This window comes from Bufo gargarizans, chromosome 8, assembly GCF_014858855.1.
Source record: "Bufo gargarizans isolate SCDJY-AF-19 chromosome 8, ASM1485885v1, whole genome shotgun sequence".
NCBI lineage: Eukaryota > Metazoa > Chordata > Amphibia > Anura > Bufonidae > Bufo > Bufo gargarizans.
In genome coordinates this window covers 145,073,700-146,227,132 of record NC_058087.1, presented here as the reverse complement: position 1 = coordinate 146,227,132, position 1,153,433 = coordinate 145,073,700, and the positions used below count along the sequence as shown (strand labels likewise).

The 1,153,433-nt window shown below is 44.3% G+C and overlaps 6 protein-coding genes and 1 pseudogene across 10 annotated transcripts; 5 read left to right on the top strand and 2 right to left on the bottom strand.

Annotated features, from left to right (window-relative positions):
• The first annotated feature begins 46,672 nt into the window (after positions 1–46,672).
• Positions 46,673–154,180, top strand: CPPED1 (calcineurin like phosphoesterase domain containing 1). The gene is made up of 4 exons (XM_044304754.1): positions 46,673–46,810; positions 54,822–55,040; positions 94,235–94,657; positions 152,963–154,180. Exons 1-4 carry the CDS (start codon positions 46,747–46,749, stop codon positions 153,190–153,192), a joined length of 936 nt encoding a protein of 311 aa, XP_044160689.1. The 5' UTR covers positions 46,673–46,746; the 3' UTR covers positions 153,193–154,180.
• An 18,810-nt stretch (positions 154,181–172,990) lies between these two features.
• Positions 172,991–173,096, top strand: LOC122945889 (annotated as a pseudogene).
• Positions 173,097–358,657: 185,561 nt separating this feature from the next.
• SNX29 (sorting nexin 29) lies at positions 358,658–862,179 on the bottom strand. The gene is made up of 21 exons (XM_044303674.1): positions 862,068–862,179; positions 810,892–810,956; positions 805,654–805,706; positions 798,610–798,734; positions 795,971–796,151; positions 792,758–792,828; positions 790,543–790,791; positions 788,216–788,600; positions 781,456–781,574; positions 771,562–771,655; positions 768,935–769,017; positions 752,978–753,041; positions 751,398–751,526; positions 727,266–727,345; positions 651,764–651,867; positions 600,634–600,750; positions 591,350–591,405; positions 584,324–584,405; positions 467,214–467,354; positions 437,433–437,572; positions 358,658–362,357 (listed from the first exon to the last, which is right to left on the bottom strand). Exons 1-21 carry the CDS (start codon positions 862,072–862,074, stop codon positions 362,228–362,230), a joined length of 2,475 nt encoding a protein of 824 aa, XP_044159609.1. The 5' UTR covers positions 862,075–862,179; the 3' UTR covers positions 358,658–362,227.
• Positions 862,180–900,756: 38,577 nt separating this feature from the next.
• Positions 900,757–944,529, bottom strand: TNFRSF17 (TNF receptor superfamily member 17). 2 transcript variants are annotated; one of them, XM_044304828.1, is made up of 4 exons: positions 944,400–944,529; positions 929,779–929,856; positions 919,801–919,932; positions 900,757–902,257 (listed from the first exon to the last, which is right to left on the bottom strand). In XM_044304828.1, exons 1-4 carry the CDS (start codon positions 944,515–944,517, stop codon positions 901,980–901,982), a joined length of 606 nt encoding a protein of 201 aa, XP_044160763.1. In that variant the 5' UTR covers positions 944,518–944,529; the 3' UTR covers positions 900,757–901,979. The 2 variants fall into 2 exon arrangements, with proteins under 2 accessions (XP_044160763.1, XP_044160764.1); XM_044304829.1 differs by lacking the exon at positions 929,779–929,856 and having other exon boundaries at positions 944,400–944,522.
• Positions 944,530–1,024,470: 79,941 nt separating this feature from the next.
• On the top strand, positions 1,024,471–1,058,110 carry GSPT1 (G1 to S phase transition 1). Of its 3 annotated transcripts, none has more exons than XM_044303267.1 (15): positions 1,024,471–1,024,891; positions 1,034,366–1,034,413; positions 1,037,205–1,037,246; positions 1,037,953–1,038,177; positions 1,038,340–1,038,373; positions 1,038,606–1,038,683; positions 1,040,351–1,040,531; positions 1,047,932–1,048,086; positions 1,048,861–1,049,001; positions 1,052,009–1,052,102; positions 1,052,283–1,052,363; positions 1,053,075–1,053,248; positions 1,053,709–1,053,798; positions 1,053,918–1,054,086; positions 1,056,421–1,058,110. In XM_044303267.1, the coding sequence occupies exons 1-15, from the start codon at positions 1,024,699–1,024,701 to the stop codon at positions 1,056,471–1,056,473; spliced, it is 1,758 nt and encodes a 585-aa protein (XP_044159202.1). In that variant the 5' UTR covers positions 1,024,471–1,024,698; the 3' UTR covers positions 1,056,474–1,058,110. The 3 variants fall into 3 exon arrangements, with proteins under 3 accessions (XP_044159202.1, XP_044159203.1, XP_044159200.1); XM_044303268.1 differs by having other exon boundaries at positions 1,024,472–1,024,529; positions 1,037,950–1,038,177; XM_044303265.1 differs by having other exon boundaries at positions 1,024,472–1,024,891; positions 1,037,950–1,038,177.
• A 7,731-nt stretch (positions 1,058,111–1,065,841) lies between these two features.
• On the top strand, positions 1,065,842–1,075,841 carry RSL1D1 (ribosomal L1 domain containing 1). The gene is made up of 9 exons (XM_044303190.1): positions 1,065,842–1,065,958; positions 1,068,244–1,068,383; positions 1,069,056–1,069,194; positions 1,069,853–1,070,001; positions 1,070,932–1,071,033; positions 1,071,117–1,071,210; positions 1,071,546–1,071,656; positions 1,072,317–1,072,529; positions 1,074,106–1,075,841. The coding sequence occupies exons 1-9, from the start codon at positions 1,065,920–1,065,922 to the stop codon at positions 1,075,015–1,075,017; spliced, it is 1,899 nt and encodes a 632-aa protein (XP_044159125.1). The 5' UTR covers positions 1,065,842–1,065,919; the 3' UTR covers positions 1,075,018–1,075,841.
• Positions 1,075,842–1,104,829: 28,988 nt separating this feature from the next.
• RRN3 (RRN3 homolog, RNA polymerase I transcription factor) lies at positions 1,104,830–1,152,887 on the top strand. Of its 2 annotated transcripts, none has more exons than XM_044303911.1 (18): positions 1,104,830–1,104,915; positions 1,108,901–1,109,026; positions 1,109,321–1,109,377; positions 1,110,282–1,110,371; positions 1,111,264–1,111,393; positions 1,119,007–1,119,066; positions 1,119,254–1,119,317; positions 1,120,611–1,120,680; positions 1,121,457–1,121,555; positions 1,128,105–1,128,200; positions 1,128,807–1,128,939; positions 1,142,665–1,142,795; positions 1,142,942–1,143,072; positions 1,144,584–1,144,768; positions 1,145,331–1,145,439; positions 1,146,047–1,146,199; positions 1,146,504–1,146,588; positions 1,151,767–1,152,887. In XM_044303911.1, exons 2-18 carry the CDS (start codon positions 1,108,931–1,108,933, stop codon positions 1,151,926–1,151,928), a joined length of 1,851 nt encoding a protein of 616 aa, XP_044159846.1. In that variant the 5' UTR covers positions 1,104,830–1,104,915; positions 1,108,901–1,108,930; the 3' UTR covers positions 1,151,929–1,152,887. The 2 variants fall into 2 exon arrangements, with proteins under 2 accessions (XP_044159846.1, XP_044159847.1); XM_044303912.1 differs by having other exon boundaries at positions 1,104,841–1,104,915; positions 1,108,904–1,109,026.
• The last annotated feature ends 546 nt before the right edge of the window (positions 1,152,888–1,153,433 follow it).

Genomic DNA, 1,153,433 nt, shown 5'->3' with positions numbered 1-1,153,433 from the left:
GCCAATAAACGCTTGTGGGAAAAATACTACAGGATTTAATAAAGTCAAAAATCTGCCTGAAAAATGATTTATAAAAAAGCATCAAATGACGAGCGTAATTTTGAGGCCTAAAAATACGCTTGGATTCAGCACAGATTTTTTTACACGTGTATCTTGAAAATTAGCAGTGTAAACTGACCCTAAGCTGCCGTCTCTGGCTGTGGCTTATCTCCACAAGAATAAAAGGATTGAGCATGTTGAAATTCAACAGCCTGATCCTTATCGCTCCCGACACCTGCATTTTTCTGCTGCCCACGTAGTTATTGAGCTTCCACCCATAACGTAGAAGATCACAGCACCCACTGGGATTTAAGTATACAAATATACATAACATATGATATATAAATATCCAATATCTATAATATGTAAATTAAATTCTTCACCTATTTGTACATCGTGGCGTTTTATCAAGCATGATTTTTCATGCCTGGTGCATGGCAGGTTTGCAGTGGAGAGGATACAAGGAAGGCAACTCATATAGGCTCTAGAGTGGGGGGGGGGGGGAGCACACCCACAGCAGTTCATAAGGGAGAAAGCAACAGTTTTAGGGGGGCCTAAAAAATGTCAATAACCACTCATTTGCATCAGCCTACTAGACCGGCCTATTACACATGCAAAGTGATCCGGCCTGAAAAAGCCTTAATGACCAGACACGTTTTCGTGATTTAATGAATGTGGTGGTTTAACAGTGGTAACTTTTATATTTGTTGGTCTACCAAAATAATTTTTGTAACATTTTTTTATGTGACATATTGGGCTATTTAGTATATTTTTCTTTTTTTTGTTTTATTTTGAGAAAACTGTTCACAACATTTTTAAAACATATTTTTCAATGACAGTCCTCCATGACAGCACCACATGGAAGCTGTCTCCCCGCCCACTATTGAGACAGGAACAAAGAAAGGTTAAAAGCTCCCCCTCCACACACACACCCACCACAGTTTTTTCCTGTCCCAATAATGGACGGGGACATGATAGCACCACATGAACCCGGAGACTCTGAACTCTGAACCCGGAGAGTGGCAGAGGTTGGATCGGGGGGCATGTTCCTTTCCTTCCCTCCCAGTAAGGGGCCATGCTAAAACCCTCTAAGCTGGGGGTCCCTTAGCTGTTTCCCCAGCTCCTCCGGTACCTGATGGCCAAGTGGCTGTAGGAAGGTCGGAGTTCCAAGTAGGCCGCGGTCTGGGGAGTTGGTTGCCGTAACCTCGGTGGAGCTGTGGGCACCAGGCTCCCTCCTCCTCATCAACAGACGCCAGGACCGCATGGAAGACGCGGTAAGCACCAACATTATTTCCGGGGCCAAGGAAGGGCAGCCGGAAACAAGATGGCAGCGCCCATAGTGGCTTCAACGATATGGCGGCCGGTGAGGAGGATTGAAGCATGGCAGGGGACGCTGGAGGCCTGGCATTCCGGCCTCTCGTCCCATCCGGTTAACTCTCCTAGGATGAGAGGACGGGCATCAAGGCTACAGGAGGGGTAACTGCCAGTGGTATTTATACCTCAGGGGAGCTAGCATCAGGGTCCTCACATTACGGATACCTTAGCTATCCGCAGAGAGCAATCCCCAGAGCCTCTTGTACAGGGACATGTAAGTAAATATCTTATCCGGTCCCTTTCTTTATCCCTTGGGGTATCTACTCTAAAAGACTGTCCGTCATGTCTTCTTAGGGGGAAAAATAAACTATCCATAAGGTGTAACCTAAAAAGAAGCCTAAAAGATGTGCTACATGCAACAAGAGGCTTCAAGATACGTACACTAAACAACTATGCAGTGATTGCATCAGTAAAATTGTAAAGGAGGAACAGATGTCACTATTGACGGACCTCAGATTGATAATAAGAGAAGAAGTGAAATTCTTTCTTCCAGTGTGGCATCAGAAAACCCAAAACCCGTGGGCGCTACAGATAATCCAGAAAGGCTACAAAATAGAATTTTGGAAATCCCCCAAGAAAAATATCTGATATCTTGGTATGGACAAAATGCAGTACAGCAAAACCTTGTAAGGGATATTTCAAAACTAAAACAATTAGGAGCAGTATTTCAGGTACCGAAACATCAGGAAGGCGAGGGGTTTTATTCAAGACTGTTTCTTATAAATAAAAAAAACTGACTTTTTTTCAGGACTATAATAAATTTGAAACTCCTGAACAAATCAATAAAATGCCGACACTTCAAGATGGAATCGATCAGATCTACTATACCCCTAATTCCTCCAGGAGCGGTAATGTGCACTCTGGACCTGAAGGATGCATATTATCACATGCCGGTTCACCAAGACTACCAAAAAGATTTAAGATTTGCAATAAGGGAGAAATTATTGCCTTCTTAAAGAGGAAAGAGATAAAAATTGTGCCATATCTGGACGACTTTCTTCTGATTGCAGATTCAATTCAGACTCTCGTCGACCAGACCCAGAGGGCTTTATCCTCCTACAGAGTTTAGATTGGATCCTGAACCTAGAAAAATCAGACCTAGTTACAGGCACCAGGAAGATCTTTTTAGGGACTGTACTAGATTCCAGGTTGCAGAAATCCTTCCTTCCAGGAAACAGACGGATGAGCCTATTAGAAAAAGTTGCGGCCTTTCAAAAGAAATCTGTATGTACAATAGAGAAGCGATGAGCATCCTGGGTTTGGTGACATCCTGTATCATGACGGTCCCATGGAGTCATTTACACTCGAGAACGTTACAAATGATGATTCTCTCTGTCTGGGATGGAGACCAACAATCACTGAATCTAAAAATTCAAACAGTGCCTTGCAAAAGTACTCACCCCCTTGACTTCTTTCATGTTTTGTTAAATTACAGTTCAATGTTTTGTTAATCTGAATTTTATGTGATGGATCAGAACACAATAGTCTAAGTTGGTGAAGTGAAATGAGAAAAATATATAAATAAAACTATTGTTTAGAAATAGAAAACAGAAAATTGGCATGTGTGTATGTATTCACCCCCTTTGTTAGGAAGCCCATAAAAAGCTCTGGTGCAACCAATTACCTTCAGAAGTCATATTAGTGAAATGATGTCCACCTGTGTGTAATCTTGGTGTCACATGATCTGTCATTACATATACACACCTTTTTTTAAAGGCCCCAGAGGCTGCAACACCTAAGCAAGAGTCATCACTAACTAAACACTGCCATGAAGACCAAGGAACTCTCCAAACAAGTAAGGGACAATGTTGAGAAGTACAAGTCAGGGTTAGGTTTTACAAAAATATCAAAATCTTTGATGATCCCCAGTGGCACCATCAAATCTATCATAACTAAATGGAAAGAACATGGCACAACAGCAAACCCGCCAAGAGACGGCCACCCACCAAAACTCACAGACTGAGCAAGAACGTATTATTTAGAGAGGCAGCACAGACCTAAGGTAACCCTGGAGGAGCTGCGGAGTTCCACAGCAGAGACTTGAGTTTCAGGACGACAATAAGCCGTACGCTCCATAGAGTTGGGTTTTATGGCAAAGTGGCCAGAAGAAAGCCATTACTTTAAGCAAAAAACAAAAAGGCACGTTGTGATTTTGCGAAAAGGCATTTGGGAGACTCCCAAAATGTATGGAGGAAGGTGCTCTGGTCTGATGAGACAAAAATCAAACTTTTTAGCCATCAAAGAAAACGCTGTCTGGCGCAAACCCAAGATATCACATCACCCAAAAAACACCATCCCACAGTGAAACATGGTGGTGGCAGCATCATGGTGTGGGGATGGGATTGGGAAACTGGTCAGAGTTGAGGTAAACATGGATGGTGCTAACTACAGGGATATTCTTGAGCAAAACCTGTACCACACTGTGCGTGATTTGAGGCTAGGCTGGAGGTTCACCTTCCAGCAGGACAATGACCCCAAACACACTGCTAAAGCAACACTTGAGTGGTTTAAGGGGAAACATGTAAATGTTAACTTAAAGGAGCTGGAGCAGTTTTCCAAGGACAAATGGGCAAAAATCCCAGTGGTAAGATGTGGCAAGCTCATAGAGCCTTATCCAAAGCGATACAAAGTATTGACTTTAGGGGGGTGAATAGTTATGCACATTTACTTTTTCTGTTACTATGTTCTATTTGTTGTTTTCTTCACAATAAAAAAGAAAATAAAGCATCTTCAAAGTTGTGGGCACCTGTGCATTTTACCACTTCATTACCCGTGTGCATTCTGATACAACTAACATCTAGTAACCATATATATATATATATATTCTCGAATCGAATAGGGAGTTATATTAAATGAGATGAAGCTCCCAGACTGCCTTTTCACCATTTTCAGAAAAAGACTCATCGAAAAAACGCACAAGAAACGCATGTGTGTTTTTACATAAATATATATATATATATATATATATATATATAAAAAGGAAAATAATGGCGGCACCGGAAAAACAAGATGGGTGCTAGGTCCAGGGATGTAGCAGCTTACCCCGTCTTGATATAGAAGAAAACGGACAGCACACCAAGTAAAATGAATGGTGTTTATTCACCCATGTGGATGGCTCTTGTATGAGCTGAAACGTTGCCATCCACATGGGTGAATAAACACCATTCATTTTACTTGGAGTGCTGTCCGTTTTCTTATATATATATATATATATATATAGACTGTGTAGAATCAGGGCAGCACACCTAGTATCCAACCGATGGGTGCCAGCGGCGAAAACACCTTACCAAGGTGTCCAAAGGGACCCCAAATTTGACATACAGCGTAAATTAAAGTCACTTGTTAACAGATACACACAAATGGGCCTCATAGATGACCAACTTAGCGAGTTCCTACTGATAGAGCACCCGGTTACCCCAATACTTTATCTATTACCAAAAATCCATAAAAATCTTCAGTGCCCGCCCGGTAGACCTATAGTCTCCGGCCGTGGCTCCTTACTTAGTAATGCTTCCATATTTCTAGATAAAGTTCTACAGACCTATGTGGTCAATTCTCAATCTTATTTGAAAGACACAACTGATTTCTTGATGAAGTTAGCAGACGTGACGGTGCCTGAGGACGCCATTTTGGCCTCCTTCGACATCGTCAGTCTGTATACTTCGATACAGCATGACTTGGGCATGACCGTGGTGAAATCCGTTTTGGAAAAGTCCGATTACACTACAGAGGCTCAAACTTTTCTTTTGGCTCTGTTGCAAATGATTTTATATAATAATTATTTTCTTTTTGGAGATGATTATTACATGCAAATTAGGGGGACGGCCATGGGGACGAATGTGGCCCCCACTTACGCCAACATGGTCGTCTCCTATTTGGAGGAGCAGTACGTCTATGTGTCCCACCACTTCAGCCATGTGCTGAGGTGGTGGAGATACATAGACGATATTTTTGTCATCTGGACGGGTTCAGCATTGGAGCTACAATTGTTCCATAATTTTCTGAACAGCCTGATCCCCGACATACAATTCACGCTGGAGTATTCTGAAAGTACAATACATTTTTTGGATGTCAGTGTTCGACGCCTGGGAAATGTGCTGAGCACGGAGATTTACACTAAATCCACTGACCGCAACACCGCCCTGAGGTTTGATAGTGCTCATCCCCGGGCGATGGTGCGGTCACTGCCATACAGTCAATTCATCAGAGCAAAAAGAATTGTAAGTGATCCTTCTTCATTGGACAAAACTCTTGGTAGTATGACACAATCTTTTAAACAAAGGGAATATCCCACTACTATATTACAACAACAACTGAAACGTATTAATCAAAAAGATAGAAGCGAATTATTCCAGGGTATCAAAAGGGACCAAGCCCACAAAATACCTTTTATATCCACCTTTAGTGAAGCAAGCCCTTATATTAGTAAGATAGTCAACAAACACTGGCCGATTCTAAGTACAGAACATAGAAACATTCCAGAATTTTCCACTCGACCAATCATGTCTTACAAGAGAGTCCGTAATTTAAAAGACAAGCTTGTAAAAAATGACATAGGCCCACAAAAGAGTACACGTCAATTACTTTTGGCTCCTAAAAAAACTGGCAGTTATCCGTGCCTCCACTGTGTAAATTGTAAATACATGGTGAAGGGGCGTGACTTCATTCATCCACATACAGGGATCACTTATCCCATTAAATTTTATTTGACCTGTGACTCATGTTTCATAATTTATGTGTTGTGGTGCCCATGTAAGTTATTGTATGTGGGTGAAACCACTTGTGATTTCAAGTCCCGTTTTAATCAACACCGCTTTTCAATACGTAAGAAACGAATGGATCTGCCTGTCTCGCATCATTTTGCGGATATGGGTCATGTTGAGAGTGATCTAAAATTTATGATCCTTGATCACATCCCATTACCGCGAACTGGCGGAAACCGCATCAAAATGCTAAAAAAGCGTGAATCCGAATGGATTTTTAAATTACATACGGTCAAACCCGGGGATTTAAATGTCGAATATAAACCTTGGTTATTCATATGATTTCCAACTGTCCTGTCCTTGTTGATCCATATATTGAAGAATTTGTTTTTTGTCATTAAATACATTTGGATAATGTATTTTTTTATATATATATTTTTTATCACTTATAGGACCCACGAGGGACAGGGTTCGCTCAACATGAGAGTGGATACTCTAGAAAATGTACGACGCATCCCGTGACAGCTGCATACTTATTAGATTTTGTTTGTCTTTTTGAATATATATACTTGCAAGCATTATTTTTATGGCTACATTGGATATTTGCCACCTGATAGGGTTATTACATAATGAGAGAGATGGGAGGATAGCGGCTGCCGCTGCTCTCCCCCCTCTCTTGTCATAATTTTCGGATGACAGTGCATCGCAAGATAGCACGTCACCCGATATTTTACCCGGGGTGTCATATCCTGATTAAATAGCCTAAACTTCTTATCTATATTGTTTCAATATGCTTGCTTCTATACTAGATGATTTACTGTAATAGACTGTTATGCGACCTGTCGGGTGACGCCTCCGCAGGTGATCATGTGATGTCTTTATACGGGGCCGCGTGATTGCTCTGGGGATGACCTCACGGACATGCGCAGATACAGCTTTACTTTCTCGCAAGGGGTTCATGCGATCACTCCGGAAGTGAGAGCATGGACATGCGCAGCCTTAGTTCCGGGACGCCGTATCCATGCGGTGAAGCCGCATTAGTGTATCCTCCAGCCATTGAGCCCACCTGATTCCTTGTCGGTCCTGCCCACACTTATACTTTCACAGGTGATGAGTACAACTTAGTTGATTATCATTTGTACATTATATCATGTTTTCTGATAAATCACAAATACTGGAAGTGTTTTATATGAATTTCTGGATTGACCATATGGTCTTCTAGACACACTGTATTTTTTTCATTTATATATGAAATATTTTTGCTGTATATGTATACATGTTGTTAATTACCACTTATGTATGTTAATTTGATTCGATCACATAAATACCCACAATTTTGTATGATGCATTGCTTGATAATAGTCCCAGTAAGAGGACTGAAACGTCGCAAGGGTGAATAAAGATCCACAATTTTTCACCTACGGATGTGCTGCGGTGCTTTTCTTGTTATATATATATATATATATATATATATATATAAACAGTATATATATATACAGTACAGACCAAACGTTTGGACACACCTCATTCAAAGAGTTTTCTTTATTTTCATGACTATGAAAATTGTAGATTCACACTGAAGGCATCAAAACTATGAATTAACACATGTGGAATTATATACATAACAAAAAAGTGTGAAACAACTGAAAATATGTCATATTCTAGGTTCTTCAAAGTAGCCACCTTTTGCTTTGATTACTGCTTTGCACTTTCTTGGCATTCTCTTGATGAGCTTCAAGAGGTAGTCACCTGAAATGGTTTTCACTTCACAGGTGTGCCCTGTCAGGTTTAATAAGTGGGATTCCTTGCCTTATAAATGGGGTTGGGACCATCAGTTGCGTTGTGGAGAAGTAAGGTGGATTCACAGCTGATAGTCCTACTGAATAGACTGTTAGAATTTGTATTATGGCAAGAAAAAAGCAGCTAAGTAAAGAAAAACGAGTGGCCGTCATTACTTTAAGAAATGAAGGTCAGTCAGTCCGAAAAATTGGGAAAACTTTGAAAGTGTCCCCAAGTGCAGTCACAAAAACCATCAAGCGCTACAAAGAAACTGGCTCACATGCGGACCGCCCCAGGAAAGGAAGACCAAGAGTCACCTCTGCTGCGGAGGATAAGTTCATCTGAGTCACCAGCCTCAGAAATCGCAGGTTAACAGCAGCTCAGATTAGAGACCAGGTCAATGCCACACAGAGTTCTAGCAGCAGACACATCTCTAGAACAACTGTAAAGAGGAGACTGTGTGAATCAGGCATTCATAGTAGAATATCTGCTAGGAAACCACTGCTAAGGACAGGCAACAAGCAGAAGAGACTTGTTTGGGCTAAAGAACACAAGGAATGGACATTAGACCAGTGGAAATCTGTGCTTTGGTCTGATGAGTCCAAATTTGAGATCTTTGGTTCCAACCACCGTGTCTTTGTGCGACGCAGAAAAGGTGAACAGATGGACTCTATATGCCTGGTTCCCACCGTGAAGCATGGAGGAGGAGGTGTGATGGTGTGGGGGTGCTTTGCTGGTGACACTGTTGGGGATTTATTCAAAATTGAAGGCATACTGAACCAGCATGGCTACCACAGCATCCTGCAGCGGCATGCTATTCCATCTGGTTTGCGTTTAGTTGGACCATCATTTATTTTTCAACAGGACGACCCCAAACACACCTCCAGGCTGTGTAAGGGCTATTTGACTATGAAGGAGAGTGATGGGGTGCTGCGCCAGATGACCTGGCCTCCACAGTCACCGGACCTGAACCCAATCGAGATGGTTTGGGGTGAGCTGGACCGCAGAGTGAAGGCAAAAGGGCCAACAAATGCTAAGCATCTCTGGGAACTCCTTCAAGACTGTTGGAAGACCATTTCAGGTGACTACCTCTTGAAGCTCATCAAGAGAATGCGAAGAGTGTGCAAAGCAGTAATCAAAGCAAAAGGTGGCTACTTTGAAGAACCTAGAATATGACATATTTTCAGTTGATTCACACTTTTTTTGTTATGTATATAATTCCACATGCGTTAATTCATAGTTTTGATGCCTTCAGTGTGAATCTACAATTTTCATAGTCATGAAAATAAAGAAAACTCTGAATGAGAAGGTGTGTCCAAACTTTTGGTCTGTACTGTATGTATATATGTATATATGTGTGTGTATATATATATATATATATATATATATATATATATATATTGGTACTCTATATGAATTTCAATTGACTTGTCCCTTTATATAGGAGATACTAAAATGCAAGAATTTGGTCATTTATTTGAGGATGCCATTTATTTAAGACTGTGGTGAACATTTACTCATCCCACTAACAAACCGCATCTATCTCCATTTTGCAACCTGTATGTTTTTTCCTAACATACATCATTATGTGCTTTTAGAATCATGTTAATAATTAGTGGTTATGTTTTAATCATGTTTATTGAGTGTATTACAATTTGATAAATTATATTTTTGATAATTTTTAGCTACCAGTCTATCATTTGCCAGATACTGAGTGACCCCCGAATCCCCTTTTCAAATTCTCCATGTTCTGTAAATTAAGTAATTCAAATCCTCAAACAATCCATGGTAATTCCAGGTTGGGAGGCACCAAAACACGAAAAAAGTCGAGGGGGTTAATATTTTTGCAAGGCACTTGTAACAGACAAAGATCGAGAATCTCTGAAATGGTGGAAAAATTAGGAGAATCTCTCAAGAGGGACAACATTACTTCCAAAGGGTTTGGAATCAAGAAACAAAAGAGAAATCCTTGAACTTTCGGGCAGAGCTAGGATCTTTTATGTGGTCACCACATAAGAATTTTATCTGACAACATGACAACAGTAGCTTTTCTCAGGCATCAAGTGTTAACAAGATTCACTCTTCTTCAAGCTCTTTCCCACCATATCTTTTCGTGGGCAGAAAAGAATGTCTTATCAATCTCGGCAGTCCATCTCGAAGGATCACAAAATCAGTCGATTTTCAGAGCAGACACTACCTAGACCCGAGAAAATGGTCTCTGAACAAACAAGTGTTCAAGGAGTTAACGAAGGTATGGGGATATCCCAAAATAGACCTTTTCGCTACAAACGGGAATGCGCAGATAGATTCCTTCTTCTCCCTAAATCTGCCTTGTCTCAAAAGTGGGCTGGCATACGTGTTCCCTCCGTTTCCCCTAATACCGGCAGTCCTCAGGAAAATCAGAACGGAGTCAACAAAAGTAATTTTAGTGGCTCCATTCTGGCCGAAACAATCATGTTTCCAGACCTAATCTCCATGGCTACAGAACAGCCGATAACTCTCCCTCTAAGACCAGACCTTCTTTCTCAAGGCCCAATCTGGAATCCGTAAAAAATCTGACTAAGATTGACAGCATGGATCCTGAAAGAGCATTTTTAATATTACAGGGATTATCAAACAGCGTTATATCAACTCTTTAAAAGAGACATAAACAGGTAACCTCAGCTATCTACAACAAAATATGGAAGAAATTTTACTCATGGGTGGTATTAAAAAATGTAAATCCTCTGCTCCCGAAGTTGGCAGAAATATTGGATTTTTTATAGGAAGGGTTTGATAATGGTCTTAAACCCAGCACCCTGCAGGTTCAGATAGCAGCCTTAAGCTGGTTCCTAGATTAATTCTTGGCAGAGAATAGATGGGTAAGCAGATTTATAAAAGGAACAACAAGGATTAGACCAACTCTGAAATCAACTGTTCCTCCTTGGGATTTATCGACAATTGTCAATGGCTTAATTAAAGAACCCTTTAAGAACAAATACAGAATTGCTCTTAAAAACATCTTTCTCTGTTTTTCTAGTGGCAATAACATCTGTCCAAAGGATAGGTGAGATACAAGCCTTAACCATCCGGGAACCTTACCGTCAGATTCTAGATGACAGGGTCATTCTAAAGCTGGATCCTACCTTTTTACCGAAAGTGGTCTCTACGTTTCATCTAAATCAGTAAATAGTATTACCTTCCTCTGTGCAGATCTGAAAAATGACACGGAAAAGAGCTTCCACATGCTAGATGTTAGGTGGACTCTTCTGGAATATTTGGAGGTTATTAGCAGATTTAAGAGGGATACAAATCTGTTCATACAGTTTGCTAGCCGAAATAAAGGCAGGAAAGCTTCCAAAACAACATTGGCCAGATGGGTAAAAAGGGCAATTATAGAATCCTACGATCTGCAGGGACTGGCTTGTCCACAAAATATTAGAGCCCATCCTACCAGAGCAGTGGCGGCATCTTGGGCAGAACATGCGGAAGCTTCAATCGATCAGATTTGCAAAGCAGCAACGTGGTCGAGTTTGCATACATTTTGTAAATACTATAGATTAGACAGTGCAGAAAGCCATGACCAGAAGTTCGGACATAAGGTCCTCCATGCAGTGGTCCCTCCCTAATGAGTGAACTAATCTGGTATTGCTCCATGTGGTGCTGTCATGGAGGACGTCCTGGAAAGTAGGAAATAGATCTACCGGTAATTGTATTTCCAAGAGTCCGATATGACAGCACCCGGATTTCCCTCCCTTATCTTCCTTTAGTTATGTTCAACATGATATGTTGAATAATTGATTCAAAAATAGTTTAAGTTGAACATCCATGATTTTGTGATCATTTAAAAAACACTAGTGGGTGTGCGGGAGGGGGGGCTTTTAACCTCTCTTTGTTTCTGTCCCAATAGTGGGCAGGGAGACATCCTCCAGGTGGTGCTGTCATGTCGGACTCCTGGAAATACAATTACCGGTAGGTCTAATTCCTACTTTTCATACTATGCTTCCTTATTCTATGCAAACTGTCATCAAAATAAATGATTAAAATGAGTTCCCTTTTTTGTGTTGGTTGTTTCTATATACAGTATAATATGTATAGTTTTGGATTCATGAGCAATAATGTCAATGTTTTTTGTCAGTGTGGGTGTTTTCATATTTTTATCTCATTTGTATTTTATGATTTTTTTTTATCATTGTTTTACATTTTTTTTATATATATATTTTTGCCACATAACATGCCCCCACCCACCGAATAGTCATTAAAAGACCTCTGGGGGACACTGACATATATATTTTTTGTTATTTTGCACTTTTTACTTTTTATTCTTTCCTTTTATTTATATTATTTATTACCTTTTCATTTTATTTTTATAAAAATGTTCTTTTTTAAATTTAAAAAAAATATATTTTATATATAATTTATATATTTTTGCTACATAGTAGTCATTGAAAGACCTCTGAGGGGCACTGACACTTTTTTTTTGTATCTTGCACTATATTCACCGTAACTTGGGGTATACAAAGGAGCCCCAGTTACAGGGAAAAACAGCCCTTTGTGGTGGCTTTGTACAATGCAAAGCTGATAAGACACAGCTCTGCTTTGTCCAGAAGGGTGGGGGACGCAAACCGTGGCTCTGTGGGCCGCATGGGACCTATGGTTTGAGTACCCCTGTATTACTGAAAGGGTAACAAACTGCATTTCAAAGGTTCCGAAAATGAATAATGGAATGAAGATTACAACCTGGAACTTATTTCAACAATGTTTAATCAAGGTAAATGTTAACTATGTAAAAATCACTTTCCCCATATCCAAGGTGTCTGTAGCTTAAAAATTATACTGGCAGGAAAAAAATTATGATTTACAATAGTTCTAGATTTAAAATGTTTACATTTATCACGTCATTAACTTTCTAGAAAAATTGTTACCCACCAAGAATCTCCTATATAGAAGGATCACATGAAAAACACATTCCTACATTCCAGGCAGCATTAAAAAGCTCGGTCTCTAAGATCCTTCACTGTGATGGACTGAAGTTTTATTTGATATTCCTGCAGCACAGAACAGCATGGAAATATAGAGCTAAACTAATGGAGAAATCCGGTAAACTAGATTAATGCTTATTAGGCCCAAATCAGAGTGTCTGGCATAAAAAAGAGCGAGTGCATCAATACCTTGTGCTTTCCAAGCGGTAGAATTAAATGTACGCGCTGAGCTAATGGTATTGACTGTTCCCTGAACATAAACTGACCTCAGGGTTTTATGCTGCTGCTACCTCCAGCAATCATCTTTAGGGCTCATGTACACAGCAGGGCCCGTATTGCTGCCCGCAAATTGGATCTGCCATATACGGCCCCAGGTCATTTGTGCACTGCAGCACGGATGCGGACCCATTCACGGGGGGGGGTTCTCTCCATGGGGTTTCTCTCCGGGCCACAGCACCGCAAAAAAAATATAGAACTTGTATTTCTTTGCGGTACGGACGGATCACAGACCCATTCAAGTTGAATGGGTCTGCATCCATCTGCGGAAACCACTGAACGGCCAGGCAATGGCTGTGTGCATGAGCCCTTAACCCTTTCAGGACCAAGCCATTTTTCACCTTAAGGACCAGGCTATTTTTTTGCAAATCTGACCAGTGTCACTTCATGTGTGAATAACTTTAAAACGCTTTTACTTATCCAGGCCTATCTGAGATTGTTTTTTCATCACATATTGTACTTCATGACAATGGTAAAATGGAGTCAAAAAAAGCATTTTTATTTATAAAAAAAATACCAAATTTACCAAAAAAATTTAAGTTTCAATTTCTCTACTTCTATAATACATAGTAATACCTCCAAAAATAGTTATTACTTTACATTCCCCATATGTCTACTTCATGTTTGGATCATTTTGGGAATTACATTTTATTTTTGGGGGACGTTACAATGCTTAAAAGTTTAGAAGCATTTTTCTGAAAATTTCCAAAACCCATTTTTTAAGGAACAGTTCAGGTCTGAAGTCACTTTCTGAGGCTTACATATTTGAAACCACCAAAAAATGACCCCATTTTAGAAACTACACCCCTCAAGGTATTCAAAACTGGTTTTTACAAACTTTGTTAACCCTTTAGGTGTTCCACAAGAGTTATTGGCAAATGGAGATAAAATTTCTGAATTTCAATTTTTTTGCACATTTTACATTTTAATCCATTTTTTCCAGTAACAAAGCAAGGGTTAAAAGCCAAACAAAACTCATTATTTATGACCCTGATTCTGTAGTTTACAGAAACACTGCATACGTGGTCGTAAACTGCTGTACGGGCACACGGCAGGGTGCAGAAGGAAAGGTGCGCCATATGGTTTCTGGAAGGCAGATTTTGCTGGATTGGTTTTTAGACACCATGTCTCATTTGAAGCCCCCCCTGATGCACCCCTAGAGTAGAAACTCCAAAAAAGTGGCCCCATTTTGGAAACTACGGGATAAGGTGGCAGTTTTTTTGGTACTATTTTAGGGTACATATGATTTTTGGTTGCTCTATATTACACTTTTTGTGAGGCAAAGTAGCAAAAAATTGAAATTCTGAAATTTCATCTCCATTTGCCATTAACTCTTGTGAAACAAAGTTTATAAAATCAGTTTTGAATACCTTGAGGGGTGTAGTTTCCAAAATGGGGTCACTTTTTGGAGTTTCTATTCTAGGGGTGCATCAGGGGGGGGGCTTCAAATGGGACATGGTGTCAAAAAACCAGTCCAGCAAAAACTGCTTTCCAAAAACCATATAGCGCTCCTTTCCTTCTGCGCCCTGCCGTGTGGCCATACAGCAGTTTACGACCACATATGGGGTGTTTGTGTAAACTACAGAATCAGGGCCATAAATATTGAGTTTGGTTTGATTGTTAACCCTTGCTTTGTTACAGGAAAAAATGGATTAAAATGGAAAGTTTTGGCACTGTTTTAATTTTTAATTATTTACAACATCTGACATCTGATAGGTTATATCATGTGCTATTTTTATAGAACAGGTTCTTACGGACGCGGAGATACCTAATATGTATACTTTTTTATTTTATTTAGGTTTTACACAATAATATCATTTTAGAAACAAAAAAAAATCATGTTTTAGTGTCTCCATAGTCTGAGAGCCATAGTTTTTTTTTCATTTTTCAGGCGATTGTCTCAGATTGGGTATCATTTTTGCAGGATGAGATGACGGTTAGATTGGTACTATTTTGGGGTGCATATGACTTTTTGATCGCTTGCTATTACACTTTTTGTGATGTAAGGTAACAAAAAAATAGCTTTTTTTACACCGTTTTTATTTAATTTTTTTTATAGTGTTCACCTGAGGGGTTAGGTCATGTGGCATTTTATAGAACAGGTTCTTACGGACGTGGCAATACCTAATATGTCTACCTTTTTTAATTTATCTAGGTTTTACACAATAATATCATTTTTTAAACAAAAAAAAACATATTTTAGTGTCTTCATAGTCTGAGAGCCATATATTTTATTTTTTTGGCGATTGTCTTATGTCATAGTTTTTTATTTTTTATTTTATGGCGTTCACCGTGCGGGGAAAGTAACATGACCGTTTTATAGATCAGGTCGTTACAGATGCGGCGATACCTAATATGTGTAGTGTATTTTATTTTTAAAATTTTTATTCAGTGATAAATGTGTTTTTTTATCTTCTCTTTTTACTTTTTTTTACATTTTTTCTTTTTACATTTTTTTGACCCAGATCTACTTGGTTCTTGAAGATCCAGTGGGTCTGATGTCTGTATAATACAGTACAGTACACTATATAGTGTATTGTACTGTATTTCACTTACACTTTGTCTGAACAGATCTATGCCTTTAACACAGATCTGTTCAGTATCATGGACAGCAGGATGCCTGAGAAGGCGTCCTAATGCCATGGGAACCTTCCCCGTCTGCCACAACTGAGCAGACGGGGAAGGGGAAGGAGGGGAGCTGTCTGGGGGCTCCCTCCCTCTGTGACCCCATCCTGTCTGGGGGCTGCAAAGGCACAGCAGCCCCCCTGATGGGAGAGCCGTGGGGATATTGAACTCTCGCTCCCAGAATCCTTCAAAGATTAACCCCTTCCCGACCTATGACGAGTAAACTTGTCATGGAGCACTGCTACTTAGTAGTGGGTGCAATGACAGGGAGCAGTGATTGTGCTCAAACCGCCCCCGGACATTGTACCCCTCAGATACCGTGTTCATAGCTGATGGGAATAATACAGTGTAAAATAAAACTAAAATAATACTTGCCTGACCCATTTGCTCGCGACGGGCCGGCAACTGCCACCTTGCTTGAAGATCGGGCGGGACCATTGTGATCAGGTAAGTATTTTTTGTTTCGTTTTTTACACTATTTCAGGTTAAATTGATTTGCTACGTGGAGCATGAGGAAATTCGGCTTCGCAGAGAATCAAATTTATCCTGAAATTCAGACAAAAGTCCACTATGTGGACTTCAATTCGCTCATCACAGGTCACCAACATTATAAATAAATTAGATGTGGACCTTTATGTGCAGGGATATTCCTTTCTTTATAGCCCAAGACGCACATTTTCATATGAGCGCTCAGAAGATTCTTCATTACCATGTTCCCCTAGCTAGAATCAATTAAGCAACCTGTACATTCTACGGAAAAAAGTGTAACACAGAGATGCCTTGAGAAACAATTGAAATTTAAACGTACAATCTCTGGACACATAATAATTTGTGAAATTTAAGAAGCTTTTCTCTAGGGTCTGACTGAGCGAATTAATGTAAGAATTACATAACAAGGAATGAGCATTTGGAAATCCCTATTCAACAGAGAATACCATGAAAACGGTGCTAAAAGTAATCAAACTTAGGGGAAGATTAAATTTACTTTCGGGAACCCTTGTGTATTCTCCCAGACTATTATGTTCATTCGGCTATGAGGTGCAACAGTGTAATAAAAATATACTACTGGCCCATCACATCTCCAGAAGCAAGCTTTGGCATGTACATTTAGGTTAATATCGCTATCACTTGGGGGATTCAGCTCTAGAAGAACTAGGGTCATTAAAGGGGGTTTCCAGTCTGCAGACACTGATGACCTATCTTCAGGACAGGTTCGTAATTTCAGACCAGTGGATCACCCAACAACCCCACAGATAAACTGTTTGTCGTAGCCGCCAGTGGAGCGGCAGTACGCCGATACAGTCACTACACAGTGGACATTGCCTTCTGCTTCTGTCTACTTTACCATTTCTGGCATCGGCAGCTGATCAGTGAGGGCGCCAGGGTGTTGGACTCCCATGGATATGATATTGATGACCTATCCTAAGGATAGGCCATCCATATCTACAGGTTGAAAAAGCCCTTTAGCAAAAAACAAGATAATCAGATGATGACCAGATTCCTTTGTGCATTGTTATTCAAAGGGAATTTGTCATGGTAGCAGTCTCTATATCACATGTGATATATTAAACAGTTTCCATTGGACACTGCTGTGATATAGCAGCCATTGCATAGCCAAACAGGTGCTTGGGTTTCCCAGGATTATGGTTATTCCTTCTCTAGGATCTCTAAAGAACAGTGGTAGGGCCACTAATAATAAACCAGACAGAGGTATACTATACATAATGCTGAGTGGGGCCGCCTTTGGAGCCAATAACTTGCCTCTAGGGTCTATTTCTCTGAATCAAAAGCCTATTAGACTTGATGATAAACCTATAAGACTCGGTTATATGGGGTTTGGGCCCCGAAAATCTTTCCTCTGGTGGGCCGAAGGAACCTGCTTAAACGGGTGCTCAAGAAAAGCTCATCCATAAGAATATCCCTAATTCTTAATCCCCTTTTTTTTACTCCTTAAGTATGTACAGTATTACAGATTAACCAGATCAGTTGCCAAGTACTAATGGTGGTATTGCTGCACGTGAAGCCATAACACTATGTTCAGAAATTTAGAATTGAATGAGCATTTCAGCGTGGATATGTGCCGAAATTCTCATGAAATCTGCTAACATTTCAATGCAAGTCAATGGGATATTTTCCCATAACCCATACACATGCAGGAGAAAAAAATCTGTGCCAAATATGCAGTATACCCTTTCATAGGTTAGCCTCATTAAATGACGATGGGACGATCCTATGGCAGAAAATCTGAGATTCTTTGTTAAAGGATATAAATTCTGAGCCTGTGAACATAGCCTAAGGAGGTGTTCACACAAGGGAATTTCCACAGGAAAACTGTGCACATTAGATTGCTAGTGGGAATCCATTCTGCTATTCATAGGGCTGTGTACTTTTCCATGTGGATTTCAAAAGCGCTTTTAAGAAAGAATATGTCCTTTTTTAGAGTACTTTCAAACTTGCGGCAGTGGATTCCGGTAGGCAGTTCCTTCGCCGTAACTGCCTGCCGGATCTGGCAATCCGGATGCAAACTGATGGCATTTGTCAAACGGATGCGGATGCGGATCCGTCTGACAAATGCATTGAAATACCGGATCCGTTTCTCCATCATCCGGAAAAAACGGATCCGGTATAATATTTTTTTTGCATTTTTAAAGGTCTGCGTTTTGCCGGCACACCTAATGCCGGCACTAATACACTTCGATGTGAATTAATGCCAGATCCGGCATTCCAGCAAGCGTTCAGTATTTTTGGCCGGAGAGAAAACTGCAGCATGCTGCAGTATTTTCTCCGTCCAAAAAACGTAAGAGGGACTGAACTGGTGCATCCTGAACAGATTGCTCTCCATTCCGAATGCATTAGGATAAAACTGATCATTTTTTTCCGGTATTGAGCTCCTGTGACGAAACTCAATACTGGAAAACAAAATTGCTAGTGTGAAAGTACCTCTACTGCAGCTCCTGTTCAGAAACTGAAGGGAAGCCATGCCAGGTGTCCCCATGTGGACTAGCCCCATTGAATGGGGTAATGCTATTGTCGGATCTACAGCATTAACACTACAAATCTGTAGCTGTAGAAATTTGAGCGTCAGCCTTGGTTTTCGGCTATGGATTCCATGGCAAATATACATTGGATTTTTCCAACATGCATTTCTCCTGTGTGGACATAACCTAAGGAACACAGTGATAAGATAAACGCTACTGATTTTTGGTTTATCGTCGATCAGCGTTCGTCCTGCCCAAACATCAGGCAGTCTAATAGGGCCCTTCTACATCACTGGTCTGTTCATAGTTTAGTCCTGAGGACGGCAATACAATTGAATCTAATGCCTTGCAAGAGCTGAAGGACCTGTGATGACATCACAGTCCATGTGATCAGTTCTAAATGCAGTAGCTGAAAAGGACCTGCAATGATGTCAACATCATGTTACCAGTGCAGGAGAGGATGGCTCAGCAGTGAAGAGAAGTCCTGGGAAGAAGCTGTGGTGAGGTCTGCTACATGATGAGAGGTAAGTGAAGGGGTAGATTACTCAGTGTGATAGGCAGAGCAATGTTGGGAGTTGTAATTATTTCACTGGGACTGTATGTTAGGACTGACATTATTAGGGGGTATTATAAACACTGTGGGCAATGTGGGGACATTTTAAATCCAGGGGACATTAAGCATTCTTATTACTACTGGGGGCTTTATAGGAGGGACTTATAGATCCACATTATTTATATTAAGAGCAGTATGGGGGGCCTTATTACTACTGAGGGGTCAGTAGATAGCTTTATTACCACTGGGATAACAATAGGGGGGCCTTATTTCTACTAGGGGCTCTGTAAGGACATTATTAATACCAGAGGGCTCTTCTACTAATGGAGGCACTCTTGGGGAGCACTATCACTGTTGGGGGCACTGTAGGGTGCATTATTACTAATGAGGGAATTCTAGAAGGGAATTGCTATTGGTGGGACTATGAGGAGTACTATTACTATGGGGGGCACTCATTTTTCTTCAGGATAGTATTTGGGGGTAGAGAAAAGTGAGGAAGCAAGAGACGTCACTTGGGAGGCACTGGATGCGAAAGGTACGTGCTGCTGTATAGCAAGTACAGTAAAATGTCTTCAGTGCTAGTGTTTGCAGGGGGAGGGGTTGGGAGGGGGGCGATTGGTTGACTTCGAGAATTGGGCAATATTCATTGGGGCTTGGGCCCTGGATCTTTTGAGACCCTAGCAACGCCCCTGCCTGAAATACATAAAGAGTTCCTGTATTATATAATCTGTAGAAACCTGGTCTCCATTGTGAATTACTTTAGTTCTGAGTAAAGTCAGAAATGTAGACAATGATAATTTTTTGACAGTTGCCATGGCAATGGATATGTATCTATCTCTATTATAACCATGTTTCAGTGTTTATTTAGATTTATAATAGGAAAAATCATCGGCGTGTGGACTAAACTTCATTAATATAGTTTACATGTACTGAATGTTATTCAGGGTTGCCATCAGAAATTTCGGGCCCCCATACAGGCAAACCATGTTGGCCCACTTGCACAGGCCCTTCTCACATTCATTGCCCCACAATTATTTTTTTGCATCAGGGTATTTTGCCCTAGTTTCACACATGGGTCAAGATAATCCAGCTGGCTGTTCCAGCAGAGGACAGCCTGCCATGGTTCTCTGGATAGTGCTGTGTGCCCGACGGACCCCACTGACCATAATGGGAGGCAGTGGGGATCCGGCAGCTTCCTGGCATATATGCCAGGATTCAGCCGGACAAAAACTGCAGCAATTGTTGTCCAGCTGAATCCCAACTGAAATGCCAAATAGCGGTCAGATCCCCTATGTATCCCATTATAGTCAGTAGGATCCAGCAGGCACACAGCACTATCTGGTCTGGATCCAGAGAACTCCAGTAGGCTTTTCTCTCCTGGATTTCTTTGACACACGTGTGAAAGTAAAGTACAAACTGGATTCCAAAAAAGTTGGGACACTATACAAATCGTGAATAAAAACTGAATGCAATGATGTGGAGGTGCCAACTTCTAATATTTTATTCAGAATAGAACATAAATCACGGAACAAAAGTTTAAACTGAGAAAATGTACCATTTTAAGGGGAAAATATGTTGAATCAGAATTTCATGGTGTCAACAAATCCCCAAAAAGTTGGGACAAGGCCATTTTCACCACTGTGTGGCATCTCCCCTTCTTCTTACAACACTCGACAGATGTCTGGGGACCGAGGAGACCAGTTTCTCAAGTTTAGAAATAGGAATGCTCTCCCATTCTTGTCTAATACAGGCCTCTAACTGTTCAATCATCTTGGGCCTTCTTTGTTGCACCTTCCTCTTTATGATGCGCCAAATGTTCTCTATAGGTGAAAGATCTGGACTGCAGACTGGCCATTTCAGTACCCGGATCCTTCTCATACGCAGCCATGATGTTGTGATTGATGCAGAATGTGGTCTGGCATTATCTTGTTGAAAAATGCAGGGTCTTCCCTGAAAGAGATGATGTCTGGATGGGAGCATATGTTGTTCTAGAACCTGAATATATTTTTCTGCATTGATGGTGCCTTTCCAGACATGCAAGCTGCCCATGCCACACGCACTCATGCAACCCCATACCATCAGAGATGCAACACTGTAGAGTTTCAGCTGGCAACGGCGGATGGCACGGTGGATTGTGTTCACTGACAATGGTTTCTGGAAGTATTCCTGAGCCCATTCTGTGATTTCCTTTACAGTAGCATTCCTGTTTGTGGTGCAGTGTCATTTAAGGGCCCGGAGATCATGGGCATCCAGTATGGTTTTACGGCCTTGACCCTTACGCACAGAGATTGTTCCAGATTCTCTGAATCTTCGGATGATGTTACGCACAGTTGATGATGATAGATGCAAAGTCTTTGCAATTTTTCGCTGGGTCACACCTTTCTGATATTGCTCCACTATCTTTCTGCGCAACATTGTGGGAATTGGTGATCCTCTACCCATCTTGGCTTCTGAGAGACACTGCCACTCTGAGAAGCTCTTTTTATACCCAATCATGTTGCCAATTGACCTAATTAGTGTTAATTGGTCTTCCAGCTCTTCGTTATGCTCAAATTTACTTTTTCCAGCCTCTTATTGCTACTTGTCCCAACTTTTTGGGGATTTGTTGACACCGTGAAAATTTGAATCAACGTATTTTTCCTTTAAAATGATACATTTACTCGGATTAAACGTTTGATCTGTCATCTACGTTCTATTACAAATAAAATATTTACATTTGCCATCTCCACATCATTGCATTCAGTTTTTATTCACAATTTGTTTAGTGTCCCAACTTTTTTGGAATCCGGTTTGTATGTAAGATCTGAATTTCTATCAACCTATATAATGGTAAAATAAAGGGAAAAAAACTATTCAGCCATTTTTATTTACGCTGTTTACCAATCACCTTAAATAAAAAATCTACTAAGCAATCTACTAAAAATCTACCTATATAACTGTGTGGTTCTATAGTGAGTGGTAAACTTGCTGCCTGCTGTGAAGAACGTTTGTGTTCAATCCCCAACAAAGTCCTATAAAAATTGATTGCTTAGTAAAGGTTATAGTATAAAAATGTAACTTTTACTCTCCACCTTTTTTTTTAAAAGTAAAAGAAAGTAAAGCAAAACTTTCATTTTCCTGACTTTCATTTTCCCGGCCGATGTTCCGAACATCGGCCGGGACGGTTCGCGATCAAATGTTTGCGAACCGCAAGTTCGCGGGAGGCCCCATTCACTTTAAAGCCAGGCGAACCTGGAATACCTTCAGGTCATATTTGCAGCCACCAAATACTTACTAGAAGTGCACAAATAGTCCCACAACATGGACAGTGACATACCAGATGTATTATTTGAATTTGCGATCTCCATTCATTATTTTTTCAATGAGAAATATCGGCAATGTAACTCTCGCCTATGCGCATGCGCAAAATATGTGCGGCCTACTACAGCGACTGGGTTTCCACCAGACCGAAGTTGGATGCGATCAGAAAAGATGGTTGACAACAATTTTCGCAACGTTGAGGAAGAATTTTTGATCACTGTAAATAATTTGACATTAAAGCAGTGTATTTGATTACATTTCACATGCTTGTTATAACAATCGATGTATATGTAGATCGAGTGTTTAAAAAAAGCGCCATAGCGAAAATCCCTAATGATGCGATTTTTTTTTCCGTGGTACACACAACTTCACATTTTATAAGGTCTCATGAGATATTAGTGACTGGTGCACTAAGTATTGTTGTGAGAACAACAATATTTCCGCCATTTTGTGTTTGTACCGGGGGTCTAAGTACGTTGCCACCCAGTACTGGTCCTTGCCCTTTATGCTTTTCCCTCTTCAAACACCGGAGCATGAAGGCCCCCATTTGCACTAAACTGTAAGCGGTGGAGTGGCCTGGCTCCTGCTCATCATATAGGATAATGTCGTCCTCGTTCTACTCCCCCATCCACGGACAACACCAGAGATCCCAGAAACATTTAAAGCATGCTCGTCTTGCTCCTCCTCCGCCCCGGCACCATCCTCCTCTGACTCCTCTTCAGACTCCTGTTGTTGACTTGTCTCAGATGGAGTAGCCCCCCTCGGAATTCATCCAGGATTGCGACTTCCTCCTCTTCCTGCTTTTGATCCTCGAAGGCTTGATCAATGACACAATGCAATGCACGCTCCAGAAAGAAGGCGTAAGGTACGATGTCACTGATGGTGCCCTGGCTGCAACTGACCAGTTTAGTGATCTCATCAAATGGCCACAGAAGTCTGCATGCATCGCGCATGAGCAGCCACTGGCACAGTGAAAAAAAAACAAGCTCCCAGAACCTGTCCTGCCGCAAAGTTCGTACAGGTAGTCATTAACTGCACGTTTCTGCTGGAGCAGCCTATCAAGCATATACAAGGTGGAGTTTCATTGTGTCGGGCAGTCACAAATCAGACGTCTGACGGGAAGGTGGTGTCGCCGCTGAATGTCAGCAAGGCAAGCCATGGCCATGTAAGATCTTCTAAAATGGCCAGAGATTTTCCTGGCCTGCCACAAGACGTCCTGGACCCTGGGGTATTTGGCAAAGAATCTCTGCACGACTAAGTTCAGGATGTGTGCCATGCACGGCCAGGGCCGGCCTTTGGGGTGTGCGGGCTGTGCGGCCGCACAGGGCGCCATAGCAACCGGGGCGCCGGGCGGCCGACAGCCCGCAGTGACGCGAATATTTATTCTGCAGGGGGCAGGGCCTGCGGGCGGGCGGCGGACTTACTACAACACAGTCAGACTCACACAGGGCGCTGGGCGGCAGCCTGCAGTGAAGCGAATCTTTATTCTTCTGCGCTCCGGTCCGGACTGAAGGAGTGAGGAGGGGGCGGGGCTCGCGGCCGCTCTGAGCTCCGCTCTGCTGCCTGGCTGGCCTGCCTGTCTCTTTAAGAGAGCAGACCAGTGGCTGCTGGAGCGTAGCCACTGAGCTCCGCCCCCAGAGAGGAGACAGACAGCGCGCCCAGCCAGCAGAGTCAGCAAGGCCCACGCGGCAGCACTAGTCTTCTTCAGGCACAGCTAGAGAACAAGGTTTTTTTTATTTGAAGAAATGATTATGAATGATTTATGTGAATGTGCCAACAGTGCCATGGGGGATGGGGGGACGGGACAGAGATGTGCTGATGCTGCCCAAGTGGAGGGGACAGGGTGGGAGAAGTGTGCCAATGCCATGGTGACTGGGGGGGGGGGGACAGAGTCTCTGTTGTCCCCCCACCCCCCAGTCACCATGGCAATGGCATATTTCTCCTCCAGATGGGCAGCATCAGCACATCTCTGCCCCCCCCGCTCCCCCAGTCACCATGGCATTGGCACATTTCTCCCTCCCTGTCCCCTCCAGATGGGCAGCATCAGCACATCTCTGTCCCCCCCCACCCCCGCCCCCGCGTCACCATGGCATTGGCACATTTCTCCTCCAGATGGGCAGCATCAGCACATCTGTCCCCCCCCCACCCCCGCGTCACCATGGCATTGGCACATTTCTCCCTGTCCCCTCCAGATGGGCAGCATCAGCACATGATGTGCTGATGATGCTGCCCATCTGGAGGGGACAGGGAGAAATGTGCCAATGCCATGGTGACGCATCTGGAGGGGACAGGGAGAAATGTGCCAATGCCATGGTGACGCGGGGGTGGGGGGGGGACAGAGATGTGCTGATGCTGCCCATCTGGAGGGGACAGGGAGAAATGTGCCAATGCCATGGTGACGCATCTGGAGGGGACAGGGAGAAATGTGCCAATGCCATGGTGCTTCGGGGGTGGGGGGGGACAGAGATGTGCTGATGCTGCCCATCTGGAGGGGACAGGGAGAAATGTGCCAATGCCATGGTGACGCATCTGGAGGGGACAGGGAGAAATGTGCCAATGCCATGGTGACGCGGGGGTGGGGGGGGGCACAGAGATGTGCTGATGCTGCCCATCTGGAGGGGACAGGGAGAAATGTGCCAATGCCATGGTGACTGGGCGGGGGGATGTGCTGCTGCCAGCCCACTGGCCCATCTGGAGTGGGAAAAGTGTGCAATGGGTGAGGGGGGGGGGGGCTCATAGAGGACAGGGGGACAGTGTGCTTTCCTGCTACTACATCAAACCCCCCCCCCCCCCAGGGATTTTGGGGGCCATTAAGGGTTGGACTTTAACTCCTTTCTGCTGATGTTGAGTGTGCACATAGCCACCAATCATATTCCTCTCCCCCAGCACATCAGTTACCTTTAGGAGGGGGGGGGGGATATGATTGGTGGCTATGTGCACAATCCGCATCATCCAACCACTAATGCCCCCCAAAATACCCGGTGTGGGGGGGGGGGTATGACAGGCAGGAGGAGCAATGTGTATGCGGGCCCTTGCCCTGCACTCGCTCAGCTGTGCTTGCATACATATCGTGCCCTGTGTCCACTGTCCTGTGCCCACTCTGCTAAAGCCTGGCATAGCCCAGCTTTACCAAAGCAGACAGGCAGGAACTGTGATTTGATCATATTTATCATATGTATGTGTGTGTGTCCGTCCCTGTGTGTGTGTGTCTCTTCCTGTGTGTCACCATCACCATGCCCACTGTTCCTATGTCTTGACGCAGCTGCATCAGGACGTTCTGTGCGGAGGAAGAAGGAAGAGGAGGCAGCGCCGCCAGCAGGGAGTCCGTGCGAATGCGATAGACACAGGAAGGCACACTAAGGACTAAGGTAACACTACCACATAATCTACACTAGTGTTATCTGTGGTTTTACATAGGACTGCAGGTAACACTACCACATTATCAGCACTAGTGTTATCTGTGGTTTTACATAGGACTGCAGGTAACACTACCACATTATCAGCACTAGTGTTATCTGTGGTTTTACATAGGACTGCAGGTAACACTACCACATTATCAGCACTAGTGTTATCTGTGGTTTTACATAGGACTGCAGGTAACACTACCACATTATCAGCACTAGTATTATTTGTGGTGTTACATAGGACTGCAGGTGACATGTACTACATTATCTGTAGACTGTACTCAGAGAGTTATCATTGTGTTATCTGTAGTGTTACATAGGACTGCAGGTGACATCTACTACATTATCTGTACTCATAGAGTTATCACTGTGTTATATGTGGTGGTAAATAGGAGTGCAGATAAAACTTTTATGGTATATTCACAGGAGTCCCATAGATTCAGATACCGTATCGTGTAGTAGCAGGTAGCAGCATTATGGGTCCCAAAAAACTGTCAGGTGCACAGAATCGAAAACGAAGGGCTCTTATGGATTTGGAGGACAAGAAGAGTGCTGGAGTAATAAAAAAATATTTTGGAACACCAGCACCTAGTGGTTTACAAACCACAGAAGAAAAAGATGAAGAAAGCTGCAGTAGCCAAAGTGATGTACATCTTCAGCTCAGTGAGCCTTCAACATCTAGAACATCTTTGGAAGAAGAGGATTCTAATATACCTTCTGGCCCAGACCCTTTTGATGAAACCATAAGCACATATGAAAAATCGAGCTTGACAGATCCTGCTTTATGGCCAAAATTGATATCTAAGAATATTGATCGTATTTTAGATGTTGGTCCTGTACAGGTACAAGGTGTTGATTTAAAAAAGATGCCTATAATCGGCATTTTTCTTCAGCATTCTATAAAAGAAAATTAGACAGTGGTGAAGAACAAACACGGCGATGGTTGGTATACTCCTCATCGGCCAATAAAGTATTCTGTTTCTCTTGCAAATTATTTGATAAGAATCCTAAAACATTGCTTGCCCTTGGAGGATCAGATGACTGGACTCATATGTCAAATATTTTGAAATCGCATGAAACCTCCAGCGGCCATTTTACAGCCCAGCAGATGTGGACTGAAACACAACTGAGACTGAAATCAAAACATGCGATTGATCAAAACTACCAAAATCTCATGAGCCGTGAAAGGCAACACTGGAGATCTGTGATGGAAAGGCTGTTGAATATTGTCCAGTTTTTAGCAGAACGTAATCTGGCCTTCAGAGGCTCTTCGGATCGACTTTTTACATCTAATAATGGAAATTTTTTAGGTCTCGTCGAACTATTAGGAAAATATGACAGTGTGATGGCAGAACACTTACGCAGGGTAGTATCAAAAGAAACTGCGGACCACTACTGTGGAAAAACTATTCAAAATGAAATAATAAATCTTATGGCTAAACAGGTAATTGAGGACATTTTACAACGCTGCAGAAATGCTAAATATTTCTCTGTTATTCTTGATTGCACACCAGATATAAGCCATAAAGAGCAGATGTCTTTTACAATTCGTTTTTTGGAAGACCTTTCTGGAAATATTCAAGTAAAGGAACATTTCCTTGGTTTTTGTAAAGTAGAGGATACGACTGGAAAAGGATTGAGTGATTTCCTCCTTGAATTTCTTGCAGGAAAAAATTTGGACATTGATAATTGTCGTGGACAAGGTTATGACAATGGAGCCAATATGGCAGGAAAAAACAATGGTGTTCAGTCCAAAATTTTAAACATAAACCCAAGAGCAGTATTTGTACCGTGTGGTTGTCATTGTCTTAATCTGGTTATTGGAGATGCAGTACGTTCATGCAAGGAATCGATGCTACTATTTGGGATCATTCAGCGCCTTTATGTTCTATTCTCAGGATCCGTGAAGAGATGGAAGATTTTGCCTGACCATGTTTCTGGTCTCACTTTAAAGCCTTTGTGCACCACGCGGTGGGAATGCCGTATAAATTGCCTAAAACCACTAAGACATAATCTAGGCGAAATACAAGAAGCATTAATCGTTTTGTCTGAGGAAACCCACACTGAACCAAACATTTGTCATGAGGCTAACACACTATCTCAGCAGATTGTGGAGTTTAAATTTATAATGTCATTGTGTGTTTGGTATGATATATTGTACCAAGTTAATATTGTGAGCAAAGCTATGCAGAATGAGGCTGCAGATATAATTTTAGTCTCAAACCTAATCCAGAAATGTCACAAATTTTTAATAAATTTCAGAGAGTCTGGATTTGAAAGCTCCTTCCAAATTGCAAAGGAACTAGCAGAAAAAGTGAATGTGGAGCCTGTTTTTAAAAAGCCTTCTCGTATCCACAGAAAAAAAGCCTTGTTTGATTATGAATGCCAAGATGAACCTTTAATAGATCCCACGAAGAAATTTAAGATTGATTTTTTCTATGTTTTGGTTGATACTGCTGCTAAATCTTTGGAGGAGCGTTTTACTCAAATGGAACAGCACAACAAAGTATGGAGATTTTTATACGATATGAGACATCTTCCAGCAAGAGAAAACTTAAGGGACTGTTGCTTGCAGTTGCAGAAGGCATTAGAGAAGAGCAGCCAATCTGACATTAATGGTCTAGATCTTTCAGAGGAGCTCGCACAGGGCGCCTGAACACCTAAGGCCGGCCCTGTGCACGGCACGTGTGTCATTTTGCCCTGTTTCAGCGCGCTCAGCAGATTGGCACCGTTGTCGCACACCACTTTACCAACCTTCAAATTGAGCGGGGTTAGCCACTGATCTGCCTGTGACCGCAAAGCTGAATAGGAGTGCAGGACCGGTGTGGCTCTTAGCTTCCAGGCACAACAGATGCAGCACAGCATGGCAACGTCTCGCCTGGCAGGTCAAATAGGTTCTGGGGCTCTTGGGGGGCGAAGCGGAAGAGACGGTAGCAGCGGAAAAGGAGGAGTCAGCCGAGGAGGAGAGGGAGGGTGGAGAAGGAGAAGAAGAGGCAGGCCTGCATGCAATCCGTGGTGGTAACACCAAATCTACATGGGTGCCACCGGTTGCATGCTTGACGGCCGTCAGAAGGTTAACCCAGTGGGCAGTAAAAGTTATGTACCTTCCCTGGCCGTGTTTGCTAGACTGTGGTCAGGTGTAACTTGGCACCAACACTGTGTGCCAGAGATACATTCACTTGCTGCTGAACATGGCCATAGATCTCTGGGATGCCCTTCTGGGAGAAATATTTCCTTCCGGGGACCTTCCATTGCGGTGTTCCAATGGCCACAAATATTCTAAAGGCCTCCGAGTCCACCAGTTTATATGGCAGTAGTTGGCGGGCTAGCAGTTCTGACAAGCCAGTGGTCAGCCGTTGGGCAAGAGGGTTATCCGGCATCATCATCTTTTTTCGCTCGAACATTTGGGGCAAGGAAGCCTGCCTTTTGCCAGATGAACGCGACAATGGCACGGTGGAAGGTGGAGTGGAGGATAACTGGGAGGAGAGAGGAGAAGAGGCAGGACGGTGAGCACCAGGAGTGTGGCTTTGTAGGTTTTCACGGTGTTGCTCCTACTGGGCTCGGTGATGGGAGGCCAGGTGCCTTCTTAAGGCGGTCGTCTCTAGGTGACTGTTGGACATACCGCGACTTATGAGTTGACAGCACAGGCTGCAGATGTCAACACTATTGTCAGCAGCGGACACAATAAAAAAAAGCCCACACTGCGGAGCCATGTGCCGGCGTCCTGGGAGTGCCAGATGTGACTGTGCATGGTGGATGTTTCGTTCCAGATACATTAGCAGTCTGCTTTTTGCCTCCTGTGAACTGTAAGTTCTGCCTGCTTCCTCTCCCTATCTGCTGCTCCGTCTCTCCCTCTGAACTCCCCTTCTCTTCCTCTCTTGTGGGCACCCATGTGACGTCCATCGACACGTCATCATCGGATTCGAGATCTTGGAGTAAGCAGCGGGGACCACCCTCCTTGGGCTGATCTGGGTACTGTCGTCAGACTTCTGGGTGGCGACCTTTGATACCTCCTCTTCCTGATCCGATACCAAGAATGGCTGCGCATCGGTAAGGTCTTGGAATGCATGGGAAAGTAATTCCTCTGACATGAGCGGAGGGGATATGGTGGTGGTGGGGTCTTTAGGGTTGAGACAACAGAGAGCGAAGAGGGTGCAGATAGAGAGGATGAGGAGGGTGCAGAAGCAGAAGGCTGAGTGAGCCACTCAACCAAGTCTGGTGCGTCCTTTGACGTAATTGTACGCACTTTCTGCAACTTCCCACTTAGGCTCTGGCCTGGTTACCTGCCCGACCCCTACCACCTCTGCGGAATGGCCTACCTCTTCCTCTGCTTGTCATTTTCAAAATGACCCTGTGACAGAAGTCCCTATAGAAGAGCAGTATTTGTGGAAGAAGGTATATCACACCCCTGCCTCAATCAGTTATTTTGGGGGCAACTGGTAAATCACACCAGTAGAAATTATGGTTTCATATAGTGTTTTTCACTCTGTGTAAATGCTGCACTACCTAAATGCACTATATAGAACGTATATTATTGGTATATAACACCCCTGCCTTAATCAGTTTTTTGGGGGGGCAACTGGTATATCACACCAGTAGAAATTATTTGTTCCAATAGCGTTTGGCAATCTGTGTGTGCAGTATCGCAGCAGAACCGCACACAACTGCTGCACAATACAATTGCACTGTAATATACTTTCTCTGTTAGAAAGTATTTTATAAGTATATCACGCCCCTCTGTATGTCACACCTATACCAGTACTTACAAGGACTTTTGTGGCCCTATTAGCTAGCGATTTGTGTCTCTAACAGCCTGTCCCTGCTCCACACAGCAACCTCTCCCTACACTGGCAAAAGACTGAATGTAAAATGGCGCCCAGATCAGATTTATTTTAAAGGTAGGGGGTAGGTCCATGTGCTGAAACGTCTCAATTGGCTGTCCTGTACCACTTGATGGATGTGTCATGGGTCAAAGTTCTTCACAATGTAAAAGAATATGGCAGGCGCGAATATCGCCAAATGTTCGCATGTTCGATGAATCGCGAACGCGCAAAGTTCGCCGTGAACCAACCGCCGGACGAACCGCAAGGCCATCTTTAATAACCTGTTTAGTAAGTGTGTGTGTCATCAATATCATATTGGTGGGGGACTGAGGTCCACCAACACTCTGCACAATGCCAATCAGAGCAACAGCCAGAGCTGGAAACTATACAGTGGATGCTGAGCTACAGTATTCTGGAATGACCACCATAGAGTGGATGAAGCCTTCTGCTTCCAGCTCTGTCCACTACTGTGTTTCCAGTACCAGCAGCCGCCTGAGTTAATGAGTGACTGTGCCAGGTGTTGGACCCCCACTGGTCATATAATGATGACCAATTCCCAGAAAACCTCTTTAAGACCATACTGACTGTGTCTTTAAAGGGGTAAGGTTTCTTTATATTACAATTTTTTCCCTTATTTTATGACTAAACAAGTTAAAGGGCTTCTGTCACCCCCAAAACCCATTTTTTTTGGGGGGGGGGGTTGTTAAAATCGTTATTTAACGACTATTCCCTATATAGGGATCTTACCTTTGTCTGTGGCTTCTTTTCATTAAAAAACAATCTTTTAAAATATGCAAATCGCTTCACTACCAGCAAGTAGGGCGTCTACTTGCTGGTAGCCGCCGCAAAAAAACCGCCCCCTCCTCTTGTCGATTTTTGAAATGCTGACAGGGCCAGCCGGAAGAGGAGATTGCTGCTGGCCCTGTCAATCAACAAAAGGAGGGGGCGTTTTTTTGCGGCGGCTACCAGCAAGTAGACGCCCTACTTGCTGGTAGTAAAGCGATTTGCATATTTTAAAAGATCATTTTTTTATGAAAAGAAGTCACAGACAAAGGTAAGATCCCTATATAGGGAATAGTCGTTAAATAACGATTTTAACAAGCCCAAAAAAAAAAAAAAAGGATTTTGGGGGTGACAGAAGCCCTTTAAGAATCCCATTATATATGTGTCTACAGGTAGTAAATTCAGCAGTAGACATTGAGGCTGGGTTGCCATGTAGTGGTCTTGGGGAGACCTTTTTGTTAATTTTTTTGGCAGAGGTCCTGAACAGAGCTTCCATTGAAGTTGTGAACATGCCTTTACATGGTGTAAAAATGTTATTGCTAAAGTACTGGGGGGGGGGGTTATAAGATAAAAGGAATGCAGAAGGCTATATGGTTTCAGCAAAGTATAGTTTGCTGGAGCTGGGTTATTCAGACTTTGCTTTATGGCCTGGATTTTTTTGGAATGGTAGGTAGAATTGGTAGAGGGACCTACCATTCCACCCCACTCCAGTACAGCTATTATCCCTAGCCTGAGGTGTCCCCAGGTGTAGTCAGTAGGATTGTTACTGGGGAATAAATAGAGGGCTTGGTGCCTCAGTCTGGGTCAGAGCCTTGAAGCTGGTAGACCTGTCTCCTGTGAAAAGTCTGATCTGCATTGGATTTGCCACCAGGTGAGGTAGAAACCACGGTTTAGTTAGTGCCCAGATAAGCCAGGACTTTGATTTAATGTGTGTGTGTTATTTTGGGGCCGTTGCTTCACCCTAAGTACTTGTATAACTTGGATGCCTTGTTTTGTGCTGGATACAAAATAAAAACAGACTTTTAAGACTGCTGAACCCTATGACATCTGTCATCGCTGGCCCTGTTCACACACAGATGCCTACAATGGATAACTGTGTCTATAGTAACATCGTTCCAATAAAGGATACACCTAAAAAGGTGGCAAAAGTTCCTATTTCCCGCATATCTCTGGACCTTTCTGTTACCAAGTAAAAATGCAAAGTCTGCTATAAATGTCTTTTGTCGAAAACTAATTATCTTGTCATGTTGCAAATTACCCATACTTAAATAATGCAGCGCCTATACACCAAACACTTTACCGAGAAATGTATTTATTAACACACTGTATTTATAACGCATTACATATTTTTAGTGTATATGTAATAATCAGCATGCAATGGGCAGCGACATAGCAATTTCACTTATGTAATGAATACATTAAGTTTCCATCAAGTGGCTCCAACCTACTCCTGAGGAATCATACGGAAATGAACGTGTACTCGTTCATCTAAATACAATCTATGTACTTCCAGTCACCTCTATGTATGAATGGTTTTCACAGCCGATTGCTAATCCAACATTATTGTGACTTCCGTTGCAGTAGAACATGATTATCTTTGCCCATCAGCAGATTTTACAGCCAATTAAATGTGGTCAATCATGTCCCTTTAAGGGGTTGTCTCATCTGAGATAACGGGGGCATATGGCTAGGATATGTCCCCATTGTCTGATAGGTGCACCTATCTCCTAAACAGAGCCCCGAAAAGTGGTGGAGGGAGGGCGCACTGCGCATGTGCCCTCCGTTCATTTTTATGGGGCCGCTGAAAATAGCTGAGCCCTGGCTTGGCTATTTCCGTCGGCCCCATAGAAGTGAATGGGAGTGGTGGTCGGTCATGAGCGATGCGCTCCCATTCACCTCTATGAGGAGAGCGCTTGATGATGGCCGGACCAGTCTCCTCCACTTTGGCGTGCTCCGTTCTTGATGTAGCTGGAACCCACAACTATCAGACAATGGGGACATATTCTAGCGATATGAACCCATTGTCTCAGATGAGACAACCCCATTAATGCCCTTCTACATGGGCAGAGAGAGTGGGCAGTGACCAGGAACAAACGATCATATGATTGCATTGGGTTGTATGGGGATAAACAATTGTTACTGCGATCATTCATCCCTAATAGAGTTTCCTTGTTTGTCGGGAGAACGTCCCGGTCTACGCAGGGCAATGAATGGGGATTTTATGTGCCACATAAAAGATGCAATCACCTGGCACATTTACATGGAGCAATTATCGGGAAGGAGCATTCATAGCAAGACTCATTCTCTTGTCAAGTTTGGACTTCCCCATACAAACAAGATCATTTATGGGTTCAGACACCTTTAGGGTCCATATTCCTCGTGACTAAATAACAAGAATTATGTGCATAAATTTATGACCACTGCTCAACTGTGATCTGCAGAGGAACCTGGCATTAGATGGGTTTTCCCTAAAGGAGTTGTCCCGCAAAAAATATTCTACAGTTTTCAAACCAGCACCTGGATCTGAATACTTTAGTAATTGCCTGTAATAAAACATTTAGTATAGTCACTGAGTTATTCAATAAAAGTTCTGTATAGCACCAGTTGCTGATGGCCGCACATGCTCAGTTTCATCCTTCAACTGCCTCCTGAGCTGTGATAGGCAGAGCATGGACACGCCCCCTGAGCTGTGATAAGCAGGGCATGGACACGCCCCCTTAGCGGTGATAAGCGGATCATGGACACGCCCCCTTAGCTGCAGCAGAAAGGACACTCCCCTTGAGCTGCCAGCTTTATATAAATCTAGCAGAGCAATGAATGGGGAGATTGCTGGATCCATGTGAGGTACAGGGCTGGTTCTAGCTTTGTTAGAAAGAGATTGCCATGTACTATATGATGTCTGGCTTTCATTTTTTACATTAGTCATGGGATAACCCCATTAACAAGGACACACAATATTTATTGATGCGCATTGCAATACAACCACAAACATCACACCAGCTCTATCCTGATAGTCTTAAAGCTGTGCAGTTACTTACACTAGGTGACAATGTGACCGCTTGGCGAATAAATGGCTGCAGCAGAGACCCAACCCAGCCTGTGGTTGGCTGAACGCAGTCACATTTCCATATTTAGAGGGATCGGGAAAAAGAGACCGGTGGAAACTCAATCAGTGATGGAACGGGAGTGGCTGGTTGTCATTGAGGTGAGTATTTTTTTTTTACATTTTTTTTACCCCGTAATGACCCTTTTTTTACATATATATTTACCAGCCTGACAGCCCCTTTAAGACAATTACTGAATGTCATATAATATGTGGAAGTCTCTTCTCGGTAACCAGGAGAGCTATTATTTGTAGGACATTTTATTTTCAGTCCTAGTGCAAATTACTTTTGTCACTTTCAATACAATTTCCATCCGCTTGACCGTGGCGGTTATTTCTCATATTCCCAGCAGTACAGCCAGCAGCTATGAGATTTAATTCAGGTTTTAAGTGCAATGATTTTAACATGAAGCGGCTCCCAGATGTGGCCGATACCTACTGTATTTTTCACCCCATAAGACGCACTTTTTTCCCCCAAAAGTGGGGGCGGAATGGCAGTGAGTCTTGTGGGGCAAATGCTGTCATTTTTACATCGCTAACGCTGACACATCGCCGGTTGCAATGCTGCACAGCGCAGCGATGCATCAGCGGGGGAGGAGGGGCTGGAGGCCGGCAACTCGCGGCGGGGCCCGATGCAGTCACTGTACTCTTACACCGGGCCCCGCCGCTCACAGCAGTATACATATCTAAACAGTAATGCTTAACCTTGAGTAACTTTAACTTTAAAGCAGCGCTATCCTGTTTACTACCTTACAATCAAGCTCCGGTAACTGGCAGAGCGGGAGGCAGCGTAACGTCACTCACTCACATCACGCGCATGCTCCTCCCACTTTATGAATGAAGCAGGCGGAGCAGGTGCATGACGTGAGTGAGTGACGTTACGCTGCCTCCCGTAACAGTGTCATCGAAAGATCCCCCTCCCCATAACAGTGTCATCCACAGATCCCCCTCCCCATAACAGTTCCACCCCCCTCCCCATAACAGTTCCATCCACAGACCCCCCCATAGCAGTGTCATCCACAGATCCCCCATAACAGTGTCATCCACAGATCCCCCATAATAGTGCCATCCACAGACCCCCCATAATAGAGTCATCCACAGATCCCCCCCCCCATAACAGTGCCATCCACAGACCCCCCATAGCAGTGTCATCCAGAGATCCCCCCCATAACAGTGTCATCCAGAGATCCCCCCATAACAGTGTCATCCACAGATCCCCCCATAACAGTGTCATCCACAGATCCCCCATAACAGTGTCATCCACAGATCCCCCCATAACAGTGTCATCCACAGATCCCCCCATAACAGTGTCATCCATAGATCCCCCCATAACATTGTCATCCACAGATCCCCCCATAACAGTGTCATCCACAGATCCCCCCATAACAGTGTCATCCACAGATCCCCCCATAACAGTGTCATCCACAGATCCCCCCATAACAGTGTCATCCACAGATCCCCCCATAACAGTGTCATCCACAGATCCCCCCATAACAGTGTCATCCACAGATCCCCCATAATAGTGTCATCCACTGACCACCATTGGTTCAAAACCCACCAAAAGCACACCTTTTGGTTCAAAATATTATTATTATTTTTTTCCTCCTCAAAAACCTAGGTGCATCTTATGGGCGAAAAATACGGTAATTATAATCAGTAAATGAGCTATACAGTCTCTTATTATATTAAGAAAACATGTAGTGTTAACCCTTAGCTACAGCATCGTCATATTTAGCATTTCAATATGAAGTCTGTGCCTGCTCCAAACTGAAACTCATAGTATCTAAAATCAGTGCAGCAGTATATAGTATATAGTACAAACTACGCTGCTGCATACATACTTTATAGTACAATCTGGTGGTCTATAGATTTAGAGCATTTGGAAATCATAGAGTGAGACCCTCCACTCAGGAACACCCTCTAAGAGCCAAAAAGGAGAGGCATAATTTAAATCTTCTGGGCACCAATGCAAAATATGTAATAGGCCGGTTGCTCTTCCATCTGCAATTATATTGGATTCTTGTTTTTTGGATTCTTGATTCTTGGCTTTTGGGCACCAAAGTCTAGATGGAACTGCTACTTTGACACCCCCTATAGCTATTCTGCATTATCAGCCGCAGCTTCCTTGGAGGAAGGAGAAAGGGATCACACTTAGGCTCCATTCAGACGTCCGTATGTGTTTTGCGGATCCACGGATGCAAAGATCCGCAAAACACGGACACCGGCAATGTGCGGATCCGCACATTGCCAAAACTATATAGAAAATGCCTTTTCTTGTCCACAATTGCAGACAAGAATAGGACATGTTCTATATTTTTGCGGAAAGGAAATGTGGACCCGGAAGTGCAGATCCGCAATTCCGTATCCGAGCGGGACAAAGTCTGTCCCCATAGAAATGAATGGGTCTGCAATTCCGTTCCGCAAAATGCGGAACAGAATCGCGGACGTGTGAATGGGGCCTTAGAGACACACAGGAGGCTCCTATAATCTTCAGAAGCAGTGTAGAAGCAGTTCTTTTATCAGGCTCAGGATCTCAGCTAGCTCTGATACAGCCCCACATCCCTCTTACTAGTGACAGATCTTGTGGACTGCAACAGAGGTGGAAGTGAGACCCCTAGTGGTCATGACTTTACAGCTTTCTTGTTCAGTTGGATGCAGGTGTAGTGTCCGACTAAGGACACGTGGGGACTGCCAAAATTACTGTAAAACTGCATTACCGTGTTGCATGTCATTCTGCATTACATCACCTGTTGTATCCCTGTTCATAGGCTGGTTAGGTGTGTTTTATACATCCCACCACTAGAGGGGGATAGCACTTAGTCTATATAAATACCTTAGTCAGGCCTAGTGTGGTGAGGAGTTGGAGTTGTGGTTGCTAGTGAAGTGATTCAGTTCAGTTCAGACTCCACATCACAGAGTAGTGCGTGAAGTCAGAAGCAGCTATGAGGTAGTGCCAAGGTATGAGGAGCAGGAGAGCGTTTTCCTCCTGTGGTCCTCTTAGTTCCTTTCGTCCTACAACCAGAGGATAGAGTTTCTTCCCTGTAAGAAATCCAAGCAGAGAGACATCGGTGATAACAGCCACTACCTAAGACTTAACGGGCACCTTTGCACATGGTGGAGGACAATCTAGCTACAGGCAGCCTCACCATAAAGTATAGAAGACAGATTAGCTACCTGTCCAAGGGCTTGGAAGATACAGAAATTATAGGACTGAGCATACCCGAAAAGAGTACTACAGAACCACAGCCTGAGTCAGGACCTAGTCAAAACCTATTAACAATTGAAATAGCGGAGGAGGAATAAACAGCGGCACTCACCAGTGTGATGAAAATCGAGTAGGTACTTTATTCCAACAGGCAGGGGGCAGACAATTCTATGCGCGCATGTGAAGAGCAGCGACGGCCGTTTCACGCTAACAAGCGCTTCCTCAGGCTCTGCGTCGGCGCATGTATTGCGCGTCACCCTTTTAAATAGCGGCACTGGTAGTTGTCAATATAATCGACAACACAGCTGTGCCCTCATTAAAAGTGAATACAAAAGTGTATATATACAAGCAAGCAAGAGACAGCAAATAACAGGCAATACGGTAAAGTAGCACAAATAGAAGCCATCATAACAGGGTGTAACTACAAAAAGGAACTTAGATCGTTCCTATCGTTCAAGCCCAATTCACCCAAAGCCTGGGTCCACAGAATCCATCTAGCTTCCCCCTGCAGAGGGGTTGACACAATCAGTGCTGCCTCCATGTGTGCTCCTAACATGTTCTATGAACCTTGGGCAGCCTTTTCCCGTTTTAACAGAATTAAAATGTTCTCTTACTCTTTCGAAAAGGCACCTGATTGTTTTCCCAACATAGAATCGCCCGCAGTCGCACAGTAGCAAATACACTACATAAGTGCTCCCGCAGTTAATGAAGCTCTTGACTCTATGTTGGGTGCTTCCGAATTCAACATATTTCTTTTGGGAGTTATGTGCACACAAAGAGCAGGTACCACAGTGAAAATTGCCATTAGGGATACTATTCCTAAGCCAATTGCTATATATGATAGTCTGGAACCTGCTTCTTACAAGCCTATCCCTAATTGTGTGGCTTCTTCTAAATTATATAATGGGTTTCTGTTCTGTGAGTTTAGTCAAGGTTGCATCCCTCCTCAAAATGTCCCAATTTTTATGTATCACTGAGCGTATACGTTCCGCCCATGGGCGTAACTACCATAGCGGCAGACTAGGCGACTGCTATGGGGCCCAGGGCAAGAGAGGGCCCAGCCTTAGTTGGGATCATCTCCTCTTCTACTGCGGGGGGGGGGGGGACTTGGCCAGGACTCCACCCTCTGAAGGAACAACTTTTAGCAAATGTGGCCGTGGAAAAAATGGCCCAAGGGTCACTGAAAGGGGTTTAGGCGGTAACCCTTCTGTCCTGTGTGGGGGGCCTGGTTTGATCCTTGCTATGGGGCCCTTACTTCTCTATGTACGTCACTGGTTCCGCCATGGGGCTTTATTTGAAGGAGAATGCAAACCTCGAATCCCCTCTAGTGTCCCCCGTCTGTTTTATTCCTTTTCTCTCTCTACGTCCCCCGCTTTTCAACAGGTCCTCCTGGGAGAAGGACTGCTCTACGCTTTTCATATCTTTATCGAGCAGGTCTTCTGGATAACCTCTGGCCAGTAGTCGCTGCCTCAAATCTAATGCTTGTTTTTGGTATCCACTGTTCCTGCTGTTAATGCGCCTAAGTCCAATGAACTGGCCGTATGGTACGGCCTTCTTGACATTCCATGGATGGAAGCTGTCGTAGTGGAGCAAGGAGTTGAGCTTCATTAACTGCGGGAGCACTTATGTAGTGTATTTGCTACTGTGCGACTGCGGGCGATTCTATGTTGGGAAAACAATCAGGTGCCTTTTCGAAAGAGTAAGAGAACATTTTAATTCTGTTAAAACGGGAAAAGGCTGCCCAAGGTTCATAGAACATGTTAGGAGCACATATGGAGGCAGCACTGATTGTGTCAACCCCTCTGCAGGGGGAAGCTAGATGGATTCTGCGGACCCAGGCTTTGGGTGAATTGGGCTTGAACGATAGGAACGATCTAAGTTCCTTTTTGTAGTTACACCCTGTTATGATGGCTTCTATTTGTGCTACTTTTCCGTATTGGCTGTTATTTGTTGTCTCTTGCTTGCTTGTATATATACACTTTTGTATCCACTTTTAATGAGGGCACAGCTGTGTTGTCGATTATATTGACAACTACCGGTGCCGCTATTTAAAAGGGTGACGCGCAATACATGCGCCGACGCAGAGCCTGAGGAAGCGCCTGTTAGCGTGAAACGGCCGTCGCTGCTCTTCACATGCGCGCATAGAATTGTCTGCCCCCTGCCTGTTGGAATAAAGTACCTACTTGATTTTCATCACACTGGTGAGTGCCGCTGTTTATTCCTCCTCCGCTATTTCAATTGTGACAGTCTCTCTGCTATCCGCAGCTCAGCACCGCCGTCAGTGTGTAGATCCTGAAGCAGCCCATTACCTGCTCCACGCTGTGTGATTTGGACTGTTCACGTCACTGTGCCGCCCCTGTTTCTTTTTTGTTGTTACAAAACCTATTAACAGTGGATCAACAGAATTCCTCTATATACCCAGAGACTGTATTCTGTCTGGATGTTTATGCTGCAACTAAAACCAGCTCCAGTAACAGTTGTGAGTTGTATCCTACCACTGTCTACCTCATTCTTCAATATTACCACTACAACTGGTTGTACCACCATAAACGGTACTGGCATCACGACAAATACCACCAAGGGACCCAGCCGCCACAAGGACCCTAAACACCGCCGTCATCAAGGGCACCTCGACCTCCATCTAGGCTGGTGCTCCCCTACCACAGAGCGTGCCCCGGAGGATTTCGTGCTGCAGGCCCAGGGAGGCTTTCTACTAACCGTGAGTAAACCGATGAACTGTATTACTACTCCCCCTCATCGGCCCACGGTGCACCTCACGTGTCGCCCCTGCGGTTCTGGCATGCCACACAGGTACATTTTTTAAATGAAGTGATTTAGACATTTGCTTTTTACACCATTCTCTATTAAATGAAAAGAAAATGTGTGAAAGTACAGTAACTTTGCTTGTTTTTTAAGGACCAGAATAGGTTGAAAATAAAAAAAATAAAAAAACATGCTGCACAGGTCTCTGCTACTCTGCACTTCCTGGTCCCAACTCAACTGGACTGGAGTCACTCCGAAAATCACTGGTGACTGGAACTAGCAGAGCGGGCATTTCCAGCTACTTCCTGTGTGCCGGACCGGGAGATAGAGAACAGAAGGGTCTGGAGCAGCGTCTGAACAATATTGCAGGGGACCGGTGATATGAATAATGCTTATTTTTAACCCATTCTGACCCTTTTTTGAAAAATGTGCAATAAGCAGCTAACTGGCTGTGATCACAATGAGGTGGACACCGGGGCATCTGGAAGGGAGACATGCAATAATCATTCTCAGATATTGAACCTATAGGGCAGGGGCGGGGAACCTTTTTGCTGCTTAGGGCCGGTTTGGATTTTTGTGACATTGTTTGCGGGCCATAAAAAATTCACAACTTAAAAATTTGCTATATTTGGTCAAACATATAATTGATTTAGGGGTAAGTTACAGAAATTGTGCTTCAATTTAAAAAATCCAGAGCTCTGTATTCTTGCAGCACAAAATGGCGCCTGCACTATGTTATATATAGTACAGGCGCCATTTTGACCAAATATAGCAGTGTCATTTTATAGTTGAGAATGTTATATATTTAGTTATTTATTTGGCATTAATGGCAGCCAAGCTCATCCCAGAGAGGAGTTCACCCAACTTTCACTCTCCCTGCCACTGTCCCTGCCTTCACAACTGTCCTTACCTTTGTCCCTTTCTCAGCCTCAGATCTGCCCCCCCCCCCCACCTCCATCAACCTCAAATCAGCCTCCCATCGGGGCCCCGACCTAAATTAACCTCTGATCACAGCCTCATCAGACCCCCAGCCTCAGATCAGACCCCCATCAGACCCCCAGCCTCAGATCAGACCCCCATCAGACCCCCAGCCTCAGATCAGACCCCATCAGACTCTTCCTAGCCTCCATTAGCCTCAAATCAGTGCCCATCAGACCCCCAAAGTCTGCATCATCCTCAGATCAGACCCCCATCAGAACCAACCCCATCCTCCATTAGCCTCAGATCAGCCCCCAGCCTCCATCAGCCCCCCAACATTCAATCAGATACCCCCCCACCCCGCATGTTCTTTTTCAGATCGGACCACCAATCAGACGTTTTAAAAATAAATAAACTTACCTCTCCAGCTCTGGCAGATTCACTCACCCTCCCTAGTCTCCGTCTCGTCAATCTGTACTGTGACCTAACAGTGCACAGAAACCAGGGAAGTTAAGGACAGCCAGCGCAGTGCTCTTCTTACCTTCCTGTGCCTCCAGCCAGGGCCGGTGCAAGGATTTTTGCCAACACAAGCGAAGCTACATTTTGGTGCCCCTCCCGCCCCCATGCAGCTCACCTGGCCCTGGTCCCGTCTGCAGCAGCTGGCGTCTCCTCTGTGTGGTCCTGGTATCTTCTCTCTGCTTCAGACAATGGCTGGTTTGAGGACCGTATTTTTCACCCTCTAAGACGCACCTAGGTTTTAGAGGAGGATAATAAAAAAAAAAAATTTTCCATTACACCTCAAGTCAGACCAGCAATCAGACCCCCAATGTTAATCAGACCTCAGATCAGATCCTCAATGCCTCAGATCAGACCCCCATGTCAGCCACCAGCCCCCATCCATCATGCCCCCATGTCAGCCATCATGTCCTCATGTCAGCCATTAGCCCCCCATGTCAGCCATTAGCCCCCCATGTCAGCCATTAGCCCCCCATGTCAGCCATCAGCCCCCCATGTCAGCCATCAGCCCCCCATGTCAGCCATTAGCCCCCATGTCAGCCATTAGCCCCCCATGTCAGCCATTAGCCCCCTATGTCAGCCATTAGCCCCCATGTAAGCCATCATGCCCCCATGTAAGCCATCTTGCCCCCATGTCACATTTCTCCCCCTCCATGTCAAATCACCCCCTATGTCACCTCACCCCCTTCGTGTCATATCATGATCACATCATTACCCCCTATTGTGTCACATTTCAGCCCCATCCCCATGTCACAGACTACAGACATTGTCCCTCCTCCCATCATGTCACAGTCACCATCCCCCCCTTTCTCCATTTATGATTGTTGTTTGTGTAATATTTTTTTTTAAACACATTTATGCCGTACACTCTGGCGCTAGTGCGCTCATCAGTGATCACCTACCCACCTGTCCTGCTGCTACGGCAATCTGGCTGTGTACTCACAGACACAGTCAGCTCCAGTCCCTGCTGCCGCCCGCCGCTGCTGCGCCACTTGCCAGTCACACCCCCCTGGCCTGACCCCGTGACTGTGTTGCCGTGCTTCCGGGTCCGTGCCACTCTGTGAGTGAGGGCCGGGGCCGCACGGCGCACGCAGGCTGGGGCGGGTGGCAGGCGGCGTTGCGGCAAAACTCACAAGTAAGGCCCCTTTCACACGGGCGAGTATTCCGCGTGGGTGCAATGGGTGAGTTGAACGCATTCCACCCGCACTGAATCCCGACCCATTCATTTCTATGGGGCTGTTCACATGAGTGGTGATTTTCACGCATCACTTGTGCGTCGCGTGAAAATCGCAGCATGCTCTATTTTGTGCATTTTTCACGTAACGCAGGTCCCATAGAAATGAATGAGGTTGCGTGAAAATCCCAAGCATCCGCAAGCAAGTGCGGATGCGGTGCGATTTTCACGCACGATTGCTAGGAGACGATCGGGATGGGGACCCGATCATTATTATTTTCCCTTATAACATGGTTATAAGGGAAAATAATAGCATTCTGAATACAGAATGCAAAGTAAAATAGCGCTGGAGGGGTTAAAAAAAAACAATATTTAACTCCCCTTAATCCACTTGATCGCGCAGCCGGCATCTCCTTCTGTCTTCATCTGTGCTGTGTGCAGAAACAGGACCTGTGGTGACGTCACTCCGGTCATCACATGATCCGTCACATGATCTTTTACCATGGTGATGGCCCATGTGATGACCGGAGTGACGTCACCACAGGTCCTGTTCCTCCACACAGCAAAGAAAGAAGACCGAAGAGATGTCGGCTGCGCGATCAAGTAGATTAAGGCGAGTTACATTTTATTTTTATTTTTTTAACCCCTCCAGCGCTATTATACTATGCATTCTGTATTCAGAATGCTATTATTTTTCCCTTATAACCATGTTATAAGGGAAAATAATACAATCTACAGAACACCGATCCCAAGCCCGAACTTCTGTGAAGAAGTTCGGGTTTGGGTACCAAACATGCCGATTTTTCTCACGCGAGTGCAAAACGCATTACAATGTTTTGCACTCGCGCTGAAAAATCGTGCATGTTCCCGCAACGCACCCGCACCTTTTCCCGCAACGCCCGTGTGAAAGAGGCCTAAGTGATAAAAAAAAAAAAGAAGAAGGTTCATTTTTCCGCCCTCCCTCAGGGTGCGCCCGAAGGCAGCCGCTTGGTCTGCCTTATGGTAGCACCGGCCCTGCCTCCAGCGTGCTAATGACTGGTTCCATAATGGAAGTGGTCAGGTCACTAGCATTTGCACTATATGCTCTGGCAGCATAGGGAGTAGTGTTTGCTATGCCATCGCTTGTCCCCATCCAGCGGCAGATCGTTATTAGAGAGCACAATAGGCCGCCGGCAAACAATGATTTTGAAGCCTGCAATGGGCAACAGTGTTACAGGGAATTCACATCAGCGTTTTTCCTTTCCGGTATTGACATCTGTCATAGGGTCTTAAAACCGGAGGAAAACGATTCAGTTTTGTCCCCATTCAATGTCAATAGGGACAAAACTGAACAGAACAGAGTGCCCCAAAATGCATTCCCTTCCGTTTGGTTGCATTACCATGCTGGGCTCAAAGGTGCTGCAAGCAGCGTTTTTCAGTGCGTCATGGGATCCGTTTTCTTGGATACAAGAGAAAATGGATCTGACACCCACTGGCTTACAATGGTTTTAGTGCCAGATCCGTCATCGCTATTTTAGAGATAATACAACCGGATCTGTTCTGGATCCAGCAAAAAACGCTGGTGTCAAAGTAGTCTTAGGCCTCTTTCACACGGGCGAGATTTCCGCGTGGGTGCAATGGGTGAGGTGAACGCATTGCACCCGCACTGAATCCGGACCCATTCATTTCTATGGGGCTGTGCACATGAGCGGTGATTTTCATGCATCACTTGTGCGTTGTGTGAAAATCGCAGCAAGCTCTATATTGTGCGTTTTTAGGCCCCTTAGAAGTGAATAGGGCTGCGTGAAAATCGCAAGCAAGTGCAGATACGGGGCGATTTTCATGCATGGTTGCTAGGAGATGATCGGGATGGGATGGTCCCCATCATTGAATTGGTCCGTGATCCATCCGCACCTTCCAGATTGCAGACCTATTCAAGTGAATGGGTCCGCATCCGGCCAGCACAAGTTTGTGTGCATGAGCCCTTATTGGCGCAGTGTGCATGATGCTGTTAACCTGTTCCCAACTGCCTTAGGCTACTTTCACACTAGCGTTCGATCGGATCCGTTCTGAACGGATCCGATCATATTAATGCAGACGGAGGCTCCGTTCAGAACGGATCCGTCTGCATTAAATTGGCAAAAAAAAGCTAAGTGTGAAATTAGCCTGAGCGGATCCGTCCAGACTTTTACATTGAAAGTCAATGGGGGACGGATCCGCTTGAAGATTGAGCCATATTGTGGCATCTTCAAACGGATCCGTCCCCATTGACTTACATTATAAGTCTGGACGGATCCGCACGCCTCCGCACGGCCAGGCGGACACCCGAACGCTGCAAGCAGCGTTCAGGTGTCCGCCTGCTGAGCGGAGCGGAGGCTGAACGCCGCCAGACTGATGCATTCTGAGCGGATCCGCATCCATTCAGACTGCATCAGGGCTGGACGGAAGCGTTCGGGTCCGCTCGTGAGCCCCTTCAAACGGAGCTCACGAGCGGACCGACGAACGCTAGTGTGAAAGTAGCCTTATGTATATATACGTTGCCAGGTTGGACTGTAAATATGACGACTGCTGGCACATGCAGTAATAAATGTAAAAAAATAAATAAATGATAATAATAATTCCAGGTCATTAAGGGGTTAAAGAGTCCTGGACTCTTCTCCCTGTCATTTTGGATTTCATTTACTGGAGGAAGGTAAACCTCACTGAGCATGTGCGGGATGTGAACTGGGTTAAGTTAGGTGTACCACCTTGGCGCAATGTGCATGGTGCTGCTGAAGAAGAGTCCTGGACTCTTCTCCCAGTAGACTATTGCATATACGGTACATGGATTTGCTGTGGGCAGACAGCCGTAGAACTCCATGCTGGTATTTTAAGGGTATATGCACACGATCGGGATTGCATGCAGATTTGCCCGTTGAAAATCCACAGCGTAGGTCATGTACATTGTATTCTATGAGAATTTGAAATTCTCATGCCCACGATGCGGATTTTGACCTACGGTGCGGATCCGCACCATGGCGATATATTTTATTTTTCCTGTCGGATTTTCTCCATTCACTTCAATGGGGGAGAGGAAAATCCGGACCAATTGATGCAGATGGACCGCACGGATCTCCCTGCGAACACTTGCGGATTTCAGTGCGGATCGTCCGCACATAAATCCTGAACGTGTGCAGGGGGCCTAATGGTCCCAAAACCAAGTGAGAAACTCCCTTTATGATGACATATATTATTGGTGTTATTCTTTATTCCTGAAACAGAAGACAGCATAAAGAGCAGGAGGGTAAAACTAGGCGAGCAGCCCCGGGACAGGACGGCCGCAGCGCTCGCACCGACGTCCCGAGGGACAGAAACCGCAGGGCACCGCCCAGGCTTATCAATCAACACCCCGATGCGAGCCGTGCCATCCAGCTCTGCTCCTGCCAGGCAGTAAGAGCGGATTGCCGAGTGTATCAGGAAGTCTAGCGGCGGAGTTCTTGTCTCCTTCAGGATGGCGGAGGGCCGGGAAGTGTTCTTGAGAGCTCGGGGCAGGACCTTCACTTCATTCCGAGAAGGTAGAGACCTGACTCGGGGGTAGAACTATCTAGTGCACCGGTCTGCCACCAGCTGCTGAGACACTACTACTCCTAGCATCCGGCCGTGTCGGGAGTCGTAGTTCATGGCATGCTGCAGTGCCATAGGTTGCAGAATAGGAGTAAGCAGTGCATTTGGAGCATGGCAGTCCTGGCAGGGGGCATAGATGTACAGATAGGTTTGGCACACAGGACTGGTGCCCTGTTGGTGACGCTCCTGGCACCACGTATGGCACCGTAGAAACCTATGACCATACAATTCTACCACAACCGAAGTATAAGTAAAACCTGTGTTTGGGGTACGTTCACATATGCAGTATCGGATGCGGCGGATGGCAGCCTGCCGGAGTTCACCGGATAAATCATTGCTGGATTGTACAGTTCACCGCCAGAGCCCCATTGATTATAGTGGGGTCCAGCAGTGATCCGGCTGCTTTGTGGCACAAATGCCAGGTTTCGGACGGACAAATAACGTTTTTTGTCTTGCCGACAGTCGGCATTTATTCCAGAACAGGATACTGGAAGAGCCGGATGTGAACCGCACCTGTGAGCTGTGTACCCGGCAGTTACCTGCGACAGGCGGTAACCATTGTACTAAGGATAAGGCTACCTTCACACTAGCGTTAGAAGGATCCGGCAGGCAGTTCCGGCAACCCGTATGCAAACGGATATCTTTTTTTTTTCGGATCCCTTAGGCTTATGCATTGAGATACTGGATCCGTCTTTCCGGTATCATCCGGAATAACGGATCCAGTATTAAATAATTTCAAAGCTAGAAAGAACTGCGCATGCACAAACTGGAAAACCGGAGCGGCAATTTCTAGAATACTTGGTACCAGATCCGGCATTAATACATTTCAATGGAAATTAATGCCGGCAAGTGCGGTACCGGGATTTTGTCTGGAAAAAATACTGCAGCAAGCTGCTGTATTTTGTCCGGTCAAATACCGTACAAGGGATGAAACGGAAGACATCCTAATGCAAACTGAACGGATTGCTTTCCATTCAGAATGTATTGGGACAAAACTGATGCGTTTTTTTCTTCTGGTATTGAGACCCTTTACCGGATTTAGAATAAGCTAGTGTGAAAGTAGCCTTACGCAGATTTGTGATATGGCCATGTGCCTGTTTTAGGCGAAAGTAGCGCAGGCAAATACCTTTATATGTTTGCGTTCACTTTCATTAAAGGGTCTGTACGGGTTCAGGAGGAAACCGAACAACACAGGGGATCCACCTGCAATAATAAAAAAAAAAAAGTGATCATTACTTACCTGGCAGATCCATTTAGGGTCCATTCAAACGTCCATATGTGTTTTGTGGATCCGCAATTTGCGGATCTGCAAAACACGGACACCGGCAATGTGCGTTCCGCACATCGCCGCCACTCTCATAGAAAATGCCTTTTCTTGTCTGCAATTGCGGTCAAGAATAGGACATGTTCTATTTTTTTTTTTTTTTGCGAAACAGAAGTGCGGATCCGCAAATGCGGAATGCGGACAGCACATTCTGGCCCCATTGAAAATGAATGAGTCCGCACCTGTTCCGCAAAATTGCGGAACGGATGCGGACCCATTTTGCGGACGTGTGAATGGACCCTTAGGCCTAGTTCACACGAACGTTTTTTTTGCGGGTGTACGGGCCGTTTTTTTGTGTTCCGTATACGGTCCGTATACGGAACCATTCATTTCAATGGTTCCGCAAAAAAAACTGAATGTGTTCCGTATGCCTTCCGTTTCCGTTTTTCCGTTTTTCCGTTCCGTTGAAAGATAGAGCTTGTCCTATATTTGGCCGTAAATCACGGGTCGTGGCTCCATTCAAGTCAATGGATCCGCAAAAAAAACGGAACACATACGGAAATGCATCCGTATGTCTTCCGTTTCCGTTCCGTTTTTTCTGAACCATCTATTGAAAATGTTATGGCCAGCCCAATTTTTCCTATGTAATTACTGTAAACTGTACATGGCATACGGAAAAACGGAACGGAACAACGGAACGGAAACGGAAACACAACGGAACTCAAAAACGGAACAACGGATCCGTGAAAAACGGACCGCAAAAAACAATAAAAGCCATACGGTCGTGTGAACTAGGCCTTAGGCTGGTTTTACATCACTGTTCCATTCTTCTGATCTGTCCGAAGAGAAAAAAAATAAAAAACGGATCCTCTGCCTCCTTGATGCACATTTGGCATCCATTTGAGCCATTTCCATCAGAGATCCCTTTTTTCCTGCATGTGGGACTTAAAAACACTGATCTCAGACGGCAATGGCTCAAACTGATGCCAAATGTGCATCAAGGAGGCAGAGGATCCGTTTTTTATTTTTTTATTTATAAGATCCTGCTTTTTTTTTTTTTTTTTTTCTGTTCTTCTGATGGATCAGAATAATGGAAAAAGAAACGGTGATGTACCCAGCAAATTTCGAGCCACTGCCTGGATTTGTTTAACGTGGCTTCAGCAGAGCGGTGACATCACGCCGGTTGAGGCCAAAGTTTGACTGCAGCGGCCATGTATTGTTCATGTGACATCACTGCTGTAGCTGGGTATAAATATCCCAGCCAGGACCATCAGAACGCTAGCACGGTATATGCCAGGTAAGTAATTGCAGGTTGATCCCCTGTGTTGTCTGGTTTCCCTCCTGAAATTAGACAACCCCTTTAATTTTCCAGTATCTATGCAAAATCCATTTTTTCTTCACAGGATGTGTCATGGCGGTAGGTATAGGATTGGAGAGGTGCGTGCTTACATTATGGGAACAGCCTTTTAGACCATGAGTAGGGATGAGTGAAATTTTTGTTTTCAAGTTTGGCGTACAAGGTTCATACCTGATTCTTGTATGCCGAACTTGAAAACAGAAGTTCGCTTAATCATGATAATCAGTGAAGACACAGATGATGACTTCACAGCATGCCTTCTAGTGCCTCTGCCAGAGGGAATCCCGCGACATCAAGGATTTCACTAGGAACCGCTTCTGCACACGGGAACACTGCGCTCAGTGGGGCAGATTTATTAGACGGTATCTGTCAGCAGATTTGTCCCTATGACACTGGCTGACCTGTTACATGTGCGCTTGGCAGCTGAAGACATCTGTGTTGGTCCCATGTTCATGTGTGTCCGCATTGCTGAGAAAAGTGATATTTTAACCGCCTCAGGACCGCCGCACGCAGGATTGCGTCCTGGCGGCGGCCCTGTTATTCCTCCTGGACGCGCCGGCGCGTCATCTCTCGAGAGGCGAGATTTCCTGTGAACGCGCGCACACAGGAGCCCGCGTTCACAGGAACCGGAGGTAAATGAGTGCATCTACAGCCTGCCAGCGGCGATCATTCGCTGGCAGGCTGTAGATGCGATTTTTTTTTTTTTAACCCCAAAAAGGTATATATTAGACGCTGTTTTGATAACAGCGTCTAATATACCTGCTACCTGGTCCTCTGGTGGTCCCTTTTGCTTGGATCGACCACCAGAGGACACAGGCAGCTCTGTAATAAGTAGCACCAATCACTACACTACACTACACCCCCCCCCCCTTGTCACTTATTATCCCCTGATCGCCCCATATAGACTCCCTGATTCCCCCCCCCCCCCGTCATTGATCACCCCCCTGTAAGGCTCCATTCAGACGTCCGTATGTGTTTTGCGGATCCGTGAATCCGCAAAACACATACGGACGTCTGAATGGAGCCTTACAGGGGGGTGATCAATGACAGGGGGGTGATCAGGGAGTCTATATGGGGTGATCACCCCCCTGTCATTGATCCTCAGACGTCCGTATGTGTTTTGCGGATCCGCAAAACACGGACACCAGCAATGTGCTTTCTGGCAATGTGCGGATCCGCAAAATGCGGAACTATATAGAAAATGCCTTTTCTTGTCCGCAATTGCGGACAACAATAGGACATGTTCTATAGGCTCTACAAAAAACGCAGTGTTCGCCCGATCAGGCCTGATCTTGTGCGCGCACTTGCAGTTTTTTTCTGATCACTGCAAAAACACTTTAAAATCGCTGCGGCGCTATAAAGATCACTTTTGAGGGGCTTGGCGAGGTCATAGAAGATATTTTTTTTTGTTTGGCACAAGTTAGCGGAAAATTGATTATTATTATTTTTTTTCTTACAAAGTCTCATATTCCACTAAGGCCCCTTTCACACTTGAGGCAGGACGGATCCGGCAGGCTGGTCTCCCTGTCGGATCCGTCCTTCCGCTGTTTCGCCGTATCACCGGACCGCCGCTTTGTCCCTGTTGACTATAATGGGGGCGGAGCTCTGGCGGTGCACGGCGAAAGCCGCTGGACTAAAAAGTCGGACATGCAGGACTTTTTAGTCCGGCGGCTTTCGCCGCACTGCGCCGGAGCTCCGCCCCCGTCCCCATTATAGTCAATGGGGACGGAGCGGCGATACGGCGAAACAGCGGAAGGACGGATCCGACAGGGAGACCAGCCTGCCGGATCCGTCCTGCCGCAAGTGTGAAAGGGGCCTAACTTGTGACAAAAAATAAAATCTCACATGAACTCGCCATACCCCTCACGGAATCCAAATGCGTAATTTTTTTTTGACATTTATATTCCAGACTTCTTCTCACGCTTTAGGGCCCCTAAAATGCCAGGGCAGTATAAATACCCCACAAATGACCCCATTTCAGAAAGTAGACACCCCAAGGTATTCGCTGAGGGACATATTGAGTCCATGAAAGATTGAACTTTTTGTCACAAGTTAGCGGAAAGGGAAACTTTGTGAGAAAAAACAAAAAAAAATCATTTTCCGCTAACTTGTGCCAAAAAAAAAAAATCTATGAACTCGCCATGCCCCTCACGGAATACCTTGGGGTGTCTTCTTTCCAAAATGGGGTCACTTGTGGGGTATTTATACTGCCCTGGCATTTTAGGGGCCCTAAAGCGTGAGAATCCAAATGCCTAAAAATGCCCTCCTAAAAGATACTCATTGGAATTTGTATATAAAAAAAAAAAAAAAAAATCCCGGCAATGATTTATTCATCCACATCGATGAAATCTGGTTTGCCAGGGGATACGAGCTAAGTGGGTATGGATGTTGGGCAGAGCTCCTATGTCCTGGCAGACACCTTTCCCCTCCTTTTTTTTTTTTTTTTTTTTTTTTTTTTTTTTTTTGGCAGAGATTTTTTCATCCACATTGATGGATGCGAATGAAGAAATCTGTGCCGTTCATTTTTTTCTTTCAGCCCAGAGGCTGAGCGGAAAAAAAAATCTCATTACCTGTATGCTCAATATAAGGAGAATAGCAGAAACTCCTACTGCTGGCCATACATGTAATGATTGCGGAGACCCTCAAATGCCAGGGCAGTACAAACACCCCACAACTGACCCCATTTTGGAAAAAAGACACCCCAAGGTATTTGCTGAGGAGCATATTGAGTCCATGAAAGATTTAAATTTTTGTCCTAAGTTAGCGGAAAGTGAGACTTTGTGAGGAAAAAAAAAAAAATAATCAATTTCCGCTAACTTATGCCAAAAAAATAAATTTCTATGAACTTACCAGGCCCCTCATTGAATACCTTGGGGTGTCTTCTTTCCAAAGTGGGGTCACATGTGGGGTATTTATACTGCCCTGGCTTTTTAGGGGCCCTAAAGCGTGAGAAGAAGTCTGGGATCCAAATGTCTAAAAATGCCCTCCTAAAAGGAATTTGGGCCCCTTTGCGCATCTAGGCTGCAAAAAAGTGTGACACATCTGGTATCGCCGTACTCAGGAGAAGTTGGGGAATGTGTTTTGGGGTGTCTTTTTACATATACCCAAACTTTGTGTGAGAAATATCTCTGTCAAATGACAACTTTGTATAAAAAAATTGGAAAAGTTGTCTTTTAGAGAGACATTTCTCTCACCCAGCATGGGTATATGTAAAAGGGGGCCTCGTGTTCCCCTTTTGGATAGAGCTGTGCTTATGGATACACCCTGCCATAGACATCCGTGTGCTCGTACTCCGCTATCTCCTGCAGTCCCATAGACGCAGAACGCATGCATGACCATTTCTCCACTCAAATGGAGGAACACAGGGCCCTGACTGTCGTGATCAGCGGGGGCCCCTGTGGCTAGAATTTTTTTGAAGGGCATATTTTGAGAATGAAGGGGGCACAGTGATGGTGCAGCAGTGAGTCCCCTCCACAGTTTTTTTTTGAGAACTGCAGTGGCCCTGTTCACTAGCTGCTGGGCAGGTAGCCAGAAGTGTTGCTGTGAAAGTGATGCAGTACTGCACCATTGCTGCCGCCCCTACATTCTCAGGATCGGTGGCGATATGCCATCACTTTGAGGAAATCCCTTAGGATAGACCATCAATATGGATTGGTGGGGGTGCAACTCTTGGCACCTCCATCGATCATCTCTTTGTAGGATCTATGGCACAATCCAATTTAAGGGTCCATTCACATGTCCGCAATTTTGCGGAACGGGTGCGGACCTATTCATTTTCAATGGGGCTGGAAAAGAGTGCTGTCCGCATACGCACTTCCGTTCCGCCAAAAAATAGGAACATGTCCTATTCTTGTCCTCAGACACGGACAAGAAATTGCATTTCTATTGAAGTGCCTGGCATGTGCAGTCCGCTGGTGTCCGTGTTTTGCGGATCTGCAATTTGCGGACGTGTGAATGTAGCCTAAAGGGGTTATCCGTGAAATTGATATTGATGACCTATCCTTAGGATCGGCAGGGGTCCGACTACAGGGACTCTGCCAATAAGTTGTTGGAACAGACTGCAACACTCTTTGAGCACCACGGCCCCTTCCTAGGCCAGTGACGTCACTGTACATCAGTCACATGGCGTAGGCTCAACTCGGTTCCATTCAAGTGAATGGGGCTGAGCCGCTATACTGTGCTTGGTAAGCTGTGAAGAGAGCACAGCAGCCTCTTCAAACATGTGATCAGCGGTGGCAGACCCCCACCTATCTGATATTGATAACCTAGGCCTCATGCACACGACCATGCCGGTTTTTGCAGTCCGCGAATCCACAAAAACCGGAAGCTGCCCGTGTGCCTTCCGCAATTTGCGGATTGAAACCGGGCGGCCCATTGTAGACATGCCTATTCTTGTCCGCAAAACGGACTAGAATAGGACATGCTATATTTTTTTTTGCGGGGCCTCGGAACGGAAGCAACGGATGCGGGCCCACTATGGTCATGTGCATGAGGCCTTATCCAGAGGATGAAATTCCATCCTATCCTCAGTATCAAATTCCTGGATGTTGCCTATAATGAGATGAAGCTGCAGTGAACTGTAATACCGGACACAACCACTACTAAACATACGGCGCTGTATCTGGTAAAAACTGTCAGGGATGGGCCGCAGCGCCACGGCCCCTTCAGTCACCTGATCTCTGGAGTGCCAGGAGTCAGACCCCGCTCATCTGATATTGATTTCCTGTCCTATTGCGGTATCCTATTGACCCTGTCATAACAGCATAGCAACTTCTCCAATATTCTTATTTTTATTTTTTTTACTTATTGCCATTTATTTTGTTCTTTTTTTGATGTAATAATATATGTAACCGAAGGTCGTAAATCATCACTGTGTATTCTCATCAGCCCCAATTAACACAATAGGAAAAGGTGGACGCGAGATGAAACAGCCTTTGCGCTGGGATTTAGCGAGGACCCGTCGTCTTCTTCCAGACCGCACTAACCTCCCCCTGCCGGAGGCACCAATAATACACAGTTAGATTGCTTTCCCAGCATGGTACTGTCCCTCTTCCAGGGAATGGGTTATTTCCAAGGCAGCAAAGACGCAAACAATTGACTGCCCTCGGGAAGGATTTCACTTTGTTTATTGGAAAGGTCAGCAGCTTACAGATTTCTATCCTTCTGAGGAAAGTTCCTTTTTTTAATTTTTTTAGAAAATGTCGCCTTTTCATAATTGGCTCCTTGTTAAAGGTCCTGGAGATGAATATTTCGAGGCCTATTATTAGTACGTAATTACTAGGAGGATGTGGCCGCGTACACTGCCAAACTCTGTAACGTTTCTCTTTCTTTCTTCTTGGAGGTGACGAGAAGGAGTGGAAAGGACCGTTCTATTTTATACAAGGAGCAGACCCGCAGTTTGGCCTCATGAAATCCTGGGCAATTGGCGAAAGTGACTTTGGAGGAGATGAGTGGGAGGAGGAGATCAAATTAACAGAAGAGGCGGTGGAAGCCATCAATAAGTTGTGTCCCAAGCCAAAGTTCCTTGTCCTTTGTGGAGATCTCGTTCATTCCATGCCAGGTAGGTATTGGGAAGTAGATGGTGACCAGAGGACTGCGTTATCAGGGAGAGAATGGGTCTTATGAAGGTAATTGTGGATAATCCCATGTCTTGTGTGTTATGAATAGGGACATCGATAAAACAAACAAAAAAGTGCTTCATTAACCATTTAATGTCTGACCCTGAGGAGAAGATAGAAGTGTTTTTCTTTTTCCAGACTAGTGCTGTGAGGGCAATTACCCCAGCGTCTATGATTATGGGTTCCGATATGTAGCTATGTGATTGCAGGTTGCCCCCTGGCATTTCAGAGCAGACCTCCGACAATGCCAGTGACTAATGTCATTACAGTGGGAAGTTGTCACCTGTAAGGCCTCTTTCCCACGTCCGTGGTGACATTATGACGGTCAGTGGTTCATCTGTGAAGATGTCCATGAAGGATCCATATTTGGTCCATTTGTCTGTCGTTTGCCCTCCGTGTGTCATCTGTATTCCACGGACTCTGCTAGGCTGAAAATGAGTTTTCAGAGCATCTCCTACCAGTGGTCCGTGAAAAATCACTGAGAGGACACGCATGCCTTCAGTGTTGTCAGTGGTTTACACGGACCCATAGACTTCAGTGGGCATGTTTGGTCCACATCACTGACTGAAGTGGTGCACGCCTCTGTGTTTTTTCCGTACGGAACGGAATGCATTTTGGTGCGTTCCGCTTCATTCAGTTCAGTTTTGTCCCCATTGACAATTTATCTCAATGGCGGAATTGAAAGCACTAATGTGAAAGTAGCCTAAAAGGTCTCTGGTCATTTTGGACAGAAGCACTCTAAGGGGTTAATACATTTTTGTTACCTGTGTACTGCTCAGTTTACTGTTTTGTTTTATGATTTATTTATTTATTTTTGTGTGAAGACGTCTTTCACACCTTCTTGACTGATTATATAGTCGCTTTTTATCACAAATCCTAGGTTTTACACTTATCTATAAGACCTGACACGATTCACACTGTAGCTCGTTCTTGCTGGAGAATTTACAACTGGCTAATTAAGGCAATTGTATTACAGCGTGAATCCAGGGCTAGCAGAGTAATCAGGCTTGGCATGAGAATATTGATGGGCAGGTAGTTGTGTGTCATTCCGGCAGTGTGCCAGGTGTCCCTAAAGAGACCAGCTGTGAATGGAGACTTACTGGCAGTGCTCTATGGTATGGAGGCTTATAGGCAATGCTCCATGGGAAAATAATATGAAATGAGGTTTCTCCCTTGGAAAAAAATAACTATTTTCGCTAGCGCCACCTTGTGGAAGTGGCTGCCTGTGAGTCAAAATCCTACTTTTTAACAAGGGTACTGGCTCTCCTTAAAGAGACCAGCTGTATATGGAGACATAGTGGCAATGTTTCATGTGAGAGGAATATGCAAAGAGGTATCTCCTGATAAGGAATCCACCTCTCTAGCGCCACCTTATGAGTCAAAATCTGACTTTTTAATAATCATTGGGACATGGCAAGAAAAAATAGCCAAGCCGTACACAGCTGTTTTGAGGGGTCTTGCCCCTCCTCAGTATGGAGTAGGATTCTGGCTGGCTGAGTGTGTAGTCGTATCTTAAACTTAAAGGCTATGTACACCTTTGAGGACAATTTTTTTAAAATTATTGCATTGTACTTATTTTGAGCTAAAAATAATTTTTTCAATTTGTCTTTATTAAAAAAAATGGAATCCTTTTTTTGTGTACATGAGATGCTGTAGTAGCAGTCTGTGTATTTTCTGTCTTTTCCGTCAGTTGGGGAGCTGACAGGCTCCTTATCTCTGCTCTGGGACATTATAAACACTCATTATAGCTTAGTTCTTATCTTACTGATAAGTATGTGGCTTAGGCTACTTTCACACTCGCGTTTGGTGTGGATCCGTCATGGATCTGCACAGACGGATCTGTTCAGATAATACAACCGTCTGCATCCGTTCAGAATGGATCCGTTTGTATTATCTTTAACATAGCCAAGACGGATCTGTCTTGAACACCATTGAAACTCAATGGAGGACGGATCCATTTTCTATTGTGCCAAATTGTGTCATAGAAACCGGATCCGTCCCCGTTGACTTACATCGAGTGCCAGGACAGATCTGTTTGGCTCAGTTTCGTCAGACGGACACCAAAACGTTGCAAGCAGTGTTTTGGTGTCCGCCTCCAAAGCAGAATGGAGACGGAACGGAGACAAACTGATGCATTCTAAGCGAATCCTTTTCCATTCAGAATGCATTAGGGCAAAACGGATTAATTTTGGACCGCTTGTGCGGATCTCACAAACGGAAAGCCAAAACGCCAGTGTGAAAGTAGCCTTAAATAAGTGTTTATGACCTCTTAGTAGCTTAGTGATGAGGGTTATTGGATGACCGGCACAAAGTAAAAGTAAAAATACCAAGTCACATTTAGACCCTAATTTCAATTTTCATATATGTAGTTACTAATAACATGATATTCCAGAATCAGTTACTATTAGACTGACTTACCCCATATTTAATAAGATTCAGCCCTTAGTAACCAGTCTGGTTAATCTCCTGCAGCACAAAGGGGTCCTCTTACCACATGTTGCTTTCATTTATACACTGAGCAGACGGCAGATCTCCCTTCCCTGGTCTGCGCTGCTCCAACTCTGCATTGTCCCAGGCTGCTGAGTGAGGGAGTGTCTGCCAAGCGCAGGGACAGGGAGAAGTGCACACAGCCCAGGCACTGTTATCAGCTGCTGGGGAGGACCTGGCTCTAATCATTTACTTACAGTCCCTGGCTGTCAGTAATGGGACCTTGCATGCAGCCTGCTTCTGCGTCCTCCGTCCTTCAACACATAGACGGACCCTGCATAGCAACCTTATTTTAAGCACAGGTAAAAGAAGGCAGTACAGGGAACAAAAATGTGGAAGTAAGCTGTAATTGAATACACAGTAAAAAGTTGAACTAGGGCCGCCCAGGTGATATTAATCACCACAATCCAATACTCAAAAAATAAAAAATTCGACAGTTGTCCTTTAACCCTCTGTGACAGAATGGCTCAATATTTTTAATGAAGGCCAATTGAAAATGTTTTTTTTTATTTTTATTTATTTATTTTTTTAAAGCCCCAAATAAGTAACATGCAATCATAAACAAAAAATGCCTCCAAAGGTGTACATAGCCTTTAAACCCTATTTTGTAGTCCAAGAACACCTAATTTGGGAACCCTCATTAAAGGGAATCTGTCACCTAGTTTGAGCATATTAAACTGTTAACATATCAATGCGTCCTCCTTTCTTGCCCCTGAATTCTCGCTCAGCCGCAGTATCGCCGACTGCCTGCGCCTGTCCGATCCTACGGCTCCTGAGGGCAACAGTCTCAATAGTGTCACTAGGCATGCGCCGAGCCCAGTGACGTAATCAGAGCGCTGTTGCCTCAGGAGCTGTAGAATCGGACAGGCACTGCATTAGCAGTCCCATAAAAGTGAATGGAACTTTGGTTGCACACATGCATCACCGCTTCATTAACACAGGGGACTCTGGGACCCCCTTTCTCATGACTGTTGGGAGTCCCATTGGTCAGACCTTCTTTTTCTCATTATGTACACCTTTTGGGGGCAATTTTTTTTTTATTATTGCAGTGTACTCATTATATAGTAAACATTTTTTTTTCAATTGGTCTTTATTAAAAAATATGGAGTCCTTTTCTCTGTACAGAGCCTAGATGCTCTAGTAGAGTGAACTTAATTTTCTGTCTGATCCGTCAGTTGTGGAGCTGACGGGCTCCTTATCTCTGCTCTTTGACCTTTATAAACACTCATAAAAGCTAATTCCTGATTAGAATCTGGCTTAAATAAGTATTTATGACCTCTTAGTAATTTACAGATAAGGGTTATTAGATGACCAGCATAATGTGGAAGTGAAAGTATGATTCACGCAGCTAGAAAAACAGTTAACCCTTTGTGACAGAACAGCTCCGTATTTTTAACAAAGACCAATTTAAAAAAATGATTATAGCCCAAAATGAGTAAAAGGCAATCATAAAAAAAATTGCCCCCAAAGTTGTACATAGCCTTTTAAAGGGATTGTTTACCCCCGGGGGGTTTTCAGGCAGACCTCCCCTACGTGACTGAACATGCGGACAGAAGCAAGCATACTTACCTGCCCCCTGCCACTGGGTTCCGGCTTCTTCGCTCCCTCGCTTTTGCCTCCACTCTCTCTTTCTCAACAACTGGTTTAACATGGGTCATATGGCTGCTGCCACCAATGACTGACCGCAGCAATGACATGTCCCCCATGTGTCACGTGACATGATGCATGAGGGACACGTCACCACTACGGCTAGTCATTGGCTGCAGTAGCCACGTGACCCATGTCAAACGGATGTTGACATGGCGAGAGTGGAGTAGGTAAGTATGTATCACTCTGCAGGTCCAGCCCTGTGGGGGGGAGGATCTGGCCGAAACGTTCCTGGGGTGAACTGTCATTGCACTTATTAACACCATAAAGGGAGTCCCCTGTTCAAACCCTTTCTATGAGCTAGTGCAGAGAGCCACTCAGAGAGCAGGTTCACCCAGACTCGCATTAAGGGTCCATTCACAAGTCCGCAGAATGGGTCCGCATCTGCAGAACGGGTGCGGACCTATTCATTCTCTATGGGGCAGGAATGGATGCGGATAGCTGTCTGTATCCACATTTCCGGATCGCGCCCCCGATCTTCCGGTTCGCGTCTCTGGAAAAAAATACAACATGTCCTATTCTTGTCCACAATTACAGACAAGAATAGACAGTTCTATGAGGGTGCCGGCCGGGTGTGTTGCGGATCCGCAATACACTACGGACGTGTGAAAGGACCCTAATGCTGTATAAAAAATCATACATTAAACTGTGAAAAATACTATCTTAGACTAGATATTAGTAGAAACTACAAGTCCGGTGCAGGGTTTTTTGCTCTTGTCCCTAATTACGTGCTTTCTGCCCTGCACGTCAGCCTTGTCTTAGGGACTTTGCAGTATGGGGCATCACCCAGTTCTATCTATCCTGTTCAATGAGTGACACGCAGAACAAAATGGAGGGATTACACGTTGTTTTAAGCCATTGTTGGACTGTCATGGGGATGAATAAATCTTCAGCCATCGCCCAATGTAAAAATGCATTGAGCAGATTAAATGACATTCCCGAAACACAAGTGGTTTTCACTTCCTTCTTTCAACGCAAGCCCCAAGCGGGGAGTGGTTGGCACTATGAACTATTCTGTTGACCCCTCTTTGAACGAGAGGGATTTATCTCCATTCCTAAGGAGTTAACTTTACCTGCAGCTGATGAGCCGCTTTACACTAGTAGGCTTAGCCGTTGGGCTGTTGGCTTCAGAGTCAGCACTTAATACCCATGTTGACAATATGTCTGATTTTATGTCCCATCTGTCCTGAGGCAACTTGTACAATGCTTAGTGATGAGCAGCTGTAGAAAATAAGGAAGGAAGAAAAATGAAGAGAAAAGGTCGTGTGTTTTTTTATTTATTTTTTGTAAATGACTATATGGAGGTTTATTACATGTATGTGTATGTATAAAGACTTTGTATCGTTATTGGCCCATTTTTTTTTTATTACACCTGCTTGTTATCTTACCTTTGTCTTGCTTTTGCACCTTCTTCTTATTGTGCCTTATTCTTATTATACCATAGACCTGTATTTTTCGCTTTGTAAGACGCACTTTTCCCAAAAGTGAAGCAAATACCAGTGAGTGAATTTATGATGGAAGGGCTCACTAGTGTGCACGAAGTGTGGAAGAGGTGAATGTAGCGCTGGCTGTACTCGCCACTCCCTGGCCTGCTCTGGGTGCTGCACTACATGATCTTGACTGCATACAGCGGCAGGACGTAGTGGGCACACCATGACCAAGTCACAGTGCAGTGTGGAGAGCAGTGACTGCAGGAAGAGCGCCTGGATGTGCAGATTAGCGTTGCTGTCTTGAGCATTAGAGGTAATTTTATTTGGTTAATTTTTGTCTGATCTGAGGTCTGATCTGAAATATTTTTTTCTGATTTTCCCCCTCTAAAACATAGGTACGTCTGATAATCCGGTGAGTCTTATAATGCATATATATCCTTTATACATAAAGATTCATTACAGCTGTCAGCCATAAAACGACTGTAACCCATGGCCAGCCAGTTAATACTGAGAGCTGCTTGCTTTATTTTAGCTATTTCCCCTGCATTTAAATAAGAAAGCAGAGAAAATTATCTGGAAGGAAGTCGGGAGCTCTCAGTATTATGTGCAAGGGGCTGGAAGAGCAGGAAGTCTGTGATGGGGCATTTCAGCCAATAGCTGCAAATAAGGAAGTGATATTAGCAAAGAGGACATCCCCTTTCTCATCTAAAACCCAGTAATAGTATTGGAAGGAAGTAATGATTCTGGTATGTTACATGACCACAGCAGCTCCATTTTAGGCTACTTTCACACTAGCGGCAGGACGGATCCGACAGGCTGTTTACTCTGTCGGATCCGTCCTGCCGCTATTTCACAGTGCCGTCGGACCGCCGCTCCGTCCCCATTGACTATAATGGGGACGGAGGCGGAGCTCTGGCAGTGCACGGCGAGAGGCCGCCGGACTAAAAGTACTGCATGTCCGACTTTTTAGTCCGGCGGCCTCTCACCGCGCACTGCCGTGCTTATAGTCAATGGGGACGGAGCGGCGGTCTGACGGCATGGCGAAACAGCGGCAGGACGGATCCGTCCTGCCGCTAGTGTGAAAGTACCCTTAGTAATTATAAATTACTTTCCCACATTTAAAGGGTTTATCCTATGACTAATGTAAAAAATTAAAATTAGACGACATATAGTACACGACAACCTCTTTCTAACAAAGCTAGAACCAGCCCTGTACCTCACATGGATCCAGAGGTCTCCACATTCATTGCTCCGCTTCGTTAACACAGGGGACTCTGGGACCCCCTTTTCTCATGACTGATAGGAGTCCCATTGGTCAGACCTCCTTTTTCTCATTAATGGCTATGTGCACCTTTGGGGGCAATCTTTTTATTATTGCGGTGTACTCATTATATGGAGTCCTTTTCTCTGTACAGAGCCTAGATGCTCTAGTAGAGTGAACTACCTTTTCTGCCTGATCCTTCAGTTGTGGAGCTGACAGGCTCCTTATCTCTGCTCTCTGACCTTTTATAAACACTCATCAAAGCTCATTCCTTATCTTACTGATCAGAATGTGGCTTAATTAAGTATTTATGACCTCTTAGTCATTTACAAATAAGGGTTTTCAGATGACCAGCATAATGTGGAAGTGAAAGTATAAGTCACACAGCTAGAAAAACAGTTAACCCTTTGTGACAGAATGGCTCCATGTGCGGCCATCTCGGTGAGCAGGACAAAGAAATATGGAAAAGAACAGCAGGTGGCGAGATACAGATATAAGTTTATTGAATAATAATAAGGGAATTTATCACCTATATTTATGTTTACTAACTAAAGCCAGGTAATGAAACATATTCCGTTTTCTCAAATCTGTCAAATCAGATTGTAGATTTTAATTTTTTTTTCTGATCATGATTATGGGGTCGGCCATATTGTCTAAGCTGAGGCGGGGCTTAGGGGGTGAGCGAGGCTGACTGATTCATGCGCATAACAAAACGCACAAGGTGCATATTAACCACCTCCGGACCGCCTAACGCAGATGTGCGGTCCGGAGGTGGCAGCGCTGCGCAGAGTCACGCATATACGCGTCATCTCGCGAGACGCAAGTTGACGCGAGTATGCGCCCGCGCGTGCGCACTTCGCGCCGGCATTTCGTTAAGGACCATTTCGTCAGCAACCTGCCAGCCAATGATCGTGGCTGGCAGGTTGCTGATTTTTAAAAAAAATCCAATCAAAGTGCCAGATAGCAGATCATATTTGTAAATATGATCTGTTATATGGCTGCCTGCTCCTCTGCTGGTTCTTTTCGTCGGTTGGATCCAGCAGAGGAGCAGGCTTCACAGTGAGTACACCAAACATCACACTTAGCCCCAGATCACCCCCCTGAACCCCAATTAACCCTTTGATCACCCCTTTGATCGCCCCTGTCAATCACAAGTGAAAAGAAAAAAGTGATCAGTGCAAACTGTCACTTTTTTTTTTCACTGTTATTGACCGTTAGGTTTTAGGTATAGTTTAGGTCCCTTGGTTAGGTAGTTAGCGATCAGTTAGCGCCCAGCCCACCGCACCGCAGTCCGTTATTCGCTGATTAGCGTATCGCTAATCAGCATTTGTACTTTTATAGTATCTGGAAGTGATCAAAACTGATCACGGTCAGATCTATAATAGTACTAGTGTCACTTTAGCTCGCCCTCCACCCAAAACGCAGTGTTTGCCCGATCAGGCCTGATCGGTCGCCCACACGTGCGTTCGCCCACACCCGCCCCACCGCAGTGACAAAAAAAACATTTTTTTTTGATCGCTGCACATTCAATTTACACGCACTGCGGCGATAAAAAAATCAGTTTTGATATTTTTTATCAACCGCAGCGGCCTCCGGTACTTCGCTAAGCTCCCCTTTGTAAGACAGGCTTGCTTTTTTTTTCTTGGGTAGTCTCAGGGAATACCCCTAAATTTAGTTGCCCACATGTCTAACAGGGGGTATTCTTCTGAAGAGGCCTACAGGCTTCTGACCCAGTCGGATGAGGAGTGGGAACCCTCATCTGATGAATCCAGCGGGTCAGAATACGAACCTGTAGAAAGCAGTGGCTCTCTGACCCAAAGTTCGGACGAGGAGGCTGAGGTCCCTGATAGAACCAGGCGTACCCGGCCCCGTGTCGCTAGACCGCAGGTTGCGCAGGATCCGCTTCAAGAGCAGCAGAGTGGGGCTGGTGCTGTCGGATTACGTGGTGAGGCATACACCAGCAGCCCAGCCCTTCCTGGACCTAGTACCAGCACTGCCGTACAACCTGGTGAAGTAGCGAGCACCAGAAGGGCAGTTGAAGCTGGTACGGTGGCACGTGCAGTAGTGACCCCGTCGCAGCCACCGCAAAGACGTGCCCGTAGAGCCCCTAGAATCCCAGAGGTGCTGGCAAACCCTGATTGGCAGTCCCCAACTTCAGCCGCACCCGTAGTTTTCCCTTTCACCGGCTGAGACGGCTCAGATCGGTTCGGCCCTGGGATTTTTTGAGCTGTTCTTGACTGCGGAGCTTTTAGACTTAGTTGTGGCAGAAACAAATCGGTATGCCACACAATTTATAACCGCTAACCCGGGAAGCTATTATGCCCAGCCTTTCCGGTGGAAACCAGTCCAAGTTTCCGAAATTAAAACTTTTCTGGGCCTCCTCCTCAACATGGGCCTGACAAAAAAACATGAATTGCGGTCATATTGGTCCACGAACCCGATTCATCACATGCCCATGTTCTCTGCTGCTATGTCCAGGACACGATTTGAGGTCATCCTGCGTTTCCTGCACTTTAGTGACAACACCGCCTCCCGTCCCAGGGGCCACCCTGCTTTTGACCGGCTCCACAAAATTCGGCCCCTCATAGACCATTTCAACCTGAAATTTGCAGATATTTATACCCCAGAGCAAAACATCTGCATAGACGAGTCCCTAATACATTTTACCGGGCGCCTTGGCTTCAAACAATACATCCCAAGCAAGCGCGCCCGGTATGGGGTCAAATTGTATAAGCTCTGTGAAAGGGCCACAGGCTATACCCACAAATTTCGTGTCTATGAGGGAAAAGATCAGACCCTGGAGCCGGTCGGTTGCCCTGACTACCTGGGGAGCAGTGGGAAGACAGTTTGGGACTTGGTGTCACCCTTATTCGGCAAGGGGTACCATCTTTATGTGGACAATTTTTACACAAGTGTGGCCCTCTTTAGGCATTTGTTTCTAGAACGGATTGGCGCCTGTGGTACCGCGCGAACTAGTCGCGCGGGCTTCCCCCAACGGCTCGTTAGCACCCGTCTTGCAAGGGGGCAGAGGGCCGCACTGTGTAACGAAGAACTGCTCGCGGTGAAATGGAGAGACAAGCGTGACGTTTACATGCTCTCCTCCATTCACGCAGACACGACAATACAAATTGAGCGAGCAACCCGTGTCATTGAAAAGCCCCTCTCAGTCCACGACTATAACCTCCACATGGGAGGGGTCGACTTCAATGACCAGATGTTGTCTCCGTATTTAGTTTCCCGACGCACCAGACGCTGGTATAAGAAGGTGTCTGTATATTTAATTCAATTGGCTCTGTACAATAGTTTTGTTCTCTACAGTAAGGCTGGGAGAACTGGATCCTTCCTCAAATTTCAGGAAGAGATCATCGAGAACCTCCTGTATCCAGGAGGTTCCGTGGCCCCAACCACCAGTGTAGTTAGCCGTCTACACGAGCGACATTTCCCCAATGTCGTTCCTGGTACCTCAACCCAACCGTCACCCCGAAAAAGATGTCGTGTCTGTAGCAGGAGTGGAATAAGGCGTGACACCCGCTATTTCTGTCCTGACTGTCCGGACCACCCTGCCCTATGCTTTGGAGAGTGTTTCCGGAAGTACCACTCACAGGTACACTATTAGCATAGGGATCATCTCACCAGGACAGGCACACAGGGCTATTAGGGCCCATTCACTCACTGCTGCTGCAAACGTCTCCTTTCACATGGGACAAAGTGCATAACGCACTTCGCCACATCTTTGGGCGATTTGCGCTTTGCACATTGACCCATGGGGAAGGAGAGGTTTGTTCTATAAAGGTAAAAAAAAAAAAAAAAAAAAAAAAAACAGGTAAGCAAACAGGTTAATGTTTAGTTCCAAAAGTTAAAGTTACATGTTCTGTTCCAAAGTTAATAAAATTATTGCGTTGTGGCCTGTTTTTTTCTTTTTTTTTTTTTTTGTCTTTTTACCTTCCAGGTGGACCAACCGATCTACTAGCTGCAGCACCGATGTGCATTCTGACAGAAGCATTGCGCTGCTGTCAGATTACACGCAAGTCGGTGTATGCGGCGCTGCAAGACGGGATTTTCTCCTCTGCAGTGACAGATACGTTTGCCGAGGCATACGAGCTGAGGAGGAGGCGGCGTTCCTATGCTTTGGCAAGCACTTTGTATGTATATATATATAAAAAAAAAAATCCCGGCAATGATTTATTCATCCACATCGATTGATGCGAATGGAGAAATCTGGTTTGCCAGGGCATACGAGCTAAGTGGGTATGGATGTAGGGCGGAGCTCCTATGTCCTGGCAGACGCCTTTCCCCTCCATTTTTTTTTTTGGGCAGAGATTTTTTCATCCACATTGATCGATGCGAATGAAGAAATCTGTGCCGTTCATTTTTTTCTTTCAGCCCAGAGGCTGAACGGAAAAAAAAATCTCATTACCTGTATGCTCAATATAAGGAGAATAGCAGAAACTCCTAATGCTGGCCATACATGTAATGATTGCGGAGACCCTCAAATGCCAGGGCAGTACAAACACCCCACAACTAACCCCATTTTGGAAAGAAGACACCCCAAGGTATTTGCTGAGGGGCATATTGAGTCCATGAAAGATTGAAATTTTTGTCCTAAGTTAGCGGAAAGTGAGACTTTGTGAGAAAAAACAAAAAAAAAATCAATTTCCGCTAACTTATGCGAAAAAAAAAAAATTTCTTTGAACTTGCCAGGCCCCTCATTGGATACCTTGGGGTGTCTTCTTTCCAAAGTGGGGTCACATGTGGGGTATTTATACTGCCCTGGCTTTTTAGGGGCCCTAAAGCGTGAGAAGAAGTCTGGGATCCAAATGTCTAAAAATGCCCTCCTAAAAGGAATTTGGGCCCCTTTGCGCATCTAGGCTGCAAAAAAGTGTGACACATCTGGTATCGCCGTACTCAGAAGAAGTTGGGGAATGTGTTTTGGGGTGTCATTTTACATATACCCATGCTGGGTGAGAAAAATATCTTGGTCAAATGCCAACTTTGTATAAAAAAATGGGAAAAGTTGTCGTTTGCCAAGATATTTCTCTCACCCAGCATGGGTATATGTAAAATGACACCCCAAAACACATTCCCCAACTTCTCCTGAGTACGGCGATACCAGATGTGTGACACTTTTTTGATGCCAAGGTGGGCAAAGGGGCGCATATGCCAAAGTGCACCTTTCGGATTTCACCGGTCATTTTTTACAGATTTTGATTGCAAAGTACTTCTCACACATATGGGCCCCTAAATTGCCAGGGCAGTATAACTACGCCACAAGTGACCCCATTTTGGAAAGAAGACACCCCAAGGTATTCCGTGAGGGGCATGGCGAGTTCCTAGAATTTTTTATTTTTTGTCGCAAGTTAGTGGAATATGAGACTTTGTAAGGAAAAAAGAGAGAAAAAAAAAAAATCATCATTTTCTGCTAACTTGTGACAAAAAATAAAAAATTCTAGGAACTCGCAGTGCCCCTCACGGAATACCTTAGGGTGTCTTCTTTCCAAAATGGGGTCACTTGTGGCGTAGTTATACTGCCCTGGCAATTTAGGGGCCCAAATGTGTGAGAAGTACCTTGCAATCAAAATGTGTAAAAAATGCCCTGCAAAATCCGAAAGGTGCACTTTGGAATATGTGCCCCTTTGCCCACCTTGGCAGCAAAAAAGTGTGACACATGTGGTATCGCCGTACTCAGGAGAAGTTGGGGAATGTGTTTTGGGGTGTCATTTTACATATACCCATGCTGGGTGAGAGAAATATCTTGGCAAACGACAACTTTTCCCATTTTTTTATACAAAGTTGGCATTTGACCAAGATATTTTTCTCACCCAGCATGGGTATATGTAAAATGACACCCCAAAACACATTCCCCAACTTCTCCTGAGTACGGCGATACCACATGTGTGACACTTTTTTGCTGCCAAGGTGGGCAAAGGGGCGCATATTCCAAAGTGCACCTTTCGGATTTCACCGGTCATTTCTTACACATTTTGATTGCAAAGTTCTTCTCACACATTTGGGCCCCTAAATTGCCAGGGCAGTATAACTACGCCACAAGTGACCCCATTTTGGAAAGAAGACACCCCAAGGTATTCTGTGAGGGGCATGGTGAGTTCCTAGAATTTTTTATTTTTTGTCGCAAGTTAGTGGAATATGAGACTTTGTAAGAAAAAAATAAAAATAAAAAATCATCATCATTTTCCGCTAACTTGTGACAAAAAATAAAAAGTTCTATGAACTCACTATGCCCATCAGCGAATACCTTAGGGTGTCTACTTTCCGAAATGGGGTCATTTGTGGGGTAGTTATACTGTTTGGGCATTGTAGAACCTCAGGAAACATGACAGGTGCTCAGAAAATCAGAGCCGTTTCAAAAAGCGGAAATTCACATTTTTGTACCATAGTTTGTAAATGCTATAACTTTTACCCAAACCATTTTTTTTTTTGCCCAAACATTTTTTTTTATCAAAGACATGTAGAACTATAAATTTAGCGAAAAATTTATATATGGATGTCGTTTTTTTTGCAAAATTTCACAGCTGAAAGTGAAAAATTTCGTTTTTTTGCAAAAAAATCGTTACATTTTGATTAATAACAAAAAAAGTAAAAATGTCAGCAGCAATAAAATACCACCAAATGAAAGCTCCATTAGTGAGAAGAAAAGGAGGTAAAATTCATTTGGTTGGTAAGTTGCATGACCGAGCGATAAACGGTGAAAGGAGTGTAGTGCCGAAGTGTAAAAAGTGGCCTGGTCATGAAGGGGGTTTCACCTAGCGGGGCTGAAGTGGTTAAAATATATAACACTATATAACAACTATATAAACTGACTATGGTCTCTGCTGCACTGTACCGTATTTATTTCCCTATAAGATGCACCTAGGTTTTAAAGGAGAACAATAAGAAAAAACTATTTTTCATTACACCTCAGGTCAGACCAGCAATCAGACCCCCAATGTTAATCAGACCTCAGATCAGACCCCCAATGGCTCAGATCAACCCCCAAACCTTTAGCCATCTATCAGCCCCCAATGTCAGCCATAAGCCCCCCCCCCAATGTCAGCCATAAGCCCCCCCCCAATGTCAGCCATAAGCCCCCCCAATGTCAGCCATAAGCCCCCCCAATGTCAGCCATAAGCCCCCCCCCCAATGTCAGCCATAAGCCCCCCCCCCCCAATGTCAGCAATAAGGCAATAAGCTCCCCCCCAATGTCAGCAATAAGCCCCCCCCCCCCAATGTCAGCCATAAGCCCCCCAGGTCAGCCATCAGCCCCCAGGGCAAATAAAATAAAATAAAAAAAAAACACTTACCTCTCCTGCTCCTGGTCACATCGCGATCCTCTTCATTCTGCTGTCGGCTGGCTGTGTATAGCGGCGCACAGTGTGAGGTCACAGAGCGACCTCACGCTGTGCGCAGCCCTGCACAGCCGATAGCCGAGCCGCGGACCAGGAAGCGATAAGTACAGATCCTTCACCGCTTCCTGGTCCTTCTGTACTAAAGAAGCTTCATTAGTACAGAGTTAAAGACTTTCCTGATCGCCGCGGACCGGCAAACCATCTTCCAGGTCCTGGGCCGCGGCCCGGCGGTTGGGGACCGCTGATCTAGGTGATATCTGCAGTTATGTAATCTGCAGATAACTGCAGTAAAGTGATCTGTACAGAACAAGAAGTGGCGCCCATTATGAGGCTTGGAGGCCAGCGTGAAAACTGCAGGATTTAATATATATATTTTTATATATAGATTTTCGTGACCTCCGCATGGGGGTTGGGGCCAGCGATGATTCACAGGTAACAGGTTAAAAGTTAAAATAACTTTTTTATTTTAGCCTAAATGAGACACAGTGGCATCAAAGATGCGCAGTCACTTTGAACAGTTTACAGGTATTGAACACAAACCACAAGAAAAAGCAAAATATCTGCCCATCTGGACGCTGACTAAACATCGATTACCTCACTTAGTCACTTCAATACAAACATGGGAATCAGATGGCCAGGTGGAAGAGCTTTATGGTTAAAGTGTTAGATTCCACTGAGATTAAAAGTCTAGTAGATCCTTTGAAACAAACGTCCTGGTACTTACTGGAACAAATGAAAGGCACTCTGGGTAAATTGGAGCAGTGGGAGTCTCATTTAGCTTTTAACTAGGGTGTCCAGGGGGGTGTTAGAATGTATTCGATGGAAATGAGTACACTGAATCTATGATTTTTGAATTGACAAATAAAAATGAATAAACTTTGGTTTAAAAAAAAAAACATGGGAATCAGACTCTTGCAGCTTAGGCTACTTTCACACTGGCGTTTCTGGGTCCGCTTGTGTGATCCGTTTCAAGGCTCTTACAAGCGGCCCATAACGAATCAGTTCAGCCCCAATGCATTCTGAATGGATAAGGATCCGCTCAAAATGCATCAGTTTGCCTCCTTTCAGCCTCCATTCCGCTCCGGAGGCAGACACCAAAACGCTGCTTGCAGTGTTCTGATGTCCGCCTGACGATGCAGAGCCAAACGGATCCGTCCTGACTTACAATGTAAGTTAATGGGGACGGATCTGTTTTCACTGACACAATATGGTGCAATTAAAAACTGATTTATCCCCCATTGACTTTCAGTGTAAGTCAAAACGGATCCGTTTGCATTATCATGAACAAAAAAAAAAAAAAATATATATATATATATATATATTTTTTAATGGTAATGCAAACGGATCCGTTCTGAACGGATAATAGCGTTTGCATTATAGGTGCGGATCCGTCTGTGCAGATACCAGATGGATCCGCACCTAACGCAGGTGTGGAAGTAGCCTTACAGACACTGAATAAGCTTTTCGGACCGTTTATTTATTCCACCAGTAATGATCCCAGTAGCTACACCAGAGTTTGCCTCGGGCTAGGGGAAATACTGTACCGGAGTGGGGAGGGAATGACAGGACCCTCTACTACCTACCCAGAATTCCATTTTAAAAAATCCAGCCCACGAAACACTGAAGAAAAGTGCCTTAGCAAACTATACACTGCACTGAAGCAACCAAACTTTCCCAGATTCATTTACTGTACCCATCTAAGCATTCTGAGTGAGATATACGCCTTCAGTGCCTTTCCGGACACGGTGTTACAGGATATTGACATGGAAAATGCAAAATAACGACCCAAAATTCTTTAACAAAATGAGTGATCACACACATTTTTTTTTAAATTGCATTCTAAGAACTTTAATTTTTTTGTTTTTTCATCAATGTACTTGTATCAGGTCTTATTTTTTGCAGGACAAGTTATAGTTTTTAATGCACCATTTTAAGTACATGTAATGATTGATTAAAGCCAGCTGTTTAGCTAAAACCCCCTCTTGTTTACGTCAGTAAAAAGGCGTATTAGTGGTCACTAAGGGGTTAACATAAAAGCATGATTTGAACAATAAGTGACTTTCTGATGACACGTTCCCTTGAAGGCATACTTGAAGCTACGGTGCCTTACTGGTAAAATGTTGATGTCACGTTTATCCGTGTCTTCAATTTCAGAAGATTTCACAGCTCATTAGCGCACAGATCTCAGCTTTTCTTGAAGAACTTGTTTAAAAATCAAGCTCATGTTTGTCATCGCCAGCGAACAAGATCTGAATTTATTGAGGTCAATATGATAATAGTAACTGCGGGACTGTGTAAGCGATATTCTGAAGCTTCTCCAGCTCTATTCACTGTTCTGTTTCCTAGTTTTAAAGCAAAAACAAGAAGGGAGATGACTGTATATACCGTATTTTTCGCTTTCTATGACGCACTTATTTTCTCCCAAAAGTGGGGGGGAAATGGCAGCAAATGGTGCACTTTTTACATTGCTGACACTTTGTCTACAAGTAGGCATACTGAAAAGAATAGTCTACTGTTAAGGCTACTTTCACACTGGCGCTTTGGTTTCCGTTTGTGAGATCTGTTTCAGGGATCTCACAAGTGGTCCATAACGGATCACTGTTTGCAGCGTTTTGGTGTCGGCCTGACGATGCAGAGTCAAACGGATCCGTCCTGACTTACAATGTAAGTCAATGGGGACGGATCTGTTTTCACTGACACAATATGGCACAATAGAAAACGGATCCGTCCCCCATTGACTTTCAATAGTGTTCAAGACAGATCTGTTTTGGCCATGTTACAGATAATACAAACGGATCCGTTCTGAACGGATGCATGCGTCTGTATTATCTGAACTGAAGCGTTTGTGCATATCCATGACGGATCCGCACCAAACGCGAGTGTTAAAGTAGCCTAAGCTGGCCATACACAATAGATCTATGTTGGCTGTACCCGATGATTTTGGTGAACGTGGATAACCATGTAATGTGTATGGAGCCCTCCCGACTGTCCTCTAACATCAGCCATAAGGGTCGGGCACATTTATTTTCAACTACCTGCTGCTTAGTTTTTAGGAGATAAGACACTGCCAGAGTGGACTGGCAACGACATACTCCCCTCTCACTACATATGCATTTTTGGCCGAGCCAATCTTTATTTCACCCGACATCTGGAGTAGGGGATATTTGCCGGCTTGGCAGACCTTGCAGAAAAGGTCTTCTTCACTAGAAGAAAGGAGTGCCCTTTTATGATTCCCTATCTCCAGGTTAAGATGACTGCAGTGCAGAGACATTTTCATCAGTATAACTGAGTGATAAGGAAATGTCCATGTTATTCCAAATGGCCGCAGCGCCTTCATTGTAGGGATCGGTTAGCGACCCGAGCGAAGATGAAATGCGCACATGCTGTCATTTGTGAGTGATGGCTGCTGTATTACATATTCATTTCGTATTGTTTCTCGGGTTCTATGTTTTTTCTTAGGCTGGTAATTGCATCTTGTACTGTTCTGCGTACAGTCACAGAGAAGTAATGTTGTCGCCATGTACATCTTGTTCTGCCGCAGTGCCAAGTATTCTTGGAGAGTCAGCTGTCATTTCTTCCATACGTGTTGACACAATGATGGCATTGATAGAGACTTGTTGTTTTTGCTCTTAAAAATTGTGATTTTGGCGAAACATATTATCCGAGGGCAAATATATGTTTGACTCTTGTCAATTTGTCAGGGCATTTTTTTTTTTTTCAAAGCCACAACTCTGGTACTTTTTTGTCCTGTGTAGAACATGCTGCGCTGCTGGGTGGGCCTGCCCTCCTCTCTGCTGAAGTGGTGCTGAAGGGACAGCAGAGGATGAGGCTGCAGGGAAGTCTGTTATTTTTCAAATGTCCATTCATTCCCTCATGTCTCTGTTCGTATTGTATATAATATATTGCTGCTTCTTCATGTATTCTTGTAGTACGCCTGATGAAGGGACTAGTGATGTCTCGAAAGCTCGCTATGTAACATCATTAGCAAACAGAGGTTGTACTAGCCTCACTTCCCGGCACCCACGTCGCTTCTGACGCTGGCATGGCTGACTCCCTTGAAAACATCCAGGGGGATGGGTCAGCCAAGAGCAGGTGGTGACAGGGACGAGCCTCCCTAGCATCGCGGGTGATGCTAGGGAGGCTTGTCCCTGCCAACGCCTGCTATTGGCCCAAATCTCAACCCCGGGGCCGGATGTTTTCATCCGCGCGACAGGGAGATGCAGTGGCAGCTTTGTCAGCATCACAACGACACTGGTGCCATAGAGCGAGGTAAGTACAAGGCCCAGGCATATGTGCAAGGGGGGGGGGGTTATAGATCTTGGATAACCCCTTTAACTACATATTGCAGCAAATTTTTTATCTACAATATAACATTTTAGATAATTCCCCCTAAATTGTACAAATGACTAACTCTCATTGACTGTAATTGAGGATGTCTGCACATGTGTGTTCACTTTTCTGCAGAAGATCCATGACGGGAATCCAAGGCTTACGCTCAGATTTCCTACCACGTATGTGCACGAGGATCGCCACCATTGTCCTTTTGAGCCAAAGCTAGAAATGGATTGGAAAGGAATGAGAACTATAAAAGAAAGATTACACTTCTCCTTCCTACTGGATCCACTTCTTGCTTTGGCTCTAAAAACTGCCACAAAAAGCTGTGAGTGACACCACCCTAAGGGTCCATTCACACGTCCACAAAATGGGTCCGCATCCGTTCCGTAATTTTTCGGAACAGGTGCGGACACATTAATTTTCAATGGGGCGGGAATGTGCTGTCCGCATCCACATTTGCGGATCCACACTTCTGGATCCGCAAAAAAATAGAACATGAAAAGGCATTTTCTATGAGATTGCCAGCAATGTGCGGTCGGCAAAATGCGGAAAGCACATTGCCGGTGTCTGTGTTTTGTGGATCCACAATTCGCAAAACACATACGGACTTGTGAATGGACCCTTACAGTTGTGGTGGTCACGTTGGTTTCCATAGACCCTAAAGAGTATCTAGAACTAAATTATCTAGAACTACATTACCCTGATGTCTCCCTCTTTACTTGAGAGTAGTTGTAGGTCGTGCATGCACTAGGAAAATCAGGATTAGCAGCGCTATAGGTTCCACCCAGATAGAGGACTGCTGCAGAACATGACATTAAAAGATGCAATCACCGGACCAAGCCGATTCCCGGTACTGCAAGAAATAGAAGCAGCTGGGAACAGAGCACGGGTGAGATCATGGGCAGGCGAGTCTGTTTTTTATGTTCAGGGGCACAGGAAACGATGGACAAGATGCCACACTACCACAGCTACAATTACGATGGATATCAGACCACCCCTTTACATGGGCATCTGTCAGCAGATTTGTACTTGTACAGGCACTGGCTGACCTGTTACGTGTGCACTTGGCAGGTTAAGGCATCTGTGTTGGTCCCATGTTCATATGTGCCCGAACTGCTGAGAAACATGATGTTTTAATATTTGCAAATGAGCCTCTAGGAGCAACAGGGGCGTTACCATTACACCTAGAGGCTCAGCTCTCTCTGTACTTTGTCAAGGCCAGGTGTGATGACGTTCACACTGCCTGGCCCTGTCAATCAAAGTGGAGAGGGAGTGGCAGTTGCAGAGAGAGCAGAGCCTCTAGGTGTAATGACAACGCCCCTATTGCTCCTAGAGGCTAATTTGCATATAATAAAACTTCAATTTTCTCAGCAATGAGGGCACATATGAACATGGGACCAACACAGATGCCTTCAGCTGCCAAGCGCACGTGTAACAGGTCAGCCAGTGTCATAGGTACAGATCTGCTGACAGATGCCCTTTAAAGTGTTTTGCATATTTTTTAGGTTGTGAAATATTTCATATTTAAATTTAGTAAAATCCTGTAGTGAATGGGGACAAGTAAGCAGACGGCAGTGAATCTAAACATCTGTACTTCAATAATGCATGACATCTGTATGGCACAGTCTTGTAGAAGACGTTCTCCTTGGAATGGAAAGTCTTCTGCATTATTTAAGTTGGATCATAAGGCATATTGCAAGGGCCAGTGTGCAAAATGAGCACATTAGTTGGGCACCGTATGATAATCTCATGACAATGGCTGCAGAAATAACCTACATAATGTCTTCATTATCTATTTATTGGCATATTGAGGGCTACTATGCACATTAGCGCGGACTGTACACACAAAGCTATCTTGTTACTGCTCGCAATAAAGGAAGAAATAAACTAGAGAGGTTGGCGCCGCTGTAGGGTAATCTCATCGGGACCGATGGTGCTACACCATCCATAGTAAAAGCAATGCTCATCTCTGAGTTGTGCATGTCTACCGATGTGGAGAGTTATTCAGTTGATCACAAGCATCAACCTGGAGGTGTATCTCAATGTCGAAGTTATGTGTAAGAAGAAAGGCAGTACAGGAAAACCTGACTTGGAGTGCTGCCATACACAGGTCGAAGAAATATGGAGTTGGGCTACAAGATCTCTGAAGATCTGGATTCTTTATTCATAGGATGCGAGGCGTTTCAGCCTCATACCGAAGTCTTCAACTGGAGCTTCAAGTCAAAAGTGCTGGTAGCCTCCCTTTAAGAATTTGTGAGCCTGTAACATTAAACCCCTTAATGACCAGCCTGTTTTGGGCCTTACTGACCTAGTGTTTTTTCCCCCTTTTTTCATTATCGTGTTCCAAGAGCTATAACTTGTTTATTTTTCCGTTATAGCTTTATGAGGGCTTGTTTTTTGCGGGACAAGTTGTAGTTTTTAATGCCACCATTTTGGGGTACACATAACTTTCTGATTTAACTTTTTATTAACTCTTTCTGGGAGGGAGATGGTAAAAACAGCAATACTGACACTGCGTTTTTACGTTATAAATCTTAGAGTTCATTTTTCTGTATAAATAACTTTTATTGTCTGGGTTAATACAATTTTTTTAAATAAAAAAAAGTTTTTGCATTGCTGCTTCCCAAGACCCATAACTTTTTTTCTTTTTCTTTCTATGGAGTTATGTGAGGGCTTGATTTTTGAAGGACGACTTGTATTTTTCATTGGTGTCATATTGGAGTAAATGGCGCTTTTTGATCGCTTGTTATTAAGTTTTTTGGGTGGCAACTAAGAATAAATTAGCAATTCTGTCTTTTTTATTTTTGTATTTTTTACATCGTTCAACGTAGGGGTTAATTTACGTGATATTTATGTAGTCCAGGTCGCCCATTGTGTAGCAGTAGTACAAGGAGGCCGCAGTGCTAGGCTTCTTCAAATAGCCGATCAGTGGCAGTGAAATGATTTGGATGCCCACCGATTAGATATTGATGACCTATCCCATGGATCAGTTTTTCATTCCCGGAAAAGCCTTCTAAAAGGGTTGTGTAGGATCCTTAGGGTAGGCCATCAGTATCTGATCAGCCGGGAATCCGACACCCCGCATCCATGCTGGTCAACTGTTCTGCAGTAGCCCCCGCAATCGAGCTTATCAGCAGGGTCAGATCTTCACCTATAAGATATTAATGGCCTATACCAAGCATCCTGAAACTGCAGCCCTCCAGCTGTTGCAAAACTACAACTCCCAGCATGCCCGAATAGTCTACAGGTATCAGCCTACAGCACGGCATTGTGGGAGTTGTAGTTTTACAACAGCTGGAGGGCCGCAGTTTGAGGATGCCTGCCCTTTACAGAGGATAAGCCATCAATATAAAAGTGCCAGAAGACATCTTTAACTGAGACATTTGAGGGGTCATTTATTATCCAGAAATACACCTATATTAGGCGTATTTCTGGGCAGATTACAGTGTAACAGTTAGGTGCGCTGTAATTTGCAACTTTTCCCTGGTCACGCAGGTTCTAAAAGAGTTTCATTTATCATTTTCTACGCCTGTTTTAGGTGTAGAAAAATGGTCTGAAGCCAGCAAGGAGGCGGTGATGGATGCGCTGAAGTTATGTAGAGGCCGGCGCCTCTTTATAGCTTCAGTGGATACACCGCCTCATACCGTATAGGGGTTATTAAGACTGGCATCTAAAACGCCTGTCTTAATTAATGACCCCCTTGATGTCTGAGATATCATATGCAAATTTTGTATTGAGCAGCAGAGTCCGAAGTAGCACACGGATCATTATTACCATGTCTAATGCACATGATTTGAATAAATACATGGAAGGACAATTAGAATTTTATTAGTGATTGACTGTAATGTGTTCATCCAACTTAAAGAGGACCTTTCATCGGTCCAAACATTGTGAACCAAGTATCACAATCTACAGCGGCACCCAGGGATCTCACTGCACTTACTATTATCCCAGGGCGCCGCTCCGTTCTCCTGCTATGCCCTCCGGTATGTTCGGGGACTTGGTTATAGTAGGAGGAGACTGCCCTTGTTCTCCTGGGGCGTCTCCTTCTCCTAGGCTGTAGCGCTGGCCAATCGCAGCGCAGAGCCTGGGAGAAAAAAACCTTCCAGGCTGTGAGCTCTGCGCTGCGATTGGCCAGTGCTACAGTCTAGGAGGAGGAGACACCCAGGAGTGTCTTTTCTCTGAAGAGGGGTCACATTGTGCCATCTGTTTAGAGGGACCTGCAACTGGCTGACATCACTGCCCGCCACATGACTCCAGCTAAGAACTCATCACAACCCACAGGACTGATATACCTGGTAAACTGACTTATTGTTCTGCTTAACCCTGTTGTACCCTATCATTTGTATTTGTAACCTCAGACCACTGTATATACTTTCTGTGTGTATAGTGTTATTTCTAGTGAGCCATTAAGGCGATTAAATACATAATTTAATCTTGTGATGTCTTGTATGAAGATCACGAATCCCCACGTCCGTGTTTCGGCCTAGTTATACGCTACTGCGGCTTGGTTTCTCACCCTACATAATCCTGTTAGCGGACCGGGCTTATATCAGACAAGAAGCTGGTGGCAGTATACCCGTGCCGAGAAAGCGCTGTTTCACTGGGGCAGTGAAAAGGCTCTTTCAGCTTGTTGCCTCTCTGTGCCCGTATGGACACAGGTATCTGTGTAAACTGTATCAAGCTGACCTTACCTGCTCCTCCAGGAGGGCGTAACGTCACGCCTTGGTAACCAGTGACCATACCGTATCTCGCTGGCTCTACGTATTTGACGTTTGACATCAGTCATAGTACGGTATTAGTCACAATCAGGTCTTACTTGCTTTTAAAGGCCTTCTGTCAGCCCACTAAACCCTTTTTTTTTCCCCGTTAATATTAATCCCTACACTGCAAGCTCCCTGTACATATGCTAAATATTCATTTTCGTTCAGTAGATATTGTTAAAAATCAAGTTTTATAATATGTAAATTACCTTGCTACCAGCAAGTAGGGCGGCTACTTGCTGGTAGCAGCCGCATCCTCCTCTCATCATGACGCCCCCTCCGCCGTTTGATTGACAGGGCCAGGGAACGGGTTCGTTCTCTGCTGGCCCTGTTCGAATTCAAAATATCGTGCCTGCGCCGTACCTTTCTTTAATCGGTGCAGGCGCACTGAGAGGCGGCCTCTCTCTCGGCCGCTCCATCCTCAATGCGCCTGCGCCGGGTGTGGATGTGACGTCATCGGAGCAGGCGCACTGAGAGGCGGCCGCTCTGTCGGCCGCTCCATCCTCAATGCGCCTGCGCCGATGACGTCACATCTACACTCAGCGCAGGCGCATTGAGGATGGAGCGGCCGAGAGAGAGGCCGCCTCTCAGTGCGCCTGCACCGATTAAAGAAAGGTACGGCGCAGGCGCGATATTTTGAATTCGAACAGGGCCAGCAGAGAACGAACCCGTTCCCTGGCCCTGTCAATCAAACGGCGGAGGGGGCGTCATGATGAGAGGAGGATGCGGCTGCTACCAGCAAGTAGCCGCCCTACTTGCTGGTAGCAAGGTAATTTACATATTATAAAACTTGATTTTTAACAATATCTACTGAACGAAAATGAATATTTAGCATATGTACAGGGAGCTTGCAGTGTAGGGATTAATATTAACGGGGGGAAAAAAAAGGGTTTAGTGGGCTGACAGAAGCCCTTTAAAGGGATTCTGTCACCAGTTTTTGACCCCCACTTTCAAAAATATGGTTATGTGCATGGAGCCCTTGTGATTCCTAATGTGGTCTTATAAGCTAAATCTGTAGGCTCATTTAGTGTAAAAAACGTTTTATCTAACCTGTCATTCATCAGATTAAGGTGCCCAGGAGGACGCTCATGTCTCCAAGATGCCGCCGTTCGTGCCCAGCTCCTCCTTTGCTTTCATCAGCGATGTGCCCAGCTCCTCCTTTGCAGTCATCAGCGCCGCCTTAGAATCTTTTTCAACGCCTCCGGCTCGCCCTCACTCCCCCCTCCTTCTTCTCTAAGATCTCGCGCGTGCGCACAGGCCTGTACCTGATACGCCCGTGCGGACTTCTCCGTTCAGCTTCATTGAGCGAAGTGCGCATGCGCCGGCACTTCGCTCAACCTCCCGATGACCTGAACGCTGGCGCACGCGCGGGATCTTAGAGAAGAAGGAGGGGGGAGTGAGGGAGAGCCGGAGGCGTTGCAAAGTATTCTCAGGCGGCGCTGATGACATCAAAGGAGGAGCTGGGCACATCGCTGATGAAAGCAAAGGAGGAGCTGGGCACGAACGGCGGCGGGCGGCATCTTGGAGACATGAGCGTCCTCCTGGGCACCTTAATCTGATGAATAACAGGTTAGATAAAACGTTTTTTACACTAAATGAGCCTACAGATTCAGCTTATAAGACCACATTAGGAATCACAAGGGCTCCATGCACATAACCATACTTTTGAATGTGGGGGTCAAAAACTGGTGACAGAATCCCTTTAACCACCTCCGGACCGCCTAACGCAGATGTGCGGTCCGGAGATGGCAACGCTGCGCACAGTCACGCATATACGCGTCATCTCGCGAGACGCGAGATGACGCGAATATGCGCGCGCGCATGCGCAGTTCGCGCCGGCATTTCGCACAGCAGTATTTCGTCCGCAACCTGCCAGCCAATGATCGTGGCTGGCAGGTTGCTGATTTTTTAAAAATCCAATCAAAGTGCCAGATATCAGATCATATTAGTAAATATGATCTGATATATGGCTGCCTGCTCCTCTGCTGGTTCTTTTCGTCGGTTGGATCCAGCAGAGGAGCAGGCTTCACAGTGAGTACACCAAACACTACACTTTAGCCCCTGATCACCCCCCTGAACCCCAATTAACCCTTTGATCACCCCCTGTCAATCACAAGTGAAAAGAAAAAAGTGATCAGTGCAAACTGTCACTTTTTTTTTTTTTCACTGGTATTGACCGTTAGGTTTTAGGTATAGTTTAGGTCCCTTGGTTAGGTAGCGATCAGTTAGCGCCCAGCCCACCGCACCGCAGTCCGTTATTCGCTGATTAGCGTATCGCTAATCAGCATTTGTACTTTTATAGTATCTGGAAGTGATCAAAACTGATCACGGTCAGATCTATAATAGTACTAGTGTCACTTTAGTTCGCCCTCCACCCAAAACGCAGTGTTTGCCCGATCAGGCCTGATCGGTCGCCCACACGTGCGTTCGCCCACACCCGCCCCACCGCAGTGACACTGCACATTCACTTTACACGCACTGCGGCGATAAAAAAATCAGTTTTGATATTTTTTATCAACCGCAGCGGCCTCCGGTACTTCGCTAGCCTCCCCTTTGTAAGACAGGCTTGCTTTTTTTTTCTTGGGTAGTCTCAGGGAATACCCCTAAATTTAGTTGCCCACATGTCTAACAGGGGGTATTCTTCTGAAGAGGCCTACAGGCTTCTGACCCAGTCGGATGAGGAGTGGGAACCCTCATCTATTGAATCCAGCGGGTCAGAATACGAACCTGTAGAAAGCAGTGGCTCTCTGACCCAAAGTTCGGACGAGGAGGCTGAGGTCCCTGATACCACCAGGCGTACCCGGCCCCGTGTCGCTAGACCGCAGGTTGCGCAGGATCCGCTTCAAGAGCAGCAGAGTGGGGCTGGTGCTGTCGGATTACGTGGTGAGGCATACACCAGCAGCCCAGCCCTCCCTGGACCTAGTACCAGCACTGCCGTACAACCTGGTGAAGTAGCGAGCACCAGAAGGGCAGTTGAAGCTGGTACGGTGGCACGTGCAGTAGTGACCCCGTCGCAGCCACCGCAAAGACGTGCCCGTAGAGCCCCTAGAATCCCAGAGGTGCTGGCAAACCCTGATTGGCAGTCCCCAACTTCAGCCGCACCTGTAGTTTTCCCTTTCACTGCCCAGTCTGGAGTTCGGGTTGAGACAGCTCAGATCGGTTCGGCCCTGGGATTTTTTGAGCTGTTCTTGACTGCGGAGCTTTTAGACATAGTTGTGGCCGAAACAAACAGGTATGCCACACAATTTATCACCGCTAACCCGGGAAGCTTTTATGCCCAGCCTTTCCGGTGGAAACCAGTCCAAGTTTCCGAACTTAAAACTTTTCTGGGCCTCCTCCTCAACATGGGCCTGACAAAAAAGCATGAATTGCGGTCATATTGGTCCACGAACCCGATTCATCACATGCCCATGTTCTCTGCTGCCATGTCCAGGGCACGTTTTGAGGCCATCCTGCGGTTCCTGCACTTTAGTGACAACACCGCCTCCCGTCCCAGGGGCCACCCTGCTTTTGACCGGCTCCACAAAATTCGGCCCCTCATAGACCATTTCAACCAGAAATTTGCAGATATTTATACCCCAGAGCAAAACATCTGCATAGACGAGTCCCTGATACATTTTACCGGGCGCCTTGGCTTCAAACAATACATCCCAAGCAAGCGCGCCCGGTATGGGGTCAAATTGTATAAGCTCTGTGAAAGGGCCACAGGCTATACCCACAAATTTCGTGTCTATGAGGGAAAAGATCAGACCCTGGAGCCGGTCGGTTGCCCTGACTACCTGGGGAGCAGTGGGAAGACAGTTTGGGACTTGGTGTCACCCTTATTCGGCAAGGGGTACCATCTTTATGTGGACAATTTTTACACAAGTGTGGCCCTCTTTAGGCATTTGTTTCTAGAACGGATTGGCGCCTGTGGTACCGCGCGAACTAGTCGCGCGGGCTTCCCCCAACGGCTCGTTACCAACCGTCTTGCAAGGGGGCAGAGGGCCGCACTGTGTAACGAAGAACTGCTCGCGGTGAAATGGAGAGACAAGTGTGACGTTTACATGCTCTCCTCCATTCACGCAGACACGACAATACAAATTGAGCGAGTAACCCGTGTCATTGAAAAGCCCCTCTCAGTCCACGACTATAACCTCCACATGGGAGGGGTGGACTTCAATGACCAGATGTTGTCTCCGTATTTAGTTTCCCGACGCACCAGACGCTGGTATAAGAAGGTGTCTGTATATTTAATTCAATTGGCTCTGTACAATAGTTTTGTTCTCTACAGTAAGGCTGGGAGAACTGGATCCTTCCTCAAATTTCAGGAAGAGATCATCGAGAACCTCCTGTATCCAGGAGGTTCCGTGGCCCCAACCACCAGTGTAGTTAGCCGTCTACACGAGCGACATTTCCCCAATGTCGTTCCTGGTACCTCAACCCAACAGTCACCCCGAAAAAGATGTCGTGTCTGTAGCAGGAGTGGAATAAGGCGTGACACCCGCTATTTCTGTCCTGACTGTCCGGACCACCCTGCCCTATGCTTTGGAGAGTGTTTCCGGAAGTACCACTCACAGGTACACTATTAGCATAGGGATCATCTCACCAGGACAGGCACACAGGGCTATTAGGGCCCATTCACTCACTGCTGCTGCAAACGTCTCCTTTCACATGGGACAAAGTGCATAACGCACTTCGCCACATCTTTGGGCGATTTGCGCTTTGCACATTGACCCATGGGGAAGGAGAGGTTTGTTCTATAAAGGTAAAAATAAAAAATAAAAAAAAAAAAAAAAAAAAAAAACACACCAGTAAGCAAACACGTTAATGTTCAGTTAAAAAAGTTAAAGTTTATATGTTCTGTTGCAAAGTTAATAAAATTATTGCGTTGCGGCCTGGTTTTTTCTTTTTTTTTTTTTCTTTTTTTACCTTCCAGGTGGACCAACCGATCGACCAGCTGCAGCACCGATGTGCATTCTGACAGAAGCATTGCGCTGCTGTCAGATTACACGCAAGTCGGTGTATGCGGCGCTGCAAGACGAGATTTCCACTCTGCAGTAACAGATACGTTTGCCAAGGCATACGAGCTGAGGAGGGGACGGCGTTCCTATGCTTTGACAAACACTTTGTATATATATATAAAAATAAAAAAAATAATCCCGGCAATGATTTATTCATCCACATCGATTGATGTGAATGGAGAAATCTGGTTTGCCAGGGCATACGAGCTAAGTGGGTATGGATGTAGGGCGGAGCTCCTATGTCCTGGCAGACGCCTTTCCCCTCCATTTTTTTTTTTTGGCAGAGATTTTTTCATCCACATTGATCGATGCGAATGAAGAAATCTGTGCCGTTCATTTTTTTCTTTCAGCCCAGAGGCTGAACGGAAAAAAAAATCTCATTACCTGTATGCTCAATATAAGGAGAATAGCAGAAACTCCTAATGCTGGCCATACATGTAATGATTGCGGAGACCCTCAAATGCCAGGGCAGTACAAACACCCCACAACCGACCCCATTTTGGAAAGAAGAAACCCCAAGGTATTTGCTGAGGGGCATATTGAGTCCATGAAAGATTTAAATTTTTGTCCTAAGTTAGCGGAAAGTGAGACTTTGTGAGAAAAAAAAAAAAAAAAACAATTTCCGCTAACTTATGCAAAAAAAAAAAATTTCTATGAACTTGCCAGGCCCCTCATTGGATACCTTGGGGTGTCTTCTTTCCAAAGTGGGGTCACATGTGGGGTATTTATACTGCCCTGGCTTTTTAGGGGCCCTAAAGCATGAGAAGAAGTCTGGGATCCAAATGTCTAAAAATGCCCTCCTAAAAGGAATTTGGGCCCCTTTGCGCATCTAGGCTGCAAAAAAGTGTGACACATCTGGTATCGCCGTACTCAGGAGAAGTTGGGGAATGTGTTTTGGGGTGTCATTTTACATATACCCATGCTGGGTGAGAAAAATATCTTGGTCAAATGCCAACTTTGTATAAAAAAATGGGAAAAGTTGTCTTTTGCCAAGATATTTCTCTCACCCAGCATGGGTATATGTAAAATGACACCCCAAAACACATTCCCAAACTTCTCCTGAGTACGGCGATACCAGATGTGTCACACTTTTTTGCTGCCAAGGTGGGCAAAGGGGCACATATTCCAAAGTGCACCTTTTGGATTTCACCGGTCATTTTTTACACATTTTGATTGCAAAGTTCTTCTCACACATTTGGGCCCCTAAATTGCCAGGGCAGTATAACTACGCCACAAGTGACCCCATTTTGGAAAGAAGACACCCCAAGGTATTCCGTGAGGGGCATGGTGAGTTCCTAGAATTTTTTATTTTTTGTCGCAAGTTAGTGGAATATGAGACTTTGTAAGAAAAAATAAAAAAAATAAAATCATCATCATTTTCCGCTAACTTGTGACAAAAAAAAAAAAGTTCTATGAACTCACTATGCCCATCAGCGAATACCTTCGGGTGTCTACTTTCCGAAATGGGGTCATTTGTGGGGGTTTTCTACTGTTTGGGCATTGTAGAACCTCAGGAATCATGACAGGTGCTCAGAAAGTCAGAGCTGTTTCAAAAAGCGGAAATTCACATTTTTGTACCATAGTTTGTAAATGCTATAACTTTTACCCAAACCATTTTTTTTTTTTGCCCAAACATTTTTTTTTTATCAAAGACATGTAGAACAATAAATTTGGCGAAAAATTTATATATGGATGTAGTTTGTTTTGCAAAATTTTACAGCTGAAAGTGAAAAATGTCATTTTTTTGCAAAAAAATCATTACATTTTGATTAATAACAAAAAAAGTAAAAATGCCAGCAGCAATGAAATACCACCAAATGAAAGCTCCATTAGTGAGAAGAAAAGGAGGTAAAATTCATTTGTATGGTAAGTTGCATGACCGAGCGATAAACGGTGAAAGTAGTGTAGTGCCGAAGTGTAAAAAGTGCTCTGGTCATGAAGGGGGTTTCACCTAGCGGGGCTGAAGTGGTTAAGTACACCCATTCATTTGTTTGATATTCTGGTTTTGCAGTAACTAGAATTGCTTGTGTTGCCATGAAAAAGGGATAGTAATTTATGATGACAAAGAAAACAAAATGAAGTAATTGGCTCAATTAAGGGACATGTTTTAGACCACATTATCTATCCCACCAGATTAGGCTAGTTTCACACCAGCACTGGCGATCTGGCAGGCCGTTCCAGTCTGCCGGATCTCTCTGCACACTGACATTGCTGGACACTTGACGCCGTCATGTGAATGCACCCTGTGTCTGAAGGGAATGTATGGCCCTTCCAGTAGAGCAGAGATCCCACTCCAGTCTCCCTCAAACTGTGCCCAACCAGGGAGTGACTGTTCGTCCATGTGCATGAGATTGCTAGGGGCACAATCCCCCTGATACGTTTGTATACTGTGATTGGGCAACTGTGTCTGATAAGTGTGTGTTCATCGTTAAACAGGACACATCGTGATAATAGTGAACACTCGCAGCAAAAAATGGCCCACATTACCATATACCTGGCCAATTAATTATCTGAGATAGTAACATAGTATATAAGGTCGAAAAAAGACATTTGTCCATACAGTTTGGCCTGTTATCCTGCAAGTTGATCCAGAGGAAGGCAAAAAAAAACTTAGGTACAAGCCAATTTTCCCCACTTAAGGGGGAACAAATCCAGGCCGGTATCACACAGTCCATGTTCCACGGACATGTGCATGAGGCTTAACGCACTCACAGGACTCCGAGATGATGAAGACTGAGGAGATGCTGCGCACAGTGACGTCACAGTACACTGATGATAAACACTGAAGAGATGCTGCGCACAGTGACGTCACAGTACACTGATGATAAACACTGAAGAGATGCGGCACACAGTGACGTCACAGTACACTGATAATAAGCAATGCCCATGTTGTTTGGTTCTAGACTTCTTTATATGTTAATTTAAGAGGTGTTATTTTTGTTGCTGAAAATAAGGCTTTATAAGGTAAAAAAAAGGCTCCTAACTTTTTTTAGCTGGCTCCTAGATTCCAAGGAAATTTGTCAAGCCCTGATGTAGCCATACCCTTTTGTGTCGCACAACTTGATGTCACACAACACATTGCTGTGTAGTCGGTCCCTAAGTCCTATTTTTATATTGAGGAAGTAAATTTACTTCAAATCCTCCTCCAAAAAAAACTCCTTGCGTACCTACCCATACACTGGTCAGCCCTAACATTAAAACCATGCGCCTAATATTGTTTAGGTCCCCTTGTGCCACCAAAATTTTGACCTGCCCAAACATGGACTTCATCAGACCTCTGACTGTGCCCAGCATTCATATTTTTTAGCAATTTGTTCTATATTATCTCTTCCGTGGGATCAGACCTGATAGGCTAGTCTCCCCATGAGTGGATCATTTGAGCACCCAGTGATGGCACCCTATTTCTGGTTCATCGGTTGACCTTCTTTGGACCAGTTTAGGTAGGTTCTAACCACTGGATATTGGGAACACCCCAGAAGATCTGTCATTCTGGGTTTGATTGTCTAACCATCACAGTTTTGCTGAGATCCTTATGCTTACTCGTTTTCCTACTTCTAACACATGAGCACAAGAACTGACTTGCTATCCAATATATCCCACCCCATGACAGGTGCCATTGTTACAAGATAATCCATGTGATTTACTTTACCAGTTTTTGGCTGTACTATTATGACTGATGTATAGGTCCTGGATATTTCACAGTGCTTTATGCAAATTGTAATCATTCGCAATCAGTGGCGTATATAATGTAATGCTATTTATGTGTTTGCATGGGTATTAGTAAGCTTGATATGTGGAAAAAAGACTGTCCTTTTGTCATATATCCGGGTCATTAGATAAGTGAGACTCCCCTCTGTGTATAGTGGCTCAGTGGTTAGAACTGGTGTCAGTTCTTGAAGACCTTGATCCTAGGTTCAAATCCAATCAAGGACAACACTCTCACCTTGCTGCAAGAAAGAGAGAGTGACAAACATTTATAGAAAGCTCCATGGATTTAGCCTTTCTTGCTCTTGGAATATGTTAGAAAACTGTAGATGGCTGTTTATGGAAGTGTATCAAACAGGTATGGACCTACAGTAATGCAGTCGATATGACTTAAGTTATTAAACCTTGGAGTTTAGTCAAAGGGATCCCCTTGGTACTCACCCTTTAAACTTTGTGCAGGGATCTGGTCTTCTCTGCAGCAAAACCCTTGGTCAGAATTGCAGGAGTAGTCTCTGATAGCAACAGATAACACCAGCTGGTGACATCAAAATGTGGTCTAGAATCAAAAACCGAAGTCATAGTCAGGTGCGCAGAGGTCAGGACTGGCAGAGTTCAGACAACACAGAAAAATGAGCAGAAGATCAGGGCATATGGCAGACCTGGCCTTCTCAGTAGTAAGAGAGATAACAGGAAACACACCTTAGCATGGTATTGGTACACTAATGAACCTGTTTCTCGGGGCCAGAGTGAAGAGGAGGATCTCTATTATCCTCAGGGAGCAGGGCATTGACTGAGGCAGATTATTGGTGCGTCTTGGCTCTTTTAAAAGTTCAGGTCAGCGTGTGTGCATTAGGAGCAACACCCCAGGCATGATTTATTAGTTAGAAACTATCTCTACCAAATGTTTGATTGTTCTTACCAGTAGTTGCCCAATTGCTGGTACAGTGTGCCAGAATAATGACTGACCATACAGTGGGACAGTCAGTGTGAAAGGGGTTATCCCAAAAATCACTTTTATGACTTGTCCGTTTTGCAGCTATTTCTGACCTTTTATCATGCATACATATGAATGGAATTTAACTCTGGACAATTGATAAAGTCCTTTTAAATAAAACCACAAATAGCTCTGTTCTTGTACATTCTCTAAAAACCAGGAAGGAGTAATTAAGGTGAAGTTGTCACATTTAAAGCTGAACCTGTCTCCTATGCACAGCCATATGAGGGATTGTTATCAGCCATGACATCTCATTAAACTCTCTGCATAGCCTTGGGGAGCTGAACTGTTACACTTTAATCGGATATTGTGTGACAACTTGGATGCCAAGGGACGCACCTCTATAGAACAGATCAACAAATGCATTCTTCCAGGCTCTAGATACGAGAGGTTTTTGTTTCAGAAGTAGATTACATGTTATTAAACCGTCTACGGTTCTGCATAGGCTGTAAGCTCCTGCTAGCAGGGCCTCAATGCTCCAGTTTAAATTGGAAATTAGTTTGTTACGCTGTAAGGTCTGATTTTGTCAGCATGTGCACCATCTGAACTGTAAAGTGCCGTGGAATTTGCCAGTGCTGTATAAAAAAAATAGGTTCTCCGACTTCCTAATACCTGTGAAAGTGAGCTGCTGTTCCGTTTAGTTTTCACTTTCTCGACTTCTGCCTGCTTACCAGATTTGAACGTTTGCTGGATTTACTGGATTAAACATATTGTGCCTGCCCTGACCTTGGATTGTGCCTGTCCTGTCTGTGCCATGCATGAGTGTCTTTTGACCCCTGTGGGTCAGCTGTCACTGAACAAAGACTACTCCAAGAGGTAGTTTCCTGGTGGTTCCCCCGCACTGGAGTCTAGATCCCTGTACAGGGGTTAAAGGATGAATACAGGGGTGAGGGGTGCCTTTAAAAGTAGCCCCAAACGATATCTTTTCATTGACTTATTGGGTCCACAACTGCTTCCTGACATTATTATTTGTTCTTGTTCTTTTTTTTTTTTTTTATAATGTCTGCTTATAAATGGAGATATTCTGCTCGTAAGTATAGAATTGACGGAACTGACCTTTATGCTGTTTCCTGATACATTATTGTTTCTTCCGACCATGCATGCACAATGTTGCTTGCCTAATAATCAGTGATTACTGATAACCCGACGGTCCCTATGGTATTTCAAGTGCTTCTTTATCGTATTGGCCACAAGTCCTCTTTCTGCTTGACTTCCTGCAGCATGTTGAAAACATGCCTGCTCTCAGAGGGGCTTTCACGTTATCTGCTAAACCAAATGCTCACATCCCTTTCTTGGCTTATGCCGTCTTTCAATTTATTGCATGAATAAGTTGCATGATGGGTCAGTAGTAAAGAATTCCTTGGGTAGCCATAATGCACAAATTGTAAACTTTGAACTGATGTGCCTTGTTACTGCCGATCTTCTCTGATATAGCATAACATATCCTCTCTCCATATGATATGTGTACTCATCTAAGATAATACTCAGTTATTACTGAATCATTGACCATCCCTGATATTTTAGACGGAGGGTTCAGAAAATGTTTAGCAGGCAGTGGTAAGATTGTCTGCTCTTGCCCAGGCAGCCCTTATTAGCCAGTAGCCAACGGCAAATGTAGATTTTGGGCATGCTACATAATAGCATTGCTGATGGTCCACTGCTTTTCCATTTTAGCTCATATCTGTCCATCACTGTATTAGAAAATTGGAGTATTTCAGAAAGGAAAGGATCCATAAAACAATTTCCATCTAAATGAACAAATATTTTCCACTTTCTTTATACCACTGAACCGTAACATTCTACTCTCTTTAGTTTTTGTATTGAATAGCCTCATATTGTCCCGCTCCCTTTTGGTGCCATGGTTTTTGGTGCTGCATCTTCAATCAGGTATGGCCCAGCTGCAGCTGGTCGCAGTGCTCAGAACTACAAGTCCCATAACTTCCCCCACTCTTATCTCTCCCTCTGCCCTGTACTGCGGAGGAAATTACTCATCCAGGGAGTACACAGCAGCAGCATGGTCACATAACATGCATCCACAACAGGAAACGGCGCATGTACTAAACTAAGTGTATCAGTAAGGGCTCGCATTCAGACAAACATGTGGCCTCCGTGTCCGTGTTGCGGACCACAAATAGCGGTCCGCGGCGGTACATGGGCACCCGCTTTGTGAATTTCTTAATCAGGTGCGAACCCATTGACTTGAATGGGTCCACAATCCACAAGATACGAAAAATGATAGGACATAGCCCATGGAAACACTCTGAAGGCCTTCCATGATTTTTTTCGCCTCTGCATTGAAAAAAGATAGGACATGTCCTATCTTTTGCTGTATCTTCAGATTGTGGACCCATTTAAGTCAGTTATCAGCTGCTCAAGAAGGCACTGGCGCTTGTAGTAGTGCCACGGCCTTCTCTTAGCTCACCAAGCACAGTGCCATACGATGTATAGCGGATGTGCTTGGTATCGCAGCTCAGCCCCATTCACTGCAAGCTACTCCTAGACCATCTGACCGATCTGAGGCAAACCTGCAATGGGACCGCAGCGCTTCTGCAAGCCCCGTTAATTTCTTAAACAACTGATCGGCATAGGTCCTGGGTGTCGGACCCCCATGATCAGATACTGTGATAACCTATCCAAAATATCTTGGAAAACCCCTTTAAGATATAAAATGACCACAGGTTTATGTCTTTCAGGCTGCATGATGCATTATGGGGAAGGGGCTTAGTTATGTACAGCTGCCCACTGACCTCTGGGTACTGAGGTACTTACTATACAGCTCAGTTACTGGCCTTGGAGTCAGGGAGATAGCAGCCCCATAGTGCTGCAATGGGAGGGATATGTAGTCACTAGAAATAAAAGAGCAGAAAACCTGAACAATGTAAAAATAGGGAACACATATATTTACCAAGTGGTCGCTGATTTTTCAAATTTAACCGTAGTGGTCCTTTTAAGGCTTTTGGAAGGGTTGTACATTGACTTATTGAGTAGTCTACCATAGGTTTCTTCTGTCTGAAAAAAAGCTATTTTTCTCTGAGGTATGTTTTAAATAAAGGACTCATGGTCAGCTGAATGTCCACAAGGAGAATCAGTACCTTCTAAGAGACTTATATCTATAGGAGAAGAGTGAAAGGAACATGTTCATTGACATCATATCCCAACCCATGACATGGCTGTAGTTAGACCTGAGCCTTCTAGTTCGATAGTTTGCTGCTTTTCTTTGCCAGTACAGTTAAGGAATTATACAAGTTTTTGGAAATGAAGGGTGTTTTTTTTTTTACTTTTTAGGGAGAACATATCTAGAAGATATCTCTTTGGAAATTGAGCGGATGATGTAGCAGTGATGTTTTTCCAATGAAGTATATTTTTTCCTTTTCCAAATTAAGTGACCTTTCCTGTAGAATTCAGGCGTCTAAAGTTTCTCAGAACTTTTTGTCATCTTCCCCCTATATTCCATAGTTACTATAAAAGTGTTAAGTGATGGTGGAGTGATAAATGAAGCAATACTTTTTTGAGGAGCATGTGTAGCGTCTGTGGCGAGGATCTGCTGAAATGAAGCATGGAGGTTATTTTCACAGCTCAAGGTGAACCAATAATGTACACACACAGGCAGCTAAATGGACACTAGTGTATTTCGAAACGTAGAAAAATGCTTCGAGAAAGCTAGTTTAATAACACATAAACTTGAGACATCACACGGCAGGCAAAGTAGGACCCGGGATTTCAGAACAATTTTGTTGGTTACAATAGCATTTCTTTCATGCCTTGTTAACTCTCGCAGTCGTCTTCTCTTATCAAGTAAAGTGAATTATGCTTGGAAATTCCCTTTTTCTTCATTTATTTTGGTTTCATTTTTCTCTGTTTCTTGCAATGTATTTTTTTTATGCACATAAATAGTTTATCGTTTTCAGATGATATAATGTTTACTTTCTGTTAAAGGAAAACTTTGTACCGGAGCTTATTTTGATATTTATTTTAGGACTTTTTTTCTAGGACTAACAAGGTCAGATAAGAAGTAAAAATTGAACTGCAGAAATGACTGAAAGAAAACAACTACAGTTAGAGATATTCCCATACCATAACGTAATGGCATATTGTAACGTAAAGTGATTTAGAAAGATTTGCTAATGAATAAGCTTACGCAGGCTATGTGAATAAATATTTACTAAGTGATTAAATATACCATAACACAAATAAATCACATACTGAATAATAAAAAGTCACTAGAGATCACAAGCCTAAATAGGATGAAGACTGCGTCATTAATGCTATAACCCATGGCTGTCTACCCCGTTATAACACATGAATTACACCTCAGGGTGTACACTAGAAATAGGACAATCATACTCACATCCTACTTAGAATGGAGGCCTGGTGGAGTCTGCTGAGTGAAGGTGAGTAGCAGAGTGTGCAGCACGCATGTCTCTGAGATCACTCAGGAATGTGGTCTTATCAGCACAAGGGGGGATGGGTACTATCGCTAACCCATTTCATTACATGGGAAACGTATAAACTATTACACAGAGTATTAATCAGAATTAAAGGGGAGAACCAATCAGTCACTTAAAAATACCCTTTCAATACACATATCAATAGCGTATCGCTGTGCTTGACCTCTCAGACTCCCACATATCCTGAGCTTTCACCTCACAATGATACTTCTGGCCACCCAGCTGTACACGGAACTGTAGCTGGCTCTATTCACCAGGGCTGCAAATATTTCATTTTCAGGACTGATGGGGATCACGGAGGTTGAACCCCTTTAAGTCATAGGCCTCATGCACAAGACCGTTGTTTTGGTCCGCATCTGAGCCGCAGTATTTGCGGCTCGGATGCGGACCTATTCATTTCAATGGGGCCGCAAAAGATGCGGACAGCACTCCGCGTGCTGTCCGCATCCGTTGCTCCATTCCGTGATCCGCAAAAAAAATATAAATCAGTTTTGCGGACAAGAATAGGCAGTTATATTAATGGCTCTGCAATTTGCGGACCGCAAAACACACAACAGTCGTGTGCATGAGGCCATAAAGTGATGGCATATCTTTTTGCAATACACTATCGTTTTTTAAGATGCTAATACCCTTTTAGCCACAATATTCAGTTCTTTGGATCTATGAAGCTGAGATACATGCAAATGTTTATTAGGGCTCTTTCATTAGAAACTGCTGACTTCCACTGTGCTGTCTCAGCTAATAACTCCCATTTAGAATTCATTATTGTATTTTGTGTTATATTTATTCACTATACTTGGTGTACTTTGCTGCAATCTAGTGACCATTTTTATGTTTGGTTTTATGTAAGTTATCTATGGTTTCATTTCATTATGTCATTCATCTTGTAACTCCTCCTCTTCTGTCAGTTTCCATCCTGTGTCCTTCAGTCCTTTCCTGTTTGTCAGACTTGAATCACAGAGCTGGAGAGAGGATTTTTCTTTGCACTCTATCAACATTTCTCAATGTACATTCAATACATTACTTAAAGTCATATCCATTGCATCCTCACTGTATTTCTACATGCAAATGGTATTGCTAGGGGGATGATTATAGTGAGTTCACTGTTTGCCATTGCCTGTACAAGAGATGAGCCCATGACGTTCATTAGAGACTTCTCTCTCGTACATTGGTTGCACAATAGCCACCCTGTGACCATGTTTTTCGCTATGTATCCATTGGGCTTCGAGCATGAACATTGTAAAGGTTGCTAAAATTCTCTGATATTGTAACTGCAATACCCGACACTCCCTCTGGAGAGGAATGACGCCATCACACAGCCTATTGCAGCTCTATTCTGATTAGACGTTATCTATTCACAGGATAGACTGTTTGGAATCTGACCACTGTGGCCCCCACTGATCATGAGAACAAGGGCCCTGCACCCCCAAAATAAATGGAGGGGTTGGTCACATATATGCATTGCCACTCCATTCATCATATCTTTAACATTGGAACGCACTGGTATCTGTTGGAGGTATATTTATAGTAGCCATCCTGATATATACCTCCGGCAGAAAGAAGTAGAGCAACTCAGCTAATTCAATTTCTTTATTTTTTTTCTTCCATTCACAGTTTTTGTGGTCACTTTCCAGAGATGCTGAGGTTATTTGTGAATGTTCTTCTAATGTAAAGCAAATTGCTTTATCGATGTATATCTTACAGCATATTATCTTCTCAGGAATTGAATGGAAAGACGCTCAAGAACATGATCTGAAAACGGTTCTCCTGAAGACCAACCCTGACATCCCAATGGTGTTTGTCAGTGGAAACCATGACATTGGCAATGCTCCAACCCCGGAGACTATACAAACCTTCTGCAACAACTGGGGCGATGACTACTTCTCCTTCTGGGTTGGTGGAGTTTTCTTTCTTGTCTTAAATACACAGTTGTTCTTTGATGCATCGAAATGCCCAGAACAGAAGGAAAATCAGGACAAGTGGCTTGCTGAGCAGCTGGCCATAGTCAAACAGCGACAGTGCCAGAGAGTCATCATTTTCCAGCACATTCCTCTATTTCTCCAGAATGCTGACGAAGATAACAACTATTTCAACCTGGAAAAATCCCTTCGACGAGAGCTATTAGAGATGTTTCAGAACGCAGGTACTGTGCATTAATATCGATAAATAATTCATGTTGATATGTCCTTGTCTGCTTTGTTGTAGAAGAAATGTTCCACTCTCATATCCTGGGTATGTTTTGTATGAGATTTACAGAAACATATTACTGGTATCTGATCTTCCCTCCAATGCGGAGAAAACACGTCTTGCCTGAAGAGTTTTGATGTGGCCTTAATCCCTATTTATTGAATCTGCCAAAAGGCATAATATATTACTACTTCCGAGATAGAGAGTACACGGCTTGATAATGTCAGGCACAGTGACTTCTAGGAGAAATAGGCACTTTAATACAGTGTACTACATGCCTTAAAACATAAATGCATAAACTGGATATGAACCTGACATGCATACTGTGTAGCATGTGCTCAAGAACTCAAAATGGATAAAGCCAAAAACAAAGTGCATCTGGCAGTGCCAGAATGGGTTAAAGGAGTATTCCCCAACTAATGATTTTATGGCATATCACCAGGATATGCCATAACATTAAGATCACGGGAGGCTGACTTCTGCCACTAACTGTGCAGGAGACTGAACCGCAGCCCCGTTTAAGTGAAGGCCAGAACAGCATTGCTGACATTCCTTCACTCTGTGGATCGGTGGGGATCGCCTGGCAGTCAGACCCCTACTAATCAGTAAGCAGTTACCTGTTCTAGTCATATGCAATCACTAGCCATCACTGAACTTCTCCTTTAATACAGCTGCCACTAGAGGTGTCCAAGCTGGAACAAGGTGTACCAGCGTGGACACCTCTGGTCTGCTTCTTCCATACACATGTACTGTTATCACTTATTATTGATATGCTATCAGCACGTCCAGCAGGGCCAGACAAAGAGTAGGTGGAGGCATCTGGACTACAGATTGCTCTGTGATTTAACAGTGGGCAGCTTTAAGGGGGTGTATTACCATGCTCTGTAATTGTGGAGGGAGGGGGTAGATAAGCTGTAATACATATACATATACATATATATATATATATATATATATATATACACACACAGTACAGACCAAAAGTTTGGACACACCTTCTCATTCAAAGAGTTTTCTTTTTTTTCATGACTATAAAAATTGTTGTAGATTCACACTGAAGGCATCAAAACTATGAATTAACACATGTGGAATTATATACATAACAAAAAAGTGTGAAACAACTGAAAATATGTCATATTCTAGGTTCTTCAAAGTAGCCACCTTTTGCTTTGATTACTGCTTTGCACACTCTTGGCATTCTCTTGATGAGCTTTAATAGGTAGTCACCTGAAATGGTCTTCCAACAGTCTTGAAGGAGTTCCCAGAGATGCTTAGCACTTGTTTGCCCTTTTGCCTTCACTATGCGGTCCAGCTCACCCCAAACCATCTCGATTGGGTTCAGGTCCGGTGACTGTGGAGGCCAGGTCATCTGGCGCAGCACCCCATCACTCTCCTTCATGGTCAAATAGCCCTTACACAGCCTGGAGGTGTGTTTGGGGTCATTGTCCTGTTGAAAAATAAATGATGGTCCAACTAAACGCAAACCGGATGGAATAGCATGCCGCTGCAAGATGCTGTGGTAGCCATGCTGGTTCAGTATGCCTTCAATTTTGAATAAATCCCTAACAGTGTCACCAGCAAAGCACCCCCACACCATCACACCTCCTCCTCCATGCTTCACGGTGGGAACCAGGCATGTAGAGTCCATCCGTTCACCTTTTCTGCGTCGCACAAAGACACGGTGGTTGGAACCAAAGATCTCAAATTTGGACTCATCAGACGAAAGCACAGATTTCCACTGGTCTAATGTCCATTCCTTGTGTTCTTTAGCCCAAACAAGTCTCTTCTGCTTGTTGCCTGTCCTTAGCAGTGGTTTCCTAGCAAATATTCTACCATGAAGGCCTGATTCACACAGTCTCCTCTTAACAGTTGTTCTAGAGATGTGTCTGCTGCTAGAACTCTGTGTGGCATTGACCTGGTCTCTAATCTGAGCTGCTGTTAACCTGCGATTTCTGAGGCTGGTGACTCGGATGAACTTATCCTCCGCAGCAGAGGTGACTCTTGGTCTTCCTTTCCTGGGGCGGTCCACATGTGAGCCAGTTTCTTTGTAGCGCTTGATGGTTTTTGTGACTTCACTTGGGGACATTTTCAAAGTTTTCCCAATTTTTCGGACTGACTGACCTTCATTTCTTAAAGGGGTTGTCCCACTTCATAAAATAGGTTTTATCTAATCTATTTACCCCCACACAACATATCTTCCTATCCATGTTATTATCCAAAAGCTACCTTTCATTCAAAAAATCATGTAAAGCGATTCCTTTGTTGTTTTCTGTATCCCATGGATACGGCCTCTTTCGTCCGGCCGCATCACTGCGCACAACAGCTGAACAAGTACTCGGGCCGCCTCTCCATTCTTACAAGTACGCGCACGCCCGCGCATGCGCAAATACAGCAGGCGGGTGCCGGAATCAAATAGCCGGCACCCGACCTCTATGACAGGGAGCGGGACCTTAGGGGTTAACTGCCGCTGATCGCAGCCCCCTATCATAGAGGTCGGGTGCCGGCTATTTCACTCCGGCACCCACCTCCTGCATTTGTATTAACATTGGTGGCGCAGTGCGCCCCCCCCCCCCCCCCCCAGTATAATATACATTGAGTGAGGCCCCCCCCCAGTATAATAAACATTGAGTGCGCCCCCCCCCAGTATAATATACATTGAGTGCGGCCCCCCCCAATATAATATACATTGAGTGCAGCCCCCTCCCAGTATAATAAACATTGGTGGCGCAGTGGGAAGTGCCAATGAGGGTTAAAAAATAAAATAAAAAATTAACTCACCTCCACCAATTGATCGCACAGCTGCCGGTCTCCTGTTCTATCTTCAGGACCTGTGGTGACGTCACTGAGCTAATCACATGGTCCATTACCATGGTGATGGATCATATGATGTACCATGTGATGACCAAAGTGATGTCACCAAAGGTCCTTTCACAGGTCCTAAAGAAAGAACAGGAGACCGGCAGCTGCGCGATCAATTGGAGGAGGTGAGTTAATTTTTTATTTATTTTTTTAACCCTCATTGGCACTTCCCACTGCGCCACCAATGTTTATTATACTGGGAGGGGGCTGCACTCAATGTATATTATACTGGGGGGGGGGGGGGGGGGTGGCCGCACTGAATGTATATTATACTGGGGGGGGAGGGGCGCACTCAATGTATATTATACTGGGGGGGGGGTGGCCGCACTGAATGTATATTATACTGGGGGGGCGCACTAAATGTATATTATACTGGGGGGGGCCGCACTCAATGTATATTATACTGGGGGGGGCCGCACTCAATGTTTATTATACTGGGGGGGGCGGGACCTCACATACGGCTCCATGTGGATGACTCATACACATGAACGAGCACGCAGGGTGAGTCATGAGGAGGCGTGGCCTTCACTCAACTGCCTGAGAACCAGGAAGTTATCAGGACATCTACTGCTGGTAAGATTAAAAAAGCAAAGTGGGACAACCCCTTTAAAGTAATGATGGGCACTCGTTTTTCTTTACTTAGCTGCTTTTTTCTTGCCATAATACAAATTCTAACAGTCTATTCAGTAGGACTATCAGCTGTGTATCCACCTGACTTCTCCACAACGCAACTGATGGTCCCAACCCCATTTATAAGGCAAGAAATCCCACTTATTAAACCTAACAGGGCACACCTATGAAGTGAAAACCATTTCAGGTGACTACCTCTTGAAGCTCATCAAGAGAATGCCAAGAGTGTGCAAAGCAGTAATCAAAGCAAAAAGGTGGCTACTTTAAAGAACCTAGAATATGACATATTTTCAGTTGTTTATATATGTATATAATTCCACATGTGTTAATTCATAGTTTTGATGCCTTCAGTGTGAATCTACAATTTTCATAGTCATGAAAATAAAGAAAACTCTTTGAATGAGAAGATGACTGCTCAAAAGTTATATCTAAGAACAGGAAGCTTCAGCTTACTGTAAGGGTCAGTGTAAAAACTGCAAGACTTAAGTTTTTTTTTTACGTAGATATTTTCATAAACAAATAACAAAAATTCTTTAAAAATTCTTAAATATGTTCAACATAATTTTGTATTAGGGCTGCAGCTATCAACTTTTTTTGTAATCAAGTATTCTATCGATTAATCGAGTACTTTAATAACAAAAAACTAATTTAAAGAACGTTTTTCTTTAAAAAAAAAAAAACATCAGCTGCCCCCGCGAGTGCCATCAGCTGCCCCCGCGAGTGCCATCAGCTGCCCCTGCGAGTGCCATCAGCTGCCCCCGCGAGTGCCATCAGCTGCCCCCGCCAGTGCCATCAGCTGCCCCCGCCAGTGCCATCAGCTGCCCCCGCCAGTGCCATCAGCTGCCCCCGCCAGTGCCATCAGCTGCCCCCGCCAGTGCCATCAGTTGCCCCCGCCAGTGCCATCAGCTGCCCCCGCCAGTGCCATCAGCTGCCCCCGCCAGTGCCATCAGCTGCCACCGCCAGTGCCATCAGCTGCCCCGCCAGTGCCATCAGCTGCCCCCGCCAGTGCCATCAGCTGCCCCCGCCAGTGCCATCAGCTGCCCCCGCCAGTGCCATCAGCTGCCCCCGCCAGTGCCTTCAGCTGCCCCTGCCAGTGCCATCAGCTGTCCCCTCAGTGTAACCAGCTTGCCACCCAGTGCCATGATGCCATCAGGCTCCCCCCTAGTGCCATCAGGCTCCCCCCCCCCCTAGTGCCACCACTCCCCCCCCCCCAGTGCCACCACTCCCTCCCCCCAGTGCCATCAGCTTCCCCCCCTCAGTGCCATCAGCTTCTCCCGCCAGTGCCATCAGCTTCCCCCGCCAGTGCCATCAGCTTCCCCCACCAGTGCCAAGTGCCATCAGCTTCCCCTCTCAGTGCCACCAGCTTCCACCCCCAATGCCATCAGCTTCTTCCCCTGCCAGTGCCATCAGGCTCCCCCCAAGTGCCACCACTCCCCCCCCCCCAAGTGCCACCACTCCCCCCCCCCCCAAGTGCCACCACTCCCCCCCCCCCAGTGCCACCACTCCCCCCCCCCCCAGTGCCACCACTCCCCCCCTCCCCCTCAGTGCCATCAGCTTCTCCCGCCAGTGCCATCAGCTTCTCCCGCCAGTGCCATCAGCTTCCCCCGCCAGTGCCATCAGCTTCCCCCGCCAGTGCCATCAGCTTCCCCCTTCAAGCCATGTCCCCAGCGCCAGTGAAATAAAAAAAATACCTCTCCTGTAGGGGCGCCGCTCCACAGCTTGTCCATCTTCTCCACGCGCTGCACTGACGTCCTGATGTTGTGTTAGTAGGAAAGTGTAGTGCGGGCCGGCGGGTGACCACGGAGCAGTGAGTAATAGCAAGCGCTTCACTCCTGCTACATGGTCACATGACACAAACAAATTTGCATCAAGGATTTTTTTTGTGTTCAATTAGTTGATTCAATTGAGTAATCGTTTCAGCCCTATTTTGTATTCAACAGTAAGCCATTTTTGTAATGGCACATTTCGCTTAAGGGTACTTTCACACACTTGTATTGTTGGATTCCGGCAGGCAGTTCCATCACCGGAACTGCCTGCCGGATCCGGCAATCAGTATGCAAACGGATACCATTTGTAGGCGGATCTGTCTCACAAATGCATTGCAATACCGGATCCGTCTCTCCGGTTGTCATCTGGAAAAACTGATATTTATCTTTTCCAAATTTTTAACCACTTAGCGCTACGCTAACACCGAAAGGCGTCATCGCGGCGGCTCTCCCAGGCTACGCTAACGCCAATAGGCGTCATCTCGCGTGAGCCGAGATTTCCTGTGAACGCGCGCACGCAGATGCGCGCGTTCACAGGAACGGGAGGTAAGCGAGTGGATCTCCAGCCTGCCAGCGGCGATCGCTCGCTGGCAGGCTGGAGATGTGATTTTTTTAACCCCTAACAGGCATATTAGACGCTGTTTTGATAACAGCGTCTAATATACCTGCTACCTGGTCCTCTGGTGGTCCCTTTTGTTAGGATCGACCACCAGAGGACTCAGGCAGCTCACTAAAGTAGCACCAAACACCACTACACTACACTACACCCCCTCCTGTCACTTATTAACCCTTTATAAACCACTGATCAGCCCATATAGACTCCCTGATCACCCCCCCTGTCATTGATCACCCCCCTGTCATTGATCACCCCCCTGTCATTGATCACCCCCCTGTAAGGCTCCATTCAGAGGTCCGTATGATTTTTACGGATCCACGGATACATGGATCGGATCCGCAAAACGCATACGGACGTCTGAATGGAGCCTTACAGGGGGGTGATCAATGACAAGGGGGTGATCACCCATATAGACTCCCTGATCACCTCCGTCATTGATCACCCCCCTGTAAGGCTCCATTCAGACGTCCGTATGATTTTTACGGATCCACGGATACATGGATCGGATCCGCAAAACACATACGGACGTCTGAATGGAGCCTTACAGGGGGGTGATCAATGACAGAGGGGTGATCACCCATATAGACTTCCTGATCACCCCCTGTCATTGATCACCCCCCTGTCATTGATCACCCCCCTGTAAGGCTCCATTCAGACGTCCGTATGATTTTTACGGATCCACGGATACATGGATCGGATCCGCAAAACACATACGGACGTCTGAATGGAGCCTTACAGGGGGGTGATCAGTGACAGGGGGGTGATCACCCCATATACACTCCCTGATCACCCCCTGTCATTGATCACCCCCCTATAAGGCTCCATTCAGACGTCCGCATGTGTTTTGCGGATCCGATCCATGTATCCGTGGATCCGTAAAAAATCATACGGACGTCTGAATGGAGCCTTACAGGGGGGTGATCAATGACGAAGGTGATCAGGGAGTCTATATGGGTGATCACCCCTCTGTCATTGATCACCCCCCTGTAAGGCTCCATTCAGACATCCGCATGTGTTTTGCGGATACGATCCATGTATCCGTGGATCCGTAAAAAATCATACGGACGTCTGAATGGAGCCTTACAGGGGGGTGATCAATGACGAAGGTGATCAGGGAGTCTATATGGGTGATCACCCCTCTGTCATTGATCACCCCCCTGTAAGGCTCCATTCAGACGTCCGCATGTGTTTTGCAGATCCGATCCATGTATCCGTGGATCCGTAAAAAATCATACGGACGTCTGAATGGAGCCTTACAGGGGGGTGATCAATGACGAAGGTGATCAGGGAGTCTATATGGGTGATCACTCCTCTGTCATTGATCACCCCCCTGTAAGGCTCCATTCAGACGTCCGTATGATTTTTTACGGATCCACGGATACATGGATCGGATCTGCAAAACACCTGCGGACGTCTGAATGGAGCCTTACAGGGGGGTGATCAATGACAGGGGGGTGATCAATGACAGGGGGGTGATCAATGACAGGGGGGTGATCAATGACAGGGGGGTGATCACCCCATATAGATTCCCTGATCACCCCCCTGTCATTGATCACCCCCTGTAAGGCTCCATGTAGACATTTTTTTGGGCACAAGTTAGTGGAAATTTTTTGTTTGTTTTTTGTTTTTTCTTACAAAGTCTCATATTCCACTAACTTGTGTCAAAAAATAAAATCTCACATGAACTCACCATACCCCTCACGGAATCCAAATGCGTAAATTTTTTTAGACATTTATATTCCAGACTTCTTCTGACGCTGTAGGGCCCCTAAAATGCCAGGGCAGTATAAGTACCCCACATGTGACCCCATTTTGGAAAGAAGACACCCCAAGGTATTCCGTGAGGGGCATATTGAGTCCATGAAAGATTGAAATTTTTGTCCCAAGTTAGCAGAAAGGGAGACTTTGTGAGAAAATACAAAAAAAATCAATTTCCGCTAACTTGTGCCCAAAAAAAAAATTCTAGGAACTCGCCATGCCCCTCACGGAATACCTTAGGGTGTCTTCTTTCCAAAGTGGGGTCACATGTGGGGTATTTATACTGCCCTGGCATGTTAGGGGCCCGAAAGCGTGAGAAGAAGTCTGGGATCCAAATGTCTAAAAATGCCCTCCTAAAAGGAATTTGGGCCGCTTTGCGCATCTAGGCTGCAAAAAAGTGTCACACATGTGGTATCGCCGTACTCAGGATAAGTTGGGGAATGTGTTTTGGGGTGTCATTTTACATATACCCATGCTGGGTGAGAGAAATATCTTGGCAAAAGACAACTTTTCCCATTTTTTTATACACAGTTGGCATTTGACCAAGATATTTTTCTCACCCAGCATGGGTATATGTAAAATGACACCCCAAAACACATTGCCCAACTTCTCCTGAGTACGGCGATACCAGATGTGTGACACTTTTTTGCAGCCAAGGTGGACAAAGGGGCACATATTCCAAAGTGCACCTTTCGGATTTCACCGGTCATTTTTTACACATTTCGATTGCAAAGTTCTTCTCACACATTTGGGCCCCTAAATTGCCAGGGCAGTATAACTACCCCACAAGTGACCCCATTTTGGAAAGAAGACACCCCAAGGTATTCTGTGAGGGGCATGGCGAGTTCCTAGAATTTTTTATTTTTTGTCACAAGTTAGCGGAAAATGCTGATTTATTTTTATTTATTTTTTTTCCCTTACAAAGTCTCATATTCCACTAACTTGTGACAAAAAAAAAAATTCCAGGAACTCGCCATGCCCCTCACAGAATACCTTGGGGTGTCTTCTTTCCAAAATGGGGTCACTTGTGGGGTAGTTATACTGCCCTGGCAATTTAGGGGCCCAAATGTGTGAGAAGAACTTTGCAATCGAAATGTGTAAAAAATGACCGGTGAAATCCGAAAGGTGTTCTTTGGAATGTGTGCCCCTTTGCCCACCTAGGCTGCAAAAAAGTGTCACACATCTGGTATCGCCGTACTCAGGAGAAGTTGGGCAATGTGTTTTGGGGGGTCATTTTACATATACCCATGCTGGGTGAGAGAAATATATTGGCAAAAGACAACTTTTCCCATTTTTTTATACAAAGTTGGCATTTGACCAAGATATTTTTCTCACCCAGCATGGGTATATGTAAAATGACACCCCAAAACACATTGCCCAACTTCTCCTGAGTACGGCGATACCAGATGTGTGACACTTTTTTGCAGCCAAGGTGGACAAAGGGGCACATATTCCAAAGTGCACCTTTCGGATTTCACCGGTCATTTTTTACACATTTCGATTGCAAAGTTCTTCTCACACATTTGGGCCCCTAAATTGCCAGGGCAGTATAACTACCCCACAAGTGACCCCATTTTGGAAAGAAGACACCCCAAGGTATTTCGTGATGGGCATAGTGAGTTCATGGAAGTTTTTATTTTTTGTCACAAGTTAGTGGAATATGAGACTTCGTAAGAAAAAAAATAAAATAATAATAAATCATCATTTTCCGCTAACTTGTGACAAAAAACAAAAAGTTCTATGAACTCACTATGCCCATCAGCGAATACCTCAGGGTGTCTACTTTCCGAAATGGGGTCATTTGTGGGTTTTTTCTACTGTCTGGGCATTGTAGAACCTCAGGAATCATGACAGGTGCTCAGAAAGTCAGAGCTGCTTCAAAAAGCGGAAATTCACATTTTTGTACCATAGTTTGTAAACGCTATAACTTTTACCCAAACCATTTTTTTTTTACCCAAACATTTTTTTTTAATCAAAGACATGTAGAACAATAAATTTAGCGAAAAATTTATATATGGATGTCGTTTTTTTTGCAAAATTTTACAACTGAAAGTGAAAAATGACATTTTTTTGCAAAAAAATCGTTAAATTTTGATTAATAACAAAAAAAGTAAAAATGTCAGCAGCAATGAAATACCACCAAATGAAAGCTCTATTAGTGAGAAGAAACGGAGGTAAAATTCATTTGGGTGGTAAGTTGCATGACCGAGCAATTAACCGCTAAAGTTGTGGAGTGCCGATTTGTAAAAAAGGGCCTGGTCACTAGGGGGGTAGAAACCTGTGCTCCTTAAGTGGTTAAAGGTCTGTACATGCGCAGACTGCAAAACAGGATCTGTTTTTCCGGAACACTTGGGGCCGGATCTGACATCAATGCATTTCAATAGAAAATAATGCCAGATCTGGCATTGCGGCAAGTGTTCCGAAATTTTGGACGGAGAAAATACAGCAGAATGAAGACATGGACCAAAAAAGTAATCTAAAGATAGGAAAGGAATGACAAGAGAGAGGAGCCAAGAAAACAAGATAACAGGTGGGGGTGTACCCTTTAGGGTCATCTGTATCATGCAAGGACTCCAATCCACAAACCTTGTATCACTATAGGATCTGTGCCATCCGAGCTGTGACTCAAGGAATCAGTCTTGAGCTTCAGCCATGAGGTATTCCATCCTCATAAGATGGTCCATTTTGATGACAGGACCATGGCCAGGGTAAGCAACGGTGTCTGGCAGCTTCTTGTCCTCCTTTCCACTGAGCCAATGGATTTCTTCAGGTTAGCAGTAAAGGGAACGCCAAACAAAAGTATTCGGGTAACGCCAAACAAAGTCGTTTCCAACCCTTTTGTAATATGTTTGCTTGACAAACCTGCACAATCAACTCTACTGTTACCGACACATTTTTATTTTTTGGAGGTACACTACAAAAACTTTCTGCGTCTCGTTGCTGGGAGTTTCTGGGAAACACTTGAAGGAAGTGACTGATAACTGTAGGATCAGACTACGTTCAGGTTTTATTTGTAGTCTGTAACCATAGGCAGACCTACAGGAGGTCTTCATCAGAACGGTGTTTATATAACAGTTGGATATTTTGAATCAAGGCTGTTTGCAAGTGTGGTGTTTTTTGTTTTTTTAAATATCTATGAAAAATGCTTATCATCAAAAGCCAAAAATGCTGTGGTTTGAGTAGTGAACCAGTTTACCTGTGTGGAAACAACTCGCTCTATACTCTGTGGTTGCACTCAGCGTGTCTTCTAACTTGTCTTTTTTTTATGTAATTAAAGAAGCAACCTTTCCTTTGCACAGAAAGTTTCTTCAAGGGTAAGTGGAGCATGATGGACATTAAAGCAATTTAAATACAAAATGTGTTTCTTCCATCTAAGCTGTACACCGCATGTGACGCCGAGCAATGTCAGGCATTATCTTTGCTCACTGTTTCTTCAAGGGGACACAATGAGATGGGAGCCTGGACCCCACTGATTCCCTAATTGGAGCTCTGTACTTTTCCATCAATGTATCTTCTGGTAAGATATCATGATAATTGTGTTGGAGGGCTGTACATGCACCATGGAATGTACATTTGCGCAGGAATGGTCAAAGTACCACGGGCCCTTCAGATGGGGGACCAGAGCAGACTTTGGTGCACAGCACACTGAGATAATCTCTCTTCTTCCCCTATCACAGGATGCAGCTTAAAGGGGTTCTCTGGGAATTATTTAACATGGCCGCCAGCAAGCTGTCCTCGAATGTGAGCAGGACTGCCTGCCGCCACTTGCAACCCTGTCTGGAGGGGAGGGGAGGTGGCAGGGCCTTACTCAGGGCGGACTGGGAACATAAAGTGGCCGTGGAAAAAAGTAAAAGTGGCCCTATGTTATAGGCGCTCCCAAATTGACAGAAGGTGAATGAGTATAAGGGGTCAACTCAAGTAGGAGGGGTCAGCAATGTCTTAGAGGGACAGTAAATTGTGCTAGACTGTGCTGTCTGGCTCTGCTGGGGCAGTATATTGTGCTAGACTGTGCTGTCTGGCTCTGCTGGGGCAGTATATTGTGCTACACTGTGCTGTCTGGCTCTGCTGGGGCAGTATATTGTGCTAGACTGTGCTGTCTGGCTCTGCTGGGGCAGTATATTGTGCTAGACTGTGCTGTCTGGCTCTGCTGGGGCAGTATATTGTGCTACACTGTGCTGTCTGGCTCTGCTGGGGCAGTATATTGTGCTACACTGTGCTGTCTGGTTCTGCTGGGGCAGTATATTGTGCTACACTGTGGTATTTGGTTCTGCTGGGGCAGTATATTGTGCTACACTGTGCTGTCTGGCTCTGCTGGGGCAGTATATTATGCTAGACTGTGCTGTCTGGCTCTGCTGGGGCAGTATATTGTGCTACACTGTGCTGTCTGGCTCTGCTGGGGCAGTATATTGTGCTACACTTTGATATTTGGTTCAGCAGCAGAAGCAAATACCAAAGTGCAGTATAGTATCCAACCCCAGCAGAACCAAATAGCACAGTGCAGTACAACATACTTCTCCAGCAGAAACAGATACCACAGTGTAGTACAATATACTGCCAAGCAGAACCAAATACTACAGTGCAGCACAATATACTGCCCCACCAAAACCAGATACCACAGTGCAGCACAATATACAGCCCCAGAAGAACCAAATTCCACAGTGCAGCACAATATACTGCCCCAGAAGAACCAAATACCACAGTGCAGCACAATATACTGCCCCAGCAGAACCAAATACCACAGTGCAGCACAATATACTGCCCCAGCAGAACCAAATACCACAGTGCAGCACAATATACTGCCCCAGAAGAACCAAATACCACAGTACAGCACAATATACAGCCCCAGAAGAACCAAATACCACAGTGCAGCACAATATACAGCCCCAGAAGAACCAAATACCACAGTGCAGCACAATATACTGCCCCAGAAGAACCAAATACCACAGTGCAGCACAATATACTGCCCCAGCAGAACTTCTGAGGATGACGTTAGATCGTTATGTACCCAGCCAGCGTCTGTGTGTGGGGTCTTGGTAGCCCACTGGGCAATTTTCCCTGTGTGGTCTATGGCCAGTGCACCCCTGGCCTCACTACACTCTTCTCTGGCACTTGCATATACTATATATTGGGGAGCGTTCCTGTCAGGCTGCCCAGTCATGATAGCATAGGCAGGATCACCTTTTTGCCATCTATTGTACAGCTGTGTAGTGAGGCCCCGCACCCTCGCCCTTTAGGCCGGTCAGCAATAGAGGCAACCAGTCCTGCTCACATTCTAGAACATTTTGCTTGAGGCCATTTTGAATCATTCTTGGAGAACCGCTTAACAGAGCACCTCCAGCTGCATCCCCCTCCCTTCCTCCTTGTATTATTTATACTATATTACTCTATACAGATTTTGTCGGGACTTAATTGGTTTCTGAACATTCACAGAGAACAAACTGGAAGGTCAGGCAGATGCCACCTCCACTAATAAGATATATTACAAAATGTTATTAAGGCCTCATGCACACGACCTTTGTTCGGGTCCACATCTGAGCCGCAGTTTTTTGCGGCTCGGCTGCGGACCCATTCACTTCAATGGAGCCACAAAAGATGCAGACAGCACTCCGTGTGTTGTCCGCATCCGTTGCTCCGTTCCTTGGCCCTGCAAAAAAAAAATATAGCATGCCCTATTCTTGTCCGTTTTGCGGACAAGAATAGTCATTTCTACAATTGCGGAAGGCACACGGGCAGCTTCTGTTTTTTGCGGATCCGCGGTTTGCGCACCGCAAAAAAAAGAACGGTCGTGTGCATGAGGCCTTAAAAAATAAAATAAAAAATGTTTTAAAATTATTTTTGGTGACTAGTCATTAGCAGTACTATTAGTATAACCACAATTGACAACAATGACACTTTGACAGTTTGTGTGCCATTTATTTGATGGGTGCCACCTTTAAATATACCCAGGTTCCTTGGCCAATGCAGCCTCGGGGAAGAAATAAAGCGGCATCGTTTAGGTCCTGTGATGTTTTCATACAGTAGGAACCCGCACTGACGGTATGTGTCTGGTGTGATTGCATTGACGGAAGCCTTTGTCCTTTTTCTTCTCACTTGATGGGTGAAACAAGCAGATCCCTGACAGAAAAAGGCTACTTTTTGCTAACCACCTTTGATTTGCTGCCAGCTTTGATCTGTTCAGCTGGCAGGTTTTTAGGCTTAATCACACCTCCCAGAACGTTTGTACAGAGAACAAATGGCGTCTACTTAGATCTTCATACTGTTTTTTTTCTTTTTTTTTTTTTTTTTTTATATATTATGGACCATGATGGACACGTTTTACAGGCTCTCAAAGTGCATGTGTTGCAGTAGCAGAAATACAGGAGGTGTATGGAGTCAGGCTTTGAGCCGCTTTCATGCACCTCTTCTTGCAAACACTAAAAATCAGGGGCTGTCAAAAAGAAACATGTCATTGTTGCCTATAATAGCCAATCACAGCACAGCTTTCATTTGGTCTTATGCGCTTGAAAAAAATGAACGCTGCCGCAATGTTCTCTTCTCATGGGACATTTTACACGGGCCAAAGAGCAGAACAGACGTCGCGCGCTTCAGATCATTGCCCCATTAAAACAGGCTGCCCATTTGTCGGTGATGGCACTAAAAATCTTTTGCTGACAGTGCATTGTCCAGTGGAAACCATGGGGACAATCGTTTTACCGATCGTTCGCTCCCGAACTCGTGATGATTGCCACATAGGCATAACTTATCATAAGCCAGTGGACACACTGTATCGTCGATTAGTGCTTATTAAAGGGTTTCTGTCACCAGAATTTACCCTATTAAACTGGTTGACGTTTGCGGTGTGCTAATTTCAGCAGACCCTAAGGGTATTTTCACACTAGCGGCAGGACGGATCCGACAGGCTGTTCACCCTGTCGGATCCGTCCTGATGCTATTTCGCCGTGCTGCCGGACCGCCGCTCCGTCCCCATTGACTATAGCGGAGCTCCGGCAGAGCACGGCAATGCGCGGCGAAAGGCCGCCGGGCTAAAAGTACTGCATGTCTGACTTTTTAGTCCGGCGGCCTCTCGCCGTGCACTGTCATGCTGCGTCGGAGCTCCACCCCCGTCCCCATTATAGTCAATAGGGACAGAGCAGCGGCACGGCAAAATAGGGGCAGGACTAGTGTGAGAGTAGCCTTAGGGTACTTTCACACTACCAATTTTCTTCTCTGGCACTGAGTTCCGTCAAAAGGGCTCAATGCCGAAAAAGAACTGATCAGGATTATCCCCATGCATTCTGAATGGAGAGAAATCCGTTCAGGATGCATCAGGATGTCTTCAGTTCAGTCTTTTTGACTGATCAGGCAAAAGATAAAACCGCAGCATGCTACGGACTTGCCTGAATCCAGCATTTTTTTTCCATAGGAATGCCGGATCCGTCCTTCCGGTCTGCACGTGCACAGACCGAAAAAAAGGTGAAAAATAAATAAATGCCGGATCCATTTTGTCGGATGACACCGGAAAGACGGATCCGGCATTTCAATGCATTTTTCTGACTGATCAGGCATTTTTAAGACTGACCAGGATCCTGATCAGTCTTACAAAGGCCATCAGTTGGCATACGTTTTGCCGGCGACAGAACTGCTTGCCGGATCATTCTGTCGCATGTGTGAAAGTAGCCTAACTCTCCTATTCTCATGCTTATGGATGCGCCCCTTACTGCTCAATTTTGATATGCAAATTAGCCTCTAGGAGCAGGGGGGGCGTTGCTCCTGCTCCTAGAGGCTCTGTTCTCCCACCTCAAGTCACGACCCGCCGTCCTTGATTGACAGGGCCAGGCAGCGTTCATCTCCTCCTGCCGGTCCTATGTTTTGGCTAAACGGCACTGCGCAGGCGCGAGATTTATCCAGCACACAGGACCGGCAGGAGAAGACTAACACTGCCTGGACCTGTCTATCAAGGACAGCAGGGCGTAACTTGAGGTGGGATAACAGAGCCTCTAGGAGCAGCACCCCTCCTGCTCCTAGAGGCTAATTTGCATCATCAAAGTTAAAATTGTACAGTAAGGGGCGCACCATAAGCATGAGAATAGGAGAGTTAGGGTCTGCTGACATCAGCACATCGCTAATGTCAGCCAGTTTAATAGGATTCATTCTGGTGACAGAAACCCTTTAAAGGGGTTGTTCGGGCTTTTACTATTCATGACCTATCTTCAGGATAGGTCATCAATATCAGATAGACGGGGGTCCGACACCCGGCACCCCCCGCCGATCAGACCATACACAGCAGCAGCGGACAGGAAGAGAGAAGGGAGACGGCACGTGCACACTGCGTGCGCCAGCTCCTCATACAGCTGATCGGCTGAGGTGCTAGGTGTCGGACCCCGCCGGTCTGATATTGATGGTCTATCCTGAGGATAGACATCAATAGTAGAAGCCTGGACAACCCCTTTAACAGGCAGAAATCTACCCATGTAGAAGAACCGTTTTTCTAGATGCACTTGAGCAATTACATTTTTCATTAAAGCTGCGCAGCCTCTTTAACATCTTCTAAGCACATTTATACATAAAATTTGTGTTCTGTGCTGTTCAGGGTCCATTCACACGTCCGCAATTTCGTTCCGCATTCATTTCATTTCTATGGGGCGCAATTCCGTTCCCGAAAAAAATAGAACATGTCCTATTCTTGTCCGCAATGCGGACAAGAATAGGCATATTTGATTAGTGGCGGCAATGTGTGGTCTGCAAAATGCAGAGCGCACATTGCCGCTGTCCGTGTTTTGTGGATCCGCAAAACACACATGGATGTGTGAATGGACCCTTAGTCTGTCATGTACATGTTATAAAGGGTGAGTATGGAGTTTATTCTGGCTATAGTAGGATGAGAGTATTGTGAAATCAAACCATCTAACAATATGTCAGATTGCTTCAGGAAAAATAAAATGGTTAATATCTATGGGTATTCCGGTTGTGAGAAGCTATCCCCTTTCCTTAAATAGGGGATACTTGTTATATTAATGGGACTCCTACTGCCAGCGCCTCCACCGATCACGAGAATGGGGCCCCCCCCCCCCCTTCCCCTCCCGAAATGAACAGCTTGGGCATGCACACTGCTGCTCTATTCATCTCTATGGGAGTTCTGGAAAGAGCTGAGCTCTGTACTCGCCTGTCTCCAGAACTCTTCTAGAGTGTAGAGGAGGGCCCCAAGGGGTAATGGGTCCCCATTCTCATAATCAGTGGAGGTCCCAGCCTGACACCTACTCCTGTTGACTTCTGTGGGAGAGTTTTCTAGGCATGCTCTGTGGCCTGTGCAGAGGTCATTGTACAAAAAAGGAATACATAAGGTTTGGCAATCACCTATTTTGAATAAAGGATCCTGTCTTATCTACACACAGAGGTGATATCATTACAGGCAGGATTAGAATGACAAATAAGCAGTAATGTGATCTGTACAGACCAAGAAGTGGCACCAATTATTACCCTAAGTTCACACTTGCGCGTTTTACAGCGCGTTCGAACGCGCTGTAAAACGCATAACCGATGCAAACCAATGCTTCCCTATGGGACTGGTTCACATTTTCGCGTTTTACAGCGCGTTCGAACGCGCTGAAAAACGCCCGACGCATAAACAAGTTCTTGAGCTTCTTTGGGACGTTTTGTCGCGCGTTCCCGTACATAGACTTTTGGGAACGCGCGACAATGGGCGTTCGCTTGTCTCTGTATGCGCGATTGCAAACGCCCGTACAATCGCGCATACAGAGCGCTCCTTTCAGAACGCTCAGGTGTGAACCCAGGGATAGGCATTGTGGCCCGTGCGAAAACTGCAGGATTTTTATAATCAAAAATTTAAAAATGTGTTAAACATAAAATAGTTATTTAAACAGAAGGTCATTTTCTGATGACACATTCCCTTTAAAAGAAAAAATAAATATGCTATAGCTGAAGTACAGATGTAGCCGAGCTAAAATGGACTCTGATAACACGTCACGGTGTTATCTCGGTTATCTTTTGCCAGAAGCCATTGAAATCCATTAAAAAAGGCAATTAACATTTTCTTGCCATTGTTTAATTAACGCGTTAACCATCAAGTTTAGCTCGGCTACATGTGTATAGATAACTGATGATGACACGATAAACTGAGCACGGCAATTTAAGGTCCCTTTACACGGGACGATATTACAGCAGATTGTCGGGAAGGAAGCTTTCCTTCTCGACAATCTGCTGTTCGCTAGCGGAGGAGACTGGTTAATTTACATGCAGCCATCTCCTCCAGAGTTGGGGAGAAGCGATCTCTAATGCCATCTCTCTTCCTCATAAGGACTTGCTTGCCGGAAGGAGATCGTGTTTACGCTGCAAGATCTGCTGCCGGTAAATGATTACGTTTGCGCTCGCACAAACGATTGGATTACCCGACAATCAAGCTTTTCGCTTGTTCATCGGTTAATCGGCGGTACATTTACACCACCCGATCATCACTAACGGGTGTTACTATGAACGCTTGTTAACGATAATCTGTGCGATTCTCGGCCCGTGTAAAGGGCCCTTAAAGGGGTTCTCCAGGTATTAAGAAAATGAAAATACTTATATATTACTTTATTATAAATATATTCCCAAAAGCCTTTTATTAGCTATAATGGCTTATTTTGTCTAGGAAGCAATCATTAGAAATAAAATGGCCGCCGTCCTATTTTTCCACACAAAACCTGTCCTAATCACACAGAACTGAGCTAAAGAGCTGCCTCACCCTCCTCTCTGCTGGCCAGGGATTATGATCCTGCATACAGTTTAGGCTACTATCACACTTGCGGCAGAGAGATCCGGCAAGCAGTTCCGTCGCCGGAACTGCCTGCCGGATCAGGCAAAACGTATGCTAACTGATAGCATTAGTAAGACTGATCAGGATCCTTATCAGTCTTAAAAATGCCTTATCAGTCGAAAAAATGCATTGAAATGCCGGATCCGTCTTTCCGGTTTCATCCGGCAAAACGGATCCGGCATTTATTTTTTCCATCTGCGCATGCTCAGACCGGAAGGACGGATCCGGCACTAATACATTCCTATGGGAAAAAATGCCTGATCCGGCATTCAGGCAAGTCTTCAGTTTTTTTCGCCAGAGATAAAACCGTAGCATGCTTCGGTTTTCTCTTTTGCCTGACCAGTCAAAACGACTGAACTAAAGACATCCTGATGCAAACTGAACGTATTACTCTCCATTCAGAATGCATGGGGATATGCCTGATCAGTTTTTTCCGGTATAGAGCCCCTGTGACGGAACTCTATGCCGGAAAAGAAAAACGCAAGTGTGAAAGTACCCTTAATATGATCTTTAGCTGAATGTCTGTAGGAATGAAGTTCATGAGGAGACATGAAGTACAGAGAGGAGGTGGGGGTGTGCCTGATGGGCAGCAGCACTTGTCTGCAGTATCCATTACCACAGCCCCACATTACCACTGTCTGTCCTCTCTTTACTTCAGCTGTTTCCTCATGAACTTCATTCCTAAAGAGATTCAGCTGAAGATTGTATCATCTGTATTCAGGATCATAATCCCTGACAAGTAGAGCAGAGAGGAGGCTGAGGCAGCATTTTAGCTCAGTGCTGTGAAGTAACTTGTCCTGCTGTGTGATTAGGACAGGTTTTGTGTGTACTAATAGGACGGCGGCCATTTTATTTGCCCTGATTGCTCCCCAGACAAAACAAGCCATTATAACTAATGAAAGGTATTTTGGAATATATTTATAATAAATTAATATGTAAGTGTTTTTATTTTCTTAATTCCCGGAGAACCCCATTAAGGTGCCTGGAATCTTTATTTTATTTCAGTAAGGCTACTTTCACACTAGCGTTAAAATTTTCCGGTATTGAGTTCCGTCATAGGGGCTCAATACCGGAAAAAAACGCAATTGTTTTGTCCTAATGCATTCTGAATGGAAAGCAATCCGTTCAGTATGCATCAGGATGTAGTCCGTTCCGTCCCTTTTACTGTATTTTGCCGTAGAAAATACTGCAGCATGCTGCGGTATTATCTCCGGCCAAAATTCCAGCATTAGTTTCTGGCATTAATTTCCATTGAAATGTGTTAACGCCGGATATGGTATCAAGTGTTCAGGAAATTGTCGCATTGACGGATCCGTTTTTCCAGTCTGCGCCTGCTGCGCATGCGGTTTACCAGATCTGTTTTTCCGGATGAATCCAGAGAGACGGATCCGGCATTTCAATGCATTTGTCAGACGGATCCGGAAACAAATGATATCCGTTTGCATACGGATTTCCGGATCCGGCAACGGAACTGCCTGCCAGATCCTCACAACGCTAGTGTGAAAGTACTCTAATATATAATAATAATAGTATAATGCTGCCAATTCTTTCATGGATTGTGTGTGCAGCGTTCAGCGTTGATGAGATGTGGCAATCTATGGTCACCCTTAGAAAATAAAGAAAAACTTAGGTGAAATCGGTACATAGATAGTAAGTCTAAAAAGAAAATCGATGTTTCTGCGTATTCTGCCTTTTACTGCAGGTTGCTATAGAAACTGATGCAGCCTGGTTTACTTTTGTTTTCTTTTTTTCTATCCCCTTTATGAATGTATGTTTTGCATGCTACAAAATATTGTGGAAATGTACAAATAAGCAGTTATCACGGCAGGACAGATACGCAGATGTGCTCTGACACCGGTTATTTTCCCTTTTAGTGTCTTGCCCAGTGATAATCAATTTTCAGCACATCCTTGCTTATGAAATTGCCTTTTTCCTTAAATCAACCCATGCATACTTGGAAGACGAAGAGACAGACAGCAGATAATGAAATCCATCTCATAATTTTTTCATTTTGCATTTTTTTTTTTCTTTTTTTTTTTATACATTTAAGGAGCTTAACCTCCTGAACGTTTAATATTTATTCCAATTTTCTGAACCTAATGAATATAGAGCAAAATTATTCTGTCGCTTTGATGAAAGTTCTCCCTGCCTTCCTGCGATCTGTTGCTCTCTTGACTACCCGTATACTTATTGGACGTGTGTAAGATAAGTAACTAGGTCAGCTGGTAATTATGGAACCTGAAAAGTAGAAAAGATTACATTTGTAGACAGTGCTCCAGAAATGGAAGGAGGACAGTTTTGAAAGATGTCTGGCTGATTCGAGCATCTGTTTACGAGGCACAGGGAGCTCAAGGAGGCATTAATGTTTTAATTTCTCTTCTTTTCCATCGAGTTTCCACGAAGGAGACGGGGATTACTTTATATTTCAGAAGATTTTGTCAAATAGCTTAGAGAAGTTTGCAGAAGTTTGAAATGGATACAGTAGTATAGCCAACGGTTTATCACTAAGTCCTACTCTCCTATCAGCACTTGGTTAGGATTATATTAACAGTATCTTATTTCCACTTTTGTGGAGCCTAGGCTATATTAATGGCATTGAAGTACAGATTTTACCAAGGTATTGCTTTAGATTCTTAAAGAGGTTCTCCGGGAATGATTTAAAGGGCATCTGTCAGCAGATCTGTACCTATGACACTGGCTGACCTGTTACATGTGCGCTTGGCAGCTGAAGGCATCTGTGTTGGTCCCATGTTCCTATGTGTCTGCATTGCAGAGAAATTATGTTTTTATATATGCAAATGAGCCTCTAGGAGCAACGGGGGCGTTGCTGTTACACCTAGAGGCTCAGCTCTCTCTGCAGCTGCTGCACCCTCTCCACTTCGACAGGCCCAGGCAGTGAAAATGTGATAACACCTCATCCTGTCAAAGTGCAGAGGGCTCTAGGTGTAACTGTACGGTTTTCAGAGACAAGATGTTTCCATATCCTTTTATCAAACAGAGACCTTAGAAATGGTGATGGACTTAAAGGGAATCTGTCACCTATTTTGAGCCTATAAAACCGTTAACATAGCAATGTGCTATAATGTACCTTCATTCCTGTATGTGTCCTCTTTCTTTTATTCAACTTTTCATTCAGATGAAAGAGCGATTTTTCTGATATGCAAATTAAGTCTCAAGGTGCCCAGAGGGGCGTTATTACTCTTCTCTAGTGCCCAGTAACGCCCCCCTGCAGTGCCCAACCCGCCTTTCTTCCAAGCCCAGCACGCCTCCTAAGAAATAAATGTCCTCCCACATCGGGGCCGAACGGCGCCGCCCCCTCCACACGTCATTTAATTTATTCACTGCACCGTCCTTGCTTCCTCCTCTCTTGGCCTCTGAAATTCCGCTCAGGCGCAGTATCGCTGAGTGTCTGCGCCTGTACGATACTCCTGCTCCTGAGGGCAACAGCCTCAATAGTGTCACTGGGCATACGCCGAGTCCAGTGACGTAATCAGAGCGCTGATCACTGCCCTCTGGAGCAGGAGCATCGTACAGGCACTCAGCGATACTGCGCCTGCGCGGGATTTCGGAGGCCAAGAGAGGAGGAAGCAAGGACGGTACAGTGAATAAATTAAATGACGTAGTGGAGGGGGCGGCGCCGTTCGGCTCCGATGTGGGAGGACATTTATTTCTTAGGAGGCAAGCTGGGCTTGGAAGAAAGGCGGGTTGGGCACTGCAGGGGGGGCGTTGCTGGGCACTAGAGCAGAGTAATAACGCCCCTCTGGGCACCTTGAGACTTAATTTGCATATCAGAAAAATCGCTTTTTCATCTGAATGAAAAGTTGAATAAAAGAAAGAAGACACATACAGAAATGAAGGTACTTTATAGCACATTGCTATGTTAACGGTTTTATATGGTCAAAATAGGTGACAGATTCCCTTTAAAGAGGAGGGAGTTTGCCAAGCTTTGCATTCTGGAATTCTGGCTTCAAAAAGGTGCCAAATAGGGCTTTGTGACTTTTTTTATTTGTGCACAAATTTTGCAACATTTAGCATTTTTACATCACTCCAGTTTTTAAAAGTTAGGGCTCTTTCACACCTGCGTTCTTTTCTTCCGGCATAGAGTTCCGTCGTCGGGGCTCTATGCCGGAAGAATCCTGATCAGGATTATCCCCATGCATTCTGAATGGAGAGAAATCCGTTCAGGATGCATCAGGATGTCTTCAGTTCCGGACCGGAACGTTTTTTGGCCGGAGAAAATACCGCAGCATGCTGCGCTTTTTGCTCCGGCCAAAAATCCTGAACACTTGCCGCAAGGCCGGATCCGGAATGAATGCCCATTGAAAGGCATTGATCCGGATCCGGCCTTAAGCTAAACGTCGTTTCGGCGCATTGCCGGATCCGACGTTTAGCTTTTTCTGAATGGTTACCATGGCTGCCGGGACGCTAAAGTCCTGGCAGCCATGGTAAAGTGTAGTGGGGAGCGGGGGAGCAGCATACTTACCGTCCGTGCGGCTCCCGGGGCGCTCCAGAGTGACGTCAGGGCGCCCCACGCGCATGGATGACGTGATCGCATGGCACGTCATCCATGCGCATGGGGCGCTCTGACGTCATTCTGGAGCGCCCCGGGAGCCTCACGGACTGTAAGTATACCGCTCCCCCGCTCCCCACTACTACTATGGCAACCAGGACTTTAATAGCGTCCTGGGTGCCATAGTAACACTGAAAGCATTTTGAAGACGGATCCGTCTGACAGATTCCTGTAAAAATGACATAAAAAATTCCCCTCATGATAAATCTAATAAATAATAATCTTTTTATATAGCGCCAACATATTCCGCCGCGCTTTACAGTTCAGGGCTTCATGTACAAACGGTCATAGATAACATAGCAACAGACAACTCAATAATCGGAACGAGGGCCCTGCTCGCAAGAGCTTACAGTCTATGAGGGGAAAGGGGTGACACAAAGAGTAAAAGTGCTTGTTTGATGCAATGGTCCAGCCATCTTGGGAGAATAGAGGAGCAGATATAAAGCTGCATGAGCCAGTCAACAGCCAATATCTGTAGAGCTTATGGGTCCAGTGGAGAGTTTGGTGGAGGATCAGGTTCAGGCAATGATAGATGGTCTATATATGGAGAGGAGTTAGATCAGGGGATGTGATAGGCCACCCTAAAGTAATGTGTTTTTAGGGAGCACTTAAAACTGTGTGTATTGCGATTTAAGCTAATTTCTTGGGGTAGGGCATTCCAGAGAACTGGTGCAGCTCGGGAATAGTCTTAGAGCCGGGCTTGAGAGGTTCGGATTATGGCGGATGCCAGTCGTAAATCGTTTGCAGAGCGAAGAGTACGGGTAGGATGGTAGACAGAGATGAAGGAATATATGTAGGGTGTGGAGAGCATTGTGGGTGAAGACAAGCAGTCTAAATGGGATTCTATACTGTATGGGCAACCAGTGCAATGACCGGAACAGAGTGGAGGCATCAGAGTTGCGGTTAGACAGATAGGTGGCCCTGGCTGCTGCATTAAGGATAGATTTGAGGGGAAAATCTGGTGAGGGGGAAGCCAATTAATAGTGAGTTGCAATAATGAAGGCAGGAAAGGATCAGGGCGACAATGAGAGATTTTGTTGTTTCCATAGTGAGTAAGGGCAGATTCTAGGTGCAGGTGACATAAGCGGGTCGGAGACTGAATATAGAAAGTTGCAGAACTTTACATTATAAAATGATTACATAAAACCTGAAGAATTGGTCCATGATTAGAAAAACATGGCACTTTCTGACAAAGCCAGCTTCACACCTGTACATGCTTTGTTATTAGTCAGCTCTTGTCACAACCAGACAGCTGAGAAGCTCTGACAGAGGCCTTTCAGAACCTCCTCTTTGAGTTTCTGTGTTGTGGTATTCAGCTCCTCCTCTCCTTAGCCTCTCTCTGCTGTCATGTGTTGGACTAATTGCTTCCCTTTAAATTCTTCCCCAGAAGGCTTTTCTGGGCGGCTTATATTTCTTCCTGGAGTATGTGTGCATGCCCATCTGGTTCTCCTCTCCTCTACAAAGTTAAGTGTTGAACTGTTATTTTCTGTTTGCTGGATCCCAGGTGACCCTGACTCCCTCCGTGTCTGGTGTAGGGAGCCGGTGGTCGTGTCCCCTCACTATTGTAGGGTGCTCAGGGGTTAGATAGTCAAGGTACGTGGATATGCATACCTCCACCATTCGGATCTATGCATAGGCTAAGCAGCCAGGGAAAGTGCCAGGTCTTCTACAGGGGTCTCCCTTTTGTTCCTTAGCTGTTGGATCCAGCGAGTCATTTATGCATGTTGTTTTGCCTTGTTACCTGTACACATTCCGTGACATTATAAGCCGCCAAAACCGTCTTAAGCATGGATCCGGTTTCACTTTTGGCTGAACGCTTCCAGGGTCTTTCATTGGAGGTAGCTGACCTCCGTAAGACTTTTTCTCAGCTTCAAGTGACCGGTTCAGCTTGCGTTCATGGAGCTTGTTCTGAGCCTAAGATCTCGCTCCCGGATACGTTCTCCGGGGGTAGTGAGAATTTTGTGCGTTTTAGAGAGGCTTGCAAACTCCATTTTCGCCTTCTTCCCCTTTCCTCTGGAGATGAGGAACGGAGGGTGGGGATCATTATATCGCTGCTCAGAGGTAACGCTCAGTCCTGGGCCTTTTCGCTGCCGGAGGGGGCACGGCCTCTCCGTTCAGTGGATGAATTTTTTTTAGCCCTGGGTCAGATATATGATGATCCGGATCGTATTGCTCTGGCGGAGTCTAGACTACGTCTCTTATGCCAGGGTAAACAATCCGCAGAAATATACTGCTCAGAATTTCGGAGATGGGCAGCTGATACTGGTTGGAATGATGCTGCACTCCGAAGTCAATTTTGCCATGGTCTTTCAGAGGGATTGAAAGATGCATTTGCCTTTCATGAAAGGCCTATTTCTTTGGACTCTGCTATGTCTCAGGCCGTTCGTATTGACAGGCGTCTTAGAGAGAGAGGAGAGATCTCTCCTTCATGTCATACTCGGTCCCAGGACTGTGCAGCGGTCCCATTCTGTGCGCAGGGGTCTCAGTCGCTGTCAGCCCCTTCTGAGCAGGAGCCCATGCAGCTGGGGTTGATTGCTTCTGACAATAGAAGATTCAGCCCGCATGGGACGGTTTGTTTTTGTTGTGGAGGTATTAATCATTTGGCAAATATTTGTCCCTCTAGGAGATTCAGGCAGTTCTCTGGGTATAATAAAGAAACAAAGAGGAAAAAATCTTTGAAAAATGTTCCGTCTGTTACTATTGTCAGGGTTGAGGCGGAAATTGAAGGTTTTCCGTTTGCTTGTAGTTCCTGTTTTGTCCTGCCGGCTAGGGTGGCGCTAGAGAGCAAGAACATTTTTTGTGAGATTTTTGTGGATAGTGGAGCAGCGGTCAATCTCATTGATAATCAATTTGCGATAACTCATGGTTTCCAGGTGTGCGCTTTGAGAAAGGATATCCCTGTTTTTGCTATCGATTCCGCTCCACTTTCTCAGAAATCATTAAAGGGCATAGTTCACAATATCCGTTTGATTGTGAGTGATGCTCATGTTGAGGATGTGTCATGTTTCGTCCTTAGCGGTTTGCCCACCCCTCTGGTGTTGGGGCTGCCCTGGCTCACTAAGCATAACCCCACCATTGATTGGCAAGCGAAGCAAATAAATGGTTGGAGTGACTTTTGCAGAGAGAATTGCCTCATGACATCTGTTTCTGAGGTTGCTACTAAGACTATACCATCTTTTCTCTCTGAATTTTCGGATGTCTTCTCTGAGAGTGGAGTTCAGGATTTGCCCCCGCACAGGGAGTACGATTGCCCTATTAATCTCATCCCAGATGCCAAGCTGCCTAAATCTCGTTTATACAATCTTTCCCAACCTGAGAGGATCGCTATGCGTGCTTATATCTCTGAGAGTCTGAGAAAGGGACACATACGACCCTCGAAGTCACCTGTTGCCGCTGGTTTTTTCTTTGTTAAGAAAAAAGATGGTTCTTTAAGACCTTGTCTGGATTTCAGGGAGCTGAACAATATCACAATTCGTGACCCTTATCCGCTTCCTCTGATCCCGGACCTATTTAACCAGGTTGTTGGGGCTAAAGTCTTTTCCAAATTAGATTTAAGAGGGGCATACAACCTGGTCAGGGTCAGAGAAGGGGACGAATGGAAGACGGCCTTCAATACCCCTGAGGGCCATTTTGAAAACTTGGTTATGCCTTTTGGTTTGATGAATGCCCCAGCCGTTTTTCAGCATTTCGTGAACAGCATTTTTTATCATTTGATGGGAAAATTTGTATTGGTGTATTTGGATGACATTTTGATTTTTTTCTCCCGATTTCAAAACTCATAAGGAACATTTACGTCAGGTCTTGCTCATTCTGCGGGAGAATAAATTATATGCGAAACTGGAAAAATGTGTGTTTGCGGTTCCAGAAATTAAATTTCTGGGGTTTCTTCTCTCCGCTTCTGGTTTTCGCATGGACCCCGAGAAGGTCCGCGCTGTGCTTGAGTGGGAGCTTCCTGAGAATCAAAAGGCGCTGATGCGTTTTTTGGGCTTTGCCAATTATTACAGGAAGTTCATTTTGAATTATTCTTCTATTGTTAAACCACTCACTGATATGACCAGAAAGGGGGTAGATTTTTCTTCTTGGTCAGTAGAGGCGCGTAAGGCTTTTTCTGATATCAAGGAGAGTTTTGCTTCCGCTCCCATCTTGGTGCAACCTGATGTTTCGTTACCCTTCATAGTTGAGGTTGATGCTTCTGAGGTGGGTGTGGGGGCGGTCTTGTCTCAGGGTTCCTCTCCTGCCAATTGGCGACCGTGTGCCTTTTTCTCAAGAAAACTCTCCTCCGCAGAGAGAAATTACGATGTGGGAGATAGGGAATTGTTGGCCATCAAGTTGGCTTTTGAGGAATGGCGCCATTGGCTAGAGGGAGCCAGACACCCTATTACCGTATTTACTGACCATAAAAATCTGGCCTACTTGGAGTCAGCCAAGCGTCTGAACCCGAGACAGGCCAGATGGTCGTTGTTCTTTTCTAGGTTTAATTTTGTTGTCACGTTCCGCCCTGGAGTTAAGAATGTGAAGGCAGATGCCCTGTCACGTTGTTTTCCGGGAGGCAGGAATTTTGAAGACCCGGGTCCCATTTTGGCTGAAGGTGTGGTGGTCTCTGCTCTTTTTCCTGAATTGGAGGCAGAGGTGCAGGCAGCCCAGTCAGAGGCTCCTGATCTTTGTCCTCCTGGGAGGTTGTTTGTGCCTCTCGCTTTAAGACACAAGATTTTTAAAGAACACCACGATACGGTCCTTGCTGGGCACCCGGGGGTAAGAGCCACACTGGATCTCATCGCTCGGAGATTCTGGTGGCCTGCGCTTCGTAAGTCGGTTGAGGGTTTTGTGGCAGCCTGCGAGACGTCAGCTCGTGCCAAAGTCCCTCATTCACGGCCATCAGGTCCTCTCCTTCCCTTACCCATTCCTTCCCGTCCTTGGACACATCTGTCCATGGACTTCATAACGGACCTGCCTCGTTCCTCGGGGAAGACTGTGATTCTGGTGGTGGTGGACAGTTTTAGCAAAATGGTGCATTTCATCCCTTTTCCTGGTTTGCCCAATGCTAAGACGCTGGCGCAGGCATTTGTTGATCACATTGTCAAATTGCACGGTATTCCTTCAGACATAGTCTCTGATAGGGGCACGCAGTTTGTTTCCAGATTCTGGAAGGCTTTCTGTTCTCGCTTGGGGGTTCGGTTGTCATTCTCTTCTGCTTTCCACCCGCAGTCGAATGGTCAGACAGAGCGCGTCAATCAGAATCTGGAGACATATCTGCGTTGTTTTGTGGCGGAGAATCAAGAGGATTGGTGTTCTTTTTTGTCCCTTGCTGAGTTTGCTTTAAATAACCGTCGTCAGGAGTCCTCTGATAAGTCACCATTTTTTGGTGCATATGGGTTTCATCCACAGTTTGGGACTTTCTCGGGAGAGGGGTCTTCTGGTTTACCTGATGAGGACAGATTCTCCTCGTCTTTGTCATCTATTTGGCAAAAGATTCAAGATAATCTAAAGAGCATGAGTGAGAGATATAAGCGTGTGGCTGATAAGAGACGTGTGCTTGGTCCGGACCTGAATGTTGGTGATCTGGTGTGGTTGTCTACCAAGAATATCAAATTGAAGGTTCCCTCCTGGAAGTTGGGTCCTAGGTTTATTGGGCCTTACAAAATCCTGTCTGTCATCAATCCTGTTGCATACCGTCTTGATCTTCCTCAGACTTGGAAGATCCATAATGTTTTTCATAAATCCTTATTAAAACCTTATGTTCAACCCATTGTACCCTCGCCTTTGCCTCCTCCTCCGATTATGGTTGATGGGAATCTTGAATTTCAGGTCTCTGGGATTGTGGATTCTCGTCTTGTCCGCGGTTCTCTTCAGTACCTTGTTCACTGGGAGGGGTATGGTCCTGAGGAGAGGATGTGGGTCCCAGTGACGGACATTAAAGCCTCTCGTCTCATCAGGGCTTTCCATAGGTCCCATCCTGAGAAGGTGGGTTCTGAGTGTCCGGAGTCCACTCGTAGAGGGAGGGGTACTGTCACAACCAGACAGCTGAGAAGCTCTGACAGAGGCCTTTCAGAACCTCCTCTTTGAGTTTCTGTGTTGTGGTATTCAGCTCCTCCTCTCCTTAGCCTCTCTCAGCTGTCATGTGTTGGACTAATTGCTTCCCTTTAAATTCTTCCCCAGAAGGCTTTTCTGGGCGGCTTATATTTCTTCCTGGAGTATGTGTGCATGCCCATCTGGTTCTCCTCTCCTCTACAAAGTTAAGTGTTGAACTGTTATTTTCTGTTTGCTGGATCCCAGGTGACCCTGACTCCCTCCGTGTCTGGTGTAGGGAGCCGGTGGTCGTGTCCCCTCACTATTGTAGGGTGCTCAGGGGTTAGATAGTCAAGGTACGTGGATATGCATACCTCCACCATTCGGATCTATGCATAGGCTAAGCAGCCAGGGAAAGTGCCAGGTCTTCTACAGGGGTCTCCCTTTTGTTCCTTAGCTGTTGGATCCAGCGAGTCATTTATGCATGTTGTTTTGCCTTGTTACCTGTACACATTCCGTGACAGCTCTATGGAGTGAATGGGAACAAGCTGCAATACCACACACAACCCGGCGTTTTTTATTTTATTTGTTTGTTGTAACAAATGGTAATGAAAACATTACAAGATATATAAAATAAATACTAAATCGAAGAAATACCGTAAGCAGGACTTGAAGTGTTGGTTGTCATGGTGCCTAAGAAATGCCCAAAGGCACCCAAACTTCCCTACCTGTGACCTGCTTTAACAGTGGCAATTGGTAGTTCAGTAATTATGTTTACTGGCCGCCCGCTGAAGGGGTTTGCAGCGTCTTTAGAGCATAATTAGTCCCGCGAGCAAAGAGAATGTACAGGATTCACTGCAAAGTGTCAGCACACGAGTGGCTCTGGTTTTCTGTGATAAGATGCCCTTCTCCTCAAGTTATAATATTCGGTAGACTATTGTAGTCGTGTAACATTTTTGTTTATCCTATATAACTATACCCAATGTGACGGTCATCTCATGAGTGACAATGGAGACACTCCTTGGTGTGTGAATACCATGGTACCCTAGAAAGTAGTGTTCTCCATTGAGAACCTAGTATGTACTGGTATTGGTCTGCTCATCTCAGTGGTTATAGTATACAGTGCTTATCCCTTCCTTCCCATGAAGGGTGACACATGCTTTTGAAATATGAGCTCTTGTCTATGCTGCTTCCAGAGAGTACCGTAATACATTGGTGTGTGTTGATGGCCATTGGAAGAGGATTGGGTTCTTCAGTAATGTGAACTTGGTGCTCCATTCATAGAGGTTGTCCCATCTGGACATTGGATAAGCCATAAATGTCCTGGGATCTTCTGTCTCATGCACAGTAGCCCACCATGCACTGCAGTAAATGGATGACCCTGCATGCACAGCTCTCTCCATTCTCTGCTATGCGAAGTCATATTAAAACTTTAAAGGGGTTGTCCCACAAAAAGTATTCTACAGTTTTCAAACCAGCACCTGGATATGAATACTTTTGTAATTGCATGTAATTAAAAATTTGGTATAGCTACTGCATTATTCAATAAAAGTTATCTGTATAGCGCCACCTGCTTTCTGTTTTTTTTTTCCCCTCTGGTTCTAGCTTTATTAGAAATAGGCTGTCATGTACTATATGATGTCAGATTATTCATTTTTTTTCATTAGTCATGGGGGAACCCCTTTAACTTTTGATATGAATATTAAAAGCATACCAACAGTAAAAAAGTACCACAGAGCAGCCACCCTGACAATGGAGACCCTGTCCAGAAACCTCCTGCACCCTATATTAGCCCTAGTCACGCCCGACATGCCATGTTTCTGTCTTAGTAATTAGACTCATCAGTCAGTGGACTAAAGATTGGTCTCTAAGGGTCCATTCACACGTCCGTGAATGTGTCCGCACCCGCTCCGCAATTATTCGAAACGGGTGCGGACCCATTCATTCTCTGTGGGGCAGGAATGGATGTGGACAGCACACAGTGTGCTGTCCGCATCCGCATTTCCTGAGCGTGCACCCGATCTTCCGGTCCGGCTCCGGAAAAAAATAGAACATGCCCTATTCTTGTCCGCGATTGTGGACAAGAATAGGCAGTTATATGGGGGTTCCGGACAGGTGTATTGCGGATCCGCAATACACTACGGACGTGTGAATGAATCCTTAGAACGAGTGTATCTCCAGTATGCAGAGAGCTCTAGTTACTTCACTGTGCACTTTTTTCCAGCAGAAAGACGTTGCCTTGTAGTGCAGCGCTATTGAGCTGAGCACCCTCTTTCACATTTTTTTTTTACATTTTTATGTTTCAATAAAGGGTTTATCCCATAACTAATGTAAAAATTGAAAATCAGACATTCATATGTACATGACAATCTCTTCTAACAAAGCTAGAACCAGCCCTGTACCTCACATGGATCCAGAGAGCTCCATATTCATTGCTCTGCTAGATTTATATCAAGCTGGCAGCGCAAGGGGAGTGTCTTTTTTGCTGCAGCTAAGGGGGCGTGTCCATGCTCTCCCTATCACAACTCAGGAGGCGTGTCCATGCTCTCCCTATAACAGCTCAGGGGGTGTGTCCATGCTCTCCCTATCACAGCTCAGGAGGCGTGTCCATGCTCTCCCTATCACAGCTCAGGAGGCGTGTCCATGCTCTCCCTATCACAGCTCAGGAGGTAGTTAAAACATGAAACTGAGCATGTGCGTCCTTCTCAGTGAGCAGGTCAAAGAAATAAGAAAAAAAACTGCAAGTGGTGCTATACAGATACATTTTATTCAATAAATCAGTGGCCAGGCTAATTTTTTAATTACATGCAATTGCAAAATAATTCAGATCCAGGTGCAGGTTTGAAAACTGTAGAATATGTTTCATGGGACAACACTTTTAAAGTATTCCTTTTTACTGTTAGAAAAACAGGTGTGTTTAACGGATACATAGGCTTCTATAAAACAATATGCCAAAAATGCACACGTTTTGCTAGATTGCATTTGTCTTTTTATCTGGATGGGAAAACACAGATGTCTGCACTATTCCATCCAGCAACAAGCAAATACAGCACTTTCCGTTACAATCCAGAATAAAAAGTCATTTGAAAGTAATTAGAGGAATGGGTAAACAGATTGCTTACAATATTGTCCATTTTTATCAGCTTAATGAGTTCGAATTTTTTTTTTTTTAAATGCCTCTCATCGACACACCACTTGTCCAAAAATTCAGCCAGTCACATGACACTTAATCCAGACTCCACCTTTTTTTTCTACTAGTTTAGCTATTTTTTCCAAGTAAACATCAGTTTGTGTACGTGTTTTAAATGGATCCAGTTATGCTAGAAGAAGGGGTTCCATGCTGGAAATAAAAAAATATATATATATCATGTGAGCTCCTTAATCCCAGCTGCAGGATATGCAATCGGAGTCTGGTTACTTTCTCACCAGGTAAGGCCTCCTGCACACGACAGTATTTTTCAATGTCCCGCAAAACGTGGTTCTGTTGTACCGTGATCTGTGCCCGTTTTTTCTTCCGTGGGTCTTCCGTGATTTTTGGAGGATCCACGGACATGAAAAATGAAAAAAAAAATCTAAGTCAAGTTTGCCATTGAAATGATAGGAAAAAACGCATCACGGACGCGGATGACAATCTTGTGTGCATCCGTGATTTTTCACGGACCCATTGACTTGAATGAGTCCGTGAACCGTTGGCGGTGAAAAAAATAGGACAGGTCATATTTTTTTCACGGCCAGGAAACACCGATCACGGATGCGGCTGCCAAACGGTGCAGTTTCCGATTTTTCCACGGACCCATTGAAAGTCAATGGGACCGCAGAAAAACATGTTAAACTGGACAACGGCCACGGGTGCACACAACGGTCGTGTGCAGGAGGCCTAAGACAGTGGTCAGAGGACCCCTGTTCGGCAGAAGCGAGACCTGTATCTACAATATCAGACATAAAATTTTCAGACAAAAAAATAAATAAAAATCAGGGCTGTGGAGTCGGAGTCGAGGAGTCGGAGTCGGAGTCAATTTTGGGTACCTGGAGTCGGAGTCGGCAAAAAATGAACCGACTCCGACTCCTACTAAATTTAAATTGGAATAAAAAAATAAAAAAGCAAGTTTAAATGTCTGAATTCATAAACAGTTATAATTAATGACTTCTCTACTGTAAGAATAAAGGTCAATGCATGCAGTGCCTCACGTAACCGCAAAACAAACGCGTTCAGTGATGTGAAGAAGCATGCTTTTCATATGCTTCACTATATGGTACGCAATGCACAATTAGGAGTGGCAATACATATACTTTGCATTGTGTTGTGTTCTGATGTTACAGGGAACACAATGCCCATGGTTTACCTCGCCTCTCACTGATAAGGGATTAAGTAAATATGTGTTTTGCAGGACTAGAGACACTTGTATAAGTGAAGGGAATGGAGGGTCAATAGTTCAAGACTGAAGCTGTAAACCATGGATGTCAAACTCATGGCCCTCCAGATGTTGCAAAACTACAACTCCTATCATTCCCTGATAGCTGTAGTATGCCCAGGCATGATGGGAGTTGTAGTTTTGCAACAGCTGGAGGGCCACGAGTTTGACATCCCTGCTGTAAACCATTGGAAAAACTGCTGTCATTCAGCTAAGGCTATAAAACGTGTAAACTCAGAATGTTATCTTAAACTTTAAACATGACTATGGGATTCTTCTAGGGAAATCATGTTTTAAAATAAAGGTCCGTTCTTGGATCCTCCCACTGCCCTGTCTTCAGCAGAAGATCAGCACACACAGGAGAAGGCAGCAGCTTCTGCCCAACTACCTCTCTGTGCTAGAAGAGCTTAGAAGAACTTCTTTCTTTCCTTCAAGGAATGTATAAAATACATTTGCATATTAAATACAGAGGATTAGGAGTCGGGGAGTCGGAAGTACAAAAAACTGAGGACTCCACAGCCCTGATAAAAATAGTATCAGTCTATCAGACATAAAATGTCAAAGACAATAAATAAAAGGTAATAACCCTTTAAGTGCTCATGCACACAAACGTATTTTTGGTCCGCCTCCAATCTGCATTTTTTTGCAGGTCAGATTTTGATCCATTCACTTCAATGGGACTGCAAAGGACGTGGACAGCACAGTGGCCCCACAAAAAATAGAACATGTCCTATTATTGTCCACATTACAGACAAGGTATCCATGTTTTGCAGTCGCGTGCATGAATCTGAAGATTTACATGCACATGACCGTTAAAGGCCTCATGCACACGACCGTTGTTCTGGTCTGCATCCAAGCCGCAGTTTTTGCGGCTCGGGTGCGGACCTATTTACTTCAACGGGTCCGCATCCATTGCTCCGTTCCATGGCCCCGCAAAAAAAATATAACATGTCCTATTCTTGTCTGTTTTGCGGACAAGAATAGGCATTTCTACAATGGGCCGCCTGTTCCGTTCCGCAAATTACGGAAGGCACACGGGCGGCTTTCGTGTTTTGCAAAAAGCTGAACGGTCGTGTGCATGAGGCCAAAAACTGACATTTTTAATGGACTTTTTTTCACTGATGCCTTTCTGAGAAACGGACATTAAAAATGGACCCATTCAATTGTATGGGGGCAGTCGATCAGTGAAAAACGGACAAGATAGAACATGTTCTATTTTTTTTACGTCCGTTTTTCACTGACGGTCAAAAAACTGCCGTGTGAATAATCCCATAGACTACCATTGGTCTTAAAATGGACGTGTGATGGCCGTTAAAAAATCGTACATCACGCGTCCATTTTTCACTGTCGTGTGCATGGAGCCTAGACACACTGTCAGTTTTTCATGGCCATTTTGCATCAGTGTCTGCATCTATTTTCTGGCCGTGTGTCCGTTTTTAATGTCCGTTTTGCATCCATTTTGCATCAGTTTTTTATATCTGTTAAAAACGGACATGAAAAATTGATGAATTTGATTGGCAGTAATTTCTAGACCCACCCTTCTGAGAACATCCACAGGGTGGTAGGCCCTCAGCTAAAATAATGTCCCCCATAGTGTAGGATGTTTTTTACCGACCCCAGCTTTAATAATGCCCCCAATGTGTAGGCCCCATCTTAAATAATGCCCCCCCATAGTGTGTGATTTTTTTTATTCATTTTTTTAACACCCCCAGCTTTATAATGTCCCCCATGGTTTACATAATGCCCCCATAGTGTTGCACAGCCAAAAACAAAAAAAACTCACCTTATCCACTTGCTCGCGCTGCAGCAATCTCTTCTCTCTTCACTGAACGGGACCAGCCGAAGGTGCGCAATGACGTCACTGCGTGCTCCCACGTGGTTACGTCACCACGCATATCGCAGGTCCTTTGGCAGGTCCTGCTCAATGAAGAGAGAGACTGCCGCACCGCGAGCAAGTGGATGAGGTGAGGGTTTTTTTTTTAACCCCTAAATGGCCTGGGTTAAGTGTACCCGTTTTTAATGGCCGTTAGATGGGTGCACTCGTGTCAACTGGCCTTTAAAAACAGTCCCATTGATTTCAATGGGTCCATCTGACCGTGAAACATGTCCTATTTTTGGACAGACGCTATTCACTGGCCGTTAAAAGAACCGCCATGTGAATAGTCCCATAGACTTTCATTGGTGCTAAAAATGGGTGTTACTTAGACGGCCATCACACGGCCATTATTCACTGTTGTGTGCATGAGACCTAAGGGTGCATTCACACCACCGTATGTATTTTGCGGTCTGCCAAATAAATACAGGTGTATATTGCATCCATTTACATAATTTTTTTTTTTTTTCGGACCCTTTGTAACAGAGTGAACAGAGCTTAGCCCCTCCCAGGCCAGTGATACTAGTAGTGACATCACTGGGCCAGCGGTAAACAGTGATTGGCCATGGCACTGCTGGAGCGTCGCTGCCTTCTCAAACAGCTGATTGGCAGGGGTCCCGGGTGTCGGACCCCCGTCGATCCGATGCTGATGATCTATCCAGAGGATAGACCATCAGTTTAAACAAAGTGCAGAACCCCATTAAAACATATTTTTTTTTTGTTTCAAAATGCTATTGTGTTAAAGTGAAATTAATAAAAAAAAGTATACATATTAGGTATCGCCACGTCCGTAACAACGAGCTCTATAAAAATATCACATGACCTAACCCCTCAGATGAACAATGTAAAAAAAAAAAACGGTGCCACAAAAAAGATTTTTTTTGTCATCTTACATCACAAAAAGCGATCAAAAAGGCGTATGCCCCCTATTCTGCCACAGATGTACGTTAGAGATTATCCCCTGATTGGTTGTGAGTGATAGCCCCTGTACAAGCAATGGTAGATAGCTGAACTCACTAATATCTCCAGATATAGACACCAGTTGCATGTGATGATCCAGTGAGGAGAATACAATGGTGAAGCTTTGATCATTTATTGATTTGCCTTGGAAACAAATGCAGGGAAATGAGGGTATGCTAGAGGATATTAGAGGTCAAAAAGAATAGCTCTCACCATCATGAAGGTCTGCGACAAAGAGGAAGTATGAAGGACCTTTCAGAGGATGTGATGTCACAAAAGAGGGAGGAGAGCATTGTAATGGGAATTTACATAACACACATAAATGAATTATAAGAATAACCACAGGGTGGCAGCGTTACACAACATGGTAATGATAATACAATGCAAACACAACTTATAGAATACAAGAATAAAGGCTGGAACAGCACACTCCCCGTCTGAAATCCTTGGATTTCACTATATATGCAATTACCGAAATGTCCATGAAATGTTGGAACCTGAAAGACAAAAATCAAACAAAAAGAACATACTGGAACTGGTGAACTGGAACAGTCCAACGCCTTGAGTCTTCCGGTTGCCAGGAATAAAGTTCCTCAAGTAAAGAATCATTCCTCCACGGGTAAGAGGAGAACAATCTCAGATGCAGGCCTGATAAAGGATTTGGGATGGCCTTGTTTTGCGATGGTCACTTCCACCTTGCGAACTTTGCCATCTTCACTGGTGAAGACTTTTGAGATGAGTCCCATGGGCCAGGAGTTTCTTTCCACCTTTTGGTCTTTCATGAGTACAAGATCTCCTATCTGTAAGTTTGGCTTGACCTGTTGCCACTTTCTACGTGCTTGCAGAAGCGTTAAATACTCCTTTTTCCACCTGCTCCAGAAACAGTCGGCCAGATGTTGAACGTGCTTCCACTGTTTCAGATATATGTTACTAGAAGAAGACTCTTCAGGTGGATTAGGAACAGATCCAAACTTCTGAGTGAGAAGAGTTGCTGGAGTAAGAATGGCAGGGGATTCTGGATCCATAGATACAGGTACAAGAGGTCTTGAGTTGACAATAGCAGATACCTCAGCCAGGAAAGTAGTCAAAGTCTCATGGGTGAGCCTTGAGAAGTTTGAGTTCATAAGCATACAGTCCAATATTTTGCGGGTGATGCCTATCATTCTTTCCCATGAACCGCCCATATGAGAGGCATGCGGGGGGTTAAAGATCCATGTACAACCATTATTGGCTAAGTAGTCTTGAACTGGTTTAGAGTCAATTTGCAACTCTCGACAGGCTCCTATGAAGTTGGTTCCACAGTCAGATCTTATTTGTTTTACTGGTCCTCTGATGGCGAGGAATCGTCTTAAAGCATTGATGAAGCTAGAAGCGTCCATGGATTCTATTGCTTCAATGTGTATAGCACGTACACTTAAGCATGTAAACAACACTGCCCATCGTTTGCTTTCTGCATGACCACCTCTGGTCTTACGTGCAGTGACTGTCCATGGCCCAAAGACGTCCAGACCAACATAAGTGAACGGTGGTTCGGTGCTTGTCCTATCAACTGGCAAATCAGACATTTGTTGATGTTGTAATTTTCCTCTCGCCTTGCGACAGTTAATGCAATGGTGAATAATATGAGCAACCTGTCTTTTTGCTCCCACTATCCAAAGACCTGCGGCTCTTAAAGCGCCCTCAGTGAAATGTCGGCCTTGATGCTGGACTCTTTCATGATAATGCCGTATCAACAGTGTAGTAACGTGGTGTTTGGCAGGAATAATAAGGGGATTCATTTCTGCAATCTCTAGCTTAGCCTTGTTTAGGCGACCACCAACTCTCAGCATGCCACGATCATCAATTACTGGTTTCAAGTTGACAATGGGGCTGCCTTTTGGTATATCTTGCTTGTCATGTATACATTTCAGTTCCATTTTAAAGGCACTCTGCTGTACGTTACGTATCACAAACAATTCACTTAGAATAATGTCTTCTGCCGTTAGAGGTTTATGGCACAGGTGCCAACTGCGACAGTCAGTGTTATGCTTCTCAGCATGAAAACAATGAACAATGTGGACTAACCTTGCAATGATGTGAATGAGTCTTGACCATCTAGAGAAGCGTTCAAAGCGATGACAGCCCAAGCCAGCGCTCCTTTCAGACTTGGTGACGAAGGTACTAACTTCAGGCCGAATCTCTGGCTCTTCATGAGGGTCCTGGAGACTGAAGACGTCTTGGATAGAAGTTTCTTCATTCTGGTTCAGCAGAAACTCTGGCCCTGTCAACCAAGAAGAAGTTGCAGAGACTCTTCCAGATGCCGGTCTGGTGGCGCAATCTGCAGGATTGAGATGAGATGGAACATAGTGCCACTGTTCAGGTTTAGAGGATCTTCTAACCCTTTCGATGCGGTTACTGACATAAACGTAGAAGCGTTTTGACTGGTTGTAGATGTAACCCAGGACAACCTTACTGTCTGTGTAAAATTGAATGTCATCCACCTGAATATCCAGCTCACGTTGTATAAAGTCCGCAATCTCTACGGCTAGCACAGTCCCACAAAGTTCGAGTCTAGGAATGGTGTGCTCAGGTTTTGGAGCTAATTTTGCCTTTCCAAACAGAAATCCAACATGTGCTTGATTGGAATAGTCTATTACCTTTAAATAAGCAACAGCTGCGATGGCTTCAGTAGACGCATCTGAGAAGATGTGGATTTCTCTCCTCCGAGTGGCTGTAAGGGATGTTGGAGTGTAACACCTTGGTATATGAATACTGTCTAATGCATGCAAGCATTCCTTCCACAACTCCCACTTTTGTTGTTTGTCAGAGGGCAGTGGAGCATCCCAGTCAGATACAGACTCTGAGAACTGTCTTAACAGGAATTTGCCTTGTACAGTCAAAGGTGCCACAAATCCCAGGGGATCATATAGGCTGTTCGCCACTGAGAGAACTCCCCGTTTAGTAAATGGTTTATCTGCACAGTTAACTTGAAATCCAAGGGAGTCATTTGCTAAGTCCCACCTCAGGCCCAGACTTCTCTGTACTGGTGGATTGTCTATCCCTAGATTCAAATCTCTAAATTCTGTGGCATGATCGCTGGGCTGGAAGGCTTTCATTACGGCAGCGCAGTTAGAGGCTATCTTATGTAACCTTAGACGAGACTTTGAAAGCATACCTTGTGTTCTTTTGAGCAGATCTATGGCCTCCTCCGCTGTAGGGAAGGATTTGAGTGCGTCGTCCACATAGAAGTCTCTCACGACAAAGTTTCTGGCATGTTCCCCAAATTCTGACTCACCATCTAAGGCAGCCCTCCGTAGGCCATATGTAGCAACAGCAGGTGAAGGACTGTTACCAAACACGTGCACCTTCATGCGGCATTCAACCATTTCTTTGCTGGTGTCATTGTCTCTATGCCAAAGAAACCTGAGGTAGTTTCTATGATCTTGCCGCACGATAAAGCAATGGAACATTTGTTCAATGTCAGCAGTAATGGCTACTGGCTCCTTTCTGAATCTCATGAGCACTCCCACCAGATTATTGGTCAGGTTCGGACCGGTGAGAAGGACGTCGTTCAGAGATACGCCATTATGTTTGGCACTTGAATCGAATACCACTCTTATTTGGTTTGGCTTCCGTGGGTGATAAACCCCAAAGGATGGAAGGTACCAGCATTCTTCATGCTCTTGTAAGGGTGGAGCCAGCTCTGCATGATCATTGCGAAATATTTTTTCCATGAAGGCCACAAAATGACTTTTCATTTTTGGTTTGCTTTTTAACGTACGTTGCAAGGAGATGAATCTGGAGAGTGCTTGTTCCCGGTTGTCAGGAAGTCTGGCTCTTACAGCACGGAAAGGTAAAGGTGCAACCCAGTGGTTAGATGCATCTTTGAAGAATTCATCGTCCATTATTTTAATAAACTCTTTGTCATCCATGGAAAAGGCCAGTTTGTCGTCGTCTGGTGTTGTACAAAACAAAACAACAAAGGTTTTGAAGGAGTTCACTTGAGATGGTTTGTGGCTCTTATTTATACATACATCGCCCACGATTACCCAGCCTAAATCGAGTCTCTGTGCATATGGAGCATTATCAGGACCGTTGCATTGTTGACGCACCTTGTGGACCCTCAGAATGTCTCTCCCGAGCAGAAGTAGGATGTCAGCATTCATGTCTATAGGGAGGATCTCACTAGCTAGATGTTTCAAGTGGGAATGATGATATGCAGCTTCTGGAGTAGGAATTTCATCTCTTTCATCTGGTATTTGGTCGCATTCAATTAACGTTGGCAGGGGTATATGAACGTTCCCTTTAATGGAGGAGATAAGGTATCCAGTGGCTCTTCTGCCATAAGTCTCTACACGACCAGAACAAGTGTTGAGGGTATATGGTGTTGCTTCTCCTGCTATGCCGAAAATATCAAAGAATTTAGGTTTTGCCAGAGACCTATTGCTTTGTTCATCAATAATTGCGTACATTCTGATGGCTCTTTCAGATTGCCCTTCTGGGTAGACATTGACCAAACACACCTTTGCACAGCACTTAGAATCAGCCTCCTTGCCACATATCGCCATACAGGAAGAGGAAATAGTAGTAGTAGCTAATTCTTGAGCCGGTGGCTCCCCGCCATGAAGTGCGACGGCATTGGTCGCAGCTTGAGATGGTGCGTTGTCTGAAGGCAAGGTAGGATGCATTGCTGTAATGTGCTTGTCACTGCTGCATTCTGCACACTTGATAATAACCTTACAGTCTTTCGCCATATGATTAGATAAGGCACAACACTTGTAACACACTCCAAGCTCTTTGAGTATCTCTCTGCGTTCTTGCAAGGTCTTTGCCCTGAGCCCACGACACTCCTTTAAAGGATGAGGTCTTTTATGGATGGGGCACATGCGGTTAGGGTCCTTTTCTTTGAGGACAGGGTATTCCTTCCTAGTAGTGCAGGTTGAAATGAGTGGAACATTGGTTTTCCTAACGGATACTGTCCCCCTTAAGTCTCTACGTTTATTTGTAGTGTTGTCATACCTTGAACATGAGGATGAAGCAGGTAGAGTGGATTCAGTGAAGTCAAAGCTGGGGTCATTCTTCTTTCGAGCTTGGTCACTGATGAATCTGGTAAAATAAGAAAAAGAGGGAAAAGACACATTGTGTTCTCTCTTGTATCTGGAGCCCTGGTCTGCCCATTTCTCTTGCATGCCATGTGGTAGTTTTGACACTATTGGATTGACGCCATGGGCGGTATCAAGGTAACTCAGTCCTGGCAGACGTGGGTCCATTTTTGCCAATTCAAGTTCTTTTAGTAGGTCGCTTAGATCCTGGAGTTTGCGATTGTCTTTGCCAGTTAACCTTGGGAAGGCTTGAAGTCTCCTGAATAGGGCACTTTCTATAGCTTCTGGACTGCCATAGGTCTGTTCAAGTCTCTCCCATGCTGCAGCGAGACCTTGCTCTGAGTGGCCTGCATGAACCACTCTTAATGTCTTTATGCGTTCTGCAGATTCTGGGCCTAACCATTTGATGAGCAAGTCAAGTTCCTCCATGGCAGTGAGGTTTATGTCACCGATTACTGCTTTAAAGGTCGATTTCCAGGCCCTGTAGTTTTCTGCACGGTCATCAAACCTTGAGAGACTAACGTTAATCAGCTCCCTGCGCATCATGTATCTGGCAAAGTCTGACATGTCTGATCTCCCACTCCATATTGCTGTATTGTGTTGTGGTGTCTCTAGAGCATGTGGGGGCTCTGGCAGATAAGGTTGAGATTGATCAGGATGGAATGATGTGGCATAAGGATTAAGCTGCGGTTTAGTCTCTGGATGATCAGCCTGCTTGGTGCTAGATATTACCTTATTACTGGGCTGTGATGATTTCTGGTACTCTGGGGGTTCGCCCAGTTGGTGAGTTAGAAGTGGCGTTGGTGCATGCGATTTTACAGGAGGAGTAGGCAATGGTTGCCTTAGCACATACCTGGCAGTGCGGTCGGCAGGGTCTTCCTCTTCTCCTGGGACGAAACAGTCTGGGTCGGTACCTTGGCCTAATGCTTGCTCGAGGACCTTTAGTTTAGCTAAGGTAGCTGCTTCTTCCCTTTCTGTCTGGAGGATCTTTAGCTGGGCTTCTGTCTCAGCCTCCATTTCTGCCATCTTAGCCTCCATTTCTGCTTTCTTAGCCTCCATTTCTGCTTTCTTAGCCTCCATTTTAGCCTCCATTTCTGCTTTCTTAGCCTCCATTTCTGCTTTCTTCTTCGTAATCTCCGCCGAACTTCTTACGCTAGCTTCCTCTGCTTCTGCCCGGACTTCTATAAGCTTGTCATGCAATGCTGACCTTCCGGAACGAGAGGTTTTGGAAGATGAAAGGGTATATTTTGTATGTTTACTTGAAGTTGATCGATGGGATCTCGCCTCATGTAAGTGTGCGATGCGGAGTTCTGCCTTGCTCTTAGCATCTTGTACTAGGGCATCCTTCTCTTCAAGGAGATTCTTTCTCTCATTCAGCTCCTCTGAGGCTTCGTCAAAATCAGAGTCGCTCAGGAAAGTGATGTACTTAGCAGAGAGTCGCTGATAGCGGACATAGGAGTTAGTCAAGCGATTCAACGTTGTGGTTAACTTTGTTGGGTCGTTGTTATATCGTAAAAGAGCTGCTATATAGTGTTCAGTTCTCTGCCATAAATCATTTAAATTGTCACTGAACTCTTCTTTGGTCGCCTCAAAGTTCTCTCTGATCTTTTGTGTTGGCTTGATAACACGTTTAGATCGTACTGCTTGTTCTTCAGTTAACATGGACTCTGCTTCCTGCATATCTGAGTTTTTGGGAGCAGGGTGACTTTCTGTATGTTCAGTTACTGAGAGATCCACTAAGCCTCTTGTGGACATGTTATTCCTGTTTAAGCGGTACTGTCTCTTTAAGAGGGTATTCCAGCTTGTGCACTGTGCTTATGAAGCCACGTGCGTATAAGATGGCGGACAGCTCTAAGCTCGCTGGCAGACTGTGTGTAGACATGCAAGACTGTAGATTTAAGCTTCTTTTTGACTATTCTGCCACAGATGTACGTTAGAGATTATCCACTGATTGGTTGTGAGTGATAGCCCCTGTACAAGCAATGGTAGATAGCTGAACTCACTAATATCTCCAGATATAGGCACCAGTTGCATGTGATGATCCAGTGAGGAGAATACAATGGTGAAGCTTTGATCATTTATTGATTTGCCTTGGAAACAAATGCAGGGAAATGAGGGTATGCTAGAGGATATTCGAGGTCAAAAAGAATAGCTCTCACCATCATGAAGGTCTGCGACAAAGAGGAAGTATGAAGGACCTTTCAGAGGATGTGATGTCACAAAAGAGGGAGGAGAGCATTGTAATGGGAATTTACATAACACACATAAATGAATTATAAGAATAACCACAGGGTGGCAGCGTTACACAACATGGTAATGATAATACAATGCAAACACAACTTATAGACTTACAAGAATAAAGGCTGGAACAGCACACCCCCAAAAATAGTACCAATCAAACAGTCACCTCATCCCGCAAAAAACAAGATCCTACCTAAGAAAATCGGTCAAAAAATAAAAAAAACTATCGCTCTCAGACAATGGAGACACTAAAATAAGATACTTTTTGATGGTTTTTGTGACTGCACTTGGGGACATTTTCAAAGTTTTCCCAATTTTTCGGATTGACTGGCCACTAGTTTTTCTTTACTTAGCTGCTTTTTTCTTGCCATAATACAAATTCCAACAGTCTATTCAGTAGGACTATCAGCTGTGTATCCACCTGACTTCTCCACAACGCAACTGATGGTCCCAACCCTATTTATAAGGCAAGAAATCCCACTTATTAAACCTGACAGGGCACACCTGTGAAGTGAAAACCATTTCAGGTGACTACCTCTTGAAGCTCATCAAGAGAATGCCAAGAGTGTGCAAAGCAGTAATCAAAGCAAAAGGTGGCTACTTTGAAGAACCTAGACTATGACATATTTTCAGTTGTTTCACACTTTTTTGTTATGTATATAATTCCACATGTGTTAATTCATAGTTTTGATGACTTCAGTGTGAATCTACAATTTTCATAGCCATGAAAATAAAGAAAACTCTTTGAATAAGAAGGTGTGTCCAAACTTTTGGTCTGTACTGTAGATATATGGGGAATTTTAATTAATGTATATTTTATAAGGCATCACTATGTCTTAAAAGCAGAGATTCAAATTTAGAAAACAGTGAATTTTTTTCAGATTTTCGTTAACTTTTGGATTTTTTAAATAAATAAAGGTAAAACATATTGACTCAAATTTACGATTTAAAGGGGTTGTCCGGGTTCAGAGCTGAACCCGGACATACCTCCATTTTCACCCTGGCAGCCCCCCTGACATGAGCATCAGAGCAGTTCATGCTCCGATGCTCTCCTTTGCCCTGCGCTAAATCGCGCAGGACAAAGGCATTTTTTGGGGATTCGGTGACGTACCGGGGCTCTCTATGGGGCTGACAGGAACCCACGTCACCAACACTGATGGGCGGCATTTAGCGCAGCCCTAGCCAGTAAAATGGTTAAGGCAGCGCTAAAGCCAGCCCGCATCATGATTCTACCATAGACTGCAGTGGTAAATCATTGCAGTTTGTGGTATAAGCGGTCAAACGATCGCAAGTCCTCTAAGGGGCATAAAAATAAATGTAAAAAAAAGTTTTTAAAACTGAGCTCTTATTATGCACCCAACCTGTTTCTGCTAGTTTGCCAGTGCTTTAATCCCATGACGTATATACATGGCTCTTGGTTTTTTTGAGTTAACCATGAAGCAGTTACATTCACCTCCTGCACCTAGTACTCCATAGGAGCAGTATACACAAAATAATAAGTTGCTTATTTTTTTTAGTTCTATCAACTTTAAGGCAAATAATATGATTCTAAGGGTCGATTGACATGTGGCATAAATGCTGTGGATCCTCTGCAGCGGAATTTTGTGTGGAATGTCCACAGCATTTACAGTACAAGCAAAGTGGATGAGGGTTTAGTAAGGTAAAATGTGCGTCATGTCCGTTTATGCACACGACCGCATCTGTTTTGTGGTCCGCAAAAACCGGATCCTGGCCACGTGCATGCCGACAAATTTTTATTTTTTTACTTGTATAGAAAAGTCCTATCCTTGTCCGCAAAACAGACAAGAAAGAGGCCATATTTTATGTTTTTGCGGGGCCGCGGAATGGACATGTGAATGTACATTGCACACTGTGTGCCATTGACATCTTTTGTGGTCCCATTAAATTGAATGGGTCTGCATCCAATCCACAGACCTCACAGTGCAAAGGTTGAGGCCTGCTTTTATGCTAGCAGCAACACCACTGCCGAAAAAACTGCCAATGTCTGTTGCTTTTGGCAGTTAGTTGTGGACTCGCTACATGTGAACTTACCCTAAAGAAGTCTTTACAGAATTAGCTTTTTTTCTATCCACCGAGAACAACATAATCTACTGTATTTACATGTTGTCCGCCACAATTAAGAAAAGGTCCTTTAAATAAAATGTGATGTGATGAAATCTCCAGTCTACTTTGATTTTCCAATTTTTATTCAATCAGATTTACGGGTACAATTTAAACCTTTTCTCATATTGCCGTTTGATATGATTAGTACCATTTGTGTTCAGAGAATTTACCCTGCTCTCCTTAATCAGCCTAATGGTGCAAAGATAAAATATCTATTTTTGCTAGCTAAAAAAAATCCATTTAAAATCTGTTGGTGCTACCTCCCAATAAAAGCCATTTTTCCTTAGCCTACTGCTTTACTAATGTGATGGCATTCATCATTAGCCTAGATGAAAGGCCGACTGCAGAAACTGCATCTGGTGTTCTGTAATGAAACACATTTCTCATATTTGAGGTACATTTAACATTCAAGTTAATTGAACACAAAATAAAAATTTTATTATAAATATTATAAAATAGAAAATGCCAATTGTCTCTTCTAGTCATAAGCGTTCATTTCTTAATTTGAACAACTGTCTGTGTTTAGTGGAAGTTGTTCCCTCCAGAGTCGCATTAAAGGGGCTGGCTCCTTCCCAATGACCTATGTGGACATCTGGACTTAATAGTGGGACCACTCAGGACCCTCCTTTATTAGCCCCACGGCGGAGCCCTTAGCGGCCATCAACTCTTGGTCTGGAAGACCCAGCCCATGCTTTTATGTAATACATTTCCCATGCAGTGGACAGTGTATGGCCCGCTACAGCACCCGACAATCTGATGATTTCACCGAGGACTTCTGAAGCTGGTCGTGCAGCTATCAGCTGGTCTTTGGCGCACTTTCAATCTAAAAAGAGGTTTTCAAGGAATTGATTTGGAGTTGCCTTCAAAATCTTAGAAATATTCTTAAAGTGGTCCTGTGGCCAGTTTTTGAGGAGACCTCAGCTCTTCTCAATAGGCGTTTCTTGGCTGTGATGCTGTACACTGCTCATACAGACGAGCTGTTCTCGTGAGATTTGGTAAATCTTGCGAGAACAGGGTATGTAAGTGAGCATAGTATTTGCTGTTCTCGCTTAAAAAGCCTGTTTTCGTGAGAGTTACCAAATCTCACAGGAACATCTCGCCTTCTCCCTGGCTGCGAAGGGGTCTGTAGCGACAGACAAGCAGAGAGAAGGAGACGCTCACTGAGAAGAGTTGAGGTCTCGTCCTCCCTGTAACGATGCTAGTAATTTAGCATATTAGGCACCAAAACCAAACTGGGGCATAGCAGCACAACGAAGGAGCAGATTATAGGGGAAGAAATAAGCGAGATGGACCTGGTCTACAGTAGGAGGCATTGCTTTTATAAAAAAATAAATAAAAAAATGGTGAAATAGCCAATTATAACGTCTTAATATAATGAACGCACGGAGATTCCATTGCAGAGCTTTTGGAGGAAAAATGTAATTTTTTTATACATGCCATACATAGCTGTATGCCACCTGATTCACAGGAAAATCAATAAGGGATTTTAGATGTTCTGGGCTGTGTTCTGCAGCTCACTGTTAAGGTTTGCTGTGCAGACTGGGACACAGTCAGCACAGTTATTTCATTATCATTGGAATATAAGCAATTTGAGAGCTATTTTGTACTGCTGGTGGCCTTTCTTAAGCCCTTTTCCCCCTGTGATGCATTGGCAGCTATGCAAATAAGGTGATCTACTATTATAGAGTGTGTCACTGTGAGTGCAGACACATGAGCTGTGCCCGTGCCAACACTTGCTTGTGCTGGATTTGTTATACAGGCAACACCCCCTCTAACAACGGGGATCAGGGTGATCAATACAGTCAGCACCATCTATGTGCTTAAGGGCTTATGCACACGGCCATGTTCTGGCCAGGTCCTTGCTGTGGACCGCAAATTGCAGTCTGCAATGCACGGGCACCAATCGTAGGGCCGCCATATGTGGACGCAGGACCCATTTACTTGAATGGGGCCCAGGATCTGCATTTGATGGTCCGCAATGCATGCACTACTTTTTTGCGGTGCAGAGGCAGGAAACCCACTGAAGCACTCCGTAGTGCTTCCGTGGGGTTCCGTGCCTCCATAGGGCCGCCGTATGAGTCTGCATTCGTGATGCGTTACACAAATGGCAATACGGGCACCGGCCGACAACTGTCATGTGCATGAGCCCTAAGTCAGAGAGCGAGGGCTCACTCTGTCACTCCATTGGCACCCCCACAATCAGGTGCCAGTGGAGTGGTGCTCTCAGGTCTGCCATGGACAGAGCCTTGTAATCTGTCTGTGAGTATATTGCTGCCAAAAATGTTATTTATTAGTCTACTGACATTTATCTGACCATTAACTCATTCATTTCAGCTGTCATAAAGCACACACATCCTGCTGCGCTGTCTATGCAGACAATACAGGAAGGGAACGTGTCTCCAATTTGGCAGCGCCAAGGGACATTAAAATATAAAAAAAGACAACTAATAAATCGCTACAGCAGCTAAAGAAACATTATTATCTTCTCCATACTTACATTTAATTATTCCCTTTAAGCAGAGGCCCAACAGCTGTGAGCTCAACAGTAGATATGCAGAAATTGCAGCAGTCTTTATACCAAATTAAAATGTGTATCCTGATATGAATCTCTCAACAAAAGTAGCAAATCAGGCATTCAAGTGAAATCAGAGGATTCTGAGATGTCGGCCACCTTGTAATCGGGTAAATCCTGGTTGTTCTTTCCTTCTGGTAAATAGATGGCTGCCAGAATCGGTTCACACAGATGCATGTCTTTTGCATGTTTCATATTTGCTCACACATCTACAGTGTTTGCATGCCTGTATTTCTCCAATGCGGTGTACTCTACTGATGACTATGCTTCTTAACGGGAACCAGCCACAGAATAAGTCATTAGTGGTTCATAGGGGAACTTAGTGGCTGCTTCCCTTTAGCCAACTAATGTGATACACAGTCCATCTCCTACTCTCACATGCCATCACGCTAATGTGTCACCCTTGCCAGCTAATGCAAGCTATTCTATACCATGTCCCAGCAGCCAGACACATAACCGAGCTGTGCCTGTATTATCATGGGGTGACAATGGATTGCTATAGCCCTTAGGTCTGCCATGTTACTTCTATCAGGCAGAGGCTAAAAGGATGCCTGTCGGTATTTTGCTGAGAGGCATAAATAAAGGGGTTGTCTGAGTTCAGAGCTAAGCTTTGGCATAATTTATTTATTTTATTTATTTAATGCACTTATATAGTGCTATTATATTCCGCAGCGTTTTACAGCCTTCAACTGTCCCCAATGGGGCTCACAATCTAAGTTTCAGTGTGTCTTTGGCATAAGCTCCCCTTCACTGATTTAGCCTGTCTGAGTGGAGCATCGGAGCAACTCCCCCTTGCCTTGCATCCCGCAGGGCAAGGGCTTTTTCTATCGGTGACGTACTGGGCTTCACATGGGTATGCTAGTCAGAGGCTTCAGCCTAGCAGTGAGCCCGGTGACCTCACCGACACAAATGGGTGGTCTTTAGTGCTGCCCTAGGTGATGTCATCGGGATCACTGCTAGGCTGAAGCCTCTGCCTAGCATTCTGAGACCGCCAGGTACGTCACCGGCAGTAAACAAACAGCCCTTGTACTGCGCTATGCAACGCAGGGTAAGGGGGAGCATTGGAGCTAGAAATGCTCAGATGCTCCTCTCGTACAGGCTAAATAAGTGAAGAGGAGCTTATGTCCAGGTTCAGCTCTGAACTCGGACAACCCATTTAACTGCAATACACAAGTATGACCAACCTAAAAAAAACTAAGGGGCAGAAGTTCTGCTCAGAGTGCTCTGCCCCTTCAGCTTTCCTCAGCACTTCTTGGCTTTTCTACAGATCCCTAATGCATACACTCGAAAATCTGAGCACAGCTGATGGTACCTTTTTAAGTTTTGGTCACTATCTAAGGGACATGGCTTTAGTTGTGGCTTTAGGAATGAGAGTTGCCAGGGGTTTTGTACCTATAGGCTGAGACATAATGTAAAGGCTCTTTTAAACAGGCTAATGATCAAGGCAGTCGTCAGAAAGGAGCGTTCCTAGGAACGCTCATTCCCAACAATTGCCACGTGCAAAAGTGACAACGATCACCCTATGGACGCTCATTTTTCAGATGAAAACATTCATGTTCATGCGGGCACCAAAATTTTCACTTCTAGCCAGCAGATTGTCCTGTGCAAAAGGCCATCTGCTGTCCATAAACAATGATCCCCTATGCAGACTAGCGATCACAGCAATGATTGCTTGCCTCCTCACCACCTCTGACAAGCAGGCAGTTATCGAAACAAACTGCTACCGATATTTGCCTGCTATATCAGTTCATGTAGAAGCCGTCTTAAGTTCAGCACCTACCCTAACGCACTTCATAGTTATTCTGTATGTTTTTTAAGGAAAAACTGATGTAAACAAAGCTAAAGTTTGGCAATGGTCAAGCTGGAGCAAAGGTCTAACATGGTTACCCTGCCTAGTGCTCTGATTGCTCTGCTCTGTCTTGTTTGGGAGGTTTTTAGTGCACATTCACAGTGCTGTCAGTTTTTGCTTGGCTGAGCTATTTACTTTGTTCAAGCCCAAGCTATTTAATGAAAAATGCAACAATCCATGAAGATATTTTCTCGTCATTATGAACATCAGGGGAGTTGATCAAGATACAGTTTTTTTTATGAGTATTCACTAGCAGATTGATGAAGCAATTCATTAAGCTTTGTACAGTTTTTATTAGAACAGTTTTCATCACTTGGAATCTGGAAGACGAGTAATTGAATTTGGAGACGTGTTAAGCCTTGTATAATGACTAGGGAATGCCTGATGTAATTGATTCATCTGATTACACTGTATTGTAACTTTTATTTAGGTGTAAAGAGAAAAAATATATACCGTATATTTTGCCACTCCATATTCTCGATTTTTTTTTTTTTTTTTTTTTTAAAGATGCTTCATAATTTTTGTATTTTCAAGCCAAGCAAGCAGATAGATTGACTGATCGATCTTCAGATATGTGGTATGTCACTCCTCAATAAAATGAATATTTAAATAGTAAAGAATTTATATGCCTCTCATATGAAAATGTAATATCCAATATTGCGGACATAGAGCGTTAATGTATTCCAGTTTAATAATCTGTGTTGCCTGCAACAGCGTTTAAAGCAATCATTACTGAAAGATTTATCCACAAATTGATTTTCTGCTGATGGTGACGATGCGGCGTATTATCTGTTTTTCTATTCACTGGAGATCTTTCAATGTAAATAGAAAACTGCCCCGCAGAATACGAAATGGGAGACATTCTTCAAAGACCGACACTGCCGGAGGATGCGCCTAATTTATGACGTGGCCGATCCTCCCGCATTCCATGCGCCTAGACTGAAAACTACTCCGACTGGAGTAGTTTTCAATTGTGATTTGCTCCTGGACACAGGTATACATGTTAATAAATTTGCCAGGGCCGATGCCCCGGACCTCGTCATGCCCCCGACACACCCTAATGTTGAGGGCAGCGTAAAAACACCCTGTGCAGGAAAAATGTTGTCACACTGGGGTTTAATAAAGTCGCAAAACTGGGCCTTGCACTTTTTTAAGCTAACAAAAGGCATAAACCAATGGGTATAATACAAGTAACAAAACTGGACAAATAATAATAAGCTTGAGTGTGGCTTATTTTGGATACAATTCACTTTACAGAAAACTTAGTTATCTGACCAGATTTCAGATGGTTCACATGTCCATTCAGCGTGTGGCACAACAGCCTATCTCAAGCAGGGTTCTGTAGAGATGGAACCATGCCATAGAATCCACTTTTGGCCCAAAAAAAAAGTTTCTTCTGCATATATTCAAGGGGTTTTCCAGGAATTAAATAGGGATGACCTATCCTCAGGAAAGGTCATCAATATCTGATAATGGGGGGCTGACACCCAGCACTCCCGACAATCATCTGTTTGAAGAAGCCTTTTCTTCGGCCTGTAAAGTCACGTCTGTTGCTTGCATGGCCTTTGTGCAGCTCAGTCCTATTCAAGTGAAATGGATTAAGCTGCAATACAAGGCACAGCCACTATACAGTGTTTGGCACGGTGTTTCATATAACACAGCATTGGAAAACACGTATAACCCCTTCCTGACATGTGCCATACATGTACGGTGCATTTTGGATCTTTTAAAGGGTTTTGCACAGCAGACACCTAGAGGTAAAGTCTGTAATCAGTGATAACACCGATCATGGACTTTTATCCCCTCTGTGGTCCATTGCTACGATGGCAACTGAAAGGTCTTTTCCTGGGAGTGCTGCGTTCCCAGGGCCCGAACAGCTCCCCCATGCTGGGATCAGGGGATCCATTTATTTATTATGGCAGTCTTGGGCCTTCTGCAGGCTCCGAGCCCTGCCCCAGCGGGGCTCCATAAGAACATAGTGAGTCTCCCATATACTGCAATGGTAATTCATTGCAGCCTTTGGGAAAAGTGATCTCATGATCACATGTTAAAGTCCCCTGGGGGACTTAAAGGGGTTATCCCACCTTAGACAATGGGGGCATATCGCTAGGATATGCCCCCATTGTCTGATCGGTGCGGGTTTCACCTCTGGGACCCGCACGTACAAGGAGAACGGAGCGGAGAAACTTGAGGAGGGCGCACTGCACATGCGCAGTCGCCTTCCATTCATTTCTATAGAGCCGCCGAAAATAGCCGAGCTCTGGCTCGGCTATTCACGTCGGCCCCGTAGAAATGAATGGAAGCGGTGGCCGCGCATGTGCGATGTGCTCCCATTCACTTCAATGGGAGAGGCGGGGAGCTGCGCCTGGTGGTGGACGGACCCCAGCCACAACTCTTCCCGACTCCGTTCTCCTTGTAGGTGCGGGTCCCAGAGGTGGGACCCGCACCTATCAGTCAATGGGAGCATATCCTAGCGATATGCCCCTATTGTCTAAGATGGGATAACCCCTTTAAAAAAAATATATATGTATCCTCTGGATAGGTCATCAGTATCTGTTTGGTGGAGGTCAACCAATCAGCTGTTTCAGAAAGCACCAGTGTTCGCAGTACCACTGCAGCCTTTGCTGAGCTTTCCCTAGGCCAGTGAAGACACGTTCATCAGTCACGTGGCCTAGGCGCAGCTCAGCCACATAGAAGTGAATGGGGCTGAGCGGCCATACTGAGCACAGCTGCTGTACAATGTACGGGTCTGCATTTGGTTAGCTGCGAGAAGGCCATGGAGCTCACGGGAGCCCTGGTGCCTTTAAAACACCTGATTAGCGGGGGGGGGGGGGGTCCCAGGTGTCGGACTCCCACCGATCAAATACTGATGACATATCCAGAAGATAGTTCATCAGTATTAAAATCTCTTTTTTAACATCTCCTTTCTGACCTTTGCACGGGTCACAGAGCATGCCTAAAAAACTCTCCCAAAGAAGTCAATGAGGTCCGCTCCTGTCCATTGTGCCAAGGCCCATGGTGGCTGCTGTAAAACAAATATCTAAATGCTTGAAAGAACCGCTCAGGCAAGATGGCCGCCCCCATAATCATCTTCAGGAAACGGAATAAACAAATCTATCAGAAAATGAAAACAGATTAGAGAAAAGGGATTTGTGTCATCTGGTTTTAACTGGCAGAAAAAATAATAGGTGACATATTTCCTTTAAGTCGACTGAGCCCCTGTAAGCTATTACGAAGGAATGCTGCTCGCTTGCAGATATGCCCAGAAGGAATATATGCCTGGGTCCTAGTTTAGTTCAATAAAGATGCTTTTCTGCAGAGCACTTAAAGTACCTTGTGAAAGTAGATCAGTAACCATGGCATCTTCCACTTTCTATACAGTTGTTTGTCATAAATATTTCATATTAGTGAAGGGTGTAAATTCTAATTAAATATCGTAACCTATGAATACTGATTCTTCTTTTCTAAAGCCCGTCAGTTACTGTTAGGAGAATACTAATGCCGGCATCATGCGCCCTATATATTGTGGCCATCACCTCTGTTCTCTATTTCTCCTTTATTTCTAGAAACATGAAAAGTTTTACTAAGACTTTTGATTATTTTTTTTATTCAATTACTTTGTTAGAAGAAGCTAGCTCTGCCAGGAAACAAGACTTTTGAAGTTTAATACACTGAATTATAGATGCAACGGGTATCCTAGGTGGATATTCACGGCTTGTACAGAATAAAGAAATGAAACGAAAGAGGTGTATCACGTTCAGCTGACAGTGGAATTGCCTTTGAACCAATCAAGTCCATATTTTACGTATTGTTTCACACGAAGGACTCCTTGTATGAGGTGACGGTGGAAAATAAACAAATCTCCAAATTTTATTGTTCACTTAATCACTGTGTAATAAAGCCCAAGTGTTCGACATGACTGAAAGAGCAGCAGGTCCCTGTTAGCTACAAAAATACCGGTGGATGTAAGTGAGAATAATGTCTTTTCACCATAGACCTCTTCTATGCTTTTATTAATGTCAAGAAGAATGACACTTTTTTTGTTTTAGTAAAGAGGAAAAAATCCAAAAGCTACTATTGAAGAGCTGCATATCCATAGGATAGTAACTTATTAGACCAGATGTTTAAAGGGCTTGTTCAGCTGTTAAACATGCTGTTAAGTTAAAAAAAAATAAGAATCCTGCATCACCGATCCCTTGCCACTCTTATTCCTGCACTTAATGGTCCTCTGCCAGGCTCTACCCTGGTGCCTCTCCACAACCAGGAAAATGGTTGCACTGGTGACCAACCTTAGGCAGTTATTGGCTGTGATTTTCTGTGTGCTAAAGGGGAGCAGGAAATAGAGACTGATGGGGGGGGGGGGTCACTGAGTTATGATTTTTTTTTTTACACCTGATTCTCATACTTTTCAAAATCCATTTTTATCGTCCAAATAAAATCCTTTTACTGTATTAATAATTATGGAAAAAGGGAGAGCTGGAGGTAAGAAAGCAACCAACTGGGAATTTTAAGTCTTTCAGATAAAACCATAATTTTAGAACTTTTTGCTAATTTATTTCAATGGAAAAGCTAAAATTTTGCATGGACATGTGTACTCAGACCCTTTAGCTCTGGGTAGCCTCCCATTATACTTGATCATCTTTGAGATGTTTCTACACCTTAAGTGGAGTTCACCTGTAGTAAATTCAGGTGATTGGACATGATTTTGAAATATACACCCCTGTCTATATAAGGTTTCAGAGCTGACAATGCATATCAGAACGAAAACAAAGCCATGAGGAGGAAAGAGCTGTTGGTAACATAGTAACATAGTATATAAGGCCCAAAAAAGACATTTGTCTATCCAGTTCGGCCTGTTATCCTGCAAGTTGATCCAGAGGAAGGCAAAAGAATCCTTTCCCGACTTCAATCAGGCAATCAGAATAACTCCCTGGATCAACGACCCCTTTCTAGTAGCTATAGCCTGTGATAATATTACACTCCAGAAATTCATCGAAGCCCTTCTTGAATTATTTTATTGTACTCACCATCACCACCTCCTCAGGCAGAGAGCTCCATAGTCTCACTGCTCTTACCGTAAAGAATCCTTTTCTATGTTTGTGTACAAACCTTCTTTCCTCCAGACGCAGAGGGTGTCCCCTCGTCACATTTACAGTCCTCGAGATAAATAGCTGATGGGTAGAGATCCAAAATATGATTGTATGGAGGCACAGATCTGGAGATGGGTAAAAATAATTTCTGTTCCACCGAAAGATCCCAAGAACATAGTAGCCTTCATAATTCTTAAATGGAAGAAGTTTGGAACACCCAGAACTCCTCCTAGAGCTGGCTGTCTAACAAACCTAAGTAATTTGGGGAAAACACCAAGAGAGAGGTGACCAAGAACCCAATGGTAATTCTAGCTGAGCTCAGAAGAGCCTGTGTACAGATAGGAGAATCTTCCAGAAGATCAGCCACCCCTGCAGCATTCCATCAATCTGGGCTTTATAGCAGAGTGGCCAGAAAGAAGCCTTTCCTCAGTAAAAGACTTGTGAAAGTTAGCAAAAAAAAAAGCACCTAAAAGACTTTCAGAATGTGAAAAACAAGATTTTCAGGACTGATGAAACCAAGATTTACCAATTTGGGTTCAATTCTACGTGTCATATTTGGAGGAAAGTAGACACTGCCCAATACCATCTCTACAGTGAAGCATGGTGGTAGCTGTATCCTGCTGTGGTGTGTTTTTCACTGGCTGGGACTGGGAGACTGGTCAGAGTTGTAGGGAAGCTGAATGAAGCAAAGTACAGAGATTCTTAATAAAAACCTGATCCAGACTGGGCCAAAGGTTCACCTCCCAACAATGTCCCTAAGCCACTTCTGTGTTGTTTTGCCTGTGTGATTAGGGTCAATTCTGAGAATGTACTTAAATGACTCAGTCGGAGCCCTAACTTGAACCCTTTCGAATATTTCTAGAGAGACCTAAAAATGTCAATGCAAGATTTTAGTTTTTACTTTTCAATAAATTAGGAAAGATTTTGAACATTCCGTTCAAAATATTTTAGCACAAGGCCGCAACATAAAATGTGAAAAAAGTGAAAGGTTCCGAAGCCTTTCCAAATGCATTGTATGTTACATTAAGTCAGGGGTGGTACTACATAGAAAAAGGCAAGGTGGCCATGAATTTTTCATTCTAGGGAACCTAGTCATAACCCAAATGACCCTCACACACCAGAGCCATTACAGATACCCAAAATGGCAGTGCCCTTATATCTTCATGATATGTATTGCCAATTGTCCATTTCTTGCTTCTACAATACTAACTTTTAATGTTGACCTAGACCTAAAAAAATACCATTATATTATCCGAAAATGGCCCACATTCTCCCAGTTGACTGATCAGACCATCTAGTGCTTTATAAGCATTAGCAGGCAGGCTGGACCTAGTGCTCCTCTTCCTCCCAGAGCCAAAGACTGGAGCAAATGATTGATATTAGGTTTTCTGCCTGCTCCTGTTTCCTAGACTTTTGTTAGTGTGTGCCAGTTTTCTAGTAAAAAAAAAAAAAAAAAAAAAGTTGCAAATTTTGGTGCATAACATTTTGGTACTATAACCTTTTGAGAAAAAAGGGGCTCAGCACAAGGGAGGGTCTCCTCCTCAGCATTACAGAATTATGTGGCATAATTTTTATAGCTGAAATCTAGATCAGCTTATAGTTGGCATAAATTTTAGTTTGTGGCACACAAAGGCTAAAGATGTGTCTAATTTATTAATAGACAGGCCCGAATTTATTAAGCAATGTGGACCCTTAAATTTGCGCATCTGATTCAAAAATACTTTTGACAAAACTGGCTTATGAAACCCCAGTCTTAGGCTGGGTTCACATCACCGTTTTCCGTTCTTCTGATCCGAAAATAAATTAAAAAAAGGATCCTGTATTTTAAGCATCCATTATGCTCAGTTGTGCATATTTGGCATCTGTTTTAGCTATTTCCATCTGAGATCCATTTTAGACTGAAAAAAAGTCCTGCATGGAAATGGCTAAAACTGATGCACAATGTGCGTAACTGTGGATTACAGATTCTTATAATACAGGATCCTATTTTTTGTTTATTTTTCTGTTCTTCTGACGGATCAGAAGAACGGAAAACTAAACGGTGATGTGAACCCGGCCTTAGTCAATCTGCATGTATGACTTTTCCCCATACCCTATGGAGGGGAGTGGTAGCCTGATGTATTAAAGGGGTTGTCTGCTTATTTTCCGTCGCAAACGCAGCGTTACACTTCAATGGGACGCCATTGAAGTAAATGGGACAACTTACTTGTAATTGCACCTGCTCACCTCTGAGGTTGCGACGGCTAGCCGGTAAACAGTGAAGAGAAGGCCACACTTGTATGCGCACTGCCATCTCTTCGAACAGCTGATCTGGTATTGATGACCTATCCTGAGGCTAGGTCATCAATATTAAAAAGCCCGGACAACCCCTTTAAGATAAACCATCATGAGTGCTGCAAGTACTTTAGAGAGCATTTACCATTAGAGAGCATTTGCCTTTATATTTGCTGACTAGGCAGTGTTAGTCAAACACTGTGCTGTACGTTGAACATTATAACTAAACTTTTAAGAGGATGGTCTGAATTATTGTCATCATTTTTAGAAATATAATAGGAGCACTTCCTAGTGTGATTGTCACTTAGAGTGGTCTTATCATAATTGGTAACACCAATGTGGTTGTGCAGTCACCGAGCCTGCTGCTCGTCCTTGGACCTTCTTCCTTACTGGGGAGAATATTTTTCCATTGATGAGCAACTAAAATGAACTTCACTCCTGGAATGGGTGCACCATTTTTACAAAGACTACAATGTTTTTTTCATCCCACTCCCTCATATCCTTGTCTATATATTGTCTACAAATCTCTAGGTTTGCAACTCTTCTGTAGTAATATTAGCACCTCATGTTCTTCCATGTTTTCACAGCAGTACATTTGCGATTTATAGAAAATGAATTGGACCTCCCACTGAGTTAAATGCTGAATATTATAAGGTTGATACTATTAACACAGTTCCATCAGATTTCTGCTTTATCAATAAAATAACATCACTTCCTAGCCAAGCACTGAATATACCGGTAAGATCTCAATATAACTCAAATTTCACTTGCCGAATTATCTCTTGCAGGAGTCAAAGCCATATTCTCAGGACACTACCATAGGAATTCTGGAGGAACATACAAAGACATAGACATGGTAGTGACATCGGCCATCGGGTGCCAGCTTGGAGAAGACCAACATGGCCTTCGTGTGGTGGTGGTCACTGAAGACAAGATCGTACACCGATACTATAGCCTAGACAAACTGAAAACCCAAGGTCTTGATGATGATCTCATGGACTTGATTAGAAAGAAATAGTGTGTAACACAGATATTTTTCACTTTTTAACACAATTTATTACAAAACTCTATTTTAGTGATTCTTCAACTTATTATATTGTTATCTCATGGCAGTGTATTATTTGATTAAAGTGTCGCTGTCTTTTCAGTTTATTCTTAATATTGTGCCTTGACAGTGATTTTAAACATTTTCAAATATACTTTACTAGGTGTTTAGTTTTACTAGAAAACAGTGTGTAAAGGGTCCCCTTAGAGAGGGGAACAAGACTACCAGCTACAGCAGGCGTATAGGAACATAGGGGCACATTTATAACCCCCTGTGCTGGCGGTGGATCCTTGCTGTATTACATTTAGACCATTTTCTATGCCTAAAGCAGGCGTAGAAAAGGATGAACTCATTCCCACAATGCGCCCCCTTTTTTACACCTGGCGTAAGCTTGGAAGAAGTTGCAGATTCTTCCGCAACATGGCATGCAACGTAATCTGCGCCAGATATACGCCACAAAAGTGGCATATATCTGTTTGTAAATTACCCCCATAGTACATTTATGATTAGTGCCAAGTGAAGGCAGCCCCGGTTTTCCCTCTCTCCTATCAGTGCTTATCAGAGAAGCACAGGGAATAGAGATAAAGGAACAGAGCTTTTAGCACTGGCAGCAAGTCAGATAGGCAGGGACACAGGCAGACATTGTTAGGACACAGAGCAAGCCAAGGGCTCATGAGATAAGAGGCAAGCTGAGAAGCCTGCCTTTGTATTTTCTATATAGTCATCTGACAGCCTGTTCTTAGCAACACTTAGACTTTTTACATGCTGTTTTCTAGTAAAAGTAAACAACTTTCCCAAATAAAGTATATTACAAAATGCTTAGCATCCTTCTCTGTACACAATCTAAAAAAAAAACTAAATCACTGTTACACTTTAATGATAACTAGAAATTTTGATAGAAAAAAATAGAACTGGATCTTGTTTTCACATTCATTAAAGGGGTTCTGCAGTTTGTTTAAACTGATGATCTATCCTTTAGATAGATCATCAGCATCTGATCGGCGGGGGTCTGACACCCGGGACCCCCGCCGATCAGCTGTTTGAGAAGGCAGCGGCGCTGGCAGTAGAGCCGTGGCCTTCTCGCTGTTTACCACACGCCCAGTGACGTCACGACTAGTATCAACTGGCCTGGGCGGGGCTAAGCTCTGTTCACATGAATAGAGCTTAGCCCCGCCCAGGCCATTGATACTAGTCGTGATGTCACTGGGCCTGCCGTAAACAGTGAGAAGGCTGCGGCGCTCCTGGAGTGCCGCTGCCTTCTCAAACAGCGGATTGGCAGGGATCCCGGGTGTCGGACCCCCGCCGATCAGATGCTGATGATCTATCCAGAAGGTAGATCATCAGTTTAAACAAACTGCAGAACCCCTTTAAGCATTCCCTTCTAAAATCAGAAAGTCCTACATATGTCTGCTTCTGTGAAGTTATTAAAAGTTCTGTTCAGCTACTTCCTGTGTGAGCAGGATCCTCCTTTCTGGACTTGCAGAAGCACACGGCATTATCATGATTTATAATGCTATGTGTCTCTGCTTGACCTTACTTCTACAGAATCATGGCGACATAAAGCCATCCGTATGATTCTGTAGAAATAATGTCAAGCAGAGGCACATAACATTATAAATCATGATAACACTGTGCGCTCCTGCAGATCCAGAACTGAGGATAACGCTCACACACAGAGCGTGATGCCCACAATGGACTTGCTTGTGTGAAACAACCCTAACACCAAGGGTGGGTCAAGCCATCTTGGTGCACAAGGCAAGAATTTTAGAATGTACTCCACATTCAGTCCCTACAATTTCTTTTAATACCTCCTGTTGCTTCTCTCCCTTCCCCACCAGTACCTTGCGTTCTTATTTGTAACACATAGTTAAAGGGGATATCCTATGGAACATGTTTCTATGCAATGAATGGGGCATTACAAATTAAGTATTTTATTGCAATATACATGCAATAAAACTATTGTATATTTATTTACATTACATTTTCCTCTCTGGTAGCGCCCCCTGCTGTTTTTCCTTTGGGCAAAACGCTTGTCAACCTTTTGCATTCAGTGGTTGACCAACCTGCTCAGTAGCTCCTCTACTATCTTCTTCCTCTCAATGCTGACCTAGTGATCACATTGTGAAGTGATGCAGACACCTTTCATTTATTTGTCCCTCCTACATTACTTGAAATATATAGCTCTATCTGTGGGCATTGGGGAGGGGAGGTGCTACATACCATACTGCTATTTATTAGGACTTGCTGGAGCTGTGTGTGAGGGACTGTTTTCTACGCACAGGAGAAGCTGCCGAGGAACCACCAAAAGTCTAAAATGGCCCTATATAGTGGCAGACTGTGAGGTCAATTCCTGTAAATCTGGCAGACAATATACAAAGGTTTTATTCTATCCTTTTCTCTTTGTATCTACACTCCCACCTAAAGGAAAAACTTTTGAAACATAATCCTGTTCAGTTTCTTGATATTACTCAACCCTAGTTGTCACCCATCTTTCCTAGACTCTTCAAAGCGGATATACTTAGAGTTATAGGGATACAGTAGCCAGAAATAGGCCAAAAGAGTATCCTTTTGGCCTCCACCTGGTCGGTATACATCAGTATACTGTAAAAAGTATGGAATAGGTTAGCAGGCTGTTATTCCATACAATGGTATCCAGTAAAAGAACATATACAATTTGTGCAATCAAACCCTATAGGTGTTGTAAATGACAACACAAATGTGATATGTACATTGCTCTAACGAGTAACTACGCTTTACATAATCTTTTTTTTTATGTCAGAGTGACTGTAGCGGTCTGAGTGCTGTGCGCCCATTGAGCCTGTCTCTCCTCGTTGCTGAAGACGAAAGTGAAGATGGCCTCAATAGAAAATCTGTGGAGATCGTCCTCACTTCCATCTTCAGCAGCGAGGAGAGACAGTGTTCTTAACATTTTCCATCTTTATTCACATTTTACAGCATACACAAAATATACAAATAAACCCCCTAATTAATACTGCATTTTCACACTATAAGACGAACCTGCCCATAAAACTCACGTAAGTTTTAGAGAAAGAAAATAAGGAAAAAAACTATTTTTCATCAGACCCCCAATGTTAATCAGGCCTCAAAACAGACCCCCAATCAGACCTCATATTAGACCTCAGATCAGACCTCAATAAGACGCACTGACATTTTCTCCACACTTTGGGGGGGATTGCATCTAAGGTTCACATAGCGTTTTTCCCATCTGTTTACGTGTACAAAAAATGTAGTATACGTTAAACGGATTCTTTTTACTGGACTGCAGAATACAAGAACGCCGGTGTGCTGCATTTGTACTTTCTTACTTTTTTTTAGGCTCCCAAGGGCCTGACAGCATACAATTGTCGGATTGCCATTTCTCAGAACATTGCTAAATAGAAAATTCAGTATGTAGTGCTTCCACCTGCAGACCTACGTTGGGATATACCTGGGGATCATTCTAAATGAAAGTGGTATTATACCTACTATAAATGAAAAAACAACGGAAACTCTTAGCGCACATTTTTGATCAAACGTGTGTCGGGCCCATCTACCAGGCGTCAAGGTGGCTTCCGCAGACAGGTACCCAACACTAATATACCACCTCTCTTGGACTTACCTAAGCCTACATTTTCAGGGCAGTGTAGGAACCAGCTACATTTGTACTCTGCTCAGAAGTCCCAGGCAGATGGGCGGTGCTTAGTCTAAAAGAGGTGCTACGCTCAATATATACTACAAGAAAAGTTAGACCAGCACATTCATATACATAGTCACAGGTGCATATCCATCAAGCAAAGATGGTTGATAAAAAAAACAAAAAAAAGGCTGCACAACATTACACATACAAACAATAGAGCTGAGAAATGGGGATCATTCTAAATTAAAGTGGTATTATGCCTACTATAAAGCCACCTTGACGCCTGGTAGATGGGCCCGACACATGTTTGATCAAAAATTTGCGCTAAGAGCTTCCATTTTTCCATTTATAGTAGGTATAATACCAATTTAATTTAGAATGAGCCCCATTTCTCAGCTCTATTGTTTGTATGTGTAAACTTTGCAGCCATTTTTTTTTACTGTTTATGTACATTGGGCAATAGTCTGGTCCCTTTGGGCTTGCACACGATTTTTTCCTTTTTTCCCCCCTTTTTGTAGTGCTGCCAATTTTTCTCTTTAATGATGGAAAGTGTAGTTACTGATTTAAATATAGCAAATTCCTCTAAATGACTGACTTAGGCAAATCTATGAGTTTATTGCACATTATACTCTCTGGTCAAAGTTTCCTCTCCCTAAAGCGCTAGATTATGGCAATAATAGTTATGTGTAAAAATGCAAATCGGGGTTTCATCTTTTGTTGAACTCTAAAATGATAGATTTGAGTTACAGTGGGTATTAATGACTTCACAGACTCGTTAAACTGTGACGTCTTGGTTCACCCTGCCCTGAATGAAGTAATGGCATGTCTTAAATAACATTTGCCTCTTATACATCTGACATTGCATTAGTCATGTTAGCCTATGTGTCTTGTTGTAGCTGAATTATTGCAAACAAATAGTTAAAGGGGTTTCTAACTTCAGCAAATGGCATTTATCATGTAGAGAAAGTTGTTACAAGGCACCTACTAATGTATTGTTATTGTCCATATTTGTTCCTTTGCTGGCTTAATTCATTTTTCCATCACATAATACACTGCCCGTATCCATGGTTATGACCACCCTGCAATCCAGCAGTGGTGGCCGTGCTTGCACACTATAGGAAAAAGTGCTTTTTTCTATAGTGTGTTAGCACTGCTACAACTTCTGAACTGCAGGCAATGTGGACTTTGTCTACATGATAAATGCCATTTGCTAAAGTGAGAGAACCTCTTTAAGTAAGGGGGTTGCTCGTGGTCTAGTGGCCCTAGCCTGACCATGTATTACACAGTGAAATATTTAGCTGACAAGTAGAATTACATTTTCCCTGCAGTAGGAATTATGACAGAGGGTTCCCAAAGCTTTCTGCTAATCACAGAGGGAAGTTCTTGACTTCTTGGATTTTTTTCATTTTAGCACAAGACCTCAACATAACAAAATGTGAAAAAAGTGAAAGGGTTGGAAGACTTTCCAAATGCATTGTATGCAGTAGAACATTTACCACTCCTGTATAGCTGCATAACAAGGCATACAGGTGAAACTCGAAAAATTTGTTCATGTATTTCAGGAATGCAACTTAAAAGATGAAGCTAACATATGAGATAGACTCATTACATGCAAAGCGAGATATTTCAAGCCTTTATTTGTTATTATTTGGATGATTATGGCTTACAGCTTATGAAACCCCAAAGTCACAATCTCAGGTCCCCTTTGCTCAGGGGGTATGGATTAATTAGCTGACTAGAGTGTGACACTTTGCGCCTAGAATATTGAACCTTTTCACAATATTCTAACTTTAAGTTGCATTAATGCAATTCCTTTTAATTTGCTTTATTGAAATATACGATATTGAAATTTTTCGAGTTTCACCTGTATTTCTCCGAATGGAGGTGAAGGAATTCTGTCTGGTGATCTCTATGGAAGCTGTAGTTGGTTGTCACCTAATCTGCCTGTCTTGTGATCATTGGTACCTAACAAGGGGCTCCACAGTAGTATTCTCTTTTAAAGGGGAAAGGATAATTACATTCAAATTAAGCTTTATGACCATTAACATACAGGTTCTAGAATTAAATATTTTGATCGTCCAGGAGGTAAAAAATATTTCCAAAGCCCTCAGAGTGGAATAATAAATATAAAAAAAAGCTATAATTACCATCACCAGCCCCCATTCTTCAACTCCAATGATCGGTGTGTCCCCACTGGTCTCTGTTTGCTGTCCTGTTTTGACAATGGAAGAAGTAGGGTAGCGTGGGGACGTTAAAAAAAGGACCACCTTTTTTTAGCGTCCCCACGCTACCCTATTTCTTCCTTTCCAACCACCCACCTTGAGGGAATCAAGGTGAGTTGAGACCATTGGAAGCCTGCCCTCACCTGTTCCACTATCTTCGTTTTTACCTTTTTTTTTCCCAATATTCAGGTGAAATCAAGAGATACTTATTCTGCCCCACCTTTGGCGCCCTGCGAAGTTACCCCTGGACCATCGTTCTGAAGGCCCAGTGACTAACCCTCTTTTTTTCCTTTTCCGGTCTCTGACTGTTTTGACAATGCCTGTAGATGCCTGTTTATCGAACCACTGGCCACAGCGGTTTGACTCAACAGGCATTTCCTCTGTGTCAGGACCAGACCTGGAAGCATTGGAGCGAGAGTAGCAGAGGATCAGTGTGAGGAGTATGGCTTCTCTATCATACTCTGAGGCCTTAAATCATTTTTCCTCCCTGAATAATCCCTTTAAACCTAATGATGTCCTACATAGCATGATTATTAGAACATTATTTCCAGATTATACTAGCAACTGTCATAGACTTTCTTTTCTATTTTTTGTGTATGAATAGATTCAGTTTAATGCTTTATACAGGCTGTGATGCATAAGGAGTAGATACTGTGATTCAGTACAGTAGGGAGCATAAAATGCCTGTGACTCATGAATGCCATAAAAGAATTGCATTATGTCTTTGATAACAAAATGTTATAATGTAAAAACATCACATATGAAGCCTGAAATACCAGTCATATGAGCTGGGCTCCACCTGGTTGTGTCAAGAGTCAAGACCCATTCGCAAGGGCCACAGACCCAACTTTTATATGTCAATGAGGAACCCATCACAGAGACCTACAATGTTCCTTGATTCATCTATTTTTTTGTTTTTAGACCAGTTTCACATGAGCTTGTTTAGTCTGGGAAACACGCTCCTTGTTTTGGACACATTTCCTGGACCAACCCCTGCTAGTCTGACCAGAAATCGCTGCACCATAGTGATTTATGATGCCGTGATTGTCTGCCCAACTGAGGGTCTACTGTGCCATTCATACAGCATCGTGTGAATAGAGCACAGTAGACATGTGGTCAGGCAGGAGCTTACACCATCATAAGTTACTATGATGCAGTGAATAGAGATCAGACGAGTCAGTCAGTTCGGGAAATGGGGCCATAACACTGAGCATTTTTCTATATTCATGTGAAACTGGCCTTGGTTAACTAACCCTCTGATAAAATCTGGCTGTTGTTATTTTTACATTATTACACTGTTTGGAGCTGCATTGTTCTATTATATTATGCAAAAAAATACAATTAATTACAATCTATGCAAATAAAGGATTTGATTTTTCAGTTATACAGTTTTCCAGATTTTTTTTGTTCCATTTTGTCAATTAACTATTGAAATCTGACTTATTATTCAGGTGCTAATGTTGTTGAGGATTCTTACAACCAGTAGTGTCAAAAAGAATCTTTGCCTCCATTAGTGAAAGTCCAGTGTGGCCATACTTGTGACAATACCTTATATATTTGTTATTAGGAGGTATACATTATTGTACAGTGGAAACTTTTACACTTTTCTGAAAATAAGTACAGAATGCGCATGTTTTTAAATGATGGCTATCTGTCCTGTTCATGTGATGATTACACACTACACATCAGAGCAGCGTCTTGTAAGAAGTCTTGCAATAGGGATGAGCGAATCAGTTCTAACAAATAGATTTGTCTCCTTAGCAGGGACTCTTCACCAAGTGAGGGACTGTCCGCACAAGTGAAGAAGCGCCCACCTGCCTGTTGATTGACAGTGCTGCTACACCTACAGTGCCTTGCAAAAGTATTCACCCCCCCCCCTTGAATTTTTTCGTATTTTGTTACATTACAGCCTTAAATTCAATGTTTTGTTAATCTGAATTGTATGTGATGGATCAGAACACAGTAGTCTAAGTTGGTGAAGTGAAATGAGAAATATATATAAATAAAACTATTGTTTAGAAATAGAAAACAGAAAATTGGCATCTGCGTATGTATTCACCCCTTTTGTTAGGAAGCCCATTAAAAGCTCTGGTGCAACAATTTACCTTCAGAAGTCACATCATTAGTGAAATGATGTCCACCTGTGTGCAATCTAAGTGTCATATGATCTGTCATTACATATACACACCTTTTTTGAAAGGCCCCAGAGGCTGCAACACCTAAGCAAGAGGCATCACTAACCAAACACTGCCATGAAGACCAAGGAACTCTCCAAACAAGTAAGGGACAATGTTGTTGAGAAGTACAGGTCAGGGTTAGGTGACACTATGCAAATAAAAAAAAGAAAGCTCCTCCTCCCTGGGCTATACCCCCATGTTCCACCGGGAGGACCCCAGTTCTTGCTTAGTGTCGGATAAGGAGGATGACATTCTCTCTTTATTTTTTTTCGGCAGTGAACGCAGGGTCGCAATTCTGCTTCCCTGATCTCTTGGTGGAGCAAGCCCTGGGGTCGAATTGACGTCCCCGGCTACCTCCCACCCTCCCCCAGAAGTTAAGTGGAATCGGGCTCGATCTGCAGCTCCGGCGGCCTACTAGATTCGGGGTCACCTTCCAGCCCTCCTCCAGATCACTGCTACTCCTTGTGCCAGCTGACTGAGAGGTGACCTCTGCTGGTGTGGATTTGAGGGCGAAGACTACAGGACGCAGATAAGTACACTGCCTCCCCTGTCTCCCGATGTGACGCTAGGGCCGCTTGGTGGGGGGTTTGAGGGGGGAGAGGATATCTGTCTGGGGCAACCTTCCCGGCTTCCCTCGGCGGTGTTTAGGGGGCGGTCCCTCCTACCCTTCCGGCAGCCGGGTCTTCTTATTTTCATATTTCCCGTGCGCGGGGGTTTCACGCCTCCTGACGCGATTTGTGGGCGGCGCTCTGTCTTCTGCTACTTCCGGCTTAGCGCTCTTGGCTGCTCCCGACTCCACTCTGTCCCGGTTGCGTGCTGCAGGAGCGGTAGGAGACCCTGGCCCCTTCCATTGCAGGATTACTGCCATCATGCCAAAACCTGGGGCCTCACAAAAATCCAAGTCGGCCCCTCTAGCCCCATTGGGGCTATGTAAGGTTTGCTGCTTACCACTTTCGGTCTCTGGATCCTGTGACTTTTGCCTTGCCTCTGGACAGGATCATCCCCTCCTCCTCCCCCTCTCACTCAGCCCAGTCCTCCCTCCGCCCTGTCGGAGCCCGTGGAACCCTCTTGGGCCTCTGCCGCTGACTTAGCCCAAGTCTCTCGGGCCGCCATGGCCTTCATCGAACGCATGGAGTCTATGGATCCTGCGGTTAACACCATACCGCTTCCCAGTGGTTCCCACAGAGGACGCTCAACCACTAAGAGGCAGCGTACACAGCAGCATCCTTCCTCAGATGATTCTGCTTCCTCTCCTCGCCTAGAGGCCCGTTCAGACACTTCCCCTCCTCGCAGAGATCATAGATCGGAAGGGGAGAGATTCAGTTCTGACGACACTGGAGCTTTCGCCCAAGCTGTCCACTATGATGGCCGACTTGGTGGCAGCGGTCCGGGATACTTTCGATATTCAGGGGGAATTCCCTCTTTTCCACTCGAGGAAACCTCAAACAGTTGTATTCCCCATACATGGCGAGTTCGACAAGGTCCTCTCTAAGGCCTGGGACCGCCCGAATCATCGGTTTTCTGCTACGAAATGTATGGATACTCTTTATCCATTTCCTGCAGAAAATGTGCAGCAGTGGTCTTCTCCTAAGGTTGACCCGCCGGTGGCCAGATTAGCTAAGAATACGGCCATTCCTGTCTTGGACGGTTCGTCTCTACGGGATGCAGTGGACAGGCGTTTGGATTCTTTATCCACTCTGGCAGGCACTGGCCTGCGGCCCGCTTTCGCCTCAGCCTGGGTAACCAGAGCACCTTCCTTATGGTTGCAGCGCCACCATCAGGACCTGGCGGAGCAGGATGCCTCTGCGGACACCTTAAAATTTTGTCCTCCAGATGTCGCAGGCGACAAAGTTTCTCTGCGAAGCTTCCTTTGATGTTAGCATTCTCTTTGCGCGTATCCCGGCTCTTTCGGTCACACAGCGTAGAGAAGTCTGGTTGAAGGTTTGGGACACTGATGCTTCCTCTAAGCGTTCCCTCACTAACCTCCCCTTTTCGGGTTCCAGGCTTTTTGGTGCTAAGCTGGACGAGATCATCTCGGATGCGACGGGGGGCAAGAGTACCAACCGCAAGGAGCGCGCTCTTCATTCCCTGGACGTTGTCCGGACTCTGCGTGTGTACCTGTCGGTTACTGCCTCTTTCCGCCGTTTCCCTATTCATGATTCCGGAAGGGCCTCGTAAAGGTCTGGCGGCTTCCAAGGTCTCGGTAGCCCGATGGATTCGGTCGGCTATTGCCACTGCTTATCGTGCCCGTGGCAGGGTTCCCCCAGCCGGGGTTACCGCGCACTCCACCAGGGCAGCCTCCTAGGCTAGGCCTCGGCAACTCAACTTTGTAAGGTGACCACCTGGTCTTCCTTGCATACCTTTACAAAGTTTTACCAGTTGCACTCTTTGGCATCGGCTGATGCTGTCCTTGGGTGCAAGGTATTGCAGGCGTGGTTCCTGTTTGACCACTGGGCGTTTTCTTCTGGAGGTGCTGGTTTTTCCCACCCCATGGACTGCTCTAGGATGTCCCATGGTCTCTGTCCCCAATGGAATGTGCGAGAAAAGGAGATTTTTTGTGAAACTCACCTGTAAAATCTTTTTCTCATCTTTTCCATTGGGGGACACAGCTCCCTCCCATTCTTACCTGTTGTAGGAAGGGTTGATATAGTTCTTTGGGTCCTGAAGGTTTTCGGTCTGATAGCGGTATTCCGTTGTTCCTGTCTCTATGGCTTTGGTCTCGTTCTCCTACTTCTTTTGCACGCACTTGGGTCCTCCCGGTGGAACATGGGGGGTATAGCCCAGGGAGAAGGAGCTTTCTTTTTTTATTTGCATAGTGTCTCCTCCTAGTAATGACCAAGGCTATACCCATGGTCTGTGTCCCCCAATGCAAAAGACGAGAAAAAGATGTTACAGGTGAGTTTCACAAAAAATCTCCTTTTTCAGCCATCAAAGAAAACGCTATGTCTGGCGCAAACCCAACACATCACCCAAAGAACACCATCAGCAGCAGCCGGGACTGAGAAACTGGTTAGAGTTGAGGCAAGGATGGATGGTGCTAAATACAGGGATATTCTTGATATTCCCTTTTTTGAATCCAGAGGGAAAACAAACCAGGCTGGTGTAGTGAGCTGCATTTATATTTATATAAGCAGATATATAACGCGAGTTTGACCGCGATGCGTGGTTGATTAAGTGTGGTTGCGTAAGTGTGTGACTTAAGATTGTGATTTTAGATTCAGGGACTTTAGTGGGGGACTGCAATTAGCCAGTTTCTTAGTGCTACATTATATTGTATTTTTTGCTTTTGTGGTGTAATCCCCATTTAATGTGCGTTGCACAATTGACAACGCAGTCCAGTGCACATCTTGCATGATGTATGCAGTCCTGGAACAGCCGTTCGAGGGTGTATATCTTTGTTCAAGATGTGAGCAAATTACCCGTTTGGAATCGCAAATCGAGTCTCTAAATGGACAAGTTGCAACACTGAGAGGCATTGACAATTTTCAAAAGAGTTTGCTTCTCACCGACAAGCATTCTTTAGGGTAGATGAGGGGGAGGGTGACAGAGAGGAGGCTGAGGAAAGTGAGGTAGCTAGCTGGGTAACAGTTAGAAAGCGGGGTAGAGGGAAGAGTGCCAGGGAGGCTAGCCCTGATCTGACATACCCCAACAAGTTTGCACGTTTGGCAGATGAGGGGGATGTCAGTCCAGGGACGGCACTGCTGCAGCCAGACACTTTCTCTTCCAGTCTGGGGAATGTCAGCTCCAGTAAGCAGGGGACCAGGAGAGCAGAGCAGGCCAGACAGGTGCTGGTAGTGGGAGACTCCATTATTAGGGGAACAGATAGGGAAATCTGTCACAAAGACCGTGATCGCCGAACAGTGTGCTGTCTTCCTGGCGCTACAGTTTGACACATCGCGGATCAGGTTGATGAATTACTGGGGGGGGCTGGAGAAGATCCAGCAGTTATGGTCCATATCGGAACCAATGACAAAGTTAGGGGTAGGTGGAGAGTCCTTAACCTCTTCAGGACACATGACGTACCGGTACGTCATGTTGTCCTGGTACTTAAGGACACATGACGTACCGCTACGTCATGTGTTGTTCCGATCACTGCCGCCCGGCGGGCAGTGATCGGAACAAGGTGCCTGCTCAAATCATTGAGCAGGCACCTCGGCTAAATGCACAGGGGGTTCCGTGAACCCCCCGTATCGGCGATCGCAGCAAACCACAGGTCAATTCAGACCGGCGGTTTGCTGCGCTTTCTGCAGTTTCTGATCCCCGCGGTCCCTGAATGCCCAAAATATAGATTTTAACCCCCCCTGCACCGTTGAGTGATTTTATAGTGGCGGAAGATGCAGGGGGGTTGCGGGCGGTGCGGTAGACGGGATCGCAATCCCCCGCCTGCCTCCTCTTGAATATTCATTGGTGGCCAGTGGTTATACCAGAGTGTCAGCACATTGCTGACACTCTGGTATAAACGGCTGACATCTGTGATGCGATGTCAGCCGTTTAACCCTTTCCATACTGCGGTCCACCCGCCCTGTTTATTCTCAGGATGACCAAGCGGTTGAATCAGAGTTTGTGGCCACAACTGAGCAGACCGGGAAGGTTCCCATGGCAACAGGACACCTTCTCAGGCATCCTGCTGTCCATGGTGCTGAACAGATCTGTGCTAAAGGCATAGATCTGTTCAGACAAAGTGTAAGTAAAATACAGTACAAAACACCACTGGATCTTCAAGAACCAAGTAGGTCTGGGTCAATAAAATGTTTAAAAAAGTGAAAAAAGTAAAGCTAAAAAAAAAACATTTATCACTGAATAAAAAAAATAAAAAATAAATACACTACACATATTAGGTATTGCCGCGTCCGGGGTCATGTTACTTTCCCTGCATGGTGAACGCCATAAAAATAAAAAGATAAAAACGATGAGGAAATTGAAATTTTGCCCATCTTACTTCCCAAAAAAGGTAATAAAAGTGATCAAAAAAGTCGCATGTACGCCAAAATAGTACCAATCAAACAGTCATCTTATCCGGCAAAAATCATACCCTACCCAAGATAATCGCCCAAAAACTGAAAAAACTATGGCTCTTAGACTATGGAAACACTAAAACATGATTTTTTTGGTTTCAAAAATGAAATAATTGTGTAAAACTTACATAAAAAAAAAAAGTATACATAGTAGGTATCGCCGCGTCCGTATTGACTGGCTCTATAAAAATATCACATGACCTAACCCCTCAGGTGACCACCGTAAAAAAAAAAAGAAAAAGAAAAACGGTGTAAAAGAAAGCAATTTTTTGTCATCTTATGTCACAAAAAGTGTAATAGCAAGCGATCAAAAAGTCATATGCACCCCAAAATAGTGTCAATCAAACCTTCATCTCATCCCACAAAAAATGAGACCCTACCTAAGATAATCTCCCAAAAACTGAAAAAACTATGGCTCTCAAACTATGGAGACACTAAAACATGATTTTTTTTGTTTCAAAAATGAAATCATTGTGTAAAACTTACAAAAATAAAAAGATTTGTATACATATTAGGTATCACTGCGTCCGTGACAACCTGCTCTATAAAAATACCACATGATCTAACCTTTCAGATGAATGTTGTAAATAAAATAAAAAAACGGTGCCAAAAAAGCTATTTCTTGTTACCTTGCCTCACAAAAACTGTAATATAGAGCAACCAAAAATCATATGTACCCTAAACTAGTACCAACAAAACTGCCACCCTATCTCGTAGTTTCTAAAATGGGGTCACTTTTTTGGAGTTTCTACTCTAGGGGTGCATCAGGGGGGCTGCAAATGGGACATGGTGTCAAAAAAAACAGTCCAGCAAAATCTGCCTTCTAAAAACCGTATGGCATTCCTTTCCTTCTGCGCCCTGCTGTGTGCCCGTACAGCAGTTTACGACGGGTGTTTCTGTAAACTACAGAATCAGGGCCATAAATAATGAGTTTTGTTTGGCTGTTAACCCTTGCTTTGTAACTGGAAAAAAAAAAATATTAAAATGGAAAATTTTTAAATTGTATCTCTATTTTCCATTAAATCTTGTGCAACACCTAAAGGGTTAACAAAGTTTGTAAAATCAGTTTTGAATACCTTGAGGGGTGTAGTTTCTTATATGGAGGTAACTTTTATGGAGTTTCTACACTAGGGGTGCGTCAGGGGGGCTTCAAATGGGACATGGTGTCAAAAAAAACAGTCCAGCAAAATCTGGCTTCCAAAAACCATACGGAGCACCTTTCCCTCTACGCCCTACTGTTTGCCGTACAGTAGTAGTTTACGGCCACATATGGGGTGTTTCTGCAAACTACAAAATCAGGGCAATAAATATAGCATTTTGTTTGGCTGTTAACCCTTGCTTTGTTACTGGAAAAAATAGATTAAAATGGAAACTTTGCCAAAAAATCTAAATTCTGAAATGTTATCACCATTTGCCATTAACTCTTGTGGAACACCTAAAGGGTTAACGACATTTGTAAAATCAGTTTTGAATACCTTGAGGGGTGTAGTCATTTTGGGGTGGTTTGTATTATGTGAGCCTCACAAAGTGACTTCAGACCAGAACTAGTCCCTAAAAAGTGGGTTTTTAATAATTTCTGAAAAATTTTAAGATTTGCTTCTAAACTTCTAAGCCTTGTAACATCCCCCAAAAAAAAAATATCATTCCCAAATTGCTCCAAACATGAAGTACAGGGTGGGCCATTTATATGGATACACCTTAATAAAATGGGAATGGTTGGTGATATTAACTTCTTGTTTGTGGCACTTTAGTGCGGTGTTGCTATCAGTGTGTGAAGAGTGGGAGAAGAGGGTTGCATTGACAATCCAACACAATGGGCAGCACATTGAACACATTTTATAAGTGGTCATAAACTTGTAAATAACTCATGAAAGAATAAAGTTACGTTAAAACCAAGCACACCATTGTTTTTCTTGTGAAATTCCCAATAAGTTTGATGTGTCACATGACCCTCTTCCTACTGAAAAAACAAAAGTTGGATTAAAAATGGCCGACTTCAAAATGGCCGCCATGGTCACCACCCATCTTAAATAGTTTCCCCCCTCACATATACTAATGTGCCACAAACAGGAAGTTAATATCACCAACCATTTCCATTTTATTAAGGTGTATCCATATAAATGGCCCACCCTGTAGACATATGGGGAATGTAAAGTAATAACTATTTTTGTAGATATTACTATGTATTATAAAAGTAGAGAAATTGAAACTTGGAAACTTGCAATTTTTTTCAAATTTTGGGTAAATTTGGTATTTTTTTATAAATAAAAATGATTTTTTTTTTTACTTCATTTTACCAGTGTCCGAAAAAACTATCTCAGAATGGCCTGGATAAGTCAAAGTGTTTTAAAGTTATCACCACTTAAAGTGACACTGGTCAGATTTGCCAAAAATGGCCTGGTCCTTAAGGTGAAATAAGGCTGTGTCCCTAAGGGGTTAAAAATGATTTCAGGGATTTAGGTCAAAAGCTTAGGGCAAGGACCTCAAAGGTAGTATTTTCTGAAATACTACCTGTACCACGGGCCACACAAGAAAGGCAGCGGGAAATTAGGGAGATTAACAAGTGGCTCAAGAACTGGTGTAGGAAGGAGGGGTTTGGGTTCCTGGGGAACTGGGCCGACTTCTCTATCGGCTACAGGCTCTATCGTAGGGACGGGCTGCACCTCAATGGGGAAGGGGCAGCTGTGTTGGGGAAGAAGATTGCTAGAAGGTTGGAGGAGTGTTTAAACTAGGGACTGGGGGGGAGGGAAATTACATACAAGATAGGGCAGATAGACACTGGGGGCAAGGTAGTGTGACTGGGGAAGGAATGGAAGCAGGGACTAGAACAGTTCAGAAGGAAAGGTGTAGGGTAAAAAATATACATAAACCTCTCAAATGTATGTATACTAATGCCAGAAGCCTGACTAATAAAACTGGGGAACTGGAATCAGTGATGTGTGAGGAGGACTGTGACATAGTGGGAATAACGGAGACATGGCTGGATGATAGCTATGACTGGGCAGTTAATGTACAGGGTTACAGTCTGTTTAGAAAGGATCGTCAAAACCGGAGAGGGGGAGGGGTCTGCCTTTATGTAAAGTCCTGTCTAAAGTCCACACTCCGTGAAGCTATAAGTGAGGGACATGAACATGTGGAGTCACTGTGGGTAGAGATACATGGAGCTAAAAACAATAATAAATTGCTAATAGGAGTTTACTATAAACCACCTAATATACCAGAGTCCACAGAAAATCTACTACTAAACGAGATAGACGAGGAGGCAAATCATAATGAGGTGGTTATTATGGGGGACTTCAACTACCCAGATATAGACTGGGAAACTGAAACTTGTATATCTCATAAAGGAAACAGGTTCTTGGCAATAACCAAAGACAATTACCTCTCCCAACTGGTTCAGGACCCGACTAGAGGGACAGCCATACTGGACTTAGTGTTAACCAATAGGCTGGACAGAACAACAGACATGCGGGTTGGGGCGACACCTGGGAAATAGTGACCATAAAGTAATAACCTTCCAATTATCATTCAAAAGAGTGTTTCTACAGGGAGGAACAAAAATACCAAAATAAAATAAACTGTCAGTTGACATGCAGAATGTAAAAATAAATTCCCCATTAAAAGTGTCCTGTCTGACCCAGGAAGAAGTACAACAGCGATTAAAATAGACAAATCGCCAGGACCGGATGGCATACACCCTCGTATCCTAAGGGAATTAAGTAATGTCATAGCCAGACCCTTATTTCTGATATTTGCAGACTCTATACTGACAGGGAATGTCCCACAGGATTGGCGCATGGCAAATGTGGTGCCAATATTCAAAAAGGGTCCAAAAACAGAGCCTGGAAACTATAGGCCGGTAAGTTTAACATCTGTTGTGGGTAAACTGTTTGAAGGTTTTCTGAGAGATGCAATGTTAGAGCATCTCAACGGAAATAGGCTTCATGAGGGATCGGTCATGCCAAACGAATTTAATCCGTTCTATGAGGAGGTAAGTTCTAGACTTGACAGCGGTGAATCAATGGATGTCGTGTATCTGGACTTCTCCAAAGCATTTGACACTGTACCACATAAAAGGTTAGTATATAAAATGAGAATGCTCGGACTGGGAGAAAATGTCTGTATGTGGGTAAGTAACTGTCTGAGGGATAGAAAACAGGGTGGTTATTATTGGTACACACTCAGATTGGGTCACTATCACTAGTGGGGTACCTCAGGGGTCAGTATTGGGCCCTATTCTCTTCAATATATTTATTAATGATCTTGTAGAAGGCTTGCATAGTAAAATAAAAAAATTGCAGATGACACTAAACTGTGTAAAGTAATTAACACTGATGATGACAGTATACTACTACAGAGCGATCTGGATAGACTGGAGGCTTGGGCAGATAAGTGGCAGATGAGGTTAACACTGACAAATGTAAAGTTATGCACATGGGAAGGAATAATGCAAGTCACCCGTACATACTAAATGGTAAAGCACTCGGTAACACTGACATGGAAAAGGATCTAGGAATTTTAATAAACAGCAAACTAAGCTGCAAAAACCAGTGTCAGGCAGCTGCTGCCAAGGCCAATAAGATAATGGGTTGCATCAAAAGGGGCATAGATGCCCGTGATGAGAATAAAGTCCTACCACTTTACAAATCATTAGTCAGACCACACATGGAGTACTGTGTACAGTTCTGGGCTCCTGTGAACAAGGCAGACATAGCAGAGCTGGAGAGGGTCCAGAGGAGGGCAACTAAAGTAATAACTGGAATGGGGCAACTACAGTACCCTGAAGGTTTATCAAAATTAGGGTTATTCACTTTAGAAAAAAGACGACTGAGGGGAGATCTAATTACTATGTATAAATATATCAGGGGTCAGTACAGAGATCTCTCCCATCAGCTATTTATCCCCAGGACTGTGACTGTGACGAGGGGACATCCTCTGCAGTCTGGAAGAAAGAAGGTTTGTACACAAACATAGAAGAGGATTCTTTACGGTAAGAGCAGTGAGACTATGGAGATCTCTGCCTGAGGAGGTGGTGATGGTGAGTACAATAAAGGAATTCAAGAGGGGCCTGGATGTATTTCTGGAGCGTAATAATATTACAGGCTATAGCTACTAGAGAGGGGTCGTTGATCCAGAGAGTTATTCTGATGGCCTGATTGGAGTCGGGAAGGAATTTTTTATTCCCCATTCCCCTAAAGTGGGGAAAATTGGCTTCTACCTCACAGGTTTTTTTTTTGTTTGCCTTCCTCTGGATCAACTTGCAGGATGACAGGCCGAACTGGATGGACAAATGTCTTTTTTCGGCCTTATGTACTATGTTACTATGTTAAAACCTGTACCACTCTGTGCGTGATTTGAGGCTAGGATGGAGGTTCACCTTCTAGCAGGACAATGACCCAAAACACACTGCTAAAGCAACACCTGAGTGGTTTAAGTGGAAACATGTAAATGTGTTGGAATGGCCTAGTCAAAGCCCAGATCTCAATCCAATACAAAATCTGTGGTCAGACTTAAAGATTGCTGTTCACAAGCGCAAACCATCCAACTTGAAGGAGCTGGAGCAGTTTTGCAAGGAGGAATGGGCAAAAATCAGAGTGTAATCTAAGATGTGGCAAGCTCATAGAGACTTATACAAAGCGACTTGGAGCTGTGATTGCCGCAAAAGGTGGCTCTGCAAAGTATTGTAAAGGGGGTGAATAGTTATGCACATTGACTTTTACTGTTATTTTGTCATATTTGTTGTTTGCTTCACAATAAAAAAAAAAAAAAAATCTTCAGAGTTGTGGGCATGTTCTGTAAATTAAATGATGCAAATCCTCAAACAATTCATGTTAATGCCAGGTTGTGAGGCACCAAAATAAGAAAAAAGTCAAGGGGGGGGGGGGTGAATACTTTTGCAAGGCACTGTATCTGTACTAATAAATGAGAGCTAGTGAAGGCAGCAGCAATTGGACACACACACAGCATGTATGTAACTGTGAGGGACACAGAGAAGCCTGAAACTAGGAACAGACTGGCAAACAGGATATCAGGGGTCTGAAAATGAATTAAAGAATGAACGTGGCAACTTTATTTATTCAAGGTCACTACTAACATATATAAAAATATTTTTTTTTCTGTTTCAAAGGTGTTCATAGCCTTCAAAAGAAACTGTTGTGTGATAGAGAAATAATGTAGAGGAGATAATGACGGCTGAACGTGCAGTGATTTCATTCTAGTTATAGGTGAGGGTCTGAGTCCTTAGACATCCACCTAAACTATTGCTGTACGTTTCTATTTCTAAATTTTACTTGCAAAATATGGTTCCTTTTTTTTTTTTGCCATTTCAGCCTCACTGAAAAGATCACTAATACAAATTGCAGAGAAAAATATAAACTTCCATGATCATTATCTTCCATATCTCCAGTTCGGCGAGCCTCCTGAAACATTTCCATTTGTATGTGTGAAAGATATTAGCATCTTATCTCCTAACACTGCTGACTTTACACTCATTGCCGCTTTCAGAATCAGATAAGGTTTCCTAGAAAACAGCACACAGCATATAAGAACAAACAATTCGGACTGTCAGCAGAATGACCACGGAGAAACAATGTTAGAAGTCAGCATTTGCTGCAGTGGTATAACAGTAATATCATTGTATCCATAGAGAATGATGCGTGCAGTCTAATAAAATCCGGCAGCTATGTGGATAATCAGCACACTCGCTACATTCACAGTCAGATCACTTCTCGGCCTTTTGGCTAAGATCAAGTGTAATATCTTTTCTTAGATTCCTGGTGGCCAGAGCCCTGCCAGGATGTAGGGGTTGAGTTTAAAGGTACCCTTGCTAGGTGACCAAGCCCTCTGCTGGATCTAAGCCAGGGGCTGAGATGTTTGAATTGGTGCAGAATTGCTCCAGAAGTGGTGACCCTGGGGTGCCTGAACTCACTGGGGGTGGGAGCCCACTGAGTGACGGCACATTTGCACGCACTTCACTTTCTCACATTTTGAGCTCACACACTTCTTGTTGCTCGGACTTCGGCCCAGAAAATATAACGGCACATAGTCACTTGTATTTATTTTTTATGTCCACTGTGTGTTCACTTTCTACGTTTGTTTTGTCACTAGGATTCCATGGGTACGGCGCCCTTACGCGTAACCCCCTTGAGGTCTGGGGGGGGTGTGTGGCCATCCCGGTTCCACCACCCCCCCGCCAAACCCCTTGGTCTCTCCCTTCGGGGAGAAACCAGCCTTAGGCTACTTTCACACTCGCGTTTGGTGTGAATCCGCCATGGATCTGCACAGACGGATCTGCACCGATAATACAACCGCATGCATCCGTTTGTATTATCTTTAACATTGCCAAAACTGATCCGTTTTGAACACCATTGAAAGTCAATGGGGGACAGATCCGTTTTCTATTGTGCAATTCACTGAGAAAATTAAAATCCCGATAACAAAAAAAAGAATATATATAAAGATACTTATGCCTATAGTTGATTATGGTACAATCAGATTATAGAAACCTCACCACATCAAATTAATCGCACTGCTGCTTGACAAGAGTAATGTCTATATTGACCGAGATGAATACACCAGCTATAGATATATCGCCACCATATGGTTACTCACGGTACTGTTGACCAGAGGCAGATATTTGTATCAACAGGAGTATAGATACCCAGGTATCAGGTGGTTCCTTCTTGATGATCAGTGGATGCCCAGTGAAAATCGTCTTGTCGGACCTTGTTATTCCTGATAATTCTTGATTCTATTCCAGGAAGATAGGACTAGTTTGATTATAGTGTCCAAACAGACTACAAGTCCACTCATAGGCAGTATGGGAGACTATCCCTATCGACTATGCTTACCCTGCCTACAAGCTGAGTAATCGCTCTGAAAGGTGGGGACTACTTAAATATAGTAAAACAAAGGGGTAAAGGTATCCTGGTAGGGACCTTCAAAAGTGGTAATAATGGAAATAGGCATAAAGTTTAAAAAAAAAAAAAAAAGGTTTAAATCCCGACGCGTTTCCCCTTTAGAGTGAAGAGGTTCATCAGGGGATCGTAGTCATCATGCTTGGTGGCGCTGATAAAGATAATCCTGCCATTGGATGATTACCTATTGTGTCAGTGAAAAAACAGATCCGTTCCCATTGACTTACATTGTGTGACCGCATCGTCAGGTGTCCGCCTCCAGAGCGGAACGGAGGCAAACTGATGCATTATGAGCGGATCCTTTTCCATTCAGAATGCATTAGGGCAAAACTGATCCGTTTTGGACCGCTTGTGAGAGCCCTGAACGGATCTCACGAACAGAAACCAAAACGCCAGTGTGTTAGTAGCCTTAGTCGTTGAGGCTCCATGCTACACCTGGGGTGGAACCCAGGTTGAAGACCAGAGCCACAGACGCGCTGTGGCTTCAGCTGAGGTTTGCCTGGCTGTACCCCTGTTTTGGCTGGGGGTTACCTGTTTTGTCTCGGTCCCTTGCAAGAGCCTTCTCGCCTGGAGGGACTGGGAAAGGTTGATGGGGGCCACTTCTTTGGAAGAGGGCCTGCGATAGACCGTACGTAGTGCACGTTTTTGTGTGGCACTCTGCACGATTTTGTTGCACGGGTGTAGAAAGCATGCTGCTTGTCAGGTATTATTAAGGCAGTGGGTTTCACTGTTTGCCTTTTCCCACCGCTAAAACCGTAATTATATTACTGTACTACTTCATACAAGTCATTTCTAGTTACACAGGGCCTCCACCTGTGCTAGGCTGGTTCCATAACTGTAGAGAGTTAGGACTCATTCAGACGGCAAATTGCGGATTTCAGCCGTGTACATTCCACATTTTGGGGACCGCACAAGGCCGGATCCCCTGATAGAAACGACTATTCTGGTCAGTGGACAATAATAGGACTTGTTCTATCTTTTTGTGGAACGGATGCGGACCCATTCATACGGTTTTGTAAATGAGCCCTTAAAATGAGGCAAACTAACACAACTCCACTTGTACTCTGCTCCCCTCTTGCCCAATAGGGATCAGGGAACTTCTGTTATACAGATAGGTAGGGGTCATAGAGGTGAGACCCCCACCAATCAGACATTTATTGCACATCACCTGTGACATGCAGGTGTATGGTACTTGACAACTGTTGTCAATCACTGTCCTCAACGGTAGACTGCTGAAGACCTGCTGTAGAAGGGTAAGGTTACACAGAGATTTATGGCGCAACATGTTGCGTGCTCAAATATCGCATTGAAGCAGGGCTGCCATAGGAATGACTGGGGTCACAGTGTGACTCACATGTTTGCTGCGACATGCGAATTGCAAAAAATCTATCAATTTCACTGCAACCCCATTTATTCCTATTGCTGCCCTGCTACACTGCGATACTCGGGCTCCGTGTTGTCGCACGACAATAGCATGCCACCACTGCAGTTTGTAAACTAGAAGTGGCAGGAGGACGGGACCGGCAGCACAGAGAACATCTCTGGAAAAAGAGGTAAGTATACCCTCGTTTGTTATTTTAGACTATTCAGGGACGTTTCTGAGATATTTAATTATTTCTGACAACCCCTTTAAGATGTGACAAAATTGGGTCTCCATGGATTTGTATAATGATCGATCAGGAATTCAGAATTTGGAGTCTGTCATGTTCCTCAAACCATTTCTGAACAACTATTGCAGTGTTGCAAGGCACATGCTGCTAAAAGTGATGTACTGTGTCCTCACGCCTCTCAATCATAGCCAACCTTAACTTTGTCAGCAATTTGTGCTGCAATAGCTCTCCTGTATGCTTGGACCATACCGACTAGCCTTGAGTGCTCATGACCCTGTGATCAGTTCATTGGTTGTACTTTATTAGACCACTTTTGGTTGGTACTAAACACTGCATATTGGGAACACCCCACAAGTTGTTTTGGAATGCTTTGACCCATTTACTGTAGCAAGCCATCACAATTTGACCCTTGTCAAAGTCACCCAGATCCTTACACTTTCCGATTCCACACCAAAGCAAACAACTGACTTCTGAGGGTACTTTGCATCTGCGGCATGCTTGATCCACCACAAATGCTGGTTGTTGGACAGATGGAAATTATTGCATGCAATGGTTTTTGTCTGGCCAAAACCCAGTATTTTTAAGCCAGAAAGCAGGCAGACCGCATTACAGTTAATGGGGATCCGGTGGTGAACTATAGAATTTGGCAATGCCGGATCCGGTGAAATCCAGCGGGCTGGTCTCTGCCAGAACAGCCTGCTGAAAACTCTGACGCAACTGTGAATGTACCATGACATGCTTCCTAATATACTCCTACTGCACCCCTTCAACAGTGCCATGTTGTGGTCCTTGTTAATATTCTGGGAACAGAGATGCTCGAGGATAAAGTTGATAATTAGCATTACATGGATAGAAAGAACATTAGTACAATTGTATAAAGTGTTAAAAACTGTTGATTCCTATATATTTAGTGTTTTTGTTCCCAGCTTTTTAGACCATTTGCCTCTTTTGCCCGGTGTTTCAGTCCAACAACTTCATATCCTCTGAGGACTTAATTGTGAGATGCTCAGCTTACAGCCCAATGATTAGCAGAAATCAATGCATTGTTTGTTCATTGGAATTCCTGTATGGAGCTCTGATTAACAAGTCTATACTTCATTGAATAGCAGGTTCTACTCGCAGGATTTAGCTGGATGCACCTTAGCGATGCTTGGCAAAATCAAATGGTATCCCGACCATCTGTTGCAATACAGCCCCATCTGTTTCCCAGTAAATTGCTACTGCACACTATGTGAAAGTTAAGTAAATTCAGTATTACTTGTGGATTTCCAATCAAAAAGCTTTTTTGATAGGAAGGTAATGCAACGGTTGCAGAAAGATCCTTTCTTATATAGAACTTAATAAGGGTCATTCATGATGGGCTCTACCAGTTTCTGGTGTAAAAAAAAAAAAAAGTCACAAGATTAAATTTTTGTGAAAATATTTTGTCGCACAAGCATTTTTGCGCCGTGACCACCACTTGGGAGTGATGGAGATGTGGCAGGGGCCAGGGAAGGGACATTGGGCCCAACACATTTACCAACTTTTACAGCCTGGAAACATGTGTAAAAGCGGAGTGAAATCTATTGCAGTCAGGGGCTGGAATCGTTTTTACTCCAGGTGTACAAACTGCTGACGTACGTCTAATTTATGACAAGGTGTAAGCCATAAATTAGGTGCTTTCTCCAGCAGCTGAGGAGGTAAACAAAGCGAATACTAGTCTTTGTAAATGATCCCCAATTACTTGTATTTACTTGTGGATTTTATGCATTTCCTAAATGATCTGCACAGTGTGTACAATCAGAACCTGACTTCATTGTCTTAGGCCTCATTCACATTTCCGTTGCAGAGAGCATTCTGCCGATTCCTCTACTTCGCAGCTGGATCTGCATTAACTACAATAAGGTCCCATTGCAATTTGGATGCTTTCCAGCATAAATGCAATATTTTTAATGTCCAGCCAACAGCCAGCATTTGCGCCAGATCAGGCAGCTGCATCTCCTTAACAGAGGTGTGAAAGTAGTCTAAGTAGTTACTTGCATTCCCTATTACATAACAATTCTGAAACATTTTTTTCTTAGCCCCATTGAAGTGAATGGGTCCACATCTGATCCGCAAAAAATGTGGATCGAATGTAGACTAAAACAATGGTCCTGTGCATTAGCTCTTAGGCAGACTCTACACTGGAGTTTCAGAGGAGATGGAAGCAAAGTCCATATGCTCCATCTTCTTGGGCCTCTGGCTTCAGAGACTAGCAGATCTCTACAAGATCTACAGAAAGAGAGAGAGACAGAGTCAGTAATGCAATCTGCCACTACAGCCATTCAGACATTACTGCAGTGGAGAAACACTGTTAAGATACTCTTCACACTTGGACGTATCCTAGCCAGACAGGCCATCAGGAACTTGTATCCTGCAGTGGACAATACATCCACCACTGCCAGAGTACCATTGCCTGGCTTATATTCTACACAGAGACTTTAGCAAGATAGAGAGGAAATAGGGCCATAACTACAGTAAAGACATTTATTCTGATCAGAATCAGGGTGTGTCCCAAAGGAAATAAGAATGCCCTCCTTCTTTCACTGCACAGCCCAAGGGAGCAACAGTGTGAAGTCAATCGCCATGATTGACTGTGACATCCAGAGCCACTACCATTTCCATCCTCTGCTCCGACTCCTCACTGGTCGTTGTAACTGTATAGGCCTCTACATGGAATATAGAGGTGTTGCCATATATATTATGATTTTAAGGGGATGTTCACATTATTCTGTAAGCAGCACACACTGCATTACTTTTCTTCAGTAAAATCACACCTACAGTAACTGCTCACACAAAAATGAAAGAAAGACTTGAGAGCAATGAAGCAAACGACGGTGACTAAGCAGTTAGCAACTTTGCATATTAATTAAGACTAAATTATGCAAAGGCTAAGAGCTATTTAAAGTTTTAAAGTAAGCCTAACTCAAGTCTCCATTGGTTTAACTTAACATACAATTAAACTCGTAAATCTGAATTCCTTCCCAACTAATCAGTTTTCTACTGAGGTGTGACTCGAGTGTTTTGTTTTTTTTCAAAAATCTCTTTATTGGATTGAGAAATCAGTTGTACAGCATTGGGTATCGAAACAATACAATACAGGAAATTTGTATCAAAGCAAAGTTGTGCAAGCAGTTTGGAAAATAAGATTTCTCAATACACATTTTATCATAATATTCCCCAACTTCCCCCCCCGCCCCCCCTAATGCACATGACCGTACCTTGCTTTACGGTCTACAAATCGCGGATCTTCAAAATACGGATATCGGCATTTTGCAGAACGGTCCTATCCACAGAATGGAGGTACGGATGCAGACAGAACACGGAGTGCTGTCCGCATCTTATTATGCCCCATTGAAGTGAAAGGGTCCACATCCAAGCCGCAAAAAATGCGGCTCGTATGCGGACCCAAACAACGTTCGTGTGCATAAGACCTAAGGCTGCTGTTCTTACATAAAAGATGTACTTCTCAAATACAGCAGAGTTACATGACCTGGATTTTTGTCTGTACTACCGGCACAGATATGTAACCGTATTATGATCATGCAAATTTGGTTAAAAAAAACACCTGTATAAAAAAAACATGAATTTTCTTGTGTTTTTTTTTTTTTTTTTTTAAGCTTAAATGCTACAAAAAAGTACTGTTGCCCAAATTTACTGATTCTGTATAGATCAGATTTATCAGATGGAGGATAAATGTGATGCAGGAATAGAAACTTTTCTTTGTTTGAAGCTAGAATTGTTGCAAAATTTCCCACAAAGCTCCTGCCTTTTCTACTACGCGCATAACCCTTGTTGAGCTTTTGACAGCTTTTTGGCACAGACACATTAGTTGCATTGCTTTACAAGATGTATTACACCCCATGCCTGGATGCCGAAGATACAAGTCAGCTGCAGAAGTGTGAGAAAGAGGAAGACGACTTTCTCTACACATTGTGGAATATGCATGGTTTTTGTGTGCGTATTCCAGTGCAGAGAAAAAGTTGCATAGTACAGTACCAGCAAAGTATACGAGACTACACAACTCTCATATACAATTTGCAGAATGTTTCCATGCAGAAATTGACCTTTATTGTGGATTTCCAAATCCACATAATGTCAATTATGTTCGCAGTTTTAGCTGCGGATTTCACCCTTTTCAATGGAAGGGTGAGATCTACAGCCAAACTACATCTAATCCGCACCAAAATCTGCAATTAGAAATTGCAGATTTTGGGGCGGATATGGTGCAGAAGTGCACATAAATCTGCATGAAAATTTTTGTGGATCTTATGTGTGTTCACCCACGCTTGTGTGCAGGCAGCCTAAAGAGGCCATCAATTACTTGTCCAGCTGTAAAACCTGTAACATATGTAGAAAATGGCCATTGCATGCTAAAAACAGTCTTGGTGTGTTTTCAGTTAAATTCTTCAGTAAAGAACTGTGGAACTGTTCTGCTGCACAACTGCCTCCTCATTGCTTCCTGCACAGCTGTAGTCACAGCCCCTCCAGTGACAGAGGTTAGAAGATCTTAGAGACTGACTGCAAGTTAGGTCATCTGAGAGCCTATCTGTTTTCACTTGTTGCAGTTTTGTTTTTGCTAATGACCACACCTCTTGTCTCAGGTGTAGCTTGTGGTCATTACTGCGCCTCTATTTAGTCTGGACTCACACTTCATACCATGCGGTTGAGATTCTCTGCCTGTAGTTGAAAGAGCTGGTGTGTGGTCCTCATCTGAGTTCCTGCTCATCAATTTTGTATTGAAAATAAGTGTACTCTTGGTATTTTGTTACTCCCATTTGCTCGTTGTTTACTAGACCTCAGGGAGATGCTGGCTCGTTCATCTGGGAAGCAACCAGTGGTCTGAGACCCTGTCACTAATCCTAAGGATTTTCAGGGTTACTAGGGCCTGGGTTTCCGGTGTATGAATATTCCCACCTTCAGGGTCTATTCATACTGACAGGAGTCAGGGCTAGGTTTAGGGTTTCCTTAGGTGGTCACCATTTTCCTTTCCCTAGCCTTGAGGCCTAATTCCTGGTCATTTTACTTCTGTTGTCATTCTGGTGTTCCTACTCTTCCCTACACTGTGACATTATGAACCGCCGAAAAAAACGCCATTTTGTTTGTGTCAGTGCAGCGATGGATATGATTTCTGCACTGTTCGGACAACTGCAGGGGCTGTCTTTGGAGGTAGCTGACCTCCGCACGACCGTCTCACAGATCTAGTAACCACAGGCGGCTGGTTCCTTCAGCAGGAACCAGGCCTGCCCTGAACCTAAGGTTGCTCTCCCGGGCAGATTTTCCAGGGGAAATTACAACTTTATTAGGTTCAGAGAGTCATGCAAATTATATTTTAGACTACGTCCTAACTTTTCTGGGGACAAGAGTCAAAGAGTGGGTATAATCATTTTGTTACTTTAAGGTGATGCTCAATCTTGGGCTTGTTTGTTGCTGACCAGATCACAGTCCCTCCGATCAGTAGATTAATTTTTCAGAGCTCTAGGTCTTATCTACGATGATCCAGATCGGATCTCCCTGGCCAAGACTAAGTTGCGTGGCTTACGGCAGGGAGAGCATTCTGCGGAGATCTAGATCGGATCTCCCTGGCCGAGACTAAGTTGCGTGGCTTACGGCAGGGAGAGCGTTCTGCGGAGACCCATTGCTCTGAATTTAGGAGATGGGCTACGGATACAAAGTGGAATAAACCAGCTCACCCTAGTCAATTTTGGTAAGGGTTTTCCGAGAGCCTGAAAGACGCGTTGACGTTTCACGAATATTCATTCGAGTCATTGGAAGTGGCCATGTCCCTTGCTGTACGTATTGATAGACGCCTGAAGGAGAGATCTAAGCTTCCTCACTCTCAGGACGTACTATCATATAAGGTGGTGGCCTCCTCCGGCACTTTGGGTAGAGAGACACTTGAGTTCATGTCTGGTGACAAACCAATGCAGCTGGGAGGAGCTACTCCTGGACCTGGTGATAAGAACTTTAGGCTTAAAGGGACACTGACAGGCCCAATAACCATAATTAGCTGTACATATGTATGTACAGGTCTTCTAATGTGCATTAAAAACATATAAGTATCCCCCCTGTCCACATTATGTATACAGTTAACTCACGTTTTATAACCTGAACTAATCGATGTTCTTTCTGCCCAAGGGGCAGGGTTTCAGCTTCTCTTGCGCCCAGCCAGCATCAGCCCAACCGCCGTTTTTGAAGCGCCGCCCAGCTCATCAATATTTACTTAGCGGGGCGGCTTCTGCAGTCCCCGACCGTCCGAGATGCGGCGCATGCCCAATAGTAAGCTATGGGTGCCGGGCGCGCTTCTGCTTTGTTCAATCGGATTGTCAGTGCCAAGGTGTTCTCTAAGTTGGATTTGAGGGGGGCATATAATCTGGTAAGGATTAAGGAGGGAGACGAATGGAAGACGCCGTTTAATACCCCTGAAGGTCATTTTGAGAATATGGTCATGCCTTTTGGGTTAACCAATGACCCTGCGGTTTTTCAACATTTCATCAATGACATCTTCCATCATCTGGTGGGCAGGTTTGTGGTGGTGTATCTGGATGATATTCAAATTTATTCTCCTGACATGGAGATGCATTAGGATCACGTGAGACAAGTGTTACAGATCCTAAGAGAGAATAAATGGTATGCTAATTTGGAAAAGTGTGTATTTGCAGTTCAGAAAGTGCAATTCCTGGGTTACTTACTCTCATCTTCAGGTTTTCGTATAGATCCATAGCAGGTCCATGCTGTGTTGGACTGGGATTGACCCGAAAATCTGAAAGCGCTTATGCGGTTTTTGGGGTTCACCAACTACTACTGTAAATTCATTTTGAACTACCTGACTGTGGTTAAACCTTTAACTGACATGACTAGGAAAGGTTTGGATGTCTCAGTCTGGTCTAATGAGGCATTACAAGCGGCATTTTCAGCGGTGAAGGAATGTTTTGCTTCTGCTCCTATACTGTTGCAACTGGATGTGTCACAACCATTCATTGTGAAAATTGACACATCCGACGTAGGGGTAGGAGCAGTCTTGTCACAGGATCCTTCACCTAGTAAATGGCACCCATGTGCTTTCTTCTCTAAGAAGCTCTGAATGCTGAAACAAATTATGATGTAGGTAATAAGAGAGTTGCTGGCAATTAAGTTGGCTTTTGAGGTATGGCGTCATTGGTTGGAAGGAGCGATTCATCGTATTACGGTAATTATTGATCACAAAAATCTGCTAAACTTGGAGTCTGCTAAACGTCTGAACTCAAGTCATGCCAGATGGTCGTTGTTTTTTACCAGATTTAATTTAATTTTCACCTATTGCGGTGCGATTAAGAATGTCAAAGCAGACGCTTTGTCGCATAGCTTTTCTGGGGGGGGTGATTCAGAAGATTGGCTGAAGGGTAGAAATATCCGCCCTTTATCCTTGAGGCAGAGGTGTGGGAGGCTCAGGGAGATGCACCAGAGTCCTGTCCTCTGGGGAATTTGTTTGTTCCTTCTGAATTACGACACAAGGTGTTCGAGGAACATCACTGTACAGTTCTTATAGGACACCCTGAGAGCAGATCCACGGTCGATCTCATTTCTCGTAGGTTCTGGTGGCCGTTGCATAAATGTGTTGAGGGCTTTGTGTCAGCTTGTGGTACTTGTGCACGTGCTAAGGTGACACAAACTTGGTGTCACGACCCTCGGTCTTAGTCGTGACTCCTTGGGAGCCGCATGCGGTTGCTCGCGTTTTGGAGTTCGTCAACCGCAGCTGGGGGCACTTAGTGGTTGCCTCAGGTGCGGTTGTCGCGGACAACAGTCATGCGTGCGGTTGCCCTTGGCAACGTGTTTTATATGTGTGCACATTCCCTGTTTGGTGTCCACAGGGTTTGAGTTGTATGCACTTCCCCTTTTAGTTGCTGTCCTCCCTTCCATTGGTGTTGGAAGGGTTAATCCCCTTCTGTGTGTTGTGAACATTGGGTGTGTCTCTGTGTGGGTGTGACCTCAGGCCTCCTTATATGTTGGTGTGTTGGAGTCTGAGGGTTCAGTTTGGATTTGGCTCAGCTTGGTGTGGAGCTCTGCTCCTGGGCTGTTTGTAATCCTGTCTGTGTGAGCCACCCTTATTTATTATTCTGTTTCCCTTGCTGTGTCTGTTGTCCCCTCCGGTGTGTTTGTCATTCCTCTCCCCACCTGGTGTATGTAGTTGTGGTGTGGGTTTTGTCTGAGAGGTTTGATTATGGTGTGTGATGGCTCCGAAAGGGGCGTGCTTACCCGGAGGGGTTAAGCGAAGGCAAGACCGTGGGTTTCCCAGCCCGGAGCCTCTTTCCATCTTGGCTGCGGCAGGTAAGAGTAGATAACATTGTTATTGTGCTTTGTGTCTTACCTGCCGTACGGTTTCCCCCATTGCCTTGCATCCTGTCAGCTACTGGGCCTCTGGAGACGCCAGTCATCCGTGTCGAGGATGCACAGGCATTCTCTGCCCTGTCATCAGGCCTAGGGTGTAGCAGGGATAGCAGGGTCCTAGGTTGGAGAGTATGAGCCCCCTTACCTTATGAGGCGGCTCATACGCTAGGAGTCCAGGGAGAGCGCTTAGGGTTACGTGAGGAGGTGACCAGCTCCCTGTTCCCTGCTATCTGGCGTTGCAGCAGCAGCTATTGCACGGTGGGGGGTTTTCCCCACTCACCACCGTGACACTTGGCCTTCAGGATCTCTACTTCCGTTGTCCATCCCATCCCAACCTTGGACTCATTTGTCCATGGACTTTATCACAGATTTGCCGAATTCCTCAGGAAAAACTGTGATTCTGGTGGTTGTTAATCGCTTCAGAAAGATGTCGCACTTTATAGCATTATCAAGTCTACCTAATGCTAAAACTCTTGCACGAGTGTTTGTCGATAACATCGTGAAGCTACATGGTATTCCCTCTGATGTGGTGTCTGTTTGTTTCCAGACTCTGGAAGGCATTCTGTACTTGCCTGGGGATACAATTGTCCTTCTCTTCGGGCTTTCATGCTCAGTCGAATGAACAGACTGATTGCACTAACCAGAATCTGGAGACTTATTTGAGATGTTTTGTCTCATAGAATCAGGAGGAGTGGTCTTCATTTTTGTCTTTGGCCAAGTTTGCCATAAATAACCGTAGGCAGGAGTCCACTGATAAGTCGCAGTTTTTTGGGGCATATGGGTTCCATCCGCAGTTTGGCACATTTTCTGGTACTGAGACTTCTGGTATACCTGAAGAGGAAATATTTTCCTCTTCTTTGTCATCTATTTGGCAGAAAATTAAAAATAATAAAACAAAAATGGGCAACAAGTATAAATGGATGGCTGACAAGAGACGTATGAGTGGTCCGGACCTGAGAGTGGGCGATTGTGTGGCTGTCCGCAAGAAACATTAAGTTGAAGGTACCTTCTTGGAAGTTGGGTCCAACGTTTATTGGTCCATATGAGATCTCTGCCATTATTAACATGATAGCCTTTCGTCTTGAACTTCCACAAGCTTTAAAAATTCATACTGTTTTCCACAAATCATTGCTGAAGAGATATGTCGAACCTGCTGAACCGTCCTCCTTGCCTCCCGCTCCTGTCATGGTGGATGGTAATCTTGAATTTCAGATTGCCAGGATAGTGGACTCACAAATTCTCCATAGATCCCTTCAGTACCTCATTCACTGGAAGGGTTACGGTCCAGAGGAGAGAATGTGGGTTCCAGCAGCTGACGTTAATGCTAGTCGCCTTGTGAAAGTCTTTCACAGGGTCCATCCGGATAAGGTTGGTCCTGGGTGTCCGGAGGTAACCTGTAGAAGGGGGTGGGGAGTATTGTCATGGCCCCTCCAGTGACAGAGGTTATAATATCTGAGAGACTGGCTGCACGTTAGGTCATCTGACAGCCTATCTGTTTTCACTTGTTACAGTGTTGTTTTTGGTAATGACCACACCTCTTGTCTCAGGTGTAGCTTGTGGTCATTACTGCTCCTCTATTTAGTCTGGACTCATACTTCATACCATGCTGTTGAGATTATCTGCCTGTAGTTGAAAGAGCTGGTGTGTGGTCCTCATCTGAGTTCCTGCTCATCCATTTTCTATTGAAGATAAGTGTACTTCTCTTGGTATTTTGTTGCTCCCATTTGCTAGTTGTTTACTAGGTCTCAGGGAAACGCTGGTTCGTTCATCTGGGAAGGAACCTGTAATCTCAGACCCTGTCACTAATCCTAAGTTGTTTTAGGGTTACTAGGGCCTAGGTTTACCATAAGGAGGTGTGGCAGTTCTAGTTTGTGCTGGTTTAGACTCCATGTTGGAGCGGCCAGGATTCTAACCTATTCCTTTGCTGAAGAGAAGTCTGACTAGAAAGTGAAGTGCAGCCTACAGAAACAGCCAAGTTATACAGTCAGCTTGTCAGTACAGCAGATTGAGAGAAGGATAGAGCAGAATTGAGTTTGCCTGCCAGTTTAATGCTAAAGCCTGCTGGAACCAAGACAAATCCTGTAAACTGATTGAAGAAATGTTTATTCAAAGTAAAGCTTCCATTGAACTTAATCTCAAGGTCTGGACTCAAGTTATTCTTTCCAATCCCTCAATTATTCCCCCTATTTATTGCTTAGGAGCCAAAGCCTGGGGTCCAGCTGTTTCCAAGTAGGAGCACCATGACACATAAAGAAACAGGCCGCACTATACAACTCAGCATTCCTACACCTGGGTTGTGGCATATTGAGGGCCGCCCTTTGCACACACAGAGGGAAAAAATGTACACATGGATCTTTCACGGACATCTTAACTGATGATACATGGATGCTTTTTTTTCACGGACCTGACACTGAGAAGTCTGGACAAAGCCTTAGGACTTTTTCATACGAGCGAGATTTCCACGCGGGTGCAATGCGGGAGATGAACGCATTGCACCCGCACTGAATCCGGACCCATTCACTTCTATGGGGCTGTGCACATGAGCAGTGATTTTCACGCATCACTTGTGCATTGCGTGAAAATCGCAACATGCTCTACTTTGTGCATTTTTCATGCGTTGCAGGCCCCATAGAAATGAATGGGGCTGCGTAAAAATTGCAAGCATCCGCAAGCAAGTGCGGAGGCGGTGCGATTTTAACGCATGGTTGTTAGGAGATGATCGGGATGGAGACCCGATCATTATATTATTTTATTATTTTATGGTGATGGACCATGTGATGAGCGCATTAACGTCACCACAGGTCCTTTACCCAGGTTTACCCTTTTTTTTTTACCCCACCAACCCCACCAGCCCTGTTTTACTATGCATTCTGTATTAAGAATGCTATTATTTTCCCTTATAACCATGTTATAAGGGAAAATAATTACATCTACACAACCTTGAACCCAAAACTGAACTTCAGTGAAAAAGTTCGGGTCTGGGTACCACATTCAGTTTTTTTATCACGCTCGTGCAAAACACATTGCACCCGCGCGATAAAAACTGAACAACTAAACACAATCACAGTAAAAAATGACTGCAATTGCGTACCTACTCGCGCGGGTTTGCCGCAATGCACCCGGGACGCATCCGGAGCCAAAACGTGACACCCGTGTGAAAGAAGCCTTAGGCCCCTTGCACACGAGCGTGTCCGGATTAGGTCCGGATGCATCCCGGTGCATTGCGGCAAACCCGCGCGAGTAGGTACGCAATTGCAGTCAAGTTTTGACTGCGATTGCGTTCCGATGTTCAGTTTTTATCGCGCGGGTGCAATGTGTTTTGCACGCGCGTGATAAAAAACCGACTGTGGTACCCAGACCCGAACTTCTTTACAGAAGTTCAGGTTTGGGTTAGTTGTAGTGTAGATTGTATTATTTCCCCCTATAACATGGTTATAAGGAAAAATAATAGCATTCTGAATACAGAATGCATAGTACAATAGGGCTGGAGGGGTTAAAAAATAAAAATAATGTTTTAACTCACCTTAATCCACTTGTTCTCGCAGCCCGCATCTCTTCTGTCTTCATCTGTGAGCAATAGGACCTTTGATGACATCACTGCGTTCATCACATGATCCATCACCATGATGATGGATCATGTGATGAGCATAGTGATGTGATGAGCGGCTGCGCGAACAATTATGGTGAGTTAAATAATATATATTTTTCTTTAACCCCTCCAGCCCTATTGTACTATGTATTCTGTATTCAGAATGCTATTATTTTCCCTTATAACCATGTTATAAGGGGAAATAATAATGATCGGGTCCCCATCCCGACCGTCTCCTAGCAACCGTGCGTGAAAATCGCACCGCATCCGCACTTGCTTGCGGATGCTTGCGATTTTCACGCAACCCCATTCATTTCTATGGGGCCTGTGTCACGTGAAAAACGCACAAAGAGGAGCATGCTGCGATTTTCACGCAACGCACAAGTGATGCGTGAAAATCACAGCTCGTGTGCACAGCCCCATAGAAATGAATGGGTCAGGATTCAGCGCGGGTGCAATGCGTTCAACTCACGCATCGCATCCGCACGGAATTCCCGCCCGTGTGAAAGGGGCCTTAGGCTGGTTTCACACGAGCGTTGGGGGAAAAGGTGCGGGTGCGTTGCGGGAAAATGCGCGATTTTTCCGCGCGAATGCAAAACATTGTAATGCGTTTTGTGCGCGGGTGAGAAAAATCGGCATGTTTGGTACCCAAACCCGAACTTCTTCACAGAAGCTCGGGCTTGGGATCGGTGTTCTGTAGATTGTATTATTTTCCCTTGCTATTATTTCCCCTTATAACCATGTTATAAGGGAAAATAATAAAATGATCGGGTCTCCATCCTGATCGTCTCCTAGCAACCGTGCTTGAAAATCGCACCGCATCCGCACTTGCTCGCAGATACTTGCGATTTTCACGCAGCCCCATTCACTTCTATGGGGCCTGCGTTGCGTGGATTATCGCACCGCAACGCACAATATAGAACATGCTGCGATTTTCACGCACAGCACAAGTGATGCGTGAAAATCACCGCTCGTGTGCACAGCCGCATAGAAATGAATGGGTCCAGATTCAGTGCGGGTGCAATGCGTTCACATCTCGCCCGTGTGAAAGGGGCCTTAGGGGTTTTTTTTTTTTTCACTGATGCTTTTCTGAGAAATGCCCGTTAAAACGGTCTCCTTCAATTGTATGGGCTGTCAATCAGTGAAAACAGCCAAAATAGGACACACACCCTATAGTGCCCCCAGTGCATATAATGGCCCCATAGTGCCCCCAGTACATAAAATATTCAATTTTTATTTTTCAGAACTCCTTTGGAAGAGGAAAGGTGGGATCTGATTGGTTGCGATGGGCAGTTAAGCTAGTTCTACTTTACACCAGTTTGATAAATCTTCCCTGTTGTACTGAACTTGTCCCTTCTCATGTGCTGCTGAATCTTCTCCTAATTACCCCCCTCTTCCAGGTGCAACCATGAGTGGAAAGTAGAAGGTCTGTACTTCCCAGTGTTTGCTACATGCCAGAAGTTCTTATGCCTCATCCTCACTGCTGGAACAGACAGAACTGAGCAATTTTCTGCCATCTAGATAGATCCAGAGGCTCCCGTCAGGGGGTATTACAACTGTGGACGTTCGTCTTTAGACCCATATTGGCCAAGTGCATCCTTCTTTGGTGAGTCCCATTCCACCTACTAATGGAGAAGCTCAGCTACACCTTAGGGCTCATGCACACGAACGTTTAATGTTTTGAGATATGTAAATTGCAGATCCGCAAAACACGGATACTGGCCAGGTGCATAAAATATTTTGCGGAACGGAACATCCGGCCCCTAATAGAATAGTCCTATCCTTGACAATAATGTGGACAATAATAGGATATGTTCTATTTTTTTTTTTTTATTTTTTTTGTGGAACAGACATACGGAAACTGAGTGATTTCAGTTTTTTCTGCGGCCCCCATTGAAGTGAATGTTTGCAACAAAAATGGAAAAGAAACAGAAAAAAAAAAAGAGCCGTTATGGGGGAAAGTTATCATTGTAGGTGTATTGAAGGTTAGCGTGTAGATTGTAGTTGCTGTGCAGATCTGCGCAAATTTATGAAACTGTGGTGCTCAGTAGAGATGAGCGAACCTCTGTTTTAAGTTCGGCGTCTAAAGTTCGGGTTTGGATTAGCGGAGAATCCCGATCTGGAACCGGATATGGATTCCGACTTCCGTTGTGGTCCGTGGTAGCGGAATCAATAATGGCCGATTATTGATTCCGCTACCACGGACCACAACGGAAGTCGGAATCCATATCCGGTTCCAGATCGGGATTCTCCGCTAATCCAAACCCGAACTTTAGACGCCGAACTTAAAACAGAAGTTCGCTCATCTCTAGTGCTCAGTAATAATACATTTGGTGCAAGTGCAATGTGGTTGAGCCTGGGGGATGCTTGCTGTGGAGTTGTGACCTTTTAAAAAGTTGGCACTTCATAAATGTGTCACAAAAGTGATCTGCTCTGACATTTTGATAAATAGGAGGGGGTCCCAGTGGTAGAACCCCCATCAATCTTAGTTATCCCCTGTCCTGTGGATAGGGAATAAGTTCAAACATCCGAAATTCCCCTGTTGTCGGGCAGTGTACAAGTATACCGATCACAATAACTCATGCTCGCAGGCATGGATACATATTCAGCCTCACATAATAATATACACAATATATAGCTGTCCAGCATGCAAGTAATACGTGCCTAATCCGAATTTTCAATTTTCTCCCCCCCCTTAATAAACAACTCCCTCCCTTCCCTCCCAACTGTTTCCCAACTCACAATGCCATGTCAGTATCTCGCAGTGAATCCTCCGGGTAAAGTACCACATAATCAAGCGCGGTAGAGACATCACTCATTAGTATTTTCCTCCTCTAAACCACCTCTAGTCCTCCCAAAGTATCCTTCAATTTCCCTTCTAGATACCACTTAGTATGTACAAAAGGTCTAACAACCTCAGAAATCTCTGTCGGTGTCAAAGAATATACAATAAAACTTTTCCAAGTATGAAAGAATCGTTTTGCGGACCTCTCTTTGCTACTTTCTACATCTAGCCTGTCCAGATACATGACATACTTCATAGTCCCTAGTGCTTCCTGAAATGTAGGAACTGTGGGATATATCCAGTGCCTGAGTATGGTCTTTACCACTGCTAAAAGGAACAAGTGTATCCCTTTAATATTAGTAGAATGGGATATTTCTCCTTTTTCATCCAGTGGAATGTAATGGGAAATGCAGTGCAAAGGTGTCATTTGTAGTTTTATACCCCAAACCTGCTGGATATATTCGACAGAGTCCTCCCATACAGACTTCAAGCGAGGGCAATGCCAAAGCCCATGCAACAGGTTAGCTTTCTGCTGCAAACATTTAGGGCACCATCTCAGATAGTGCGCGGGCGCATCTCTATAAGACAGATCAAAGGCATACGTAGCCTTATGGAGGATCCTAAAATGCATCTCCCTCCACGTTTCACTTGTAATCGCCTGTCTCACTCTCTCCATCCCTTCCCTTAATTTGGGAGTGACTGCACCTTCCCCTAGTTCTTCTTCCCATTTCTTATATACTTTATCCCCTATGGGGGTAGAGAGAATATTCTGCATTCTTTTATAGAGGTCAGATAAAGAGTGTTCCTGGGTTCCCACCAGGGCCTCAAACCAGGTCAATCTCTCAGGATCTCCCAGATTCACTGATTGCGCTCCGCAGTATGAGTGTATCTGCTTATACGACAGAAAATGAGAAGCTGGGATCTGATATTTGGATTGAACCTCAGGCCATGATAAAAGCTCAGTACCTCCCTCGTTCAGTAAATGTTTCAATACAAGAACTCCTTTACCCTTCCACAGTCTAAAAAGACCAGATTGCCTGCCTTCCGGGAATGCTGGGAGATTCCATAATGGCATATAGGGAGTAATATACATGGGCAATTTGTATAATTTACGTATGCTCCGCCATGCAGCCAGAGTATCCCTCAGAATTACATAGTCTTTGAACGGTTTAGGGAGGTCTCTTATTCTAGTATGTAACAAGGCTATTAAATCCCAAGGTGCTACCAATTCACTTTCCAGGGGGGTATTTGAGAAAAACGAGGTGCCTTTTAGCCAATCCCTAGCATGTCTAAATAATGAGGCCAGGTTGTATCTTCTTATCGATGGCATCTGGATTCCTCCTTCCCATTTAGTGAGGCAAAGTTTATCATATGCTATTCTTGGGCGTTTTCCCTGCCAAAGGAACCGTACTAACGCTCTTTGGATTCTGTTGACATCATTGTGCGTCAGCAAGAGGGGTATTGTTTGAATTGGATAGAGCAGTCTCGCGAAACTTACCATTTTTAAAAGATATGCCCTCCCGAAAAGCGGCAATTTAGTCCACCTGCCTAGCTCCAGTTCTATTTTCCTAATTAGGGGATCATAATTCAACTTATACAGCGAGGATGGGTGTCGCCCTACTTTGATACCTAAATAAGTCAGATACTGTGGTACCACCTCCACGTTGCAAAGGTCACGTTCTAGCTGAACTCGAGGACTTCTTTTATCCAAGAATAACAATTGGCTCTTAGTGACATTTATTCTGTATCCAGTGGTTCCTCCAAAGTATTCAAATGTATCTAGTATTTTTTGAAGGTAAAGGTGAGGGGAGTCTATAAACAGCAGGATGTCATCTGCAAAGCAGACTAGTTTAATCTCTTTTTTACCTATCTGAATCCCTTTAAAAATATCCGATTGGATCAGATGTTGTACTAGTGGCTCCAGAGCCAAATTGAACAGGAGGGGAGACAAGGGGCAGCCCTGCCTCGTGCCTCTGCCGAGCCGGAAAGGAGCCGATAGAAAGCCGGGTACACTAACCTGAGCCTGCGGGTTCTGATAAATGTTTTCAACCAGTGATTTGAATGATCCCTCTATGCCAAAGGCAGACATGGATCTCCACAACCAGTTCCAATTTACAGTGTCGAATGCCTTCTCCGCATCGACAGACAACAAGGCAGGGCCCCCTCCCGCACAACCAGGTCCATGATGTATATAGTCCTGCGCCACCAGTACCGATCGGATGTTCGTCACCGCCGCTCTATTTTTTATAAATCCTACCTGGTGCGGCCCTATTAGGTATGGCATATGCTGCGCCAATCTATTAGTTAACAATTTGGTCAGTATTTTAAGGTCTTTGTTGATTAAAGAGATTGGTCGGTACGAGGCGGGCTGCGCCAAATCCTTATCTGGTTTGGGGATGAGTTTAATATATGCCATGTTCCCAGATTGCATAATGTTATGACCTTCCAGGCAGCTATTGAACAACAATGTTAAAAAAGGGGTAATTTCCGCATTGAGTCCCTTGTAAAAGTCCGCTCCAAATCCATCAGGGCCCGGAGCTTTCCCATTTGCAAGAGATTTAATGGTACTTTTTACCTCATCTTCCGTGATCCGGGCATTAAGATGGGTACACATTTCTACTGTGAGCCGTGGTAGTGAGATCTTAGAAATAAGTTCCTCCGCTAATTTAGTATCATATTCTGCCCTACCGTATAGAGTAGCATAGAATTGCTCAAAGCAGTCTACTATTCCCTTTGGGTCTGTGACTCTGTGTCCCGACGCATTCATCACGCTTTTGATATTAGTGTTGGGCACATAAGGTTTGGCTAGATTAGACAGCATCCTCCCTGCTTTATTTCCAAATTTAAATAATTGTGCTTTCTTATAATCCCCGGACAGTTTTGTATTCTGCTCGACATAGAAATCATAACTGTGTTTAGCCGTGACCCAATGAATTTTATTGGCATCTGTTGGGCTATTTAGGAAGGTCGTATATGTACGTCTTACCTCACCTGACGCTACGTTCAATTTTTGGGCCAGCTTCTTCTTTTTAGCTGCGGCATATGAAATTATGCGTCCCCTAATAACTGCCTTTGCAGTGTCCCAGTATAGGGTATAGTTGTCTCGGTGCTCCCTATTAGTATCCGCAAATTCCCACCACCATCCTTTCAACTGCAGGAGGAATTCCTCATCCGTAGCCAAATAGCTAGGCATGCACCATATGAAATCTGTACCTCTGGGTATATTTTCCAAAAGGGATAGGGACACTGGGGCATGATCTGATATTAAAATATCTAGTATCTCTGCTCCTTTCACCTTCCCCATCAGTCCTGGTGAGACAAGAGCATAGTCTATTCTAGACCAGGACTGATGGGCAGACGAAAAATGAGTAAACTCACGCTCTGCCGGGTTTAAGTGCCTCCATATATCTGCCAGGGCAGTAGATTGCAGGAAGGAACCAAGCGTCAGTCTCTGGACACCTGCTCCCCGCCTCCTCCTATCCAGTGATTCCACTCTCTTACAGTCTTCCTGGGTATCATGAACTACATTTAGGTCACCCATTACTATCATACTACTACGATTCTCCTGTACAACCCTCATCTCTAGCTCTGAGAGAAAACTAGTTTGCATAGCATTAGGTCCATATACATTAAACAGTGTCAGCCTGCCCGCATCTGTATCTAGATCAAGCCTCAGTAATCTACCTTTATCATCTACCTCCGTTGATAACACCTCACATCTAAGCCTCTTATGGATCAATGTCATCACACCTGCTCTTCTTTCATCTGAGGGAGAGCCGTATATTTGTCCCACCCACATTCGTCGCATCCGCCAAAAGTCGGCCTCCCTAAGGTGCGTCTCCTGGATCAAGGCTATATCAGCTTGAAGTCTCTTTAGATGACGTAGAACCATTATTCTTTTATGTGGGGACCTCAGTCCTCTAACATTCCAGGAAACTAGTTTAATAATTTGAGCTGGGTAGGTGGTATTGGTGAAATAGAGACACCTCTGGGAGGCCGACCCCCGGCAAACAACCCTCCCCATAACCCGCTAGGTACATTGCAAACATGACATTAGATGGCATAGCAAACATAATCCCCCCATCCAACATAATCCCGATAAACACACGAACACTCCCTTCCCCGAGAAACTGGAGAGTGCTCAAACAATACAGCAAATCTTCTGTGGACTTCTCTTTTTTCGCACCGACCTGGGCTAGATCGCTGCATACCTGTAGCCCAGAGTCCATTCCCTAAAACCACTTCTATCCTCACCGACCTCCCCTCCCCGGACAAAACATAATCATGGTATGAAACTGGTATGTTAACTTTCCCTCCGCAAAACATAATCAATATATAAGGAGCGAAACCCCATACATTCCTTACTAAGTTCTTTAAGAGCATGGGGCACCATCCTCAGCAAAGATTCGCGACTATCAACCTTCTAAACTGTACATAGTGCGTTCATCTCCAATCCGGACTGGAGGCAGGATCTCTCCTTCTTCCCGGAGAAGCTTCAGGTGATGCTGTTGACCGCATATTTCTTGTATTCCTAAAGCGTCCCCCTCTTGGTGAGGCCGCTCCACCATCTGGTGATCCTGTGACTGGGTCCTTTGGTAGATTGCAGTCCTCTAGGGCATCTGCAGCATCCGAAGGTGTAAGGTAAGTGTCCACTCCTCCATCTTTCCTGAAGACTCTCAGTATTGCCGGATAAATTAGGGCGAATTTAACTTTCTTGTGTACTAGCTCAGTACATATGTGAGAGAAGGCTCTCCTTTTCTTGGATACCTCCATGGAGTAGTCCCCAAAGATTAGGATCTGATGGCCACGCAATTTGAGCGGCTGTTTAAGCCGTCTATACTTGAACAAGATGGCCTCTTTATCTGCGTACTTCAGATACTTCACTATGGTCGTTCTGGGTCGTCTCTGAGGCTCGGCCTCCAAGTTATCATGCGGCGGGCCGATTCTATGTGCTCTCTCGACTATCGCTGGGTCTTGAAGCCCCAATGCTTGCGGCAACTCAATCGAGCATATTCGGGACAGCTGGTGCGCTGGGATGTTTTCAGGTAGACCGAGAATACGCAGATTACTTCTGCGGGACCTGTTTTCCAAGTCCTCAACTTTGTCTCGGAGCGCCTTGTTAGATTGTGTAACGTCTCTAAGCTGGGTGTGAACTCTCTCCAGCTCGTCCTCTACAATACCCATTCTCTGCTCAAGCTCTTGCACTTGCTCCGTGTGCTGGTTCACGTGGCCTGAAGCTGCTGTAAAGAAGTTGAAATTGTAGCTTCCAGAGTGGCTTTTATATCTGGCGCCAATAATTTAGCCACCGCTATGGCCATGTCTCTGCAGGAGGATTCCAGATCACCAGCTTGCTGAGCGTTTTCCAGTTGTGTAAATATCGACTCTGCCGTCTCCTGCGACTGAGGATTTTGTGCGGACGAGCGAGTCATCCTCTTTCCGGCGTCCGCCATCTTGCTCCTCTGAAGATCAGCTAAGTCGCGCGGCGGGAGAGGCGAGCTGGTCAGCGGGGTGCCACTGCGCACTACAAACTTCTCCATCTACCTTCCGGTATGTTGGGGAGATAATCCGTCGGGGTAATAAAGCCCCGGGTCTCGGCTACGCCCGCTGTTAGTGTCCGGGGAGACGGAGCTCTCTCTGATCACCTCCTTACATGTGCGCGCCGGAACCGGAAGTCGCCCTGTTGTCGGTTCTTATGTCTCACTGTGTTACAGTCCACATTTTATTGTTTCCATAATCTTACCCCTGAGAGCTCCGTGGTGGTCAGATTTAGCGTCGGTGTTAGGCCTCTTTCACACGACCGTATGGCTTTTTCAGTGTTTTGCGGTCCGTTTTAAACGGATCCGTTGTTCCGTTTTTTGTTTCCGTTCCGTTTTTCTGTTCCGTTTTTCCGTATGGCATATACAGTATACAGTAATTTCATAGAAAAAATTGGGCTGGGCATAACATTTTCAATAGATGGGTCCACAAAAAACGGAACAGATACGGAAGACATACGGATGCATTTCCGTATGTGTTCCTTTTTTTGCGGATCCATTGACTTGAATGGAGCCACGGAATGTGATTTGCGGGCAATAATAGGACATGTTCTATCTTTAAACGGAAATACAGAAACGGAATGCACACGGAGTACATTCCGTTTTTTTTGCGGAACCATTGAAATGAATGGTTCCGTATACGGACCGCAAAAAACGGCCCGCAAAACGGAAAAAAAAACGGTCGTGTGAAAGAGGCCTTAGAGTGGGTTCACATGGGGGGTCATTCATTAAGAACGTCATTTTTTATGGTCTCTGTTCTTTTTATGCCAGCGTTGCTGCCTGAAGTTGCACCTAATTTATGACTGGGTGTGCACCTCATCATAAATTAAGCACATACTTTAGAGTCTGTGCACCTGCCGGAAAAGTTACACTAGCCCCTGGCTAGTTTTCCAGCAACTTTTACACCATTTGCCCAGCATAAAATTAGTAAATTTTCTGGCCCAGAGTTCCGGCCCCTGCCTCTCCCTTTACACTCCTTTGTGTTGAATGTAGGGTAAAAACGTCCGTGGGACAAATATTGTCGGACGGTCATTTGAAAAGTAGCAAAAAAGGGGTCATGTGACAGTTTTGTGCCAAAAAAGGCATAAAACTGTTAGTAAATGTTTAATGTGTTTTTGTGAACTTTTGCAGTTTTAGTGGCGTTTTTTTGTGGTAAAAACAGTTGGGGTCATTTATCAAAGACCGACTATTTACGCTAGTCTTTGAAAGTCCCTGCGCTGCTGGAGGGAGCGCCTAATTTATGACGAGGCACAGGTTTTGTCATAAGTTAGGAGCACCCCATGTGTCTAGTGAAAACTACGCTAGCCCCTGATTGGAGTACAGTAGTTTTCACTCCTCTTTTACACCTGTTTCCAGGCGTGAATGTTAATAAATTTGCCGGGCCAATAGCCTGGCCTCTGCCACTTCCAAGTGGCGAGGAGGCCATAAAAATACCGTATTTTTCACGGTATAAGAGGAACTTTTTTCCCCCCAAAAGTGGGGGGAAAATAGCAGTGTGTCTTATACGGCGAATGCTGCTGATTTTGCCTTGTTTTCAATGATACACCCGCCGCGATGCCGCGCGGCGGGTGTATCAGCTGTGAGGGAGGAGGGGCTGGGGGCGGCATCTGCATTTATAATGACAGCGGGGCCCGTGCAGTGACTATTCTAGTACACGGGCCCCGCTCACTGTATAATCCTATGTCTAATAGTTAATGGTTACCATATGTATATAATCGCATAAGGAGCGCTGCGCCGCTGTGTATTACCGGTACTTACAACTACAAGCGCTAGCCGGGAGGAGGCAGGCTGGGAGGACGGGCGCTGGCAGTGTGAGTCATACGTCATGCGCCTGCGCCGCCAACTTTATGAATGAAGCAGGCGGCGTGGGCACATGACGTATGACTCACGCGGCCAGCGCCTGTCCTCCCGGTCTGCCTCCTCCCTCCTCTCGGCGAGCGCTTGTAATTGTAAGTACCGGTAATACACAGCGCTCCTTATGTGATTATATACATACGGTAACCATTAACTATTAGACATAGGATTATACAGTGAGCGGGGCCTGTGTAGTAGAATAGTCACTGCACGGGCCCCGCTGTCATTATAAAAGCAGATGCCGGCCCCCAGCCCATGTATTGAGGGTCATTCACTACAGGGACACTTATGGAGGGGATCTGTGGATGACACATAGCATAAGATGCTACTGTATATATGTGTCATCCACAGATCCCCCCATAACTGTCATACACAGATCCCCCATAAGAGCCACCCACAGATCCCCCATAAGTGTCACCCACAGATCCCCCATAAGTGTCACCCACAGATCCCCCATAAGTGTCACCCACAGATCCCCCATAAGTGTCACCCACAGATCCCCCATAAGTGTCACCCACAGATCCCCCATAAGTGTCACCCACAGATCCCCCATAAGTGTCACCCACAGATCCCCCATAAGTGCCACCCACAGATCCCCCATAAGTGCCACCCACAGATCCCCCATAAGTGCCACCCACAGATCCCCCATAAGTGCCACCCACAGATCCCCCATAAGTGCCACCCACAGATCCCCCATAAGTGCCACCCACAGATCCCCCATAAGTGCCACCCACAGATCCCCCATAAGTGCCACCCACAGATCCCCCATAAGTGCCACCCACAGATCCCCCATAAGTGCCACCCACAGATCCCCCATAAGTGCCACCCACAGATCCCCCATAAGTGCCACCCACAGATCCCCCATAAGTGCCACCCACAGATCCCCCATAAGTGCCACCCACAGATCCCCCATAAGTTCCACCCACAGATCCCCCATAAGTGCCACCCACAGATCCCCCATAAGTGTCACCCACAGATCCCCCCCATAAGTGTCACCCACAGATCCCCCCCATAGGTGTCACCCACAGATCCCCCCCCATAGGTGTCACCCACAGATCCCCCCCATAGGTGTCACCCACAGATCCCCCCCATAGGTGTCACCCACAGATCCCTTATAACTGTGTGTCACCCACAGATCCCTTATAACTGTGTGTCACCCACAGATCCCCCCATAGGTGTCACCCACAGATCCCCCATAGGTGTCACCCACAGATCCCCCATAACAGTGTGTCACCCACAGATCCCCCATAACAGTGTGTCACCCACAGACCACAATTAGTTCAAAACCCACCAAAAGCATACCTTTTGGTTCAAAATATTTTTTTTCTTATTTTCCTCCTCAAAAACCTAGGTGCGTCTTATGGGCCAGTGCGTCTTATAGGGCGAAAAATACTGCAAAAAGTTTTTTTTTTTACAACAAAAGCTAGCATGGCTGATAGTAAATAGACCTCCACTGTCTTTTTTTATTTACAAAGAAGTCAGACCACCTAATGAACAAAAATTTCTTGCATTTCATATTTCCCATAGACCTTCATTTCACATCTGAAGGATGTAGTTTTTACAATAGACTGCCACAGATGCGCCTAACTTATGATGAGGCTCATGCCTTGTCATAAATTAGACGTATCTAGTGGCAGGGAAACTAAGACCAGCATTAAAAGCTGGTCTTCACAAATGTGCCCCAGTGTCCCAGATTTACTAACGTAATGGCACCAAAAATTAAAAAGTAATGCAATTTGGCACATCTAGGGTTTCTACACCTGTTTTCCCGCTTGATCTGCAAAGGGCAGGGCTTAGTTGAAGGGGATGTGCCTAAGATATGCTATTCTGCACAAAAACTGCACCACAATCGTGGAGTCTGTCACAGAAAGGCAATAGTTGGTATAGAGTCTCGGAAAAGTGCCTGTCCCTGCACCACATTTATCATCCCGCCTGAGACCCTGGGATAAACCTGGTGCAGGTCTAAACAGCCTAAGGCCTCTTTCACACGGGCGAATTTTCCACACGGGTGCAATGCGTGAGTTGAACGCATTGCACCCGCACTGAATCCGGACCCATTCATTTCTATAGGGCTGTGCACATGAGTGGTGATTTTCACACATCACTTGTGCGTTACGTGAAAATCTGAGCATGCTCTATATTGTACGTTTTTCACGCAACACATGCCCCCATAGAAGTGAATGGGGCTGTGTGAAAATCACAAGCATCCGCAAGCAAATGCGGATGCGGTGCAATTTTCACGCATGGTTGCTAGGATGAAAGTCTATTCACTGTATTTTCTCTCATAACATGGTTATAAGGGAAAATAATAGCATTCTTTAATACAGAATGCTTAGTATAAGGTCAATTGAGGGTTAACAAAAAAAACTTCTACTAAACATTCTGTATTCAGAATGCTATTCTTTTCCCTTATAACCATGTTATAAGGGAAAATAATAAAATTTACAGAATGCTGAACCCAAACCCGAACTTCTGTGAAGAAATCTGGGTTCGGGTCTGGGTACCAAATATGCAGTTTTTTCTTACATGCGTGCAAAACACATTAAAACACTTTGCACTCGCGGGGGAAAATCGCGCATGTTTCCGCAACGCACCCGCATCTTTTCCCGCAACACACCCGCAATGCCCGTGTGAAACCAGCTTAAGTTTACAGCATCTACAGGATTAGTAAATCCAGTGTGTGAAGCTCTTGGGCTATTCCTCTAAACTCCTATGACTTTAAATGCATTGTATATACGGTGTTCCATACGTCATGCTGTAAAAGATGTGCACAGATTGGCGCAGTATTCTTGACTTTAGAGTAACATTGAGAACAAGAATACTTAGAAGAGGTCCAACCTAATATTGTTTTTTTTTTGCCAATGACAGATTTATGAAGAAGTGTGCCCTGTTCAGGGGCAGACTTGGAACTTAAATTGGCCTTGGGAAAAACCTAAAAGTTGCCCTATGTTGTAGGCAGGTCCATATTGACAGAAGGTAGGGCAACACAGGTATGCTGGGACAACAGAAGTAGTCGGGGCCAGCAATACTGTAGTGCAGCACAAAATACTGCCCCAGCACAACCAAGACACCACCGCCCTCACCACAGTGTTCAACTGTATCGCTGTCCTGAGGTCGGTGATATCAACTGTATCAGGAAGGCACCTGCAGCCACCAGCCAGGTGCATTATTACCTGATGCCCCTACATTAATTAACAACTTAAGGGTGAAGCGTATTGTGAACTTAAAGACTATGCACACTTTCAGGGGCAATTTTTTTATGATTGCAATTTACTCATTTTGAAAAAATAAAAAATTCCACTCACCTCCACAACAGCACTACCTGACGGTTACCCTGCCTCCCCAAGGATAAGAAACAGCTTGGAGATCAGTGCTTAAAAGCCACCTCACCTTTACCTGTTCCAGTTGTTTTTTTATTCCCTGGAAACAGAGGGGGAACATGTTGTGCATAAGATGGCGCACAGCCTGAGGGTTTGTATCCCTGGTGTTGCCGGGAAGGATGATGCAGGTGGTAGGACCTCAGGACAATAATCTACGTCCTCCCTACCTCTAGGTATAAGTCCAGCGTGTTCTGGCAACCCTGGGCTTCTGAAATGCTCCAGTGGCAGTTCATAGTGTAGCTAGAGGATCGGATGGGAAGGGGATGTTCCCATGTCAGGGGAACATTCTCAAAAGCGTGTGGAGATAATTCCGGGGCGGCATGCATAACGTGATGTGTGTGGTGATGTCATTTGATGTCAAAAGAAGCGCTATGTAAGGGAGCAGGGAAACTGGCGTGCAATGTTTCCCTGCCTTCTGGAGCGGCAATTGTGGTGCAGCATGTCCCTTCCAGCGGAAAACGATTCTGCCCGCAAATCCACCACTCCTCCCAGGGCCAGCAGCCCAGAAAGCCTTCTTCTCAGAGGGTCTTTTATTCTACTATATATTTCCATGTAATATAGAGCACATGAAAGGCATTCTTCTAGTTGCAGCTCTGCTCTTGGTGAAGATACCTCTTTCATAGAAACGTTTACAAAGGAGTTCTGCTTAGGGGTCTCTTTTCTTTTTCTTAGAGAAAGGAGACTTCCAGGTCTAGTGGGGAGCCATCACAAAAAAAAAAGATGTGTCATCTGTAAAAAGACCCTCCCTGCTTCCCGTAAAAAATGACTATGTCCTAAATGTAACGACAAGCTGGTGTCTGAAGAATCACCATTCTTGATTGAAAGTATGAGGTCCTTGATAAAAGAAGAAATGAGAGCAGCCATAGAAGCAAATCTCGCTCTGGTTTCTCCAAAACCATCTACCTGCAAGTCTCAGACTCGGATTGTATCAAGTTTATGGAGAAGTTTCCTCAGATGTAGTGTCCAACGATTCTTCTAAAAACTATCAGAGCTACCATTAACTTAGAAGAATCTTTTAGTACAGGATCAGGTGTTCCAGGGTCTGGAGGATGGAAAAGAGAGTGTTCCCAGGATATGAGAACATAAAAAGACAGGTCACTCTAGAATGTTTAATAAAAAATATCCCTTTATGGAGGAAGATTCAGCCTTCTAGGATAAGGCTTCTAAAGTTGACGCTCCTGTAGTAAGGATTTCAAAAAAATCTTTGCTATCATTTGAGGATCTAGGTCTCCTCAGAGATGCGATGGATAAGAACTGTGAATCCCTTTTGAAAAATACCTGGAAATCCTCCACTGCAATGTTAAGGCCCAGTATTTCTGCCACCTATACAGCTAAAACCCAATCCTTGTGGCTTTTTCAGCTGGAGGAGCATTTGGAGGCAGGAACACCCAAGGAGGACATTTTGTTATCAATTCCAGTCCTTAAGCAGGGAACAAACTTCATAGCTGATGCTTCGGCAGATCTACTGTAGTAAAGCTATCTGCAAGATCGGCGGCCCTCTCAAATGCAACTCGTAGGGCAGTCTGGTTAAGGCCCTTGCCGGGGGATTGAGCCTCAAAGATTCGATTATGTGCCATACCATGTGAAAGTGATGGGTACAGCGTTGGATCATATATTAGAGAAAGCCTCTGATCCCTTTCTTTCACCAGATACATTTTTTTTTGTCCCCCAGATACATAGCAAGTTTGACCAAAAGAAAAAACAGGGTTCCTCCACCTAGTAGTCCACCAAAGAAAAGGGTAGAGGATTCCTCTTTAATCTAGATAAATCTTTCTGTTAAGTTACCCAAGGACGCCAGAGGTCCAGTGGGAGGGAGATTAAAAAAATATGTCCTAGCCTGTGAGAAAATTCATGCCTTCCGTGGATTCTGTTAATTATTCTTGCAGTCTACCAATTAGAATTGTATAGAGCAAACTGCAAACCAAATAGAGCAAGTGAATTATTGGTTAACCTCAGAGAGATCATAAAGTGCTTAAATAACTTAAAGTGAGAGTACATATACTCAAGAGAGAAATATATCCACCATTTTATGTTGAATGACAAGATTGAACAGTTGAACCACCATCTTATGCATAACGCCATTTTGTGATATCTTTTCAACACGTGTTATGTACATGGCTATCTGCCATTATTTTAATTTTGTAAAATTAAGGTACACTCCAAAAGAGTGTGACAAATCCAAAATACAAACATTAGCAATTGTGCTGCAGTATAACAATGGCTGCTTAGTGCGGGTATACATATCTATTCTGCACAAGGTACGGACAAGTCCTGAGGGATCCATGATTGGTTCATTTTAATGAACGTGAGCTTGTCCACATTGGCTGTGGACAGGCGGCTGCGCTTGTCTGTGATGACGCCCCCTGCCGTGCTAAACACACGTTCAGATAATACACTGGCTGCAGGGCAGGCCAGCACCTCCAAGGCGTAAAGGGCAAGCTCAGGCCATGTGCCCAATTTGGAGACCCAGAAGTTGAAGGGGGCAGACCCGTCATTCAGTACGTGTAGATGTGTGCACACATACTGCTCCACCATGTTGGTGAAATGCTGCTTCCTGCTAAGACGTTCCATATCAGCTGGTGCTGCTGGTTGTTGTGGCGTGCTGACAAAGCTTTTCCACATTTTGGCCATGCTAACCCTGCCTTCTGAGGTGCTGGCGGTGCCCCAGCTGCATTGGCGACCTCTTCATCATCCTCTGCCTTTGCCTTGTGCTTCCACTGTGCCCAGGTAGGAATGCCACCAGCAGCGTGTCTACCAGCGTGCGCTTGTACTCGCGCATCTTACTATCATGCTCCAGTGACGGAATTAAGGACGGTACGTTGTCCTAGTAATGGGGATCCAGCAGCGTGGCCACCCAGTAATCAGCACAAGTTAGAATGTGGGAAACTTGGCGGTCGTTGTGGAGACACTGCAGCATGTAATCGCTCATGTGTGCCAGGCTGCCCAAAGGCAACGAAAAGCTGTCCTCTGTGGGAGGTGTATCGTCTGTGTCCTCTGTATACCCCCATCCACGCACCAGTGATGGCCATGAGCTGGTCTGGGTGCCACCCTGCTGTGAACATGGTTCCTCCTCCTTATCCTCCACCTCCTCATCCTCCAGAACTGTGCCCTGGCTTGACAATTGTGTACCTTGGGTTTGTGGGTGCAGGAACCCACCCTCGGAGCCACTTGGGAATGAGTGGCCGGAAACCCTACAAAATAATCTCTCTTCCTCCTCCTCCTCCTCCTGTGCCACATCCTCTTCCATCATCGCCAGGAGCGTTTTTTCAAGGAGGCATAGAAGTGGGATAGTAATGATGAGAACGGTGTTACCGGCACTGGCCATGTTGGTGGAGTACTCGAAACAGCGCAACAAGGAACACAGGTCTCGCATGGGGGCCCAGTCATTGGTGGTGAAGTGGTGCTGTTCCGCCGAGCGACTCACCCGTGCGTGCTGCAGCTGAAACTCCACTCTCTATCTCCTGCTGCTGCTCACACAGTCTGGCCAGCATGTGCAAGGTGGAGTTCCAGCTTGTGGGCATGTCGCATATGAGGCGGTGAGCGGGAAGGCCGAAGTTACACTGCAGCGCTGACAGGCGAGCAGCAGGGTGAGAACGCCGAAAGTGCACACAGATGGCCCGCACTTTGTGCACAGGGCCGTCTTTGCTGCAGGGCAAAAGGGGCAGCTGCCCCGGGCCCAGTTGCTCCTGGGGGCCCATGGGAGCTCCGTTTCCCGACTCCCATTCACTAGTGACTAGGTTGGGGCGTCGCTAGGTTAAAACATTCGGGGCCTGGGCCCCAGATGTTTTGTCCCAGGCCCCGAATGTCCTGCCTGCCTGCTAGATACAACTGTATTGCCGTACACAGAACGGCAATACAATTGAATCTTACACTGGGAAGAGGCGAAGGACCTGTGGTGACATCACAGGTCATGTGATCAGCAAAACAGGCTGTGATAGGATGACCTGGATGATGTCACCATCATGTGACCAGTGCAGGATTGGACCAGAGTGAAGAGGAGGGGCCTAATGCAGGACTGGAGAGGTAAGTGAAGGGAGAGGCAGAGCAATGCTGGGAGTTGTAGTTATTTAACTGGGATGTATGTTAGGGCTGAAGGGAGGGATGTTATTGACATGGGACTGTATGTTGAAAGTGGATGGTGGGGGGGAATAATGTTTATATACATGGGTTTAGGCTACGTTCACACTTGCGTTTGGGGATCCGCTTGTGAGATCAGTTTCAAGGCTCTCACAAGCAGCCCCAAATTCATCAGTTTAACCCCAATGCATTCTGAATGGATGCGGATCCATTCAGAATGCATTCGTTCGGCTCCGTACAGCCCCCCGTTCCGTTTTGGAGACGGACCCTAAAATGCTGCAAGCAGCGTTTTTGTGTCCACATTGCCTTGCGGAGCCAAACGGATCCGTCCTGACTTACAATGTAAGTTAATGGGGACGGATCCCTTTGCATTGACACAAAATGGTGCAATTGTAAACGGATCCGTCCCCCATTGACTTTCAATGTAAGTCAGGACGGATCCGTATTGGGACTTAGAAATTCAAATCTAATACAAATGGATCGGTCCTGAACGGATGCATTCGTTTGTATTATCGGTCCGGATCCGTCCTGTACAAGTACAGGACAGATACGCACGAACGCAAGTGTGAAAGTAGCCTTAGGGGGTGATGTTTGCATTGGATTATGCGTTGGAGGCGGTTGGGGAGGAGATGATGTTATTTACATGGGACTGTATGGTGGAGGGAGGAGTATGATTGCAGGGGGCACTGCAGATCCAGGGGACATTATAGGCATCTTATTACTACTGGGGGCTCTATAGGAGGGTCTTATAGATCCGCCTTATTTCTACTAAGCGCACTATGGGGGCCTTATTACTACTGAGGGGAACAATAGGGGTCCTTATTTCTACTAGGGACTCTGTGAGGGTATTATTAATATGGGAGGGCTCTTCTAATAATGGGGGGCATTGTTGAGGAGCATTATCATGGTTGGGGCAGTGTTACTAACGAGGGCATTCTAGAAGGGAATTACTATTGGTGGGACTATGAGGAGCACTATTACTATGGGGGGCAGTAATGTTTCTTCAGGATAGTATTTGGGGGTATTGGGGGGGGGGGAGGGGTGTAGGGCCGTAACTAAAGGCTCATGGGCTCCGGTGCAAGAGTTCATCTTGGGCCCCCCTTCCCTCAGTGCTTTGTGTGTCTTCTTATGCAGCACAAGTGTCTTTGGGCCCCTTCATGCTCCTGGGCCCGGTAGCGACTGATACCTCTGCACCCTCTATAGCTACACCCCTGGGGGGGGGGGGGGCACAGCAAGCAGCAGGATAACACTGTGGGGACTCCAGTTGGGGGATAATGATAGAATGTGAGGAAGCTAAGATGTCTGTGTGTCACACTCTGCAGACACGAGGCGGCTGAGAGAAGTTGTCCAGACCGAGTGGAGAAGATCTACAGAGAAGATGATGACAGAGAGGAGACGTCACCTGGAGGCCCTGGATGTGACAGGTAAGTGCTGCTGTATAGCAAGTACAGCAAAGTGCGCGGGGGGGGGGGGGGCGGCATTATCCAGAGGGCCCAAGTAAATTCTTGCCCAGGGTCCAATCAATATTAAAGATGGCCCTGTTTGTGCAGCAGCTCTGACATGGGGTAATTTTTAAGGAATCTCTGCACCACCAAATTCAGCACATGCGCCAGGCAAGGGATGTGCATCAAACCGGCTAGTCCCAGAGCTGCTACGAGATTTCGCCCATTATCGCACACCACCAGGCTGGGCTTGAGGCTGACTGGCACAGACCACTCATCGGTCTGTTGTTCAAGGCCCGTCCACAGCTCCTGCGCGGTGTGGGGTTTGTCCCCCAAACAGATACGTTTTAAAACTGCCTGCTGTCGTTTACCCCTGGCTGTGCTGAAGTTGGTGGTGAAGGTGTGACCGGATGAGGAGCTGGTAGAGGAGGAGGAAGCAACAGGAGGCAAACTGAAGCGCCCTGCAATCCTAGGTGGTGGAAGGACATGTGCCAAACTGCTATCCGCCTCAGGCCCAGCCGCCACTGCATTTACCCAGTGTGTTGTTATGGAGATATAACGGCTCTGACCGTGCTTACTGGTCCACGTATCCGTAGTCAAGTGCACCTTGCCACAGATAGCGTTGCGCCGTGCACACCTGATTTTGTTCCCTACTTGGTTGTGAAGGAAAGGGATGGCTCGCCTTGAAAAGTAGTGGTGACTGTGCACGACGTACTGTGGGACAGCCACCGCCATAAGGCCTTTAAAACTATCCGTCTCCACCAGACAGAATGACAGCATTTCAAAGGCAACAAAATTTAGAAATGCTGTTATTCAGGGCTAGGGATCGCGGGTGGGTAGGGGGGTACTTCCTCTTCCTCTCCAGCATTTGGGATATGGAGAGCTGAATGCTTCCGTGGGACATTGTGGAGATGCTTGGTGACCCAGGTGTTGGTGTTGCTGGCAGATCCTCTGTTTGTGGGGTGCCAGGTGGCACTGTCACTCCAGAGGTGGATGAAGAGGCCGCAACTGCAGCAGAAGAGGAAGCAGGAGGAGCCAGAGACCTTTCTTGGTTTTTGAGGTGTCTACCCCAATGCAGCTCGTGCTTTGCACTTAAATGCCTGGTCAAGTTGAGAACGTTTATGCCTCGCTTCAGGCTCTGATTGCACAGCGTGCAAACCACTCGTGTCTTGTCGTCAGCACATTGTCTGAAGAACTGCCACGCCAGGGAACTCCTTGGAGCTGGCTTTGGTGTGCTCGGTCCCTTGCTGCGGTGGGCAGTAGGAGGCGTACTGTCTAGAGGACGGCCACTCTGCTATTGCACCCTTCTCCCTCTTCTGCTGTGCTGGTGGCTCTGTGCGACCACCACCTCTTCCTCCGAACTACATAGGTCACTCGCATGATCTTGATTCCATGTGGGGTCAAGGACCTCATCGTCCTCCACATCATCTTCCACCCAGTCTTCACCTCTGACTTCCTTGTCGGTCTGCACACTTTCGAAAGCCCCAGCAGTTGGCACCTGTGTTTCGTCATCATCCGAGACAGTGCTGCAATGGTCCTCCCATGTACTCATCTTGAAAAATAAGTGGTTGGGCATCGATGCACTCAATCTCTTCCACTTCTGGGGCAGGGCTAGGTGGATGGCCCTGGGAAACCCTGCTAACAGAGTCATCAAAAAACAGAAGCGACTGCTGCATGACTTGGGGCTCAGACTGCTTGGCTGGTTTTCAAGGGGGTGAGGTGAAAGACTGATGGACATCGGCTGCAGGTGTCAACTGTGGTCTTTCAGCAGGAGACTGGGTGGGAGACAATGTGACGGAACTGGATCGACTGTCAGCAACCCAATCTACTATCGCCTGTACTTGTTCAGGCCTCACCATTCGTAGAGCCGCATTAGGCCCGACCAAACACCGCTGCAGGTTTTGTCGTCTACTCGCACCTGAGGAAGGGGTTTCACTTGTGCGTGTAGCTGGCACAGATCGACCACGTCCTCTCCCTGCAACAGGAGCTCCACCAGCAGCACCACGACCTGGGCCACATCCCTTATTTGACGCTCTCCTCATATTTTTCAAATTTAGGATCTTGCCCTAAATGGGTGTTAAATTAATAGTAGAATAGAACGACAGTATGTAAAGGGTGTATCTCACACGGTCTAAACCAGTGTAGGCTTAAATTAAATATTTCTTTGCCCAAAATGGCTGTATTTCAAATGCCCGATTCAAACCCCTGTATGTAGAGGGGGTATCTCACACGGTCTGAACCACTGTAGGCCTGAAGTAAATATATCTTTGCACAAAATGGCTGTATTTCAAATGGCTGTATTTCAAATGCCTGATTCAAACCTCTGTATGTAGGGGGGGTATCTCACACGGTCTGAACCACTGTAGGCCTGAAGTAAATATATCTTTGCACAAAATGGCTGTATTTCAAATCCCTGATTCAAACCCCTGTATGTAGAGGATGTATCTCACAGGGCCTGAACCAGTGTAGGCCTGAATTCAATATTGGTGCACCAAATGGCGGTATTTAAAATCTCTGAATGTAACCCAAATGTATTAAGGGTGTATCTCACAATGACATCTCCATCAAAGGCTGCCAACTACATTTTTTGTGCCCAAACGAGTGTTTGTTTAACAACTGAATTTGACAGCAGTATATAAGCCTGTAATTTCACACGTGCTGATGCTGCAAGGCCTGAAAATAGTGTAATAGTGCAGGGAGAGATGTCTGCAGGCGCTATGGACAGTGTTAGAAAAAACGTAATTGTGCTAATGTAAGCGGTGTACCAGGGTGGGCTGCCTAGGATACAGTGAAGTGGCGAACGAGGAAACAAACCCCCCAACACCAGCTTTTGCCAAAACAAAATTTTACTTAAATGTGGCAATAAACACAACCACAAATGCTGGGAACATACAATCAATTTACATACACCCAGCCCGAATTCTGAGACCCTTGTGCTGCACAGCACGGCGCTCTCAGATAGATGAAGGAGAAAAGTGAAGTAAATTACCTAGTGGCGGGCACAACTAAACGTCCACACCTTTCCTGTTATTACCCTAAAAAAAACTATATCTAGAATATAGTGCTATATATTCGTAATCGCAAACATTCTAATTTTTATTTTTTTCAGCAGTACTACTGCTTCTTGCTTGTGGGCCAATGAGAAGGCTGCAATTTCTTTGTCAGAGCTTAGCAACATCCCTAGAAAACAATAGGAAAGTTGCCTACCCCTTTACTATATAGGAAACTCCCCAGCAGCCATTTTCAGCATTTTTTTTTTTTCAGTTCTGATAGAGAAAGAGGAGTGTCATTGCTGTGCTCTGTGCTTTGCAGACTCATCTCGATCCTTATTTATTTACATTAGATAGTTGAAAAAAAAAAAAGTCATTTGCTGTCTGTTTTTCTGAATCCGTATTTTATTAGATTTTTGCCCCATTGTCCCCAACCCAATAAAGTCATCCCAAAGTCCCTCTTTATTTTCTTTGTATAGTGTTTTTGTCAGTCAGTCCAAGCCAGTAGCACGGAGTACTCTGCCCTGGCTCTGAGCAGCAGCAACTCCCCGCCTCCTGCAGGACCAGCCCCCATCCCCTAAGAATCGTCCCTGCTGCTGTTTGACAGTGAGAGGGACATCATGGGGGAGGTAATGCAGGACAGTGAGCTGCTGCTTGGTCCTGATGCTCATCACCTTTTGGAAGGGATGGAGGAGAAGGGGGTACCGCCCGTCAGTACCCCAGTGACATCCCTTTCAACTGGTGTGGGTGGTTTTAGGTTTTGAAGGCTTTGTACTCACCGCTTCCTGGTCCTCAGCTGTCGGCTGTGTAGTGGCTGTGCACAGTGTGAGGGTGCTCTGTGACCTCACACTGTGCTCGCTATTTTAACAGCACAGCCGACAGCAGGAGGAAGACTAGCACTGGAGGAGTGGAGCCATGGCATCCGGAGCAGGAGAGGTAAGTTTTTTTTATTTTGTGATCTAAGGCTGGGGGCTGCTGAATTATGGCTGGGGGGCTGATCACATATGACTGGAAGCTGATTACATATGGCTGGGGGCTGCTGAATTTATATTGGGGACTGATCACATATGGCTGGGGGTTGATTACATATGGCTGAGGGGTGATTACATATGGCTGAGGGCTGCTATGAGGCATGGGGGTTTCATCTGAGGTCTTATTGAGGGTCTTCTTTATATTGGGCTCTGATCTGAGGTCTGATTGGGGGTCATTCACATTGGGGTCTGAGCTGAGGTCTGATCTGAGGTGTTATTAACATTGGGGGTCTGATTGCTGATCTGAGGTCTAATGAATTTTTTTTTAATTGTCCTTATTTATTGCGTCTTATGGAACGGGGCGTCTTATAGGGTGAAGAATACGGTAGGCCACGACCAACTTTATTAAATAATACCCTAATACCATTTAAATATCATCAGCATACCAATAAATTATTAAAACCAATAATTAGAACAGCCATGAGCTCTGCCTAAATATATGACTCAACTCGTCCACTCACCATTTTCAGTTAGTGTCTTCTCCTTCTAACAAAGTGGCCGTGACAAATCATAAAATTGCAGTAGGGAAGGCGTGGCAGCAAATCTTCAGATCCGGCTTGGCTGACAGCACAAAGCTGGCAGCCACCACAACTATATACCCACAAGCCAGGTCACCTGAGAACTACCCCACCAATGCCCTACCTGTTGCTGAGTATCCTAAATCTTTCTCGCCCAGCAACCACATTATCACAGGTCACCTTTGGACTCAATCACTGTCATCTGCCCATCACCCAGTAACAAATCTATTTTTAGACCCATATCTATCTTTTGGCAGGAAATTTCCCACCAAAATGACCTCAATGGCTACCAATGGGATGATCATAATCCCATGAGGATCCCTCTTTATGATTTCGGGATCCTGAGATTCTGCGGCCCCACAAAAAAGAGAATATGTTGTTTTATTGTCCATTTTGCAGGCAACAATAGGCAGCTCAAACAGAGGGCAGGAAATACCGTTCCGTAAAATGCAGAACGCACACGGCCAGTACCCTAGTTTTGTGGAATGCAAAAATGGCTGCGGCCATGTGCATGAGTCCTTACACTTCCCCCATAGGTCTCTGGAGGCCTGACAGGCTTCCATACATGGCTGGCCCAGAGGCCTTTTGTAAGGCCTTCGGGCTCGTTCACACAAACGTTTTTTACGTTCCGTATGCGGGCTGTTTATTGCATTCCGTATACGGTCTGTATACGGAACCATTCATTTCAATGGGTTTGCAAAAAAAATTGAATGTACTCCGTTAGCATTCAGTTTCCGTATGTCCGCATTTCCGTTCCGCTAAATTTTGAGCACCAGTCACTGACCCAGTAAGCAACGGAACACATGTGGAAATGCATCTGTATGTCTTCCGTGTCCGTTCCGTTTTTGCGGAACCATCTATTGAAAATGTTATGCCCAGCCCAATTTTTTCTATCTAATTACTGTATATGCCATACGGAAAAACGGAACGGAGAAACGGAAACACAACGGAAACAAAAAACGGAAAAACGGAAAAACGGATCCGGAAAAAATGGCCCGCAAAACACTGAAAAAGCCATAGTGTGAAAGAGGCCTTCAGCTGACATATCAACGTGGAATTTTCTGAAATGTTTTTTAAGAACCATAATTTTTTTTTGTTTCTTCTTGATTGAACTTTGTGCAGGCTTTTTTTTTTTGTGGTACCATTTTGGATTACATTTGCCTTTTTGATCGGTTTCTATTTCATTTTTTGGGAGGTGAGGTGCTTTTTATGTCAGTGTTTTTTATTTATATGGGGTTCACCATATGGTATACATGATATAACATTATTCTGCACAGTTTTACAATTATGGTGATACCAAATTTATACCGTAGTTTTATTTAATCATAAAATAAATTTTTTATATTCAAAAATGTTATTAAAAAATGTTTTTTACATCGACATATCGAAGAAGTTTTTTACTTTTCTGTCAAGACAGTTGTGTGAGGGTTTGTTTTTTTGTGGAACGAGCTGTAGTTTTTATTTGTACCATTTTGTTTACGTTTTTATTTTTTGTATGGGGAAAAAGAGCAATGTTTTTTTTCTCCCCATGACATTTTTATGTATTTTTTTTTTTGCTTTTATGTCCTGAGAATTTGAATCTACCGTGATAGAATCACTGGTACAATACACTGCAATAGTTATCCACATGTCAGTTTTACACTAAGGGCTCATGTGGACGACCGTGGTTTTGGTCTGAATCCGATCTGCAACCATTCATTTCTATGGGGCCCAAACGCCTTTGTAAGGCCTTAAGCTGCCATATCAACTATTTTGCCCCTGCAGTTGCGCCACGAGGGTGAGAGGGAGGTCTCTTAGATACAGCGTTCACTATGGACCACAACATCTAAGCAGGTAAAGGGCCAGGATTGGCGGTAGCACCGATATCAGCCATTGCAGCAAAGTGTCACCTGCATGTTACAGCACGTATTTTATTTCCGTGTCCGTTCCATTTTTTATTTTATTTTTTGCGGACTGTATATGAAACCATTAATTTAAATGGGTCCGCATTCCATTTCCGTATGTCTGTATTTCCGTTCCGCAAAGAAATAGAATGCATCCTCTTATTGTCTGTATTACAGACAGGGATAGTACTGTTTTATTAGAGGCCAGCTGTTCCTTTCCGCAAAATACCGAATGCACACGAATGTCATCCGTATTTTTGGCGGATCTGTTTTTTGAAGGCCGCAAAATACATACTGTCGTGTACATGAGGCCTAAGAGCGAGAGCATGGTAAAGTACGGCTGACATGGATTTCTTAGAAAGCAGCAAATGATTGCACAGCTGATGCTTGTCTCGGAGAGAGAAGCTGTGATTTATGTCGTATTTATTCAGTCTGACTTTTTATACAGAAATTGATTAATAGAGGTTGTAGTTCTCGGGTGTAACATCCAAATAATGTGAGAACTTGTGACCTGGAGGTTTTGCAGTATATATTGTGGGTGCGAATATAATCTGTGCAATGAACAGATGAAGTTGGGAGTCATATGTTAATATTAGATGGACCTACATTTATTCACGTACTCTAATCTATCTATAAAGCGGTTTTTAGAACCGGGCAGCTGTGGGGATGAATCATATCTAGGGCAACAATGGAGAAGTTTAATTTTCTTTAATGTTAGCGCTATGGCTGATGTCCTTTCCATAGCATATGGGAGAAAACAAGCAAAACGCAGTATAAAAGGCAGAATATCTAGGCGGAATTATGTACAGTATATCTAGGCAAAATAGCTCATACAAAAAAATCAGGGCATATAAGTCAGTGCTCTTCTGATTTTCATATTCCCAGTGGATTCTGAAATAGATATAGTAGGAACTAAAGAAAATGGGGGGAGAGTTATCAAAACTGGTGTAAAGGAAAAGTGGATGCGTTGCCCATAGCAACCAATCAGATTCTACCTTTGATTTTCCAAAGGAGCTCTGAAAAATGAAAGGTGGAATCTGATTGGTTGCTATGGCCAACTAAGCCAGTTTTGATAAATCTCCATCTAGTTTTTTTTGGACTAGACACACCTATTGAAATCAATAAAAATGTGTTTTTAAAATTTTTGTGTAACGTGTTTCAGGATTGTTTTGTCTGCTAAAGGGAACCCAAAGCACATTATAGAAAGAGATTACATTTTTTTTTAAAAAGCACTGTGACATTCTCCATTGCACTTTTAACAAACCTTGGGATATCCCCACCTGTACGCAAATGGCGCAATTCTGCTGCAAAATCCATGACAAATGTATGGCAAAAACCACTGTTACCCACATAGATTCTGCCACAGATTTCACCCCACACATTGTAAAGGAAAGGGTGACATGGGCGGTGGAAATCCACAGCATCTTGTCAATGTCTGGGGAAAATTTAATTTTTTCCGTCTCGTGTGGATGAGATTTTGTGAAGTCTTATTCACTTTTCTTTACCCTTCTGCTGCCAACTTGTATAAAGAAAATTCTGAGCAAAACTGATGCTAGCGTAAGGCTTGTGGGAGTGGTGCACACCTTCCCTTTGGTGTTTCACATCCTTCAGGCCCCTTTCAGACGAGCGAGTGTCATGCTGCGGACTCGCAGCGCAGCTCCCGTCCTGAACTTTCAACACTGCCTGGGTCGCATAGCATTATAGGGATTTATGATGCTATGTAACTCTTACAGTTCTGGAATGTATTGGATAACACTGACAGCATTATGTTAGCCAATACATTCCAGAACTGTAAGGGCTCGTTCACACAAACGTATGCTGTGCGGGTAATTCGCTGCGTGGAAGAGAGCAAAGCCCCGTTCTGGACAGCAGAGACACGGAGCATTAACATGAACCTTTCACTACAGAATCACAGTGAGATAAAGTTGTAACCTAGTGTTGGGCGAGCATGCTAGTAGTAGTAAGTATTCCTATACACAGCAGCTCTATAGTGTAGTGGTTAAGGTTCTTGGGTGTAATGTAGAAGGTTGTGAGTTCAAATCCCACTAGATACATTTTAGAAATAGAAGCTAAATTAAATTTATATATTTTTTTAGTAATTGTAAAAAATGTGTAATTACAACAAAAAAATTATATATATATATATATATAATATACACCCACAAATACAGCAGCAGCACAGTCAGACAGCGTGCACTGGGTGCCCATAATCATTTATACCCCTGGCAAATTTTGACTTAAAGTTACTTTTATTCAACCAGCAAGTAATTTTTTGACGGGAAATGACATCAGTGTCTCCCAAAAGACAATAAGATGATATACAAGAGGCATTATTGTGGGGAAAAAAACATTTCTCAGCTTTTATTTACATTTGAGCAAAAAGTGTCCAGTCCAAAATTATTCATGCCCTTCTCAATAATCAATAGAAAAGCCTTTATTGGCTATTACAGCAATCAAACGCTTCCTATAATTGCAGACCAGCTTTTTGCATGTCTCCACAGGTATTTTTGTCCATTCCCCTTTAGCAATGAGCTCCAAATCTTTCAGGTTGGAGGGTCTTCTTGCCATCACCCTGATCTTTAGCTCCCTCCACAGATTCTCAATTGGATTCAAGTCTGGACTCTGGCTGGGCCACTCCAAAACGTTAATGTTGTTGTCTGCTAACCATTTCTTCACCACTTTTGCTGTGTGTTTTGGGTCATTGTCATGCTGAAATGTCTACTGGTCCCCAAGGCCAAGTTTCTCTGCAGACTGCCTGATGTTGTCGTTGAGAATCCTCATGTATTGCTCTTTTTTCATGGTGCAGTTTACTGTTATTAGGTTCCCTGGTCCATTGGCTGAAAAATACTTTTCAAAGCATTAGGTTCCCACCACCATGTTTGACAGTGGGAATGGTGTTCTTTGGGTTGAAGGCTTCTCCTTTTTTTACGCCAAATAAAGGAAACATCATTGTGACCAAACAATTCAATTTTTGTTTCATCTGACCATAACACAGAAGACCAGAAGTTGTCTTCTTTGTCCAGATGAGCTTTTGCAAAAGCCAAGCAAGGTTTTGTGTGCCTTATGTGGAGAAGTGGCGTCCTCCTTGGTTTGCATCCGTGGAACCCAGCAGTGTGCAGTGTCCGTTGGATTGTCTGCCTTGAGACATTGCCACCAGCAGAGCTCAGATTCACCAGGACGGCCTTGGTGGTGATCCTTTGATTCTTTTTCACCTCTCTAACTATCCTCCTGGCCAGCACAGGTGTCACTTTTGGCTTCTGACCACGTCCTCTGAGATTTTCCCCTGTCTGTGCTGAAGTTGGTGGACACTTTTTTTTGCTCAAATGGAAATAAAAGCTGAGAAATGTTTTTTTTTTCCCCCACAATAATGTCTCTTGTACATTGTCTTATTATCTTTTGGGAGACACCAATGTCATTTCCCGTAAAAAAAATAATTACTTGCTGGTTGAATAAAAGTAACTTTAAGTCAAAATTTGCCAGGGGTATGAATAATTATGGGCAGCACTGTATATAGATAAAAACATACTTCTGATATATATGAATGCATAATATATGGGAAACTACTACTGATGTTTATCCATAATATATTTACATATATTATAGTATATTATATGTTCTAAATATGTAACTATATATATATATATATATATATATATATATATATATAAATATATTATGGCTAAAAACATATTTATGTTTCAATTAAATTTAGCCTCTATTTCTGAAAGATTTCTGGTGGGATTCAAACTTACAACCTTCTACTTTACAGCCAATAATTTTAACCACTACACTATAGATCTTCATGGCCAGTTACTTAAAAAAAATACAAAAGAGACTTCTGCTGTATAGGAATACTTACTAGTAGTAAGTATTCCTATACAGCAGAAGTCTCATATTTTATTTTATTTTGTTTTATTTTTAGTAACTGGCCATGCAGCTCTATAGTGTAGTGGATAAGATTCTTAGCTGTAATGTAGAAGGGTTGCAAATTCAAATCCCACCAGAAACTTTTCAGAAATAGAGGCTAAATTAAATTTAAATACAGTCATGGCCAAAAGTTTCGAGAATTACATAAATATTGGAAATTGGAAAAGTTGCTGCTTAAGTTTTTAAAATAGAAATTTGCATATACTCCAGAATGTTATGAAGATTGCATAGTCCTTCTTTGCCATGAAAATGAACTTAATCCCCAAAAAAACCTTTCCACTGCATTTCATTGCTGTCATTAAAGGACCTGCTGAGATCATTTCAGAAATCGTCTTGTTAACTCAGGTGAGAATGTTGACGAGCACAAGGCTGGAGATCATTATGTCAGGCTGATTGGGTTAAAATGGCAGACTTGATCTGTTAAAAGGAGGGTGATGCTTGAAATCATTGTTCTTCCATTGTTAACCATGGTGACCTGCAAAGAAACGCGTGCAGCCATCATTGCATTGCATAAAAATGGCTTCCTCAATCAACAATTTATAGGATCATCAAGAACTTCAAGGAAAGAGGTTCAATTCTTGTTAAGAAGGCTTCAGGGCGTCCAAGAAAGTCCAGCAAGCGCCAGGATCGTCTCCTAAAGAGGATTCAGCTGCGGGATCGGAGTGACACCAGTGCATTGCTTGCTCAGGAATGGCAGCAGGCAGGTGTGAGCGCATCTGCACGCACAGTGAGGCGAAGACTTTTGGAAGATGGCCTGGTGTCAAGAAGGGCAGCAAAGAAGCCACTTCTCTCCAAAAAAAACATCAGGGACAGATTGATCTTCTGCAGAAAATATGGTGAATGGACTGCTGAGGATTGGGGCAAAGTCATATTCTCCGATGAAGCCTCTTTCTGATTGTTTGGGGCATCAGGAAAAAGGCTTGTCCGGAGAAGAAAAGGTGAGCGCTACCATCAGTCCTGTGTCATGCCAACAGTAAAGCATCCTTAAACCATTCATGTTTGGGGTTGCTTCTCATCCAAGGGAGTGGGCTCACTCACAATTTTGCCCAAAAACACAGCCATGAATAAAGATCGGTACTAAAACACCCTCCAACAGCAACTTCTTCCAACAATCCAACAACAGTTTGGTGAAGAACAATGCATTTTTCAGCACGATGGAGCACCGTGCCATAAGGCAAAAGTGATAACTAAGTGGCTCGGGGACCAAAACGTTGACATTTTGGGTCCATGGCCTGGAAACTCCCCAGATCTTAATCCCATTGAGAACTTGTGGTCAATCCTCAAGAGGCGGGTGGACAAACAAAAACCCACTAATTCTGACCAACTCCAAGAAGAGATTATGAAAGAATGGGTTGCTATCAGTCAGGAATTGGCCCAGAAGTTGATTGAGAGCATGCCCAGTCGAATTGCAGAGGTCCTGAAAAAGAAGGGCCAACACTGCAAATGCTGAATCTTTGCATAAATGTCATGTAATTGTCGATAAAAGCCTTTTAAACGTATGAACTGCGTTTCACTACATCACAGAAACAACTGAAACAAAGATCTAAAAGCAGTTTAGAAGCAAAGTTTGTGAAAACTAATATTTGTGTCATTCTCAAAACTTTTGGCCACAACTGTACACTGGGTGTCCCCCAAGCACTGACTCCATATATGGACATAGCAATCTGTATGAAAATAAGACGGGATGTCCAGCTTTCCAAAAAAGACGTTGTTCTTTATTCCAAAATAACACAGGATAAAAGACAATCCAACACGGCAAGCAGGTCTACATGTTTCGGATGCTCTAATACTGATCCTTATTCATGGTGTCATGAATAAGGATCAGTATTAGAGCATCCGAAACATGTAGACCTGCTTGCCGTGTTGGATTGTCTTTTATCCTGTGTTATTTTGGAATAAAGAACAACGTCTTTTTTGGAAAGCTGGACATCCCGTCTTATTTTCATACAGTTTGCAACTGGTGCCCCTTCCAAGCACCGTCCGTGCTTCCACTGCAAGACTGACCAGGTTGAGCGCCGCCTACGGAACTTTTATACTTTATGGACATAGCAATATATAGAGTCAGAGCCGAGACTCCTAAGCCGAACTAGAGTCCTGACACCCTTCGCTCTTCAGAGCAGGAGGTGCTTGGTTTAATGCTCAGCTTCTTCCATTGTGCTCGGGTGCTCTATAGAGCACCCAAGCTTCGGGAAGTGTTCTACTTGAGCACATGAGCATTTTGGTGCTCGACCAACACTGTTGTCACCATGATTTTGCAGTAAAAAGATCACAGAGAGGCACGGAGCATTACTAATCATGTTAATGCTCCGTGTCTCTGCTGTCCAGAGCGTGGCTTGGAACTCTTTCACGCAACGGATTGCCCGCACGGCATCCGCTCGTGTGAAAGACCCCTAAGGGTTACATAGCATCATAAATCACTATAATGCTATGCGACCCCGGCAGTGCTGGAAGTTCAGGATGGGGGGTGCTATGCTGCGAGTCCGACGCATGATACTCGCTCGTTTGAAAGGGGCCTTAGACAAAGGACCATGAATTAGTCTGGCCTACAATCCTTCTTTCAGTAGAAAATGATCTTTGGAATTTGCACCCATTTCTGTAGAGCTTTGTGCATGGAGCTGTGCCCGCACCATCCACAGGTAAGTTCATCTGTAACTTTTTTTTCATCCCCACCCTCAAAATTAATGTTTTTTTTAATAAATCAGATGTACCTCAAAATGGTTCCATGAAAAACATCACTCATAAAAAAATAGCCCCTGATTGCAATATAAAAAAAACCTCTGTGCTGGCAGTTGATCCGCCGAAGTTATGAACAGACGTCGGCTTCCTAGCTGTCTTACATTTAGACCATTTTCTATGCCTAAAACAGGCGTAGAAAATGATGAGTGAGACAGGTCTGCCGACCCATCCTCTTCCCTGCACGCACCACACCCACTTTTTTTAGACCTGGCGTGAGCGGGGATAAGTCGCAGATAATTAACTTTGCGACACAATCTGCACCAGAAATACACCTAATATAGGCCTATTTTAGATCATAAATGAGCCCTATGGTTCTCAGAGATGAAAACACACACAAAATTGGTGTATCCAAAGAATCTATCATGTTATACTGTATATGCAGTCCCATCTGTGGGCCGGAGGAGGAGCTGAGCAGATTGTTATATAGTTTTGTGAGAAAAGATTCTGCAGAACTAGAAGTGTATTCATTTAAAGGGGTTGTCCAACGCAACAAAAAAGCAACAGGGCAGCTGAACAGTGAAAAAATAAATAAATCACCTTTTCCTGTCGTACTCTTTCTGGTCCCCACCAGACCAGAAGTGACATGTGTATGAACAACCCATTAAAGTCCAAACTAGGCCACATCTTTAAAGGGGTTGTTGTTCCAAGCTTTTAACTTATCCCCTATTAACTGGATAGGATATAAGTATGTGGTCAGTCATGGTCCAACTACTGGGACCCTGCCAACCCCAAGAATGGGGGTCCTGCCTCCCCTCATATATTAGGAGTAACAGGTCACAGTTGCATGCTGAAGTTCCATTCATTGTCTATAAGGCTGCTGAAGATACACTAACAGAATATAGCACTTGGCATTTTTCACCAGTGCCATAGAAAAAAATGGAGCAGCAGCATGCAAATTTAAAGGGTATACCCATCTCAGACATTAATGGTATATCACTAGAATATGGCATCAATGCCAGATAGTGGCATATTCCACCTTTGGGTCCCATTCCTAGCTCCACAATGGGGCTCTCAAAGTAAGGTTGAGCACACTGCACATGCCCAGCATGCCCTCCATTCACCGCCATGGAACTTCTGGAAATAACTAAGCCACCTCTTGACTATTTTTAGAACTCCCACAGCGATGAATGGAGGGTGGCCACTCTTGAGCAGTGCTCTGTTCTTTACTTTGGAGGGATTTTTGTGACGAAAGGTTAAGGGTCCAAACTGAGAGACATACCATTAATGTCTGATATGGGAATACCCCTTTAACCAGATGCTCCATTCATAAGGAGGAATGGTACAACTCAGGTTTGCTTAGGGTCCTTTCAGTGAGACCACCATTAATGAAAACTTGGCAGAAGCTCTATAAGGGGTTTAAAATAATTAGCTATGGTAATTTTGCTTATATGGCAGGATTAGATCTATAGTCAAAAAGGTATATATAAAAAAAAAAAAACATTCACCTATCTGCATCTGCCCCATTCATTTTAAAGCCTGAACATGCCTGATCCGATCCTGCCTGCTGAGCTCCCCATTACAGTCATGTATCTTTTCTCCAAATCAGGTTGTTTACCGTAAAGAACAAAATTCACAGTTAGAAAACTGGAAATGCGAATGTGTCAACAGGATTTTTTTTTTCTGGTTTCTTCAGCCTTGTTCTGAGTGTTAGCGGGAAATGTCTGGATTCTCATTACATGGAGATGAGGCACAAAACAGACCTTGTATCTCAGCTGCTGCCCTTTTGTGGGTTTGATCATTGTCTTATTTTATTTCTGCAGAAAAATCAACATACAGTATCTTTGTTCAGTATTGCTTCCTGCCTTGTTACGTTCTTAACGTGTTTTATGTTGTCTGAGCTTCACAGTCCAGAACTTTTTGTGTGGTTTATCAAGAGGAAAGCTCCACAATAGAGCTCAGGTGGAGTGGTAAGCAATCCTAATATACTACATTTTAAAATAGATTGGATACATTTTTCTTTCTGCAAAGGTCCCTATCAAATGACAAAAAAAACTATTGGACCGAGCCTTGCGCTTGCTCTGTAGGATGAAGGTCAGAAGCGAATGAGACGAGTAAATGGATACATTTCAAACAATTAATGAGTTATTACGATCTCATTCTTTCAAGGCCGACATGGGAATAACCACAGAAAGTGCCGACCAGGAGTAGGTGGAGTTACGGAAAATGCCCAGCAGCCTGAGATCCGCCTTTTCCATAATTCCTATAGCAGTGGTAGCCTGGTAAACAGTACAGCAAGCTACGGTGTTCCTGCAAATCCAGTCTGTGTAGCTCACATTCACTGCTATGGGAGTTAAAGAAATAAGGCATCTCATGTGATATTTATATACAAAAGGTTGTTACGGATGCGGCGATACCTAATATGTCTATCATTTTTATTTTTGTTCAGTTTTACATAGTAAATACATTTTTGAACAGTATTATATCTTGTTTTTGTGGTGCCATTTTTTTGGGGGGGGGGGCGAGATGACTGTTTTATTGGTACAATTTTGGGCTAAATATGCCTTTTTGATCGCTTGGTATTACACATTTAGTGAGGGATGGTGACCAAAAAAATTGCTGTTTTGGCTTTTTTTTTTTTTTTTTTTTACTGCATTCACCTGAAAGGGTGGGTCATGTGATATTTTTATAGAGCCAGTCGATACGGACGCGGCAATACCTAACAGCCCAGTTTCAGCCCAGTTTTCAGCACCGCATTCAGCCTAGCAAAACGGAATGGCCGCCCCGGGGAGTTAAAATGAGAGGGAGGTTACTATCCCTCATATTATAAGATAATAATTAGGTGCAAAATTAAAATTATAAATAGCACCCTACCTCACCCATGGATACAAATAATAACAGACGGGCCAGTCCAAACACATAATTATTTAAATAAAGCATGCAAAATCAATATATTCATTAAGACCACAAGGTAATGGTGTTGAATAGGGTTGAGCGAGCATGCTCGGCTGAACTGCTGTTCGGCTTGAGCATCACTATGCTCGGCACATTGCAGTGCTCAGCCGAATACTGCGGGTGCTCGAGTATAATTTAATACAATGAAAGTAAATGGGAAACCCGAGCATCAAACCAGGCACCCCCTGCTCTGAAGAAGAGAGGGTGTCTGGTTCACAAAAAAAGGTTAGAAATTGATGGAAACCCCATCAAAATGGTTCGGAAACAGCATTAAGAGGATGGCTGGATACATCTTGGACTACTATTATCTATCACAGGCATGCTCAACCTGCGTCCCTCCAGCTGTTGTAAAACTACAACTCCCACAATGCCCTGCTGTAGGCTGATAGCTGTAGGCTGTTCGGGCATGCTGGGAGTTGTAGTTTTGCAACAGCTGGAGGGCCGGAAGTTGAGCATGCCTGATCTATGACATACAATAGACAACCACACAAAGGCTATATGCCAAAAGTCAGATATGTGTAAGCCAACAATCTATCTATGAAACAGATAACAGTCCGCAAACCCTACAATGGCAGCCTTCTGCACTATGAGACATTCCAAACCAACTCTCATCTGACTGAGAGCCAGTAAGCCTCAAAGTTGCTTCACATCTGTTGGATGGCTTGGGTGGACCTGCGCACCTAGATCAATATCATTAGGGTGACAGAAAGTTTTCTTATTGTCCTAACATAATATTCAATACCTTTCTTTACAGTTTTGTCATGTAAAAACTCATTTGCATAAAGATGGGCATATGGGAAAGACATGCAAATGAGCAGAATCTGCCTTGTTTTTCAGCTGAAAAACCATTTGCATGGAAAATTCGCGATCTACACTACTCATAAACAGCACCATCTATTGGATTCATAGTCTTGTCGGTAGAGCACACGAGCATACCGATGTGTTCGGCCAGAGCACACAAGCACTTTGGTGCTCAATCAACACTAGTGTTGAACCTATATATCCATCTAGCTTCTTTCTGTTTCAAAATGGTATCAAGATCTCCACCTCTAATGCCTGTCCTGATCACCTCTAGCACACAAAATGTCAGAACTCTGGCATCACCATTATGTTTCAAAGTCACATGTCTGGAGATAGGTTTATCATGTTTGTTTCTCACATCCCCCACATGTTTTAAAATCCGGCTCTTGAATGCACAGCAGGTTTTACCTACATACATCAAATTGCACATGCATTTACATAGATATATTACACCCTCAGTATTGCAGTTAGCAAAACAGCGGGTATAGTATACCCTGTGTTCACCAGAATCTGGAAATTGGACCCTCTTAAATTGCGACCACGTCTATACGTAATTGCTGGAAAATCTGGAATAAATCCAGAAATATCTGTATCAGTTTTCAGGAGTGACCAATATTTACCAAGTACATTTCTCACTTCCTGTGCCAAGGAATCAAAAATTCCAATAATATGTATAATTTTATCCTCTTGTCTGCTTTTGAGGGTTAATAACTTAGTTCTATCGTATTTCCGTGCAAAATCCCATGCCTGATTTAACACTTTTCTCTAGTAACCTTTTTATCGAAATCTCTGATACAGAATGGTACCCTCTTTCTCAAAATCCTTTTGCCTTGTACAGTTCCTCCATATTCAGAAGAACTGTCCCTTTGGGATTACCTTCTTTAATGGATTAAGATGAAAACTGCCCCATTAAAAAAAACTGTTAGTGGAGGTATCTTTACGATGTAGGGATGTCTGAATCATATTATCTTTTTTCCATAACCGAATATCTAGAAAAGCAATAGAATCTTTCTGTATCTCATGGGTAAAAAATAACCCAATTTTGTGGACTTGTTTTTTCTTGCGAGAACTTGAGCTCATTCTCCCTGGCTAATAGCTTGGTGCTCTGATTGGATGCCCTCACAGCCAGGGAGAAGATAACCACTCCCAAGGAAAATACAAGTCTCCGCCTAGTATAACCGAGTCGCCTCATTATAATATAAGGGGCCAAAATATACAGGGCCAAGAGCGGATGAACGGGGGGTTCTTTAGAAAAAAAAAAGTGCCATGGCATCAGTGGGGGCCGCCCTATAAGGTAGGATAATAATTAGACTAGACCTAGCCTGATGAAAGGTCCTCTTTAATAGTTACATTAAAAACAATATTGTTCCAAAGGGGTTACTGTACATATTTATATTTGTCCAGCTACGAGGGTGTCCACTCCTGAATTTGTCAATAAGTGGGAAGCCATAGCCACAGAGAGTTTCATACAATTTATGAAATTATTGGTAGAAGAGGAGCCACGGAAGATTCACCTCTCTGAGAAACGGATTGAGGAATTAACACAAAGTGCATTGACTTTTAGGGATCATATGGAATTTACCAAACGTGAGTCAGAATTAGAAACAAACATTGGCAGATATAAATCTATTCTGGTTGATCATAAACATAGACAATTTGTCAGAGATCTTGGTGAATTTAGAGATAAGACAGTTTACATTAATCCCAACAGACTAATATAGGGTCCAATATTAAAACCTCTATGTCTGAAGCAGGTAGCGTAGACCGCCGGGTCTCATTGGGGGTCTGGAGGTCTGACTGGGGGTTCTGGAGGTGTAATTGGGGGTCTGGAGGCCTGACTGGGGGGGGTCTAATTGGGGGTCTGGAAGTCTTATGGGGGTCTGGAGGTCTGACTGGGTGGTCTAGAGGTCTAATGGGCGTATGATTTGGGGTCTGGAGGTCTGACTGGGGGGTCTAGAGGTCTAATGGGGGTATGATTGGGGGTCTGACTGGGGGGTCTGGAGATCTAATGGGGGTCATATATGGAATTCTGGAGGGCTAGTGGGAGTCTGGAGGTCTAATTGGGGTCATTTATGGGGGTCTGATATTGGGTCGGGGTCTTACATGGAGGTCTAATGGGGTCTGATCTAAGGTTCAAAACTGGGGTCTTATATGGGGTCTGACATAGAGGTCTAAAGAGGGTTTGGTCTGAGATTGGGGGATCTCATTTAGGGTTTTATATGAGGGTCTGATCTGAAAGGAAGGTGTTTTTTTTTATTACTAGCGCCCAATATAAAGGGGTGTACCAGTATTTTCAGGGGGACTGTTTCTGCAGGAAAGTATTGGGGAGCACAGTGGACACAGTATTGGGGGTGGCAGGATAGGGTGTTCAGAAGGTGGGAGGATGATGGAAAAGTAGGAAAGTAAGATTCTGTTTGTTAAACTCTACAGAGACGAGGCGCGGCTGAAAGAAGCCACCATCGTGGTCTGGTCTAACAGGAGAAGAAGAGGACAGAAAATATCTACATCAGAGAAAAGAAGTCACTGGATGTAAGAGGTATGTGGCGCTGTATGACCCTGTATGTTCTGTATGTAATGTTATCCAAGTATGTCTTTAAAGGGATTGTCTGCTTTTTTTTTTTTTTGTATGAGCGCTGCCTTCTCTGCTCTGTTTACGACTGCAAATGCTACGGCGAGCAGGTGAACAAAACAGAGAAAGCAGCTCTCATATGAGCACTGCCCTCTCTTCAGACAGCTGGGGGCTGGGGGCACAGAGAGCATTACTTCTATGGAGGAGGCACAGAGCCAAAGGGCATTACTACAATGAAGGGGGCATAGTGTGCATTATTAGAGATGGCCTTACAGTTCGCCCAGCGGTCAGTTTCCGGCGAACTTTGCGCGTTCGCGATTCGATGAACATGCGAACATATGGTGATATTCGCATCCCCCATATTCTTTTGCCTTGCGCTGAACTTTTACCCATGACAGCTCCATCAGGTGGGACAGGACATCCAATTGAGACGTTTTAAAACATGGACAAACCTATATCCCCCAACCCTATAACAGAACCCGATCTGGCAAGTGTAGGGAGAGGTTGCATTTTGGAGCAAGGACAGTGTGGCATCAACTAATGATAGTGCTTGAGCTTTCGATATGGTGGCCGCACTGGTACGGAATAGTGCATTGTCAGACTGAGTGCGCAAGCAGGCGCATTTAAATCAGTAACACGTAAATATTTCCAAGCCTCTGCGCAACCAATAGATCGGCGCTTGTAATAGGTAAGTCTGGTCGCAGCCAGGCTTTCGCACTAAGTGCTCACGCAGGCACACTTCGATGGCAACTTTAAAGATCCTGTGTAGCCGCATGTGTACATATTGACACGTGGAATAGGTAAGTTCAGGCGTATACAAGGGTTGCGTACTAGCACACCCATAGATGATGTTGGTGGATGTCATAGTGATGTTTGGACTCCCCATTGGCAGATTGCTAATTGTTGTTAACGCCCTGTTCCGCCCTGCATACCCATTGGCTCTCTAACAGGTGGTTAAGGTGGAGATACCCTTTATAAACTCCAGCAGCAGCAGCAGCGTCTCTATTCAATGCTGTCCGGAACCCCAGATGAAGCCAAATTAGCTGGCGAAACATGTTGGGGAACAGAGTTTAGTGTTTTTTAGCTTCTGAAACCTGTCTATTCCAAGTGAAAAGTGCAGTCCAGCGTCAGTACAGTTCTACAACTGAATAGTGGCTGAATTATACTAACACACACAGGATGTTTAAGCACTGAGTGCTATATAGGTAGCAAGTGTGTGACCTGGGGAGTGCACCCCATTGGTCATAGCAACTATAGCACATCAAGCTCCCTACAGACTAGGCATCAGATAGTTTTAATCCTCTTTAGCTCACAGTTATTTAAGTATTTCTTAAACACTTTATTAAAAGTTAAGTTCTATCATCTGGGACAAGTAAGGTTATTGGCCAAATTAGGCTTTAGTTGTTTTTGATATACCTGCTTTAGGCCTCTTTCACACTTGCGTTGTCCGCCGGATTCGGCGTGTACTCCACTTGCCGGAATTACACGCCGGATCCGGAAAAACGCAAGTGTACTGAAAGCATTTGAAGACGGATCCGTCTTCAAAATGCTTTCAATGTTACTATGGCACCCAGGACGCTATTAAAATTCTGGTTGCCATAGTAGGAGCAGGGAGCGGGGGAGCGGTATACTTACAGTCCGTGCGGCTCCCGGGGCGCTCCAGAGTGACATCAGAGTGCCCCATGCGCATGGATGACGTGCCATGCGATCACGTCATCCATGCGCGTGGGGAGCCCTGACGTCACTCTGGAGCGCCCCGGGAGCCGCACGGACGGTAAGTATGCTGCTCCCCCGCTCCCCGCTACACTTTACCATGGCTGCCAGGACTTTAGCGTCCCGGCAGCCATGGTAACCATTCAGAAAAAGCTAAACGTCGGATCCGGCAATGCGCCGAAACGACGTTTAGCTTAAGGCCGGATCCAGATCAATGCCTTTCAATGGGCATTAATTCCGGATCCGGCCTTGCGGTATTTTCTCCGGCCAAAAAACGTTCCGTTCCAGAACTGAAGACATCCTGATGCATCCTGAACGGATTTCACTCCATTCAGAATGCATTAGGATAAAACTGATCAGGATACTTCCGGCATAGAGCCCCGACGACGGAACTCTATGCCGGAAGAAAAGAACGCAGGTGTGAAAGAGCCCTTAACTAACAACTTAATGAGGTCTTCCATATATCAGCTCCCACAAAATAGTGGTAGAGGTTTTCCATATACCTGCATCCACAAAATTACTTCCTGAGGGTTATATACCAGCTTAAACTAACAACTGATTTAGTCCTGCCATATATCAGCTTCCACAAAATAGTGGTAGAGGTTTTCCATATACCTGCGTCCACAAAATTACTTCCTGAGGGTTATATACCAGCTTAAACTAACAACTGATTTAGTCCTGCCATATATCAGCTTCCACAAAATAGTAGTAGAGGTTTTCCATATACCTGCGTCCACAAAATACAGATTGCGGATTTTGATATACCTGCTTCAACTAACAACTGATTGAGGCCTTCTATATATCAGCTTCCGCAAAATAGTGGTAGAGGTTTTCCATATACCTTCGTACATAAAATACAGATTGCGGGTTTTGATATACCCGCTTCAACTAACAACTGAATGAGGTCTTCCATATATCAGCTCCCACAAAACAGTGGTAGAGGTTTTCCATATACCTTCGTACATAAAATACAGATTGCGGGTTTTGATATACCCGCTTCAACTAACAACTGATTGAGGCCTGCCATATATCAGCTCCCACAAAACAGTGGTAGAGGTTTTCCATATACCTGCGTCCACAAAATACACATTGCGGGTTTTGATATACCTGCTTCAACTAACAACTGAATGAGGTCTTCCATATTTCAGCTCCCACAAAACAGTGGTAGAGGTTTTCAATATACCTGCATCCACAAAATTACTGCTTGAGGGTGGTACAGGGAGTGCAGAATTATTAGGCAAGTTGTATTTTTGAGGATTAATTTTATTATTGAACAACAACCATGTTCTCAATGAACCCAAAAAACTCATTAATATCAAAGCTGAATATTTTGGGAAGTAGTTTTTAGTTTGTTTTTAGTTTTAGCTATTTTAGGGGGATATCTGTGTGTGCAGATGACTATTACTGTGCATAATTATTAGGCAACTTAACAAAAAACAAATATATACCCATTTCAATTATTTATTTTTACCAGTGAAACCAATATAACATCTCAACATTCACAAATATACATTTCTGACATTCAAAAACAAAACAAAAACAAATCAGTGACCAATATAGCCACCTTTCTTTGCAAGGACACTCAAAAGCCTGCCATCCATGGATTCTGTCAGTGTTTTGATCTGTTCACCATCAACATTGCGTGCAGCAGCAACCACAGCCTCCCAGACACTGTTCAGAGAGGTGTACTGTTTTCCCTCCTTGTAAATCTCACATTTGATGATGGACCAAAGGTTCTCAATGGGGTTCAGATCAGGTGAACAAGGAGGTCATGTCATTAGATTTTCTTCTTTTATACCCTTTCTTGCCATCCACGCTGTGGAGTACTTGGACGCGTGTGATGGAGCATTGTCCTGCATGAAAATCATGTTTTTCTTGAAGGATGCAGACTTCTTCCTGTACCACTGCTTGAAGAAGGTGTCTTCCAGAAACTGGCAGTAGGACTGGGAGTTGAGCTTGACTCCATCCTCAACCCGAAAAGGCCCCACAAGCTCATCTTTGATGATACCTCTCTGCCCTTCACCAATCCAGCCACGGGCCCATCCATCTGGCCCATCAAGACTCACTCTCATTTCATCAGTCCATAAAACCTTAGAAAAATCAGTCTTGAGATATTTCTTGGCCCAGTCTTGACGTTTCAGCTTGTGTGTCTTGTTCAGTGGTGGTAGTCTTTCAGCCTTTCTTACCTTGGCCATGTCTCTGAGTATTGCACATCTTGTGCTTTTGGGCACTCCAGTGATGTTGCAGCTCTGAAATATGGCCAAACTGGTGGCAAGTGGCATCTTGGCAGCTGCACGCTTGACTTTTCTCAGTTCATGGGCAGTTATTTTACGCCTTGGTTTTTCCACACGCTTCTTGCGACCCTGTTGACTATTTTGAATGAAACGCTTGATTGTTCGATGATCACGCTTCAGAAGCTTTGCAATTTTATGAGTGCTGCATCCCTCTGCAAGATATCTCACTATTTTTGACTTTTCTGAGCCTGTCAAGTCCTTCTTTTGACCCATTTTGCCAAAGGAAAGGAAGTTGCCTGATAATTATGCACACCTGATATAGGGTGTTGATGTCATTAGACCACACCCCTTCTCATTACAGAGATGCACATCACCTAATATGCTTAATTGGTAGTAGGCTTTCGAGCCTATACAGCTTGGAGTAAGACAACATGCATAAAGAGGATGATGTGGTCAAAATACTCATTTGCCTAATAATTCTGCACTCCCTGTATACCTGCTTCAACTAACAACTGATTGAGTCCTGCCATAAATCAGTGTATTACTGTGAAAGGGGCACAATGGGCATTATTACTGTAAAGGGGGTATAATGGGGATTTCTACTATGGAGGGGGCACAGAGGGCATTACTAGCACAGTGGGCATTACTACTATTAAGGGGGCACAATGGGCATTATTACTGTGAAGGGGGCAAAATGGGCATTATTACTATAAAGGGGGCACAGTGGACATTAATACTATAAAGGGGGCACAATGGGGATTATTACTGTGAAGGGGGCACAATAGGTATTACTGTGAAGGGGGCACAAAGAGGGCATTACAGCTATGAAAGGGGCACAGAGAGGGCACAATGTGGGCATAACTACCGTGAGGGGGCACACATCTGTACAAAACTACTGTGAAGGTTGTACAATGAGGGCAATACTACTGTGAGTGGGTAATTTTTCGGGAGGGTGGGGGGGGCACCAGAGAAGGGAACCACCCCGGGTGCCAAACACCCTAGGCATGCCACTGAGGGAAGGGTCCCTTTACCACTCTGAGGGAAAAAAATAGAAAGATGCCACCTAAATGGTCAGATCATCGCTTCGATCTATTTCTAAACTCAGTCATTAGAGATCTGGAACATATGGAACAATGTGTTGATACCCCCTATTATTCTAAAAATTACTCTACCAGTGAGAATGCAGAAACAAAAAACCCAAAAGGGATCCTCATGCCCAGGCTGAAATCGGCATATACAATGCATGTTGCGGCAACAATGTGAGGATCAACCTATAAAAAATCACGAGTACCAGCTCCTATGAAATATGCAAAACCTACAGAAGAAACAAAGCTGATTACGTACTATTATCAAATATCATAAATACTTTATTAATTACAAAACATTATATTTACCAAGTGGACAGAGAAAAACACCATCCTGATGGGACATAGGCTACAGAAAATGTTGTCATAAATAAATATATGGTGAAGAATAAGTCAATAAATATCACAAAGGTGGGTCATATATAGTAGCACAATATATATATATATATATGGGAAACAGCAGGTGAACAGAATAATAACAACCGGTCCAAAAAGGGGATCCAGAAATCACCAACAACTTCTACCCATATAGCCTGATATAAAAGAAATGAGAGGAGACCTACCAAGACAAGTGCCGTATGTCAACCAGCAAGGATGGCGCTACCCAGTGAGAATGCAGGTCTCAAAAATCTCAGTAAGAAAAAGGATTTAATTATTAAATCATCAGATAAGGGGGGGGGGGACATTGTGATATTAAACTGTAATCAGTACAAAGAGATGTGCTTATCACTCCTTTTGGATACAAAAAGTTATGAAACTTTGGTGCAGGATCTTACCACCCACTATCAACTGCAACTGTTGATTCTAATAAAGGAGGTGGTAGACAATCATTGGATAGATCGGAATGAGTATGAATTTCTATTCCCCCAACATCCAAAAATTGCTACCTCCTATGGACTTCCTAAAGTCCATAAGGGGTTATATCCCCTAAAAGGGAGGTCAATTGTCTTGGGGGTTGTAAATCTACATGTAAATCTACATCGATAAATGTCCCAGCTTTTATTTCTTCCATTTAGATAAATGGCTGTTTGTGTTATTATTACCATGTTATGTAATGCTGCGACCCTGTGGTTACTCTTGTTGTTATAGATTTCCTGAAATGTATTATGTAAATTCCATTGCCTTTGCTCTCTTTTCTACTCATCTCTTTCTGTGACATCACATCCTGTGCTCTGTTCCTGTGTCTTCCTTTCCTGCTGCAGACTCAGAGTTGGTGAGAGCTCAAGGTAAACTCAATAAATTACCAAAGCATCTCAATTGTATTCTCCTCACTGGATTTTCACATATAAATTGTACCACTGATTTTGATCTGATCAACCTCAGATTAAAAGTAGTCATCTGCCGTTGAGCCTAATTAGTAGAATGCGTGCATGCCGGAAGAACACATTGACACACAGAGTTCAGTTGGAGCACTTCCAAGATTCTCTTCCTTTAATAGGGCAGAGTGATGCCTTATATAGGACACACAACATAGGTTTACATAGGCAATGTGTTACAGTACATTTGGCAATTCATGATTGGCTGGTTCCATATAAGGTCGTCTTCTCCCAGGGTCCTTATCTTGTGTGCACAGGGTGGGTCCCAGATGGAGGAGTCATCTTAGTTTCTGTAAGCTTCACTCAGGGGAGGAGAGAAAGAGCTGGCAACCATTTTGAGTAAGGAATGTATAGGCAAGTGAAATGAGCATTTTTATAATTCCCTCACTGTCCCTCACAGTCCCCCCTTAAAATGCCATTTTACTGTCCCTAGATGAATTGTCCTATCACATCTGTCCATATATATAGATGTGCCTTGGAACCAGGGCCGGCCTTAGGTGTTCAGGCGCCCTGTGCGAGCTAACCTTGTGGCGCCCCCCCCCCCCCCCCCCAAAAAAAAAATGCTTGTTGCTGGCATCATGGCATAGGCTGGCTGACTATCCAACCAAGTAGTTACCAGCCCTCACACCCCAAAGGCCGGTGTAATGTTATACTTCCCTAGTTCGTGAGATTTCCCTACCCTCGTCACTTCCGGTCGCACCGGACATGACGTGAGGAGGTGTGCAGCATCGCGCAGGCGCACAACGACAGGTTAGGGAAATTTCACAGCAGCGCATGCGCCAGGAGCCTCGCCGGCGGTTAGGGTAGGGAAAAACTATGGGCCAATGCGCAGTGATCGGATGGATGTTTTCAGCTGAACACCGGCCGACACTGCGCATGCACCAGGAGCCTCACCAGCGGTTAGGGAAGGGAAAAATTTACGTACGGGCCAGTGCTTTTTCCCTACCCTAACCGCTGGCGAGGCTCCCAGCGCATGTCGGCCGGTGTCCAGCTGAGAAAATTAATTTCCAATGTAGTATTAATAACTAAACAATTAAATAATAAACATATTGCATTGTCTACTTACCACCAGGACAATAAGATGATCTGGACTCTGGCTGCAGTCTGGCTCTGGGGACTCCATTGTCACTCTCATTATTCCCCCCCCCCCCCATTACTCTCATTATTCTCCCCCCATCACTCTCATTATTCTCCCCCCACATCACTCTCATTATTCTCCCCCCCCCATCACTCTCATTATTCTCCCCCCCATCACTCTCATTATTTCTCCCCCCCATCACTCTCATTATTTCTCCCCCCCCCCATCACTCTCATTATTTCTCCCCCCCCATCACTCTCATTATTTCTCCCCCCCCCATCACTCTCATTATTCTCCCCCCATCACTCTCATTATTATCCCCCGCCCCCTCACTCTCATTATTCCCCCCCCCCCTCACTCTCATTATTTCTCCCCCCCATCACTCTCATTATTTCTCCCCCCCATCACTCTCATTATTTCTTCTCCCCCCCCCATCACTCTCATTATTTCTCCCCCCCCCATCACTCTCATTATTTCTCCCCCCCCATCACTCTCATTATTTCTCCCCCCCCCATCACTCTCATTATTTCTCCCCCCCCATCACTCTCATTATTTCTCCCCCCCCCCATCACTCTCATTATTTCTTCCCCCCCATCACTCTCATTATTTCTCCCCCCCCCCATCACTCATTATTTCTCCCCCCCCATCACTCTCATTATTTCTCCCCCCACATCACTCTCATTATTCTCCCCCCCATCACTCTCATTATTTCTCCCCCCCCATCACTCTCATTATTTCTCCCCCCCCATCACTCTCATTATTTCTCCCCCCCCCATCACTCTCATATTTCTCCCCCCCCCATCACTCTCATTATTTTCTCCCCCCCCATCACTCTCATTATTTCTCCCCCCCCCATCACTCTCATTATTTCTTCCCCCCCCCCCATCACTCTCATTATTTCTCCCCCCCCCCATCACTCTCATTATTTCTCCCCCCCCCCATCACTCTCATTATTTCTCCCCCCCCATCACTCTCATTATTTCTCCCCCCCCATCACTCTCATTATTTCTCCCCCCCCCATCACTCTCATTATTCTCCCCCCCCCCATCACTCTCATTATTTCTCCCCCCCCCCATCACTCTCATTATTTCTCCCCCCCCCCATCACTCTCATTATTTCTCCCCCCCCCCCATCACTCTCATTATTTCTCCCCCCCCCCCATCACTCTCATTATTTCTCCCCCCCCCCATCACTCTCATTATTTCTCCCCCCCCCCATCACTCTCATTATTTCTCTCCCCCCCCAATCACTCTCATTATTTCTCTCCCCCCCCCCCCCATCACTCTCATTATTTCTCCCCCCCCATCACTCTCATTATTTCTCCCCCCCCCCCCATCACTCTCATTTCCACCTCTAGTGTAGCGTGGCCGAGCTCTGTTCGATCCGCGGTACAGGAGCATTTGTTTCCTGTACCCGGCCGGACTGACAGGAAGTGCACACTAAGTGAGCACTTCCTGTCAGTCCGGCCGGGTACAGGAAACAAAAGCTCCTGTACCGCGGATCGAACAGAGCTCGGCCACGCTACACTAACAGCACACAGCAGGCGCAGGCAGGCTCAGCCACTCAGGCGGCGCAGAATGAGGGGCGCCGCCAGCCGCCCGAAGTTTTTTTTTTTTAAACCGCAACGTGCGCCCCCTGCTGAATACAGGGGAGGGGGAGATGGAGGGGGCGGGGGCCCGCCCGCCCCGTGGGAAAACATAAGTGCCGCCATATTACATTGCGGGCTGTCGGCCGCCCGGCGCCCCTGTTGCTATGGCGCCCTGTGCGGCCGCACAGCCCGCACACCCCAAAGGCCGGCCCTGCTTGGAACTCTTTTAGACTAGCGATGGCTTGTCCATCACCCCGCTTGTTACAGTCTTTGCCCATAGAAAAGATGTCTGTCCCTCATGGCTGAATGACTCGATAATTAACTGGAAGTGACTGTAAGGGAGTGTAGGGTTTTCCTGTTTTGGTGTCATCATATTGGAGGAAGGTGGGTGTGGTTACCTCAACAGTCTTCTCTATCATCTTCTGGATACAAGGCAGGACACAACACACTACCAATGCTAGGATAACCAGGATTATTAGAACCATAATCCCTATTTGGGCAAGGATCTTCTGCCACCCATTCATCCAACTAAAGTACTGGTCCCAGGGTTCTTTTTTAGTTCTATTGACCTGTCCTCCAACTTTTTAATGGCTAGAGTGACCTTCCCATTTGGACCAGTATTGTCTGGAATATACAGTACGTGCAGCATACACCAGCATCAGGGAGCATCTTGCAGACCCCACCTTTTTCTGACAGAACCATGTCTAGAGCTAGTCTATTTTGAAATGTCATCTGTGAGGTGGCTTCCAATTGTTCCGCTAGGCCTTTCAGAGCATCCCTAGTGTACAGTCATGGCTAAAAGTTTTGAGAATGACACAAATATTAGTTTTCACAAAGTTTGCTGCTAAACTGCTTTTAGATCTTTGCTTCTGTGATGTAGTGAAATATAATTACACGCACTTCATACGTTTCAAAGACTTTTATCGACAATTACATGACATTTATGAAAAGAGTCAGTATTTGCAGTGTTGGTCCTTCTTTTTCAGGACCTCTGCAATTCGACTGGGCATGCTCTCAATCAACTTCTGGGCCAATTCCTGACTGATAGCAACCCATTCTTTCATAATCACTTCTTGGAGTTTGTCAGAATTAGTGGGTTTTTGTTTGTCCACCCGCCTCTTGAGGATTGGCCACAAGTTCTCAATGGGATTAAGATCTGGGGAGTTTCCAGGCCATGGACCCAAAATGTCAACATTTTGGTCCCCGAGCCACTTAGTTATCACTTTTGTCTTATGGCACGGTGCTCCATCGTGCTGGAAAATGCATTGTTCTTCACCAAACTGTTGTTGGATTGTTGGAAGAAGTTGCTGTTGGAGGGTGTTTTGGTACCATTATTTATTCATGGCTGTGTTTTTGGGCAAAATTGTGAGTGAGCCCACTCCCTTGGATGAGAAGCAACCCCACACATGAATGGTCTCAGGATGCTTTATTGTTGGCATGACACAGGACTGATGGTAGCGCTCACCTTTTCTTTTCCGGACAAGCCTTTTTCCTGATGCCCCAAACAATCAGAAAGAGGCTTCATCGGAGAATATAAATTTGCCCCAGTCCTTAGCAGTCCATTCACCATATTTTCTGCAGAAGAACAATCTGTCCCTGATGTTTTTTTTGGAGAGAAGTGGCTTCTTTGCTGCCCTTCTTGACACCAGGCCATCTTCCAAAAGCCTTCGCCTCACTGTGCGTGCAGATGCGCTCACACCTGCCTGCTGCCATTCCTGAGCAAGCTCTGCACTGATGGCACTCCGATCCCGCAGCTGAATCCTCTTTAGGAGACGATCCTGGCGCTTGCTGGACTTTCTTGGATGCCCTGAAGCCTTCTTAACAAGAATTGAACCTCTTTCCTTGAAGTTCTTGATGATCCTATAAATTGTTGATTGAGGTGCAATCTTAGTAGCCACAATATCCTTGCCTGTAAAGCAATTTTTATGCAACGCAATGATGGCTGCACTCGTTTCTTTGCAGGTCACCATGGTTAACAATGGAAGAACAATCATTTCAAGCATCACCCTCCTTTTAACAGGTCAAGTCTGCCATTTTAACCCAATCAGCCTGACATAATGATCTCCAGCCTTGTGCTCGTCAACATTCTCACCTGAGTTAACAAGACGATTACTGAAATGATCTCAGCAGGTCCTTTAATGACAGCAATGAAATGCAGTGGGATTAAGTTAATTTTCATGGCAAAGAAGGACTATGCAATTCATCTGATCACTCTTCATAACATTCTGGAGTATATGCAAATTGCTATTATAAAAACTTAAGCAGCAACTTTTCCAATTTCCAATATTTATGTAATTCTCAAAACTTTTGGCCACGACTGTAGATCACGAACCTCTGCTGGTTGTAGTATATGTAGTTTATCAAATTGACATTTTTGTGGATGGTAATTATGGGAATCAAGGACTAAAATCAAATTCATTTGGTACCCCCCCCCCTTGGGACTTCAATGGTGTGTGTGTGTGTGTGTGTGTGTGTGTATGTATATGTATATGTATATGTATGTGTATGTATATATATATATATATATATATATATATATATATGTAGTACAGACCAAAAGTTTGGACACACCTTCTCATTCAAAGAGTTGTCTTTATTTTCATGACTATGAAAATTGTAGATTCACACTGAAGGCATCAAAACTATGAATTAACACACGTGGAATTATATACATAACAAAAAAGTGTGAAACAACTAAAAATATGTCATATTCTAGGTTCTTCAAAGTAGCCACCTTTTGCTTTGATTACTGCTTAACAGCAGCTCAGATTAGAGACCAGGTCAATGCCACACATAGTTCTAGCAGCAGACACATCTCTAGAACAACTGTTAAGAGGAGACTGTGTGAATCAGGCCTTCATGGTAGAATATCTGCTAGGAAACCACTGCTAAGGACAGGCAACAAGCAGAAGAGACTTGTTTGGGCTAAAGAACACAAGGAATGGACATTAGACCAGTGGAAATCTGTGCTTTGGTCTGATGAGTCCAAATTTGAGATCTTTGGTTCCAACCACCGTGTCTTTGTGAGACGCAGAAAAGGTGAACGGATGAACTCTACATGCCTGGTTCCCACCGTGAAGCATGGAGGAGGAGGTGTGATGGTGTGGGGGTGCTTTGCTGGTGACACTGTTGGGGATTTATTCAAAATTGAAGGCATACTGAACCAGCATGGCTACCACAGCATCTTGCAGCGGCATGCTATTCCGTCCGGTTAGCGTTTAGTTGGACCATCATTTATTTTTCAACAGGACAATGACCCCAAACACACCTCCAGGCTGTGTAAGGGCTATTTGACCATGAAGGAGAGTGATGGGGTGCTGCGCCAGATGACCTGGCCTCCACAGTCACCAGACCTGAACCCAATCGAGATGGTTTGGGCTGAGCTGGACCGCAGAAAGAAGGCAAAAGGGCCAACAAGTGCTAAGCATCTCTGGGAACTCCTTCAAGACTGTTGGAAGAACATTTCAGGTGACTACCTCTTGAAACTCTTTAAGAGAATGCCAAGAGTGTGCAAAGCAGTAATCAAAGCAAAAGGTGGCTACTTTGAAGAACCTAGAATATGACATATTTTCAGTTGTTTCACACTTTTTTGTTATGTATATAATTCCACATGTGTTAATTCATAGTCGTGATGCCTTCAGTGTAAATCTACAATTTTCATAGTCATGAAAATAAAGAAAACTCTTTGAATGAGAAGGTGTGTCCAAACTTTTGGTCTGTACTGTGTGTATATATATATATATATATATATATATAAAAGAAAAATGTGTGGCAGCACCAATTTATACCAAAAAGAGAAAATAGGGTGCTAGGTCCAGGGAATTCACTGCTTACCCTTGTATTTAGACGAAAACGGACAGCAACTCCAAGTAGTACAAAAAATAATAATAATTTATTGGGCCACAGTGGCACAGAGGCGACGTTTCGGCTCAAAATCCAGAGCCTTTCTCAAGCATCTAATGCTTGAGAAAGGCTCTGGATTTTGAGCCGAAACGTCGCCTCTGTGCCACTGTGGCCCAATAAATTATTATTATTTTTTGTACTACTTGGAGTTGCTGTCCGTTTTCGTCCATATATATATATATATATATATATATATATACAGTAGATCAAAAACTCCCTCCTGGAGAAACTTCCCTTTTCCTTTGTTTGTTTTCTGCCATAGGGGCCTTCTCTCCTAGGATGTGCAAGGGCATAATGGCCTTTGCCAGAGCACATTCACCAGTCCAGTTACCTTATAACCGGGTTCTGATTTTCATGTTCCCACACATCCAATAGATGTCACCAAGGGATTGAACCTGATTCTGTGTCTCTTCTCCTGTCAGGTCACTATAGGTGGAACAGTACCCTATTGTAAAGTTCCTTAGAACCTTTTTCCCTTTCCCATAGTTTGTGTAGCAGGTGTAATCACCAGGGTATATGGTCAGACCTTCACTGGGCTTCAGGATTTTAGTAACTATGGGGTATCTAGCCTTCCAATCCTCACAAGTACAGTGATTGGATGATGTGTTTGTGTAAAGACTGAGAAAACAACTTTCTATGTCACTGGGAAGGTTCAGGGGTAAGGTATCTAGGTCGGGACGTGCTCCTCCACATACATAGCAGTTGGATTGCTTGTGTGAATTCGCACTGTATTTCATCCACTCCAACCACAGGTTGATATCTAAATACCCTGTTTCTGAGGCCATAATGTCCTCAAAGTTGGGATCTGCTATGGCTATCATCTTTGAAAGTGGAGATGTGAGGTTCTAGGGAATTTAACAGGTGCACTTGTTGTCACGGGTTGCCAGTCTGAAGTTTTGTACATATATTTTATCTGAAACTTCCCTTGTCTGCCTCTGGTTCCCCCTGCCATCCAAGCATCAAGAATATATGTACCTGCGTCCCCAGGACTGGGGTTTTCTATGTTTAGTGTAAGATTCATGCTCGTCCCAGTCCTTGGTTTGGCTGAATGTTTCTGTGGGGGCTTCTTAGTGTGACCTAGATTGCATTTTGCACATATGGCACATGACTTGCAGTATCTGTCTGTCACTGAAGTTATCCCAGGGGCCACATAAAGTTTGTTGATCAAGTCATTCATCAATCCCTTAGATGGTGTGTAGCCCCATGTGCCCACTGGACCACCGCCGGGTATAATGTCTGTGGGAGGCAGAGTCTCTTCCCTGTCCTCCAGATGCTGTCTTCCTGCGCATAGGGGAAGTAGGGTCCCATTGTGGAATTTGTATTCCTGCCTTCCAAGGATAAATCCACTTCTTGTGTAAGTACAGTTTAAACATAGATATAAGATGAATAAGTATACAAAATGAATGCCTTATAATTTCCCTCACCAATCCCCCTTTTGTGAATTATTTCAGTTATTGCTCAGGAGGTACATTGACAATGTGCTAATCACACATCCAGGACTTGCTACCTCTTCACCTGATTGCCTCCTGAACATCCTGCAAATTACATCACAATTACATGCATCACCATAGGATAAAAGAATAATGTACAGAAAAATCTATTTGCCTCCTTCATCGACACTATATGTGGCCTCCCACTTGGTCTGGGGTGATTCTCAGCTGCCCTCTTTGATAGGGTGTGCTTGGGGACCACATACTTTATCATGTGGTAAGATAAAAGTGGCAGCCGGACCAGGGTGCATGCTCCAGAGGCCCCAGGAGGGATCCACTTGTAGGCTGCGACCCCACAGGCAAAGGAAAGGTCATCAGTCATCTCCCATACTACAGAAATTTGACAGGAGTAATTTAAACCTGGTTCTATTATGGACCCGTTATTGTAACCCCTGCAGTCACCTTAACTGCCTGGAGGAAAGAACTAGTTGTGTTCCCATGACTGGTTGTGGGGGGTTCTGACTAGCCCCTGATTTCTGCCTATCCCTTCTAAAAGTTCAAATGAGACCTGGATAGTGAACCCTAATCTCCCAAATGAAGTTGTGGCACCTTTTTTATAGCTCACTTCTGTCCATCAAAATCCCACACCCGTACTGTTCCATCCTTCTGAGCAGTGACATTTGCTTGCCACCAAGGGGCCTCTACCCACCCAGTTATAGGAAGGGCCACTACTGTGGAGTTATATTTTTGGTCATCCAGTCCGTCTCTCCTCTTTGAGGCAAACGGCCAGCATGACATATGGGCGAGTTCATAAAAAGTCAGAGGAATTGCAAGAAAATGCATATTCCATGAGCTCACAGGGCTGTGGGTACAAATCCAGCAATTCCTAAGATTCAAGTCTCTATGCAATATTTGGTTATGTTTAAGAAACTTATTGTCCCAGTCCCCCTTCAACATCTCATTAAGAGTCCATATTGTTGGCACCAAGATCAATAGTCACAAAAGGGGAATGAGAGGCATCATCTCTTCCAGTTTCAACACTCAAAACGTTCTTGAAATGCATGGACCCAAGAAGACTTGGAAGGGGTCATCAAATTGGGGGTTGAGGCTTTTCCTGTCGTGTCTCCTCAGGACCACCCAGTATCCTGGTTCCAAATAGTGGCTCTCTTCAGGACTATTTGGATCTTAGGTAGCTGTATGTAGTCCACCTGCAATCTCTGAAACAGGTAATCTGGTCTCGTGGTGCTCTTCCTGGGTACTCGGGTAGGCTTTACCAAGGTTATGCCTTGCACATGTAAGGCATACCTATACAACTTTTTCTCAGCCGCATTCTGAAACCCTGGGGCAAACTAGTTCTGTAACTGAAGGTATGAAGTTATGGACCGATGACTGGGACAAGGCGGCCATCATGAAAAACAAACAACAGGGCAGACAGACCTTAGTGCGTATACGCCAGGACCCTCATTCTTGTATGGCACCTCCCTCAATCCATACTTATGAGGGGATGTCTGGATCTGGAGGGTCCATAGCAGTTCTAATGCAGGCATGGCCGATAGGGCCGCCACCATCAAGGGGAGTAATGCTGCCTTTCTGGCCGCCTGATGAGACAATGTATTCATCAGAGTTTCAGCGGGTCTGCTCTTTGGTGTATGCTGACACCTTCACCACGGCTGTCCTTTTATGTAATATCAGTACAATAACTGTTGTACAACCTCAGCATTCTAAGTTTACCTACAGAGCTCAAGAAACTGCAGCTCTGCCAAATGGCTCCAAAGTCATGTGCTACACCAAACGCGTACCTCAAGTCCATATGGATGTTCACCTCTTTTCTGTTATGCAGATTACATGTTGCAGTGATTGCCTTCAGCTCCACATCTCGTGTCAACCAACTAGAAGGGAGTGGTTTCTGTATCACTGCCTCACCAGTTTGGACTACGGAATACTCGGTGACAAATCTTCCTTCGTCTTTGTCCCATGATCTCGAGCCATCTATAAAATACTCAGAAGAAGGATTATTGAGGGGTACACCAGGAATGTTTTCATACCTATCAATACAATCATATTTTTGTGTCATGTTACATGGGCATTCCTCACTTACTAATTGGAAAATTAGAGACTGGATGTCAACTTGTTCTCCACTTTCTCCATGCCCTCCCCCCTTTTCCAACTACACGATTAACAAGGTGGTTGGATTCAGAATATTGCATCACTTAACTAGATTGGAGGGTAAGAGAAGTGAATCCTTATATCTGATGAATCTAACCTTGGAAAGGTGTCTGGGCTAGCTGTAGCCAGGTGTCTGGTTTGGTAAAATTTCAGACACCGCATGGAGCACTTGCAGCTTTTTAACAGATTCAGTTGCAGCCCCAACTGTTCATGAACAAATGTAGATCCTATGGTTACAGGGTGCAGAACCACTGAGTAATACCCCAAATCGATTTGGAACACACAAGGTCAGAACTCAGTTCCACACAGACATGACAAGGAACCGACACAGCATTTAACGTAGAACAGACATAGAAACATCATCTGGGGACAGACACAAAAAAACATTTCCAATACATTAACACACAATTTCCTTTAACTAACAACAAACAAAAGGTTTCCCTGGAGCTCCACACACATTATATGAAAGCACATAAAACACACGTGATTATTAACTCTCTCTAAACACTCAGCGTCTTATCAACCATTCACATTCGGCCTTGTCTAAAAACTTCACACACTCGAACAACACTTAAGCTACACATTCCATTATCCCTTTTCAGTCATGAGGTCACTCCACTCACAGCTACTTACCCCCCACTGTCTCTCTTCATACAAGTACCCAGCTTTCCTGTAACTCAACAATCCATCCACACACAGATATTCAGGGGGAAAGTAACATATTCAAAACACAATTTTTGGCTAATAATGGACATTCTTATCTTCTCTCCTACAAACAGAAACGTAAAACAGATACAAATCAAATCATTTAAGACAAAACCTTAAAAATGCATATAACAAGATAAACAAAACGAATGCCACGTGGACTTACTGATATATATAAGGGATATCCCAAACTATATACAAACATCATCATTAAAATGACTTATTAGTTGGGTACACATATAAAAAATACAGTTCTCTCTTTTTTTCTTCTTCACATGTTGCACATTCCCCTTAAAAGAATTAGAAATTGGGATAAAAATAATCAATCAATCTCTACTCCGATTCTTCTTGTTTACAATCTATAGTAAACAAAAGGAAGACATTTCATTTTTAAAGGGAACCTGTCACCGGGATTTTGGGTATAGAGCTGAGGACATGGGTTGCTAGATGGCCGCTAGCACATCCGCAATACCCAGTCCCCATAGCTCTGTGTGCTTTTATTGTGTAAAAAGAACGATTTGATACATATGAAAATTAACATGAGATGAGTCAGAGCTTGAAAATATGACTCTTCTCTGGTCACACAAGTAAGATATGACTCTTATGTTAATTTGCATATGTATCAAATCGTTTTTTTTACACAATAAAAGCACACAGAGCTATGGGGACTGGGTATTGCGGATGTGCTAGTGGCCATCTAGCAACCCATGTCCTCAGCTCTATACCCCAAATCCCGGTGACAGGTTCCCTTTAATGTTTTAATGTTTAAATGAAAATGCTTCCGTGGGGTTTCATACCGTATTTCTGTTCCGCAAAAAGATAGAACATGTCCTATATTTTTGCGGAACGGCCGGATCGCGGACCCATTAAAGTAAATGGGTCCGCGATCTACTGCGACTGCCCCACAGTCGGTGTTTGTGGATTGTGGCCTGCATTTTGCGGGCCACAGCACGACCAGCGGGGCACACACGTTTGTGTGCAGGAGGCCTTAGAAATATAATTCATTAGGCATACAGTGTAGCAGTGTTAATAATAGGATGTTTCCTAACTTTCACTTCTGGTGCAGTTCAGTGCCTGAAGGTAAACAATTTCCCCTGGACAAATGTTGAAGCATATCCAAGTGATATCATGCCCTAGAGTAGTCACCTAACCAACCCATCCATGACTATATGTGAGCTTCTGTCCCTCTGTTTCTATGGCATTTGCTCCAAATCCAAGGACTGGAGAATACAGAGTAGAAACTTACCTAATCCACTGTCTCCCTGTCCATTTTACATTCAGGACGATATAACTGCTATGCGCAATACACTAGGCATGCACCTACTGTATATATTGTCCTGGACACACAATGGATGAGAAGACAGTGGACTAGGTATTTTTCTACTGCGCATGCCCCAATCCTTGGGTTTAGAACATGCACAATAGAGACAGAGGAACAGGAGCGCAGATACAGTTGTGGTCCGGTGACACCACCCAGGATGTGACATGGACATGATGCAGTGATTGTCCAGAGGAAATATGACTGTTTATGTTTGGGACAGTGAATAGAAAACACCGGGGTGCACCTGAATTAAAAGTTTGGAGAAATACTGGTATTAACATCCCTACAACAAATGTCTATTGCACTACATTTATAGGAAAGTGTTAGGGATCTACCAAAATAGATTTTTTAGAGCCGATACCGATAACCTGTGAACTTTCAGGCCGATAGCCAATAACTTATACCGATATTCTGTGCATTATATCGGTATAGATCAGATTTTTATTTTTATTTTTTTATTTTAATAGTTTGGACTTTTCGGACGTGGCAATATGTGATATGTTTATTTATTGTTTATATATTTTATATGTAAAATTGGGAAAGGGGGTGATTTATACTTAATATTTTGGTGTTTTTATAAACTTTTTATTTAATAACTATTTCCCCCCTTAGGGGCTAGAACCTGGGATCTTTTCATCCCTTGTCCTATTCACCCTGATAGAGCTCTACTAGGGTGAATAGGCCCTCACACTCTCCCTGCTGCCCTGTGCATAGTACACACAGCAGCAGGTAGCTTACCATGGCAGCCAGGGCTTCAGTAGCGTCCTGGCTGCCATGGTAACCGTACGGAACTCCAGGATTACACTGCTGGGGCTCCGATAAGAAGCTGCCACTGCCACCATTGAAGAGGGGGGGACCCTGTGGCCACTGCCACTAATGATTTTAATACTGGGGTGGGGGTTGGGGGAATCGCACTGCACCACCAATGATTTTAATACTGGGGGGTGGGGGGAGGGCACACTGCGCCACCAATATTTTTAATACTGGGGGGTGGGGGGGCACTGCGCCACCAATGTTTTTAATACTGGGGAGGGCGCACTGCGCCACCAATGATAATTAACGTTTAATACAGGAGGTGGGTGTGTCGGCGCAGAATCACATAGCCGGCACCCTGCCTCTGACAGGGAGCTGTGATCAGCGGCAGCAGTTAACCCCTCAGGTGCGGCACCTGAGGTGTTAACTGCCGCTGATTGCAGCTTCCTGTCATATAGGCTGGGCACCGCCTCCTGTATTTGTATTAGACGTTAATTATCATTGGTGGCGCAGTGCGCCCGCCCCTCCTCCTCCTGTCTCTCCTCATTGGCAGCGTGGCACAGGGGGGAGGGGAGAGTGCGACTCCTTCTCCCCTGTGCTGCTGAGGGAACATGATTGCGCTGACAGCAGCATGCTGATGTTCTGTGATAGCGAACTGGATGCATTATCTGCGTTATTGGCAAGGTTAAATGCCGATACCGATAACTTTGAAAATCATGAATATCGGCCGATAATATCGGTTACTCCGATAATCGGTCGATCCCTAGAAAGCGTACAACCCCTAAAATGTGTGTAACTTGCAGTAGTTATATTTAGTAAGTTTATTCTATTATTTATTCTGTCTACCACAAAGGGCACTAAATACAAAGAATAATTTGACTACTGTCATATTCCACCCAAGACATCTCTAAAACAGATACATTATATCTCCTTATATTGGAATTTGCTAAAATTTGAAGAACATTTTCACAGCTAAGTTGCACCAGAGGCATCTTTGTATTATATCATTATTGATTTTATGTGGTTTTGCTTCCATAAAAAAGAAACTTCAAAGATGAACAGAGAACAAGCAGAATTCACTTTGATAAACCTTGGGATGATATTTTATCTTTCAGTGTCTCTGGGAATCTAGACCAAGGTCTGTCGGCATAGAGAGTGGTCTGACCCACAGGAGTGTTGAATATCATAAGAGTACTTTTGATGTTGACATCAAGAAACTTCTAAAATAAGAATCTTGATAAATGTATTATCATTGCCCCCCAGTTGGCAAGAAAACAGGAGACACATATTCATACTTCTGCCAGTGCCCTGGCAGGTGGCTCAATCTTGAAGCCACTTTTAAGTATATATTAGATGTAATCATAGAGAGGCTTCCTGATACAATGTTATATTACTAGTGTTAAAGAGTCTTTTGAAATTCAGGGGTAATAAGAGATTGTTGAACACTGTGCCTGTGTAATCATAACCAGAGCAAAAAGCGTAACAGAGAGCCACTGATTCCTTCTGATCTCCGATATTTAACTCTTTCCTGGACACTGATTCCAGTATAGAGTCTGAGAAGGAGACCTGCCTTACATCCCTGTGATATGAGCGGGGGGCATATGGCAAACAGCTCTGGGTCAATTGAAGGAACCCAAGATTGAGTAGATTCTATGTTGTTAGGGCTTAGTGTGTATGCTCTAACAACTACCTGTGTGTTTTTAGAATGTGCTGGTATATAGAATCTTACTAGATCCACAATCTAGCCTGAGCTAGAGCAGGCTGAAGTTGGATCTACATAGACTTGAAGCGTTCGCTTCATCCTTTGTGGACTTTTGTTCATGTTATCACCCCTCTCCCCCCTTCCACCTTATCTATCAAAACAAATGCTTTGTCTCTTTGTAACCAATAAGACATTTGTAACTAATAAGACCCTGTGTAGCTAATTAGACCATTATTGACTCCCAAACCTGGAAGTTTACCAGCATCTGGTTTTGGAAGGGCAAATAAGTTAACCAAGCACATACACAACACAGGCAAACATCAATTGTTTCTATCATGTTGGTACCCCATCCTTATCTAAATAAAAATTTGTCTGACTGATTATCAGTAGAAGAGAATATCTAATACATTTCTGACAAATGTTACATTTCTGACTGATGGATTGAGGTTTGCTGATGTCAATGATATGGATTAAAATCTTTGAGCATGTTTGGGATGCTCTGGATCAGCGTATACGACAGCGTGTTCCAGTTCCTGCCAATATTCTGCAACTTTGCACAGCTATTGAAGAGGAGTGGACCAAAATTCCACAGGCCACAATCAACAACCTGATCAACTGTATGCGACGGAGATGTGTTGCACTGCATGAGGCAAATGGTGGCCACACCAGATACAGTTTTTTTTGACCCCAAGCCCCCACCCCCCAGTAAGGCAAAACCGTGCACATTTCAGAGTCGATTTTTATTGTGGACAGTCTAAGGCACACCTGTGCAATATTCATGCTGTCTAATTAGCACCTTGATATGCCACACCTGTGAGGTGGGATGGATTCTCACGACAAAGGAGAAGTGCTCACTAACACAGATTTAGACAGATTTGTGAACAACATTTGAGAGTAATGGGTCTTTTGTGTATGTAGAAAATGTTTCAGATCTTTGAGTTCAGCTCATGCAAAATGGGAAATAAACCAAAAGTGTTGCGTTTATATTATTGCTCAGTATATATATATATACAGTGAGTGCAGAATTATTAGGCAAGTTGTATTTTTGAGGATTAATTTTATTATTGAACAACAACCATGTTCTCAATGAACCCAAAAAACTCATTAATATCAAAGCTGAATATTTTTGGAAGTAGTTTTTAGTTTTAGCTATTTTAGGGGGATATCTGTGTGTGCAGGTGACTATTACTGTGCATAATTATTAGGCAACTTAACAAAAAACAAATATATACCCATTTCAATTATTTATTTTTACCAGTGAAACCAATATAACATCTCAACATTCACAAATATACATTTCTGACATTCAAAAACAAAACAAAAACAAATCAGTGACCAACATAGCCAGCTTTCTTTGCAAGGACACTCAAAAGCCTGCCATCCATGGATTCTGTCAGTGTTTTGATCTGTTCACCATCAACATTGCGTGCAGCAGCAACCACAGCCTCACAGACACTGTTCAGAGAGGTGTACTGTTTTCCCTCCTTGTAAATCTCACATTTGATGATGGACCACAGGTTCTCAATGGGGTTCAGATCAGGTGAAGAAGGAGGCCATGTCATTAGATTTTCTTCTTTTATACCCTTTCTTGCCAGCCACGCTGTGGAGTACTTGGACGCGTGTGATGGAGCATTGTCCTGCATGAAAATCATGTTTTTCTTGAAGGATGCAGACTTCTTCCTGTACCACTGCTTGAAGAAGGTGTCTTCCAGAAACTGGCAGTAGGACTGGGAGTTGAGCTTGACTCCATCCTCAACCCGAAAAGGCCCCATAAGCTCATCTTTGATACCAGCCCAAACCAGTACTCCACTTCCACCTTGCTGGCGTCTGAGTCGGACTGGAGCTCTCTGTCCTTTACCAATCCAGCTACGGGCCCATCCATCTGGCCCATCAAGACTCACTCTCATTTCATCAGTCCATAAAACCTTAGAAAAATCAGTCTTGAGATATTTCTTGGCCCAGTCTTGACGTTTCAGCTTGTGTGTCTTGTTCAGTGGTGGTCGTCTTTCAGCCTTTCTTACCTTGGCCATGTCTCTGAGTATTGCACACCTTGTGCTTTTGGGCACTCCAGTGATGTTGCAGCTCTGAAATATGGCCAAACTGGTGGCAAGTGGCATCTTGGCAGCTGCACGCTTGACTTTTCTCAGTTCATGGGCAGTTATTTTGCGCCTTGGTTTTTCCACACGCTTCTTGCGACCCTGTTGACTATTTTGAATGAAACGCTTGATTGTTCGATGATCACGCTTCAGAAGCTTTGCAATTTTAAGAGTGCTGCATCCCTCTGCAAGATATCTCACTATTTTTGACTTTTCTGAGCCTGTCAAGTCCTTCTTTTGACCCATTTTGCCAAAGGAAAGGAAGTTGCCTAATAATTATGCACACCTGATATAGGGTGTTGATGTCATTAGACCACACCCCTTCTCATTACAGAGATGCACATCACCTAATATGCTTAATTGGTAGTAGGCTTTCGAGCCTATACAGCTTGGAGTAAGACAACATGCATAAAGAGGATGATGTGGTCAAAATACTAATTTGCCTAATAATTCTGCACTCCCTGTATATGTATATGTGTGTATATATATATATATATATATATATATATACATATATGATATAAAAACTATTGGCAGCACCACCTTAGAAGCAGGTAAGGACGGGTGCAAAGTCCAAGTACGGTAACTGGAGCTTACCCACTTGTAGATAAAGAAAAAAATCGGACTGCACTCCAAACGGTTCTTCAGTAAAACAGTAAGTTGTGTTTATTCACCCATGTGGTGGCAAAAAAGCGACGTTTCGGCTCAACATGAGCCTTTCTCAAGCCTATATATATACTGCCTGTCCAAAAGAAAAGTCGCCACCTGGATTTAACTAAGCAAATAGTTATGAGCCTCCTATTTGATAATTGTTGCATGGGCAGTTATCTTTTAGCTGGCAAGAAGTTATTTAACCCCAACTGGTGCATTGAGTTGCTTCTAATTTCTTAAACAACCTTGTCTAAAGACACATCCCGTGGTCATGGAAAAGATTTTAGTCTGTTTGAGAAGGGTCAAATCATTGGCATGCATCAAGCAGAGAAAACATCTAAGGAGATTGCAGAAACTACTAAAATTGGGTTAAGAACTGTCCAACGCATTATTAAAAACTGGAAGGATAGTGGGGACCCATCGTATTCGAAGAAGAAATGTGGCAGGAAAAAAATCCGGAATGATCGTGATCGGCGATCACTTAAACTGTTTGGTGAAATCAAATCAAAGAAAAACAACAGTAGAACTCAGGGCTATGTTTAATAGTGAAAGTAAGAGCATTTCCACACGCACAATGCAAAGGGAACTCAAGGGATTGGGATTGAACAGCTGTGTAGCCGTAAGAAAACCACTAATCAGTGAGGCAAACCAGAAAAAAAGGGCTTCAGTTTGCTAGGGAGCATAAAGATTGGACTCTGGAGCAATGGAACAAGGTTATGTGGTCTGATGAGTCAAGATTTACCCTGTTCCAGAGTGATGGGCGCATCAGGGTAAGAAGAGAGGCACATGAAGTGATGCACCTATCATGCCTAGTGCCTACTGTACAAGCCTGTGGGGGCAGTGCTATGATCTGGGGTTGCTGCAGTTGGTTAGGTCTAGGTTCAGCAACAGTATGTGCTCCAAGAATGAGGTCAGATGACTACCTGAACATACTGAATGACCAGGTTATTCCATCAATAGATTTTTTTCTTCCCTGATGACACGGGCATATTCCAAGAGGACAATGCCAGGATTCATCAAGCTCAAATTGTAAAAGAGTGGTTCAAGGAGCATGAGACATCATTTTCACACATGGATTAACCACCACAGAGTCCAGACCTTAACCCCATTAAGAATCTTTGAGATGTGCTGGAGAAGGCTTTGCGCAGCAGTCAGACTCTACCATCATCAATGCAAGATCTAGGTGAAAAATTAATGCAACATTGGATAGAAATAAATCTTGTGACATTGCAGAAGCCTTATCGAAACAATGCCACAGCGAATGTGTGCCGTAATCAAAGCTAAAGGCAGTCCAACAAGGTGTGTGACCTTTTTTTTTTTTTTTTTTGGTGGTAACTTTTTTTTTGGGGACAGGCAGTGTATATATATTGTAGGAAGGCGCAAGGGGTTGTCATTGATGAAAGGTATGTGTCACCGAGATTCCTGGCCTCGGTGAGGTAAGAGCCAGTAGTTTTAAGTGTCAGCCGCAGCTAGTGCTGGTTGACACTGTTTGTTGTTAGTGTGGCTGTAAAGCCAATCCGAGTCGGCTCTTACTGGGAGTAGCCAAAGTGCTGGGTGGGTGGCTTCTCCCCAAGCTCCAGGCCGGAGCCTGGGGCCGGAGTCTTTATTGGCCTATATAAAACCCAGCCAGCAGTCTCATCTGGGTGTGGATTATACTCCATCTGACAGTGGAGCGCTGTCAGTCTCTGTGAGTTTTGGAACTGAGAACTTGTGCCGTGCTAAAGGGCTGAGAGACGCCTGCTGGGAAACAGGCCCTAAAGCCTGCTGTGGACTGCGGGTGGAAAAACTGCTGACCACGTGAAGGCTTTTGTTCTGTGGACTTTTTATGGTGTGAACAAACACCAAGACTTCAAACCGTTACTTTTTGTTTTTTCCCTATGTGTGAATAAAACATTGAACTGTTTAAGTTAAAGACTTTGTGGTTGCCTCTGTACTGCGTCCACTGGCCTGTCTACCAGAGCAAATCCCCACAATTGGTGTCGGATGCGGGCAAACGCAGTGAGGCAGGCCTGAAGGCCGAATATTTTGTTTTGTTTTCCCGGGCATAAGTGCATATCCTATATTAAGCCAGCATGGTTATGACCCGTGTCCCATGACAAAATGGAGGTGATCGTGAAAGCCCAGCAGGAAACTAACCAGCTGCTATTACAACATGTGATGGCGTTGCAAGCAGTAGGAGCGTCCCAGAATGTCCACGATGTCCAGAAAGCTGTCCGTATGGCGATCCCCAAGATGACCCCCTCGGATGACGTCTAGACCTATCTGGCAGTGTTTGAAAAGGTGGCCATGAGGAAGAAGTTACTCCGAGACCAGTGGGCTGAGGTCATCGCTCCGTTCCTGGCGTCTGGACCCCAGCAAGTGTTTTTTGATCTCCCCGACGATCAAGCTGCCGACTACCCGACCGTAAAAGGTGAGATCCTGGCGAGAATGGGGGTGAATGTATTGGTCCGGGCCCAGCGGGTGCATCAGTGGGAATTTAACCCGGCTGAACCCGCCAAACCACAATATTATGACCTGCTACACCAGTTGTAAAAATGGCTACAGCCTGACATACTGACTCCCACTGCTATGCTGGACCGTCTGTTGGCGGATGTATTCTGGAGGGCTTTGCCATACCCTCTCCAGCACTGGATTGGCCAGGTGTCTCCTGGTAATGCTTTAGAGATGGTCGACCTAGTGGAGTGCTACAAGGCCACCAGGAAACTGCAGGGGGGTTCTTTTGGGAGGGGGCCAGTCAAATCCCGGAAATCTCCACCCCAGACCCAGTGGCTGGTGCCAGCCAATCCCGCCCGGGACGTACCCCCAGCAGACCAAGCCCCAGTGGTCTGCTGGTGATGTTATGAGCCTGGACACATAAGGGCCGACTGTCCGCTAGAGGGCACCAACACATCTTGGTCGTCCTTGACTACGCCACTCGGTACCCGAAAGCAGTGCCACTGCGTCATACATAAACCAAACTCATAGCTAAGGAGTTAATGGAGATGTTTTCTAGAGTGGGTCTGCCTAAGGAGGTTCTGACTGACCAAGGGACCCCATTTATGTCCAATGTCATGAGGGAACTCTGTAAGTTGCTCCACATAAAACAGCTACGGAAGTCCGTGTATCATCCACAAACGGATGGCCTGGTAGAGAGGTTTAATCAAAATTAAAAAAATATTTTCAAAGGAGTGGTGTCTAAGGATTGGAGAGACTGTGAGCCTTATTCTGCCCTGTCTCATGTTCACAGTGTGAGAGGTGCCCCAGGCCTCTACTGGGTTCTCGCCCTTCAAACTGCTATACGGCAGACACCCTTGCGGTCTGTTGGAGGTGGCCAAAGAGGCGTGGTAAGAACAACCCACATGGCACAAAAGTGTGGTTGAGTACGTCACCCAGATTTTACCTCTGGTTAGGGAGCATATGGAGGCAGCTCAGTGAGCCCAGAGTAGGGTATATAATAGGCAGGCGCGGGTCCGGAACTTTAACCCAGGTTATCAGGTGTTGGTTCTGGTTCCAACCACTAGAAAGTAAGTTCCTAGCTAGGTGGCAAGGGCCTACGAGGTACTTGAAAAAAGTGGAGAGGTAGATTACAAGTCGGAGCAGGTGTACCATGTGAGTCTGCTCAAACCATGGAAAGATAGGGAAACCGGTATGGAAGACAGCCCATGACCAGGGTTTCTAGTGGAAGCGGTTTCAGCCCCTCTGTCTGAAGCAAGGGGAGCGGCTGCCGCACTGAAAATTGCTGACAGGCTCTCCTCTAAACAGTCTCAGGAAGCCAGGGAGTTCATTAGTTGGAACACGGATGTGTTCTCGGACCTTCCTGGACGCACTTCCATAGTCCGACATGACATCATCACTGAGCCCCAGGCAAAAGTCTGGTTAAAACCATACCGGGTACCCGAGGCTCGGCGACAAGCCATCGCGGAGGAAGTGCAGCTAATGCTCCAGCTAGGTGTCATTGAGGAGTCAAAAAGTGAATGGGCCAGTCCGATAGTCTTAATACCCAAGCCGGATGGAACATTGCGGTTCTGTAATAACTTCCGCAAACTGAATGAGGTGTCCAAGTTTGACACATATCCCATGCCCCGAGTGGATGAGCTTATTGAGAAGTTGGGCCAAGCCTGGCATTTTTCTGTGTTGGACCTCACCAAAGGGTACTGGCAGGTACCCTTGACAGAGGCTGCCAAGGAAAAAATGGCTTTCATCACGCCAGGGGGGCTGTATCAGTATAAGGTATTACCCTTTGGTCTACATGGCGCTCCCGCCACTTTTCAAAGGCTAATGGACATTGGTGTACCTGGATGATATTGTTATCCACAGCACTGACTGGGAAAGTCACCTACCTAAAGTACAGGCTGTAGTGGACTTGTTAGAAGGGACGCAAGTCAGTGACAGTTCAGTGGAATGAGCAGGCGGAAAAGGTTTTCTCTGTTTTGAAGTCTGCCCTGTGTGGGTCCCCGGTATTGGTGACGCTGGACTTCAAGAGGGAGTTTGTGGTACAGACCAATGCCTCTGAAATAGGCCTCAGAGCTGTACTCTCTCAGGACATTAATGAGGAAGAACATCCTGTTGTTTTCCTGAGCTGAAAGCTTACCCCAGCCAAGACTAGGTACAGCATAGTGGAGAGAGAGTGCCTGGCCATCAAATGGACACTCGAGTCTCTCTGCTATTATCTGTTGGGCAGAAAGTTCTGTCTGGTGACTGACCACTCCCCTCTCAAGTGAATGAGCCAGGCCAAAGAGAGAAATGCTTGGGTCACCAGGTGGTTATTATCATTACAGAACTTTAAATTTTCCGTGGAACATAGGGCAGGCAGGTTACAGGGAAACGCAGATGCCCTGTCCCGGGTACACTGTCTGGCGGGTGTTCACCCCCTCAGGGTTGAACAAAGGGGAGAGGTATGTAGGAAGGCGCAAGGGGCCCTCATTGATGGAAGGTATGTGTCACCTAGATTCCTGGCCTCAGTTAGGTAAGAGCCGGTAGTTTTACGTGTCAGCGGTAGCTAGTGCTGGTTGACACTGTTTGTTGTTAGTGTGGCTGTAAAACCTATCCAGGGCGGCTCTTACTGGGAGTAGCCAAAGTCCTGGGTGGGTGACTTCTCCCCAAGCTCCAGGCCGGGTCTTTATTGGCCTATATAAAACCCTAGCCAGCAGTCTCAGCTGGGTGTGGATTATCCTCCATCTGACAGTGGAGTGCTGTCAGTCTCTGTGAGTTTTGGAACTGAGAACTTGTGCCGTGCTAAAGGGCTGAGAGACGCCTGCTGGGAAACAGGCTCTAAAGCCTGCTGTGGACTGCGGGTGGAAAAACTGCTGACCACGTGAAGGCTTTTGTTCTGTGGACTTTTTATGGTGTGAACAAACACTAAGACTGCAAACCATTACTTTTTGTTTTCCCTATGTGTGAATAAAGCACTGAACTGTTTAAGCTAAAGACTTTGTGGTTGCCTCTGTACTGCGTCCGCTAGCCTGTCTACCAGAGCAAATCCCCACAATATATATATATATATATATATATATATATATATACACTGAACAAAAATATAAACGCAACACTTTTGGTTTATTTCCCATTTTGCATGAGCTGAACTCAAAGATCTGAAACATTTTCTACATACACAAAAGACCCAATGCTCTCAAATATTGTTCACAAATCTGTCTAAATCTGTGTTAGTGAGGACTTCTCCTTTGCCAAGATAATCCATCCCACCTCGCAGGTGTGGCATATCAAGGTGCTGATTAGACAGCATGAATATTGCACAGGTGTGCCTTAGACTGCCCACAATAAAAGGCCACTCTGAAATGTGCACAGTTTTGCCTTACTGTGGGGGGGGGGGGGGGGAGAACCAATCAGTATCTGGTGTGGCCACCATTTGCCTCACGCAGTGCAACCCATCTCCGTTGCATAGAGTTGATCAGGTTGTGTTGATTGTGGCCTGTGGAAAGTTGGTCCACTCCTCTTCAATAGCTGTGCAAAGTTGCAGAATATTGTCAGGAACTGGAACACGCTGTTGTATACTCCGATCCAGAGCATCCCAAAAATGTTCAATGGGTGACTTGTCCAGGGAGTATGCTGGCCATGCAAGAACTGGGATGTTTTCAGCTTCCAGGAATTGTGTACAGATCCGTGCAGTATGGGGCCGTGCATTATCATGCTGCAACATGAGGTGATGGTCGTGGATGAATGGCACAACAAAAGGGCCTCAGGATCTCGTCAAGGTATCTCTGTGCATTTAAAATGCCATCAATAAAATGCACCTTTGTTCGTTGTCCATAACATACGCCTGCCCATACTATAACCCCACTGCCACCATGGCCACTCGATCCACAATGTTGTCGTCAGCAAACCGCTAACCCACACAACGCCACACATGCTGTCTGCCATCTGCACTGAACAGTGAACACAGGGACTCATCTGTGAACAGAACGCCTCTCCAACGTGCCAGATGCCATCGAGCATTTGCCCACTCAAGTCGGTGCAGTCAGGTTCAGACCCCGATGAGGACGACGAGCATGCAGATGAGCTTCCCTGGGACGGTTTCTGACGGTTTGTGCAGAAATTCTTTGGTTTTGCAAACTGATTGTTGCTGCAGCTGTCCAGGTGGCTGTTCTCAGACAATCATGGAGGTGAACATGCTGGATGTGGAGGTCCTGGGCTGGTGTGGTTACACGTGGTCTGCGGTTGTGAGGCCAGTTGGATGTTTTTACGGTTGCGTACACACACACACAGGGGGGAGGGAAGTGACCACTGTGCTTCACCCTCACCCCTGGCCCTGCCTACTTGCCTCGCAATGTGGTGTATGTGGGGTATGAAGGGGAGGTGTAGGGGTGTGGATGTGGATGAAATGTGTGGTGTGATGGGTGTATTGGGGTGTTGTCTGGAGTTGTGGGGGTAACTGGAATTGCGATGGGGATGTGGACCGGTGGTGTGCAGAGTGGACTGGAGGTCCGGATGGGGTGTATCGCTGGGAAGGAAGTGGGATGGGGGGCCAAGTGTCAGCGGGATGGATGATGGGTCCTGGGGTCAGACCGAGTGTCCTGGTGTGTGGTACTTGCCTCGCAATGACAGGGGACCACTGGACGGCAATCCCTAGCTTGGAATAAGTGCAGGGAGGACAGAACAGACAAACAGCAGAACGTGAACGGACCGAGTCAATACCAGGAGAGCAACAAAGTACAAATGGAGCAAGCAGAGAATAGTCAGGAGAAGCCGGGGTCATAAATACCAGGAGAGTCATGAAGTACCAAAGGAGTCAGCAGAGGATAGTCAGGAGGAAGCCGGGTCAGAATACCAGGAGAGCAGCTAAGTACACAAGGAGCAGGCAGAGGATCGTCAGGAATTCAGCAGGTATGCCAGGTAAGATAAAATCGCAGGTGGAACCTAAATAACAGGCAACCTGTGGCCAGCAGGCTGCCTGTTTAAATAATGACTAGCAGGGGTCATGTGACTTGGCCAGCGTCACATTACTCACCCTGCTGCATAGGGCTGAGCACCGAGTGCCCAGCTCGGTGCTCAGGCTTATCCTGGTTGCTGGGGGAACTGAAGACGCCGGCCGTGCTGAGGAGATGTGCGTGGCCGGGTCCACCCCCCCCCCCCCATCACCTAGGAGACGAGGACGCTGAACTGCACAAACTGCACATTTCAGAGTGGCCTTTTATTGTGGGAAGTCTAAGGCAGACCTGTGCATTATTCATGCTGTCTAATCGCCACCTTGATATGCTACATCTGTGAGGTGGGATGGATTATCTCGGCAACGGAGAAGTGCTCACTAACACAGATTTAGACAGATTTGTGAACAATATTTGAGAGTAATGGGTCTTTTGTGTATGTAGAAAATGTTTCAGATCTTTGAGTTCGGCTCATGCAAAATGAGAGCAAAACTAAAAGTGTTGCGTTTATATTTTTGTTCAGAGTATATATTTATATTGTGACACAGTGAGGGGTTGTGTCTGGAAAGGCAGGTATTTTCCTCCCAGCATGTGCAGCTGGGCTGGTTTCCAGCCAGGTGAGGTCAAATTCCGGACCGGAGTGTAAGTGCCGGTCCGGGTTTTGGCAGCACCTGGTTGTCCTTAAATAAGCTGCTGGGCTCAGCAGAGATGTCTCTGTTTTTAGGTTCTGAGTCTTTGTGCAGTGCTGAAGGGCTGAGAGCCTGCTGTGGACTACTGGAGGCAGAAATGCCAGCAAGGTGACTTGTGTTATATGAATTTTCCATTGTGTGGGAAATAACACCAAGACCAGTGGGCTGTTGTCGTCGCTCCATTCCTGGCATCCGATTCCCAGTGGCCGCTTCATCGTGCAACTTGTCGCATGATGAAGCGGCCGACTACCAAAAAGTAAAGGGTGAGATTTTGGCAAGACTTGGGGTGAATGTGTTGGTCCGGGCCCAACGGGTACATCAGTGGGGGTTTAGGCCGGCTGAGCCTGCGAAGACCCAATATTATGACTTACTCCACCTCTTGCAAAAGTGGCTACAGCCTGATGTGCTGAGTCCCTAGGCTATGCTGGATAGACTATTGGCTGAGGAGAGCCGTGCCACCCCCTCTCCAGCACTGGATCGGCCAGGTGTCTCCTGGCAACGCCCTAGAAATGGTGGGCCTGGTGGAGTGCTACAAGGCTACTAAGACTGTTACAGGGGGTTCTTTTGGGAGGGGTGCAGTCAATTCCCATAAATCTCCATCCCAAACCCGGTGAATTGTACAAACCAAGCTCACCCGGGGTGTATCCTCTACAGACCTGGCTCCGATAGTCTGCTGGCGGTGTCAGGAGCCGGGCCATGTAAGAGCTGACTGTCCCCATCAGGTGGAACCCATGGATACTAACTATGGCTGCCGTCAGTCGCTATATGCCAGGAAGCTGTGTGCAGCAGGTACCCCAAAAACTCTAAACCACATGTGCCAGGTGGAGGTAAGAGAAACTCCAGCGGATGGTCTGCTGGACTCAGGGAGTTTGGTGTGCCCTGGTACGGTCAGGGGAGTATACTGGCCAGAAAGTCGGGATCATGTGCATCCATGGAGACTTAAAAGACTATCCCACCGCCTTGGCGTCTCTAACCACAGGGGCTGGCAGATGGACTCAGGAAGTGGCAGTTGCTGCAAATTTACACTACGAACTTATAATAGGGAGAGACTTCCCGGCACTGTGGCCTGCTATGAGATTGACTGATACCCATGAGACAGGGGTAACCCTAGCAGAGTGGCCCAGCTCAAGGGGGAGACCAGAGCCCTGGGAACCTGACACTGAAGGGCCAGCGGTAGGGGTGACCGCCACTTCGGTGGAAGAGGTGGAGACAACCCCGCTAAGTGTGATGGTGGGAGACGTGGAGGACTTGCCGCCGGGTCCTGAATTTGCAGACCTCTCCTGGGATAAGCCCCGGGTGGATGAGCTTATCGAGAGGTTAGGACAAGCCCGGTATTTTTATGTTTTGGCCTTTACGAAAGGGTACTGGCAGCTTCCCTTAACGGAGGCTGCCAAAGAGAAAACTGCCTTCATCACGCCTGAGGGGCTGTATCAATATAAGGTATTGCATGGCGCCCCCGCCACTTTTCAGTGACTAATGGACGTTGTGCTTCGTCCACATCGTCAGTACGCTTCTTATTACCTGGACGATATTGTCATCCACAGTACCAACTGGGAAAGTCACCTACCCAAAGTGCAGGCTATAGTGGACTCCCTTCGGAAAGCTGGCCTAACTGCTAACCCCCAAAAAAGTGTAATAGGGTTAGAAGAGACTAAGTACCTGAGTATAAGTGAAAGAAAAGACCGGCACTCACTTGTCTTCAAAGGTATGGCGGGGCGGCATTCGATCCCTTCGTGCCTTTTCAGAATTTCTGAATTCAATTTGGCCCGAGCTGCAGTTTACTTTACATTATAGTGATCATGAGATTAATTTTTTAGATACCCTGGTCATTAAGGGTGCAGGTGGGTCAATTGTGACTGATTTGTATATCAAAAGTACCGACAAAAATTCTCTTCTCCATTTCTCAAGCTATCATCCTCCCACAGTAAAAAAAGCATTACCCCACTCCCAATTTCAAAGGGTACGTAGGATTGTTTCTAATATTGAAGTGAAAGAAAAACGTCTTGATGAAATGTCTATGAGATTTGAGAATAGAGGGTATCCCACAGCACTGCTGGATAGTGAGAGAAGTAGGGTTACCTCCTTGACCCCTAAACAGGAGTCCAGGGGGTCACGTATACCGTTCGTTACTAAGTTCCACCCATGGGTCAATAGGTGTCGATTTATTTTTTCTAAGCATTGGAATATATTGTCAAGGGCTTATCCCTCTATTGAGGAGTTTAAAAATCCTCCATTATTGTGCTATAAACGTAACAAAAATATCCGCGACATGGTGGTGAGGGCGGATGTGGGCAGTGCTCAAACTGAGAAGCGACAGAAGACTCTATCAACTCCTAGAAAGGGCACATTCCCTTGCCTAGGGTGTATACACTGCTCAAGTGTAATTAAAGGGGAATATTTTACGCATCCCCATACAGGCAAACGCTTTCCAGTTCGAGGCTTTTTTACATGCAATAGTAGTTTCATCATATATTTACTCAAGTGCCCTTGTGGACTGTTATATATAGGCGAAACATCCATGCGCATGAAGGACCGCTTCTCCAAGCATAAGTCCACTATTAGAAAAAATAATTTACTCCTACCCGTCCCTCATCACTTTGACCGCTGTAAGCACAATATTGCGCAATTGCGCTTTCAAATTATTGAGCAGGTACAACAACCTCGCAGAGGTGGTAATCGTTTAAAAATGCTAAAGAAGCGTGAATCCTATTGGATTCATACACTTCAGACACTGGAACCCATGGGGTTAAACCGGGAGTATGATCTCCATAGCTTTCTGTAGATGTCTGTTTCTTTTATATGTATGTTAAACTTACATTTTGTTTTCTTGTATTTTACAGAAAACGTGAGGAACTCCCCAACCGCATCATCTGAATTGCAAGCTAGTACGAATATCTAGAGAACTTCAAAAGAATTTATGATTGCTACCATTCTCATTGATGCTGTTGCGATTGGGCTGTTTCTCACGTGTATCTGATTATTTAAATTGTTACTTTGTGTTTTCCCGTCTCTTTTGTTCCCTCCCCTTTGCTTCCTCTTTTTCCCTTTTTTCCATTTTGTTTGTCTAAATTACCATGACTACATGATGTCATTTCCGCTTTGGCGGTCTATTTAAATCACCTGTATTGTATGACTTTGTTATATGCCATTGGTTTGAGAAAGGCTCGCAACAGAGCCGAAACGCGCGTCACTGAACATTTCTATGTGTGGCGAATAAAGACAAAAAAACCTTTGAAGACAAGTGAGTGCCGGTCTTTTCTTTCACTTGTACTTGGACTTCGGCCCTGGACACGTGCACCACGCCTACAAACGGAGTGCCGGCTGATCCTCGTTAAATTATTTCAGTTTTTCTCAGCGCGAGCACCTGTGTATTTTCTATACAACATGGCTTCATTCTCCTATACGGAAGAGCGGGCACGGGAGATCGTGTCCAATGTGACTGCTAATGTGGACTTTCTCAAAATACCTCCCACGGAGTATCGAGGGAGAGAACTTGAAAAGGAGGTAAGGAGATTAACCTCCTGGGAACTACATGTATCCACACTTGCTGAATATTGCCGCTTGCACCGTATCCCACGTGGATTGCGAGTCCATTTGAGACCTACGTTTTTTTGTGACAACATTGATTATTGCACTAACTTCTCAAATATTCTAAATAAGTGCTCCATGGACTTGATGGTATTAACCATAGAATACCTGACGGAAGCTATCATGACTAGCAGGCAGAAAATTGCCACTATTGAGACGCAACTGAAGGACGCTTTACCAGCTGAGGAATTGATTACTTTAAAATCCAAAGTGGAAAAAATTGGCGCTGACCTGAAAAGGGAGATAGAAAGCACTAAACGCCAGAAATTTATCAGAGATTCTGAGGACTATCAGAATAAACGTGTATATAAATGGCAAGATCTGTCTGGCACAGCCATACCTCTATTTACCAGGCAGCAACGTCGGGGAACCTCGATGTCATCCGGATCGGGAAGTGATTCCACTATTGGACCTCCGCGTGCGCCTTTTTTAGGCAGAAGGAGACAAAGACCTCAACAAAGAAAAATACCAGACGAGCAGGACGCCATTATCGGGGGCATCGACGCACCACGGACAACACGCTCTCAGGTAGAGATGACACTTTAATTTTCAATATATCCTCTAAAAGCTTAAGTCCTCTCCAGTTGCAGGTATTGGAGAAGGGACTATCATTTTGTCCTACTAGTCCGCTCGACAGTTTTGAGTTTGACATGGACTGTCAGCGCTTCTTTAGGAATCTCCGACTTAAGGCACACTTCTCAGGCTTGCAGTCCACTAATGTTGAAAAAAGCGCAAGTACAGCAACCACCAGTGACACTTGCTTATCATTGAAGGAGTTTGGACTGAGAACCAAGAGTCACTTTCAACCACCTAAGTGTTATCATCCTGTTGAAACTTTTATTTTATTGGTCCAACGTGACATGTCAAAATCTTTGCAGGAGATACGGCAGGGTGGATTTCATGTAAACCATAACTTGTCGCGCCTTGAGAAGCAGGCTATCGATAACTTATTGGGGGACGATAGCCTGATTTTCAAGCCTGCTGACAAGGGGGGTGCTCTTGTCCTTATGGACAAGGAGTATTACGTTAGTGAGATCTTGGGCCAGTTGGCCAATACCGATGTATATCGTCCTTTGGACGGCGATCCGGTATACATTATAAAAAAGAAATTGTGTACTTTGGTTGATACATTCATTTCACAGCAGATTATTGACCCCAAATTGGGGGAATATCTGATTAATCATCATCCTGTAACACCAGTGTTTTATACACTGCCCAAAGTGCACAAATCTTTGTCCCAACCACCGGGTCGGCCCATTGTGGCCTTGACTGACTCTATTTTGTCTCCACCAGCTATTTTGCTTGAAAAGGTGATGACACCCCTAACCAAAAACATGCCGTCTTTCCTGCTTGATACGAATCAATTTTTGCGTGAGGTTGGGACCCTGGTGTTACAGGATGATGATTTATTAGTTACCTTCGATGTTTGTTCTCTGTACACTTCTATTGTTCACTGGAAGGGTATACGGGCTGTAGAGTGGCTTCTATCCTTCTCCTCTCACAGTGAAGGTGCAAAAGAATTTTTCCTGAAACTTCTTGAAATCATTTTAACTGAAAATTATTTTTTATTTCAGGACACCTACTACCAGCAGTGCTGTGGGACCGCGATGGGCTCGAATGCCGCACCGCCATATGCAAATTCATACATGTCATGGTTTGAAGACAAGTATATCTACACTAATGATCTGTTTAAAATTCATTGTATTTTTTGGCGAAGATTCGTCGATGACGTGTTTTGTGTATGGCGGGGCGGCATTCGATCCCTTCGTGCCTTTTCAGAATTTCTGAATTCAATTTGGCCCGAGCTGCAGTTTACTTTACATTATAGTGATCATGAGATTAATTTTTTAGATACCCTGGTCATTAAGGGTGCAGGTGGGTCAATTGTGACTGATTTGTATATCAAAAGTACTGACAAAAATTCTCTTCTCCATTTCTCAAGCTATCATCCTCCCACAGTAAAAAAAGCATTACCCCACTCCCAATTTCAAAGGGTACGTAGGATTGTTTCTAATATTGAAGTGAAAGAAAAACGTCTTGATGAAATGTCTATGAGATTTGAGAATAGAGGGTATCCCACAGCACTGCTGGATAGTGAGAGAAGTAGGGTTACCTCCTTGACCCCTAAACAGGAGTCCAGGGGGTCACGTATACCGTTCGTTACTAAGTTCCACCCATGGGTCAATAGGTGTCGATTTATTTTTTCTAAGCATTGGAATATATTGTCAAGGGCTTATCCCTCTATTGAGGAGTTTAAAAATCCTCCATTATTGTGCTATAAACGTAACAAAAATATCCGCGACATGGTGGTGAGGGCGGATGTGGGCAGTGCTCAAACTGAGAAGCGACAGAAGACTCTATCAACTCCTAGAAAGGGCACATTCCCTTGCCTAGGGTGTATACACTGCTCAAGTGTAATTAAAGGGGAATATTTTACGCATCCCCATACAGGCAAACGCTTTCCAGTTCGAGGCTTTTTTACATGCAATAGTAGTTTCATCATATATTTACTCAAGTGCCCTTGTGGACTGTTATATATAGGCGAAACATCCATGCGCATGAAGGACCGCTTCTCCAAGCATAAGTCCACTATTAGAAAAAATAATTTACTCCTACCCGTCCCTCATCACTTTGACCGCTGTAAGCACAATATTGCGCAATTTCGCTTTCAAATTATTGAGCAGGTACAACAACCTCGCAGTGGTGGTAATCGTTTAAAAATGCTAAAGAAGCGTGAATCCTATTGGATTCATACACTTCAGACACTGGAACCCATGGGGTTAAACCGGGAGTATGATCTCCATAGCTTTCTGTAGATGTCTGTTTCTTTTATATGTATGTTAAACTTACATTTTGTTTTCTTGTATTTTACAGAAAACGTGAGGAACTCCCCAACCGCATCATCTGAATTGCAAGCTAGTACGAATATCTAGAGAACTTCAAAAGAATTTATGATTGCTACCATTCTCATTGATGCTGTTGCGATTGGGCTGTTTCTCACGTGTATCTGATTATTTAAATTGTTACTTTGTGTTTTCCCGTCTCTTTTGTTCCCTCCCCTTTGCTTCCTCTTTTTCCCTTTTTTCCATTTTGTTTGTCTAAATTACCATGACTACATGATGTCATTTCCGCTTTGGCGGTCTATTTAAATCACCTGTATTGTATGACTTTGTTATATGCCATTGGTTTGAGAAAGGCTCGCAACAGAGCCGAAACGCGCGTCACTGAACATTTCTATGTGTGGCGAATAAAGACAAAAAAACCTTTGAAGACAAGTGAGTGCCGGTCTTTTCTTTCACTTGTACTTGGACTTCGGCCCTGGACACGTGCACCACGCCTACAAACGGAGTGCCGGCTGATCCTCGTTAAATTAAGTACCTGAGTATGTCATTGGGCGCGGAGTCATCAAACCCCAAGTGAACAAAATAGAGGTGATATGGAATTGGCACCGACCTGTCACCACTAGGCAAGTAAAGTAATTCCTGGGAATGGTGGGCAATTACATGAGGTTTTTCCCCCACTTTGCTACTCTAGCCGCGCCCTCGACAGGGCTCTTAAAGGGATTCTGTCATGAGATTTGAGCCCTATAAGCTAAACATATGGCCATGTCCGTATTAATAACATGAATCCTAAACTGCCCTTATTAAACCTGCTTGTGGCTCTATTAGCCCAAAAAACTGGTTTTTATAAGCTGTCACTCACCTAAGGTGTCCAAGGGGTTTTACGTTAACCCAGCTGGAACTGGGGCCTTAGTTAAGTTAGAGGGAATTATGAACAGTTCCAAATACCAGTCAATATTGGCACAAAACCTTCAGGCTTCTGCTAGAAAGCTGAACATCATGAACATCTTTCAGCATGACAATGACCTAAAGCATACATCCAAATCAACAAAGGAATGGTTTCACCAGAAGAAGATTAAATTTTTGGAGTGACCCAGCCAGAGCCCAGACCTGAATCCGATTGAAAATCTGTGGGGTGATCAGAAGAGGGCTGTGCCCAGGAGATGCCCTCGCAATCTGACAGATTTGGAGTGTTTTTGCAAAGAAGAGTGGGCAAATCTTGCCAAGTCAAAATGTGCCATTCTGACAGACTCATACCCCAAAAGACTGAGTGCTGTAATAAAATTAAAAGGTGCTTCAGCAAAGTATTAGTTTAAGGGTGTGCACACTTATGCAACCATATTATTTTAATTTTATATTTTTTCTTCCCTCCACCTAAAAGATTTCAGTTTGTTTTTCAATTGAGTTGTTCAGTTTATAGGTCACATTAAAGGTGGAAAAAGTTCTGAAATGATTTATCTTTGTCTCATTTATTTACATCACAGAAACCTGACATTTTAACAGGGGTGTGTAGACTTTTTATATCCACTGTGTGTGTGTATGTATATATATATATATAATTAGTCAATGGCTGGTTAGCAAGTGGTTATGTTAAAAATCTAAATCTGTGCCAAATTTGTGTTGAAAAGCATGAAAGCATTCCTATGCCAAAGGAGCATGGCCAGGGAGGATCACCTTGATTTTCAAAATAATATTGGATGGAAGTATGGTAATGATAAACCATCTTCTTAGCTCATATGACCATTGATAGGTAAGCTGTTTTCTGGGCATGTTTTTTTTTTTCCCTAAGTCTACCAATAATTCTCCATAAAGATTTAGTCTGATATTCAGTAGAATATACATCAATATTTCAATTAGCATGAGTGTGACTACCCTGAATGCATCTGTGAATATATCTGAATGCATTTTCTAATTAGTCGAGGCATTACCCCTTATGGACACAACGTCTCATGTTGCTTAGACGTGTCAAACAAGAAAGATCATACTGGGCCAGATTATTAAATAATGCACCTCTAGGTGAAATTGAATCATTACTTAGGAAAATTTGCCTTTGATGTGATGACAATGAATGTGTTGTATCCCACAGAGAGGAGTCTGTGTGTGCAGATTCTCTACGACTGGGGCCGAGTCGTTTCCTTACAATGTGTACATAAAAGAACTGGAAAGAATATCCTTGACTTTGATGGTCAGAATGATATAAAATTGTAAGTTTACCGAGGTGCTGTTGTTTTATTCATAAAGACTTGTGTTTCCACAGTGATAAGTGGTAATTCTGAAGGGGCTATGCAGTATGCCAAGAATCCTGTGAAGACAGTCTGAAGATGTAACAGTCTACTAGGTCCTTTCCTCTTAGCACCTTGACAAGTGACTTGAATTGATATAGCAATCTTTTTCTTGAACGTGAATACAGACTTAAATACAGTGTACAAAGAGGTTACATAGCCCATTATTTCATTGGTTTATGCCCTCTCTACTAGAGATGAGCAAATTGTTAAAAAATTCAATTCGGCCAGTTCACCAGTTTGGTTTGATCCGAATTTATTTGCGGCGAATTGCGTTACAAAATGGCTATTTCCTGGCTTCTAAGAGCCTTTATAGTGGTGTAGAAGACCGTGCCTTGCAGTAACACGCATAGGGAGTCTGCTGTGGTAGTGAAATAATACTGTCAGTCAGTAGTGTTGAGCGCGAATATTCGAAAAGCGATTTCGCGAATATTTCGAATATAGTGCTATATATTCGTAAAAACGAATATTCGTTTTTTTTTTGTTTGTTTTTTTTTTTCCACAAAATTACAGTACACATATAATTGATTGTTTCCCAAAGGTCCAACAGCTCAGATCTTACTCACATTGCCTAGAAAGTGATTGAGGCGCGAATCTTCGTAAGGCGATTTTATTAGCGCACATGCGAATATCGGCACGTCCCAGAACAGAGGCAAAGGGCTTTGCATTCATACATTAGTGAATTGAGTTGCGAATCTTCGTGAGGCGATTTTATTAACGCAAATGCGAATATCTACACTTGTCCCCAGAACAGAGAGGCAAAGGCCTGTGCATTCATATAGTATAGCACCATATTCGCGAATACTTCGAACTTCGTAAAATTTGATTTACGAATATTCGTATTTTTTATTTTAGTTTCCACCTTACAGATTACATTGATCTGTACTCTGTCAACTACTGTCATCACCCCCCACTGTATCTCGATTGATTCCCAAAAGTCCAAAAGCTCAGATCTTACTCACATTGCCTAGAAAGTGATTGATGTGCGAATCTTCGTAAGGCGATTATATTAGCGCACATGCGAATATCTACACTTGTCCCCAGAACAGAGAGGCAAAGGCCTGTGCATTTATATAGTATAGCACCATATTCGCGAATATTTCGAACTTCGTAAAATTCGATTTACGAATATTCGTATTTTTTATTTTAGTTTCCACCTTACAGATTACATTGATCTGTACTCTGTCAACTACTGTCATCACCCCCTCTGTATCTCGATTGATTCCCAAAAGGCTCACATTGCCTAGAAAGTGATTGAGGTGCGAATCTTCGTAAGGCGATTATATTAGCGCACATGCGAATATCTACACTTGTCCCAGAACAGAGGCAAAGGGCTTTGCATTCATACATTAGTGATTGAATTGAGTTGCGAATCTTCGTAAGGCGATTTTATTAACGTAAATGCGAATATCTACACTTGTCCCCAGAACAGAGAGGCAAAGGCCTGTGCATTTATATAGTATAGCACCATATTCGCGAATATTTCGAACTTCGTAAAATTCGATTTACGAATATTCGTATTTTTTATTTTAGTTTCCACCTTACAGATTACATTGATCTGTACTCTGTCAACTACTGTCATCACCCCCCACTGTATCTCGATTGATTCCCAAAAGTCCAAAAGCTCAGATCTTACTCACATTGCCTAGAAAGTGATTGAGGTGCGAATCTTTGTAAGGCGATTTCATTAGCGCACATGCGAATTTTGCATAGCATAATATGTATTATGCGATGCGAAAATTCGAATTATCGCATATGCGAAATAATAACGAATTTGAATATTCGCTAATATTTTACGAATATTCTTTCGAATATTTGCGAAATTTCGCGAATTCGAATATGGGACATGCCGCTCAACACTATCAGTCAGTATGACATGCAGATGACAGGCATCGCTGTTAGAATTACTGCACACTTCACTTATTTGGGCAGTCGCGGGGCCAAAACTGACCAAATAACTGAAGTATGAACTCAGCCTTACAGGTCGATGTTAGCGCCAAGAAGAAGCGCACTCCTTTTACACCGTCGTCAGCTGATTCCACATAGATGTCTATAGAACCTGTTCTATTAAACGCTTATACAAGTAGAGGCCTCCGACAGAGTGGAGAGGGTGTCAGCAGTAAGTTTGTGTTGACGTCAATGATTATTTTGCCCTTTCTTTGATCCGTCAGAACAATAACCCACAAAAAACTGATCCTGTCTGTGGAGCATCTGCCTTCGCTCGGTCAGCATTTAGTCAGTAATCCATCAGTATTGCTAATGCCAAAAAAAACAGGAGTTGATCCAAAACAGAGATGACCAAGTCAACCATTCAAGAACCGCTGGGTTGTTGATCAAGACACGACCGCTAGATGATACCGGGAGCTCAGACCTCTCGCTGTGACTCCTGCTTCCATGCCCCCTTACTCTGCTGCGACCTGTGCCTGCGCCAGAAACATTTAGGTCTCCCCTGTGCAGGGCCTGGTACTTCTCTGTCTGACATACTGTTATATCAGATAAATAAAAAAGAAATTAAAACACCCCAAAAAATTTGCTAATTTTCTCGCTTCACCACACAATGGCTAATAAGCCCCTCTTTTTCCACTAATACATGCCAAAAAGGGCTGTAATTTTCTCACTCACACAATGGCAAATACTTTTTTGTGCCACTAATACACACAAAAAAGGGCTTTAGAAGATATAACTGCACCGCTGAACGGCAAATATATCTTTCTTTTGCCACTAATACACAACAAAAAGGGCTTTAGAACATATAACTGCTCCGCTAAACGGCTAATATATTTTTATTTTGCCACTAATACACTCCAAAAAGGGCTTTAGAACATATAACTGCACCGCTGAACGGCAAATATATTTTTCTTTTTCCACTTATACATGCCACAAAAGGCTTTAGAACATATAACTGCACTGCTGAATGGCAAATACATTTTTATTTTTCCACTAATACATGACGAAAAGGGCTTCAGAACATATAACTGCAGCGCTGAACGGCAAATATATTTTTATTTTGCCATTAATGCACGCCAAAAAGGGCTTTAGAACATATAACTGCACCGCTGAATGGCAAATAGGCCCTTATTTTATTCCACTTATACACGCCACAGAAGGCTATAGAACATATAACTGCACCGCTTAACGGCAAATATATTTTTCTTTTTCCACTTATACATGCTACTAAAGGCTTCAGAACATATAACTGCACCGCTGAGCGGCAAATATATTTGTCTTTTTCCACTTATACACGCCACAAAAGGCTTTAGAACATATAACTGCACCGCTGAACGGCAAATATATTTTACTTTTTCCACTAATACATGACAAAAAGGGCTTTAGAACATATAACTGCACCACTGAAAGGCAAATATATATATTTTTGCCACTAATACATGACAAAAAGTGCTGTAAATTTAGCACTTCACGACACAACGGCTAATAAGCCCTTTTTTCCCACTAATACAAGCCAAAAAATACTTTAGATTATATAACTGCACCGCACAAGGGTAAATAAGATGCAGAAATATTTCCTTGTAATTAACCCTGTTAATGGCTGTAACACCCCAATAACAAGAACGGTTTGCTGGAATTACAGAGCTGTATAATGGCAATTTGGGTCCCCAGTCAGTGTAGCAAGGTGTAATAAGACTGTTCCTATTACCTAGGTTGTCACCTCCCCTACTGTAAATGCTGTGGAATGATTCCTACCTATCCTTTCCCTACACCTTGAATAATCTTTCCCTGCATTTGTAAATCTTTTTTTAGTACAGAAAAGTTTTTTCTAGCACTTTCCCTAGCGCCTGCTGACGTCTCTTCTTGCACTAAGTACACTGGAAAATGGCAGACTCCAAGATGGCTGAGGCTATTTATAGGGCTGTGACATCACAGCCCTGGCTGCTGATTGGCAACATGGGTGGCATTATGGGTGATCCAGCCTTTCCAGAGTCCCTTGCTCCATGTCCTCACATGTGCAGCAGCCAATTTAGGAAGAAATGCGATTAATTAGCACGAAGCGTGAGAAAATTCAGATTCGTTGCGAATCAAATTATTTTTTATTTATTCGGATTGAATTCCACTTCATTAACTTTGATTCGCTCATCTCTAATCCCTACCCCTCATCCTGGGAGAGGAGGACCAAAAACTTGATTTAAAAAGTTTCGGTCAGCAGAATAAAACCCTATTAGACCATACAAAATGCATGTAGTTGTTCACTCTGCTGAGTTAAACAATATGATATTCTGTTGCAACGCTCCAGATAAATTAACATTTTATTAATATTTGAATTAGGTATTTAGGAGCACTGAGGGGTGGGCCTGATATCCTTGGGTACCAGAGCTCCTCCATCCTCAAAGTCACAAAGGCCAGGAATCTTGGTGAAGTGCCTGGCCTTGTCATTCATGGGGGCATTAGGAGGGGCTGTAAGTGAAAGTCGAGGAACTCGGGTCCTCTGAGAGTCTCGGGCCACCTTTCAGTGCTCTGAAGAAAATTAACATATCGATGAAATGTACGTTTTTACCAAAACTTTCCAATGGAATAACACAAGATGGGATCAACCCGACCAGATTCTATGTTTGATTTTATAGTGTTCCTCCTGCCGACAGAGGCTCTGTAAAGCCAATCCCCCCCACCCATCCAACCCTTAGTGACCTCTTGTGGCAGATGGAAGTATTAGCCATCTTAGGTAGGCTTGATTTGTGGAGAATTTTTGTCTTTTTACTTCTGATTTTTGAACATTATCTCCAAACACCAAGCAGCTTAATGGTTAAACCGACTTCACCCGTCTATAAGTTTTTGTCTCTGTGATTAATAGGCTTTTTATTGTAGACTTTTCTAGTGGTATAATTATATATAGTCCCTGCCAAATATTTAGTAGGCCTGGCACACCAGGGGGGCACAGATGTCACATTAATGTTAAAATAAGGCCCACATTAACAAATAATACATCAGAAATGTCAACCTGACCCTTTCCATCCTTGAAATATTAGTCTGCTCCTGGTCTTGACTTCTGACTGTCGCGACCTGAACTCCATCAAATTTGTAAAATAAAAGCCTTTAAGTAAATTAACTGGATTGTTCCCAGAATAGTGCTGAAGGCAACAGGATAAATACATACTCGCAATGAAAATGAGTCTGGAGGCTACAACAGTAAATTTATCATAAAACTAGAATTTGGGATTTATTTACTGATTTGAGTTTTTTGCACCTTTCAAAAATCAAGCCCCCGCTAAGCTTCATCACCAGAAAAATCAGGAAAAAATTTGTGGGTGTCAGAATATGAAAAAGCAAAGCAATTTTTACTTTTAAAAGGGGTAAAACATAACAAAAAAACATAAATTTGGTATCGCCATAATCATACTGTCCTGCTAAATAGAGTTTGACTGAGTGTTTAATACTGATAGTCTATCCTCAGGATAGGTCATCGGTATGTAATCGGTGGGGATCTGACTCCCAGCACCCCTGCCAATCAGCTGTTTGAAGAGGCATCTGAGCTCTGGTGAGTGCCACGGCCTCCCTGCAGCTTACCAAGTACAGTGCCGTCCATTGGATAGTGGTTGTGCTTGGTATTGCAGCTCAGCCCCATTCACTTGAAAGGGACTGATCTGTCCCTAGGCCATTTGACCGATGAACATCATGTCAATGGCCTAGAAAGAGGCCAGTGACATCTCTTCAAATAGCTGAGCAGCGGGGGTGCCAAGAGTCAGACCCCACTGATCAGATACTGATGGCTGAGGATAGGTTATCAATATTAAACACTCAGACAACCCCTTTAAAATGTCACTATTGCCAGGCAGTGGGCACCATAAAAACAAAAAATCACAGAAGAAATGCACCAAACGGATATGCCACTGACTATACTGGCTAGTCATAAATGCAGATATTAAAAGCTGAGACTTTTGCCAATATATTCCTGTCAGGAAGATATCGGAGCCCAACATGCATGTTGGGCTCCGATATCTTCCTGACAGGAATATATTGGCAAAAGTCTCAGCTTTTAATATCTGCATTTATGACTAGCCAGTATAGTCAGTGGCATATCCGTTTGGTGCATTTCTTCTGTGATTTATATGATTATATTTTCATCCGCACAATGCTCCGTTTTGTGTAGGATGCCTTTGTGGTGCATGTGGACCGCGCCGACATCCTCCACCGTATGCAAAATTTTTTTTGCTGGGGATAGTCGTTTGCTGCGTTCCACATGCGGTGGGGCTGCTCCCCCAATGAAAAACACGCTACAGTGTTAGGGGTTGAGCAGCTCCCCCAGATTTGCCACTATATTTCTGTGTTTTTGCCATAAAAACTAAACCCTAAAAACAATGGTGGCGTTGTATTGTTTTTTACACTTTTGCCCTAAAAGTGGTCTAAAAGTTATAGAATACATTACAAGTATCTGAGAAAGGTGGCATTAAAAATACAATTTGTCCTACATTAAATAGGCCCTCATATGGCTATGTCAATGGGAAAATCAAAACCTTATAGCTATCGGAAATTACAAAATGACACTGCATCTTAAATATACCTGTGTGTGTGTGTGTGTATGTATATATATATATATATATATATATATATTGTGAGACGGTGACAGGTCTCAAGCAGGGTAGAGGCAAGGAAGGGGTGGATAGTTCAGTCCACACCCCTATTCCACCACAGGCGAGACCAGCTGGAAGTAATCAGGCTGGCACAAAGCACCTCCCAGGGTGTCAGCAAGGGGGGAGTGTGTTGCCTGTGGACAGAGGCCTGGAGGCTCTGTGTGGTTCAAGCCAGGAGGGCTGAGAGACCACGATTCCCCAAGAGACACTGGACTGGAGACAGTGGGCGTACTGTGCTCTGTACAGCCAGGAGGCTGTGGGACATTGGCTCAGAAAGCCGCACGTGTTCACAGGGTGTGAACAGGGTCTTAGGTGAGTCAGGGATCTATTTGTTTAGTTAGAGCCTGGACGGGCGAGTGTTTATTATTTTGTAATTTTGTTGTTGCTGGTGTTGCACAATAAATGCACTGTTTGGACATTATATCCGTGTCTGGTGAAGTAACCTGTGAGAATGACCCCCTAAGAAGAGCTAATCCCCCACAAAATATATATATATATATATATATATATATATATATATATATACTATGAGAATGCATGCCACACTTTATTCTTTTTTTTAATAGCTAGAACCCTGCTCATCATAATGTTCTTTAGGCCTAATGCACACAGCCATATTTTTTTTTCTGCATCAGATCAGCATTTTTTTAACACTGGGTGCGGACCCATTCATTTCAATGTAACCACTAAAAATGCAGACAGCACAGGATGTCCGTCGTGCAAAAAATTTAACTTGTCCTATTCTTGTCCATGTTGTGGACAAGAATAGGCATTTTGACAATGGGGCTCCTGGAAATTGTGGCACGCACACATTTTGCCCAGCCGCGGTTTGTGGACTGCTAAATCTATACGGCCGTGTGCATGAGGCCTAATGGGGTTTTTAGACCAAAAGGGAAAATGAATTTGTCCCACAAAATGTATTCTCCCATTTTCAAACCGACACCTGGATCTAAATACTTTAGTCATTTCATGTAATAAAAAACTTAGTATAGCCACTGAATTATTTAAATAAATCTATCTGTATAGCGCCACCTACTGTTTGCTCTTTTTCCAGTTTCTCTGTTCACATCTCTGAGGAGGTCGCACATGCTCAGTTCCACCTTTCAATTGCCACCAGCTGCAGCAGGCAGGGTACGCCCCGGAGAAAGCCAGCTTGAAATAAATCTAGCAGAGTAATGCATGTGGAGATCTCTGTGAGGTACAGGGCTGGTTTTAGCCTTGTTAGAAAGAGATTGTCATTTAATAGTTTATGTATGATTTTAATGTTTTTTACATTAATCATGGGTTTTCACTTCCAAATTTGAGAAAGATGAACCACACAATGTTTTGCTCAGAATAAAATATTTTCTTCCCTGAAAAAATAAATGAGCAGCAATGGGAATTTGAAGCCGTATAATCCCGAGCAGTGTTTACCGCGTAGCTTTGTTCGGAAATGGAATTAAACACTACTTTTGACCAAGTCAATTCACGTGATCCATGTTAATAAAGCCTCCTGCTGACTTGACTGGATTGTGAAACAATGTCCTTAGCCTATGTGCTGCACTTGTGTATTATTTTCTGTGCTTCAAGGGAAAAGAGGAACATTTCGCCCAATTACGTGGGAAAAGTGCTAAATAATGTGTCATAGCACAATCAATTTTACAAGACTGCTGAATATGAGCAATCTATAGAGGAGAGGTTTAATGCTAGAGAAACCACATTTCTTTTTGCGTCTTGTTTTCATTCTTGAGAGGATACAATTCATAGAAAAAAATATACATGTTATAGATTATTTAGTGACCCTTAAAAATTTGTCCCCCAATTTATTTATTTATTTTAATAATTTGTCAAATCGGTTTAATGGCCTGATCAGCGTGAGCCTTGTCTTTACACCAGGCCTGTGGAATCAGTAGGCCAAATTCCTGACTCCAACTCCTTCATAAATGGCCAATAATTAGTAATACATTTACTGTAGTAAAATAGCAACATCCAGGCTTCTTCTCACCAACATGTAAGTAGTGAAACTACCTACTGTAGAAAGAACTTAAAGGGGTTGTCTCACGTCAGCAAATAGCATTTAATATGTAGAGAAATACAAGACACTTACTAATGTATTTCTATTATTCATATTGCTTCCTTTGCTGGCTTGATTCATTTTTCTATTGCATTATACACATCTTTTTTCCATGGTTACGACCACCCTGAAACCCAGCAGTGGTGGCTGTGCTATCACACTGTAGAAAAAAGCGCATACCCCTCTGGTGGCCGGTACGATGGGTGTGCACATAGGACAACACTTTTTCCTACAATGTACAAGCACAGCCACCACTGCTGGGTTTCAGGGTGGTCGTAACCATGGAAACAATGCTATTAAAAAATGAATCCAGCCAGCAAAAGAGGCAATATGGACAATCACAATACATTAGTAAGCGACTTGTAATAACTTTCTCTACATGATAAATGCCATTTGCTTAAGTGAGACAACCATAAACCATATTAACGGGAATACAATTTCTGAACAAATAACTTATTTACATTTTTGTAATTTGCTATGCAATAGACTATAACTCTGATTTATAAGGCCTTCACTCCAGAATTCTGGGTTCAAAATGGGCTTTTGAGACTTTTTGGGCTTACTTGCACAAATATTTAGTGACTTTTTTTTTTTTTTTCATTTTTACACGACTCACTCCAGTTTTGAAATATGGACGGTTAGCTATGTTATCACTGAGATTTTTTTAGGGACCACCTGTCAGTCATGAGTTAAGAATATCCAACACAATGAACAACTGTGGTAAGTCCTGATGCATTGACCCTAATTATATCACCTGCTCAATACGAAGGTGGGCCCTAAGGACTAGAGTTGAAGAACACTGTCATAAAGTACACCAACACAGAATCAAGCAAAAATAACTTAAAATATCCCCTTCATAATAAATTGACCCCTATGTATTTAAAGGGGTTTTCTGAGATTTTAATATGATGATGATGACCTATCCTCTGGATAGGTCATCAGTATCTAATGGGTGAGGGTCCGATGTTTGAGAAGGCAGTGGCACCCACAGTAGCGCCGTAGCCTTCTCGCAGATTTCCCTCGGCCAGTGACGACACGTTCATAGGTCACGTGGCCTAGGTGCAGCTCAGCCACATAGAAGTAAATGGGGCTGAGCTGCGATACCAAGCACAGCCGCTATAGGATATGCAGCCAGCCAGTAGCGCAGGGGCAATACGTGAGGGGCCAAATAATAACACACATTTACTCACGGTTAGCAGAAAGCCTCCCTGGGCTGGCAGCACAGTGTTGAGGTAGATAGCACGAAATCCTCCGGGGCACGCTCTGTGGTAGGGAAGCATCAGCCAAGATGGTGGTTGAGGTGCCCTTGATGTTAGGGGTGCTTAGCGTGCTTGTTGCGGTTGAGTCCCTTGATGTTTTTGTCGTGACGCCAGTACCGTTAATGGTGGTACAACCATTAGTAGTAATAATGAGGTAGACAGTGGTAAGGTACAACTCCCAACTTTTACTGATGTTGACTTTGGCTGCAGCAGTACAGAATACAGTTCCTAGGCTTTCTTAGGCCCTGATTCAGGCTCTGGTTATGGAGTACCTTATGCCTGTTGATGTGCTCAGTCCTATACCTTGTCCTTTCCCTCCAAGCTGAATATTGGGACAGGTATCTAATATGTTTCCCAGAATTATGGTGTGGCTGCCAGAAGCTATAAGTCCTCCACCATGCTCAAAGGTGTCTGTGGCCCTAAATAATGGCTATTATCACCGATGAATCTTTCTGATGCTTGTTTCTATTCCAGGGAGGCAAACTCTCTCCTACTGGTCAGGGATGCAAGTATATAGTCCGGCCACAGAAGGAAAACGCTCTTCTGCGCCTCACACCTTGGTACTACCACATAACGAAGTTGGCTCCACTAACTAATATGTGGTGTGAAGTCTTCACTCTGCATTCTCATCTCTGTTTGAATTTTAATCCTCTCCTAATCTGTCTCACTAGGCCTGACCTAGGTATATATAGAACTAAGTGTTATCCCCATCTAGTGGTGGGATGTATAAATTACACCTAATCTGCCTGGTAACAGGGATTTTGCTGATAAGTTAGTACAAAGTCACATAACATAGCATAATACAATTTTTAGGGTAAAAAGTGCTTTTAAGCAGAGCCCACACACATGTAGTGGGACACTGCAAATGTACGACACTGTGTCTGGGAAGCTGCGAGAAGGCCGCTGTATTCACAGAAGCATCACTGCCTTCTCAAAAAGTTGATCGGTGGGGTCCTGGGTGTCAGACACCGACCGATCAGATACTGATGAGTTATCCAGAGGATAGGTCATCATCATCAGTATTAAAATCTAAGAAAACCCTTTTAATACTGGTGTGCACCTATTTAAGAAATGTATGAAAAGTATTTCCTGAGTGAGAGTCTACTTCATAGATGCCCTCAAATCCAATACAATTATTTTGAGAGCAGAGAACAACCTTTCCACGCTGAGAGCAGAGAACAACCTTTCTACGCTGAGAGCAGAGAACAACCTTTCCACGCTATCTTGGGTTGGTAGCAAAGTAGCCACAATAAAACCGTAAATAGTGATAAAATGTGTTAATTTAATTGAGATCCAGTTGTCTGCGGTATATAAATGTGTGTGTAGTTGGTAATGCTGTAAGAAAAGAGAGCACAGTGTCAGAGAGTCAGATAACGTTATGCAGCTATTTACAGTATGTATGTCCTGGAAATACAGAGAATCGTGCTAGTGTAAATGGGGGTGGGGAGGAAGCTTTAAAAAGTGCAGCTGCTATATTCATGTCTTGCTTTAATACTGTCTTTTGTTCTGTCTAGCAGTTCTGAGATGGCTGCAGACATGCCCAGTGGTAAATTCCTTCTCGGCTCTTCGAGGAGGAACTCACTACTGAATATGTGCAGCACAGTTTAAGGCATTGTTACTAAGGGCCTAGGATAGGTGAGAACTGATTATCTATCACCACTAGAATACCCTGCTTATAGTATAAGGCAAAGGAGAGAACACAGGAGAGGTGAGAACAGATTATCTATCACCACTAGAACACCCTGCTTATTACTGATTATAGTATAAGGCACAGGAGAGAGCACAGGAGAGGTGAGAACTAATTACCTATCACCACTAGAACACCCTGCTTATAGTATAAGGCACAGGAGAGAACACAGGAGAAGTGAGAACAGATTATCTATCACCACTAGAACACCCTGCTTATCACTGATTATAGTATAAGGCACAGGAGAGAACACAGAAGAGGTGAGAACTGATTATCTACTAGAACACCCTGCTTATCACTGATTATAGTATAAGGTACAAGAGAGAACACATGAGAAGGGAGAACTGATTATCTATCACCACTAGAACACCCTGCTTATCACTAATTATAGTATAAGTGACAAGACAGAACACAGGAGAGGTGAGAACTGATTATCTATCACCACTAGAACTCCCTGCTTATCACTGATTTTGATAAATAGGGAACTTGGATTGATATAACATAAAATATATTTCCAATTAACATTTCAACAGTTTTCTAAATTCCTATTAAAAGTAATAAATTATTAATAATACTAATATATATATATATATATATATATATATATTGGATAGAAAAAGTCTACACACCCTTGTTAAAATTTCAGGTTTCTGTGATGTAAAAAAAATAGACAAAAATAATTCATTTTAGAACTTTTTCCACCTTTAAACTGTACAACTTAATAGAAAAAAAAAATATGAAATCTTTTAGGTGGAGGGAAGAAAAAATATAAAAATAAAATTATGGTTGCAGAAGTGTGTACACCCTTAAACTAATACTTTGCTGAAGCACCTTTTGATTTTATTACAGCACTCAGTCTTTTTGGGTATGAGTCTATCAGCATGGCAAATTTTGACTCTTTGCAAAAACACTCCAAATCTGTCAGATTGCGAGGGCATCTCCTGTGCACAGCCCTCTCCAGATCACCCCACAGATTTTCAATCGGATTCACGTCTGGGCTCTGGCTGGGCCATTCTAAAACTTTAATCTTATTCTGGTGAAGCCATTCCTTTGTTGATTTGGATGCATGCTTTCGGTCGTTGTCATGCTGAAAGATTAAAGGGCTTCTGTCACCCCACTAAAGTAATTTTTTTTTTTTGGGCTAGTTACATTCCTTATAGTGCGATATATGAAAATATAATGGTGTTACTTACTTTCATTCAGCCGTTTCTTATAAAAACGAAGTTTTATAATATGTAAATCAGGTCTCTACCAGCAAGTAGGGCGTCCCCTCGTCGTGTTGATTGACAGGGCCAGCCGCGATCTCCTCCTCCGGCCGGCCGGCCAGCCCTGTCAGCATTTTAAAAATCGCGCGCCTCTGTTCATTCGGCGCAGGCGCTCTGAGATGAGGAGGCTCGTCTTCTCAGAACTCCCTCAGTGCACCTGCGCCGATGACGTCTTCTCTTTCGGTCAATCAACACGACGAGGGGCGGTTTTTTGCAGCGGCTACCAGCAAGTAGACGCCCTACTTGCTGGTAGAGACCTGATTTACATATTATAAAACTTCGTTTTTATAAGAAACGGCTGAATGAAAGTAAGTAACACCATTATATTTTCATATATCGCACTATAAGGAATGTAACTAGCCCAAAAAAAATAATAATGACTTTAGTGGGGTGACAGAAGCCCTTTAAGTTCCTCTTCATGTTCAGCTTTCTAGCAGAAGCCTGAAGGTTTTGTGCCAATATTGACTGGTATTTGGAACTGTTTATAATTCCCTCTAGCTTAACTAAGGCCCCAGTTCCAGCTGAAGAAAAACAGCCCCTTGGCATGATGCTGCCACCACCATGCTTCACTGTGGGTATGGTGTTCTTTTGGTGATGTGCAGTGTTGTTTTTGCGCCAAACATATCTCTTTGAATTATGGCCAAAAAGTTCAACCTTGGTTTCATCAGACCATAACACCTTTTCCCACATGCTTTTGGGAGACTTCAGATGTGTGTTTGCAAAATGTAGCCTGGCTTGGATGTTTTTCTTTGTAAGAAAAGGCCTTCGTCTTGCCACTCTACCCCCATAGCCCAGACATATGAAGAATACGGGAGATTGTTATCACATGTACCACACAGCCAGTACTTGCCAGATATTCCTGCAGCTCCTTTAATGTTGCTGTAGGCCTTTTGGTAGCCTCCCAGACCAGTTTTCTTCTCGTCTTTTTATCAATTTTGGAGGGACGTCCAGTTCTTGGTAATGTCACTGTTGTGCCATATTTTCTCCACTTGATGATGACGGTCTTCACTGTGTTCCAGGGTCTATCTAATGCCTTGGAAATTATTTTGTACCCTTCTCCTGACTGATACCTTTTAACAATGAGATCCCTCTGATGCTTTGGAAGTTCTCTGTGGACCATGGCTTTTGGTGTGGGATTCGACTACGAAAATTTCAGGAAAGACCAACTAGAGCAGCTGAACTTTATTTGGGGTTAATCTGATGCAGTTTAAATGATGGCAGCTGTATGCTGACTCCTATTTAACATGATTTTGAATGTGATTGCTTAATGGTATGCACACTTATGCAACCACATCATTTTTTGTTTTGTTTTGTTTTCTTCCCTCCACCTAAAAGATTTCAGTTTTTACAGCACAGAAACCTGACATTTTAACAGGGGTGTGTAGACTTTTTATCCACTATATATATATCATAATAATAACAGATACTGTACTTCTTTACACTGGTGCCAGTGCTTTTAGAGCAGCGTGGCATGAGATACATGGCTATTTTGCAATTAATTCTTAGCACTGGAGATTAGTGACAGAATATGATTGATTTCAGGACATGTTAAACTGTTCGTGTACATCAGCATTTGTTGCTGGAAGCCTCCAAAGATAAATTGTGTAGGGATCTTTATTATACAACTCCGACATCCAGTCTTGGGCTGTTTATATTAGTGATGTCGATACTGTTGTTTGCCCTTCCAGTGCCTCCACGTTTCTGAAATCATCAATACGAGTGGTGTCGGGCAACCATTGCTACTTCTTTGTGTAACCTGTTCCTCTACATTTTGGGGATTGAGGAGTGAGTTATTTTTTTCCCCAAGCCTGGAAAATCTCTTTAAATATCATACGGTACAATCATTAAATAACATAGAATGAAAAAGTGAAAAGCAAAGACACTTGACAATCATAAATTAGTTTTTATCTCTAGTTAGTCAGTTTTCCCTTCATTTAGGTCTCATGTGAAGGAATTATAGGGGATCATTTATCAAACTGGTGTACAGTAGAACTGGCCTAGTTGCCCATAGCAACCAATAAGATTCCACCTTTAAATTGTCACAGCTCCTTTGGAAAAAAAATAAAAGAAGGAATCTGGTTGCTATGGGCAGTTTGTTCCCCCTAATACCCCTAATTGTCAAACCCTTTTAAGATCATGCTGGGAACACATTTGGGGTCATTTATTAAACTCCCTAGGTTTTTGAGGACTTGTACTTCTTTACATAGGATTATTTGAAGAATTGTCTTGTTCCCTTTTTTTTTATTTTTATTTTTTATATTTCTTCCTTAAAGAAGTTGATCACTTTTTAGCTACTTGTGACCAATCTGTCTGAATAATGACTATATCACACTTGCTTGCTTGTAGTATTTCATAAGCCATGCCCCCATGTTATAACTGGCTTAATTGCCCAGATCTGACAGGAATTTCTTGAATATGGGTAAGCGATCAGCTCACTTAAGTACACCCCTCCTCCAGGTAACCTTATGAGAAATCAAGGTGCCACCAATAGTGAAGTACATTCACACGGGGTTCCCACTGCAAGGTTTTTTTATTATACTTACAAGATGGATAAAATCACATGCGGTGTATACAAATCAATTCACCCGACCCGGGTTTCGCTTTGTGAAGCTTTGTCAGGGGTATCACGAAGCTTCACAAAGCGAAACCCGGGTCGGGTAAATTGATTTGTATACACCGCATGTGATTTTATCCATCTTGTAAGTATAATAAAAAAAAACCTTGCAGTGGGAACCTCGTGTGAATGTACTTCACTATTGGTGGCACCTTGATTTCTCATAAGGTTACCTGGAGGAGAGGTGTACTTAAGTGAGCTGATCGCTTACCCATATTCAAGAAATTCCTGTGAGATCTGAAAAGGAGGATTTTTCAGCTCTGTCCGGGTGCAGCGCGGTCCTTTTAAAGAAAACGTGTCTATAGATGTGAACATTGCCCACTTCACTACTGGAATTCGCGACGCACCGAAAGAAAGGCAACGTACCTAAGGCTATTTTATATATTTCATATATATTTTATTTTAATTGCCCATAGCAACCAATGAGATTCCACCTTTCATTTTTCACAGGTCCTTTGGAAAATGAAAGGAGGAATCTGGTTGCTATGGGCAACTAAGCCAGTTCTACTTTACAACAGTTTGATAAATTACCCCATATGTGTTCCAAGCATGATCTTAAAAGGGTTGTTAAGGATTTGGGGGAACAAACTGCTGTTATTTCTCCCCAAAAATCTGTCACCACTTGTGTCCAAGGTATGTGTCTGGTATGACACAGAATCCCGCTTTATCTAATGTCCACCCTCAGCTGTGTTGTAATGTGGTTAGATGATTCAGTGCAACATTGCAACATCTTAGCTAAATCTTTGACAGACTACATTGCATAACCTCTGGGTCAAATATGGAAACATAGAGGATAGACCTCTCATGACAGAATATCCTGAAATCATATTTTTTTTAAAACCTGGTTGTCTTGTGCCACACCTTGAGATATGTTGAACCAGTAAAGAAAGACACATTTGTAAATTAGCATTAGCTTCAATACTTATTACAGCCAATACTAGAGTGTCTCTCTTCCTGTGAAAAAAAAACAGGCCCTTTGTCGTCCTAGAAACCCCATAAAATTTACATTAACGTGTGTCACTTTTAATGGTTTTGTTGTTGTTGCCTACTTTATAAGGTCACAAATGGCAATAGTGGGTGCTGCATACCGTATAAAATCTATAAAGTTCAATTTACCCACAAAAAGCGTATTGATTTTTTTGTCTTATATGACGACAATGATGATATTAGGTCATATCGCAATACAATGCATTCATATGAACCTGCTGACGGAGGTCAATTACCTCTTCTACGTTCTAGCGCTGTTCAGTATTTGCCACTCTCTGCATTTAACATTTCCTCGTATCGGCGGCTAATTCAGCAGAAATCCAATGTTCAAGCATTTAATATATGTGTTCGGGCTAATAAAATTTCAATTACAGCTTCCACTTTAACAATGTTTAATCATGCCTGGAGGATTCCCCATAAAGCGCTGCTTATATAAATTATACCTGGAGCTGTTTTTAACACTTACACAGGCATAAGTTATTCACCTTTACAAAAATATGCAAACGATAATTACATAATGAACCGTCAGCGTTCAGACCCATTACCTCCCTGCTGCCAATGGCCTGATCATATTTACTTACAATGTATCATTTTCCTTTCCATACCTTAAGTAATATTCATGTCACAAAACTCAATGTTCTTATTTTGTGTTAAGTTTGCACCTCAATATACTGTATATCGTGTGCATCAGTTCAAGCGTTTGTTGCATTTCATCGCAAATTCTGACAGCCGTTTTTGTAGGGTAAGTATTCTGTTCGGCTTGGATAAGGAGACAAAATATTTATTTTACAAATTCTTAACTCCCTAGGTTTTTGAGGACTTGTACGTCTTGTGGTAAAGTGTATGGAAAAGTCTTGGAAGGGGTGTATATCTCACCCAGGTTCCTCAACTGGGTGAGTTAAGTAAAATCCAGAAAAGCTAAAGTGGTTTCAGCTAGGTGTAGCTTGCTGAGACAGTTTTGTTAAAAGTTCAAGGGCTGGATTTTATTTGGACTGGGAAGATAGGTTTGGTAGTGGGACCTCCCAGTCCACCCCATTCCAGGGCAGGTTTTTCCCTAGCCTGAGGGATCCCCAGGTGTAGCCAGCTGGGATCGTTAGGGGGAAATAAAAGCACATCCCAGGCTATCAGCTGGCTGCCTTGCTGGCTAGAGACGCCAAAGTCTCTGTGTGTGACCTGTGCTCAGTAGGTGAGCTAGAAACTAATCTGTATTAGTTAGAGCCCAGATGGGCAGGAGTTTATTTTGTTTGGCTTTTGTTTTGTGGTGCTGGAACTTCACCGTACCTAGTGAACTATAACTGGGGTTGCCTGTAAACTGCCGGAGTTTTATAAAATAAAGCATCAATTTGTGCTTTAATCCTGCTGTCTGCAAACAAATGTCACCGCCGCCCTGCTTGAGAAAGAAACCCCTCACAGTCTTTACATAGGATTATTTGAAGAATTGTCTTGTGAGTGGATGTTCCATTTGTATATATATATATATATATATATATATACAGTACAGACCAAAAGTTTGGACACACCTTCTCATTCAAAGAGTTTTCTTTATTTTCATTTTTGTAGATTCAAACTGAAGGCATCAAAACTATGAATTACCACATGTGGAATTATATACATAACAAAAAAATGTGAAACAACTGAAATTATGTCATATTCTAGGTTCTTCAAAGTAGCCACCTTTTGCTTTGATTAGCGCTTTGCACACTCTTGGCATTCTCTTGATGAGCTTTAAGAGGTAGTCACTTGAAATGGTTTTCACTTCACAGGTGTGCCCTGTCAGTTTTAATAAGTGGGATTTCTTGCCTTATATATGGGGTTGGAACCATCAGTTGCGTTGTGGAGAAGTCAGGTGGATACACAGCTGATAGCCCTACTGAATAGACTGTTAGAATTTTGTATTATGGCAAGAAAAAAGCAGCTAAGTAAAGAAAAACGAGTGGCCTTTATTACTTTAAGAAATGAAGGTCAGTCAGTCCGAAAAAATTGGGAAAACTTTGAAAGTGTCCCTAAGTGCAGTCACAAAAAACATCAAGTGCTACAAAGAAACTGGCTCACATGCGGACCGCAGCAGACACATCTCTAGAACAACTGTTAAGAGGAGACTGTGTGAATCAGGTCTTCATGGTAGAATATCTGCTAGGAAACACCTGCTAAGGACAGGCAACAAGCAGATAAGACTTGTTTGGGCTAAAGAACACAAGGAATGGACATTAGACCAGTGGAAATCTGTGCTTTGGTCTGATGAGTCCAAATTTGAGATCTTTGGTTCCAACCACCGTGTCTTTGTGCAACGCAGAAAAGGTGAACGGATGGACTCTACATGCCTGGTTCCCACCGTGAAGCATGGAGGAGGAGGTGTGATGGTGTGGGGGTGCTTTGCTGGTGAGACTGTTGGGGATTTATTCAAAATTGAAGGCATACTGAACCAGCATGGCTACCACAGTATCTTGCAGCGGCATGCTATTCCATCCGGTTTGCGTTTAGTTGGACCATCATTTATTTTTCAACAGATCAATGACCCCAAACACACCTCCAGGCTGTGTAAGGGCTATTTGACCATGAAGGAGAGTGATGGGGTGCTGCGCCAGATGACCTGGCCTCCACAGTCACCGGACCTGAACCCAATCGAGATGGTTTGGGGTAAGCTGCAGTTTGCCTATCACTGTCCTAGACAAAGGAAATTGAAAAGATTTTTACCACAAAACCTGCATAATATAAATCATTAGTGATTTAAGATCAGCGAATGACTGAAAACTTTATTTGGGTTTGATTCGGCCAATACAGGTGACTGATTCGATTCAGGTCCGAAATCTATTCTACCCAAATGAAACGTGCTACATATAGCCTGAAGATGTGTATAAAACTTTTAGGTCTCCTAGGTCTCATTTTTTATCTCTTTCTCTATCTCAACCAAAAATTGAGATAGAGAAAATTCACCAAAAATACAGATGCATCTGATTTTAATCGAATTGATTTATTCTCTATTTGTGATCTTTTTAGTGATTTGTTCGGTTAGTTTGTGCATTATGACTTTTTAATTAGATTGAGGCTAGCTAAGAGTTGGAGGGAGCCCATAGTATGTAACTTTTATACCTGCGAAGAGATACAGTATAAGCTTTAGTGTTGGGTAACCCCCAAGTTGTCTTTTTAGAAGGGCAAGGAAAGATGATAGTTTAGATAAAACTAATGGAAGGCAACTGAGCTGTAGTCAAGGAGCATAGCTAAGGTGATAAGTAGACCAGACCGGAGATGTAATCAGAACTAGCTAAGAGTGGAGACCTGCTGGTATACCAAAGTTATAATTAAAATTAGCAGGATAAAAACAAAATCAGGACTGATGAATTGGATTAACAAGAACGGGAGGCTTGAAACACTGTAAGGATGCCTAACAAAGCAGGTTAAAAGAAAATGCCAGAATTGATGCAATCAGGCCATGATAGTTGCCACAGCAACCTGGCATACTGCTGGATTGGAGAGTATTGATTGACAGGCTGCCCAGTAACATCACTAGGCATCATATGTTAGGCCATGTTCACACTTGGTTTCTGTTTAAAATGACGGCTGTGGTGGATACTCGGTCTATTGACCCTTTCAGTACATCAAGGTTCTCATAGCAGAATTGTCATAAAAAATGCTGTAAAAATTATAGGAACCCTGTAGGGAAAATGTGAACAAAGCATTAACAAGGTATTATCTAAAAACTGTTCTACAGCAGGAGTTCACAACCTTTTCTGGTCCAAGGGCAATAACACCAGATTGTATCGGGACCGCAATAAAACTTAAAGGGGTTTTCCCTTCTAAAGCATTCATGACATATTGACAGTATATGCTATACACATATGACAGATGGTGATTCCACTCTTTGGATTAGCTAAACGTGTCACAATTCATGGTCGCCTTCACCTCTCATTTTCTGTGCTCTGGAGTGCGAAGCAGGGCATCAGAGACTACTATTCTCCCAATATATGGTGATCCCAGAGATGAAACTCCCACCTATCAGATATTTATGGCATGTACGGCCTGAACTATTAGGACAATAACTATCATGTCTGTATCCTTATGGTTGGGGGCTGCAGAGATCATCACAGTGAGATGTTTAGCTCCTGAACTGCAAGTTGTGCATTTCTGCCCTGCAGGTTACTGGTAAGAAGTCTGTAGAGCAAAGGGCAAATGCCTTTATGATTCCTTATGTCTCTGCGGGTTCGTTTCATAATATCCCTATGGTGGCACACATTAACACGAAAAAATACTATTTACCTCTTAAATCCCCTGATAATCCAGCACAGACACTCTGGCAGTCTCTGGAGGTCTTTGCTTAGACAGCCAATTATAATGCACAGTATCGGTATGTGAACCCCAAAACCATCAGAGCCCTCAGCAGTCACATGCCATGGTTGCACTCCAGGCACTGGATGCTGGACCATATTTCCCTACAGCCTCAAAGCTGAAGAAGGTTGGATAGAATACTAATGGCACCTTTACTTAGGAAATCAATCGAGGCAAATTTTATGAATATGCTATTCCAGGATTTGTCATGGTAGAATTTAGGTATGATCGCTAAACAAGGAATCTCACCTATAAATATTGGGGTTCCCTCTAGGGCACTGTTTCTCAACTCCAGTCCTCCGGGCCCACCTGCTGGTCATGATTTGATAATATCTCATAGAATGAATACCTGTGATGTGTCCTGATGGATTGACACTAATTAAATCACCAGCTTAATACTAAGGAAATTACCACCAGGTGGGAACATTACCACCAGGTGGGCCCTGAGGCCAGGAGTTGAGGAACACTGCACTAGGGGTAAGGGAATATTCCTAGCCAGTGAAGACATGACTCTTGATGGTATGTGAGTCCTCTTCTGACGAACTCCCAGAAGCTTCCTTTATTTTATTTTAAAAGCTCTGGGACTTGCCCTTTACAATCTACAATTAATTCAATAATACAGATGTAGAAGGGTTAGCACTCACACTCTTAGGCCTCATGCACACGACCGTTGTGTGCATCCGTGTCCGTTGTTCCGTTTTCCGTGATTTTCTGCGTACCCATTGACTTTCAATGGGTCCGTTGAAAACTCGGAAAATGCACCGTTGTTCATTCACGTCCGTGATCTGTGTTTTCTGTACGTCAAAAAAAAATATGACCTGTCCTATTTTTTGACGGACAACGGTTCACGGACCCATTGAAGTCAATGGGTCAGTGAAAAAACACGGATGCACACAAGATTGACATCCGCGTCCGTGATCCGTGGCCGTAGGCTACTTTCACACAGACGGATCCGCAGATCCGTCTGCATAAAAGCTTTTTCAGAGCTTCGTGAAAACTCAGATCCAACAGAATATTCTAACACAGAGGCGTTCGCATAGTGATGGGGACGCTTCAAGTTAGAATAAACTACGAACTGTGTACATGACTGCCCCCTGCTGCCTGGCAGCATCCGATCTCTTACAGGGGGCTGTGATCCGCACAATTAACCCCTCAGGTGCCGCACCTGAGGGGTAATTGTGTGTATCATAGCCTCCTGTAAGAGATCAGGTGTTGCCAGGCAGCAGGGGGCAGACCCCCTCCCTCCCCTGTATTACATTCATTGGTGGCCAGTGCGCCCCCCCCTCCCCTGTATTTAACTCAATGGTGGCCAGTGCGGCCCCCCTCCCTTCCTTCCCCTGTATTTAACTCGTTGGTGGCCAGTGCGGCCCCCATCCCTCCCCTGTATTTAACTCATTAGTGGCCAGTTGGGCCCCCCTCCCTCCCTCCCTCCCCTTTATTTAACTCATTGGTGGCCAGTGCGGCCCCCCTCCCTCCCCTGTATTTAACTCATTGGTGGCCAGTGCGGCCTCCCCCCTCTAATTAAATTCCACCCCCCATCATTGGTGGCAGCGGAGAGTTCCAATCGGAGTCCCAGTTTAATCGCTTGGGCTCCGATCGGTTACCATGGAAACCAGGACACTACTGCAGTCCTGGCTTTCATGGTTACTTAGCAATTTTAGAAGCATTATACTTACCTGCGCTGTCTGTGACCGGCCGGGCGCTCCTCCTACTGGTAAGTGACAGGTCTGTGCTATAGGCAATGCGCCGCACAGACCTTTCACTTACCAGTAGGAGGAGCGCCCGGCCGGCCACAGACAGCGCAGGTAAGTATAATGGTTTTAAAATTGCTAAGTAACCATGGAAGCCAGGACTGCAGTAGCGTCCTGGTTTCCATGGCAACCGATCGGAGCCCAAGCGATTAAACTGGGACTCCGATCGAAACTCTCCGCTGCCACCAATGATGGGGGGTGGGGATTTAAATTAGGCGGGGGAGGCCGCACTGGCCACCAATGAGTTAAATACAGGGGAGGGAGGGGGGCCGCACTGGCCACCAATGAGTTAAATACAGGGGAGGGAGGGGGGGTCTTCCCCCTGCTGCCTGGCAGCACCTGATCTCTTACAGGGGGCTATGATACGCACAATTAACCCCTCAGGTGCGGCACTTGAGGGGTTAATTGTGCTGATCAGGGCCCACTGTAAGAGATCAGGTGCTGCCAGGCAGCAGGGGGCAGTCATGTACACAGTTCTTAGTATATTCTAACTTGAAGCGTCCCCATCACTATGGGAACGCCTCTGTGTTAGAATATACTGTCGGATCTGAGTTTTGACGATCTAACTCAAATCCGATGGTATATTCTAACATAGAGGCGTTCCCATGGTGATGGGGACGCTTCAAGTTAAAATATACCATCGGATTGGAGAAAACTCAGATCCTATGGTATATTAATAGGGACTCCTGACTTTACATTGAAAGTCAATGGGGGACGGATCCGTTTGCAATTGCACCATATTGTGTCAACGTCAAACGGATCTGTCCCCATTGACTTGCATTGTAAGTCAGGACGGATCCGTTTGGCTCCGCACGGCCAGGCGGACACCAAAACGACTTTTTCCTTCATATCCGTGGTTCCTCCAAAAGTCAAGGAAGACCCATGGAAGAAAAAACGGACACGGATCACGGAACTACGGAACCCGTTTTTGCAGACCGCAAAAAAAAGGTTGTGTGCATGAGGCCTTAAAGGGCTTCTGTCACCCCACTAAACATTTTTTATTTTTTTTGTTTACTTATAATCCCTATAGTGCGATTTCTGCATACATAATCTAAATAATAATTTCGGTTCTGTAGATTGTGTTAAAAACTTAATTTTAAAATATGCAAATTACCTTGCTACCAGCAAGTAGGGCGGCTACTTGCTGGTAGCAGCCGCATCCTCCGATCCTAAAGACGTCCCCTCCGCATGTTGATTGACAGGGCCAGGGAACGGGATCGTCCTCTGCTGGCCCTGTCTGCTATCAAGATCTCGCGCCTGCGCCGTAACGGTATTCAGTCGGCGCAGGCGCACTGAGAGGCGGCCGCTCGCTGGGCCGCACCATCCTCAATGCGCCTGCGCCGATGACGTCCCATCTACACCCGGCGCAGGCGCATTGAGGATGGAGCGGCCGAGCGAGTGGCCGCCTCTCAGTGCACCTGCGCCGATTGAAGACAGGCGCGAGATTTTGAATTCAAACAGGCAGGGCCAGCAGAGAACGATCCCGTTCCCTGGCCCTGTCAATCAACATGCGGAGGGGGCGTCTTGAGGATCGGAGGATGCGGCTGCTACCAGCAAGTTGCCGCCCTACTTGCTGGTAGCAAGGTAATTTGCATATTTTTTAATTACGTTTTTAACAAATTCTACTGAACCGAAATGATTATTTAGATTATGTATGCAGAAATGATGCATACACGATGATTTAAGAAATTTATCTTGAAACAAAAGCCATTGAAAAGCACTTGAAGGCGTTTGCTTGGATTAGATAACACATCTCAGAAATCTCAGAAAGCAGGAGTGTAAACTCTACTACATCGGTATTTCGCTATGTGTTTGAATAAGGACCTAAGGCCTCTTTCTCAGTTTTGTCTGTGACCGCATTCAGTGTGTGCACATTTTTTTCCCCATCCGGATTGTATCCTGAATGAATGCAGTTTTCACGTTCCTGAGACAAAACTGATTGAACTTGAGAGAAAAACTATTCGTTTTTTTCTGAACAGATCCTGACACAATCCGCATCGCTTGTGTGAAAGAACCCTTAGGGCTCTTTCACACGACAGAGTTTTCCGTCCGGATGTGATGCGTGTGTAATAGGGATGAGCGAACTCGAACTGTATAGTTCGGGTTCGTACCGAATTTTGGGGTGTCCGTGACACGGACCCGAACCCGGACATTTTCGTAAAAGTCCGGGTTCGGGTTCGGTGTTCGTCGCTTTCTTGGCGCTTTTGTGACGCTTTCTTGGCGCTTTTTGAAAGGCTGCAAAGCAGCCAATCAACAAGCGTCATACTACTTGCCCCAAGAGGCCATCACAGCCATGCCTACTATTGGCATGGCTGTGATTGGCCAGAGCACCATGTGACCCAGCCTCTATTTAAGCTGGAGTCACATAGCGCCGCCCGTCACTCTGCTCTGATTAGCGTAGGGAGAGGTTGCGGCTGCGACAGTAGGGCGAGATTAGGCAGATTAACTCCTCCAAAGGACTTGATTAACTGATCGATCTGCAGCTGTGGATCATTGAGCTGCTGATCCTCAATTGCTCACTGTTTTTAGGCTGCCCAGACCGTTTGTCAGTCACATTTTTCTGGGGTGATCGGCGGCCATTTTGTGTCTTGTGGTGCGCCAGCACAAGCTGCGACCAAGTGCATTTAACCCTCAATGGTGTGGTTGTTTTTTGGCTAAAGCCTACATCAGGGTGAAGCTGTCACACCAAGTGCATTTAACCAGCAATAGTCTGTTCATTTTTTGGCCATATACAAAATCAGGGGCAAGCTGCGCCTGTCACCAAGTGCATTTAACCCTCAATGGTGTAGTTGTTTTTTGGCTAAAGCCTACATCAGGGTGAAGCTGTCACACCAAGTGCATTTAACCAGCAATAGTCTGTTCATTTTTTGGCCATATACTAAATCAGGGGCAAGCTGCGCCTGTCACCAAGTGCATTTAACCCTCAATGGTGTGGTTGTTTTTTGGCTAAAGCCTACATCAGGGTGAAGCTGTCACACCAAGTGCATTTAACCAGCAATAGTCTGTTTATTTTTTGGCCATATCCCAGTCTAATTCTGTCACTAAATCCATACCGGTCACCCAGCGCCTAAATACTAGGCCTCAAATTTATATCCCGCTAAATCTGTCCTTAGTGCTGTAGCTGGGCGAGTTATTTAGTGTCCGTTCAAGCACATTTCTTGTTCTGGGTTGAAATACAATTCCCAATTTAGCAATTTCATAATTTAGTGGTTTCTGCTATATCAGAGCTATTTGAAATCTATCCCTAAAAGGGTATATAATATTCAAGGTGCACATTGGGTCATTCAGAATAACTTCACACACACCCGCTACTGTGTATTTCCAAGTCTAATTCTGGCACTAAACCCATACCTGTCACCCAGCGCCTAAATACTAGGCCTCAAATTTATATCCCGCTAAATCTGTCCCTAGTGCTGTAGCTGGGCGAGTTATTTAGTGTCCGTTCAAGCACATTTCTTGTTCTGGGTTGAAATACAATTCCCAATTTAGCAATTTCATAATTTAGTGGTTTCTGCTATATCAGAGCTATTTGAAATCTATCCCTAAAAGGGTATATAATATTCAAGGTGCACATTGGGTCATTCAGAATAACTTCACACACACCCGCTACTGTGTATTTCCAAGTCTAATTCTGGCACTAAACCCATACCTGTCACCCAGCGCCTAAATACTAGGCCTCAAATTTATATCCCGCTAAATCTGTCCTTAGTGCTGTAGCTGGGCGAGTTATTTAGTGTCCGTTCAAGCACATTTCTTGTTCTGGGTTGAAATACAATTCCCAATTTAGCAATTTCATAATTTAGTGGTTTCTGCTATATCAGAGCTATTTGAAATCTATCCCTAAAAGGGTATATAATATTCAAGGTGCACATTGGGTCATTCAGAATAACTTCACACACACCCGCTACTGTGTATTTCCAAGTCTAATTCTGGCACTAAACCCATACCTGTCACCCAGCGCCTAAATACTAGGCCTCAAATTTATATCCCGCTAAATCTGTCCTTAGTGCTGTAGCTGGGCGAGTTATTTAGTGTCCGTTCAAGCACATTTCTTGTTCTGGGTTGAAATACAATTCCCAATTTAGCAATTTCATAATTTAGTGGTTTCTGCTATATCAGAGCTATTTGAAATCTATCCCTAAAAGGGTATATAATATTCAAGGTGCACATTGGGTCATTCAGAATAACTTCACACACACCCGCTACTGTGTATTTCCAAGTCTAATTCTGGCACTAAACCCATACCTGTCACCCAGCGCCTAAATACTAGGCCTCAAATTTATATCCCGCTAAATCTGTCCTTAGTGCTGTAGCTGGGCGAGTTATTTAGTGTCCGTTCAAGCACATTTCTTGTTCTGGGTTGAAATACAATTCCCAATTTAGCAATTTCATAATTTAGTGGTTTCTGCTATATCAGAGCTATTTGAAATCTATCCCTAAAAGGGTATATAATATTCAAGGTGCACATTGGGTCATTCAGAATAACTTCACACACACCCGCTACTGTGTATTTCCAAGTCTAATTCTGGCACTAAACCCATACCTGTCACCCAGCGCCTAAATACTAGGCCTCAAATTTATATCCCGCTAAATCTGTCCCTAGTGCTGTAGCTGGGCGAGTTATTTAGTGTCCGTTCAAGCACATTTCTTGTTCTGGGTTGAAATACAATTCCCAATTTAGCAATTTCATAATTTAGTGGTTTCTGCTATATCAGAGCTATTTGAAATCTATCCCTAAAAGGGTATATAATATTCAAGGTGCACATAGGGTCATTCAGAATAACTTCACACACACCCGCTACTGTGTATTTCCAAGTCTAATTCTGGCACTAAACCCATACCTGTCACCCAGCGCCTAAATACTAGGCCTCAAATTTATATCCCGCTAAATCTGTCCCTAGTGCTGTAGCTGGGCGAGTTATTTAGTGTCCGTTCAAGCACATTTCTTGTTCTGGGTTGAAATACAATTCCCAATTTAGCAATTTCATAATTTAGTGGTTTCTGCTATATCAGAGCTATTTGAAATCTATCCCTAAAAGGGTATATAATATTCAAGGTGCACATAGGGTCATTCAGAATAACTTCACACACCCGCTACTGTGCATTTCCAAATCTAATTCTGTCACTAAACCCATACCTGTCACCCAGCGCCTAAATACTAGGCCTCAAATTTATATCCCGCTAAATCTCTCGTTACCGCTGTCCTGTTGTGGCTGGGAAAGTTATTTAGTGTCCGTCAAAGCACATTTTTTGTTCTGGGTTGAAATACAATTCCCAATTTAGCAATTTCATAATTTAGTCGTTTCTGCTATATCAGAGCTATTTGAAATCTATCCCTAAAAGGGTAGATCATATTGAAGGTGCACATAGGGTCATTCAGAATAACTTCACACACACGCTTCTGTGCATTTCCAAGTCTAATTCTGTCACTAAATCCATACCGGTCACCCAGCGCCTAAATACTAGGCCTCAAATTTATATCCCGCTGAATTTGAATACAATACATTGGGCCAAATAATATATTTGTTGTTGTGGTGAACCATAACAATGAGAAAAACATCTAGTAAGGGACGCGGACGTGGACATGGTCGTGGTGGTGTTAGTGGACCCTCTGGTGCTGGGAGAGGACGTGGCCGTTCTGCCACATCCACACGTCCTAGTGTACCAACTACCTCAGGTCCCAGTAGCCGCCAGAATTTACAGCGATATATGGTGGGGCCCAATGCCGTTCTAAGGATGGTAAGGCCTGAGCAGGTACAGGCATTAGTCAATTGGGTGGCCGACAGTGGATCCAGCACGTTCACATTATCTCCCACCCAGTCTTCTGCAGAAAGCGCACAGATGGCGCCTGAAAACCAACCCCATCAGTCTGTCACATCACCCCCATGCATACCAGGGAAACTGTCTCAGCCTCAAGTTATGCAGCAGTCTCTTATGCTGTTTGAAGACTCCGCTGGCAGGGTTTCCCAAGGGCATCCACCTAGCCCTTCCCCAGCGGTGAAAGACATAGAATGCACTGACGCACAACCACTTATGTTTCCTGATGATGAGGACATGGGAATACCACCTCAGCATGTCTCTGATGATGACGAAACACAGGTGCCAACTGCTGCGTCTTTCTGCAGTGTGCAGACTGAACAGGAGGTCAGGGATCAAGACTGGGTGGAAGACGATGCAGGGGACGATGAGGTCCTAGACCCCACATGGAATGAAGGTCGTGCCACTGACTTTCACAGTTCGGAGGAAGAGGCAGTGGTGAGACCGAGCCAACAGCGTAGCAAAAGAGGGAGCAGTGGGCAAAAGCAGAACACCCGCCGCCAAGAGACTCCGCCTGCTACTGACCGCCGCCATCTGGGACCGAGCACCCCAAAGGCAGCTTCAAGGAGTTCCCTGGCATGGCACTTCTTCAAACAATGTGCTGACGACAAGACCCGAGTGGTTTGCACGCTGTGCCATCAGAGCCTGAAGCGAGGCATTAACGTTCTGAACCTGAGCACAACCTGCATGACCAGGCACCTGCATGCAAAGCATGAACTGCAGTGGAGTAAACACCTTAAAACCAAGGAAGTCACTCAGGCTCCCCCTGCTACCTCTTCTGCTGCTGCCGCCTCGGCCTATTCTGCTGCTGCCGCCTCGGCCTCTTCCTCCGCCTCTGGAGGAACGTTGGCACCTGCCGCCCAGCAAACAGGGGATGTACCACCAACACCACCACCACCACCTCCGTCACCAAGCGTCTCAACCATGTCACACGCCAGCGTTCAGCTCTCCATCTCACAAACATTTGATAGAAAGCGTAAATTCCCACCTAGCCACCCTCGATCCCTGGCCCTGAATGCCAGCATTTCTAAACTACTGGCCTATGAAATGCTGTCATTTAGGCTGGTGGACACAGACAGCTTCAAACAGCTCATGTCGCTTGCTGTCCCACAGTATGTTGTTCCCAGCCGGCACTACTTCTCCAAGAGAGCCGTGCCTTCCCTGCACAACCAAGTATCCGATAAAATCAAGTGTGCACTGCGCAACGCCATCTGTGGCAAGGTCCACCTAACCACAGATACGTGGACCAGTAAGCACGGCCAGGGACGCTATATCTCCCTAACTGCACACTGGGTAAATGTAGTGGCAGCTGGGCCCCAGGCGGAGAGCTGTTTGGCGCACGTCCTTCCGCCGCCAAGGATCGCAGGGCAACATTCTTTGCCTCCTGTTGCCACCTCCTCCTTCTCGGCTTCCTCCTCCTCTTCTTCCACCTGCTCATCCAGTCAGCCACACACCTTCACCACCAACTTCAGCACAGCCCGGGGTAAACGTCAGCAGGCCATTCTGAAACTCATATGTTTGGGGGACAGGCCCCACACCGCACAGGAGTTGTGGCGGGGTATAGAACAACAGACCGACGAGTGGTTGCTGCCGGTGAGCCTCAAGCCCGGCCTGGTGGTGTGTGATAATGGGCGAAATCTCGTTGCAGCTCTGGGACTAGCCAATTTGACGCACATCCCTTGCTTGGCGCATGTGCTGAATTTGGATGTTGCAGAAGTTCATTCACAACTACCCCGACATGTCAGAGCTGCTGCATAAAGTGCGGGCCGTCTGTTCGCGCTTCCGGCGTTCACATCCTGCTGCTGCTCGCCTGTCTGCGCTACAGCGTAACTTCGGCCTTCCCGCTCACCGCCTCATATGCGACGTGCCCACCAGGTGGAACTCCACCTTGCACATGCTGGACAGACTGTGCGAGCAGCAGCAGGCCATAGTGGAGTTTCAGCTGCAGCACGCACGGGTCAGTCGCACTACAGAACAGCACCACTTCACCACCAATGACTGGGCCTCCATGCGAGACCTGTGTGCCCTGTTGCGCTGTTTCGAGTACTCCACCAACATGGCCAGTGGCGATGACACCGTTATCAGCGTTACAATACCACTTCTATGTCTCCTTGAGAAAACACTTAGGGCGATGATGGAAGAGGAGGTGGCCCAGGAGGAGGAGGAGGAGGAGGAGGAAGAGGGGTCATTTTTAGCACTTTCAGGCCAGTCTCTTCGAAGTGACTCAGAGGGAGGTTTTTGGCAACAGCAGAGGCCAGGTACAAATGTGGCCAGCCAGGGCCCACTACTGGAGGACGAGGAGGACGAGGATGAGGAGGAGGATGAGGATGAAGCATGGTCACAGCGGGGTGGCACCCAACGCAGCTCGGGTCCATCACTGGTGCGTGGCTGGGGGGAAAGGCAGGACGATGACGATACGCCTCCCACAGAGGACAGCTTGTCCTTACCCCTGGGCAGCCTGGCACACATGAGCGACTACATGCTGCAGTGCCTGCGCAACGACAGCAGAGTTGCCCACATTTTAACCTGTGCGGACTACTGGGTTGCCACCCTGCTGGATCCACGCTACAAAGACAATGTGCCCACCTTACTTCCTGCACTGGAGCGTGATAGGAAGATGCGCGAGTACAAGCGCACGTTGGTAGACGCGCTACTGAGAGCATTCCCAAATGTCACAGGGGAACAAGTGGAAGCCCAAGGCCAAGGCAGAGGAGGAGCAAGAGGTCGCCAAGGCAGCTGTGTCACGGCCAGCTCCTCTGAGGGCAGGGTTAGCATGGCAGAGATGTGGAAAACTTTTGTCAACACGCCACAGCTAACTGCACCACCACCTGATACGCAACGTGTTAGCAGGAGGCAACATTTCACTAACATGGTGGAACAGTACGTGTGCACACCCCTCCACGTACTGACTGATGGTTCGGCCCCATTCAACTTCTGGGTCTCTAAATTGTCCACGTGGCCAGAGCTAGCCTTTTATGCCTTGGAGGTGCTGGCCTGCCCGGCAGCCAGCGTTTTGTCTGAACGTGTATTCAGCACGGCAGGGGGCGTCATTACAGACAAACGCAGCCGCCTGTCTACAGCCAATGTGGACAAGCTGACGTTCATAAAAATGAACCAGGCATGGATCCCACAGGACCTGTCCGTCCCTTGTCCAGATTAGACATTAACTACCTCCCCATAACCATATATTATTGGACTCCAGGGCACTTCCTCATTCAATCCTATTTTTATTTTCATTTTACCATTATATTGCGAGGCTACCCAAAGTTGAATGAACCTCTCCTCTGCCTGTGTGCTAGGCCTAAATATATGCCAATGGACTGTTGCAGTGGTGGGTGACGTGAAGCCTCATTCTCTGCTATGACATGCAGACTAATTCTCTGCTGACATGAAGACAGATTCTCTGTTACGGGACCTCCCTCCTCTGCCTGGGTGCTGGGCCTAAATATATGCCAATGGACTGTTGCAGTGGTGGGTGACGTGAAGCCTGATTCTCTGCTATGACATGCAGACTAATTCTCTGCTGACATGAAGCCAGATTGTCTGTTACGGGACCTCTCTCCTCTGCCTGGGTGCTGGGCCTAAATTTATGACAATGGACTGTTGCAGTGGTGGCTGACGTGAAGCCTGATTCTCTGCTATGACATGCAGACTGATTCTCTGCTGACATGAAGCCAGATCCTCTGTTACGGGACCTCTCTCCTCTGCCTGTGTGTGTGCTGGGCCTAAATATATGCCAATGGACTGTTGCAGTGGTGGCTGACGTGAAGCCTCATTCTCTGCTATGACATGCAGACTGATTCTCTGCTGACATGAAGCCAGATTCTCTGTTACGGGACCTCTCTCCTCTGCCTGTGTGTGTGCTGGGCCTAAATATATGCCAATGGACTGTTGCAGTGGTGGCTGACGTGAAGCCTCATTCTCTGCTATGACATGCAGACTGATTCTCTGCTGACATGAAGCCAGATTCTCTGTTACGGGACCTCTCTCCTCTGCCTGTGTGTGTGCTGGGCCTAAATATATGCCAATGGACTGTTGCAGTGGTGGCTGACGTGAAGCCTCATTCTCTGCTATGACATGCAGACTAATTCTCTGCTGACATGAAGACAGATTCTCTGTTACGGGACCTCCCTCCTCTGCCTGGGTGCTGGGCCTAAATATATGCCAATGGACTGTTGCAGTGGTGGCTGACGTGAAGCCTCATTCTCTGCTATGACATGCAGACTAATTCTCTGCTGACATGAAGACAGATTCTCTGTTACGGGACCTCTCTCCTCTGCCTGGGTGCCGGGGCCTAAATATCTGAGAATGGACTGTTCCAGTGGTGGGTGACGGGAAGCCAGATTCTCTGCTATGGAACCTCTCTCCAATTGATTTTGGTTAATTTTTATTTATTTAATTTTTATTTTAATTCATTTCCCTATCCACATTTGTTTGCAGGGGATTTACCTACATGTTGCTGCCTTTTGCAGCCCTCTAGCTCTTTCCTGGGCTGTTTTACAGCCTTTTTAGTGCCGAAAAGTTCGGGTCCCCATTGACTTCAATGGGGTTCGGGTTCGGGACGAAGTTCGGATCGGGTTCGGATCCCGAACCCGAACATTTCCGGGATGTTCGGCCGAACTTCTCGAACCCGAACATCCAGGTGTTCGCTCAACTCTAGTGTGTAACATCCCAGAGTGGGGTTACTAAACGCTTTTACCCCGCTACAATCTGCTAAGAGCATTAATATTGTCATCTGATGTGATTTCCTCATGTCATTCACCACTGTGCAGTTGAAACCATTTTAAATGTTATATTTTCTTTGTAATGTTTCAGGTCTACCAGCGGGTGGCGGCATCGTTGGTAGGATTAGTTTTAATGTTAAGGCTATTCAGAATGGAACGCTCCAGTTCTGTTCTGCCCCCCTGCTTAAGGGAAGTGGAGTTTCCCACACCCTGCAGCAAGGGAGGGGGAAAACCAGTTAGATCCGGTGTGTTCCAGCTCTCCCTGAAAGGGGAAGGCTGTACAAGTAGGAGCTCCCAGAAATAGGGATCCCAACCCAGGATCTTGTCTCGGCTGAGACCAGAGAGCATTCCCAGTCTGAGCCCTTCAGCCTCAACTGGTGACAAGCAAACAGCCATTTCCAGAACTCCAGGACGAGCCATTCCCTGTGAGCACAACTGTGAGTACTATCCAGAGACCAGGAGAAGCCAAATTCCTCCTCAGCTAGTCAGGCCCCAACACAGCAGAAGATAGACAGAGCAGAAGACAGATTCCTGCCATATTCTCCGGGCACATGATAGATGCAGAAGAGATATTGATCCCTGCCATATATTGCCAATACCTGCTGGGACCCAAGACTATTGCTGTATCTCATGTGGATTAATGCTGCCTCCAGTAAAGACAAGTTGAATTATATTTCAAGTCTGGATCTCATTCATTGCTACCAAGTTCATCCTTTACTCCTACTAGCAACACTCATTTATTGCAAGTGAGCCAGGAGTCCAGCCGTACCCAGGTAGGAGACACAGTTGGCACTATACCTACTACTACACAGAGACATTATACCACTCTGGCACTCCTCACCTGGTACGTGAGTTGCAACACCTTAAAGGGCCCTGAGGTTGTACCCTGCGCACACGGCAATTGGCGTCACGATCAAAAACTCTTAACTACCATTTACACCTGACCCAGTCATTGCATATTATAGCGTCAGTGTGCATAACCCCAATCCGGCTTACTGCACGTGTAGCAAATGCATAGCATCAGGACTGAAACCTGACCTATTCATTTCAATGAGCAGCAGTCCTTAAGTAGGTTCCGTGTCTAAGAAACATTAAGACCAATAATTTTAATTATGTTTGACCATTTCTGTTCTTACTTTCTCAAAATCTTCATTTATGAATATAGTGACCTTCACGGGCCTTCCACCAACACCCAATAATTATGCAGTGTGTTGAAAATTGAACTTATTGCAGAACTTTTTTTTTTGTTATTTTAGAACATTTGCTGCTTTTTTCCTAAACTCTGAGAACAACCGTTTATTTTTAAGAATAATTTTTAGAAAGCATTCTGCGGAATTACATTTTCCCTCCTCATGTCAATGGGGATTATCTGTAACAATACCCTGGTCAATAGCCAATTGATAGAATACTGTATGGCTTTATAACACATCTGCTTTGCTTGCTGCGACTGTCTCCCTTTGCAGCCTCTTAACATTTTGAGCCTCGGTTTTCAGATGTGTAATCTCTGTTGGGGGAAGGCTTTTAATTCCTTCGGTGGGAGAGCCGCAAAGTGATAGTTCATTGAGAACATTAAAGTAATTAGCTTATGATCAAAGCCGAGTCAAAGGGAATCTTTCCACTCTCCCCCACTGAGGCACAAATGGTACCACAGTATGAAGTCGGTGATGTTTAACTCCGTAATACAACCCACAGAAAGGCCCAAATCTCATTTGCGCCGTCTTCGCTTATGGGAAGCGCTTCTACAATATAGAGCATTTGACAATAACCTTCCTATGGATTCAGGTTCTTGAACTTTATTATATGTCTCTACCCTTTAGACAGACTTACATTTTGCTCTCGTACAGATCTTGACACTGCAATCACTTTGCCACTTCAGGAGGCTGCCTTGATTGTAGAATTAGCATATGAGAAGTGATTACACTAGCGATGGACGTGTCGTTCCTTGCTTGTCCTCATAACGCCTCTACATGCTAGGAAGGGTTTACATTTATATGCTGAGGTGATAATTTGCTGCATTAATTCATTGCTAATTCATGAAAAAATCTGAAAAAAAGAAATCTTGTAATATAATAAATTCAGATTCTCCTAAAAATAATAAATGTACATTTGAAAAACTGAGGCCGACAAAAGTGTTGGAGTGCAGAGACCCCACAGCCCAAGGCAGGACAGGAATCAAATCAGTGCCGCCATTTCCATGCAAAATATGCGAGATATAAAGTCTCTTTCCCCAGGAACCCACCTTCTCCAAGTTGCTGCATGGACCCCTTAACTAGTATTGGGCGAGCATGCTCTGCCGAACACTAATTTTACTCGATGCTCAAGTCTCCTGCTCGCACGTTTGTTGGCTGCTACGCAGGGTACATGCACTCACTGTAATGCTGTAGCCATGTTGGCTACTGGCATTACAGTGATTGGCTGGCCAGAACGCGTCATTGGGTGCTATATAGCACCTGATGACACGTGTTCGGCTCAGTCTTAGGCCTCCTGCACACGACCGTTGTGTGCACCCGTGGCCGTTGTGCCGTTCTCCGTTTTTTTTCGCGGACCCATTGACTTTCAATGGGTCCGTGGAAAAATCGGAAAATGCACCGTTTTGCAGCCGAGGCCGTGATCCGTGTATCCTGTCCGTCAAAAAAATATGACCTGTCCTATTTTTTTGACGGACAACGGTTCACGGACCCATTCAAGTCAATGGGTCCGTGAAAGAACACGGATGCACACAAGATTGGCATCCGTGTCCGTGATCCGTGGCCGTAGGTTGCTTTCATACAGACGGATCCGAAGATCCGTCTGCATAAAAGCTTTTTCTGATCTAAGTTTTCACTTTGTGAAAACTCATTTCCGACAGTATATTCTAACACAGAAGCGTTCCCATGGTGATGGGGACGCTTCTAGTTAGAATACACTGCAAACTTTGTACAAGACTGCCCCCTGCTGCCTGGCAGCACCCGATCTCTTACAGGGGGATATGATAGCACAATTAACCTCTTCAGGTGCGGCACCTAAAGGGGTTAATTGTACTATCATATTCCCCTGTAAGAGATCAGGGCTGCCACCCCCTCCCCAGTTTGAATATCGTTGGTGGCACAGTGTGCGCCCACCATCGCCCCCCCCCCTCCCTCCCTCTATTGTATTAAATCGTTGGTGGCACAGTGTGCCAACCACCATCGGCCCCCCTCCCTCCCTCTATTGTATTAAATCGTTGGTGGCACAGTGTGCCAACCACCATCGCCCCCCCCTCCCTCTATAGCAGTAACATTGGTGGCAGTGTGCGGTCTCCCATTCCCCCCCCCCCCCCATCATTGGTGGCAGCGGAGTTCCGATCGGAGTCCCAGTTTAATCGCTGGGGCTCCGATCGGTAACCATGGCAACCTGGAAGCTACTGCAGCCCTGGTTGCCATGGTTACTTAGCAATAGTACAACAGTAGAAGATTCATACTTACCTGCTTGCTGCTGCGATGTCTATGAACGGCCGGGAGCTCCTCCTACTGGTAAGTGACAGTTCTTTAGCAATGCGCCGCACAGACTTTTCACTTACCAGTAGGAGGAGCTCCCGGCCGCACACAGACATCGCAGCAGCAAGCAGGTAACTATGAATCTTCTACTGTTGTACTATTGCTAAGTAACCATGGCAACCAGGGCTGCAGTAGCGTCCTGGTTGCCATGGTTACCGATCGGAGCCCCAGCGATTAAACTGGGACTCCGATCGGAACTCCGCTGCCACCAATGATGGGGGGGGGGAATGGGAGACCGCACACTGCCACCAATGTTACTGCTATAGAGGGAGGGGGGGGCGATGGTGGTTGGCACACTGTGCCACCAACGATTTAATGGATAGAGGGAGGGAGGGGGGCCGATGGTGGTTGGCACACTGTGCCACCAACGATTTAATACAATAGAGGGAGGGAGGGGGCGATGGTGGGGGCACACTGTGCCACCAACGATTTATTACAATAGAGGGAGGGAGGGGGGGGCGATGGTGGGCGCACACTGTGCCACCAACGATATTCAAACTGGGGAGGGGGGGGTCTTCCCCCTGCTGCCTGGCAGTCCTGATCTCTTACAGGGGAATATGATAGTACAATTAACCCCTTTAGGTGCCGCACCTGAAGGGGTTAATTGTGCTATCATATCCCCCTGTAAGAGATCGGGTGCTGCCAGGCAGCAGGGGGCAGTCTTGTACAAAGTTTGTAGTGTATTCTAACCTGAAGCGTCCCCATCACCATGGGAACGCCTCTGTGTTAGAATATACTGTCGGATCTGAGGTTCACGAAGTAGCTCATATCCGACAGTATATTCTAACATAGAGGCGTTCCCATGGTGATGGGGACGCTTCAAGTTAAAATATACCATCGGATTGGAGAAAACTCCAATCCGATGGTATAAAAGAACTCCAGACTTTACATTGAAAGTCAATGGGGACGGATCCGTTTGAAATGGCACCATATTGTGTCAACATCAAACGGATCCGTCCCCATTGACTTGCATTGTAATTCAGGACGGATCCGTTTGGCTCCGCACGGCCAGGCGGACACCAAAACGACTTTTTTTTCATGTCCGTGGATCCTCCAAAAATCAAGGAAGACCCACGGACGAAAAAACGGTCACGGATCACGGACCCCGTTTTTGCGGACCGTGAAAAAATACTGTCGTGTGCAGGAGGCCTTAGGGTCCATTCACACGTCCGTTTTTTCTTTCCTGATCTGTTCCGTTTTTTCAGGAACAGATCAGGACCAGATCTGGACCCATTCATTTTCAATGGGTCCTGGAAAAAATCGGACAGCTTTCCGTTGTTCCGTTCCGCATGTCCGTTTAAATATAAAACATGTCCTATTCTTGTCCTGAAAAATCGGATCCTGGTACAATACAAAGTCAATGGATCCGCAAAAAACGGATGACATTCGGATGTCATTCCGTATGTCATCCGTTTTTTGCCGATTCCGTTCCTGGAAACACATAACAAATTTTTATTTTTTATTTTTTTTTTTTCAAAGAAATCCAAACAACTTAATTTGATTATTGAAATGTATACATGTTTCCGTTTTTTGCGGATCCGCAAAAAACGGATGACATACGGATGACATACGGAAACATTTTCAGGAACAACGGATCCGCAAAAAAACGGACCGTTTTTCAGGATGAAAAAAAACAGGACGTGTGAATGGACCCTTAGTCAGGGAGAGCTGTGCTGAAGAAGAGACAGATAGTGTAGGGAGTGAAATAGTAATATTTTAGTGAAAAAACTTGTTAGAGACCCAAAAGTCCTTTTAAGGACTATTGTTGTATCTGGCTGCAATATATATTATTAGCGCAACCTGCGCTAAATTGCATGGAATTGTTAGTGCCGCTTCTAATAGTGACATTACTTGCGCTATACCTCCTGTATAACATTTGCACATCCTAAATATCAGTGACATTGATTCAGTGTAATTTTTTATTAGCCGCTGGTGACAGCAACATTACTTGCGCTATACCTCCTGTATAACGTTTGCGCATCCTAAATATCAGTGACATTAATTCAGTGTAATTTTTTATTAGCCGCTGGTGACAGCAACATTACTTGCGCTAGACCTCCTGTATAACGTTTGCGCATCCTAAAATTATCTGTGACATTTAGTGTATTTTTTTATAGACCCTGCGGACAGCGACATTATCTGTGCTATATCTCCTGTTTAATGTGTGCACATCCTAAAAATATCTGCGACATTCGGTGTACTTTATTTGTGCATACACTTACAAAACCTGCACTACTGTACGTGTGACATACTTGCAGGCATATATACCATTTAATATGCGCAAGGCGAGCAGTAAGGGACGGGGAAGTGGCCGTGCTGCTGTTGGTGCATGCAGAGGCTGTGGCCCTGGGCATGGTGAAACTGTGCCTGCTGCCAGAACACAAGAAACACACCCATCCACGATACCTAGCTTCATGTCCCAGTTTGCAGGGCGGCGCAGGACACCACTATAGAAGTCAGACCAGTGCATCCAGGTGGTTGGTTGGATTGCAGTCGGTTAAGCACCACCCTGTCTTCCACAAAGTCCAGTTTCAGTAGCCAAGAGTCTGGTCAACAGAATCCTCACCCTGATACTCCTTCCACCCACAATGGAGAGTCTTGGCAAACAAGTGATCCCACACTCAGATATTCAGAGGAGCTCTTTTCATCGCCATTCCTTGATTTGGGCCTCTCGACAAGCCTGCTTGAAGAGGGACATGAGAAGATATTGTGCCCTGATTTCAAAACTCTTGAGCATCCACAATCAGAAGAAGATGATGGTGGGGAACGGCAATTAGTGTTTTTTACGAGGTGGATGATGATGATGAGACACAGTTGCCAATAAGTCAACCGCAATTAGTGTCTCAAGAGGTTCATGATGAGGATGAGACACAGTTGTCAATAACTGAGGTTGTTGTTAGTTCAACAAGTCAAGAGGATAACCAAAGGGAGGAAGTGGAAGAGGAGGTGGTGGACGATGAAGTCACTGACCCAACCTGGGAAGGTGGCAAGCCGAGTGAGAACAGCAGTACAGAGGGAGAGGGATCCGCAGCAACGCAACGGGCTGGAAGAGGCAGTGGGGTGATAAAAGGGAGAAGGCGGGCCACACCAAACAGGCCCGCAACTGTTCCCCGGAGCATCCCCTTGCGGCAATCTCCCTTGCCAAGGGGTAGGTTTTCCGCAGTCTGGCAATTTTTTGAGGAAAGTGCAGACGATAAAAGAATTGTCATTTGCAACCTGTGCCATACCAAAATGAGCAGGGGCATGAACACTAGCAACCTCACCACCACAGCATGATCCGCCACATGACATCAAAGCACCCTAATAGGTGGGCCGAATGCCTGGGTCCACAATCAATGTCTGCGGGTCACACCACTGCCTTCTCTTCTCCTGTGTTATGTGCTGGACAATCCCCTGTCCAAAACGCAGGCCTGGATGCCTCCCACCATGCACCTGGACCTTTGCAAGCACCATCAGCTAGCACATCCACTTCTGTGTCCCAGCATACAGATGTCTATACCCCAGGCCTTTGAACGAAAGCTCAAATACCCAGCACCCACAGGCCATAGCACTAAATGCGCACCTTTCCAAATTGCTGGCCCTGTAAATGTTGCCATTTAGGCTTGTGGACACTGAGCCTTTCTGCAGCCTGATGGCAGTGGCCGTCCCGCGTTACTCTATCCCCAGCCGCCAATATTTTTCACGGTGTGCAGTCCCAGCCTTACACCAGCATGTGTCCCATAACATCACCCGTGCCCTGACCAACACAGTTATTGGGAAGGTCCACTTAACGACTGACACATGAATAAGTGCTTTTGGCCAGGGACGCTACATTTCCCTGACGGCACATTGGGTGAACGTTGTGGAGGCCGGGAGCAAGTCGTACCCTGGGATGGCACAGGTGCTAACGACACCAAGGATTGCGGGCCCTACTTCCATCAGGGTTTCCGCCACCACCTACGTTAGTGGCTGCAACCCCCCCCTTCTCCTCCTCTGCCTTCTCCTCCTCTTCCACCTCTAAATTATCATCTTGCAGCACCAGTCAGACATCAGTCAGTAGCTGGATGCAGTGTAGCACTGCAGTGGGGAAGCGGCAACAGGCCGTGCTTAAACTGATCCGCTTAGGTGACAAACAGCACACTGCCGCAGAGCTGTGGCAGGGAATAAGGGACCAGACTGAGCTGTGGCTCTTGCCTCTCAACTTAGAACCAGACATGGTTGTGTCTGATAATGGCCGTAACTTGGTGGCGGCTTTGGAGCTCGGCAAGCTCACACACACACATACCATGCCTAGCCCACATGTTCAATCTAATGGTTCAGCGGGTTCTCAAAACCTACCCCAATTTGCCTGAATTACTGGTGAAGGTGCGCCACGTGTGTGCCCATTTCTGCAAGTCATCGACAGCTTCCGCCCGTCCATCAACGCTGCAGCAGCGCTTGCAATTGCCAGTTCACCGACTGTTGTATGACGTGAGCATGTGCTGGAACTCGAAGTTCCACATGTTGGCCAGGCTTTGTGAGCAGCAGAGGGCAGTAGTGAAATATCAGCTGCAGCATGGTTGTCGCCTTTCCAGTCAGCTTCCGCTCTTCACAAGCGATGAGTGGGCATTGATGTCTGACCTCTGTGAGGTTTAACGCAACTTTGAGGAATCAACACAGATGGTGAGCGGCGATAACGCTATAATCAGTGTAACCATCCCACTTCTGTGTCTACTCAAACACTCGCTGCTCACAATAAAGGCAGACGCTTTGCATGTAGAAGAGGTGGAAATGGGGGAAGACCGTACACAGTGTGATAGCCAGACCACCCTTAGTTCGTCTTCTCAGCGCAAATTGGATGAGGAGGAGGAGGAGCAGGAGACTGTTGCCTCCACTACAGAGGGTAGTACCCATGTAAGTTTTATTCCATCTGTTCAGCGTGGATGGGTAGAAGAGGAGGATGAGGAGATTGAGAGTCATCCTCCTGATGAGGACAGCTCGAAGTCTTGTCTGTTGAGACTCTGGCACCCATGGCTGACTTTATGTTAGGCTGCCTTTCCAGTGACCTACGCATTTTGGCCAACACAGATTACTGGTTTTTCATCCTTCTCGACCCCCGCTACAAAGAGAACTTCTCATCTCTCATTCCTGTGGTGTGGGGGATGAGCATAATGGTGCACTACCAGTAGGTCCTTGTGGAAAAATTGCTCCAAAAATTTCTAACTGACAACGCTGGCTGCAGAGTAAGTAGTTCCTTGGCCAACCGAGGAGGGGATACGAGGGAAACACACAGCAGTTCCAACAGAGGCAGGGCAACACTCTCCAAGGCCTGGGACAGTTTTATGACACCCCGCCAGCACCCTCAACCTGATGTGTTGCCTAGTGTCACAAGGAGGGAAACATTTTGGAAGATGGTGAAGCAGTACGTTGCAGACCGTGTCAGTGTCCTCAGTGATCCCTCTGTGCCTTACAACTATTGAGTGTCCAAGCTGGATACGTGGCATGAACTGGCACTCTATGCCTTGGAGGTGCTGGCCTGCCCCGCCACCAGCGTTGTGTCAGAGCGTGTATTGGGTGCTGCTAGGGGCATAATAACTGATAAGCGCATCCGCCTGTCAACTGAAAATGATGACCGGTTGACTCTTATAAAAATGAACAAGGCCTGGATTGCCCCTGACTTCTCTACTCCACCAGAGCAAAGCGGCTAAACATAAAGTCACTCTAAATGTGGCTTTTATGGTGTATTGAATACACTGTATTCCCATGCACCCCTTCCACCACTAAAAAGGGTATATGGTTCAATCTCCCTTTTCTCGTCCTCCTCCTCCATCATATCAACATGCTTATTAGGCTGCCCTCGCTCCTAATGTTTTAGAGGGTCAGATCAACAGCAGGCCCTCACCCATAATGTTTTTGAGGGTCACCAGCAGGCCCTTGCCCATAATTTTTTTGAGGGTCACCAGCAGGCCCTTGCCCCTAATGTTTTAAAGGGTCACCAGTAGGCCCTCGACCCTAATGTTTTAGATGGTCAGATCAGCAGCAGGCCCTCGCCCCTAATGTTTTAAATGGTCAGCTCAGCAGCAGACCCTCACCCCTAGTGTTTTAGATGGTCAGCTCAACAGCAGACCCTCACCCCTAATGTTTTAGATGGTCAGATCAGCAGCAGTCCCTCGCCCCTAATGTTTTAGATGGTCAGATCAGCAGCAGGCACTCGCCCCTAATGTTTTAGATGGTCAGCTCAGCAGCAGGCTCTCACCCCTAATGTTTTAAAAGGTCGGATCAGCAGCAGGCCCTTCGCCCCTAATGTTTTAGATGGTCAGATTAGCAGGCCCTTGCTTCAATAGTTTTTGAGTGGGGGTGCCTGGTTTAATTCTCTGGTTCTCCCATTGACTTCCATCCCCAGGTGTTCTACTCGAGCACCCGAGCACTTTGGTGCTCGACTAACACTACCCTTAATCATCTTATTGCTGCCTGTTGCTCTGTGAGCAGATAATATTTACATGTAGCTGTGCAGTGGGCCCCAAGAATTAATTTTACTGGAGGGCCCTAGGCACCCCAGTCCAACACTGACTGGCCCATAGTGCACCAGCCCATCTAGCATTTACCAGAAATACCAGATCACCAGTCTGGCCCAGCTAAAGTCATATTGAACAAATGCCATGGCAAGTTCCAGCTACCTAATAATTGTTAACCTACTAGTCCCTGAGTTAACCTACTAGTCCCAATTTGTATATTTGTGAACTAACTCTGATAATGTAATTATACCAAGGTCTTTTACATGGGCCATCTGACAAGACAATTATAGGCATGTTACTGCGTTTACATGCAAAAATCTGATTTGATCACCCAATTAATGAACGTGTGCTCATTCCTCAGGTGATTGGTGGCAGATTTACCCAGGGCAATGATTGAGAACAAGTGTACCTAAGAACACTGGTTTATGATAATAGCTCCAACTGTTTGCCTTGAGATGGTGCTATTTTCTTACTGGACCTCATGGTGACATTTGTGGCTTAGGCCCCATTAGGCTTACCAAAGGGTCTTCCAGTCCTTTATAGAAGGTCAGTTAAACTCTGGGCAACGTGTAATATAATGGTACTTACATGTAAGTGTTTGGCACCACAGTCTCCCTGCAAAGATTTCACTAAAATTGTTTTATAAATGGTTGTCATCTTCAACCAGCACAGGCCAATACATACATATTTTCATATTACTAATGAACTGCCCAACTGTATCAACAGAGCTGCTGTAAGACCTTGAGGACCGGATTTGGCCACAGCTGACACCAAGACATTCCAATTTTATATCATCTGAAAAATGGTCCCACAGGGATATGATAACCTTAAAGAGGACCTTTCACTTGTATAAACTATGTGAACTGAGTATGCTGCCATATAGAGCGGCGCCCGGGATCTCACTGCACTTACTATTATCCCCAGGCGCCGCTCCATTCTCCCGTTATAGGCTCCGGTACCTTTGCTCCTTAAGTTATAGTAGGCGGGTCTTCCCTTGTCCTGTGGGCGTCTCCTTCTCCTAGGCTGCAGCGCTGGCCAATCGCAGCGCACAGCTCACAGCCTGGGAGGTACCGGAGCCTATAACGGGAGAACGGAGCGGCGCCCGGGGATAATAGCAAGTGCAGTGAGATCCCCGGGCGCCGCTCTATATGGCAGCATAGTTCACATAGTTTATACAAGTGAAAGGTCCTCTTTAAGGAGACGTTTTGTATTCTGTAGAACAGTTTGGGACAGGGACTGTTCATATGGACTGTACACTTGCATGGCACATATTTTGTATTAACAGGTAAACAATTGTCCCCCTTTGGTCACAGTCCTCAATAAAATATTAGAGCAGGTCATGTGCTTGATGAACTTATAGTTATATACTCTCTGAGAATATGGGCATTACATCTACTGGGAATAATACTGTATGTAGTACCACTAGAAGCATGGCAGTACAGTGAAGGTGCACAATGTTCTGACCTATGTAATCCTACATGGGAAACAGCAACACATCTCAGGCCTCATGCACACAATTGTGTCCGTATTTTGCGATCCAAAAAATACAGATGCAGTCCCTGTGTTTGCAAATCTATTGACTTCAATGGGTCTGTGGTCAGCATTTTGCGGACATATCCTATCATTTTGCTGAACAGACATACGGACGTGTGCTTTCTGCATCTATATGTACATTCCGCAAAAAGGATGCTACACAGAGGCTATGAGCATTTTTGGGATCTACAATTTACAGTGCACAAAATCCACACGGCCAGGAGCATGTTGGCCTTTTCAGTGTGAAATACTTTTTCGCCGATTACATTGATGGGAATTGATGTTGAGAGAATCAAAGTTAATGAAGAGGACTTCGATCCGAAATTCAGGAAAGATCTCATTCAGCACAAAGAAGAATTTTCTTGTGCTTCGTAGTAACTAATACATTTTTTCCAATACATACTCACCTCACCCATTTGCTCGCGGAGAGGCTGTTGTGGCCATCTTGATTGACTAAAACGCTCCAAATCTCATGCACGCTTACGTGTAGCGTCACCACATCTTCATGCTGGCCGGGCACGGGGATGTCAGCACGCATGAGATTTGGAGCATTTTCTTCAATTAATATGGCCACGATGGCCTCTCTGCAAGCAAATGGATGGTGAGCATGCATTTTTTTGTTATTAACCCCTGAAAGGCCTAAATGTGACTGTCAGATGCCGCGATGAGCGTTGGACGCAGCATCTGAGGGGTTGATAGGGGTGGGGCAGCTCTATCCCCATTTCCGTCATTGCGCGCCCTACATACAATGAAATGCGATTCGTAATTATGAAGTCATTTGTAACAAATCTAATTTCTTTGTGAACTTCGGTGACTCAGTCAAGTTGAATTTTTTGATAACTTTGCTCATCACTAATGAGATTGTTACTTACCTGTATTTTTTTTTACAAGTATCCGTTTACACCGTCATTGCCTTTATTTTATATGCTGAACCTTATCATGATTAGCACTACTAGGGGGGTCCCTCTACTTTTGTGACCCCCTCCCGAAAATTGTAAATGCTTTTTATCCCAGTCTTTCTTATGTGTTGCTCTTTGTTGGATAAAACAAAGTTAGATATTTTTGCGCGATCTGTGTGGGTGTGCACCATTTACATTGTGTGTTGCTGTTTTTCATGTATGACTGACCCCCCCCCCCCTTTTAGCAGTGCCCACCATTAGGTTTTTTTTTATATGTAACCCTATTTTGTGGTGTCAGACAGGCCTGAATTATTAGCTGCGTTTTACATTGTAGAAGCAAGCCATTCAATTATTCAAAAAAAGTCAGTGTTTTTTAAAAATTTTTGATCTATGGATTAATGATTCCTATCAAATCTGTTAAAACAAATACAGAATAAGGCAATGGGCCTGAATCGTTACCTATATAGAACAATGTTTTTAACCAAAACTTTGAAATAGGGCGACTATCGTTACCAGGTCACTATGCAGTATGATTGCTTGCAGACCGGCCGGCTCATGTAGATGGAAGGTTTCTGCATATACAGTAACTCTCTGTAGAGTTTGCAGCTGCACAGAAATTGTGCAGCCACAGGAGGGGAAAGCTGACTGCCAGAGACATCCACACCCCCCATGGAGAAGGCAGAGATTGTGACTTCCCGTCTCTGCCTTCCTAATCGCCTAATGCCATGTGCTGAGTAGCTGCAGAAAACCCAGATCAGCTCAACAGCAGACGTAACGTTAAAATGTCCCTCAAAGGAGAAGAAACAAAGAACTCCACCGCCAGCCCAAATCAAATTATAGAAAAATGACAAAAGAATAACATTAACAGGGTAACACAAAATGTATATCGGTGGTATGCTGCACATGCTATGCTACATCGAAACGCAGTGAAAGTGAATGGAATTGCTTTGCAAATCACAGCTTACCATGACAATACTGTCACAAGCAATCCGGCAGTCGCAGCGTGACTCCATTCACTTTCTCTGTGCTTCAATATAGCATGGTGAAAATGGGATCTTTGCACGATTGGTGTCATGGCCAAGATCTCTGTGTGGCCCCAGAGAAGGGCTACATGTAAAATAACTATATAAGGCTACTTTCACACTAGCGTTCGGGGCTCCGCTATTGAGTTCCGTTTGAAGGCTCTCACAAGCGGCCCTGAACCGATCCGTCCAGCCCTAATGCATTCTGAGTGGATGCAGATCCGCTCAGAATGCATCAGTATGGCTCCGCTTGGCTTCTGCTCCGCCTGGCCGTGCGGAGGCAAACGGATCCGTCCAGAGTTACAATGGAAGTCAATGGGGGCGGATCCGTTCGAAGGTGACACAATATGGTGCATTTTTCAAACGGATCCGCCCCCCATTGACTTTCAATGTAAAGTCTGGATGGATCCGTCTGAATACAAATTGTACTTAGACTTTTTTAGTAAAATATAATGCAGACGGTTCCGTCTGAACGGATACCATCGTTTGCATTATAGGAGCGGATCCGTCTGTACAAATACCAGACGGATCCGCACCTAACGCAAGTGTGAAAGTAGCCTTAGGTGTATTTCTGACGCAGATTGCAGTGTAAAGGTTATTTGAGCCGCAATCTGAGACTTTTTCCTGCTCACGTCGGGTCTTAAAAAGTGGACATGGCATGGGAAACGAAGGACATGGGCCGGGAGGCCCGTCTCACTCATCATTTTCTATGCCTGGTTTAGGCATAGAAAATGGTCTGAATGTAAGCCAGAAAGGAAGCCAACGTCTAAAACACCGGTATTAATAAATGACCCCCTAAAGTGTCCATCGCTAGGGTCTAGAAAAACATTTGGAGCCAGAGCCTTCTGTCATGTGGCCCCCACTCTCAGAAACTCCTTATCTGGACCAAGGAGACCGATAACATCCTTGAAAGCATTTTCATCAAGACCCTTGCTCTATACATGAGGACATTATAACAAATTGATCACTTCACTCCCGGACTGCACTTTGAGTCCTTTGCGAGAAAAGTGCTTTACAAATACCGTAAATGTTTGATGTTGAAGGATCGTTAAAATGGACCCATAATCTCTCCAGACATTTCTGTTTTAGTAACAACTTGCATCCCCCATGTAATGACAATGCTTGGGCATCTGTTCTTATGACTCTACGTTGTGTCATTCCTTTATTTTTCCTGCTAGAAATTATGAATCAATTACTAGTAGTTTGCACTGAAGGTCTAGATGGGTGTTACCAGTTGGGGTTGTGTCCCTGCACAGTCTGACATTGGCAGCACTGATTTGAATAATGTCACACTGTGCAGTGACCCCCCCCCCCCCCACTAACTGTTAACAGCAGGACAAGTTACTTCACAACACTGAACTAAAGAGCTGCATCATCCTCCTCTCTGCTCTACTTGTCAGTGATTATGATTAGGGATGAGTGAATTTCATATTTTGAAGTTCGTATTGTGGTATTTACTGAATTGCGCTATGGATTCCGTTACCACAGACCATAACGCAATTCCATGACGGAATGCATAACGGAATGCGTTTAGATACATTCCGTTATTCATTCCGTCATAATAGAAGTCTATGGCCTGCATAACGGATCCGTCCGGTTTCCGTTATGCAGGAGAGGACTATCGTAGCACAACCCCAAAGCTGGAGGAAAGTGGCAAATGACCTTGTGACCATCACTAACAATCTGGCATAGTTTTTTTTTTTTGTTTGTTTTTAATGGTGAAACATTTAGGTTCAGTATTCCCCTCTGTCGCCATGAAGCCCTAGGCCAAAATAATGCTAAGGTGCCTCTGTCTCTGAGATGTTAATGACAATAATACCACATTTATATTGTTTTTCTTGTGTTTTAATACTGGAAAAAAAAATTGCACCATATTCTGACCCCATAATATTTTTAATTATGTCAACGAAGCTGTGTGAGGGCTCGTTTTTTTGTGGGACAATCTGCAGTTTTTATAGATACCATTCTGGGGTGTGTAGAACTTACTGAACACTTTTTATTTAATTTTTGGGGGGGAGGTGAAGAGATGAAAAAAATGACAATTTGGCCATTTTGTTTTTTTTTCTTTCATTATGCCGTATGTGATAAATATTTTTAGATTTTAATAGTGTGGGCATTTTGGGATGTGGTCATGCCTCTAATGATTATTTTTTATACTTTAACTTTTTTTTTTCCCTTTTTTATTTAAAAAAAAAAAAAGCCTCCAAGGGCCTAACATGCAATCATCAGATCGCCTTGAGCAATGGATTTAAATACACTGTTAAATAGAAAATTCTGCATATTCCAATGTAGTACTGCCACCTGCATTGAAATATACCTGTGAAAGGCCTGATAGTATCCAGCAGGCACAGGCCTTTACAATGAATGAATGACTATCCCGACCGGCAGTGCAGGGAAGCTGCCCCAGGCCCGGGAGTGCACTGTTCTGGGGTTTTTACCTCTCAGATGCTGTGGTCACATTTGACCATGGCATCTGAGGGGTTAAGTGTCTGTGATCTGCATTATCGCCAATTAGCCCAAGATGTCTGCTGGGTGAAACAGCAGGCATCTGGTAGCTATGGCTCTCGCTCCACTCTGGAGCAGGCACTATCTTTAAAGACCCCACCCCCACTGTAAAGGCGGGTATCAGGAAAGGCGTTAAACAAGATAATAAAACATATCCCTTTTTGGAAATTTTTAAAATTTTTCTCATGTAGACGTCTTAACTCTAATGCTGTGAACAGTGAGAGAGGCTTTACAGAAGCCACCTTAGCCATAGACACAATAGACAGAAGATGTTCACTGACTTGGAAAACGTTTCTAGACCTGTTGTGTGACCTGTGAAGGGGTCATTGTGCAGGGAGGGGAAGTAGATGAGTTGTGACCATTACCTATTGTGAATATTTGATCCTGTGTTATCTGGTATTATCTGTCAGTGTAATCCTGCCTTTAAAAGTAAGGAGATGTCTGCTGAAAAGTGATCTTTGCAGAACAGAAAGTGTCAGAATGGTATTAGGCTTATTGACCAGTATGAAAACTTAAGGATTTTAGTAATTCTTTTTTAGCTAGTCAAACAATTGTGCTGATTTATTTCTTGTTTTATTATAGCCTCAGCTCTGTTTTTGGCTACAGAGCTCCAAATCCCTGCATTAAATAGCTTACGTTAGAAAACTTCAGGCTGCCCTCTGCCACCACTGTGAGGGAGAGGGGGCTTTAGGAGCATCCTGGATACTGCTTCTGAATGGGGTGGACCTCCACATGAAGGCAGTATTATCTATACCGGAGAGGCTCTGTATTTTCTAGTCTGGTTTTCTCTATGCATCTGAAAGAATAAAACCATGAGATGGCTTCTTATCCCTTTCTTCCTTTTCTCCTTCTCTGTTGTTGGCTAAAGAAGAAGGTGACTCTTGTCTTTGTATTGGTTGAATTTATGAAAGGGTGCAGACCTCTTAGATCTTCTCACTGGGACTGGGGAGCAGGGGTCCTATGCATTTTCTTTCTAAATCAACATGTGTCTTAATAATGTTCTAGTCATTTACCCTGCAGCTTCTTCATATCAGCGACTCTTTGAATCTAGGACAATTACAACCTGCAGTAAAATTGCTGAAGGTTTAACCTTCAAAATAGAATAAGCACAAAAAGGTCTTTGAAATTGTGTGTTCTTGTTAAAACAGGCTGAATCTCTCCATCAGTATTTACTGCATTTCTATTAATGTAAGCAATAGATTCATAGTACGAGGGTCAGAAATGGGAAGACTGGGTAATAGCTTATTCAAAAGTTACTCCTAATAATGATGTACAACAAAACGTTGGAACGATGGCAACCAATGCCATGTATCATTAACCTTCACAAATGTTGATCCTTTGGAGTGGTATATCCACAAAGAACATTTATTACCTATCTAGGTGGTTATGTGATAAATCTATAAATGTTAGATCCCTGGGGTCCTACTTAAAGGGAACCTGTCACCCGGATTTTGTGTATAAGGCTGAGGACATGGGCTGCTAGATGGCCGCTAGCACATCCGCAATACCCAGTCCCCATAGCTCTGTGTGCTTTTATTGTGTAAATAAACCGATTTGATACATATGCAAATTAACCTGAGATGAGTCCTGTATGTGAGATGAGTCAGGGACAGGACTCATCTCAGGGTAATTTGCATATGTATCAAATCGGTTTATTTACACAATAAAAGCACACAGAGCTATGGGGACTGGGTATTGCAGATGTACTAGCGTCCATCTAGCAGCCCATGTCCTCAGCTCTATACACAAAATCCTGGTGACAGGTTCCCTTTAAGGATGAGCAAATCAATTCCAGCAGTTCAAAATTTGTCCCAAATTGAGACAAAGGGAGAGACAGGACTTTTGTCCTGAAAGATCTAGTTGCAAATGTGAAGCTGGCTTAGGCCTGTTTCACACTTGCATTGTGGCTTTCTAGTTTTGAGATACATCAGAGGATCTCAAAACCGGAATTAAACAGATCCGTGCCATTTAATACATCCAGATGCATCCGTTTCAGCCGGATTCCGGTTGTATTTAAACTAAACTGAGCTATTTTCCTAGTCTTGCTACATAAGTATGTTTAAAAGGCTGGAAAAAACTGGAAGGAAATTCTGTAATTGCTCAGTTTTTTTCAATACTTTTGGAAAGAAAGGTGAATTTTTGACATGTGGATGTTTCTTTATTTGTCTAAAATGAATTGCAAAATATTTGGGCTTGTTAGAATTTAGAATGAGCAAATCCATTTTTACATATTGAGATTGCACTCATATGAACCAGAGAGGTCTCTCTTCTAGGCTCATGTTTATTTGTTAAAGAGGACCTTTCACTACTCTACAAACGAAAAACTAACTATACCTGTGGGCAGAGCAGCGCCCAGGGGTCCCCCTGCACTTACTAGTAAGTCTGGGCGCCGCTCCGTTCGCCCGGTATAGGCTTCGGTGCCTGCGCTCCCTCTGACTGTTTTCTTGTAGGAGGCGTGTCCCTTGCTGCACTGCTGGCCAATCGCAGCGCACAGCTCATAGCCAGGCTATGAGCTGTGCGCTGCGATTGGCCAGCAGTGCAGCAAGGGACACGCCTCCTACAAGAAAACAGTCAGAGGGAGCGCAGACACCGGAGCCTATACCGGGCGAACGGAGCGGCGCCCAGACTTACTAGTAAGTGCAGGGGGACCCCTGGGCGCCGCTCTGCCCACAGGTATAGTTAGTTTTTCGTTTGTAGAGTAGTGAAAGGTCCTCTTTAAGGCTTTTTAGAAACAATGAGTCTGCAACTTTTTCAAGCTTACGTCAGGTCTAAAAAAGAGAGCGTGGCGTGGAAGATGTTGGGCCAGCAGGCCCGTCTCATTCACCATTTTCTACATTTTAGGCATAGAAAATGGTCTAAATGTAAAACGGCTAGGATAAGCTGTCTTACATTTAGACCAGCCCTGGATAATGCAAACTTATGTAGAGGCCAGGGTCTCTACATAACTTTGGCGAATCCATTGCCAGTGGGCTTTATTAATTATTATTATTATTGATTTATTACTTATTATTTACTAGTTACTACATATCCATTATTATTATTAAATGACCTACTTTATGTATACAGTTTCTATGCAGATCTATATGTCTCCATGGTAACAGACTACAAACAAATACTCTGTAGTCTGTTCCTGCAGTCATTCTACCTTCCATCTGCCTGCTACTTTTTCCTAACATATATTTAGCAGTTTTACTTGCCTCATTTATATGAACAGTAACCTGATAATCTTTTTTACACGTGCTTTAGTTGCTTGTAGTTTATAATCATGCTATCCTTTTAGTCAACTGCTTATGAATTATGAACAGAAATGCAGTGTAAAGCATAGGGAAGTAGCCACAGTCTGATTCTATGATAAGGCAGGATTTCAGACTGTTTTAGCCTACCAAAATGCAATGTAGATATCACTGATCATAGCTGAAAAGCACCCACCTGAAGAAAAGAAAAAGCAGGTAAGCGCCACCCATAGGTGGTGACTGGCATATCATTTTGAGTGGAGGCCAACTTTAAAGGGGTTATCTCACAAATTTACAACTTTTGTCTGGAGGACTTTCTTCCCTTTGTGTGTGTAGGCAGCAGCTCCCATGTGATAATCAAGCACTTGCATCTCAGGTAGCGTTAAAATATATGCTCTTGTTAACCCCTTCCTCCCCTGCATGGAAAATAGTCCCTCAAATATAACATAGTATGTAATGCTGGAATGCCCCTCTCCACTGTCTAGAGAGCTATAGCTATATATTTCTATGAATTTAGAAGTATGCATGAGTAAACGAAAGGTGTTTGAGCCGCTTCACCTGCAGCACTATGAGATCACTAGGCCAGCACTGAGGTGAGGAATGGAGCAGGAAAGCTACTGAGCATGTTAGTCCACCTCTGACTGCAGGAGAAGGTGGACCAGAAGGCTAAGCAGCAGGGGGCTCTACTAGAATGTAACATACATAAAAAAAACAACTTGCAATGTTATATATATTGCAATGATGCTTCAATTGAAATGCACTAATGCACTATTCATTGCATTGTGATGCTTTTCGTGGGATTTCCAAGCTATGTGCAATGAATGAAGCAATACTTTCCGTTGCAGGTGTTGTATTATATAGTGTACAATTTTCAAGTACAGTAACTATCTACTGAGGGAGCTCATGTTAAATACTTGCAAACATACAAACAGAGAGATTAACATTTTCCCCTGTGTCTCCAGAACATTTAAGCAGAAGGTAATCTATGAATCTTGGATGTAATTATGATAAATTTTCCCAGAACACCTGAAGCTAATCTCCTTCCATTTGTATATTGTAAAGTAGTAACAGCAAAGCAGTCCGTTAATGAGACGCGGAGATTGGCTTTGGAGCATCCGTTTACAGTTTGAAGGCACTTCACCTAAGTAACCAGGGGATTATGCACACAGCACTGTCCTGATACATCACTAAGTAAGGGCTCATGCACATAAACGTATTTTTTTTCCATTTCTGTACCTTTTTTTTTTTACAGGTCCATATGTGGAACCATTCACTTCAACGGGGCGAGAAAAAAAAAAAAGGAAATGACTCAGTGTGCATTCCGTGTCCCCATGTCTATTACAGGAGAAAAATAGAACATGTCCTTTTATTGTCCATTTTGCGAACGAGGGCAGGGATTGTTACAATGGATCCGCGAAAAAAATGGATGCAACATGGACGTCACACAGATGTCATACTGTTTTTTTGCGGATCCATGTCTTGCAGATCGCACAATACATACAGTCGTGTGCATGAGCCCTAAAGCAGATACAAACAGGACGCTGAAAACAGCGCTCCACTAGCATCTCAGTAGTCAGCGAATGCAAAATCTAGCATCTTTACAATACATTTTTTTTACTGTATTCATTTATTTTTCAGTTTTCTTTTACTGTAAGTGTAGAAAAAATATTTTGTTACCCTGAAATCTAAATTTCAAGGTATAACACATAAAGACATCTATACTTAAAGGGGTTGCCCCATGAAAAATATTCAGCATTTTTCAAACCAGCATCAAAATCTGAATACTTTTGTAATTACAAGTAATTAACAATTCAGTATAGCCACTGAGCTATTCAATAAAATCTCTCTCTATATCGTCACTCCCTGTTTCGTTCTTTTCCTTATTTCTCCGTCCACCTTACTCAGGTGGTCGCACGTGCTCAACTGTCATCTTCTGTTAGAAGCTGTGGTAGTTAGGCCTTTTTCACCCTGGCGTTACTTGTTTTGGCAGGGGAACACCCTGCCGGATCTGTAACTACCGTGTGCAGCCGGGCACTGCTGGAAGTCAGTCCGGCCCTGCTTAACTATAATGGAGACTGGTGAAAATCCTGCCGCAGCACAACAAATACGCTGAGAGGCGGACGGACAAATAACAGCGGTATAGGCAATTTTGTCCATCCTGCTATTTCACTGGGATGAGAACACAGGATTGCCTTTGGAGCTGACCCCATTATAGGTTAAAACGGTTATACCACTAATATAAATGTATCACACCCAATATCGCTGTTATATCACTTTCCCCAAATACCATCATTTAATTAAACTGTTCTATTCTAAAGTTATTAGCCTGCCATTGCACCCTGTGGCAAATCTGTTTTGATATTCCATTGCTGTTGGTTACGTCCTGCATTGGAGCCCTGCAATGTAGGACGTAGGAAGCATCATTGATGGTGTGGTTAGTGTCACATGTCCTGCTGATGTCAGGACACATCTCACTGCCCTAAAGCATGATGGGACAGCAGTCACATGAAAAACCAGGAAGTAGGATTTAAAGGGAACCTGTCACCAGTTTTATGGTGTCCTAACTAAGGGCAACATAAATAAGTGACTGATTCTCTTAGCAAAATGCTGGGTCGCTTTCTTTAATTGACCCAGTCAATCTCCCAACATCTTGTATTGAAAAGCTCCAGCTGATAATGATGAGTCATGAATATTCATGAGCTCCTGCTTCTCCCCGCCCACCGGCTGCTGAATGGCAGTTATTTTCCATAGGAATCAGCAGCAGGTGGGCAGGGGAGTGACTATAGCTCTGAATTAAATATATACGCTGGACTCAATGACATCACGCCGGACTCGAATCAGCTCATTAGCATGCAGCATCTTTGTGTGTATATTATGAGGTAACCATCTGTCACACCAGTAAGTGAATACATCTAAAGTACTTTTTAGTAGTTAATGATTGTATATAATTAGTTAGATTATAATGAAATATCCACATGACAGGTTCCCATTAAGCATGGGAGATAGGAGAAAACTGCTAATGAGGTAAATTTGAAAGAAACAAACAAACATCCAAGCAGGAATGGGACCTAGAAAAATTTATGAAAATACACTTTAGAGTGAAAAGTAGTCTACGGCACAACCCCTTTAAATGAGGTCTGCCGGGATTTGCATCAGATCTCTATCAGTTTAAACTTGGATCAGGCATAGCAGTCATAGCTCTGTTATTATGGGAAACCATGACGCTAGTGTGAATAGAGTCTTATTGGCATAGCGCCATCATTGTGGGAAACCATGACGCTAGTGTGAATAGAGTCTTATTGGCATAGCGCCATCATTAAGAAAAAACATGACGTTAGTGTGAATAGAGCCTTATTTAGATCTATGTATTTCATAGTAACTATGTCAAATGACTAACTGAATACGCCTATATAAAACATGCTGATATTCAGCCAATGTGTGAACAAATTTCCAAGACCTGTAACATTCAAAGCTAAAAATTGCAAGTTTGCTGGAGGGAAGCATATTCCTGGAGATACATTAACTGGTACAGTGTTATTTTTATGGTCTGATTACTTGATTGAAGGTACTCGCAGGAGACAGTAGCTCACAAAATCATTGCTGAAGATGATTTTTATGGCTTTCGTTAATATTCATTTATCAGTTCCTTACAGAACCATCCACACCAAATGCATGCACTTACTGATGATGTGTGTATACCATGAATAGACACATATCTACAGTCCTGAGAATAAACTACGGCTTGACGTTATCACTCGTTTAAGGCTCCTTTCACATCACTGTTTCTCCTTTCCGTTCTCCGGCTCTGTTGAGGAGCAGGAGAACGGAAAGACGGATTCTGCAGATAACCGAGACCTAACTGAGCGTAACGGAGCCTAAAGACCCCATAGACTATAATGGGGTCCGTTCGGTGTCCGCTCAGAATATGATTTTCAGCGGAGACGAAAGTCCTTTCCGTCCTCAACGGAGTCGGAGAACGGAAATGAGAAACGGTGATGTGAAAGGAGCCTTGAGATAATTGAGTAGTGATATTGCTCGCACATGTGCTACACGTGAGTATGTATGGGGACAGCCATATGGTATGTTTTTGCTTTTGTAAAATTAAGTATATAGTTCATTTAGTTAACAAAGAATACAAACTGTGTAAATTTAAAGGGAATGTATCCCCAGAAAATATATATTTTAAAAATAAGTTTTTGTTAAATATACTTTTGTATAGTTTCTATTTTATTTATTTTTTACATTTTCCATATCCCTGTCTATATTATTTTATTTCTCCCTGTGTTTGTGTTTCCTCTGCATTCTTCGGTTTCCTCCCTTACTCCAAAGACATACTGATAGGGAACTTAGATTGTGAGCCCCATTGGGGACAGCAAGTGATGCTAATGTCCGTAAAGCGCTGTGGAATATGTCAGCGCTATATATGTAAGTGCGTAAAATAAATAAAATAAACCCATTGACTTGGCATTCTCTTTGACGAGTACAGGGAGTAGATAAGCTGTAATATCACCTATTATTGAATGGCGGATCCTGTGTTATCCATACAGAGGTGATACAGTATGTCATTGTAATTCTGTGATAATAATGTGAAGGCGAATGAAAAGGGAGCTTTCTAACCAGGGGGTGGGGAAAGTGGTGATTGCAGCTTATGTTCATATAGTTAGAGCGCGGTATCACTGTTTCTTTCTGCCCTAAAAAAAAAATATGACTAACATAAATATATCATTTGGTCACATTACCTTTAAATCCAACCTTCTGTGTCACATAGTCCCTGTAACACCACTGGATGTTGCTATGAAGACACTTGGTAGAGAGAGACTGGGTTCACATCTGCGCTGTGAACTCCGGCAGTCTGTTCCGGCGGTGGAACAGACTGCTGGAGTTCGCTGTATCCGGCATAGTGGGATACCACCGTGCACCGCCAAATTCCCATTCACTGTAATGTGAACCTGTGGGGATCCAGCCACTTTCTGGCATATATGCTGGCTTTCGGCCAGACACATAATGATGCATGTAGTACTTTTTGTCCGGCCGAAAGCCGGCATGAACGCCGGACACTCCAGTAGTCTGTTCCTCCACCAGAGTTAACAGTGCATATGTGAATGTGGCCAGAGCCTCAGGAACTGGCTGTTCTAGCCTCCAGGCTGATACTGAAGGCAGGGTTCAGGGCTCAACCCTTAGATAGCACAATGAGGACTGGCTTGTCGTATTAAAACAACGTAGACAACCATCTTATGAATATACAGGCATAAAATATTAACAGTGTTAAAAACCTAAAGAGCTAAAAAAAAACATATAATCTGCATAGCATAAAGCCTGAACCGGGAGCAGTGACCCTGCACATCAATGCCAACACGCAACTCATCATTTACTGGTGTGCAAAGAACATCACATTATAAGCCATGACATGCTGAATGATTGCTCTTCTATGTGACATGTAATTAGGTTTATCCTTGAAAGTATAGCCGCGTCATAATTAACTACTGGGCAGGCCAAATTCAATTACAGTAGACCTGGGTCTACAGGTAGATGACAATGTCTGGTATGCGAGCCATCAACAAATGTGTATTTCGCTATCATGTACTGTATATGTTAAGGTGCACTAACACCGTTAATAACTGATCATCAAAGCCTTGTTTGGTTGAGAGCTTTTCTTCCCGACTTCCCCATAAATATGCCCCCTCGGCCGAATTGCCATGTGATGAATTATCTCCTACCACAAGAACAGGTTTTTGAATATCAACAAGCCTAATCCTTCTTTCCCCTGACGTCTTCTGTCGGGAAGAGTTGAAACACACTCCCATACATGGCTGGTCCTACCAAAATTGTCAGATTCCGCTGGCGTCCATTTTTTTAAATCTCTTTTTGAACTAGGATTAAAAAAAGAAATGCTGGGACCAGTTGTGCAATAAGAGGAAGTGCAGTGTCCTGAAACACACTGCTTAATATTGTGATTGTGTTTCATGAGAATGTGCTTGTGCCTGAGTTTCCATAAAGTTGCACAGGGAGGGGGAGGTTCTAACAACCTCCCAGGGCTGACTCCGCCCCGGCTCTCTCAGAGGAGAAGAAGAAGGAGGAAAGTGTGATGTCTGAGGAAAAGCTGCACCTCAGCAGCCATTTTGGAGAGTTATCTAAACTCCAGAGTTAGTTCCATGTACCAGCCCATAGAAGGGAAAGATTATAGAAGATCCAGGCAACCCAGAGAGGGAGTGAGAATATTGGCAAAGGAAGGTAATTGTCGTTTATCAGGCTCTAGTCTCCTTTGCATTTGGTGGAGAGATTCTAAGCTACCAGCTACCCACCATAACCAAAGACAGAAAGGCCACCTGTCAGGAGATAGTATTCCTAGAGAGGATACAGAAGTATATGACTATACAATACAGCAGAGATAGTACATCCCTCCAGCCTGGAGAAACAAGGAATTGATTGTTATAGAGGAAAACTACTCCTTATGCAAGTTTTGGGAACTAACCTACGCCATTGTAGAAGCTGCCTTGGTGTAAATTACTTTTGCGCACATTGACGACCTTTGGATCAGCTTCAGTAAAGTACTGGGGATTTGTTAAGAGAACTGGTCTCCCTTTTGTGCGAACTTATCACCTATTTGCACCTTACGGTACTGGCATCACGAACACCAAGGACCCTGCCTCCACGGCACCTTAAACCCACACCACCAAGGGCACCTCAACCACCATCTGGTGGGGTTCCTGGACAACAGAGTGTGCCCCGAAGGAACTGGTACTGTCCTTCCATTCACTGCACGCCGGCCCAGGGAACGCTGCTACTGGCTCTCGCAGTAGCTCTGTGGCCTTCTCTGAGCTCACCAAGCGCAGTTCCGTACATTGTGTAGTGGCTCTGCCTGGTATTGCACTTGAGTGGAGCTAAGCAGCGCCTAGACCATATGACCAATGAACGTGACATCACATGGCCTAGGCTAAGCTGGGAGAAGGCCACAGCGCTACTGAGTAGAATGCAATGATACAAAGAAAATGCCCCCAAAGGTGTCTATAGCTTTTGAAGGGGTTTTGCAGTATACTTAGTATAGGCAACAATATCTCATGGATGGAGGTTTATTGGGTTCAGGCCATACCTGGTACTGCAACTCACAGCAGCTAAGTCCCATTCTAGAGGATAGGATTCATCTGCATTACCAGACACATCCACACCAAATGTGTATCACACCCCATTTTGTTCAGTTGCTCCTGATCAACAGACTACAAGATTTTACTTTGTAAGTTATTAAATTGCTAAACCACAACTGTCAGAATTTTGAGTGCATTTTAGTACTCTTTATACTGAGTATCGGATATAGGGTACCCCTTTAAAGAACTACTGAAGACAGCAGAAGTTCTACACTTCAGGAACTTGTAAATCCATTTTCGCATAACAGACAGCTCGTATAAAACGGCGTGCTCCTGCTAATAATACTCACGACCCTCTGTAATTTTTAAGCCTTATGTTTCACAGCTAAATGGACTTATAACCCAATTTGCGTTAGAGGAGTCATTGTGCAGCATCAGTGTGTTCATCCGACTTCTCTGCTTTTGTCAAGTAAATCAACCTGAAAATTAGGTCAAAGAACAGGATGGATTTCAATTTGTGTAAAAATTATTTTAAATGAGTCCTTGGTTGTTAAAACCTTCTTATCGCTGCATTCCGCCATCAATTTTCTGGATCTGCGATGACATTAAGATGATGAAGTACAGTGCATATTGAGGACCCTGCTAGATCAATTGCAGGTCTAATTTACATATGTTATATAAGCAAGCGGCTTCTCCCGTGTAATGCGGAGCTGTGAGGAACAACAGCTCCAGTTACTTGTGAAGAGCGAGATCCGACCATTATTGCCAAGTCTGAACCTCCAGCTATGGTCTACACCAAACTGCAGAGCCCTCTGGTTACACAACTACTCCAGGAGGCCACGTAGATGGCATCATATCCTCTATATGTCTTTTCATTCACTGCATAAAGCTTTCTTCTGGATCTCTTGACTTACGAATGTGATTCAAGGGAAGGAGTAGACAATGGTTTCCTATTATTTCCAAACAAAGCAACTTACTTTCTATTTTTACTGTCTCCACACTGACCTCATATGAATATTTATATAGTGAGCTCCCCTAGTGGCGGCTAAGGGAAACTAAAATATTATCATTCTATGGCCACATAGAGGGAGGCCCTGTTCTGACTCTTCCTGTTGGTAGGAATGTTTATGATGGAGGGTGCTCTGCTTGCATGGTTTATGGCTTCTCTCAGGTCTCACTGGTCTCATCAGTTATAGATATGACATATCCTTTGTATATTCAATAAATGTTTTTCATGGGTAAACCTTTATTATTAGAGTCTAGGGTCTCAGCGTTCAGGTTTATTATAGTCCAGAGATACCTTCACAATTCTGCTGGTTGATACTTGAATCTATCAACAGCTGTGGCGTAGCTATAGGATCAGCAGGGGAAGCGGCTCCTTTGGGACCCAAACTCAGAAGGGGCCCACCCAGGATGGAGGAATAAAAGATTTTATTGTCAGGGCCCCCTTAACGGTATTATGCAATGACATTATATGCAGTGACGCTGTAGGAATTGGACTGAGCGGCTGGCAGGCCTCATCTGAGAGAATGATCTCGACTAGCCACAGAAGTGGCGGTTGCACGAGCGGAGAGGGTTGCAAAGAAGTTGCTGGGGTGCAATGGGGGCATTCAAATTTTTCTGAGGGACCCAGTCATTTCTAGTTACGCCACTGATGAACAGGAACATCACTAACATCTTATGGCTGATTTACACAGCCTCTTATAGGCAGCCGATTGTCCTGTGTCAGCAATATTGCAAACCGGACAATTCCATTAAGTGGATCTACCAAATTGCAGCAGCAGAGCTAGTTTTTCCTACATCAAGTTACTGTTTGGCATCTGGTATAAATTTTGTATGGATACTGAACAAGTAGGGCATGTCTGGGAGATGTGAGCTCAGCACCCTGCAGAATTGTGAAGCTAAAAAAAAGCTTACAGTACAAGCGACTAAAGAGGAGTACAAGATAAGTAATGTGGTGAATATACAAGGCTAGGCATCTGAAATGCTCCATTGTATGTAGAGTATATCTGGATATAACCCTTCATAGAAAACGGTGATATGGTATAACTGTGATCGGGGGTATAACTAACTATACTTTAACTACTGATTGTAAAAGGTTTTTGTAACTAAATAATTGTTTTGTAAAACCTGCTGAGCGTTTTATCACCTAGTACCTTCCTTACATATAGAAAGTGTCCATGTTCATCCAGTTATTCACAAAAAATCACCACATTAACTCTGCAGGGAGCAGCCATTTTGTTTTCTCTATCATATGCTCAGCTGAGGTGAATTAAGTGCAATTACAACATATACAACCATTTTATTTCTCCTGGGGTAGTAAGCAAATTGTAAAATGCTTCATGAACCTAGATATAGGCAGATACAGTATATGGCTGTTAAGACAAAGAAAGAATGAAAAGTGGAGCCTTCAGCCTTAGGCCTCATGTATAATTTGGCCCATTGTACACAGTGAAAAACAGAACTATAATGTGTACCATATTTGGAGACAATTTGCTATGAAGGAGACTCCATTTTATGTAGCGAGTTTTTCTCTAGAAGCACAGAATTTCCTTCCCCAGGGGAGAGAGTGGTCTAATATACAACACGTGAAGAAGCAGCTGGGCTTTGTAACTGTGGACTCCATGTGCATTTACCACAGTTTTTTGGTAGGCAGTGGTAGGCATGACTCCATTGAAATGCAGAATCTCTGCACCTGGGATTCAGCGTTGGACTGAAGTCCCTTGGGCCCTCCAGATGAAATTATTCTGAGGGCCCACCTTCTATGTATACAGGACCTTAAGAGCTTCTGTTCTATTAGGGGTCCATTATTGTCAGAGCTCGGGCCCACTGGAGGATCCTCTAGTGCTCTGGTGGGCCTGTCTGACCCTGCCGGGATTCATGGTATATATATCATAAATACAGTTGTGTTTATGAGGCCTAAGCCCAAACTTAAAGGGGTTGCCTCACTTCAGCAGGTGGCTTTTATCATGTAAAGAGAGCTAATGCAAGGCACTTACTAATGTATTGTAATTGTCCATATCGCCTGCTTTTCTGGCTGGATTCATTTTTCAGTCACTTTATACACTGCTCGTTTCCATGGTTATGACCACCCTGCAGTCCATCAGCAGTGGTCGTACTATTGGAAAAAGCAACGGCCTCTCAGGTGGCCAGGGCCATGGGAGCGCACATAGGCTGGTGCTATGGGTGGCGCTTACATAAGTCTCCATCATTTTCTGCATGGGAAGACCCACATTTGTAGGGACTGTTATCAAGATTAGGTACAGTCCCTGTGGGCAACTATGCTACACCTTATTAATCTCCTGCCCTATCTCTCTCTCTCTCTCTATCTATATCTATATCTATATATGTGTGTTTGTATACACACTGTATATGTATGTGTGTGTATATATACTGTAAATCATATACACACACAAGTCAATTGTCTTTGACACTGCTCTTCGAAGATCTCCATAGGACACAATACATAGAAAATCACTTGACCTGTTTTAGCAAATACAGATTTTAAAAATGTCCCCTGAGGTATGCAAATCACTTACAGCCGACAGGGATGTTTCACTGTGTTGCGAGACCTGGGCTCATCAGTCATTCAGGTTGCTTTTTTTTCTTATTAACCTTTTCTAACCCTGTTGCGAGAGAGATTCCTCTGACTGCTCGCCCTTGAGGGGTTTATTGTATTTCTGCATCCTGGGATCAGATACTTGCATGCAAGTCTGCAAAGTTGTTCCTTAAGAATGACAAATTTGATCTAGGAGCATCACCTCATTTATCATACTGAGTTTGTGGTGCTTTAATAGAAACCGATAAGATGAATATTTAACAGTTCTCTGGTCATCAGGAGTCATATCTTGTATGTTTCACGTGGCTCACGGTAAGTGGTTTGTATATTTCCTCCAGGTAGTCCATTTTCCTTCCACATTGCAAAGACATTTAGATTTAGGTTAATTTGGAATTTGGTTTGAGACCCAATTGGGATTAGGGTTGATAAGAGTTATGATAATTTCTAGAAAGAGATTATTAAAATAAGCAGTATTGTCCTAAGCAATTTGTTAGAATATAAATCCTGTACCCTGTGATAACGCTATGGCCGGATCCAGGTGTACCTTATGTAGACCTTTGGGCAACAGTCACAATGGCCCCTCTCTAACCAACCCTAGACTTGATAAATGTAGAGTGTGTGTACCCAAATTGGAAAAAGTACTCTATAAACCCTGTGGGACCTGGCATTTACCCAGCTGACTACGACTGTTGGAGCCACCACCAAGAGTCTACAATGTTTGCTTTGTTTCCACCAAAGTTTTATAATTCACTTTTATTTATTTGAATCATTTATATAGCATCAACATATTCCACAGCGCTACACACATCACCCACATCAGCCCCTGTCCCTACTGTCGCTCACAAATCAAAATTCCAGATTAGCCTATCTGTATGTTTTTGGAGTTTAGGGAGAAATAGAGTACAGAGAGGAAAGCCACGCAAACATGGGAAGAACATACACACACCATGCAGATGTTATCCTTGCAGGACTCGAGGCGGGAGCACTAACCACAGAGTCCCCCACATAATTAGATTAGTAAAATTATTGACAAATGGGGACTCTTAGGCCCCTTTCAGACGAGCAGGTGTCACCCTCCGATTTTATACTTTTCAATGCAAGCACAAAATCTGCACATGTAGTGTTTGGGGTGGATTTGGTGTGGAAATGTATAGAAATCCACACAGAAATTTGTGTGTAAAATATCTGCAAGACAGCCCCACCCATGTGCAGGTATTCTTATGGTTAACTTTGCTGTACAGGCCATCTACACTTTTGTGTGACTGGCTTAGATTTTGTCGCCATGATGGAGTTAAAAGTGGTTCTTCTTTAGGTCTCGTTCATATCTCCGTTGGTGGATCCGGCAGGCTGTTCCGGCACAGAGCATGCAGCGGTTTTCTTCTAGCCAACACCCCGCAGTCAGTGGAGATCCGGGGGTAATGTAGACGATCTGACAGGCTGCTCTGTGTCGGAACAGCCTGCTGGACCCACAAATGGAGATGGGAACGAGGCCCAAGTAGGTGTTACTTAAGAAGTGGGTCACCATTGTAAAGTATGTCTTTAGAGCATTATCTGTACTTGTTAACTGGACATTAAAATGATGCCTGCATTTAAAGGGGTTCTCCAGAATTAGAATAACATAGCAGCACTATACCTCTCCACAGGTTGTGTACAGTATTGCAGCTCTGTCCCATCGTCTGCAAATGGAGCTGAGTTGCAATACCAGACACAACGTATTGACGGGGTGGAGGTGTTTTTGAAAGAAAGCAGCCATATTTCCTTAATCCTGTAGAATCTGTTTAATGACCTAACTATTATATAACATAGTAAGGAACGATTGGAATTACAATTATCTTTGATCGCATGGTGTTTACAAGATAAATTCTGTATTATGTTATATTCATTATATATTTACTAGCAGAAGGACCCGGCTTCACACGGGTATATTTCATCTATTTCATTTTATGTTTCCGTGTGTCGTAAAAAGATATCAACAGTATCCCCCATAATTGTGACCGCTACAGCACCTGCCCCTTCGACAATGACCTCCATAAGCCTGTCCTTTTTACAGTGATCTCTACAGTGCCCGCCCCTTTAATAGTGAAATCCACAGTGGCCACCCCTTTAACATTGACTTCCACAGTGGCCGCCCCTTTAACAGTGACCACATCTTTAACAGTGAACTCCACAGTACCCGCCCCTTTAACAGTGACCTCCACAGTGCCCACCCTTTTAACAGTGCCCACCCCCTTTAGGTGACCTCCACAGTGCCCACCCCTTTAACATTGACTACCCCTTTAACAATGACCTTCGTAGTGGCCGCCCCTTTAACAGTGACTTCCACAGTGCCCGCCCCTTTAACAGTGACCTCCACAGTTCCCGCCCTTTTAACATTGACCACCGCTTTAACAGTGGCCTTCACAGTACCTGCCCCTTTAACAGTGACCTCCACAGTGCCCGCCCCTTTAACATTGACCACCCCTTTAACTGTGACCTTCATAGTGGCCATCCCTTTAACAGTGACCTTCACAGTGCCCGCCCCTTTAACAGTGACCTCCAAAGTGTCTGCCCCTTTAACAGTGATCTCCACAGTGCCTACTCATTTAACAGTGACCTACACAGTGCCCACCTATTTAATAGTGACCTCCACATCGTCCACCCCTTTAACAGTGACCTCCACAATTTCCACCCCTTTAACAGTGACCGCCCCTTTAACAGTGACCTCCACAGTGCCCGCCCCTTTAACAGTGACCTCCACAGTACCTGCCCATTTAACAGTAACCTCCACAGTGCATGCCCCTTTAACATTGACCACCCCTTTAACAGTGACATCCACAGTGCCCACCCCTTTAACATTGACCAATCCTTTAACAATGACCTTCATAGTGGCCGCCCCTTTAACAGTAACTTCCACAGTGCCCGCCCCTTTAACAGTGACCTCCACAGTACCTGCCCATTTAACAGAAACCTCCACAGTGCAAGCCCCTTTAACATTGACCAATCCTTTAACAATGGCCTTCATTGTGGCCGCCCCTTTAACAGTGACCCTCACAGTTCTCGCCCCTTTAACAGTGACTTCCACAGTGCCCGCCCCTTTAACAGTGACCTCCACAGTTCCCGCCCTTTTAACATTGACCACCGCTTTAACAGTGACCTTCACAGTACCTGCCCCTTTAACAGTGACCTCCACAGTGCCCGCCCCTTTAACATTGACCACCCCTTTAACTGTGACCTTCATAGTGGCCACCCCTTTAACAGTGACCTTCACAGTGCCCGCCCCTTTAACAGTGACCTCCAAAGTGTCTGCCCCTTTAACAGTGACCTACACAGTGCCCACCTCTTTAATAGTGACCTCCACATCGTCCACCCCTTTAACAGTGACCTCCACAATTTCCACCCCTTTAACAGTGACCGCCCCTTTAACAGTGACCTCCACAGTGCCCGCCCCTTTAACAGTGACCTCCACAGTACCTGCCCATTTAACAGTAACCTCCACAGTGCATGCCCCTTTAACATTGACCACCCCTTTAACAGTGACATCCACAGTGCCCACCCCTTTAACATTGACCAATCCTTTAACAATGACCTTCATAGTGGCCGCCCCTTTAACAGTAACTTCCACAGTGCCCGCCCCTTTAACAGTGACCTCCGCTGTGCCTGCCCCTTTAGCAGTGAACTCCACAGTGCCCGCCCATTTTACAATGACCTCTGCACTGCCTGCCCTTTTAACAGTGACCTCCACAGTGCATGCCCCTTTAAAAGCGACCTCCACAGTGCCTGCCCCTTTAACAATGACCTTCACAGTGTCCGCCCCTTTAACATTGACCACCCCTTTAACAGTGACCTTCATAGTGGCCACCCCTTTAACAGTGACCTCCACAGTGCCCACCAATTTAACAGTGACCTCCACAGTGCCCGCCCCTTTAACATTGACCACCCCTTTAACAGTGACCTTTTATAGTGGCCACCCCTTTAACAGTGAACTCCACAGTCCCCGCCCCTTTAACATTGAACTCCACAGTGTCCTCCCCTTTAACAGTGAACTCCACAGTGTCCTCCCCTTTAACAGTGAACTCCACAGCGCCTGTTTGTTTAATAGTGGCCCCTGCCCCCATGCATGTAGCAGTGTAGTTGTGCTGTCATACGTCATATGACTGAATATTTAAGGACCTGCGAACTGCTAAAACCTGTGATCAGTTGTTATGGCAACCTGGAGTAGGACCTGCGAGTTTCTATTGGCTAATAAGGAACCTGTGACCGTGTAAATGGCAGTTAATGCAGGTCATTTTTTGGGAATATCTCAGGAACTGAAAGCTGAGACCCGGTCTAAAACCTTCCTGGACACCTGATGTACCTGTGTGCCAAATTTGGGGAAGATCGGTCCAGTCGTTTGGTTGCGCATAAAGAACGTCCAGACAGACAGACAAACTTCCAGACAGAAACTCTTTTTTATATATATATATAAGAGAAAGAGATATATACATATATTCATATATTGTCAGTAATGCTAAAAACGATCAAGCTTATGCCCATATATACTCTTCATGGCACTCAAAACTATGTGGACACCTCTTTTAAATTAGGAGTTGAGGTCATTGCCAACAGGTGTAAAGAAAAACAACCCCTAGCATACAACCAGGTGATAGATGCATATTAGTATTATACTGGGTCTTGTTGCAGAGGTCTATGACTTTTCACATGGCTGTTTTGTAGGGTACCAGTTGGTCAAGTGTCCGCCCTGCTAGAGCTGAACAGCTTAGTTCAGACACAGAATGCTGGCGTGTGTTTCAGCATCACAACCCCCACCCCTCTCCTGCTCCAAGTGAGGTCAACAAAGCGTCTGACCTCAACCCCCATCAGACACCACAGGGATGTATGTGACAGCACCTTTACGGAAGATCAATGCCCAAGCCAGACTACAGTTCTTACAGCAAAAATACACACACACACTATTTGACGTTTGTAGCTATATGTAAGATTAGGTACTGTAGGATGGATCAGATTGATTAGGTAGATGATTGATTGATTAGATAGATGATGGATTGATTAGATGGATAGATATTCCATGCAGCTCCTATGACCTATATATACTGCAGAAAATAGTGGATTGGGGGGGGAGGCACTGTCAGAAGAAGTTAACCAAACAATGTAGCTTAGTGACATGACATGAACTATTGGTCCCTGCAAGCAAACCCAATCTTCTCGCCATGTATAAAACGGAAGAGGAGAGTCATCAACCCATGGCATACAGGATGGTCACCCATAGGGACAGTTCTCTTCCTCCTGGAAGCTGTTTTGCAGACCAATATGGCTGACACCAGAAAAATGAAAGTCCTCATCTATCATAATCTTCATTTGTTTAATCTATTGAACCTACCTATTTGAAGACTGGATAACCAGGAAAGGGGGTTCACAGCTCCAGTAAGAAAATGCTCTGAAGATGCCTCAGAGCAAACACACATTTTAAGAAAGTTTTGCATGGTCGACTCGTAATGGAATGAGAATAAAAGTTTCAGCCGTGTGACCTAATTACAGTGAAGACGCGGAAGGTAAATGTGAATGTGACTGTAAATCCTTAAATATTCAGGAACATGAATGTAAATGGCGGGAGTGTTTATTGTGCTCATTAACACAGTTAAATATTCATTTGATTCTGCAAAGCAGAGGGATGATATTACAGGCTGACATTAGACCCTGTCGGAAACTTGGTGAATTAGAATACCTGAAAATATTAACTCTACTAAAAGCTAACTTTTTTTTAAAATATCCTAAAATATTTACCAGTGGTTTGTCATCAGGTAAACCAAATATGTTAACGGTATACTCATGTTGTGCAGCATTGTAGCCAGTTCTTTGCAATGAAGTCAAGGCTTTCTTCTGATCCTGGAGGAGAACCAACAATATAAGGCCTAAAAGAAGCCGGTCCCTTTTTTTTTTTATATATATATATGCTTGGTATGTTAAGATTCTTGTATGTCCCCCACAGTTGGTTAAAAAAAAAAAAAAAGACAAAATGTTAGAAAAAAGGTTCTTGACTCTAGACATAGGCCTACAACCTAATCGTGAGTGATGTCATATGAAGTATTTCCATCCTAATGGATTGAAAGGTTAGTCTTTTTGTTCTCTGGTTAGCAAGTGTTTTTTATGGACCTGGTTGTGATTACATTCTGCAAACTCTCTGTAATACTTTTTATAGGTCCCTGAGCTTCTATCTAATAAAAAGGTTGCTCATAGTTGCTGCCTTTGTAGTTGGAGGGACACTTTACTGGTATATAAAGGATGTCCTCATTATGTCTTTACCTGCAACAGAAAGTATGGTGCACCTCTTCACCTCTGCTATGTTATCCAGTTCAGATACCAAAAGTTAGGCTAGTTTCACATATGCGTTTCAGCATGCTAATCCAGCCTGACGGAGTTCATTGTATCAGAAATAGCTGGATACTGCAAGAGCCTATTGATTATAATTGGATCCGTTGAAGCACCCTTTTTTGTCCAGCTAAATACAGGCACTCATGCTATAAACCATCTGGATCTCTGTCAGGACCCATTATAATCAATGGGGTCTGGCGGTACTCCTTCCCTATTCAGCTATGCCGGATACAATGAACTCCACCAGGCTGTTCCTCTGGAGGAACAGACTGCCAAATAAATAGTTTTAGCCCATATGAAAGTAGTTATAAATGTCTCACTTTATTTCACTTGAAAGGGTTATTGTGCTCTGTTTAATACTGTGTAACTGCATTTTATACTTATTTTGTTAAATATATCCTGTTCATTTGCACGACTCTGTGGAAAGTGAATACTGAGAGACTTTTGGGACTTTGAATGAGAAACTTGTAATTTTCCACAGCTGCCATAGTGTTTAAAGAAGAGCATGTTTTGCAGGGAAAAGCCAGGCTTGTTTGCCACCAAAACCAGACAGGCTGACATTTTTGAATGTCTGGTTTTAGCTATGTTGTTATGTCTGGAAACTTGTTTTTGTCTGCATAAACTACTGTATCATTGTCATTGAGGCTCTAATGTAAGTCTATGGCAAACAGGAATGGTAACTGTCACGAGGGTGTCAAGAGCCAAGTCTGACTCCGTTATACCCGGGGTCAGGAAGTCGCAGCGGGTGGCTGCGCGCTCTATGTCTAAAGATCACGTTGTTTCTTAATGATAGTTTTCTGTGTTTGCCTTACTATCCTTTTTGTCTCATTCAGGGATCCGTAGCTTCTCCTCCTCAGCTGTTTCTTGTCTGTCACTCCCAATCTCCTTATATTCTCCTCTCTCACTTCTCTGGTTGCCAGATATAGAGCTTCCTGCCTGGACTTCTATACTGACCCACTGGAGCTGTGAATCCTGGTTGTTGTTCCAGAGTGTTATCCTCCGGATCCCTGTTGGGCTTTTTGTTGTCTTTTGTTGTCGCCCACCTGGGATTATATGTTGTCTGTATTGTCTGTCCTCCCCTTGGTGTTTTCCTTTAGAGTTAGTGGTGCGGACTAGTGTTCCCACCGCCCTATTCACTATCTAGGGCTCATCTTAGGGAAAGCCAGGGTTTTAGGCGTACGGGTGAGGAACCCGTCTAGGGACGTCAGGGCAGTCAGGTGCCAGCCTCAAGGTGAGATAGGGGTCACCACCTTTCCCTCTCCCCTGGACAAAGCCTTCCCTTTTCCCTCCCTTTGTGTCACGTATGTGATAGGCACGCCGGTCGTGATATTATATCTGACCCTTATTTTTTTGTTCTCTCCCTCTATTTAGAATCCAGTATGGATCCTATTGCTGCTTTGGCAAAACAACTTCAAGGCCTGTCTTTGGAGGTGGCAGGATTGAAGGCGTCGGTCCTCCAGCAACAGCAGCAAATGCAGCAGACCGCAAGCCCAGCGGTTGCTATGGGTAACCAGGTTGTTGCAGAACCCAAGGTTGTTCTTCCTGACAGATTTTCTGGGGGAAGGGACAAGTTTGTGACGTTCCGTGAGGCCTGTAAGTTATATTTTAAGCTGCACCCTTACTCCCCGGGTAATAAAGAACAGCAGGTGGGGGTTGTTATTTCCCTGCTTCAGGGGGACCCGCAATCCTGGGCGTTCTCTTTACCCCCTGGTTCCCAGGCTCTCCGGTCAGTGGATTAATTTTTTGGGGCCTTGGGTCTCATATATGATGACCCTGACCGAGTCGCCCTGGCTGAGTAGAAGTTACAGAGACTCCTACAGGGAGAGCGGCCAGCAGAGGAATATTGCTCAGAGTTCCGTAGGTGGGCTACTCGGCTCTCAGGAGTCAGTTCTGCTCTGGGTTATCCGAAAGGGTTAAGGATGCGCTTGCGCTGTATGAGACTCCCCTTTCCCTTGATGCTGTTATGTCCCTCTCTATCAGAATAGATAGACGTCTTAGGGAGAGATTGAAAATTCCGGAGCAATTGGTAACCCCTCCCAAGCAGCAGTTAGTCTGTACTGACCTAGACGAGCCAATGCAGCTAGGAGGAACTACTCGTCAGGTCCATCCTCCTGAGGCTCGCCGTAGGCGTGGGGCTTGTTTTTTCTGTGGGGGGAGGGGTCATTTCATTAATGTCTGTCCCTCCTTTCTCAAAAACAAAAGACCATCGGAACCACTAACCCCAGGCTGTGCGGAGGATGTCAGCCGGGGGGTATACGTTTCCTCCATACGAACATCTCAATTTGTGTTGCCAGCGGTTGTTGTTTTTGGTGTTAAGACGGAGACTATTTCTTTCTTTCTAGACAGTGGAGCAGGGGTAAATTTGATAGATGCCCATTTTGCCCGCACTACGGGTTTGTCTCTCTGTACGCTACAGAGACCTATTCCCATATTCACTATTGATTCTGCTCCTCTGTCTCAGAGAAACCTCACTCACATTGTCCATAACTTACACCTTCGGGTAGGGGACCACCATAATGAGTGTCTTTCATGTTACGTTCTGGAGGGCCTTCCCTCTCCTGTGGTATTGGGTCTTCCCTGGTTGGTAGCGCACAATCCTGTGGTGTATTGGCAGGCCAGGGAGATATTGGAGTGGAGTGAGCATTGCAGAGAAAATTGCTTAAATAGCAATTGCTTAGTCGCCTCCATAGCTACCCTACCTACATTTATTTCGGACTTTGAGGAGGTTTTTTCTGAAAAGGGTTGTCAGAAGTTACCACCTCACCGTCCTTATGATTGCCCGGTTAACCTGATTCCCGGTGCAAAATTACCCAAGACCAGGTTATATAATCTTTCGGGTCCCGAGAGACAAGCCATGAAAGATTATATCTCCGAGAGTCTGGCTAAGGGACACATCAGACCCTCTTCTTCACCCGTGGCTGCAGGGTTTTTCTTTGTTAAAAAGAAAGATGGGGGCCTGCGTCCTTGCCTAGATTTCTGCGAGCTAAACCGGATAACCATCCGAGACCCATACCCTCTTCCTCTCATTCCTGACCTTTTTAATCAGATTGCAGGTGCTAAGTGGTTCTCCAAACTTGATCTTAGGGGGGCCTACAATCTGATTCGTATCAAGGAAGGGGATAAGTGGAAGACAGCCTTTAACACCCCTGAGGGGCATTATGAAAATCTAGTCATGCCTTTCGGTCTGACCAATGCTCCTGCTGTCTTCCAACATTTTGTTAATGATATTTTTAGTCATCTTATCGGCAGGTTTGTGGTGATATACCTAGATGATATCTTAATTTATTCGGCTGATCTGAAAACACATGAGGTGCATGTCAGACAGGTACTACAGGTCCTACGAACGAATAAATTATATGCGAAAATTGAAAAGTGTGTCTTCGCCGTTCAGGAAATACAGTTCCTAGGATATCTATTATCTGCTTCAGGTTTCCGTATGGATCCTAGGAAGGTCCAGGCAATTTTAGATTCGGATCTTCCTGAGAACCTTAAAGCTTTACAACGGTTTTTGGGTTTCACAAATTTCTATAGAAAGTTCATTAAAAATTATTCAGTGATCGTCAAACCCCTTACTGACATGACTAGGAAGGGGACTGATTTTTCTAAATGGTCTGATGCCGCTAAAATTGCATTTTCCTATCTAAAAGAGAGGTTTACCTCGGCACCTGTACTAGTCCAACCTGATGTCTCCCAGCCTTTTATTGTTGAAGTAGATGCGTCAGAGGTGGGAGTGGGGGCTGTACTGTCTCAGGGTCCGTCTCCTGGCAAATGGCGTCCTTGCGCTTTCTTTTCCAAAAAATTATCTACAGCTGAGAAAAACTATGATATTGGAAATAGGGAACTATTAGCTATTAAACTAGCATTTGAAGAATGGCGTCACTTCTTAGAGGGAGCAATCCACCCTGTCACGGTGATTACGGATCACAAAAACCTTCTGTACCTCGAATCGGCTAAGCGTCTCACCCCTAGACAAGCTAGGTGGTCGCTATTTTTTACCAGGTTTAACTTTGTCATCACCTATCGTCCTGGGGCAAAAAATACCAAGGCAGACGCATTATCTCGTAGTTTCCCTGGAGGGGGTAATGTTAGTGATCCGGTACCCATTCTACAAAGAGGAGTGGTTGTCTCTGCGGTACACTCTGCTCTGGAGGGGAAGGTGTTAGAGGCCCAGGGGGACGCCCCGGTCTCTTGCCCCTCAGAGAAATTGTTTGTACCGTTAAACCTGCGTCTCGAATTATTAAAGGAACATCATAATTCGGCACTTGCTGGGCACCCGGGTAGTAAAGCAACCTTGGAGCTATTGTCTCGTCGTTTTTGGTGGCCAAGGTTGCGTCAGGATGTAATGGATTTTGTGTCTTCTTGTTCTACTTGTGCACGCGCGAAAGTCTCTCATACACGTCCTGCAGGGTCTTTATTGCCACTTGTCATTCCCAATAGGCCATGGACACATCTGTCAATGGATTTCATCACTGACTTACCTTTGTCTGCAGGTAAAACAGTTATCTTGGTTGTAGTAGACAGGTTTAGCAAAATGGTACACTTCATTGCGTTACCCGCACTTCCTAATGCTAAGACTCTTGCTCAGGTGTTTATCAGTGAAATCGTGAAGCTTCACAGGGTCCCTTCCGATGTGGTTTCGGATCGGGGAACCCAATTTATTTCTAAGTTTTGGAAAGCTTTTTGTTCCCGTTTGGGGGTACACTTATCTTTTTCCTCACCTTTCCATCCTCAGTCGAATGGACAGACTGAGCGTACCAACCAAAACCTTGAGACATATCTAAGGTGTTTTGTGTCTGAAAATCAAGAGGTGTGGTCATCATATTTACCGTTAGCCGAGTTTGCCATAAATAATCGCCGTCAGGAATCCACTGGCAAGTCACCATTTCTTGGTGCATATGGTTTTCATCCCCAAATCTGTACTTTCAAATAGGGGGGGTCTTCTGGGGTTCCCGAAGAGGAACGGTTTTCTTCATCTCTTTCATCTGTATGGCAGAAGGTGCAAGCTAACTTGAAAAATATGGGAGGTAAATATAAATGCATGGCTGATAAGAGACGGTCGCCAGGTCCGGACCTAGGAGTGAATGACTATGTGTGGTTGTCTACTAGGAATATTAAGTTGAAGGTTCCCTCTTGGAAACTGGGTCCTAGGTTCATTGGTCCTTACAAAATAGTAGCCGTCATTAACCCCGTGGCTTTTCGCCTGGAGCTACCTCAGACTTTTAAGATCCATAACGTCTTCCATAAGTCGTTACTCAAGAAGTATGTTCCACCTCTAGAACCATAACCACTGCCACCCCCTCCTGTTATTGTGGATGGTAATCTGGAGTTTCAAAGAATGTGGGTTCCAGCATCAGAGGTAAACGCCAACAGGTTAGTTAAGGCTTTCCATGCCTCTCATCCTGAGAGACCTGGTCCTGAGTGTCCAGAGGCCCCTCGTAGAAAGGGGGGTACTGTCACGAGGGTGTCAAGAGCCACGTCTGACTCCGTTATACCCGGGGTCAGGAAGTCGCAGCGGGTGGCTGCGCGCTCTATGTCTAAAGATCACGTTGTTTCTTAATGATAGTTTTCTGTGTTTGCCTTACTATCCTTTTTGTCTCACTCAGGGATCCGTAGCTTCTCCTCCTCAGCTGTTTCTTGTCGGTCACTCCCAATCTCCTTATATTCTCCTCTCTCACTTCTCTGGTTGCCAGATATAGAGCTTCCTGCCTGGACTTCTATACTGACCCACTGGAGCTGTGAATCCTGGTTGTTGTTCCAGAGTGTTATCCTCCGGATCCCTGTTGGGCTTTTTGTTGTCTTTTGTTATCGCCCACCTGGGATTATATGTTGTCTGTATTGTCAGTCCTCCCCTTGGTGTTTTCCTTTAGAGTTAGTGGTGCGGACTAGTGTTCCCACCGCCCTATTCACTATCTAGGGCTCATCTTAGGGAAAGCCAGGGTTTTAGGCGTACGGGTGAGGAACCCGTCTAGGGACGTCAGGGCAGTCAGGTGCCAGCCTCAAGGTGAGATAGGGGTCACCACCTTTCCCTCTCCCTTGGAAAGAGCCTTCCCTTTTCCCTCCCTTTGTGTCACGTATGTGATAGGCACGCCGGTCGTGATAGTAACTTTGTAATTGTTTGTGCTGAGTTTCTGCACTCCACCCCTGGCACTGGAAGGTTCCAGTCTAGCTAGAAACTGTGTATAGGAGAGTAGTCAGATCACCTAGTGTTCTGCAGTTAGGGACCAGTTCTTGGAGTAGGAGACTCATGCCAGTCTGCATGAGTGACCAGAAGAAGATGCCGAGATGGAGGACACTGAGCCACAGACCATGAGTCACCAGCCCTGTGACCAAGGAGCCACCCGGACTACAGAGCTCCAGACCATCGGCCTCTAGCCTTGGGCCAGGGTACCAGCCTTCAGAGAGAGTTTTATTTTGTCTAATTACAGTAAAACCAAGAACATATACAGAAATCTTTATCTCCCAGGGGATCATCCATGTCCACCGTACCCTACAGTCCTGTGACAAGCTTAATACAAGTATAAAGTAGGTTTTGTGGTCGGCACTCCAGTAGACAATCAATGTTCCGTGGTTAGATAGCATTCCTATAAATATTAGAGAAAAACGATAGCACACAAAAGATGCTTTTATTGATAGTTCCATAAGGAATGGTCCCACTCAATGTAATATTGGCCAACATTTCGGTCCTACCAGGGGAGCAAGTAAAGACATGTATAGAAGCAGCTGGATCAGAGCTTCACTTTGTGTCTCCACTTACTCTTTCTCAGGCCACAATCAAGGTCCTGGTAGGACACAAACTTCGGCCAGTATTATGTTGAGTGGATCATATTTTTGGGCATTGAGCTGTTGAGACCTGTCTCCGTACAGCATTGAAACGAAGTCTGGAGCGATTCGCTCAACACTGATTACTAGCTACACATGTGCTGGTAACAGCATGTGCATGCAACTTATAATAAATATTATTAAAATATTGGCCCTGATGTCCAATAGTTTAATAAGAATAATTCATATTTACATGCTGGTCCCCTGAGTGCCAGCACTGGAAACATATGATGGAGGAACCCGTCCATCAGCGGCCTCTATTTACTTATACTAGAGACAGGCAGGGGAACTAGTGAGTATAAGAGAACGGAGGCCACTTATGGATGGGATCCTCCATCAGGAGTCATTTTCGCAGCGCCAGGAAACAGGTGATTTGACCTGTATGTAGACATGGATTATTCTTATTAAACTATCAGACATCAGTGCCGATAGTTTAAAGAGGTTATATGGTAATTGTTACTGATGACCTATCCTCAGGATAGGTCATCAATATCAGATCAGCATGAGTCCAACACCTGAGACCCCTACCAATCGGCTGTTAGAAGAGTCCAGGTGCTCCAGGCGCTCCTCGGTCACATGGCCATTGAAGCAAGTGGGGCTGAGTTGCAATACCAAGCACAGCTAATGTACTATGTACGGTGCTGTGCATGGAAAGCTGAAACAGATGATCGCTAGGAAGGCCAGGACTCGGACCCCAACCAATCTGATAATGACGACCTATTACTGAATAACCCCTTTAATAACGCTTTTGACTAACTGCATGCATGCGCAGTTATCAGCACACGTGCACTAGTAATTTAAACTGGCCAACATCCCTTTGTTTTCTGCAGGATTTCTACAAGTCTGTCTGTGTTAGTGCCCTTGCACACGACCATATGCCCTCCAAGACATGCGGTTCGTGAGCGGGCCATATGTTCCGGAGTGGCATTGATCGTGTGCAGGGGAGCGCACAGCATCATAGGTTACTGTGATACTGTGCACGTCGGGTTGCCTGCGGGACTATTGTCCCGCACTCATAAGATCATATGAGTGTGGGACAATAGAACCGCTGGCGGCCCGACGTGCACAGCATAATTGTAATCTATGATGCTGTGCGCTCTCGTGCGCACGATCAATGCCACTCCAGGACATATGGCCCACTCACGGACCGCATGTTTCAGAGGGCATACAGTCGTGTGCAAGGGCCCTTAGGATCAGGAAGAAAGAGCTGCAGACTGACAAAAGAGAGGGCAACGACAGTCCTTCTTTACTTTTGCCATTCATTTCTAGGTTTAGTATTCCTTTAAATCACCATAGAGCCTTTTGATATGAAAAAGCTAATTTTTTTTTTGTGACTGTGTATTTCAAGTGTTTCTAAGAAGAGTATATACTTTGGCAGTCTTCCCTGTATCATTGCTGCTTATTTACTAGGATATTACTAAGTTGCCGCAACGCTAGTCACAAAAAATTCAACCTCTTTTTGGGATTCGTGGCAACTTAAAAGTTGCACTCCAATCCCATTAATTTCTATGGCTACACTGCGATCCTTAGTTGCGCGAGCTGTCACGCCCAAGATCGTCGTGTAGCCCCAGGCTAATAGTCACCAATACTTCAGTGCTCTACCTCCGTGAATGAGAAAGCCCCCAATGCTAATCGCACAGGGCCCGTGTTGCCCACAGACTCAACAGGGAACCCTTCGGAGGACCCTTTCTAGCTTTGCATCTTGTTAGATATTTTTCTTCCTTCTCAAAGTCTTAAAAGGATAAATAATTTATATCGAAGCATAAAAGTTTCTCCAGCGGCAGAGATCGAAAAAAATTATTGTGTCTATCACGTGGCAGTCTGCAGCAATGTAGTCTGAACTGAAAATGGCAATGGTCTCCAGATGCCGCTGAGGAGTCACTTTACATTTTTTGCTAATAGGAACAAGGCTTAAGTGTTGTATTTAACCACCGCCGTCATAAACGATCAGCCATTATTTCAGCAAGGAGCAAAGGAATGTCAACATAATAAACCTCCGAAAACACATGATTAAACCAGATACTAAATGCACATTCTGCTCATTCTACCAGCCATCTGATTAGTGGATATACATGAACGCTAAGCATAATGGGACTCCATACACAAACTGAAAACATAATCATCAGCTCATGCTTTCTGCATACAGTATTAATGGGGTATTTAACCCCTTACACCACTGGATGTATGGTTGCCACAAGCAAGAAGCCTTAATGCTGTGTATCTGCACTAGCGGTTGTTTTACCTCTTTGCTAACACAATTGTTTTTTCCATTACTGACAAATTGTGAATTCTCGCAGCGCCTTTTATTGCAGGAGGAGAGACTGCCGCCATTGTACTGTTACCTAGGAAACTGAATGTCCCGCTTTCCTGACCACATTTCCCGCTGTCACTCTTAGGGTACCTGCACACTGTGCAGATTTGCATGCAGAAAACCTGCACCAAAACCACAATTCTGGTGCATTTTTTAGTGCTTTTTTTTGCAGATTTTCTGGATGTTAACTACTTCATTGAAGTATATGGGAAAACCTCTCTAGAGAAGGTGCAGAATCGGAAAAACAATTGACATGCTGCCGATTTTAAAATCCGCACAACAGATCAATTTCTACACAGAAGAAAAAAAGAGTAAAGTGTACATGAGATTTGTGAAATCTCATTCACTTTGCAGGTACTGTATTATGCAGCATTTTTTTTCTGCATAAAATCCAAGCTGATTTGGGGGGTACTATCACTCATTGGGGGGAGAGAGCCTTAATTGGCGTGAGGAGACTTATAGACCATCATCTAATGCCACCAGATGTAAGGCAGCTATCCTATAAGTCAGTGTTCGACCCTTTAACTAGGCCTTGAGACATGACTTGGATATTAAAATAAGCCAGCATCTCATCTGCAGACAGCAGTTTCGGGGGGATTGCCCCTCATCAGTGCAGAGCAGAGAGTACTGGCTTAACTGGGTGAGAGACCTAAGTCAGGATTTGGGGGGAGGGGTACTACCTCTCCTTGGGGAGAGCGCACCTTAATCGGCGAGAGAAGACTTATAGGCCATGCATGCTCCTCTGGAATTCTGGGAAGAAAGGGATGCAAATGAGGAGCTCTCTCCCCAAGGAGAGTTAGTAACCCCCAAATCAGTTAAGCCAGTACTCTCTGCTCCGCACTGATGAGGGACAATCACCCCAAAACAGCTGTCTGCAGATGAGATGCTGGCTTATTTAATATCCGAGTCATGTCTTAAGGCCTAAATATAGCAAAGTATGTAGTGGCTCACCCGTCTAAACAGAAGGACTAGGTGCTCGCTTTCACAGCAATACCCACTGCCGATATAAAGGAGATAAATATAATGAAAATGAAAGGGCACTCAAAAGATCAAAACATATATGGAGTAAAAAGATTTTGATTTATTAAAAGTAACAAACCATGACTGACCCAATGGGGGAGTCACAATCCATTACATAGGATTAAAATACACATACTGCCAATGAATAATTGTGGAAAGCGAGGCCGCACACTCAGATTGGTTGTGCTGGCCTAGCCTCCAATAATTCAAAGTCAGATACTTACACAAAATACTAAAAAAATGCTAATAAAACATAATTGATATTATAACCATGATTAAGTACAACTGTTTGCATATATGTGATTGAAAGTGGCAATCAAATCACTGTCACTTGCATATATAGGATTGGCAATGTTCATTCAATAGTTAGTTTGTCCAGTCCAGGTTAGTAGTAACTGATATGATGATTAGTAGTATAATTGGGATCTCATGCTTGGAATCACAAAACACTTTCTCAACACAGTTTCTGTACAGATATAAATCAGATGGACATATTTGATGTCCCTCTTAATAAAGATGCAATCATGTCTCAAGGCCTGTTTAAAGGATCGAGTATTGACTTATAGGATAGCTGCCTTACATCTGGTGGTATTAGAGGCGGAGCTTGTTAAGAGCTCATTTGCATCTATGGTAAAAATCTAAAAATAAGCAGCATTGTGTTTGAGGTATCCTTAAAGGGGGTGGCTCATCTCAAACATTGATGGCATATCACTAGGATATGCCATCAATATCAGATAGGTTTGGGTCCCATCTCTGGGACCTACTCTCATCTCCAGAACAGGGCCCCAAAGTGAAGGAGAGGGCACCACGCATGCTCTCCGTTTATCACTATAGAAGTTCCAAAAATAGTCAAGCGAACGCGCTTGGCTACTTTCTGAGGTCACATAGTGGTGAATCGAGAGTGCGACATGCAAGTGCGGCCACCAGTCCATTCATCACTTTGGGACTGGGGGAAATAATTTCAGAACTCCCATAGTGCCTCCCTCAGCCCAACCAAACAAGAGCCATGTGAGAGCAAGAGGCTGTCACTTACTCACTTACCGTATTTTTCGCTTTACTTTTTTCCCCCCAAAGCGCGGGGAAAAAGACAATGCGTCTTATAAACCGAACATCCTTACTACAGATGTGCCGGCCGGGTCCGCTCCATACCAGAGGAGGAGGCGGAGGAGAAGAAAGGAGAGCAGTTCTTCTCCTCTGCATTGCCACCCACATGTAATGCTGATTGGTGGTATGTGTCGGCTGGAACTACTGCTGCTCCCTGCCTCCACCAATTAGCTAAATGCTGCTAAATATGACTATAACTCCCCTCATCTATAGGAATGCACCCATGTACTGCAGTACATGGGTGCATTCCTATGGATGAGAGAGGTTATAGTCATATTTAATATAAACACAGGCCAATAATGTTACAGTCCCTGGACAGTGTTTATATTTAATGTGACTATAATCCCCCTCATTCTTAACAATACACCAATGTACTGCAGGACATGGGTGAATTTTTTTGGATGATGGGGGTTATAGTCACATAACTGCATCATCCACAGATTCCCCTATAACAGTACATAATTCACAGATCCCCCATAACAGCATCATGCACAGATCCCCCATAAGTGTCATCCACAGATCCCCCATAACAGTGTCGCCCACAGATCCCCCATAACAGTGCATCATCCACAGACCCCCATTAGTTCAAACCCCACCAAAAGCACACCATTTGGTTCAACCTATTTTTTTTCTTATCTTCCTCCTCAAAAACCTAGGTGCGTCTTATCATCAGGTGCGTCTTATAAAGCGAAAAATATGGTAAATCAGAACAGCTCCTTGTAAACTCTCATCCACTTTGCTGCTATTGTAAAACGCTGTAGATTTTCTGCATGCAAGTCTCATGTAAACACATCATAAGGGGTGAAATATAACTGGTGCAGATACATAAAAACAATTAGAAAAGTTTCCCCTTATTCAAATTATGACAGTGACTCTAGACCATTAAGCAAAGCATTGGAGACCCATATCAGGTTAGTCCTGTGTTTTTTCAATTTTATCCTGTTCTGGCCACTTTCCAAAAAAGGGACAGGATTTGGTAGTAGGGCCTGGGCCTCCCATGGCCTGACAGTTTGGAGTAAATTATACTGCAAATCTATGCCAATTGGGTCTAATTAGACTAAAGAAAGAAAGTACGCCAACTGTGTGAACTGAGCCTACATCTTTAGATCTTTAGTGATTATCAGACTACTAAGAATTTGCCCGTCCCTGCCATCCATGTAATTGTCCCTGACAGCTGACATTACAAAGCAAAACTCTCCATCAGAGTCTTTCACTAACTATAAGACAAAAAAGTAGTTAAAACAAAGAAATCCAGTACAGCATAACACAATTAACTCCCTCAAATATTTTATGCTGCATGCAAAATTAAACATTTTATAAGAGAAGGAAAAGGATCATGAATAATACATCATGGCGGCTACTTTATGTTGTAGATGAGTTAAAATAAAGCATCTTTTATAGCACGAGATAAAACTAAAAAATGTCTGCTATCGGTATCTCCCTCTGGTGAATTTAGGTCTGTATTAAATATTCATGTTCTTACCCAAATCTGACCGGATTTCTGGCCTGTGCAAAGCACATTTTTGATGATTATATTCTCAGAGATGTAAAGAGCAAAGATTGTTGCTTGTTATATTCATATATTCTCCACTATTGCAAAATGACCTAGATTGAAATGTGAGCCACAGATTTGGAAGCAAACTAGTCTTGATGCATTAGTGACGCTGACATTCTTCGAAGGATTCCTGCCACTGACCGTACCAGGCCTGATGGAAATGAATATAATAGCCAGACTGGATGTGCATATTTCCCCAAAAAATGTTCTTCACGAACAATACCTTAGCTGCTCAGTTGTTTTAAAGAAGACCTCCAGCAGGAACACAACCCATGCATAGTTTACTTAGGTTCTGGTCACATCACATCTGAGCTCCCCATAAGACATATACATCGGGACGGAAGGCTCACCTGCCCAATGTCTAGAAAAAGCAGTATGTTGCACATACTTATAGCGTTGAGGAAAAAAAAAGATATGCCACCACATACCAGGCCCAATTTTGCCTCCACTATGGGCCTGTGTGGGGTATATGTTTGGCATATGTGCTGGGAGATTTTCCACAACTTTGGTTAGGGTCGAGATATTAAGAAGTTGTCCCATTACAAGTACTTACTATACACAGGACAGGGGATGTGTTTAATCTGCAGGGATCTGCCTATTGGGGCACCCACTGATCGAGGATAGGTTTCCCTTCTTCACTGGAGCATGCATGTTTGCCAGTCTATTCAATGCAATCGGACTGCCGGAGATAGCTGGGAGCTTGTACTCCACTATCTCCAGCAGTTCCATAGAAAAGGACAAACTGAGGAAGACAGCCCCCTGATCTTGTGATCGGCAGCGTTCCGAGCATTTGGACCCCAGCCAATCAGACACTTTTTCCCTAGTCCATGGTTGGAAAACATAGATCAGACAGAACTGGGCTACTGTGCCATATAGGTGACATACAGTTAGTCAAGATAAGCCAAGGGGCAATGTATCTTAAGACTAGCACATTCCAGCCAATTGATGACGCTCTTTTAGGGAAAGCGTAGCCTCGGAGCAGCTCATGAACCAATTCAATGGAAATGTGTCACGGGTGAAGTTTGCAGATAGCTGAAACTTATGAATAAATGAGCGACTGGCTTGATCCAAAACTAAGGAGCTTATAGGTAGTCCCTATAAAACCCTAAGAGCTCTCCCTGACTGCTATGCACATGCAAGGGTCTCGATGGTAAACGATTGCATGCCCACGTACCTAAGTCTGTGTGAGACCTGAAAACCCTATAATAGTGACTGGACACGACCACCGGCTCCCTGCACTTAATACGGACGGAGTCAGGGTCACCTAGAATCAAGCCAGCAAGGAAACGCAATAAAGTAAAGGACCTATCTGAGCAAACAGCAGAAGCAGCCTCCAGCAGTGAACACTTCATCCAGGGAAGTAGTATAAACCGCAAAGTGAGGCAGTATGGCAGGGAATATAAAGGAAGATGATTAGTCTAAATAAGTGACACCTGGCAGAACGAAAGGAGATGAGAAAGTTAAACCAAAACAAAGAACATCATACAAGATGTAGAAAAGAACGTCTGCCAGACCTTCTCACAGAACTGGCGGTGACAAAATGTTACATGACTACTGATTGTGCACGCCCTTTATTCAGATATAGCCATTTTCTCACCTCTTCCTGTTTCCTTTCTGTGGTCCTAACTACACCACAATTCATCAAACATTGGTTGAACACCTTTCTCCTAAAAATTTACTTGGACACTTTTACACAACCTCCTCCATTAAAAACAGCAATTATAATATGAGATGGGGAGGATAGAGACTAAAGAGGTCTATGGCAACTGGCGAGGAAGTAATTGGATATTTGGGTGAGGCTAGGAAGGCGTGCAGTGGGCGTGCGAGCATCAGGAGCTACCTGGGTGTTGGGGAGTAGGTACGCACAACCTGTATTAGGGGCCTCGGCATTATAGGGGTTGGATAACCCATTTACATTTGAAGCTTTAAATTAATTTTATTATCAAAGTTCTAGGTGCGATATTTCGCAATCAAAGTCTGGGAGCGGCTTAAAAAAGTTTTACTTCCCGGATCGAATTGTGTAAGAGATGGGAAAACTGCAAGACAACAAGATCACAGCCCATTTCTGTTTTCTGGAGCTCAAGACAATTGCTTCAAAACATTGTCCAGTGTGATATTTATCAAATATTCAAGTATTCGCACGGCAACTAGTATTAAACAAAAGATGATTACTGTAAATATGTCCCAGGAAACACTTTGCAGCGTGTATGCTGCTGTACAATGTGAATACATGCTGACATATACTGTACACTCTCCTTGGCTGCACATACTCCAGACACACATTTTGCACTTATATAAACACACCGCACACACCAGGCATTCTGCGTATACAGTCTGCACACCTCACCATGCATACACCCCCTGCACGCTTGCATAGACAAGCTTCTCACTCGTTTACACACCATACACACTTACTTACACTCATCAAGCATATATCCACTACACACACTTCAGACATATACTCTGCACATCTGTATAGATATCCTAATCACTTGAACACACACCCTGCATACATTACAGCCATTAGCTCACACTCACCATGCATACACCCACTGCACACAGCATATGCACATATTGGGAGCAGTTATCAAGGGACTTGCGACTATTTTAGTTGTAAAAATAGTCACAAGTCCCCTTTTTCACCGGCCATGCAACAATATTAATTCATATTGCCAGTGTCGAAAAAAAATTCGACAATTGGGTGTGTCGGGGGCTATGTCGGGGCCGGGACTCTGAAACTGGCAAATTTACTAACATGTATGCCTGGGGCTGGCGTAGTTTTTCCGCCAGGATCAGGGACTGCCTCAGATTAGCCTCATTTAGAAAAGGCACATGCTTCTCTGTCCCATGTGGAATAACCTTAGCGTAGTACAGTACCAGCAAAGTACTGTATATCCTGTACATCACATTGCGATCACCTGCAATGTGTGCAGACGGCCTGCAGTCCTATGTAACACCATAGATAACACACAGTGATAATTCTGAGTAATGTATTAGATGATCATACCTCCAAACTTCAAAAAAGCCCAAGGAGAACTTTATTAGAAGCACGCAGCAGCAATTTTTTTAAATGCTACACCATGCCTCTGATGCCGCCCAGTAACTATCTATACATGCCACTATCTCGCCCAGTCCCCTTTGTGCCCCCACAAAGTGTAATGCCCCCTTCACAGTAGTTATGCCCCCTTAGTACCCCACACACAGTATTCATGCCCCCCTTAGTGCCCCCACACAGTATCGATGCACCCTTAGCTTAGTGCCTCACACAGTATCAATGCTCCCTTAGTACCCCTACACAGTATTAATGCCCCTTTAGTACCCCCATACAGTATTAATGCTCCCTTAGTTCCCCCACACAGTTTACCCCCTCCCCTTAGTGCCCCCATACAATATATTAAACCCTCCACGGTAGTTATGTCCCCTTAGTACCCCTACACAGTATTAATGCCCCTTTAGTACCCCCATACAGTATTAATGCTCCCTTAGTTCCCCCACACAGTTTACCCCCTCCCCTTAGTGCCCCCACACAGTTTACCCCCTCCCCTTAGTGCCCCCACACAATATATTAAACCCTCCACGGTAGTTATGTCCCCTTAGTGCCCCTACACAGTAGTTGTGCCCCTACACAGTAGTTATGGCCCTTTAGTGCCTCTACACAGTAGTTATGCCTCCTTAGTGCCTCTACACAGTAGTTATGCCCCCTTAGTACCCCTACACAGTAGTTATGCACCCTTAGGGTTCCCACTCAGTAGTTATGCCACTTTAGTGAACCCACAAAGTAGACTACTCCCTTTAGTGGCCCCTTACAGTAGTGCTGGCCCATAAATTGTTATACACCAATGATAAATGACTCACAAACGTGAGTACCCGTGCTAAGCCTGCACGCAAAGTCCAACACCAAAATAAAGAAAGGCTAGCACAAATAACAATGAATATAACCTTTATTATAGTGCTAAGTGCATAGATAATATATACTAAACTGTTACTGAAAAGCCATAGATAGATACCTAAGTGGTGAACCAGAAAACCCCAACGCACGTTTCGTGTAAGCTTCTTCAGGGGGGGGACGTGTGTATGAGGATAAAGCTAATAGGGTAACTTTTATAACCGGATAATTGATTAAAACAGTGAGCAGCTGGAGAGAGACATGTGTGGCCACATGGAAGGGACGCGAGTGGGCTCCACCGTGGAACGCATCACGTCACTTCTGATCACCGGAAGGAGCGCACCGCGTCGTGGAACGCAGAGCGTCACTTCCGGTTCGGGAAAAAGGAGGAGAAGGAGGAAATAACTGCATGGGGGCATACGTGCATCGTATATATTGAATAGCAGGGATGGTACCATTAAAATGCCAGCAACCTTATACGATTATATGCAAATACTATAAACACATACCGGATACTAGGATCGAACATCCCGGAAATGCCTACCACAGGCATGGAACGCAAAAACGATCACATGACCATGTGGAACGCATATATCCGGACACCAGGGGGAATACTGTGCTATGATGGGTGAACCAGTGAGACGCAAATAAAAAATTATACAATTCACAGAAATGTAAAATACATATTTGAGTAGGTATCTAAACTGAAAAATCACTGAAGTATTGGACCTACTTTAAAACGTAACTTTTATGTAAGGATATTAGTAAAATATTTCCCACAAAAAACAATGTTATTTTAGATAGCTGCAAATAAATCTAGCGAAGTATAGATAGGGTATACAGTACTCCGGATATACATATATTACACGTTAGGTCATATGTGGCCACTTATGGTTAATACATATTTGGTCATATCCGACCACTCACGATTCAGACGTTCGGTGATTGTTGACGAATTTTCGTAAGGTTATCAGATTCCCGGTCGTCTGATGTCTTGTTCGTGCAGAAAATATGGTCCTTCCGGCTGTGAGTATCCCAGGGTTCAAAAGAAGGGATAAATTAGGGTGCAAAAAATGGGAGATCTAGCCCTATAAGGTAGCTATCCCTGCCTAAAAGTGGAGATGGCCCCCGCCTAAATGCAGAAGTATCACTCCCTATTGGAGCGACCCCACTTATCGACGGCTGTACCCTGGATACTAACCCTAAAAAAATTACTCCCAATTAGCAGTCCCAAATCCCGACGCGTTTCCTCTGTCACAGTGGTGTGACAGGTTCATCAGGGGATGAAAAAGATGTGTAGTGGCTTAATAGCCTAGCTAGATGCTGTTGCTGGTCGTGCTAGATAAAGCAGACAGTCCTTATACGATTATATGCAAATACTATAAACACATACCGGATACTAGGATCGAACATCCCGGAAATGCCTACCACAGGCATGGAACGCAAAAACGATCACATGACCATGTGGAACGCATATATCCGGACACCAGGGGCAATACTGTGCTATGATGGGTGAACCAGTGAGACGCAAATAAAAAATTATGTTAAAATCCATAGGTGATGTGCATGGATAGATAATGTATGTAGGTATAAATATATTAGAGCCGTGGAAACTAGAAAATGTCCCCCCGAAGAAGCTTACGCGAAACGTGCGTTGGGGTTTTCTGGTTCACCACTTAGGTATCTATCTATGGCTTTTCAGTAACAGTTTAGTATATATTATCTATGCACTTAGCACTCTGCACTTTATACATTTATGTATTGTATTAGATTTTAATACTGTTCTGACGGCCCTGGCTGGATTTGTATACTATATACCTACTTTGGGTTATTTATTTATATACTATGCAGTACTTGCATTACCCTGCCAGTATTGTTATGTGGATTGCCTAGTGGTGGCCCATTTTTATCCTGTCTGTTCTCCACTCACCATTGTATTGTCTTGTATTGTATTTTATTGGATCTTCTGTCTCTTTCTGAGACTATAATAAAGGTTATATTCATTGTTATTTGTGCTAGCCTTTCTTTCTTTCGGTGTTGCCCATAAATTGTTAATAAAATTAAAAAAAATATAACATTCACCTAACTCTGTTAGCACGGAGAATAGAGCACACATGCTCTGCCCAGGATCAGGCACGAAGAAGTGACGTTATCATGCCTGCTGCGCTGAGCACAGGGATCATAAAATCATCATCATTCCCCAGCCTCAGCACTCCATTATTCAGCCCTGCAGGCACCATGAGAGCACCAGCAGTTATATGGAGAAGCACGGAGCTGACAGCTCCCTGATTCACCATTGCACCCAACTGTCTCTGTATCATAAGGATGCAGAGACATTTGAGAGTGGGACATGCCACAGCTGGTCCAGGACCGCAGGACAGTCACCAAACTCCGGGACTGTCCCACTGGATCTGGGATGGTTGGAAGATATGGATGTTACCTGCAGTCCTATGTAGCACCACAGATAACACAATGATAACTCTCTGAGTACAGATAATGTAGTAGACGGTACCTGCAGTCCTATGTACAGGGTTCAAAGCTGGCACCACCCCCTCCTTCTTGCCACGCTGCTGCTGCTACCAGAAGAGTAGGAGGTCACAGCAGCAAGGGTAGCATGAGGGAGAAGGTGGCACCAGCTTTGAACCTCACACAGAATGTCTCGGTGTCAGAACGAACTAGTCAGAGTCTGGGCCTGTGGCGGTGAGAGGAACTACAGATGCCCTGAGCAGGGGCACTATGGAAGCCACACAACTGTGCAGCTTAGAAACAACACTGCTCAGAAATAGAGCAGAGCATCTGAATCAAATTTTAGAGAATTTTTTTTTTCTTGAATAAATTGTATCCCCTCACATTTAAACTTGGACGTTGCTTTGGGCGTGTGCCTACTTTCGCCTACCCTTTGTCCCAGCCCTGCTGTCATCTTCTGGGAACCTCATCAGGCAGATAGAGGACCTTTTGTTCATGTTACCAGCCCTTTCCTTATCTGAGAAGAACTGTCTCCATTTTGGGGGAGCAGTTTATCTTCTTTTTCTTACTAAAGGGGTGAGAAGATTGATAAATCCATCTCATTTTGTGCATTTAGGATACTGTACAAAATTAGGAAGCTGAAGGGTCAAATCATGCCCGAGCTTCTTCTTGTACAGCTCCTCCATCCGGTGCCATATTGCCGCCACCTCGGGCGTTGAGCTCTAACTCTGGTGCTTCTGTAGAAAGCCAGTAGTGTCCCTCATTTCCCTAAATTAAGACAAATTTGCTATAGTTAAAAAAAAAATGTGCAACTAATGGAAATCTAACTAGATTTTTTATGTTACGTGTATGTAAATTGTCCAGAAACCTCTGGCAGCAAATTATTTCATATGTATTAATTTTGATGTTTAGATTTGGTTTTATATACCATGCATTGAAATACATTTTCAAAAACATCTGATATCTACACAAGCAATTCTGTAGGGAAATAAGAAAGTGAGAGCAGGCTGGATAATGTGGAATTTTGTTCTATGTGCTTCTTGGAAAGCTGAGTGACAGCCCCGTGACCATTGTAAATGAGAAAGGGGCAATTCAAGGAAGATTACAGGTCATTTTTGGATTTTAGATGACAGAATACTTACTAGTTTACTAATATAGTATGGGGGCTACAAGACAATAGTATATATTTAAAAGTGCAAAAACGCTTATTTCTTACAATAGTTTTCCAAAAATGGATGGAACTTTAATCTTTGGATTAAATACATTCAATCCTGCTGCCATTAAAGAGAATGCTGCATCTGTTTCATCATGTCAGTGATATCCCCAGATTAGAACGTCTCAGTATTCACATGTAAATGAGACCATTTCTGTTTACTGGGAATTCAGTAAATTCCACTGAAGTTTAATGGGTGTTGGATGCATGGGCAAAGTGAGGACAATGGCTCCCTATTATTATCACTTTATATAACTCTGTATATTGCTGTACGTAAATGAGCTGAGAATAGGCAGAGAAAACTATGAGGAGATGTTACTTTAACCCATTATTTACAGGCATTTTGAAATATGTAATCAGCAAATTGCCTAAAGGGGTTGTCCGGGTTCAGAGCTGAACCCGGACATATCCCCATTTTCACCCAGGCAGCCCCCCTGACTTGAGCATTGGAGCAGTTCATGCCCTGATGCTCTCCTTTGCCCTGCGCTAAATTGTGCAGGGCAAAGGCATTTTCTGGAGTCCCGGTGACGTACCAGGCTTCCGCCCAGCAGTGAGCCCGGTGACGTCACCGGCACTGATGGGTGGGCTTTAGTGCTGCCATAGCCTGTAAAACGGCTAGGGCAGCGCTAAAGCCCGCCCATTAGAGCCGGTGACATTACCGAACACACTGCTGGGTGGAAGCCTCCGTCTAGCAGTGTGTTATTGTAAATAAGAGCCCTTGCCCTGCGCGATCCAGCGCAGGGCAAAGGAGAGCATCGGAGCATGAAATTCTCTGATGCTAACATCAGGGGGCTGCCTGGGTGAAATTATGGGTATGTCCGGGTTCAGCTCTGAACCCGGACAACCCGTTTAAAGGGTATATTAGACTGACAGATTTTCTGCCTGATAATCGCTACTGAGAGTTCCTATGAGGTGTTTAATACTGCCTATAAATACCAGATGCTCGTTCATCGGGCAGTCTGGATTTGCCGGCGATAGATCACACCATCTAATAGCGATCTACCGCCGGCATGCTGCTGTCCTGCATGTTGCGGACGACAACTCTGCATGTAATAACAGCGGTGTCCTCTGCTAGCTATTTGCCGATTGCTGGTAGTGAACGCTTTCCTCCCGACAATCGCTAGCAGCATTGGGGGGGTCTAATCCACCCTTAAGGTTTAGGCCAAGTTCACACTTCAGTTATTTTGTCAGTTATTTCAAATATTATAAGCTAAAACCAGAAGTGGGTCAAAAACACAGAACAGGTGGCGATCTTTCCATTACACCTTATCTCTGAGTAGGCTTCAGTACTGGTTTTAGCTCCCGATGGAAATGACTGACCAAAAAACTGATGGAAATAACTGACCAAATAACTCGTGTGAACTCAGCCTTACCTGTACTTTTAACAAACTTTTGATAAGCTGTTGAGACATATCAAAGGTTTTGATTGGTGGGGGTCCAAATGTTGTTAACACCATGGTCTTCATTGATCAAGGTACAGAAAGGGTTAAACAGTCAGGACCAGAGTGGGGGAGGGCTCTTTCCACATTGTTAATTACATCATGTTAATTTCTTGCTATTTTTTATTTATTTTGCCTTTGCAACCCATTGGTTGAGTTTAACTTCAAGTCAATTACTTTCCTTTATTTTGATTTTAAAGGGGTTGTCCAGGTTTAGAGCTGAACCCAGACATACCTTTATTTTCACCCAGGCAGCCCCCCTGAGGCTAGCATCGGAGCATCTCATGCTCCGATGTGCTGCCTTGCCCAGTGCTAAATCGTGCAAGGCACGGGCTATTTTGTTTTAAATAGCACACGGCCGGGCAGAACCTTCCACCCGGCAGTGTGTTCGGTGACGTCGCTGGCTCTGATTGGCGGGCTTTAGCGCTGCCCTAGCAGTTTTACTGGCTAGGGCAGTAAAATGGAAATATACCCCTCAGGTCCCCCTGAAATTACTGGAGCAGTATGTCAAGCATATGCATTGCTGTTTCAGTCACCTCTACAGGTGTTCAGCAGAGTACAGCGCTCGATAAATGGAGCAGCAGTGTACATGCCTGACCTGCTGCTCTGTTCTTTTTGGGTAGCTCCAAGGGGTCTCTGTTCTCGTGACCAGTGCGAGTTCCCATGGGTAGGACCCCCACCAATCTAATAGCTATCCCCAATTCTGTGGATAGGGGATAATATGCCACAACCGGAATAGCCCTTTAATCACCACCGTTCAGCTGACCAGACTCCTGGGCCAAACAAGACTTTGATGAACCTTGATAGGAAAGTGCACTGTGTACAATCCTGTAGTATAATTTCATACCCTTATTTGTGACCCATTCTGGGAACACACTATAAAATAAACCATCAGACAATATTTACTTCAAATTTCATGTATTTATGACATTAGTAAATAATAGGTACATTAAACATTACATCATTGTTATTTGTACAAGCACCTACATCCTTTAAAGATGCACGTTTGTCAATGTATATGTATCTAGATTTCATTACATATCATATATACACAAGTTCCAGACTCCACCAAATGCATTATGAGCGAGCTGGAGCTCAAACTTAATCCCTATTATCTTCTTAAAGCATCTGATGGGATGACTTTTAGGACAACTAAAAGTGCAGTAATACTGAAGGATAGATATATAAAGAAAGATGACCCAATAAGTGGGCCATTATTGCTAATGCTGGATACATTCAAAGAAACACCCCAGACAAAACTGATATATGGCTAGTATTGGGCCTTAGAGGATGAGCCTGACACAGAGATACCCCCTTGAATCCCTATGCCATGCACTGTCCCTGTATTTGGCATAGCACAGTATGGGTTCCCAAAGTTTTCTTTTAACTCACCCAGGGGGGTTACTTAACTGTCTTCTGGTTGAGATAGCTACAGTAGGTCTGTGAAAGGTGGACTTGATGGATGTGATTTCTACAACCTATGTAATTAAAGTGGTAATTGCAGAATTGTTGCAGATTTTGAGGTGTATTCGCAGCAGAATTCACCCTATGTATTGTAAGGCTGGATCCACGCGTCTGTATGCTATGATGCTGACAGTTGAAGTAATTAATCCCAGATTGGGAAACGCGTCCAGAATACAGATTCCTGAATCTGGCCTAAAGGGTGAAATCCACAGTCAAAATCCATAGCATAAATTGACAGACATGCTTGGGACATTAAAATCTGCACCACATGTATTTGGATTTTTTACGTGGCGTGTGGATGACATCTGATAAAATCTCAGCCACTTTGCTGCTACTGTATACACTGTGGATTTTCCACCTGCAAGTCCACTGAGATGAATCAACAGCGTATCCACTCATGGTGGCCCTACTCTATGGGCATGCTCCACATGACAGAATCACGACATGGACTGCGTGGCAGAAATCCAAGGCTGACCATCACATTGCTGCCATGGATTTGCCATCAAACATACCATGGCTTCTTACTGACAACAATGGGGAGGATTTTGAGTGGATTCTATGTAAATTTCAGCACATATTCTATGTGAACATGCCTTATAGGGGGCACAGTGCTCCAGAGGGCAGCACAGCCTCTTCTTTCTGCTGCTGCACATTGGGGGTCCTAGGCATGGGACCACCACCAATCAAAAATGTATGGCCTAATGTAGGCTTAGATCAACTGAATATCTCAGATCACCCTTTAAATTTCAATGATGTTAATGTGTCTGACAATAAAGTGTGGCTGATGCCAACAGTCATTTCAAATTTCCTAAAAAAAGACAAACACAACAAAATGTACAAATTAAGTTACAATACACAATCTTTCTATGTAGAAGGCTGAGTGTTTTCATAGCTTGCATTTCCCTATTGTTGGTGCTTAGTAGTCCTGTAATGAAAGTGACAATTCTTAATCAGAATATAATAGGTGGGATCACAGCTTAATGCATCTCAATTCATGCATAAAAATTAATTTAAAACATAAGGCGAAGGAGATACAGTCGATATTCTTTTTTAATTAGTGGAAAAACGCACAAGTTTGCTTTGGAAGTATTGTAAAATTATATTATCCAACCAGTGGACATCAATTGTTGCAGAGAATAAACTCCCAGCATGCCCTGATGGATACACAGGACATGTTGGGAGTTGGTAGTTTAGCAACAATTAGAAAACCAGTGGTTGGAGAACATTGCTTTAGGTCTTATGCACATGACCATGTCCGTATTGAAGTCTGCAAACCATAGATCCGCAAAATAAGGACACCCTACATGTGCAATCTGCATTTTTTTCACTCCCATTGCTAGAAGTGACTATTCTTGTCCACAATACTGTGGATCTGTGGAATAGACACACAGATGTGGAAAGTACATAGATTCCTTTTTTTTTTGCAGACTTATAGAAGTGAATGGGTCCATATGTAATCCGCAAAAAAAAAAATTTGGATTGGACATTGGTACAAAAAACGGTGGTGTGCATGAGGCCTTACACAGTTACAGCATAAATGATATATATAAAGTACAGATGGTGATACTGTAAGTAAGCTGCATCTAAGCCCTTTAGAAGGCACATTTCCATAGGTGCTACAAATGATACCATCTTTACAACAGCACGATCTACAGCCAAGGTACATCCATGGTCTAGAGCACAGATGTCAAATTCATGGCCCTCCAGCTGATGCAAAACTACAACTCATAGCATGCCCCAATAACTGTAGGATGTCCAGGCATGATGGAAGTTGTAGTTTTGCAACAGCTGGAGGGCCACGAGTTTGACATCCCTGGTCTAGACAGAAGATGGCAAATAAAAGCATCGAGTCTCCTGCACCTCGGAGGGAGTTAAGTGCATCTGGTCGAATGTAGCCTTATAGACTGAGAGTGGCATCTGACTGTATGGTTACAACTAAAAGAGAATTTGGCATAAAAAAAATCTTCCCTTTTACGTGACTGCTGTAGAAAATCTATTTTCAAATTTGCTGTTAGAGCATTTTAGTTATTACAAGGAATAGAGGGGGTCATGCATCTGTAGCCTCCATCAATAGGGCAGTCAAATTAGAGTCTCCCGCTTTGGAGCAGCGTTTCTCAACTGCTGCCCTTAGGGCCCACCTGCTGGTCACGATTTGAGAATAAGCCACACAATGAATGCTTGTTGTGAGTCCTGATGCATTGACACTAATTATATCATCTGTTCAATACCAAGGAAATCCTGAAAACATGACCGGCAGGTTGGAACACTGCTTTTGAGGACCCAGTATGTCAATGTATACATGGCTAGCCCATTGTTTTAATGAGCACTACTTAATGCCTACTTGTTTCTGTGGTGGAACTTTAGGGACATTGATCACTTGCAAATTGCTTTTGATCAATAGGGGTCCCACATTATGTGACTAGGTTTGGATGGCCTATCCTAAGATAAGCCCATGCATGTTAGTCTCTTTGAAGTCCCTTTAAGACTCCAGTGATAATCAGGCTTGATTGTACTTATTTTTTTGACCCGCAAGTTTGTATTTTATATGAGTTGGCTTAAAGTAAGCTATAGAAAACTATGATCTCAATATAGTAACAATGATATCAGTGATTTTACCCTACAAGGCAGTCATCAAACATGGCAGTTTTCAAAAAACACTGTTAGTCATCCAAGGCTAGATGTGTCCATAGAAAGTTATCATCATCAAAACAATCTACTAAGCTGCATCAGATACAGACCACGATTTGTTGGTGTGCTCCAATCATGATTTAAAGACCTAAAAATAAGAATCTGATTATACTTAGCATGCTCCAGGTGACCCTGTGACATTAGTCATCAATGTGCAAGATAAAGTAAAGCCTCAAAGTGATGGCCTTTGTTTGAGCAACAGAAAAAGTGTGATGATTTATTCGTAAGATGTGTGCATCTTTTTCTAGGAGAAGATTCCATAAGTGGTAATGTGACCTATTTCTGGACAGGAGGCATTTTGCAGAGTTCAGTTCTTATCTGCCTTGGTATAAAATAAAGTGCTCAGAGATCTCCACTTTGTGGTTCAGGGTTCCGGTAGTCTCTCTGGTGGCTTCGAGATAATTTTGGAAATCGAGAGGCCACTTTAGATCGACTGCCTTTGCTTCCTTGTTCTCCATTGCCTTGAATGTCACTGAAAGACAGAAAAAGACATAGATAAAAGGGACAAATTACAAAATGACTGTGGCAAATGCAAGAACATATTCCACTGTGAACATCACTGAGTGTGGAACACGCTAGTCATGGCAATTACCTATAATAATGTGACTGTCGGAAGAGTATGACCATAAATGCTATATATGTGTAACACAACAAGGCTCCACATCCAACATCCTAGCAGATGCAATAGCCAAACATCATTTATGGTTCAATTTTACCCATTACTTAAAAGAATTAGGAGATTGCACAAAAACCTTCACTTGACTCCACGACTCTATAAAGGTTCCAGCTATGGAGCCAAACCAATACTTCGCCAACAATGTCTGTCTGTTATGTGAATTTCCACCGCTTCTAGAGCTGCTTCTATTAAGAATCACATCAATGGGACAAATGGTCAACAAATAATGAAAATGTTCCTCCTTCATAACAGAAGACCTTACCAATGGCACCACTTGTATCCCTCATATAATACATCGGATTTTCGAAAATGAAAGGTTGTAGCAAATTGTCTTTAGGCAAAAATCCACCGCAGCAAAAAAAGAACCAGCTGCTTTTGAATAAATATTTCACAGATACAGACTTATATTGGACTCAATGCAGATTTAGTAAATATATTTTAAGTAATGGGGATTGTCTTATCTGCCCCAGCAATAAACCAATTGTGGTGGATCCAGCTTCCCTAACCCCCAGCTCTTATTAAATTAGGGAGAAGGTGGGAAGCTTTGAAAAGTCAGTCATATGGTTGAGTCTGCCAGAGTGGGAACTGCCCCCTGCCCTATTCATAGAGGGGAGTTTCAAGAGGGGTTCATTTTCATAGAACCTAATAGGGTTTATAGAAAAAAGTTGTCCAGATACCTACCTTACCTACTGGAACTCACACCTCAAGTTCTTGATGCAGCTTTTTGAGCCAACGGCAGAAATATAGTAATAGGGTCACAAATGTACTTCAAACTGCAGTAAAAACTAAATGTACTTGTGTTTCCAGCCTAAAGGGGATCCTTGTCTATTGCTGTGTAAGTGCAGAGTTAAGTGACGTCATGTGAAGTGAATTCCATTCTGGGGATTTGCAGGAACAGTACAGAGAGGGTGAGCTGCAATGATGCTCTAGTTAGCGGTCTCCTAATTAAGGAGGTTTCATTAAATGATGAAGTACATTAGCGATACATCCCTGCTGGGTACTTGCTGCTTGTTCTGACTCTGATCCTACATGAATGGTTTTGTATATATCGTCTAAAAAAACAAAATCACTGTGGCAAAAATATTCACTTTTAAGAAGTATGTAGGGAAGATCTAGAAAATGGGAGTAGGGGTAGGACAGTTTTTACTGCACCTCCTGCCATAGCCACAGCCCTGAATTAATAGGTCATATATACCATACTTTCTTTAGCGCATGTAATACTATTAACCATAGTGCATATAAATGTATAATGTCCACCACAATGCATACCTGTCCGCCATATTGCATGTATAATGTAACATCAGTCACACTGCATATGTATGAACACAAAGCATCATCAACACGGCACATACTGTATATTAGCATCTTTCTAATGCCATTGTACCCACATAATACCATCTGTAGTCCCCACAGCAACTTCTACTTCCATTTACAATGCCCACAACACCCCTCCAACCATGTTGGCAATCACCTACACCAGGGGTCAGCAACGCCAGCTGTCGTGAAACTACAACTCGCAAAATGCAAACTTTCTCGGCTGAGCTTGAAACTCCCATAGACTAGAGTAGCGCCATCCTGGTCCTCACAGTCCGGTTGTTTGGCGAGTCGGCTTCATTACATTGTTCTGTTTGGGATCGTGTCCTTTATCATCTTGGGGCCTGTGTGTACATATGCGTTATTGGTCTGATGGTAACTACTGTTCATGATCCTGTTGCTGCTGATGTATCGTGATATTGTTTTACTCGGCATCCTTTCTATATTGTATTCAACAACTAGCGCAGTCAGTGTGGAGCCGGGATGGTGCTTTTTTTCTGGCACTTCCTCCTTTTTTTTAACGGCATGATGTCTGTTATATATTGTATATGTAATAAAATAACTTTTTATTGGTACTTATGAGCTCCATGTTCTTTTTGTTTTTTGTTTTCCCATAGAAAGAAACAAAGCTGCTGCCGGTCAGTCCACACACTAGTGTATGAGCTGCTGATGGTCAGTCCACGGTCTAGTGTATGAGTTGCTGCCGGTCAGTCCACAGTCTAGTGTATGAGCTGCTGATGGTCAGTCCATGGTCTAGTGTATGAGCTGCTACTAGTCAGTCCACAGTCTAGTGTATGAGCTGCTGACGGTCAGTCCACAGTCTAGTGTATGAGCTGCTGACGGTCAGTCCGCAGTCTAGTGTATAAGCTGCTGATGGCCAGTCCACAGTTTAGTGTATGAGCTGCTGACAGTCAGTCCACGGTTTAGTGTATGAGCTGCTGACGGTCAGTCCACACACTAGTGTATGAGCTGCTGACGGTCAGTCCACAGTCTAGAGTATGAGCTGCTGACGGTCAGTCCACACTCTAGTGTATAAGCTGCTGATGGTCAGTCCACGGTTTAGTGTATGAGCTGCTGACAGTCAGTCCACGGTTTAGTGTATGAGCTGCTGATGGTCAGTCCACGGTCTAGTGTATGAGCTGCTGACGGTCAGTCCACAGTCTAGTGTATGAGCTGCTGACGGTCAGTCCACACTCTAGTGTATGAGCTGCTGACGGTCAGTCCACACACTAGTGTATGAGCTGATGACGGTCAGTCCACACACTAGTGTATGAGCTGCTGACGGTCAGTCCACAGTCTAGTGTATGAGCTGCTGCCGGTCAGTCCACACTTTAGTGCAGTAATGGCAAACCTTTTACAGACCAAGTGCCCAAACTGCAACCCGGAACCCACTTATTTATCACAAAGTGCCAACAAGCCAATTGTACCTGAATACTACAGTCCAATGTAGTATCTCTCCCATGTACTTTATCATTTAGCTATATTAGCATGCCTACATTCAATGTGCTGCTTGTGCCATTGTCACAACCAGACATCTGAGAAGCTCTGACAGATGCCTTTCAGAACCTCCTCCTTGAGCTTTCTTTGTTTTGGTTTTCAGTTCCTCATCTCGTTAGCCTCTCTCAGCTGTCTTGTAGTTGGACTGATTGCATCCCTTTAAATTCCTCCCCATAATGCATTAGTGTGCGGTTTATACAGCTTCCTGGAGTGTGTGTGCATGCTGATCCTATTTCCCAGTCTTCTACAAGATAAGTGCTGTACATTCATTAAGCTGCTGCCCGTCAGTCCACAAACTAGTGTATGAGCTGCTGTCGGTCAGTCCACAGTCTAGTGTATAAGTTGCTGCCGGTCAGTCCACAGTCTAGTGTATAAGCGGATGACGGTCAGTCCACAGTCTAGTATATAAGCTACTGCCGGTCAGTCCACAGTCTAGTGTATGAGCTGCTGCCGGTCAGTCCACAGTCTAGTGTATGAGCTGCTGCCGGTCAGTCCACAGTCTAGTGTATGAGCTGCTGCCGGTCAGTCCACAGTCTAGTGTATGAGCTGCTGCCGGTCAGTCCACAGTCTAGTGTATGAGCTGCTGCCGGTCAGTCCACAGTCTAGTGTATGAGCTGCTGCCGGTCAGTCCACACACTAGTGTATGAGCTGCTGACGATCGGTCCACGGTCTAGTGTATGAGCTGCAGCAGGTAGGTCTACGGTCTAGTGTATGAGCTGCTGCCGGTCAGTCCACGGTCTAGTGTATGAGCTGTTGCCGGTCAGTCCACGGTCTAGTGTATGAGCTGCTGACGGTCAGTCCACGGTCTAGTGTATAAGCTGCTGCTGGTCAGTCCACGGTCTAGTGTATGAGCTGCTGACGGCCAGTCCACGGTCTAGTGTATGAGCTGCAGCCGGTCAGTCCATGGTCTAGTGTATGAGCTGCTGCCGGTCAGTCCATGGTCTAGTGTATGAGCTGCTGCCGGTCAGTCCACGGTCTAGTGTATGAGCTGTTGCCGGTCAGTCCACGGTCTAGTGTATGAGCTGCTGCCAGTCAGTCCACGGTCTAGTGTATAAGCTGCTGCCGGTCAGTCCACGGTCTCCGTTCCTCATCTCGTTAGCCTCTCTCAGCTGTCTTGTAGTTGGACTGATTGCATCCCTTTAAATTCCTCCCCATAATGCATTAGTGTGCGGTTTATACAGCTTCCTGGAGTGTGTGTGCATGCTGATCCTATTTCCCAGTCTTCTATAAGGATAAGTGCTGTACATTCATTTGTGATTTTCTGTTTGCTGGATCCCAGGTGACCCTGACTCCCTCCGTGTCTAGTGTAGGGAGCCGGTGGTCGTGTCCCCTCACTATTGTATGGTGTTCAGGTGTCATATAGTCAAGGTACGAGGATATGCGATCATCCACCATTGGGGTGTTTGCATAGGCTGAGCAGTCAGGGAGAGTGCCAGGTCTTATGCAGGGGTCTCCCTTTTGTTCCTTAGCTGTGGATCCAGTGAGTCATACATTCATTTTGCATTGTCTTGTTTCCTGTACACCTTTCCGTGACAGGCATTCATAACGCGCCCTGCACTGATGAATAGCAGGAAATGTCTAAGACATATTAGTACACCATACACTTTTTCCAGGGTGCGTGTGCCCACAGAGAGGGTTCTGATTGCCGCCTCTGGCACCCGTGCCATAGGTTCACTACCACTGGTCCAGTGTATAAGCTGCTGCCCGTCAGTCCACAAACTAGTGTATGAGCTGCTGTCGGTCAGTCCACAGTCTAGTGTATAAGTTGCTGCCGGTCAGTCCACAGTCTAGTGTATGAGCTGCTGCCGGTCAGTCCACAGTCTAGTGTATGAGCTGCTGCCGGTCAGTCCACAGTCTAGTGTATGAGCTGCTGCCGGTCAGTCCACACACTAGTGTATGAGCTGCTGACGATCGGTCCACGGTCTAGTGTATGAGCTGCAGCAGGTAGGTCTACGGTCTAGTGTATGAGCTGCTGCCGGTCAGTCCACGGTCTAGTGTATGAGCTGTTGCCGGTCAGTCCACGGTCTAGTGTATGAGCTGCTGACGGTCAGTCCACGGTCTAGTGTATAAGCTGCTGCTGGTCAGTCCACGGTCTAGTGTATGAGCTGCTGACGGCCAGTCCACGGTCTAGTGTATGAGCTGCAGCCGGTCAGTCCATGGTCTAGTGTATGAGCTGCTGCCGGTCAGTCCATGGTCTAGTGTATGAGCTGCTGCCGGTCAGTCCACGGTCTAGTGTATGAGCTGTTGCCGGTCAGTCCACGGTCTAGTGTATGAGCTGCTGCCAGTCAGTCCACGGTCTAGTGTATAAGCTGCTGCCGGTCAGTCCACGGTCTCCGTTCCTCATCTCGTTAGCCTCTCTCAGCTGTCTTGTAGTTGGACTGATTGCATCCCTTTAAATTCCTCCCCATAATGCATTAGTGTGCGGTTTATACAGCTTCCTGGAGTGTGTGTGCATGCTGATCCTATTTCCCAGTCTTCTACAAGATAAGTGCTGTACATTCATTTGTGATTTTCTGTTTGCTGGATCCCAGGTGACCCTGACTCCCTCCGTGTCTAGTGTAGGGAGCCGGTGGTCGTGTCCCCTCACTATTGTAGGGTGTTCAGGTGTCATATAGTCAAGGTACTAGGATATGCGATCATCCACCATTGGGGTGTTCGCATAGGCTGAGCAGTCAGGGAGAGTGCCAGGTCTTATGCAGGGGTCTCCCTTTTGTTCCTTAGCTTTGGATCCAGTGAGTCATACATTCATTTTGCATTGTCTTGTTTCATGTACACCTTTCCGTGGCATTATAAACCGCCAAAACCGTCTCAAGCATGGATCCGGTTTCACTTTTGACTGAATGCTTCCAGGGTCTTTCATTGGAGGTAGATGATCTCCGTAAGACTCTTTCTCAGTTTCTAGTGACCGGTTCAGCTTGCGTTCATGGAGTTTGTTCTGAGCCTAAGATCTCGCTCCCGGATACGTTCTCCGGGGGTAGTGAGAATTTTGTGCGTTTCAGAGAGGCTTGCAAACTCCATTTTCACCTTCTTCCCCATTCCTCTGGTGATGAGGAACGGAGGGTGGGGATCATTATTTCGCTGCCCATGGGTAACGCACAGTCTTGGGCCTTTTCGCTGCCGGTGGGGGCACGGCCCCTCCGTTCAGTGGATTAATTATTTTTAGCCCTGGGTCAGATATATGATGATCCGGATCGTGTTGCTTTGGCTGAGTCTAGACTACGTCTGTTATGCCAGGGTAAACAATCCGCAGAGATATACTGCTCAGAATTTCGGAGATGGGCAGCTGATACTGGTTGGAATGATGCTGCACTCCGAAGTCAATTTTGCCATGGTCTTTCAGAGGGATTGAAAGATGCATTTGCTTTTCATGAGAGGCCTATCTCCTTGGACTCTGCTATGTCTCAGGCTGTTCGTATTGACAGGCGTCTTAGAGAGAGAGGAGAGCTCTCTCCTTCCTGTCATACTCAGTCCCAGGACAGTGCAGCGGTCTCATTCTGTGCACAGGGGCCTCAGTCGCTGTCAGCCCCTTCTGAGCAGGAGCCCATGCAGCTGGGGTTGATTGCCTCTGACAATAGAAGATTCAGCCCGCATGGGAAGGTTTGTTTTTGTTGTGGAGGTATAAATCATTTGGCAAATGTTTGTCCCTCTAGGAGATTCAGGCAGTTTTCTGGGAGTAATAAAGAAACAAAAAGGAAAAAATCTTTTAAAAATGTTCCATCTGTTACTATTGGCAGGGTTGAGGTGGAAATTGAAGGTTTTTCGTTTGCTTGTAGTTCCTGTTTTGTCCTGCCTGCCAGGGTGGCGCTAGAGAGCAAGAACGATTTTTGTAGATAGTGGAGCAGCTGTCAATCTCATTGATAATCATTTTGCGATAACTCATGGTTTCCAGGTATGCACTTTGGGAAAGGATATTCCTGTTTTTGCTATTGATTCCGCTCCACTTTCTCAGAAATCATTAAAGGGCATAGTTCACAATATTCGTTTAATTGTGAGTGATGCTCATGTTGAGGATGTGTCATGTTTCATCCTTAGCGGATTACCTACTCCTCTTGTGTTGGGGCTACCCTGGCTCACTAAACATAACCCCACCATTGATTGGCAAGCAAGGCAAATAAATGGTTGGAGTGACTTTTGCAGAGAGAATTGCCTCACGACATCTGTTTCTGAGGTCTCTACTAAGACCGTACCACCTTTTCTCTCTGAATTTTCGGATGTCTTCTCTGAGAGTGGAGTTCAGGATTTGCCCCCGCACAGGGAGTACGATTGCCCTATTAATCTCATCCCAGGCGCCAAGCTGCCTAAATCTCGTTTATACAATCTTTCCCAACCTGAAAGGGTCGCTATGCGTGCTTATATCTCTGAGAGTCTGAGAAAAGGACACATACGACCTTCGAAGTCACCTGTTGCCGCTGGTTTTTTCTTTGTTAAGAAAAAAGATGGTTCTTTAAGACCTTGTCTGGATTTCAGGGAGCTGAACAGTATCACTATTCGTGACCCTTATCCGCTTCCTCTGATCCCGGACCTGTTTAACCAGATTGTTGGGGCTAAAGTCTTTTCCAAAAGAGGGGCATACAACCTAATCAGGGTCAGAGAAAGAGACGAATGGAAGACGGCCTTCAATACCCCTGAGGGCCATTTTGAGAATTTGGTTATGCCTTTTGGTTTGATGAATGCCCCAGCTGTTTTTCAGCATTTCGTGAACAGCATTTTTTATCATTTAATGGGAAAATGTGTATTAGTGTATTTGGATGACATTTTGATTTTTTCTCCTGATTTCAAAACTCATCAGGAACACTTACGTCAGGTCTTGCTCATCCTGCGGGAGAATAAATTATACGCGAAACTGGAAAAATGTGTGTTTGCGGTTCCAGAAATTCAATTTCTGGGGTTGCTTCTCTCCGCTTCTGGTTTTCGCATGGACCCCGAGAAGGTCCGCGCTGTGCTTGAGTGGGAGCTTCCTGAGAATCAGAAGGCGCTGATGTGTTTTTTGGGCTTTGCCAATTATTACAGGAAGTTTATTTTGAATTATTCCTCTATTGTTAAACCACTCACTGATATGACCAGAAAGGGGGTAGATTTTTCTTCCTGGTCGGTAGAGGCGCGTAAGGCCTTTTCTAATATCAAGGAGAGTTTTGCTTCCACTCCCATCTTGGTATAACCTGATATTTCTCTACCCTTCATAGTTGAGGTTGATGCTTCTGAGGTGGGTGTGGGTGTGGTCTTGTCTCAGGGTTCCTCTCCTCCCAAATGGCGACCGTGTGCCTTTTTCTCGAAGAAACTCTCCTCCGCAGAGAGAAATTGCGATGTGGGAGATAGGGAATTGTTGGCCATCAAGTTGGCTTTTGAGGAATGGCGCCATTGGCTAGAGGGAGCCAGACACCCTATTACCGTGTTTATTGACCATAAAAATCTGGCCTACTTTGAGTCAGCCAAGCGTCTGAACCCGAGACAGGCCAGATGGTCTTTGTTCTTTTCAAGGTTTAATTTTGTTGTCACGTTCCGCCCTGGGGTTAAGAATGTGAAGGCAGATGCCCTGTCACGTTGTTTTCCGGGAGTTGGGAATTTTGAAGACCCGGGTCCCATCTTGGCTGAAGGTGTGGTGGTCTCTGCTCTTTTTCCTGAATTAGAGGCAGAGGTGCAGGCAGCCCAGTCAGAGGCTCCTGATCTTTGTCCTCCTGGGAGGTTGTTTGTGCCTCTCGCTTTAAGACACAAGATTTATAAGGAACACCACGATACGGTCCTTGCTGGGCACCCAGGGGCAAGAGCCACAGTGGATCTCATCGCTCAGTGATTCTGGTGGCCTGCGCTTCGTAAGTCGGTTGAGGGTTTTGTGGCAGCCTGCGAGACTTGCGCTCGTGCCAAAGTCCCTCATTCACGGCCATCAGGTCCTCTCCTTCCCTTACCCATTCCTTCCCGTCCTTTGACACATCTGTCCATGGACTTCATAATGGACCTGCCTCGTTCCTCGGGGAAGACTGTGATTCTGGTGGTGGTGGACCGTTTTAGCAAAATGGTGCATTTCATCCCTTTTCCTGGTTTGCCCAATGCTAAGACGCTGGCGCAGGCATTTATTGATCACATTGTCAAATTGCATGGTATTCCTTCAGACATAGTCTCTGATAGGGGCACACAGTTTGTTTCCAGATTCTGGAAGGCTTTCTGTTCTCGCTTGGGGGTTCGGTTGTCATTCTCTTCTGCTTTCCACCCGCAGTCGAATGGCCAGACAGAGCGCGTCAATCAGAATCTGGAGACATATCTGCGCTGTTTTGTGGCGGAGAATCAGGAGGATTGGTGTTCTTTTTTTGTCCCTTGCTGAGTTTGCTTTAAATAACCGTCGTCAGGAATCCTCTGATAAGTCACCATTTTTTGGTGCATATGGGTTTCATCCGCAGTTTGGGACTTTCTCGGGAGAGGGGTCTTCTGGTTTACCTGATGAGGACAGATTCTCCTCGTCTTTGTCATCTATTTGGCAAAAGATTCAGGATAATCTAAAAAGCATGAGTGAGAGATATAAGCGTGTGGCAGATAAGAGACGTGTGCCTGGTCCGGACCTGAATGTTGGTGATCTGGTGTGGTTGTCTACCAAGAATATCAAATTGAAGGTTCCCTCCTGGAAGTTGGGTCCTAAGTTTATTGGGCCTTACAAAATCCTGTCTGTCATTAATCCTGTTGCCTACCATCTTGATCTTCCTCAGACTTGGAAGATCCATAATGTTTTTCATAAGTCCTTATTGAAACCTTATGTTCAACCCATTGTACCCTCGCGTTTGCCTCCTCCTCCGATTATGGTTGATGGGAATCTTGAATTTCAGGTCTCTAGGATTGTGGATTCTCGTGTTGTCCGCGGTTCTCTCCAGTACCTCGTTCATTGGGAGGGTTATGGTCCTGAGGAGAGGATGTGGGTCCCAGTGACGGACATTAAGGCCACTCGTCTCATCAGGGCTTTCCATAGGTCCCATCCTGAGAAGGTGGGCTCTGAGTGTCCAGAGTCCACTCGTAGAGGGAGGGGTACTGTCACAACCAGACATCGGAGAAGCTCTGACAGATGCCTTTCAGAACCTCCTCCTTGAGCTTTCTTTGTTTTGGTTTTCAGTTCCTCATCTCGTTAGCCTCTCTCAGCTGTCTTGTAGTTGGACTGATTGCATCCCTTTAAATTCCTCCCCATAATGCATTAGTGTGCGGTTTATACAGCTTCCTGGAGTGTGTGTGCATGCTGATCCTATTTCCCAGTCTTCTATAAGGATAAGTGCTGTACATTCATTTGTGATTTTCTGTTTGCTGGATCCCAGGTGACCCTGACTCCCTCCGTGTCTAGTGTAGGGAGCCGGTGGTCGTGTCCCCTCACTATTGTATGGTGTTCAGGTGTCATATAGTCAAGGTACGAGGATATGCGATCATCCACCATTGGGGTGTTTGCATAGGCTGAGCAGTCAGGGAGAGTGCCAGGTCTTATGCAGGGGTCTCCCTTTTGTTCCTTAGCTGTGGATCCAGTGAGTCATACATTCATTTTGCATTGTCTTGTTTCCTGTACACCTTTCCGTGACAGGCACTCATAACGCGCCCTGCACTGATGAATAGCAGGAAATGTCTAAGACATATTAGTACACCATACACTTTTTCCAGGGTGCGTGTGCCCACAGAGAGGGTTCTGATTGCCGCCTCTGGCACCCGTGCCATAGGTTCACTACCACTGGTCCAGTGTATAAGCTGCTGCCCGTCAGTCCACAAACTAGTGTATGAGCTGCTGTCGGTCAGTCCACAGTCTAGTGTATAAGTTGCTGCCGGTCAGTCCACAGTCTAGTGTATAAGCTGATGACGGTCAGTCCAGAGTCTAGTATATAAGCTACTGCCGGTCAGTCCACAGTCTAGTGTATGAGCTGCTGCCGGTCAGTCCACAGTCTAGTGTATGAGCTGCTGCCGGTCAGTCCACAGTCTAGTGTATGAGCTGCTGCCGGTCAGTCCACAGTCTAGTGTATGAGCTGCTGCCGGTCAGTCCACAGTCTAGTGTATGAGCTGCTGCCGGTCAGTCCACAGTCTAGTGTATGAGCTGCTGCCGGTCAGTCCACAGTCTAGTGTATGAGCTGCTGCCGGTCAGTCCACAGTCTAGTGTATGAGCTGCTGCCGGTCAGTCCACAGTCTAGTGTATGAGCTGCTGCCGGTCAGTCCACAGTCTAGTGTATAAGCGGATGATGGTCAGTCCACACACTAGTGTATGAGCTGCTGACATTCGATCCACGGTCTAGTGTATGAGCTGCAGCAGGTAGGTCTACGGTCTAGTGTATGAGCTGCTGCCGGTCAGTCCATGGTCTAGTGTATGAGCTGCTGCCGGTCAGTCCACGGTCTAGTGTATGAGCTGTTGCCGGTCAGTCCACGGTCTAGTGTATGAGCTGCTGACGGTCAGTCCACGGTCTAGTGTATGAGCTGCTGCTGGCCAGTCCACGGTCTAGTGTATGAGCTGCTGACGGCCAGTCCACGGTCTAGTGTATGAGCTGCTGACGGTCAGTCCACGGTCTAGTGTATGAGCTGCTGCCAGTCAGTCCACGGTCTAGTGTATGAGCTGCTGCCGGTCAGTCCACGGTCTAGTGTATGAGCTGCTGCCGGTCAGTCCACGGTCTAGTGTATGAGCTGCTGCCGGTCAGTCCACACTTTAGTGCAGTGATGGCAAACCTTTTATAGACAGAGTGCCCAAACCGCAACCCAAAACCCACTTATTTATTGCAAAGTACTAACAAGCCAATTTAACCTGAATACTACAGTCCAATGTAGTATATCTCCTATGTACTTTATAATTTAGCTATAATAGCCTGCCTACATTCAATGTGCTGCTTGTGCCATTCATAGCGTGCTCTACGCTGATTAGTGGCAGGTAATGTCTAAGGGTACTTTCACACTAGCGTTTTTCTTTTCCGGCATAGAGTTCCGTCACAGGGGAAGAGTAATCCGTTCAGGATGCATCAGGATGTCTTCAGTTCAGTCATTTTGACTGATCAGGCACAAGAGAAAACCGCAGCATGCTAAAAAACTGAAGACTTGCCTGAATGCCAGATCCGGCATTTTTTCCCATAGGAATGTATTAGTGCCGAATTTTGGTATCGCAAAAACCCTATGGTGTACCAATATGTCTTAGAAATTACCTGCCATTCATTAGTGCAGAGCACGCTATGAATGGCACAAGCAGCACATTGAATGTAGGCAGGCTATTATAGCTAAATGATAAAGTACTGAGGTAAACGCTGCTGTCGGACAGTCCACACAGTCTAGTGTATGAGCTGCTGATGGTCAGTCCACAGTCTGCTGTAAATGCTGCTGCCATTCTGTCTACAGTCTAGTATAAACTTCTTTCTGTTTTTCCTTTTTGTTCCTCTTCTTTCTCTGTACTTCTGTCCTCTTTTCCTTCTCTTTTTGCGTTTGAATTTATTTTGTTTCTTTATACTACTATACTTGGATCTCGTCTGGGTAATTTGAAATGCCAACCCTGTGATTCGTGCCCTCACTTATACAATTTAAGAGAAAAGGCCTTATGACTCTTGAATATTGGTAGTGCAAGAATTGCATAGGACCCCAAAGCTGAACCTTCTCATCTTTTAGTGGGGCCCCTGATCTGATGTCTTACCCTCCTTCCTTCGAAATTTATATTTATAATTGGGGGTTTCCCTCTGCACTGCTCGATGGGATGAGAACTTCGCTCCAAGCACTATGCATATGTTTGCTATCTTTATAAATAATTTTGAGCTAAATGCACGATTTTCTTTATCACAGTCAAAATGAATGAACTTTTTAGTGAAGCATATATTTAGTATATGCACAGTTTATTCATGTTACATAAGGATGGTTGACTTGGATAAAATGTATTTCTGTCACGGAAGGTGTACGGGAAACAAGACAATACAAAATGAATATGAGACTCACTGGATCCAAAACTAAGGAACATAAAGGGAGACCCCTGCATAAGACCTGGCACTCTCCCTGACTGCTCAGCCTATGCGAACACCCCAATGGTGGATGATCGTATATCCTCGTACCTCGACTATATAACACCTGAACACCCTACAATAGTGAGGGGACACGACCATCGGCTCCCTACACTAGACACGGAGGAAGTCAGGGTCATCTGGGATCCAGCAAACAGAAAATCACAGCTCCTAGGATCCTATTCTCAGTATTGATTATATAAAATATTGCTCATCGGAAATGGCACACAATACCACCAGTAAATGTGGTCACATGAGACTGCAATGCCACAGAACTGGGATGAGGTAAATGCTCTGCACTTGCCATCTGGCATGTCATTTTCTTGAATATTGATTATAATTAAGATATCTATTTTCCACTACAAGACAGAGGGAGATTATCCCCTGCCCCTGCAGAGCCTACCTACATAAAAATGACTCGCTCCCCCAGCTGCACATACGTTAATAATGCTGCACTCACTTGAACCTAGATAATTAACCTCTGTCTCTTCCTTTTCTCGACATGAAAGAGGGCTTTTAACCAGCGCCACTGCGCTTCTTGCACACGCCGGGAAAATGCGGAGTCCATGCTGTGAGATGGCCTGTTCTTAGAGTAATTGTTATTTTGATTTCCAAGAATTTCTGTCCGGATGTACAATTCTGAATACAAATTCATGTAAATTGATTTTCCCATAATGTGTGTTTTTTGTAGTTAATCTTTACAATACAATTTCACTCCCTTTCACTGTTGACTTCCCAACTGGCGTTTCATGCACTTTTTAAGGCTGAGCCTGTGTAATTACCTCTATAATTGCAGACCTTCAAATTTTTCTCCTATCATGTCCCCGCAGACAGTGCTCATTTTAGACACTCTCATGGATGTTAGAAATACTTTGCTGGAAAAAAAAGCGAGAGCTGTGCAAAGAAGACACAAGGGAATCTGGGCACAGAACCAGCTCATGACCAGTTTCTAGAGTGGATTCTCACAATGTAAGACCAGTCAAGGATTTGCCTTGGGGGGAGGGGGGGGGGTCTTAATAATCTCAGCGCTGGCGGTGAATCGGTCGAAATTATGTAGACGTGCCGGCCTCTACATAACTTCTGTGCATCCACCGCCAGTCTAAATCTACCCTAGCCTCCTTGCTGGTGTAGATTTAGAACATTTTCTACGCCTAAAACAGGCGCAGAAAACGATGAGACGTGTCTGTTTTTTTTACAGATCCGTATGTGGAAACATTTACTTCAATGGAGCTTGAAAAAAAAATGGAAATGACTCCGTGTCCATATGTACATTTCACAAAAAATAAAAAAAAATTCTTCATTCTCGTGAGGCTCAAATCATTATAAATATACTATAAGAAGCCCCACTCCATACAAGGTCAGTTTTTACAATTTATCTTCAATACATTTTTTAATTGTATTTGCCTCTAAGCATGCATATATGACAACTGGGAAACCCAATTGTATAAATACACTGAGCAACCAATGATCGATGTCACACACACTGGGAGTCACTCCTGTCCAGACTGGTATAAGAATATGCTTTACATCAGCAGCTGTCAGCACGGGACTACCTAAGGGACGCCTGAAGCAATGACTGCAAGGATTATATTAAAGATATTGCTGCAATCCCATGTAAAATATTCAATACGATCCTTTCTTGGAGCCTCTTAAAAGGCAGGCTGAAACTAGGATAGTACTGTTAAACACAGCCTTGAAGGGATAGCTCAGCGGAATGAAGTGATCTATTGCTTCATTTGTGAGAAAAATGTACTTTAAATCCATATGCAAATGAGCAGTTAAAGGGCATCTGTCATCAGATTTGTGCCCATGACACTGGCTGACCTGTTACATGTGCACTTGGCAGCTGAAGGCATCTGTGTTGGTCCCATGTTCATATGTGTCTGCTTTTCTGAGAAAAGTGATGTTATAATATATGCAAATGAGCCTCTAGAAGCAACGGGGGCGTTATCATTACACCTAGAGGCTCTGCTATATCTGCAACTGCTACGCTTTCTGCACTTTATCAGTGGGCAATTAGAGGACAGCAGTGAAAACGTCATCACACCCGGCCCGGTCAAAGGAAGCTATAAAAAAATGATATAAATAGCCTAACAATTGGAATGAGATTTCCAATGCAAGATACACAATCGATGATGGGGGCTGTAGTTCTGCAACAACTGGAGAGCCACAATTTGGGAAACAACATAGTAAAGGGTAATGCATTTATGTTTAACGTTTTAATAGAATGTATAATTAGCAGCAGAATTCTGGTGTATTTGCAACTTTTTGTGATTTTATGCCCCTCTTGCCTCTTTTGAAAAGTGGTTGAAAAAGCGTGCATCATTGTCTATGTTAGTTGTAGTCCAGATTTATCAACTGTGACTTTTTAAAAAGTATCAAAAAAAAAAAAAGAGGGGGCACACTTACTTCAATAATGGGGACTAAAATCTCTAGACAAAAGTGTTATGCCCAAAGGGGTTGTGGAATGGAGGGCAACTCCCCCACTTGGCCGGAGCTGTAATTGAAAGATTACTTTCCTGCTTCCTGTCGCTGGCTCCCCGCTCCTTTTCTTCCAGGCCTGCGATGGTCAGCTGGGCACCCTCGTTGTCGAAATCCGGTTTGACATTACCGCAGCGGAGACCGGCTCTCCTTGCATCATGACAAATGGTCACATGATGCAAGAGATTCCGCAGTGATTGGGTGCGGGGATGTCATATCAGATGTTGACATCGAGGGAGCCCAGTGGAGCCTCACAGGGCTGGAGGAGAAGGAGTGGGGAGCCGGTAAGTAACCTTTGCTTACAGGTCCTGCCAAGTGTGTGTTTTGGTTTGCCAAAAATCCCCACATTGTTTCACAACCCCTTAACAGATGAGCCAAATTTATCAAACATGAAATGCTTGATTGGTACAAATTATATAAAAACACAGACTCAACACAAAACTGACTTTTAAAGTTCCTGTCATGATAAATTCCCCCATTGACCCTTGCTGAAGAAACCGGTAAACAAGAGCTAGTAAAGGCAATATGCATCATGAGGACATTCACTTATGCTATTTTGAGAATATTAAAGATTAGTTAGGGATCATGGCACAAACAAGCCTTCGTCTAAGACAAAACCTTTCGAAACTCCAAGTGACAATAATTGCACTGAGCTAAATAACAGCCTGGAACACGGAGGATCGAATGCTAATTGCCAAACAGGCAGTAATCACCTTTAATAAATTGGTCTGGGCAGAAATCAAAGTAGGAGATTTTGGCAAAGAATTGAAGATGAACTGTGTGAACGAGTGAGTCATGTCGATAAAATGATGGGCTTAAAAGTCAGTACTGAGAAAGCCTGACATATTATAGCAGCAAGGACTGTGAAGCACCTGCACAAATATGTAAGAACTTCATTCCATGCTGCTTCTGGATTAACACGATACTTGTTCTTCAGTAGCAAGATTGGTGGAGGGGTTCTTAGTTAAGCCTTCAAGTGTTCTGTCCTGTCTGTGCCACCTTCTCAAAATGCAGAAAGCCTCAAAAGCCAGCCTGTTCGTTCGAGAAAGACATCAGAGGGAAGCTGCATCAAAAGGGTCTCCATAAGGATACCTTTTCCTAAGATACTGCTTTTATGAGCATAGACCATACCACTGTCTGTAGCCTTCTATACAATTATTTAGCACATTTTCTTTGCATCTACTTCTTCCACCCTTCTTCCGGATCAAAGATGAGCAAATTGATTCTACAGAATCAGAATTCAACTCGGGTTTAAAAAAAAACTCAATTTCTAGTGATTTGATACATGGGAATTTTTGGAGACAGTGAGACTAACCAGAATGTCATGCACAGCTTGTCAAGGAGACTGAAGAACTTTTTATTCAGGTCCGAATTGAATCACACACCTGATTTGGAAGAATCGGAGCTGAAACTAATTTTCAGAAATTCATCACTAATTAAGATTACTGGACATCAATGCACTGGTATCAATATGGAGTCACTGATGGTTTTGTGTCTCTAGGAAAGGAATATCACTTAAGGCTCATGCACACAAGCGTATTTTTTGTCGCATCCGATCTGCATTTTTTGTTGGTCGGATGCAGACCCATTCACTTCAATGGGGCCGCAAAAGATCCACATCTGTATGTCTGTTCAGGGGCCGTTAACATGTCCTATTCTTGTCCATTTTACGGGCAAGGATAGGACATTCCATTCCACAAAATGTGAAGTGCATACAGCCGGTGTTTTGCGGATCCGCAATTAGCAGACCGCAAAAAACAGCAACGGCCGTGAGCATGAGCCCTTACTGTCAAAGAAATGTTAACAAGGGCCAATGTGGAATACAAAGGGTGAAGTCTATTTTTTGTCAGGGGTTACAACCAATCGTCCCTGAATCTGTAGGGAGACCCGGCAGATGGACACCTATCAATCTATGTTGTTTAATATTACCGTTTAAAATTTCATAAAACTATTTTATTTTTTGTAAAACTTGTTAGTAAATGGAACAATGTTGGAATATGTACAAGTGAACGTCTCTTTGTTAAGAAGTCCCTTACCAGCAATGCTACCAGAAACTTTGGATTGAACCAAGTGGAAGGATCAGCCTTTATATATAATGGCAAACAGACCCATTATCTACCAATTTATTACCTATACACTCACCAGTATTTACGTGCTGGCTAGGTCTGGATTCTGCAAGCAGTGTAACACTGAATACATGTCACGTTAGATGGAATTTCAGCAGTCACAGATTATATCTACTCTGATATGACCCAATGTATATCCTGCTTGCTTTACACAGGGATACTTAGCCTGAAGCAGCATTGCTTACAAAGCCAACTTACAAAGCCAGGTAGACCTGAAAATTATTCTTGTCCCTGTGAGTCATCAGATCTGCTTTAGTGAAACACCACATCGACTTCAATAAAAAGTCTAAGTTCTATCTACAATATCATCTGAAACCGCTGTTATGCTCCCACCGTTCACTTACATAAGCTATACAATCAGCAAATAAAACATTTTGCATCTTTGCAATATATCTTTATAGCTGGTCTTACTTATTTTTAGGCTAGTTTCACATTTGCGGCAGGGAACTCCGGCATGCTGTTCCAGTAGAGAACAGCCTGCCGAAATTCTCTGGATCCGGCTTTGACTATAATGGGGTCCAGCAGAGATCCGTCCACTACCGGGCAAATATGTTGAGGATCGGCCAGACAAAAACCACTGCACGTTTTTTGTCTGGCCGATTCCTGGGATTGTCTGCTGGCCAGAACACCCGGTTGCAGGTGTGAAAGAAGCCTTAGTCTATTTTACTGTACAATGCAGAAAAACCTACTGTTGCTACATGAAAACCATCAGCAAGCTGCTAACTGATGTTGATATAGGTACTGCATGACTACACTGTGGGAGTACTGGAAAAGTTAATACCTTAAAGAGGTTTCCAGCTTTTTGGAAAATTTTAGCTGTCAGCCCCATCCTATTGTACCTATTGAAAACATTATACTTGTGTTAGAAATTACTAGAGTCAGCCAGTGTACCCAAAACTAGGATGAACTTGGATGCCGGGGACCCAGGATATGTCTGAGGAGCTAATAACAGAATGCTGGTGCGACACACTAGTAGCAGACCTAGAATGACCAGGGAAGAAAAAAGAGGAGTCCGCAAGCAGGGTCAAAAACCAGGAGGGACAAAACACGGTGAATGCACAAAAGGTTAAATCCAAGACAAGCCAGGGTCGATAACCACGAAAAGACATATACGGTAAATGCAGGACATGAATGGTTAATCCAGAGGAGAACCAGGTCAGTTACCAGGAGAGTCTATATAAAGAGGAACAGCAGGCATAGGGGAAAATCCAAAAACAAGCCAAAAGTTGGATCACCAGAAATGTTAGCATGAACTTGCACAGTATAGAGTCTACTGCAAATTTAGCCATGGTAGATAGGAACCAGCTGTCTTAAATTCCCAGCCTAGCTCTGGGATTGTAAATAGAGTAATAAACCTGACTGGCTCAGCTTCTGGTCACTCTGACTATACCAGTAGTCAGAACTTGTCTGAGCATAGCAACCCTCACAGCAATTGAATGATATGGGGAATGAACTCATTACAACTCGCCTGCTCACCCTGACTATGTTACAGCTCCCTGGGTGTCACGCCCGTGTGTGGGAGAGAGACACCACACCGGATAAAGGAGAGGGAACAAGGAACAAGGCCTGAGAGCAAGGGAAGAAAGAAGGACACCTCCTAGTCAAATCCCTAGTCACAGTCCTGACTGGCTATCAATATGAACAAACCCCAAAGGTATGTGAGTTCATTACGCAGGAGTACCTAGAGTCCTAACTCACCCTAGAAGACCCTAGCGATAGTGACAGGATTGAGACTACCTGTTCCTCCAGAAAGGAAGGACGACCAGGAGTCTCTTCAGGCCTACAACAAAGGGCAGGGGAAAAACAACACATAGATAAACCAAAACAAAATGCAAAATAGAAAGGAAACACTTAACTTTCCTGTAGCTATGGCAGTAACAGGAACTCAGCCGAGAACCAAACACCAGCAGACCACAGATACCACTGAAGCTATAAACTGCACAGCATTGTGGGAGAAGCAACTATAAATGAGGAAAGTTAAATGACCACAATAGCAACACCTGGAGGTTAGAGGTGTGGCCAGTATCAGAAACAACACAGATGTCTATTGATCCACAAGGAAACCTGTCAGATCAAAGCATGTGTTGCCAGTCTCACAGATCTTTTGTCACTGACTGTCGCAGGGATGTCCATATGTCTCGGTACATCCATGACACTGGGTCCCTTCCCTTTAGCTGTCTTCTGTAAGGATTGGGGCACATGTGCCACTTCAGCCAGGATTGGCTTCAGCAGTAATGTATCTCAAAGTGGAACGTTATCCAGCAGAAGTTTACAGGCTGGGACCGGAAGACCTCTAAAACGAGCCAAGAAGTCGAAATGGACCAGGAGTGTGCAGGTGAGTAAGTAAAAAGACCTGACAACCTCTTTAATGTCCACAGTGGACAGGTTTATTAAAGGAGGACATAAAAAGTTGTTTGGTCGTTTGGCAAATGTCAATTAATAAAACTTACTAATGAAGTTTAAAGTTGCACCAATGCCCTGATTTCCGTGCTAGTCCAAACTCACTCTACTGCCAATGTTCCAGTTCCATGTTCGATCTGACACAGGGAGAGAGCTTCCTTCCCCTCTCCATGTCGATCATGTGCTTGATGGGGGGATGTTAAAACTAAGCTAAGCCAGACTTCTTCTCTGTCCCTGCATCATCTGTAATAGAGAATGGGACTGCCCCCTTTTCTGAAGTGGGGGAGGAAGTTATCTGAAGGTCTTGGGGACTGAAAATGGGATTTTTCACAAGTAAACAATATTGGTAAATTTTATTAATTCACATTTGTAAAACAATCAAAGAATGGACAATATACAGAGACCTAATCCCTGGATCAGATAGTTAAAAGAGACTTGGAAATTGATGGGCCGTCCTAAGGATGGGTCACCAGTTTCGAGCAGCTGCTGGCACCGGAAACTATACAGTGGACGGAACTGGAATCACAAGGTTCCGTCCACTATGTAGTGGCTGTGCTAGGGTACTGCAGCTAAGCTCTCATTCAAGTGAATAGGAACTTAGCTGTAGTAAGCCAGCAATGGAAACTACACAGTGGCTGGGGCCTCCTGTCTACAGTATAGTTTCTGGCACCGGTGGCTGCCCGAATCAGTTGACTAGTGGGAGTGCTGGGTGTCAGACCACCACTAATCTGATACTGATGACCTATCCTAAAGATATATAACCTAGTAGTGATAGTATTTTTCTTCTTACTTAAAGGTGTTGTGCAATCTATGTAAATGTATTTCGCCAAAGAGATATCGCTGTTATATCACGTTCCCCAAATACCGCCATTTATTGAAAATGCCTTTTTCGAAAGTTGTTAACCTACTATTGCTCCCTGTGGCGAATCTGTGTTCACGTTTATTTGCTGTAGGTTATGTCCTGCATTGGGGCCTTGTAATGTAGGACGTATCACTGGTAAAAACAATTGGTGTGGTTAGTGTCACATGTCCTGCTGATGTCAGGACACATCTCGCTGCCCTAAGTCATGATGGGACAAAAGACACATGACAAACTAGGAAGTCAGGTTCAAGCATGGGGGATAAGAGAAAACTGCAAAAGAGATACATTTGAAAAAAAAAACACTACTAAGGAGGAATAGGAGCTGGAGCAATGACAATGACAGTAATTTGTAATGTGCTTTTCTCACAGCGACTCAATGCGCAGAGATAGTTGTGTGGCTGGGGTAACTCCCTGGTAAGTTTGCCATATCGGCACTTGACCACAACACACAAAACGGATACTAGGATACAATTTCATAGGAAGCCAATTTGCCTATTTGTATATTTTTATAGTGTGGGAGGAAACCGGAGTACCTGGAGGAAACGCAAACATGGGGAGAACATACAAACTCCATGCAGTTGTCGTCCCTAGTCAGCATCGAACCCAAATACTGCAGTGCTAACCACTGATGAAAATACACTTTGGAGCGAAAAGTAGTTTATGGCACAACCCCCTTAAGTAATTGTTTCATGCTGCTTAGCTCTCGGCACTTTACCTATGAAGTCTCTTAGCGTAGAGTAGCTTAGAGTAGGGATCGACCGATATACATTTTTTAGGGCCGATACCGATAATCTGTGAACTTTCCTGCAGATAGCCGATAATTTAGATCAATATTGTGTGAATTTTCATTAAAAAAATAAATAAAAAATTCCTACTCAAATCTGCTGAAAATTAATGTTTATTGTTAACGTGTAGTTATTTTTTTGTAAATCTTTCTTTTTCATTTATAATGATTTTTTTTTTTTTTCCACTAACTATTAGCCCCTTAGGGACTAAAACCATTGTCCTATGTCTAGAGCTCTATCAGGGTGAATAGGACCTCACACTGTCCCTGCTGCTCTGTGCATAGTGCACACAGCAGCATGGAGCTTACCATGGCAGCCAGGGCTTCAGTAGCGTCCTGGCTGCCATGGTAACCGATCGGAGCCCCAGCATTACACTGCTGGGGCTCCGATTGGAACTGCCACTGCAACACCAATGCAATGAGAAGGAGCGGAGGGAACCACTGCCACCAATGATAATAATACTTTGGGGGGGGGGCGCACTGCGCCACGAATGATTAATACTGGGTTTGGGGGGGCACTGCGCCACCAATGATTAATACTGGGTTTGGGGGGGCACACTGCGCCACTAATGATTCATACTGGCTTTGAGGGGGCACACTGCGCCACCAATGAAGATAAGTCTCTCATTAATTCATATACAGGAGGCGGGAGCTGCAGAATCACATAGCCGGCTCCCGACCTCTATGAGCGGTAGCTGCGATCCGCGGCACCCGAGGGGGTTAACTGCCGCAGATCGCAGCTACCTCTCATAGAGGTCGGGAGTCGGCTATGTGATCCTGCAGCCAGCTCCCGCCTTCTGTATATGAATTAATGAGAGACTTATCTTCATTGGTGGCGCAGTGGCCACAGCCCCTCCCCTCCTCTTGCCCCCTCTCCTCTCAATGGCGGCAGCAGCAGCACAGGGGGAGGGAGGCACTGCTTCCTTCTACCCTGTGCTGCTGAGGGAACACGGAGAGCATGTCAGCAGCGCGATCAGTGTTCACGATTCATTATCGGTATATTGGCCGATAATATCGGCAAAACCAATAGTGGGTCGATCCCTAGCTTAGAGTAGCCACCTATGCTTCCTTTTTTCCTATGACTGCTCCATTTTTATGTATTGTTTTAATGAAATGCTAATTCTGAATAAAGATTACTTATTATCTAGATAGATCTGTGTGGATTTTCCCATGTTTTTGCTTATCCTGAGAATAAGCCACCAATATCTAAGTCCCGGAAAACCCCTTTAAGTGTTGACAATAGGAATTAGCAAGATCTGTCTACAGCTTGCAGCAATAGGAAATTATATAGCCAATGCTAATGAAAGGAGAAGCCGCAGGTACAGCTTTACGAACTGCAAGGAAGATGAAAAGATATGCTACATTCTCCGTAGGCTCCTAAGGAAGATCTCGTTACTTGCCACTGTATGGGACATCCATCAGATATGAAATGATTGTATTCATCATTGTACAGTGCGGCACAGTTATTAGGTGTATTTTTACGAATTACACAATTACTACATTATGTATATTTGCGGCACAAAAGGTTGAAAGATCAGGCTCTAATGCTTTTTCTTACATATCTGGTGAAACTAACATTCGCAGGTTTCAGTCTAAAACAATTATATTAACAAGACCATTGGGTTTACTTGTGCTGCAGTGTTGTGATTGTAATTGGCTGCCTGCAGGTAAATGCCTCTAGTTTTGTTAAGGAAAACTGACTGCTGCCAAGAAGGATTTTGTGAAGCTTTTGTACAGGGAAAACGAAGCAGATGTCCTTTTTTTAACCAAACAGTTAAGAAATGTGAAAGAAAGAAAATTGTCCAGGTTGTGAACCGTAGCCGTCGTACATCCATTGCCTAACAGCTATATCAAACACAAAGACGTCTTCGCACAACTCATGTTCTTTAGAAAAGACATCTAGTGAAATATAAAAATATAAATCTTGTGGAGCAAGATTGTAATTTACTTGCTATCTTCAAGGGTCATGGTCCATAGAGGCAACATGGTGCCTACATGATAAGGAGATTAAACATACAGCATTTAATCCCCTAATATGCTGCACATACATGGAACCAAACTATACGCAGCGTAAGATTCCAGCAGGCTCCATCATTAAAAACGTTTTACGCAGCAGCATTTCAGAGAAAATGCTCAGCTTGGTTAAAGGTATTGTCTTCAGGATAGATCATCAATACTAGATCGTGGGGGTCCGACTCTTGTTTTAATGGACCACAACACCTGTGCAAGTGCTCCATCTTCTGCAGTGTTTACCTGCACGCCGTCTCCTATGTAGCGGTGGCGCAGTGCAATTATGGCTTCCTCTCCCATTCACTTGAACATGACAACACTGTGCCGCCGCTACAAGGGAGACTGCGTACAGGTAAACATTGAAGAGGATGCAGTGCTCACACGAGCTCCGTGGCCCCTTTAAACAGTGGATCAACAGGTGTGTCTGGAGTCAGACACCCATTGATGATAGGTCATCAACATCTGTAGTCCAAACAAAAGGGCAGCAGATTTGTACCTATAAAACTGAATTAGGCTAGTTTCACACTAGCGGCAGGGGAGTCCGGCGGGTGGACAGCCTGTCGGATCCATCCTGACGCTAGTTCACGTGTGCCCCCGGACTGCCGCTCCGTCCCTATTGACTATAATGGGGGCGGGGGCGGAGTTCCGGCGGCAGTATGGCAGCCCACGGCGAGAGGCAGCTGGACTAAAAGTACTGCATGCAGTATACTTTAAGGGTCCATTCACAAGTCCGTATGTGTTTTCCAGATCCACAAAACACGGACACCGGCAATGTGCGTTCCGCATCTTGCGGACCGCACATCGCCGACACTCTCATAAAAAAAATCTGAAATTGCGGACAAGAATAGGAGATGTTCTATTTTTTTGCGGATCTGCAAATGCGGATGTGGACAGCACATTCTGGCCCCATTGAAAATGAATAGGTCCGCACCTGTTCAGCAAAATTGCGGAACAGATGTGGACCCATTTTGCGAACGTGTGGATGGACCCTTAGTCCAGCTGCCTCTTGCCGTGCTGCCGCCAGAACTCCGCCCCCATTATAGTCAATGGGGACGGAGCGGCAGTCTGGGGGCACACGTGAACTAGCAGCAGGACGGATCCGACAGGCTGTTCATCCGCCGGAACAGCCTGTCGGACTCCCCTGCCGGTAATATGAAAGTACCCTTACCTGTTACATGTGCACTTGGCAGCTGAATGCCTCTGTGTTGGTCCCATGTTCACACTGCTGAGAAAAATGTTTTGATATAGGTTTTGATATATGCAAAAGAGCCTCTAGGAGCAACGGGGGCGTTGCCATTACACCTAGAGACATCCTCTGCACTTTGATTGACAGGGCCAGGCAGTGAAAATATCATCACACCTGGCCCTGTGAATCAAAGTGGAGAAGGAGCAGCAGTTGCAGGGAGAGCTGAGCATCTAGGTGTAACGGCAACACCCCCGTTACCAAGTATCCGAGCTAGATGGGAGACTGTCTGGAATTCCCAAAATGGAAAGTCTGGGACATGCCGGAAGAATAAAATCCTACACCTGTTGAATTTACCTCAAGACTTCCTTCCAGAATCCCTGTAACTCAACACAATTTCCCGTCATGTGCATCAAGTGAGCAATTTTGTGCAGAAGGACCAGAGTTCTATAGACCCTGTGGACAAGGTACTATATATCTGTAACAACCCATAAGACTCCAAGAGAGACAACCTGGGAATCAATGCTAATATATCAGCCCACTCCCTTTTCCCATTTATCTTTAATTAGCAGAAGGACCCGGCTTCAAACAGGTATATTTCATCTATTTCATTTAATGTTTCTGTGTGTCTTTAAAATATAGCGACAGTATCCCCCAAAACAGTGACCTCTACAGTACCAAGCCCCCTTAACAGTGAACTCCACAGCCCCTCACCCCTTAACACTGACCCCCCCCCCCCCACACAGTGCCCCGCCTCCTTAAAATGGGACCTCCACAGCAGTCAATCCCCTTAACTTTGACCTTCACAGCAGCCCGCCCCTTTAACAGTGAGTTTCACAGCAACCCACTCTCTTGACATTGACTTCCTCAGGGGACCGGCCCCTTACAAGTGACCTATACAGCACCCTGCCCCTAAACACTGACCTCCATAGGGGACCGTCCACTTATCTGTGACCTGCACTGTTCCCTGTCTCCTTAACAGAGACCTCCACAACAACCGTCCCTGTACCGCGCTCTCTTAACAGTGACCTCACAGTACCCTGCTGACTTAACAGTGACCTCCACAGCAGCTGCCCCTTTAATAGTGGCCCTTGCCCCTTAACAGTGATCTCCACATTGCCCGCCCCTTTAACAGTGACCTCCACAGCAGCCTGCCCCCTTAACAGTACCATCCACAGTAAATGTCCCTTTAACAGTGACCTCCACAGTGCCCGCCCCTTTAACAGTGACCTCCACAACAGCTGCCCCTTTAACAGTGGCCCCTGCCCCTTTAACAGTGACCTCCACAGCAGCTGGCCCTTTAATAGTGGCCCCTGCTCCCTTAACAGTGACCTCCACAGCGCCCTGCCCCTTTAAGGCTAGGGCTACATGACTACATGTGTCACGCTACATTTTGTTGTACCAATGTCGAGCAACAATTTTTATAATGATAGGCCATGGTGTTGCACTACGACATGCTGTGACTGCGACACGACAGTTACAAAAAATCCATCCAAGATGGATACATGTAGCAGTGTAGTTGTGCCCTTTGTGTCATGCGACTTATTGTCGTCGTGTAGCCCTAGCCTAAAGCCGAACTACAGCAGTGAAGAAAAATGGCTGGGTTGTTATGGAAACCTGGAGTAAAACTGTATATATGTGAAGACTAAGGGCCTGCGAGCTTCTATTTGCTGATAAGGGTCATGTGACCGTGTGTATGGCAGTTGGGATATGAGTGAAAGACTTGCAGGCTTCTATTGGCTAATACAGGTCATTTTTTGGGAATATCTCAGGAACGGTATGTCCTACAGAGCTGAGACCCAGTCTAAAACCTTCCCTGACACCTGATGTACCTGTGTGCCAAATTTAGTAACGATCGGTCCAGTTGTTCGGTCGCGCATAAAGAACAGATGGACAGAAACTCATTTTTATATATCTTTAAGGCCTCATGCACATGAAAGTATTTACTTTCTGTGTCTTTTCCGGAAATACGGACATACAGAAACGGAATGCACATGAAGTAACTTCAGTTTTTTTTTTGCGGACCCATTGAAATGAATGGTTACGTATACGGTCCGCAAAAATAAACGGAAGTTACTCCATGTGCATTCTCCATGTGCATTCTGTTTCCGTATGTGCGTTCTGCAAAAAAATAGAACATGTCCTATTATTGTCCGCATTACAGATAGTACTGTTCTATTAGGGGTCAGCTTTTCTGTTCTGCAAAATATGGAATGCACACGGATGTCATCCGTATTTTTTGCGGATCCGTTTTTTGCAGACCCCAAAAAACATACGGTCATGTGCATGAGGCCTTATATGCAGGGGAAATTTCTCATTGTAGAAATTTAACAACAAGCTGGAGTACGCCAAAGAGATAAAGCCCTTTAGACTTACTAGAGGAGAAGACAAGACCATCCAAGATTAAGTTAGATAGTATCACTAAACTCCCCAATTCCCTCTGCTTAGGCTACATTCACACAAACGTATTTTGTTTCTGTGTCCGTTCAGTTTCTTTTGCGGATAGGATGCAGACCAAATCATTTCAATGGGTCGGCAAAAAAAGCGGACAGCACACCGTCTGCTATCCACATCCCTATCCACATCCCACCGTCTGCTATCCACATCCCAATTCCTATTCTTGTCCGTTTGGCAGACAAGGATAGGCATTGTTACAATGGATCCGCAAAAAAAAACAATGCCATATGGACGTGATCCATTTTTTTGCGGATCTGAAATTTGTAGACTGCAAAACACATACGATTGTGTGAATGTATTCTTAGAGATAGTATGTCGGAGATGGAAATATTGGAAAAATATTTGTCTAGGAAGATGAAACTACAAACTGTCAAAGCTTTTAAGGTTTTCCACAGTCCAAAACCCATCAACTTGGCGATTTCTGTGAAAAACACATCTTTGTAATGAGGAAGCCTCTCAGTGTTTCATGCTGGCAAGTTCTCTTCTAAAAATAATAATAATCTTTATTCCTAATGCTTTTTTAAGTGAACCTTATTGTCTTTGCATTTTACATTCTGATCAGTCGATCAAAAAACCAAACATAGCCACCTACAAATTATAAGGGCGTTTAGCCACCGCTAGTAGTGATGTCATATCGCCACAGCACTGCAAGTCATTACTTCTTCACCCTCGAAATCAAGGCACCACAACAGTTTTAACACTGTAGATATAAGTGGGGCAGCAAGAGACCATTATAAGCTGGCCTGTTCTTACCGCCAATCTATGCAAGGTCGAGCAAGAGTCCAGCGCACACACATAAATAGGTTTTTGTATTTATTGCATAATCCTTCTAATGTTTACATATAATTCTCCAATATCAGCAGTGTATAATTGTGCATCCAGATGAATTAAATTGACGACGTTTCGGTCGAGATGACCTTTGTCTTGTCTCATCTGCACTACTTTGAAGAGGGGAATGAGCTGCTGAAGAGAAGGACCCTTCAGTAGCTCATTATCCTCTTCAAATTAGTGCAGATGAGGCTTGAAAAAGGTAATGTTGACCGAAACATTGTCATTTTATTCATCTTGATGCACAACTATACACTGCTGAAATTGGAGAATTATATGTGAATATTAGAAGGATTATGTAATAAATACGAAACACTATTTGTGTGTGTGCGCTGGACTCTTACCCGACTATTGGTTGGGTTGAAGAACTCTTCTGGTTGCACAGAGGCCCTATTTTTGGTGAACCTTGAAGTAAATAGATGACCGCAGCACTCACTGTGCAGATGAGGCTTGAAAAAGGTAATGTTGACCGAAACATTGTCATTTTATTCATCTGGATGCACAACTATACACTGCTGAAATTGGAGAATTAGATGTAAATATAAGAAGGATTATGTAATAAATACGAAAAACTATTTATGTGTGTGCGCTGGACTCTTACCCCACTATTGGTTGGGTTGAAGAACTCTTCTGGTTGCACAGCGGCCCTATTTTTGGTGAACCTTGAAGTAAATAGATGACCGCAGCACTCACTGTCTTCAAAAATGTCAAGGTTTATCCACCAACAATGCGACGTTTCGAGTATACAGAGTCATTCTCAAGCTTTTTTGAAGACAGTGAGTGCTGCGGTCATCTATCTACTTCAAGGTTCAGCAGGAGCTGTCAGGCTTGAGCTCAACACCGCTGACACCGCCACCATAGGAAACAATCTTGGTGAAGATTTGTTAGTAGTGCTGTCTACCTTACCATTATAAAGCCTATTTTTGGTGAGCTATTTTCAATGTACCTACAGTAATCTACGCAAGGTGTTATTTCTTGGGGAATAGTTGATAGCCTACAAAATTTCTTGTGGCCCTCCGTGTCAACAAGTCAATGCGTAAAGTGTTAAAGGAAACACTGGCCTATGTCCAGCCTATCTGTATGCCCTTCGCTTCTCTGTATACTTTTTTCCATCTTTCCTTTTTCTACTTATTTTAATAAACAAAAAAATGTATATGATTTTGGATATATTATCTCCACTGGCTTTTTTTGCTATGACATTGGATGTTCTTCCAGGTGGAATGTTGTGCTGTCAATTATAGACAGAGAGGTTTTTGTAGGTTTACAAGTATTATCTGTAGATGAAGACAGTCTGTATTCTGTCAACAGAGATGTAAGTGGTTGTGATTCTCCTCTTACTATTGACAGAATATGTTCCTCTCCTATTGATGGTCCTGGGAAGAGCAGCATCAAGGAATTAGATTTCCCTAGAACTGTCCTCCAATATTAGCCAAATTCAGGTAAACCTGTATATTACTGAATTGCTGTAAATTTATAAGCATCTAAGCATCATCTAAGGCATTCTCCACTTATGTGACCCACTTTCTTAAGACCGATACACTTCAAGATAAAAGGATGCAGACTGAGATTAGACAAGTGAGACACATTATAATGCGACGTCTTCTAGATCTAATGGAGCACAAAGCATGGCAAGACTTCAACCAGAACAACATCATTAAAATGTGTTAAAATGTTAATTTTTGGTAAATGAGCGGTAATAATTACTTCAGCAGAGTAAAAAATAAAAATGCGTGGTTTAAATTAATTGAACAGGTGTACAATGACTTTTAGGCTCAGGATTGTAGTGTAATGAGAGATCTCAGACTTCAATAACTCAAAGGTGCCGCAGCTCTAATTGTAATGGGAAATGGAGTGCATTATTAGCCAGTCACACAGGGAACTAAAATTCTCATTCAATGTGAACATTGCTGAAAAGTGTAATATACACTTGGGTCAAAGTCTTTACAGAGATAGAAACTTAATGACTGGTTGTAATAGAAAAAGATATACCACATGTATGAGCAGACACAAGATAGAACATGCACTCTTCTATACATCTCAATTACTGAGGGACTCAATAATTTAGATGTCTAAGCTCCTAATAGTATGTATATTACATTTTATGTCTACCCATTTAGTGCTCCATTTGCCAGAATGTTCACTTATCCCTTAGGTTATAATCCTAGCCATAGCTATATCTTTGCAATCTAATGGTATGGGCTTTCTTCATTACATGGCCAAAAGTTTGTGGAAATCCAAACATCACTTAGGGCCCTTGCAGACGAGCGTTGGTCACGCTGCGAGTCCACAGCACAGCTCCCGGCCCGAACTCCCAGCGCTGCCGGGGGGGCACATAGCATTATATTGATTTATGCTATGTAACCCTTACAGTTCTGGAATGTATTGGATAACACTGGCAACATTATGCATAGCATAGCATACATAGCACCATAAATCCATAAAATGCTATGTGACCCCGGGCAGCGCTGGGAATTTAGGCCGGGTACTGCACTGCTTTAAATTTCATCCAGAAACCACGAAGATGTGTAGTGTTGAAGCACCTGTCACTCTTCAGTCACCAACAGTGTTTTAAGTCACTGATTTAAATGAGAAAGTGAAAACAGGATTTTAGACATTTTGAAAATGTATTAAAAAGAAAAAAATACAATTTTGCATAGACATCAGTATTCAGACTCTTGAAATATAGCACTGGGGGCCTCCCATTTCTCTTGATCATCTTTAAGATGTTTGTACACCTTGATTGGACTTCACCTGTGGTAACTTCAGATCATTGGACATGATTTAAAAAGACACATCCCTGTCTATATAATGTCTCAAAGCTGGCAATCAGAGCAAAAACAAAGCCATAAGAAGGAAAGAACTGCCTGTAAAGCTCACAGACAGGATTGTTTGGAGGCATAGATCTGGAGAAGGGTACTATTTATGTTGCACTAAAAATTCCCAAGAGTACAGTGGCCTCCATAAATGGAAGAAGTTTGGAAGAACCAGGATGACTTTTCCAGTGCTGCCAATGTCAATCACAAGAGAAGGGATAGGGTTTGGGTAGGGTTAGCTTGAATTCCAGGAAAAAGTTGAGATAGATCATTAGTATACTGCAGGTGTGCAGAATAAACATATTTTTACCTTTTAAGTCTAAGAAAATATAAGAACACCATCAGGGACCACATACACATACTATAAAGGAAATCCAGTGGGTTTGGACAGAAAAATCAGGCTGACAGGTTCCCTGTAAGCTTTCAACAACTCTTTTTCAGTGCAAAAGTGGCAAATTGAGCCATCCATAATTGAGCAATAATTTTTGACTATTAATGCTTCTCGCCACTTTTAAAAAGTGGTGGGAAATGAGGGTGGGGCAGGCAGGTGTGTGGCCTCTTGAGGTCCATCAGATTTACTACAATTTATACCAGAGCCTGGCATAATATATATTTCAAATCAACACCAACTCATAGCTGGCATATAATTACATTTCTGGCACACAGACTGCTAGCCAATGCGCCAAATATGTTAAAGGGGTTATCTCATGATTAATGTAAGAAATGAAATTCAGACATCATAAAGTACATAACAATCTCTGTCTAACAAAGCTACAACCATCCCTTTACTTCACAGGGATCCAGGAATCTGCTCATTCATTGTTCTGCTCCATTTAGTTCAAGCTGGAAACTCAGGGGCATGTCCTTTCTGGTAAAAGTCAGGTGCCATATACTAGCTATTGTCCTATCACAGCTCAGGGTGTGTGTCCCACCTCTCTCCCTATCACAGCTCTGCTTCTGCTGCAGCTCTCTCCCTGTAACTGTCACAGCTTTTAACAGAAGATCCAGCTGGTGGCAGATGAAGAATGGAACTGACCATGTGCGACCACCTCAAGAAGGTGGACAGATTTAAAAAAAACAACAACAGCAAGTAGCGCTATACAGATAGATTTTTATCAAATAACTCAATGGCTATACTAAATTTTTAATTACATATAGTTACAAAAGTATGCAGATCCAATATTTTGGTTCTGGGACATCCCCTGTAAGAGGCCCCGGTATCTTAATAAATTGGCCACATGTTAAGCCGATGGAATTTATAATAAAACTGCCATTTGCAAGGCCAGTTTTAGTATATCTGCCCAATTTGTCCTAGCCTACATCTAGAATAACTGGAATGGGTAGACTACAGATTCCCCCGAAAGATTATCAAAATTAGGGATATTTATTTTAGAAAATAAAAGACTGAGGGGAGATCTAATAACTATGTATAAATATATCAGGGGTACAGAGATCTGTCCCATCATCTATTTATTCCCAGGACTGTGATGAGGGGACATCCTCTGCGTCTGGAGGAAAGAAGGTTTCTACACAAACACAGAAGTGGATTCTTTACGGTAAGAGCAGTGAGACTATGGAACTCTCTGCCTGAGGAGGTGGTGATGGTGAGTACAATAAAGGAATTCAAGAGGGGCCTGGATGTATTTCTGGAGTGTAATAATATAACAGGCTATAGCTACTAGAGAGGGGTCGCTGATCCGTGGAGTTATTCTGATTGCCTGATTGGAGTCGGGAAGGACTTTTTTCCCCTAAAATGAGGAGAATTCACTTCCATCTCATGAGGGTTTTTTGCCTTCCTCTGGATGGACAGATGTCTTTTTCAGCCTTATAAACTATGTTAGATACTACTTGCTTTAACCACCATGTTACATCAGTTACCCCACTGTTGTCTACCTGTCAACTATATTAGCTATTCAAAATTATTTCTATGATTGCTGAGCAAGCATATGGACTGTATTCTAGAAGAATAGAACGAATAAAAAAAAAGTCTTCCCACAAGGCCACATAAAATAGAACACAATACAATAGATTTTCTGCACTGCATAAAAGTACAGAAAGACAACAAAATGACAAACACTACTCTGCACTATAATAAAATACCATCTGACCCTCAAAAGACCTTGCAGCAGGTACACATAAACCGGAGGGGACACATCGCCAATTACGGCTAAAGCCATAGAACATGATGGTTTGTACAGCTGCTGAACATCCAACACTTTGCTGTTGTCTCATTATTGGAAAATAAAGGCTGCTCTTTACTACCCGGCTTGATATCGCACCTTTTCTTTAGGGCAATAAAAAAAAGATTGCGGCTGCAAAGGTAATTCAAGTGATCAGACTCCTGCTGGAGGAGCGAATGAATGACTGGCCAAGATTTCTATATAAGACTGGAGATTGCATGTCAGCTTTCCATTGAAAGGACATAATCACATAAAATTCTGCGAGATTACAGCGGGGACTACTTTGGAGAACACATTTCAACTTTGTGTGAGTTTACTACTTTTACGGGGGGGATACTCGAGGCTTCTAAATCTTTCTTCCAGAAGTGATTTTTCATTAGGCTAAACTATGAATATTGAAATAAAAAAAACAGAGGATGGAGGGATAAGGAGGAAGAAAAATGAATATATGAATATCAACGGAAGCGCAGCAAAGTGAATTGCTTTATTGGTACTCGTATAATAACATAATAACGCTGGAGAAACAAAACTAATCAATGTGGGAAGTTATATTGTTTTATGCTCTCAATTTATCCACATTTATTGCACTTTGTGTGGAGCGGGCCTATTGGTCATGACAGTTTAGCGGTAATTTGGATTTATAAAGGATGCTGCAAATGTATGAATGTATTCCTATCAAATATCGCTTCTGCGTCATCACTCTAATGCTCCCTGAATAATAAGATTTGTATAATATATTGAACGCCTTGTTGCCATTCACACATGTAAAAACAGGGCAGAGGTTTCTCTGGAAATTGCAATATATCAGCATAGATCCTATTTATATGGACACTTATTGCGGTACAGATGATTTGGTTAGGAAAGCTGGTTCTGTTCAGGCCGATTTGTCACACACCTACAAGATACAGTATCTGACAGCAAACAAATAAGCTACACTTACTGGCTGCTACAGTTAATGTATATAGAACCGGTGATGTGAATGTTTTTTAATGATTTTTGGAACAAGTATAAATTGTGTCCCTCAGGCACGGCAGAGCTGCGTGCAAGCGTCTGTACGGCTGTGGCTTTGTAGTATGTGTGCCGCTGTCTAGTGCTCCATGCAGTGCCATAGTAAAGGGTAATTCTCTCCAAGCAGCAAATCGTCTAAGGGAGAATACCTATGTCAGAAGGCATCCAATGGTACATGCAACTATTTGATGTAGATTCAAAGAACTGAATTAAAAAAAAAACATGCAAAAAACAGTTTGGAGTCCAGGAGTGAAGGCCCGTAGGAATGAGCGAACCCAAACTTCACCGGGTTCGGTGTTCAGGCAGGCGTTTTTGATCCGTCGTAATATAAGTCTATGGCCAAGCATAATGGATCTGTCTGGTTTCCGTTATGCAGGACTTTGTTTTCCGTTATGCTTGGCCATAGATTTCTATTACAAAGGATCAAAACGGAATGCCTCTTAAAGGCTTCCGTTTTGCATTCCATCTACGAATTCCATTATATTTCGTTCTAACGGAACCTATAATGGAATTCCTAACACACCTCAAAAGGTATAAACTGCCAACAGTAACCAGACCATAGGTATAGAAGTGATTGTACGAAAGACTCCCCCACTTCCTTCACCTGGTCACAGGCTGAGACTCTTCTGCATCTGTGCATATTAGTGAAGATGTTAGTATTAGTTCAAGTTCGGTCACCTTTATTTTCTACTGACCGTACAGAAGTTTGGAATTGTGCGGTGAGAAAAATATTATGTACATATCCCTCTGTAAAAATGAAAAATCTATGACCCCATTTATCATTAAAATATGCCACTTTTGTGGAGTGAAAAAGTTGCGCCTTTTTTTAATGGCACTTGTGCAAAAATTTTGAAGCAAGTGCCGATACCTCGCCAGCTTTGTCACTTTCCCAGAAGGGGGATGTAGTGAGGGCATGGAGGGGGTCTGGCTTGTGGAACTGCCACATTTATTATCTTTCTAAGGCTACTTTCACACTTGCGGCAGTGTGATCCGGCGGGCAGTTCCGTCGTCGGAACTGCCCGCCGGATCCGCATGTGACTTAAAGCATTTGTGAGACGGCTCCGGATGCGGATAAGTCTCACAAATGCATTACAAGAGCGGATCCGTCTCTCCGCTTGTCATGCGGACAGACGGATCCGTCTTGTATCTTTTTTCAAATTTTTACCGGTCTGACCATGCGCAGACCGGAAGGCCGGATCCGGCATTCCGGTATTCTGAATGCCGGATCCGGCACTAATACATTCCTATAGGCAAAAATGCTGGATCCGGTATTCAGGCAAGTCTTCGGGTTTTTTTCGCCAGGGATAAAACCGTAGCATGCTACGGTTTTCTCTTTTGCCTGATCAGTCAAAATGACAGAACTGAAGACATCCTGATGCATCCTGAACGGATTACTCTCCATTCAGAATGCATGGGGATATGCCTGATTAGTTATTTTACGGTATAGAGCCCCTGTGACGGAACTCTATGCCGGAAAAGAAAAATTCAAGTGTGAAAGTACCCTAAGCCAGTTTTCGGCTGTAGAAGAACCCTAAAATCTACGCCAGGCACACAAACTGCTGGATGCTGCGCCTAATGCCAAATGCTGCGTTCGCCTCGTCTTAAATCAGAGGCAGCATCTGGCAGTGTGCCTGAATATCATATCCCAGCATACGCTGCCGGGCTATGATAAATCTGCCCCTATGTACATACATATCTGTCAACATAAAATTCATGTAGCTATACATAAGCTAAAAATATGTGGTCATTTACTATCAGATATGCATCAGTTTTCTGGCGTATATCAGGCACAGATTGCGCCGCAAAGGTTATTTGCGCTGCAATCTGTGACTTTTCCCCACTCACACCAGGTCTAAAAAAACGGTCCTGGTGTGGACGGGGACTGGCCCATCTCAATCATCATTTTGTACGCCTGTTTTACGAAGTTGGCTTACATTTAGACCAGTGGTGGATGCGCGGAAGTTATGTAGATGAACATCAACTGGAATCACCGGGGCACATGCCACAACATACCTGTAATACCATGTAGAAGTTTTGGCTGAATATAGGCACCATTGAAACGTCACTATAAGGCTGCCTTCACACATGGTGGAAAAATCTGCCAGAAAATATGCAGCATAAATAATGATGTCTTGTAGCTTTTCTGAAGAAGAATGTACCCATCCATTTCAATGTGGATGCAATCCGCCCAGAAATCCGGTTCAAAATTCCCAAAGAAATCCACATCATAATCCGAGTATAAAAAGCCACATCATTGTAAAAATCTGCAGCTACATATTTTCTGGTGGATTTTTCCACCACATGTGAAGGCACCCTAATACAACACACTACTGGCAGCTGCTAGCAAATAGTGTTGATCACGAATATTCGAATTGCAAATTTTTATCGCGAATATCGGCACTTCGAGAATTTGCAAATATTTAGAATATAGTGATATATATTCGTAATTTCGAATATTCGAGATTTTTTTTAATCAGTACACATGATCCCTCCCTGCTTCTAGCTTTTGGGCCAATGAGAAGGCTGCAATATCTTTGACTTTAGGAGTAGTGTTGATTGTGAATTTTCGTAATGCGAATTTTTGTAATGAAAATCAATGAGATCGTGAAAACTCAGATCCAATGGTATATTCTAACCCCCAGGCATTCCTATAGTGACGTATACTCTTGTCGGGGAGGAGTATGCCAAAGTGGAACAACTGTACAGATATTAAAATAAAAAAAAGACGAATATTTTATATTATTACATATATATATATATATATATATTACAATATATTAGTTTTTCGAATACTCGTAATATTCTAAAACAAGAATATATAGCAATATAGCAAATATTCAAAAAAAAAAAGAATGTAGAACAATTTAGCTAATATAGTGCTATAATGTTTTATTTTAATAGTTGTAATTTTTTTTCAAATCTGAACTTCAGATGAGAAAAAAATGACAACTATTAGACAAAGAAGATTATAGCACTATATTAGCTTAATTGCTCTATATCAATTTTTTTCTAATATTCGCTATATTGCTATATATTCTTGTTTTTGAATATTACGAATATTTAAAAAAACGAATATATCCGTTTTCTAGAATATTAGTCTTTTTTTTTTTTATCTGTACAGTTGTTCCACTTTTGCATTCTCCTCCCCGTCAAGCATCCCTGTCACCATGGGAACGCCTGGGGGTTAGAATATACCATTAGATCTGAGTTTTCACGATCTTATTGATTCTCATTACAAAAATTTGCATCATGAAAATTCTCATTACGAAAATTCGCAATTAACAACTACTCCTAACGAATATTCAAATTCGCTAATATTATATGAAATATTTGCGAGATATTGCGAATTCAAATATGACCCTTGCCGCTCATCACTACTAGCAAACTTGTACTCAGCCATTCTCTGCAGTCTCTGGAATAGACAAGATGATCACCAAAGATCAGATATCGGCTTTATTCTGTCAGGAATCGGGAATGTCTCAATGAATCTTGGACAACTCTTTGGCCTGGGGCTTAGTAGTCAAGAGCCACAAGAAAAAGGCCCAAAGGCACAACATCTCAAGCTCTGCTTTGGCCACCTGGTGCGTGTAAAGGTTACAGTATTTTGATTACTGATTGGAAAACGTCTAAAAAATGGATTTGATGTTGGGTGGGGTTCCTATTATCGAGCCATAGTTCCCCATAGAAGACAAGGCAGGCTAAAATACGGATTGTAATTTAACCAAAATTCTGCCAAATGCAATAAACACACAGATAAATGTATTGCATAAAACCTTCACAAAAGCCTTGTCATTGCCTCTAAAAAACTAAAAAGAAATACTGACCATCTCCAATCCTGCACAACATCTCCACCACTTCCAGCTCAGCCACTTTCTTTATCATTAATGTACTTTATTATCCAATGAAGCCCGAGCAGAGAAATCCTGGCATCATTTATAATGCAAATTACAAGCACGGACAATGATTCTCTCTCATTATCCACCGCCCCAGGCTCTTGGAAGAGTTTTTGGACTGAGACGCGCAGCGGGAAAGGAAGCAGCCTTCCTCGGACATGATCAGGCAGACTGCAGGGAGCTAGGAGAGCTTCACAGAACCAGAGTGAGGCATGGGCTGGAACGGGTGAACTTGGCACCGACCTAATGATGAAACTCACTTTTATGTTTTGCATGCTTAGTAACCGCAGATGACTATAAATACAAACTGAAAGCTTCTCACTGCCCTGATCAGTCTCTACAATGACCGCTTTATGGCATCATTAGCAGCCAGGGAGTCAAGTAGTCTGATGAGAAATAAATGTATTAACAGCCAAGATGAAGCTACTTTATATACACTTACAGGGAATGTCTAATGTAGTTAGGCTTTATTTATTAGATGTAGTTCTGTGGAAGAGAAAAAAATTCTTTCGTTTTAAAAACTTTTCCAGCAGTGGCCACGGAGACACAGATTTCCTTCCTGTATTTGCAGAATAATAACCTTTAATTACGCAGCACCAACATATTCCACAGCATTTTCCGAATTAGGAAACAGTGACCTACACCTATGTCTAGAATGAAGCCCCCAAAGTGAAGGACAATGCATGGAGCATGTGCGGCATGCTTTCTATTCAGTTCTATGGGAGTCAGGGCCCATTCAGACGGACCCATTCGTTCTGCATCCGTGGTTTCGTTCCGCGGAAAGGATAGAGCATGTCCTATTCTTGTTTGCAATCGCGAACAAGAATAGGTATCTTCTATTATACTGTAGTTGCGGCCATGTGCGTCGCAGACAAGCACACGGCCAGTATCCATGTTTTGCGGATCCACAATACCCTACAGCAGTCTGAATGAGGCATTATGAAAAGAGCAGAGCTAATTCCGGAACTCCTATAGAAGTGAATAGAGAGCCCACAGAACACGCACGACCACCTCTCCATTCACCTACATGGACGTCCCAGAAATAGCCACGCCAGTGCTCGCCTGTTTTTGGCACTCTTACAGAAGTGAATGGAGAGTGACCATGCTTACCCAGTGAACTTTCGTTCACTTTGGGGGCCCTGTTTTAGAGACAGGTGCGAGTCTCAGAGTTGGCAGCGATAATCCACCAAAGTGTGAGATGGGCCGATCCCTTAAATGGATTTCCAGGGCTATGACAAAGCCATGCAGGAACATTCCCTTTAAAAATACTTTTCCAATAATTAAATTACAAATTTAGAAAATGGCATTGTTTTGCGATTTTTTCTAATATATTACTCCGGGTTCACTAAAAGGTTAACCTACCGTGCCCTTTAAATTTCACCATCAGAAATTTGCCACGCATTTTGAGCCTTGCATTTTACACTATAATTGCTCAATTGTCCACAAAAGTGTAATTTTAGATATAAGTGATAAATCTCTTTAGAGCTGACAGCACAGAGGTGAGGATGTCAGAGCCGTTACTGAAAATTCCATCTGCTATGAGGTGGGAATAAGAGGCTTAGACAATCTAATGAGCAGCGGATGGGTCCTTGGAGAACTATTGTAAGAAGAGTAATGGAGATGATTGAATGTGCATGGCCTCCAATGCTATAAGTGGAAAGTAAATGGAAACATTTATGATTCAGTGGCACATGAGGATGATACTTACTTTTATAGCATTTTATAATCCCTTTATGATGAAAAAAATCCTCAGTTTGGGAGAATATAGTCCCTTGTCAGTCCATTCCAATTCCTGTTGCAGTGATTAATCCCCTGATTTCTCCTGGACTGTGCCTTCGAGAAATCAAAGTGTTACATATTAGGAAACGACTTATCTACTGATGCTATAAACTATTTGTACACAGTTTATAACATCAGTTGATAAGTAGTTTCCAAATATATAAGATAAGTTAACTATGATGGGATCATGATATAACAGAATAACTAGTCATATGAAGTTGATCTATAAGGCCCCTTTCACACGGGCGAGATTTCCGTGCGGGTGCAATGCGTTAGGTGAACGCATTGCACCCGCACTGAATCTGGACCCATTCATTTCTATTGGGCTGTGCACATGAGCAGTGATTTTCATGCATCACTTGTGCGTTGCATGAAAATCGCAGCATGCTCCTCTTTGTGCGATTTTCACGTAACGCAGGCCCCATAGAAATAAATGGGTTTGCGTGAAAATCGCAAGCAAGTGCGGATGCGGTGCGATTTTCACGCACGGTTGCTAGGAGACGATCGGGATGGGGACCCGATCATTATTATTTTCCCTTATAACATGGTTATAAGGGAAAATTATAGCATTCTGAATACAGAATGCATAGTACAATAGGGCTGGAGGGGTTAAAAAAAAAGATTAAAATAATAATTTAGAAGTTTAGATGCAAATCTTGAAAATTTTCAAAAACCCACTTTTTAGGGACCAGTTCAGGCTTACATGATAGAAACCACCCAAAAGTGACCCCATTCTAGAAACTACACCCCTCAAGGTTTTTAAAACTGATTTTACAAACATCATAAACCCTTTAGGTGTTCCCCAAGAGTTGATGGCAAATGGAAATGAAATTTGAGAATTTCATTTTCTGGAAAATTTTCCATTTTAATCCATTTTTTTCCACTAACAAAGCAAAGAATAACAGCCGAACAAAACTCTATATTTATTGCCCTGACTCTGCAGTTTACAGAAACACCCAATATGTGGTCGTACACCACTGTACGGCCCCACGTCAGGGCGTAGAGGGAAAGGAGCGTCGTGTGGTTTTTGGAAGGCAGATTTCGCTGGACTGGTTTATTTACACCATGTCCCATTTGAAGCCCCCTGATGCACCTCTAGAATAGAAACTCCAAAAACGTGAGCCCATTTTGGAAACTACGGGATAAGGTGGCAGTTTTTGGGCACTATTTTAGGGTACATATGATTTTTGGTTGTTCTATATTACACTTTTTTTGAAGCAAAGTAACAAAAAATAGAAATTCTGAAATTTCATCTCCATTTGCCATTGACTCTTGTGGAACACTTAAAGGGGTTAACAAAGTTAGTAAAATCAGTTTTGAAAACCTTGAGGGGTGTAGTTTCTTAAATGGGGTCACTTTTTGGAGTTTCTACTCTAGGGGTGCATCAGGGGAGCTTCAAATGGGACATGGTGTCAAAAAACAAGTCCAGCAAAAACTGCCTTCCAAAATCCATATGACATTCCTTTCCTTCTGCGCCCTGCTGTGTGCCTGTACAGCAGTTTATGACCACATATGGGGTGTTTCTGTAAACTAAAAAATCAGGGCAATAAATATTGAGTTTTGTTTGGCTGTTTACCCTTGCTTTGTTACGGGAAAAAATGGATTTAAATGGAAAAGTTTTGGCACCGTTTTTATTATTTATTATTTACAATGTTCATCTGACAGATTAGATCATGTGCTATTTTTATAGAGCAGGTTGTTACGGACGCAGGGATACCTAATATGTTTACTTTTTAAAATTTATTTAAGTTTTACACAATAATATCTTTTTTGAACAAAAATCGTTTTAGTGTCTCCATAGACTGAGAGCCATAGTTTTTTTTACTTTTTGGGCGATTGTCTTAGTTAGGGTCACAGGACCCCCCTAGCCATTGTCACAGGGTGCCTGCTGAATTATTTCAACAGGCACCCCGTTCCGATCACTGCCAGCCGTGCGGCAGTGATCGTAACTACACAGGACGTACGGGTACGCCCTGTGTCCTTAAGGGGTTAAAAGACTGTTGCTAGGGCTTGTCTGTCTTCCCTTTAGTGTAAACAGAAGTCAGAGAGGCGGTCCTTCACACTGCATGCCTACATTAGGCTTCAGAGTGAGGAGATGTGTCTCTCAGTAATCCAATCTTATTGGCTGTCAGGAACCTGCTGGCTACAGCAAGTGTGTACGCGAAGAGAGGGAAGGCAGTTTTGGCCTCAGAAAACTGGCAGAGGAATCATCTTGAGAAGATCCTCATATCGTAGAGCTTAAAACAGCCGTAACTAAGAGGGCGTCATACAGCAGAGACCTGCGGCTAATTACCATGATCGGCAATAATGCCGATCGCGGTAATTAAAGGCTTTAGATGCCGCGAGCAGGCGTGATCACAGCATCTAAATGTGCAAAAACCCGCTACCGATACCCCATGTGGCCAATTCGGGCATAGAAATGAGCAAATTAGGATTTAAATGTCAATTTAAAAATCCCCAATAGAACAAAATCAAAAAACATTATTTATAAGCTTATATATGAGCTTCAAAATGATCACATTTTTTTTTTATATATATAAAAAATAAATAAATATAAAAGTTTAAATCACTCCCCTTTCTGTATATGTATAATTAAAAAATAAATACCTAAATAACAATAAATATAAACATCATGGGTATCATCGTGACCGAAAACGCCCATACTATTAAAATATTTTGAAATAATTCCAATATGACGAATGGCGTAACGGAAAAAATGGCCATAATGGTCAATTTGCCATTTTTTCATTGCTTTTCTTACCCCAAAATTTTTTATAAAATGTGATCAAAAAGTCACGCACACTCCAAAATGTTATCAATAAAAATTACAGATTGTTCCACAAAAAATATACCCTAAACAGCTCAATAGACATAAGTAGAAAAAAGTTATGGGGGTCAGAATATGGTGATGTAAAAAAAAATGTTTTTAACAAAGTTTACATTTATTTTTACACTATTTAGACATAAAAAAATCTACCCATATGGGGTATCGTTGTAATCGTTCTGATCCAGAGAATGAAAAGAAAGGGTCAGTTTTGCTGTAAATGAAATGCCATGGGAACAAAACCTATAAAACTGTGGGGGAATTGGTTTTTTATTTCCAATTCCACCCCGTTTGGAATTTTTTTACCACTTTATTTTACTGAAATGCCAATAAATATTATGTATTATTAAGTGTCCTCGGATGTCAATAAAACACGTATAGATCAAAAGAGACTTCATTAGCTCAGCATTATAAATTCATGGGAAAGCACAAATAAAAAAAAGAATGTCAAAGTGTATTTTATGACAAAAAAAAAACGAAACATGGACAATTAAAGCACAAACAACATTGCTGAAAAGTCCACTCAGCCTTTTCATGTATGGTATAATGAGACTTCTGACGCATCACCGATATCCATGTGTAGTTGTGAATTTATTTAAGAACTACAAAGGTCACGTGGCTGTTTCTTGGTTTTATAGGGTTTGTTTCATGATGACAACCCCTTTCCATAAGTTCTATTATGCCATGCTGACATTACAGAAGTGGGCCCCTGCTCTACACCTCCTCTAGAAGCCAGAAACGAGATATGCTATGTAAGAGCAGCTCCTGGTCTGGTTGACTTAACCTTGCCTGTCAATGCACGATATGGTCGGCCATTCCTTTGGATGATTGCCTTTTAACACCACCTTTCAATTGGTGGCGTCTTTGCACCACCAGCAGAGAACCTAAAAGCTATCATATTTTAAAGGAATTTGTTATTATATTTTCAACCCCAACAGCATTATACAGTACATGATAGTAATAGGTTTCTAAAGCTATCATTGTCTGAAATGTCTCTTGCAGCATAAAGGGAAGAATTTAGTTATAAAGTAGTGTGTGCTTCCAAAGAAGAGTCATGTAGGTGTTCAAAGCCTTCTAAGAAGTCATGCAGTTTCACACCCCCACTGGCTTGAATGACATTCCACATGCTTAGATGCATCATTACAACCCTGCTCCGGGGTTATCTGGTGCATGCACAGTGAAGCTACGTGTACTGGCTGTAAGGTGAACTACAGAGGTGACCGTCTAAAACAATACAGCCAGCATACTAAAAAAACTGCTACTATTCTTCCTACACCACTCCAATTAATATAGTTATCCCTAGGTGTACACCAGAGCCCACCGCAAGGGTGGATTTATTTATTAAACTCACTTATATAACGCTAATATATGTCTTTAGAGTGTGGGAGGAAACCCACGCAAACACAGGGAGAACATACAAACTCCATGCAGATGTTGTCTTTGGACCCCAGCTGTCACGGATGGTGTTGCAGAAAACTAGAAGACAACAAATGAAGATCCGACTGACTTGATCCCAAACTAAGGAACATAAGGGTGAGCCCTGTAAAAGCCCTCGCGCTCTCCCTGACTTCTCAGCCCATGCAAAGATCTCTATGATAGATAATTGCATGCCCTCGTGCCTCGACTGTATGACACCTGAACACCCTATAATAGTGAGGGGACACGACCAATGGCTCCCTACACTTAAAACGGAGGGAGTCAGGGTCACCTAGGATCAAGCCAACAGGAAAACACAAATAAAGGAACAGACTTATCTGTAGAATCATCAGTTTCAGCATGCGCACAATCCAGGAAGTTGTATAAACCGCAAAGTGATGCAGTATGGGACGGGATTTAAAGGGATGCAATCAGTGCCACTAGATAACAGCTGAGAGAGGAAAAACGAGATGACAAAACGAAAGCAAAACAAAAGAACCTCAAGCAGGAGGTTCTGAAGAACGTCTGTCAGAGCTTCTCAGATATCTGGCGGTGACACCAGCACTGCAAGGCACCAGTGCTAACCACCGAACTACCCTTGACTGCTAGACAACATAGGTTACATCTGTGGAGTAAAGCTACAGAAAACTGGTGTGACCTCACAGGTAGCACACATACCTGGATAATTAAAAGGGAAACAGAAGAGTAGTCTGAGTCAAATCAGGAGAGTAAGTAGAAGCCAAATCTGTAGACAAGCCAAAGTCTTTACGCAGGGGTTTACTAATCAGGAATAGAGTATGAGCACTAAACAAAGAGGGACAAACAGGAGCCAGGACGAAATCTCAGACACTGACCTAGAGATAGTGCTTGATTTAAATACCCCACCTAGCCCTGAACATCGAGCTAGAGCCCTGAATGGCTCAGCATCCCATCTTTCTGATAGGCCGACCAGTCAGTAGCTGACAATCTTCCAGGAATGGATGTGCTACTCCTGATCACCACCAGCACTGCTGCATGAACCAAAGCAGCGGCTGCTGGAGGGAGATATAGACAACACTAGATAGTGGTTAGGGAAGTTCATGACACTGGCCTTAGCTTAATCTGTGCATGCACCAGATGCCCTTAGGATTTTTTTAAAGGTGATGTTTTTAGTATGTGTCTGCACATGCTTTGGGGTATAGATGCCAACCACTGATCAGGCACCATTGTCTACGGTATAATTAAAAACTAACTGATATCACTGTGTATGCAATCTCTGATCTGCCATTGGTCTTCTCCTCTCTATTACTCTAACCACCTCCTCATATTAGTAACTGCCACCTGAAATTTCCAACATATACCTTTCTAACAAAGCTAGAGCCAGACCTGTACCACACATGGGTCCAGAGATCTCCACATTCACTGCTTCAATTGCTCTGTTAGATTATCCTCAACGCCGCAGCTCAGTGGGGGCATGTCCTTACTCCTGCAGCTCTTTCCCTGTAACTGCCACAGCTTCTAACGGAACATATGGCTCATGGCAGTTGAAGAGTTAGGCTCCATTCACACGGGCGCAAATGGGTCCGCATCCGTTCCGCAATTTTTCGGAACGGGTGCGGACCCATTCATTTTCTATGGGGACGGAATGGATGCGGGCAGCACACAGTGTGCTGTCCGCATCCGCATTTGCGGAGCGCGGCCCCGATCTTTGGGTCCGCAGCTCCGCAAAAGATAGAACATGTCCTATTCTTGTCCGCAGCTTGCGGACAAGAATAGGCATTTCTATAGGGGTGCCAGGCTGGTGTGTTGCGGATCCGAAATTTGCAGGTCTGCAACACACCACGGACGTGTGAATGGAGCCTTAAACTGAGCACGTTCGACCAGCTCAGTGAGATGGACAAAAAAAAAAGGAAAAGAGCAAACACCAGGTGGCGCTATGAAGATACATTTTATTGAATAGCTCACTGGTTATACAAAATGTTTAGTTTCATGCAATTACAAAAGTATTCAGATCCAGGTGCTGGTTTGAAAAATGTAGAATATATTTTGTGACACTTACTAATATAGCCTATGTTGAAATTCTGCACCATTTTCTATATTTCATAATGTACACAACGTCTATTGTGCTGTCCACACAGACATCTTGTCCATAAAATGGCTGCTGATGGAGGGTCATGTGACCAGGTAAATCACCTCCATGTGATGTCTCCTTCGTTCAGATACACTGCCCCACCATTTGCACTTGTTCTGTTTAGTGCAGGTGCAGTGTGTTCGGATGGAGGAGACATCACATGGAGGTGATTTGCCTGGTCACATGACCCTCCATCAGCAGCCATTTTATGGACAAGATGTCTGTGTGGACAGCACAATAGACGTTGTGTACCTTATGAAATATAGAAAATGGTGCAGAATTTCAACATAGGCTATATTAGTAAGTGTCATATAATTATCTTATATACACATTGGTCAACAATAACCAGAAAGTGGCCAACCCCTTTAACCTTTCCAATTTTTCAGGATACAAAATCGATAGTTTTTTTTTTTTTTTTTTTTAAATGGGAACCTATAGGTGGCATCCATCAGAGACATCATGCGTACATTAAAGGGAAACTGTGAAGTTGGACATGGTGTCTGATCTGTAGGCATCATGTTATAGAGCAGGAGGAGCTGAGCAGATTCATATATAGTTTTTGCAGGAAAAGATTCAGTAGAACCTGTACTTTATTCATTTACATCTCTGCTCATTCTTTGTGGAGACCAGAGAGCGGTCCGACTAGGTGACTGACAGTATTCCCTGTATGATGGTCGATGTAATCACCAAGTAGGACCGCCCAATGGACTCCAAAGCATGGAAAGATGGGCGTTGGATCTCACGCCACACATCTCTCCTGATATGTTGGGCAAAGGGAAAATGTTAAAGGGGTTATCTGATACTAAATCAGACTACCAGATGTGGCAGACCGGTGGTGTTGATGATACTCACCTGGTCCCTGCCATTGAATTCAGCCTCTGTGGCACTTCTGCTCCCCTCTGCAACTACAGGTGAAACTCGAAAAAATTTGAATATGGTGCAAAGTTAATTTATTTCAGTAATGCAACTTAAAAGGCGAAACTAACATATGAGAGACTCATTACAAGCAAAGCAAGATATTTCAAGCCTTTATTTGTTATAATTTGGATGATTTTGGCTTATAGCTTATGAAACCCCAAAGTCACAATTTTGAGGTCCCCTTTGCTCAGGGGGTATGGATTAACTAGCTGACTAGAGTGGGACACTTTGAGCCTAGAATATTGAACCTTTTCACAATATTCTAATTTTAAGCTGCATTAATGCAACTCCTTTTTAATTTGCATTACTGAAATAAATGGACTTTTGCACGATATTCGAATGTTTCGAGTTTCACCTGTATATCAACATCAGTCAATGGGGGGGGGGGGGGACACGTGACCGCTGCAGCCATCACATGAGTATTATCACCACTGTGGTTCAGCCACGTCTGGAGGTCTGATTTAATATAGGATAACCCCTTTAAGAGAGGAAAAATCTGTTCCATGCTACTTTCTGAGCTGCTGAATCTGAATATCGTTGTTTCTATCCTATTTTAACCCTCTTAAATATGTGTCCATTAATACAGTAGGCTTCTATGCGTGCCACACAGCAATCCCTTTATTCCATTAGCAATGAGGCAGAATTTCTACTGTACAGGGGAATCTGGGGACTGGCACGCAATTTGGTTTCAATCAATAAGACGATACCTGACAACCAATCGCTAGCGAAACACTTTAAGTACCAACAGTTTTCTCACATGTGAAGACAAATGTCATTTGAAGTCTAAGTCATCATGAATTCTCATTTTTAGCCTGAAAGAAAACCAGAACAGTAACGTCGTTGAACTTTAACCAATATTTTGTGTTGGGTGAAGGAAGAGAAAAGGGTATTAGTCATCTTAAGCAGGTAATCATTCCTATCCTCCAAAGTGATAACAAAAAATGCTATTTCTTTGAAAATGCAGTAATCACAGGCAGACAAGGCCTTCAGAATATCAGCAGACTGCATCTACCACTCGCTGAGCAACAGATTCCCTTTAAACACAAATAGCTATTTTTTTGTGTGGATGTAATGACTATAAAACCCCACGGAATTCAGAGTTCTCTGCGCCCGCCTAGGCTGACGTCACTGTTAAAGTCTTGTCATGCCAACCCTGTCCGTGCCAATTTGTAATGATGTATTTGCTGGAAGAAAAAAGTTTTTTTTAGAAGTAATGAATGGCATAATCTATAAAAACATTGCAGTTATCTAGCGGTTTATTATATTTTATAAAACATAATGATAGGGAACACAAAGCACCAAAATCAATACAAAATTATTCTGTTATCAATGGTAGAACACAAGGTAAAAGTATATCAAGCCACAGCAGAGATTCATTTTTTATCTTCTCTTTGTGATATAGTGTAGCTCCATGTTGAAAGCACTCCTGCCCGAAGCTTGGAACTTGTAAGGTGCAAGCTTGTACAGACAATGCTTCCGTTTCCGACAGTTGCTTTACCGAATGGTCCGCCTTGCCCCCCTACAGCATCTCCTGCTGTCCCAGACTACACCTTGAATCCATTCTAGGATATGCCACCAGTGTCTAATAGGTGCAGGTCCCACCTATTTCTAAAATGGAGCTCGCAAAGTGAAGAAGAGTGAATGTCACATGAACGGCCAACCTCCACCTATTTCTATGGCAGAGAAGAAAATAGCATAAATCGGCTATTTTCGGAAGTCCCAAAGAAATAAATGGGAAAAGTACTGTGCAAGTGTGACCACCGCTACGTTCAATTTTATGAGGCTAATGGAAAAAGCTGAGCCAGCCCTCAGCTATTTTTGTCAGTACCGAAGACATGAATGGAGAGCGACTGCGCATGCGCAGCCCACTCTCCCTCACTTTGCAGGCTTATTTTTAGAGATAGCTGTGGGTCCCAGAGGTGGGAACTGCACCTATTAGACATTGGTGGCAAATCCTAATTTAACTGAGATGAGTTGAGGACTTTAATCTAGAGGCACTGGGTGCATGCGCAATACGCAGAAGACAGCTGGGATGTGTTCACATATGAAGTTTAGAGAGGGAAATGGGGCCAACATTCCACATATTGCCTCAGGCAGTAAAAAGCTTAACCCTGGTGGTAGGTAAAATGAAAAGTGAAGCAGGGCAATGACGGGTAACCATCAGCAAGCTCTGTCCCATTTTTATTTGCAGGGTGCTAAGACCTCTATGCAGAATTAACATTTCTGTATTACTGTATTTTTGGATGCCAACACTTACCGAAACTCGAAGCCAATGCACCCAGCAGTGCTTATAAAATAACCCTGCTGCCCTTAGTTAATGGCTGTTCCCTAGCTGATGTTGTTTGGAGAGCCTCTTTAAACCTATATCTGAACCGGCAGTCCATTAGCTGCATGTGGCTCCTGCAACTTGTCTAAATGATATCACTTTATCTTCATGGATGCAATCTGTTTTAAGCCATTTAATTTGATAGCATGCAGAGTTGTATCCAAGGGCAAAGAAGATGTCACAGATATGCTGTGGAGTCAGCACCGGATACATCTGCACGCACAAAACAGTTTTGGGTTATCCCCGGGCACAATATAACTGACAAATCACTCCACTTAAATGCATGTACCAATGTATATGTACGGGAGAAAGATGTGCAGCTACGGTACAATAACGTGTGTAGTAAAAGTTGCAGGATAGTATGCGCAACCCAATAAATTATAGGAGTATTTAGGCAATTTTAGGGTATGCCCTTAGATCGGTGAGGGTACTACAACTGGTATTCCCACCAATCATGTACAATGCAGGGCCCACAGATTTGAAGGAGGCATGGGTCATGTGCACTGCCACTCCATTCATCTAAAATAGCTGAGACCTGTGCAGTCTCATAGAGATGAACAGAGCAGCAGTGAACACGCCCAACCTACTGCTCCATTCCTTTTGGAGGGGAGGTTCTCCTGATTGGTGTGGATCAGAAGCCACACTGGACTAATAGTTCTCCGCTATCTTTTGCATCGAAGATAACTGCAAAAAGATTTACGAAGACCCCTTTTCAGGATTGAGGCCGGGGGAGGGGGTGGGTGGGAGTACTATTTCTCCTTATGGAGAGCACTTAGTAGATGTAAAGAGTCTTATAGCTATGCTCACTGACTGCCTAAAGTAATCTCAAGTCAAACGATAGTCTCATCAGGGGCTCAGACAAATGTTCTGTCAATTCCCAGTGCTTTACGCCAGTGTTTCTCAACTCCAGTCCTCAGGGTCCACCTGCTGGTCACGTTTTCAGGATTTCCTTAACATTGAGCAGATGATATAATTAGTGTCAATGTATCAGGACTAGAAATGAGCGAATAGACTTCGGATGAAACATCCAAAGTCGATACGCATAAAACTTCGGTCCAATACTGTACGGCGCAGGAACTACTGCATAAGCCCAATTTTCAGTTATACTATGTTGGCCTGCCACCTGCAGGCCTCCATATGAACTGCAGTTCTAATATGCTGGGTATCTTCAGAGAGACTCGGTGCATTAGAATGAAGGACCGGCTTCCCCGATCACTGCATCCTTTTTAGCTATTTAGATGCTGTGGTCACGCTTGACCATGGCATCTAAAGGGTTAAATGTCTGCTATTTGCATTATTGACGGTCACAGACATTAGCCGCAGGCCTCAGCTGTTTGAAACAGCAGAGACCCGCTGGGTATGTCGCCCGCTGTGCTGGCGAGCGGGCGCCATATTTAAAGACCATCCCAGGGCCATACATGTACGGTGCTGGGAGTCTAAGGGTTAAATCACACAAAATGATTGACCCTCACAGGACAAGACTTTCTATGACCAGATTCCATGTTCAGTCTTTTTAAGTGATATTCCTGACTATTAGACATTCACATTTGTAGCCTCTATTACTGTTAGAAAATGTTTGAATGAGATGATGAGAAGTGCCAGGTAGCGCTAATGTAATTGCATTAATCATGTCATGATAGCAGTACATTTGGTCACATCCCTATGGTGAACCACTTTTCTGAGATGGACACACTTTCCTTTTTTTAACACACGGCAGCAGCTGACACAATTACTTTGGCACAGTGAGAATATAATGTACATTAGAGCAGATAAATGTCCTGTGAGTGATAATGGATAGAATATTTCAAGTAAAGCTCCATCATTTTATTAATGTTATCAATATAATTATTACATATAAAATGTAGCATCTAAGTAGTATACACAACATGGCCTAAAGCGGCACTCATGTAGGCTTAGTATATGGAAGGGCTTTTAAAGAGGCTCTCCAGGATTTTTTTTTCTTTTTCTATATAGGGCAGGATTATGAAATAATAAAATAAATGCAATTGTGTGTGCCCTGTGTATACCTGTTTTATTTGAGGTGTAATTTGTGTGTTTGTCAGCCATCTTGATTCCTTCAAGATATTGTATTCCTAATGAATCCTACATTTCCAATGATCATTGGCTTTGTAGAGACAGAGGCGGTGGAGTCTCACCACACTGCAGTGCTCTGTGTCCTCTGAGGGCAGCCATGACTGATTAGTGACACACAGCTGTAGTCCCCTCACACGACATACTCTCTATGTATTCCTATGTGATTAAGCTTGAGACTGTCTGCCTTCTCTCCTGTCATCTCTCTCCCAACAGCTCTTACATGCAGGAGGCAGGGACACCAGTGTGAAGCTACATATCGTAGAACTACACTGGAGAGTCAGCACACACAGATAGTACAGGCAGTGTGAGAGTCAGAAGGTTTATATAACTGCAGCCAATCTCATACACTCATCTACTATATATCTGCACTCCTCGTCCTTTACATAGAGGAGACATTATATCTTTAGAGGGGTTGTCTCACTTCAAATGGCATTTATCATGTAGAGAAAGTTAATACAAGGCACTTACTAATGTATTGTGATTGTCCATATGGTCTCCTTTGCTGGCTTGATTCATTTTTCCATCACATTACACATTGTTTATTTCCATGGTTATGACCACCCTAAAATCCAGCAGTAGTGGTTGTACTTGCACACTATTAAAAAGCTCTGGCCTCTCTGGTGGCCAGCACTGAGGGAGCGCACATAGGGCAGAACTTTTTCATACAGCGTGCAAGCATGACCACCACTGATGGATTGCATGGGTGTCGTAACCATGGAAACGAGCTGCATAAAATAGGGCTTATAGCCATGTCAGCCATGAAAGGCCAACCCCTTTAAAGAGAACCTGTAACCTCTCCTGACGTGTCTGTGTTCATAAGAACTTGCATTCCCCATGTAAAAACAAATCTGGAGCATCTATTCTTATGACTATGTTGTGCCATTCCTTTATTATTTCTGCAAAGTTATAAATAAATTGCTAGTAGTCTGCAATGAACGTCCAGATTGGTTTTACCAGCTGGGGATGTGTTACACAGCCTACCACAGGCAGCAGTAGTTGGATAGTGTCAAACTGTGCAGGGATACACCACGACCTGGTAATAACCATCTGGACCTTCATTGCAAACTGCTGGTAATTAATTCATAAACTTCTAGAAGGCGTAGTAAAAGATTGGCACATCATAGAGTCATAAGAATAGATGGGAATTGTATTTGTGAGTTATAACCTCTATTCAGATTCTAGGCCGTCTCATGTGACCAACACTAATCTCCAACTGACACAGGACAGGAAGTCAGTTACTTCTCTATTCATTCCTATGAGACTGACATTGAGGCTCCCATAGGAATACATAGAGACTTCCTGTCCACACATAAGATACTGCGTTATTTGGATAGTCAGAATGCTGGTCACATTACACAGCTGAGGATCAGAAGGGAGGTTATAACTCACAAATACAGTCACCGGTAAGAAGATTACCTTCACTACAGTTTACATCTGGTACCTTTCTAACAGGTCAGATAGGGAGTGGTTCATTAATTTCATTATATTTTAGTAATTCCATTCCTTAAAGAGAACCTGTCACCGGGATTTTGGGTATAGAGCTGAGGACATGGGTTGCTAGATCACCGCTAGCACATCCGCAATACCCAGTCCCCATAGCTATGTGTGCTTTTATTGTGTAAAAAAAACTATTTTATACATATGCAAATTAACATAAAAGAGTCATATCTTACTTGTGTGACCAGAGAAGAGTCATATTTTCAAGCTCCGACTCATCTCAGGTTAATTTGCATATGTATCAAATCGGTTTTTATACACAATAAAAGCACACAGAGCTATGGGGACTGGGTATTGCAGATGTGCTACCGGCGATCTAGCAACCCATGTCCTCAGCTCTATACCCAAAATCCCGGTGACAGGTTCCCTTTAAATTAAATACCAGGCTAATGTGAGCAGCAGACATATTAATAATCACACAGTATGTAGAGCTGATGGAAATCACATCATGCAGAGGCTACGATCTATACATGTTACTGTCACTACCAGAGCTTTGAGACGTTCTCACAGCTCTGTGTCTCCACCCCTGTGATGATGTCACTTAGAGTTTGGAGGTGTTCTCACTGTTCTGTCTCTCCGCCCCTGTGATGAGGTCATTACTCCCAGCTGTCTCTCCTGCGTTTGATTTCCCTGCCTTTAAATCACCCCTCCTCCTATTGCAGGGCGTGGATTATACTTCTCTTTTCAGTTGTAGCTCTGCCTTGAGTATCTTCACTTCTTTAGCTACTAGTTCTCTGGACCTGTGTTCTGCTGCTGCAAGCACTCCGGATATTGCCAGCGGCCCTTGGATCCGTCTTCTCTGCGGCTACAGCTCCATCAGCTAAGTGTGCAGACTTTGTTGTGTACCTGGTGATTTCCTGACTGGATCTGAGGTGGCCACGGTTCCCTCCATATTCTGAGCAGGGCATCGGTGGCCGTGCCCCTTCCACTATTGTAGGGGTTACAGGGCTCATCAGTCTAAGGTACGCGGGCATGCCTCGTTCCACCATTTGGATCCGGGCATGTGCTTTAGCAGCTTAGGGAGAGTGTTGAGGGTCTGACAGGGGTCACCCTTTCTCGTCCCTAGTTTGGGTCCGGTCAGTAGCTCTTCTTACTGTGTATGCTCTGGTTACCCTTAAACAGCCGTGACATTATAATCCACCAAAACCGTCCTTGTTGACATGGATCCGCTTTCTGGCTTGGTTGACCGCATGCAGGGTCTTTCTTTGGAAGTTGCGGATCTCCGTCAATCTGTGACTCAGCTACAAACATTGGGCTCTGCTCCGGCTCATGGAGTCTGTTGCGAGCCAAAGGTCTCACTTCCGGAAACGTTCTCCGGGGGCAGTGAGAATTTTGTTCGCTTCAGAGAGGCATGTAAACTCCATTTTTGTTTGTGTCCCCACTCCTCTGGTAATGAGGAACAGAGGGTGAGGATTGTCATCTCCCTGCTCAGGGGTAATGCTCAGACTTCGGCTTTTTCGCTGCCATCAGGGGATCCTTCCCTTCGATCCGTGGAAAGATTTTTTGTGGCCCTGGGGCAGATATATGATGACCCGGATCGTGTTGCTCTGGCAGAATCGAACTTACGTGTTCTATGCCAGAACAAACTGTCTGCGGAGCTTTATTGTTCTGAATTTCGGAGATGGGCAGCTGATTCAGGCTGGAATGATGCTGCACTCCGAAGTCAGTTCTGTCATGGTCTCTCAGAGGGTTTGAAAGATGCCTTTGCTTTCCATGAGAGACCAACGTCCTTAGAGTCTGCCATGTCATTAGCGGTACGCCTTGACAGGCGTCTAAGGGAAAGAAACAAGACCTCTCCGTCCAGCCATTGTCAGTCTAGGGGCAATGGTGCGGACTCATTCATTATGCAGGGGTCTCATCCTGTCTCGCTCCCCTCTGAGGAGGAGCCCATGCAGTTAGGCCGACTTGCCCCTGATAAAAGAGGATTTAGTCCTCAGAATATGGTGTGTTTTTGTTGTGGGGGCATAGGTCATTTGGCAAATGTTTGTCCGTCTAGGAGATTCCTGAACTGTACTAAGAGCGATAATAAGAGAAAAACCTCAAGAGGTGGATCATCAAGTTCTGCTTCATCTGCTACTTTGGGCAAAGTTGATGTGGGAATTGATGCTTTTCCTCTGACCTGCAGTTCCCGTTTTCTCCTGTCTGCCAGGGTGGCGCTAGAGAGCAAAGTCATTCCTTGTGAGATTTTTGTCGATAGTGGAGCGGCCGTCAATCTTATTGACACTCAATTTGTAGCCTTGCATGGTTTTCAGGTTTGTACTTTAGAAAAGGATATACCTGTTTTTGCTATTGACTCTGCCCCACTCTCGCAGAGATCTCTGAAAGGCATTGTTCACAATATCCGGCTAGCTGTAGGTGACACTCATGTGGAGGAGATATCTTGTTTTGTCCTTAACGGATTGCCTTCTCCTCTAGTTTTGGGGCTACCCTGGCTCACTAGACATAACCCCACTATTGATTGGCAAGGAAGGCAAATAAATAAATGAGTGGAGTGACTTTTGTAGAGAGAATTGTCTCACAGCGACTCTTGCAGAGGTGTCTACTAAAACTCTGCCATCATTTCTCTCTGATTTCTCGGATGTGTTTTCCGAGAGCAGTGTTCGGGAGCTACCTCCTCACCGGGAGTTTGACTGTCCCATTAACCTCATTCCCGGCGCCAAGCTGCCAAAGGCACGCCTCTACAATCTCTCACAACCGGAAAGACTCGCAATGCGAACCTATATCTCCGAGAGTCTCGAGAAGGGGCATATTCGTCCCTCAAAGTCGCCTGTTGCCGCAGGTTTTTTTTTTGTTAAAAAAAAAAGATGGCTCTCTGAGACCTTTCTTAGATTTTAGGGAGCTGAACCGTATCACGATTCGCGATCCCTATCCCCTTCCTCTGATCCCGGACCTCTTCAACCAAATTGTTGGGGCCAAGGTGTTTTCCAAATTGGATCTGAGAGGCGCGTACAACCTGGTCAGGGTCAGAGAGGGGGATGAATGGAAAACGGCCTTTAATACCCCTAACGGGCATTTCGAGAATCTCGTTATGCCTTTCGGCCTGATGAATGCTCCGGCCGTCTTTCAGCATTTTGTTAATAGTATTTTCTATCATTTAATGGGGAAATTTGTATTGGTGTATCTTGATGATATTTTGATTTTTTCCCCTGATGTTCAGACCCATCAGGATCATCTTTTTCAGGTCCTGCAGATACTGCGGGAGAATAAACTGTATGCCAAGCTGGAGAAATGTCTTTTTATGGTATCGGAGATTCAATTTCTGGGTTTTCTCCTCTCTGCTTCTGGTTTTCGCATGGATCCGGAGAAGGTCCGTGCTGTGCTGGAGTGGGAGCTTCCTGAAAATCAGAAGGCATTGATGCGCTTTCTGGGTTTTGCTAACTACTACAGAAAGTTCATTTTGAATTATTCCTCTATTGTCAAACCCCTTACTGACATGACAAAAACGGGGACGGATTTTTCCTCTTGGTCGGAGGAGGCGCTTGCAGCCTTTTCTAAGATTAAAGAGAGTTTTGCGTCTGCTCCCATCTTGGTGCATCCCGATGTTTCCTTACCTTTTATTGTTGAGGTGGATGCTTCCGAGGTGGGTGTGGGTGCAGTTTTGTCCCAGGGCCCCTCTCCTGCCAAATGGCGACCTTGTGCCTTTTTCTCTAGAAAACTCTCCCCGGCAGAGAGAAACTATGATGTGGGAGATAGGGAGTTGTTGGCCATCAAGTTGGCTTTCGAGGAATGGCGCCATTGGTTGGAGGGGGCCAGGCACCCTATCACCGTTTTTACCGACCATAAGAATCTGGCGTACTTGGAGTCGGCCAGGCGTATGAATCCGAGACAGGCCAGATGGTCTCTGTTCTTCTCCAGATTCAATTTTGTTGTTACTTTCCGCCCTGGGATCAAGAATGTGAAGGCTGATGCTCTCTCTCGCTGTTTTCCGGGAGGAGGAAACTCTGAGGACCCGGGTCCCATTTTGGCGGAGGGGGTAGTTGTTTCTGCTCTATATTCCGATTTGGAGGCCGAGGTCCAGGCTGCCCAGTCTGAGGCACCTGCCCGTTGTCCCTCCGGGAAGTTGTTCGTGCCTCCTGAGCTACGTCACAAACTCTTTAAGGAACATCATGATACGGTTCTTGCTGGTCACCCCGGGAGTAGAGCCACGGTAGATCTCATTGCTCGGAGATTTTGGTGGCCGGCTCTTCGTAAGTCTGTGGAGGGTTTTGTGGCGGCTTGTGAGACGTGCGCTCGCGCTAAGGTCCCTCGTTCACGACCTTCAGGTTCCCTTCTCCCGTTACCCATACCTTCCCGTCCTTGGACACACCTGTCCATGGACTTTATCACGGATCTTCCTCGTTCCTCGGGGAAGTCGGTGATCCTGGTGGTCGTGGACCGTTTTAGCAAGATGGCTCATTTCGTTCCTTTCCCTGGTTTACCCAATGCTAAAACGTTGGCGCAAGCTTTTGTCGATCATATTGTTAAATTGCACGGCATTCCCTCTGAGATTGTTTCCGATAGAGGCACGCAGTTTGTGTCCAGGTTCTGGAAGGCTTTCTGTTCTCGCCTGGGGGTTCGGCTGTCCTTCTCTTCTGCTTTTCACCCGCAGTCGAATGGTCAGACTGAGCGCCTCAATCAGAATCTGGAGACATATTTGCGCTGTTTTGTGGCAGAGAACCAGGAGGATTGGTGTTCATTTCTCCCTCCTGCTGAGTTTGCTTTGAACAACCGTCGTCAGGAATCTTCTGATAAGTCACCATTTTTTGGTGCATATGGGTTCCATCCGCAGTTTGGGACATTCTCGGGAGGGGCTCTTTCTGGTTTACCTGAGGAGGAGAGATTTTCCTCGTCTTTGTCTACCATTTGGAAAAAGATTCAGAGTAATCTCAGAAAGATGAGTGAGAAGTATAAGCGTGTGGCTGATAAGAGATGTGTGCCTGGTCCGGACCTGAATGTGGGTGATCTGGTGTGGTTGTCTACAAGAAATATTAAACTGAAGGTTCCCTCCTGGAAATTGGGTCCCAAGTTTATTGGGCCTTATAAAATTTTGTCAGTCATCAATCCTGTTGCCTTCCGCCTTGATCTTCCACGGGTTTGGAAGATACATAATGTATTTCACAGATCTCTCTTAAAACCATATGTCCAGCCCACGGTACCCTCCTCTTTGCCTCCTCCTCCAATTTTGGTTGATGGCAATCTGGAGTTTGAGGTGTCCAGAATTGTGGACTCTCGCATTGTCCGCGGTTCTCTTCAGTACCTCGTTCATTGGAAGGGTTATGGTCCTGAGGAGAGGATGTGGGTTCCGATGTCGGACATTAAAGCCACTCGCCTTATCAGGGCATTTCATAGGGCTCATCCTGGGAAGGTGGGTCCTGGGTGTCCGGAGTCCACCCGTAGAGGGGGGGGTACTGTCACTACCAGAGCTTTGCTTTGAGACGTTCTCACTGTTCTGTCTCTCCGCCCCTGTGATGAGGTCATTACTCCCAGCTGTCTCTCCTGCGTTTGATTTCCCTGCCTTTAAATCACCCCTCCTCCTATTGCAGGGCGTGGATTATACTTCTCTTTTCAGTTGTAGCTCTGCCTTGAGTATCTTCACTTTTTTAGCTACTAGTTCTCTGGACCTGTGTTCTGCTGCTGCAAGCACTCCGGATATTGCCAGCGGCCCTTGGATCCGTCTTCTCTGCGGCTACAGCTCCATCAGCTAAGTGTGCAGACTTTGTTGTGTACCTGGTGATTTCCTGACTGGATCTGAGGTGGCCACGGTTCCCTCCATATTCTGAGCAGGGCATCGGTGGCCGTGCCCCTTCCACTATTGTAGGGGTTACAGGGCTCATCAGTCTAAGGTACGCGGGCATGCCTCGTTCCACCATTTGGATCCGGGCATGTGCTTTAGCAGCTTAGGGAGAGTGTTGAGGGTCTGACAGGGGTCACCCTTTCTCGTCCCTAGTTTGGGTCCGGTCAGTAGCTCTTCTTACTGTGTATGCTCTGGTTACCCTTAAACAGCCGTGACAGTTACCCTTTCAGTAATTCAATACTTTTTATGGGTGAGAGGTAACTTCTTGTAATATCATGTTCAATAAAAAATAATACACAACCTCCACTCCGCTTTAGCAGCCATTGATTCCTGGCCAGTGCATCTAAATGGCCCATATGTCATCATGTCGATGGGATCACTAGGTGTTTTGCTAGTTAAACTAGAAGACTACAAACTGAATGCAGAATCGGGGGAATGTAAATCACTCAGTAAATAGACTAAAGATCTGACTCTATAATTAAAATGTGTACAAGGAAAGGTCAAAAGGGCGCACAAATCAATACTAAATGCACTGGGCCTCATGTAGTTTTACTAAAAAAACTGCCATGGGAAGGATGTGAGAACTGCAGCAGGATGCAGGATGTGCTTGTGTCACGGACACTCTTGTGTCAGGTGCCAGGAGATCAAAGAGACTGGCAACACGTGGGTTAATCTGAATGGTTCCCTGCGGATCATTTGTGTCTGTGTTGTTTTGGTAATGACCACACCCCTGGCAGGTGTTGTTGGTTTGGTCATTTAACTTCCCCTATTTATTACTGCTTACCCCTTTTGCAGTTTATAGCTTCAGTTTCTGGACTCTGGGCTAACTGGTTGTTGGATCTCGGTTGAGCTCCTGGCGCTGCCTTGGCTCTACGTAAAGTTAAGTGTCATCTTCCCTATTTGTATTTTGTTTGTTGTATTTCCCTGTTTTTGTATCTAGGCCTGAGGGAGACTCCTGTTCATCCTTCTGGTGGAGGAATAGGTTGTCTCAAGTCCTGTCACTATACCAGGGCCTTACAGGATGTGTTAGGGCTCTAGGTTCCGCTGCATGAACTTTCCTACCTTCCAGGTTAGTTCATACTGATAGTTAGTCAGGACTTGGATTAGGGTTGTTCAAGGAGGTGACCTTCTCCTTTACCCTAGTATTTATTACTGCTTACCCCTTTTGGGGTGCGGTTTATAGCTTCAGTTTCTGGACTCTGGGCTAACTGGTTGTTGGATCTCAGTTGAGCTCCTGGCACTGCCTTGGCTCTACGTAAAGTTAAGTGTCATCTTCCCTATTTGTATTTTGTTTGTTGTATTTCCCTGTTTTTGTATCTAGGCCTGAGGGAGACTACTGTTCATCCTTCTGGTGGAGGAATAGGTTGTCTCAAGTTCTGTCACTATACCAGGGCCTTACAGGATGTGTTAGGGCTCTAGGTTCCGGTGTATGAACTTTCCTACCTTCGAGGTTAGTGCATACTGATAGTTAGTCAGGACTTGGATTAGGATTGTTCTAGGAGGTGACCTTCTCCTTTACTCTAGTTTCCAGGCCTAGTTCTTATCCCCTTTTCTCCTGTGCTCGGTGTGGAGTTTCCCACCCACACCGCATCCTTTACAGCTTGAAGGGCACTGGACACATATAACCCTTATGTACATGTTTAATATTTAAAGGGGTTGTGGCAAGTCTTTGAGTCATCCCCTATCTACAGGGGCGCTGTACTCTGCTATCTCTGGCAGTCCCATAGAGAATGAATAGAACAGCAGAGCACATGTGTGGCCTGCCGCTACATCAGGAATGGGATCAGTGGGGGTTCCAGCAGTTGGATCCCTAGCGATTAGTTATACCCTATCTGGTGGATGTGGATGTGATGACATGGTCATCAGTTTGAGTTAAATGTGTATTGGTGCTGGATATGTGTAATTATGTTATAATGTGTAACTTGTTATCAAAAGACTGTCAGCACCCCCCCTTCGTTATCTCCCATTGTACTCTGAAAGAGCTCAGGACAATGAGATTTTGGCCAGGCTCCTGCTAGGGCTGTCTGGAGATATTTTAGTAGGTGGATCCCTGTGGTGTGGTGCAGACAGAATGTCTGGGGAGGGGGATGTGATGGGATTACAGTTTAATCTGATCACTTTCTGTATATAAGTTTGTGCAGTTGCTCAATAAAGCAGACTTTATTTCACCTACATTGAGTCTCGACCAATGTCTGGGGAAAACTGGGAGCTAAAGATCAGCGGTTTGCAATATCTCCTGAACAAATATATATTAATGCCAAGAATGGCCTAGACCTATCTTGACCCAGGTATGAAGTGTGTATTAAAACTTCACTTTTAATTCAACATAATGATAAAACGGCTGTGAGCCATAACAAACAATTAAAACATGTTGTTTCCACCCCAAAGAGTTGATGACTTAGTTGCTTCCAGGGTGAGGGAGATGTGCACTATCTCCTATTCACCACAACTATATCTACAGAGTTTGAATATAGTGGTGCAATGTGTGGATAGACTAATGTAAGCAAACTACCTGTAGTTGCCTGCAAAAACTGATTAAATGGAATAGGTGACTGTGCTCCTACACACAAACGTTCACAGCACAGCACACTTGTCTGACATTACGTCAGTAGCTGTTCAAAATGCATTTACACACCTGAACAAGGAAGAATACAGAGGCGGACATACTCATCATGAGTACTGGGGGTCCGTCACATTGGTGGCAGCAGTGGGATGCTCTTCCTTGCCTAAGGAGACATTTAAACCACCACCAGGACCAAGTTTTCTGCTGACATCAGAGAAGAGCCACAGTTGCCTATGTCCATGAAAGCCCTGGCCCAGATCCAGAATCCTGGTTCTGCCCATGACAGGCTGAGAAGGAGAGACGCTTTACGCAGGGAGATCTGGAGGGAGACTCTTCAATTGCAGCAGCACTATTGTGGCAAGGTCCTCCCTACATCTGAGGAACAATACTGGCAACAATGGGACTTGCATGTTCCTTTCCTGGTAGAGCAGCCCCGGGAGGAATGGCTGTTGGAGATGGATGGGCTGCTCAAAACGGAACTGATGCTGGATGATGGGTATTGGGCTCTGCAGTGGTATGTCACCCAATTGTGTCCATGGCTGGAGAACAATGATCCCACAGAGGACTATGACTTCAGCGGCCCTGGACTTATATTTGAGGCACTCCAAGAGAATTCACAATTTTGGAGTGCACAGGAGTGGAGAAGGGAGGACATATGTGATTTTAGGGAGTTGGAACTCCGCAGTGAGCTTGGACTGAGGTCTGATTTGGACTTTTTAGTTACACAGGACTGGAAGCTGGAACAGGCATACCAAAAACTGTTCGACATTGCTCAACAGCATGCTCCAGAAACCACAGATGTCATCGAACTACTAGTCAGCTGGCATCAGGGCAGGGCACTACTGACCTCTGCCTAGCACCAAATGCACCTCTGAAACTCCAGGGAGCCAGGGCAGGCAGCCCCTCTCCCCGACCGCAGGCCGATGCAGAGGAACTACTAGCTCCATCTGAAGAGTTGTCATCAGGGCAAAGCTCCACAGGCCTCTGCCCTACCTGTCCCTTTGTTACAGGGCAGGACTGCGCACCAGTTTGCCCAGCTGAAGTGTTGGCACCAGGGCAGAGTACCGCTTATCTCTGCCCACAAAGCAACCTCCACTCCCAGCCAGAGAGCAACACAGAGACCCAGGGAGAAGAGGTAGCCGACCCTCCTCCCCAGTGGCAGATGGAGACCCAGGGAGAAGAGGTAGCCGACCTCTCCCCCCAGCGGCAGAGGGTGTTCCAGGGAGAAGAGGTAGCTGACCTCTCTCCCCAGTGGCAGATGGAGACCCAGGGAGAAGAGGTAGCTGACCTCTCTCCCCATCGGCAGAGGGTGTTCCAGGGAGAAGAGGTACCTGACCTCTCTCCCCAGCGGCAGAAGGAGACCCAGGGAGAAGAGGTAGCTGACCTATCTCCCCAGCGGCAGATGGAGACCCAGGGAGAAGAGGTAGCCGACCTCTCTCCCTAGCGGCAGATCGAGACCCAGGGAGAAGAGGTAGCTGACCTCTCTCCCCAGCGGCAGAGGGTGTTCCAGGGAGAAGAGGTAGCCGACCTCTCCCCCCAGCGGCAGATGGAGACCCAGGGAGAAAAGGTAGCCGACCTCTCTCCCCAGCGGCAGTGTGTTTACCCAGGATGGGTGGCATTACTCTCCTGCAGCGGGTGGCATCACTCTTCCAAGCGGACCAGTTGGAAGAGGTTTTGGATTTATCTTGTCCGACTAACAGAGGTCCAGACCAGTTGGGGGTCTGGTACCTGGTTAGTCTACTGTTGGGAGGGAAGAAATGTGACGGACTGAACCGTCACTGGGGCTGCTGGAGAAGCCTGTGGTCCAGCCTCCTTCCTAGCGACTATGGACCTAGGATTTTTGGAGATCTCCCTTGTTTGGTTGAACGGCTGTTGGACGCATGGACGGCTGTTGCAGTGGAGCCTGTCCCTACAGCCGTTCACTTTCACAATCTAATCCTGGCCTGGGAAACACAATGCGAATGCTGATGGACTCTCTCACTAAACAGAACTGGAAAAGTGACTAACATAGACATCCCCAAGTGGACCCGTAGAGGGTCTCACCGGGTCTGCCATTCTTTAACTGGGGGGAGCTATGTGACGACATGGTCATCAGTTTAAGTTAAATGTGTATTGGTGTTGAATATGTGTAATTATGTGTAACTTGTTATCAAAAGACTGTCAGCACCCCCCCCTTTGGTTATCTCCCATTGTACTCTGAAAGAGCTCAGGACAATGACATTTCGGCCAGGCTCCTGCTAGGGCTGTCTGGAGCTATTTTAGCAGGTGGACCCCTGTGGTGCAGACAGAATGTCTGTGGAGGGGAAGAGGGATGTGATGGGATTACAGTTTCATCTGATCACTTTCTGTATATAAGTTTGTGGAGTTGCTCAATAAAGAAGACTTTATTTCACCTACACTGAGTCTCGACCAGTGACTGGGGAAAACTGGGAGCTAAAGATCAGCGTTTTGCAATATCTCCTGAACAAGGAAGAATACAGAGGCGGACATACTCATCCTGAGTACTGCTGGGGGTCCGTCACAGTGGAAAACTTCAAAACTTTGTATAACCCCTTTAAATAGCAGAAGTATAGCGCATTTTCTCCTTTTTAGTGGAGGCAAAAATCTGTACGACACCATCTAGTGATGAACACTCTAATACTCACTTATGTTCACAGAGCTACAATACAAGAAGATATTCCATCCACTGCCTTTATGTTCTCTTCATACAGATGTAGACAGTGTCAAATCTAAGTGAACTAAGAGGGTGCGCTGTGCAAATAGCAAGTGCGCCATGGTGCAATACACAAACAGATAAAAAATCCGACCTCTGGGAACTGCCCCGAACCTGAGAATAAAGTGTGACAACGTGTCCTGATCTAAGGCTCCTAGCCACCTAATGGTGCACAGAACAGCAGCACTTGCTGTGCAAGCAAAAGCAGTGAAGGGGTTGCAGAAATACTGTAGCATTGCGCCCCCCTCATTCTCATGATCGTGGCTCCACATTCCCAGTCTTAAAGAGGACCTGTCACCACAATATGCAGTGCAATCTGACAGCACTATGTTATAGAGCAGGAGAAACTGAGCGGATTGATATATAGTTTTGTCGGAAAAGAGTCAGTACAACTTGTCATTTTTACATTTACATCTGCAGCCCCGTGAAGAGCTATCAGTACAGGAGGGAGGAGCTATCAGTGAGTGACAGCTATCTCTATAGCACAGCTCTTCACAGGAGGTAGAAAAGCAGAGATATAAATGTATAAAAATAAGCTTTTACTAAATCTTTTCCAACAAAAATATATTTCAATCCGCTCAGCTCCTCACACTCTATAACATGGTGGTTTCAGATTGCATTGCATTTTGTGGTGACAGGTCCTCTTTAAAGTGATGTTATATCACTTTTATATCTGTTTAAAGTGATGTTATATCATGTCGTACTTTTATTCTGGCCGCCTCTCTGCATGTTTGCTGTGCTGCCGCCAAAACTCCGTCCCACCCCCATTATAGTCAATGGGGCTGGAGCAGTAGTCCGGGGGCACGCGTGCACTAGCGGCAGCACGGATCAGACAGGCTGTTCAGCAGCCGGAACAGCCTGCCGGAGTTCCTTGCCGCTAGTGTGAATCTAGCCTAAAGATACACCATCACTTTACACAACGGCAATACCCCTTTACAGTTTTTGTGTTCAGAACAATGAAGACAAAATGGTAATACCACAGAACTCTACCGAATATACATATTAAAACATATAGTTTATCGAAATTCTTAAATTACTCTCTTTCTTCCCACACAAGTATGATGACAGATGCCCTATTAAATGGCAATAATAGGTTGGTCTAAGTCTCACAATGACCATCAATGATGGAAAGACTCATTTCCAGCGAATGATATATCATTAAACCTCTATCATTTTGTTCATTAATGCTTATGCATATATCATGGACAAATCACTAAACCTGTTCTGGATCATTTGGAGTGTTGATGAACCAAATGTATATTTATGGGCTGTATTATGATTAACTAACTGCACCTCTGTAGTAAACTACTGTGAATTCCCCCATCTGTTCACACACACACATATATATACAGTATAACATACAGAATATTCATTATATCTGGTATAGGTTTAATTGTTGCTGCTGTGATATAGCCATAGGCCAAAACAGGGTTGGATAACAAAGTAAAAAATGGAGCCTCTGCCATCTGATGACTCCTACTTTCCCTGAACGTTAATCAATACTTTACAGTTATGGATACCTTTGTACTGATTTTTCTTTTTTTTTTCTTCTTTTGCCTAAACAATGTTCATAAAAAATGTCCTACCGTTTTCTTTTTGAGGTGTGTATGTGTGTGTGTGTGTAAATCCTTCACCTAGCTGGTGGTGCTGCTCAATCTGGCACAACTCTATTGCACTACTCCTGCTTCTGACAGCTTTCTTTGCTCTCCCCCTTCTTTGTCTAAGTGGTAGAAATAGCAGGACAGAGAGGAAGTAGATTGCACCTGGCACATTAGAGTGTGGAAAGGGGGAAAAGCACCTAAGAGGTGAAGCTCAAATAGGCTGCAGATAGGCAGGAAATCACACCAGGCATTTTTCAAGGGGAGAGTCAAATAGGCTATGTGGACATTCAGAGATGAAGCAGAGCTCCCACAGCAAGGGAAGAAAGGAAAATCGCAATCTTCTCAGCATCACAAATTATCATATGTGAGAAAAGATCAAGCACGGTAGAAGAGAAAATCGGTACAGGAATGCTGTGCTGTTACATAAGAATGAGTGAAGGCAGCAGCATCCTAGACACACAGACCTCACATCCAGCATGCATTAAAGTCAGCATAAGAAAAGTCTGAAACTAGGAGCAGGTTGAAAACTTAATATGAAGGGTGTAAACATGTTTTACTCAAGCCGCTATCATATGTAAACATCATTTTCCACGTCAAAGGTGTCAACAGCTTTTAAAGCAACTGCCTTCTAAGACAATCACTATAGATATACATTAAACAGATTTTTGGCGCAGGCAAATTAGTAGATCTGGGCCTTTGTGTGTAGATTGATTTTATTTATAAACTGTATGGGTTCATGCACATGACTATGATCAGCACGGGAAACATGGTCCATGCGTCAGCTGCATCTCCCAGGCCGACCACGGCTTCATTGACCTAAACTGACTGTATAATATAAATTTATGATGCAGTCAGTCTCTTTCTGATTGTGGGGTTATTGCAGTATATTCACATCATCCTCTGAGCATGCTGCAGTAGTCCCGTGATCGCATCCGATCACTATGACACAGGCAGTTTGGCTTTGGGAAGTTGTGATTTGCCCGGGAGATGCGGCCGATACATGGACCATGTTTCGTGGGCCGATCACGTTTGTGCACATAAGCTCTTAAAGGGAGTCTGTCACCACATTTTAGCATGTTAAGACCGTTAAAATAGGGTTATGTGATCCAGCCAGAACATAAAAACGGTACCTTTGTGGTAGAAAACGGACTTTTCTTTTTGCCGAAAATGAAGTTATAAGATTATGTTCTGAGCCCTCTCAAGTGCCCAGGGCGGTCTCTCAATCCTCGGAGCCCCAGGCAGGCACCTCCTAAACAGCTCATAACCCCGCCCTCCGTGCGCCTCTGCCCGCCCGTTTACTCCCCTCCCCTGTCCTTTTCCACTGTGGCTGTGCGGTCCAAATCGTAGCGGGCGCATGCGCAATGCGATGCCCGGTCCTGGCAGGGCATCGCAATACCTACTGCGCATGCGCCCGCTACGATATGGACCGCACAGCCGCAGTGGAAAAGGACAGGGGAGGGGAGTAAACGGGCGGGCAGAGGCGCACGGAGGGCGGGGTTATTAGCCGTTTAGGAGGTGCCTGCCTGGGGCTCCGAGGATTGAGAGACCGCCCTGGGCACTTGAGAGGGCTCAGAACATAATCTTATAACTTCATTTTCGGCAAAAAGAAAAGTCCGTTTTCTACCACAAAGGTACCGTTTTTATGTTCTGGCTGGATCACATAACCCTATTTTAACGGTCTAACATGCTAAAATGTGGTGACAGACTCCCTTTAAATAGTGTTCAATGGTGGACCTACCCTTAAAATTGCAATGTTCCCCAATACTTTTAAGATGAAAACATAGAGGGGAAAACTGACAGTAGGATGTTAATTTTTTTCATTGTTTCTTCCAGAATTTTCTCTTTCATGATCAGAAGAACATCTAAATCAATGTTTCTCAGTGTTCCTAAGGCCAGACACACACAAGTGAGCTCAGTGTGATGTCCTATTCTGACCTCCGCTCCTCTGACAGGATTGCACGGCATTCCAATGATTTATAATGCTGTGTGACCCTGAGAGTTCTGGAATATACTGAATTACGCTGACATAATACTGTTAGTATAATCCAATAGATTCCATGACTCTCAGGGTTACAGAGCATTATAAATCGTTATAATGCTGTGTTATTCTGTCAGAGGAGTAGAGGTCAAAACGGGACCTCACACTGAACTCGCTCGTGTGTGTATGGCTTAAAGCCTAATAATGATTGTTGGCTAAACCAGGAGTGAAGCCTACATAGAGATGAGGTATAATGGAAAGATGTGCACCTGTTCTGCTATTTTGACCCACAAATGATTTTGGCTAACAAACACTGTTAGCAATCACTGACCAAACACTGACTGTGTGGATAAAGCCTAAGCCAAGTATTTCTACTCAAATTATATCAAAGTTGCCCTAAAGCTTTGATCACACCCTGTGCTGCTTATTAAAGGGGTTATCCATGTTGTAAAACACCCCCCCCCCCCAAATGCCCGGGCACCTCATATAGGTTATACTAACCCCACTCCCCGACACCGCGTAGCTCCTGATCCCCGCACATCTGCCACTGCATCTTCCTGGCGACAGGGGTATGAGTCCAGACAATAGCAGGCCACGACTGGGACAAGCCTCTTTAGGAGATGCAGCAGCGGCTGTGCAGGGTTCAGGAGCTACGTGGGTGCTGGGGAGTGGGGTAAGTATAACCTATACGTGGTGCCAGAGCATTGGGGGGGGGGGGGGGATGTTTTACAACTTGGATAACCCCTTTAAATTTACAGCATTGGCACAATGTGAGTACCCTCGATTGTCATGGCATGTTCCCCCTGGCATATACTAACCACAGATTGAGAACCTAAAGAATGTCTGGTAGAAAACTTTTGGTTAAAGTTGTAATAATAAACATCCACACAAAGTCCCACTTACATTTATAGTTATAAAAAATAGGAGCTAATCCACCATAGCCTTCACTATATGCTCTGTGGAAAACTTTAAAGAGAGGGAAAGATAAATTGGAGCCTATCTGTAATAAAGGGATATCTTCTTTCTCCTTTCAAATGGAAATTTCAAAAGTAATAAGGACACTGCTGCTTTCTCATTCTTCAAACTGTAAGATTGTGAAGCAAAGAGGAATTCAGAGGAGGTAACAAATGGATTTACTCCAGAGTCAATATCTTCACTTGAAAAAAAAAAATATATATGAAAATAATTTTGTCCATCCCTACTAAAATCAACAGATGAGTTGCTAAACATTTGCCATTAAAGCTAATTTTAACCATCTCACCTTGACGGGAAGATATTGATTTACGTTTTAATAAAATCTTTGGGTTGAACTTTTTAAACAGTTTAATTAAAGTTAAGAGTAATCCCAGTAGGAGTGTACCCCCTTGTGATAAGCCCTCTAATGTATTTTTCTACAGACCAAACCAGGCATCTTTGATTCATGCTTACACGTCTGACACAAGATAGCAAAGTTACATTAATATTCATTACTAATTATCCGGTTTCCTCTTTTGAAAGAGCAAGGCTTTGCCTCTGCCCTTTGCAGCTTCATTGCTGTCCATAGACGAAAGATTTCCCTTTTTTCAAAGCTAAAAAAAAAAAAACTTTCTAAAAGTTTTTCAAACTTGTACATTAAACTGCATGGTCAAGGGAGATGGATAGGGAATACATGAAGATTTACTGGGAACTTATCATAGGAAGAACATACAGTGGGAAAAATGAGTACTTGATACACTGTCGTTTGGGAAGTTTTCCCACCTACAAAGAATGGAAAGGTCTTCAACTGTGAGAGACAGATAAAAAAAAAAAAATCCAGAAAATAACATATGATTTTTTAATAATTAATTTGCATTTTATTGCATGAAATAAGTATTTGATCACCAACCAACCGGCAAGAATTCTGGCTCTCACAGGCCTGTTAGTTTTTCTTTAAGAAGCCTTTCTACTCTGCACTCATTACCTGTATTAATTGCACCTGTTTGAACTCGTTACCTGTATAAAAGACAACTGTCCACACACTCAATCATTCACACTCCAACCTCTCCACCATGGCCAAGACCAAAGAGCTGTCTATGGACACCAGGGACAAAATTGTAGAACTGTACAAGGCTGGGATGGACTACAGGACAATAGGCAAGCAGCTTGGTGAGAAGGCAACAACTGTTGTCGCAATTATTAGAAAATGGAAGAAACACAAGATGCCTGTCAATCTTCCTCGGTCTGGGGCTCCATGCAAGATCTCGCCTTGTGGGGTAAGGATGATTCTGAGAAAGGTCAGGAATCAGTCCAGAACTACACGGAAGGACCTCGTAAATGACCTGAAGAAAGCTGGGACCACAGTCTCAAAGATTACCATTAGTAACACACTACGCCATCATGGACTAAAAAAGTTGATAAACTTAATAAAAAGTTGAGAAGTTGAGAGAGTTAATAAATGAAATTTAAACTCACCATCCAGAGCCCTCTTTGATCCAAAGCTGCCCTTCCATCCTCTCAGCCAGGCTGCAGCGGTAATGTCCCATATCCTGCACAACCTCTGCAGCCAATCAGTAGCCTCAGTGGTCTTGTGCTGTCCACTGCTAAGCCCAGTGAACGACTGCAGTGGTATACAGGACGTAACTGCTGCAGCCACAACATTAAATCACGGCAGCAGACTGTCAGAGAATATGGGATGGCAGTGCTGGATCAGAAGGTGAGTTTGCTTTTACTTTACCCCAGATTACTTTGAACTTGTGCAAACCCTTTATTCTATGTCAGAGATAGCAGCAGGAGGATGTACACAAAAGCAGTGATGGTCAGTTCACAGTGTTCGCCAGCGATGTAAGGTAGACTCACCTGTCGGGCGATGCACAAGTAAGTCATTACCTGTGCCTGTGCCGGGAGCCTGTCTGAAATCAAATTCAGTCACCAGGAGCGGGCAGTTCCGAGAACAGCCGCCGGGGGCCTTCATCTGGCTGTTCTCATAACTGCCTGCTCCCGGTGACTGCATTTGATTTCAAACCGGCTCCCGACACAGGCACAGGTAAGGGCTTACCTGTGCATCGCCGGACGGGTGAGTCTACCTTACTAAAGATGGCAGCCCGCATGTGTTGGCTGGCGAACACTGCAAACTGACCATCACTGCACAGCAGATGTATTTGGAGATGGGGGAAAGAATCCAAGAAGGGCAGCTCACACAGGCTTTCGATAGGGAGGAAAACACGCATAAACCAATCTGCAGGGTGAAAGCACTAAAATCCTGGACACAGAGGTCCTCCATAAATTACTGGCAGGGACACAACCACATGAGAGAATTCTTAAACTAGGAGCAGGTTGAAAACTGTATATCATGGGGTCTTAAAATGAATGAAGTTTGTAGACTGAAACTTAATGTAATCATTTTTACTCAAGAAGATTTTTGTAGGTAAAAATCAATTGTTTCCGTGTAAAAGTTGTCCATAGGGATTCTTAAGTACATGGAGATATTGTAGGGAGGTTCAAATAAACGGATCCATTTTGGCTGGTAGACAGCTGAGGGACAGGGCTGACCAAGGGGTGGGGTTTAATAGTATTTGTCTTCTACAGGAGACAGAGCAGCTGGGGAGGCTCCCTCCGCAGCCAGTTGTCTTACAGTCAGACACACCATTGTGAAAAGGAGTACGGAGGAAATGGCTGATCTCTTTGAACACATACAAAAAACTGTTACGTATTTCAGATTTCAATATGAGCTTATAAAAGAGTGACGGAAAGGAGGATAACTCATTTACTTGTGCATTTTCTTTTTATACAGTTCCTTTAACATACAGAGGTTTATAAAAAGCATAAAATATAAAACACTTTCCACCAGACAATGCAAACAGTATCCAGTATTTAGGACTGGAATCCTATTGTACATACAGTATACAGACCACTATGACCCACATAGCAAATCTGATGAATAACTTGGCGTTGATGGGAAAAGACTGCTCATATTTCACATCAAAGCAGAAAGTAATTAGAACTTGTGTCTTATCAACTCTGTTCAATAACCACTCTGAAAATTAGAAAGGTGGCATTTCTAGACTCTACTTGATGTTCTGATCGCTTGCCAAACATATTGACAGTCCTGTCAATGTATGTCTTCCGAGAGACATCTGACCCAGTCAACCTTCATTTTGTCACAGGCAACCTTTGATTAAGTGATCGTAATCAATTAACTTACCTCATTAGCTACAGAATGTAATCAGGGGTTTGGTGAATCATTGTTATATAGCAACTTTATAAAATATATACTGTGTGATCAGGTTTAATCTGCCATGATATGGCTATAATACCCAAAGCTGTAGAAACATCAGATCTGATCTACAGTATAGATTAAATAAATGTAATTTAAATGATAATTTTCAGAAAATTAGCAGTGCACCGTGAAGCCATTTTGCATACAGAAACATAACTGCAGTTTACCAGGATGTGTAATATGACAGCTGCATTGTAATAAGCTTCTCCACGTACATTGATTTTTACTAGCAGTTGCACTTTTTCACACAGACATGAGAATGCCTTATAATTAGCCCCAATTAATTAGAGCCAGGGGAACACAGGAAAACGTTTCCTATTTTTATTTTTATGGGGTGGGGTGGGGGGGAATAACCATGGATGCAAATAAACAGCACAACACATGGAGCCCAACAGAAAGAAAAGTTATACCCTATTTCTATCCACTATTTAGCTTTGAGCTGAAGAAACATGCAATACAAGGCAGACTAAAGCTAATGTACTGCGGGGTAATACCACCAAAAACCGTGTGGTCGTGGGCATACATAGATATCACTGGGCCACATAGCAAAATACAGAACGGACCCTCAAGGTAGGTTCAAAGAGAGTTTTTTGGAGGAGGTTTTGAGGAAGATTTTCCTTCAGGTTTTTCAGCCAAAAAGTGGATCCAGCAGAAAGAAGTCCTTCATTTATATTTCCGATTCCTTCTAATCCACTTCTGGCTCTGAAAAATCTGCCTCAAAACCTCCTCCAGAAACCCTCACTCTACTGACCATTCTCACAAATGCCCTACATCTATACTGAAAAGTTAAAGGGGTTGGTAATTTTCTGGTTACCTTCAACCAATGTGTTTGTAAGATGATTATATGGCCCTTACTAATACTGCCTTCTGCATCATTTTCATAAGGTATGTCCCTTTGTTTGCCAAGTCTTTTGTGCTTTCCACACAGAAGTCTTGTCCATAAAATGGCTGGTCATGGAGGGTCATGTGACCAGGCAAATCATCTCCATGTGATGTCTCCTCCATTCAAATACACTGCATATGCCACCTATGATTGCACAGTTTAGTGTACTGCAGGTGTAGTGTGTTTGAATGGAGGTGGCTGAGTGACGTTTGGTCACATGTTGTCCCTGTGGACAGCATAAAAGACTTGGCAAACAAGGGGGGGATACCCTAAAAAACAAAGAAAATGGCACAAAATTTCAACAAAGGATATATTAGTAAGTGTCAAATAGTCATCTTAAACAGATTGGTCAGTAGTAGCCAGAAAGTGGACACCACCTTTAATGTCCATTATTCTATACTTAGCCCCAACAATTTTGGATGAATTTCATGGTATATTTGTACAGGGGGCTCTTTCTGACTTGATAAATTATAGAATTTTGGCTGCAAGCTGTCACCACTGGATGTAGTTGATTTCGTATGGATGTATACAGCTAGCCTTGCACTTGAGAGCGGTGTCAATCCGTATGCATTCAGCTTCCCCAAGTGGTATCTGTGCGCTTTTCAGGTATATCAACGTACACAGGCTAAAACATATGCCAAACAGACACTCCTTCAAACCTGTACTTCAAAAAGAGTTCCTGGTGTATACAGATCTTTCCTTCCTTCCTTTTATATTATGAGACGAGTGGAGCGAGATGATCAGCTTTTCTGTCTGCAGTTGTTTATGCGTTATGTGTCTCTATGGGTGCATGTGCAGATAATTTAGTGAATTTGTATTGTGAGAAATCTAAACTCATAACAAAATTTGCATCACAAATGTGATGTTAACAGTCTAAACTTGAAAAGAGTTCCTGGTGTATTCAGATCTTTCCATCCTTACATTTCCTTTTGGATATTACGAGAAGAGTGGATCAAGATGATCAGCTTTTCTGTCTGGAGTTGTTTATGCTATATGTGTCCTCACAGGAGTTGAGATATGGATTGTCGCATGTCAAGGGTTTTGGTAGCATAATGTAGTGAATTTGTACTGTAAGAAATTGAAGTTAACAACAAAATGGTGGCTGGACAACCTGTAGTTTGAATGCACATAAGGTGATGTTAACAGTCTAAATTTAAATACCTTTTTGTAAATCTTTATCAGGGTTTCCCCATGTGTTACTTTCTTGTAATACATAATATTGCAGTAGTTCTGATTTAGGCCCTTTACACAGTTAGTGTTTGATCAGTGATTTCCATCCGTGATTAAGTGTAAATGTCCAGCCAATCACCCAAAATGCTCTCTTATTGGGTGATCACATCTTTCATGCAGCACCTAAAATCATCTTTTTGGGCAGTACATTGTCCTGTTTAAACAGGTATGTGCTGCCCACAAACACTGAATCTGTATGGGGATGAACAATCACATTAGTGATCATTCATTCCCATATAAAGGGGATGATTGCTCCATGTAAATACAGCTATACTGTGGCTCAACAGTAATCAGGCAATGATTGGAAATTAAAGGGCTTTTCCAACATTTTCATACTGATGACCTACTGTATTCTCTAGATAGGTCATCAATATATGATGGGTGGGGGTTCAACACCTGGAACTCCCACTGATCAGCTGTTTGAAAAGGGAGGGGTGCTTCTGTGAGCACCACGCCCTTCTTGCAGATTTTCCTAGGCAGAGTGACGATACGTTCATCTGTCACGTGGCCTAGGAACAGCTCAGCCCCATAGAAGTGAACGGGGCTCAGCTGCGATAACAAGCACAGCCACTATACAATGTATGGCGCTCTGCTTGGTAAGCTGCGAAAAGGCATGCGCAACTGCCTTCTCAAACAGCTGATTGCGGGGGTCCCAGGTGTCGCACCTGAGGATAGGTCATCAGTATAAAAATCTTGGAAAACCCCTTTAACGGTTCGTTCCTTATGACTTCCTTGTGCATCAAACTATGTAAAAGGGCCCTACTTCTACAATTCAGCAACCCACTCTGCACATAAGAAACATGTGAGAAACCGTGTCCATGAGCATAAGGGTGCTTTACACATCGCTAGTAACCAGGCTGCACCTGGACTCTGGAACTGAGAACCAAAGCAAGCACAGTGTGTCCCGGCTTTTAGCAGTAACCGTGTATCATAAACTTGGGCCACATCTAAAAGAAAGACTGAATCTTCTGTTTTTGAATCTACTCCTGGCTTTAGCTTAAAAAAAAATTCCATAAAAAAACCTGAACATGGAGACCAAGCTTTGGTTCACCTTACAAATTGCATTCACTTTGCATACGACAAGCACAAGTTAAGGGTAATAAAAAAAAAACTGATGCAACTCACGTAAAAAAGGGCATCAGTTGTACTAAGCTTTCTTTATTAGGTTTGGCAGCAAACTCTGGCACTGTCTGTATGACTTTGTTCATGACATTTCTTAAGTAAATCTGGAGCTGCTTCCGTCGTTCTTCTACGAACTTTGCATCCTGGAGAAAAAAGAAAAAAAAAGATGAAATAGTAATTTAAAATAGTTTAAAAGTCAAAGCTGTGTCAAGTGCAGCCAAGAAAGCATACATTTAATGACCTCTGGTTAAATTCAATATACATGGGTGGAATGGTCAGAGATAGGTCTCAAGGTCTGAGTAAATGTTGTTCTTTAATGAACATCTTATATTTAAAGGGAACCTGTCTGTAGATTCATGCTGCCCTAGCCAGGAGCAGCAAGAAATTTTGACAGGCTTCCACAGAACAAATAACTATGTTTTACTATATATCTGCATTTTTATTGATATGTAAATTAGCAAGTTTGAGCACCAGAAGGCGGGGCTGAACCCTTGGAGCACTGTTTTGTAACACCCTCGGTGCTCTGCACACGCCCCCTTAATTGGCAGGGATAGACATTAGCATGCAGAGGGCAGAGCTGTTTCCTAGAGCTGTCTCCTAGAATGTACATATCATATCCACTACGTACTGCAGCTTTACCACATTGAGAAGAGTAGTTTCTACGATTAGAAAGCTAATATACATATTACTGCTTTATTCACACACTAGCACACCCCCGCAGGAACCTTAAACATCTCGACTTTCGCTTGCTTTCCGAGTCTCTTCTGCCACTTTCTACTATTTGTTCCCTCCAAGACCCAGATGCTGCCACCACCCTGTATAACACCACAATAAGTACAACTCTGGACTCAGTTGCCCCCCTCACACACAACAAAACCCCAAAAATCAACAGACAACCCTGGCACACCAACCTGACCAAAAAACTTAGACAAGCTTCCAGGGCTGCTGAGCCGCGATGGAAGAAATCCCATTCTAAAGATCAATTCACCGCATACAAGCAATCTCTCCTCATATTGAAATCCTCAATCGCTGATGCAAAACAGGGCTACTTCTCTTCTCTCATATCTTCCCTGGCCCACAGCCCTAAACACTTTTAACTCCCTTCTTCGTCCCCCAGCGCCCCCACCTTTTCCTCTCATCTCAGCTGAGGACTTTGCTGCATACTTAAAACAAAAGATAGTCAATACCAGAGAAAGCTTCAGTGCACAGTCCCCACAGACCCTCTACACAACTGCTCAGTCCTCTTCTCACAAAACCCGCTTCTCCACCATTACAGAAGAAAAACTCTCCACTTTACTCTCCACTTTACTCTCCAGATCACATCTCACCACCTGTGCACTTGACCCAATCCCATCCCACCTCATCCCTAACCTCACCACAGTGTTTATCCCAGCCCTAACTCATCTCTTCAACCTATCACTAACCTCTGGTGTCTTTCCCTCTGGTTTTAAAAATGCTACCATTACACCCATCCTTAAAAAGCCTTCACTTGATCCTTCTTCTTTGTCCAGTTATCGCTCCAAATCACTTCTTCCGTATGCCTCAAAGCTACTTGAACAACATGTCCATTCTGAATTGTCCTCTCACCTCTCCTCCTACTCCCTCTTTGACCGGCTACAATCTGGCTTCCGACCCCACCACTCGACTGAGACTGCCCTTACCAAAGTCACCAATGACCTACTAACAGCCAAAACCAAAAAACATTATTCTGTCCTTCTCCTTGACCTGTCCTCTGCCTTTGACACTGTTGACAATTACCTTCTATTGCAAACTCTCTCATCTCTTGGCATCACTGACCTGGCCCTCTCCTGGATCACATCATACCTCACAGACCGGACGTTTAGATTCTCCCACTCTCACACCACCTCCTCCTCATTCCCTCTCTGTTGGTGTCCCAAAAGGCTCTGTCCTAGGACCCCTGCTCTTCTCTATCTACACTTTCAGCCTGGGACATCTCTAAAGTCCCATGGCTTTCAGGATCACTGTTATGCTAACGACACACAAATCTACCTCTATGATCCAGACATTTCCACCTTATTATCCAGAATCCCACAATGCCTATATTCCATATCATCCTTCTCCACTCGCTTTCTAAAACTTAACATGGATAAAACAGAATTCATCATCTTTCCCCCATCTTGCTTAACCCCCCCAACAGACCTATTTATCACTGATCAATGGCTGCACACTCTCCCCGGTCAACCAAGTCCGCTGCTTTGGAGTGACCTTGGATTCTGCCCTCTCCTTCCGACCGCACATCTGAGCCCTTTCTACCACAAGCTGCCTCCAACTCAAAAACATCTCCCGCATCCGCACTTTCCTCAACTTTGAATCTGCAAAAATGCTTGTACATGCCTTCATCATCTCCCGCCTAGACTACAGCAACATTCTCTTCTGTGGCCTTCCATCTAGCACTCTCGCACCCCTCCAATCTATCCTCAACTCTGCTGCCCGACTAATCCACCTCTCACCCTGTTACTCCTCTGCCTCTGCCAATCCCTTCACCGGCTCCCCATTGCCCAGCGAATTCAGTTCCCTCCCTACATCTCTGAGCTACTTTCCCGATACATCCCCACGCGCAATCTCCGATCCTCACAAGACCTCCTTTCACTCCTCTTATCACCTTATCCCACATTCGCCTCTTATCACCTTATCCCAAGACTTCTCCCATGCATCCCCCACACTCTGGAACTCACTACCTCAACATATCAGACTCTCACCTACAGTGGAATCCATCAAAAGAAACCTAAAAACCCACCTCTTCAGACAAGCCTACAACCAGTGACCCTGCTGCCTCTGTACCACCATGACTAGCTTTCACCCTCATCTACTGTGTTCTTCTCCCATACCATGTAGATTGTAATTCCTCACGGGCAGGGCCCTCTCTCCTTCTGTACCAGTTTGTAACTCATCTTGTTTATGCTTAATGCAATTTGTCTGTATTATGTATGTATACCCCTTTTCATATGTACAGCGCTATGGAATGAATGGGGCTGTTATATTAAATAATAATAATAATACAGTGCCTGTAAATAAACCAGTAATTTAGGATTTCTATTCTTAAAAACATATTATTCTCAATATAGTAAGGCCTGTTGTTATTATTATATGATTATATATTATTTATTATAGTATATCTTTTTACCATTGGTTAAATGAGGGAGAAAAAAAAATAGAACTTGAATTCAGGATCTCAAAATGTAAAGGTGATCACTTAGCACTGAGCTATAGCATTACCACATAGGGAACCATGTTTTTTCTATTGTTAGAAGATAATACATATTACTGATATCATTATTAGTGGTGTCTTTAAAATCATATATCATGCCTGTGAATAAAGCAGTAATATGTATATTAGCTCTCTGAGCATATCTCAGTGTGGAGAAGCTATAGTACATAGTGTATATGATATGTACATGCTAGGACACAGCTTTGCCCTCAGCATGCTGATATCTTGCCCTGTCAATCAAGGGGAGGGAGGAATGTGCAGAGCACAGGGGTGTTACAAATCAGTGCTCAAAGGATTCAGCCTACCCTTCTGGTGCTTGAACTTGCTTATTCGCAGATGAACAGAAATGCAGATATCTCTGCAGCTGTTTAGCATACAGACAAAAGAAAGGTATCATTTTAATCAGCATGATGAGTCCTACCAGGTAGTATGCCTGGTTTAATATGGTTGATCATGCAGACAGAGCCTCTTTAAAGGATGTTGATGCAAACTGGAAAACCCATTTGTAAATGAAAATTGGGGTTGCGGATTTGGTTCAGCAGAAAGCACATGGATTTCGTCAGGCCCCTTTAAGAAGGGATAGTCACACACTACTGAAACAATTTTTGCCACATGTGAATATACCTTAAAGGGGTTGTGCCAAGTTTAAAAGTTATCCCCTATCCACAGGATAGGAGATAACCAGATGATTTCTGGAGGTCCGAACCGATTCTGAGAATGGGGGGTCCCATTTCCCCCATTCTGATGAAGTCCCAGGTCGTGCATGCACATAGGTCTCCCCATTCATTCTCTATGAGAGCGTTGGAGATAGACAAATACAGCACTAGGGACTGTCACAGACGTAAACTTTACAAGAAAGACTGTGCAATGTTGTCAATGAGTCTTTGAGATTTATAAACCAACACTGTGTGTGGAAAGATCAATAGCAGGAAGATTCTAATAATGCGGCATCGTTAAATTTACTACTTGCCAATGCCTGTTAGGAACGATATTGAAAAAGCCATAAAAACAAAACAACAATACAATAAACAGATCATTGAGTTACTGGACAGAGGAAAATACAGTGTTCAGTACAATGGTGTAACGTGTGAATTATGTAGGTGTCTGAAGGAAAGGGAAAAAAAAACCTCACGCTTGTAGGGGATTTGGCAGTAATTATGTTGTCATCAATTAATTAGTGACATGAGATCAATCCAATGACAGCTGGTAGGACAAACAGTTGCTCTGCAGTCCAGCCTAAACACTGTACTAAGCAATAAATTGGTAGATTTGTCCACCCACAATAACTGATCTCAACTAGCTTCAAGCTATGATGAAAATTCACACGCTTTATACACACAGATTGTGAGTCCCATTGGGGACAGCTAGATGCTGATGTCTGTAAAGTGCTGCGGAATATAGTAGCGCTATATAAGTGCATAAAATAAATAAATAAATACACAGATAAGTCAAATTATTCTGACCACTTCCTACTTTCGATATAGTCAGCAAGTCACGTGTTGAGCTGGCTTAGTGAGTATATAAGGTGTGCGTTAGGCTGTCTGCATACATATCCCTTGTTGCGGTCATGGGTAAAAAGGGTGCTTTATCAGAGCTACATTAGATTTTAAGCCAAGGGTGGCAGTATTTCTGAAACTGCCTTTGTGAACTGTTCCTGTGCTGCTGTGGTGAAAGTGCATCATAAGTAGACAAATGGTACCACTGTGAATAAGCGACGTGGAAACTGCAGAGCGATATGTGCCGCTGATGTGAGAGGTGAACGTCAGCTACGAAGGTGCACCAGGGAGGACTGACACACCACAGTGGAGCGGCTAACCACCAAAATGAACCAGAAGCTACCAGATGTGTGTCTAAGACAACAATTCAGTGAACCTTACTGTGTATGGGGCTCTGAAGAAGATGGATGGTCACTGCACCTCTGTTAATGAAGTTGCATCGGCAGAAAAGGCCTCAATTTTCGCAGCAGTATCAGAATTGGACCTCCGCTGATTGGAAAAGAGTTGACTTCTCTGATGAGTCACATTTCCTGCTTCATCGAACGAATGAAGGTTGGTGTTAGGCGAGAAACATCAGAGAACAAACACTCTGTAACCGTTGCTAGAATAACAGAGCCTGGTGGTAACAACATTATGGTCTGGGGAATGTCTTTGTGGTATTCTCTGGACCCACTCATTCATATGGAAGGCATACCCAATTTGGGAATGAATGCATCCTTGCAGATTGTGTACACCCATACATGCAGATTGTCTTCCCTGGGGTGTATGGGATCTTCCAGCAAGACAATGCGACATGTCACAAAGCTAGAAATATCCAACATTCTTTGGAAGAACATGACCAAGACTTCTAAGTACTACCCTGGCCAGCTGAGCACATGTAGAACCACCTTGATCGTCTAGTTCACTCTATGGATCCTCCCCAACGCACCCTCCAGCAGCTGTGGGATGTACTGCGGTCAGCATGGCTCCAGATAGCTGTGACAACCTACCAGGACCTTACTGAGTCCCTCCCAGCCAATGTAGCTGCTGTCCGGGCTGCACACATCAGTTACTCTGGATAATAGCTGGTTGTCACTATGCAAAAGGGGTTGTCCCACTTCAGCAAATGGCATTTATCATGTAGACAAAATCAATACAAGGCACTTACTAATGTATTGTCCATATTGCTTCCTTTGCTGTCATGGATTAATTTTTTCATCACATTATACACTGCTCGTTTCCATGGTTACGACAACCCTGCAATCCATCAGCGGTGGCCGTGTTTGCACACTATAGGAAAAAGCACCAGTCTGTGTGTGCTCCCACGGTCCCGACCACCAGAGAAGACAGCGCTTTTTCCTATAAATGTGCAAGCATAGCCACCACTAATGATTGCAGAGTAGTCGAAACCATGGAAATGAGCAGTGTATAGTATAATGACAAAATAAATCAAGCCTTCAAAGAAAGCAATATGGACAATAACAATACATTAGTAAGAGCCTTGTATTCTCTATATGATAAATACCCCTTTAAGGTCCACTTTTTTTTTTTTTTTGTTTATGCATCGCCACATAAATTAATAATAGCACGTCTCATGTAACATTTAGTGAGCTATTACTATTTTTTTTTTTGTCAATTCATCCATATGAGGGCCTGTTTTTTGCAGCGAGATTTAGTTTTTATTGGGAAACATGGGCTTTATTAATTAAAATTTAGTTTTAATGCGAGGAATAGGGTAAAGAAGCAATTCTGCAGTTATTTTAGTTTTAGTTCGTTTTTTGCATTTCTTTTTACATTGATTCAACATGCGATTTAATGATTGATTATTATTGATGATTTAACGATGATCGCAGCCATACCATAAATATGGGCGTTTTTTTAACCATTTTTGAAAAATTTAAATCACTATATAAGGAAAAATGATTTTTTTTTTCTGTATGTTTTTTAATGAACTTTATTAATGACATCTCCATAATGCCCCCACAACAGCCTGCAGTTCCTTAAAGCTCACGTTATCTTCTCTCGAAGGTCTTTTGTTGTGGGATCTGATGGCAGCAAAACAACTTTATCCCCCCACACACACAATGCGTAAGTAAATGAGTAGCTTGAAGTCAAGGGAACAGTGGTCTTCACGCTTCAAGTCAACCTTGCTGCGCCCCCTTCCTGCCTCCTTCACTCTCGATGAGCAGCTGTTTTTCTTTCTTCATGCGCGATGAGCCTGATATCCCGCACATGCACAGTGCGCCCAGCTGTAGTGTGCTTGTCTTCAGAGCCTTATTGAGCAGGCACAGGAGCTCCCAGCAGCGAGCACTCCGAGAAGACATGTCAATTTTAGTAAACCACTTAGTAAATACTTATATTCCCTAAAAATAACTACAGTATTCTGGGTCACCTTTTCTCATAACTTTGCATTGTGCCATCCCCCTGTTACAAGCAACAAGGATCTCTCTCTGTTGCTTCTTGTTCACCTAGTCGCTAATTCTGTTTGGCCAGTTGCTATGCTTTGCATCTAAATCTGGATTTGGTTATTGCATAGCTCTGCTTGGTTGATTAGGGTGGAGTTGTTGAATGTCTAGCCTTTTATATGCATGCTTTACTCAATTCTGGTTGTCTGGTATAGTGTTTGCTATGTACAGTATATTTCCCCCTATATTCTGTTATGCTGTTGTTGCTCCAGTGTAGTATGTATTCTGAGATCTGTAGTTCTTCCATATAGTCTAGTCTGTATTCTGGAATCTGTAGTTCTTCCATATAGTCTAGTCTGTATTCTGGAATCTGTAGTTCCATATAGTCTAGTCTGTATTCTGGAATCTGTAGTTCCATATAGTCTAGTCTGTATTCTGGAATCTGTAGTTCCATATAGTCTAGTCTGTATTCTGGAATCTGTAGTTCCATATAGTCTAGTCTGTATTCTGGAATCTGTAGTTCCATATAGTCTAGTCTGTATTCTGGAATCTGTAGTTCCATATAGTCTAGTCTGTATTCTGGAATCTGTAGTTCCATATAGTCTAGTCTGTATTCTGGAATCTGTAGTTCCATATAGTCTAGTCTGTATTCTGGAATCTGTAGTTCCATATAGTCTAGTCTGTATTCTGGGATCTGCAGTGTCACAAAGTTTAGGGTTTTGCCGTGTTTGGGATTTCTTTGTTGCCCTGTCCTGGCTGATGGGTTGAATTTATACAGGGTCAGTTCAGTATTGCTTGGTTTCTGTTCACTGTCAATTATCCTTCATCAATTTGTATGCCATCCATCTGCCGTTCACTGTATTCCTGGATCCTCTCCTCCATCTGTGACCTTCATCAATCAGTTCCGGTCATCTACTGGTCAATTTATTTTACTACCTTGTTTTCTGCTGGTACGTGCTTCATTAATGGTTTTTTTTTTTTGTGACTGTGTGATTGTTCAGCCTTACTGTAAGTACTGGGGGTATCTGAGTATCAAGAGTAATCCTAAATTTATGAATAAGTTGACAACTGGGTGCTACAGTTGGGGGCTCAACAGAATGACAGTGACAGGGCTGGCAGTGACAGACTATGTAGGGAAAATGAATGGTGACACCCAGATGTCAATTTTCTCATAAACATTCAAGAGGAATAACTACAAAAAATATGAGAAAAGATGCTCCAGAAATGTTATTTCATGGGGAATGCAAGTACTTAATAAATCAGACATGTCAGGAGAGGTGACAGGTCCTCTTTAAAGCTCGGATAAGGACTCCTGGATTGGTTTATTCGTTTTCTAATCTATTTTCCCTGTATGAATCATTACAATACTGTCTTCCTATGAACAGTCAGATGTGACAGCACGGTATTGTTCTGCAGAAGGTTTGAAGACATTGACAAAGACTGTTGCTAGGTGGCAATTTTAGTAAATGAATAATTAGCAATGGACGTAATAAAAACTGACGCAAGGAGAGTGCGCAATATCAGCTTATCTAACGAAGCTCTTAAATGCATAGAGAATGGAGTGAGTCTGATTAGTCATTGTTGTCACAGCGTTCCCCACAGACACTGTTGTACATGATGTGAGGCTGCGTGACAGTTGCTCCTGTTGAGAAAATAAGGTTTCTACAGAGGAGAATGTTTTGGCACGCGATACCTTTTTTCATATACAATAATTCCCACAACTTCCCACATAAAAGGAAAGTCATCTCTATTTTTATTGGAGGAGGCCTGAGGGCAACAGCTCTGGTAAATCAGATTTGCCTTTCAATAAGTGAATTTTAGCTGACGCCAGGTCAATTTCACATCTTATGTTAAAAACCTACACCCTGAAGTTTGCTAGTGTAGCAGTCAAGCTTGTGTGGGGGAGACATGACAAGATAGGATTAGGATATGGAGCAGTGAAAAAACATCTCTAGTGTGGCCAGTAGGAAAAGTCAGGATACTGGGCTGCGAAGCTAACAGTCTAACCAGTAGAATGAGGGAGATTGTGACCTGCTGTATACAGCACATAGCGCAGTCGTGATGTGGTCAGGAACGGCAACGTCTCAATTCCCAATAAAATTCTATTGGGGAAACAGGTTTTTGAGGCAGACCTGGCACCTTCAAAGTTGTGATGAGTGCATCTGATTTACATGCAGTTGACCACAAGATAAACATGCCCAGCCCCTTGTGGCAGCTGAGCACATTGACTATACAGTGGAACAGCCACTGGTGGTATAGGCAAGTGGTCTGTTCTTCAACATTTAACACAGGTATGCTAAAGAACCAGCAATAGTACTCAAAGGATCGCAGTCAAGAAACGCACTCAAATGCAGTAACCTATTGCGGTCGACCGCATGCATTACCTAACTGCATCATGACCGTGCCATGTGGTCGTACCCTAATATCACAAAGACCGGAGCTCAGAAATACACCCTAAATGCATGATTATACATGAGTTCAACCAAATGCATTGCCTAACCTCATCATGACCACATCACAACCATGCTGTGTAGTTGTACCCTAAGGCCCCATTCACACGTCCGCAATTCTGTTCCGCATTTTGCGGAACGGAATTGCGGACCCATTCATTTCTATGGGGACAGATTTTGTGCCGCTCGGATCCGGAATTGCGGATCTGCACTTCCGGGTCCGCACTTCCGTTCCGCAAAAATATAGAACATGTCCTATTCTTGTCCGCAATTGCGGACAAGAAAAGGCATTTTCTATATAGTTCTGGCAATGTGCGGATCCGCAAAATGCAGAAAGCACATTGCCGGTGTCCGTGTTTTGCGGATCCGCGAAACACATACGGACGACTGAATGGGGCCTAAGACCACTAAGACCAAAGCTCAGCGCCAGAAGAAGTAGAAGAGAAAAGAGGTGATTATCAATTCTTTTGTTATAAAATCATTTACAGAGGCTGCCAGAGTTTCAGCTTAACTCAGAAAACCCCTCTAGAGAATATTGGGTGGAGAATTTCAATCTTCAGCCAAAACGGAATTTCCCATTTTTGAGTAAAGACCAGCTATCAATTTAAAGAGTTTTCTGGATTTAAATACTGACGACGTATTCTCAGAATAGATCATCATTGTATTTCATTTCAAGAAAACTCTACTACAACCACTGTGCTGTACTATGTAAAATATCTGCCACACACATACATACATTTCCTTTTTTGCTAGAGAACAATAAATTCATATTTCAATACGGAACAACTGTGATATACAGCTTGGGCAGGAAGGTGGTAAATGAGTACAATGCTTGGGGCAGTATATAATGGATTTTTACATACATTTCCTGGTGATTTGATGGATTGCTCAAAAAGTGGACATCTACAATATATAAATAAATGATTTGGATTTCTTTGTCATCTGCCCCTATGACTTGAGAAGCCTCCGGCTACTGCAGCGCCTGTCGCTGTTCTTGTGGTGTACCGTATTTCCGCATAATGTAAAGTGGCTCCAATACTGGAAAACCTTTCACCTGCCTCGAACAGGCAATCAATTCTTGACACAACACAATTAAGGACAATATATAATGACAAGGGATCTGCTGACCGGTCCCTTCACTTGTGTGGGCTGATCTGGCTCAGTCTCCTTCTGGTGTGGTACAGAAATGTCAGAGGGAAACTGATGCCAAACTGATCCCATACATTTTTATGAGATGGATCATCTGGCGCATCAGTCTTGATGCCAGATGTAAAATTGCACCGGACAGCAAAAATGGTGTATGCAGGGTTTTTTTCTGTCCGGCGCTATCAGTCTGCGGACACCGAACCTGGGTTATATGTAAAGTGCACATATACCAGTTGTGTACGACTCCCGGCATTAAACCTGGCCGGACTTAACCGATATCTGTGAGGCCAGCCCAATCAAGAGATTAAAACACACTCATATTCTGCACTACTGTTCTGTATAAGAAGACCAGCATTTAGAAGACCTGGAGGTTGAGTTATTTGTGTTTACATGATGTACTGTACTTTTCTTGCCTAATGGTATTTGAATTACAGTACATTCAGAAAGTGTTCAGACCCTTTTACTTTTTTTTTACATTTTGTTATGTTGTGGCCTTGTACCAATTTCAAATCCAGTTTTCCCCATCATTCTGCAATCAATAACACATAATGACAAAGTGAAAATAGAATGTTCAAAATCTTTGTCTATTTATTGAAAAGGAACAAGGAAAATCTTGTATTGACACAAGTATTCGAACCCTTTACTCAGGACTTAGTTGAAACTCCTCTGGCAGGGATTACAGCCAACAGTCTTCTTGGCCATGATACCACAAGGTTTGCAAACTTGATTTGGGGATTTTCTGCCATTCTTCTCTGCAGATCCTCTCAAGTTCTGTCAGGTTGGATGGGGACCGTTGGTGGGCTGCCATTTTTAGGTCTCTCCAGAGATGCTCAATTGGGTTCAAGCGAAACCTCTGGCTGGGCCACTCATGGGCATTCACAGAGTAGTCCCTAAGCCACTCCTATGTAGTCTTGGCTTTGTGCTTAGGGTCATTGTCTTGTTGGAAAGTGAATCTTCGGCCTGGTCTGAGGTCCAGAGGACTCTGGATCAGGTTTTCGCAAAAAATATCTCTGTACTGTGCTCTATTTAGATTACCTTCAACTATGACCAGTCTCCTTGTCCCAGCCACTAAAAACCATGCTCATAGAAAGATGCTGCCACACCCATGCTTAACTGTATGGATGGTTTTGTGCATGTGATGAGCAGTGTATGGTTTCTTCCACACATGACGCTTAGAATTGAGGCCAAAATGTTCAATCTTGGTTTCATCAGACCAGAGAGTCTGAGCATCCTCTTGGTACTTTTTTTTTTTGCAAACTCCAGGCATGGCTTATTTTTGACCACTCTGCCATAAAGCCCAGATTGCTGGAAGGCTGCAGTGATGGTTGACCTTCTGGAAGATTCTCCCATCTGGACACATAATTTTTGGTGACCATTGGGCTCTTGGTGACGTCTTTTACCAAGACACTTCATCCCCTGTTACTTAGTTTAGTGGGGCAGCCATCTCTAGGAAGAGTCCTGGTTGTTCCAAGCTTCTTCCATTTAAGAATTAATGCTCTTGGGAAATTTCAGCGGAGCTGAATTTTTTTTGTACCCTTCTCCAGATCTGTGCCTCCACCCAATCCTGTCTCTAAGCTCTACAAGTGATTCTCTCCTCCTCATAGCTTGGTTTTTGCTCTGATATGTATTGCTCGTTTTGAGACCTTATATAGACAGGGCTGTGTCTTTCCAAATCATGTCAAATCAACTGTATTTATTACAGGTGGACTCCCGTTGAGAAACATCTCAAAGATGATCAAGAGAAATGGCAAGCCACCAGAGCTAAATTTTAAGTGTCAAAACAAAGGGTCTAAATACGTATGCCCTTGCGAAATTAGAGTTTTTCCTTTTTATTAAATGAATACATCTGCAAACATTTCTAAAATTCTGTTTTCACCTTCTCATTATGGGGTATTGAGTGCTGATTGATAGGGGAAAGCTTGATTTTTTTTTTTAGCACAAGGCCACAATATTTCGAAAAAGTGAAAAAGGTGAAAGGGTCTAAAGACTTTCTGAATGTATTGTGTAGATCAGGCATGCTCAACCTGCGGCCCTCCAGCTGTTGCAAAACTACAACTCCCAGCATGCCCTAACAGCTTATAGCTATCAGCCTACAGCAGGGCATGGTGGGAGTTATAGTTTTACAACAGCTGGAGGGCCGCGGACATTCAGTTTCTGTATGTCCCTATTTCCATTCCCGCAAAAAAATAGAACATGTTCTACTATTGTCCGCATTACGGACAAGCATAGTACTGTTCTATTAGGGGCCAGCTGTTCCGTACCGCAAAATACAGAATGCACACGGTAGTCATCCGTATTTTTTGCGGATCCGTTTTTAGGACCGCAAAATACATATGATCATGTGCATGAGGCCTAACTATTTTTATGATGTATTGCTTTAGATGGATCTCAGGTGGTACTGTTTCTCATTGAACCAATAAAATAACTGTCTTCAAATGATTGTCTCTGGTTTGGCTTTTTTTATCTAATCCGAATACGTTTTCCCATGGAGCATTGCCTGAAAAATACACCACTGTCTTACGTGAGAAATAGTACCCTCTGAGCTGCGTACTTCAGTACTTCAATAATTCAGTATAAGTTCCACCAGTCTGAAAAGTCTCATGGAACAGTCATAGTCACAGCCCAGACAGACAGTCATTGCTTGCTTTGAAGGTGCCTTTTTACCCATCAGTTCACTTTCAATAATTTGTTGACAAAAACCATAAAGATGAAACATTTACAAACCATATTGTAAATGAACATAACCAAACTCAATTTATGCGACTTCATGGTTGAGTTTTCACTAAATTGAGTTGGACTGTCTTCCTATATCTTTTTGCAAATGTAGTCACTCAAATAAGCATGGTGCTTCTGTGTGCAAGTAACAGAACACTAAGCAAGCGTAACTTATTTGGAAGTCTTTAGCTTCGTTCTCAGGGTCCCCAATCAAATGCAGAATGAGAAGTTACAAGTTTGGATCAGAGCCCGGTCTGAAGAAGCTGCCAAAACTACTTTGCTACTCACTTAATGAGATCCAACAGCTTGTGATACCACTGTTTCTAAGCTATAGCATCCCACCACACCACAGTTGCCATAAAAGCATGAAACAAAGAACACACAAAGAGTTATTTCCTTGTTAAAAAGAACATTCAGGCTTATTTGAGGGATCAGCTAAGTGTTAAATGTACATTTAAACTTTATGTTCAAGAAGCACATCAGTACTGTATGTCTATCTTCTGAAAGTCCTATGTATTCAGAAGCAGCTACTTTATAACATTTCTGGAAAACTAAAATGAATCATATCACAAGTTCATCTCTAACTGTATTTTACAAACCACTAAAAAATCATGCCTTGCAATATCATAAAGTCCCCTGGCAACTGCCTTTACCAACATAAAAGGATTATAAAAGGACATGAGGTAATTTGTACAAACCAGTAAGAGCAAGGAATAGCATGTAAAAACGTAAACCCCAAATCAGCAACCAGGAGTTTAACCCCCTAACAGTCACATCAAAATTGGAAAAACCTTTCTGAAAACATAGTTTTTTATATTGCAGAGATTGAATTTATGCCTCAAGTAATTATAGCTAGCGCACAACTAATTTTAGTCTTAAAGGATTATCGCAGACAATGATGACATATTGCTAGATGCTGGTCCCACCAGCTTACTTTCATGTGCGGAGTGCTCTTCATTCACTGATTTGGGTATTTGAAAAATAGCTTAATAAGCATGATCAGCTATTTTCAGAACTCCCATAGTTGTAAATCGAGGGTATCCCTGCATGTTCAGCTGCTCTCGATTCACTTCAGGTAGCGGGGAGGGGAACAATGTATGGATGGTAGTGCTGTGATCTCAGTCTTGTTTTAAAGTTTAGATTGTCAGCTTTAAAACAAGACCAAATATAGCCTGATCACAGTCTAACAAATAGTGCCCTCTTCTGCAGCCACAAAGCCCTGTATTTTGTTCATTTAAAACTGTATATTGTTCCTTTCCTGCCTGAAGGAACATTGTTTGTGATGATAATGTAGGGGGGTGGGGGATTTAAAATTGCATTCTCATCATTTAATGAAGGAGTTGATTGCAATTAACAGACTGATCACCAGTTATTACCAAGTATGTATCTGCCCAAACATCAGTAGCGCCACAGCCTTTTCACTGTTTACCGCCAGCCAACTGACGTCACGACTAGTATCAACTAGCGTGGGCAACGCTAAGCTCCATTCAAGTGACAGAGCTTAGCCCCGCCCACGCTAGTTGATACTAGTCGTGACATCAGTGGGCCGTCGGTAAACAGTGAGAAGGCCGCGGCGGTACTGGAGCGCCGCTGCCTTCTCAAACAGCTGATCGGTGGGGGTCCCGGGTGTCGGTCCCCCGCCAATCAGATCCTGATGATCTATCCAGAGTATAGCTCATCAGTTAAAACAAAGTGCAGAACCCCTTTACAGTCTATGTACACCTTAGAAGACATTTTTTGTTTATGATTGTGTAGAAGCTGCTTCCACTTGAAGCATTTAAGATACACTCTGGTGCTCCAAATCAAGGTACCCCAAGGGGTTAATATCCACGTGTGGCAGAGACCTATGCTGACACAAAGGCAGGTCAAAGACAGTCTCTATGTTTATTAAAATGAGTAAAGCCGTTTTATACATCTTATATGTTACAAAATTTGGTAGTTGGACCCCCCCCCCAATATGTTACTCCTATTAGAAATTGATGAACAAACTGACAACTGGATGTTACCATTTGGGGGTGGTGACTACTGTGTCTTCCACTGTCCAATCAGTACTAAGAGTGCCCGACTGAGCAGGGATATTAACCAGTTACATCTAATAGGCTCAACCCAGACTTATCTAAAGACTGAAATCCATTATTTGTGTTCCAGTGTTCAAAAATAAGGACATTAAAGGAGTTTTCCAGGCTCCTGCCATTTATGACCTCTTTTCAGGACAGGTCATTAATATCCCATGTGTATAGTAAGGTTTGTTAGTGGTTCTTCCCCTTTGATTCCTTGTAATGTACTGTAGTCTGAAGAAACTGTACATGTGTTGAACACTGGACACCTTTAGGAGGGGCCAGGAGACCAGAAAACATCTAGCTATGTAAGAAAGAGCTTAGCTCCATTGAGGACATTATCGGGGTAAGATGTTTCTTGCTACTGTAACCTTAGACTAGGAAAATGGTAACAGACAGTTGTCAATTTATTCATCCATTTCTAGCAGGAATAACATAGAGCTGTAAGAAAACATGCTTCAGAATTGATATATAATTGGAATACACATATTTTAATAAATCAAGCAAGTCAGGAGAGCCTACAGGTTTCACCAATGACCACACTCTATGGCATCTCTTGCTGGCTCTATGGCCTCTCTTTATTGAGGTTCCTGGATATTAGTAAATTCAGTATTTGTGCCCTGCTGTATTCTCGCTACACAATCCCTATTTACTTTCAAAAGACAAAAAAATATTGGAAAGGCGCAGCTGATCAATGTCAGTTGTACATCAAGATGAAAGAGCAACATGTGATTTTTCCATTTGTCGCTAGAAAGGCTTATGTGTAATTGCAAACTGAAATTTGGCTCCCTTTTTATTGTCAATTTCACGCACTCAAAGTATGCATGAACATGAAATGAAAAGCTAGCCATTTTTGTGCAATCTTAAAGGCTTGAGAAGATTACTAAACAGTTGCATTTATGCAGTACTATAACCGAAATTTGAGTAGAGCTGGGATCGTACAAGATTACATCATATTCATAAGGAAGCTGCAGTTCCAAAAGTTATAATACTCTCATCATAATTTCTCAGCAGTCTCGTCTCCAAATCTGACAAATTAGGTAGACCTTTTGCATAATGTACCGTATGGGTGAATGAATGACTGAATTACTGGATACTTGGTGAACCAATTTAACCACTATGTAACCAGAGCAATAAAAGCTTCCATAGACATGAACAGAAGACAATGGAAAAAATTAGGTGCAAACACAAATAAACTAGTCACATCGCCTGCCTGGATCCTAGGATTTGTTCAGCCCTGAACAGCAACAATTGCACTGATGTGGATACAAGTTGAACATTGCTAGTGAGATGGTAATATGGCTACAGTCCTACTTATATGGTCACTTACTTTCGAACAAATATGGTATAAATCAATATAAGAAACATTGTAATATATATCATACAAAATGCATTTTCCCCCCTCTAGCAGCTTATTCCTACTTCTAAACTTTTATGGCAAGCATGTAATCTTTCCATATGCCATATCACAGCATTTGGATGTAAAAAGAGGTTTCTCTCTAACAGGTCTATGATTTACATGATTGCCTCTTTATTTGAATAGGCATCATGAATACTAAATTTCCCTGCAGTTGCAGATGCAAGCAAAATTAGTAATTATAAAATGACCTTCTCTAACAGCCAATCGCTAAACTAGACAGACACATCGTCATCTGTTGATCACCATTGCAACATGGTTACCCAGGTGGGACCACCTTTTAAAATGCATGATCACATACCTAGAGTAATATGTAAAGGGATTGTCCTAGATCAGAAAAACATGGTTGCTTTCTTCCAAAAACACCACACTTGTGTATGGTTTATATGTGGTATTATAACTTAGGCAAGTTTCACATCTATAGTAAAGGTATCCGGCAGGCTGTCCCGGCAGAGGAACAGCCTGTCAGAGTACACTGAATCCAGCCTAGCTGAATACTGCCATTCACCACCGAAGCCCATTGACTATAATGGGATCCGGTGGGGATACGGCCACTTTCCGTCATGAGCACCCAATGTCAGTGGGAACAAAACAGGGGTATGCAGTGTTTGTCTTGCCAAAACACAGAGATCATGTTGGAAACTGTCTGAATCCCTGTTGGATCCCATTATAGTCAATGGGGTCTGGCGGTGCATGTCCCTATCCGGCTAGGCTGGACCCGGTGAACTCCGGCAGGCTGTTCTGGAAGAGGAACCTTTACTGCATATGTGAAAGTAGCCAGAGTGTCATTTAGTTCTATGGAGTAGAGCTGCAATAGCAGACACAAACCATGGACAAGTGTGGCACCATTTCTGGAAGTGGCAACCTCCTTTGGTAATGTAAGACCTGGCTGTATACTGTGCCCGTGCAAGATTTCAGAGAAGGGATGCATGAAGCTGGAGGAAAGGGAAATATCAATCAAGAGCAATGGGAACGAAGGAAGGCTTTGTTAACAGTGGAAGGCATGGGCTCTTGCTGTGCCATGAAGCTGCAGCAATGAAGTTGGCGACTATGTGATCGCTGCTGCCAGTCACTGGCCTCGGAACAAATAATTGCAGACAGCAATGGAACTGGAATAGAGGGGGAATGGACAGGTGAAGAAGTCTTCTTGAATCTTTTGCTATTTTTTAACAATCCCTGCAACAATCACTGTGGTGGGATATCACAGGTTGCAAAGTTTGGAGTTGTACCTGGAAACTTGTGTCTAAGAAGACCCAATTTGTCGATCCAACATACCAGAACTATAAACTCATATAATGTCTGGGCGTGGGGCTTGAATGTCCAGTTACACCTCTGGTCATGAAGATCTTAATCTTAAGACTAGTATAAGTATTGCTTATGGTAAGATCACAACTCTGACACCGAACACAAAGACATGCACCAAAGAAAATGTATAATGTTACAGGAGCTCGAGAAGCTGCACTGAAAATAATTTGCCCGTTTACCGATACCTGGAGCTTTTTGAACAGGTTTTCTAATGAATAAAATCATAAGGGGGTTTAATAGTCTATAGTTATTTCTGAAATGCTTTGCTATATTTTATAACCAGGCTATTAAAAGTATGGCCCTTCTGTGACCCAGCTGCATTTCTAAGAGGCCATTTCCATCTCTCTGCCTTCTGAGAAATAAATTGCTTCATCTAAAACAGAAAACAACACTGGATAACCTTGCCTTGTTCTGGAAGAAAAGTACGTACTGCACAATCTGTTCTGATGCCTGCAAACAAGGAGACTTCCCTGACTCACCTTTCAAGGAGACCGCGTATTAAAGGGGCTGTTCGTTTTGGAATTTGTTTGTTAGAAGGTCAACCAATAATAAGCTGATGACAGGATCTGCTGCTGCAGGAACCCCCGTGATCAGCTGACATAAGCACCGGGGAACCTGACAAGGAGTGTTCCGTTCCCAACAGCACCCCCACAGGGAAAATGAAGCATAACACGCACTGCCTCCATTGAAATCAGTATGCGTTCATGTAACACACTGAGGCTGGACCCTAAAGAGCAACATCCACTCTGACTAATCGAGGGAGGTTCCAAATGCCAAACCACCACTATCTGCTACACCAGCATGCAAAAAAACTGGGTATTTGAAATGTAGTTTTCTACACCAGTTTGGACCAGGAATATTATTTAAAAAAAAAAACTGAAAGGAGGAAGGGAGGTCAAAAACACATCAGAGAACATTTTATTGATTTGGTGGTGGAGTTTCTGTAAACTTGTTTTCCGCACAAAAATTATGTCCAGACGGCGGGAGAGATTTAGTCCCCATTCACAAGACCGTGATGACATCAGTGACAAGAAGGTCAGTGATTCAGCTCTGAAAATGTCCATGAAGGATCTGTGTTTGGTCCATGTGTCCGTTTTTTGTCCTTTGTGTATCACTCGTATTCCATGGACACTGCTCAGATAAAAATTAATTTCTAGAGCATCTTCTAGTAACGATCGTGAAACACAGACGAAATAGGAGTGCGTGTTGTGTTCTTATATTTTCACTGACCAATAGACTTTAATGTGGATGATGGATCCAAAAACAAGGATAAAAATAAGGCAATGGTTCGGTGGTGTAACCCCAGAATGTGGTAAATCACGGATGTGTGAATGCACACAATCAAAGGGTATGTGTGCTTTCAGTGGAAAACATGGACGGCACATGTCCGTGATTCACTGACCACACTTGAATGGGTTCAAATGCTGTGTTAGTTCTGACATAGGCACAAAGCCTCTTTCTCCATTCTTTATCAATGAAGGGGGCTGGCTGTCTGGCTAAGTTCATTAGCTAAGCCAGCTCCCTTCTTCATTATGGGTAATGTGGAGACAGAGAAGAGAACAGTTTTTTTTTTTTTTTTTTTTTATAACTTTCTTTATTCGGATGTTTGAGGCATACAATCACATACTACAGAAGACATATTGCATGAGATATACAGCCATATTCTATGTTAATCACATTCAAATACATCCTTTTAAATCTTTGGTTACATCGTATAAAGAACCATATAATTAAACAGTCATTTCTTTCCCTCCCCACCCTAACATCTGCTGCCCATGCCAATCTTGTTCGCCTCCTCTTAACTCCAATTTTGCTATACTGTCTGAGAATAGAACTGGTTTTACTTATGACAGATCAAGACATTAAGCATGCTTCATTACATCACCTGTGCCGAAACAAAGTCGGAAGCAAAGCTTCCGGGACCAAGAGAAAGCATCTGAAATCAGGCCATGGCATTCAGAATGAAAGTACTGTACATTAGTTTGTTTAGTTATTGAAAAAATTTAAAATAATAAAAGATCTTTTTATCTAGCTGGGCAACACTTTTAAAGGGCTTGATCAGTATTTTGTGATCACCCATCCTCAGGATAGGTACCCTGGCCAAGCAGTTGTTCGGAAGTAGCTCTGGCGTCAAACTACATAGCTCCCCCCACTGTGTAGTGGATGGACTGGCTACTGCCGTGCTGCTTCAACTGAAATGAATAGCCAGGACTACTGCAGAACATCTTATCAGTGGGGGGGGGGGGGGGGTATAATCCCCTCTGATCACATAGTGATGGCCTACTGTGAGGACAGACCATTATGTAAAATCCTGACAACCCCTGTATGTAACTATATGGCTGTGTGAAAGCAGTGCATTTGGAGCTCTTCCTCAGTCCCCATAAAGATCCCTTTAACCACCTCCGGACCGCCTAACGCAGATTCGCGTTCCGGAGGTGGCAGGCTGGCGCACAGTCACGCATATATGCGTCATCTCGCGAGACGCGAGATTTCCTGTGAACGCGCGCACACAGGCGCGCGCGCTCACAGGAACGGAAGGTAAGCGAGTGGATCTCCAGCATGCCAGCGGCGATCGTTCGCTGGCAGGCTGGAGATCCGAATTTTTTAACCCCTAACAGGTATATTAGACGCTGTTTTCATAACAGCGTCTAATATACCTCCTACCTGGTCCTCTGGTGGTCCCTTTTGTTAGGATCGACCACCAGAGGACTCAGGTAGGTCAGTACAGTCGCACCAAACACTACACTACACTACACTACACCCCCCCCCCGTCACTTATTAACCCCTTATAAACCCCTGATCACCCATGATCACCCCATATAAACTCCCTGATCACCCCCCTGTCATTGATCACCGCCCTGTCATTGATCACCCCCCTGTCAGGCTCCGTTCAGACGTCCGTATGATTTTACGGATCCACGGATACATGGATCGGATCCGCAAAACGCATACGGATGTCTAAATGGAGCCTTACAGGGGGGTGATCAATGACAGGCGGGTGATCACCCATATACACTCCCTGATCACCCCCTGTCATTGATCACCCCCCTGTCATTGATCACCCCCCTGTAAGGCTCCATTCAGACGTCCGCATGATTTTTACGGATCCATGGATACATGGATCGGATCCGCAAAACACATGCGGACGTCTGAATGGAGCCTTACAGGGGGTGATCAATGACAGGCGGGTGATCACCCATATACACTCCCTGATCACCCCCCTGTCATTGATCACCCCCCTGTAAGGCTCCATTCAGACGTCCGCATGTGTTCTGTGGATCCGATCCATGTATCCATGGATCCGTAAAAAATCATGCGGATGTCTGAATGGAGCCTTACAGGGGGGGTGATCAGTGACAGGGGGGTGATCACCCTGATCACCCCCTGTCATTGATAACCCCCCTGTAAGGCTCCATTCAGACGTCCGCATGTGTTTTGTGGATCCGATCCATGTATCCATGGATCCGTAAAAAATCATGCGGATGTCTGATTGGAGCCTTACAGGGGGGGTGATCAGTGACAGGGGGGTGATCACCCTGATCACCCCCTGTCATTGATAACCCCCCTGTAAGGCTCCATTCAGACGTCCGCATGTGTTTTGCGGATCCGATCCATGGATCCGTAAAAATTATACGGACGTCTGAATGGAGCCTTACCAGGGGGGTGATCAATGACAGGGGGGTGATCCGGGAGTCTATATGGGTGATTACCCCCCTGTCATTGATCACCCCCCCTGTCATTGATCACCCCCCCTGTAAGGCTCCATTCAGACATTTTTTTGGCACAAGTTAGCGGAAATTTTTATTTTTTTTTTTCTTACTAAGTCTCATATTCTACTAACTTGTGTCAAAAAATAAAATCTCCCATGAACTCACCATACCCCTCACGGAATCCAAATGCGTAAACATTTTTAGACATTTATATTCCAGACTTCTTCTCACGCTTTAGGGCCCCTAAAAAGCCAGGGCAGTATAAATACCCCACATGTGACCCCATTTCGGAAAGAAGACACCCCAAGGTATTCGCTGAGGGGCATATTGAGTCCATGAAAGATTGAAATTTTTGTCCTAAGTTAGCGGAAAGTGAGACTTTGTGAGAAAAAAACAAAAAAAATCAATTTCCGCTAACTTATGCAAAAAATAAAAAATTTCTAGGAACTCGCCAGGCCCCTCATTGAATACCTTGGGGTGTCTTCTTTCCAAAGTGGGGTCACATGTGGGGTATTTATACTGCCCTGGCTTTTTAGGGGCCCGAAAGTGTGAGAAGAAGTCTGGGATCCAAATGTCTAAAAATGCCCTCCTAAAAGGAATTTGGGCCCCTTTGCGCATCTAGGCTGCAAAAAAGTGTCACACATCTGGTATCGCCGTACTCAGGAGAAGTTGGGGAATGTGTTTTGGGGTGTCATTTTACATATACCCATGCTGGGTGAGAGAAATATCTTGGTCAAATGCCAACTTTGTATAAAAAAATAGGAAAAGTTGTCTTTTGCCAAGATATTTCTCTCACCCAGCATGGGTATATGTAAAATGACACCCCAAAACACATTCCCCAACTTCTCCTGAGTACGGCGATACCAGATGTGTGACACTTTTTTGCAGCCAAGGTGGGCAAAGGGGCACACATTCCAAAGTGCACCTTTCGGATTTCACCGGCCATTTTTTACAGATTTTGATTGCAAGGTACTTCTTACACATTTGGGCCCCTAAATTGCCAGGGCAGTATAACTACGCCACAAGTGACCCCATTTTGGAAAGAAGACACCCCAAGGTATTCCGTGAGGGGCACGGCGAGTTCCTATAATTTTTTATTTTTTGTCACAAGTTAGCGGAAAATGATGATTTTTCTTTTTTTTTCTTTTTTCCTTACAAAGTCTCATATTCCACTAACTTGCGACAAAAAAAAAAAAATTCTAGGAACTCGCCATGCCCCTCACAGAATACCTTGGGGTGTCTTCTTTCCAAAATGGGGTCACTTGTGGCGTAGTTATACTGCCCTGGCAATTTAGGGGCCCAAATGTGTGAGAAGAACTTTGCAATCAAAATGTGTAAAAAATGACCGGTGAAATCCGAAAGGTGCACTTTGGAATATGTGCCCCTTTGCCCACCTTGGCAGCAAAAAAGTGTCACACATCTGGTATCGCCGTACTCAGGAGAAGTTGGGGAATGTGTTTTGGGGTGTCATTTTACATATACCCATGCTGGGTGAGAAAAATATCTTGGTCAAATGCCAACTTTGTATAAAAAAATGGGAAAAGTTGTCTTTTGCCAAGATATTTCTCTCATCCAGCATGGGTATATGTAAAATGACACCCCAAAACACATTCCCCAACTTCTCCTGAGTACGGCGATACCAGATGTGTTACACTTTTTTGCTGCCAAGGTGGGCAAAGGGGCACATATTCCAAAGTGCACCTTTCAGATTTTGCAGGCCATTTTTTACAGATTTTGATTGCAAAGTACTTCTCACACATTTGGGCCCCTAAATTGCCAGGGCAGTATAACTACGCCACAAGTGACCCCATTTTGGAAAGAAGACACCCCAAGGTATTCCGTGAGGGGCATGGCGAGTTCCTAGAATTTTTTATTTTTTGTCGCAAGTTAGTGGAAGTATGAGACTTTGTAAGGAAAAAAGAGAAAAAAAAAAAATCATCATTTTCCGCTAACTTGTGACAAAAAATAAAAAATTCTAGGAACTCGCCATGCCCCTCACGGAATACCTTGGGGTGTCTTCTTTCCAAAATGGGGTCACTTGTGGCGTAGTTATACTGCCCTGGCAATTTAGGGGCCCAAATGTGTGAGAAGTACCTTGCAATCAAAATGTGTAAAAAATGGCCTGCAAAATCTGAAAGGTGCACTTTGGAATATGTGCCCCTTTGCCCACCTTGGCAGCAAAAAAGTGTCACACATCTGGTATCGCCGTACTCAGGAGAAGTTGGGGAATGTGTTTTGGGGTGTCATTTTACATATACCCATGCTGGGTGAGAGAAATATCTTGGCAAAAGACAACTTTTCCCATTTTTTTATACAAAGTTGGCATTTGACCAAGATATTTTTCTCACCCAGCATGGGTATATGTAAAATGACACCCCAAAACACATTCCCCAACTTCTCCTGAGTACGGCGATACCAGATGTGTGACACTTTTTTGCTGCCAAGGTGGGCAAAGGGGCACGCATTCCAAAGAGCACCTTTAGGATTTCACCGGTCATTTTTTACACATTTTGATTGCAAAGTTCTTCTCACACATTTGGGCCCCTAAATTGCCAGGGCAGTATAACTACGCCACAAGTGACCCCATTTTGGAAAGAAGACACCCCAAGGTATTTCGTGAGGGGCATGGCGAGTTCCTAGAATTTTTTATTTTTTGTCGCAAGTTAGTGGAATATGAGACTTTGTAAGAAAAAAAAATAAAAAATAATAAATCATCATCATTTTCCGCTAACTTGTGACAAAAAATAAAAAGTTCTATGAACTCACTATGCCCATCAGCGAATACCTTAGGGTGTCTACTTTCCGAAATGGGGTCATTTGTGGGGGTTTTCTACTGTCTGGGCATTGTAGAACCTCAGGAATCATGACAGGTGCTCAGAAAGTCAGAGCTGCTTCAAAAAGCGGAAATTCACATTTTTGTACCATAGTTTGTAAATGCTATAACTTTTACCCAAACCATTTTTTTTTTTGCCCAAACATTTTTTTTTTATCAAAGACATGTAGAACAATAAATTTGGTGAAAAATTTATATATGGATGTCGTTTTTTTTGCAAAATTTTACAGCTGAAAGTGAAAAATGTCATTTTTTTGCAAAAAAATCGTTACATTTTGATTAATAACAAAAAAAGTAAAAATGTCAGCAGCAATAAAATACCACTAAATGAAAGCTCCATTAGTGAGAAGAAAAGGAGGTAAAATTCATTTGGGTGGTAAGTTGCATGACCGAGCGATAAACGGTGAAAGGAGTGTAGTGCCGAAGTGTAAAAAGTGCTCTGGTCATGAAGGGGGTTTCACCTAGCGGGGCTGAAGTGGTTAAAGATATAGTAATCATGCTTTCCTATACTGTGGAATCAAAGAGACCCCCTTCAATTGCTCATGTTCATGGAGAACCTGACATTCTTCCTCCATCATACATATGGCAGGTTCCACAGAATCTGGTTTAATTGGATGAAATTCCAACAACCCTCTACCTTCCTATCTTCAATCTGCATAATTTGAGCGTCTTTCCACGATGTGCCCCCCCCCCCCCCCCTCACTCTTCCCTACCTTCCCTCCTCTTCTTTTATTTTTTATCTTTCTTATTATTTTGTATCCTTTTCTGGGTGACTGGTTCTGCTCTAATCTTTTTTCCAGTTTCTTTTTTTCCCATCTTGTTTACTTCTATGTCATTCAGATGACTAGTTGTTGCACCTATTCTCAGGATAAGTCATCAAAATAAGATCACCCGGGGTCTGACTTTTGGCACCCCCGCCTATCTTGCTCGCTACTCTTCCCATTCAAGAGAACGGGAGCGGAAGCCATAAGTACACTACACCGCAGCTACATGGGCTTCAAACAGCTGATCGGTGGGGGTACCAGGAGTCGGACCCCACTGTTCTGATTTTGATGACTTAACCTGAGGATAACTCATCAATAGCTATAGCCCGGAAAACCCTTTTAATGAAATAACCCAATGTTGGACTTATTTAGATAAAAAAATGTGGATATTCACATTAAGGCTTAAAGTATTTTAAAGCTTTAGTATATAAGAAGCATTTCACCCGGGACTTGACATTCTCATCATCTCACTGACATGTAAAGTATTTCCATATAACAAAAATACAGAACGTTGGAATTTTCAGACAGATAGTAAAATTACTTGCAAACTTCATCAGTGCAAGATTTATCTTCTCTATTCGCTGACATTTTTTCAATTCAATCACATCGACATGGCAGAAAAAATACATTTAAAGGGAATCTGTCAGCAATGACCTCCCCATCCAACTGTTTGCATAGACACATCGCTGTGGTTCACCTGACTAACACATTGGGGCACATTTACTAAAACCGGCTTTCTATACCGGTCTTAGTTTCTCCCTTGCGCTGCCATTAGATTTATTTAATTGACAACGAGGCATAAATTAGGCGCATCTGTAGCAGTCCTTGTATCTGGTGTAAAAACTACGCCAAACCCTAGTTGGCGTAGTCTTTTGTTAACATTTACGCCGGTTTCTAAACGTAAGTGTTAGTAAATTTTCCGGGGCTGGAGTCCCAACCCTGGCACGACCCTTGACACGCCTCGTCACACTCAACTGGTGAACACGGCATACACCCAGTCGTGCGACTAAATATTGTCGCATAGCCAGTTAAAAAAGAGGGACTTACGGCTATTTTAGGCATAAAATAGTCGCAAGTGCCTGAGCAAATGTGTCCCACTCTTTTTCTATTGTAAATCTGAGGCTCTGTTGCCAGGATACTGTTTCTTAAACCCTTAGTGACCAGCCTGTTGTGGGCTTTAATGAGCAAGCGATTTTTCAAAATGTTATCATTGTCGCCTTCCGAGAGCTATAACTTTTTTATTTTTCCGTTAGTGTAGCTTTATGGCTTGTTTTTTTTGCAAGACAAGTTGTAGTTTTTAATGTTTGCATTTTGGAGTATACACAATTACTAGAGTTGAGCGAAGTGATCTTCGGATGCTTAATCCAAAGTCACTTCATTTAAAACTTTGAAATAATACTGTATGGAGTCTCTGTACAGTATTAGAATGTATGGGCTCCGATGAGCCGAAGTTGGTTATTCCAGCGTGACTTCGTTGAATAACTTCGGTAGTTGATTTTTTAAAGTGGAAAACCACTTGAAAACTTGAAAACGAACTCCGCTTCGGTTCCAAGGTACTAGTTTTACAAATCAACTACCGAAGTTATTCAACAAAGTTACGCACGACTTCGTGAATACCTTACTTCGGCTCCCATACATTCTAATACTGTACTGAGACGAATCTCTGTACAGCATTATTCCAAAGTTTTGAACAAAGTGACTTCGGATTAAGCATCTGAAGATTGCATCGCTCAACTCTAATAATTACTGATTAAGTCTAGTTTCACACTAGCGTTTTTAGATCAGGCGACTATAATGGGGAATATACCAACGGCAATGCAGTTGCTTATGGCAGTTCCAGAATGCAGAGAGATCTGGAAGGCTAGTATGAAACTAGCCTAACTTTCTGGGAAGGGGTTGGGAAAAAACAGCAATACCGCCCCAGAGTTTTTACATTATAAATTTTGTGGTATTCACTATGCAGCATAAATAACATGATAACTTCATTCTGTGGGTCAGTACGATTACAGCAATACCAAATACATATCGTTTTTTTTTTCTGTCAACGATGACATCTTGGGTTACATAACACTTTTTTATATCTTTTTATTCAGTTTTTTTATGGCGAAAAAAACAAAAAACAGCAATTCTGCCTTTTTTCGGCATTCACAGTTTAGGATAAATAACATGATAATTGCCTAGTACAGGTTGTTACAGAGGCAGAGATTGCAAATATGTGGAGGAGATTAAATTTTTACAATTTTTTCGATTGAATGTATGTTTTTTCCTCAACGAAAAAAATTTGTATTTTTTATCTGGAATTTTTTATTTGATAACACTTTGTTTAAACAATTTAACAGTCTCACAAGGGGGCTGTAACAGGCAAGCACAAGTGAACCAACAGACGAGATTCAGGTAAACCACAGCTACCGTATTTTTCACCCTATATGACGCACCTAGGTTTTAGAGGAGGACAATAAGAAGAAAATCTTTTTCATTAGACCTCAGACCAGCAATCACGCCCTCAAAGTTAATAAGACCCCAATAAGACCTCAGATCAGACCCACAATCAGACCTCAGATCAGACCCCAATGTGAATAACCCACAATCAAACCTCAGATAAGAGTCTCAATATAAATAAGACCTCAGATCAGCCTCCAGTGTCCATCTTGATTCTTTCTTCCCCTCAAAAATGGTTTTCCTAATAAATTCTACATTTCCCATCATGCCTGGCTTCACAGAGACAGATGGGGCAGAGTCTCACCACACTGCACTGCTCGGTGTTAGGGCAGCCATGACAGATCAGTGACACAGAACTGCTGTCCCCTCGTATTGCAGGGTCTCCATGTTATCCTATGAGATGTAGCTTGAGCCTGTCTGCCCTCTCTCCTGTCATCATTTTCCCCTGTCAGCTGCAGGAGGCCATGTAAAGGTAAATCTAATAGAACTAAACTGGATAGTCATCACACACCGATAGTACAGGCAGTGCGAGTCAGAAGGTTTATATAAAAGACTTACCTACTATATCTCCATTCCTGGTCCTTTAGATAGCGGAAACATGATATATTCAATGGAATACAGGGATATAGAGAGGAACATGGAGGGTGGGGAGGGGTCTGAGAGCTGCCAGGAGGGATTTGACTAGTGATAATGTCATTGTGTACTTCACATTAAGTCAGCCATACACAAAGACCAAATTTCTATTTACACTAAGAGCAGGGGGGGGTTAGCAACCTTCGTCGCCTAGTGATATGCCACCAATATCTGAGATGATAAAAGCCCCTTTCAAATTTAATTCCCACAAAAAAACCTGCTTAAGCAGAAATCCTCTCCCTAACCCGGTAACCAGGCTCCTCAGAGCGTGTACTAGCAACCTATACGGTAAGTCAAGCAAACATTTCCTACTTAATTACATGGGAAATAAAAGTAATTGGAATGACAGGTCTTTTCCTCACTGTAGGTGGCTGCAAAATGTTTAGTGCACAAGGAAAACGCTGATTTCTTTAATAATGTAATAGACATGAACTGGAGCTACAAGTAACTGGTACTGCTGCGCTGCTGGTAGGTGACACATTAGTTATATGATTTCCTGAGGACAACATACATATTTTTCCTCCAATGTCCAATGGCTTACTTACTATCCTGAAGCTGCGCTGATCGACCGCTATGGAACCCGGTCTAGTGACACTTCTCTTCGTAAAATCCTGCATCTGTCAACACCATGTCCGTTGCCCGACCCCCAAGCTTAAATCAGTTTTTGCCTGGAATGCATTTAACAGAAAAATAAAAGCCACTTACTTGTTCACCAGCGCTCCACTCCAGTGGCATATCCTCTTTGGGCTAGAAGTGTGACGTCCTATCCGTCATCACATGCACCACTGCAGCCATTCTCTGGCCTCAATGGTCATGTGCTACTTGGGGACATGTCATCACTGCGGATAGTGAATGCATGCAGCGGTGCATGTGATGAGGGGCACGGCTTCACACCTCTGGACCACTGGGGATCAGAAGCTGTGGCCACGGGACCCTCAGCACCAGAATGGGGGAGTGGCTTTTTTATTTTACTCTAAATGTATTCCACGCAATAACAGGTTTGAGCCTGGGGGTCAGACAACCCCTTTAAGATCATTTGTACTTTTTTTCCCCCCACAACCATCAGCACAGTAAAAGGGTTTCCTATGTACATGTAAGAAATGGTATCCTAATCAAAGTAAAACATTACAAATGGGCACAATCACTAAATTAACTGTGGTTTAAGACTAAATTATACAAATTATTAAATTATCCGAAAGGAAATACCTTGTTCCCAATAGCTTTCTTTGGTGGAAAGTGAAAGTTTCTCACGTGCGGATATTTACTTTGCAGCTTGTGATGTAAACTCCGGAACTCGGCATACCTCCTATAAATGTTCCATTCGTAATCCTTAATCCTGACATAAACCTGTAAGAAACAAAAGCAGGGTTCACTATTGTGTTCTATGGGTAATATCACACATTGGACCAGGAGTGCAGCTGTGGCCCGGTAAGCAGCTTTAAATATGTATGAATAAAAAAGTTCTTAATGGGGAAGGAAGGGAAACATGAAATAAAAATAAATAACTCAGATGGCCCCTTTAAAGAGCCTCTGTCAGCATGATCAACCCCATTAAACCATACTGCCTGGTGGGGTTGTCATGCTGATTAAAGGGAACCCGTCATCAACTTTATGCTGATCTCACTAATGGCAGCATAAATTAGTGACAGAAATGCTGATTTCAGCGCTGTGTCACTCATGAGCTAAAAGTAAGAGGTTGCTGAAAACCAGCATCATAATCATTGCAGCCCAGGCCTTGAAAAGAGTCCAGTCTACCTGGGAAGAGTCCTGGTTATTCATAATTTCTTGCCCATCTGCTAATGATTGTCAATTCTCTTCTAGAGAAAAAGGGAGAAAACTAGGTAGAAGACGGTCAGTCATCAGCAGATGGGCAGGGAGAGCAAGAATTCCTGAATAACTATGACTCTTCTCAGGTGGCCGAGACTCTTTTCCAGGCCTAGTGTGCAATCATTGTGATGTTGGTTCTCGGCAACCACTTACTTTTAACTTATAAATGACCGACCGCTGAAATCAACTCACCTGTCTCTACTTTATTCTGCCGTTAGTATGGGCAGCATAAAGTTGATGACAGATTTCCTTTAAAAATATACTTTTCTTTTGTCCTTTAAGATAAACAGCTGCAGAGATATCTGTATTTTATTCATATGCAAATTAGCAAATTGGAGCACCAGGGGACAGGGCTGAATCCATGGAGCGCTGCTTTTGTAATACCCCTGTGTTCTGCATACTTCCCCCTTCCCTTGATTGACAGGGCTAGACATCATCATGCTGAGGGCAGAGCTGTGTCCTAGCATGTACATATCATATACACTAGTTACCCACTAGTAACTATAGCCATACCATGTTGAGATGGTAAAAGGTTTTCTATGCTTAGAAAGCTAATACATATTACTGGTTTATTCACAGGAGCAATATATGATTATAAAGACACCAGTAAAATGCATTAGCTTTATGAGTATTGAAAACCCGCTTTTCTAAATGTTATAAGGCTATTGTCTGGAGGCAAGTGGTCAGCCTTCAGTGTAGGTGTTCCTGGTTCAAGTTCCAGGAGTGACTTCTACATTTGTTTCTTCAGTTATTTTATTTTCTCCCTCATTAAACCCATAGTAAAAGGCTATAGCCTTACTATATTGAGAATATATATTTTCTAAGCTTAGAAAGCTAATACATATTATTGGTTTATTCACAGGAACAATATATGATTATAAAGACATTAGTAATATTTATAGCTAAGAGCTATCTTCAATGTAGGAGTCCTGAAAGTGCTGATTTGGCCCTTGCAGAGCCCTGATCTCAACAACATCAAGTCTGTCTGGGACTACACGAAGAGACAGAAGGATTTGAGAAAATTTACATCCACAGAAGATCAGACAAGGTGAATGGAATAACCTCCCTGCCAAGTTCCTTTAAAACCTGTGTGTAAGTGGATCTAGTAGAACTGATGCTGTTTTGAGAGCAAAGGGTGGTCATACCAGATATTGCCCAAGTCCCCACTGTGCTCCATTGGCATATTAGGGGATCGACGAAGGATCAATTTTTTTTTAACCATTTGCAGGTTAAGAACATTGTTTTACTTGTGTTTGAATACCCCTATACGATCATTAATAACTCCGCGTGCATTAAGTAACTATGCGCCTACTAGTGTTGACTACTGGTAGCCAGAAATTGTGGGGGAAACAAAAACAAATAAAAATTATTGAGGAAACTAGGTTCTGACCCGTCGAAAAAAAAAAAAAATCACATCTACATAATGACATTAATAACCGACTTAAAATTTAAAAAAAATTGTGTCCAAGAGCAAATATTCACTTTCAAGCAGCTTCATTCTGCAAATGTATGGTATCTGTAAGACAAATAACTTCACTTCTATGACAATGTGCTTGATATGCATATTATCCGAGAGACCTCAACATCTTTATTCAGTGCAGAGCCTGGCCTGATCAATCAGAAGCAGGGCGATGCATTATTCCAGCCAACATTACACAAAAGAGCAGATAATGGCTGGTAGGTCCACTAGGAGGGGAGTTTGAAGGATAATGCACATTTCACAGCCGCTGAGACCTTGAGCGACATACCACGGGGAGGTTATTTTCCAACCTTTTTAGCTTTAATTACCAGAAATGTGAAAAATGTCCACAGGATATGATTGAGACAGCAAAATTATATACAGATTTATTTTTTATGTTGAATAGGGCAATGACCATACACTTTAAAGGGAATCTGTCCAGTTGAACATAGTGTCTCAGCTGCAGACACCATGTTATAGAGCAGGAGGAGCTGAGCAGATTTAGTCTACTTTCACACTTGCGTTCGGGGCTCCGCTTGTGAGTTCCGTTTAAAGGCTCTCACAAGCGGCCCCGAACTGATCCGTACAGCCCTAATGCATTCTGAGTGGATACGGATTCGCTCAGAATGCATCAGTCTGGCTCCGTCTGTCCTCCGCTCCGCTCAGCAGGCGGACACCTGAACGCTGCTTGGAGCGTTCGGGTGTCCGCCTGGCCGTGCGGAGGCAAACGGATCCGTCCAGACTTACAATGTAAGTCAATGGGGACGGATCCGTTTGAAGTTGACACAGTATGGCTCAATTTTCAAACGGATCCGTCCCCCATTGACTTTCAATGTAAAGTCAAAACAGATCCGTTTGCACTATCATGAACAAAAAAAAAAAAAAAAAAATTATTATTATTTTTTTTTTGTTCATGGTAATGCAAACGGATCCGTTCTGAACGGAGCCACCGTCTGCATTAATATGAGCGGATCCGTTCAGAACGGATCCGATCGAACGCTAGTGTGAAAGTAGCCTTATATATATTTTTATGGGAAAAGATTTAGTATAATTTAGAATTTATTAATTTAAGCTCCTTCTCATTCAGAGCTTTGGAGTCCAAGAGGCGGTCCCATCAGTGATTGACAGCTATCTCTGTATTAAACTATATATCAATCTGCCCAGTTCCTCCTGCTCTATTATATGCTGGCTACAGATTGCATTGCATTTTTATTACATGACATGGGAGCCTGTCATGTTGAGCATGGTGTCTGAGCTGCAGGCAGCATGTTATAGAGCAGGAGGAGCTGAGCACATTGGTATATAGGTTTAAGGGAAAAGATTGTGTATAAATGACACATTACAAATACACATTACGTTACCTGCTAGTAATATCAAATACCGCACACTGAGCAATGCTTGCTCACTACAGGGGTTTGCATCAACACAAGAGGACATGTCAGGTTACTGTTAATATGGGGGGCAAAATGTGCCTCTGTTATCTGCAGTGCGGCTCGAGGCTTTTAGTTCAGTGCTCATTCTTCAGATTGACAAAGAAATGCTGAAAGTAATATTTTCCAAAACAACTGTCAGAAAATGGAGCTTTCATGGAAGAAAAGGAGATATTTGGTGGGATGAATACATAAAACCCCTTTATGGAGAGATTTGCGACTGAATAAAAAAAAATAGTAGAATTCGGCACCAGCAGCCTGGCTTAGAAACCTGATTATGCAAAACCTGGGCGTTGGAGAAAAGTTGAAGTATTTTGTTTTGTCAGTTGTCACAAGTGTCAGAATACAGAACAGATAAGGAACGGTTAAAAAGAATAGATGAAAGCGCACAATGTGCCGCGTATATATCTCTTGATGTGACCCAATAGAAGTATTTATTGGCGTAAAGGTGCTATTACATGTGACTTAGCGCTAATTGCAGGCTGCTAGGTGCTGCCCGGCTATTAGCGGTAAACTCACGGACGACTATTCACATGTAAAAGCACCTTTACAATTACCAGTTTAATGTTACATATGAGGAACACTCCGTGCTGTGCAAAAATATTGATGATCTGTTCACAGGATAGGTCATCAATATCAGATCTGCGGGGGACCTGACCTCCGGAATCCCCACCGATCCGCTTCAAAATGACCTGTGCGCCGTCTCCTTTGCAGCAGCGACAAAGTGTAATTACAACTGCTCCATCCCATTTACTGGAGTAGGACGAGCAGTTGTAATTAAGCTGCGTCGCCTCTACAAGCGACATAACGCGTAGGTAATTTTGAAGCGGAGGCAGCGCTCGCCCAAGCATCGCAACCCCTTCTTTGTGGACAGCACAAAGGACCTGGCCAACAATGGAGAATATCTTATGAAATATAGAAAATGGCACAGAATATTTTTGACAAAGACTATGGTCATCTCACAAACACATTGATCAAGAGTAGCTGGAAGGTGGTCCACCCCGTTAATGTTTGGAGACTGCTCTGTACTGCATGTTTGTTGTATGGGAAAACCTAATAAAATGTTAAAAAATGAAAAATAAAAAAAGACTCCGTAGGCCACTTCTGGTACTCTCCACAAAGAGAAACACTAGTCCCTAAAACCTGTGTTCTTTACATGAAAGGCCAGTCCTGGATGACTGCCATGGACCTGAGGCTGAGGCAGAGGCCACCCACAGGAGCAGATTCCATAATCCACTTGCCACTGCAGGCAAGTACAATCATAACATTGGCAAATTAGTAAATCTTGTGGGATAAGGAGCCTAGGATCACGAAGGATTTGTTCCTAGCTACGGCACGCTCTGATGAGGCAAATCACTCAGCGTTACGTCTGGCATGTCGCATGTCTGCACCTGTTGACTAATAATTGCTCGATACCGAAAACCCAACGCCACTAACTTCAGCTCTGGAAAAAAAGGCTAGCAGGATTTTTGTTTATTCCAAAGAGCTTCACTTCCTGAGTACAACTAATTGACCATATTACTTCCACCCACTCGCTGCACTGTGGATACACCTGCAAAATCGCAATGACAATTTCATGGACAAAGGGCCAGGCCTGACTCATAGACTCTTTACTCATTACAATTATTTTGCCATTTAATAGGAACATCTTTGGGCCAAAAAGAAAAAAAAAAAACAACTGGAAATAAACTAATCAAAGCAAGAACTGCGATCTACAACTGAACGCACAGCACATCTGTACAAGGTAATCCTTTAGGCACATATTAAAGGGGTATCCTATGATTAATATAAAAATTAAAATCAGACATCATAGAGTACATGACAATCACTTTCAAAGCTAAAACCAGCCCTCCACCTCACATGGATCCAGAAATCTCCCCATTCATTGCTCTAACTGCTCTGCTAGATTTAGATCCAGCTGGCAGCTCAGGGGATGTGCCCCTTCTGCTGCAGCCGATCACAGCTCAGGAGGCAGTTGAAGGATGGGACTGAGCATGTGCATTCACCTCAGCAAGGTGGACACAGACATAAGTAAAAGAACAAACAGCAGGTGGCACTATACAGATACATTTCATTGAATAACTCAGTGGCTATACAAAATATTTAATTTCATGCAAATACATGGCCACCGATGTACAGTATACAGTGGTAATGCAAGATTTTCAACATACGATGGTCTTACTTGAGCCATCGTATCTTGAAGCCAGACTCAACATATAATGTCATGGACACTGCTGATGTCTCCAAATGAGTTCTCAATTGGTCTTCATGCACGCAGTTCTCCTCGCTGCTCCATAATACGGAGCTATGAATTTGTATGGAAAATGAGTGAAGAAAAACTGCCTGATAAAATTTAGAGGCATACGGAGGTAAAGCAGATGACCTAACCCCTTCCCTCGAGAGAGGTGTAACTGGACCAGCATGCACTTTCTAGAATACCAGTCTTCTTATGCGGCACAAGGGTCTTTAGACCCCCTCAGGCTCCTGGGTCCGGTAGCGACTGTTACCTCTGCACCCCCTATAGCTACGCCCCTGCCCGTGATTTTCCGGGGATGCTTTATGACTGTTCCATAAGAAACAGAGAAGTAATATTTTCCTGGCCATAAGGCTTAAACGCAATGATATCATCTGAATAGCTCCAAAATAATTATTTATTAATTTATTATAAAGTATTCAATTGTGTCTGAATATGGTTCCAATGGGACAATATCAGTTTGTGGCAGGTAGCATGCTTGTAGAGGCTGCGGGATGTGGGACCCTTACGGATCAGATATTAAAGGGGCTGTCTCACTTAAAGTAAATGGCACTTATCATGTAGAGAGAATTAATACAAGGCACTTACTAATGTATTGTCCATATTGCCTCCTTTGCTGGCTTGCTTAAGTTTTCCATCAGATTATACACTGCTGGGTTCCTGGGCTTATGACCACCGCTGCATCGCAGACACAAGGTGGCCGGGACGGGAGCTGCTGCACGTGTGAGCCTTTGTGCACTCCCGGTGGTGGTCCCGGCCACCAGAGAGGACGGCACTTTTTCCTATAAGTGTGCATGCGCGACCACCGCTGCTCGATTGCAGGGTGGTCGTAACCCCTGGATACGAGCAGTGTATATTGTGATGGAAAAATGAATCCAGCCAGCAAAGGAGGCAATATGGACAATCAGAATACATTAGTAAGTGCCTTGTATTAACTTCATCTACATGATAAAAGCATTTTCTGGAATGAGAGAAACCCCTTTAACAACATATCCTGGGGATGGGTCATCAGCTATCTCTGCCAGTCCCATAAACCTCAATGGATCGGCAGACACGCATGTGTGTCTGGTACTCCATTCAAATGGAGGAACATGGCCCCATTCTCCTGACCAGAAGGGACCCTGTTGGATAGGGGATAAGATGTAATGGAACAACCCCTTTAAATTTAGTTCCTTTCACCTTGACCACCATGCTAGTAGCTGCAAACACTTGAAGACGTAACGTAATATGGCTTCTGACACTAGCAGTAGATGATCAACTTGATTGAAGCTCCTCTTTCTTGCCAGGTAAGAGTTTTCAGCTACAAAGGAAAAGACTTAAACCTGTATTGTATAAATTAACGACCTTATTAATGGCACAGTTATCACGCTGGGTATTATTTTTGGATACCTACTAAAGCTGTCAGTCACACAGAGATGTCTCTAATCTGTTTGCAGCCCTGGGCTTTCCATGCAATGCACCGTTGGTCCCTGCGGCAGAATAGGAGATAACTTATTTCAGCGAGCACCCAATTTGACTTTCTAAGCGTTCTCCATATCAACTGATGAGACACAATTCACCACTCAAAAGAGGCTTTGCATAAACATGTGCCGCTCCGCTGTCATTAATACAGGGTCCGGTGTCAATTCCAAATCCACAATGAGGAGGATTTTAAAATGCATATTACGTGTCAGTCACCGCTTGAAATGTACTAATAGAGCAAACAGATCTGTGCCGAGGACCATCAGAAATGTCATGTGTGCGCAGCAGGCGGCGCACAATCAGCATCTTCATCTTCAGACACAAGTCCCAATAGACTGTTCTATATTCTGATAGACAGAAGCTCGATTTCTTCAGCTTTATTTTAATATTACTTGTATTATATTCTATGTAGCATTATTTTAGATTATGCCCCAATAAGGCATATGGATGTAAGATAATGGACCCTTGCTCAGGACATCTCCATAAGAGAGAGCAACCACGAGTAGTTCTGAAGAACTCAGCCTGACCATGCGTAACATGGTGGCCCATTCACAGGAATGAACACGATGTAATACCAAAATTCTCCTGCAGTGGATGCTAGAGAATACATGTATGGTAGCCTTTAGCTTCTGCTGTTGTACCTGTGATGATCAGATGATGGCCAACAGGCCCTTATTCATAGAAGAGGGTTGTCAAGATAGGAAAACCTCTTTAATGACTCCATACGGTACATATATTGCAAATGCTTTAAAGGGGGTTTCCAGGATTTTAATATTAGTTGCCTAGTCTCTGGATAGGCCATCAATATCTGAATGACAGGGCCCAACGCCCTGTGGATCAGTTGTTTTAGAGTAGCTCTGGCGCTGGAACTACACAGCTCCATCCGTTGTGTAGTGGACAGAGCTGGTTACTGCAGTGGTGCTCCCATTGAAGTGAATCCTGAGGATAGGCCATCAACATTAAAGTCCGGGAAAATCCTTTTAGCTATAGATAATTATTGTAGCCTTAGATAATTAATTGTATACCCCCTACCCCTACCTGACTAGCCCAGCTGGGTTCATTCAAGCACAGCAGGACAATACTATCTTAGAGGACTCCAGCTTGGGCTGTGTGGCTACAGAGGGGGAAGCGGGGGTCTGCTTCTGAAGGCTGTTTTTCAGGCTATAATACAGCTTTAAAAAGACAAAAACATGGCTCTAGTCACAACCTAACCTGAATTAGACCAGGTTAAAGTGAGAGTTACTGTACTAGCAGCTCTCACTTCAGCCTGTGCAGACAATAAGTGGAGGATTTCTGGGGAACAAGCAGACAGTGTGGAAGGAGAACCTCCTCCAGACCCTCCTACTGACCCCGTATGGGTTTAGATCATCTCGGGAAAAAAGGATGACATTATGTCATCTCTCTCCATAGCAATCAGGGAGCATAACTGCTCTCTAATTGTTACATATGTCACATAAGAAAGTGAGATAAGCATTTGTAGATGAGTGTTTAACCCCTCAGATGCCACTGTCAATGCTGACTGCAGCACCTAAGTGGTTTTATAGAAAACCTTCAATTAGAACTTTTCTGCTGTACACTAAGGTTAACTACCGACAAGAAGAAAATATACAGATATGCTGAATGTGTAATGACCGATACTATATCACTGTTTACTGTCTCATGTGACGTCACTCTGTTTGCTATTCCTGTACTGTGACATCACCGTAATGAAAAACAAGAAGGAATTGAGGATATATGTAAGTGCTTATAATGTTAGAGTAAAAGGATAAGTTTATTGGGGGAAACTGTAAAGTTGAAAGGACACTCTGAAGCCGCACATTTGCCCACAGAGGTTGCACACTCACAGGTTGCCAAAGCTGGCATCCCAACTGGTTCCATAAATGCCTAGTTGGCGATAAATCTGGTGACCAGGAAGGCAAAAGTGTTACATTCCTGGTAACCGCTTGCTGTGTGTGGACGATCATTATCTTGCCAATTAAATGCCAATTGGAAGCTCTGCCATGAGAGGCAACACATATGGCCGCAGAGTGTCCTGCACGTATCGCTGAACTGTTAGTGTCCCCCATATCACTACTAGGGGTGACGGACTGTCATATGCAATGGCTCCCCAGATCATCACAAAAGCAGTTGGGGCAGTGTGTCACTCCACACAGGAGTGAATCGCTGACCACGAGACCTCCATACTTAAGATCCCAAACATCTTTAGATCCCATCTTTAGATCCCAAACAGAACCTGGATTTATCACTAAAGGTGATAGGGTTCCAGTCAGTAGCAGTCCAGGTTTCTTGTTCACGACACCACTACAAACAAAGGCAATGGTGGCTGGATGTGAATGGCAGAACACGTAATGGGCGTTGTGACACTAAATTTCCTTCTGCTAAGAACCTGGAAATGGTCCAGGCAGACACAGGGGTGTAATACAGGTGCTATCTGTGTATGGTTGGCAGAAAATAAAACTGTGAGAGCTGCTTGTGCTTTTTAGCGGATCAAAAGAACCTCTCTACTGACTGGGCCATCTGGAGACTGGTCACCGTTTGTGTGCGTCCTCATGTAACCACTGCTCTGAACACCTCCTAGCAGCTAGGTCTCGATGGCAAGCAATTCGTCGAAAAAAACATCCTGCTTCTCTCAGTCCAATGATGCCCTTCCCTCTCATAGTCTGTCAACGTAGCAAAATGTCTTTAGAGAGGCATACCTAGCCGTCAACGATCTCTCACCAAGAGGTACACTATCCAAAAGTAGCCTCTGAGAGCCTTCTTATAGGGCAGCGGAGAAAGCACTTCTACACTCTGTTGTGGAAAGACTCAATGTCTAATTAGCCCACACTGGTAATCATTTATATAATCCTGCGACATAACTGCATGCCAGGTTTATGGGCATTCTCCATATGTCTAGATAGAAACGTATAAAATTTTTTCACTATAGTAGTTTCTATTCCCTGCAGAATAAACCTCATTTCTTAGTCCAGAATAAACTTATTTTTTCTTTTAACATGTGCTACGTGAGATGGAAATAATGTTTTTGGACACTTTTACGATCCACTGAACAAAACAGAGCTGTAATGTATGGTGATAAGCCTTTATACAGAAAATTAATGGTGATGTTCTGTAATATGCTACAGACCATTAAATGCTAAATTACTGTCATAGGTAGCTGTTCCCAATATAGCTCATGTTACTTAGTAATACTTCAATTTGCAATGCCAGCGCCAGTGACAGCAGAGCTCTGCGCACATAAATGCCATGTGCTTTATACCCCTCTATCAGCACATCAACTACAAAGGAGTGGGAGGCTAAAGCTGTTTCTGATCTTAAACAGGTTAAAAATATAACTTATGTGAACCTTAAGAAAATGCTTACATTTGGTGTTACACGGGGCACCGCTATACCAACCCGTGTGATGTATAAAAGCCCATATAACATCAGCACCTTGTCAGCACATAGACTGATCAAACTGCACCAGTTACCACCAAGGGAAGCGATATATGAACACAGAGAGTAAGGCTACTTTCACGGGTACGGCAAGCAGAGAATGCCAGGAATGGATGGACAAAAAACGTTGCGTGCAGTGGTTTTTGTCAGACCAAATCACAGAATATTTGGCGGAGAGTGGCAGGATCTCATTATAGTCAATGGAGTTCAGCGGGCAGACGGCAGTATCCGGCAATGACATATCCATCCGGAGAACTCCGGCAGGCTGTTTTGGCAGAGAGCTGTGCCGCAGATGTGAAACTAGCCTAAAGGTGTGTCTACTGTCACTGGTAGAGATGAGCGAAGTTATGGAAAAGTCTATTTGGCTGCTTCGCGGAATTTCACAAATAAATTTGCTTTGTGATGAATTACTTAGTCACAAAGCACATTTCTTTTTATGTCGGATGCAATGACGGGGAACGGCGATGGCGCTGCCTCCTGTCTTTGAACCCCTTAAATGCCGCGTTCATTGATGATCGAGGCATCTGAGATTAAAATTGAGGGCTTTCAGGGGTTAATCTGGTAATAAAATGAATAAAAAATACTCACCTCATCCATTTGATCGTGCAGAGGCAGCTGAGACCATCTTGATTGAAGATGTCATACGTCACCGCGCGTAAGATTTCGCACAGTATCTTCAAGAAGATGGCGGCCAGCAGCCTATTTGCATGCAAATGACTGAGGTGAGTATGTTTTTTTTTTTTTTTTTTTACCGCCATTACCACGAAGCGCGAAGAAATTCGGCTCAACACTAGTCACTGGCAATAAAATATACATGTAGTTTTTGTGACTATCTCTGTAATACACAGCCCTTAAAGGGGTATTCCAGGATTTTAATACGGATGGTTTATTCTTAAGGATAGGCTAGCCATATATGATCGGTCGGGGTCCATCAGCTGTTTCAGAGTAGCATCGGTGCCAGAACTACACAGCTCCATCCATTGTGTAGAGGACAGACCTGGTAAATGCACTTTCCAGCTCCATCCACGACAGCATGGACAGAGCTGGTGCCGCAGCTACTCTGAAACCGCTGATCAGGGGCCCCCACCAATCAGATATTGAAGGCCTATCCTGAGGATGAACCATTAATATTAAAATAATGGTATACCCCTTTAACCTGTCTTATATACAGCCAGCATATCTAATATATCATTAAAATGATAAAGTAACAAGATAAGGTTATTTTATAATTGCGATCCGCAAAAAATTGATATGGTCAAGTGAACGAGCCCTAAGGGCTCATGCATAGGAACATATTTTTTGTCAGCATCCGATCTGCATTTTTTGCAGGTTGGATGGGGTCCCATTCACTTCAATTGGGCTGCAAAAGATAGAGACAGCACACTGTGTGCTGTCCACACGGTTTGTCCGTTCCATGCGCAAAAATATAGAACATGTCCTAATCCTGTTTGCACTACGGACAAGAATAGGACTGTTCTATTATGGGCCGGATGTTCTGTAAAATGCGGAACGCACACGGCAGGTATCCGTTATTTGCAGACCACAGAACAGGCAACGGTCGTGTCCATGAGCCCTAATGCAGAGCAGGACAGTTCCTCCAGAGTGAGAAGTGCACTTAGTAACTGCTCTCCACCCTTGTCAATAGAGGAGGATTCTAAACAGGGGTCTCCCTCCCCTCCATTAACAGGGTGTATGGAAATGTTTTTAGTTTTTTTTTTCTAAACTGGAAAATTCCTTTAAAGAAGCCTTCCCGCTTTATGTAAAAGAAATCTGTGCCGGCAGTGATGTGCGCAGACGCAGGATTTTAGCAGCAAAGACAGTGATGCAGGGAGGATACTGGGCTGGCTTACATCAACACAGGGAAGGCTGGGGGGCCCTGTCACCTACAGCAATGGAAAACACCCGCGGGCACCTGCAAGCTCATTAGCATATCACTTCAACGTTAGTTTTTTGAGCATCACAGCCATAGACAAGGAAAACAAAGATACCAATTGTGAAGTGTTAATAACACGTACAGTGCTAAAGGGCGGAGCTGGCTATTTCCGGAGCTACAATGAAACAGCCGATCGACAGGAGTGCGGTGGTTCAGACCCCAGCTGATCAGATATTAATGGCTTATCTCATAAGCCATCAATAAAAAAATTCTGGAATATCCCTTTAAATCATAATATTATGTCTGTCTGCAAACACCACCAGGGTGAGTGTACGGAAAAAGACTTCCTATAGAAGTCAGTATTAACTATTCAATCTGCAATGTGAAATGCAGTCAGTAACCAGATCCTCAGTAAAAATATGAAAAAGGCAGGGGCGTAACTACCATAGCGGCAGACTAGGCGACTGCTATGGGGCCCAGAGCAAGAGGGGGCCCAGTCTTAGTCTGGATCATCTCATCTGCTACTGGAGGTGAAAACCTGGTCAGGACTCTACCCTCTAAAGGAACAATTTTTAGCAAATGAAGCAGTGGAAAAATGGCCCACGGGTCACTGAAAAGGGTTTAGGCAGAAACAATTCTGTCCTGTGTGGGGGGCTTGGTTTGATCTTTGCTACGGGGCCCTTACTTCTCTATGTACGCCACTGGAAAAAAGGCACTATGCACAGATTTAAAGGTACCGGAACCAAAATTCTATATCATCTGGTAAAAAACATGGAGTTTAGGTTTAAAGGGGTATTCTGGTTCTAACTATCATATCAGTGGGGGTCCTACAATAAGGGCTCCTACTGATCACGGGAACACCGTACACTGTGGAGGTCCTCTGAAATAGACAGAGCGGCTGGTCAGAAAAGCACTAGCTCTGGCGCACCGACAGAAATGAATGGAGCGAAGGCACGCTTTTCTGACCAGCCGCTTTTTGGATTTCAGGGGGCTCCACAGGCCATTTTCGTGATCAGTAGGGGTCCCAGGGGTAGGACCCCCACCTTTCTGTTAGTTATCCCTTATCCTATGGATAGGGGATAACTTGTTATAACCGGAATAGCCCTTTAATGCTATTTTAACACCCATAATTCTGAGTTTCACAAGCGAATGCTTTCATGGGAGATTCATGACAACCTGATGCAAGTCTGCAGTTTATTTGCACATTGTGAAGAACTGTCTGCAAAAGTAAAGTGTAAATGATGTGTTATTTCATTTCTTTTATTCACGAAAGAACCCGGAAGACGCCATTAAAATATTCAGCCGTGAATGTGAAAATGTCCAGCGTTATGTAGATGGCAGTGATCCTGTTCTATTCTGCGCCGAGGACAAGCTCTTCTGGAAGACTGCCCACCAGCACTTTCTGAATTAGAGTTCACATCATTGTAATGATACAGTTGCAGCTGGATTCTTGAGAGTAACTGCACATTTCACTGTCAGTCAGCTTCCCAAGTAGCTGGAAATGAACCATGAATGGGAAGATGTTCTCAAAATAAACTGTAATGATGGGCGCTAATCGGTAATTGTGATTGGCCACCAGTCCTTATTCATTCGGCTCGATTATGTCAGCACTTCATGTGCCTGGACCTGCAACGAGCTCTGCTAAAGCGAGCGACTTTTAGATGGAGCAGAAGAGATCGCTGGGTTGGATGGAGTCCGTAATGAGAGAACTGAATATATGTGTTCAGCTAAAAGTAACATAAACGTAAAACATAAAACACAAGATAGTAATTACACAACTGTATCATCCAAATGAGCAATATTCATTTATACCGTGCTGCACCGTATTAATGCACACAGCACAATGCCCTGTGCAAAGCTGCCACCAGCTGACCGCATACCGTAATAAAGCGCTTGAGAAGCAGGGACCGTCTTATTAGCCCAAATCATATGTAAATACAGAAACCATTAGAGACGGAAGGCGCCATCATAAAAACACTGCCTACCGTATTAACCAATGTGTTATTGTGCTGGTATCTTTTTTTCTTATAACAATTTTGAAAAGCACAAAAATTGACAAGAAACTAAACTACACTTCTGACTCTTCCATACACGCCCAATCGTGCCCAGTCCCCTTTGTGCCCCCACACAGTAGTTATGCCCCATTTGTGCCACCACACCATAGAATTCCCCCTTACTGCCCCACACAATAGGTATTCACTCTTAGTGCCCACTTTACAATAGAATGCTTTGAGTGCCCCCACACAGTAGTTATGCCTCCTTAGTACCCCCACAAGTAGTTACATGTATGCCCCTCACAGTAAAAATGCCCTGTAAGTGACCCCACACAGTAGTTATGTGCCATTAGTGTCCCCCCACTGTAAAAATGCCCTGTAAGTGCCCCTAAATAGTAGTAATGCCTCCTTAGTCCCCCCCCCACACACACACACACAGTACTCATGTCTCCTTAGTCCCCCCACAGAGTAGTCATGCCTTCTTGGTGTCCTCACAAGTAGTTACATGTATGCCCCCCTTAGGGTCCCCTCACAGTAAAAACGCCCTGTAAGTGACCCCACACAGTAGATATGTGTCATTCGTGTCCCCTCACAGTAAGAATGCCCTGCAAGTGCCCCCGAACAGTAGTCATGCCTCCTTAGTTCCCCCCCCCACCAGTACTCATGTCTCCTTATGGCCCCACACAGTAGATATGCCTTAGTGTACCCTTTACAGTAGTTATGTGCTAGTTATGCTCCCATAATGCCCCATTACCAGTAGAATGTTCCTAAGTGCCCCCTTTACAGTAAGAATGCCCTCTTAGTGCCTCCATAATGATGCCCTCTTAGTGCCGCCACACAGCAGAATGCCCCTAACAATAGTGCTGCCCCCTTGGTGCTTCCTTTACAATAGAACTGCCCCTGTAATTTCAATAAAATAAAAAGGTAATATTTAGCTCAGTTTCCCTGATGAATCAAGCACATAATCCCCCGGCTTGAGCTCTCTCATGGTCAACTCGGCAGGCGCAATCACATTACCGCATCACGTGTGCTAATGGAAAGAGCATAGTCTGAGAATGGTGGAGCAGGGAGCTGAAGGCTCTCTGCTTCCCACCATATTCAACTGAATCTGCATATTCAGGACACAGATACAGTTGAAATTGGGACTGTCCTGCCAGATCCCGGACAGCTGGGAGGTATGCAGTTGGCGATCTAGCTTTTACCTCGCTAGCCATGAAGGCTTGGGATGCAGAGATACAGCTAGAAGTTTTTTCTCTCACTACAAGTGATATTGCTCCCTATAGGTATGCATGGAGATTCTTAAAGACCTGTTCAGAACCGCTCCAGTCAAGCAAGTCGCCAACAATTTCTTTTTTTATTATTGCTACATGCTGGGAATTCTGAGTGATTTTGAAAAGGTAATTGTTACTTCTTTCCTTCACAGAGTATAAAGAAAATCACTTGGAAATCTCTAAAGTTTTGATTACCCTATAGAAAAAACTTTCTTTACAAAATGTCTGGGTGTACCCCTAGTCATGGTTCGGAATATAAAACAGGTGAGACGGAGCCACCACCATTATTCCCTTTAAGCTGTGCAGGTGCTCGGTTTAAAATCTCCCTCTGCTCATAGAAAGTCTGCCCCTGCACAAACTCCCTGAACTACTAGTTTAATGCTAACTTGTTACCATGAAAATAAAGGTCAATTTGCAGGCAGCAAGTTATAGTTCAGGAGGAGCTGAGAAGATTTTATATATAGTTTTGTGACTGGGCAGAACACTCCTGAACTGCTCTGCCTGATCCTACAGTGTACAGTCCTGGCCAGAAGTTTTGAGAATGACACAAATATTAGTTTTCACAAAGTTTGCTGCTAAACTGCTTTTAGATCTTTGTTTCAGTTGTTTCTGTGATGTAGTGAAATATAATTACACGCACTTCATAGGTTTCAAAGGCTTTTATCGACAATTACATGACATTAAAGCAAAGAGTCAGTATTTGCAGTGTTGGCCCTTCTTTTTCAGGACCTCTGCAATTCGACTGGGCATGCCCTCAATCAACTTCTGGGCCAGTTCCTGACTGATAGCAACCCATTCTTTCATAATCTCTTCTTGGAGTTTGTCAGAATTAGTGGGTTTTTGTTTATCCACCCGCCTCTTGAGGATTCACCACAAGATCTAGGGAGTTTCCAGGCCATGGACCCAAAATGTCAACGTTTTGGTCCCCGAGCCACTTCGTTATCACTTTTGCCTTATGGCACGGTGCTCCATCGTGCTGGAAAATGCATTGTTCTTCACCAAACAGTTGTTGGAAGAAGTTGCTGTTGGAGGGTGTTTTGGTACCATTCTTTATTCATGGCTGTGTTTTTGGGCAAAATTGTGAGTGAGCCCACTCCCTTGGATGAGAAGCAACCCCACACATGAATGGTCTCAGGATGCTTTACTGTTGGCATGACACAGGACTGATGGTAGCGCTCACCTTTTCTTCTCCGGATAAGCCTTTTTCCTGATGCCCCAAACAATCGGAAAGAGGCTTCATCGGAGAATATGACTTTGCCCCAGTCCTCAGCAGTCCATTCACCATATTTTCTGCAGAAGATCAATCAGTTCCCTGATGTTTTTTTGGGAGAGAAGTGGCTTCTTAGCTGCCCTTCTTGACACCAGGCCATCTTCCAAAAGTCTTCACCTCACTGTGTCTGCAGATGCGCTCACACCTGCCTGCTGCCATTCCTGAGCAAGCTCTGCACTGGTGGCACTTCGATCCCGCAGCTGAATCCTCTTTAGGAGACGATCCTGGTGCTTGCTGGACTTTCTTGGACGCCCTGAAGCCTTCTTAACAAGAATTAAACCTCTTTCTTTGAAACCATTTGAAGCCATTTTTGGCTGTGAAGCCATTTTTATGCAACGCAATGATGGCTGCACGCGTTTCTTTGCGGGTCACCATGGTTAACAATGGAAGAACAATGATTTCAAGCATCACCCTCCTTTTAACAGGTCAAGTCTGCCATTTTAACCCAATCAGCCTGACATAATGATCTCCAGCCTTGTGCTCGTCAACATTCTCACCTGAGTTAACAAGACGATTACTGAAATGATCTCAGCAGGTCCTTTAATGACAGCAATGAAATGCAGTGGAAAGTTTTTTTGGGGATTAAGTTAATTTTCATGGCAAAGAAGGACTATGCAATTCATCTGATCACTCTTCATAACATTCTGGAGTATATGCAAATTGCTATTATAAAAACTTAAGCAGCAACTTTTCCAATTTCCAATATTTATGTAATTCTCAAAACTTTTGGCCACGACTGTACAGCGCAACTGTGCACCCGACTGCTCCTTCTTCTCTATCCTCTCCTTGCACTCATCTCTATGATCAGTGCAAGGAGAGTACAGAAAGCCGAATGATTGGTGCCACAGCCTGGACATCGCCGGAGGGGTGAGCAATCCACTGGACACCAGGAGTGAAATATTACCACTTCATTGCACACCACCAGGGACCCTAAAATGAACCCTTTCACTAATCTAAACCACCAGATATCCTAAAATTAACCCCTTCACTACTCTAGAGCACCAGTTATCCTGACTAACCCCTTCACTACCCGTGACCACCAGGGATCCTGACATTAACACCTACATTGCCCTAAACATTCCGTAAACAATACGCCATTAACTATTAAGAATTCTGACATAAAGCTCTTCACTGCCATAGAACACAAACATTATAGACATCAACCCCCTCACAGCCCTAGACCACTAAGGATCCTGACATTAACACCTTAACCCTTTCCTCTCACACTTTTCCTTCCACCTCTTTTTTATGATTCCGTTGAACCTCATCCCTGTGCTGGCCTTGCAGAACTAATTCAACCCGCAGATTAGGGTATCCTTAACCTCCAGTCCCCTGATCTCCAAAGGGGGGAAAAGATGGAAAGGAGGCTGAAGGTTCAGAAATATAAATTGCCAAAATCCATTAGGGAGTTTGGTTCTTTATACCATCACCATTTTCAGTCTGAAAATCATCTGAATATCTGTTAAAAATAATGAACAGCCTCTTTTATAAAAGGGTTTATCATTTTGCCCTGTTGCTGCTCCTAATGCCTTTGATTTATTATTTGATCCTAATCAATTCATCAGGAAACTTACCCTTACTTGACTTTATTATATTATGGAGACAAAGACAATTACCTTTCCCAACTGGTTCAGGACCCGACTAGAGGGACGGCCACACTAGACTTAGTATTGTTGTGTTTTTCATAAGTTTAACAGTTATATTTACTTATTTTAGTTATAATGGGTATTCATTGCCTTTAAGAGCAATGTTGATTTATATTCACTGTTTTGTATGAAGTTTCATGTAGGCCAAAGTAAGTCCATGAGAAGACTACTGTGCCGTTCAAAAGCTACTGCTATAGTAACAATATATTATACATTTAGAAAGTTAGAAGATACACCGCACCTGCAGATTCTGAGGCTTTATTGTTTTTCCTATCTGAACATGAATTCTACAGTGTGAGAATAGTCTAGATGTTCCTCAAAGTATATATTCATGTATCAAAGTTTGTCCCTCAGCCCTGAGACAAGGCCCCAGATGTCAGAGGTGTGAAGTGTTGAAAATATTAGGCATGTATGAGTTAACCCTTAATGGTATGATGCTTATTGCTTATACAACAGTGCCATCTAGATATAAGCGGTTAATACTACATCAGTAGAAAAATTGCATTCTGGGTAGTATTATGACGCCATGCCCCTTATCCATGCACACACCCCTCCAACAATGATTGGAAAGTTCCAAACTCGGAGGGCGTGTTAATCTGATAAGTTTTGGGTTAAGAAACCAGTTACCAGAAAAAAAAAAAAGAAAGGGGAGAAAAGAAAAAAAAGAGAAACAAACATTTGGATTATAGATCTCTGGAGAATCATTTGGATTATCGGGAAAAACTCCTGAGAGCTGGCTGCCCCAAGACTCTGCACATCACTTGACCATTGGGTAATGTATATTTTGTTTTTATGTAGTATTGATCTAAATTAATTGGCTTGATACTTAGCCAGATACCTGCTCATTTGCGGACGTGTAACGTTAGTTGCTACATCAGTATTTTCTCTGATTTTAGTTACGATGCATATAACTGAAAAAAGGGGATAATATTGGAGAAACTCTTTGTTGGGAATCTTTATATTTCCTAGTTTGATATCAAGCCAATAATTTATACGTTTTGTTGCAATACTACCATTATCTGAAAGATTGGTCATCAATTTTGGGCGGAGCAAGGGCTCGTATCTGTCATCTTCTTGATTGAGTTTTCCGCATAATCCATTGATTGTATATCTCTCACAGATTTAAAGCTGTATTGCATAATATTCTTGTGTTGGTTGAGTAGTGATTTGTTGGTATCATATAGTGGTGAATTCTGGGTACTGCATATCATTGTATATTATTGAAATTTAGGTTGATTCATTTTTGTTTGTATTGTAACCTATTGTATAATAAACCATTGATATTTTTGCATAGACGCTTGTACCCTGTTTTACTGATTGCACAAAATAATCAGGTTCTTGATTGAACTCTTTGAGATGTTTAAGTCCATCTCACGGGTCAATATAGTTTGCATAATTTTTCTTTTGACCTGATAATTTTTTAAAAATATTTATATAAAGCATTTGCTTTATATACCCGACAGTATTAACCAATAGACCTGACAGAACAACATTTGTGCAGGTTGGGGGACACCTGGGAAATAGTGACCATAAAGTAATAAACTTCCAATTATCATTCAAAAGAGTGTTTCTTCAGGGAGGAACAAAAATATCAAACTTCAAAAAAGCAAAATTTTGCCAAATAAGAGAGGCCATAAGCGTAACTAACTGGGACAAAGTCCTCAAAAATAAAAATACAGCCACATAATGGGATCTTTTTTAAAGCATCCTAAAATCTAATTGTGAGAGGTACATACCTTATAGGAATAAAGGGTTAAGGAACAAGAAAAAAAACAATGTTGATAAATAGAACTGTAAAGACAGCAATAAATGACAAAAGTAAAGCATTTAATTCACTAAAACAGGAGGCTAGTGAGAAAGCACTTAAAAACTATAAGGAAAAAAAATGAATATGTAAAAAACAATTAAAAGCAGTCAAACTAGAGACCGAGAGATTCATTGCCAAAGAGAGCAAAACTAACCCTAAAATGTATTATATAAATGGTATAAAGTATAAATCTGAAGGTGTTGGCCCTTTACAGAGTAATGAGGGGGGAGCTGCAGAGAGCGATGAGGAGAAAGCAAAGCTATTAAATATTTTTTTCTCAACTGTATTCACTGAAGAAAATAAACTGTCAGATGAAATGTAGAATGTAAAAGTAAATTCCCCATTAAAAGTGCCCTGTCTTACCCAGGAAGAAGTACAGCGGCGTCTTAACCACTTCAGCCCCGCTAGGTGAAACCCCCTTCATGACCAGAGCACTTTTTACACTTCGGCACTACACTACTTTCACCGTTTATCGCTCGGTCATGCAACTTACCATACAAATGAATTTTACCTCCTTTTCTTCTCACTAATAGAGCTTTCATTTGGTGGTATTTCATTGCTGCTGGCATTTTTACTTTTTTTGTTATTAATCAAAATGTAACGATTTTTTTGCAAAAAAATGACATTTTTCACTTTCAGCTGTAAAATTTTGCAAAAAAAAACGACATCCATATATAAATTTTTCGCCAAATTTATTGTTCTACATGTCTTTGATAAAAAAAAAATGTTTGGGCAAAAAAAAAAAATGGTTTGGGTAAAAGTTATAGCATTTACAAACTATGGTACAAAAATGTGAATTTCCGCTTTTTGAAACAGCTCTGACTTTCTGAGCACCTGTCATGATTCCTGAGGTTCTACAATGCCCAAACAGTAGAAAAACCCCACAAATGACCCCATTTCGGAAAGTAGACACCCTAAGGTATTCGCTGATGGGCATAGTGAGTTCATAGAACTTTTTATTTTTTGTCACAAGTTAGCGGAAAATGATGATGATTTTTTTTTTCTTTTTTTTTTTCTTACAAAGTCTCATATTCCACTAACTTGCGACAAAAAATAAAAAATTCTAGGAACTCACCATGCCCCTCACAGAATACCTTGGGGTGTCTTCTTTCCAAAATGGGGTCACTTGTGGGGTAGTTATACTGCCCTGGCAATTTAGGGGCCCAAATGTGTGAGAAGAACTTTGCAATCAAAATGTGTAAAAAATGACCGGTGAAATCCAAAAGGTGCACTTTGGAATATGTGCCCCTTTGCCCACCTTGGCAGCAAAAAAGTGTGACACATTTGGTATCGCCGTACTCAGGAGAAGTTGGGGAATGTGTTTTGGGGTGTCATTTTACATATACCCATGCTGGGTGAGAAAAATATCTTGGTCAAATGGCAACTTTGTATAAAAAAATGGGAAAAGTTGTCTTTTGCCAAGATATTTCTCTCATCCAGCATGGGTATATGTAAAATGACACCCCAAAACACATTCCCCAACTTCTCCTGAGTACGGTGATACCAGATGTGTCACACTTTTTTGCTGCCAAGGTGGGCAATGGGGCACATATTCCAAAGTGCACCTTTCGGATTTTGCAGGGCATTTTTTACACATTTTGATTGCAAAGTTCTTCTCACACATTTGGGCCCCTAAATTGCCAGGGCAGTATAACTACGCCACAAGTGACCCCATTTTGGAAAGAAGACACCCCAAGGTATTCCGTGAGGGGCATGGCGAGTTCCTAGAATTTTTTATTTTTTGTTGCAAGTTAGTGGAATATGAGACTTTGTAAGGAAAAAAGAAAAAAAAAGAAAAATCATCATTTTCCGCTAACTTGTGACAAAAAATAAAAAATTCTAGGAACTCACCGTGCCCCTCACGGAATACCTTGGGGTGTCTTCTTTCCAAAATGGGGTCACTTGTGGCGTAGTTATACTGCCCTGGCAATTTAGGGGCCCAAATGTGTAAGAAGTACCTTGCAATCAAAATGTGTAAAAAATGGCCTGCGAAATCCGAAAGGTGCACTTTGGAATATGTGCCCCTTTGCCCACCTTGGCTGCAAAAAAGTGTCACACATGTGGTATCGCCGTACTCAGGAGAAGTTGGGCAATGTGTTTTGGGGGGTCATTTTACATATACCCATGCTGGGTGAGAGAAATATCTTGGCAAAAGACAACTTTTCCAATTTTTTTATACAAAGTTGGCATTTGACCAAGATATTTTTCTCACCCAGCATGGGTATATGTAAAATGACACCCCAAAACACATTCCCCAACTTCTCCTGAGTACGGCGATACCACATGTGTGACACTTTTTTGCAGCCTAGATGCGCAAAGGGGCCCAAATTCCTTTTAGGAGGGCATTTTTAGACATTTGGATCCCAGACTTCTTCTCACACTTTCGGGCCCCTAAAAAGCCAGGGCAGTATAAATACCCCACATGTGACCCCACTTTGGAAAGAAGACACCCCAAGGTATTCAATGAGGGGCATGGCGAGTTCCTAGAATTTTATTATTTTTTTGCATAAGTTAGCGGATATTGATTTTTTTTTGTTTTTTTTCTCACAAAGTCTAACTTTCCGCTAACTTAGGACAAAAATTTCAATCTTTCATGGACTCAATATGCCCCTCACAGAATACCTTGGGGTGTCTTCTTTCCGAAATGGGGTCACATGTGGGGTATTTATACTGCCCTGGCTTTTTAGGGGCCCTAAAGCGTGAGAAGAAGTCTGGAATAGAAATGTCTAAAAATGTTTACGCATTTGGATTCCGTGAGGGGTATGGTGCGTCCATGTGAGATTTTATTTTTTGACACAAGTTAGTAGAATATGAAACTTTGTAAGAAAAAACAAAAACAAAAACAAACAAAAAATTTCCGCTAACTTGTGCCAAAAAAAATGTCGGAATGGAGCCTTACCAGGGGGGTGTGATCAATGACAGGGGGGTGATCAATGACAGGGGGGTGATCAATGACAGGGGGGTGATCACCCATATAGACTCCCTGATCACCCCCCTGTCATTGATCACCCCCCTGTAAGGCTCCATTCAGACGTCCGTATAATTTTTACGGATCCATGGATCGGATCCGCAAAACACATGCGGACGTCTGAATGGAGCCTTACAGGGGGGTTATCAATGACAGGGGGTGATCAGGGTGATCACCCCCCTGTCACTGATCACCCCCCCTGTAAGGCTCCATTCAGACATCCGCATGATTTTTACGGATCCATGGATACATGGATCGGATCCACAAAACACATGCGGACGTCTGAATGGAGCCTTACAGGGGGGTTATCAATGACAGGGGGTGATCAGGGTGATCACCCCCCTGTCAATGATCACCCCCCCTGTAAGGTTCCATTCAGACATCCGCATGATTTTTACAGATCCATGGATACATGGATCGGATCCACAAAACACATGCGGACGTCTGAATGGAGCCTTACAGGGGGGTTATCAATGACAGGGGGTGATCAGGGTGATCACCCCCCTGTCAATGATCACCCCCCCTGTAAGGCTCCATTCAGACATCCGCATGATTTTTTACGGATCCATGGATCGGATCCACAAAACACATGCGGACGTCTGAATGGAGCCTTACAGGGGGGTTATCAATGACAGGGGGTGATCAGGGTGATCACCCCCCTGTCACTGATCACTCCCCCTGTAAGGCTCCATTCAGACATCCGCATGATTTTTTACGGATCCATGGATACATGGATCGGATCCACAAAACACATGCGGACGTCTGAATGGAGCCTTACAGGGGGGTTATCAATGACAGGGGGTGATCAGGGTGATCACCCCCCTGTCGCTGATCACCCCCCCTGTAAGGCTCCATTCAGACATCCGCATGATTTTTTACGGATCCACGGATACATGGATCGGATCCACAAAACACATGCGGACGTCTGAATGGAGCCTTACAGGGGGGTTATCAATGACAGGGGGTGATCAGGGTGATCACCCCCCTGTCACTGATCACGCCCCCTGTAAGGCTCCATTCAGACATCCGCATGATTTTTACGGATCCATGGATAGGATCCACAAAACACATGCGGACGTCTGAATGGAGCCTTACAGGGGGGTGATCAATGACAGGGGGGTGATCAGGGAGTGTATATGGGTGATCACCCGCCTGTCATTGATCACCCCCTGTAAGGCTCCATTCAGACGTCCGCATGTGTTTTGCGGATCCGATCCATGTATCCATGGATCCGTAAAAATCATGCGGACGTCTGAATGGAGCCTTACAGGGGGGTGATCAATGACAGGGGGTGATCAGGGAGTGTATATGGGTGATCACCCGCCTGTCATTGATCACCCCCCTGTAAGGCTCCATTTAGACGTCCGTATGTGTTTTGCGGATCCGATCCATGTATCCGTGGATCCGTAAAAATCATACGGACGTCTGAACGGAGCCTGACAGGGGGGTGATCAATGACAGGGCGGTGATCAATGACAGGGGGGTGATCAGGGAGTTTATATGGGGTGATCATGGGTGATCAGGGGTTTATAAGGGGTTAATAAGTGCCGGGGGGGTGTAGTGTAGTGTGGTGTTTGGTGCGACTGTACTGACCTACCTGAGTCCTCTGGTGGTCGATCCTAACAAAAGGGACCACCAGAGGACCAGGTAGGAGGTATATTAGACGCTGTTATGAAAACAGCGTCTAATATACCTGTTAGGGGTTAAAAAATTCGGATCTCCAGCCTGCCAGCGAGCGATCGCCGCTGGCAGGCTGGAGATCCACTCGCTTACCTTCCGTTCCTGTGAGCGCGCGCGCCTGTGTGCGCGCGTTCACAGGAAATCTGCGCAGGGCTGCCACCTCCGGAACGCACATCTGCGTTAGGCGGTCCGGAGGTGGTTAAAAAGATAAAAATAGACAAATCGCCAGGGCCAGATGGCATACACCCCCGTATCCTAAGAGAATAAAGTAATGTCATAGCCAGACCCTTATTTCTGATATTGAATGCACCACATAGTGCATAGAAAATGTGGTGCCAATATTCAAAAAGGGTTCAAAAACAGAGACCGGAAACTATAGGCCGGTAAGTGTAACATCTGTCGTGGGTAAACTGTTTGAAGGTTTTCTAAAAGATGCTATCTTGGAGTACGTCAATGAAAATAAGCGAATAACACCATATCAACATGACTTCATGAGGGATTGGTCATGTCAAACTAATTTAATCAGTTTCTATGAGGAGGTAAGTTCTAGACTTGACAACGGATGTCGTATATCTCCAAAGCATTTGACACTGTACCACATAAAAGGTTAGTATATAAAATGAGAATGCTTGGACTGGGAGAAAATGTCTGTATGTGGGTAAGTAACTGGCTCAATGATAGAAAACAAAGGGTGATTATTAATCACCCGTACATACTAAATGGTAAAACACTCGGTAACACTGACTTGGAAAAGGACCTAGGAATTTTAGTGAACTGCAAACTAAACTGTAAAAACCAGTGTCAGGCAGCTGCTGCCAAGGCCAATAAGATAATGGGTTGCATCAAAAGGGGCATAGATGCCCGTGATAAGAACATAGTCCTACCACTTTACAAATCGCTAGTCAGACCACACATGGAGTACTGTGTACAGTTCTGGGCTCCTGTGAACAAGGCAGACATAGCAGAGCTGAAGAGGGTTCACAGGAGGGCACCTAAAGTAATAACTGGAATGGGGCAACTACAGTACCCTGAAAGATTATCAACATTAGGGTTATTCACTTTAGAAAAAAGACGACTGAGGGGAGATCTAATTACTATGTATAAATATATCAGGGGTCAGTACAGAGATCTCTCCCATCATCTATTCATTCCCAGGACTGTGACTGTGACGAGGGGACATCCTCTGCGTCTGGAGGAAAGAAGGTTTATACACAAACATAGAAGAGGATTCTTTACGGTAAGAGCAGTGAGACTATGGAACTCTCTGCCTGAGGAGGTGGTGATGGTGAGTACAATAAAGGAATTCAAGAGGGGCCTGGATGTATTTCTGGAGTGTAATAATATTACAGGCTATAGCTACTAGAGAGGGGTCGCTGATCCGTGGAGTTATTCTGATTGGAGTCGGGAAGGAATTTTTTTCCCCTTAAGTGGGGAAAATTGGCTTCTACCTCACAGGTTTTTTTTTTTTTTGCCTTCCTCTGGATCAACTCGCAGGATAACAGGCCGAACTGGATGGACAAATGTCTTTTTTCAGCCTTATATACTATGTTACAATGGACACAAATCACTCATCAGTAGATATAGCATTACCTAGTACTTCATCTATGTCATATGCGGTTACCTCTAGCAACAAGAATGTGAAAAATTTAGAGGTTACAAAAAATTCAAATTATTTCCCTTTACAGCACAAGGGGAATTTTTGGGATACCTTTTGTACACTTGTAAGTAAAGATTTTCACTCTTTGGAACAAACTGTTGCAATCACTAGAGCAAATGAAAATCTACCTCCTGCCGAAAAAGCTTCCATTAAATCTCTGCAGAATAATTTTGACTTGGTGATACGCCCAGATAAAGGAGCGGGACAGTATTGCTGGCTCGTTCTTCATATTTGTACAAAGCTATCAGAAAATTGAATTATTCAAAATACAATGAATTATTAGAAAGTGATCCATTTATTAGGCTAGTTTCACACTTGCGGCAGGGAACTCCGGTAGGCTGATATCCGACATCCTGACGGAGTTCTCCGGATTTGGCATTTCCGTATACTGCCGCCTTCCTGCCGGACCCCATTGACTATGATGTTGCCTGGCAGAAATCCAGACGCTACCCGGCAGATATGTCAAGAATGGGCCGGACAAAAACAGCGAGGTTAGGTCATCAATATGTAAATCCCAGAAATCCCCTTTAATTGCTATTTAAAATTTGATAGTCACGTTGGTAATGTAATGTATGGATGATATAAGAGGATATGGTAATTGTACATGTCATAGTGATTTCATTCATCAGGCAAAATTATATCTAAAAGATTTAGAGAGAAAAAATATCCTAGAGGAATTGTTTCAGTGGCTTTTAATAATTCTAAAATTCACAGTCAGAAGGACAGCTTGAAACCGTGTATACGTCTTTTAATTTAGCTTATTTAAACACATTTTAACAAGATACTGGTCGATTATTCCAAGTGATCCGATGTTGGGGGTGATCACCCCTCCCCCCCCATAAAAAAAAAAAAAAAAAAGGAGTGACAATGAGAAAGGCCCACAGGCCCATAGTCAGTTAAATTCCTCAAGGGTTTAACTTAAAGTTCTTTGAGGGTCATTTATAAAGACTGGCGTTGTAGACAGTAATAACCCTTTAATAAACCCTATAGCTGGTGGTGGATCCACCAAAGTTATGAAGAGGCACCGGGGAGAGGTCGCAGATTGAGGCGCAACTGACCGATGCGCCGCAATCTGTGGCTGAATTTAGACGTATTTCAGATTGATAAATGACCGCCTTCATTTGGTAAGTTCAGTTGCAGGGAATTAGATCCCTGTGTGTTCAGGTCGTAGCACCCTGCTCATCTTTGCATTAACCCTTTAACTGCCAAATCCAGACATATCAAAATGAATCCCCTCACTGCCCTAGGCAAATTATGAAGTGGGCCCTATGCGTTATTCCTCCATGCCTTCCATTAGAGGTAAGTATGTTTCAGGGTTTGGGAGTATTTCCTGTACTTCTATGTCTCTGGAGTCACATGTGGCTTTCAACTCCCAGATTTATAGCTCGGCATAGGAGCCCTGAGCTAGGAACATATGCGCTGGCCAATGACATTACTGCAGACATATTCTAGCCATCAAACAATAGTCATGTGGATGTTATGATACTATAGTAAAATTTCCTGCCGAAATATGTATCCATGATGTGTGCCGTCTTCTTTCTCTATATTCGCCTCAATTATTGAGCTGACCGTTGCTTTCGGTAGTCACTCCAAGTTGAATGTAGCCCACAAGGTAGAAAAGGATGGACCCCTCTGCCACAAAGAACCCCTGCTCTGCAACGAGCCTCAGCACTTTTCGAAAGGCAAGTGTGCACAGCATCACATAGCAAACCAGAACCTCATGGAGAAACATCTAAAACAACACCTTCTCCAGATTAGTTGACAATCCCGACTCACGTTTAAAGACCCTTAGGCCTCCTGCACACTACAGTATTTTTTAACGTCCCGCAAAACGTGGTTCCGTTGTACCGTGATCCGTGCCCGTTTTTTCTTCCGTGGGTCTTCCGTGATTTTTGGAGGATCCACGGACATGAAAAATGAAAAAAAAATAGGAAAAAACGGACACGGATCACGGACACGGATGACAATCTTGTGTGCATTTAAGTCAATGGGTCCGTGAACCGTTGGCCGTGAAAAAAATAGGATAGGTCCTATTTTTTTCACGGCCAGGAAACACGGATCACGGATGCGGCTGCCAAACGGTGCATTTTCCGATTTTTCCACGGACCCATTGAAAGTCAATGGGACCGCAGAAAAACACGTTAAACGGGACAACGGCCACGGGTGCACACAACGGTCGTGTGCAGGATGCCTTAACGAGAACATTTACAGGTTCGTCAACTATAGGTGGCACTAGAGAGTCAGTGTCATCCATCATTCTTGTGGCCCATTAAGAGAGTCCCACACGTAGTATAAGCCTAGTAAACACAAGCAGTTGTAAGGTATATCCAAAGAGCACAGAGAAAGTAAAAAAACTCCATAAGATGCTTTATCCTAATCACGTGCATATAATATATCTCACGATTAGATGAAAGCTTTGATTTTACTCTCATAACCGTAGCGGACAAATAAGAGAGATGAAGGAGATGAAGGAGGGAGGCTCTCTGCGCTGAGCGCTTAATTAGCTGACTGACAGCGTGCGAGGACAGCCTCAGCAATGACCCACATGTTAATGGCCTTGCTGCATCAGTCACAGCTCTTTAGTTCGTTGCTGAAAATTGCCAAATTTCACATTTTCTTCTAGTAATACTCTCATGGATATGAAAATGAAACAGGAGTATAAAAATATGCAACCATAATATAATTAGGTTTCACGGTCTCTTTGCAGCAGAGGTATCATAACAATTATAGGGACAGTCTGGCTACAGAGAGCAAAGCTCATAATAACTTCCGCTGAGCCCATAAATATGAAAATGGTCGCCGTGTATTTACGATAGTAAACTGCAAAGGACTGCACAAGTTATTAAACATTCCGGATAAGTCTACGCCGGGAAAGTAAGGCTACTTTCACACTTGCGGCAGAAGATTCCGGCAGGCAGTTCCGTCGCTGGAACTGACTGCTGGATCCGTCAAAACATATGCAAACTGATGGCATTTGTCAGACGGACAAATGCATTGAAATGCCGGATCCGTCTCTCCGGTGTCACCCGGAAAAATGGATCTGGCATTTATTTTTTTCAAATTTTTAGAGGTCTGAGCACGCGCAGACCGCAAAAATGAATCCGTTTTGCCGGAACACTCGGGGCCGGCATTAATGCATGTCAATGGGAAAAAATGCCGGATCCAGCATTCCAGCAAGTGTTCCGGAATTTTGGACGGAGATAAAACCGCAGCATGCTGCGGTATTATCTCCGTCCTGAAAAGGCAAAAAGACTGAACTGAAGACATCCTGATGCATCCTGAACGGATTACTCTCCATTCAGAATAAAACTGATGCATTAGGATAAAACTGATCAGTTCTTTTCCAGTATTGAGCCCCTAGGACGGAACTTAATGCCGGTAAAGAAAAACGCAAGTGTGAAAATACCCTAACACTAGACAGGAGTCTGACCATTTGCTCCATACACAATACACATTTTGGTTCATATTGGCGGTTTTAGTCATTCAAACATGTGGAATCTGTGAAACCGGGCATTCTTTAAACTAAAGATCCTTTCATTCGACCATCGACCAACTTCTTTTCAGACAATAAGGCTAGGTCTACATGACGACATTTGTTGTGCGAGAATAAGTCGCGCAACAGATAGGGCACAACTACACTGCAACATTTGTCACGCGACATTTTGTTGCACCAATGTCGTGCGACAATTTTTATAATTGCAACATGCGACATGCTGCAACTGCGACGCAACAGTCGCAGAAAAATCCATCTCGAATTGATTTTCTGCGACTGTCGCGTCGCAGTATGTTGCAGTGCGACACCATAGACTACCATTATAAAAATTGTCGCGTGACATTGGTGCGACAAATGTCGTCATGTAGACCTAGCCTAACAGTCTGTCATCAGTCGGCTAAAATGATTGTTCGTTGGTAAATTCAACCCAACGAACAACCATTTTGGTTAAAATGGTCTGCTTCGATCAATTTTAGACTAATGTGTGTGTGGGTACTTTCTCTGTCACCACCATCTTTTTTTTAAATAACTACCCAAGGAATTTCGGATCCAGCTATCCTATCATTGTTATGCCTCAGACTGGTTTGTATACAATCTCCTATAATAAGCCTATTTATATGCATTTTGTATCTTAACCCCTTAAGGATGCAGCCTAGTTTGGTACTTAAGGCTCCAGCTTTTTTTTTTCAGGCTCCAGCTTTTTCACCCCCGGCTTTTCAAGAGCCAGAACCGTTATATTATTTTTCGATCTTCATAGCTTTGTGAGCTTGCTTTATGCAAGACAAGTTTTGTTTTTTAATGCTGCCATTTTGAGGTACCTCTACTGCATCATGGGGCAACACTGTGAAAACAACACAATGCCATCATTGTTGCTAGGCTTTTGTTTTTACGCTGTTCACTTTGCTGTAAAAATAACATGTTAACTTTATTCTCCAAGTTAGTATAATTATGGAGATACTAAATATATACATTGCTACTTCCAAAAATACTAAAACGCTCTTAGATTGCTTTGTGTCACAATATTCTGACACCCATAACTTTTTTTTATTTTCTACAGACAGAGTTGTGTGAGGACTCATCTTTTGCATGGTGTTCTGTCGTTTTTATCGATACCATTTTGCTAAATTTTTATTTTTTTTGAGGGGGGAGGCAAGGTGATAAAAAAAAATTCAGGCAATATTTATTTTTTTACAGTGCTAAGTGCAGGTAAAATAATTGGATAATTTAATAGATCAAGTCATTACAGATGTGGTGATACCAATTATGTTTATCTTTATATATAATACACAGTGTATATAAAGGAAAAAGAGGGGATTTTTTTTGTACATTTTTAATTTTATTTGAATATTATTAAAAAAAAAAAATAAATTTTATTCCTGGGACTAAGGCTACTGTCACACTTGCGGCAGCAGGGTCAGGCAGGCTGTTCCAGCAGCTGTAGTTTTTGCAGTAGCTTTTGTCTGGCCGCCTCTCGGCATGTTTGTTGTGCTGGATTTCCGGCAGCACGGTGGGCTAGCATTAGCACGGATCCGGCAGGTTGTTCCCCCGCCGTTTGCATGGCCATTTTACGCTGAAATGATGGTAGCCGTGGAACCTTATTTTTTTTGGGTAGGGCTACACTGCAACTTTTTGTAGTGCGACTAATTAATTTTAACTATTGAACTACAGCTGTACTAAATCAGTCGCGCTACAAAAAGTTGCAGTGTAGCCCAGGCCTTACTCTATTTCTATGGAGAGAGACGGCTGACTCATCAGTAGAAGCTAAGCTGCCAGTCTGATTATTGTGTGTTTCATGTATGAATCTCATTATACACAATGCTTATGGGTAGAGTATTTTTTTTGTTTGGTTTTGCTAGAATATACCATCAATGTAGAATAGGTGAGGGTCCCCCCAGGGGCGTTGCTAGGGTCTCAAAAGATCCGGGGCACAAGCCCCAATAAATATGCCCCCCCCCCCCCCCCCCCGCCGCACTATGCTGTACTTGCTATACAACGGCACTTACCTGTCACATCCAGGGCCTCCAGGTGACGTCTCCTCTCTGTCATCATCTTCTCGGTCTGGACAACTTCTCTCAGCCGCCTCGTCTCTGCAGAGTGTGACACACAGATATCTTAGCTTCCTCACTTTCTATCATTATCCCCCAACTGGAGTCCCCACAGTGTTATCCTGCTGCTTTCTATGCCAAAACCTCAACCCCCCCCCCCCTCATACCCCCAAATACTATCCTAAAGAAACATTACTGCCCCCCATAGTAATAGTGCTCCTCATAGTCCCACCAATAGTAATTCCCTTCTAGAATGCCCTTATTAGTAACACTGCCCCAACCGTGATAATGCTCCTCAACAATGCCCTCCCATATTAATAATACCCTCACAGAGTCCCTAGTAGAAATAAGGCCCCCTATTGTTCCCCCAGTGGCAATAAAGCTCCCTACAGACCCCACAGTAGTAATAAGGCCCCCATAGTGCGCTTAGTAGAAATAAGGCAGATCTACAAGACCCTCCTATATAGCCCCCAGTAGTAATAAGAACGCCTATAATGTCCCCTGGATTTGCAGTGCCCCCTGCAGTTATAATCCTCCCTCCACCATACAGTCCCATGTAAATAACATCACCTCTTCCCCAGCCGCCTCCAACGCACAATCCCATGTAAACATCACCCCCTAAGGCTACTTTCACACTTGCGTTCATGTACTTGTACAGGACGGATCCGCACCGATATAATACAAACGAATGCATCCGTTCAGGACCAATTTGTTTGTATTCGATTTTAATTTCTAAGTCCCAATACGGATCCGTCCTGACTTACATTGAAAGTCAATGGGGGACGGATCCGTTTACAATTGCACCATTTTGTGTCAATGCAAAGGGATCCGTCCCCATTGACTTACATTGTCAGGACGGATGCGTTTGGCTCCGCAAGGCCATGCGGACACAAAAAACGCTGCTTGCAGCATTTTGAGGTCCGCCTCCAAAATGGAACGGGGGACCGCACGGAGCCGAACGAATGCATTCTGAATGGATCCGCATCCATTCAGAATGCATTGGGGTTAAACTGATGCATTTGGGGCTGCTTGTGAGAGACCTGAAACGGATCTCACAAGCGGATCACCAAACGCAAGTGTGAACGGACCCTAAACATTAAGTCCCATTTACATAAACATCATTCCCCCCCACCATCCACTTTCAACATACAGTCCCATGTAAATAACATCCCTCCCTCCCCCAGCCACCTCAAGCACACAGTTCCATGTCAATAACATCCCTCCCTTCAGCCCTAAAATACATCCCAGTTAAATAACTACAACTCCCAGCATTTCTCTACCTCTCCCTTCACTTACCTCGCCTGTACAGACATCACTATTAGGCTCCTTCTCCTCTTGACTCCGGTCCAATCCTGAACTGGGAAGAGGCGAAAGACCTTTGGTGACATCACAGGCCATGTGATCAGCAAAACAGGCTGTGATAGGATGACCTGGATGGTGACATCATCCAGGTCATCCTATCACAGCCTGTTTTGCTGATCACATGACCTGTGATGTCACCAAAGGTCCTTTGCCTGTTCCCAGTATAAGATTCAATTGTATTTGCCGTTCTGTGTACGGCAATACAGTTGCATCTAGCAGGCAGGCAGGACATTCGGGGCATGGGACAAAACATCCGGGGCCCAGGCCCCGAATGTTTTAACCTAGCGACGCCCCTGGGTCCCCCTAAAGTGAAAGAGAGCACACTACTGTGCATGCACAGCCACCTCTCCATTCACCACTATGGAACTGCCGAAAATAGCTGATCTAGCACTCTCATAGTGGTTAATGGAGGAGGCTGCTCTTGCATGGTGCATTCTACTTCACTTCGAGAGGCCTGTTCTGGAGATAGGAGTGAGTTGTAGAGGTGGGACCTGCACCTATCCAACAATGATGGCAAAATAATGCAATAAAAGTCAAAGAGAAAGAGACTGAGAGCAGCACCAGCTGGAACCATAAATGTCTGATACATAAAGTAAGCAATACCAAACCAGTCCAAACCAGGAGAATCTTTAAATGTTTTAAAAATTTTAATTGACCGTAAAAGATTGAAACTGAGAATCCATGAACTGTTTAGGTGCTATCAAACAGCTCGAGGGCAAAGGACTCAGTGTCGCTGTTTGAGACTTAACAATGTAGCTCTCGTCTTGCACTATACACAGCCTTTCCTCGACTTAATGACTTTGGTAGGAGAAGCAATCAATATTGCTCTGCCTCCATCTTGCTGCCTGTATGTGGCTGAGAAAAGGCAGTCTAATTCTTTTTACTTTCTTAGAATCGGCATTGAAGTGGGAAATTGATTTATTGATGTGCTCATCTGCAATGAGGAAAAATGCATAGAGCCTTTCTCTATCGGCAAGAGGCATTTTGTGGAAAATCCAAGTACTGTATTGTTGTCACCTTCTGCTGTAGCTACCGCTGTCACATGCAATTCACTTTAATGTGATGTGACTGCGGAATTAGGAAAATCTGCCAGGAGTTTGGAGCCTTGGGCCTGTGGAATTACTTGAGATTCAAAGAGGAAAGGACATTAATATGAAAGGTTGTGGAGAAGTTGCTGATGAAAAAATTAGAAGAAGCTGGGTTGGTCACCCTCACCTGTTCTTCTTGCATAATTTGTCGATTGTAATTTTGAAGCTAAAGCTGATAATACACATTAAATAACTGTTGGCCGAAAGCTCTTGGACCACTTAGGTAGGTATACTACAAGCAGAGGTGTTCCTAAGGTGTTTGGAACACAGGGTGGGTTCCTTTCTCTGGCACCCCCCAGGGGCGGACATACCGCTTGTGCAGCCAGTTCAGATACACAGGGGCCCATTCATACTAGTGAGCGCTGTACTCACCCCTCCTTCCTGGTCTCCTCCGGGCCGCGCTGCTGTGTCCTGACTGCGTACAGCGCGCACTATGACCTGACACTGTATGCAGTGAGGTGACTATGCAGCGTGGGCCAAAGGAGACCAGCAGAGCAGGGACTGCAGGACACTGCAGACATGGAGAGCAGTGGTAGAGCAGGAAAGGTAAGTTTATTTATTTATTTTGAGTCTGATCTGAGGTCTGACGGTTGTCTGAGCATCAATATGGGGGGGGGGGGGGTCTGAGCAACTGATATGGGCAGTCCGTCTGAGCATATGGGGGGCCTGAGCAGCTGATATGGGGGTCTGAGCAACTGATATGGGGGTCTATCTGAGCATATGGGGGCCTGAGCTTCTCATATGGGGGCCTGAATGAGCATCTGATATGGAGGTATGCCTGAGCATATGGGGGGCCTAAGCTTCTCATATAGGAGTCTGAATGAGCATCTGATATGGGGAGGAATGAGCATCTGATAATCTGATATGGGGAGGAATGAGCATCTAATATATAGGACCTGAGCATTGATAAGGGGGGGTCAGAGCATCTGACATGGAATTATGAGGACCTGTTGTGATATGGGGGTCTGAAGATCTAATATGTGACAGCACTCATTCTAAGAAAAATTATTACTACTGGGGGACTACGGGGTACATGATTACTAGTATGGGCACTATGGGGGCATTATTACTTTCAGGGCACAATAGCGACATTATTACTATTTGGGGCACTGTTAACACTGTTATCCGAATTCTGGCAGATAATTATTTAGATTGGTGTGGGGGCACCCTGGCACACTATCAGCTTGGAGCAATTATTTTTTGGGGACATTATGGATACACTATTAGTGTCTGAAATACTATTTTCTGGGCGCAGTTATTTTTATTTTGTTAGTTTGTTATTATTTCATTTATTTATCGTATTTTTTTAAACTCTGCAGAGACAAGAGATGGCTGAAAGAAGTAATCATAGTGGTTTGGTCTGAATGGAGAAGATGAGGAAAGAGAATGTGTACATCAGAGAAGATATCACTGGATGTACAAGGTATGTGCTCTGTATTCTCCTGTATATTTGTAGCACTGTACGTAATGGTTTCCAAGTATGTCTTTAACAGTAGGACTGGAGGGACGGGGCTAAGTTGAGAATTTAGCATGGTGGGGGCATGTCAATTTTTGCCTCTGACAACAGAAAGGCTAGGTGCATCCCTGCCCGTTGCCACAAAGCACTGAGGGAAGGGGATGGGCAGGCAAATTCTTTGCACAGGGGCCCTCTGCTGTCTGTGTCTGTCACTACCCGCCCCATACTTAAAAACATTGTGCCCCCTCATAGTAGTTATGCCCCCACTGTGCCCCCCTCAGGGTAATAATGCTCTCATTGCACCCCTTCAAAGTATTTATGCCCTACTTGCGCCCCATCACAGTAGTTACGCCCATATTGTGCCCGCCCCCACAGTAGTTATGCCCTCAATGTACCACTTCACAGTAGTTATGCCCACATTGTGCCCCCCTCTCGCAGTAGACATGCCTTCTCTGTGCTCTCATAACAGTTATGGCCCTTCACAGCAATTATACCTTCTGTACCCAACTTCACAGTAGTAATGCCCTCTCTGTGCCCCTTTCACAATAGTAATGCCCTCTCTGTGCCCAGATGGCTCCCTGCTTCACCATTCAGTGTGCCGGCCTGAAGGAGGGAAGTAGAGCAAGGAGCTGAGCGGTCAGTAAGTGAAAGGACCACCAGCATCTCGGCACTGTAGCATGAGCACTTCCATCTTCATGGAAGTGCTGATTGCATCCGGAACCCCCCTGATAGCTGGCAGGTGGGGTGGACTCCCCCCTTGGCACACCACTGCCTACAAGACCTGACATTTTGGAGATGCTCTGACCCAATCATCATAATCTGGCCCTTTTCAAAGTCTCTCAGACCCTTTTACTTGCACATTTCTTCTGCTTCCGATACATCAACTTCAATAATTGAGTTCACTTGCTGCCTAATATATCCCACCCCTTGACAGCTGCCATTGTCATGAGATAATCAATATGATTCACTTTAACTGTTAGCTGTTCGTTGTAACTTTCAGTCACCCTTTGCATCTGTGCATCGTCACATAAAGGCAATCGGGATTAGGATCAGCCAAATGTGAATTTGCCATAGCTGTACATCAGAAGGATTGATATGTGAAAGTCAGCTGAGCAGAAAAACCAATTTGAAATAGTTGATGAAGGAAAACCTGAAGAACTCCTAGGCCATGTGCCGTAACTATACCCTCTGCAGTCATAAGATAACTGGATCAACCTACCAATCTGAAACCATGCTAATCATATTATTCTATACAGTGTATATAAGAAAAAAGTTTCCACAGTGCCATCATTACTCATGATAGGACGCATTGTGAGCCAGATAAGGTACCAAGTACCAGATTACGTTTTCCCTATTCTCCCTATGCAATGACAAGGTGATGGGATTAATAGTTTAGGGGCAGCAGGAGGTATTTTAAATACTATAAAACTATATTAAACTAACTATGCGTTGTGTAACTGTACACATCTGTGTAAATGGATACATGGTTTCGGCAGAATATTCAATTTTCTATTAGGCCCAAAAGGTTTAAAGGGGTTATCAAACTCTTTGAAACTGATGACCTATCCTCTAGATAAATCATCAGCATCTGATCAGTGGGGTCCAACACCCGAGACTGCCACCAACTAGCTGTTTGAGAAAGCCCTGGCGCTCTTGTGAGTGCCACAGCCTTTTTGCTGCTTACCTAGAGTCATGTGATGTCACGACCATCAGTTATGTGGCCAAGACGCAGCTCAGTCCCATTCACTAGAACCCTCACCGGTCAGATGCTGATGACCTATCAAAAGACAGGTCATCAGTTAAGGTGGATTTACACTGCCTGATTTGTCAAGCAGATTATCAGGAATAAACGTTCCTGCGAATGCTCGTTCCCGACAATCTGCCCGTCTAAAGGTGCCAGCCAATCACCCGATGAGCAGACAAACCAATTATCACAGTGTAGCTAAGTGAGGACAAGCGATGGCAATAGCGAACCCTCGTCCTCATGCTGTGAAGGAGATCTCTGAATGTAAATGCAGCTGTCATCTTTACCTAATGAGCGCCCAACTGTTGCAAGGAACGCCTCCTTCCTGACAATCGGCTTTCTGGTCAGCATGTACACTCACCTAAAGAATTATTAGGAACACCATACTAATACGGTGTTGGACCCCCTTTTGCCTTCAGAACTGCCTTAATTCTACGTGGCATTGATTCAACAAGGTGCTGATAGCATTCTTTAGAAATGTTGGCCCATATTGATAGGATAGCATCTTGCAGTTGATGGAGATTTGAGGGATGCACATCCAGGGCACAAAGCTCCCGTTCCACCACATCCCAAAGATGCTCTATTGGGTTGAGATCTGGTGACTGTGGGGGCCATTTTAGTACAGTGAACTCATTGTCATGTTCAAGAAACCAATTTGAAATGATTCGAGCTTTGTGACATAGTGCATTATCCTGCTGGAAGTAGCCATCAGAGGATGGGTACATGGTGGTCATGAAGGGATGGACATGGTCAGAAACAATGCTCAGGTAGCCCGTGGCATTTAAACGATGGCCAATTGGCACTAAGGGACCTAAAGTGTGCCCAGGAAACATCCCCCACACCATTACACCACCACTACCAGCCTGCACAGTGGTAACAAGGCATGATTGATACATGTTCTCATTCTGTTTACGCCAAATTCGGACTCTACCATTTGAATGTCTCAACAGAAATCGAGACACATCAGACCAGGCAACATTTTTACAGTCTTCAACAGTCCAATTTTGGTGAGCTTGTGCAAATTGTAGCCTCTTGTTCCTATTTGTAGTGGAGATGAGTGGTACCTGGTGGGGTCTTATGCTGTTGTAGCCCATCCGCCTCAAGGTTGTGCGTGTTGTGGCTTCACAAATGCTTTGCTGCATACCTCGGTAGTAACGAGTGGTTATTTCAGTCAACGTTGCTCTTCTATCAGCTTAAATCAGTCGGCCCATTCTCCTCTGACCTCTAGCATCAACAAGGCATTTTCGCCCACAGGACTGCCGCATACTGGATGTTTTTCCCTTTTCACACCATTCTTTGCAAACCCTAGAAATGGTTGTGAGTAAAAAACTCAGTAACTGAGCAGATTGTGAAATACTCACACCGGCCCGTCTGGCACTAACAACCATGCCACGCTCAAAATTGCTTAAATCAGCTCTCTTTCCCATTCTGACATTCAGTTTGGAGTCAGGAGATTGTATTGACCAGGACCACAACCCTACATGCAATGAAGCAACTGCCATGTGATTGGTTGACTAGATAATCGCATTAATGAGAAATAGAACAGGTGTTCCTAATAATTCGTTAGGTGAGTGTATAAAACCACCTTTACAAAGAGTAGGATAACCCCTTTAAGCTGACTGTGGAAAATGGCCCATGGTCTTATAGTTCAGGCCTGGATTGTAGTTCCTAAAATTAGATATTGTGCTCAATAGTCTATTAAATACTGTATCTTATGTACTTGTGATATATGGTACAGTGCCTCTATGATTGACATGCTAAGAGTACACTACTTGAGACTAATTAACGTGGGCTCATGTAAAGTTTGTTCCCGAATTGAGCACTTAGCTGTGGAGCATTTGTCCATTTCTGAAAATATTCATCCCATCTGGACATCTTTGCACAAAAGCGGTATAAGCAACATAATATCACGGCATACAATGCATTTGGAAAGTCTTGAGACCCTTTCACTATTTTCACATTTTGTTATGTTGTGGCTTTGTGCTAAAATAAATACAAAAATGAAGGTTCCCCCCCCCCCCATCAATCTGCACTCACTGCCCCATAATGAGCAAGTGAAAACAAAACTTTAGAAACATTGCTAATTTATTAAAAATATAAATTTCACATGGACATAAGTATTCAGACCCATTGTTGTGACTAGGGATGAGCGAATCGACTTGGGGTGAAACATCTGAAGTCGATTTGCATAAAACTTCATTCCAATACTGTATGGACTGCAGAAGCTCCGTACAGTATTAGAATGTTTTAGCTCTGATGATCCGAAGTTATTGCTTCGCGAAGTCTCGCGAGACTTTGCATAATTACTTCATAAATGAATTTGTACTGTAAAAAAACATATCCAGGTACCACTTGGAACCGAACCCGAGTTCGGGAAATGTTTTTTTACAGTACAAATTAATTTAAGACGTTAATAACCGAAGTCTTGCGAGACTTCGCGAAGCAATAACTTCGGCTCATCGGAGCCAATACATTCTAATACTGTCCGGAGCTCCTCCTCCGTACAGTATTGGAACGAAGTTTTAAGCGAATCGACTTCAGATGTTTCATCCGAAGTCGATTCGCTCATCCCAAGTTGTGACAGTTGACATTTAGCTTATTCCATTTAGCTCATTCCATTTCTCCTGGACAACTTTAAGATATTTCTACACCTTTATTGGAGTCACCTGTTTTAAATGCAGTTCATTGGACATGATTTGGAAAGACACACCCCTGTCTATATAAGGTCTCACAGCTGACAATGCATATCAGAGCAAAAACCAAGCCATGAGGAGGAAAGAACTGCCTGTAGAGATCAGAGACAGGATTGTGTAGAGGGACAAAAAAAGTTCTGCTGCACTGAAAGTTCCTAAGAGCACAGCGGCCTCCATAATTCTTAAAATAAAGAAGTTTGGAACAACAGGCACTCTTCCTAGAGTTTACCATCCCACTGAACTAAGTTATCAGGGAAGAAGGGCCTTGGTAAGAGAGATGATTAAGAACTTGAAGGTCACTCTGCTTGAACTTCAAGCAGCTTGTGTGCAGATGGGAGAAACTTCCAAAAGGTCAACATTCACTGCCGCACTCCTCCAATCTGGCTAGAAACATGTCTCTTCTCAGTAAAAGACACATGAAAACACGGAGTTTGTGAAAAAGCACCTAAAGCACTAAGAATGTGAGAAGTAAGATTCTCTGGTCTAATGAAACCAAGAACTTTTTGCCCTCAGTTCTAAGTATCGTGTCTGGAAAAACCAGTCACTGCTCATTATCTGCCCAATACCATCCCTACAATGGAGCATGGTGGTGGCAGCATCCTGCTGTGGGGTGTTTTTAAGCAGCTGGGACAGGGCAACTGGTCAGAGTTGATAAAAAGGTGAATGGAGAAAGTACAGAGATGTTATTAATAAAAACAAACTGATTCAAAATGCTCAGGAGCTCAGACTGGGCCAAAGGTTCAACTTCAAACAGAACAACGACCCTAAGCATACGGCCAGGGGAGACTTAGGGACAACTTGTGAATGTCCCTGAGTGGCCCAGCAACAGCCCTCACTTGAACCAATGAAACATCTTTGGAAAGACCTGAAAATGGCTGATACCTTGGTACCAAAGCCAATTTTGGATTCCTATTTTAAAATGTTTTTAAATATGCAGATAGGAATACCATAGTAATTCACTGAAGTCCCGCTCAACTTCAGGCGATACGAAGTTTGGCTACACTGAGCCAATACATCTTAATGCTGTACGGAAACAGCATTAAAAACAAAACTTTTGAATGAATCAACTTCGGATCTATGACCCACAGCTCAATTCACTCAAGCCTAGTGGGTAATCATCTTTTTATAGCTCACAGTAGATGCTGGTAATGAGGTTTATCAGTATATTGAGCTAAAGACATGAATTGCTTATAGTCTTTATCATTCATTATGGTTTTCCAATTTGTTCGTAAAAAATATTGGCTGTTCATGATTTTGGGATAAGTTGTCCAGAAAATAAAAAAATATTCTGGTTGCCAACTCTGGTTACCAGCTCCATCCAGTAGACAATAGATGGAGCTGTGGAGTTCCGGTGATGACCTCTGGTGCTGGAGCTACTTGAAGAACAGCTGATCGGCAGGGGTGCAGGATGTCGAACCCTATCTGATCAGATACTGACGGACTACAAAAGGTTGTTGAACCCCGGTATAGGTCAACAGTATCAGATTGGTAGGGGTCGAACACCCCCAATGAGTAGCTGTTCAAGAACCAAGCTATGGATCTCCACAGCTCAATACACTGGGAATGGGAGAAGTGGACAGAGCTTTGTAGTTCTGCTGTCTGCTTTCAGCCACTGCGGCTACTAAAAAAAGCTGATCAGCAGGGGTGCTGGGAACTGGACCTCTGCCAATCTGATATTGATGATGTATCCTAAGGAAAGGTCATCAATAGGTGAGACCTGAAAAACACCTTTAGGGTCCATTTACACATCCGTAGAATGGGTCCGGATACGTTCCGCAACGTTCCGGCATTTCTGGAGCGCGGCCCCAATCTTCAGGTCCACGGCTCCCGAAAAAGATAGAACATGTTCAAGAATAGGCAGTTCTATGGGGTTGCCGGCCGGGTGTATTGCGGATCCGGAATACACTACGGACATGTGAATGGACCCTTAACATGTTTTTCAAATGAAATTGAACATTTCCTGGCTACGGTGAAGGATAGTCTACACAGGAATTCTTTGTGGTCTGTTACCATGGAAATACACTGCAGAGGAGCTGCAGATACAAAACTATAGAATATTTTAAAATAAAACTATATGGATTGCAAATTGTGTCTTATTAGGTTTAGCAGATGTAACAAAAAAAGTAAAATGGTTGTGATGGGGAGCTGTTTCTTTAGAGTAAGGCCACATGGTCAGGTTTCCTGATGCAGTCTTGGAAGCCAAAACCAGGAGTAAACTAAAAGAAGAAAAGTCATTAAAACTGTCTATATTTGTACGATCCTCTCCTGATTTCAGCTTTCAAACCTGAACATGTGGCCGTACCTTTAAAGGGGTTTTCCAGAATTTTAATATTGATGACTAGAGAGTAGCGAATTTCTTAAAAATTCGATTAGGATGGTTCGCCGAATTTTTCGAAAAAGTTTGGTTCGATCCAAATTTATTTGTGGCAAAAAAATGGCTATTTCCTGGCTGCAGAGAGCCTTTATAGTGGTGTAGAACACTGCGCCTTGCAGTAACACGCATTGGGAGTCTGCTGTGAAATGAAACAATACTGTGAGTCAGTATGACATGCAGATGAAAGGCGTCGCTCTTAGAATCACTGCACACTTCACTTATTTGGGCAGTTGCAGGGCCAAAACTGACTAAATAACTCAAGTGTGAACCCAGCCTTACAGGTCAATGTTAGCGTCAAGAAGAAGCGCTAACTATTCTATTAAACGCTTATACAAGTGAAGCCCCCCCCCCCCCCGAGGGTGGAGAGGGTGTCAGCAGTAAGATTGTGTTGACGTCAATGATTATTTTGCCCGTCCTCTAATCCGTCAAAACAATAACCCCAAAAAATGAATCCTGTATGTGGAGCATCCGCCTTCACTCGGTCAGCATTTGGTCAGTAATCCATCAGTATTGCTAAAGCCAAACAGGAGTGGATCCAAAACAGAGATGACACGTGAATGGAATATTTGCATGTCTTCTGTGTTTTGTACCCAATCCTGCTTTTGGCTACCAAATCATAAGCCAATTCTAAAGCAAAATAGGGACAGGATCCGTTGTGCGTCTCATTTTTCCTTCCTTCTGACAGATCAGAAGAAGGGTCAAATAAATGATGATGTCAGCCTGGCTGAAAGGCAAAATAGTGGCCCAGTAATGAAGTGGGGAGGGGGGGAACAGTATGAGAAGTCCACAGAGTGGCCCTATGACATAGTAGTCAGGTGGAAGCAGCATGAGGAGACCAAAGAGTGGCCCAGTTACAGAGTTTGGAGGTGGCAGCAGCCTCAGAATGAGGGCACAGAGTGGCACAAAGACAGTGTGGAGGTGGCAGCAGCATCAGAAGGCCACAGAGTGGCACAATGAGAGAGTGTGGAGGTGGCAGCAGCAGCATCAGGAGGAGACCACAGGGTGGCACAATGAAAGTGTGGAGGTGGCAGCAGCATCAGGAGGCCCCAGAGTGCCTGTCATAGTGTAGCGAGAGGGGAGGAACACCAGAATGACAACAGAAGGAAAATGACCAGAAACTAGGCCTCAAGGCTAGGGAAATGGTGACCACCTATGGAAACCATAAACCTAGCCCTGACTCCTGTCAGTATGAATAGACCCTGGAGGTGGGAATATTCATACATTGTAAACCTAGGCCCTAGTAACCCTGAAAATCCCTAGGATTAGTGACTGGGTTTGAGACTACTGGTTCCTTCCCAGATGAACGAACCAGCATCTCCCTGAGGCCTAGTAAAACAACGAGCAAATGGGAGCAACAAAATACCAAGAGAAGTACACTTATCTTCAATAGAAAATGGATGAACGGGAACTCAGATGAGGACCACACACCAGATATTCCAACTCCAGGCAGAGAATATAAACCACAAGCTACACCTGAGACAAGAGGTGTGGTCATTACCAACAACACTGCAACAAGTGCAAAACAGATAGGCTGTCAGATAACCTAACGTGCAACCAGTCTCTCAGATCTTCTAACCTGTCACTAGAGGGACCGTGACAGTGGCACAATGACAGAGAGTGGAGGTGGCGGCAGCAGCAGCATCAGAAGGAAGACACAGGGAGGCAAAATTACATTACATTGTGGAGGTGGCAGCAACATCAGGAGGAGGCCACAGGGTGGCACAATGACAGTGTAAAGGTATCAGCAGCAGCATCAGTAGACCACAGAGAGCCAAGGAAATATAGTGTGGAGGTGGCAGCAGCATCATCATCAGGAGGCCACAAAATGGCACAATGATAGAGTGTGGAGTTGGCGGCAACAGCAGCAGGAAGAGGCCACAGGGTGGCACAATGACAGTGTGAAGGTGTCAGCAGCAGCATCAGAAGACCAGAGAGAAACGAGGAAATATAGTGTGGAGGTGGCAGCAGCATTAGGAGACAACAGAGTGGCAAGGTGACATAGTGCGGAAGTGGTGTCACGATCAGTGTGGGGGTTGGGGAAACACCACACTAAACACAGGAGGGAAGGGGAACAGTAACTGGGCCTGGAAACTAGGGAATAAACAGGTCACCTCCCAGACAACCCTAATCCGGGCCCTAAATACCTATCAATATGAATAGACCTTGAAGGTAGGAATATTCATAAGCAGGATACCTAGGCCCTGTTTTACCTATAAGGCCCTGGAATAAGTATAGGACCAGAGACAACCCATTCCTCCCCAGATGGACGAATGGAAGTCTATGTCTCAGGTCCAAATACAAAAATAGGGAATATAACAGATACAAACAAATGCGACACTTAACTTCTGTAGAGATGAAAGAACAGGAACACCAGAGAGGATCTCACACCAACTCAGCCAAATCTAAATGAAGCTATCCACCGCAGAGTCAGAAGGGTGGGGTGGGACTATAAAGGGTAGAAGTGATGACCACTGAGCAACAGCTGAGAAAAAGGAAGTGGTCATTAACCCTATCAACACTGAATAAAGAGAAATCAAGGAGGCTGTTAGATTCTTCCTCGCATCAACCAATCTCCTTGATTTCCTGACATCAGTCACATGAAGGACCGTGACAAGTGGCAGCAGCATCAGAGGACCAGAGAGTGACCCGGTGACAGAGTGAGGAAGTGGGAGGCAATACCAGTACCAGCTGAAGACAGTGGGTGAATAAAGGAGCACTTGGCATCAGATGTGTGGCTTCAGGCGGGTGGCAGCATCAGAATCGTAGCTAAGGCAGGTAGCCAGAAGAAACTGGTCTCTTTTGTCAAAGTGTCGGTGTGGCACCATGGATGATCTAGTCTGATGCATCAGGCATTGGTGGGTGGAAATAGTGGCTGATCCACGCCTGATTCATCTGCACAAAGGTCAGTCTCTCTACATTTTGGGTGGACAGGTGAGTTCTTCTTGGGGTAACTACGGCCCCCGCTGCACTAAACACCGGCTCTGATGTCACACTACTGGCCAGGCAGGACAGCTTTGCTAGGGCAAACTCTGCCAGTTATGGCCACAAATCGAGTTTGGCTGCCCAGTAGTCCAGTGTATCTTCAATGCGGGGTGGTAGGGTGCTGTCCAAGTATGCCACCACCTGCTTGTTCAGGTCTAGCTGCTGCTGCGTAGTTTCTTCACTAGGCAGGTGAAGAAAGCTGCTCATTAGCGACTCTAGACTCAAGTTGCTGCTGATGGAGCTGGGACTGCTCCTACACCCCCCCCCCCCTCCCTGCCACAGCAGCCATGGCAGAGGAACGTGAGTGCAGCGGGCCCCCTCGGTCAGACCTGCGAGAGGATGGACAATGGCGCAGATAGGCAGCAGCCAAATGACTACATAGGATGTCTCTATAGTAGTTCAGTTTGTCCTCCCTCTCAGCGGGTGTAAAAAAGGCCTTCATTTTTGACCGGTAGCGAGGGTCCAACAAGGTGGAGAGCCATAAGTCATCCCTCTGCCGAATGGTAAAAATGTGGCTGTCACTAGGCAAGCAAGTGAAAATGCATCGGGCCATTTGTGCAAGTGACTCAGAGGGACTGCCATGATCTGTCTGGGTCCCCTGCCTCATCTTCCTCATCGTCCTGTAGCTCCTCTGGCTGCTCCTGCTTCACCTCTCACCTGTGTAGAAGAACCACCCATTTCGCTACAAATTGCTTGTGCTCTAATATCCTCCTCCTCCAGTTTAGCCCCCACAGGACTCATGTAGCCGTGAGATCTAGGCGCCACGTCTCCAGTCCCCTGAACAGCCAGATTTACCAGCATCTGTTCCAGAACATGAAGCAGTGGAATGACGTTGTTCATCCCGTAGTCCTGGCAACTGACAAATAAACTGGCCTCCTCAAAGGGCACGAACAAATGGCAGGTGTCACACATGAGCTGCCACTGGCTGACATCGAAGTTACACAGGGGAGTACTCCTGTCCACTTGGATCATCAAGAAATCGTTTATGGCCTTTCTCTGTTCGTATAGTCGGTCCAACATATGGAAGGTGGAATTCCAATGGATGGAAATGTCACATATCAGTCTATGTTGGGGGATGCCGTTCTGCCACTGCAGCTCAAGGAGGGTGTGCTTTGCTGTGTACGAGTGGCTGAAGTGCATGCAAAGTTTCGTGGCCATTTTTAGGATGTCTTGCAGATGGGTGGAAGACTTCAGGAACCACTTGACAACCAGAATTGAACACTTGTGCCATGCAGGGCGCATGGCTCAGCCCTCCTTGACGCAGCGTGGAGGCTGAGGATACAGAGGAGGATGAGGAGGCAGATGCGGACAATGTCGCAGGACCAATGGCGTAAAAACAAGGAGGCGGAAGCGGCATCACCTGGCCAAGTTGCTGGTGTGGCTGTGCAGGAACCACATTCACCCAGCAGGCTGAAAGGACATGTAATATCTCTGACCGGTAGTTACAGCTCCACACGTTGGCACTGCTGAGCACTTTGGCAGACACGGACAGGCTCAAGGACTGGCCCACCTTTTGTTTTACATACGTGTGCAGGGCTGGTACTGCCTTTTTATCAAAGAAATGATGGCTTGGGACTCTCCACCTTGGCTCGGCACAAGCCATCAGTTCTCTGAAAGTTGCAGAGTCCACCACTTGGAAAGGAAGAGACTGCAGCACCAGGAACTTGGCCAGGAGCACATTCAGCTTCTGCGCCGTCGGATAAGTGCAAGCATACTGTTGTCTCTTGGCAATCACGTCGGTGATCAATTGCTGACGGAATGACTGACGAGGAGGAGGAGCAGGAGCATCAGGACCAGCAGATGATGGGAAGGACAGACTGCTCCCTTTGGCTGAGTTGGTGGGTGCCACTGGGTGATGCAGCGGTTGCTGTGGCAGGCTGGACCACCACATCGGAGCAACGGTTCTCCCAGGCCACTTTATGGTGATGCTGCATATGTTGACACAGGGCCGTGATGCCAACATTGGCACCCTGGCCACGCTTCACCTTCTGCCCACAGATTCTACAAATGGCTATGTTCCCCTCCTCCGGCGGCTTAACAAAAAACTGCCACACCGCCGAGTAGGTGATTTTACCGCCAACACTCCACACTGACTGACTGCCGCTGCTTCCGTGAACCCCCGCACCACAACTTTCCGGGCAGGTAGGCTTCTGCAAAGCTGGTGGTCTACCCAGGGCACCTTTGGCTCCCGACCTTCCACTGCTGCCACCCTGCTGACTCCCGGCCACGCTAAGTGACTTTCTGGCTCCCCTGCTGTCTCACGGGCAAGCTGCCCCACTTTTCTCCCGATGATGATGAAGCCCCTAATTCACCCGGCTCCCAAGTTCGATCAGCTATATCATCATCATCGAGTACTGTCTGCACGTCACTAATGTCCTCCTCAACGGTCTCTGGGTCAGGAGCCTGACCACTCGAGACACCAGCTTCCAAGGCACTCTCCTCATCACTACTTGCCTGCCTACCGGAGGAAGCGGCGGATGTCTCCTCCACATCTTGGCAGGCCAGTAGCTGCTGACTGCTCTCTAGTAGCTCGTCCTCGCTGTATAGTGGAGCTGAGCCCACAGCATATAATACTTCTCTGGCTGAGGGAACAGAAAAGGACAGAGGCAGGTTGAGGACAGGTGAGGGCACAGAGCCTGCTCCCGGGTCATGCCAACTAAGGGTTGTGTCTGATGAACCTACCGAATCTTGGTTGGGAGTGTCTGATGTCAATTGGGACAAAGTGGATGACCGCTAGGTTACTGGTCAAGACACGACCGCTAGATGACACCGGGAGCTCAGACCTCTCGCTGTGAATTCTGCTGCCATGCCCCCTTACTCTGCTGCGACCTGTGCCTGCGCCAGAAACATTTAGGCCTCTGCCACTCCCCTGTGCAGGGCCTGCCACTTCTCTGTCTGACATACTGTTAGATCAAAAAAATAAATTAAAAAGGAAATTAAAACACCCAAAAAAGTCTGTAATTTTCTCACTTCACCACACAACAGCTAATAAGCCCTTTTTTCCCACTAATACATGCCAAAAAAAGCTTTAGAACATATAACTGCGGCCGTCAATGGCAAATAGGTCCTTAATGTTTTCCGCTTACACACTCCACAAAAGGATTTAGAACATATAACTGCACTGCTGAACGGCAAATATATGTATTTTTTTGCCACTAATACACGCCAAAAAGTGCTGTAATTTTCTCACTTCACCACTCCAGGCAAATACTTTTTTTGTGCCACTAATACACACCAAAAAGGGCTTTAGAACATAAAACTGCACCGCTCAACGGCAAATGTATATTTTTTTTTGCCACTAATAGACGCCAAAAAGGGCTGTAATTTTCTCACTTCACCACTCCAGGCAAATACTTTTTTTGTGCCACTAATACACACCAAATAGGGCTTTAGAACATAAAACTGCACCGCTCAACGGCAAATGTATTTTTTTTTTTGCCACTAATAGACGCCAAAAAGGGCTGTAATTTTCTCACTTCACCACTCCAGGCAAATACTTTTTTGTGCCACTAATACACGCCAAAAAGGGCTTCAGAACATAAAACTGCACCGCTCAACGGCAAATAATATACCGTATATTTTTTTGCCAATAATACATGCGAAAAAGGGCTTTAGAACATATAACTGCACTGCTGAACGGCAAATAGGCCCTTATTTTTTCCATTTATACACTCCACAAAAGGCTTTAGAACATATAACTACACAGCTGAACGGCAAATAATATATATTTTTTGCCACTAATACATGCCAAAAAGGGCTATAATTTTCTCACTTCACCACACAACAGCTAATATGCCCTTTTTTCCCACTAATAAAAGCCAAAAAATGCTTTAGACCATATAACTACACCGCACAAGGGCAAATAAGACACAGAAATATTTCCTTGTAATAAACCCTGTTAATGGCTGTATCAAACAGCACTTGCATCCCAATAACAAGAATGGTTTGCTGGAATTATAGAGCTGTATAATAGCAATTTGGATCCGCAGTCAGTGCAGCAAGGTGTAATAGTATTGTTCCTATTACCCAGGCTGTAAACTCCCCTACTGAACCCTGTTCTGCTTCAATACTGTGGAATGATTCCGCCCTATCCTTTCCCTAAACTTCTATTCAGCAAAATAAAAGTTTTCAAGCCTTTTATAGCACTGTCCCTGGCGCCTGCTGACATCTCTCCCTGCAATAAGTACACTGGAAAATGGCTGAGGCTATTTAAAGAGCTACAGTGGGATGCGAAAGTTTGGGCAACCTTGTTAATCGTCATGATTTTCCTGTATAAATCGTTGGTTGTTACGATAAAAAATGTCAGTTAAATATATCATATAGGAGACACACACAGTGATATTTGAGAAGTGAAATGAAGTTTTTGGGATTTACAGAAAGTGTGTTATAATTGTTTAAACAAAATTAGGCAGGTGCATAAATTTGGGCACCACAAAAAAGAAATGAAATCAATATTTAGTAGATCCTCCTTTTGCAGAAATTATAGCCTCTAAATGCTTCCTGTAGGTTCCAATGAGAGTCTGGATTCTGGTTGAAGGTATTTTGGACCATTTCGCTTTACAAAACATCTTTAGTTCATTCATGTTTGATGGTTTCCGAGCATGGACAGCTCTCTTTAAGTCACACCACAAATTTTCAATTATATTCAGGTCTGGGGACTGAGATGGCCATTCCAGAACGTTGTACTTGTTCCTCTGCATAAATGCCTTAGTGGATTTTGAGCAGTGTTTAGGGTCGTTGTCTTGTTGAAAGATCCAGCCCCGACGCAGCTTCAGCTTTGTCACTGATTCCTGGACATTGGTCTCCAGAATCTGCTGATACTGAGTGGAATCCATGCGTCCCTCAACTTTAACAAGATTCCCAGTCCCTGCACTGGCCACACAGCCCCACAGCATGATGGAACCACCACCATATTTTACTGTAGGTAGCAGGTGTTTTTCTTGGAATGCTTTGTTCTTTTTCCTCCATGCATAATGCCCCTTGTTATGGCCAAATAACTCAATTTTAATTTCATCAGTCCACAGCACCTTATTCCAAAATGAAGCTGGCTTGTCCAAATGTGCTTTAGCCCACCTCAAGCGGCACTTTTTGTGCTGTGGGCTTCCTCTGTATCACTCTTGCATACAGCATCTCCTTGTGTAAAGTGCGCCGAATGGTTGAACGATGCACAGTGACTCTATCTGCAACAAGATGATGTTGTAGGTCTTTGGTGCTGGTCTGTGGGTTGACTCTGACTGTTCTCATCATTCGTCGCTTCTGTCTATCCGAGATTTTGCTTGGTCTGCCACTTCGAGCCTTAACTTGAACTGAGCCTGTGGTCTTCCATTTCCTCAATATGTTCCTAACTGTGGAAACAGACAGCTGAAATCTCCAAGACAGCTTTCTGTATCCTTCCCCTAAACCATGATGGTGAACAATCTTTGTCTTCAGGTCATTTGAGAGTTGTTTTGAGACCACCATGTTGCTACTCTTTAGAGAAAATTAAAAGAGGAGGGAAACTTACAATTGACCCCCTTAAATACTCTTTCTCATAATTGGATTCACCTGTGTATGTAGGTCAGGGGTCACTGAGCTTACCAAGCTAATTTGAGTTCCAATAATTAGTTCTAAAGGTTTTGGAATCAATAAAATGACAACAGTGCCCAAATTTATGCACCTGCTTAATTATGTTTAAACAATTATAGCACACTTTCTGTAAATCCAATAAACTTCATTTTACTTCTCAAATATCACTGTGTGTGTCTCCTATATGATATATTTAACGGACTTTTTTTATCGTAACAACCAACGATTTATACAGGAAAATCATGACGATTAACAAGGTTGCCCAAACTTTCGCATCCCACTGTATGACATCACATGGCTGGCTGGCTGCTGATTGGCTGCATGCATGGCATTGTGGGTGATCCTTCGTTCCCAGAGTTCCTTTCTCCATGCCCTAACACGTGCAGCAGCCATTTTAGGAAAAAATGTGATTAGTTACCACGAAACGTGAGGAAATTCAGATTCGGTGCGAATCAACTTTGATTAGGTCATCAATATTAGATCAGCTTGTTAAAAAGAAGGCACGCCCCGCTGCCATCTCCTCACTGTTTACCTGCTCGCCGTCAAGATTGCAGCAGCGAGCAGGTATAATTACAAGTAGCCCCATTCACTTTAGTGGGACAGCTTGTTCCTATACAAGTGTAGGAAGTGTCTGATATTGATGACCTATATTAAAATCCCGGAAAACCCCTTTAAAGAGGAACTGTCACCTCTCTTCACATGGAAAACAACATCTAAAATCATCATAACTAGCACATAATTACTTTGACAAATGAACTATATTATTTTAAAAAGGACCCTCTCTCCATACATGTCTGTTTTAGTAACTACTTTCATTCCCCCTGCAATGTTCCTCTATTATTCCTGCTAGACATTTATGAATGAATTGCCATCAGTCTGCACTAATAATCTGGGTGTTACCTACTTCTTCCTGTACATGGATGAAAACATCTAGTGTCAGGGAGAAGCGGTGGCGGTGGTGGTGCGGGGACCAGGAGCGGCGCAAGCATATTACCTGTGAGGGGCCGGAACATGGGGGGGGGGGGGCTGTTTGAGAAATTGGATAACCCCTTTAAACCCAGGATCCTCAACAAGCAATTAACCCAGGCTAGGCTGTCAAATGGAAGATACTTTTATAATATACATTTAAGAACTTTCCTGCTAAGAGCATGATGGGAGTTGGTGGAATCAATGTGTAGAAATGATATAGGCTGAATAATATTGCACTTTGTAGACTAAGCACATGAATTCAAGTGGAAAGAGGTAAGGTCTGAACCATCGAAGCAATCGGTCATTATCTGTAGTGTGCCACTTTCCATCGCCTGTAACTGCAATTCGCTCTTGATATGCAGGGCAGCGCTTGCCTAGGTATCCAACATGGATTTTGTTTGCTTAGAATTGCTGGGCTTTCTTTGCTCCTCCATTATTGATGGGCAGTATGCACTGTTTGCAGAGAAGATATGGATTATCTAGTACATGCTGCAGCAGATTTCATGGGTAGGATCTCAGAAGCTCTTACCCTCATGTTTGCTAAGGAGGATCATAATATTAAAAAAGGAGTTCTGCTCTTCTGGTCTTGCAATACTGAATGATGCAAGTGGCTTTTTTTTTTTCTTTTGCTGAAAATCAACAAAAGTATCACACTGCTATTGTGCGATACTATGTTCAATTTTAACCACATGAGGGACAGGTCAATAAATCTATTTGTAAAATGGCTTCGAGTTAGTAGATCAGCATCACACTGATGACAAGCAATGGCACCGCAGCATGTGTATAGGTCATCCACAGCTCCTGTGTGCCCCATCAATGATCCGGGGGTTGTAACATTGTATGGAGCTCATGAAGATGACAATCTAACTTCCAAGGAAGTTTTGTTTCCTTAACCCCTTAGAGACCGGACTAATTTTCACCTTAAGGACCAGGCAATTTTTTGCAAATCTGACGAGTGTCACTTTATGTGGTGATAACTTTAAAACGCTTTGACTAAGGACTCATGCACACGACCGTTTTTTTTTTTACGGTCCGCAAAAACGGGGTTCGTAGGTCCGTGATCTTTTTTTTCGTCCGTGAGTCTTCCTTGATTTTTAGAGGATCCACGGACATGAAAAAAAAGTCGTTTTGGTGTCCGTCTGGCCGTGCGGAGCCAAACGGATCCGTCCTGAATTACAATGCAAGTCAATGGGGACGGATACGTTTGACGTTGACACAATATGGTACAATTGCAAACGTATCCGTCCCCCATTGACTTTCAATGTATAGTCAGGAGTCCCTTTTATACCATCGGATCTGAGTTTTCTCCAATCCGATGGTATATTTTAACTTGAAGCGTCCCCATCACCATGGAAAGCCTCTATGTTCGAATATACCATCGGATTTGAGTTAGATTGTGAAACTCAAATCCGACAGTATATTCTAACACAGAGGCGTTCCCATGGTGATGGGGACGCTTCAAGTTAGAATATACTAAAAGAACTGTGTACATGACTGCCCCCTGCTGCCTGGCCCCTGTATTTAACTTATTGGTGGCCAGTGCGGCTGTCACCCCCTCCCTCCCCTGTAGTTAACACATTGGTGGCCAGTGCGGCCGGCCCCCCCTCCCTCCCCTGTAGTTAACACATTGGTGGCCAGTGCGGCCGGCCCCCCTCCCTCCCCTGTAGTACTGTAGATTCATTAGTGGCCAGTGGGCCCCCCCTCCTAATTAAAATCTCCCCCCCTATTATTGGTGGCAGCGGAGAGTACCGATCGGAAGTCCCAGTTTAATCGCTGGGGCTCCGATCGGTAACCATGGCAACCAGGGCACTACTGCAGTCCTGGTTGCCATGGTTACTTAGCAATTTTTAGAAGCATTATACTTACCTGCGAGCTGCGATGTCTGTGACCGGCCAGGCGCTCCTCCTACTGGTAAGTGACAGGTAAGTGCTATAGGCAATGCGCCACACAGACCTTTCACTTACCAGTAGGAGGAGCTCCCGGCCGGTCACAGACATTGCAGCTCGCAGGTAAGTATAATGCTTCTAAAAATTGCTAAGTAACCATGGCAACCAGGACTGCAGTAGCATCCTGGTTGCCATTGTTACCGATCGGAGCCCCAGCGCTTAAAAAGGGACTCCGATCGGTACTCTCCGCTGCCACCAATGATAGGGGGGGGAGATTTTATATAGGAGGGAGGGGGGGCCCACTGGCCACCAATGAATCTACAGTACTACAGGGGAGGGAGGGGGGGCCTGCCGCACTGGCCACCAATGTGTTAACTACAAGGGAGGGAGGGGGGGCCGGCCGCACTGGCCACCAATGTGTTAAATACAAGGGAGAGAGGGGGGGTGCCCCCTCCTGCCTGGCAGCACATGATCTCTTACAGGGGGCTATGATACGCACAATTAACCTCTCAGGTGCAGCACCTGAGGGGTTAATTGTGCGGATCACAGCCCCCTGTAAGAGATCGGGTGCTGCCAGGCAGCAGGGGGCAGTCATGTACACAGTTCAAAGTATATTCTAACTAGAAGCGTCCCCATCACTATGGGAACGCCTCTGTGTTAGAATACAGTGTCGGATCTGAGTTTTCACGAAGTGAAAACAGCTCTGAAAAAGCTTTTATGCAGACGGATCTGCAGATCCGTCTGTGTGAAAGTAACCTACGTCCACGGATCACGGACGCGGATGCCAATCTTGTGTGCATCCGTGTTCTTTTACGGACCCATTGACTTGAATGGGTCTGTGAACCGTTGTCCGTCAAAAAAATAGGACAGGTCATATTTTTTTGACGGACAGGAAACACGGATCACGGATGCGGCTGCAAAACGGTGCATTTTCCGATTTTTCCACGGACCCATTGAAAGTCAATGGGTCCGCGAAAAAAAAAAAAAAAAGGAAAACGGCACAACGGCCACGGATGCACACAACGGTCGTGTGCATGAGGCCTTATCCAAGCCATTCTGAGAATGTTTTTTCGTCACATATTGTACTTCATGACACTGGTAAAATGGAGTAAAAAAAAACATTTTTATATATAAAAAAAATACCAAATTTACCAAAAATTTACCAATCAATTTCTCTATTTCAATAATACATAATCCCCATATGTCTACTTAATGTTTGGATCATTTTGGGTATGGCATTTTATTTTTTGCGGACGTTAGAAGGCTTAGAAGTTTAGAAGGAAAAACACAGTTTTTAAGGACCAGTTTAGGTCTGAAGTCACTTTGTGAGGCCTACAAAATAGAAACCACCCAAAAATTACCCCATTCTAGAAACTACACCCCTCAAGGTATTCAAAACTGATTTTACAAACGTTGTTAACCCTTTAGGTGTTCCACAACAGTTAATGGCAAATGGAGATAACATTTCAGAATTTAGATTTTTTTAGCAAATTTTCAATTTTTATCAATTTTTTCCAGTAACAAAGCAAGGGTTAACAGCCAAACAAAACTCAATATTTATTGCCCTGATTCTGTAGTTTACAGAAACACCCGATATGTGGCCGTAAACTACTGTACGGGCACATGGTAGGGTGTAGAGGTAAAGGTGCGCCGTGTGGTTTTTGGAAGGCAGATTTTGCTGGACTGGTTTATTTACACCATGTCCCATTTGAAGCCCCCCTGATGCACCCCTAGAGTAGAAATTCCATAAAAGTGACCCCATCTAAGAAACTACACCCCTCGAGGTATTCAAAACTGATTTTACAAGTTTTATTAACCCTTTAGGCATTCCATAAGATTTAATGGAAAATGGAGATAACATTTCAGAATTTGACTTTTTTGGAAGTTTTTCCTTTTTAATTATTTTTTATTACTCTGATTCAGCAGGGAGCAGAAGGAAAGGAACGCCATTTGGTTTTTGGAAGGCAGATTTTGCTGAATTGGTTTTTAGACACCGTGTCCCATTTGAAGCCCCCTGATGCACCCCTAGAGTAGAAACTCCAAAAAAGTTAACCCATTTTGGAAACTACGGGATAAGGTGGCAGTTTTGTTGGCAAAGTAACAAAAAATAGAAATTCAGAAATTTCATCTCCATTTGCCATTAACTCTTGTGGAACACTTAAAGGGTTAAAGTTTATAAAATCAGTTTTGAATACCTTGAGGGGTGTAGTTTCTTAAATGGGGTCACTTTTTGGAGTTTGTACAATAGGGGTGCATCAGGGGGGCTTCAAATGGGAAATGGTGTAAAAAAAACCAGTCCAGCAAAAACTGCCTTTCAAAAACCATATGGCGTTCCTTTCCTTCTGCGCCCTGACGTGTGGCCATACAGCAGTTTACAACCACATATGGGGCATTTCTGTAAACTACAGAATCAGGGCAATAAATATTGAGTTTAGTTTGGCTTTTAACCCTTGCTTTGTTACGGGAAAAAAAGGATTAAAATGGAAAATTTGCCCAAAAATAGCTGTTTTGGCACTGTTTTTATTTTTTATTATTTACAACGTTCATCTGACAGGTTATATCATGTACTATTTTTATAAAGCCGGTCCTTATGGACGTGGCAAGACCTAATATGTATACTTTTTTTTATTTATTTAGGTTTTACACAATAATATATTTTAAACAAAAAAAAATCATGTTTTAGTGTTTCCATAGTCTGTGAGCCATAGTTTTTTCAGTTTTTAGGCGATTGTCTCAGGTTGGGTATAATTTTTTGTGGGATGAGGTGACGGTTAGATTGGCACCATTGTGGGGGATCATATGCCTTTTTGATCGCTTGGAGTTGCACTTTTTGTGATGTAAGGTGACAAAACAAATGTTTTTTTGGCACAGTTTTTATTTTAATTTTTTGACAGTGTTCACCTGAGGGGTTATGTCATATGATATTTTTATAGAGCCGGTTGTTATAGACGTGGCGATACCTAATATGCATACATTCTTTTATTTATTTTTTAGTTTTACACAATATTATCATTTCTGAAACAAAAAAAAATTCATGCTTTAGTAAGACATAGTCTGAGTCATAGTTTTTTCAGTTTTTGGGCGATTGTCTTAGGTAGGAGATAATTTTTCTGGGATGAGATGACGGTTGGCACTATTTTGGGGGGCATACGACTTTTTGATCGCTTGCTATTATACTTTTTGTAATGTAAGGTGACAAAAAATGGCTTTTTTTACACCGTTTTTATTTTTTACGGTGTTCACCTCAGGGTTTAGGTCATGTGGTATTTTTATAGAGCAGGTTCTTACGGATGCGGCGATACCTAATATGTTAATTCATTTTTTTTTTACATTTAACATAAAGCATTTTTGAAACAAAAAAATCATGTTTTAGTCTGAGAGCCATAGTTTTTTTATTTTTTGGGCCATTATCTCATGTCGGGGCTCATTTTTTGCGGGATGAGGTGATGATTTGATTGGTACTATTTTGGCGTACATACGACTTTTTTGATCATTTTTATTACCTTTTTTTGGAAGTAAGGTGGGCAAAGATCAGGTCGTTACGGACGTGGTGATATCAAACATGTGTAGGGAATTATTTTATTTTTTATCAGTGATAAATGTGTTTTTTCATTTTTACTATTTTTTTTTACTTAAAAAAAAATGAAAAATTTGACCCAGACCCACTTGGTTCTTGAAGATCCTGTGGGTCTGATGTCTGTATAATACAGTACAGTACACTATATAGTGTACTGTATTTTCACTTTACAAAGCCTTTAGCAGAAGTCTAATCAGCACCATGGACAGCAGGGAAACCTGTGAAGGCATCCGGTTGCCATGGTAACCATAACTCGCTGCCACAACAGAGCAGCAGGTGATGGGGAGGGAGGCTGAAAAGGCAGCTGTTACCCTCTTCCATACAGTGGTCCCTACGGACCGTGGCATAGAAGGGGTTAAACGGCTGACATCTGTGCTAGCACAGATGTCAGCCGTTTCAAGCAGAGTGTTAGCAATGTGCTGACACTCTGCTAAAACCGCTCAGTCATCCTGAGAGAGGGGGCGGATGATCGCGCGCCTGCCCGTCCCCCCAATTAAGCCCTCCCGCACTGCCCACTACCCAGCCCCCCCCCCCCCCCCCGCCGGCAGATAACAAAGAGGGCAGCAGGGGGTGTTAAAGATTAAAATAAAGGTATTTTGAAGTTTCTGATCAGAACCTTCCGAAAGCGCTGCAAGCCACAGGTCTGAATTGACCTGCGGTTTACAGCGATCGCTGATACGGGGAAGGGGGGGGGGGGTCACAGGACCCCCCTTGGCATTGACCCAGGGTGCCTGCTGATTGATTTCAGCAGGCACCCAGTTCAGATCACCGCCGCGCGGAACTACACATGACGTACCGGTACGTCATGTGTCCTTAAGTACCAGGACATCATGACGTACCAGTACGTCATATGTCCCCAAGAGGTTAAAAGGGGTATTCCGGTTAAAGAAAGCTTTCCGCTATCCACAAGATAGGAGATAGGACCCACAAAGATTTAATAGCTAACGCTGGGACCTCCGCTAATCACAAGAAAGGGGCCTTGCAACCCTGCAGAGCCCCACTCATCGATTAAGTACCTATATTATACTAAAGACTTTCTAATCACTCTCAAACATAACAATAGCCTGCTTGCTGATAAATTCTGAGTCTTTAATCACATATTGGACTCACGGCCCGGTCCGTGCCTGGAAGCCGTGGGCTCAATTATTAACCCTGCAAGTGATCATCACTGATTTCGGGCACATATACCGGGGAGCAGGATCTAAACAAAACATCTACAGCCAATTTTAAGGATACTTAGATACAATTTAAAGGATGACCACTGACATACTTTATTAACAGTGTCCACAGCTATATATCTCGCAGGCAGGGGAATCTGCACAACCTATTGAGGATACATATACAACTGGGCATAATCCTAACTTATTTCCCCCCAAAATAAGGGAATACCAAACTCTTTAATGTCCTTATATCACTGAGCCAAGAAACTCATTCTACAAAACCAACGATATATCTACAGTGGATATAAAAAGTCTACACACCCCTGTTAAAATGTCAGGTTTCTGTGATGTAAAAAAAAAAAATTAGACAAACATAAATCATTTCAGAACTTTTTCCACCTTTAATGTGACCTATTAACTGTACAACTCAATTGAAAAACAAACTGAAATCTTTTAGGTGGAGGAAAGAAAACAAAAAAAAAACTAAAATAATGTGGTTGCATAAGTGTGCACACAACTGGGGATGTATCTGTATATCTGAAATAAAGGGAGATATATGCCATGTAGCCTCCAGAACAAATGCAGTGGAAGAATTCACGACTACATTGATAAATCACTCAGAACATATGGAACAGTTCTAAGTCTAAAACAGTTCTAAGTCAACGCAGAGAAATATATAGACTTAAAGCGCAGGTAGACAATCTGGAAAATAGGTCGCAAAGAAACAATATAAGAATAAAGGGCCTGCCAGAGACTGTACAAGATAAAGATATCCACTCTGTACTAACTCAGCTTTTCAATGAGATACTTCAACAGGAGGAAACTACAGAATTATTTATTGAGAGAGCCCACCATGTCTACAGACCCAAACATATACAATCAGATGTCCCCAGAGACGTCCTGTGCTGCCTCCAGAGTTTCAAGACGAAGGAAGACATCTTAAAAAAAGCCAGGATGGCAAAAAGAATTGAGTGGGAGAACAGTGAACTTTCCTTTTACCAAGATATCTCTCTCTTCACTCTTTCACTAGAAGTCTGCTTCAACCAATCACCAGAGAACTCAGGAGCAGAAACATCAAGTACCGATGGCTATTTCCCATAGGACTGCTATTCACTTAACAAAACAAAAGCTTCACTATAAAGACCCTAGAGGACGTTTCTCTGGTTATGGAAAGACTGGAACTAAATGATGTCCAAATAAAAGACTGTACACTTCTAGATGAAGCTGAAACTCCTTTCCCTGAGCTCCCTACTAGGGAATCATGGCAAATGGTAACGCCTACACAAACAAGGAAGCAAAAGGAACCCGAGACAGTCCATCCTTAGACTCCCTACAAAAGCCAAGGAACTGCGGCAGGAGACTCAAATAAGTTGAAGTCACCTATGTTATTCACTTGCCCTTTGTTGGGGCCTGCGCACTTCACTGCTATAGCAGATTACGTCTCTCCCTTTTTATTATTGTTTACATAAATTGCTAAGACCATTTTTGCTATACAGTTAATTATGATATTACCTATATGTTACTTCCTTTGAAGTTGTTCCATGTTTACTAAAACAATCTAATAATATTGGTGCAAAATAATACAGGCACCGGGAGCATTATTTTCCCTTCTTACTATCCCCCCTTCCATCTATCCTACATCACCAGTATTTTCCCATATGCAACTATCTTAATAGTTTGGTACAAGAAGTTCAGACTATTAGTAATTTGAGGGGTCTCTTCCTCCCCCCCCCCCCCCCCCCCGGAAGAACCCCTCCAATACAGCTGATTCACAACCTGGCACCCATTGGGTCTTTTGGGCTAACCCATAGGTTGTCAGCAGCTTTTCTTCTACAAACCGGATTCCAAAAAAGTTGGGACACTATACAAATCGTGAATAAAAACTGAATGCAATGATGTGGAGGTGCCAACTTCTAATAGTTTATTTAGAATAGAACATAAATCACGGAACAAAAGTTTAAACTGAGAAAATGTACAATTTTAAGGGAAAAATATGTTGATTCAGAATTTCATGGTGTCAACAAATCCCCAAAAAGTTGGGACAAGGCCATTTTCACCACTGTGTGGCATCTCCCCTTCTTCTTACAACACTCAACAGACGTCTGGGGACCGAGGAGACCAGTTTCTCAAGTTTAGAAATAGGAATGCTCTCCCATTCTTGTCTAATACAGGCCTCTAACTGTTCAATCGTCTTGGGCCTTCTTTGTTGCACCTTCCTCTTAATGATGCGCCAAATATTCTCTATAGGTGAAAGATCTGGACTGCAGACTGGCCATTTCAGTACCCGGATCCTTCTCCTACGCAGCCATGATGTTGTGATTGATGCAGAATGTGGTCTGGCATTATCTTGTTGAAAAATGCAGGGTCTTCCCTGAAAGAGATGACGTCTGGATGGGAGCATATGTTGTTCTAGAACCTGAATATATTTTTCTGCATTGATGGTGCCTTTCCAGACATGCAAGCTGCCCATGCCACACGCACTCATGCAACCCCATACCATCAGAGATGCAGGCTTCTGAACTGAGCGTTGATAACAACTTGGGTTGTCCTTGTCCTCTTTGGTCCGGATGACATGGCGTCCCAGATTTCCAAAAAGAACTTCGAATCGTGACTCGTCTGACCACAGAACAGTCTTCCATTTTGCCACACTCAAATGATCCCTGGCCCAGTGAAAACGCCTGAGCTTGAGGATCTTGCTTAGAAATGGCTTCTTCTTTGCACTGTAGAGTTTCAGCTGGCAACGGCGGATGTCACGGTGGATTGTGTTCACTGACAATGGTTTCTGGAAGTATTCCTGAGCCCATTCTGTGATTTCCTTTACAGTAGCATTCCTGTTTGTGGTGCAGTGTTGTTTAAGGGCCCGGAGATCACGGGCATCCAGTATGGTTTTACGGCCTTGACCCTTACGCACAGAGATTGTTCCAGATTCTCTGAATCTTCGGATGATGTTATGCACAGTTGATGATGATAGATGCAAAGTCTTTGCAATTTTTCGCTGGGTAACACCTTTCTGATATTGCTCCACTATCTTTCTGCGCAACATTGTGGGAATTGGTGATCCTCTACCCATCTTGGCTTCTGAGAGACACTGCCACTCTGAGAAGCTCTTTTTATACCCAATCATGTTGCCAATTGACCTAATTAGTGTTAATTGGTCTTCCAGCTCTTCGTTATGCTCAAATTTACTTTTTCCAGCCTCTTATTGCTACTTGTCCCAACTTTTTTGGGATTTGTTGACACCGTGAAAATTTGAATCAACGTATTTTTCCTTTAAAATGATACATTTACTCGGATTAAACAATTGATCTGTCATCTACGTTCTATTACAAATAAAATATTGACATTTGCCATCTCGACATCATTGCATTCAGTTTTTATTCACAATTTGTTTAGTGTCCCAACTTTTTGGGAATCCGGTTTGTACTATTACTGTACTACAAGCTCAAAATTGAGATGTACAGCCCACTGTTATTTTTAGTCAGTTTAAGACTGTTCTGTTACATAGTTCTTGATAAGTTATTGTTAATAGTCACATGCAAAGCTCTAACTTTTTTCCCACAATAATGCAGGAATTAGTGATTGCTACATTCAATGTAAATGGCATCAATATTCCAAAGAAAAGATCACAGATTTTGAGATATCTTAAACAAAGAAAGGTAGGAATAAATTACACTACTCCAAGAAAAGAAACACATTTTAAAAAAATCATATACTCCCTTGACTAAAACTAACCCGTACCCACATTGGTATAATGCAAATACACCTTTGAGGAGGAGAAAAGGAGTCTCCATAATAATACACCAAAATTTGGGATTTAAAGGGAACCTGTCATGTGGATATTTGATTATAATCTAACTAATTATATACAATCATTAACTACTAAAAAGTGCCTTAGATGTATTCACTTACTGGTGTGACAGATGGTTACCTCATAATATACACACAAAGATGCCGCATGCTGAATGCTAATGAGCTGATTTGAGTCCAGCGTGATGTCATTGAGTCCAGCGTATATTTAATTCAGAGCTATAGCCAATCCCCTGCCCACCTGCTGCTGATTCATATGGAAAATAACTGTTATTCAGCAGCAGGTGGGCGGGGAGAGTCAGGAGCTCATGAATATTCATGACGCATCATTATCAGCTGGAGCTTTTCAATACAAGATGTTGGCAGATTGACTGGGTCAATTAAAGAAAGTGAGCCAGCATTTTGCTAAGCGAATCAGTCACTTATTTATGTTGCCCTTAGTTAGGACACCATAAAACTGGTGACAGGTTCCCTTTAAAGAAAAAGACAAGATTATTGATGAGGGAGGTCGGTTTGTCTTAATCAAAGGCTGGGTAGGTGAAACAATCATCACTATAGTCAATATATATATATATACTTAACAATGAACAATTAGGATTCTTAAGACATGATTTCCACAGATGCAGAAAAAGCTTTTGATAGGCTTAACTGGAAATTCTTGATGGACTCACTTGACAGATTTGTTTTCCCTACTACTTTCATAAAAAAATCAATGCTTTATACACCACCCCAACTGCTTCAGTAACAGTTCATGGAGTCACCTCATCACCTTTTAAAATCCAAAGCCGACTACGCAGGGATGTCCTTTATCACCTTTCTTGTTTATAATTTCTCTTGAACCTCTCCTTGCAAGGATTAGACAAAATGAACAAATATCAGGATTAAAGATGCAAAAAATGACATACAAAACAGCAGCCTACACAGATGATATACTTTTTCTAGTGGCTAATCCCACACTTTCGGTTCCCAGAATATTAAAAGAACTAGAGGAATATGGGAAACTCTCATATTTTAAGGTAAATCTCACTAAATCCATCATATTCAATGTTAACCTAGCCATATATGGGCTAAAATAAAGGCGATCAGCAACTTGAAACCATCCGATAACCCCAAGGTAATTGAAGTGAGTAACATTGCTACTTCCCAAACAGAACTATATAAACAAAACTTCCTACCATTAATACACAGAACTAAATCTTACTTAAGAGTGGAATGATCTCTTTATTTCGTGGTTCGGGCGAGCCAATTTGGTCAAAATGATCACTCTTCCTCGAGTATTATATCTCCTGTATAACTATGGATATTCCCAGGAGTTTCTTCATAGCAATGAAGAGAACAGTCCTCTCCTTTATTTGGAACAGAGGCCAAAATAGAGTTGCTTTCAATACATTAACAAGATCCAAAGAGAAAGGTGGACTGGGACGGCCTGACTTTAAAAAAATATAGAAAGGCCTCTATTATAGCGAGGGTAGTGGAATGAAACAGATTGGAACACACATGCCAAGATGTAAAAACTGGGTGGATCTAGAGGAGAGTTGTACACCTTTCCCACTTAGTTACACAACCTGGAACACCAGATACAATTATTATTTATTTAAGGATATTACTAATCCTTACGCCAACCACACCCTTAAAATTTGGTTCAAAACATTCAAAGAGAAAAATTTACAGATGCCTGAGCTGAGGGATCTCCCCCTTTATACAATTATCCCTAAAAAGCTTAAAACCATTAGAAATAAAATCAGGACTAATGAGGCATCGAGCAATATAACCTTGAAAGACATTTCAACAGACAATATACCTTTAGAGTACGAACATTTTTAGAACATAGCAACACTTCCATCTCTCACACATAAATACTTATTAATGTATAAGCACATCCAAGCATTAGGATCACAGCCTTCCACATCGTTGATACAACACAGTCTTATTAGATGAGTACAATGCAAGAGACCATTAGAACATGGGGTTTCCAGAATCTATTCTTTACTTAACAAAGAAGTCCTTCCTCCACCTTATCTTAGCAGATAGTCAACCGAGCAAAATAAAACACTTAATGAAAAAGAATGCCAAACAATCACTCAGTCCTCTATTCCAAAGGTGACTTCGACCAGAATACAAGAAGTTCATTTTAAGCTATTAACTAGATGGTACACAACACCAGTCCTGCTGAACAGGATGAATTCAGCAATCCCAAAACAATTCTGGAGATGTGGTAGAGATGATGGTACAATAACTCATATCTGGATAGACTGCCGCAAAATAGCTCCTCTATGGCATAAGTTAAACCAGATTATACCAGAGATATACCATTCAATCCTTAAGGTGGATCGGGAGCTCATCCTGTTTGGTATATATAACAAAGATAATCTGGTCTTGAAGGATAGGCTATTCCCCATTCTTATCAACGCTCTTAAAGCAATTATCCCCAAACATTGGCTGAGCGTAGAGACTCCGCTGATACAGGAGTGGTTTGCTGACGTAAATCTAACAGATTTGAGAAATGAAAGTGGCCTATACAAGGAAAGTACAATACATACCTCAAAATTTGGAATAAATGTAATGAATATGCCACTTCAGATAGTATTGCTAAATTTCTAGAATAATTGAAAGCCTACTTAACCTATGTAAAATGACACAGAGTGACATGTGACAATGTTCTTTTTGAGTTCCCTTGTTATGATTTATTTTCTTTAATTTTTGGTTGTTATCCATTAGGTTCTGTTCTAAACTTCCTAATAATTACTTAGCTGGATATCACATAAGGTTATTATGTAAATCTTACTACTATAAAGTTATGTAATAAACATAATACCATGTAGAGCAAAATATCATGCTATAACTAATAGGATAATGATTATATGTTACATATTTCTTGTTTATAATATGTTATATTGCCGTAAAGAAAACATCTGATAGGCAACTGACTGCATGCTTGTATAGATGATGCTGAACAGAACTGGTTACTTTACTGTATGTATTTTTCTTAAACTTATGTTAATATTTCAATAAAATACAAATTTACAAGAAAAAAAACTAAGATTTTTTTTGTGTGAACATATCTATCAATCTCTGTGTGTAATTTGGTGTAATGACGGTGCACACTTAATGGGGCCCCATTGAGTGGTGCAGCCTCTTCCCAGGCTAGTGACGTCACGTTCACAGGTCACATGGCCTAGGCGCAGGTCAGTCCCATTCAAGAGAATTGGCCTGGGATGCAATACCAAGCATAGCCACTATACAACGTATGGCAATGTACTTGGTATCCTGTGAGGAGGCCTCAGTTTTAAAACAGCTAATCGGCGGGGGGTGCCAGGAGTCGGACCCCCACCAATCTGATATTAATTACCAATCCAGAGGATAGGTAATCAATATTGTATCCCCTGAATACCACTTTAAAGTGCAAAAAACCTATGCAGAGGTGGTGAATGTGTAAAAGGTCAGCTCGACTCCAACCTCTGCCATAAGGAGAAACAAGAATTCGGCATATAGGACTTCAATATACCTGGTCCCCTGTTCTTCTGCCAGATAACCACTGCCGGGGCTCGTCTCTTGATTGCTGCTTGGCTGATCTGAACATGCATGTGTATATGGGAATTGGGGGAGAATGCTAATTTCTTCTTTACATCTATAGGTTTATTTCATACAGGACACAATGCTACCATATTCACTTGAAAGGATAGGATGAATGACGTCGGACAAGATCAAAGCCTGGCCTATCAGCTTCTTCTCCCCTTCGACACATCTACACCAATATTTGCTGCACTTAAAAATCAGCGCACCTCCAAACTTAAAGACTGTACAAGTTTATAGAGTGGAGTCACCAGCATTTAATGAAATATGACAGAAATACTTTCACTAAAGAGAGGAAATGGGACAAGGTGCCAAAGTCTCAGTATACACTTCAGCAAGCACAAAACATATCTCACATCCTGAAATGGCAGGCGGAAGACTCGCTCATAGCTGTCAACGTTGCTTACAATTTCAGTGGATCATTTCAGAGGAAAAAACAGCATTGCATTTATGTAATTTTCCAACCATTCCCAGAAATGAAGTTGTTTCTTAATATATCAAATTGGTCTCCAAAACAGTTCTTCTAAAAGCAAATCACCGATGTAATGCTCTACTCAGCGAGATTACTGATGTGGATTTTTAATGTGCAAGTAAATGGAATAAAGTCATACAGCAGGAAACCGATGTCCTGTATACTCTACATGTATCTTGAGGTTAAAGTAAATCAGCGCATAACTACAGTTAGGTCCATATATATTTGGACAGATACGTTTTCTAATTTTTGTTCTGTACATTACCACAATGGATTTTGAACAAAACATTTCAGACGCACTTGAAGTTCAGACTTTCAGCTTTAATTCAGTGGGTTGAACAAAATGATTGCATAAAAAAGTAATTGGACAAATTAAATAATTGTAAATAAAATGCTAATTTCTAATACTTGGTTGAAAACCCTTTGTTGGCAATGACTGCCTAAAGTCTTGAACTCATGGACATCACCAGACGCTCTGATTCCCCCTTTTTAATGCTCGGCCAGGCCTTTACTGCAGCGGTTTTCAGTTGCTGTTTGTTTGTGGGCCTTTCTGTCTGAAGTTTAGTAACAAGTGAAATGCTCTATTGGGTTCAAATCAGGTGACTGACTTGGCCATTCAAGAAAATTCCACCTATTTGCTTTAATAATTTCCTGGGTTGCTTTGGCTTTATGTTTTGGGTCATTGTCCATCTGTATTATGAAACACCGACCAATTAGTTTTGCTGCATTTGGCTGGATTTGAGCACACAGTATGTCTCTGAAAACACATAGATAGATCTATATAGTGATCACCTGGAAGTCAGGGGCTTAGGGGCTTACTAGGGCCATTTTTATATAGGGTAAGGTTCCGGACGGGGTCACTCTTAACAGGGCGGGTGCTCTGTGGTTAGGCTATCAGGGCCAGAATAGCACCCCCCTGTAGGGCAATATCAGGGACAGTTCTTTGCCTACCCTGTCCTTCAATACCACATCATCATCTAGCCCAGGGATAGATGTTTTTTGGTTTCCCTCCGGGATTTATCAATGTGCACTGGAACCCCCCGGATTGTGGTAGGACATATGGTTTCTGATTTAGTGCCGCCGAGCACCTGATTTAGTGCCGTCGAGCACTTGTTATTGCCTACCACATCTAGGCTTTTTGCTTAACTTTAATAATTAGATTTATTTTCATTTTGAGGGATATCTTTTAATAGTAACATTTTTAAAGGTTAAGTTTTTTCTTTATGTATATTCTAATGGATTGCCTTCCTTGTACAATGTTATAATATACTTTCTAACATAGAAAGTATATTATAGTGCATTTGTATTGTGCAGCAGTTGTGTGCGGTTCTGCTACGATACCGCAGGTCTATAGAGTGACAAGCGTTATTGGAACAAATAATTTCTACTGGTGTGATATACCAGTTACCCCTCCAAAAAAGTGATTGAAGCAGGGGTGGTATATAACAATAATATACTTTCTATATAGTGCATTTAGGTAGCGCAACAGAGCACATTTAAGAGAATTTCCCTTTAAGAGGCATAAAAATGTCTACTGATTAAGACACATATTTTTTGTGGACATTTTTGCCATTGATCCCCCTCCAGCATGTCACTGTCCATGTTGTGGGACTATTTGTGCACTTCTACTAAGTATTTGCTGGCTGCAAATATGAACTGAAGGTTTTTCAGGTTGGCCTGCCATTAAAGTGAATGGGGCCCGCCGCGAACTTGCGGATCGCGAGCATTTCAGAGTGATCGCGTTCGCAAACAGTCCCGGACGATGTTCGTCCATCACTACTAGGGACCCCAACTATCAGGATAAAATTTTAATCATGACAGCTTTTCGCCAAGCATCCACAGTTAGCTACGAGATTTCTAAGCTTTTATTATTCCAGGACTTTTCCTCAACAGTGGCAGAAAAACGCAGGGACTTCAATCCTGTCTGTAAGCTTCTACTGTAAAAATCAATCCGATTTAGCCTCCAAAATCCTGCCACCCTCCATGGGCAACAAAATGTGGGTGTTCAGCGATCCCCAGAAGGCTCTAGCCCATCTCTAGAACTCAGGTCGAGCTACGCCCACCTCTTCTACCGCACCTACCTGAAGCGGGGTTACTTAAGACTTTTAGAGTAAAGTTAAAAATTTAAATAGCCTTAACTACGCCTATTCCACTTTACAAAAGATGGCGTTTCCCCTCATACCTAGTCTTTAAATCTATGCTTTCTGGTGGACTTATGAACCCTTTTTGGGCAGCCTATGTCTCTCATAAACAGAAGAAGTTAATGACTTCCATCCTGAATACCCTTACTCAGGCATGAGAGATTTAAGCTTTTAAACATTTACCAAAACAAAACAACAATATCTAAATGCTAAAATGGAGGTCAAGATAGTTGCTCATGAGATGTTAATTACCAAAAACATCAATTCTTTCGTTGGGGTAACAAACCGGGTAGGCTACTTGCTTCCCTCACCAAATCTTATCGTTCTGCCATGAAAATCTCCAAACTAAAGTTGAATACAGGATCTTTCATATCTTATCCTATGGAGATCGGAGAGAAGTTCAAATCCTTCTTTGAATTGCTATACACTGCACCCTCTGAAGACACACCTATGAGGTCCCCTTTTCTCAGTGATAATCTGTTACCTACCTTGACAGATGACCATAGATTAATTTTAAATACCCCTATTAGTCAAGATGAAATCACAGCCACTATCAAGTCTTTCAAGCTCTCTAAAGCGCCAGGTCCTGATGGCTTCGGGAGCGAAAAATCTAAATTATTAAGTACAACTTTGTGCCCTCACCTATTCTTCTGTATAATCACATTATTTCTTCTAACACTAATCCTGATGGGTTTAACGATGCCTGCATAACGGTTCTCCCAAAGCCAGGTAAAGATCACCTAAATCTTCACAAAAATATTGGCAAACAAACTTCAAACAATTCTTGCAGATATTATACATCCATCACAAACGGGTTTTATGCTAGGGAAATCTATTACTTACAGTATACCATCCAGACAGCGGTTAGGGCGATATCATCCACCAGAATGCATAGACAAACTAAGAATATCCTGGTTAGCCTAGATGCTGATCGAGTGTCATTGAGATATCTCCAGGAAATTCTCAGGCTACAACACTTTGGCCCTGTGTACTGTGCTGCTGTCCGGATGATGTACCACAATCCCCGTTCCACAATTTGGGTCAACTCGATTTGCTCCTCCTCATTCAAAGTAGGTAGAGGAATGAGACAAGGATGCCCATTATCCCCTTTGCTTTTTAATTTAGCACTAGATTCATTAATTAGAACCCTTCAATCTCTCCCATCATTTCGTGGTATCCACACAGGTTCAGTTAAGATTAAGCTACTAGCCTTTGCGGATGACATACTGTTATTCATCTAAAACCCACGTCAGGCTATCCCAGAGATCATGTCAGTTATAGCTTTCTTTGGTGCTATCTCTAGATTCAAAGTTAATTTCCATAAATCAAAGGCACTTCCTATTTTCTGCACGGCCGGAAACCATTAGGGTACTTTATTCCCATTTCAATGGCATCACTTATCTGGGGGGTCAGGTTAGCAGCCAATACGGCGCAACTGTACAAGCTGAATTACCGTCCCCTTATTAACTCTCTTATTTCCTTAATTCAATCCTGGCAACATTTTACATTGTCTGTCTCTGGCCGTTGTCACCTTCTCAAAATGGTGGCCTTCCCTAAATTGCTCTATTTAATCCAAACTTTCCCTCTTCTGCTCTATTCAGCAGATATTACATTTCTTCAGAGACCCTTTAGACGATTCATTTGGAACTCCTCCTGGAGGAGCCGTATTAGCCTATATAAACTTCAGCAACCTAGGATGTTGGGGGGTCTTAATTTCGATGACATTTTACTATATAACCTAGCTGCCATCTTTCAATATGTTGTTGACTGGATGTGAGGTAAATCCCATTTTGCAAATTTAGACATGGAAAAACAATTCTTCCCTCACATCTCACTATTGGCACTCCTATATTTACCTAGAGTTACGCTTCCTTCTAACATAAATGAATTCCCTGTTATTATGGAATACTATTCAGGCCTGGCATAAAGTAAGGAAACTCAGTAAACTAGATGGTATGCATACCTTCTTTCAAATCTTTACAGGTCACCCAGGTTTTTGGGGGGCAGACCACCCAGGATATACACCACCTTGGCTTCACAAGGATGTGTTTGGATTTTGGATCTGTTAGATTCCAGCTACTCTGTTCTTTCCTTTACCGAGGCTTCACAACGGTTTCCAGCATTCACCCATAGCCAATTTATATATCTACAAGCCCGTAGTTTTGCTCAACAGTGTCTGAATGGTATCCCAAGAGACTCGAGAGGGGCCTGCCTCAACATATTTCTTAAAAGGGTCAGAACACAAATCTCCTCTACGAGCACTATTTACAGATTTCTCAACCCCTTAATAGACTAGGATGTAGATACCAAAGGTCTGGGGAAATGGCTCAAGGATTTTCCAAGTCTTGACGTCAAAACACTATTATACGCCACTTTAAAAATTCATAAACACTCTCCAATCAGCAGCTTTACGGATATGGCATTACTGATCTTCCATAGGGCGTATGTGACACCTTTTCTTGCTCTAAATGTAACATACCAGACACAGATTTATACCATCATTTATGGGGTTGCACATATGTTCAAGATTTGTGGGAGCAAGTGAGATCTCATATACTAACACACAATATATCCTTTACTATCACTCCTCAGTGGGTTATCTTTAACATATTATCCGATGAACAACACAGTCTCTCTAGAAGTGAGAAAGCGTTATTACATATCTGGGCGGCTGCAACGCGGAGAAGCATTTTACATCGATGGTTAGACCCAGAAACACCCTCTATCCCTTTTATCCAAGCCAAGATAACCTATTTGTTTCATATGGATTGGATCTTTGCATTATCGGATAAACAAAAGATGAATAAATTATATATTTTTTTAAATGGTCTTTATTTATGAATACACTTTCCAATTCCACCATATCTAAACTTATTTCACACTTTGAGCACACCACATGGTATTTATACGAGATTCTTCATGGACGCACACCTATACAAATTTCGGCTAGTTCTTGAAGCTCCCCCGGGGTGCCTTGTTCCCTGGGTTACCGCACAGGATCAGGGAGGGAGGGTGGGTGGAGGGGAAATGTTCTGTTTTATGATATTCCACTGATGATTATATTTGTCAGAGATATCGCAGTGTATATTTTTTTATATGTTTAAAAATCAATAAATAGATTTTGAAAAAAACAAACAAAAAAACACTAGGGCCCCAGTGCCACTGGCAGCCTTGCATGCCCAAGCCACCACACTGCCTCCGCCGCGTTTTACAAATGATGTGGTATGCTTTGGATCATGAGCTGTACCATGGCTTTGCTATACTTTTTTCTTTCCATCATTCTAGTAGAGGTTGATCTTGGCTTCATCTGTCCAAAGAATGTTCTTCCAGAAGTGTGCTGGTTTTTTAAGATGTTTTTCAGCAAAGTCCAATCTAGCCTTCTTATTATTGAGGCTTATGAGTGGCTTGCACCGTGCAGTGAACCCTCTGTATTTACTTTCATGCAGTCTTCTCTTTCTGGTAGATTTGGATATTGATACGCCTATATCCTGGACAGTGTTGTTCACTTGGTTGGCTGTTGTGAAGGGGGTTCTCTTTATCATGGTAATTATTCTGCGATCATCCACCACTGTTGTCTTCCGTGGGCATCCAGTTCTTTTTGCATTATTGAGGTCACCAGTGCTTCCTTTTTTCTCAGGATGTACCAAACTATAGATTTTGGCACTTCTAATAGTGTAGCAATTTCTCTGATGTTTTTTTTCTGTTTTTGCAGATTAAAGATGGTTTGTTTCACCTGCATGGAGAGCTCCATTGACCGCATGTTTAGTTCTCAGCAAAATCTTCAAAATGCAAGCCCCACACCTCAAATCAACTCCAGGCCTTTTATGTGCTTAATTGAGAATGTAATGAAGGAATTGCCCACACCTCCCCATGAAACAATTGTCCAGCTACTTTTGGTCCCTTTAAAAACAGGGTGCCACATGTAAAGGAGCTGAAACTCCTAAACCCTTTATCCAATTTTAATGTGGAAACAGGTAATAAAAAGAAAATTTGTGTCAGTGTCCAAATATATATGGAACCAAACTATATGTGGTGCTACCAATTTAAAAGGGGTCATCCAGAACTTTTATATTGAAATGCCATAAATATATGATCGGCAGAGATTTAACATCCCAGAGATTGACTGTTACGGAGTAGGTGTGGCACTGGAAGTAGGAGCCGAAACTACTTAGCTCCGCCCATTGTATAGTGGATGGAGCTGGTTGCTACAGCGCTGCTCCTATTCACTTCAATGGGTGCTGAGCTGTAGTTACTAGCTCCTTCCAATACACAATGGGCAGAGTTGTGTAGTTCAGGCATGGAGCTATTGCAGAACAGCTGATTGGCGGGGTGCAGAGTGCTGTACTGTGATGCTTTATCCTGAGGACAGAACATCAATATAAAAGTACCGCACAACTCCTAAATCAATGCATCAACGCAAAATAACACATTTCAAACAGTATATTTATATACAGTACATATACAGTACAGACCAAAAGTTTGGACACACCTTCTCATTCAAAGAGTTTTCTTTATTTTCATGACTATGAAAATTGTAGATTCACACTGAAGGCATCAAAACTATTAATTAACACATGTGGAATTATATACATAACAAAAAAGTGTGAAACAACTGAAAATATGTCATATTCTAGGTTCTTCAAAGTAGCCACCTTTTCCTTTGATTACTGCTTTGCACACTCTTGGCATTCTCTTGATGAGCTTCAAGAGGTAGTCACCTGAAATGGTCTTCCAACACTGTATATAAAACTAACTTTTCTTCTTTTCTTTAACGTGTTTTATGGGCCTGGATTTTTATGGAATGGCATGTAGGCGTTGGTAGTCGGACATGCCATTATCTCCACACACCAGTACAATACTTTCTGCTAGCCTGAGGCAAACCCAGGTGTATCTGCTGGACTCATTATTGTGGGGATAAATACAGGGCTAAAATTCTCATTCACTGTCAGAAGCCTGAAAGCTGCATAGGTGAAAAAAAAACCTACTGTTTAGTAAGCACCGGGCAAGGACTTTTGATTTGTGGTTTATGTTCTATTTATGTGCCTTGGTTTCATGCAAGTGACTCTAAAACTTGGGGGAAATAGTCATGGACAACTCTGTTTACACACATACCTGTGACAATATATAGACTTGTACATATGATTTTAGAGTTATCTTAGTTTTCATTTGAAGGCATGAGTGCCCGGGCACTTGTTTAACACAGCAAATAATTGCTCAAACTTAGAGGCTATGTCCATATTCACAACCATTATTTTTATTGTTGCTTGTTTCCATGGTTATGACCACCCTGCAATCCAGCAGCGGTGGCCGTGCTGGCACACCATAGGAAAACGTGCCAGCCTATGAGCACTCCCACAGTACCAGCCACCAGAGAGGCCGGCCCTTTTTCCTACAGTGTGTAAGCACGACCACCGCTGATGGATTGCAGGGTGGTCATAACCATGGAAACGAGCAGTGTATAATGTGATGGAAAAATGAATCCAGCCAGCAAAGGAAGCAATATGGATAATCACAATATATTAGTAAGTGCCTTGTATTAACTTTGCCTACATGATAAATGCCATTTTCTGAATTTAGACAACCCCTTTAAGCATGACCACAAACTGCTTAAAAGAGTAAAATATTTTGTATTTTATTTTTAATTTCATAGAATTGCTGTAAAAAAAGTAAAAAAAAAAGCCCCCCCCAAAAAATAAGAATATTAATGATGAGTTAAAAATAAAATCTTCATGATGGAAGGATGACTGTGCCTTTAAGTAAGACTTTGCAAACCGGCTTAGTATTTTTAGATGTACTGGACGACATAACAAAACTGGTTGATTGTGGTGAATCAGCACAGAACAATGGGAGGTGTCTTAGATTTCTAATGGTGCAAGATCACTACTCTATCTGCTATCAATAGGGGTCTGATTAAAATAATTTTGACAAGAGAGACAGAGCCTCTGATCACAGAGAGTAACAGTTGGGGAGCTGTGATATCAGTAAGTTACCGATGGTAATTGTGGCAATAATTTCAACCACTTTATACTAAAGTGGTTAAATGATTGCACAGATGAGCAAGATATGAGCACAGCAGCCTAACAGGTAAGTCGTATGAAGAGGAAGGGAATATTTTTACAAGCTATGTCTTCTCCCACAGTTTCTCAGACAGCGTGATATTCAATCCTGCTCATTTGTGGGGTGATAACATCTTTTATGTGGCACCAAAAATCATTGCTTGTCAGTTGCACATCACTCAGTGTGTTGCCAACAAATGAAAACTGTATGGGGATGAATGAGCGTATTACTGATCTTTCACCCCCTTACTAAAGATTAGTGTTGAGCGCAAATATTCGAATAGCAAATTTTTATCTCGAATATCGCAACTTCGAGAATTCGCGAATATTTCGACTATAGTGCTATATATTCGTTATAACGAATATTTGCAATTTTTTCTCATCTGAACACATAATTACTCCCTGCTTCTTGCTTGTGGGCCAATGAGTCATTGGCCCACAAGCAACTTAAGCAGTGAGGAATCATGACTTTAGATGGAAAAAATGACGAATATTCTAAAAAACTAATATATAGCACTATATTGAATATATCAATTTGATAGTATTTGAAGTATGGGTAACGAGCGCCGATCAACACGTTGTTCCTGTGATTGTGCACAAGTATTCTAATCTTGTGTTTTATATAGTCCTGAACTATCCTATAATATAATCTGACCTAAATTTACCCAATAAGTTAAAATAGATAAAAAAGAAATGAAGCAATCAATTTATATATATATATATATATATATATATATACACATACATATATATATATATAGTGGGGTTTCGCTCTGGTAGATAGGGTAAGCGGGCGCAGTACAGAGGCAACATACAAGTTCTTAACTCAAGATGTCAATGTTTATTCCCACTTGAGGCAATTGCACGAAACAGCATGTAACTTTGCAGTCTTGGTGTTAATTCACACACAATGGAAAGTTCATAACACAAGTCACCTTGCTGGCAGTTCTGCCTCCAGTAGTCCACAGCAGGCTTTAGGGGGCCTGTTTCCCCAGCATGCGGCTCTCAGCCCTCCTGCACGGCACAAAGCCTCAGATCCCAAAGACATCTCTGCTGAGCCCAGCTGGCACTTAAACTCAGTTCCGGTATTTGACCTCACCAGCCGCACATGCTGGGAGAAACATACCTGCCTTGCCAGACACAACCCCTCACTGTGTCACTATAGATATATAGTATATATATATATTACAAAAAACATATGATGAAAAATTATTGGGATAAAAAGTTGGATAAAAACAACCATCACAAATGGGTTTTCCTAGTGATTTATACTGATGAATAGGTCATCAGTATCTGATCTGTGGTTGTCCTACTCCTGGCACCTCTGCAGATTAGCCGTTTGAAGAGGCAGTGGTGCTCCTGTGAGCACTGTGGTCTCTTCCTATACCATTTGAGGTCATGTTCATCAGTGACATGGCCAAGGCGCAGCTCAGTCCCACTCAAGTGAATGGGGCTGAACTGCAATAACAAGCACAGCCGCTATCCAATGTACGGCTGCTGTCCATGGTAAGAAGCAAGAAGACTCAGGTGAGCGCCGCAGATTCTTCAACCAGCTGATGGACGGGGGTGCCAGGTGCTTGAACTCTAACCATTCACATACTGATGATGTACCCTGAGGATAGGTCATCGGTATAAAACACCCAGAAAAAAAACCCTTCAAAGGGGTTGTCCCACAAAAAATATTCTACAGTTTTCAAACCAGCACCTGGATCTGAATACTTGTGATTGCATGGAAATTTAGCATAGCCACTGAGTTATTCAATAAAATGTATCTGTATAGAGCCACCTGCTGTCTTTTTTTATTTCTTTGTCCAGCTCTCTCAGATGGCCGCACATGCTCAGGTTAATCTTTTAACTGCCTCCTGAGCTGTGATAGGGAGAGCTGAGACACGCCCCCTGAGCTGTGATAGGGAGAGCTGAGACGCCCCCTGAGCTGTGATAGGGAGAGCTGAGACGCCCCCTGAGCTGTGATAGGGAGAGCTGAGACGCCCCCTGAGCTGTGATAGGGAGAGTTGAGACACGCCCCCTGAGCTGTGATAGGGAGAGCTGAGACGCCTCCTGAACTGTGATAGGGAGAGCTGAGACGCCCCCTGAGCTGTGATAGGGAGAGCTGAGACATGCCCCCTGAGCTGTGATAGGGAGAGCTGAGACATGCCCCCTGAGCTGTGATAGGGAGAGCTGAGACATGCCCCCTGAGCTGTGATAGGGAGAGCTGAGACGCCCCCTGAGCTGTGATAGGGAGAGCTGAGACGCCCCCTGAGCTGTGATAGGGAGAGTTGACACATGCCCCCTGAGCTGTGATAGGGAGAGCTGAGACATGCCCCCTGAGCTGTGATAGGGAGAGCTGAGACATGCCCCCTGAGCTGTGATAGGGAGAGCTGAGACGCCCCCTGAGCTGATAGGGAGAGCTGAGACACCTCCTGAGCTGTGATAGGGAGAGCTGAGACGCCCCCTGAGCTGTGATAGGGAGAGCTGAGACATGCCCCCTGAGCTGTGATAGGGAGAGCTGAGACGCCTCCTGAGCTGTGATAGGGAGAGCATGGACACGCCCCCTGAGCTGCAGCAGAAAAGACACTCTCCTTGAGCTGCCAGCTTGATATAAATCTAGCAGAGCAATGAAGGAAGAGATCTCTTGATTCAAGTGAGGCACAGGGCTGGTTCTAGCTTTGTTAGAAAGAGTGTGGCATGTACTATATGATGTCTGATTTTCATTTTTTACATTAGTCATGGGATAACCCATTTAACTACAGTATTAAAAAAAAAAAATGCTACAATGGACTAGACTGGCTTGAACAAGGACTAAAGGACTTTTTACACAGGGTGATAATCGCCTGAATGATCACTAAATTGAGGCAAAAGTTCCAAATAATTGTCCAGTGTGAAGACGTCCAACAACTAAAGAGAATTTGCTCAGTTGTCATTGATGGAATCTTTTAAGCTGTCCTACAAATTATAACTTGTCTTCAGTACATCCCCCATGTTAAACTGGCACCTGCTTACTGTTTGTAATGGAAATCAAAGGAAGAAAGACAACGGATCGCGAGCGATCGGTGATCACCAGTACAGAATAAAGATAAGAATTTGTACCATATAAAGACATGTATTGTGATTGTTAAAGACTTCCTTTTATCATCAATTGATGCCTGTTTTAACTATTTATCTTTCCGTGTAAAAGGACCTTAAGACGACATGGCTGCCCTGGGCATACAGCCTTCAATGCTTAAGCTTACTATTTATAATCCATCATCAGAGGCTCGGTCTCTTAGCAGATGTGTCTTCAACATAACTTATGCTCCCAACCTATAGCCTGGACGCTCTCTAAAGACATTACCTGGTCTAAATAGCTTGGAGAGGACGCCCCAAGCCTGATGCACATCATTTCTTTTTACTTTCACGTTGTTACAGCAAAGGCTTGCAAGTGAATTTAGGATTAACAGGATTAAAGATTTCCAGTGACAAATGATGCATGAAAGACAATTTTATCTAAAGACGTTTCACTGATCATCTGCCCAGTTTCCCGACAATGACTATCTTTTCTTTTAGAGCATATTTAGTATGTGTCATGCTACATTATTTACTTCATGTTGTAAACAATGGCACAGATTTAATTTTAGTGAACCTTCAAGGAAGGTGAAATGGTTCACAACCATAGCTATTTGATTCTTTGCTAATCAATGTGGGAAAAAAAATTCACTTCAGGTTCAGGTCTATCATTTTCAATGGAATAGTATGAATACATAAAATACAATGTATACACATAATTATATCATGTTACCTGAAAAGGGATCGGGTGGAAATTAAGGGGGTTTTCCAGTACTTTTTTTTTAATGTTCAAATCCCTTCCCCAAGAGCAGGACCTATGCAGAAAGACATAATGTAAAATTTCCCCATGAGCAGGGACACGTGCATAACTTCAGTCATTGGCTACAGTGGTGCACGTGACCACAACATGCAGGAATTTTACTGAGGATAGCCTGAGAGACACAAAGCAGAGATGAAGCGTCAGAAAGGAAGTAAGTATAGATCTCTTTGCAGGTCTCGCTGGTGGTGGCATTTAAAAAAAATCCTGGACAACCCCTTTAAAGGCTATGAACATCTTTGGAGAATTTTTTTTATCACTGCAATTTACTTTATTTTGGGCTACAAATACATTTTTTTTACATTTTTCAGCGGCTTTTGTTCTACAGCCTTCACTTTCAGTGTATCTACAGACTACTGCTTTCCATTTTACGTGGAATCCGTCAGGGACCTGCTCTGAGAGCTCAATCTGTAGACCGTATCTCTGAACTCCTAACAGTTCATAAACACTCATAGCTAAATACTTAACAAATGGAAATAACATGAGTGGTCATGAGCCATCAGAAGTTCAGAGATAAGGACTACAGATTAAAGAGGACCATTTATGTGATTTTATTAAGGGAGATATATACCTGTACTTGCGGGGTACTGCCACCCTGCTTGATTTTTTAAAATATGCCTCGCATGACCTGCCGGATTTCTCCCGCTCAGTATGCTAATACTGAGCATCGGAACAATGAGGAGGAGACTGAGTCTTTCTCCGTGGGCGCCTCGTTCTCCCTGGCTGTAGCGCTATCCAATCGCAGCACAGAGCGTCACAGCCAGGGAGAAAAAAACTCTCTGCGCTGTGATTGGACAGCGGTACAGCCAGGGAGAAGCAGACGCCCACGTAGAAAGACTCAGTCGCCTCCTCATTGCTCCGATGCTCAGTATTAACATACTAAGCGGGAGAAATCCGTCGGGGCACAGCGGGGCATAGGAGGCATATTTTAAAAAATCAAGCAGGGTGGCAGCATTAGCGGGTACCCCGCAAGTACAGGTATATATCTCCATGAATAAAATCACATGAAAGGTCCTCTTTAAGCCGTTAAAGCAGGTCAACAGACGCCAATAGTCTGCAGATACATTGAAAGTGGTTTCAATGGTTCAAAAACCATTGAAAATGCTTAAAGGCTATGTACACTTAGTGCGCCAATTTTTTATTATTGCATTGACTAATTCTGAGCTAAAAATCATTTTTTTAAATTGGTCTTTATTCCAAATATGGAACTCTTTTTTTCTGTACAGAGCTGAGATGCTGTAATAGAGGGATCAGAATTTTCTCTCTACTCCGTCATCCAGCTAATCTGGCAGGCTCCTTATCTCTGCTCTTTGACATTATAAACACTCATTGCAGCTCAGTTCTTATCTTACTGGGAAGAATGTGGCTTAAATAAGTGTTTATGACCTCTCAGTAATTTCGAGATAAGGGTTATTAGATGACACAAAGTGAAAGTGAAAGTGAAAGTAGGATTCACACAGCTCGAAAAACTGTTAACCCTTTGTGATGGAACAACTCAATATTTTTTAATAAAGACCAATTGAAAAAAAAATGTTTTAGCCCAAAATGAGTTTAATGCAATGATCAAAATTTTTAAGATCTGCATAGCCTTTAAGCATTATGTAGATGTTATGTTGTATTGTTGGTACTGTACATTATATCACGCTGTCCAATTGCTGTAGATTTGTATCATACTATATTTCAGACAAATGAAAACGTGCAAAAGAGTGAGATATAAATATCTCCTAAAATAAATATTGCTAATATGACTGATTTTTATGATAATTATGGTAAATGTAATGAAATTTGGCCAACAAGTGACTCATATATGTACTTAAAGGGGTTGTCTCATCTGAGACAATGAGGGCATATTGCTAGGATATGCCCCCATTTTTTTTTTTTTATAGGTGTGGATCCCACTGCTGGGACCTGCACCTATATCGAGAATGGAGCGGGCCAAAGTGGTGGCTGGAGGACTCCGGTCCAGCCACTATCAAGCAGTCTCCCCATAGAAGCCAATGGGAGCGCACCTTGCATTACCAGCCACCGCTCTAATTCACTTCTATGGGCCCGATGGACTAATAGAAATAAATGGAGGGTGGCTGCGCATGAGCAGTGTGCCCTCCACAACTTTTGGGGCCCCGTTTAGGAGGTAGGTGCGGGTCTTAGCAGTAGGACCCACACCTAGCAGACAATGGTGGCATATCTTCGCGATACGCCCCCATTGTCACAGATGAGACAACCCCTTTAACTCAAACTGTCCTATTATTAAAAAAATATATAATAATTAGTAGGTATGCATTATGCATGTGCTAAAGGGGGAGGTAAAAGTTTGAGAAAATGCATCAATTCCTCATAGCATCTCATATTAAAAAAGAAGCCTTAAGGGCTGAGCTTTCCCTATACATCGCATCGATCCAGGTACAATTTTAATCTGCAGTTGTTTTTTTTAGAGCACAAATTAACTGACTATGGATGCGCACATTTATTGTGCCAGATAAGAAAGTTGGAATGGACCAAAACACATCTGTTTTAAATAAAAAAAAAATACAGTGGGAATAAACAGTAAAGGTTTAAATTGAATGACAGCCAGCAAAAACATTGAAAAATTTGAGGGATTGATACAGGAGGTATAATGGAAAATTGTTTACGTTTTCTCTATACACCAAACAGGTTTTATTTTCTGAAACTGTATGAACCCTTAAAATGACCCCTTTCACTTGGCCTACAGCAGCGAATATGTATGGCTTTTTCCTTTTCTGTTGTGCTTCGTCATTTATATTGCTACCTGAAAATATGTATCTCCTCCTATACATACTTTCCTGATGAATACAATTTTCCTATATTTTTAGATAAATCTTGATACCGAATATACCGAATGTGCCCGACATCAAATAATCACAAATTGAGAAACACAACTTCTCCAACTGTACAAATGTCTTCATTCATAATGTTTGCATAAAAACAGACGTAAATGCATCAAGGTCAATTGATTGCTTTCTTGCTTGACTGATAAATGAAGAGGAAGGAACAACACAATTCCTATTGTCAGTCTGTCCTGCGTAAGCGGAAAATACATATTGATCAGAAGAAATCCCAGCATCAATTACACACAGCAAAACAAAAGCGTAGTTTCTGGAGGATTTACAGGACGAACATAAAAACAAAGTCCTGCCAAACATCCAATTAGGTTGTATTAACATGTGAAAGTCTCTGCTAGAAACATGTGTTCTACCAAATCCTTCTGTGTTTGATCATGTCCCTCCCCATTCTGTTAAAGAGAATATGTTGCCAGGAAATTCACTGTTAACCAGGCACAGTGGCTTTCAGGGCATTGTAGATAATGATAACTTTTAGTTTGGGATATGTTGCTTCATTCTGAAGAAAAACTACATTTAATCCTAATTGCAAATGAGCAATTAAGTGCATCGAGAGCAGGCCCAAGGCACTTTGTGCACCCGTGTTCTTCCAGCTGCCTATGACTATGTAGTAGCTTCCTTTTCTTTTCCAATTGACCCAGACCACAGTGACAACTTCTCCCAAAGATTGCAGAATTTTCTGCAGCCATCCCTAACCACTATATCAACACAACTTTGGACCCAAGATATATTTATCAGACCCTACATTAAACCCCTTTAAACCTGGTTAATTAGACCATAGGCCAGAGGGAAAAAACAATCAGACCCCAGACCAAACTCTGCACGTACTTACCCTCCTGGCTTCTCTCCAGCTTTAAGCACTGCCATACTGGACCTTGACCACCATGGGCTTCATAAGAACTGTTCTACAAAAATGTTTCTCACTAAAATCACCAAGATTTTCTGGCTATTGAATAAGTGCCCAAACACTGGCTATTGAAAGTGTTTGGGCATGTTTTGCACCAGTTCCTCACAGGTTCCTCACAGAAATTCTTGTCAATGAAGGCATAACTGCACCAACCACATTCATAACTTTTGTGAAATCTGAATCATAGACAAAGATCATCAAAGATTATATTATGACACTGAACAAAATTATAAACGCAACACTTTCGGTTTTGCTCCCATTTTGCATGAGCTGAACTCAAAGATCTGAAACATTTTCTAAATACACAAAAGACTCATGACTCTCAAATATTGTTCACAAATCTGTCTAAATCTGTGTTAGTGAGCACTTCTCCTTTTCCGAGATAATCCATCCCACCTCACAGGTGTGGCATTTCAAGGTGCTGATTAGACAGCATGAATATTGCACAGGCATGCCTTATACTGCCCACAATAAAAGGACACTCTGAAATGTGCAGTATGATCACACAGCACAATGCCACAGATGTTGCAACATTTGAGGAAACGTGCAATTAGCATGCTGACTGCAGGAATGTCTACCAGAGGTGTTGCCCATGCAATGAATGTTCATTTCTCTACCATAAGCCGTCTCCAAAGGCGTTTCAGAGAATTTGGCAGTACATCCAACCGGCCTTACAACCTCAGGCCAATGCTTGCATTCAATGGTGTCTGGCACTGTTCAGGGCAGGTGGCAGATAGCATGTGTGGTGTCATGTGGGTGAGCGGTTTGCTGACGTCAACGTTGTGGATTGAGTGGCCCATGGTGGCGGTGGGGTTATGGTATGGGCAGGCATATGTTATGGACAATGAACACAGGTGCATTTTATTGATGGCATTTTGAATGCACAGAGATACCATGAAGATGATGATTGAAGAGATCGGTGAGCGTTGCCGCCTCCTCTTAAGCCTATGATGTCACGTTTATTGGTCACATGGCCTAGGTGCAACTCAGTCCCATTCAAGTGAATTGGGCTGAGCTGCAATACCAAGCACAGCCACTATCCAATGAACAGTGTTGTGCTTGGCAAGCTGTAAGGAAGCCACTGGCGCTCACTAGAGCACTGCAGCCTCCTCAAACAGCTGATCGGTGGGGGTTCCTGAGGATAAACCATCAATATGAAATACCTAGAAAACCCTGTTAATTCAAATTTCACTGGCAATTGGGAGTATCATTTGTGTGCACTTTTACCCTACCTATCCTACAGGTGGCACATATAGCTGTACGTACTCCTCTCATTGGTTGCTTAGTTAACATACAGGTGACTTGGAGCAGAATACTATATATGCAGGGTCTGCAGGGTCTGCTCTCCTGAATGTAGATGCCCAACAGCATAGGTAGGTTTAGAGTAGGACCTGCTTGACTGAGACCATCTTGGCGCTGGTAGGCGGGCACAGATGTGTTTTGATCAAAATATATTGTCTGAGAGTCTCAGATTTCATCATATCAGAGTGAGGGCTTAGTCCATATATAATGTTTGCATCTATTGCGTTAGTGCATTATTTTCAGTTTTCTGTGATTTTTTTTTTTGCAACCGAGAAGAATCTTTTTAAATGGGATGTATAATCAAATAAATTCTCTAGCAAGTAAGACAGGCATGTAGATACCTAATAATAAGAATTATTTATATTATAGTTTCAGTTTCAACATATATTTCACAACACACATATAGAAAATGTAGTCTATAAAAAAAAAGTTCTGGGCTGGTGCTACATAAATATGATGCCATTTTCTCCTCCAGTTTTATCTCACTTGCACACGGCCATTTAAAAATGAGCTGAACTTTCCGTAAGACTGCTTTACTTCATATATAGCTGGATACTATGATGTACATTCAAAGTAGAACAAATGCATGCACATGAGTCACCCAGCACGTTCCTTCCCCCCCAAATATAACTCCACAATCATTTATGTTTTTAGAACGTGAAGCTTAATAGTGATATTTTTAGGCGGAACAGTTGCTGCTGGCACAGAACACATTATAATAAGATAAATCAAACTGAGCTTAAAAGCAACAAGTTCTCCGTTACCTGAAATGATGGATGATATTTAAGGACAAATACGTTAAATCAATGCTGCTTGCCTCAGAGGCTCAATAAATGAATTTAATTGAATGGTTCTTTGCATTTACTGCAGTTATTACACATACTAAAGATCAAATGAATTGAGAGATGCATCTATAAACTGATAAATACATTTCTTCGGAATTACTCAGTCCAGAAAGAAAGAAAGTTACTTGTAAGGCCTGTTTCACACTTTAGTCCCCATGCATTCTGAATTGAAAAAGATCAGTACAGGATGAATCAGGAAGTCTTTCGTTCCGTCAGCAAGCTGCTGTTTTGTGTCCCGTCATAAAAACGGAAAGGAACGTATCTGTCACCAAAAACAATGAAAGTCAATGGTGAGGACACCACCAGTTAGGAGCCTAAAAAAAAAGGATCTGTCATCCATTGACTTTCAATGTATTTGATTGTATTGATTTCACACAAACGGATCCTAACAGAACGGATGCATCCTGATGTGCAAAATCAAATTCCTCTGCCAGATCTTAACAATGCAAGTGTGAAAGTAGCCCAAGCAACTGCGCAGGTAACAATTGTAATGAGCCCCATAACCCACCCCACCAGTTAAACAATATCGTAAGGCCTTGTTACTGAGGTTGTTTTGTGCCACGTTTTTTTAATTTCAGTGGCACGGACCTGCTTGCAGTTTAGCTCCATTAGTCACAAAAGGCGGCTTCCAACGGCGCCCTTCCAAATACTACACCAAGAAAAGACATGTCCTTTCTTTGCACAGTCTCGGCACTAAACCACAGATGCACAAATGGCAGTGCAGACTCCTCCTGAAAACAATGGGAGGCAGATTTCACTGGGCTTTTTGGAGTGGAGTCCGTGACAAAAGACACTGTGAACGCGGCCCTAAACATGGGTTCCATTATTTAGTCTAACTGAATAATATCTTATTTCTGCCACATTTGAGGTGGCTGTACACTTTAGATGTTGTTGGCCAAGAGTTATTTTTGCGGCCTCCCAATACTCATGCATGCTTGGCTAAGTATGAATATGACATGAGATGTAAGTTGCTGTCTGGTGTCTTATCTCCTTTGAGGACAAAGGATTGGCATGCTGAAATTCAACATGCTCAAACCTTCTTGCCCCCAACATCTGCCAGCAGGAGAAAGTGAGGAAACCACCATAAGCACTCATCTAATATCTGTTGTCGCCTTCAGACAACTAACTGTACAGAGGCATTACTTGAAGTTCAAGGGCCCCAATGCAAAATTTGTAATAGGCCCCCCAGTTACCATGTGCCATTTAAGATGATTACAATGTCTAATGGGATGGCCTTTTGATCTTCTTAGGCATCAGGCTCTATAACTACGAATCTGTCCAAACAAAATTAATATATTTTATGATATGCACAGATCTATACATCATCATTAGATACATTGGCATGTAAAGTCATTAGACCAACAAGAAAAATAAAAAAATCCTTACACCAATTAATCCAGATATAAGAGAATATTATTCTATTATTGTGTTCAGCATAAATGATGTGGAAAGTAAAGATCCAGCATTCGCCAGGTTCTTCTCACGCAAAAATAACAATTTAAAACAGGCAAAGTATGGGAAACATGGTGGCCCTCTCCTCTCCACACAGCATGTCAGCGGTTTCACATCATACGTAATGCTAGACAGTTTCTATGCCTTTAAAGGAAACTTTTGTAGAATTTATTTTTTACTATAATGAGATTGGCCCAACTTCAAGGCACCCTTGCTCTAAGTTATGTGACTTAGATGTTAACCTTATATAATCTAAAGCCACATGGACTGGGATTTCTAAGTCCAAGGAACCATCTTGCCAACTGCATAAGGAGGTCCATTATTCACTAATCCTTATTTCTGCAAGCCAGAGATAAGGAGGGTAACTTTAACGTAATCTCTTCTGGCAGAGAGTGAACGTTCCTTTCTATGGAAGCGATAAAACAATATAGTCATAATAAGCCATAGTTATAAATCCACTACTGGATACGCCAAAATAAGCACAGTATGGAAATAAAGTGTAAAACACAGTAAACTACCAAGGACGTATGCATACAGGAAAATATGAAACAACACATGGCACAATGTGCCACAAGAAATTAGTATAAACAACAGGGAACCGTCAGACTCATGGATCTTCACTTTTGCGAATAAATGCCAGAAGTTGTCTTTGTGTTAACAATTTTTATTGCATGTAGATTGTAGCAGCAACTAAATTAAATATCATACCAATTTTCTTCATTGGGTTGACAAATACATTGATATGATGTTGTAACATGTTCCTGCTACCATCTATGGGACCCCCACCATGAGGAGAACCAATGGAGAGCAGAATTTCAGCAGCTCCTTCAATATACTACTCAGTGTAGCTACCTACAAACTAGTGTGATTGTGCCTGGTCCTAGTCAAGTAAATAGGCTGCCGTATCTTGCACAGCCATATTCATATGGATATAATGTGTGGGGTACTGTGGTAAAGGGGGGGGGGCACTACTGCATCAGGAACCAACACCTCTCCATTCTACAAATCTGTGGGGTCAACAGGGATAGAAACCCCACTGAGTATACTTTAAACACCTACCCTTAGTACAGTCCATTAATGTTACAGTGATGCTTGATAGTTTGTGAACCCTTCAAAATTTTCTGTATTTCTGCATAAATTTGACAAAAAACTACACTGGATTTTCACTTAAGTCACAAAAGTAGATAAAGATAATAAAACCAAAGTGTGATCTTCCCAGCACAAGAATAAAAGAGATTTCTGAGGACCTAAGAAGAAGAGTTGTTGATGCTCATCAGGCTGGAAAAAGTTACAAAACCATCTCTAAAAAGTTCCAGGAAACTCCTTCACTTTAGATTTTAATTAATAATGGCAGGCATACAGTTATCTATTCTGAGGAGCCTATTGAGTGGGGGTGATTCATCAATAAGATAAACTTAAAAACGTAGCCAAAAAGCAAAGCTTGTTTAACCACTTCAACCCCGCTAGCTGAAACCCCCTTCATGACCAGAGCACTTTTTACACTTCGGCACTACACTCCTTTCACCGTTTATCGCTCGGTCATGCAACTTACCACCCAAATGAATTTTACCTCCTTTTCTTCTCACTAATGGAGCTTTCATTTGGTGGTATTTTATTGCTGCTGACATTTTTACTTTTTTTGTTATTAATCGAAATGTAACGATTTTTTTGCAAAAAAATGACATTTTTCCCTTTCAGCTGTAAAATTTTGCAAAAAAAACGACATCCATATATAAATTTTTCGCTAAATTTATAGTTCTACATGTCTTTGATAAAAAAAAAATGTTTGGGCAAAAAAAAAAAATGGTTTGGGTAAAAGTTATAGCGTTTACAAACTATGGTACAAAAATGTGAATTTCCGCTTTTTGAAGCAGCTCTGACTTTCTGAGCACCTGTCATGATTCCTGAGGTTCTACAATGCCCAGACAGTAGAAAAACCCCACAAATGACCACATTTCGGAAAGTAGACACCCGAAGGTATTCGCTGATGGGCATAGTGAGTTCATAGAACTTTTTATTTTTTGTCACAAGTTAGCGGAAAATGATGATGATTTTTTATTTTTATTTTTTTCTTACAAAGTCTCATATTCCACTAACTTGCGACAAAAAAATAAAACATTCTAGGAACTCGCCATGCCCCTCACGGAATACCTTGGGGTGTCTTCTTTCCAAAATGGGGTCACTTGTGGGGTAGTTATACTGCCCTGGCAATTTAGGAGCCCAAATGTGTGAGAACTACCTTGCAATCGAAATGTGTAAAAAATGACCGGTGAAATCCGAAAGGTGCACTTTGGAAAATGTGCCCCTTTGCCCACCTTGGCTGCAAAAAAGTGTCACACATCTGGTATCGCCGTACTCAGGAGAAGTTGGGGAATGTATTTTGGCGTGCCATTTTACATATACCCATGCTGGGTGAGAGAAATATCTTGGCAAAAGACAACTTTTCCTATTTTTTTATACAAAGTTGGCATTTGACCAAGATATTTTTCTCACCCAGCATGGGTATATGTAAAATGACACCCCAAAACACATTCCCCAACTTCTCCTGAGTACGGCGATACCAGATGTGTGACACTTTTTTGCAGCCAAGGTGGGCAAAGGGGCCCAAATTCCAAAGTGCACCTTTCGGATTTTGCAGGCCATTTTTTACACATTTTGATTGCAAGGTACTTCTTACACATTTGGGCCCCTAAATTGCCAGGGCAGTATAACTACCCCACAAGTGACCCCATTTTGGAAAGAAGACACCCCAAGGTATTCCGTGAGGGGCACGGCGAGTTCCTAGAATTTTTTATTTTTTGTCGCAAGTTAGTGGAATATGAGACTTTATAAGGAAAAAAGAATAAAAAAGAAAAATCATAATTTTCCGCTAACTTGTGACAAAAAATAAAAAATTCTAGGAACTCGTCATGCCCCTCACGGAATACCTTGGGGTGTCTTTCCAAAATGGGGTCACTTGTGGCGTAGTTATACTGCCCTGGCAATTTAGGGGCCCAAATGTGTGAGAAGTATCTTGCAATCAAAATCTGTAAAAAATGGCCTGTGAAATCCGAAAGGTGCACTTTGGAATATGTGCCCCTTTGCCCACCTTGGCTGCAAAAAAGTGTCACACATCTGGTATCGCCGTACTCAGGAGAAGTTGGGGAATGTGTTTTGGGGTGCCATTTTACATATAACCATGCTGGGTGAGAGAAATATCTTGGCAAATGACAACTTTTCCTATTTTTTTTATACAAAGTTGGCATTTGACCAAGATATTTTTCTCACCCAGCATGGGTATATGTAAAATGACACCCCAAAACACATTGCCCAACTTCTCCTGAGTACGGCGATACCAGATGTGTGACACTTTTTTGCAGCCTAGATGCGCAAAGGGGCCCAAATTCCTTTTAGGAGGGTATTTTTAGACATTTGGATCCCAGACTTCTTCTCACACTTTCGGGCCCCTAAAAAGCCAGGGCAGTATAAATACCCCACATGTGACCCCACTTTGGAAAGAAGACACCCCAAGGTATTCAATGAGGTGCCTGGCGAGTTCCTAGAAATTTTTTATTTTTTGCATAAGTTAGCGGAAATTGATTTTTTTTGTTTTTTTCTCACAAAGTCTCACTTTCCGCTAACTTAGGACAAAAATTTCAATCTTTCATGGACTCAATATGCCCCTCAGCGAATACCTTGGGGTGTCTTCTTTCCGAAATGGGGTCACATGTGGGGTATTTATACTGCCCTGGCTTTTTAGGGGCCCTAAAGCGTGAGAAGAAGTCTGGAATATAAATGTCTAAAAATGTTTACGCATTTGGATTCCGTGAGGGGTATGGTGAGTTCATGGGAGATTTTATTTTTTGACACAAGTTAGTAGAATATGAGACTTTGTAAGAAAAAACAAAAACAAAAACAAACAAAAAATTTCCGCTAACTTGTGCCAAAAAAAATGTCTGAATGGAGCCTTACCAGGGGGGGTGATCAATGACAGGGGGGTGATCACCCATATAGACTCCCTGATCACCCCCCTGTCATTGATCACCCCCCTGGTAAGGCTCCATTCAGACGTCCGTATAATTTTTACGGATCCATGGATCGGATCCGCAAAACACATGCGGACGTCTGAATGGAGCCTTACAGGGGGGTTATCAATGACAGGGGGTGATCAGGGTGATCACCCCCCTGTCACTGATCACCCCCCCGGTAAGGCTCCATTCAGACATCCGCATGATTTTTACGGATCCATGGATACATGGATCGGATCCACAAAACACATGCGGACGTCTGAATGGAGCCTTACAGGGGGGTTATCAATGACAGGGGGTGATCAGGGTGATCACCCCCCTGTCACTGATCACCCCCCCTGTAAGGCTCCATTCAGACATCTGCATGATTTTTACGGATCCATGTATACATGGATCGGATCCACAAAACACATGCGGACGTCTGAATGGAGCCTTACAGGGGGGTTATCAATGACAGGGGGTGATCAGGGTGATCACCCCCCTGTCACTGATCACCCCCCTGTAAGGCTCCATTCAAACATCCGCATGATTTTTACGGATCCATGTATACATGGATCGGATCCACAAAACACATGCAGACGTCTGAATGGAGCCTTACAGGGGGGTTATCAATGACAGGGGGTGATCAGGGTGATCACCCCCCTGTCACTGATCACCCCCCCTGTAAGGCTCCATTCAGACATCCGCATGATTTTTACGGATCCATGGATACATGGATCGGATCCACAAAGCACATGCGGACGTCTGAATGGAGCCTTACAGGGGGGTGATCAATGACAAGGGGGTGATCAATGACAAGGGGGTGATCAGGGAGTGTATATGGGTGATCACCCGCCTGTCATTGATCACCCCCTGTAAGGCTCCATTCAGACGTCCGCATGTGTTTTGCGGATCCGATCCATGTATCCATGGATCCGTAAAAATCATGCGGACGTCTGAATGGAGCCTTACAGGGGGGTGATCAATGACAGGGGGGTGATCAATGACAGGGGGTGATCAGGGAGTGTATATGGGTGATCACCCGCCTGTCATTGATCACCCCCTGTAAGGCTCCATTCAGACGTCCGCATGTGTTTTGCGGATCCGATCCATGTATCCGTAAAAATCATGCGGACGTCTGAATGGAGCCTTACAGGGGGGTGATCAATGACAGGGGGGTGATCAATGACAGGGGGTGATCAGGGAGTGTATATGGGTGATCACCCGCCTGTCATTGATCACCCCCTGTAAGGCTCCATTCAGACGTCCGCATGTGTTTTGCGGATCCGATCCATGTATCCATGTATCCGTAAAAATCATGCGGACGTCTGAATGGAGCCTTACAGGGGGGTGATCAGTGACAGGGGGGTGATCAATGACAGGGGGTGATCAGGGAGTGTATATGGGTGATCACCCGCCTGTCATTGATCACCCCCCTGTAAGGCTCCATTTAGACGTCCGTATGCGTTTTGCGGATCCGATCCATGTATCCGTGGATCCGTAAAAATCATACGGACGTCTGAACGGAGCCTGACAGGGGGGGGTGATCAATGACAGGGCGGTGATCAATGACAGGGGGGTGATCAGGGAGTTTATATGGGGTGATCATGGGTGATCAGGGGTTTATAAGGGGTTAATAAGTGACGGGGGGGGGGGTGTAGTGTAGTGTGGTGTTTGGTGCGACTGTACTGACCTACCTGAGTCCTCTGGTGGTCGATCCTAACAAAAGGGACCACCAGGGGACCAGGTAGGAGGTATATTAGACGCTGTTATGAAAACAGCGTCTAATATACCTGTTAGGGGTTAAAAATTCGGATCTCCAGCCTGCCAGCGAGCGATCGCCGCTGGCAGGCTGGAGATCCACTCGCTTACCTTCCGTTCCTGTAAGCGCGCGCCTGTGTGCGCGCGTTCACAGGAAATCTCGCGTCTCGCGAGATGACGCATATATGCGTGACTGTGCGCAGGGCTGCCGCCTCCGGACCGCACATCTGCGTTAGGCGGTCCGGAGGTGGTTAAAGATCTGAGGTCTTATTTATAGCATTCCCCAAGCAGTCTCATTTCCTGGATTGGAGGAGAGAGGGAAGCAAGTCAATTCTGCTAAAGCCATATTCCATATATAACTAGTCTGTAGTATTTACTTGCAGCAGAGCTGCACCAGGTCTGGTCACAGTACCTACATTTAACAGCAATGCATACGACCACCAGGACCACTGATATAGTTTATATGAAATGGTTCAACATACACTACCTGCCCCTAATATCAAAAAACCGTCAGGATACTTGGAGGATAAATAACATGATAATGTTAGCGTACAGGACATTACAGGTGCGGTAGTATCAGTTATGTGTATATGTACACTTTTTTTTAAAGGGTTTGCCCACCTTATGTAAATTTTTGCAAATGTGCTGTTAAACAGCATTACAAGTGACTTACTCATATGACAATATAACAGAATCTGCCTCAATGTCCTGATATCAAAAGTCTTGCCCCCTAGTTTAATTTCTTCATTGACTTTATGGTGCTCCAGTCCAGAACATGGCAGCTTATGGAGGAGCACAGGACAAGGCTTTCTTTTGAATTACACTAGCACATGTACAGTAGCCCCTTCATGATTGCCTCCCCTGGGGATGATGATATTGTGACAGAGGAAGCATACATACTCCTCTTCACAGGCTACGCAGACAATGCAGGAAACAAGTGTATGCCTCCAAAATGCCAAAAGCTTCAACATAATGAAACGGTCACAGCTTCCCAAGCATAGCACCATACTGAATATGTGTTCATGGAATTGCATCCCAGACCCATTAACTTGAATAGGACGGAGCTGCACAGTTTGGCTTAGGAAGAGACCGCAGCACTCACTGGAGCAGCTTCTTCAAACAGCCGATCAGCGAGGTGCCAGGATCAGATATTGATCACCATTCCCGAAGATAGGTCATCAATATTCTTCTCCTGGAAACCCCATTTAAAGACATTCCCTTTATGCCAAATTAAATGATAGACAATGATGAGCCAAAACAGAAAATCGAACATACAAAGAGAAAGTATTTGCAACTTCTCAGATTTTTTTTGACCCAATTCTGGTTTTGGCTTACAAATACTGATGTAAAATATAGACCTGAATACTGACAAGTGAATGAGGACTAAAGATGCTTCAAATTTGCTTCAAATTCATCACAGTGGCTCATATTTGAAGATAAACTTGGTGCATTTTTAAAGGGGTTTTCCGAGACTTTGATACAGGATAGGTCATCAGTATCTCTTCGGTAGGAGTCCGACACCTAGGATCCTCATTGATTAGCTGTTTTAGAAGGCAGCAGTAATGCGGGCTTCTCTCAGCTTTTCCTAGGTGCAACTCAGCCCCAAAGAAGTGAATAGGGATGAGCGTGATACCAAGCACAACCTCTATACAATGTACGACACTGTGCTTGGTAAGCAGGGAGAATGTCGTAGCACTCACAGACGTACTGGTGCCTTCTTAAACAGCTGGCTGGCGGGGTCCTGGGGGCCAGACCTCCACAGATCAGATACTGATGACCTATCCTGAAGATAGGTCATAAATTGTAAAGTCTTAGAAAAACGTTTTAATTATGTTTGTTTAACTTCACCCCACCGACTGTTTGGCTAACTTTTGGTGCATGTTGACAGATCTTAAGCTAACCCTCTTTTACATTTAACCACACCCCTATTCAACTAAGTCATGCCTCTATGTAGAATGAGGCACTAAAAAGTGTCTATAACACATAATAAATGGTCAAAGCATGTACAGCTGCTTTTTGGTGAAAATTAAAGGGGTTCTGCATGTTTAAACTTTTGATCTATCCTCTGGATAGATCATCAGCATCTGATCGGTGGGGGTCCGACACCCGTTACCTCGGCCGATCAGATGTTTGAGAAGGCAGCGGCGCTCTAGTAGCGCCGCAGCCTTCTCACTGTTTACCGCAGGCCCAGTGATGTCACGACTAGTATCAACTGGCCTGGGCAGGGCTAAGCGCCATTGAAAGTGAACAGAGTTTAGCCCCGCGTAGGCCATTGATACTAGTCGTGACATCACTGGGCCTGCGGTAAACAGTGAGAAGGCCGTGGCGCTGCCGGAGCGCTGCTGCATTCTCAAACAGCTGATCGGCATGGGTCCGATCAGATGCTGATGATGTATCCAGAGGATAGATCATCAGTTTATACAAACTGCAGAACCCCTTTAAGGCAAAACTCTGCTGCATTTAGCATAAATATCTCCCCACTGAATGCAGCACTTATTTACTATAATAGTGACTACTCTCAAATGATGTACCCTATTTTTCACTTTATAAGACTCACTTTTTTAACCAAAAAGTGGAGGAGAAATGCCAGTGCACAAAAATGCAATCAGCTCACCACATTTGTTAGTCTTCGGTGCACAGATCCTCAGAAAATCCACTGTAGAAACAAAGTAGTGCATCCAGCACTCGGGTCTTGAATAAAACCATTAATTTTTTATTTCAAATATTTTTTTAAAAGTCAAAAAATGGCACATAGCAGGGCATCTCCCCACACCAGTCAACGCGTTTTGGACTGTACTCAGTCCTTATTCATGACAAGTATAGTCTGAAACGTAAACTAGTCAAGTGAATAGGCTGAACTGGAGTATCTTGCACAACCATATTCATATGGGGTATTGTGGTAAAGGGGCAGAATTATTAATATTAAAGGATCTGACCTGAGGTCTGATTAACATTCAGGGTCTGACCTAAGGTCTGATTAACATTGGGGTGTCTGATCTGAGGCCTGATGAGATTGGGGATCAATTTTCAGGGTCTGATGATGATCTGAGGTCTGCTGAAAAATATTTTTTTTCTTCTCTTCCTCCTTTGAAACCTAGGTGAGTCTAATAAAGCGAAAAAATATGGTAAATCAGCTCCTTGTATGCTAAAGGCAGATAAAGACATATATTAGGCCATAAGAGAAACACTGATAAGTGTGCGCGTGATTACTATACAGCCATAGTGTGATCAAGTGGAGAGATTTCTGGTTTTCTTAAGACTGAAAAGAACAAAAACAGAATTACAAAGCAATCATCAAAGACATCCTGCAAAGAAAGTGAAACACATAAATTATTAATTTTCTGAAATGAACTGAGAACCTGTTTGATATTTCATATTGTTCAATATTCTCACATTCAAGACTGATCACTTTTGATTTTAAATAAATAATTTTTTCTTTAATGAACCTATTTAGATCAAACACAAGCTTTTTTTTTTTCTTGAAAAAAATCAGCAAATAAATAAATAAAAAAGTGCCAGCTTGATGTGCCAGTAAATAGAAACCATTCCCATAGGTCTCCTGGAAGTTTGCGAGCCAAATCAGTTTCACAGAATGTGTTATTATAGCAACTGCCATGTTTTAGCACGCCAGATAGAGAGCACATTTTGAAAAATGTCAAATGTATATTTAAATCTCTTACAAAGAAATCATGAGCAGAAGGCAGGAAAACTGATTATGAAGTTTTACACCAACTTTCGTTAAATCTTGTGCTCTGCAGGTGCGTTGTGCTCTTTAAGTAAGCCAATGTGGTATTGCAGGCTCCAATAATGTGTGGGGAAAGTAGACTAACCAGAAGCTGCAATAGTGGATTTGGTTGACCATTTACTAAGCCCTATGTGCTTAAAGCCCAAATGATACTGTTCTTCCGCTCCCATGTATGGCTTTGAGCAGACTTTGTTGCATAGATGCTACATTTAGATATTTGACTGAGATGATGGACGTTCTTTTGCTCTTCCAGCCATTAGCCACCTCAACACCTTCTTTTTACATCCTGAATGCAAGTCCATAAGTAAAATGATATATGTATAATCTCTAGCATCTCTATTTCCTTTATAGCCTCAGTAATTCATATCTGGCCATGGTTTTCTCAGAGACCGTGCAACAAGCTGTCTACAATATTGGCTTAATTCTTACAAAACCAAAAGGTGGCCATACAGAAGAAGGTTCATATCTGAACAACTGGTGAACCATCGTTACATCGACACAGCCATACACATGTGAGTCTATAATGGTTGTTACAGTAATTCTTACTGCCCATACATTTTTAATGACTCGGGGGACGGTCGAACAACTTTCTAAGAACTTTGTTTTGCTGAAAAATTGTTTGTTGACTATTCAACATGTGCAACTGTCACTGTTACAGGGCATATGAACATCATAGAGGGGGGTGCTTCACTCAGGACCAGCCTCTATTAAAGGGGATGTCAGGGTTCAGAGCTGAACCCGGACATACCCATAATTTCACCCAGGCAGCCCCCCTGACATGAGCATCGGAGCAATTTATGCTCCGATGCTCTCCCTTGCCCTGTGCAGGATCACGCAGGGCAAGGGCTCTTTTATTTAATATAACACACTGCTGGGTGGAGGCTTCCGCCCAGCAGTGTGTTCGGTGACGTCACCGGCTCTGACGGGTGGGATTTAGCACTGCCCTAGCCGCTTTACAGGCTAAGGCAGCGCTAAAGCCTGCCCATCAGTGCCGGTGACATCAACGGAAATCCACAAAATGCCTTTGCCCTGAGCGATTCAGCGCAGGGCAAAAGAGAGCAACAGAGCATGGACTGCTTCGATGATCTTGTCAGGGGGGCTGCCTGGGTGGAATTCTGGGTATGTCCAGGTTCTTCTCTGAACCCGAACAACTCCTTTAACAAAGGTGGCCTTGAGCACTCCACGTATTACACAAAAACTATTTATCTGGCTGTCAAAACTGGAGTTTCTAGCTAGATTGATGTATATAACCTGTACTAGAATCTGTTTTGGGTATACGAGTTTGACTTAAAGGGGTTGTCTGAGTTCTGAAAAAATATACAGCACTGTTAATCTGATGGGCAGCAATATATAACTAAGCTAAGCAAGTTTTAGCAAAAAATACATATTTCCTCATTTCCCTGGTTCTCTTCTGGCCCTTTGTTTAACTGCAATAACAACAATCTCTGCCCCTCCCCCTGCTCTGCAAAGGGACTGAATGTCTGTCGGCTGGGAGACTCAGCAGCATGTTGTATTTGTAGGACTACAAGTCCCAGCTGTACAATGACACTGCTAATACACACAGGTTCTTCTCCCTACCTCGATCAGCTGTTTGAGAAGGCTGTGGGGCTGTTGTGAGTGTTGTGACCTTCTAGTAGCTTAGCCTAGGCCAGTGATGTCACATTCATCAGTCACGTGGCCTAGGCGCAGCTCAGTCCTATTCAAATGAATAGGGATGAGCTCCAATACCAAGCACAGCCACTATACAATGTACAGCGCTGTGCTTGGTGAGCTGTGAGGAGGCAGTAGCTGTCATTGGAGCCCCATGGTCTCCTCAAAGAGCTGAACAGCGGGAGTCCCAGGTGTCGGACCCCCACCGATCAGATACTGCTGACCCATGTAGAACATAGGTCATCAGTATAAAAAAAAAGTTGGAAAACACATTTATGACAAAACATTCTTTAGACAAAGATAATCCAAGTAATCACAAAATGCTGTTTTTATATGCAGATTTTGTTTATTGAAGGAAAAATGCTATTGAGTCCTACCTGGACCTATGTGAAAAGGTAACTGTCCCTTAGCTACTAAATCAACCAGTCAACTAAATTCAATTGGCAAATGGGTTTAATTTCACATGTTTAAAAAAAACACTGATAAAGTTCTAGGACTCCATCAAACCACAGTGGGTGCCATTAACCACAAAGGGAGAAAAGTTGGAATGGTGATGAACCTTCCCAGGACTGGCCAACCCACCAAAATTTCATCAACTCATCCAGGAGGTCACAAAAGACTGGAACCCAGATGAAAAGAACTGCAGGCCCCACTTTCCTTAGTCAAGGTCAATGTACAGTACATGATTTCACAATAAGAAAGACACTGAGCAGAAATGGCATCCATGACAAAGTTACAAGGTGCAAACCACTGCTGATCAAAAAGAACAAAAAAGCCCTTCTAACATCTGCTAAAGCCATCTAGATGACACCTAAAGCTCACGGCATAATATTCTGAGGTTTGATGAATCAAAAGCGGGACTTTTGGAAAGACATGGGTCACGTTACATCTGGAGTCAAGCTAACTCCACATTCCAGCATAAGAACACACAAACGGTCAGAAAAGGTGGTGGTACTTTGATAATCTGGGGCTGCTTTGCTTCTGCAGGACCTGGAAGACCTGTCATAATTGACAGAACTATGAATTCTGCTCTATAACAGAAAATCCTGAAGTAGAATGTCTACGCCGACCTTTGTGACCTGATGTCACGGTGGGCGTGCACTCAGACTCACAGATAACCCACCAACCAGGCTCTGGGCGAGAGACAGGGGAAGGGTCACCTCCTAGCTAATCCCTGACCTCTTTCCCTGCACTGCTCAGCCCACATGCAGACCTTAAAGGTAGGTAAGATGTGTCCCCATGCCTGGGCATACAAAACCCTAAATTCCCTGAGATGGTGAAGAGGGGAAATAGGAGCAGCCTGCTCGCACAGAACCTGGATGGGAAAGATGACACAAAACAACCAAACTTGAATTCACACTTATCTTTCTGAGCTGGAACAGACAGACAACCTTCCTTCCTAGCTTCCAAGACCACAATGACTTGTATAATCCGCTCAGAGCACTGGGCTGGAGTGCTATTTAAACTAATGACCCCACCCAGTGCACCTGATGAGAGGCGGATCCAGCACGGCTCCAAAACAAACACTAAACTCGTGCTGCTATCCTGGCCGACCTCCGCACATCGTCAGAGTGGGGCATGACACCTGAAGCTCAAGTGCAGTTGGGTTATGCAGGAGGACAATCTGAAGCACATAAGCAAGGCCACTTCTGAATAAAGGTTTTGGAGTGACTTGAATCTCATTGAGATGTTGTGGAAAAACTGATTAAAAACCTTCCAAAGTAGCTGAATGAAAAACAAAATTCCTCCTCAGCAATGTAAAAGAGTCATCGTGCATTTGATTTCAGTTGTTAAAGGGGTTGTCTCACTTCAGCAAATGACATTTATCATGCAAAGTAAATACAAGGCACTTACTAATGTACTGTGATTGTACATATTGTCTCCTTTGCTGGCTGGATTCATTTTTCCATCACATTGTACACTGCTTGTTTCCCGGGATTATGACTACCCTGCAATCCATCAACGGTCGTCCTTATAAGAAAAAGCGCCTGCCTCTGTGGTAGCCAGGACCGCGGGAGTGTGCATGGGCACTCACGCACAGCAGCTCTTGTTCCGGCCACCTCGTAACTGTGCTGCAGCGGTGACCGTAATTTAAAACACTGTAAGATAATCACTACCACTATGCTGTATAAGCGTAGTAACGATAAATGCAAAAAAAAAAAAAAAGACCTACTTAACATCCAGTATGCAACACAATGTTAAAACTTTTTTGCAAGATGCCATTATATTAATAACATCAAACACAAATTACACTACATACCACAACAAGAGAAACACATAAAACATCAAATTCTTGCACAGCTGGGAAAGACATTAATAATGTATTGGATCCCTTAAGCTATACTGGAGCTTCAAATATAAAAGCTGATCAGCTGCCTATTCACACAACCAAAACACACACGAAGAACAAACACTTTCACTGGAATCAACCAGAGCGTCTCTCCCTTGTAGAAACTATTTGCTTGTTTTCTTTGAAACTTTGTAATCCAAACTAACCCTTCATCAAACTATATGAATTAAAGGGGTTATTGGGATTTTGATTCTGATGTCTTACCCTCAAGATAGGTCATCAATATTAGAGTGAGCAAGTGATGTCACCGTACATCGGTCACATGGCCTAGGCGAAGCTCAGGCCCATTCAAGTTAATTGGGCTGAGCTGTGATACCAAGCACAGCCACTCTACAATGTATGGCGCTGTTATTTAGTTGATTTACCTGTAGGCTTTGGGCCATTATCTTGTTACATCACCAAACATCTCTTCAGCTTGAGATCATTGCCTGCTACACTTAGGCAGTGGACCAGAGGAGGAGACACTATGAGGACCGCTATAAACTCTGTAGGTATCAACTTCTGGATCTGACCCGGCGTTTGAATTGCTGGACAAAGTGACTGTACCCTGGTGTGCCATTCCGGCACCCCATGCCAAATCTGTTCACCACTTTTGATTCAGATTGTTGACTGGCACTCCACTGACAGTAACCCCTGTTCTCATGACCATATGTAAGTAAATATCTTCTTACTCCTGGGTCGCAGGACTGGACGTCCTCTCTCCTCCTTTTACTATTATCTGTGGGTCCAACTATTTAATATCATACACTGCGGTACACCAGTGTATCTAAATCGGTGTCATACACCCGTTTCACAGAGCTCGCATTATATTATGGTTCTCCGCTATCTTTAATACTGTTTTGATTATTTGTCTTTATTCACCCCCTGATGATCCCACACCGTGGTGGAAACGCGTTGGGGTATTTTGTCTTGCTAAGATTAGTGTATTCATCACACTTTCGTAATAGGGTGTGTTTTTGATCTCTCAATGTACTTTGTACCTTCTGATCAGCATCTGTATCATTAGGGTCGTATATAAAGTTCATCCCTTTGTTTTGTATGTCTGTCCGCTCGGTAGTCTACCACTAGGCTAGTACCCTATCCCTTGTCATTGTTTGAGGGTTAGGCAGGAGCTTCTAGCCGAGGTTCGAGGACAGGGAGTCCCCACCATCAGGGGCCGTCCCTGGGCTAAGGTGTAGAGTAGGGTATGTACCTAGGGTCAGTCCCTTCCCCCTCCTCCTTTTTCCCCCCTCCCTATCAAGGGTTAATCTTAGTCAGTGGTATTCCTACCGTAGTGATTGATGTTTGTCTGTAATTTTATGTAAAGTTATCAATAAATTTAATATAATTCTCTTCAAGGGTTAATATTTCTGCTGGAACTAGTACCTCGTTGTCTTTTTGACCCATTATAATCTCATATCTCCACCCGCTGGAATTAGCCTGCTACACTTATAGTCTCCTATACAATGTTTTGATACATCTTAGAATTGTCTTCTCAGTGATCACAAAACATACAGGCCCTAAGGCAACCAAGTGGCCCAAGCCATGATGTTCTCTCCTCCACGCTTCACAGTTGGGATGAGGTCTTGGTGTTGGTAGACAGTGTTCTTTTTCCTCTAAACATAGGGGGAAATTTATTGACACTGGTATTTTAATCTATCCACCGCCTGCATCAAAACGTCACAAAAGGGGAGGTGTATGCCTCTAAATACTTGTTGCACATCTGTGCAGGTCCATACACCAGAAATTAAATCTATGCCAACATGGGAGCTGGAGTAGATTTGAGGGATGAACTATGCCAGTTTTCTAGAGTAGATTATAATAAATGTGCTAGGCCAGCTTCCCTGATCCAAAACACTTTTTGGAAAAGTAGCAAGCAGGGTGCAAAGCCTACAAAAAGTCACAATAAGTTCCACTTTTGTCTCATCTGTCCATATAACATCTTCTCAGAGGCATTGTGGAACAGTCCAGGTGGTCTTGAGGAAACTTGAGATGGGCCACAATGTGTTGTTTTTTCTTGTTTTCTGTTTTTATATTAAAAGCTTCTTGCGAGGTGTTCTTCTATGGAGAGAAAATACATTGCATACCAAGAGCAAAGCCTTCTCTCAACTGTGAAGTATGGTAGAGAAAGCATCATTCTATGTGCTAGATGGAAAAATAATGTTTTATAGATGGCAGGAACGTGTATGGCATCCTTGTGTGGTTTGCTTTTCTCATGCAAGTCTTGCAGGAAAATCGCAACTAAATGGTGCATGCTGACATTTTCTCTGCACGGACAGATGGTACATGTGGAAAATCAGACATGTGAATTAGCCCATTGACTCTTCTGGGTCGGTGTTGAGTCCGGATGCTGTCCATTCTACACTCGGACAGCACCTGGATGTGAATACCCATCTGAATGAGTGACAGTATTATTTGTGCATTGTACAGTGGTGTTAGGCTACTTTCACACTGGTGTTTTGGTTTCCGTTTGTGAGATCCGTTCAGGGCTCTCACAAGCGGTCCAAAACGGATCAGTGGATAAGGATCCGCTCAGAATGCATCAGTGCTCCGTTCCGCCTCCATTCTGCTTTGGTGCCTGTCTGACAAAACTGAGCCAAACGGATCCGTTCTGACACACAATGTAAGTCAATGGGGACGGATCATTACAGGCATTGAACACCAGAAAATTGAAGAGGTACACTGAAGCACAAATCTACAAAGATAAAGGTAATTTTCCCAATTCTTTTGTAAACCCAGCAAGAGAATAGCCTGGTGGCTAACATCAAGATCTACTGATCTCGCTCTGATGTCTACTGTTTGACCACCATCGGCCTAAGAACTACGGCTTTTCAAATGTAGTCACTAAGTACTGGATACCAAGTAACCAGTTTGTGTCAGCGAAACAATCCATTGACCTGGTGTTATTTTCAGATTGGATGATAAACATAAAAGGCTGCAGTCAAATTCAGGGCAATGGCTGGAAATTCAGAACTCTGCATGTCATTAGAATGCTACTGCTGTTAAAGGGGGTGAGTTTGAGAACACAATGGGTTAATACTGTACTTTGTATGGAATTTCCTAATATATTTGGGTAAATTCACAAAGTGTCGTTATACACTGTAATGAGGAACCACAGTATACCAGCAGTAACCTGCAAACATCCAGCATTTTTTTGCGATGGATAAGAAAAGCATAAAAGGATCATGATAAAACAATGGGAAATAGCAGACAGATGGCAGAGGCTTTAAAAGAAGTGGATCTTTCAATGTACTGTTTAACCTGCTGTACAGACACTGAATCCTTAATTCTGCCTGAACTTTCAGCGTTCCCATTTATACTTCATAGCTCAGACAATAACCCGTCAGAGGGTAAAGGTAGTAAGTGTGGCAATTAGGATTTGAAAATCACAGAAAACCACCTTAATAAAACATAACCTTTAATATAATAATAAAATACACACACAAATATGAAAACAATAGAAAAAAAAAAACATATACTACTCTGGCTGATATTTGAAGTAGGTGGGTAGTGGTAGTTGATGATGGATGGATGGATATTTATATCCCTCCTGTAGACCCTGGGATGGCCTTGATATTGAGATAAAAATGCACCAATTATGTTGGTGAAAAAAAATTATGACTAGTAGCTAAAATATATCTCAAATGGTACCAAAAATAATAAACAGAAACTATGCCTCAATTAATCATGCACAATAGAAGAAAAGAAGTAGTGGATAAGATCTACAGAAATGGAAAGATATATAAGAGGTCGGCTAAAGAGGCCAGTATATGGGATATATTAGATGGTATCCATGTCCCGTTTCACCCCAATAGTTTAAGGGCTCACCAGGGGACCTAAGGATCTGTAAATCAAAGAAAGTAATCCACTGCAAGTAGCAAGGAGCGAAAGATGAAAAGAGGGGTAGCACAATTTCAAGAAAGATGTCGGCAGCAGATGTATAAATGTAAGGAGTGTCCTCAAACACCTGTTTCGATGCAGTCATGGACATAGATATATTTAGCAGGTAAGCAAATAAACTAAAAGATACAAGATGTCCCTATATCGGTAGACATCTATGCATTGTATGGACCGGCATCATTGCATATACTTGCGTGTCCAGTATGGAGAGTACAGGGCCAGAATATGATAAAATGTAGCCTGTTTGTCGCGTCTATTGCAAATGTCACCAATGTGATCAAAAATTGTTTTCTTAAACATTCTGCACGTCTTGCCCACATATTTAAAGCCACAATCACACTGGGCCAAATACATCACTCCAGTCGTGTTGCAGTTCACAAAACAACGGGCTCGGTATGTCCTGCTTCCACGGCTGTTGGCAAAATTATTTACTGTGGCAATAAACGAACATGCCTTGCATTTACCGCACCTAAACGTTCCTAGCTTTCTATTAGAGAGCCAGGTACCTTTATCCGGGGTCTCAAGGTGGCTATGTACCAGGGTATCCCCTAAGCTACGTCCACGCCTGAAGGTGATGGCTAGATGTTCTGGCAATAATTCCACTAGGTCTGGATCAGTCTTAATTCAAGACCAGTAGCAATCTGTTGTGCCTTTTCATAGGTATATGACATTTATAGAAAAATATCCTGATTATAGTGCATTTGAGATATAATAGGCCATGTGTGTTATATTCACCATTGTGTATGTAGGCCAAAAGAGTTTCATGGAAAGGACACAGTTCATGTACCAATCTGAGAAAAGTAATTCTTGTCTCCTTTTGGATTTATGACTTAGATAAGGGTATTCTCTGGACGCAGCTTGTACTAATTACCTCTACAGTTTGGTATCTATTAATGAAGCAGAATATCTGTAATATCTATATACACGTATAATCAACCTTAGTTTGTGTATATTATAATCAATAGGACATATGTATCGTTTTATATTGTTACGTATATTATTACATAGGACATTTATGTATCTGTTATCATATTTTATATATTTCTCACTAGGAACGCTTATACTCCTAAAGCATGGTGAGAAGAATTTAAAGTGTAAATGGTGAAAGAAATGAAAAAGCGCCCACCTAATCTACTGGACCCTCTTACAAATTGCATGGCCATGCGATAATAGATCTCCAGTGAAAAACCACAGATCCAGTTTGGAGCAGCGGACACCGCCGATCAGGTATCATCCTTGCCTGTTGAATCCCGCGATACTGTGACGTCATCGGCCTGAGACATGTGACGCAAGACGCCTGAATAGCCGGCATCGCTCGTCTCGTGGAAGGACCGTAAGACGCCACACAGCGGGACATACTACCAGGAACCAGGTAGGAACTGCCAAACTGTTGTTCTGGACATGGACCACGCCATTACTTACCTGTTTGGGTGGTTAACAAATAACTAGAAGAATTAAGCACCCTCGGAGGGACTGTTTATTATAGTGACTGTTTGCACCGGAGACAAGCTATTTATTATAAGTGATCTATCTGAGGAACTTTCAGGACGTCCCTATTGATGTGCGGTGTGTGGTATAGGAGGCAGTGGCAGTGACCGGACACTGCTACATATAAATTTCCATAGAGAGTTCTCCCTATTAAAGAGCTCTCTTTGAATACTAACACCCACACAGACTGTGGCAACAGGATTCTACCCCGACATCAGTTTATTATAGATATTGGTACCTATTCGCAACACTATATTCTATTCTATTTTATTTCTAATGTATTTTATATTGTGAATGGTGTGTAATTGTTTTACCCTTTTGACCGTGCAGGTCCTATCCTAAAAATAAAACATTCTATATACCGTATGACCTAGGTGTTGTGAGTGCTCACTCTCCCTCTTGTTTCAAGAATTTAAAGTGTAGACTGTGTTACGTCCGGGAAGATGTGTTATTTTAACTAACCATTAATCACCCATTGGAATAGCAGAGGAGGCACAGATATCTGTGAGAGTATAATGTCCATTATACTATTATCTGTAACATAAATTTGAGAGTATGGAAAAAGTCTAAATGGTGCTGAAAAGTCTGTGTTTTAGTTAGTTTTGTGTCAAAATTAATCCCTCAGCTCTAATTTAAGGTTCCAAAGGTCATGTGTATAGAATGTAAGATAAAGTCATATTTAGATATTTAACAGTTACTAGGATGATACTAATAGCTTAGGTAATAGTGTCACCTAGGGGTAAATGAGTAACATTACACCAACAGCAGAAATGCATTTTGGGTAATAAAGTGACATCACAGTCATTATCATATGTACACGCCTAGCCGACAATAATTGGAAAATTCCAAGCTCGGAAGGTGTGTCTAACTGATAAGTTTGTGATCATAAACCACACACAGATGATGGAAAGGAGGACAGCAACAGGAAAGAACAACAGGGAGCAACAGATGCCACAAAAACACTGAGAAAGAAAGGAAGCACACCCCAAGAGAAAAATCCAATGAAGAGAACAGACTTTAGAGCTGACTCCCCTTAGACTCTGCATATCAACTGCACTCTCATGTAACATATAATTTCATTATATGTAGTATTAATTGAATTAATTAGCCTGATATTTAGGAAAATCCACGCTTTATTGCGGATGTATGTTAGATTTGTACTACATCAATATTATTGCTATTCAGTAAAGATGCATATTACTGAATAAGAGACCTAATATTGATATCAGAGGGAATCTCTGATCCCTTTTGAGGGATTTAGGATGAAAGCTCTCCCATCTAAGGAGACTATTAGTCAAAGTTTTTTTTTACGATACAGAGTTGTCTTAATACAGTTATTTATGTTTCTCTCAATGCGTATATCTAGGAATGTTATGGAGTCGCATTGGAGTTCGAACGTTAAATACAAACCAATATGATTGGAATTTAAGACATCCATGAACTGTATAAAGTCAGTCTCAGTGCCAGACCACAGGAGTAAGATGTCATCTATAAATCTAGACCAAAGAGTGATGAATTTAGTCCATTGAGTAAAGTGTTCTGAAAATACCACTGTGTCTTCCCACCAGTCCAGGAGCAAATTTTCATAAGTTGGAGCACAGGGGCTACCCATTGCAGTGCCCCTGAGCTGGCGGTAGAAGCGGTTGCCAAAGACAAAGTAGTTATGGGCAAGTATAAAACTGAGCAGTCGAAACACAAAGTGTTGACAAATATCGTTCCATCTAGAATCCCCAAAATATTTGACAGCCTCCAAACCTTTGTTGTGAGGAATCGATGTGTATAGTGCCTCAAAATCAATAGAGGCTAACCACACGTCCGGTTCTATGGTAATACCCTCGAGTCGTTTCAAAAGATCAGTGGTATCCCGTAAGTAGGAGGGTAGGGATACCACAAAGGGACGGAGTATCTGGTCTATATATGTACCGGCATGATGGGTAAGACTATCTATCCCAGAGGCAATCGGTCGTCCCCTAAGGGGACTGGTCCCTCTATAGATTTTCGGAATCCCATAAAACGTGTCCATTTTAGGGAATGCGGATAGGAGGTATTCAAATTCCTTACGGTCAATTAGTCTACCTTCAAGGGCCTCTCTCCATAGGTGGGATAATTCAAGTGAATGGTTATTAGTGGGATCTATTTTAAATAACTCATAATTCTTGTCATCAGATAGCAAAGACAGACACATATACCTATATTGTTGGAGAGAGAGAACCACAATGTTGCCTCCCTTGGCTTTACCACTATATTTTTGTTTTCACGTAATTGTTGTAAGGCCTCCATTTCTCCAATGGTATAATTTTTATGAGACTGGGTTGGTACAAATTTTTCTCATTTGAGAACATGATCCCTTGATCTGTACTCACAATTGAAAAATGTTCACCAAAGAAAATTTCACATTACAGATTGTACTAAAAGCACGGTAAAGGGGACTGTATTATTTCCATAGTGCCTGAATCTTTTCAAAACGGAATATATTCCTTTTGAAGCTGAAAGCCCAGCAACTAGAAAACCCAGAAGAATTTTTTTTCTATGAATTTAATATAAATTTTAAAACTCCTGGCAAACATGATTAAAGGGAACATTTAGCTTAAATGGCTATTCCTATATCAGCCTTTCATGGTCGAGCTAGTAATATAAAATATAGGTATGAGGCGGCTCACTATAACTCAAAGGGGTGGAATATGGTGCTCAATCCAAACAAAGCGTACCCAACGCTTATAATGGAGGAAGAGTAAGTGAAAGTAGAGGGATGGCACTCAAAACATAAGTGATGTATGGAGGATAGGTTTATTCAAAGATTATTTATAAAGAATGGCTAAATGTGCCTAAAAAACAATGGCTGGGTATGCCTGAATAAAAATAGTATCATAAAGTGTGTCACTAATAGATGTGAACAATTTCATAAAGCAAATCGCTAGTAAATATATATATATCTGTAAGTATCCACACTTGTATTTAATATAAAATAACCATACTAGTAAGGCCCCATGCACACGGCCGTTGTTCACGGCCGTGTGCGGGCCGTGGAACCGCGGCCTGGATCCCTCCTGTGAGCTGGAGCGCACGGCGTCACTGGTTGCTATGACGCCGTGCGCTCCCTGCTGCCGCCGCAATACAGTAATACACTGGTATGATCTATACCAGTGTATTACTGTACTGTGCCGGCAGCAGGGAGCGCACGGCGTCATAGCAACCAGTGACGCCGTGCGCTCCAGCTCACAGGAGGGATCCAGGCCGCGGTTCCACGGCCCGCACACGGCTGTGAGACACGGCCGTGTGCATGGGGCCTAAAATGGTGGTTTAAATGTCAATTCATAAAAATCCTGTTGGAGAAAAATTCTGTTGGAAAAAAATCCCAATGATAAAAAAAAGGGGAGGTTATTATACACCTGTTGGAGAAGAGTCTATGGAAGGAAAGTCCAATCTTATGATGCAATATCCAGTGGAGGGAATGAATGTACAAATCCTGTTAATAATGGACAATGTCCTGAAATGTCAATTGTATTCAAGTCCTGTTGGAGGAAAAGACATCTGGTGGACTAATAAGATAAGTGTCTACTTGTAACCAGAGTTTCTTTACAGGTCCGATGTCATGAGCTGTATATATGAAAAAAACTACTGCTGTATAAGCAGGTACGTTACCCTCCTGTTAGTCGCTGGTGGAATGGTAAGCGGCTTCTGCCTGCAGAGCGGCGTGCACGTGTGAGTTACCCGCCCGCTGAGTATTCCGGCCGTGCGGTCTTCACTTCCGGCGACGTCACATGCGTTTGAAGCGGAGTTTCCCGCTCGAATTGGTGTTGGCTTACCACGTGGGAGTGGGTGGCGGGAAAATGCTGCAGTTTGAACAGGAGGGGAAGAAAAATAGCTCCGGAGCTTCTGTTAGGTTATAGGATCCTTTTCCTTTTTCCCATACGCGTTTCGGAGCGTGCTGCTCCTTCTTCAGTGGGAAAGGTCGAGCTAGCAATAACCTAAATAAGCGCCGGCCTGGGGTAGGGGGAATTGAGGAATCGGTCAAGCAGGCTGCACTCCGCTGTTTCCATTCACTGCTCCTCCCTGACAATCAGTACACTGGCAACTGTCGTGTTATATCCAGCAGATAGGCTGAATTAGGCTCTCTACAATTGAGTCCTTGTTTCCATGAAAAAGTGAAGACACAACACAGTGCTGTGTCCGTCATACAGCAGCACCAACATCAGACAGATCCCACTGACCTAGAATGGAGTCAATTTAATTCCGCCGAGGGGTCGGTTACCTGCATAAAGCTGTATTTTTCCGGTCAAGTGTGCCAGAATATGCAGCAGAAGCTCTGAATACTGTCTTCGATGCAGGCGTGTACATAGCCTTAGATGTGCATAAGAGCTAAATAAATACCATGCAGGTAACCTTGCATGCATGTATACATTGCCTATCCGGCTATAGCCAAACACTGCCCCTAATGTTCCCAGCACCTACAGAATATATTCATACTGCAACATATGCCACCAAAAATCCACTATCACACTTGATAGCCTGACAAAGTACCCTATAATTAGTACCCATAATAATTAGGGATGAGCGAATATAAAACTTCGTTCTAATACTATACGGAGCAGGAGCTCCATACAGTATTAGAATGTATTGGCTCCAATGAGCTGAACTCATTGCTTCGTGAAGTCTCGCGAGACTTCGGGTAATAACTTCATAAATTAATTTGTACTGTTAAAAACCATTTCCCGAACTTGGGTTTGGTTCCAAGGTACCACTTGGAACCGAACCCGAGAGTTTTTCTTTACAGTATATATCAATTTCTGAAGTTATTATGCGAAGTCTCGCTCCTGCTCCTTACAGTATTAGAACAAAGTTGTATGCTAATCGACTTTGGATGTTTCAGCTGAAGTCGATTCGCTCATCCCTAATAATAATTATAGTGCCAACATATTCCACAGTGCTTTACAAATGGGGAGGTGAGAGAAAGGAAAAATGATAATTAAAACAATGCACTCCGGTCTTAGTAAAAACCCCATTGGCGGAAGATCCATCCAATTATTAAGATGCCCATATGCCAGAACAGAAATATGCTCCAGTCAGGAGTTGGAGAAGAATTCTGGTGTAACGTGCACCAGTTTTCTGGTGCACATGTTGTTGAGTCCAGGCAAGGAGCTCCCAACCACCGTCCACCCACGCCCAACAAAATGTACAACTAGTGCACAATGTAAGTACATAACACCCAAACAGAGAGGTCGCTACTCAAAGGAGTTACAATTTAAATGAAATGGGAGGGATGACGCAATAGGTACACTGTGGTAATTTTGTCCAGGGGATTAGACACCTGCGTTGGCAAGGGATATCTGTATCTAAGGAGACGCTAAAACAAAAACAAAAAATCTTTATTTGTATTTTATTTTGTACTAAGACATTTAATGGGCATAGGGAAATTGCAAGGTAAATAAACCAAATCATGTGACTGCAGCATATGTGTTGACTGCCATTCACATTGGTATCACACTCTCACAAATGCTGGGTGGGTGGGTACTCCACCCCTTTAATGTATTGCCCACTGATTGCAGGAGTGTGATAGGAGGGGAAATGATAGCTACTAGAGCAGGTGCACCTATATGGCTGGAGCAAGTGGGGTATAAATACCTGCCAATCAGGTCCCCACAATATCCACCGAAAAATATAGGCTGCAGCTTCCCAGTGTCTCTAAAATAGCCAACACTGAGACCCCTCTAATAAGCTGACCAATGGCATTAGGTGAACCTGCTCTAGCAGCTATCATTTCCCCTCCTATCACACTCCTGCAATCAGTGGGACATACATTAAAGGGGGGGAGTACCCCCCCCCCCCCCAAGCATTTGTGAGAGTGTGATACCAATGTGAATGGTATGCAACATATATGCTGCAATCACATAATTTGATTCATTTACCTTTCAATTTCCCTATCCCCATTAAATGTTTTAGTACAAAAAATACAAATAAAGATTTTTTGTTTTAGCGTCTCCCTATGCAGCGACTCCTAATAGTTGGTAATTTTTGGAAATGCCTAATACCTTATCTGTTGGCTGTAAAAATATCAGTATCTAAGCCAACCCAGATTTTAAGTGCAAACTGATGTGACAAGGGGAGCTAGCTGAGGATGGAGTGGAGTGGAAATACTTGTAGTGAGGTCAGGTGGTGAATAGGCCATGGACTATGATAATGTGCTGTATGCCTCCTTGAATAAGTTCTTAAGGGGCACTTCACCTGGGAATGTTTCAATGTATATATCAAGATACCCCATATACCAAACTATTGCCAACATACATTGATAATCGTAAACACCTTCATATACCTATCATCTCACCATAGATCCTATACTCCCCCATGTAACCAAACACCTTTCTTTGAACACTCCTGAATAGGTAAAGAAGACTTTTTAGGGTACACCCATTTTTTATCCATATTATGTTTATCCAGAATAAAGAACAGATACAAAGAGTTTAAAGGATATGGACACTCTGGGGCAAATTTTCTTTTTTTATCATTGCAATTTCCTCATTTTGGGCTAAAGATCATATTTTAATTGTATCTTTATTAAAAATTGTCAATAGTTTTTCCTGTACAGCTTTTATTTTCAGTGCATCTGCAGACTTTAGTTCCCCTTCCTCAGTAAATCTGTTAGAGAGAGCTGCTCTGACTGCTCGATCTGTAGCCCTTATCTCTGAGCTCCTTGCAGCTTATAAACGCTGATTTAGGCTAAATTCTTTTCAAACTGATAATAATTTAGCTATAATGAATACTTATGAGCAGTCAGGAATGTATAGATAAGTGCTATGGATCAAGCCTTTAAAAGAGCTCTCTAACAGATTTGCAGAGAATGGGAAGCTTTGATCTGAAGATGCACTGAAAAAAGAAAGCTATACAGGAAATAAACTATGGACAATTTTTAGTAACATTCAATTGCAAAAAATTATTTTTAGCCCAAAATTTGTAGAAAAATAATGATTAAAAATTGCCCCAAAGGTATCCACAGCCTTTTAAAGATTCCCCAGTGTATACTTCTGATGGAAGTCATTGGCTCCTATAGTATATAAAAAAAAAAAAAAAAAACAGCACACCAAGCAGTATATGTTTTTGATGGGTGCCTCTAAATGTAGTCGGCTGAGTTATTCCATACAGCCCCAAAAAAAGGGTATACTGATGCACACTGATCCTGTTTTCAACACTCTTTTGGCCTCCATCAGGTCAATAGGGGGTCTATGTGTGACACATATTCTAGGAGCTTTCCAGGCGGATACAGCAAACAAGACACTGAAAATGTGTTGTGAAAACAGGCTTAGGGCTCTTTCACACTTGCGTTATTGTCTTCCGGCATAGAGTTCCGTCGTCGGGGCTCTATGCCGGAAGAATACTGATCAGGATTATCCTAATGCATTCTGAATGGAGTGAAATCCGTTCAGGATGCATCAGGATGTCTTCAGTTCCGGAACGGAACGTTTTTTGGCCGGAGAAAATACCGCAGCATGCTGCGCTTTTTGCTCCGGCCAAAAAAACTGAAGACTTGCCGCAAGGCCGGATCCGGAATGAATGCCCATTGAAAGGCATTGATCCGAATCCGGCCTTAAGCTAAACGTCGTTTCGGCGCATTGCCGGATCCGACGATTAGCTTTTTTAGAGTGGTTACCATGGCTGCCGGGACGCTAAAGTCCTGGCAGCCATGGTAAAGTGTAGTGGGGAGCGGGGGAGCAGCATACTTACCGTCCGTGCGGCTCCCGGGGCGTTCCAGAGTGACGTCAGGGCGCCCCAGGCGCATGGATGACGTGATCGCATGGCACGTCATCCATGCGCATGGGGCGCTCTGACGTCACTCTGGAGCACCCCGGGAGCCGCACGGATTGTAAGTATACCGCTCCCCCGCTCCCCGCTCCTACTATGGCAACCAGGACTTTAATAGCGTCCTGGCTGCCATAGTAACACTGAAAGCATTTTGAAGACGGATCCGTCTTCAAATGCTTTCAGTACACTTGCGTTTTTCCGGATCCGGCGTGTAATTCCGGCAAGTGGAGTACATGCCGGATCCGGACAACGCAAGTGTGAAAGAGGCCTTAGGATCTAATGCTAGTTTTGACCTTAAAAGGAAAATCTGTCAGCCCGATTTTGGACTATTAAAAAATAAAACAGTGATCTGGGCTCCTTATCTGCAGCACCACTCATGTATTACTGCCGATAAGGAGTCCAGATCACTATTTATTTATTTTTTTACTGCCACTGGTTCCTCCGCTTTCAGCACTCAAAGCTGCACTGAAATACACAGTCTGGACTGCTGTACTAACATAATAGAGAGGACTGACAATGTATTTTAATGCAGCTCTGAGTGCTGACAGCGGGATAATAGGGGGCAGTGGGAAAATAAAAAATAGTGATCTGGACTCTTTAGCTGCATTACTGTAGATTATGGTCCAAAAGCAGGGTAACAGATTCCCTTTAGAACAAAACAAAAAAAATAAAAGAGAACTGCTAAGGATTTCTACATAGAGCTGAACAGCCATCAATATTCTAGCCGCCTGAAAAATTCTGCAATGCCAAGATTTGTTACGAAGAAACTTCACCCTAAAGTAAACAATTCTGAAGATTTCGATCAAATGCTTGGACTCTGAATAATAAAATAGCTGTATTCCTGCCTGGAGGAGATGCCATAAACACTACCGGGAACTTGTAATGCTTTCTGATGCAACACCCGTGTGCAACGAGATAAACTGCATAAATAAGAATTTTTCTGAAATGCATTTTATCATGGCAGCACACAAGCCACAGCCGGGTGCCATTCAACGGCTCAGTCCCTGGGTCCAGTGGTTAAACAAATATGCAGCTGGCTTCAAACAACCGCAAAGTTAAGAGCAGCAGAACAAGCATTTGATGGTATAAGTGGGCACAGCTTCCGCCGAGTACACTTATATCAGGATTTTAGTCCTAATTCTTCCACTCAGTCAGCTTTTACTTGGATTTATTGACAGAATATATTTCCATCTACTTCACTGGTCTGGTAACGGGCAGAACAAATCCTTCTTCCATTTCATTCATGTGTTCTTCGACGGGGACACATTAGATGGACATTCTGAGAGGGGACACCATAACAAACAGAATTATCCAGGCAAATGAGGATTTTTTTTTTATGCATTCAATTTAGAAGCATTGTTAGTTTTTTTGTGAACTAACAGGAAAATATAACATTTAATCCAGGGACAAGCCCTTCAAAGGGTCTGTCTGGCAACCAATAACTGTTCAAAAAAAAATTAAAGGGGCTGTCCGAGTTATGGAAAAAAAAAAAAGATACAGTTTTAGGCAAAAAAATAAATCTATTTTCTCATTTCCCTGGTTCTCTTCTGGCCATTTGTTTATTTGCAATAAAAACAATCTCTGCCCCTCCGCCTGTTCTGCTAAGGGAGTGAATACAAGTGCTGCCCTGAATGACATGTCTGCCTGCTGGGAGACTCTGCAGCATGTTGTATGTGTAGAACTACAAGTCCCAGCTGTACAATGACACTGCTAAGGTAGTGAATACAAGTACTGCCCTGAGTGATGTCTGCCTGCTGGGAGACTCAGCAGCATGTTGTATGTGTAGAACTACAAGTCCCAGCTGTACAATGACACTGCTAAGGTAGTGAATACAACTGCTGCCCTGAGTGACATGTCTGCCTGCTGGGAGACTCAGCAGCATGTTGTATGTGTAGAACTACAAGTCCTAGCTGTACAATGACACTGCTAAGGGAGTGAATACAACTGCTGCCCTGAGTGACATGTCTGCCTGCTGGGAGACTCAGCAGCATGTTGTATGTGTAGAACTACAAGTCCCAGCTGTACAATGACACTGCTAAGGTAGTGAATACAACTGCTGCCCTGAGTGACATGTCTGCCTGCTGGGAGACTCAGCAGCATGTTGTATGTGTAGAACTACAAGTCCTAGCTGTACAATGACACTGCTAATACACATAGGATCTTCCCCCTACCTGCAATGCTCTGCAGAACTTCTCTTTCAGCTCATGTGCCCAGCATTTGTCTCCTCACTGCCTGCAGCTATACAGTAAATACTTCAGCCCTGAGTCTGTGCAGCTGAAGGGGTTAAGAATCCTGGGAGAGTTCAATAAGCAGCAGTCGGCAGTGCAGGGGGGCATGGCCAGCACAGTGATGTTGTGTACAGATCTCTCAGGCTGGTGCAGGCATCACAGGTCATGTGACCCTCAGTGAAATCTGAGAAACCAGCCACTGGAGATAAAGTGAGTTAATTGGAAAAATGAAACATTTGCCTAGTTAGAAACATAGAAAGAAAAAAATAATAATAACTTAAAATCTAAAAATAAAACGAGGTAAAGGTAAAAAAAAAAAAAATGTTCCTTATGTCTTCATGTCCTTTGATCCTTTTTCTGCCTTATTTTGTAATCAAAACTGTGTAAATTATTTTATGTGTGTACCGGAGGATCATTGTCTCCTCCCTTTTCCTGTTCTGGCTGTAAGGCAACTGGCTGCAGAAGAAGCCTTTCCCAAGTGCTCTGTGTGCAATAAGAGACCAGAAATACTAAGTCCAGTCTCTTGGATAAGCTCTAGCTCTCATGCTTCTGCCAACCAAAAATTTAAGACATCAGGAAGAAATGACCACTTCTGATCTCAGCAACAGTTCAACACAGTTTGTTTTAGGAACATGCACAAACATGCAAACATTGTGGGAAAGTATTCTCGGTTACAGATTTAGTGTTACTTCAAAAGTTTTCCAACTTTTTAGATTTCTTTTTTATTCTCACCCCTCCCCACTGCCTCCTTCCTGCCACCTGGTTCTGGCTCCTTCAGTTCATTGCTCTGTTTTGCCCGCTCTGGTCCCCACATGCAAACGTTTGGCATGGATTGTGTCATGAATGCCTCTGCCAACTGGCCACAATGGCATGCCTGACCCAGTGACATGCCGCATGGGGGATACATCACCTCTGGGGCCAGTCATCGGTTGAAGGCGGTACATGTTAAAGAGGACCTTTCACCGATTATGACACTGTGAACTAAGAATACAGACATATACAGCGGCGCCCGGGGATCTCACTGCACTTACTATTATCCCCGGGCGCCGCTCCGTTCTCCTGCTATGCCCTCCGGTATCTCCGGCCACTAAGTTATAGTAGGCGGAGTCTGCCCTTGTTCTTCTGTAGCGCTGGCCAATCGCATTGCAGAGCTCACAGCCTGGGAGAAAATAACCTCCCAGGCTGTGAGCTCTGCGCTGCGATTGGCCAGCGCTAGAGCAGAACAAGGGCGGACTCCGCCTACCATAACTTAGTGACTGAAATCTCTGCCTACTATAACTTAGTGAGCGGAGATACCGGAGGGCATAGCAGGAGAACGGAGCGGCGCCCAGGGATAATAGTAAGTGCAGTGAGATCGCCGGGCGCCGCTCTCCATGTCTGTATTCTTAGTTCACATTGTCATAATCAGTGAAAGGTCCTCTTTAAATCCCATCTGTGCTAGAAGTTTACATCCGGGAAACAGAGCGCAGTGTGAAGAGAGCGGTGGACAGAAAGAGCAGGAAGAAGATGGAAAACTTGGTTAAAAAACAAACTGGAAAATCCTTTTAAATAACAGGTAGGTATCCACAACATGTCTACTTTATAAGATTACAAAACCACATGTTGTAGGACACTAAAACTCAAACACTAGCAACAAAAACATTATATTATATCCTTCCAATGCCAAATAACAAATCTTCTATTTATCCCCCTTCTTTTCATAAACCTTGTCCTTACGGATGACCTTACACTGCTTCTTACCTGATAGACGTGAAAGCCGTGGGTAGATTTACCTCGTAGGAAAACCGAGGGTATCCAAACATTTACAAGGGCACGGTGTGATCTGTAACAGAGATAAAGAGGTAAAGCTCACTGACATTTACAGAAATGGATGAGGAATAAGCCTGATATTTTGTCTACTGGAACAAATAAAAAAAATGGCGCAATAATAAACTAGAATCATTATGCAGATATGAGGCCTTGAGAGTCACGAGGGGAGTAGGAGGCCTTGAGAGCCACAGACAAACGAGAACATCAGAACCCGCACTTCCTGTGACACTTAATGAGAGCAGTGAATGCAGAGTGGCCTCTTCTAGTGTTAAGAGCTCCTTTCTCTGATAAAATGAGTTTTTACACCAGAAAACATCGTTATGTTTGATAATCAAAAGAAAAATACTGGATGTTAAAGGAAAGTCTACTTTCTCCATTTCCTGCACGCCTACATAAGTAAGTGTGTCCAAGTAGCACAAGGAAGGGAATTGGAATTTCCGCTGACAATTATCACACCTCATAACAAGACTGCTTGTGGACGGCTCATGAATGATGTCAATAGTCCTAGACAATCTGAAGTCTCCTGTGTCATTATTAGGAATATTCTGTACACAACGCGGTTGCTTAAAGGGAACCTGTCACCTGGATTTTGGGTATAGAGCTGAGGACATGGGTTGCTAGTTGGCCGCTAGCCCATCCGCAATACCCAGTCCCCAAAGCTCTGTGTGCTTTTATTGTGTCAAAAAAACGATTTGATACATATGCAAATTAACCTGAGATGAGTCCTGTCCCTGACTCATCTCATGTACAGGACTCATCTCAGGTTAATTTGCATATGTATCAAATCGTTTTTTTTTACACAATAAAAGCTCACAGAGCTATGGGGACTGGGTATTGCAGATGTGCTAGCGGCCAACTAGCAACCCATGTCCTCAGCTCTATACACAAAATCCCGGTGACAGGTTCCCTTTAAGGTGCATTTACACCAACAGATTATCTGACACATTTTATGACTCATCACTGGTCAGATGTCCGTTTACACACAGAGATATTCTGTTATACACACAAACTATTGGTCTGATTGGAAAGAAATTGGTCAGATAATTTGTTGGTATAAATGCACCTTTAGACGTTTTTGTGATAAGCAGCAGACCTCATCTGTTGTATGACTTTTTGATGAATATGACACAGAATATGGAGAGGAACATGGCTTTGCAACGGGCACCTGCACAGTTGAGTTACATTATTATGACCACCAGCTAATATAAAGAGTAACCGCTGTGTGCAGCTTGGACAGCAGCTAGACCGGCTGGGAGTGACTCAATAAGGTCCTGGTAGGTTGTCAAAGGTATCTGGAGCCATGCTGTGCTGGAGAGTGCGTGGGTGGAAGATCCATAGAAGAAACATGGCACTCAAGGCGGTCCCACAGATGCTGAATTATTGGGTTTGTTTGGGTAATTAGGGGGCCAGGGTAGTATTTGGAAGTCTTGGTCATGCTCTTCCAACCAATTTCAGACATTTCTAGCCATGTGACATGTCGCATTGTCTTTATGGAAGAACCCATCTGCCCCAGAGAAGACAATCTCCATGTATGGGTGTATGTGATTTGCAAGGATGCATTCATATCCAAACCAGTTGCGAGTGCCTTCCATATGGATGAATAGGCCCAGAGAATGCCACAAAAACCTTCCTCAGACCATAACTCTGCCACCACCAGCTTGTGTTCTTCCAGCAATGGTTTCAAAGTATTTGTTCTCTGATGTTTCTCGCGTGACACGTCAACATGCTTCAGAGCTTCCCCATACACAGTAAGGTTCACTGAACTGTTGTCTTAGACACACGTCTGGTAGCTCCTGCTTCATTTTGGCGGTGAGCTTCTCCCCTGTAGTGTGTCAGTCTGTCCTTGCACACCTTTGTAGCTGATGTTCACCTCTAACATCAATGGCACGTGGTGCTCCGAAGTTTCAACGCTGCTTATTCACAATGGTGGCATTTCTGCACTCACCATACACTTTCACCACAGCAAAACAAGAACAATTTCCAAACTGCGCAGTTTCAGAAATACTGCCACCCTTGGCCCAAAAGTCAACAATCATCCTTTTTAGCAACTCAGATAAATTGCCCCTTTTACCTATGACAGCAATGAGGGATATGTGTGCACACCGTATATAACCACCAAGCCAGCTCACCACACGTGACTTCCTTCATGAGCTAAGTGCTGCTGATGCCAAAAGTAGAAAGTGGTCATTTATAATGTCTTGACTGTGTAGTAATCCATTTATCGACTAGTATAAAACATACGGCATACTAGGGTGCTGTCTTTGGTTAACCTCGGTTTGTATACGAAGGAAATGCATCATTGATAATTCCCTAATCTCCATCTACTGCCTGAATCACTTTCGGTACAAGCAGGTGTGATTTGGAGACATGGGCAAAGCATCTGTTAAAAATAACAATGGAGATTTTATTTAGATATTTCCACTATGACAAAAGAGAAATTTGATTTCCCAAAAGCTGCTTTTCTTTGTTATCCAAATTGTTCCTACTCGGAACTGAAGGAATTCAGGTGGTGGAAGCATCAGTATATATGTCCACCCTTACCTTTCAGCAAATTTCCTTAACAAACCCCAAATTCTCACTATACAGTATAAATTAATTAATTTGTACATGCTAGAAAAGTCCCTTGAATGGCTGAAACTCACATTACAAGCACTGGGTGGCCACATAGTTTATAACAACTCTCCACAGAGTCCCGCTATACTGTTTTCACAGCTGGACATCTAGCGCCACTTATCTAAGGATATGCTGAGCCAAGAGGAAAGGTAACAAAAGACACATATGTAAGCGGTCACACTCTTCAGTAAAGTGTATGGGAGGCTCACTTGGGTGGTTCCACACTACGTGGTAAGTTACAGAGGACCCCCTTCTATATTCCAAATTTGATATTTATACAAATACAGTTGAATGGTCACAACCTTTGAGAAATGTCTAGTTCTCCTGTTATCAGTTGGGAAAAGGCAGCAGAAGCTGAGAAGACAAAGAAAAGTAGACTTCACCTTTACTAATGATGGCCTAGCCCCAGGATAGACCATCAGTATCTCAGTGGTAAAGGTCCAACACTTATCACTTTTGCCAATCAGCTGTTTCAGAGCAGCTCTGGTGCTAAAACTACATAACTTCCCGTGCTATGCATTGGAAAGAGATTATAACTGCGGCCCTGCTATCATTTACTTCAGTGGGAGCAGCGCTGTAGAAACCATGGATGGAGCTGTGTAGTTCTGAAGCTACTTTGAGACATCTCATCATCAGGGGGTAAGGAGGATCACATGGCTTATCCTGAGGATAGACCATCATTAGTAAAGGAGTGTACAACCCTTACAAGGGTCCTGAGTATAGCGGCAACCCTTTCTCCTACAGAAGATGTGAAGTGAAGGTTTTGACACGTTGTTGAGTTTGTCACAACGAAGATGCAATGCATACACATTACGATAACATTGAAGCCAATGGGGAAATTCAGATATGAGACTCAGATAACAAAGCTATTCTAGTGATCAACAAGGATCTTCTGACAGGGGCGTAGCTATAGGGGGTGCAGAGGTAGCAGTCGCTACCGGGCCCAGGAGGCTGAGGGGGCCCAAAGACCCTTGTGCTGCATAAGAAGACACACAAAGCACTGAGGGAAGGGGGGCCCAAGCCTAAGTCTTGCACCAGGGCCCATGAGCCTTTAGCTACGCCCCTGTCTTCTGACATGTCTCAATGATGTATCAATGACATGCCACAAGATAATTTGGTGGTAGAAGGAGATGAAACGTGTGTAGGGACATCTGACATCACTGTAAGGAATGGGATCATTAGGCAGTACAGCCAGATTGTCAGACCTGACATAGTTGTTCATAGCTAGAGTACCACTGTGCTCTCACTAAAATAAAGTGGCTTAAATGGAAGGAAATGCTCAAAAGCCCCAAACACTGTAGCGTGTTTATAACCGGGGGAGCACTGCCTCCGCATGCGATCCGTTGCTAGCGGCAATCCCCAGCAAAAAATGCATACAATGGAGGATGTCAGCAGCGGACCACATGCACCACAAAGACATTCTACACAAGATGGAGTACTGTGTGGATGAAAATATACAAATACATAAATCACTGCAAAAGGTGCACTACAATGATATGCAACTGACAATACTGGCTAATCCCTCAGGCTGATGTTAAAAACTGAGACTTTAGCCAATGTATTCTAGCCAGGAACACAACGGAGCCCTTTTGCACCACCGTCAAGATATCTCAGTGTGGCATGGGTCCTACCACTAGACTACCTATGGTGTGTGAACACAGTCTGAATGGTGCTAAGATCTAGATTTAGGCCAATTTATTTTAGTGATTTTTCTTTATACCGTATGAATGGAATGTGGCATTGCGCAATGCTGGTAACATTCTAGTGCACCTGGTAGCCTGTGTCACTTGGCCTGTTATAGGTGGGGCATGCAGCCCTATTCCTTCTCCCACTGCATGAGTGATCTCACTATGGAGGTACAGTCATGTGAAAAAATTAGGACACCCTTTGAAAGCATGTGGTTTTTTGTAACATTTTTAATAAAAGGTTATTTCATCTCCGTTTCAACAATACAGAGAGATTAAAGTAATCCGACTAAACAAAGAAAACTGAAGAAAAGTCTTTTCAAGATGTTCTGTAAATGTCATTCTACAAAAATGCCTATTCTAACTGAGGAAAAAGATAGGACACCCTTGCCCCTAATAGCGAGTGTTACCTCCTTTGGCTGAAATAACTGCAGTGAGACGGTTCTTGTAGCCATCTACCAGTCTTCGACATCGGTCTGAGGAAATTTTACCCCACTCCTAAATGCAGAACTTTTTCAGCTGTGAGATGTTTGAGGGGTTTCTTGCACGTACAGCCCTTTTCAAGTCACCCCACAGCATCTCAATGGGATTCAAATCTGGACTTTGACTTGGCCATTCCAGGACTCTCCATTTCTTCTTTTTCAGCCAATCTTTGGTTGATTTACTAGTATGTTTTGGGTCATTGTCATGTTGCATGGTCCAGTTCCGCTTCAGCTTTAATTTTCTAACTGATGGTCTCACATGTTCTTCAAGCACCTTCTGATACACAGTAGAATTCATCGTGGATTCTATGATGGTGAGCTGACCAGGTCCTGCTGCAGCAAAGCAGCCCCAAACCATGACACTTCCACCTCCATGCTTCACAGTTGGTATGAGGTTCTTTTCTTGGAATGCTGTGTTTGGTTTACGCCAAACATGTCCTCTGCTGTTGTGTCCAAATAATTCAATTTTGGACTCATCTGTCCAAAGAACATTATTCCAGAAGTCCTGGTCTTTGTCAACTTTATCTCTGGCAAATGTCAGTCTGGCCTCGATGTTTCTCTTGGAAAGCAAAGGTTTCCTCCTTGCACACCTCCCATGCAAGTTAAACTTGTACAGTCTCTTTCTGATTGTAGAGGCATGTACTTCTACATCAACAGTAGCCAGAGCCTGCTGTAGTTCTCGAGATGACACTTTAGGGTTTTTGGAGACCTCTTTTAGCATCTTGCGGTCTGCTCTTGGGGTGAACTTGCTGGGGCGACCAGTCCTGGGCATGTTGGCAGTTGTTTTGAAAGCCCTCCACTTGTAGACTATCTTCCGGACAGTGGAATGGCTGATTTCAAAATCTTTTGAGATCTTTTTAAATCCCTTCCCAGACTCATAGGCTGCTACAATCTTTTTTCTGAAGTCCTCTGACAGCTCTTTTGCTCTCACCATGGTGCTCACTCTCACTTCAACAGTCAGGAGCACACCAAACTAAATGTCTGAGGTTTAAATAGGGCAAGCCTCATTCAACATGCAGAGTAACGATCTACTAATTATGTGCACCTGGTGTGATATACCTGTGTGAGATCTGAGCCAATTTAAGAGGGAATACATGTGAGGGTGTCCTATCTTTTTCCTCAGTTAGAATAGGCATTTTTGTAGAATGACATTTACAGAAGATCTTGAAAAGACTTTTCTTCAGTTTTCTTTGTTTAGTTGGATTACTTTAATCTCTCTGTATTGTTGAAACGGAGATGAAATAACCTTTTATTAAAAATGTTACAAAAAACCACATGCTTTCAAAGGGTGTCCTAATTTTTTCACATGACTGTATGTGGGAGCTGGGCTGTGAGTTAGATCTTAGCACCATTCAGACCGTGTTCACACACCACAGGTAGTCTAGTGGTAGGACCCATGCCAGACTGAGATACCTTGACGGTGGTGCAAAAGGGCTCCGTTGTGTTCCTGGCTGGAATACATTGGCTAAAGTCTCAGGGCCAGATTTATCATGACTCTGACAGCTCACTCCACTTTAACATATGGCTAAAGTCAGATTTAGCAAAGTCAGATTTATGATCGGCCCTTTAAGACTGTAATAAATGTGGTTTGACGGTAGCTGTTTTTCCATCAGTAAGCAGCTTTACAAAAGTCGCACATCTTTACGAAAAAGTCGCACGTTTTTATGAAAAAGTCGCATGTTCTATTACAAAGTCTCATAAGATAAGCATGGTCCTCACTGGAGTGAAATTGCAACTTTTTTGCGACTTTTTTAAATAGTCCCAATAGTAAATCTGTCTAGAGATTCATTAACATAAGAAAACACACCCACTTTCAGAAAACTGGCGAGCATAGTGCAGAGCAGAAAAAAGTCGCAAATTTGTGCGCAGTTTAAGCGTTTGGGACTTTTTTAGGGACTTGTTCACTCCATTATTCTGACCTGAGCTAATGATAAATCTGGCCCTCAGTTTTTAACATCAGCCTGGGGGATTAGCCAGTATTGTCAGTTGCATAACATTGTGGTGCACCTTTTGCAGTACCACTGCGCTGACAAAAGTATGAGTGTACTTTCACATGTTTCTGTCACATACTGTAACATAGCAAATATACTGCATAGTTGATTTAAGAGTGACTTCTATGAAAAGTTAGAAAAGCACTGAGCTTTGGTGGCTTCACAGGAAAAAGTTCTTAAACTTACATTTCAAAGTCTGACAAACTCTGGTCCTCAGATGTTTGACTCAAATCTCCAGGGACCTAGGATGACAAAAACGGAATACATTATAATGTGCATCCAATTAGGTTTTATTGAAATCGGTTTTCTAGAAAAAAATATATATACGGTACAGGTATATCTTTAAAAAAAAAACTAAATCAATATTAAAAATCCCTATTAAAAATAGGTTGTCCACTCAAAAGAGACACTTCATTATGCCCCATTAGGGCATACTATCCTTACAGGCAGGGGATGCCAGCTAAAGGTCGATTTTTAGAGTGAGTGTTTATATTGAGGACAGAAGCATAGTGCAGCATGATGGCTGAGTCAAGGTCCAGGGTTCTAATCTGACCAAGGTCTACATCTGCATGGAGTTTGTATGTTCTCTCTGTCTTTATGTAGGTTTCCTCCAAGAACTCCAGTTTCTTCCTACACTATAATATAGGTTAACTGGCTCCCTCTAAACCTAACCCTAGTAGGTGTTGAGGTGCCAATATAGCAGCCATTGACTCCCAATATAACAGCAAGAATTTACAAGCTATAAGTTCTTTGTGAGGGAAAAGCACATTACAGATGTTGGTGACCAGCTTGTCATTTGGAGGAAGCTACTTAACATAAGATGAAAGTAATGAGTGGACAACCCATTAAAGGGCATCTGTCAGCAGGTTTGTACCTATGAAACTGGCTGACCTGTTACATGTGCGCTTGGCAGCTGAAGGCATCTGTGCTGGCCCCATGTTCATATGTGCCCGCATTGCTGAGAAAAGCGTTGCAGGGCGTTGGCATTACTCTAGAGCAGTGATGGTGAACGTTTTAGAAGCCGAGTGCCCAAACTGCAACCCAAAACCCACTTATTTATCGCAAAGTGCCCACCCTGAATATTACAGTCCAGTAAAGAAAAAGTAAAGTCCAGCTTCTAAAATGATTGATCCTTTATTTAATGCGGTTAAAAAAATCTGTTTCCAAACAACACAGAGTACGCGGTCTACGCGTTTCGGACCCTACAATCCTGGTCCTTACTCATGACCGCGTATCCCATGTTGTTTGGAAACAGATTTTTTTAACCGCATTAAATAAAGGATCAATAATTTTAGAAGCTGGACTTTACTTTTCCTTTTCAAGTTGATTCATCCGGGTCCGGGATCTGTCCATGCTTCGAGGTTTATACGTGCAGGTGACCGCTGCTTTGTTTTAAATTGTACAGTCCACTATAGTATATCTTCCATGTACTTTATCATTTAGCTATAATAGCCTGCCTACATTCAGTGCGCTGCCTGTGCTGTTCATAGTGCGCCCTATCTATCGGTACACCATAGACTTTTTCCAGGGTGCCCACAGAGAGGGCTCTGAGTGCCGCCTCTGGCACCCGTGCCATAGGTTCGCCACCACTGCTCTAGAGGCTCTGCTCTCTCTGCAACTGCTGCTCCCTGTGACAGGGTCAGGAAGCGAAAATATCATCACGTTTTTTACGTCTTTGTTGAATCCCTGTGCTGCCAGAGAAAGCACCTAATTTATGACGAGGCTCCCTAAATAAATTAGGACCACAGCCGGCAGTGCATGCACCTGGAATAAAAAATATTCCAGTCCCCGACTGCATTAGTTTTCACTCCACTTGTATGCCTATTCCCAGACATAAAAGACAGTAAATGTGTTGACCCGGACCTCACCGCATCCCTGATGGTGCAAAAATGCCCATGTAAAAAAAATATTGCAATTTTTGGGTACAAGTCAGTTCATAAAATTTCTGACCTCTTAGATCAGCCCTTGTCAACTGCAATTAGAGATGAGCGATTGGATTTGTTTGAATTAAATTAGTTCAAATATCAGCCTCCTTGACCAGTGAGGGGTTGGTCCTGCTGTTTAAGAGACTCCCCCCCCACATGATTGCCTGGACTACTTATCATTAGAAATGCGCAAAGTTTTGAAAAATTTGATTTGCCAGCTTCATCAAAGTTTGACAAGAAATTATAATGATTACAAATTAATTTGTCACGGTTCACTATTTCAAAACCGCATTCAGCCTATCAATCAATGGGACAGTTTCTAACGGACGTTAAAAACTGTAAAACACTAGTGCAATATGGCATTTTGTGTTAAAAATCACTCACTTCATCCACTTGCTCGTGCAGAGGCAGTCCACTCCTCTCTTGATTGAAAAAGACCTGCGCTGAGCATGATGACATCACCACGCACTCCCAGTGTGATCAAGTGGTGACGTCATCGTCACCACATGATCAAGCTAGGAGAGGGCAGTGAAGTCATCACGGCCAGCGCAAGTCCTTCGGCAGGTCTTTTTTAATCAAGAGAGGAGCGGACTGCCTCGGTGTGTGTTTTTTCCCCCCGTTCTTTCTGAGACAACTCCGGTTGCCAATTTAGAAAAAATTATTCAGTACCACAAAGCACCAGGACATTTGGCTTAGTTTAGAATAAAATTTTTCCTAAAATTCGGACGGAATTCCATTTCGGATGCTTCGCTCAACACTACTTCTCATCCTACGTCAGAAGATAGGAGGCAGTTTGAGCCTCCACGGGGGAGCCCAACTTTATATTTACCGGTACTCTCAGATTTTTGGAATGGGGTGTGTGACGATTAGGTGTCCACAATGTACAAAATTAAGAAGGTGCTTTGTAGAACAACCTTACATAAAACAACATCTGATTTTGTGACTCAGGAGGGCTGGGCCCCTGCTGTGAACCTGTTTTAAGAAATCTATAAACTCAATACCTTTATGACTTCTAAAGACACCATTTTTTGAAATTCTATCCTCACCTCAAGCAGTCCTCTCTGCTGTCCTCTTTCCTCATTTTCCTCACAGTGAAACGACTGCACATTTGAAAATGTAAAACCGCTATGTGTTTGGCTCTGAGACACTAAAAACTGCAGTCTACCCCATGAGGATGATGGATAACGCTCTTACTGAAGAGGTAAGCAAGCAATAACCGTGCCCTGCTAGAAAATCACTGTCAGATGATTCCAAATAACTATCACATCTTCCAATCTACCTGGATTTATTCGTAATCTACAGAGAACGCATTCAACTTTAATGACTCAAATTGCTGAATATTTAAATGCTGCATTATACATCAGGCAAGTAAGGAAAGTGGGGTTTGAACCAAAAAAAATTGGCTTGAAGTAGAATATGCAAAGCACGGCTCAGATATATTATTCACGTGAAGGTTCGTTTAGGGGCATCTTACCTGTAAGTAGGCTGCTTTGCTGGGTATTATATAAGGCCTGAATACAGAATGCATAGTAAAATTACGCTGGAAGGGTTAAAAAATAATAATAATAATAATTTAACTCACCTTAATCCACTTGCTCGCGTAGCCCGGCATCTCCTTCTGGCTCCTTTGCTGAACAGGACCTGGGGTGAGCATTAAATACATGAACAGGACCTGTGATGACGTCACTCCGGTCATCACATGTTCCATCACATGATCTTTCACCATGGTGATGGATCATGTGATGACTGTGACGTCACCAAAGGTCCTTTTTACTGCACAAAGCTCAGATGAAGACAGAAGGAGATGCCGGGCTACGCGAGCAAGTGGATTAAGGCGAGTTACATTATTATTATATATTTTTTAACCCCTCCAGCCCTATTGTACTATGTATTCTGTATTCAGAATGCTATTATTTCCCCTTATAACCATGTTACAAGGGAAAATAATAATGATTGAGTCTCCATCCCGATCGTCTCCTAGCAACCGTGCGTGAAAATCGCACCGCATCCGCACTTGCTTGCGGATGCTTGCGATTTTCACGCAACCCCATTCACTTCTATGGGGCCTGCGTTGCGTGGATTATCGCACCGCAACGCACAAAGAGGAGCATGCTGCGATTTTCACGCAACACATAAGTGATGCGTGAAAATCACCGCTCATGTGAACAGCCCCATAGAAATGAATGGGTCGGTATTCAGTGCGGGTGCAATGCGTTCAACTCACGCAGCGCATCCGCGCGGAATACTCGCCCGTGTGAAAGGGGCCTAAGGGCTTATTCACACGACCGTTTGAAAGGGCCCGCATCCGGGAATGAGATTAGGCCCATTCATTTCAATGGGGCCTCAGAAGATGCAGACAGCACGCGGTGTGCTGTCCGCATCCGTAGTTCCATCCGCGGTCTTTCAAAAAATATAGAGCAGGTCCTATTCTTGTCTGAAATTGCGGACAAGAATAGGCATTTTCTGTATAGGGCTGGCATTTTGCGGAACATACATGGGCCATTATCCGTGTTTTGCAGATTCGGCACTAATACACTTCAATTTAAATTAAGTGTTCAGTCTTTTTGGCCGGAGAGAAAACTGCAGCATGTTGCGGTATTATCTCCGTCCTGAAATGGCAAAAAGACTGAACTGAAGACATCCTGATGCATCCTGAACGGATTGCTCTCTATTCAGAATGCATTAGGATAAAACTGATCAGTTCTTTTCCAGTATTGAGCCCCTAAGACGGAACTCAATGCCGGAAAAGAATAACGCTAGTCTGTAAGTACCCTTAGTCTGTTAACGTAACCATGGCAACTTCAGAGCAAGCAGCAAGGTAAACAATATTAATACTACTACAACCATTAACAATCAATATCTGATTGTTGGGGATCTGACTCCAGGCACCCCCACCGATCAGCTGTTTGAAAAGGCTACATGGCTACACACTCCCCACAGCATACTAAGTACAACGCCACACACTATATAGCGGCTGTGCTTGGTATTGCAGCCCAGGGCCATTCACTTAAAGGGTTTCTGTCATGAGAAATAACATTATGTAGCTGACTGACATGAGCGATGTGCTAATGTCAGCAGTACATAACAATGTGCTTTATAACTGCCTGCCTGCCGCCGTTCTCTTAAAATAAAGCCTTTAAAAATATGCTAATGAGCCTCTAGGTGCTATTAGGGTGTTGCTTCAGCACCTAGAAGCTCGGTCTACACACCCTTTGGCCCGCCCAGGTCCAGTTGACTTTCGAGTTCTCCTCAGTGTCCCGTAAATCCCATGCCAGCGCTGTCCCGTGCACAGGCGCAGTGAGTGAAGGACGCGCTCCTGCTGCTGCCTTCCTCACTGCGCCTGCGCCGAAGGAAGGAAGCCGGCCGAATACTAAGCAAGACGGCGCAGGTACGAAGGTGCTGGGAGTCAGATCCCCCACCAATCAGATATTGATGACCTATCCTGAGGAACCTTAATGAAGAACATAAGGGCAAAGTCACACACGCTAAATAGTCTTTCAAATTCATGCTCATGAGTAGAACGAGTCTCCTAAAATTTGTGTTCATGCTCCAGCTGATTGCATTGCGACTTTTACGTGGTAGCATGTGTCCCTTTTTACAGATGAATTACAGTTAAGTACATATATATATGGACAGAGACAACATTTTTCTAATTTTTGTTCTGTACACCGGATTTTAAACAAATCATTTCAGATGCACTTGAAGTTCAGACTTTCAGCTTAAATTCAGTGGGTTGAACAAAGTGATTGCATAAAAATGTGAGGAACTAAAGCATTTTTTATACTCAATCTCTTCATTTCAGGGGCTCAAAAGTAATTGGACAAATTAAATAATTGTAAATAAAATGTAAAATTTCTAATACTTGGTTGAAAACCCTTTGTTGGCGATGACTGCCTTAAGTCTTGAACTCATGGACATCACCAGATGCTGTGTTTCTTCCTTTTTAATGCTCTGCCAGGCCTTTACTGCAGCGGTTTTCAGTTGCTGTTTGTTTGTGGCCTTTCTGTCGGAAGTTTAGTCTTTAACAAGTGAAATGCTCTATTGGGTTCAGATCAGGTGACTGACTCGGCCATTCAAGAATATTCCACTTCTTTGCTTTAATAAACTCTTGAGTTGCTTTGGCTTTATGTTTTGGGTGGTTGTCCATCTGTATTATGAAACACTGACCAATCAGTTTGGCTGCACTTGGCTGGATTTGAGCAGACAGTATGTCTCTGAAAACCCCAGAATTCATCCAGCTGCTTCTGTTCTGTGTCACATCATCAATAAACACTAGGGACCCAGTGCCACTGGCAGTGATGCATGCCCAAGCCATCACACTGCCTCCGCCGTGTTTTACAGATGATGTGGTATGCTTTGGATCATGAGCTGTACCATGCTTTCGCCATACTTTTTTCTTTCCATCATTCTGGCAAAGGTTGATCTTGGTTTCATCTGTCCAAAGAATGTTCTTCCAGAAATGTGCAGTTTTTTTTAAGATGTTTTTTTTTAGCAAAGTCCAATCCAGCCTTCTTATTCTTGAGGCTTATGAGTGGCTTCCACCGTGCAGTGAACCTCTGTATTTACTTTCATGCAGTCTTCTCTTTATGGTAGACTTGGATATTGATACGCCTATATCCTGGGGAGTGTTGTTTACTTGGTTGGCTGTTGTGAAGGGGTTTCTCTTCACCATGGTAATTATTTTGCGATCATCCACCACTGTTGTCTACCATGGGCATCCAGGTCTTTTTGCATTGTGAAGGTCACCAGTGCTTTCTTTCTCAGGATGTACCAAACTGTAGATGCTGCCACTCCTAATAGCGTAGCAAATTCTCAGATGTTTTTTTTCTATTTTCACAGATGAAGGATGGCTTGTTTTACCTGCATAGAAAGCTCCTTTGATCGCATGTTTACTTCTCAGCAAAATCTTCAAAATGCAAGCACCACACCTCAAATCAACTCCAGGCCTTTTATGTGCTTAAAGAGGACCTTTCACCTGGAAAAACAATGCAAACTAAGTATCATGACATATACAGCGGTGCCCAGGGATCTCACTGCACTTACTATTATCCCTGGGCGCCGCTTCGTTCGGCCGCGATGTCCTCCGGTATCTTCGCTCACTTGGTTATAGTAAGCGGAGACTGCCCTTGTTCTGCTGGGCATCTCCTCCTTCTAGGCTGTAGCGCTGGCCAATCGCAGCGCAGAGCTCACAGCCTGGGAGAAAAAAACCTCCCAGGCTGTGAGCTCTGCGCTGCGATTGGCCAGCGCTACAGCCTAGGAGGAGAAGACGCCCAGCAGAACAAGGGCAGACTCCGCCTACTATAACCAAGTCCCCTAAGTCTCCGCCTACTATAACCAAGTGAGCGAAGATACCGGAGGACATCGCGGCCGAACGGAGAGGCGCCCAGGGATAATAGTAAGTGCAGTGAGATCCCTGGGTGCCGCTGTATATGTAATGATACTTCGTTCGCAATGTTTTTCCAGGTGAAAGGTCCTCTTTAATTGAGAATGAAAAAATGAAGGAATTGCCCACACCTGCCAATGAAACAGCCTTTGAGTCAATTGTCCAGTTACTTTTGGTCCCTTTAAAAACAGGGTGCCACATGTAAAGGAGCTGAAATTCCTAAACCCTTCATCAATTTATTTTATTTTATGTGGATACCCTCAAATGAAAGCTAAAAGTCTGGACTTTATGACCATGATATAACTATAACTTGAATATGTTGCCTGAATAGAGTCTGGAAGGATTTTTTTTCCCCTTAAGTGGGGAAAATTGGCTTCTACCTCACATTTTTTTTTTTTCTATCCTCTGAATCAACTTGCAGGATAACAGGCCGAACTGGATGTACAAATGTCTTTTTTTTCCGGCCTTATATACTATGTTACTATGTTTTAGTAGACAGGCAAAAATAAATACATTTGTGTCAGTGTCCAAATATATATGGACCTAACTGTATATAACTTTTTGAGACTGAACCCATACATGTTAACCTCATTAGGACCAAGCACATTTTGAACCTAAAGGATTAGGGGAATTTTGACATTTTGTGCCTCCTTGTATTCCGTCAATCATAACTTCTTTGTTGGCTATTTACACCTTTGGTTATTAATATGATTTTCAGGTACATGGTACTTATATAAATTTTGTAAAGTTGTAAAATGCATAAAAAAATTAAAAAAAAACAATACCACCATTGTTTATTTCGTTTTTTTTTAATAGAAATTCCATAATGCTATTGCATGGTTCATGACTTGTCTGGGGATAGTATTTATTTTAACTATAGTGTAATGTCATCATATATGCATATGATATTACATTCATGCCTGTGCATGTAAGATGTTAGCACTAAAAGCCCTTTAACAAAGGCCAACTATCGGGAATGCAGGTTTCTACGGAAGCTTGTTCTTGATAATAAGCCAGTGTAAACGTGCCGCTAATCATGCTCATTCATCAAGTGACAGCATTGTTTATGTGGCACTTAAAATCATTGTTTCTGGTCAGCATATTGTCCTGTTGCTGATCACAACCACTGGGGAAGATTTACTAATATTGTCGAACATTGACTACAAATCGCAGTATTAATAGTAGACAAATTTACGATTCAAGCATCCAGACCTTTATAAATTTAGCATATCCTAAATCTCGCACCAGAATTATGTCCATGCGCCAGAGGTCTCTCTGTATGCCCAAATTTTGCCCAAGTTTCAGAACTGTGATATGTTTACCACTAACTTATTCTAAAAACAAGTCAAAACACTGATGCATCTTTTGACGCACGGAGACATATTTATGCCATACACCCTCTCCCACAAATTCCACACCCTTTTCTAACAAGTCAAACCACCTTGTTGGAGGAGGTAAAAAAAATGTTAGAAAAGTGTGTAAAACACTTCATAAATGAGATGCAAAGCATGTATAACAGTTCTTTGGCACAAACTGAGCCCAAAAAACTGGAGCCTTTTAAATAGTAAATCTGCCTCAATGAATCTGCATGGGAACAAGCGACTGCTGGTCCCCATATAGCAGAGGTGATTGCTGTATGTAAACGAAGCTCTCACCTCCACTGATGATCAGACAGTTATAAGGACCAAATGGTTAATTCCCGATAACTGCTTGCTCAGTTGGGCCACATAGTGAAGAGCCCTGGGGACCTAAACCATCATGTGTAATGATCGTGATGCTGAGGTTAAAAGGTACAGGACAAAGGCAACACCTTCCTTTTCCTGAGTACAACAATCAGTAGTGACTGCAGTATTAACAGGGCTAAAGAGCTGAGATCAGAGCTTTCTCTGATCCCAGTTATTAGTCCAGGAGTGTGGCTTTCAATTATTGCCACTGGTGAATGCATGGACATTACTTCCCAGAACTACAACTACCAGCATCTAATCCTCTAAACATATTGAAAACTATAAAATAGAGATAAAACAGTACTTCACTAGTAGGTATGGCTTCTAACAGACAATGCGCTTTTTTTTTTTTTAGGAATGTATATTGTCTTTCTTGCGACTCATTTAATTATTCTTTAACTGCAAGTAGAAAATCAGATCACAATAAAGAATGCTTACCGGCCCTCTGAGATCAATAAGTTCCTGCCTCATTTGTGACACAAGCGCTTCCTTTGCAATGAGAGTACGGTGAAGCTTTTCGTTGAATTCAATCAACTCTCCGTGCATTTCAGCAACCTAGAAAGTGGGGGGAAGGGAGAAGACCTCAGTGTCAGATCCATAAATCAACACATAGATCAGAAATATCTCATTATAATGACTCTAGAAACTGAAACAAGAATAATACACAGGCAAAAAAAATCACCGTCCTGATTGGCTATGTGAAGAACGAACATAAAAAATGGGGAAAGTCGGACCAATTTCTGCCAGCGTATTGACTGCGCTGTGATTGGGAGAATACGTTTGCTTGTTCTCAATGAGCTTTTAAGTGACAACCGTTTCTTGAAATGAACATCAGTTCCAAAAGTGGAGATCAATTACAGGAAGCAATACTGCAGTCTTTGAAACATTAGTGTTTATATCAAAGATCGGTGCGCTGACACATTTCAGCACAAATCACTTTTAATGAATTTGTCTTTGTTGTGGCTTGCGGAGAAATCCAGTTCTGTACATTACTTGTTAAGATATTGTTCAAGCATTACAGCTTAGGCGTGCAGAACACTTGAATACAAAATACCTGAAAATGTAAATACTAAATGGCAGAACGATCTTGCATATAATGTAGTGTGCACACGCTTAGAGCGGTTGTTTAGACAAAAAAGGGTCTGATTTATTTATTTTTTTATCCAGAAACAGCCCACTCTTGTCCATGGATTGTGCCCAATATTGCAGCTCAGCCCCCTTTTTCTAATCCAAGACAAATATAAGTGTTGGCTTTCCTCCAGAAGAAATTCTAGGTGTTGTATATTATTTGAAATACAACTAATAGGGCTCAGCACAATTATATCAGAAACACTTTGTTGGGCTATTGCTTGCTTTAAAACATAACTTTTACTAAGTATGCTCTTAAAATAATGGGGAAACACTATCTATATTCAAAAATTAACAGTGATAGATTGTTGTACCTGTGGATGGACAGTCCCTCTAATGATATGGAATATTCTTACCAGATCAGGAGATACAATTCTGTCCGAACCACACCCGTCTGTGTGGGTCCAAACGGTTTAGGTACGCAGTTAGGCTCGTATTTGCTGAATGGAGTCTTCCATGGGTCAGGGTCCTACCTAGCCCTACATCTAATCCCTAATGGATGTATTAGGGTAGGGGCTATTAGGCCCTGCCTATCAGAAATACAGAGCACCCGCCCCGATAGGGACGACCCCGTCAGGAACCTTTCCCTGTAAGGGGCCTAAATCCCTAGTGGATTCCCTCTCTAATGTCCCAACATGTTTCGTCCCACTATCTGGGGACTCATCAGGGGAGATATTCAATCTTGGAGGGTTAACGCTTCAGTAGTTGTTCTGTTGAACGCGGAGGGTGTCGGATGTATCGACAAGTCCGATTTTCAGAGACACTAAGAAGACAGTGGTCCGTGTCCTGTTAAGATGCGGGGAAGTGTCACCGGCATCTATGTCTCACCGCCTGTGTTTTTTGTCTCAGGAGGGTGGCGCCTCCAGAAGGAAGAAAACTTTCTCTCTAGTGCCTCCTATAGGTGGCACTAGAAATAACTTTTTCGTTATTCTGATGGAGAGCGACTTTGCAAACTTTTTCCCAGGAGGCCCTAGCTGAGAAGCTCCTTACACAGCAGGACTGTCGCAAAAAGAACCAGACCTCCTGAGAGTAGTGAATATGCACACATACCTGTATGTCATAATCGCCGCCGCTATAATATAGCTCCATAGGTAGTCCCTTACATAATGACCTTAAATTTCCAAGCAGTTGAACACATTTATTTCCTGCTCACCAAGCATTTTAATTATGCAGATACCACAAAAAAATAGAAACCCAAAAAGTAATCCAAACGGAACCCTCATACATACACAAAATATTAAATTGTATTAAATAATTACATACAAGTAATAACAAGACCATATAAGACAATGAATCTAAAAAATATAAAGCAGCAATACAGGTGATGTAGCAAATGGTAGCTCACATGCTGACCGGCATGGTGTAAGATCCCAAAAAGTAAAAATAAACTAGGCACCTAGTGAATACCAGCAGTGCCTAAGAAGAAAGAAAATAGGCAAATACCTAGGCGGACATTCCGTAAGACCAGTGTTTTCCATACTAATACCTCTGTGCTGCTGTAAGAAGGACCAAAGTTATGTAGAGGTGCAGGCGACTACATAAGTTTGGCGCTTTGTCCGAAAGGCCGTGTGACACGTTTAACTCTATGCCAGGCCTCTTGCTGTCGTAGATTTAAGCCATTTTCCATGCCAAAAACCAGCATGGAAAAAGATGAGCCAGGTCTGTTGGTCAAACTGCTTCCATGTCCCCTTTTCTTGCCACTTTGGAAAAGTGCCATGGGGGGGATATCAAATTTTACAGCAAAAATTATGTGTGACAAAATTTGCAACCTATTTATACCATTAGATTGGCGTAAATAGATTGGTAAATGCCCCCCCCCCCCCTTATATTTAATATAGCAACCAAACACAGAAGGTATGTTATCTCGGAAGAGATTTTGTCAGCCTGTCCAACACTTAAAATGACCCTCCAGTTCAAGAAGAAAAAATCCCATTAACTGGAAAGTGACCAGAACACATGGTGACCTCCTTTTTAACTTTTCAGCTGCAGATCTGTTGATTCCCATGCTCCTCTTCTGCCATCCAAGATGGCCGCACTGCTTGCCAGACTACCTGATGCACAATGTTCATAATTAGCCCAAGACATTTCCTACTTGTCCAGCCCTGGTCTTGGATCAGCCAGCGATGTTCATGTGAGCAGTGCTGGCCAATTCAAGTGCAGCAGGAAGTGACTAGGCCTACAAAATACACAGCACGTCTCAGGTAGTCTTCAAAGCTTTGCGGTCATCTTGGATGGCACAAGAGGAGCCTGGAAATTGGAAGATCCACAGCCGATCAGTTAAAAAAAGAAAGGCACCTGGTAAGTGTTCTAATCATTGCTCAATTAATTAGAGGTTGTTGTTTTTTAACCGGATGGTTGCTCTAAAAACATGTTTTCCTGTCTCTGCAGTTTTGACAATAGGAACTGGTAGCAATTGTTAAATACATATTTTTGTGGTATGTTAATTGTTTGTTGAATTAAGTAATTAAACTAAAGTCATTGTTTTTAATGCAAATTACTGCAACTTATAACAGATAAAAACCGCACAGAATAGTAATAAAACAGTATATAAAGTAATAAGCGAAAAATGCTCAACAGAAAATGTTGACCTTTCTTTTGTTTTAATTATAGAGAAGAGAGTAAATTTGGACCAAACCTTGGATTTTTATTGGCTAGTACCGCTTCTAGGCAGGCAGCCCGACGTCTCTAATGAGATATAAATGTTGGTCAACAATAGGAACAAAATGTGTTTATGTTACGAAGGAACGCATGAAGCTGAAGCCACCATTGTTCCTAGCGCCCTGTTGTCTTCCAATAAACAGGAATAATGAATAGAAAACTGTGCAAAAGGAAATAATCTATTTATTAACAGCATTAATCCATCATTTTAGCGGGAGTACCTAGTGTAATGGTCAAAATGGCCATCATTTATACAGTACATAAAAACAATGATGCCAGCATTTTTTAATTAACAGCTTCATTACCAGAGTGTTTACCCCCGTTCCTTACCAGACCAGTTTTGCATTTTTTGCAATGGGTCTAGCTAACTGCAAATAACTAAGACAGGATTTTGTGAAGGCACAGATGTGGAGAAGGGTACATAAATTTGCTGCTGCAGTGAAAGTTCTCAAGAACACAGTAGCCTCCATAATTCTTAAATGGAAAAAGTTTGGAACAGTCTGAACTCTACCTAGAGCTGGCCACCCCACCAAACTAAGTAATCAAAGGAGAAAAGCCTTAGTAAGAGAGGTGACCAAGAACCCAATGGTCAGTCTGGATGAAACTTCCAGAAGGTCAACCCTGACTAAAGCACTCCACCAATTTGAACTTTATGGCAGAGTGGCCAGTAAGAAGCTTCTCATCAGTAAAAGACACACAAAAGCCTGTGTGGAGTTTGTGAAAAAGCACCTAAAGAACTCTAAGACTGTGAGACTGAAGGATGAAATCGCTGCCAAAGGTGCTTCAACTAAGGTCTGAATTTTTATGTCAATGCAAGATTTTAATTTTCCTTTTCTATAAATTAGCAAAGATTTCAAACATTCTGTTTTTACTTTCTCATAATGGAGTACTGAAAGCAGAATGATTGGTAAAAACGTAATTATTTTATTTTAGCACAAGTCCGCAACATAACAAGATGAGAAAAAAATTAAAGGGAGTCTTTCACCTAAAATGACCATTATACACCCCAAACATGATGATATCCATTACATTCCCCATTTTATAATCTTACCTTTCATATTGCTGTCCGTCGCCTATTCGCTCTTAAAAACACTTTTATTCCATATGCTAATCGGGTTCTGAAGGTGCCCAGGGGCGGCGTTTATGCGGCCGGTGCCCAGGCTCCACGGCGCTGTTCAAATCAAACCCCTCCCCTTTCACCCCTCTGGCCCGCCCTCGGTTCTTCAGATACCATCCTCCAGTCAATGACCAATCCGGCGCCTGCGCCTGCGCACTCCATTACTCACTAGGGCAGAGGCAGCAGAGCGTTTAATGCGCATGCGCCGGCCCGTACATCCCGATATTTTGGCAGTTTACTTCCGCCGGCTAGATCGGGATGTACGGGCCGGCGCATGCGCATTAAACGCTCTGCTGCCTCTGCCCTAGTGAGTAATGGAGTGCGCAGGCGCCGGATTGGTCATTGACTGGAGGATGGTATCTGAAGAACCGAGGGCGGGCCAGAGGGGTGAAAGGGGAGGGGTTTGATTTGAACAGCGCCGTGGAGCCTGGGCACCGGCCGCATAAACGCCGCCCCTGGGCACCTTCAGAACCCGATTAGCATATGGAATAAAAGTGTTTTTAAGAGCGAATAGGCGACGGACAGCAATATAAAAGGTAAGATTATAAAATGGGGAATGTAATGGATATCATCATGTTTGGGGTGTATAATGGTCATTTTAGGTGAAAGACTCCCTTTAAAGGGTCTGAAGGCTTTCTGAATGCACTGCATGTCTGTGTGTAATGTGAATAGGCGGAAACGTAGTGTGTGTATGTTTGTGTCTGTCTGTAACTTTCCCTATGCAAATGAGCTTGAATGAGTCCAGTGGGCAATCCCAAGCTGGGCAAATGCTTTGGTTCTGCTCTATGAACCCTCCACAACTCCCTCATTTCAAGGACGCCGTTGTTGAAGGCTCAGTCAGAAGAATCAGAGAACATAATAGGCTTGGAAACACTCACTGGGCACTTTCAAGCTCCTCTGCATCCAAAAATACAGTTCAGTCTAACTATCAAAAGCGTCAAAGGCATGTTTCTACATGTGTTAAGGCCCCTACTTGGTGCTGTATTTGCTCTGTTAGGCCTCATTTACACATCTGTGATGATGTCCTTGACAAGATGGTCAGTGTTTCTTCGGTGAATAATTTGTCCAGTTTTTTTCGCCTGCCATGTGTCATCTGTAATCCATGTACACTGCTAGGCCGAAAAAAGGAATTTCCACAGCATCTCCTACCAATGTAAGAATAAGGGAGCGAGCACTCATCTATGGCACACACTCAGATTTAATAATAAAAATTGCAATGACAAATTAATCGAACAATATTCAATAACACAATTAAAATACTATAAAATATTACCAATGGTATAAAATAATGGTCGACCATATATACGCCACTAATTGATGGTAGCAATACACTGATGCATATATGAGGTCCAATGGTGTCCACAATGAATATTAGATAAAGTGACAGTGCAATAGTAAAGAATTAAACAATAACTGTGCTGATAAATTGAGATAATAAGTATCAATATCCTGGTGAGAGGTAAAGTGATGAATGAGTGCGACAATCTTATGAAAAAATAAGGGACACCGTATAGGGCCTCGCACTATAAACTTGCATTCCTTTTTGTAGAGATTGAAGTTCGGTATCAAGTCCGCAGTCAACCGCAATTAACAGTCCAACAGTTGTTTGTATTCGGTTGGTAATATATTCTGAAAACGCAGTCTATAGTAGCTGTATGATTCTCACCACTGTATGGAGGTTATTCCTTGCTAGGAGTAGAGAGTCTTACCTCCTATATTGGCGTGTTGCACGGTCTTTTTCTTGATGCGCTGCAGGAGTTCAGCTGGAGACGCTGTTACGTCCTCACAGCTCCCAAACTCTAGTAACCTAGCCCAAATCTCGCGGTATTACGGGTGGGACAACAGTCCGACCTCCATACAGAGGTGAGAATCATACAGCTACTATAGACTGCGTTTTCAGAATATATTACTAACCGAATACAAACAACTGTTGGACTGTTAATTGCGGTTGACTGCGGACTTGATACCGAACTTCAATCTCTACAAAAAGGAATGCAAGTTTATAGTGCGAGGCCCTATACGGTGTCCCTTATTTTTTCATAAGATTGTCGCACTCATTCATCACTTTACCTCTCACCAGGATATTGATACTTATTATCTCAATTTATCAGCACAGTTATTGTTTAATTCTTTACTATTGCACTGTCACTTTATCTAATATTCATTGTGGACACCATTGGACCTCATATATGCATCAGTGTATTGCTACCATCAATTAGTGGCGTATATATGGTCGACCATTATTTTATACCATTGGTAATATTTTATAGTATTTTAATTGTGTTATTGAATATTGTTCGATTAATTTGTCATTGCAATTTTTATTATTAAATCTGAGTGTGTGCCATAGATGAGTGCTCGCTCCCTTATTCTTACATTCACTTATTTTATTGAGGTGGGGCGTCCCCAAACTGAGTTTGTAGCACCGTACCACCCACTATCAGCAGTGAGCCACTTCATTTAATTATCTCCTACCAATGGTCAGTGAAAAACACTGAGAGAAAATCACTGCCTTCCGTGTTTTCCGTCAATGGTTTTCAAAGACACATAAACTTCAATGGGCACGTTTGGTCTGCATCCCGGACCAAAGTAGTGTACATCTCCGCTGCTCATTGACCCATGGTCAGTGGAAAAACAAGTATGTGAATAAACATTAAAAGTCAATGGATATGTGTGCTATCCATAGAGAACATGGACAGCTCGAGTCCGTAACTTACTGAGATACAAATTAAGCCTTAGGCATAATTCAACTAACAGACTATAATAATAATGGGCACTGCTTTTATACGCCTTGCATAGTACAATGGTGGCTTCATGATTATCAAAACCCAAAATCAATATATTTGTATAATGTCCATATCTGTACAGGCAGCTGACCAACCTACAGTCAATAAAAATGGATGGAAACATCTATGATGGGCTGTGAATGCAAAGACCCTGCTGATGTTAGCATTTTATCAGGACACAATAGCATGAACAGCTTGAGATACTGGGGCCACACGATTCGGAGAATATAACACTTTAGCTCAGTGCAACTGCTCTGCTGCAATTAAGTGACATTAAAATCATTTGAGACAATGGGGAGGCATAGTACGAAGCATTCCTGCTGACTGCACACAAAGCATATGTGCAAAGATGACCTGCTATCTGAAGAAAACACTTGGAAATGGATTTTAAAGAATCGCAGGAAACTTCATCCACATGAATAAAAAAGCCAATTTATTATGAAAAAATATAAAAATAAGCTAAGAGCAGCTAGTTAGGAGAGAAACTTTGGTCATTGCAACCAAGAAGCTCATGGTGGCTTTTAAAATCTAAAAGCTACGGAACAATGCAAGCGGCAAAGTACATACAATTACTTAAAGTATAAAATCTATAAAAAAATATATCAAAGTATTCTGACAATATGGGTATGACCATTTTGGAGTTTTTTGCTTTGCAATGCATATGTGAGTAACTTAACATGTAACTTTATGGGGCACATTTATTAAGACCACAGTTTTAGACGCCAGTCTTAATAAACCCCTAAGCTGGTGGCGCTGGCCTCTTTTTAACTTCAGCGGATCCTCCGCCAGTTCTAAATCGAAGAGCGCTTCTGAGCTGTCATACATTTAGACCTTTTTCTACACCTGAAACAGGCATAGAAAATGGTAAATCAGACGGGCCTCCCGGTCCGTCTCCTTCCCCACTCACGCCATGCCCACAATTTTAGACCTAGCGTGAGCAGGGAAAAGCTGCATCAGCACCTGAAATACTCCTAATATAGGCGTATTTCAGTATAATAAATGACCTATAGTTTTACAATATTAGTAACTGAAAAATAAGTGCACCGTAACTGTGCACTCTAAACCAACTGTAAAAAAGAATTGCCACCTTCTATGTGTCCCTTAATACAAATTTGTCATTCGGAAGGCTTTCTGATCTAAACAAAATAATAATAGACATAAAGAAACAGAAAGAAATCTGTTAGAGGAATATCACGGCATTTCTGTAGCGTTCTGTAGACCTTTAGAAAACTCTTCATCACTAAAAAGCTCCTATTTGGTAACACAAGTAACTGAAGACACAGAGAAGAAGGGGGGAGAGGAGGGGGATGATGCTGCAGTCTTTCTCAATTTTTGTGTATGACTTGTGCTGCGAGAGGGGAGGGGGAGCAGCTAATTGGTTAACGCACATACTGTAGCACATATGAAATCATGCCAGGAGAAATCACCAACTTCACCAAGCAATCGAGTGACATGAAGCCAAGGGGACGAACTACATTTTTGTGTAATGACAAGAACTTTTGAAAGAACTCGTTTGTTGAGCAGCAGAAAAAGAAAAATGATTAACTGGTTGCACACTACCTTAAAGGGGTTTTCCGAGGGCACAATATTTAAAAACTATCCTCAGGATCTGACTCACGGCACTCCCACCAATCAGGTGTTTAAAAAGGACTAAATGCTTACAAAGCACAGCGCCATATAGTGGCTGCGCTTGGTACTGCAGCCCAGGTCCATTCACTTGGATGGCACCAAGCTGCACATGTGACCAAAGAACTGACATCACTGACCTAGGAAGAGGCCATAGTGCTCAATGGAGCACCGCAGCCTTTCCAAACAGGTGATTGGTTGGGTGCCAGGAGTCAAACGCCCACTGATTGGATATTGATGACCTATCCCAGTGTTCCTCTACTCCAGGGCCCACCTGCTGGCCATGTTTTCGAGATTTCCTTAGTATTATGCAAGTGATATCATTAGTGTCAATGCATCATTCTGTGGGATATTCTCAAATCATGACCAGCACTGACCTATCCTGAAGATAAAACATCAATAATGTTGTCCCAGAAAACCCCTTTAAGCAGCAACAGTTCACAACCAGTGTAGGTATTGTCACTGACCATGTGAATTTCAATGTAACATACAGTCTGCACTGACTCAATAAAAGGGATTCGAGTATATTATTTTACCATGTGGGCATTTCATATGCTACAATCAAATGCAGTTCAATAGGGTTATTGGCTCTCATTGGGGAGTCTCGGCGGTGTATAAATAACTATTTAAAGGCAATGCTCAATGGGAAAAAACAAGTAAATTAGGTAGGCCTATGATACCAATTCAGAAACAAACCTGCCTTGGTACAGCATGTGCAGGAGCATGCCTCAATTATTATTTTTTTCTCATGGATTCCATGGCAAACACTGTGTGCGTCTACATAAAATCGGAGACACACTGAGGTATAGTAAAAATAGCAAGCTATGATCATATATACACTATATGCTATCAGAAAACAATGATATGTATATTCAGTAGAGATGAGGGCTTCTTAACCTTTTTGTTTTAACCTCACCTGCCAGGGTCTATGCCACTATTAGAAATATATCTCAGTTTGCCTATAGTTTGCCTCCTGAAACCAGCAAAAATACAGTAGGAAATTAATCAGAACCCAGATGATTTGGGATCAATTTAGAATATATATTTTTTTTAAGGGAATTTGTCAGCATGCAAATTAGTATCAAACCAGTCACACCGCCTGGTAGGGCTGCCTCAGCTAAATACAATACATACGTACCGCCACTGAAACTCAGAGCTAATAAGGTTCTGAGTGCTAACAGGTCATAAGTGCACTGAAGGTGAGCCCTAGCCCACTCGGTGCACTCTGGCTCCAATGCTCTCCTTTACTAGCCACTCCTTCAAGTTGATTCAGAGGGCCAAGTGTCTGAATCATCATCTTGCCTGGTCTTCACAATCAACTTGACGTGGAAGTGGCGAGCCAAGGAGAGCAGATGAACTAGGGTGCACCGAGTGGCTCAGGACTGCCCGATGTGCACTTACAATCTATTTAGCAGTAGCAAACCCATTATTTTCTGAATCGCCGCAATGGATCAAGGAGAGAAAGCAATGTGCCTGGTTTGATACTCGTTGTCAGATTCCCTTTAAGAGGTCTCTTGGAAATCCTTCCTCCTTCTCTTCCCAATTTTATGGCCAACAGATGGTTAACAGATCACACAGTTTGTGATGTGACTGCTCCCCACAGTACATTGCTTCTGATACAGTACAGACTCTGAAACATAAAACTTTGCAGACGATAAATTCTACTTTGATGAAAAGTTTTCTCTGAGGAGCTTAAGTCATTCTTCTTTATTTGGCAAGGTAAACGACCAATCTTGACCAGTGAAGCCTAGTCTGTCTGAGAAGACAGACATAAATGTTCTATATCTAGCATTTAATCATGGCTGACATGGCGACGTTTTATTTAGAACGCAGTGTACCCCAGACACGGTAAAAAAAAGAACATCAGACACACTGGCTTTATTAATGTTCCGAGATACAAATCTTTAGGTTCAGAATAGAATCGGCTGTGCGCTGGAGAATATTACTTGACAAAACTTGTTATTGGTTCATAAGTTTTGTCTCAGGATACATATATAACATGACCTAGAAGAGGACGCCTCATAAATATATCTGTCTCCGCATTAGAAGGATGGAAACCAGTTATCTCATTCAGATGAACACCAGAAGGTCGCCTCTTTTGTATAAACTACATAAAAAATATAGAGATTACCAGTATATACTGAATGTCTGGATGAGGTTTTTTATTCGATATTCCATGCCATTACTGATGGGCCCTGATGTATCATAGACCGGCAGTGTACCCCGGTCTACGATAACCTCATGCACTGCCAGAGTCTGCGCCTAATTTATGAAGAGGTGTATGTCAGTCTATGATAACCTTGTGCGCTGCCAGTCTGTACCTAATTTGTGAAGAGGTGTACGGCCAGTCTATGGTAACCTGGTGCATTGCCAGAGTCTGCGCCTAATTTATAAACAGATGCATGGCCAGTTTATGATAACCCCGTGCGCTGCCAGAGTCATTGCCTAATTTATGACGATGTGTATGTTGGTCTATGATAACCCTGTGCGCTGCCAGAATCTACGCCTAATTTATGACGAGGTGTATGTTGGTCTATGATAACCTCATGCGCTGCAATAGTCTGCGCCTAATTTATGACAAGGCAAGCATTTTTTGGCGCCTGGACCAAAATGGCTGGCATAGATTCAGGCTTCTTTTATGCCATAAAACTGGCATAGAATTTGACAAATATGGTGGGGCTGCTACTCTAGCACCCTCCCTGACCTTGCCACACACCATTTGCGGAATAGTGGTGAATGTGGCGGAGGAACACCACTTGGGTAAACACATTGTTTGAGACTTTTTCACGCCTGGAAAACTGGTTTATGATAGTGATAAAGAAAACCCACTGACTATTAGTTGACTTGCTCCCTAAGGAGGCACATATTTTTTCACAGAGTGAACAGAGTATTAGATGCAGTGTTAGGGCATGACCACACGGCAGTTGCAACATGGCCGCACTGTTGGTCTGCATCGATAATTGGCGCACAGTACTGAAGGTGCTATGCGGCCATTAACAATGCAGATGGGCTAAACCAGGGATGGTCAACCGGCAGCTCTCCAGCTGTTGTAAAACTACAACTCCCACCATGCCCTGCTGTAGGCTAATAGCTGTAGGCAGTTGGGGCCTGCTGGGAGTTGTATTTTTGCAACAGTTGGAGAGCTATCCCTGGGCTAAACAGTGTGGTCTCGTTAGTTTAACAAGAGCCAGCTTTGGCCCGTACGCCAGTGTGGTAGTAGAGCACGAAGTGCGGTCGCCCCCCTATTCTACAATGGAAATCTGATGGGCAGGGGCGGAATGGGCCCTGGAAAAAATACTAAAAGTGGCCCCATTTCATAGTCGGTTCCAAACTGATAGAAGGCAGGGCCAACACATTTAGGCGAGGGCAGAAATACCATATTGTGGCACATTATACCACTCCAACAGAGCCAAATACCACAGTCTATCACAAAATACTGCCACCAACAGCACAAAATACATCCCCAAAAACTTCCATTGGTCGGCCATGAAGAGGGCTCAGGCGGACCCCTGGGAATCGGCCCACCAAGAAATTTCCCTGTAAGGTCTATGGCCAATCCGCCCCTGCTGATAGGTCTATCAGGATTTTCTAAGAAGAATCAGGATTCATAGGCAGTTGTCTGAATCGGCTGCCATTGTGGCAGGTTAGACAGAATCCTAAAAAAAAAACAATAAAGTAAGGAAAAAAATATATGAATTATATATTTTATTTTCTTATTTTAGGAATGTACTCCACAAATACAATATTTTGTTACTTATTGTGCAGGTTATTACAGGCGTAAAGATATTAAACACATTGTATTTTTTACACAATGGGGGAGATATGTCAAAACTGGTGTAAAGGAAAAATGGTTTAGTTGCCCATAGCAACCAATCAGATTCCACCTTTTATTTCGGAGAGCTCCTCAGGAGATGGACCACTATCAACTGATACTGATGACCTATCAAGTAGTTACTTAGCTACCTAGTATTTAAATCCTGGTAAAATCCCATTAACGTCTATGGGCACCCTTGAATGTTTTTTTCTTTTTTGTTGCATTACAAGCGCTTTCACAATTTGAAATTGTTCTTTATTAACCATCTTTGTGCGTCTTCCATTGCTTGCATGTAATATATTACAATCTCACTCTGCCCTCCCTGTGTCAGGACGACCTCTCTTGATGGCTCAGTCTGCAGCCACCGTCTCTCACCTCTCTTGAAAGCTCATCTAACCTCAAATCTAAAGAAAAAAATAACTAAAATAAGCCTGACTCAAACAGGATTTGAACTTAGCTTAGCTTCAGGAGAAGTGAGATAGGGGTTGTCAGCGAGCTCATCCGATGGAATGAGGGCAGAATGGAATTGTGCAGCATGCAGTGTAGTGTATTACATGGGAGCTGTAGAAGACAAATGAGAGAAAAATTAACAAAAAGAACCATAAATATTTTTTGTACCAGCAATGCAATAAAAATTGTTCAAAGGCGTCTGTAACCTTTAAAGATCAGAGTCATTCAGTGAGACAGAGTTACAAAAATAAGGGCTGCTGGAAGGGAGTAAATACTGTAACAGTATAAAAAATACTTCACTGAGCAGAAGCGGTGCCGTGTAATGTAATGTGATGCAGTAGGTCATTGCAGATCTGTATGTAGCATCAGATGAAATCTCAGAGCCAGCGGGGATGTTACTAAACGTCTTCTTACAGTCTTGGGGCTTTTAAATTTACTTTTAGCAAGTTTACATAAAAGACCTGGGATTCTCTTTCTATTTTTCGGTATTTGGACACAGACTGAAACCTGTCTGGCTAGGATTCATGCTGGCTGCTGCTAACTTTCAGAGTACACAGACTTGGGAATAAAACATGCAACTAGGGCACAGAACTGTTAGCAAACAGTATATTCTACATGCACAAGTCTGGAAACTGAACAAGGCTCCTACAATGAGAATCTACCAGAAATGAGCCGATTCTACTGCACTCCATTATACTGCAGGTCCAAGAAAGGAAATACCATCAACCTTTGGCTGTAGACCAAAACAGGGATCTTGATTCTAGAACTATAGAACTAAGGGTACTTTCACACTTGCGTTAAACTTTTCCGGTTCTGTCCTAGGAGCGCAATGCCAGAAAAAAACTGATCAGTTTTATCCTAATGCATTCTGAATGGAGAGCAATTCGTTCAGGATGCATCAGGATGTCTTCAGTTCAGTCACTGTACGGTTTTTGGATGGAGAAAATACCGCAGCATGCTAAAATGTCAAAAATTCCAGAACACTTGCAGGAATGCCGGATCCGGCATTATTTTACATGTATGAAATGTATTAATGCCGAATCCGGCCCCAAGTGTTCTGGAAAAACGGATCCGGTTTTGCAGTCTGCACATGCGCAGACCTTTAAGAATGTGAAAAAGATAAATACTGGATCCGTTTTTTTCCGGATGACAACCGGAGAGACGGATCCGGTATTGCAATGCATTTGTGAGACGGATCCGCATCCGGATCCATCTGCAAATGGTATCCGTTTGCATACAGATTGCCGGATCCGGCAGGCAGTTCCAGGGACAGAACTGCCTGCCGGAATCCAGCAACGCAAGAGTGAAAGTACCCTTAGAGAAAATAAGAACTATAGAGAATAAGTAAATAAAGTAAATATATTATTATAACTATGAAAAATTACCCTATGTATGAAAATATTGAGGATCTAGGCCAACCATACAGACACAAAGAGCCAGAAAAAAAAAAAACTTATGACTATCAGGAGCCACAAGCTATACATCGCGCGGTTGTGATTTTTTTTTTCTGTTACGGCGTTCACCGCATAGAAAATATTTTTAAATATTTTAATAGTTCAGACTTTTATTCGGGCATGGTGATATGTAATATGTTTATTTTTTTATTGTTTGTAAAATTGGGAAAGGGAGCGATTTAAACTTTTAGTATTTTGATGTTTTTTTTTTTTACTTTTATTTTTTATTTTTATTTACTTAGGGGCTAGAACCCTTGTCCTCTTCACCCTAATAGAGCTCTATTAGGGTGAATAGGACTTCACACTCTCCCTGCTGCCCTGTGCATAGTACACACAGCAGCAGGGAGCTTGCCATGGCAGCCAGGGCTTCAGTAGCGTCCTGGCTGCCCTGAGGGGTTAATTTCCGCGGTTCGGAGGATCGCTTGCCCTGTTATTGAAGCCGGTTTTGTGATACCGCCGCCGGCACCCGCTGCCTCCTATACTTGAATGAATTACATTCATTGGTGGTGCAGTGCGCCCTCCCCCAGTATTATAAATTCTAACCATTGGTGGCGCAGTGTCCCCCCCAAGTATTAGTATAATTGGTGGCAGCGGTAGCCACGTCACAGTGGAGAGGGAGGGACTCCCTCCTTCTCCACTGTGGTAGTGAACAGAACATGGTAGGTGCTGAGAGCGGCGCAAGCTATGTTCTCTATTAGGCTGTGCAGTTGCTTCCCATCTCCACAGCAAGAGCTGCACTTAAAGAGCCACGGGTTGGCCACCCCTGATCTAGGCAACCCTAGATGTCCCTTTAGCCCCTACATATATGAAGAATAGGGATTTATAATGTGCTACCAGACAGGGGCGTAACTAGAAGTGACTGGGCCCCACAGCAAATATTTGTAAGGGCCCCACTCAGCGCGCTTCGCACCTCCCTCCTCCTGTGTAAACCCCACTCCTTTGGCACAGTGTAGCGGTATACTGTATATTGTGTGGCACAGTATAGAGGTATACTGTATATTGTGTGGCACAGTGTAGCGGTATACTGTATATTGTGTGGCACAGTATAGAGGTATACTGTATATTGTGTGGCACAGTGTAGCGGTATACTGTATATTGTGTGGCACAGTGTAGAGGTATATTGTGAGGCACAGTGTAGCGGTATACTGTATATTGTGTGGCACAGTGTAGAGGTATATTGTGAGGCACAGTGTAGCGGTATACTGTATATTGTGTGGCACAGTGTAGCGGTATATTGTGAGGCACAGTGTAGAGGTATACTGTATATTGTGTGGCACAGTGTAGCGGTATACTGTATATTGTGGGGCACAGTGTAGAGGTATACTGTATATTGTGTGGCACAGTAGCAGTATACTGTATATTGTGAGGCACAGTGTAGAGGTATACTGTATATTGTGGGGCACAGTGTAGAGGTATACTGTATATTGTGAGGCACAGTGTAGAGGTATACTGTATATTGTGGGGCACAGTGTAGAGGTATACTGTACATTGTGGGGCACAGTATAGAGGTATACTGTACATTGTGGGGCACAGTATAGAGGTATACTGTACATTGTGGGGCACAGTGTAGCGGTATACTGTATATTGTGGGGCACAGTGTAGGCTATATGTGCATAACATAAACATACTCCACATGAACACTTACAGTTACTTGGCTTGGCCCTTGGGGATCTCGGACGCCACTTCCACACTTGGCCGGGGGCTCGGTGGAGCTGATGTTGTGTTTTATCCTAATGAGAAAGATTTTATAATAAGGATTTGGAGAAGGGGCAGAGGGATAGCGGAGCAGGGAGAGGCCGGTGCTGCTACTAGGGGGTCCTACCATGGGGCAGTAATAAAACCCACCATAATGCCCCCCCCCCCCAGTAGTAATAATTCTCCTTATAATGTGACAGTGCAAAAATACCCCCTTGTAATGCCCCCAGTTGAGCTAATGTCCCCATAGTGCCTCCATAATGTGCCAGTATAAAATACCCCTATATAGTGCCCCCAGTAAATTCCCCCATAGTGCTCCTCTCCCCCCTTCCTGCTAGTGCCCCCCAAAATGTACCAGTATAAAATGCCCCATATATAGTGCCCCAGTAGATGCCCCTTAGTGTCCGGCCTCTGATAGGCTGCCGGCCTAGTGTCCCCCATAATGCCCCCCAATAATGTGCCAGTAAGTGCCCCCCATCATGTGCCAGTATCAAGTGCCTCTCCCCCCCACATGTCCCAGTATCATAGTGCCATCTCCCCCATGTGCCAGTATCAAGTGCCTCTCTCTTCCCCCCATGTGCCAGTATCATAGTGCCATCTCCCCCGCAAAAAAGTGCCAGTATTAAGTGCCTCTCCCCCCCATGTGCCAGTATCATAGTGCCAACCCCCCCCACATGCCAGTATCAAGTGCCTCTCTCCTCCCCCCCATGTCCCAGTATCATAGTGCCATCTCCCCCCCCCCACTAAAAAGTGCCAATATCAAGTGCCTCTCTCCCTCCCCCCTCCCCATGTGCCAGTATCAGGTGCCTCCCCCCCCCCATGTGCCAGTATCAATTGCCAACCCCCCCTCTCCCCTCCAGGTGCCAGTATCAGGTGCCTCCCCCCCCCCCCCATGTCCCAGTATCATAGTGCCATCTTCCCCCCCCCCACCACAAAAAAAGTGCCAGTATCAAGTGCCTCTCTCCCTCCCCCCCCCCCCCCAGTATCAGGTGCCAACCCCACTCCCCCCCATGTGTCAGTATCAGGTGCCTCTTCCCCCCCTATGTGCCAGTATCAGGTGCCAACCCCCCCCCCCCCCCCCCGGGTGCCAGTATCAGGTGCCAACCCCCCTCCCCCCATGTGCCAGTATCAGGTGCCACTGCCAGTATCAGGTGCCTCCCGCTCCCCCATGGCAGTAACAGTCGGGTATTAAAAAAATAATAATAAACACTTCTACTTACCTCCATGTCAGCGATGCGATGCAGCCTCTTCCTGTGTCCCGCCCTGTATGTCCTTATATGGACTCAGTGCTTGTATTTCAGAAAAGAGTCTGCTGGGATTCGAACCCACAACCTTCTGCTTCAGAGGCAGAGCAGCTAACCACTAGACCATACCAGCTGCCTTGATGCTGGCTGAAAAAATATGAGACTTCTACTGTTATAGCTGGCTAAGTGTACATCTATACACATGGCAGCTGCTCATATATAGAGATGTAGCAGAGCTGAATGTGCTGAGACAGCTGTCATATACAGATATAGCAGTATCTCAGATATATCTCTATATGACAGCTGTTCCAGCACACTCAGCTCTGCTATATCTCTATATATGATAGCTGCCCCAGCAAACCCAGCTCTGCTACATCTATGCATATGACAGCTGCCCAAACACACCCAGCACTGCTATATCTCTATATGACAGCTGTCCCAGCACACTCAGCTCTGCTATATCTCTATATATGACAGCTGCCCCAGCAAACCCAGCTCTGCTACATCTATACACATGACAGCTGCCCAAACACACCCAGCACTGCTATATCTCTATATGACAGCTGCCCCAGCACACTCAGCTCTGCTATATCTCTATATATGATAGCTGCTCCAGCACAACCAGCCCTGCTACATCTATATATCTCTAAGTATTGCTATACAGTAGATAGATATATAGAGATATAGCAGAGCTGAGTGTGCTGGGGCAGATGTCATGTGTATAGATGTAGCAGAGCTGGCTGTGTTTCGGCAGCTGTCATGTGTATAGATGTAGTAGAGCTGGGTTTGCTGGGGCAGTTGTCATATATAGAGATATAGTAGAGCTGAGTGTGCTGGTGCAGCTGTCATGTGTATAGATGTAGCAGAGCTGGGTGTGTTTGGGCATCTGTCATGTATAGATGTAGTAGAGCTGGGTTTGCTGGGGCAGCTGTCATATATAGAGATATAGTAGAGCTGAGTGTGCTGGTGCAGCTGTCATGTGTATAGATGTAGCAGAGCTGGGTGTGTTTAGGCATCTGTCATGTGTATAGATGTAGTAGAGCTGGGTTTGCTGGGGCAGCTGTCATATATAGAGATATAGCAGAACTGAGTGTGCTGAGACAGCTGTCATATAGAGATATAGCAGTGCTGGTGTGTTGGGGGCAACTGTCATGTGTATAGATGTAGCAGAGCTGGCTGTGTTTCAGCAGCTGTCATGTGTATAGATGTAGTAGAGCTGGGTTTCCTGGGGCAGCTGTCATATATAGAGATATAGCAGAGCTGAGTGTGCAGGGACAGCTGTCATATACAGATATAGCAGTGCTAGGTGTGTTTGGGCAGCTGTCATGTGTATAGATGTATTTTTTTTTTTTTTTTTTCCCAGTCAGTTGTAATGCAGCCTTTATGGCTGTGAGGGTAAATGCTTTGCCACTGATTCACTGATAGATTGGAGGTTGTGGGTTCGACAGTAAGCAGACAGTAAGATTAGATCACACTAGCGGCTGCTGTGAAGGGGCCCTGAACACGATATTTAACTAACTTGAAAATAAACTGTCACACACGCTGCTGGGGCGCCGGGCCCCCTTGGCAGCCCGGGCCCCGAAGCAGCTGCTTCCCCTGCTTCCCCGGTAGTTACGCCACTGCTACCAGATGTAGCAGGGTTAACACACAAACTCTTAACTCAAATGTCTTAACTCATTGCGTTATCTTGAAACAAAAGCCATTGAAAAGCAATTAAAGGTGTTTGCTTAACGCATTTAGTTTACATAACACGTCTCTTAAAGCATGTGTGTTAACTCTACTACATCTGTATAGGAGTACCATTAACATGTCCCCCAAATGTTTATTTGCACTGCTTAAAAGGTAAAATAACAAATTAAATTGTAGCAATAGTTGGAGCATTAATATTCCACACTACAACTAAATGGAAATATAAACTTAACACAATATTATAGGGTTAATTACTAGACTAAAGGTAAGGTTAAAAAATATCTAGACTGGTCCTGATTAGTAAGAATCTCTTTACATCACCGCCAAAGCTTTAGTTGCTAAAGTATTTTACTGGAACTACAATATTGAGGAGGTCTCCAGTGACGGCCATGTCCCGTTAAAGGGGTTGTCTCATCTGAGACAATGAGGGCATATCACTAGGATAAGCCCCCATTATCTGATAGATGCATCTCCCACCGCTGGTCCCCGCATCTATATCGAGAACGGAGTCCCACAAAGTGGTGGCTGGAGGACTCCTGTCCGGCCACTACCAAGTGCTCTCACTACCAAGCGCTCTTCTATGGGCCTGACGGAAATAGCCGAGCCAGCGGCCCCACAGAAATTAATAGAGGGTGGCTGTGTACGCGGAAGTGTGTCCTCCACCACTTTCGGGGCTCCATTTAGGAGATAGGAAGGTCTGATGTGACAACCCCTTTAATTGTTTTCCAGGAACACCCCATGATTTTTAAATGACTATACCTGATATTGCAGTTCAGATCCATTCACTTAAAGGGGAGTGAGCTGCACTAAAATATTAGATCTGTACAGGGTGCTAATAACTGATAGAAGGGTCTTAAAATAATTGAGAAACAAACACTATAGGGAACATTTACTAAGACTGGAGTTGGGGGTGCTATCTCTCATTAATAGGCGTGAGGAGGCTTATAGGCCATACATGCTCCTCTGGAATTCTAAGACTGGAGTTTTACATGGCGATCTTAATCTATCCTGCCATTGCCGTCAGATGTGCCACGATAGTTAAAAGGTGCACGTCTCTAAATAATTTTGCAAGATCTTTTCAGGTCTGTGCACCAGAACTGAAATCTATGTCAGTAAGATAGCTGGTGTAGATTTCAGGTATAATCTACGGCAGTTTTCGGTCATAGATTATAATAAATGTGTTGGGGCCATGTTTGGCCCTTCCATGCAAATGTTTTAGTAGAGTGGTGAGAGGGGCTGAAACCCTCCAAAAATTAGCAAATGTGGCATACTTCTTGATGATAGTTTAAGACGTATAGTGGTTGATGAATGTATATCTAACATTTTTGCTTAAAGGAAATTTGGCAACTCCAACACCCCCCAAACTAAAGTAGGCAGGGTATATTGTTAGTGATGCCAAGTCTGGAAATGTAATTTTTATCTTCATACACACTTGGATTTCGACACTGTGCTCCAACAAGCCTGCAATAAAATGCTTTGAGAGGACTCCTTTTTGAGCCGCCATCTCCATTATGTGCCTAAGCTCAGGAGTCCTCTCAATGCATTTTACTTCTGTTTTGTGGGAGCACAGTGTCGGAATGCAAGTGAGTATGAAGATAAAAATTTGATAACCAGACACAGCATCACTTACACTATACACTTCTTACGCTAGTTCGGAGGGTGTTTCAGAGCTGAAAGATTCCCTTTAAAGCACTGCTGTATCACAATGGAAACATGAAGTATTAGCTATTGTTATAGCTGAAGTAGCAGTAGTCTGTGAATGCAGATTTGGTGTACAAATACATTTTTTTCCCAAAAGTAAGCTACCACAATATGCCACTGACTATAAATGTTGATACAGTGATACTTCTTTGGGACAACCACCAAAATTTCTATTAAAAGTGGTCTTCTGGAGAAAGAAGAGGGGGTTGGAGTCTTCTCAAAGAAGATGACCAAACTATATGATCTGGTCTGAATAATGAGGTCTTGCTAAAGACATGGTCTTTTGGAGGGGTTTCATTTGTACATAAAATAGCCACGTTTTTGAGTACTGTGTTTTCATAGCCTAAATGAACATCTGGGGATAAATGGCGCTCAAGAAGAACTATGTAGTATCATGTGATTGGAGTGCCCAATGGCAAGGCAGGACTGCTGGGTCTTAGAAAAGCCAGGTGAACAACAAAAAAAAGCAGAACTATGTTTCACAAAAAATAAAATTGGTAGCTCAACAAATGGTCAGGGCTGTAAAACCAGTATGTACACAATATAAAAAAATAAAAATGCCTTGTCTTTTAGAACCATAACACTCTGGTCATTGAGAAGTGATTTTATGTTCCTACACTCAACCTTCTTTGGGACCTAGAGATTTTGTCTTCTTATCTCTCTGTATGCCTGCTTAAAATTGATCCTCTAAGCCATAGTTATGGGGGAAGGGGGCTATGTGTTAAAAGACTGAAAGTCACATTCACTTCTTCCCTCTTTCAACAATATACTGACAAAGTGGCTAACTTACGAGTACAATGTGAGAACATGTATTTTAGGGGTGGGTTCCAATTAAATCCACCCAGGAAATCCAAATAGCAAGAAGAGTCCAAGGCACATCAGCCAAAACAGCAATGTTTCAGCATGCAAGGCTTATTCTTGAATTTCTTGCAAGATTATGTGGCTTTTCAACTGGTTACATTGTGGTGGGCACTGTAGCAAGGGTAAACAGCATGCCACATATCAAAATTTGGATATTTGACCTAATTTTGTGAAACGATTCCTATTCTATCCCTAATAATAATCAATCTTTGAGGGGTTTAGAGAGAACTTCTGGCGAGATTGGGGCTGCCATTAGTAGCTCCCTAATCTATTTGATGTTTCCATCCCAATGACTGGAAAGTGCAGATATTGAATAGAAGCATTGGATAATTCTCCTAAAAAAATAAATAAAAAAATGGCAACAAAACCATGAATTTTAATTCTCTCCATATGCAACATGTGAATAAGAATACAGAGATTTCATGAAAATCCGTGATGGCAAATCCACAGCTAATCAGTCACGTGTGACCCCAGCCTAAGTTTGAGTAACAACACATGAAGTCTTCAGGCAGTGTTGTGACTTTAGCACATAGTCTGAAGGAAATACAGAGGCACACCCCAATAGTTAGACAATAAACAGCAATAAAGAAGAGGAGACAGAGAACATGTGTTTCCAAGCAGATGAGATGTACAAAGAAGAGAGTGGAATAAATAAGAGAAAAATGGTCTGATACATAGAAGAAAAGAGCTGTATAAGTTATTTGACATAATAAAGAACTATAGGAGTGGTCGAGCCACACCGGATGGCTGGGTAAATAGTGGCCTGAGAGATAGGAATTCTGGAAAGTGGCTGGGCAAATAGGATATCTGAGAAATAGCAGTCTGACCAATAAGAGACCTGACGAAGTCTGTCAGATAGGAGATCTGGGGAGGAATCGACCTGGCAGATAGAAGATATAGGAGATGTTGGGAAGAAGAGACCTGGCAGTTAGGAGATCTGGGAAAGAAACGACTAGGCAGATAGGAGATCTGCGGAATAAGGGACCTGGCAGACAGGAGATCTGCGGAAGAAGGGAACTGGCAGATAGGAGATCTGGGGAAAAATGACCAGGCAGATAAGAGATCTGGGGAAAAAACGACCAGGTAGATAGGAGATCTGGGGAAGAAACGACCAGGCAGCTAGGAGAACAGGGGGAAAAAAGGACCAGGCAGATAGGAGATCTTGGGAGGAAGCAACCTGGCAGATAGATGTGCGGAAGAAGTGAACTGACAGATAGGAGATCTGGGAAAGAAACAACCAGGCAGCTAGGAGAACTGGGGAAAAAAGGACCAGGCAAATAGGAGATCTGGGGAAAATACGACCAGGGAGATAGGAGATCTGGTGAGGTGACGTTATATAGGTCAACTCAGAAAGAAGCAGCCTGGCAGAAAAGAGGAAAGCAGTAGCCTGGCACATGAGATGTGGGGAAGGGGCAACTTGACACATGGGAGATCTGGGGTAAAAGCGACATGGCAGATAAAAGATCTGGGGAAGAAGTGTCCGGGCAGATAGGAGATCTGGGGAAGAAGCAACCTGGCAGATAGGAGATCTGGGGAAGAAGCAACCTGGCAGATAGGAGATCTGGGTAAGAAGTGTCCTGGCAGATAGGAGATCTGGGTAAGAAGTGTCCGGGCAGATAGGAGATCTGGGGAAGAAGCAACCTGGCAGATAGGAGATCTGGGGAAGAAGCAACCTGGCAGATAGGAGATCTGGGTAAGAAGTGTCCTGGCAGATAGGAGATCTGGGGAAGAAGAGACCTGGCAGATAGGAGATCTGGGGAAGAAGAGACCTGGCAGATAGGGGATCTGAGCAAGTGACATCTGTTATATAGGTAAACTGAGAAAGAAGCAGCCTGGCAGAAAGGAGGGAAGCAGCAGCCTGGCATATGAGATGTGGGGAAAGGCCAATCTGCCACATAGGAGATCTGGGAAAGGAGTGTACTAGCAAGAGGTTTGTAAGCCCCAGAGCTAGGACAGAAGTCTGCTTAAACCTCATACTGTACAGGTACACTTAAACAATAACACATCTCTTTTAAAAAATAGAAAAGGCTACATCAACATAATTTCTCTAAATGATAAACTGCAACTATTTACTGAAGTAACAAACTCTGCAAAAGTCACCAACAAAAAATATTTAGCTATGGGAATCCTACCAAACTAGGTCACTGTAGAAATTTCATTACGTTACTAGTGGAGGCCTCTGCCTATTCTCTCGGGCGAAAATAAAGCTGAATCCGGCACAGTTAATTTTGGGATTCCTGCCAAATTTACATGGGATATAAAGTACACAGCGTAGAGGAAAGAGCTAATCTCTGAGAACTAACAACATACTTAAAAGGAGTCTGTCACGTCATTTTCACCAACACTGCCCCGCAGATTGCACATGCATTCTGAACATACCTGTGTGTGCTATATGGCTTTATTCCATGTCCAGAAAAGTGCTTTTATTCTGCAAAAAAACAGCTCCCAATTGTCTAGGTAGGATTTTCTATTCTAAGTGCTCAAAGCAATCTTAAGAAAAGGGGAGGGCTACTCATATCTTTGGATTGGTAGCTAGAGATATTAGCCTACTCTTTTTTGAAAGCTGGCATTCCATACCAGAATCACAGCATTATATCCACAACATTAGAAGCTATAGCTGTTAGAAATCGAGTCAGAAATGAAAGCAGTAAAAACCTGCTTTTTCTATACTTTCAGCTGCATTTACTGCCATCCCGATTTCTAACAGCTATATCTCCCAATGTAATTGATATAATACTGTGATTCTAGTACTGTTTGAAAGCATGGAATGCCATGTCTCATATCTCCAGCTGCTACCATTCCAAAGATATGAGCAGCTAAAAGCAGCTCTCCCCTCTTCAGTCTGGTTTGCTTTGGGCACTTTGAACAACAAAGCTCGCCCAGACGGGCACTTGGGAGCCATTTTTCAGCACAAGAAAAGCACTTTTTCTGGACATGGAATAAAGACACAAAGTACACACAGGTATGTTTGGAATGTGTTTACAACCTTCAGTGTGGCAATGCTGTAAGTTATTGTGGTGCAAATGAGGTGACAGACTCCCTTAAAGGTGCTACTAACCAATGGCTTATTATATACATAGGAGATTGGTTTGTACATACTCTGTTCACTGTTTTAAACCACAATGTGATGTTTATTGTTATGCAAGCAGGTGTGGACCTTCTGCGACACTGACCGGCTATTCCCTGGAGGGGAGTGGCTATTAGGGTAGTTACCAGGTACCACTCCAGAGCAGTCCCAGAGTCCGTGGAAGCTGACTAGGGGGTTGGAGATACTGGTGCAAGCACCTAGGGAAAATAAGTGGTCTGGAAGTCTGTAGTCAGAGAGAGCAGGCAGCGAGATCAAGCAAAGTCCGTAATCAAAGTCCAAGATGAGAGGCAAGCGGCAAACAAGAGAAATCCGTTAAATCAATAAGCAGGGTCCGGTACACAGAAAAGCAGAAACTTCCAAACACCTTCACACCAGGAACTAGATTAGCTAGTGACCAAGATTGCTCAGGCACCTTCCTGGAGTAGCAAGCGCCTTAAATACTTCCTGCAAACCAGTCATAGGCTGGGGAGATAGAGGGTGTACACGTGCTGGCTCAGAAGGTAGGAGAGACACGCCCGTGCATGCCCTAACAAACCGTACAGGGCTCAAGCAGGAAGTAAGCACTGGCATGACGCACAACAGCTTAAGCTACCTGATGCCCGCACTTGTCAGCAGAGCACATGACAACAGAAGGGAAGGAGGGAGCCCGGCACCCATGCCCACATGTAGGCACAGAGCACTGGGCTAACATTAATATTTTTATTATTATAATAATGCTTTGTGATTAGTTTTTAATCTAGTCTACACCAGTCAGTCACATGTTGCTTCCAAAGGCAAAGCACAGTCTCGGCCACAGTACTACTATGAAGGGAAACATAAAAGATTTTGTATCCATCACCACAAGTCATCACTGTAATTACTAAATATGATATTGCACATAATTCTTCTCCAATATTAATAAAGTCCCCCAGCTATGAGTACCTGACATATGTCTCCGGGCTCGTAATACAATCATTATGTACTGATAGAATAAGCTTTGCTTGAAGATACCCCAGCATCCGGGCATGCAAATCTTTGGATTGTGATGCACAGTCCATGTTCCATTTCTGTATGTGGTTTTACAAATGTAAACCTGAAGTCCGATTAGATGCCACTTTTTTTTCTCTCTGAAAGAGCTTTGATGCATGAGGCCCTGTGTGCCACAATAAAACATTGCGTTTGTTGTCTCTGGCACAGCTGGCAGCAGAAACCCTCCGTCCTCTAGATCAATAGGTGACAGATGCTGAACAGGCAGCGGCAAAATTAATAAGACTGCAGGTTTCCACACAGCAAGAGAAGAAAATTCTGCTGCAAGATAAAGGTAAATTGCCTGGACTATATGTGCATCCTTGACTCATTGCCTTTGACTACATGTGCATCATCAGCTCCCTTCAAAAGACTTGCATACATTTGTATGACACCTGGAATTAGGTAAAGATGCTCCCATTCATGGAGGATCAGGCCATCACCAATGAAACATAAAAACAGATGGATTTGAGGGCATGCTGTGAATTTTCAAATTCACAGCATGCCCAATCTCAAATGTTTTCTGAACCTGTCACTGATTGGGCTACATTCACATCTGCGCTTTCCCTTTCTGCTATTGATCTCCGTCAGAGGACCTCAATAGCGGGGGGAAAACGCTTCCGTTTTGTCCCCATTCATTGTCAATGGGGACAAAACTGAACTGAATGAAAAGGAATGCACCAGACTGCACTATGTTCCGTTTGGTTGCGTCCCCATAGCGGAAAGAATAACGCTGCAAGCAGCGGTTTTCTGTCCGCGATGTGGTGCAGAGCAAGACGGATCCGTCATGACTCACAATGTAAGTTAATGGTGACGGATCCGTTTTCTCTGACACAAAAGAAAACTGATCCGTCCCCCTTTGACTTAGAATTTTTTAGAGACGGACCCATCTTGTCTATTTTAGAGATAATACAACCGGATCCGTTCAGTACTGATGCAGGCGGTTGTATAATTATGATGGTGAAAGTAGCCTCACTTGCAAACAGTGAAATCTGCTGCCATATCCAAACAGAAATCCATGGCAAACCCCAGATGCACAATCAACACTGTCCTCTGCACCTGGAAGGAGGGGCGAGGGAAGAAAAGAGGAAATCTGTGGAAGCATAAACTCTCTCACTGTTCATCTTGACACACGGATACTTCTAGGGCACTGAACTCCGGAGAAGCTCTAGTCACTCGTGGTTATGCATTTGTCATTAGCTCCATGTCTAACCTTGCGCTGACACTTTGGGCTAGATTTAGAGGAATCAATCAACCCCTGATTTAAAGAATTTTAACATGAAAATGGGTCTCCAAAAGACTTTGGAGCTGCATCTCACATGTCTGTCTGTACAAGGTGGACTCAAGTTAAAGGGAACCGGTCACCGGGCTTTTAGGTATAGAGCCGAGGACATGGATTGCTAGATGGCCGCTAGCACATCCACAATCCCCAGTCCCCATAGCTCTGTGTGCTTTTATTGTGTAAAAAAATGATTTGATACCTATGCAAATTACCATGAGATGAGTCAGAGCTTGAAAATATGACTCTTCTCTGGTCACACAAGTAAGATATGACATCTGTTTTTTTTACACAATGTTTTTTTTTTACACAATAAAAGCACACAGAGCTATGGGGACTAGATATTGCGGATGTGCTAGCGGCGATCTAGCAACCCATGTCCTCAGCTCGATACCCAAAATCCCGGTGACAGGTTCCCTTTAACTTGAGTCCACCTTGTACAGACAGACATGTTGTGAGATGCAGCTCCAAAGTCTTTTGGTGACCCATTTTCATGTTAAAAAAGCCAGAACAGAGAGCAGTCACAAAGATCAACTCATGGTCAGGAGGACTCCACATGTCCATAAATTACATAGACAGACAATTAATATAAAACCCGTGTAATGCTTATTTTGGCCCGTGGCGGGACTGTAGGGTGTCGGCGGTTCATGACCACTGCTGCTCCAGTTGGCACTGCAGCCAGATCGCCCACCTGCTACGGCGCCCCTGTTAGCCATCAGCTCAGACTCGCTGGTATTCCCCTTCTCTCTGTCTTCCCTTCCTCAAAACACGTTAAGGGTCTGGACTGCTATTGGCTGCTCCCCCAGTCGCTAGATGTTTTGATCTGCGTGACGGGGAGATGCAGCGGTGGTCTGGTGGGGATCAGGAGCGACGCGGGTGCCGGAGAGCAGGGTAAGTATAATCTATATGAGGGGCACGTGCATTGTGGAGCATCTTTTACACTTAGTATAACAAAGTCTTGCAAAGATGTGCTGTTTCTACGTTCACCTGCCCATGCATCTTTAAGACCAGTGGGGCCACTTAGATAATGCCCTTAGGCTGCTGTCACATGTCACTGTGCTAAGTTTTAGATGCAGGAAAAAAAAAAGCATCAAAAACCCATATGCAGTTTTTGCAACAATTAAGGCTACTTTCACACTTGCGTTCGGGGCTCCGCCTGTGAGTTCCGTTTTAAGGCTCTCACAAGCGGCCCCGAAACGCTTCTGTCCAGCCCTAATGCATTCTGAGTGGATGCGGATCCGCTCAGAACGCATCAGTCTGGCTCCGTCTGTCCTCCGCTCCGCTCAGCAGGCGGACACCTGAACGCTGCTTGCAAACGGATCCGTTCTGAACGGATCTAAGCATTTGCATTATAGGTGCGGATCCATCTGTGCAGACACCAGACGGATCCGCTCCGAACGCAAGTGTGAAAGTAGCCTTACCTGCAGTTAGAGTGCGTTTTCTTCTAGCAAAGAAGAAAACTAAATTACATTAGTTATTAAACTGAGTTAAATTAATGTCATTTACAGTGTCTGCTGTGTTTCCTCTTGCTGGAAGAAAACTCACTTATAACCACAGCCATGTTTTCAAAAACCGCATGAGGTTTTTATTGCATTTTTTTCCCACATCCAAAACGCAGCACAGCCAAGATGTGTGACAGCACCCTTAGGAGTTGTCCCAAGCCAAATCTGTTCAAATGACACAGCTGATCCACATCTCCTTCATAACAGGAACATTTGCTTCCAAGATCTTCTGCAAGATAAGGCTGATTTCTGCAGCAAAGTGGGACCCTATTAACAAAAGGGGATTGTCCAACATAGACAGCCCTTTAATGGATGTGATTTACATTTGGATTTTTAGAAAATAATGTTTACTAAAGATCTATGATAATTGACATTTCATATGCCAGAGAACGGAATTACTTGGGAGCCTCTTTTGCATTCCTTGCTTTATTGGCATCCCTGCTCAACACGATGACTATGACTATGTGCATCGTTCTCACGTATGCTTCAGTTTCCGTAATTTATGGAGTTTAACAATGTATGCAACAAAAACACCAAACAAAAATTTCAAGATAGGGAAAATTACTTCCAACAGTCTAAATATATCAAGGAACCCTCGCCAGGGGCCGAATAGGAAGTTTAGGCTAAGATATAACTTTTATTATGATTGTTTAAAAATCTGGGAGTACCAGCTATCAAAGGACAAACATACAAAAACAACTCAAATACTCAAGTCCCAGGGTGCAAAATCCCCAACAGGGTTAGACATCCAGATAGGGTCTCCCTGATTGGGGCAATTCTTTGTGCAGTAAGGCAGGGCCTTTGCAGTTTTCCTCCCCTAGTCCTTGGTCAGGGTCTATTCTAGGGATAGATACTCGCCACAGCTGCCCTGCACAAAGTAACTTACTATCAATTGCCAGTCATCCCTCGGGCTGTACAGTTACCGGATGGTCCCTAAGCTCATCAAATGGTAAGACTGCTCCTTTTCTCTAGAATTGTTTATAGTCTTATCTGTTCTTGATTGGAACCTCTGGTACGATTTTGTCCCCTCTGGGACTTGAGTATTTGAGTTGTTTTTGTATGTTTGTCCTTTGATAGCTGGTAATCCCAGATTTTTTTACGATCATAATAAAAGTTATATCTTAGCCTAAACTTCCTATTCGGCCATGGCGAGGGTTCTTTGATATAATTAGTTTAACAATGTATGCCAATATCCATACGTCCTCATTTATCTGAATGCTAAGAAGGTCTCAAAGAAACATTTTACGTGTTAAAGATACCCATAAATGAAAACTTACTTGGCTATCCTTAAAATACATTCCTGTCGGTTCAATCTAGGTGCAAGAAAGTGTTATTCTGAATCATTTAATGAGCTAAAAATAACGCCCTCCACAAATAAGAACTGGCAGCATTAAATCATAATTAGGCAATTTCCTGCAAATTAAGATGCCAAATTGATTCTCAAATTATCACCAGAGCAGTTTGCCCCAGATGCTATTTTCTAGCTTTCTTTTATTAAAAATGCATAAAGTAATCAAACATTCTGAAACATAAGAGTAGCACAATGTTAAGCATACATTTCTCCTGTTTCTTCTACTACATCAACACCATGTTGAAAATGCATGTGTTTCAGCTTGGAAAAACTTTGAAGTTTTTGAATACTTTTTTTTTTATTACACCAATGCCCCGACACGAACACTCTGGAAACACTTACCGTACAGTAGAAAAAACTTCCTAAAATAACATATAAAGTAGCATCACTCCCTTTAGTGCAAGGTACTTGGAAATCAGAAGTTCCTCACAATGTCACCTCAACTACAACTGAAAAATACTGGTATGTCCCTTGGAACAAACTGTAATACAAAAGTGCTTAAGAGAGATGTCCAGCTTTGGAGACATTTTTGACAGACCCCTGCTGCATGTTGTACTTGTTTAAAACTCATACTCACCTGCTCCCTGCCACTGAGTTTCGTCTCCATCACTCCATGGATGGCTTTTCATATCCCTGCTGCGATAACACAAGGGGAGGACATGACCACTGCAGCCAATTTCTGATCCTTGCATCACAGGTGACATAAGTGGAGCAGGTCACCGCAGCAGCCAATCGTGTGCTCCCCCCTCCCCCTGTCAACAGGATGTTGATTTCAGCACCGCAGGAAAAAGAAGAGCTGACCATGAAGCGATGGAGACCAAACCCAGTACCGACGAACAGGTAATTATGATCTCCACCGCAGGTCGGCCATTCTGCAAAAGTCTATCATTGTCTTGGATAACCCTTTTAACTACCAATGATGTGGTTTTGACCCTTATTACCACAATTTAGTAATATTTTGACCCCAAAGGTACTGTTAATGCATAATTTTATCTGGAGCTACCAAAAGCTGAGGAGCCACAAGAAGTGGCACCATGAGCCACACCTGGAGCTTAAGGCACAGGCTGGGAGACACTCTTGTACTAATCAAAAGCGACTTTAAAACATAACCTTTATTGACAACTAACATTCGGATATAAGGCACAAAAACACAAAATGGACCATTAAACCAACAGGTACATGGATGACCACCAGATACCCATAAAGGAGAGTAACAAAATGGGCAGGGCGCCTAATATGTATGTATGTGTGTGTGTGTGTGTGTGTGTGTGTTATGCAACTCTACCATGAACCTGGTTGTTATTATTTCTACTACATTATCCGAAGTGATGGACTTTCTGAATTACTGTATTGTCATCAGTATGATAATTGTATAGGCTTATTATCTCTTCTCTGTTCATGCCTTATTAGTCCCCCGATGAAACACTCATTTATTCAGGGAAACACATAAGTACAGGGAATAACAGAGTATAATTGGGGTAGGTTCTTTTACAGGGTCAACCTTTTTTTTTTTTATCATGTATCACACTCTTGTTTTACTAACATTTTAAGGCTGGTTACAGGTCAGTGAGGATATACAGTATTGATACTTACATACCCAGATATACTTTGTCATTTCCATTTTAAGGGAATTGTCCACCGTTTTGTGCTGCCTTTTTTCAGACCCCCGAACATTGCTGAACCTGCAGTGGTGGGCATAATTACCTGATCTGTGCAATTGGGGTTCAGTTCCATCAATCCCCCTCGTGCGCCACTGGTCCTGGGTGTACCAACAGCAACATGTGCAATGACACAGGTCATGTGACCACCACAGCTAATGATTGGCTGCTGCACCTTGTCAACCATATGTCACGTGACCCAGCGATATGACACATGGGTGACACGTAACCACCGCGTCCAGTCATTGGTTGTGATGGACACATGACCCATATGAAACAGGATGTTACCTCAGGTACACTTGGGACCAGAGGGAGTGATGGAGCTGGAACACAGCGGCGGTGATCAGGTAAGTATGGTCACCGCCACGGGTCCGGCCATGCTTTGGGGGTCTGAAAGAAAACACTACAAAGGTGGACAACCCGTTTAAGGTTCTTTCACAAGGGCCTGTAGATGAGCAACATAGAACGTCAACTGATGCTTGTTGAGAACATTTAAATACAACAGATCATCATATTGCATAGGGATAAGCGATTGTTAGTACGACTTTGTCCCCTATGAAGTCTGCAGTTTGTGAGCAGCACGTTCCCTGTTTAACAGAGAAGACATGCTGCCAACAAATGATGATTTTAGTGCCCAGGAAAAAAAAAATGACAAATTTGAGTCTGCTCACTTTTCTGCTGATCGGTGGGCATATGGGCAGTGGTTGGAAAAAGAAGTTTCTCCAAACGTTCATTTAACCAATCACTGTGTAAAAGAGTCTTTAGTGATAAATACCTCAGCGATAGAATACATTATAAAATATGAAAAGATATTTCTTCCTTGCACTGTTCATATTACTGGAACTTTGAGAGGATTTTTGTAGTATGCACTATTAATGGGGTTTTCCAGAATTAGAATATGGATGTCCTATCGTCAACACAGGTCATCAATATCTGATCAGTGGAGGAGGTCTGATTCCAAGAACCCCTGCTGTTCAGCTGTTTGAAGAGGCAGCGGCACTCCGGTGAGCTCTGCCGCCTAGTCCTAGGCCAGTGACATCATGTTCGTATGTCACATGGCCTATTTGCAGTTCAGTCCCATTCAAGAGAGTGGGCCAGGGCTGCGGCCTCTTCAAATAGATGATCAACGAGGGTGATGGGAGTTGGACCCTCACAAATCAGATATTGATGACCTCTCCTGAGGATAGGTCATCAATATTTTACTCCCCGAAAACCCCTTTAAAACCCTTTTACTATTGGTGACTTATCCTCAGGATAGGTCCTCAAGATCAGACCGGCAGGGGTCCGACTCCCGACACCCGCGCCGTTTAGCTGTATGCGCGTGTGCCGTCTTCAGTCTCTATTCCTGTCCGCTGCTGCGGTCTACGGTCTTTGCCATAGTAAAAGCTCAGACAACCCCTTTAATATTTTAAATTTTGCAAGTAACAAATTATTCCTTGAACTAGAAACATAGAGAGAAAACTGTACATGGCGAAATGAAACAAAACAAAATAACAGATTTTGCTGGGGTTTTTTTTGTTGTTTTTTTTTAACCGAGTTTGCAATGACCCAAACAGCCCTTTGACTGTTTAACTGTAACACTGTCACTACAGAAATGCAGAAACGGATAACATTTTATTTGTATTTTCTGTTACCATTGTGCGTCCTTTGCTGTCAAATTAGAAGCCAAAAAAAACCTGTCAAGTAGATGAAATCAAAATTAGTGGCTCAATCCCTGTTGGCCAGAATGCTTCACTTGCCATTATGTCATTATCAGCAGAAGAATATCAGAGTCCTCAGCATTACACAGCAAAAAAATCTTTAATTTTAACCTCGGGGCATTTATGCGCAGAAGAAAGTGATATGAATTCGAAGACTTTCTACTTTAGCAGTGACTCGGGTCATAAAGATTTCTGAGACGGTATTTAGAATTCATCATTTTCCACTTTCTTGCTGAATTATTTAGGACTGCATATTTTAACTGCTCTTTCTTATTATGCTTGAGAAAATAAACTTTTAAGTCAGATTTATTTTTCTTTGGCAGACTTGTGAAAAAGTTGTAAAACCAAAGTTTGTGAATATTTTCTCAAAATCGCTTTATTGCAATTGCTTAGTTGCTTAATGCTGCAGGTTTATGAATTGCTAAATGGAGGTGTTGCTAACAGTGCCGTTTCTCATCACTTCCTACTCTACTCCCGTGTCCTCTTGATGGCGGCGCCGTGTTGCTAGAAAAACCTGCATTTTCCACTGTTGGTGGCAGGGTGGCATTTGATTCTGGTGGTTTATTTAGGTGTGCATTTGCTCCCAATTTACTTCTGTGTTGTTCTCTAATCATTGATCAGCCATTCTGCTGAACCAGCAAAGCAGTGGTTAACCGGTCCTGAGCACTTCTACCATGCAACATAATTGGTTGTTTTTTATTACATCATCAAGGTCTACTATTCAAGCCAGTTCCTTCACTTATTGACTGGGTGTCAGCTACAGCACAGCACGGTTACACATCCTTTTTTGCCCGGTCACTGTTCCTGTAGAATATGCCTCATACCACCATGATTCTGCTTCCTTGATCCTAGAGTGTGGGTCTAGTGCTGTTTGTAATACTACTGTTAGGGTACTTTCACTTCTGCGGCATGGACTTTGCCAGGCTGTTCCAGCAGAGAACGCCCTGCCAGAATTCTCCAGATCCAGCACTGCTGGATGCAACTGGAATGCTCGCCGACCCTCTTAACTATAATGGGTCCGGCAGAGATCCTGCTGCAATCCCGCAAATATGCAGAGAATCTGCCGGATACAAACCGCTGAACGCTGCAGTTTGTGTTGGGCCAATTCCTGGCATTCTCTGCCAGAACTGGCGGCAGATGGGAAAGTAGCCTTAGTCCTGTCTCCTGGCTAATCCTGATCATGTTCCTGCCTAGACCCTTGGATTCTACTTCTGGTCTTAACCTTTGTCTTGTTCCTAACTACACTAAAACCTGACTGCTCTCCAAGAGACTACCATTGGCTCTGTTAGCTACCAGGCTACACTCTTGTTCCAGGTTCTGACCAGGCTGGCTTCTGGTCATTGCTCTTCCTGGTTACAGTCTCTGGCTATGCTCCTGGCTTTCATGTTCCTGTCTCTGTCTAGTGACTAAATTCCTGCCCCTTGATCCTGGCCCTTTTCTAAGCTTCAAATTCATGTCATGTCTTGCTGTATGGTATATGGCAGCCAACTGATGACTGTTCCAGGAACCAAAACCCTGAAATTATGCTGCATCAGAATCCACACCCTCTTTCTAGCATTAAAAGACCACAGATCCTAAGAATAAGCCATCAAAGGATGTTTTCGGAAACCCCTTTATTCAACGTTCCACTGAACAGTTAAAGGGGTTTTCTGGGTCATCAATATCTGATTGATGGGGTCCAACACACAGCACTCCTACTAATCAGCTGCTTCAAGCAGCTGCTAGGACCAGAAACTTTACTTCAGACAGAGCCAGATATAGGAGGCTCCATTCATTGGTAGTGGTTGTGCTCGGGTATGGCAGCTCAGCTCATGATGGGAGCTGAGCTGCAGCACACCAGCACTGTAAATTAGGACTTATGCACACAATCGTTGTCATAGTCCACATTTTTTACAGGTCAGATGCAGACCCATTCATTCAATGGGGCCGTAATAGATGCGGACACCACACCGTGTGCTATCTACATCCGTATGTCCGTTCCACTGCACCCCCAAAAAAATAGAACATGTCCTAATCTTATCCGTATTACAGACAAGGATAGGACAGTTCTATATGGGCCAGACATTTTGCGACAGTGTGTATGAGCCCTTACACTGTGGCTAAACCTTCCATCCACCGCATAGCTTCTGGCGCTGCAGCAGACTGAAAAGTTCATTGTGGGGGAACCGAGGTATGGGAAAGATGGGTTGAGTGAATGGAGGTCATATATCTTCACTTCTCCAAAGCAGTGCATAATGTTAGTACATACCATAAATTGGGAATGCTTGGACTAGGGGAAAGTGTACGGATGTGGGTCAGTAACTGATAGAAAACAGAGGGTGGTTATTAATGGTACACACTCAGATTGGGTCACCGTCACTAGTGGAGTACCACATGGGTCAGTAGTGGGCCCTATTCTCTTCAATATTTTTATTCATAATCTTGTAGAGGGGTTGTACAGGAAAATATTAATTTTTGGAGACGATACTAATCTGTGTAAAGTAATTAACACGGAAGAAGACAGTATACTGCTATGAATGGATATGGATAGATTGGAGGCTTGGGCAGAGAAGTAGCAGGTTTTGTACTGATAAATGTAAGGTTATGAACATGAGAAGATAAAATACATGTTACCAGTACATACTAAGGCCTAGTTCACAATTCAGTGATTTCCATCAGTGATTGTGATGCAAAACCAGGTGCGGGTCAAAAACACAGAACACGTGCAAATAATTCTATCATACCTTATCTCTGTGTAGCCTCCAGTTCTGGTTTTGGCCCAAAATTACTGATTGAAATGTCTGTGAAGGTTCTCATTTATCCAGGTCATGGTATATCTGTAAAGAATAAATCAAGGCAACTGGACTTACTGTAGATTTCTTGAAAACATTTTACTTGTTCTTCCAACGAGCTTTCTCAATTCTGAGTGACTGTACAAGAATTCTCTGGGAACTGCAGCCATCCAGAGTATAAATGGACAAATTAGCAAAATTGTATATCACGAGCAATCTGAAAGGTTTGAAACCCCTTTATAACTCCATTCTCCACTCAGGGTCCTTTAAACGCTCACACCTGATGGTGGCATGGGAGAAGGATAGAAATTTGTCTATTTCTGAAACGGAATGGATGCAGGCCCTTAGAATGATACACAAATATCTGAAGTGTGTTTCCCATGTAGAATCAGCGATTAAAACTATATTAAGATGGTACTACACGCCGGATAAACTGGCTCTTATGTATGACTCAGTATCTGATCTATGCTGGAGAGGTTGCGGATGTAGGGGAACCCTGTTCCATATATTATGGCAATGTCCTCAGATTCAAATGTATTGGTCCGACTGTAGGGAATTACTGGCCAGAATTGTGCCTTATGGGACGACATGGTCACCGCAAATGGTCCTGTTATTGATAAGAGTAGATGCTCTACCTGTTCGCCTAAGGGCCATACTCTGTATCTTCTGTGTGACAGCAAAACTATTACTGTTGCGAAAGTGGAAAACCCCAGATTTACCGGACATCTCTGAATTGATAGCTGCCCTTAACATCACATACTCATATGAGAGAATTATTGCTAGGGGGGGAGAGGGGTATGATAGATTCCTCCAAAATTGGAAGCCATGGTCGTGCTCCCCATATAGTACCCAAATTTAGAGACTCTATAGCCCTGCCAATTATAGGGTCTTAAACCATCCACCCATAAGAGCAGACAGGTCTGAACTGCAGACATTTTGCCATTGGTCTGGATATTAGACATTGGTGGCCACTTATCTCAACTCAATAATATATTTGCTGACAGCAGGTATTTCTAGTACTTGTAATGCATACTGGTTTCATCGTATGGAAGAATGTTTTATTTTATTTTGTGTTACTCACTATTGTTTGCCCGTCGGGTATGCACAATGTTTTTTTATATTGTTAAACTCAATAAAAAAACAATTGAAACGAAGAATTCTCTGGGAATAAATATGTAACTGAATCAACATCTGGTAATTATACCCAGAATGAGGTCATTGTACAGTCACTCAGAATTGAGAAAGCTCATTGGAAGAACGAGTGAAACGTTTTCAAGAAATCTACAGTAAGTCCAGTTGCATTGATTTATTCTTTACAGATATACTGATGGAAATCACTGACCCAACACTATCCAAATTACTTAAGTGTAAACTAGGCCTAAATGATAAAACACTGGGTAACACTGACATGGAAAATGACTTAGGAATATTAGATGACAGCAAATTGTACTGTAGCAAACAGTGTCGGGCAGCTGCTGCCACAGCCAATAAGATTATGAAAAGTAGCATAGATGCACGTGATGAGAACTTAGATCTGTGGCTTTACTAATCGTTAGTCAGACTGCACATGGAGTATTACGCATAATTTTGGCTTCTGTGCACAAGAAAGACATAACCGAACTAGAGAGGGAAACTAAAGTAATAACTGGAATGGGTGGACTATAGCACCCAGAAAGATTATCAGAATTAGGGTGATTCACTTTAGAAAAAAGACGACTAAGGGGAGATCTAATAACTATGTATAAATATATCAGGGATCAGTACAGAGATCTCTCCCATCATCTATTTATCCCCAGGACTGTGACTGGGGACATCCTGTGCGTCTGGAGGAAAGAAGGTTTGTACACAACATAGAAGAGGATTCTTTACGGTAAGAGCAGTGAGACTATGGACCTCTCTGCCTGAGGAGGTGGGGATGGTGAGTTCACTGAAAGAGATCAAGAGGGGCCTGGATGTATTTCTGGAGTGTAATAATATTACAGGGGGTCATGGTTACTACAGATGGGTCGTTGATCCAGGGAGTTATTCTGATTGCCCGATTTGAGGAAATGAGGAAAACTGGCTTCGACCTCATGTTTTTTTTTGCATTCCTATGTATCAACTTTGCAGAATGGAAAGCTATAAGTGGATAGACGTGTGTCTTTTTTCAGGGTTACAAGTTATGTTACTATATAACACCTGTCTAGAAGCTATTAGTGTTGATCGAGCACCAAAGTGCTCGGGTGCTCGAGTAGAACACCTCTGGATGCTTGGGTGCTCTACAGAGCACCAGATCACAATGAAAGTCAAAGGGAGAACCAGAGCATTAGACAAGGCACCCCCTGCTCTGAAGAGGGGAGGGTGTCTGGTTCACAGGAAAAGGTCAGAAATTGATGGAAACACCACTGAAATAGTTCGGGAACAGCATGGGGAGGATGTCTGGATGCAGCTTGGACTCCCAGGTAGCTGCTGGGAACGATGTTGTCCGAGTAGTACGCCACTTTTACAGACTGACAATAATACGCACAAGACCGAAGATAAAATCAATTTTAGAGAAAAAATTGTTAGGAAACATTCTTTCCTGTAAATTACAAGGAAGAGGCACTCCGATACAACCTGAATATCACATAAAGGAGGGCCTCATTCACATTGTGGTACAATTGTTTAGGTAGTGGGACTCCTACACTCAAAGCCTATGCACTAAGTGAAAGGGCTGCCAAAAATTATAAGGAACTGACCCTCCAATATACCCTTTGTTGCACATAAAGGTGGGCATCATACACAGCCTTAAAAAATTATGATTGATGGCCTGCTGGTGACCCTCAAAAACATTTAGAGCAAGAGCCTGCTGGTGACCCTCTAAAATATTAGGGGCGAGGGCCTGCTGTTGAGCTGACCCTCTAAAACATTATGGGTGAGGGCCTGCTAGTGATCCTCTAAATTTAAACCATTAGGGGCGAGTGCTTGCTGCTGATTTGACCAAAACATTATGAGCGAGGGCCTGCTGCTGATCTGACAATCTAAAACATTATGGGTGAGGGCCTGCTGGTGACCCTCTAAATTTAAAACATTAGGGGTGAGGGTCTGCTGCTGAGCTGACCCTCTAAATCATTAGGAGCGAGGGCAGCCTAATAGGCATGTTGATATGATGGAGGAGGAGGAGGAGGAGGAGAAAAGGAAGATAACCATATACCCTTTTTTGTGGTGGAAGGGTTGCATGGGAATACAGTGTATTCAATACACCATAAAAGCCACATTTAAAGTGCCTTTATGTTCAGCTGCTTTCCTCTGGTGGAGTAGAGAAGTCAGAGGAAATCCAGGCCTTTTTCTTTTTTATAAGAGTCAACCTGTCAGCATTTTCAGGTGACAGGCGGATGCGCTTATCAGTTATTATTCCCCACAGCAGCACTAAATACCCGCTCTGACAAAAAGCTGGCAGCGGGCGTCAGTTTGTGCCACGTGTCCAGCTTGGACATCCAATAGTTGTAAGGCACAGAGGGATCACTGAGGACGCTGACACGGTCTGCTACGCACTCCTTCACCATCTTCCAAAACTTTTCCTTTCTTGTGACACTAGGCTGCGCATCAGGTTGAGGGTGCTGGCAGGGTGTCATGAAACTGTCCCAGGCCTTGGAGAGTGTTGCTCTGCCTCTGTTGGAACTGCTGTGTGTTCCCCTCGTCTCACCTCCTCGGTTGCCCAAGGAACTATGTACTCTACCGCCAGCGTTGTCAGCTGGAAATATTTGGAGCAGTTTTTCCACAAGGACCTTCTAGTATAGCACCATTTGTCTAGTCCTCTCCACCAAAGGAATGAGGAGTTCTCTTTGTAGCGGGGGTCGAGAGGAGTGAACAACCAGTAATCGGTGTTGGCCAAAATGTGTATAACGTGAAGGTCACGTGAAAGGCAGCATAACAAAGTCAGCCATGTATGCCAGAGTCCCAACAGACAAGACTTCGCTATCCTCATCAGGAGGATGACTCTCAATCTCCTCATCCTCTTCGGCCCATCAACGCTGAACAGAAATAAATAAACCTGCTATGGGTACTACGCTCTGTAGCGGAAGCAACAGTCTCCTGTCCTCCTCCTCCTCATCATCATCCAATTCGCGCTGAGAAGATGAACTGAGGGTGGTCTGGCTATCACCCTGTGTACTGTCTTCCCCCATTTCCACATGCAGAGCATCCGCCTTGATTGTGAGCAGCAAGCATTTCAGTAGACACAGAAGTGGGAAGGTTACGCTGATAATAGCGGCATCGCCGCTCACCATCTGTGTTGATTCCTCAAAGTTGCGTAAAACCTCACAGAGGTCAGACATTAATGCCCACTTGTGAAGAGCGGAAGCGGTCTGGAAAAAGGCAATGACCATGTTGTAGCTGGTATTCCCCTACTGCCTTTTGCTGCTCACAAAGCCTGGCCAACATGTGGAACGTGGAGTTCCAGTGCGTGCTCACGTCGCACAACACCCTGCAAACTGGAACATGAAGCTAGGTATCGTGGATGAGTGTGTTTCTTATGGTCTGGCAGCAGGCACAGTTTCACCACGCTCAGGGCCACGGCCTCTTCGTGCACCAACAGCAGCACGTATGTATGGTATGTATGCTTGCATATATGTCACACGCACAGTAGCGCAGGTTTTGTAAGTGTATGCGCAAATAAATTACACTGGATATCACAGATATTTAGAATGAGCAAACGTTATACAGGAGATGTAGCGCAGGTAATGTTGCTGTCAGCAGCGGCCAAACAATTGCGCTGAATGTCACAGATATTTAGGATGCGCAAATGTAAAACAACAGATGGTAGCAGAGGTTGTGTCACTGTCAGCAGCGGCAATACAATTGCACGCAATTTAGCGCATGTTGCGCTAATAATATATATTGCAGCCAGATAAAACAATAGTCCTTAAAAGGACTTTTGGGTCTCTAACACCTTTCAACACTAAACCATGCCTAAAAAAACTAACAATTCCTGTCCCTACACTACCTGTCCCTTCTGCTGCAGCTCGCCCTGACTAAGACTGACCCAAACCACGTGTCATCAGGTGCTATATAGCACCCGATGACGCGTTCCGGCCAGCCAATCACTGTAATGCCAGTAGCCAACATGGCTATGGCTTTACAGTGAGTGCCAGTACGTACCCGCACGTTTATTGGCTGCGTAGCAGGAGAGGGGAGGAGACTAGAGCATCGTGCTCGAGCACACGCGGTGTTCGAGTCAAAATGGTGTTCGGCCGAGCATGCTTGCCCAACACTAGAAGCTATTATTGCCAGTGGAAGGTTTGCTCAGCCATACATTTCCCCTACAGATGTTAGAAATGAGGAAGAACAGTATTACATTATGGCTGTTCTAATTTGTGACCAACTATGTAATGCACTCATGGGACTGGTCCACCAGAGCTGAAGAAACTCTAACTTTGAGGTCCATAGTCCCTCAAAAAAACAACCCTTCAACTACTGATACTGCTAATAACTGTTAGGCAGCTACAGTCTTACTGACAGTGACACAGAGTCCACATTTGATTTTACCATGCAAAACTTTTAAGAATGGTTATACATAATGTTTGACTGGAACTCTTCTGGTGAGCCATCTGGGCATCCTTACAATATGACCATCCATTTATATACAGTTGCAAGAAAAAGTATGTGAACCCTTTGGAATGATATGGATTCCTGCACAAATTGGTCATAAAATGTGATCTGATCTTCATCTAAGTCACAACAATAGACAATCACAGTCTGCTTAAACTAATAACACAAAGAATTAAATGTTACCATGCTTTTATTGAACACACTACACTACGTGCAGAATTATTAGGCAAATGAGTATTTTGACCACATCATCCTCTTTATGTATGTTGTCTTACTCCAAGCTGTATAGGCTGGAAAGCCTACTACCAATTAAGCATATTAGGTGATGTGCATCTCTGTAATGAGAAGGGGTGTGGTCTAATGACATCAACACCCTATATCAGGTGTGCATAATTACTAGGCAACTTCCTTTCCTTTGGCAAAATGGGTCAAAAGAAGGACTTGACAGGCTCAGAAAAGTCAAAAATAGTGAGATATCTTGCAGAGGGATGCAGCACTCTTAAAATTGCAAAGCTTCTGAAGCGTGATCATCGAACAATCAAGCGTTTCATTCAAAATAGTCAACAGGGTCGCAAGAAGCGTGTGGAAAAACCAAGGCGCAAAATAACTGCCCATGAACTGAGAAAAGTCAAGCGTGCAGCTGCCAAGATGCCACTTGCCACCAGTTTGGCCATATTTCAGAGCTGCAACATCACTGGAGTGCCCAAAAGCACAAGGTGTGCAATACTCAGAGACATGGCCAAGGTAAGAAAGGCTGAAAGACGACCACCACTGAACAAGACACACAAGCTGAAACGTCAAGACTGGGCCAAGAAATATCTCAAGACTGATTTTTCTAAGGTTTTATGGACTGATAAAATGAGAGTGAGTCTTGATGGGCCAGATGGCTGGATTGGTAAAGGGCAGAGAGCTCCAGTCCGACTCAGACGCCAGCAAGGTGGAGGTGGAGTACTGGTTTGGGCTGGTATCAAAGATGAGCTTGTGGGGCCTTTTTGGGTTGAGGATGGAGTCAAGCTCAACTCCCAGTCCTACTGCCAGTTTCTGGAAGACACCTTCTTCAAGCAGTGGTACAGGAAGAAGTCTGCAAGGTAAGAAAAACATGATTTTCATGCAGGACAATGCTCCGTCACACGCGTCCAAGTACTCCACAACGTGGCAAGAAAGGGTATAAAAGAAGAAAATCTAATGACATGGCCTCCTTGTTCACCTGATCTGAACCCCATTGAGAACCTGTGGTCCATCATCAAATGTGAGATTTACAAGGAGGGAAAACAGTACACCTCTCTGAACAGTGTCTGGGAGGCTGTGGTTGCTGTTGCAGGCAATGTTGATGGTGAACAGATCAAAACACTGACAGAATCCATGGATGGCAGGCTTTTGAGTGTCCTTGCAAAGAAAGGTGGCTATATTGGTCACTGATTTGTTTTTGTTTTGTTTTTGAATGTCAGAAATGTATATTTGTGAATGTTGAGATGTTATATTGGTTTCACTGGTAAAAATAAATAATTGAAATGGGTATATATTTGTTTTTTGTTAAGTTGCCTAATAATTATGTACAGTAATAATCACCTGCACACACAGATATCCCCCTAAAATAGCTAAAACTAAAAACAAACTAAAAACTACTTCCAAAAATATTCAGCTTTGATATTAATGAGTTTTTTGGGTTCATTGAGAACATGGTTGTTGTTCAATAATAAAATTAATCCTCAAAAATACAACTTGCCTAATAATTCTGCACTCCCTGTATATAAACATTCACAGTGCAGGTGGAAAAAGTATGTGAACTCTTGGATTTAACAACTGGTTGAACTTCCTTTGGCAGCAATAACTTCAACCAAACGTTTCCTGTAGTTGCAGATCAGACGTGCACAATGGTCAGGAGTAATTCTTGACCATTCCTCTTTACAGAACTGTTTCAGTTCAGCAATATTCTTGGGCTGTCTGGTGTGAATCGCTTTCTTGAGGTCATGACACAGCATCTCAATCGGTTTGAGGTCAGGACTCTGACTGGGCCACTCCAGAAGGCGTATTTTCTTCTGTTTAAGCCATTCTGTTGTTGATTTACTTCTATGCTTTGGGTCATTGTCCTGTTTCAACACCCATCTTCTGTTGAGCTTCAGCTGGTGGACAGATGGCCTTAAGTTCTCCTGCAAAATGTCTTGCTAAACTTGGGAATTCATTTTTCCTTCGATGATGGCAATCCATCCAGGTCCTGACACAGTAAAGCAGACCCAAACCATGATGCCCCCACCACCATACTTCACAGTTGGGATGAGGTTTTGATGTTGGTGTGCTGTGCCTCTTTTTCTCCACACATATTGTTAAGTGTTTCTTCCAAACAACTCAACTTTGGTTTCATCTGTCCACAGAATATTTTGACAATACTGCTGTGGAACATACAGGTGCTCTTGTGCAAACTGTAAACGTGCAGCAATGGTTTTTTTGGACAGCAGTGGCTTCCTCTGTGGTATCCTCCCATGAAATCCATTCTGGTTTAGTGTTTTACGTGTCGTAGATTCGCAAGCAGGGATGTTAGCATATGCCAGAGACTTTTGTAAGTCTTTAGCTGACACTCTAGGATTCTTCTTCACCTCATTGAGCAGTCTGCGCTGTGCTCTTGCAGTCATCTTTACAGGACGGACACTCCTAGGGAGAGTAGCAGCAGTGCTGAACTTTCTCCTTTTATAGAAAATTTGTCTTACCGTGGACTGATGAACAGCAAGGCTTTTGGAGATATTTTTATAACCCTTTCCATCTTTATGCAAGTCAACAATTCTTAATCGTAGGTCTTCTGAGAGCTCTTTTGTGTGAGGCATCAATCACATCAGGCAAAGCTTCTTGTGAAAAGCAAACCCAGAACTAGTGTGTGTTTTTTTATAGGGCAGCTGTAACCAACACCTCCAATCTCATCTCATTGATTGGACTCCAGTTGGCTGACGTCTAGGGGTTCACATACATTTTCCACCTGCACTTTGAATGTTTACATGGTGTGTTCAATAAAAACATGGTAACATTTAATTCTTTGTGTGTTATTAGTTTAAGCAGACTCTGATTGTCTATTGTTGTGACTTAGATGAAGATCAGATCACATTTTATGACCAATTTGTGCAGAAATCCATATCATTCCAAAGGGTTCACATACTTTTTCTTGCAACTGTAAGTCTGGTACTTGTGCCTGAAAATGTAGTTATGAACAAAAGTACAGTATTACTGTTTTTTTTAGGCAAATAAAAACATAAAAGCATAAACTTCTTTTCATGATAGTTCTTCAATCTCAACAAAGGTGGTAGAAGCTTGTAGAAAAAAAAGGGCTAATTATGATGTGTATAACCTCTGTACTATACTTCTGTTTAATTCTTAATACTATACTTTTGTTATAATAGGCACGTCCTTCACATGTCAACATCCACGTTAACTACAGAAAATGCTGGGCAAAAGGTGACTGCTTCTGTAAAGCCCTACCTAAAATAAACCAATGCAAGCAGCGAAGTGGTTCAGCACTGCAATATTTCTACGAGAACAACAATTAGTAGCCGATATAATCAGACCAACAAAAAACATTAGCGACATAACGACTGAAATTCAATTAGTAAATCTACTTTATTCATTTGCAAGTTCAATTATGTTTAATTTTCTACAACCAATTAAAACGTTATTTCGATAAATCTTTTACTTTTAATTGCTAACATGAGAAACATGGCTTTGTACCTGAAATTCAAGGGAGACTGGAGATTTAATCTAAGCATAATACAGTATTTCATCAAGGATTAGTATTCTGGAGCCGAAGAGCAGACACTTATAAGAGCATGTTAGAATACGTTGAAAATGTTGACCAAATATCTCAATAACTGTCGCTTTTCTTGAAATTAGGACATTAATATGTGCATTTGTGTAGTACTGATGTATCAGATGATCTGAGTCCACACAAGGTCACCATGATTGCACTACTCCTGGCAAGTCCAAATAGAAAAGGTTGCCATGGCAGTCTCTTAGTCAGGGATCAGCAACCTGCAACCTGCAACACTCTAGCTGCTGTTAAACTACAACTCCCAGTATGCAAACATGCTCGGCTGTTCTTCTAACTCCCATAGAAGCAAATGGGGGACTCTGGGAGCGCTCTTGTAATTTCAGAGGTTGCTGATCCCTGCTCTAAGTAGTCTTTGCGGAAAAACATCTTCACACTGGAGGTATTAAAACGTTGTTCTCATTGCTAAAAAAAACACCATAATGATTTTATACTGTATATTCTGGTGCATCTAAAATGTTTAGTGAGGGCATACAAGGACAGGACTTAAAGGGTTAGGGCTCAATGGAAAAAATACATTCTGCTTTTGACATTTGAAACCTGGTGCCATTCGCCAACCGATTTGACTTTGGCCTAAACCTATGGGCATTATCCTGGAGACTTCCTAGTTTTCACCTTTTAACTTCTATACTGGGATCAGGACTTTGCTGCAGGGAGTCACCAGACCGCTACCTCCCGGAGTAGTTCCGGTGTGGTTGACAGCTGACCCACAGGGCCAGAGACACCGGTGCAAAGCACCAAAGGAGCAGGAAAACACATAGTCAGTAACAAGCCAGAGTTAGGGCAGGCTGACTTTAGGCAAATTCATGTTACATGTCTAAGGTCAGGGCTGGCAGCCGAGAGTCACAATGGTAAACAGGCACAGATCAGGGCAGACAGCTGGGAATCAGAATCCGGTAAACAGGCACAGATCGATACATGGCAGACAACAGAAAACAAATGCCTTAGCAGGAACTTAGCAAACTATAAACCTAACTGCTCTGGCAAGAAAATGAGGTCAGCACCACAATCTTAGTGTACGGCCAATCAGTCAGGTTTCCTGATGCAATTTTGGAAGCTAAAACCAGGAGTGAATTTAAAAAAAATTTGGCTTCCAAAACTGCATGCAGAAACCTGATTGTGTAGCCATACCCTTACAGCAGAAAACTGATTAGCAATTAGAAACAGCAGTGCAACTGCACACAGCAAGAGAAGGAGGGGAGTGGTAGTAGCAGAAATGAGAGTAGTAGTGTTCACTGAGTAAGGCCGAATCCACACAGCCGTGTTCCGCGGCCGAGAGCGGTCCGTTATATGCCAGGCTGGATTCCTGTTCAAAGCAGGAACGCACGCGTCATTGGTTGACTATATGAGTGTATTACTGTAGTGCAGCGGCGGCATGAAGCGCACGGCGTCATAGAAACCAATGACGCCGTGCGCTCCTGCTCTGAACAGGAATTCAGCCCGGCATACCACGGACCACTCTCGACCGCGGAACACGGCCGTGTGCATTCGGCCTAAGGGTACTTTCACACTTGCGTCAGAGTAATCCGGCAAGCAGTTCCGGCAATCTGCATGCAAATGGACAGCAATTGTAGAAAAAATGTATTGCAAGAATGGATCCTTCTGTCCGTTTGTCATACAGACAAACGGATCCGTTTCAATTTTTTTCCCCCACATATTTAAAGGTCTGCGCATGCGCAGACCGGAAGGACTGATCCGGAATTGCGGTATTTTTAATGCCGCGGCACTAATACATTTCAATGTAAATTAACGCTGGATCCAGAATTCCGGCAAGTGTTCCTGAATTTTGGACGGAGAAAAAACCGCAACATGCTGCGGTATTATCGCCGTTCTGAAAAGTCTAAAAGACTGAACTGAAGACATCCTGATGCCTCCTGAACGGATTGCTCTCCATTCAGAATGCATGGGGATAAAACTGATCAGTTCTTTTCCAGTATAGAGCCCCTAGGACGAACCTCAGTGCCGGAAAAGATAAACACTAGTGTGAAAGTACCCTAACTAATAGAAGAAGCAGAGCAGTGACAGACCAAGTCAGTCTATGTAACACCATGCGGTTTAAATAATATACCGGTACTACCTTTATTCTGTGGATCACAGTGACACCAAATTTTTACAGTTTTATATATTATTACTTTTTAACAACAAAACAAAAACAAAAATGTTATGCTTATTTTGCCATCAATGGAGCTGTGTGAGGCCTTGTTATTTTTATTTATTTTTTTGCAGGACGGTGCTGCAGTTTTCATTGGTACTATTTTGGGGGTACATAAAAATTCTGAACTTTTTATAACATTTTTTTAAAGCAGGATGGATCAAAAACTGTTTTTGATTTTTTTTTTTACTCTAAATGACAATACCTTGCGTTTTGCATGGTGAGTATATATATATATATATATATATATATATATATAAATAAAAAAAAGTAAAGCTGAGATAAACAAAAACATAGGTTAATGGCTCCAGTCCCTGCCACTTCAGCAGGAGCCCAGCCATACGAACAACATAAATTTATGTACCTACACTGTATTTCTGTTAAAAAATTATTGTGGTATGTTCAAAGCACTAAATGGCACACAATTAACTTAGACTTACCAGATCATACAAATTACGGACGTCAGTGCGATTATTATTTCAATTACAAAGAATATCAGGATCAATATGGTTAAAGGATGTTCACCTTTCATCCCAGCACATTTGACCATAATCCACGGACTTCATCTACTTATAGGGAATAAATCCCATTAACCAGCACTGCACCATCATGGATTTACTGCAGAAAAGTTGATTTACTTTCTTGCCTGTTATTACTTTTTACCACAACTAACAACAAATTAGCTTCAAATGTCTGGGCAAAATGAAATGCTACAAAACCCGTAACCACAACTCTGGAGAAACTTCTTTACGAGTACTTCTCCACTGCAAAGCATCTGTACAAACACTTGCCTGAAGGAATTAAAGTAATGGTTTGTGAAAGAAATAAAAAAAATCATAATAAGAAAAAAATGTGAGAAACCGTATACCACTGGTAGAAAAATCACTTATTGATATAGAACTTATTCCAAAGCAATAGAAACACTCAACTACAAACACAACCTAATAAACGATTTATTGTGATGATGAAATAAAAAAAATAAAAAGTGTAACCATCCAATATAAACTGCAGTATATTTTGACATTGTGTCTGGAGATAGTATGGATCGATGGAGTGCTGAGAGTTCCATGCTTTTCTAGAAAGGAGTTGCGAGAAATACAAAATCAAAATAGATGTACCGTGACACACAATTTTTTCTCCCCAAAAGTGAGGGAAAAGTGGCAGTGCATCTTTTAGTCGGAATCCTAATGACCGCTTCCATTATAGAAGCAGTCATCAGCATGCAAGAGGTGTGGGGAGCGGTGAGGGAAGAGCTGTGCGGTTGTACCCACCCTCCCTGGTCATCTTCTGCCTGATGGCATACAGCGTCAGGACGTAGTGCATGTAGGCACTCACTATGACCTGACGCTGTGCGTGAGTGAGTGGCAATGCCATCAGGAGTAAGCAAGGTTGAGCGAGCAAGCTGATCTGAGTAAGCAAGCTGATCTGAGATTTGATGGAGGTCTGATCTGAGTCTGATGGGGGTATGATCTGAGTCTGATGGGGGTATGATCTGAGTCTGATGGGGGTATGATCTGAGTCTGATGGGGGTATGATCTGAGTCTGATGGGGTCAGATCTAAAGCTGATGGAGGTTGGGGGTCTGATCTGACACTGATGGAGCTTGGGGTTCTGAGGGTTTGATCTGAGGCTGATGGAGCTTGGGGGTCTGATCTGAGGTCTGATGGAGCTTGGGGTCAGATTTTGTTGTCTGATCTGAGGTCTGATTAAAAATATTTTAGTCCGCTGCATCTTATAGACCAAAAAATACAGTATTTCTCATCTTCTTGCCTCGTGTCAATTGTGAGAATGAATGGTGTTGGTTGCCAGCCTTTCAAAATTATCATAAAAAAATAACCTATTAAAAAAAGAAAGAAGGAGCTGTGCTGCTTCGGGCTGGCAGATTAAGCAGATGCCAACAGTGACGCTGTGGGGAGGAAACATGTCTCTTGTTCTTGTTTAGTGGGGTGAATATCATTTCTATTATTTGTACAAATTTAAAAAATGTTTCTAGAATTGTTTCCCACAAAATTTTGCATGTTTTTCACACTCAACTGCATGGGAGTCAATGTGCAATAAAAATTATAAAAACATTAAGACTGGAGCCTGCAGCAGTGGAAAAAACTGTAGTTACATACAGTAGGCATTCAAAACTGCAGAAGTTATTTATACAGTACATAATTAAAGAGGTTGTCGGCTTTTTATACTGATGACCTCTCTTCAGTTGGCCCCCCGCTGATCTGATATTGATAGAGGACCTATCCTCAGGATAGGTCATCAATATAAAAAAAAATAGGATAACCCCTTTCATATATTCTTATCCTGACCCCAAGACCTACTTACCCAACAACTGATCACTAACAAAACTGTGTGATATAACTACATGGGAACAGAATACTTGTGAAAATTTTCATGTTCTTATGGTGGCAGTGTATATATTCTAATTAGTACTTTCTGGAAGAACGTACCGGTATACTCAAAAGATTCCCTTATTTATAGACACTTTGAAAAAGCTACATATGTCCTGTGCACATGTCCTCAGCAGAACTGATAATGCTTTTAAAGGGAACCTGTCCTTGGGATTTTGTGTATAGAGCTGAGGCCATGGGTTGCTAGATGGCCGCTAGCACATCCGCAATACCCAGTCCCCATAGCTCTATGTGCTTTTATTGTGTGAAAAAAACAAATTTGTTCCATATGCAAATTAAACTGATATGAGTCCTGTCCTTGAGATGAGTCAGGGACAGGACTCATCTCAGGTTAATTAGCATATGTATCAAATCAGTGTTTTTACACAATAAAAGCACACAGAGCTATGGGGACTGGGTATTGCGGATGTGCTAGCGGCCATCTAGCAACCCATGTCCTCAGCTCTGAACCCAAAATCCAGGTGACCGGTTCCCTTTAAATTATATTTAGTTTACAATAACATTACAAGAAATCTGTCAGCAGTTTTGACCATGCTAAACTGCTGACAACACTAGGTGGGGGCTGGTACAAAGCAGAACAAACGCACAACTTTTTTGGGATCTTTTATTATCCGAGTAGTAAGAATATGATTTCTTTTTTCTGCTCCTGCAAGTTCCCAGGAGGAGCTTCACTGTAAAGTCTTTTGTTCTTTGCACTGAGCTGATTCACGTCCCTGCCCCTCTGCACTGAGTGACAGGGATAGTGGTCTCCTGGTTGGATGCTATAGCTGCCACTCAGAGCAGTTCAATGGAGAGAGCACTTCACAGTGAAGCACTGCCTCCTTGGCATTTAAGAAAAAGAATCTGGCAGAATAAAACTTCACATCCACACTACTCCTTATAATAGAAGCTTCACAAAAGGTATGCCCATACTGTTCTCCACAGCCCCTACCTAGTTCTGTCAGCAGTTCAGCATGGTCAAAACATCTGACAGATACCGTTTAGGGTTTTTAAAAATATTTTTTTTTACAGATGTATATTGATGTATATTATACAAATGAGATTCGTAAAATTTACCTCTATGAGCTTGCGTTCATATGAACTGGCTAACTCATCATGATCCACCACAGGCTTTACTTCAGGAATTATCTCTCCATCAATATTTCGAAGGTTTGGGAATGCTACAAACAAGTGAGATATTACTATTAGCATCACATGTAGCCACATTTCTGACACCATAAACACAACAGTACATCTTATGTGTGGCACACCAAGACATATTAATCTGTTATATATGCAGTTTTACTGCCATTATTGAAAAAACTATCTGGTCTCCTTTTGGTGTATCTGTACAGGTTGCAATTATTAAACATTTTCTCCACAGCCGGCAGTACACAAGAAATCCATCCTCACCTGCACCCTGTTGCCCCCTTCTAGCTCTGAGGCTCCAGACTCTTTCCACTGGACTTCTAGTACCTGTCTGTCAACTTCCACCCAGACGGGGTCACATGCTATGCTTTAGCCAATGACTGGACTCTATGGTGACTTGTCTGCAAGCTGCAATTGACCCAGCAGTGATGTACCGCATCAGGACAAATGATCACGGAAGTCAGTCAACGGTAGCAGCGGTGCAACTGACCCCATCCATGCGGAAGTTGACAAATGGGAACCAGGAGACCAGTGAAGAGAGTCTAGGAGCCACAGAGCCAGAATGGAGTGGTGGAAAGCAGGCGATTCTAGATTTCTCCTAAAGGTACCACTGGCTGGGGACAAATTAAAAAAGAAAACCTGAACATCCCCTTTTTAAACCAGTTTAAGACACCCACAATACTGCAGAAAAGTCCATATTATAGTTGCAAGATGATGGTTTAAGCAGTCCAAGACTAGTCTATTTAGTAAATGTTTCTTAGAAAGCCCAAAATGTATTTAATTTTTTGCATTCAATTTCTTAAATATTGTTTGCATCTTTTTTTCCACTAATACATGGGTCTTTATTTTTATTTTTCCTACCCAGGAAAAACAAAAAAAAATATTCATATTCTTCTTTAATAGAATAAAGTGCAATTAAAATACTTTTAGTTTTAAATTACACCCCCTTTAAAGGGCACTTTAATATACAACCCCTTTCCTGTTACGGTCAATTTAACACACAAGTATAAACAGCTTACAGCGCCAGGCTGCAGTAGGTTGGTGGTAGAGTTCTTTTTATTTTATAATCATTATTTTTTTAATTTTTTTTTATTTATTTTTTTATTTTATTTTATACTCTGTGCTTCCCCCTTGCATAAGGTTATACAAGACCTTTTGGGGCATTATAACATTACCTTTTTTTCTTATTGCTGATTCATTTATAAATTCGCCCCACTTACAAGGGGGAATTCTGCCCCAGAGGTTTTGACAAGGCGGCAGAGCTGATCTGGGTCTGCTAAAACCCAGCGGATCCTGCAATTACTTGGCATCAGGAAATCACACGATTGCTGGGACTGGAGCAGGAAGCATCATTGCTGCTGCCTGATCTGTATATACAATTCTCTTTCAGTGTAGTGCATACAAGTATAGGAAAGGCAGAGACAAGAAAAAAAACATCTCTATCTTCTTAATGGGAAGCCCAGCTGTCACCGACAACACATTCCCATCTCCCGTAGCTGCACAATCTCTGTTGAGCTGCTAACTCTGCAAGTATGTTCAGAAATATCCTTTCAGAGTTAAATTAATAACGCCTGGACGTACCAGTCTATGAGCAGTCCGCAACGGATCAAAGCTGGTTCAGAGAGATTGATTGGATCTTCCAGTCAAAATACAGGCATTATAATGCTGTCATATTATAGTAATGGGAAAGCGGCCTAAATACCTTTTGTAGTGATTTCCCAACATTGCTTTAAAAGATACTCAGTCAGTGAGAGCTGCAGCCCAAACCAAGCCACACTAGACTGATTTATCTCCCCAATGTACATTAGTAGAATCTTTTTATTTTTATAATTTCATGCTATTAGACTATGTTTTAAATAGCAGAGAAGAATCTCTTTAAATTATCTGCCCTTCACACTGCAGATAGCAAAATGGTGGTCAGGGACAAGCCAAAGTTAGGGCAGGCAGTGTACATGCAGCATGTTAAATGGTCTGAGGTCAGGTCAGGCAAAGGGTCAATACGCAGGACAGGCACAGATCAGGCAGCAGAGAGTCACAATACAGGAATCGGGCAGAAATTCGGGACATGGTCAAACAATGACATCATCACGCCGCCTGAGCCATACAGCGCGGGACACAGGCCGGAAGAGGCCTGCATCGCATTGCTGACACTGAGGTAAGTATAAGTGTTTTTTTTTTTTGTTGTTTTTTTTTTACAATAGTGTTACTGGCACATTGGGGGGCTTATTACAATACTGGCACATGATGGGGGGGGCTTAATGGCACATGATGGGGGACTTAATACTGGCACATGATGGGGGGACTTAATACTGCCACATGATGGGGGGACTTAATACTGCCACATGATGGGGGGCTTAATACTGGCACATGATGGGGGACTTAATACTGGCACATGATGGGGGACTTAATACTGGCACATGATGGGGGGACTTAATACTGCCACATGATGGGGGGCTTAATACTGGCACATGATGGGGGACTTAATACTGGCACGTAATGGGGGGATTATTACTGGCACGTAATGGGGGGATTATTATTGGCACTTAATGCGGGGGATTATTATTGGCACTTAATGCGGGGGATTATTATTGGCACTTAATGCGGGGGATTATTACTGGCACGTAATGGGGGGATTATTACTGGCACTTAATGCGGGGGCTTATTACTGGCACGTAATGGGGGGCTTATTACTGGCACATAATGTGGGGGCTTATTACTGGCACATAATGTGGGGGCTTATTACTGGCACGTAATGGGGGGCTTATTACTTGCACGTAATGGGGGGCTTATTACTGGCACGTAATGGGGGGGCTTATTACTGGCACGTAATGGGGGGCTTATTACTAGCATGTAATGGGGGGCTTATTACTAGCACGTAATGGGGGGCTTATTACTGGCACGTAATGGGGGGCTTATTACTGGCATGTGATGGGGGGCTTATTACTGGCACGTAATAAGGGGATTATTACTGGCACGTAATGGGGGGCTTATTACTGGCACGTAATGGGGGGCTTATTACTGGCACGTGATGGGGGGCTTATTACTGGCACGTAATGGGGGGCTTATTACTGGCACGTAATAGGGGGGCTTATTACTGGCACGTAATGGGGGGCTTATTACTGGCATGTGATGGGGGTTTATTACTGGCACATTGGGGGGCTCTTGTTACTGGCACGTGATGGGGGTACATATTACTGGCAGTGGCACGTTATTGAGGGCACTTATTAGTGGCACATTATTGGTGGGCACTATAGGGGCATCTACTGAGGCCACAAAGAAGGGGTATTTTATATGGGGGGCTCTGTACAGTAGCATTTTATACTGGGACACATGGTGGGTACAATAGGGAAGGGGGGAGAGGAGTACTATGGGGTCATCTATGGGGGGCACTAAGAAGGGGTATTTTATACTTGCAAATTATGGGGGACACTGAGGGCATCTACTGGGGCACGATATATGGGTCATTTTATACTGGCACATTATGGGGGACATTAGCTCAACTGGGGGCATAAGGGGGTATTTTTTGCATTGTCACATTATAAGGAGAATTATTTCTACTGGGGGGCATTATGGTGGGCTTAGTACTCCCCCATGGTATGACCCCCTAGTAGCAGCACCAGCCTCTCCCTGCTCTGCTATCCCTCTGCCCCTTCTCCAAATCCTTATTATGAAATCTCTCTCATTAGGATAAAACACATCAGCTCCGCCGAGCCCCCGGCCAAGTGCTGAAGTGGTGTCCGAGATCCCCAAGGGCCAAGCCAAGTAACTAAGTTTTCATATGAAATATGTTTATGTTATACACATATAGCCTACACTGTGCCCCACAATATACAGTATACTGCTTTACTGTGCCACACAATATAAAGTATACCTCTATACTGTTCCCCACAATGTACAGTATACCGCTATACTGTGCCACACAATATACAGTATACCTCTACACTGTGTAGTCTGTTCTATAAGCACCCTTGTTCTGTGGCGGCGGACAGAAAATAATCTGGAAGTGCCCCTCCCAAGACCAGGCTATGGATCCGCCACTGGTCTGGACCACTCCCAGGAGTGTACATTTCTTCTAAACTGTAATCCGTATGCTCTGACCTGCAGAAATCAGCACTCGCTCGGCAACAACTAACAGGCAGTACCTGTAGGCTGTAGCCTGGCCCTGTTACCGAAGCTAGCCGAATGGTGTAAGGTTAAGGTACTAGTAGAGATGAGTGGCCGCTTAATCCTGATTTTAAGTTAAAGTTACTGCAGGATATGGATTACAGTTTAGAAATGTCAAATGTACACTCCTGTGAGAGGCGGGGAGGGAGATCTGTGGATGACACTGTTATAGGGAGGGGGATCTGTGGATGACACGATTATGGAGGGAGAAATGGGGATGACACTGTCATGGGGTGGATCTGTGGATGACACATATAGCATAAGATGCTATATACGGTATGTGGCATCCACAGATCCCCCCCATATCAGTGTCATCCACAGATCCCCCTCTCTATAAAAGTGTCATCCAGACAGCAGGACTTTTCTTCCCTGTTGGGGTTTTAGGTATTCGGTAAAGTATCTCAGCATTTCTAAGCATACTTGTGTAAATGTATCGTTGTTATAGCTGCCCCCCCTACTTTTGTCCTGGCCCCCAGTGTGCCCCCCCAAAATTTGAAAGCTAGAGACGCCACTGCATGCTAGCCTTTCAAGAGCTTGAGGGAGCACGTGTGTGTACACCCTACGGGCAGAGGTGGAGGACATTGCCAGAAAGTAGGTCATGGCCTGTGTAGAGGGACAGAGCAACCCTGATGCCTGAGCCCGTGGGGTAGGGCGAGCAGGAGGTGGGTCTATGCCACCGGGATGAAGAAACTCAGGACCGGTAAGCAGAGGTGTGGTGGCCTCATCACATCTGGGTGAATTACACTCCAGTATGTATTTCTGATTGAAAGCATCATTGTTAAAAGAGGAGGATGTGTCAGGAAGGTTTATCACCAGTGTGTCTAGGTCAATGTGTCCCAACCTCTGTATTATTATAATAACACCAAGGAGTCTTTCTATATGGCAATCCAGTATACAGAAAGTTGCCAAAACAGTATTGCTACATGAGCAGGGGTGGACTGGCAACTTAAAGTGGCCCTGGAAAAAATAATAAAATTGACCCTGTTTTGTAGTTGGGTCCAAATTGATGGAAGGCAGGGCCAACACAAGTAGGCGAGGCCAGCAATACCATATTGTGGCACATTATACCACTTCAACAGAGCCAAATACCACAGTCCATCACAAAAAACTGCCACCAACAGCACAAAATACATCCCCAAAAACTTCCACTGGCCGGCCATGAAGAGGGCTCAGGCAGTCCCCTGGGCATCGGCCCACCAGGAAATTTCCCTATAAGGGCTATGGCCAATCCGCCCCTGTACATGAGTTACACAAACACAAAGAAGAGAGTTATAGCTTAATTAGTTCAGCAAAACCTAGGGTTTATCAAATCGATAAAAAAAAATCTCTCATTGCAATAAAATTCTCACTGTTCATAAAGCAAGAGGGGTTTTCTTAACTGATTTTTTCCTTAAAAACATGGTGGGAATGATTTTAAAAAACAAATAACTAGTCACAGCACATATCCTCTGCTATTCCAACGCTGTTCCAGTCCCTGCTCCTCTCCACTTCCTAGTATTGGGTTTAACATATAGGAAATGCCTTGGGCAGTCCGTTCAGCCAGTCATTGGCTGAGACGAAACACCATTGCGCCATTTTCTGTATGTCAAGCCAAATGGCAAGAAGTGGAGTAGAGCAGTGACTGGAGCATCATTGTAAAGGCAGTGTTGGGATATCTTTAAAGTGCTTTTTCATCATTTCTATCCTGTGTTTAAGAAAAATCTTATGGAAATTTCAGCCCGCACAACCCCTAGCAGGTGCAGATTGCTATGGCGAAATACAAATACAAACGTAAAAACACAAAATGCAATCGCACACTGCAACCAGCACTCTGCCCTGCCTTTATGCTGGATGTTAAATAAGGCATTGGTGTACATTTTGGCCAAAGCGTAATAAGCCACTCACCACGTCAAGGTCGCCTTCATGAGTGGTCCCTAACACTAGTTCCTACCTTTTATGGGCCATGACAGCCACATAAAGTCCAGGGAGCGCAGGTACAGCATGCACGCCAAGCACACTCTGCTTTTAACCCCGTCCGGTGCCATTACAGCTTTCATCGGATCCAGGGATGCAAGTACCAACATGCATGCTGAGCCCACTATATACTTCTCCTGGAGCCTAATGGCTACTGGTAGGTGCTATATAAGCAGACTCAGTTTTATACTGACTTTAAAACCAGCCTCCAGGGGGGCAGATTAACTGGACAGGTGTGCTTGACTGCTTGGAGATCGCCACACCTCCAATACGTACTACAAAGAAAAAATATGGAAATTTCAGCCTGCACAACCCCTAGCAGGTGCAGATTGCTATGGCGAAATACAAATACAAACGTAAAAACACAAAATGCAATCGCACACTGCCTTATTCAACATCCAGCATAAAGGCAGGGCAGAGTTCTGGTTGCAGTGTGCGATTGCATTTTGTGTTTTTAAGAAAAATCTTCCCTGGAAAACCCTTTAATATCTTAACAAGATTTTCTGGGAGTAAAACAGTTGCCTATCCTTAGGATGAATCATAAGTGTTGGGGTCCTAAATCCCGGACTCTTGCTGATCACCTTTCACCAGGGGGTTGAGCTGCAGTACCAGACACAGCAACAATATGGATGAACCACTGAGCCTGGATAAACCATGAAGGACCCAGAAAGTGGTCCCAGAAGACAGACCCCCACAATGGTCCATCCTTGGGATAGGCCATCAAAACATCATTTTTAATCAAAAATCTCAATTTAAAAAAATGCCTCATCTGTATTAATAATAAAAAAATAAAAATAAAGCTCTTGACACATTTACTAGGTCCTATAAAGAAGAAGTAGATATCAGAGCAGATCCATCACAGAAAACATTCCCTATATATCCTTTCCACAGCAATTTATTCTATGCAATCCTGCTCAAATAATACTAGGTCCCAATAAGCCCCATACTTCCTGCTCATCCCTATTATTCCTACACAATCCAGGGAACTCAAAGGGTCGCTGATCTACCATCTTGTATATGGCTTGCAGCTAAATTATATTTTTGCTCTACAGTTGTTTCAATTAATGTGCAGCTTAAGGGTAAGAAACTCATGGAATTTTGCCTGTCATCAATTAAAATACCCACTGTAAGACACATTCAAGAAGTGTGGATAAAAATATGATAATACTATAATGTCTCTTTGGGATTTGACATCTTGTTGGAGACACTGGAGCCGGAAAAGAAAAAGTGAATATTTATATGTTCATCTGTCTTACAAACTGGCAGTTTCCATGACATAATGGCACACATCATTTAAGATCCTTCCGAATGATCCTCTACGCTGGAATGATACGATTATGAAAGGAGAAACTGCAGCTTTATGTAGGTTTCCGTAACGCAAAGCCAACTGGCAAACGGTGTTCACGGTTGTCACATTTTATACTGAGGTCTTCATTCATTCTGTGTTTGTATGCCCAGCCGAGGGAGCAAACAACACACCTCGGTTACGCAGAAGTGCGTGTGGCGGTGTGAGGCTAACTAGTGTTAATCCATTATCTTGTGTTTTCCATACCTGCCAGCAAACCATCTCTGGAATAGCAGTAATATTATTAAAACAACAGAACAGTCATGTTCTACAGTCGCCAATAAACAATAGAAAAACAATAAAAACAAGTACTAAAATTGAACTATTCAAGAGCATAGGAAAAACATAGGAAAAAGAAACGCAATACTAATCAAGTAGGGTAAGCAGACCCATGAGAGAAAAGTACATATGGTGAATATGGAAGGCATTGGAGACCAACATTTGAGAGTGAACCACATAAGAACATCTAACCCCAAGATTGTAACTCCCCAAGGCTTGCAATCAGAGACCCCTGTATGTAATATAATCTCACAGACATCTCCAGATACTAAGATCTTGCGGCAAGAGAGAAGGAGAGGGAATCCAATGAGAGCCGAAAGCCACGTTGGGTATATACTGTTAATTGAGAATTACACCAAATATCCCATATTTTGTGGAAGGTCTCTAGCTGTTTTTAGTGTTCACAAATATGTTCCGCTGAGGAACTGAAGATGGCATCTCGCCATTCATCTCAGTGTAATCACTTTCTGGGCTGTAAACAAAGTTATGTAATAGCATACTGTGGTAGTCCCAGTGGTCATTTTTCATAAGACCTAGAAGGCAAGTCTTAAGATTGTAAGGCATGGATGTCAAACTCATGGCCCTCCAGATGTTGCAAAACTACAACTCCCATCATTCCCTGATAGCTGTAGTATGTCCAGGCATGATGGGAGTTGTAGTTTTGCAACAGCTGGAGGGCCACGAGTTTGACATCCCTGTTGTAAGGTATCCTGCGTCTTGGTACAACAGATGACCTAGTTGTCGCTCCCCTCCAGAACTACTGCAATTCAGAGCAGAACCAAGAGAGAAGAATAAAATCAGCATCTCGGGCTGAACACCTATGGCAATTAGCTGATGGAAATCTGCCCCTTAAACAGGCGTATCGCAGTGAGATGACATGGATGTTAGAACAGGGTGAGATCAGGGATTACCAACTTCCAACGAGCCTCAAATAGTACCTAAGACTGAATAAGATAGGTATAGATGGCTGGAATTAGTTCCCTAGGTCCCTGTTTCTGAAGTATACCTATCATGGGGTATAGCTAAACCAGATGGTGGAAATTGTGTGGTCAGAGCATGGCGTAGCTGGAGATACCTTTAGAAGCCTGATCTCAGAAGGTGATACATGGTTTGAAGTTGCAAAAATGATGAGAGTGTTGTGTTGATAGAGGTGTGACAAGGAGGTAACACCATACCGTGACCAAAAACCTGTATCAGTGAGGGAACAGAAGGTCCCTATTACCCCACAGTGGGGTCTAGGCAGGGATGCCATTGAAGCCAGAAATTTTCTTAACTACAGCCCAAGCTTGAATAGCTAACCAGTGCAGTGGTAGCAAGGGCCTGGAGTATGATCTCCCATAAGGAATCATTCGATAACTAATGCAGAAGACGGTATTCACTATGTGGTAATGGATCATCCGAGATCGTATATATCGCAACTGCAATGCCAGGTAATATAAACTAAAGTCAGGTAGTGCCGCTCCCCCTTTGTCTTTAGGGTGTTTTAGGGTAGCTAGGCGCAGTTTGGGTCTATTAGCACTCCAGATGAAGGACGTCATGAGGGAGTCTACAGAGTCAAGAAATCTACATGGGACTGCCACGTTGGCATGTTCTAGTGAATAAAGAAGCTTAGGTATTACTATCATTTTAAGTAGGTTAATCCTACATGCCACTGACAAGGGTAGAAAGTCCCAGGTCTGAGATTTATCTACTATGTATATGCCTAAGTATTTTAAATGAGAGAATGGTGAGCTGGCCTTGAACCTCTCCAACCCTCCAGATCTAGAAAACAGCATAAGAAAGGACTTTTGACAGTTTATGAGTAGACCTGACTATCTGCCAAAAGTATCAATAACAGATATTGCATATGGTAAAATATCTCTTGGATGGAACAAAAAAAAGAATCATGACATCTCCGTACATGCCTATCTTTTCCACCCTGCGACCTTATTAATACTGGGGGCCACTAATGGGGGCCTTACCAATACTGGGGGCCACTAGTGGGGCATAATCAATACTGGGGGCCACTAATGGGGGCCTTATTAATACTGGGGGTGACTACTGGGGCATTATTAATACTGGGGGCCACTAATGGGACATTTATAGTACTAGGGCACATTCCTTTTACTGGGGCCTGTGTTAAGCCAAGCCCCCACAGCTTTACTTGGCCGGTATTTTTCAGTATTCAGGTTAAATTGCTGTGTTGGCACTTTGCGATAAATAAGTGGGTTTTGGGCTGCAGTTTGGGGACTCAGTCTCTAAAAGGTTTGCCACCACTGCTCTAGCACTTTCCAAAATAAATGCTCTACATTACAGGGCACAAGCGCAGACCACACACCCCTATTTTTCCTATTTTGATTCTCATTTGCCATCGTTATTCACATGGTAACAAAGTACATAAATGTTTTTATGTTTTAAAGAGGTTTTTTTTTTTGGGGGGGGGTGGGGGATGGGGTGAAATTTTACTTAAAGGGGCATTCTGCTGGACCAGGGTTACTGCTTCTATGTGGATAACGTCTACACCAGGTTACCACTGTTTAAATCCCTTAAGAGGGACTGTAGCTAGCAGCACAGTACGCAAAAATCAGAGAGGCCTAGGTCCATGCAACCACTCAGAAAGTGAAACAACGGGCCTAATATAATTAATTGGTAGATGAATGTTTATGTCCCTCGTCCTCGAAACTAAATATCTTGCCTGAATAGAACGTTTCAAATAAAATAATAAATCTTTATTGTGTTATATTATTTAAAAATAGGAGTCAAAATCTCACTAGTGTCTCAGGTTAATCAGGCTAGGGTGTATGCCCATGGAGAGGGGGAGAAGTGGAGACACTCTGGATGTCTGTTTACACTTTCTATCTCAAAATTAATTAATCCAGCCTAGAATAACTGCCTCTCTCCATAAGGCCCTCTAAAACCTTTGTGACACTGTATCAAGACGTACTGTCAACAGTGTCACTTTAACCACAAACCTCAGTGCCTGCTAATATATAACGCAGGCAATTTATTATACTTTGATCAATACCTTAGGAAACCTTCCCTAAGGACCAATGGGCTTTGTATCTCAACCTCGTTTAGTATGCTCGTTTAGATAAACAGTGCTTATGTCTTAACACCTGTCCTCATTGCCCAAATCCTCAAAGCTAGCCCCGCACATTACTATCCCGCTCAATGCGTTTCCATGCCGTGGTAAGACCAAACTTCATCAGGAGCAGGTAAGTAAAGAGAGAATGTGGCATTAAATCCCCGCACATAGTAGCATGCAGTGCAGCATGTCGGCGCTATGATGGCCGTAACCGACCACTCACACGCCGGCATTAACGGCATTAAGTAGTTCAGACTCCGCCCCTCAGCAGTCGCGGTCTCAGTTGACGGCCAATCGCGGCAGGGGTGTTTCAGCCGTCTCCTCCTTGTCATCAGCTGCTAGTGTAGTTGTGTGATGCTGGGGGGTGCTTAAAATTGCACATGCGTATCACTTTGCATTTTGTTAATTGATAAAGATAAACTATTAACACTTCTATGTTTGAGAGCATTCTTGCTTTGCAGTATTTTTCCCACCCCTGCCTAAAACCCTTTCTATACTGTATTTTCGGTATACCTAAATCACTAGAAAAGTAACCTATTAAACTTAACTTGTAATTAATTCTAATAAACGATAAAAAAATATATGCCCCATAGTTACGCAATAGTAGGGGGCAATAGTATCAGAGCACTGGTTAGAAGTCGCGTACATTAAACATAGATTGCCCAGGTGGGCACTTACCCATTCCCTAATACATCTATCAAGGTGCAGATTCCTAAACTGTTAGGCTGGTGCTTAGGAATCTGCACCTTGATAGATGTATTAAGGAATGGGTAAGTGCCCACCTGGGCAATCTATGTTTATTGTATGCGATTTCTTAGAATGTACTGCCTCCGTGGAGGCAAAATTTATTTCACTCAAAGTTGCGCGAGACTTCGGTGAATGAATTCGGCATTCATTTCTGCATCTTTAAAACCATTCAAAATTTGAAATCAGAAGACGGGATTGGTACCAGCAGGTACTTCGGTACCAAACCTGACTTCGTATTGCTATTTAAAAATATTTTTAAAGAAGCAGAAGTGAATACCAAATTCATTCACCAAGGTCTAGCGCAACTTCGGCTGAAACGAATTTTGCCTCCACGGAGGCAATACATTTTAATGATGTACAGAGACAGATCTCTGGACAGCATTAAGGCCTCTTTCACACGGGCGAGTATTCCGTGCGGATGCAATGCGTGAGTTGAACGCATTGCACCCGCACTGAATACCGACCCATTCATTTCTATGGGGCTGTGCACATGAGCGGTGATTTTCACACATCACTTGTGCGTTGCGTGAAAATCGCAGCATGCTCTATATTGTGTGATTTTCATGTAACGCAGGCCCCATAGAAATGAATGGGGTTGCGTGAAAATCGCAAGCATCCGCAAGCAAGTGCGGATGCGGTGCCATTTTCACGCATGGTTTCTAGGTGACAGTCTATTCACTGTATTATTTTCCCTTAGACCATGATTATAAGGGAAAATAATAGCATTCTGAATACAGAATGCATAGTATAATAGTGCTGGAGGGGTTAAAAAAAAAATTAAAAAAATTAACACCTTCTCCTCTTGATCGCGTAGTTCTCGGGCTCTTCTTATGAGCTGTGGGCTAAAGGACCTGTGGTGACGTCAGATCACATGCTCCATCACCACGGTGATGGACCATGTGATTGGAGCATGTGATCTGACGTCACCACAGGTCATTTAGTCCACAGCTCATCATTAAGTAAAGAAGAGACCGGGAACTACGCGATCAAGAGGAGAAGGTGAGTTAATTTTTTTATTTATTTTTTAACCCCTCCAGCACTATTATAATATGCATTCTGTATTCAGAATGCTATTATTTTCCCTTATAACCATGTTATAAGGGAAAATAATGCAATCTTCAGAACATCAATCCCAAACCCGAACTTCTGTGAAGAAGTTCGGGTTTGGGTACCAAACATGCGCGATTTTTCTCACGCAAGTGCAAAACGCATGACAATGTTTTGCACTCGCGCTGAAAAATCGCGGGTGTTCCCACAACGCACCCGCCTCTTATCCGGGCCAAAAATATGACGCCCGTGTGAAAGAGGCCTAAAATGGAGTGTTTGAACGAATCGACTTCGGATCTATGAGCCAAAGCTCAATTCGATCAACACTACGACCTATCCTGAGGATAGGTCATCAGTATCAAAATCTCTGAAAACCCCTTTAAAAGGGCTGGCCTTAGAAATGAGGTCAGGTCCCAAGGTGGCTGTTATGAAACCAGTTATGGCAATGTTATTTAACAAAGCTCTTGAAAACATTTTGCGGAATTCTGGAAGAATTTAAAAACAAATCTTAACGTTTTCTTGAAACCACACAGCTCTGACACCAGGGCCTATCCAGTGAACACAACAAACATGTAGTAAAATGTGCAATTCTGTAGGTCTCTGGACTGAAATTTAAGTTGTGGTCTTAAGGCGTCCATACATCTTCAATAGCTGCCAGCAGAACGCTCATTTGGCCGACAGCTATCTCTCCTGACTACCCCAGGAACATGCATGCTCGGTTTGGCTGAGTATGTATGTATTTTGAATGGGAAGACAGGAAAAAGACACGGCCCGACACCTTTGATGGTGGCGTATTTCCCTGGAGAAAGCATGGGATGGAGAAATTCAATAAGCAGGAGCTTCCCATACACATTTGATTGCTGACTGATCCCAACAAAAATTAAGGGTTCAACTGAAAATGGTCTAAAGTGTATGGGGGGGGGGGGCTTGACTTCCACAAAAAAAAGAGATACACTACATATAATAGAATATAGAGCAGATGCTGGTTATCTTATGCACTAAATCAATATGAAATATATAATACTATCATTGACCACCATTTAAAGGAAATGTCTAATCCCATGCCTAAGTCCTCTCTATTTTTAGCCAGAGCAGAGAAATGCTGCAAGGAACGGCTTCTGCCTCAGGATAGGCCATCGATATCTGAGGACTGGAAAACCCCTTTGAGATGGGAATACACCTTTAAAGGGGTTGTCCCATGAAAAATATGCTACAGTTTTCAAACCTGCACCTGGATCTGAAGACTTTTTATAATTGCATGTAATTAAAAAGGGTGTAGCCACTGAGTTATTCAATAAAATTTATCTGTATAGCGCTACCCGCACTTTGTTATTTTTCTTATTGTTTGACCTGCTCACTGAGAAGGCCGCACATGCTCAGTTTCATCCTTCAACTGCCTCCTGAGCTGTGATAGGCAGAGCATGGACACGCCTCCTGAGCTGTGATCGGGAGAGCATGGACACGCCTCCTGAGCTGTGATCGGGAGAGCATGGACACGCCTCCTGAGCTGTGATAGGCAGAGCATGGACACACACCCTTAGCTGCAGCAGAAAGCACACTCCCCTTGAGCTGTTAGCTTGATATAAATCTAGCAGAGCAATGAATGGGGAGATCTCTGGATCCATGTGCAGTACATGACTGGTTCTAGTTTTGTTAGAAAAAAGATTTCCGTGTACTATATGATGTTAGATTTTCATTTTTTACATTAATCACGGGATAACCCCATTAACTGCCAATGTGAAAAGAGAGCAGACTGCATGCAGAAAATTGATGCACTTTATGGCCTCTTTCACACAAGCGTGACAGATTGGCTCCAGATGCGTTCAGTGAAACTCGCACCATTTTGCAAGCAAGTTCAGTCAGTTTTGTCTGTGATTGCATTCAGTTGTTCAGTTTTTTTCCACACGGGTGCAATGCGTTTTGATGCGTTTTTCAAACTGAAGGTTTACAAACATTTCTTAGCAACCATCAGTAAAAAACGCACTGCATCCGCACTGCAATGCATGCAATGCGTTTTTCTGTGAAACCCCATTCACTTCTATGGGGCCAGGGCTGCGTGAAAAACACAGAATATAGAACATGCTGCGTTTTTCACGCAACGCAGAACTGATGCATGAAAAAAAAAACGCTCATGTACACAGACCCATTGAAGTGAATGGGTCAGGATTCAGCGCGGGTGCTATATGTTCACGTCACGCATTGCACCCGCGCGGAGAACTCGCTCGTGTGAAAGGGGCCTAAGTCTCACAGAAACAATGGGAATCCGCTAATATAAGATAAATGCACATATGAACCTCGCCTTTCACACGCTTCTCCTCTATTATGTGAACAATACTTGTGCGAGTCCAACAGACAAATTCCAACTGCATTCTACAGAAATTAGAAATATACCTAGAGTGTAATCTGCAATGATCTTACTTAGGCAATTGACTGGCAAGAGATATCCCAAGAGTGCAATAGAGAAATACCAGCAGCTGTTCAATACTTGTCGCAGACTGTCTAATAACGAAGTCCTGAAGTGGTGAGAAAATTTGTAGAAAAGGAATTCAGGAAAACGGCAGTGAACCTGTCAGACTAAATTTAAGATGGAATCCCCATTCTCTTATTAAACTAATTACCAGCTCTTCACCATGCTCAACAGAAGGGTGTTGTGTAGTGTTCTCCACAGAAAGGGTTTATAATTTGTATCACGGTAACCAGAAACTGCCACCCTGTATATTTTTTTTTGAAATACATCACTGTAACCCAATATTGATGGGGTCCTGATTTGGAACCACATGGTTCACACAAGGATATGTGCCCAGTAGCAAGTACAAATGGAGCATGAACTATGGATGGAAGGTCTTAACCTTAGGCTACATTTACACGACACACTGTTTGTTTTTCATAGCCGTTTTGCATCATTGTGTGCATTCGTTTTCTGGCCATGTATATGTTTTTAATGGCCATTTTGCGTCACTTTTTATCGGCCACACAAAGAATTAAATGTTACCATGTTTTTATTGACCACACCATGTAAACATTCACAGTGCAGGTGGAAAAAGTATGTGAACCCCTAGACTAATGACATCTCCAAGAGCTAATTGGAGTGAGGTGTCAGCCAACTGGAGTCCAATAAATGAGATGAGATTGGAGGTGTTGGTTACAGCTGCCCTGCCCTATAAAAAACACACACCAGTTCTGGGTTTGCTTTTCACAAGAAGCATTGCCTGATGTGAATGATGCCTCGCACAAAAGAGCTCTCAGAAGACGTACGATTAAGAATTGTTGACTTGCATAAAGATGGAAAGGGTTATAAAAGTATCTCCAAAAGCCTTGCTGTTCATCAGTCCATGGTAAGACAAATTGTCTATAAATGGAGAAAGTTCAGCACTGCTGCTACTCTCCTTAGGAGTGGCAGTCCTGTAAAGATGACTGCAAGAGCACAGCACAGACTGGTCAATGAGGTGAAGAAGAATCCTAGAGTGTCAGCTAAAGACTTACAAAAGTCTCTGGCATATGCTAACATCCCTGTTAGCGAATCTACAATACGTAAAACACTAAACCAGAATGGATTTCAAGGGAGGATACCACAGAGGAAGCCACTGCTGTCCAAAAAAAAAAAACATTGCTGCACGTTTACAGTTTGCACAAGAGCATCTGGATGTTCCACAGCAGTACTGGCAAAATATTCTGTGGACAGATGAAACAAAAGTTGAGTTGTTCGGAAGAAACACACAACACTATGTGTGGAGAAAAAGAGGCACAGCACACCAACATCAAAACCTCACCCCAACTGTGAAGTATGGTGGTGGGGGCATCATGGTGTGGGGCTGCTTTGCTGCGTCAGGACCTGGACGGATTGCTATCATCGAAGGAAAAATGAATTCCCAAGTTTATCAAGACATTTTGCAGGAGAACTTAAGGCCATCTGTCCACCAGCTGAAGCTCAACAGAAGATGGGTGTTGCAACAGGACAACGACCCAAAGCATAGAAGTAAATCAACAACAAACTGGCTTAAACAGAAGAAAATACGCCTTCTGGAGTGGCCCAGTCCGAGTCCTGACCTCAACCCAATTGAGATGCTGTGGCATGACCTCAAGAAAGCGATTCACACCAGACATCCCAAGGATATTGCTGAACTGAAACAGTTCTGTAAAGAGGAATGGTGAAGAATTACTCCTGACCATTGTGCACGTCTGATCTTCAACTACAGGAAACGTTTGGCTGAAGTTATTGCTGCCAAAGGCGGTTCAACCAGTTATTAAATTCAAGAGTTCACATACTTTTTCCACCTGCACTGTGAAAGGTTTTCATGGGGTGTTCAATAAAAACATGGTAACATTTAATTCTGTGTAGGTTATTAGTTTAAGCAGACTGTGATTGTCTATTGTTGTGACTTAGATGAAGATCAGATCACATTTTATGACCAATTTGTGCAGAAATCCATATCATTCCAAAGGGTTCACATACTTTTTCTTGCAACTGTATAATGATCCTCTTTTTTGGCCCCTCATATAGTTAATGCTTCTCTTAATGGTCCCCCAGTATAGTTGCACTCCTGTGGTGCACTCCTGTCTAAGGCCTCATGCACACAACAGTTTTTTTTCACGGTCCGCAAAAACGGGGTCCGTGATCCGTGACCGTTTTTTCGTCCGTGGGTCTTCCTTGATTTTTTGAGGATCCACGGACATGAAAAAAAAGTCGTTTTGGTGTCCGCCTGGCCGTGCGGAGCCAAACGGATCCGTCCTGAATTACAATGCAAGTCAATGGGGACGGATCCGTTTGATGTTGACACAATATAATGCCATTTCAAACGGATCCGTCCCCAATGACTTTCAATGTAAAGTCTGGAGTTCTTTTATACCATCGGATTGGAGTTTTCTCCAATCCGATGGTATATTTTAACTTGAAGCGTCCCCATCACCATGGGAACGCCTCTATGTTAGAATATACTGTCGGATATGAGCTACTTAGTGAACCTCAGATCCGACAGTATATTCTAACACAGAGGCGTTCCCATGGTGATGGGGACGCTTCAGGTTAGAATACACTACAAACTTTGTACAAGACTGCCCCCTGCTGCCTGGCAGCACCCGATCTCTTACAGGGGGATATGATAGCACAATTAACCCCTTCAGGTGCGGCACCTAAAGGGGTTAATTGTACTATCATATTCCCCTGTAAGAGATCAGGGCTGCCAGGCAGCAGGGGGCAGACCCCCCCCCCCCCTCCCCAGTTTGAATATCGTTGGTGACACAGTGTGCGCCCCCCATCGGGCCCCCCCTTCCTCCCTCTAATGTTAGAAATCGTTGGTGGCACAGTGTGCGCCCACCATCGCCCCCCCCCCTCCCTCCCTCTATTGTAATAAATCGTTGGTAGCACAGTGTGCGCCCACCATCGCCCCCCCCCTCCCTCTATTGTATTAAATCGTTGGTGGCACAGTGTGCCACCCACCATCGGCCCCCCCTCCCTCTATAGCAGTAACAACATTGGTGGCAGTGTGCGGCCTCCCATTCCCCCCCCCCATCATTGGTGGCAGCGGAGTTCCGATCGGAGTCCCAGTTTAATCGCTGGGGCTCCGATCGGTAACCATGGCAACCAGGACGCTACTGCAGTCCTGGTTGCCATGGTTACTTAGCAATAGTACAACAGTAGAAGATTCATACTTACCTGCTTGCTGCTGCGATGTCTGTGAACGGCCGGGAGCTCCTCCTACTGGTAAGTGAAAGGTCTATGCGGCGCATTGCTAAAGAACTGTCACTTACCAGTAGGAGGAGCTCCCGGCCGGTCACAGACATCGCAGCAGCAAGCAGGTAAGTATGAATCTTATACTGTTGTACTATTGCTAAATAACCATGGCAACCAGGGCTGCAGTAGCTTCCTGGTTGCCATGGTTACCGATCGGAGCCCCAGCGATTAAACTGGGACTCCGATCGGAACTCCGCTGCCACCAATGATGGGGGGGGGGGAATGGGAGGCCGCACACTGCCACCAATGTTGTTACTGCTATAGAGGGAGGGGGGCCGATGGTGGTTGGCACACTGTGCCACCAACGATTTATTACAATAGAGGGAGGGAGGGGGGGCGATGGTGGGGGCACACTGTGCCACCAACGATTTATTACAATAGAGGGAGGGAGGGGGGGGCGCGATGGTGGGCGCACACTGTGCCACCAACGATTTCTAATATTAGAGGGAGGAAGGGGGGGCCCGATGGGGGGTGCACACTGTGCCACCAACGATATTCAAACTGGGGAGAGGGGGCAGTCTTGTACAAAGTTTGCAGTGTATTCTAACTAGAAGCGTCCCCATCACCATGGGAACGCTTCTGTGTTAGAATATACTGTCGGAAATGAGTTTTCACGAAGTGAAAACTTAGATCAGAAAAAGCTTTTATGCAGACGGCTCTTCGGATCCGTCTGTATGAAAGCAACCTACGGCCACGGATCACGGACACGGATGCCAATCTTGTGTGCATCCGTGTTCTTTCACGGACCCATTGACTTGAATGGGTCCGTGAACCGTTGTCCGTCAAAAAAATAGGACAGGTCATATTTTTTTGACAGACAGGATACACGGATCACGGCCTCGGCTGCAAAACGGTGCATTTTCCGATTTTTCCACGGACCCATTGAAAGTCAATGGGTCCGCGAAAAAAAACGGAAAACGGCACAACGGCCACGGATGCACACAACGGTCGTGTGCATGAGGCCTTTGACGGACATGATACACGGATCACGGCCTCGGCTGCAAAACGGTGCATTTTCCGATTTTTCCACGGACCCATTGAAAGTCAATGGGTCCGCGAAAAAAAACGGAAAACGGCACAACGGCCACGGATGCACACAACGGTCGTGTGCATGAGGCCTAAACGGAAGTTAAAATGGTATTATTGATTTCAATAGGGTCCATCTTGCTGTGAAAACAGTAAGAAATAGGACATGTCCTATTTTTTCAAGGCTGCTAATGACTGGCCGTTTAAAAAAAAAAAAAAGCAATGTTAATAGCCCCTTAGAACTCACTTGGTTCTAAAAATGGCAGTGCGATCAAAAGACTGAATCCAGTTATAGAGAAAAAACATACTGCACATGATGAGATTACACAGAGTAAAAGGAGATTTTTGTGAAACTCACCTGTAAAATCTTTTTCTCGTCTTTTCCATTGGGGGACACAGACCATGGGTATAGCTTAGAGGTATTACTAGGAGGGACACTATGCAAAAACGAAGCTCCTCCTCCTCGGGCTATACCCCCAGACACCTCCAGGAGGACTTCAGTCGTCGCAAAAGCAGTAGGAGAAGGAGAACTGAAAAAACCACAATGGAAACCAACACACCAACTAAACAAAAAAAGCGGGCGGGAGCTGTGTCCCCCAATGGAAAAGACGAGAAAAAGATTTTACAGGTGAGTTTCACAAAAATCTCCTTTTCTCGTACATTCCATTGGGGGACACAGACCATGGGACGTCCAAAAGCAGTCCATGGGGTGGGAAAAACCAACACCGCCAGGAGAAAAAACGTCCAACCGTTAAACGGGCACCACGGCCTGCAATACCCTGCGCCCGAGGACAGCATCAGCCGAAGCCAGCGAGTGCAACTGATAAAACTTTGTGAACGTATGCAAGGACGACCAAGTGGCAGCCTTACACAACTGGGAGGCGGAGGCGCGATTGCGTCTGGCCCAGGAAGCTCCCACTGCCCTTCTGGAGTGAACGGTAATCCGCGACGGGGGAACCTGACCACGAGCGCGATAGGCCGCAGCAATAGCGGAACGGATCCACCGCGCCACAGTAACCTTGGAAGCCGCCAGACCCTTACGAGACCCCTCGGGAACCACAAAGAGGGAGTCCGACTTAAGACACAAAGAGGGAGTCCGACTTAAGTGCCCCAGGCTTTGGCATGATGGAACCCCACAGTAAAAGATCTCCTACCAGTTGCTGCAAAGATCAGGAGCAGAGCAAGCTGTTATCCTACCACCCAGGCAACGCTAGCAGAAGTCTCCGGTGTAGAGAGATGAGGAGCTGCACGGCCGTGAGCAAACAGAGTCTCCGGTGTAAGGAGAGTCAGAGCGGCATGCCGAGGCTCCGCCCCCCCGAACGCGTCACTATGGCGCGAAAAAAGCGCGCCTGCGAAAATATGCGCGAAAATAAGCGCGCGCGCAAAAATATGCGCGCGCGCGATTTAAACATACACGTGGTGCAGCAGGGGTTAACGAGGCCATGGAGGAGCGGCCTGCCGGCGGGCGCTGAGGGAGCGCAGCAGCCAAGGCCCGACGAGAGAAGCGCTGAAGCCCACAGTTTAAGGGGGAAGAGATGCCAGTACTCCAGTGCCAAAATGAAGAAAGTGCCCCATCAGGATCCTTCTTCAAGCTCACCCAGGTAGCCACAGACAAACAGACACAGAGGGAGGGGGAGGGACTGGGCAATACTTATCTGCTCAGCATGCTCCCTCGATGTCCAGACCAGCAGGGATGCGCCTCTTCAGACTTCTGACTCCAATCCAGGAGAACAGTGCTCTGGAGGAGGGTAGGCAGCAGGCGTCCCAGCAGCTGGTGGGATGCCAGAGCTGACATGTTGAGCCTGGATCCACTTTTCTTCTGTGGGGGGATGGGAGGTAGCCAGGACACGTCGAAAGACGGTGGCAGACACTCCACGGGGGCCAGGAAAGCGCAATGCTGACCTGCGTCCCCATCTGAAAACAGAAAAAAAATAACAAACAGGAGAAGAGTAAGCGTCACCTCCTTGGACAGACACTAAGCAAAGACTGAAGTCCTCCTGGAGGTGTCTGGGGGTATAGCCCGAGGAGGAGGAGCTTCGTTTTTGCATAGTGTCCCTCCTAGTAATACCTCTAAGCTATACCCATGGTCTGTGTCCCCCAATGGACTGTACGAGAAAATAAAGTCATGTCACAGTATGCACCTGAGGACTTCACTGAAATTCACATAATTGCTAATAACTGCAGGAATGCCAAGGGTTAATCCCTCCCTGTCTTCCTAAAAAGCCATATTTTTGGACATATTTATTTAATGTAATCAAATGATTGCACTTATTTAAATGTTTGACAAAAAGTGACAATAAATGAATGCAGGAATCTTCAGATGTGAGCGGAATGACAGTCCATCCTACGTGATTTCCATCCAGAACGCCGCACAGCCGCAGTTTCAGACTTCAGTCTTAAGTTTGTGCTGCTGCTGGAAATGCAAACCCAGGACCTGTGAGTGTGGACGGAACCAGCAGGTTATACGTAGCGCTGCGCAGGGTGATGGCGCTCTCTGGAGGAAACATTTGCTGCAATGCTTACGTAAAGCTTTCGGTCCAATTCTTCTTTCTGGTAACCGTCTGTAAGCAACTATCTACCACGTGCACAGAGAATGCATGCGCCAGATGTCTGTGACGGTCCTCATTCATCCAGGTCATGGTATATCAGTAGGAATAAGTCACAGCCACTGCACTTCTTGTATGTTCTCTTGAAGACGTTTCACTTGTCATCTAACTGGCTTTCTTATGTGCCAGATCTTCATACAGAACAAATATTATAAGAAGGGTGCAGTCCCTTAAAGGGATTGTCCAGCTTCGGGGGCTGTCCTGCCAGACCCTCCCCTACCTCGCTGGACTTGCAGATGGTAGCATACTTACCCGTTACCCACCGCTGGGTTCCTGATCCTTTGTTTTCCTGCCACCACTGACACACTCCAGTCCCGGATCACTTATGCCCCAGCAACCAACGACTGGCCCCCGTGGGGACGTACCACCTTTGCATCATGTGACCCAGTTTAAATAAAAACGTAGGCAGCCCATAAATAATAAAACAATCGATACCCGTTTTTTCCCCCTGTTGCTTCCTGCACTGTACTCTGGCCCCCCTCGTTGCGGACTGTTTTCCTAGCTGCAGTGGTGATGTTCCCTGGATACAGCTCACCACTGCAGTCAATCGCTGGCTTTAGCTGTGACGTCCCGTGTAGTGCTGAGGCTAGTGATTGGCTGTGCTGGGACCTGTGTGTATGGAACATCAGCGCTGCAGCCAGTAAGGTGACAACAGCGCGTGGAAGACTGGAGCACAGCGCTGTTAGAATCAGGGGAAAAAACTAGTGAGTAGAGATTCTTTGCTTATTGTAGACCATATACAGGGGCTGCCGAAGTTTTTATTTCACTCAGACAGCGCCTTTAATTCTCAGTAGGCTCCTAGGCTCCCTCTAGTGGTAAATACAGGCAGGTAGAATTTTGTGGCTGAGTGAAGGAAAGTGGGTGATTTGGACATCCGATTCAGAAAAAAAGGACCTCATACAACAAGATATATTGTAAAACTAACACAGTATTTGTGACCAGTGTTTAGTGAACTTGTAGTTTTAAGTTTGGCGTACAAGGTTCAGGTTATCTAAGAATTCCGTTATGGGATTCTGCTACCACGGACCATAAGTTATAGTCCATGGTAGTCCACGGAATGCTTAGATAACCCAAACCTTGTATGCCGAACTTGAAAACACAAGTTTGCTCAACACTATTTGTGACCTTTTAAGATTAAAAAGAACAAAAATTACAGTTTAGGGCAGAAGCAGACTGAGATCTCATAGGGCCCCACAGCAAAACATAGTATAGGCTCCCTGCCCCACTCAAGTTTCCCAGTATGTGTGCGACAATCACTCCCAGGCAATGCTAAGCACAATGCCTGAGATTTATGATGAATTTACTTTTTTGGTTTCTTTTTAAGTGGAAGAAATTTTAATTTAAAAATGTGTAATTAAACAAAAGACGCCCTCTGCCTCACCTACTTTATTCTATCAGAAACAGTGCCTCATAAATATGGCACTTATTCTAAGCCCTATATTTATCAATGTATTTACACCAGACAACTGGCTAAAATACATTGATAAATCTGCTTCCATTAAACTACAAAGATGACTGCCTGCTGCCACCACTAGGTGGAGCTCTGTGCATAGGAATTTATACAGTTACCATTTACGTGAACGGAAGCTGAAATCATCTCTTTTGATTGAGCTCCCCCTAGTGGCAGCTGCATACAAATACAATGCTTTCTTGTTGTGGCATAGAAAAAATTGTTTAGTGTAGGGTCCACCTCCCCTGGGGGCCATAGTAGTTGTATGGTTTGCCTCCACTGAAGGGAAGCCACTGGTTTAAGGCCTATGTTTTGTAAATGACTATCATTATCTTATTTCAAAAACATAATACATATAACATATGTGCAAGAAGTCTGAACTAGATGGGTTATCCAGAGCATAGGTCATCAGACAGAAATAGCCCGATAACCCCTTTAGGATTTTTTGCAATCAGTCCACCAATGGTTTATTAGCCAACGTTTTATCGGCCCAAGGTGAGCAGCAACAGCACTCTTCTGCCACTCTAATCAAGTCACAGCTTAGATCAGTGAGATGGACCTGGCAGAAGCTTAAGTACATCTGTGGCATGCTTGCTTCCTGTCAAATTTGATGTGCCTGTAGATGACATGATGCCCACACTCGTATCATTATGTGAGAATCTCACTATAAAAATGGATCTTGGGGGTGAAGGTGTTAAGTGGAAGCAGACCATACAGTCCTTGCAAACTGCACAGAGCCGGGAGCTCTTCCAAAGTTGCCAACGCAACTGCCTGTGCTGCCAAGGTGCCAGATGCTCTTCTAAGAAAAATCTTGCTCACGATTCTTGAGCTGAAAACCTGGGGCTAGTTTTTACCTACTCTGAAGGAACTGCATTGCAACAGTAAGACTGTGGTACATCTAAATAAGTTAATACATATTTAGGAAGTCTTTCCTAAAGGAAATCTGCCACATGGATTTGCTACACCACATTGTTCCCGTCTTTTACAGCATTATAGACATGCCTCTACATAAACTTTCTGAGAAGGCACAGCGTAAAAGAAACAAAAAACACTTAACCGCTTGCCATATGCCCAGGCGAGCAGCAAATTATCAGACGTTTTAAAAGGTCCTTCGAGAGACTGTAGCTGTGCACTAATCGTTTCTTGCTCCGGTCTCAGCAGTCATGTGATTACTCAGGGTCTGTGAGAGTTGCTGGGTCTTATCAGACCCAGATCAGCTCTGCAGTGAGGTTGTACAGCCCAACTCTCTGGGGGCTGTAATCTCCCTGACAACCCCAGTTACAGGAGAAATCAGCAATATATGTTATATATTTATATATAATATTTATATATTCTGTATGACCTTATGGGGGTAGACAAAGTGTAAAATAAAATAAAAAATATGGCCGCTAGGGGTGCTATCCCCACCCCTGGCGGCCATAACCCATACTTCCCATATATCAAGATGATCTTAATGGAAAATGGAAACATTTTTTTCAATAATTATATTTAAGTTGCATTTCCCACTTTTTTTTCCTGGTAAAAGATAAAATTAAAATTATATAAAAATAAAGTCCCATGTATCATCAAAAAAAAAATGCATGCAATTTGTTAACAGACAGGACTAATCACCTGGTGAATTATGAGCCAAAATCAGTATTGGAGCCTCCAGAGGCATAAGGTATAAGGGAAAGATCTGCACCTGTCCTGTGTTTAAAGCCACACCTGTTTTTGGCTCAAAATCAGTCATGGAAATCACTGACCGAATACTGACTGTGTGAATAATGGTCCCTTTACAAGGGACGACAAACTAGCAGATTCTAATCACTAGCGGAGGAGACCGGTGCATTTACATGGATAGGTCATCAGTATCTGATCATTGGGGGTCCGACAACCGGAACCTGCAACAATCAGCTGTTTCAGAAGGAGTACTGTGACCCTCTCGCAGATTACCCTAGGCAAGTGATGTCACGTTCATTGAACAGCCCAGACCCATTCAAGTGAATGGGGCTGAGCTGTGATGTTAAGCATTGTGCCACACAATGTACGGCACTGCGCTTGGTTAACAGGGAGAAGGCAGTGGCGTTCAAAGGGGCACAGCAGCTCAAACAGCTGATACTGATGACCTATCCTTATTCTGGCTTTTTCTGAGAAGTGCTAGCATAAGCACATGTAGTTTTATTAGTGCACCTGTCTTTTTTTGGGGGGCGACATTTTTGTGAAATTTTTTCAAGCGTTTCTTGCACACAGTGGGGGAGCTCCACAGCACATTGCCCCTTTGTCTGTGCCAGCTCTGCTAATGACTGACATAGCCCATGTATGCCAGAATTTAAGGACCAGTGCTGGGACAAGCAGGAGCAGCGATGCTCTGACCTATACAGCGCTCAGTGCGGCCACATTGGAGTTCATTCTCCCATACACAGCAGTATATGAGAGTGCGGATTCTAAACCGCAATTTCAGGCGCCTATTTCACTAGAAAAAGTTTTAAAAATTGAGGACATTAGAAAAATAAATTTAATCACATTTACAATAGGTTTTAATAAGGTTTAATCATAAGTTTAGATACACTTTAAGGACTGGGCCAATTTTTAAATTTTCCAGTTTTTTTCTCCTGGCCTTCGAAGAGCCATCATTTTTATACTTTTCCATTCACACAATTGAATGAGGGCTTGTTTTTCTGTGGGACAAGCTTTATTTTGAATTGCACTATTTCATTTACAATTATGTTGCACTGATAAAAGGGGAAAAACATTCTCTGTGAAGTATAAAAAAACAAACTGAAAAATAATTGCTTAGTGTCATATTCTAACACCCAGAACTTTTTTATTTACTTTTTTGGGCATTTATTGGTACCATTCTGGGGTACATATAACTTTAATCAATTTTTAATCTACGGTATATCTTTAGGCAGAAAGTTGACCAAACTACCAGTGATTTGGGCATCAATTTTTGAGTTCAGACATTTAGGACACAGATACACCAATTATGCTTAATTTTTTGTAAAATTGGGAAAGGATGATGTGAATTTTTTATACTTTTTTTTAAATATTTTTAAAAACTATTTTTTACTTTCATTTTTAGTCTACCTAAAGGTGTTAAAAATAATAACTTATCCCATAGACTGTAATACTGTAGTACAGCTGTCTATGGGGTGCTTCTGATATCTTCCTATTTAAAGGGCATCTGTCATCAGAAACATCGCTATTACGCGGGTTGACATTAGACATGCTAGTGTCAGCTAACGTTGTCAGTCTTGGTCCCATCTTTTTATTTGCCTCCTTTTCTGAGAAAAATTAACTTTTATTTTATGCAAATGAACTTCTAGGAGTAATGGCGGTGCTGCCACTACTCCTAGAGGCACCATACTCCCTCCTATGGCCATGCTCTTAACAGTGTGATTGACAGGGCCAGGTAGTGTTCACGTTATCCCTCCTGGCTCTGACTACGCCTCAAGTCTTACTCCGTGCCGTCAGTATGCGTCACAGGTGTAGTAAAGGATAGATGCTCACCGGCAGAGCAATCTCCCCCTCTTCTGAGAGTCTTCTGGGTGGACTGTGACGGACTGCAGGCACAGTAAGGAAGATCACTGCCAGTAAGCATCTATCCTTTTCTATGCCTGTGCCGCATACTGAACGGCACGCCACAGGCGAGAGACTTCAGGTGTAGTCAGAGCCAGGCAGGATGATGTGAACACTACCTGGCCCTGTCAATCACAATGTTGAAAGCGTGGCTATAAGAGGGAGCCGAGTGGTAGAGTCTGCTCAATACTGTGCACACACTTGGGAGTCCTCATAGTCATGAGTTCCTGGCTCACCCTGCCCCTGATTGCATTAGGCGGGCAGGGACAGGCAGAAGCTAATAAATGTGAGGACTCTCTGACGCACAAACTGTATTGAAAGGACTCCAGCGCTCAGCTTGTGCTGATGCTGCTCAATACAGAGTTTAGAAAGAAAGTGACCTTGGTAATGGGACTGAGTTACTGGATATATGTTACCACCGCCACTGGACTGAACTCTGAGAGAGAATCAAAAGAACACCAGGGGGCGTTATAAGGCTGCTTTCATGATAGCAACAATGCTTCCGTTAGGATAATACAACCGGCTGCATCCATTCTGAACAGAACCGGTTGTATTATGTCTAAAATGACCAAAACGGATCCAGCACTAAAACACTTGTAAGTCAATGGGCGCCGGATCAGTTTATTTGTGCCGGAGAAAATAGATCCGGCACCATTGACATACATTGTGTTTCATGTCGGATCCGTCTTGCTCCGCCTGAAGCGGAACGGAATGTATTCTGGTGCACTCCGCTCCATCAGTTCAGTTTTGTCCCCATTGAACGGGGACAAAACTGAAGCACTTTCCTCCGCTTTTGAGATCCCAAGACGGATCTCAATACCGCGAAGGGAAACGCTGATGTGAAAGTAGCCTAACAAGTACGTAGACACAGGAGCATATTCCAACTGAAATATTGGTACGTCTTGGATAATCTTAAAAGAGTAAGTTAAACGTTTAGGACTTTGCTAAATGCAACTTAATACACAAATTGTAAAGCGCAGCTGTACATTTTGTGGATGCATTGTCTTCTATTAATTAATTTTGCTTTTATGTTTGTTATTTTTTGTATTCAAGGCAACAAGTCGGCACTCGGGAGAACAAACTGCTTAAAGATTCAAATTTAATTTTAAGACTTAATTGTGGCTCCACAGAATTACTCCCCAGTCGTGCAAGTTCACGCCAAACCTAATGGAAGCAGCTAAGTATTCAAACCTTGATCTTCTACCCACACAACATACAATTCTTTCAAACAACGGTGGCAATTGTCTGAGCCAGTTGGAAACCATGAGTTATTGTGTGCAGTGTGGATTGAGGTTTGCTCAAGAAGCACAGGTGCAATGGGCATTGTCTAAGTCAAAGAAACCCAGTCCATCTGTCAAAAACTATATAGACTGTGCTGCTATCTTCTTTGTGCAGTATTTAATCTACCTGAAGGAGCAGCTAATGGGAAGTAAATATTTATTTAAGAGTCATGACAAGGAATGGCAGATCGTTCATAATTAAATTCTAATAAGCAGATGTTATGTTAGATGTAAGTAAGTTAGAACACTTTACCATAAAATTAGGCAGTTTAATTCAGTGTGTAATATTTAGGACTCATGCACACGGCTGTACTTTGGTGTTGTACAACCTTCTGGACATATGGAAGTGGTTCTCCTCACCATAGAACTACTCTTTCCTAGAAGTACCACATGGGCCGGCACAAGAGATGTCTATAGAGCTCTATGTACGTACTCTGTCTACTGCTGTAGAGGCTGTCACTCCTGGCGTCAGAGACCAGCAGGGTATCCTGTAAACATTGGCCCAGAAGCAGCAGGGAAATTGTTAGGTGAGTATTACTCTTTTTTGTTATTATATAGCACTGGAAGGTTGACTGCACATATACAGTGCATTCAGACCCTTCTTCAGACCCTTTCACTTTTTTCATATTTTATGTTGCGACCTTGTGTGAAATAAAAAATAAAAAAATAATAAAAATATCAAGTCCCCCCTTCCCCACCATGAATCTGTACTCACTTTCCCTTAATAATAAAATAATGAAAACAGGATTTTAGAAATTTTTGCTAATTTATTAAAAAGTAAAAACAAAATTTTGCATGAACACTAGCATTCATACACTTTGCTATGATACTTAATATTTAGCTCCGGGGATCTTCCATTTCTCTAGCTCATGTGTGAGATGTTTCTATACCTTCAACTGCAGTCCACCTGTGGTAAATTCAGTTGACTGGACAGGATATAGAGAGACACAGTCCTGTCTATATAGGGTCTCACTGCTGACAATGCATATCAGAGCAAAAACCAAGTCATGAGGAGGAAAGAACTGCCTGTAGAGCACAGAGGCAGGATTGTGTGGAGGCACAGATAGGGAGAAGGGTGCAAAACAGTACACTGCTGAAAGATGGAGAGACTAATATATATATATATATATATATATATAAATATATACAGTACAGACCAAAAGTTTGGACACACCTTCTTATTCAAAGAGTTTTCTTTATTTTCATGACTATGAAAATTGTAGATTCACACTGAAGGCATCAAAACTATGAATTAACACATGTGGAATTATATACATAACAAAAAAGTGTGAAACTACTGAAAATATGTCATATTCTAGGTTCTTCAAAGTAGCCACCTTTTGCTTTGATGACTGCTTTGCACACTCTTGGCATTCTCTTGATGAGCTTCAAGAGGTAGTCACCTGAAATGGTCTTCCAACAGTCTTGACAGAGTTCCCAGAGATGCTTAGCACTTACTGGCCCTTTTGCCTTCACTCTGCGGTCCAGCTCACCCCAAACCATCTCGATTGGGTTCAGGTCCGGTGACTGTGGAGGCCAGAACATCTGGCGCAGCACCCCATCACTCTCCTTCATGGTCAAATAGCCCTTACACAGCCTGGAGGTGTGTTTGGGGTCATTGTCCTGTTGAAAAATAAATGATGGTCCAACTAAACGCAAACCGGATAGAATAGCATGCCGCTGCAAGATGCTGTGGTAGCCATGCTGGTTCAGTAGGCCTTCAATTTTGAATAAATCCCCAACAGTGTCACCAGCAAAGCACCCCCACACATCACACCTCCTCCTCCATGCTTCACGGTGGGAACCAGGCATGTAGAGTCCATCCGTTCACCTTTTCTGCCTCGCACAAAGACACGGTGGTTGGAACCAAAGATCTCAAATTTGGACTCATCAGACCAAAGCACAGATTTCCACTGGTCTAATGTCCATTCCTTGTGTTCTTTAGCCCAAACAAGTCTCTTCTGCTTGTTGCCTGTCCTTAGCAATGGTTTCCTAGCAGATATTCTACCATGAAGGCCTGATTCACACAGTCTCCTCTTAACAGTTGTTCTAGAGATGTGTCTGCTGCTAGAACTGTGTGGCGCATTGACCTGGTCTCTAATCTGAGCTGCTGTTAACCTGCAATTTCTGAGGCTGGTGACTCGGATGAACTTATCCTCCGCAGCAGAGGTGACTCTTGGTCTTCCTTTCCTGGGGCGGTCCGCATGTGAGCCAGTTTCTTTGTAGAGCTTGATGGTTTTTGTGACTGCACTTGGGGACACTTTCAAAGTTTTCCCAATTTTTCAGACTGACTGACCGTCATTTCTTAAAGTAATGACGACCACTCATTTTTCTTTACTTAGCTGCTTTTTTCTTGCCATAATACAAATTCTAACAGTCTATTGAGTAGGACTATCAGCTGTGTATCCACCTGACTTCTCCACAACGCAACTGATGGTCCCAACCCCATTTATAAGGCAAGAAATCCCACTTATTAAACCTGACAGGGCACACCTGTGAAGTGAAAACCATTTCAGGTGACTACCTCTTGAAGCTCATCAAGAGAATGCCAAGAGTGTGCAAAGCAGTAATCAAAGCAAAAGGTGGCTACTTTGAAGAACCTAGAATATGACATATTTTCAGTTGTTTCACACTTTTTTGTTATGTATATAATTCCACATGTGTTAATTCATAGTTTTGATGCCTTCAATGTGAATCTACAATTTTCATAGTCATGAAAATAAAGAAAACTCTTTGAATGAGAAGGTCTGTCCAAACGTTTGGTCTGTACTGTATATATCTTAAAACATAAGAGACAGCAAAGTACATAAAATAGTACATAAAATACTGCTGCTTATGTCCCTCTCCAATGGACAACTTATAACAGATAATTGGTTACACATATGAGATTTTCACAATATTTGTAACATGGAACAATGAGATCAGGCATGACGAGAATAGACCCATGCAATATCCAAGGAAAGAGCAAAGCCCAAAATCCAGAGAAAATGTCATGGAGCAATAAAACCATATTATAAAATTACAGAAAATATCATTTAAGGATCTGAACCCTAACTAAGCTTCATGCAATATTCAATAACTGGAGTGATATTTCACCCTTGAGCGCTGACTATTAACATCCTATTGCTTTGGTAGATAAAATTCACAACCGGTGCTATGGATAAGGCTAAAGGGAGTAGAATTTTTATGTAGTGTTCTTATGGAAGCGCTGATTACCAAGAAGTAATACAATATGGAATCTACTGTACGAGACAATGAGGATATAACTAGGGCTGAAACGATTACTCGATTGAATCGAGTAATTAGACACCAAAAAATACTTGATGCAAATGTTTTGCATCGAGGATTCGTTTGTGCCATGTGATCACGGAGCGTGAGTAAAGCGCCTGCTATTACTCACGCTCCATGGTCACCCGCTGGCCCGTACCGTGTTGCACTGTATCCTGACATATAGTCAGGTCATAGTGCACGTAAGAGCGCACTATGACCCGATGCTGTCTGGCGTCAGGACAACAGTGCAGCGCGCTGAGAAGAAGATGGAAGAGCTGTGGAGCGGTGCACCTACAGGAGGGGTAAGTATTTTATTTCACTGGCGCTGGGGACATGGCTAAGAGGGGGAGATAGTGTCACTGGGGGCAAGCTGATGGCACTAGGGGGAAAGCTGGTGGCAATGGGGGCATAAATAGACATGCATATTTGGTCATCCAGACATAAGGATTTTTACCAACACATATTTTTCATTAACCCTTTCATGTCACAGCCAGTTTGGGAAATTATGTCTTCCAAGGGCCATAACCTTTTTTTATTTCAGCCTTGACACAGCCATATGAGGGCTTGTTTTTGAGGGACTAGTTGTAATTTTTAATGACACTATTAGTGTTGTATATAATGTATTGCAAAACTGTAAAGAAATTATTTATGGGGTGCAAAAGTTAATTGCAATTCCATTTTTGCAGGTTTTTTTTTGTTTTACTAACAGTAAAGCATTGACTATACAGTAAAATTGACATGACAACCTTATTCTGTGGGTCGGTATGATTATTGCAATACAAAATTTAAAGGGAACCTGTCACCGGGATTTTGTGTATAGAGCTGAGGACATGGGTTGCTAGATGGCCGCTAGCACATCCGCAATCACCCAGTCCCCATAGCTCTGTGTGCTTTTATTGTGCAAAACAAAAATTATTTTATACATATGCAAATTAACCTGAGATGACTCATCTCAGGGACAGGACTCATCTCAGGTTAATTTGCATATGTATCCATTTTTTTCCCCCGCAATAAAAGCACACAGAGCTATGGGGACTGGGTATTGCGGATGTGCTAGTAGCCATCTAGCAACCCATGTCCTCAGTTCTATACCCAAAATCCAGGTGACAGGTTCCCTTTAAACCGTTTTTACTACTGCTGTTCTACATTTTAAAAAGGCAGCTGTTGCTATTGATCCCAGCATCTGAGGGACTCAACAGCTGGGATTGGAGTAATCTCTGATCCCAGCTGCTGCAAGAGAGAGTCAGTTGTGTAATACAGCTTAGGTTACTTTCACATTAGCATTTTCAATTCCGCTATTGAGATCCATCATAGGATCTCAATAGTGGAAGAAAATGCTTCAGTTTTGTCCCCATTCATTGCCAATGGGGACAAAACTGAACTGAACCAAACGGAATGCACCAAAATGCATTGCGTTCCGTTTGGTTGCGCTCCCATCGTGGACAGAATAACACTGCCAGCAGTGTTTTTCTGTCCGCGATGTGGTGTGGATCAAGACAGATCCGTCATGGCACACAATGTAAGTCAATGGGGACGGATCCGTTTTCTCTGACACAATAGAAAACTGATCCGTCCCCCATTGACTTTCAATGGTGTTCATGACGGATACGTCTTGGCTATATAAGACATATTACAAACAGATCCGCTCATGACGGATGCATGCGGTTGTATTATTGTAACGGAAGCGTTTTTGCAGATCCATTATGGATCCGCAAAAAACGCTAATGTAAAAGTAGCCTGACACATGTTGTGTATGAAGCAGGCTCAGCCCATGAGATTGCTTCATACCTCCTTTGTGCACCTTGGGCATGTCCACCTTCATATCAAACTTTTTTGTGTCTAGATGCATCTAAAATGTAACATGAAACAACTTTACAAGTAGTCTTGATTAAACCGTAAATTTTTTGTGTCTCCGCAGTAACAGACTACAAACAAGCTCAGTGTAGTCTGATCCTGCAGCCATATTTTCACCTGTGCCCTACTTCTTACTAACATATATAGTGGTGGTGTCCCAATGTCAGCCAGTTTGAAACACAAGATGGTCTTGATGCTATTAAAAGGACCAATTGATGATTACCATGATTACCTTATGTTATTTTCCAGTGATATGGTCCCACAGTTGCTCAACAGCTGGGTGCCACAAGCAGATGGTCCAGGAGCCACATTTGGCTACCAGGTCACTGGATGTAGAACAATGCTCCTGATTATAACCTCAGATTCAATGCAGACTCCTACTGCCACTACACCTCTGTGAGATCAATGGTGACAATATCAATCAATTCTGGTCAAGATTCAGCCGTGTACTTACATCTAAAAGATACAGGTCACACCTTTGAAGAAAGTTAAGTACGTGTTTTGGATAAGGAGGCCGATTGGTACAAACGAGGTGTGAAGGAGGCCATCTACCTAAAAATGGAGAAGCCAAGCTTGAATAGAGGCGGGGGGGGGGGGGGGGGGGGGGTTAGACATCTATTGTCTGCCACATACAATGCTGTCTTGACACCTTTTTCTGGGAGGTCATTATCACCTACTGACTCCAATTAGGATAATGGAATCAACACCTCTGACCCCATGCTGGGTATAATTACCAGATGTTGATTCAGTTACATATTTATTCCCAGAGAATTCTTGTACAGTCACTCAGAATTGAGAAAGCTCGTTGGAAGAACGAGTGAAACGTTTTCAAGAAATCTACAGTACGTCCAGTTGCCTTGATTTATTCTTTACAGATAATGGTGACAATAGTCGTTTGCATGAAAACAAGTTCTTATCACAGACTTATCAAATCTGAAGAAAGTTTCTCACTTATGGCTGCAAGTTCCGACATGACCACAAGTCTAATGACCCAGACTGACAACATCATAGATCCCTTTGCCCATGTAAAATTGGCCCTGAACAAAAGGTGAGCAAATCAAAAAGAGCAGACAGATCAAACTACCTGAAATTCCCATACAAAGGTTAGCTATGCCGAACCCATTGATCCTAATAGCACATTCACTTTAGGTCTCCTTTGAGATTGTATGAGCTTTTTAAACATGTTCATCCTTTGTCATAATTAGGAATCCTTAAAGCACAGCCAAGAACACAGTCTGCTTATCTGTATATATTTCTTTTAATGAGAAAAATACAAAAATGCACTGGAGGAACTGTTGCTGAACTAGTATCTCAGGTTCTACCTTCAGCCAATAATAGTAAAAGTCCAGCTCACCTGCATCAACAGTTTTAAGAGTGCACGGATGGGATGAGACCCAAGCATATAAACTTGAACGGAAAGGATCTTTCTACCTTCAGCCACTCATATCTACGAATGTGGCTTATTCACAGATTTACCATTAATCATCTTGAGGAATGTAGTCAAGTAGCAAAAGAAGGCACACTAGATGGAACCATCCTCATTACAAGCACAAGGCCCATATTGAGATGGTGGGCACATAAGGCTACAGACATTTTTTATTAACTTGGATTGACATTTTTGGTGTGCTTGACTTTTTCCCCTCTGAGCTTGACATATTTCAGCCTACAACATCTCCCCAAGTTATATGTTATCATTGCCTCAGAGAAAGACTGAGATGGGTTAGGAGATATGAATGATATTCCAGAACACTCGGGTATTGTAACATCTCTGATTTAGTCGCTAGAAGAAAATACATTCAGTGAGACTCGACACCTGGCAAATGTGCTGCATTACTTTATTTTAGTCTGTTAGTCTAATAATCAGAGACACAATTTCAACACAGCGTAAATAATTTCACACTTTTACGTCAAGGAACATTTGAAGTTTTAATATTTGCTATGATCTATCTGCAGAAATACTTACAGCCTTCTTTAAGGTGGAACACCATGATAGTTTATGGGAAGCTTAGGGGTTCTGGTGAATTTTGAACATTTTTGAGATATGAAAAACCCCATTCTCATCCCTCCCTAACCTATCAGGCCATTCTGAAAGCTTTAGATCAAGCATTTAAGTACCTTCCCTTGGCCTACACTCTGAAGAGAAGACCGAAGGTCTTTCATATATCCTATCCCATGCCAAATAAAGATTATGAAATAACTCTCAATTTCACATTCATATTGCCAATCTGTCTCTGATCATGCCTGACCATTAAACTTTTTGTTGCTCCTGTATCTAACTATTTAGTTACACACATCTAATTCATTTTGCACCTAATGAAACCCTTGGGCTGTTTTTGGTTATTTGGACCCTAAGAAACATAACTGCTCAGCAGCATCTCGGATAAAGGCCATTTAACAAACATGGTTACACGAACGGGATCCCCCTTTGAAATAATTTGTTCTACTGTATTTGCTAAGAATGGATTGGATGGAACACATCTACACATGCACATATTTTTCTTTTCTAAAACTAAAGCCAAGTTGTCAGCCATCTAATGGGAATAATACTAAAATGTGACATAATCCTCTGGAGGAACTGCTGCTGAATTAGTATCTCAGGATCTACCTTCAGTCACTCATATCTACGGCTTATTCACAGATTTATCATTAATCATCTTCAGGACATAGTCAAGTAGCAGAACAAGGCACACCAGATGGAACAATCCTCATTACAAGCACCAGGACCATCTTGAGATGGTGGGCAGATAGACTGTAAGGCTTCAGACATTTTTTATTAACCTGGGTTGACATTTTTGGTGTGCTTGACATTTTTTTTCTCTCCGAGCTTGACATGTTTCAGCCTACAACATCTCCCCAAGTTACATGTTATAGATCACTGCCTCAGAGAAAGCCGGAGATGGATTAGGAGATATGCATGAGATTAGGAAAATATAATGATATTCCAGAACACTTGAGCATTGTAACATCTCTTTCTCAGTCGCTAGAAGTAAATGCATTCAGTGAGATCCAACACCCGGTAAATGTGCTACATTACTTTATTTTAGAATAAAGTCAAACAATTCTTTAAAGAAGAATGTGTAGGTTTTATTACCTTGCTTATGCAGTGCACTTTGGTGTTGGCGAAACCCATACACCCAACCAAGCTTCCCCTCTATGTGATGAATTGTACTGTCAATCAAGGGTATGGGGGTGGCTCTAGATGCAAAGTGGAGGAGCTCCGGGGCTCTCGAGCCACCCCTTGTTGAACTAAAGATCTAATTTTCATATTAAATAAATAGTTATTTTAGTCAGGAGCAGTGCAATGAAGGAAAATACGTAACTGAAAGGTATTATTTTACTCAGCAGGATTAAACCTACCAAACATTCAGCGTGGTTTAACAGAGTTGATCCTGCAGATAGATCCTTTTGAAGGGCTTAACTGGTTTAATGACACTGATGACCTATCTTCAAAATATGCAGAGCAGCAGATTCGACCGGAAGGAAAACTAGTGGGGGTGGAATTGATGACGTGAGCAGTATTGTGGCTGAAACATGCGCGGTTAGAGGTTGAAGACGCCAAGCAATGCGTGGACATGTGGGGTGAGATGTTCACTGGTGGAGGAGGTACCTGGATAATTGTACATAGGTGTATGAGTTTTGGTGATTACCTGCAGGCATGACCCCATTTGTATTTTTCAAGTGGAGGGAGGTGGTCTAAGGGAGGCATATTGTGATTGGTGATATGTGAGCTAAAGGGGATGACATGCAGGGTATAAATGTTTGGAGTAAGCACTGTATACAAAGCTTGACAGAGACTACGCTGTAGTCGAAACGTTGCTGTTTTTACTGGTCATTTTTTGTACTTATTTCATGGATTAACAACGAATAAAGAATTAATGGAGAATAATGCTGCCACCACTCACTGACTGAATGTCTATTGGTGGTCTGCTGTGGATCTGTGGCCCGAGGAAGGCTGATGCTAACTCCTGAATTGAGTCGGGACGGTACGGAAGTGCTGCTCTACACACGTACGTATTTGTGCTATTCTCAGAATAGGTCATCAATATCAGATCGGTGGTGATCCAACAACCCCGCTGATCAGCTGTTTAAAGGGGCTATGGCACTCGTGCAAGCGCTGCTTCATCTTCAATGTTTACCTGATGGTGTGTAGATGGTAGCTGCTCATCCTGTTCACTTAATTGGGGGATAAAACTGTAATTACACTGCACCACTGCTACAGTCTAGAAGGTGCGCAAGTAAACACTGAAGGGGATGCAGCACTCGCACAAGCATCATGGTCCCTTCAAAACAGGTGATCATCGGGGGAGCTGGGTGTTGGATTCCCGCTGATCTGATACAGATACCTATCCTGAGGACAGGCCATCAATATAATGAAACTGGACAACCCCTTTAAAAAGATCTATGGATAAAACTTATCCCTAATTAGGGGCAATTTATACGAGCAAATATTCTGCCCAGCAATAAGCGGTAGTGACATCCGTGATAATGTCATGTTGATCAGCGCTCAGTACCTGTATTTACACGCGGAAATTATCTTTAGTTTGGGGAGTGTGACTCCCGCCAATCTAATATTGATAACTTATCCCAAGGATAGGTCATCATCATCAATTTGTGTAGCCCGGACAACCCCTTAAAATCTGAATAGATGATGATCCGGTGATATCTTCTGCAAGCAATGCTCCCTTTGGAGAATATACAGCCTCCAGGGTCACCAACCATCCATAACTTCCCAGATAGTTTGTTAAAGTAGGGGCCTTTTTTCCAAGTGTTCATAAAAAAATGATGTGTTGGGGATTTTCTTAAAGTTCTAGGAGCACCTACAGAATATTGTGACTGCAATTATAATCATTTTCAGGTCACAGTAACTGAATATATGTATTATACAATAATCAAAATGTTGGCTGTCCAGATTTTTGTATATTAAGAATAAAATCAGTCCTGATGGCATCTGATGGAATAAACCCTGTAAATGAAGTCACAGGCATACTAAAGTAGGGCCCCATAAACTTCTATGGCTCCATACAACACATACCATTGCTTGGCGCAGCCGTATTACAGTCATGTGCATTAACCATTAGCTAATCTACTGGGTGTGAACCGGCTCTGGTTTTGGCCTCATGCACACTACCATATGCATATTTCGTCCCCAACAATAAAAATTGGCTATTCTCATCCAAAATATGGACAAGAAAAGGACCTGCCCTACAATCTGCGGAAAGGTCACACGGATGCGCCAAAACTATGGATGTGTGAATGGCCTCATATAAAAGAATGGTTCACTGAGCAAAAAATGTCTATAGCTCACAGATGAAAAATATGGTTGTGTGTATGAGGCCTTCCACTGCGAACTTAATTTACCTGTACTTTATACTTCAAGTTGTGGCCTTTAAAAAACAATTGGTTACATTCAAGATCAGCCGGATCAATTGAAAAAAATTCTGAATAATAAATATTTTAGGTACATTTTCAACTATTTGGTACAAGTCTGTTGACAAAATATTTTTATACAATTGTGATTAAAAGGGGTGTCAAAACCGCTTTCCAAAAAGTCTAAAAGGACATAGGGAAAGACCTTCTCTATGAGCCAGAGCAAGGAGATGCTAACAAGCAAAGGTGTTTACTGTGGCAAACCCAGTAAATGCAATAAATACAGGCATTACCAGGATGTCCATTGTAATACTGCATTTATCCTGTAGTGGCCGCTGCTGAAAAAATTAGAAGCCAACTGCAACTTTTTCTAGCATAATGAGCTGCATGTCAGTGGTTGTAGGAGTCAGGACCACGGAAATTAATCAATCATTCTCTGCTGTGGCTCTTGTGTTGAAGGATTTGTCTCTGATGAGATGTCTAAAGCGTTTCAGAAGACATAGTGGGAAATGTATTGACACTGGCTATGCTAAAATGATGGAATAAAAAGGGCTGAGGAGACAATCAGACTGGCTGACCTGTTACATGTGCGCTTGGCAGCTGAAGGCATCTGTGTTGGTCCCATGTTCATATGTGCCTGCATTGCTGAGAAAAATGATGTTTTGATATATGCAAATGAGCCTCTAGGAGCAACATTCTCAATGGGGTTAAGGTCTGGACTTTGTGGTGGCCAATCCATGTGTGAAAATCATGTCTCGTGCTCCCTGAACCCCTCTTTCACAATTTGAGCCTAATAAATCCTGGCATTGTCATCTTGGAATATGCCCGTGCCATCAGGGAAGAAAAAATCAATTTATGGAATAACCTGGTCATTCAGTATGTTCAGGTAGTCAGCTGACCTCATTCTTGGAGCACATACTGTTGCTGAACCTAGACCTGACCAACTGCAGAAACCCCAGATCATAGCACTGCCCCCACAGGCTTGTACAGTAGGCACTAGGCATGATGGGTGCATCACTTCATCTGCCTCTCTTCTTACCCTGATGCGCCGATCACTCTGGAACAGGGTAAATCTGGACTCATCAGACCACATAACCTTCTTCCATTGCTCCCAAGTCCAATCTTTATGCTCCCTAGCAAATTGAAGCCTTTTTTTCTGGTTTGCCTCACTGATTAGTGGTTTTCTAACGGCTACACAGCTGTTCAGTCCATATCCCTTGAGTTCCCTTCGCATTGTGCATGTGTAAATGCTCTTACTTTCACTATTAAACATAGCCCTGAGTTCTACTGTTGTTTTTCTTCGATTTGAGCTCACCAAACGTTTAAGTGATCGCCGATCACGATCAGTCAGGATTTTTTTCCCGCCACATTTCTTCCTCGAATACGATGGATCATCACTATCCTTCCACTTTTTAATAATGTGTTGGACAGTTCTTAACCCAATTTTAGTAGTTTCTGCAATCTCCTTAGATGTTTTTTCTGCTTGATGCATGCCAATGATTTGACCCTTCTCAAACAGACTAACATCTTTTTCACGACCACGAGATGTGTCTTTCGATATGGTTGTTTAAGAGAAAAGAAGCAACTCATTGTTGGGGTTAAATAACTTATTGCCAGCTGAAAGATAATCGCCCATGCAGTAATTATCCAATAGGAGGCTCATAACTATTTGCTTAGTTAAATCCAGGTGGCGACTTTTTTTGGGGACAGGCAGTGTATAACAGGTCAGCCAGTTTCATAGCTACAAATCTGCTGACAGATGCCCTTTAACGCTGGGTTCACACCTAAGCGTTTCGCAAACGTGCGTTTTTATGCACGATTTTGTCGCGCGTTTTTATGCGCGTTTTTTGTAATAGTAAACGCATGTTTGACGCGCGTTTGGGTGATTGACAGCAGTGTTGTCCAAAGAGTCTATGGCCCAAACGCGCGTCAAACGCGCCAAAAAAAGCTCCTGTACTTGTTTGAGCGTCGGGCGTTTTACAGCACGATCGTACGCGCTGTAAAACGCCCAGGTGTGAACCATTCCCATAGGGAATCATTGGTTCTTGCCTGTTGTGCGTTTTACAGCGCGTAGGAACGCGCTGTAAAACGCTCAGGTGTGAACCCAGCGTAAAAGCAGTCAGAATTGTGAAAAACTGAAAAAGGGTTGCAAATTGTTGTGCAAAAAGTTGCTTGCACAAAAATGTTCCCAATTTTGTACACCAGAAAACTGATATACAGTCTTTGATAAATTCCCACCAAAGTCATCTGTAATATATGTTTTTTATTACTCATTACAATTGGCTCATTTCTACAAGAGATGTTTCACTATATTTTAAACCATTAACTAGATCAATCGATTAAACCATTTAGGCTACTTTCACACTAGCGGCACGGACCTTCGGCAGGCTGTTCCGTCAGGTAAACAGCCCGTCGGATCCGTCCTGCTGCTAGTGAACGTGTGCCCCTGGACTGCCGCTAAAATGGGGGCGGGGCGGAGGCACGGCAGCGCGCGGCGAGAGGCTGCCGGAATAAAACTACGACATGTCTGACATTTATTCCAGCAACCTCTCGCCGTGCGCTGCCGTGCCTCCGCCCCGCCCCCATTTTAGCGGCAGTCCAGGGGCACACGTTCACTAGCAGCAGGACGGATCCGACAGGCTGTTCACCCGATGGAACAGCCTGCCGGAGGACTGTGCCACTAGTGTGAAAGTAGCCTTACTTGAACTAAAAAGAATAAACTACAGGAAACGGTTAAAAATAAATATGTTCCGCTATTATCGTTTTCCACGATTTCCAACAAATATTGCCAGTTTCCTTGTGGCTTTTTTTTGCATCCTTACTCCCACCACTTGCATAAATCTGACCCTCCTACTCATTTCTATTCTTAACTGGGCTTAATTTGTGTAGTATAAGTACTGCTGAATATAGCTAACCCAGGAATACTTTCTTTATATATAATTACACTCATCACACACAACTGTCAGCAGATAATGAAAAATAATTTCTGCTATTATAAGAAGTGTAAAGGATCATTTTCATGAATAATTCTGATATGGAAAGGATCATTTTCATGAATAATTCTTATATGGAAATGTTAAAAAAAAAAAAAACACTTCAAAATCAAAAAAAAAATAACAATGACACAAGTGTACAAACATTTTTCTTGTCTGAAATTCTATAGATAGAAAAAATTATAATAACTCCACAAATAGATGAATAAATTATTGGAAAATATCAGTATTTAATGGGTGGACTAAACAAGCAATAGCGATCACTTGTGTACAAATTATTATTTTTATGTATATTGTGAGACTGTGATAGCAAAGTGATCAGAGATTGTTATATTTCCACAGGATTCCTCTCATATGTGTACTAGGCTCAAGGAAGTATATATCTCTTACAGGAAAAGCTGGGTGAGCTATAAGGAATCCAGAAAAGCTGAGGGCTTTTGGTAAATCCAGTTTTCGGGCTCAGATTTTTATGGAATGATGGGACAGGTTGGAAGTGGGCCTGTCATTCTTTGTAAGGGCTTATTCACACAAGCGTACTTGCTCAGGGCTATATTGCTGAACATTGACCCCTTGACTTGAAAGGGTCCACATCTGCCAGATCCGACTGAAGATAAGTCTTTACCTATCTTTTTTTTCACAGCGGACGCACGGATCAGAAGCCCATGGAAGCACTACGAAGCTCTTCCGTGGGCTTTCTATCCGTGTCCCCGCAACGGAAAAAGATAGAACATGTTCTATCTTTGGTTGTATGCTGCGGATCGAGGACCCATTCAAGTCAATTTGTGGTCCACAGCACTGGCACTGAGCAAGTACACTCGTGGGTATGAGCCCTGACACAGTCCAGCTATCTACAGGGCTATATAGGTACTCGAGAGAGAAAGTCATCTGAGGAGACAAACTGTCTGTGGAGATTGCTGCTGGGATTGCTAGTCTCAAAGTGGACATTTACTCTTGTTGTGAGGTATAAGCATTATGGTGGTGGGTAGAAAACCACTTGTATAGTCAGAGACACGTATATATTTAGTTAGCACTTAGGCCATACTTCAGGTATTTCCATCAGTTATTGTGAGCCAAAACCAGGAGTGGGTCAGAAATACAGATTAGGTACAGATCTTTCCTTTATACCTTATCTCTCAGTAGGCTTCACTATTGGTTTTGGCTCACAATAACTGAAGGAAATAACTGACCAAATAACTGAAGAGTGAACTTGGCCTTAAAGGGGTTATCCAAACCCTATAATGCACCCTCTAATGCCTGGGACCCTCACAAAAGGTTGTACTTACCTTGCTCCCTGGCACCCGCATCGCTCCTGATTACCACACAGCTGCCGCTGCATCTCGGGTGATGCTAGTGAGGCTCATTCCCATTGCGGCCTGCTATTGGCGGTCAACATCCACCATGTTTTATTTTCCTGCTGCTCCCCGTTCCCCTGCTGGTCCAAAATTGGGGTAACAATTTCCCTTTAAACACACACCTCAAGGATGAAAAAGGCCACTACGACAAAATGTTTGTCCTGCATTAAAAATTTCCCAAAGATTTCCATGCAATATCTGGAGCTGGTGTTTATGCAAAAAAAAAAAAAAGAAACGGACAAAAAAACACCAGCAGGAAAAAAAATAATAAATATAAAAATTTTTTATAAATTGCAAAACCTCTCACAAAAAAAGAAAAAAAAAACTATGTGTGACACCCGCCTTAAAAGGGATGTGCCAGGTTTAAAGCTTAATCCCTATCCCAAGGACAGGGGATAAGTATCTGATCAGAGGGGGTCCAATCTCCAAGACCCTCATGAATGGGGTCAATAATCTCCCTATATGAATGAAGTGGCGGTCGAGCATGCCTCTTTATTCATCTCTATCGGACTGGAGGAGACTGGCATGCCCTATACTCTGATTGTCTTTGGCAGTCTCAGAGACAAATGGAGATGGCAGAGCATGTGCTCGACTGATGCTCATATATATAGCGGCACAGTACCCCCGTTCTCGTCATTAGTGGGGGTCTCAGTGGTTGAACCCTATCAATAAGCTACTTGTTCCCTATCCGATGGATTGGGGATAAGTCTGAAGCTTAGCACAATCCTTTTAACAAGGAAACTGTGTTTGGCCGCGGTCAGTTTGAGAATCATTCCAGTTTCAGCCGCACGCTGCAGGTGCACTGCGGGCGAGGTGTGTCCGCGATGTTTAAACCGAGCCTACTGCTTAGCTACTAATCATTAAAACATTTTATTTCTAGAATAATATCTAGGAAGACAAATGTCTGTGGAAAAGAAAGTGGAGAAATGTTCCATTAGCCGTGTTGAAAAGACTTTCCGCTGTTGTCCGTCCTGCGCTTATGTAGATTTAATCTAATCGTACCTGGCACAGTAGCAAACATTCGATGTACAGTAGGTTGTATTGTGATTAACATAAGCTGGCAAAAATACCTTTTTCCTTATATTTTTTCCTTTATAAGGCCTCATGCACACGAACGTTGTTTTGGTCCGCATCCGAGACACAGTTTTTGCGGCTTGGATGCGGACCCATTCTCTTCAATGGGGCTGCAAAAGATGCGGACAGCACTCCGCGTGCTGTCCGCATCCATTGCTCCATTCCGTGGTCCGCCCAAAAAATATAACCTGTCCTATTCTTGTCCGTTTTGCGGACAATAGGCAGTTATATTAATGGCTGTCCGTGCCGTTCCGCAAATTGCGGAATGCACACAGACGCCATCCGTGTTTTGCATGTGGCCTAATACTGACTTTTACCACAGCTATGTAGTATAGTGTTTGGGTTAACTATAAATTAACTACCACCATCATTCTTCGCATTCTTTAACATTTAAGCAAATCGTGAAATTATTACTCAATTTTTTAAATATTTCAAAATCGGTACTGAAACAAGGGTGTACATATCATAGCGGCGGACCATGTGGCTGAAATGTGGCCCTTGGAAAGGTAGGGTGAAACTGTGGCTGACGGCAACCACTTTATTAGTCGGGCAGAATCTATTCTGAAATACCCTCCCCAGAGGAACTCAGTTATCCTCATATAAGGCCTCCTGCACACTACCTTCCAAAAATGTGGATCTGCAAAATGCTTGTGTATCCCACACTTTGTGCTGGCCCCATTGTAGAAACGCTTCTTCTTGTCCGGAAAATGAACGAAAATAGGACATGTTCTATAATTGCGGACTGATAATTTCCAATGGATTTTCTCACAATCAAAGTGAATCATTTTATTATTAGAAAAGGTTTTTACAAACTTAACAAGGAGGCCATATAACCACCGCTTTCCTCCATAGGATCATTAGCTTTAAATCTATCACCTTACACTGCATCTAACCCATCATCTCACACAAGTAGGAATTCAATATATTCCTGCACTTAAAACAACATTTGATGGGAATTAGCAGCGGACGCTTATACAGACTTCAAGCGGTGGCAGGACCGTAAGCAAGATAATGAACCAAGACTCCAATCCACTTGTCCAGCTGAAAAGTGCAGAGACCTTATCAAGAAGAGATGAGCTAGTGATTAATCTGGATGCTCACAGGCGGTCTAGATTAAAAAGGTTATAATTAAGTGATGAATACAACGGTATTTATGATATTACAACATAAAGAGGCAAATTCATGTAATATCTAAAAGGTCAGCAGAATGACATTCTTTTAAATATATACTGTTTTATATCAAAGTATTAAAGGGGTTCTGGGACTTAGGAAGAACCTGTTAACACAAGATGCAGTGCAATGTCGGGGAGCATGCTTTAGAGCAGGAGGAGCTGAGCGGACTGATGCATAGTTTTTGGGTAAAGATTCAGTAAAACTTGTAATTTATACATTTAAAACGCTGCAATTTCTGGTTTCAACTGTACACGGGGAAGGTGTTATCAGTAATTGATCGCATTCTCTGTGTAAAGGCGGGTCTACATGTCCCGATGTAACAGCCGATTTTTGGGAAGGAAGCGTTCCTTTCCGACAGTCAGCTGCTGGTTCAGTGAAGCAGATCGCTGCATCCTTTACAGTATAAGGACGAGGGATCGCTATTGTGATCACTCGCCCCCATACAGAATCATTGTTTCTGGGCAGCAGATCGCTGTTTAGATGGCACAATCTGCTACCCATGTGATAATTGGCATGTCTGCACGAACAACATGATCAAAACGTGCAAAAAAACGCTTGCTAATCGGTTGGTCAGCAGCACATTTAGATGAGCAGATGGTAGGGAACGAGCGTTCACAGCCGATAATCTGCATGAATATCGGGCAGTGTAAATTCACCTTAAGTGTGTATTTAGAGACAGCTGTCAGACACTGATAACTGTACACAGAGACCGTCTTAACCCCTTAAGGACCCGCGCTGTACATGTACGGAGCAGCTGGATGTACATGTATGGCGCAAGGTCCGCCAGGTGCTGGGGCAGGATCACAGGGGAATCGGGGCACCATGGCTGCTCTTACTGGCAGGCATCCATGCTGGGTAAGGGCAGCATGGTGTCTTTCCGCTCCCTGCAACTCCAAGGACTGCAATTGGCCGATCAATAAAAACCAGCACATCGCAGCGCCAGAAGCAGAAGGAAGCTGCAGGGCGGGGGACACCGGTGCTGAACTAGTCTGCACCGGTCTCCTCCAGTGTTTGGCATCCCCTGCCAGCGCTGAGATTGACTGCATGCAGAGAGGTTCTGTGCTTCTCTGTGCTGCTTGTTGGCTTGCTGGGACTTGTGGTGCACCACCACTGCGATTTGAGCTTTTCCTGCTGAAAGAAGAAAGAAGAAAAGAAGAACATCTGGAATTGCTGCACTTTTTTGGTAATTATTTTATTTTATTTTTTACAATTAACTAGCTCTGCACCACATTCTGTGTGCGAGCTGTGGCCGCCAAGCGCTGATCAGTCCGTAAACCACTGTTCAGCACCTGGACTTGTTTTTTTAAGTAATAGTTAGAATAATATTTTTAGATAGAGTTTTTTTTTTATCTGTAGTAAATTTTTATGCTGCACTGTCTGCACGGACACACCAAACGTCAGCTTGCGTGCGTTCTGCAGCCCTGAGCACCAGTAAAGTACCATTTTTTTTACTGGTCGCTTTTGTGCTCAGTTTTCTTTTTTTGTGTGTAAAAAATACATTTAGTATTAAATAGAAATCAATTTTAGGTAGCGTTCATGTAGATTTTTGCACACACACATCATCTATGTGCGTGTGTGCATCCTGCACCTGCTGAGTGCTGATCAGAAACATCCATTTTCTGAAGAACTTCTGAAGAATTTGTAAATTTTGTGGTAGCCCAAACCAATTTATACGCCCAACAATTCACTGATCAGAACCCTACATCGGCATATGCTAGACCCCTAGGTTGGACCCCAGTAATTGCTGCATATGGGTTGTAAAGAAGCCAAACGTTAGACAATATTGGAGTTCTGACATTTTCTACCAGACTCCAATTTTCAGTAACACCATGACCCGGAAGTGATTTGAGTCAATTCGGAAATTCCTGCACTACAATGACAATACACAGTGCCCACCCCAAACGACCAAACATTTGACCGTCTGTTCAAGGTCATTGCTCACTTTAACACCAAGTTTGCTGAGGTGTACAACCCAGATAGAAATGTCTGTGTATATATCAGTCCCTATTACTTTTCAAAGGGAGGATTAGATTCCGCCAGTACCTGCCTAGCAAACGGGCAAGGTATGGCATAAAGATGAGCAAACTTTGTGAGAGTAGCTCCGGGTACACCCACAAGTTCTGCATTTACGAATGAAAAGATTCCTGGATAGAACCCCCAGAATGCCCCCCCATCCTAGGAGTTAGTGGGAAGATCGTGTGGGACTTACTGCACCCACTGCTGGATAAGGGTTACCACCTCTATGTGGAAAACTATTATACCAGCATACCCCTATTCATATCCCTAACTGCCAGGGGTACTGTGGCTTGCGCACAATAGGAAAAATTCAGAGAGGCCTCCCTAGATCCTGGGTAGGGCAACCACTGAGAATGGGTGAAAGTAGGGCTCTCCTCGTTTGAGAACATACTAGTGGTTAAGTACAAGGACAAGAAGGACGTTCTTGTACTGACCACCATCCACACTAACACCAGCTCCCCTGCTCCTGTACGAGGTACCACAACCACTACCCCCAAACCAGTTTGTATCCTGGACTACAACAGGCACATGAGAGGGGTGGACATGTCAGATTAATTTCTGAAGCCCTACAGTGCCACATGAAAAACAAAAGTGTAGTGCAAAAAGATGGCAATGTGCAATGTACGTGCTATTTCAATCTGCAGGCCACACAGGAACTTTCCTTCACTTCCAAGAGGTGGTTATCAAAGCCCTAATTTTTCAAAGCCAGGCCTGGAAGGGTCCCAGTACTTCAGGAAGTCATGGTGCCCGTGTCGTACCAGGGCAACATTTTGCAAGTCAAGTCCCCCAGACAGCAAGAAAGGGAAGGACCCAAAAAAGATGTAGGGTGTGTTCCAAAAGGGGGATAAGGAAAGACACCATTTACCACTGCGAAACCTGCCCTGAAAAACCTGGCCTGTGCACGCAGGAGTGTTTTAAAATCTACCACTCATCCATGGAGCATTAAATTAAAGGGGTTCTGCATTTTGTTTAAACTGATGATCAGCATCTAATCGGCGGGGGTCCGACACCCGGGACCCCCGCCGATCAGCTGTTTGAGAAGGCGCTCTAGCAGTGCCCCGGCCTTCTCACTGTTTATCCAGAGGATAGACCATCAGTTTAAACAAAGTACAGAACCCCTTTAATTTCATCCATGATGTACCCTGTAGTTTTACCACCTTATATCTCTGATTTAGTCCGCATAGCTTACAGATCCACTTTTTACCAACCACTACATATTCATTTCTGTGAAACACCTGTGAGGTAAAAAGTGCCCTGTCTACCTCTTAAAATGCACTTTGCAAAATGGCATCACTTCTTGGGTTTTTTAATTTCTGGGGACCATAGGAATCTTTTAAATGCGACATGGCACCTAAAATCAACATCTGCCAATTCAGGTCAGCAAAATCCATATTTTGCTGTTCGACTCTAGAGCCTTGCTGTGCGCCCATACATCAGTTTCTGAGCACATATGGGATATTGCCGTATTCGGGGGGGGGGGGGGGGGTAATGGGAAACAAAATGTGGGGTGCATTTTGTCCTGTTACCCTTTGGGAAAGTGAAAAATGGGGGTGTAAAACAACTTTTTTGTTAAACAAAATCCAATTTTTCATTTTCACTGCCAAGTGTTTCCTATTTCTAGGAAAGATCTTTGATGTCAAAGTGCTCACTACACACCTTAAAAGATTCCTTGAGGGGTGTAGTTTCCAAAACGGGGTCACTTTTTGGATGTTTCCCCTGTAGGGCCACCTCAGGGTGTCTTCATATGCGACATAGCTCTCCTAAAGCCATATGGTGCCCCTTCCACTCTGAAGCCTGCTGTGCCCATACATCAAGTTTTGAGCACATATGGGGTGTTTCTGTAAACTCCAGATTCAAGGTAATAGATTTTGAGTTTTGTTTGGCTGTTTACCCTTGATGTGTTGCAGAAAAAAAAGAGATAAAATTTCAAATCTGCTAAAAAAAAAATGAAATTTTGAAATTTCATTCCCATTTTCCTTTAATTCTCGTGGGGCACCTAAAGGATTAACAAAGTTTGTAAAATCAGTTTTGAATAGCTTGAGGGGTGTAATTTCTAAAATGGGGTGATTTATGGGTGGTTTCTAATATGTAAGCCCCAGAAAGAGATTTCATAACTGAACTGGGTTTTGGAAATTTTCTTAAAAATCTTAAGATTTGCTTCTAAACTTCTAAGCCTTCTAACGTCCCAAAAAAAATAAATAAAATAAGTCATTTTCAAAATGATCCATAGATGAAGTGGACATACAGTATGGGGAATGTAAAGTAATAACTATTTTTTGAAGTATTCCTATCTATTTTAAAAGTAGAGAAATTTAAATTTTTTGTAAATTTGGTATTTTTTTTATAAATAAAAATGAAATATTTTGACTCAAATTTACCAGGGTCATGAAGTACCAGTGTCAGAATGGCCTGGATAAGTAAAAGCGTTTTAACGTTATCACCACATAAAGTGACACTGGTCAGATTTGCTAAAAATGGCCGGGTCCTTAAGGTAAAAAATGGCAGGGTCCTGAAGGGTTTAAATTCAGAAAAAGCAGAGATATAAATGTATAAGTTACAAGTTTTCACAAAGCTATATATCAATCTGCTCGGCTTCCCTTGCTCTATAACAGAGTGTCTGCAGATTGTGATGCATTTTGTGGTGACTGGTTCATATTAGATACTGGTGACCTATGTGCGACTTCCAACCAAAAATCCTACAGGGCTGGATTTTTAAGACAGTCAGTCCACAGTCACATGTGGCACTATGATGCTATAGACAAACATTACATGCGGCTACAATGCGACATCACGATCTTCATGTCACTGTGTCGCCCCTGCCAAAAGAAGTACGCAGACGAGGGACACTTATGTTTCAATACTTCAGCTCTCAAATCCCCCAGAACAATGATCATTTGATTAACCTTTATAATTATTGATGATTTACGGTCATTACATTTTGCAGCAGGGTGATACAATTCCAACCTCTACTGGGAATGCACAAAAGCTCAAAGGTTTTGGTGCATAAAACAGCGTACCAGTAAACAAGGAATAATATAAAAGGACTACTCTCATGCAGGTACTGTGATCACAGCCTTTTATTCTTGAAGGTTAAAAATGAGTCAGAGATGTATACCATCCATCTCACTGGCACACCACTCTGTGGGGTTAGTCATCCTCCAAAAACTATGCCAGGTTCTGTGAGAAAGTGAACACTGTGCTGTAAGAGGTTCTTTAATGAGACCAGGAACACGACATGATGGGACCTCCGACAAGAATATGGCATTCACTAGCAGTTATTAGTAGATTGGCCAAAATTAATTAAATGGGTTGTTTACACGAGTCTTACCATAGTAGTAGTTCCTTTGAATTCGACTTTGGCCTTAAAAGGGTTTTCCAAATCTGGATGGGTCATCATCAGTATCTGATCAGTGGGGGTCCGACAACCAGGACCCCCTCCAACCAGCTGTATGAGAAGGCACCGGCACTCCTCCTCGCAGCTTACCAAGCACATTGAATGGTGGCCGTGCTTGGTATCACAGCTCAGCCCCATTCACTTCTATGGGGCCGAGCTGCACCTAGGCCGCGTGACAGATGAATGTGTTGTCATTGTCCTAGGAAAAGGTGGATAAGGCTTCGGTGCTCACAGAAGCGCCAGTGCCTTCTCACACAGCTGATCAGTGGGGGTCCCAGGTGTCGGACCCCCACTGATCAGATACTAATGACCTACCCTGAGAATAGTAAAAAAACAAAGGATGACGGCAGCATATCCATACAAGGGTCCTTTATTCACCAGAATAATGTACAAAAAAAAAAAAAAAAAAAAGAGTACAAAAATGCAACGTTTCAGCTACACATTAGCCTTTCTCAAGCATGCTAAAGGACGACATTATTTTAATTGCATGTATATTGCTATAGGACTGCAACGATTAATTGAAGTTATCGATAATATTCGATAATGGGATTCGTTGTCAACGAATTCCGTTATCGAATAATCGTTCGATTCGTTGCTATGCGGGGCGGGAGCGGGCGGTCAGGGTCCTTAACCAGCAGTAAGTTTTACTTTAAATCAGCGCATCTTTACTAACTTACAATGAAGCACCGGTAACAGGCAAAGCGGGCGGCGGCGTTACGTCACTTACTCACGTGACACGCCTGCTCCGCCTGTTACTGGAGTTTCATTGTATTTGTAAGGTAATAAAGATCATAGAGCTGATTCAAAGTTAAAGTAAAAGTTACTGCCAGTTAAGGAATAGTCTGAATACTGATGTGGCCGGTGTCTTGGGAGATCTGTGGATGGCACTGTTATGGAGGGGATCTGTGGATGGTACTGTTATGGGGAGGGGGATCTGTGGATGGCAGTGGAACTGTTATGGGAGGGGGATCTGTGGATGGTACTGTAATGAGGAGGGGATCTTTGGATGGCACTGTAATGAGGAGGGGATCTTTGGATGGCACTGTTATGGGGGAGATCTGTGGATGACACATATAGCATACGATGCTATATAGTGTCATCCATAGATCCCCCCATAACAGCGCCATCCACAGATCCCCTCCATAACAGCGCCATCCACAGATCCCCTCCATAACAGCGCCATCCACAGATCCCCTCCATAACAGCGCCATCCACAGATCCCCTCCATAACAGCGCCATCCACAGATACCCTCCATAACAGTGCAATCCACAGTCCAAAATGTCTGGACACATATGAACATGGAGCCAACACAGATGCCTTCAGCTTCACATGTAACAGGTCAGCCAGTGTCACAGGTACAAATCTGCTGACAGATGCCCTTTATGAAGCTGTTTTCTGATGACACAGCAAAGACACAGCAAAATTTATCACACCTGCACTTCAGAATTTCTGCTTCAAAAAGTTGCAAAACAAGGCTTTGCTATTTTCTGAGCTTATCTTTTCAAAAACGGTTACATTTGGCATCTATTCACCATTCACTCCAGTTCTGAAAAGTGAGTGGGAATGATATATCAACTGAGAATTTTTAAAAAGTCCCAAACGTTGTTGCAATCCTACAAAAGTGGACTAACATCTCAAGATAGAAGTGTTAGACTTAAAGGGGTTATGAACTGCAAAAATATTAATGACCTACAGTATCCTCAGACACCCCCGCCGATCAGCAGTTTGCAGGGGTAGCGGCGCTTGTTCGAGTGCCTCTTCCACTTAAAAAATACCTGCACGTCATCTCCTTTGCAGTGGCGGTACAGTGTGTTTACAACTGCTCGTCCTATTCACTTGAACGGTACAAGCAGTTATAATGAAACTGTGCTGCCTCTACAAGCAAAGATAATTAAGGCCCCTTTCACACGGGCGAGATTTCCGCGCGGGTGCAATGCGTGAATTGAACGCATTGCACCCGCACTGAATCCGGACCCATTCAATTCTATGGGGCTGTGCACTTGTGTGTTGCATGAAAATCGCAGCATGTTCTATATTCTGCGTTTTTTCACGCAACGCAGGCCCCATAGAAGTGAATGGGGCTGCGTGAAAATCGCAAGCATCCGCAAGCAAGTGCGGAAGCGGTGCGATTTTCACGCACGGTTGCTAGGAGACGATCATTGTTATTTTCCCTTATAACATGGTTATAAGGGAAAATAATAGCATTCTTAATACAGAATGCTTAGTACAATAGTGCTGGAGGGGTTAAATAAATAAATAATTTAACTCACCTTAATCCACTTGCTCGCGCAGCCCGGCTTCAGGAAGAGGACCTTTGATGACGTCACTGTATCAAAGGTCCTATTCCTCAAAGAAGAAGACAGAAGAGATGCCGGCTGCGCGAGCAAGTGGATTAAGGTGAGTTAAATTTAAAAAAAAAACGTTTTTAACCCCTCCAGCTGTATTCAGAATGCTATTGTTTTCCCTTATAACCATGTTATAAGGGAAAATAATACAGTCTACACAACACCGAACCCAAATCCGAACTTCTGTGAAAAAGTTCGGGTACCAAACATGCAGATTTTTCTCGCGCGTGTGTAAAACGCATTACAATGTTTTGCACTCGTGCGGAAAAATCGCGCATTTTCCCGCAACGCACCCGCATCTTATCTGGGCCAAAAACATGACGCCTGTGTGAAAGAGGCCTTAAAGCGGAAGCAGCGCTTGGACACTACGCCTTCAAACAGCTGATTGGAGGGGGATGCCAGGAGTCGGACCCCCGCGATCTGATATTGATGACCTATCCTGTGGAAGGGTCCTTAATATCTTTGCACTTCACAACCCCTTTAAAGAAGCACAAAATTAATCCGATGTCGTGTGCACAAATTGACAGACTCCTGCAAAACAGACTTGAAAAATTCCCCTCGCTATAAACCTCCCCCAATGTCATACTAAACTGCTGCTCTTGGAAACCTAGACTATATATTTACAAGCTGGGCTACTCAAAGCATCTAAACCAGAAAAGTGAAATGATGGAAAAGCTGTTGAAAAGGACAAGTTTCCCAAAAACTGCCGAGTCTGCATTTCCACCTTTTTGCCTTTCGTCTTAAATCAATGCATAAAGATAGCTGAAAGATCTTCCCAAGGCACTGCTGTGGTGGAAAATAAATCTCGCAGTGTCCTGCTGATTCTAAAGCCTTGTGTGAATGGTTTCATCTAAGCAAATGGAGTTACTAGAGCCAAGGTCAAAAAGGTGTTATATTGCAAAACTACACTTATCGCATTAAATTCAGCATTCACAAAAAAATTTGAAACGGACTATTTGTTGCTTTATACGGCACTGGCATCGCTGGGAAAATGTATAAGTTCTTTTTCTAACCTTAAAGGGGTTCTTCCAAGACTATTGTAAAAAATGAAAATCTGACATCATATAGAACATGATAATCTCTTTCTAACAAAGCTAGAACCAGCCCTGTACCTCACATGGACCCAGAGATCTCCCCATTCATTGCTCTGCTAGATTTATATCAAGCTGGCCGCTCAAGGGGAGTGTATTTTCTGCTGCAGCTAAGGGGGCGTGTCCATACTCTGCCTATCACAGCTCAGGAGGCGTGTCCATACTCTGCCTATCACAACACAGGAAGCAGCTGAAAAATGAAACTGAGCATGTGCGGCCATGTCAGTGAGCAGGACAAAGAAATAAGTTAAAGAACAAACAACAGGTGGCGCTATACAGATACATTGTATTGAATAACTCCGTGGCTAGGCAAAATTTTTAATTACATCTAAATACAAAAAAATTCTGATCCAGGTGCTGGTTTGAAAACAGTAGAATATTCTTATATATTAAGCCCGTTGTAGTCATCTCAGACTCACGTTCCTGAAATTTCGATTTACTGCCAGGAATCCTTATACAATATTTATTTTACTGCTGTAAGATAGTCCTGAATATAATCTTAATATTTTACACACTTTTTCTATACCTTTTTCATGACAAGTAAAACAAAACCTGAAGAACCTAAGGCATTCTTAGATTTCTATCACTACGAGCAATAATACATATCATAGATTCAGCCTGTACCAAGGCACAGAGTACTTATCAAATGAAACAAAAAAAAATATGTATTCACCAAGAAAATGGATCACTCAGTCCAAGCATATGATTATGAATCATACACATTAAATATTAAAATGGTTATCAAAATGTTTGATATTTGGAGCAGATGTTCAAATAAAAAACAGACTGTGCTGAAGAATATATGACATTTTTGTGAGTAATCAAACATTAAAATAAAGGCATTTATGTAATTCATTTACACAAATTGCGTTGTCCACATCTAAAGGGCAAAAAGCAAATCAAAATATAAATGACACAAAATGGATTTGTGCAACAAAGTAACAAAAGAGCAGCTCCGTTTATCATCCAATATGCTTGGCTATAATCCAATGTTACAGGACAACAACTTGCCTGCCAAACTTAGGATAGGGGATAAGCGCCTGATCAGTGGGGGTCCAACCACTGGGGCTCCACTGATCATGAGAACAGGGGGCCCACGCTCTCCCATTTGACGGCAGTGGAAGACATGAATAAACAGCGCCAGAGAATTCTTGTACAGTCACTCAGAATTGAGAAAGCTCGTTGGAAGAACGAGTGAAACATTTTCAAGAGATCTAGAGTAAGTCAAGTTGCCTTGATTTATTCTTTACAGATATACCATGACCTGGATAAATGAGAACCTTCACAGACATAATAAATATTGTTTTGTTTGGCTGTAAACCCTTGCTTTGTTAGCAGAAAAAAAAGATTAAAATGAAAAATCTGCCAAAAAAGTGAAATTCAGAAATTTTATCTACATATTTCTTTAATTCATGTGGAACACCTAAAGGGTTAACAAGGTTTGTAAAATCAGTTTTGAATACCTTGAGGGGTGTAGTTTCCAAAATGGCGTAACTTTTTTGGAGTTTCTACTCTAGGGGTGCATCAGGGGGTCTTCAAATGAGACATGGCAACTAAAAATTATGCCAGTGAAATCTGCCCTCCAAAAACCACATAGTGCTCCTTTCCTTCTGCGCCCTGCCGTGTGCCTGTACAGCAGTTTACAATAACAAATGGGGTGTTTCTGTAAGCTACAGAATCAGGGTAATAAATATTGAGTTTTGTTTGGCTGTTAACCCTTGCTTTGTTAGCAGAAAAGAAATTGATTAAAATGAAAAATATGCCAAAAAAGTGAAATTCTGAAATTTCATCTACATTTTTCTTTAATTCTTGTGGAACACCTAAAGGGTTAAAAAAGTTTGTAAAATCAGTTTTGAATACCTTGAGGGGGTGTAGTTTCTAAAATGGGGCAATTTTTGGGTGGTTTCTATTATGTAAGCCCCACAAAGTGTAACGCACCTAGTTGATCAGTTAGGATCTCAACTGCGGAAGCAATGGACATCCACTATTATCCCACCACCCTTGTGTTTGGCTGTGGGATTCGCGGTTACTCAGTATGTACCCCAGGCGTCACTCTCAGTCTTAGGCGGAGAGTTTGGGGTAACAAAATCATTTACCGCTATCCATCTAATTAGTTTTACTGATGGTAAGGAGGGACTCTCAGAATTACAGGAGTCACGAGTTAGTATAAGCTTGTGCAACGTTCAGAGTTAGCATCTAGTATGCAGTAGCTTCAGAGTTAGTATATAGCATGTCCTCAGTTTAGTATACAGTATGCCATAGGTTCAAGGTTAGTATATAGCATGTCCTCAGTTTAGTATATAGTATGCCATAGGTTCAGAGTTAATATAGCATGTCCATAGTTTAGTATACACTATGCAGTAGGTTCAGAGTTAGTATAGCATGTCCACAGTTTGATATATACTATGCAGTAGGTTCAGAGTTTGTATAGCATGTCCACAGTTTGGTATATACTATGCAGTAGGTTCAGAGTTAGTATAGCATGTCCACAGTTTGATATATACTATGCAGTAGGTTCAGAGTTAGTATAGCATGTCCACAGTTTGATATATACTATGCAGTAGGTCCAGAGTTTGTATAGCATGTCCACAGTTTGGTATACACTATGCAGTAGGTTCAGAGTTAGTATAGCATGTCCACAGTTTGGTATACACTATGCAGTAGGTTCAGAGTTAGTATAGCATGTCCACAGTTTGGTATACACTATGCAGTAGGTTCAGAGTTAGTATAGCATGTCCACAGTTTAGTATACACTATGCAGTAGGTTCACTCTGAGTTCCAGGACATTAATCAGAGCAGGTAACAGGCATATACTTGCGGTTAGTTGGTCCTGGCTAGAAAGCCAGTGGCAAGAAGGTAGACAGTCCTTCACGATGTAGTTAGGCATCCAGGTTTGGATATGTGGACAGAGTCTTCAGATACCATGGAGCTAGCAGGGTGCACACTCCATTAGTGGAACACCCTGCTTAGCACCTGTCTTCAATTTAAGGGCTGAATGGTAAGTGGGCGGAGTCACAGAAGGCCCGGCGGCCACTGCGTTCCACGCTGGAGCGCAAGCCAGCGTAACAACACAGGCGGTCGCTGCGTTCCACGCTGGAACGCAAGCCAGCGTATCATCGCAGACGGCCGGTGCGTTCCACGCTGGAGCGCAAGCCAGCGTATCGTCACAGGGAGCCGCTGCGGTCCAGGCTGTATTGTTACACAAAGTGACTTCATATCTGGACTGGTCCTTAAAAATTGGGTTTTTGAAATTTTATTAACGAAAAATAGATTTGTTTCTAAACTTCTAAGTCTTCTAACGTCCCAAAAAAAAAAAAAGAAAATGTAAATTTACAAAATGATCCAAACATGAAGTAGACATATGGGAAATGTAAAGTAATAACTATTTTAGGAGGTATCACTATCTATTTTAAAAGCAGAGAAATTAAAATTTTTAAAAATTTAAATTTTTCCAAAATCATGGTAAATTTTGTATTTTTTTTAATGAAATATTTTGACTCAAATTTATCACTGTCATAAAGTACAATATGTGACGAATAAACAATCTCAGAATGGCTCGCATAACTAAAAGTGTTTTAATGGGGTTCTGCACTTTGTTTAAACTGATGATCTATCCTCAGGATAGATCATCAGCATCTGATCGGCGGGGGTCCGACACCCGGAACCCCTGCCGATCAGCTGTTTGAGAAGGCAGCGGCGCTCCAGGAGTCCCGGGTGTCGGACCCCCGCCGATCAGATGCTGATGATCTATCCTGAGGATAGATCATCAGTTTAAACAAAGTGCAGAACCCCATTAAAAAGCTTTTAGTTATGCAAGCCATTCTTGATTGACGTCTTCTCCCGGCCGGGCCGCGTGCTGGACTGAATGAGCACGCCGCTGCGCATGCTCCATGGTGACTTATCCCTGGCCAGTATAGTACAGAGCTAGCTTGCGCGTTCGCGGCTCTGTAATATTCTGGCCAGGAAGAAGTCACCATGGTGCATGCTCGGCAGTGTGCGCGTTCAGGACAGCGAGCGGCCCGGCCGGGAGTCTTCTGCGTAAGTGCGGCCACACAGATTCTGGAGAAGAGCAGTGGCCGTAACCAGGGGAGACCGAATGACAACAATGAGGTAAGTGGTGATGAATTTTCTCCTAAAGGGTGGGAATTGGTTAATCAAATATATTTACAAAAATGATCACTGTCAAATGATTAACAGATTTAACAGTGATCATTATGATGGGAATACCCCTTTAAGGTGAAAAATGCCAGGGTTCTGAAGGGGTTAAAATTCAAATTTCATGAGGTAATAAAACCATATACAAATTTCACAGAACAAAGAACAATAGAAGCAACACAACTGTGGTGATAGAGAGATCCAGATATCAAAATTATTGCTAGGAGTAGGCAACCCTGACCTTTACATTCCAGGATTGAATCATAACCTCGCCCATGTTTCTGTTCCAAAGCCAGGCCATGAGATTGTAGCCGTAAAATCAGTAAGATGGAACAACTTCACAGAGACCAGGGACCCCTATTATAAAATGTGAAGATCTCATTTACCAGCTGTATACAAGACCAGAATCGTTAGAGGTCACACAAGAAACCCCAGCCGAGGTCACACATGAAATCTTGCAATATACATCATAGAACTACGTGGCCTAATCCATATTTGGTCCTCGTGCTTCCTCCTGAGAACTCAGGCCATGTATTATACGCTACCACGGTATCAAAATCAAATAGATCCCAGCTCAGTAACAGGGAGCAGTTAGATAACTCCAGGTATCTTGGCATTACCTCCGCCAATTTTTGGTACATTTGGACGGAGTGGATGGAGGTAATATGAAATTGCTGAATACCCGAAAAGATATTTCAATACAAAGATTTTGAGGCAGACTTGGTTTCCAGCAAGTGGTCGTAAAAACTGTCATAAAAGGTCATTACCCCAATACTCACTGGCCTACTCTTATATCACTGGCCGGGGGTGGTTATGTCACTAGCTTGATGGACTATGGACTGACCAATATTTCTGCTTCCCCAGGCAACCAGACTTAACCGTCGCGTAACATATTAAGTTCTGCTTTTATCTCTTTTATTTTACAAACTGTTGTTTTGCACTGTATGTATATGTCTGTATGTTTTATGTTGTATTTTCTATGATAACCCTATTGTTTGTACACACTGTCCTTTTTTAATATTAAAACTTCACTTTAATAAAAGCCTTCTAGTGTTCTAACGATTCCATGACCTTAGAAGAAGTGTAAGGTCTCATGCACACGACAGTGAAAAAAAACGTCCGTTAAAAACGGACACACTGTCAGTTTTTCATGGCCATTTTGCATCAGTGTGTGCATCCATTTTCTGTCCGTGTGTCCGTTTTTAATCCATTTTGCATCAGTTTTTAACGGACGTGAAAAATGGATGAATTTGATTGGCAGTTATTTCTAGACCCACCCTTCTGAGAACATCCACAGGATGCTAGGCCCCCAGCTAAAATAATGTCCCCCACAGTGTATATAATTTTTTAATAATGCCCCCATGTAGACCCCCAGCTAAATAAATGTCCCCCACGGTGTATATCATTTTTTTATAGTGCTCCCAGTTTTAATAATGCCCCCAGCTAAATAAATGTCCCCCACGGTGTATATTAGCTTTTTAACCGCCCCTAGCTTTAATAATGCCCCCAATGTAGGGACCCATCTTAAATAATGTCCCCCGTAGTGTGTGTTTTTAATTTTTTCTTAGGGCCCCCAGCTTTATAATGTCCCCCATGGTTTATATAATGCCTTCATAGAGTCCCACAGCCAAAAAAATAAAAACTCACCTTATCCACTTGCTCGGGCTGCAGCAATCTCCTCTCTCTTCAAAGAACGGGACCTGCCGAAGGTGCGCAATGACGTCACTGCGCGCTCCCACGTGGTTACGTCACTACGCAGATCGCAGGTCCTGCTCAATGAAGAGCAAGTGGATGAGGTGAGGTTTTTTTTAACCCCTAAATGGCCTGTGTACCCGTTTTTAACGGCCGTTAGACGGGTGCACTCCTGTCAATCGGCCATTAAAAATGGTCCTATTGATTTCAATAGGGTCCGTCCGGCTGTGAAAACAGCCAAAAATACTGGCCATGTGAATAGCCCTATAGACTATCACCGGTGCTAAAAATGGCCGTGTGAAGGCCGGTACTCAGACAGCCGTCACATGGCCATTTTTCCCTGTCATGTTCATGAAGCCTTACTATATTGCTTTTAGTAACCTGTTAATGCTAGCAGGTGTTATTTTATGCAAGGTCTCTCGTCAGCCTGAGGTGTCTCCTCGACTAAGATTGATTTGTTTCAGATGACGGAGTGCTGACAGAGGGAGGTCCAGCGTGACCCTGCAGGCTCCTATTCTGATACTAAGTCCCTGATTCTGACACCAACCATGCGAGAGGGTCTAAAGTCAGATGGCCCCAAAAAACAATGAAAGCATTGATGGGTGGGAAATGGTAATCTCGGCAGCAGGGTGACTCAGATAGCAGACAATCGGACATGTGTGGTTTAAGTTCTGTAGACTGTGTGGCAAAGGCATCACAAAGTAGAGTCTCTCCCAGATGAGAAATGTTTGTAAGTAAGCTTTACCACGAGACTGCACCTTTAATTAACCCCTTCACCCTAGGAACACCTTCCTCACATCAAACATAGAGGTAAGAAGATTTTAACTTTAACAGACTTCATAACGCCATCATTAATGCATAGCCCGTCAGTTACATGGCGACCCAAGAAGATATCTTCTGCCTCTTAATTTCCTGCTCTTGAGCCTGCTACTCCAAGACGATAAGAATTTAAATTTTAATAAGGGTTAAACTTCAATTATGGTTTATTAGCTCAGTCAATTTCCTTTTTCAAGGAAACTTTAAGTCCGTGGCGGTTTAATGGACCCTTTCAGGCTGCCAAATATAGAAACCTCTAGCTATACATAGGTAACACTTTCCATAAATGATGAGCATAAAACGATCACCAGCTTTTTTAGAGGCTCTAATAAGCCTTTCGCTCACCAAGCATCTGCATTAACCATATCATGTACTCAAAAGCTGAACGGTTTGAAGCTGCCATATTATCCATTATGTAAGGTAATAACTATATTTTTTAGTTTTCTATATTTTCATAGACAAATCTTAGTTTGCAAGATCACATAATTTTTTTTTTTATCATCTCTTCTAATGATTAACTGCACACAAGAAATATCAGGGACCGTTCTATATTTCTAAATGAGGTTTGTAAAAATCCATCTACTGTACATGCTACAGATACAATCCCATTCAGATAAGATTTGAAGATTTCTGCAACAAATCTGCTGTGTGCGAACTCCCCATTAAAGTAGGGCTGCACCGGGTATCGAATTATTGATACCCAATAGATACCTTTGTACCAGTATCGATTCGATACCGGGATTTGACATTTACTGATACTAGGCTGCGCAGTAGCGCTACTGCACAGCTTAGTATCAGAGAACATGGCGCGCACTGCTCTCAGCGCGCTCCATGTTCTCCTCAGCAGCACAGGGAAGGAGTCTCACCCCCCCCTCCCTGTGCCGCTGCTGCCAATAAGAAGAGAGACGGGGGAGGAGGGAAGGGGCTGTGGTCACTGCAACACCAATGATGATAACTCATTAATACAAATACAGGAGGTGGAAGCCAGCACCTGGCATCTATGAAAGGGCGCTGCGATCCGCGGCAGTTAACCTTCCAGGTGCCACACCTGAGGGGTTAACTGCCGTGGATCACAGCACCCTGTCCTAGAGGTCGGGTGCCGGCTATGTGTTTCTGCTGCCGGCACCCGCCTCCTGTATTTGTATTAAAAGGTTAGTCATCTTCACTGGTGGTCACAGGGTCCCCTCCCCTCCTCCTCATTGGTGGTGCAGTGGCAGTTGTGATCAGAGCCCCAGCAGTGTAATCCTGGGGCTCCGATCGGTTACCATGGCAGCCAGGAGGGTACTAAAGCCCTGGCTGCCATGGTAAGCTCCCTGCTGCTGTGTGTACTATACTAGGAGAGTGTGAAGTCCTATTCACCCAAATAGATCTCTATTAGGGTGAATAGGACAAAGGTTCTAGCCCCTAAGGGGGCTAATAGTTATTAACTAAAAATAAAAAAATAAAAAAAAAGTTAAAAAAAACAAACACCAAAATATTAAGTTTAAATCACCCCCTTTCCCAATTTTACATATAAAATATATAAACAATAAATAAACATATTACATATCACCACGCCTGAAAAATTGTGAATTATTAAAATATAAAAAATCTCCTATGCGGTGAACGCCGTAACAGAAAAAAATACATAACCACACGATTTGCCATTTTTTTAGTCACCAAGTCCCCGAAAGAAAATGGGATAGGACTGTTTGCTTATGGGCCGAACATTCCATAAAATGTGGAATGCACGCGGCTTTCTTGGCGTTTTATTTTTTTCACGTGGTATCGAATGGTATCGAGTATCACAATAGTTTTTTATGGTATTGAAATCTAATCAAAATTTTAGTATCGTGACAACCCTACATTAAAGTGCACAGTATCTATTATGTTATTAACCCCATGACCTTAACGACCGGCTACCTGATTTTTGCTTTTCCTGTGCATTTCAGCAGCCATAACTTATTGACATGTTTTGACTTGTTTTGTGCAGTAGAAATTGTATTTTTCTGGATCTGTTTTTTGGGGTACATACAAATTACTGCTTAACATATACACACACACTCGTGTTCCATTCAGTCTCATTGCCACAGGTGTAAAGAATCCAGAACCCGGCCATGCAGTCTGCCTTTACAGACATTTGTAAAAGAATGTGTCCTTCTAAAGAGCTCACTGAATTTCCTGTAATAGGATGCCACCGTTGTAACAAGTCAGTTTGTGAAATCACTTAGCTTCTAGATATTCCACCATCAACTGTAAGAAGTATCATTGAAAAGTGGAAATTTTAAGGAACCACAGCAACTAAGCCACAAAGTGGTCACCATGGAAAGTTACAGAGGTGGGTCACCCTGTGATGAGGTGCATTGTGTATAAAGGTCACCAGCACTTTGCAGAGCTTCAAACTATGGCATTAAAATGAGCACACTGTGAGGCAGGAGCTTCAGGGCATGGGTATGCATGGTCAAGCAGCTGCATGCAGACCTCACATCATCCAGCACAAAGCTCAGCATCAGATGGAGTGGTGGAAAGCACATCGTGACTGGGCTCTGGAGCAGTGGAAACAACAAGCTTTTCTATCTGGTAGTCTGATGGATGAGTCTGGGTTTGGAGAATGCCAGCAGAACATTACCTGCCTGACTGCATTGGGCCAACTGTAAAGTTTGGTGGAGGGGAATAATGCTGTGGGGTTACTTTTCGGGGGTTGGCCTAGGCGCCTTAGTTCCAGTGAAGGGAGGTCTTAAAGGGGTTCTGCAGTTTTAAACTGATGAGCTATCCTCTGGATAGATCATCAGCATCTGATCGGCGGGGGTCCGACACCCAGGAGCGCCGCGGCTTTCTAACTGTTTACCGCAGGCCCAGTAACGTCACGACTAGTATCAATGGCCTGGGATGGGCTAAGTTCTGTTCACTTGAATGGAGCTTAGCTCCACCCAGGCCATTGAATACTAGTCATGACGTCAGTGGGCCTGCGGTAAACAGCGAGAAGGCCGCGGCGCTACTGCCAGCGCCGCTACCTTCTCAAACAGCTAATCGGCATGCTGATGATCTATCCAAAGGATAAACCTCAACCGCACTGAACAACTCTATGAACTAGAACAGAGACTGCAAGCCAGGCCCTCTTGTCCAACTTTAGTCTCTGACCTCACAAATGCTCTTCTGGATGAATGGGCAAAAGTTCCCACAGACACACTCCAAAATCTTGTAGAAAGCCTTCCCAGAAGAGTGCAAGCTTCTAGCTGCAAATAAGAGATCAATCCATACTAATTCCTATGGATTTAGAATGGGACGTCATAACAGGTCCTGGAGGTGTAATGTATAAAAGTGTCCTGTTTTTTTGGGACCTGACAAAATAGTCCAAATAACACCTTAAAAAAAGAAAAACTAAAGTAAAAAGTGAAGTTATGGGTGCATATGTATTCAACACATTTGTTATCAAATCCTCAAATAAAGTCTGGTCCAACCAATGAACTTCCAAAACATTTACATGTCTTGGTGAATGGCCTAGTCAAAGCCCAGACCACAATCCAATTGAGAATCTGCAGCATGACTTGAAGACTGCAGGACAACGACACAACCTGTCACCGGGATTTTGTGTATAGAGCTGAGGGCATGGGGTGCTAGATGGCCGCTAGCACATCCGCAATACCCAGTCCCCAGACTCATCTCAGGGACAGGACTCATCTCAGGTTAATTTGCATATGTATCAAATCTGTTTTTTTTACACAATAAAAGCACACAGAGCTATGGGGACTGGGTATTGCGGATGTGCTAGCGGCCATCTAGTAACCCGTGTCCTCAGCTCTATACACAAAATCCAGGTGACAGCTTCCCTTTAAGGGAGTTGGAGCATTTTTGCCTCCAAGAACAGCAAAACTCCCGGTGTCTAGATTTGCTAAGCTAAGAGAAACATACAGTACCCCAAGAGATTTGCATAAGTAATTGCAGCAAAAGGTGGATCCACAAAAAACACTGATGTTCATTGTGTGAATACTTAGGTAAGTTAAACATAGTAGGCATGCTGTGTAAATTAGATGGTACAAACCTAGCAAAAAATCCATTGTAATTCTAGGTTGTAATGCAACAAAATGGGAAAAACACCAAGGGGAAGGGTGGGTGAATACTTTAGCAAGGCACTGTATATATTACATATACGGTACATACGGGCAGGATCAGAGTTTCCTCCAATACTGGCTTTTTGTAAGCTTTTTACACATCACCTGACAAGGGGACGTGACTTCATATGAAATGGTTGTGGCTTCAGAAGAAATTGGAGTGGCCTAAATGAGCCTCCCGTGCATCAAAAAATGCTCCAAAATTCTGCCTCATTTTTGGAATAAAAATCTGCCAACTTAAAGGTGGCATGAATGAGACTAGGCAATTTTTCTGCCACACGGACAGAATTTTTGGTGCATGGACAGAATTCTGGGGCGCAGACAATTTTCTGGTATATGGACAGAATTCTAGTGGAAATCTGGCACAGGATTTACGATACTCCAGCTTCATAAATGTCCATGTGCCAGAATAGTAAATTTGTCTAAAATAAAAAATGTGACACTATTAGTAAATCTGCCCCAGTGAGCAGTTGTTAAAGGGGTTCTCCAGGATTTAAATATTGATGACCTATCTACAGGATAAGTCATCAATATGAGATCGGCAGGGGTCTAACTCACAGCATCCCTGCTGATCAGCTGTTTGAGGAGGCTGTGGCACTCAACATGCAGCATCCTTGCAGCTTACCAAGCACAGTGCCATACGTTGCATAGTGACCGTGCTTGGTATTGCAGCACGGCCAGATTCACTTGAATAGGACTGACCTGTGCCTAGACCATGTAACAAAGTGATGTCATATAGCTTAGGAAGAGACCTAAGCAATCATAGAGTGCTGCAGCCTCTTCACACAGCTTATCAGCAGGGGTCCTGAAAGTCGGACCCTCGCCAATCACATACTGATGACCGGGGCGGATTGGGAACTTAAAAGTGGCCCTGGAAAAATACCTAAAAGTGGCCCCATATTGTAGGAGGGTCTAAATTGACAGGAGGCAGGTCAACAAAAGTAGGGGGGTCTTCAATACCATAGCACAAAATACCACATACCACAGTGCCGCACAATATATTGCCCATCAAGTTGGTCATCAATCGCTGCCATTTTCTCTACTCCTCTTCGAGTTCTCTCTTATTAAGATATGTAGCAGGGTGGTTAGGACAGGGGTGGGGAACCTCCGGCCCGCAGGCCATATACGGTCCTCGGGACCATTTCATGTGGCCCCTGGCCCCTTGCCAGAAAATGCTAATGACCGCTTCCATTATGGAAGTGGTCATTAGCATGTGCGAGGCACAGGAAGGTGAGAACTGCACTGACTGTCCTCACCTTCCCCGGTCTTCTTCCAGACCATACAGCGTCAGGACATAGTGCAGGTAGATGCACACTATGACCTAACGCTGTGCGCTGTCAGGTCACAGTACAGCCCGGCAGGAAGAAGACCAAAGAGGGTAAGTGATAGGTAGCTGGTAGTCCGGAGCTGGAGAGGTAAGTTTATATTTTTATATATTTTAAATGTCTGATCTGAGGTCTGATTGGGGCTGATCTGAGGGTGGCGAAGGTCTGATCTGAGGCTGGGGGGTTCTGATCTGAGGCTGGGGGTCTGGTAGGGGTCTGATCTGAGGCTGGGAGGCCTAAGGGGGGGTCTGATCTGAGGCTGTGGGGTCTGATCTGAGGCTGGGGGGGTCTGATCTGAGGCTGAGGGGTCTAATGAGGGTGTGATCTGAGGCTGGGGGGGTCTGATGGGAGCCAGATCTGAGGATGGGAGGTCTGATGGGGGTCTGATTTGAGGTTGGAAGGTCTGATGGCGGTCTGATCTGAGGTTGGCAGGTTTGATGGGGGTGTGATCTGAGGCTAGGGAGGGTCTGATGGGGGCTGATCTGAGGCTAGGGAGGGTCTGATCTGAGGTTGGGAGGTCTGATGGGTGTGTGATCTGAGGCTGGGGGTTTGTTGAGGGTCTAATCTGAGGATGATGTAGGCTGGGGGGTCTGATAGGAGGTTGATTTGAGGCTGATGGAGGTGGGGGGCAGATCTAAGGCTGAGAAAGGGACAAAAGTAGGGACAGTTGAGAAGAAAGAGGCAGGGATAGTGGGAGGGAAGGTGAAAGCTGGGTGAACCCCTCTCTGGAGCCCTCTGGGATGAGCTTGGCTGCCATTAAAGCCAAATAAAGAACTAAATATATAACATTCTCAACTTTAATATTAGACAGCTATGTGTGGTCAAAATGGCGCCTGTACTATTTGTAATATATAGTGCAGGCGCCATTTTGTGATGCAAAAATACAGTGCTCTAGATTTTTTTTAATTAAAGCGCAATTTCTGTAACTTATCCCTAGGTCACTTATATGTTTGATCAAGTAAAATTTTTAAGTTGAGAATTTTGTATGGCCCCTGACTGATGTTACAAATATCCAAATGGCCCTCGGCAGCAAAAAAGTTCCCCACCCCTGGCTTAGGAGGTGAGATGTGGGACATAGTTGAATTCAGGAGAGTATGTCGCTGGCCAGGTACAGAGTTAATTACCCCTGATTATGTACCCAGCCAGCGACAGAGTTGGGGGCTTGGGCAGCCCCCTAGGCATCGGCCCACCAGGAAATTTCCCTGTGAGGTCTATGGCCAATCCGCCCCTGCTGATGACCTATCCTGAAGATAGCTAATCAATACGTCCTAGAGAATCAGTTTAAAAGTCTTAATAGGTACAAAATACTGTTGAATTAAGGTTCCAGATTTTGGGATGTTTGGGATTATCAGACTCATTTGGAGAAAAAAAAAACTTCTAAAAAACCATTGCTCAATGGAATTTTCTGATTGGTTCTTTGTACTCAGTTTTATGTTTCTATCCTTGAGAAATTCAGCTTTATATGGCAGAACATTACTGGAAACAAGTGCTACAGTTTAAAATATTTCTTGATCATCAGATAAATAACTTTACAGGGATTTGAGCCTGTTTCTTTGTTAAAAAACGTAAAATCTCAGTTTACCTTCTCTCAGCGACCAAGCTAAATGCTATAATTCTTGCTGCCTGCAATCACCACTAGGGGGAGCTTACCAAAATCCATAGTTTTGTACAGTATAGTTTTAATATAATTAGAAACAAGTACACTAATGTGACAGAGGATGGAATTTATTTTTTAGATGCGCTATAGGTTCATTCGGACAGCTGAGATTTCTATTTTCTGTGACATGCGTGCAATAAAAAAACGTGCCAAGACATAGCATTGAATAGCGCTCTGATTGTGCAATGCAGGCTCACCACCTGCTATCCTAGTTTAACTGAACATCTGACTGCAATGTACACAAAATCTCCAAACTAAAAATAAGTCTCCATCTACGATTTATTAATGAGCTTGGTTAAAGTAGGAGAAAAGATACAGAAAAATGTTAAAATCAGCAGCGCCCCAGAGAGTTCTCGCTAGGCTGTACAGAGTATCACCACGTGTCAACATAGGCACATAACCGAAAAGATGACGGGTTCAGCCAGGGGCGGACTGGGACCTTAAAGTGGCCCTGGCTTATAGATCTCGTGTAAGAGCCAGTCACCGCTGGGCCCGCCCATGCGCACTACTCTGCCCACTATGGGCAGAGGGAACGATCTTAACAGTGCGCATGCGCAGGCCCGGCGGTGACTAGCGTTCGCAGGACATCTCTAATCCAGACGAAGAGGATAAATTACGCGAGTAGTGCGGGCCAGAGGACTCCAAGGGGAGCGGTTATGCCAGCACTTGCGGTTATGCCGCACTTGCGGCCATGACTACGCCCCTGGGCACTTGCGGCCATGACTACGCCCCTGGGCACTTGTGGGACCTAATCTGCATAACTTTACAAAGTGTTTTTTTCTGCTTCTGGTAGAGGGACAGACACAAAAAAGGTACTATTTCTATGTTGGGCAACTGTTCTATAATGTGAAGTAGGTGACAGACTCCATTTAAAAAGCTAGTGAACACCTTCAATGTTTTAAATAACCGCCGTCATCTCCCTGAAAAGTGCACAGTGTGAATGAAGCTTAAAGGGTCAAACAAACCAGGTTATATCCATATCAACCGCCCCCTAACATTCAGGCCAATAAAGAAATCCTGCCATTAATATTAAAGGAGTTTTCAAATTTTTATTAAAAAAAACATAAGCTTTTTTATTGTACAATTGAGAGTTATGCAATTTTTGATTATATTTTGTGCGCTTTAATCCCACAATTTGCAAGATCTCCACTTGCAATCAGTGAATTAAAACACTGGTTAAATATCTGTCCTTCCCCAGGGTCCCTCACACAAGTGCACTGTTTGTTACAGCAGAGGGCACACCCACTGCAGGGCTGGCGGATCTAAGCTGTAGAGACGCAAAAGGGGGGCAAGTTACAAGAGAGCCTCTACGTCTGGTAAGCTCAGAAGACTACAAAGCTACATAAAATAAAAGAGTACAAAATATGGAAAGAAAATTAAGTCTTTAGGGCATATGGACCAGTTGCTTTGACGATGCAGCTCCTACTCTAGTTGACTAGGCCTGTCCATGCATGATGTGGCTGGTCATTCATTTGGCCTGCAGCTCTTATTACTGAGGTTTGAAAAGCTGTACCCATGGTCATAAGCTAATTGCTGCCCCAGCTTTATGTATGCATTAGGCGGCCCTGCTAATTGCATATTATTTAATCCTAACAATAAAAGTGACTTGGTTTGCAGCTTGGTCTCTCCAATAGGTCAACAGGCGTCTCAATCAAAGAAATGACCACATCGGAAGGTCAAAGCCATGCAGCGAATAAACTATAGCTGCAAAAATGTCAGCTTCTTTAAAGGGATTGTCCCACAAAAAATATCCTACATTTTTCTAACTAACACCTGGCTATATGTTTGTAACTGCATGTAATCAGAAATTTACAGTATTATGGCTACTGAGTTTTTTTTTTAAATGAAATCTAGCTGTATAGCGCCCCCTGCTGTTCGTTCTCTATTCTAATTTCTCTGTGTCCCGGTAAGACTGTGCCAATTCCTTTCAGAAACAAGCGATCGCATATTGTTGGAAATACAGCGGGACGCCGCTGTTTGCATTTAGTGAGTGGGACGCCGCTCCATACGCTATTGACTTTCATTCGTGTTTCAAACCTTGGCCATTCATTTTTATGTGTGCTAAAAATCGGACAGTTCCCAGGCACATAGTCTGAATATTCGAAAGAACTTGATGTTTTATTTAATTTTCTTGTGATTTTCTTATCTTCGAACCTTACCAGTTAATCTTACTATCGAACATTTATTATCGAATATTGCATCTGCCCGATTATTTTACTATTTGACTTATTGCGATTATTTTAAATTAATCGGAGGTTCCACAGATTGTTGGCTTTTTAGAGTATAATGACAATTGGGATTCATATATTTATATATAAGATTTTATTGTTTTTATCCTAGAGTTTAATGATCATTCCTAGTTGATTATTATTGTCACTTATTGTCGTTATTTAATCTGAACCACGATATATCCCTGACCTACGGAATATTATTTATTGTTCAACATTTTATCTGATTATCAATAAAGATCCCATTACTATAGAGAGTGCCCCACTACTATTTATTTATGTACTAGATTATGTCTGATGTTCATTCTTTACATTATTCATGGGATAACCCCTTAAAATGAGGTAGCCTCAACAAAGACAGCCTCGTCCAGAAGGCAAACCCAAAGATTCATCAGCTCATCACCCCAAGTCCCATTCATGCACCCCCCCCCCCCCCCAGAATTCAGGGGAATGCATATCCTGCAGCAGAAATGTATTATTACAAGGCAGTCACTTAGATGATTGGCCCCCTTGTAACAGGAGCAGCTTATACACAGTGGATCCCCATTCTGGTATTCACATGGGAGTCCTGAGTGGGGGGGGAAGCCTCTATGATGCAATAATAGGGCATTTGGACTATCCTTCCCAAAGCTTCCATTCCAATAAATAAGATTCAAAAAGAAAGAGTAATTCTTGAGATTTCGTCTGCGTAATAAGGGTAAGACATTCATCACACGGCTATAAAATGACTTGTGTTTTACATATCACATTTAGACTGGGAATATGATCGTCTGGGAAAGGTCATTTTCCACTGCAAAATAAAATAAGATTACTTACTGTAATGTTCTTGTTCTCTCTTTTTTTCAATGCAGAAATGAGACAAAATGAAAAGTCCGGACAGCCAACGGTAATCTGTTTAAATTACCCTTAAAAGGTGGATGAAGCACTCTGTCTTTTTGTTTGGTTAACAAATAATGTCTTCAATCTTTCCATTTAATGGGCAGATTACGGTACAGCGAGTAACAAGGTGAAAATGAAAAATTAAAGCCAAATTGCTGACTTCAGTTGTACAAGGTCTTATTTATAACAGTTTCCAATTACTAAGAGGAAAAAAAGCAGCTCCTGGACTTGTAGCCATTAATAATTGAGACCACTATCTCGATATTACCATTTTTCAAGATAAGAGGACGCAGGGCCACAATGTAATTAATTGAACAGCAGCTAGGAACACAATTTATTTACAGCCTAAAATCCTTTAACCATGTGTTAGCATTTCTGACAGAGCCAACCTTGGCCTTCACACACAGCGCTCACCGCTCATTAACTGCTAGAAATGGGAGCTTCCAGGACCTGTCAGACGTTTCTACACTGAGAACCCTCTGCGCACACACAAAACCATGCAGGGAACTTTGCCCGGCTCTTTATATTAAAATTAAAAAATAAAAGAAGGTTTGCCACTGTGTAAAATAATAAAAATAAAAAAAACATACTCAATGTGCCAGTCCCTTCTGATGCTTCCCAGTCCTCCACCAGTCCTTTCTAATGCTTCCCAGTCCTCCATCAGTCCCAGTTCTTCTTGGCATGAAGGTGATGAGATGACCACCCACAGTCAGTTAGGCAGGGGCTACACAGCGATGTGCGGTTAAAAAAAGTCACACGATCAAAAATATTTGTGTGACTTGTCTGCAACTTTCTAGAGCTGCGATCTGGCTGCTGAAAAACAGCTAAGCCACGTGCGACTTGTGATTAGTGTTGAGCGAAGCGAGCTTCGGATGCTTTATCTGAAGTCGCTTCATTAAAAACTTCGGAATAATACTGTATATTATTATTTATATATTACTATTAGAATATATGGGCTCCGATGAGCCGAAGTAAGTTAAGACTATAAGGTCCCTTTCACACGAGCGTGATTTCCGCGCGGGTGCCATGCGTGACGTGAACGCATAGCACCCGCACTGAATCCGGCACCATTCATTTCAATGGGGCTGTGTACATGAGCGTTGTTTTTCATGCATCACTTCTGCAATGCTTTGAAATCGCAGCATGTTCTATATTCTGCGTTTTTCACGCAGCCCTGGCCCCATAGAAGTGAATGGGGCTGCGTGAAAAACGCATTACATCCGCAAGCAAGTGCGGGTGTGATGCGTTTTTCACTGATGGTTGCTAAGAGACGTTGTTTGTAAACCTTCAGTTTTTTATCACGCGCGTGAAAAACGCATCAAAACGCATTGCACCCGCGCGGAAAAAACTGAACAACTAAACGCAATCGCAGACAAAACTGACTGAACTTGCTTGCAAAATAGTGCGAGTTTCACTGAACGCACCCTGAACACATCCGGACCAAATCAGTCACGCTCATGTGAAAGAGGCCTAAAGGGTAGAAGTGATGACCACTGAGCAACAGCTGAGAAAAGGGAAGTGGTCATTAACCCTATCAACACTGAATCAAGAGAAATCAAGGAGGCTGTTAGATTCCTCCACGCTCAGCCAATCTCCTTGATTTCCTGACACCAGTCACCTGAGGCACCGTGACAGTCCTTCGTGAAGTCGTGCGTGACTTAGTTGAATAACTTCGGTAGTTGATTTTTAAAGTGGAAAACCACTTTAAAACTTAGAATCAAACTCGGCTTTGGCTCTGACTAGTACCTCAGGACCGAAACCAAGTTCGGTGTCAAGTTTATTCAACAAAGTCACACACGCCTTCACGAACAACTGTCACGGTCCCTCAGGTGACTGGTGTCAAGACATCAGAGAGACTGGCTGAGCGTGGAGGAATCTAACAGCCTCTCTGGGCCTGAGACAGAGACTTCCATTCGTCCATCTGGAGAGAAATGGGTTGTCTCTGGTCCAAAACTTATTCCAGGGCCTTATAGGGAAATCAGGGCCTAGGTATCCTGCATATGAATATTCCTACCTTCAAGGTCTTTTCATATTGATAGGTAAGCAGGGCCCGGATTAGGGTTGTCTAGGAGGTGACCTGTTTCTTCCCTAGTTTCCAGGCCCAGTTACTGTTCCCCTTTCCTCCTGTGTTCAGTGTGTAGTTTCCCCCCACACTGATCAGGACAATAACTTACTTTGGCTCATCGGAGCTCTTACAGCATTAATCCGAAGTTTTGAACTAAGCGACTTCGGATGAAAAATCCAAAGCTCGCTTTGCTCATCACTACTTGTGACCACAAATCCAACAATGTTGGATTCTTTACGACTGTTACGTCGCAGCCCCATTGACAATCATTACACGTGATGTCCCAGTAATCTACGTGTTATGCAACACATGTCGCCATGGAGCCCCAGCCTTACTGTTTATATTACACAACTGAAAGCCTTTTTTTTTTTTTGCAAAACTTTTTAAACAGCTGGAGCTTTTATGCTCAGTGGAGATAGAAAGAATACAGTCAATTCTGTCATTCATATCCATCTGTATTTCCCAAGAGATTCCACAAATTTCATTTTATTAAACAGTCTTTCACTTCTGCAATTTTTTTGATCTGATGACCTATCCTCCAGAGATGTCATCAGTATCTGATCGGTGGGAGTCCGACACCCAGGACCCCCGCCAATCAGATGTTTGAGAAAGCACAACAGTAGTGCCCCGGCCTTCTCCAGCTTTTATTAGGACAGTGGCGTCATGTTCATCGATCACATGGCCTAGAAGCAGCTCAGCCCCATATAGGTGAATGCGGCTGAATGCAATACCAATCATAGCCAGCTGCAGCGCTACTCTGAGCACTGGTGCCTTCTCAAACAGCTGATTGGCTGGGTCATGGATGTCGGACTCCAACCAGATACTGATGACCTATGCAGAGTCATAGGTCATTAGTTAAAAAATCCTGAAAAACCTCTTTAATTGCAAAAGCAGTAATAGCTAACTTCCGGCATTCCAGCTGTGGTGAAACTACGACTCCCAGCATGCTCCATTCATTTCTATGGAGTTCTGAAAAACAGCCAAGCAAGTGTGAATCTTGGGAGTTGTAGTTTAACCACAGCTAGAGTGCCAGAGGTTGGCCACCACAGGTCTAATGTTTCCACTTTTAGACCCTCATTTATCAAACTGTCTTTATTTTAGGGTAATTATTGTATATTCGGTCATTTTACTTATAATATATATTTATCAATAGTCTGTGACAAGGTACTCTTACAAAAATAGATGAATCTGGAGACAACTTCAGTGTGTCCCCTGTTGATAAATCAGGGCCTTAGTTTTTATGTATCTGCAGTATGTTGAGAAACTAGACAGCGGCATACAGACTCCCTGCAGTGTCATAGTACGGTGTGCCTCCATACAACATATCATTCAGTGTGTTTATAGGCGTATGACATAATATCATATCCAATAGGGGATTATGTATGAATCCAACAAAAGTAGACTATTGCTTTGCTTAATTCAATATACGTATTGAATGTAGAAATGAATAAATATCCTGCTTCCCTAGGGGAGCTCGGTGCATAGGAATTTATACAGCTACCACTGAAACCAATGGAAGCTCTACAATCTCTATGCACTGAGCTCCACCTAGTGGTGGCTGTAGGAAAATGTTGCAAATTCATGTCGGGAACAGAAGGCCCCACAACAGTCGCATGCTCTGCCTCCATGGTGAGAACTCTACTGCCCTAGTGACCAGTGTTATAATTTGCATAATAAGTTTATCTTGTGGACTAATAAAAATATAAAAATAGGTATAAAATATGACTTAAAGAGTCACTGCACCTTCAGACAATTTAATTTAATACAGAATGGTGTAATTAGCAAATTTCTAAATCACTTCATTTACTAAATCCGCCTACATCCACCTAAAAAAAAAAAAAAAAAAAAAAAAAAAAAGGCGTGTGACAGCTAGCCTAGATCATGAGTCTGATAGAAGAACTGCTTCTACGCCGCTTCTGAAGAGCAAAGAAGCTTCTGTGTGTCTGTAAGTCTGATCTCTTGTTTCTGAGCGCCATACAAGAAACAATAGTGGGAAGTGAGGTCACTGCATATAGTACTTGCAGATTCAACAGAAGGGAGATGCCCACTGCTTGTGAAAGAAATGCATCTAGCTGTGCAGCTGAAACAGGGAATATATGGTCGAGGAAGACTTTAGGAAAGACCAAAAGCCCTGCTCTTTTACAGTTACGATTCTACAATGAAACACAGCCATTTTCACTTTTTCGAAAACTCAGGTACTCTTTAAATATGTCATTTTCTGATGATACCTTTCTGTTAAGTATTAACCGACCACTCCTTAAAGGCAAGATGGATGACATAGGGGAAAAGAACATTATTTTACATGTCATCACAGTTACATGTTAAACCAGCGTCTAACTTACTGTCATTGGGTCCCTCTTTCTTCAGCATCTGTACTGCGCCAACATACTTCTTCAGCTGCACTTTCAGCACCTCGTTTTCCCTGTCCAAACGTAATAAGAACACAATGCATCATCCAGTCATAGGAGAGGATTTATTGCAAGACACTGTTAATGCAAACATTTCTGAAATAAGTGACAGACGAGTCTATTGTTTAAAGCGCACCAATTATCTCCACGCAAGGAGGTAGCCACTTCACCGCCAACCCTCATAACAACGAAGCCTATAAATCATCAAGTGTCTCGGAATACATTCTTGCTTTCAGGGAATTGATAAGCTGCATTATCATTAGTAAGCTTTAGAAAAGTAAGGTTTCTTTTACAAAGATGAGATGACAGGTGCTACATTTTAAAGTGAAATCGGTGCTCTGCATATACATGTTCAGGACACATCGACAATGGGCAATCTAGTTTTAAAGCTCTGATATTACCAACGTGTGAAAGAAAGAAGCAGGAACAAGAGTTATTAATTCTATCTCTGTTCCTGCTCTAATATGAATAGAAAATACTGTAGTTTTGCGAGTGAAAGGTGCACAATGTATAACTTCTATTACGAAGGAGTTAAACTGGTTGTGCCATAACAAAAAATATCCCCTATGCATGGGATAGGACAGGATAAGAGTCTGACCTGGGCCTCCCGATGATCAGAAAAAGAGGGATCCAAGTTCCCCTGATTGAATGGCGTGGGCAGTCATGCATGTCTGCTGCCACTTCTTTCAACTCTATGGGATTGTTGGAGATAGCCAAGCATAGCCCTCAGCTATCTCTGGCAGCCCCATATAGTTGAATTGAGCAGCAGTGGACATGCACGACTACCCATTCCATTCAAATCTTATCCCTATCCTGGGTTTGTCGTGGGACAACCCATTTAAAAAGCCTGAGTTTAAATTAAAAAGCCTACAGGATTCAGTGATATGCATTGAAAATGTGCAATAGAAGATATACAGTTCAGAAAGTCTTCAGACCCCTTCACTTTTTTCACATTTGGTTATGTTCTGGCCTTGTGCTGAAATAAAAAAAAAAGTTTTCCCCATCATTCTGCACTCAATAACTCATAATGACAATGTGAAAACAGAATGTTAGAAATCTTTGCTAATTTATTGAAAATAAAAATCTAAAATCTTGCACTGACATAAGTATCCAGATCCTTTACTCATTATTTAGTTTAAAGCCCTTTTGGCAGTGATTAAAGCCTCTAGTCTTCTTGGGTATGATGCCACATGGTTCACACACCTTGATTTGGGGATTTTCGGCCATTTTTCACTGCAGATTCTCTCGAGCTCTGTCAGGTTGGATGAGGACTGTCGGTGGACAGTCATATTCAGGTCTCTCCAAAGATGTTCGATTGGGTTCAAGTCAGGGCGACTCAAAGACATCCACAGAGTTGTCCCTAAGCCATTTTTGAACCTTTTGCCAAGTCGTAGGTCCAGAGCACTCTGGATCAGGTTTAAATTAAAGGGGTTGTCTCATCATGGACAATGGGGGCATATCGCTAGGGACCCGCACCTATATCGAGAAAGGAGCCCCGCAAGTGAAGGAGGGAGCACTGCACACTGTTCAGGATGCATCAGGGTGTCTTCAGTTCAGTCACTGAACAGCGTTTTGGACGGAGGAAATACCGCAGCATACTGTGGTATTATCTCTGTCCAAAATTCCGTATCAGTTGACAGCGACGGAACTGCTTACCGGATCACTCTGCCGCAGGTGTGAAAGTAGCCTTACCAGGAAGCGCTAACTTCTGGGTTTTAGCCCTCTCAGTCGCCTTGGTCACATTTGATTACAGCAACTGAGGGGTTAAATGTTCGCAGTAGGCATTACTGCCAATTGTGGACATTAGTCACTGGTGTCTGCTGTATGAAACACCAGGCATCAAATGGTTATGGTTCTCGCTCTGCATCGTAGCTGGTGACATCTTTAAAGACCAGACATCCGCTGTACATGTATGGTAGATGTTGGGAAGGGGATTACTTGACTCCTGGTCCTTATACCACCCAATACAACATCCTCGCCCCTATCAACATATTCTATTCTTCTTCCTCTAGGAGCTCACTCCTTTTTTCTATGGGCAGCATGTAATCTGATCCTTCAGTGGGCTAACAAACCATCAGTCCTCTCAAGGGGGAGAAACATGTATTTTTCTCTGAAAAGATACTGTACATTACAAACTTTGTTATAGTCACTATAGTCAATTTTGCGGAATGGGTGCGGACCCATTCATTCTCTATGGGGACAGAAAAGATGCGGACAGCACACAGTGTGCTGTCCGCATCCGCATTTCCATGCCGCGGCCCTGAAGTTCCGGGCAATTGCAGACAATAGGCAGTTCTATGGGGGTGCCGGCCGGGTGTATTGCGGATCTGCAATAAACTACGGACGTGTGAATGGACCCTTATGCAAAGTTTGTTGAAGGTTAGTGACGATCGAAGCAATGTTACTCCTGAAATATGCAGAGTATTAGTTCCTAGATAGGTGACAACTACCGTAAAATGTGAGTTATTTTTAGATGTCCTTTTGGTTTCCCTTTTCCAGCTGTCTTTCTTCTGTATTTACTTTCTTTTGGTTCAATGCAGTTTGTCCATATACAGTGGTCCCTCAAGATACAATGGCCTCAGGATACAATATTTCCAGCATACAATAATCTTTTCTGACCCATCGTAAGTTGAAACTAGACTCAACATACAATGTCTCAGACTCAGATGCAACCACTCAAAGCCACTTCTCTGGTAAAATAGGCGTATATATTGCAAGTTAGCAGCTATTCCTGACTGTTATACAGTGGGATGCGAAAGTTTGGGCAACCTTGTTAATCGTCATGATTTTCCTGTATAAATCGTTGGTTGTTACGATAAAAAATGTCAGTTAAATATATAATATAGGAGACACACACAGTGATATTTGAGAAGTGAAATGAAGTTTATTGGATTTACAGAAAGTGTACTATAATTGTTTAAACAAAATGTGGCAGGTGCATAAATTTGGGCACTGTTGTCATTTTATTGATTCCTAAACCTTAAGAACTAATTATTGGAACTCAAATTGGCTTGGTAAGCTCAGTGACCCCTGACCTACATACACAGGTGAATCCAAATATGAGAAAGAGTATTTAAGGGGGTCAGTTGTAAGCTTCCCTCCTCTTTTAATTTTCTCTGAAGAGTAGCAACATGGGGGTCTCAAAACAACTCTCAAATGACCTGAAGACAAAGATTGTTCACCATCATGGTTTAGGGGAAGGACACAGAAAGCTGTCTCAGAGATTTCAGCTGTCTGTTTCCACAGTTAGGAACATATTGAGGAAATGGAAGACCACAGGCTCAGTTCAATTTAAGGCTCGAAGTGGCAGACCAAGAAAAATCTCGGGATAGACAGAAGCGGCGAATGGTGAGAACAGTCAGAGTCAACCCACAGACCAGCACCAAAGACCTACAACATCATCTTGCTGCAGATGGACTCACTGTGCATCGTTCAACCATTCAGCGCACTTTACACAAGGAGATGCTGTATGCGAGAGTGATGGAGAGGAAGCCTTTTCTCCGCCCACAGCACAAAAAGTGCCGCTTGAGGTGGGCAAAAGCACATTTGGACAAGCCAGCTTCATTTTGGAATAAGGTGCTGTGGACCGATGAAACTAAAATTGAGTTATTTGGCCATAACAAGGAGTGTTATGCATGGAGGAAAAAGAACACAGCATTCCAAGAAAAACACTTGCTACCTACAGTACAATATGGTGGTGGTTCCATCATGCTGTGGGGCTGTGTAGCCAGTGCAGGGACTAGGAATCTTGTCAAAGTTGAGGGACGCATGGATTCCACTCAGTATCAGCAGATTCTGGAGACCAATGTCCAGGAATCAGTGACAAAGCCGAAGCTGCGCCGGGGCTGGATCTTTCAACAAGACAACGACCCTAAACACTGCTCAAAATCCACTAAGGCATTTATGCAGAGGAACAAGTACAACGATCTGGAATGGCCATCTCAGTCCCCAGACCTGAATAGAATTGAAAATCTGTGGTGTGACTTAAAGAGAGCTGTCCATGCTCGGAAGCCATCAAACATGAATGAACTAAAGATGTTTTGTAAAGAGGAATGGTCCAAAATACCTTCAACCAGAATCCAGACTCTCATTGGAACCTACAGGAAGCCTTCAGAGGCTGTAATTTCTGCAAAAGGAGGATCTACTAAATATTGATTTCATTTCTTTTTTTGTGGTGCCCAAATTTATGCACCTGCCTAATTTTGTTTAAACAATTATAGCACACTTTCTGTAAATCCAATAAACTTCATTTCACTTCTCAAATATCACTGTGTGTGTCTCCTATATGATATATTTAACTGACATTTTTTATTGTAACAACCAACAATTTATACAGGAAAATCATGACGACTAACAAGGTTGCCCAAACTTTCGCATCCCACTGTATGTAAGGACTTGTATTATCTGTCTTAGTTATCTGCTTTTATTTCTTAAATCTTCATTTTCTCTTATCTCGGATAACATTTTGGGGCTTTGGAACCGATTACTCAAGTTATACTGGTTTGAACACACAATGGTCATTCTGGAACTAATTAATATTGTAACACTGTATATAAGATACAGTATGAAAGAGAGTAGCATTTGCCTAGCTGTGTAATTTTTATAAAGTTCATTTGGATGAGACAGTTTTGCTTTTAAAGCAAACCCAGTATTGAGCTTTCCTCTCGCCCTAATTAATGTTCTCCTAAGGGCATACGGCTCTGTTGTCTATATGTTGATATAGATTTTTCTCAGCAGTTACCTGTGTGGGATGGAGATCCTCCACTACTTACCATATTTCTTCAGGCATAGTACTTTTATATGTTCCGCTTTTATTTCATTTTTTTTTAAATGTGGTTTATTTTGATATTTTTTGTTCTTCTCTGTATTTCCCTTGAGCTCTTGTCTTTGTCTTTATACGAGCAGATCAGAAGCACTGGGATATCCACAGTGTAATAAGACAGGAACCAACCTACTGTATACTGATGGCACAAACTAATTAGCTTCAGCCTGTACGGAATCATCAATCTACTGTGTAATTTTATTCTGCGCAACCACCAGGCTGATGAAAATCACAAAACAGCAAAGGTCACTTTCCATTATTATTTCACAAATACTATCTGGATCTGCTGTTCTTTCCAACTCGGCACTTAACAATCAATGTTCCACTGGTAAAGCTTGCAAGGAAGTTGTTTTACTGCAAAGTTTATTAAAATAATGTTTTTTTTTCTCCCCATGCACCTGGACATCTTAAAGTCAGTCTGACACTGGCGAACGGATTTCCATTATAAAGCTTTCAGCTACTAAAAGCATTTTACCAGCTGATCCCTTAGCAGTCTCCATCTGGAGGATCCTTTCAGTGTCCTAATAAATTATCAAAGCCAAGACCTGCTCCATACCTGTCTAATAACAGAAAATGAAAATCTAAAGAACTAGGTAAATGTTCCTGAAGCTTTTTTTTTTTTTCTTTGAATTAAATTTAATAAAGAAATATACAAACACCGTATGTGCAAATAGACAGACAGACAGATATTGCAGTAACTTAAAAGAAGTACATGGTTCACGCAACACTTAAAGGGGTTACAGACAGACAGATATTCTAGTGAGAAGAACAATATGGTTCATGCAACATTTAAAGAGGACTTTTCACCACTCCTGTTTTAACCACTTCAGCCCCCCTAGCTTAAACACCCTTAATGACCAGACCACTTTTTACACTTCTGCACTACACTACTTTCACCGTTTATTGCTCGGTCATGCAACTTACCACCCAAATGAATTTGACCTCCTTTTCTTCTCACTAATAGAGCTTTCATTTGGTGGTATTTCATTGCTGCTGACCTTTTTCCTTTTTTTGTTATTAATCGAAATTTACCGAATTTTTTTTAAAAAATGTCATTTTTCACTTTCAGTTGTATTTTTTTTTTTTAAAAAAACAACATCTATATATTAATTTTTCTCAAAATTTATTGTTCTACATGTCTTTGATAAAAAAAAAATGTTTGGGTAAAAAAAAAAAATGGTTTTGGTAAAAGTTATAGCGTTTACAAACTAAGGTACAAAAATTTGAATTTCCGCTTTTTGAAGCAGCTCTGACTTTCTGAGCACCTGTCATGTTCCCTGAGGTTCTACAATGCCCAGACAGTAGAAAAAACCCACAAATGACCCCATTTCGGAAAGTAGACACCCTAAGGTATTCGCTGATGGGCATAGTGAGTTCATCGAACTTTTTATTTTTTGTCACAAGTTAGCGGAAAATGATTATTTTTTTTTTTTCTTACGGTCTCATATTCCACTAACTTGTGACAAAAAATAAAAACTCTCTCGGTCAAATGCCAACTTTGTATAAAAAAATGGGAAAAGTTGTCTTTTGCCGAGATATTTCTCTCACTCAGCATGGGTATATGTAAAATGACACCCCAAAACACATTGCCCAACTTCTCCTGAGTACGGCGATACCACATATGTGACACTTTTTTGCAGCCTAGGTGGGCAAAGGGGCCCACATTCCAAAGAGCACCTTTAGGATTTCACAGGGCATTTTTTACACATTTTGATTTCAAACTACTTCTCACGCATTAGGGCCCCTAAAATGCCAGGGCAGTATAACTACCCCACAAGTGACCCCATTTTGGAAAGAAGACACCCCAAGGTATTTCGTGATGGGCATAGAGAGTTCATGGAAGTTTTTATTTTTTTGTCACAAGTTAGTGGAATATGAAACTTTGTAAGAAAAAAAAAATTAAAATCATTCATTTCCGCTAACTTGTGACAAAAAATTAAAAATTCTAGGAACTCGCCATGCCCCTCACGGAATACCTTGGGGTGTCTTCTTTCCAAAATGGGGTCACTTGTGGGGTAGTTATACTGCCCTGGCATTTTAGGGGACTAATGTGTTAGAAGTAGTTTGAAATCAAAATCTGTAAAAAATGCCCTGTGAAATCCGAAAGGTGCTCTTTGGAATTTGGGCCCCTTTGCCCACCTAGGCTGCAAAAAAGTGTCACACATCTGGTATCGCCGTACTCAGAAGTAGGGCAATGTGTTTTGGGGTGTATTTTTACATATACCCATGCTGGGTGAGAGAAATATCTCTCTAAAAGTCAACTTTTCCCATTTTTTTTTATACAAAGTTGTCATAGAGAGATATTTCTCTCACCCAGCATGGGTATATGTAAAAAGACACCCCAAAACACATTTCCCTACTTCTCCTGAGTAAGGCAATACCACACGTGTGACACTTTTTTGCAGCCTAGATGCGCAAAGGGGCCCAAATTCCTTTTAGGTGGGCATTTTTAGACATTTGGATCCCAGACTTCTTCTCACGCTTTAGGGCCCCTAAAATGCCAGGGCAGTATAAATACCCCACATGTGACCCCATTTTGGAAAGAAGACACCCCAAGGTATTCAATGAGGGGCATGGCGAGTTCATAGAAGATTTTTTTTTTTTGGGCACAAGTTAGCGGAAGTTGATTTTTTTATGTTTTTTCTCACAAAGTCTCCCTTTCCGCTAACTTGGAACAAAAAGTTCAATCTTTCATGGACTCAATATGCCCCTCAGCGAATACCTTGGGGTGTCTTCTTTCCGAAATGGGGTCACATGTGGGGTATTTATACTGCGCTGGCATTTTAGGGGCCCTAAAGCGTGAGAAGAAGTCTGGAATATAAATGTCTAAAAAATTTTACGCATTTGGATTCCGTGAGGGGTATGGCGAGTTCATGTGAGATTTTATTTTTTGACACAAGTTAGTGGAATATGAGACTTTGTAAGAAAAAAATAAATAAAAATTCCGATAACTTGTGCCCAAAAAATGTCTGAATGGAGCCTTACAGGGGGGTGATCAATGACAGGGGGGGTGATCAGGGAGTGTATATGGGGTGATCACCCCCTGTCATTGATCACCCTCCTGTAAGGCTCCATTCAGACGTCCGTATGTGTTTTGCGGATCCGATCAATGGATCCGTAAAACACATACGGACGTCTGAATGGAGCCTTACAGGGGGGTGATCATCCCATATAGACTCCCTGATCACCCCCCTGTAAGGCTCCATTCAGACGTCCGTATGTGTTTTGCGGATCCGATCCATGGATCCGTGGATCCGTAAAACACATACGGACTTCTGAATGGAGCCTTACAGGGGGGTGATCAATGACAGGGGGGTGATCAGGGAGTCTATATGGGGTGATCAGGGGTTAATAAGGGGTTAATAAGTGACGGGGGGGTGTAGTGTAGTGGTGTTTGGTGCTACTTAAGCTACCTGTGTCCTCTGGTGGTCGATCCAAGCAAAAGGGACCACCAGAGGACCAGGTAGCAGGTATATTAGACGCTGTTATTAAAACAGCATCTAATATACCTGTTAGGGGTTAAAAAACAAATCGCATCTACAGCCTGCCAGCGAACGATCGCCGCTGGCAGGCTGTAGATCCACTCGCTTACCGGCCGATCCTGTGAACGCGCGCGCCTGTGTGCGCGCGTTCACAGGAAATCTCGCGTATCGCGAGATGACACGCCAATGCGTGACTCTGCCTGAGACAGCCGCCTCCGGAATGCGATCCTGCGTTAGGCGGTCCGGAGGCGGTTAATAGGTTCATGCATTCCCCATGTAATGACAATTCTGGATCATCTATTCTTATGAATCTCTGTTGTACCATTCCTTTATTATTTCTACTAGAGGTTATCATTATTATTATTATTATTTATTATTAAAGCGCCATTCATTCCATAGCGCTGAACATACATAATACAGACAATTGCACTAAGCATGAACAAGACGAGTTACAAACTGGTACAGGAGAGATTGTCCTGCCAGTGAGGGCTTACAATCTACATGCTTGATGGATATGCTTGATAGATATGCACTTGTGATTATATATATGAATGTGCTAGTCAAAAGTTTCTTGTAGTAATCTACAAGGTATGGGAGAAGGACACAGTAGGTGAGGGTAAAGTTGGTCATGGCGGTATAGAGGCAGCAGTGTCACTGATTGTAGGCTTGTCTGAAGTGGTGGGTTTTTAGGTTTCTTTTGAAGGATTCCACTGTTGGCGAGAGTCTGATATGTTGAGGTAGCGAGATCCAAAGTGGGGGGGATGCACGGGAGAAATCTTGGAGGCGATTGTGGGAAGAGGTGATAGGAGCAGAGGAGAGAAAGAGGTTGTGTGAGGATCGGAGATTGCGTGTGGGGGTGTATCGGGAAAGTAGCTCAGAGATGTAGGGAGGAGACAGGTTATGGACGGCCTTGTATGTATTGGCTAGTATTTTGAACTGAATTCGCTGGGCAATGGGGAGCCGGTGAAGGGATTGGCAGAGGGGAGATGCAGAGGAGTAACAGGGTGAGAGGTGGATTAGTCGGGCAGCAGAGTTGAGGCTAGATTGCAGGGGTGCGAGAGTGCTAGATGGAAGGCGGGAGATGATGAGGGCATTAGAAGTTTTAGACAGCGAGAGGAGAAGGAGAAGAAGGAGGATATGCATGATAGGCATTGTGGGATTCTGGATAATAAGGTGGTGATGTCTGGACCAGAGAGGTAGATTTGTGTGTCGTCAGCATAAAAGTGATACTGAAAGCCATGGGCTGTCCCAAGCCAAAAGTGTAGATAGCGAAGAGCAGGGGTCCTAGGACAGAGGTTTGCAGGACACCAACAAAAAGGGAATGAGAGCACGAGGTGGTGCGAGAGTGGGAAATGCTAAATGTCCACTCTGTGAGGTATGATGTGATCCAGGAGAGAGCCAGGTCAGTGATGCCAAAAGATGAGAGAGTTTGTAACAGAAGGGAGTGGTCGACAGTGTCCAAGGCAAAAGACAGATCAAGGAGAAGGAGGACAGAGTAATGTTTTTTTTTTGTTTTGGCTGTTAGTAGGTCATTGGTGACTTTGGTGAGGGCAGTCTTAGTTGAGTGGTGGGGTAGGAAGCCAGATTTTAGAGAGCAGGAGGAGAGATGAGAGGACAGTTCAGAATGGACATGTTGATCAAGTAGCTTTGAGGCATATGGAAGAAGAAGTGATATGGGGTGATAACTGGACAAAAGAAGATGGGTCAAGTGAAGGCTTTTTAAGGATGGGTGTAATGGTAGCATGTTTAAAACAAGAGGGGAAGACCCCAGAGGTTAGTGATAGGTTAAAGAGATGAGTTAGGGCTGGGATAAACACTGTGGCGAGGTTAGGGATGAGGTGGGATGGGATTGGGTCAAGTGCACAGATGGTGAGATGTGATCTGGAGAATAGAGTGGAGAGTTATGATTGAATTGCTAGCAGTCTGCAGTAATCGTACAGAGGGGTGGCCCAGACTCACTCTATCCAATCATTGCTGCCATTTCCAAACTGTGCTGGTACACACACCTAACTTTTTACCTCCCCTCTGTACCCTTACTGCAGACTGGTAGCAATTCATTTATAACTTCTAGTAGAAATAATAAAGGAACGGCACAACATAGAGCCATAAAAATAGATGCTCCAGAATTGTTATTACATGGAGAATGCATGTAGCTATTAAAACAGGCATGTCAAGAGTGGTGAAAGGTCCTCTTTAAAAGGGTTTTTCACTCATTACTAAGCGACAGGATAGGCCATGACTAGCTGATTGCTGGAGGTCTGACACCACACACTCCTGCCGATCAGCTGTTTGGGTGTAGTTCTGTCACCAGAAGTTAGCTCCATCAACCTTGTAGTAGAGGGAACTCACTGAAGACAATGAGCTGTCCAGTTCCAGCACCAATGGAGCGACATTAGAACAGCAGAGGGTGCAGGGTGTCAGACCCCGCCCAATCTGTTAGTGATGGCCTATTCTGAGGATAGACTATCATTTAGAAAAGGCTGGACAGCCCCTTTAAGTATTGATGGATAGGATAAGCCACCAACATCAGAACAGTGGGAGTCTGATTCTCGCCATCCCCAGCCATCAGCTGATCTTCCAACACAGCACCACACATTTTATAAGAGATGTGATTGGCAATGTAGCTCAATATTATTCACTTGAATAGGACTGAGCTGCACAAAGGCCATGTGATCGATGCACTTGATATTACAGGCCGAGGAAGAGACAGGAGCGCTGCATCCACCTCCAACAGCCGATCAGCAGGGCTGCCAGGAGTTGGACCCCAACAATCATACTGATGACCTACCCTGAGGATAAGGCATAAATATTTAGCTCCTAGATAGATAGAGAGATGAGATACCATACACATATTCTAGCTATATCAGGTGTAGCAGTTCTTGGACTAAATCACTATTTCCCATGCATGTGCTTTTAAAGCCCTGGGAGATGTCTTTTGCTATAAATTGTACCCAGTGACATCAATACTGTCAATCTTGCAGACACGAACACCTGTTATATTGCCTCTGAAAAACAAAAGCTTGGAAAATTGGTGTCTTGCAATAAATGTCATCTCAGATGGTATCATTTAGCTGTTCTAACCAGATAGATCTCTTGCAAAAAAAAGCCCACAGTCTTGTCATGTCTTTAGACTTTTGTCAGAGAAAGAGGACAGGATTGACGACAGGAAAAAGGCATGTTTTAGGACTGAATTCCCCAAGGAACCTGCTTCTCAACTGTTAAATACAGCATCGCCGACTGACGTGTAAACTATAAAATCCATAGCATCTCAATGAAAAGCCTCTGATCATGGCAATCCGGTGATTAGGCGGGAAAACAAAGTATTAAATACGCCAACTTTCTGGAACAAAGTATTAAAATAACTCCAGTCTCTTCATGGTGTAGGAGAAGATATGAAAAATATATCAATGCAGATCTTTAAGGGGTTAGTCAAGTCACATTGTTCTCTATACCCTGAGAAAGGTTAATCTATAAATGACCTGCAGACTCGAAATACAAAGGGGAACTGGGACGATCAATGGTGTAACTAAAGGCACATGGGCTCTGCTGGAGAATTTGACTACGGCAGCCTTCTTTATAGAAATGTGAAAACTTTTCTACCTGTGAATTCTCACAAGAATGTCTCAGAGAGAGGTCATTGCACTCGATCTAGAAATTGCAAAATAATGTTTTTTTTAAGGAAACTTGCATGAAAAGTAACTCATTGCATAGTCAGCATAACAAAACACATCAGTGGTTATAACCTTCTTACAACTCAATACAACAAACTCATTATATGGATGTCCAAGCTTTCAAATTTGTGATTTCTGCCTATGTTAAAGTACAGACCACAAGCAAAAGGTTATGTTACGGTTCTGTGCATCCTTCAAGTTATATGAATCCGTAATACCAAACAAAAAGACGTCTATGGTGCCCTAGAGTATAACCACAATTTCATACATCGAGTGTCCACCTGCAATACACACATGAATGGCTAGCGGTTCATAGACTCCTACATCCAATCAGGGACATTTATTAAACTGTCTAGAAAACCTGTCTTTGTTGTCCATAGCAAACTATCAGAGCACAGTTTTCATTTTTCAAAAGCAGAATCCGAAATAAAAGTAGTGTTGCGATTGGTTGGCATGTTTCTTGTAGACAGTGTCATAAATTGGCCCCTACGTCTCTCTACATTTTGTTGCCTTTCCCAATTACTGGGCATTAGACCTTCACACAGAATCTATTCTGGGTCCAAAAGTAAACATCAAAAGAAAATATAAGAACCTCTTCCAAGAACTTTTCTTAAAAAACTTTTCTTAAAAAAAATTAACCAATAAAATGTGGAGGCACCAGATAGGCTAGAAGTTTTAAGAAACAAGAGATATCAAAAAATTCTAACAAACCAAAGTGTTAAGTTAAGAGCTCCAAAGATAATGTCCTCTGCTGGACCGTTGGGAACCATTACTGTGTCAGAACCAGGATCCTTTGGTAGTCTAAATGATCAGTCTGACCATGGTTGGTACAAAGACTAGGCATGCCATATGGTAGACTTGTAGCCCTGGTGGAGCACATCTCAGTTGACCATTGATCATTTTCAATATGTAACTGCAGCTCAGTTTGAGATGAAGCCTTAAAAAGGCTAATTTTGACAGGAAAATCACAGAATGCAGCATTAAACAGTCAAACATTCAAGGTTGACTAAAGTCTGTGTCATGCCCTGCTCTGACTATGTGCGGAGGTCTGCCAGATTAGCAGCACGTGTTTAGTTTTTTGTTTTGTGTTGGAGTCGTGCTAGATCCGCCTCCCTTCAGGTGCACTGGGTGGGGTCGTTGGTTTAAATTACTCTCACTCCATGTGTTCCGTGCGGGTTATAGCTTCTGTCTGGCTTTGGAATCAAGGAAGGAAGGATTAGCTGTTCCTGATCAGATAAGATAAGTTGGTTTCTGATTTCTTGTTGTTTGCTGTCTAGGCTGTTTGAGTTACGTCTGTCCCCTGCAGGTTCTGAGAGAACAGGCTGCCCCTATTCCCCTTTCACCATCTCAGGGATTCTAGGGTATTTTCAGCCCAGGCACGAGGACACATTATTCCCACCTTAAGGGTCTGAATGTGGGCATAGCAGTATAGGGAGAGCTGTTAGGGATTTGCTAGGAGGTGACCTTATCCCCAGCTTCTCGCCTAGATACTTGTTGGTTTATTTATCTGTGTATCTGATATCCTGTCCACCGTGACAGTCCGCTGGAACGGGAACCATTAGCATGAAACGATTCTCTGTTCAGACTCATTGAGGAAGATGAACAGGGGTGGTCTTCATAAGACAATTTCTTTAAAGACTGATTTTACCGACTGCAGGAGGAATAATGAACTCACTATCTGTATATAATGTCTGGTCCACCTGTAGTCATCATAATTCAAATTAGCCTTTTTCATTTGGGTCTAATGTCATGTATGTATCATGTTAAACAGGATTTTTTTTTGTTTCCACCATAAAAATGACTGGTCAGCCAACTTCAACCAGTTTTGATGTTATAAGAGAACTGCACATATGGAATAAAAATTACACTGTAGTATGCAGTTATAATAACTGGATCAGAAGAACATTGCTGCATGGCAGTGTCCATATTTAGGGCCACTGAAACTAAATATTGTAATTACAGAAAAGGTTTTTCTTAATGGTAGAGGAGCAGAAAGCTATGAACAGGCTGGAAGAACACGCTTCAATGACTGAATAAGCAGAGTGAGTTTCAGAAGCAATTCACATTGAGCGCTGCTGCACCAACGAGAGGTAGATCGTTACTCCACAATAAGGTGCGCTCTGCTCTGCTCCCTCAAATAGTGCATCAATATAGGGTTAAAAAAAAAATCTCTTACAGAGAATCAAGTGGATTAAAAACCGCATATCGAGAGGTCAACTCCTTACAGGTGAAAAATTTGAATATCGTGCAAAAGTTCATTTATTTCAGTAATGCAACTTAAAATTAGAATATTGTGAAAAAGTTCAATATTCTAGGCTCAGTATCACACTCTAGTCAGCTAATTAATCCATATCCCCTGAGCAAAGGGTACCTGAGATTGTGACTTTGGGGTTTTCATAAGCTGTAAGGATACTTTCACACTAGCGTGTTTGCTGGTTCAGGCAGGGTTAAGAAAAACCGCTTCCGTTACTGATAATACAACCGTCTGCATCCGTTATGAACAGATCCGGTTGTATTATCTTTAACATAGCCAAGACGGATCCGTCATTAACTCCACTGAAAGTCAATGGGGGACGGATCAGTTTTCGATTGTGGCAGAGAAAATTTATCTGTCCCCATTGACTTGCATTGGGTTAATGCCGGATCCATCTTGCAGCCGCATCCCAGGACGGAAAGCAAAATACAACATGTTGCGGTTTGCTCTCCGGTATGAGGACGCAACTAAACGGAACAGAATGCATTTTGGAGAATTCCGTTCTGTTCAGTTCAGTTTGCCCCCATTGACAATAAATAGGGACAAAACTTAAGCGTTTTTTTTCCGGGATTGAGCCACTATGACCGAACTCAATACCGGAAAACTTAAACACTAGTGTGAAAGTAGCCTAAGCCATAATCATCCAAATTATAACAAACTAGACATTAAGCCTGTTACAATAACGGGCGCTAGAACAGTAGTGCATAAACATTAGTAGGAACAGTCTATATTGTGTTTCATTGTGTTTCTTGCCTCCATCACAGATTTTGTTAAAAAGACTGGACAAAAAAATCCTTACATACAGGACTTTTTTGTGTGGTAAAAAGAGAGGATCCCAAACAGAAACTGAATGGATCTCATCATAGTCATTGGAGTCTGTTCAGCTCTGTTCCTGTCAGTTAGGCCTGGTTCACATCATGTTTCGGTCATACGATTAACGTACATGAAAAAACTTAGGCCCCTTTCACACGGGCGAGTATTCCGCGCGGATGCGATGCGTGAGTTGAACGCATTGCGCCCGCACTGAATACCGACCCATTCATTTCTATGGGGCTGTTCACATGAGCGGTGATTTTCACGCATCACTTATGCGTTGCGTGAAAATCGCAGCATGCTCCTCTTTGTGCGTTGCGGTGCGATAATCCACGCAACGCAGGCCCCATAGAAGTGAATGGGGTTGCGTGAAAATCACAAGCATCCGCAAGCAAGTGCAGATGCGGTGCGATTTTCGCGCACGGTTGCTAGGAGACAATCGGGATGGAGACCCGATCATTATTATTTTCCCTTATAACATGGTTATAAGGGAAAATAATAGCATTCTGAATACAGAATGCATAGTAAAATTGCGCTGGAAGGGTTAAAAAAAAAATAAAAATTTTTTTAACTCACCTTAGTCCACTTGCTCGCGTAGCCGGCATCTCCTTCTGTCTTCATCTGAGCTTTGTGCAGTAACAAGGACCTTTGGTGACGTCACAGTCATCACATGATCTTTTAACATGGTGATGGATCATGTGATGACTGTGACGTCACCAAAGGTCCTTGTTGCTACAAAAAGCTAAGATGAAGACAGAAGGAGATGCCGGCTACGCGAGCAAGTGGACTAAGGTGAGTTAAAAAAAATTTTATTTATTTTTTTTAACCCTTCCAGCGCAATTTTACTATGCATTCTGTATTCAGAATGCTATTATTTTCCCTTATAACCATGTTATAAGGGAAAATAATACAATCTACAGAACACCGATCCCAAGCCCGAACTTTTGTATAGAAGTTCGGGTTTGGGTACCAAACACGCGCGATTTTTCTCACGCGAGTGCAAAACGCATTACAATGTTTTGCACTCGCGCGGAAAAATCGCGGGTGTTCCCGCAACGCACCCGCACATTTTCCCGCAACGCCCGTGTGAAAGGGGCCTTATAGTATAACGGACACCTTAGACAGATGCCATACTGTGGCATCTGTCACCATAGAGGTTCCATTGTACAAAACATGTATATTCTTCCCTGTACTTTATCACTTGGCTATAATAGCCTGCTGTGCATTTACTACACACTGCAGCACATACATCAGTGTGATATGTGTGTGGCGCAGCGCGAGATGTGTGTGGCGCAGCGCGAGATGTGTGTGGTGCAGCGCAAGAAGTGTGTGGAGCAGCGTGAGATGTGTGTGGAGCAGCGTGAGATGTGTGTGTGATGTGTGTGGCGCAGCGTGAGATGTGTGTGTGATGTGTGTGGCGCAGCGTGAGATTTGTGTGTGATGTGTGTGGCGCAGCGTGAGATGTGTTCGGCACAGCGCGAGATGTGTGCGGCGCAGCGTGAGATTTGTGTGTGGCGCAGCGTGAGATGTGTGTGTGGCGCAGTGTGTGATGCAGCGTGTAGCTCACACACTGCACTACATACATTACACATATTGATACATTGCTGCACTGTCACCTTGTGGTGCAGGTCAGACTGGATGTCCGGGCTCCCCTGCAGTGGTCCAGCACTCCATTCCTCTTCAGCTCCACGCCATTTTTGCAGGCACAGCGCTGCCCCTACTCTCCTCATACATTGGGACTCGGGAGCCGGCCCCTCCTCCTTTGAGCTCCCGCCAGCTTCCCCTGCTGCAGTGCGCTGTATCTCTCCTGCGCCCGCCCAAACTAACCAATAGCAAAGCTCCTTACTGTATGGAGCTTTGCTATTGGTTATTTCAGGCACAGGCAGCATCGCTGCGCTGCCTGTGCTGCTCACTGCGCTGCTGAATGTAGGGGAAAAGTCTACTGGTCGGCCTGCTGGTGTGGGCGGCATGTGGAGCGCCGTGTCGTGCATGCCCAGTTTAATTATCGGTACATACGAACGGACACGCAGCACAGGGCTTTTAATATTATGGATGTGCAGGGAGGATGAGTGTTGTTGTACATGATATACAGAGCCAGGGAGGATGAGTGTTGTTGTACAGGGGCAGTAATGATGAGGGTCGTTGTACATCATATACAGGGGCAGTGATGATGAGGTTTGTTGTACATTATATACACGGGCCGCTGACAGACGCTTTATACTCTTCAGTCGGTGGAGGGGGTTGTTGATAGGTAACCGTGTCCGGCCCCCACAGATGACGCTCTCAGAGGTGGAGATTGGTCGGTCGCAGTTGGAAACTGCCGGTGCCCGGTCTCAAGCCCCAGTCCGGTGCCCGCTGGACGAAGCTGTGGGAGTGTCCCGGTGACTGTGGCCGTGCCCTGGGGGAGGTTTCGGGCTACGGACCCTCCATCCTCCGAGCCTCGGGCTCTCTCATCTTGTAACCAGGAGGACGGCGGAGATGAGTCGGTAAGGAGCTGCAGCATCCCGGACTCCGTGCCCCGCATGCTGGAAGCCGGTCTCAGGTGAGAGCTCAGCCCTGGGCACCCGTACAGGGCCTGCCGGGTAATGACGCGTCCCCGCGGACAGCGTGCTCCTCCCCTTCTCAGGTGACAGCCCGCAATGTAGTGTAATCATTGTGGAGTCTGTCCGTTGTGGAGCCGCACACCCCAGGCAGTAGATCCTCAGCACAGAGCGCGATCCCAGCCAGTGCCGGGTGTAAGAGGTGCCATAGAGAAGAGATTGTGCCAGGTGTACTGCCAATGAGGATGGGTCCCCAGTGCCGGTCCCGCCTACGCCAGCGGTGGTGATTGGGTGGAGCGCTGGTGTGGGCGGCGTGTGTGCCGATAGGTCGCGCATGCGCATTTAACATCGGCACACACGCACGGACACATCGCAGGCACAGAAGGACTTTATTATAGAGGATAAAGGCTTGAAATATCTCGATTTGCATGTAATGAGTCTATCTCATATATTGGTTTCACCTTTTAAGTTGCATTACTGAAATAAATGAACTTTACACCTGTATATCAGGCCATGACGCGCTGGTCTCTCTGTTCAATGACTAAATATAAACTCTGCATTAAAACAGCACACTGAACTCCGAGCGTTCACAGAAACAGATGGTGGCCAACAGCAGGTGCACCCCAGAAACTGTGACAACTAACTTTCCTTGAAATTAGACTGAAAATTGAGCTGGTACACTCTTGCCATATGGGCGACAGAAACTACAGCGAAGAAGGAAACTCCGGTTGCCAGGTTCAGGAAACAATGACAAGCACAGTTCAATTTAAAGAGGACTTGTCACCACAAAATGCAATGCAATCTGAAAGCAGCATGTAATAGAGCAGGAAGAGCTGAGCAGATTGATATATAGTTTTATGGGGAAAGATTCAGTAAAATGTGTAATTTATACATTTATATCTCTGCTACTTCCACTTCCTGTGAACAGCTATCGGTACAGTTCCTATGGAGGAAAGGTGTAAGGCCAATATAGGATAAAGGTAAATTGAGCTTATACTGTAGTTCTATGGAACTAAAGTATAAGCTAAAATAAATCTAACTACTTTATATTGTAGCCTCCTAGAGGGGCTAAAAAAGAAGTAAAAAAATTAAAAACTATTTAAAAATATATAATTTAATACCCCGCAAGTACAGGTATTTAGCTCCTATAAGTAAAACCAATGAAAGGTCCTCTATAAAATATAAAAATATTTATCCCATATAGCGAATGGCATAAAAGAAAAAAAAAAAATCAAAATGGCCAATTCATCTTTTTTTCATTGCTCACTTACCCAAATTTAATAAAATGTGATCAAAAAGTCACACACTTCAAAATGGTACCAATAAAAACTACAGATCGTCCCACAAAACATGAGCCCCCACACAGTTCGGTAGACAGAACTATAATATGAAAAGAAAGTTATAGGGGTCAGAATATGGCAATTTTTTTTCAGTATTCAAACACAAAAAAAGATACATATGTGGTATTGTTGTAATCGTACTGACCCAGAGAATAAAGGGCATGCTACATAGGGAACGCTGTAGGGACAAAACCTGTAAAACTGTGGCGGAATTGCAGGCTTTTTTTTTTTTCAATTCCACCCCATTTGGAATTTTTCCCCGCTTCCCACTACATTGTGTGTCATATTAAACGGTGGCATTAGAAAGTACAACTTTCCCCGCAAAAAACAAGCCCTCATATGGCTATAAGAACGGAAAAATAAAAAAGCTATGGCTCTGTGAAGAAAAATAAAAACGCAAAAATGAAAAAATCTCCAGTATCCAAGGGGTTAAAGCTACCGTTGATTTCAATAAACAAGGCCTTTTATTGTACACTCCTATGCTCACCACTAGTGGTGCTTGTAGTCATCCTACCTGCATAATGTGCTGCATCTTCCTATATTTTAAAGGGACCATGATTTTAAAATTCATACATAACATATCGCTATGCCGATGCAATAAGCATCCTCATTGTGGCTCTAAGCAATAAAGTTCTATTGGTTTTTGTAGATACAAAATCCTTCCACTGACAATCTGGCCTGTTATCCATGACCTTTGCCTCTCCATTATCTTCAATGAACTGAACCAGTCTGTCCTAACGTATCTTTTGATAATTTAGCAGAAAAGTCATGACTGGAAATCCTGCAATACAATTATTGAAAACATGAATAAATGAAATGTATTTTCCTAGTCACTGGCTTCAGACAGTACAGCGAGACAGTAACTTTCTATTTGCAGAAGCATGGTGCACCGAGAGGAAATAGGATCCGGATTCATTAAGTGAAGATCCGTTGCGTAACTGCAGGTTTTGTGTCAGCTAGGCAAGCAATGTTTTTCAATGAGCAGACTATCTCCATGGCGTGGTCAGGATGAAGAAAAACAATTACAGTGCCGAGAAGATTAGCAATGAGCGCGTTTACCTTCGTCGGTGTGAAATATTCAGTTCAGATTACTTTATTGAATTTCTGGCAAGTCTTTTACATATAAAAAGCCCTATAAAATGGGCAATAATTAGGAGGAATCATTGCAGAACGGGACATCTGTGCTGAGTCGGACATAATGAAACTGAAGAATGGCAATATTTCATACAGTCAGGTACATGAACCGGTGTGTGATCTCTTAACGCATTCATATTTTCCATATACATACCGAAGAACTTGACGTTCATGGCATATCTTGAGAATAGTATGCAAATTAGCTCTCTTTCAAAAAAGAAAAGATGTGGCATTGGTGCCACCAGATGTAAGGTATCCTATAAATCAATGTTTGACCTTTAAAACAGGCCTTGTGACACAACTTATGATTATAGCCAACCCAGTATCTCATCTGCAGACAGTTGTTTCAAGGTGATTTACTCTCATCAGTGCAGAACAGAGAGAACTGGCTAAACTGGGTGAGAAACCTTTGTCAGGTATAAAGATATGGTATAAAGATATGGCTACATTCACACAACAGTGAAAGAAAATGGCCATTAAAAACGGACTCACTCATTTTTCACGGCCATTCTTCACTCCTATCTATACGGCCATTAAAAACGTACTCCCTGATTTTCAATGGGGTCCGTCTGGCTGTGAAAACAGCCAGAAATAGGACAGTCGTGTGAATAGCCCCATAGGCTTGGTTCTAAAAACAGGTGTGGGAATGTAGCCTTAGTGACTTAAGCTCAGCATCCTGTTTACTACGCACCCTTTAGAGTAGTTTATGGGGGGTGGTCCAAGGTGACAGCCCCTTTATCAATTCTCTGTATATTGCTATTAAAGGGGTATTCTCATTTCTGTCAGAATATGCCATACATGTCCTATAGGTGAGGGTTCCACCTCTGGGACCAACACCTATCTCTTTAGATGTGCTGACAACGTGTCCAGATGCTAGAAATGATGATTGAGGTGTCCACACCAAAGATCACTTCTACAGATGCATTTTACTGGTTTATCATGTGAACTGTGTCACAGTTATAGGAGCAGATTATGATGATTCGAACATTCGTAGGAAGGTTTGTTCTTGATAATCTGCCCTACTGTTAGGCAATTTAAATGCGCCTTAAAGAGGTACCCCTATCCCAAACAATGGGGGCATATTTCTAGGAGGTGGGACCCGCACCTATCAGACAATGGGGGCATATCGCTAGGATATGAGATGGGAATACCCCTTTAAGTGACTAAAATCAGCGGGTCTGTCACTACAATACACTGCCCACTGTCAGGCAAACATAAACTTGATAAGTTTCCGTTAATGGAGCAACAGTATTTTTGACCAGGGTCGGACTGGCCCACCAGAGTACCAGAGGATTCTCTGGTGGTCCCAAGCTCTGACAATAATAGACCCCTAATAAAACAGGGCCCTTAAGGTCCTATAGACACGGAGTCCCTTCGGTGGTCCCAAGGGGCTTCAGTCCGACACGGTTTTTAACCACTTGTTGTTTGTGCTATTACAGCCATAAAAATGCCAGAAAGCTTGAAGGATCCATCATGTATACGTTTTTAGAACAGTTTAGATTATTTGCAGTCCAAAAACTTACTGTGTAAAAGTGTAACCAAATCTAAAATCATCGTTCCCTACGCGACTGGTTCATGCAGAAATGCAACCCTCTCTAATTTCTATCCTTCAAACGTTGTATCAGTAAAACGTACGTTTTCTAAGATCACAATGATGGCCCACGATCACTGCACGCTCTGTCATTTACATGACTCCACACCATTACAATAGATAATACGTTTGCCGTACAGCACATTTTAGGTTAGAAATAAAAGCGATCATCCTTCAAAAATATAGCAGGACCAGCCATCATCAAAGCATGGATCCCCTCTAACATGAGGCAGGCCGGTTTAGGAGAACAACTAGTTGAAGATGATGTGAGAACACTAACCTTTCCTTTATAGCTGCTAAATGGCTGGTTTCATGTTTACTCCGAAAACATCCCTTTGTGGCCCTTTGCTCAGTTTTGTAACATTTACACTTAAAGATCATGACTTTTCTACTCTGAGCTCTTCCATGCCAACAAACTTTAAAGGAACAGCAGAACTTAACCTTCAAATTAAATGTTTTGAGTAGATTCAAGCAACACCAAATGACACTTGTTTAGGGTACTGCCATCTCATAAAGTAATGGTGTCTCGCTCGGATATGCCATAACTTTATGACAGATGGGGGTCCAACCTCGGGGACTGCTATCTTTCCTGAGAATGAATGGGCTCCAGCATTGGTATAGCTCTGCTCCCTCTTCCAAAGGTGACCATATAGCTTCACCTGCTGTCGGCCAACACTCATTCGGCTGACCTCCCCTGTACACAAGACGGACTCCAGTGAGTGCATGTGTCCTCAAGTAAGCTACTGCCAGACGCCTCTGGTGGCATATTCTGTCCCTACAGGACAAAGGATGGGGCACACTGAAATTCAGTATGTCAAATCCTCCTTCCACTACATCTGCCAAACGATGCCACAGATATTGATGACCAATCCTTAGGATAGGTCATCAATATCAGATTGTAGGAGTCCGACACCACCACGATCAGCAGTTTCAGGTAGCCACAGCTCCAGTGATCCGTACCGAGCTACACCCTGTATAGTGGCTATGCCAGGAACTGCAAGTCATCTCCCTTTAAAGCAGGGTTTCTCAACTCCGGTCCTCGGGACCCACATACCGGTCAGGATTTGAGAATATCCCACAGAATGAATACCTGTGGTTAGTCCTGATGCATGGAAACGTATTATATCACCTGCTCAATACTAAGGAAATCCTGAAAACATGACTGGTAGGTGGGTCTCGAGGACCGGAGTTGAGAAACCCTGCTTTAAAGGGATTGTCCGCTTTTTACTATTGTTGACCTATCCTCAGAATAGGTCACAAATATCAGATCGGTGGGGGTCAGACTCCCAGCACCCCTGCTGATCAGCTGTTTGAAGACAAGACGGTGCTCATATGAGCACTGCCTTCTCTTCACTGTTTACCTGCTCGTCGCAGCAATTACAGCGGTGAGCAGGTGCAATTATGTATGGCGTCCCCATTCACTTCTATGGGACAGGTCTGTCTGTTCAGTTCAATACTACACAACGTCACCTAGACGAGAACGGGGACGTCATACTTGCGGCGAGCAGGTAAACAGAGTAGAGAAGGCAGAACTTGTATGAGCACTGCCAATCTGATATTGATGACCTATCCTGAGTACTAGAAAAACTGGACTAGAAAAACATAGCTGCTTTCTTCCAAAAACAGCTCTGCTCAGCCCTATTCAATTCAATGGAGCTGAGTTGCAATACTTGACATAAGCCCCGGACAGGTGCGGTCCTGTTTCTGGAACAAGACGGCCATCTTTTTCTAATCCTGGATAAGCCCAATATAAAAGGAGCTGCAGTAAGACGACCACTGAAATAACATACCTAAAGCCCATGCTGTACTGAGCCTCAGGCGTTTGATTAGATTATGAATGAAGTTTACAATGGTTTAGACTCCACGGTACAACAAGTCTAAGACATTGCATCAAAGAATACAAATGTGAAAGGTAACGTATTTTTATGAGGCATGATAACCTTTGTTCCCATCACGGCCGACAGTTAATGGCCACCATTGTGGAAATAAAATAATTGGTAAGATAATAATGAATGCACGTTCTTGCCCACAAGTCAGTGAATGCCATAAGGTGCAATCTAGGAATACAAATAGCACTATTTGGCAATCTACAATAAATTCTCAGCTTTTTAGCTCGAGTACGGGTAAATTCAATTGCATACCTCTCCAAATAACAACAAAAACAAAACTGCCACCTAGAGGACCTCAATGGTACTGCATCGTAAAAATTAAAATGCTTCCAGACAGTAAAAGACTTGCAGCCTAAACTAATGCTTTAAGCCAAGTATTACAAATGTGGAGCAGTATGCCCAGTAAAGCCATGTGTTAATCTTTCTGCAATTAAGTGCTAGAAACTGTCCTGAGCAGATCAGTCATTAACTCCACGGCCTGAAACCCTTTTGAAGTGTGCTGGAACCGTTCCCTGGATGAAGCCTCCTACCTTGCCAAAGCTTGGATTTTCGCTGCGTGCCGCTCCTCCTGTTCTGCCACACTCCTCCTCAGGTTGTCAATTTCCAGCCTGAGTGCTGAAGAATGTTCCATCTCTGAATCAAGCAGGTTTCTCAGTGATCTGGAAAAAGAGCAAACCATCTGTCACATTCTGCAAAGTCTGCCTTTCCTCCAAAAGGTTTGAACAAGAGAAGAAAAAGTAATGGTAACCAAGTTCCACAAACTCTGTGTTCTCAATCTTGGACTGTGTTCACATGTGCGTTGGAGGCACGATGCACACGCTGCTCGGTAAAATGCCGGAATCTATGATGAAAACCCAGCGGCTTCCATTACAGTCAATGGGGTCTGGTAGGCACCATTCGCGCCCATTGTGTGACAGAGCAGTCTCTGGCATGTATTCCGTTTGTATGCTTCTATGACGGATGTGAACAAAACCTTATTACTTTTTTTTTATTTTTTTTGGTAGTCATAGCATCGAAGTAGCATAGCCTATGCAAATTTTAGAAAGTTTTCTTATTTCACCAAGCAAAATAAATGAAAAAACATTGCAAATAAACTATCCCACTATTCTGTGTATACAACTCCAATGCAGATTTGTTTGCCCCCTACGGTTGCAGACTGCTAACAAACCCTGTGTGTAATCTGAGCCTGAAATCACTCCTTTTACAGTATTTTTCTTGATAACTTACAGATAGTAGTGGAATAGGCAGATGGAAGGAAGACCAGACTACAAGGAGTTTGTTTGTAGTCTGTAGCCATGGAGATACACAGTACATAAACATTATAGTGATACTATTTGCAACATTGTTTCACTAGTTTTTTTAGATCCACTGTAGAAGTGAACATGTTGGTTGAATAAGGGGTATAAAAACTTAGAAATATGAAGACAAATCATGTACTATTGGGAGTTTAAGTCTCACTGGTTAGCACTGCTGGCTTTGAGTCACACCAAGGGAAACATCTGGATGGATGTTGTAGGCTTTCTCTGTGTTGTGTGGATTTCCTCAGACTTTTCTTGTTTCCTCCAAAAGAGGGATATGTTTATTGGATTCCTACAAAACTAGTCTCAGTGTGTACGCCTGAGACAGGGAAATTAGATTGTAAACCTCATTTGGGACTGATGTGAATGAGGACAATCTCTGCACAGCACTGCAGAACATAATGTGACTACGGTATATAAGCAATGGGAATTAAAAAACCTGAGCTCTGACCTTTGTCGACTCCCTGCGGCACTCTACAGAGTACTTGAATGCTCTTGGGCAAAGATGCACAAGTCGATAGCAAAAAAAAAGGACAAAAAGCCTCTAGAAATAGATAATTCAGTAACGTGGAAAGAAAACGCACAATGCACTACTGCACTCATACATTTTCATTCCCTCCCATGTAACATCTGGCTAGTGTGTTATAGTTAAAATATGAGACCGAGCAAACACCGCGCCAATGCTCTGCCGGAACCCACCGCTGACTGATCTAGGGGCCAGAAGATACAACAGGCAAGAGCACTGACATTTCTCCATGACCACACACACAACACTAGTGGAAAGAAGCTTAACAATGTTAATTAAAACCTACGCATTTTCATCCTCAAGTTCTTTTTTTCTGTTCATCATGAGAACGACAGCTTGACGGAGTTCACCTAAAGAAATACAACAAACAGCCTTTACCATCACAGCACAGAGATGGTTACTCCAATATACGATGGGCATTTCATTCGTTAGAAAGACGTGCACAACTTAAAAAAATATATACAACTTTAGAGACGGCAACGCGTTTCAGGCCCGTGCGCTTCTAATGAATTCATTCTGTGTTCATATGTAAATCAGGCATCCGCGTCACTGAATAATCCCAGTTCCAATTATAGGCTTCTTTTCTAATATCCTATGTCATATCATGAAAATCCTATTCTTGGCTTCGATTTCAGTGAGAAGTTAAAAATAATCAGTTCACATGGCAGTCGTTTCTTGAGTCCCTGCCAGCCTGTGCTATGTGCAGTTATGCTAAAACAAACCTGTTTCTTCATACTTGCCCGTCATCGAACTCTCAAAATGGAACACGCTGCTCATCTGTACAAAAAAGAACAGGAAGCCGCCCTCCAAAATAGTGCCATTTACAGACACCTCACTTTATTTATTGCAGCAGCTCTGATTTAGACTTGAGATATCAGAACAGGCGAATTTAATCATTTTGTACAGATCCGGTGATGGGTACGAGGCCGATGCTGCTCCTCTAATATGTGCAGCAGTTGAACACCTGTGGCTTGGTGCCATATGAATTCTCATGATAACGTAGAGTATAATGGCTCATACATACAGCATGTTTGAGACAGTAACGTGGCATCTATAGAAACCTCTGGGCCGATACTGTAACTCCAATTTCATACAGATACAAATAAAGCAAGTATGAGCTTCACTGGCTACCATAGTGCACCTATGCTATGCTATAGCGTTTGGTGCTTGCTTCATCTGTACATAGGAAGGTTGAATCCGCAGGAAATTAATTGTGTAATCTCATACGGTATTTGTCTGGCCGCTCCTCAGGATATTTGCCAGGTTGCCGCTGGCCCCCATTATAGCGAAAGGGGCTGGACGGAATTCCGGCAGTGCACGGTTGCACCCGGCAGAGGCGGATCAGACAGGCTGTTCCCGGACGGATCTGTTTCACGCATATGTGAAATAAGCCTAAGTGTCACGACCATGGTCATGGCCGTGACTCCTGGAACCGCATGAAGTTGCCTGCGGTCTGGTCTTGTTGTCAATCACAGGTGAGGGCTGAAGTATGTTGCCTCACCTGTGGTTGCCGCTGGCAACATGTTATTGTCAGTATAGCAGCTTGAGCTGTTGCTAGGCAGCTTGCTGTCAAGGGCATGCAGTTGCACCTGGCAACCTGTCTTTGTAGGTGTGCCTTTTGTCTGTTTGGTGTGCACGGGATTTATGTATGTGTGCACTTTTTCCTGTTTGTTGTGCACGAGGTTTATGTATGGGTGCACTTCCCCTTTAAGTGGCTACTTTACCCTCTCTGGTGTTGCAAGGGTTAACTCCCTTCCCAGAGTGTGTCTGTTGGGTGTGGCTACTGGCTATTTAGCTTCTGCTGAGTTCAGAAGTCTGAGGGGTACTCCAGCCTTGTTGTTAAGCGGGAGTCATCCTCCTGGTTCATTTACCATCTGCCAGTGTGGGCCACCCCTGTGGTCATAAGTTTATATGTGATGTTAAGTTGATGTTGTTTTCCTTTCAATGTTTATTGCAGCTATGGATGTCCTGGTTACCTGTGTGTTTAGATGTGTGTGCTGTCTCTTTAGTGTTTGTGTGGACAGCATATCTGAGCACGCGTTCCAGTCATCAAGGCTGTGGCAGGTTAGTGTGGAACTGTTTGGTTCACCTGTCATATCCATATGTCTGTTTATGTTCAGCTTGGCCAGTGAGACTCCTGTTCCTCCGTGCCTAGGAGGAACAGGTCGTCTTACCCTGCTCCTAGTCCAGGGCAATCCTGAGGGCTAGTAGGGACCCTAGGTTACAGTGTATGAGCCCTCCTACCATCAGGGTTGGCTCACACGGTTAGGAGTCAGGGTCAGTATTAGGGACGCGATAGGAGGTGACCTGCTCCCTAATTCTGTCGTCCTGGCCGAGCAGCGACCAAACATCTTCTGGCATTGCACGGCTTAGGGTTTCCCCCATCATCAGCCGTGACACTAAGGCTTTGTTCACATCACCGTTCAGCCTTTCTGTTGTCCTGCTCCGTTTAGGAGCAGGAGAACGGAAACGACGGAGAAGGCACATAACTGAGCCAAACTGAGCCCTTAGGACCCCATAGACTATAATGGGGTCCGTTATGTTTCCGCTCAGAAGATGATTTTGAGTCCTGCATGCACAACTTTTATAGTCTATGGGGTCCTTAGGCTCCATTTAGCTCAGTTATGTGCCTTCTCCTGCTCCTAAACGGAAAAGGACAACGGAAAGGCTAAACGGTGATGTGAACAAAGCCTTAGACTGATAAGCATTACTCACAGAGGGCATCGAAAATACCATTATCATACTGAAAGTTTTTTTTGACACATAGCGTTTAAACAAATATAAATAAATTACAAATTTACAGTGGCCATGACCTCCCCTCCTCTTATCCCAGCGATTCCCACCCTTATTCCTGCGACAAAGAAGGATAGGAGAGGGCAGTCTATTTTCTAGCAGAGACACATTGGTTGCTTTGTCTGCCTCCGTTACAATAATCAAAAATAGAGTCTTCCGCCATAACCCTGCTGGCTTGGGTCCTGGCTCTCCTGCTCTGGTTTCTTGGATTGCTAAAGGCCAGAGATTACTTTTAATTTAGAGGTGATGTCTTGCCTGCTGATTGTGGTTCATACCCAGTCCTGGCTTTCGTTCCTTGTGCTACTGTTCCTGGTTCTGACTTTGGCCTTATTTCTAGATATTGCTGCTGCCTTGTCCTTGAGGTTGTTCATCTGGTTCCTGTTATTCTCCTTCCGGCTCTAACCCTTGGCTCCATTCCGGTTTACACTCCTACCTGGTCTTCGGGCCTGTCACATCCTGACTGCTTCCCTTAGTGGCAACCCTTGTTTACTTTCCAACGACACTGCTATTGCTTTAGCGCTAATGCTGCCAAATCCATGACTAAAATGCACCATTGAGCACATATCCGCATTTTTTCATGCGTTTCTTTTATTTTAATGCTCCAAAAAACACCTCCAAAAACTCTTGTGGGAAAAGTACTATAGAATTTAATAAAGTAAAAAATGTGCCTGAAAAATGCTTTACAAAACACGCGTAAATAAAAAAATAAAAATAATAAATTTGCGTAATTTTGAGGCGCAAAAATCTGCTTGGATTCAGTGCTGATTTTTTTTTTTTACATGTGTATTTTTAAAATCAGCCGTGTGAACTGACCCTTAGACTTCACACCCCAGTCTAGCCAGTGTTAAAAAGATTACAGCTTATATCATACACCTCTCCGCGGTAAGTGAATGTAACACCGTAGAAGTGACCCTCTCTCTTACCAGGTACTCCAATATTACCCTACACATATATGCATATGGAGCAAGTAGAGCCTTATATTAGTTAACCTTATATTGTAATTGTTATGGTTACATTATAACAATAACGATCCATCCTCCCTTACCGACATTCACTAAATATGGGCTAAAGATGGAAAATAACATTCTGGAAGCTCGAGTGCCGTGTGATGTCAGCCTCTGATCCAGTACAACGCGCAGCATAGAAATGGTTGTGCAAACTCATCAGTTCTACCTCTGACTTCTCCGATATCTAACTTTTCGTCTGTGGATGCCAGGCTCTTGGCACGGGACTGCGGGCAGACAATAGGAGCACTGCTTAGGGCAGGAATCATTCCCCTGCTGTACTCACCAGTAATGTGGTTTTTCTTAATCCTATTAATAATGCATACAGGAATGAATGTTATGCTGAGCTGAACCTTCTATCTTGGAAAGCTGTCTCCTGCCTGTATTCACATTTATATCTATTATTTACTTTTTATTGCAGAGCTGCGGTCCGACGCCCGTGGGCCCAGTGCAGCCATACCAATCATTATGGACTGTACAGACTCACTGTCCACAGAGGGGCATTCTTTTCTTCCGGAAAAAACACGAGCGTCAAACAAGAAGGTAGCAGAATAAAACAGTAAGACCATGAATATAAACAGTCGTGGAGGAAAATCATCAAATATAATGACAACCTGGCTAATGGTGACCTGCTCTGCTGAATAATGGAGGGTATAACGGGAAACGTGTGGAATAATGTGATATTCCCCGATCCAGCACCGGCCCACTGCACTCACCATAGGAGACGCCATGTTACCATGGCAATCAGTGTGTGCCAACAATGCCATTGGTTTGAGCTTTCTTATCTCAAAATGTGCTCCACTTTGTCCTCTGGCCTGGACTCCTTCCTTTGCTACTGTTACACCATTTGGATTTGTTGTTTCTGGTCGATCCTCCAGTTCTGACCCACGGTTCCGACTACTCTCTACATCCTGCGACCAATCCCTATTTAGCAGGACCATGACCTGAGGATCTGGTTGATTGAGCCCAAACTACTGTATTTTGCAGGGGTCCCTGGTGAAGAGTACCGTGCACCTCACCTTGGTCAGAGCAAGACTGCTTGTAATGTCAAGATTCCCCTTTCCAAGGCAGACCTAAGACAACGGCCATATCATTTTTGTATTGATTTTGGCCCCCAATGTCCCCATAGTAGTTCTCAGCTTTAATGTTTGGTTTTTAGCTGTAAAAAATAAATATATATATTCACCTCATCCTCTTGCAAGCTATCATAATATAGAATACCGAGAAGAAATTAAGATAAAAGGCCTATTTTACAATATGGGAATGCCGGAGGGTGTAACATGTAGTGATCAAAGTTTCAAATCCTTACTTTACATACAGATGTCCAACAGACTTTTTTTTTGACCGGCTTCTCTGCTGTTCTTTTTTGACCGGCTTCTCTGTTGTTCTTTTTTGACCGGCTTCTCTGCTGTTCTTTTTTGACCGGCTTCTCTGCTGTTCTTTTTTGACCGGCTTCTCTGCTGTTCTTTTTTGACCGGCTTCTCTGCTGTTCTTTTTTGACCGGCTTCTCTGCTGTTCTTTTTTGACCGGCTTCTCTGCTGTTCTTTTTTGACCGGCTTCTCTGCTGTTTATTTTTGTTTGACAGCACCGTTTTTCATTTTCTTTCTTACAGTACTTTTGATTGGGTGTTGTTGAAGTGTTCACTATGTCAAGGACCAAATAGTGGGACTTCAAGAAACTAGATGGTCAATCCGTCAAATCTCAGAAAGAGTCGGATGAGAAGTTTCTGCAGTGCATTGGTGGTGTCAAAAGTGGTCAGAGGAGGGCACATACATGTGTAGAGAGTTCTAGACGGTCAAGACAGACAGACAGATGCATGCCAAGACCGCCGTATAAGAAGGGCTGCTGTATCTCAAAGGACAGTAACGACATCACAAATTGGATCTGCAGTAGCCTCTGCACTGACCACAAGAAACTGTCTACTTCAAACAGGACTGCATTCATGCACTTTGCTAACTCGTTTGCCACTGTCATCATTGCTAAAAGCGATGACTGGTATGGTTGATGCTGCCGATTAAAACTACATTTTTCTTATGCTCAGTTGAAGAGCCGTTACTAAGTAATACTTGTTTTCATTTTCATGAAAATGAGCGTATTGGAGCACGAAGGATGGGCCGAGCCCCACGGAGCACCAGATCTTCAACAGTCTGCTCCTCCAGCTATTCTCCATTTTCCATTCATTGACAGAGCCAGACATCTCACCAGACCCTCTACTTTAGCTCATGTGCCACTGCTCACACGATTGGAGAATAGATTGGAGTCCAGAGCTGCAGTGAGGTAAGTATATCCCAAGTCATGATCCTCCACACATCACTGGCGCGTGCACGGATTCGTTGATCCTGTGAGCAATGGCGCAGGCTTTAGATTAAAAGTCCAGGCTAGATGTCTAGCCCTGTCAATCTATGGAGAAGGGAAAGTGGCAGAAGTTAGCAGGGCGAAGATCTGGTGGCCCGAGGGGCTCGGCTCGCCCACTGATGCCCCAATTAGCTAATTTGTATAAAAATGAGTATTGCTCAGCAATGGCATTTTAATGAAACATAAGAAAGGTGTCATATTAGCAGGACCAACCCTAGCTGCTTCACCGCAATTTGTGCCTGATATACACCTAAGGCTACTTTCACACTCGCGTTAATACTTTCCAGTATTGAGATCCAATACTGGAGAAAAACGCTTCCGTTTTGTCCCCATGCATTGTCAACGGGGACAAAACGTAACTGAACAGAACAGAATGCTCTGTTCTCATACCGGAGAGCAAACCGCAGCATGCTGACACATCTGACACAATCGAAAATGGATCCGTCCCCCATGGACTTTAAATGGAGTTCATGACGGATCCGTCTTGAGAATTTTAAAGATAATACAACCGGATCTGTTCATAACGGATGCAGACGGTTGTATTATCAGTAACGGAAGCGTTTTTGCTGAACCCTGCCGGATCCAGCAAAAACGCTAGTGTGAAAGTAGCCTAATTTAGGCGGATTTCAGCATGATAAATGACCCCCTTAGTGACCCCACTTCATCAGAAATGTCATGAACCAGCTTTTCCCAGCGGTAGTATCTTTTACAGGACCATGCTGGAATTCGGTGAGCTCTTTAGAAGGACCCATCTTTTCACAAGACTTATGCCCATATGGTGTATATGGACTTACCTGCGTCTACTTATTCTTTTCTTATAAATAGCAAACGTTCATTTCCCAACATGTCGGAAAGCCTCGGTGTGTTTGCCATAGTAAACGGAAGGATTGTCAGTGTTAATAAGACATATGCTAGGGCTGCCCGGAGACATATCAGCGGATGCGATTAATAGCAGTCCGTGTCATCTGCCATCTGTTTTGTGTTTAGTGACATCCTGAGAAGGTTCCTAACCTGTGGCTGCTGCAGAACAATATTTCACAACTTGCCGGATTGCACGATCTACAGACATGTCGTAAACGTTGGGACTACGAGGCCCATCGTCCCCTGCTTATCTTACGGAATAGGATGGGCCGCGACGGAAAGGCTGCGTCCGAGCCCGTCGCAAATTAGCATCCAGGCACTGTCTCGCGAAGCTCGCTGCGGTGACTTGCTCATCGACAAACATGCTGTAAGCAATAGGAGCGGCGCAGAGGCGAGCTGTCATCTCTATGGTACGCTGGGGAGTACGAAGCCAACGCCGGCCGCATCTACTTACAGAACGTTTCATTTAATACGGCCCATAATCATCACTTACAGCGAAGCGTCACGTGGCTTTATGGCACTGCGGGGATTTAATTACATACTACTAATACAAAGACTAAACTGCAAAATGACCTATTTATGAGACATACACTGAATACGTGACCGCACTTTCCTACATGGCCTCCCCTTGATGTCAGACAATAACCATAAAAAATGTAAAAAATAAAATAAAAATAATAAAAGAAGAACGGCCGGTGTACACCTCGGTTCTCCTGCGCTTTTGTTACTGTGCAGTCCTATTCCATATTTCATACCTTCTCTCCATTTAGAATGCGGTTGCTATGCAACTAGCGAGAAGCCTCTCCGTTATCTAATGGCCGAGGGATAGCCATTTTACACACAAGATTTCTCCGCTATGCAGAAAGATGAGACAATATAATCCAGACATACACTTGCCTGGTAGGGTCATCGATGCTACTTTGCATTCTCCTAATTAGTCACACTTTACAAGGGAGCGTTACCAATCAAATGGAGAATTTCCAGGGGATTTCTCCATTTTAGGTCATTATTCTTTTAGTTCACATGCTCAACAGTTACCATGGACAGCGCTCCACGCACAGATATTGTTTCCCTTTTTTTTTAACCTCTCGAGAACCTAGACGTGAAGCACTAAATGGATGTGCGGTTTTAGCTAGATACATGTTAAATGAGAATCACAGAGAGCATGATACAGAAGGCCAATTTCTCCCCCTGGTGGTCACACTATATAATAGCAAGTTACAGATGGAGAACTGAATGCTTTTTTGTTTGTTTTTTTTGCACCTTAATCATTTTATAAGGCTGCAATAAGTTATAGAAATCAAAATACCCAGACAAAAACAGAGATAATCTGTGCCACATGACTTGGCGGAAAGTAATCTTTCAGTTTTAGGCCTCATGCACACAAACAATGTTTGCGTCCGCATCCCGAACCTATTCACTTATATGGCAAAAAAAAATATAGACCATGTCCTATTCATGTCCTTATCACGGACAAGGATAGGACTGGTCTATTGAGGGCCAGACCTTCCATTCCGCAAAATGCGGAACCCACACTGCTAGTGTTCGTGTTTTGCGGATCCGCAATTTGCCAACCGCAAAACACAGTACGGCCTTAGCGGGGATAACTCAAGTTCCAAAATATTTCAAGGGTTTCCGTACTTAATGGGGTTAGAAAAACATGACGGATTTGTTACAGAAACAGTGCCACACCTGTCCAAGGCTTGCGGCTAGTATAGAAAGGAAAAAAAAAAAAGAGAGGAAAAAAGAAACCTGTATATGGTCAGATACCTCTAAAGTGATAATATCCCACTAAATAATAGAGCAATAGGAGCTCCTGATGAAGGGGATCCTATAGACCCGAAATGCGTTCAGCCTGCACTTTTCCCTTACCCTGTGCAAATTAAAGGATATTAACCAGATGTACCACGTGTGACTGCGGTTACTCTTCAGGCGACCCAGGCGCAGGAGGAAGCAGAGTGGGTGTCTGGAGCTGTATCCCACCCTGCCCCTCCTGGGTGAAGGGAGTGTCTTTCATTGTTTTTATTCCTACGTTTTTCCTACATTCTAATACTGTACGGAGCTCCTGCTCCGCTCAGTATTGGAACAAAGTTTTATGCGAATCGACTTCGGATGTTTCATCCGAAGTCGATTCGCTCATCCCTAGTTATGATCTGTTTAGATGCTGCAGATGTAGACAAACATTTAAGGGGATTTCCATGAGTAAAATATTGCTGGCCAATTTTCAGGATAGGTCATAAACATCAGATGAGTTGGCTCCGGTGTGCCCCGTGGCCTCTTCCTAGGCTAGTGACGTCACATTCATCGGTGACATGGCCAAGGTTTATCCCAGTCCCATTGAAGTGAATGGGGCTGAGCTGCAATACCAAGCACAGCCACTATACAATGTACGGCGCCGCCCTTGGTGAGCTGTGAGGACACCGCAGCACTCACCGAACTGCCGCAGTCTCTTCAAACAGCTGATTGGCGTCGGCGCTGGTGTACTGCAGCTCAGCTCCTGTTCACTTGAATAGGAGGTGGGCTGCAGCACCTCGGCACAAACACTGCCCGAAACAGCTGATCTGTGGGGTTGCACGATCTGATTACCTATCCCGACCTAATGAATGTCATATATGATATAGGGGTGTACACTAGGATATACCAAAATGCAAAACTCCTGCCAAACATAAGTAGTACGTACCACAGATATGAATTTTAATCACCATAGTGTTGAAAAGATGAACCCCGAATCCTGGAGGCCGGCCCGCAGACTGCAGTGCTTCATGTATGAGCCGCAGCACAGCCCCTCCGCTCTGCTGTGTGACAGCTGGAGCAGTCTCTTGTTTGGACGCCACAGCTGTCAGTCACAGCAGAGGGGAGGGGCTGAACCTGAAGCACTTACGGAGAACGGTCAAGGGGTTAAATGTTTTTTTTTTTTTTTTTTTTTTTATTAAAAGCAGCCCCCTGACCTTACCGAGTCTGTCAGCAGTTCTACATAACAAAACTGCTCACAGACCACTTTTAAAGGGGTTGTGCGCCTTTGGCTTACCACCCCTCCTCCTGAGCAGACTTGGGCAGATAACCACACTTACCTGTATCCCGGCACTGGCTCCCTGGCCTCAGCTGCTCCACTGGGTTCTCAGAATGTAAAATTCATGTTAGATGCCACTGCAGCCAATCGCTGGAGACAGTGGTGACCTGCTCTGCAAGGGGATTGGCTGCAGCGGTGCCAAACAGGAAGTTTTCATCCAGATAGCCCACAGGAACAGCCAAGGCTGTAAAGCAAAGGAGCTGGGAGCCAGCGCCGGGAAGCAGGTGAGTGTGCTTCTCTACGCAGGTCTGCGCTACATCCCCCCAAAAGATTAACAATCCCTTTAAAGACCGGCTACGCAGCGACAGAACTCGCGTAACAAAAAGGGTACAGCTACATGGCAACATGTGCTGCGCAAATTTTTTTGTAATGATCGTTAATAGTGTCGCAATGCGACATGCTACGACAGTCACAAAAAAATCTGAACTGGATGGATGTTTTGCGACTATCACATCGAAGACCAGCATGTCGCACTGCAACACTATTGACTACCATTACACAAAATATCGCCATGTAGGCACTCCATGTTTCTATGTACAGTACCTATGTGAAGCGCAGTTATACCCTATGGCGTACAGTGGAGCATGCCATGATTTTTTCAGAGGTACAGTATGGGCCTATAGCCCAGCCAAGAATGCGGTACTATAGATCTAGGGCAGAAACGATTCATCAATTTAATCGAGGCAAAAAAAAAAATCGCTCCGTGGACTCCGCCGTCACCGCGCTGCAGGATCTTGCGTTCACACATCGTCAGCGCGCTGGCTGACGCTGTGTGTGACGTCAGGTCCCCAGTGCATGCTGGGATGAAGACGCGTCTCCTGTGGACTCCATGTGTCGGCGCACTCTGCACTGAAAGATAAGTATAAAGTTAGCAGTGGGGCGGGGGGGGAGTGATGGCACCTGTGATTTGGCATGGGGAAACGGGGGCACTTGTGATTTGGCATGTATAAAGTTATTGGGGGGAGGGGTTAATAGGGGCACCTGTGATTTGGCACATAAAGGGGCTGATCTGGGGGAGTTGGTGACATGGTGGATGGCATGGAGGCACTGGGGAAGGGGGACATCATGGCAATCTGGATGGAGGGGCTGATGGCAGTGCCATTATGGGGGCACTGGGGGACATGGCATGGAGGGGCTGCTGATCTGATGGCACTGGGGGGCATGGTGGATAGCATAGGAAGCACTGGGGAAGGGGGAGATCATTGCAATCTGGATGGAGGGGCTGATGGCAGTGCCATTATGGGGGCACTGGGGGACATGGCATGGAGGGGCTGCTGATCTGATGGCACTAGGGGTGTGGGGGACATGGTGGATGGCATAGGTGGCACTGGGAAAGGGGGACATTTTTATAAAGCAAAACGTTATTTTAAGAAGGTTTTTCTTATTAGATTACTTGATTAATCGTAAAAAAATTATCAATAGAATACTCGATTACGTAAATAATTGTTTACTGCAGCCCTATATAGATCCGTAAAAAACATGTGCATTACATGGCAGCATGCACAAGGTCAAATACAGATGCCAGATAAATGATACTGGGTATACAGTGGCTCAACCACCTGAACGATATGGTCAAGGTGCTCTCTCCACGGCTCACCCACTGCCGATTATAAGTATAGAAGAACGTTATAGTTTGGAGGGCACTCAATAAACGGGTGTCACATGGAAAAAATGCGGCTTAGGTGATTCTAATATTTTATTTATTGAATAGAAATAGATTAATAAAAACTATAAAAACTGAAATTTAGATCCAAACATATATACAGTATATCTAATTGCTTATGACAACATGATTATTTGTAATTGATATTTTGTAAATAATAAAAATAATAAAAAAGTAATTAAAATCAAAATACTAAGATTGTTAAATTAATATCCACCATAATTCACATTTCATATCAGAGAATCGTAGTAAAATAATTTGTGATACTTTTTTACATGATTGATCATTATGATTTTTATTCTGATAAGTATAATCAAGTGGCTTAATAAGTGATCTATAATATTTATTGATAACCATAATTCACTATTTAATCATTAATTGATCAAATAAAATTAGAATAAAAATCAGAATTATCAATCATGTAATAAAGTATTACAAATTATTTTACTATGATTCTCTGATATGAAATGGGAATTATGGTAGATATTATTTTAATAATCTTGGTATATTGATTTTTATTATATATTTTTTTATTTTTTTTATTGTATACATTTTTGTTCTTTTTACATATACAAAATATCAATTACAAATAATCATGTTGTCATAAGCAATTAGGTATACTGTATATATGTTAGGATCAAATTTTCAATTGGTTTTAATAGTTTTTATTAATCTATTTTTATTCAATAAATGAAATATTAGATCGCCTAAGCCGCATTTTTTCCATGCGACGCCCTCCAAACTAGAACGTTCTTCTGTACACATAAATGATACTGTAGACGCTTTCTCGCAGCTCTTCTTACATAGAGATAACTCGGCTTAGAATTGCTCTCACGTTAAAGCCCTTATTCGTGGCTGTGCATAGAACATTGTGCAAATTTCAACCAGAACGAAATGTTTAATATATCGATTTCCGCTGTGTGCACTCTTCCTGACTTCTAAATATCTCCTTATCATATAAATATTCCGTCTGATTAAGAAAAACCACAATTATTCACAAGTCCTCTCTAGGTTAATTAGGGTCAGGACTTCTTTTTTCATTTTAGATTTACATGCAGGCCTCTCGGAATAATTACACTGAGAAAACCAGGACTGCATCCAAAATATGCACAAAGTTACTCGTTATACTGGAACAGTTCTGGCACAGCAATTAAAATATTAATTGGCTTAGCCTTCCATACCTTGTAGAACTTTTTTGGGGGCCATGATAGGTGATCTGCTCACTTATACACTGCGGCTGGAAATCGGTAAGGCGTGCCTGACAGGCCACTTATAGGAATCCGAGTCCCACACATGCAATTAGAGCAATGGCTCGGGTAGAGGTATGTTTAACTATACATATGTTATTTTAATTAAAGGTCCTCTGGGACTGGGACTACTTTAGGCTACTTTCACACTAGCGTTTTTACTAGATCGGGCAAGGTTCAGCAAAAACGCTTCCGTTACTGATAATACAACCGTCTGCATCTGTTATAAACAGATCCGGTTGTATTATCTTTAACATAGCCAAGACGGATCAGTCATTAACTCCATTGAAAGTCAATTGGAAACTGATCCGTTTTCTATTGTGTCATAGAAAACGGATCTGTCCCCATTGACTTGCATTGTGGTAATGCCGGATCCATCTTGCATTCGCATCCCAGGACGGAAAGCAAAATACAACATGTTGCGGTTTGCTCTCCGGTATGGGAACGCAACTAAACGGAACGGAATGCATTCTATAGCACTCCGTTCTGTTCAATTCAGTTTTGTCCCCATTGACAACGAATGGGGACAAAACGGAAGCGTTTTTCTTTGGTATTGAGCCCCTATGATAGATCTCAATACCGGAAAAAAAAAAATCTTAAAGCTCATCTGTCAGCAGATTTGTACCTATGACACTGGCTGACCTGTTACATGTGCACTTGGCAGCTGAAGACATCCGTGTTGGTCCCATGTTCATATGTGCCCGCATGGCTGAGAAAAAATAAGTTTTAATATATGCAAATGAGGATCTCGGAGCAACGGGGGCGTTACCATTACACCTAGAGGCTTAGGTTTCTCTGCAACTGCTGCTCCCTCTGTAATTTCATTGACAGGACCAGGCAGTGTAAACAATCTCAACTGATCTTCAACGCCCCCGTCAATTAAGTTATACATCTCTATGAAGAATAACAGAAAAGATGGTATTTTAATGGCAAATACAAGAATGTATTAGACATGTCAGGGAGCTGACATTCCTCATTAAATCATATCCTCAGTTTAAGGATAATTTTAAACTCACAGTACCTGGAATCTGATTGGTTGCTATGGGCAACTAAACCAGTTCTACTTTACATCAGTTTGATAAATGACCCCCATACAATAGCATTTCCTGTGAGTTACAGCTTGCATCATCCTCCAGAGCTGCATTCACTACTCTGCAGGGTTCAAAGTTAAAATCTCCCAGCATTCCCTGCTGGCTCAGCGTCTGCACAGAGCCTTCTTTGTAGACTATTATGTAATGTAATAATCTGATGTAGGGAAAGTTGCAACTGCAGCAGAACTGTGAATGCAGCACTGGGCTCTGAGCAGTATCTACAATATACAGTCCATGACTAGTTATACAGGTATTGTTTTACCTAGGTTAATTGGGATTAGGATAGTACACCAATCTGCACTGGTATTAAAGGGGTTGTCTGTGAATTTGACACTGATGACCTATCCTCAGGACAGGTCATCAATATCAAACCGGTGGTGGTCTGACTCTCAGAAGCCCCGCCGTTCAGAAGCTGCTCAAAGAGGTCATAGCGCTCAGTGACAGCTTAGGCCTCATCCTAGGCCAGTGATGTCATCTTGCATCCCTCACGTGGCCTAGGCACAGCTCAGTCCCATTTCAGTGAATAAACTGCAATACCCTGCTTGGCCACTATACAATTTAGAGCACTGTTTTTGAGCTATGAAGAGACCACAGCACTCCGGTCACCATATCCGCCTCTTCCTGGAAGTCGGACCTCCGCCAATCTGATTATGAAGACCTATACTGAAGATAGGCCATGAATGTCAAATTCCTGGAGCACCCCTTTAAGACATCAGCTTTAGCTGCAGATTTAAGTGGCTCCTGATATGCCAACACATGGGCCTACAGAAGAGGAGGGGAACATAGATACTGAGAAGGATAGAAAATGTGAAAGAATATACCACTGGGCCTTAGATGGCCAGAGATCGACAATTAATGTGTGACTGATGGGCGACCAACCCTTGGTACCACTAGCAAATAGCAGATGAATGTAACAGAGCCAAGCTACAGTATCAGACTAGGCAGTCGGCCCTGATCAACACAGAATGGGTCCATGGTGGTCACTGAAACCACAGGGACCCCATGATAAGCCGATTGTGGGGGATCAGGGATTAGACCACCAAGCACAATGATTATGTATACCAAGCACGGGCCATTAATGTGTATTCCTGTACAACCAATTGTTATCTTGGATGCGACCCCTGTCAAACAACCAACGATTAGTGTGTGGCAGCCAGGGGCCAACTCCCTGCCCCCCTGCAGACCACTTGTTGGAAGGGTTCAACTCTTTCAACCAGCTAATCAGTGGAGGTGCCAGGAGTCAGACCCCCAGTGATCAGATATTGATGACCTATCCTGAGAATAGATAATAAATATTCAGCTCCCCCAAAACCCCTTTAATCACGTCTGTATTGAGACACGCTCCCAGTTGGAGTAATTTTCTAGAGCCGAGGGAATTTTTTAGGCTTAATGCAGCTAAAGAACAACGTTAGAGGGGCTCAGGGGGAGACCTGTAGAGGTGAAGTTCTAGACCTGTCTCCATAAAGACTGTACCGATGGACAGCGGGATAGGTTTGCTGGAGGCATCTCACATTTAAAACAGGCAAAAAACACAAACAAAAAAGAAAGGTCTTAGTGAACATTTTGATTAAAAGATCAAAGTTTAACTTTTCAGTGATTGGGGTGGTTTCTGAGCACTTACAAAATGTCTGCAGGCATAAATAGGGGGCTGGAAGGTGAGCGAGAGAATTTAGTAAGACAGGTTACAACATTTTAAATCCTAAGACATAAAATATTTAAAGGGGTTGTTCGGGTTCTAGTAATTGATGACCTATCATTAGAAAAAGGTCATATCAATGTCAGAACGGTGGGGGTCTGACACCCGCAAACCCCACTGACCAGCTGTTTGCAGCAGGTGCTAGAACTAACATAGAAGGAGGAGCCGTAAGCACAGCACCATCCACTGTGTAGTGGCCGTGCTGGGTTACTGCAGCTCCCATTCACTTACATTGGAGCTGATCTGCAGTAACCCTACTACACAGTTGGTGGAGCTGTGCTTCCAACACTCTTCTCCTTGTTATTTACAGTATACATCTGATGGTGCGGGTGCTAAATGTTGGACCTCCACGATCTGATATTGATGACCTGCACTAAGGATAGCTTATCAATATCTATAACGTGGACAAACCTTTAATTCAGTAACAGCGATTAATACTCAGTTAACTCTTAAAACCACTTACTTATTGTCATGGAGTCTGGACCTTCCTCTTCAGGCGGTACACCGCTTATTGCCGTCACCGGTGCTGGTGGACTGGCTTCCATGCTATATTGGAGAAAAAACACTGAGAAATGAATCAATCTGTTCCAATACTCAAAGCTCCACCTGTGCCAGGCGGCTAGCTCTTAAAGGGGTTCTCCAAGACTACAAAAACAGCATAACACCTGTCCACAGGTCGTGTGTGTGGTATTACAGATCAGCCACATTCACTTCGATGGAGATGAGCTGTAATACCAGACACGACCTGTGTACAGGTGTGATGCTGTGTTTAGAAGAAAGCAGATATCTTTTTGTAGTCCTGGAGAACCCCTTTAACTACCGGACATTTTTTCGTTTTTGCATTTTTATTTTTCTTCCCTAATTTTCCTTGAGCCAAAAATGTTTTATATTTTCATTTACATAGCTGTATGAGGGCTTATTTTTTGAGGGACAAGTTGTACCTTATAATGTAACCATTAATTATGGCATAAAATGTAGTGGGAAGTGGTAAAATAATTCCAAATGGGGTGGAATTGGAAAAAAAAAACCACATCTCCTCCACCGTTTTACGGGTTTTGTTCCTACAGCGTTTACTTTACGGCAAAATTGACCCAAGCCCTTCATTCTCTGGGTCATGACAATTACAACGATACCCCTTATGTATAGTTTTTTTATGTCTAAGTAGTGTAAAAATAAATGTAAACTTTGAAAAAAAAAAAAATATTATATATATTTAACATTTAAAAAAAAAATTGTGATGATTTTAAAGCTCATATATGAGCCTATAAATTCTGTTTTTTAATTTTGCGCTATCAGGTATTTTTAAAATGAGTTTTGGACTGCAGATTGTTCATTTCTTATCCTGGCCTGCTATCTGGTGGCCAAAATAAGAATTGCAGCATGAACACTATAAGCCTCGTCAGCGAGGATTACAGTTTTCAGTGCAACTACCGTTGCCCACATTAGCCGCACGGGGCAGCGGTACGAAGCGCCTTCTGGGTTCTTGCGCATTTAGATGTCATGATCTCACTTGATCACAGCATCTAAAGCCTTTAATTACCGCCATCGGCATTATTATATCCTATACTTGGCCGCAATATACGGGCCACGGACCCACTGAAGTCAATGCGTCTGGAAAAAAAAACTAAAAACGATGTAACATGGACGTCATCTGCATTTGGGGACAGAAACATACGTATGATTGTGTGTGAGGCGTTGTCAGGAAAATGGCTAAAGGTAGATGGTTTCAAAGTTGTGTCCATGAACTTGTCACATTGTACATATAGTGTAATCAGCAGGCAGCGTGGTATAGAGCAGGAGGAGCTGAGCAGACAGATACAGCTTTGTGTGTATACATTCAGCATAACATGTGTTTCATTCATTATATTTGCTACTCTTTCTATGCTTAGGTGTGCTATGGGCTGTCCTGCTCAGTTAATGCTGGCCATCTCTGCATACAGTAATCAGTCACTGAGTAGGACCGCCCACATGACTCCTTAGCTCAGAAAGAGCAGAGATTTAGATGAAAAAACTACAAGTTTTACTGAATCTGTTCCCAGAAAACTATATATCAGTCTGCTCAGCTCCTCCTGCTCTATAACATGCTGCCTGCAGCTCAGACACCATGTTCACTGTGACAGGGTCTGGAAGCAGAGCTGCCTAAAATAAGCCCCCTGTAGCCTTGCAGATCAGAGTATATGGGATTTGGATTTCCAAATCAAAGTGTATACTAATAAAGGATTGTGGAGCCCCAGCCTCAGGGAGATGTAATCTGTAGACGCCGGTCTTAATAACCCCTATATCTGACGATGGATCCACCGAAGCTATCAAGAGGTGCCGGCCTCTACATAACTTCGGCGGATCCACCGCTACTTCCAAATGTAAGCCGGCTTCTTAGCTGTCTTACATTTAGACCAGGCGTAAAAAAAATGATGAATAAGACGGCCCTGCCCATGCCACGCCCACTTTTTGTAGACATGGCGTGAGCGGGGAAAAGAATCTGCGCCAGAAATTTGCCTAATATAGATGTATTTTTTAATCGTAAATGATCCCCTAAGTACATATATGTATGTCTGATTTGGTTCACTTTTCATTTCTTAAAGGGGTTGTCTCACTTCAGTAAGTGACATTTATCATGTAGAGAAAGTTAATACAAGCCACTTACTAATGTATTGTTATTATCCATATTGCTTCCTTTGCTGTCTGGATTCATTTTTCCATCACATTATACACTGCTCATTCCCATGGTTACAGACCACCCTGCAATCCATAAGTGGAGGTCGTGCTTGCACAATATAGGAAAAAACACAAGCCTATATGCGCTCCCATTGACCCGGCCACTAGAGAGGCTGACGCTTTTTCCTATAGTCTGCAAGCACGACCACTACTGATGGATTGCAGGGTGGTCTGTAACCATGAAAACGAGCAGTGTATAATGTGATGGAAAAATTAGTCCAGCCAGTGAAGGAAGCAGCAATATGGATAGTAACAATACATTAGTAAGTGGCTCGTATTAACTTTCTCTACATAATAAATGCCACTTACTAAAGTGAGACAACCCCTTTAACTCCGATTGCCATACGATCACATTTGTCATTGAATGCATTTTACCTGAACTGGATGTCAGATCCTCTCTGAGCCAACTCTACAGCAAGGGCAGCACTGATATTTTCATCTCCATATGGCAAATTATTCAAAGTGGAATCTGCATCCAAAATGATAATAATGAATACCACTAAATACCAATAACACTGTCATGTCTAATAAATCCCACTTCACATCTGTAACATTTTAGAACACCTACATGAATATTTTACCAGAGCAATTATTACAGCGCAAGGTACAGAACGCTGCACTGACTTTTAGTCAATTGCATCACTTTTACTCTTTATTTTCTTCTATATTTAAGAGGTTTTCCAACCTTTTTATACAGATCATCTATCCTCTGGACAGGTCATCAGCAGAGATGAGCGAATTTCATATTTTGAAATTTGTTTGCGCTTCGTTTGGTGGTAAAAGCAGAATTGCTTTACCATAATGCAATTCTGCTTTTACCACCAAACGAAGCGCAAACGAATTTCTTAACATGAAATTCGCTCATCCCCAGTCATCAGCATTTGATCGGTGGAGGCCCGACACCCAGTATCCCCACCGATAAGCTGTTTGAGCAGGCCGCGGCCCTCTGGAAAGCGCCATAGCCTCCGCACAACTTACCAAGCACAGCGCTGTACATTGTACAGTGGCTGTGCTTGGTATAGTAGCTCAGCCTGTTGTGCCTTTTCATAGGTAAATAACATTTATATCAAAATATCCTAATTATAGTAGATTTGATATATAATAGGCCATGTTGTGTTATATTCACCATTGTGTATGTATTTTAAAGTAGGCCGAAAGAGGTTAATGGAAAGGACACAGTTCATAAGGTTTCTTTTCTATAAGATGTGCCAGTCTGAGAAGAGTCATTCTTGTCTCCTTATGGATTTATGACTGAGATTAGATATTCTCTAGATGTGTATGGAACTAATTATCCCTATGGTTTAATGTCTATTGATGAAGCAGAAAATCTTTTTTTTTATTGTTGAATGTTATGAAGGAAGTCAATGCATCTATTATCTTATATATTTCTTACTAGGAACGCATACACTCCTAAAGCATGGTGAGAAATATTTTAAGTGTAAAATTTTGTTAGTAAGATGTTATTTTAACTATCAATTAACCGTTGGAGTAACAGATACACATGTCAGTGAGAGTACAAGGTCCATTATATTCTTATCGGTACATAAATTGGAGAGCATAGGAAAAGTCTAAATGGTACCACAAAGTCTATCCCTTAATTGGTTTATGTGACAAAAAAAAATCCCTTATCTCTAATTTAGGATTCCATCTATTATGTGTAAAGGAATGTAAGAGAAATCAGACATAGACATTTAACCCTTAATAGTGATGATGCTAGTAGCTTATGCAATAGTGCTACCTAGGTATGAATAGGTAACATTGTACCAACAGCTGAAATGCATTCTGGGTGATACAGTGACATCATAGTCATTATCATATGTACACGCCTAACTGACAATTATTGGAAAACTCCAAGTTAGGAAGGTGTGTCTAACTGATAAGTTTGTGATCATAAACCACACACCCAGGAAGGGGGGGAGAAGAACAACAGAAGACACAGAAACACAGAGAAACAAAGAAAGAAGGGAGAGACCACAGGACAAAAAATCCCACTGATCAGAACGCACTTCAGAGCTGACTTCCCTTAGACTCTGCATATCAAGTGCATTCTCGAGTAACGTATACCCTTATTATGTGTAGTATTGATTGAATTAATTGGCCTGGTATTTAGCAACTCCCTGCTTTATTGCGGATGTGTAATGTTAAAAAGTACTACATCAATATTATTACTATTCAGTAAACATGCATATTACTGAATAAAATATCTAATATTTTATAATTTGTGTAGCAATACTACCCGATATCCGAGATTGGTCATAGTTTGAGCACAGCAAGGGTTTGTATCAGTCCTTATCATTATTGAGTATATCTCATAATTGTCGTCAAGACAGTTGTATTACATTTTATGTTTGAGAGGTGTTATGGAATGCTGGTAGTCGTGTTAGATGCACTTGTAAAAGAAACTGCAGCACTCTCCAGTCTTGATTCTTTCAAAGGTTTATTCACCAACACTTAGCGACGTTTCGACCTGTGTGGTCTTTATCAAGCAACTAACAATGTGAACAAAGCTGAATACATATATCCTTCCAAGAAGGTCACATGACCCAATCAATTATGCTAATAAACACCTGCATATTCAAAAAAGTGCACCCCCCTTTTCAGTGTTTCCCCTGTTATGGGGATTATATAACTTTTAGTGCCAATCATCTTATTATATAATACATTTAAGAACCTACTCACTGGGGTACATAATGTAGACCTGGGGAGGACATCACTCAGGAGACCACACACTATTAGCATATCTCACTAGGTTCCACGCTCTATTCGGCGTTCCTCTGTATCTAATGCGCTTGCGCGCCACTAACTATGACGACAACTATGGGCGCCCGCGGAGGACACACCCCCCAGCGCCATGGAAACCAGAAGCCTCACATCCATGCCTCTCCTAGCGTTCTCTGCGCCTGCGCGCCCGACGCACGTAGCTGCAGGATCGGACGCCAGGCCCCCCGTCACTGCGTGGTGTGTTCTCCGCCGGCGCCATGGCAACCCTATAAACAATCCTCTTCAGGGTGTGCCGCTGTGGTTTCTCTCTCAATATGTCATGCACAATAAGGGCTGCACATTATATTAAATTCCATATGGAGTCCTCAACCCACCGCATTTTTTTCACGGTCTGTTCATACCCATCACCACACCAACAGGAGAAAACATGTCTGTAACCAATAGGATTCATAAGAGTCGATTAAATAAGCTAGGTAGACCAGGTATCCGCTACTCGTCCATGATTTAAGGATAGAGTGCCTAGGCACTGAAGTTGGGGGAGTCTGAGACTGACTTCTGACACGGCGGGCACCACCACAATAAGGAACGGTATTTACCCCTATTTTTTCGTTGTGCTGCCATGGTAGTCGTGTTAGAGCCATCTAGTGTGTTATTGCATATCATTAAGTTTTTCTATTGATTAACAACAATCTCTTTTTGTCCACCTCTAGGATCAATTCCCTTTGAAATTTTTCCTTTGATCCTTTCTTTTATATAAAGCATTTGCTTTATATCCCCGACAAGCCCCATTCACTTGAAAGGGACTGAGCTGGGCCTAGGAAACGTGACCAATGAATGTGATGTAAAAGGCCTAGGCTAAGTTGTGAGAAGGCTACAGTGCTCACTGAAGTGCCACGGCATCCTCAAACAGCTGATTGACGGGGGTCCCAGGTGTCAGACACCCAGTATAAAACAGAAAATCCCTTTCTAACATAGCTTGTGTTTCAATTCAGCCCTAGTGCCAAGATCTCTGCTTACTTCAGATAAGAAGCAGGTCGGTAGGGATAATGTTTTACACAAGGTTCTATTGGAAAATATGCAAATTAGCCCAGACCACCTTACTCTCCAGATTACACATCACCCCCTGTGCCCTTGACCCATTCCCATCCCACCTCCTCCCTAACCTTACCACTATGCTTATCCCAGCCCTAACCCATCTTTTTAAACCTATTATTAACCACTGGTATATTCCCTTCATCTATTAAACATACCATCATTACACCCATCCTCAAGAAGCCTTCCCTTTTATTATTATTATTTATTATTAAAGCGCCATTCATATGATAAGGGGTGCACATACATAATAAAGACAATTGCACTAATCATAAACAAAATGAGTTACAAACTGGTTCAGAAGGAGAGAGGGCCCTGCCCGTGAGGGCTTACAATCTACATGGTATGGGAGAAGGACACAGTAGGTGCGGGTTAAGTTGGTCAAGGCAGTATAGATTCCCTTGACCAGTAACCTTTGTCCAGCTATGACCCTTGTTTGTATCAAGACTCCTGAAAGAAAAATGTCCATCTTGAACTGTCCACCTTCCTCTCTTTCCAATAACATTTTTAACCAACTACAATTTGACTTCCAAATACATTACTGCATTGAAACCACCCGAACCAAAGTCACTAATGATCTGCTAGCTGCCAAAGCTAAACTACTACTACTCTCTGCTCCTCCTTCTAGACCAGTCCTCTGTGCTCCTCCTTCTAGACCAGTCCTCCGTGCTCCTCCTTCTAGACCAGTCCTCCGTGCTCCCCCTTCTAGACCAGTCCTCCGTGCTCCCCCTTCTAGACCAGTCCTCCGTGCTCCTCCTTCTAGACCAGTCCTCCGTGCTCCTCCTTCTAGACCAGTCCTCCGTGCTCCTCCTTCTAGACCAGTCCTCCGTGCTCCTCCTTCTAGACCAGTCCTCCGTGCTCCTCCTTCTAGACCAGTCCTCCGTGCTCCTCCTTCTAGACCAGTCCTCCGTGCTCCTCCTTCTAGACCAGTCCTCCGTGCTCCTCCTTCTAGACCAGTCCTCCGTGCTCCTCCTTCTAGACCAGTCCTCCGTGCTCCTCCTTCTAGACCAGTCCTCCGTGCTCCTCCTTCTAGACCAGTCCTCCGTGCTCCTCCTTCTAGACCAGTCCTCCGTGCTCCTCCTTCTAGACCAGTCCTCTGTGCTCCTCCTTCTAGACCAGTCCTCTGTGCTCCTCCTTCTAGACCAGTCCTCTGTGCTCCTCCTTCTAGACCTGTCTTCTGTCTTTGATACAATTTATTACTCTATCCTTTAACAGGCTCTCACATCCCTAGGTATTAGAGACCTGGCCTTCATCTTGATATTTTCACACGTCATCAACCAAACATTCAGAGTCCCCCATTCACACACCACTTTCTCATCCCACCCTCTCTCTGTTGGTGTCCTCAAGTATTTTGCCCTGGGACCCTTACTCTTCTCCATCCTTGGACAGGTGATTGTCTATGCTGATGACAATGGCCCAGCTGTCAAGTCTCTGCTATCCAGAATCTCAGCATGTCCATCAGCTATATCTTCATCCTCCTCTTCCTGCTTTCTAAAACTCAAAATGACTTTAAATTGATTTTTTTTTTTTCAGCACTTTGTCCCCTTTGTGTCACCTCCTGTCCCTATCCCTCAACAAAACGGACAGATGCTTCTTTTGAATATTAAATAAATGGGTTACATGAGGTTTCTTAATATACTGTACTTTTATTAGTTGTTGGAAACTTAACATCCTTACAGCTTATTTGTATCTTGCCAAGAGGTTAAAGACTTTTTATGGAATACAAGGAGTTCTCTGGGACTTCAGATATTAAAGACCTATCCTGAGAATAGGCCATAAATATTAAATCAGTGAGGGTATGACTCCTGGCATCCTCGCTGATCAGCTGTCTGAGGAAGCCGTAGTGCTCACCGGAGCTCTGGCCTCCTCAGTTTACCAAGCGCATCGCTGTCCATTGTATAGTGGCTGTGCTTGGCATTGCAGCTCAGCCCCATTCACTTAAATGAGACTGAGATTCGCATAGGCCGTGTGACTGATGAACGTGATGTCACATGGCCTAGGAAGAGACCTAGGCGAGGTTGCTGGAACTCAGAACCCCACCGATCAAATACAGATGACCTATCCTGAAGATAGGCCATTAAATGTCAAACTCCAAGAGAACATGTTTAAGAGCATGCGTCCCATGGATGTTTAAGTGCCTTTAAGGTACATGTGTCCTAGCTATCGTAATCCAATATCTCGACATATTTTAGGACTAATTAAATTCCTTGATATACATGTAGTAGACAAATTACAGCCGTTCCACCTGGATGCAAGTGGTGGCATATTATACTCGTAAAATATTCTTAACAACATCAAGACCCAAGCTCAGTCTTTCTAGAGGCTTTTATATTTAGCATATGGTGATTATGTGCGGGGAAGCAGTATGGATGTAGTATGTCATTATTAGAATGTGTGATTGCCCTTTTAAGCAACAATTAATTATACAGTAAAGGTTACGCCATCAATCTGATATAAAAACCTACATGTAAATAATAACTTATACTAAAAATAAGCCACTTGGTCGACGTACTGCACAGAAATAAAGCAGGATTTATCACAGTATCAGGTGACCATCTATTGCTGCTCAGAAAGTATGGGATAGTCACATATCATTCAGAATTATGGGCTGCTGTGTTGCCCATCCCTGCCATAGGCTCCTACGGGCCCATTTTGCACCTCAATGTGCCTCAGATTTTATGTGGATTCATATTGAGATGGTTTCTTATGTGATGCTTCATCACATGCCGTGGTACAGAGGTGTTCTACCCTAGAAGCACTGACTTAAGCTAATTTTACACTAGCGTTTCTGCTGGATCTGTCATGGTTCAGCAAAAACGCTTCCGTTACTGATAATACAACCGCATGCATCCTTTATGAACGGATCCGGTTGTATTATCTTTAACATTGCCAAGACGTCCGTCATGAACTCCATTGAAAGTCAATGGGGAACGGATCAGTTTTCTATTGTGTCAGAGAAAACTGATCTGTCCCCATTGACTTACATTGTGTGTCAGGATGAATCCGTCTTGCTACGCACCACATCGCGGACAGAAAAACACTGCTTGCAGCGTTATTCTGTCCGCGATGGGGACGCAACTAAACAGAAAGGAATGCATTCTGGTGCATTCAGTCTCGTTCCGTTCAGTTTTGTCCTCATTGACAATAAATGGGGACAAAACGGAAGCGTTTTCACCCCGCTATTGAGATCCTATGATGGAAAGCGCAAGTGTGAAAGTAGCCTTACACTGGTGCCATATGATTGCCAACAGAGTACCTAAAGGTCTGTACAGAACCCATGTGACATCATACATGGTCTATTTTGCTGATCTCAGAAAACCCCCTTAAGAGTACCACATTACTTTAAGGGGAGTAAATGGGTGTACAGTTGTAACTGTACTGGGCCTATTCATCGTTTCACTGGGATCAGCACACGGCCTAATGTAGTGGTCTGCAAACTGCTACTCACTGGGAGTTCAAAGCTGTTTTTGCAGTTTTACAGCAGTTGGAGATCTGCAGATCTAATGTGCATGGAGAAGAATCAATTATGTTGGATCCCAACTTGCGCGATCCTTCATTTTCCAGTATGTAAGCAGTTGCCAGAGGCGTCTGGTTGTGTGTTTTCCTCATCCATACTGCAATTGAGACTGGCTGATCTAACCATGCATGGTCATGGGAGAGTCAGGACAGCTGTTTAATCTCTATGCCTTGTTTCTGTCATCAAGAATAGCAGAGTCTGCAATACTATTCATCTCAGAACCCTAAAAGACTGCATTACAGTCACTGGCAGTCCGGGTCTGGTTGAAATGAGACCCCCAATATGACAGCCTTACTGGTTTCTTCTTTCTCAGCATCTATACAAAAAAAGATACTTAGCTGTGATGGAAACAATATTAGAAATCCCCATAATAATCCATTTTGCGGTCACGCTACAACTGCAGTGACAGGCGAGATGTGCAAATAGTTTTTCCATTAATTGTAACTGGACAGAATGTTCTTTTGTGCATTTACATGTAGTGATTAACAATATATCATATCTGTCGGACTGAAGCGATAATCACTGTGCTGAAAGATGGTTTCTTATACAGAACATTTATCTGATATCCCAGCAGTCAAACCCCCAGCAACTGAGAGAAATGGGGTGACCACGACTCCAATGGGACCAGACAGCTGAGCACTGTATTCTGGAAGTCCCACAGAAGTGAATAGAGCTATGGTTATGCTGTCACAGACGTTCCCGTGGCAGGTACCAGGAGATCGGAGAGACTGGCAACTCGTGGGTTAAATTGACAAGTTCCCTGTGGATCTTATTGTGTCTGTGTTTGGGTGAATGCCACACCCCTTGCTTCAGGTGTTGCTTGTTGGTAATTTACCTTTCCCATAAGTAGCCGCTTCTCACTCTTGGAGGTACGGTTTATACATTTTCTTCCTGCCTTCTAGGTAGCTGGTCGGTTGCACTCTGTGGTGTTTCTGGAGTTGCCAGTTTTCTTTTCTTATTCTATTGTGTTTGTTATATTCCCTGTTGTTTGTATCTGGGCCTGAGACAGAGACTTCAATTCGTTCATCTGGGGAAGAATGGGTTGTCTCTGGTCCTAACCTCATTCCAGGGCCTTATAGGAATATAAGGGCCTAGGTATCCTGCTTAAGAATATTCTTACCTTCAAGATCTTGTCATATTGATAGGTAGTTAGGGCCCGGATTATGGTTGTTTAGGAGGTGACCTGTTCCTTCCCTAGTTTCCAGGCCCAGTTACTGTTACCCCCACACTGATCGTGACATATGCATAACAACCCCCATTCCATTCATACAGGGACTAAGAGACTTCAGCTCCTGTAAACAGCAGGGGTCCCAGCAGTCAGACCCGCATAGATTTCATATTCCATAGGATAAGTGATAAATATTCTTATAGGAAAAAACACTTTAATGGTGTTTTCTGGGACTTAAAGAAGATGTGCCACAATATAAATGCATCCCGCCCAACAGATATCGCTGTTATATCATTTTCCCCAAATACAAGCCACTTATTTATGTATTGTTATTATCCATGTTGCCTCCCTTGCTGGCTGGATTCATTTTTCTATCACATTATACACTGCCCGTGTTCATGGTTATGACCACCCTGCAATCCAACAGTGGTGGTCGTGTTTGCGCACTATAGGAAAAAGCGCCGGCCTCTCTGGTGGTCGGGACCATGGGAGCTCACATAGGCTGGTGCTTTTTCCTATAGTGTGCAAACATGTGATGGAAAAATGAATCCAGCCAGCAAAGCAGGCAATATGGACAATCACAATACATTAGTAAGTGCCTTGTATGAACTTTCTCTACAAGATAAATGCCACCTGCTGAAGTGAGACAACGCCTTTAATGCCCTATTACATGGGCAGATTATTGTTAAGATGATCGCTTACAAGTGTTCGTATGAATGCTCGTTAGCGATAATCTGGCAGTGTAATATCGCTGCCAATTACCGCTTGTTCATCGGTTAATCGGGATCTTTTAACATATTAAAAAATCCTGGTTTGCTGGAGGCAGATCACGCAGTGTAATAGGCACTCTGCTCCCGGCAAACAATGAGACAATAATAGGCACAAGCTATACTTTAGTGATCGCTTGTCCCTATACTGAGGAGGAGATCGCGACATGTAATAGCAGCGGTCTCCTCCTCTAGCGAGCAGGCGGTTGACTGGAGGGAAAACTTCCTTCCCGACAATCGTCTGCTCTATCTGCCCGTGTAATAGGGCCCCTGTTCTAAAGTTATTAGACTACCATTGCACCCCGTGTCAAATCCATCTTCCTATTCAGTTGGTGTTGGTTACGTCCTGCATTGGAGCCTTGTAATGTAGGACACACAAGTGTCATTAGTATAAACAAGTCACATGGTTAGTGTCACATGTCTTGCTGATGTCAGGACACATCTCACTGCCCTAAGGCATGATGGATGGGACAGCGGACAAACCAGAAAGTAGGATTTAAGCATGGGGGATAAGAGAAAACTGCAAATGAGGTGAATCAAAAAAATAAAAAAATAAAAAATAAAAAAACACAATCCAAGGAGGAATGGGAGCTACAGCAATGGATGAAAATACACTTTAGAGTGAAAAGTAGTTTATGGCACAACCCCTTCAAATATTGATGATTAGGATACAGATACCAGATCACTGGAGGTCCAATACCTGGCACCCCAGCCGATCAGCAGTTGGAAGGGGCCACAATGCCAAGCAGGTGCTGCTGTCTCCTCCGCTGGTCACGTGCCCTTCTTTGCAGATACCAAGCACAGACAGCATTCAATGATTGGCGCTGTTCTTGGTATACTGTAAAGAGGTCGCTATGCTCATTCGATCACTGCAGACATTTAATTCCCACAAAACCCCTTTAAAGACACCTTTAAGAAAAAATGCTGAGATTTACCAAACAAGAACAAAGTCCATTGCACTAAAAACATTACAGGATTCACGGAATACGTTGTAAATCAATTACCTGAGGTGGTATAGGAACTTGCAGCATTAACAGGGAATAAGACCTCAGAGTTGTCATCTAAGACTTGTAATGGTGTCCAGCAGCAAACTTGGGGGTTTTCTGAGCTTCCTACGGGTGTCCTGAAATCAACAGCAATGGCAAATTAGAATTTTTCTCCAACAACCCAATCACCCGCCACAGTATATGGAGGCTCCACCAGGGGCGTAGCTAAAGGCTCATGGGCCCTGGTGGAACAGTTCAGCTTGGGCCCCCGTTCCCTCAGTGCTTTGTGACCAAGGGCAGAGAAGCACATAGCCTTCATATTGCCTGAGACAAAAATTGAAACAGCATCCCCCCTCCCTTCCATTTTGACCTAACTCCTTCCCTCCAGACAGAGGTGTAACTTGACCTGCATGCACTTTCTATAATACCGGTGTCTTCTAATGCAGCACAAGGGTCTTTGGGCCCCTCAGACTCCTGGGCTCGGTAGCGACTGCTACCACTGCACCCCCTATAGCTACGCCCCTGGGCTCCACGTATACAGTGTGAATGGTGCAAGATTATGTACAAGTCACAGTAGACAATCTACCTACACATCATGGTGTATTGCCACTTGTACAACCTTGTATACCATCTATGAATGTGGGTTAATGGGGTTATCCCATGATTGATGTAAAAAATTTAAAATCAGACATCATGTAGTACATGACAATAAAAAAACATTTGAACCAGCCCTGTCCCTCACATGGATCCAGAGATTCCCTCATTCATTGCTCCGCTAGATTCTCTTCAAGCTGGCAGCTCAGGGGGAGTGTCCGCTCTCAGGGGGAGTGTCCGCTCTCAGGGGGAGTGTCCGCTCTCAGGGGGAGTGTCCGCTCTCATTGGGTTTGTACTTTCTCAGAGGTGTGTCCTTTCTGTTGCAGCTCTCTCCTTGTAACTGATGGAACTGAGCATGTGTGACCACCTTAGCTATGTTATTGGAGTAGATGGAGTAATAAGAAAAAAGACAAACAGCAGGTGGCGCAATGCAGATAAATTTTATTCAATAATGCAATTACTAAAATTCAGATATATAATTTAGACTTTTTACAATAGTAAATGTCTCTTAGCCAGAACCTCAGCCTGATGACCACACAAATATGCCTAATAATTGGATATAGTGTATATTGATATCCAGTGGTATTCACCCATTTAGTGATATCAGTATGGCCAGTAGCCATTTGGTCATTGTGTCCCTTGTTAGCATATCAAAGGCAGGAAGGGCACATTGTAAAAGCAGTTGGACAATATTCTCGTGGTCAACAGATTGGGAAGAGATTTAGGTAGTCACAGGGTGGAGTCCATGGTGGGGGGCGTGGGCACAGGAACATATAGGCTATGTGAAACTTGGGAGGCTTGCTCTCTTCCTGCCAGCCCTTGGACCAACAACACTTCAGGAGCGAGCTAAGTATATATATGGCCTTGAGAAAATGAGAAAGCAGCACACTGTATAATTGAGGGGTGCACGTCCGGCCAATGTGGACCAGCACCTAGGTCCAATGAACTGGAAGTAGAAAAGCAGCCAGCAGCACTCCGAATAGACTAAAGAAAAATGTGGTTTATTGGACCCAAAGTCAAGCGACGTTTCAACAGCTTGTTGCTGTCTTTATCATGCTTGATAAAGACAGCAACAAGCTGTTGAAACGTCGCTTGACTTTGGGTCCAATAAACCACATTTTTCTTTAGTCTATTCGGAGTGCTGCTGGCTGCTTTTCTACTTTAAGTATATATCTGGTTATATGTGTATGTATATAAGAATAATATCCCAGTAGACTTTATATGTGTACATATAGATTAGGGCTGTTTCGATACCAAAATTTTGATTCGGTTTCGATACCAAGAAAAATTATTGCGATACTCGATACCATGCGAAAAAAATATAACACCAAAAAAGCCGCATACGTTGCGCATTTTATGGAACGTCCGGCCCATAATCGAACAGTCCTATCCTATTTTTAAAAATAGCAGATTTTTAAAATATTTTAATAGTTTGGACTTTTCAGACGTCGCAATATGTAATATTTTTATTTATTTATTGTTTATATATTTTATATGCAAAATTGGGAAAGGGGGTAATTTATACTTAAACTAATATTTTGGTGGGGTTTTTAACTTTTTTTTTTTTTTTTACTTTTTATTTAATAACTATTTCCCCCCTCAGGGGACTAGAACCTGGGATCTTTTAATCCCTTGTCCTATTCACCCTAATAGAGCTCTATCTGGGTGAATAGGACTTCACACTGTCCCTGCTGCCATGTGCATACTACACACAGCAGCAGGGAGCTTACCATGGCAGCAAGGGCTTCAGTAGCGTCCTGGTTGCCATGGTAACAGCAGCCAGGGCTTCAGTAGCGTCCTGGTTGCCATGGTAACAGATCGGAGCCCCAGGATTACACTGCTGGGGCTCCGATTGGAATTGCCACTGCACCACCAATGAAGAGGAGGGGAGAGGACCCTGTGGCTACTGCCACCAATGATTTTAATACTGGGGGGTTGGGGGGGGGGGGAGGAAGGCACTGCGCCACCAATGATTTAATACTAGGGGGGAGGGAGGGCGCATTGCACCACCAATGATAATTAACGTTTAATACAGGAGGCTGGGTGCGGGCAGCAGAATCACATAGTCGTCACCCAGCCTCTATGACAGCAAGCTGTGATCAGCGGCAGTTAACCCCCGGGGTTAACTGCCGCTGATCGCAGCTTCCTTTCATAGAGGCTGGGCGATGGCTATGCGATTCTGCACCCAGCCTCCTGTATTTGTATTAAACGTTAACTTTCATTGGTGGCGCAGTGCACCCTTCCCGCCTCCGCCCCGGCAGTAGCGGCACAGGGGGGAGGGAGAGACTCCTTCTCCCCTGTGCTGCTGAGGGAACATGGCGCGCGCTGATAGCAGCACGCTCCATGCTCTTTGATACTAGGCTGTGCAGTAGCGCATCCTAGTATCGAAAAATGTCAAATCCCGGTATCGAGGTTAATACCGGACAAAAGTATTGAAGGGGTATTGAAAATTCGATACCCGAAACAACCCTAATATAGATATTTGCTGTACGTGTAGATTATATATTTATGCATGAGTCTCTATATGTACATCTACTAATGGTTAGGAGCTGGATGTAAATTGGTTAGAAGTGTAGATCCAGGATCTGGATATACTTGCTATACATACTTGCTATACATACAGTACACATTTTTAGCCACATTTCTTAGCAGCCAGGGAGGGCAGGACCGGAGCCAGCTGTGTGTGGGGGTGTCCTCTATGTTATTTGTAGTGTCTGCATCTTTATGTATAATGTCCATTGCGTTGTCATCTCTGTTATCAGTAATCTATTTTTATATATAAGTATCTGCGAGGGTTGTATGTTACTCTTGGGGTGTATGAAGGACTGGAGGGTGTGTATATGATACACAGAACAAGCGGGTTACATTGGAAACAAAGACACCAGTCTAGGAAAAGAATAGAAGGGACGGAATACGGAGATGGACATAAATCTCCAAGTTCCGATAAGCAAATCTCCCTTCATCAGTAAAGTATGGACATAGCCCAACATTAGTGATTATGGAGGGCATATACACAGACAGTACATAAAAAGTACGAGCTCAGAGTCTAGTTGGCGATCTTGCAGATAAAGTATGATTTATGTGTTCCCAGACAACTCATTTGAAGGCGTCTACTTACTTTTCACGGGTAGACTAAAAATCGCATGCGGAGACTACTGCTGATTGGATTATGTGAGTATTCACAGTATCTGCTATCATGCAGATGTTTTATTGAGTGTATAATTGAAAATTGGATCAGAATGCCACTATTTACCTCATACATTCGCATCACACGGAGATCCAACTATCCATTCAGCACCACAACAGCTTCACAGACCCGGAGGCTGATAACATCACACTGTGCTCATTACATTACGACATTTCTTACACCACTTTGCAAATGCTGCCAAAGGGCTATAAAACTAAAGTTATATGGAAGCAGTTTATTTTACATACCGACTTCTTTCTATTGTTGTTCACGGAACTCTGATCACGTAAAGTCCCAAAAAAGTATGAAATGTAAACTATAGAAAATTCACAAGGGTCAATATCGCCAGGCAATGGTCAGGAGGGAACCCTCATGTGAACTTTCATTCCTGATCATTTCACACTGGTTGACTGCATTTACATGAAGCAGTCATTGGGGCTGTATGGGAATGAACAATCTGTACTACGATCATTCATCCCCATACAGTTTCATTGTTAGCTTACAAAGGACTATCTGCTGCCAACCAACAATGACTTTGTGCCACAGTCATACAGCAAAATACTATTGAGAGCCAAACTGGAATATTTGCTGATACACTAGGAAATTGTGTCTGTCAATTTATGTTAATTATTAAAATTGCTCCCTTTATGAACACGAAAGGACTATTAAAGGGTAACCTCTGGCCGCTGCCTTATTTCCTCAGCAGACCGAAAGTGGTTTGGTCCTGTGACCGCTGTGGCCAGTCACTGACCTCAGTGCTCATATGTGCTAGAATGTCACATCAGTGAAGTCAATTGATTGGCCGTATCGGTCATAGGACCATACTACATCCAGTCCAGTGGGGACCAAAAACATGTGGGAGCAAGGTAAAGGCAGAGTTTTTTTTTGTTACGCAGCCACAGGTTACCACCGTTGTGCAGACAACCCCCTTAATAGAGTGGGGAAACTAAAGTGGTTGCACAGAATAACCCCTCTTTTACTTGTATAACCAGTCATTCAGACAGGTTTCAAAAGTAAGTTAGGTGGGGGTGCAACCTTTTAGACCCCCACAGTTGCAGAGAAAGGGGCAGTCAAAAATAGCAAAATGAGTGTATTTGCCTATTCCTCACACCTCAATTCTCCATCTCACATTTACCTCTATGGAGAGGGACAGTATATTCTTTTCCTGTTCATTGCATTGGGGGGTTCTTGTTTTCTGCACAGTGGGGGTCCCAAGTGTTAGACTCCCACGTAACGTTCGTTGAACCCTGACTGATGGGTTTAAAAGGTAATAAGTGATCTTGGACCAAGATATTTATGGTGTTTCTAACACGCAAATTTAGGGCTCATGAACGTACGTGTGCAACTAGTGCCCATATTGCCGCCCGTAAACACTTGAATGGGTCCGCAAGATACAGAGCGGTGCGGAGGCATGGAGCAGAAGTCCACAGAAGCACTAGGGAGCACTTCTGTGGGAGTTCAGTCCATGCCTGGGCACTGCAAAAAAATAGAACATAGACTCATTGAAGTGAATGGGTCCGCATCCACAAATTGCGACCACACATTTGTGTGCATGAGCAATTATGGTATATTTACAGGATATGCCATAAATGTGTAATAGGTACAGGTCCCAGAGAACTGCCGTGATGTATTATCAGACAGATAAATAAATCTAGATAGGTCATCAGTATCTGATCGGTGGGGTCTAACACCTGGGGCACCTGCCAATCAGCTGTTTGAGAAGGCACTGGTGTTAGCAGTAGCACCGCAGCCTTCTCACAGCTTTGCCCTGGCATTGGATATCCTATTTATTGGTCACATGACCCAGGAGCAGCTCAACCCCATTGAAGTGAATGGGGCTGAGCTGCGATACCAGGCACAGCCGCTATACAGTGTACGGCGCGGTGCTTGCTGAGCTGGGGGAAGGCAGCAGCACTACAGTGAGTGCCGATCCCTTCTCAAATCTCTGATCAGTGGGGGTCCCGGGTGTCGCACCCCCACCGATCAGATAAGGATGATGACCCAGAGAATGGGTCAGCAGTATAAATGTCTTGGAAAACTCTTTTAAGTGGTGCACACCTCCTAATAATTGTGAAGCATCTTTGCAGGCCCGTGCACCAAAAGTGAAATCTGTGACAGCAAGGGAGCTGGCGTAGACTTCAGGTATAATCCATACCAATTTCCTGGAGAAAATTATACTAAGGGTCCATTCACACGTCCGTAAGTGTTTTGCGGATCCGCAAAACACGGACACCTGCAATGTGCGATCCGCAATTTGCGGACTGCACATCACAGATACTATAAATAGAAAATGCCTTTTCTGGTCCGCAATTGCGGACAAGAATAGGACATGTTCTATTTTTTTCAGGAACTAAATTGCGGATCCCGAAAAAACTGATGCGAATTCCGAAAATGCGGATGCGGATCCAGGAAATGTGGATTTGCATCCGTTCCAGCCCCATTGAAAGTGAATGGGTCCGCAAATTGCGGAACGAATGCGGACCCAAATTACGGACGTGTGAATGAACCCTTAAATGTGCAGTGTCAGCTACGCTTGCCCTGTTTCTCCTTTTGGAAAGGTGGCAAGCGGGTGTGCACCCAATTTGTGACTTTCTGAAGCAGAGGAGTTGATATATGCCCCCTTTCCCCATTGAATCTATAATGCATTCCACCGAATCTGGGTATAAAGGTAAGAAACACAATGAGTCAGGAAGCTTCTTCTGCACATTGTGTCTTCAATGTAAAAGTCGAATCTGTAGAAGTTTGTTTCCTTTGCCATGAAAAGCAGACTGCTGGCAAACGCTCCCACTGTCTAAACCATACGGTGCAAGGAAAGACTGAGACGTCTTTTGTGTCTTCTCTGTTAGCACGGTTTCATGTTCCTCTGACAGATCAGACATGCTGTATTCTGTCAGATTTCAGCAGCAATAACAATAACAACCCAAACAAGTCTCATAAGAAGTATCGTGTGAGATGACAGACCCATACAAAGTGGTGCTGTGATTAGGGAAAACTTACTGTTCAGCAGAAACACTCTCATCAGTTCTAACTTCTGACTTGCTGACAGGTTGTGCCTCATACGTGTCATAGTCATCCAAGTCTTCATCATCTATGCTCTTCACGTCCAGCTTTCTATAGCCGAAATCCCCATTAACACACGGAGAATCGTTACTCCAGGAGCAGTCTGTATTTTCTTTGTCATTCAAGTTCATCTCAAACTGCACTTCAAAGTTAGAGAGAGCAGCTGAGGACCTGTCAGAATGCTCCTCTGAACCCTCCATGCCGCTCATCAAGGTCTTTGAACCCGCAGGCGGATGCGGATCTTCCATATCGCCGTCATCATCAAACGAGATGATAGTCGACACTTTCTTCTTCTTTTTACGATCCTTTTTCGCTTTGCCATCTACAGGAAACAAAACAGAATGCTTTAGGAAAGTACAGCGAACGAGGACGATAAGCGGCTTTGTTGGAAACAATAGAAGTCATATTCAGGAGAAATCTGTGCCCAGGATGAATACCTCTACTCTGGAGTCAAATAGTCTCCTTATTTTATAATTATGTGCTACAAAAAGAAAATCACTGCTTAAGAAATAAACAAAGCAAGTTATCTTTGTTACTGAACTTCCTTTAACCCTTTAATAAACAGGCCTGAAATGGCCTTAAAGGCTATGGACACCTTCAAGGGCATTTTGTTTTATAATTGACTTTTACTCATTTTGGGCTACAATTTTTTTTTTCTATTGGTCTTTATTGAAAAAAAAATAAAAAGTTCAGCCTTATCTGAGATACAAGTGTTAAAAATTAGTCTGTTTGTAGGCTGTCATTTAGTGTTTTCTTTGAATCCCCTGATCCCACAGCTCACATCTAGTTCTTATCTCGTATTTCCTGACCTCATAAACACAGTTTTAAAGCTCATCTGTCAGCAGATTTGTCCCTATGACACTGGCTGACCTGTTACATGTGCAGTTGGCAGCTGAAGGAGTCTCTGTTGGTCCCATGTTCATATGTGCCCGCATTACTGAGAAATATTATGTTTTACTATATGCAAAGGAGCCTCTAGGAGCAATGGAGATATTGCCATTGAAGAGAGAGCTGAACCCATTGCTCCTAGAGGCTCATTTGCATACAATAAAACATCATTTTCTCAGCAATGTGGACACATATGAACAGGGACCAACAGAGACTCTTTCAGCTGCCAAGTACACATGCAACAAGTCAGCTAATTGTACAGGTACAAATCTGCTGACACATGCCCTTTAAGCCATATTCTTATCGGTTAAAGGGGTTCTGAACCTTCATTTAACTGATGATCTATCCTCTGGATAGATCATCAGCTTCTGATCGGCGGGGGTCCGACACCTGGGACCCCCGCCGATCAGCTGTTTGAGAAGCCAGCGGTGCTCCAGCAGCGCCGCTGCCTTCTCACTATTTACCGTCGGCCGCCCGCCCACTGACGTCACGACTTGTATCAACTAGAGTGGGCGCGGCTAAGCTCCATTCAAGTGAACAGAGCTTAGCCGCGCCCACTATAGTTGATACAAGTTGTGACGTCAGTGGGCGGGCGGCCGACGGTAAATAGTGAGAAGGCAGCGGCGCTGCTGGAGCACCGCTGGCTTCTCAAACAGCTGATCGGCGGGGGTCCCAGGTGTCGGACCCCCGCCGATCAGAAGCTGATGATCTATCCAGAGGATAGATCATCAGTTAAATGAAGGTGCAGAACCCCTTTAAGCTATAATAAGTGTTTATGAGGTCAGGAAATCAAAGATAAGAGCTAAACATGAGCAGTCAGATGAGGGGATTCAAAGAAAATACAAAGTGACAGCCTGCAAACAGACTTCTTTTTAACCCCTGTATTTCAGAAACAGCTGATTATTTTTAATAAAGAACAATTAAAAAAAATATTTTTAGCCCAAAATGAGTAAAATGCAACAATAAAAATGGCACCAAGGGTGTCCATAGCTTTTAAGGACCAGACCAGACATAATTTAGCTTACTTGGACCCATCCTGATTATAAGTCATCAGCAAAAAAGTTGGAAAACCCCTCTAATGCATGATGTAGTGCCTGGGAGGGGGCCTGGAGTTATGTCATGGGTGGTGTTTTATATGTCTGGAGTGTGTGGATGTTTCTTCTTTATGCAACTGAACAGGAAGAGAAGGGAACACATCTGGTCAGCACCTAAGTGGAAGAGCCCGCAGCCTTTGTGACAGCACTGGAGATGACAGTGCGAGGGAGGGGTAAGTACTAACTAAGCTGTCTTTCTTCCACAGGGCAGAAGAAAGGACTGATTTCCTAAAAAGTCTGGAGAACCCCTTTAATGATCTCCGTTTAAGTCATGAAACTCACCTGATGCAAGACTTCTGGAAAGCACTGGCAAAGGGTCAGAGTCCTGCTCTGGTTTTATTAAAATAGATACGGCAGAAGATGATGTGATCTCTCGAAGGAGACTGCTGACGCCTTGTGTGGACTCCTTAAGTAAAGAAGTGACATTCTGAGTGGACTCCTTCAGAAGGTGCGACACTGTAGGAACTGTCTTTGCTTGTCCATTTAGATCCTTGTTATCAATATTTATTGCAAACAGGATGGAGTTCAAACCTGAGAATGTTAAAAATACAATCTTATCATAAGAAAGGGAAAGTCATCAAAATCAAATCTATCTAGATGTTAACCAGAAGATGACCATTAACATGAGAGTGGATCAAGTCGATGTTGATGTATTAGCTGACAATCTTTTAGCGGGTCTGACCACTGCACCTCCGCTGATCAGCTATTCTACAGTAACTGCAGCTGCATCTATTGTGTAGTGGATTCACTTCAATGGGAGCAGAGCTGCAGTAACCAGCTACATCGACTACACTGGCGTCAGATCTACTCCCGAACGGTTGATTGGTGGATCTGCAAAGGTGTCCTCCGTCTCCTATCTTCTATATACAGAAGACAAAGGACGTAGTAGTGGGCAGTCCCGAACGCTGCGTGCGCACTCCCGTCGGACCGGGATAGTGGCAATATTCGCGATAAGAATTTGTGATTAGAATATTCGCGATAAGAATTTGTGATTAGAATATTCGCGATCAACTACTTAGGACGAAGAGGGCGTGTTTAAGTCTAGAGAAAGCCGATTGGTTGGGGGGAGGCTGTGCATTCCCAAGATGAGCCAAATGAATTCTGGGTAGTTAGGGAGGGAGGTCTTAGCCTCAGGGCAAGGATATCGGCGGCCATCTTGAGAAGATAGTCAGAAAGAAGTCTTGTGAGGAGCGGTTGCTATGGACGGAATCTTATTGTGTTCACATACCACTTGTTTAATAATTAGTGATTATGGATTATCACCACAGCAGCAACAACATATATGAAAATTGAATTTTGACTGAAAATATGACAGTTATCCTAAGTGTAACTGTCGATTCAAGTGATTTTTTTTTTTTTTTTTTTTGGATAAACTGTCGGGTGGGTGTGCATGTGGAATAATAGCCATCATATGACTAATATCTCGCATTTTTTGCAGCTTTTCCATCCACAGTCTGTAATTCTATATTTTTTATTCCTAAGCTCGTGGACGGAGACTAGCTAGAAACATGTCTGCCCATACACTACTAAAGGAGAAACAGGGAATCCTGCTCTCTAAGGCTCTATTCACACGTCCGCAAATGGGTCCGCATCCATTCCGCAATTTTGCGGAACAGGTGCGGACCCATTCATTCTCTATGGGGACGGAATGGATGCGGACAGCACACAGTGTGCTGTCTGCATCCGCAATTGCGGAGCGCGGCCCCGATCTTCGGGTCCGAAGCTCCGCAAAAGATAGAACATGTCCTATTCTTGTCCTCAGCTTGCAGACAAGAATAGGCATTTCTATGGGGGTGACGGGCTGGTGTGTTGCGGACCCACAATTTGCGGGTCCGCAACACATCACGGACATGTGAATGGAGCCTAACTCTCTGCAGCACACCCTCAGAGGCAGCAGCAGTTTTAATGTAAATTCAGCAGGTGGTTAAGACACTAAATCACTTACAAATCAGCAGTAGTCTCTCTGTCTGTGTCTGATTTGAACAGTGAATTGAGAGTTAGTGAAGAGGAGGGGGGCAGAAAAGGAGCCTGATAACAGGAAAATAAAACATTTCTCTAATAAGATATATTACAAAGTTTCTTATAGTCACCTGTACTATTCATTAATGGGGGAAAAACTAAATATTTATGGAACAATGCTAATTTGTCCAATTTTTTTATCAGAGTATCTTAAACCAACTAAAAATTTGTTCCCACTTCAAGCCACATTTATGTGGAATTCTCCTTCTGATCATTCCCCCTACAGATTCCCACCAGAATAGTGCTCAAACCTGTCCTTACACACAGATTTCTGTCACTGGAAATCACTGACACAAGGTTCAAGGGAGCGTGAAGAAGTGAAGGAAATTTCCAGTTACAGAGATCAATCAGCAATGCCAAAGGATCATGGATGCTCTACATCCTATAAGAAATCAAAAGAAAAAAATGAATGGAACTACTCTTTCATCCATCCTCTTCTGGAGTCAAACATGCTCAGTTATGTTTGAGTTAAGCTTACCAGCTGCCATAGTAGGAAGCATGCTGGAACGTTCCTCATCTAACAGAAATGACCAGTCTTCATAGAAGAAACTAAAAATCAATAAAATAAAGGGGGGAAAAAAGCTTATAGCATTATGAAAGACTGAACACAATTTCAACAGCAATGACACATAATATATTGCCTCTCATTAAGTAAGTCTTGAAGAGCACTTGTCTGTATATGTTCCTGTCTTGTTTTCTTCTCTCAAATATGGCTCAAAGTATTATGAAAAAATGGGTGACAACCAGTTCTATTACAGCTTTCACCAGGATCGTTACCTAGCTTTTCTCAGACTCCTCAAATCTGCATACATGCAGTAACACAGTGAAAGCTAAATAAAAAATAGTATGAGAACTGTATTAGGATATAGGAGGGCACCCAGGTTCCCCAGAAACAGATCTAAGAACCAATGTGTAAGGGTACTTTCACACTTGCGGCAGAGGATTCCGGCAGGCAGTTCCGTCACCGGATCCTGATCCGTATGAAAAATGCATTGAAATGTCAGATCCGTCTCATCAGGAAAAAACGGATCCGGCATTTATTTTTTTCCCATTTTTTGCGGTCTGAGCATGCGCAGACTGCAATTCCGGATCCGTTTTGCCGGAACAATCGGGGCCGGATCCGGCATTAATGCATGTCAATGGGGAAAAATGCTGCATCCGGCATGTGTTCCGGAATTTTGGACGGAGATAAAACCGCAGCATGCTGCGGTATTATCTCAGTCCTGAAAAGTCAAAAAGACTGAACTGAAGACATCCTGATGCATCCTGAACGGATTGCTCTCCATTCAGAATGTATTAGGATAAAACTGATCAGTTTTTTTCCGGTATTGAGCCCCTAGGACAGAACCTCAATGCCGGAAAAGAATAATGCTAGTGTGAAAGTACCCTTATAAGGGCATTTTAATTATAATTGCTATTGGTTCTTTCACTTTAATTTTTACTTGTTAGTTTACTATTAATTATTTACCTTTTACTGCAATGGTATTCTTTTTAATGTAATGAGTTAGTATAACATATACAAGATCCCTATTGTAAAAGGCTACATTCCTGAGTGTTGGATTGCTCAGAAAAGCTTAGGAGGGTCCATTAAGTAAAAAAAGTTCTATGCACGAGACAAAGCTCTCAGTTCCACTCATAGCATCGATCAGGATGTTGTCATCTGACACTCTCTCTGTATGAGCATGGGGTGTCAACCATGTACCATGTTGATAGCGTGTCGACGGGAGCCCATCCCATTGATGTGGAAAGCCAGGTTGATTGATTGTCATTTACTACTACACTATACACTCACCTAAAGAATTATTAGGAACACCATACTAATACGGTGTTGGACCCCCTTTTGCCTTCAGAACTGCCTTAATTCTACATGGCATTGATTCAACAAGGTGCTGATAGCATTCTTTAAAATGTTGGCCCATATTGATAGGATAGCATCTTGCAGTTGATGGAGATTTGAGGGATGCACATCCAGGGCACGAAGCTCCCGTTCCACCACATCCCAAAGAAGCTCTATTGGGTTGAGATCTGGTGACTGTGGGGGCCATTTTAGTACAGTGAACTCATTGTCATGTTCAAAAAACCAATTTGAAATGATTCGAGCTTTGTGACATGGTGCATTATCCTGCTGGAAGTAGCCATCAGAGGATGGGTACATGGTGGTCACGAAGGGATGGACATGGTCAGAAACAATGCTCAGGTAGCCCGTGGCATTTAAACGATGGCCAATTGGCACTAAGGGGCCTAAAGTGTGCCCCGAACATCCCCCACACCATTACACCACCACCACCAGCCTGCACAGTGGTAACAAGGCATGATGGATACATGTTCTTATTCTGTTTACGCCAAATTCGGACTCTACCATTTGAATGTCTCAACAGAAATCGAGACTCATCAGACCAGGCAACATTTTTCCAGTCTTCAACAGTCCAATTTTGGTGAGCTCGTGCAAATTGTAGCCTCTTTTTCCTATTTGTAGTGGAGATGAGTGGTACCCGGTGGGGTCTTCTGCTGTTGTAGCCCACCTTTCTTTCCCATTCTGACATTCAGTTTGGAGTTCAGGAGATTGTCTTGACCAGGACCACAACCCTACATGCATTGAAGCAACTGCCATGTGATTGGTTGACTAGATAATCGCATTAATGAGAAATAGAACAGGTGTTCCTAATAATTCTTTAGGTGAGTGTATATGATTTGTTTGTATTTATCTTAAATATATTTTATTACACTTAACAAATGATTTTATTCAGTTAGCCTTGTTAAGCCTATTTTATTCTCATATCTTTGAATTCATGGCAAAACAAGTAAGAAAATGGATAATATTAGTTCTATAAGAGTTATGCTCAATGTGTTGTACCAGGCCAATCTTTACAAATCTGTAAATTACAGGGGTAATGATTATATATGGAGGCACAAATAATGCCCATCATATGCCATATGGCAAAGGTAGCAATGCTGCTAGGGCAGAACATGGTGTATCACAGGGGTACTACCACACGATAGCAAACTGAGTGCCTATGGATCCATAATCTGGACCTAAATACACACTGCATTACAAAAAACAAGGTCCCTAGGCATGCAGTGTTAACCAGCCCTGATTAAACCAACAGAATTCAGAATCCAATGGGGGTTGTTATACACCATTTAAGCTAGCCATACACAGAGTAATGTTGGCCAAACCTTTGGTTTTTGGTGGGATCATCCAACCACTTAATGTGCATGGGAGCCTCTCAAATCTCTCTATAGCAGATTTCGGGATAAAGATTGGACTGTTTGATTTCAACATGACAAATCCTTTTGTTATCAGTCGAGATAAGCTGCCGCCAGAGGTGTGGTAGTGGCCTTCCACTCTCTCTGCATTGAAAACAGATGAATGCTTATGATGGGGTTGGAAAGGGTGGAAATATAGCTGTTGGCCAAACAAGTTTTGGCAGACCGCTAGCAAAAGTGTATGGCCAGCCCTAGGTAAAACAAACCTCTCTCAACCATACTTTTGCTAATTGTGCATTTGGTACTGCTAAAAATACTAATTTCCTGATGTGTGTGGATACAACATTATCATCTGTAATAACTTGCCTCTATTCCTTTTATCGAAGCACATTGACCTAAATTCTATTGCTAGACATGATTTATTTGATCAAGATTGTCTACAACAGGAAACCATGTTTTTCAAGTTTGCTGGTCTGAGTGTTACCTAAGCCTGTTAGGATCTGCAAGCAGCATATGTACGTAGCGCTCCAGGGAATGTTCATTCAAAGCACATCGCAGCCAGGCGCGGCCCCTCCCTACATCAGTGGTTATGTTCTTCAAAGCGTAGAATCTCTGAAGTTCGTGCTTGTTAAGAATTTCTTTCACGTACACCCAAAATACGGGTTCTGCAAAAAAAAAAAAAAATACATAAATAAGAATTTGTAGTAAACATTACAGTTCCTCTTCAGGACAAGAGGACACAACTAAGAAAAATAAATTTTCAAAGTGTAAGTCCCCATTTTGTTCACTGGACAGGCAGCAGCTTCATTTTCCTGGAGCATGGGGGAAGCATTTGCCCAGAATAAAGCATACCTTTTGGGTAGGGTGTCTACTTTTTCCCAGAAGGGTACATCCACATGGTAAAATATTGAAAAAGTCCCTTTATTTCCTGGATTGTCAGGGAGATTAGCCATATAAAAGGTCATTTCCATCAGAAAGGGATCTTTTTAAACACCTCAAAAAAAAAATCTAAATCAATGCTGAATCCCCCACCATTCCTGCACCGCCCCGATGGTCCTCAAGATTATTTTGGTTTCAGCCACTACAGCGATGATGTGTCAGACTCCCTCATGTGACCACTGAGGCCAGTGACTGGCTGCAGCAAGCAGGTACACTAGATAGTAACATCCTCTCTGGAAGTCAGCACAAGATGATTGAAAGCACCAAAGCGGCGGAATTTGAACAGTGAGAGATTGAGCAGGTGAGTAAGCCTTCCTGGTTCCTGGGAAACTCTTTAAAACTCGATATTCATAGACATTCATTTTTAGAATTTTTGCCCTTTTTTGGCTTTTTTTCACCAGTTCTATGCCATTGAAAATTAAATGGGTTGTCTGCTTCCTGGCTACTGTTAACCAATGTTTATGTAAGATGATTACTCCTATGACACTTTATAATACAGCCCTTGCTGATGTTGTGCACCGTTTGCTTTATTTCATTCGCCGTGTCCCCTTGTTGGACAAATGTTTTGTGCTGAATGCTTGGAGGTCCTGTCCATAAGATAGCCGCCGAAGAGGGTCATGTGACCCGACTCATCACTCAGCCTCCTACATTCAAACACACCATACCTTCAACTAAACTTACACCCTTTATTAAAGGGGTTCTCTCACTTCAGCAAATGGCAGTTGATAGGGGATAGCTATCGGTGGATGTCCTACCGCTGGGACCCCCACTGGTCACGAGAATAAGGGCCCCGTACCCGCTGCAGCCCCCCTGAAATGAATAGAGGGGCCAGTCGCACATGCGTGTGGCCGCTCTATTCATTTCTAAGAGAGTTCCGGAGATAGCCGAGTACAGTGCCCCAGTACCCCTAGTAGTGAGGCGATTGCATTGATTACCTCCTTATCTAAAAGGGGTTGTCTACTGTTTATTAAGCCAAAGATTATGCTCTGGACAGTCAATGACTAGCTGATCAGTGAGGGTCTGAAATCTACAACTCCCATCATGCCCTGCTGTAGGCTGATAGCTGTAGACTGTCGAAGCATACTGGTAGTTGTAGCTTTGCAACAGCTGGAGGGCCGCAGGTTGGGCATCTCTGGTCTAAAGGCTATCTATTTATCTCTCCATCTACTGAATGCATACACGGTCCCCATCAGTTGGAACTTGTGTATATCGTTGTCATACCTCTGTACGATTAGCTGATCGGTGGGGGTCTTCCAGTGACAAGGTAGCCTTCACAGATGGGACCTACACAAAGAGCTTCTCATTTTCATAAAGCAGTGATGAAAATGACATTTATTCATATTTCTACTGTTTGCATGTGTCTTTGCGCATGGCCATGTGCTGCTACTTGTAGTCCTTGTTTGCTTTTACATTGAAGTCGAGGTAGCGTGCACCTGATCCATTTTTTCCCATTGTTTGAAGGTGCCGGTCTAACTATGTTTTTTGTATTGTACACCTGGGGGAGCGGCTGCCCCCTTTTTTGGACCATGCACTCCCTGCCCACTTTCCCGGGGCTTCTAATTAGAGAGTATAATATATTGTAGCTAGATTCTACTTTGCCCTGACTTTTGTAGGCCAACAACTCAAGAGAGGGGGGTCTGATAGTGTAGATCCCATCTATGGAAGCCACCTTGTTGCTGGTAGACAAATTTTGATAAAAAATTTGCACAAAAGGGCTTCATATAGTAGGTATAGGAGTAACGCAATTTACATTTGTTCATGTTTCCAGTGTTTGGTGGTGTCTCTGCGCATGGCCGTGTGCTGCTACTTGTAGTCCTCGTTTGCTATGACATCATACAATGTGGAAGTTCAGTGGGGAAGGACATGGACATATGAAAAATAACTACTATGTAAAATCCTTCTGCTATGTTCTTTTTCTGGAGAGCCAGAAGACCGAAAAACGAGTGTACATTATACGTACATGGCGAACGCTTGCAATCAAATCGTTAATAGAGCTTTGCGATAATGAGCATTAGAAGATGTGGTAGGAATCGTGAAGACTGCTAAACGGTAAAGCATAATGCGCTCTGGCTTGGTACATTAGCCAAATGACTAAATAAAATGCTGCTGCAACAAGCCATGCAAAGTGCACACGGAGGAACTGTCACAACATAATTAGGCGGAGTGGCGATAATAGCGGGTTACCTGTCTCTGTTTTACTGGAGAATCCTGCTGCCTGTTTGATGGCTGCTGCTGTTAATGCTAATCCTCTGCTTCTCTTCAAGCCATGCTGAAGAACAGCTTCAAACTGAGCGCACAGACAAATAACCCTGCAAAAAAAAACAACCGCAAATGCATAATTACAGAAGGAACCTTAAACACGATGAAAAGGTGGAGGGGAAGAAGCGTCGCAGTGTGTCAGAGCGCAACGCCCTACAAGTCGGTATCATTACATCGCATCATTTTCTTATTTCTGCATGAATTGAACGCGACTCATATTATTATCAGACGATTACGCTGACCCTCTACTTTCCGCAAGCTTTTGAAGATGAACAGAATTTACTATTTACGGTAATTGCGCCGTTTTTCTTGGGATGGCGGTGCTCCGTTCAATACAGAGAAAATAATGGGCAGCAGAATAAAGTTAAGGATCCCTGCAGCCGCTTCCTCCACTTCGAAGAGTAATCTGCATTGACTCTGTAATTTATATTCACTTTTTGTATAGCTGTTGGAAGAGTACGAGTGGAAGCCCTTAACGGGCACTGTCCCCAAAATAAATATAAAATTACTGTATTAGATCACAAAACGGAGCCACATTTCAACTGGAATCATCATAGAAATGTTGCTGTATCTAGATATTGCTGTTATATACTTATTATAGCGCCCCCTGGTGTTCTTCCGATTCCCTCTTAAAACGTCCACCTGCTGGTGAGAAGAAGCCACTTCTAGCATGTCAATTCTTATTAAAGGGGTTGCCCCACTACAAACACTTGTCTGTTATAACAGGATATGTGACAAGAGGCTGATTGGCTGCGGCCCCCCAATCACAATAAGGGGGGCCGGGCCCAGTGTTCCCCTCTGTTTGAATAGAGTGACAGACAGTTATGAATGCTACCACTCCATCAACTCCATGGGACCACATGATATATCCGTGACTGCCGCTCCATTCAAGCCCCCATTCTCATGATAGGTAGAGGCCCTACCGGTCAAACCTTGCAGATCAGACACTGTGGATAGGGGATACGGTTTGTAAAGGGACTACGCCATTAACGGACAAGAATCACTACGTTGCTTGTGTACAAAAGGAAACTGGTGGTGGGACTTACCTACTGCCCAAAGCTGAAAACCCACCCTAAGTTCACAGTTTAGATACAGATGGAGCTGTACAACCTATATATAAATCTATATTAAAAGATTTTTGAAACATATTGGGGGTCATTTATTAAGCTGAAATATGCCCCTACTAGGCGTATTTCAGGCGCAGATTGCGGCGAAACACCTAGTTGTGCTGCAATCTGCGACCTCTCCACGCTCACTCCAGGTCTAAATAAGTGGACCTTGGCAGGGAAGGGGACAGGCTGGAAGGCCCGTCTCATTTACCATTTTCTACGCCTGTTTCAGGCGCAGAAAAAGGTCTACATGACTTACATTTAGAACTGGATGCGCCGAAGTTATGAAGAGGCCGGCGCCTCTTCATAGCTCCAGGGGATCCACCGCCAACTTAGGACTTTATTAAAGGGGTTTCCCCTGAAATGCCACCCCATATGCCCGGCCCCTTACACAATGTACTTACCTCTCTCCCCGGGACCCACGTCACTTCTCATACAAGCATGGCCGCCACTGCTTCTCCCTGTGCGCGGATGAAAACATCCAGCATCTGTGGGGGAAGGGGGCAATGTGGGGGGACAGCCAATTGTAGGCGGTGACGGGGACAAGCCTCCCTAGGGTCACCCACGATGCAGCATGCTACTGGTTGCAAAACAAAAAAAGCCCCCCTAACACCGGAGGTTTCCATCCGCGCCCAGGCAGAAGCGACGACAGCCGTGCCAGTATGAGAAGAGACGCGGGTGCGGGGAGCGAGGAAGGTTCTACTCTAATCTATGACGCAAGTGGCATGTAACAGCTGCAAAACAACTTGCTGCAGAATTTGGCCACAGATTTCACCCCTGCATTAGGGTACAGTCTCACGTGGCGAAGCGCGCACACTGACAATGCCGTGCCTACATGCAGTCAGCAAGGTTTTCACAAAATAAATGTTAGCTTTACCTGGAACTTTATCACTTATTGGTCTAAAGCAGGGATGCTCAACCTGCGGCCCTCCAGCTGTTGTAAAACTACAACTCCTATCATGCCCTGCTGTAGGCTGATAGCTGGAGACTGTCGAGGCATGCTGGGAGTTGTAGTATTGTAACACCTGGAGGGCCGCAGGTTGGGCATCTCTGGTCTAAAGGCTATCTGCAGTATCTATCTCTATCTACTTACTGCATACGGTCCCCATCATCAGTTGGAACTTGTGTATATCGCTACCATACCTCTGTATGATTAGCTGATCGGTGGGGGTCTACCAGTGACAAGGTGATCAAAAATATGCTCAAAGAGCTTCTCATTTTCATAAAGCAGCGATGCAAATTATATTTATTCATATTTCTACTGTCTCACGTGGCGAAGCCCGCACACTGACAATGCCGTGCCTACATGCAGTCCGCAAGGTTTTCATAAAATAAATGTTACTGGTCACGCTTTTACCTACTAAACCCTGCGGCCATTCCTAATCAATGTCTTTTTTTTCCCTATTACTTTTATTTCTAAAAGACTGGGCTGTCTCGCTCAGGCTGTGGGACAATTTGTGCATGAAGGCAGATGCTCCGCTTTCGTAACACGGTACAAGATGTTATGAACGTGTAACACTGTGTATCTGTGCTAGCTATCAGGAGCAACGACGCGTGATGTACGCTGCAGGCACAACGCTGTCATCAGCCGCACATTATCAACACCTAGTTTTCTGCTGGAAAATGTACATCAGGCTCAAGTTAGCCTACAGTAAATGTTCTGCTACAGCGAGAAAACAAGGGATGAATCTCGGAGTGTTACTGTCCACTAAAAAGACGGAAAAGAACACCAAACATAAAATTATCAAATGCTAGAATAAGGTTCTGTTCACACGTTAAAGAAGCACTCCGTTTTTTTATTTTTATCTTACATATATTACTACCTCACCACCAGTATTCTAGCAGCGTAATAAGTTATACCCGAACTCAGTTCTCAGTTGCTTCTATGCATTTTGAACCTTTTCACTATGGGACCCTGGTCAGGTGGTCCCAAGTCTGACCACCAGTCGAGAGCTTGCTCTAATGTGTAAACAGGTACTCAGTCTCTCCCTGTGACTGACTTCCTGTGAACTACAGGATGACAACATCACCAACCAAATCCCTCCTAGAAGCTCTCAGGGCCCCCCCCCCCTCCCCCTCCCCTCTGTATTCTGTTCAAAATATGATGTCTCCCCTATTTAAGGACCAGGAGTGCAGATACTGTATATAGTAGGTGAGTATATACAGTGATTAGCTGCAGTTATATAAACCTCCTGCCTGTACTATCTGTGTGTGCTGACTCTCCAGTGCAGTTATGTGAGATATAGCTTTACACTGCCTCCTGCAGCTGACAGGGGAGAGTGACGACAGGTGAGAGGGCAGACAGGCTCAAGATGCATTTCATAGGAAAACATGGAGACCCTGCAGTGTGAGGGGACAGCAGTTCTGTGTCACTGATCTGTCATGACTGGGAAGACTTCACCCCTTCTGTCTCTGCAAAGCCAAACATGATGGGAAATGTAGGATTCATTAGAAAAATCATATCCGAGGGAAGAAAGAATCAAGATGGAGGACAACCCACAAATGTCACATCAAATAAAACAGGTATAAACAAACAATGCACACACAAGAGACTCTATCTAACTCTCCAGTAATTACCATTTCTGCATTATCTAGGCAAAGAACAAAAAATCCCACAACGCTTCTTTATAGGATCGGTCAGACGCCTCAGTAGCAGATTCTGTCATCTTTGACAGAAAACGTAGTGGTGCTGAACGCAGTGCAATTTTTCACATTAAAATTACAGATGGCAAAATGGAACCTATTATACGTCAGTGGGGTTGAAAATTGGCGCAAAAGAAGATATATATGCCGGGCCTGGCGGACAAACACCACATGCAACAAATTTTGTCACAAGTGGCGTTTACAAAGTTGCAAACATGAAGCATGCTACTTTTTTTACGCCAGGAAACGTTAAATTCCCCCCCAACATGTGTAGAGTATATCTGTATACAGAACGCTGTACGAGGGAGCACAGAGATTCACAGGATGATTACAGATGGAGGAGAGGCAACCATTTTTGCTGCGCTCATTCATTGTGAACAGAACCGACAGACTTAGCGGAATGACTGTGCTCAGCCGTTTTCTAAGCTCCCACACTTCGCTTTGGACAAGGACAGTGCATGCTAGTCCAGATCTTTGCTCAAGGATGGGGAATAAGTAAGCCTTGTTCTCAACCCTTGTTCCAGATTTTATAAACTGTCGGACTGATGCGTTAGAAAAGTAAAAAAGGAGTCGTCGTAGATGAGAATACTACATTAGGGCTGAAATGATTACTCAAATGAATCGAGTAACTGGACACAAAAAAAAAATCCTCGAGCATAGAGGATTCATGGAGCGTGAGTGATGCGCTTGCTATTACTCACCCTCCATGGTATCCCGCTGGCCAGCACCGCACTGCACTGGATCCTGCCGTACACGCATCGTCAGGATGTAGTGCACGTAAGCAGGCACTATGACCTCACGCTGTGTGACGTCAGGTCCCAGTGCAAAGCGTAAAGAAGAGGATGGAAAATATCTGTAGTGTCACCAGAGCCCCTACAGGAAAAGTAAGTATTTTAGTTCACTGGCGCTGCGGCTGGGCACTGATGGCTTGGAGGAGGAGTGGAGGAACTGATGGCATGGGGGAGTTCATGTCAGTGGGGGCAGCTGGTGGCACTGGGGGAAGTTGGTGGCACAGGGGAGGGGGAGCTGATGTCCCTGGAGGCGAGTTGATGGCACTTGCGGGGAGCAACTGATGGCATGGTGGCACTGGGGGGGGAGCTGGTGGCATTGGAGGGGGAACTGATGGCACTGGGGGGGGGGGGAGCTGATGTCACAAGGGAGGGGAAACTGATGTCACAAGGGAGGGGAAACTGATGGCACAAGGGAGGGGAAACTGATGGCACAAGGGAGGGGAAAATGATGGCACAAGGGAGGGGAAACTGATGGCACAAGGGAGGGGAAACTGATGGCACAAGGGAGGGGAAACTGATGGCACAAGGGAGGGGAAACTGATGGCACAAGGGAGGGGAAACTGATGGCACAAGGGAGGGGAAACTGTTGGCGGTGGGCTGATGAGTTTTTATAGAAAAAGTTATTTTAGTTTTTTCTTATTAGAGTACTTGATTAATCATTGGATTAATTGGTAGAATACTTGATTACTAAAATAATTGATAGCTGCAGTCCTACAGTACATAATGTATTTCTACAAGCTTCTTTTATAGGGCTACCATTGCCAAATGCTAAACTGCAGCGGTTTGGGAGGGGCACTGAAACTGGTTGCACGGTCCACTGTGTTGTGTAGCTGACGATGAAGAATAATAATGCATCTATGCCATTTTTCATATAACTTCAAGATAATGGGGTTGTTCGGGCTACAGATCATGATGCCCTATCCTTAGCATAGGCCATCAATATCAGATCAGCTGACCCCCCCACAGCAGTGGAAACCCGCACAGCCCCGTACATGGTGTAGTGGCCATGACAGGTACTGCAGCTCAGCTTCCATTCAAACGAAAACTACACAGCGCAAAAAACTGCACAATGTATGGAGCCTTCTGCTTCACACTGTATCGTTTCCGGCCCGAAATAGCTGATCAGAGGGGATGCCGGCTGCCAAACTCTCCTACTGATGCAGCCCGGAGGACCCCTTTAAAACAAAGAATAAATAAAACTGAAAGATAATATGCAAGCCATTGTGGAAAGATAAAGCCCGGACTATCATATTTAATTACATCTACACAATATTTAGTATTAAATGCAACCATCATTGACATGAGAATGATGACAGCTAGGGATGAGCGAATCTACTTCGGATGAAACATCCGAAGTTCATTTGCATAAAACTTTGTTTCAATACTGTACGGAGCGAGCGCTCCATACAGCATTAGAATGTATTGGCTCCGATGAGCCGAAGTTATTACTTCGCAAAGTCTCGTGAGACTTTGCAGAATAACTTTAGAAATTGATTTATACTGTAAAAATACATTTTCCACTTGGAACAGAACCTGAAAAAGTTTTTTTTACAGTATAAATCAATGTCTGAAGTTATTCTGCAAAGTCTTGCGAGACTTCGCCAAGTAATAACTTTGGCTCATCGGAGCAAATACATTCTAAGGCTACATTCACACGTCAGTATTTTCCTATATCCCGATTTTCGGTCCGCAAAAAACGGAACCATGTATAAATTTCAATAATCAAATAAAGTTGTTTGGATTGCTTTGAAAAAAAATTGAAAAATAAAAATAAAAAATTTGTTATGTGTTTCCAGGAACGGATTCCGCATAAAACGGATGACATACGGAATGACATCCGAATGTCTTCTGTTTTTTGCGGATCCATTGACTTTGTATTGTACCAGGATCCGAATTTTGCGGAAAAGAATAGGACATGTTTTATATTTAAACGGACATGCGGAACGGAACAACGGAAACGGGCAGCACACATTGTGCTGTCCGATTTTTCCCAGGACCCATTGAAAATGAATGGGTCCAGATCTGGTCCTGATCTGTTCCGCAAAAAACGGAACAGATCAGGAAAGAAAAAACGGACGTGTGAATGGACCCTAATACTGTATGGAGCGCTCGCTCCGTACAGTATTGAAACAAAAGTTTTATGCGAATCGACTTCAGATGTTTCATCCGAAGTCGATTCGCTCATCCCTAATGACTCGCACCTATATCAAGAACAAAGAATGTGCCCCCACCCTCCCCAACTCTGTCCAGGGGACAGCTGGCTGCCTGCTGTATCCAGCCTGAGACTGACAGCAGAGGTGGCAGAGATTAGCATGACTCCCATAGAAGTGAACAGGAGTTATGGAAACAGTGAAGTGGCATAAGCTAGATATCCTGTAAAGCGCACAGCCCCAAGATGAAACGACTGTAGACTACAAAAGACATACCGGCTATCGGAATCTGAAGCAATCTCCTTTCGTCCTCCAAATCGAATTTGACACTGGAAATAAAAGATAGGAAGATTACTAATAAAAATATTCATCTCAAGATTCACTCAAAGTAGTAAGACGGTAAAAAGAGAAAAACATTTTATTAAAGGGAGGCTGTCATGTCCACAATCAGTTTCAAGTAACAACACCGCCATGAACAATAGGTGCCCCAAAACATAATCATACCTTCCCCCTGTGAAGATCTGGTCCTCTAACCCTGCAAAATGTTTCTAAATAAGGTTTTTGGTGCACTGTGGGCGGGGCCACTCAATTCAGTGCACCTGGTTATCCCTGTGTCATCACTACCAGCTCTGAGCTCTCAGGGACTGGCAGCGTTACTGGCACCAGACAGGCCCTGCCCAACGAGCACCGAAAACTTTTTTGTACATACAAATTTTAAAAAAGCATTTCTTAGAATTAAATGACCAGATTTTCAAAAAATAATTGCAGAAACATGAGAATGCTAGGGATTTCCAAATGAGTTTGCAGCAACACTGAAGAGAGCTCTGCATCTGAATTATTTCACCATGTGTGGAGATGGACCAGCAAGGACGTGCCGCTCTGGGGACACGTCATAGCTGTAGCGGCGCACGTGACCCTGTCCATGCTGAGAGTTCACATACTGAACCGAATCACAGCTAAGACAGCAGTGGACTGAGCTGTGTAATGTGCTTATAGCAGGCTATCTGGGTAATGGGCATGTAGTAGAGCTGTGTATGTAATGTGCATATACTACAGCTGTGTATGTAATGTGCATATACTACAGCTGTGTATGTAATGTGTATATACTACAGCTGTGTATGTAATGTGCATGTACTACAGGTGTGTATGTAATGTGCATGTACTACAGGTGTGTATGTAATGTGCATATACTACAGGTGTGTATGTAATGTGCATATACTACAGGTGTGTATGTAATGTGCATATACTACAGGTGTGTATGTAATGTGCATATACTACAGGTGTGTATGTAATGTGCATATACTACAGGTGTGTATGTAATGTGCATATACTACAGCTGTGTATGTAATGTGCATATACTACAGCTGTGTATGTAATGTGCATATACTACAGCTGTGTATGTAATGTGCATATACTACAGCTGTGTATGTAATGTGCATATACTACAGGTGTGTATGTAATGTGCATATACTACAGGTGTGTATGTAATGTGCATATACTACAGGTGTGTATGTAATGTGCATGTACTACAGGTGTGTATGTAATGTGCATGTACTACAGGTGTGTATGTAATGTGCATATACTACAGGTGTGTATGTAATGTGCATATACTACAGCTGTGTATGTAATGTGCATATACTACAGCTGTGTATGTAATGTGCATATACTACAGGTGTGTATGTAATGTGCATATACTACAGGTGTGTATGTAATGTGCATATACTACAGGTGTGTATGTAATGTGCATATACTACAGGTGTGTATGTAATGTGCATATACTACAGGTGTGTATGTAATGTGCATGTACTACAGGTGTGTATGTAATGTGCATATACTACAGGTGTGTATGTAATGTGCATATACTACAGCTGTGTATGTAATGTGCATATACTACAGGTGTGTATGTAATGTGCATATACTACAGCTGTGTATGTAATGTGCATATACTACAGGTGTGTATGTAATGTGCATATACTACAGCTGTGTATGTAATGTGCATATACTACAGCTGTGTATGTAATGTGCATATACTACAGCTGTGTATGTAATGTGCATATACTACAGCTGTGTATGTAATGTGCATATACTACAGCTGTGTATGTAATGTGCATGTACTACAGGTGTGTATGTAATGTGCATATACTACAGGTGTGTATGTAATGTGCATATACTACAGCTGTGTATGTAATGTGCATATACTACGCTGTGTATGTAATGTGCATATACTACAGCTGTGTATGTAATGTGCATATACTACAGCTGTGTATGTAATGTGCATATACTACAGCTGTGTATGTAATGTGCATATACTACAGCTGTGTATGTAATGTGCATATACTACAGGTGTGTATGTAATGTGCATATACTACAGGTGTGTATGTAATGTGCATGTACTACAGGTGTGTATGTAATGTGCATATACTACAGGTGTGTATGTAATGTGTATATACTACAGGTGTGTATGTAATGTGTATATACTACGCTGTGTATGTAATGTGCATATACTACAGCTGTGTATGTAATGTGCATATACTACAGGTGTGTATGTAATGTGCATATACTACAGGTGTGTATGTAATGTGTATATAGTAAAGCTATCTATGTAATGATCATGTAGGAGAGCTGTGTATGTAATGTCTATATAGTAAAGCAATGTATGTAATGTGCATGTAGTAGAGCTCTGTATGTAATGGGCATGTAGTGGAGCTCTGTATGTAATGGGCATGTAGTAGAGCTCTGTATGTAATGGGCATGTAGTGGAGCTCTGTATGTAATGGGCATGTAGTGGAGCTCTGTATGTAATGGGCATGTAGTGGAGCTCTGTATGTAATGGGCATGTAGTAGAGCTGTGTATGTAATGGGCATGTAGTAGGGCTGTGTATGTAATGGGCATACAGCAGAGATATTTGTGTAATGGGCATGTAGCAGAGCTACATATTGAGCTTTGTTTTTAGTAAGGAGGCTGCTGAGCCATTTGCTGCACGACTGAGACCACTGTGGAGGACACCTGTACAGTGGGGCCGCCATTTTCACCAATATTGCCATTGGAGTGGCAGCCTGGTGTGGTAAGCAGCCTCTTGTAAGAGGTGCTGTGAGCAGTGTGGGCACTGGTAGATCTATAAGCCCCTGGGTGGGGTGACAGCAGGAACTGGGTATTTAGAACCAAATAATCACAGAATAGTATTGGGAGCACTGTTTATGGCTCTGTTATGGAGGCACTACATACGGAAGCACCACGTCTGACTCTAAAATGAGGCAACTGCATATGGAAGCACTGTGTATGGCAGCGCTATGCGGGCACTGTGTATGGCAGCGCTATGCGGGCACTGTGTATGGCAGCGCTATGCGGGCACTGTGTATGGCAGCGCTATGCGGGCACTGTGTATGGCAGCGCTATGCGGGCACTGTGTATGGCAGCGCTATGCGGGCACTGTGTATGGCAGCGTTATGCGGGCACTGTGTATGGCAGCGTTATGCGGGCACTGTGTATGGCAGCGTTATGCGGGCACTGTGTATGGCAGCGTTATGCGGGCACTGTGTATGGCTGCGCTATGCGGGCACTGTGTATGGCTGCGCTATGCGGGCACTGTGTATGGCTGCGCTATGCGGGCACTGTGTATGGCTGCGCTATGCGGGCACTTTGTATGGCTGCGCTATGCGGGCACTGTGTATGGCTGCGCTATGCGGGCACTGTGTATGGCTGCGCTATGCGGGCACTGTGTATGGCTGCGTTATGCGGGCACTGTATGGCAGCAATATGCGGGCACTGTGTATGGCAGCGTTATGCGGGCACTGTGTATGGCAGCGTTATGCGGGCACTGTGTATGGCAGCGTTATGCGGGCACTGTATATTGCAGTGTTATGTGGGCACTGTGTATTGCAGCGTTATGTGGGCACTGTGTATGGCAGTGTTATGTCGGCATTGTGTATCTCGCTCTGTTATGGCAACACTGGTCTAATGTTTAGTGTAAGATGAAGGATAAATTTAAAATTGTCTAAATTTGCTATTTATGCATGGAAGACAATATAGTGTAGACTAGTAACGGCTTCCCTGAATAACTAGCAACCTGGTAACCTTACATAGGCCTATGTATTATTTAATTACATATACATATTTACTTCAAAATTCGTACTCCTCCACAGCTAAAAATACTCCTCAGAAAAGTGTATTTGTACTATTCTGGAAAAAATGTAGTGCGATCTCTGCTGCTCATATTCACCGCAGTCTCAAAAGAGTGAATGCAGATTTAGTTTAAGGCTACTTTCACACTAGCGGCCTGGACCTCCTGCAGGGTGTTCCGTCGGGTGAACAGCCTGTCGGATCCGTCCTGCCGCTAGTGACCGCGTGCCCCCGGACTGCCGCTCCGTCCCCATTAACTATAATGGGGCTGAGTTCCGGAGGAGGCACGGCAGCGCATGGAGAGAGACTGCCGGAATAAATGTCAGAGATGTCGTAGTTTTATTCCGGCAGCCTCTCGCCGTGCACTGCCGTGCCTCCACCGGAACTCCGCCCCCATTATAGTCAATGGGGATGGAGCGGCAGTCCGGGGGCACACGGTCACTAGGGGCAGGACGGATCCGACAGGCTGTTTACCCGACATAACAGCCTGCCGGAGGTCCGTGCCGCTAGTGTGAAAGTAGCCTAAGCATAAAAATATAAAATATTCTGGGACACCTCTTCTGTCTCATCACTGGTTGTGGTTTCTCCCTACAGCTCTGCCGCCTCATATTCGCTGCTGTGTATAATACAAGTCTATTACAGGCTCATCAGGGGAGCTGATTTCTATTACAGTAAGGGGGCATTCACATGACCACAAACCGCAGATCCGCAAAACACAGACACTGGCTGTGTGCACCCCGCACTGCGTCGCAGACCTATTGACTTCAATAAGTCCACAATACACATGTTGAAGCCCTTCCATGTGCTTCCAGGTCCGTGTGGCCACACCGCAAGACATAGGACATGTCCTATCTTTGGCTGCAATATGCATATTGTTGACCCACTGAGGTTAATAGGTCCGTACTATATTGTGGGGCGCACATGGTGGTATCTATATTTTGCGTATATTTCGTGTCATTTCCGCAGACACACTGAAGGGAATGAGCCTTAGCAGGGGGAAGCCTGGAGGGTCACTTTCTGTAGAAAATGCACGCTATGTTATTATAAAGCTTACTTATCACAAGAATACAGAGTATATTGGGGGAGATTTATCAAGGGCTGGCGTTTTATGCTGCTCTTTGAAGTATCCTGCACGAAGGATGCGCCTTATTTATGGCATGGCGTAGGCCTCATCATAAATTTGGCCCATCCTCTGGCAATCCGTGTGCCAGAATGACTGCCGCAAATGAAGATAAATGTGCCGAGAACGCTGGCCCCATCCATTCGCTCACCACACCCCTCCCCTTTTCCGAGAAAGCGACAAGGGCGGTACTTGTGAGAAAATTTGTCGCGTGTGGGGTTTAAAAAGTCTTTTTTTTTTGGCGCAGGGAGATTATTAACCTCCTCCGTCGTACCTGCTTTACGGCATCCAGTAGACGCTCCATGAGAAACTGTCTTTTCAAGTCATTGTTCTGTAACCCTGCAATGGAATAAAGCACCGACATCAGTAAGAGATGGGCACAGAGGAACTCCACATAGAAAATACTTGACGTGTCTTATTTCATACTATTCCTTGCTGAGGTAGTGATCCTGGAATCTAAATGTAGAATTTAAGACCTCACACCCTTTCTTCTACAGATGGTACCCATTCCCAGGTGTATTGCTACCTGTATACTACAAGCCAAGATAAGAACCTCTGTAATAGATCTCCACTTGTTGATGAGTTATCAGCTGACTAAGATCAGGTAACAGTTAAAGCCCCTAAAAATCTATAAAGAGGGTAGATGGGTAGAAGAAGGGGAGAGCTGCTGGAGACAGACAGGGTCAGGGACACACAGAGACATTGCTAACACTTTCCATCTCACCCCAGTTCTAGATTTACAGCTACACTGCTCCGTACTGGTGTGGAGTTTCTCCACGATGCGGCTTCTGAGGGTGTGATCGAAAAATAGAGGAGCAGAATCTGGGGGACATCAAGCAGTGTCCACCCATTAGCGAAGGAAAACGGACAATGCAGGATACATACAAGTCATGACTATTCCTTGTGTGCCCTAATCTTAAAAGTCACACTTTAACCCTCTTCAGAACCTCTTCTCCACCTGCAAAGCACCACTGTAGCAGCTTTCACCTCCAGACAATTGATGGAGAGCCGGAACTAGAGACCCCCTTCACTTAGAGAACCACATTTTAAATAACATTTATAAACTAGACAATCCCGTTAAAGACAACCTGTCACCTCTCCTGACATGTATGTTTTAGTAACTACAGTATTTGCATTCCCCACCTCATAATAAACCTGGAACATTTTTCTTACATTATTATGTTGTGCCATTCCTCTGTTATTCCAACTACAAATTTATGAATAAATGTACAACTGAGTGATACTTGAGAGGGTTAGGCCTGTTTCACACTGGCGTTACTCGTTACTCCAGCAGCTGGATCCGTAACTACCATGTACAGCCCAGTGGTCCAGATGGCGACCAAAATGGTCGCCAATGCAAACAGGAATTTGTAAATGGCGATAAGACTTTTAAGGCTACTTTCACACTTGCGGCAGAGTGATCCAGCAAGCAGTTCCGTCGCCTGCGGAAACGTATGCCAACCGATGGCATTTGTAAGACTGATCAGGATCCTGGTCAGTCTTAAAAATGCCTTATCAGTCAGAAAAATGCACTGAAATGCTGTATCCGTCCTTCCGGTGTCATCTGGCAAAACGGATCAGGAATTTATTTATTTCACCTTTTTTTCGGTCTGAAAGCCGGATCCAGCACTAATACATTCCTATGGAAAAAAATGGCATTCAAGCAAGTCTTCAGATTTTTTGGCCGGTGATAAAACCATAACATGCAGATTAGAGGTAAAAACAAAAGTGAGAGACCGGTTTTTACTTTTATTACACCCCAATGGCTCCTCTTATTAAAAATTACATTTTAAACAACTGGCATGTATTGGCCCAGGATGAGTCCTTAACCACCTCCCGACCGCTGTACGCATATATGCGTCCGGGAGGTGGTTGCTTTATTCCTCCTGGACGCATATACGCGTCTTCTCGCGAGACGCGGGATTTCCTGTGAACGCGCGCACACAGGCGCGCGCGCTCACAGGAACGGAAGGTAAGCGAGTGGATCTCCAGCCTGCCAGCGGCGATCGCTCGCTGGCAGACTGGAGATCCGAATTTTTTAACCCCTAACAGGTATATTAGACGCTGTTTTCATAACAGCGTCTAATATACCTCCTACCTGGTCCTCTGGTGGTCCCTTTTGTTAGGATCGACCACCAGAGGACTCAGGTAGGTCAGTACAGTCGCACCAAACACCACACTACACTACACTACACTACACCCCCCCCCCCCCGTCACTTATTAACCCCTTATAAACCCATGATCACCCATGATCACCCCATATAAACTCCCTGATCACCCCCCTGTCATTGATCACCGCCCTGTCATTGATCACCCCCCTGTCAGGCTCCGTTCAGACGTCCGTATGATTTTTACGGATCCACGGATACATGGATCGGATCCGCAAAAAGCATACGGACGTCTGAATGGAGCCTTACAGGGGGGTGATCAATGACAGGCGGGTGATCACCCATATACACTCCCTGATCACCCCCTGTCATTGATCACCCCCCTGTAAGGCTCCATTCAGACGTCCGCATGATTTTTACGGATCCGATCCATGTATCCATGGATCCGTAAAAATCATGCGGACGTCTGAATGGAGCCTTACAGGGGGGGTGATCAGTGACAGGGGGGTGATCACCCTGATCACCCCCTGTCATTGATAACCCCCCTGTAAGGCTCCATTCAGACGTCCGCATGCGTTTTGTGGATCCGATCCATGTATCCATGGATCCGTAAAAAATCATGCGGATGTCTGAATGGAGCCTTACAGGGGGGGTGATCAGTGACAGGGGGGTGATCACCCTGATCATCCCCTGTCATTGATAACCCCCCTGTAAGGCTCCATTCAGACGTCCGCATGCGTTTTGTGGATCCGATCCATGTATCCATGGATCCGTAAAAAATCATGCGGATGTCTGAATGGAACCTTACAGGGGGGGTGATCATTGACAGGGGGGTGATCACCCTGATCACCCCCTGTCATTGATAACCCCCCTGTAAGGCTCCATTCAGACGTCCGCATGCGTTTTGTGGATCCGATCCATGTATCCATGGATCCGTAAAAAATCATGCGGATGTCTGAATGGAACCTTACAGGGGGGGTGATCATTGACAGGGGGGTGATCACCCTGATCACCCCCTGTCATTGATAACCCCCCTGTAAGGCTCCATTCAGACGTCCGCATGCGTTTTGTGGATCCGATCCATGTATCCATGGATCCGTAAAAAATCATGCGGATGTCTGAATGGAGCCTTACAGGAGGGGTGATCAGTGACAGGGGGGTGATCAGGGAGTCTATATAGGTGATCACCCCCCTGTCATTGATCACCCCCCTGTCATTGATCACCCCCCCCCCCCCTGGTAAGGCTCCATTCAGACATTTTTTTTGGCACAAGTTAGCGGAAATTTTTTGTTTGTTTTTGTTTTTGTTTTTTCTTACAAAGTCTCATATTCTACTAACTTGTGTCAAAAAATAAAATCTCACATGGACGCACCATACCCCTCACGGAATCCAAATGCGTAAACATTTTTAGACATTTATATTCCAGACTTCTTCTCACGCTTTAGGGCCCCTAAAAAGCCAGGGCAGTATAAATACCCCACATGTGACCCCATTTCGGAAAGAAGACACCCCAAGGTATTCCGTGAGGGGCATATTGAGTCCATGAAAGATTGAAATTTTTGTCCTAAGTTAGCGGAAAGTGAGACTTTGTGAGAAAAAAACAAAAAAAAAATCAATATCCGCTAACTTATGCAAAAAAAAAATAATTCTAGGAACTCGCCATGCCCCTCATTGAATACCTTGGGGTGTCTTCTTTCCAAAGTGGGGTCACATGTGGGGTATTTATACTGCCCTGGCTTTTTAGGGGCCCGAAAGTGTGAGAAGAAGTCTGGGATCCAAATGTCTAAAAATGCCCTCCTAAAAGGAATTTGGGCCCCTTTGCGCATCTAGGCTGCAAAAAAGTGTCACACATCTGGTATCGCCGTACTCAGGAGAAGTTGGGGAATGTGTTTTGGGGTGTCATTTTACATATACCCATGCTGGGTGAGAAAAATATCTTGGTCAAATGCCAACTTTGTATAAAAAAATGGGAAAAGTTGTCTTTTGCCAAGATATTTCTCTCACCCAGCATGGGTATATGTAAAATGACCCCCCAAAACACATTCCCCAACTTCTCCTGAGTACGGCGATACCACATGTGTGACACTTTTTTGCAGCCAAGGTGGGCAAAGGGGCACCTTTCGGATTTCGCAGGCCATTTTTTACACATTTTGATTGCAAGGTACTTCTTACACATTTGGGCCCCTAAATTGCCAGGGCAGTATAACTACGCCACAAGTGACCCCATTTTGGAAAGAAGACACCCCAAGGTATTCCGTGGGGGGCACGGCGAGTTCCTAGAATTTTTTATTTTTTGTCACAATTTAGCGGTGTATGATGTTCCTGGACTTGTAAACTGTGGAATAAATAAAACAAACATGTACCGATTTTACCACTGAAGGAGATAAGGGTAGGAACTTTTAATAGGTATGTAGATCTTCCTAACGGAAGGAGGTCTGTAAGCGGCGGCAGCGGGGTGACGTCACCCCCAGGTCTCCGCCCACTTCCGTTCAATGGAACGCAAGTGGCAGGGCTCCAGGTACTGTCACTACATATGGATTAATATGCGCATGGTCAAGGAAAATAGAAAAACGGATCTATAAAACTAATATATAGGATAATAGGTGGGAAAAAATAGACAATAAATACACTCACCTAAAGAATTATTAGGAACACCTGTTATATTTCTCATTAATGCGATTATCTAGTCAATCAATCACATGGCAGTTGCTTCAATGCATTTAGGGTTGTGGTCCTGGTCAAGACAATCTCCTGAACTTCAAACTGAATGTCAGAAAGGGAAAGAAAGGGGATTTAAGCAATTTTGAGCGTGGCATGGTTGTTGGTGCCAGACGGGCCGGTCTGAGTATTTCACAATCCGCTCAGTTACTGGGATTTTCACGCACAACCATTTCTAGGGTTTACAAAGAACGGTGTGAAAAGGGAAAAACATCCAGTATGCGGCAGTCCTGTGGGCGAAAACGCCTTGTTGATGCTAGAGGTCAGAGGAGAATGGGCCGACTGATTCAAGCTGATAGAAGAGCAACGTTGACTGAAATAACCACTCGTTACAACCGAGGTATGCAGCAAAGCATTTGTGAAGCCACAACATGCACAACCTTGAGGCGGATGGGCTACAACAGCAGAAGACCCCACCGGGTACCACTCATCTCCACTACAAATAGGAAAAAGGGGCTACAATTTGCACAAGCTCACCAAAATTGGACTGTTGAAGACTGGAAAAATGGTTTCTTGAACATGACAATGAGTTCACTGTACTAAAATGGCCCCCACAGTCACCAGATCTCAACCCAATTGAGCATCTTTGGGATGTGGTGGAACGGGAGCTTCGTGCCCTGGATGTGCATCCCTCAAATCTCCATCAACTGCAAGATGCTATCCTATCAATATGGGCCAACATTTCTAAAGAATGCTATCAGCACCTTGTTGAATCAATGCCACGTAGAATTAAGGCAGTTCTGAAGGCAAAAGGGGGTCCAACACCGTATTAGTATGGTGTTCCTAATAATTCTTTAGGTGAGTGTATATTAATATATTAAAACATCAAGGAGCCATCCCATATACTAAAATATATCAGCAAATGCTAAAAATTGTATAAAATGGATAATATAAATATATAGCATTTAGTATATTAATATATTAACATATTCAAATATCTAGGGATTTAGCAAATATATTAAAATATATCAAAAATTAAGAATTTGGACAATATGGATATATAGCGTTATGTCTTAATACAGAACAATATGTATTATTTCTCTTTCTTGTTGTTCTATTCCTAAAGAGAGAGGCACAGGTAAGGACTTACCTGTGCATCGCGGACGGGTGAGTCAAGATGGCAGCCTGCATGTGTTCGCTGGCGAACACTGCGAACTGGCCATCACTGTGCAGGATTAGTCCCCATATGTATATGGCCCACTCTTGGCAGTGCAGACTGCCTTTCTACATATTTGAGACTTTTAAGTCTTATCGCCATTTGCAACTTGTCCCACCGCCGGGCTGCAGCTTTGAGGAAAAAAAATGTACTTCCTTCAGCAGACGCACCACGCTAGGCACGTCAGTTAGAAGAGCCAATCCCCTGACATCCAGCCCGCCATTCAGCAAGGACGGCAAGCTTGTGAGTACACAAGTACACAATACTTCCTTAACACTTCGGCATCCACATAGTAAGTTGGGGAGTCTGACTGACCATAGCTGGTACGTTATCATGAGGCCCCTGTGCTGTTCCCCCTCCCCCGGCTTCCTCCCTTCACGGCACGCTTCCTTGCCTCCGTCTTGCGGAGACCGCGCTGCTCTGAAGATTTCTACCTTCAGTGCAGACAATGCGGAGGCAGGATCACAGGAGACAGGCCCTCACGAAGATCGGGCAGAAGGAACCATAAAGTACTAAAGCACCACAGGGAACCCAGAAGGGCTGAACCAAGGACAAGAGAGGAAGGAGGTGTACACAGACAGATGGTTGGACACATAAGGAAACAAGAAACCTTCCCTTTATTATATATTCCCTTTTAGGCCTTTTCACACGAGCGAGGTCCAAGCATTGAACTAGCAGCGGGTGTCAGGTAGAACACCTGTCCTGAGCTCCCAGCACTGCTGGGGTCGCATAGCATTATATTGATTTATGATGCTATGTAACCCTTAGAGTTCTGGAGTGTATTGGATAACACTGACAGCATTATGTCAGTGTCATCTAATACATTCCAGAACTGTAAGGGTTACATAGCATCATAAATCAATATAATGCTATGTGACCCTGGCAGTTCAGATAGGTGATGGTAGACGTGGAAAGGTATTTTTATTTTATTTTTATTCCCCAAAGAAAGAGTTAAAGGCGTTCTCTGGGCTTTTAATATTGATGACCTATCTTCAGGATAGGTCATCAATATCAGATTGGCGGGGGTCCGATACCCGGCTCAACTGTATAAGGAGACGGCGCGCGCAGTGTGCAAGTGCCACCTCCCGTATCTCGTCATGAGCGCTGCTGCTTTGCCATAGACATAGCAGCAGCGAGCATGATAGGTCATCAATATTAAAAGCCCAGAGAACTGCTTTTAATAAAAGTCGATCAATAAATGATATATATGCCCCAGGATGGTACTACTGTCTGCCTTCTGCCCAAAACAGAATTAAATCAAAAGTATGCAATGAATTCATATTTCTACACTGGAGGATCTAATGGAAATGAGCTCAGAAGGCCCTTCACTTTAATCCTGAGCCCTGGGTAAGATGCTGGTTTGGATCTAAAAGAAAGAGGAGGCCTCATTCCACAGGATGGCCAAGCGACGCTGACATTTTGACTGTTTATTGGAACCATTAAACCCTAAATTTTGAACTGTGTAAATAGTTTTCATCAGTGATGAAAGTTCAAGTTTTTAAGTTCAGCTGTGAGAGGACCAAATGGAATGAGAAGGAGGAGAGAGATGCGGGACACTGCACACAGTAATGCCTTAGGCCTCATGCACACGACTGTGTCGTTTGTTGCAGTCCGCAAACCGCAGATCCGCAAAGAAACGGAAGCCGCCCATGTGCCTTCCACAATTTGCGGAACGGGCGGCCCATTGTAGAAATGCCTATTCTTGTCCGCAAAACGGACAAGAATAGGACATGCTATTTATTTTTTTCCGGGCCTCGGAACGGAGCAACAGATGCGGACAGCACACAGAGTGCTGCCTGCATCTTTTGCGGCCCCATTGAAGTGAATGGGTCCGCACCCTAGCCGCAAAAACTGCGGCTCGGATACGGACCCGAACTACAGTCGTGTGCATGAGGCCTTATTCACATGTCAGTGTTCGGTCAGTGATTTTTGAGCCAAGACCAGGTGCATCTCTAAACACAGAACAGGCGCAGATCTTTCCCTTATACCTTATGTCTGTGGAGGCTCCAATCCTGGCTTTTGCTCACAATCACTGATGGAAATCACTGACCAAAGCACTGACGTGTGACTGAGGCAATATTTTTATATCATATTTATATATGTATTTAAATTTGGCGACTAAAACTTTAATTTGGCTCCTAACTTTTTCAGTTTAGGAGCCAATGGCTCCTAGGTAATATTTTTAGTCTGGAGCACTGCAGCCATGCGCTGCCTGAAGTCCGCCCGACCGGCGGAGATCCAAATATGGCATGCTGCGGCCGGATGTCCGCCGGTCTATTATAGTGAAAGGAACCTTAGGCAGCGCACGGCTGTACACAGTAGTCACTGTGGTGAAAGTGTATCGGACAAATGGCACTGTTGCGAATAACCAATGTGGAAACTGTGAAGCACCTTGTGCCATTGATGCGAGAGGTGAACATCAGCTATGAAGGTGTGCCGGGGTGGACCGACACGCTATAGTGGAGCAGCTCACCACCAAAAATGAACCGGGGGCTACCAAACGTGTGTCTACAACAACAGTTCAGAGAACCTTACTGCATATGGTGCTCCGAAGCAGACAGATGGACACCGCTCCTTTGAAGTACTCCACTGATTGGCAAAGGGTTGCCTCTTCTGATGAGTCACATTTTCTAATTTATGGAATGGATGAACGTTGGCACGTTAGGCAAGAAACATCAGAGAACAAACACCCTTCAACCACTGCTGGAAGAACACAAGCTGGTGGTGGTAGCGTTATGATCTGGGGAATGTTTTTGTGGCATTCTCCGAGGCTACTCATCCATGTGGAAGGCATACCCGATTTGGGTATGACTCCATCCTTGCAGATCATGTACACCCATACGTGGTTGGATTGTCTTTCATGGAGTGAATGGGATCTTCCAGCAAGACAATGCGACACAGATAGAAATGTCTGACATTGGTTGGCAATACATGACCACCTCAATCGTCTAGTTTTCTCTATGGATCTTCCCCCACGCACCCTCTGGCAGCTGCGGAATACACAGTCAGCATGAAAACCTACCAGGACATTATGGGGTCCCTCCCAGCCGGTCTAGCTGTTGTCCGTGCTGCACACGGCGGTTACTCTGGATATTGGCTGGTGGTCATAATAATGGGACTGGACTGTGTATAAGTAATGTGTCAGCCATACGGTGTAATGAATCTAACTCAATAAACAATATAATATGGTCGCTACTACAGTATAACGTGCAGACACTCAGCAGGACTCATGAAGCCACTATACAGGTGAAACTGTATTAGAATATTGTGCAAAGTTCATTTATTTCAGTAATGCAACGTAAAAGGTGAAACTAACATATGAGACTCATTACATGCAACGCGGGATATTTCAAGCCTTTATTTGTTATAATTTGGATGATTATGGCTTACAGCTTATGAAACCCCAAAGTCACAATTTTGAGGTCCCCTTTGCTCAGGGGGTATGGATTAATTAGCTGACTAGAGTGGGACACTTTGCGCCTAGAATATTGAACCTTTTCACAAAATTTTAATTTTAAGCTGCATTAATGCAATTCCTTTTTTATTTGTATTGCTGAAATAATTGGACTTTTGCACAATATTCAAATTTTTCGAGTTTCACCTGTATATGTAGACTACTGGTAATGGTTTTATGCTGCGTTTTATACTTGCAAGTTCTGCTCATATCTACTGAGGGTAAGTATTGCTAACAGTGGTTGCGAATTCTATAGAATACTAATTTTCCCCAGTCAACGAAGGGCTCGTTTTAAAGCTCAAATGCTGAGGACGTGTAAAGGGTTTAAAGAAAGAGATAATGAATTTTGCATAGCTGTGCTGAATCTTTATGAAGGGCGATCACTACTGAATCTCAACACTCAATCACCTAAAACAGCAAAGTCAAAAAGGCCAAGCCGACAGGTCAAATCCATTTCTTCCAGTTCTGCCTCGTGTGTCTCTCCCGCTCCCCCGGTTAAAGCTACACAGAGTGATTTTTTTAAACTACGTGATGACAGCTGCAGTCCACAAGAATGGGTCTGCATCCGTAATACGGTGTGCTCACTGCCGGTGCCCGTATATTGCAGACACGCTGTTTGCGGGCTAAAATACGGGCATGGCCCGCCTACGGTCGTCTGCATGAGCACTTAAAGAGGTTGTGTCATCTTGACATTTATGGCATATACACAGAATATTCCAAGAATGTACAACAGGTACGAATCCCACCACTGGGACCAATTCCTATCTCAGAACGAGGCCATATAGCGCTGGGAATGGAGAGGATGCCGTGCATGGGTGGCATTCTCCATTCACTGCTATAGGATTCCTGAGGTGGACCCGTAGATATACCACTTAAAAAAAAATTATTCAGAAGCCCCAAAAGTCTTGGCGCAGACTAAGGTCTGGATTCCAGCAGTGGTTTTAAAGGGGTTGGGCACTTTTTAAAAGAATCTCTATAACACCCTAACCACGTGGACATCAGCTTAGGAAACCGTAAGCCCCCAAATGTCTTATTTGAGCACCCCTATTCAATGTCCCCCACTGCCCATGGATCCAGGCTGCGAACAGCAGATGCTGGCGGCAGCCGCACCCAGGGCATCTAAGATGGCGGCAGTCGTCTCATTTTCCTACATGCCCCTGACCTGGAAACATCTTCTGCGCTTGCGCAGACAGCATTCAATGCCTGCGCAGATACTGCAGATTCCACACATGCCAAATGCTTTCAGTACAAGCACAGAAGAGGATGTGTCCAGGGCAGTGTTACCGCCGCCATCTTGATTGACTACCAACGTCTGCTGTTTACAGCCTGGATCCATTGGCAGCGGGGGACACAGAACCAGGGTGCCCGGGTAAGACATGAGGGGGCTTGGGGTTTTCTAGGCTAATGGTCACAAGGATATATATATATTTTTTTTTAAAGTGGCTAACCCATTTAGCGAACGCAACTCAAAGCATCATCTGGACGATGGGTGAATAAACCCACAGTCGGTCCAGGCCACAGATGCGGAATACAGACTATGGACGTGGAAATCTGACCTCAGACTGTTAGGTAAGTACTTGAAAAAGATCCTGTAATGCTGAATACGCAATGCACTGCCTGTCCAATATATCCATAGGCTGAGCAGGAAAGCAACACAATCTGCCGGCACCAGGAATACATTCGGGATCAAGGCTTTTAAATGAAAAGAGAAGCTGAACTTTTGCATTTTTCATGGCCTTCTGGACCTCAGCTGGACTTCATTCCTTTCTGCATTACAATCGAAAAGGGTCCCGTGGTAGCGTAGAGGGGGCGCAGCTGTACTTGCAGGCTTCATCCAAGCTTTCATTATGGTTGTGCTTAACCTAGCAGAGCCAATGAACGGGAGCACATCGCTGGCTCACATTCATCCCTTTACATCCTCTCGGGGCCCTGAGGGTCTTTTTTTATCAAATGCAGAACAAAATGGGTCTTTCTAGGGCTGAAAAGCACAGGTAATATATATACCTATTGCACATATATAGAACATTTTGCAGTAATTAAAAGGGATTATTTGACATTAATGATCTTCCACACAGGTCATCGATATCAGATTGCTGGTTGTCTGGCGCCCCCACCGATCAGCAGTTTTCAGCCGCTGCCCATTCACTTGAATGGGAGCTGAGCTGCAGTACATCGGCACGGCCACTACGTGAAGACGGGGAGCGCTGCTAATGGACAATCACTGCCCTTGGAAAAAAAATAAAAAATGAAATGGCATGTGCGCTTGGCAGCTGGAGGCATCCGTGTTGGTCCTGCTCTCTGCAACTGCCGCACCCTCTCCACTTTAATTAACATGGCCATGTATAATGACGCTTTCACTGACTGGTCCTATCAATCATATTGCAGACGATGCGGCAGTTGCAGAGAGAGCAGAGCCTCCAGGTGTAACAGAAACGGCCCCGTTGCTCCATATATTAAATGTTCATTTTTCTCAGCAGTGCGGGCACATAGGAACATGGGACCAACACAGATGCCTTCAGCTGCCAAGCGCACATGTAACAGGTCAGCCAGTGTCATGGCTACAAATCTGCTGACAGATGCCCTTTAAGTTCTGTTCACACGATGGGGTAGGGAAATTTCACATCAGAGTTGGGGAGAAGGGGCCACCAGATGATCAGACACCGCATGTGCGCATTGAGTGGTAGGGAGATTTAACAGGATAAATGGCCATCAGATCTCCCTACCCCCACACTGCGCACGCGCAGTGATCGGATGGATGTTCAGTATAAGAGATCTCTCTGTCCGCTGGTGCGCAGGCGTGGTGTATCCCAACGGGAGTAGTTAGCCGCGCTTGCGCACTGGCCCGTAATTTTTCCCTACCCTCTAACCGCTGGCTAGGCTCCCAGCGCATTCGCAGTGTCGGCCAGTGTCCAGCTGAGAGGTAAGGCGCAAGCATATTAGGTGGCCCCTTCTCCCCAACTCTGGTGTGAAATTTCCCTACCCCGTCGTAGTGCGCCTGTGCGGCGCGGCACACCTCCTTCCAAAGCTGGGAACGTCATATCAGGTGCGGCCGCGTCACAACAGGGAAATATCACGGAACAGCGGCAAACAATCATCAAAAGAATATGTCAATGTATACCACCAAGACAGCTCCACTGAAGTCTATAGATACATTCAGCTTTTAAGTTAGGAGCATTTCTCATTGTAGGCACAAGACACCACCAGCATTGTGTGAACGGAGCTTTACTATAGGCCTCATGCACACGACCGTATGTATTTTGCGGTCTGCAAAAACGGATCCGCAAAAAATACGGATGATGTCCGTGTGCATTTCATATTTTGCGGAATGGAACAGCTGGCCCCTAATAGAACAGTACTATCCTTGTCCGTAATGCGGACAATAATAGGACATGTTCTATTTTTTTGCGGAACGGAAATACAGAAACGAAATGCACAAGGAGTAACTTCCGTTTTTTTGGTGGATCCATTGAAATGAATGGTTCCGTATACGGTCCGCAAAAAAAACAAAAAAACGGAATGGACACGGAATAAAAATACGTTTGTGTGCATGAGGCCTAAAAAATAATAATAATTCAATATACTTACCTTGAGGGTCCATTTACACATCTGTAGTGTATTGCGGATCCGCAATACACCCGGCTGGTACCCCCCATAGAACTGCCTATTCTTGTCCGCAATTGCGGACAAGAATAGGACATGTTCTATTTTCTTGCGGAGCCACGACCCGGTAGTTCGGGGCCGCGTTCTAGAAATGCGGATGCGGAGAGCACATAGTGTGCTCTCCGCATCCATTGCTGCCCCATTGAGAATGAATGGGTCCCGCACCTGTTCCCGATATTGCGGAACAGATGCGGGCCCATTCGTGGACGTGTGAATGGACACTGAGGGAACCTTCACATGGCGCGAATCTGCCACCGATTTTCAGCAACATAAAATCTGCTATAAATCTAAACTGTGCAGGTTTTTCAGTAGGAGAATTCGGAGTTTCTGAGCCCCAGGTTTCACCCTCTGCATTGCAAAGAATGAAATCTGTATTAAAAAAATAAAAAACTTAACAAGCTCCTAATTTAAAATCTGCACCGAAAATCAAGTTTTGTCTAGATCCGCTAACCCCAACCCCAACCATACTGCAAAATACTGTGGATTTTCCGCAAGCAGGTCTGCTGTGAAAAACGTGCATCATATCCATCCAGTGAGGATACAGAGCCCTTCCCAGGCAACTGGTCACCGTGGCCCCCCTCTACCTCTTGTTCTCATGTGCTGTCACTCCACCACATTACATCAAGAAGCATCAGGGGAGACATTTAACTTGTGTCACGTAAATGGTGGCAGATTTTAAAGGGGTTGTCGGAGTTATATAAAAACTAGGACAACCCCTGTAAATGGCCTAAAATAACAAATGAATGGATGCTCACCTGCTTTCCTACTTGTTTCTTCGAGCACTGCTGATGTCATCAGGTCACTGCTGCAGCCAATCACTGGCCTCAGCAGAGATGTCCCGTGCGCGACTGAGGCCAGGTGACCTGTGCGTGGAACGTCACCGCTGCAGCCAGACAAAAAAAACAAAAAAAAAGAAGCAGGGGTGAGGACAACCCCTTTTAAGGCTATGAATTTACCATCTCATCCACACGCTCGGTAAGAAAACCACAGGGTTAACTGATTTAAAATCTGCAGCCTGTGAATTTACATTGCAGATCTCCACCTCAGATGTCATCCTAGGCAATGAAAAGGGTGAACGTCACCGACAGCCGTGGCAAAAACCGCAGAGCAGCTTTTTTTCAGAGACCAGAGGCAAGAACCACAGCGGACTCTTCCGCTGTATTTTCAGGCACAGGTGGACGTACCCTAAAAGGTACTCATATAGTAAAGTTGTCTTTTTTTATAAGGCTCCGCTGTAAAGTTGGGGTATTAAACAAGGCGGCGATTCGCCCGACACTTGTAATGTCTTGCTAGTAAATGCCAAACATTACAGCACAAATAATAGTTTTTCTCTCTCCTGACATTTGAGTTCGGGGGAAATTTATTGCAGGCTGACAAGTAAATCATTTTCCTATTATGCAGAGCAGACGATAAAGATTTTACACACTTGCCGATCACAGACCGTGGAGAACAGCCACTTTATGATGGATGGCAGTTAACAGCTAGAACTGATATTCGGTATAATCACGCCACTTATGTGCGGACTGGCTGATACACAGGCCCCGACATCAGCAATATCGGCTTATGTTTCTGCTGCATGCATTATCATAACCCTCATCAGGCCTCATTCACACGAGTGCAAGTACTCTTGACTACTGAGGTATTATATAAAAATACTTTGGGGGAAATTGATCGGGATTCACCTAATTTATGACGAAGCGTACACCTGGACTATAAAGTTCTCCAGCCCCTGACTAGAGTAGTTTTTACTCCTCTTTCAGGCCTCATGCAGTCCACAAATCGTGGATACACAAATGACCTGTCCTTGTCCGTAAAACGGGCAAGTATAGGACATGTTGTATATTTTTGCGGGGCCGTGGAACAGACTTACAGTGGCAGACAGCACACAGGAGTGCTGTACACATCTTTTACACCCCCCATCGAGATGAATGGGTCTAATACACAAAAAAGGAGGACCAAAATTACGGCGGTGTACGAAAGCCCTTTTTTTTAGGAAATTTGCTTGGAAGTCCCGATCCCCACCACTCCAAACATCACAAAAACATCCATGCAACAAAAACTGGTGTAAAAATATTCGGAAATTACCACCAGTGCTTGTGGCTTTTTTAATGCGACTTGTACAAAAATAAATTGCCGCAGTACCGTCTCTCTGCCACCCCCGGCACTTTCCCAAAAAGGGAGCGTGACAAGGGCAGGCCCGGCACATTTGTCTAGCTGGCGAAGATTGCATTGTGCTGGTATGGATTTCATCCAAAATGGGTCAACTTTACTTTAGCTTTTTTTTGTGTCTTTGTGTATTTAATAATATGGATCAAATATAAAAAAATAAAAAAAAAGTATATATTTATTGTAGGAAGGTACAAGGGGTCGTACAGGATTCTGTCACCTCCCCTCAGCCAAAAAACGATTTAAAAGCAGCCATGCAGCACAGCTTACCTGGATTAGGCTGTGCTCTTTTATCTTGAAATCCGTCCAGCAGTTACTTCAAAAAACGACTTTGATCAATGAGGAAATGCGTCCTGAAGGTGCCCAGAGGGGCGTTTTTTTCTTCTTAGAGAGCCCAGTACCGCCCCTCTTTCAGTGCCCAGCCCGCCTTCCTTGCACTGTCTAACCGCCGCCCCCAGCCTGCCACAGCCTCTCCTCCCCCTCCCTCACGCCGAACGAACTTTCGCACAGGCGCAGTACCCACTGAGGGCTGCGCCTGTGCGATCAGCAGGAGACTGAGGGCAGCAGCTTCATCTTCGTCACTGGGCATGTGCCGAGCCCAGTGACGTCCGATGCTCGCTCTTCCCTGCTGACTGAGGGAAGAGCGAGCATCGGACGTCACTGGGCTCGGCGCATGCCCAGTGACGAAGATGAAGCTGCCGCCCTCAGTCTCCTGATGATCGCACAGGCGCAGCCCTCAGTGGGTACTGCGCCTGTGCGAGACTTCGTTCGGCGTGAGGGAGGGGGAGGAGAGGGAGGGGAGGCTGTGGCAGGCTGGGGGCGGCGGTTAGAAAATACAAGGAAGGCGGGCTGGGCACTGAAAGAGGGGCGGTACTGGGCTCACTAGGAAGAAAAAAACGCCCCTCTGGGCACCTTCAGGACGCATTTCCTCATTGATCAAAGTCGTTTTTTGAAGTAACTGCTGGACGGATTTCAAGACAAAAGAGCACAGCCTAATCCAGGTAAGCTGTGCTGCATGGCTGCTTTTAAATCGTTTTTTGGCTGAGGGGAGGTGACAGAATCCCTTTAAAAAGAGTGGTGTCTAAGGATGGGAGGGATTGGACCTTCTTCTGCCCTATCTAATGTTTGCAGTGCGAGAAGTGCCTCAGGCTTCTTATAGGTTCTCAGACCTCCCTGGACGCACTTCTATCATCCAACATGACATTGTCACTGAGCCTCAGGCCAGAGTCCGGTTAAAACCATACCGGGTACCCGAGGCTCAGTGACAAACCATCTCGGAGGAAGTGCAGCTAATGCTACAACTAGATGTCTGGCTAGTCCAATAGTCTTAATACCCAAGCCAGACGGGACGTTACAGTTCTGAAACGATTTCCGCAAACTAAATGATATTTCCAAATTTGATGCATATCCCATGCCTCGGGTGGATGAGGTTATCGAGAGGTTAGGCCAAGCCCGGTATTTTTCTGTTTTGGACCTCACCAAAGGGTACTGGCAGATACCCTTAACAGAGGCTGCCAAAGAGAAAACTGCCTTCATCACACCAGAGAGGCTGTACCTTTCAACGGCTCATGGACATTGTGCTGCCTCCACACCGTCGGTACGCTTCGGCTTACCCAGACGATATTGTCATCCACAGTACCGACTGGGAAAGTCACCTACACAAAGTACAGGCTGTAGTGGACTCCCTTCGAAAGGCTGGACTAACAGCTAACCCAAAAAAATTTGCGATAGGGTTAGAGGAGAAAATACCTGGGGTTTGTCATTGGAAGCGGAATCATTAAACCCCAAGTGAACAAAATAGAGGCGATACGGAATTGGCCCCAACCTGTCACTACTAGGCAAGTTGTTCCTGGGAATGGTGGGATATTATATGAGGTTTGTCCCCCACTTTGCTACGGTGGCCGCACCCTTGACAGAGTTCTTGAAGGGACGCAAGTCAGTGATGGTTCACTGGGATAATCAGGCGGAAAAGGCTTTCTCAGCTTTGGAGTCGGCCCTGTGTGGGTTCCCGGTTTTGGTGACGCCCGACTTCAAAAGGGAGTTTATAGTACAAACCGATGCCTCCGAAGTAGGCCTCGGTGCTGCACTGTCTCAGGAAGTCAACGGGGAGGAGCATCCAGTTGTCTTCCTTAGCCATAGGCTTACCCCAGCCGAGACCAGGTAAAGTATAGTGGAGAGAAAGTGCCGAGTGCCTGGCTATCAAGTGGGCACTCGAGTCTCTCCGCTATTATTTGTTGGGGAGAAAGTTCCGTCTGGTGACCGACCACTCCCCTCTCAAGTGGAGGAGCCAGGCCAAGGACAGAAGTGCCCAGGTCACCCAGTGGTTTCTCTCTTTACAGAACTTAAAGTTTTCTGTGGAACACAGGGTCGTCATTGATGGTAGGTATGTGTCACCGAGGTTCCTGGCCTTGGTGAAGTAAGAGCCAGTGTTTTCATGCGTCACCGGCAGCAAATGCTGATGGACACTTTTGCTATTTAGTATGGCTGTAAATAGCTGATCCGGGACAGCTCTTGGGAGTAGTCAAAGTGCTGGGTGGGTGACTACTCCCCACATTCCAGGCCGGGTTTGGACAGCACCTGGCTATCCTTAAAAAGGCAGCTGGGCTGAGCAGCAGGGATCGCCCTGTGTGTTGTGATCTGAGCCCTGTGTATTGGGAGAGCAGGCCACCTAAAGCCTGCATTTGGACTTCTGGAGGCAGAACTGCCGACAAGGTGACGTTTTTTGGTTATGCATGAACTTTCTACTCTGTGTGAACAAACACCAACCCTGCAAAGAGTGTTTTTTGTTTGACCTAATGTGTGAATAAACACGGACATTTGAATTACGAACTTTTCCTCTGTACTGCACCCGCCTATCTCAACTACCAGAGCGAATCCCCACTAATATATATATATATATATATATATATATATATATATATATATATATATATATATATATATTTTGTAGGGGATTAGCTCTTTTCCAGGGGTTGCAATCACACATTTCTTCACAGACACCAGGATTTAGGGGCCAAACTGTGCTTTATTGTGGCACACGGCATAAAGAAAAACACACAAAGCCAAAATAAAATACCTTGCCCGTCAGGGCCCTATCTAAACACATAGGTTTCCCTGACTCACCTATAGCGTAACACAGTTCACACGCGTGATGAGATGCGGCTTTCCCAGCCCAACTTCCAGCAGCCTCCAGGCTGCTCCCACAACAATGTCTCCTTGGGGATAGGGGTCTCTGAGCCCTCCTGGCTCAGACCACACAGAGCCACTCCAGCCTTCTGTGTGCAAGTCCACCAAAGTCCAGGCTATTGCATAGCCTCGTGGCCCCTCAGCCTGGCTTATCTGAGACCACACTGACAGAGCCTCACCAGGCCTCTGTCTGCACACTCTCCAGAGTGAGACACACCCAAGATCCAGTAGCAGGATTAAATAGGATCCCTGGACATGAGCATGCCCTAAGTCCCGGACTGGAACCTGGGGAAAACACTTCAATGTTCACATTGCTACAATATATATTAGGGCTGCAACGATTAATCAACGTTATCGATAATATTCGATAATGGGATTCGTTGCCAACAAATCCCGTTATTGAATAATCGGCTGATTCGTTGCTATGCAAGCGGGAGTGGGCGGTCAGGCGCTATGCCTGCGGGTCCAGTAAATCCTGCACCGCTGCAGTTAAAGGGAATCTGTCACCTAGTTTTACCCTATAGAGCTGCGGACATGCAGGGATAGATCTCCGCTAGCATGTCCACAATATACCTGTCCCATAGTTCTGTGTGGTTTTATTTTGTTTAAAAAATGATTTTATAATTTAGGCATAGTTACTTACGGTTAAGGAGCCCAGCACCGCCTGCATCCAGGAATCTCCTCCTTGCTCACAAAGTTACAGTGCCGTAATCTCGCAATGCGCGAGCTAGTGCAGGCACAGTGTCGGCAAAGTGTTCGTTCCCTTTGCTGGCATCAGCCTCAGTAAACGAACTGCGCATGCGCTAGCTCACGCATCGTGAGATTACGGCACTGTAACTTTGCGAGCAAGGAGGATATTACGGAGGACGCAGGCAGTGCGGGGCTCCTTAACCGTAAGTAACCATGCCTTGGGCACCTTACTTGGCTAATTTACATATCTATAAAATAATTTTGGGAATTAAATAAAACCACACACAGAGCTATGTGACAGGTATATTGTGGACATGATAGCGGAGATCTATCCATGCATTTCCGCAGCTCTATAGGGTAAAACTAGGTGACAGATTCCCTTTAGGTCCCTGACCCCTGACTTTCAGTCCCACCCTCCTCTGACCCTCCGCTCACCAATCAGGTGTTTTAACAAAAATCCTTACTTCGTAAAAAAAAGCTCTCCTCCCCTCCCCCCCGCCACCTGACGAGCTACATTGTGCGTAATGCTACGTCATGCGTACGTTTATGGAGCCTCAGCCTGCCCTGGAGGACCTCACCCGTACCACGCTAAGCCCACCTGCCATCGGTAGGCCAGTTGCCCGCTGTATAATGTGCTCAGCCACTGTTACTGCCGCATTGCCACAGTGTCCCAGGCCTTTGCACATGTGCAAAGCATTGCACCCTAGAGTCTGTACTACAGACACTATGATGCAATGCTCTTCCCAGTCTGCACATACCCCCATGTGTATAGTAGGAGTGTACATACTAGGGTATACAGACTAGATTCAGTAAATTGTAAATAAGCCCCTCCCTCAATAAAAAATTGTCCCCCTTGTATTTTTATATAATTAATGTAATATTTATAATAATGCAACTCGTAAAATTGTTTTAATATGGCCTTTGTACATAATTTTTCAAGTAAAATCATATAAACCTTTTTTTTGTCATTTTGGTGTTTTTCCCGATTAAATCGATGAAATTATCGTCAACTAATCGATTATTCAAATAATCGTTAGCTGCAGCCCTAATATATATGCACATATTATATATACACACAACTTTTTGCCTGCCATTTTGAAATCCGCCATATTGAATTCAGCTCAGGTTTTTCCAATGGGAAGGGAGTCATGTGATATATTAATCTTGGCTAGAAACTCACTGGAATTGTCAGTTCCTCCTCAATAGATGGTTACAGTATTGATGATAAATGTCTGATTATTAGGGGTGCCAATGACCCCCAACATCACTAGAACCTGACCATTCCTCCTCGCTCCATGATCACAGTGAGGAGGAATATAATTGGAGCAGTGGTCAGCCATTCGTCCTGCTGCAGCTATCAATGTCTATGATGGAACCAGGCAAGAGTTGTCCTCCACTGTCTCCATCACTGCGATGCATCGAGGAGTACAAGCTGCTGCATGCTATACCGCGCCGCTGTGTCGGTGGTTCTGGAGGGGGGGGGGCTGGTCTGATGTCGAGGCTTGATGATTGAGAACCACAAAATTATTTGGTTGCCTTCCATGTCTTCACCTTGCCTGCACCCAGAGGTGACCTGTCTTAGATAGCACTCCTAACACCAGGGTAGGAGGTGGTCTTCATAGTCACACAGAGTGGGGTCCTACACAAGGGATATGGACACAGCTTGGCCTAACAACAACTCTATGGTCGTGTGCAGGGGAACAGGGTATTAAGACCAAAACATATTCAGCGTTTTTGCCCCTCTGCAATTATTTATTCTATATGAGGCTTCCATAGTCATGCTTCGACTACATCTCCTGCCATTCTATAGCAATTGCCAAAAAGTAGCCTACATGCCTCCCTTCAGTGGGCCAACATTTCTTATCAAGTTGACTGGAGCCGCAGTGCGCATGAGTGTCCTCTCAAACAAGGGAACACGCCCCTATTCTCAGGATCGGCAGTGGCCCCAGGTGATCAGACACCTATCCCCTATCCTGAGGATCAGCAACCTCCGGCACTCCAGCTGTTCTGAGACTACAACTCCCAGAATCCTCGTTTCACTTCTATGGCAGTTACAGGAACAGCCAAGTAAGTGTGTACGCTGGGAGTTGTAGTTTCACAGCAAAGGTTGCTTTACCCTGCCCTACCCTGTGGATAGTGAATAAGTTGTCGTACTGGGACAACCCCTTTAAGGCAATATGGCAGCCACAAACACGGCTGGGACAAAAGGGAAGAAGAGGGTGAGGACTGGCATTATGGCAGTAGGTGGCCGGTAAATTTTAATAGAACATTTTGTATAGCCGACATAAATTGGCTACAAAGATAATTCAGCTATCTGGGATGCCTATTACAATTCTGCAAGCACAGAAACAGATAAAATGCTGATGTCGGCAGCAAGAAGAAATACATCCTAGGAAGGGTTAATTATGCGATTCGGATGTGCAATCTACTACCACCTCATTCAGGTACTTCCCGCTGTGATGCTCCTGGGGATTTCCAAGCTATTTAAAAGGAAGTATAAAAAGGGATTAGAGGGGTTTTCTGGGGCTTAAAGAGGTGTCCGCTTTTTACTATGGATAACCTATCAGGATAGGTCATCACTATCAGATCGGCAGGGGTCCGACTCGGCAGCCGATCAGCTGTATGAGGAGATGGCAGCACCCGTATTAGCAATTGCAGTGGTGAGCGGGTGTGAGTATAAGTATGGCGTCCCCATTTACTTCTACGGGACGGCTGTACCTGTTCTAGTGAATACTACACAGAAATGAATGGGGACGCCATACTTGTAATTACACTGATCACTACTGCAATGATGGGAAGGCAGCGCTTGTACCAGTGTTGCCTTTTCTTCATACAGCTGATCGGCAGGGGGTGCCAGGTGTCGGACCCCCACCAATCTGATATTGACTACCTATCCCAGCGATGGTGAACCTTTTAGAGACCGAGTGCCCAAACTGCAACCAAAACCCACTTATTAATCGCAAAGTGCCAACACGGCAATGTAACCTGAATACTACAGTCCAACATAGTATATCTTCCATGTACTTTATCATTTAGCTATAATAACCTGCCTGTATTGTGCGCTGCCTGTGCCGTTCATAGTGCGCCCTGCGCTGATGAATGGCAGGAAGAGTCCAAGGCATATTGGTACACCATAGACTTTTTCCAGGGTGCCCACAGAGAGGGCTCTGAGTGCCACCTCTGGCACCCCTGCCATAGGTTCATCACCGCTGACCTATCCTGAGGATAGGTCATAAATAGTAAAAAGACGACAACCCCTTTAAAAGCTAATGACTTGGGCTACATGCACACGAACGTTGTTTGCTTTCGTGTCTGTTCAGTTTTTTTTCTTGCGGATAGGATGCGGACCAATTCATTTCAATAGGTCCGCAAAAAATGCGGACAGCACACAGTGTGCTGTCCGCATCATTATGTCCGTTCCGTAGCCCTGCAAAAAAAAAAAAAAAAAATAGAGCATGTCCTATTCTCTTCAATGGATTTGCCCCCAAAAAAACGGATGGCATACAGATGTCATCCATTTTTATTTGCGGGACCGCAAAACACATATGCATGTAGCCTTATCCTCAGGATGGGTCATCAATATCAGATCTGTGGGGTTTGACTCCCAGAATCCCTGGTGATCAGCTTTTGGAAGAAGCAATCACTAAATTAAGTGCGGAGGCCTCTGGGCTCATGCACACTAACTTGTTTTTTTTCTGTCAGTTCCATTAGCTTCAATGGGACCGCAAAAAAACGGAAATTACTCTGTGTGCATTCCATTTCCATATGTTCGTTCTTCAAATAAATAGAACAGGTGCTATCACATTACGGACAAGGATAGGACTGTTCTATTAGGGGCCAGCTGTTCCACTCCACAAAATACGGAATGTATCCGGCCAGTGTCTGTGTTTTGCGGATCTGCAATTTAGGGATTGCAAAACATCCAACAGTTGTGTGCATGAGCCCTATGACTGGCTTGGTCCCATTCAAATCAATGGAATTTAGCTGCAATACCAATCATAGCTACTATGCAATACTGTGATTGGCAGGGGTGCTGGGAGTCGGACCCCCACCTATCTATTAATAGTAAAGTAATAATTTCGGCTCATAGGAGCCAATACATTCTAATACTGTACAGAGCGCTCGCTGCATACAGTATTCAGACAAAGTATTATGCGAACCGACTTCGGATGTTTCATCCGGAGTCGATTCGCTCATCCCTAATCACAATCTCGGCACTTTAGGATGCCAGGATTCTACTGAACTAGTGGATCACAGGCACAGTGACCGCTCCCCTTCCCAGCAGGGACTTCCCTGTAATGCTGAGTCGGCAGGGGAATTTCAGTTTCCTTGTGGTTTCCTTCCAGCCTGTTCTGTGGTATTCTACAGAATCAGGGACGAGCACAGCCAGCAGGGGGCGATCATGAAAGAACAGTATATGGGCCCCTTGCTCTTGAACATCTCTGCAAAGAGCATCCCCTTATGTCCAGGGGTGGACTGGCCTTAGACCCTACAGGGAAATGTTCTGGTGGCCCGACGCACAGAGCGCTGCCAAAGACCGACAGCTAGGTACAGAACGATCTGATGCTCTCAGCATTAATTAATGTAAGACATCAGGCACTTATGCACCTGTTCAGTAGCCGCAGGGGCCCTCCTGAATTCAACTGGATTGCCATCCTCAGTACCATGATACACTTGAATATTGTATCACGGGCAGCAGTATTTTGTGCTGCACTGTGGTACTTGGTTCTGTTAGGGCGGTATATTGTGCTGCACTGTGGTACTTGGTTCTGTTAGGGCGGTATATTGTGCTGCACTGTGGTACTTGGTTCTGTTAGGGCGGTATATTGTGCTGCACTGTGGTACCTGGTTCTGTTAGGGCGGTAGATTGTGCTGCACTGTGGTACCTGGTTCTGTTAGGGCGGTAGATTGTGCTGCACTGTGGTACCTGGTTCCGTTAGGGCGGTAGATTGTGCTGCACTGTGGTACCTGGTTCTGTTAGGGCGGTATATTGTGCTGCACTGTGGTACCTGGTTCTGTTAGGGCGGTATATTGTGGTATATTGTGCTGCACTGTGGTACCTGGTTCTGTTAGGGCGGTATATTGTGGTATATTGTGCTGCACTGTGGTACCTGGTTCTGTTAGGGCAGTATATTGTGCTGCACTGTGGAACTTGGTTCTGTTAGGGCGGTAGATTGTGCTGCACTGTGGTACTTGGTTCTGTTAGGGCGGTAGATTGTGCTGCACTGTGGTACTTGGTTCTGTTAGGGCGGTATATTGTGCTGCACTTGGAATTTGGTTCTGTTAGGCCTAGTTCACACGAACATTTTTTTTGCGAGTGTACGGGCCTTTTTTTGTGTTCCGTATACGGAACCATTCATTTCAATGGTTCCGCAAAAAAAAAACGGAATGTACTCCGTATGCATTCCGTTTCCGTATTTCCTTTTTTCCGTTCCGTTGAAAGATAGAACATATCCTATATTTGGCCGCAAATCACGTTCTGTGGCTCTATTCAAGTCAATGGGTCCGCAAAAAAAAAACAGAACACGTACGGAAATGCATCTGTATGTCTTCCATTTTTTCTGAACCATCTATTGAAAATGTTATGCCCAGCCCAATTTTTTCTATGTAATTACTGCATACTGTACATGGCATACGGAAAAACGGAACGGAAAAACGGAAACACAACGGAACTCAAAAACAGAACAACGGATCCGTGCATCTGCCATAACTAAAATTCTGCAGTACTGCGCCGTCTTTACCTGAGTCCTTTACATTAAGGCTCCAATCAGACGTTCGTGTAGGTTTTGCGGATCCACAAAACACAGACACCGGCAATGTGCGTTCTGCATTTTGCGGACTGCACATTGCCGGAACTTAATAGAAAATGCCTATTCTTGTCCGCAATTGTGGACAAGAATAGGACATATTCTGTTTTTTTCGGGATCGGAATTGCGTACCCCAAAGTGCGGGTCCGCATGCGGCCCCATAGAAATTAATGGGTCCGCAATTCCGTTCTGCAAAATGCAGAACAGAATTTCAGACGTGTGAATGGACCCTAATGTGACCACATGTACTCTTTTTCCCAGACATGTCCTCTTTCTGCGACTTAAAAAAAAATTGTCCGTCAGGGATTTATAAGTTACCAAAAATGCGATTCTCAGAGGGAGATGGGAGATGGGCGCCACAGGTCGGGCACTATAATGTACTACAGCTGAAGGACCTGTGATGATGCCACCATCATGTGATCAGGGCAGGAGGGGGCAGAACTCAGCAGTGGAGGAGAAGTCGTGAGCCTGAGAAACATTGAGAGTTGTAGTCCTCTCCTCCTAAACTCCCTCTCTGAATTGGCCTCTGACATCCTATAACAACAGCCTGGACATTCTCGGAGTTGTAGTGCTCTCCTTTTATACCCCCTCACCTCAAATGTCCTCCGATATCCCATAATGACGTGGACATGCTGGGAGTTGTAGTTCTCGTCTCTTATACCTCGCCCCTGAAATGTCCTCTAATATCCCATAATAACGACCTGGATATGCTGGAAGTTGTAGTTCTCGTCTCTTATACCTCATGCCTGTTATGTCCTCTGATATCACATATTAACAGGGACATGCTGGGAGTTGTAGTCCTCTCCTCTTATAGCAGAGGACCTCAGAAGTAGGGGCTATCACTTTATATCAGCCTGGACATGCTGGCAGTTGTAGTCTTCTGATCTTATACCTCCCCCTGAATTGTCCACTGATATCCCATAATAATGACCTGGGCATGCTGGGTCCTGTAGTCCTCTCCTCATATACATCCTCCCTGTAATGTTCACTGATACTGGTCTATACATTACAGTTTCCATTCTGTGTGTTGTATCGTCACCCATGTACGGTGTCCTCCTTTTGGGGGTTATGATGGTTGTCACCTCTCCTGACATGTCTGTTGTAGTAACTACTTGCATGTGATAATAATTCTGGAACATCTATTCTATTGACTCTATGCTGTACCATTCCTTTATTTTAACTTATAGACATTTATGAATTAATTATTAGCAGTTTGCAATGAAGGTCCAGATGGGTGTTACCAGTTGTGGGTGTGTCCCTGAACAGTTTGACGCTATCCAATCTGTGCTGCCAGTGTCAGAACTGACTGGATAATGAGGCGTGCAAATAGTTACTAAAACAGACAAGTCAGGAGAGGTGATAGATCCCCATTAAATACCTCATGTGTACCAGCGATGTCCTCCGTCTCTCTGCTGCGGCTCCTACAATCTTCTTGCTCGGCCTCACCGTCCGACCGGAAGGAGCAGTAGGAGCCAGAGCAGACCTGGAGGACAGCACAGGCGCATGAGGGCAGCGAAGAACACTTGTGTAGAATAAGAGGCTCCCGGGGCAGCAGCTGATGGAGCAGGAGGGGAGCCTGACCCCAGCCGCGCTCTGCAGGCGCCAATCACCCACTCTCCGCCACAGATGTCCAATAGTAGCACCACGTTAACAGAGGGCCCCACCACCTACAGGGTCCCTGTGCAGTGCACATATGGCGCTTCTGCTGCTGTACAGAATAATACACTGTGGGGGGAATTTATCACCAGGGGAAAATTTTAAGTCAGTTTTTACTTTACACCACATTTATCAAATGTCTCATGTTACTTGATAAATTTGTCTTATTCCTAGACCTAAGGGTTCATGCACACGACCGTATGTATTTTGCAGTCCGCGGAACGGAGCAGCTGGCCCCTAATAGAACAGTACAATCCTTGTCCGTAATACGGACAATAATAGGACATGTTCTATTTTTTTGCGGAACGGAAACGGAATACCTTTTTTTGCGGGCTTCTTGAAATGAATGGTTCCGCATATGGTCTGCAAAAAAAACGGAACGTACACGGAAAGAACATACGTTTGTGTGCATGAGCCCTAACACTTTTGTCTAGAGAAGCTACTCCACTTTTCCTACTGAGATTGCAACTTTAAAAAAAAAAAAAAAAAAAACACGTAATTAGACTAACCAGTAATTCCGTTTCCTTGAATCCACCATGACTGCCACAAGTGAGATATGACCTCTGACCTCCGTAGGGGCCAGGAATATACAGAGAGAGAGTTTAAATTGCCCCTACCCCTCCTCACCCTCAGTGTTGTTCTAAATTACCAAGGTAGGTCAGCAATCTATGTGTGTCCCCATTTGAGTATTACTTCCTACCCAACTAGATATAAGAATACAGTATAGCGTATCTATATAATATTTATTATTTATATAGTTGGGGAGGGGGGGGGGGGTTTCTGGTTTTTTTGGGGGGGTATATCTGGCCCGTCATGGTGGATTCAAGGAAACAGAATTACCAGCAAGTTATGGTTTTCCGTTCCATCCACCATGACGGCCACAAGTGAGAACTAACAAATAAATATTTACATAGGGTGGGAAACCGCCTGCAGTACTTTTTGGCCACATGCGAAATCTGCAGAGGCGGAAAAGGCGATAATGTTGACCAAGTAGCCGCTTTGCAAATCTGATTTAATGAGACACCTGCTTTTTCTGCCCATGAAGAGGCAGTTGCCCTGGGAGAGTGAGCTTTAATACCCATAGGACAAGGAATATTTTGAAGGGAGTAACAGAAACCTATAGTAGCTCTAATCCAGCAACCTATAGAGCATGGGTGTCAAACATGCGGCCCGCAATGAATATCTTTGCGGCCCGTCAGTCTAGTATCTCTGAACATGAGCGCGCTGCTATCGGCGCGCTCATGTTCTCTTAGCAGCACAGGGAGAAGGAAGCTGTCCTCCCTCCCCCTGTGCTGCTGCCGCTGCCACCAATGAGAAGAGAGGGGGGGAGGAGGGGCGGGCGCACTGCGCCACCAATGAGGAGAGAGGGGCGGAGGAGGGGCGGGCGCGCTGAGCCACCAATGATAGGACTATTCCCACACAGAGCAGCGCCCAGCGATGTCTCAGCACTCACCATTATTCCTGGGCGCCGGTCCGTTGTGGTGAGTGCTGAGACATCGCTGGGCGCCGCTCTGTGTGGCCTGATAGTGAAAGTCAGTCTTTAACACAATACAGGAGGCGGGTGCCGGCAGCAGAATCGCATTGCCGGCACCCTGCCCCTGACAGGGAGCTGCGATCAGAGGCAGTTAACCCCTTAGGTGCCGCACCTGAGGGGTTAACTGCTGATCTGCCAGTACCAGCCTCCTGTATAAAGGGGTAATTTATCATTGGTGGTGCAGTGTGCCCCCCCCCCTCAACCCCCCATCCCATTAAAAATCATTGGTGGCACAGTGCGCCAGCCCCTCTCAACCCTCCAGTATTAAAATCATTGGTGGCAGTGGCCACAGGGACCTCTCCCCTCCCCCTCATTGGTGGTGCAGTGGCAGCTTCTGATCGGAGCCCCAGCTGTGTAAGCCTGGGGCTCCGATCAGTTACCATGGCAGCCAGGACGCTACAGAAGCCCTGGTTGCCATGGTAACATCCCTGATGCTGTGTGCACAAGGCACAGAGCAGCAGGGACAGTGTGAAGTCCTATTCACCCTGAGAGCTGAATAGGACAAGGGATGAAAGGTCCCAGTTCTCGCCCCTAAGGCTACTTTCACACTTGCGTTCAGAGCGGATCCGTCCGAGACGGATCCGCTCATATAATGCAGACGGTGGATGCGTTCAGAACGGATCCGTCTGCATTATATTGTAAAAAAAAAATATTTATTTTTTTGATGCGGCCCACATAAACTTAAATTTTGTTTTTTTGGCCCATGTTAGCCTTTGAGTTTGACATACTTGCTATAGAGGCTTTGGAAAGCTTTTTCCCCATGTTTCATCCCCCGAACTGAACTAAAAGGTTATCGTCTTTCCTAAGGCCCCTTTCACACAAGCGAGAATTCTGCGAGGGTGCAATGAGTGATGCGAAAGTCTGCAAGGAGCCTAAAGGTCTTAGAAGCTTCTAGATATTGTAAAATGCTAATTCTAACATCAAGAAGCTGAAATTTTTCTTCAGCCTTATCCTTTGGTAGGACTGCAAAGGATGGTAAAACGATTTCCTGGTCACAGTGATAATCTGATACCACCTTGAGGAGGAACCCTGGATCTAGCCTCAATGTTACTCGGTCCTCAAAAACCTTCAGGTATGGTTCTCTACAGAAAAGGGCCTGAATTTCACTTATACGTCTAGCAGATGTTATGGCTATCAGAAAATCTATTTTGAAGGACAAGTGTTTGATAGAAATCTCTGCTAAGGGAAAGAAGGGGGGCTTAGTCAGACCATTTAATACAATGTTAAGATCCCACTGAGGAATCCTAGAACTCAAGGTTGGCCTTAGTCTAGAGGCTGCCCTAATAAATCTCTTTACCCATCGGTGTTCCACCAGGCTTGTATCAGAAAACGTGCTTAGAGCCGATATCTGGACCTTAAGGCCCCTTTCACACTCGCGAGTTTTCCGCGCGGGTGCAATGCGTGACGGGAACACATTGCACCCGCACTAAATCGCAGCATGTACTATATTGTGCTTTTTCACGCAGTCCTGGCCCCATAGAACTGAATAGGGCTGCGTGAAAAAAGCATTGCATTCGCAAGCAAGTGCGGGTGCGATGCATTTTTCACTGATGGTTGCTAAGAGATGTTGTTTGTAAACCTTCAGTTTTTGATCAAGCGCGTGAAAAGATCATCAAAACGCATTGCACCCGCACGGAAAAAACTGAACAACTGAACGCAATCGCAGGCAAAACTGACTGAACTTGCTTGCGAAATGTTGCGAGTTTCACTGAACGCACCCTGAACGCATCCAGAGCCAATCCGTCAGGCTTGTGTGAAAGGGGCCTAAGGGTGCTAGGCCTCAATCCTAGTTCTAACCCATTCTGCAAGAAATCTAGAATTTCAATTATGGGTGGAGAAGAGGTGTCCGGATGTTCTTCTCCCAACCAACTGCAAAACCCTTTTCCAGATTTTAAGATAAATGGACGATTGTCACGGTCTCTAACGTGACATCTGTCAGAAGATATAGGAGACTGGCTGCACGCGATGAGATCTGACAACCCCTTTGGTTTCACTTGCTTCAGTATTGTTGCTGGTAATGATCACACCTCTTGTATCAGGTGTAGCATAGTGGTCATTCTAGCTCCTCTATTTAGTATGGCTTCACCCATAAAGCTATGCGGTTGATAGCTTCAGTTAGGTATTGGAAGTGCTGGTGAGTGGTCCTCTTCTGAGTTCGTGCTTGTCCATTTAATGAAGAAGTTAAGTGTTTCTTCCCTTTTGTATTTTGTTGTTTTCCCTTTGTCTTTTGTTACTAGGCCTCAGGGAGACGCTTGTTCCTTCATATTGGAAGGAACAGGTCGACTCTAGCCCTGACACTATTCCCCGGCAATTCAGGGTCTCCAGGGGCTTAGGTTCCAGTGTATGAACCATCCTACCATCAAGGTCCGTTCATACGGATAGGAGTCAGGGCTAGGATTAGGGTTTCTCTAGGTGGTGACTGTTTCCCTTTCCCTAGCTTTGAGGCCTAGTACCTTTTCCCTTTCCTCTGCGTGGTGTTCCCTCCCACATCACTAACATGACACGGATGTAACCTTTTTTCTACTTGCTTTGAGAGTGAGGATTACTCCATCTGAGAGACCCTGTCTTCTGAGTGACTCGCTCTCAGGATCCAGATTGTAGATCTGTGGGTTTAGATGTTTTATTGGCCCCTGAGAGAGGATCTCCCCCTGGAAAGGTATTTTCCATGGTTCTTCCAATGCAATCTGTTTCAGGGCCGAGAACCAGATTCTTTTTGGCCAGTAAGGAGCTATTAAAATTACTGTTGTTGGTTCCCGCTGGATTTTCTGTATTATGCGAGGAATCAATGGAAAAGGTGAAAATGCGTACACAAGGTCCCAGGTCCATCTTATTGACAGGGCGTCTATTGCCCAAGGTCTGTCTCTGGGGTCTAGAGAAGAAAATTTACGGATCTGAGCATTCTCTCTGGAGGAGAACAAGTCTATCTCTGGCAGTCCCCATCTGGACATGATTTCCTGAAAAGTGTTTCGATTTAGAGTCCATTCTCCTGGATGTAATGTCTGCCGACTTAAGAAGTCCGCTTCTAGATTTTCTGACCCCTTTAGCTGAACCGACGTTAAGGAGAGAACATTTCATTCTGCCCAATAAAACAATCTCCTTGCTACTTCTGCCAGAGGATTGGATCTTGTGCGCCCTGATGTTTTAGGTATGCCACCGTTGTGATATTGTCCGAAAGGACATTCAGATGTCTGTTCTTTAATAGGTAGGGAGCTTTTGTAAGGACCATAAGGACTGCATACAGTTCTCTGAAATTTGAAGATCTGTTTTTTATGATAACTGACCAGTCTCTCTGGAAGTAATAGCTTCCCACCTTTGCTCCCCAACCTGAAGCGCTGGCATCGATCTTTATCTGAACCTCTGGGGTCCTGAGCCAGTCTGTGCCCTGAAGAAGTTTCTCTTCCTCTTTCCACCAGTTCAGGTCTATTTTGACTGCAGGTGGAATGCTGATTATTCTGTCCAGGGACAAAAATTTCCAGTTCCAGCTTTTCAAGATCTCTGATTGCATGGTTCTGGTGTGGGCCTGACTCCATGGGACTGAATTTATGCAAGAGGTTAGACCTAGCAGACTCATCATCTTTCAAATGGAGCATCTGTGAATGTTCTGAAACCTTATTGTCCTGGGGTAGATAAGTCCTCTGGGATACAGAATTTAACACTACACCCAGATATCTTATTCTTGTGGACGGGGTGAGTGTAGATTTTTTTTAGATTTATCAACCAGCCCAGAGGGTGTCTATAAAATCCTTTATTACCTTAGAGGTCTCTTCTTTTGAGCTTCCAATTATTAGAAAGTCATCTAAATAGGGGACGATATTTTCTCCCTTTCTGAGTAGAAACGCCACCATTTCCACCACCAACTTGGTGAAGGTCCATGGGGCTGATGATATGCCAAATGGAAGCGTCACATACTGAAACTGGTGGAGGGAACCTCTGGGATCTCTTGCCGCAAACCTTAAGTACTTCTGAAAAGGCTGATGGATTGGTATATGATAGTAGACGTCGTTTACATCTATCGATGCCATAAAGACGCCCTCTGGAATCAGGGGAATAGTAGAGGCCACTGACTCCATTTTGAACCTCCAGAACACGATTAATTAGTTTAAGGGTTTTAGATTTATTATTGTGCACTGAGAATAATAGTAAAAAAAAAAAAATAAGAAGAGTGTTGAGTAAAACCCCTGCCCTTCTTCGGCATCTGGTACCCTTATTATGACCCCTGATCTAATTAGGTCCTGAACCCCCTGCCAGATCTTTTCTTGAACTTCCTTGTTGTGGGTCGTAATGGTGAATTTCTTTGGAGGGGTTGAGGAAAATTCTATCCCGTAACCCTGTGCTAAGATGTTTAAGGTCCAGGGATTTGACGTGACGAGAGTCCATCGCTCTAGAAAATTCTTCAACCTTCCTCCTACCCTGGCGTCATTGTTTCCTTGTTTGTTCTGAGGATGAAGGATAAATCCCCTACCTTTGCCTCCTTTACTGTAGCTCCACCGACCTGTCTTACCCTTCCCTCTATAAGGTCTAGACTGGGAAGAAACCGGTAGAAAGGGTCTCTTTTTAGTTTCTTTCTACTCCTGAAACCTCTTTTTTTTGTCGGCAGCTTTTTCCAGTATTTTATCTAATACTGCCCCAAATATAAATTCACCTGAAAAGGCAATTGAACATAACTTGGCCTTGGAGGCCTTGTCCTCAGACCAAGCTTTCATCCATAAGGCTCTTCTCGCAGCATTGGATAAAGCTGCATCCTTGGCGGAAAAACTTACGGACTCAGCCGATGAGTCAGCCAGGAAAGCTGTTGCGGATTTTAATAGTGGGATAGAGTTTATAATATCTTCCCCGGGAGTCTTATTTTTTAGATGCTTCTCCAATTCGGATAACCAGAAATACATAGTTCTAGCCACAGATATATACAATATTCGTCTTGACACCAAATATCGGCGCTTCCCAAGCTTTCCATAGAAGGGAGTCTGCTTTGCGCTCCATCGGATCACTTAACTGCAAGGTATCTTCAAATGGTAAAGTCGTCTTCTTGATTACTTTTGCCATCTGAATGCCAATTCTGGGGATTTCATCAAATATCTTACATTCAGCTGGATTAAACCTTAACCTATTCCTAAATTCCTTTGATACACCTAGCCTTTTTTCCGGTTCGATACATTCATCCAGGATCATATAGTTAATATTTTCATTAATGGGGAATACTTTAAAAATTTTTGCATGTAAACCCCCAAACATCTCATCCTGTACTGTACATAGCTTAGGGATATCCTCAATACCCATGGAAGATCTTATTCTTCCATTTGATCTGAGGAGAAGAAATATTTTCTTATCTTCCCCGATCTATCCTTCCGAAATAAGGTCCTCCTCAAAAATCCATCTAGAGGTGGAGGCATCCTCATCAATGTCCTCTGGTTTAGAGGAGGATTAAACGGATAGTCTAAGTTTCTTACTTGGCGAAATAGGAGGGCTAGGGGCTCTCAGAGAGGCCATGAAGGATCTGATTTCTTCTAGGATAAATTATTTCATTTCCGAAAAGATAGATGGTTGCTCTTCCTTTAAGACGTTAGATATACAGACTTTACATAACTTCTTTTTGTAGTTATCTTGTAGTCTATTGGCACAAGTAGCACACTTTAGAGATCTAGATTTAGCTTTTGTTTCCTTTGCTCCCTAGGGAACAGAGAAGAACAACCAAATATCACAAGTTTGGAAAACCCATTAAACATACAGGTAAGAAAAATCATACTCCCCATAGGGGAACTCACTGAAGGTGCAGCCAGAGAGGGATCAGAGCCCCCCTGAAGGGATGCTGGAGCCTCAGACGCCAACATAGTGGTGGAGATGCTGCCTCTGAGCCGCATGAGCACCACTTTCATTTCTCCCGGCGTCTAACGTCACCTTGATGTGCCTGGCATGTTGCGACGTAGCTCCGCCTCCCCCCACCTGTCAGTCCAGAGGATCAATGCAGCGACAGCTTTCGCATCATGAGCGCGTTCCACGTGGACCCGACATCAGCGCACTCACTATAACACCCACGTTACAAAACTGGAGTGAGTAGTGTAAAAATGCCCTTTAAAGCTCACTCTACCAGGGCAACTGCCTCTTCGTGGGCAGAAAAAGGAGGTGTCTCATTAAATCAGATTTGCAAAGCGGCTACTTGGTCAACATTATCGCCTTAATCTTTCCGCCTCTGCAGATATAGCATTTGGCTAAAAAATACTGTAGGCGGTTTCCCACCCTATGTAAATATTTGTTAGTTCTCACTTGTGGCAGTCATGATGGATGGAATGGAAAACCATAATTAGACTTACCGGTAGTTCTGTTTCCTTGAATCCACCATGACAGCCCAGATATATTCCCCCCCCCCCCCACCCACCCCACCACCACCACCACAAAAAAAAAATACAAAAACAGAAGAATAACAAATATATAAATTATAAATATTATATAGATACGCTATACTGTATTCTTATATCTAGTTGGGTAGGAAGTAATACTCAAATGGGGACACACATAGATTGCTGACCTACCTTGGTAATTTGGAAGAACACACTGAGGGTGGGGGCAATTTAAATTATCTCTGTATATTCATGGCCCCTACAGGCCCTACAGAGATCAAGGGTCATCTCTCACTTGTGGTCATCTTGGTGGATTGAATGGAAAAAAGTCTCATAATAAATCTGGAGTGAAACTCATTAATATACAGTGCTGCCCATAATTATTCATATTACTGGCAAATTTTGACAAAGTTACTTTTATTCAACCAGCAAGTCATTTTTTGACGGGAAATGACATTGGTGTCTCTCAAAAGATAATAAGACGATGTACAAGAGGCATTATTGTGGGGGGAAAAAACATTTCTTAGCTTTTATTAAAAAATACAAGATGTTCTGCACTGTGGAAAATCTCAGAGGATGTGGTCGGAAGCCAAAAGTGACACCTGTGCTGGCCAGAAGGATAGTTAGAGAGGTGAAAAAGAATCCAAGGATCACCACCAAGGCCATCCTGGTGAATCTGGTCTCTGCTGGTGGCAATGTCTCAAGGCAGACAATCCAACGGACACTGCACACTGCTGGGTTACACGGATGCAGACCAGGCACACAAAAGGTCGCTTGGCCTTTGCAAAAGCTCATCTGGACAAAGAAGAAGACTTCTGGTCTGTTTTCTGGTCAGATGAAACAAAAATTGAATTGTTTGGTCACAATGATGTTTTCTTCATTTGGCGTAAAAAAGGAGAAGCCTTTAACCCAAAGAACACCATCCCCACTGTCAAACATGGTGGTTGAAACCTAATGCTTTGGGGGTGTTTTTCAGGCAATGGACCAGGGAACCTAATCACAGGAAACGGCACCATGAAAAAAGAGCAACACATGAGGATTCTCAACGACAACATCAGGCAGTCTGCAGAGAAACTTGGCCTTGGGGGCATTTCAGCATGACAATGACCCAAAACACACAGCAAAAGTGGTGAAGACGTTTTGGAGCGGCCCAGCCAGAGTCCAGACTTGAATCCAATTGAGAATCTGTGGAGGGAGCTTAAGATCAGGATGTTGGCAAGAAGACCCTCCAACCTGAAAGATTTGGAGCTCATTGCTAAAGATGAATGGACAAAAATACCTGTGGAGACATGCAAAAAGCTGGTCTGCAATTATAGGAAGCGTTTGATTGCTGTAATAGCCAATAAAGGCTTTTCTATTGATTATTGAGAAGGGTATGAATAATTTTAGACTGAACACTTTTTGCTCAAATGTAAATAAAAGCTGAGAAATAGTTTTTTCCCACAATAATGCCTCTTGTATATCGTCTCATTGTCTTTTGGGAGACACCGATGTCATTTCCCATCAAAAAATTACTTGCTGGTTGAATAAAAGTAACTTTAAGTCAAAATTTGCCAGGGGTATGAATAATTATGGGCAGCACTGTAGATAACCAGACCCACTATTCCACCCACCTTATAAAACTGGAGTGAGTAATGTAAAAATGCAAAAGCTCTGCAAAATTTTGTGCAAGTGTAAAAAAGTTGCTAAATTTTGCACAAGCGAGTGTAAAAAGTCACAAAAGCCCTATTTTTTTGACTTTTTGACGTCAGAATTCTGGCGTGACGGTATGATAAATCAGGGCCTATAAGCCAGCTCTCACGACTGATTTTCAAAACACACGTGTAAAAAAATCTGCACTGAATCTAAGCCTCAAAATTATGCGCATTTGACGTGTTTTTCAGGCAGATATTTAACTTTATTAAATTCTATAGTACTTTTCCACAAGCGTTTTGTGGTGCATTTTGCAGAGTGTTTGGGATAATCAGCGTTAATTCTGCCCCAAGATAGGACATGCTGATTCTTTTTTTACACGTGTAATAAAGAAGCAAGTGCTGCTTCCCACTGAAATGAATGGGAGGCGTTTTTGGAGCAGATTTTGAGGCAGAAATGCTCCAAAATCAGCACCAAAAACTCAGTGTGAACTGAACATAAGGCCTCATTCACATAACAGCAAGAATAGGACATGTTCTGTTTTTTTGCAGGGCCGCGGAACAGACATACAGATGAGCACAGCACAAGGATGTGCCGTCCGCATCTTTTGCAGCCCCTATTGAGATGAATGGATCCGCATTCATCCCGCAAACACAAACTGGAAATACGGCTGTGTGCATGAGCCCTAAATGACACAAGCAGGGGAGATGAATGTAATCAGGGTTATCACCTTTAAAGACAAAAACACAACATATAAGGCGAAGTGGAGACAAAAGGGTCCATAGTACAAAGGACAAGGACGTAACATCGGGACAGCGTTTCTCTACTGTTAAAATGTAACTGGGCAGCCTGCAGCAAAGCATGTAACAGAGCGTAAACGTAAAGACCACAAAGAACAGAACACCCTGATACACGGCTGCTAGAAGTCTAAGGCCTCGTTCACATTTCCTTTTTTTACTGACATGTGCTGTCCGCATTTTCCACGGACAGCACACGTACCCATTGATTTGAATGTGTCTGTTCACATTTCAGTATTTTTTTTTTACTGACCGTAGATCATGGAGACATGCACTACTTTGATCCATGATGTGGACCAAGCACGTCAGGGTCCCTGACACGGAAATGTGAACAAGTCCTATCGATGCATGCAGATTACGTGTGGTTTTTAAGCGCAAATGGCAGCATAATATAGTGGCCGCAAAGTTTTTTTTAATGTTAGCTAAATCTCATGCCCACTTTGCTTTTTATTTTTCTTAGGTGCGGAAATGCTGCTGTGTGGAAATCCAAACGTCAATTATTGTTGCAGGTTTTTTTGTGGGTGGATTTCACTCTTTTTAATGAAAGGACGAGATCTGCGGAAAAGCTGCATCAAAGGCGGATTAGGCGGCCTCACGAAGTTATGCGCCAGCTGGGACTCCAGCCATTATCTGAAGGGGAAGTAAAAAAAAAAAAGGAAAGGCTTGTTTAAAGGGAACCCGTCATCACCCGGCAGCACGCCCATACTAACGGCAGTATAAAGTAGAGACAGGCGAGATGATTTCAGCGGTCGGTCATTTATAAATTAGCAGTAAGTGGTTGCCGAGAACCAACATCACAATCATTGCAGACTGGACCTGGAAAAGAGTCCCGGCCACCTGAGAAGAGTCCTGGTTACTCATGAATTCCTGCTCTCCTGCTGATGACTGACAGTCTTCTACCCAGTTTTCTCCCTTTATCGCTAGGAGAGAACTGCCAATCATCAGCAGATGGGCGAGAGCAGGAGATTAATAACCAGGACTCTTCTCAGGTAGACTGGACTCTTCCAGGCCTGTGCTGCAATGATTATGATGCTGGTTCTCAGTAACCAATTACTTTAGCTCATCAGTGACACAGCGCTGACATCAGCATTTCTGTCACTATTTTATGCTGACGTCAGTGAGATCAGCATAAAGTTGATGACGGGTTACCTTTAAGCCCTCTCCATATGACCCTTCAGTGGCTCCTGTTTTAGAGGACTTTATATGACCGTCCCCTATAATAATATACAGGGAGTGCAGAATTATTAGGCAAATGAGTATTTTGACCACATCATCCTCTTTATGCATGTTGTCTTACTCCAAGCTGTATAGGCTCGAAAGCCTACTACCAATTAAGCATATTAGGTGATGTGCATCTCTGTAATGAGAAGGGGTGTGGTCTAATGACATCAACACCCTATATCAGGTGTGCATAATTATTAGGCAACTTCCTTTCCTTTGGCAAAATGGGTCAAAAGAAGGACTTGACAGGCTCAGAAAAGTCAAAAATAGTGAGATATTGTCAGTATGGGATCTGCATCTCCACGGCAGGGTGGCAGATCGCTGTCTACACATTGCAGCACTATGGGTCCCAGTACTTGCTTACCTTGTAGGAGACGCAGGTGCCCGCCAGCATACCGCCGCATCCGTCCTCTTTGCCAGGTGTCATCTGATGAGCTATAGCACGCGCGCGCGCACCTCTCCCTTTCTTATAGGAGTAGGCAGCTGGTTCCTGATTACCATCAGCACCGGGAGGCGGGACTATCTTGTATTTAAGGCAGCTTCACTCATCATGAAGTGCCCAAGCGTGGTTGTTGTACCTCTTGACTCCCGCTGAAGCATTCCACCGTGTCCGTTTATTGGATTTCCTGGATTCTGACCTCCGCTTCATTTGACTACGCATCTGCCTGCTGTCTGTTTATTGGACCTCCTGGATTATAGACCTCTGCACTGCCTGACAACGCATCTGTCCATCTCTTCCTGTAAGTCTGCCTGGACCCAGACCCTGTGCTGCCTATGAGACTGCTTATATCTGCATGCTATATTGCTCTGAACTTTGTGTTGCCTGTATCTGTCAAGTGACTTTTGAATACTGTCTGCCAGTAAAGACCATCTGTTCCTTTATTCTGCCTTTGTTGGACTCTGTTCACACTACTGCAGGTAGCTGCATTCAAGGTAACAGGTGCAGACACCAGGGTCCTGTCTCTGAGAGTCAGCAGTCTGCGATATTGGACTAATTCCAGTCCTCTATCAGCTGACACAGAGGATCCACATCCTCTGGTCGTAACAGTACGCTTGGGCCATGGATCCCGCTGGCTCTAAACCAGGAATATCTGAAGTACTACATGAACTTGAACAACAGCGTACCACCCAGAAACAAGTGATAAATTACTTGCAGCATGTAGCTGCTCGCCTGGACTCCCTTGCTACAGCACAGTCTGCACAGGCTCCTACTGCTCCTGCTGTCCCTGTTGCGGCTGCAGCACTGCCAAGCGTTTCCGGACCACGATTATCTGCTCCGCCCCGTTACAGCGGCAACCCAAAAGCCTGTCGTGGATTTCTTAACCAGTGTACAATTCACTTTGAACTGCTTCCTCATAGGGTTGTTGCGGGTATCGAAATTTCAATACCCAATCGATACTTTTGTCCCGGTATCGATACGATACCGGGATTTCCGTTTTTTCGATACTGGGCTGCGCTTCTGCGCAGTCTAGTATCTCTGAACATGAGCGCGCTGCTATCGGCGCGCTCATGTTCTCTCTCAGCAGCACGGGGAGAAGGAAGCTGTCCTCCCTCCCCCTGTGCTGCTGCTGCCGCTGCCACCAATGAGAAGCGAGGGGCGGAGGAGGGGCGGCAATGAGAAGCGAGGGGCGGAGGAGGGGCAGCGCCGGCAATGAGAAGCGAGGGGCGGAGGAGGGGCAGCGCCGGCAATGAGAAGCGAGGGGCGGAGGAGGGGCGGCGCCGGCAATGAGAAGCGAGGGGCGGAGGAGGGGCAGCGCCGGCAATGAGAAGCGAGGGGCGGAGGAGGGGCAGCGCCGGCAATGAGAAGCGAGGGGCGGAGGAGGGGCAGCGCCGGCAATGAGAAGCGAGGGGCGGAGGAGGGGCAGCGCCGGCAATGAGAAGAGAGGGGCGGAGGAGGGGCGGGCGCACTGCGCCACCAATGATAGGATTATTTCAACACAGAGCTGCGCCCAGCGATGCCCCAGCACTCACCATTAGTCCTGGGCGCCGCTCCGTTCGCCTGCAGTGCCCCATTACTGTCTCCTCTCCTGCTCCACATGCTGCTGATTACTATCGGAGCGATGGGAGGAGACATCAGCTTCACTAGTAGGCGTTCCTTCTCCCTGCGCTGCGATTGGACAGCGCTACAGCCAGGGAGAAGGAACGCCCACTAGTGAATCTGATGTCTCCTCCCATCGCTCCGATAGTAATCAGCAGCATGTGGAGCAGGAGAGGAGACAGTAATGGAGCACTGCAGGCGAACGGAGCGGCGCCCAGGACTAATGGTGAGTGCTGGGACATTGCTGGGCGCCGCTCTGTGTGGCCTGATAGTGAAAGTCTGGACTCATATACAGTAGTCAGTCTTTAACACATACAGGAGGCGGGTGCCGGCAGCAGAATCGCATTGCCGGCACCCTGCCCCTGACAGGGAGCTGCGATCAGCGGCAGTTAACTGCCGCTGATCTGCCAGTACCCGCCTCCTGTATAAAGAGGTAGTTATCATTGCCCCCCCCCCCCCCTCAACCCACCCATCCCATTAAAATCATTGGTGGCACAGTGTGCCGGCCCCTCTCAACCCCCCAGTATTAAAATCATTGGTGGCAGTGGCCACAGGGACCTCTTCCCCCCCCCCCTCATTGGTGGTGCAGTGGCAGCTTCTGATCGGAGCCCCAGCTGTGTAAGCCTGGGGCTCCGATCGGTTACCATGGCAGCCAGGACGCTACAGAAGCCCTGGTTGCCATGGTAACATCCCTGATGCTGTGTGCACAGAGCAGCAGGGACAGTGTGGAGTCCTATTCACCCTAATAGAGATCTATCAGGCTGAATAGGAAAAGGGATGAAAGATCCCAGGTTCTAGCCCCTAAGGGGAAAATAGTCATTAAATAAAAAGTGTAAAAAAAACAAACAAAAAACACTAAAATATGAAGTATAAATCACCCCCTTTTCCCAATTTCACATATAAAATATTTAAATAATAAACATATTACATCGCCACGTCAGAAAAGTCCAAACTATTAAAATATATAAAAAAAAATCTAGGTGGTGAATGCCGGAACAGAAAAAATAAAATAAAAACTGCGCGATTCGCCATTTTTAAAAATGAGGAATGCACGTGGCTTTTTTTGTTTATTTTTTTCGCGTGGTATCGAATATCGCAATACTTTTTCATGGTATCGAAACCGAATCAAAAAATTGGTATCGCAACAACTCTACTTCCTCATCACTTTCAATCAGACCGCGCTAAAGTGGCGTTCATTATCTCTCATCTCGAGGGTGAGGCTCTGGCCTGGGCGAATCCAATATGGGAGAGATCTGGTCCTATCACCAATAATGTGGCACTATTTATGGGCTCTTTTAAGAGGGTGTTCGAGGAGCCAGGTCGAGCTTCTTCTGCGGCCTCCTCTCTGCTGCACGTCCGTCAAGGGAGCTGGTCAGTGGACCAATATGCGATTCAGTTCCGCACCTTAGCGTCTGAAGTTTCGTGGAATGAGGAGGCTTTGGTGGCGGCCTTTTGGGAAGGTTTGTCAGGACGTATTAAGGATGAACTTGCAGGTCGTGACGTGCCTACCTCCCTTGAGGCTCTAATCTCTCTGGCTATTAAAATCGACATACGTTTTCGGAGCGAGCTCAGGAGGCCCGTCGAGAAAAAAAACTTCCACAACAACTGTTTAAGTCTAATATGTCTCAACCTCCATTACGCACCTCCTTTTCGGATCCTGAACCCATGCAGGTGAATTCCACTCGGCTCTCAGATGAGGAACGTCGTCTTCGCATGTCTTCTGGACTCTGCCTCTACTGTGGTGGCCCGGGTCACCGTGTCCGCAACTGTCCCCAGAAGTCGGGAAACTCCAATGCTTAAGGTCTTTGGGAGAGGCGGCCCTAGGCGGAAACTGTTCCACTCTCCAAATTCCTGTGACTCTGGTTCTTGGGGGCATCAAGGTCTCCATATCTGCTTCCTTGGATTCTGGGTCTGCGGGGAACTTCATACACCAAGCTATGGTGAGTCAATACCACATTCCTGTACGCCTGCTTAAAAATCCCCTGCTGGTGACTGCCGTCAGTGGACAAGTACTGACTGATCCAGTCCGGTTCATCACTGAGCCGTTGGAACTGCAGGTAGGGTGGTTACATGTTGAAAAGATTTCTCTATATGTGCTCCCTGAACTGTCCAATTCCCTTTTGCTGGGGTTGCCCTGGCTTAGGATGCACAATCCAGTAATCGAGTGGAGCTCTGGAGAGGTTCTTCAATGGAGTCAGCTGTGCCAAGGCAAGTGCTTATGTTCTATTCAACGAAGGGTCCCTATATCCCTCCCTAAAAACCTGGAGGCCTTGCCGGTGGTCTATCATTCCTTTGCGGATGTGTTCGATAAAAAGGAGGCTGAGACACTACCTCCCCATCGCCCCTATGACTGCCCAATTGATTTACTATCTGGGACTTCTCCTCCTCGGGGTCGTGTTTATCCTCTGTCTCCTGCTGAATCGCAGGCAACAGCAGATTACATTAAGGAGAACCTTGAGAGGGGTTTCATCAGGAAGTCTTCCTCACCTGCAGGGGCAGGATTCTTTTTTGTGAAAAAGAAAGATGGGTCTCTTCGCCCTTGTATAGACTACCGTGGTCTGAATAAGATCACCATCAAGAATAAATACCCTTTACCGTTAATTTCTGAATTATTTGATAGACTCCGTGGGGCTCGGATCTTCTCTAAGCTGGACTTGCGGGGGGCATATAATTTAATACGGATTCGTGAGGGTGACGAATGGAAGACAGCCTTTAATACCAGGGATGGCCACTATGAATACCTTGTGATGCCCTTCGGGCTCAGTAATGCCCCTGCTGTCTTCCAGGAGTTTGTCAATGACATTTTTCGAGATCTGCTCTATTCTTGTGTTGTTGTCTATTTGGATGATATTCTTATTTTTTCCAGAGACATCAGAACTCATCGCAGGCATGTGCAGATGGTCTTACAACGCTTACAAAAGAATCGTCTGTACGCTAAATTGGAAAAGTGTGTCTTTGAAAAGTCGTCGCTGCCCTTCCTGGGGTACATCATCTCGGATCAAGGTCTCAAAATGGATCCTGGAAAGGTGGCAGCAGTGCTCGACTGGCCCCGTCCCTCCGGCCTGAAGGCAATACAAAGGTTCCTGGGTTTTGCCAATTATTATCGTCAATTTATCCGTAATTTTTCTACCCTGACAGCTCCTATTTCTGGCCTGACCAAGAAGGGTGCCAATCCCAAACTATGGTCCCCTGAAGCAGAGACCGCATTTTCCTCCCTCAAGCAAGCCTTTTCTTCAGCTCCAGTCCTTAGACGCCCAGAACCCAACAAACAGTTCTTCTTGGAGGTGGACGCATCCTCCGTGGGAGCCGGGGCCGTCCTGTCACAGAAGAATGCCTCAGGTCGTATGTCTCCTTGTGGGTTTTTTTTCTAAGTTATTTTCCGCTGCCGAAAAAAACTATTCTATTGGGGACAGGGAACTCCTAGCAATAAAGTTGGCTCTAGAGGAATGGAGATATCTTCTGGAAGGTTCTAGCCTACCGGTCATAATTTACACCGATCATAAGAACCTCACCTATTTGCAGACAGCTCAACGACTCAATCCTCGTCAGGCCCGTTGGTCTCTCTTCTTTGCCCGATTTAATTTTCAATTGCATTTTCGGTCTGCTGACAAAAACATCAAAGCAGACGCTCTCTCCAGGTCCTTTGAAACCACAGATTCAGAAGACGAACCCCAGTTTATCATTGAACCAACTAAAGTAGTCCCAGTGGCTCCAGTTAACCTGTCCAAGGTTCCCCCAGGTAAGATCTTTGTTCCGGAATCTAAACGAAGGAAGGTTTTACGGTGGGGGCATGCATCCAAGATTGCCGGCCATCCAGGTCAACGGGGGACCTTGAATCTCATCTCCAGACACTACTGGTGGCCATCCATAACCACGGATATTGTAGACTTTGTGGCTTCCTGTACCTTGTGTGCCCAGAATAAGTCTCCCAGACTGAAACCTGCAGGTTTATTATTGCCTCTTCCGGTGCCTGAGGTCCCCTGGCAGCATATTGGTATGGACTTCATAACCGATTTACCTGTCTCTGAGGGCTGTACAGTCATTTGGGTTGTCGTTGACCGTTTTTCTAAAATGTCGCACTTTATTCCGCTTCCAGGCCTGCCATCTGCTCCTCGTCTTGCTGAGCTATTCATTTTACATATCTTCCGCCTTCATGGATTTCCCCTCCATATCGTCTCGGATAGAGGAGTACAATTCACCTCCCGGTTCTGGAGATCTTTATGTAAGTCTCTGAATGTCTCTTTGGACTTTTCTTCTGCCTATCATCCACAGTCTAATGGCCAGGTGGAACGCATGAACCAAATATTGGTCAGCTTCCTGCGACATTTCACCAATGCCCATCAGGATGACTGGGTGAAGCATCTTCCCTGGGCGGAATTTGCTCATAACAATAGAGTCAACCAAGCCACAGGTAAATCTCCATTTTTTGTGGTCTATGGACGACATCCAAGTGTTCCTCTTCCCGTGCGGCCTTCTTCTGGAGTTCCTGCGGCAGATTCCTGTGTGGAGCAGCTATCTCGGGTCTGGTCTGACACTAAAGTATCGCTTCGGAGAACAGCGGACCAGATGAAAAGGTCTGCGGATAAGAGGCGCAGACCTCCTCCTCAGTTTGCCATTGGAGACAAGGTATGGCTTTCTTCTAAGAATATCCGTCTCAGACTTCCCTCTTACAAACTGGCTCCGCGATTCTTGGGACCTTTTTCTGTGATCAAGAAAATTAATCCTGTTGCCTACAAGCTCAAACTACCTGCTACCTTGCGGATTCCCAACTCATTTCATGTTTCATTACTTAAGCCAGCTGTCTTTAACAGGTTTTGCAAAGGCACTTCACAGAACCCTCCTCCTGTCACTATGGATGATGAGTTTGAAGTTAAGGACATTCTAGACAGGAGGATTATCAGAGGTAAGACCTTCTATTTGGTGGACTGGAAGGGCTACGGGCCTGAAGAAAGGTCATGGGAATCTGCTGAGAATATTCATGCCCCTCTGTTGCTGAAGAAATTTCTCTCCAGGTCAGCCGTGTGGAGGAGGGGGCGTAAGAGGGGGGGTACTGTCAGTATGGGATCTGCATCTCCACGGCAGGGTGGCAGATCGCTGTCTACACATTGCAGCACTATGGGTCCCAGTACTGGCTTACCTTGTAGGAGACGCAGGTGCCCGCCAGCATACCGCCGCATCCGTCCTCTTTGCCAGGTGTCATCTGATGAGCTATAGCACGTGCGTGCGCACCTCTCCCTTTCTTATAGGAGTAGGCAGCTGGTTCCCGATTACCATCCCCACCCGGAGGCGGGACTATCTTGTATTTAAGGCAGCTTCACTCATCATGAAGTGCCCAAGCGTGGTTGTTGTACCTCTTGACTCCCGCTGAAGCATTCCACCGTGTCCGTTTATTGGATTTCCTGGATTCTGACCTCCGCTTCATTTGACTACGCATCTGCCTGCTGTCTGTTTATTGGACCTCCTGGATTATAGACCTCTGCACTGCCTGACAACGCATCTGTCCATCTCTTCCTGTAAGTCTGCCTGGACCCAGACCCTGTGCTGCCTATGAGACTGCTTATATCTGCATGCTATATTGCTCTGAACTTTGTGTTGCCTGTATCTGTCAAGTGACTTTTGAATACTGTCTGCCAGTAAAGACCATCTGTTCCTTTATTCTGCCTTTGTTGGACTCTGTTCACACTACTGCAGGTAGCTGCATTCAAGGTAACAGGTGCAGACACCGGGGTCCTGTCTCTGAGAGTCAGCAGTCAGCAGTATTGGACTAATTCCCAGTCCTCTATCAGCTGACACAGAGGATCCACATCCTCTGGTCGTAACAGATATCTTGCAGAGGGATGCAGCACTCTTAAAATTGCAAAGCTTCTGAAGCGTGATCATTGAACAATCAAGCGTTTCATTCAAAATAGTCAACAGGGTCGCAAGAAGCGTGTGGAAAAACCAAGGCGCAAAATAACTGCCCATGAACTGAGAAAAGTCAAGCGTGCAGCTGCCAAGATGTCACTTGCCACCAGTTTGGCCATATTTCAGAGCTGCAACATCACTGGAGTGCCCAAAAGCACAAGGTGTGCAATACTCAGAGACATGGCCAAGGTAAGAAAGGCTGAAAGACGACCACCACTGAGCAAGACACACAAGCTGAAACGTCAAGACTGGGCCAAGAAATATCTCAAGACTGATTTTTCTAAGGTTTTATGGACTGATGAAATGAGAGTGAGTCTTGATGGGCCAGATGGATGGGGCCGTGGCTGGATTGGTAAAGGGCAGAGAGCTCCAGTCCGACTCAGCAAGGTGGAGGTGGAGTACTGGTTTGGGCTGGTATCATCAAAGATGAGCTTGTGGAGCCTTTTTCGGGTTGAGGATGGAGTCAAGCTCAACTCCCAGTCCTACTGCCAGTTTCTGGAAGACACCTTCTTCAAGCAGTGGTACAGGAAGAAGTCTGCATCCTTCAAGAAAAACATGATTTTCATGCAGGACAATGCTCCATCACACGCGTCCAAGTACTCCACACCGTGGCTAGCAAGAAAGGGTATAAAAGAAGAAAATCTAATGACATGGCCTCCTTGTTCACCTGATCTGAACCCCATTGAGAACCTGTGGTCCATCATCAAATGTGAGATTTACAAGGAGGGAAAACAGTCCACCTCTCTGAACAGTGTCTGGGAGGCTGTGGTTGCTGCTGCACGCAATGTTGATGGTGAACAGATCAAAACACTGACAGAATCCATGGATGGCAGGCTTTTGAGTGTCCTTGCAAAGAAAGGTGGCTATATTGGTCACTGATTTGTTTTTGTTTTGTTTTTGAATGTCAGAAATGTATATTTGTGAATGTTGAGATGTTATATTGGTTTCACTGGTAAAAATAAATAATTGAAATGGGTATATATTTGTTTTTTGTTAAGTTGCCTAATAATTATGCACAGTAATAGTCACCTGCACACACAGATATCCCCCTAAAATAGCTAAAACTAAAAACAAACTAAAAACTACTTCCAAAAATATTCAGCTTTGATATTAATGAGTTTTTTGGGTTCATTGGGAACATGGTTGTTGTTCAATAATAAAATTAATCCTCAAAAATACAACTTTCCTAATAATTCTGCACTCCCTGTAATTTCAAATCCAATACTCAACTAGGCTGGCTCACAGTATCTTTGCATACATATATATTTGTTTAACAAATAAAACAGTCAATTTTAAAACCACTTTGATGCATAACCATGTGACCATTAACATACAAAAAAGCTCACCCATATATCAAAATAAAACTGGAGAACTCCAATTAAAAGGACCTCTTTGCTCTCCAAAACTTGCCTTATATGTCAGTATTTCCTCTGGTATATATAACATTCAGCCAGTTACTTGAATCAGGCTGACTCCAATGTCATGTAACTTAGAAATCACGTTACCAGTAGTTGGAACCCTCCTGGTTCAGAGGATTATGTCTTTACACGATCGCTGAAGTTTTCGGATGTTCGAAGTTACAGCACTTGTTCGGGTCGGGAGTGAGGCAGGAACAAGTGCTGAATGTTATATATACCAGAGGAATTACTGACATATAAAGCAAGTTTTGGAGAGCAAAGAGGTCCTTTTAATTGGCGTTCTCCAGTTTATTTTTATTTTTTATATATGCGTGAGCTTTTTTGTATGTTATTGGTCACATGGTTATGCATCAAAATGGTTTTAAAATGGATTGTTTTATTTGTTTAATAAATATATATGTATGCAAAGATACTGGGAACCAGCCTAATTGAGTATTTAATTAGAATTTTTTGGGGTCAGCTGGTATCCGACAGGCTGGGCTCCAGTAGAATGCTGGTGTAGCTTCTCTGGAAGTCTATTTATAATAATATAATTTCCACTGCAATTATTAAAGGGCATCTGTCAGCAGATTTGTACCTATGACTCAGGCTGACCTGTTACATGTGCGTCTGGCAGCTGAAGGCATCTGTGCTGGTCCTATGGTCACACGTGCCCGCATTGCTGAGAAAAATTACATTATATGTAAATGAGCCTCTAAGAGCAACGGGGGCGTTGCCATTACACCTACAGGCTCTGCTCTCTCTTTAACCCTAAGTTCAGACCTGAGCATTTTACAGCGCGTTCCTACGCGCTGTGAAACGCTCAACACGGAGAAACCAATGATTCCCTATGGGAATGGTTCTCACCTGGGGCGTACGATAGCGCTGTAAAACACCCGACGCTCAAACAAGTTCTTGAGCTTTTTTTGGGGGCGTTTGTCGCGCGTTCCCGCACATAGATATTCGGGAACGCGCGACAATGTGTGCACGCCTGTCTCTGTAAACGCCCGTACAATCGTGCATACAGAGCGCTCGTTTCAGAACGCTCAGGTCTGAACCCCCTGTAACTGCCACATCTGCTGTGCTTTGAGGCCAAGCAGTGTGAACATGATTACACCTGGCCCTGTCAATTAAAGTGGAGAGGGAGCAGCGATTGGAGAGCCTAGAGCAGGCATCCTCAAACTGCGGCCCTCCAGCTGTTGTAAAACTACAACACCCACAATGCCCTGCTGTATGCTGATACCTGTAGGTTGTTCTGGCATGCTGGGAGTTGTAGTTTTGCAACAGCTGGAGGGCCGCAGGTTGAGGATGCCTGGCCTATAGGTGCAATGGTAAACCCACCCCCGTTACTTCTACAGGCTCATTTGCATATATTAAAACTTCATGTTCCTCAGCAATACAGGCACATATGAACTTGGGACCAACAGATAACTTCAGCTGCCAAGCGCACATGTAACAGGTCAGCCAGTGTCATAGGGACAAATCTGCCAACAGATGCCCTTTAGGGCCCCTTGCAGACGAGTGTGTGTCACTGCCGGGGTCACATAGCATTATATTAATTTACGATGCTATGTAACCCTTACAGTTCTGGAATGTTTTGTGGGAAAAGATTCATAAAAATTTTTACATTTATATCTGTTTTCTCTGAATGTAAAACCATCCCCATGTACTTCTATCAGTAACTGACGGCTATGTCTGTATACACACTTAGGCCTCTTGCACACGACTGTGGCCGGGCCCGTGCTGCGGACCGCAAGTTGAGGTCCGCAATGCACAGGAACCGCCCGTGGGGCAGACGCATGCGGATTACGGACCCTTTCACTTGAATGGGGTCCGCGATCCGTCCGTTCCGCAAAAAGATAGATAAAGTTCTATTTTTTTGCGGAACGGAAGCACGGAACAGAACCCCACGGAAGCACTCCATAGTGATTCTGCGGGTTTCCGTTCCGTGCTTCCGATCAGCACCGCATCTCCAGACCCATTCAAGTGAATGGGTCCTCATCCGTGATGCAGAATGCACACTGCCCATGCCCCGTGTATTGCGGACCGCCGTATGCGGCCTGCAATACGGCCACGGGAGCACTACGGCCGCGTGAAAGAGGCCTTACACAGAGAATGCAATCAGTGACTGACTCCCCTGTGTACAGCTATCAGTGACTGACAGCTATCGATGTATACACACTTAGGTCTCATGCACACCACCGTATGTATTTTGCAGTCCGCAAAAAACGGATCTGCAAAGAATATGGATAACATCCGTGTGCATTCCGTATTTTGAGGAACGGAACAGCTGGCCCCTAATAGAACAGTCCTATCCTTGTCCGTAATGCAGATAATAATAGGACATGTTCTATTTTTTTTTTTTGTGGGACGGAAATACGGAAACGGAATGCACACGGAGTACCTTCCGTTTTTTTCGCGGACCCATTGAAACGAATGGTTCCATATATGGTCCGCAAAAAAAATAAAAAATAACACACGAACAGACACGGAGTGAAAATACATTCATGTGCAAGAGGCCACAGAGAATGCTACTAATAACTGATAGCACCTCCCTGTGTACAGCTGCCAGTGACCGACAGCTATCTCTGTATACACACCTACACAGAGAATGCTATCAATCACTGATACCCCTCCTCCGTGTACAACTGAAGTCAGAAAGAGCAGAGCTATAAATGCATAAATTACAAATTTTACTGAATCTTTTCCCATAAAACTATAAATCAATCTGCTCAGCTTCCCCTGCTCTAGAACATGCTGCCTGCAGACAGCACTGCATTTTCATGGTAACAGGTTCCCTTTAAGAATGCAGCCCATTTTGGAAATCAGGAAGCAGAAATGTTTTACTTTTTTATAATTTTTAATTATTTATATTTTATTTATTTATTAACATATGGGGGCTTGTTTTCTGTGGGACAAGTTGTACTTTTAATAGCGCCCTTTTGAGGTCCATCTAATGTACTGTATAACTTTTACATATTTTTTGGGCCCGACAGTGTGAAAGAATACAGCAATTTGTACATTTCTGCAGGTCAGTAGGATTTCACCAATACCCCCCTCCCCCTACTTGTTACCTCCCCTCTGTACCCTTACTGCAGACTGCTAGCAATTCCTTCAAAACTTCTAGAAGGAATAATAAAGGAACGGCACAACATAGAGGCATAAGAATAGATGCTCCAGAATTGTTATTACATGGGGAATGCATAAAGTCACATGACCATGATGGCAAACGGCAGCCGGACCATGCGCCACCGTATTCCTATAGAGAGGAGATGGCGGGCATACGGCAATCCTATGTCTGACAGCAGCTTATTCCCTTGTCCCCAATGAGAACACATGCACCCTCGGCCGATCCGAGCATACATGTGTACGGTGATGGGGGAGAAACAGGTGTCGACTGAAGGAGCTATTGCAAGTGTCTGGCCACCTTTAGGGTCTCTTCACGCTGCATCGGCGGTATAGGCCGGGAGGACTACCTGACACCCACTTACCTGACTCGATAAAAACAAAATCCCACGTGATATATAGGTTTCTGTCTGACATATATTTCCCCTGTAAACCCCAGTGGGCCGCTGTTTTGCCCGCCATCCTGTGGATGCTCTTGACACGTGTATGTGCATGCAAAAGGCAGTGCTCCACCAGCCCTATTCACAAGGCACCGTGGTCTCTGCATCCACCCAGCTTTACCAGGCGCTGACGCCGGCTCTCCCTCATCACTGCACATAAGATCCCCTGTGGGCTCATACATTATATCGGGTGCCATGACACCTGCCCACATCTCCAGAACTCACAGCACCTGCACAATTTAAAGGGGGGTTCCATACTCACAAGTGGAGCTTCCCTCCCAGTTATATTACCTGGAGAACTCAGACAGCAGCAAATGGTTAGCATGACAGGGGTAGTAGTCCCTGACTGGGTGCCCAGGACTGTGCACAACCACTAGACTGGTGCCACGTGCAGGGCCCCTCTCCTGCCCACCCCAGGCACTTACCGCTCATTGTCCCCGGCTTGTGGCACTGCAAGGTAAATAAACACCAGTGACAGGAGACCGGAAAGTGCAACTCCGCCCCGGACTGTAAATCCCATGCACAAGCACAGGAATACAGGACTGACGGGAAATTCCAACTACACCACAGGGGTGTACTGAAGAGGCTGGCTGCTTATAGTAAGAGCGGATCTAATAGAAAAACGACAAGCGAAATAAGAACGGAACACTTCACTCATTAAACGCACAGCTATGATAACGAAGTGGAAAAAGTAATTAACTCCTCAGAGGGAAACGAAATCACAGACGTGTACCCCCCCTCTTTCAACTTAGTATCATCCAAGCAGAGCGGACATCGTCTGGGCGTGTCACGTGATGCACAAGCCATGTGACTGAGCTGAGGGAAGCCCCTGGTTGTCCTGGCGACAGTTCAAGCCAATCTCCTTTGAGCACAGGTGTGCGGGCCGTATATGGGCGGGGCCGGGACGACCAGCGGGTCCCCCTGACTGTGGTGAAGAGTAACCAAAACCGAGGAAGTGGAAGCAACAAGGAAGGGAAGAGAGGAGACATTTTGTTTTCAAGGCTTACAGCCGTGTGGTGCGGCCTTTACCTCTGCACGTTCTTCTTTTTTTTTCTATATTTTTTTTTTGCCTTGTGATGAAAATAAATTACTTTGGGTTGAGTAAAGTCTATAAAAAATTATTTCTAAAGCGTCTGACACTTTAAGTGCAACAGAATGTTTACTGAAAACACCTGTCCGTAGTTACAGAGCGCAGCACAGGACGACAGGTGTGCATGAGGCCATACTGTGGGCAGGTCAGCCTGACACCCAGCAGTCTCATGTTTTCAGAAGGTGTCGGAAACTGAGCTGTGGATGGAGATAGAGGCAGAAGGCTCCGTCCACTGTACAGTTCTGGTGGCTGCCGAAAACACAAAAAAGAAGTGTTATTGGGAATGTGAAAAGAAGCGCCGAGGCGTAGTGTCCCACACACGTGTGTACGGTCCACTCCAAATTGTTACATATTGGATGATGTCAGTTTGCACTGTTCCCTTGTCTATGCTGTGTGGCAGTGGAGCTGGCAGAGGGCCATATGACGGCCATTGAAATGGTGTATCTCACCCAGAGAACAGGAAAGGCTGGGGAAATAGGTATTTCCCACTGTCTGCAGCAGCCAGGCTGGTAATGAAGGTGATCAGCAGCCAGGTGAGGAGCTCAGGTAAATGTGGGCTGAGCTCCCCGATCAGGGCTCCCTGTCTGGGGAAGGAGAAGGCTGCGCCAAGGCCTGTGGGAGCCGGGACCCTCTGACCCTGTGTGGGGTAAGCACGGTGCTGTGTTTTGGGGAGCTGGTAGGTAGACCCAGATCCCGATAGAGAGGGAGAATTACTGTATAGTCAGTGGCCAGACGGCCTAGGGTTTGGTCTGCTGTTAAAGTGACAATAAAGCTGGTCGTGGCCAGTTTGCACCCAAATCTACAGTGTTGGAGTGGCTTCTTGAGGTGTGCCAACTGTCTAAGCGGAGAAGACGGCGATCCTGGAGAGCAGGGCCGTTTCTAGGGGCGGGCGGCCGCCCGGGGCGCTGTCAGAAGCAGGGGGCGCCCGTTGAGGTAAAAAAAAAAATATAAAAAATTGGTTATGTAGGTAAAGGTTCGGCCGGCCGGCGGCACCCCTCATGCTGAGCCTCCTGAGCAGCCGGCTCAGTGCTGCGCAGCCTGCCTGCGCTGCAGACTGCTGAGTTGTTAATGTAGCGTGGCCGAGCTCTGTTCGGTCCGGCCCGGGGTACAGGAGCATTTGTTTCCCTTACCCGGCCGGACTGAAAGGAAGTGCACACTAAGTGAGCACTTCCTGTCAGCCGGGTACAGGAAACAAAAGCTCCTGTACCGCGGAGCGAACAGAGCTCGGCCACGCTACATTAGAGGTGACATTGACAAGGGGGAGGAAATGAGAGTGACGGGGGGGGGAGTAGAATGAGAGTGACAAGGTGGGGGGGGGGTAGAATGAGAGTGATAAGGGGGTGGGGGGTGTAGAATGAGAGTGACAAGGGGGTGGGGGGTGTAGAATGAGAGTGACAAGGGGGTGGGGGGTGTAGAATGAGAGTGACAAGGGGGGTGGGGGGAGTAGAATGAGAGTGACAAGGGGGGTGGGGGTGTAGAATGAGAGTGACAAGGGGGTGGGGGGAGTAGAATGAGAGTGACAAGCGGGGTGGGGGGAGTAGAATGAGAGTGACAAGGGGGGTGGGGGGGGGAGTAGAATGAGAGTGACAAGGGGGGTGGGGGGAATAGAATGAGAGTGACAAGGGGGGTGGGAGAAGAGAGTGACAAGGGAGGGGGGAGAAGAGAGTGACAAGGGAGGGAGGGGGGGAAGAGAGTGACAAGGGAGGGAGGGGGGAGAAGAGAGTGACAAGGGAGGGAGGGGGGAGAAGAGAGTGACAAGGGAGGGGGAGAAGAGAGTGACAAGGGAGGGGGGAGAAGAGAGTGACAAGGGAGGGGGGAGAAGAGAGTGACAAGGGAGGGGGAGAAGAGAGTGACAAGGGAGGGAGGGGGGAGAAGAGAGTGACAAGGGAGGGGGGAGAAGAGAGTGACAAGGGAGGGGGGAGAAGAGAGTGACAAGGGAGGGGGGAGAAGAGAGTGACAAGGGAGGGGGAGAAGAGAGTGACAAGGGAGGGGGAGAAGAGAGTGACAAGGGAGGGGGAGAAGAGAGTGACAAGGGAGTCCGCAGAGCCAGACTGCAGCCAGAGACCAGATCATCTTATTGTCCTGGTGGTAAGTAAACAATGCAATATGTGTATTATTTAATTGTTTAGTTATTAATACTACATTTTGCGGACCGCACATTGCCGGCACTAAGAGAATATGCCTATTCTTGTCCGTTATTGGGGACAAGAATAGGACATGTACTATTTTTTTTCAGGATCGGAATTGCGGATCCGCGTCCGCAATTCCGGATCTGATAAGGGGGGGGGGGGCGTCAATTTTTATCTTGCCTAGGGCGGCAAAAACCCTTGCACCGGCCCTCGGTTGTGCGCCCTGGCTCCCTCCCTCTGACATCTCTTCTGACCTGCGCCCGAGTGCCGAGTCCTCTCACTCTTCAGACAGTGCGGGCGGCACTTACTGACGTCACGCGCCTGATCCTCCCACTAGGCGGCGCAGGCGCGTGACATACAGTGAGTGAGTGAGCGCCGCACTGCCAGCCTTTTACCGCCCGCCCTGAGCCCCTGAGCAGTGCTGATGCCTGCTGTGAGGCGAGTGATGGTCTGGGGGGGGATTAATTACAATGGGGGGATGGGGGTTATTATAATGGGGGGGCATTAATTACAATGGGGGGAATTAATTACAATGGGGGGGCCACTGTGGGAGACATGAAAATGGGGGCCACTGTCACTGTGGGGGATATTAAGTTTAATAAGGATCACTATGGACATTATTTAGAATGGAGGCTGCTGTTGGTGTCATTACTCATTATAACTGTATAATGTCTGATAGGCCTAGTCCTGAGCTGAGTTATATTACCCTGCCCTGTATAATAATGTACCCATCCCTGATACCCCTTAGTTATATTACCCCGCTGGAGTAATATAACTAAGGGGTATCAGGGTACATTATTATACAGGGCAGGGTAATATAACTCAGGACTAGGCCTATCAGACATTATACAGTTATAATGACATCCACAGCAGCCTCCATTCTAAATAATGTCCATAATGATCCTTATTAAAAATAATGTCCCCCCACAGGCAGGCAGTGCGGGCGGCGGCGCTCACTCACTGTGCCTCACGCACTGCCTGCCTGTTACCGCCCGCCCGGAGCAGTGCTGAGAAAGAAGCCTGCTGTGAGTGAGAGCCTGAGCCTGTGGGACAGTGGGTCACTGTGACCGTCCGTGCAATGTGGTTCCACATTTTTTACAATGGGGAGACACTTATTTCATCGAGCAGTTGTGGGGGGGGGGGGGGGGAGTTTTTTGGACACTCGCCCTGAGAGAAATTTTACCTAGAAACTGCACTGCTGGAGAGCTAAGTGGCCCCGGGATGTCACAGCTGCTAAATCCATATTATAGGCTGGTAACATGCACTACATGTTTCCACCACTAGAGGTCTCTACCACACACATTTATATATTGCAGCCTTAGGAAGTTATTATAGTTAGGGTACTTTCACACTTGTGTTGCTGGATTCGAGCAGGCAGTTCTGTCGCCGGAATTGCCTGCCGGATCCGGCAATCTATATGCAAACGGATCCCATTTATAGACGGATCCGGAAGCGGATCCGTCACACAAATGCATTGCAATACCGGATCCGTCTCTCCGTTGTCATCCGGAAAAACGAATCCGGTATTTATTTATTTCACATTTTTAACCACCTCCGGACCGCCTAACGCAGATGTGCGGTCCGGAGGCGGCAGCCCTGCGCTCAACGACGCATATACGCGTCATTCTCTTTTGGACGGAGAGAAAAATGCAGCATGCTGTCCAAATACCTTGAAAGGACTGAACTGATGCATACTGAACAGAATGCTCTCCATTCAGAATTCATTAGGATAAAACTGATCAGTTTTTTTCCTGTATTGAGCCCCAAGGACAGAACTCAATACCGAAAAACTGTAACGCAAGTGTGAAAGTACCCTTAGTTAAGATGAGAAAATGAGAGACTAGGAGGAAGGAGAGGAGACAGTCTTGTCTCTGTCCTCCTGGGCCTATCCCAGGGGAACCAATTTACCTCAACCTTGGAGTCCAAGATTAGGACTATCTGATCCTACACTATAAATTACCCTTCCTGGGTATAAAGTGGATTATCACTTTGAGGACCGCAACCTTTTCAAATAATGAAGCAGAGAGTTTGCCTTCCACGAGGGAGATCGCCCTTGGGTTGTTGGATCACTGAACTATAGACTAGGCGAAGGAAGATATTTGCCGTTTATCAGGTTTTAGTCACCTTTGCATTAGGTGGACAGTTTCTAAGCTACAGGCTGCCCCACCATAATTGGGGGCAGGAAGGCCATCTGTCAGAATACTTATTTACAGAGGATCTAAACTACGATTGAAAGGTTGAGTGATCAGAGCAAGATCAGGAACCAAGTACAAGTAAGAGCATCACTTTTACTAAAGTGAGCTGGAATTAACCTCTGCACTTCACATCATATATTGGATGCCTTACTACAAAAGTTCTTCTTTGATTTAACCACTGCCTCGTTCCTCATTCTTCTGCTCCATCTTTTGATTGCACCTTACGGTACTGGCATCACGAACTCGAACACAGGGGCCCAGCCACCAAAGCACCTTAAGCATACCAACTACCATCAGGGGCACCTCAACCAACATCTAGCTGGTGTTCCCTGCAACCGAGAGTGCCCCGGAGGATTTAGTGCTGTCTTCCCATCCACTGTACGCCGGCCCCAGGGGACAACTGAACTGTGAGTACTACTATCCTCAGCAGTCAGCACCTCATCACTAGTACACTCACCACACATCACCCCTAGGGTGTCCGGTTCGATGCAAAGGGACTGCCAAAGATGATGAACTGGAGATGTGTGGAGGAGGCTAGAAGTCGTTACAAGGCAGCACCCGAAATTGTAGACAGTGCACAAAGGTGAACTGTGGAAGTGTACCGAAAGAGAAAGAAAAAAGATTGCGACCCTTCTTCAGTGTGATACAGGGAGGGCCGTGGGGGCGCCAATGAGACGACAAATGGGTATAAAGAAATTGTTTTTTAGGCAGGTAAAATGAAAAAAAATATCAACGGAGACTAGGGAGGCACAAGATTAAGGCAAAGTGTAGCACATAAATGAATTAAAAACTTACTTCACCAGGGAGGGAGGTATAGGATAGGTTCAATACTCCTATACCATCTCCTCCCCCGCCGAGATCGCTTATCAGATGTTATTAAGGTTTCCGTGTCCCCAAAGAATGTTCTCAGGGTTCCGAGAATGAGGTAGAAGTCTTTATTCAAAGTTACAGAGCTCGATGCATTTTGGGGTAGATCCCTCTTTTTCAAGAGCAATATAAAAAAAAAAACCTACAGTAGCAGATATATAGGATTAGGGACCAAGTGCAGCTTTAGGTCAAAGGTGAGCTGGCCACGGAATGAAGGCAGCGTCAGTTCAGGCTCCGGGCTGAATACATAATTACATAATTAATTGATGAATCGCAAATTCAACGCTAATTAGAAAAGATCTGCATAAATAAATAGATACATAAATACATAGATACATTCGTACATTGGGGAGGTGGTGATATTGTATGATGGTGGTGTAATATGAATGAATAGGTAGTGTAAGAAGGAACAAGGAGCCGTCATTGACAGAAGGTACGTGTCACCGAGGTTCCTGGCCTCGGTGAGGTAAGAACCAGATTTTTTTCCTGAAGTGTCAGTTCTGTAGTGCAGTCTGATACTTCAGCTGTTAGTATGGCTCTAAAGCCGATCCGGGCCGGTTCTTATTGGGAGCAGCCAAAGAGCAGGGTGGGTGGCTGTTCCCCACGGTTCCAGGCCGGGTTTTGGCTGGAATATAAAAAAACAGCCAGCACGTTCTGCTGGAAAATGATCCTCCATGACAGAGAAGCTGTGAGAGCTGTGAGAGCTGTATGCTGGCCTCTAAAGCCTGCTGTGGACTGTGGGTGGAAATCTACTGACCAGGTGAAGGTTTTGTGCACTGTGGACTGTGTGGTGTGAACTGAACACCGTTACTTTTTTCTTGTTTTTCCTATTGTGTGAATAAAACACTGAACTTTGATTTACATCCCTGTTTTTACCTCTGTACTGCATCCGCTTACCCTGCCTACCAGAGCGAATCCCCACAGTAGATAAAAAGGATTACCGTATTTTTCGCCCTATAAGATGCACTTTTCCTCCCCAAAAGTGGGGGGGTAATGGCAGTGCGTCTTATGGGGGGGGGGGGGCAGTGTCCATGCGGGCTCTAATATGTGGGCCGTACTACTCAGAACCTTAGGGATCAATTGAATTCACACCGTTCCAATATAACAAAAAAAATACGCAAAACATAGTGTCTCTCAACACTTTCACAGGTCCACTCTGGGGACGCGTCCCTTCTCAGACTGACCCCCATAGAATGGGTTCCAAAGTCCTTCCAATACCTGAGCAGGAAGGAAATTTTTAGATATTAGATTTTTCATTTCAACTCCCTTACTCCATTTGGCCTCAACGAATCATTGGAGCACAATAACTATTGATTCCTAATTAATCAATTATACATTTCACTAAATATATGGTATATATTTTTCCTATAACTATTGATTCCCAATTAACTAATTGATTCATTATTTAATTGTTTATTGATTGAATTAATTAATAATTTATTTATATTATTTACTTAATTTGTTATTCATTCATTGTTCATTTTTTACTTTGGCTATAGATATGAATTAATCCCTTTTATCTACAGTACAGACCAAAAGTTTGGACACACCTTCTCATTCAAAGAGTTTTCTTTATTTTCATGACTATGAAAATTGTAGATTCACACTGAAGGAATCAAAACTATGAATTAACACATGTGGAATTATATACATAACAAAAAAGTGTGAAACAACTGAAAATATGTCATATTCTTAACAGTAGCCACCTTTTGCTTTGATTACTGCTTTGCTCACTCTTGGCATTCTCTTGATGAGCTTCAAGAGGTAGTCACCTGAAATGGTCTTCCAACAGTCTTGAAGGAGTTCCCAGAGATGGCCCTTTTACCTTCACTCTGCGGTCCAGCCCACCCCAAACCATCTCGATTGGGTTCAGGTCCGGTGACTGTGGAGGCCAGGTCATCTGCCGCAGCACCCCATCACTCTCCTTCATGGTCAAATAGCCCTTACACAGCCTGGAGGTGTGTTTGGGGTCATTGTCCTGTTGAAAAATAAATGATGGTTCAACTAAACGCAAACTGGATGAAATAGCATGCCACTGCAAGATGCTGTGGTAGCCATGCTGGTTCAGTATGCCTTCAATTTTGAATAAATCCCCAACAGTGTCACCAGCAAAGCACCCCCACACTATCACATCTCCTCTTCCATGCTTCACGGTGGGAACCAGGCATGTAGAGTCCATCCGTTCACCTTTTCTGCGTTGCACAAAGACACGGTGGTTGGAACCAAAGATCTCAAATTTGGACTCATCAGACCAAAGCACAGATTTCCACTGGTCTAATGTCCATTCCTTGTGTTCTTTAGCCTGAACAAGTCTCTTCTGCTTGTTGCCTGTCCTTAGCAGTGGTTTCTGTTATGGTCTTACCTTCTTACTGTTCTCCTTCGTTTGACATGTGCTGGCGGCCATCTTGGTTTCTGGGTTTCTTGTAGCCTCCCACCCTGCGGCTTCTCCTTCCCACTGGGAGGAGCTGGATGCCTAGCTCATATATATAGGAGGTCTGTGGCTTCAGTTCCTTGCTTGGTCCTCCTGTGTTCACATGCTTCTAAGACTGCTGCTGCTTCTGGTTCCTGATCCTGGCCTCGTCTGACTACCCCGTTGGTTCCTGATCCTGGCTTCGTCTGACTACCCTGCTGGTTCCTGATCCAGGCTTCGTCTGACTACCCTTCTGGTTCCTGACCTCTGTCTACGCAAGACCCTGCTTCGGTTTAGCCATCCGTTTGGACTTTTGCTTACAGCTTGATTTTCAATAAAGCCTTCTTATTTCCACTTATCTCTTGTTGTACGTCTGGTTCATGGTTCCATGACATTAGGACCAAGCCATGAATTTTGACGGTACAGGGCCATCCTCGCTACCTACGCTGGTTGCCAGACTTGATCAGCAGGATCACCTGTTGGGTCGGTTCGCTGTGGCGTTGCAAACCCTGCTTGAACGCACGGCTCATTTCGCTTCCGTTGCCGATGGGTCGGTTGTCGCTCCTGGGCCCGCTCCTACTGCCGCTCCGGTTGTTGCGCCAGAGTCTACCCCGACACCTGTTGCTGCGCCTGCGGTGTCTCGGGGTATGACCGGTTCTGCCCCCCTTCCACAGCGCTTTGGGGGAGAGCCAACTCAGTGCCGAGGTTTCCTTAACCAGGTGGGCATTTATTTCGAGTTGCTGCCACATGCCTTTCCCACTGAGAGATCAAAGGTGGGCTTCTTGATCTCGCTGCTCTCGGACAAGGCCTTGGCCTGGGCCAGCCCTTTATGGGAGAACAACAATCCAGTGGTTGCCGAGTTTTCCGGTTTTGTTGCTTCTCTTCGGAAGGTATTCGATGTGCCGGCTCGTGCTGCCTCTGCTGCGAAGCTCCTTATGTCCATCAGACAGGGTTCACGATCCGTAGCTGAATACGCCATTGAGTTTCGTACCCTGGCAGCAGAGGTGGGCTGGAATAATGAGGCTCTGGTCGCTGCTTTCTCTCATGGTCTCTCGGATGCCTTGAAGGATGAGGTTGCAGCTAAGGACCTACCAGTGGAGCTCGAGTCTCTTATTTCTTTCCTGATTTTGATTGACACCAGACTCAGGGAGAGACCTTCCTTTAAGGAGAGCCTGCGGAGGTCTTCTAACAGATTGGCGCCTACGTTTGCTGTCCCACCCGTGCCTCCCTCTCCTCCCACGCCTCCTGGGGATGACTCGTCTGGGGGTGAACCCATGCAGCTGGGGTTTGCTCGTCTGTCCGAGGGGGAGAGGGTACTCCGGAGACGCGAGGGCCGATGCATGTACTGTGGTCTCGGTGGGCATTTTCGGTTGGCATGTCCGAACCGTCCGGGAAACGCTCGCACCTGAGATCCTGTCGGGGGCAGATCTTGGGTGGAGTCTCCTCGTCCCCGGTTTCCCGTGTTGACAAACCACTGATCACTGTTGTCCTCTCCTGGGTCGGGGGCTCGGTGACGACCCAGGCGTTGGTGGACTCTGGTGCTGGTGGTTTGTTCATTGATAGTGTGTTCGCTGCCGCCAATTCCATTCCTCTGCAGCCTCGAGGTTCCCCACTGGCTCTTGAGGCGATAGACGGCAGACCCCTTCTGCCGCCACACGTGACTCATGAGACCCTTCCAGTGGGGATAGCCATTGGTGCCGTTCACAGAGAGTCGGTCTGTCTCCAGGTGATTTCGTCTCCACACTACTCGGTGGTCTTGGGGTACCCCTGGCTCCAGAAGCATAATCCAATTTTCGATTGGAGATCGGCCGAGATCCTCTCGTGGTCACCGCAGTGTGGGGCTAGTTGCATCCATGGGCCTGTCAAGTTGCTGTGTACTTCCTCGGACTCTCTGTTGCCTCCTGAATACGAAGAGTACCGGGATGTATTCGATAAGGTGCGCGCGGTTGCCCTACCTCCGCACCGCCCATATGATTGTGCCATAGAGTTACAATCTGGTGCCGTTCCTCCTCGTGGCAAAGTCTATCCACTGTCGGTAGCGGAGAATGAGGCCATGGAGGAGTACGTGAGGGAGCCGCTTTCACGCGGACACATTCGCAAATCCTCGTCCCCGGCAGGGGCTGGATTTTTCTTTGTGAAAAAGAAGGGCGGTGAGTTGAGGCCTTGCATCGATTACAGGGGTCTCAATCGCATCACGATCAAGAACGCTTACCCGATACCCTTGATTTCCGAGCTGTTCGATCGCCTCAAAGGGGCCACGGTCTTTACCAAACTCGACCTGAGGGCGGCATATAACCTGGTAAGGATCAAGGCGGGCGATGAGTGGAAGACCGCGTTTAACACCAGGACCGGTCATTATGAATCCTTGGTTATGCCCTTTGGGTTGTGCAATGCGCCCGCAGTCTTCCAGGAATTCATCAACAATGTTTTCCGTGACCTGTTGCAGCAGTGTGTGGTGGTCTATTTGGATGACATCTTGGTATATTCTGAATCCATGGAGGCCCACATTATGGATGTCAGACGAGTGTTGCAACGGTTACGAGAGAACAGGCTGTTCGGTAAGCTTGAGAAATGCGAATTTCACCGATCCCAGGTAACCTTCTTAGGTTACATAATTTCCGCTGAGGGGTTCTCCATGGATCCTGAGAAGGTTTCGGCTGTCTTACAGTGGCCCCAGCCCAGTGGTCTCCGTGCCCTGCAGCGCTTTTTGGGCTTCGCCAATTATTATCGGAAGTTCATCAGGGACTTTTGTATGCTAGCCAAGCCTCTCACGGATCTGACCAGGAAGGGCAGTAATCTCCAGGTCTGGCCGCTCGAGGCCATCCGAGCTTTTGAGGCTCTAAAGTGCGCCTTTGTGTCGGCTCCGATTCTGTCGCATCCCAACCCTGGGTTGCCCTTTGTCCTCGAGGTGGACGCGTCTGAGACGGGAGTAGGCGCCCTTCTGTCTCAGCGTAGAACACCAGAGGGTCCTCTGCTTCCTTGTGGGTTTTACTCCCGGAAACTGTCTTCCGCGGAGTGCAACTATCAGATTGGTGACAGGGAGTTATTGGCCATCGTGCAGGCCCTTAAAGAATGGAGGCACTTGCTCGAGGGTTCGGTGGTTCCGGTTCTCATCCTGACGGACCACAAGAATCTGACCTACCTTTCTGAGGCCAAGAGATTGACACCACGTCAGGCCAGATGGGCTCTGTTCTTGTCACGTTTTAATTACGTGGTCTCCTACCTACCCGGTTCCAAGAACATCAGAGCGGATGCCTTATCACGGCAGTACTCCGAGCTGTCCGGGGAGGAGTCGATTCCGACTTCGGTCATACCTCCGAATCAGATCCTGGCCGCCATTCGCACCAGCCTGACCTCTCCCCTGGGTGAGCAGATTTTGGCGGCTCAATCTGGTGCTCCCTCTGGAAGACCCAACGGCAGGTGTTTTGTGCCTGAGGAGTTGCGCACTCGGTTGTTGCGAACCTACCATAACTCCAAGGCCGCGGGGCATCCTGGAAAGAATCAGCTGTCCTGGGCTGTTTCACGTCTGTTCTGGTGGCCTTCTCTACGTTCCGACATCGTCGCATATGTAGCGGCATGCTCCGTTTGTGCCCAGAGTAAGTCCCCTCGGCACCTTCCGTTGGGCCTTTTGCAACCCATAGCCACCGGGGAGCGCCCATGGTCACACCTGGGGATGGATTTCATTGTGGACCTCCCTGCATCCCGAGGCCATACGGTCATTCTCATGATTGTGGATCGGTTTTCCAAAATGTGCCACTGTGTTCCTCTCAAGAAGTTACCCTCTGCACAAGAGTTGGCCACGATTTTCGCCAGGGAGGTCTTCCGGTTGCACGGTTTGCCCAAGGAGATTGTGTCGGATCGGGGGAGTCAGTTTGTGTCCAGGTTCTGGCGCGCCTTTTGCTCCCAGTTGGGGATTCATCTCTCTTTCTCCTCGGCCTACCACCCTCAGTCCAATGGGGCCGCAGAACGATCCAATCAGGCCTTGGAGCAATTCCTTCGTTGCTATGTCTCCGATCACCAAGACAATTGGGTTGACCTCCTGCCTTGGGCTGAGTTTGCCAGGAACACGGCGGTGAACTCTTCCTCTGGGACGTCTCCCTTCATGGCCAATTATGGGTTCCAACCTGCCGTGTTACCGGAGGTATTCTCTCCCCAGGATATTCCGGCTGTGGAGGATCACCTTTCCGTCCTACGTGCTTCTTGGGTACAGATCCAGAGGTCCCTTGAGGTCTCTGCGCAGCGCCAGAGACTCCAGGCTGATCGCAGACGAGCGCCCGCTCCTTCCTACCAGGTCGGAGACCGTGTATGGTTGTCCACCCGCAACCTCAACCTTCGAGTGCCCACTCCCAAGCTGGCGCCTCGCTTTGTTGGTCCCTTCCGAGTGCTTCGCAGGGTAAACCCGGTAGCCTATGCCCTTGCGCTTCCTCCTGGCATGCGGATCTCCAACGTGTTTCATGTCTCCCTGTTGAAGCCATTGGTGTGTAATCGTTTCACTTCCTCGGTTCCTCGGCCCCGTCCGGTCCAAGTGGGCAATCGTGAGGAATATGAGGTGAGCAATATCCTGGACTCACGCCTGGTCCGCGGTCGGTTGCAGTTTTTGGTCCATTGGCGTGGTTATGGTCCAGAGGAGCGTTCCTGGGTTCCCTCCGCAGATGTCCATGCTCCTGCTTTGCTCCGAGCCTTCCACGCACGCTTCCCTCAGAAACCGTTCCTTACTCCGCGGAGGAGGGGCCCTTGAGGGGGAGGTACTGTCATGGTCTTACCTTCTTACTGTTCTCCTTCGTTTGACATGTGCTGGCGGCCATCTTGGTTTCTGGGTTTCTTGTAGCCTCCCACCCTGCGGCTTCTCCTTCCCACTGGGAGGAGCTGGATGCCTAGCTCATATATATAGGAGGTCTGTGGCTTCAGTTCCTTGCTTGGTCCTCCTGTGTTCACATGCTTCTAAGACTGCTGCTGCTTCTGGTTCCTGATCCTGGCCTCGTCTGACTACCCCGTTGGTTCCTGATCCTGGCTTCGTCTGACTACCCTGCTGGTTCCTGATCCAGGCTTCGTCTGACTACCCTTCTGGTTCCTGACCTCTGTCTACGCAAGACCCTGCTTCGGTTTAGCCATCCGTTTGGACTTTTGCTTACAGCTTGATTTTCAATAAAGCCTTCTTATTTCCACTTATCTCTTGTTGTTCTACAGATGTGTCTGCTGCTAGAACTCTGTGTGGCATTGACCTGGTCTCTAATCTGAGCTGCTGTTAACCCTGCGATTTCTGAGGCTGGTGACTCGGATGAACTTATCCTCCGCAGCAGAGGTGACTCTTGGTCTTCCTTTCCTGGGGCGGTCCGCATGTGAGCCAGTATCTTTGTAGCGCTTGATGGTTTTTGTGACTGCACTTGAGGACACTTTCAAAGTTTTCCCAATTTTTCGGACTGACTGACCTTCATTTCTTAAAGTAATGATGGCCACTTGTTTTTCTTTACTTATCTGCTTTTTTCTTGCCATAATACAAATTCTAGCAGTCTATTCAGTATGACTATCAGCTGTGTATCCTCCTGACTTCTCCACAACGCAACTGATGGTCCCAACTCCATTTATAAGGCAAGAAATCCCACTTATTAAACCTGACAGGGCACAGCTGTGAAGTGAAAACCATTTCAGGTGACTACCTCTTGAAGCTCATCAAGAGAATGCCAAGAGTGTGCAAAGCAGTAATCAAAGCAAAAGGTGGCTACTTTGAAGAACCTAGAATATGACATATTTTCAGTTGTTTCACACTTTTTTGTTATGTATATAATTCCACGTGTGTTAATTCATAGTTTTGATGCCTTCAGTGTGAATCTACAATTTTCATAGTCATGAAAATAAAGAAAACTCTTTGAATGAGAAGGTGTGTCCAAACTTTTGGTCTGTACTGTATATATAGTACAGTCCTGATCAAAAGTTTAAGACCACTTGAAAAATGGCCAAAAATCATATTTAGCATGGCTGGATCTTAACAATGTTCCAAGTAGAGCTTCAACATGCAACAAGAAGAAATGGGAGTGAGACAAAACTTTTTTTAAGCATTCAATTTATTGAAAACAACGAATAAACTGAAACAGGCTGTTTTTCAGCTGATCAAAAGTTTAGGACCACACCTCCCAAAAAAAAACACTAAACCCCTCCAAAACAGAAATCCAACTTCCAAACATGAACTCAGTAATGAGTAGCTCCGCCACTATTGTTTATCACTTTTTAAAAATTCGTTTCGGCATGCTTGATGCAAGCGTTTCCATAAATGAGGTCAGTGGGAACATTTCTCCAAGTGGTGAAGACGGCCACACGAAGGCCATCTACTGTCTGGAACTGTTGTCCATTTTTGTAAACTTCCCTTGCCATTCATCCCCAAAGGTTCTCAATTGGATTTAGATCAGGGGAACACGCAGGATGGGCCAAAAGAGTGATGTTATTCTTCTGGAATAAGTCCCTTGTCCTGCGGGAATTGTGTACTGTAGCGTTGTCCTGTTAAAAAACCCAGTCGTTACCACACAGACGAGGGTCCTCAGTCATGAGGAATGCTCTCTGCAACATCTGGACATAGCCAGCGGCCGTTTGACGCCCCTGCACTTCCTAATGTCACGGCGGGCGTGCACTCAGACTCACAGATAACCCACCAACCAGGCTCTGGGCGAGAGACAGGGGAAGGGTCACCTCCTAGCTAATCCCTGACCTCTTTCCCTGCACTGCTCAGCCCACATGCAGATCTCTCCCTGAGATGGTGAAGAGGGGAAATAGGAGCAGCCTGCTCGCACAGAACCTGGGTGGGAGAGATGACACAAAACAACCAAACTTGAATCACACTTATCTTTCTGAGCTGGAACAGACAGACAACCTTCCTTCCTTCCTTCCTAGCTTCCAAGACCACAATGATTAGTATAATCCGCTCAGAGCACTGGGCTGGTGTGCTATTTTAACTAATGACCCCACCCAGTGCACCTGATGAGAGGCGGATCCAGCACGGCTCCAAAACAAACACTAAACTCGTGCTGCTATCCTGGCTGACCTCCGCACATCGTCAGAGTGGGGCATGACACCTGAAGCTGGAGGGGACCTCTGTGACTTCTATGGGAAAGTTTTCTAGGCATGCTCTGTGACCTGTGCAGAGGTCAGAAAGGAGTAAATAAGCTGTGATATCACCTATTGTGAATGGTGTATCCTGTCGTATCTATACACAGAGGTGATATCATTACAGGCAGGATTAGAAGGACAGATAAGCAGATAACTGCAGTAAAGTGATCTGTACAGACCAAGAAGTGGCGCCTATTATTAGGCTTAGTGCCCAGTGTAAAAACTGCACGATTTTATAGTTTTTGTTTTAAATATAGATATTGACATGGAAAATTGAAAATACATGTAAAACATAAGGTGATTTAAACAATTGGTCATTTTCTGATGACACATCCCTATGGCAATGCACTATGGCTTCCACGTACATATTCCCCCTTAATTAGGATACAAGAGTGATTATTACTAATAATACAATTCCTCAGGCCTGTACAATCGTTTATTGTTGTTCTGAGTATACCAGAATACACCACTTACAATAAACATTTGCATATTCAACAAATCTGTAAATTTGAAGAAACGTAAAGGGACACTTCCATCAGAGAGGGATTTTTATTTTTTTACTCAATATTAATGGAAAACATAATTTTTTTATTTTTGGCTACTTTTCATTTCGGCTGTACTATGCCATTGAATATTAAATGCAAACTCTTGCCCTATTGTAGCACTCGGCACACAACTCATATATACCTGTACTGTGCAAAAGTTTTAGGCAGGTGTGGGGAAAATGCTGCAAAGTACGAATGCTTTAAAAAAATTTACATTTTAGGCCCCTTGCAGACGAGCAGGTGTCATGCTGTGCAGCTCCCGGCCTGACCTCCCAGCACTGACTGGGTCACATAGCATTATAGTGATTTATGATGCTATTTGAACCCTTACAGTCCTGGATTGTATTGGATTACATTGGCAGCATTATGTCAGTGTCATCTAATACATTCCAGAACTGTAACGGTTACAAAGCATCATAAATCAATATAATGCTATGTGACCCCATCAGTACTGGGAGGTCAGGCCATCTGCAAGGGGCCTTAATAGCTTTTTTTTCATCAATTAATATGCAAAGTGAATAAACACAAATCAGTACTTGTTCTAACCACCCTTCCCATTGTGGAGGCCTAACCACAGATCTCCTGTGGAAGTAGGCTTGCTCAAATCATTCTGTCTCTTCATATAATCCCAGGAAACAATAAAAACAGATTTTTGGACGGCTTGTTCCGGCGCTTGTCTGGAGGAAATATTCACTAGGATCACTAGTAGGGTGACGTAGATAGTTTTGTTAGCAGGACAGTCAACACGTTTCGAGGGTGGAAAGCCCTCTTCTTCAGGACAATCTGCCTCCTGTTCCTTTTATCTTATATATTCATGTAATCCCAGACAGACTTAATGCTGTTGAGATCAGGGCTCTGTGGGAGTCATATCATCACTTCCAGAAACCCTTGTTCTTGAAGGTAGTACTTAATGACATTGACTGTGTGTTTGGGGTCTTGTCCTGCTGCTGCTTTTTTATTTTATCAATTAAGAAAAAATGCAAAGTGAATGAGGAAAGGAAAAATTTAAATCACATTAGTATTTGGTGTGAACAACCTTTGCCTTCAAATCATCATCAGTTCTTCTAGGTACACTTGTACATAGTTTCTGAAGAAACTCATCAGGGAGGTTTTTCAAAACATCTTGGAGAACTAACCACAGATCTTCTGTGGATGTAGGCTCAAACAGGAAACTAAACAAGCTAGGAACCTAAGAGTTGCTCAAGCCCCTTCCTGAGGCAGGAAGCACCTTTAAATACTTCCTGCAATCCAGCCATAGGCTGGGGGGATAGAGGGCGTCTACGTGCTGCCTCACAAGGGAGAAGAGACACACCCATGCAAGCCCTAACAAACAGTACAGGTCTCCAGCAGGAAGTAAGCTCTGGCATGGAGCACAGATACACCAGTTAAGCTACCTGCTCCCCGACGCATGGCAGCAGGAGGGAAAGAGGGAGCCCGTGCCCACGGGTCGGATCAGCAGCGCTAGCACGGACTACAGGGCTAACAACCGGTTTATTGTTCTCTGAATAGACCTAGATAAATTTGCCCAAAGCACTGCACTTATCAGTGTAAGGTGTGATGCTCTAATTGAGTTCCTCATCGCCTTCTCTCTCTGGCCACAGAAATGGTCTAACTGAGAAGTCAAGCGAGGCTGTCTGCCGTGCTAAAAGTCCAAACAAAAAGGAAGTTAAGAACCAGGACAGGAAGTAGTATACATGGAGTGACTTCAAAAAATTCCATCCAGAAAACCATCCACAGTTTTTTTTTTGTGTCAAAACCCCCCCCCAAATAACCTACAATATTCACATGTAGGCTGTTAATATGTGAGAAAAAAAAATGATGGTAGTGTCCCTTTAAGATCATGATAGTACATTTATTTGCAACCTGAGTGGTAACAATTAATGTATGACTCACTTTGTGTTTCGAGAATCTGCACAGCCGCCTTCATCAGGATACAATCTTGTTTGGTCAGTGTTACATTCAATGTGTAACCTGCCAGTGATGAATCAAGTGTCAAGTTTTAGAAATGCTCTGAAATTCCTGGTGCACCTAATGGACAATAAGATCTGTGGCTGCCTATTTTAAAGGGCTGGAGAACCACAAAAATTCATGCCTACCCAGAACTTTCTGCAAACTTTGTTAAGAACTGCAGTTTATCATGATATAAATTCAATACAATATTGCAAGACGCAGGACCATAGAGCAAAAAGTACAGCTGCACCATGACCAGGAGTTTAGGACCACCTAAGGTGTGAATTCCAGCAGGCTGTGACGGCAAAGAACAGCCTGCCGAAATTCCCTGGATCTGGCACTGTCGGATGCAGGCGGAATGTCATATTCTGAACCTCCACTGCCTGACATGACCTGCGCCTGTTTACCCATGTGGATCCTACACTGCTGACCCTGACCTCGTACTCATTCCTATATTACAGGTACGCCGCCAGCCCTGATCTCAGCCTGTCCCCGACTACAATTCTGCCTGACCCCCTCAGTGCCCTGCATCAGTGTTTCTGACCCACCAGCTCTTAACCACACAGAGACTGCACCAAGAGATAGCGGCCTGGTGCCGTCCCTGCAGCGAAGTCCAGATCCCTGTATGGGGTTTAATGGTAAAAACCTTGATACTGCCAGGAGGCATTAGCTCTAAACTAAATCTGTTGGTTAGCACAGCGGTTCCACACTCACTGCTGTAACAGTAGTCTGTATAAGTGGCATTACAATTTAAAAGTTGGTATATCCTGCTACATTCTTATGACGGTAGACAGTGTTTTCTATAGTCTGCATTCTAAAGTGAAATGGAAAACTGTGGAATTTCCAGAAAAAGCTTTGGGAGAGGGCACACTAGAAAATAAAAATTGGCATGGGCTCATCATAGTGTTAAAACAGCCCCGGTGACATGCTATCAATGCCCTAGACAGCCTGCAGTTCACATCACAACCACCGGGTGGCCACAAGAACACAATGATTTGCAGTTTACAATGGGACACTATCTTTCACGGACACCCATATGTCGGAGGTGTCCTTATAATATGTATATCCCGGCATATACTTTAAACAGAGGCTCTAAACCTCATGTGAACAGAATCCTACTTGCAATGGCATAGTGTCTGTGCTGCTATCCTTTTATGTTACAGAGTAGTTTGCATGATTAGTTTGTCGCTTCTGCAATTCCTTTAGCTACAGCATTGTGGATGTCTACTAGTTTAGGGATTGTTTACTTTGGGACTAGGCTTCTGTTTATCATTTCCATTGTTCGGCTCCGTGACAGGAGTCAGATGCCCGGATCCATCAGATGTTGGGGAGCAATAGCACCCAACAGATTCCACGGACAGTAATTGGGTCTGTCGTGCCCGTTTTTTCTCTAGATAAAACAGAGAAGAAGATTTAGCCCTAATGGAGCCTCCAGCATATATGTGAGCCCACCCTGTTGTCAAGGGGTCAGTCAGTTTTCAGTATATAGAAAGATGCAATACTTTCTATATTGTTTCTATATGAAAACAACACTGTAAACCACTGAAAGCACATTAACGTGTAATAACAAAGTCTTATCATTTAAGCAAAGATTTTTAAATTTGCAGTATAAAAGGAGTTTTTCAAGCTCTTGATGTTGATGACCTAGCCTCCGGTGCTGGAAGTAGCGCTGTGATTGGAACAGGAAGCACAGCTCCGTTCAAAGTGTAGTGGCCGTACCAGGTTACTGCAGTTCAGCTCCCATTCATTTCAATGGTAACTAAGCTGTAGTAACCAAGCATGACCACTACACTTTGAATGCTGCTGCGCTTCCTGTTCCAAGTGCTAGTTATAGGCATGGGTGGCTGTAGGGAACAGCTGATTGATGGGGGTGCAAGGTGTCAGACCCTCGCCGATTGGATATTAATGATCTATTCTGAGCATGGGTCATCAATATTACTAGATGCACATCCCCTTTAAAGGCTTTGTTAGCTTTTTACTATTGATGACCTATCCTCAGGATAGGTCATTAAGATCAGATTGGCATTGGGTCTGACTCCCGTTCAACTATTTGAAGAGAAGGCAGCGCTCATATGAGTGCTGTCTTCTCTGCTCTGTTTACCTGCTCTCCGCAGAAATTGCAGTGGGGAGCGGGTGAAATTACAAGTATGGCGTCCCCATTCACTCCGCTACATTCTCTTCAAACAGCTGGTCAACAGGGGTGCCAGGAGTCGGACCCCCGCCGATCTGATATTGATGACCTATCCTGAGGGTCGGTCATCAATAGTAAAAAGCAGACAACCCCTTTAAGAATAATAAGCCTCCCTACAAAACATCTTACAATATAAAGTAATAGAAGCTATATGCAATATAAATCACATAAAGAAGACAGCAAGCATGAAGTGAGATAAATAGTGTTAGCTGTACTACATTAACCCGCACGGGTGAGTCATGGGTTTTCTGTGGCTGTTATTTTAAAAGAAAAAGGAAAATAGGAAAGAAAAATATGAGCAAAACCAAGAACTCACTCAAGCAAGGAGATATGCAAAGCACTGAGTGTGAAACCTGGCCAAGGCTGTGCAAGCGCAGTATCACTGGAGCAGCAAGCATATCACCAATGGAAATTCTACAGTTTTGAACTATACTCATTTTAAGATGCTGCATATGATGTATGGTAACTGTAAGAAGCTACCTGAAATCATTGTGGATGGAAGGTATGTGTCCTTGCCTCGGTGAAGTAAGAGCCGGTATTTTATGTGTCAGCAGCAGCTATTGCTAATTGACACCGTGAGATTTAGCATGGCTGTCATAGCTAAACCGGGACGGCTATTACTGGGAGTAGTCAAAGTGCTGGGTGGGTGACTACTCCCCATGTTCCAGGCTGAGTTTTGCCAGGTGGGTGGATTTACCTCCCTCTGACAGTGGAGCTCAGGAGTCTGTGTGCTGTGAACTGAGGGCTGTGCTGGGATTTGAGGTTTGAGCCAGGCTGGAGGACTCAGGCCCCTCTGAAAGAGAACAGGCCGCCTATGGACTTGATGAGGCTGAACTGCTAACAGGGTGTGAATTAACCCCCAGGAGAAAAGGTGACTTATATTGTTTATGGACTTTCCTTGTGTGTGAACAAACACCAAGCCACCTGCGTTTTGTGATACACTTTATCTGCATTTTGTTATACACCAATGTGTGAATAAACACCGCTGTTTGATTCAAGAACTGTGTACTTTGCCTCTACACTGCATCCGCTAGTCCTAACTACCAGAGCAAATCCCCACATAACCAAGAGCAGTGATGTGTTTGTCACAATTTATTTTTTAACAAGTTCAAGAGGTGGATGAGATTAGACAAATATGGGGGCACATTTATTAAGACTGGCATTTTAGCCCCTTTGCTGGTGGTGGATCACTGAAGGTATGTAGAGGCGCCGGCTTCTACATAACTTCATCGTATTCACTGATGATTCTAAATGTAAGACCGCTTCGTTGCCGTCTTACATTTAGACCATTTTCTACTCCTAAACCAATGCCCCTTTTTTAGACCTGACGTGAGCGGCGAAGAAGTCGCAGATTCTGCCACAATATGGTGTGTGACAGAATCTGCGCCAGATAGATGCTACAAAAGTGGGGTAAATCTGTTCATAAATGACCCCCATAGTTCCTTTCCCGAAAAAAAGTGGGTTAGTCAGCACCTCCCAGTGTGCAGGTGCACGCTGCCATGGCAAAGACCTAGAGGGAAAAAAAAGGGATAGTGGATCCAGCATGCATGTGGATCCAACACTCCCTGAATTTTATGGCGGCCATTATGGTGCATAACAGGTAGTATTTAGTGTGAGGACCCGTCTAACAGAAATCGCCTTGAAGTACGGCAGACGGGCTCAAATGGTTTTGTACAAAATGCATTGGCCAAGCATCTCACTTTATAAATAAGCGTAGCATTAGCACTATCATTTTTGTCACTATGGCATTGTTGTACTTTATCTGATTTGCAGGGTGCTGATGCATTGTCTTTTTTCCCCATGGTTGCTTGCCCATTGCCTCAACTCCAAATAGATGCAGTGAAAACTATTTCAAACAAGTCGGCTGAACTAAGTCACATCTGACATACAAAAATGTAACTTAAAGAGATTTTCCAAGAGTACCTAGATGAGGATAGATTATCAATATCTGATCAGTAGGGATCCGACTACAGACCCCCATGCTGATCAGCTGTTTGAAAAGGCCGGGACACTACAGCTTCTTCCTAGACCAGGGATGTCACGTTCAGTGGCCACATAGCCTATGTGCAGCTCAGTTCAACTAAATGGATTTGGACTACAATGCCAAGTAAAACCATTGTACAAAGTATGGAGCTGTGTCTGGTATGCTGTGAGGAGGCCACATCACTAACTGGTGGACCCCCACCGGTCAGAAACTGCCCTATTTTGAGGATAGGTCATCAATATTGTATCCCCAGAAAACCCATTTAATTAATTTGATAGGACTAAACATGGATATGGGATATGCTTCAGATTTAATGTTTATATAGCCAGTGTCAGGCTGGTGCCACTGTAGACAGATCTGTGAAGCTTCCTATCTATATTACATCTGTTAATTGATCAGGTATAGCATGAAGTTTATTGCAGGGAATGGTCTGACAAGGAAAAATAATATTTATTGTCAACCGTTTAGTTAAAGAGGTCGGAGGCGGACTGGCCATAGACCCTACAGGGAAATTTCTCTGTGGGCCAATGCCCTGGGAGCTTCCAGAGCCCTTCTCACTGCTGCTGGCCAGGTATAGTGAGTGCCTTGCAATAGTATTTACCCCCCCCCCCCCCCTTTACTTTTTTGTTATTTTGTTACATTACAGCCTTAAGTTCAATGTTTTTTTTAATCTGAATTGTATGTGATGGATCAGAACACAATAGTCTAAGTTGGTGAAGTGAAATAAGAAAAATATATAAATAAAGCTATTGTTTAGAAATAGAAAACAGAAAACAGAAAATTGGCATGTGTGTATGTATTCACCCTCTGTTAGGAAGACCATAAAAAGCTCTGGTGCAACCAATTACCTTCAGAAGTCACATAATTAGTGAAATGATGTCCAACTGTGTGCAATCTAAGTGTCACATGATCTGTCATTACATATACACACCTTTTTTGAAAGGCCCCAGAGGCTGCAACACCTAAGCAAGAGGCATCACTAACCAAACACTGCAATGAAGACCAAGGAAATCTCCAAACAAGTAAGGGACAATGTTGTTGAGAAGTATAAGTCAGGGTTAGGTTATAAAAAAATATCCAAATCTTTGATGATGCCCAGGAGCACCAGCAAATCTATCATAACCAAATGGAAAGAACATGGCACAACAGCAAACCTGCCAAGAGACGTCCGCCCACCAAAACTCACAGAACGGGCAAGGAGGGCATTAATCAGAGAGGCAGCACAGAGACCTAAGGTAACCCTGGAGGAGCTGCAGAGTTCCACAGCAGAGACTGGAGTATCTGTACATAGGACGACAATAAGCCGTACGCTCCATAGTGTTGGGCTTTATGGCAGAGTGGCCAGAAGAAAGCCATTACTTTCAGCTAAAAACAAAAAGGCACGTTGTGAGTTTGCGAAAAGGCATGTGGGAGACTCCCAAAATGTATGGAGGAAGGTGCTCTGGTCTGATGAGACTGAAATTGAACTTTTCAGCCATCAAAGAAAACGCTATGTCTGGAGCAAACCCAACGCATCACATGACCCAAAGAACACCATCCCCACAGTCAAACATGGTGGTGGCAGCATCATGCTGGGGGGATGGGAAACTGGTCAGAGTTGAGGGAAAGATGGACGGTGCTAAATACAGGGATATTCTTGAGCAAAACCTGTACCACTCTGTGCATGATTTGAGGCTAGGACGGAGGTTTATCTTCAAGCAGGACAATGACCCCAAACACACTGCTAAAGCAACACCTGAGTGGTTTAAGGGGAAACATGTAAATGTGTTGGAATGTACTACTAGTCAAAGCCCAGATCTCAATCCAATAGAAAATCTGTGGTCAGACTTAAAGATTGCTGTTCACAAGCGCAAACCATCCAACTTGAAGAAGCTGGAGCAGTTTTGCAAGGAGGAATGGGCAAAAATCCCAGTGGTAAGATGTGGCAAGCTCATAGAGACTTATCCAAAGCGACTTGGAGCTGTGATTGCCGCAAAAGGTGTATCTGCAAAGTATTGACTTTAGGGGGGTGAATAGTTATGCACATTGACTTTTTCTGTTATTTTGTCCCATTTGTTGTTTGCTTCACAATAAAAATAAAAATAAACATCTTCAAAGTTGTGGACATGTTCTATAAATTAAATTATGCAAATCCTCAAACAATCCATGTTGATTCCAGGTTGTGAGGCACCAAAATATGAAAAAAGTCAAAGGGGGTGAATACTTTTGCAAGGCACTGTATATAAGGATCTGATGCTCTCAGCATTATTTAATACTAGGCACATCAGGTACTTATTCACCTGACCAGCAGCCGCAGGTGCCCTCCTGAATTCAACTGCACCAGCGTCCTCAGTATGGTGATAGGGCATTATTTTATGCTGCACTATGGTATTTGATTTTACTGGGGAGGTATTTGGTGCTTCACTACAGTATTGCAGGCTCTACCTACTTCTGTTGTCCCTGCCTACTTGTGGCTTGTATTGTCCCTGACTACAACACGGGGCCACTTTTAGGTTTTTGCCAGGGCCACTTTAAGTTCCCAGTCCACCCCTGATAGAGGTTGTCTGTTTTGGACAATCCCTTTTTGCAAGAATGGTACCACAAAATTGGAGGGGTATTGCCATCTTGGACATATATGGCATATTCACAGGATATGCCATACTTGTCTGATTGATGTGGGTCACACCCCTGAGATCCTCATCTATCTCCAGAGCAGAAGGGTCTTGATCCTCATCCTGCCTCGTGAGTCCGTCTCTGGGGACCTCCGTTCTGAAAGTTGGTGGGGATCCAAGAGGTCGGACCCTTATCTAAAAATTTTAAAATAAGTTCTTTATTTAAGAAAACAAAATGTGTACAGACATCCAGTTACTGGATTGCAATAGCATATAAAATACAGAAGTATGGTTAAATTGCATATCGTGTGTTAACTATTATGTGTCTTGGGTAGGCGAGAGTGATAGAAAAATATCATAGCGTAACATATCAAATTCCCTGAGAGCCTTAGTGGAGGGACATCCACAGAGAACGTGGGAAACAGAGGCAATAATCTGTCAATACATATTAAATACAAACAAGCAGACAGAAACACAGCAGGGGGGTAGACGAAAGTAGAGGAGACGGGAGGGAAGGGAAAGTAAGGGCTCGTTCACACGAACGCGTGAAGCCCGTGCCCGTGCTGTGGACCGCAAATTGCGGTCCGCAATGCTGCTGCAGAACCTCCTAATACACACCTCAGCTGCTGCAGAACCTCCTAATACACCTCAGCTGCTGCTGAACCTCCTAATACACACCTCAGCTGCTGCATAACTTCCTAATATACACCACAGCTGCTGTAGAACCTCCTAATACACACCAGCTGCTGCAGAACATCATAATACACATCTCAGCTGCTACAGAACCCCATAACACACCTTGGCTGCTGCAGAACCTCCTACTACACACCTCAGCTGCTGCAGAACCTCCTAATACCTCAGCTCCTGCAAATCCTCCTAATATACACCTCATCTGCTGCAGAACCTCATAATCTGAGAACATATAAGGCTTTGATCACATCGGTGTGGGGGCCTCATTCGCAGATCAGGTCATAAATGCTGGACACAATTTCATAGCAGTTTTAAAAAGGCTCAGGCTTTTGCCAAAACTAGTCACTGATGATGCTATTATGCCTTAAATAAACGTCTCTTCATCTCATCAAGAAAGTGAGTGCCGGTCCTTATTCGCTATATACAATTTCATAGCCGCCAGATCTGATCATAGTCAGCGGATCCGTCAGGTGTTGTCCATGAAGTGCCAGATCCGGAACTGCAGTGATTGTGGTTGTTGTGCTCCTATGACGGCAGAACAGCGACTGTCACCAGCACAGATGTGAACAAATAGACACCTCAGAAGCTGCAGAACATTATAATACACAAGGGAACTACAAATCTCATCATCACCAGATTGTTATTATTGGAAATTAGTGGGCAATACAGGTCCTTCTAAAAAAATTAGCATATTGTGATAAAGTTCATTATTTTCTGTAATGTACTGATAAACATTATACTTTCATATATTTTAGATTCATTACACACAACTGAAGTAGTTCAAGCCTTTTATTGTTTTAATATTGATGATTTTGGCATACAGTTCATGAAAACCCAAATTTCCTATCTAAAAAAAATAGCATATTTCATCCGACCAATAAAAGAAAAGTGTTTTTAATACAAAAAAAGTCAACCTTCAAATAATTATGTTCAGTTATGCACTCAATACTTGGTCGGGAATCCTTTTGCAGAAATGACTGCTTCAATGCGGCGTGGCATGGAGGCAATCAGCCTGTGGCACTGCTGAGGTGTCATGGAGGCCCAGGATGCTTCGATAGCGGCCTTAAGCTCATCCAGAGTGTTGGGTCTTGCGTCTCTCAACTTTCTCTTCCCAATATCCCACAGATTCTCTATGGGGTTCAGGTCAGGAGAGTTGGCAGGCCAATTGAGCACAGTAATACCATGGTCAGTAAACCATTTACCAGTGGTTTTGGCACTGTGAGCAGGTGCCAGGTCGTGCTGAAAAATGAAATCTTCATCTCCATAAAGCTTTTCAGCAGATGGAAGCATGAAGTGCTCCAAAATCTCCTGATAGCTAGCTGCATTGACCCTGCCCTTGATAAAACACAGTGGACCAACACCAGCAGCTGACATGGCACCCCAGACCATCACTGACTGTGGGTACTTGACACTGGACTTCAGGCATTTTGGCATTTCCCTCTCCCCAGTCTTCCTCCAGCCTCTGGCACCTTGATTTCTGAATGACATGCAAAATTTGCTTTCATCCGAAAAAAGTACTTTGGACCACTGAGCAACAGTCCAGTGCTGCTTCTCTGTAGCCCAGGTCAGGCGCTTCTGCCGCTGTTTCTGGTTCAAAAGTGGCTTGACCTGGGGAATGCGGCACCTGTAGCCCATTTCCTGCACACGCCTGTACACGGTGGCTCTGGATGTTTCTACTGCAGACTCAGTCCACTGCTTCCGCAGGTCCCCAAGGTCTGGAATCGGTCCTTCTCCACAATCTTCCTCAGGGTCCGGTCACCTCTTCTCGTTGTGCAGCGTTTTCTGCCACACTTTTTCCTTCCCACAGACTTCCCACTGAGGTGCCTTGATACAGCACTCTGGGAACAGCCTATTCGTTCAGAAATTTCTTTCTGTGTCTTACCCTCTTGCTTGAGGGTGTCAATGATGGCCTTCTGGACAGCAGTCAGGTCGGCAGTCTTACCCATGATAGCGGTTTTGAGTAATGAACCAGGCTGGGAGTTTTTAAAAGCCTCAGGAATCTTTTGCAGGTGTTTAGAGTTAATTAGTTGATTCAGATGATTAGGTTAATAGCTCGTTTAGAGAACCTTTTCATGATATGCTAATTTTTTTAGATAGGAATTTGGGGTTTTCATGAGCTGTATGCCAAAATCATCAGTATTAAAACAATAAAAGGCTTGAAGTACTTCAGTTGGTGTGTAATGAATCTAAAATATATGAAAGTCTAATGTTTATCAGTACATTACAGAAAATAATGAACTTTATCACAATATGCTAATTTTTTTAGAAGGACCTGTACAGGCAGAGGTAAAAGTGGAGAGAACTAAAACTCCCAGCACGTCAAGGCTGTTATTATTCCATATTACACAGAGACAGTATACGGCCTGGTTCACATCACCGTTTAGTTTTCCGCACTTCTGATCGGTCAGAAGAACAGACAAATAATGAAAAAAATTGATCCTCTATTTCCAGCATCAGTTCTGCACATTCTGCATCCGTTTGAGCCACTTCTATCTGAGATCCGTTATTTTAAATGGAAAAAAGTCCTGCACGCAAAACGGAAAACTAAACGGTGATGTGAACCCAGCATTAGAAGAGAGAACTACAACTGCCAGCATGTCCAGATTATTATAGGGCCTCATCCAGTTTTAATAGGTGAGAGCTTTAAAAGGAAATAACTATAACCCCCCAGTATGGCCAGACTTATTATGGGGCATCAGTATACATTACAGAGAGGGGGTATAAGAGTAAATTACAACTCCCAGCTTTACCAGACTGTACTAGAGCATAAATTGAGATTACATGGAGAGGGATATAATAGGACAGAACAACAACTCCCAGTATTACCAGACTGTACTAGGGCATAAGTTGAAATTACATGGAGGGGGATATAATAGAACAGAACTACAACTCCCAGGTTTTGTAGGATGTTATATGGGTTATCCCAGGACACCACTAACCTCTCCTCCAGGCACCACACAGGATCTCTGCCCCCTCACATCTCACAAGTCTTTCACCAGTCCTCTGCACTGGCCACTTGATAATGACATCACCAAAGGTCCTTCCGACTTCGCTGCTCTGCTTGGCTTCCTGCACTGGTCACATGGTGATGATGACATTGCCAAAGGTCCTTCTCCACGTACTATATTCTCCTCTCACAGGTAGCTAGATATTTAAGTGTAATTATTGAGCGTGGCCCATTCTCCACTGCGGGACCCATTCCTCCAGGGGTCCCATAGCAGCTATGCGCTCTGTGTCTCTATTGGAGATATGCCACTGGTCCTGACCAAGTTTTCACCTCCAGTAGAAGAGGACAGGGCCGACTCTCGCCCTGGGCCCCATAGCAGTCGCATGGTCTGCCGCTATCGTAGTTACGCCCTTGGCTGCAAGTCTTTTGGGGTATGTCTCTACCAGCTTTGCATATCTAGCTCAGTCAGATTGGATGGAGAGCATCTGTGAACAGCAAGGTTTAAGTCTTGTCACAGATTCTCAATGGGATTTAGGTCTGGACTGTGACTGGGCCATTCTAACACATAATTATGCTTTGATCTAAACCATTCCATTGTAGCTATGACTATGTTTAGGGTCGTTGTCCTGTTGGAAGATGAATCTCCACTCCAGTCTCAAGTCTTTTGCAGCCTCTACCAGGTTTTTCTCCCGGATTGCCTTGTATTTAGGTCAATCCATCTTCCCATCAACTCTGACCAACTTCCCTGTCCCTGCTGAAGAAAAGCATCCCCACAGCATGATGTCACCACCACCATGTTTCACGGATGATGTGTAGTGTTTCTGCCACACACAGCGTTTTGCATTTAGGCTAAAAAGTTCAACTTTTATGTCATCTGACCAGAGCACCTTCCTCCACATGTTTGCTGTGTACCCTGCATGGCTTGTGGCAAACTGCAAGCCGGACCTCTTATGGCTTGCTTTCAACAATGGCTTTCTTCTTGCTACTCTTCCATAAAGGCCAGATTTGTGGAGTACACGACTAATGGTTGTCCTATAGACAGATTCTCCCACCTGAGCTGTGAATCTCTGCAGCCTCTCCAGAGTGACCATGGGCCTCTTGGCTGCTTTTCTTATTAGTGCTGTCCTTGCCTGGGCTGTCAGTTTAGTTGGACGGCCATGTTTTGGTAGGTTTGCAGTTGTGCCTTGCTCCTTACATTTTCGGATGATGGATTGAACAGTGCACCATGAGATTTTCGGAGCTTTGGATATTTTTTATAACCTAACCCTGATTTACACTTCTCCACAACTTAATCAGTGACCTGTCTGGTGTGTTCCTTGGTTTTCATGATGCTGTTTGATCACTAATGTTCTCTAACAAACCCCTGAGCCCTTTACAGAACAGCTGTAGTTATAGTGATAATAATTTACACACAGGTGGACTCTATTTACTAAGTAGGTAACTTCTGAAGGCAATTGGTCACACTTGATTTTATTTAAGGGTATCAGAATGTGTAACTAGGTTAAAGGTACAGTAACGGACATTGAGGAACAGGCTATGCATGTGAGGTGTGGCACTGCATGTATCTGGTGTAGCTGTGCGGAGCTGAGAGACAGTAGGACAGTTTTACTAATCCTGTAGATTACGGAAAGTTTACACATCCTAATATTCAGGCCGATTATCGTGGGCGAACGTTCCTGTGAACGTATCTAAGGTGCAGCCGATCACCTAATGAACGAGCGAAACATTGTTCATGCAGCCACCTGAATCATCATATCTGAGCAGCAAATCGTGCTGCCTAAACAGTTATCTGCTGCCCGTACATGTATGGAGCTGGAGCAATGTGCGAACATGGCGCCCGCTAGCACGTGCAACGGGCGTCATGGCTGGAAGATCTCTGCTGTTCTACAGAGCAGAGACCTGCAGGTAATTACCGTGACTGGCAATAATGCCGATCGCGGTAATTAAATACTTTAGATGCCGTGATCAAGTGAGATCACGGCACCTAAATGCACAAAAACGTGTGGCCTATTCGGGCATCGGTAGTTGGGCTGAACACTCTCAGCCTTGCTGATAAGGCTGAAAATGTTTATGCTACAATTCTTATTTTGGCCACCAGATGGCAGGCCAGGATGAGAAATTAGCAAAGTTGACTGTAAATGGCAAACATAAAATCCCTGATAAACCAAAATTAAAAATTAAAAAAATATAATTAATAAACTCATATATGAGGCACAAAATGATTACAATTTTTTTAAAAAAATGTTAAAAAATATATAAAAAATAAATAAAAGTTTAAATCACCCCCCTTTACGTATAATTAAAAAATAAAAACCTAAATAACAATATATATAAACATCATGGGTGTCACCGTGACTGAAAACGTCCATACTATTAAAATAGAAAAAAAATTCCAATACGGCGAATGACGTAACGGAAAAAAGGGTCATTTTTTCATTGCTTCTCTTACCCAAAAAAAGTAATACATTTTTTTCAAAAAGTCACACACGCTCCAAAATGGTATATATAAACAGTACAGATTGTTCTGCAAAAAATGAGCCCCTAAACAGCTCAGTAGACATTAGTAAAAAAAAAAATTATGGGGGTCAGAATATGGTTTTTCTCAGAGTTAAAATTTATTATTACACTATTTAGACATAAAAAACCTATACATATGTGGTATCGTACTGACCCAGAGAATGAAGGGCTAGGGTCAGTTTTGCCGTAAATGAAAACCATAAAACAGTGGAGGGATTGCATTTTTTTTCCAATTCCACCCCATTTTGAATTTTTTTCGCGCTTCCCACTACATTTTATGCCATGATTAATGGTGGCATTAAAAAGTACAACTTGTCCCTCAAAGAATAAGCCTTCATACAGCTAAACGCAAAAACGAAAAAACCTCCGGACCAGTTATGGGACGGGGAATCCTGTAGAGCAGGGCTGGCCAACCTGCAGCTCTCCAGCTATTTTAAAACTACAATTCCCCCCATTCCCTGCTGTAGGCTGTCTGGGCATGCTGGGAGTTGTAGTTTAGCAACAGCTTTTGCCTCACAGGCTGATTTTAATTAGCATGAGTATATAGTTTGCTCTGCATGCATGTTGGTACTTGTAGTCCCTGGATTCAATGGAGGCCATTTTGGCACCACAGAGATATAAACCACCATACTAAGGGGCCCAGTATGCATGTGGAACCTACACCTCCTGAACTTCATGGTCGCTGTCATGGCACATAACAGGTGAACTTAGTGTTAGGTTCCCATCTTATAGAGATCGCCTTGACGTGCGGCAGACGGGCTCAAATATTTTCATACAAAATATATTTGCCAAGCATCTCTAATTTATTAGCATAGCATTTGCAATGTAATATGTCTTTGAACTTTATTTGGTTGTTCTATTTGTGTTTTCAGCCATAGCGACGTGCACCTGTGCATTGGGATGTGCTGACTAACCCCTTTTTCCTTGGGAGTTGTAGTTTTGCAACAGCTGGAGAGCCGCAGGTTGGCTATCCCTGCTGTAGAGCATTGTAAGATTATAAGCTGTTGTGCTGCACTGTAGACTAGCCTGCACCATGCACCCAAACAATTGTTCTTGTTTTTTTAGGGTTATAACAGGTAAGGTGTGACAGTTTAGTTGTGCCCGCCAGTAGATAAATTACCACACTTTCCTCCTGCATCCATTGGAGGGCGGCGTGCTGTACAGCACAAGGACTGGGTGTATGTAAATTTATTGTATGTTCCCAGCATTTGTCGTCGTGTTCATTGCCACATTTAAAGGGGTTCTCCAGGAATAAAAAAAAAATAATGAAAATACTTAAATATTACTTTATTATAAATATATTCAGAAATACCTTTCATTACTTAGAATGGCTTGTTTTGTCTAGGGAGAAATCATTAGGAGAAATAAAATGGCCACCTTCCTATTAGTACACACAAAACCTGTCCTAATCACACAGGAGGACAATTTACTTCACAACAAGAGCTGCCTCATCCTCCTCTCTGCTCTGCTTGTCAGAAATCATGATGCTGAATACAGGTGAAACTCTGTGGAAATGGGGATGATGAGGAGACACGAGAGGAGGGTGAGGTGTGGCTAATGATCAGCAGCTCTTGTATGCAGTCTCCATTACCACAGTCTGTCCTGTCCGTCCTCTCTGTACTTCATGTCTCCTCATGAACTAGAGATTCCCCAGAGATTCAGCTAAAGTTATTATCATCTGTATTCAGGATCATAATACCTGACAAGCAGAGCAGAGAGGAGGATGAGGCAGCTCTTTACCTCAGTGTTGTAAAGTAACTTGTCCTGTTGTGTGATTAGGACAGGTTTTGTGTCAACCAATGGATGGGACAGCGGCCATTTTGTTTCCCCTGATGATTGCTCCCCAGACAAAACGAGCCATTTTAACTAATGAATGGTATTTGAGAATATATTTATTATAAAGTAATATTTAAGTATTTTCATTTTCTTAATTCCTGGAAAACCCCTTTGAGTAAAATACTGTTTTGGCAAAAGCTGGTGTTGGGGTTGCTTTCCTCGTTCATCACTCCACTGTATCCTGGGGAGCCCACCCCGGTACACGGCTTACACAGGGCCAGATACTTTTGTCTTACTTTATACCACCTATTGTTGTTGTTGAGACACAATTTTACTCCAGAACTGTGGCACAATTTTGCCACAAGCAAGCATAGCCTGATCCCTTTTCTGTTAAACCACCCCCTTTTTTGGGCTAGGCACATACAAAAAATATCTGGATGCACTCACATTGGTAAATGTGGGCCAGTGTGAAACATACAGATGAGTGGCTGACTAGACTCACCCCGGGCACCCCCTCCAGCTAAAGGAGGGTTCACACTGTCATTAGGGAATTCCATTATAGGTTCCATTATAACAGAGTTATAATAGAATTCTAGGACGGAATGCAAAACAGAAGCCATTAAGAAGCATTCTGTTTTGCTCCGTCCTAATACGATACATGTCTATGGGGCCAAATAACGGTTTGTTTCCGTTATACATGACGGGAAAATAGTCCTGTTGACTCCATAGACATGTATTAGGTCAGAGCAAAACGGAATGCTATTCTGTCCTAGAATTCCGTTATAACTACGTTATAAACGGAATGCATAACAGAATACCCTTACGCCAGTGCGAACCCGCCCTTAATTGTAATGTTCAAGATTGTGCCTGTCGGTGCCAGAGAATAAAGTCAGTAAAGTCAGTTCTGGTTCTAGCCTAGGGAAACGGTACATTCATCAATACAGAAAGGTATTTATTGATAACATGTTATCCATATATATTTACTTACAAAAATTGTAGCTTATAAATTACATGATCAATAAACATAAAGCTGAAAAAGAGACATTGGTCAGTAAGTCATGTATACTAGTTACATAAACTAAAAGTAAAAAGGCACAAAATGTATAGCATAATATCTAGATTAGGGTCATTGATGGACTGAGCAGTATATCAGTGTTAGGGGACCAGACACCAACCTCAAACACTCAGTTATTACTTAAGTACTCAGTTGAGTGCACTGCATAAGGGGGCATTCAGACGACCATATAAGTTTTGCAGATCCGCAAAACATGGATACCTGTCATGTGCGTTCCCACTGCCTATTGCGAACAAGAATAGAACATGCTCTTTATTTGTTTAAATTAATGGGACTACACCCGTTCTGCAAAATTGCGGAACGGATGCGGACCCATTCATACGGTCGTGTGAATGAGCCCTGTGGTGTTTCGCTCTGGTAGACAGGATTAGCGGACGCTGTATAGAGGCAACAACAAGTTATTTGTATCAAACAGTTCAGTGTTTTATTAACACTTTAGGCAAGTGACAAAACAAGCAGTCATAATATAATCAAACAAAAAGTCACCTTGCAGTGTTGGTGGTAATTCACACCATGCGGCAATTCTGCCTCAAAGAGTCCTTGAGCATAGCAGCACCAACCTGTTTTCACGCCAAACAGGTAGCAAGCCTTCATCCAGACACAAGGCTCCCAGATCCCAACACAGAGACCTGGCTTCTGAGCCCTGCTGCCTATTTAAGGACAGCCAGGTGCTGCTTAAAATCCGGTCCGGTATTTGACCTCACCTGGCTGTAAATCAGCCCAGCAGCACATGATGGGAGGAAAATACCTGTTTTCCCAGACCAATCCTCTCACTATGTCACAGCCCTTAAAGGGAACCTGTCACCATGAAAATGTAGTGTAAACTGCAGGCAGGAGGAGCTGTGCACATTGATACATAGTTTTATGGAAAAAGATTCAGTAAAAGTTATAATTTATCCATTTAAATTCCTGATCATTCTGGGCTTTGAAGTCCAGGAGGCGGTCCTATCAGTGATTGACAGCCATCTCTGTATACACAATCACTTGATGTCAAAGCCTAGAATGATCTGGGATTTTATGAATAAATTACTCATTTTAATTAATTTTTCCCACATAGATATATATCAATGTTCTCAGTTTCTCCTTCTGTATATAGTTACATAGTTAGTAAGGTTGAAAAAATACACCAAGTTCAACCAAGGGATGGATGGGGATTGGAATTTTGGGGAAGGGGAGTGAAACCCAGACTTCTACACATTTTGATAAGCATTAATGTTAAGAATTTCATCTACCGGGTAAGCCTTTTTAAACTTGACCACATCCTGCCCATTATCAGTTTCGTTGCTCTTCTTTGAACTTTACAAGCTCCAGGGCATCCTTTCTGTGATCTGGTACCCAGAATTGAATAGCATATTCCAGATGAGGCCACACCAAAAAGTGGTAATAATACAGGGTTAGGCTACTTTCACACTTGCGGCAGAGTGATCCGGCGCCGGAACTGCCTGCTGGATCCAGCAAAACGTATGCCAACTGATGGCATTAGTAAGACTGATCAGGATCCTGATCAGTCTTAAAAATGCCTGATCAGTCAAAAAAATGCATTGAAATGCCAGATCCGTCTTTCCGGTGCCATCCGGCAAAACGGATCCAGCAGGATCCGGCATTTATTTTTTCCACTTTTTTTTTTTCGGTCTACGCATGCGCAGACCGGAAGGACGGATCCGGCATTCCGGTATTTTGAATGCCGGATCTGGCACTAATACATTCTATGGGAAAAAATGCCGACCCTAGCATTCAGGCAAGTCTTCAGTTTTTTTCGCCGGAGATAAAATCATAGCATGCTACGGTTTTCTCTTTTGCCTGATCAGTCAAAATGACTGAACGGAAGACATTCTGATGCATCCTGAACGGATTACTCTCCATTCAGAATGCATGGGGATAAAACTGATCAGTTCTTTTCCGTCATTGAGCCCTTTTGACGGCACTCAGTGCCGGAAAAGAAAAACGCTAGTGTGAAAGTACCCTTAAAATACCCATTTAGTAGCTCCACCTCCCCATTGCCATTATTTAGGGGACCGGCATATATTTAAATATTTTTTTGACATTTATTTTGTTCTCGTGGGCCACCTGGCATTAATTTTGTATTCTTGCATATTTTATCAATTTTTACAGATTTTATTAAGCTTTCAAAGGCTACAGATGACTCCTCAAATATGCATTTTGTATTTTTTAAATGCAGTTTTTTTTTTGTTGTTTATTGCCCTTTTTACGGCAGCTATAAACCATGTGAGGTTTAATTTTAGTTGTTAATACCTGTTACCCAGAATAATAAATTTTGCTGTATCATTACCCAATGTAGCTTTAAGGGTTCATTCAGACGGCCGTATGCTGTCCGCAAAAATGTGGATCCCTTTTTTTTCCGGACAGTTCAGCATGTCCGCAAAAAAACTGATTGCATTCCGTTTTTTGCTGATCCATAGACTTCAATAGGGCCATGTCCTGATTTTCACTGACAAGTATAGGACTTTTTTTCATTTTTTGGCTGAGCTGTGCAATGGAAGAAAAAGGCCCCATAGAAGTGAATGGGACAGCATCTAATCCGCAAAAAAATGGATCCCCATTTTTGCGGACAGCATACGGCCGTCTGAATGAGCCCTAACCCAGAGGTGTTTTTGTTTTTGCATTTTCGTTTTGTACTCCCTGCCTCTTTTTCCACTTAGGCTACTTTCACACTTGCGTTCGGGGCTCTGTTTGTGAGTTCCGTTTGAAGGCTCTCACAAGCAGCCCCGAACGGATCCGTCCATCCCTAATGCATTCTGAGTGGATGCGGATCCGCTCAGAATGCATCAGTCTGGCACCGTTTGTCCTCCGCTCCGCTCAGCAGGCGGACACCCGAACGCTGCTTGCAGCGTTCGGGTATCCGCCTGGCCGTGCGGAGGCAAACGGATCCGTCCAGACTTACAATGTAAGTCAATGGGGACGGATCCGTTTGAAGTTGACACAATATGGCTCAATTTTCAAACGGATCCGTCCCCCATTGACTTTCAATGTAAGTCAAAACAGATCCGTTTGCATTATCATGAACAAAACAAACAATGCAAATGAAAACAGATCCGTTCTAAACGGATCTGAGCGTTTGCATTATAGGTGCGGATCCGTCTTTGCAGACGGATCCGCACCTAAACGCAGGTGTGAAAGTAGCCTTACATAGCCGTACAAGGACATTTTTTTTGCGGGACAAGTTGAACTTTCCAACACCACCATTTAATTTTGCATATAATATTGCATATAATATACTGGGGAGCAGGAAAAGAAATTCCAAATGGGGTGAAATTGGAAAAAAAGGAATTCTGCCACAGTTTTACCGTTTTTTTTTTATTTATGACGTTCGATGTGTGATAAAACTGGCCAGTTACTTTCATTCTACAGGTCAGTACGAATCCGGCGATACCTTATATGTATAGTTTTTCTTACGTTTTGATACTGTTAAAATAATAAAAAAAACTTGGAAAAAATCTGTTTAATTTTTTCTTCACCCTATTCTGACCTTTTTGTAATTATGTGTACGGAGCTGTGTGAGGGCTCTTTTTTTTTTTGGGGGGCGATCTGTACTTTTAATTGATTCCACTGTGCACGTGTGTGTACGACTTTTTAATCACTTTTTATTTCATTTGTGAATTTTTGTGGGAAATGAAGCGACCAATGGGTCATTTTGAAGTTTTTTTGTTTTGCTGTTTGGCGTATGGGGATGATTTTTTTTATAGTATCTGTCTTTTTGCTCGTGACAATACCCATTATGTGTATTTTTTTGTTTTATTTTTATTTTGGGGAAAGGGGGCGATTTGAATTTTTTACATCCACAGGTATGTTTTTCTGCAATACAATAGACTCCAGCTCCCCCATTTTGCCTGCAAGTCTTCTGGCATTTGTGAACATGCCTTTTCCGTTATTCTTTAATTTTCCACATTAAGTTCCCCGAATGTAAATTCTTGAGATTCTGTGGGCACCTTGGTTTTTATTGTTGGTTTGTAACATGCTTTGTTACCAGCAGCTCTCTTTATGTTTTTGGTACACCTATTGCTAGTCACCTCCATACTTTCCTCACTAACACCAGCCCCCACTAAATCCCTGCCATCCCCTCCTATATGCCACTCTCTATCTAACTAACCTATCTACCCCCATATTGGTATGACCACCCTCCCTCCACCCAAATCCTAGTTTCAATACTCCTTCAGCCATCTAACCCAGTGTTCCCCAACCAGTGTGCCTCCAGCTGTTGCAAAACTACAACTCCCAGTATGCCCGGACAGCCTTTGGTTGTTCGGGCATGCTGGGAGTTGTAGTTTTGCAACAGCCGGCGGCACACTGGTTGGGAAACACTGATCTAACCATTCTTTCCCCCAGTACAACTGCACCTGTTCCTATTGTAGTTAGGAACAGATTCTACAATAGAACAGGCTGCACATTAATGGGAAGAGTGCAGCTGACAGAAAATTCAGCCCAATTCTTCATGAACCCAAACCCTTCCGTCCTGAGCCACTAATTTTACTCGCTAAGGCTACTTTCACACTAGCGTTTTTGCTGGATCCGGCAGGGTTCAGCAAAAACGCTTCCGTTACTCATAATACAACCGTCTGCATCAGTTATAAACGGATCCGGTTGTATTATCTTTAACATAGCCAAGACGGATCCGTCATGAACTCCATTGAACGTTAATGCTGGACGGATCCGTTTTCTATTGTGTCAGAGTTATTCATTGACTTGCATTGTGGGTCATGACGGATCAATCTTGCTCCTCATCACCCGACGGAAAGAAAACCGCAGCCTGAACAGAATGCATTTTGGAGCATTAAGTTCTGTTCAGTTACGTGTTGTTCCCATTGACAATGAATGTGAACAAAACGGAAGAGTTTTTTTCCGGTATTGAGACCCAATGACGGGAATCACATTGAACATGGTGTCTAAGCTGAAGCTTCAAAGATCAGAATGAGCAGGAATTTAAATGAATGAAATACAAGTTATAATTAATCTTTTCCCACAGTGTGTATATTTATATATATATCAGCTCCTCCTGCTCTATAACATGCTGCCTGCGGAATATTTTTACATTTTCATGGTAACAGGTTCCCTTTAAGAAGTGGCAAATGGAAACCCCTGATAAATCAAATATATTCAAAGTTAGAAAGCTAGGAAGGGAATGTTAAAATAAAAATATAATGCATACCCTGTTGATATGCTGAAAGTCATGAATATTAATCAGGAGTGGGCCTTCACTTGAAGGGGTTGTCTGTCAGGATACTGGGTGTAAAATGATGTGAAAAAAATAAAAGAAGGATTACTCCGATCACTGATTCCCCACCACTGATGTTCTCCGCTTCCTGGTCCAGGCTCAACACACAGAAAACGGCTGGAGATGCCTACTCAGCCAATGACTGGCCACTGCTGTGACCCGCCTAAGCCAGTCATTGGCTGACCAGGCCATACCTCCCAACTTTTGAAAATTGCAAAGAGGGACAATATATGCCGATAACTCCAGCCCAAAGCATAATTACTGACTCAATTATGTCACAACTGCAGCGGCTGGGGATGGTTAGGTGAGTGTAAGTGCCTTTATTTTTTTACAGCATGTGGAGCCCCTGGGACAATTTGTTTCTTGCACTTCAATATCCATTTAAATATTAGCTTATAAATCATCTGTTCTGGTCTAATATACAGATAGAGAACCCATACAGATAGTTTAGTAGATTTGTTAATGCACATTTAAGCATTAATTTCTAAGATCAAAAAGAGGGACATTTAAGGATCAAAGAGGGACAGAGGGACTTGGGTCAAAAGAGGGACACTTAGGAGGCATGGAGCAGGCATCTCCTATTACTTCCTGTGTGTTGATCCCAGACCAGGAAACAGAGACCAGCAGAGACCCAAATGACGTCAATGGGGAATCAGTGAGGTGAGTAATGCTTCTTTCATTTTTAACAACATTTTGCCTCTTCCAGAAAGTTATTCTGCCCGACAATCCCTTTAAAGCAGGGACATAGCTAGGGGGACTACTGGGGCACGAGCCTTGATCCAGGATGAGGCACGGATGGGTGCTGTGAATTGTTATTTTGCCCTAGATGAAGTAAAGCCTAGCTACAGCTCTGTACAAAGGATGTGGATCATAACTGATGTGCGTTTCAGATCTTTATGTAAAAGATCGTAGTATGAGGTAACACATCACAAAATAGGCCTCCTGACAATGGTAGTCACATAGCTGTTATGTCGTAGCATATATACACATTCAACAGGCACAGAGCTCTTGGTGTCGTCTAGTGTCTCAATCAATGACAGAGAGATGTGAGATTATATTTCCACAAAAGCTTCACCCCTCACACCTGGGCCAGGATTAAGACAAGCAGATGTTTTTGTGGTGACGAGAATAGCAGCTCCTTCCTCTACCGCCGGCAAAGGAAACAGATAATCAGACAGAGCGTTGTCATAAATATTGGCACCCACTGGGTTGTCCACATCTTCGTTTTCTGCCACTGGTTTCTTTAGTTCATCACATGAGGCCTGTTCTAAATCTGCACCTTTAATCCTGATTTTAGTTGTAATCTTGCCACAGGCCTCGCCAAAAGTATCTGAAAACACAATTGTACATGGTAAGTATCTTAACCAAACATTTAGGTCTCTTTTACACAAGCAGATGCTGTGCGGGTAATCCGCTGCGTGTAAGAGTGCCAAGCCATGTTCTGGACAGCACAGACACGGAGCAGTAACATGACTGATAACTCTCCCTGCCTCTCTGTGATCTTCTTACTACAAAATCTCGGTGACAACTTTATCTCCCTGTGATTTTGTAGTAAAGAGATCACAGAGAGGCACCGAGCATTATCAATCATGTTAATGCTCCATGTCTCTGCTGTCGGGAACGGGGCTTGGCACTCTTTCCCGCCCTAACAAGAGCCTTTACAAAAGTAAATCATATAGTAAGAACATAGTAAAATATTCAGATTGGGACAACCTCTACTCTACGAGTGTCCCGATTGTTTACATAATTTTATGAAATTGGTCACACATGAGTAAATTGGAGAAGTACAACACAAGATAAAGTTTGAGAATTATGGTTTACTGTTTTATTAAAGGCAGCCATATGGGCCATAAAAACAATAGACTGGAAGGGACCTAATTGACTTCTATGGGAGATTTTTCTAAGAATGATCTGTGACCTGTAAAGAGGTCAGGCGGGAGTAGATAAGCTGTGACATCAACTATCGTGAATTAAAAATCTTGTTTATCTATATAGGGGTGATATCTGCCATTGTAATTGTGCCTGTGATGATAATGAGATGGTGTTAAAGATGTGTGAATTTTATTCAATATTTTGTATCTCTAGGACTGTAATGAGTTAACTTTTTCTTCTTCAAGTGCCTCCCACCCCCCTCTTTGTTTCAAGACTGGAGAAGAGAGGGGGGGGGGGGCAAAGCGCTGTGCTGTGGGAAGGGTCTGTTTTCTCATATTTGTACAGATGTCCCAAGGGAGGTGTATAGATTGTGGAGGAATGCATAAGCCAATCATATGACTTGATGATATATACATATTATTCACTGCCTATAGAGAAGCACCTGCTTGAAGTGTCACATATCACGTATGCAGTATTATTGTTAGAATAGACGCCATTACAAGATGGCCGACACTTAGATGTTTACTTTAGTTCACATTCCAAAGTGATACACAGTGCGCAGATGTTAGGATGTTATCTCTGTTTCTCTTATCTCTTCTTCCTTTTGAGCCAATGAAATAATGCCTGGGCCTCAGAAAGTACTGCCCTTTTCTGAAGATACATATACCGCTTACTTTCTGTAATAAATTAGAGATTGCTTTGACCAGCTTCTGTGTCAGTGTCCAGTCTCTCAACCACGCGTGGATATTAACCCCCTGGGGGTACATTGATTTGGAGCACCAGAGTGCATCTCAAATGCTCTAATTTAGGGCCACTTTAACAATGGCTACTGAAAAGTTAGTTGTAAAGAACAGGAAGTCTTGACATTTTGTAGGTCTTATGGTCAGTGAGAAAACTGCATGATTTTACGACTTTAAATATAGATATTAACATAGGGGGAAAAAAATCACCAAAAAGTAAAAAAGAAAAAAGAATAAGTGATTTAAACAGTAGGACATGTTTATAGTTGAGCAAATCAATTTGAATTAAAGTTGTTCAGAATAAGCACAACTCTAGCCATTTTCTGATGGCACATTCCCTTTAACCCCTTCACTACCGAGCCACTTTTCACCTTAAGGCCTCTTTCACACTAGCGTGTGCAGCCCGTGGTCGTGCTGTGGCCCGCAAAATGCGGGCCGCAATGCACGAGCACAGTCCGTGGGGCAGCCGCAGCAGATCGCGGACCCATTCACTTGATCCGGCCGTTGTGCAAAAAGTGCTTCTCCGTAGTGCTTCCGTAGAGTTCCGTTCCGTGGTTCCGTTCCGCACCATTCCGCATCTCCGGATTTGCGGACCCATGCAAGTGAATGCGTCCGCATCTGTGATGCGGAATGCCCACGGAACGGCGCCCGTGTATTGCGGACCGCAATACGGCAACGGGCCACACCCGCCAGTGTGAAAGAGGCCTTAATCCGAGGCCGATTTTTGCAAATCTGACATGTGTCACTTTATGTGGTAATAACTTTAAAACACTTTTACTTATCCAGGCCATTCTGAGACTGTTTTTTCATCACATGTTGTACTTCATGACAGTGGTAAAATGGAGTCAAAATTTTTTAATTTTTATTTATAAAAAAATACCAAATTTACCAAAAATTTAGCAAATTTTGCAAATTGTTCGCAGATTTTCCATTTTAATCAATTTTTTCCACTAACAAAGAAAGGGTTAACAGCCAAACAAAACTCATTATTGCCCTGATTCTGTAGTTTACAAAAACACCCCATATGTGGTCATAAACTGCTGTACAGGCAGACAGCATTGCGCAGAAGGAAAAGAACGCCATATGGTTTTTGGAAAGTAGATTTCACTGAGATAATTTTAAGCTGCCATGTCACATTTGAAGACCCCCTGATGCACCCCTAGAGTAAAATCTCCCAAAAAGTTACCCCATTTTAGAAAATACACCCATCAAGGTATTCAAAACTGATTTTACAAACTTTGTTAACCCTTTAGGTGTTTCACAAGAATTATTGGAAAATGGAGATGAAATTTCAGAATATCACTTTTTTGGCAGATTTTCCATTTTAATCAATTTTTTTTCCACTAACAAAGCAAGGGTTACCAGCCAAACAAAACTCAATATTTTTTGCCCTGATTCTGTTGTTTACAGAAACACCCCATATGTGGTCATAAACTGCTGTATGGGCACACGGCAGGGCGCAGAAAGAAAGGAACGCCATATGGTTTTTGGAAAGCAGATTTCACTGGGATAATTTTAAGATGCCATGTCACATTTGAAGACCCCCTAATGCACCCCTGGAGTAGAAACTCCCAAAAAAGACCCCATTTTGGAAACTACGGGACAAGGGTACTTTCACACTAGCGTTATTCTTTTCCGGCATTGAGCTCCGTCCTAGGGGCTCAATACCGGAAAAGAACTGATCAGTTTTATCCTAATGCATTCTGAATGGAGAGGAATCCATTCAGGATGCATCAGGATGTTTTGACTTTTCAGGACGGAGATAATACCGCAGCATGCTGCGGTTTTATCTCCGTCCAAAATTCCGGAACACTTACCGGAATGCTGGATCTGGCATTTTTTCCCATTGAAATGCATTAATGCCGGCTCCGAGTGTTCTGGCAAAACGGATCCGGCATTGTGGTCTGCGCATGCTCAGACTGCAAAAAATTTAAAAATAAGTAAATGCCAGATCGGTTTTTTCCGGATGACACCGGAGAAACGGATCCGGCATTTCAATGCATTTGTCATACGGATCAGGATCCTGATCCGTCTGACAAATGCCATCAGTTTGCATACATTTTGACGGATCCGCCAGGCAGTTCCAGCGACAGAACTGCCTACTGGAATCCTCTGCCGCAAGTGTGAAAGTCCCCTAAGGTGGCAGTTTTGTTGGTACTATTTTAGGGTACATATGATTTTTTGTTGCTCTATGTTGCACTTTTTGGCACCGTTTTTACTTTTTGTTATTTACAGTGTTCATCTGACAGGTTAGATCATGTGTTTTTTTTTATAGAGAAGGTTGTTACGGACGCGACAATACCAAATATGACTACTTTTTGGTTTGTTTGTTTCAGTTTCACATAATAAAGCATTTTTGAAAAAAAAAAGATTTTTGAGTGTCTCCAAATTGTGAAAGCCATAGTTTTTTTTAAATCTTTTGGGTGACTGTCCTATGTAGGGGCTCATTTTTTGCAGGATGAGATGATGGTTTTATTGGTACTATTTTAGGGCGCATATGACTTTTTGGATTCTTGCTATTGCACTTTTTGTGATGTAAGGTGACCAAAAAAATTGTTTTTTTACACCGCTTTTTTATTTTTTTCACGGTGTTCACCTGGGGGGTTAGTTCATGTGATATTTTTATACAGCAGGTTCTTACAGACACGGCGATACCTAATATGTAAAATATGTATACTTTATTTATTTATTTATGTTTTACACAATAACAGCATTTTCTTTATTTTAAAAAATCATGTTTCAGTGTCTCGATATTCTGAGAGCCATAGTTTTTTTTTATTTTTGGGCGATTTTCTTAGGTAGGGTCTCATTTTTTGCGGGATATGATGAAGGCTTGATTGGTACTATTTTGGGGTGCGTATGACTTTATCGCTTGCTATTACACTTTTGGTGATGTAAGGTGACAAAAAATTGCTTTTTTTACACCGTTTTTAGTTGTTCTTTTTATGGTGTTCACCTGAGGGGTTAGTTCATGTGATATTTATATAGAGCAGGTCGTTACAGACGTAGTAATACCTAATATGTATACTTTTTTTTATTTATGTAAGTTTTACACAATGATATAATTTAAAAAAATGAAATAAAATCATGTTTTAGTGTCTCCATAGTCTGAGAGACATAGTTTTTTCAGTTTTTGGGCGATTGTCTTAGGTAGGGTCTCATTTTTGCGGGATGATATGAAGGTTGTATTGGCACTATTTTGGGGTGCATATGACATTTTTATCGCTTGGTATTACACTTTTTGTGATGTAAGGTGACAAAAATTAGTTTTTTTAGACTGTTTTTATTTTTTATGGTATTCAGCCGATGGGTTAGGTCATGTGGTATTTTTAAAGAGCAGGTTGTTACGGACGCGGCTAAACCTAATGTGTCTATATTTTTTTTTTACATTTAACACCATAAAAGCATTTTTTAAACAAAAAAAATCATGTTTTAGTGTGTCCATAGTCTGAGAGCCATAGTTTTTTTTTTTTTTTGGGCAATTGTCTTAGGTAGGGGCTCATTTTTTGTGGGCTGAGGTGCTGGTTAGATTGGTACTATTTTAAGGGCATATGCCTTTTTGATCGCTTGGTGTTGCACTTTTAGTGATGTAAAAAATATTTTTTTAGCACAGTTTATGGCCTGGTACCTGGCACCGCCTCCAGTGCCTTGTGGAAAATAAGGTCCTAGCTGTCACAAAATAAAAAATATATGGGGGTTTTATATATATTTTATCCTGGAATAGAGCGCAACCTGCACATGCGCTACGGTGTGCCATCGCGCTGTGCTCAGGTGAATCCTTCCCCATGGTTACAGCCGGCTGCGTGTCTCCACGTGACTCGCGACCACGTGACGTCTGTTTCGTCATCTTGTGCGCGGCCACGTGACTTTCTTGTCATGTGACATGCGCTACCCTGGGGGAGGGTTTGAGCGCTGTTTGAGGGTTGCTTCCGTATCATCGCAGATGAAAGATTTGAGCAAGCCTACATTCACAGGAGATCTGTTGATAGTTCTGCAAGATGTTTGGAACAACCTCCCTGCTGTTCCTTCAAAAAGTGGAAGTGTACCTACAGGAACTGATGCTGTTCTGAAGGCAAACTGGGTGGTCGCACCAAATACTGATTACATTTAGATTTCTCTTTTGGTTGCATTTTGTTAATTGATAAAAATAAACTATTAACACTTCTATTTTTGAAAGAATTCTTACTTTGCAGCACTTTTTCCACTCCTGCCTAGAATGTTTGAAAAGTACTGTATGTATATAATATATATAGGTGGTGACTTGTGGATTGGAATCTGATAGATTATTTGTCAAAGTTTCCTCACTGCAGAAGAGAAGTAATGGTTATGCAAATACTGACAGATTTATCATCTGAGAATTCCCAGGGCTTTCGATCTGAGTTACCTGAAAATATCAAAAGCTGTACTGGGAGCTTTCAGATGAGCCTTATTTAGTGAACCTTTTATCTCACATGAGCAATGAAGCCTACTGACCCTGCCAATTATTTTGTGCCCATTTAACACACAACTGGCTATGTAGTTCTTTACACTCCTTAAAACGACAGCATTTGAGTGTTTATTAACCCTACTTTTCACCATCTCAACAGTGGTGTAACCTAGCTGATTCCTGCCCATTTCAGAAGTCTACTTTCCTATAATTCTCCAATGGTGAAATAGTATGGTTATTATTTAGTATTATTAGATATTATTAATAGTAAGGTTATTATTTTGTATTATTATTTAAAAAAAAGATATGACATCTATCTCATCCATCTCATGTACCTAAAATTGCAGTGGCAGCCATAGATAGTTCCTATGAATTAGCTGCTGCTGTATTACTGATGTGTGTAAGAATACCATTGTCCTAAATAAAGTTTCTTTGCATCTTAGGGCTTAATCACATCACGTTTTTGTCTTACATTTAACATATACAAAAATCATATACGTTAAACGGATGCCTCTGACAGATGCCATGCAGTGACATCCGTCACCGTAAATTTCCATTGAAAAAAACATATGTTAACATATACGGTACGTCTTTTTTAATGGATGTAGTGTACTACGCTTTTGTATCCTTTTTTTCCCCAACGTATATGTAAAACATAGGGCAAAAACGTGATGTGACCACAGCCTTAAAGGGTTTCTACCACTTTGTTTTCACATAATTAGCTTTCAGACACTAGCGATCCGCTAGTGTCTGCTCTGCCAAACAATCCTAATATAATAGCTTTTGGGGCAGCCGTTTCGCTAAAACGTATATTGATATGCTAATGACCCTCTAGGTGCTATGGGGGCGTCATTAGCACCTAGAGGATCGGTCTACCTTAACAAGATGCCGCCGCCCAGCGCGTCCCTTCAGCCCGCCCATCTCCTCCGGAATGCGATCAAGCGGACGACTTCTCGCGCATGCGCCGTGCGCGTCTGTATTCGGCGCATGCGCAGTGAATGTCCGACCGCTTCCCTGCTCAGACATCTCCACTGCGCCTGCGCCGATGGAGCACTATGACGTCATCGGCGCAGGCGCAGTGGAGATGTCTGAGCAGGGAAGGGTCGGACATTCACTGCGCATGCGCCGAATAGAGGGTCATTAGCATATCAATATAAGTTCTTTTTTTAGCGAAACAGCTGCCCCAAAAGCTATTATATTAGGATTGTTTGGCAGAGCAGACACTAGCGGATCGCTTGTGTCTGAAAGCTAATTATGTGAAAACGAAGTGGTAGAAACCCTTTAAGGCTTGTTCACACTGCAGATTTTGTGCACGGATTTGAAATGCAACAAGGGAAGTGTCTTTTTTTGGTAACACCCTTCGCCACATCCCACCAGTTTTACTATTATAAGCATTCAATGGGTGAGGTCATAGATGGCAGGTATGCATCACTGAGGCTGCTACTCTCAGTGATATACAGTAAGTCCCGGAGGTAGGTTGTGAGTTTGTGGTAGCTGGAGTTTGGGTCCAGGATTTAGGAGTGACTGAAGAGCTTGGGTGGGAAGGTCACTCCCATACTCCATCCCGGGTGTTCCTACCTCAAACAGGTGGAAAACTAATTAAAAGGCATGCTGCCAGAGAGCAGTGTGCGTGTGCTGGTCTGAGAGGAAGACACATGGACAAGACCACTATGCAAAGTGGAATCTCTAGGTGAAAACATACAAGCTGGTGAGAAGCCTATATCACCGCATTTTTCAAGCCTGTACAGTTTTGCTGTGTATGCCCAACAAACCCTGGGAAAAGAGACTGTCTGAATGGTCCTGTCTCACATATAGTGGAGGATGTGGGCCACAAAGGGCATCAAGAAAAGTCGCCCCGTGCATCACCCAGGTGTATCAGACCCTGAATCAGACCGACCCCAGCTGGATGTTGACTACATGTCCTACATGGTTAAGAATCCTCTATTGTGGGAGCCATATCCTGTAAGGTCGCTATATGCTGGTATTAACTGTTTCCTCAGCTATATTTAAACTAAGAGGACCTGGGTGATGCCCTTTGTGGCTAACTCTCGCAGTCCATTGTACTGTGACAAGTTGCCCGTTGTGACCAAGAGGCCCGTCTCTAGCGGGTGTCCATTATATCATCCTCAACCATCCGGTGTATTGCCAAGTGACCGTATGTACCCCGCCATCCGGCACTGACTTATCTACTTACCTTCATACTAAGGTTGGGTCTGATCATATTACGTAATATTATTAAACGCAATATTTTATTACGCATCTAACGGGGCCTATTTTACATATTTGGGCTCCGTATTTGACTATCATTATATACCCACCCCTTATTACCCCCTGATGATCCCACTGGTTGGGTGAAACGCGTCGGGGTTTTGGTTTATTATCTTTAACTATCCTATCAGTATGCGTTTGTCTGTCCGCGTGTGAATTTTAATATACTTGGTGTACCCTGTACCTCCTGGCAAACTGTCACGAGGGCTGTATACAGTGGGCACCTTTTTCGTTCTTTTTGTGCATTTGTTGGTTATCCATTGGTGGGCCACTCTGATACTAGTTATTCGCCACCTGTCACCATTCCAGGGTTAGACAGGAGGTGAGGCTAGGCTCGAGGACAGGGAGTCCCCACCACTAGGGGACGTCCCTGGGCAGAGGTGTAGAGCAGGGCAGTAGTTTTAGGGACACCTTCCCCCACCCCTTATTTAGCTCACCCAGCCGATTGTGGGCCCACCTGGGTAATTACATAGGTTAGTTGTTCTTCTTCTCATTAAATTTTAGTTATCCTTTTGTATAATAGGGTATCATTGCTGGACTAGTAGTATTACGTTAGGATTACCCTACTGATATCCATTGTTATAATTCCTGCTGGACTTGTAAGGTAGGGAAAATGGTGGAGACCTAAGGAAGACATCGCTGGAGACATCGATGCCCCACAAGGTGGCCCTCACACTGGAAGATGGAACCTTCAGACAAGGAGTATAACTCCAGCACACACCAAGACTGGAGTACAACTGACTCCTGGCCATAAGCCACAGGTATAAGAAGCACCTAGTGACCACACCCAGCAAGGTAGTTAACCTCTCCAGCACCAGACAGAGGAGGAACCAGAATAAGGGGAGCAAAGCACACACATGAAAACAACCACGCGTTGCCCCTCGCAACCTGCATGTACGGCAAATGTGTCACAGCGCACAACACCGAGGCCGTTACACAAACTAAAAGCTGAAATACTTGCTCGCCTTTGGGTATGTACCGCACTCCAGGCCCAGCGGGTACAACAACGGATTTTTTGCAAAGACAAGCCACAAAGGTCACAGATGTTTGACCTATTCCACTTAGTTCGGAAGTAGTTGTACCCAAAGTCGTCTTCCCCAGAGCATATGGTGGAAAAAGTGGTAATGGATCGATATCTTCACTCTCTTCCAGTGCCAGTACAGCGCTGGGTTGCCCAAGGAGATCCCCAGAATGCTGACCAGCTGGTAAACCTTGTGAAGAGGTATACCACAGCGGAGAACCTCCTTGCTGGGGCAGATAAAGTGAAGGCAGCTCCATGTAACCCCTAGGTCTATGCTGAGCCTAGTAGGAGGTGGTTTAAACCTGGGGGAGAGTGGGGGCAAGTGCCAGTGGGCAAGAAAAGAGAACCACTAGAAACTGATTCTAAAGCCCAACCCGCCATTTAGTTTGTTGGAGGTATCATAACCCGGGGCACATTGCAGCACACGGTCCATCGACGACCGAACCTATGGAGTGTGATATAGCATGACGTTGCTCCTTGTTTGCACACCCCAACAGCAGTGCTGTACCATACCAGGAAACAGGGCCTCAGATGTGCCAAGTGACTGTCAAAAGTGGCCACCAGACTGCACTACTAGACTCGGGAAGCCTGGTAACGCTTCTCCAAGAGAATCTTTTCCCTGTGTTGCCTGCGTCTGGACAGGTCATGGGGGTGATGTGTGTACATGGGGGTGTTAAAGACTATCCCATTGCTCAAGTCACCATAACCACTAAATGTGGGGCAGTGTCACATAAGGTTGGTGTTGTGAAAGACATTGCATGCAATGATAATAGGGAGGGATCTTAGAAACATAGAATATGTCGGCAGATAAGAACCATTTGGCCCATCTAGTCTGCCCAATATACTGAATACTATGAATAGCCCTTGGCCCTATGTTATATAAAGGATGCCTATCCCATGCATGCTTAAACTCCTTCACTGTATTTGCAGCTACCACATCTGCAGGAAGGCTATTCCATGCATCCACTACTCTCTCAGTAAAGTAATACTTCCTGATATTACTTTTAAACCTTTGCCCCTCTAATTTAAAACTATGTCCTCTTGTAGCAGTTTTTGTTCTTTTAAATATTCTCTCCTCTTTTACCTTGTTGATTCCCTTTATGCATTTAAAAGTTTCTATCATATCCCCTCTGTCTCGTCTTTCTTCCAAGCTATACATTTTAAGGTCCTTTAATCTATCCTGGTAAGTTTTATCCTGCAATCCATGTACTATTTTAGTAGCTCTTCTCTGAACTCTCTCCAAAGTATCAATATCCTTCTGGAGATCTGGTCTCCAGTACTGAGCACAATACTCCAAATGGGGTCTCACTGGTGCTCTGTAGAGCAGCATGAGCACCTCCCTCTTTCTACTGGTAATGCCTCTCCCTATACACCCAAGAATTCTGCTAGCATTTCCTGCTGCTCTATGACATTGTCTGCCTACCTTTAAGTCTTCTGAAATAATGAGCCCCTAAATCCCTTTCCTCAGATACTGAGGTTAGGACTGTATCACTGATTTTATATTCTGCTCTTGGGTTTTTACGCCCCAGATGCATTATCTTGCACTTATCAACCTTAAATTTTAGTTTCCAGATTTTTGACCATTCCTCTAGTTTTCCTAATTCCTTTTCCATTTGGTGTACCCTCCAGGAACATCAACCCTGTTACAAATCTTTGTGTCATCAGCAAAAAGACACACCTTACCATCGAGGCCTTCTGCAATTTCGCTGATAAAGATATTAAACAAGATGGGTCCCAGAACAGATCCCTGAGGTACCCCACTGGTAACAAGACCATAGTCTGAATATACTCCATTGACTACAACCCTCTGTTGTCTGTCTCTCAGCCATTGCCTAATCCATTCAACAATATGGGAGTCCAAGCACAAAGACTGTAATTTATTGATAAGCCTTCTATGTGTGACAGTATCAAAAGCCTTACTATCTTCCATTGTTTTGGGAACTGTGGGGTAGCGGTTTTCGCTATCTGTTTTGGTGGGAGATGAGAGTTAGACAAGAGAGTCTGACCAGATCATGATATCACTCAAGGTAATTTTGTTCAGTTGAAGAACCCTACCTTGAAAGGTGCCCTAGCAAATGTGACTGTTCTAAATGGTGTTCCCCAAGAGCCGCATGCTGACAACAGGTGCAATTTGAACGGATCGCCATGGACTTAGTGGGACCGTTAGACAAATAGACTAGGGAACACCAGTATATTTTAGTAGTACTGGATTATGCTACCCGAGACCCAGAGGCAGTGCCTTTAGGAAACTCCTCCGCTAAGTCTATTTCTCGGGAGTTGTTTCATATGTGCACTAGAGTGGGACTCCCCAAAGAAATCTTGACTGACCAGGGGACCCCATCTATGTCCAGGGTTATGAACGAGCTATGTAAAATACTGAAGATTAAACAGTTAAAAACTTCAGTATACCATCCAGAAACCGATGGCCTTGTAGAGAGGTTCAATAAAACCTTGAAGGCAATGCTGAAAAAGGCCATTAAAAAAGATGGTAAGTATTGGGATTGTTTGTTGCCATATTTGTGGTTCTCAGTCCGGGAAGTTCCTCAAGCCTCTACAGGGTTCTCACCTTTTAAGTTGCTCTATGGTAGACACCCCCGGGGCTTGCTTGATGTAGCTTAGGAGACATGGGAGACTGAAGCTACTCCATACAGAAGTGTGTTGTACAAGTGCAGGAAAGAATTGCCAAGGTGATGCCCATAGTCAAGTAACATCTCCAGAGGGCCCAAGAAGCTCAAAGAAGTGTTTACAACCGCTCTGCCTGAATTAGAGAGTTCAAGCCATGGGATCGAAAAAGTTGGGGAGGTAAATTACAGAGTCCATCATCCAGGTAATGGGAAACCAGGGCAGATAGCCTTGGAGAGAACGTGAGTCATTGTCGACTATGCTCTTCTCTCCTACTGTTTCTAATCCGGAGTTTGAGAAGGTGACAATTGCTAATTCCTTATCTTGTTCCTCAAAACAAAAAAAATCTGTTATGTATTTAAGTAGAAAACTGAACTCCTGTGAGAGAAATTACTCTATTGTGGAACGAGAATGTCTGGCAATAAAATGGGCCCTAGAGTACCTAAGGTATTACCTGCTGGGCAGAAAGTTCAGAGTTTTCTCATACCATACCCCATTGAAGTGGATGAGTCAAAACAAGGGAAATAATGCTAGGGAAATAAGGTGGTTCCTGGCATTACAGGACTTTGACTATGTGATAGAATACAGGCCAGGTAAATTGCATATCAATGCAGATGCCCTGTCAAGAGTTCACTGTTTTGTTGCAGAAGGTGCCAAGCCCCCCTGGCTTTAGGCAGAGGGGGGGGGGGGGGTAGGGCAGTGCAGTTTCTAGGTAAAATTTCTCTCAGGGCGAGTGTCAAAAAAACTCCCCCCCCCCCCCCCCCCCCGTGAGGTACAGTGAGTGAGCGCCGCCGCCCGCACTGCCTGCCTGTGGGGGGACATTATTTTTAATAAGGATCACTATGGACATTATTTAGAATGGAGGCTGCTGTGGATGTCATTATAACTGTATAATGTCTGATAGGCCTAGTCCTGAGTTATATTACCCTGCCCTGTATAATAATGTACCCTGATACCCCTTAGTTATATTACTCCAGCGGGGTAATATAACTAATGGGGTATCAGGGATGGGTACATTATTATACAGGGCATGGGCAGGGTAATATAACTCAGCTCAGGACTAGGCCTATCAGACATTATACAGTTATAATGAGTAATGACACCAACAGCAGCCTCCATTCTAAATAATGTCCATAGTGATCCTTATTAAACTTAATGTCCCCCACAGTGACAGTGGCCCCCATTTTCATGTCTCCCACAGTGGCCCCCCCCATTGTAATTAATTCCCCCCCATTGTAATTAATGCCCCCCCCATTGTAATAACCCCCATCCCCCCATTGTAATTAATGCCCCCCCAGACCATCACTCGCCTCACAGCAGGCATCAGCACTGCTCAGGGGCTCAGGGCGGGCGGTAACAGGCAGGCAGTGCGGCGCTCACTCAGTCACTGTATGTCACGCGCCTGCGCCGCCTAGTGGGAGGATCAGGCGCGTGACGTCAGTAAGTCTGACCAGGGCCGGTGCAAGGATTTTTGCCGCCCTAGGCAAGATAAAAATTGGCACCCCCGCCCCCCCCTTATCAGATCCGGAATTGCGGACCCGGATCCGCAATTCCGAACCTGAAAAAAAAATAGTACATGTCCTATTCTTGTCCCCAATAACGGACAAGAATAGGCATATTCTCTTAGTGCCGGCAATGTGCGGTCCGCAAAATGTAGTATTAATAACTAAACAATTAAATAATACACATATTGCATTGTCTACTTACCACCAGGACAATTAGATGATCTGGTCTCTGGCTGCAGTCTGGCTCTGCGGACTCCCTTGTCACTCTCTTCCCCCCCCCTCCCTTGTCAGGCTACTTTCACACTAGCGTTCGTCGGTCCGCTCGTGAGCTCCGTTTGAAGGGGCTCACGAGCGGACCCGAACGCAGCCGTCCAGCCCTGATGCAGTCTGAATGGAGCGGATCCGCTCAGACTGCATCAGTCTGGCGGCGTTCAGCCTCCGCTCCGCTCGCCTCCGCACGGACAGGCGGACAGCTGAACGCTGCTTGCAGCGTTCGGGTGTCCGCCTGGCCGTGCGGATCCGTCCAGACTTACAATGTAAGTCAATGGGGACGGATCCGTTTGAAGATGCCACAATATGGCTCAATCTTCAGGCGGATCCGTCCCCCATTGACTTTACATTGAAAGTCTGGACGGATCCGTACGAGGCTATTTTCACACTTAGCTTTTATATGCCAAAATAATGCAGACGGATCCGTTCTGAACGGAGCCTCCGTCTGCATTATTATGATCGGATCCGATCGAACGCTAGTGTGAAAGTAGCCTTACTCTCCTCTCCCCCCCCTCCCTTGTCACTCTCTTCTCCCCCCCTCCCTTGTCACTCTCTTCTCCTCCCCCCCCTCCCTTGTCACTCTCTTCTCCCCCCCCTCCCTTGTCACTCTCTCTTCTCCCCCCCCCCTCCCTTGTCACTCTCTTCTCCCCCCCCCCTCCCTTGTCACTCTCTTCTCCCCCCCCTCCCTTGTCACTCTCTTCTCCCCCCCCTCCCTTGTCACTCTCTTCTCCCCCCCCTCCCTTGTCACTCTCTTCTCCCCCCCCTCCCTTGTCACTCTCTTCTCCCCCCCTCCCTTGTCACTCTCTTCTCCCCCCCCTCCTTGTCACTCTCTTCTCCCCCCCCCTCCCTTGTCACTCTCTTCTCCCCCCCCCTCCCTTGTCACTCTCTTCTCCCCCCCCTCCCTTGTCACTCTCTTCTCCCCCCCCTCCCTTGTCACTCTCTTCTCCCCCCCCCTCCCTTGTCACTCTCTTCTCCCCCCCCTCCCTTGTCACTCTCTTCTCCCCCCCCTCCCTTGTCACTCTCTCTCCCCCCCCTCCCTTTCACTCTCTTCTCCCCCCCTCCCTTGTCACTCTCTTCTCCCCCCCCCCTCCCTTGTCACTCTCTTCTCCCCCCCCTCCTTGTCACTCTCTTCTCCCCCCCCCCTCCCTTGTCACTCTCTTCTCCCCCCCCTCCCTTGTCACTCTCTCTCCCCCCCTCCCTTGTCACTCTCTTCTCCCCCCCCCTCCCTTGTCACTCTCTTCTCCCCCCCCCTCCCTTTCCCTCTCTCTTCCCCCCCCCTCCCTTGTCACTCTCTTCTCCCCCCCCCCTCCCTTGTCACTCTCTTCTCCCCCCCCTCCCTTGTCACTCTCTTCTCCCCCCCCTCCCTCCCTTGTCACTCTCTTCTCTCCCCCCCCCCTCCCTTGTCACTCTCTTCTCCCCCCCCCTCCCTCCCTTGTCACTCTCTTCTCCCCCCCCCTCCATCCCTTGTCACTCTCTTCTCCCCCCCCTCCCTCCCTTGTCACTCTCTTCTCCCCCCTCCCTCCCTTGTCACTCTCTCTCCCCCCCCCTCCCCTCCCTTGTCACTCTCTTCTCCCCCCCCTCCCTCCCTTGTCACTCTCATTCTCCCCCCCCCCCTCCCTCCCTTGTCACTCTCTTCTCCCCCCCCCTCCCTTGTCAGTCTCATTCTACTACTCCCCCCCCCCCCCCTCCTCTCATTCCTCCCCCCCCCTCCTCTCATTTCCTCCCCCTTGTCAATGTCACCTCTAGTGTAGCGTGGCCGAGCTCTGTTCGGTCCGGCCCGGGGTACAGGAGCTTTTGTTTCCTGTACCCGGCTGACAGGAAGTGCTCACTTAGTGTGCACTCTTCCTTTCAGTCCGGCCGGGTACAAGAAACAAAAGCTCCTGTACCCCGGGCCGGACCGAACAGAGCTCGGCCACGCTACACTAACAACTCAGCATTCTGCAGCGCAGGCAGGCTGCGCAGCACTGAGCCGGCCGCTCAGGAGGCTCAGCATGAGGGGCGCCGCCGGCTGGCCGCCCGATCCTTTAACGAATTTTTTTTTTTATTTTTTTTTTGTACCTCAACGGGCGCCCCCTGCTTCTGGCAGCGCCCCGGGCGGCCGCCCGTCCCGCCCGCCCCTAGAAACGGCCCTGGGGTAGGGATATGTAAGCATTCAATGGGTGAGGTCCTAGATGGCAGGTATGTATCACTGAGGCTGCTACTCTCAGTGATATAAGTCCCAGAGGTAGGTTGTGACCAGTGATGCTAGATCACTGAGTTTGTGGTAGCTGGAGTTTGGGTCCGGGATTTAGGAGTGACTGAATAGCTTGGGTGGGAAGGTCACTTCCATACTCCATCCTGGGTGTTCCTACCTCAACCAGGTGGAAAACTAATTAAAAGGCATGCTGCCAGAGAGCAGTGTGTGTGTGCTGGTCTGAGAGGAAGACACATGGACAAGACCACTATGCAAAGTGGAATCTCTAGGTGAAAACCTACAAGCCTATATAACCACATTTTTTGTTATTTCCATGAACTGTTATTTTGTTTGCTGAAGCAAGCCTGTATCGTTTTGCTGTGTATGTCCAATAAACCCTGGGAAAAGAGACTGTCTGAATGGTCCTGTCTCACACTATTAAAACAGGTTATTTTTTATTTTGGAGGGGGGTTGAGAGGTGCTGGGATAGAACACCTGCCTTAATTGCTAAGAGGCCTCTTCACTGTTGGAGATGGTCTAAATAACTACAGCCAGGGAGTGGGGGGAAATCGGCACTGTGCTCTAAATTCTGTGTAATACAGGGATGACAGCTGCTAAGTATAAAAAGGGAAATTGCCCTTTTATTTGCTAAAACCATAACATTTTATTTTATAACATATTGTATCTGCACAATGAAGTGTCTTTCTGAGAGGGTATTTATCGGCATAGAGATGGTCTTGTATAGCTTTGGACTGGCCCACTAGAGTACCAGAGTGTCCTCCAGTGGGCCCAGGCTCTGATTCTATAGTGGGCACCAAAGGTCCAGAGACAAAAAAATGGGAACTGCCTTTGGCGGCAATAAATGATTACGAGGATTTATGTATTTGAACTGAAACCTATTTGACTTTATTGATGATATGGGGGTTAGGCCCTAATTTACTCCGGTGGGCCCAAGGAATCCCAGTTTGACCCTGGTCTGGTATCTGATCATGCTTAGCCACATAACATCCTAGATGTGTGTACACAGCAACCATCACTCACAGGAGAAGACAGTTGGTGCCCCTCATGGGTGCAGTTGGCCCTCTTTGGGGAAATGCTAGAGCGGTCTCCGTAGTATGATGACAAATCTTTTTTAATGTCCTACCATAATGTTTTATGGCCTATGTTTAGGTTGGGCCGTGAAGTATTGATTGTTGAGGTGCAACCATTGGTACCCTCGCCAATCTCACAAATGGGCCTGGTATAAGTCCTAGTTGCTGAGAACAATGATTGTTACCTATGTTTTACATAGGTCATGACAAATTATGGTGACAAAGCAACTGTGAGGATATGACCATACATGGTGGATTTTGATGCACTTCCATGGCAGAATCTGCATATAATCAGCAGCAAAATCCATTTGTTACATGTAGATATGTCATGAATTGTCTATGCATTGCATTGGGTGAAATTCTGCACCAGAAACTGATATCTTACGGATTTAAAATCTGCATGCTGTATCCGCCATCTGTGAACATACCCTACATGTGCTCCACAGTTAGGTAACAACCATGAACGCTGTGCTTTGGAACTGTTTTGTATATTGAATGATAAAAAAGTGGCATTTTGAATGTCATTATGTGTGATTATCATTCCTTCTCCACGAAACCATTAAGGGAGATTACTTACAATGAGTGGGTATGTTGATAAGTATTATGTATCTCGGTCTTCTTCCAGACATTGTTTTTGTGTATAGACATGTACTGTCTATAGTTGCAATAATATCCTATTAGGCAGGGATGCCCAGCCTGCGGCCCTCCAGCTTTTGCTGAACTACAATTCCCAGCATGCCTGCACAGCCTACAGCTATCTGGGCATGCTGGGAGTTTTAGTTTTGCAACAGCTAGAGGGCTGTAGGTTGAGCATCCCTGGTATAAGGTGTTACGTTACTCGCTGAGGCACCATGTTAAAATATTCAGCAATAAATTACACTTTACCTGCGTGCAGCTTCCGTTTTCTATGCAGCATAATTGTTACAATTATTATAGTTGATATTAACACAGCAATCAATAACACCACCAGCCAAATCGTGTAGTTTGCGTTATTTCCAACCTCAGGGTTATGGGGGCCTAAAAGAAACAAGAAAAATCTTAATATATGAATCCATCATAATTACATTATATCATTATACATGTCATGTTTTCAGTTAGTAATGTGTTATTGCCGGTGCATGCTTAAGAAAACTGGTGAAGTCCAAAAACGCGCTAACATTGATATCACAACTATTGATTTATTGCATATTACAGTATTATATACTGTATGTTAGTCATTTCTGAAAAGCCTCTTCCAACCTTCAGACAGCAGCCTTGATCCACATATATAGGTTCCTTTTTAAAAAGAGATGTAGGGGAACCAAGTGAGGAATAGATAATGCTTTTAGTTCAAGTCCTTAGACCCGCAGTTGGGCTACGATTTGCAGCCATAATAATTTTAACATAATTAAATCTTGTTTGTCTCTTCTCTTTAGACATTGAACGTGTTATTTTCTGAAACATATATACAGTGTCGGACTGGAGTACCTTGGGCCCACCAAAGGAAATTATTCTCACGGCATCAATAAAGTTTAAAATGTTTTGAATAAAAGAAATAGACCCTAGTGGCAATTGACTGGCTCCAAAAGTAGCCAAAGGAGTTTTTCACCTGGATCTTTGGAGCCCATTATAGTATTAGGGCCTGGGCCCACCAGACTATTCTCTTATATTCTGGTGGGCCAGTCGAACCCTGCATATATCATACAGGATTTACAAGGAAGTACGTAGGTTGCAATATCTGAAATAATCTGTATGTAAACTCCTGAGACATATATATCCATTTTTCAATACATGTCACAATGTGATTGGCTGATTTGTAATTCTAGGATGTAAGGGTAACACCCAGGACTTTCTCTTTAATTAAAGGAATCTTCTGGCAGATTTTTTATAAAAAAAAAAAAAAAGAGAAGACTGAAATACCATCAAGAGTCATGTCTTCCCATTCTTTTACCCCTAGAGGGAATTTTACAATCTGGGCCATCTGTCACCATCAGTTCTGTGAGAAGGACTGGCAGACGTTCTTCTCTACCTCTTGTATGACGTTCTTTGTTTTGGTTTCACTTTGTCATCTTCCTTACCTTCTGCCAGGTGTCACTTATTTAGACTAATCGTCTTCCTTTATATTCCCTCCCATACTGTCTCACTTTGCGGTTTATACTACTTCCTGGATGAAGTGTTCACTGCTGGAGGCTCCTGCTGATGTTTGCTCAGATAAGTCTTTTCCTTTAGTTGTGTTTCATTGCTGGCTTGATTCTAGGTGACCCTGACTCCGTATTAAGTTCAGGGAGCCGGTGGTCGTGTTCCCTCACTATTTTAGGGTTTTCAGGTGTCACACAGTCTTAGGTACGTGGGCATGCAATCGTCTACCATTGAGACACTTGCATGTTCATAGCAGTCAGGGAGAGCTCTTAGGGTTTTAAAGGGCTCACCTATATGCACCTTAGTTTGGGATCAAGCCAGTTGGTCGTTTATTTATAAGTTCCAGCTATCTGCAACTTCATCCGTGACATTATAAACCGCCATCACCGTCTTAAGCATGGATCAGTTTTCAGCCTTGATTGACCGCATGCAAGGTCTTTCACTGGAGGTAGCAGATCTTCATAAAACTGTGTTTTAGTTTCAGGTGACCGGTTCTGCTTGCATTCATGGTGTTTGTTCTGAGCCTAAAATCTTGCTTCCAGATACGTTCTCTGGGGGTAGTGAGAATTTTGTTCGCTTTAGAGAGGCTTGCAAACTCAATTTTCGCCTACTTCCCTATTCATCTGGTGATGAGGTGCAGAGAGTGGGGATCATCATCTCGCTGCTCATGGATAACGCTCAGTCTTGGGCCTTTTCGCTGCCGGTGGGGGCAGAGCCCCTCCGATCGGTGGATTCATTTTTTGTAGCCCTGGGTCAGATATATGATGACCCAGATCGTATTGCACTGGCTGAATCTAAACTGCGTCTTTTATGCCAGGGTAAACAATCCGCAGAGATATATTGTTCTGAATTTCGGAGGTGGGCAGCTGATACTGGTTGGAATGATGCTGCACTCCGAAGTCAATTTTGCCATCTTTCGGTAAGATTGAAAGATGCATTTGCTTTTCATGAGAGACCAGCGTCGTTAGTATGCCATGTCTCTAGCTGTTCGTATTGACAGGCGTTTTAGAGAGAGAGAGGAGACTACTCTTTCCTGTCATATTCAGCCCAAGGACAGTGGGGCTGTCTCATTCAGTGCGCAGGGATCTCAGTCTGTCTCAATCCCCTCTGAGGAGGAGCCCATGCAGCTGGGTTTGCTTGCCTCTGATAGTAGAGGATTCAGCTCTCAGAGGAGGGTTTGTTTCTGTTGTGGGGGTATAAATCATTTGGGTAATGTTTGCCCCTGTAGGAGATTCATGGAGTTTTCTGAGAGTAATAAAAGAAAAACAAAAAGAAAAAAACCCTCTAAAAACTTTCCATTTGCTACTATTGGCAAGGTTGATGCAGAAATTGAAGGTTTTCCGTTTGCTTGTAGTTCTCGTTTTCACCTACCTGCCAGGGTGGCGCTAGACAGCAAGAACATTGTGAGATTTTTGAAGATAGTGGAGCAGCTGTCAATCTCATTGATAATCAATTTGCAACAAAGCATGGTTTCCAGGTGTGCACTTTGGAAAAGGATATACCTGTTTTTGCTATCGATTCAGCTCCACTTTCTCAAAGATCGTTAAAGGGAACCTGTCACCGGGATTCTGGGTATAGAGCTGAGGACATGGGTTGCTAGATGGCCGCTAGCACATCCGCAATATCCAGTCCCCATAGCTCTGTGTGCTTTTATTGTGTAAAAAAAACGATTTGATACATATGCAAATTAACCTGAGATGAGTCCTGTCCCTGACTCATCTCACATACAGGACTCATCTCAGGTTAATTTGCATATGTATCGAATCGGTTTTTTTACACAATAAAAGCACACAGAGCTATGGGGACTGGATATTGCGGATGTGCTAGCGACCATCTAGCAATCCATGTCCTCAGCTCTATATACAAAATCCCGGTGACAGGTTCCCTTTAAAGGGCATAGTCCACAATATCCGTTTGACTGTGGGTGAGGCTCATGTTGAGGATATGTCATGTTTCGTCTTAAGCGGATTACCTACTCCTCTAGTGTTGGGGCTACCCTGGCTCACTAAACATACCCCCACCATTGATTGGCAAGCAAGGCAAATAAATGGTTGGAGTGAGTTTTGCTGAGAATTGCCTCACGGCGTCTCTTTCAGAGGTTTCTACCAAGACTGTGCCATCTTTTCTCTCTGAATTTTCTGATGGGTTTTTCGATAGTGGTGTCCAAGAGTTACCCCCTCACCGACAGTACGACTGCCCTATTAATCTCATTCCAGACGCCAAGCTGCCAAAATCACGATTATACAATCTCTCCCAACCTGAAAGAGTCAATATGCGTACTTATATCTCTGAGAGCCTGAGAAAGGGACACATCCGACCCTCGAAGTCACCTGTTGCCACTGTTTTCTTTTTTTTGTTAAGAAAAAAGATGCTTCTTTAAGACCTTGTCTGGATTTCAGGGAGCTGAACCATATCACGATTCGTGACCCATATCTGCTTCCTCTGATCCCGGACCTGTTTAACTAGATTGTTGGGGGCTAAAGTTTTTTCTAAGTTGGATTTAAGAGGGGCATTGTCACGAGTTGGAGGTCCCAGGAGACACCTCCACGTCGTCAAGCAAAAACATACAGCAATACGGTACAGTCACAACAGAGTTTATTGCACAAACAGAATCCAAGGAGGGAAACACAGGGAAATTGAGAGCTCTATGTACCGTCCGCACAGTGGGAGGAAAACCCCCACTGCGCCACTGTCTAGTAATACTCCAGAGGGGCGTGACTAAGCAACTCCTGGTATTCACTAGGCCCCCAGATTGTAGGGTTAGGCTTTGCCGCAGGGAGTTTCCAGGGTCCACTCTGGAGCGTGAACTAGACAGTGACAACAGGAGCAAACGGACAACAGGTACCAGAAGTTACCGACGGTACATAGGCAAACATAACAAACAGGCAAATACAAGCAGGCAACTAAAAACACAAGGCTTGAGTTCACGCAAGGGAACAGGAGTGGCAATGAGCAGAGAAGGACTAGCTCCACCAGTGGTATACTGCGTGGCCTTGCTCATAGCACTCTGCAGCAAGGCACGCTGCAGCAAGGGCTTGCTGAACAGAGACATATGAATACACACAAGGTGACTCAAACATAACTGGCAGAACAGATAACAAACACAGGAAAGAGGACGGCAATGAACAAGTAGGAAACCCACAGAGCACAGACAGACACGAATCCCATGGGTCAGCAGCATGGGAGAGTGAGTACAAACTAGGAGCAGGACAAGACAACACACACCAGGAGAGCTGACCCAGAACTGAGGAAACCTCAGCCTTTGGCCTCATGCACATGACCGTTGTGTGTTCCGTTCCGCAAAATGGGGTTCCGTTGTTCCGTGATCCGTTTCCGTTTTTGTTTCCATGTGTCTTCCTTTATTTTTGGAGGATCACCAGACATGAAGGAAAGTAAAAAAAAGTCTTTTTCAAGTTTGCCATGCAAATGATAGGAAAAAAAACGGATGCGGATGACAATCTTGTGTGCCTACGTGTTTTTTCACAGACCCATTGACTTGAATGGGTCCGCGAAAAAATAGGACAGGTTATATTTTTTTGATGGACTGGAACCACGGATCACGGAAGTGGATGACAAACGGTGCATTAGCCAAGTTTTCAACGGACCCATTGAAAGTCAATGGGTCCGCAGAAAATCACGAAAAACGAAACAACGGACACGGAATGAAACAATGGTCGTGTGCATGAGGCCTTATATACAGGTTCCATGGGTGCAGCAGAGAGGCCACACCCATGGAGCAGACAGAGAGGAATTAACTCCAGATAGGAACACAGGGGATTTAACCCATAAAGAATCACAAAGCACACACAGAACGAAACTGCAGCGAGGAGCGCCGAAAGAGCAAGGACGGAAGGTCACAGCCAAAGATAGTGGCTGTGACAGGCATACAACCTAGTCAGGGTCAGGGAAGGGGACGAATGGAAGACGGCCTTCAATACCCCTGAGGGTCATTTCAAGAATTTGGTTATGCCCTTTGGTTTGATAAATGCTCCGGCCGTCTTCCAACATTTTGTGAACAGCATTTTTTATCATTTAATGGGGAAATTTATACTGGTGTATCTAGATGACATTTTGATTTTTTCTCCTGATTTCAAGACTCATCAGGACCACCTATGTCAGGTCTTGCTGATTCTGCGGGAGAATAAATTGTACGCTAAACTGGAAAAATGTTTGTTTGCAGTTCCGGAGATTCAATTTCTTGGTTTTCTTCTCTCCGCTTCTGGTTTTCGGATGGACCCTGAGAAGGTCCGCGCTGTGCTTGATTGGGAGCTTCCTGAGAATCAGAAGGCGCTGATGCGGTTTTTGGGTTTTGCCAATTATTACAGAAAGTTAATTTTGAATTATTCCTCTGTTGTTAAGCCACTCACTGATATGACTAAAAAGGGGGTGGATTTTTCCTTGTGGTCGGTAGATGCGATTAAAGCCTTTCTTGTAGTATTAAAGAGAGTTTTGCTTCCGCTCCCATTTTGGTACAACCTGATGTCTCTCTACCCTTTATTGTTGAGGTGGATGCTTCTGAGGTGGGTGTGGGTGCAGTCTTATCTCAGGGTCCCTCTCCTGCCAAATGGCGACCGTGTGCCTTTTTCTCAAGGAAACTCTTCTCTGCAGAGAGAAATTACGATGTGGGAGATACAGAGTTGTTGGCCTTCAAATTAGCTTTTGAGGAATGGCGCCAATGGTTAGAGGGAGCCAGACACCCTATTACCGTGTTTACCGACCATAAGAATCTGGCCTACTTGGAATCGGCAAAGCGTCTGAACCCGAGACCCGAGATGGTCTTTGTTCTTTTCTAGGTTTCATTTTGTTGCTACGTTCCACCCTGTGAAGGCGGATGCCCTGTCACGTTGTTTTCCGGGAGGGGGGAACTTTGAAGATCCGGGTCCCATTTTGGCTGAAGGGGTGGTCGTCTCTGCTCTTTATCCTGATTTGGAGGCAGAGGTTCAGGCAGCCCAGGCAGAGGCTCCTGATCTTTGTCCTCCTGGGAGGTTGTTTGTGCCTCTCGCTTTACGACACAAGGTTGTTAAGGAGCACCACGATACTGTCCTTGCTGGGCACCCGGGGAGTAGAGCCACAGTGGATCTCATTGCTCGGAAATTCTGGTGGCCGGCTCTTCGTAAGACGGTTGAGGGTTTTGTGGCAGCCTGCGAGACCTGCGCTCATGCCAAGGTCCCTCATTCACGGCCATCGGGTTCTCTCCTCCCGTTACCCATTCCTTCCCGTCCTTGGACGCATCTGTCCATGGACTTCATTACGGACCTGCCTCGTTCCTCGGGGAAGACTGTGATTCTGGTGGTAGTAGCAAAATGGCGCATTTCATTCCCTTTCCTGGGTTACCCAATGCTAAGACGCTGGCGCAAGCGTTTGTTGATCACATTGTTAAATTGCATGGCATTCCTTCAGACATCGTTTCTGATAGGGGCACGCAATTTGTTTCCAGATTCTGGAAGGCCTTCTGCTCTCGCTTGGGGGTTAAGTTGTCGTTCTCTTCTGCTTTTCACCCGCAGTCGAATGGTCAGACCGAACGTGTCAATCAGAATCTGGAGACATATCTGCGCTGTTTTGTGGTGGAGAATCAGGAGGATTGGTATTCTTTTTTTTGTCCCTTGCTGAGTTTGCTTTAAATAACCGTCGCCAGGAGTCCTCTGATAAGTCACCATTTTTTGGTGCATATGGGTTTCATCCGCAGCTTGGGACATTCTCTGGAGAGGGGTCTTCTGGTTTACCTGATGAGGAGAGATTTTCCTGGTCTTTGTCATTTATTTGGCAAAAGATTCAGGGTAATCTGAAGAGGATGAGTGAGAGATATAAGCGTGTGGCGGATAAGAGACATGTGCCTGGTCCGGACCTGAATGTGGGTGATCTGGTGTGGTTGTCTACAAAGAATATCAAACTGAAGGCTCCCTCCTGGAAGTTGGGTCCTAAGTTTATTGGGCCTTACAAGATCTTGTCCGTCATCAATCCCGTTGCCTTCCGTCTTAATCTTCCTCAGACTTGGAAGATCCATAATGTTTTTCACAGGTCCCTATTAAAACCTTATGTCCAACCCACTGTACCCTCCGCTTTGCCTCCTCCTCTGATTTTTGTTGATGGTAATCTTGAATTTCAGGTCTCTAGGATTGTGGATTCTCGCATTATCTGCGGTTCTCTTCAGTACCTCGTTCATTGGGAGGGTTATGGTCTTGAGGAGAGGATGTGAGTCCCAGTGGCGGACATTAAGGCTACTCGTCTCATCAGGGCTTTCCATAGGTCTCATGCTGAGAAGGTGGGCTCTGAGTGTCCGGAGTCCACCCGTAGAGTCACCGCCAGTTCTGTGAGAAGGTCTGGCAGACTTTCTTCTCTACCTCTTGTATGACGTTCTTTGTTTTTGTTTCACTTTGTCATCTCCTTACCTTCTGCCAGGTGTCACTTATTTAGACTAATCGTGTTCCTTTATATTCCCTCCCATACTGCCTCACTTTGCTGTTTATACTACTTCCTGGATGAAGTGTTCACTGCTGGAGGCTGCTGCTGCTGTTTGCTCAGATAAGTCTTTTCCTTTATTGTGTTTCCTTGCTGGCTTGATTCCAGGTGACCCTGACTCCATCCGTATTAAGTGCAGGGAGTCGGTGGTCGTGTCCCCTCACTATTTTAGGGTTTTCAGATGTCACACAGTCTTAGGTACGTGGGCATGCAATCGTTTACCATTGAGACCCTTGCATGTGCATAGCAGTCAGGGAGAGCTCTTAGGGTTTTAAAGGGCTCACCTATATGCTCCTTAGTTTGGGATCAAGCCAGTCGGTCGTTTATTTATAAGTTCCAGCTATCTGCAACTTCATCCGTAACACCATCACAGACAAAAAATAAAGAAGGGATGCTAAATTGTCATTGCATTACGGCCAACAAAATGAGGACTAAGGCAGCGATATGGATGGGAAATTATATCATGACTTTAGTCTGTGTTTTTTAAATTCTAGATTATGCAACCTATAGAATGTTTACTATCATCCCATATGCCTGTTCCTAACTAGGACTATATATATATATATATATATATATATATAAATATATATACAGTACAGACCAAAAGTTTGGACACACCTTCTCATTCAAAGAGTTTTCTTTATTTTCATGACTATGAAAATTGTAGATTCACACTGAAGGCATCAAAACTATGAATTAACACACGTGGAATTATATACACAAAAAGTGTGAAACAACTGAAAATATGTCATATTCTAGGTTTTTCAAAGTAGCCACCTTTTGCTTTGATTACTGCTTTGCACACTCTTGGCATTCTCTTGATGAGCTTCAAGAGGTAGTCACCTGAAATGGTCTCCCAACAGTCTTAAAGGAGTTCCCAGAGATGCTTAGCACTTGTTGACCCTTTTTGCCTTCACTCTGCGGTCCAGCTCACACCAAACCATCTCAATTGGGTACAGGTTCGGTGACTGTGGAGGCCAGGTCATCTGGCGCAGCACCCCATCACTCTCCTTCATGGTCAAATAGCCCTTATACAGCCTGGAGGTGTGTTTGGGGTCATTGTCCTGTTGAAAAATAAATGATGGTCCAACTAAATGCAAACCGGATGGAATAGCATGCCGCTGCAAGATGCTGTGGTAGCCATGCTGGTTCAGTATGCCTTCAATTTTGAATAACTCCCAAACAGTGTCACCAGCAAAGCACCCCCACACCATCACACCTCCTCCTCCATGCTTCACAGTGGGAACTAGGCATGTAGAGTCCATCCGTTCACCTTTTCTGCGTCGCACAAAGACACGGTGGTTAGAACCAAAGATCTCAAATTCGGACTCATCAGACCAAAGCACAGATTTCCACTGGTCTAATGTCCATTCCTTGTGTTCTTTAGCCCAAACAAGTCTCTTCTGCTTGTTGCCTGTCCTTAGCAGTGGTTTCCTAGCAGATATTCTACCATGAAGGCCTGATTCACACAGTCTCCTCTTAACAGTTGTTCTAGAGATGTGTCTGCTGCTAGAACTCTGTGTGGCATTGACGTGGTCTCTAATCTGAGCTGCTGTTAACCTGCGATTTCTGAGGCTGGTGACTCGGATGAACTTATCCTCTGCAGCAGAGGTGACTCTTGGTCTTTCTTTTCCTGGGGCGGTCCACATGTGAGCCAGTTTCTTTGTAGCGCTTGATGGTTTTTGTGACTGCACTTGGGGACACTTTCAACGTTTTCCCAATCTTTCGGACTGACTGACCTTCATTTCTTAAAGTAATGAAGGCCACTCGTTTTTCTTTACTTAGCTGCTTTTTTCTTTCCATAATACAAATTCTAACAGTCTATTCAGTAGGACTATCAGTTGTGTATCCACCTGACTTCTCCACAACGCAACTGATGGTCCCAACCCCATTTATAAGGCAAGAAATCCCACTTATTAAACCTGACAGGGCACACCTGTGAAGTGAAAACCATTTCAGGTGACTACTGCTTTGCACACTCTTGGCATTCTCTTGATGAGCTTCAAGAGGTAATCAAAGCAAAAGGTGGCTACTTTGAAGAACCTAGAATATGACATATTTTCAGTTGTTTCACACTTTTTTGTTATGTATATAATTCCACATGTCTTAATTCATAGTTTTGATGCCTTCAGTGTGAATCTACAATTTTCATAGTCATGAAAATAAAGAAAACTCTTTGAATGAGAAGGTGTCTCCAAATTTTTGGTCTGTACTGTACATCAGACTGAAATCTCCAGCCCAAGACATTTTGGAAATATCCCAAAATGTTTTCATCTTCCTGATTACCTTTTGTTTTATATGTGATTGTGGGCCTGACACTCGTTGGCGGGACCTCTTTGTGCGTCACTGGGGAATTTGAAGTCCCTATGCAAAATAATAAAACAAAAATAACACAGTAAAATTAGATAAATCTAATATACAGTGGGAGAAATGAGAAATATATAGAATTGCATATGAACGACATATAACAAAAGTGTTATTTTGTAGCGCTTGGTTGTTTCCATAACCTTCATAGACTTCCATGCGCTTAGCCATGTCTTTCCAATAGTCAATGAAGCTTGTCAGAAATGAGTAAACAGAGGTCACCAGACCTACATTCTTACGTTAAGGTGTGGGACGTGTTCCTATCAGGCATATTGGGCTAATGTAAATACTTTATCTGGAAATACGCCTTTAATAATATGTGGAGCTACACGTGGTCATGGACATTAGCTACTGCTGGTGTGGTGCCGGGTCATTAATCTGAGCAACATACAAGACAGATATTGGCTAAAACTTTTTCAGTTTAGTTAATGGCTCCTTATATATTATCATGAGTCCATCAAATAAGTGCCAATTGCTAGAATGAGAGAGGGAAAGCACACATGAGAAGGACAACAGGGTTAGAAGGAGAAAGGCCAGATTGTACGCCGCTCACCGGAGCGTGTAATGCTGAGGGTGCAACAGACTTGTAGGAAGGTGCTGCTCGCAATCCCTACCAGCCTCAATGCTCAATAGTTGCAGAGGTTCAGAAGAGAAAAATGGGGGCACTACCTCTAAGATACAGTCAGGATTCAGTGCAGATGCAGAGCACACCTTTATTGGTTAATTTGCAACGCATTTCAAGTCTGCAACAGACCCTTCATCAGGACATAACATGATTTTAATGCCTGACGATAGGTCCTTTCCGGACCTGAAACGTGTTGCAGAATAACCAATAAAAGTGTGCTCTGCACTGTATCTTCACTGTACAAAATATATAGTCACCCAACAAATCTAAAAAACTGAACTGACTGTAAACCATAAATCATGTAAATGGTCAATGTGGATTTTGTATACTCTACTAATATCTTCCATCTCCCTCCTACTTCTTGTTAGCCTACCAATTGTAAGTAAGCAAGAAGAGGGGGACAGATGTATTACTATATGACTGCAGTATGGTGGCTCAGTGGTTAACACTGGCGCCTTGCAGCACTGGGGTGCTAAGTTTGAATCTGATCAGGGACAACATCTGCATGAAGTTTGTATGTCCTCCACGGGTTTCCTCCAGATACTCCAGTTTCCTCCCCCACTACCCAAAAAATTGGCTTCCTACGAAATTGACCCTAGTGTGTTGGGGTTGAGCGCCTATATGGCTGCCACTGACTTCCCTGCAAATGTTGGTCGTTGTTGCTGTATAGCACCACTCAGTGTTTGTTTGTAGTCTCTAACCATGAAGACTTACAGATCCCAACAGGAGATGTAGGCACAAATATATGATACAAATTAATTAATTATGCATTTGCATGAGCAGCAATTCATTACAGTGTTATATGAAGATATATGAATTTATTCATCGAAAATAAAACTTTGAATCTGGCTGCTATGGACAATATTGACACTTAGAACAGTGCATAATGGCTGCTTTCGGATGGCACCAGTGTTCATAGTACAATGGCAGTACCGCTTAACTCTACATTCATAGCCGGCCATCAATGTAAAGTTTATCGTTTATTATCACTAATTGTTAACAATAATCATGTAACAATAATCATGATTATGTCAATGGCACTAAATATTATGATACTAATGACTGGTTCCAGTATATAGAAATCATCTCTACTGGTCAGAACAGCAGTATATATTGTGCTGGCGGCAAAACTGTCTTGTTGCTCGCAGCATATGACCATTGACCATATGACCACATGAAGCAGATTATAATTAGTTAATAGGATGAGGCTGCAGCTCGTACAGCTGTATGGTACATGCTCAGGAAAAAATAACACTTGTATTGTCACTGGTTGCTATGGGTAACAAAGCAATTTTTGGTGATAGCTAGCTTTGATAAATGGGGGAGATTCATGGCAGTCTAAAAAAAAAAAACTGTGCTTGCCGTCCATAGCAACCAATCACAGTGCAGATTTCATTTCGTATTCTGCACTTGAAAAATGAAAGCTGTGATTGGTTGCTATGGGCAACAAAGACTCTTTTTCTTTTTTAGTTTTGTAAATCTGACCAATAATTTTAACTAATTGTATACCATAATATTACATTTACAATGTCCTCTGCTCTTCTGATGAGGAAAAACAGCAATACAGCCACTGAAGTTAAGTTTTTTCATGTGCATAAATCTTTCAGCCTAAATCACATGATAACTGTATTCTCTGGAGTTTTTTTTTTTTTACATTTTACTATTACAAAAAAAAAAAAAGGAATAGAAAATGTTTTTGTATCGCAGCATCCCTAGACCCATAACTTTTATATTTTCCTTTCTACAGAGCTGAGTGAGGGCTTGATTTTTGCAGGACGACTTGTACTTTTCATTGGTATCAAAGAGATCCTTTGCCTGGTTATGCCTCAAGAATGCCGAGAACCTCTGGCGCTGTGATTTACACAGTATTTTGCCTCACCTGCCCTCATTGGGGGTCTACCCCTGACCTTTAGGAGGGGCCAGGAGAGTAGAAAACACAGTTTTGGAACAGAGAGCTCAGCTCCATTGAAAACATCTTGCCATGCAATGTTTTAGGGCTCGTTCACACGATTGTGTGATGCCCGTTACCGTTTCGTTGCCATTTCGTATCACAGATGCGGAACCCATTCATTTCAGTGGGTCCACAGATGCGGAACGGAAGAACGGAACGGAACACTACGGAAACACTACGGAGTGCTTTCTGGCGTTCCGTTCCGTGCTTAAGCCCCGCAAAAAGATAGAACATGCTCTATCTTTTTGCGGAACGGAAGGATCGCGGACCCATTCAAGTGAATGGGTCCTTGATCCCCATGCGCCTGCCCCACGGATGGTGCCCGTGCATTGCGGACCGCAGCACGGGCTTCACATGTTCGTGTGAACGAGCCCTTACTCTGTCAGTGCAGGCGCAGCCTGCTAAGTAAGAACTGAGGGCAGGCTTGGGAGCCTTCATTAGGCCCTGGGCTGTCATGCCAAGACATTGGTGCCCCCCAATCTCATTTATGCGATGCCAGTGGGAGACCGTCCCTCTGTAACCGCTTAGATGCCGTGGTTGCTATTAACCACTGCTTCTAAGGCTAGGGCTACAGGATGACATGTATCGCGCAACTTATAGGGTACAACTATACTGCAACATGGGATGTGTGACATTCATCCATCTTGGATGTGTTTTTTGCGACTGTCGTGTCATTGTCGCAGCATGTCGCAGTGTGACACCATAGACTAGCATTATAAAATATGTAGCACAACGAATATCATCGTGTAGTCCTAGCCGTAAAGGTTAAACTGCCCAGATCAGCGCATCTGCAGATCCAGACGATTAAAGCAGGAGCCCAGCTGTCATTTGAGAGTTGAGCAACACGATAGATTTGTGCAGCACTTTTTCTAGGCCGCTGTAAAAAGGCCATTATTGTCTGCCATAAAAACACGTATCAGTGCGCATTAAGGGAATAAAGGAGAACCCCTTTAAATGCCATTTTTTATTTCCATGCAGTTGCATAAATAAATATGCTTCATTAAAGGGGTTGTTTCTTTCATAGTCAGTACCACACCTGGTCATGGGTTGTGTTTGCTATTACTGCTCAGCTCCATTGAAATGAGTGGGGATGAGTTGCAATACCACACAAAACTAGTGTTGAGCAAAGTAAGGCTACTTTCACACTAGCGTTCGATCGGATGCGTTCTGAACGGATCCGATCATATTAATGCAGACGGAGGCTCCGTTCAGTACGGATCCGTCTGCATTAATAACTTAGAAAAATTTCTAAGTGCGAAAGTAGCCTGAGCGGATCCGTTCAGAATTTCAATGTAAAGTCAATGGGGGACGGATCCGCTTGAAGATTGAGCCATATGGTGTCATCTTCAAGCGGATCCGTTCCCATTGACTTACATTGTAAGTCTGGACGGATCCGCACGCCTCCGCATGGCCAGGCGGACACCCGAACGCTGCAAGCAGCGTTCAGCTGTCCGCCTGTCCGTGCGGAGGCGAGCGGAGCGGAGGCTGAACGCCGCCAGACTGATGCAGTCTGAGCGGATCCGCATCCATTCAGACTGCATCAGGGCTGGACGGAAGCGTTCTGCTCCGCTCGTGAGCTCCTTCAAACGGAGCTCACGAGCGGACAGCAGAACGCTAGTGTGAAAGTAGCCTAAAGCATTCGAAACAGAACTTTTAGTTTAGGAAAACTTCGATTTGCAACAAATCAGGTTTTCCTAAAATGGCGGCTGCACGTGTTACAAAGTGAAAGTAAGAAGCCTAGGAACATGCGATCACCCATAATGCTGTGCATCCAGCCAATCCGCAGATAGCCATCCCCTGTGATGTCACAGCCCTATAAATCCATGCTCTCAGGTGTTCGCCGCCATTTCACTGTGAGCTGTACATAGGGAGAGACGTGGCAAGCGCTCATGCACTAGTGACAGTGTTACTGAAAACTGTTTTAAAAAGGAGAGGGAGAGTTCAGGGAGATCATAGGAAGAGTTTTTTGAGACTGTAGGGAGAGCGTAGGGAGACAGCTGGGAGACTGCAGGTTGAGTGCATTCGCCGTGTGCATCAGGTTCTGTGCACCCACATTCTGAGTTAAAGGGATTCTGTCACCAGTTTTTGACCCCCACATTCAAAAATATGGTTATGTGCATGGAGCCCTTGTGATTCCTAATGTGGTCTTATAAGCTAAATCTGTAGGCTCATTTAGTGTAAAAAACGTTTTATCTAACCTGTCATTCATCAGATTAAGGTGCCCAGGAGGACGCTCATGTCTCCAAGATGCCGCCCGCCGCCGCCGCCGTTCGTGCCCAGCTCCTCCTTTGCTGTCATCAGCGATGTGCCCAGCTCCTCCTTTGCAGTCATCAGCGCCGCCTTAGAATCCTTTTCAACTGCCTCCGGCTCTCCCTCACTCCCCCCTCCTTCTTCTCTAAGATCCCGCGCGTGCGCACAGGCCTGTGCCTGATGCGCCCGTGCGGACTTCTCCGTTCAGCTTCATTGAGCGAAGTGCGCATGCGCCGGCACTTCCTCAACCTCCCGATGACCTGAACGCTGGCGCACGCACGGGATCTTAGAGAAGAAGGAGGGGGGAGTGAGGGAGAGCCGGAGGCGTTGCAAAGGATTCTCAGGCGGCGCTGATGACAGCAAAGGATGAGCTGGGCACATCGCTGATGAAAGCAAAGGAGGAGCTGGGCACGAACGGCGGCGGCGGGCGGCATCTTGGAGACATGAGCGTCCTCCTGGGCACCTTAATCTGATGAATGACAGGTTAGATTAAACGTTTTTTACACTAAATGAGCACACAGATTCAGCTTATAAGACCACATTAGGAATCACAAGGGCACCATGAACATAACCATATTTTTGAATGTGGGGGTCAAAAACTGGTGACAGAATCTCTTTAATCCCTTATTTTAGTGATACAGTTGTACTGTATTCGGGATCAGAATTGCGGACCCGGAAGTGCGGATCCGCAATTCCGGATCCGGGCAGCACATCGTGATGCCTCATAGAGATAAATGGGTCCGCAATTCCGTTCCGCAAAATGCGGAACGAAATTGCGGACGTGTGAATGGACCCTAAGCTGGTATGTGTCACGGCAGACAAGCACTCAGACACACAGAAAAACCAACAACCAGGCTCTGGGTGAGAAGCAGGGGAAGGGTCACCTCCTAGCTAATCCCTGACCTCTCTCCCTGCCCTGCTCAGCCCACATGCAGACCTTGGTGGTAGGAATGCTGTGTCCTCGTGCCTGGGCTAATTCACCCTAAATTCCCTGAGATGGTGAAAAGGGGAAATAGGAGCAGCCTGCTCGCACAGAACCTGGATGGAAGAGATGACACAAACATAACTAAAACAGCAAACAACAAAAACAGAAACCACACTTATTTTATCAGAACTGGGACAGACAACCTGATAAGACTGATTTCTATAACCCGCTCAGAGCACTGGAATTGAGAGCCATTTACACTAATGACCCCACCCAGTGCACCTGATGGGAGGCGGATCCAGCACGACTCCAAAACAAACACTAAACACGTGCTGCTATTCTGGCCGACCTCCGCACAAGGTCAGAGGCGGGCATGACAGTACGTTACATAGCGGCATTATTAGGCCACAGTTATACACTTTGCCTGTACATGTGTGCAGTGTAGTGAAATTTATCATAGCGAATGCCTTCTATTAGCTGTTGTGTTACATAGTGTCAGTATGATGCCACGGTTAAATACAACACCCTGTACATGTGTGCAGTGGAACTAAATTACAGCAAATTGTGGTCCCCAATGCAGGGCACTGTCCATGTGAACTGCGCTGACAGGTGCAGACCCATTCAACTTGAATGGGTCCGCGATCCGTCTGCACCACAAAAAAATAGAGCACGTTTCCTGGCCTTTGGCTCCATGCCTCCACTCTGTTTCTTCCAGATTGCGGACCCATTCAAGTGAATGGGTCTGTATCCGTGATACGGTGTGGACACAGCTGGTGATCGTATATTGCAGACACTCTGTTTGCAGGCTGCAATTCAGGCATGGCCTGCACATGTTTGTGTGCATGAGCCCTTAGGTCACAGTTAAATATTTTGCCCTGTACATGTGTGCAGTGGAGCTAAATTGATTATAGTGAATGCCTTCTGTTAGCTGTTGCGTTACATAGCATCAGAATTAGGCCACGGTTAAATATTTCACCCTGTACATGTGTGAAGTGGAGTGAAATGTATGTCAGCGATACAGTTGTTATACACTACGGCCAACAGACAGTTGCCTGGACCCACCACAGGAACAGGTTGTGGCAAAAATGATGCTGTAGATGGCACAAATAGCAGCAGAAGAAGGGGTGGTGGTAGCAGCAGCCGCAGCAACAGGCCAGAGGTGCCTCGATTAGGACTTATTGTGTATCTGCTGCCCGTTGTGCCTAAACTCCATAGATGAAGGACCTGCAATGACATCATAGTCATGTGATCTTTTTAACAGTGGAAGTGGAGTGAATTTATTTATATGGGACTGTATGTTATAGAAGACTGTACGGAAGAGAGGTTAGTTACATGGGACTGCATGATATAGAAGACTGGAGGGAGAGGACAGGCATTATAATTTATGGGGCACTACAGACAGGATTATTACTCCAGGGGGCACTGCAGGGGGCATTATAAATACTGTGGGCAGTAGTGGGGGGCATTACTGCTACTGAGGGCTCTATGGGAGTGTCTTATAGATTGGCCTTATTTCTATTAAGGGTTCCCTATAATGGGGCCTTATTAGTACTAAGGGCATTGTAGGGAGCCTTATTACCACTGGGGGTACTATGGGGGGGGGGGGCTTCCGTCTAGCAGTGAGCCTGGTGATGTCACCGGCACTAATGGACAGGCTTTAGCGCTGCCCTAGCCGGTAAAGACGCCCATGAGTGCTGCTGATGTCACCAGGAACACTGCTAAGCAGAGGTCTCTGCCTAGCAGTGTAGAAATATAAACAAAAGAGCCCTTAAGATCTGGGCATCTGCTGTGAAGGAGGCACAGTGAGGGCATTACTACTATGTGCTGGTACAAAGGGAGAATAATTACTATGTGGAAGCATTAAAGGGGTTGTCCGGGTTCAGAGCTGAACCCGGACATACCCTTATTTTCACCCCGGCAGCCCTCCTGAGCCTGGCATCGGAGCATCTCATGCTCCGATGCGCTCCAGTGCCCTGCGCTAGATCGCGCAGGGCAAGGGCTCTTGTGTTTTCAATAACACACTGCCGGGCGGTAACTTCCGCCCAGCAGTGTGTTCGGTGACGTCACCGGCTCTGAGGGGCGGGCTTTAGCTCTGCCCTAGCCGTTTTACTGGCTAGGGCAGAGCCAAATCCCGCCCATCAGTGCCGGTGACGTCACCGGGCTGCCTGTCAGCCCCATAGAGAGCCCGGTATGTCACCGGAACTCAGAAAAATGCCTTTGCCCTGCGCGATTTAGCGCAGGGCAAAGGAGAGCATCGGAGCATGAACTGCTCCGATGCTCATGTCAGGGGGGCTGCCGGGGTGAAAATGGAGGGATGTCCAGGTTCAGCTCTGAACCTGGACAACCCCTTTAAGGGGACTGGTTGGGTATAGTTATGCTTTGGGTGGAGTTAGAGGCATGGCCTAGAATGAAAAAAAATCTATACATACTTTAAATGTATTGACCCATATTAACAAGATGTTTTTTATTTGCACGTATATGTTTATATCTGTATGTGTGGTTTGGGGGAGAAGGGGCCTAGGTACATTTTTGCACAGGGGCCCTCTGCTGTCTGTGCCCGCCCCTGCATCTAGTCATTGTATTTTGACCAACAATCCAGCTGTTCTGGAATGGTTGACTTGCTCTTCACAATCATCTCAAGATACAACAGATACATACAGCCAGCAATCACTGGGTACGTCTAGCACTACACTTAGTTTTAATGGCCCAGAGACTGCCTCTATGTACTCAACCTGTCCTGAACCTGCCTCTTCTTTTTGCTGCTTTGTCTTTTAGCCAAGTAGTGTTTGCTGCCAGCTCTGCTCTGCTTTTCAGCGGCGTTGACCTTTGTGGGGACAGTCAGCAGTTACAGGCCAGCACAGACTTGGAGGAGAGATCCATTGCAGAGTTCTTTAGGCATACAACTACCGATGATGGGAGTATATATGGGAGCGCATGTTGCGAGAGGTCAGGGACGTGCACAAGAGACAGGTGAGAGTGACAGAAGTGGCTCGCAAACATATGTAGCTGATGTTGTAGCCAATCGCACATGTGAGCCGGGTGAAGAGGGGGCATCGTCATCATCAGGGGTGAGGGTGACAGCATGGCCCTAAAACAGCAGGGTGGGAGAATGCCAGAAAGTCAGCATGGTGGAAGTGTGCCCGTGAGACAGCAGGCTGAAAGCAGTGGAAGATCTGGAGCCAAACACGGTAGGGGTACACCGTCTGCTACTCGGGAGTCTATCTTTGAGGATCACACTAGCAGTGCACGGGTTCATAAAAGCAGCTGCAGGTAGGCATCACACAGTGGTGGAGGGAGGAAATTGCTATACTTGGCAGGGTGGAAATATTTTACACAGTCACTGGGGAACGTTAGCGTGGTGGTATGAGGGATTTGTGGGCAGAAAGTGACATGCGTCCAGGGTGCTAATGTTGGCACGACAGCCCCGTGCCACTCATTTAGTGTTACAGCAACTGCTGCATCTCCCACCGGCCCTCAAGGCTCGTCAACCTGAGAAGAAGGAAGCTGTCATTCTTTCCCATCTACTTCAATGTCGTCGATTGCTCCTGATGCTCCTCCTCGTCATTTTTTTCAACAGCAATTGATCACCAAGGTGATTGCAAAAAGACAACAATATGCCTGCACTCATCCAATGGCGCGGAAGCTGAACGTGCACCTGGCCAAGTTGCTGGTACTACAGACCCTCCCTTTCCATATAGTTGACTATGGAAGTAGTACCATTTTGTACTATGGAAGTAGTACAGTTTTTGTGGTACGAACGACTTTTTGATAACTGTTATTTAATTTTTTGGGGGGAAAAAGTGACAAAAAAAAAGTTTTGTTTTTTTTCCATTATGGTGATCAGCACACATTGAATTGTTATTAATATTTTAATAGTTCAGACATTTTCGGACGCAGAGATATCTAATATGTTTTTTGATATAGATATATATATGTATATGTAAAATTGGGAAGGGGGGTGATTTAAAGTTTTAATATTTTCTTTTTTTTTACAGTACTTTTATAGTGACAACTTCTAACCTTCTTAGGAGGCTAGAACCTGAGATCATTTGATCCTTGCCCTATTCACATTCACTCTAATAGAGATCTATTAGGGTGAATAGCATTTTGACACGCTCCTAGCTGCACAGCACAGCAGGGAGGTTACCATGGCAGCCATGGGAATCTTCAAAAGTGTCCAGGCTGCCATGGTAACCGATTGGAGCCCTGCGATTTCACTGCGGGGCTCGGATTGGAAGGCAAAAGAAGACCCATACCTCTGCCTAACCTCACAGATGCCACGATCTTTGTTTTGGCAAACCCGTGCACAAGTGCTGCTGTCCACACCAACATAAAAGGACACAGCACACACCACAAACCACACAGGAACCCAGGACACCTATAGCTGCAATAAACATGTGACAACACCACCAGACATGTAACACCAAACTAGACATACAAACACCCAGAACATAACCCACTCCATACAAATAGGGACAGGAAGGGAAGGAGACACCGGGATGACATTGATGACCACAAGGATGGCCCTCACTGAACAGATGGAACACCCTGGACTGGAGCAGAGCTCCAGCACCAACAACAGCTGAAATACAACTGACTCCAGTCAGGAAACCACAGAAGATATAAGCCAAGTGACCACACCCAGTCAGGGAGTTAACCCTTACAGCACCAGACCGAGGGAGGCTAGAACTTAAAGGGGAAGTGCACACACAAGCATGCCAAACCACACGTTACCACAGGCAACAGCATGCGTGGCAACCATGTCCCAGCAATCACCAAGAAGGCCAAGACACTGCCACTCTCACGGCAACAGTTTCACAGCGCAAATCAAAGGCTGTGACAGCTGCACCAACTGTGAACAGTCTACATACAACCTCTACTGGGTTTGTACCCAATTAGGTGCAACCTTAATAGGTTAGCATACCTAAAAAATGTATTTTTTTTGTGGATTCTCCACTTATTGAACACACTTACCCTATGAGCGCCTTTCTCTACCCTCTGGCCATCATTTGGTGCAAGGCATTGGGCAGCCTCTGCAAGGCATCGGGCTGCTTTGTCACCCATTGGGTCCCCGCCACAGTATCGCAGGGACCCGATGGGCTCCCTCACCCGCCTCATGCACCTTCTATGCCGCAGTCAGCGCTGACTGCGGCATAGAAGGGGTTAATCCGCCGGCATCAGCTTTTACAGCTATGCCAACGGATACAGCAGGGGCCCGGCTATCAGTGACTGCAGGGCCCCTGAAGTGATCACCATGACGTAATAGTACGTCCAAATGCGGTAAAGTCACTTGCCGTCATGACGTACTATTACGTCATGTGTCGGGAAGGGGTTAACAGACATATGGCAAATACTGGAAGCAAACAAAAAAAGGTATGGCAGCACGACATTTCACATACAAACAATAAAACTGAAAAATAAGGATCATTCTATTTTAAAGTAGCATTATACCTACAATAAATAAAAAAAATAGAAGCTCTTTGCGCACATATTTGATCAAACGTGTGTCGAGCTTTATGGATGTGCATTTATAGTAGGTATAATACCACTTCACGTTAGAATGATCCTTATTTTTCAGTTTTATTGTGTGTGAAATGTTGTGCTGCCATACCTTTTTATGTTTGCTTCCTGCATGTTATCTTTATGGATATCCATCCGTGCTAGTCTAAATTTTCTTGTAATATGGCAAATACTGGCATAATCCCGGAGGTGTACATTTGTTTTCATTTTATTGCTGCACAGAATTATAACTGTCAGAGCAGAAGCGCAGAAATGAGACTCAATTTGCCTAGAGCCCTAAGGGCTCCCCTTAAGGAAATTCCTCTGACATCATTTTTGTGACATCATATGATTTACTGTAAAGGATGTAAAAGCTTAGTATATGTCACCCACTATACTTAGATAGCTATTGTAAGGGTAAAAGGCTATTCCTGGGCTGAAAACCAAATTATAATGAAGAGCTCCTTCAAACACAAACTTGCTTCAGCATTTTTGTTGTTCATAAAAAAAAGTTTTTGTTTTGGTTCATTTTTGTTTGTTATTTTGGAAGTCGTATGCTTCTTTTTGGGCAGTTTTTAGTGTTTTTTTTTTTTACTTTTTAAGATGTATGAATTTTTCTGGCTTTTTTTTCTTGCAGAGCAGGGGGTAGAAAACCCCCTGAAAAATGACATTGCTTCAACATGCTGTGCCTAAAAATAAAGAAAAACACCATAGACAAAAAAAATTCACCCAAATTTTTTTCAAAAAGGCATGTGTTTCTAAAATTTCATAGAATTTCAGCTGGTGCTGGCATTTCCACCACAAAAAAAAATGCATGTTAAAAGAAAAAGTATAAATCAGGAAAAACACTATAGGCTTTGTCTGGTATTGCAGTTCCATTCATTTATCTAACATAATTTAAGAGTTTTCCAGGATTTTCTGGATAAGTCATCAGAAACTGATAGGTTATCAGTTTCTGATCTGTGAGGGTCCGACACCTGGGACCCCCACTAATCAGCTGTTTGAGAACGCGCTGGAGCTCCAGCAAGCACCGCTGCCTTCTCATAGCTCACCAAGCACAGCGCCGTACATTGTATAGTGGCTGTGCTTGGTATCGCACTCACCCTTATTCACATGAATGGGGCTGAGCTGCTCCTAGGCCACATGACACATCAACATGTTGTCACTTGGCCTAGGAAAAACAGAGAGAAGGCCGCAGCGCTCACAGGAGTGCCGATGCCTTCTCAAACAGCTGATCGGCAGGGGTCCCGGGTGTCGATCCCCCACGATCAGATACTGATGACCTTTCCTGAGGATAGGTCATCACTAGAGTTGAGCGAATCTTGTTTGGTTGCTTTATCCGAACCCGATTTGTTTAAAAACTTCATTAATAATATGTTTTTCGTTTTACTGTAAAAAGCATGTCCTCCACGGAGGTCTTTCCGATGTTTCAGCAAATATCGCGAGACTTATTCCTCTTACCTCTATCACATGTCACTTAAATTATTGGTATATATTACTGTATCAAAATGCAAAGCCGAGTTTGGTTAATTTTGATACAGTAATTTATGCCAATAAATGAACTGACGTGATAGAGGCCAGACAAAGTAAGTCTTGCGATATTTGCAGAAACTTCGTAAAGACCTCCGGGGGGGACATACATTTTAGAATAGGACAGAGCCCATATTATTAACAATCTTTTTTTAAACGTATCGGTTCGGATACAACAATCCAAACCCGATGTGCTCAATCCTAGATATCAGTAAAAAAAATAATCTCAGAAAACCCCATTAAAGAGGACCTGTACCTTCTCCTGACATGGCTGTTGTAGTAGCTTACATGCATCCCCCCTGTAATAACAATTCTAGAGCATCTATTCTTATGACTCTGTGTTATGCCATTCCTTTTATTATTTTTACTAGAAATGTATAAATGATTTGCCAGCAGCTTGCAGTAAAGGTACAGCTGGCAAATTATTTGAGCATTTAAGTTTTTATGGCATTCACAATGCAGTAAAAATGCCACAATACGCCAAATTGTACAATTACAGCAGTATCAAATACGGTACATTTTTTTGTACGCTTTAATACTTTAAAAAAATTAAAAAAGAAAAAAGTTTTTCTTTGCATTAACCTACTTTGACACCCATAACTTTATTATATTTTTGATGTGATGTTTCTTCTTTCAATAGGAACTGATGCTTAGAAGACCTTGCAATTTTCCGTTTTTGCATTTTTGTTTTTCACTCTCCGCTTGGCCAGAGCCTTAACATTTTTATTTTTTCCATTTACATAGCCTTATAAGGGCTTATTTTTTTGCAGGACAAGTGGTACTTTTTCTAATGCTACAATTTAATATTGCATATCATGTGTTGGGGAGCTGGAAAAAATATCCAAGCGGAGTGGAATTGGAAAAAAACACAATTCTGCCACAGTTTATGATTTGCGTCATTACTATCTGTTGCAGAGCAGTGTACTGAGGCCAGGCAGCTCTGAATGGGGAAGCAACCTGTCCTGCTCACATTCTAGGACTGGTTGCTGGCTCCCACTAACCATGGAAGGCCTGGGAAGGCCATTATCTTGTTGTGTGTGGGCGGTGGGCGGTCACGATCTTGGTAGATGGAGTGGTCGCAAATGACCGTGACATGCGAGAGGTTAAATGTCTGTGATCTGAGTTGTCTATGATGCCTCCGTCACTGCTGAGCAAGACCTTCCAGACATGTATAGCGCATGTCGAAAGTGGATTAAACCAAGTATGCAATACTAAAATAAAACTATACTGCTTCTAGAAAAATGAAAACTCATATCCACCTAAAATAAGATCACCAGTAAATTACATTCATCTGCTACCTAGTTTTTTCTCATCCACAAAGGATACATTAGGTGGATGTTCTCAGAGGAGACGTCATCACAATTATGTAACAGCAATATCTAGACACAGGAGCATTTTTTGAATAATTAAATTTTTTATATTTTTTTTTATTTTGCCTAATCTAATAGAGTAAATTAATATTTAATTGTGGCACCGTCCCTTTTATTTCTTTCAAGCTTGGCCAACAACCATCTGAATGGGAAAAAAAAAGAACTGTACATATGAACAGGTGGCCTATTAGATCTTACAGGAAGCAACATTATTAAGAAGCTCAATGATGAAGCAAAACATAAAAAATACCCATGACAGTGAATCCAAAAATAAAACCTTACTGTATATATTAAAATAAAAATTCAGTTGATGAAACTGAATAATAAGTTCAAACAGTTTCATAAAGTATATCTGGAATCCTTAAGACAAATTTTTTTTAAAATACAACTTACTTGTACAGAGATTAAAGTTGAGACAACCAGGAGGAAGATTTCCACAGCGAAGGTTGCAGGCTTTACAGGACTGCAGTAACTCATCATAGTACTGACTTGTTGGACAATGTTTACCCATTTGTAATCTTGATCACAGCCATAAACCAAAGTGTGCAGCGGTTCCGTGAGGAGATTTTGAAATACTCGACATGCAAATGGCTTCGATAATTAGTCACTTTAGAGTTGTGTCACATGGGTCAGTGCAGGTGCCTGAGATTTACAGATACATTTGACTAACTTCTGCTGATGCATCCTAAACAACACACAAGGGACTGATGACCTCATCAGGCGTACCTTGCCAGTTTTCTTTTGGGGAAAAATGTAGTCAACCATAACAACAGTATTCAAGAGTCTCATTCTTGGGCCAGTTTCATATGGCTCATAATTTGATCGCATTTTAGCATCCATATAGTGACCACAAAATCCAGACATCCCCCCACATATCAACTGAAATGAACTTAGATTAAGACTTGATTTAAGTTTGGTTCAGTAGAATTGAAGGAGAGTTAATGTACAGTATGGTATAGGTTACATTACATGTAGGGTGGGCTAACCCACCAATTTTTTATTTATTTTTTGCGTAGTATCATGTAAATGCACGTATATAACTCATTTTCAACAAGCTAAAGTTGTGTGTTGTCAATCAAGCCCCTATGTGGTGATCACTGCGTACAAATGGGTCTTTTTCATCCATGATCACAATCCTGAGCTCACAGTCATCATATAATTAGGTCACATCATTAAGCCATAATGTGTAAACCCAACTGTCATGAACTTACCTAACCACGATCAGGCAGTGTCTGTCTCTCCAACCAGCAGCTATTGCTCCAGTCTTTGCTGCTGCTGGAAATTAGGTGCAGCACTTGCATCAGACGCATGGCCGTTCCATGGTCCTTTCAGAGGACATTCAGCTAGCCAGTTAGGGCTCTGGCTCGAGGTCAAATCACTTCACAGCTCAGACAATAACCCGTCAGAGGGTACAATTAACAAGTGTGGCAAATAGGATTCGAGAATCACAGAAAACCACCTTTATAAAACATACCCTTTAATATCATAGTTAAAACAATAACCCAAATACGAAAAAAACAAACAAAAAAAAAACCATACTACTACGGCCGATTTTTGAGGTAGGTGGGTAGTGTTACTCGATGAATGTATGGGGTGCTATCCCTATTTATCACCCTACATTTGATACCCTACCTAAGAAACGGAATAGCCGCCCCGTATCTCGAACCTCCTATAGATCCTAGGATGGCCCTGATATTGGGATAAAAATCCAACAATTGTGTTGGTGAAAAAGAGAGAGCGCACAACTTCACTGTAAGATGTCGGCAGCAGATGTGTGGATGTCAGAGATGTAAAAAAAACACCAGTTCTTTGAGGACGAATCTATTTGCGGACGTTACACCCATCAGCACCTGACATCACGGATACAGGCCATGTTTTATCATAATCTTGTTATTTCCATACTGGACACGCAAGTACTGGCATAGTGCCGGTCCATATAACGTATAGATATCTACCTATATAGGGGCATGCTATATCTTTTTTGGAATTTGCTAGTTTGCTACACATATCTATGTCCGTCACTGTATTTAAACAGGTGTTTTTTTGACATCTCTGACATCCACACGTCTGCTGCCGACATCTTACAGTGAAGTTGTGCTATCTCTGTTTTCTTTTCTCTTGGCTATCTGTAGTGGATCACTCTCCTTTGACTTACAGATCTTTAGGTCCCCTGATGAGCTCTTAAACTACTGGGGTGAAACGCATTGGACGGGACATGGATACCATCTGATATATCCCACAGACTGGCCTCCTTAGCCGATTCCTTACACTTTTCTCCATTTCTGTAGATCTTATCCTTTATTCCTTCTCTTGAATTTTGTATTATTAATTGAGGCATAATTTCTGTTTATTATCTTTGGTACCATCTGCTATTTTTTGGCTACTAGTTATTTTTCACCAACACAATTGTTGGATTTTTATCCCAATATAAGGGCCATCCTAGGGTCTATAGGAGGTTCGAGATACAGGATCGCCCCTATCGGGGCAGCTACCTGTTTTGTAGGTAGGGTATCAAATGTAGGGTGATACATATGGATAGCACCCCATACATTCATCGAGTACCACTACCCAGTAGTATGTGTTTTTTTTCTTCCTTTTTCATATTTGGGTCATTGTTTTGTATGATATTAAAGGTTATGTTTTATAAAGGTGGTTTTCTGTGATTTGTGCTTAGTGCTTATGTCTTATTTCTGCTTAGCCCTCTGAGTATCAACTTTGGCTTGGCTCCTGATTAACCTATTGTCTACTGATTTGGCTTCTGCCTACTCTCTTGGTTTTGACCTTTGCTAGCTGACTACCCTTCTTTTTCTCTTATGGTCATTGGGTAGATCAGCTACCTGTGAATTTGCACCTGTTTACTGTCACCATGCTCCACAAACATTTGTTTTTAGCAGCCAAGTCCATCACGCCGGGTTCTGGTGATTACCTAGGCTTTGCCTTAGATTCTACTAACTGAAGTGGTGTAGGAAGATTGGTATAATGTTTTTGAGTCTGTTAGTTGTGGTTCTGGATGGTGACCCCCGCAGTATAGCTTACAGATGGGCATCACAGTGGCTCAGTGGTTAACACTGGTGCCTTCCACTGCTGGGGTTCTAGGTTCAAATCCAACCAAGGTCAACATCTGCATGAAGTTTGTATGTTCTCCCCATGTTTGTGTGGGTTTCCTCCAAAGACATACTGATAGGGAACTTAGATTGTGAGCCTCATTGGGAACAGCTTGATGCTAATGTCTGTAAAGCGGTGCAGAATATGTCAGCGCTATATAAATGCATAAGATAAATAAATGGGAAAATGTATGCAAAAATACACAAGCCATGGTGAGGTATCGGCTTGTAGGCCATGTTGACATTCACCTCAGTGACATTTCATTTATAGGGATGACACATTCACTGTCTTTAGAGGATGTAGTTGTCACTACAGTATCTTGCCAATGTAACCTGGATCTGAAGTACCAACAATAAATTTAGACATAAGTGTGTACTAGACATAAACTAATAAAATAACACAGTAAGGGTCTCATAATTATTATTGTCTCTGGCTCATCTGATTCTCAGTCCACCTGTGTTAAATACTGCCATTGTCATACGAAATACCATGAAATTTTCTAACTTAAAAATAACTTAAGTTATTTCCATGCTTAAGATAAAACTCTCTAGAAGATGCAAGTGTAGCTGAAATATGTCATCTGATAATACAAGATGCATGTAAGGAAGCCAATATAATATCCACAATAGGTGATGGCCTCAGTAATTTCATCAGAATTTAATAAACACTCTTTCCCCTTCCTGCAAATAATGAATGACCTCAACACTTTTTGAAGCCACTGCTGCAGTGATGGCCATTAGCTCTGTGGGAAGGATAGGTCAGACTGAACAAAGGCTACATACTTTCTTACTCAAAAGAAAAAATTATGATTGTAATTTCCTTCCACAATAATATTCCCATACCTACGGTACCAGTCGAAGGTTTTATGTTTTTTTGTTTGTTTTGTTTTTCATTTTCTAAATTAAAGGCAAGGAAACAATGAAGTAACATATATGGAATTAAGCAGTGAACTTAAAAAGTTTAACAAACCAGATATGTTTTATATTTTAGAATCTTTAAGCTAGCCCCATTTATTTTTTAATGAAAGCTAATGAAAGCTTTGCACACTCTTCGCATTTTGTCAATCAGCTTCATGAGTTAGTGACCTGGAATGGTTTTCAATTAACAGGTGACTTGACCATAGTTAACATGCAGAATTTCTTGCCTTCATTATGTGTTTGAGACCATCCATTGTTTTGTGGAGAGGTAGGATTTGGGGGGTACAATCTCTCCTTGGGGAGAAAGCACCTTAATCTGTGTGAGGAGACTTATAGGCCATACACGCTCTTCTGGAATTCTGGGAAGAAAGGGATGCAAATGAGCTCTTAGCAAGCTCTGCCTCTAATGCCACCAGATGTAAGGCAGCTATCCTATAAGTCAGTGTCCACCCCTTTAAATAGCCCTTGGGACATGACTCAAATACTAAATAAGCCAGTATCTCATCTGCAGACAGCTGTTTCGGGGTTACCCCTCATCAGTGCAGTCAGGATTTGTGTTGTACTCTCTCTCCTTGGTACAATGGTAGGATTGGTACAAAGTTCCATACAGTATTTATCCCTTTTCTACTGCTGTTCTAACACACATTATGACAAGAACCACTGAACTAAGTAAAGAGAAATTACAATCCATCATTACTTTAAGACGTGAAGGTCAGTGCAACTTTTTATCACTAAAAGTAAACACTAACAAATGTAACAATTATTTTTTTCCATGTCCAATATGTACATCACCTTTAAAGAGGTCCTCTAATGAAAGATATTGAAGGCATAGCCAAAGGGATTGCCATAAATATCTGACTATTCCTAACAGTGGTTAGAAACTCACACCAGTCACTGAGAAGAGGAAGAAATGAAGGAGAGAGCTGACTGTACAGCACACATCTTTCTTCAATGTAGTGGAACTTCTTCTTGTGGCCACCGTTTTGTACACATAGCAGATCAGAGTAGCCCGTTCTCCAAGATGGTCCATAAGTAATGGATATTCCGTAAATGCCTGGCACTGAACACCCCTGGAATGCAACTAACAAATACAGTATGTGTATGAGAACCTTTAGGGTAGGTTCACATGGAGATTTTCGGAGGAGGTTTTGAGGCAGATTTGCCTGCAGGTTTTTCTGCCAAAGCCAGATGTAGATTCAAAAGGAATCAGAAATATAAAAGGATTTACACTTCTCCTTCCTGCTGGATCCACTTCTGGCTTTGGCTGAAAAACTTGCAGGCAAATCTTCCTCAAAACTTCCTAAAAAAAAATTGAGTGTGAACCTAGTCTTACTGTGCTGTGACCTTTAAGAGAAACCAATATCTAAATTCTGACAAAAGGTTCTTCCATAAAGAGGACCTGTCACCTCTCCTGACATGTCTATTTTAAGTAACTACTTGCATTCTGGAGAGTCTATTCTTATGACTTGATGTTGTGTCATTCCTCTATTATGTCTATTTGAAGTTTATGAATGGATTACCAGCAACTTGCAGTAAAGGCACAGATGGGTGTTACCAGTTGGGGGGTGTCCTTGCACAGTCTGATACCAGCAGCACTGATTGGACAGAGTCAGACACGCCCGATACTGGTAACAAACAGCAGTACCTTTACTGCAGATTGTTGGCAATTTATTTGTAAAGGAATGGCACAACACAGAGTCGTAAGAATAGATGCTCCAGAATTGTTATTACATGGGGAATGCAGGTAGTTACTGAAACAGACATTTTAGGAGAGGTGACAGGTCCTCTTTAAAAGAAACAGGTTACAAACATATTTGCATTTCGATTATTGCCTAACATTTCTCAAACGTATGAAGTTATAACCCTGGCACAGTTACACAAAAATGACTTTGAACAATAGCCAAAAACCTGTACACAGGTCAAAAAGAGGATTAAAGTATAACTTATAAAACTTATAACTTAAGTTTCAAAGACAAAATATTTTGAAACTGAACAGATTATAGGCGACCACACAGTTTAGCTTTCCCCAATGATATCTTCAGAACACCTCCTTCTTCAGGTATCTTTGGGAGTTATTCTGGGGCCAGTATACACCATTCACTCTTCTCTGATATAGTATTAAAAACGAGTCAATGGATGACAATAACTACTCTGCAGATGACTCACTGTCTGGTGAGATTACCATGTTGCTAAACTAAATTGTTTTTGGAGCAGTTGTACTTTATAGTCCTGATAAAATAAAATTTCAAGACATGTCCAAGTTGGAACCAAGCCATTGTGCGAGTTAAAGAGACAAGTTCATCATTTATTTCTTTATCATATATTAACAGCCTATATGTGAATATTTTATGTACCGTATTTTTCGCCCTATAAGACGCACCGGCCCATAAGACGCACCTAGGTTTTTGGGGAGGAAAATAAGAAAAAAAATATTTTTAACCAAAAAGGTGTGCTGTGTGTTTGGTGGGTTTGGAACTAATGGTGGTCTGTGGATGGCACTATTACTGGGGATCTGTGGATGACGGACACTGTTATGGGGGGGGATCTGTGGATGACGGACACTGTTATGGGGGGATCTGTGGATGACGGACACTGTTATGGGGGGATCTGTGGATGACGGACACTGTTATGGGGGGGGATCTGTGGATGACGGACACTGTTATGGGGGGGGATCTGTGGATGACGGACACTGTTATGGGGGGATCTGTGGATGACGGACACTGTTATGGGGGGATCTGTGGATGACGGACACTGTTATGGGGGGATCTGTGGATGACGGACACTGTTATGGGGGGATCTGTGGATGACGGACACTGTTATGGGGGGATCTGTGGATGACGGACACTGTTATGGGGGGATCTGTGGATGACGGACACTGTTATAAGGGGGATCTGTGGATGACGGACACTGTTATGGGGGGATCTGTGGATGACGGACACTGTTATAGGGGGGATCTGTGGATGACGGACACTGTTATGGGGGGATCTGTGGATGACGGACACTGTTATAGGGGGATCTGTGGATGACGGACACTGTTATGGGGGGATCTGTGGATGACGGACACTGTTATGGGGGGGATCTGTGGATGACGGACACTGTTATGGGGGGATCTGTGGATGACTGACACTGTTATGGGGGGATCTGTGGCTTGCACTGTTACAGGGGGGGGGATCTGTGGCTGACACTGGTACAGGGGGGATCTGTGGATGGCACTGTTACAGGGGGATCTGTGGATGGCACTGTTATATACCGTATGTGCCATCCACAGACCCCCCAGCCCATAACAGTGCCATTCACAGATCACCCCCCCCCCCCTGTAACAGTGCCATCCACAGATCGCGATCCGAATCCCCATCCCCCCCCCCGCCCGCCGCCGCCACCGCCGCCATCATACAAATATAAGATGTCACATTGAATTAATAGATATTAAACATGCCCCCCAACTCCTATTACTACCTCACATCCTACGGTAATCGCTTCTGTAAAATTCAGGCCGGGCGGCCGGCGCGTCTCACTGACGTCACTTGCCTGCGCCGCCTACTTCATTCATAAAGTAGGCGGCGCAGGCACGTGACACAAGTTACGCTGCCGCCCGCCCGGCCTGAATTCTACAGAAGGAATAGGATGTAAGGTAGTAATAGCAGTTGGGGGGCATGTTTAATATCTATTACTTGAATTTAAGATCTTATACCGGAGCGGCGGGGCGGTGCTATACTACACTGACTGCACCGCCCCGCCGCTATTGCCGGCCCCCAGCTCCTCCTCCCAGTCCCTCCCCGAGTCCCCGCTCTGCCCATACATCGCAGCTTGCGATGTAAAACTGGCTGCATTCGCCCCATAAGACGCAGGGGCATTTCTCCCCCATTTTGGGGGAAGAAAAAGTGCGTCTTATGGGGCGAAAAATACGGGTATTTATATTTTTACAAAAAAAGGGTGTTTTTCTGTATATAGATTTTTTTGAAAGGTCTCTCCATGTCTTCTACTTACAGTCCTGGTTCTTTAACCTTTTTGTTCGATCTGCAGATAGTTTCCCTTACCTTTTTTTATTTAGACCAGAGAGCACTTTTATCTAGGCCTATCAAGAGAACAATAAAGCTGTCATATTATCATCCCAAATTCAACACCTTCATTACCCTTCGAATAAAATTTTACCCTTACAGCAGCAGAAAACTGACCATGCATTAACATAGGAAGTCTTATGATTTGTGTTAACTTAAGGACAGAATGGACAATTTGTTGTATTTAATTTTTAAAGGCATAGTACTGCCAAAATGAAAAACAAACAGCCCACAAATTCTAAAATAAATAAACGTTTTGTTACTGAATATTAAGTTCACAAAAATACTCTTTTCTGATGAAAGTGTCAATTTTAGAGATGAGCAAGTTTCTTGAAACTTGTTTCTGGTCAGATTTTGACAAATTGGTCCAAAATTTAAATTCATGTCCAAATCGATTCTACTCAAATTAAAAATGCTTCAATTGACCTGAAAATTGACACATGACACTCAGTTTTCCTGGGACTCATTTGTTCTCTTGTCTTACTCTCTTGTCTTTTTTTTCGTCTCTCTCTCTCCCCCTCTCCCCTTTTAAGCTCTTTAATTCAATGACAGCAATAGTAAATAATGTGAAAGTGACACTGACACATATGGCTATGGGTAAATGCATGGCTAACGATGTTAAACAGCATGTTTTAAAACACACTCCACCATAACATATATTATGCTTTTGAAAATTAAAAACATTACAAGGATTGTCCCGTATTGGGGGCAGATGGTGTTTAAGCACACATCGGGAAACAACTGTGGCTTGTTTTGAACAAGTGGTCAAGAAATTATACCTTAGCTGGGGCATATGCCTGCCCATGTTTATACACACAAACGATAGTGTCTGGAGAAACAGTGGCTTGTTCTGAAGATGCGTCCAAAAATTATGCCTTAATGGCGGAAGATGCTACACACATGATAGTATCGAAAGAAGCAGTATGTTGTTCTAAACAGTCTGAGGCCAAACTATATGCTGTCAGTGATGCTGGAAAATACGCTTACTTATACACATAAACAGTAACAAAATTGCAAGGCTCAATTAAACGTTCCCTGCTACAAACACACTGTACACTGGTACTGATGCACTCAAATTCAATTGAATTTTTTTTTTTTAACAAATGGCACAACTGCAAAGCGTATCCAATGAAATATATGCTGATGGTGGTGCTGGAAATAGGCCTATAAAACACGTATGATCTGTAGAAGCTTTGCAACAGGTTGTTGTGGAAAAAAGGCTGGCTCATCCACAGAAAGAAAAATTATCTTTGTGCAGGCAGTTCAAGACATGAGCAGCTTTCCAGCTGCTGTCCTCACTGTAAGAAAGCTATTTCCAGTACACCAACTGCCCCTATGCTCTCCTTTTGATATAACCTTACTTTTTACCTAGTAATTCAATTTACCTACCTAAATATATCCCTACATTATCCCTAAAACACCCTAAGATGGCTGGCTTCTGTCTGATCTCACAATGACATCTGTGTGTCACCGCCAGATCTCTGAGAAGTTCTGACAGACGTTCTTCAGTGCCTCCTGCATGATGTTCTTTTGTTTTGGTTTCGCTTTAACATCTCTTCTCCCTCTTCCAGCTGTCATCTATTAGCAGTGATTGCCTCCTTTTATATCCCCTCCCATACTGCCTCACTTTGTGGTTTATACTACTTCCTGGATTGTGTTCACTGCTAGATGCTACTACTGCTGGTTCTTCAGTTAAGTCTATTTCTGTATTTGTGTTTTCCTGTTGGCTTGATTCTAGGTGACTCTGACTCCCTCCGTATTAAGTGCAGAGAGCCGTTGGTCGTGTCCCCTCACTATTATAGGGTTTGCAGGTGTCACTCAGTCTAGGTACGTGGACATGCAACTTTCTATCATAAAGATCTTTGCTTGGGCTGAGCAGTCAGGGAGAGCTATAGGGCTTTTATAGGGCTCACCCATTTGTTCCTTAGTTTGGGATCAAGTCAGTCGGGTCTTTATTTGTTACTTCTTGTTTTCTGCAACACCATCCGTGACATTGTGCTTCACAGCTAGCACAGAGGCTAACAGACCAGCCAATATCCTCCCTCCTGACTAGTTGTCAGGCTGCCTGCCTTGTGGGCAAACCTGTCAGCTGGGGCCAAGTCTGGGGTCATGTGATCCTCCATTTTCATCCTCCCTGCCCTGTTTCTCTCGCTAAAGTACTGCATTTTAAAAGTAAAATGGATGCTCCACTTTGGGAGATTCGACCAAAGCAAATCAGGAAACCTTCAGATTTGTTTGGCAGAACAATGAGGTTGACATACATTGCTCAGTTCCATCCTTCGACTGCCACCAGATGCAGCTGTCATGCTCCCTGAGAAATTGCACGCTCCCTAAGGTGCCAGCTTGAAATAAATCTAGCAGAGCAATTGCAGCAATGAATGGACAGATCTTTGGATCCATGTGAAGTACATAGCTATTACATTACTCATAGCATAACCCTTTTAAAGGCTATGTACACCTTTTGGGGGCATTTTTTATTATGGCATTGTACTTATTTTGAGCTAAAAATAATTTTTTCAATTGGTCTTTATTAAAAATATGGAATCCTTTTTTGTGTACATAGCTGAGATGCTGTAGTAGCAGCCTGTGGACTTTCTGTCTTTTCCATCAGTTGGGGAGCTGACGGGATTCTGATCTCTGCTCTCTGACATTATAAACACTCATTATAGCTCAGTTCTTATCGTACCGATAAGAATGTGCCTTACGTGTTTATGACCTCTTAGTAGTTTAGAGATAAGGTATATTAGATGACTGGCAGAAAGTGAAAGTAACAGTTAACAATAGTTAACCCTTTGTGACAGAATGGCTCAATATTTTTAATAAAGGTCAATTGAAAATATGATTTCTAGCCAAAAATGAGTAAAATGCAATCATAAACAAAAATTGCCTCCGAAGAAGTACATAGCCTTTAAGTCTGATCACTGGACTAATACTGCGTCTGCTGTGTCACCCGGAAGTAAGTTTCTCTATGGAGGTGTATGAGACTCATATGAAGGCTTTGAAATTGATGACATCTTTATATAACATGATTATATGGCATTCTTAGTAGCACCGGCCTATGTCATCACATTGATGAAATGAAAACCAATTATGAATCTAAAAAGTTATATGTCCAAAAGTTTTAAACAGATAGCAATTATCTTCACAAAATATGTAATAAAATAAATGTTGTTGTTTGTGTCCTCATGCTTGTTGAGAATCCAATTACCATTGACAGATTATCTAAATGAATAGTTATATTAATACTTCATATTCAGCCGGTAAAATAGATGACATGTTCAGTCTGATCTATTACAACATTCCCAGCAGGACAGAAATGATCCACAGATTAATGGCCTCCTTTTACTTAATTTGGTTACACCTGCTGGTCCATCAACTGGTATCCTTATGCTTGAGTGGATTATTTGTCCATACTGTTCGCCTTTTCAGACATAATTTGGTTTGTACATATGTTGAAATATTAAAAGTAAGTAGAGTAAGAGATTATAAAAGAATGGATGACATTTTTAGGTGTATAGATTAGCTTTATTATGTCACGCATCAACGGCTTTTATGTTGTCTACATCGCAACTAATCATAATGAATGTGGTCACGTTGCAACCGGCAAGATGCTGCAACCACATCCTATCAGTCGACATTAATCCAGCCCTGTTGGATTCTGCACAACCATGTTAAATGGCATTTATCTTTTTTTTTTTATCAGTACATTTTTATTGGTTTTTGATATATTATAAGGTTACATTTCATATGTTCCCTTTAACAATTGATCAGTAAACAGAACTTATACAACTGTTTCTTTGTATTATCGTTATTTATTAATTAGAGTGGTTGAATTATATAATATTAGTGAGTGGAGAATAATTTGTCGTTATAACATCTGGTTTTCAGATGTGATTAATTCATGTAAATCCATACAAAAAGACACACGTGTATATGTGCATATACATATTGTAAGGGATCGTCTCTTTTCAGGGGGTCACACTCACAGATATCTCACCAGACAACGGATTTTCATGTCCAAACTGTGCATATATTTTGACAGTCTTCTCACAAAGGATAGTCCAGTTATACATCACTGGGTGGGGTGAGGTTCCCGCACCGCCAACACTTAAAACACAAATAAACTCCTGCCCTTCTAGGCGCTACCTAAACACAATACGTCCCTACCTCACTCATAGAGCTCAGTTCACACATGGACAACATATGCGGCTTTCCTCAGCCATCATCAATACTGCAGCCTCAAGGCTGTGGCAACTCCAGTACCTTTTGGGGGAGTGTGGCCCAGTAGTCCTCCAGACGCTGGGCGTCCAACCCTCGTTCTCTAGGTGTCGCTAGGTCCTCCAAACCTCAGGCTATTCAAAGCCTTGTGGCCCCCCAGTCCTCCTGACTGAGACCACACACAAAGCCTCTGCTTCATAAAACAGTCTCGCTCTCCCTCCTCAGACTGACCTACTCTGAGGCGCTTTATGCAAGCCTGATTACAGCAGGCCTCACCTGCGATCACCTCAGGTAGAAAGGAAAACCCGTACTGGAAGGGTGTGGACTGGGAACTCCCTCCACCAAGCCTAGCCACCAGTTCAAGTAAAATCTAGCCCAGAAAATGTATACAGAAATGTGTCAGCAACCTATGCTTTGCTGAGACTACTACCACTCTCTGGATTTTATCTGTCTCATATATCTGAGATACCTGAAGTGGGACAACACACCTTCCAGCACTGTTCACATTACCCCAATATATATATACATACACATACACACCCGTGAATGCCCTACATGTGCATACATTAACAACTACAAATAATTATATAAGTTATCAATCACTCAATTGATATTAAAATTAATAAGAGGGATGGGGGGGGTAGGTTGGACATGACGATATGAGTTAATGAATAGTTAATAACATTGATTTTAAATATGAATATAAACATGTGCACAGGCATTAAGTAACATAACTAAATAACAGTTTGAATATATGTGCATATGCTTAAAAATGCGCACACACAGCCGCACACTTATGTATTCATACTGTGGGGGTTCGCTCTGGTAGGCAGGGTAAGCGGACGCAGTACAGAGGCGAAATACAAGTTTGTAAAGCAAAATGTCAGTGTTTATTCACACATAAGGCAAAAGTAAAACGACTCTGTACAGTCTTGGTATTAGTTCACACAATGCAAAGTCCACGGAACAAAAATATCACCTTGTTGGTCGTTTTATCCCCAGCGGTCCACAGCAGGCTTTAGGGGGCCTGTTTCCCAGCATGCAGCTCTCAGCCCTCGAGCACGGCACAAAGCCTCAGATCCCAAAACAGAGACTCCTTGCTGCTGAGCTCAGCTGTCTTTTGAGGACAGCTAGGTGTTGTCAAAACCCGGACCGGCACTAAAAATCCTGTGTTTGACCCCACCTGGCTGCAAATCAGCCCAGCAGCACACCCTGGGAGGAAAATACCTGTCTTCCCAGACCATACCCTTCACTGTGTCACAATACATATTCATACATCCTTCTTAGATTGTCCACATATATGCATGCACACATGCCGATATATACACACATCTACACATATATATTCATATATACCATATCTATATATATATATATATATATATATATATAAATATGCACAATATATTTGTAAAGACAATAGTGTACATGCGTACACATTATGTGCACACACCCACATATATATTTATCTTAATTTATTCAAGGATTAGTTATTATATATTTTTATAATATAGAAATAACAGGTAAATAATATCAACATTAGTCTGGAAAATTATCTATGATTAAAGGGGTTGTCCGGGTTCAGAGCTGAACCCGGACATACCCTTATTTTCACCCCGGCAGCCCCCCTGAGCCTAGCATCGGAGCATCTCATGCTCCGATGCGCTCCAGTGCCCTGCGCTAGATCGCGCAGGGCACAGGCTCTTTTGTTTTTAATAACACACTGCCGGGCGGTAACTTCCGCCCAGCAGTGTGTTCGGTGACGTCACCGGCTCTGAGGGGCGGGCTTTAGCTCTGCCCTAGCCGTTTTACTGGCTAGGGCAGAGCCAAATCCCGCCCATCAGTGCCGGTGACGTCACCGGGCTGCCTGTCAGCCCCATGGAGAGCCCGGTACGTCACCGGAACTCTGAAAAATGCCTTTGCCCTGCGCGATTTAGCGCAGGGCAAAGGAGAGCATCGGAGCATGAACTGCTCCGATGCTCATGTCAGGGGGGCTGCCTGGGTGAAAATGGAGGGCTGTCCAGGTTCAGCTCTGAACCTGGACAACCCCTTTAAGGGAAAATCTGTTTGGGATGGTACTTAGATAGTTCGGGTTTCATAAAGACCAATATTTTTTCGTTTTTCTCAAAGATAGTGAATATGATGTAAATTTAATTTCCATACTGTATGCGTGGGAGACCGATGTCCGTACTTCTGAGATGGTGAGGATTTCTGTACTTTTCCATTTTTGTGCTATGAGGCTTCTAGCGGCGAGTATTATATGTGATCCCACTGTTTTGGTATGTTGTGGAATAGGTTGATTTGGTAGAAAGCACAAGGCAAAGTCTGGAGATGGTTGATTGTTTATATGGAGCATCTTGTTTAGTTTTTCAAATACCGTTTTCCTAAATGTTTGAATTCTTGGGCATGACCACCATAGATGTAGATAGGTTCCTTGAGCTCTACAATTTGTCCAGTAGGATATGTTGGCTAATCTCTCAACTTTAACATCAGTATGAGGGTTTAGTAAGACCGCAGAGTGCACCTGTCTTTGCAAATGTTATTATATTGTTATATTGGTTATCACATCCACATAAGTGCTATCTTGTGTAGAATGTCTATTGTGGTACTTGTGGTCCACTGTGAGCATCCTCCACTGTATGTATTTTTGCTGGGGATCGCCATTAGCAACGGGCTACAAGTGCAGGATTTGCTCCCCTGTATATATGTGCATAACTGCATATGGGTTTGAGCACTTCCTGCTTGTTTAACACCACGCCATTTTTTCTGTTGGTTTGTATATAGAGATCTTTGAAGGTGTATAAACTCCAGTTTAAATGTGCCTGTTTTCCATCCACAGGCTACATTTAAGTGCACCTGCGAGGCCTGTGCCATATCAGCCAGTCTTTAGTGCGACTCGCAGACTCCTCCCTCCTCCCATTGCAAGCATGTTCACATGCTGGAGGTAACTGGTGAGTTGGCTATGAGTTAGACCTTACACTCCTGTAATTAGCCCACTGGATCCTGGTAGAGCCCATATGGCAGAGGTAGGTGAGTGTTAGGTCCCGAGCTACTTGAGAAACCTTGGCACGGTGCTCTGGCTCAGACATGTCCTCCACAGTAGGATATGTTGGCTAATCTCTCAATTTTAACATCAGTATGAGGGTTTAGTAAAACCGCAGAGTGCACCTGTCTTTGCAAATGTTATTATATTGTCACCTCCCCACTATGTCACCTTGCCACTCTGTGGTCTCCTTATGCTGCTGGTACCTCAACACTATGTCACCTTGCCACTCTGATCTCCTGATGCTGCTGCTACCTCCACACTATGTCACCTTGCCACTCTGTGGCCTCCTCGTGCTGCTGCTGCCACCGCCACACTATGTCACCTTGCCATTCTGTGGTCTCCTGATGCTGCTGCCACCTACACACTATGTCACCTTGCCATTATGTGGTCTCCTGATGCTGCTGCCACCTACACACTATGTCACCTTGCCACTCTGTGGCCTCCTCATGTTGCTGCTACCACCTCCACACTCTGTAATTGTATCACTCTGTGGTCTCCTGATGCTGCTGCTATCGCCACACTATGTCACCTTGCCACTCTGTGGTCTCCTGATGCTGCTGCCACCTCCACACTGTGTCACCTTGCCACTCTGTGGTCTCCTGATGCTGGTGCCACCTCCACACTATGTCATTGGGCCACTCTGTGGCCTCCTCATGCTGCTTCTGCCACCTCCACACTCTGTCATTGTGCCACTTTGTGGTCTCCTGATTCTGCTGCTACCTCCACACTATGTCACCGTGCCACTCTGTGTTCTCCTGATGCTGCTGCTATCTTAACACTGTCACCTTGCTACTCTGTGGTCTCCTGATGCTGCTGCCGCCTCCACACAATGTCACCTTGCCACTCTGTGGTCTCCTGATGCTGCTGCTACCTCAACACTGTGTCAGCTTGCCATTATGTGGTCTCCTGATGCTGCTGCCACCTCCACACTATGCCACTGGGCCACTCTGTGGACTTCTCATGCTGTTCCCACCCTACCCACTTCATGACTGGGCCACTATTTTGCCTTTTTGGCCTGGTTGACATCATTTATTTTACCCTTCTTCTGATCTGTCAAATGAAAGGAAAAACGGATCCTGTCTGTGTAGCAGCCAAAAGGCCCATATAGTCCCATCCCAATTGGCTTATGATTTGGTAGCCAAAAGCAGGAGTGGGTACAAAACACAAAAGACATGCAAATATTCCATTCTCGTGTCATCTGTTTTGGATCCACTCCTGTTTTTTTTTTTGCATTAGCAATACTGATGGATTACTGACCAAATGCTGACCGAGTGAAAGCGGATGTTCAACAGACAGGATCAGTTTTTTTGGGGGTTATTGTTCTGACGGATCAGAGGAGGGGCAAAATAATCAATGACGTCAACACAAACTTACTGCTGACACCCTCTCCACCCTCTCCAGCGTTTAATAGAACAGGTTCTGTAGACAACTATGTGGAATCAGCTGACAACGGTGTAAAAGAAGTGCGCTCTTTCACGCTATAGTAGGATCTTGGGCCTCTGCACAGTTCTTTGTACCTGACGCTAACATCGACCTGTAAGGTTTAGTTCACACTTGAGTTATTTGGTCAGTTATGGCCCCCTAAGTGAAGTGTGCAGTGATTCTAAGAGTGACCCCTGTCATCTGCATGTCATACTGACTCACAGTATTATTTCACTACCACAGCAGACTCCCTATGCGTGTTACTGCAAGGCACAGTGTTCTACACCAGTGATGGCCAGTTCACATTGTTCGCCCGCGAACATATGCGGGCTGCCATCTTTTTTCACAAGTCCGGCGAGGCACAGGTAAGCCCTGTGCCTGTGCTGCAAGCCGGTCTGAAAACAAGTGTGGTCAGCGAGAGCAGGCAGTTCCGAGAACAGCCACCGGGGGCCTTCATCGGGCTGTTCTCGGAACTGCCTTCTCCCGGTGACTGCATTTGTTTTCAGACCGACTCGCAGCACAGGCACAGGTAAGGGATTACCTGTGCATCGCCAGACTTGTGAAAAAAGATGGCAGCCCGCATATGTTCGTGGGCAAAAAATGTGAACTGGCCATCACTGTTCTACACCACTATACAGGCACTCTGCAGCCAGGAAATTGCTGTTTTTTAACGCGATTTGCCACAAATTTATTCGGATCGAATCAAATCTTTTCTGAAAATTCAGCAAACCGACCAAATCGATTTTTTTTTATATTCTCTCATCGCTAATTACAACCACCATGCAATCCAGCAGTGGTGGCCGTGCTTGCACACTATAGAAGTGCTGGACTGTGACCACTTCCATGGTCCCAGTCAGCGCTTTTTCCTATAGTGTGCAAGCACGACCACCGCTGCTGGATTGCAGGGTGGTCGTAACCATGGAAACTAGCAGTTCGAAAAATATATCCAGCTAGCAAAAGAGGCAATATAGACAATCACAATACATTAGTAAGTGCCCTGCATTAACTTTGTGTACATGATAAATGCCACTTGCTGAAGTGAGGCAACCCCATTAAACCATGTCTTCTAGGTCTAGCTCAGCTGAATGTAATGACTCCTTTCACTTAGCGATCCATTGCTTCATTCAAGAAAAAACGTACTTTTAATCTACAAATTTTTATCATGCAAATGAGCACTTAAGTGCACAGAGCGTGGGCCCAAGCCGCTCTGTGCATCGTTGCTCTGCTTCGTGATTGACAGATCCAGACAAGATGAATATGCAGAAACTTGGCCCTGTCAATAAAACAGAGGGAGGGGCAAGGGTGCAAACCTAATGGTCATAAATATATACATAAGTAAGGTTTATTAAAAAGGAAAAATATGTACATACATATCTAGTACTGGCCTGGCCCCATTGTTTACATGCAGTTGCATAGCTATGGGGGCATATAACAACATTTTGTGACGTTCTTGTCATGAATATTTTTGGGTGTCAGCTAAGACTGCCTTTCTCTTTCCCTGTACTGTCTTGATTCTCTTTGCAGACCACCATCCATGGTTATTTGCTCACACTGTCAGCCTTAGGCTACTTTCACACCTGTGTTAGGTGCGGATCCATCTGGTATCTGCACAGACAGATCCACACCTATAATGCAAACGCTTGTATCCGTTCAGAACGGATCCGTTAGCATTTTTTTTTTTGTTCATGATAATGCAAACAGATCAGTTTTGACTTACATTGAAAGTCAATGGGAGGCGGATCCATTTTCAATTGCACCATATTGTGTCAGTGAAAACGGATCCGTCCCCATTGACTTACATTGTAAGTCAGGACGGATCCGTTTGGCTCAGTTTTGTCAGACAGACATCAAAACGCTGCAAGCAGTGTTTTGGTGTCCGCATCCAGAGCGGAATGGAGGCTGAACGGAGGCAAACTGATGCATTCTGAACGGATCCTTATCCATTCAGAATGCATTGGGGCTAAACTGATCCATTTTGGGCCGCTTGTGAGAGCCCTGAAACGGATCTCACAAGCGGACCCAGAAACGCCAGTGTGAAAGTAGCCTTAGCTAACCCAGACAAATTGATCAATCTTCTCATGCTGCAGCTCTTCACAGTAGTTATTGGCCTCACACAGACATTTGTTCTTCTGTTTGCTGTCCTGATCACCTGTACTTCACCTGTTACAGTCCATTAAACCATTGCTAACCCAACCCTGCTGGGTTTCACTCTGATTGGAGTGACCCCATAGGTTGTGAAAATAATGCTAAGCCATTCCACATTCAGGCTCCAGTATGGTACATTGTGGTCTAGCTTCTCACTCTGACAAGCCCCGCCCTCATATCTGACCTCAATACTCATGTCCCGTGTAGTGGGGCATGGCTTCTCACTCTGACAAGCGCCACCCACATATCAGACCTCAGTACTCATGTCCCGTGTAGTGGGGCATGGCGTCTCACTCTGACAAGCTCCACCCACATATCAGACCTCAGCACTGATGTCCCTTGCAGCCAGGTGTGGCTTGTCACAAGTTCAGCCCACAGATTGCCTTTTAGTTGTGATGGGACTATTCCTGCTGAACGTCAGGACAGCACGCACAGAAGTGGACGTGATATTCAGCTGAATATGCGCCACTTTTGAAAAGGTGGAATACAAGGGCACACATCTATAGTTGTTAAAACTATTGGAACTACTCCCGAAAATCTGTTTTAAGTTCTAGGCCCTAGATGAGTAGAAATAAGCAAATATGTCTCTGATATGTTGATTATAAAAAATTAGATTCCTTAGAAGTTGATACCTTTTTAATGGTTAACTGAAAAGATGATGACAAAATTGCAAGCTTCGAGGCTAATCAGGCCATGTCTCTTCATCGGGCATGTTATAACACCTAGAGAAGAGACCTGAGTAGTCTCAAAAGCTTGCAATTGTGTCACCATCTTTTCAGTTAACCATTAAAAAGTATAAACTACTATGGAAATTCATTATATTAATGCATCAGAGACATATTTGCTAATTTCTATTAATCTAGGGCCTAGAACTTCAGACTGAATTTCTGGATTTGTTAGTATCCATAACCAAATCCAAATTTATATGTAGCAAAATACCATAAACCAGTGGACAAAACAGTTTTATTCTACATTTCAGTTGCAATCTACCAAGATGGCTATTCAGGGTTTCAGTGAGTCAGTATAGACATCTTAACAGAAAAAGTACTTTAACTTTGAAATTTGAACAAGAGGCAGAAATACTGACAAAACAATTTCTGGACAAAAATAGGCTAATAGTACATCACAATCCTCATTACACAATACAAGAAGGTCCTACAGATCGTCGTGAAACATTTGCATTGGCCAAAGCACTAGGAAACAGTCAGCCCAGACTCCCACCTGTTGTTTACACCAAAGCCCCTACTTTAGGTCTTAAAATCGATTTATCAGTGCAACAGGTCGCAATTGTCAAATTACCTAATTTCCTATAAAAACAGTATAATCCACTGCAAACAATTTTGAATGGATAATTAGTGAGGCACTTACAGTAACAGCTAAGACATCATCTATTTAATAAAGTGTCCTTGTTCTATGCCATGCATGCCCAACCTGCGCCCCTCTAGCTGTTGCAAAACTACAACTACCAGCATGCCTGAACAGCCTACAGCTATTAGGGCATGCTGGGAGTTGTAGTTTTGCAACAGTTGGAGGGTCGCAGGTTGAGCATCCCTATTCTATGCAATATGCAACATCAAATTCTGAAAAAGAGAACATCGGAAGTGGAACACAGTAACAATATCAAAATTGGATATGAAAAACACATCCTATTACACCATTTCACGCTACATCATAATAGCAACCCAATAGGACTATAGATGATAGATGATCAAATAGATGATCAAACGAGATTGGAGAGGTGGAAACCATATTGCCCTGCTGTTGCACGCTGAATACAAATATTTGAATTCAACACATTGATATCAAAGTGATAAAATATCTTTAAGTATGTATTTAGTTTCTCAAATACCATCTGTTGGGTTGGGCCTTCCCTTACAGGGAATCAGAAGTCAGATTGTTTTACCAGCGCCCTTATGCTTTCTGGGGTTGTTCCCAATCAAACAGCTTCTCTTCCATCCACAATTCATTTTTCTTTGTAAAACAGTCTTTTTGTACAGGCCTTGCCTAATATGGTTTGCTCGTGTTTTAATTATTGTTGTTTTATTAATTGTCATGTAGTCTTTTTTTTATTTCATTTTATTATTATACTGTATTAATATTTTTATTTGTATCTATTAAGCTTGGACTAATCAATTAGTATTCTCAGCAATGATGCAGCCTGCAATTTGGTTTGTTGTAGAATTAAACAAGAACAAACAGAATTATGGACATATAATATTGGGCTTATAATATTGTTCCAAAACCTTCACTGATATTTTAGTCTAGAAAACTGGTAAGTATAAAGAGAGAAGTCACTGAATAAATTATTTACCCTTAAAACGTAAAATTTATTTTTGATATCTTAAAATATATATATATATATATATATATATGTATGTGTGTTTTATATCCCCACAAACAATTAATTTAAACACAAATATATGGAGATGCTTGTGAATGCATCGGGCATATATACAGTACAGACCAAAAGTTTGGACACACCTTCTCATTCAGAGTTTTCTTTATTTTCATGACTATGAAAATTGTAGATTCACACTGAAGGCATCAAAACTAGGAATTAACACATGTGGAATTATATACATAACAAAAAAGTGTGAAACAACTGAAAATATGTCATATTCTAGGTTCTTCAAAGTAGCCACCTTTTGCTTTGATTACTGCTTTGCACACTCTTGGCATTCTCTTGATGAGCTTCAAGAGGTAGTCACCTGAAATGGTTTTCACTTCACAGGTGTGCCCTGTCAGGTTAAATAAGTGGGATTTCTTGCCTTATAAATGAGGTGGGGACCATCAGTTGCGTTTTGGAGAAGTCAGGCGGATACACAGCTGATAGTCCTACTGAATAGACTGTTAGCTGCTTTTTTCTTGCCATAATAAAAATTCTAAGTAAAGAAAAACGAGTGGCCATCATTACTTTAAGAAATGAAGGTCAGTCAGTCTGAAAAATTGGGAAAACTTTGAAAGTGTCCCCAAGTGCAGTCACAAAAACCATCAAGTGCTACAAAGAAACTGTCTCACATGCGGACCGCCCCAGGAAAGGAAGACCAAGAGTCACCTCTGCTGCGGAGGATAAGTTCATCCGAGTCACCAGCCTCAGAAATCGCAGGTTAACAGCAGCTCAGATTAGAGACCAGGTCAATGCCACACAGAGTTCTAGCAGCAGACACATCTCTAGAACAACTGTTAAGAGGAGACTGTGTGAATCAGGCCTTCATGGTAGAATATCTGCTAGGAAACCACTGCTAAGGACAGGCAACAAGCAGAAGAGACTTGTTTGGGCTAAAGAACACAAGGAATGGACATTAGACCAGTGGAAATCTGTGCTTTGGTCTAATGAGTCCAAATTTGAGATCTTTGGTTCCAACCACTGTGTCTTTGTGCGACGCAGAAAAGGTGAACGGATGGACTCTACATGCCTGGTTCCCACCATGAAGCATGGAGGAGGAGGTGTGATGGTGTGGGGGTGCTTTGCTGGTGACACTGTTGGGGATTTATTCAAAATTGAAGGCATACTGAACCAGCATGGCTACCACAGCATCTTGCAGCGGCATGCTATTCCATCCGGTTTGCGTTTATCGTTTAGTTGGACCATCATTTATTTTTCTACAGGACAATGACCCCAAACACACCTCCAGGCTGTGTAAGGGCTATTTGACCATGAAGGAGAGTGATGGGGTGCTGCGCCAGATGACCTGGCCTCCACAGTCACCGGACCTGAACCCAATCGAGATGGTTTGGGGTGAGCTGGACCGCAGAGTGAAGGCAAAAGGGCCAACAAGTGCTAAGCATCTCTGGGAACTTCTTCAAGACTGTTGGAAGACCATTTCAGGTGACTACCTCTTGAAGCTCATCAAGAGAATGCCAAGAGTGTGCAAAGCAGTAATCAAAGCAAAAGGTGGCTACTTTGAAGAACCTAGAATATGATATATTTCCAGTTGTTTCACACTTTTTTTGTTATGTATATAATTCCACATGTGTTAATTCATAGTTTTGATGTCTTCAGTGTGAATCTACAATTTTCATAGTCATGAAAATAAAGAAAACTCTTTGAATGAGAAGGTGTGTCTAAACTTTTGGTCTGTACTGTATATACACATTTGGCTGTTCCACAGATGTGGATACTCACAATACTGAAGACCATTATGATGAGGGAATTTTTAATTAAACAGGTCGGGCACTGACGATCTTTCTGATCCTTCTTGTACAGGCTTGAATGCTTGTTGCTGAAGCTTGTGTACTGGGATCCTCTGGATAAATTGAAGGGGCACTAGGCCAAGATACAAAGTCTGCTTTTAGGCATCTGGGAACTCTCCCTAGGTGTCTGTCCTGTCCCTGTCTAAAAGCAAAGTAATCGCCCCGAAAAGGGCGGCCCCACTTATTGGTGGCTGTACCCTTACTAGGATTCCCTACCTGTCCAGTATTCCCAGTTATAGATGATGCCAATGGTGAAAATACAAAAATCCAGTGCTGTATAATATCTCCAATGGCTCTGAAAGTCCCAGTTGTGAATGATGCCAATAGTAAAAAAGTCCAGTGCTGTAGATAATCTCCAATGACTTTAAAGGTTCCAACGCGTTTCCCCTAGCTAATATATCAGTTCGTCAGGGGACTAGTGCAAAAAGCGCAATGGCGAATGATGATAGAAGGCCAATGGATGTTTACCCATGGCGCGTCTGCTCCTGCCACGGATTTAAATACCCTGTTGTGACGGCCTTGGTTATGGTCGTGACTCCTGAACCGCATGCGGTTGTCAGCAGTCTTTGGTCTGGTTGTCAATCACAGGTGAGGGCTGTGGTATTTGCCTCACCTGTGGTTGCCGCTGGCAACAGTATGTATGTGGCAGCATAGCAGCTTGAGCTGTATCCTTGCAGCTTGCTATGTTGTGCATGCGGTTGCGTGTGATATGTGTGCACTTCCCCTTTAAGTGGTGTTTTCCCTTCCCTGGTGGTGGAAGGGTTAACCCCCTTTCTTTGTGTGTGAGACACTGGTTGTGTCTGTGTGGGTGTGGCCACTTTGGCCTATAAAGCCTCTGTGTTTGGCATGTCTCAGTGGGTTGCTTCAGCCATGCTTAGCTGGAGCAGCCTCCTGTGCATTCCATCTGCCAGTGGGGGCCACCCTTGTGGTCATAAACTAACTGTGACTCTTAAGTTTATGTTGATGTCGATTTGATGTTTTCCTTTGTTATGTTATGCACCTATGGATCTGGCTTCCTGTGTGTTTGTGTGTGTGCTGTGTCCATCTGTGTTTGGGTGTGGACACTTGCTGTCTTGCACGGGATCCAGTCTGAGTGTTAGTGGCAGGTAGGTGTGGAAGTGCTTTTCAGCCTCCTGCCATATCCATAGGCTGTTTATGTTCCTTTCCCTGCAGCTTGGCCAGTGAGACTCCTGTTCATTCGTGTCCAGAAAGAACAGGTTGTCTTACCCTGCTCCTTGTTCCAGGGCAATCCTGAGGGCTAGTAGGGACCCCTAGGCATCCGGTGTATGAGTCCTCCCACCTTCAGGGTTGACTCATATGGATAGGAGTCAGGGTCAGTTTAGGGACGCGATAGGAGGTGACCTGCTCCCTAATACTGTTGTCCAGGTCAAGCAGCGCGTAACATCTTCTGGCATCGCACGGCTGAGGATTTTCCCCATCCTCAGCCGTGACACCTGTCTTCGATGTTTGCGTCTCTTCGGAGGAATTGCGCCGGCGTCGTGGTTGTTACACACGTGCGCCGTACCGCGCACGTGTGTATCAGATTTAATCTATCAGGTAGAATATTGACTAAGGAGGAGATAAGTGTCCTATCTAAGGGGGTGTCTTTTGTCCCTACGACTAAATATAATGCCTTTCATTGGGTTAAAGATATACACCTATTTTGCCGTAAACTTAAAGGGGTTGTCCGGGTTCAGAGCTGAACCCGGACATACCCTTCTTTTCACCCCGACAGCCCCCCAGATGTTGGCATCAGAACATCTGATGCTCCGATGCACTCCCTTGCCCTGCGCTAAATGACGCAGGGCAAGGTCTCTTTGTTTTCAATAACACACTGCCGGGCGGAAACTTCGCCCGGCAGTGTGTTCGGTGACGTCACCGGCTCTGATGGGCGGGCTTAAGCCCTGCCCTAGCCGCTTTACTGGCTAGGGCAGCGCTAAATCCCGCCCATCGGTGCCGGTGACGTCACCGGGGGTTCCTGGCAGCCCCATGGAGAGCCCCGGTACGTCACCGGATCTCCAAAAAATGCATGAACTGCTCTGAAGCAGGGGGGCTGCGCCGGGGTGAAAATGGAGAGATGTCCGGGTTCAGGTCTAAATGGCATATATTTTTTGTAAATAATGATTTGGAAGAGAGTATCCATTTGGTGGAAGATCTACCCAATGTAAGACTCTTGACAGAACTATAAGAAGAAGAAGAAAGGGATAGGGGTCTGGGCCCATTCACTAACTTAAAACCCAAGAGTACAAAATCATTCCCCCCCCCCCCCCAAGAAACAAATGGTAATAGATTTGTTTTGGGAGTTGTTACAAAGGAACTTGAAAAACTGGAATATTTGAATGCTGATCGAGGACCTAACCTCTCCAAATCTGAAATCAGAGCACTGTTAACACTTGAAGCAAATTATAACATCATAATCAAAACTACCGATAAAGGAGGAAATTTGGTGATCATAAATCACTCACAATATACCAAGATGTGCTATACAATTCTGAATGATAGATCCTCTTATATACAACTTAAGAGAGATCCCACCAATGAGTTTCAATCTAAACTAGAGAAGATTCTTATTAAAGCAGTGGAGACTCAATTGATCTCCAAAGACGAAATGAGGTACATTTTCAATAAAAATCCTAAGATTCCCACTTTTTATGCGTTACCTAAAATCCACAAAGGTCTTAACCCTTTGAAGGGACGCCCAATAGTGGCAGGAATTTAATCTATTTCACAAAAAGTAGGAATCTACATTAACTACTCAGTAGTTTCGTCACTGCCCTCCCTCTTATATTAGGGATACGATGGATCTCCTTAATAAATTAGATGGCCTAGTGGTGGAAGATGATACCTTTTTGGCCTCCATTGATGTGGAGGCCTTATACAGCAATATCCCTCATGGGATGGGTCTTATGGCAGTACAACACTTTCTCAAAACAAAAGGTATACATTGTATTCCACATAACCAGCTTATATCTAATCTTTCGGAGTTTGTCCTTAGACATAACTATTTCTTGTATGGTACTAAGTTCTTCCACCAGCTCAGAGGCACCACAATGGGCAGTGCCTGTGCGCCTACCTATGCTAATTTGTTCCTGGGCTGGTGGGAGGACACGCTGGTGTTCACGGATCACAATCAGTGGACGCAGTATATTGCCTTCTGGGGTCGCTTCATTGATGATATACTTATTCTCTGGAGCGGCCCCAGAGAGGCCTTCTCTGAGTTTATGAAGGCCCTAAATGCTAATGAAATAGGGAGAACTACGGAGAAGGATAGGGGATCATCTAGGTGACATTTGGCTTAAAAGAGACACCCCAATCGCCAGACATATACATGAGAAACATGGTGGAGACCCTAAATCTATTAATTTTTGTGTTGTTAAAAAAATTCATCCATCTCCAAGAGGGGTAAATCTAGAGAAAATAATTTTGCAGAAGGAGACTGAATGGATGTTTAGATTAAAGTCAGTGAATCCACAAGGACTAAATGAGACTTTCATTCATTAGTTTTTTGTAGTTAGTGATCCAGCACCCTGCTTTATATATTTTCATTTTATATATTTTCCTACATTTTTTGTTTTCCCTTTTTTGTACTAAAGAGGTCCTTGGGCATGGCCACTAATAGTCCACCCATAAGTCTGAGTCCGGTCAAAAGGGATGTATTCGATCAGAGATTGATCTAACATCAAACATCTTAACCTATGGATTGGGTTTACATTTTTGGGACCCCTTAACATTTATCTATCTTCCCACTTTTTGGGGGGTAAAAAATGGGTGTCCCCTTATATATATCTAATCCTTTATTCCCTCATAAATTTTTCTTTGATCCAATGTTTATGTGTTTTTTTAAGCCCGTATAATATGCTACCCCGTCTCCCTATAATTAGAGGTCTTCTTTCCCCCTTTATGTCTTTAAAATTTGGGATATAAAAGATAGAAGGGGTTTTTCTTAATCCTATTATAGCCCGATACATATATTTAAAACCCATATACATTTATTATAATATTATAAATGGCTCCTTAGTATTATATTTATATAAGGAGCATGGATAAGATGCAAACGCAGTTGCGCTCTTCATATATAGTGAGCAACTAAATTTCAGACATGCGCAGATTAATACTGAGATCCCTGTTGCCAGTACCAGTTTTGCCCTTAGAACGGGTGGATGCATGCACACTCAGCGCCCACGTCTAGTGACGTGTCTGCATCAAATCCCTCCTCTCAGGCATCACATACACATAGGCAAAGGGCGGAACGGCGCATGTGTGTATCAACCACGACGCCTGCGCAATTGCTCTGAAGAGACGCCAACATCGCAGACAGGATATTTAACCCCTTACCGACATGTGACATACTATTACGTCATGGAAGTCAGTGACTTCCCGCATTTTGACATAATAGTACGTCATAGTGATCGGGCGGGCAGCTGAGCGGTGCGCGCCCGATCACTGCAGGGGTCCGGCAGTCCTTGGTAGCTGGGCCCCTGCTGTATCTGTATTTGCCGGCGAAGCTGTTTACTGCGATGCCGGCGGATTAACACCTTCTATGCCGCAGTCAGTGCTGATCGCGACATAGTAGTGGTTTGCGGCAGGGAACCGATGTGTGGGGACCCGATGCGTGACAAGGCAGCCTGATGCCGTGCAGAGGCTGCCCAGTGCCTTGCATGGCATCGGGACCTGCCTTCTACGGGGGGTTGAGGAGATCCAGACTCGGTGTCATACACTAACAGGCAATGTATTACAATTTATTGTAAAGCATTGCAGAGGGGATCAGACGCCCAAAAGTTGAAGTCCCAGAGTGGGACAGAAATAAAGTGTAAAAAAAAAAGTTGAAAAAAGTGTTTTTAATAAATGAAAATAAAGTTTCAAGTAAAAAAAAATTAAAAAAAATGCCCCTTTCCCCAGATTTCATAATAGAAAATAGAAAAAAAGAAGGAAAAACACACATAGTAGGTATCACCACGTCCGTAACAACCGGCTCTATAAATATATCACATCCGATAAGCACCATAAAAACTGTGTCAAAAAAAGCTATTTTTGTCACCTTACATCACAAAAAGTGCAACACCAAGCAATCAAAAAGGCGTATGTTGAACAAAATGGTACAAATAAAGTCACCACATCCTGCAAAAAATGAGACCCTACCTGATACAATTATTAAAAAATAAAAAAACTACGACTCTCAGACAATGGAGACACTAAAATATGATATTTTTTTGCTCCATTATTTGAAAAAAATAAAACAGAGTAGACATATTAGGTATTACCACGTTCGTAACAACCTTGTCTATAAAAATATCACATTACCTAACCCCTCAGGTAAATACCATACAAATACTGCCAAAGAAGCAATTTATTTGTCAGTTACATCACAAAAATTGCAACACCAAGTGATCAAAAAGGCGTATGCCCCCCAAAATAGTACCAATTAAACCGTCCCCTCATCCCACAAAAAAGTAGATCCTACCTAAGAAAATCGGTCAAAAAAGAAAAAAGCTATGGCTCTCAGACTATGGAGGCACTAAAACATAATTTTTTGGTTTAAAAAATGCCATTATTGTGTAAAACATAAATAAATAAGAAAAAGTATACATATTAGGTATTTACATGTCCGTAATGATCTGCTCTATAAAAATATCACATAACCTAACCCCTCAGATGAACGCTGTAAAAATAAATAAATAAAAACTGTGCCAAAATTAGCCATTTTTTGGTCACCTTGCCCCATAAAGTGTAATAATGAATGATCAAAAAATCATATATACCCAAAAATGGTACCAATAAAACTGGCACCTTTTCCCCTAGTTTCCAAAATAGGGTCACTTTTTGGTAGTTTCTACTGCAAGGGTGCTTCAGGGGGGCTTCAAATGGGACATGGCATCTAAATACCAGTCCAGCAAAATCTGCCTTCCAGAAAAACATGGCGTTCCTTTTCTGCTGCATCCTGCCGTGTGCCCTTACATCCGTTTACAACCACATATGGGGTGTTTCTGTAAACCGCAGAATCAGGGTAATAAATATTGAGTTTTGTTTGGCTGTTAAACCTTGATGTGTTAAAGGATTTTTGTTTTTTCACCACTGACATCATCTATAACTAGGAATACTGGACAGGTAGGGAATCCTAGTAAGGGTGCAGCCACCGATAAGTGGGGCCACCCCTTTCAGGGTGATTACTCCGCTTTTAGGCAGGGACAGGACAGACACCTAGGGAGAGTTCCCAGCGGACTTTGTATCTTGGCCTAGTGCCCCTTCAATTTATCTAGAGTATCCCAGTACACAAGCTTCAGCAACAAGCATTCAAGCTTGTACAAGAAGGATCAGAACGATCGTCAGTGCCCAACCATACATGTTCGATTGGGTTGAAGTCAGGGCTCTGGCTGGGCCACTCATGGACATTCACAGAGTTGTCCCTAAGCCACTCTCGTGTTGTCTTGGCTGTGTGCTTAGGGCCATTGTCTTGTTGGAAGGTAAACCTTTGGCCCGCTATAAGGCCCAGGGCATTCTGGATAAGGTTTTAAGAATATATCTGTACTTTGTTTCATTCAGCTTTCCCTCAACTCTGACAAGTCTTTCTGTCCTAGCTGATGAAAAACACCCCTACAGCATGATGGTCCACCACCATGCTTCACTGTAGGGAATTGGACAGTGCCTGTTTTTTTTTTTTTTTCCAAACATGACCTTTAGAATTTAGGTGAAAAGTTCAATCTTGGTTTCATCAGACCAGAGAATCTCATTTATCACATTCTGAGATTCCTTTAGGTGTTTTTTTTGCAAACTTTCATGTGTCTTTTATTGGGAAGAGGCATCTTTCTGAAGACTCTGCCATTGAGTCCATATTGGTGGAGTGCTGAAGTGATGATTGACCTATATGTTTCTCCACCGGTTCTTCGTAGCTCAGCTAGACTGACCATTGGGTTCTTGGTCACTTTTATTACCAAAGCCCTTTTTCCCCGTTTACTTAGTTTGATGGGGTGGCCAGCTCTAAGAAGAATCCTGGTTGTTCCAAACTTCTGTGTAAGAGTTATGTAGGCAACTGTGCTATTGGGAACTTTCAGTGCAGCCGAATTTTTTTTTTGTACCCTTCTCCAGATCTGTACCTCAAGTATGTGTCTGGGCTCTACAGGCAGTTCTTTCCTCCTGACAGATTGGTTTTTGCTCTGATATGCATTGTCTGCTGTGAGACCTTATAAAGACAGGGCTGTGTCTTTTTCTAAATCATGTCAGCTTATCTGAATTTACCACAGGTGGACTCCACTCAAAGTATAGAAACATCATAAAGATAATCAAGAGAAACAGGAGGTCCCCAGAGCTAACTGTCAAGTGTCATAGTAGAGGGTGTGAATATTTATGTCCATGCAGAATATCAACAAAGGCTACAGTATATTAGTAAGTGCCATATAGTCCTATTACACATTGGTCACAAGTAGCCAGAAAGTGGCCAACCCCTTCAAGAATAAAGTAATCACAGAAAGAATGGTAAGGAGTGTAAATAGAGTAAGAGTGGGGGAGGCTAGATGATGGTTATATTGAATCAGTCGAATATTGTAATGATTGACCAATACATCTGTGAAAGTCCTTATTCATCCAGTATATCAGTAGTAATAGAGCAACTGAACTTGTATTTTTTTTTCTTGAAGACGTTTCACTGGTCAGAAGTTCGAATTAAGAAAAACTGTGAAACGTCTTATTTGAAAAAATACAAGTCCAGTTGCTCTGCCTATGACTTATTATTACGGAGACCAATACATTTCATTTTGGATTTTCAGATCTTAGGTGATTTCTGTTTCCAAAGAGCCATTTGAGCACATTATGCAATGATAACATTCGTGAACACAAGGGACCTGCTTTCAGAAAGTCCATGTTTTAGATATTTTGTCGTAAAGTTGTAACATAAATCTGATACTGTGAAAAAGAGGAACTGCAACTGTATCTAGTTTCCTTATAGCTACTCAGTTTTCCAATTTCTTATGTCTCACCTCAAGATACTTCATTCTAAAACTGTACAACCCACAACAGCTTAGTGTAATTCCTGAGTATGAGTTTAGAGGCAGCTTGAATTCTAGTAATTATTCTATAAATCTTTTCATATCAGTTTGTCAGGGTTGCTTGTACTGTGACCGTATATGGCTGCTGCTCCTAACCTCAGATTCTTCCAAGTGTATCCTAAAATTCCTTTCCTCAGAGATATATATTATCTTCCCACCAGACGGTCTCCAGTACAAGACTTTTAAGAGCCATGTTCTTGAGCAGTTGGAGGTAGGCTATATAGGGAATATAAAGTAAGTTAAGCAACTGTTTCCTTCGCAGATTCCTGTGACAAGACTTAGTACAGTACGGTGAGGACGGACAGGGCAGAGTGTGGTAATGGGGACTACCTACAAGAACTGCTACTCATTTCCCACATCCCCACCCTCCTCTCTGTACTCCATGTCTCTTCATGAACTCATTCCTACAGAGACTCAGCTGAAGATCTTATCATCTGTATTCAGGATCATAACCCCTACAAGTAGGGCAGAGAGGAGGATGAGGCAGCACATACCTCAGTGTTGTGAAGTAACTTGATTAGGACAGGTTTTCTGTGTACTAATAGGACAGCGGCCATTTTATTTCCCCTGATGATTGCTCCCTAGAATAAGTGAACCATTATAACTAACGAAAGGTATATGGGAATATATTTATAATAAAATAATATTTGAGTATTTTCAGTAATTTTTTTCTTAATTCCTGGGGTTTTCCTGTTTTTTAAACATATATGAACTATCCTCAACATCAGATCAGGGGGGAGGGGGGGGGGGGGTCTGAAACCTCACATCCCCAATAATCAGCAATTTGGGCAGCTGCTGGAAACAGAAAGCTCCATCCACTGTGTAGTTGGTGTGGTGGCTTACTGCAGCTTAGCTCTTTTTCACCAGAATGAGATGAGCTGCAGCATGCTGGCACAGGCATGGGACCGAAAGCAGAAACTGCCATCCACTGTGCTCTAGTGGCAACAAAAACTGTTAAAGGGGTTGTCCGGGTTCAGAGCTGAAACCGGACATATCCCCATTTTCACCCAAGCAGCCCCCCTGACTTGAGCATCGGAGCAGTCCATTCTCCGATGCTCTCCTTTGCCCTGCGCTAAATTGCGCAGGGCAAAGGCATTTTCTGGAGTTTCGGTGTCGTACCGGGCTCTCCATGGGGCTGCCAGGCGGAGGCTTCCGTGAGCCCGCTGAGGTTACCGAACACACTGCTGGGTGGAAGCCTCCACCCGGCAGTGTGTTATTGTAAATAAAAGAGCCCTTGCGCTGCGCGATCCAGTGCAGGGCAAGGGAGCGCATCGGAGCATGAAATGCTCCAATGCTAACATCAGGGGGGCTGCCTGGGTGAAATTATGGGTATGTCCGTGTTCAGCTCTGAACCCGGACAACCCCTTTAATTGGTGTGGGGGCCAGGTGTCTATCTGATACTGATGGCCCATCCTGGGGAAACTGTAAACCCCTTTAAAAGTTTTAGTTAGAAAATTTCCATTCCTATACCTGCAAGTAAAATGTACAAATAAATATACTGTATGTATAAGTAAATCCTGAATTAAAGGTCATCTGTCAGCAGATCTGTACCTATGACTGGCTGACCTGTTACATGTGCACTTGGCAGCTGAAGGCATCTGTGTTGGTCCCATGTTCATATGTGTCTGCGTTGCTGAGAAAATTGATGTTTTAATATATGCAAATAAGACTCTTGGAGCAACGGGGGCGTTGTCATTACACCTAGAGGCTCTGCTCTCTCTGCAACTTCTGCACTCTCTGCACTTTGATTGACAGGTCCCGGCCTGATGACATTTTCACTGCCTGGATTCTGTAGTTTATATGTAGAGCTCAGTACAAGTTTAGAATGGATTACAGCTTTTTTCTAATTTTCTGCAGAATTTGCTTTAGTGTTTATTCCGTGGATTTACCCTAAAAACTAGTGATCAATTTCACAATGACACAGAAAGGCAAATGGACATTTACAACAACAACACGCTATGAAAGTAGAATTTCATCCCTTGATGATACATAGCTGATACTTCTGAAACTACAAAGAGAACACTAGTAGCAGTGAACCATCATTATAGGATGCTGCTTTTATGTTCATTTACATGTGAGCGAGCATCTGTTATCTACCTGTTACATTGTGTAATGAGCCACAAAGTGTTAACAGCAATTAGTAGCAACCTATTGACTCATTCACTTGTCCACAGAGAATTTTCCAAATTAAATTTTTCAGTTAATTACAGTGGACAATACCACATAATAATTATAGGGGAAGCCATTATGTTCCCTTTAGATCAAAGGGGTTGTCCTGCAGGGGTGTACACAGATCTCATAGGGCCCCATAGCAAAACTTAATATGAGGGCCCCCTGCCCCACTTAATTTCCCAATAGATGTGTGTCAATCACTTCCAGGCAATGTAGAATGCAATCCCCCAGATTTTTGATACTCATTTAAATAAATTGTATTTAAAAAATTGTAATACAAAAGTCAACATCAGCCTCACCCACTTTATTCAACGTCTATGTCAGTAAAGTGGAACAGGTGCTTCAGAAATATGGCGCTTATTCTGACCAACATGTTTCTCAATGTATTTTACACCAGAAAACCGCCAAATACATTGATAAATCTCCTGCTTCCCTTCAATTACAAAGCTAGCTGCCTGCGGCCACCACTAGGGGGAGCTCCATGCACTGAATTAGAAGCTGTAACCATCTGTTTGCACACAGTGTTTTTGCATAGAGAAGAGAAGGAGTTCAGCGCTGCATACTAGCACGAAACGGCCGTCGCCAATATGTCCGTGTCTTCATGTACCTGCAAATTGGAATGAAGAAGATTTTAACCCTCCAGTGAGAGCCATGTAAACTGTTTCTTTTGTATGTGTTATCAAGCTTTTATGCTACGTAGAGCACCACCAAAGAGAGTTTTTGAGAAAGGATTCACTACAAGGTCTGTGATAGCAGCAGAAAAAGTGGGGAAGTCCCAGAAGTCCCAGTCATCTACCTTGGAAAACTGCAGGAGATGATGGCGGCCTGTGGGGCCTGACTGGACCGCCACTTTTCTCCTGCAGTTATCTAGCCCCTCTAGACCCCTCTGTCTAGTGCAGCACTGGACAGAAGTCAGACTGTAGTGTGCCAGGTCCGGCCAGGTCTGCCCCCCCTGCTGCTGTGGGTAGCGGGCCCAGTATGGCTACCATAAGGCAGAGACAATGGAGGAAGCTGTGAAGCAGGGATCAAATGGACTCATGTTATAGTGCTGGGTGAAAGTGCCTGGTGCTTGGTAGTCCCCCTTGTCCCCGTTTATGATAATTGTGCTGATTCCCCCTTTTTTAGGGCTCATTTACATGACCATTTAGTCGCTGTGCCCGTATTGCGGACCGCAAACAGCGTGTAATCTCCGTGTTGCGGATGGGGACCCATTGACTTGAATGGGTCCGCGATCTGCAAGATACAACAAAATATAGGACATGTCCTATCTTTTGCGGAGCGGAATCAAAGATTGGAAGCCCTTCAGTGGGCTTTCAAGTCCATGCCTCTGCACCGCAAAAGATTGGACATGTCCTATCTTTTGCCATATCCTGCGGATCGGGGACCCATTCAACTCAATGGGTCCACATCCCCACACGGAGCTCGCGCGGAAGTGTCCGTGTTTTGCGGACCGCTATCTGTGATCCGCAGCACGGGCATGCCGACCAAACTTGCGTGTGAATAAGCCCTTAAAGGGGTTTGTCCTCCAGCAAATAGCATTTACCATGTAAAGAAAGTTAATACAAGGCACTTACTAATGTATTGTGATTGTCCATATTGCTTCCTTTGCTGGCTGGATTCATTTTTCCATCACATTATACACTGCTCGTTTTTATTATAAAATCTGGAAAGGAAGGGTGATTTTTAACATTGTTGTGGTTTTTTTTTTAACTTTACATTTTTAACTTTTACATTTTTAACTATTACATTTTTACAGTAATTGTTAGTCCCCTTCGGATCGCTTGTATCGTAGACTGCAGTAGAATACTATTGCAGTCTATGGGATTCGGACAGGCTGCCTGTGAAGCTGTGCCTCAGATATTATACAGCCGGCACCTGCCATGATCCTGCTCCACACAACTCCTAATAATGTACATGTATGTGATATAGCGTTAAAGGGGTTTCCTGTTGCCACTCCTGACATGTCTGTTTTAGGAAATCTATGATATAACAAATTTTAAGCATGTTTTCATCGGCGTGCGAGGACCAGGAGCGGCGCGGGGAGCGGGGTAAGTATATTCATTGTGAGGAGTCCGGCATATATTGGATAACCCCTTTAAGCATGTTTTCATGCACTTACGTGAGAATCATATGACTATGAGGGATTTCCATCCTGTGAAAGCAAACAATAAAGGTTCTCAGTAAATGACAGCAAGCAGAGATCTTAAAAAGATGATGAATGAATACACAAAGAGAATTAGAAAATTGCATCACTTTTCTTTTTGAAATGACCATTCTGTATTTGTTGAAAGCAGAATACCCCTTCAGGCTGAGGCTGCTCCATTATGGATGACTATTTTCTTGCTTATTTGGTCTTTTCCTATAGAATAATATTAATTCTAGAGCCCTGGCATTAAAGGTAAAGGGTTAAGGTTAAGCTACTGTAAGTACTCGATCAAGATGAAATCAGATCGTGACCAGTTCTTTATATCAGTTAATACATTATTTTAATATAATGACTAATAGAAAAATGTATTTCCCCCAAATATAGGTATTCATTTCTACATTTCACTTAAATTTACACTTTTCTTGAACGTTTCTCTATATAATATGAACAATCAGGGGTGACACCTAGTGGGGGAAGTGAAATAAATGTTTGACAAATAAGAACAGTTAAAGGGGTTTTCTGGCAGCACAATATTGATGGCCTATCCTCAGGATAGGTCATCAGTATGTGATCGGAGGGGGTCCGACACCCAGGACCCCCGCTAATCAGCTGTTTGAAGAGGGCGCGAGGTTGCGGTGAGTAAAGTGCCGTACATTAGAGAGAGGCTGTGCTTGGTGTTCCAGCTCAGACCCATTCCCATCACCGATCAGATATTGATGACCTATTCTGAGGATAGGTCATCAATATCTGGGGCTCTCCTTATTCTTGCTGGGACCACACACCCGTGATGAGAGCAGGGTTTCCCAAGCTCTGTCGGAAGGAGTGTATGGTGCGGTGGTCACACATGCGCACCACTGCTCCATTCACACAGAGGACACTGGAATCGCTGTTCTCATGATCATTGGGGTCAGACCTCCAGCAATCGTACATTGTGGTCTTGGGATCAAATTCATCCAAAGGCAACATCTGCACTAGGTACGTTGTGTCCATCTCTAGCACCAAGCATAAAGGTGAAATAAAAACTTTGCTTATTAGATATACTGTAAATTAAATACCCATAGTGCGCTCCCACATTAAAAGAAGCATGGAAACTCACTGTTTAGTAATAGCAAATGCTGCTCATGTTATAGCAATATACATACTCTTGGAGTGGGAGGGGAAAAGTTAACCCCATATATTCCAGGGTAGACACAATCAGTAAACGCCATGGTCTAAAAAAGGGGATGTGGCATGAGCTGGGAAGAGGGCAGGCTGCCAGGCCCGACCCCGTCTCATTTATCATTTTCTACGCCTGTTTTTATGTTCTAAATGTACGCCAGCAAGGAAGTTGGCGTAGATTTGGACTGGCGGTGAATGAGCTGAAGTTATGTAGAAGCTGGCACAAAGTGAAACTGAAATTGCCAGTCACACAGCTAGAAAACCACGTATGCCTTTGTGACAGAACAGCTCAATATTTTAAATAATGGGCAATTCAAAAAAAGATTTTTAGCCAAAAATGAGTAACATGCAATCAAAAGAATAAATTGCCTCTGAAGGTGTACATAGCCGTTAACCTCTTGGGGACATATGACGTAGCGGTACGTCAGGATGTCCTGGTACTTAAGGACACATGACGTACCGGTACGTCGTGTGTAGTTCCAAACACTGCCGCGCGGTGGGCGGTGATCGGTACTGGGCGCCTGCTGAAATCAATCAGCAGGCACCCTGGGACAATTCAGACCTGCGGTTTGCGGCGTTTACGGGTCGTTGTGGCGGGTATCGGCGGTGCCATCGGTTCCCCGTGCTGCTGTAATGGGGACCCGATGGCATGGAAGGCAGCGCGATGCCTTTCTTAGGCATCGGCGCTGCCTTCCGGTGAAGAGCCTGTGAGATCCAGCCCCCTGGATCTCACAGGCAGGAAGCTGTATGAGTAATACACACTGTATTACTCATACAGCCAATGCATTCCAACACAGAAGTATTTGAATGCATTGTAAAGGAGATTAGACCCCCAAAAGTTGAAGTCCCAAAGTGGGACAAAAAAGAAAGTTAAAAAAAAGTTTCCCCCCCCAAAAATTTTTTATTTCAAGTAAAAAAAAAAAAATGTCATGTCCCCCAAATAAAGTTAAAAAAAATCGGTAAACAATAGGAAAAACATATTAGGTATCGCCGCGTCCCTATCGACCGGCTCTATAAACATATCACATGACCAAACCCCTCAGATGAACATCGTAAAAAATAAAAACTGTGCTAAATAAACCATTTTTTTTGTCACCTTGCATCACTAAAAGTACAACAGCAAGTTGTCAAAAAGGCGTATGTCCACCAAAATAGTACCAATCTAACTGTCACCTCATCCCTCAAAAAATGAGCCCCTACTTAAGACAATCGCCTGGCTCAGAATATGGAGACACTAAAACATAATTTTTTTTGTTTTAAAAAAGCTGTTATTATGTAAAACTTAAGTAAATTTAAAAAAGTATACATATTAGGTAGCGCCGCGTCCATAATAACCTGCTATATAAAAATATCACATGACCTAACCCCTCAGGTAAATACTGCAAAAAAATTTAAACTGTGTAAAAAAAAGCCATTTTTTGTCACCTTACATTACAAAAAGTGTAATAGCAAGCGATCAAAAAGTCATATGCACCCCAAAATAGTGCCAATCAAACTGTCATCTGATCCCGCAAAAAATGAGACCCTACCTAAGATAATCGCCCAAAATCTGAAAAATCTATGGTTCTCAGAATGTGGAGACACTAAAACATGATTTTAATAATTTTTTTTATGAAATCATTGTGTAAAACTTACATAAATAAAAAAAAGTATACATATTAGGTATCTCTGCGTCTGTGACAACCGGCTCTATAAAAATACCACATGATCTAACCTGTCAGATGAATGTTGTAAATAACAAAAAAATTAATACGGTGCCAAAACAGCTATTTCTTGTTACCTTGCCTCACAAAAAGTGTAATATAGAGCAACCAAAAATCATATGTACCCTAAACTAGTACCAACAAAACTGCCACCCTATCCCGTAGTTTCTAAAATGGGGTCACTTTTTTGGAGTTTCTACTCTAGAAGTGCATCAGGGGGGCTTCAAATGGGACAAAGTGTTAATAAACCAGTCCAGCAAAATCTGCCTTCCAAAAACCGCATGGGGTTCCTTCCTTTCTGCGCCCTGCCGTGTGCCCGTACAGCAGTTTACGACCACATATGGGATGTTTGTGTAAACTACAGAATCAGGGCCATAAATATTGAGTTTTGTTTGGCTGTTAACCCTTGCTTTGTAACTGGAAAAAAATTTTTTTTAATGGAAATCTTCAAAAATGTGAAATTTTATCTCTATATTCCATTAATTCTTGTGGAACACCTAAAGGGTTAACAAAGTTTGTAAAATCAGTTTTGAATACCTTGAGGGGTGTAGTTTCTAGAATTGGGTCATTTTTGGGTGGTTTCTATTATGTAAGCCTCACAAAGTGACTTTAGACCTGAACTGGTCCTTAAAAAGTTTTTTTTTTTTTAAATTACAGAAAAATTTCAAGATTTGCTTCTAAACTTCTAAGCCTTGTAACATCGCCCAAAAAATTAAATGTCATTCCAAAAATGATCCAAACATGAAGTAGACATATGGGGAATGTAAAGTAATAACTATTTTTGTAGGTATTACTATGTATTATAGAAGTAGAGAAATTGAAACTTGGAAATTTGCAAATTTTTCCCAATTTATTTAAATTTAGTATTTTTTTATAAATAAAAATTAATTTTTTTGTCTCCATTTTACCAGTGTCATGAAGTACAATATGTGATGAAAAAACAATCTCAGAATGGCCTGGCCGTTTTAAAGTTATCACAACATAAGGTGACACTGGCCAGATTTGCAAAAAATGGCCTGGTCCTTAAGGTGAAAATGAGCCCAGTCCATAAGGGGTTAAGGATTACATGGGATCATGGCTGTATATGCCTGCCTGCTCTGAGGCTAATTATCTGTTGACGGGGACATTCCCATGTTTCCTGGTATGTAGAATAACTATAAAGTATAAAAATCTTCAGCTGTTATGTATTAGCTCATTTGTCTGGCGATCACTCGCAGGCGCCTATTGAAATCACGTGGCCACAGTCAGACTGCTAGGACATTGGCTTCAATTAGTAACAACGTCAATTTGGACATTATGCCCTTGGGGAGCAGAAGGTTGTGTGGACTGTAGACAAAAGAGACATAAAGGAAATAGGAATTATGATATAAATCATCTATTTCTGTTCCTGTCACTTCCCCAACGTGTTGTGCATTAAAGTTTATTTCCATGTGTGACTTTTCATGGGAATCGCTATCTTCTGGATTAAGATATTTGTCACGTGACAAATTCAACTCCACAAGGATCTTTGGTTTCATTCACACGTCAGTATTTTTCTATAATCCGAATTTCGGTCCGTTTTTTGCGGATCCGTTGTTCCTGAAAATGTATCCGTATGTCATCCGTATGTCATCCGTTTTTTGCGGATCCGCAAAAAACGGAAGCATGTATACATTTCAATAATCAAATAAAGTTGTTTGGATTTCTTTGAAAAAAAATTTGCTATGTGTTTCCAGGAACGGATTCCGCAAAAAAACGGAAGACATACGGAATGACATCCGAATCTCTTCCGTTTTTTGCGGATCCATTGACTTTGTATTGTACCAGGATCCGAATTTTGCGGACAAGAATAGGACATGTTTTATATTTAAACGGACATGCGGAACGGAACAACGGAAACGGACAGCACACATTGTGCTGTCCGATTTTTTCCAGGACCCATTGAAAATGAATGGGTCCAGATCTGGTCCTGATCTGTTCCGCAAAAAACTGAACAGATCAGGAAAGAAAAAACAGACGTGTGAATGGACCCTTAGCCTGTTTTATTCTTTACATGCAGAAAACCACCACACCAGCTGTACAAAATAAATCCTCTGGCTGTTTGGCCTCTAACTAAGAACGACCGGTAACTCAATGCAATAAAGAAACCATTGCGATTTCCCTAAGGCTGGGTTCACACCTGAGCGGTTTACAGCGCGTTCTTACGCGCTGTAAAACGCTCAACAAGGAGAAACCAATGATTCCCTATGGGAATGGTTCTCACCTGGGCGTTTTACAGCGCGTACGATCGCGCTGTAAAACGCCCGACGCCCCAAGAAGTACATGAGCTCCTTTGGGGCATCTTGTCGCGCGTTCCCGTACATAGACTTTCGGGAACGCGCGACAATGGGCGTTCGCTTGTCTCTGTATGCGCGATTGCAAACGCCCGTACAATCGCGCATACAGAGCGCTCTATACCGAACGCTCAGGTCTGAACCCAGCCTGAGATAGCTACAGGGGATGAGAGAGCTGTGGATCTGGAAGCAGCAGGGCGGGAGGAGGACAAACTGGAGCTGGAGAGAGGATGGGGAAGGGAGAGAGGTCCTGAAGACACTAGGCAATCTAAAAAGGGTATTCCGACATTTTAACCCCTAAGGCCTCTTACATACTAGCTAATTTTCAGTGCGGGTGCAATGCGTAACGTGAACACATAGCACCCGCACTGAATCATGACCCATTCATTTCTATGGTGCTTTGTACATGAGCGTTTTATTTCACGCATCAGTTCTGTGTTGCGTCAAAATCGCAGCATGTTCTATATTCTGCGTTTTTCACGCAGCCCTGGCCCAATAGAAGTAAATGGGGCTTCAGTGAAAAACAAGTAACTGCAGATACAATGTGATTTTCACTGATGGTTACTAGGAGATGTTGTTTGTAAACCTTCTCTTTTTTATCACCGGCGTGAAAAAGGTATCAAAACGCATTGCACCCGCGCGGAAACAACTGAAGAACTGAACGCAATCGCAGACAAAACTGACTGAACTTGCTTGCAAAATGGTGCGAGTTTCCCTGAACGCACCTTGAACGCATCCAGACCTAATCCGTCACGCTCGTGTGAAAGAGGCCTTGGGACCCTTGCCGTACATGTACCTCACAGCTGGACGTGACTTAAGGACCAGGGATGTACATGTACGGAAGGCTGATTGGGCGAGTGCAGGAGCTGCACCCGTCCGATCAGCGACACAAGACACCGATGCCAGCGTAGTAAGCCCATGTATGCCGTGGTCAAAGTTCACCGCGGCATGCAAAGGGTTTGCGGAGGGTACGGGTGCCCTCCGCATCTCCATTGAGTCCCTGCGCTGCAGTGGTGGGGACCCAATGGCAGAGAAGGCAAGCTTGATGCCTTCCATAGGCATTAGGGCTTGCCATCTACGGAAGTCTGTGAGATCCAGCCCTTAGGCTGGGTCTCACAGGCAGGCTGTCAGCATACAAGCTGACATGCAATGTATTACAATACAACTAAGTTGGGGTCACTTAATATACCGGCGGATTTTGTGTTAGTGAGTTTCGATGTTGTATCACTTTATACATCTATTGACCACACCTATGGTCTCAATGTCGTCGATGTGGCCCTGGCCAGCACAGATCTCTCCCCTGGGGCGCGCTGGTTGATCCTCGCCCTCTTGGAGGTGGTCCTGAGGAGGAATTATTTCCTCTTCAGGGACACCTTCTACCAGCAAAAGCGGGGTGTGGCCATGGGGTCCAATGTGGCCCCCACCTACGCAAACCTCTTTATGGCAGAGGTTGAGGATCGGCTGGTGTATCGCTCCAGATTTTTTGAGAGAGTTCTGTGCTGGTGGCGCTACATAGACGACATCTTTTTAATCTGGACGGGTTCCATATTGGAACTTGATGAATTCCATGCACACCTGAATTCTGGAGTCCAGGACCTGCAGTTCACGGTGACACATTCTGTCAGTGAACTGCAGTTCCTTGACGTCCGAATTCTGGTACAGGAAGGAAAGATCAAAACGGATCTGTTCCAAAAACCTACAGATAAAAATACTTTATTGATGTATGACAGCAGTCATCCTCATAGCATGGTGAACTCCCTACTACGGGTCAATTACTTAGGGTACGGCGTATTGTATCTGATGAAATTCAGTTCGAGCATAGGGTAGATGAAATGTGCAGTAAGTTCAGCAATAGAGGATACCCTAAAAAATTGCTTAAGCGTACTAAACAGAAAATTGTGACCACTGAACGTAGCTCTACCTTCACAAAGAGGCTCCAGAAACAAGATACCCCTCGGATTCCTTTTGTGTCCATCTATGGGGGAGATAGCGGAAATATCGCTGCTATCCTTAGACAAGAATGGCAGATCTTACATAAGGGATTGCCCAATGTCATTGAATTCACAGCTCCCCCGATGATGGCCTACAAACGAAGTCCGAATTTACGTGATAGAATTGTAAAAGCAGATATCGGGGGTAAGGACATGGAGAGACAGAAGAGGTTGGCACCATTGAAGAGTGGCAATTTCCCTTGCCTTTCATGCTGCAATTGTAGTGGCATCATGAAGGGCGACGGTTTTGCGCACCCCTACAGTGGTAAGCGGTTTAAAATCAGGGGACACTACACATGTAGATCCATGGATGTGGTATACATGATACAGTGCCCATGCAGTTTAATATACGTGGGGGAGACCACAATGGAATTGAGAGAGAGAATCAATAAACACAAAAGTACAATAAGAAAGGGTGCATTAGATAAACCGGTCGCAAAACATTTTATTGAACATAATCATTCTATAAATCAATTAAGATTTCGTGCTATTGACAGTGTAGGATATTTGAGACGGGGTGGGACAGAAAGAGAATCCTGAGAAGCAAGGAGTTAAAATGGATTCATACTCTTAGGTCCCTTCAACCATTTGGCCTGAATATAGAATTTAACGTCACTTCCATTGACTAGGGTGGGAAACTAGTATGTCCTCTAGGTATTGGGACATTTTGTTTTTATAATGGTATATAAAAAATAATCCTTGATGATCCATCCCCTACCCAGTGGGGTAGCCAGTTGTTCATAAATCCACTGATATGTTGTAATCCTATGAATGTGTTTTTTTATATAATGTATCCACAATATATGATAGAGGTATATATTATTGATGTCTAATTAAGTACCTTTTCCTATTATAATTGGGGTTACTTTGTGCGATGTATTGAGGTATGCCTTGCAGACTATATGGCCATGCTGACTATGCGATTATTTATCCATCGGAATTGTCCCATGTGACTATTGGATAAATGGATCTGAGATGTTCTGTCTTATTTGAGTTACAGGAACGGCTCCTGCGGATGCGTCCCCGTTACCATGGCACTGATGATGCTGCGCTGGATTGACGTCGTATGTGAGTGTCCGCGTGATGCGATCATCTGATGCGCAAGGGCGCGTCTTGATGACGTCCGCGGACATGACACGTGATTGCGTGCGTCATGAGGATTTGGTGATGGCCGATTGGCCGCACTAATGAGCGCTGTCAGTTGCCATGGTTGCGATTGATGCACACAATAAAGTAAGTGCAGCTGTGCACGGCTGCGCACTTCACATGGGACAACGCCGACATGATCAGCATCGCCATATTGAGTCCCTAACCAGGTGCAAGGTAATAAATGCATGGCTATGAACAGTAATTAACATTGGCGATTGGAAGGGGTGTGGTTTTATGTGGGGTATATATATGTGTATTAATGTTGATGTCATTAGGCTTGAGAAAGGCTGAGTTTCAGCCGAAACGTTGCTGCTGTATTTTGTCTTGAGGTCGCAATAAAATATTGGATGATGTGAGATGCTGACGGTGCCATTCTTGTTTTTCGTCTATCCTGAGGACTGGGGAGGTCTCAGGCAGAACAAGTTTGGGATTTACCCAACACCTAAAAACACACAGGTCATCATGGTGACTTCCACAGGCTTAGCAGTGCTTGTCCTCACAGTAACTGATGGAAATAACTGATCAAACGTCCATTTAGCTTTCTCCCAACTCTGACCAGTCTCCCTCTCCCAGCTGCTGAAAAACACCCCCACTGCCATCATGTTTCACTCTAGGTATGGAACTGGGCAGGTGATGAGCAGTGCCTGGTGTCTTCCAGACATAACACTTAGAATTGAAGCCACAAGGTTCATTCTTGGTTTCATGAAACCAGAGAATCTTGTTTCTCACAGACCGAAAGTCCTTAGCTGCTTTTTTGCAAATTCCAGACGGACTTTCATGATTTTACTGAGTTGAGGCTTCTTTCTGGACACTCTGCCATAAAGCCCGTATTGGGGGAATGCTGCAGTGATGGTTGAACTTCTGGAAGTTTCTCCCATCTGTACACAGGATTTTTGGAGCTCAGGCCGAGGCACCATTGGTTCTTGGTCACCTCTATTTCCAAGACCCTTTTCCCCCTGATTACTTAGTTTGGTGGGGCAGTCAGCTCTAGGAAGAGTCCTGGTTGTTCCAAACTTCTTTTATTCAAGGATTATCAAGGCCACTGTGTCCTTGGGATCTTTCAGTGTAGCAGAATTTTTTTTTGTATCCTTCTCCAGATCTGTGCCTCCACGCAATCCTGTCTCTGAGCTCTACAGGTAGTTCTTTCCTCCTCGTGGCTTGGTGTTTGCTCTGATATGCATTGTCAGCTGTCAGACTTGATATAGACAGGGCTGTGTCTTTCTAAATCAAGTCCAACTGAATTTACCACAGGAGGACTCCAATCAAGGTGTAGAATCATCTAAAAGATGATCAAAAGAAAGGGAAGGTGCCAGAGCAAAATTTCAAGTGACATAGCCAATTGTCTGAATACTTATGTCCATTCAAAATATTATTTTTTTCCTCTTCAAAAGGTTTCCAAAAAATCCCGCTTTGACTTTGTCAGTATGGAATATTGAGTGCAACCTGAAGACTTTCCCAATGCACTGTACCTGATTGACCTATGCAACTGTGTAAGCACTGTCCATCACCTTTTATTGTTGAGCAGCTTCATTGTGACACAAGCAGTGTTCTTTCCAAGCAATGCCCAATGAGTCTCAGAGGATCAGTCTGTATTTTGATTTGGACCAGGTCATCTGCCCTCTTTAAAAGCTGCCTTTTCCAGCCTACAATAACAGCTGACAAAATGGAAATGAAAGGGGTTATGCTCTGAACCGGGACATACCTCCATTTTCACCCAGGCAGCCCCCCTGACTTGAGCATCGGAGCAGTTTATCGGAGCTGAATTGCGCAGGGTAAAGGTATTTTCAGGCGTTCCTGTGATGAAGCGGGCTCTCCATGGGGCTGCCAGGAAGCCCGGTGACATCACCAGCACTGATGGGCGGGCTTTAGAGCTGCCCTAGCTAGTAAAACAGATCCGGTGACGTCACCGTACACACTGCCCGGCGGACGCTTTGGCCCGGCAGTGTGTTATGGTAAATAAAAAAAACCTTGCAAAGGAGCAGATCAGAGCATGAGATGTTGCGATGCTAACATCAGGGGAGCTGCCTGGGTGAAAATATGGGTATGTCTGGGTTCAGCTCTGTACCCGGACAACCCCTTTAAGGACCTACAACTTTTGCACGCTGTTTCTTTGTGGTCAAGATTAATGCCTGATGGGACCATATTGCTTCAACTGTGGGGAAGGTAGGGATGGTCCATGAATCCAGGCCATACTTTCAAGGTGGCAACTACTAGCCGGCTCTTGCTACAGCAAATTTCTAGCATGACCTTTCCACTGAAGTGCAGCTTGCTACCTAGAACATGGCGTGGTGTGAGGGAGGAGGAGCAGCAGGTGAAGAATCTGAGAAAAGAGGCAGAAATTACACACATGCAAAAAGTCATGTTGCAATGAAAATTCTGTTTTTGCTCTTATCACCTTCTTAACATGTTGTGCATTTCCGTAATATGAATAAAGCACTACCTCAGCCAATGGCACTCGCATAAGACCTCCCCTTCCCTCTAGACTGGATGGCTTTTCTTTCATGTACAATATGACTATATACTTGACTGACCAATGTAACTGTGTCTTGTCCGTCCAGCAGGTCATCACCCTTTGTAGCTGAGCAGCTTCATTGTGACACACTCAGTGTTCCAAATAGTAGCAGTTGGCACTCTGTTTAGTTAGGTGGCGTGGTGCACGTGTCCAGGGTTGGCGTACCAGCACTTCACTAAGTAGGATAGCTTATTCTTTTATTGTCACATAAATCTGTATTAATGTGACACGTTTCGGCTCAGGCACGAGCCTTTTTTACGAGCCTTGTATACAGATTTATGTGACATGTAGTTGCCCAATGAGCAAGTATCAATCAGTCTATCAGTCTCCATGTTGATTTGGACCAGACCACTGCCCTTCTCAACCTCTCCCTTTTTACAGCCCACATTGGAGAGACAACATTTGACAGAACAGAAATTAAGCACCAACAAGTGTTGCTGACATTTCCCATGGCATGGTATCTGTCCAGGTCTGATGCAGCATCCATGTTGTTTCTTTGCAGTTGAGATTTTTGCAAGGTGGGTACATGTTGTGGGGAGGGTATGAACTGTCCATAAATCTAATCCATAGTTTCAGGGTGGCAACTACTCTCTTCACACGGTCAATGAGATGTGCACACAAATTCCCTATGGCTGTATACGTGACTCATCCGTTTAACTGTGTCCTGTTTGTCCAGCAGACAGGGCCATTTATGAGGTCATCGCCCTTTGTTGCTTCACAGCTTCATTGTGACACATGCAGTGTTCCGTTTATGCAATGGACCAATGGGTCTCACAGTATCAGTCAGCCTCTGCTGCTCTGCTCACATTTCCTGGCGAACCCGACACCCCTCCCTTCTTCCCAGGCTTGCTCTGCCCCTCAACACAGGCTGTGGCCTGCCTATTGGCAAGATCTCTCCTCTTCTGCCCAAAGGGTGTGCATTCCTCTGGCTCCTAAAAAGCCAGCACGTATCCAAATCTTCACCAGCCAACGGCTGGCAACTGTTGGGTACTTAAAGCACCTTCCCCTGTGGGAAGGTACCTGAGCAATAAGGTTCTTAGTCCAATCCTGCAAAGGTGTGCTATATCTTGTTGTTTGCCTGTTTAATGACCGGGTCAACTGTCGACCACAACAAGACTACTCCAAGAGGTAGTGGCCTGGTGGCTCCCCTGCAGTGCAGTCCAGATCCCTGTATAGAATTTAAAGGGTGAAAACCAGGGGACAGACAAGATAACGCCCTTAGGAGTAGCCCAAAGCCAAATCTGGTGGTTGGTTGGATGTGGTTCTACATCCACTGCCATAACAGTGTGTTTTTTTTGTTTTGTTTTTTACAAGGTCACTGCCTTTTGCAGCCCAAACAGAGAGAAAACAGTTGACAAAATAGAAATTAAGGATCCATAAACACTGCTGGCATTTTCCATGATATGGTATCTGTCCAGATCTGCATTCAGCATCCACGTTTTTACTTTTCATTTCAGATTATGCAAGGTGGCTACAAATGCAGTGATGGTATGGACGTTCCAGGAATCCAGTCCAGAGTTACAAGGTGGCAGTTACTGGCCGGCTCCTGCTGCAGCTCATTACTAACATGACCTGAGGTGCATCAATTAGTGGCTCCTCAGGTGCATCTTGTTACCTAGAATAGGGGTACTGTGGGGAAGGAAAAGCTGGACAGGAACCGGACACAGGAGGTGAGAATAATACACATACAAGAGTCAAGTTGCAAAGGAAATTTTATTTCTGTTCTTATCACCTCCCTAATATGTCATGCATTGAAGTCAATTTCTACAATATGGATGATGCACAGGCTTAATGACACGTGCACACGACCTCCCCTCACTGCTACATTGGATGACTTATTTACTACATATGTCTGTATGCCAGGCTGGTCAACTTAAAGGGGTTTTCCGGTAATAATTATGTTTTATCAAGTGCCCACAGCCTGCCCGCTGAAACACAAGATTCATACTTCTCTGCTCCCCGTCATATGCACTGTCTCTACTGTCTCCATCTTTCAGACCCCCCAAAGTTTACATCTAGCTAGCCAGGGGCATGGTCATATGCACTACTCTGGCCAATGTCTGGCTTCAAGTGTGATGTTCTACTTGTGGCCACATGTCATAAACCAGTAGGTGTGAACCCACTATGCCACGTGTCCTACCTCCTCTAAGGGTGTTGTCTAAGTGAACCTCTCGATCTTCACAGTACCCCTGATGGTGGGGATAGACTTTCCCCAGGGGAACACCAGGTCTCTACCTGTAGAATGTGCTCTGTTTTGCTGGTGCCTTAAATTACTGAAGAACAACTGTATCTTAACTCAGTGTTGGATTTATTTACAAATAGGGCTATATCTACATTCTAAATACAATTAAGGGAATGGGAGAGGGGATTAGAGGGGGTCAGGATCCTTGAGCTATCTACACCATTCTCTCTCTCAGTCACACATGCCATGGGCTTTTCTTCTGTACTCAGAACACTCCTCTCCAGCAGGTCTCAGCGAATCACATCCTTGATTGTAGAGTCCAGGAAGACTTGTCTTGTCCCAGAGGTCACCAAGGTCACCATTGCTCTTACTTGTGAGTTAGGTTAGTGCAGGTAATTACACAGGAAGAAAGTTGTACTCCTGCCCCCATCCCAGCATATATGTCCTTGCTGACACAGGTGTGGGCAGTAAATACCAGCAGGGGGTCGGGATTTCCCCAGGATGTGACAGTCCTGGCAGATCTTCCTTTCATCAGTGTCCTGCCCCAAGAACCCTTTGATGGTCCTCATTTGCATATCAAGCAGACCCGGGCTGATTCAGTTCAAGATATCAAGGAACTGTCATGGAACCATGAACCAGACGTACAACAAGAGATAAGTGGAAATAAGAGGGCTTTATTGAAAATCAAGCTGTAAGCAAAAGTCCAAACGGATGGCTAAACCGAAGCAGGGTCTTGCGTAGCCAGAGGTCAGGAACCAGAGGGGTAGTCAGACGAAGCCTGGATCAGGAACCAGCAGGGTAGTCAGACGAAGCCAGGATCAGGAACCAGCGGGGTAGTCAGACGAAGCCAGGAACAGGAACCAGCGGGGTAGTCAGACGAGGCCAGGATCAGGAACCAGAAGCAGCAGCAGTCTTAGAAGCATGTGAACACAGGAGGACCAAGCAAGGAACTGAAGCCACAGACCTCCTATATATATGAGCTAGGCATCCAGCTCCTCCCAGTGGGAAGGAGAAGCCGCAGGGTGGGAGGCTACAAGAAACCCAGAAACCAAGATGGCCGCCAGCACATGTCAAACGAAGGAGAACGGAAAGAAGGTAAGACCATGACAGTACCTCCCCCTCAAGGGCCCCTCCTCCGCGGAGTAAGGAACGGTTTCTGAGGGAAGCGTGCGTGGAAGGCCATAACCACGCCAATGGACCAAAAACTGCAACCGACCGCGGACCAGGCGTGAGTCCAGGATATTGCTCACCTCATACTCCTCACGATTGCCCACTTGGACCGGACGAGGCCGAGGAACCGAGGAAGTGAAACGATTACACACCAATGGCTTCAACAGGGAGACATGAAACACGTTGGAGATCCGCATGCCAGGAGGAAGCGCAAGGGCATAGGCTACCGGGTTTACCCTGCAAAGCACTCGGAAGGGACCAACAAAGCGAGGCGCCAGCTTGGGAGTGGGCACTCGAAGGTTGAGGTTGCGGGTGGACAACCATACACGGTCTCCGACCTGGTAGGAAGGAGCGGGCGCTCGTCTGCGATCAGCCTGGAGTCTCTGGCGCTGCGCAGAGACCTCAAGGGACCTCTGGATCTGTACCCAAGAAGCACGTAGGACGGAAAGGTGATCCTCCACAGCCGGAATATCCTGGGGAGAGAATACCTCCGGTAACACGGCAGGTTGGAACCCATAATTGGCCATGAAGGGAGACGTCCCAGAGGAAGAGTTCACCGCCGTGTTCCTGGCAAACTCAGCCCAAGGCAGGAGGTCAACCCAATTGTCTTGGTGATCGGAGACATAGCAACGAAGGAATTGCTCCAAGGCCTGATTGGATCGTTCTGCGGCCCCATTGGACTGAGGGTGGTAGGCCGAGGAGAAAGAGAGATGAATCCCCAACTGGGAACAAAAGGCGCGCCAGAACCTGGACACAAACTGACTCCCCCGATCCGACACAATCTCCTTGGGCAAACCGTGCAACCGGAAGACCTCCCTGGCGAAAATCGTGGCCAACTCTTGTGCAGAGGGTAACTTCTTGAGAGGAACACAGTGGCACATTTTGGAAAACCGATCCACAATCATGAGAATGACCGTATGGCCTCGGGATGCAGGGAGGTCCACAATGAAATCCATCCCCAGGTGTGACCATGGGCGCTCCCCGGTGGCTATGGGTTGCAAAAGGCCCAACGGAAGGTGCCGAGGGGACTTACTCTGGGCACAAACGGAGCATGCCGCTACATATGCGGCGATGTCGGAACGTAGAGAAGGCCACCAGAACAGACGTGAAACAGCCCAGGACAGCTGATTCTTTCCAGGATGCCCCGCGGCCTTGGAGTTATGGTAGGTTCGCAACAACCGAGTGCGCAACTCCTCAGGCACAAAACATCTGCCGTTGGGTCTCCCAGAGGGAGCACCGGATTGAGCCGCCAAAATCTGCTCACCCAGGGGAGAGGTCAGGCTGGTGCGAATGGCGGCCAGGATCTGATTCGGAGGTATGACCGAAGTCGGAATCGACTCCTCCCCGGACAGCTCGGAGTACTGCCGTGATAAGGCATCCGCTCTGATGTTCTTGGAACCGGGTAGGTAGGAGACCACCTAATTAAAACGTGACAAGAACAGAGCCCATCTGGCCTGACGTGGTGTCAATCTCTTGGCCTCAGAAAGGTAGGTCAGATTCTTGTGGTCCGTCAGGATGAGAACCGGAACCACCGAACCCTCGAGCAAGTGCCTCCATTCTTTAAGGGCCTGCACGATGGCCAATAACTCCCTGTCACCAATCTGATAGTTGCACTCCGCGGAAGACAGTTTCCGGGAGTAAAACCCACAAGGAAGCAGAGGACCCTCTGGTGTTCTACGCTGAGACAGAAGGGCGCCTACTCCCGTCTCAGACGCGTCCACCTCGAGGACAAAGGGCAAACCAGGGTTGGGATGCGACAGAATCGGAGCCGACACAAAGGCGAACTTTAGAGCCTCAAAAGCTCGGATGGCCTCGAGCGGCCAGACCTGGAAATTACTGCCCTTCCTGGTCAGATCCGTGAGAGGCTTGGCTAGCATAGAAAAGTCCCTGATGAACTTCCGATAATAATTGGCGAAGCCCAAAAAGCGCTGCAGGGCACGGAGACCACTGGGCTGGGGCCACTGTAAGACAGCCGAAACCTTCTCAGGATCCATGGAGAACCCCTCAGCGGAAATGATGTAACCTAAGAAGGTTACCTGGGATCGGTGAAATTCGCATTTCTCAAGCTTACCGAACAGCCTGTTCTCTCGTAACCGTTGCAACACTCGTCTGACATCCATAATGTGGGCCTCCATGGATTCAGAATATACCAAGATGTCATCCAAATAGACCACCACACACTGCTGCAACAGGTCACGGAAAACATCGTTGATGAATTCCTGGAAGACTGCGGGCGCATTGCACAACCCAAAGGGCATAACCAAGGATTCATAATGACCGGTCCTGGTGTTAAACGCGGTCTTCCACTCATCGCCCGCCTTGATCCTTACCAGGTTATATGCCGCCCTCAGGTCGAGTTTGGTAAAGACCGTGGCCCCTTTGAGGCGATCGAACAGCTCGGAAATCAAGGGTATCGGGTAAGCGTTCTTGATCGTGATGCGATTGAGACCCCTGTAATCGATGCAAGGCCTCAACTCACCGCCCTTCTTTTTCATAAAGAAAAATCCAGCCCCTGCCGGGGACGAGGATTTGCGAATGTGTCCGCGTGAAAGCGCCTCCCTCACGTACTCCTCCATGGCCTCATTCTCCGCTACCGACAGTGGATAGACTTTGCCACGAGGAGGAACGGCACCAGATTGTAACTCTATGGCACAATCGTATGGGCGGTGCGGAGGTAGGGCAACCGTGCGCACCTTATCGAATACATCCCGGTACTCTACGTATTCAGGAGGCAACAGAGAGTCCGAGGAAGTATACAGCAACTTGACAGGCCCATGGATGCAACTAGCCCCACACTGCGGTGACCACGAGAGGATCTCGGCCGATCTCCAATCGAAAGTCGGATTATGCTTCTGGAGCCAGGGGTACCCCAAGACCACCGAGTAGTGTGGAGACGAAATAACCTGGAGACAGACCGACTCTCTGTGAACGGCACCAATGGCTATCCCCACTGGAAGGGTCTCATGAGTCACGTGTGGCGGCAGAAGGGGTCTGCCGTCTATCGCCTCAAGAGCCAGTGGGGAACCTCGAGGCTGCAGAGGAATGGAATTGGCGGCAGCGAACACACTATCAATGAACAAACCACCAGCACCAGAGTCCACCAACACCTGGGTCGTCACCGAGCCACCGACCCAGGAGAGGACAACAGTGATCAGTGGTTTGTCAACACGGGAAACCGGGGACGAGGAGACTCCACCCAAGATCTGCCCCCGACAGGATCTCAGGTGCGAGCGTTTCCCGGACGGTTCGGACATGCCAACCGAAAATGCCCACCGAGACCACAGTACATGCATCGGCCCTCGCGTCTCCGGAGTACCCTCTCCCCCTCGGACAGGCGAGCAAACCCCAGCTGCATGGGTTCACCCCCAGACAAGTCATCCCCAGGAGGCGTGGGAGGAGAGGGAGGCACGGGTGGGACAGCAAACGTAGGCGCCAATCTGTTAGAAGACCTCCGCAGGCTCTCCTTAAAGGAAGGTCTCTCCCTGAGTCTGGTGTCAATCAAAATCAGGAAAGAAATAAGAGACTCGAGCTCCACTGGTAGGTCCTTAGCTGCAACCTCATCCTTCAAGGCATCCGAGAGACCATGAGAGAAAGCAGCAACCAGAGCCTCATTATTCCAGCCCACCTCTGCTGCCAGGGTACGAAACTCAATGGCGTATTCAGCTACGGATCGTGAACCCTGTCTGATGGACATAAGGAGCTTCGCAGCAGAGGCAGCACGAGCCGGCACATCGAATACCTTCCGAAGAGAAGCAACAAAACCGGAAAACTCGGCAACCACCGGATTGTTGTTCTCCCATAAAGGGCTGGCCCAGGCCAAGGCCTTGTCCGAGAGCAGCGAGATCAAGAAGCCCACCTTTGATCTCTCAGTAGGAAAGGCATGTGGCAGCAACTCGAAATAAATGCCCACCTGGTTAAGGAAACCTCGGCACTGAGTTGGCTCTCCCCCAAAGCGCTGTGGAAGGGGGGCAGAACCGGTCATACCCCGAGACACCGCAGGCGCAGCAACAGGTGTCAGGGTAGACTCTGGCGCAACAACCGGAGCGGCAGTAGGAGCGGGCCCAGGAGCGACAACCAACCCATCGGCAACGGAAGCGAAATGAGCCGTGCGTTCAAGCAGGGTTTGCAACGCCACAGCGAACCGACCCAACAGGTGATCCTGCTGATCAAGTCTGGCAACCAGCGTAGGTAGCGAGGATGGCCCTGTACCGTCAGAATTCATGGCTTGGTCCTAATGTCATGGAACCATGAACCAGACGTACAACAAGAGATAAGTGGAAATAAGAGGGCTTTATTGAAAATCAAGCTGTAAGCAAAAGTCCAAACGGATGGCTAAACCGAAGCAGGGTCTTGCGTAGCCAGAGGTCAGGAACCAGAGGGGTAGTCAGACGAAGCCTGGATCAGGAACCAGCAGGGTAGTCAGACGAAGCCAGGATCAGGAACCAGCGGGGTAGTCAGACGAAGCCAGGATCAGGAACCAGCGGGGTAGTCAGACGAGGCCAGGATCAGGAACCAGAAGCAGCAGCAGTCTTAGAAGCATGTGAACACAGGAGGACCAAGCAAGGAACTGAAGCCACAGACCTCCTATATATATGAGCTAGGCATCCAGCTCCTCCCAGTGGGAAGGAGAAGCCGCAGGGTGGGAGGCTACAAGAAACCCAGAAACCAAGATGGCCGCCAGCACATGTCAAACGAAGGAGAACGGCAAGAAGGTAAGACCATGACAGGAACATCTTTGATGTCAATTTTATCAGTTCCAACATTCCCTGGTCTTGTGCCTATTGGCACACACAATCAAAAAAAGAACCATAGGAACTTGATATCTGCATAACTCCAGTCCTGCGAACTTTCCGGCATTGCGGCCTTTCTTCGGAAACAGTTTCTTCGCCAACATGGGCAGGCATAGACAGAACAGGAACCCATTCATTCAAAAGTCACACACTATTCATTATGGATATTAATAAATAAATAACAAGTCACCAATATCCCTCATTATAATCACAGGAAAATCTACCTATCCTACATTGATATCACATACAGTATATAACATTACACCATGCTAATTGACTCGATCCCTTAACCAGATTGTCATTTCACTACCAACTAGTCTTGCTCATCAGCTGCCTTATATAACTGGAATATGGGCAAGCCCACTTTAGCAATATATGACAGTCTGTGCATTGCAAAAGTCCAGTCCAGCTGAATTCTACTTCTCACAAGATCTCATAAAATAAAAATAAACAATCAAAGATACATGGTAGATGTATATATGTCTAATACAGGTGATTCTAATGTACATTGTGCTCTATATTGGCCAATAAGCATAAAGTGAAACCTTGGACTGTTACCCATAATGCCATACTCTGCATGATTTTAAACTAGACATGTGAAAATTCAGGACTCATTCATGATAATCGAGTACACTATTTGAGTAAATTAATCACCAACCACATGCTACAAATGTCTGGCATACACATTAACAATTTCCAGAAGGCTGAATAATTTTTCATGTTGGTCATTCTACCTTCTTACCCCTGTATAATAGGTGCTGCAAGGGACCTATTATCTAGCTATTCAAAGGCTCAAAGATGTGCCTGAAGATTGAATAGACATGGCCATATCAGACTACAGACAATTCGTTTTTAGAACTTCAGTATGGCTTATATATTGATAGCAACTTCTGCTTCCTTCATTTTCCACTCACTGATTTAATGGTGCAAGTAAGAGGACACAAGAAAAAAAAAAAAAGAACTCAGCAATATGGTGAATTTATGCAAAACAACCACATGTGTTCTTCTATTGTCCATGGCAGGCCTTCCCCCATGCAGACTTCTAGCTGATGTCCATGCACATTTAAATGGGGCACTGTCATCTTGTTTCAAATAATCTGCCACACCTCGCAAAAAAATCCCAGTCACTCTTTTTTTGCTAAGCAGGGTCTAAGATCTATCAATAAAATGTGCAAGATGAACGCTACGAATGTAGTCCAATTGCCACCACAATATTGGGCTGCTGCTACTTCTCCAGGGTCCCAAATTTGGATATGTAATTTCGCCTCATTATGGATCCTGGAAATAAAAATCAAGAGCAGTATCATTATTCTTAGCAGTCAATACCTTTCTACACCTACATTTAACTTCACTAATATGCCTAGGTTCAGACCAGACGGTAATCTAAATCCATCCTAGCTGGGGGGGGTTTGTAAACCACACAAAAACAAAATAAAAACAAACAAACAAAAAAAACATGGCTTCTTAGTGTAACTATAATTCTTTGAAACACATTCCCCCATTTGGTACCATATTACACTGGTACCATACTACACTGGTACCATACTAACTAGAAAATGACCAATCTGGTAAACAACTTTGAATTTTAGTGCCTACCCAAGCAGTAGGTCTGTATATATAAAATAAAAATATAAAATACTTTTAAAAAAAATGTTAATTTAAAAATGTTAACAAGGAAAACAAATGCACAGGTAGAAAAAAAAAAATCACATATATAAAAAAAAAATCAAAAATTCTGCTGGCCCTTAACACATCGCACACAGACAGACAGACAGATACTAACACCATCTCCCAACTCAACTTTTGTTCTGATGTGTGAACAAAGACATCTTCCTATGAGGTCCATTGAAAGAGCAAATGCTATTTACACCTAAAACACAAAAGGTCATGGGAGGGGGGGGGGGACGACGACGACAAAAAAATACATTCACATCACAAAGGTACAGTATACATGACTGTTTTAACCAACAAATGCCTGACTGTTATTTAATTGTTTGCAAACAATTACTAATTATTGAGCTCATGATACCACGTGGTGACTATGAAGACCTTTTTAAATTGATCTAACTAATGCTTAACTAAATTTAGTCAGGACCACTCCACCTAAAACCTGTGAACAAAACAAAAACATTAGTGTTTAGCCAGCTTGACTAAGCTGCCTTTAGTGGCTCCTGAAAAAGAAACACAAAGACAATTATTACACACAATTATCATTATAGTCAAATCCTTATTCTCTAAGCCTTGTCCTGTTATCTGTACGGCTAGAATATAACTCCCGATATTCTTCCTAAACTAAGCAGGCATTGCTCACAAAGTTTGCCATATTTGTTATGAAAAATGGTAATGCTATTTGGGACCAACTGCATACCAGCCAAAATGGAAGATTAGCCCAGGGTGCAAACATTGGTATGCTCGTCCTCCATGGCTGTTGGCTATTCGGAGGGCTGGGGCCATTGTTAGCTGAAATCTCCTCCTTTTGCCCCTCAGCATTTCCTGACTCCCCAAGGCTTTTATCCATTACATCAGGCTCCTGTGGTATGCTTTCCTTGTCCTGGGTGGATATACTTTCATCATCCAGTATCAGGCTGGAAATATCGGGGGTTCTACAAAATCTCTGAATGTGCCCTGGTCTGTGACATTTGTAACACCTGATGAATTTCTTCCTTCTTGTACCTCTGCTCACTACTGATATATCTGCATCTGATATATACCCATCACTGGATTCTTCACACCAGTCTCTAAGTGTATTAATAAAGCTCTGGTATGAATTGGCATTTCTGAGGGCAATCCTATTAGGATAGTTCACATAACAGATATTGGCCATTGAGTATATGAAGCTCGGATCATCAGCAGACATACCAGGACAGTTATAAACACGTTTGTACAGTGAAAGATATTGGTTACAGAACAATATAGGGTCATCTCCTCTTCTAAATCTCATTCTTTGTAACGCATTTATCCCTCTATCATCACGACTCGTTAACACGCGCTGCAGTTCTTTCATCCTTCCCTCTGCATCTAAGTTATCATTCTCATATGCAGATACCTGGGCTGCTAGAGGTGCTGGTACCCAAGCCTTTAGAAGAGAGCATGCATCTTTATCGCTCAAAGTGTATTTCTGTACAATAGCCACAAATTTATTAGACAGGCACACGGGTGACTCCAGTGTATACAATGTAAGTTTTTCATTAATTGTGAGTACACTAGTGCCCTCCCCTATATATCCAGGAGCATTTGTTAATGCCACCTCATTGGATGTATTCACATCAGTGACAATACAGATATTGGCTGATGGACACTTTTTGTTCTGTCCATCGAGGGATAATATCCATTGCTCCTTTCTAAGTAGCTGGGAGTTTGCATCTTCCAATTTCCTCTCCAAAGACATTACCAATTCCTCCATATGAGATAATTTTTGTTGCAATGAACCAACAAGCCTACTCTTCATATCAAAGTTTGCATTGCATTGTTCCAATTGTTCTTGGAGCTCACAATTTCTTTCAGATAAATTGCACACTGTAGCCCTCAAGTCATTCATTTCAACACTGGAGGCAGTTGCAATGCTCCTAAGATTATCTCCAACTTTCTCTATCTGCTCTCCAAGTTGACTCCTTTCTGCTCTCCATTGCTCCCCCATTTGCTCAGAAATTTCTGTGATTCTGAGCAATACCGCAATTTCGTTAGCCAATTTCTCCTTGTTACCTTTTTTTGTAAGCGGTCTACTCTGCAGCTCGTCATTATGTTGCTGACACTGAGACAACAACGCACTAACTTGACTATTAAGAGGTTCATCTGCACAGGAATGATACTTGGCAGATGCACATTTCTTGAGAAAACTAGAGGCCAGTTCCATTTTGCCAATGTACACTCAACACAATATACAACTATTAATATAAAAGCTATTGTACTGCCAATACACACTCACAATGACCAAGACAAAGAACCAAACTTTTCAGTGTTCCCACAATTTCTTTACATATATGCACACACTCAGTCTGAACTCAAGTCAAGATTACAAACAAACACAAATTGTTCCTCTACAGAGAATCCACACTTTCCTCTGCTTAAACCCTTATTAACATACAGCATTCAATACTTTATCCACTATTACAACTCCACATACACTCAAGGACAACAAACAATTAGAACTTTTGCATATCCAATGAATAACTCACCACACTTTCAATCCTTCTACGAAGTCCAAGATCCAGCTGACTTCACCACGGAATCTGTGCAACAGGTCTGGTCTGTTCTTTCAGCAATTTGAATTAGAGCAATTCCGTCTTATAGGTTCTATGTGGATTTAGGAATTTCCACACTCTTTCTGGGGTGCCAAATGTAGAATGTGCTCTGTTTTGCTGGTGCCTTAAATTACTGAAGAACAACTGTATCTTAACTCAGTGTTGGATTTATTTACAAATAGGGCTATATCTACATTCTAAATACAATTAAGGGAATGGGAGAGGGGATTAGTGGGGGTCAGGATCCTTGAGCTATCTACACCATTCTCTCTCTCAGTCACACATGCCATGGGCTTTTCTTCTGTACTCAGAACACTCCTCTCCTTGATTGTAGAGTCCAGGAAGACTTGTCTTGTCCCAGAGGTCACCAAGGTCACCATTGCTCTTACTTGTGAGTTAGGTTAGTGCAGGTAATTACACAGGAAGAAAGTTGTACTCCTGCCCCCATCCCAGCATATATGTCCTTGCTGACACAGGTGTGGGCAGTAAATACCAGCAGGGGGTCGGGATTTCCCCAGGATGTGACAGTCCTGGCAGATCTTCCTTTCATCAGTGTCCTGCCCCAAGAACCCTTTGATGGTCCTCATTTGCATATCAAGCAGACCCGGGCTGATTCAGTTCAAGATATCAAGGAACATCTTTGATGTCAATTTTATCAGTTCCAACACTACCTCTTGAAGAGAATTGGCATATGAGGCAGCTTGTCCAGGCAGGACCAAAGGATTAGGCAGAGACAAAGTCAAACAGGCAGCAGATCAGGGCAGGCAGCACAGGTATAGATCAGGCAATCCGGATCGGCAACAGGAGATTCAAGGCAAGCAGGCAGAGATCAAACAGGTAGCAGAGTCCAGGAATACAAGTACGAGTCAGGAACACAAGCAGATATCAGGAACCTTAGCAGGACACAAGGACCTTGACACTGAGACATCTGGGAAGGGGGCTGAGCCACTTATATATGTGCAGGAGGGCTAGGATTGGTCAGCAAGGTCACATGATCAAACCTATAAAACACAGGAAGTGACGCGTACCGGCCCTTAAGGAAATGCTGCAGGAAACAAGCAGCAAGCATGCTGTGGCCAGGGCTGAAAGGAAACACTGGCAGCAGATCACCACTGAACACGGCGCCCGGGACCGTGTCGGTAAGCAGGGGAACAGCAGCGCACAGCAGCCGCTGTTACAGTACCACCCCCCCTTACGCCCCCTCTTTTTGGTTCCCAAGATCTCTCCTCAGGGCCAAAGCCCTTTCAGTCCACAAGATAGTAGGTCTTCTTGCCAAGCTTCTTGATGTCCAGAATGTCTTTGACCTCAAATATCTCGTCAGAATCTCCAGATACCGGAGTTGGAGTAGAAGGAGCCGTCGAGAAGCGACACATGAAAGGCATTAGGAATACGCAGAGAGAGAGGCAGACATAACTTATATGTCACTTCGTTGATCCTCCTCAGTACTTCATAGGGTCCCAAGAACCTAGGAGCAAACTTGAAACTGGGAACCCTTAAGCGGATATTTTTAGAGGAGAGCCATACCTTATCTCCTAAAGAGAACTGAGGCGGTTTTCTTCTTCTCTTGTCTGCATTTGTTTTCATGCGAGTCACAACTTTGTTAATACAGTCCTTGGTGTCACACCAAATCTTAAAAAAATCCGTAAAAGAGGAATCCGCAGCTGGTACCCCAGAAGATGTTTGAACAGGGAGAGGAGTACGAGGACAACAAAGAATGGAGAGGATCCAGTAGACTCACTATAGTGGTCCTTATAGGAGAATTGGTCTGGGAATGATAACTTGATTTCGAGCAGCTGGCAAAGAGCTTTCCAGAGCTTAGAGGTAAACTGGACTCTGCAATTGGAAACAATATGCCAAGGTAGACCATGCAAGCGGAATATGTGTTTCACGAACAGTTTAGCAAGTTCAGCAGCCGAGGACAGTCCAGCCAAAGGAACGAAGTGCGCCATCTTGGAGAACCGGTCCACGACCACCCAGATAGCTGTTCATCTGGCAGAAGAGGGCAGATCTGTAACAAAGTTCATAGCAATGTGTTGCCATGGAGTATCAGGACCAGGAAGAGGCAACAACAGCCCGGGTGGTTTGGTCCTGGAGACTCTGCCTGCACAGTATGTGCTCAGAATAGACACATTATCACGCACATCCTTAGACAGTGTGGGCCACCAGTAGTGGCAAGACAAAAGTTCTGTGATCTTGCGGATCCCAGGGTGACCAGCCAGTTTGGAGTTGTGCCCCCAAGCTAGAATACCTTTTCTCTTGGCAGACGGCACGAATGTCTTCCCGGGAGGGCTGACTTTTACCAGGACAGGAGCCACTGTGATCAAGCGAGAAGGATCTACAATGTACTGGCGCTCCTCCTGCTGATCGGAGAAGTCAAATGACAGAGCATCCTCCTTGATGTTCTTCTCGGCCAGGCAAAATAAAAACAGGAGAAGAGTGCCCATCTGGCTTGGCGAGGGTTCAGACGCTGGGCCGTCTGCAGATGTGTAAGGTCCTTGTGGTCGGTGAAGATTATCACTGGAAGCTGGGCCCCCTCCAATAGATAACGCCACTCCTCCAAAGCAAGTTTTATGGCCAGAAGCTCTCTGTCTCCTATACAGTAATTCCTCTCAGCAGGGGAGAAGAGCTTGGAGAAAAATCCACATGTAAACATCTTGCCCTTGGAACCTTTCTGTAGTAAAACAGCACCGGCTCCTTCTTCTAAAAAGAATTGGCAGGAGACATCGGGATGACGCAGAAAAGTTGCAGAAGCAAAGGACCTTTTTAATTGAACGAAGGCGGCTTAAGCCTCAGGAGTCCAGACTCTGGCATTCACCCCTTTCTTAGTAAGAGCGGAGATGTAAGAGATGAAAAATTCAGGATGAACTGACAATAGAAATTAGAAAATCCAAGGAAGCGCTGTATAGCATGAAGACCCTGTGGGCGGAGCCAGTCCATTACTGCATTCAATTTCTCAGGATCCATCTGCAACCCGGCATCTGAGATGATGTATCCGAGGAACGGTACAGTGGATTTTTCAAAGATACATTTCTCGAGTTTGGCATAAAGTCGATTCTCTCTCAACCGCTGTGAAACTAACTGTACATGCTTCTGGTGAGTGGTCAAATCTGGAAAATAGATCAGTATATCGTCCAGGTAAACTATCACGCAGACATTTCGAATGCGGATAAGGTTGCATATGCTGTGCAGGTCAAATTTTGTGAAAACTTTAGCTCCCTGGATCCTGTCAAAGAGTTCAGAGATTAGCGGAAGAGGGTATCTGTTCTTGACTATGACCTTATTCAGACCTCGATAGTCGATACAGGGCCGTAAGGATCCATTTTTTTTCTGCACAAAGAAGAACCTGGCACTGGCTGGTGAAGTAGATTTCCAGATAAACCCCCTCTCGAGATTCTCCTTGATGTAATCAGACATCGCTTGGGTCTCGGTAAGTGAGAGTGGGTAGACTCGACCACTGAGGAGGAGTGGCACCAGGCAGAAGGTTAATCGCATGGTCATATGGACGATGAGGAGGTAGGGTCTCGGGCTCTTTCTTACTGAAGGCATCTGCAAAACTGGCCTACTGCTGCGGAAGTCTAGGCAGGTCTACAGGTACAGTAGGTGAGGAAGCAGGTTGGACCTCTGATAAGCAGGTGGACTGACGGGATGATACCCAACGCAGAATCTGACCGGAGTGCCAGTGCACAAATAGAGTGTGCTGATGCAGCCAGGGAAGACCAAGAATAACCGGATTCACAGACGCTGGCAGCACATAGAAGGAGATCATCTCTGAATGCAGAACCCCGATTTGAAACTTAAGGAGTATAGTAACAGAAAGCACAGGTTTAGGAAGTGGCAGTCCATTTACGGAAGCCACAGACAGAGGCCTTTCTAGATGGATGGTAGGGAGCCGGTACCGATAGGACCAGAGCTTGCTGAATGAAGTTACCGGCTAACCCAGAGTCCAAGAATGCAGGCACAGACAGTGTGACTCCCTTGTGAGAGAGTCAATGGAACAGAAAGTTTCGGAGAGGACTTCTCCTTGCCTAGGACCACCTCTCCAACTGATCCTAGACATTGGTGTTCCCCGGCTTCTGTGGACATTTACGCACAAAGTGGGCCTTGCCTCCACAATACAGACATAGGTTCTCTGCCTTGCGGCGTAAATGTTCCTGGTCAGACAATCGAAGGCGCTCTATTTGCATGGGGTGGACACTAGGTGATCAGGTCATTCAGAGTAGACGGACAGTCGCGACCAGCTAATTCATCCTTAATCCGGTTAGAAAGGCCCTCTCAGAACACCACCAGTTGAGCCTCATTGTTTCATGCAAGTTCGGAAGCCAGGGTACGAAACTGGATGGCATACTGACCCCTATCGTAGATGCAGCAGTGGACGTGCGGCCGGGCTCTTCAAAGACTAGCCGGAAGGTAGCCAGGAAAAACAGCGGATTAGTGGTCTCTGGACCTCCATATTCCCAAATAGGATTTGCCCAAGCAAGAGCCTCATCAAACAGCAGGGACACAATGAAGGCAACCTTTGGACTGCTCAGTGGGAAACTTCTGCCCATGCAACTCAAAGTGTATCAGGCACTGGTTGAGGAATCCACGACAGGTTTTTGGATCTCCACCATAGCGGGATTTGAGAGGGAGTTGCACACCAGTGGCACACAAATGCAGATTCACCGGTGTGGGTATTGCAGTGGTAGCATCGGCTGGCGACCCTGCAGTAGCTGGAGAAGAGATGGCATCTAGACGAGAATAAATATTTTGCATGAACAGCATCATTACTTTCGCTCCGACGCCTCACTTCATGTAACAATTCCTGAACGAAAGGCTTGGGATGACCAGCGCGGTCCATGGCTTCAGCGTACTATCACGAACCAGTGGATGAGAACCCACTGTGCCACATGTCCTACCTCCTCTAAGGGCGTTGTCTAAGTGAACCCCTCGATCTTCACAGTACCCCTGATGGTGGGGATAGACTTTCCCGAGGGGAACACCAGGTCGCTACCTCTTGAGGATAGGCACACAAGGCAGCTGGTCCAGGCGAACCAGGAGGTACCTGAGAAAGGCACCAGAGGTACAGACATTGTCAGCAGGCTGAGTCATAACCAGGAGCAACAGTGCAGGACCGAAGGATTAAACAGAGGCGAAGTCAGACAGGCAATAGGTCAGGGCAGGCAGCACAGGTACAGGTCAGGCAATCCGGGGAGTCAAGGCAAGCAGTCAGGGATCTAACAGGTAGCAGAGTCCAGGAATACAGGTACGAGTCAGGTGCACAGGAACACCAGTGGAAATCAGGAACCTTAGCAGGACACAAGGACCTTGACACTGAAGCATCTAGGAAGGGGGCTGAGCCACTTATATATGTGCAGGAGGGCTAGGATTGGTCAGTGAGGTCACATGACCTAACCCATAAAGCCCAGGAAGTGACACGCACCGACCCTTAAGGAAGTGCTGCAGGAAACAAGCAGCAAGCATGCTGTGGCCAGGGCTGAGAGGAAACTGTGGAGCGGATCCCAGAACAACAGTACCTACTCAGACAGAGCCCAGGACTGCAGCGGTGAATGGGAAGCACTGGCTGCAGATCACTGCTGAACACAGCGCCTGGGACCACGGCGGTAAGCAGGGGAACAGCGGCACACAACAGCCGCTTGTTTAAATTATGATTTTCATTTTTTTACATCAGTCATGGCATACCCCTTTTAAGTGGTTATGTGTATTGGAGTATTGTAATCTCTTCTTTTTATCAATTTGTTTTATGGGGTCTTATAAAATTGCTTTTAATAATATTCTAGAGTTACAGTTCATGTCTAGAGAGCTGACTTATTCTAGATATATTATATATTGTGTACAAAAAGATATTTGAAAGAAACAGACAGAAAAAGGTACATCAGTAACACATTTTTCCACTCTAACCCTTGGATTAAAAATATTCAAAACAATCTGATGCTACAGATTAGGAACTGAGTTAATCTAGGAAAATAGTGGATAAAGCACATGCCGATATTAGACATCTGGAACAGGAGAAATTATTGATGGAGAAAGAAAACGTGGGAGTATTTTCTACCCATCATTGGTTACAAATTATTCTCGTGATAGGGGAGGATTAAAAAGATTCTATTAAAATATTGGAATGTTTTAAAAAATGATGCAGGTATTATGGGTTTTTTCCATGTAAAAAATGCAAAATGTGCCAAACATTATAACCAACATAATGTATATGGAATAGGATTGCTGGGAAATTGTATGACATCAAGGAGTTAATTTCATGAGACAGAATCAATGTGGTGTATGTGTTGGACCGTCAATGAGGCCTCTAATATGGAAGTGGCACTGGCCGCGAATTAAAACATGTATCGATGAACATATTGGGAATATCAGGAAGGGCCGTATGTTTTGCAGTTTGTCTGCTCATTTTGCTAATGTACACTGTTACAATCACACAGACATGCAACACGACAGGCCACAAGGGGCACTCTGGCAATAACTGCACCTTGGCTGTTACCGTAAAGGGGGAACTCCGCTTCCACCCTCGCCTAACGCAGTAGGCTACCAAGGAGTGAAGTGAACCCTAAACATGGTTACACACATGCTGCCACCGTCTGCCAATATGGTCAACTGAACACCCCAGTTACAGACGCACAGCACTCAAAGGAACACCCTGGCCTTTAATAGTAACACAGCAAAGAGGTACTTAGAGGGTGTGGGTAGGTTTAGAGCAGCAAGGAACAACTTATTAAATTTATTTTTATGACCCCGGCATACCAAACACGAATATGAAATATTAATCCTTTAAACCAATATGTAATTCGGTAGGTTTCCTAAGGCCGAAAATCCTGGTGCTTGAGACCAAAGCAGAGCTGAAGTTCCCCGATCATAAGTTATTTATTACAAAACCAGAATTATGACAAGACTGGTTTTAAAGTATATCTTCTGGTCTATTGATATATGCAGCAGCATTGGGTGGTCTGGAGACATACCTTTTGTAGCAAACATTAATTCCATTAGCATCTCTACATTACCTGGAAAAGCAGCACAGTTTAAAGGGGTTGTCCGGGTTCAGAGCTGAACCCGGACATACCCTTATTTTCACCCCGGCAGCCCCCCTGAGCCTAGCATCGGAGCATCTCATGCTCCGATGCGCTCCAGTGCCCTGCGCTAGATCGCGCAGGGCACGGGCTCTTTTGTTTTCAATAACACACTGCCGGGCGGTAACTTCCGCCCAGCAGTGTGTTCGGTGACGTCACCGGCTCTGAGGGGCGGGCTTTAGCTCTGCCCTAGCCGTTTTACTGGCTAGGGCAGAGCCAAATCCCGCCCATCAGTGCCGGTGACGTCACCGGGGTTCCTGTCAGCCCCATAGAGAGCCCCGGTACGTCACCGGAACTCAGAAAAATGCCTTTGCCCTGTGCAATTTAGCGCAGGGCAAAGGAGAGCATCGGAGCATGACCTGCTCCGATGCTCATGTCAGGGGGGCTGCCTGGGTGAAAATGGAGGTATGTCCAGGTTCAGCTCTGAACCTGGACAACCCCTTTAAGGTGGATTTAGATGGGCTGACTGAGCGGGCCGACAGTCATCTGCTCGTTCAATGAAGAAGACTGCGCTTTTACATGCAGCAATCTCCTTTACTGTATGAGGACGGTGGCGATCCCTTCTCCTTATACAGAATCATGGCTTCTAAGCAGCAGATCGCTGTTCCGACAGCACGATCTTCTGCTCAGAAGCCATAATTGGTGGTGCCTGCACAAATGAATATTGATGGTAACAGTTTTATATGTTTTTACCATGTGTGATTGGTGTATTTCTCTATATAGGTGGGCACTAAAGTTTTTAATAAACAAGAGAAACACAGATGGTGGACCATTGACAAAGCCGCCAGGTGAAATCGATTGGGCACTACTGGTGTATCCTCAGAATAGGTCATCAATATCTGATTGGCGGAGATCTGACCTCCTGCACCCCACTGATTAGCTGTTTGAAGAGGCTTCCTAGATTCTGCACCTGCGCGCCGACTTCCTTGGCCGGGGCATGCGCACTGCGATGCCCATTGCTGGCACGGCATCGCAGTAGCTTATGAGCATGCGCCGGTTAACGGATCAAAGAGATAAATGTACCTCTGTTGGCTCTCTGTGTCTGCTGTGACAGCTGCTCGCTCAGCTTTCCTCCTTCTCCTGCGCCGATGGACCGCCTCCTTTCTGCAGTTTTTGCGCCGTTAGCCGGCGCATAAGCTTCTGCGATGCCGTACCAGCAATGTGCATGCCCCAGCCAAGGAAGTCAGCGTGCAGGATCTCGCTGAGGGGGAGAGAAAACAGATGGGCGGGCAGAAGAAGAGGCTGGGCGGGGATAAGAGCCGAAGAGGCAGAGCTGCCTGGGCTCCAACGCTGTGGACGCCGCCCTGGGCACTTGCGAGCTCTCATTTACATATGCATCAAAGTTCGTTTTTGGCAGTTTTACAAGTCCACAAAAGCATATAAAGGTACAGTTTTAATCATCTGTGTTGCGGCTACAGCGCTATGGGGACTGTTAAAAAGGGGTAAATGTGCTGACAGACTCCCTTTAAAGGGACTGGGTGACCGAAACAGGGCTTGGGGCTGTAACTGTCTATCTAAAGATTTCACCAGGGACTATTTCCAGCCCCAGTCATTGGGTGACATGGTAATGAAGTGAGTGTGAATACGCCGGCTAAAAGAAGCTGGTCCGTGTTAGAGGTTTCTACTGAATAACATGCTGTTTTTGCTCCGATATTTATCTTTGTTTTCATCTGCGCAAGCGCTAGAGGTGAACAACTCTGGGCCTGTCCAAAGCATCTCCCCATTCTAGGTTGCGGAAGTGATGTCCCGGTCCATACATCAGACCTGGTTGGCGGATGTAGGCTTTTCAGAAGAGGAGCAGCTGAACCATGCAACTTCAAGACAATAAGTACAGAGGTCCCTCAAGATACAAGGGTCTCAGGTAGGGGCGTAGCTTTAGGGGGTGCAGCGGTAGCAGTCGCTATCAGGCCCAGGAGCCTGAGAGGGCCCAAAGACCCTTGTGCCACATAAGAAGATACTGTAGATAACTACATTTTATTGTTCAAATGTAATAAACAAGAAAATATATAAAAATATTACCATAAACTTAAGGGATTCTATCACCAAGTTTTGGGCTATAGAGCTGCGGACATGCATGGCTAGATCGCCGCTAGCATGTCCGCAATATACCTGTCCTATAGGGCTGTGTGCTTTTAATTTCTTTAAAAAAGGATTTTTATAGATATGTAAATGAGTCTTGGATGTGCCCAAGGAGCTGTACTAACCTTCCTGGTGCCCAGCCACACCCGCCTGTGAAGGAGCCCAGCACCGCCTATGTCCTCCGAATCTCCTCCTTTCATCAACTATAGATTGCCGTAATCTTGCGCATGCGCAGTGCTGGTATAGTGTTCCTTCCCTGTGCTGGCATCAGCCTCAGGGAAAGAACTGCGCATGCGCGAGCTAGCGGCAATCTATAGTTGATGAAAGGAGGAGATTCGGAGGACATAGGCGGTGATGGGCTCCTTCACAGGCGGGTGTGGCTGGCAGGGCCGGACTGGGACAAAAAATAGGCCTGGGCATTTTTGACTGAGCAGCCCAATCACATGACCACCAACAGGCCCCACCCCCTTGCAGTCTAGGGGCGGAGCCAACCCCGGAAGCACAATTGAGGGGCAGGGCCAGCCACCAGTAAGATAGGAAGGCTTCAGCCAACACACAAGCTTTGCAACAATATAGGAAGCTACAGAAAAGTCTTATAATATCCTCAGTGGATCTCAACCTCCCCATCCTCCACACCCTGTACAGGTCAGTGCCCCCGAAATTGCACTCACAGTTCTCCAGCAACTCTGGCAAATACCACCTATTCCGTACAGGGTGGGTTTACATCTGCGTTATGCCATTCCGTTATAGGTTCCGTTTCAAACGGAATATAACGGAATGGCCAGATGGAATGCAAAACGGAAACCTTTAAGGGTCCATTCACACGTCCGTTGTTTCTTTCCTGATCTGTTCCGTTTTTTGCAGAACAGATCTGGACCAGTTCTGTACCCATTTATTTTCAATGGGTCCTGAAAATAAATCAGACATTGAGCAAAAAACGGAACAGATCAGGAAAGAAACAACGGACGTGTGAATGGACCCTAAGAGACATTCCGTTTTGCTCTGTCCTAATAGAAGTTTATGAGAAAGCATAACGGATCAGTCATGGTCCCCTTATGCAAGACGGAAAACAAAGTCCTGTCGACAGGACTTTGTTTTCCATTTTGCATAACAGTAACCAGATGGATCCGTTTTGATTCCCATAGACTTTTAAGAGGACGGAGAGCAAACGGAAAGCCTCTTGCAGAGTCTGCACTGTACGAGAGAGAGATAGCAGTGGCTGTGAAGGGAAAAGTTCCAGAGCACAATGACAGCCCCAGAGCCTTTCTGCTGCCTGACCAACCGTATGCTGCCACAGCGCCAGCCCAGCCTGCAGGACATCAGAGAGGCCTGGGGTCCACATTATAGCACCACTACATTTACTTATTATCAAAAAGCATCATACATAAGGCTACTTTCACACTAGCGTTCGGCTGTCCGCTCGTGAGCTCCGTTTGAAGGAGCTCACGAGCGGAGCAGAACGCTTCCATCCAGCCCTGATGCAGTCTGAATGAATGCGGATCCGCTCAGACTGCATCAGTCTGGCGGCGTTCAGCCTCCGCTCCACTCGCCTCCGCGCGGCCAGGCGGACAGCTGAACGCTGCTTGCAGCGTTCAGCTGTCCGCCTGGCCGTGCGGAGGCGTGCGGATCCGTCCAGACTTACAATGTAAGTCAATGGGAACGGATCCGCTTGAAGATGACACCATGTGGCTCAATCTTCAAGCGGATCCGTCCCCCATTGACTTTACATTGAAAGTTTGAACGGATCCGCTCAGGCTACTTTCGCACTTAGAAATTTTTCTAAGTTATTAATGCAGACGGATCCGTACTGAACGGAGCCTCCGTCTGCATTAATATGATCGGATCCGTTCAGAACGGATCCGATCAAGCGCAAGTGTGAAAGTAGCCTAACCAAGCAAAAGCCAGAATATAATAAAAGACAAAAACATTAAACTACATTTATAATAAAACAATTTACTTACAAAAGAAGCTGTTCAGTCGTCTGCTGTGCCGTCCTCTGCTTGCTTCCACTGATTATGTGCCCTCCCTTCTGTCTCTCCTCAGTGCGCAGGCGCACTGTTATGGGGGATCTGTGGATGACACACTGTTATGGGGGACCTGTGGATGACACACTGTTATGGGGGACCTGTGGATGGCACACTGTTATGGGGGACCTGTGGATGACGCACTGTTATGGGGGACCTGTGGATGACACACTGTTATGGGGGACCTGTGGATGACACACTGTTATGGGGGATCTGTGGGTGACACACTGTTATGGGGGACCTGTGGATGACACACTGTTATGGGGGACCTGTGGATGGCACACTGTTATGGGGGACCTGTGGATGACGCACTGTTATGGGGGACCTGTGGATGACACACTGTTATGGGGGACCTGTGGATGACACACTGTTATGGGCATCAGTGGATGACACACGGTTATGGGGGCATCTGTGGATGACGTACTGTTATGGGGGATCTGTGAATGACACTATTAATGGGGCATCTGTGGATGACACTATTATGGGGGCATCAGTGGATGACGCACTGTTATGGGCATCTGTGGAGGACACTCAAGTGTTATGGGCATCAGTGGATGACACACAGTTATGGGGGGCATCTGTGGATGATGCACTGTTATTAACAGCGCGTCATCCACAGACCCCACCCCATAACAGTGTCATCCACAGATATCCCCTTAATAGACTGTTAAGGGGATATCTGTGGATTGCATGGAACTGTTATGGCGGCATCTGTGGATGACACTGTTATGGGTGGCCGGGGGGATCTGTGGATGACACACATATATGGCAGCGCAAGCATCTTGTGCTATATATATGTGTCATCATCCACATGATCCACAGATATCCCCCCCCCCCCCATAACAGTGTCCCTCCCTATTGTAAGACAGACCCCGCCGTTCCTTATGTAAGTGAGCTATTGAGCTTGTAAATAAACTTGTGCAAAGTATATTAGTAGTTAGTAACTACTCATATACTTTGCACAAGTTTATTTACAAGCTCAATAGTTCACTTACATAAGTTACTATCTTATCTAATATAATCTATCACTATCATCACTAACTTACTGCCTGGGACAGTCAGGAGGACTCCAAATTGTATTCACAACTTCACTGTACAATTCACTGTTTTTCACAGACAGTGCAGTAGTCAATGTGCTGCAGTGCACAAAAGACTGCCTGTCAATCATTCACGGTTCACAAGTCCGTCTGTCCACATTAACATCCATTCACTGTCTGTGGCAGACTGTGGGCATGGGCAGGCGCCAGGCGGCAGCGACAGCCAGTTGGGCACTACTGGGGCGCAGGGGCGGGCACTGGCAGGCAGAAGCTGGTGGCGTGGCAGTGCTCCAGTCCCGCTCTTCAACATTTAAACTTGGCGGCCGGCGGCAGCGTAACTGTAACGTGACTCACTACGTTACGTCGCACGTGCTGCTCCTCCCACACTGAAGGCGGAGCAGGCGCGTGACGTCGGAGTGAGCGACGTTACGCTGCCGGCCGCCGGAAGATGGGAGGCAGAGCACGGAGGCGGAGCACAGGAGGCGGACTCAGTCTCACACAGTCAGTATATGTGTCTGTTCTTTGTATCACAGTGGGCGGCCAGGGCTGGCAGGAGGCGGAGCAGTCACAGTGACAGGGGTGTGATTAGGCCATACCCGGCCGGCTGTCACTGCACACCCACTCGAACCCTGAGGCGGCCCCCCTGAGGCGGCCCGGCCCACCGGGCAAATGCCCGGTCTGCCCTATGGCCAGTCCGGCCCTGGTGGCTGGGCACAAGTAAGGTTAGTACAGCCCCTTGGACACATTTTTTTTTTTAAACTGTTTTTATTAAGTTTTCAAATATTTAAAGAATAAACATACAAACAAAGGCAGTGTCGCACTGCTACCATTGGTATCCATTCTTACAAGTGCAAAGTAATTTACCAGTTGTAGTGTCCATGAACATACAGAGGCTGACAAAAACCCAACTAAGCTGTCAGTATTAGCCGTTCGCCTCCGTGGGATACAATAGCGGCCATCCCCGAGAGAGCCTTAATATTATAGACTGATATGATCCCCAGTGGGCTCCCGGGGTAGATGCCCTGATATTGTCTCATTCCTATTGTACCTTGTAGTAGTGAATTAGAGAACGACTGTCACAACCAGACAGCTGAGAAGCTCTGACAGAGGCCTTTCAGAACCTCCTCCTTGAGTTTCTTTGTTGTGATGTTCAGTTCCTCATCTCGTTAGCCTCTCTCAGCTGTCATGTAGTTGGACTGATTGCTTCCCTTTAAATTCCTCCCCATAATGCATTACTGGGCGGCTTATACTACTTCCTGGAGTGTGTGTGTGTGTCATGGTCTTACCTTCTTGCTGTTCTCCTTCGTTTGACATGTGCTGGCAGCCATCTTGGTTTCTGGGTTTCTTGTAGCCTCCCACCCTGCGGCTTCTCCTTCCCACTGGGAGGAGCTGGATGCCTAGCTCATATATATAGGAGGTCTGTGGCTTCAGTTCCTTGCTTGGTCCTCCTGTGTGCACATGCTTCTAAGACTGCTGCTGCTTCTGGTTCCTGATCCTGGCCTCGTCTGACTACCCCGCTGGTTCCTGATCCTGGCTTCGTCTGACTACCCTTCTGGTTCCTGATCCTGGCTTCGTCTGACTACCCTTCTGGCTCCTGACCTGACCTCTGGCTTCGCAAGACCCTGCTCCGGTTTAGCCATCCGTTTGGACTTAAAGCCTTCTTATTTCCACGTATCTCTTGTTGTACGTCTGGTTCATGGTTCCTTGACATTAGGACCAAGCCATGAATTCTGACGGTACAGGGCCATCCTCGCTACCTACGCTGGTTGCCAGACTTGATCAGCAGGATCACCTGTTGGGTCGGTTCGCTGTGGCGTTGCAAACCCTGCTTGAACGCACGGCTCATTTCGCTTCCGTTGCCGATGGGTCGGTTGTCGCTCCTGGGCCCGCTCCTACTGCCGCTCCGGTTGTTGCGCCAGAGTCTACCCCGACACCTGTTGCTGCGCCTGCGGTGTCTCGGGGTATGACCGGTTCTGCCCCCCTTCCACAGCGCTTTGGGGGAGAGCCAACTCAGTGCCGAGGTTTCCTTAACCAGGTGGGCATTTATTTCGAGTTGCTGCCACATGCCTTTCCTACTGAGAGATCAAAGGTGGGCTTCTTGATCTCGCTGCTTTCGGACAAGGCCTTGGCCTGGGCCAGCCCTTTATGGGAGAACAACAATCCGGTGGTTGCCGAGTTTTCCGGTTTTGTTGCTTCTCTTCGGAAGGTATTCGATGTGCCGGCTCGTGCTGCCTCTGCTGCGAAGCTCCTTATGTCCATCAGACAGGGTTTTACGATCCGTAGCTGAATACGCCATTGAGTTTCGTACCCTGGCAGCAGAGGTGGGCTGGAATAATGAGGCTCTGGTCGCTGCTTTCTCTCATGGTCTCTCGGATGCCTTGAAGGATGAGGTTGCAGCTAAGGACCTACCAGTGGAGCTCGAGTCTCTTATTTCTTTCCTGATTTTGATTGACACCAGACTCAGGGAGAGACCTTCCTTTAAGGAGAGCCTGCGGAGGTCTTCTAACAGATTGGCGCCTACGTTTGCTGTCCCACCCGTGCCTCCCTCTCCTCCCACGCCTCCTGGGGATGACTTGTCTGGGGGTGAACCCATGCAGCTGGGGTTTGCTCGCCTGTCCGAGGGGGAGAGGGTACTCCGGAGACGCGAGGGCCGATGCATGTACTGTGGTCTCGGTGGGCATTTTCGGTTGGCATGTCCGAACCGTCCGGGAAACGCTCGCACCTGAGATCCTGTCGGGGGCAGATCTTGGGTGGAGTCTCCTCGTCCCCGGTTTCCCGTGTTGACAAACCACTGATCACTGTTGTCCTCTCCTGGGTCGGGGGCTCGGTGACGACCCAGGCGTTGGTGGACTCTGGTGCTGGTGGTTTGTTCATTGATAGTGTGTTCGCTGCCGCCAATTCCATTCCTCTGCAGCCTCGAGGTTCCCCACTGGCTCTTGAGGCGATAGACGGCAGACCCCTTCTGCCGCCACACGTGACTCATGAGACCCTTCCAGTGGGGATAGCCATTGGTGCCGTTCACAGAGAGTCGGTCTGTCTCCAGGTGATTTCGTCTCCACACTACTCGGTGGTCTTGGGGTACCCCTGGCTCCAGAAGCATAATCCGACTTTCGATTGGAGATCGGCCGAGATCCTCTCGTGGTCACCGCAGTGTGGGGCTAGTTGCATCCATGGGCCTGTCAAGTTGCTGTGTACTTCCTCGGACTCTCTGTTGCCTCCTGAATACGAAGAGTACCGGGATGTATTCGATAAGGTGCGCGCGGTTGCCCTACCTCCGCACCGCCCATACGATTGTGCCATAGAGTTACAATCTGGTGCCGTTCCTCCTCGTGGCAAGGTCTATCCACTGTCGGTAGCGGAGAATGAGGCCATGGAGGAGTACGTGAGGGAGGCGCTTTCACGCGGACACATCCGCAAATCCTCGTCCCCGGCAGGGGCTGGATTTTTCTTTGTGAAAAAGAAGGGCGGTGAGTTGAGGCCTTGCATCGATTACAGGGGTCTCAATCGCATCACGATCAAGAACGCTTACCCGATACCCTTGATTTCCGAGCTGTTCGATCGCCTCAAAGGGGCCACGGTCTTTACCAAACTCGACCTGAGGGCGGCATATAACCTGGTAACGATCAAGGCGGGCGATGAGTGGAAGACCGCGTTTAACACCAGGACCGGTCATTATGAATCCTTGGTTATGCCCTTTGGGTTGTGCAATGCGCCCGCAGTCTTCCAGGAATTCATCAACGATGTTTTCCGTGACCTGTTGCAGCAGTGTGTGGTGGTCTATTTGGATGACATCTTGGTATATTCTGAATCCATGGAGGCCCACATTATGGATGTCAGACGAGTGTTGCAACGGTTACGAGAGAACAGGCTGTTCGGTAAGCTTGAGAAATGCGAATTTCACCGATCCCAGGTAACCTTCTTAGGTTACATCATTTCCGCTGAGGGGTTCTCCATGGATCCTGAGAAGGTTTCGGCTGTCTTACAGTGGCCCCAGCCCAGTGGTCTTCGTGCCCTGCAGCGCTTTTTGGGCTTCGCCAATTATTATCGGAAGTTCATCAGGGACTTTTCTATGCTAGCCAAGCCTCTCACGGATCTGACCAGGAAGGGCAGTAATTTCCAGGTCTGGCCGCTCGAGGCCATCCGAGCTTTTGAGGCTCTAAAGTCCGCCTTTGTGTCGGCTCCGATTCTGTCGCATCCCAACCCTGGGTTGCCCTTTGTCCTCGAGGTGGACGCGTCTGAGACGGGAGTAGGCGCCCTTCTGTCTCAGCGTAGAACACCAGAGGGTCCTCTGCTTCCTTGTGGGTTTTACTCCCGGAAACTGTCTTCCGCGGAGTGCAACTATCAGATTGGTGACAGGGAGTTATTGGCCATCGTGCAGGCCCTTAAAGAATGGAGGCACTTGCTCGAGGGTTCGGTGGTTCCGGTTCTCATCCTGACGGACCACAAGAATCTGACCTACCTTTCTGAGGCCAAGAGATTGACACCACGTCAGGCCAGATGGGCTCTGTTCTTGTCACGTTTTAATTACGTGGTCTCCTACCTACCCGGTTCCAAGAACATCAGAGCGGATGCCTTATCACGGCAGTACTCCGAGCTGTCCGGGGAGGAGTCGATTCCGACTTCGGTCATACCTCCGAATCAGATCCTGGCCGCCATTCGCCTGGCCACCAGCCTGACCTCTCCCCTGGGTGAGCAGATTTTGGCGGCTCAATCTGGTGCTCCCTCTGGGAGACCCAACGGCAGATGTTTTGTGCCTGAGGAGTTGCGCACTCGGTTGTTGCGAACCTACCATAACTCCAAGGCCGCGGGGCATCCTGGAAAGAATCAGCTGTCCTGGGCTGTTTCACGTCTGTTCTGGTGGCCTTCTCTACGTTCCGACATCGCCGCATATGTAGCGGCATGCTCCGTTTGTGCCCAGAGTAAGTCCCCTCGGCACCTTCCGTTGGGCCTTTTGCAACCCATAGCCACCGGGGAGCGCCCATGGTCACACCTGGGGATGGATTTCATTGTGGACCTCCCTGCATCCCGAGGCCATACGGTCATTCTCATGATTGTGGATCGGTTTTCCAAAATGTGCCACTGTGTTCCTCTCAAGAAGTTACCCTCTGCACAAGAGTTGGCCACGATTTTCGCCAGGGAGGTCTTCCGGTTGCACGGTTTGCCCAAGGAGATTGTGTCGGATCGGGGGAGTCAGTTTGTGTCCAGGTTCTGGCGCGCCTTTTGCTCCCAGTTGGGGATTCATCTCTCTTTCTCCTCGGCCTACCACCCTCAGTCCAATGGGGCCGCAGAACGATCCAATCAGGCCTTGGAGCAATTCCTTCGTTGCTATGTCTCCGATCACCAAGACAATTGGGTTGACCTCCTGCCTTGGGCTGAGTTTGCCAGGAACACGGCGGTGAACTCTTCCTCTGGGACGTCTCCCTTCATGGCCAATTATGGGTTCCAACCTGCCGTGTTACCGGAGGTATTCTCTCCCCAGGATATTCCGGCTGTGGAGGATCACCTTTCCGTCCTACGTGCTTCTTGGGTACAGATCCAGAGGTCCCTTGAGGTCTCTGCGCAGCGCCAGAGACTCCAGGCTGATCGCAGACGAGCGCCCGCTCCTTCCTACCAGGTCGGAGACCGTGTATGGTTGTCCACCCGCAACCTCAACCTTCGAGCGCCCACTCCCAAGCTGGCGCCTCGCTTTGTTGGTCCCTTCTGTAGCGGACCGTTCAGCACACAACTCCGTTCAGACGATATCCTCCTTTCCATGCACAGGCAGCTACTGCAAGCACCAGTCTGCCGAACTGCAAACTACACGAATCCTGGAAACCGCGGAACAGGAAAAGCATACAATCGGCTTACACTCCTGGCAATCAGCATACAATCCAATTCCCCCAAGAACGAGACGACACTTCGTTTTGAGGTCAAGCAGAGCTCTTTAATGGGTTATTTTCCAGCCTTTTATGCAGGTCTCCTAGCAAGGGACACTCCCCCTGGGGCCCTTGTAAAAGGCTGTGACAGTTTATATTTTAGCCAATCACATGCATTTACAGTATTGAACCTTCCCAGCATTTGTACACAAAATCCCCTTCCCTCTGTCTGTAACACAATCAACAAAATACAATGAGCATTGTCTGGGACGCAATTAACTAACACAGAGACGCAATCCACAAAATACAATTATCAAACGTAATGGGCTAACTTAATCACTCACATGCAGAAAACACAAATTTTTCCCCCAAACACAGAAAACGCCCCAAAACCCCACATATCCCCATAATTTATACATCCATGGATAGCTCTGATCTGGGTGAACAACATATCCAAAAATCACCCAGATCTGAGCAGGGGTTCCCGAATTCCATGGAAGTCACATTTGGCCGGCCGCAAGCATGGCTTTTCTGCCCAAAACAGTTCCACAGATTTAAGCTGTGCGGCCGGTCTGTCTTCTCCTTCAAAGTTAGTGTGGGCCATAATCCTGGGGCAGGAGGCGGGCAAACAGCCCGCTCCAAAACACCGTGGCGAAGTGGCTTTCGCCACACCTTCCGAGTGCTTCGCAGGGTAAACCCGGTAGCCTATGCCCTTGCGCTTCCTCCTGGCATGCGGATCTCCAACGTGTTTCATGTCTCCCTGTTGAAGCCATTGGTGTGTAATCGTTTCACTTCCTCGGTTCCTCAGCCTCGTCCGGTCCAAGTGGGCAATCGTGAGGAGTATGAGGTGAGCAATATCCTGGACTCACGCCTGGTCCGCGGTCGGTTGCAGTTTTTGGTCCATTGGCGTGGTTATGGTCCAGAGGAGCGTTCCTGGGTTCCCTCCGCAGATGTCCATGCTCCTGCCTTGCTCCGAGCCTTCCACGCACGCTTCCCTCAGAAACCGTTCCTTACTCCGCGGAGGAGGGGCCCTTGAGGGGGAGGTACTGTCATGGTCTTACCTTCTTGCTGTTCTCCTTCGTTTGACATGTGCTGGCAGCCATCTTGGTTTCTGGTAGCCTCCCACCCTGCGGCTTCTCCTTCCCACTGGGAGGAGCTGGATGCCTAGCTCATATATATAGGAGGTCTGTGGCTTCAGTTCCTTGCTTGGTCCTCCTGTGTGCACATGCTTCTAAGACTGCTGCTGCTTCTGGTTCCTGATCCTGGCCTCGTCTGACTACCCCGCTGGTTCCTGATCCTGGCTTCGTCTGACTACCCTTCTGGTTCCTGATCCTGGCTTCGTCTGACTACCCTTCTGGCTCCTGACCTCTGGCTTCGCAAGACCCTGCTCCGGTTTAGCCATCCGTTTGGACTTTTGCTTACAGCTTGATTTGCAATAAAGCCTTCTTATTTCCACGTATCTCTTGTTGTACGTCTGGTTCATGGTTCCTTGACAGTGTGCATGCTGATCTTGTTTTCCAGTCTGCTACAAAGTTAAGTGCTGAACATTTATCTATTATTTTCTGTTTGCTGGATCCCAGGTGACCTTGACTCCCTCCGTGTCTGGTGTAGGGAGCCGGTGGTCTTGTCCCCTCACTATTGTAGGGTGTTCAGGGGTTATATAGTCGAGGTACGTGGATATGCAACCATCCACCTCTGGGATCTTTGCATAGGCTGAGCAGCCAGGGAAAGTCTCAGGTCTTGTGCAGGGGTCTCCCTTTTGGTTCCTTAGCTTTGGATCCAGTGACTCATATATGCATGTTGCTTTGTCTTGTTTCCTGTACACCGTCCGTGACAACGACACAGACAAATAAAGAAAAGACTAGAACAAAAACGGAGATGCTCGGGAGTGTTTGGGCTCAATGATCCCCCCCCCCCCCCCCCCAATTCAGGATAGTAGAACCGGTTCTTCGCCAGCTGTCATCTGTTGCAGAAACCATGTGGTCCCCGAAAAGCATTCGTGTATGGCCTTACGGATATGTAACGGCAGTATATTAATAAAGCTTTCCCACACCTGAAAGAAATTTTCTACTTTTTTGTCTTTTTGGTGTGACGCCTCCACCCAGTCCATGCGTATGATATAAGATAGTTTCTCCAAGAATAATTTAAAAGGGGGAATTGTGGGCTGTAGCCAGACTTGCAAAATTGCCTTGGTGCCCGCTGCTGCCACAAAGTGTAGCAGTTTCCTACATCCCGGGGTGCAGTTGTATTTGTCCTTATCCAAATAACCGAACAGCGCCCAAAGTGGGTAGCGTGGGGTAAAATTGGTCAAGTGTGCGTTAGTGAAGGTGATGACTCTGTCCCAGAACTTTCTTATCATTGCCCTTGGACACATTTAACATTACATATCTATAAAATCCTTTTTTAAAGAAAATAAAACCACACAGCCCTATAGGATAGATATATTGCGGACATGCTAGCGGCGATCTAGCCGTGCATGTCCTCATCTCTATAGCCCCAAACCTGGTGACAGAATCCCTTTAATACATAGTCAAAGCCACAAAAAAGAACCCAAAGCTATGGTGGAAATTGCTCATCCCCCGTACTTTCAAAATTGAGGAAAATTGTCACCAAAATGTTATCTGCCTGATAAAAAAACCTGAAAGAAATTATATTTCCTGAAGATGATTATGGGGGCGGCCATCTTGCCTGAGCTGTTCCTTACATTAAGAAAATTACTTTACGGCAGCTCCATAGACACATTGGTCTGGAGGGGACCTCATTGACTTCTATGGGAGAGTTTTCTAGGCATGCTCTGTGCCCTGTGCAGAGGTCAGAAAGAAGCTGTGATATCACCTATTGTGAATGGTGGATCCTGTCTTATCTATACACAGAGGTGATACCATTACAGGCAGGATTAGAATATAAGATAAGCAGATAACTGCAGTAAAGTGATCTGTACAGACCAAGAACTGGTGCTTTTTTATTAGGCTTAGTAGCCAGATGGTAAACTGCAGGATTTTTTAACTATATTAACGTGAAAAATTAAAAACATCAGCAAAAAAACTTTCAAAATATGTGATTTCAAATGATGTCATTTTCTGATGACACACTCCCTTTAATAAATACAACTTCTACAGCAAAAAAATAAAAACTTTAAAAATATGTTATTTCAACATTATGATGACTGCCTTTAATAAATACTTCTGCAAAAAATAAATAAAATCCCTGATAAAAAAAAAAAAGTTATGGCTTTCGCATTGCAAACTTATTTGCTGCATCATCATGGACTTAAAAGAATTGCCCACTTTTTTTTTGTTATCTGCTTCTTCCATTGATTGGCTGAACAGTCACTTTTCCAGGTCTATAGGGACCAGAAAGTAGAGCTTGGTGGATGAAAGCATTGGAATGTGAACGTGGGGTATGAATAAAAAAAATAAAAATCGGACTTTATTCAATCACCATACAAACAAAACGAATATTCTATAAGCCCGCCAGAAGGTCGGAGAACCTCATACAAACCAGTCCCCACAGTCCCAGTAAAGGGTGTAGAGTTATTCAACGCTTGCGGACGCGTTCAGAACTACATTTCCCACAACACCCCGGTGCGAGTGCGTGTACAAGAGCACGCAAGTGGGCGGTGTTCCTCTTCTGAGAACGCTAGGAATTGTGGGACTCGTAGTTCGAGAGCGGCGTCTTGCAAATCGGAGCAGCGCCAGCTGGAACTACAACTTGTGGCACCTCCTGCGTCGCGTTCCGGGCGCCGGCTTACGTCAGTGACGTCGCGGCAACACACGAGGAGCCGTTGAGTGAGTGCTGAGTCGGGTTCTCATCGCAGCCGCGGGTTCAGCCGGGTCTTCTCCCACTTCCTAGCCGCAGCCTGTACACCCCCCCAGGGCGACGTTGGTCCAGCGCACCCCCTGCCCCGGCCGTCATCTAACCTCCCCCTCCGTCAGTGCACACACACACCCGGAAATCATGGACCCCAGCGACTCGGCTCCAGATTCCTGGGAACAGGCGGACATTGACGCCCCGGAGGCCCAGCTCAACTCATCCCTGGCCCGGCTCAACGTCAACGCCAAGCCGTTCGTCCCCAATGTGCACGCCGCCGAGTTCGTGCCTTCCTTCCTGATTAAGAGTGACAGCGCGGCTGCGGACGGGCTGGAGGAGGGTAAGGACCGGGCAGGAGCCGGGAGGCTTTGTGGGGGTCGCTTCTCTTCCAGGTAGGGGATGTGTGGAGGCCAGGCCTGGACGCCACCGCCCAGCACTGTGAGGGAGGCGCCTGCGGAGTGATGGGAGAAGAGCACCCGGCTGCCCGCACCGCCGCCCCTGCCATAGGTGTGCATAGAGCCCCACTGTCCTGCCGGTATTTATGCAAGTGGACCGTACCATCTACCCCTGGGGTGGCCTGCGCCCAGATGTATTGTGTGATGTGGCCAGCGACCCCCCCCCCCCCCCTTATAATGGTGCCATCTGTGCTGCTGAAACCATCAGGTCTGATCCACAAGGTGACATCACCTAGTTACTGACCTGTGAGGCTGTGATGTCATCACCAGCAGGGTCTAGTGACGGTCCCCTCCGTAAAGTTTAGTCCTTTATGGGCTAATCTGACGGACGTGTCTGAGAAACGAATGCGATGTCCGATTTTACGCGAAGAAAAAAAATCCTGGGAGAACCATTCTGTTTGCGGATGAACAGTTCTTCTGCCCTAATGGCAGATTATTCCTCTGCCCGTGGCCGCAGTCCTGATAATGACCAGAGGGACCTGGCTAGGGGTCGCTTTCCATGCTGTCATCATTAAATAGCGTGTTATAGAGATATTGGGGGTCATTTATGAAACCGGTGTAAAGTAGAACTGGCTTAGTTGCCCATGGCAACCAATCAGATTCCTCCTTTCATTTTCCAAAGGAGCACTGAAAAATGAAAGGAGGAATCTGGTTACCACGGGCAACTAAGCCAGTTCTACTTGACACCAGTTTGATAAATGACCCCCATTCTCTCCGCTGTACACACTGATGTAGCGACATAACGCGTAAAATCCACGTCATACATGACAACATGAAGAATACCGTGTGTGGGATCGCATAGTGACCTGCGGATGCGACACAAAGTGCACGTTGCACGTGACCTGTCTGCGTTTTTTTTTTTTCCCCAGCCATATTGCAAATCAAAAAATTAAGCAATATTAATTTGCGCAAATCTCTTGGATTGAATGTAGGGTTGTCACTATACCAAAATTTTGATTCAATTTCGAAACCATAAAAAGGTATTGCGATACTTGATACCACGCGGAAAAAAATAAACCCCAAAAAAGCCGCGTGCATTCCATTTTATGGAACGTCCGGCCCATAATCGAACAGCCTGATCCTATTTTTTTTGCGGGGGACAAGGTGACAAAAAAAAAATGAACTGCTTTTTTTTTTTTTTCCCCCTTAGGGGCTAGAACCTGGAATCTTTTGATCCCTTGTCCTATTCACCCGGATATAGAGCTCTACTAAGGTGACTAGGACCTCACACTGTCCCTGCTTCCCTGTGCATAGTACACACAGCAGCAGAGAGCTTACCATGGCAGTCATGGCTTCAGTAGCGTCCTAGCTGCCATGGTAACCGATTGGACCCCTGCGATTACACTGCTGGGGCTCCGATCAACCGCCAATGAGGAGGGGGGGGGGGGGGGACCAGAGTTCACACTACATTTTTTCCAGAAGAGTAAAAATACTCCTCATAACAATTTTGAGGAGTATTTTAGCTGAGGGGGAGTACAAATTTTGCGGTAATCCACACATATAATACATAGGCTACATAACGTTATAAGGCTGATATTTCTGCAGGAAACAATTGCTCGTCTCCCTGCAGAAATAAATGTAGACAACTTTACATTTATCCAACATCATACACTAAACATAAGACCACTGCTGCCGTAGACGGCCCCACCTGACACTGCCATAGGCGGCGCAACATGAAATTCAAATATTTTTTTTCCACTGTTGTGAGAAAGTAGCCTTAAAGGGAACCTGTCAGCGGCAAAAGCCACCCCAAACCGCCAGCAGTACCTTCACGCAGCCGGCAGTGAGTTTCTAATGATGATTTTCTTTCTGCATTCTGAGGAGGCAGAAGTATGAAAAACGATCTTTTATCCTCCGACCGCACTATTTTCCAGTCAGGCTTCAAGTCAAGGAATCCGCGCCCCCTTCCCTGCCCCTTCTGTGACTGACAGCGCTTATACCCGACAGCCGGCTGGCAGTCACAGAAGGGGCAGGGAAGGGGGCGCGGATTCCTTGACTTGAAGCCTGACTGAAAAATAGCGCGGACGGGGGATAAAAGATCGTTTTTCATACTTCTGCCTCTTCAGAATGCAGTAAGAAAATCATCATTAGAAACTCACTGCCGGCTGCTTGAAGGTACTGTTGGTGGTTTGGGATGGGTTTTTCTGCTGACAGATTCCCTTTAAAGGGATATTCTGGTAGGTACAAGTTATCCACCTCTGGGACCCCCACTGATCTGATGGTTGTCCCCTATCCTTTGGATAGGGGGATAACTTGTACCTACCGAAAGGGACGAATATCAAAAAGGTGTCTGGGCTGCTTCAGCTCCGGGGTAAGCAGCAGGGGGCGCTGTCAGAAAGGAATTTGTAATTGCATGAAACCCAAACAATACACTTTTCCCATGTATATCGCAGTACGTTCTTATTGTGTGCTCTTACAGTTCGCGGGATAACGCCTACGCCATTACAGTGTACCGGCCAGGGCTGATTGGACAGGGTTTGACCAAAGAGGCAACCTTAATCCTAGGAATAGAAGGTGATGTCCTGCACAGCAGCCCCGTGTGTAGGGCCTGCACCTGTGGAAGGGGCAGCAGCCTCAGCGTTCCTATGATCGGTGGTGTCCCCCATAAGTGACTGCCTAGGCTAGCCCCTTCACAGGAAGCATCATCTGCGTGTATGGCCCATACTTAATTATTTTAGTGTCTGATCACCTCTTCATTTCATGCATAATGTAAAATGTCTGCCGGACATTAGTACATGGGTAGATTTGCCTGACTCCTAGGAAGTCCTTCCCGATCCAAGGCTTCCTTCAATGACTCTACTTATGCAAGCAGATAGGGCCTAGGGTTCACTTATGGACCTACAGCAGGGGTCAGCGAACTTCAGCTGCTGTGCAACTACTCCCAGCATGCACACTTGCTTGCATGGCCGTTCTCGGTGCTCCCACAGAGAGCATGCTGGGATTCTCGTCTCACAGCATCTGGTGTGCCAAAGGTTGCTGATTCCTGACCTGTGGGCATTGTGGATGGCAGAAGCTCAGTGAGGGCCACGTGTAGTGGATAACTCCTAGAATACGGCATGGCCTCCTATTAGTGTGGGATCGCAGCGTGCTTTGGCATTTTCTGGAAAAAGCCTTGTGTGACTAAAAGGCAAAAAAAACAAAACTAAAATTTGTTAGGCAAAAAGTCACAATCATAAAGGTGAACAACCCCTTTAAGTTATCTGAGCAAGCAGCTGGGAGAGTGTCACAAGACCAGGGCAGATTTGCACCCCCTGGAAGCCATGACCATTCCAACCCTATGGCCCTGATTTATCATTGGCACAGCATCTGGCAGTCTGCGAGGGTCCTTTGTCATCCTCCATTTTGAGTGTTCTCGGCAGTCTTTATTTTATTTTTTTGTTGCATTTATTATGATTCACATCTGGTTTTCCGTCTTTATCCTGGTTCGACTGTTTTGTTTTAGGGCTCATGCACACGGCGGTTGGTTGGCCGTTCCGTGCATCGGGGACCGTCATCTATTCGCACCACAAAAAAAAATAGAACAAGTGAATGGGTTCACATCCGTGATACAGGGTGCACACGGCCAGTGCCCGGGAACGGCCGTGTGCATGAGCCCTTAGGCTGAGTTCACACTTCAGTTATTAGGTCAGTTATTTCCATCAGTGATTGCTAGCCAAAACCAGTAGCGAAGCCCAATCAGAGATCAGGTATAAGGCCTCATGCACACGGCCATTGCCCCTTGTGGTCCACAACACTGATATCGGTCGCGTGTGTTTTGCAGAACAGAACGTCCTGCCCTCTATAGAACTGTCCTGCCCTTGTCCGTAGATCAGACAGGAATAGGACATGTTCTATAGTTTTTTAGTTTTTTCTTGCGAGTGCCACGGAACGCACATTGTCAGGACATTTTCATTTACTGGCGCTGCGGCTGCGCACTGATGGCTAGGAGGGGCAGCTGGTGGCCTTGGTGTGGGGGGGGACGAGCTTGATGGCCTTGGTGTGGGGGGGGGACGAGCTGATGGCCTTGGTGTGTGGGGGGGGACGAGCTGATGGCCGTGGGGGGTGGTGGGGGACGAGCTGATGGCCTTGGTGTGTGGGGGGGGGGGGGGGGACGAGCTGATGGCCTTGGTGTGTGGGGGGGGGGACGAGCTGATGGCCTTGGTGTGGGGGGGGGGGACGAGCTGATGGCCTTGGTGTGTGGGGGGGGGGGCCGAGCTGATGGCCTTGGTGTGTGGGGGGGGGGGGGCCGAGCTGATGGCCTTGGTGTGGGGGGGGGGGGGCCGAGCTGATGGCCTTGGTGTGTGGGGGGGGGGGGGCCGAGCTGATGGCCTTGGTGTGTGGGGGGGGGGGGGCGAGCTGATGGCCTTGGTGTGTGGGGGGGGGGGGGGGGCCGAGCTGATGGCCTTGGTGTGTGGGGGGGGGGGGGGCGAGCTGATGGCCTTGGTGTGGGGGGGGGGGGGCGAGCTGATGGCCTTGGTGTGTGTGTGGGGGGGGGGGGGGCTATGGTGTGTGGGGGGGGGGGCCGAGCTGATGGCCTTGGTGTGTGGGGGGGGGGGGGGCCGAGCTGATGGCCTTGGTGTGTGGGGGGGGGGGCGAGCTGATGGCCTTGGTGTGTGTGTGGGGGGGGGGGGGGCTATGGTGTGTGGGGGGGGGGCCGAGCTGATGGCCTTGGTGTGTGGGGGGTGGGGGACGAGCTGATGGCCTTGGTGTGTGGGGTGGGGGACGAGCTGATGGCCTTGGTGTGTGGGGGGGGGACGAGCTGATGGCCTTGGTGTGGGGGGGGGGGGACGAGCTGATGGCCTTGGTGTGTGGGGGGGGGGGCCGAGCTGATGGCCTTGGTGTGGGGGGGGGGGGGGGGCCGAGCTGATGGCCTTGGTGTGTGGGGGGGGGGGGGGCCGAGCTGATGGCCTTGGTGTGTGGGGGGGGGGGGGGGCCGAGCTGATGGCCTTGGTGTGTGGGGGGGGGGGGGGGGCCGAGCTGATGGCCTTGGTGTGTGGGGGGGGGGGCGAGCTGATGGCCTTGGTGTGTGGGGGGGGGGGCCGAGCTGATGGCCTTGGTGTGTGTGTGGGGGGGGGGGGGGGGGGGCTATGGTGTGTGGGGGGGGGCCGAGCTGATGGCCTTGGTGTGTGGGGGGGGGGGGGCCGAGCTGATGGCCTTGGTGTGTGGGGGGGGGGGCGAGCTGATGGCCTTGGTGTGTGGGGGGGGGGGGGCCGAGCTGATGGCCTTGGTGTGTGTGGGGGGGGGGGCCTTGGTGTGTGGGGGGGGGGGGCCGAGCTGATGGCCTTGGTGTGTGGTGGGGGGGGGGGCCGAGCTGATGGCCTTGGTGTGTGGTGGGGGGGGGGGGCCGAGCTGATGGCCTTAGTGTGTGGGGGGGGGGACGAGCTGATGGCCTTGGTGTGTGGGGACGGACGAGCTGATGGCCTTGGTGTGTGGGGGGGGGGACGGACGAGCTGATGGCCTTGGTGTGGGGGGGACGAGCTTGATGGCCTTGGTGTGTGGGGGGGGGGAACAGTCAATACATTTTTTCTTATTAGAGTACTTGTTTTAATACTCGATTTCTAACGTAATCGTTTACTGCAGACCTAGCTGCAAAAGATGCAGACAGCATACCGTGTCCTGCCCACATCCATGTGTCTGTTCCGCATTACAGACAAGAATAGGACTGTTCTGTCATGGGCGGACATTCCTTTCTGCAAAATGCGGAAGGCACATGGCCGGTATTTGTGGACCGAAAATACAGATATAGTCATCAGTAGGGATGAGCGAATCGACTTTGGATGAAACAGACTTCGGGTAATAACTTCAAAAATGTATTTCTACTGTTTAAAAACCTTTTCCCGAACTCGGGTTCAGTTCCAAGGTACCACTTGGAACCGAACCAGAGTTCAGGAAATTTTTTACAGTAAAAATTAATCTATGGAGTTATTACGCAAAGTCACACGAGACCGAAGTTTTATGCAAATCGACTTTGGATGTTTCATCCGTAGTTGATTCGCTCATCCCTAGTCATGAACATGAGGCTTTAGACTGGTTTTGGGGTTGTGACTTTTTCGCTGCACTTTTGCACCCAATTTGTGAGTTGACCAACGAGCGGTCTAATTGCACACGATCCACCTGCGTCCTGAGGAATACAAAGATTCATCCCCTCCTGGGTGGTCTTTATAAATACTATGCAAAATGGTGACAGGCTGATCCACTACGCCAGTCTAATCGCTCCCTAAAAAAAAAAAACAGACGAGCGTGATAAATGACCCCCTGTGTGTCTGAACGGAAATCTAAACCAGGCCCTGGCCGACGTAACCGCCATAGAGGATGGTAAATGGGGCACGACCACTTCAAAAGGGTATTCCAACCTTAGAACCTGGGTTATGCTAGAAGTGACTTGGGTGGGAATACCCCTTTAAGAGTACTTCAGAAAGCGTAGCCGTCTTTTGGGTAGAATGATGCAATCTCCAGACTACTTGCCTGGTGACCGCGTTACCCATCGTCTACCAGGAAATGTCAAGTGACGAGACTGGTCGGGCTCCACGTCCTTGCTGCAGCTAATCTGCTGTATTTCTGCTGACGGTACACTGCCTGTGGGGCGGTGACAGCGCAGGCAGGGTGGCACTCGGTGCAGCAGGGCCCAGATAAGTCGGCCTTGAAGATTAGAATGTTAGGTTCTTGTCTTCAATCATTTGCAGCCCGGCCGCATGGATGTGTACAGCACACGGCCCCATAGAAATGAACGGGCACACGTGTGATCAAAAAGTGCAGATCGGACACAGACTGAAAATATGGTCATGTGCATGCACCTTCAGGGTATATGGCAATGGCGCATATTCAGCACGGATTTCCACAGCGTTGTACATTAAGTAGATGAGATTTTCAAAAATCTTAAGTATACGATGCGAGAAATTTTGCACATTTTTTTTCATTGTCTTATCGGAGTAGGCGTCGCTGCTGGTTTTGGCTCACAATAAGGGTACAATCACACGACCATATGTGTTTTGGAGTCCGCAAATTGCGGATCCACAAAACACTAATACCGGCCGTGTGAGTTCCTCATTTTGCGGAATGCACGCGGTGGATGACACTTTAACATTTGTGTTATCAGGACACTTTCGTTTTTCCAGTCCGAAAAAGTGTGGCGCAAAAGCAGCCGTGAAACGCAGGCTACTTAAGAATCATGGTTGCTCCTTAGCTCCGCTTCTGTACGGAGCCTATAAATGCATGAAATTGCTGATATTTAAAAACAAAAGTGGAAAAAAAAAATCCATGGACTTGAATTGAATCCAGAAAAGTCCCAGTCATGTGGCAGCGCACATCATATGATCAGGACATGCTTGTATCTACTGGAAATAAGCAATAATTGTCCCTTCTGAAATGACAGGCGTGAAAACCGGGAGGAATTGTATTATATAAGCTTTCATTCTACTTCCACAGCTTGAGGCAGAAGTAGTAGGCAGGTCGGGTGTGCGGTGGTAATATCTTGAAGCCCCAGCCTAAGACGTGTGGGTCACTACGGTTAGGTGATGCCCCTTTTATTTTGTTAGGTGTTTGGGGACCTGTCACCTCTCCTGACATGTCTGTTTTATGAATTACTTAGATTCCCCATGTAGTAACAACTCTGGAGCATCTTGATGTTGTCATTCCTCTATTATTCCTACTAGACATTATGTCTGCAATAAATCTGGGTGTTACCAGTTGCATCTGTTGTAAGGACAAGTTCATCAATGTTTCATGACCAAACAATCCCTTTTAAGAAGTTTCTTGTCGCACTGACTCTTGATTGGACACTTAAAGAGGTTGTCCAGGAGGAAGGCTTCCATTTTTTTAGTATACGGGGCAGAATGTCTTTATTACTCACCTCGCTGGTCCCGTTTTGCTGCCAGTGGGAGGTCCTTGCTGTTTTCTATTTCTTCCTGGTCCTGGCAGTCCACGCCTCAAATGACGTGAGAGCCAATCATCGGTGACTCGGCTCAGCCTGTGATTGGGTGAGCAGGCATCTCCTGTGTGCCGAGCCTGTAACAGGAAGGGGACAGCATTGGGGACGCAGTAAGCATCGGAATTGCAGAGGCAGGGTGAGGTGAGTAATGTTAAAGTAGCACTCCCACAAAAAATGTTGTTCTCTGACCTGTTAGAAAGGTGCATGATATAATCTTCTTACCAGTGACTGTATTTGTGAGTTATAACCTCCCTTCTGATCCTCAGATGTTTTGTCATTACGGCTCTGATTTCCAAGTGACACAGGACAGGAGGTCAGTTACTCTGTTCATTCCAATGAGACTGACATTGAGGCTCACATAGGAATACATAGAGAAACTATCTTCCTGTCCACACACAAGATGCTGTTTGGATAGTCGGAGTGCTGGTCACATGACACAGCTGAGGATCAGAAGGGAGGGGATAGCTCACAAATACAGTCACTGTTAAGAAGATTACCTTCACTACAGATTTACGTCGTGCACCTTTGTAACAGATCAGAATAAAAAGAATACAATATTTGTGGGAGTGCTTCTTTAAATCCCTTTCTACCACATATATACAGTAGAATCCTGCTGGACTGCCCCTTTAATTGTGAAACTGTATTACATGTGATGGGAGAAAGTAATAGTCAAGGTTGTTCTTATCTGAGCGGTGCTGTGTACATATGAGGTTGCCGCCAGCTTATTGCAGTGCTGAACTTATAAAATGTGCTAGTGCTCTTGAATTGTGGGGGGTGAGCTGCAGATTACGTGGAGCAGAGCCTCTAGGTGTAATGGTAACGCCCCGTTGCTCCTAGAGGCTCATTTGCATATAATAAAACATTATTTTTCTCAGTAATGCGGGCGCATATGAACATTGGGACCAACACAGGTGCCTTCAGCTGCCAAGCGCACATGTAACGGGTCAGCCAGTGTCATAGGTACAAATCTGCTGACAGATGCCCTTTAAGGAATAGCCCTACAGATGTACGTCACATCAAAAACAGTTTAGGCGTAGCTCACATTTTACCAATATTGACCAGCCCTGTTTAAAAGGGGCTTTACTTCACTTTAGTAACCTAAAAAGTTGGGCACCAATTAGAACTTCTGAAGGGCATTGATTTCTTGGCCCGCGTTATAGTTTTTTTCCCCTGAGATTTTGAGATTGATGGCCATAGCCCCTCCTTTCAGATTGGAGGGTTCTTACACTCGGTTACCCCGCTGATCAGCCCTTTAAAGAGGCCGCGGTGCTCTTGTGAGCGCTGTGTCCTCTTCAATGGTTAAAGGGGTTTTCTGACTGATTCACACTGCAGAAACCTCTTTGGGGGCTGTCGAAGGGGCATCTTGCCAAAACAAGCTTAAAGACTGATGCCGCTGCTTTACATTCATTCTGTAAATTGTTTTTCTAACTTTTAATTTTTCCCCCCCATGTAGATGCAACAGAGATTTCTGCGCAAGAAGAAAAGTCCCAATCTTCAGAAGGTATGTCTTCCACTTATTTATAAAGATCTATAGTCTCCCGTTGCATTCCTGTGCAGGCGGTTGTGTTTTTTCACACTAAATTTGGCCGTTTTATCGTCGTGTCCCAAACTCAACTTGCTCAGACAGTGGGGGGAGATTTATCAAAACTGGTGTAAAGTAGAACTGGCTTAGTTGCCTGTAGCAACGAATCAGATTCCTCCTTTTATTTTCCAAAGGAGCTGTGAAAAATGAAAGGTGGGATCTGGTTGGTTGCTATGGACAACTAAGCCAGTTCTACTTTACACCAGTTTTGATAAATCTCCCCCATAGTGTCTTGCTTTAGTTGTGTAAGAAAAGAGAACTGGCTACATTCACGGAAAATCTAAATCCAGTCGACGGCTTAATGGTGCAACTAGAGAAGCCCCCGACCAGGTCTTGCCTCCTCTGCCCAAACAATATATGCATCCAGTTGCCCACTGCTTCAGGTTTTTATTTGAAAGAAAATAAAATTCTGAAGGGTGGTAATGAGCTGTATTTTCCAGCACCAAAGTGATTTACATGTTATGTGAAAGTAAATCCACCTTAAAGTGGAACTGTCATGTGTTTTTTATTTTTTTTATTTGCTAGTTTATTAGAGCTAGGCATGTATACCTGAGTCAGTGTGTCAATGGTTGTCAAAAGATCTGTAATTACCTTATAACAGTGTTGGCGAACCTATGGCACGGGTGCCAGAGGCGGCACTCGGAGCCCTCTGTGGGCACCCGCACCCTTGAAAACGTCTTTGGTGTACTAATATGCCTTTGATTTTTTTCTGTCCTTCATCAGCGCAGTGCGTACTATGAACGGCACAGGCAGTGCATTGAATGTAGGCAGGCTATTATAGCTAAATGATACATGGAAAATATACTATATTTCTATTCAGGTTAAATTTCTGGCTAGGCACTTGGCGATAAATAAGTGGGCTTTGGGTTTCAGTTTGGGCACTCAGTCTCTAAAAGGTTCACCATCACTGCCTTATAATAACAGCTTTCATTAATGTCCCCTGTCCCTTTCCACTGGTCACTTAAAGGCCGTTGCTAAGGCTTGTCTGTCTTCCCTTTAGTGTTAACAGAAGACGGAGGGGCGGTCCTCCACACTGCATGCCTGCATTAGGCTTCAGAGTGAGGAGGCGTGTCTCTCAGTAATCTAATCTGATTGGCTGTCAGGGAGCTGCTGGCTACACAAAGTGTGTATGTGAAGTTAGGGAAAGCAGTTTTAGCCTCAGAGAACTGGCAGAGGAGCCATCTTGGGAAGATCCTAATATTGTAGGAGTTAAAACAGCCGTAACTAAGGGAAAAACTCAACGAAAACAGTGGTATGTGAAGAAACTAAAGATTGCTCTATGCATAATGCTGCTGCAGCCGTAACATAGGCTAAAATTTATTTTTATTTTTTTATGAAAACCTGGCGGTTACACTTTGGTGGTTCACGCAAACGACCGTGTGTTGGCCAGGCCCGTGATTTGGACTGCAAATTGCCGTCCACAATGCACGGGCACCGACCGTAGGGCTACCGTGTGCAGATGCAGGACCAATTCACTTGAAAGGGTCGCAATTGCTACTTTTTTGTGGTGCGGAGACATGGACAGAAACCCCACAGAAGCACTTCGTAATGCTTCTGTGGGGTTCCATGCCTCCGTTTCCGACTATGGCCCCTCAAGTGAATGGGTCCGCATCCGTGATGCAGTGCACAACCGCCGGTGCCTGTATATTGCAGTGCTCTTGTGTGCATTAGCCCTAAAGGTGTTCGGTGAGAAAAAATTGTGGTTTTCTTCCAGAAACTGCGCCACACCCATTTACAGGTTTTGTGTGGTATTACAGCTCTGACTCATTCACTTAAAGGGGTTGCCCGTGTTGTTGTTGTTAATACAAACTGCCTGTGCCCTGACAAAATAATGTAAGTACTTCTAATGACCTTTCCAGCTTGTTGAGATTCAGCACGGCTGCTCCTCTTGCTTACCCGAGCCGGAGCCAGTAATGTTGTGGCTGCAGCGGTGACGTCCTGAACACAGCCGCAGCCATTCACTAGCCTCCGCCTTCTCTGGTCATACACTGCCGAGGCCAGTCGGTCACAGCTGAGGCTGCAGCAGTATACCGAATATCACCACTATGGCCACAACAATGTCACTGGTTGCAGCCTGGGAAGAGGCATTCGTGGCAGGGCTGGATCTGGAGCAGGCTGAAAATGTGAGGGAAAATACTAGTATTTTATCAGGACCATGGACGTTTGCGTTAATAATATGTGGACATCTCCTTTAAATAGAGCTGCAATACCAGAAAAAAACATGAGCTGTATGGTGGCTTTTATGGAAGACAGCAGCCATGTTCTCCAGTCACATACAAACCCTTTAGAGGGGTTCCCTGGAAATGTTTTTTAATTTTTTATTTTTTCCAAAATGCCCCCAGCCAGAAGGTTCATACTTCCCTGCTGATCTGGTCCTCTGTGCTCTGCCTCCCACATGTCCATCTTCCAGTCCCCGCATGGCAGCACATCACCGCTGAAGCCAGTCATTGGCTGCACCAGAGCATGTGACCATGCTGTTTCAGATGTGAATAGTGCAGGGACCGGAACATGGAGATGCAGGAGGTAGCACGGAGGACTGGATCGGCAAGGAGCAGGAAAGTATGAGTCTTCTGTTTATGGAGGCAAGCTGGGGGAACTTGACAAAAAATCATTGTTCTTGGAGGACCCCTTTAAGGGTTGCAGTTAAGAACCTTGTGGGAATCTTCCAAAAATATTCTCTAATTCCAGCTTCACATTTTTTGATATGCAGGTTCCACTGCTGTTGTTGGCATGGAGATTTCTGAGCCCGTCGGTAAGTACCACTTTATAAGTGATAGATGTCAGCACTAAAAGGGGTATTCCCATCTTAGACAATGGGGGCATATCGCTAGGAGAATGGAGCGGGGAGCGCTGTGGCTGCAGGACCCCTGATTTCCCGGCGTCCGTCCACCACCAAGCGCCAATCCCCGCCTCTCCCATTCATTTCTATAGGGCAGGCGGCAATAGCAGAGCCAGCGCTCGGTTATTTTCGGCGGCCCCATAGTAATGGAGGGTGGCTGTGCATGTGCAGTGCGCTCTCCTTCACTTTCGTTGCTTCGTTCTTGATATAGGTGCGGGTCCCAGCGGTGGGACCCGCACCTATAAGACAATGTGGTCATATCTTAGCGATTGACCCATTGTCTGAGAAAACCCCTTTAAGTTACTGAATTAAGGACTCCCTGTTAAGACAAACTTCGTACTGCTCCTGAACAGATTTATATGCCCTTCGTTTCTTGTAAGCTTGAGTTTGTACTTGCACTTGATAGCCAGTCCGAAGAGGCAGGAGCTGCACTGTAAAGCATGGGGATTGACAGCGCCACCCAGAGCCGCTGAAACCTGTGGACTTCAGAGCGTCTCAAGCTGCTGTGGCCAAATGCAGCAGAGCTAAAAAGCTGCCGGCACCCATGGTGATATAGCAGCTGTGCTTGCAGCAGTCTTTTACCGTCGTTTTCTGATAAACATTGGTGTTTTTGCAGTAGAAAATGGAGAATCTGAGATGTCACCCGAAGAGTCCTGGGACCGCAAAGATGAGCCGAGCGAAGCAGAGCCAGGAGGCGGCTTCTCGGGAGATGGGGGCTCCTCCGAAGAAGTTGCCCAAGAAATGATGGAGGAAGAGGAGGAAGTTATAAAACCTAAAACGGTCATCATACCACCCGATGCCCCGAAAAAAGAACACGTTAATGTAGTGTTCATCGGTCACGTAGGTAGGTAGTCTGATTGTTTCAGCCACTTATATGTGGCTTCACAAAATGGGGCGTTAATTATAGCAAACAATATTTAAGTGCTTTTATCTGCTGAAGCTTTGTTATACCTTACTGCATAATGGAACATCCATGGTAACTTAACTGAATATTTTTATCCACTAGATGCTGGAAAATCAACTATTGGTGGACAGATTATGTGAGTAAATTACTTGATGGTTCCTCAAATAGTGGCACCTAGTGGTTGAGCAGTGGCCTCCAGCTAAAACTACAGCTCCCAGCATTGTCCTGACAGGTGCAGGCTTTCACTTTACATGTTTTAGTAATGCAGAGAGTTGTAGAGTAACATCTGGAGAGCCATGGGTTAAAGACCACGGTCATAGGTGCTTGGCAGGTTACCCAGTGAGTTATAACTTGCTTTCCTATTTTAGGTATTTAACTGGTATGGTGGACAAAAGAACACTTGAGAAATACGAAAGGGAAGCAAAAGAGAAGAACAGAGAAACCTGGTGAGTGACATTGAGAAGGGCTCAGAGAGCTGTCCCCGTGTCTGCATCCAGAAATTAGAAAATGGCTACCGGTTTGTTTGCTGACACACCTCTTTGGTCACAATGAAGCAGAATGGACACGCCCCCTGAGCTGCAGCAGAAAGGACACTCCCCTAGAGCTGTCGGCTTAAAGGGTTTCTACCACTTGCATATCACATATTTGGTGATCAGACACTAGCGATCCGCTAGTGTCTGATGTAGCTTACAAGCTAATTATTACCTTAATCCGTTCGGCCCATACCTCAAAAAAAGCACTTATATCTTTATGCAAATGAGCCTCTAGGTGCTATGCAGGCGTTTTTCCAGCACCTAGAGGCTCCGTCTACCTTGCAGTTTGCCGCCCAGCGCCTCGCTCCAGCACGCCCATCTTCAACTCTATTCGATCCTCCCCCTGCTTCTGCCTTCCGAAATCTCGCGCCTGCGCCGTTCGTCGCGGCATTCGGCGCATCGGCGCAGGCGCAGTGGAAATGTCTGAGCACGGAGCGGTCAGACATTGACTGCGCCTGCGCTGAATGCCGCGACGAACGGCGCAGGCGCGGGATTTCTGAAGGCTGAAGCAGGGGGAGGATCGAATACGGTAAGAGATGGGCGTGCTGGAGCGAGGCGATGGGCGGCAAACTGCAAGGTAGACAGAGCCTCTAGGTGCTGGAAAAACGCCTGCACAGCACCTAGAGGCTCATTTGCATAAAGATATAAGTGCTTTTTTTGAGGTATGGGCCGAACGGATTAAGGTAATAATTAGCTTGTAAGCTACATCAGACACTAGCGGATCGCTAGTGTCTGATCACCAAATATGTGATATGCAAGTGGTAGAAACCCTTTAATATAAATCTAGCAGAGCAGTGGGTGTGGAGATCTCTGGATCCATGTGAGGTACAGGGCTGGTTGTCATGTCCTATATGATCTGTTTTTTCATTTTTTTTTACATTAATCATGAGAACCGGTTGAACGCTATTTTCACACTAGCGTTTTTTGCGGATCTGCAAAAAAAACGCTTCTGTTACAATACTACAACCGCATGCATCCGTCATGAACGGATCCGGTTGTATTATGTCATATAACCAAGAGAGATCCGTCATGAATTCCATTGAATGTCCATGATGGACAAATCCGTTTTCATGCCAGAGAAAACAGATCCGTCCCCTTTGACTTGCATTGTATGTCCGGACGGATCCGTGTCTCTCCACATCCCAGGACGGACAAACTCTTCAGGCAGCGTTTTGGTGTCCGCCTCCAGAGCGGAATGGAGACTGAACGGAGGCAAACTGATGCATTCTGAGCGGATCCTTTTCCATTCAGAATGCATTAGGGCAAAACTGATCCGTTTTGGACCGCTTGTGAGAGTGCTGAACGGATCTCGCAAACGGAAATCCAAAATGCTAGTCTGAAAGTAGCCCAAGTCTTTTGCCAATCTTTACAGTCTGAGATCACTGGTAAAATCTGGTAACAATCGCCCAGCCTCGATCACATCTCGTGATGGTTTTAGTTTCTGTAGCTACAAAAAAGGGCTGAGAGCTTTCAGCTCCTTTCACTAGCGTAGTCCTAGTGTGTGAATGTCTCCTTTGCAGCCATTGGCTTCCTGTTAACATGTGTTGTGCTGTATATTATTACTTGCGCTCTACTTTCAGGTACCTCTCATGGGCTTTAGACACAAACCAGGAGGAGCGAGACAAGGGGAAAACTGTAGAAGTTGGCCGTGCCTACTTTGAAACGGAAAAGAAGCACTTCACTATCCTTGATGCCCCTGGTCACAAGAGCTTTGTTCCCAATATGATTGGGGGAGCTTCACAAGCAGATTTGGCTGTGCTGGTATGTTATGTACTATACTGGCTGGGAATTGTATGCACATTGCTCAAGATATCCTAGTATATGGATTGTATACGGGTGAAACGGAAGCCCAGCAAATGCACTCTTTCATTTGTGACCCTCACCTCATTGTCTGCATGATATATAGATAATGAAACCACTTTATTCCCCCCACTCCATGTATGTAAATGAGCAGCTTGAAGTCACGGGGGCGGCAATACAATCTCCCTGTCAAGCTTGATGCGCGCCCCCCCCCCCAAACCGTTATTTCTCGCCCATTTTCCTTGGGGGACACAGACCTTGGGTATAGCTCAGCTCCCTAGGAGGCGTGACACTAAAACTGTTAAGCCCCTCCTCCATCAGCTATACCCTCAGCCTGGAGATAGAGGCTACCAGTTGCGTGTCCAAGTAGTGAAAGGATAACAACCAATAACGGAAACAACCAGCCAGCAACCCAACGGGGCGCCAGACCATAACCCTGTAACCAAACACAGAAGGGTGGGTGCTGTGTCCCCCAAGGAAGAGCGAGAAAGAGATTTAACTGGTAAGTTATACAAAAAATCTCCTTTTCTCGCCCATTTTCCTTGGGGGACACAGACCTTGGGTATAGCTCAGCTCCCTAGGAGGCGTGACACTAAGTAAAACTGTTAAGCCCCTCCTCCATCAGCTATACCCTCAGCCTGGAGATAGAGGCTACCAGTTTTAGCTTAGTGTCCAAGGAGGCAAGACACTCCCTGCTACTGCAGGGCTGTTTTCTCCTTGTTATTTTTACTTTTTCTTCTAATTTTGTTATTTTATTTTTTCCTAGGGATACCAGAGACGCATTGGGCCTCTCTGCTCTCCCGGGGTTGAGCTGCGCCAGTGCCAACTTATCTGCACTGCTGCCTCCCCCACAGAAGCAATAGGAGGATCTGGGCAGCAATGGCTCCCCTACATCCCGCCAGCTAGGGGGTCGCCCGCACGCCAAGCCCCTCTTCCAGCTTCCTGCCACTGCGGTGCCAGTGGCTGAAGGGGCGACCCTGCTGGAAAGGACTGAGGGTGAAGACGTCGCACGGTGAGATGGCTATTCCAGCCCATACCCCGTCCCTATCTGCAGCATCTACCCCTCTGGGTAAGGGGGGCACCCGTGGTCGCTCATTCTGAGCGCTCATCTGCAGGACAATGCAGCACAGCAGCATCCTCAGCACCCCCACGCTTCTCCCCCCCCACGCTGCTATCTTTCTCCCCCCCCACGCTGCTATCTTTCTCCCCCCCCCCCCCTCCCCCTCATCGGGGCTGACTCCATTTTTCTCTTCTCTCTCTCCCCCTTCCCGCCGAGAACGGGGGGCGGGGCTTAGCGGTCCCGGCAGGGGGCGGGGCTTCCGCGCGTCATTTTGGGGGCGGAGCTACGTTCTCCTTCACAGGAGACATTTCAAGCGCTGGAGGGGGCGGAGCTTGTTCCCCGCGCTTTCTGCTGAGGTTTCCCGCGCTTCCTCACTCCTGACAGGAAGCTGGGACACGGTGGGGGACTCTAACCTCCTGTGTACATCGCTCGGCTTCTGTGGGCGCTCTCTGCTGCTCACTGCTGTTCACTGCTTCTCTGCTGCTGCTGATCTGGGCCATCTCCTGACGTTCTTCTGAGGCACTGGTAGGACAGTTAACCCTCTCCTAACCCTCCTGGTCATAGCTGCTATAACCCTTTGTGGTCTCTATATTAGAGTACAACCACACTTCAGCATGTCAGATCCCACAAGTGCCCCCAAACCCTGGTACCATGCCTGTACCGCCTGTAAGGAACTTTTTCCGCGTGGGCAATCTGAGCCGCATTGCCTTGCATGTCAGGCCCCGGTGCAGGGCCCGCTTCCCGCTGCGCCCCCCGGTGCCTCTGAACCCCCTGACTGGGCTAGGTCTCTGTCTCAGGCGGTGGAAAGCCTTACACACGTAGTGGGCCGTCTCGTGGATAGACCGCCTCTCCCGCAGGCTGCCACAATCCCTGTCGCACCCGCTGGGACTTCCGTTTCTGCCGCCCCCACTGGTTCCCTGCCTCCCAGCGAATCTTCCAGGGCCCGGCATACTCAGAAACGTTCAAGGGTTGAGCGCACATCTTCTCCAGATGCTTCGCTCTCTCCGCCATGCGTGCGAGCTCAGTCAAGTCTATCCTCTCAAAGGGATACGCTTTCTGAGGGAGAACTGGCGGATTCGGACGTGGACATGGACTCAGAGCTTCCGTCCAAATTGGCGTCCGCGGTGGGGCATCTTGTCACTAGCATCCGTGATACCTTTCAGCTACACGATGACCCCCCCCAGCTCTGAACAGGCCGGCGTGTCCTTTCTCCGCCCCAAACAGGCCTCCAAGGTTTTTCCCATACACGCTGATTTTTCTTCTGTGGTATCCAAGGCTTGGACTCGGCCTAACGTCCGCTTTATTACACCCAAAAAGCTGGACATTTGTTATCCCTTTCCAGCGGATTCTGTGACCACGTGGACATCCCCGCCTAAGGTTGATCCTCCCGTGGCTCGCCTGTCCAAAAGCACTACTATTCCTGTACAGGACGGATCTTCCCTCCAGTCTGTTGAGGACCGTCGTACGGAATCCCTCTCCAAGGCCATATTTACTGCCTCTGGTTCGGCCCTTAGACCGGTCTTTGCCTCCGCCTGGGTTGGCAAAGCGGTCTCTGAATGGGGTTTGCAACTGGAACGGGAGTTAGGGTCGGACGTCCCTGTTCAGGACCTCCGTTCCTTAGCCCAACTAATTGTTCAGGCCGGAAAATTCGTCTGTGAGGCCTCCCTTGATGCGGGTGCCCTCATTGCCCGTTCCTCTGCCCTGGCAGTTTCTGTCAGGAGGGAACTCTGGCTGAAGGTTTGGGCGGCGGACGCCGCTTCCAAACGCTCTTTGGCCGGCCTACCATTCACGGGTTCCCGCCTGTTCGGAACCCGTCTGGACGAACTTATATCAGAGGCCACGGGTGGGAAGAGTACTCACCTCCCCCAGTCCAGGCCAATGGGCGCCCCCCGTGGTCGCGCTGGTTCGTCCCGTTTTCGGTCCTTTCGCAAGCCCACCGGGTCTAGACCCGCGGCCAGTTCTTCTTCCTCTGGCCCAGCCCAGGATAGACGCAAGAAGCCGTTTTTTCGGACGCAACCTACCTGGCGCAAGTCCCAGCCTGCACGGGCTCCCACAGGCCAGCAGCCCTCTGCCTGAAGGTGCGCCCCCACCCACCCGGGTGGGGGGCCGCCTTCTCCTATTCAGGAACGTATGGCGGGCCCACATCTCAGACGCATGGGCGCTCGAGATTGTATCTTGCGGATACAAAATCGAATTTGCGTCCATTCCGCCAGACCGTTTCTTCCGATCCCGTCCTCCGCGAGATCCCGTACGAGTGGCCGCCTTCTTCGCGGCCATTCACTCTCTAATGGACAAGGGTGTCGTCGCCCCCGTGCCTCCGACGGAAAGGTTCAGGGGGTTCTACTCGAACCTCTTTGTGGTTCCCAAGAAGGAAGGCTCAGTGCGTCCGATCTTGGACCTAAAACGCCTGAACCGTTTTCTCCGACTGCAGAGATTCCGGATGGAGTCTCTCAGGTCCGCAGTGGCCTCCCTGGAAAGAGGGGATTTCATGGCCTCAATCGACATTCAGGATGCATACCTCCACGTTCCGGTTGCTCCATGTCATCACCGCTTCCTGCGCTTTGCGGTGGGGGACGATCACTTCCAATTCGTCGCCCTTCCCTTTGGTCTGGCGACTGCTCCTCGAGTGTTCACCAAGGTCCTGGCCCCTGTCTTGGCCCTTCTACGTTCAAGAAGTGTTTTTCTTCTCCCATACTTGGACGACATCCTGGTCAAGGCACCCTCCTTCTCTCAGACATCCCGCAGTGTGGAACTCACTCTGGAGACCCTGACGCGGTTCGGTTGGATTATCAACCACCCCAAATCTTCCCTTACCCCCTCCAGACGGCTGATCTTCCTGGGGATGCTCCTGGATACAGAGTTGGCGGAGGTCCGCCTTCCGTCGGACAAGCGTCTGGCCCTTCGCGGGTCGGTTCGCAGTCTCCTCCGTCATCACCGCCCTTCCCTCAGATCCAGCATGCGGTTGTTGGGAAAGATGGTTGCCTGTTTCGAAGCGGTGCCGTTCGCACAATTCCGATCCCGCACCTTTCAGAGGGCAATTCTGTCGGCCTGGGACAAATCACTGAGGAGTCTGGACAGGACCTTTCTTCTGCCTCCCCTGGCTCGAGCTTCCCTCGGCTGGTGGTTGCATATCCCTCTAAGGGGGAAGTCCTTCCTTCCACTGAACTGGCTGGTGATTACCACAGATGCCAGCTTACGGGGGTGGGGGGGGGGTTTTCCCTCCCCGGTCCGTCCAGGGCGTTTGGTCTCTATCGGAGTCCAGACTTCCAATCAATATTCTGGAACTGAGGGCGATTCTTCTGTCCCTCAGACACTGGACCCATCTGCTGAGGGCCACCCTGTTCGGATCCAATCGGACAATGCCACGGCTGTGGCATACATAAACCATCAGGGAGGCACTCGCAGCGATGCAAGAGGTGACCCTCATTCTCCTCTGGGCGGAGACGCACGTGCCGGCCTTATCTGCGATTTACATCCCGGGGGTGGACAACTGGGCGGCGGATTTCCTCAGCCGGTCCACCATCGACCCGGGAGAATGGTCCCTGCACCCAGAGGTGTTCGAAGCCTTTTGTCTTCGCTGGGGTCGCCCCGACGTGGACCTCATGGCCTCCAAATTCAACCACAAGGTCCCCCTATACCTGGCCAGGGCACGGGACCCGAAGGCATACGGCGCCGACGCGCTCGTCCTTCCGTGGCGCGAATTCTCCCTTCTGTACGTCTTTCCTCCTTTTCCCCTCCTGCCACGGGTTCTTCGGAGGATCGCGGCAGAGGGCGTCCCCGCGATTCTAATCACCCCGGATTGGCCCCGCCGGTCTTGGTACGCCGACCTAATGTTGCTGTTGGCAGACGCACCGTGGCCACTGCCCTCCAGGGAAGACCTTCTCTCTCAGGGACCGATCTTCCACGAGCATTTAGGCTCGCTACGTTTGACGGCGTGGCTATTGAGACCGCCGTCTTAACGCGACGGGGTTTCTCCGCGGACGTAGTCCGCACCATGATCCGGGCTCGTAAGCCCGTATCCTCTAGGATCTACTATCGGGTTTGGAGGTCCTATCTGGGGTTCTGTGAGTCCCGGAGCATCCCACCTCTCCGGTTTTCTCTTCCCACAATCCTGTCCTTCCTCCAGTCGGGTCTGGACCTGGGGCTGTGCCTCAGTTCTCTGAAGGGTCAGATTTCGCCGCGGTCTATTCTTCTCCAGCGTCCCCTGGCCCCTCTAGGGCCAATTAAGACCTTTTTACAAGGGGTGGCTCACTCTGTTCCGCCGTACCGCCCTCCAGTTCCTTCCTGGGACCTGAATGTGGTGCTCTCGGCACTCCAATCAGCCCCCTTCGAGCCTTTACGGGAGGTCTCCCTTCGCCTTCTGTCCTGCAAGGTCATCTTTCTTGTGGCCGTCACGTCTCTCCGACGGGTGTCGGAGTTAGCGGCTCTTTCTTGCTCCGAACCTTTCCTGATCTTCCACCAGGATAAGGTTGTGCTTCGGCCTGTCCCGACTTTCCTGCCAAAGGTGGTCTCCGCCTTTCACATCAATGAGGACATCGTCCTTCCGTCGCTCTGTCCCTCTCCTTCCCACCCCAGAGAACGGGAACTGCACCGTCTGGATGTGGTCAGGGCGTTGAGGATTTACTTGGAGGTCACCGGGTCCTTTCGGCGCACGGACTCCCTGTTTGTGGTTCCGGAGGGTTCGCGCAAAGGGTTGGCGGTCTCCAAGGTGGCTATTGCCCGTTACATTAAACTGGCGGTGTCTGAGGCTTATCGAGCCAAGGGCAGACCTCCGCCTTTTGGCGTCACTGCTCATTCCACCAGAGCAGTCGGAGCTTCCTGGGCGCAGAGGCATCGGGCCTCGGCTGAACAGTTGTGCAAAGCAGCCACTTGGTCCTCTCTGCACACTTTCACAAAGTTCTATAGGGTGCATACGCATGCATCAGCGGATGCTGCGTTGGGCCGCCTGGTTTTGCAGGCAGCGGTTTCCTGATGCTCTGGTGGTGTTCCGCCTTGGGTTTGTGGTCCCTCCCTTCTTGGACTGCTCTTGAACGTCCCAAGGTCTGTGTCCCCCAAGGAAAATGGGCGAGAAAAGGAGATTTTTGTATAACTTACCAGTTAAATCTTTCTCGCTCTTCCTTGGGGGACACAGCACCCACCCTTCTGTGTTTGGTTACAGGGTTATGGTCTGGCGCCCCGTTGGGTTGCTGGCTGGTTGTTTCCGTTATTGGTTGTTATCCTTTCACTACTTGGACACGCAACTGGTAGCCTCTATCTCCAGGCTGAGGGTATAGCTGATGGAGGAGGGGCTTAACAGTTTTACTTAGTGTCACGCCTCCTAGGGAGCTGAGCTATACCCAAGGTCTGTGTCCCCCAAGGAAGAGCGAGAAAGAGATTTAACTGGTAAGTTATACAAAAATCTCCTTTTTTCTCTTCTGGCGCAATGAACCAGATACCATTCTTTCATTTTCCATCAGCCTCTGAAGTCCAGCATACTATAGCTAAGTTCACAGCGCAGGTGCCGAAAACTAAAAAGGATGGCACAGGATATCTGGCGCATTGCACCTGAAGAATTAAATAGCTGTCTATCAAGAGTAAATGAGGCAATAAGGGGGTGCAGCAAGCTTGACTTGAAACATGAAGACTGTTGCCCCCTTGACTTCAAGCTGCTCTTTTAGAGAGGGGGGGGGGGGGATACAGTTGTTTTACATATTTGGACATCAGATCCCACAAGAAAAGAGTATTGGAGACAAGATAACTATCTTAAAAGGGGTTGCGTAAAAACGGGTGCCCACTTGGCCGGACCTGGAAAGGGAAGCTAACTTAACTGCTTCCCGGTTCTGGCTCCCTGTTTCTTCTCTTCCCGGCCTGCAGTGCTTCGCTGGGCTCCCATGCCCAAAACATCCGGTTTGATGCCGCCTGCAGCCGGTCACTGGCCGCAGGGGTGACCAGATTCTCTTGCATCATGTAAAGGGAGCCAGTCATGGTTGCAGCCAGTCATTGGCTACAGGCATCATCAAACCAGATGTTTTCCTCTAGGGAGCCCAGCGGAGCATTGCGGGCTGGGAGAAGGAGCGTTTATAGAAACATAGAATGTGTCGGCAGATAACCATTTGGCCCATCTAGTCTGCCCAATATACTGAATACTATGAGACGGGTTTACAGGTCTGGCCTAATTTGAGGTGTCTTGGCAAAGCTACCCCCACCCATTCTTATACAACCCCCTTTAAGGTATTGCAGGTTGTTGGAGGGGCATTATGGAGATGTGAGGTTCCCTTGAAATACAACCTTGTAAGTGTGTTTTTAATTTCTCCCTCCCCAGGTAATCTCTGCACGAAAAGGAGAGTTTGAAACGGGATTTGAGAAAGGAGGACAGACAAGAGAGCATGCCATGTTGGCGAAAACGGCTGGTGTAAAACATTTAATAGTACTTGTTAATAAAATGGACGATCCAACAGTAAACTGGAGCAATGACAGGTGCGAAAAACACAAAGCAAATCTATCATCTTACAGTTGTGTGTCCATGAGGATAAATGTCTGGACCATTGAGGGTCTGAAAGCTGGGATCCCCACCGATCACTCCCTTGTATGAATGGACACTGGGACTGAGGGAGATAGCCGATCACCGCACTCGGCTATCCACAGAGATTGAGAGGAGCGGTAGTGCACATGGGTGACCACTGCTCCATTCATCAGTTTACAGTGGACTCCTGTTTTGGTGATTGATGGGAGCAGCGGTCAATATCATTTATAAGTCAAAACCTTTTTCTATTTTTGTGGGTCAACCCCTAAAAAGGGGTTTTCTGAGATTGATACTGATCCTCAGGATAGGTCATCAATATCAGATCAGCGGTTAAGTTTAGTAAGTAATATAGTACGAGCAAAGTGAATGAGATTAGATAAATGTACGGCAATTAACCTGCTATGTGGACTTTGAAATCTGCAGCATGTCAGTTGTGCAAATTTTATATATATATTTATTTTTGTGTGTGGATTTCACTCGCTTTAATACAAGGGCGATTATCTATGGCAAAATCGCATCTTATTTGGAAGTAACACATGTGGATTTGGTGGAGAAACGCAGAAATTCATGTGGAATTTCTGCAAGTCTACCCACGGCCGTGTGCAGGTAGTCTAAATGTTTGGGCTGCACATAAGGAAGAGTTGTTATATATGTAGTGTCTGACACTTCATCTTAGTATTGACTTCATGGAGTCCCTGCAAATTGCTAATTATGTTTATTTTTTGCAGATATGAAGAATGTAAAGAGAAACTTGTACCCTTCTTGAAGAAAGTTGGTTTTAACCCTAAAAAAGATATTCACTTTATGCCATGTTCGGGTCTGACTGGTGCAAACTTGAAGGACCCTGTGGATTTCTGCCCATGGTACAAGTACGTATATTCCAGCTCGTCACAAACCCTGATACACAGCAGTCTATGGGTATGTTCACATGGGTTTCAGCATGTGTTCAGTGTTGATGTGACGTCCACATCAAGAAGTGACACGTACTGTGGCAACATAGAGTTTGCATGCATTTGCTTCATAGTAAGTGTAGATCCTATAGAGTAAGTCGGTTCTCTGGTTTGCAGTGAAGAGCAGAGAATTGACTTAAAAGAGCGCAGACTCTCAGAAGTGATTGTCAAACTGCTGACTGGCTCCAGTATTTGAGCAGAAATCCAAATACAACCGTGGGCAGTAAGGCTGTTCTCTAAGCCTAGGAAGGAGGTGGATGTTGGGAGGCTGCGATGTTCTCACTGTATAGCCATGTAATGTGATATTTGTAATGTTATTTAGAATTCTTTATTTAGCTACATTGTTTAATGCCTGTGCATATGTTTATTTCTATAAATTCTAAAATATTAAAGGGATTCTGTCATCAGAATTTAGGCCTCTAAGCTAAACATATGGCGAGGTCCCTACTAATACACAGAATCCTAAAGTGACCTTATCAAATGCGCCTGTGGCTCTATAATCATATAAAACAGGTTTATATCACCTGTCACAAATGTGTCCAAAGGGACGTTTCACGATGCAGGGTGCCCGGCTGCAGCCATCTCCCGCCCTCTGAATTGAAATCGCTGCCCTCCCTTTCATTAGAGCCGCCTCCTCAGCCAGATGGCACGGGCGCATCGGGTTATACCTAGTGCGCATGCGCACTTGGCATAACGAGGCCGCTGCCAGGAGTCCCCGCGCGTGCGCACTAAGTATAACCTGATGCGCCCGTGCCATCTGGCTGAGGAGGCGGCTCTAATGAAAGGGAGGGTGGCGATTTCAATTCAGAGGGCGGGAGATGGCTGCAGCCGGGCACCCTGCATCGTGAGACGACCCCTTGGACACAATTGTGACGTGAGTGACAGGTTATATACCTGTTTTATATGATTATAGAGCCACAGGCGCATTTAATAAGGTCACTTTAAGACTGTGTATTAGTAGGGACCTCGCCATATGTTTAGCTTATAGGCCTAAATTCTTGTGACAGAATCCCTTTAAATATTAACTCATATAGACATGTCCAACCTACCCCTATTTATTTTATTAACTTTAATATCACATGAGTGAGTGATAATTTGTGGTTAATATATGGATGAGACATTCACAGATGGGGTGTGTGTGCGTATAAGTACACATATACAGGAGTGTCTTTTTTAAATGGAGATAGATAGATAGAGATATAGATATAGATATATATATATATATATATCACAGTCAGATGTTGTGCACTGGGTGCAATGTTCCTCAGAGGCTGGCTTGTCCTCCAACATATATTTTCACCGACTGAAGAGGCAGCACTTCCAGTTATGGGTGATAGGGTGACGACCCCAAACTTTATTCCCAGCAACGTTTCGGCCTTCTCACTGAGGCCTTTGGCCTCAGTGAGAAGGCCGAAACGTTGCTGGGAATAAAGTTTGGGGTCGTCACCCTATCACCCATAACTGGAAGTGCTGCCTCTTCATTCGGTGAAGATATAGATATAGATATATATAGATATATCTATATATTCTAACAAAACTATCACAATGATTAACTATTTTACTTACTAAGATTGTATAATTAATTCGCTCTATTTAAAGATGACCTTTCATTACAATAAAAAATCTAAACTAAGTATACAGACATGGAGAGCGGCGCCCAGGGATCTCCCTGCACTTACTATTATCCATGGGCGCCGCTCCGGTATCTTCAGATTTTCGGCTCAACTGCGAGGACCCTGCTCTTGTTCTGCTGCGCGTCTCCTTCTCCGCAGCACTCAGCTCATAGCCTGGGAGAAAAAAACCTCTCAAGTTATGAGCTCTGCGCTGCGATTGGCCAGCGCTACAGCCTGGGAGAAGGAGACGCCCAGGAGAACAAGAGCAGGCTCCTCCCGGTTAAGCTGAAAATCTGAAGATACCGGAGCCTATACTGGGAGAACGGAGCGGTGCCCAGGGATAATAGTAAGTGCAGGGAGATCCCTGGGCGCCGCTCTCCATGTCTGTATACTTTAGTTTAGAAGGCCTCTTTAAGGCCTCTTTCACACTTGCGTTGTCCGGATCCGTCGTGTACTCCATTTGCCGGAATTACACGCCGGATCCGGAAAAACTCTACTGAACTGAAAGCATTTGAAGACTGATTCGTCTTCAAAATGCGTTCAGTGTTACTATGGCAGCCAGGACGCTATTAAAGTCCTGGTTGCCATAGTAGTAGTGGGGAGCGGGGGAGCAGCATACTTACCGTCCGTGCGGCTCCCGGGGCGCTCCAGAATGACGTCAGCGCGCCCCATGCGCATGGATGACGTGCCATGCGATCACGTCATCCATGCGCGTGGGGCGCCCTGACGTCACTCTGGAGCGCCCCGGGAGCCGCACGGACGGTAAGTATGCTGCTCCCCCGCTCCCCACTACACTTTACCATGGCTGCCAGGACTTTAGCATCCTGGCAGCCATGGTAACCATTCAGAAAAAGCTAAACGTCGGATCCAGCAATGCGCCGAAACAACGTTTAGCTTAAGGCCGGGTCCGTATTAATGCCTTTCAATGGGCATTAATTCCGGATCCAGCCTTGCGGCAAGTGTTCAGAATTTTTGGCCGGAGCAAAAAGCGCAGCATGCTGCGGTATTTTCTCCGGCCAAAAAACGTTCCGGTCCTGAACTGAAGACATCCTGATGCATCCTGAACGGATTTCTCTCCATTCAGAATGCATTAGGATAATCCTGATCAGGATTCTTCCGGCATAGAGCCCCGACGACGGAACTCTATGCCGGAAAAGAACGCAAGTGTGAAAGAGCCCTTACAGATGAAAACAATACGGAGAAACTGATATAAATCTTCTTTTTTATTATTAAATGTTATACAAACATGAAATATAACCTTATAATATCTTTAAAAACTTGATTGAAAAAATGTTTTTTATTTATTTTTTTAGTGGGTTACCGTTTATTCCATATCTTGATCACTTGCCAAACTTCTGCAGATCATTTGATGGACCTGTCCGACTTCCGATTGTGGATAAATACAAGGTGAGCAGAACAAAGGTTATTGCTCTGTTGCCTTATTTAAGTAAATCCCATCCCTCATATTCGTATGACCATTGATTTGGTCTGCTCCATGAGAAGTTCTTGCGGGAGTCTTACCAGTAATATTGTTTCTTGTCTTGAGATGTTGCAGGAGGTTTATATATCTTGTTTTTTTCCCTTTAGGACATGGGAACAGTGGTGCTAGGAAAACTAGAATCTGGCTCAATATGCAAAGGACAGCAGCTTGTCATGATGCCAAACAAGGTGATTTAAAGCTTTAAGAAGCTGGGCATGAGAAGACTACTCTGTTGCAAACCTAATCAAATCTAGGATACCCTGCTTTATTTTAAAGGGATATATCTTTATTTAGACCCCTGATTCTTTAAAGGGGTTATCCAATTTCACAAACAGCCCTCCCATGTGCCGGGCCCCTCACATGTAAATATCCTTACCACACTCCCTGTGCCGCTCCTGGTCCCCGCACCGTCGCCGCTGCTTCTCTCTGCACACAGATGAAAACATCCGGTGTGGGGCGGGTGATGGCAGGCGGGGACGAGCCTCCCTAGCGTCACCCTCGATGCTAGGGAGGCTCATCCCCATCTGCCATTGGCTGCTAACACCAACCCCCCCCCCCCCCCCCCTTCCGACACCAAATACACTTCTTGTGACGCCTAGTGAAACTGAGTTTTGCTTGTTCAGATGTTTCCATAACTCCCATAGAGCAGAGTGAACAGAGCAGCGCACACATGCAGCCACCTCCTCATTCTTTCTATACCTGGAGGCATCCACCTCATCCAGCGGGATGGGGATCTTGACGTGGGATGCAGGTATCATTTATGTCTGAGATGGGAATACTCCTTTAATGTTGGAAAAATCTTTTTATATATTTATATTATATTTATTTATTTATTTTCAAACTGTGCAGATGATGGTGGAGAGGATTAGGTCTTTAACTGCTGTGTTTTCTTATAATAGCACACCGTTGAAGTCCTCAGCTTGCTGTCCGATGAAGTAGAGACTGAGCTTGTAGCATCTGGTGAAAATCTGAAGCTCCGACTCAAAGGAATAGAAGAGGAGGAAATTCTTCCTGGATTTATTCTTTGCGACCCAAACAATCTTTGTCATTCTGGACGTACATTTGATGCCCAGGTACAGCCGGCTGGTTTTCTGTTACAAATCTCAGGCATTTTTGCATTTCTTCATTTTGTTTAGGACTCGTGCACACAACAGCCATTGGCCCCGGGAAACTCTGCTGGATCTCCTGGGCTGACCGCAGCTCCACTGAACTGACTGTATCTTGAGTGTTTATAATGCAGTCAGTTCCTGTCGGATTGTGGAACTCTTCTACTGAACTCCAGGTTCAGTACAAGAGATCCACAATCAGATATGAACTCTCTGTATCATAAAGCAAGTAAGATGGTCAGTTCAGGGGAGTTCCGGCAGACACACGGACCATATTTCCTGATCACGGTTGTTTTCTTGAGTCCTTAGTGTGTACTTTTTTTTTTTTTTTTTTTTTTTTTTTTTTTTTTATTCTTTGTATACAGCACTTTCCTTTTTCACATAGTCCTTAACTGAATCTGCATCTTGTTTTAATTCTGCCTTTCAGATTGTGATTATTGAGCACAAATCAATCATCTGTCCTGGTTACAATGCAGTGCTGCATATTCATACATGTATTGAAGAAGTTGAAATTACCGTAAGTGGCTCTTTGCTCCTCTGCATCCAGAAACTCTGTCCCCGGCCACTGATGCAGGAATTAACGGTGGTGTATAATTTCTTTATATATAATATTTTTTTTTATTCCTCTCTCTCAAGGCCTTAATCTGCTTGGTAGACAAAAAATCAGGGGAAAAAAGTAAGACACGACCCCGCTTTGTCAAACAGGATCAAGTATGCATCGCCCGCTTAAGGACAGCGGGAACTATCTGCCTTGAAACATTCAAAGATTTCCCTCAGATGGGCCGATTTACCTTGCGAGACGAAGGTGAGAACTTCTGTGTTTGCCCATGCTGTCAGACCTGGATAGAGCCAGAAGGGAATGCAAGTTGTGTTTGTCATGTCGGATGTTCTAGAAATCAGTTTTTCGTGGTCACTATTAGAGTTGTTGCGATAACAACAAGTTTTTGATTCGGTTTCGATATCATAAAAAAGTATTGCGATACTCGATACCAGTTGAAAAAACGCCAAATAGTCACGTGCATTCCGCATTTTTTTTAAAAAAAATATCGGATTGCAGAGTTGTTTTTTTTTTTTTTTTTTTTTTTTTTTTGTTTAATAAGCATTTCTCCCCTTAGGGGCTAGAACCTGGGATCTTTTAATCCCTTGTCCTATTCACCCTAATGGAGCTCTATCAGAGTGAATAGGACTTCACACTCTTCCTGCTGCCCTGTGCATAGTACACACAGCAGCAGGGAGCTTACCATGGCCGCCAGGACTTCAGTACCGTACTGGCTGCCATGGTAACCGATCGGAGCCCCAGGATTACACTGCTGGGGCTCCGATTGGAACTGCCCCTGCCACAAATGAGAAGGGGAGGGGACCCTTTGGCCACTGCCACCAATGTTTTTAATATTTTGGGGGGTTGAGGGGGGACAGGCGCACTGCGCCACCAATAATTAACCTTTAATATAGGAGGCGGGTGCCGGCGGCAGTTAACCCCTAAGGTGTCGCACTCCCTGTGCCTCCGTTAGTCTCCTGTTCCGTATGCAAATTAGTACTATCGGAGCAATAGGGAGGAGACATCGGCTTCTCTCCTGGGCGTTCCTTCTCCCTGGCTGTAGAGCTGTCCAATCGCAGCGCAGAACGTGACAGGGAGAAGGCACGCCCAGGAGAGAAGCTGATGTCTCCTCCCCATTGCTCCGATAGTAGTAATTGGCATATGGAACAGAAGACTAACAGGGGCACAGCGGGCGAACGGAGCGGCGCCCAGGAATAATAGTAAGTGCGGGGAGATCCCTGGGCGCCGCTCTGCAGCCCAGTATCGAAAAAGGGAAATCCTGACAAAAGTATCTATTGGGTATTGAAATTTCGATACCCGCAACAACCCTAATCACTATAGCATGTACCTGAGAGGTACTCTGACAGTTTCCAGCGGATGTGATAAGTCCATCCTTCCTGTCATGACTGAATGTAGGCTAAGAGCGGGTTCGCATCGCTGTTATTGAATAACAAACTAAAACTGAATTCAATAGGGCGTAAATTCTAGGACTGAAGGCAAAGCAGAAGCCTTTAAGCCTCCTAATACATGTCTATGGGGCTAAATAATGGTTTAGTTTGTTTGTTATACATGACGGGAAACAATTGTCCTGTCAACATTTATTTTTATTTTTTCCCTTCGTCATGTATAAGGGGGAAAAAAACGGAATGGTTATATGTGCCTATAGAAATAGATTAGGACATAATGCCTGTTAAAGGGTTCTGTTTTGCATTCGGTTATAACGGAATTTCTAATGCTAGTGAGAACCTGCACTTAGAGGTTCAGTGAGATAAAAAAAAAACAGCACCACTCTAGGCTGTATGTGGTATTGCAGCTCGGCCCTATTCAAGCATATCGGACTGAGCTGCAATACCAGACATTGCCTATAGACTAGACTGGAGCATTTTCAGTAACAAAGCTGCCATGTTTTTCTAGTCTGATACAACCCTTTTAAAGGGCATCTGTCAGCAGATTTGTACCTATGAAACTGACCTGTTACATGTGCGCTTGGCAGCTGAAGGCATCTGTTTTGTTCCCATGTTCATATTTGCCCGCATTGCTGAGAAAAATGTTTTAATAAATGCAAACGAGTCTCTAGTAGCAACGGGGGTGTTGCCGTTATACCTAGCGGCTCAGCTTTCTCTGCCGCTGGCACGCCCTCTGCACTCTGACAGGGCCAGGTGTGATACAGTTTACACTACTCGGCCATTCAAAGTGCAGAGGCTGCGGCGGTTGCAGAGAAAGCGGACGCCTCCGTTGCCCTTAGAGGCTCATTTGTAAATATTAAAGTTTTTTTTGTTTTTTCTCGGCAACGCGGGCACGTATAAACATGGGACCAACACAGATGCCAAGTGTGAATGTAACAGATCAGCCAGTTTCATGGTTACAAATCTGCTGACAGATGCCCTTTAAGAAAGTCTCAGACCAGTTACCAAGGATATTTGGTTACTTTTATCAAGTGCTGCAGCTTTTTTGGTCTACAGACTTTAACATCAGCTGGTGTTATTTTATATCCTCCAACTTGTCAGAAGTTATAGGTACATTGTGCATCATTCACTTAGGCTCGCTGCTAGTAACTTGTTTTCTTACTTTCTTTCCCTTTTGGTGTTTTTTTTGTTTTAGGTAAGACCATTGCAATTGGAAAGGTCTTGAAACTGGTTCCAGAGAAGGATTAAGCTTTCCTCTTGACCCTGCACAATACTGTGAGGATATTGACTCTACGGAAGCCTACTTCACGTCGCCTTCATACTTTCAGCCCATTGACAAACTGTAACGCCCTTTTAAACAAAAAATTTAAAAGCTGAAAACATCAAGTCCACATAGACAGCTTTCTCATATTGAGAGCTCTGCTATGCCACTGATGATTCCTCCCTCCCCCCCAACATTTTATTTTATTCCCTTGCAAATTCTGCAACCTTTGGAAAGATTTGGCAATGGCTTCATAAGTTATGTGGACAGAATTGCCTACAATAATGAAAAAATCCTAAGATTTTTTTTTTTTTTTTTAATTAAATACTTGCAATATCACCCTGTCATGTCAGTACATAAACACACGGTAATTCTAAGCAGACCGCTCGGAGTGTGTAAGCACATGTTACAGAGAACTACCATGTTAATAAAAAAATATCAGTTTAAAACCTTTAGTCGGTATCTGAATTGCTTTTGAATGCTTTTTCTCTTTTTTAAAACTGAATGTAACACTGCTGCATTAACTTTTTTTTTTTATTATTATTTAAAATTTTATTAGATAGGTTTTTTCTTTTTTTTTCTTTCTTGCCCAGTGAAGTCATTGGCCTATCTGCTTAAAAAGACTTCAACCATTTCTAATACCGCCTACAAGAACTGCTCTTTTTCATTGAAGGAGGCAATATTTAAGAAAACTTGACACCGCTACAATTTTAATAGTCTTGGGCGATGCGACTTAGTTTGTCCTATATGTATTAAAGCAAAAAAAAATAATATATGGAAATTGCTCCGGCGCATCATTCTTTACTAATTCCAAAATTTTAAGGGAGTGAATGGCTGATAAATTTTCAGAATTCCAGCGTACGAGGAAGACCTAGGTAGCTCCATCCCCACAAGAGCTACGTTGCGATTACTACCTGGGAAGGTTTTTTTTCAGTCATAGTTCAGTCTTTGTGTTGTCTAATAAAGGCTTGAATTCTTCTCCTTGCTGCTTCAAGTGTCTGGGATAAGCAGATGACTGTCGCTGCTGAGCTCACACGTTTGCACATATTATACCTTTTGGATATGGAAGATAGATCCAGTCCTGCCACCTGTAAACTTTTGCATATCAAGAGTTCAGCTTGCCTAGAACTTGAAAGAGTTAGTAGTCTCTGGTATTGAGTAGGTGATGCATTTGAGATTTCTTATTCCGATGATCCTCAGGATACGAAGAGCAATAGTTTAGCTGCTTCTTTCTCCGAAAGTCTTGACGAGGGGCCAAAAATAGAGAAATTTGGTAAAAAAAAAATTTTGCTTCATATTCCTTATCGAACAGTTCATTTTCTTGACTTCTGACTATGTTTTGACGTAACGGTGAAATGTATTCAGATGTGTAAAAAGAAAATAATAATTCTGACCTCCCAGAATTCTCTGCAGTCGACACATGGCTGCCAATTTGGAGATTAAGATTGTTTAACCCCATTTGTTTCTTTGTATCTGTGGGTTTTCCATTCATTTCACCAATAAGGCTACATTGTACGACCAGAGAAAAGCTATTGTCCTACAGTTTCAATTGATTACTCTTGTAGCTGCCGTAATGCATGAAATGGAAATAAATTTTATTATGTCAGCAATGATGTGAACTTGGTCTTTACTTAAGATTAATGGTAATGTGACAAAGTATGGAGCGGTACGTTTTTCACAGTGCCTTTCCGCAGATTCCAAGGCCCTGGTAACAGGAGAGAGAAGAGATATAGGGGATACAGAACTTGTCGCCCATAATAAACGGTCAGATTCACACTTTGCTGTATATTTTATTTTTTTCTATTATCCATATCTCTCTCCATTCCTTGGTTGAACTTGATACATGCTGTACTATGTAAAGCTAAGCATGTACATAGCTATACTAAATAAAACGTATACCGCCATCTGATGTTCTTTGTCCTTCTGGGTAATCTTCAGGTATCACCAGCAAGAGTCATCCCGTCATTCATGGCTTCATAATAACCGCCTGGACAATGCACTTAGGACTCATGCACACGACCGTGCCGTTTCTTGCGATCCGCAAAAAATGGATGCCGCCCGTGTGCCTTCCTCAATTAGCGGAACGGAACAGGAGGCCCATTATAGAAATGCCTATTCTTGTCAGCAAAACGGACATGCCTCATAAATATTGCGGGGCAACGGATGCGGACAGCGCACAGAGTGCTGTCTGCATCCTTTGCGAACCCATTGAAATGAATGGTTCTGTATATGGAACGCAAAAAAAACGTTTGTGTGCATGAGCTCTTACGCCGACAGCTCTAGCTTGAAGCTCCCACATCTTGGTGTATTATCGACAAGCACAGTTAGAGAGGTGTCTGGTTGCACAACTCAAACGGGGGAGGGCACACTTCAGGGTGAATTGGGAACCTAAAGTGGCTACATATTGTAGGAGGGTCTAAATTGACAGGAGGTGGAGTAAAAAAAAGTAGTGGGGGGGTCAGCAATACCACAGCCCAAAATACCACGGTGCCTCAAAAGCTGTTCCTCTGAGTTGGCCAACAATAGCGGCCATTTTCTCTCCTCCGCTTCCACTTGTCTCTGAAGATATGTAACGAGGTCCTTAGGAGGTGAGATGCGGGGCATAATTAAATTCAGGAGGGCATATTGCTGCCAAGTACTTGAGTACCTGATTTCGAGTATTAATTACCACTGATAGCTCATTATATCCCCAGCTAGTGGCAGAGATGGGGGGTCTATGGCCAATCCACCCCTGCACCCCCCTATTTCCTTACGTTCATCTATTTAATACATATTGGGTTTGGAAGTTATGTTAAAAGCAGTGCCCAAGTGTGAGCTCCTCCCTTCAGCCATACCCTTCCTACAGGGACTAAGCTAAAACAGTTTTAGCTTAGTGTCTGTAGGAGGCAGACCTACCTGCCTCTGCAGTTTTTTCCGGCTCCGCAGGGATTGTTCTCACCTGGCTGGCATCCCCGTTCGGCTGGGTCTACTAGCGGCAGCTCTGCTATACTTTAATCAGGCCTGCGTTTGCCGGGTACTGACTCCACATTGGGGACGGGGCTTGCAGTTCTCTCCGCTCCCTCCTTCATTTGTGTCCTGGCGTGAATCCTTGGCGCTCTTTCTGTGCTCCGCCCACCTTCTGCTCCATGAGGATCTCTGCGGGACTCTGGCTTAAAGGGATTCTGTCACCTCCCCTAAGGCAAAAAACGATTTAAAACCAGCCATGCAGCACAGCTTACCTGGATTAGGCTGTGCTGTTCAATCTTGAAATCCGTCCAGCAGTTAGTTCAAAAAACGAGTTTGATCAATGAGGAAATGCGTCCTGAAGGTGCCCAGAGGGGCGTTTTTTTTCTTCTGAGAGAGCCCAGTCCCGCCCCTTTTTCAGTGCCCAGCCCGCCTTCCTTTTACTTCCTAACCGCCGCCCCCAGCCTGCCACAGCCTCTCCTGCCTCTCCTCCCCCTCCCTCTTGCCGAACGAAGTCTCGCACAGGCGCAGTACCCACTGAGGGCTGCGCCTGTGCGATCATCAGGAGACTGAGGGCGGCAGCTTCATCTTCGTCACTGGGCATGCGCCGAGCCCAGTGACGTCCGATGCTCGCTCTTCCCTGCTGACTGAGGGAAGAGCGAGCATCGGACGTCACTGGGCTCGGCGCATGCCCAGTGACGAAGATGAAGCTGCCGCCCTCAGTCTCCTGATGATCGCACAGGCGCAGCCCTCAGTGGGTACTGCGCCTGTGCGAGACTTCGTTCGGCAAGAGGGAGGGGGAGGAGAGGCTGTGGCAGGCTGGGGGCGGCGGTTAGGAAGTAAAAGGAAGGCGGGCTGGGCACTGAAAAAGGGGCGGGACTGGGCTCTCTCAGAAGAAAAAAACGCCCCTCTGGGCACCTTCAGGACGCATTTCCTCATTGATCAAACTCGTTTTTTGAACTAACTGCTGGACGGATTTCAAGATTGAACAGCACAGCCTAATCCAGGTAAGCTGTGCTGCATGGCTGGTTTTAAATCGTTTTTTGCCTTAGGGGAGGTGACAGAATCCCTTTAAGGACCAGCTGCATTGAGGGACACAGGCCGGGTAAGCTCTGCCTCCCCTTCTTACAGGGTCTAACCATCCCTCCTCATCCTCCTTCCTGTCACTACAGTGTACTCACTATGTCCAAGCCCAGGCCCCAAAGCATGTAGTAACTTCTGTGGACAATTTTGTATGTGCTTGTCGACCCAAATTTCCATTTGGTCAGTTGGATCCCCTCTGCTCTTCGTGCTCTGCCCAACCACCAAGTGGCTCTGACCCAGTCGCCCCTACTGCCCAGCCCATGGTAGAGCCGGAGTGGGCACGCTCCCTGTCAAAGATGGTACAGCACGTCTCCCATACCAGCAAAGCCATTGTGGAAATACTGGGGCGTTTGTCGGCCAGGCCCTCCTCTGATGCGTCCGACTAGGGATCCTGGGGCTAATTCCCATCGCGGCCGAACTGCAAAATGGGCCAGACCTCCCCCAGAAGGGTGTCTGCGTCCCCCGTTTATTTTGCCTCCCCCGCACCTCCTAGACAATCTCACTCCGACTTGTCCTCCTTGGAAGAAGCATGTTCCGAGGAAGGGTTTTCAGATGCGGACTTTGTCTCTCCTGAGGTCCAGTCTTCAAAACTGTCCTCTATGGTGGACAATCTTATTACAGCGGTTATAGAAACCTTACAGGTTGAGGACCCTGCTCCCTCATCAGCCAGATCGAGTTTTTCCTTCAGGTGGTCTCGCCGCTCGCCCAAATGTTTCCCCGACCACCAGGATTTTGATTCCTCTCTTTTCAAGGAGTGGAATTTTCCTTATAGACGTTTTGCCTTACCAAAGTGCTTAGACATCCTTTACCCATTTCCGGAGGATTTGACTAAGAAGTGATCCTCCTATAGTTGACCCGCCAGTATCCCGCTTGGCAAAACATACCAGTTTGCCTATGGAGGATGGGGCTTCTTTTTCTGATACCAGGGCTAAAAAAAATTGAATCTTTTGCAAAATCGTTTGAAGCAGTGGGCACAGATATTTTTTGCCTCTACGTGGGTGAGCAAACTGCGTCACGGTCTCTCCTCGGAGGAACTTTCCGATATTGCCCTGCAGCTCTCCCATGCCAGTTCGTATATTTTTGGACGAGGCCAGACTAATGGCCTGCTCGTCAGCTCTTTTGGTGGCTACTCGCCGTACCCTATGACTCTTCTGCTGGGCGGCAAACAATGCTTCAAAGCGGGCGTTGACGGCCCTCCCCTTTTCCAGCAGCAGGCTATTTGGCAAACGCCTGGACGAGATCATTTCTGATGCTACAGGTGGTAAGAGCACTCATTTACCACAAAAATGTGTGTTTCAACAAGTCAAAGCATAGACCTCTTTTTTGACCCTTTTCAGAGTTACAAGCTGGAGTTCAGTTCCCCCCCCTCCACCCCGTTTTATCCGCTCATTTCCTCTGACCTCTCCCTGTGCCGCCCATTCCCTTTTTCAGGCTATTCTCATACTCCAGCAGGGAGTGATCGTCCTGGTTCCTACTCAAGACCGTTTTTTTTTGTAGGTTTTATTCCAATCTCTTTGTGGTTCCCAAAAAAGAAGGTACCATCCTGGACCTCAAAGATCTCAACCGCTTTCTTCGGCTCCGACGCTTCCGGATGGAGTCATTTAGATCGGCTATTACGTCCATGGAACCGGGGGAGTTCCTGGCCTCGATAGACCTCAATGACACTTACCTGGTTCCCATTTGAGTCAGTCACCAGAATTTTCTCTGTTTCGCAGTGGGTCCTTTTAGCTACCAGTTTGTGGTTCTCTCATTCGGCCTGGCCACAGCTCCCAGAGCCTTTACAAAGGTTCTGGCCTCGGTCATGGCTCTGTTCCTTGCCAGGGGAATAGTAGCGATCCCATACTTGGATGATATCCTAATAAAGAGTCTGTAATTCTGGGAAACGGCGGTCAGCCTGCGCATCATCCTAGACACCATGGAACAACTCAGATTGGTTCTGAACCGACCAAAGTCATCTTAGCGACTTTTTTTTTTTCTGAGCATGTTTTTCGACACTCTTCACGCCAAGGTATTTTTGCCCCCGGAGAAGGAATACACTCTCCAGCTTCAGATTCTTCCTTTGTTGCAGCCCCATCCTCTTCCCATTCGTCTCTGCATGAGGGTTCTGGGTCACATGGTCTCTGTCTTTGAAGCAGTTCCTTGTGCTCAGTTCCATACCGGAACTCTTCAGCGGGACATTCTAACCCATTGGGACTGATCCCCAGCCTCCATGGATCAGCTGGTACGCCTCCCGGCTCAAACCCGCCAGTTGGTTTCCCAGATGCTGACATCAGGCCGCTCCTTCCTTCCCCTACGCTGGACGGTGTTGACAATGGACGCTAGCCTCCGGGGCTGGGGGAGTATTAGAAAATCTCCGTTCAGGGCTTGCGAGGAACCATTCCTTCCCATCAACATTCTGGAACTGAGGGCGATTCGTCTCTGCTTCACTGAACCGACCACCTTCGGGAACGTCTGGTTCGGGTTTTTCTAGCGATCTGCGAGCAGTGGGGTTGGCCGGATGTAGATCTTATGGCCTCTCGCTTCAACCACAAGGTCGAGAACTTTGTTGCACAGTCCAATGATCCCCTGGCGTACGACACTCTCGTAATTCCATGGAGTCAGTTCACACTTCCTTACGTGTTCCCTCCTGTTCCCCCTCATTCCGTGTCTTCTCTGCAAACTCAGGTCCAATGGTCTGCTCGTCATTCTCGTGTCCCTGGATTGGCCACGCCGAGTATGGCACGCATCCCTAGTCTCCCTCTTCGCCGACTAACCCAGGCGTCTTTCCCTTCGGGAGGACCTCTTGTCTTGCTTTAGTTGGTGTGAACTCTTGTCCTTCCTGCATTCGGACATGGACTTTGGTCTGGCTCTCAGTTCCCTCAAAGGGCAAGTTTCGGCTCTTTCCATTTTATTTCAGCAGAACTTGGCTTCGCTTTCTGCGAATAGGACCTTTCTGCAGGGAGTTGCCTACCGTCCTCCTTTGAATCCTTATGACTTTAATATGGTGCTCAGCGCTCTTAAGTCATCTCCGTTGGAGCCTTTGCAGCAGGTGTCCCTTCGATTCCTGTCCTACAAGGTGGCCTTTTTAGTCGCAATTACTTCCATCCGTAGGGTGTCAGAACTCGCGGCTCTTTTCTGTCAGTCGCCCTTCCTGGTACTTCGCCCTGTTCAGTCCTTCCTTCCAAAGGTTGTGTCGGCATTCCATTTCAATAAAGAGATTATTCTTCCATCCTTTTGTCCTGCCCCATCTCACCCTCGCAAGAAGTCGCTTCACACTCTGGATTTAGTACGTTCATATCTATTTGTCTCCGACGTCATCTTTCTGATGGATCAATTCGCTATCTGTCATCCCAGAGGGGCCGAGACGAGGGTTGGCTGCGCCAAAAGCCTCCATTTCCTGATGGTTTCGTTTGGCCATTGTGGAGGCATACCGCATCAGTGACCGGGCCCTGCCCTTTTGGGTTACTGCTCATTTTGCTCAGCCAGCAGGGGACTCTTGGGCAGTGCATCATGGGGCTTCGGCCCTTCAGGTATGCAAGGCGGCTACCTGGTCGTCTTTGCACACTTTTGCAAAGTTTTACAGAGTACACACCTTTTGCATCCTCTGATGCTTTTCTGGGGCGTAGAGTTTTACAGACAGCGGTTCTCTTATTGACCAGAGGGTTTTTGGTTTATGGCCCACCTTTGGGACGGCTCTGTAACGTCCCATGCGCAAGCCTGTGTCCCCCAATGATATGGATGAGAAAACTAGTTTTTGTACTTGCCTTAAAATCTGTTTCTCTTCCGTTAATTGTGGGACACAGCTCCCACCCATGTTCTCTTTTAATGGGCCTCTTTGTGGCCTTCGTGTTCTGGGTTTGTACATTGTTGGTTTTCCAGTTTTTGTTTTTCTTGCTTCTCCTACTGCTTTTACACAAACAGTTTTTAGCTTAGTCCCTGTAGGAAGGGTATAGCTGAAGAGGGAAGAGTTCACACTTTTGTGCTTAATGTCGCTTCCTAGTGGCAGCAGCTATACCCATGGTCAAGCCTGTGTCCCCAATGATGGAAGAAAAACAGATTTTACTGAAGCACAAAAATCTAGTTTTTCCACGTTGCTCATTGGGGTCTATGAAAGAGAATTTCCAACTGTCAACTACATGTACCTCCATTACCTATAGGTGCCGCTTACTTTGCATGTCTTCGTCAGTACCTGCTGCTTTTAGGGCTCACGACCGAGCACCAGACAGTGCTGACCGATTTAGAAGACCTCAGCTGTGTCATGTGACCAGCAATCAGACTTTCCAACTGACACAGGACAGAAGGTCAGTTACTTCTCTATTAGGGATGAATGAACTTGTGTGTTCAAGTTCGGCGTACAAAGTTTAGGTTATCTAAGAATTCCGCTACCATGGACCATAAATTATGGTCCGTGGTAGCAGAATCCATAACGGAGTTCTTAGATATCTTGAACGTTGTAGGCTGAATATATAAACACAAGTTCATTCATACCTACGAGACTGACATTGAGGATTCCATAGGAATACATAGAGAAACTGGCTTCCTGCCCACACATAAGATGCTGTGTTATTTGGATAGTGAGAGTGCTGGTCACATAACACAGCTGAGGATCCGAAGGGAGGGGATAACTAAAATACAATCACCGGAAAGAAGATTACCTTCACTACAGTTTACATCATGTGCCTTTCTAACAGGTCAGAGAATTGTGTTGTCATACTGAGAGCCAGATGGATGGAATACCCCTTTAATAACATTTATCACCTATCCGCCAGTGTATGGGGGTCAACCACAGTTGTCTATGGGCCTCTGGCTATCTTGGCTGGTCCCATAAAGAATGCAGCGGTGATCAGACATGCCTGTCTCCCCTGCTTTCTTACCCCCGATTATCACTATCCAAGATGGGGGTCCCAGCAGTAGTATTGTACATTTATCACTGATCTTGTGGCTGTCCCATAAAAGCTGTTATCGATAAAAACCCCTTTAAGGGTTATTTCTGTGTGGGAGTCGCTGTTATGGGCTCCTGCAACTAGCATTATAATGCCAGTGCCCTGTACGGTCCCTGTATATTAAATTGCACCCTAAAAGCAAAACTAGGTGACAATATGAATGCAGACCTGGAGGTACAGTATGTTAACCTTTTCGGTCACCACCACATAATTTAATATACATTTATTTATTTATTATTTATTTTTAGCGACATTTGTTCCCATGCGCCACCTACGGAGGAGCTTGCCAAAGGAGTCAGGAGTGCCTTCCTCCCAGTCACTTCCGCTCTGATGCGGTGGCAGTCACGTGACATCAGCTCTCCGCCGGGTCACTTCCTCAGCGACGCTGCACTCCTGGTAACAACTAATAAAGTTTCACTTGTTGACTGTAAGGCTGCGCCTGCGCCTGCGCACTGCTCTCTGCGGTCACACGTGTGGTGTGGAAGATGGCTGAGACCGCGCGGCATGAGGTGGACAGCGAGCAGGTGAGGCGCTGATATAGCAGAGCGGAACCGCACGCGTTATCCTATGTGTTAGCACGACGACCGGTGCACGTATGTCTGCTGCCGATGTATCGTGCTGCTGTGTAATGGAGGCAATATCCAATGTGCTCTCCATAGACGTAAATGTTAAAGGGGCTGTTCTTCTTTGCCGGGGGGGATTTTTTTTGCCAGACTGCTCCCAGGGACAGAGGCATATGTATCTACTACTGGGTTTCCTTGGTCCCCTGCACTGACTACATTGCTCCGGTCTCCACCTATCAACTTCCCCCCCCCCCCCCCCTGCGTCACATGATCTAGTGACTTGACACAAAGGGGACAGGTCACTGCTGTGGCCAGTGGTTGGCTGCAGCAGCTGGAACATTCAGTGACAGGGATCAGGTAAGTATGCTTCTCACTGTCTTGGAGATGCAGCTGACACGCGGACTGATCACTGTCGTCTGTATCAGGCCTAACTACTACTGGAGTAGTCCTCAACTTGGGGCGACGGAGGTTCACCCGTAGAGCTGGTGTCAGAGCCCTGCCGATCAGTTAGTGATGGCCTATCCTGGGAATAGGCCATTGCTTAGTAATGGCTGGGCAACACCTTTTAAGGCTACTTTCACACTAGCGCTTTGGATTTCCGTTTGTGAGATCCGTTCAGGGCTCTCACAACTGGTCCAAAATGGATCAGTTTTGCCCCAATGCATTCTGAATGGAAAAGGATCCGCTCAGAATGCATCAGTTTGCCTCCGTTCCGTCTCCATTCTGCTCTGCAGGCGGACACCAAAACACTGCCTGCAGCGTTTTGGTGTCTGTCTGATGAAACTGAAACAGACACAGAAAACGGATCCGTCCCCCATTGACTTTCAATAGAGTTCATGACTAATCCGTCTTGGCTACGTTAAAGATGATACAAACGAACCCGTTCTGAACGGATCCGTCTGTGCAGATCCACGATGGATCCGCACCAAACGCAAGTGTGAAAGTAGCCTAATTATTATTTATTTGTTCGTCCGCTGTGCCCCCTCCCCCTTGATGATTTGGCGTGCTGTATTATAATGAGCAGTAAACTTGCAACGGGGAGGAGTCTTCTGCTGTGGGCGTCTCCTTCTCCCTGGCTGTGTGCGGTCCGCTCTGATTGGATCGCGCTCACAACCAGGCAGAAGACTGCTCATTATAACACAGAGTGCCAAATCATCAGGGGGGCCACAGCGGACGAACAGGGGAGGTGTTTGTGTTTTTAATTTTTTTTTTTTTTTTTTTTTTTTTATACACCCATGGCATCAGTAGGGGCTGCCCTACAAGGTAATACCATCATTAGCCTATGCCAAAACTGATGAAAGGTCCTCTTTACGTCCCATGCATCCAGGATAAGGAGATATGTCTGTAATTGGTGGTGGTCCTGGCAGTGGGCCTCCACTGATCACAAGAACGGGGGGGGGGCTGTATTCCCCCATCTTAATGGAGCATCAGACACGCAAGCATGTCCGCTGCTTCCTTAAGCTGTAGGGAACTGCCAGAGGAAGCATACCTAATGGTCCACATGGGTTTTCACTGTGCCTCAGTCCCTGCGTGTAAACTTCTGGCATGGACGGGGTTCAGGTGCATCACTGCATGTGACTACTGAACCACTGTGGCCACGTGCTGCTTGGGAGGCAGTGAATGGCTGCAGCAGTGAACATGACCATGGACAAGTTATCACATTTTGGGTCAGCAGGGGAGCATAAAGCATCGAAAGGGGAGCATCAATGCTGGAAGCCGGCAGCGCTGAGTGGCTTTTTTTCTTCCATTTACATTGGACAATTACATGGCATTCTAGTGGTGGTTGTCTGAAGCCACCACTAGAGGGAGCTTACTTCATGCTGTTACTATTGAGTTTACACGATAAGCAGTAAGTAGTTGTGCTCCATCTAGTGGCAGCTGCTGGTAGAAACAAAGTAGAGCACATGGTTTTCTGTAAATTTTTAGACTTGGGAGCTGAAAGTGCCCGTGGGATTATTATATTTTTTTTTTTCAAAGCCTGTAGCCCTGCCATAGATTGGGCCTTTATCCTGTCTGTGTAGAGTGTTGACCCCCTTCGTTCTCTTTAGTCACATGTCTTTTTGACAGGTCTTTCCCTCTTATGAAATTAATTTCTCTCTTTACTCCCGTCTCATGCTGCAGATCATGTAGCGCTGCCTCCTCCTTTTTGTCAAATTTTTTTAATTATTCTGATTGACATAAAGTTCTGTTATAAACAAGTTTTAACCCAATGTTGTATTTTTTTTATTTTTTTCCTTGCTACCCAGGTTAAGAAGGCAACTAAGGCCCTACTCGCTTACCAAAAAACCAAGGGGCGCTCCAATGCTTTACTCTTAAATGAACATGACCGGATATCCGTCCTGCTTACTGTATGGAAGATTCCAAACCAAACAAGAGCAATTAAAATGTAAGCTCATATGGCTAGTGCCCATCCCATGCTTTTGCTTTATTTTTATTAATTTACTTAATGGGGTTGGCCAGTTTCCAGTGTAATTTGTCATACTGTCATATATGTTCCATATAAGCATACATAACTGTATGCTGGGCCCCGACTACCCTGGTGAAGTAAACCCTCACCAGGCATCTTCTGCATCCATTGGCTGCAATATGGTGGTGATTGCTTTTTCTGGCTGTTCCTGGGTACCTTCCATTCTGTGCATGTGATGAACAGTGATGAATGCGTCCCATGGATGCGCAAATGCCGGCAGCAGATCCACTCTGTCTGTGCATGTGCTGGAGTGCATGGTCGTCACCAGCTTGCATCTCATGGATGACAGTTGGATGATACTACACCAAAACCGGGGTCTCCACTGGGACAGGTGGGGGACAGTAATCCGTCATGTGTGCTTGTATAGATCATACATAATTGTATATGGCATCCTAACAAAGTGGAATTGGGAGCCTTTTTAAGGTGACAGCCTGGAATAATTGAGTTTCTGGGACGAATCCTTGGGTCAGTTTCCAACATGAAGCCGATGTGAAAGACCTCCAGTCCAGGGGGTATTCTTGCCTCTCATTTACACCTCATGCATTGAGTTTACAACATTATTTTTTTTTTTTTTTTTATCTTCTCCTGCAGTCCTCTTCCTCATGGGATTCGACCAGATACATATGACGTTTGCCTCTTCACAAAAGATGAACCAAATATGTCTGTTGAACAGACGGAAAAGCTTTACAAAAAATTGCTCAGTCAGCATGGAATTACACAGATAACTGAGGTAATAAGAATCTATATTAGTGAATGGTCTACACCTGAGAACTCATTTCATTTTGCACTGAGTTAACCCCTTCCCGACCAGCACCGTAATAGTACGGCACTGGCCGGGTCTTTAAAGATGGCGCCCTCTCCTAAGCGCTGCGGGTACCATATCCGCAGGTGGCCGTCTGCTTCTTATAGCAAACACCCGCAGCTCATGTCCGCAACAGTCAGTAATGCTGATCACGGACTTTTAACCCCTTCTGAGCGCACTGCCAAAAGTGCGCGTCTCCGGTGGTGCTCCGGTTCCTCCGTGCCACAATCGGAGGAGGCTGCTGCATAGTATTTCCTATGGAGCCCTTGCCTGTAATAGGACTCCATAGGAAACAAGCAATTTTCTCATAGACTCCAATGCATTGGGGTCTATGAGAATAGCAATCTAATGATTTGCATGTTATAGTTCCTATAAAATAAAAAAGTGTAAAAAATAAAATTTGAAAAAACAAAACAAACCCCCCCCTCACAACGACCGGCATCATGAAATCCTGATGGGCTCCATAACATACATGAACGCTATCACTTTAGTCATGTACAATGGAGGCTTTTGGTGGTGTTATACTGAAGTGCCGGTAATCTATCCATGACATCTTATGTATACATTGTAATGTATGTGTCGGCAGATCATCCCCCTGAAAAAAATGAAAAAAGAATTCAAACAATTTGAAGCAAAGCGCCGCTTGCTGAGCAGTTATGACCTATTTCTTGCTGATGCCAGGATCCGCCGACTCCTTCCATCCCATATCGGAAAACACTTCTACAAAGAGAAGAGGTTAGTGGAACACACAAATGGTAAACTAACACCCAAAAGTTCATCTTATACTGTATCCGTATATCATGCAAAATAAGCAGCACTTAACAAGTAGGGAGAAGGGTATCAGAATTTGTAAAAAAAATATAAAAAAAAAAAATTGTGTGCCATAAGTACATATTAGAGCAGAGATCAGCAACCTCCATTCGATACCCAATTGACACTTTTGTACCGGTATCGATTCAACACCGGGATTTGCCTTTTACTGATACTAGGCTGCGCTACTGCACAGCCTAGCATCACGGAACATGGCACGCTCTGCTCTCAGCGTGCGCCATGTTCCCTCAACAGCACAGGTGAGAAGGAAGACTTCTGAATGATCACTTGCTAGAGATAGTTTGCAAGAGATTCCCATAGACTCTGTATGTAGTGGGAGGTCATATGCTTGACTGCTGCTCCATTCAAACTCCTCCTTAGTGCGCTTGTGTAATGGGGGGACCCCAGTTCTTGTAGCTGGTGGGGTCCACTGATCAGACACTTATCAACTGTCCTCTGGCTAAGTGATAAATGTTGATTTTTGGGACAACCCCATTAAAGCCATTGCACTCCGCTCTGGTTAATAGCTGGTCTGCTTTCTGAAGTTTCATTTTCATGTCCTTGTGTCAGTGTCATTTTGCATGTTCTAGATGACTTGTAAAAGTTTAAGGGGGAGATTTATCAAACCGGTGCAAGAGAAGACAGACTTAGTAGTCCGTAGTAACCAATCGGATTTCATTTTTCAGAGTTAATATCAATATTGGTGTTTAGTGAATCGACTTCGCTCTCTGATCCGAAGCTCGATTCGCTCAACGCTAATCGGTATGATTGGTTGCCATGGGCAACTAAGCCAGTTTTTCTTTGCACCAGTTTTGATAAACCTCCCTCTGTTTTATCTGTGCCCACCTTATGCAGAGAGCCGCTGTCTGTCAACCTAAAGAGCAAGAATCTCTCCAGGGAATTGAGACGCCTTATCCAAGGAACACAGCTTCACGTTACCAACAGAGGATGCTGCTAGTAAGTGTGTGACACTTCGTCTTTATTACATAGAGGGGAAGAACACAGGTATTAAATCATTCTTTTTATTTTTTTAATTCCAGTGCAATACGTGTGGGTCACACGGGTATGAAGGTGGAAGACATCGTTGAAAACGTACTTGCAGTTGCAAAAGTCCTAGCTGAGAAGTTGCCAATGGTAGGTGTCTCCCGCACACAGTTGTGCATCACATCAGAATATAGTCGGGGTCTTTTTATTAAAAAAAAAAAAAATATATACATATACACAGACCAGTCCCAACTCTACAGGCCAGTTACGATGCACACATGATATATATATTTTATATTGTCATTTGTGCCGATAAATGTATGTCCAGATAGTTTGATCCCTGCATTGCATGTGGGAATGAACAAACTCTGTTCAAATGTTTAGACACTGTATATATCGTTTGCATATTCTGTAATTTATTTATTTTTGTAGGGTGGGGGTCATTGTCAGTGACAATAAAACAGCGTCTGCCTTTGTCTTTTCAGAAATGGAAGAATGTCAAAGTTCTTCACCTGAAAACCCAGTCATCCGTGGCTCTGCCAATCTACAACTCTTCCTTTGACAGTCTAAAAGATTTAAGTTTGGTGAAGGTTAAAGTAAGTGCACAATTTCTGGCGTGTGCCGACTGTGTTCTCCATTAGTGGTATAAGTAGTCTCGTGTGGCAAATCTGAAGGGGTTATCCAAGCTGATCTGACACTCAGTGCAGGGGGAGGTGCAGTTGCCAGGACAGCGGTGCAACACCCTGCAAATATTTTGTACAAGTCCTATTAGGAGACCTGTGCATCGTACTTCGTGGACATCAGTCGGTTGCCTCAGCAACTTTAGCACCCGGAGTTCAGTTGCAGCTCTCCACACTTTGTAGGATTGGGTGGGTGATTTTCCTTGGAGAAGCCCTTGAATACAAGCTTCCTTAAATGTGGGAATAATCTGTTAAACGCATTCAGTTGATTCCCTTTTGTAACATAGCCCGTGCAATGAACACTGCATTTGTCTTTTTGGCTTGGACTAATGACCATAGGACGGTATTCCTTAACCAATGGTAGATGCACCACACGTGTCCATTAGGCCAATGTAGCAGCACATTATAATAAATGTGGCTGCAATAATAATTGGGAGACCTCCATCCCCTACACCCACCTTTTTGTTGTTGTGTTGTTTTTTTTGTTTGTTTTTTCTATGCGGCATATAAAGTGCCAAAGGTTACAAGATGTTTCCCTCATTCTGTTGCAAAATTAACATGTCTTCTCGATTACAGCAAGTTAAAACGAAGAAGAGGAGCATAAAGTCTGCCAGAGAGCACGAACCAGTAACCCCAATCTCTAAGAAAACTGGGGATGTGATAGCAGATGGGAAGAACGATGCAGCCACTCCTCACAAAGAGCCGAATGAAGCAGATGATGCGGAGGAAGAAATACCTCAACTGGTTCCTATTCAGAAGCCCAGCAGTGCAACAAAGAGCAAGATAAAGGCAAGTGTTCAGACCTGTCAACACGCACAACATCTCTTAAAATGGTAACCTATCCTGGGGTTACATTGTCTCCCCTCAAACAGTGTCAGATAGGTGCAGGTCTCACCCCTTGGACCCGCACTTGTCACTAGAACCAAGTTCCCCAAAATGGAGAGCACGCGCAGTTGCTCTCAATTTCTCTGGGAGTGCCGAAAATAGAGCGAGCGCATGTAAAAGTCCCATAGACATTATTGGCGAGCTTGGCGTTTAAGCACGGCTGACGCTGTGTTCACTTCTATTGACCTTTCGGAGACAGCTGTGCCAGTGCTTGATTTCCTTAGAATTGAATGGTGGGCGCTTTGTGCTCTTGTTCTCTTTGGGAGCTCTGTTCTATAGAAAGGTGCAGGTCTAGTATTTCTAAGTGTCTAAAAATGAATAGTCTTAACAGAAAGCACCTCCCTGTAAGTAAAGACCCTCATGTTATTGTATCGCAGAGAAGTGTTGGAGACTTAGAAGTGTCACGTTTGTGTCAGTGGGGTCTGTCGTGGTTTCCTGTATTTTTGATGCAAAGAGTAGTACTAGTCTGTCAAAAATATCTTGTTCTCGACAGACCCTATTAGATGGTGATTTCCCATTAGTGTCGAGGGATGCATAATTTGCAGATTACGTAGTGTTCTTTTAGATAGCAAACAACAGTGTACACGTAAAGATGGAGCACACCAGGCAAGCAGTAATTAAAATGCCAACAGAAACTAAGGCAAACAAGTTAATAACACCTAAAATACACAAAATTCATGAGGAGCGTCAATTGATAAATAACAGTCCCAAAAACCACAGCAGGCAAAATCTGCATGTTAGTAAGTGACAAAATTGGCTTCTGAAGTGCCAGTAATACCAATGTGCCAAGAAAACCCATGATGATAATGTGACGTCAATGGCAAAAAAAGCATCTCAAATATGATATGTAGACCTGTGTAAAAAAAATAAAAAGGTTAATCATACAATGTTCAGGCACGAGAAAAATAAGTATAAAACACAGCCTTACACTAATAGTGCTGTGAAATAATCCTCAAGTGTATCCCTGCTATCACAGTGAACAATGGAGAATGTCCTATAAAGAATCAGAACCAGGCTTGGAATTAATGAGCCTAGTTATAGTATAGTAAAAGAGATGGAAAATCCAAATGAAGCTTGGAGTCCATATGATGCAAAGAGTTAGTGGTAGCAAGACGCATCTTGCCCAGATGATGTCCTCACTCAATGGAGCTAAGCTCTGTTACATGGCTAGATGTTTTCTAGTCTCCTGGCCCCTCCTAAAGGTCTTCAGTCGCATGTATAGTTACTTAAGCCTTTAGGAATGTGGCTAGGTACCACCAGGTACGACTAACCAACTACATTGCAAGGAAGTAAAGGGGAAATAACCACTAAAATACCTTGCTGTACAGGATCCCAGTGGTAGGACCCTTTGTGATCACACTATGGATAGGTCATCAGTTCTAATCTTAAAACAAGCCCCTTTAAGCAGCTTGCTTGTTACTTTTTAGGTGTAGAGACCACCTTACTTTTTAATTACTATATGTATGTGATTCTTTTATAGAAAACGGATTCTCTAGAAGAATCCAAAGTGGAAGAAAAAAGCAAAGCGTCTGAGGAGAATGTGCAAGCGTCATCTACTAAAAGCTCTACACTTAAGAAGCGCAAGATAAATGGAAGTGAAGACTTTAAGACCCCAAGCAAGCACAAAAAAGAAATGCCATCTGAAGAAAAGAAAGAGAATCCTGAAGAGCAGGAAACGCCAGCAAATCGCAGCATTCTTAAAAGGACCCCACGTACACAGAAAAAAGGGCTGTCATCTGATGAAAAGAGCAAGGAACCTGAAGAGCAGGAGACTCTAGCCAAGGGCAGGGTTCTTAGAAAGACCCCAAGAAAACGCAACGAAGTGCTGCCATCTCAGGAAAAGAGCAGGGAACCTGAAGAGCAGGACACTCCAAAGCGCAGTGTTCTTAAAAAGACCCCAAGCAAACACAAAAAAGAGCTGCCGTCCGAGGAAGAGAGTAAGGAGCCTGGAGAGCAGAAGACTCCAGCAAAGCCCAGTGTTGTTAAAAAGACCCCAAGCAAACGCAAAAAGATGCTGGTGTCCGAGGAAGCGAGCAAGGAGCCTGAAGAGCAGGAGACTCTAGCCAAGGGCAGGGTTCTTAGAAAGACCCCAAGCAAACGCAACGAAGTGCTGCCATCTGAGGAAAAGAGCAGGGAACCTGAAGAGCAGCACGTTCCAAAGCGCAGTGTTGTTAAAAAGACCCCAAGCAAACACAAAAAGGAGCTGCTGTCCGAGGAAGAGAGCAAGGAGCCTGAAGAGCAGGAGACTCCACCCAAGCGCAGCATTATTACAAAGACTCCTAAAAAAACACCCAGAAAAGCTGCAGTGAAACTCACAAAATCTGCCAGAAAAGCCCCTCAGACCCCAAAACTGAAGCAGAAAAAGAAAATGAAGACCCCAGAGTCTGTATGATGCTAGAGATATGTAATGGTCAGGTTTATCCTAATTAAATATTTCCATATCTTTCTTAATAAGCATTCCTTTTACAAGTTTTATAGATTTTGTCTATACTGTTTTATCCCAAAAAATGAATTATAAGATGAGAATTAGCTAACCCTTCTGTCTGTACCATTATCGGAGCCTTCTCTTTACTGCCTGACATCCTTTTTGCATTGGTTCTTCACAATCTGGGCCAACTAGTTCTGCATGAATGGGCATTTCCAATGCTTAAAGGGGTATTCTCATCTGAGACAATGGGACATACCACTAGGATATACCCCCATTGTCTGATAGGTGCAGGTTCCACTGCCGGGATCCGCACAGATATCCAGAACTGAGCTGACAAAGTGGTGGAGGACCCCAGAGAATTCCCCATTCATTGCTCCAGTTGTTCTGCTGGATTTATTTCAAGATAGTGCATGCCTTCTAAGTGGCTTTCTCAGGGTGGTGTCCTTTCTGCGGCAGCTGGTGGCAGTTGAAGGATGGAACTGAGCATGTGCTTCCATGTCTGTGAGCAGGACAGAAAAATTAAGAAAAAAGAACAAACAGCAGGTGTCACTATACTACATTTTTAATTACACGCAATTACAAAAATTATTCAGATCCAGGTGCTGGTTTGAAAAATATAGAATATTTGTTTTTGGGATACCCTTTACATTGAAGAATCGGGCATTTGAAATGTTTTGGGAAAGTACATTACACCTTGGCTGATTAGTGCTATTTATAACAAAAATAAAAACAAATGCCATATTCTGATTAAGGAAAGAGGTGATATCCCCTGTTTTATATAGAAATAATACAGGTAGGGGTCACCTGATGGTTCTGGTATTCAGCAACATTTATTGCATTGCTATGGGTCAGGGATGTCCAACCTGTGGCCCTCCAGCTGTTGCAAAGCTACAATTCCCAGCATGTCCTGATAGCCGTAGGCTGTCCAGGCATGATGGAAGTTGTAGTTTTGTGACAGCTGGAGGGCCGCAGTTTGGGCATACCTGCTATGGGTAATCATGGCAGCTGCAGCATGGTCAAATGACAAAACTGTGGGGGTGGAGAAAAGTACTGTTGTGGTGCTGTAGGGGATATAAAGCAAATGGCTTTATATAAAAGAAAGGAGCAAAGAGAAAAAAAAAATTCAAAGGCAGTTGATCCTCGAGGTGGGCATGTATAACACCTCAAAAAGAGTTTGATCGGTTATTTAATTATATTGTGCAATCAGTAAAACAAGGTACAAGCATCTATGCAAAAATATAAATGATTTATTATACAATAATTCAAAATACAATCAAAGATTAATCAATGTAAACCTCAATAATCTGCAAAGATACACAGTGAAATACAGTACCCAAAATTCACCACTAGATGGCACCACACAAATACCAGCGTATACACAGTACCTCTCAGACAGAATGTAATACAATCCGTCTCAACCACAATTTTTAGATATAAAAACTCAATGTTACGTACCCTTGCTCTGCACCCAACTATGATAAATCTCGGATAATGGGGTAGCAATATAAATTAAGCCTGGTATTGACTATAGAATAAAATTTCTCCAATCAGAGAGTTTCCTCTTAAATCAATATTGGATCTTTTATTTAGCAATATGCATCTTTGCTGAATATTAACAATATTGACGTAGCGCCTTTTAACACTAAGCATCCGCACTAAGCGGGGAGTTGACTAAATATCAGGGTGATTTGATTTATATCAATACTACACAAAACAAAGTTCTACATTACCGAGAATACAGATGATGTGCAGGGACTAAAGGAAGTTGGCTCTAAGTTATGATCTGGTCATTAGGATCTTTCTCCTGGGTTTTCTTCGTTTCTCTGTGTTTTCTCATTTATTTATTTTTTCCTTGGTGGTGGTGTACCCTTTTCTCGTGTGTGGTTTATGATCACAAACTTATCAGTTAGACACACCTTCCTAGCTTGGAGTTTTCCAATCATTGTCGGCTAGGCGTGTATATGTGATAAGGACTGTGATTGTATTACCCAAAATGCATTTCTGCTGTTGTTGTAATGTTGCTTGTTTACCCCTAAGTGACACTGTTACCTAAGCTATCTCACATTCTATACACATGACCTCTTGAACCTAAATCAAAGCTATAGGGATTAATTCTGACACTTCTTACCAATTATGGACAGACTTAGGCGCCCTTTGAATGTTTCTCACATGGTTAATTTATGGGACCAATAATATGAATGAGCCTTTTTTTTTTTTTTTTTTCACAGAGATAGCTGTACCTCCTCTGCTACACCAACGGTTAATTGATTGTTAGTAAAAACACCACATCTTTACAGATACTCATTAACAAAGTCTATACCCAAACTGTCTTCATCATATAATAGGAATATATGCGTTCCTAAGAGTATATATAACAGATACATAAATGTCCTTAAAGGGGTTCTACAGTTTGTTTTAACTGCTGATCTATCCTCTGGATAGATCAGCAGCATCTGACCGGCGGGGGTCTGACACCCGGGACCCCCGCCGACCAGCTGCTTGAGAAGGCAGCGGCGCTCCAGCCGCGGCGTGGCCTTCTCACTGTTTACCGCTGGCCCAGTGACGTCACGACTAGTATCAATTGGTCTGGGCGCAGCTAAGCTCTATTCAAGTGAACAGAGTTTAGCCCCGCCCAGGCCAGTGATACTAGTCGTGACCTCACTGTTTACCGCTGGCCCAGTGACAAGGCTGCAACGCCGCTGCCTTCTCCTCAAACAGCTGGTCAGCAGGGGGTCCCGGGTGTCGGACCCCCGCCGGTCAGATGCTGATTTTATCCAGAGGATAGATCAGCAGTTAAAACAAACTTCAGAACCCCTTTTAATAATATGTAACAATATAAAATGATACATATGTCTTATTGATTTTCTTATACAAAACTAAGGTTGATTATAAGTGTATATAGATATCACTGATTTTCTGCTTCATTAATAAATAACAAACTGTAGAGGTAATTAGCACCAGCTGCGTCTGGAGAGCACTCTTATCTCCTGTCATAAGGAGACAAGAAGGCCTCTTTTTTTTTTTTTTTTTTTTTTTTTTTTTAGACTGGTACATCCATGAAAATTAAATTATCTGAACTTTCCTTCCCATGACCCTCTCTCGGCCATCTTTAAAATGCATAACATATAACCTCTTATAAATATATAATCAAATCCACTATAACTAGGATATTTAGATAAATGTTTTATACACTTATTAAAAAGCACAACAGTGCTGCTGTGGACATGCAGATTATACTAATATAAATATATGATCTTTACATAATAAGTAACCCTGATTAAGTATTTACAGACTTGATCATTGATCTTCATCTTTCCATTACAATTAGAGTACATAGGGCAGACGCTAATGGCAGTGATCACAGCTCAGTGCGGTGGCTGCAGTAATTATACTGGAAGGAGAACTGCGGCTTGAGCTGGACAAGTGAATTGGACATGTCTCAGGGGATTATGGTTGTTATGCCTCATGCAAAACCCAAAGCACAGGATCAACAGCTTCCATCACTCCAAATGTTGTGAAACTACAACTCTTAATATGCTCCAATCACTTTTATGGAAGTTCTGAGAACAGCCGAGCAAGAGTCAGAGGTTGCTGGATTTGGTCCTGATATGTCAGCCGCACATCTACACACATGGGTTTTGGATGCACACAAGCTGATTGTGCTTATTGACTGTCTTTTCCAAATTACAAGCTGTTAGTATATCATGCACTGAAGGACCACACTGCCACTAATTTAGTATTAAAGCAGAACTCATTTATTACAGGAAGTTAGGCAGTTTTTATATCATCAGAGAGGGTGTTCCTCTCATGCAATTGTTTCATTGGCTAAAATAGAAAAACAAGAACAGAGAACACTTGGCATCTGCACATTGTGCATTATTTTACAACCTTTGGTATGTAAACTGTAAACATCTAGGTGTCAGCGCTATATTGTAATGGCTTCAGATTAATATCATGACATCCTCAACAGTGCATGTTCCAGCACTCAGCCGAATCTCCAGCGGAGAGAGAAATTGAGTAGAGTATGTCAAAGAGGAGGTTGAGGTGTGGGCCAGAGGCATCAATATTTATTACTGAGAGAGAGGGAAAGCCCTAGATAAAGGGATGAGCATTGCTGATTTTGTGTAACTTTTATTTCCGACATTGAGATTTTATGTCTCGTGTCCCATAATTCACAACATAGTAGCATCTAATTGCTCATGTTAATTGCAGCATTGGCATCTGGTCACTTGGTTTTGCCATTGTTCGCATGAGTTTTGCACTAAATGTTACTTTGTTGCAGACATCACTTAATTATCGTGTGGGTAAGTTCACACACGCGTTAGATTTTTCCGATACAGAACCGCAACAAAATCTGCATACTGTATGTTACATCAGTGGTCCTCAAATCCAGTCCTCAGCGCCCACCTGCCAGTCATGTTTTCAGGATTTCTTTAGTATTGAGCAGGTGATAGAATTAGTGTCCATGCTTTAGGACTTACCACAGGTATTCATTTTATGGGATATTCCCAAATCCTGCCTGGCAGGTGGGTCCCGAGGACCGGAGTTGGGGAACCCTGTGTTACATGCTGTGGATTTGCAACAGCTTAGCCAGCCAGAATCCTACTTTACAGATGAGGGGCAGGCAACACAAAACAGCTGTCTACTGATCGATATCTGGCCTGGCTATATTCCCTTCAAATCAATCCTAAGGCTTGTTGGAAAGTCGGAACTGTTGAAAATTCCATTCTCATTTCATATCTTTATAGCAACCAGAACTGTTTCTCTGATGCATAGCTCTATACCCTCTGCATAGTTATACAGGTAAATTATAAAAGTCTGACTGCCTTTAGCCAACACTAGGGGGAGCTCAATGTATATATATATATTTTTTTTTACAAAGGCCCATTTAAGTTAAGGATAAGTCAGTATTCAGTAAGTTCACAAACTCCATAGGTGGATTAGACATGGACTGTACAAGTAGAAGTGGCAGTGGATTGGCAAGGTTATGACATCATGAGGCTGACTGTCCCCAATAACTATCCAGTAGCTCAGAACTTCAGGACTGCATGTTACTGAACACCCTTAAAGGGGTGGTCTCATCATGGACAATGGGGGCATATTGCTAGGATATGCCCCCATTGTCTTATAGGTGCGGGTCCCACTGCTGGGGGAACACCCTTCACAACAGTTGGCCTGATCAAGAACACTCTCCATGAGGTAGGTGTATGTGTGTCAAAGTCAACAATCAAGAGAAGACTTCACCAGAGTGAATACAGAGGGTTCACCACAAGATGTAAACCATTGGTGAGCCTCAAAAACAGAAAGACCAGATTAGAGTTTGCCAAACGACATCTAAAAAAGCCTTCACAGTTCTGGAACATCATCCTATGGACAGATGAGACCAAGATCAACTTGTACCAAAGTGATGGGAAGAGAAGAGTATGGAGAAGGAAAGGAACTGCTCATGATCCTAAGCATACCACCTCATCAGTGAAGCATGGTGGTGGTAGTGTCATGGCGTGGGCATGTATGGCTGCCAATGGAACTGGTTCTCTTGTATTTATTGATGATGTGACTGCTGACAAAAGCAGCAGGATGAATTCTGAAGTGTTTTGGGCAATATTATCTGCTCATATTCAGCCAAATGCTTCAGAACTCATTGGATGGAGCTTCACAGTGCAGATGAACAATGACCCAAAGCATACTGCAAAAGCAACCAAAGAGTTTAAGGGAAAGAAGTGGAATTTTATGCAATGGCCAAGTCAATCACCTGTCCTGAATCCGATTGAGCATGCATTTCACTTGCTGAAGACAAAACTGAAGGGAAAATGCCCCAAGAACAAGCAGGAACTGAAGACAGTTGCAGTAGAGGCCTGGCAGAGCATCACCAGGGATGAAACCCAGCGTCTGGTGATGTCTATGCGTTCCAGACTTCAGGCTGTAATTGACTGCAAAGGATTTGTAACCAAGTATTAAAAAACAAAAGTTTGAGTTATGATTATTATTCTGTCCCATTACTTTTGGTCCCTTAACAAGTGGGAGGCACATATGCAAACTGTTGTAATTCCTACACCGTTCACCTGATTTGGATGTAAATACCCTCAAATTAAAGCTGACAGTCTGCAGGTAAAGCACATCTTGTTTGTTTCATTTCAAATCCATTGTGGTGGTGTACAGAGCCAAAAATGTTAGAATTGTGTTGATGTCCCAATATTTATGGACCTGACTGTATATCGAGAACTGAGCCACGCAAGTGAAGGAGTGCGCATGCGCAGCCACCCTCTATTCATTTTCTATGGGGCCGGCGAAAATCGGTTGGCCCCATAGAAATGAATGGAAGCAGGGGCCCCGTATCCGCTGTACGCTCCCATTCACTTCTATGGGGAGCCGGCTTGGTGGTGGCCGAACCGGAGTCCTCCAGCCACCACCTTGCACAGCTCCGTTCTCGATATAGGTACGGGACCCGCACCTATAAGACAATGGGGGCATATCCTAGCAATATGCCCCCATTGTCCACGATGTGACAACCCCTTTAACACCAGTATGCCACATGACATCACAAGTACTCATCTGTGCAGACATCATGTTAGGGTACTTTCACACTTGCGGCAGAAGATTCCATCAGGCAGTTCCGACGCCGTAACTGCCTGCCGGATCCGGAAATCCGGACGTAAACGGATGCATTTGTGAGACTGATCCGGATGCGGATCCGTCTGACAAATGTATTGCAATACCGGATCTGTCTTTCCGGTTGTCATCCGGAAAAATGGATCCGGTATTTATTTTTTTCACATTTTTAAAGGTCTGCGCATGCATTAATACATTTCAATGGAAATTAATACCGGAGATGAGAAAACTGCAGCATGCTGCTGTATTTTCTCCGGCCAGAAAAACGTAAGAGAGACTGAACTGAAGACATCCTGATGCATACTGAACAGATTGCTCTCTATTCAGAATGCATTAGGATAAAACTGATCAGTTTTTTTCCAGTATTGAGCCCCTGTGACGGAACTCAATACCGGAAAAGAAAAACGCTAGTGTAAAAGTACCCTTAGTTGTATACAGTTGTAAGAGTAGGCACAGTCTATGTACGAGCCATAACCCCTGCCTGGTAACATGATAAAATAGCACTCCTCATCCTACATATTGGATGCTACATACTGCTATAGATGCTATATATCACTATAGGGGCTGCCAAGAAAAAAAAGGGGGTTAGTCAGCACATCCCAGTGCGCAGCTGCACGTTGCCATGCCTGACAGCTCAAAAGCAAAAAGAAACAATGCAACAGCACTCTGCAAACACAAAAAATAAAGTAAAAACAATAGGGCCATACTCACTATAAACAATGTACTAGAGCTACATTATAAATGTGAGATTCTTGGCAGATACATTTTGTACAAAATTATTTGTAATTGTCCGCCAGCGTCGAGGCGATCTCTAGGATAAGAACCTGCACTAAATACCTCCTTTGGTGCCATACAGGCCTTTATTAAAGTCAGGTAAGGTAGGTTCCACATGCATGCTGAGCTCACATAGTATTATACCTCTTTTGGTGCCACAATAGACTTTAAATTCAGGGAATGCAGGTTCCACATGCATTCCCCCCATTGACGTATGCTGTGATCTGCCATGCCTGGGAAATGCAGTGACGGCCATGGAGGGACCCGGGAGGAAACAGGCGTCGAGGACCAGGTAAATATTCTTTTTATGAGGGGTCTGGACATTGTTGCGGGTGTTTACCAGTTTCTGCTGCCCTCAGACATGACAGCCATCGCATCTAGTGGGTTAATCCTGGTAGTACAGTAGCCTGGCCCATCCTAGTGTCATTTGCAATACAGATAATGTGGCATGCAAACCTTATGCAACTGCAGGACGCCTGGTGACAAATGATCTATATTTTCAAAGCTACAAACTGGGCTGAGAATCCCCTATGACAAAGGAGAAGTACAAAAAGTACAATGGACCAACCTCTATTGAAATCCATTCCGCTTGTTTTCCTGCTGGATGGAGGACGATTCCGTGTCACTGTATTTACCCAGCTGTCCTCTGAATTCATGACAAGCAAATGCAGAGAAGCAGCTGCTGTGCTGCTATCCAGTGTGTTTGCTGCGGGTTCATTAGGTATCATTCATATCGAAGAATTACTTACATTAGTTCTGGGGTCTTTACATTCGTCTTCTTTTGTGACAAAATGTACTTTCCCCATGGACAAGACTATCCCCAGCTGACATTTCAAGGCCCCATTCACACAGGGTTTTTTGCCAGTGAAAAAAAAAACGGATCCGCAAAAAATACGGATGACATCCGTGTGCATTCCATATTATGCGGGACGGATCAGCTGGTCCATAATGCGGACAATAACAGGACATGTTCTTATTTTTTGCGGAACGGAAACGGAATGCACATGGAGTACCTTCTTTTTCCGCAAAAAAAAAAACGGAACGGACACGGAATGAAAATACATTCGGAATGAAAATACGTTTGTGTGTAAAGAGGCCTAACAGTGAGTGGATCTGCAGGATTCAAATTGAAAAACCGTGGCAGACACCGCAGCATTTTCAGCCATGGAATACACAACTGATTTTGCCTATGCAAAATCTACCATGTGAACTAGCCCTTAAAAGCATGTTACTATGCAAGGTGATAGATGGGGGAGGGGTTGTTAGCATGGCTCCCTTGCCAATTTCTACATCAAAAGGGCTGGCAGTGTATATGTTCAGTGGAGTTGGTTGGTAATGTTAAGGAGTTATCCCATGATTAATGCTAAAGATAAAATTCAGACATCATATAGCACATGACAATTGCTTTCTAACAAAGCTAGAACCAGCCCTGTACCTTACATGGATCCAGAGATCGCCCCATTTATTGCTCTGCTAGATTTATATCCAGATGGCAGCTCAAGGGAAGTGTCTTTTCTGCTGCAGCTAAGGGGGCGTGTCCATGCTCTCCCTATCACAGCTCAGGAGGCAGTTGAAAGATGAAACTGAGCATGTACGACCTTCTCAGTAAGTCGGACAAATAAATCGTTAATTTCTAACGATAATTTGTTTTCCCTTAGGCCTAACAGCAGCACAGATGGGGTTAACCACCCCCCGTGGACTGGTAGGACCGGCGGAATTATTAATGAGCCTAAGTAAATAAAACAATTAAGTATCCCCTATAAAGGAGAGAATCATCCCCAGCCCACTGTGTTATAGCAAGAAAAAAAACTAGACTTACTAGGGTGGGATAGTTGTGTGCTGCTGTTAGGACTAAGGGAAAACAAATTATCGTTAGAAATTAACGATTCCCTTACTTCCTACCAGCAGCACAGATGGGGAGATAGCAAGAAGAACCCCTAGGGAGGGCCCTCATGCCTGGCAGAATCAAGTATAGGCTGCCCAAAGGCCGAGTATTCAGCTAATCTGGCATCCAATCTATAATGGGAGATGAATGTTGATTCAGAGCTCCAGGAGGCAGACTTGCAAGTCATGTCGAGAGGAAGAAGACTCCTCTCGGCAAAAGAAGTAGCTATGGGCCTTCACAAACCCCGGAGGGTCCAGAGATTGGGAAACAAAGGATTCCCGAATAGCCTCCTTAATCTATCGACTGATGGATGGTTTAGAAGCCTTACAGCCTTTAAACTTACCGGCAAACAGGATTAGAAGATTTCCATCTTTCCTGAACTACTTTGATCTATCCACATAGATCCAGAGGCATCTCGAGACGTCCAGAGGATGTCTAACAGGTTCCTCGGAGGAGGTAGAAGTTGTAGAAAGAACCGGGAGGGATATCACCTGGTTGATATTATGGAATGAAGGAACTTTAGGCCTAAAGTACGGGAGAAATATTAGAAGGACCCGGTCTTGCAAAAAGATGGTATAGGGCTCGTGTGCTGAGAGAGCTTGAAGCTCAGAGACCCTCTTGGACGAAGTCACTGCAAGGAGAAAAACAAGTTTCCATGTGACAATCTTCTCCAAAGGCTCAAAGGGGGGAGATGCTAACCCCTTGAGAACTACTGATAAATCCCATTGAGGAATGGGTCTCAGTACTGTAGGCGTTAATCTTTCAGCTCCTTTAAGGAACTGTTTGATGAGTGGGTCCTGAGAAAAATACCTGTTGAGGCAAGCTGAGATGGATAAAACTTGAACCCTCAGAGTAGATGGAGCAAGGCCCTTGTCAAGGCCGTCTTGCAGGAACTGAAGGATGGCGGAGAGGGGCGGATCTGCATAATCCGTGAGTAGGCTCTCTTGGTAGAGTTCACTTTTGAATGAGACAGCGTTCTCAGGACCGACTCTGAAAGCCCTTCTATTCTGGGAAGGGACTGATCAACCTCCAGGCTGTCAGGCTGTGCAGACCTGAGCAGAGGTGAATGTCCCACAACACCAGGTTCTGCTGAGGGGGGAGCCTCCAATATTGCCCTTGACTCATTTGGGTGAGCTAGTTCAACCAGGAACTCTTCGGCCAAAATGATATGATGGCTATCACCTTGGCCTGATTCTGACGGATTTTCATCTTTACCCTCAGAATCATGGAAAACAGAGGGAAGATGTAAGCCAGCCTGAACCTCCAGGATATTGACAGAGCATCTATAGCCAGGGGGTTGTCCTCCCTGTAAAGGGAGCAAAACCTCTTCACCTTGGCGTTGAACCTTGTTGCCATAAGATCCACCTCTGGCATCCCCCACTTGAGGACAATCTGCTTGAATATCTCGGGATGCAAAGACCACTCCCCTGTTGGAAGACCCCGGCTCCGCCGATCCGCTCTCATATTGAGAGAGCTTTGAATGTGGATCACAGATAAGTGGGAAAATTTCGATCTCTGATAGGAGGGGAAATTATCTTGTGCCTCCCTGCTTGTTGATGTAGAGTACCGCAGTCATATTGTCTGACTGGACTTCCACAGCTTTGCCCCAGATCTACGGGGTGAAGTGAAGGAGGGCTAGCCTGATAGAGAGAAGCCGCTCCAGTGGAGACCAGGTTCCCATGAACTGGAGAGTCGTCTACGCGAGCGCCCCAGCCTACTTGGGAGGCATCTGTTGTCAATATGATCGGGGTTGGCTGGGTCATAGACTTCCCGTCTAAAAGATGGAACCCCCATCTGAGGGAATACCGAGTTCGTCAAGACAGGGAGCACAAGGAGTTTAGCCCGGCAGGGCTGCCATTCCATTTGAAGAGGACCGTGCCATAGAGCCCAAGGGACTGCTTCCGTAGACGCTGACATGAGCCCCAACATCTTCATGAGAGTCCGAATTGGGACTCGCGGAGGAACGGATAGGAACTGTGCTGTGTTCTGTATTCGGGATCTTCTTTCTGGAGTCAACTGGAGAGACATCCCAACAGAGTCGATTATGAAGCCTAGATATCTTACTGAAGTCGACGGGCTCACATTCGACTTCTGCCAGTTGATAATCCAACCCAGGCGGAACAGAAAAGAGATTGCCACATGAAGATAGTGGGTTAGGACCGCTAGAGAAGAGGCTTTCAAAAGCCAAATTGTCCAAATAAGGAATGATGGTCAGTCCTTGAAGTCTTAAAGCTGCCACCACGGAAACCACCACCTTGGTAAAAGTGTGAGGGGCGGAAGAAATGCAAAAAAGGAAGGGCAACAAACTGAAGATGTCTGGTGACACCTGAAACCTGGACTGCGATCCTGAGATATTTCCTGGAAGCAGGATAAATCGGGATATGCAGATATGCATCTTTGAGGTCCAGGATTGCCATCATGTCCTCAGGATTGAAAACGTGAACCACTGACCTGATGGTCTCCATACGAAACTTCACCTTCCTTATATATCGATTGAAATACCTCAGATCGATAATCATCTGGAGATCTCCTGACGTCTTGGGAACCAGAAAAACTGGTGAATAGATCCCTAAGCCCCGTTCCCCTGCCGGAACCTCCTCCAGAGTCCTCTTGCGGATGTAGTCCTGAATGTAAGCCTCCAGAACCGACTGCTTGGCAGTTTGTAAGAGCTTGGTCTTGATGAACCTGTCTGGAGGAAGAGAGATTAGATTGATTAAATACCCCTCAGAGATGATATTCAGGACCCAGGGATCTGAAATATCTCAGATACAATTCTCTTTGAAGTAGGAGAGACTGCCCCCGATGGGAAGATGAGGCAGAGGAATGGGGAAGTTTTCTGACGGCAGGAGTAACAGGAGTCATCCAAGAGCCTCGAGGAGGCCCGTAGTCAGGAGGTGGATTTTTTATCCTTGGCTCCTTCGCGAGAGCGCCTCGAACCTCTTCGCTGCGCTCCCCAGTCCCTTCGAGCTCTTGTGATCAGATGGCCAAGAGAGGAGAGAAGGCGCTCATAGGTGAGGGTAAACAGATAGATGTCCCTTCCCCCTAACCAAGATGAGTGAAGTTACTCACCTGGTTTGGTTTGCACTGATTGTGGTGCTCTTGACTGCTGGCTAGACCTACCTCCATGGTTCTGTCTGCCCCGCCCTCGTAAAGACTGTTGGGGAAGATTCTTCCTCTTCTTATCTGACAGGCCTTCCATAATTTTATCTAGCTCAGAGCCGAACAACCAATTTGGCTCAAAGGGAAGGCCACATAAGGGCTCTTTCACACTTGCGTTCTTTTCTTCCGGCATAGAGTTCCGTCGTCGGGGCTCTATGCCGGAAGAATCCTGATCAGGATTATCCCCATGCATTCTGAATGGACAGAAATCCGTTCAGGATGCATCAGGATGTCTTCAGTTCAGGACCGGAACGTTTTTTGGCCGGAGAAAATACCGCAGCATGCTGCGCTTTTTGCTCCGGCCAAAAATCCTGAACACTTGCCGCAAGGCCGGATCCGGAATAAATGCCCATTGAAAGGCATTAATCCGGATCCGGCCTTAAGATAAACGTCGTTTCGGCGCATTGCCGGATCCGACGTTTAGCTTTTTCTGAATGGTTACCATGGCTGCCAGGACGCTAAAGTCCTGGCAGCCATGGTAAAGCGTAGTGGGGAGCAGTATACTTACCGTCCGTGCGGCTCCTGGGGCGCTCCAGAGTGACGTCAGGGCGCCCCACGTGCATGGATCACGTGATCGCATGGAAACGTCATCCATGCGCATGGGGCGCTCTGACGTCATTCTGGAGCGCCCCGGGAGCCGCACGGACGGTAAGTATACTGCTCCCCACTACTACTATGGCAACCAGGACTTTAATAGCGTCCTGGCTGCCATAGTAACACTGAACGCATTTTGAAGACGGATCCGTCTTCAAATGCTTTCCGTTCACTTGCGTTTTTCCGGATCCGGCGTGTAATTCCGGCAAATGGAGTACACGACGGATCCGGACAACGCAAGTGTGAAAGAGGCCTAAGTTGTACTTAGAGGAGTTTTAAGCGACCCAAGGTTTAAGCCACAAAGGCCTACAGGCCGCTGACACAAGGGCCATGGATTTGGCCGCCAATTTCAGCTGAAGCTGCGCAGTATGGCACATAAAATCCGTCGCCAGGTTAATGGTCTTGAAGGCAGCCAGAATGTCGTCACGAGACACCTTCTGATCCACGTCAGTCTGAATCTGGTTCAGGCGAGTCCTGAGGAACGTAGAGACATCAGTAGCAGCAATGGCTGTAGAAGCGGATGATGTGGCTGCCGTGTAACCTATTCTCAGAGTGCACTCTGCTCTGCTGTCAAGGGGATCCTGCAGACTAGACCCATCGTCTGCTGGAACCAGAGTGCGTCTGGACAATTTGGCAATAGCCATGTCCACCTTGGGAATGGAACCCCACGATTCCACCAAGGATTTAGCCATCGGGAACATGGTTCTAAATTTCTTGGTTTGAACCAGGACCTTTCTCAGGTTTCTTCCACTCTGTTCGCATGACAGAGAGGAGGGTCTCATCCGCTTTAAAGACACATGGTGCTCGACTAGCGGGATTGGAAGGCTCCCCCGGGCCCCCGACCTGATGGACTTTAGTAGCTTTTGTGTCTTTTCTGGAGGAAACAAAAACACAAGGTAAGCTCTTCCTCATCTGAGGAGGAAGAAACTAAGGAGACCACAGAGGGTCTCTCCACTGGAGCAGAGGTCTTCATAGGCGTCTGAGCAGGAGTAGGAAACCTTTCATCAAGCAGGTTCATGACTCCCTTGATGGTCCCATCCACATAGCTCTTCACCCATGCATTCATGTCCTGCATGGTAGGTTCACCCAAAGTTGAAACCTCGGACGGCAGCTGTCACACCTGGAGTAGAGATTGCTATCCTCCAAAGGAGTGCTACAATTGTAGCAGTATAAATGCTGCCTCTTAGAAACCGACTTTCTGTTATCAGGATCCCGCGGAGAATACATCACTGCGGGAAGAAAAGACAAATAAAATATTTGTATATTAAAAATAAATTTTACTAAGCAGAAAAGGTAAGAAGCAGACTTGAGGAAGCTGAAAAAGGGCCAGACGAAGAAAAAAACACCAATAAGCGGAGAAAACACCAGCTTATAGGCACTCTGGGAGCAAGCTGAGAAGCATGTGCAGCCAGACACCGAGCTGGTGCACAATGCTTTCTTAAATAGGGAAGAGGCTGGAACAGAGGAAAAAAAACCTGCCCCAGGTGGGGAAAAAAATAACCTGATCTGTTTCAGGGCTCTCACAAGCGGCCCAAAACAGATCAGTTAAGCCCCAGTGCATTCTCAATAGATAAGGATCCGTTCAGAATGCATAAATTTGGCTGCGTTTGGCCTCCGTTGCGTTTTTTAGACGGTCACTAAAACGCAGCTTGCAGCGTTTTTGTGACCGTCTGACTATGCGGAGCCTAGCGGATGGTGCAATTGAAAACGGATCCGTCCCCCATTGACTTTCAATGTAAGTCAAGACGGATCAGTTTTGACTTAGACTTTTGAATGAATAATCCATTTATTAACGGATACAAGCGTTTGCATTATTCGTGTGGATCCGTCTGTGCAGATACAAGACGGATCCGCACAAAACGCGAGTGTGAAAGTCAGTCTCCCGCTACTTTTTCCTGTCACATATTTTAATAGTGATACTTAAGCTGCCAAAACCACCGATCATTGTGACACCCTTTTCATCTTTAAAGGTTATGAACACCTTGGAGCCAAAAATGTTTATGATTGCATTTTACTTATTTTGGGCTAAAAATCTTATTTTCAATTGGTCTTTATACATTTTCAGTAGATTTTTGTGACACAGGTGTTAAATTGCAGTCTGTTTGCAGAATGTCACCCTCTGTTTAGGGCTCAAGCACATGACCCATGGATATTTTGCAGTCCGTAAATTGTGGATCTGCAAAACACGATTACTGGCCGCGTGCATTCCATACCTTTAGGAACGGAACAGCTGGCCCCTAATAGAACAGTCCTATCCTTGTCCGTAACGCGGACAATAATAACACGTTCTATTTTTTTGCGGAACAGACATACGGAAACGGAATGCACACAGAGTCATTTCTGTTTTTTTTTTTAGGGCTCCATTGAAGTAAATGGTTCCGCATACGGGCCACAAAAAATAAAATAAAATGGAACGGACATGGAAATAAAATATGTTTGTGTGCATGAGCCCTTACAAGGAGTCCCGTCAGATGACTGCTCAATTGTATCTCTTATCTCCTAACTGCTGACAGCTCATAAACACTCCTTATAGCTAAATTCTTATCAAACTGGCTTAAAGGGGTTATCCAACACTAACAAATGCCTGCCCATACGCCGGCCCCTCACACTAAATCTACTTAGGCTGCTTTCACACTAGCGTTCGGGTTTCCGTTCGTGAGCTCCGTTTGAAGGAGCTCACGAGCGGACCCGAACGCAGCCGTCCAGCCCTGATGCAGTCTGAATGGAGGCGGATCCGCTCAGACTGCATCAGTCTGGCGGCGTTCAGCCTCCGCTCCGCTTGCCTCCGCACGGACAGGCGGACAGCTGAACGCTGCTTGCAGCGTTCGGGTGTCCGCCTGGCCGTGCGGAGGCGTGCGGATCCGTTCAGACTTACAATGTAAGTCAATGGGAACGGATCCGCTTGAAGATGTCACCATATGGCTCAATCTTAAAGCGGATCCGTCCCCCATTGACTTTACATTGAAAGTCTGAACGGATCCGCGCAGGCTACTTGCGCACTTGCGCACTTGCAAATTTTTTTAAAGTTATTAATGCAGACGGATCCGTACTGAACGGAGCCTCCGTCTGCATTAATATGAGCGGATCCGTTCAGAACGGATCCGCCCGAACGCTAGTGTGAAAGTAGCCTTACCTGGCTCCCCGCGCCGCTCCTGGTCCCCGCACTGCTGCTTCTCCCTGTGCGCAGATGAAAACATCCGATAAATGGCAGACGGGGACGAGCCTCCCTAGAGTCACCCGAGATGCTACGGAGGCTTGTCCCTGTCACCGCCTGCCTTTGGATGCTCCCCCCCGACACTGGATGTTTTCATTCGCGCACAGGGAGAAGCTGCAGCAGTGCGGGGACCAGGAGCGGTGCGGGGAGCCAGGTAAGTAGAATTAGTGTGAGGGGCCTGGGCGTATGGGGGGCATTTGTTAGTGTCGGATAACCCCTTTAAATGAATGTTTATGAGCTGTCAGGAGTTCGGAGAAATTAGCTCTACATGAACAGTCAGGGCTTTTATCTGATGGGACTCACTATGAACAGAAAGCCTGCTAGTCTACAAATACACAGAGACTGACATGTCTACACAGAAAAGGGTTGACAATTTTTAAAATAAAGACCATATTAAAAATGATTTGTAGACCATAATGAGTAGTATGCAATAATAAAATAAATTGTCCCCGAAGGTGTTCACAGCCTTTAAGATGAAGACGACTATGACAGAAGACTATTTTCTGTAATGTGACATATTAATTATTTATGTGTGAATTCACAAGCAGCAGATTTGTAGATTGTAAGCTCTTGTGAGCAGGGTCCTCTCCCCCTCTGTACCAGTCTGTTAATAGTCTCTTGTTCCTTGTAGTTTTGTATTAAGTATGTGTGACCCCCCCCCCCTTGATGTACAGCGCAATAGAATTAATAGAGATTTCAAATAAATAATAATAATAATTTGTTGTAGAAATTTCTGACACTAAAAATCTGTTCTGTTCACCTGAAATCGGGTTATTCTGGCAGCAAATGAACAGGACTGTAACTGTGCATGCTATTTGTATAGATTTAAAATTAGGATTATAATAATATAATAAAACAATATAATATAGTATAATACCAGAAATGTAATAAGAACAATAACATTTTCACAAATCCATTATTAATTGTTGAAACATATTTTCCGCTCTCTCAAGCCGTCCACCGAGCCAGATACAGGATGTCTGACAATACACATTTGTATAAAAGCCAGTACATGAGGGAAAGGTGTTGGATTACTACAGACCCATCATCCTCCGGGACACTCCTACCCGGCTGGAAAATATACAAATATGTCATATCTTTCTGTAAACTATCCCCAGCCCAGTGATCGCAGCCTGGGAAAACAAGGTCTATAAGGAATGCTGCAGGAAGAGCCGGATCGGTCTCACAGATAAGGTAATGTGACAGAAAAGAAGCTGCAGTGTGCAGGAAATACTATTTGTATGCAGAGCGTAGTCTGAATGTTTACCTAAACAAGTTATCTTTGTTTTTCGTATAGGGACCTATCTGTCCATCATCTAGCGAATCAAGCTACTACAGGTGAAGCTCGAAAAATTAGAATATGGTGCAAAGTTCATTTATTTCAGTAATGCAACATAAAAGGTGAAACTAACATATGAGAGACTCATTACAGGCAAAGCGAGATATTACCAGCCTTTATTTGTTATAATTTGGATGATTATGGCTTACAGCTTATAAAACTCCAAAGTCACAATTTTGAGGTCCCCTTTGCTCAGGGGGTATGGATTAGTTAGCTGACTAGAGACACTTTGAGCCTAGAATATTGAACCTTTTCACAAAATTCTAATTTTAAGTTGCATTAATGCAATTCCTTTTAATTTGCATTACTGAGATAAATGGACTTTTGCACGATATTCGAATTTTTGGAGTTTCATTCGTATATATCAAATCAATCTATCATCTACCTAATCAATTTATCTAATCTATCTTTGTCTACGTAATCTACCTATTCTATCTATCTAATATCTATCTAATTATATATCTATCTCTCTCATTATTTATCTATCTCATATCTATCTAATTATCTCTCTCATTTATCTATCAATCTAATTATCTATCTAATATCTATCTATCTATCTATCTAATCTATGCTTTTACATAGCATAATATATGATACAGGGTGTATAGAATAGAGAATTTTTTCAAACCTGTTCATCTCACACAGAGCTCTGAATCCATGAGGAATGTCATTTGCACTCATTCCCTTGAACTCCATGGCATTAGTACTAGGGTCCATGTACACAGCATTGGTAGGTTTACAAGGGGTACCTCGGTGCACCCATTTGGTGCCTCTGTGCCATATCCACCCTTTTGGAGTATACTTCTATAATATGACGTGATGGAGCAAGCTGCAGAGCAGGAAGAAAAAAAGCAGCTTTGCCTCTCTGTAAAATCAGGGAGACACTTAGATACTTACTAGTGCATCACAATAAGGCCTCTTTCACACTACCGGTTTTTTTTTTCCGTTTTGCGGTCCGTTTTTTGCGTTCCGTATACGGTCCGTATACGGAACCATTCATTTCAATGGTTCCGCAAAAAAAACGGAATTTGTTCCGTATGCATTCCGTTTCCGTATTTCCGTTTTTCCGTTCCGTTGAAAGATAGAACATGTCCTATTATTGCCCGCAAATCACGGTCCGTGGCTCCATTCAAGTCAATGGTTCCACAAAAAAAACGGAACACATACGGAAATGCATCCGTATATCTTCCGTATCCGTTCCGTTTTTTGCGGAACCATCTATTGAAAATGTTATGCCCAGCCCAATTTTTTCAATGTAATTACTGTATACTGTATATGCCATACGGAAAAACGGAACGGAACAACGGAACGGAAACGGAACCACAACGGAAGCAAAAAAACAAAACAACGTATCCGTGAAAAACGGACCGCAAAACACTGAAATGGACATACTGTAGTGTGAAAGAGGCCTAAAAAGTTAATTTATTTCAGTAATTCAGCTCAAAAAGTGAAACTTATATATTATATAGATTCATTACACACAGTGATCTGTTTCAAGCATTTCTTTTGACGATTACGGTTTACAGGTAATGAAAGCCCAAAAGTCAGTGTCTCCGAAAATTATTATATTATATAAGACCAATTAAAAAATATATTTTTTATACAGAAATGTTGGCCTATTAAAAAGTATGTACAGTATATGCACTCGGGGCTCCTTTTGCATGAATTACTGCATTAATGTGGCGTGGCATGTCACTGCTGAGGTGTTGCCCAGGTTGGTTTGATAGCGGCCTTCAGCTTGTCTGCATTGTTGGGTCTGGTGTCTCTCATCTTCTGCTTGACAAGAGTCTCTATGGGGTTTAGGTCAGGAGAGTTTGCTGGCCAACGAAGCACAGTGATACCATGGTTTTTAAACCAGTAATTGGTACTTTTGGCAGTGTGGACAGGTCCTGCTGGAAAATGACGTCAGCATTTCCATAAAGCTTGTCAGCAGAGGGAAACATGAAGTGCTCTAATATTTCCTGGTAGACGGCTGCACTGACTTTGAACTTGATATAACGCAGTGGACCCACACAAGCAGATGACATGGCTCCCCAAACCATCACTGACTGTGAAAACTTCACACTGGACCTCAAGCAACTTGTACTGTGTGCCTCTCCCTCTTCCTCTAGACTCTGGGACCTTGATTTCCAAATTAAAATACATTTTGCATTTTATCTGAGAACAGGACTTTGGAGCACTGAGCAACAGTCCAGTCCTTTTTCTCCTTAGCCCAGGTAAGACATCTCTGGGTCATGAGTGGCTTGACACACGGAATGCGACAGTTGTAGCCCAGTTCCTGGATACGTCAGTGTGTGGTGTCTCTTGAAGCACTGACTCCAGCCGCAGTCAACTCCTTGTGAATCTATCCTACATTCTTTAATGGCCTTTTCTTGACAATCCTTTCAAGGCTGCTGTTGCTTGTTCACCTTTTTCTACCACACTTTTTCCTTCCACTCAACTTTCCATTAATATTCTTGGATACAGCACTCGTGGAGGGTGTCAATGACTGTCTTCTGGACAACTGTCAAGTCAGCAGTCTTCCCCATGATTGTGTAGCCTTCCAAACCAGAATGAGGGACTTTTAGGAAACCTTTGCAGGTGTTTTGTGTTGATCAGCTGATTAGAGTGTTACACCATGAGCAGTGGCGGCGTAGCTATAGGGGTCGCAGCGGTCACAATTGTGACCGGGCGCCTAAGCTGTGTGTTCCCCCTTGCCAGAAATGCATCTTTCATTTTATAAGACGCAGTGTGTCTTATCAAGCTAATGGAAGCTCTCACTAGTATGCAGGTGGAGCGGTGAGTGAAGTACTGTGAGCACTGCCTATACATACCCATCCTCCCTGGTCTTCCTCCGGTCCCACACTGCTATGTGCTGACTGTGTACAGTGTCAGGAAGTACAGGGTGCACTATGACCTAACGCTGTACGTAGTCAGGTGACTGTGCAGCGCAGGCAAGGATAGGACCATGCAGCGGCAGAGCAGGAGAGGTAAGTTCATTTATCTTGGGTCTGATCTGAGGATCTGATATGGGGGTCTGAGGATCTGATATGGGGGTCTGAGGGTATGATATGTGGGTATGACTCTGATCTGAGGTCTGGCATGGAGGTCTGATATGGGAGTCTGATCTGAGGTCTGATGATCTGAGATGGGGTTCTGATCTGAGGTCTGAGAAACTGATAAAGGGGTCTGAGGATCTCATATGGGGGTCTGATCTGAGAGGTAAGGGGGTATTTTTTTTCACTGGCACACATTATAAGGTGGTATTTTTTGGTACTGGTGCACATTGTAAGGGGGTATTTTTTTGTACTGGTAGACATTGTAAGGGGGTATTTTTTGTACTGGCTCACCATGTAAGGGGGTATTTTTGTACTGGCACATAATAAAGGGCATTTTTTAACTGGCACACATTATAAAGAGAATTATTACTACTGGGGGACTACGGGGAACATGATTACTAGTATGGGCACAATGGGGGCATTATTACAATTGTCACCATGCACTCTGGCAGATAATTATTTTTATTAGTGGGACTTTGAGGAGCACTAATGCTGTAGGGGGCACCCTTGCACAGTATCAGCTTAGCACAATTAGTTTTAGGGGACATTATGTTTTAACTATGAGTATGCCAATAATTATTGAAGAGGGCACTATCTGTGTGGTAATAGTATTTTCAGAGGGATTATCTGTTTCTACAGTATAGTATTGGGGAGCATAGTGGGAACAGTATTGGGGGTGGCAGGATGGGGTGTTCAGAATATGGGTGGATGAAAATGTAGGAGACTAAGGTGTCTGTGTGTCAAACTCTGCAGAGACAAGAGATGGCTGAAAGAAATGATCATGGCGATCTGGTCTGAAAGGAGAAGATGAGGAAAGAAACTATGTACATCAGAGGAGAGGTCACTGGATGTAAGAGGTATGTGGTGCTGTATGTAATGTTTTCCAAGTATGTCTTTAACAGTAGGGCTGGAGGGAAGGGGTTAGGTTGAGAATTTCCGGGAGGGGTGGGGTAAATCTTTGCCTCAGGCAGGAGAAAGGCTACCCCTGCTCCATGCCACAAAGCACTCTGGGAACTTTTGCACCAGGTCCATGAGCCTTTAGCTATTCCCCTGATCAGGAGTCTACAATATTGACATTTTTCACAATATTGACATTTGGGTTTTCATTAGCTGTAAGCCATAATTATCAACATTAAAATAAGTAAAGGCTTTAACAGATCACTCTGTGTGTAATGAATCTATATAATATATGGGTTTCACTTTTTGAATTGAATTACTAAAATAAATTAACTTTTCAATGGTATTCAAATGTATTGGGATGTACTAGTAGATCTATACTCATTGAATTGATATTGGATCATGTGCACGAGGCCTAAATCTGACTTCATACCATACCTGTGTTAAAGGGAATGTGACACCCAATTTTTTTCTCTGTCAGTTAAAACCAGAAAGAGACACATATACTTTTTTTCTAATCTGTTTTTATGTTCTGATTGCAGATTTTTTATTCTGTTTCCTAAACAGACCTGTTCTTAACAACAGTTAGAAAATTTATTTACAGCAGCCACCAGGGGGCATAGACACAATGGACAGGAGTGGACTTTTTTAGTTCAATCTCTATTTAAGAGATTTAGATTTTACAGAGTCAACAGGAAACAACAATAACAATGAAAAATGTTAAAGTCTAAAACACTGGGAGAGTTTTCTAGGCATGCTCTATGACCTGTGCAGAGTAGATAAGCTGTGATATCACCTAATGACAATGATGGATCCCGTGTTATCCATATTTAGAGGTGATATCTGTCATTCTAATCATGCCTGTAATAATAAGGAGATAACTGCAGTAAAGTGATCCGTAGAGACCTAGAAGTGGCACCTATTAGGCCTAAGATTTCCAAAATTCTTAAAAAAATATTTCTAGCATAAAAACATGATTTAAATGCTATGTACACCTTCGGAGGCAAATTTTGTTTATGATTGCATTTTACTAATTTTGGGCTAAAAATCATATTTTCAATTGGCCTTTATTAAAAATATTGAGCTGTTTTGTCACAAAGGGTTAACTGTTTTTCTAACTATGTGACTGGTACTTTCTGCCAGACATCTAATAAACCTTATCTGTAAAACTACTAAGAGGTCATAAACATTAATTTAAGCCACATTCACACACACACACACACGCTGAATGTGATGGGGCTGATGCTGCTGACGCTGAGTAACTGGTGTAAGCACAGATAGTGCTGCTGGGCTGTTTTGGGAGGCCTGTCCCAATCATTCACACTAAGCAGTGAACTCAGGAGGATACATATAGTTATTAGATTTTACTATACGGAGAACAGGGCAACGTATATTTACAGGTAACCGATAACTCGTCAAATTAGGTTGACCTAGAGTTATCAACTATACATTATATATCCATCATTCTGCTAATTATTTTCTCCAGAATGTCTCCAGCTACTAATCCAGCACAACAGCCTTTGGCGGAGGAGAACACCGAGGGCTTGAGAGTCATACCACGAGGAACCTTCATGGGACCTGCTGTCACAGAGAGGAGTAAATGGTCCTATTACCACAAGCCCATCACTCTGCTCGTCTTCGGGGGAATCGTTTTCCTAGTGGGAATCATTTATACCACCTTCTACTTCACCAAATACCTGGATGTGCCGTACGCCCTAGGACCAGTCTTCCTTTCCATTGGATTAATATTTTTGGTAACAGGGCTTGTGTGGTTACCAATCATCACTCAATCTATCAGGCGTAAAGGACTATTGAGAACAATGGCTGCGCAGGATTAGGGTCTTCCTATATAAAATGTAAACGTGCTCCTCAGATGTTCCATTTGGGGTTTTCTCTGTAAATGCTGTTCTTATTTTCAAGCCAATAAAATGTGTTTATTCTCCATTCATATCTGGTTCATTACTTCTTTTACACAACAGAGTTGGCTTCTGTTGAATACAGACATGGTGGTGTAGCAGCAGGGGCGGACTGGGAATTTAAAGTGGCCCTGGAAAAGCTAAAAGTGGCCCCAATATTGTAGGCGGGTCCAAACTGACAGAAGGTGGGGCAACACAAGTATTAGGCCAATACGAGTTGGCAGGGCAGCAGAAAATACCATCCCACAGAAGCAAATACCACAGTGCAACACAAAATACCTCCCCAGAAGCTTATCCTTCTGTGGTGGCCACCAATAGCGGGACAAGTTGTACTTTCTGACGCCACCATACAATGTAGTGGGAAGCGGTAAAAAAATCTAAATGGGTGGAATTGGAAAGAAAAAGCAATTCCTTCACTGTTTTACAGGTTTTGTTCCTACGGCGTTCTGTTTGCGCCAAAACTTACCCATGCCGTTCATTATCTGGGTCAGTACGATTAGAACGATATGCCATATGTATATATTTTTTTTGTCTAAATAGTGTAAAAATAAATGTAAACTTTGAAAATGTTTTTTTATTTTATTTTTACATTACCATATTCTGACCCCATAACTTTTTTATAGTTATATCTAGAAATCTTTGGTCGCAGTGAGACCCATGATGTTTATATTTTTTGCTATTTAGGTATACTTTTTTTGATATACGGAAAGAGGGATGATTTTTGTAAGTTTTTATATATTTTTTAACAGTTTTTTTACTTTTTTGTAATGATTTTGAAGCTTGTACAAAATACATTTTTTTTAAATTTAAACAGTCATAGATTTTTAACCCCTTAAGGGCCAGATCATCTTTTACCTTAAGGACCAGACTGATTTTTGCAAATCTGACCAGTGTCACTTAATGTGCTGATGACTTTAAAACGCTTTTACTTATCCAAGCCATTCTGAGAATTTTTTCTCTTCACATATTGTACTTTATGACAGTGGAAAATTTAAATCAAAATATTTCATTTTTATTTATAAAAAAAATACCAAATTTACCAAAAATTTGGAAAAACAGATAGTGATACCTCAAATAATAGTTATTACTTTACATTCCCCATATGTCTACTTCATGTTTGGATCATTTTGTGAAGGCCATTTTATTTTTTTGAAGACGTTAGAAGGCTTAGACGTTTAGAAGCAAACCCACTTTTTGAGGACCAGTTCAGGTCTGAAGTTACTTTGTGAGGCTTACATAATAGAAACCACCCAAAAATGACCCCATTTTAGAAACTACACTGCTCAAAGTATTAAAAACAGATTTTACAAACGTTGTTAACCCTTTAGGTGTTCCACAAGAATTAATGGAAAATGGAGATGAAATTTCAGAATTTCACATTTTTGGCAGATTTTCCATTTTAAACATTTTTTTCCGCTAACAAAGCAAGGATTAACAGCCAAACTAAACTCAATATTTATTGCCCTGATTCTGTAGTTTACAGAAACACCCCATATGTGGTGGCCACACGAAAGGGCGCAGAAGGAAAGGAACACCATATGGTTTTTGGAAGGCAGATTTTGATGGACTGTTTTTTTTTTTACACCATGTCCCATTTGAAGCCCCCCTGATGCACCCCTAGTCTCTGCTGGATGCCTGAAGCTCAGGGTTCCTCCAGCCTTGGTGTATGCTGTTCCCTGTTCCTGGCTTTTACCATCTGTCCAGTGAGGGCCACCCTTGTGGTCATCAATGTTATCCCGGTGTCTCCTTCCCTTCCTGTCCTTATTTGTATGGAGTGGGTTATGTTCAGGGTGTTGGTATGTTTAGTTTGGTGTTTCATGTCTGGTGGTGTTTGGTGTCCAGCATGTTTGGCTAGACATTCCCCTGTCTTATGTTTATTGCAGCTATGGTTGTCCTGGGTTCCTGTGTGGTTTGTGGTGTGTGCTGTGTCCTCTAATGTTGGTGTGGACACCAGCACTTCTGCACGGGTTCCAGTTAGTGTGTCTGTGGCAGGTAAGTGTGTTATGGGTTTCGCTTACATGCCATCTTAATAGCTGTATGAGTTCCCCTCTCCTTGCAGCCGGCCTCAGATAGAGAGAATCCTGTTCCTCTATGACTGGGATGAACAGGTCGTCTCTCCCCCTACTCCTAAGTGAGGGATTTCTAGGGCGACTCAGGATATTAGGTATCCAGGGTATGAGCCGTCCCACCATCGGGGTCCGCTCATACTGTGAGGAGTCAGGGAGAGGATTAGGGATGTTGTAGGAGGTGACCTGTTCCCTTATTACTCCTTTTGGCCAGGCTGATCCCCTTTACTCTTTTTCCCCACTCCCCGTCGTGACAACACATCTGGGCATTTTTACCATGAAGGAGGCACATGTGAGCATTACTACTGTGAAGGGGGCACATCTGGGCATTTTTACCATGAAGGGGGCACATGTGATCATTACTACTGGGAAGAGGGCACATGTGATCATTACTACTGGGAAGAGGGCACATGTGAGCATTACTACTAAGAAGGGGACACATGTGAGCATTACTACTAAGAAGGGGGCATATGTGAGCATTACTACTGTGAAGGGGGCACATGTGCGCATTACTACTGTAAAGGGGGCACATGTGAGCATTATTACTGTGAAGGGTGCACATGTGGGCATTATTACTGTGAAGGGTGCACATGTGGGCATTACTACTGTAAAGGGGGCACATGTGAGCAGTATTACTGTGAAGGGTGCACATGTGGGCATTACTACTGTGAAGGTGGCACATGTGACCATTACTACTGTAAAGGGGGCATATCTGTGCATTTTTACCATGAAGGGGGCACATGTGAGCATTACTACTGTAAAGGGGCACATGTGAGAATTACTACTGTGAAGGGGGCACATGTGAGCATTATTAATGTGAAGAGGGCACATGTGACCATTACTACTGAGAAGGGGGCACATCTGGGCATTTTTACCATGAAGGGGGCACATGTGAGCATTACTACTGTAAAGGGGGCACATGTGGATATTATTAATGTGAAGAGGGAACATGTGAGCATTACTACTGAGAAGGGGGCACATCTGGGCAATTATACGATGAAGGGGGCACATGTGAGCATTACTACTGTAGAGGGGGCACATGTGAGCATTTTAACTGTAGAGGGGGCACATGTGAGCATTGCTACTGTAAAGGGGGCACATGTAAGCATTACTACTGTAAAGGGGGCACATGTGAGCATTACTACTGTAAAGGGGGCACATGTGAGCATTATTACTGTGAAGGGTGCACATGTGACCATTACTACTGTGAAGGGGGAACATGTGAGTATTACTACTGTGAAGGGGGCACATCTGGGCATTTTTACCATGAAGGGGGCACATGTGAGCATTACTACTGTAAAGGGGGCACATCTGGGCATTTTTACAATGAATGGGGCACATCTGGGCATGCATTACTACTGAGAAGGGGGCACATCTGGGCATTTTTACCATGAAGGGGGCACATGTGAGCATTACTACTGTGAAGAGGGCACATGTGAGCATTACTACTGTGAAGGGGGCACATGTGAGCATTACTACTATAAAGGGGGCATATGTGAGCATTACTACTATAAAGGGGGCATATGTGAGCATTACTACTGTGAAGGGGGCACATGTGAGCATTACTACTGTGAAGGGGGCACATGTGAGCATTACTACTGTGAAAGGGGCACATGTGAGCTTTATTACTGTGAAGGGGGCACTCTCTCTACTGCCAGTCACAGCGCATACCACCGCTACCAGTGTCTTAATTCCAACCAAGACCAATGAACACCACTCATGTCCTGGCCCTCCCAAACAACAAGGAGGGGTTCCCTTCTTACCCCTCAAAGCCATGTACTGCCGGACCCCTGCCACATGGACTCCACTGGCCCTTCAGGATATCCCAACTGTCCTCACTAAGGTACCAGCCACACTCACAGGGGCAGCCCTCCTGAAACCACACTGCCCGCCATTAAGAGTCAGCCCTTCCTTCCTCTGTACAGTCCGGTCACAAGGACCAGCACACCGCACGCACCCAGACACAGCACTCGCGCAAAATGGGGAATTGTGAGCCCTCCGCACAGTAGGAGCCCAGCACTGCCAGCATCTACCCACGTGAACGACAGCGGTGAGAGACGCGCAGAGTCCACACACACAACGCACCCCGCAGAGTCCACACCTACAGTCACAGAAATGATTTACTACTCGAATTCGTTCCCTGATTTGCCTCCAGGCTTTCTGTACTGCGCCACTGCAGCTGGCCCAGAATGTACATTCTTCTGCTTCTTCAGCTGGGCGCAAGATCCGCCTCCCGTCACTTACAAATTACAGGTTTTACTGAATCTTTTCCCATAAAATTATATATCTATCTGCTCAGCTTCTCCTGCTCTATAACCTGCTGCCTGCAGAATGCACTGCATTTTGTGGTGTCCTATTCTTTCTAAACCAGAATGTCTTACCCATATATGGGTGATTAAAAACCCTCACGTTTTATCATCTGCCGAGTTGGAGTGCTCTTTTTTTTTTTTTTTGCATTCCTCTAGTTTGGTATTATATGATTAGATGCCATAACAGCGTTCCCTGGCTGAGATCGGGGAAGCTGTCATAAACCAGTGATGGCTCGGAGCCTCAAGCAGGCTCTGATACCCATCACTGGTATATTCCAATACAAGCCTGCAGGTGGCAGCACTGTATTGGAATACAGTGAATGTTATGTTCTGTGATGGATATATACCCAGAACAGAATACAATTGGCAATCCAATGAGTGCTGGTTATAGTCTAGGGTGACTTAATATAATAAACAATTCAAAATATTATAAAAGTTCCAATCACCCCTTTTTCCCCAAAATCAATGAACAATAAAAAATAAACATCATATTCATTTTCACATCCTAAAACACCCATATTATTAAAATATAACAATATTTCTTGCATACTTTGAATGGCATGACAAAGGGCCATTTTTGTCACTTTACCTCACCCTAAAATATTGAATGAAAAGTCACACACACACACTTCAAAATAGCATCACTGAAAAGTACACATCTCCCCACAAAAAAAACTCTAACACAGCTCCATACACTTAACTACAAAAAGTTATAGGGGTCAGACTATATGGCATTGAAAAGAAGTATTAGGGTACTTTCACACTTGTGGCAGAGGATTCCGGCAGGCAGTTCTGTTGGGTATTGCCGTGTCCGTAATGACCGGCTCTATAAAAATATCACATGATCCACTCCTTCACCTGAACACCGTAGAAAAAATAAAATAAAAATTGTGCTAATACAATCATTTTTTTGTCACCTTACATCACAAAAAGTGCTACACCAAGCGATCAGAAAGGCGTATGGCCCCCAAAATAGTACCAATCAAACCATCACCTTATCCCTACATAAAACAGTCGGGCAAAAAATAAAAAAATATGGCTCTCAGAATATGGATAATAAAACATGATTTTATTTGTTTCAAAAATGCTTTTATTGTGTAAAACTTAAATAAATAAATTAAGTATACATATTAGGTATTGCCACATCTGTAACGACCTGCTCTATAAAAATATCACATGAACTAACCCCCAAGGTTAACACCGTAAAAAATAAAAACTGTGTAAAAAATACATTTTTTGTCACCTTACATTATAAAAAGTCATACGCACCCCAAAATCATACCAATCAAACCGCCATCTTATCCTGCAAAAAATGAGACCCTACCTAAGACAATACTCCAAAAAATACAAAAAATATGACTTTTAGAATATGGAGACACTTAAAAAAATATTTTTTTCAAAAATGCTGTATTATGTAAAACTGAAACAAACAAAAAAATTGTCATATTTGGTACTGTCGCCTCCGTAACAACCTGCTCTAAAAAAATAGCACATGATCTAACCTGTCTGATGAACACTGTAAAAAACAAGAAATTAAAACGGTGCCAAAACAGCAATTTGTTGTTATTTATATAGCGCCAACACATTCCGCAGCGATGTATGGAGACCACCATCACTCCACGCCTCACCTAGTGTGACAAACACCATACTCATGTGGCATTCTAGTAAAAACCTATGTTCTGAGGTAAATTCCCTGTAGCCTCACTGCTTAAAGATTATAATATTATTATAACTTTTTATTATGGAATTGCTGTTCAAGCAGTTACACGTACAGGTATAATAATTGACCAAATAATCCAAACTGGGTGTGAATCTAAAAAACTCTACTGAATTCCGGTCAGGACCCTTCTCATATTGTAGAAACTGAGCACAATTTACGATTTCTCCCATATCTGAACGCTGGAGCGGTACACCCAACATGGCCGCCTCGCCCTGCCGAGAGCGGCGCCCCACTTCCTGTCTGGCGTGATGCACTTCCGGGTTGGCGGTTCTCCCTCCGTGTGGAAAGTGAAGCACGTTGAGCTGTACCAGGGCGATCCCCGGGTGTTCCAGTCACTTACAGGTAGGTACGAGAGGTGCCGTCTTCCTAATAACACATGATATTTAAGGAGGGGGAGGGTCACATGATTATTTATTGCCGGGGTGAGAAAGGGGTTAATCAGTGATTGCAGCACTCCTCTCAGTCCATCAGAAAGTTATGGGATAAGCCATAAATATCTGTTCATGTCCAGAACTGAGGCTCCTGTACCCAATGTCCGGAATATATGTAGCAGAGCCTGGACGGTTGCTCTCCATTGAGGTCTATGGGCAATACTGGGACTGCGGAGTGACCGTGGGCCCCCACGGATCAGATATATATGGTATCGCCCGTTGTAAGGTTATAAATGTTTGAAGTGGAGCACCCCTTTAAGCGATGGAACCGTTCATTTCAGTGGGTCCGCAGAAAAAACCTGAAGTTACTCAGTGAGAGTTCCGTTTCTGTTTGTCTGCTCCCCCCAAAAATAGAACATGTCCCATTATTGTCAGCATTACAGACAATGATAGGACTGTTCTATTAGGGGCCGGACGTTCCATTAGACAAAATACGGACTGCACACGGATGTCATCCGTATTTTTTGCGGACCGCACAATACATACGGTCGTGTGCATGAGCCCTTGCCGTGGTGCAGTTGTGTGGGTACCTGTCTGTACTTCACCTATCAGCAGTCAGTATAAATCGCCCTGCGGTGCTTTTCATTGGGGACTAATAGAAATTTCGGAGTCCTGCACAAGTAGCCACGTAGTGGAGGACGTCCATAGGAAGGTGCTGTACGCGCCATGTATGTGTTGGCAGAAGTAGTTTTGATTTCATCTTTAGCGCCAGCAAAGGGCGACTGTCACCCTGCAGAAGATGCTTGGAGTGTGACTGGAGGAGAGCAGTGTCCCGTCCTAGAGTGGTCACGTGACTGGTGTAGACCAGGGCTTTAGCATAGGGGTTGGGGGTGGATGTGATTTGAGCGGCCCCCTCCCCTTGCACAATTGACACTTCAATAATTGTCACTTGTGTTTCAGAGGAACTTTGAAGGGGGGATTGGCAACCCCACCCCACCCCACCCCTTGGGCAGACCTGCAACAGAAAGACTACTTACCTGGTTCCCGCTCCTCCTCTTCCCGGCCTCAACTGTTCCGCTGGCCTCCCAGAATGTCAACTTTCGTTTTGATGCCTCTGCAGCCAATCGCTGCCCACAGCAGTGACTTGCTTCCCTTGCGGCATATCAGATGGTCACATGATGCAAAGAGAGTAGGTCACTGCTGCAGTCGGTCATTGGCTGCAGCAGCGTCAAAATGGGAGGTGACATCCTGGGAGTCCAGCGGAACAGCCATGGTTGGGTAGAGAAGGAGTGGTAAACAGGCCAGTATTCTTCACTTCACAGATCTGGTGTTCACCCCAAAAAAAGGGTCCAGTGTCGCTGCCATAAACAACACAGACTGATTAAACTGCCTGGCCGCGTGGGACTCAACGGTGCGGTTGTTCCCTAAAGGGTCACTGAGCTTTCAAGAGACTTTCGATAAGGCCTCGTGCACACAACAGTATTTTTTCACAGTGCGCAAAACGGGGTTCCGTTGTTCCGTGATCCGTTTTTGTTTCCGTGTGTCTTCCTTGATTTTTGGAGGATCACCAGACATGAAGGGAATAGAAAAAAAAGTCAAGTTTGCCATGCAAATGATAGAAAAAAAAACGGACACGGATCACGGACGCGGAGGACAATCTTGTGTGCCTCCGTGTTTTTTCACGGACCCATTGACTTGAATGGGTCCGCGAACCTTTGTCCGTGAAAGAAAATAGGACAGGTCCATATTTTTTTCACGGACTGGAAACACGGATCACGGACACGGGTGACAAACAGTGCATTTTCCGAATTTTCCACAGACCCATTGAAAGTCAATGGGTCCGCAGAAAATCACGGAAAACGGAACAACGGACACGGGACAAAACAACGGTCGTGTGCATGAGGCCTAAGTCATAGCGGCTCATAAGAGATTTTGATCCATGGGCTGAGACCTTCACTAATGGCCACGTATCGTGCTCTCTCTTCTCGCTGCCGCCTCATAGACTTTCTATGGAGTCCACCTCCTGCAGCCAAGAGAGAGCGCACTATGATAGCACATCTCTCTCCTCATTTTAGGGATCGGTGGGGGTCTCGGCAATTCAATGGGGCCGCAAAAGATGGGGACAGCACTCTGTGTGCTGTCCACATCCGTTGCTCCGTTCCGTGGCCCTGCCCAAAAAATATAACCTGTCCTATTCTTGTCCGTTTTGTGGACAAGAACAGGCAGTTATATCAATGGCTGTCCGTGCCGTTCTGCAAATTGCGGAACGCACACGGACGCCATCCGTGTTTTGCGGATCCACAATATGCGGACCACAAAAAATAAAGACGGTCGTGTGCATGTAGCCTTAAAGAGGTTTTCTGGAAGTAAAATATCCTTGACTTATCCTCAGGATAGGTCATCAATATTTGATTAGTGGGGTCCAGCTTCTCGCATCAGTTATCCACAGGATAGGGGATAACAGTTAGGTCAGTGAGGATCCTTCCGCTGAGACCCCCACCGATCAGAAGAACGGGGGGCCTGTACTCCCTCTGAAATGAACAAAGCAGCCGGTCGCACATGTGCTCAGCCGCTCCATTCATTTCTGTGTGAGTTCTGGAGATAGCCGAGTACAGCGCCCCTGGTCATGTGATCGGTGGGGGTCGTACCGCTGGTACTGTAATCATTTTCTCCTACCCTGTAGATAGGGTTCAACTTAATCTAACCAGAATACCCCTTTAAACAGTAAATTGGGGAGCGGGCGTGCTGGGAGTCAGACCCCCCACTGATCAGATATTAATACTGAGGATAGATCATCAATATTCAACTCCCAGAGGACCCCTTAAAGCTATTTTAAAAAAACCTCAAACGATTCTAGTAGCTGTTTATAGCACAACATAAGAAACCTGCATGTACCCCCTTATTACGTCCCCCTATTGCTGATGGCCCTACGACTGCAGCAGTGACTTGCCTTACGTGGAGCACCTTAGGTAGTTTACTTCAGTTAAGGTGAGTTGTAGTACCAGACATGAACCATGAACAAGGGTGGCACTGTTTCAGAAAAGAAGCAGTCATGTTTCTGTAATCCTGGACAACCCCGCTGCCGCTCTTTTCAATTCTGTGGGACTGTTGGAGATAGCCGAGCACTCTGAGGGTACTTTCACACTAGCGTTATTCTTTTCCGCCACTGAGTTCCGTCCTAGGGGCTCTATACCGGAAAAGAACTGATCAGTTTTATCCCCATGCATTCTGAATGGAGAGCGATCCGTTCAGGATGCATCAGGATGTCTTCAGTTCAGTCTTTTTGACTTTTCAGGACGGAGACAATACCGCAGCATGCTGCAGTTTTATCTCCGTCAAATTCCGGAGCAAATGCCGGATCCGGCATTTTTTTCCCATTGAAATGCATTAATGCCCCGAGTGTTCCGGCATTGTGGTCTGCACATGTTCAGACTGAAAAAAATGTAAAAAAAAATAAATGCCAGATTCTTTTTTCCGGATGACATCGGAGAGACGGATCCGGCATTTCAATGCATTTGTCATACGGATCAGTTGCGTCCATATTACCGGATCCGGCAGGCAGTTCCAGCGACGGACCTGCCTGCCGGAATCCTCTGCCGCAAGTGTGAAAGTAGCCTACGTCTGTCAGTCCCGTAGAATTGGATGGTTATGTGTGTGAACGCTGTTCCAACAGTGGGACCCCCATCCTGCGGTTCAGGTGTAAGTATTTTGTCATGTCACAACCCCTTTAAACGTGGCTATAATTGATAAATTGTATAGTGGCTTGGAAAGTAACAGATTAATACTGCCGCATGATCCACCATAATACTGAACCCTACACACCTCAGTATCATGTACAGTACTGCTCCCCATGGCGGTATATAGCACATCAGATGCATGGGGGACTACCTTGCACCTACATATTGGACTTAGTAAAGTTCAAATAATGTTATTACAGTCCTATTTTTCGTCCACAGCAGGTCCTATCAGTCTTCATAAGAGACACCATGATGCACGAAAGTAACGAGTTCCTGAACTCCCCACCAACGAAATCGGTCAGGTTTGGTGGGAATGTGACCGAAGTCCTGTCAAAGTATTCCCAGGTACTACCAGGATAATCTTCTAGAAAATGAAAAGGGGGTTTTCAATTGGTGACTAAATATGTTATCCAGTTAGAAATCCCATAAAAGTGTTCTCATGAGGGCCTGGTGGCCGGAGACCCCAAAAGTCCTGGCAGTGAGGGAGCCCCACGGGCACTACTAGCTGCGGGGGAGCAGTGGACACGCCTAGATCTCCACCCTCCTGTCACAATCTGCTTGTGGTCATTACTGCCGCCATCTTTACAGAAATGTTTACATTTCGGTGATTTACCATTCTACCACTTTTTTTCCCTTTAGGGCCACAAGGATGATTTAGAACTTTTAAAGCACCAGTTGTCTGATCCAGATATAAAGGTACCATTTACTCCTAAATCTCCATGAATCTGTTACTAGCTCATATCAGTCAGATGTCTTTGAAGGACACATTTGGTTACAGATGACCATTGGCCAGATAGTTGCAACCATTTTTAAGTCCCCTAATAGTTTCTTCTGAATCTTTATCCATTAAACGCAACGTGTGATCAGAAAATGATGCAAAGTTTAGATTTCGTTTTTATGTTAAAATAAAAAATAAAAACTTCTAACATTTTCCATGTCACTATATTGAAAAAAAATCCTTAAATCCTCCACTTTTTGCACTGGCCACAAAAATTAATAATATGCCAACACTTTGGTTCTGTGGAGTTCACTTCTCAGCAGTCATCTCACAGATAAGATTACAGTGAGGGATATCACGTTTGTATACATTCACCATTAATAGTAGGTGATTCTCACAGTTTACTTCCTCCCTCTCTGCACAATGACCTCTGTACAGGTCACAAAGCAAGTCTAGAAAGCTCCTCCAGTCTATCGTGATCTGCTGTAAAGCATACCTCTAAATGCTGTTAACAAAGCTCAGGCAAGATGGCCGCCCCCATAATCATGTGCAGCAAATTGAATAGAATTAAAATGTCAGAAAAAGTCAGAGAATTGAAGTAGATTAGAAGAGAAGAATATCACTATTTGGTTTTAATTGGCAGAAAAATATATAGGTGACACTCCCTTTAAACATAAGGAGGTACCTGCTATACCTCTTTTCTTTTGCTAATTTTTGAATGTCAGACGATGGGGGCGAAAGGGGACGCGATACTCCCTGCCGGAGTATTTATAGAGAGGGGGCTGTCATCGCCATCCCTAATTCCTGTTTGGCCACTCGCCTCCATAGACTGACACTACGTTTTCCAAAATGCTGATTAGCTTTTGTATTTGGTCATTACAGGACGGACAGATTATAAACTGGTTGCGCGAGTTTCGGATTTCGGTGACTTACCTGACCATTGATTATGAACAGCTAGTCAACATCGTGCTGGTGAGTTCCTGCGGTGGCGGGTATGAGACCATGCAGGTTAAGGTCCAACTTATTTCCACTGTAACTTTGTCTTTAACCATTACCTATTCTTCCTTTGTCACGGGATATGCCGCAAATGTCCGAAAGATGTGGGTTCCACCTCTGGGACCCGCCCATACCTCAAGTGGGATGCCCCGTCATGGCGGGCCGGAAACGGAAAGAGGCCACACATGCGCATCTCTCTCCAGTCACTTAAAGTGAATTCCGGTTAGAGAATGGCGGTGGTGGGCCTATACCCCGTGGAGCCCCCTGAAATGAACGAACCGGCTGGTTGGAAATGCGCTCTGCCGCTCCGTTTATTCCTTTAGGAGCACCAGAGATAGCTTTCCGGGGCTCCCATAAAAATGAAGGAAGTGGCAGTGCGCTGACTTCGCTTTGGCTTGGATTTTTTTCCTTTATGGTTGCCCCTGTTTTTAATCTACATGAAGGTTACGGTAATACACTGAGCTTGCCGGCTTGCCCATGGCGTCTGCTGCGTTTCTATGCAAGTCTATGAGAGTCTGAACGTGAGTCTTCTAGACCTGCATTGAGGGACCGACTTACAGTCCACATGACAGATGCTGTCCGACTCAGGTAGTCAGACTTCCAAGTCTTGTGATATGTCTTCCCCGAACCAGAGCATCGGGTAAAATGCAGTGCAGTCTGCCGTGCCCTGTCCTTCATGTAGTAAAACTATATATAAAAAAATAATAATCCTGAAGTGCGTAAAAAGGCTATGAAGCAACAGTTGATTCAAACCTCCATATAACGATGCTTGACTTCTGTAAGGCGGCACTGAAAAATATACTTTTACAGAAGTCCACACAAACGCTTCAGAAATGGTTCCAGCTTGGCTCTTATATGTTTTCTTTAGAAACTTCCGTGGCTGAACAGAAGCAAAGAAGTTGTAGAAGAATACTTGGCCTTTTTGGGCAATCTTGTGTCGGCCCAGACGGTCTACTTGCGGCCTTGCCTGAACATGATTGTCTCCAACTTTGTACCAGGTAAAGCTTATTTGTGTGTTAATGTAAAACGATGAACACGGGTGTAGTTGCTACAGAATCACGTCATAGTGAACGCTAGAGTGCAAGATCTATGGCCATCCTCTCGCTGTGGAGACAGGCCGTCAATCCTGACCGCCAGGATTCGCTATAACTCAGGTTGAGGCCATTCAACCCCTTAAATGCAGCAGTCAATTATGACTGTGGGTAATAGGCGGTTGGACAGAGGGATGGAACACCCTCCCCACATTCGCAAAGGGTTAATATGATAGCCCAGAGCATCCGGGTCTGTCGTGTACAAGAAAAAAAGTCTTTATTTTTTGGGGAGTAACAGAAGTAAACAAAGAAACAGCAGACGGACGTAGTGTCAAGAAGGGATTGAGGAGAACGCTGCGATATGGGAGCAGAGGGTTCCGCTTCGTTCTGGTGAGGTGCACTGCCTTATGCTCGCGACAGTCGGTCGGCATCGTTGCGCTACTACTGAATCAGGTATTGGCTTTAACCAGTCTGAAAGGAAGGCAGCCACAAAGACATGAATGTTTAGCAGCCAGCAGCACAGAGGAACATTAACCCCAATATTTCCATCATGTGAGATAAATGGTGGAGGTCACTCATGATTGTGAGGCACCTGGTGTTATTACTTTAGTACCTTCATGTGCCATACATTAATAAGAAGTGACCCCATCAAGTACCTCTTCACATAATGGGCAACGTGAGGTTAATGCGTGAGGTTCATGATAGGGTTAGTTACTATTAATGTGAGGCACATGGCGTTAGTAAGTAACCTCATTGTGTACCCATGTATTAACCCCACGCTGCCCAGTATGTGAGGAGGTACTTGATGAGGTCACTGACTATTAATGTGAGGCACATGGTTTTATCAGTTTGGACCGCCACGTGCCTTAAATTAATAGCAAGTAACCTCATCATGTACGTCACACATTAACTCCATACTGTACATCATATAATAGTACCACTTAGGGTCCATGCACACATCCGTAGAACTGCCTATTCTTGTCCGCAATTGCTGACAAGAATAGGACATGTTCTATTTTTTTGCGGGGCCGCAGCCCGGAAGCTCGGGCCGCGCTCCGGTAATGCGGAGAGCACATAGTGTGCTCTCCGCATCCCGTTCTGCCCCATTTTAGAATGAATAGGTCCGCACCCGTTCACGATATTGCGGAACGGATGCAGACCCATTTGTGGACGTGTGAATGGACCCTTAAGGTGAGGCCACATGGAGCGACATTGAGGCAGCCAAGACCTGCTTCAGGTTATGTTCTTCGTGGGTTTTCTGATTTATTGTACGGTGTTGTCCAGCTATTTGGTTTCGCCAAAAGAGCTGTTATACCCACAAAAGTTTAATGGGCACTCGGTTTCATGGCTGAAGCAGCAGTTTTCCTGCAAAATATAACAGTCCAAAAGTCCACGGTCTAAATTTTTGTACCACGACGACCTTATTTGGTGTAGTCAAAAGATGGATTCCTTCTCTGTTGTATGTTTGTATTGGTTGGCATGAAACAGCTTCCGAGGCTTTGTAGGGTCTATACAATTCAGCAAGTCCACCAGGTCAACAGCTTAACTTCCGAGGCCGGGGATATCTTCTAAATTGAGAGAGGAGGTGCTGTCAGACAGGCACCAAGTTAGGTGTTGAAGTTGTAGGTATTGAGGACTGGCAGACATCCATTCATGAGTTGCGTTAAAGGGGTTGTCTCATCATAGACAATGGGGGCATATTGCTAGGATATGCCCCCATTGTCTTATAGGTGTGGGTCCCACCGCTGGGACCCGCACCTATATAGAGAACCGAGCCCCGAAAGTGAAGGAAGGTGCATGCGCAGCGCTCTCCATTCATTTTCTACGGGGCCGGCGAAAATAGCCGAGCACTGGCTCGGCTATTTCCTTTGAAACCCATAGAAGTGAATGGGAGCGGCAGCCTGTCATGCGCGGTGCGCTCCCATTCACTTCTATGGGGAGCCGGCTTGGTGGTGTGCCGGAACGGAGTCCTCCAGCCACCACCTTTAGGGGCTCCGTTCCGGATATACAGTACAGACCAAAAGTTTGGACACACCTTCTCATTCAAAGAGTTTTCTTTATTTTCATGACTATGAAAATTGTAGATTCACACTGAAGGCATCAAAACTATGAATTAACACATGTGGAATTATATACATAACAAAAAAGTCTGAAACAACTGAAAATATGTCATAGTCTAGGTTCTTCAAAGTAGTCACCTTTTGCTTTGATTACTGCTTTGCACACTCTTGGCATTCTCTTGATGAGCTTCAAGAGGTAGTCACCTGAAATGGTTTTCACTTCACAGCTGTGCCCTGTCAGGTTTAATAAGTGGAATTTCTTGCCTTATAAATGGGGTTGGGACCATCAGTTGCGTTGTGGAGAAGTCAGGTGGATACACAGCTGATAGTCCTACTGAATAGACTGTTAGCTGCTTTTTTCTTGCCATAATACAAATTCTAAGTAAAGGAAAACAAGTGGCCATCATTACTTTAAGAAATGAAGGTCAGTCAGTCCGAAAAATTGGGAAAACTTTGAAAGTGTCCCCAAGTGCAGTCACAAAAACCATCAAGCGCTACAAAGAAAGTGGCTCACATGCAGACCGCCCCAGGAAAGGAAGACCAAGAGTCACCTCTGCTGCGGAGGATAAGTTCATCCGAGTCACCAGCCGCAGAAATCGCAGGTTAACAGCAGCTCAGATTAGAGACCAGGTCAATGCCACACAGAGTTCTAGCAGCAGACACATCTCTAGAACAACTGTTAAGAGGAGACTGTGTGAATCAGGCCTTCATGGTAGAATATCTGCTAGGAAACCACTGATAAGGACAGGCAACAAGCAGAAGAGACTTGTTTGGGCTAAAGAACACAAGGAATGGACATTAGACCAGTGGAAATCTGTGCTTTGGTCTGATGAGTCCAAATTTGAGATCTTTGGTTCCAACCACCGTGTCTTTGTGCGACGCAGAAAAGGTGAACGGATGGACTCTACATGCCTGGTTCCCACCGTGAAGCATGGAGGAGGAGGTGTGATGGTGTGGGGGTGCTTTGCTGGTGACACTGTTGGGGAGTTATTCAAAATTGAAGGCATACTGAACCAGCATGGCTACCACAGCATCTTGCAGCAGCATGCTATTCCATCCGGTTTGCGTTTAGTTGGACCATCATTTATTTTTCAACAGGACAATGACCCCAAACACACCTCCAGGCTGTGTAAGGGCTATTTGACCATGAAGGAGAGTGATGGGGTGCTGCGCCAGATGACCTGGCCTCCACAGTCACCAGACCTAAACCCAATCGAGATGGTTTGGGGTGAGCTGGACCGCAGAGTGAAGGCAAAAGGGCCAACAAGTGCTAAGCATCTCTGGGAACTCCTTCAAGACTGTTGGAAGACCATTTCAGGTGACTACCTCTTGAAGCTCATCAAGAGAATGCCAAGAGTGTGCAAAGCAGTAATCAAAGCAAAAGGTGGCTACTTTGAAGAACCTAGAATATGACATATTTTCAGTTGTTTCACACTTTTTTTGTTATGTACATAATTCCACATGTGTTAATTCATAGTTTTGATGCCTTCAGTGTGAATCTACAATTTTCATAGTCATGAAAATAAAGAAAACTCTTTGAATGAGTAGGTGTGTCCAAACTTTTGGTCTGTACTGTATGTGCGGCTCCCGGCAGTGGGACCCACGCCTATAAGACAATAGGGGCATAGCTTAGCGATGAGACAACCCCTTTAAGTTCAGGCTTGGGCCTAGTACATTACCTCAGTCGCTCCCTTCCGCTAGTTATTTTAAATTCACTTTTATTAATTTTTTCATCAAAAATTACTCAAAAGCATACATAAAGACCTCTTAAACTCTCCAATTTACAGGTGAAAGCTTGTCAAATCCAATAGGAAGACAGGCATCAATTAAGCATCAAAAAGCATGTATATACCACATTTGAATATGCACTTTGAAGAGACTACACAGAAAACACAACAGACAAGACTAGACAAAAGACACAAAGACTAAAGACAAAGGGAAGGTTTATGTGGGGATACGCTCCCTTCATGTTATACCCCTCCAGGATCTCCACTTGTTCCAAATTTTTAAGTAGTTCTTATGCTTCCCTTCGGTCCAGCTGATAAGCTCTTCAAAATTGCACACATGATCGACTTTCGCACACCATTCCTCCAGTGAAGGGGGAGAAGTTTGTAGCCAGTGTAGCGGGATCAGTGACTTCGCTACAGCCTGCAAATGTGTGATGAGGTTTGATCTAGAAGGGCGGTAGGAGTCCCCTGGTTTGGCCAGGAACACCATCGCAGGGGTGATTACAAATGGAAATTTGAGTAGGTCTTGAATGGCTGCTTCATTTTGTTCCAAAATGATGCAATGATGTCACACGTCCACCAGATGGGCAAATAAGAGCCCCTAGACCTCTGACATCTCCAGCACCTATCAGATTTAATGCCTTTATGCGAAAAGAGGACCTCGGGAGTCTTATACCAGCGGCTCAAGAGTTTATAATGACTTTCCTGAAGCCTAACACAACGAGTCTCTAAGTCTGTTAAAGTAAGGCCAAGTTCTTTTTCCCAGGAGCTCAGGAAGATTGGTTTCACATGATGTGAGTTTATCACAAAATGTCGATATGGGTATGAGATCTTCCTCAATCTGGGAAGGTTTGAAACCATCACTTGCTCAATGAGATCCCTCTCTACTAAGTCCAAGGCTAAACATTTACAGCAAATATATCTAAAGGGAGTATAATAGAAAGACAATGTCACTGCAGTTATATTTGCTGGGAGAAAGCTCTTGAACGCTTCTATGGTAGGAATCAACTTACTAGTGAAAGCGTCCCGAACTGTCCACCTGTTCAGGTTGCGCCACAAACCCTTCTTGGCTGAGCTTGGGGAAGAGAGTAAAGCTGGCAACGAGGACATTGGCATAAGAGGGGAAGGTTGTGGGGCTAAGGCGTTGCCCATTTGTCTCCAGACTTCCACTGGGCCTTGTAACATTGGGTTTATGTCCGAAGTCGATCTGGGTTTAGGTTTTGGCATGTAACCTAAATCAGCACCACCGTTTTCAATGTTGGCTATAGCAAAAGGGTCAAACTCTCCTACTGAGAACATCAACTGCAGCCATCTGTTTAATTGCACTGCCTTATAGTAGGAAAGCACGTCAGGGAAGCCCAAACCTCCAATCTCCCTCCTTCTGATCAGCATGGAGTAAGACATACGTGATCTCTTGCCCTTCCATAAGAACCTCATAAGAAGGCTGCGAACGGAAGCAAAGAAAGCTGGGGAAAAGAGGATCAGGACCATTTGTAAGATATATGAAATATTAGGCATGATATATGTTTTCACTAAATTTCTTCTACCTAGCTAAGAGATCCATCGTGAGTCATATGATTTCAGGAGCTTATTAACCTCTGCTAAGAGTGGAGTGTAGTTTAAACTGTAAAGGTATTAACCGTTGGTGGATTGATATGTTGAGGATCTCGGACTTGGATGCATTTACTTTATAGTTGGATATAGAACCGAACTCCTGCAACAGTTTCTCAATCTCAGGGAGGCTAGATGCGGGTTTCGAGATCAGAAAAAGTAGGTCATCTGCGAAGGCTAGGAATTTTAGCTGTCACCTACAGTAAGTCCCTGAATATTGCTCTGTACTCTAACCGCCTGAAGCAGTTTTTCCATGACGAGGACAAACCGAGTTGGCGATAAGGGGCACCCCTGTCTTGTTCCATTGGTTATCTCAAAGGGCTGGGATAGTGTGCCGTTAATATTAAGCCGTGCGTGAGGGGATTTGTATAAAGTAAAGATCGCATGAATCAGTGGTTGTGGGAAGGAAAATTTGCGAAGGGTTGCTTCCATAAATGTCCAATTGATTCTGTCGAAGGCCTTCTCGGCGTCAATGCCGAGAAGAGACAACAAAGTGTTAGATTTGCGGGCTGTGTAAATGGCATGGAACAGTCGGGTTGTATTACTCTTCCCTGCCCTGTACAAATCCAACTCGTTCAGGACCTACTATTGGGGGGATAACAGCGTTGAGCCTATTGGCTATAAACTTAGCCTATATTTTCAAGTCTTGGTTTAACAGAGAAATTGGCCTGTAGCTTCCGCAATCAGAGGGGTCTTTCCCTTCTTTTGGGGCTTAAGGTAATGAAGGCTTCTTGGGTTTGCCTGGGTAGGCATTACAGACCTCTGTCAGACGGGGTATGATGATCTCTTGGAACATCTTGAAGTATTGTAGGGGAAAACCATCTGGACCTGGGCTCTTTTTTGGGGGAGAAACTGTAAAGAATATCTTTGACCTCTTCTTCCGAAACCGGAGATACCATATCAGCCGCCATTGAGGCAGTGATAGTGGGGAGATTCACCGAGAGCAGGAATTCATGAATTGCCTTTTTAACCAGCTGCTCTTCATCCCTATTATTTGGACCCTTGAGGTTGTACAGTTTTGAGTAGAAGAGGTGAAAAGCTTTGGCTATATCCTCTGTAGATGAAACCATATTACCTGCTTCTGTTTTAATTCTGTGTATGTAAGATTTGGCCCTAGCTTGTAGGCCCATATATCCATATATCGCCATGTGCATAAATAAGATGCTTAAAGTAAAGGATTTTTTTTTGCTGATTGAGTGTTTAGATATGTTTTGAGTTTAGTTCTTAAGGCCACTAGCTCTTCTTGAAGAGGGATGGATTTAGTTCTCTTTTGAATTCTTTCCACCGCTGCAATCTGTTGGAGGATGCTGTCTACTTCTCTCTGTGTGTCCTTCTTTTAAGTCCAGGGCAATGAAGATTCCCCTAATGGAGGATTTATGGGCCTCCCAGACCACTGGAGCCTCTACCCCTTTCCCTGCATTTATTTCAAAATACTCTTTCAGATGCTTTTTTACTTCTGAACAAACCCCCGTGTTACTCAGGAGAGATTCGTTGAGTCTCCACGACCAGTCTCCCTTGGATACGGTGATGTAGCAGGGGGCATGGTCCGAGATAGTGATGTTCTCTATGGACGCTTTACGGATTTGCATTAGAACAGCCTTGGAGACCAATATATGGTCCAATCTTTGAAACGAGTTATGCGTTGCTGAGCTAAATGTGTAATCCCTGGAAATGGGGTCCCTTCCACTAGTTCTGATCATAACCCTCATTGGGCGAACTTGCATGTGCCCTTTGTTCAGGTGACTGGTAGCTGTGGGATGGAGCAGGACGTTACTTGATTGGGTTTCCCCTGGATAACATGCTGCTCTGCCTAGGAAAAGCTGGAGATCCACTTGCAGTGTGCATTTTAGCCAAAAGGGAGCTGCGGCGGGAGATTTGTCAGTGAGGGGTTCCAGCCCGCCCTGATTGATGGCCCTGAAACTTGCAGGCTTTCAGAAATCCAGGCTGCTGGTTTTAGGTGGTAGAGCTGTCCCAATCTAGACCATGGAACCCTCTACTAATCCTTCTGATAATGAAGAAGCCTATCCATGGATTTTTCCTGAGTAGCTGTTCCCCTGCCCCCTTAAAACTTTTTTTTTTACTAGCGACGAATATTTGGCATGTGGTATTAATATTGACTTTTCATGGTTTAATGGCTTTTATCCAAACCTCTTTGTAAATGGCATTGTTTTATTGTTTTCAGCTCGTGTTGTTATAAGTGAAGGTGATGTGCATATTTCAGACTCTGAGGATGAAGATGACGGTGAGTGGCTTATTATTTGGCCAGTAGGGTAGATTATTAGTAAGGAGTAGTCTACTTTGCTTGGATTGACCTGTATGTATGTATTTTTATTTATTTAACAAATCAGTAGTAGGCAGCTAACCTTCATGGCCTGGAATTACTCTTTTGATGATCGTACCCACTAAAATATTTTTATTTTTCTCCACAGGTATCGTCGCTCGATTTAACACCTGTCACCGGACATTGCAGATGATAGCGCAATACGTTCCTTCGTGAGTACGGTATTTTACTGTGTGTAAACCTTCTCCAGTGTGCTAGTGTCACTTGTAAGGGTTATTCAATCAAAGCAGTACAATTCTGAAGTCATTCAAAATAAATCTGTTCTGGTCATGAGAGCTCATTATACTAAGAGTAATATTTGAGGACACCATAATGTCCCTTTTAAGGGAACCTGTGTGTAGATTTGGGGGCCACTAAAGCAGCTGGGATTTAGTTTGCTGAACATGCCCATGTCAAAACTGTCCATTTCTGCATTATGTAGTTAACAAATAAATAAAAGTATATATTACCCAAGGTGAGTACAGTGGCATCAGGGGTATGTGCATTGTGAAGATGAAGTGGAGGACAGTACCCCTGCTTTACTGGTAAAACCCCAGCTGTATAACAGCTTGCTGGGGATTAAATGGCCCCAAACTTAGTAACAGGTTCCCTTTAAATGTAGCAACCCTGGCTGTATATCTGACTGTGCCATTAGCCCATACAGTAGTCTGACCGTATTCATAGACCGGTACTTATTTGTGGCTCAGATTTTCCTGACTATTTGTCACTCTCATTATAACAAATTATGTATTTTGGCATATATCATAATTTACATTGGGTTGTAATTGCTACTTAAAGTGACTCATCTTTGGAAAAGGGAACCTTTCTGGAGGGTTTAAGCTACTAAACCGCCACCACTGCTTTATCGTGTGCTGCCTTTACATGTATAATCAGTACCTGCACGCTTGATAGTATGTTCTTTGAACACCGTGCACACTGTAGGCAGATGAGGTTGTTGGAATCATGGAGGTGGAGCTGTTTGGGTGAACAGTCATGGTGGTCGTTTCCTAATACTGCCTATACTAGCTTTAACAGCCGTCCCTAGTGCAGGGATACATCATCTTAAAGATGTATTCCCAATAGGTGCGCGTCCTGCTCCTATATCGAGAACGGCTCAGGGAAGGTGGTGGCTGGAGGACCCCAGGTTTCCCCGGGTCCGGCCACCACCAAACGCTCTCCCCATGGAAGTGAATGGGAGCGGCCCCATAGAAATGAATAGAGGATGGCTGCGCATGCGCAGTGCACCCTCCACCACTTTCACAGCTCTGTTCTCAGTGTCGGTGTGGGTCCCGCACCTATCAGACAATAGGGACATATCCTAGCTATATGGGAAAACCCCTTTAAGTTTTCAAAATTTCACATATGCGCCTGTGTTCTGATTTTGGCCTCTCTGCTTGATGGTTTCTTTACGATGTGATAAACCTATCCTTCAATAGTTTTGTTTTTGTGTGTTCTATTCCACATAGAGCTCCACGTTTCCTGATGCCAATTCTTGTGGAAAGATTTCCCTATATCAAAAAATCGGCAAGAGTCATGGTGAGATTTCCATAGTAAATCCTTACTAATCTGAATTGTCTTAATTTCATTACTTGAGCTCGGATCAGTCAGTACTACAGCCTCCTAGTCACTAGAGACATTGGGGATTGTTACACAGGAAGCATCTATAGATTTAGTGCTCTCTTACATGTCATGTCGTCATAATTCAGAATCAAATAAGCTGGAATCAAAAGCTTTATGAGCGTTCAGGAGAGGAAATAGAGGGGCTACAGATGAGCCATTAAGGGAGCCTGTCTGACAGATTTCTCACTGAGCAGCACCGAGCAGCCTGCAATGTTTTAGAATGCATGAAGGCTGCGGAGGGCATACACAGCCTGATTGCTGGATGTATGTGAAGCGGGCCTAACTTGTGAAGGGAGTGATTCCATTCAGAGACATGCATTGTGGAGTTTAGGCTTGGTTTGCATTTGCCGATCCGGCTGACTGTTTTCGGCCGGGAGCAGCTTGCCGGACACTACCGGAATGCTGTCCGGCAGTGATCTGGTAAATATGCCGAGCGTTTTTTGTCCGGCCGCTTCCGGCTGTCGGCAATGTGAGTGAAACATGCCTTATTAGTCATACAGTAAAATGGAAGACTAGGTTCTCCAAAGGTTAGATCAGAGTGCTGCGTTTTTGTCCCTCTTCAGCATCATTATAAGCTATTTTATATTGCTAGAGCGGTAATATCCAGTGTTACTGTGTACTTGGTGTCTAATTCTGGTTCTCTTAGTACGATTTGACGATTTCCTCAGTGACTTATATCTGTCCTTCTTTAGGAATGCTATGTTCATAACCTTTTACGGATCACTGTGTACTTTCCAGTGATCAGACTGGAAATCTTGGAACTCATAATTGAAAAGTTGCTTAAGATTGATGTAAGTATTGTATAAAAGATTCTGAATACGTGTTTTGTCATCTCCTATTCCATTCTCTGTTCTGCTAGTAGCAAACATCATGACCAACTATGTATCCTCAGGCTGCTGTCATTTAAAGGGGTCTCCAACAGGGTATGGATGGAACAGCACAGTGTATGCTTGACCATCCGCTCCATTTGCAGGTCTAAGGAGGTCCCAGCGGTGGAATCCCCTTTGGTCTAATGGTTATAACCACAATACCTCTTTAACTGAGCATACATTCATTCGAAAATGTTTGTTTCTCGTGCTTTTTTCCATTGGGGGACACAGACCATGGGTATAGCTTAGAGGTATTAGTAGGAGGGACACTATGCAAATGAAAGAGCTCCTCCTCCTCGGGCTATACCCCCAGACTCCACCAGGAGGAACTCAGTCTTTGCTTAGTGTCTGGTGAAGGAGGTTGACACTCTCTGATTCTACTCCTTTTTGTTATTTTTATTCTAGATGGGGACACAGGTCGGCATGGCGCCTTCCTGGTCCCCCGTGGAGTGCCCGCCGCCGTCTTTGGGACGTTGCCTGGCTGCCTCCATTTCCCCCCAAGAAGATAAGTGGATCCGGGCTCGACCTGTTAGCTCCGGCATCCCACCAGCTGCTGGGACGCCTGCTGCCTACCCTCCTCCAGAGCACTGTTCTCCTGGATTGGAGTCAGAAGTCTGAAGAGGCGCATCCCTGCTGGTCTGGACATCGAGGGAGCATGCTGAGCAGATAAGTGTTGCACAATCCCTCCCCCTCCCTCTGTGTCTATTTGTCTGTGGCTACCTGGGTGAGCTTGAAGAAGGATCCTGATGGGGCACTTTCTTCATTTTGGCACTGGAGTACTGGCATCTCTTCCCCTTAAACTGTGGGCTTCAGCGCTTCTCTCGTCGGGCCTTGGCTGCTGCGCTCCCTCAGCGCCCGCCGGCAGGCCGCTCCTCCACGTGGTGCGCTTATTTTCGCGCATATTTTCGCGCTCGCGCAAATTTTCGCGCGCGCGCTTATTTTTCGTGCGCGCGCTTATTTTCGCGCGCTTTTTTCGCGCCATAATGACGCGTTAGGGGAGGCGGAGCCTCGGCATGCCGCTCTGACTCTCCTTACACCGGAGACTCTGTTTGCTCATGGCCGTGCAGCTCCTCATCACTCTACTCCGTTTTGTGCCAGGCAAGCCGGTAGCTCAGTGGTACTGCTGCTGTTGCCCCATGTCCAGGCTTTCTGAGTTCAAAGCCCCTTTCAGCCTTCAAAAATTGTTTATATTATTCTAGATGGGGACACAGGTCGGCATGGCGCCTTCCTGGTCCCCCGTGGAATGCCCGCTGCCGTCCTTGGACGCTGCCTGGCTGCCTCCATTGCCCCCCAAAGAAGACAAGTGGATCCGGGCTCGACCTGCAGCTCCGGTATCCCACCAGCTACTGGGTCTCCTGCTGCCACCCTCCACCAGAACACTGCACTCCTGGACAAGGAGTCAGACGCCTGAAGAGGTGCATCCCTGCTGGTCCTGGAGTCGAGGGAGAAGTTCTGCAGGAGCAGATAAGTATTACCTGCATCCCTGCCTTACCCCCCTCCTCCACCCCTCCTCCACGTCCCTGGGGGCCTGCGGTCCCCGCTTGGGCATCTGCCATGTCCAGCGCGGCCGCTAAATTGGTCTTAGTCACCAAGGCAACCATGTCCTTTAATCCTGTGGCGCTAACGACTCCATCTCTCTCAGTGGTCCCCACAGTGGGTGACTGACTACGAAGAGGCAGCGTGAGCGGCAGCATCCCACCTCGGATGTCTCTGTCTCTCCACCCCCCTCACCTCGCCGGTGGCGCTTGCGGACTGCTCTTCCCCCTCCCTAGGGAGAGTACTCCGAAGGAGAATTATCCGGCTCGGACGAGCCACGTCCTTTTTGGACTATAGGGCATTTTCAAATCCTGTGACGCTAACCACCTCTCTAAGTGGTTTTCCACAGAAGACGCCCGAATACTAACAGGGAGCGTGAGCAGCAGCATCCCTCCTCGGATGGCTCTGGCTCCCCCCCCCCCCCCCCTCGTCTAGAGGCGCGTTCGGGCGACTCTCCCCTCCCTTAGGGAGCGCAAGTCTGAAGGAGAATTTCCGGCTCTGATTAGGTCATGGAGCGGGACCCCTCGCCTAAGCTCTCCACCAGGGTGGCTGACTTAGTGGTGACTGTCCGAGACACCTTTATTCTCCAAGGGGATTCTCCTCCTTCCACTGGTCAGGAGTTCCCCCTTTTTCCGTCCAGGCAGTCGGAGACTACCATGTTCCCGGTCCATGAGGGATTTTTCCGCGGTCATGTCCAGGGCCTGGGGTGGTCTTAATAAGGTTCTCGACCACCCAGCGCATGAATATACTTTCCTTTCCCTGCTGACGGCGAGGAGAGGTGTCTCCTCCCCCTAAGGTGGATCCTCCGGTGGCCGGATTAGCCAATTATGTGGCCCTTCCTGTCTTAGTCAGTTCCTCTTTCCAGGATGCTGTAGACAGACGCATAGACTCTCTTCCAGGTCCTTTTTTCGCTGGCAGCGCGTCCCTGTGACCTACCTTTCACTCAGCAGGGGTAGCCAGTGCTCTCTCGGTGTGGTTACAACACCACCACCAGGAACTGGCGGTACGAGATGCGGCTACTAACACACTGGAGTTGGTTCTCCAGATGTCTCAGGCTTCTAACATTCTTTGCGAAGCTTCTAGGGACATTGTTTCCCTCTTTGCCCGCAGGTTGGCCATCTCTGTCACTCAGCGCGAAGAGATCTGATTGAAGGTGTGGGACGCTTTGGGGTTTCCAGGCCTTGTGGGGATCAGCTGGACGAGTTCGTCTCTGCATGCCTTTTGCCGTTTCTCATCTGGTAGGCCGTCGCCTGCTTCCTCCGCCGGGGGTCTCAGGTCGCCCGCAAAGAGGCCTTCCTTTGCACCAGCCTTCCCGGCACTAGAGGGCCCAGTCAGCCCGCCCTGCTGCTCCTAGGCCTATCACATGTCCCGATTGCGGAATCCCACCATCGATTCCTGCGCTTCGCCATTATGGGTCGACACTGTCAGTTTGTCGCCCTTCCTTCGGGTTGGCGACCACCCCGCGGGTCCTTGCCACGGTCCTGGACCGCTCATGGCGCTTCTTCGTACCAGGGGCATTCCTTTGCTGCCCTGTCGGGACGATATCCGGATAGAGGCCCCCCTCTCTACCGCAGACCACGGACAGCGTCCGGATCACTGTTCAGACCCTGGAACGGTTCGGCTGCCTGGTAACTTTCCCAAACTCCTGCCTCTTCCCGTCCCAGAGGCTCTCCTTCCGGAGGGTGATTTTGGACACCTCGGCTGCCAAAGTATTCTACCAGCCTTCAAGTCCTCCCAGGTCCAGGGGGCAGTGTCGCATCTGCTGCGCTCCCCGTGCCTCTCCATTCGGGAATACTTGCAGGTCCTGGGTCTTATGGTAGCCTCTTTCGAGGCCTTTCCATATGCCCAGTTTCACACTCGCCTGGCGCAACAGGAGATCCTTTACCTTTCAGCGGGTTCGGGCAGTTCTCCCTTGGTGGCTGTTCCCAAAGAACCTGAGGTCGGGGAGTTCCTTTCTCGCATTCTCCTGGGCGATCGCCGCCACCGATGCCAGCATCCTGGGTTGGGGGGGCGTTTTCCAGTCTCGCACGGTTCAAGGAATTTGGCCGGCGGCAGAGTCTCGCCTTCCAATCAACTTTCTGGAATTGAGGGCGATTTTTTCCGCTCTCTCTCTCCTATTGGACCTCTCTCCTTGCGGGCCTCCCAGTGCGGGTTCAAACGGGCAATGCCGCGGCCGTGGCCTATATCGACCATCAGGACGGGACCCGCAGCCGGATGGTGATGCAGGAGGTGAAGTGAATTCTGACGTGGGCGGAGACTCACGTTCCGGTGTTGTCAGCAGTTTGCATTCCAGGAATGGACAACTGGACAGCGGACTTTCTAAGCCACAACACGGTGGATCCAAGCGAGTGGTCTCTGCATCCAGAAGGGTTCGAAGAAATCTGCCACAGATGGGACCGTCCGGATGTGGACTTAATGGCGTCCGGGTTCAACAACAAGATCCCAGTGGTCCTGGCTCGCGCCCGAGATCCGGAGGCGTACGGATGGATGCGCAGGTGTCTCCGTGGCAGGACTTCAGCCTCCTCTGTTTTCCTCTCCTACCAAAGGGTCTACGCCAGTTCGAGGCGGAAGGGACTCCGACCGTTCTCATCACCCCAGAGTGGCCTCGCCGCGCGTGGTTTTTCGGAAGTGGCTCGGTTGCTGGCGGACGCCCCATGGCCTCTTCCCGACGGACAGGACTTACTGTCTCAGGGCCCGTTCTTCCACCGGAATTTGCGGTCTCTTCGTTTACCGGCGTGACTGTTGACACCGCCATCCAGATAAAGATGGGGTTCTCGGATTCAGTGGTTAGGACCATGATCAGTCCGGGGAAGTCTTCTTCCTCCCGGATTTACTATCGTACCTGGATGGCCTTCCTATCCTTTTTTGAGGGTTCGGGGTTCCCTCCCCTTCGGTTTTCCATCTTGATGGTACTGTCTTTTCTTCAGTCTGGGCTTGTGCAGGGACTGTCGCTTAGTTCCCTGTAAGGTCAGGTTTCGGCGCGGGCCGTCAGAGGTCCCTTGCTCTTAAGGGTCCGGTGGTGACCTTTCTTCGGGGGTGGCGCATTCGGTTCCCCGTATGTTCCCCCTTTGTCTCCTTGGGATCTCAATTTGGTTCTGCGCGCTCTGCAGTCGGCTCCCTTCGAGCCTTTGAGGAGGGTCTCTCTGACTGTTCTCATCTGGACTTCCTTGTGACCATAGCTTCTGATACAGCTACATAGCGTAGTGATTAAAGTTCTGGGCTATTATGCAGTGGCTGTGAGTTCACGTCCCATCACGAGCTTTTAGGTCAGACTGGTGTCGAAGCTGGCCGCTCTTTCCTGTCAGGAGCCTTAATGGTTTTCCTCCAGGATTAAGTTGTGCTCCGTCCAGTCCCCTTCCTTTTGCCCAGGGTGGTCTCTCCCTTCCGCCTTGATGAGGATCTTGTCCTGCCTTCCTTTTGTCCTTCTCCGGCTAACCCCAAGGAACGCACTCTGCATTCCCTGGATGTTGTACGGGTCCTGAAGGTGTGTCTCGCGGCTACTGCTTCCGTCCGCCGTTCTTGGCGCTCTGGATCTGCTTGGCTATTTCCGCGGCTTGTCACGCTTGTGGTGGAGTTCCCCCGGCTAGAATTGCCGCTCACTCCATTGGGGCGGAGGGGGCTTTCTGGGCAAGACGCAGTCGTGCCTCTGCGTCTCAGCTGTGTACGGCGGCCACCTGGTCGTCCTTGCAAACCTTTGCAAATTTTTGTCAGTTGCATTCACTGGCTTCGGCTGATGCGGCTTTGGCCGCAGGGTTTTGCAGGCTGTGGTTCCTGTTTGACCGTTGGGGCGTTCCTCCTGGCGGTGCTGATATTTTTTCCCACCCCATGGACTGCTTTTGGACGTCCCATGGTCTGTGTCCCCCAATGGAAAAAAGCACGAGAAAAGGAGATTTTTGTGAAACTCACCTGTAAAATCTTTTTCTCGTCTTTTCCATTGGGGGACACAGCTCCCACCCATTATTCCTGTTGCAGGAGGGGTCTTTAGTTCAGTTTTTCTGTTTCTGGTTGGACCTTATGGCTTGGTCCGATGGTTTCCATGATTTTTTCTTGCTCCTTCTCCTACTGCTTGTGCAACGCCTGAGTTCCTCCTGGTGGAGTCTGGGGGTATAGCCCGAGGAGGAGGAGCTCTTTCATTTGCATAGTGTCCCTCCTACTAATACCTCTAAGCTATACCCATGGTCTGTGTCCCCCAATGGAAAAGACGAGAAAAAGATTTTACAGGTGAGTTTCACAAAAATCTCCTTTTTTTTGGCAGATGTTTTCCCGAAGCAGGTGTTCAACTCCCAGCACCCTCACCGATCCGCTGGTTCATGGGGCCGCTGCGTCCTCTTAGTTTTTTCCCTTCATGCCATCTCCCTTGTAGCAGTGGTGCGGTGTAATTACAGTTGTTTGGACCATCCACGTGAATAGGAGAGGAAGCTGCAATTACACTGCACCGCTGCTACAATGTAGATGCATGCAGGTAAACATTGAGGCGGACGCAGCGCTCACATGAGAGCCACAGCCTCCTCAAACGGCTGATCGGCCGGGGTGCCGACTCCAGCCACCCGCACTGATCTGATATTGCTTGAGCCATCCTGAGGATAGGTCATCAATATCTGTAGCACGGACAACCCCTATAAAGACAAAGGGCAGAATATCTCTGCATCATAGCCCGTCACGATAACACGAGCTGTGTTGGTGAATTTAGCGTAATTTTCGTGAAAAATAAAAGTAAAAAAAAAAAATGACAATGAAAATAACTGTAGAAAAATTTAGCATATTGAGCTGTGATGGATTTGCAGTGCAAAGGGAGTAATGTGCGGCACAATTCTGCATGTAACGTGGATTTCTGGCAAAATGTCAATCTTAATTAATTTTTGGGACTCGCCCTTGTCAGAATAAAATGCCCCTTATATTATCATTTTACATTTGAATGATTTTTCTTTGTTTTAGGTGAATGCATCTCGCCATGATATAGAGGATGCAGAAGAAAGTGCGTGGGCTGCTACTAAGGATATAGGTGCTGCCGAAGAAGCGCTGTTTAACATGGTAAATGCTCTGCAGGTTCTGTTCAGACCTAGAGCTGGCCACTTGCTGACATTACATTTCAGATGGGAGGTCCAGCCAGTGTCTACAGAATCTGTCTGCAATCTAATGTCTTTGTGTCTTTAAGATCTGTATCCCCCACAGCAGGCAGGGGCATACACATATATCATAGGGACTGTCTCCCTGTGTGATACGTCTGCCACATTTATGGAGGAATTTTTGAATAAAACAGAAAACTTCTTGTAGAATAGGCAGTTTATCTACTTTTTCTCAATGTATGTACTCCAGACACCTGACAATACATACATTGATAAATCTGCCCCATACAGTTCCTATTTTCCTGTCTACCGTCACACTGTATATTGTAAAAGTAGCTGCCTTTAGCTCCCCCTAGTGGTGGCTGCAGGAAAATGCTATGGTTTTATAGAGGAGGAGTTCAGCAGTGGGTTGTCCCTCACCGCGGGCCCCATAGCAGCGGCGTGGACTGCCCCCAACACTGCCGACTGATTGTCCAACCATCTAAGGTCTCTGTCTATGGCAGTCTTAGGTTTTTATAGCATGAAGCACCATGAAGCTTCTTTTTTCATCGTGTACTTAATAATCTTGCAGGATGAAGACGAAGACCTGCAGCAAAAGAGTGCAAATATTGTCAGTGAAACAATGGCTCTTCCTGCTGCTGAAAGCTTAGACTTAGGATTATCTGTTCTCTTCCGTTATATCAAAGACATCTGCTTCCAAAATGGTGAGTTATGTAACTGATGATGGTCCACAAGACATGTTAATGCTGAACCGAGCCAGCGTCTCCTTTTATTTTATTCCTTACTTATAATGGAACTTACTATGTTGATGGCCTCTTTTGCTCACATGCAATTTGTGACTTGTGCAGCTTTTTCGGGATTACCTGCTTAGTGCCCAGCGTGGCCTGTTCATCTTCTGAGACTTTGGAGTAATTACAATATTAGTAGTTAGTATAGTTAGCTCATTGCTCGCTAATGCCACGACAACTTGAAGGGTAAGTGCAGTCCTGAAAAGATCAAAATTATTATCCCTGCTGTTAAATGGGAGTATGTCAGATACTTTATTACAGGGATCAGCAACCTTCGGCACTCCAGCTATGTTGAAACTACAACTCCCAGCATGCACACCTCCAAGGCTGTTCTCAGAAATCCCAGAGAAGTGAATGGAGCATGCTGGGAGTCGTAGTTTCACCACAGCTGGAGTGCCGGAGGTTGCTGATCCCTGCTTTATTACTACGAAAGCAATAGTATCTGAAACAGAGAGAGCCACTTATTTGGAAAGTATGTCCCTCCCTTATCTTAGTATATTACAATGTACCCAATTGGACCAACCAATTTCCCTGGAAGAAATAACGCAGGCCATTTCGGATCTTAATAATGGGAAATCTCCTGGCCCAGACGGGCTCCCCAAAGAAGTGTAGGCCAAGTATGTGGAGGAGTTGGCCCCTCAATTGTTAACCACCCTCCGCTCGGCCCTGGAGACGGGGTGCTTGCCCGATTTATTTATGGAGGCCACTATAATACTTTTACTCAAACCTGATAAAGAACCACCAGAATGCAGTTCATATAGACCCACAGCATAGAATCTTGGCCACTCGCCTTATTCAGGTAATTCTGACACTCATTCACCAGGACCAGACTGGTTTTATGCCAGGGAAGTCTACAACTGAGAATATCAGACGGGTTCAAGTGGTTACACAAATGGGTTATTCCCTGAATGCGGATTGGGCCCTGGCCTCATTAGGTGCCGCCAAGGGGCTTACCTAATTGGTTGCCTGCAAGGTTTTGGATTTGGTCCGCAGTTCCTCAGATGGATCACTATCCTGTATAGCAGCCCACTAAGCAGACTTCTGATAAATGGAGAATTATCAGAAAGTTTTCCCCTACATTAGAGGAACAAGACAGGGCTGCCCCTTGTCGCCACTCCTGTTTGCCTAGGCGGTTGAGACACTGGCAATCAGGGTGAGGAGTAGCGACAATATAAATGGAGTGACAGGAGAAAGAGAAGTCCGTGTAGGACTATATGCGGATGATATGATCCTATATTTGTCCTCACCTGATGCATCCATTCGCAATGCAGGGGCTTTGATAAATGAATTTGGGGAATTCTCGGGCTTAAGAATCAACTGGGAGAAATCGGTGTACATGCCATTGTGTAGGGCAGGATGGACAGGTCCTTCCCATATAGAGCGGCTAAAGGTAGTAGACACGTTAAAGTATCTGGGAGTGACTGTCACTAAAAGACATTCTCAGTACCTGTCACTTAACTTCTTCCCCTTAACTAACCACATACGGAGTAAGTTTTAAAGTTGGAAGACACTGCCTATGTCGGTAGCTGGACGCATTAACCTAATTAAAATGATTATACTCTCCAAGGTCCTTTATGCGCTTCAGCATGCAGAGGTACATGTACCCAAATCAGTGTTTAAAGAAATAGATTCTTTGACCCGAACCTTTATTTGGGGCAGATCCCGAGCCAAACTTAGCTTAGTTACACTAAAACGTCCTAAGGCAGAGGGAGGTATGGTATTTATTACCTAGCAGGCCAGCTGAGACTCATCAGTGCCTGGTACACAACCGGGGACCTGCCCATCTCAGAGTACTTTATAAAACATTATCTAAACTGCTACACTTTATGGTCAGTTTTCGAAATGCCCCCCAAATTCCAGAAATCATTATTGCCACTGCACAAATTGGCTCAAACGGTCTGGAAGGAGGCCAAGTCACTGTCCCAATTTACGGAGGGGGTCTCTGGCATACCTCTGTGGGTCAATCAATCGCTACCGCAGATGCAAGTGGTCATAGGAGAAGACAGATGGCAACTGGCAGGGGTCAGAACCCTTGGAGATATACATGATCAGGGAGTGTTGATGACGTTTGAGACACTTTCACCGAAATATAACATCCCCCATACCCACTTCTTTTCATACCTACAACTTAGATCTGCTATACAGAGTAAATTTCCAAACAATAGCTTCACGATTTCTAAGTACCCACTCATAGGAGTGGTTAAAACCCAGGACCCCAGAGGACTGTAATTTATTCACACTTAGTACAAGCGAAGGTCAGTGCCAATCCCCTCACAGTATTGGGTAAATGGAAAGGATTGATCCTGACACTCACAGAAGAATCCATAACGGCTTTATTAGAATCACATTTACAGGTATCACCAGCAGTCAGTAACAAAATGATCCAACTGTACGTCACTCATCAGACATATCTTACACCAACTAGACTATAGAATGGGTAGAGCACCATCCACAGCATGCCCAAGGTGTGGGGACCTGGAGGTGGACTTTTGGCGCATGGTGTGGAGATGCAGCCCGATTGCTGCGTTCTGGAAGGAGGTCCTTCCTTTCTTTCCGATCTACTGCCGCTTCAAGTGACTTGCACTCCTGAAATTTGCCTGCTGGGACTACTGATGCAGGATAACTGGGATCACTATATGACAATATTTCTGAGGGAGTCACTATTTATGGCACGTAAATGCATTGCTTTAAGATGGTACAGCCCCAATACACCGAACCTGTCCATGTGGAAATTACGGATAAATCAGATACTACCATATATAGTGTTGGTGTTTAAAAATTTGACACAGTCTGGTGTCTGTGGTGTATTCACCCCACACCGTGTACTCCGCCTTGAGACTGCGACAAGCTTTATCATCGGCTCAAGGATCCATGGTTTAGTGGGGCCACCTGAATATATTGTACAGTTCAACTTCGGCTACAGCAATAAGGGATTCGCAGCAGTGCAGTGGGCGAATGAAGAACTGGATAATTAGAAATCTTTTTCTCGCCCATATTCATTGGGGGACACAGAGACCTTGGGTATAGCTATGTCCTCTAGGAGGCGTTGACACTAGATAAAGCTGTTAGCTCCTCCCCTGGTAGCTATACCCCCTCCAGCCTGGAGAGAGAGCTTCAGTTTTCTCTAGTGTCAATAGGAGGCAAGACCTCCCTGCTCTGCAGGGATCTCCTGAAGATTTTATTTTTTTCCTTCCTTTTCAGATGGGACAACAGTGGTCGCCTCGCCTCCCTGTTCTCCCGGGGTCGAGTTGCGCCAGTGCCGATTCCGCACTGCTGCCTCCCCCACAGAAGACAAAGTGGACCAGGGCAGCCTCGCTCCCCTGCATCCCGCCAGCCAAGGGGTCACCTAGGTCCGCCAAAGAGAAGACCCTCCCGCCATACCAGACGCCTGCCACTCCGGTGCCAGCTGCTGAGGAGGTGACCCTGCTGGAAAAGGTGACCTTGAGGGTCCACTTCGGGAGGGTGAAGAGAAGAGGATGAGAGAGGTGAGTACATGGGACTAGGTGAGTATGAAGACCTCTTCCCCCTCCCTCCATCTTTGACAGTCTGGGTCGCCCTATGGTTAACGGCCAGGGGGCTTTAATCAACTATGACAAGACCCCTAAAAGAGAGAAGGGGTTAATCCGGCGGGCGCCATGCGACACGCGGTCCCCCTTTCACTTGCCCTCTAGGCCGACTGTTTCCGGCTCTTAGAGGGTTAATGTATCTTCTCCCCGGGCACCTCCGGCAAAAGACTGGGCGCAGTCCGTCTCCACTGGCTGCAGTATCCTTTAATTTACTCTTTCGGGAGCAGGCGTCACGCACGCAGCTCCGAAAGGGTTAACGCCCCTGGCTGTTCGCGGACATCTGACCCCTTGCGGTAGTCTCGCGCCGAGGGGCACTTACTTAACATGGACCTCCAGCTGTCACGATTCCGGCCGCGGGGTGAACATCCCGGTCCTCCGGGCGCCGCTGCAAATTTAGGCCCTGGCTTCTCTTGGGGCCTATAGGCTTCCTTCCCCTGTTGTCATCCCGGCCGCGGTGCGGCTTCTCAGGCGGGATGTGTGTCGCGCTCCGCTCCGGGTCCCTCCACCCTCCGGCTGACTTCAGTACAGAGGGGGAGGGTCCGGGGTGGCTGTGCATCGGTACTTTAGGCCCTGGTTTCGCGACCTGCTAGGCCGCGACTCAGAGGGGGAGGGTGGCGGGCTGGCGCGAATTCTTCCCGCCTGGCTGCCGCTGCCCCGCCCCCATCAGCACCGCCCCTGGACCTAATGTCGTTATTGGTTAACCCTTTCCGGCCAGCCACTTCTGTTGGGCCAGCTCCGGATTATCAGGGGTTGGATGGCCTGGGAAACATAAAATTGCTTATTGCACTGTTAACCCCTTCCTGCCTCTTATCCACTTGAGGCTAGGCAGACCAGTTTAAAAAAAAAAAAAAAAAAAAAAAAAAAAAAAAGAGGTTAAATGAAGCTGGAAATAAATGTCTACCTCCATTCAGGCCCTACTCCCCTCAGTCATGTCCACTCTGACTGTGCGGCACAAAAATGGGCCCGTGTCCTGCCCCGGACATGTGACGACCTCTCTTACCGTAGTTTCCCACTCCGCCCTCTGGGCCGTTTGGTTGATAATCCTCCACCTGCGTAGTCCAGTGGAGGACCTCTGACAGTTCCCAACCCACCCTCAGGGGAAGCTTGGTTGATTCTTTCCACCGGTGCAATGCAGTTGAGGACCGCTGCAGTTACCAATCCACCCTCCGGGGTCATTGGTCATGATTCTCCACCTGCTCAATACAGCGGAGAGCCTCTGGAACTCCCATTCCACCCTCCGGGGTAGTTTGGTTGATAATTCTCCACCTGTTCAATACAGTGGAGAGCCTCCGCAATTCCCAATTCACCCTCCGGGGTCGTTTGGTTGATAATTCTCCACCGGCTCAATACAGTGGAGAACCTCTGGAATTCCCATTCCACCCTCCGGGGTCGTTTGGTTGGTAGTTCTCCACCTGTTCGATACAGCGGAGAGCCTCCACAATTCCTAATCCACCCTCCGGGGTTGTTTGGTTGATAATTCTCCGCCTGCTCAATACAGCGGAGAACCTCTGGAATTCCCATTCCACCCTCCGGGGTCGTTTGGTTGATAACTCTCCACCTTCGCAACTCACAGGAGGACAGCTGAAGTATTCCCGTAATTCTCCACCTGCGCAATTCAGTTAAGGATCTCTGCGGGATCCCAATCCATCCTCCGGTGCCGTTTGGTCGATATTCTCTACCTGAGCCATACTGTGGAGAACCTCTGGAATTCCCAATCCACCCCATGGGGTCGTTTGGTTGATAATTCCCCACCTGCGCGATTCCAGTGGGGGGAAAAGACTGGAAATTCCCAATCCACCCTCTAGGGTTGTTGGGTTGATCATTTTCCGCGGGTTCCTTTTGTATACGGGACCTCTGTTCCCAATCCACCCCCAGGTAGTTTGGTTGATAAGCCCCAACTGCGCAGTCCGCGACTGCTAGGGGCGATTTTCTAATGCATATACCTGCGCGCAAGCGGACCACAGCAGGTCGACTTCTCCTCGATATCTCCACACCCCCTCCCTTCCTCCCAGGGTCACGCTCGGGTGCACCCTCTCTCACGGGAGTGGGTCCGCCCGAAGTGGGGGGTGAGGAGAATCACTGATTCGGGCCTTGACGTGAATCCGAATCAATCTCCTTAGGTTGCGTCTACGGTGGCCAGTGGCACTTGTCGTGGGCATTACCCCCTTCCTTAGGCGGTATAGTTGCACCACTACGATACGGTGTTCACCTTTATACTTTGTCCCCTGCCTGGGTGGACTAGGTACAATAACACTATTTTCAGTGCATTCCCCCTTCTGTAGGTGGCGGAATTGTACCTCCACTGGGTTCTGTACCTGCCGTGTTCATTAGCTCCTTCCATTGGTGGAGCGATTCCATTCTCACTGGTCACAAGGGGTACTGTATCCATTACCTCCTGTCTCGGGTGCTAATTGCTCTCCCATAGGGTACAGGATTGCCATATGCACTAGTTTTCACCGTGGATATTAACCCCCCTTCTGGTGGGGTGTCTGCCTGTGGCACCAGTTTGGATACGGTCCGACTGTCGCACTATCCTTCCTTAGGCGGAGTGTTGCGCGTCATTGTTCTTACTACTTGCCTTACCCTCTTTCGCTAGTGATCACTAGAGGGGGAGTATCTGTACATCTTCAGATTCTGCAATTCCACGGCTCTAGGTGCCTGCGCTTATTTCATTGGGGGCGTGGCGACAGTCGGTACTTGACGGTGCTCGGTACACTTACTCTAGTACTATATGAGTTCCGCCAGTGCATACGTGGCTATTCCTCATTGTGTTCCTTGGAGCTGGTTTTGGGCAGGATTATAACTCCTGCCCAAACCCACTTGTGTCTTAGGGGCTCCCATCTCTATGGGTTTCCATTGTCCCAATCGGAAACGGTGTTGTCCGCATCAGTAGTGGTGCGTACACCATTGCACATATCTGGTTTGCGTGCCGACGGGCCAAGTGTTACACTGACTCCTTACTCTCTTCCACCATTCCTGATGTGGGAAGTGTTTGGGTTGGCACTCTGGTTTAGCTTTGCAGCCTATTCAGCCTGTGCGGGTACTAGCGTTCGCAGTCGCTACAGTGGGGCATTCTATCAGGTAGGGGTTCTACCCTGACGCTTGCTGTGCAGTTGTTCCTGTTCAGCGCCCTTCCCGGGTGGAGCGTTTAAAGTTAGCTCTCCTTCCCTGGGGCGATATGGTACCGTGGCTTCTACCGGATTCCTCTACGGTATGGGGGTCCTGTAGTAGCCATTGCGTAATCTGGCTCCTCCTGTACGGCTCCTTCGTCAGTTGACGGATTCTTCTGTCTCCGTATTCGGTGGCGTACGCTGCATAGGCTCCTCCTTGGCGGGGTATGGCATCCCTGCTTCATCCGGTGGCTACTTCTGTATACTGCTAGTCTCGGATGGGGAACGGACTTCGTCCTTCCCCCTTCTCTTTCCGTTCTTCCTTCTCTGGCTCGGGGTTCACGGCCATTCCGCAAACCTTGGTGGTTCCTCTGTTGCTACTCCCCCTCATCTATGTGATGCAGGGTTTTTGGTTCTGTGGTTTTTTTCTTTTTCTTTCGGTCTCGTTCCGGACCAACTGTTGGCCTGTGGCGTTCCTGTATTCCTCCTTCTACAGGTGACTCCTACCGTTGGTCCTGGGCGCGCTACCGGTGTGTACCTCTACCTCTCGATACTTGACTGGTGTCGGCATGTCTGTCCGATGTAGTCATGCCTTTTCGCTACGCATTCCGTGACTAGACTATGAGACTCCCCACGCCAGGATGTGCGGGGGTGCTGTCGCGTCTGTTGATGGAGTTTTGTTCCTGGAACGGGACACCCCTTCTCTTCTTCCTCCTTAAGGCAGAAGTTTTTCTCTAATCTTGGTTTGGTTGTTTGCTTCCGTCAAGCGGTTTTGCTACACCGTCGATACACGGTCGCTAACGGAGTTCTTCCGTCAATGATTCTCATATCGTCACTACCTTTTGACTATCCAATGTGTTGATTCCTGGCTTGCGGTTGGGCATGCCTCATTCAGGCAGCTTCTCAGTCTCCCGTCACACCTGGTCGGCTCGGGGGGACATTGGTGGACCACTTCCGTTTCCGTGGAGCGCTTCCCCTTAGCAGGGGTGGATCCGGGGTTTTTTGCTTGGGCTTTGGTTCTTAGCTGGGTAGGTTCGGCACTGTGTGGCCTTCCAGCGTCCTCTGACCCACCCAGGGTCCTCAATTCCTTCCTACTGGGAATAGCCGTACGGTTCCTCCATGCCGTCCTCCTTTTACCGCCTTGGGATCAGACCTTGGTCTTTTTAGCACTCCGGAATTCTCCCCTTGAACCTGTCCTGGTTTTGCCAGGGGTAGGAGCTTCCCTGGGGCCGTTCTTCCTTTCTCCCGACGGTGATCTCTGATTTTCATCTCAATGAAGAATCTGGCCTTCTATCACTGCGTACCTCCCCTTCACACCCTCAGGAACAGGTGTTGGGTCGTTTGGCCGTTGTCAGGGCTCTGACTGTTTATTTGTCAGCCTCCAGTTCCTTCCGGCGTACGTGCTCGCCTTGGTTTTGTCTTTCCGGAGGGTCCTCGCATAACATTGGCGGCCTCCAGGGTGTCAATTGCACGTCTGCATTTGTTTGAACTTCTGTCCCCGGGGCAGGGTTCCACCCTTCAGTGTTGCGGCTCCTTTCACCAGAGGGGTTAGCGCTCTTGGGCTCGGATGGTTCAAGGTTCAGCCGCAGTTGTGCGGGGCGGCTACTGCCCTCCTCCGCTCATTCACAAATATTTGCCAAGTGCATACTTATGCATCGGCGGGCACCGCCTCTGGAAGCTTGGTCTTGCAGGCAGCAGTTTTCTGTTGCCTGCAGGGGCGATGGCTCCATGGGTCTGTGTTTTCTTTCCCCCCCCTTGTGGACTGCTCTTGGACGTCCCAAGGTCTCTGTGTCCCCCAATGAATATGGGCGAGAAAAGGAGATTTTTGTATAACTTACCAGTAAAATCTCTTTCTCGCTCTTCATTGGGGGACACAGCACCCACCCAGTATTGTTGTTTGGTCACAGTTGTGGCAGTTGATGGTTTGAGCCTGTTGGGTCCTTGCCATGGTTGGTGTTCTGTGTTTTTTCTTAGCTTGCTTCTCCTACTGCTTCTCACAAACTGAAGCTCTCTCTCCAGGCTGGAGGGGGTATAGCTACCAGGGGAGGAGCTAACAGCTTTATCTAGTGTCAACGCCTCCTAGAGGACATAGCTATACCCAAGGTCTCTGTGTCCCCCAATGAAGAGCGAGAAAGAGATTTTACTGGTAAGTTATACAAAAATCTCCTTTTTTTAATTTTTTTTATTAAGGAATAATATTTCCATAAAACATCAAAATAATAATTTCCATTTTCTTATTTCTTTCTTACTCCCCAAAATCCCTACAACCCCCGCGCCCCCCCTGCGATAAGTCTCCCATCCACGCCGACAACAAGGCTTGAGGCAGGACTCGTTAAGATTTTCATTCGCCCCATATCTTAAACTATTTATTTCTTTGTTTATATAACATTTTTTCATAACGTCTAATCTTGTTAACGAGATTTAGCCATATATCAATACTTGGAGCATTAGATGAAAACCAAGCCCGTGCAATCAAAAACCACTTTCAATTTTTGAATGGTATAGTTGTGTATTGCCCTCCAGTATTCTTCTAATTCTATACAGGTCCAAAACATATGTTGATGATCAGCCTCAGGTGTATTACACCGTGGACAATTGGAAGTGTTTCTCAAACCCCATTTATTAAGCCAAAAGGGTGTAATATAAATTCTGTGTAAAATATTAAATTGAACCAGTGTATGATTAAAATAATGAGAAACTAATGCCACATTCCCCAATATATTATCCCAATCAGCCGATTGAATCATTGGGCAATCCCTCCTCCAGGCTTTTTGCCCAGGGGACTGCGAATCAATAAATTATGCTTTAAGTAAATATTTATAACACTGAGAAATCTTAACCCTCTGTGCCGGCTTTACTATCAAATCATGCAAAAATGTGGAAGTAGCAATATCAAAGAACGTAACTGAAAATACCGAAACCAAGATAAGTTAGGAATATTTTCTCTTTGTGCTAACTCCAAAAAAGAAAGAATATAACCATTTCAAACCACCTGTGTAAGATACCAAATGTTATTCTTTTGCTAAGGCTTCGTTCACATCACCGTTCAGCCTTTCCGTTCTCCTGCTCCGTTTAGGGGCAGGAGAGTGGAAAGGACGGATAAGCGCATAACTGACATCAAACTGAGCCCTTAGGACCCATAGACTATAATGGGGTCTATTATGTTTCCGCTCAGAAGATGATTTTTAAGCAGGGGCAAAAGTTGTGCATGCAGGACTTTTGTCTCCGCTTAAAAATCATCTTCTGAGCGGAAACATAACGGACCCCATTATAGTCCAAGGGTCCTAAGGACTCCGTTTGACTCAGTTTGGCGTCAGTTATGTGCTTATCCGTCCTTTCCGTTCTCCTGCCCCTAAACGGAAAGGCTAAACGGTGATGTGAACGAAGCCTTATACTGATCCCCAACCAGTTTGTCTAGGGCCTGTAAATGATGATTATGCCAGAGGGGCGTACAACAAAGATTCCTTTATCCCAAACCAATCTCTGATAGTACTCCAGGACTTAATAAGTAGCTGCGCAGCAACCATATAGTCCTGTTGGAGATTAAATAATTGACCAGATTCCAGTAGGGTAAAAGTATTATCATGTGGCGACCTCTTCACCAAAGTTCTACATAGTGGACTTTTCTCCCATTCATGGTACAACCATAGCTGTGATGCCATAAAATAGCCTTTTAAATACAGAAGATTTAATCCTCCCTATTCCATCGGCTTATAAAAATGCTCCAATTTAAGCCTAACTCGCTTCCTCCCCCAGAGTAGGTCATTCATAATTCTCTCAATCAACTGTCACGCCCTGCCCTGTGAGTGATCTGAGAAGATCTGTCAGACTTGCTGCACGTGAATCTGACAGATTGCTTTGTTGTGGCTTTGGGCAGGATCCCACCCTGTCACAGGTTCTGCTCATTAGTTTGTTAGTGATGCTATTTATTCCTGCTTCTCACTTATAGCCCTTGCGGTTTATAGTTTCTCCTGGAGTTCGCTGCTGGTGTTTTGTGGATCTCCTGCTCCCAGTTCGTCTTCAGAGAAGTCCTCCTTCCTTCCCTTTTTTTTAGTTTGTATGGGCTAGGCCTTAGGTAAACACAGGTTCCTTCATCTGGTGCAAGGAACCGGTTGTCTTTTCTCCTGCTCCCTAGCTGAGGGTTTGTATCAGGTGCAGCAGGGCTTATGTTCAAGTGCATGAACACTTCTACCATCGAGATTTGTTCATGTTGATAGCAGCCAGGGAAAGGCTCAGGGACTATCAGGTGGTGACCTTTCCCTGTTCCCTAGCTGTGTAATTTTGTTGTGTTTTGTTTGCATCCCTTCCCTCACCTTCCATGACATCAACTTAAAAAACCTCTCTTCAATCCATACTGGGGAATTCCTGAGGATATACAATAATTGGGGCAATATCACCATCTTCACCAAAGATATTCTATCGGCTCTAGATAACTGAAGTCGGAGCCGTATCTTTATTTTAGATCTCAGTTTGGTTATCAATGGGATCAAATTCAACTGTAGGAAGTCTTGAATCTTAGCAGAGATAATGATACCCAAGTATTCAAATGAGTTGGAAATCGTCAGATTACTAAACAACTCGTCAGTAAAGGGTTGTAATTTTATCCAGGGGCATAAGAATAGTTTTAGACCAATTAATATCAAAACCCAAAACCTCACTAAAGGAATTAACACCTCGAATAACCCTCAGAAGTGTGGAATCAGTATGTTGAATATAAAATAAAACATTATCAGCATATAGGGAACTCTGCTGTTCCCAATGTCCCGAAGTCTTCAATCATAGGGTCTTGCCTAACTCTAGCATCAAGGGGCTCAACATAAATATCAAATAATAATGGAGATGATGGACATCCTTGATGAGTACCCCCTCCCCAAAAAGATACACATTGTAAGCATCTTATTAATATTCAGCCTCACACTAGGAGAAGTTATTTCTAATATGTTAATAAAGAGTAAAAAAAAAAATATGGAAATCAGACATCATATTGTACATGACAATCTCTTTCTAACAAAGCTAGAACCAGCCCTGTACCTCACATGGATCCAGAGATCTCCCAATTTATTGATCTGCTCGATTTATATCAAGCTGACAGCTCAAGGGGAGTGTCTTCTCTGCTGCAGCTAAGGGGGCGTGTTTTAGCTCTCCCTATCACAGCTCAGGGGGCAAGTCCATGCTCTCCCTATCACAACTCAGGTGGCAGTTGAAGGATGAAACCGAGCATGTGCGGCCTTCTGTCACGACTGTGTCATGGTCTGGTGGTAGTGGACCGTGACACTTTAGCCGTGCATGCTTGTTGCAAGCGTGTAGTTTTTAGCATGTGTACACACTTCCCCTTTACGATTGTTGTCCCTTCCTATTCTGGTGGGTATGGGATTAAAATGTGAGCAAGGTGGAACTGGGTGTGGGCTCTTATAGTACTTGGGCTTTGAGCCTGAAGTTTGTGGGACTTCAGCATCTTGTGGAGCTGGAGTTATGCTGCCATCCTGGACCTTACCATCTGTCCAGTTTGAGGGCCACCTAGTTGGACATAGATTGTCATCCCTTATTTATCCTCCATGTTCCCTACCTTACCTGTTGATGTTTGGTGTGGGTTTATGTTCAGGGTGTGGTGTTTGTCTTGTTGTAGTTTCATGTCCGGTCTTTTGGTGTTTCGTCCAGCATGTATGCAAGGCGTTTCCCTGTGTGTTGTGCCTCTGGTGAGGGGGCTCCTGGGTTCCTCAGAGGGGGAATATCGTTGACCACCTGCCTGCAGAAGTGGGCTCCAGGGTTTCCAGGAGGGGGAACCACTAGTCAGTAGCAGTTGTTTCATCCAGTTGTTGTGGCAGGTAATTGCTGTTGTTCCAGTGTGTGTGTTGTTTGCGCTGGGTGCTCATCTGCTAATCTGGTTTATGCTACTGTCTGTCCCTTTCCTTGTTGCTAGGCCTGCTGGAGACTCCAGTTCATCCGTGTCGTGGATGAACAGGTCGTCTCCTAGCCCTGACATTAGTACCAGGGATCTCTAGTGTTAGTTGGGCCCGAGGTTCTGGGTATGAGCCCTCCCACCATTAGGGTTCGCTCATATAGTTAGGAGGTCAGGGCTAGGATTTAGGGATGTGTTAGAAGGTGACCTGCTCCCTTTATTCCTGTTTCCAGGCCTAGTGGCATATCCCGCCAACCTACATTTTACGGTACATTTTACGGTATACAGATACGGTACATTTTACGGTATACACATACATTTTATTGAATAACTCAGTGGCTATACTGAATTTTTATTGCATGCAGTTACACAAGTATTCAGATCCAGGTGCTGGTTTGAAAACTGTAGAATATTTTTTTCATGGGACAACCCCTTTAAGTTCCCTGCCCAGTGCTAGTTTTGGTTCAGTAGCAATAATGCACCTAACAGACTCCCTTTAAGGGCCCTTGCACATGACCGTATGCCCTCCGAGACATATGATCTTATGAGTGCGGGACAATAGTCCCGCGGGCGGCCGACATGCACAGCATCATTGTAATCTATGATGCTGTGTGCTCCCGTGCGCACGATTAATGCCGCTTCGAGACATGTGGCCCCCTCACAGACACGGTCGTGTGCAAGTACCCTAAAATGAACACTCTGGTATTGGATAAAAGGGTTGCCACCTAGAGGGAATCCAAAATGTATTCCTACCTTAATGTTTTTTTCTGAAATGTCTGTTATGAAACGGCAAGAAGACAAGAAAAGTCACACAAGGTCCTGGTTATCAGTTTCAATGAAGAATTGATCGCGGCATTACAGAAATCTAGCGTGTGTCCCCCACTAAACTAAGGACTGCTCGATCTCAAGATCAGTATGGTTTCCTATGGCCAGTGTGAAATAAAACTGAAAAAATAAAAAATACTGTCTAACGGAGCTCACTATCTTCTGGTTTTAAGCATTACTTTTAGTTGTGTATAGCGGTAGACTGAATAATGTATGTTGTGATGGTGATTGTGTCTTGCAGGGAGCTTTCAACTTAATAAAGCAAAGGATTTATACAAAGAGCTTCTTGCCATATTTGACAAGCTCATCTTACCAACCCATGCTTCCTGTCATGTCCAGTATATCATTTTTTACATCTGCAGCTTCAAACTGGTGCGTATTTTATCTTTCTAATTTTGAAAATATTATTGTACATTTTCCGAGTTGCCACTTTTTGAGCCACAAGAATAACCCCAAAACTCTGCTGCTGGGGGCTGTATAGGGGGCATCTTAATGATATTGTGTGATATTGAATGCAGGGTCTGGCAGAAGCATTTTTGGAACATCTTTGGAAGAAGCTGCAAAATCCTAATAATGCTCCAATTATCAGACAGACTGCTGCAAGTTATATTGGAAGTTTCTTGGCTCGGGCAAAGTGTATTCCCTTGGTGTAAGTATTCAGTTTATAATCCATAAAGAAGTAAGTGGCAGATTTTTGGGAAATTACATAGTGTGATTTTAGTTGGGCTGTGTATTTGCTATAATTTCATATTGTGGGTTGTTGAGTACAGTGATTTCACTTAGAGAGGTGAGGCCTGTCTGCTACTAAATAAACCGTAAGGCCAATTTCACATGCGTGTATTCAGTCCAGGAAACGCGCTGCATGTGAGGGCGCTATTTCCTGGACTAAACACTCCCCCTTTGATATGAACTCACGGTATCATAATGATTTCTCATGCAGTATGTTCCTGCCTGACTGCAGGTCTACTCAACTGTACTCACAGCATTTTTGGACTACAGTTCAGTAAACTCTACTCAAGCAGGCGCACACTGCATTATAGACCATTATGATGCTATGAGTTCACGTCAGAGGAGGAGTGTTGAGTCATAGAAATACAGCTCTCACACGGAACGCGTTTCCTCAACTGAATACATTTGTGTGAAATTGGCCTAAATGAGTTTTTCAGGATTTTTATATTGATGATCTCTCCTCAGTATAGGCCATCGATATCAGATATGTTGCTCCCACACCCCCGAAAATCATCTGTCGTGCTGTAGCTCCAGCGCCTGAAATAAGTGGCAGAACTACACAGCTCTGTCAGTTGTATATTAGATGATGCTGACTACTGCAGCGCTGCTCTCTGTCCACTATGCAGTTTACACTGCTGTGTAGTTCCACTGCCTATTTCCAAGGCCAGAGCTACTCCTGAACAGCTTATGTGCCGGGGTGCGGGGCATTTAACCCTTGCAGATCTGATATTCATAGCCATCACTATTAATTCCTGGAAGCCCCCTTAAAGGGGTTGTCCAGGTTCAGAGCTGAACCCGGACATACCCTTATTTTCACCCCGGCAGCCCCCCTGAGCCTAGCATCGGAGCATCTCATGCTCCGATGCGCTCCAGTGCCCTGCGCTAGATCGCGCAGGGCACGGGCTCTTGTGTTTTCAATAACACACTGCCGGGCGGTAACTTCCGCCCAGCAGTGTGTTTGGTGACGTCACCGGCTCTGAGGGGCGGGCTTTAGCTCTGCCCTAGCAGTTTTACTGGCTAGGGCAGAGCCAAATCCCGCCCATCAGTGCCGGTGACGTCACCGGGGTTCCGGTCAGCCCCATAGAGAGCCCGGTACGTCACCGGAACTCAGAAAAATGCCTTTGCCCTGCGCGATTTAGCGCAGGGCAAAGGAGAGCATCGGAGCATGAACTGCTCCGATGCTCATGTGAGGGGGGCTGCCTGGGTGAAAATGGAGGGCTGTCCAGGTTCAGCTTTGAACCTGGACAACCCCTTTAAAGTAGTATTCCCATCTCTAGGACCCGACATCTATCTCCAGAAAGGAGTCCCCTAAGCAGCTGCTGCACATGTGTGGCTCTCTCCATTCACTTCTGTGTGAATTGCTAATATTAGGATAAATCAATTGAGGCCTCACTCTGTATTATATTTGACCAGTGACTGTGTGTTTTACAGGACAGTGAAGGCTTGCCTTGATCTCCTTGTGAACTGGATCCATGGTTACATAGATAATCAGGATGCTGGGAGCAGGGCTTTCTGTGACATTACCTTCCACGGGCCCTTCTACGCTGCTTGCCAGTCTGTCTTCTATATTCTGATTTTCCGACATAAGCAGCTTTTAGAAGGCAACTTGCGCAAAGGTTTGTGTCCATTTATAACGTATGTATTTTATCAGACATTGATATACTATCGTCATATCTGTCAGCGTGATCTACCCTATTAAACCAGGCATGCGGCCTGATAGGGTTGATCATGCTAAAGAAAACAATACCATTCTTTATTTTGTAGCTTGCATGGTTGTGAAGAAATTAGCACTTTTTATCTTTATGCAAATCAGCAGTTGGAGCACCAAGGGGCAGGCTGCAGTGTTGGAGCACCGCTACAGCTACACCCCTATCATTCATTATACTCCCCAGTCAGCTTTGATTGACAGGACTAATGGCACCTGCCTCTGTGACACACTGGTAATCATTGGTGGTCCGGTGCTATATGAAGCCATTGGTGGCAGCGGAGTGAGCTCTGTGCCAGAAAGAGAGAATACTTACCTTTCCATCCTGCCGGCTGCAGCTCTCCTCCACTGTGTGTGATGCCACCGTATGACATGCTGGCGGCTGCTGACAAATGCTAAAAAAGCGATTTGTATGGTACATGTTGTGTAGAGCAATAAAGCTCCATGTTTAATGCTGTGCTGTGTTTTGCTAGGTCTGTCCTACTTGCAAGGTCTGAATTTTGAAAGAATTATAATGTGTCAGCTCAACCCTCTGAAGATTTGTCTTCCTTCAGTAGTTAACTTCTTTGCTGCAATCACAAGGTAAGTGTGGTTATTTAAAAATGTATACACTACTTACAAAAATTTAGGGATTTTTGGCTTTCGGGTGAAATTGATGGAAAACGTAAAAAGTTCACTCTACAGTGATATTAGATCATGAAAGTAGAAGCAGCAATGGCGATTTCCTCATCTCAACTAATTTCTTGAAACCAAAGATATGAATTCTGTTGTTTTTTTTGCTTCTGAAGCAGCATATATGATGTCTGATGGTCTCTCACTTCTCCCACCTTCATAGTGCAGACATCTATTTTCTAGATACCCTGCATAGCACATTCTCCTTCTAAGTAGCAGAGCTGCGATCCCTGCCGTTCATATATGTAGGCACTATGTGACGGTGTCCTGTTCTGTCTCCTAGGCTTCTATATCCAGTAGAGCAGGCAGTACTGTGGAATTTAATGTAGTAGCTCTGTCTCCTCTTACTGGGTACAGGATCTTAGGAGACTGAGCAGCCCCGACCGAAGCCGATCCATGCCACTTTTTAGATGCCGAATCTGCTGTTTACACTAGACGATTGGTAACAGTGTGACACCTGCTTCAACGATTGATGCTCCGGTAACTGGGATTGTGTACTAACGGCTGTGTTTTGCAGGAAATATCAGCTGGTGTTTTGTTACACTATCATCGAACGCAACAATCGACAGATGATCCCCATTGTGAGAAGCAGCAGCGGAGGTGAAACTGTTCAAATGTGCACCAATCCACTAGACAGCTTCTTCCCCTTTGATCCTTGCATTTTGAAAAGGTTTGTATTACATATTTGGGTATAATAGTTTGTACTGTATTTATGGATCTTGGTTGAGAAATGCTGGTACGGTATACAAGGCCACCATGACAGCTGTCCACAGAGCAGACCGTTCTCTTTCACTCTCACATTGTCATTTTGGATTTTCCTATATGTCTATACTGGGACCACTATAAAACCCGCATTCTCCTGTGATAGGTTATACACCCTTGTCCCTTATAACAATGGGTGTATGAAATTGCTCATGTCCTTGCTGTGCTTTTTTTCTATAATTTTTCAGTACATTTTTTTTTTTTTTTTTCAGGTGTAAAATACAGATAGATCCAATTTATCAGCCCTGGGAAGAGTCTAATGCTGAGGAAATGAAAAGACCCCAAAAGCCAGTTAAGGTATCTGGTTTGACAATGTATGGTAGTAATAGTTGACTTTTTAGAAATGGATAACAGTTTATGCTCCACATGGCATTCATTATATAGACCAGTGGCCGCCTCTCCATAATAGTACCATCCTTTGGTTTCTACAAAGAACTGTAAGTTTATCCACAGGCCGCCCAAGTAGTATAAATTCAGAACCTCTGCCATCAGTGTAGGCCACATCTCATATCTTTGACAACTTTTCAAAAACAACTCCTAGCTCTGATGACCCCATAAATTACTGTAAAAGCTCATCTGCACATCATCTCCAGTATGTTTTCTTGTTTGCAGAACAGCACCTGGATATGGGTTCTATATAGGAAGTTTTCTTATTGGTAATATACACAGAAAGATATGCTTGGTTTAATAACACTCATGGGGTCTTAAAGGGGGTTTCCTCCTTCATCATAAGAGGAAGGGTCCTCAAGTTACCTGTGAAAATGGGTGATGTTGCATATGTATAGTCACCATTCAAGTCTATGACACTGCCCGATAGCTGAACGGAGTGGTGGTCATGCTTGTGCGCCACAGGGGACCTGGGACCCCCGTTCTTGTGATAGTTGGGTCTCCTAGCAGTCACTCCCCCTTTTATCATCTATAAAAAGTAGTCGTATTGAACCCTTTTTTTTGCGGCGCTGGAAACAGGAGGCGGATTTTCATAAAATACTTTTTTCGAGAATGAGAGTAAAATAGCTTGTTTATTTTTTCGTCAACGCGTTTCAAGGGCATCCAGCCCTCTTCGTCAGGACAATAAAAGTATAAGTTGTACACATTAAAACATCGTCTTTTAAAAGGGGTATTTTGGCGCGCAGGCCAGTGGTTGGGCAAGAGGCAGATGTGTATGACGTCATTTGTGGCGTCACTTTGAGGAACGCCCCTCATTTACTGGCTGTTAATAGAGATACTGTGGATGCTAATTTTAATAGCGGTTGATTTCTAGGTATACTATATTCATATCTTTTTTAGTATTGATATATGTTGCCATTTATTCGCTGGTAAGTGGCATATTCCGGTATTATGATCCGGTGTTTCGTGCGCATTAGGTCTGCTGTCGGCACTGTGAAGTGGGAAGGATAAGTGGCTCGGCAGAAATCCAGATGCCCGCAGTTGTCAGGCCCGGTAATTGGCATCTTTGTGAAATGAGTGGGGGAAGAGGAGAGGTGGGTGAGGAGGAGAGGCGGTCCGTCCCGCCTGACCTCTCAGTGTGCTATGAGGAAATGCCGGACTATGTTGGCGCTATGGTTTTTAAAGTTTTATAGCGCCAACATAGTCCGGCATTTCCTCACAGCACACTGAGAGGTCAGGCGGGACGGACCGCCTCTCCTCCTCACCCACCTCTCCTCTTCCCCCACTCATTTCACAAAGATGCCAATTACCGGGCCTGACAACTGCGGGCATCTGGATTTCTGCCGAGCCACTTATCCTTCCCACTTCACAGTGCCGACAGCAGACCTAATGCGCACGAAACACCGGATCATAATACCGGAATATGCCACTTACCAGCGAATAAATGGCAACATATATCAATACTAAAAAAGATATGAATATAGTATACCTAGAAATCAACCGCTATTAAAATTAGCATCCACAGTATCTCTATTAACAGCCAGTAAATGAGGGGCGTTCCTCAAAGTGACGCCACAAATGACGTCATACACATCTGCCTCTTGCCCAACCACTGGCCTGCGCGCCAAAATACCCCTTTTAAAAGACGATGTTTTAATGTGTACAACATATACTTTTATTGTCCTGACGAAGAGGGCTGGATGCCCTTGAAACGCGTTGACGAAAAAATAAACAAGCTATTTTACTCTCATTCTCGAAAAAAGTATTTTATGAAAATCCGCCTCCTGTTTCCAGCGCCGCAAAAAAAAAAAAAAGGGTTCAATACGACTACTTTTTATCCTCCTCCTTATCCCTTCTGCCACCGCTGGTGCAGAGAATAAGGAACCCTTGGCAGCAGCACAGGACCCCGCATGCTGGACGGGAAAATACCAGCACAAGCCTTCTACAGTTGTTGTGGCTACACACAACAACACACGGTAAGCGCTTCTTGTATAGAGTTAACCAAGACCGCAAATACAGCCACACACACGAGGCGCGGCCTCCTGTCTCTTTTTCTCTCCTTTCCTTTTATCATCTATCCACTTTGTTTATAGGGGAAAATTTTTTTAACTCGTTCACTGTACGGCGCTGGAGTGATGGGCAAACATGGCGCCCGCTTGCAGAAGGTGTCATGGCCGGTGGGTCTCGGTTGTTTTAAAAAGAAAACAACCCGCGGTTAATGACCGCTACCGGCAATAATGCTGATTGCAGTCATTAAAGCCTTTAAATGCTCACTGGATAGATGTTCAACCACCATCAGTAGATGAATGGGTAAAAAAGGTGCATGTATTGATTAGTCTAGAGAACTATGTGTACCAAAAAAGAAACTGTGTAAAAAAGTTTGAGAAGATTTGGTCACTTTGGATTCAACATTATAATCTACAAACGTGAGGAGGTGAATGTGGGGTTGAGTGAGGGAGGTATGAGTGATGGGCAGAAAGGGGGGGTGAGAGGTGAGAAGTGATATAAAGGGAGGGTGGTATTGACAGGGTAGTCTGAGAAACTGAGTGCCCTGGGATGAAGGTGGCACAAAACATGGGAACTTGAATAGGGCATCTTGTAAAATGTGTTATATTGCTTAGAGTATGCTATACTGACCTGAACTATTGTAATAAGTGCAGTTACTGTAATGTACCGAGATGTCAGACCATATGGTGCAAAATTATTTATTTGCTCTTGTCTCATGGGGTTATGTTGGGGGGAGGAGGAAAGGATTGGGGGGGGGGGGGGGGGCAGTGTTTTGTCTGTGTTTAAAATTGAAAATCTTCAATAAAAAGCATCATACATAAGGCTACTTTCACACTAGCGTTCGTCGGTCCGCTCGTGAGCTCTGTTTGAAGGAGCTCACGAGCGGACCCGAACGCCTCCGTCCAGCCCTGATGCAGTCTGAATGGATGCGGATCCGCTCAGACTGCATCAGTCTGGCGGCGTTCAGCCTCCGCACGGACAGGCGGACAGCTGAACGCTGCTTGCAGCGTTTGGGTGTCCGCCTGGCCGTGCGGAGGCGTGCGGATCCGTTCAGACTTACAATGTAAGTCAATGGGAACGGATCAGCTTGAAGATGTCACCATATGGCTCAATCTTCAAGCGGATCCGTCCCCCATTGACTTTACATTGAAAGTCTGAACGGATCCGCGCAGGCTACTTGTGCACTTGCGAAATTTTTTAAAGTTATTAATGCAGACGGATCCGTACTGAACGGAGCCTCCGTCTGCATTAATATGATCGGATCCGTTCAGAACGGATCCGATCAAGCGCAAGTGTGAAAGTAGCCTTAAAAAAAGCCTTTAAATGCTGTGGTCAAGTGAGTGATCATGGCATCTAAAAGGTGAAAAAATCCAGAAGCCTGTGCTTCTGGGGTTTTTACCGGCATTTTCTGCGGCCAATGAGGATTCAGGTAATTGAGTTTAATACCCTTTAAAAAATGTATAAAAAATGTAAAAAGACATAAAAGTTTGAATCACCGCCCTTTCCGTAGAATAAGAAAATAAATACATAAATAACAAAAAATATAAACTGTAAACATCATGGGCATCACCACATCCGAAAAAGCCTGTAGTATTAAAATATAAAAATATTTTTCTAATACAGCAATTGGCGTAACTGGAAAAAGGGTCAAAATATGCAGTTTTTTCATTGCTTCTCTTACCCCCCAAAAATGTAATAAAATATGATCAAAAAGTCACACACACTCCAAAATGGTATCAATAAAAACGACATATTGTTCCGCAAAAAAAAAAGAGCCCCCACACAGCTCAGTAGACATAACTATAAAAAAAAAAGTTATGGGGGTCACAATATGGTGATGTAAAAAAAACATTTTTCTTTATAAGTTAAAAATTTATTTTTACACTATTTAGACATAAAAAACCTATACATATTTGGTATCGTTGTAATCGTGCAGATCCAGAGAATGAAGGGCACAGATCAGTGTTTCCGCAAAGAGAACACCGTGGGATCAAAACCCATAAAACCGTGGAGGAATTGTGTTTTGTTTTTTTTTTTCAAATTTTGACCATATTTGGAATTTTGGATTTTTCCCGCTTCAAACTACATTGTATGCCATATTAAATGGTGGCATTAGAAAGTACAACTTGTCCTGCAAAAGATAAGCCCTTATACAGCTATTTGAACAGAAAAATAAGAGTTATGTCTCAAGGAAGATAGGGAAGAAAAATGAAAAACTAGCTACACATGAGCTGAGAACAGCACATACATGCAGCTAGCAATAAGTGTTATTAAACCATCAACACCAGTGTCCATTGGTTTAATATGATTCATTCATGTTAACTGGAGGCCGCTGGTGGACAGGACTGGTCGCATGACCCTCAATCAGAGGCCATTTTGGGACCCCAGCATCGGTAAACAGGTAAAAGAACCTGCTAATATACCTGAATTGGGCATATTAAACCATTGGACTCCGGTGCCTGCCAATAGTTTAATAACTCCTATTACTGCATGTATGTGCCCTTCCCAGCCCATGTACACCTCCTAGTATATAGTGTCCAACTCTTGTCAGTAAAGGGCCACACCTGAATGGTATGTGATAAATGCATGGGTTTATATTAGGGTCTGATTTCACATGGGTCTTAAGCTTTTTACACGTGAAAATTTAGTTGGCCAAAGGCTGGTTCATGGCTCACGCAGCGATCTCTCCTGACCCCCCGTACACTTGCATGTTTGTGATTGGCTGCAGTGGTCACGTGTCCCCTCATCGACGGTTGTTGATTTCAGCGGGGCAGGGAAAGTAAGAGCTGGGCTGGGAGTGTCAGAGCGGGGGGAGCAGGTTGTGTGATCTCCACCGTGGGTCGGCCACTCTGGGAGACCAGTCTTACTCTTGGATAACCCCTTTAAGAACAGTCTACAGTATTGCTCCTCTGAAACATCAGCTCTCTGCTGGATGTAAGATGCTATATAATAACATATATGTTACCGTATGTTATACACACTGTATATAAATATCACGTACATATTACAGTTTATAATACCAATCTCCACTAGCTGGGGTTATCATTGCCTATATTGACATATTACCATCTTTTTTTCAAGCCTGGTGCCACCCCAGATGATGAAGATGATTTCCTCAAAGGAGAGACACCTCAGAATGACAGTTCAGTCGAGATGGCACCGGGTTCCTTTGACCTTTTCCTGAAGAGCCCGGCAAGCAGTGTGGGCTCCCCACCTTACACGTTCCTTCAGCGACCGTTCTGACCCCATCAAGCACTTGAATTCCAAAGCACTCACCTCAAGTAGATATCTCTTGAGGCACAGATGGTGTCAGAAGCTGTCACCGGCTATGTGGTAGCTGGGAAGGTTGGCACCGGTTATTTATGGACGGCCACGGCTGTAAGAACTCCCTTTTTGTTTGGTCAGAATTGTCCTGGTCGGTCTTAAGGGGCCTTTAAAGTTTGTTCATTGATACCACTGATGGGTTTATTTGTGCAAATGCATAGGTGGTGGGTGCGAAGGTATCAAGAACTTGTTGGATTGAAATGTAACCCACATGATACTTGCCAGTCACCCAAAGGACATTGCGTCAAGTCCTGATAACCCAGGCTGCAGATCCATATAATCATTATATTTTCCTATATTGTGTGTATCCCCGTGTTCTTACACACAGCTCGACAGTGCAATAATAATGTGTATAATAATGTCCTTGTTCTACATAAAGTAAGGGGTGGCCAGTATATGTATGTAGGTGGGCTGTTGAGGACTGGCCTCTCCACTATGATCAGTGATGCACCTTGTGTCTCTTTTGTTAGATATATTACATTGGTGCAAATTTACGAACCCTATAGATGGTGTAAGCTTAGTCGGGCAGTTTAGACCTGCACCAGATCTATCACAGGGGCTCAGGCTGGACGATACATCTGCTGCAAGGATAGACACTTTGCTCTGACGCTATACCAACTATGGTTGCGTTACTTTAAGACAGAATTTTGTGCCAGAATTGTGGTGCAATTTTGGCGTTGATTGGTAAGCCCTTGCCCTTGTAAGGCTAAAAGGCGAATAATTTCTGCAAAATGTGTGACAACGTGCCCTTATTTTGGAGCACTTTAGACCAGAAACAAGTAACTGTAGGCCAATGTGCACATACTCTGAAGGAGAACTTAAATTTGTGTATTGTTACCCTGGCTGGTCTGACCATACGAGTGCATAGATATTTGTCATTACTGTATACCTCTAGAGCAGGGATGCCCAACCTGCGGCCCTCCGGCTGTTGCAAAGATACAACTCCCTGCATGCCCGGACAGCCTACAGCAGGGCATGGTGGGAGTTGTAGTTTTACAACAGCTGGAGGGCCGCAGGTTGGGCATCCCTGCTCTAGAGCATGTGGATGATGGGTATAAACCCTGTGTTTATGTGGGTTTCCTCCAGGTTCTCCAAAGACATGATAGCCCCATTGGGGACAGTGTGATACTAATGTCTGTAAAGTGCTGCGGAATATTTCAGCGCTATATAAGTGAGTATAATAAGTATAAGCACACAGAATCTAGCTACAGTTTCCATGTGTAATGTGTATATAAACCATAATGAAATCAATCTGACATTTTAAGCATTTAGCTGTCCATGGCTCCATGATCATATGGTCAACAGGAGCAACAGGTCTTGGTCATCTGCACAGGAATTACTGGGTCCCCAATGTCATACTGGGAAAACCAGTTTTTAAAGAGGTTGTCCACCGGGGCCTTTCGGCTGGACCTGCGTCACCGTGT

Excerpts from the sequence above, each read along its gene's own strand:
- CPPED1 (XM_044304754.1), top strand. The coding sequence starts at position 46,747 with ATGGCGGAGGGCCGGGAAGTGTTCTTGAGAGCTCGGGGCAGGACCTTC. Across the intron at positions 46,811-54,821 it reads CTTCACTTCATTCCGAGAAG|GTGACGAGAAGGAGTGGAAA; the intron begins GTAGAGACCTGA and ends TTCTTCTTGGAG. Across the intron at positions 55,041-94,234 it reads TCTCGTTCATTCCATGCCAG|GAATTGAATGGAAAGACGCT; the intron begins GTAGGTATTGGG and ends TTATCTTCTCAG.
- SNX29 (XM_044303674.1), bottom strand. Across the intron at positions 781,575-788,215 it reads GAGAGTGTTTCTGCTGAACA|GACACCCGTAGGAAGCTCAG; the intron begins GTAAGTTTTCCC and ends TGTTGATTTCAG. Across the intron at positions 753,042-768,934 it reads TCCAGACTCCATGACAATAA|GTGAACTCCGTCAAGCTGTC; the intron begins GTAAGTGGTTTT and ends GTATTTCTTTAG.
- TNFRSF17 (XM_044304828.1), bottom strand. The coding sequence starts at position 944,517 with ATGGGTAAACATTGTCCAACAAGTCAGTACTATGATGAGTTACTGCAG. Across the intron at positions 919,933-929,778 it reads AATCACATATAAAACAAAAG|GCCCCCATAACCCTGAGGTT; the intron begins GTAATCAGGAAG and ends TGTTTCTTTTAG. Across the intron at positions 902,258-919,800 it reads AAAACGGAAGCTGCACGCAG|ATACTTTTGGCGAGGCCTGT; the intron begins GTAAAGTGTAAT and ends TTGTGTTTTCAG.
- GSPT1 (XM_044303265.1), top strand. The coding sequence starts at position 1,024,699 with ATGGACCCCAGCGACTCGGCTCCAGATTCCTGGGAACAGGCGGACATT. Across the intron at positions 1,040,532-1,047,931 it reads AAGCAGATTTGGCTGTGCTG|GTAATCTCTGCACGAAAAGG; the intron begins GTATGTTATGTA and ends CTCCCTCCCCAG. Across the intron at positions 1,048,087-1,048,860 it reads GTAAACTGGAGCAATGACAG|ATATGAAGAATGTAAAGAGA; the intron begins GTGCGAAAAACA and ends TATTTTTTGCAG.
- RSL1D1 (XM_044303190.1), top strand. The coding sequence starts at position 1,065,920 with ATGGCTGAGACCGCGCGGCATGAGGTGGACAGCGAGCAG. Across the intron at positions 1,071,034-1,071,116 it reads ACCAACAGAGGATGCTGCTA|TGCAATACGTGTGGGTCACA; the intron begins GTAAGTGTGTGA and ends TTTTAATTCCAG. Across the intron at positions 1,072,530-1,074,105 it reads CAACAAAGAGCAAGATAAAG|AAAACGGATTCTCTAGAAGA; the intron begins GCAAGTGTTCAG and ends ATTCTTTTATAG.
- RRN3 (XM_044303911.1), top strand. The coding sequence starts at position 1,108,931 with ATGATGCACGAAAGTAACGAGTTCCTGAACTCCCCACCAACGAAATCG. Across the intron at positions 1,110,372-1,111,263 it reads AGCTAGTCAACATCGTGCTG|AAACTTCCGTGGCTGAACAG; the intron begins GTGAGTTCCTGC and ends TGTTTTCTTTAG. Across the intron at positions 1,145,440-1,146,046 it reads TTCTTTGCTGCAATCACAAG|GAAATATCAGCTGGTGTTTT; the intron begins GTAAGTGTGGTT and ends TGTGTTTTGCAG.